This window comes from Microcebus murinus, chromosome 6 (assembly GCF_040939455.1).
Source record: "Microcebus murinus isolate Inina chromosome 6, M.murinus_Inina_mat1.0, whole genome shotgun sequence".
NCBI lineage: Eukaryota > Metazoa > Chordata > Mammalia > Primates > Cheirogaleidae > Microcebus > Microcebus murinus.
The window spans coordinates 25609336-26757750 of record NC_134109.1 but is presented as its reverse complement, the minus strand read 5'-3'; the positions used below and the strand labels follow the sequence as shown (position 1 = coordinate 26757750).

Below are 1148415 nucleotides of genomic sequence, written 5' to 3'. Positions count from 1 at the left end.
CCCCTTTTTAGGGACATCCAGATACCCCAAGAGTTCTGACTCTCACTCACCCCAAAGAATCTTAGCCTTGGGGCAACAATTTCCCTGTTGTCCCAGCCCTTCCTAATGGAAGTGCCAAAGCACATGGATTACTCAAGTGGGTGGGTGAATCAGATTCTCCCTGGGGACTGTGACACTCCCAGAGGAGTGAGGGGAGTACACCCACTCCCCAGGATGGCTCCTTGGAGAGATTGGCTGGCAATAGAGGGAGGGTGTCCTTGGGTGGGGGAGTGGGTAAGGACTCACATTCACTGTGCATTGGCTCATTGCTGGCCCTTTATTTAACCTTCAAAATAAATACTCAAAATGGTATTAACATGCCCATTTTACAGATGAGGAACCTGAGACTGGTGCTGAGGCTGATGCCTCTGAAATAAAACTGTGAGCTTGGCTGACTCCGCCTGGGGTCCCTAGCTGGTATTCCTGATTGCTTCCTCCCCAACCGTTGGTGCCTCCCTCATTCTGGAAGAGTGACCTTCCTCCTCTCGGGAATCATCCTGGCTCTTTGCCTCACCTCCACGTCTAATCCTCTAGCAAGACCTGTCCACGCTGCCCCCAACACATCTCCTGAGTCTTCCACTTCTCTCCATCTTCACTGCTCCCACCCATGCCTGAAACACCATCATTCTCTCCTAAACTATTGCAATTGCCTCTTAATTGGTCTTCCTGCAGCCTTATGGCTTATTTTCCACACCACAGCCAAAATGATCTTGTAAATAGATTATATCGCTTCTCTGCTTGAAAGCCTCCAGTAGATTCCCAACAAGCCTTCAACAAAACCCCAAGTCCTGGCCTGCGCTTGTAAAGCCCTACAGGATGTGGCCTCTGCCGGCTTCTCAGACCTCATCCTCAGACCTCATCCCTGCCACAGCCCCTGCTTCCCCCCTCTGGCCACACTGCCCTTCTCTCTGTTCCTCAAACCGCCAGGCGGGCTCTGCCTCCAGGACACTGCAGTTGCTGTTCTTTCCGTCTGGACTGCTTTTCTCACTCGGCTTCCCACAGCCGATTCCCTCTTGCCATTCAGGACTCGGCGTAAAGGTCACCCTCTTCAGAGAGACGCTCCCTGACTGCCTGTTCCAAGTAGCCACTTAATCACTTGCTGTCACATCCTCCTAGTTTTAGTGATTGGGGAGCCTTTAAACATTTTGTCATTAATTCATTCATTTCCAGTGTCCTCCCCCTAGAATCTATCGCCAGTGCCTAGAACAGTGTCTGGCATTTAGTGGCTGCTCAATACGTTTTTGTTGAATGAATTTTTGAATGATGGAATGAAAATTTTCTCTAATTAATTCAATTAAGATTTATCTTCTGTTTGGGGCCAGATGCTAAGCTAAGGTAATGAGAAACATAGAGATACACAGGATACATCAACTCTCAGAAGTGTTTGATTTCTGATGTCTACGATGTGTTTTAAAATAACTAAGAAAAAAAAAAAGCAAGGAACAGATGAAATAAAACTGGCCAAAGGCTGATGACTATTGAGGCAGCATGTTGGAAAAAGGGGTTTATCATATTATTTTCTTGACGTTTGTATATATTTGAAATGTCCCTAATAAAAAGTTTTGTATTAAATTAGAAAAGCAGCTTAAGATCAAGATGGGGAGAAGTGTATATATGCAAATGACCGTCTCGTTTGCAGATTGCTGAGTCTGCTATAAATGGGGAAACTTGTTAGAGCATGCACACTCACTGAGCCTCTAGTGTGCTCCTAGGCACTGCGCTAAGCACCAGAGATATAGTGATACCAAGACACACACAGGCGCTGCTCCCATGCAGCTCACAGCCCAGCACAGCCCACAGATATAGGGGCAATGGCTGAATAAAAGGGCAACACAGGGTACCAGGAGAGTGTGTAACAGAGGGCTCTCACATGGTCTGGGGGGCGGGAAAGTGACGGGATGAAGGATGGGCAGGGACAGCCTTCCAGGCAGAAGGAACAGCATGCACAATAGCCCATTGGCATGAAAACACATGGCACATCCCAGGAATCCAGAGAAGCTCAGTGCTCTAGGGCAGACGGGCAAGGAGGGAAGTAGGAAGAGAGAAGACGAGACCAGTGAGCAGGCGCCAGACCTACCGCAAGGGAGAGGAAGGTTCTGAAAACACTGGACACTTTATCCGCCACCACCGACGGAGGATGCAGGGAGGTTTCTTGAGGTTGATGGCCTATGACCCAGGCCTTGAATGTCGGGGAGAACTGCAATAGGCAAAGGTGGCCCCCAAAGGCATTCCTGGTGAAGGTAACAGTATGAACTCTGATCCAGAGGGAGAGTCCAAGGTGTTGAGGAAATAAATAGCGAGTGGCCCTGCACGGGAGGAGCCCGTGGTGTGTGCAGAGGAGTAGAGGGCAATAAGTCCAGATAGGAATGTCAGAAATGAGCGCCAGACACGGTAGGCTAAGGAGTTTGGACTTTGTTCCACAGACAATGGGGAGCCACTGAAGACTTTTTTATCATTGGAGAGATATGATCAGAGCTGGCCCTTCAGAAGGTTGGACTTGATGGGGAAACCAGACAGGAGAATATTATTTATGTGAAAGGCAACATGGGTCTGATTTTTAATACTCAACAATTTATTGAGCACATACTATGTGCCAGCCCTGAAAACTGAAGGTGCAAAGAATAAAAAGAGACTGCCCCTATCCTACCCTCTAGAGCTCACAGATGACTAAAATGACAATGATAATATAGTGTGATGTGGTAGTGATGTGACCATGACGTTATGGGAGCCCTTGAGGAAGGCGAGGAGTAGTGTTTCTGGCAGCTGCAGCAGGTATCAGTAAGCAAGGAGCTGGGACAGCAGAGGGCTCCATTTGGGCTGAGGACGGAGAAGATGGTGCCATGGCTAGAGGGAAGGCCAGAGGGAGGGCAGAGGACAGACCATGAGGACTTAGCATATCAAACTAGTTGTTTCTTATCGTTAAGGCAATGGACCCCTCCTCCATGCTGCTAAATTTATAATCCCAACATCTTCCCTTTGTTCCCATTGCGCTGGGGGGTAGGGTGTAGCTCCTTCCTGTAGTTGCTACCTGGGTGATACCTTAGTGTCCTCTTTGACTTTTCACTTTCCTAGTTGGCAACTTCAGAGCTGGCCAATAATTCTTTACCTTAATTTGTCTCTGTTAAAATAGGTGGCATAATTTCAGGTCCCTGTCTGGACCCTGACTAATAGAGATTTCTAGGTAAGAGGAGGAGCACGGTCAGATTTACCTGTTAGAAAGTTCTCTCTGGGGACAGTCATGGAAAGTGATGAGGAGAAGCAGAGAACCCATGGAGGCAGGATTGCAGGATTCCCAGGAAGACACAATGACGCCAGAATGTAGGTGGGGGAGTGCAGATGGCAAGGGGGGGGTTGAGTCTAGAGACACTAAGGAGATGGAATTAACAGAAGAGGGACACCAATTAAGGAGGTTTGCTTGGGTTTACGGGTTGTGCCATTTGCTGGGGCAAAAAGACAAAAGAGTTAGGTGAGTGTTGAGGAGATCGGCTCCGTTTTGGACACATTGAGTCTGAGGGGCTGTAGAACCGCCATGTAGAATGTTCTGGGCACACCTGTGTGTACAGGTCTGTTGCAGAAGAGGGGTCTGAGCCAGATGCATGGATTCGGGACTCAACAGGGTATGGGTGTGGTTGAGGTCACCCAGAGACATGGGGAGGGCTGAGGGAGGAACCCCCTGGAACCCCAATGTTTAGGAGATGGGCTGAGGAAGAGGAGACCATAGATAATCTTATTTTTTTTTTTTTTTTAAAAGCCAGTCAAATTTAGCAGTGGGGGGTTGAATACCAACTTTAGTGACACTAATGTGAATAAGTTCTGATAACCCACTACCATCGGACCAGCCCATAGATAATCTTAAAGAGAAGCCAGGGAACTACAAAAGTGGTCAGAGGGAGGGCCAGGCAGGACATTCGTGGGGGCACTAGAGCCTGGGCACCCCAACTTGTCAGGGATGTGTGTTACAAGCATATAGATCCATACACATTTTTAAAGTAATTTCTTCCCATTAGTTTGGAATATGAAGTAAAATCTCTTTCCCATCAGCCCTGGTGCCACCGGCTGGCCTGGCCCAACCCTTCACCGCTGTCCAAGTGCGTCAGGAGAGCCACCTGACAGGAAGCAGCCAGGTGGAGCAGAGGGCAGCCAGTCTTACAGTCAATAATCAGTGATAAGGCCAGATGTGTGGCAATATCAAATAACCAAGAAGAATCAGCGTCACCCCCAACTGTCTTCCTCCAGCAACAAGGAAGTCGTGGGAGGGTAGCCCAGACACCTGGGAGGGAGCTCGCATTTATGGAGGGGCCAGGCCCCGTGCTAGCCTCCTTGCATGTTATCTCAGTTAACCCTCCCAAAGATAAGCAGCTGAGGCAGCAAAGAGGCTGCATAATGTGCCCAAGGCAGTAACTGCATGACCTAGGATTGGAACCCAGAAGGCCAATGCCTGTGCTGTCCCAAGTGTGCCCTTGGTCACTGGTTAAATCTATTTCCCTGGTGACCTGAAGGTCCACATTCTCTGATTTTGGGGCACTGATACCAATCTTCCTGTCAAAGCTTGATCTGAGTGATGGCTCAGCGCCCAAGTAGCCACCAGATTAGGTATTCTCCATGAGTGGTTTATTGCTGGCACTTGCTTCCAAACCAGACTTCCTGTTCGTCTTCCACACCTCACACCCACGTCTCACTCCTGGGTTTCTTGCCAAATGCCTTCCTTGCCACGCCTGGTGTAGGGGTGAGGTCACTGGGGCACAGCCTATAATGTAACAGACCTACTCACCCTGCAGAGACCCTAGGACCTGCCGAGCAGCCAGCAAGTGTGGGGGTGGACCAATTTCCGCCCAATTTCTCAGACCCTAAAAGACTTCCTTGGAAAATGATTACAGGTCAAATAATGGAAATAGCTGAAGGTTACGGGGTGACTATCTGTGTGCCAAGCCTAGAACTGTGTGTCTTAGGTGCATTGTTCCATATAATCCATAAAACAACCCCATGAAGCAGGTATGATTCTTACACCCATTTTGCACACAAGGAAACAGGCTCAGAGAAGAGAAAGCTGTCTACACCCAGGAAGCACCAGGAATGCCTGCCATCCCCGTCACTTCCTCTTCTGTCCCTTCCCTCAAGGCCCTTGGCCTGGATTCCCTGATCAGTGAGAAATTCCTCCTCCTCTTTTGTAAAGCCAAGGGGCGGTCTGGCCAGGGCTGCAAAACGGTGGCAAAGGAAATGTGTGCCTTGGATGTACCCAGAGTCCCAGTCAGGAGCTTTGGCTCCATAAATCTTTTTACACAGAGAGAAATAAAAAGCTCTGTACCCTGTTACAGGCATTTTATGTTATCAGTGGAGCCAGTAAAGACAGGGCGTGGGTGTGTGGGCACTTGCACTATCTGTGTGCACACGCAAGTACGCAGGGGTGGCAGAGGAATTAAGCAAATCAACTTCATGACCTGCTCCCTATTTCTGGGTTCATATGTGGCTACAGGGACTGCCTTTGTTTTCTTTTTTTAAAAAAATTTAGTACATTTCGGGGTAACAAGTTGAATTCCATTGCATGTATATATTGATACAGTGGTAAAGTCTGGCTTTTAGTGTACCCATCACTCAAATAGTGTACATTGAACCCCATAGGCAATTTTTTCCCCTTACCCCTTCCTACGCCCCCGTGACTGCATTTCTGAACCCCAAGTCAGGACACGTGTACAGGCCAGTGCAATGGTCTTTGAGGGGACAGCATTACCAGGACCAAACTGATACCATTCACATGAGATATATGGGCTGTTGGTGGACAGATCAGCAGATATGCTCTGGTGTGCTTTGGGGGACATTCTAGAGGCTTGAAAGAGAGAGAGAGAGAAAGACAAAATCTTGCCACCAAGAAGTGAGGCTTGGATATCTAAGCATATACTTGACAGCTGCCCACAGCCCGTTTAGGATTAGCATGAGATGCAATTTTAAAGGTATTGTCATGGAGGATCTGATATTCCCAGAACATTCAAGAGAAATGTTGTAGCCTAAAGCCAGAGGGGAAATCCAAAACATTATCTTCTTTTAGGGGCGATCATGGAATGTATTACATTAATAATGGACTCTGCTCATGTACATATAAAGTGTCATGGAGAATTGAGCCAGCCCTGCACGCACAAGGCGTCAAAAAGATTACCTCTGTTTAAAATATCCGGCAAGTGAAGATAGAAGCAAATTTTAGGTTGGTACAACATTAATTCAACAAACATGTTTAATTAGCTTCCTATCTATTAGATTCCAGATACCCAGTGCTGGGCCCAAAGAAGACTGAGACAGGAAATGCAGTGACAGTGGCGTGGCAGATGTGTGTGGGACAAATATGATATGATGTGAGGAGGGTTATAGTACTGGGAAGTGTAATATACTGTGGAGTCCAGAGGATGAACGATTCTTGGAAGGGGCAGTGGTGGTATTCATTTTCTATTGCTATGTAACAATTACCACAAATTTAGCAGCTTCAAATAACAATTGTTTATTATCTAATAGCTTCCATGTGTTGGGGGTCCAGGCACAGCTTAACTGGGTCCTCTGCTCAAGGTCTCCTAAGGTGGCATTCAAGGTTTTTGCTGGGCTGCATTCCTTTCTGGAGCTGGGAGTCCTTTTGCAGGCTCACATGGTTGTCGGCAGAGTTTAGTTCCTTGCACCTGTATGATGGAGGGCCTTGTTGGCTTGCTAGCTGTCGACAGGGACCTCTCTCATCAATAGAGGCTGCCCTCGAGTCCTTATGATATGGACGTGGCCCCTGTCACAGACCCTCTCATAAGGTGGCAGCTTACTTCTTCAAGCCCAGCAGGAGATTCTCTTTGACTTCAAGGAGAGTCCCAGTCCCTTTTTGAAGGGATCCCTGGCTAGATGAGACCTACCCAGGATAATCTCCCTTTTGATTGACTCAAAATCTACTGATTAGGGACCTTAATTACATCCAAAAAATTCCTTTTGCCAAAATCAAAGGAATGATATGCTGTCATATTCACAAGTCCTACTCACACTAAAGGAAAGGGGATTATATCAAATGTGAACACCAGAAGATGGGACTCTCAGAGGCCTTCTTAGAATTCTGCATACAAGGGTGGGAGAGGGAGCAGGATGGGGAAAGCGCCAGGGCAGGTAACCTTTGAGCTGAGTATGGATGAGTGAACTTAAGTTCTCTAGGTTGCCAAGGAAGGGAGGCAGGTGGGCAAGAGAAAGGGAGGAGTAGAAAGGACATTATGGAGAGAAGACCCTGCAGGAGGGTTGTTTATGAACAAAGGCTTGAATAAACCTGTCCGGTGGCAACAGAGCTGGCCAGTGTTCACTGGGGCTCTGGAGCCCGAGGTTGAAGTGGTGAGTATAGAAAAGGTAGACAGAATACTAAGTCTTGAACACCATGTTCTTTCTATAAGCTCTGGGCTTCAGCTCTTGGTGACTTTCCAGGGTAGGCTAGAGACAAAAACTATCAAACATGAAAGATTTCACTCTGAGGCTCCCTGTACTCCATTTCTCCAGCCCCATCTCATCTCCTTTAGAAAAGTCTTTTCTTCAGAGGTTTCTCTCTCCTTTCCTAGAAGTCTTCCCACCTCACCCATCACGGCATCACTCTGTGGGTCTAGCAAGATGAGCGTTCATACAGTCTCTGAACCATTGTGCCTGGACTTCGAAGGGGAGACAGACTTTTGCTTACTGAGTCAGTGTCTTTTTTTTTTTTTTTTTTGAGACAGGGTCTCATTCTGTTGCCTTGGGTAGAGTACAGTGGCAACATCATAGCTCACAGCAACTTCACACTCCTGGGCTCAAGTGATCCTCCTGCCTTAGCCTCCGGAGTAGTTGGGACTACAGGTATGTGCCACTATATCCAGCTAATTTGTTTCTATTTTTAGTAGAGATGGGGATCTCACTCTTGCTCAAGCTGGTCTTGAACTCCTGACCTCAAGCAATCCTCCCACCTCACCCTCCCAGAGTGCGTGCTAGGATTACAGGCATAAGCCACTGTGCCTGGCCCTGAGTCAGCTTCCAGATGCTGCTTTTTTGTGTGTGAAGAAGCCAAACAGTGGGCAGTTTGGAGAGGACTAGAAGTAGCCAGAGATGCTGGTCAATCTACACAAAATTAAAGAACTAAGAGTGAAGTTGGGAGAGGGAGAAAAATATCCATGAATATCTGGCAGTTTTAGGGGCCACAGAGCAGCTTATAATGTTTGAAGAAGGGAAAGGGGCAGTTCACAAGTGTGGCTCTGCTTACTGACCAGACCCTTTTTGTTGTTCTTCTCAATATTTAAATAAAAATGGGAATTAAAAATATTTAGTTATTTCACGTGTGTGTATATTATGGTTTGTTTTTGGTGGATGACACTGTGCAGATCCTGGGCTACATGGGAACACCAGGATTTACTTGGGTTACCTTAAAAGGAAAAGGATCTAATAAATCGCTGATACCTCCATGTGAAATACTTAAAAGAGAACTCCAAGGACATAAACTCCCCAAGATGAACGAGTAATAGTAGAATTTCAGATGTCATAGTATGGGATGATGGCTTTTTCCTCCAAAAAAGAAAAACAGAACCACGATGCTGTCTCATTTTGTCTAGTCCATACCATTTATCTGGTCTCTGGTTCCCGGGCTTAGCCATACTTCCTCTCTTGGAATTTATATCTGGCACCCAGTGATCAAAATGACAAACCTTTAACTGCATTTTTTTTTTTTTTTGAGATAGATTCTCACTCTGTTGCCCTGGGTAGAGTGCAGTGGTGTCATCCTAGCTCACAGCAACCTCGAACTTCTGGGCTCAAACAATCCTCCTGTCTCAGCCTCCCGAGTAGCTGGGACTATAGGCACATGCCATGATGCCCAGCTAAATTTTGTATTTTTAGTAGAGACAGGGTCTCGCTCTTGCTCAGGCTGGTCTCGAACTCCTGACCTCAAGTGACCCTTCCGCCTGGGCCTGGCAGAGCACTAGGATTACAGGTGTGAGATACTGCGCCTGACCTTAACTGCATATTTTTTAGGAAAAACATCTTCTGCCCTGCTTTCCCTCAAGCAGAAAAAGAACAAACCACCCGGCTGCCTCAGCTGGACAGTATTTCTGTGCATCACACCTGTGAGACAAGGTCAGGGCCCAGGGCCTGCAGAACAGTCAGCCAAACTCACCCAGCCCTGTCTCTCGTCTTGACTTCTTGGCACAGCCCTTTTATCAGCAGATTGTGTGCATTTGGTTGGATTGAAATAAACACAGTAGGGTTTGATTTTGTTTGTAGTCTATTTTGCAGAATGAGGTTTTAAAGGGGGAACACCCCAGCCAACCTTGACCCCACATAGACCAGAGAGAAGTGGCAGTGGAAAGGAACTAAAAAGTAAAATGGGGACAGGGGTGGGAACTGACTTCTTCCCCAAAAGCCTGGCACATTCTTCTCAAAGCCCCATGCAGCCAAGCTCCTTGTCCCCAGCTCCCCAGCTATTCCCTTGATGTGTTCCCTTCAGAGCAGGGCTCCACATGGCACTCACGCACACCTGTGTACACACATACGCACGCACACACAGATACACACACAGCCCTGTCTGGTGACAGATTGGGTCTGAAAAATCTGGCAGTCTGCGTGGCCGATGGCAGTGTGTCGAGTCTGTTCTCACTGTCTCCCTGGAGTCCCTCTGCAGACGCAGGCGCACGTCAGCGCCTGCTCTAATTTTATCCCCGCTTGATGGAGGAGACTAACAGAGCAGCAGGGAGGCTGCTATTTTGGGTCTCTCCGTGGCTCTGGGTTATATAAAGCCTATCGCCGTGACCTGCATTGCTTTGAGGCTGGGCCTCACTCTCTTGCGCGCTCTGTCACAATATGTCATCAGTTCAGACGTTCACACACACCCCCGGGTCTCTGGGGAATGAGAAGGGAGGTGTGTGCTGGAGGAGCGTGTGTGTGTGTGTGTGTGTGTGTGTGTGTCCCTGCCAGTTCCCAGAGGAATGAGACCCGCATATGCTACTGGGAGGGGGCATCGTATTAATATGTGAAGGAGGTTTGTTCCTGAAGGAAATGGAAAAATCTTTTTGATGGAGGGATGTGAGGTATGAGCTTTAGGCTTTAGGGCAGACTGTGTTTGTGAGCTGGTGTTGTGGCTCTGCTGTTGGCATGGCAATAAAAATAACTTCTATTTCAGTAACTCTTTTCGTTTTGAAGGAACCCAAGGGCTTCATAAATTACACACAAATGGCTCTGCCTTTGAATGGCAGGAATGTTTCACCTGGAATGAGCAGCAGCAGCTACACGAACAAACGTGGTCGTCAGAATTTAGAGACGGTTTGACGGCAGAAGATGGCATTTCCTACATCAGTGGGGACAAATCTCACCTGGAAATTTTGACTTACAGATCAAAAAACCCTTATGCTGTTGGTATTGTGACTGTTGCGCGAAGGTATGTGTTTTGCTTGAGTTAATCATACACGATATCTAAATTATCTTTGTCTCTCCCAGTATCGAATCTTAATATTTTTTAGATATAAATTTTGATAGATGAACATACAACAGAATCCTGATATAACACCACTTATTATTCTATGAATTTGAAAGTACTAGGCTTCTCAAAATATAAATTATTCACACGGAACAAGCCTAACGGAGCTCAATGAGCTTATGGCACAGGTATTTGCTCTGTCCCCCCAGTACCATCAGGGGAAAGATGTCCCATACTTGGTGAGCGACGTGTTTCCCATATATAATCTCCAGGGTATATTCTGGCTGACACGCTGGGGCCCATACGGCATCACCCAGGGGAGCGAGGACTTGGCACGGGCACCTCTCGGCTCTGCAGGCTGCCAGAAGGCGAGGCCTGCGGCTGGTGCTCATGCTGCTGATTTAGGTTTCCCGTCACCGGCAGCTTTCACAGCACGTGGGGTTCCCATAACTAGGAACTTCACTGGGGCACCGTTTCTTAGCTGCTCTTTGAAAGGCATGGAAGACCCTTCTCGTCCCCTGGACAAAGCACTTCTAAGAGATTTTAGAAAGGAAATCTCAGGAGTTTTCCATGAAGAAAACCAGAAGAATCTGGCAGCGAATTACATAGGGCTGAACTGGCATTTTAAAGAATTCCAGTGAAAGTTGCCGCTAAGGGAAGAAGGAAAGAGAAACGGACTAGAATCAGAGACAGGGCTTCTAGGGGCTGGATGGGGAAATGAAGCTGGGAATGGGGAAGGTATAGATGAATCACTGTTCGTAGCTTATTAATAATCAACTTCAGCAGAATCTTACTCTTCCGGAACCCGTGGCCAGGGGCAGGTGGTAAGCACTCTGTCTCCCATCCCTGCCCCACCCTGCTGTCAAGGTGAACGTTCGGAAACACAGATCTGGTCATCCCTCTGTGCGGCCCTTCATTTCTGTCTCTGGAGAAAACCCAAACGCTTTAGCAGGCAGACACGGCCCTCCGTGTCCCGGGGCCTGCTATCTCCCTGGCTCAGCCCATGCGGTAGCCCCTTCCCGCCCTCTCCCCATTCTACTCCTCGACACCTGAAAGCCCAATGTGCTGAACTCTCTCATCCTCTATGCGTTAGCATGGACTGTTCCATCTACCTGGAATGCCCTTCCTGTCTCTTTTTTTCCCCTAGAAAATTCCTAACATGCCTTCAGGCCTAATCTCAAGCAAGTTATGTGAACCCCTCCACACCTGGATCAGGTGCTTTTCCCCTGGCATCCCTGCTCACCTCTGCGAGGGGGCTCCAGGCAGTCTGTCCTGCCCAGACCATGGGGCTCTAGAGGACAAGACTGTGCAGTTGCTCCCTGGGCTCTCTGCTTAGGCTGCCCAATAAGCGTTTGTTGAATGAATGAATTGGAGCAGAAACCACATTTCAGAACTAAAGCTTCCTCAAACGTTTTGAGGGACAGGTTTGTGGGAAAATACAGTGAAGTGGAAGAGAAAGGGTCAGGTCCTGGGAAACCTGACCATGGATAAAACCAGTGAGCCTGCCATCGTCTGTCTCCAAAGCCTAAAACAGAGGGGCACAGAATAGAGCCAGCTGTCCTGCCCCACCACCATGTCAAGCAGGCAGGACAGTTGAGTGGTACAGAACAGTTACTGTGACCCCCGTGTCACCATGGTGATCAGCCATCATTGATCAGCATCTTTCCCACCATCTGTGGCAGGGGCTGCCACTCCACTCCATCATGCATCTATGGCGGTGGAAGAGATGACTTGCCTATGGACCTCAGGGTCCTTTCTAGAGGACCACAGGCTTCCATCCATGTCCTCCTCCTGGTCCCCCAAGAAACTACCAAGCTTCTACTATGACCATCAGAACTGCACAACCCCATCCCACTGGACTAGCTGCTGTCTCTGCCCAGGCCACAGCCTGGTGAGGCTGGCCTTAGGGACTTGGGCACAGGAGAGAATCCAGCATGCTAGGCACCTAACACTCGACTGTATGAAACTAGGCCATCTTGGGCCAGGGAATTCAGCTCAGTGATTCTGGAGGTAGCAGACAGTGGTATTTTTGAGGAAACAGAGACAGGATTAAAAGAGTCCTCATACTATAAATTAGATACAAATGCACTGAGACAAGCTATCTAATTAAACACTGATGTAGTCTTCATATAGGAAATAATCTTTTTAATCATTACTTAATTCATCTGTTTTAATACTTGCATTTTTATCCATTCGGCTTTATTAAAGTAAGGTCTACCTTTTTCATACACTGAAGGTATCACTGCCTAAAATATTTTCATTTAAAACTGTGCCAAAAGATGCCTACTTATCCAAAGACAAATCAGTGTGTGCGCACACACACACACACACACACACACACACACACGCATGAGTGTTGTCCTAAGTCTTTTGTCTCCTATTCTTAGAGTTGCCCCATGATAACAGAATCACAGTGATATTAATCCAGAAATAAACTGGGGGAGGTTGGAACATAACTGGCATTTTCTGGGAAATTTTCAGATTTTCAACCGTGCCTTTTTAGGCTCATGAATCCTGACAGACATGCAGCCCACTGTGACAGAGGGGGAACAGGACAGAGCCTGCGTGAATGGGAGCCTGGGGGAGTCGCCAGGAAAGGAAGATGGCTGTTGGCATGCTCACAATTTTAGAACAGCTGCAGCGGTTAGACTAGCTCCCCCCCCGAATGTGATGACGCTGGGCCACTTAGGGGAAAGGGAGAGAAGATTCCGCAGCCAATGACAAGGAGGAGGGAGGACTCAGTATACACAGTGGGTGAGTATTAAAGGGATTATGTGTATTAGGCAGTATTACCATTACCCAGAAAGGCATGTGCTTTAACTGCCAAGAAACTAATAATGAATTGGAACACCTTCCAGGGATGAGAACAAGTTAAAACAATAGATTCTGTGCTCAACATGTACCATGTTTCAAAATCAGTAGCACATTTGGCTTTATGGGGTATGAAGAGGGACTAATTATAGAGGATCTCATACTGTCATTTAATTTGGTCTCTTTTTAAAAATCACATAACAGGGCTCTTTACAGTATGGATACTGGCTAATATTTACTGAATGTAAACATATGCTTATTTGCTCTTCTAAATGTTCTACACCCATCAGCTCAGGGAATCCTCACAACTTGATGAGGTAGACATTCTCAGCATTCCCATTTCACAGGTGGTGAAATAAAGCCACAGAGAGACTAAGTAGCATGCCCAAGGCTACAATGGCTAGTTAAGGTCAGAGCTAGAATTTAAACCTAGACAGTCTGGCTCCAGATCCCAAACTTGTTACCACCATTCTCTACCACCTTGGTGGTAGCCCATATGCACTTTTTTTTTGAGACAGAGTCTCGCTTTGTTACCCAGGCTAGAGTGAGTGCCGTGGCGTCAGCCTAGCTCACAGCAACCTCAAACTCCTGGGTTCAAGCAATCCTCCTGCCTCAGCCTCCCGAGTAGCTGGGACTACAGGCATGCACCACCATTTTTTCTCTATATATATTAGTTGGCCAATTAATTTATTTGTATTTATAGTAGAGATGGGGTCTCACTTTGCTCAAGCTGGTTTCGAACTCCTGACCTCGAGCAATCCGCCCGCCTCGACCTCCCTGAGTGCTAGGATTACAGGCGGGAGCCACGGGGCCCGGCCCATATGCACTTTTGAAACTGTCTATTGATGGTATGCAAGGTGTGTGTTTCACCTCAATGCATAAGAATGAGAAACTATGTGGAAATCCTGTACAAACGTCAGCATGACATCATTAATAATAAATGCTTATGAATCCAGGTCAGTTGTGTCACCTTTAGGGCTTAGCAGCATCTCAACAGAGAACTCAGAGCGAGTCTCATTCCTAGATGATCTGCCCCAAAGTATTCAACAAGTGATCTTTGATCCATTCACTCAATAAATGTTCATTGAGCACTTGCTCTGTGCCAGGCATGCCAAGCACACAGTACTAGGCTCTGGAAATAAAACTACGTGTAAGGCACAGTCTCTGCCCTCAAGGAGCATGTAATACATGGACATCTCTCAGCCAATGATCAATAGGTTAAAGTTTCAATAATATCCCAAAGCTGATCCCCACCTTGTTTTTCATTTGTCACCTGCTTCACTTATGAGGTTTATTACCATTTGCTGAAGGCCTTAGAGGAAGCTCAACCACCAACTGAATGGGCTGCCATCCCTGAAAGTCACCTGTGTCCAGAAATGTTTTCCTAGCCAAGAACTTGACGTTCTTATCAGGAAAGTGACATGGAGTGATGTTAAAGATGGTCAGTTAAGGCAGACAGTTGTGAACAGAATGTGTAACATGAACCCATCCTGGTTTAAATATCTATATATGTATATTTATGGCTAAACATCTAACTATAGGCAGTGCAACCCGTGGCTAGGAATCTGGGCTCTGGAGTCAGATTATGTGGATTTTAATAGCTTTGCAACTTTAACCTTTCTTTGCCACATATTCAATGAGAAAATACGAAGCACTTACAATGGTGTCTGGAACACGGCAAGCCCTCTATAAACATTAGTGATTATTCTCATTGATATTATTACTAGCCACAGTTTCCTCTGGAGAGTGGCTCCAAGGGAGAAGGAGAATTATTTGTGTTACTTACTTCTTGATTATTAGAATTTAAAAAAACATGTATTACTTTTGTAATTAAAAAAAAAATAACACCAACAACCCAAACTAACCATTTCTTTTGGCTCTTAGGAGGCCCCTGTAGAAATGTAATGAATCACCTGGGTTGAAAGTGTACCCCTTCTACCCTCTCCCACCCTGTGCCTTTTTAGGGAAAAGTTGACATCAGGTAGGAGATCTAGAAATCTTCTGGGCTAGTTTCTCTAGGGAGCAGCTCATGGAACAGAAAAGTCCAGGGTAGTGTGCATTAGGCAAGGATCTACCTAAGGGCTCTAGGACCCATCTCTCTTCGTCTTTCAGCAGGGCTCTCCTCCACTGCTGGTGCTATTCTCAGGCACCTCATGTTAACAAAGTGGCTGTCAGCAGCTCCAGGGCCATATGTTCCCAAGTTCAAGTTTAGTGGAAAAACAGCTCATGCTCCTGTCTCAGCAATCCCTGCAAAGGTCTTGCTGGGTTTTACTTGGGTCATGTGCTCACCTCTGGACCAATCACTATAGTAGAAGACTTGAGCAGTGCTCTGATTGGCCAGGCCTTTGTTATACACCCACCTATGGAGTGAGAGGTAGAGTCAATGTGCTTATTAATGCACAGGGACTGAGAGTGGGAAGGATGATTCCCTGGAGGAAAATGGGAGTCCAGTTGCCAGAAGCAGCATGAATGATTCTGGGGCAGAAAAACAAGAGGTCCAACACATCAACTAAGGAAAATGTGCAGTTCAGGGGATAATCTGATGGTGCCATAACTCAATCAATTTGCTTGTCCAGAGCTTCCTTGCAGATACCCTCACAGGCAGACTTACCCTGGGGTGGAGCAAAGAAATGATAAACTTTCCTTATGCTCAGGACAGATTATGAACAACCATCTATATGTGGGGTAGCAAGGGCTAGGACTTGGAATCACGAAACTCACATAGGGAAGAATAGGACAAAGTGAAGGACTGAATATAGAGAAGGCCAGACTTGAGGAGTCAGGAGTCTCCTCCTCAGGGGTGGCAGCTTTGTGAGTGCCTTTCAGATACCCAGGACATAAGCCTGGAATCTCAAATGCCCCTGAAGGCAAATGAATGCAGTGGGCTGCTGCACCAAACCAAAGACACATGCTCACCTAAAGGAGGCAAGTGTGACCCACTATCACCATTTTTTCCCCAAGAGAGGCTGTGAATCCAGTATTGGATGTGTGTGCACACACATGTATTTTTAAATGCTGATAACTGAAGCAAGTTTTTTTTTTTTTTTTTTGAGACAGAGTCTCGCTTTGTTGCCTAGGCTAGAGTGAGTGCCGTGGCGTCAGCCTAGCTCACAGCAACCTCAAACTCCTGGGCTCAAGCAATCCTTCTGCCTCAGCCTCCCAAGTGGCTGGGACTACAGGCATGCGCCACCAGGCCCGGCTAATTTTTTCTATATATATTAGTTGGCCAATTAATTTCTTTCTATTTATAGTAGAGACGGGGTCTCGCTCTTGCTCAGGCTGGTTTCGAACTCCTGACCTCGAGCAATCCGCCCGCCTCGGCCTCCCAGAGAGCTAGGATTACAGGCGTGAGCCACCGCGCCCGGCCTGAAGCAAGTTTTAAAATGCTGAAATATACAAACATATTAATGGGTCCGAATCTGCCTACAGGCCCCCCACCCCCACCAAGTTTGTGACATTTGGTAGAACCATACTGTTGTAGAACAAATGAAAATCCCTTCTCCATTTGTGCAATATTAAGTCTATGTGCTAATCTATGCTCAAATCAGCAAGTGGCCAATGACAGCCCCTGCCCAAAGTTTAGCCCTTTTATCTATGCTATCTAACTAAAATCTGAAAAATACTGTGTGGGCCATGAAAGCTGAGGAAACATTACGGTGAGAACTGTACTTTCATTTCCTGGCGGGGGTGTGGTTACATTCACAACTTTGGTGTGATACTAACCGTCAGAGGGTTTTACATTGATTTCCTGTTTCCCTTTCTTAATAAAGAAAGGAAAAGTGGGCCCCCGCAGCAACAGCAACGGTATGCTGAGTTCCATAGGAAGACACCATGGGAGTTCCGACTTAGCCGCAAGCAAAAACAAAACGTAACCCCAGAACCTGGTAAATAGCAAGATACAGAAAACTGTGGGGCCATATTGTTGCTTAGGGTTGTTTTGATCAACTTCTGCAGCAATTTTCCACTTCAAACTCATTAGACGAGTGGCCATATCCTCTATTTTTGAGTTGCTGGAACCATTTCCTGCCAAAGATTTAGAATATAATAATGGTGACAATGGGCTGGGCATGTTGGCCTGTGCCTGTAATTATAGCACATTGGGAGGCCAAAGTGGGAGGATTGCTTGAGATCAGGAGTTCGAGACCAGCCTAAGCAAGAGAGAGAGCGAGACTCTTCTCTACTAAAAATAGAAAAAATTAGCCGGGTGTGGTGGCACACACCTGTAAGTCCCAGCTACTCAGGAGGCTGAGGCAAGAGGATTGCTAGACCCCAGGAGTTGCAGTGAGCTATTATGACACCACTGCACTCTGGCTGGGGCAACAGAGAGAGAACCTGTCTCAAAAAAACAAAAAAAAACAACAACACACACACAAAACAAACAATAATGTTGATAGTGATAATTATGGTAGCTGTCATGTGCCAAGGAGTGTGAGAGGTGCCTCACATGTCTCTAATTCTAGCATAAACTCTCTTGAGAATTATTCCCACTTTATAGATGAGGAAACTGAGGCTTATAGGAGTTAAGAGAATTTGCCCAAGTCACTCATAGGTGGTGGAGCTGGGGTTTCATTCCTCCTTTTTGTTCATTGAATATTTATCGGTCACCTATTTATTGGGCTAGGCACCACAAAAAGATTTATGGTTGAAGGCAGCTGAGCTCAAAATTAATCCCACTTGCTGAAAATGACCTCTGTGTAGAGGCCATATTTGGAATATTTATCTTAAGCTTTCTTTTATTTCTTCATATTCTTATTGAGCACAGTTTTAGGCTGAATGCTGGGGGGAATACCAAGAAGCATGAGAAGCCGATCCCGATTTCTCGGGGCTCATAATTTAGCTGGGGAGACAGAGCCTATGCAATAAAACATTTGCATAATAATACAAGATAACTTGAGTGCCAAAGTGAATGGTCAGATGGGAAGTTCAGAGGAATGAGAGACTGCTCTAGGCTGGACAGGCTGGGACGTAGAACAGAGGAGGAAGGTCTTCGAGGGATGCCGAGAGAGATGACTTCACAGTAGGTGTGCAGGAGGAGAGGGGGGAAGCACAGCATAAACAAAAGCGTAGAAAGGGGAAGACTATAGTGATGCGCATGGTTCGGTGCGTACACACTCTGTTTCGGCAGTCACACGGTGTGCGTTCGAATCCAAACTCAGCACCTTTTTACCCACATTGCCCTGGCTGAATTATTTTACTTGTGTGAAGCCTCAGTTTTCTAACCTGTAAAGTGGTGCAGACAAAGCAGGACCTGGCACGCTGCCAGCCCTCAGGGGCAGCTACTGTTTTTATTATGGAGTCTCCGTGGGGGTACCCTGGCAGCTGTTCCACCTGAATAGTGGAGAGAGATGTGTGGCCACGCTGAAACCATAACGTAAGAGCCCAGAGGAGGACTGGAAACTCTCTAGCCATGAACTAAAAGCAGCCCCAGAATCGGATAGCACAACCAAACCACAAATGTACCGCTCAGGTCTTTAAAGTTCTACGGCAGGGCAGGAGCCACTGTGACTGACTTTGTGTGATGGAGTCAAACCACAGGTTTTTTTTTTTTCTTCTTTTTCTCATCAGACTTCACAGGAAATAAACTCCTTTGTTCAGATTGGAGATAAGGTACCCCTTCACCTTGACTCTCCTTTGTGGCAAACTCACCCATTAAGTCGCTCACTTTCTATCCCAGGCCCCTATCATCATCAGCTTATATTTAGTAGGCATGTGGGTTTGTATTGCCCTCATGCTAGAAGTTGAATAGAAATTAAATCTATGAAGACATGGTTTGCAGTCAGACTGAGATGACAACCTAAGAAAAGGAGGTGAGAGTCTCCAGGAGGATTCAGCCAAGGGGGTGGATTTTGTTTTTAAGGTTGTTTACTTTGCCATCAGTAATCCCCTATAATGCTGTTACTCAATAATTATTTTAGGCTCCATGACTTTCAATCTAACCTCTGTGCCCAATAGAGAGGATCTATACTGAGGTGTTGACATGATTTCTCAGCAGCTGTTACAAATTAATAGCTTTGGCTGACTTCCCATGTTGATCCATTAAAATTCTTAAGAAAACTGGCTTCAAGGACTTTCCCAAAGATCCCTCTCCTAATCTAATGGGACCTCTGTCCCATTTTAAGAGTGTCTCTAGGCCGGGCGCGGTGGCTCACGCCTGTAATCCTAGCATTCTGGGAGGCCGAGGCGGGAGGATCGCTCAAAGTCAGGAGTTCGAAACCAGCCTGAGCAAGAGCCAGACCGCATCTCTACTAAAAATAGAAAGAAACTAAAAATATAGAAAAAATTAGCTGGGCATGGTGGTGCATGCCTGTAGTCCCAGCTACTCAGGAGGCTGAGGCAGAAGGATCACTTGAGCCCAGCAGTTTGAGGTTGCTGTGAGCTGCGCTGACGCCACGGCACTCTAGCCCGGGCAACAGAGTGAGACTCTGTCTCAAAAAAAAAAAAAAAAAAAGAATGTCTCTATTCCCAGATCTCTTTAGGAAGGATTAACATAAGGATTCACGGTAGGAGGGCATGGCAGGAAGAGCCATATCAAAACCCAGTAGGTTATAGTTTATAGCCAATGTTCAACAAACTTACCTCAGTATCCTGAGAAAGAGGCAAAGATTTAACAAACCACCACCATAGCACTAATGCCTACCATTTGTTGAGCATTTGCCAAATGTATACCTTATCTTATTGTCCTCCCAACAACAACATAAGGAAGGTACTATTGGTATTCCCATTTTACAGATAAGGAAACTGAGGCACAGAAAGACGAAGTAATTTGGAAGATAGTTTGCAAATGAGCAGCAGAGCTAGGATTTGAACCCAGGGAGTCTGGCTGCAGGGCTGGTGTTGCCAACTACCACCAAGGTATGTATATTTTATTGGGAAGAGGCACAGGGAGAAGAGGCACTATGCAGGGGCCAGAAATAGAAGGGTATCCTAGTAGGTTCAGCTTTGGCTTAGTGTGATGCCATCCCAGTCACACACCCGGAACCTAAGCCCAAATGGGCTTATCTAGACAAATACCCAGAGATAAGACAGTCACGGTTTTGTACCTACTCTGTGTCCCCATCATTTTCTGTTCTCTTGGGGCCATCCAGGTTCCAGCCTGGTTGTAGAAAGTGTGGATCTAAGGCAATACTGGAGCCATTTCTGGCCCATGGATCTCCAGAGTGGCTGGTGAGTGCCTGGGTGCTGAATGAGACAACACTTATGGGGGCCTGGCCTATGGTCCCAAGGATCCCCAGCAAACTGGACTTTGGGGCCTTGAACCCCCAGTCCAATATGGAAATGTCTCAAGACTCTTTACCTGGTCCTGTGCCTTCACTGACCCCGAGGGAAGAGACTTCATTCTGCTTTAGATAGTAGAGCACAGTCTGGGAGGTCAGCCATTGTTTCTGGGTTTGAACCTCGTGCACTGCCTGTGCTGAGTTGGGAAAGTTAACGTCTCTGTGTCTCTATTTCTCCATCTGCCAAAGGGAAAAATAACAGAATCGACCTCACGAGGTTGTTTTAAGGATTAAATTAATGAATCCACATCCGCCACATAAATCACACCAAGCTCTCAATAAATGTGGGTGACAGCAGTGATCTACATCTTGCCTCCATTTAAGAAGTAATTCTAACCGTGTCCAGACCCACAATGTGCATTATCGCATCCAAGTAGGGAGCGGCCTCAAGAACAAAGCCTGTGACCTTGCCAGGCCCTGCAGCCATGTGCTTAGGCCTCTCTCCGAGAGGAAATGGTTTCATCACCCAGCTGTCTAGGTCATGGCCACTTTCTTCTGGGAAGGGCTCTCTGTGGCCCTGCCTGCTCAACATGCTTGGTTACACCCAGCACCCAGCCTGGCTCTGCCAGCCCCCAGCGTGCGAAGGAGCACAGAAAGGCACGCACCCGCCTTGTGGGCAGAATGCTCATTCATGACAGGCTGTGGACGTCACTACACCAAGCCTTGCTCTTGCCCCGGAGCAGGTGAGGAGCCCATGGAAGCTAGTGCACTTCTGTTGACCTGGCTAGATGACCATGACTATCACCTTCAGCTAGGAAATCCCTGCATTCAAGGAAAGTGTACTCCGGGTCCAGGGCAAGGATGACTTTTAGGCTAGTAGAAAGACCCTTTTCAAAGTTGACTTGGGAATCTCAGAAGGGAAGGATGGAATGACAGGACGGGGACTAGGGGGCTGTGTCTGTGTCTGTTCTCTACTGCATCTAGCCCCTGGCACTGCACGTTCTCCAGGAATGGCACTACCACTCTGGTTAAGTGCGTGGGTTCTAGAGCCAGCACACCTTCTGCCACATCCTGGCACTATTGCTTCTGACCTGGGTGACCCCTTTTGTAATCTCCTTAACCTCTCTGCCTCCATTTCTCATCTGTAAGAGGGGATGACAATAACAATACATACCTGCTCACCTTTTTAGGTTGTCTTGAGGCTTCAGCGAATTTTTATAAAAATGCTTAGAACAGCATTTTTATAAAAATGCTTAGAAAAATGCCTGGTATGTAGTAGTGTAATTGTTAGCTATTATTTTCCATATGCTAGAGATTTTAGTTCTGGACAGAGGCTCATATAAATAAGGGGGCAAATCCAGAGTTCTGGACTAATTCTATTTGACATTAAAGTCTGTCCTCTTTGAATGCTACCACCTTGATGAAAAAGAATCCCTACTTTGTATACTTTAGGAAAGCTCAAATTTCAGATTTGAGGATACCAGACCCCCAAAGTAGAGCACAATTGTTGGATCTCAGATTTTTGTTTTAGAAGCAGGAATTACGGTGGCTATGGATAGCAAGAACTCAGGATAATCCAGCCCAAATGGACTAGACCAACCATCCCCTGATCCTGGATCTCAGGGGAGTAAGCCTGCCCTTTGACCTGAAATTGGGTGATGTTAGTTATACAGGAATAGGTGAAATGCCAGCCACACCTGGCTGGCCCATAAAAAGGAAATGCTTCCCACACCTTGCTTTTGCACACCAAGGGCCCCCAGGTAAAGGCATCTGGGCACAAGCTGCCTGCTTTAATGCCTGGGTGTGGCTGCAGGAACCACCCAGCACAAACCGGAGTGAACCTGCTGCCCTTTCCCTTCCTCACTGCCAAGTCAAACAGAACTCAGGGAACACAAATAGAATCATCACAATAAACCGGTTGTTGGAGCCAGACGCAGGCTAACCCACTCCCTGGCACTGCCACCCTGTTCGCAGGTCCAGACATGAGGAGGTGCTCTGAGGGCTGAGGAAGGTGTGGCCCGTGGGCATTCCTGCCCAGCAAGAAACCCTCCAGCTTGTCTGTACTCATTGCCACCCACGTGGACTTCTCTAGGAGCTGCTTGCCAAAGCAGAGAGGGAGGAGGGTCTTCCCTTCCTCCAAGCCCTGGATCACCGGGAAATGCCCTTCCCACCCACTCGACTTGACTAATGCTGCTGCTTGTCAAAGAGGGAACTCTTCAGACAGATACAAATCCTAAAGGCATCTGAGGTTTGAAGGAATTCGTGCTGGATGTGCTTCCCTGCAGGGTCAGGCATGGGGGGAGGAGGGAGGAGAAGGAGGAGGGGCTGGTCCTAAGGGACAGCTTTAGATAAACCTGGGCAGAGCTCTCCAGTAGCAAGTGAACTCAGGTAGTGCCCTCCCTAGCCCAGAGCACATCAGAGTCTCCCAGCACCCGCCCAGACCTTTCTGCTGCGTGTGCTCTGGGGCATGTCTCTCTTTGCCTCCTTGGATCTTGGGCCGATGAGGACGTTCTTACTTTGTGGTGTCAGCACCTTTTCATGAAGTTCTGGTAGATCTTACAAAAGATCTTCAATCTCCCCTCCATCTTTTCTTTTTAATAAGTTTGGAAAGGGGGGCTAGCGTCTCCCTGTGGAAAGGAAAGCTCCTGGAGCCATCCAGCTGGAGGTTTTCTGTGCATTCCACCATATTGTGGAGATGGAGGAAGAACAAAAGGTCTGAAAATGAACACTCGGGTTGGTTGGAAGCCTAGCTTCATATGACAATCTTGGGAAGTTATTTAATTACTTGAACCTCAATGTCTTCAGTAGTCCAATGGACACACAAAGACTTAGTTCTCATGGATGTCAAGAGGATAAAATGAGATAACGTGTACGAGTACACAGTCTTGGTACATCAAAAGTACTAGATAAATCTTGCCTTCATTTTTTCCTTCCCCCACACTCTCTGTCAGTGACTTGCTGAGTCCTTGATTGGCCTGAAGAATTAGAAGAGAGACCTCAAGAGAGATAGAATCATAGAGTAAACAAAACTGTCTTATTCTAACTTAACTCTGAGTTTAAAGCAAGGAAGATAAGAAGGGCTGCTATACCATTTCTTTTCCAAATGATAAATGGGTTATTTCTGTGCCTGAGGGTAAAGCACATCAATGCTTTCCCATCTGAAACAAAACATAAACCACTTCATTTCCATGCCCCAAACTGATTCAATCTAATCTACTCACAAGTCAGGCTTTCCCATTAACCTGAATTTGAAGTTTCTCTCTTCCCTCCGCCTTAGGCTTTAGGTGGAGTTTTGGAGAGGGAGGTAGCAACCGATACTCTCAAAGGGGTTTAGCTTAACCATTAGTTGACAGAAAAAAAAAGTAGAAATTATCATTGCTTCCTTGAAAATGTCAGAATTTGTAAATTGCTGCCTCACCCATAGTCCTATTTAATAGGCAGAATCTGCATTATGGTTGGATATGTGGCATGAATCTCAACTATTATCTGGGGCTTAAAAAACATATTTTTAAGAAACAAGGGGTCTTGCTATGTTGCCCAGCTATCTTCTAATTTCTGGGTTCAAGCAATCTTCCTGCCTCAGCCTCCCCAGTAGCTGGGACTATAGGTGCATACCACAATGCCCAGCTGGGGGATTTTTAAAAAAATGTTGATTATGGCTTTATTACATGCATTGTGCCCTTTCTCCTCTGTTTGGAACTGGATAGCAGTTCCAAAATCCTACTGTCTTCTACTAAGTAAGGAGCAGACATGAAAAACATGGTGGGGATGAGTAGATGGGGCCAGAGTTTGGGGAGTGAAGGTCAACTGGGTAGAAACCTGGGGAGTGACAACAGAGTGGGAAGGGAGGCAAGGGAGAAGGGTTTAGAGAAGGATGTCAGGGAAGTGAGTAATAGGTAGGTCAGAGGATGGAGCAAGGGAATGTTGAATAGACCAGATATGTTCTGTGGGCAGGTGGTAAAATATGTGAATGGGAGCTCAGGGAGGGCTCTTACGGAGTAACAGGGAAGGAACCCTGAGGTGCTGATTTATCAGAGATAGAAAATGGGACTGAATATATGTTGAAGGAGAAATGGAAGGATCCTAGACCAACCCCGAAATGCCATTCATTTTCACGAAATCCTTCTTTATGCTTCCACCATATAAGACAGACTCTAGGCTGGGCGTGGTGGCTCATGCCTGTAATACTAGCACTCTGGGAGACCAAGGCAGAATGATTGCTTGAGGTCAGGAGTTCGAGACCAACCTGAGCAAGAGCGAGATCCCCCCATCTCTACTAAAAAAAAAAAAATAGAAATTAGCTGGACAACTAAAAATCTGTATTTATATCTATACATATAAATTAGCCGGGCATGGTGGCACATGCCTGTAGTCGGAGCTACTCGGGAGGCTGAGGCAGGAGGATTGCTTGAGCCCAGGAGTTTGAGGTTGCTGTGAGTTAGGCTGACGCCACGGCACTCTAGCCCAGGCAACAAAGTGAGACTCTGTCTCAAAAAAAAAAAAAAAAAAACTCTACGTGCTCATCCTAACAGATTATTTTTGATTCTAGCAAATAAATACCTCCTCTGCTTTCCCCCTAAAACAAGTGACACGAATTTACATTCAGCCAGGCTGTGAGATATTTGGAGAAAATTCAAATTCTGGACCCCTCAGCTGTGCCTTAACATTCCTATGTTACACTCTGTTCAGGGTGGTTGCCTTCACTCGGTCATCTCAACTCTTCACTCTGAATCTTGATCTGGTTTTGTTTACAATTTGTTGCTGCAATCTTCCTGTAACTGTTTCCAGAGTCGTGTGACAAGGAGGCTGGCTGACTGTGAGATTTCTCTCACACTCCGCTGCTTGTGTAGCCAAGATGGAATTAAGCAATGTTGAAATCAAAGTTTCAGTTTTTATTGGCCTAGATTTCTCAGGCCTTCCCATTTTTTAGTATCACAGTCCTCAGGGATTTCTAAGTGCCTTTGAGAGGAACTGTTCTCGAATGGGATTATTGGGCACCCGCCCTCAATTCTTCAACAAAGCCCTAAAGAATGGATGTCTCAAGTTCTGCCACTTTTAAAGTACAAATCCAGACTTTTTTCTGATTCTCCTTGATTCTGGGTTTTACTCCAACAGTGGGAAAGTTTTCTAAGCTGAGTTTTCTTCCTGTCTCCTGGGCAAGGCAGTTTGGTCAGTGGTTGCTCTGTGGGCTACTGTCTGGAGCAGACGGCGGTTAGGGAGGTCACCCTGACACCTATGGCCAACGGAGGGTGGAGGGAGTGGTCTAGGTTTGGCCCGCAGTCTGGAGTCACAGGCAGCACAGAGAGATCTTGGCTCAGAACCTGAGGCTGAGGCGTGCTGGGACAGCCTAGGGGGTGTCCTGGCTTTCCAGGGGCTGGGGAACCCTCTCTGGCCCGGGGGCGGGAGACACTGTTCCAGAATCGGTTCTGGCTCCACTGCCGCCTCAGCACTTTCTAATTGCAGCTCCAAACAACAACAGCCACAGCTGCAGTCATAGCAACAGGCCCCGCCCACCGGGCTCCGCTCCCGGCATGCAGCACGTGACGGCGACGCCTGCGTCGCTCCCTCCACCCCTGGCGTTAAGGGAGGCGGGGTGTGGGGAGGGATGACGTTTACTCTGTCGTCTCCATGGATATAATGCATAGACGTCAACGTCGCCTGTGTTTAGTGTGTAACGTTCTTCCGTCTCCATGGGAACGTCAGGCGGCCAAACACAAGCCCCAGCAACAGGCTTCCGATTGGCCCGAGGCTCCTAAAGGCGGAGCCAGCCTGTGCTGGCTCTACTGTGTTGCTGTTTTGGTTGTTGTCTCCCACTTGTTTATTTCTCTAGCAGATCCTGGATGCTGAGGTCTAGATCGGTCGCCAAAGATAGGGTCCAGGAGAAAACGTGCCCGACAGGCTCTACGTACAGCTTGCTCCCACCCACTACAGCCCAACAGGTGACAATTCCACTGTGACCAAGGCCTTTGTGGGAGTAGTCCTCAAGCCCCGCGGCTGCCACAACCCAATATTTGTTGTTATAACCCCGCTCCCACACCGCATCACATCTCAGAAGTGCCATTACCCTCTCAGCCACATCCCAGAAACTGTCGCCTTCACGGTTACGCCTGTTTGTGCTCTCCGGAGCAGTCGGAGGCCTTTGATAGCTAATGCCAAGATTCAGTGCTACCCCCGCCCCTCGCAGGGTTTGGTTGCATTTTTCCGTCTGGTCCTCATTCTGATGAATGACATCGTTTACTGGTATTCCCACCCAGAGATGTCCAGATTTCTTGTAGCTTGAGTAGATATCAAAGACTCCCAAAGGACCTGAGTGGGTACTTCTGTTTATGGGCTCATTTAATCTTATTCTTTTCTTTCTGTCCATTGTAATTCAAATCATGGGGGCCATTTGATTTCTCCAAAAGTAATGGAAATAAATTTAGTACCGAGACAAATAGAGTATTATATATCCAGAGCTCAGATTTCTTGATATGTAATACTAATATATTGATGGAGTTAAACATTCCAAGGCACAAATAATGTCTCCAGAAACAGTTTTAACCTTACCCTGGGCTCCCATCAGTGAAACCAAGTTAACTGTCTGGCAAGAGATAGTGATCTAGCCTCAGGGGTTTCAGTGAAATTGTGATTAAAAGAATGCCTTAAAATCTGTAGTTATGGTGTCAAATATAATAAATCTTTACCAGCTCATGCACATACAAGTCTGAAATGTTTCATAAAAGGTTTAGATAACCTGATAACATGTTTTCAAAACTGAGAGAGAGTGAGAGAGGGAAAGAGAGAGAGAGAGAGAGAGAGAGAGAGAAAGAGATATTTTGACACTGATGCAAACCTCTAGTTAAAAACAAGAAAGTAAAATTACTTGCATAGATTGGGGTTGATAGGGAGGGTATCTGTTCTCTGCTCTAATCTTAGCCCACTACCTCCTTTCCTTTTCGTCTTCTCTGGTGAATATCCTTGCTAACTGTCCTCCCCCCCCCCCACCCCTTGGCCAGCCTCATAGCCTATAATTTCCTTTGGAGATGTGAGTGAAATTAAATGAAATTGGGAGCCTGCTTAATGCAGATAGGACCAAAGGGCACAGCTCTTTATCGTAATGAACTTCATTCTGATTAAGTCAGGGCCTGCAAGTGCTTACTATTTACCCAGTAAATATATTAAATTGCCAGGCAAGTCTCCCTCCTGTCCTGACACTGCCAGGGAACATTTGAAAGTCTGATATAAGATCATTTTTAGACTATCAAACATGCCTTTCTAATTCTATCATCTCTCTTTATGTTTCCAGGAATACAGCGTGTCTTGATCTCTGAGAGCCAATATATCTGGGTTACACCGAAAGAGGAATAATGAAACAATATTTACATTGTACATTGAAGATGACCTGAAAAGCTAGAAGAGGTGACTGGGGGCATTTTCTCAATGTGGATGAGGAAGAAGGAGGAAGGTGGAAGATGACAGAGTCTCTAAGTGCCTAGATTTGATTCCAGCACATGAACCAGATTTTATGTTCAAGGGCATCAAGTACAACCTCCAAGTTTCAGTCAGTGTTCTTCTCCATCTCTCAGTCTTAGTTCTTAGACCCAAACATGGTTGTGGACCATGGTCTTTGGCCCAAAGAGCAAAAAATACCAAACAGATTATGGTTTCAGTGGTACTATAAGAAGCAGTTTGTTTCATATGTGCTTGCATGCACTCATACATGTGCACATAAAATTCTGCCCTTTGTTTTGGCTGAGCTGCTCTGTTTAGCTCTCCAAATTCAATATAAGGGCCTTGATGTTCTTCTATGCTGCTGACATCCTTAAACCACAAGACAATTAATCTCTCTTACCTATTTCTTCATCTATAGAATGGGATCTGGAAAATTCACTGACTCCATATGTTTGCTTTGACCCAAGAGGATTATAATGATTCAGTGATTATTAGTTGGCACTATGGAAATATGGAAATATCAAATGCTGTAAAATGCTTGATTATTATTAATGGGTACAATTTTCCCCAATACCTCTCCATCTTAGTGCTGAGTGGAGCCTCTACTCACAAGGTTTCCATAGCAAAGAGGCCTTGGCCCAGGCCAAGATGTGTAGGAACAGTGACCTTCCTGGCTTTTCAAGGCCCAAGTGCACACTGTATCTCTCCCACATACCAGTCATGGTGGAATTCAGCTCTTCAACTCATGCTCTTCAAACCTGTTTTTCCTTAGCTATAAAAATGGAGACATTGCTACCTGTCTTACTTGTCTCCTAGGACTGTTATGCGGGTCACATTAGATAATGTTTGCAGAAGGGCTTTGAAAAGTATAAAGCAGAAGTCATTGTAAAGTTTAAAAATATTTTGCAAGATGAGATGACCTGTAAATGGAGCAGGGTCAAGTGGACTGAAAGGGTATCTTCATAGACAGACTGGACGAATGCCCTTCTGTGTGATTTGCTATGCCCTATGTCAAGGAGTATATCCTCATTGTCCCTAAAGTTCTATTATTAGTAATACATTCCTTTGGATTAAGCATTTCCCACTCTCTTCAAGTCTTAGTTTTAAAATACAAAATTTCTTGTGAGCACTAAGCTCCTGAAGTTTAATATAATTTAAATTATCAGACATATTCCTCCCTGACAGGTGAGATAGCACCATACAGGTGCACTGGGCTTTTAAATAGGTCTGAGAAACAGGATGCTGGAAGCTTGGAGAAAATTACACATTTTAATCAAAGTCAACTCTCACAGTTGTGCCAGTTGCTGACAGAGGATACTCAGAGCCCATCCAGCAGTAGTCCTATAGCTCTACTCACACATGAGAACGGGAGGCTCTTTTCTCCCTGTCCTCACCCAAAGCCTCTGAAGTTGCCACTGCACAGGAAGCCAGGGGTTCTCATACTGTTGGATTATAGGGGCAAGCAAAGTTTTTTAAAAAGCTGTAGAATTGATATAAGTTGCCAACTTTTAATTTTACCAAACAATTACCACTTATTATCACCATCATTTCATAAATGAGAGGATGTTTTAACCACTAAAAAGTCAAAAGGATGTTATCTAAGACCAAAGGACAGCCCTTTGAAATAAAACATATGTAGCTTTATGAAAACTCCCTGCTTTGTTTTTATTTTTCCTATCTTCCTTTGATCTATTTCTTCTTTGGTATCCATGGGGTGGTGTAGACAGTGACAAGGAGCAGACAGAGAAATCAACGAGAGGTAAAAATTTAACTCAAGAATTGTTTGATTTCCCTAATCAAACTGACCACTTCTCATGCTATGCATCTTTGGGTCACCAGTTTCTTTGGTAAAGAGAGTAACGATTTCACCAGAATGGTTCCTGGTACAGGGAATATAATACTTTGAGTAATTCTCTTGGAATTACTTCCAGTCTGGGCAGATCAGTTTGTTTTCAGTTTGTTCAATCCTTGCACCACCCACCTGAACACTTCTGGTTTTACCTGGGGAAGTGGGATTGCTGACTGCCCCATGCCTAGTTCAGCCAGCTCACATGGGGCTGAATGATAGAGCTTAGCGTAGTTCCCAGAGAAGGGAAGGAGCCTGCCCTCCAACTGGTGTCCCAGGCAGAGCCAGTTTAACCAGCATCTTGTGCAAGATTTGGCCCATACGTTTTTTCCTGCTTCCAGTTTCCTCTGGCAGAAGTGGAAGCATTCTCCATGTTCTATTGTTGCATGTGAACTTAATGCAACCAGCACAACATATATATGTATTTTTTCCCCTCCAAAGCCCAATGTATGTAGAAGATGAGGCTATAATTTAATTACAAGTAACATAAGTATAATTAAGGCCCATGAGACTGAGTTTCTCTCTTATCAGTCACTCTCTGGTAGGTGCCTAGGGAAATAAATCATTATTATTCACTTATGCAGGTCACCAGAGCACTATTTACTACACTAGGAAGAATATTTAGTTCAATTATCCACTATGGATTAAAAAATTACAAGGTCATTATTTTAAAAAAATTATTGGACCTATTCAACTAAAATGGCATAATAATATACCCACATCATTGAATTGTGGTGAATATTAAATAACATAACAATAGCAGTAAAGCACTTTCCATAATTCTTGGGCAAGCACTCAATAAATATTAGCTATTATTATTTCCATTTATTCAAGAAGTATTTTTTTTTTAGCAGCTCTTATGTGCCAGATACTGTGTTAGAGGCTAGAGAGCCAATGGCAAGTAAAACAGGCTGGTGTGTCTGCCTTCTTGGAGTGGGAAGACAGACACCAAACAAATTCATTCAACCATCAACAGTGACTAGTACCAGGCAGCTCTAGGTGCTTGGGGGTACACCAGTGGACAAAACAAAGATGCCTCCTATTATGGATCTTATCTTTAAATATTAGCCCAGTTGCTTTCTAAATATATATATATATATATATGATCACAAATGGTGTTAAGTGCTAATAATAATGAAAACCTAAGGTGGAATGAGGTCTTCTAAAAGGTTCCTAATTCAGCCTGGGTGCTCAGGGGAAGTACTTTATGAGGATGTGATCTTCTAAATTTGAGATATGGATAAAGAGTAGGCTGAATGGAGGAAAAGAGTGGGAGGTGGGGGAAGAGAACATGTGTATAATCCTAGCAGCTCATATTTAATTTCATGTTATGATGCCTTTTCACAAATGTTCTAGAGGCCAGATTGCCAAAGATAAGAGATGGTCAGTCCCTGCATCAGAAGTTTGCAATCAGATTGAATTTATCCCTCAGGTCCAGAATACATGGCAGCAGCTGCGTATAGTTTTCCACTTCTTAGGAATCAATGACAGTTGACAGTCACTGCCTCGGCTTCCCTTGGTTTCCATTGCCTGGAACAATCAGTACCAACTATGATCACAATGACCTCTCTGGGAACTGAGCTCGGCTTCTTTTACTTGCTGTAATGAAAATCACCCCAGTGCCCCCCAGGAATGTGTCAGCATACATTTAATGCTGGATTTAAATAATCAAGCGTGGGCTGAATAATCACTCTCTGAGAGTTGAGCCACCCCTCCTCCCCAACACACACATAATCCTTTAGCCCACTTTTCTTTTTGCTACTGAGTTTTCTCTCATTTAAGTTTTAATGCTCTTCTTATGCCATTTCCATTAGCAAGCTTTCACAGCCTGGTTCATATTCCAGCTATGACATAGTTCACATAGTTCTGTGTAGACATAATATTTACAGGAACTGAAGATGGGTGGATTCTGATAGTGGCTTGTGGAACAGTCTCCACTTCACTCAAAATAACAAAGAACTCAAGAAACACATGCCTTGGGAGTTTAGTCCCCCCTAAACTTCCCAAATGTACTTGTTTGAACCGTGTGTAAAGATCAGCAGATCAGGGGAGTGGTGCTTTGGGTGAGAACGCTTGGTTAGCCCAGTGTTCCGCTGTTTTACAGCACAAATTCTAAGCTGAACTCTGTTTATTGTCAATAGCTGTCTAACAAAGGACAAAATGGAATGTGCCTGTTTTCAAATTCCTGTAAAAGAACGGATCTGGAAGACCTCAGAGACCTAGGGTGATTTTCTTCACTATTTTTTAGTACTTGCATTTAAGACTCTAAGCTATTGAGAGAGGTCTTACCAACCATAAATATTAGTGTGGAGTGATCTATAAGAAGTATTGTGATTACCTGCGAATAAAATACAGTTGTCTATACCCTGTTTGAAGTATAGAGGGAGGAAACTGAGCTGGAGAAGCTGGGAAATTTCTAAATTTGGTAGCACTGATCCAGAAGTTGGTATTTAAGGCCTGAGGAGGAAGGAGATGGCTGTTGGTAAGTCTGACAGTAGGGTTTGAGGTGCACCTTGCAGGGACAGCTGGGTTCAGAGGTGTGGGAGGTCTGCATTTAGGTTCCTCAATACTGAACCTAACATGAGGAAACATTTCCTCTGCACAGAGTGCCCTGCTCCCTGTTCTTCCATGGGCTAGTTCCTTCTTGCCATTCACTGCTCATGGGAAATGTCACCTCCTCCCACCCAATCCAAGGTAGCAACACAATTGCTTGCAACGTATCTTTCCATTTTAATTACCTGCCATGCACTGACTTTTATATGACATTTTTGTTTGTTTTCTTGTTTTTTCATTACTAGACTATAAGCTTCATGGTGGGAGGAAGCTTATCTGCCTACTGCAGTGACTGGCACATGGTAGGTGCTTAACAAAAGTGATGAATGAAGAATAAAGAATAGGATAATAGACTCTCTACGATTTGAGTTAAGAAATGATTAACTTTGCAGAGGCCATACCCCAGTACTTGTAGGTAGTAGTTGTTTTCTGGCTCTTATACAAGGTAATAATATTTTGAGGTATGTGAAACCCATTTGTTCCCTGGAGGGAATTCTGAACCCAGTGGAAAAATAGAAAACAGGCTAGAGAAATCTGATAAGGATACAACTAAATTCATCTCAAACCAGATGTGTGATGGAAACACCTCAGGGCTGCTCCTATCTAAACATACAATCTAAAACCACTTAATTTGAAATCTTTCAGCTTTTTCTATTATTCTCTGGTCATTTTACCATATGGGGGAGAAATGTAAAAATTATTACTGTGGCTTGGAGCTGTCGTTCTGTGGGCCTGTTGATTTGGCAGGCCAAAGAGTAGAGTGCTCAACCAAAAATACTAGGTTTTTTTTCCATTTCCCCAACCTATTTCACAACCTCTTGCTTCCGTCTTTTCCAAGTTCTAAACTCAGACAGATATCAGCTGGAAGAAGCCCTGGGTTCAAATAAACTTGACTTGGATGTCAATGTACCATCAGCAAATGAACTCCCAAATCCCCACCTGCTGTGAAGTTTCCTATTCATGGCAAGCAGAGTCCAGGTGAAGGCAAAGATTCTTCTCCCACAGACACCCTCTGGGCAGGTAACTCATGATTTATTCTAAGCCACCTGATGAATCTGGAAAAAGGAATAGAATGATTCTGCCAAACAATTCAAATGAAGAATCCTGAGGCCTCATCTCATCCCTCCGTGCTAACAAATCTGAAACAGGCAGGAGCGTGTGTAGTGTTCTTGTTTATAGCTGCTGAGATCAGCTCCTGTCATAGGAGCTGCATCCAGGCCTCAGGTGAGCCTGTGGTGTTACTGAAAGTTTGGCACTTGTCCCTGACCAAGGACAAGTGGTTTGAGGAGTTGGAAAGAGGAGTTTATTAATTTGCCAGCAAACGAGAAGGTTGGCAGACTCCTGTCTCAAAGCATCAATGTCCTGCCTCTGAGCAGAAGTACAGAGTTTTTAAAGGTTCTGATTAATCCCATAATCCCATTTTTTGGCTAAGACAATCTCTTGACCTCTGCCCAGGCAATTCCCCTGAGACAGCTCCCATGGCACAAGGAACAAAGGACACTCTCCTGCCCTTTCTGACCACTGGCATGAGGTAGGGATGTAGGTTTTAGTTTTCAAAAATAGCAAGGGGGTTTTGAAGACTCAGAAAACATTTTTACTCTCTTTCAGGCTGTCTCCCCTGTTATAGTGGTATGTGATAATCCAGTCCTCTCTGGTCTGTGCAATTCAACTAATCAACAAATACACAGACCTGGCCCCAGCCGTGGGCCCAGTCAATGCTGAGTTGCTCAAGAAGCCAAGTATGTTCTGGAGCAAGAGAGGGGGGCATTCAAGAAATAAATAGGAAACCTATACTCATTATTATGTTTATTGAGTGCTTAATATTATGTCAGGCACTGGGGAAACAGTAATTTTTCCCTCCCTAATAGAACTTACATCCTGGCATTATTTCAGCATACTTGTGGCTTTACTTTTTTAAATAAAAATTTACTTTACAATTCAGTGTTGTTTTTGTTTTGAATTACTTGGAGGGATATCAAAAACATTTTGGTATTGGGCCCATAAATGTTTTATTATGGCCCCATGGCCAGCACTTTTAAACTAAAAAATTGGTTAGATTTTTGCCTTTATGCCCAAATATTTTCTAAACCATCACTTGTAGAAGTGGGCTGAATTTGTGGGAAAGAAAGGATCTGGAGTGTAACCAACCACAGGCAAAATTTCTCATTGTGCTCATCACTGTTTCTGGGTGGGGTGGTGGTGGCTTTAAAACTAAGGTACCCATACCCTCTGGTGTGGCAGGTGGTAGAAACATTTAGACAGCAAGTATGATGGATCTTTGCAGTTCTAGGATGGGTGTACCCCTTGGGTTTGTGAACATCTAAATTATTGTGCCTGGTAAGAAAAATGCTGACTAGGATTGTGGTCCCTCTCACTCCAAGGAGGGTACGTGTAATAAGTCACCCATCAAGGCCCTTTGTCCAGAAAGGGAATCCGTGCTGCCTTCTCAGCCACAAGGACAATGGCTGCTGAGCCTTCTGTTTGATGTTCATTCATTCTATAAACACTCACTGAGGGCCTAGTCCTGTCGGGAAGCGAGGCACTGAGGATGGATACCTCCCAGATAAGACAGATAAGGTCTCTGCTCCCCTGGAGCTTATGGCCTCACAGAGGCAGACAGACAATGAACACATACATAAATTAAACAGACAGGGTAACGTGGTGATATGTGCTAGATAGAAAAGAAAATCAGGTAATGTGACAGAAAGTGAAGTGCAAGGAGTGAGGGTGCGACATTGGACAGGGGGCAGGACAGGCTTCCTGGAGAAGGTGACATCTGAGCAGATTTTTTATTTATTTATTTATTTATTTATTTTGACACAGAGTCTCACCCTGTTGCCTGGGCTAGAGTGCTGTGGCATCAGCTTAACTCACAACAGCCTCACGCTCCTGGGCTCAAGTGATCCTCCTGCCTCAGCCTCCTTAGTAGATGGGACTACAGATGCGAACCACCACGCCCAACTAATTTTTATATTTTTAGTAGAGACGGGGTCTCATTCTCACTCAGGCTGGTCTTGAACTCCCGAGCTCAAGCAATCCTCCCGCCTCGGCACCCGAGAGTGCTAGGATTACAAGCGTGAGCCACCATGCCCGGCCCTAACCAGATGTTGACCATGAAGTAGCGTCAATGTGTCAAGATCTAGGGTGAAGAAGGAACAGTGGGTCCCAAGGCCCAGCAGCAGAACCAGCCTGACATATCTGAGCGAAGAAAGAGGGCCACCGTGGCCAGAGTAGGGTGAGGGAACATGGTTCAGGATAAGGTTGGAGGGCTAGGCAGGGGTGGAATCCCACAGACTGGGAAGACCCTGGCAAGGAATGTAGATTTTTTTCTAAATGTCATTCTGTAAATTGGTGTCTAAATAAGTTTGGGGGGATAACAGGCCTGTATAGTATTACAATTTAATTCAGAGTCCCCTTAAGGTGTTTTAAAAAAACAATTTTTAAATTTTTTCTTCATTCCCACAAACTTAAGTTTAGAGCCCCCAAGTTTTGAGAGTAGACTCTGCCAATGTATGATCTGTCCTTGTCCTAAATGATTACCTCCTAATCTTGGGTGGGCCAGAGTCTGAAAGGGGACTTCTTCAGAACAGTCATTTTGGCAATTTCCCCAGTGATCATTAATACTCCAGGTGAAACTTCAGTAGAGAAAATCGGACCTCAACTGGGAGTTGCAACTGGTAGTTTTCTTATAGGACACAATAAAGAACTAAACTAAGACAGAAAGTTGTCACATCTGAGGAGGGAGCTGTGATCCACAGATCAGAAGGCAGTATAACTCTGAATTTCTATATACTGGTCAGAATTTTCCTGGGTCAAGAAAGGGAATTCTTTTTTTTTGGCATTACAACAAGCAATGTCTCCTTTAAATATCTGTCACGTTGAGTAAGGTTGGGGATGAGATGGTGTAAACCCTGCTGAAGATGTCTTAACAACTTGAAGCACGTCATGTGCCAGGCCATTCCAGCCACCCCTGGCCCTGCCCATGCCGATTATGAGATTTTCTCATTGGATGGGAGCCCTGCAGGTGAGGTTCCTTAGTCAGGGTGTGTTGATATCAGGGCGTTCAGTGACGTAGATGGGGTTCCTTTGGAATTGCAGCAGCTAAGTCCACCAAAGCCACAGAAGGTCAGCTCAGGACATCTGAAGAGCTGACAGCCTGGAGAAGCCTTGCTCGTCTGCCGGTGGGGAGCTCTTGTTTCTGCAGCAAGGCTCGGCAGGGTTGACAGAACCAGCGTCCCATACTGCAGGTGGCCGTGAAAGATGCTGCGGGCTTGGGCTGAAGTGTGTCTGTCTTTGGCACCGTAGCTGTTCCCCAGTTTCCTCAGCTCCAGATGGAGTGCGTCCCAGGGACCACACAGAGCTTTGTTTAAATGCTCACATTAGCAGAAGGACGGGGATCCCATTGAATCATCATCTCCTGTCAAGAAGCCAAGAGTTGTTCAGAATGAAAACACAGTTTTTCCCAAAGAGGCTAAATCCCTAGTACTAATTAGTTGCACTGGTAGCGTGTGTAGGGGCCGGTGGTGGTAGCAATCCCGTGCCTCTACTGTTCTAAATAGCAGCAATCTTTTTGCTCACAGTCTGAGCCACAGGGTGAGCAAGCTTGACCCTTAAGACCCCTCATCAGACTCACGTGTGTGTGAGTCCTGCAGAAATTGTGGAATGTTTCTCCCCCTTGTTGGATCCAGACATTTAGAATGAATAAATTAAAGGGTGGTGGTAACATGGTCATTGTCATTGCAGACAATGTGGCATTTATGTATGGGCACTAGCTGTCTTTCTCATGGGATCAGTAACAAGGGTAAGTTTGATCTTTCATCATGAACCACTGGGGTGTTCTTTATACACAGAGGCTGCACCAGCTGAAAATAGCCCAAACATCTTGTTATTTTGTCTTTCCCAATTTTTGCCTATTCATACTCCAGAATAAAAGACTGCCTGTTCAGCCTTTCCAAAGATTTGAAGAACATTATCTATTTGCTTTCCAAGTACCCATAAAGGACAGCTATCTATGCTCATTTTAACCGGGTGAGGGCATTCATCTATTTATCTATTCAATAGATACTTATTAAATGCCTACTATGTGCCAGGCACTGTGCTAGCTGCTACGTGAATATTGCTACATGAAAAAGACAGAGGCCAAGAATTGCCAAACAAGTCTAAGTTGATTTTGGTATACACATCTTCCTGACTTCTGGTCCCGTGCTCTGACCACAACCCTTCACCACTAGACCACACTTCCCCAAATAAATAACTACTTCTGCATGCTGGGTATGGGCTGTGTGCGGCAGCATTTACGTAGGCGGCACAGGCAGCAGCCTTTCACTTAATGTTGCAATAACACCAGGCTAAACAATGTGCACTGACTTCAAAAGTTATCGAACAGCTTGATGTGGGTCAGGTCTCTTCATTCAAGTGCCATGGGGAAAGTGCGAAATAGGAAAAGTCTGCATCTGATAAGGGAACACTGCAGAAGATGGATGAATTTGTTTTCAATTTGGATTCAAATCAGATGTGGGATTTTACCCTCCTTTTCACTTTTGGATCCCCAGATAGGAGGAACTTAGCACATAGAGAATCATGAAGTACACAAGTTTTGGTTTTATATGCTCAGACTTGTCCAGAACACAGAATCCCTGCCCTGCTGGAAGGCAGCAGCACCATGCTCACAGACAGACACACACCCCTGTCTCAAAGTCACCCTGACCTTTGCAAGTGGCAAAGATAATTTCATAGGTTGGTTCTGATTTGGCTTTATTTTTAGGCTATCTTGGGTGAGCTCCACTTTTTAAAATGTGATTTTGCAGTCCCGAAATGGATACCCGGAGTAGATTGAGATGTGAGAATATGTTAGAATAATCCTGTGAGTATTTTGGGTGTTAGCGGGGCAGGAGAGGGAGTCTGAGACGCAATCATCCCATACTACCACTTTTGGTTGAGTGCCTGCTAGCCGACTTCTGACCCTTTTCAATCTCTGTCATTTCATTACCTGTGAGAACAGAGGATCCAGGCCCCACGTCTGTACTGCAGTCACTTACTCTGGGACCTGTCCCCAAACCCTCCTCTGCATTTTGTAGCACCTTGTTCTTACCTCTTCAAACCACTTACCGCTGCCCTGCAATCCTATATTGGCTTGTTGGTCTTTCCCTTGAGGCTGGAATCTCTCTGAGGGTGGGGACAGGTCCATCCTGTTTATTAGAGTAAGCACCAGTCCCCAGCCCAGTGCCAGGCCATATGTGTCTCTCAATGGTTGCTTACAACGAAAAGAATAAATGAATTCATGGTCCCTCCTTTTCAGGATGGATTTATCGTCTCCAACTCTCTGGTCATAAATGGTGCCAGGAAGGAAAGAGTTAAGTTATCTAGAGGAAACAGGCTCACTCAAAGACCCTTTTCCTTTTTTATGGGCAAAGACAGGATAAGTGATATATGAGATAAATCCCGGGTATAAAATCTTGACACATCTTTTAGTTATTGGCCTGAGCTGCTTCAGACCTGAAGGGGAAGTAAATCAAATCATTCTAGGTTTTCCCTTAAGTGGCCCAGCGATCCAGCTGTGAATGGAAGGCAAGTCTAGACCCAGGAATTCAAAGCTTGACCTACTTTGTCCAAAGCTAATAATAAGAGGAGAGATGCATTTGCCTTCATAACCTTTCTTCCCTCTCCCTCTCTCTTTCATCAAGGATAGTGAAGGGACAAATGACAGAATTAGGAGAACTGAAGGCCTCAGAATTGCTTTTAGGATTCAGAGCAGCTCCAAGAAGTCTGTGTTTATGTATTATGTGTGTTTTTCCTTTTCTCCCCCCCCACCCCGCTTTTTTTTTTTTTTTTTTTGAGTGAGAAAGAAAATGCGCCTAAATTCCCACCAACATAAACCAATGACATACAATGATGAAATTCTGTTTTCACCTCTGTCTGTGACAGGGAATGTAAAAATAGCAAATGCCCCAGTTCCACGATTCCCGGCCTCCCTGCCCTCCCTGCTCCCGCCGGGCTGGGATCTCTAAGAATGGAGGTTAGCTCACAGCCCCGCGCGCGCCGCGCTCGGCCCCCGACCGGCGGATGATGTCAGGCGACGGGAGCGGCCGCAGGCGGGCCGGGGAGGCCGCGGCCCCCGGGGAGCGGGGAGGGCGGCCCGGCCAGGCCGACGGCGCGCCCGGCCGTGCGGCGTCGCCTGACAACGGCCCTGGCGGCGCTGTGTTGCTGTAAACAGCCGCTTCCCTGTTACTATCTATAGCTGGATCGCCTGGCTCCCGGGTGCGGCGGCTGGAGGCAGGTCTGCGGTCCCGCTCCCCGCGTGCCCCGAACGATCCGCCCACTCCTCTGATCCCGCCTTGCCCCTCCCCAGGTGCCCACCGCGGGCCCAGACCCCCGGCCGAGGAGTGGGGGAGGGGATGCGGGGGCTCCGCGTGGACCTGCGGCTTCGCGCCCCAGAGGCGGCCCGCGCGCTGGGGCCGAGCCCGGGTACCTTGACCCCGGCTGTCCTTTGCAGCAGGGCAGGAGGCTGGGGGCGTCTGGGGGCGTGGCGCACTCACCTTGCCACCCCAAAGCCCGGTTTTCCAGGACGCGGAGCAGCGCCTGGGGTCCCAGCGGCCGAGGTAACCCGCCTGGGCGCTGCGGCACACTGTCCTTCCAGCACCCCCCCCCCTCCCGGTCCTCCCCGCTCCAAGTCCCCGCTGGAAAATCACCCGCAGCGGGCTCCCTGTAAGCCCAGCTTCCTGGCGGGACCAAACCAGCCCCCCAACACCGACTTGGGTTCCCCCAAGAAGCTCACCCCACCTTGTTATCCCGAACTGACCACCCTGCCCACATAACGCCCCCTCGCCCCCCACCCGTGCCCTAGCTCAGAACGAGGCAAACGACCCCTTCAGATATCCTTGCACTTAGGTTTTGCACAATGTTTATCGGCTAGTGTCTTGGGGATTTGACAGTAACATTAGTATTCCCACATATGGCCAAGAAAAAAAAATGTGCTGTCTTCCTTAAAAACAAAAAATAAAAATTCAAGTACCCTATATCGTAGATAAAGTAGGTTATCGTATTCTCCTGTTTTGGATCCTCCACTTTCTGCTTCCAAACGCAGTAACAGTCCTAGTAGTGCTCGAGCCCGGGGCTGAGGGTCGGGTTGGACATTTCGCACTGACTTAGGGCTGGGACTGGGAATGGGGTAGGGGAGCATTCCTTTGGGAGCCCAGGCTTAAGCCCTCGGGGCCGTGTACCTGAGGCCGTTCCTCCCATACCTGCGCCTCAGGACAGTCTCCAGTTTCTGTACAATGGTTTGGAGGAGCCCCTCGCCCCATCCCCCCGACCCCGGGAACAACGGTCCGCATTGAACCAGGTGCGAATGTTCGCTGGCCTTCTGCGCCTTTCCCGCCTCCCCTCCCCCGGCCGCGGCCCCCGGCTCCCCCCGCGCTGCACCCTCGGTGTTGGCTGCAGCCCGCGAGCAGTTCCCGTCAATCCCTCCCCCCTTTCACAGGATGTCCATATTAGGACATCTGCGTCAGCAGGTTTCCACGGCCGTTCCCTGTAGTCGTGGGGGGAGCCATCCCCGAAGTCCCTCACCTTGGGGGGTCTACGAGACCCCTAAACCCAGATTTTGAAATGCTTGCAGGGCAAGGACACACACCAAGACGGGGACAGGGAGCTGCGAGTGCGGCGGGGGTGTCTAGGTGGCGGTGGAGGCGGCCGGGTCCGCGCGCCACCCCTCTGGCGCCGCGATGGTTGCGCCCGGTGACGCGTGGTGCTCATTCATAAGGTTCATATAAAAGCGGTGGCTGCGGCGGCTCGTACTCCAACAGCATCCGCAGCGAGCAGCCGAGAAGCCGAGACAGAGCCGGCGGCGGCGGGCGGCGTAGCGAGTGAGCAGTGACCGCGCTCCTACCCAGCTCTGCTCCACAGCTCCCACCGTCTCCGCCCCTCGGCCCCTCGCCCGGCCTTCACTAACCGCGACCATGATGTTCTCGGGCTTCAACGCCGACTACGAGGCGTCTTCCTCCCGCTGCAGCAGCGCTTCCCCGGCCGGGGACAGTCTCTCCTACTACCACTCACCGGCCGACTCCTTCTCCAGCATGGGCTCTCCGGTCAATGCGCAGGTAAGGCTGGCTTCGCGCCGCCGCGGGGCTGGGGGCTGGGGTCGCCTAGGAGGAGACATTGGGGGGGGACGCTCGGGGAGACGAGTCGGGTGGCCCGGCTGGGGAGGGAGGCTGCCACGGCCAGCCGAGCTCTAGCCCGGGGCCCTGGGACTTGGTCTGAGCGCACGCACGCTTGCAGTAGTAAGAACTGGTGCTCCCCTCCGGCGGCAGGTTCATTCTGAGCAGCCCCTGGTCCGCACTCTATACCTGGTCTCTTACATTGGCTGGGACAAATGTGTCCCAAGCACAGACTCGCTAACTAGAGCCTGGCTCCTCGGGGGAGGCGGCAAAAAGCGGCAATCCCCCCTCCCTGGGCAGCCTGGAGCAAAGGGGAGGGGTGAGGGAGGAGGGTGCAGCAGGCGGGTGTGTAAGGCAGTTTCATTGATAAAAAGCGAGTTCATTCTGGAGACTCCGGAGCGGCGCCTGCGTCAGAGCAGACGTCAGGGATATTTATAACAAACCCCCTTTCAAGCGAGTGATGCTGGAGGGATAACGGGAGCGCAGCAGCAGGACGGAGGAGAAAGGCACCGCGCTGCGGAATTCTTGGGAGGAAACGGGGAGACCTTTTATCCAGGTTGAGGGACATATAAGAAGACCGGAGCCAGCCGTGGCAGGACCGTCTCTCTCCCTGCTGCATGCGGCACTGGGAACTGGCTCGCCCCACCTGTGTCCAGAACCTGTTCGCTCACGTCAGCTTTCTCCTTCTGTTTCGTTCTAGGACTTCTGCACGGACCTGGCCGTCTCTAGTGCCAACTTCATCCCCACGGTGACTGCCATCTCTACCAGTCCAGACCTGCAGTGGCTGGTGCAGCCCACTTTGGTCTCCTCCGTGGCCCCATCGCAGACCAGAGGCCCCCACCCCTACGGAGTCCCCACCCCCTCGGCGGGGGTTTACTCTAGGACTGGAGGAGTTGTGAAGAACATGACAGGAGGCAGAGCCCAGAGCATTGGCAGGAGGGGCAAGGTGGAACAGGTGAGGAGCTCTTCTGTACCTTCCCTGGAAAGGGGGGCAGGGGGAAGGGGGGATAGCCTTGGAGATGGAGGAACACAGAAGGGAGGGTGAAGCCACAGATGGAATTGACTGCACATCCTGCAACTGGGGACCCTGGCTCCAAGCCCTTCCCTTCCAAGTCAGACTCTGATAGTCTGATCCCAAGAAGTACCCTAATAGTTTCTTCCCTAAGTTTCCTATCTCATGCTTTTAGTCTGGGCTCTTCTTTGTTCTCTTGCTAGAGGATCTTATTTTAAATGCAAGTCACACCCAGCCTGCAACTGCAGGTTAGAAATGGCTTCACAAAAGATATGCCAGGAAGCTGGGAAGCTGCAGGAGCCAGTTTTACGGGAGTGGGTGAATGGAGGTGATGGCAGACACGGTTACTGAGTGTTGGTCTTTTTCATCCTTATTCTAGCTATCTCCAGAAGAAGAAGAGAAAAGGAGAATCCGAAGGGAAAGGAATAAGATGGCTGCAGCCAAATGCCGGAACCGGAGGAGGGAGCTGACCGATACACTCCAAGCGGTAGGTAGACCCTGTGGGTCTGTCCCTTTTGGAACTTAAGGGGAACACTGGAGTTTGGGCATAAGGGAGTGGGCCCTTGAGTGAGACTGTGTCTTATGTGTTCCTGGATGCCTCTGTGTACAGGAGACAGACCAACTGGAAGATGAGAAGTCTGCTCTGCAGACTGAGATTGCCAACCTGCTGAAGGAGAAGGAAAAGCTAGAGTTCATCCTGGCAGCTCACCGCCCTGCCTGCAAGATCCCTGATGACTTGGGCTTCCCAGAAGAGATGTCTGTGGCTTCCCTTGATCTGAGTGGGGGCCTGCCGGAGGCTGCCACCCCAGAGTCTGAGGAGGCCTTTACCCTGCCCCTCCTCAGTGACCCTGAGCCCAAGCCCTCGGTGGAGCCCGTCAAGAGCATCAGCAGCATGGAGCTGAAGGCCGAGCCCTTTGATGACTTCATGTTCCCAGCATCGTCCAGGCCCAGCGGCTCTGAGACAGCCCGCTCTGTGCCAGACATGGACTTGTCTGGTTCCTTCTATGCAGCAGACTGGGAGCCCCTGCACAGTGGCTCCCTGGGGATGGGGCCCATGGCCACAGAGCTGGAGCCCCTGTGCACCCCGGTGGTCACCTGCACTCCCAGCTGCACCACTTACACGTCTTCCTTTGTCTTCACCTACCCGGAGTCTGACTCCTTCCCCAGCTGCGCGGCTGCCCACCGCAAGGGCAGCAGCAGCAACGAGCCCTCCTCTGACTCGCTCAGCTCACCCACGCTGCTGGCCCTGTGAGCGGGCAGGGAAGGGCAGGCAGCGGGCACGCACTAGTGCCACTGCCCGAGCTGGTGCATTACAGAGAGGAGAAACACGTCTTCCCTAGAGGGTTCCTGTAGACCTAGGGAGGACCTTATCTGTGCGTGAAACACACCAGGCTGTGGGCCTCAAGGACTTGAAAGCATCCACGTGTGGACTCAAGTCCTTACCTCTTCCGGAGATGTAGCAAAACGCATGGAGTGTGTATTGTTCCCAGTGACACATCTGAGAGCTGGTAGTTAGTAGCATGTTGAGCCAGGCCTGGGTCTGTGTCTCTTTTCTCTTTCTCCTTAGTCTTCTCATAGCATTAACTAATCTATTGGGTTCATTATTGGAATTAACCTGGTGCTGGATATTTTCAAATTGTATCTAGTGCAGCTGATTTTAACAATAACTACTGTGTTCCTGGCAATAGTGTGTTCTGATTAGAAATGACCAATATTTAACTAAGAAATGATATGACTTTATTTTCTAGTAGATAGAAATAAATAGCTATATCCATGTACTGTAGTTTTTCTTCAACATCAATGTTCATTGTAATGTTACTGATCATGCATTGTTGAGGTGGTCTGAATGTTCTGACATTAACAGTTTTCCATGAAAACGTTTTATTGTGTTTTTAATTTATTTATTAAGATGGATTCTCAGATATTTATATTTTTATTTTATTTTTTTCTACCTTGAGGTCTTTTGACATGTGGAAAGTGAATTTGAATGAAAAATTTAAGCATTGTTTGCTTATTGTTCCAAAACATTGTCAATAAAAGCATTTAAGTTGAATGCGACCAACCTTTGTGCTCTTTCTGGAAGTTTTGTAAGTTTCTGAAAGGAGTTATTGGAGACCAGTTTGTCTAGAAAGGTCGCTCCTGGAGGGGGACACACCCTCTGTCTGATCCCTTATCAAGGAGGAGAAGGAAACCCTAGAGCTTATTTTGGAATATTTTACAATATTCCTATGGCAATGCTACTTACATTCTCTAATTACTGATTCTGGGGGCCAGAACCTGCTATGCAATAGCTTTTGTGGGAACATATCTCCCTGCTTTTAATTCTATTTTAGTAGTCAAAAGGGGTAATATTTAAATCTAGTTGTGCTAATGTTAAATTTCAATGTCTTACTCTTAAAGGAAGCCTCTTAGCAAACAGAACTAAGCTTTGCACAAACTATTTTAACTTTTTATTCCCATAACATCATGTGAAAGGTTACTGCTACCTTAAAGGTGAGCAAATTGAAGAGTGGTTGGAATCAATGACTTTCTTAATATTCCACTGTTAGGATTAGAATCTTAACTTCCCACTCTTTGTCCTATCCAGCAGGCTGATCTACCTCTTAATATTTGATTCAAAAAAAGTTTTCACTTGATTAAGAAAAGTCCACTTTTCAGTCCTTAATTCTAACATATGTACATTTAGTTAGACTGTTTATTCTCCAAAGGAAAAGAGGGATATTGTCCCATCCCTTAGTAATGAATCCATTGTAAAGCATTGAATTTCTTTAACACTAAATGTTCTTTATTCAGGTTACATGGGGCGAAAGGGTGGGGAAGAGAAAAATCTGATCTGATCATTCTGTAAACAAAGAGTTACATAATAGCTCAAGAAAGAGAAGTCAACATGACTCTGAATGAGCTTTAACTTAGAAACTTTATCTGTTTAAGGAAGAACGTGACCTTTGGGACGCCTCTGGTAATGGGGCATTTACACGTACAAGCACATGTACAATCCAGGAGGATTGGAGGAAAGGAGACTTTGCCCTTGTCCCCTACTCTCAGGTGTCACACAGGGACCAGGCTTGGATGCCAGAGACTATGTTTCCACACATGCTAAGTGGAAGAGGAGCTTCAGTGCCAGCCTACTAATGCTCTGGTGATAATGAAAAACGCTGGGTGTTTATGGGGTGTCACACTCAGTCCCGGTAAAAGTTTTACTTTAAAATGACAGTTCCATTGAGGTTGGTCTTGTCTATGATTTCCCTGCTCCTCCCATAACAATTGACATTTGAAACAGCTGACTTAGGGCTCTATAGATCACTCCTATAGCACATACCACTTGAGGATTGTTTCTGCCAGTCTTGCAATAACAAAAGTGGCCTTAGGCTTGCTGTTTGCCATTCAAAGGATAAATATTCTATAGCCTTTAAATATGACCTAAACTAAGTACAGAATGTAACTAACGCTCACATCTGGAATAACAAGGTGATATATCCCATAAGGAACCTTGCTGGCTTCCATAAGTGTGCAGTACTAACAACCTGAGCAAGAAGATTTACAACATAGAGGAAGAGCAGTTGGACCTGCTGCCCTGGCCATCGATCTGCTCCTGGGGACCTCACTAGTGATCCCCCTCAGCCCCCCATGCTGACCACAGAGAGAGAGAGCATTGGTTCCCTTTGACAGCCCTGGCTGACCCTCAGACATAGACCCCACAGCAGAGACCAGTCCGCTCCATCAGTACAACCGAGTTAAAGGTCCAGGGAGGGGGAATCTCTTTAACAGGCTTCTCGGAGGCCATAGGGTCCCCATAAGTTGACACCCTGCCAGGTTCCCTGCCGACCACTTTCATGGGATTGAGAGAAGAAAGAATTTCCTCTTTCCAGCTGAAGGGTTCCTTCCACACCCTCCTTTACTGACTCAGGATTCGATAACTCCTGTGGATGATTAACTCTGAGAATGTCAACTTTCTTTTGGAAAGACTTTCTTGGATCCCTGCCCACAAGATATGGCCTCACACGAGTCTCAGCGAAACAGTTATCTCAGGGCACCTCCATTCAACATCGACAGAGACATGTGCATTTAATAGAAGAGGGTGGAGGCAGGAGTCATTTCCTAATAGGGATCACGTCCAGTTTAACTCACCCGTGGATCCCCAGATCTAGTTCTGTGCCTGGGACATAGTACAGGGTTAATGAATATTTTGCTTGGTGAGTCAATGAATAAATTCTGCACTATTTCCACCAGTTGAAATATATTCCACACATTATCCCCCAACTTCTCCTATCCTGGGCCCTGTTAGTATATTAAGCAATGGGGATTGCACATCTTTTATGTCTGGTTGCAAACACACATCCCACTTCCATCCTTGGCTCTTGGAATTCCTTCACTGCCTCCCCTGGATTACCTGTGCCAATTCAACTTCAAAGAGAATGCATTGCCACTGGGCTTCTGGTTCTCAATTAATTTTAGATGGAAAAGGGTAGAAAAAATATTTATCTCTGTAGAATAGTGGATTGTGATTCTGCATCGTCTTTGCACATCACTGCATCTTGTGTAATTATCAAAATTAAAGGGTAGCATTTAACAATTTGTTCTAATAACAGTAATTTTGTATCAACAGCAATTCCCATGTGTAAATGAAAGGAAATCAGTTATGCTATCTTTAATTAATAGACAAAGAAGGGACTGAGGCACAGTAAAAGTTCTCAGATGACTATCCCAAGGAAATGATCTGCAGTTTCAATGTTTTTCAACTAAAAAAAAAAAATCAAAAACAAAATCTTTAAACTGTGTATAGGACTCCTTCCAAACATAGAATTAGCAAATTCCTGAAAAAATAAATGGGATACAAGCATCATTTGAATGCTGATTAGCACAGTGCTTTAAATAAATTCCTCTCCAACTCCATCTCATGTCCTCTCCCCTGCAGGCGCTCTGCTCCCAGGACTTCTTTCCATTCCTGACACATATAGAACACTTGTTCCTGCAGCAGGGTCTTTGCACTTGCTGTGTCTCTCTTGGGCCTCTTTCCATGGCTGTCTCCTTGCTGTTCTTCAAGACTCAATTCAAAGAACATCTACAAGGGGCTTGGTCACTCCATCTAGGGTAACTTCTGCACACACTCCCTCCTCAGACTCTATCTCATCATCCTGCTTTGTTTTTTCACCACATGTATCACTATCTCCAACATCTAATTTATATTTTCTTTTTCTTTTACAAATTTTTCTGCCCCTCACCACTGAACAGTAAGTTCTATTTGAGCAGGAACCCTTTCTGTCTTGATCATATCTGTATTTCCAGTGTCTATTAGGCACTGAAATGCTTGTTGGATGAATGGAGATGGATGAGTGAATGAATGCAGATGAAAATTACAAAAATATCTAAAGGGAGATAGGTAGAACTTAAAAGTGAAGATGAACTGTGCACTTCAAAGATTTCTTCCAAGATAGAAGAGTATGCTTATTTGTTCAAAGAATTATTGGCGGTCAGGCGTGGTGGCTCACGCCTGTAATCCTAGCACTCTGGGAGGCAGAGGCGGGTGGGCAGATGGTTGGAGCTCAGGAGTTGAAGACCAGTCTGACCAAGAGCGAGACCCTGTCTCTACTAAAAAATAGAAAGAAATTAGCTGGAAAACTAAAAGTATATATATAAAAAATTAGCCAGACATAGTGGCACATGCCTGTAGTCCCAGCAACTTGGGAAGATGAGGCAGGAGGATTGCTTGAGCCCAGGAGTTTGAGGTTGCTCTGAGCTAGGCTGATGCCACGACACTGTAGCCTGGGCAACAGAGTGAGACTCTGTCTCAAAAAAAAAAAAAAAAAATAGATTTATTGACAAGGGCTCTACAATATTAAAATGAGGAGCTAGCTACCTTGGGAAGGAATTTTAAGGGGTGCAAAAATACAAGTAAACTGCAGGTCAGTGACACTTCTAGACTAATTACAGATTTAGATATTATTTCACTATCAAACGCAGAGTGGATGCATATATAAATCTAGGTATAATTATCTGAAAGAAACAAACAAAATATGTTTTTCATTTTTTTTAAATTTTTTTTTTGTTTGTTTAGCAGAAAGTTGCTCATATTTTTTTAAAATTTTTTATGAACTGGCCTTTTCATTCTGTTTGATACAAACTTTTCAGACTATCACATAAATCCATTTGAGTCATTGGTTCCTAGCAATCAGTGTGCTAAATAGCCAAACCTATAATTTAGTCTGCAATAGAAGAATAGGAGTTGGCCAGTATCATTGTCATTATTAATATCAATGTCATTATCATAATCATTTGCCAATGATACGAAGGTGGGAATAAGGTTCATTGAATCCTGATGAATGAGTTCAAAGTCTCTGAAGGAGGCTACTTGTATAGATTTCCATTTTCTTTGTACACTTTGCTTTTCTTTGTACACGTTGCTTTTTGTTGGAAAAAGCAACAGAAACATAAACCAGTTTATGTTAAAAATTGGTTTATTATTGTTAAAATGATTTATTTTAATGGTTCCATACACCAATTGATGGACTAAACTAAGATGTCTTTCCTTTGCCCAAGAAACATTGTTCAGTTGTTTAATAGGATGCAGAGCAGAAAGGGTTCTGGCCATTGTCTCAAGGATGCTGCCTGGCCCGATGGCCATCATTACTTGATAAGCCCTTTTTACTTTTAGCTCATGGTGCTTGGGTTTGCTTCAACCAGGTGATTAGAAGGTCTGAGAACCCACAGGGATCTAATTGTCAGTTATGTTAGATGCAGGCCCATATGGAGGGGCCCCTGTTAAAGGATCTGGAGCAAAAGGCAACACCTTTATCCAAAGTGTAAATGACCCATGCTCCAGTTACTGCTATGCTTACTTTGGGGAACAATTTATGGTGAGATCTGTGGAGGCAATGATTCATTTTCAGGCTTTTTAGTCAATCATGTGACTATCATCACAGCTAAATTTATCAAAACAACATGATAAATTAATCTGGCTTTGAGAAAATAGATACAATTTAGCAGAGTGGTCCAGAGCATAGACTCAGGTTTGAATCCTGGCTCCTTGACTTTGGGCAAGTTATTTAACCTCTCTGCACCTTAGTTTCTCCACCTGTAAAATGGGGATAATAATTATACCCATTTCTTGGGATTGTTGTAAGCAATAAATAAGTTAGTATATATAGAGTGCATATTACAGTGCCTGGGCACACAGACATATGATAGCTGGTATTATCTCTATAATTTAGGGAGATGGGGGTCAGGGGAGCAAGCATGGGCTTTGTTTTCATTCAGTTTCTGGGTGTCTAGTATACATCAGGTGTTAAATTAAGTTTGAGAAAGACGCAATTCTGTCCTCAGGGAGTTAATGGTCTAGTAAGGGAGAAAGGCACGCACACACATATAATATACCGTAGCAATGGAAAGTCATGCCACTTACACAGCTGCATAGAAGAGAGAGTGAGGAACTCTGTCTGGGGGAGTCTCTGAGCAAGGTAACCTCTGTGATGGGCTTCAAAAGTGTATGGAGTTTGCTAGATGAGCAAGTGACAGGGTGGAGAGTGCAGGCAGAGGAGTAGCACTGCGAAGGCACAGACTTGTAAAAGAACAACTCTGGTTTTGCTGGACTATAAGTTGGGGGGTACAAGGGGGGAGATGAAGGGGTGGAGATGTAAATTACACACATCAAATAGTGCTTTTAATTTCATTTACATCAATATTGCAGCATCAAAGCAGAGGGGGATGGAGGTAGGTCAAGAAGAGGTAACTGTAGCCAGATGACAAAGAGCCTGGTATTTTCTTAGTTGTGTGTAGGCTGAACCAAGGCAGTGGTGGTGGGAATGGAGAGGGACCAAGAGGTAATTAGGGGGTAGGACTGTCAGGACTTGGTGATCGAGTGGATCTGGGAGGCCTGGGGAGGGAGGGATCTGAACTGACTCCCAGGTTCACCAGGCTCCACACACAAGGAGGCTTGAGGTTCCACCAATGACTTTGTCACTATAGGAAGAAGAGCAGGTTTGGAGGGTAAAAATGTAAGTGCCATGTTGAACACTCGAATTTGGGATGCCTGTGGAATATCCAGGGGGACATGCAGGCAGGAATGGCACAACAGAGGTTTTATGATATGGGTTTATAGAGTTTGTATGGAGGCAAAAGGTTGGGATAAAAACCTGGAGCTCCTAGGATAAAATATTGACAATGGCTAACATGTGCTTGCTCTGTGCCAGACACTGCCATGAACTTTAAATTCACAGGCAATGCCGAATCAAAGACCATATTTGCTTTGCTAATCATTGTACTTCTAGCAATTGGCACATAATGGGCATTTAATCATTATTTTGTCCACTGGATGCTCTCATTTAGTCTTTGCAGCAATCCTATGAGGCAGATATTAGTATCCTCATTTTACAAATGAGGAAAATGGTTAGGAAAGGTTAAGTAGGTTGACCAAGGTTACACAACTGGTAAGTAGCAGATCTGAGATTTGAACCCAGCCTTTTGTGACTCTAAAGCCCAAAGTGCTTAGCCACATGGCTAGAATGTTAATATCTGCCCCTAAATATGTACCTTTGTGACATAGGGCAAGATGCTAGCCACTCGGAGACTGTTTTCTATGCTATATCTGGGGGAGGGGGGTTCAAAGATCTCAAAGCTCCCTTTCCAGTTTCAAAATTTTGATGACATCAGATGACTGCTACAGAAATGCACTGGAGGGGCTCACACCACGTTATTCTTAGGTGCTCGATGTTTTGGGAGCAACACTGCAGCATGCTCTGCAGTTGACGTTCTCGTGTAGAGTGTAGAAGGCTTGAGAAGCATGTGCAGGGCTACTGAAGTGTACCAAGCACGGGGAGGTGGGAACTGTCTGTCCCAGGTGCCAGGAATGAGGGTGTATTTGTTTTATTTCTAACAAACTGAACAACTTAAAATGACACACATTACTTATCTCACAGTTTCTGCAGCTTAGGCATCCAGGCACGGCCATTTGCTCACCTAGAAAACTCCATCCATCTTCTGAACAGAACAGTGTTGTGTTCAAAGTCCCACAAGGCTGCAATCAAGGTGTCAGCTGAACTGTGTTCCCAGTCAGCTGCTTGAATGGGGAAGAGTCCACATCCAAGCTCAATCAGTTGTTGGCAGACTTTAGTTTCTTGTGGCTGTATAACTAAGGACCCAGTTACTTTGCTAGCTGTTGGCTGGAGACCACCCCCAGGGCCCAGAGGCTGCCGTGGGGGCTTCCTCAACATGGCTGCTCACTTCATCAAGCCAGCAAGGAGAACCTCTCCAGTGTGTGCTAGCAGGATGCAGCCATGTATATACACATACATATATATATATATATAAATATATATATGTATATACACATACATATATATAAATATATATATATATATATTTGGTGACATAGTTATGGGAGTGACATCCCATCACCTTTGCATTTTCTATTGCTTAGAGTCAAGTCTCAATGTCCTACCTGCACTCATGGGGAGAGAATTACACAAAGATATCAGGAAGTAGGAATTGTTGGGGACCGCTCTAGGGTCTGTCATCCATAAAGAGTCATATTACCTGCTTAGAATTTAAAAGTAATAATAAATCCAAAAAAGTTCTTTTTTTTTTTTAATGAACACCATGAGCTGGCAATTTTAGATGTTGTCAGTGACAAAATACTCTATCCTGATAAAATCTTTTATTAAGTTGTAAACAGTTGTTGGGATTACTTTTGAGTTTGAATAATGTATATGTAAGTTTGACTTTAAAAAATTACTTATTCAGAGGCCAGGTGAGGTGGCTCATACCTGTAATCCTAGCATTCTGGGAGGCTGAGGTGGGAGGATTGCTGAACGGACCAGCCTGAGCAAGAGTGAGCTTGTCTGTACCAAAAAAAAAAAAAAAAGAAAAGAAAATTTAGCCAGGTATGGTGGCACCAGCCTTTAGTTCCAGCTACTCAGGAGGCTGAGGCAGGAGGATCACTTGAGTCCAGGAGTTTGAGGTTGGGGTGAGTTGTGATGATGCCACTGCACTCTACTCAGGTCGACAGAGCAAGACTCTTGCCTCAAAAAAATAAAAAAATTAAAAAATGTTTCTTATTCATTAACAAGGATTGTATTCTACTTAGAAGTTATTCTGACAGCCCCCCAACATATGGACTCAACTATATGCCTTCATTTTAAGAGTAAGTTTGTAATGGTTCAGAATAGTCTGAGATCCTTTTGGGTGAAATGCCTGTCTTCAACTCCTATGGCAGTACCTAACAGTGGTTAAACAGTAGATCTGAAACAAACAGATAACACGGTGACTGTAAAGACATACAAACTGAACTTGAGTTACTTTTTTTATTGTATATAACCAGTTGGAATTTTTGTGTTTAAAATTTAAATCTGTGAAGTAGGGTAATACAATGTTTTGTCGTATTTTTATTTGGTAAATGCACATTTTAGTTAATATATGAAATAATTTTACTAGGTTTGAATGTTATCTTTAAAATAGAAATTTACTTTTACATTGTTTATTTTAGAATGAAGAAGGAATCGAGAAAACAAAACATTGTACCAGTAGTGGGATTCAGTAGTTGCACAACTAATACCAGGTAAGCTTCTGTTATACTGCCTACGAATAAAAATAAACAGCTAGGCCTAATTTGGGCTTGCAATGTGCTAGACAATGTTCCAAACACCATATATATACAAACATATTATGTATAAAATATATAGCCATTTAAAAAAATCCTCAAAACTATTCTTTAAGGTAACTCCTGCTATTTTCCTTATTTTTTATTAATTTATTTTTTTATACTAAGCAATTGTGACCATATATTTTCCTTATTTTATAGATGATAACATAATTGGGGCGTGAAAGACAGTGATCTGCTCAAGATCATCAGCTGGCGTGGCATAGCTGGAATTTGACCCAGGCAGTGTGGCGCCAATGCCTGAACTCTTAGCCATTAGTAAAGGGGGCAAAAAAAGCGACACCAGTAGTATCTCCAACAACCTTGCAGGGGACGGCAGCCTTCAGAAAGGACAGGAGGAGGGCTCTTTCCATTCCTGACCGGGCCCTGCAGCTCGCGGGCGGAGGGTGCGCTGGCTTCCCAGGGACCTCCCAGGGGGACGTCTGGGGACAGCTCTCAGTGTCCCCTCCTCCGCCCTCTCCGCACCCTCGCCGCGCCCCTGCCCTCGTCTGCCAGGACAAGGTTTCTCCTGGCCCTTCCCAGCTTCCGGCGCTTTGCTCCAGGCCAGGTCGCCGGGGCAGGCGGTGCCAGGAGCTCGCCAGACCTCTATTTACTGTTTGGTTTCCACGGTGACACGTCGGCGCCGTCAGCACCTCCCGTCACCGGCCCCGCAGCGCAGCCCCCACCCGGAGCTATGACGTCTGCCCGCCGCTTCCGCTCTGCCCATATTTGGCACGGCCACTGCGCCGCGGGCCGGGAGGAGGCGGGGGCGGGACCCCCGCCGCGCCCCGCCCCCGGCCCCCGGCCACGCCCCCGCGGAATGCTGGCGGAGGCTCCGTTCCACGCGCCCCCCGCCCCTTCCCGCGGACCCGAGCCGAGGCGGGGCAGGGGGCGCTGGGGACCCGGAGGGAGCGCGCGGTGACGGGTGCATGAGCTCAGGTTAACAAGCCGTGTCTCTGTGCGGCGAGGCTGCAGTCGAGACTTGGGGCTGTCTCGTCTGTTCTGGGTGGGTGATCTGGGATCACGACTTCCTCATTCTGTGCCCGGAAACCGTGCCATCCCTCGCCCAAGTCTATCTTATGTTTCATAGGCTTGATCTCAAAATGCTCGCCCGTGGCACAGCGGAAAGCTTTGAAGACCACAGGGGTCAGTGTTGCCCCCGGGGGATAAGTGACCTTGGGAAGGCCACTTCTCTTTCCCTGGCCTGTAACAGGAACTGTGGGGGTGGTCCTCACGGTTGCGGCGCTGTCGTCGGGCTTGTGAGGGGGGACCCACCTCGCCCAGGGACTGCCCCTCCCCACGACACCGCTGGAGTTCCGGGAGGGCCGACCCCCCGCTTCTGACCGCACAGTAATGGGGTTTCTGTCTCTTTGCATCTTGCTCACATTAGGCGCTTAATTAACTTTAGTTAACTGATCATTGTATGAATAGTAATTGTCCCAGGCAAGCTACCTTCAGATTTCACCTTCGTAAGTCCGGACCCCCGCAATTCCTCTTACGGGCGAGGGAATGGAGCGATGATTAATAATCGCGCGGCAGGGTTGCTCGTGTAAAGCGCTTTGCAGATCTAAAGGGCAATAAGCATTCCTGGAGGAATCCAGCCAGATTCCAGAAGTCTCTGAGGGAGCCGTGGGTGTGTCCCGCGGGCCACAAGGGCGGGGGGGGGAGGGGCGGGCAGTGCGGCAGTGGCCTCCGCAGGGGAGCCGACTGCAATTACAATTGCGAGGAGAGGCGTGGAGGTTAATCCTTCAAGATGCCTGTCACCACCCTCCCACCCCCACTCCCGCACCCCAGATTCCCCAATTCCTCTGGCTTTTTCATAATTCCAGAACTGGAAGGCACAGCAGAGTCTATCATCTGATTAACCTGTTTCACAAACGGGGAAACTAAGGCTCAGAGAAGTTGGTTCACCCATCCAGACGTGCACAGCTAGTCAGAAGCAGATACAAGACAGGATTCCTGGCCTCAAACAGTGTTCCACTTGGGCTCTTCTAGCCTCCTGCGCTCCCCTGGCTTCAGAACCCTGCTGCCTGGCTCAGCCGGTGGGGTGTACAGTTGGGCCTTTAGGGCTTTGACAGGATGCCGCCGACACATCTGCTGCTACACGCAGCCCACAGCAGGACACCAGGGCCTGGGGGGATGGCCAAGAGGTGTGTACCCACCCCCAAAGCCACTAGCATTCCTCCTCACCGGCTGGATGTCTACCCTTGTCGGGAGAACAGGAGCTGGCTGTCCTGAAACCAGTCTCGAACAAGCAGTTGGTCACTTTTTCAGGTTACCCAAGGCTTGCATTAAACTTTTCTCAGCCAGGACGACAGCAGAGCGCACGAGCAGCCTGCACCCGAAGACGCCGCTCTCCTGCGGTTGGGAAGGTCTTTCGTGGTGCCCTTGGGTTGGCTGCTGAGGGGCAGTGCCTCTTCCCTGCTCCTCTCTCTTTCCCCTTTCAGTCTCAGCCGCCTTCCTCCTACACTCTATTTCTTGCCTAACTTCTAGGCTGGATATGAAGGCAGCTCAGGCCGAGAGGACCGGCGCCCACCGGCTCCCTTCCCGCCGTGCCGCCGGGATGCTTGGAGGGAGGGTCTGGGCGCTCCTCTTTCTCCCTGTGCTTGGCGCTGTAGCAGCAGAGCAGCCGCTCTGCCACCTGCGGGACGCGGGAGGCCGCGCGCCCGGCTCCAGTTCCAGAAGCATCGTCTTGGTGGTGCTGGCTAGGGGAAGAGTTTTTCTTTGTTCGCCCTGATGGAAATAGCAAAACTTGGCAGGAAAAAAAAAAAACCCAAACCAAAACAAAACACACTAACCATTCCAGCTTTTTCTGTCTTTGGTTTATTTCTGAGGATCTGGTTGATTGGGATGCAGAAAACACATCTGTTGTTTCTCTTGCTAAGACTGCTCTTTTCCTTCCTGCTCTCCAAACCCTACCCCTTCTTTCAAAGCCTATTTGAAATTCCACCTCCTTCGTAACAACTTTCCTGACTCTCCTCTCCTGTACATCTTTTGAAATGTGGCTGTGCACAGACCCAGTGTACGCTGACATGGCGTCTTCTTTGCTGTTGTTTCCTTGAGGCTGGGGCTTTGTTTTCTGTGTCTTTTGTGTCCACAGCCCCCATAGTGCCCAGCACAGGGCTAGGGACAAAAGCCTGCTCTCAAAACGTCCTTGTTTATTAACAAATTGTAATTGATTGCTAATTTCTACAGAAACAACCCCAAACCTTTGCTTCAATAAACTTTCCAGAACTCTTAGTTCTTTGGGGGAATCTAGATGGTGATCTGATCGAACATGGCCTTGCACAATAAATAGTTTCACAAAGCAATTTCACAAGAGAACACCACCACCCCCCAGGGTGGGATGAGGAAGTCTGAAGTTTGAAGTGGACTCTCAGAATGATGAGGAGGGTGGTGTTGTCGTGGCGAGGTCAAAGGACAGCCAGTTAGGAGGGGAAGAGCCTCTGCTTCTGGGATGGGAGAGGCAGCACGGGCTCTAGAGTCAGCTTCATATCCAGAGTCCACCACTGGCTGTGTGGCCTGGGGCAAGTTCATTCTCCTTTCTGTGCCTCAGTTTCTCCACTGTTCAAATAAGTACCCATCTCATAGTGATACAATGAGGATGAACAGAGCTGGTATTTGTAGAGTGCTAGGACAGCGCCTGGCACACAGTAAGTGCTATATAACTGTTTATAAATGTTTTCCTAGCTTGGCTGTCTCATGAATGGCATGGTGAGATTATATGATCTCTTTTGGGGCAGTGCATAAGCTTTGGGGTCAAGCAGGTCTGGGTTGACTCCTGTCTCTGAGAGTAGTTGTGTGACCTTGCGTAGATTACTTGACTTCTTGGAGACTCAGTTTTCTTATCAGTGAAGTGGGGACAATTGTGCCTACCTCAAAGACTATCGAGATTGTTGCATGTTTGTAAAGTGCCTGGCACATCAGGAGCTTAATAAACGGAAGCTATGATTATTACTAGGCTGAGAGGAGCCACGTATAAAGGAGAATAGTTTCCAAAATCTTTGAAGTTTCAAGAAAGTTTGAACTATTGAGTAGCAATGAGCCCAGCTCAACTTCTGGAGCGTGGTGGGGAGGGGGACCCAGTTCTGGGTGGTGAGTAGATATCACAGCGTCTTTGAAGGAGCCAGGAATGGTCTGACTTGCACATTGGCTCTAGGAACGTGTTCTGCTTGAGGGCTATGCAGAGGGTGTGGACCCAGGGGGGCTGGATGCCAGGAGCTGAAGGCCCTCCTGTTCTCCTTCCCAGGAGGGGGGACTTTAGCGGGGAGGCTGTGGGGTGGGTGGGCCTTGGAAGCCTCTTATTGCTGAGTGTGGGGGGTGGGGGAGTGTGGGAATAGCCCAGAAATATCTGCCCCTGGAGGTGGACTCCCAGGCCTGGGGTGGCCTCCCTCGCGGCAGAACCTGCCCACACAGCTCCTCACAGCTGCCATCCCCGCCCTGACTGAGGACATCCCAGACTGATTGCCAACAATTATTTGAGGGGTGGGGGGGAGGAGGGGTATGATAGCCTTAAAGCAGAATTATTCTTAATTCCCTTCAACTACATGTGTGGAAAAGCACCAAACGGAATATGCAAATGATCTGCATATTCCTTCCAGTTCTTTTTGAAGTAGGAAGGAGGGTTGTAAAATCAAACAATGGTAGGGTGTTGCAATCCCAAACATGTTGGGAATCACTATTACAGTCCTCACACTTGACAGCTCCTTGTTCCCTATGACACAGGAGGAGTTCCCAAATGGGTCAGGGTTAGGGATCCACCACTATTACCGCTGGCTGTTACTTGGGGATTCCAAACGTGGTCTGTGGCTTCGACAAATCCACCTTAGGAATTGTTTGGGAATCACGAAGGTTCTGTAAACCTCCTTCCAAACTCCTGTTTCCAGTGATGGTGACAGGGTGGGCCCTAATGAATAGCCCCGGAGCAAAACTTGAAGGTAGAAATTATCTTGTAAAAAAACATAATGTATGAAGAAGAGTCACGAAGGTGCTAATAGGTTGTCCCTGGGGAGGAAGGAATGCGTGTTTATTTTTTTTATTTTTACCTGTCTGTACTTTCTGATTTTTTTTTTTGTAAGTACATACTGCTTTTGTCATAAGAAAAAATATTTTTAAAATGTTCTTAGCAGAGCAGTGTGTTTGTTTTTTAAATAGATAACATCATAAATGGGACGTTTCAAACACTTCCTTACAGTTGTTTTTTCCTCTGTCCCCTCTTCCCAAAAGAAATAGATGCTGTTGGTAGAAACCTTTGAAAATTTGGTTAAAAAAACAGAGAGAGAGAAAATAAAAATTCACTGTAGGGCCGGGCGCTGTGGCTCACGCCTGTAATCCTAGCTCTTGGGAGGCCGAGGCGGGCGGATTGCTCAAGGTCAGGAGTTCAAAACCAGCCTGAGCAAGAGCGAGACCCCGTCTCTACTATAAATAGAAAGAAATTAATTGGCCAACTGATATATATATAAAAAAATTAGCCGGGCATGGTGGCGCATGCCTGTAGTCCCAGCTACCCGGGAGGCTGAGGCAGAAGGATCACTGGAGCCCAGGAGTTTGAGGTTGCTGTGAGCTAGGCTGACGCCACGGCACTCACTCTAGCCTGGGCAACAAAGCAAGACTCTGTCTCAAAAAAAAAAAAAAATTCACTGTAGGCCGGGCGTGGAGGCTGAGGCGGGCGGATAGCTCGAGGTCAGGAGTTCGAAACCAGACTGAGCAAAATGAGACCCCGTCTCTACTATTAATAGAAAGAAATTAATGGGCCAACTAAAATATATATAGAAAAAATGAGCCGGGCATGGTGGCGCATGCCTGTAGTCCCAGCTACTCAGGAGGCTGAGGCAGGAGGATCGCTTGAGCCCAGGAGTTTGAGGTTGCTGTGAGCTAGGCTGATGCCACGGCACTCACTCTAGCCTGGGCAACAAAGTGAGACCCTGTCTCAAAAAAAAAAAAAAAAAATTCACTGTAATCCCATCACAGAGATAACCACTATCAACATTTTTTATTCTACCTTTGCAAAACACACTTTAGTTTTATACCTTAAAGTGTTTTTACAAAAGTAAGACCATGCCATAATATTATTTTTGACATGGCAGATCATGGACTTCAAATATTTTTCTACATGATTACTTTAATAGTTAGTCATTAGTTATAAACATATCACAATTTAATCAATCCTGTATTGTCATAGTAGAAAAATAGGAGAGCGGAAAAAAAGATTAAAAAAAAAAGAAAAAAATCCTGTATGGTTGGACCTTTGGGTTGTTTCTTAATTTTTTTTTTTTTTTTTTTGCTATTTATAGACATGCTGCAAATATCTTTGTGGGTAAATTTCTGTGCACATCTAAGATTACTTTTTTAGAAGTGGGCCAAAGGGAGGGTTCATTTTTAAGGTCTTTGAAATGTAGCGGTGTAGTGAGTACGCTGTCAAACAGTGCCGTGTGTGGACCCTGTTGTCAAATAGGAAGGAAGTATTGGCTCATCCAGTTTCTAGCTGCGTTAAGGAAATGACCCTCTTTACACTTCAATTTCCTCAACTGTAAAACTGGAATGATAGCTATCTAATAAGATTGTTGTGAGGATTGGCTGGAAAAAAAACAAACAAACTGTGTGAGGTCGTGCCTAGCCCAGCACATGGTGAGCGCTCAATAAATGGTGGTTGTTCTGATTTCTAGATTGTCTTGTTTTGGAGTGAAGAAGTTGGCTTGGAGATTGAGGTCCAGTTTCCCAGGAAGCTGGGAGCAGGTTGAAATGGCGAATGGGCAGATGCTGGAGAGGAGAAGGTGGAAGGGGATGAGCACTAGAGCACTGGAGAAGGGGCAGTGGTGACAGGGGTGGGGGTGGAGGAAGAGAGGTTTCATAGAGGGGACAGAGGGATGTGGGGAAGAATGGGAATGCCATGGACAGAGGTGAGACGTCCAGATGGGCTGTTTGGAGCGGGGACCCTGGGAAACAGAACCATACACCAGTCACTTTGGGGCCTGAGAGGTCACCTCCATGAGGTCCGAGGCCAGCCTGTGTCCTCTTGTTCCCGGCCTCCATGAGGCTGCCCCCTCCTGCCTTCCTCTCAGACACATCTTGCATCACTCCATAGTCTCTGAGTTCCTTGAGTGTGCCACGTCGTTCCTTCCTGTCGTGTGACCTTTGTGCATTCTGTTCCCGCCACTGGGAACTCTATTCCTGGCTAACTCCCACGCATCTTTCAGATCCCAAGCCTAAATCTCACTTCCTCTAAGAGGCCTTCCCTGACCATTCTATATAAACCCTGTCCTTGTCCCTCTTCCTTGACTCTCTCACGGTCCTCTCTCTGAACCTGCACAGTAAGGTCAAGGTTTATAGTTATGTGTTTTTGTGGGACTGTGCACCTGTGGTGTCCCCACTAGGCTAAACACTCCATGAGGGCAGGGACAGGGTCTGTATTTTTGCTCACTATTGTATATTATACGATGCACAGAACATAGTAGGTGCTCAGTAAACATTTATTGAAATGGAGGAAGAATATGCCAATTCATTTGTGACGTGCAAAATGCCTTTATACCCTCGTCTGTGGCTTTAATTCCATCTTGATCAATGCCGGCTGCTTGTTTTAAGGAACAGGACATTTGGGGGCTTTGAGGGATGCCTTGGCCAGCTCCTCTCCCATCCACTTTTCCCCTGGGGAACCAGCTGCCCTTTCTAAGTTGAAACAAGTTCAACTTGTGCTTCTCAAACTTTAATGTGTGAATAATTACGCAGGGGATCTTCTTAACATCCAAATTCTGACACAGGAGGTCTAGGATAGGGTTGGAGATCCTGCCTCTCTAACAAGCTCCTGGGTGATGCCTACGCTGTTGGTCCCAGGGCCATACTAGCTACAGCACCTGTGTTCTGCTCGCGCTGGGATTTCCACACTTAAGGTTGAGTCGCTGCGCCCCCTGTCGGCCCTTAAAGGCTATGACAGCCTTTGACCAAGGAGACGAAGACAGCTTGCATGAATTTTAAACACATACAATTCTTGAGGAACAAAATCTTCTGCTAAAAACAGACGGGCACATGGATTCTGATAGTGTTAGGAAATTTACTCTTAAGAATACACTCTGTAAAAGATCCCTGTCATCCTGAGGTGAAAGAAATTCCTGGAAGGGAGGGATGTGAGGATTGCTGGGAACCCTATACTCTCTGGTAAGCAGTTTGCTTTTTCTTTTGCCACTGACGTTGGATTTTCCCATTTGCTTTTTTTTTTTTAATGGCAGAAGCCTTTCTTCATCAGGGCACATTATGACTTTCGTGGGTCCAAGGCACTCTTGCCTTTGTGAGCCCCTTTCTCTATAAAAATTAATCTAAAATTATGTATACACTTAATTGGCATTAATTTATTCATGTTCCCACATATTCTTTTTTCCAATTTTTAAAAATTATGGTAAAATACACATAACATAAAGCTTACCATCTTAACTATCTTTAAGTGTTCAGCTCAGTGGTATTAAATACATTCACAATGTTGTGTGACTGTCACCACCATACCACCATCTGTTTCTAGAACTCTATCTTGTAAAACTGAAACTCTTTACCCATTAAATAATAACTTCCTATTCTCTCCTCTCCCCAGCCCCTGGCAACCACTATTCTACTTTCTGTCTCTATAATTCTGACTACTCTTGTGCCCAAGATTGTATTACAGTCTCCAAGGACTCTATTGCTTTTTAAGCAGGTGACCACATTGAACATGTTAAACAAGTTAGACACATAATGTGCTGAATGTTTACTATGTGCCAAGTGCTTCAAACATATCATTTAAGCTTCAGAACAGCCCAGTTGGGGAGGGACTATTACCCACATTGTACCGATAAAAAACGAGCTGAGAGGGTGACATCACTTTCCTCCCATCTCATGTCTAGTAGGTGGTAGAGCTGAAATTTGAACCCCCAGCCTGCCCGATCCCCTTCAAAGGCCATGCCCTGCATGAGACGGGATTTACAATGAGGTGCCTTCCAGGATATATGAATATCTCTCCAAATGTATGCTACAGTCCACAGTGCCAGGGCTACCTGGGAGCAAGATGTCAGGGAGGGCTTCCGGGTTTTAGGGAAGAGGGAAACTGGAGGCAGGGTTTGGAGAAAGAGTGACTACAGAGGGAAAGGGATTTGGGAAGTGCAGAGGTGGGAATAAGAATGGAATATTTAGGCTGGGTGCAGTGGCTCACGCCTGTAATCCTAGCACTCTGGGAGGCTGAGGCAGGAGGATTGTATGAGGTGAGGAGTTCAGTGCCAGCCTGAACAACATAGCGAGAAATCATCTCTACAAAAAATAGAAAAATTAGCCAGGCGTGGTGGTGCGTGCCTGTAGTCCCAAAGACTTGGGAGGCTGGGGCAGGAGGATTGCTTGAGCCCAGGAGTTTGAGGTTGCAGTGAGCTATGATCATGCCACTGCCCTCATGCCCAGGCAACATTGTGAGACTCGGTCTCCAAAAACAAAACAAAACAAAACAAAATAAAACATCACAAACAAATAACAACAACAAAAAACCCTCAAAAGAATGGCATATTTAGAGCATCACTGGGAGACTTCCCAAGCTGGAGGGGACCAGAGGGCCACAGGCTGGGTGTGGTTATGAAGAGTGAGGAACTGGATTGAACCCAATCCAGTGTTCAATGGAAGGTCATTGACTCCTTGAGCCCTAAAATCTATTTTTTTTTTTTTTTTGAGACAGAGTCTCGCTTGTTGCCCAGGCTAGAGTGAGTGCCGTGGCGTCAGCCTAGCTCACAGCAACCTCAAACTCCTGGGCTCAAGCAATCCTCCTGCCTCAGCCTCCTGAGTAGCTGGGACTACAGGCATGCACCACCATGCCCGGCTAATTTTTTGTATATATATATATTAGTTGGCCAATTAATTTCTTTCTATTTATGGTAGAGACGGGGGTCTCGCTCTTGCTCAGGCTGGTTTCGAACTCCTGACCTCGAGCAATCCGCCTGCCTCGGCCTCCCAGAGTGCTAGGATTATAGGTGTGAGCCACTGTGCCCGGCCGAGTCCTAAAAACTAGTCCTACGTCATCAATAACATAGTAAAGTTTCATCCATCTTCCTATCTCAGTTCTCTGCCTACCCGATGAGAGTTACCATGCTTACCCTACAATCTCAGGGATGTCAGGATGTTCAGCCCCATAGCATGAGGAGGCCGTGTCTGATTCAGCCTCAATCCCCAGGGCCTGAGGGCACAGTACAGGTTTGAGGAAGGAAAGGACACTGTCTCCTACAAATCCCTTTAAAACTGCAGCAGGAGGCAGGCTGGCTGGAGAAGGGGCCAGGAGCCAGAAGAGGGCGCTCTTTAGCAAAATGAGGTTTGATACAAGGAACCACAGGGAACTTTCTGCAGGATCATGCATTGAGAATGGGCATTCCTGGGCTTTGCTTTAGGCTTTAGGATTTAGGGGCCAAATCGTTCCATTCTTATATTTAAATCTTCCTTAACTATGGTTTCCTAACAAGGAAAAGGGACTAAAATGTAGTTTATTTCCTCAATCTTGTGGTCTTTTAATGCATCAGGCACTTAGTTTTAGATGTATTTATTTTTATTTTGGGGGGGCTTAAAGCAGCAACCAATTTCTTATATCTTATGATTTTTGTGGGTCAGTCAGGGACTTAGGCAGGACTTGGCTGGGAAATTCTTCGGCTCACTCGGCAATGACTGAGGTCCTCCGTGGTGTTCGGCTTGTCTGGAGGTTCTGAGAGGGCTTCACTCACGTGGCACAGATGTAATTTCACATTCTCTGTGGTTAGTTGACTAATGTCAGTCTCCCTCCCCAGTCCAGAAACTACCAAAGGACAGGGACTGGTTTATTTTTTAAATCATTTTATCTCTGGTGTCTGGCACAGTGCCTGGCACACTGAGGGGGCTTAGTAAATATGTGCTAAATGAGTCAATGATGTGATGCTTATAAAAAGCATCCGGATCCTCAGGAAAAAAGGCACAGGTGGGAGTTAATGATGATGGTAGTCACTCAGTAAGTGCCCAAACTGCGCTGAGTCCTTCCCAGTGCGGCTGGCTGACATTATTGTCCCCACTTTCCAGATGAGGAGCTGAGGCCACCTTCACCCAGCTTCAAAGGGCACTTCACAAGAAGCACCTTTTATATTTCAGAGCAAAGAATCTGGGGTAAACTCGGGAGCCCTGGGGACCAAACAAGTTACTAAAATGGATTAATAGGAGCTAAAAACCCGATAAAATAACAAAAGGCTGGAAGCCATGTTTTCAAATTAGTCACAAAAGACATTCCAGATTCTGGCTTCTGTGGTTATCCATGTAATCTAAGCAAAACCACCCTAAACGTTGAGGTGAAAATTCACTTGGATGTCTGTCACCACATTCACTATTCCTCAAAATCCACGTAACTGTTTCTTTTTCTTCCTAGCCCATGCTAGAGTGCAGGGGTGTTATCATAGCTTATTGTAGCGTTGAACTCCTGGGCTTGAGTGATCCTCCTGCCTCAATCTTCCCGAGTACCTGGGACTACAGGTGCGTGCCATGGCACCCAGCTAATTTTTCTATTTTTGTAGAGATGGGGTCTTGCTCTTGCTCAGGTTGGTCTCAAACTCCTGGCCTCAAACGACCCTCCCACCTCTGCCTCCTGGAGTTCTAGGATTATAGGCATGAGCCCCCAAGCCCGGCCCATTCATTTATTTTTGATGTTTCTACGCAGCTGCACTGTTCTGTTGACAGGTCGTATTGCTTCTTTAGTTTTACCAAATAACAGGCTGACTTTTAGTCATGAGCGTGGCATCCTCCAGGCCAACAAGACTTAGTTAATAACACGGCTCTTGATTGAAGTGGGGTGTGGGCACGAGAGCGTTGGCGGATTATCTGATGCCGGCCTCTCTGTGGGCTCTGCCTTGCCTGACGGGCAAGGATGTGTTCATCAAACTGGGCTCTCCTAGATCTTGTTACTGTGATGGGGAAATACCCTGAAGTGCCAGGAAATTCCTGCCCAGGCAGGGAGCTGACTTCCCGGTATCCCAGGGCTTCTGAGCTCAGCCCCCTGCAGCCAATCAGCAAAAGAGCTGCTTCAAACTGACAAGCAAAACAAAGCCCAACAAAAGCAGCTGGAACCCAAACAAACAGACTTGGGTGAGGCTGGGAGGGGAGTCAGGCCTGGCGTCATCCGGCAGCAGGCCAGGCTGTTGCCATGGTGACAGCTGTTTACCAGGCAGAAGAGCCAGTTTTCTGAGGGGGGAAGCCCAAGGCGGGAAGCCGGGGTTCCCTGGGGAGCCTGCACTTCTCCAAGTAGTAGAAAGGAGCAGAGAAGGCGCAGCCACTTCTAGAGAGTGGCGCCTCCTCTCAGGAGCTGGGCAGGCGGCCTGGGGGACACTGGGCTAGGAGAGGGCCTCCGCTTGAGAGGAAGGGAAGTGGCCACTGACCCTGCTAAGTGCTCCCTGGAAAGGCTGGAAGGCTTTCACGGCAGAAAGGATTTGCAGCTGTGTTGGTTTTCTGGGCAAAGATGAATTGAAGTGGATCACAGAATTCTTCAAAACAAAAAAAGCCAAGAAACTGCATGTGTGCGTGTGTACACACACACACACACACACACACACACACACACAAAGGCCAATGGAGGAGAGGGGCTCTGGGAATGTCAGAGGTGAGATGTAAAAATATATTCTTCTCCAGGGGCCTTTTCCCCCCCTGATGACCACAATTCGAGTCATTGCCTGGAAGACAAGAGGAATGAACAACATTCAGTGTCAAGCAAGATGTTAGAAAACACCTATTTTGCAGGGCTTGTCCTATCAAAGCCCAACTCTGTGCCTGAACGGTGTTCATGTCCACCATGGCGAGTTACTTTTGGATAAAGAATGGACACCCTTTCTGGCCAACGTGCAAGGTCAGCCAAAACAAATCCAGTGGAGGAAGGGATCAAGATACCTTCCGGAAATCTTGCTGCAAAAGTGTCTGTCACATAGAAGGACAAACATTGTAGGATTCCACTTGCATGAGGGTCCTAGAGTAGTCACATTCATAGGGACAGAAAGTAGAATGGTGGTTGCCGGGGCCTGGAGGGAGGGGAAAATGGTCAGTTATTGCTTAAGGAGTATGGAGTTTCAGTTTGGGAAGATGAAAAGTTCTGGAGATGGATAGTGGTGATGGTTGTATGATGTGAATGTACTTAATGCTACTGAACTATGCACTTAAAAAGGTTTGAACGGTAAACTTTGTGCTATGTGTATTTTACCACAATATGTAGAAAAGGGCCAGGTATGGTGGCTCAGGCCTGTAATCCTAGCAAGCTGGGAGGCTGAGGTGGGGGAGATCGCTCAAGGTCAGGAGTTCGAAACCAGCCTGAGCAAGAGCGAGACCCTATCTCTACTAAAAATAGAAAGGAATTTATTGGCCAACTAAAAATACATAGAAAAAATTAGCCGGGCATGGTGGTGCGTGCCCGTAGTTCCAGCTACTCAGGAGGCTGAGGCAGAAGGATTGCTTGGGCCTAGGAGTTTGAGGTTCCTGTGAGCTAGGCTGACACCATGGCACTCACTCTAGCCTGGGCAACAAAGTGAGACTCTGTCTCAAAAAAAAAAAAAAAAAAAAAAAAACAAAACATACAAAAGTGTCAATAGCGGTTGTCTTCCTGTTGTATTAGGAGACAGTGGCATTTGCTTGAAGGCTGACACCTGGGGCATGTGGGTTCACCTTTGAGCCTCAGCTGTGTCATCCTTTGAGAGGGACTTATGATACCTTCCTTACAGCCAGTTGTGCAGAACAGATATGAAAGCCCTTAGTGAACAGAAGTGCACCATAAGAATGTGAAATATGATTAAAATATCATTTCAAAATTCATTGTTAAGGTAACCCAATGCCAAGGCACAAATTGAAAGCAGAAAGGGAGAGTTTTGAAGGAAACTGAGGAAAGAGTTATCTCTGGCATTCAGAGGAATTGGAAAATGCTCATATATCATAGGACAGTAGGAGAGAATTTTGGGCTCACAGTCAGGGGCCAGAAGGTAAGACCAACTTGGGCTGTCATGGCAATTTAGAATACTTCTCCCTTTTGCTCTGCCGAAATTGAGAAACAGGGTAAGCCCACCCATCAGGAGGAAATGAAACAAAATGAAATAATGTCAAAACATCACCTCTCAAATTTCGTGAAGGGAAATGGTGCAGTTACAACACAGCGCTGGGTCGAGTTTATGGGATCTAGAACCCAAACGCATGAGTGGAGCCCAAGTTGCCATCAGAGAGTCCCACTAACCGTTAGCAATTTATTTAAGGCAACTTTTTTTTTCCATTTAAAGAAATAAGCCATTCATCACTACCACTACTTACCAAACATATATTTATTAGCATATGCCAAGCACTAATTTAAATGCAATATATACCTTATCTTTTCATTCCTTATAAGAACCATGCAAAGAGAATCTTTTTTATAGAGAACAATATGAAACTCATGTTTACTAATTTGATCTTTCTGGTTCCTTGTTTCCTGCCTATAAAATGAGAATAATTTTACAGCTAGAGAAGTTTAGCAGCTTACCCAAGTCACACAGCTGGTAAGTAACAACGTTAGGATCTGAACTCATGTCTATTTGACTCTAAAGTTCTGGCCTTGAATACTACGCTGTGTTGGAGAAGACACGATTGCTAAGAAGCTTATGAAGCAAAATTGGGAATGGGATATTAAGCTCTGAGGGCAATTGGAATGTGCAATTGGTAAATTGCTTTATCATGACATTGCATGACGTCACAATGACATACAGTGGGGAAGAGCAATGAGCATCAGAAGTGTGTGTTAGCAGGGGTTTGCCTTTAAAATGGAATGAAACCACAAAGAACACAACGTATGAGACAATGGTTGGCTGTGTTATGTGTATCTGTGTGTTGTGTATGTTTTGTTGTGTGTGTTATATGTTGCATGTGTTGTGGATGTTTGCTGTATGTACTGTGTGTGTCTAGCGTATGTGCGTTGCGTGTAGGCACGTGGGTTGTGTAAGTGAAGGAGACTTACAAGATGACTGATTTCTTCCACACCAAAGACCAAGCATTCCAAGAGATGACACTTACTTAGTGCTTACTATGAGCCAGACATTGCTTTCAGTGTTTTAGGTATAATCACTCATTCATCTTCGTAACAACTCTGTGCAGTAACTAGTACTAGTATCCTCACTTTATGGATGAAAAAATGGAGGTGTGGAAAGATCAAGCAACTAAGAGGTGGAGCTGGGATTCGAACCCAGGCAGATTGGCTTCAAATTTTTTTTTTTTTAGACAGAGTCTCACTTTGTCACCCTGAGAAGAGTGCAGTGGCATCATCATAGCTCACTGCAATCTCAAACTCCTGGCTCAAGCTATCTTCCCGCCTTAGCCTCCCAAAGTGCTAGGATTATAGGTGTGAGCCACTGGGCCCAGCACAAATTCTTTTATTTGTGCTCCCAGATCACTTTGTGAGAAATGATAGAATTATTCTCCTCATTCTGTGGTTGGAGAAGCTGTGAACAAAGGGAACTTGTGTTGGCTAAGGCAGCCTTAATTAAACATTAACCAAGGTGAGCCAGCCATTACAGGCCTTGTAATGCACATGCAATTTTTATAAACGTAATGATTATTAGGAACTGAAAAGGATTGTTGTCAACAGCTGACATTTCACACTTGTGTATAGACAAAATGGTTTCATTGATTTGTCTCCCCTAAAACTGGGGCCCACCCGGAGATGAGCAGTATCTGTGGCCCAGATGTTCTCCAGGGCATCAGGACAGTCTGTGCTTTCCTTGAAGTTTCCCCTCTTATCTTTCTCTAGCTGCCTTCTTGGGGCCTGTCACATTAAAACAGAGGATGATAGAAGGAGGTCTTGGTAATGCCACTCAAGGTGGGGGAGGAGACCGAGCCTGTTCCTACAGCAACACAGCGGAGATGGTCGTCTGTCTGTCCATCCATCCATCCATCCATCCATCCATCCATCCATCCATCCATCCATCCAACGAATGGAATAGGGAGTTTTTAACTGTCCTAAGGCAGTATCATCAGGATCAGTATTGTCAGATGTCCTAAGGACCTAAGCCATCATAGTATCAGTCCTTTTGCCTCCGTGATGGGTTCAGGGTGTGAAGTGTGAAGCTTGAGTCTTCCGAATGGATCCAGAAGTGAATTTTTCTCCCTTCCTGGTGTGGATACAGATGCGCATGGCCCCAGGTCCATCTTGTGACCTTGATGGAAGCCATCCTGAGGACAAAGCCAACACCTGGACGAGGGCAGAGAGAAGAAAGCACAGTGCCCAAGGTTATGGCCTCTTTCCAGGAGGAGTCTGTGTGCAGTGACCAATCTATGAGGAACTAAACAGCCTGGACTTCTTGCCTCAGTTCAGTTCTAGAGCTCTCCATAGGGTGGATGGGCTTCCATCTTAGGCCAACTTCTCCCTCTGCCTAATCCTGCCTCTTTTCTTTCTCTTTCTGTAGGTGGTGATCCCAACGGTATAACCTACGTGCTGGCCTCAGGGCCCACTTCCCAGGCACCCAACCTGTGACTCAATACATGTTAGCTGCTGTCATCATCATCACCACCACCTCTGTCATCATCATCTAAAAGCATCTTAAGTGACAGAGAAAATAAGAGAAAGGGCGCAAAGGGGGGAGAGATCTCCCCGGTAACTGGGAGGGGGTGACTATGTGGAATAGTGCAGAAAGTCCACAACAAAGACCTCGTGCCTTTTGAGAGTGGGAGGAGCTGAGTCGAGCAGGGGAGTCCTTCTCAAACCCCGTCCCCTGCCACAGCACTCACTCTAGCCTGGGCAACAAAGTGAGACTCTGTCTCAAAAAAAAAAAAAAAAAAAAAAAAGCCTGTCCAGAGCTGATGGCAGGTGACATAGGATTGCACACTGAGTCGAGCTAGCCTGGTCAAGATGCGAGGTCTGGGTAGCTGGGACTACAGCTGGGACTAGTAGCTGGGACTACAGTGGCTTCTGTGTGGGTTGGGACTGATGACTGTTCCAACCCCTTCCACAATTAAGGGTGTAGTACAGGGTTACACTTTTATCTTGCTTTTCAATTTCCTGCTGCAGCTATTCTGGGAATCTGGCAAGCATGTTTCACTTATAAAAGCTCAGCTTTAGTGCTGTGATGGGTGGACCGGGTGGAAAGGGACAGAGGCTCATGGTTTCATAGTCACTTGGGGGCAGGATTTAGCTTTCTCAAATCTGGAGAGAGATCAGAACCCTGGTGTTCACACTCTGAACCCGGCCCCTGGCAGATGCACACCAGGATTTAGCAGAGGCCTCGTTCAGAGCTTTGCTGAAGGAGGAAGCCTGTTTCTGTTCGCTGCCTTTTTAAGTGATCGTGAAGCAGGGGCTGGCTCTTGACTCGGTTCAACCCCACAGGCGTTATTAGAGGGCCCACCGTGGACAAGCACTGTGCGTCGAGAGAGAGAAGTGGCATGAAATACAGAGAAAAAAGATAGGGCTGCTACCCCTACCATCTGCCGGGGAGACGAGCTGTGTTCCCGGAAAGCACCTTGCATGGCACAGCGGAGCATGCATCAGAGTCGGAGCCAGACAGACCAGCGCTCAGATCCTGGCTGATTATCCGTTGTGCTACTAACTAATGTGGCTTTATATTAAGGGTGACACAGAGAGCTCCGGGGACCTCTGGGTAGGAGATGGTAATTCTGGAAAAGGGAAGTGCCTTGTGTTTGCTATATTATTTAAGACTATTCGATTCTACTATAGAAAATGAGAGAAATTAAGTATAAAAGCAGCTTATGAGATAGACACACAATAAACGGCATTTATGTATAGACGAAATGATGAAAGAAATGAGAATGTTACTTATAGACAGAGGGATAAAAAGACTGAATGAACCTTAACTATTTATAAGGCATAGATCATATCTTCTCCAGGTTGAAGCAATGCCATTCCTAAATTGGCCACCCAGCGGTGACACTCATTATGTCCAAGAAACATAGAGAAAACTCACAGCTGCTCACCAGATTAACCCAGTGCCGTAGTGTGACCAGGTGTACCTGCCCCAATATAGCCAGTTTGGGTGTCGATTCCAGGAACCCTGGTCCAACTGTCCCTCTGGCTCACCCCCAACTCTGACCTTTGTAAACACACCATCAGGAGGGAAGGCTGGTGCGGCAGAGGGGGAACAGCTATCTGAATGTTATGTAACCAAGGCTCCAGGCAGGTGGTCCTTCCACCTGCTTGCACCTGTCCCATCCCTTTGCCCTTGCTTCTCACTGTGTGTTTTAAATTGATTAAACAAGCTGTGCAATTCGAGCACCTAAGTTTTGTCTGTGACCTCTCGGGCAGGCTGCCTGGATGCGTAGGGGAGGCTACCACTGCCTCAAGCTAATTTCCCGAGTGACAGGGGCATCTTAGATCAGGCTTCCTGGGAGCAAAGCCAGAGACAGGGATTCGTGAGCAAGTGATTTATGAGGGCGTTCTCTCTGGAGACAAAGGTCTATGAGGACGCAACTCAAACAGCACAGGACAAGGGAAGAAGCCAAGCGAGGCTGGGGTTCAGCTGCAGGATGACCTCAGCCGGATCCCACAGGGCAGCTCTGGGGTACAGGTGGCACCATGGATTTGGACTCTCTTAAGGCAAGAGGGCCGGCCTTTTGGACCTTGTTTCAGGGGATGGTAAAGGAGGCCTAGGTAGGACACCAGCAGCATCTGTTCCAGCGGATTGGCCTGAACTCCACTCCCAGGTAAGGTACAAGGGCAAGGAAGAGAAGTGAGAACCTGGTAGTTTGGGAGAGGAGTGACACAAAGGACTGGAAGGGCAAGGTGCCACATAGCTTGGCGTGTCTGAAAGCCAGAGCAAGAATGAGAGACCTGACTCCGTGGGTGGGAAGCCATAGGGAGCCACTGTGTGTTCTTGAGCACGTGTAGGGTTTGGAGCAGTGCTTAGGAAGAGTCACATGGCAGTGGCATGAGTTGGGAGGAAGCTTCAGGCAAGGAGAACAGCAGGGACTGGTCTATGCAGTAGTACAAGCTTTAATAGCTTAAAGCATCTTTCTCCTCTGAGGTCTTTGGGCAGCTCTGTATGCTCAGCGGGCTATTTACTGGGGTTAGTTTTGCAGCCATCTCCCAGGCATGAATCTTCTAGAGTCTATGTTCTTGTAAGAATCAGCCTTGTCCTGAAGAAAGAGGGACAGGTTTCATGTCCTCAGGATTAGCTTGATCAAGCCAGGACTGGGGTGGGCAAGGGTGGGAATGGAGCCATTGCCAAGGGCTCTCCCTCAGAGAACACCTCATAAAACGCTCAGCAGCTGACCTAGGCTGGCCGCGGAGGGCTGATGAATGCCAGAGTTTTACAAACTGCGCTGGCTCCACACATGGTTGTCTGATCTCTACGTAACACCGGCTTTGGGGCCTTGGGCTTTTACCTGAGAGGCTACTTCCACCTGGCCTGCCTTAGACAAAGCCAGCCTTCATGTGATGCTCCAGCCTCCCTGTGCATGTTTGACTGTCAGTCAAAGCCTAGGGCAGTGATTCTTTCACTTCAGCATGCAAGGGACCACAGGAGTGCTCTCTGTAAGCGCAGATTTCTGGGCCCATGTGCAGAGGTTCTGGTTCGGTAGGCCTGGCATCAGAGTGGGGGAATTTGCCTTTTTTTTTTTTTTTTTGAGATGGAGTCTCACTCTGTTGCCCGGGCTAGAGTGCCATGGCGTCAGCCTAGCTCACAGCAACCTCAAACTCCTGGGCTCAGGTGATCCTCCTGCCTCAGCCTCCTGAGTAGCTGGGACTACAGGCATGCGCCACCATGCCCTGCTAATTTTTTCTATATATTTTTAGTTGGCAAATTAATTTCTTTCTATTTTTAGTAGAGACAGGGGTCTCGCTCTTGGTCAGGCTGGTTTCGAACTCCTGACCATGAGTGATCCTCTCGCCTCAGCCTCCCAGAGTGCTAGGATTACAGGCATGAGCCACCACGCCCAGCTAGAATTTGCCTTTTAAATAAGCACTCAAGTAAACTGGGAACAGATGGCCCAAGTGTTACAATTGGGGGTAGGAGAGTTTCAGCATTTGTTCATTCCGGAAACATAACAGCCCTGTGAAGTAGGTAATATTACTTTTATTATTGTCACTTTATAGATAGATAAAATTAGGCTCAAAGGGATTAACCAAACTGCTGAAGGTCACAGATAGGATCCCATTGCAGAGCTGGGATTTCAACCCACTTAGCTATGGCCTGTGCTGCTATCTCCCACCCAAGTACTAACTAGGCCCAACCCTGCTTAGCTTCTGAGATCAGACGAGAACAGGTGTGTTCTAGGAAGTATGAAAGTAGAGCTAAGGCATCTGGAGAAAGGACAATAGGGGAACTGGCTGACTGCACACATGTGCTGCTTACCTCCTACCATTCTGCAGTACAAGCCTCTGTTGTAGGCACACCAGTGGTGTCAGCTAAGAACAGGTTGGGTTATGCTGCAGTAACAAATGAGCCACCACGTTCGTTTCTTGCTCACACTGTATGCCCACTGTGGACCAGCAGGGGCCTTTGTTCAGTATGGCCAGTCAGGGATCCAGGCCGAAGGGAGCTCTGTCTCACCAAGTGCTGCCACTATTGCAGGGGAAGGGAAAAGGAGACTCTGGCTCTTGAACCATGCATTTCTGTCTGGAAATGACATGGGTGCCACTGCTGCTCAAATGTCATTGGCCAAGTAAGCCCCATGGCCATGGCTGAGTTAATCAGGGTGTAGAAATGCAAATGATAACCTAGTTCACCGCACCAGCCCACTCACAAGACCCCAAATGGGGCTTCTTCTCTCATGTCTTTGCACATGCTGCTCCGTCTGCCTGAAATGTCCTGACCTCGCATCTCAACCAGGCTAGCTCGACTCAGTGTGCCATCCTATGTCACCTGCCATCAGCTCTGGGCAGGCTTTTTTTTTTTTTTTTTTTTTTTTGAGACAGAGTCTCACTCTGTTGCCCAGGCTAGAGTGAGTGCCATGGCGTCAGCCTAGCTTACAGCAACCTCAAACTCCTGGGCTCAAGCAATCCTCCTGCCTCAGCCTCCTGAGTAGCTGGGACTACAGGCATGTGCCACCATGCCCAGCTAATTTTTTCTATATATATATTAGTTGGCCAATTAACTTCTTTGTATTTATAGTAGAGACGGGGGTCTTGCTCTTGCTCAGGCTGGTTTTGAACTCCTGACCTCGAGCGATCCGCCCGCCTCGGCCTCCCAGAGTGCTAGGATTACAGGCGTGAGCCACTGCCCGGCCTGGGCAGCTTTTTCCAACCTGCCCAGGCTGGATTAGATGCCCAAGTCTTCTAGGCCCCAGAGGATCCTGGGCTTATTTCTGTGACAGTGCATGTCATGTTGCATGGCAACAGTCGGTTTCAGTTCCTTGTCTTACCCCCAGCCCACTGGACTGCGAGCTCCCGGGGACTGGAGCGCGTGGTGACCGGCCTCGCATCTCTAGCCCCTGGAAGCAGGAGCTGTGCAGGAGCCCAGAACAGTAGTGTTTTATAAAGAGCTGGATTCTGGGCCTGGCCGGAGCTATCCTCCTTTCCCCACAGGGACGGGGTGTCTAGGAGCTTTAGAAAATGGGGAAGAGGAAGGTGAGAATTCTGTGACTGCAGGATGAGCCAACTGCAGATGGGGGAAGGAAACCCCCCAGCAGAAGGAGTGGAATTTTTCCAAGCCCCCATTGCCCCATCATGGAAAGACTCGCCTCAAACTGGGGTTAGTCACTGCCCGGAGCCAGCTGTGTCACCATGGGGTGAACTTCAAGGGTCCGAGGAGAGGACATTCTGCAGCTGGGGGAAAATCCTTGCTGTGCTCACTCTGGGGCCCCAGATGCCCAGTAAAGGACATTGCTGGCTAGGGGGCCAGTGTTCATGGCCTCCTCCGAAGCAGCTTTGTCTGAGTCCTGTCATGCCACAGCCTCTGGGGCCTTGGGAAGACCATTTGGGGAAAAGAACAGGGGATCAAGACCTGTCCAGTGGGGGCATTAATCTGACTCTCATGTGGGGGTCACCTGTTGGGTGCCCATGCCTGGGGTAACTGCAGAGATGAGGCAGAGAGGCCCAGACTGTGCACTGGACTGAAGTACATGGGGCCTTGGTCCGCACAAGGCAGCACCCCCCACTGTCCACCGGGCCTCGGGGCTCAGTCTTCCCCCACTGCACACCTAGGGTTTGGGGGATGGACCATTCTTAGTTCTTAGGATGCCCCATGCCCTCTTGCTTCTGGGCATATGTGAGCATTAGTCTCCAAACAACCCTTGGCCACTTTACTGCATTTTTTTTTTTTTTGCAATAAATTAAACTCTTCAACTGATTTACCTCTTTGTGGTATAGTTTTACTGAAGTTTGAGGCTATTCTGGGGTGGGGTTCCATTGTGCAGTGCCAGCACTCAACTCTCCCCTTCCTCTCCCTCCTCCTTCCTCCTCATCCCCTCCCTCCAGTAGTGGAAGTTTTTGTACTATGCACAGTACGTTTTCCCTTCCTATAAAGCCTCAAGGCCACCAGACACCCTGGACTTACAGGGTTAGCTTTTGACCAAATCCAAGGCCTTTTCTTGAAAAAGAACCTACTCTCTCTGAGTATCTCAGCTGCTGAGATAACATGTGCTGTTTCCTTTGCCTGGACATCTGGTCCCACCTGGCCTGGCTGAGTCCTGCCCCTTTGGTCTCAGCTCATCTGACCCCAAAAATCTATTAGGTTAGTGCCTCACCACTGTGCCCCAGAGCCCTCACCAATGTGTGCCTCTCAAAAGCCGATCATCAAATTTTCAAGAATTTTTCGAGTTGGTTGTTAAAATCAGCCATTATTAAAAATTCAGCTATGGTAATAAACGCTCAAAACTCACCCCCTCTCGATTACTACATTTTGCTATTAGCTGTGCTCTTGAGGTTATTTATGTCTCTTGTACCCATATGGTGGCAACATTATATAATTTGTAGGCCACTGGGTATACCCATTTTGCAGGCAAATGGGTATATACAGTGCGGGTCTCTTCCCAGACCTGCACTCAGCGGTATTACGTCGGCAGCTTGCGGGAGCATTTATGTGGTCATGACTGGCAAATGCTCTAAACCAGGGATCGACTTATTGTTGTGTTGGTTAGCTAATAATCTATTATTCAAATCACTAAAGAAGTTCCTGTCATTGGAAAATAATTGATACTCCTACACACAATTCTGTTATTTCACTTTTTTATTAATACTTTAGTAACATAAATAACAACCAATATTTCATTAGAACTACAGGTGTTCATCAGTTGTAACAATAGGTCGGCTACAGACCAAGTGTTCAGCAAAAATCAATAAAAGCATTCTGTGAAAATCAATTGATTATACAATCAACAGTATTTTGTGTTGTTATTATTAATAAATTGCACGCTGTATGTCCTTTAGATTAGTAATATCCATAAGCACACAGGCATATACACATGTCTCTGGAGAGCGGGTTGTCAGACATTGACTAGCACACTAGTGCCCAGGGTCTCCTGTTCTGCCTCCGTCACGGAACTTACCTGCTGCGCTCTAATGGCCTGTTTGTGTGTCTGTATCCGGTTTGGGGCTGTGGCTCTCCATGAGGAGGGGCATCTACATCTCGTCTGTTCACTTACGCATCCCCCAAGCAGTAGGAGACCTAGTGCTCAGCAGTTGTTCAGTAAATACCTGTAGCATGAATATGCTAATGCACAACTCCTCCGGGTCTATTGGGGCCTATTGGTAAGGCCCTGATTCCTGCCTTCTGTCAACCCATGAAGCAGAGCTGGCTACTGGACCGCAGTGTCCTGCTTGACGGGTCCTGGGGTGGGCAGCTGGTCCTGGCTTTCCCTTCTCTCTGCTCCCCTGTGCAGACCCAGGGAGTGGCCCGGTGCTGAGTGGGCTCCCTGGCTACACTGTCCCACCTGCAGCCAGGGGGCTTGAACTCAGGCCGCGGAGCACACACGGGCAGGTGGGGCTGGCATACAGCCTGGTATGGTGTCAGGCTGCAAGCCCTTTGAGGGCGGGGGTGGGGGCAGGTCTCATTACTGTCTCATCCTCAGAACCTGTCTGGACCAGCTCCCCTCCCCAAGCTGCTCGTCTCCTCTGACCTCATCGCCTCCTGCCCTCCCCTGCCTGCTCCAGCCATCCCTGCTCAGGGCTGCTCCTGCAGCGTGTCACGCGTCCACCCGCTCGGGGCTTCTGCACCTACTGCTCTCTGTGCCTAGGTCGCTCTTCCCCAGAAATCTCCATGGCCTGCCGCTGAAGTCAGGTTCCTGTCCCCATCCCACTTGTCAGGGAAGACCTCCATACCCAGCGTGCCTCGTCTCCCTTATCCTGCTTAACTTTTCTTCATAGCACTTTTCACCCTCTGAGGGATCATGCACTTGTTCATTTTCTGCTTCCTCCCACTAACCTGTAAACTCCATGAGAGCCGAGACCGTTTCTGTTCTGTTCCCTCCGCTATGCCCAGGAGCTAGAACAATATAAGTGGTTATATAGTCGTCACTTAAGGAATGACTGCCGACTGACTGACAGCCTAAAAGAATTAACTACCTGTTGTCAGAGAGAACTAGGTATCAAATGCAGCTGTCTAGTCTCCGAAATCTAACAGAACTAGGTATCAAATGCAGCTCTCTAGTCTCTGAAATCTAACAGAACTAGGTATCAAATGCAGCTCTCTAGTCTCCGAAATCTAATTTAGTCCATGTTCTTCTTTGGCTGGTAATCTGAAATCCTGTGTATCTTTTCTTATTTCTCTGAAGTTAGCTCCCCAGCCCAAGGGGAAACGAAGCCCCGTAACCACTGCCAGGCAGCTGGGCTGCTCAAAGCCCGGCCAGCCCCGAGGCCGAGGTAGGTCGGCCACCCACACTCAGCCTACACAGGTGCTCCATCTGACCTGCAGATGGCTTGATTTTATTTAAAAAAATAAGTCAACATTCAGAAATCGAGACATTTCACAGAAAAGTTCAGATGATCCAGAAACCATGGGCCTGCATCCTAGCATGGCACAGTCCCCGAGCTGCAAACTGGCTTCGTTGTAGCTCTGCCCTTTGGCTCCTCACCGTTCTCGAAACATCTGCTTTGGTGGGGCTTTAAGTAAAGCACACGTATAGTAGCTTTTCTTTTCACACCAGCTTTGGGGCTTAATTCCTCTGTATCTCTTCCTATGCAAAATGGAGTTGCCTATTCCCCCAGGCGGTGGTAGAGAATTGGAGGAGAAAGGCCTTGGGAAGCAGCAGGTGCTCTGCTCCCTTCCCCATGTGCTGCCGTCCCACTTCCTTCCTCTTCCTCCCCTTCCAAGACCAGACTGCCTCTATCTGTGGAAGCTGCTTTTTAAACATCAATCTTCTGCTCACAGCCCAGGTGGGTCCTTGCTTAGCAGCTGGCTCTGCCTTCCCAGGTGGCGAGAGCCGTGGGCAGCCACTTGCTGCTGCTGCACCTGCTCAGTGTGAGGTCTCCATCGGGGAGGATGCATATGTCCCGGTGAAGGGGTGGCTGGGATGCAGGAGGGCTCTGAGTCCTAGCTGGGCATGGCCGCTGGACAACTACCAACCACCTCCCTCAGGTGACTACCAGGCAGATGACTGCCACCAAAAATCCTTTGCTTTTCAACTCTAAGGTCCTTGTTCTAGAGCCAGGTGTCACGGCAACTGCTGGTGAAGTCAGCTGGGTTTGCTCAGCTTTGCTAGTAAATAGCTACTTTTTCCCTATTGGGGCGATTAAGCTAGTGCACCTTCTAAAAGGTTTCAGACTTTTATTGCTTCCTTAAAATAAAGCATTCTTCCCATTCCAAATGAATTGCATTGCCAATGGATTTTCTGAGATTTTCTTTGTTTTGATTATAAAAGTAATTTATCCATGTTTATTATAGAAAAATTTGGGAAATGTATAAAGATACAGAAGGAAATAAAACCTCCCATAATCACTGTTAATATTTGGTTTTTCTCATTCCAGGCTTTTTTTTTTTCTCTGTATAGCCCCAAATCATTTTAAACCATGTATTCATCCATCCATTTCTATATCCATATATATTTTTTTCCACACACATATTAGGCTCTTATTATACATACTATTTTATAATATATAGCATAAGACCTAGAAAATGGTAACCAATGAATAAATCTTACCACTGCTAATAAGTATCATTTATTGAGGCTTATGATATGCCAGGCTTGATATTTAATCCTAATAACACTCCTGTGATACAGGAACTGTCTTATTACTCATATTTTACAGATGAGAAATTTGAGGCTCAGAGAGGTTATGGTACTTGTCAAAAGTTACAAAGGTAGTCAATGAGATGAATAAATACCTATTCTTATATTTTTGTATGAATAAAATCCTGATTTAAAACTTTTCAACCATTGCTTTAAGGAGTGGCCTCCTGCCCACTCCATGTGAAAATTTTCACTGAGAAAGATGTCAAAATATGTTCTGGTCTTGGAGGCTGGAAATCTGGTTCTACAACTGACTACTTGTATGATCTCAAGCACGTAGCATAACCTCCTTGGCCCTCGGTTTCCTCCTCTATAAAATGGGATTTGTGTGAAGAGGAGAAGGGTTAGCCCTGTCCCTGGAGTATAGAGGTGTTTGACCTGCATGGACAAATGTTGACACCAGTTGGAAACACCAAGAAGCAGCAAAAGCACATGATACAAAGGCTCATCGATTTCATGGGACTGACGGGATTATGATCTTGGTCCATAGAAACGCAACAAGATTGCACATTAATTTGTCTTTGAGAAGTAGGTGAGCTTTAGATGTGCCCAACTCCTAAAATGTCACATTTGTACCTCCAAAACCTTTTTGGTTGAAATAAAAATTAGTGACAGGGGAAAGTGAAAATGCACAGGATGCTTGAATTTGAATTAATTTGACTCGTATTGCAATTAGGGGTCTCTCAATTTCCCACCTTCCCTGTTGGCATGTTAACTTCTCTCAGTGATCATTTTCCCAAGTGCCAAATAGGGGTAGTAAAACCTCCCTCTTAGGGATAGTGTGGGGGCTAAAAACAATATATGTGAAGGTTTTAGCTCGGGGTCTCAGTGACAATAAATAATACCCATTATGGGATGGTATATATGAGGGGGTCTACAGCACAGGCCTTGAGATTAGATCTGGGTTAAAATTCTGGCCCTGCCAATCACCAAATCTCTCACCTTGGTACATTATCTAGCCTTTCTGAGCCTATGTCATGGGGTTTGTAAAGATCAAGCAGTAATCCATACAGGACCTGGCACGGAGCAGGCATCTGACATCCCATATCATAATGAGGTCCTCTTGGCCTTCTGATCGCATCACTCTTCTGCCTTTGTGATCTCTCTCTTTTTTTTTTCTTGAGACAGAGTCTCACTCTGTTGCCCGGGCTAGAGTGTGGTGGCGTCAGCCTAGCTCATAGCAACCTCAAACTTCTGGGCTCAGGCGATCCTCCTGCTCCAGCCTCCTGAGTAGCTGGGATTACAGGCGTGCACCACCATGCCCGGCTAATTTTTTCTATATATTTTTAGTTGGCCAATTAATTTCTCTCCATTTTTAGTAGAGACGGGGTCTCGCTCTTAGCTCAGGCTGGTCTTGAACTCCTGAGCTCAAACAATCCACCCGCCTGGGCCTTCCAGAGGGCTAGGATTATAGGTGTGGGCCACCACGCCCAGCTGCCTTTGTGATCTCTTTCTTTTAAAGCCTGAATTGCAAAATGTAGCACTTGATCATATACTGCCTTGTGTCATCATCTTGTTTTTTCTCATTTGTTTAACTCTGGCTTTTTTCACAAGGCTGGGACCCTTGAAGGCACCATCTGGGACATATGCTTTTTCAGTGTCCCTTCCAGGGACTTATGTATGTGCATGCTCAGTAAATCTTTGCTGCTTTGAATTGCATCTGATTGATGGCTCCTTCCTCTCTGATTTCTCAAGGTTTCACTCAGATTGGGGAAAGACCTTGGGGAAAATTGCAGCAGCCTGCCCAGGTCCCCAGAGACCCGAGCTCTTGGCTCTGCTGAAAATGACAAATGGAGAAGCTGAGGGTCTGAGTACTGCCACAGGCAGCTGACAGCTAAGGAGAGGGGCCATGCAGCACCCCCATGGCCCTTCCAACCACCTGACTTGACAGCAGCGTCTGTGGCTTTGCAGGACAGCTGTGGCCTTAAATGGCACCGGAGCTCAAGAGGCTTGCCTTATTTACTTAGCTGCTGCTTTTGTGCTTAGTGCAGGGCCTACTGAGTCCCAACAGGTAACGGGGAGAAAAGTTAAACAAACATGACAAAAGTGAGGGAGGTATAGAGTAAGGACTCTGCTGTAGATTTTCAACTTTTGTACGGTATTTAGTTTCCCCAGCTGAGTATAAGTCATCGAAAAGGGGAACTTTCCACCATCCCAATTCCTCAATTCTTTCTACTGGTTTATGAGTAAAGGAAGGGCTAACAACTCAGTAAAATAAAATAGTTTACCTTTGCTGTAGGGCAGAGTTGAGGGGTGGGCATGCTAATTTATATATCTAAAATTGCCTGTGTGCATAGTTTCATAATTCAAGGCTGTTTATGAGTATTGGGCTACTTTTTAGAACCCAGATCTTTTTGTTTGCTTGTTTGTATGATTTTAGGGGCCGAGAAGGCATTCATTCATTCAACAAATATTTATTGAGCTAGGGGCTAGGTCCTGGAATACAAAGTTTATCCATTAATTGGGCAAATATTTGTTGGATACCCTCCATCCAGACCCTGTGTCAGGGTTTGGGGGTACAGCTGTGCCTGAGAAAGGCATGGACCCTGCCTTCTCAGCCCCAGTGGGGAATAAGACGCAAGTGAATATCGAGTTATAATTTGGGTGCATAGTGCTAAGAGGAATTTCACAGGGTGCTAATGAAGTTCTAAGTAAGAACCCCAGACCTAGACTTTGGGGTTCAGGAGGAAGCACAACTGGGTTATCTAGGTGAGGAGGAGGGAAAATTGTTCCAGGCAGAGGAGAAAGCATGTGCTGGGGGAGATGGGCCAGGGTGTGCTGCAGTAAAAGAAAAGCCCAGGTGTGGGCATGGTGGCACACACCTGTAGTGCCAGCTACTTGGGAGGCTGAGGCAGGAGGATTGCTTGAGCCCAGGAGTTTGAGTCCAGCCTGGGCAACATGGTGAGATCCTGTCTCTATTTTTAAAAATTAAATTAAAAAATTAAAAAAAAGAGAAAAACCCACAAACTCTCAGTGGCTTAACACGAGGAAAGTTTATGTCTTACTCACATGAAGTCTGATGCGAGTTCAGAGCTACCGTTCTCCATGGGGTGACTCACGGGGTGACTCATGAGGTGATCCAGGGTGCTTTCATCTCAAGACACCATCATCTCAACATGTGGCTGGGGAAGAAGAGGAGGAGAGAGATGAAATGATTTAGCCTTGATGCGATCACCCAACTCTTCTGCTCATGACCCCTTGTCCAGATCCAGTCACCTGGCTCCATCTAATTGCTACAGGACTGGGAATGTGTTGAGCCCGTGGGATATTTGGCGAGCGATGCTGTCTGCGCCACACAGCAAGGCATGCAGGGAAACTGCAAGTAGTTCCAAATGGCTGGAGCTTGTTGTGTGGGTACTGGGGCTTGGTGGGCAGGGTTTGGGGGAAATCATAGGGAACGAGATAAGCTGAGGTCAGTCACAAAGGACTTTCTTTGTAAACCATGTTCAGTGTTGAGGAATTTAGACTTTCGGGAGACATGGATGAATTTTCTTAGTGCCATTTTGGATCATACTGACATTTCAGAAGGATAATCCTAGAAGATTAGGCTTTCACGTGGCCACTGAGATGGAGGGAGTGAGACTGGAGAACAGTGAAGAAGCTTTTGTGTCTATTAGGTGAGAGACGATGGGGAAGGGGCTGTGAGGATGAGAGAGGAAGGTGCATTTGGGAACTATGTAGGAGGTCAAATCGATAGGTGGAATGTAGGAGAGGAGGGGGTGAGGGGTGCAGATTTGTGGGTTGAGCAACTGGGTGGAGGGTTCTGTTCACCTGCTCAGGCATGGCAGGAGGAGGAAGTTCAGGGAATAGACAAAAAAAAATTCAGTTGTGGACACACAGAATTTTAGGGGTCTGTAGACCATCCAAAGGGAGAAGTTCAGTGGGCATGGGAGAGTTAGGCTGGTGATATTCATCTGGGAGTCATGAGCATACAGGTGGCATTTGAAGTCATGATGGTGGAAAGTTGAATGAAAAATGATCCCTGCTCTTGAGTAGCTAAAGGTCTAGTGTAGACGGGGGTCAGGCATGTAGAAAACAATTGGAATTCAAGGTGGATGGTATAACACAGAGGTATGTACGGGGTTCAACGGTGGCACCAAGCCTGGTGGGTCAGAGAAAGCTTTGCACAAGAGGGGCCAAAGGTGAGTAAGTGCTTGGCAGGTGGTTGGCAGGGAAGGGCAGTCCATGTGGAGAGACAACACATGCAAAAGCACAGAGATGGAAAAGCAGGATTGTCGTCCAAAGAAGTCTTGTTTTCTGGAGCATTTCATGTGTTCATCTGAGGGCAGAGGCAGCTGCACTTGAGGCCTTTGAGGAAACACTTGTCCACTAACATCTCGGTGGTGCAGGCTGAATACCCACCGCCCGGCTCTACACAGCTGAAGGGTTCATGGTAAGGTGGCATCTTTAAAAAATGTTGAACATTTTTTATCATGGTTTTCAAACATAAAAACATAGAGAAAATAACACAATGAACCCACATATATTTATCAGCCAGGTTCAATAATGATTAACATTCTACCAATCTTTTTCATTAATTCATTTCTCTCTCTTTTGATGGCTGCAGTATTATTTTAACTTCATATCATGGAGAAAATGGAAAAGTATAATAAATTCTCTGTACTCATTACCTTGTCCCAAGAAGCATTGACCCAAGGCCATTCCTTCCCCATCTCTTCCCTCCCTGCTTTCTCTCCTCCCATTTTACTTTGAAGCAAATTCAGGACATCATATCATTTCATCTGTAAATATGTCAAAGAATATATCTCTAATAGATAAAGACTTAAAAATATAACTGTAATTGTCACACCCAACACGACGAACACTAATTTATAAGGTGGCACTTTGAAAACTGTGGGGAGGTGTTTGGTAAAACCAGAAAATCCTAAGACCTTGCATAAATGTACTTCTTGTACATTATGAATGTACAGGTTGGTGTAGATCCTTCAACCAGACCACACTGCAGAAGCCAGGGTGACCAGGGGTGTAGAAGGATTAGGGACATGCAGGGTTGTGGCATAGGATCCTGGTTCAGGGTTTAGCAGCCTGTGGGGCCAAGAGAAGGAGTGGGGGTCTCCTCGGCCCTCCTGGGTGCCCCTGCAGGCAGGAGACATTTTTCCCAAGGAGGGAAAATGGGAGAAGAAGAGATGGCACAGGAAACACAGTGAGAAGGAGGTGGGAGGAGACAGAGGGGCTGATATTAAGGAAAAAAAAGAGGAAGAGGAGAGCACAAACAATAGCAGAGCACCCACACATGCCAGATGTCAGGGGCACTGCCTCTGTCCCCCTTCAGGTGTCCAGGAGAGGAGCTCCCCCAGACAAACCTGGTCTCTTGCTCACCCCTGCAGTGAGCCGCTCTACTGGTGGCACGAGGTTGGGACAGGTATGAACATATGACAGTATTTATGAGGACAGAGGGCTGTGTGTCTTTAGCAGAACAGGGGCAGGACGCACCCATGTGGGCGAGAGCAACCTCCAGGATGACATCCACCACAGCGAGGGAGAAGGAAGGCGGCAGAAACCAAGGGGGCTACGAGGCAGCGTCTCCCCAGTCTGGGGACTGACCAAAGGATCTGGTAGAATGTGCGCCCCCAGCGCCCTCCAACAGGTAAAAGCCGCCTTCCTATTTCTGGCAGCACAGGATGTAGGGAGGGTGCCCTGGGGAGGAGGGGGGGTGGGGTTAGGGCGTCCCCAGGTTTTGATAAATCCTTGGGGAGAGTTTCCAGATCCCTGGGAGGAGGGCAGGGCTGGGGTGTGGCTGGGGCTGTGGTCCTGTCTGACTCCCTCCGGGCTGGAAGCGCTGCGGGCGATATCACCCGTGGAAAGGCCAACTGGGAGCCAGAGAGTGCCTTCCTCGAGGGCTTTAGGGGAATAGGACAAATGGGTCAGGGCAGGGAGCACCCTGGCTGCCCCCAGGGGCCACAAACCCCTAATTCCTGATGAAGACCAGGGGCCTGCACCCTCCGGGGCCTCCCAGTTCCATCTCAGCCCAGTGTTTGCTCATCTTCCCACCCAGTGGAGGCACCAGGAGGAGAACAGGGTTGTGGGGAGCAGAGACAACGCTGTTCCCCTCTGTGACTCTGCAGTTACTTACTCACCAGTCCCTCATCTGAAAAAGCCCTGAGCACATGTTTGCAGCACGCTTCCTTCCTGGACATCAAGTCATGAATTGCAACAAGTCCCCAGTCCGGTCAGGACCTGACCTGGGGAAATTCTTTCTGCCCTTTCTTGCTAGAGAAGGCATAGGTTGGAGATGAGCCACATTGATTAGAATAGGCACAATGGCTGGTGGCCACATGAGACCCAGATGAGGTCACCGGCTTCCCAGACAGTGAGCTGGTGTTGGTGTGGCCTGCAGCAAAAGGAGGTAGGTCAAACTAACCAGATCTGGGGACTCCTCTTCATCTGCAAATAATAATAACAACAGTTAACACAGTGAGCATTTCTTATATGCTGAACATTGTTGCATTATTTCAGTGCACCTAATGCACGTTCTAAACATAAATTGCCTAATTTAATAATATTATTCCTGATTTTACTGATGAAGAATCAGAGTCACTAAGAGGTGATATCACTTAGCCAAGGTCACAGAGTTTCTGGGGCCATGGTTCTGTTTTGCCTTTGTGAAGAAGAGGGAACATGCACTGCATTTTTCTGAAGGAAAAACAAGCTGATGTCAGGGCTTCTTTCAAGAAAGCAAATTTCAGGGCCGTTGCTGAGATCACCACCCATTCAGCAAAATGTCCCAAACGCTGAATGCACTTCTGTGTCTCTGGTTTCACTTTTCAGCACTCGGCATAACTGGCGCTCATGATAATGACCTTCAACTACCAAGCAAAGGTTAATTTATATTTTGCAAGCTCTGTTTAATAGGTAGGGGAGTAAGTAACAAGTTTTATAAAGATCTTGATCAAAACCAAATTACTAAAGTTAAACAGTTAAAAGAATTAACCCTCTCTTTGAAAAGCCTGTCTACCTTGGTAACTTGTGCCAGGGGACACTTAGCTTTAAAAGTTGTCCCTTTGGAGGGGCTTTGGTCTTATGCCACAAATGTTGCTGTCACATCTGCAAAACAGGAAGGAGCAATGTCTCTCCATTATTTCCCTGACAAGTACCCCTAGAAGATGTGCAGGATCACGTGGTGAAGTTCTCTTTCTTCTACTGGGCCAAGTCTGAAATTCCCTAAACGCTTGCAATGCTGGGCAGCCGGCAGTTCCCCAGCAGTTGCCCTGGCATCTTGCCCCTTTACACAAAGCAATCACTGTTGCAGAAAATGAGGGTCCTGGGATCATTTGGCACCACCCTCTGCCTGGCATGTGCGTGGGAGAAGAGACTTTCTCCCTAACGATAGATGCTGATCACAAACCAGGCCCCTTTCAGAGAAACAGCTTCCCATAGAATGACTCTGCCCAGAGGTAAGAACTGAGTGTGCAACAGAAGGATTTCCTGGGAGGGCCTGTTAGGATTCCTGAGAACTCGTGAGAAGGCCTAGGGAAGCTCCCACAGCTTCCCAGCCCCTACCCTCATTGCCACCAACTCTCACTCGGGCCGCTTTGGCTTTACTGGGGCCCTGTCATTGAATTTGTTTCAAACAGTGGCCTATCTGGTCCCTGGCCACTGGGACAGGCACCTTGTAGTTGTGGCCTAGAATTGCAGCCTTAGCCCTAAATGCAGGTGTAGCGATACTTTCTGACAGATAACATTTCCCTGGGTTATGTTGCTAAGAAATTGACATTGATACAATACAATAACTAAACTATAAACTATATTCGGATTTCTCCAGTCTCTCTACTCTCATCGTTTTGCTGTTCCAAGATCCGATCCAGGATACCATATTGCATTTAGTTGTCACATCTCTTCTGATCTGTGAAAACTTTATTAGTCCTTTCTTATTTTTCATGACCTTGACACTGTTAGGTATTTCATTGAATGCCCCTCAATTTGTGTCTGTCTGTTGTTTTCCCACGATTAAATTAGGGTTATGGATTTTTGGGGAGAATACCACAGAGGTAAAATGCCTTTTTTTCTTTGCACCATATCAGGAGGTACATGTTGTCAACATGACTTATCTATGGTGAGGTTAACTTTGATCATATGGTTAAGGCGGATCTGCCAAGTTCCTCCACCATGAAGTTACTGTTTTTCCCTTTTTATACTCTGCTGATTGGAAGTGAGTCACTAAGTCCAGCCCATAATCAAAGGAGGGAAATGAAGCTCTATTCCTTGGAGGAGTGAGAATCTATCTATCTATCTAAAATTTGGAATTTATCGATAAAGAAATTTGTCTCTTCTCTGTAATTTATTTATTTATTTCTTCATTTATTTATATCTGTGTGTACTTATGAATATTCACTTTAATCTTTGGGTTATAATCCAATACTTTCATTATTTTGTTGCTCAGATTTTCCAACCTTGGTCATTGGGAAATCTTTCAGGCTCATTCCTGTGTCCTTTTGACATGGTTCTATGTATTTTATTTTTAAGTTTTACAAAGGTTTTTAAAAACAACAATAGCACATCAAGGCATTTGGTTTGAAAGTAGCATTTGTTTTACATTTCAGGCCATGAAGATGCTCCGGATGACTTTGGAATATATGAATTTGTTGCTTTTCCAGATGCTTCTGGTGTTCCCAGGGCTGGTTTTCCTAGTGGCTGATTAACCAAGAGGTAGTATTCTGCTTCATCAGAGGTGTAAGCAGCATTCATTTAAATACCTGGGAAGTGTGGTCAAGGACTGCATTGCCCATGACTGCATTAAGCAGTGCTGACTTACTCCATAGGGAATGACATTGCCGGATCTGGGGAGAAGTCATCTTTCTCGGCCTTTATGAGTAAAGCTAACACAAATAAGAAGGTTGTGCCAGTTCATAAACATTCTCTATCTGGTTGTCTCAGTGAAGGGAGAACTAGCTAGGTTGAAGGTCAAGATAACTGAATAAATAGAGGATCAGGAACCCCTGGTTTAAATCATCCTGCATCACTTGGGAACTGCAGCCCATCACTTTACCGAACTCTCTCTGTTCCTCAGTTTCCCCTTCATATCTCTTGATGACATTGCAAAGGCATTTGATCATTCCTTTGAAGGTACCTCATGCTCTGCAGAAGGAAGTTACCATATAGACCCAAAGTAAGCAGGTATACACCTTTATTATTACCCGAAAGGTCCGTGAGATGGAGCAGGGGTGAGGGGGAAGCTTTTATGCAGTTGAAGTCAGTTTTTCAGTCTGGGGGAAAAACACTTTCAAAGCAATCAGTTTTTAACAGACATGCAGAATGTTTCTTTGGGCTAATCAGCTCATTAACACTTTTGTAGATTTTTTTTCTATTATAGCCCAAATTATATTATAAGGTATTCATTTTCATACCTCCTCCTTGTATTAAATTCAGAACTCCTCAAGGGCAAAGGACTATGTCTAATTATTCCTTGTGGTTCCAGTGCCTAGCTTAGCTCATTGTAGGTGCTCAAGGAAAGTGAGATTGAATGAATCAATGATCACACCTCAAGGACCCTCTGTCTTACCAGGTACCATGCTAAGAAATGTAAAGATGAAAAAGATCAGACCTTTGGCCCTTTAAAATTCATAAACAAATTGAGGATGTGTTCCTGTCTTTCAATTCTACATTATAGAAAGCCAATGCAAACTAGCTTAAAAGGAAACAAAGAATGTGGGCCGGGGACAGAATTTATTTGTCCTAGGTAGGGTACTTCTATTAATAGTTTCAGGAATAGCTGAATCTAAGATCCAAGGGTTTCCAAAAATGTTATCCTCTTGATTAGGTCTCTTTCTATAACCTGTTCTTGGGTGGCTTCATCCTCAGGAATTTTTTTTTCCATGTGAAAGGCCTTTACAGCTCCATGTTTACATCCAATTGTAGCAAAAAATAGAGGTTTTTTTAAATGTGAATGGTCCTACCAAAAGTCCTAGGAGTAATTCTCAATGCTTTTAATTGAGTCACTTGCCCTTCACTGAACCCATTATAGTATATCTGAATAAGCCTATGTCACATGCCTACCTCTGGATTTGGAAGTGGGGTTACTCCATTCAAATCATATGGATTAAAAGTGAGGGAAGGTTGTTCATCAGAAGAAAATCAAATTGCTGTTACTAAAAGGGGGAGAAGATATTAGGCAAGCAAAAACCAACACATGTCCTCTATAGAGGAGATGTCCTATACATCAGTAATTATATGGTAAGGTTAGGAGTGATGCCTGTCTTAAGTGCTTACAGCCAAAGATTAGGTAGGAGAAATGGATCACTTCAAGGACAGCTGTCCACAAACACCTTCTAGGAGAAAGCCTTTGAACTAGGCCTTTTGGATAGGTAGGATTATGGTAGAAGAAGATGAGGAGGCCTTTTGGATAGGTGGAAAGACACGATACAAACAAAGGCAGGGAGGTGAGGATCCTTTGGAGGTTTTCCAAGTTTGCTGGGAACTTTTGAGAATTAGGTCTGGATATTTGGTTGGGGGCTAGATCTATACATAGTCTAAGTGCTAATCCTTTATGCAGATTTCTTCCATATATGATCTCAGAAAAAGAGCAATTTTGGCAGGCACCAGGAGTAGGATTACTGTTCCCATGTTACCAATGGGGCAAGTGAGGCCTAGTGCAAGAAATGCCCGCTGAGAGTTCATCCTCTTGTGTCCTGTGAGGGAACAGCACAAGAAGCCCAATTGCTGCCCTCCAGCCCAGGACTGTCCCCCTCCCCCATACACAGTAAAAATAGAATCTGGGGTTGGAAATCACCAGGACAGCAGCTGTGGCTCAGCCCCTGGGCTGGCCTGAGGACACCTTTGGAGGAAGCTGTGGGAACAACCATATAGGCAGAAAGAAAGTATCTGACTTGCATAATGGCTAAGAGCAGAGATTCTGCAGTCAGGCCTGGTTTTGAGTCTCAGTTTCATGAGTTAAGGGGTTACCTTGGGTACATTATGTAACTTCTCTAAGCCTAATTTCCTTATGTGCAAACAAGGTAAAGAACAATGCCTATCTTATAGGATGGTTCATGAGGTCTGAATGAGGTATTGCATATTAAGAACTTAACACTCTCTTCCTCATCCAGTCTCATCTCCTTTTCCAGTCTGATCTCCTCTTCCTTGTCCGGTCTGGTCTCCTCTTCCTCATCTTGTCTGGTCTGGTCTCCTCTTCCTTATTGGTTTTGTCTTTTCTTCCTCTCTTCCTCATCCGGCCTCGTCTCCTCTTCCTGTCTGGTCTTCTCTTCCTATCTAGTCTGGTCTCCTCTTCCTCATCTGCCTTCATCTCCTCTTCTGGTCTGGTCTTCTCTTCCTCTCTGGTCTACCTTGTCTTGTCCGGTCTTGTCTCCTCTTCCAGCCCTATGTATTTTTTCCATTTCCTTACTTTCTATCATTGCAAGATGCTGCTACAATCTCACCTTGTATTTCACTGCTTCAGCTCTCAAATCAGTTCTTTCTCCAGGGAACCCTGGTTCATTTTATTAGCGAATGGTATTTAGAAACTAAGTTTCTGAGTGTTGGGTGTGCTTGTTGCTGCTGAGGCGTCGCTGCTTCTAGGTCTTCTTAGTGGGCAGAGGAAATGTGTGTACATATTTTAACCCATGTGTATGTACATATTATATTTATTTCTGTATCTATCTGCATGTGCAGTTAAATAAACATAAGTTCATACTGATATCTCTGACTCTAATCCATCCCCACAGGATTCATTAAAGCCTTCCCCCTTTCTTTTTTTTTTTTTTTGAGACAGAGTCTCGCTTTGTTGCCCAGGCTAGAGTGAGTGCCGTGGCGTCAGCATAGCTCACAGCAACCTCAAACTCCTGGGCTCGAGTGATCCTTCTGCCTCAGCCTCCCGGGTAGCTGGGACTACAGGCATGTGCCACCATGCCCGGCTAATTTTTTTATATATATATCAGTTGGCCAATTAATTTGTTTCTATTTATAGTAGAGACGGGGTCTCGCTCTTGCGAAGGCTGGTTTTGAACTCCTGACCTTGAGCAATCCGCCCGCCTCGGCCTCCCAAGAGCTAGGATTACAGGCGCCTTTCTTTATTTTCACTTCTTTCTCTGCCAGTGAGAAACCTGGCTCCCATTATCTATAATTTATTTACATATTTGTTCAACCCTGGTATACAGGCAGTTTCAGAATTGCTAATCCATACCCTGTGAGAAACAAACTTATCAACTATAGCATAGTATTTTTGCACAGTTCTTTTTGGCTTTAGCCTTATAAATACTAGTCAAAATATAATTTTCCAGGGTTACTTAGGTCAACTCCTTTTTTTCTCTTCTTGATGGGCACATCTTAGTATTTTCAAAACATTTCTACATCTGGCTTCTCCTTTGATGATATCATTGTTGTGTGAGGGAAGAAGAAACCATGACATATGAAGTTTGAACTGGTTGCCTCAGGCCAGCTGAATTTATGATTAGAATTGGGACTTTGGGCTTTGCTAGATCACATCGCCTTTCCTGGAGTTGCTGTTTTCTTGGTGGGTCTAGGCTGCAGAGCCAGCTGTTACACAGAATGCTTGGTCAAAGGACAGAGTGAAGTGTGGCTGAACATCTCTTTCTTGGTCAGGTGGAATCGTCAGTGGGAAGGAAGTTTAGAGATTTTCACGGCTCAACCCACTTCCCTTATAGATGAGGAAACTGAGGCCTAGAGAGGCAATGTAACTTGTCCAAGATGAAGCAGCTGGTTGGAGCCATAACTCCAGGACTCAGGACTCCATACTCCCATATCTGTGTTCTTCCCACCACACTGTGTTGACTAAAGGGTCAAGGGGCACAGGTCTGCAGAAAAAAGACTTTTGAAATTCTTTCAACAGAGTTAAGAGAATTTACCACTGTTCGCTAAATAGAAAGGTTCCTTCATACCTTGAGCATCCTGAAATGAGCAGAGAGCAGATTAAAAAATGCCTGATGGGTCTGGAAATCACGTTCCCATATGCTGCAGCAGTAATGACCTCATCCAAAAGTGGCGACTTGAGGGATGTTTTGAATTTCAGAGCTATCATTGCTTAGCATTGTCATATTGTTTCTTTCTTAAAAAGCTAAGGATTGTAATGTCTCCCCTGTTCAGGTCATGGAGCTCCCTACTTGATTGCAAGGAAGGAATCAAACATTTTCTCTTTCTCTCTCTCTCTCTTTTTTTTTCCCTTTCTAACTTCTAGTTTCCTAATCTCTAGCATAGTACATGGAACACAGTACTATGTGGACTGTGTAGGAATACAGTGAGAACACAGTAGGAATTCAGTAAGTATTTATTGAATGAATGAATGAATGAAGGATCATATGAAATGCTTCAGGTAACAGTGCTTTGTCATCTCTAAATGACAAATGTATAAGTTCCTTACACACATGTAAGGAACTGCTATTGGCGTTAACTAACACCCTGACCTTGGCCAAGTTACTTAACCTCTCTGGACTTCAGTGTCCTCTTTTGTGCTTCGGGTTCATCTTGTATTTTATATTAAATTGGACGATTTCTAAGGTCTCTTTCAGATCTGTAATTCTACAATTGCGGTATGCACTGGTTATGGTAAAGAATACTGTGAGGATTTCCAGATTGATTTGGGATATAAAAGTATCACATGCCATCATAGACTACAGCAGAGATGACAAGCTAATTTCTTTGTGTGTGTGAATTCTAGTCTGTTGGTAGTGGCTGCGTGAAATGCAATGTTGAGAGGGACTTTGAGAGTCAGTTGTAAAGAGTTATAATGATTGATTAGTGATGTCTGCCATGGACACAGAATGCAAGGTACTTGCAAGCATGCCAAATGTCTACCATCTCCACCTGGATATTTAAAACAGTGTTGCCCTGGAATTTCTGAGAGCAACGTTATTTTTCTTTGATTTTGCATGATAATGGAGAGACCTCTTGGATGAGGCCAGGGTTTCCTAGAGGTAAATATAGAACTCTATAGACTTGTAGTAAGATTTGTTACCCTTTGTCTTTGACTCTTTTTTCTTAATCAGGCAAATACAGAAGATTACCATGATTGATTGATGAGAAGAGAATCCAGGCTCCAGATCCTTTCTACTACCAAGACTCAAATGGATCCACAGCTTCTGTTCTTTAGGAAAATGAGAATGTAGAAGGATATAAAAATTCTACACATAAGCATGAACCCATTTACTCAATAAGTATTTGTTGAACACCTATAATGTGCTGGACAGGCCCAGGTAGATGACATTGCCCTGAAAACACAGGTGATATTTTCAGGATAAAGGCCTTCTTCCTTTCTCTTGTTTCTTTAATAGTAGTGGCCAAACCATTGACTGGTTAGTATGTGTGGGTTCAAGAACTTTCTGATACAATTCTGATTTCCCCCCGTCTGCCCTAGTGATGAGGAAATGATAAGTTTTGGGTCTGACTCCCAGAATTCTTGACAGAAATATACAAATGAGGCTCCTTAAATCTCTTGTTGTATACAGGGTAAGCTAGTTAGCCAGGAGAGAACTTCATAGCCATCAGGTACACTCCTGTTGCTCAATGTACTTTTTTTTATTTTTCAGAGACAGGGTCTCACTCCATTGTCACCCAGGCTAAGTTTCAGTGGCGTGCTTATAGCTCACTATAACCTCGAACTGCTGGGCTCAAGGGGTCCTCCTACCTCAGCCTCCTGAGTGGCTGGGATTACAGGCATATACTACCATGCCTGGATAATTTTTAAATTTTTTGTAGAAATGGGGTCCTGCCATGTTGCCCAGGCTGGCCTTGAACTCCTGGCCTAAAGTGATCCTCTCACCTTGGCCTCCCAAAGTGCTAGGATTACAGACGTGAGCCACAACACCCAACCTTAACGTACTTTTGAAATCCAAGGATGCTGTGAGAGTGAGGATGCTGCCATTCTTCCCTGTCAACCTGGAAGTGTGGAGACTGCAGCTGCAGCTTGGTTTGGGGGTCACGTGTATTGTTTCCCACCTGCCATCACTTCATGGCTGGCCAGAAATGTGACACAGTGGAGGACCTACCTGGCAACCCCAGCCTCTCTCCTCCCTCCAATTGGCCCTCCTTTGTGTTAGTGACACAGGCTTCCAGTTACCCTGCCTCATGTTGGGTCTTTCTCCACTGCCCAGGCAGTTTCTGAAAAGGCTGCGCTAACTCTTTGGCTATTACTTCAGGACTTGAAATAGCTTTTTTCCTGTCCCAGATATGACACAGTCACTTCCTCAATAGAGCCATCACTCCAAGAGGAACAGGACGTCCTTGTAATGAAGCCAAGAAGGTCACAGGATCAGACAGCCGGGGGCCTCCCGGGACCTTGTTCCCCCTCGAGCTGTTGGCAAGGACTTGTCTGTGAGAGCCCATCTATAAGAGGCCCTGGCAAGCCTGCACCTACCATCTTACAGAGTTTCAGTCTAGTGCAATTTCTGCGAGGAACAAACATTTGATGAATGAGTGACAAGAAGGAGGATTGGGGAGAATTTCTGTGGAGCGTCTATGGTGACCGCGTGGAAACAAGCCCGGCATGCAGTGCTCCCACATTAGAAGGTCAGGGAATCCCCATGACTCCGTTAGTTCTGTCCCCAGTGGCACCCTTGCAGGAGGCCGTGAAGTTTGGACAGGCAGCCCAATCGGCTGATTAGGGAATTCCTTGGCGTAGTCTGGAGCCAGCTGGAGTAAAGCGTGGGAAATAGAGGGAGGAACGGTTTTTCCTTAGAATTCAGGGACAGAAGAGAAAAAGGCATTTGTGAAGGTTGAACCTCAGCCCTAAAGCCAGCCCTGGGTGCCCCGACCTCACAGACACATGGCCAGGTTGTACTGGGAAATAACCAGCACTACAGGGAAAATATGATTTGGGCATCTATGCAGGAGCAGGGGAAGGGGAGCTGAGAAAAGTCTTCAAGAGGCCCAAAGAAGGGGAAAATTAGCTGAGTCAGAAGCCAACAAGAGGAACCTGAAGGAGAGGAACTTGGTCTGTAGGGTCGGAGGCAGAGAGTTGGGAAATTTTTTTTTTAATCTTGAATTTTTAGTGCCATGAAAATCTTTAGAGATACAAAATTATTTTACATTTATTTAGTGAAACCTTCCGGTCAACTAAAAGTCACCTTTGGGGTGAAATGGAGGATCCCCAGTCAGACTAAGAAAACCTTCCTGAACACTAGAAACCCAGGAGGGTCTCCCAGGGCCATCTGGTTTTGCTGCTTAGTCCTTTCTCTTCTTTCCAAGAGTGCAAGAGGAGATACACTCAGATAGGACGTGGAAGGACGGAAGCTGGCCATCTGCCAGGTGAGGTCATGTAACTTTGATTCATGTCTGGGACATGGAGAAAGCCGCTCGGCTGAGTGGTGGACATCAGGGTTGCGTCGGTTAGCATGCACAGTTGCAGACAACAGAGTTCACTCTAGCAAGTTTAAGCAGGAAGGAGTTTATTTGGGGGATATTGGGAAGATCACAGAATTGTCAGAAGAGAAACAGGCACTAGGTTGACCTGTGAATGGTAGCTGGAGAGCCACACTGCCGGATTGGGTTGGTAGGGACCTGCTGCCACTGTCAACCGTCAACCCTGTCTGCCTCTGTAGCAGGCAGAGAGCTGCCACTGCCACCTCCAACCCAAATGCTGCTGCATCCGCCACCACCTGGACCCACAAAATGTGTGCCTGCACCCCTCTTTTTCCTCAGGTAGCTCACCTCCAAATCAAAGCCCCAGGTGGGTACATCTAAGTGGCAAAACCTAAGCCACATGTCTGTACTCAGCAGCATGGGGAGCTGAGAAATGTCTACACACACACACACACACACACACACACACACACTCACACATTCAATGTGAACATCCTTAAATATGGAGAGATTATAAAAGGCGTTTGGAAGTCAGGAATGGCAGATGTCCACTACCAGGGGTCTGTGAGCTGTGGCCTGCAGGGCCCAGGAAAAGGCAGTCTGCAGAAAGTGCCCCACTGTGTGTGGGAAGTGATGGATTCCCTGCTGGGCCTCCTGTAAGCTTGGTTTGTCGTAGGCAAAATGGAGAAGTAAGAAACACTTGTGTTCTAGGTTCTTCACTCAACCAAGCAAAACTGCCATCGCCATTTATTTATTTTTAAGATTCTTTCAAAAAGAGATTTGAGTCACCCGGGGTATTGTTTTGCATACTACAGTACTAGTTCATTCTGAGCACTGTGGGAGACACAAGCAGTTACACCTGTAGCTTTGAGTCTTTCTTTTCTTTTGTGCCTCTCCTCCCCACTGGCTTCTAGTTTTGACCGAAGTGAGGAAAACATACTCACACTGGTGTTATAAACACACCAAGCCCTGCGTGATAAGCATCGAACAAATGGTGTAGACAAGTGATCAAGTTGCTCAGAGGAGAGCTGTGGTTTGGGGTAGTCAGGATGGCTTTTTGGAAGAGGCAGCACCAGAGTTGGCCTTTGAACAACAGGTAGGATTTAGACAGGCAGCAAAGAGGAAGAAGCAGTCCTGAGGGGTAGGAATGAGGTGGTGGTGCTTGGAGTGGATGAAGGGTGTGTATATAAATCCACTGGGAGGACAGTCAGACAGTTATTTTTTTTTTTTTTTTTTTTTTTTGAGACAGAGTCTCGCTTTCTTGCCTAGGCTAGAGTGAGTGCCGTGGCGTCAGCCTAGCTCACAGCAACCTCAAACTCCTGGGCTCAAGCGATCCTCCTGCCTCAGCCTCCCGAGTAGCTGGGACTACAGGCACAAGCCACCATGCCCGGCTGATTTATATATATATATATATATATATATTAGTTGGCCAATTAATTTCTTTCTATTTTTATGGTAGAGACGGGGTCTCGCTCAGGCTGGTTTTGAACTCCTGACCTTGAGCAATCCTCCCGCCTCGGCCTCCCAGAGTGCTAGGATTACAGGCGTGAGCCACCGCGCCCGGCCCAGTCAGACAGTTATAAGCCTGGAAGCAGTACAGCATTTGAGTAGAAGAATTGTAGGTGATAATGATAAAAATTGAATCGGGGCTTTATTTTGGAGAATCTTTTTTTTTTTTTTTTGAGACAGAGTCTCACTCTGTTGCCTGGGCTAGAGTGCCGTGGCATCAGCCTAGCTCACAGCAACCTGAAACTCCTGGGCTCAAGAGATCCTCTTGCCTCAGCCTCCGAGTAGCTGGGACTGCAGGCATGTGCCACCATGCCTGGCTAATTTTTTCTATATATTTTTAGTTGGCCAATTAATTTCTTTCTATTTATATTTAGAGACAGGGTCTCGTTCTTGCTCAGGCTGGTTTCAAATTCCTGACCTTGAGCAATCCGCCTGCCTTGGCCTCCTAGAGTGCTAGGATTACAGGCATGAACCACTGCGCCCGGCCTGGAGAATCTTGATTACCCCATGAATTAGAACTATTTTAGTTTCAAGTAATAGAAATCCAATTCAAATTAACTTAAGATAAAAGGGACTTTATCATTTCATCTAATTCAAAAAGCCAAAGGCATGAGTTTGACACGTAGGTAGATCCAGGTGTTCAAAAGGTATCATCGGGACTCAGTCTCTTTATATTTCTCGGCTCCGGTTCATCTGTGCTGGATTCATTTTCCAGCGGGCTTTCTCCGTGTGGTGTCCCAGGTAATTCTAGAAAACTTCTTCTCAGTTCAGCAATCCCTTGCCAAATAGTTCCAGAAGAATTCTCAGAATTCTTAGGGCAGAGGCTTGTTGATTGGCTCAGCCTGGGTCATAAGCAACCACCCCCAGGGAGCTATACCCATGGCCAGGGCAGTGTGGGGTTTCTCACTGACCAGGTTGGGGCGTGGCCCAGGAGGGCAAGTTCAGCTTCACCCCCACCACACGGAGAGATGGTCACTGTAGCAGGTGCCATCAGGGCCCCATTCGTATCCCCTTGGCCCTTCCCATTTCCGTGCATGCTGCTCAATTTCCAACTGTTAATAACTGTATCTTTTGCCAGAGAACGTGGACTTTCTCTGACCACCAGAGCTCACTTAGAACACATTCAAGAAAGGCCACAAGTGCCAGGGAGTTAACAGCTCCTGGGAGCAGTCCTCAACCAATGGCTGGCACAGCTGGTGTATGAACATCCCAGCGCTCTTGTCTCTTGCGTGGGATGACTCTGAGGCTCGTGTCTTACAGCGTTTCTCAGAGTTCCCCAGTGGAATTAAGTTCCAGTTGCTCAGAGTGGTCACCTGAATGATGATATATATACACTCTTTTTTTAAAATTTATTATTTTATTTTTAAATTTTATTTTTATTTCTTCTTTTTCTTTCTCCTTGTTTAAAGTTTGATATATACACTCTTTATTGACTTCCTGCCTTCCCCATCTCACTTTTCTACTTCCCTACTGATGTTTTCTGGAATTACCTCCCAAATAAACTACTCACACTTGAAACTGGGTCTTGGGGTCTGCTTTTGGAGAACCCTGATTAAGTTATTCCCCAATGGAAGACCAGGTGCAGTTGCCAGGAGAAGGGAAAATGGTGACTGGGTAGCCAGAAACAATGGATGTCAACTTCTTTTGTCAAAAGATTTGGGCTTTTTAGTTTTCTTTCCTGCACTGGACTTGTCTGCCTCCTCCTAGAGACGGGCAGTGAGTCCCTTGAGGGCAAGAGCACCGCTTGCTCACTCTGGTGGTCCCAGAACCCAGTGTGCAGCAGATGCTAAAGCAATATTTGTAGAACTGCATTGAATTTTATAGGCAATGAAGAACCATTTAAAGAATTTCATAAAGCCAGAACTGGAAGAATATTAAGGTTTTTTTCCCCACTAAGATAAATAGCCTGGTGGTGGTTTGGAGAATACACTGGGGGAAGGGAATCTGGACAGATTAATTCACAGGTGATCGTAGTACTCTGGGCTTGAGGTGGTGATGGTCGGGACCAGGTAGTGGACATGGGAGTGTAAAGGAAAGGTCAGAGGGGCGAGACTGGGTGTCAGTGGAGTGTGGATAGGAGAGGGGACATGCTGTAGATGGCTTCCTAGTCTTCATCCTTGACAAGGAGAACGATAATTTCCGTAGGAGTTGTTCATTCCAGCTCATCTGGCTGGGGCATAGCAGAGTTGCCCAGTTTCCTACTATCAGGGGATTTATACGATTTCTACTATAGTTTTTCTGGGGAGGAAGAGAAATGGGGTAGGGGTGCCTGGAAAAAGAGTTATCCAAAGGCAAAAATGTATTAGGGTCTATGGTGGTTAGTTTTATGTGTCAACTTCACTAAGCCATGGGGGTACCCAGATATTTGGTCAAATGTTATTCTAGGTGTTTTTGTGAGAGTGTTTTTGGATGAGTCTATCATTTAAATCAATATACTGAGTAAAGCAGATTGCCCTCCCTATTGTGGGTGGGCTTCATCCACTCAGTAGAAGGCGTACATAGAGCAAAAGGCTGATCCTTCTCTGAATAAGAGGAAATTCCTCCTGCTTGACAGCCTTCAAGCTGCGACATTGGTTTTTAGGGGTTTTTTTCCCCCTTGCCTTTGGATTCAAACTGAAACATCAACTCTTCCTGAGTCTTGAGCCTGCTGGCCCTCAGGCTGGATCCATGCCATTAGTTCCTTGCCTCTTCAGCTTTCTGACTGCTGGACTTGTCCATCACCATAATTGTATGAGCCAATTTCTTATAATAAATCTCTTTCTCTCTATATGTACATCCTATTGGGTCTGTTTCTCTGGAAAACCCTGAGTAATACAGGGTCCATACCTTAGAGAGTGGGATTAGATGGTGGTTGATCTCAGTCACTAACTGGGAAGGCCCTTGGGGGATAGGCCACCAGAAGGATGGGATAATTGGTGTTGGGAGAGAACGCCCAGGTGAGACAAGATTCCAAGCCAGGTACATGCTGAGAGGTGAATGAGAGCGAAGAACAGATTGATTTAGAACTTTGGAGATGTTCATACCATTGCCAGGTGAGGTTCTGTGTATTTTAAAGCCTGGACTCCATCACTATATGATATGGTTTGAATGTGCCCCTCCAAAGTTCATGTGTTGGAAACTTAATCCCCAATTTAAGTGTTGGGAGGTGAGGCCTTATAAGAGGTGATTAGGTCATGAAGGCTCTGCCCTCATTAATGGACTAATGCTCTTATCATGGGTGTGGGGTAGTTATCGATGGAGTGGGCTCCTGGATAAGGATAACTTAGCCCTCTCCCTCTCTCTATCTCACTTGTTCACTTGCCCTTCTGTCATGGGATGACACAGGACAAAAGCCCTTGCCAGATACTGGTGTCATGCTCTTGGACTTCCCAGCTTCTAGAACCATGAACCAAATCAAATATTTATAAATTACCCAGTCTATGGTATTGTGTTATAACAGCAGAAAATGGACAAAGATACTTTATCAGTCAGGTTGCATTGAAGGATCCAAGATGGGTTTTGGAACATTGTTTGGGAGATATAAAAAGGAGTTCTGAAATGTCCCTAAACTAGCCCTCAGCACTCAAAGTCCCTGGTAGGAAGGTCTGATTTGCTGAGCCCAGGGCATGTGCCCAGCCTGGCCAGCATGGAGGGGTCACAAAGAGCATCTCCTCACTCCTGTCCTGATGGTGGGCAGAGGTGGGGGACTGCATCCCTGTCACACTGCATGACGGGGAATTGCCCCCACATGACAAGGGGAGTTAAATGCTGGACAATCAAGACCTCCTGATGAGTGTCCACTCTGAAGAGCACCTGAGGCACATCTGATGCTGCGTAAAACAGACGCCTCTTCACTCATGGCACTCGGGTGGATATTGAGGAAGCCAAGTGCCACCATTACAGGTTCCCAGACCTCATCACTGGATGGCTCTGGAGACTGCTCTTAAAAGCTGTCCCCGGGGCTGGTGTGGGGCTGAGCAGATGCGCAGGCAGATACTCTGCCAGGCAACTGGGGCAGAGGTTAAAAACACGGAGATGCCAGCCCTCCCCCACTGTTAGCCTGGGAGGAGGGTGGCAAGAGGATGATCCTAGGAGCTCACTGGTAAAGGAAGATGCGTGATCACCCATATTGGGCAGCAAATAGCATGCCCTGGGGTGACACTCCCTGTTCGCCAATTACAAGTCATTGACGTTGTGTTAGGTTCTTAGGGTTTTTTTTATAGCCACCTTCCTGTATATTTGACAAAGAAAAGTGTTTTTAAAAGATACAACCATAATATAGTAAATGTTTTCTTTAGGTTCGAATGAAGCCATGCAAGATGGAATCTTCTTAAGGGCAGGGACCATTTTTCAATTGCTGTTATATCTCTGGTGTGTATAGCACAGTAACTGGCACCTGATAAGTGCTCAAGAAAGGATTTTTGGGTGAAGGCTAGCAATTGTGTGGGAGTTGTATCATTGAGCTAATATTTAGGGGCAAGTTGAGCAGCTGCGGTCGGGCTGCTTGGTAGAGAGAAGGCTGAAATTCTTCAGGGTGTGGGACTCGATGAGGGGGATTAGGGTGAGGCTGAGCACCCCAGGCTGAGAGGTGAGTCTAGTCTCAGGGGATTGCTATGAGTTCACCAACCCTCTCGGGCATAAAGCTAGGTTTCATTTCCCAGCCTCTCTTGCAGTTCAGTGGGGGCATGTGACTAAGTTCTGATCAGTAGAATGGGGGCGAAAGTGCCACACATCACCTCTAGATCTGGTCCCTAATACATCTCCTGTGATCCATCGATCAATGATCTTTCATATGCTGGCTGGACACTGAGGATGCAGTGGGGGACCCCAGGCTGTAGGACATGGCAGAGCTCCTAGGGTGAAGGGACTTGGGTCCCTGAATGACTGTGTGGAGCAGAGTTCTTCACCCTTAGTTTCTCACTGGTCTGTGACAGGAACAAGAAATAAACCTGTGCTGTGTTAAGCCCCTGAGATTCTGGGTTGCCATGAAGTGGTCATTAGCTGTCCTATTACACGGCGACTCATTTCAACCTGGGGAGAGGGAGAGGGGAGCTCGGCATCGCCAGTGAGGGCAGAGGCCTGGCTGCAGTTTTCCTCCCATGATGTAGAACAAACAGATGTGCTCACAGACTTGGGGGATTTAGGAGAGAGAGCTGATTGTTGGTGAGGATTTGGGCTTCTTTTAAGCTTGAAGGTTTTGAGGTGACAGGGAAATCCAAGTGGAAGTTCAATGGGCAGTTGGAAAAAGGCCAGGCCTGAGGGTTGGTCAGAATCTGTCCTCACAGAAGCGGTCACTGAAGCCATGAGAGGAATGGGCTACTTGAGGCAGAGCCTGTGGAGGGAGAATGACGTGGGGCCCCGCACTGACTCTCGGCAGCTTCCCAGAGTTAGGAGCCGGCGAAGGTGCAGTCCGGGTGGTAGGAGGAGACGCCTACAGAGACACAGCCGCAGTGGAGGAAGATTTCTGCAGGGGGTAGGGTCGCATACTGAAGAGATTACACCTCACGTATTGAAGAGAGTCAGAAAGGCCGTTTCTTCTCCAAGGAGCAAGATGAATTGAGAGGAAGGGTCACGCCTGGTGTGAGAGCGGAGTAGGGAGGAGCTGAGAGGAGAAACCAACCACCTCTACGATGTGGTAAAGATGGCGAGCGCAGAGTTGCAGCTGGGCGATGGCGCTGCAGGCTGGCAGCTGAGCTTCCTCCCCTCCCAGCCCCGGCATCCCTTTGAGTGATTTGTACCAGGGGGTGAGGCATGGTGGAGTTGCGTTTGTATATAAGTGTCTGGGGCCTGAAGTAGGGAGAGAGAAGAATAAAGGAGGGCAGTGTGAGGTTCTTGTGAGCAGAACGGGGCCAGGACTCAGCTACATTTGGATATAACGGATAATGCAGCCTCATCTTGTGCACAGAATTTGGTGAGGTCCAGATTACACGAGTTATACTCTGCAGTTCCTCTGGCCAAGTGAGTGTACCACACAGGCAAGCTGTTTCCCCATATGCCAGGCATGCACGTTTGGGCATATTTACTTTTACTATGCCTCAGTTTCTTCATCTGTAAAATGGGGCTTAAATAATCCCCACTTCAGAGGACCATTGGTAGTATTAAATTCGGTAACATTCAATAATGCATATAAAACACATGATGCAGAGTAAAAGACTCAGCAAATGATAGCTTAGCTTTGTTTTTTTTTATTTTTTGTTTTTTTTTCTTGAGACAGAGTCTCACTTTGTTGCCAAGGCTAGAGTGAGTGCTGTGGCATCAGCCTAGCTCACAGCAACCTCAAACTCCTGGGCTCAAGCAATCCTGCTGCCTCAGCCTCCTGAGTAGCTGGGACTACAGGCATGCGCCACCATGCCCGGCTAATATTTTCTATATATATTAATCAGCCAATTAATTTGTTTCTATTTATAGTAGAGACAGGGTCTTGCTCTTGCTCAGGCTGGTTTCGAACTCCTGACCTTGAGCAATCTACCCGCCTTGGCCTTCCAGAGTGCTAGGATTATATCGTGAGTGTAATCGCGGTGTAATCACGCTTACACTGTGAGCCACCGTGCCCAGCCTTAGTTTTGTTTTATAGCTTGACTTTAGGAGCTCTGGAAATAATAGATATTATTAACTGACATTTTACATAGAACTTTGCCTTGTACAAAAGCTTTCACACATATTAAATAATCCGTTGGCAATAAGCTTTTATTTCTTATCTAAAATTCACACATGGGTAGAGGTATGCTGATTTTACAGAGAAAGAAACCTGTAATGGCTCTAAGTCACATCTTCTGAGATCCAATTTGGCAGGAAAGAGCATCTCTTCCCCTGGAATCCAAAATCCAAGCCTGACTCTCATTGGTTCATATGGAACCATGATCCCATGCTTGGACCAGTCACTGTGGTGATAAGAATGGAACATGTTGATTGGTTGAGATGCAGGTCATGTGCTCCTCATCTGAAGCTCTTTGGATTTGGGAGTGGGGTAGCATGTTCTCCAGGGGAAATCAGGGAACTATTCCTGAAAATGGCATGAATGGGAGCTAGGTAGCACCAAAAGCAGATACTCCTGAGAGTCAATGTTTTTCCAGAAGAATGGGGGTCTCCATCAGGTTCCCCAATAATATGTTTTCCTATTTCTCTAGTATAGAAATGTACTATTAACAGTCTTTGGATCTCAGCGCCTTGGGTAGGGGCTGGAAAATCTCACAGCTACCACTGCCTTGGCACCAGAAAGGTTCAAAGGTCAAGGGTCTAGTATACAGAGAGATAAAGGATGTGGCCTGGGGTCTGCCACAAACATTTTCAAGGCAATTATGCATGCCAGGCTCTGTGTTAAGCACTTTCTGGGATGATCCTCTCTAATTGTCCTCACAGCCACCACCAAGGCAGATGCCATTGCTAATTTCCACATTGTAGAGGAGAAAACTGAGACTCACACAGGCTAAGAAACTTTCCCACTCAAGCACACATGCCAGTAAGTGCCAGATCAAGAATTTGATCTGAACATTTTGGTTTTTTAACTTCCAAAGACTGGCCACCCTGGGGAAACTGAGGCAGCACCTGAGAGACACTGGCTGCTGGGAGAGGAGCCCCTCAAATGCATACCACGCAGGGGGCTGCCATGTTGGTTTGAGGCAGCTGGAAACCATCTTTCATAGGCAGCCCTCAGGACCACCAGTGGCTCCTCTGCAGCAGCCAAGAGAAGAGTTTCTGGAAAATTCATTCAGACCATACCCAACTCTCTTTAAGGTAGAGGTGGATTACAGCAGCCCACCCCCTCATCCCTTCCCCATTGCTCCGTGCTCTGTGTAAGGCACAGACAAGCCTCCTGGTGAAACTCCCACTCTGGAGTGAGCCCTCTCACCTCTGTGCTGGTGGCCATCGCTCTGCAGACTCCTTCAGGGAGGCCTTACCTGGCGCTCCAGCCTAGATGGTGGCCTCTCATCCTCTCGTCCGCCTTTATTATTTTTTTCCCTAGCACCTGATCCACATTGTTTATGTGTCACCTGCCTCCCTTAGTGCAATGGAAGCTCTGGGAGAACAGGATTTCATTGTGTTTGGAGTTGGAGCCCTAGTGCCTAGGACAGTGCTTGGCACATAGTAAATACTGGTAAATATTTTTGGATGTGGCCGTTTGCCAGGCACTGTGCAAGCTCTGCCCATGCATTAGCTCGTTGAACCCTCAAAAGACTATGGTTTGCCCACTCCGGACCCTAGAACCAGTTGCAGTAGGTAGAGCAGAGGCCTGAACTCCCTGCCACCCCCATTCTCCCTGCCACCCCCATTCTCCCTGCCACCCCCATTCTCCCGGCAGGCTCTGGTATAGAAGCCCTAAGGGAAGACCCACTGGAGTAAACAGGCTGTGAAATTCACAAGGTGTGGTGCTCAGGTGGTTTCACCCTGGCTGCTGTTAATGCACCATCTGATCCCAGTGGCTTCACACCTCCCTTGGTGTGAAAGTCCTTGTGGGTACAGGACAATCACAGCTCCCAGAACCTTCTTTTCAGAAATTAGCAGCAAGCCAAAGGGAGAAGCTGGAGGGGGACTGAGGACAGTGGGGACGGGGAGAGGGCTGCTCTAGCGGCTATCCTCTGCTGCCTTGGGTTCCGAGGGAGTGAGGGCTGTGGCCTGGCCAGAGCTGCCCCAAGGAGAACTGGGGTGCAATGCCCAGCTCTCAGCCAAGGAGGGGCTCCTTTCCTTGGCCAGGCCTTTTTAGATGGACAGAGGAAATTTCGCCATGTCCCACCTCAGAGCTAATAGTGTGTCCCCGTGTATAATATATTTGAAACTTTGGGGCGAACAGTCGCCTGGAGTGGCCAGTACAATTCCTGGGTGAGTGTTTATGGTTCTGGAAAGGCAGCAGCACTGCTCCGCTGTGCAGTGCAGCCCTGCTTCCCACCTCCTTCCCCATTTTAACTGTGGTTTCCTTTTTGCTGGCCTGATCCTCCATGCATTACTCATTTAAAACAAACTTCCTCTCACTCAAAGTCTACCTGCTTTTTGGTTAACAAGCCTGCAGCAAATATGCATTGAAGACCTCCCGGATACAAAGCCATGACCCCCAGCAGTGTGCGAGGCAAAGGCCCCACCTTCTTGGGTTTATAATCCAGCAGCAGAATAACGTATTCAGCCCACAGCGCAGACTCATTAACACACTACCTGCCATGTGAGTTGTATTTAACTCACGCTAGTTTTGAGCCTGGGGCCTCGTGAAGCACATGAAACTCACACGTCTCTTCACCTTGGGAGCCGTGAGAACTGTTTTTCAAATTGCACACAACTCACACACAGAAAACAATACGACGTAACAAATTTTTCATTAAATTAGAAAGGATCGTTTTGTTTTTGAAGTTTTTATTCTATTTTTGTAATAAAAACTCTTTGGCCCCAAGGGGGAAAAAAATTTTTTTTTCTAGTGTGGTAGTCAATGTGTTAATAGTTCTGTGTTCTTAGTGTGTCCTGGTTTAGCCTCTAGATGTATGAAACACACTCACAGCCTGTTAGGATTATAAAAATGTAGCACAACCATCCAGAGGCCCTCCGGCCCGTACACAGCACCCACACGACTCTCGCCCTTCCTATTCTCTCCTGGGGGCTGCATTTCTGTGCTGTGAGCACCAGTACCTAGGAGGGGCTTTTGCTGACTGTTGTGTGGCCAAGACCGCCACTGGCAAACACTCTCAGGGGCCGCCCAGTGCTATCTGCTCCAAGAGGGGGACACTGGAGGAGAAATCCATCCTCACTCTTGCTCCAGGCTTGCTGTCCAGGCCTCTGGGGACACAGGGTTGGCAGGCGGGAACAGAGGGAATGATCAGCCTCTGCAAACACCCCCAACCCCTCCTGCAGGGGTGAGCGTTACTCCATGAATTCGCTGTGTGGTTTGGACAAGCTTCCCAAACTTTCTGCCTTTTGTTATGATACCATCAGCTGTTTCCTCATAGTTTCAGGATCTGAACATCACGCTGTTTATACTCAGCAGCACGAAGCTCAGTGAGCTTGTGTATACAGGAGGCCACCAAATGTTTGGAGAAAGAGGTGGGAGGTGAGAGTGTGCAGACCTTTGCCTTCATGCGGACTGGATTCACTTCTTACCTAGGAAACAGGTCAGGGGGTCCCAGCCGTGGGACTGGTGCTCCAGGGTCTGCATGGACACGATGACAGTGTAGAGTGACTCAGGGCTGGTCAAGAGGCAAAATCCTGGACATTCAGCCTGGAAGGGCTCTCTGGGGGAAATCTAGCCTGACCCTTCCCTTTCACAAAGGAGCATTCTGAGCTTCAGGAAGATGAGTAGAAGAGCCAGTAGTCAGTAGAAGAGCCAGTTTGGAATTGAGGGTGCGTGTCCCTTAATTCTGTGTTTCCATCCTCTTTTCCTATTTAACCCATCAGTAGTCATTTTTAATTTTATATAGATATGTGCCTATGTTTTCATGATCAAAAGTACAAGCAATATTGTTGGATAAAAAGTTTAAATATTTTCAGTAGCCTAAAAAGAAAAGAATACAGCTTTTCCCAATGCCTCTATCACTTCCCCAGAGGGACCTTAAGCCCCATGCTCCTAAGTACAAATCCCAATACAACAAGCCCTAAGACTGTTATACCAAACAGCGCTTTAATACCTGATCTCTCACATCTCAGGATTCCTTGTGGGTCTGCGTGTATATCTTTGGGGGTGTGCATGTGTGCACATAAAGACATTTTTTGTTGTAATAGTATTTGTTGCACCAGTATTTCAAATGAATACAGGAGTGACCATTTCTGGAAGGATCTTTCCTTCTTTAGATGCTCAGGCATTACTTGCTACTGGTGGTGAACAGTGTTCCCAATCTTGCTTTTCATACGTGTAGGTGATACTGGGTAGGAAGATCCTAACTTTCTATACCAGAAGTTCATCTATAAAGTTGTTATTGGAACTGGGAGTACATTTTTCTCATAAAATAATGTTATATATGGTGGTTATGTGGTTTAGCTAATCCTTGAACCTTAACTCCATGTATAGTTGGAAAACCACCCATTTGGAATTAATGTAAGCATGAAATACTGTTGTTGTTTTTTTAAACCAGCAGTGCTTAAATAGACTGTTAGACTAAACACAAAATTGTTTTGAATTATCATGAATGTGGGTGGTATGGGTGAGCAGCTTTTATAGAAGTGGAGATAGGTGCAGACTTTGTGAGGATGAGACTTTTAGATCAGTTGGCCCCAATCTTTTTGGCACCCGGGACCAGTTTCATGGAAGACAATTTTTCTACTGACCAGGGGGTGGGAGGCATGGTTTTGGGATGATTCAAGCACATTACATTTATCGTGCAGTCAAACCTCTCTGCTAATGATAATCTGTATTTGCAGCTGCTCCCCAGCACTAGCATCACTGCCTCAGCTCCCCCTCAGACCATCAGGCATTGGATTCTCATAAGGAGTGAGTGAGCAATCTAAATCCTCGCATGCGCAGTGTACAGTGGGGTTTGCTCCTGTGAGAATCTAATGCCACCACTGATCTGTCAGGAGGCGGAGCTTATTTGGCTGTGCAAGTGATGGGGAGCCGCTGCAAAGACAAATAAAGCTTCCCTCGCTTGCCTCCTGCTATGGGGCTCAGTTCCTAACAGGGCTCGGTCTGTGGCCTGGGGCTGGGACAGCAGCTTTAGATTGTTTACAGGCATTGGGTGTTGATAGTCTTGGCTCTGGAGCATGGTTAATTCTCTTCCCATTATTTGCCTCAGTGTTTAAGTTGATTGCATATGATTAGGGCTTGGGGTTTTGCTCATAAATGGAAGAGAGCAAAGGAAGAAAGAGGGAACTGGTTTTCCTCCTGAGATCAGTAGGTATGAGTTGGGATAGAGTGGACAAAGAAACTACCTGTGTAGGTGAGCAGGGATGCCCTGAAGCAGGGGTGGAGAACCTGTGGCACTAAGGCCACATGTGGCCTTCTAGGTCCTTAAGTGCAGCCTTTTGACTGAGTCGAAAGTTTACAGAGCACATCCTTTTATTTTTATTAATATATTTTTGTTCATATTTTATATTAAAAATGAATGTATTTAAAAGACCAAAGAATGAAATAAGTTCAGATGAAATAATCCTCCTAGATTGACTTGCACAATTAGAACATTAGTCAGCCATAGGGCTAAACTGACGGCTGCTCTGCTCATCATTCAGTTCTAACATCCCCTGCCTGACGGGCACCACTACCGCAGGAGGCTGGTTGGCGAGAGTTTATGGGGGTCAAGTAGCCAGTCTGTCATCAGCTTTTGACAATGGTGCATTGTGTTTCTGTTTGAAGTGGAATTTGTGAATAGTTGCACAGCTTGGCAGTATTTTTTAATTCTGTCTGCTTAGCAGCCCATGATGTTAAAGAAGACCAAGAGAATGCTAAAGGAAGAAAACAGATTTTTTAAATGAGGATTGGGAATTGCAATGTTATCTTGTTTCTGCTAAAGATAAGATGATTTGTTTGCTTTGTGATACTGCAATATCAACCTTAAAAAAAATTCAATGCTCATCAGCATTATAACACTCATAAGGACCACAAATATTTTAAATTAGAGGGAGAGGCGTGAAAGATTGTATTGTAGAAATTAAAAGATGAAAAGCAAAAGCAAAGACAATGCTTTCAAGCAGCTATAAGACCTGGAAATAATACCACTGAAGCAACTTATAAAGTAGCTTATATAATTGGGAAAAGGGAAGCTGCAATCAGTGATGTAGAAATTGTGAAGGAATGCATTGTCAAAGTTGTAGGATGCTTAGACCCCAATAACATTTCAAAGTACAAATGACTGCCTCTTTCAAGGAGAACCATAACTGATTGGCAGCATGAATTAGCCTTCAACTTAACAGAACAACTTCATGCAATACTTCAAAAGGAAAATATATATTATTCAATTGCTTTGGATATATGAACTGATACTACTGACTTGGCACAGGTTTTTTATTTCATTTGGGTCATAACAGAAATTTTTCTTTGCTACAAAGAGTTTCTGTCTTTGGGTTCTTTTGTGAACAGAACATGGGGAGTAGATATCTTCAACAACTTTCAAGATAAATGTGAAGTTGGACTGAATTTGATAAATTTAGTGGGTGTATGTACAGATGTGTACCTTCCACGACAGGAAAACATGAAGGGTTTTTGCACAGACCAAAAAAAGTATTAGCAGATCCAGATGTTCTCATTGCTTCTCATATATCTTGCATCAGCAAAATCTCTGTGCTAAAGTTACTATTTTAAGTGACACTTTGCAACAAGTTACAAGCATTGTAAAAGATATTTGTGCAAATGCAACATGTCATCATCAGTTTGGTAACATGCTAAAGTTGAACAATTAGGTATTCAGTACGGACTGGCCTTATCAATTTAAAGTGCATTGGCTATAGCAGGGACAGGTGTTAGTCAAAATTTTATCTCTGCGAGAACAGATAGTTAAATTTTATGAAGAACAGAATCAGCAATGTGAATTATTTATTGAAAGAAGATTTCTATAGGAATGCAGCATTTCTATATGATATCATGTCAAATCAAAACAACCTGAATATTTCTTTGCACAGTAAAACTAAGTCTATATATGATATGTGGCAAAAAAAAAAAAAAAATCCAAGCATTTCAAAAAAAAGCTATCTTTTCTCAAAACACTTCTTTTTCAAAAGGAAATTTTGGATGAACATGTTCCCCAGTTAGCAAACGTCATAGATGAGCAGGATGACATATGGAAATCATCTGAAGAATACACAGCTCTTATAGACCTATTAATTGGAAAATATAATGAAAGGTTCACTGACTTTGAGAATCATGACATCACACTCAAATTAGCATTTCAGCCTCACCTAGTTGATATCACCAAGGCACCTAAAGAACTTCAGATGGAATTGATTGATTTCTCAGTAGATGACATTTTAAAGTCATTGTTTGACGCTAAGAAAAGTCCAACTGAAATATGGAAAAATCCAGTAGAATATCCATACCTTTGGCAACATGCCCAAAAAATGCTTTCTTGCTTTTCAACCACATATTGCTGCGAATCTACATTCTCCTACCTGACCCAAATCAAGATGCCCTTACGGTCACAAATGACTGACACCCACCTAGAGGATCAACTGACACTGCAGATCTCCATGCTGCAACCAAATATTCAAATGCTTTCCAACAAAAAGCAGACACAACAAAGTCACTAAAAGGTTAGTTAACTTTAAAATTAACAAATAGTTTTAATTGTTGGAAATTATTAAGTATATACCAGTAGTAGTTAGATTTTTACAAAATAATGTACATTTTTAAGTGTATCTAATTGCAGTTTCTTGAATGCGGCCTTATTTGATTACAGCTAAATTAATGTGGGCTTCCAACATGAAAAGGTTCCCCACCCCTGCCCTAGGGTATGTAGGTCCTCTGGCAATTATTTTTTGGGGGCAGAAGGGAAGCAAGAGAGAGCTGATGCATAGGCCCACCTATGCGGCTCAAGCACAGTGGTCCGAGGTGGATCACTGGTCCAACACATGGTGATCGCATAGAGGCTTGAACTCTCCCTGAGTCTGATGTGAGAGTCACCCAGGATCAGTACATCAAAATCATTCCTCAGCCCCTTCCCATGCAGTCTCATGAAAGAAATAACCTGCTAGCCAGAGAGAGTGATCCAGTTGCCTTATGCTCTTAGAAGCTGGACCCAGCCAGGACCCCAGGAGAGCTCCATAGATATGAGTCCTGGAACACTTCATGGCATCTGGTCAACCCCATACAATTAGGGAGTGGGGAAAGGATGGGGGAATGGGTGGATAGAGGGATTAGAGATCACCCCAAAGGGGAAAGATGGGGTCTAGGGTGAGAGAGAGGGGGACTTAGACATTTATTTATTTATTTATTTATTGAGACACAGTCTGTTGCCTGGGCTGGAGTGCAGTGGCGTCAGCCTAGCTCACAGCAACCTCAAACCTCCTGGGCTCAAGTAATCCTGCCTCAGCCTCCCAAGTAGCTGGGACTACAGGCCTGCACCACCATGCCCGGCTAATTTTTTCTATATATTTTTAGTTGGCCAATTAATTTCTTTCTATTTTTAGTAGAGATGGGTCTTGCTCCTGCTCAGGCTGGTTTTGAACTCCTGACCTTGAGTGATCCTCCCGCCTCCGCCTCCCAGAGTGCTAGAATTACAGGCGTGAGCCACCACCCCTGGCTAGACTTAGAAATTTAAATGAGGCATGAGGTCCACTTGTTCAAAGGCAGTACTGCATGTGAGAAAGAGCTATCCTGAGATGGGCCCAAGTAGGCCCCAAATGGTAAAGTGGGAATAGGAGAGAGCTGGATAAATCTTCCCTGTAAGAGAAGAAAGAGAACAGAGGGAATGAGGTGTGGCCACTTCCCTCTACTACCCACCAAGGACTTTGGCTCTCTCTTCCCCTGGCTTAGCCAAAGTTAAAGCAAATGGAATGCTGTTTAACTGGCATCACAAACACATGTTAGGAAGACAGCAAACACACACTCAATTGTGCTCACGATGCTTACAAACACTTGGCTTAGAGAACTAAAAGCTAACAAGGACTGTCTGAAGTTAAACAGTCCATCCAGTCCTGTGGTTCTTAAGATTTATCCTTGAATCACATCAGCTATGGGTCAGAACCATGTGATTTTGGTGTCCCGTGGAAATGGCTTTTAACAAACTCTACTTTGTTAAGGAATCATCAGTCTACATTGAGGAATGTTTTGAGAGACAGAGAATCATGGTACTCCTGGTCATATTTATGGTAAGAGTGTTATTTTCTTTATGAAGATCAATGGAAGAAACTTCTCTTAGGTCTTCATTCCAGGAATAGTTTTGCTTCTCCTAAACACCTGGCTTTTGTTTTATGAACACTATAAACCCTATAACTAATCATGCCTCCCCTGCCCCGTCTTTTTTGCTTTATCCACTAGGAAGCTCATATTTAAATTTGCAGCTACATCTTGGGCAAGTGCGCAGACCCTGACAACCTGCAGAACTGCAATTTCACCCTTAGCACCTTCATCTTATTTTTTTTCTTTCTTGTTTCCCCCTTTTATTTCCTCACTTATCTATTGTTTTGCTTTCATTAGGTTCCGTGTATTTTTTTTAAAGCCATCTTGATATTTTGGGAACAAGGTGGTTAAATAAATAAATACAAAGGTGGCAATGGGGTATTGGCTCATGCAAGTCCAGTTGCGGAGTGTGGTTGGGTGGCTTTGAACAACAGGCTATTCATGAGTACAGGAAATTTGCAAGACTGATGTTAGAAACTCTGGAAGTACCTGCACTATTTATAGTTGCATTTTTAAACAAATTCTTGAATCTGTGCAGTGAATATGTGCCATTCTAACTGGAAAGGTAATTATCAAATTCCTTAGTAGTCCATTTGGCCAAAGGTATAGAATGAACCTCCACGCTCAGGGGGAGAAGCTGCTGGTAATTTCTTTCATCTAAGCAGAGCTGTTTTCTTTTTAAGGTTAATTCCATGTATGTACCCATTCAAAGATCAAAGTCCAAATACTTAATCAAAACCACTGATTTTGCAAATCCTCAGCCAATCTTGGACTAGACTCACAACCACCAAGTGCTGAAGAAAGCAAAGAGAAATGGAACCAGACCCTTACCAAATACATGGTGTAGCAAATATATTTTTTTTTCCTAGTTAGCACTCAATACTGAACCCTGTTGCTCTTCAAATTATCCCTTTCACCTCAACTGGGAAAAGAAACAATCTAAGGCTAGAAATGGCTTGAATGGGGCAAAGAAGGGTGTTTATTTTCTAAATATCTCTCAGTCTAAGCATTCTTTGCATTTCTCCCTCTGTCATCTGGCCTCAAGAGGGAACAGATGCACAATGATGAGCCTACCTTTTTGCAGATGGTTCAAGTGTCGGGTACAGCTCAGCTCCCCGGGGTGGGCAGAGCATAGGTGTGATTTATGGAAGTGATTAGGAGTCTTCCTGGGCCTGCTTCCCTGCAGGACTAACTGGAGGCCAAATTGTCAAGGGGGAAAAGACTGGTCCCGGTTCCTTTGACCATCTTTTCCAATGCACCCTGACTCTCACCTGCTCAGAATCAAGGATGTCAAGTAGATTTTCTGGAACAAGTATGAACAGTGCAGAAAATCATCCCAGAATATGGAGAAGAGTTTGAAAGCCCATTGTATTTGCAAAGAAAAGACTTTGAAAAAAACTAAACTTGTAAACTTCAAAAGAACATCTTTCCGGTTTTCCCCTTATGAGATATTTATATAATAAATACACTTTGTACACACTTGCCTTAAAAAGCAGCCCCTCTGAAATGCATAGTGATTATCTCCGAGTGGTGGAATTCCAGGAGATTTTTCTTTTGCTTGACTCTACGGTCTGATTTTCCCACAATCAATGCAAATAACAATCTGGTTGGATGCTAAGTGGGCGTCAGGTTCTAAAGTCAGCATGTAACAAACAAAATCACGTCCAATAAAGTTGCTCTTGAAGAAAATTTCTCTATTAAGATATACATGTCTTTTTGTGTATCACAAAGTAGATACATTGCCTTGCATGTAGAGGTCAGGATATATATATATATATTTATATATTTATATATAATACACATCGTATACAGCACAATCCACTTAATGGCGCCATAAGTTGCCAAGCTTTATGGGAAGTAAGACCAACTGTGGGGACATTTGCCGTCTATTTTCCTCATTCTTACTGTGGAGCCTATATTCGCTGAGTGGAATGGCCCAAGCAAACACCTCCACTCTTCAAATTATTTTCTTTCTCCCTTTCTCCTGGACGTGGTGTGGGGGCTTGGCTTCAAGCTGGGTTGCAAGGCAAAGCATTTTGTTTTAACTTAGATCGCGTGCTACAGAGCAGTAAAATTGGCAATGTTTTCTAAGGATGAATTTATTCCCACTTTATGTAAAATTAGGAAAGCCTTAAAGTGTGGGGTGATAGGGATGGGGTGGATCTGGCATAAGGCCACGAGAGCGGCTGCCACGTTTGCTTGGCAGGGAGCCTGGAAGCTCTGGGCTTCTGCGGCAAAGGTCTTCCGTGAGTGTGAACCTGTTGCTTAGCTATGGGTCATTTTCCTATTTGGGGTCCTGCTCTGGTTATGTTGGGGTCTGGGGCAGGGGGAGAGATTAGTTGGAGGGATGGAATGGAAGCATTTTTATTCATCCCTCTCCCTCACTCTCTCATCCCCAAATAGGCACAAGTCCCCATAGACTGGCATGTCACGGGAGATGTCTGGGTTCCAGAAAGGGGGAGCATTCATCCACCACCCAACTTCTTGAGAACCTGTTTATATGCGAGGCCCTGGTGAGCGGTACTGGGTCACGTTCTATGCCCAAGGACCTTACAGACTACGGGAAAGGCCGACGTCGGCATTTATAAGTACAAACAGTAGCAAGTTCTCCAAAAGGAAAAGGCAGAATTCTATGAAACTCTATAACCAAGGCCCTAATTGGGGCCATTTTGGGGGGAGGGCTTTAAGAGAAGGGCTCTCCGTTCTGTTTAAGAGCTGTGGGAGGAGAAGGCGTTATGCAGAACAAATGTGGGAGAGTGCATTCCAGAGGGGAAGTAAAGCGTTTGTCTCACCTCCAGCCCGTGAGGCGCGCCCCCTCCCCAAGAGCAGAGGAAGCCCTTCTTAGCTAAAAATAAACTTGCTGAGCCTCTGGGGGAAATCCCACCACTGCCCAGAGAGAGGCCCCCCAGAGAGACAACTCTGTGGCTCTAACCCTCCGCCCCCACCCACAGGATGTGTGGGGCTGGTGGTCCTCAGACCGAGGCTCCGGCTCCGACCTTCCCAGCTAATTTTGCCTCCCCGGGAGCGTGTCTCCAGCACGGCCGGCTCCCAAGCTGGGCGCCCGCCAGTCAGTCTGGCCGGGGAGGGAACTATTTTGGGAATTTTTATGATGAAATAATATTTTTTTGGTAAACAAATGGAAAGCTGTTAAACAGGGACGCTCACCCCTAGCTCCCGGGTCACCCTTCTCTATGAGGAGGTGTCACAGAGGTAGCACTGTCCAGTGGGGACAGCGTCCCCCGGGCTACCCACCTCTGTACCACACCGCATCGTTCTTCCCGGGACAAGTGTCTACAGAGGTTGGAGTGGCTGCCCCTGCCCAAGCCCACTTTGGATTCCCTGCAAACAAACCCCTTGGGGAGTCTGGGGTAGTAGGGGCTGGGCCCAGCCTGGGTAACCCCTTAGGGCCTGAGGATGGACTGGGCCCAAAATGTTAGCATGGGAAGGGCCCTTCTACCCTCTTCCTGTCCCCCTTCACAGGTGAGGGACCACGGCCTAGAGGGGAGACTTCTTTCCCAGGGTCACATAGCTCATCAATTGCAAGCGAGGTTGGGACCTCAGATGCCAGACTTCTGACCCTGTTCTCTTTCTTCAGGAATAGTAAGCCAGGCCAGGGGGCAAGAACAGGAAAGAATAGATTCTAAGTTCAGTACTTTGTAGAGAGCCCACTAACTATACGCTCATAGTAAATCGTAAGTGGGCCAAGTCCCTAAGCACTGACCCCACTCTCAACTTCCCCTGGGAGAGGGTTCTTCTGAGGATGAGTCCTTTATCCTGGCCCTGGCCTGACCCAGTGGCCTGGCCGCTGCAGGGATGGAAGCTCTGGCCCACCAGTGGCACCTGCCTCTGACTGGCTGCTGTGGAGGCTGGAGCTTCGTTACTGAGGACACCTCCCCTTGGTGCTCGTAGACCACACTTGCCCAAACCTCGTTCCTCCAGTGGTTCCATCACCTCTTGTCCAATGCAGTGGCCCCCAAGCATGCACAACTGCCTCGGTCTGGTTTTCTCAGACTGGATCATGCTCATGTTTTTATGTGTGAGCTCAGAGAAAGATAATTGAGGCCCTCAACTGAAAACAGGATTGATACATTGCCTTCTCCTTATACATGGAGCAAGAAGGCCACTGTAAAAATAGTAATAACAGCTACCTCTCATGGAGCCCCCACTGGACCTTTTTAACATCTAATTTAGTATTCATAATAGTCCTGAGTGGTAGGGATTATTTGCCTACCAGATGAAGATACTAGGGCCAGAGAAGTCCAAGGTCATACAACCAATGAGTAAGTAGTAGTGTTGGGATTCACCCCACCTCTGTCTGGCTTGAATCCTACAGCTCTTCCCACCAGGCCACCTCCAGGTGCAAGACAAAGAGAGTCTGGCCAGGAAGGTGGCAGGAACATGTAGCAGAAGAGACAAATAGGGCTCCAACAGATTAAACATCAGGGTTAAAGGAAAGGGACAAATAGAACATATCACTAAACTTTTGAGTCTTTTATTAATCAGGAATATTTTATTTTTGAATCCAGAAGCCCAATTCAACATAGCTTAAGTAGAAGAGAGGTTGTCTTCCGCTATGTACTTGGGAAGTTTGGAGATGCTGCCAGCTTAAGGAACAGCTGGGTCGGGGGCTCCGTCTTTCTCTTTCTCCACCTCTTGACTCTGCTTGACTTCATTCTTCAGACAGGATTTCTCCACTTGATGGGATCAGTGGTTGCCGACAGCCCCAGACTCACACCCTCTTAGCAGAAACGAGCCATTTTCTTTAATAACTTTGGTAAGAAAATTCCAGGAAGAACTCCAATTGGCTGGCTTAGGTCATGTGCTCATCTCCGAACCAATCACTGTGGCCAGGGGGATGGAGGGCTCTGGGCCCTGGGACGTGTGCCACATGGAACGTGCTCGCTAGAAGGAAAAGGAGCTTTGGTATCTGATGAAGGGGAGAAGGTTCTGGAAAGACAGAAACAACAGATATTCTCTAGGCGTGGGGACTGGGAGAATATTGGCACCATTGCGGATCAGAGGGAAAAATTAGGAGGAACAGTTACTTAGGAATAATAATGCTAATATAACAACAGCGATAAGCAAATCTATTACTTTACAGCTTACAAAGCCCTTTCGCATGCCTTATTTAATCCTCATCTAATCCTGGAGGTGGGCAGAAGAGGTGTTGTTACTGATCTCATTTTATGGACGAGGAGACAGATTTGGGGAGGATAAAAGATGTGCTCACGGCTGGCAGGTAGCAGGTCTGGGACTTAGATGCTGGACTCAGGCTCGTGTTCTCTGAGTCCGGGGACAGGAGAGAAGACTAGCTGAGCGTGAAGTGCCTGGTGTCCTGAAGCAGATGCTACTCTCAAGGCGACAGGCACAGCTGAGCATGTCACTTTGGGGGCATTTAGCTTAATGGGGAACCCTGGTAGGCTTTCAGTGCCACGCGGACAGGCACCTTATCTGTCTAGTTCACTGCTCTATCTCAGTGCCAAGCAAGGGTGGGCAGTGGGGACCAGAGCAGGAGGCCAAGGACTGAGACTTGGGGGGTGAGTGTGGAGAGAGAAAAGGGGGAGGGGCCCAGAATGCAGCATGGTTGGCCCAAGCTCCCGAGAACCTCCGCCAACTGCACAGCAAGCCTTGGCATCTGCTGGGCAGACCAAGCTGGCCGGATATTAATAGAATCCGTAGACTGAAAACCTCTAGTCACTGCAGCTGGACTGGGTTGGTGCTTTGTGGATCCTGTCTTTGCTGTACCTGATTCTGCTTCTCTGGGGTAGATGCACTATTTGCATTTTAACTAAATTCAAGTCAGTCAAACTCCATTTATGAAATGCCAACTATATGGCAGGCATTGTCCTCTGCACCAGGGATACGGAGGTAACTGCGACACAATTTCTGGCATTTTAAGAGCAACTCCTTCACTAAGTCCCCATTATTTCCCAGGTACGTGCCATGTTATGCACTGGGTGTATGAGATTGGGTGAAATTCTTATTCTAGATTGTGTGGGGTGACCCAGATGTATGCCCAATGGATCATAATACAATGTCATAGTGATTTGATCTGCATATAAAAAGTGCTTTGGGATTATAGAGATGGATGTGACTACTTTTTGTTGGGAGATGCAGGGCGTTCTTGACAAGGAGATGTTATCTGAGCTAGTCCAGCAGAGCAAAGGAAAAAGGTAAGTGTGTGCACAACATGCTTAGAGGGTGAACGGGAAGCTATCTGGGGAGACCTGCACACAGGAGGAGGTAGTGGGAAATGGAGGCTGGGAAGGACAAGAAACTTGGAGACCAGTCAGGAAGTTTTCACTTAATCATTCGATGCCCTGGTCTCTGGGCAGGGAAAGCCTTGTCTGGTGTAGGTGTCTGTGTATTGCCGTCCAATCCTCTATTGACTTCATGCTTTGCTCTCTGGTCAGCTTGTTCCATTCATGTTTGGCCTTGTTGCCTTTTAAATTGTAAGTGCACCTAGTGGGCGAGGCTAGTTTCCATGCATGTTTTTTTATCCTGAGCCCAGTGCAGTGTGGATCATAACCAGGTCCCCTGGCTCTGCTGAGGTCTGGGTGTGTCAAAGGGAGAACCTGGCCGTGAGCACTACCAAGGGACTAGGGAGCAAATGCTGGGACAACCAGAGGCTGCTGAACCCGAGCCTCCTTGGGCTTCCCAATTCTGCCACCTGTGGGGCTGCCGTGACTATGTGCTGGGGTGTGCCGGTTGTCCACCGATAGCCATCCCCCATCACGTGATAATAGAACTGCTCAGCTTGAGCTAGGCACAAGGCCACCCAGCCTTCCTTGCTGCTGGGTCTGTCCATATGACTGTGTTCCAGCCACTGGGTGATTAGAAGTAACACACATTTGAGTGTGGTCCCATAAAAGGAACATATGGCTTCTCCCCACCTATTCCCCTTCTCACAGCAGCAGATGAGGACCGCTGGAGAAGCCACCTTGGACCCAGCAATGGAAGCCCTGCATTGAGGATGACACAGTCACGCTCATGGCCTGGACCATGTACCTGTGGGCTGGTGTATTTTAAGCCTCTTTATTATGGCAGCTTAGTCTGTCCTGAAATCTGGTTAGTAGAATGAACCTTGGACGACCAGTTCTTGTCCTGCAATCTCACACAAGTCAGATCTTTCCAGGCCTCAGTTTCCACATCTGTCAGATGGGAATACTGACAACTCTTTTCCTAGCTCCCCGGGAAGCATGTAAGAGCTGCAGATGTGACTCGGACTTGCAAAGCGGAGAGAGCAGGCAAAGGTGTGTGGGGAGCACTTTCAGGGGAGTGAGTGATAATCTCCCATCACGATTCATCACTCAGCCGTCTCCTCTGCAGGAGGTTTTGAGGGGTGCAGTTGAACTGCAGGTCCAGCTAACCAGAGCCAAGGTGCCCCCGCTGTCATTCTCCGTCTGCGCAGACACAATTCTCCCTGGCCCTTCAAGTGCTCAGAAAACACAAAGTTTGTCTTGGCTGTAAAGGGCCAGGCCTCAGGAAGTGATCCGGGTTGAAAAGCTTTTACTCCATTGTAAGTAATGGAACGTGCTGAACCCCGTTGAACCTCATTAAAATGCCATGGTGGGTTGAGTGTTTATGTTTCATGTTCATAATGTTTGAATGTTTAAATTCATATGAAAAACATAAGCTCTGAGACGCGTAACTGGCAGGGTCTGGGCCACTATTTTAGGACGAAGGGCACTCAATGGTGACAGTGGTGTTGACAGACCACATTGGCTCTGAAGTACCTGGGGGGCCCCATCTCAGGTGGGACCCTCAGTGGCCTGGGGACGCTTCCCGCTCAGCTAAGGCATGGTTGACATGATTCAGCCTTTCTCATGTAGCCTAGGGCCGTGCCCAACGCACACCTGGTTGGTTTGTGACACAGGAAGGACAGAGCCAGTGTGATTTGGGAGAGGCGGGTGAAAAGCAGAGTTTTGTGGTGTCTTGGGGAAATTGAATGAAGAAGGAAAAGAAGGAAGTATGTACAGGGAAGAAATAAGACAATGTATGTGAAGAATTAGAAACAAATTCCTTAAATATCTGGTCTTGAACTAGAGATTTTTTTTTTTTTCTGAGACAGGTTCTTGCTCTGTCGCCCAGGTTGAAGTGCTGTGGTGTCATCAGAGCTCACTGCAGCCTCAAACCCCTGGGCTCAAGTGATCCTCCTGCCTCAGCCTCCCAAGTAGCTGGACCACAGGTATGTGACACCATGCCTAGCTAATTTTTAAAATTTTTTATAGAGATGGGGCTTGCTGTCATCCAGGATGGTCTCAAACTCCTGGCCTCAAGCAATCCTCCCATCTAGGCCTTCCAAAGTGCTAGAATTAAATATGTGAGCCACCACAGTGCAGCCCAGCTTAAATGTCTCACAATAGGTGAATAGTAAAACAGATTATGACCCAATTACTCATTCCATTCATTAAAACAAATGCATTGTCCACTGCACACCAAGCTTCTGTGTTTCTAGCTTCTGGACAAAATCCTGGACCTCAGATTATGTAGCTCTTTAAAGTGATGGTCACAAAACCTACATGACAACATGGAAAATGCTTGTGATATAAATTTAGCAAAAGATGCAAGGGGCAAAATTTGTGTGCAATGTGAGACTAGATTAAAAAAATAGATGCAGAAGAGAATGAAGTGAGAAAATATAGCAAGGAAATAGTGATTGCGTTAGGGGAATGGGGTTATGGGAAGCTTTTCTTTATCTTCCAAACTTTCAGTACTGTGGTTATATTCCATTTGTAAATAAAAACCAAAGTTTTTTGTTTTTTTTTAAATGTCTGACCAACTGACCCTACCACATTAACCACCCCGTCCGGTGGTCTTTGGTGAGAACTTTACAGTGGAGAAGCCCTGACCTCCTGTGCCACCCTGACTGAGGGCATTCTTCAGGTGGCAGGATGGCAGGGCCCTGCTGCTGAGTCTTGATCACAGATATGAGAGTTTGGGACTAGCCTGAGTATTCAAAAGGGCACCCCTATTCTTGACGATGGCAAATTCGGCAGCTCTCCCGAGAGAGGCCCCCAATGCAACCCTGTGCGGGGGCTGGTATTTCCCTTGACTCTCAGAGCCTGGGTGCCCATATCCGTCTGGGGCATGAGATGGAGGACTTGGCCAGCTTCCCACCTTGGGAATGGAAGGGCCAGGTGCCACTGCGAAGCCAAAGCTAGGGCACTCACAGCTGTGCCTGCCTGTGTGGAGTAAGCCACAGTCCGTCTGCCCACTCCAATTAGGCCTGTCCGTGAGTGTCTGATTAGCCTGCCTGGGGTGTGACTCATGGCTTTGGAATGAGACATCTCTGAATTTTTAAAAACTTTACAAATACTTCATCAAAGAACTACATGCCCATGGTTAGAAAAATAAATGGCACAGAAGGACTTGGACTCACAGTTAAAAATAGATCTCCATTCCCCCTCCTTCCTTGGATTCAGTCTTGCCTCCTGGAGGCAGTAGCTTTTAACTGTCTCGGTGTCCACTTCTGCCAGTTTGCCTTCTTATCTCTAAGCAACATGCTAATGCTGCTGTGTTCTGCTGAACCAGCTGGGGATGTTATCTATTGTCTCCCTGCTCCGATAAAGCAGTGTCTTAGTCTGTTTTCTGCTGCTATAACAGAATACCATAGACTGGGTAATTTATATAGAAGAAGTTTATTTGGCTCTTGGTTTTAGAGGCTGGGAAGTCCAAGACTTAGCGGCTGCACCTGGTGAGGGCTTTGTGCTGCATCACCACATGGTGAAAGGCATCGCATGGCAATAGAGGGAGAGACAGAGAGAGAAGAAATCAGGCTGAACCCATTCTTTTTATTAAGAACCCACTCCCACACAATGGCATTAATCCATTCATGAGAGCAGAGCCCTCATGACCTAATCACCTCTTAAAGGTCCTGCCTCTCAACACTGTTACATGACAATTAAATTTCAACATGAGTTTTGGAGGGGACATTCAAACCATAGCAAGCAGGATTTAGCTCTTCTGTATACTTTGGTAGACAGAGATGTGCTACCCAGACCCCCATTCAAAAACAGACTTGCTGCCCAGCTGCAGGGAGTGTGGTCAGCAGATGGCCACCAGCTGCCAGCTCCTTCAGACACTGCCTCAGCTGCACAGAGCCACCTTTGCTCAAGGTCATGCCCTTCCTGGGGCAGCCTGCATCCAGTGACTGAACAAGGTGAGGGTATAAAGGCTGGAGTATTTTGGTCCACCCTGGGACACTTTAGGGATCAACAGTCACGCCAGTGCTCTGGGCTGGGTTGGTGGAGGCTTTGTTGGGTCTGCATCACAGCTTGACTTCTCTCTCCACGCAATCTGCTTCCTTCCCCTTCTCTTCACAGGCACCGAGCCTAACAAACATCAGGTGCCCTAAACTGTCTCAGTATCTGCTTCTAGGGAATGACCTGCAACAATCGCCTTTGTCCCTCTCCTTATTTTTCAGAGTTTATTAATTTGTGTTGTGTCAAATTCTTAATAACTAAACAGGGGACTATATTTCCCCCAATTCCCTCCTCCTTCTGGTTCCAAGTTAGGGTTAGCTATGAGGGAAGTTTGTACAAATTTGAAAGGTGCAAGTGAAGCAACAGCCATTGCTACGGTCTGAGGTCAGTGCAGCGCCAGGAGCTGCTGCAGCAGGCATGAGTGTCACTGCAGCTCACCTTGCTGGCAGGCCACCCATGGCTGCAGCAGCTCTTCTAAGTCCTGGGCCAGATGCCTGTGCAGCTCCATCATGAGGGTACCTAGTTATCTAGAAAGCACCCACATCCTGGAGCCTGGAGAAAGAGAAGACAGGTGCAGATTGCAGTTTGTCTTTGTGAGTTCCAGGTTGTCCTTTCTCTTCCCTACTCCTAACTTCTCAACTGCCAGTTCTGCTGACCTCAGCCCCAACCCCAGGCTCAGAGGCAATAGCCTTACATAGACTGTTGACCCAGGTCCTACAACTGTGTAAAGTCTAATCCCTGTAATAGTTCCCTTTCTCCTGAATCCTAATATGCAGTCATTGTTTCAAGTTCCTCCATCAGTGACTTTCTTTCATCAGCTCTCAACAGTACTTGGCCCCTTGCTCTGTACAGCAGGATATTAACATCACCACCTCTCTTCCTTTCCTCTCTTCCTGCTTCTTCTATCAGCTATTTATTTTTACATTGTCAAGGTAATGTAATGTTACATGGTAACATTATGCCCTGTTCTAAAACCATGGTGAACTGTTCCCTTCATTGTCTATGGTCCATTCTAAAAGTCAAACACCATCAAACAGTATTTAGAGCAGTGTATTATGAGTGGGTAGATGGGCTCAAGGTCCAGTGATGGGCTATGATTTCTTTCCCTGCATGTCAAAGGCAGTCACCTGTGTCACTCAGAGGATACTATTCTTAGCCCCAGGATCAAATAGACTTTCCTGTCTTATGTGCCACCATTTGCTCAAATGCATCTTACTTCTTACGTTGCTTCATTTTTGGGCCATGACCTTCTTGTTTAATGGTTTGTTGTTTTTCCAGAGTTTTAATTGCTTTCTTTTTTCTACCTGGGTAAAAAAAAAACTAGGTCTTTGCCCTCATGACTCAACTCTCATTTAGCTTCTTACTCATTTCATGCGTGGTATGGAATCCATTGTTTTCCTCTATCAGTAGAAGACATTCTCCGTGGGACCCACTGATGTTTTACTGGACACCAATTTATTTTGAGGATCACTAAACAGCTGTCATCCTGGGATTTCTTTCCACTGGACTCTGGGGTTGATGTCACCATTTCTCGTGTTTTCACATCACCCCTTTGTTCCCTTGATGTTCACTCCAGTTTTGCTGGAGCACATTTTTACGTAGCTTGTCCACGAGGCATGCACAAGGGGAAATAGCCAGTACTGACAGGAGGACTTACCAGCTGTGTGACTTGGGCAAGTTTCTAAGCTCTTTACACTTCGATTTCTTCAACTGAAAGATGGAGATTGTGTCTTTCGTCTCGCAGAGTCTCCACGCAGACTATATTTGATAACATTTGTAGCGTGCCTGGTCCTTGGTGCTGAGCCAATTTTGACTTATTTCCCCAATTAAGTCACTTTTTTGCTAAGAGATCTTAAGATGCTCCTGTTGCCTATGGAATAAAGTTCAAATTCTTTAGCATGGCCCAAGGACCGCATATTGGATTACAATTGATCTTTTCAGATTTATTTCCTATTACTCTCTTCACGTACTTGTGTCCTGCCAAACCCAGCACATCCCGGTCCTCGGGTCATCAGCCCTCGTCGCTCTCTGTTCCTCCTGCCTGCAAAGCCTGTCCCATAATGTCTGTGCGTCCAAACTCTATTTCCCTTCTCAAGTACTCCCTCCACCGTACATCCTCCCAGCTATAAGCAATCCCGCTCCTCTGGCTTTTATCCTCTCTACTGAGTAGTACAGTTGTGGCCACATACTTGGCTGGCTGCCTGTGGATGGACCGAACTCTTTCAATGCTTCTCTGCAGCTGGGGCAGCCGCAGTGTTGAATGATTCTCTTTTTGCAGGCTGGGCAGAATCCAAGATGCCTCCGGGCAACATTTTCAGAGGGCCAAAAACTACTGCTTCCTTCCTCTCTCTTGCCTGTGCAGCTTTCTTCTTCCATCAAGTGCCCCGCCCCCACCCCAGGTAGGGCCAGTTTTACTTTTAGGAAAATTACCTATTGGGTGAGAGCTTATGGCCACTGGGAAGATGCTCTGCCATCAGATCTCTGTCCCGTTGGGATTTAGTTAAAGGAACAAATTGCACAGACCCGTGGGAGGGGTCTCGCATTAAGTATAAGTTATTTTTAACACGAGCATTCATTCACTCACCCCCTCTTGTGTCTATTCATGCATTCAGTCAGTGGTTCTACAGACATGTTAGATGACTCTGGTGTGCCAGGCACTGTGGAGGGCTTGGGGACACAGGGAGGAGAGACATAATCTGTCCCCACGAGGAAATCACAACTAGCTTAGATTGGCTTACAGAGCTCTCCAACCCTGGGGCCAGCTGAGGGCAGAGGGAGGGAGCAGTGTGGTGTGGGGGTTGAGCTGCTGTAGGGGGAACTAGGAGCCTGGGTGGAAGAGGATCCAGGTAGCAGTGAGGCGCCCGAGACAGAATTTTCTCTGCCTCACACACAGTCTAGCCTTCAGGTGTCATGGAGCCCGGTCGGCTACCAGGCTAGGCAAGAAGTTGGGAACAAGGGGAGATAACGCAGGCTCTGAATACAGGGTTCTGCCTCATCACTCAAAGAACAATATTCTTGGCCATACTCTCTCCTAACCCAGGTAAGAACCTAGACAGTTCCTTAAACGTTACCTGAGAAGGAACCACAGAAAAAGGAAAGCCCCTTAGCTGGCTCAGTCGCATTTCAGCGATTTCTGTTGATTTTCAGGATGAGTGCGGGGGGTCACGGGAGAAGCATGGCCCAGGCCGGTGCTCGCACCCCAAGCTGCACTCCTCAGTGCCGGCCCAGCCCAGCCCAGCCACCCCGACCTGGGCTCATGCAGAGGGCATCCAGCACCGGGGGGCAGTGCTTGGAGTCGCGTGTTTCTGAGCAGACATTGCAGCCTATTAAAGGCTGAATTCCGTCTGGTGGTCACATCCTGGACTGGCTGCCCCACAGCAGACAAAGCTCCTTTTGTAGCCAGTTGGACCAAGGGAAGGGGAAGCTGTGTTCTTAATGTGGCCAACCAACTTCCAGCTTGTATCAATAAATTTCTGCCTGGATCTTTTCAAAATCAAGTATCGCTAATGTGGAGCTGTGGGGCCTTGGGGCTGCGGTTGCCGGCTGAGGCCTGGCATTGCCCATGGGCCCGGGTTCTCTTTGCCCTTGGCCAGAGTCTGCTCCGGGGTAAACCAGGGCTCAGGCTATGGGGTCCTGGGACCTTTCTAATTGGGCTTTTGTGTTATCTGAGAAAGGCTGTTCAGGGAGCCCACTTATACCCAAATCAAAGACCACAGGTTCTTGCAGCTAGAGACAGCCAGTGCAACTGTTTTATTTCACTGTGAGAGGGAGGAAAGGAGAGGGAGACATTTGGCCTCTGTTATCTGCAGAGATAGTGACTGGGCTGGGGCAAGACTCCAGATCTCCCCATTCCACACCCAGAGATCCTTTTGCTTACACCAAGAATGACTTTTCTTCTGGAAATGTGTATGCTTCAACAAAAAAACAAAAGGAAGAAGGCAATTTGCCCCACAGAGCCAACTGATAGTGGTGGAACTTAAAACAAAGTGATCAGACTACACATGGAGGGCCACCCTGGTTCTGCCTGCGTCACACCACGCCACAGGCTTTCTTGCATGTCAGGCTGTCTTGCCCCTGGAGAGCCCCTTTCTCCTTAGCCAGGCACTTGATCGAGAGGATCAGAATCTAGAAGCCCTGCATATTGGTAGTACATAGGCCCTTTCTAAGAGCGAGCTTGTGTGAGCCTCAGAACAACCCTGGGAGGTATTATTATTCCACTTTATAGGTGAGCGAAGTGCAGACAGATAATGAGATTTGCCTAAGATCACACAACCAGTAGATGGTGGAGTTGCATCTCAAACTCATGTCTTCTGGCTCTGAATCCCCTTCTTTTTCTTTTGTACCATGAGCAAATGTGAAAAAAATGCTGTGAAGACTGCTATAAAGCTGTACATAGTATAAGGTACTAATTACTGCCAACACGGCTGTCAACCTCCATCACCACCATTGCCGCAAATGCCATCACCATCACCATAGCAACCACTGTTACCACCACCACCGTTGCCGCCTATACCATAACCACCAGCCCCACTGTCATCATCACCACACCACCACCAGCACTGCCACTGCCACTGCCATCCCCCCATCACCATCTTTGCTACGGATACCTTCGAAGCTAAAACTTGAGGCTGTTTCTGTACCTGAAGCCTCAGTACTCTTAAAGAGCTAAGTGGCTGGAATAGATGCAGCTAATCTGGGGTCTTGATGTTCAAAGTTTGGTTCATGGACCAGCAACATTAGCATCCCCTGGGAGCTTGTTAGAGAGGCAGAATCATAGTCTTCACCCCTGAATTACCAAGCCATAATTTCCATTTTAACAACATTTCCAAGTAGTTCACATGCATATATATACATATATATGTATGTGTGTGTGTATATATATATATATATATATTTGTTTTTTGAGAGAGAGATGGGGTCTCACTTTGTTACCCAGGCTCAAAGGCAGTGGTGTGATCGCAGCTTACTATAACCTTGAACCACTGGGATCCAGTGATTCTCCCACGTCAGCCTCTGAAGTAGCTGAGACTACAGGTGCTCACAGCTATACATACATATTAAAGTGTAAGAAGCACTGCTATAGAGCAGGCTCTGAGGACCTACAGAACCCCAGAAGAGATGGTTTCAAGCTAGGGGCTCCTCTAGTGTAGCTTCTTGACCCTGGTTGGCAATCCCCCCCCCCCAGCCCTCTGGTGGAAGACAAACAGCAGCCCCTAGGAATCGTGCATCGTGAGCCATCTCTTGACAGCTGGAAAGTGAGGCCAGGAGAGGTCTGAGTCAGAGGTTGGGATGATGTTCTTGCTTCCCACCAGTGTCATAAGCCTGCATTTTTTCTCCTGGACCTCAAATCTGAAAAGGAAGCAACTGAAGCTTGTCATCTCCCTTATATCTTCCACATGTGCCTGAGTGCAAGTGCAAGGACTGCTCGGGGAGAACAAAAACCACAGAACTCATTTGTGATGCAGCTGTAGTTATAGACAAGAACCTGCTGGAAAGTGAAAACTGTCTTATGCCCCAGCCAAATGCTCTGTCGCTAAGACAGCAAAGGGCAGCTTTGGGTGGTTTAAATTGATAAAGCATTTCTAGGTCTTATGTGCATTGAGTGAGGCAATATAGCCAAGTGGTTTAGAAGATAGTTGATGGAGCCAGATATAGACCTGGGTTCGAATGTCAGCTCTGCTGTGATTTATTGGCTCTGTGACCTGGGGTAAGTTACTTAACCAACTTGTGCACCAGTTTTCCCATCTGTAAAATGGGGACAATATTAGGATTAAATGAATTTATACATGTGAAGTATGCAGTGTCTGGAATAAGTGCCATATATGTTATCTACTATTATTAGAGCAATAAATGGAAACAATAAGCATTTGTTAACTGTGTTTGGGGGAAGCATTGTGGATGCCAGGAGCTTGGGAGATACAAGAATTAAGAAGAGTAAGTCACGAGCCCTGCTCTTAAGGTGCTTTCAGTTTAGAAGAAGAGAGAAGATATTGTTATGGTTTGAATGTGTCCCTCAAAGTCCATGTGTTGGAAACCTAAATCCCCAATGCAACATTGTTGAAAGGTGGGACCTTTAAGAGGTGATTAAGTCATGGGGACTCTGTCCTCATGAATGGATTAATGATGATTATAAAAGAGCTTGAGACTGTGAGTTCCCAATGTCTTGCTCTCTCTCATCCTCTCTATGCCCTTTTGTCCTGGGATGATGCAGCAAGAAGGCCCTCACCAGATGCCAGCCCCTTGATCTTGGACTTTCCAGCCTCCAGCACTGTAAGAAATAAATCTCTGTCCTTTATAAATTACCTAGTCTGTAGTATTCTGTTACAGCAGCACACAACAGACTAAGACAGGTTCTCACATATCAAAAGTAAGAAATGCCATGCAATTGAGACCCATAAAAAACTGAGTTTTGAGAAAAGGGATTGTGTCGCAGAAGGGGAAGAGCAGAAATCAGGACAGAACCTGAGCATTCCGAGATCTCAGAGATGGGAAAATTATCTTGAGTAATTTGGGGCAGTTGGAAAGTAAGTTTTTCAGGTTAGAGGGCTGGTGTCTATGTGTGTGTGTGTGTGTGTGTGTGTGTGTGTGTACCCACTTGCAAAAAGAAAGGTGAACTTTCTTAAGAAAATAGAGAAAGGAACTTTTCAACACCTCCCTATAAACTCACTCCACTAGGCAGCTCCGTGAATTCATTAGCACATCAGGTATGGCACCTCTGTTTCAGCAACTCCAGCTCTTAGGATAACTTGGGGAATTCTGAGGGGAGAGAAGGAGGCAAGTGGAGATTTCCAGGTCAGAGCAGAGCTGGGCCCCTCTTCCTTTGAGAGTGAACTGGGGACCCAGATCCCTGACAACCAGGAGGCATCTGGCCCAGGGGCTCTTTATATGAAGGCTTATTTATCTATATAAGTTTCTAAAGTGAGGTTGTTTTCTTAAATAATAACTAAGAAAAAGAAAGGAAGATTTCAGCCTGATTTAGAATCATTTCACTCAGCTATTTTGAGCCTCTGTGATAAAACTTCAGCTCTTTGGAACCCCAGAGAGATGAGTTGCTTCAAGGCGTTAAAAGATTTAATCTTTGGGTGCCTAAACTTAAAGTTAAGTTTAAGTTTTTGATGGGTTTTAAAAAATGATACACACTTCTTTGCTTTGTTAGTAGAGTATTTGGGACGTGATTTAGCCTTTGCTTGATGACTTAGGGTGGCTGCAATAGTACTCTGTTGCCCTTTTGATCTTATGTATAGAATACCTTGACCCTACATTAAGTGGGCCCAGACTGCTATGGATTTGCATTTTGTATAATTTTATTGAAATATAAAACAAAACAATAGAAGTCTAGATTCAGCTCTAGCATATAAAGAGCTTGGAAGGTGTTACTTCTGCCCTTGCAACAAGAAAAAGCCAGACAAACTGAAAATCAATGACTTTTTCTTGGGCCCATCAGACAGTTGAGGTTGCAGGGCAAGTCACAATCCTGAAATATGGAGAAACAAGCAAATACGGAGAAATAGCCTCATTGAGCTGACCTAGAGCAGAAGCTGCTGGAGCTGTAAACTGGTAGGCACACTTAAAGGGCGATTTGACAGATTTCTGGAGGATAAGTGTGGACTCTCATGGGAGTGGGAAATTCCTGGGGGGAGGGGCACAACCTTAGGGACCCCCTGCTGTTCCTCTGGGAACTCCTTCAGATTCTCACAAGGAAGAGCCAAGAATGAGCCCCTTGTGGGTCTGTCAGGTGGAGAGGAAAAGCAACTATTTCTAAATACAGCCAGAGTGTTCTCCATAACAAAGGCCTCCTCTTCAGGGAAGAAACCTTTACTGGAGCCTTACCCCACCTGGGGGGAGGGTATTTACCCAGATCTAGATCCCTTAGTTTTTCTGTCTCAGCTAAAGGGAGGGGAAGCTAAGAAATAGTTGTGAAGGTCACAGCTCAGGACATAGGCCCACTACAAGACTGAGACAAGCTTATGTAACTCTTCCTCTCCTCATATCTTACCACCACATCAACAGGGCCTCAGTATCATCATAGTGGATTATAGCCAAAGAGCTACAAAGTACAGTCTTCATTTAAGGAGGAATTCTTAGGGAAGCTCAAAGACAGCGGAGGAGACAAAAACAAGGACACCAGAGAAATTTGAAGCCTCTAGTACTAACAGTTACAGCAAAACATTAAACTCAGCCTGAATTGTAGCCAGATTAATAAAACCTCACTTTTTATCTCACTTCCTTTACCCTATACACCATGGCTGGCTTCCAACAAAAAATTACAGGGCATGCTAAAAGGCAATTAAAAACAGTCTGAAAAGACCAAAGTAAGTATCAGAACCAAACTCAGATATGGCACAGACTTTGGATTTATCAGACAGGGAATTTAAAGTAATATGTTAAGGGCTCTAATGGAAAAAGTATTCAACATAGAAGGACAGGTGGATAATGTAAGCATAGAGTTGAAAACTCTAAGAAAGAACCAAAAGGAAATGCTAGAAGTCAAAACATTGTAACAGAAATGAAAAATGCCTTTGACAGCCTCATTAGTAGATTGGATTGGCTGAAGAAAGAATCAGTGAGCTTGAAGGTATGCCAATAGGAATTCCCCAAACTGAAATGCAAAGAAAAAAAAATAAAACAAAACAGAAATCCAAGAATTGTGGAATAATTACAACCGGTATAACACACACATAATTAGAATACCAGAAGTTAAACAAATAACAGAGCAGAAGAAATATTTGATGTAACAATGGCCAAGAATTATCCAAATTAATGATACCAAATCCCAGATCCAGAGAGCTCAGAGAACACCAAGCAGAATAAACAACAACATCTACACCTAGGCAAATCATATACAACTGGCAGAAAACCAAAGACAAAGAGAAAATCCTAAAAGAAGCTGGAAGGTGAAATTCTCTGTCATTATCCTTTCTTGTCAGAAACCATGTAAGCCAGAAAAGAGTGTAGTAAAATACTTAAAGTGTTAAAAGTAAATAACCCACCAATTTAGGATTCTATATCCAGTGAAATTATCCTTCAAAAGTGAAGAAAAAATAAAGATTTGTTCAGACAACCAAAAATTGAGGAAATTCACTGCCAGCAGATCAGCCCTGCATGAAATGTTAAAAGAAGTTCTTCAGGGAGCAGGAAAATGCTACGGTATCAGATCTACATAAAAAAAGGAAGAACACCAGAGAAGGAATTAATATAGGCAAAATAAAAGTTCATTTTCTTTTTTTCAGAAATGAGATCTCGCTCTGTCGCCCAGGCTGGAGTACAGTGGCATGATCATAACTCACTGGAGCCTCCAACTCCTGAGCTCAAGCAAACCTCCCAAGTAGCTGGGACATAGTGGCATAGTGCATCCCACTATGCTGGGCTAATTTTTTAAGTTTATTTTTTGTAGAAACAGGGTCTTGCAATGTTGCCCAGGCTGGTCTCAAGCTTCTGGCCTCAAGTGATCCTCACACCTTAGCTTACCAAAAAGCTGGGATTATGGGTATAAACTGCTGTGCCCAGCAAAAATTTCATTTTTCTTATTCTTAATTGATCTAAAAGATCATTGTTTAAAGTAATACTAGTAACAATGTATTGGGTGATTATATAATAGCATATGGGTAAAGGAAATGAATGACAGCAATGTCATAGGGACAGGAGGAGTTGGAAATTCTCTGTTATAAGGAAACTACACTACATGTGAAGTAGTGCAGGGTTATTTTAAGGTGGATTTTAATTGATTATAATTGTATATTGTAAACTCTAGGGAAATTATTAAAAAAATTTATAAAAGAAGTATAACTGATATATTAACAGAAGAAATAAAATGGAATTATATAAAATGTTTAACTATATAATGCTCAGAGAAGACAGGAAAAAGGGGGAAGAATGAAAAAGAAACAAAAAACATGCCATGACAGGGATTTTAAAAAAAGAACAAGTGTGCAACAAATATAAAACAGTAACAAATGTGGTAGATTTAATCCAGTTTATCAATAATCACTTTAAATGTGAATGGTCTAAAATACAGATTAAAAGACAGAGATTGTCAGAGTGGATAAAGAAGAAAATAAGACCCAACTATATATTGTTTACAAGAAACCCATTTTTTAAAATTTTAAAATATTATTTTTTGCTAATCTTCTCTGTATCATTCCGATTTTAGTATATGTGCTGCTGAAACAAGCACAAGAAACCCATCTTAAATATCAAGACTCAGAGAAGTTAAAAGTAAAGGAATAGAGAATTAGTGCTAACACTAATTTAAAAAAAACTGTAGTACCTGCATTAATTTCAGTCAAATCTGACTTCAGAACAATGAAATTATCAGGACTAAAAGAGGAATTACACACTGATAAAGGGGTCAATTGTTCAATAGGAGACAACAATCCTTAATGTATATGCACCTAACAATAGAGCATCAAAATATGTTATGCAAAAACTGACAGAATGGGGAAGAAAATTACACAAATGCACTATTATAGTTGGAGACTTCAATATCCCTCTTTCAGTAATGGATAGAACAAGCAGGGAGAAAATTGGTAAGGATATAGTTGACCTGAACAGCATCACCAATCAACTTGATTTAGTTGGCATTTGTAGAAAACTCAATCTAGCAACAGCAGAGTACATGTTCTTTTCAAGTTCACATGGAACATTAATCAAGACAAACCACATTCTAAGCCATAAAACACATTGTAACATATTTAACAGAGTAGAAATCATACAACATATTTTCAGACTGCAATGGAATTAAGCCAAAAATCAGTAACAGAAAGGTACCTGGTAAATATACAGACATTTGAAGATTTAACAACAGAGCTTTAAATAACACATGGCCAAAGAAGTCTCAAGAGAAATTTAAAAATATTTGAATTAAATGAAAATGAATATACAACTTGTCAAAATATATGAGATGCAGTAAAAATAGAACTTAGAGGGCAATCTATAGCATAAAAATGCATATGTTAGAAAAGAAGAAATATCTAAAATCAATAATCTAAGCTTTTGTCTTAGGAAACTACAGTAAGAAGAGTAATTTAAGGCTAAAGTAAGCAGCACAAAATAATAAAAATTATAGAAGAAACCAATGAATTGGAAAATAGGAGAACAATACAGAAAATCAGTAAAACAAAAAAATTAGTTCCTTGAAAAGATCAGTGAAGTTGATAAACTTCTATCCAGGTTAATCAAGAAAAAAAGAGAAGACACAATGCCAATTTGGTATTGATATCAACTTATCAAAGTCAGAAATGAAAGTGGGGTCATCACTACTGATCACATGGACACTAAAATGATAACAGAGGAATACTATGAACAGCTCTGTGTCCACAAATTTGATAACTTTGATGAAATGGACCAATTCCTGGAAAGACACAAGCTACTAAACTCACACAAGATACTAAAACTCACACAAGGAGAAATAGAGAGTCTGAATAGTCTAATATCTATCAAAGAAATTGAATCAATAATTGGTAATCTTATAAGAAAGAAAGCACCAGACCTAGAATATTTCACTGGTGAGTTCTGCCAAACATTTAAGGAAAGAATGATTCCACTTCTCTACGACCTCTTTCAGGAAATAGAAGCAGAAGGAACACTTCCTAACTCATTCTATGAAGCCAAAACCAAAACCAAAACCACAAAAGACATTATAAGAAAGTAAAACTAAAGACTATTTTTTAAAGAACATAAATTCAAAAACCCTTCACAAAATATTAGCAAATCAAACCCAATGATGATGTATAAAAAGAATTATATAGCATGATCAAGTGGGATTTATTTCAGATTTGCAAGGCTGGTTCAACATTCAAAAATTTGACCAATGCAATTCACCACATCAAAAGGATGAAGAAGAAAAATTATATGATTATATCAGTTGATTTTAAAAAAAGCATTTAACAAAACCTAGTATCCATTTCATGTTAAAAAAAAAAAAAAACAAAACTCCCAGTAAACTAGGAGTAGAGAGGACTTCCTCAACTTAATAAAGAACATCTACCAGGTGTGAGCCACTGCGCCCAGCCAATAAGTGGGCTAAAGATCTAAACAGACATTTCATCAAAGAAGATATTACAGGTGGCAAATAAGCATATGAAAAGATATGCATGGCCAGGCACAGTAGTTTATGACTGCAATCCCAGCATTTTGGGAGGCCAGAGGTGGGAGGATCACTTGAGGCCAAGAGTTTGAGACCAGCCTGGGCAACAAGATCCTGTCTCTGCAAAAAAAATTTAAAAGGTGCACAAAATTTTTCTTTAGAGAATTGAGAATTAAAATAACAATGAGATACCACTAGTACTTATTAGAATGGCAGAAAAACCCAAAAACCAAAAAACCAGAAAACCATAAAAAAATGACAATACCAAATGCTGGTGAAGATGTGGAGCAACAGGAACTCTCATTAATTGCTGGTGGAAATGAAAAGTGGTACAGCCACTTTGGGAGACAGTTTAGCAGTGTCTCATAATGCTAAACATAGTCTTACTATATGACCCAGCAATTTACCTGAATGAATTGAAAACTTATGTCCACGGAAAAGCCTGCATGCAAATGTTTATAGCAGCTTTATTCATAACTATCAAGCAACAGAGATGTCCTTTAATAGGACACATATAACTATATGCATATATAGTTACGTACATAGTTATATCAGTTAATAGTTATTAGTTATTAGTAATAATTAACATATGTAGATAGCAGGCAACTTTTATTCCAGACTGCTATCTGGGTACCTCAGAAGCCTCTCTCCCCTTTGTAACTGATCTGCCTACTTAGAAATCAAGTTTGTTCAAATGGTGCATAAAGCAAGAATAAATAGGCCCAACGTTAGGGCCTGAAGTGCTCTCCTATAAATGATAGACATTAACACATGGCATTTATGACAACATTTGGCTTTCATAGGACTTTGAGGGATTTAAGTCTTTATTCTTAGCTATGTAAAAGTTTAAAATAATCGCAATTTACATTTATGAAGCACTTCTTGGTTTGGAAAGTACTTCTCGTACATTTTTTTTTTTTTGAGACAGAGTCTCACTCTGTTGCCCAGGCTAAAGTGAGTGCCGTGGCGTCAGCCTAGCTCACAGCAACCTCAAACTCCTGGGCTCAAGTGATCCTTCTGCCTCAGCCTCCTGAGTAGCTGGGACTACAGGCATGCACCACCATGCCCGGCTAATTTTTTCTATGCATGCTTAGTTGGCCAATTAATTTCTTTCTATTTTTTAGTAGAGACGGGGTCTCGCTCTTGCTCAGGCTGGTTTCAAACTCCTGCCTCGGCCTCCCAGTGTGCTAGGATTACAGGCGTGAGCCACTGCGCCCGGCCCTCATACTTTATTTCATTTGAACTACTAGACAATTGTGTCTAGTAGGCAGGGCAGGAATTTTCATCTTCATTTGATAGATGAACGAAGTAACACTGAGGGAGGACAACTGACCCGCTCAGGTCCTGGAGATGTGTAAAACTGAGGATTGGCTGAGTTCACATAGGTGAGCTACGGTCATTTGCTTTTAAAAGAAGTAAAGAGCTTGGAATAAAGTCAGATTCTTTTGAATATCCACCTGCACTTGTTTGGGTTTGGGGTTTGTTTTGTTTTGGTTTTGGCCTTTGGAGATTGGAGTGCTACTCAGGACAGTGAGGAAGGGGTGTGACTCCCCTTCACCCCGTGGGGGACTGGGGCCTCCAGGGCTCTCCCTGAGACAGGGAGAAGGCAGGGCCTTGCTCAGCCCTGTCTTAGGCCTAGAGAGAGCCGCTTCCTCCTGACACGTGGCCTGCCGTGGCCATGGCCGTTTGCTCTTCCCTGGAGGCCTTAAGCTCCAATAGGGTGAGGGTAGGGGGACCAAGCCGGTCAGTTGACCTTGAAGCTTCTGGTACGGAGGGTGTGGGGAAGGGGGAACATCCCTCCCTTCTCCTGGGCTCACTCCACTGGAATCTGATGCTCTGATCAGGGTCCCCATAGGAGTGGATAGGACTAGACCCCCTCACACGTCCAGGGGGTCCAGGATCCTCAAAATCCCTGGCGGACCCCCTTCCCAGAGCTCACCTCCAGGGGCCCCCGCTCTGTCCCTGTGCGGCAGGCCGTAAGGGCCCAGCCGCTGTCTCACAGAGGAGACCAAACGGGTCCTGAAACGGCCTGGGCACAGCAAACGGATGAAGAACTATTTGGAATAGCCACTATTCGGCATCCTTCGCAGGCGCAGTGGCTGCAGAGGTAGAGGAGACAGCTACTGTGGCTTTCTGATCTCTAGTCCACTAAGGAAAAGCCTCCCTTCCGCGACATGGAAAAGAGGACGGCAACGGCGTCCCCGGCTGTATCCGGCACACTCGTGCATCTTGCTCGCCTGGCCGCGGTCTTCAGAATTGCTTAAAAATTAGTTTCCGATATTTAAAAATCAACACATTGCACATCAAAGTTGGGATGAAGTCTGAGTTATCTGAATGTCTCATGTAGGGCGCGGCAATAGTCGTCGCGGTGGCGGGCCCCACCCTCCCGGTCCGTGGGGGTCTGTTACCTGCCTGTCTCTCGGGGCACCTGAGTTCGGGGTCCCTGCACTGAAGGGCGTGCAGCCCAGCAGGTGCTGCAGACGGGAGGCTGAGGGAGTGGACGGTCTCCCTGGAGGCCCTGACAGTGTGGCCTGACCTCTGGGTCCGCTCACTCTGGCCTCGCTGCCCCAGGAGAGTGTTAGACAGAGGGCAGGAGAACATCAGATTCCGACGTTCCACGGTTGAGTGCTAAGCACGACTGTCCCTCCCTGTCCTTTCCCCGCACCGTGCTGTGACAACTAGATGCTGTTGGGAGAATCAAAATCTCTATGGAGCACTGAAGCTTTATGTACCTGGGACACCCTGTTGTTGCTTATTTGACTCTCTGACACCTCTTGCCTGTTTCACTAAATTCTACTGTGGGAAGACTGAGTTCACCATCAGTTCACCATCCCTCAGCAAGGCAGGTCAGTTTTTTTTGTTTGTTTGTTTGTTTTTTGTTTTTTTTTTTGAGACAGAGTCTCGCTTTCTTGCCTAGGCTAGAGTGAGTGCCGTGGCGTCAGCCTAGCTCACAGCAACCTCAAACTCCTGGGCTCAAGCGATCCTCCTGCCTCAGCCTCCCGAGTAGCTGGGACTACAGGCACAAGCCACCATGCCCAGCTGATTTATATATATATATATATTAGTTGGCCAATTAATTTCTTTCTATTTTTATGGTAGAGACGGGGTCTCGCTCAGGCTGGTTTTGAACTCCTGACCTTGAGCAATCCGCCCGCCTTGGCCTCCCAGAGTGCTAGGATTACAGGCGTGAGCCACCGCGCCCGGCCGGCAGGTCAGTTTTGACTCAGATACCTGAGTGTCTAAACCAGTTCCCAGCTGTTCGGGCTACTGGGTTAGGCAGAAGAGGATACTCCTTAGAAGTGTATGTTCTGCTTGGCCTCAAATTCCAACACCACTATCTACCAGCTGTGTGACGCTGGGTAAATTACTTACCATCTCTGGGTTTTTGTTCCACCTATGTAAATGGGGTGATGTGGGGAAAAAGCTTGTCACAGGGCTTGGGACATAAGAATCACTTTATAAGAGTTAGTTACCGTGGTTTGCTATTATCGTTGACCATTGAGAAAATGACTTCAGGGCCCTAAAATGCAACTTCCATTTCTAATTATAGACTTTAGGCAGTGGAAGGGATTTCAGTGTCATGAGGCTCTGATTTCTACAGCAGAGAACGGGAGGCCCAGTGAGGTGGTGAAGTCAGGCCTTCTGTCTTCTTGCTCAGTGCTCTTTCCACCACACTGTGCTGGACTCTTACAACTTCTTAAATGGAGAGCCTGCACCTGGGGGATTAGAATGTTAATTTTCAGCAAGAATCTGATCTGCTCAGATATAATTTTGCAGACAGAGAAGCTGAGACCCAGCAACGAAGGCCAAATTTTCCTGGGACTAGAACTATACCAGACAGGAGTCTCTGCGAAACCAACAGAATGGCTCTTTGTGTAGCATCTGCTTTCTAAGCAAGACTGGGAACAAGGCTCCTGCCTGGGAATGTGAAGTTGGTCCCGCTGAGCGCTAAAATCTACCTCAGGTCAGCACCTTCTCCAAGGAGATCAATGGTGCTGCCAACATTCTACAGTAGAAAGGCCAGGAAGACTTCTGGTCCCAGGGTCCTCTTCCCATGTTCCTGAGCATCCCTAGTTCTGTCTGTCATTGGTTGTCATTGCGCATTTATGTCTCCTCCCTCTGCTTCTGGGTTGTTCTGTTCCATTTCATATTGGTGGTTTCCCAGTCATTTTCTATTGCATTAATTCATTCAACACATATTTTATCAGTTCTCCTCGCTCAGTCGCTGGGATAAGGCAGGAGCCCAGCCCGACCCAGGCTTCACTCCTCTGGGGCTTACAGTCTGGGCGGGAGACAGACATGAAACAGCACACAACATGTGCTCGATCACAGATGGTGACAAGTGGCCCAGAGGAGTGGTGAGATCACAAAGTGGAGGCCTGGCCGGTGCTTGGGTGTCACCAAGGCCTCCCTGAGGCTGTGACATTTTAGCTGATCCCTGAAGGAGCCAATCAGATGGAAGGGAGCAGGAGGAAGAAGGTTCTGGGCAGAAGGAATAGCATAAGGGAAGGTGGAAGGAACATCAGAGAGCAGACGTCACGTATGCGTGGCTGAGGGCTGCGAGTGAGGCTGAGGGGCGGGCGTGGAGGGCAGGGAGAGGTCGGGGGCCTGCAGGACCTTGTGGGCTGCGCAAAGGCATCTGGACTTGGCCTTAAGGTAATGAGAGGTTAAAAGGACTTATCAATGGGCAAGAGGTGTGATCAGGTTCGTCTTCTGGAGATATCCAGTCTGGTTGCTGGGCGCGGAAGAGCCTGGAAAGGAACAAGTATGGCCGACCTGGCTGGGGCCCTGCCAGCAACTGCCTATAGCTGGAGTGTCCCCCCATTCCCGAGGGCCCAGGAAACCCACTGGCACAGGGAAGTGGAGCAGGTCGGTTTGAAGAGAGGAGAATGACACAGAGGTGCGGACTGAAGATGCGGGGAGACGTACTGTATTTCCCCGAAAATAAGACAGCGTCTTATATTTATTTTTCCTCAAGAAGACACCCTAGGGCTTATTTTCAGGGGATGTGTTATTTTTTTTAAATATGACAATCTATTTATTCAAATATAGTTAAGTCATCTTCTGGAACATCATCATAACTCTCCAAACCCCGAATTCCATCCTGAATTTCTTGCGACTCTATTTCCTTTAGAACCATTGGCCCCAATCTCTCATGTCGAGCAATAGAGCTCTCCTGGGGCAGATGAGAAGGGCTGCTCGTCTTGTTTACTGCTCTGCGATGAAATGCATGGGCTGTGCAGATACGCTGCGTAGCCACGCCCATCAGTAGGTCTTATTTTCGGGGTAGGGCTTATATTGCACAAATGCTTAGAAATCCTGCTAGGGCTTATGTTATGGGTAGATCTTATTTTGGGGGAAACACGGTACTGCCTGTGTTCCCAGGGCTTTCAGTTCTTGAGCGTCTGTTCCTTGAGAAACCCCGATGCTCCATGTCCTGATTTCCATGGACACCCCAAGAATCTTCCAGGAACTTGCCTAAGCAAGTTCAAGGTGGCTTACTTTAACAAAGACATGGGTTACTATGGTTCTGCCTGAAATCTTCACTTAGACCTGTGCCCCACCCTCGTGGACACACTCCTTTTCCTCCATCAAATCAACAGATTAAAAATGAAGATGTGTATTGTTGTATTTATCCTAATACAAAACCCCTCTCTGAGGCCTTCCAAGAAGGCTTGGCATGGCTAAAATTTGGTTCTCTGCCACTGATGAAAGTGATTCATATATGCGCAGATAGATGGTCTGGTGCCTTAGCTGGGTACTGCAGCATGGATTTCCTCCTGTTTTCTCACTCCTTCTGGGCTCAGCCATGCTCTGTGCTAAGCTTTACACCTATTCTGGCTGCAGATAAGATAATGTAGCAAATGGGTCCAGGGATTCCAGTGAGCAGAAGACAGACAGAGGCAGAGTCTGGACTGTGGTGAGTGAATATGGGCTCAGTTTCTGATCATTCCCAGCTTTTCATGGTGCAATGATCTGATATTATCAATTCAGACAGAGCTGACAAAGCCCAGGGAAGCACTGGCCAATGAAAATACAATGTGAGTCATAAATGTGACTTAAAATTTGCCAGTAGTAACATTTAAAAAGGTACAAAGAACAGGTTAATCCAGTATATCTAAACTGTTATAATTTCAACATGTAATCAATATAAAATTATTAATGAAATACTTTGTTCTTTTTTTCATACTGAGTCAAAATTAGGTATGGATTTTACGCTTACAGCCAATCTCAATTTGTATTAGCCACGTTTCAAGTTCTCCATAGCCACATGCACAGGATGGCACAGGGGATTACACTGGGCCAGAATTAGGTGTGGCTGCTAGTGTTGGAAGTGGCTATAAGATAGAAATGTATTTCTCTCATGTAAATATTTAGGTAGACCTTAAGGACTACTGATATGGCATTTTGTGACAATATTTAACCTAGACTCCTTCTCTTTTATTGTTTCACCATGCATGGGCTTCATTTCCAAATTCCTCTACAGTCCAAGATGATTGCTCCAGCTCCAGCTGCATCTACATTGTGCATCTACATTCCAGCCAGCAGGAAAGGAAAAGGGAAGGAGAAGGACACACTACCTACTTTTAATGGCATTTCCTAGACGTTACACACATATTACTTTTATTGGCATCTCATTGGCCAGGATATAATCACATGGCCCCATCTAGCTGCAAGAGAGGCTGAGAAATATAGTCTGTATTCTAGGTGACCATGTAACCAGGTAAAATTCAGGGGTTCAGTGACTAAGGAAGAGGAAGAGAACAGATATGAGGAATCAACTGATACCCTTGGTCTCAAAGATGAAGCCATGCTAACAAAGTGTAGATTTTCTGGTAACCCAGAAAGCCAATTTATTCAGGAATAATGGGACTATAATTGCCAGCCAGGTGGGAGTGCCTGGGTCGGCTGACTGCTTAATCTCTTCCCAGTGGGATAATCTAAATGGTTAGAAGGTTAATAGATCAAGCTATGATGGCCCCATAGATCCCTTTCCATTTCAAGGTATGTGTATCTGCCAAGGGAACTAGAACATTCCTGCCAGCCTGTGAGCGAGCTCTCTTTCTGGGACGACACTGGACACCCTTGGACAAAGTCCTGCCCTTCCACATGCCTGAACTCATCGTTGTGGCTTCGCACATTAAAACTCTGCTCAAATTTGTTCCATTTTAGTCTTTGGAAAGAGATTTTGAAGACACACTGGTTCTTTTTTTGTAGACTTTGGAAACTCTGTTGTCTCATCAGTAGCATTAATTCCCTTGGGAAGCATCTATTGAGCAGCTACTGAGCCAGGTACTAGTGAATAGGCACCTGGTTTTCTGTCCTTAAGGTGACTGCACTATCTAAATAATAGAGAAGGTGACGGTGGGCGAGGGCTTGAAAAATGAGTAGGCATTCGCTGAGCACGAGGAATGAAAAGCCATCCCAGGCGAAGGGGAAGCATGTGCTAAGGTTTAGGAGACATCCAAGAACACAGCACATTTGGGAATGGGAAGTAGCTGGGAGGGGCTTGCGGGGAGGAGACGCAGGAAGAGGGGCCTTCTCAATTACCATTATCTCTTGTCAACTACCCCATTTTCCTTTGGGTATCCACCCTCCCCACACTTCCCATATACTCTGGAGGAAGTTGACTCCACCCAGCCCCTAGGGGTGGGGCCAGTAGCCCCACTCTAGACTAATCAGCACAATCCCTTCTGACCTGAAGATGGGCAAAGTGACCTAATTCTGACCCGAGAGACTGGAAAAGATTTACTGGCAGCGCTAGAGAAAGAAGCTAGTACTGTTTTGATATTCGTCTCTTCCAAATCTCACATTCAAGCCAGGTGCGGTGGCTCACGCCTGTATTCCTAGCACTCTGGGAGGCCGAGGCAGGAGGATCGCTTGAGCTCAGGAGTTTGAGATCAGCCTGAGTGAGAGTGAGACCCCCGTCTCTACTAAAAATAATAAAAATTAGCCAGGCGTGGTGGTGCATGCCAAGGAGGATCACTTGAACTCTGGAGTTTGAGGTTGCAGTGAGCTAGGCTAATGCCATAGCACTCTAGCCTGGGTGACAGAGCAACAAAGTAAAACAAAACAAAACAAAAAAACCCCCAACTCTCATGTTCAAATTGATCCCCAATGTTGGAGGTGGGGCCTAGTGGGAGGTGTTTGGGTATTGAGATCGGATCCCTTATGAATGGCTTGGTGCCCTCCCCGAGGTAATGAGTGAGTTATCCCTCTATTAGTTCACGGGAGAGCTGGTGGTTTAAAAGAGCCTGGCATCTCTCCCCTCTCTCTTGCTCCTTCTCTCATCATGTGACACGCCTGTTGCTCCTTAGCTTTCCACCAGGAGTAAAAGCTTCATGAGGCCCTCAGCAGACACAGGTGCTGGCACCAGGCTTCCTGTACAGCCTGCAGAACCATGAGCCAAATAAACCTCTTTTCTTTAAAAATTGCCCAGCCTTGGTTAATTCCTTTAGAGCAATGCAAAATGGACTAACTCAGATTCTCTCTTTCTTTCTTCTTCTATGTGGCAAGGAGTATGGGTGTGAGGCCAGGAATTGCTGCAGCCATTTCATCACCTTGAGGAAAAACCTGCCTTACCATGAAGACAACATCAAGGAGGGCAGAAAGGACAACAGCCAGAAAGAAGCAGGGGCTTTGATGACATGGTTGAGCCATTGAGTTAAGCCTACACTGAAGCCTGTTCTACCCCTAGGCCTTAGGCAGCTTTGGGCCACAGCGTGAGGGACCTTGGGGCTCAGGCTTTATTCTGGGGCAGAAGGAAACCACAGAAGGTTTTCAAGGAGGGGAGTGTGCTGGCGACCTGAGTGGTGGAAGTTGCCTATGTTGGACCAAGACCAGAACTGGGGGCCTGAGCCGAGACAGAAGAAGGGGACAAATTTGAGGGTCACTTAGGTGACAGAAGCCAGCCTAACTGGATAAGAGGGCATGAGGAAGAGGACGTGCTTTGGGAAGAGTCTGAAACTCTCAGCCCGACTGCACAAATGGAGAAGCGCTCCTTCCTCCTTCTGCCCCTGTCGCCGTCCCCGGTGAAGTCATCTCCACTGCCAACCCCTTCACGCTCCTCTTTTGTGGATTCATGCCTCTGATCACGGTTCTTCGTGAGCATGCCTGGTCCTCCGGCGCGGGGACCACGCCCCGTCGTCTTCACGTCCCCGGGGACTAGCCTGGCGCACGGTTGGCGCGGGCTCAAGGCTGACTTGGATTGAGTTCTTGCTGAGCTAGGCATTAGCTGCACCCTCCTCCTGCCCCCAGGGCTTAGTCATCTGTTTCATAAGCAGCTTCCAAAAGCTGCAGCCCCAGTACCCGGCTTCCTTGCTGTTGGCAGGTGTCGGCCGCCCCGAGTGCCAGAAGGCCAGGGAGCCAGCCACCGGGAGCACGCTAGGGTGGGGCGGGAGCGGAGAGCAGGGCTCGCGTACATTTACGGGGGGCGTCCCTCTCCAGGAAACACAAACCAGATCCCCGTCCTTTCTTTCTTCTCACCTGTCCTGTCTTGTGGCCAGAAGCGCATTCATCAGCTTTCTAAAGTCTATCGGTTTGGGGGCCACACCCTTCTAACTACCTCAGGTTTGCTCCCTGGGATTTTTAACCCCTTCCCAGCCCACCAGGTCTGAAATGCTTGGATTAATAATTTCACAAAATTATTAACCTTTTATGTCCCTTCAGAAGAGGCGTCTCAGTTTTCCTGATGTCCGCTCCCCCACCCTGGAACTTCTCCCTCTGCTAATTCATCCCATAGGATGGTGACGGTTTGGGGGTGGTCAAGAGCCATGTGGCACTAGGGGCAACTAGATGCACCTTTTAGCACCTTTCCAGAGCACCCCCTCCTTATTTATTTATTTATTTTTGTATCAGCCTCCTCTGGGCTTTACAATGCCCCTTCCTCCTCCAACCCCAGGGTTTTCCTCATCACCACGCCAAGATTTCAAGGTTTTCCTCTGGTCTGTTTCGTTATGGAAATTTCTGGTCCCCTGCTAGCCTGTGCTTCTCGGATGGGCTCTGAAACTCAGCTCTCATCTGCCCCAATGTTATGTTGTTTTTTTCCCTGTCGCTATGGCAGGGATTAAGACGGGAGCCAGGGGAGGAGGGCGGAGGGAAGAGAGAGAGCAGAGAAATGCAGAATGACACGACGGGAGACAGCCGGATTGGAGGGCACCGGAGCAGGAGGAAACCAGGAGAGAAATGGGCTGACTGTGTCAAGGAAAGGAAGAGGCATTTCTGTTTGCTTTGTTCTATTTTGGTTTTGGTTTTTTAGTTCGAGTTTGTTTCCAGAGGGGAAGACAGAAGCAGTTAGTGCTGAATCCTCCCCCAGTGCAGTCATGGCTACAGCAATTCCCCTCCCATCCTCAGGAACCCAGAGGCAAGCTGCAGATTCCGGATCTAATAAGGAAAACTCTCAAAATAGCTTCCAGCTAATTCACTCAATGAACAAGCCTTTCAGCCTTGGTCCCTGGAGTGAGAGGTCCTCAGGACCAAGGGAGATGCCCGAGCAGGGGCCATGCCCACACCTCCCCGTCCAGCCCATGTCCTTATACTCGGGACCCCAGAATCTCTGCCTGGATGGCCCAAGCCCACTCCCAGGGCCCGTTCCCGCGGTCCACCCTCTCAAGGTGGCCTGTTCCACCAGTGGCGGAGGAATGGTTGCTTGGGGCTGGGCAGGAAGGACAGCACATGGAGGTGTAGGCTGGTGTCAGGCACGTGCATGTGGGCAAGGCCCCTGGTTGGTGGCAGGAACTCAAGGGGACAGGCCCTGAATGGGGACTGCTTCTCCCTGGCTTGCTACATCCTGGTCTAAAGAGTCTGAGAATTCTAAAGTCATGCTTGGCCTTCCAGAATGTTACAAAGGTACATTTGTGAAGGTAGGAGGAGGATACATATTTTATTTAACAGTTTGTTAGCTTGACTTATAGCTTTTAAATATTTAGAACCATGGCATGTGAATTTTCATTTGAATTCTTGCCCTGTTCCCACAAACCTGTGACAGAATGCAGACTGCATGGCGTGGATGCCTTTCTGTCTGACTGTGCCTCCAAGTTTCTTTTTGCTCCATATCCCAGTCCTCTCTGCCAAACGCCTTCATTCAAATTTTCTAATACTACGTGTCAGTTAATAAGCCTACCATAGTTACAGCAAGGGAGGAAAAAATGATGCAATGGCCATTTTGTGTTCACTCTATTCTTTTCGGTTGTCTAGTTTCCAACCCCCTTTCTGTGTTTGGGGAGCGTCCCAGCCCCACCCCACACACTTGTCTGAACCATGGTAAGGAACAGGGCTCATAGCTCATTTCCAAAGATAGAAATATTAAGAACTTGCTGTGGCAGACACCACCTGTAGCCTCCCTTGATGTCCATTCTCCCTTTCTTCTTTAGTAAGAAAACTCCCAAACTTTGTCTGGGCATGTGTCTACCTGAGTCAAAGATTACACTTTCCGGACTCTTGTTTGTTAGAAGTGGCCAATTGACCAAGTTGCAACCACTGAGATGTAAATAATGTGTGCAATTCCAGGAATTGGTTCTAAAAAGAGGAGTCATCCTGCTTACCCCTTTCTCTTTCCTGATGGTTGGAATGTGGACTTGATGGCAAGCTCTCAAGCAGCCCCACTGGTCCCTAAGGCAGCATGCAAAGGCAGAATTGAAGGAGCTTCAGCGCAGCCTAGCACTGTTTGCCTTCAACATTTTTACATAGGGAAAAATACATGTCTATTTTGTTTAAGCCCAAACTATTTTGCTTTCTATCACATAGAGCAGAACTCAAGCTTTAATAACACATTTGTCTTCCCAGCCTCTCTTGCAGCCAGACCACAGCCACTTGCTACAAAAGGCAGGCTCTCTGGTCAAGGCAGCCTCGGCAGGAAGCTCGAGTTCCTGGGGCAGCAGTGGTTGCATCCAGTGTCTAGAGCTAGGAGAGTGGGGGAGGCAAGGTGAAATGCCCAGCACTTGGTGTCAGCTGCGGGTCCTCACTGAGTCACCTCTGCCACATGATTTTGAGTACTATTTTTGGCTGCATGGCCTCAACCCTGGGCCTCCAATTCACCTGATGATTCTGTGAATGATCCTATATCCTGTTAATAAATTCCTTCTGTTTACACCTGGCAGAGTTGGTCAGTAACCTAGCCTTAGCCCCTGTCAAAATACTTTTTTAAGAATAAGATTTCACCAAGATGGTTGGCTTAGCCATCCAATTAGTCCTCTGAATAATCTGTTAACTCAGTGTGACACATGAATTCCATTTAAAACTCAGACTATTCTAACGCTTTTGTCTCTGCAGATGCTTCTAGTGGGGGCAGAATTGAGTTCTTTGGATTATTTGGTGTCTCTCATGATGGGGATCTGCACCATCTGCTAGTTGAAGACATGATATTTTTTGGTGAGGGGGGAGGAAACAGGATCCAAAATTAAATACAATTTTAATTAAATTAATTCAAAATTAAAATAGAAATCTATTCAAAGGGTAGCAGCCCTTCACTTGTTCAGAGATGATTTATACAGCAAGCTCAGCCATTGGAACACTGCAAGCAACAAGAAAAGGAGCAAAACCCAGCAAAACCCCCCAAAACAAGTGAATGGACAAACAACAACCCTCAAAGCAAACAAAGCAAAAAACACTGTTCACAGCCGAAATGAATATCACAGAATTCAGCCCCTGGAGTTTATGTATTTACTCACGGGCAAGCCATTCTGACCCTCCTTCAGAGCCCATTTGTTCTTCCTATAGGCAGACACAATACAGGGAACAATCTGGGTGAGGAACGTCCCATTCCGCAGCAGATAAGAAAGAGCACCCCAGGAGAGGAGACACTGACACTCTGCCAGGAACGAGAAGACAAGTTGCGTTTGTGTTAAGGGCAGAGACAAAACCAGAATAACAAGCAGATGGAGAAGCCCAGCATGGGAGCCCTTTTAATATGACAGTAACCACTCCGTGTTACAGCCCAGTACAAGAAAGGAGGAGGGTGTCCTGAAAACCCTAGGCCTCATGAAAAGTTAGGAAAAATCAAACAGTGGGACAGTATCTGGTGTTGGTGAACACAGTGGGGAGCCCCTCCATCGCTGGTGGGAGACTAATCACTTGGAAACTAGTTTGGCAGCCCCTTGGAGTGCTAAGCCTGTGCAGTCCTGGATCCAGGAGTTCCATAACTAAGCATGTGCAGAGAGAAATTCTTGCACTGGTTACAGCAGACGTGTACCAGAAAATTCATGGCAGTGTGGTTTGTAGCAGTACTCAAAATTCCTCAAATATCCATCAAGTGAATGAATGCATTGTGGTATCATCTGTGATGGAATATTATACAGCAGAGAAAAAGAACATATGAAATCCACATGTGGTAACACAGATGAATCTAAAAATACAATGTTCAGCAAAAGGAACTATTCTCAAAAAATATATACGTAGGATTTAGTTTACATAAAATTCAAGGACAGGCAAAATTGATTATTAATATATTGTTTACAGCAGGGATGGGGAAACTTTTCATGATGGAAGGCCACATTAATTTAGCTATAATCAAATAAGGCTGCATTCTAGAAGCTTCATTGTTTCTGGAAAAGATACATTGCTTTGTAAAAATCTAACTACTGTGTACTTAATAATTTCAAAAAATTAAAACTATTTGTTAATTTTAAAGTTAACCTTTTAAGACTTTGCTGTGTCTTCTTTTTGTTGGAAAGCATTTGAGTCTTTGGTTGCAGCATGGAGGTCCGCAGTTGCAGTTGATTCTCTAGATGGGCGTCAGTCATTTGTGAACTTAAGGGTGTCTTGGTTTGAATTAGGTAGGAGAATGTAGATCCACAGAAATAAATGGTTGAAAAGCAAGAAAGCCTTTTTCAGGCATGTTGCCAAAGGCACGGACGTTCTACTGCATTCTTCCATATTTCAATTGGATCTTTCTTAGCATCAAACAATGACTTTAAAATGTCATCTACTGAGAACTCCATCAATTCCATCTGTGGTTCTTTAGGTGCCTTGGTGATATCAACTAGGCGAGGCTGAAATGCTATTTTGAGTGTGACGTCATGATTCTCAGAGTCAGTGAACCTTTCATTGTATTCTCCAATTAATTGGTCTATAACAGCTGCGTATTCTTCATATGATTTGCATATATCATCCTGCTCATGAGTGACTTTTGCTAACTGAGGAAAGCGTTCATCCAAAATTTCCTTTTGAAGAGAAGTGTTTTGAGAAAAGATAGCTTCATGTACAGATTTAGTTTTACCTTGCAAAGAAATGTTCAAGTCATTTTGATTTGACATGATATCACATAGAAATGCTGCATTCCTATAGAAATCATCTTTCAATAATTCACATCACTGATTGTGTTCTTCAAAACAATTTAACTCTCTGTTCCCACAGAAATAAAATCTTGGCTAACACCTGTTCCTGCAATAGCCCATACACTTTAGAATGATACAGCAAATCCACACTGAATATGTCATCGTTCAACTTAAGCATATTACAAAACTGATGATGCCATGTTGCATTTGCAGGAATATGGTTAACAATGCTTATGACTTGTTGCAAAGTGTCACTTAAAATAGTAGCTTTCGCAGGAAGATTTTGCTGATGCAAGATATAATGAAATGAAATGAGAACATCTGGACCTGTTAATACTTTTTTATCTGTGCAATAAACCTGTCATGTTTTCCTGTCATGGAAGGTGCAGCCTCTGTACAAGCACTCACTAAATTTGGCTTCCCTCCCTTTGGCCACTGCCCCATCCGCACCATCGGGAGCTTATTAGAAATGCAGAATCTCAGGCCACACCCTGGACCTGCTGGGTCAGAATCTGCACTTTAATAAGATCCCAAGGGGCTCTGTCCTAGTCCATTTTCTGTTGCTTATAACACCTGAAACTGGACAATTTATAAAGAAGGAAAATTCATTTCTTATAGTCGCAGAGGCTGAGAAGTCAAGGTTGAGGGGCTGCATCTAGTGAGGATCTTCTTGCTGGTGCAGAGCCCCGAGGTGGCTGAGGGCATCACATAGCAAGGAGCCTGAGCGTGCTAGCTCAGGTCCCTCTTCCTCTTCTTATAAAGCCACCATTCCCACTCCCATGATAACCCATTAATCCACTAACCCATTAATCCTTGAATGGATTGACCCATTCATCAGGGCCAAGGCCTCATGACCCAATCATGTCTTTTTTGCTTATTTTTTTTTTTTTTTTTTTTTTTTTTTTTTTTTTTTTGAGACAGAGTCTCACTTTGTTGCCCAGGCTAGAGTGAGTGCCGTGGCGTCAGCCTAGCTCACAGCAACCTCAATCTCCTAGGCTCAGCGATCCTCCTGCCTCAGCCTCCCGAGTAGCTGGGACTACAGGCATGCGCCACCATGCCCGGCTAATTTTTTGTATATATATTTTTAGTTGGTCAATTAATTTCTTTCTATTTTTGGTAGAGACGGGGTCTCGCTCAGGCTGGTTTCGAACTCCTGACCTTGAGCGATCCGCCCGCCTCGGCCTCCCAAAGTGCTAGGATTACAGGCGTGAGCCACCGCGCCCGGCCTTTTTTTGCTTATTTTTTGAGACAGAGTCTCACTTTGTCGCCCAGGCTAGAGTGAGTGCCGTGGCGTCAGCCTAGCTCACAGCAACCTCAAACTCCTGGGCTCAAGCGATCCTCCTGCCTCAGCCTCCTGAGTAGCTGGAACTACAGGCATGCGCCACCATGCCCGGCTAATTTTTTCTATATATATTAGTTGGCCAATTAATTTCTTTCGATTTATAGTAGAGATGGGGTCTTGCTCTAGCTCAGGCTGGTTTCAAACTTCTGACCTCAAGCAATCCGCCCGCCTCGGCCTCCCAGAGTGCTAGGATTACAGGTGTGAGCCACCGCGCCCGGCCCCAATCACTTCTTAAAGGCCCCAACTCTCAGTACTGCCACCTGAGCTTTAGAGAGGACAAACATTCGAACCGTAGCAGGCTTTGAATGCACATTGAAGTGCAAAGAGCGCTGCTTAAATCTAGGCCATGACCAGGGACCAGATAGTCAGTTCTTTACAATTTCAGTAAAACTGCCCTTTTGAAGTGTCCCAAGGTGGAACCTCCTTGTACTGAACTCCATGCTGCAGTGGACAGTGTTTAGGAAAAATCTCATTAATTTAACTCATTCAACTAATGTTAGGATGAATCATATGAAATGGCCATTTTATAGGTCAAAAATGGTTGAATACTGTCGGTTTGACATGGTCTAGCTATTAATATATAGAGAGCTCCTATCATGTGCTAGGCACACAGCTAGGTGTTGGGGACATGGCAGTGGGCAAAGCCAGTGTAGGTTCCTGCTTCATAGAGCTCACAGTTTACCAGGAGAGACAGTCATTGATTTTTTTTTTAAATCTACACAAATGCATGTAAAATTACAACTGTAATCTTAACAGCTGCAAAGTGAAGATCCCTGGTGCATAGAGCGGCCATGAGCTGGAAAATGTCAGGGTCAGGACTGGTCAGAAAAGGTCTCCCTGAGGAAGTGTCGCCAGAACTGAAATCTGAAGGGTGAGGACTCAGGGGAAGAGAATTCTAGGCAGAGGGTGTGAAGAGACCCCACCTGGCTGGGGGTTCTGGCCTGCCCAGTCTGGGGTCTCATCTCTCCCTAAAGTCCCTGCTGGGAGGCAGCTGACTTTGCCCACAGCAGCCACCCCTGCCCCCCAGGCTCTCTGCTTCTCCTGGAGCCTTTGTTTGAAGAGCTGCTGGGGCTCTGTCTGTCCTGTGGGAGGGGCTGGCTGGATGTTGTGGAGGGGTGGCAGCTCTAGAAGGCTGGCCCCAGAGCTAGATCGCCCCCAAATTGACTGGGATCCATCTCGTCGCTCAACATCCTCTGTGACTAGCAGCGACACCAGCTTTATAAAAGCCAACCCATTTTAGTGAGAGCTGCAGTCAACAGCTTTGTGTTACACGTGGCCATTCATCATTCATATTAAAACTGGCCACTGCCACATTTGGAGACTTCCTGCTGAGAAGGCACGTCCTCTGTCTGCTGCCTTCCCTTCCCTTGATCCATTTCACTCAGTACTGCGTGTGTCTTGGGAGTCCTGGCCCAGGCCGTGAGGACTGGACAGGTGGTCCGTCCTCCTCCCTGTCCCTGTCCCATGTTGTGCCTTCTCTCTGCCTCAGCCTCCTGAGTAGCTGGGATTACAGGCACTAGCTACTACGTCCAGCTAACTTTTCTATTTTAGTAGTAATGGGGTCTCATTCTTGCTCAGGTTGGTCTTGAACTCCTGACCTCAGGTGATCCTCCTACTTGGCCTCCCAGAGTGCTAGGATTACAGGTGTGAGCCACCACGCCCAGCACCCCCCCCCCTTTCTTTCTACTCTAAGTTCTCAATGCTGTCACATTTTCTCAGTCTTCCTTATTGGGAGGAAAAAACAAAATAAAACAAAACACCAACTTATAAACATAATTGCATCAAAGCCTTGGTTGTTTCATTTGTTCCTTCTTTCTGGCCTATCCCTCCACTATTGTCTGCCCCTGGTTGCTGGTCGTGGTTCTACAGATAAACACTCCAACCTAGGCTCAGACCATCAGAACCAACCCTGGTCCTTGGCTAAAGGGTCCGCAGAAGTCTTTTCAGCTAGTCCTACTTGGAGGCCTTGAGACACTGTGCCAGACTTTGAGCTAACAGCCATATGGGTTAAGCATCATGTCCCCATTTTACAGACAGGGGCATTGAGGCTCCTAGTTAAGATCACACAGGAAGCACTCAAACCCAGACTTGTTGGACTTTAAAACTAAACAACAGTCACTTAGTAAAGGTGTTTTTCATTGTGTCCCTGAATCATCTCCCTCCTTCACCACTCCCTATTCAGAGATTTATTCCTCCAGGCTGAAAGAATTTCAAATTTCAAGAGTCTGCATTAGAATGCAAAAGCCCCTGGGAAATATAATACCCTAAACCTTTATTTTATAACCCTGGGTGAGGAGGGTTTAGCAGACCAGCTCTATGGGAGGACACCCTTGGGGAGGACCTGGGGGTAGGAGAGAGAGGGACAGAATGAACATGTCTAATTCTCTGAGGACCCCCTTTCCCTGCTGCTTTGATGAGCCCACTATTAGCTTCTCACCTGATTCCCCAGGGCCTTAAGGCTGACAATTTCCAGCGAGCTATTTTGGGAGCACAATTATCCTGACGGTGCCTTCCTCTGCCTGGAGTAGGGAGCCAGCAGCGGCATGTGCTGCCTGCAGAGGCCGATCGGGCAGGGCCACATGCTCTCTGCTCCCCACAGGACCCCGACTTCTGCAGCTCAGAGGGCTGGGCTCCTTGCAAGATGGGTCTGAGTGGGCTGTGTGTGGGTGTGTGGTCAGGGGAGGGGTTCGAATTCTACCAGCTGAACTGGCCCCTGGTTGTCATGGCAACCTCTCCTTGAGCCAATCTCATGTTGATCTGGGTGTTTCTGAGGAGGAGCTGTAACTTCCTGGCTGACATTGTTGATTTAGACTGGATTGAGAGACCCTCTAGATTACAGGCGTCCTCAAACTATGGCCCTCGGGCTGCATGCGGCCCGCCGAGGACATTTATCCAGCCTGCCGGGTGTTTTTGCTGCTGCTGCCTGTCCTGCTTAGCAGCCTGTCCTGGGCCCACAGTGCGCATGTGTGGGATGTGCGCCGCACTCTCCAACGGCCCTCCAACGGTCTGAGGGACAGTGAACTGGCCCCCTGTTTAAAAAGTTTGAGGACCCCTGCTCTAGAATATCCGTGGTCCCCCACCCATGCGCCGCAGCCCAGTACCAGTCCGTGGCCTGTTAGGAAACTGGATGCGCATCTCTGCCCGAGCTCTGCACCCACCTCCCTCAACGCCCCGCCCCCCAGCCCTCGTCTGTGGAAAAATCATCTGCCATGAAACCGGTCCCTGGTGCTAAAAAAGTTGGGGACTGCTGTGAAGGGGCCACCACATTTCTGGCTTTGACACCTTAGCTTTCCAGGATTCGACTTAAAGAATTGATATTTTTCTTTCTGACTTAGCACAGAAGTCTCTTTGGTGACCTGCAAGGGTAAATTTGTCCCTCAATATTCTCCGGGCATCGGTGATGCCTGAGTCAGGGCCTGAAGGCAGGTGACAAGCATCCCCTGAATATGCCATGGAGTCCCCTCCGCCGTCTCTCTCCCACCCTGCATTGGTGCTGGATCCACGTCGACTGCTCCCCTTTCCTGTGTGTTTTCTAGGACACAGGATGCAGGAATGATAATAGCATCTACGGAGTGGTCCATCCCCCTGCCAGGCATTGTGATAAACACGTTCCCCGTTTGCCAGCACCACAGTCACGCGAGGACTTACTGCACAGTGAGGGCACTGACGCTCACGGAAGTCAGTGGCTTGCCCAGGGTCACCGAGCTGGGCTGTGTGGTGGAGCCTGGACCTTAGCCCAGGTTGCCTGACCATCGAGCCATTAGCACACTGCCTTTCAGTCTGGCCTCCAGTAGAGCCACCATATATGGCGACATGTGTAAACTTAGCCAGAGGGAACACAAGCATGGCCCGATTTAGGGCCCTCCCCTTCACTGCCACTTCTGCACTGATATGTCTACATGTGAAGAAGAACTCCTTCCACAATTTAATTATCTGGAATAGCAACCTGCCTTCCGGTACATTTTATTTAAAACAGCAATGCAGTGATATGCAGTCTTTTTAGACTTGTAATGCTCTATTGCCTTTTGTTGTTATTGCTGTTTGTTTGTTCTTTCTTTTGGCTTTGCGTGATCCCTTTTGTAAAAGAACATTTATCTGTGATATTGCATTTAGTTTAAAAAATGTTGAAAGTCTTCAACGGAACCTCTTAAGATAAGTGGAGATGCTTCAAGATGTCTCATAGTCACAGTGATGACATCAGTACCAAAAGTCAGTGGAGCAGGTTCCCTGGTGCTATCAACTAAATGTTTGTGTTCCTGCACTTCCCCCACCCCCCAAATTCCCAGGTTGAAATCCTAACCCTTAGCGTGAAAATATTAGGAGGTGGGGCCTTTGGTAGGTGATTGGTTCATGAGGGCTCTACCAACGGTATTCTGTCCTTGCAGCCTGAACGGACTAAGACACCAGCTGTGTTCACTTTGTGAAAATTCATTGAGCTGTACATTTAAGATTTGTGTGCTTTTTTTGTTTGTATGTTATACTTCAATAAAAATTCACTTAAATATATTTTAAAAAATGGAAGAATGAGCGCTCGCTCTCTCTGAATGGTGTGCAAATTAGGGTGCTGGGGTTCCCGATCACTGTTTTTCAGTGGAGCCAATGGTCTCTGCTCCTGGCCCTCAGTCAGAGCTCTCAGGGCCCCTGCAGGGGCTGCCCCTGCAGCCACACCCTGTGAAGAGCTTTCCCACAGGGTCTGGTGCTCCCTGCCATTTAGCTTCCAGGGGCTTGCAACGTAGGGTTTGCACAGGGTTGAATGTAAAGACTTCAGAGTGAGTGTGTGTGTGTGTGTGTGTGTGTGTGCGCGTGCGCACATGCACGTGTGCAGGACAGAGGCCAGCCAGCGAGTCTGACAGCAGTTAGGTTGTTTTTATTTGTATCTTGGCTCCAGCACATACTAGCTGCGTGACCCTGGGAGAGTTCCTTGATCTTTCTGAATCTGTTTCCTCATTTGCAGAGTGAAGATGATAACAAGGCCTACATCATCGAATTTCATGAGGAGTGACTAAATAGGAGGACATATGTAAAGGGCTTAGCCCAGAACCTGGTACACAACAAAACATGAAAATAATGTATGAAATCAGAATGTCTGGGCATGAGGCATGCAGTTCTCAACATGGTCCGGAGGTGATGCTGATGCATAGCCAAAGTCAAGAATTACACTCTGGCCTGGCCTCCGCTCCCACTATTGCACCATGGATGATCTAGAACGTTAATTCTCTTCTCTCCCTCTCTCACAGATTACAGCAGAGGTCCGAGTGTGACTCCTGTCCTCAGGAGCTAACTGCTCACAAAGGAAATGGCCCGATGACATGCACAGTTGTGAAGGGGCACGGAACTCCTGGGCTTCGGTTTCTGCCTTGCCCATGTAAGTGTCTCTGGGGTTTATGTTTCACATATGTAAAGTGAGAGGGGGGAACTGGATGATTTCTGAAGTCCTCCCATCCCTGACATGCTATGAATCCATAAGTGTGCCCCTAAAACACTGTCCTGTAAAACTCAACAATTAGAAAATAAACCACCCAATTTAAAAATAGGCAAAAGACCTGAATAGACATCTCACCAAAGAAGATATACAAATGGCAAATAAACATATGAAAAGATGCTCGGCATTATATGGCATCGGGAAAATGAGAATCAAAACGATAAGGTACCAATATACCCCTATTAGAATGAACAAAATACAGAACACTAACAACACCAAATGCTGTCCAGGATGTGGAGCAACAGGAACTCTCATTCATTGCTGGTGGGAATCCAAAATGGTACAGACACTTTGGAAGATAGTTTGGTAGTTTTTTGCAAAACTAAACATTTGATCTGGCAATCGTGCTCCTTGGTATTTTCCCAAAGGAGCTGAAAATGTATATCCACACAAAAAGCTGCACTTGATATTTATAGCAGTTTTGTTTATAATTGCCAAAACTCGCAAGCGACTAGGATGCCCTTCAGCAAATGAGGAAATAAATAGACTGTGGTACATCGAGACAATGGACTATTATTCAGCACTAAAAAAAAAAAGGAGCTATCAAGCCATGAAAAGACATCCAGGAACCATATATTCATACTAATAAGTGACAGAAGCCAATCTGAAATGGCTGAATACCACATGATTCCAACTGTATGACATTTTAGAAGAGGCAAAACTATGGAGACAGTAAAAGGATCAACATTTGCCACAGTTTGGAGGGAGGACAGGATGAATGAGCAGAGGACAGAGGATTTTTAGGGCAGTGAAACTATTCTGTGTGATGCTACAATGATGGAACATGTCATAATACATTTGTTCAAATCCACAGAAAGTAACACCAAGAATGAACCTTAACGGAAATTACAGACTTTGAGCAATAATGAGGCATCTATGTAGGATCATCCATTGTAACAAATGTGCCACTGTGGTGGGGGATGTTGACAGGTGGGAACGCCGGTGAGTATGTGAGAAATCTCTGTACCTTCCACTCAATTTTGATGTGAACCTAAAATTGCTCTAAAAAACAAAGTCTACTTAAAACAAAAACAAACAATAAAAATGCTGTATTGTGTGTGGTTAAGTGCACAGGCTTTGGAGCTAGGCTCTGTCTTTGAGTCCTGGCTCTGACTCCTAACTAGCTGTGACGGTCAACAAGTGAGCTAAACACTCTGTGCCTCAGTTTCCTCATTTGTAAAATGGGGGTAATAATAGTGCCTACTTCATGACTTTCTGTGAAGATTATGTAAATTAATAAATCTTTAAAGCATTAAACTCAGTGCTTAGCATATAGTAAGGGATCAATCAGTATTAGCTACTATTTAAAATGTGAGCCTTTTTCAGAGCTGACTCCAATCTTACTCCCTTTTGCCTGGAGCAATCCCATGTACTCAGGACAGACAGACGGATGCCTGACAGAATAGCTTCCCTCCACTATGTGTCAGGGTGGAAGATCTCTCTCACAGCCAGAGCTCTCAAGTCCACGCATGCTCTGAGGCCCAGAGAAAAATGCCTCTTGTTGGCGCCATGCCAATGGACCACGCAGGAAAAACAACGGTATATTCATGTCTCATTTGCCTGAGGGCTTCGGCAAGTCCCCCAGTCCCCATACTTTCCTTAACCAATCAAGCATTGTTCTGCTTCTGATGTCACCCTGGAGAAGAAAGCTCAGTGGCAGGTTAGGCCAAAATCAGTGCTTAGTGTTAAGGCGATCCTATCACTGTGCAGTCACCCTGCCATGAGCACCATGGCCTTGGAGAGGTTGGTTGAGAACTACTGATGAACTCTGAAGTTTTTTTGCTTACTTTAAATGCATTCAATATTTATGGGACACTTCCCCCAGAAAACTCTAATGTCATAATCGTGTTTAGAATATATACATACACATATCAATACAAGTAGTTTGCATTGTGATTTAGGATTATTTTTTTAAAGGATGCATACTTTATAGGCCCTAAGAACCTAAACTGAAATACATAGCTTTCAGATAAAGAATGAGCCAGGTATTAGTATAATTAAGAACAGGTATTACGGTCCACCTTGACCCAAAAAGACCAAGAAATTTTCCTTGAACTAAGGGTCACTTGGCCTCAGCTTGTAAAGACCAAGGAGTGGATGCCCCCAGTAGGCAACTGCAAACACTTTCTCTGCAATGGAAGATCTACTGGTGTCATCCCACTTTCTAGTGATAATGATAACTATAACAGAGGATGTCCTATAGTGTGAGATGTTAAAATCTGCAAAGGTTTTGCATGAACATTAATTACCACATTTGAACCTCACAGTAGTCCTATTACATGAGTCCGAGGGTCTCAGAGTCCCTATCTTATTCTGTTTTGTGCTACACTAACTGAATACCACAAACTGGGTACAGAAATTTATTCGCTGGGAAGGCTGGGAAGTCCAAGATCAAAGGTACTGGCATCTGGTGAGGGCTTTCTTGCTGTGTCCTCACATGACAGAAGAGCAGAAGAGAGAGACCCCACTCCCATAAGTCCTTTTTATAGCGGCATTAATCCATTTATGAGGGCAGAGTCCTCATAACCTAAATACCCCCCAAAAGGCCCCACCTCCAAACACTGCTGCATTGGGGGTTAAATTTCCAACACATGAATTAGGGAGGGCTCACATTCAAGCCATGGCAGTCCCACACAAGGTTTTTCAGTTGGTAAGAGGCACAATTTGGACCCAGCTCTTTGGCCTCAAAGCCATGTTTGCTCCATTGAGTCTTAATGCTTTCTCCCTTTGCTGGATGTGAACGGGTTGCTGGAGTAGGTATCACTGGTTACCTCTCCCTCCCAGCAGCCCCCTCCCCCTCCCTCCTGGCAGAGCCTCGATTTATTTAGTTCAAGTCCCCATGCCTTCTCCAAGTGACTCAAGTCTAAACCAGTCATGATCATCCCAGCCCTCTGGCCAAAGACTGGTCTAGAGGTGGGCATGGGATATAAAGGGAGGTCTAAGGAAGGGATTCTACTGATCTTAACAACTGAGTAAAGAAGACACTCTTATTCCATGGACAGTTAGGGTTTTGATTTTCCACTGGACTCGTGTTGTTTTGATGCCTATACTACTGCTCACGGTAGTCTTTGGAAGAGCACCCTGGCCAACTTCCTTGACTCTGGGCCTGTGGGCCTTGGCTCATCTCTGGATGGCACGGAGGCTGGATCTGTGGTTTGATGGCACTTCCCTGCAGGTCCACACTGGCCTGAGGCAGGGAGCCTCCACCCGGGGTGAGGGTGCAGCTGCCCCGGCTGGATGTCCCTGAGCGGCTGGCCCAGCCGCGGCCCAGTATGTGGATTCAGACCCCCAGTTGCTCTCAGAGAAGGCTGACAGCCAAGCCCTGGGCCACGCCTGTGCTTTCCTTGATGCTTCAGTAACAGTGGAGGGAGAGTGGGAGGGAGGGAGAGTGAGCGGCAGATGAAACCTCCATAAGGAAGCTTTCTCCCTGAGACCCTGCTTACCAGGCACTTGGGCTTGGAAAAACCCTTTATTCACTGAGAGGCCCAGTCCCAAGCAGAAACTTCCAGTGACCAGAAGCTAAGTTCTTACACCTGGACATTAACCCCTTAGCTCCTGGTACTGTGGCCGGCTTCTCAAATGGGTTGAGTAAGTCTCAATCGAATGGTTAACATTAGCAGTGCTAGATGATTACATGATATTTCTATTTTCTGAGCCCTACTTCTTCATTTCACTTTATTCTTTTGGCAACCCAGCGAGGAAGGTAAGGGAAGGATTACCAAGCAGCCAAGTGACACTGGGAAATGCCTTGATTCTGCACCTACCCAATCACACGCAGGCCTGGGATTAGGTGCATCCATTTGTGGTCCCATTTAGTCCTCACGGTGACCCCGGCAGTAGGAATTACTACCTTTACTTGAGCAAAAAGGATAGTGGGTCTCAGGGAAGAGAAGAGGTTATGACCCTGGGATTTGAATCCCGCACTCTTTCTACCACTCCGGGCTGCCTGTGTCGCATGACTCTTCTGGGTCTCAGTTTCCTAGATGGAAAATTAAAGAGTTGCAATATGGAATCTCTAAGGTCAATTTTGGGTCAAACGTCATGGTTCTATGAATATTATCTTTTACCATTAAAAAATGGAATTGAAGTCAGAGGTAGGTGAGCCCTGCTTAAAATCAGATCGCTGGGCCCCCTTCTCATTGTTTGAGCAAGGGACAATTGGAGTGGCTTCTGGTATTAGAGGACCATGGATGAACACAGCACATCCAGTTGGTTTTGGCAGCTTTATCTATTTAGCATCCAGGCAGCCAGCAGCTTGTCCCTTTCAAAAGTTCCAGCCTCTCCTCCCAGGCAAGCAGCAGCCTGAGACTCTGACCCAGGCTGAACACCTTGCGGGGTGAGATCCAAACCATAGCGTCTAACTAAGAGCTACCTCCCTGAGCCCTTACTCTGCGGTAAGCACTGTTCCAGGTGGGCAGTAACTCATTCAATCTTGATAACACTCTATGGGGTGGATATGATCACACATACCCCATTTTAATGATGATGAAATTGAGCACGGAGAGGTTAAGTAACTTGCCCAAGGCCACACAGCTAGTGTGCATCAGAGACAGGATGCAAACAGAGGCAGTCTGGGTGCAGAGACCACACTCTTTACCTCTGTGCTCTACTGCCTTGTATGATGCATTAAGCTTAAAAGACCAGGTGACTTGGTGAAAACTGCGTATATGGCCATGGATGACAACCTGAGACATCACGAGGGTCTGGAAGAATTCTGGCTGGGCGGTGGAGTCTGAAGAGATGCCCTGTAGCCCTGAAACTTTGACCTGTGGGAAGAAGGAAATGTGGGAGGAGTTTCTCAGCCCCAAAACAAGTCCTGAGGAAGGTTCTTTAAAGGCTACCTGCCCCTGTACCTCCGGAATGGATAGCCTCGGGCCACCAAGCTGATTTGGAGTTTCTGACAAATAGAAGAAGGTTGGTTCCAATGGTTTTTCTACATGTCTCTGAATACTCCTTTGCACACTTGTAATTATTTAGTTAATTAGCTAATTATTCATTCACCTAACGACTAGGCCAGCATTGTTCATCATTTTGTGATATGAGCCCTGCACTTAGGGGTAATCAAATATTTGTCGAACCAATCAATGACTGAATGAAGGGATGAATAAAAATCCAGCCCTGTGGTCTGAAGTATACTCAGAGCTCTTGGGGAAAGACCTCAAAGGGGAGAGCACAAACATAACAAGTTGGCATTTGAGGAAGTATTTGAAAGGAAAGGCAGGCTTTAAAAAGGAGGAAGGAGAGGATTAGGGAGGTGTATTTAAGAGAGAAAGAAACACTGGCAGGAGGCGGAGGGTGGGGGAATTGTGGGCACAGAACCTGAAAGGGAGCCTGTGAACAGGGCCAGGGCTACCAAAGAGCCCTTGTCCCCAGGCCTCCCTCTGGAGGGCCTGTGGCCTCCCTCAGCGTCCCCTCCCAGCCCCCATCCCATCCCTGGGGCCAGCCCCCCCATGTCCCCTCTTACAGGAGTGTGTTCTAATGGTAAACATTCTATCCTTGCTTTTTGAGGACAGCAGATTCTTCCAGTTCTGAGTGTGGGGACCTAGTCTCTGGGGGTATCTGTGGGTGAGTTTGCATGAGCCCAAGTCCCAGGCTGGCAGAGGTGATCTCAGGAAGGCACACTTTGGCGGACTTAGGGCAGTGTGCTCAGAAACGCAGGCGTCAAACCCTGGCCTGGATCGCCTGGAGCTGGAGGAGCCTTCCTGGAGGTGACAGCCCCGCCCCTTCCTCCTCTGGCCCCCAAACCCCCACCCCCACCCCCACCCACACAAATGTCCAGTCACATCGGCCCCCTTGGCTCCTTTCCACACCTCTCTCTGCCACGCCACCAAGATTGTTGAGTGCAAGAGGAAACGCCACCTCCCACAGAAAACCTAGGGGACTTTTTTTTTCCCGTTCAATAAACATTTGCTGAAATAACTTTTTATTGGTGGTTGTTTTAAAACACATAGCAGAAAAAGAGCCCTGAGAATTATTCCCACCATAACTTTTGTTCAGCTAGATCTGTGTCATCAATGTGGGCCTCAATTTCCTCCTCTATAAAACATGGCCCCTTGCTCACTTTCATCTTCTGCAAGTTCCTGCTGCACAAGATGTGACCGATAATTACATCTCTACTCAGCATCTGTTCGACATATATTCTTTAAGTGCCAACAGCACTTACAGAAAATTATCGGGGATACAAAAGGAATTATTTCTGGCCCCTGCCCATGATTTATATATTAGTGTCCACTGAGTGCCAAGCACATGGTAGGTGCTATAGGAGTTTTAAAAATTTAAGATATCATCCCCACTTCTAAGGTAACTTCAAGTATACTGGAATGACAATACACATGTGAAATAAGGAAAACAATTTTAAAAAATGGCATATAATTAAATGTCAGAAGAGAAGGTCAAAAGAGGAAGAAATCACTGTGGGTTTGACAGATCTAATTAGGTGACACAGCAGTGGGGCTTGGGTTGGCTGAAATGTAATGTTGATGGTGATGATGATGATGATGATGATGATGATATTCATAGGCAAATTTACTGGGCTTTTTAGCACATGCCAGGTTGATATGGTGCTTCATAAGTATCATGTTTAATCCTCACATCGACCCCTTAGGGTAGGCACCATTATTGTCCCCATTCAACTAGTGGAAAACTGAGGTACAAGTGTTTTATGGAGGAATCTTACCAATCTATGATCCCACGTTCTGGGAGTGGAGGAACAGGAATTAAGAAGAAAGGAAAAATTGGAAAAGGGTCTTCAATCCTTCTAGAACCAGCATTGTGTGAGTGCTAGGTGGAAACATCTTTGTAGTATTCATAGAATGTTTAATGTCTACATTTGCAGATTTAACTCCCTCTTTTAAAAATAACTTGAGGCCCCTGGACTATACATCTCTAAAATTATAATGTACCTTCAAGAACTAAGCCAATACAACACACTCATCTCAGATCATATTTCTGTGTTATACTTGACTGTACTGACAACCCAGTTTGACTTCCATGACAATGGGGGAGCCTGTGTTAAGGGGGAGAGGATTTGGGGAGCCTTGAGATTTTGTGACTGTGCCTTTCTTTCTTCCATCTTCTGGGGTACCCTTTGTCTCCTAACTTCTTTGCCTCCTTTTATGTCCCTAGTTCATTCGTTATCAGCATCTCCTAAGACTGACTCCTAGACCAGCTTCTGTTCACTCATTCATTAATTAATTCAATACTCATGTGCTAATCACCTACGATTTGAAATTTAATGTGACTAAAACATCATCTTTGATCTAAAGGAGTTTGATGAGGATTTATAGTCCTGACGTCAACTTCAGGAACCACCTATACATGGATGACTTGTACAGTGACATCCCCAACATGGGTCTTTTATCCACTCGCCATGTTTTTTCAGGACATATTTTGAAATATAATATTCTAGGAGAAGAATGCATCAGGTTTTCCCTAAATCACTCATGTCCTCATTTCCCCATTTTTATGAATATCATTCATTTTCCTGGGCCTCTAGTCTATCATTCTTTTTTTTTTTTTGAAAGCAGTTACTGTTTATTAACTGACCAGATTACAAAAATAATCATGGTAGACACCTTAGTTCATTCTTCTGATAAGCCTATTGATCTGGTCCTCCCTGTTGCCAGCATCTCCACCTTCTACAAAATGGGTTGTCTTTTTCTTCATTCCACCCCGTGGAGATGATAACTTGAAGGGCCACAGGAAATTATTTGCTTCTTTGAAGCGTTTCCCAACAGTATAGATCTCATGAATCAGATCCTCCATGCAGATGATGCCATATTTACCAAGAGATCGAGCAATCAAATCGTTATCTGTCAACGCAATTCGTTTCTTATTGATTTTGCCATAACCACGCTTGTAGATTAGTTCATTTACTGACTTTAGGTTTGGGTACCCCCATGCAATATATGGTTCTACAATCCTCAGCATGTTAATTGAAGCCTTGTTGAGCTTAACAAAGGTTCCATTGAAGATCTGCCGAAGGCGAAGAAGCTGCAACACCTTTCGGACCTTTGGGCTCACACCATTGATACCATGGATCCTGATGACAAATCTTTATGGGAAGGGATCATATCTTCTCTTTGCCTTGCCTCCTCAAATAGGGTGGTACCAGGTGCATGACTCATAGCAAACTTCAAACAAAGCTGTCTGACAAAATAATTCAAACGCCTAACTGAACCCTGAGCAGTGAGATGGCAGCTCAGTGCAGTTCTGTATTTAGTCTCTCAGAGATTGAGTGGCATTCGATGGATGAAGCAAGAATAGCAAACAGGTAAGATTCCATGGTGGCAGTTCAGCAATCTTTTATAAGCTTGACTTTGGGTCATTTTTTTCACATATGTGTCAGCATTCTTTTGGTGGGAAGTGTCAGAAAACCTGACTGAAACTATTTAAGCAAGAAAAAGAAAGGGGATGTATTGACTCAAACACTGTGATGTCCAAAGACCAATTCAGCATGTTCTCATGGCATGTTAGATTCAGGGACTCAAATGATGATCTCATGGCTATTACTCTTTTATGTGTCTTGGCTTTCTTTTTCTCTGTGCTGGTTTCTTTCTCAGCTAGGCTCTTGTCACATGACAGGAAAAATGGCCATCGACAGCCCAAACTATATCCTTGCACTGATGTTTTAAAGAAAAGGAACTCTCCTCTTCCTTGGCATTCACATATTAAATCTCAGAGAAGACTCTGATTGGCCCTGTTTGGATCATGTGCTCATCCCTGAACCAATCGCTGTGGCTTTGGACATGGACTACTCTAATTGGCCAACTCAGGTCTCAAACCCACACCTATGTGGGGATGATAAGGCACTGGGACTGACACCCCTCCAGGGCTACAGGAAGGAGGGAGAGGAGTGGTTCTCCAAAGAAAAGAGTGCTGAGGAGAACAACATACATCCACCACACTCCTCCTCTCCCTAACGACACCTGCCTCAGCATTTTAACCAGAGAAGTTACCATTTGTTCTCCCTCCAAGCCTTATTGTGTTGGGAAATTAAAAGAGAAGATGCTGGGCTTTCCCGGAGATGGCTGCATTTCTAGGGGTGCTGATTTATTCTTAAACCTTTAGACATGTTTTATAAAATTCTCATTGGTGGTTATTGGAAGATAAGCTGCCCGTTCCTAGCTCACAGATTTTCTTCTCAGATATTTCAGCCTTGAATTTATGTATATACACATCTATATGTATATATATTCACATATATATGAATTTTTAAAAACTTTAAACCAGTCACCTACCTCCTTCACTCCCCCCTCCCCAAATCACTACCATGTAACTTCCCCTTCTACCCTAGGGAAGAGCGTGGGAGGCTGGTTTCTGCTGGTCTCTCCTGGTGGGTGTTTGATTGATCAAAGGAAGAGCAGCAGGAAGAAATCACCATAAACAGGTCTCTGTAATTTCCAGACTATACAATAGCTAGTCTCAATTTCTTGTTTGATTTCACAATACCATCCTGCCCTTCATCCTAAGAATTCTGCATGGCATATGTTTTTGTTAACAGATATTTAAAGGCAAGGACTTCCAAAATCAAATGCCCCCAGGAGCCATGTAGGCTGGGTGGAGACTGTACCAAACTGGGGTGTTTAAGTCACCTCTCAAGAGGCACCTTATAGAAAGCTCCAGCCACTGTTGCCATAGGGAGTACATGCTCTGGTAGATATTAATTGTTCACTAATTTCTAGCTCCCTTCTTCTCCATGATGCATGGGAGGACTGAGCTTCCCTGACTTTTGAAATTAAGAATGGCCATGGGACTTGCCTTGGACAATGAAATGTAACCTAAAGTGATGTGTGTCACTCCAGGAGGAAAGATTTAACTTCTAGCGCTTGGCTACTTTTCTCTACTTTTCTCTCTTTCTCTGCCATGGTGACCATGAATACACTTGTCAATATGGAGATGCAATACTGAGCCACTACCTTTAGGACAGTTGCCCTGGGAATCACCTATATCCACAGTTGTCTTGTGTGGGTGAAGAGTAAGACTTTCTTGTGTCAAGCCACTGAGTTTTGAGGGATGCTTACTACTGCTGCAAAACCTAGCCAATCTTGGCTACCACGTATGCCCAATGCTGCCTGACTTTGGTTTTTTTTAAGAGAAGTTATAAATCTAGATTATTATGTAAAACCTTTGATATCTTTTAAAAAATGTAATATTGAGCCAGAAAATCCTAATTCAGCCTGCCAGCTACTAGTTTGCAATTTTGGTCTACACAGTTGGAGTAGAGAATGGAGCAGTAATCCTATCTGAACCCCTACAGTCGGTATAGTCTAGATCACGTAATTAGCTCTTAGCTGCTCTTAGTCTTGCTGTTCATTAGTTTGTAAGTCATTCTTTCTAACTAGATGGGAGGTGGGGACAGGTAAAGAATCATGTCTTAAACTTTGTGTACCTCATAGGCACATAATAGACTGTCAGTAAATACTAGTATGAAGACTAGTTAGTTGATTGATGGATTACTCAGAACTATCACTTTCTCCTTTGTTATTGGAGGAACAGGTCTGGGAAACAAATTATTTTACCTCACCATTTCCCTTTTTCCTCTTTGCAAAGCTCTTGGAATTCACTGATGTCCATTGAGCTTTAAAACAAAATAGTCCAAATAAATTACAGGTGTAAAACCAAATGTATTAATCAGAAATTTTCTAGTTGCAAGTAATAGGAAACCTACATTTAAACTGCCTTAGACCGATCACTTGTCTGTCCCAAAGAGCCACTGGTAGATCAGCTCCACCTAGCAACTGCGGGGAGAAGCAGGCCCCTGTCGGCATAATTGAGCCAGTTTATGGCCTCTCCTTCCAGCCACTTCCAGAGGCAGTGACTATGTAAAGGGGCCTGGTAGGGGGTGATGTGGCAGGAAGGGAGGTCTTAAAGCCATGTTCCCATAGAATCCTACATAAAATTGAAAAAAATTCATTTCAAATAACAGAGAAGGCTAATGAATATTACAGAGAGGTGAAGGGAGCTAAAGACCCCCCAAGTCACCTCTTGGTGCCACCCCTGTAGCACGTTAATTTATGGGGGAAGCAAAGGCCCAGTAGGACGCTGGTGGCCCAGCCACAGTCCATAGTAGGCCCTGGAGAGGACTCACTCTAACCACACACGCTAATAATTAGTCCCTGCACAAAGATCAGTTTAGTTTATTCAAAGTCTCAGCCGAAGACACGTAAAGGAACATTGCCCCTGTTCAGTGTTTTGTTCCATATAAACATCCAGACCCTAGTCTCGTGGGAGAAACGTCATCAGGCAGTTTCATGGTGCCCAACTTTGATCTTTATGCTGCGGTGGAGGTGTAGTTGGCCTTTCTGGGGCTGAGAATCATGTTCTTCCACAAGACTATCAAATTACTACTCGTTTTTTGAATGTTAAGTCTTTCGTGGTCTTCCTTACCTCTTACAACACCCATGTTGAGAGGGAGACTGCTGATGGTGAAGGTGAAAATGGTCTGGCAATGTCATGGGACTTGGTCTGTCTCTCCTTTCACGTGGGAAGATTTCCAGGGACTGGGGAAACGCAGACAAAGCCTCTGCACTCACAAAGTGCAGGGGGAGACATGCAAGTTGGGGTTTGCTCATTTGCTCCCCTCTGTCTCCAGTCTTGTCGTTTCTTTCACTCTGAGCATCTGCACTCCAAGAAGGCATGAACTTTTTCTTTCACTTCCTTTCTGCTATGGGTGATGACCTGACATCACTCTAAGAAGGAGGCCAAAGCTCACAGAGTATAAACATCCTCACGGCTATCTGGCTTAGGAAAAGGTAGGGGTTGGCTGGGCACCCAAGGGCTGGGAATGTAGGAGGTGCCAACCCTGGAGCCACATTGCTGCCTGAGGGCTCAGTCCCGCTGTGCCTTTACATACTGGAGGGCACCGTGGATGTCACATTTCCTCTGGAGTCCCCTTCACCATCGCCTCTCTAGGAGGATGGAAGTTGCAATGGGGAAGAAGGTCATTTGGGGTCTGCTGAGGACTTGGTCTGCTCACGGGTGTATCCTGAGCGGAAGGGAGAAGCCCCCTGGGGCAGGGCACAAGCCCAGGGGTCAAGCTTTCTCTTTCTCGGGCTGCAGCCCTAGAAGACTCAGCCCTAGAAGACTCGAGGCTGGTGCAGCTGTGCCGCCTCAGGGCTAGGGGCGCTTGCGGAGGCCGATGTATATAGGTCGGGGCAGCGGTCCCCAGATGCCTTAATCCTCTGCCCATCCTTCTCCACGGAAAAATCACACAAGCTGGCGAGGTTGCCCCTTCACCCACTCGGTCCTGGAGAGTCCAAGGATGAAATCGCGCTGAAATTCTCTCAGTTTAGGGAAAAGCGCCCGGACTGAGGAAGATGGTCACCACAGGCCATGCGCTAGGGGGCTTTGGGCTGTCCCGCAGCCGCCCCCTCGCATCTCCCGCGGGGCTGCGGCCGTGCCTGGCGGGTGCGAGCCGGGCGGCCGTGCGCGGGGGTGCTCTTACATAACCGCTCGCCGCGTCCTGCTTTCTCGCGCGCTCCTGAGCCGCGGGGTGGCAGAGCCGGGGACTGGATGGAGCCCGCGCGGGCGCTGCGGGGCCGGGGCCGCCCCTGCGGGGAGAGGAGCGCGCGCGGCGGCGGGAGGAGGGCGCCAAAGGCGGCGGGGGAGGTGAAGGTCAGTGGGTGTGAAGCGCCGGATCCACACCCCTCCTCCCTGTCCCCTCCTTCCCTTCCTCTCCGTCCCCCTCTGACGTCTGGAGCTGGCAGCTCGGCCGGTTCCGCATTCCCGACCCCTCCCCGCCGCCCAGGGGCCGCTATATAGCCGGGGCTGATGCAACCGGTCCCGCCGCCCGCCACAGCCTGCGGGAGGGACGCTCGGCGGCCGCGACGGGGGGCGCTGGCGGCGGCGGACGCTGCAGCGGCGGCGGGGCTGGCGCCGCGGCGGCTCCCAGGCCGGGACGGGCCTGGGCACCGGGCGGAGCTCCGCGGCCGGGTGGCAGCGGCGCGGAGTGGGCACGGCGCCTGCAGCCGGGCCCCGGCCCCGGGGGCGCCGCCTCCGCCCGCGGCTTCTGCACGGTGGGTGCCAGGGCGCGCGGGGGGCGCCGGGCGGGGCGGGGCGGGGCGCGCAGGTCGCGGGCACCTGGGACAGCCGCCCCGCGGAGCCCCGGAGCCCGGCCCCGCGGGGACCTCCCGCAGCCTCGGGACCCCGAGCTTTCTCCGCCCGGGGCGCCGCAGCCTGGGCCCCTCCTGCGAGGCGGCTGGTGGCTTCCCTGTGGTTCCTGCCGGGGGACGGGAGGCTCAGTCCGCTGCTCGGGCAGCCCGGCGCTCCCTTCTTCTCCCTCCCGCGCTCTCCTCCCCCGTCCGTTTGCAGGGAGGTGCTCTCCTCGGGCAGCGGGGAAGGCGGGGTGAGTGGGGAGAAAACTGCCCGGGGAGAGGGGCGGGGGGGGGTGGAGATGGAGGGTGAAAGGCCAGGGAGATGGGGAGGCGGAGGTGGAGGGATGACAAGGACCTGCTGGCAACTCGTGCCCCCTGTGCCTTCCTCGCAGGGAGAGAGCCCGGCTCCTGGAGGACCCGGACCGGGAGGAGGGTACTGAGAAGGGCTCAGGGTTTTGATCCAATGAAAGGAGCTTCTCTCAGGGCCATTGCTTTGGGATTCTGGGCTGGGAGGGGGCCTTGGGGTGTCCAGGGTCCCCTCTGCTCTTCCCTGTCTCCCATACCAGGTTACATAAGGAGGCACTCCGGCTCCTCTAGGTAACCAGCCTCTCCCCTGCCCATCCCAGTTTAGAAGGCTGTCTTCTGCGTTCCCCTTAAAGGAGGCTGGGGGGATTGGCCCTTCCCCCGGGACCCCTGGACCCTCGGGTGGCAGAGCCAGGCTTTGCCTGAGTCAGTGGGAGGAGCGGGGGAAAATGGGGAGGCTTTGGCTGTTTTGCAGGGATAGATGGGCCATCGATGAGGCTAGAGAAGGAAAGGCGAGTGGAAGGGGAAATCAACTGGGCCTTTGGGGCATCTCCAGTTGCAAGACTGCCTGACCCTTGCCCATGTGCCACCCTCCCTCATGGCACCCAGAGCATGGGGCTATGGCCCCAGCACATGTGCTTAGGGCAGATGTGCTCAGGTCTATGCCTCAGAAAGGGCTTGCAGACTGTGTGGGTTTGTATACCCAGGTTCGAATCTTGGTGGACTCTCCCCAGGGTCTTAGTTTGAGGAGCATCAGGAACTGTGCAGCTTTGAACCATGTTTGGGTACCTTTGTACTCAAATGTCCTTTAAGTCCTTGCTAGGGACTGTGTTCACATATCATTTCCCTTCACCCTAATCTCCCTTCCCTGAGGGTTTTAAAAAACACCTCCCATTGCTTTTACCTTTCCAGCAAATCTGGTTGCAGCTTGGATGGATGTCTTATCTTCCTTTGCAGGTTTCTAGGGGAGAGTTGAACCAGGTATCAGGTGTGCAGCATGGCTCTGATTTTATATAAATCTGAGGACCAGGGAAGAGAAGCAAGATCTATTCTCACGCCTCTGGGTGGTTAAGGTTTTGCCTTGTTTAAAACAGGGAGGATGGATTTCTCAAAGACTCTTCTGTTCCCCTTCTACTTTGGCTTTGGTTCAGAGCTGCAGGCAACTCCAGAATCTTCCTGAAGAGCTGGGTGCTATATGATTTGAAGGGCTGCAGGAAAGAATGGGTGTGTAGGCCTCTGACTTTTCTCCTAGATTGCTTGCAGCCACCTCCAAGGAGATGTGTCGCTAAGTGCTAACGGTGTCCCCTAGGAAGGGTTTGGATAAGGGTCTCCCCATGCATCTACTGCTTAGCTTTTGTAGCCATCAGGAAAAACCCGTCTTGTCTCCCTGGGTCTGCTGTTGTCTTCCCACCTGTTTGCAGGATGTGTGGGCATCTTTTCCAACCTACAGGGTCCTTGGCAGGGCTGTGCTCTCTGGGCCCTGTTTGTCTGAGGGCTACTGGTGTTGCAATGGGCTGTCTCTCTCTTGAGTGTCTGTTTCTAGCTTCACTCTGGAAGGGAAGGGTCCAACTGCAGACTCCAGGCTGGCCTGCTCTGTATTCATTCAGCCCCAGCAAAACTTGAGCAATCAGAGCCAGGGTTGAGGGCAAGCTACATTCTTTTCTGCTTTTCTGCTGCAGGATGCAGTTTGCTTTTTTTCCATGTGAATGAATTATGTTTGAAACCGAAATGGGAGGAAGGGAAAAATGGAGTGAGTTTGTATGGGTATGTGTGCGTGCATACCTCCATAGGCAGGGGGAGAGCAGCAGGCACATTATTTTTCCATTTTCCTTTAATTAAGGCTCTGTGGAGGTGTGTTTGAAAACAGAGGGTCTCCTATGCCTTTGAGGAGGGTGAGAACACTGTTTTGGCTGCGTCCCGGGCCATATGCAGCGTATGGTGGCCAATGAAACCGGGCCTGGCTCGTTCTGTTGCTTGTCTTGGCAGTCGGTTCCGTGGCTTGTGTTACCAGCTCTGGAACTTAGGGGCTGCCAAGCTCTGTGTGCCTGTGTGTATGTGTGTGTGTGCATGTGTGTGCACGCACTTGTGTGTGTGTGTGTGTGTGTGTATGTATGTGGTTTGGCCTTTCAAAATTCAGCAGAGACAAATGCCTTAGTGACCCAGACTCGGAATTTTCAGCCTGTGTTTCTTCACACTTACTGCTGACTGTGGGAGGCCCAGCCAGAGCCCACCATACTTAGTTGTTGTTGTTGTTTTAGTCTCTTTTCTTGCTGCAGCCCATGGGATTCAGTTGTGGAACTCCATTCCCAAAGCTTTAGCTTGCCAGTGGCATTTTTACAAAGGACCAAAGCAGTTTCCACTCTCTGTTTGGATGTCTGTGCTATGTGTCTGCCACCAAGGACCAGAGCTGGGCTGAGGCAGGAAGAAAGGATAGAAAGCTTGTCCAGTGGCAGTACTTTCCTGGCAGAAATGACTTCATGCGTATTTATTGAGCACCTACATTAGGCAGAAGACAAAGCTGTGTCTATAGGCAGGGTATTATTGGAAGCATTTCTCTGGTCTCCAGGGAAGAGCAGGAGTCCCCTAGGGGGAGGTTGCAGGTTCTTCTTTGGCTGGGATGGCTATGCAGGGGTCATGCCTGCTGTGTGCAGTGGCTTCTCCTGAGCCCAGCGATCTCTCATGGAGCTTCTTATGAGGACCCGAAGAGTGACCCCTCCCAAGCAGCACAGGGATGGAGTAGATTGAAGGACACAGAATATACTGGTCCTCTGCTTCTGGGGCCAGAATGGAAACCCAGCCTGTTGGTGGTGCCTTGTTGCCAGTGGTCTATGCAGCTGTGTTCTGGCCTGCAGGGTAGAGGAGACCTTAGAATAAACTGAGACAAAGGGCAGGTGCTGGGCCCCATTTCTGTACTTTTGTGAGCCCTGACCTGGAACCCTTTGTTTCTATTCTGCAGTTAACTGTCAGGATGCAAGATGGCCCTACTCCCTTGGGATTCAGAGCTGGAAAGTGAGAGAGCAGAGAATCCTTTGAGGAGAATCCTCCTAGTGGAGGTAGGAAAGGGAGACCACTGTTAGCGGGAACACTCCAGAAGGGACCTTGAGGGGTCATGCAGCACCTGAGCCTCTCCAGGAAGGAAGGCCCCTGTGGCTACGCTGACTTCACGCTCACTGTGTGCAGGCGCTGTTCCAGGTACTTTCCAGGCATTAACTCATTCAATCTTCTCAGCAGCCATCCAGGGCAAATAACTCGGCTATTCCCACTTTACAGCTGAGGAGAGTGAGGCGCAGAGAGATTAGGGAACTGGCTTAGGCTCACACAGCTAGTAAGGGGCAGAGCTCGGACTCACACCCAGGCGACTGGACTCCAAAGCTCCCTCTCTTACCCCACCTCCCGGCCCTGCCTGCAGAGCTGGGGATAGCCAACATCCTCAGTCTCTGGGCTTTCTCCATCCTCTTGCTCCTCGCCTCCTGGATCTCCTTGTCTTTTGGAAGCTGGTTGACCTACATCGTTCAGTTTCCAAGAGAGAGGTCATCCTGGATGACTCTGTAGCTCCAGGAGGAAGCTTGGTATTTAATTCTCCAAGATTTGTGATAGTGGGTACTACGCTCCGTGATCACTCGCCCGGCACCATCCTCCTCCTCTCCTGCCTTCTGCATCCTCTTGTCTCCTGGGAATCTTCCTGGGTGCCAACTCCCAAAACCTCCCACTCTTCTTGTCATTGCCACACCCTGCCCTTGTCTTCCAGCCCCACCATTGCTCTTGGGGCTTGCTCCTGTAACCCTCCCCACTCCTTGACTTGACACTTTTTCTTAGCTCCAGGCCTTGAGCCTCAGGCCATCTGCACCCACGTGCACACCCATTCCTGGTTCCTGATGCCAGCCCAAGCCAGCTGCTTGCCTGGAGGGGACCTAACCTTCTCAAAGAGGCCCAGGGATTGTATAGCCTCCCTTAAACCATTGTTTCTATGGACATGAAGTCCATGATATGCCTACCCTAAGTTTCTCTTAACCTGCCTTTTTATTTTTATTTTTTTCCTTCATCTGTCTTTGCCATCCTGGATGAAGATGCTGACTACTGGCCACTTTCTAATAAGACTGTCCCTTTATAAGTTTGACCCATCAAAGCAAGACCGTTATTTATTTATAGATACTCCCATGAAAAAAAGATTTAAGGTATCCTACAGATTTATGCACAGCAAAGAAGAGAAGAAACTAAGAGGGAAGTTACCGCTACCTTTTTTCTTTTGGCTGAAATGACTCTTCATGTTAATATCTCCCAGGAGGGCCCATTTTTATGGACTTGAGATCTTTTGTGGCTTTTCTTTCGCTTTGCCGTGCCCAAACTGTGTGCCTACAAATCCCCGAGGAAGTCAGAGCAGAGAGATACAGATATCAGATCCTTTCTTCAACTTCTTTCCCTGTGGATCCATCTGGTCCCTGTTTTTCTCAGGCTGGCTTTTAGTGAGCTGCATCAAATCGCCCATAATCTCGGGCTCAGCAACAGCTTAGGGTGGACTGTGACCTTCTGAACCCTTTCTGTCTTATTCATGCCTTGCTAGCCAGTCCCCATCTCGGATTTGTACACGACCCAGCTTCTCTTTGTTGGTTGGCTTCCAGCTGATTCCTAGTCAGTGTCCCAAATTGCCAAAGTCTTTTTGGACTCCAGGCCTGTGTTTTGAGGCACAAGCCCCATTTCCCAATTTGGATGTTCTTCCAACATATGGCGCTAGCTGGCTATTTCTGCACCCCACTTACTAATGGACACACGGAGGGTGTTTATCTGCCTTTCAGACCTCCTGGGCTTTGAAGGGAAAAAACTCCAGGTTCTTCTCCTAAAGCTTTTAGTGAGTACTTCTCCTTTTCCTACTAAATTGTTTCCGTATGGAACAGCCAGTCTGGGAGATGATTTCACCTCTTGTCATCCCTCCTAAGTCTCTCTTGAAGTGGGTAAATTCCTCCTGGCTCTTAAGTGCTCCTTGCCACCACTGTCACCACCACCACCCCCATTTTTAATGGATCCCTAAATCACATCAAATTGTTTTATTTTTCAAATATCTAAAGTTGCCTTTCAGCCTTAGCTAGTCAGCCAGCTCTTTGCTGTTAATGAGGATCCAATTATGAAAGGCAGCCGCCCTGCGCCTCTGTCTCCTGCCCCCCACCTCAGAGATGTTTAGGATGGCTTCCCGCTGCCGAGTGTCAGCTGTTGTGGTTGCCGAGTTGTCTCCTAGGGAAGGCAGGGTTAAGGGCTTTGTGGTTTGTATCTGAGCACTGAGGGGCTCCCTTGCAGGGGAAGGAACGAAAGAAGATTTCTGCTTCTCCAAACGAAAGCCTTGGAGCCTGGTCCCCTGGGTGAGGCTTGTTACTCGGATGGAGTCACAGGGGAGCAGAAATGGCAAGAATTTGTGGGGCCACTGCTCCGGGGAGGGCACCCCTCCAGGGGGTTCCACAGTAGCAGATAATTCATTGTATTTGGGGATCATTTGTTAGTGTCTCATTTATACCATCTGTATGAAGATAAACAGAAGCTGCAAGCAGACACTGTCATTCCTAGAACAGAGTGGGGTCTGGCTTCCGTCTCCTGGAGATGGCTTAGGCAGGGAAACACGCCGAAGCCTCTGGGGGATTTTTCTTGGGGTCTACTGTGGGAACAAATACCCTGGAGATGGAATGATAGCCTGGCAACGAGCATCTAAGCGTCCAGAGACAGATTTTTATGCCACTTGCAGAATTTTGCTCTGCCGTGAATTTGTAATTTGTCCATTCATTCATTCATTCACTTATTTATTTGGCAAGTATTTATTGATTACCCTTTCTGCGCCAGAAATGGTACTAAGCACTGGGGGCACCTAAGCAACACCCAGCCATGACTGCTGCTGGCCTCTGGAAGTCACCCCTTCACTTTCCAAGCGGCCGCACAGTTAGTTAGGCCCAGGCACAGTTTTTTTCTTGTAATTTAATTAATTAATTATATTTCAGCTTATTATGGGGGTACAAATGTTAAGGTTATATATATTGCCCTTGCCCTCCTCCCCCGTCGAGTCAGAGCTTTAAGCATGACCATCCCCCAGATGGTGTGCATCACACTCATTATGTATGTATATACCCAGCCCCCCTTCCCCCCTCCCACCTGCCCGACACCTGATAAATGTTATTCCTATATGTCCACTTAGGTGTTGATCAGTGAAACTAATTTAGACACCTGCACCCAAATGTTTATAGCAGCACAATCCACCATTGCAAAGTTGTGGAAACAACCCAAGTGCCCATCAATATAAGAGTGGAGTAATAAAATGTGGCATATGCATCCCATGGAGTACTATTCAGCTATAAGAAACAACAGTGATCTAGCACCTCTTGTATTGTCCTGGATAGAGCTGGAACCCATTCTACTAAGTGAAGTATCCCAAGAATGGAAAAATAAGCGCCACATGTACTCACTAGCAAATTGATTTCACTGACCAAGCACAGTTTTGCCCCATAGGAATGGGTTCTTGCACTGGCCCTTTCCTGTTCTCCCTAGAGGAGGGCGGGGGGGACGTGCAGCTCCTTCATGGTGCCCTGGAGCAGCCTCCTGGCCTGGCAGCCTGCGGCCCTCTTTGCATTACAGTCTCGGTTCCAGGACATGGAGAGGGGCTCTCTTGCTGCCCCTGGACTCCAGTCCAGCTCAGGGCCTGGGAGGATCACAGCACATAGAGCACCCCCCATGTGAGAGGTCTCAGGGGCCCTTTCTATGTCTGGGCTCCCACTCAGGCTGCCATGTGTTATTCAGGAAACTTCTTAAACCTGGATCTCTGGTTTAGCCGGGCATGGTGGTATACGCCTGTAGTTCTAGCTCCTCGGGAGGCTGAGGCAAGAGGATTGCCTGAGCCCAGGGGTTTGAGGTTGCAGTGAGCTATGATGATGCCACAGCACTCTAGCTGGGATGACAGAGCAAGACCCCTGGAGGTAGAGGGTCCTCTGTGCAGGAGAATGACCCTCTGCTATGGACTGGTGTCTGAAAGCCCACCATAGAAGCTCATTCCTTCTGCCAAAGACATCAACACCTCTTCCACCCCAGGTGGGGAAACAAAAAGGGCAGAGTGAGAAAGCTTTGGTCCTAACATCCAGGGACCAGGAGTCACCCTGGCTCTGTCCCTCTTTATCTGTGTGATTTTTTTTTTTTTTGAGACAGAGTCTCACTTTGTTGCCTGGGCTAGAGTGCCGAGGCATCAGCCTAGCTCACAGCAACCTCAAACTCCTGGGCTCAAGCAGTCCTGCCTCAGCCTCTCAAGTAGCTGGGACTACAGGTATGCACCACCATGCCCGGCTAATTTTTTCTATATATTTTTAGTTGGCCAATTAATTTCTATTTATAGTAAAGACAGGGTGTCACTCTTGCTAAGGCTGGTTTCGAACTCCTGACCTTGAATAATCCTCCCGGCTCGGCCTCCCAGAGTGCTAGGATTACAGGTGTGAGCCACTTTGCCCAGCCTTTATCTGTGTGATGTTGAGTGGGTCATTTGACCTCTCTGAGCTTCAGTTTTCTCATGTCAAAATGAGGATGTGGTTTGGGTGAGCACAGGGTCTCCCTTAGCTCTAAGACTATAATTCAGTGCGACTGAGTCTCAGATCCTTTTCTGAGAGGGCCCAGGGGACACTGGGTGCTAAGGAGGGGAAGAAGGGATGTGGGGTGGGAAGGAGCAGCTGCGGGGACCAGGTGTGGGAGATGTAGTAGGTGGAACACACGTGAAAGAGCGGGGGGGGGGGGCATGCTGTGCGCGGTGGCTCACGCCTGTAATCCTAGCATTCTAGGAGGGCAAGGTGGGAGGATCGCTTGAGGCCATGAGTTCAGGACCAGCCTGAGCAAGAGTAAGACCCAGTCTCTACATAAAATACAAAAATTAGCCGGACATGGTGGCATGTGCCTGTAGTCCCAGCTACTAGGGAGGCTGAGGCAGGAGGATGGCTTGAGCCCAGGAGTTTGAGGTTGCAGTGAGCTATGATGATGCCACTGCACTCTAGCTGGGGTGACAGAGCAAGACTTGTCTCAAAAAAAAAAAAAAAAAAAAAGAGCCTGGGAACACCACCAAATATAAACTTTGGAGCAAGGCCAGGAGCTATGGGCAGGTGGCTTCCTGGGCACATGCAGCAGGTGTTTTGAGGATGGTAGGTCTGCTGTCCATTACCGTGTACCTTTCTTTAAACAAGTGATGTCCAATGGAACATTTGTGGTTTGCAGGTGCAAATTACTTGCATGCTTCCCCCCTGGGGAGTGCAGAACCTATTGAGAAGTAAACACGGGACTTAGAGAACTGAATTTCACTGTCAAAAGTGAATGGAGATGGAGAAGGTGGTTTGCACTTGTGGCTAAAATAGGCTCACAAATGCCCTTCTCTTGAATGATCTAGACCTGAGAATCTGAATGGAGGCAGGTGGTTGTGAGTCACCCTACAGGGCCACTTCTGCAGGAGGCAGATAGCCCAACAAGAGACACGGGGTCTGACGGACAGCAGATCAATCTCCCGTCTTGCCAAATGCATCTCTCTCTGTGGGGAGAGACAGGTGGAGGTGGAAGGGTAGGCTGAAGATTTTCCATCAGGATTTCCTGGGGCTTTTGAATTTATGATCCTGGGTAGAAAGGTGAGAAGAGGGAGAAATAATTTTCTTTACAGGACTCGAATCCAGGAGCAGTTTTGTACCAAAATGCTACTGAAACGCTGCTTAGAAGCTAAGACTGTGCACATCTGACTTCCGTATTCCTAGGGCCTGCTGGCTCATAGGAAGTGGTCAGTGACCAGGTGGATGGATAGGTAGGAGCCCTTTAGGGGACTAGATGGCTTTATTGGCAGCCCCGCTCTCTTCACTGCCATCTGAGCCTTGAAGTGACCATTTCTTCACTCATGAGCTTCCCCCAGTAAAGGGAAGGAAGAAATAAGGACTCCCTTCGTGTTGACCTAATTGATGGCCTTTTGTGGCCGACTCTGTCTCCCCTTGCAGACCTTTTGGGTCTGGCAGAGCTAGAGTATGTGTTTGCTCTGAGAATGAAGAGATCATGCAGCCGGGCGCGGTGGCTCACGCCTGTAATCCTAGCACTCTAGGAGGCCGAGGCGGGCGGATTGCTCAACGTCAGGAGTTCGAAACCAGCTCTGATCAAGAGCGAGACCCTGTCTCTACTATAAATAGAAAGAAATTAATTGATCAACTAAAAATATATATACAAAAAATTACTCGGGCATGGTGGTGCATGCCTGTAGTCCCAGCTGCTCGGGAGGCTGAGGCAGGAGGATCACTTGAGCCCAGGAGTTTGAGGTTGCTGTGAGCTAGGCTGATGCCACGGCACTCACTCTAGCCTGGGCAACAAAGTGAGACTCTGTCTCAAAAAAAAGACCATGGAGAAATTTTCTGGTACTGGGTTCTACTGGGAAAGCACATGCTAATTAATTCCACCTCCTTTGCCTCAGCCTTTTCCTCATAGATATCAGACACACACACACACACACACACACACACACACTCTCTCTCTCTCTCTCTCTCTCTCTCTCTCTCTCTCTCTCTCTCTCTCATTTTAACTTGGATTTGCTTCATCTCCTATTCAGGTGTCTTAACAAGTATGCAGAATAGGATGTCTGATTTGAGGGGAGGCACCATGCCAGACCAAAAATAGCTCCTTCTCAAACAGGTGCAAAGGTGCTTGAGATTCCGCCATTGTCATTCACTCTCTTTAGGGGCTGTCTGTTGCCAGTTAAGTCCCAGCTCCCCCAGTTTAACCTTGAGGGAGTTATCTTTCTAAGCTGTGGCTTCCACCTCTGTGTAATGGTCTCTGGTCTGGTCTAATGGGGCTGGTGGAAGGATGGCCTGGGTGCCCAGCACTAGCAAATGCTGAGTCAATGCTGCCTATGATTGCGAAGTATGGTCTTTAAAAAAAAAAAATGGAAAACGCTTCTGGCAGTGGCAAAGGACGACCTTGGTGTGGATGAATCGATGAAGTTTTCCTGTGTAACAGGAAGGACTTAAGGGCAGGAAAAGCAACTGTGTGGGGAGGGGATTCGGAGGAACATTAGTGAAGGAAGCAGCAGGTCCTGGCAACGGTGGGGGGGAGGGGCTAAGCCCTCCTGGAGCCTCTACCTGGCTGACTGTGCCTGTCCTACTCTTCTCTCGCCCACTCCAGGCTGGCCTACCTCTCCTCCTGCTATGATGCCTGGGCAGATCCCAGACCCTTCTGTGACAGCGGGCTCTCTGCCAGGGCTCGGCCCCCTGACCGGACTGCCCAGCTCTGCCCTGACCGCAGAGGAGCTGAAATACGCCGATATCCGCAACCTCGGGGCCATGATCGCACCCTTGCACTTCCTGGAGGTGAAACTGGGCAAGAGGCCCCAGCCCGTGAAAAGTGAGGTGAGCAGAGCATCTTACCCCAGGCAGACTCCTGGGGTAGGAGACCTGGGTTAGAGTCCCAGGTCTGGCCCTAAACCCGCCGTGGTACCTTGGCCTTGCTGTTCAAAGCGTGGTCTGAGGACTGGTAGCATCCGTGCCATCCCAAGGCTTGTTAGAAATGGGAAATCTCGGCCCCACCCTAGATCTTCTGGATAAGAATCTGCATTTTAAAAGATCCAGAGGCAATGAAGTTTGAGAAGCACCGGGCTAGGGCAGGATGCTTAACCTGTGTCTGGTTCTTCCAGGGGCAGGGAAGAGTGATATGATAACAGTAATGAATGCTAATGTGTTGGCAGTCTCTCTGGGATGGTGAAAGATCAGGCCAGATAATGGAAATGCACACATGTTTTGAAAAGTATGCAAGGGAATGCCAATATTGGGTTATCTTTAAAAATTGTCATCATTAGTCACATCATGGCCTCCACCCCTCTTGGCCCCTGTCTGCAGCTGAATGAGAGAGCTTGGGAAAAGAGTGGCGTGGACTCCCTTCCTAAGCAGCTGCTGGCATTGTCTGCCTTAGATGGTGGCTTGCAAAGGACCCCCATGTGGAGCAGCCCCTGCTCAGGTCCCCTGCACCTGAAGCTGTCACCAGCCCTTTTCTTGGGGCACTGCTGAGCAACAGAAGTCCCCAGTATGGCAGAGGATGAGTGCAGGGTATGTCCCCAGTCACTTGCCCAGGGCTGGCCATTTGTCCAAAGGCTTCCCCCAGGGAGGCCTGCCAGGCCTGCCGGAGTAGCTGCCACCTGGAAAGGAGAAGGGTCCCACGTCGGGAGGTGAAGAAGGGGCTGATGGGCGGGCAGGGCATGGGAAGCAGCTGAGCACCAGGTGCTTGGTGGCTCTGCCTGGGGGGATCATTCACAGAAGTGTGCCTCAGTGGAGCTCAGAGGGCTGGAGAGAGGGATTCTTGAATGGAGAAGGGAGTCTGGGTACCGACAGGGGAGAGGGGAGAGTTGGGGATATTATGCAACTGGGTCTCAGCTTCCCTTCTCCCCACGAGCACCATAAAAGCTGCAGAGAAGGACTGCTGGGCGCTTGGCTGGGGTGGCATACTGGCCGTTTGCAGGCTGGATCTGGCTCTAACATGTGTTTTGTTTGGCCAGCACAGTGTTTTAAAAGAAACTCAAACCCACATTTCACTCGAAAATGTTGATTAAAAAATTGGAAGATCTGGTCCCACACTGCCCTGTTCCGGCATGGCAATGGCTAAATGGAAAGACAGAGCCACTTCACTTTTTCTTGTCTCCAGTCTGCCACAGGCGCCTATACCTCCCTGTCATTCTTGATCCTGCTCACACTGTTGGCTTTGCTTTTGTTACCATCAGCTGCCTTCCTTTACCTCCACTGCCTGGTCCCTGCTGTGGCCCCCTCTACTCAAGACACCTGCGTTAGGTACATTGTAGGTGCCCACTAAGGACTGTTGATTACGAGATGAGAGTTGACTGTGATTATCTTCTTCTGAATTGATCTTGTAAATCAGCGTGCTGTGGATAGCACTTCCTGGCTTATTTAGCGTCATGGTTTCTTTGTGGAGGACCCTGGTCTTTTGACCCTCTGCGAGTCACCGTCCTAGGCCCATGACTTGAAAGCATCTGTTTCTGGACCGTGCCGCAGGTGTCATTGCCAGTGAGAGCCAGCAGCTAAGCACTTTCACTGCGTGTAAACAGCCAGGTGCCTTGGGTGGGGGTTTGCCCAGCTGGGGTTTGCCTGGGACGCTGAGTTACCACCTCTCTCTGCAAAAGACACCGAAGGAACTTTCCTTTTCTTTGGAAAAGGCCTTTATTTGGGTTGGGTATTTTTACATTTTACAGCCACCCCCAAATTGGTGGCATCTGCCCTGTACCTGCCAGTGACGTGCTGTCCTCACAGGCACCCACAGACGTGCACCATCCAGGCCGTGAAAATAACAAGCCGTTTTTAGGGCATATTTGCATGTCCTCTCCCTCGCTGTCAGACTGCAGTTGTCACGGGGGTGGAGAGGCAGATGGAGAGGCGAGGAAGGAGGATCGTGCTGGCCCGCTCTGCTCTGGGAACCGACCTCCAAATGCTTCCTAAGTCAGACCCGGGATGGGGGGTAGGATCTGATTCTTGGAGCATCTAAAGCCCCAAGGGATGGGGAGAGAAACTTGCAGCTGAAGAACCTGTGTCGCAAAGATGTATTTGCATAGGGCAAACTGCCTTTAGTGGATTTTCATGTCAGCATTTCAGACTGGTGAAAGTTTCTTAAATAATAAGCTACTAGCTCACATTTATTCAACATTTAATAGGTACCAGGCCATGCGCTGAATGCTTAATATGCATGGTCTTGTTTATTCCTTACCCAGTCCTGGTGACCAGCTCACCCCCATATTAAAGAAGAGGCATTCAAGGTCTAGGGAGGAGGTTCAGCCACTCAGGGTTACGCTGCTGGAAAGTGGCAGCACTGGGGCCTGGGTGACAATGACAGTGCCGCTGCTCTAACAGCCGTTTCTCTCTTGTGCTGAGCTAAGCACCAGGCACGGTACTAGGCACGCTTTGTGAAGTACCTCACTTGAACCCTATGAAGTAATTGTTGTTGTCATCGTTATACCCACGTTACAGATGAGGTCTGCAAGGCTTAGAGAGGTCCAAGGTCACTAGCTGGGAAATGAGCCCAGGCAGTCTGACTTCAGAGCCAAAGCTTTAACCATGTGCTGTGCTGCCTCCTTCCCCCACTAGACCCCTTCCAGGCATCTAACCAGAGTTCTGTTAGGCCAAGGAGGCCAGACGAACCTGAACCTGGCCCCAGGCGCTTGATCACTGTGATGGCATGGCCCAGTCAGTGCTGAGGCCTGCAGTTCTACAGCCTCATCGTCTCCCATGCCCCAGAGAGTGCACGGGCCAAGCCACTGTGCAGGCAGCTGTGTCAGGGCTGGCTCAGGGCTGTCCGCCTTGCAGAGGCCAGCAGTCTCCTGGGCCGGGTCCAAATGCACAAAGCAGTTCAGTAAAAGAAAACTGGAGGAATTAAGTTAAACAACAAGTTTTGTGAACTACAAAGTGCTTTGTGTTGCTGTTGTTGTTATTATATAGCTGACTCATAGTGTTAAACTGTTTTGGTGCCGACTGCTTGCCTGCAGTCCATTTGTTCACCTGCTATTTGTTAAGCACCTACTATGTGCTGAGCACTGTGCCAGGCACTGGGAACTGAACTACGGAAAAGTGGACGAAGCCCCACATCTCTTGGAGCCATATACTGTAGTGAGGGCGTCTGGAGGTAAGCAAGTTAATATGTGAAATAAAAGGGCAGGTAGTGTCAGTAATATGAAGAAAAATTAAGTGGAGCAAGGGGTGGACAGTGGCAGGACTGCTCAATTTGATGGTCAGCCAGGGGCTCTGGGGACATCATTTCCTGGTCACGTTAGAGCTGTTGCTTCTTTCTTGCCTGTTCTTTCCTTTCCGTATTCCTTTTCAAGACAGCTTTGCCCTCCGGCTTTCTCGAGAGCTTTCCTTCCTCCCGTTTTCATCCTGCTGTCCCTGTTGGCCTGGAGATCTTGGCCCTTCCTGGCTGCTAGCAGGCTGCTGTGGCTATGGTGGCCACACCCTGCCTGTGGGCCTGGAATGCATTTTCAGCTGGGAGGGGAGGGAGGCCAGAGGCCCCACCCTTGCGCACACACATACACCCACCCAACCCTCACTTAACAAACAACCTGCCAGACGGGACCCCTCACCCTCTGGGCCCTAGAGGGGACTCAAGAATTCAAGGGAGGCTGGACTGGATGACCTCTTAAGAAAGGAGTCAGCCTACAGATGAGTCTTGTTTGGCCCTCGCACTGTGGTTTTCTTTTTCTTTCTTTCTTGTTTTTGTTAAATTGAATAAATCGCTATATTTAAAAGCCGGGAAATATAGACTTTTCTTTTCTTTTCTTTTTTCTTTTCTTTTCTTTTCTTTTCTTTCGTTCTTTTCGTTCTTTCTTGAGACAAGGTCTCTCTCTGTTGCCCCGGCTAGAGTGCAGTGTCATCATCATAGCTGTCATAGCTCACGACAACCTCAAACTCCTGGGCTCAAGCGATCCTCCTGCCTCAGCCTCCCAAGTAGCTGGACGGACTACACGTGCACACGACCACACCTGGCTAATTTTCCTATTTTTTGTAGAGATGGGGTGTCACTCTTGCTCAAGCTGTAGACTTTCTTATTTCTTTTAAAAAACCAGAATATCTAGTCACTCTAGGCCACACCCTCATACGCAGTAAGAGGCTGGGGCTGAGGAGCAGATGCCGTCTGTACTAGCATGCTGTCTTTAGTTCTCCAAAGTCTCCACTGCTCCCTGTTGCCTTACCCCCAGCCCACTTCACAGCGTCTGTGTCACCAGCCTGTGTGTGAGTCTGTGTTCCATATTTAGGTCCCATGGGCATGGACTACATTTCTTTTTACTTCTGCCAAACTCTGTTCAGTGCCTCGCGTGGATCGTACATGTCTAATACTTGCTAGTTGGTTTGAACATTATCAATGGTGTCAACTTGGCAAGTCGCGTAAACCTTCTGTCTCTTGATTGCTGTATCTCTCAATTCCTACCTGCAAGCATTTTTAGTTAGTATTCTATTCCTGAATTTAAATGGCTTCAGGCAGAAAAAAAAAGAACACAATGAAAATCACACCAATCATTCTCAGGCTTGGCTGATCATCAAAACAGCTTGGGAAACTTCTTGAAAACGTAGATTTTCCGACCCTACCCCAGGCTCACGGAATTGGAATCTCCGAGGGTAGAGCCCGGAGAGTCTGTGTAGTTAGTAGGCTCAGAGATTCCCCAGCTGCATTTGGGAACGTAACTCTAAACTGTTTATACCGCTCCTCAGGCTCTTCTGATCCTTGTCAGGGAGCATTCCAAGGCTTCCACCTTGGGGTCAGTGAATACTGCATGCCACCATGGACTGTCCTTTCCAAGGCGGTGCAGTTTCCTGCACATATTCCACCTGGTCACCGGATCCGTGCGCTTGTTATTTTCATCATCCGTGCGCTTAACTGTGGATTTCACACTGGTAATGTTCCGCCTTCTCCAGGACACTCGGAGGACTTTAGAGGGTTTTCACCTTTGGGTGAAGTGTGTATTGGAATCTGTAGACCACAGGGTGGCCTTGGGAGGCATATTTCCTCTCAGCCACAGGTGGTCTTCCCAGAGTTTGTTCGTAACAGACCACGACGTTCATCCATGTTTAGCCTGAGCATGGAGAGTTGCCCCAGAGCAGCTGGTGTGCTGGGTAAATGTTGGCCTAAGCATGCTTGTGTTTTTAGTGATTTGAAACACAAAGGCAGCCCACTGACATTTTTTAGCAAGCCTTGCATAATTGGTTTTTAATTTGTGGCTCTTTGGAATAGCATTGGCCTTCTTCCCCCTGACTCAGATGCTTTTTTGGTCTCATACTTGTTTGGCAGAGAGATCCAATCTGTCCTTTCTTGGAACAGAATCTCCTAACTCATCTTCGAAATCCTTAATTTCCATTTTAGTTCCGTTACTTTGTTAGCACATTTTAAAAAGCTGTTAGGTTTTTCCTTTTTCTTTTTTTTTTTTTAAATGATTAAATTTGAGGGATGATGAGTGATAGTTAAAGGCAGCTATGAGTGTGTTTAACATTGGCCCCTGTGGCATTGAGCCTTAATGGATGCCATAGCCTGAGCATTCACGAGGGTTTCGAAGCTTTTGTTTAAAATCAGAGGTTGGTCACACCCACTGTGGTCCCAGCAGAGGCCCTTGGAGAGGTGGTGGTAAGGATGTGGCTGGATCTGTATGTTCTTAGCAGGAACCAGACACCTCTGAAAAGTTCAGGAAGTCCCAGGGCTGCTTCTTCTATTTTCTGTCTTAGGATGGATGGGGATAATAATAGTGCAGTGTTGCTATGATAATGAAATGAACTAATGCAGGTGAAGGTTTTACATGATGCCTGGCAACTTAATAAGACACACATATGTAACGGTGGGTTGTGGTTCACTTTTCAGATATGTCAGTCATGCAAGTTAGTTTTTATAATTGAATCAGAAACTTGCTTCTTGGGCTTTCATTTCCTTGAGGGTACTTTGTCCTTGGAAATGGTGGTTGGCCTGAGGGTTTGGAGGTGTGTAGGTGTCGTGGGGACAGGGCACCATCCTGGCTTCCTAACCAGAGTGGCTGCTTCCTGGGAAGAGCTCTGTGCTTGGGTTCAAGTTTCTGGGTTCAAAGTCTTGCTGTCCTGCTCATTCCCAATTGACTTTGGGTAAGTCAGCTGAGTTTCCTCATCTGCAAAACGAGGAAACCCAAAGAGTTTCATCGTGAAGAGTAAGTGAGGCACTGGGTGAGAAATGACCTTGACTGCAGGGCAGCATGTGTGTAAATTGCCTTTATGAGGGCCTGAGTGCATTTGTAGCACATCATCTTTCTCACAGCGCTGGCCTTTCCAATGTGTTGAAACTTTGCCCTGGGTTTCAGGGAAGCAAGCAGACCTTCCTGTTTCTGGTTGTTTGTGCAGTTTAGATGCAGCTGGAGTTTCAGTTATCATCAAAAATTATAAATGAGAAGGCTCTTTAACCCTCTGTTTTCCCCTGAGCTGCCTTGTGGACCCCCCCCTCCAATCTTGCTTCCTGTGGTGTTAAGGTCATTGCTGCATTCCCATCAGCCATCAGGTATTTTTTGCAGCACCGTAAAGTAGCCTCTTCAGTCAATGCTGGGCTTCTTACTTTGGTGTCCATAGATCCACTGGCAATATAGACTCAGAGTTGGGAAACTAAGTCCTCTCATGGGTGAGACTCATCTGGCTGAACAACTGTGGAGCCATTGAAGTCTCTCTTTCCTCTACTGTGCCCAAAGGCACAAGGTAACTTGGTCTGAGGTTGGAGCATGGAGATCCAGAAGGACATATGGACGATTCAGGCATGCTACGAAGGTGCTGGGAGTGATGTCCTGGGCCTGCTTTGGGTTTAGCCACCCCTTGAGGTTGTGCACAACCTGCCATGTGCTGGGGCTTATTGTGCTCTGCTCCATGGCTACACGGTCCCTTGTTACTGAGCATAGTAGTGCAAGTGTATGCTCTGGATGACAAACACTTCCACGGTTTGCCTCTATAGTCCTTCTCCCTATCCCCTGTCAAAACCTAAACTTCCACCAATAAAAACCCTTGGCTTTTTGGAAGCTATGTAGCAAAGCAAAATTGCTGCATGAGAATAGTTTGTCTCTGGAGAGGTCACTAGATGTTTGAGCTTTAGCTTCCTCCCTTGTAAGAGTTGGGGAAATAGACCCCTACCTCACACCATATACAAAAATTAACTCAAATGGATCAAAGACCTAAATTTCAGAACTGAAACTATAAGATACTCAGAAGAAAACAGTGATAAATCTTTGTGACTTTGGATAGGCAGTTGTTTCTTAGATATGATACAAAAAACAAGCAACAAAATAAAAAACAGATAAATTAAACATCATCAAAATTAAAAACTTTTGTGCTTCCAAGGACACAAAGTAAAAAGACAACTCACAGAATGAGAACATTTTTACAAGTCATAGATTGGGTAAGGGACTTGTAGCTAGACTACATAAAGAACTATTACAACCATTAATAATAATAAGACAAATAACCCAGTTGAAAAGTGGACAAAGGATCTCAATGCACATTTCTCCAAAGTAAATACATAAATGGCTAAAAAGTGCATGAAAAAATGCTCAACATCATTAGCCATTGAGGAAATGCAAATGGAAACCACAATGAGACACCACTTCACACCCTACTAGGATGACTATAATTTAAAAAGAGAGCTAGGTCAGGTGAGGTGGCTCACACCTGTAATCCTTGCACTCTGGGAGGCCAAGATAGGAGGATTGTTTGAGCCCCAGGGTGACTGAGCAGGACTCTGTCTCAAAAAACAAAACAAAACAAAAAAACAAAGATAATAACAAGTATTGGTGGGGAGGAGGAGAAGTGGTCATTATAAATTGCCTGTAGGAAAGTAAAATGGTGCAGGTACTTTGGAAGACAGTCTGGTAGTTCCTCAAAGGCTAAACATAGATTTACCGTATGACCCAGCAATTCCACTCCTACATATACACCCAACAGAAAGGAAAACACATCCCCACAAAAACTTGTACATGGATGTTTATAGCAGCGTCACTCATGGTGGCCTTGAAGTGAAACAATCCCAATGTCCATCAATTGGTGAATGGATAAATAAAATGTGTTACATCCATACAATGGAGTATGATTTAGCCACAAAATGGAATGAAGCAGTGATATTATACATACATATATATGTAATATGGACAAACCTTGAAAACATTATGCTGAATGAAAGAAGCCAGTCATGAAGGAACACATGTTGTGTGATTCCATTTATATGAAATATCCAGAATAGGCAGATATACAGAGGCAGGAGGTAGAACTAGTACCCTGATTGCCTAGGGGTGGGGAGATGGGAGAAGTAGGGAATGATATCGAAAGGGTACAGGCTTTCTTTTGGGGGTGATGAAAATGTTCCAAAATTGTGATGATAGTTGCACAGCTCTGTGAATATACTAAAAGCTGGTGAATTGTATACTTTATTGGGCAAATTATATGTGTGAATTATATCTCGATGAGCTATTTTAGAAACGGGGAAGAATAGTATATGCCTCGCAGAGGTATGGGGAGGACGCCAAGGGATCCTGTATGCAGATTGCTCGGCGTGTAGCAGCGCTCCAGAATTAGGAGCATGGTTATTAAAACCCCATTTCAGGGCAGCAGCAGTGAAGAAGCCAGCGTCTGGTTAGGGACACTTTTCCTCTTCCCTTGTTATTGCTAGTTGCCATCCAGAAGCAGAGAGAGCCTTCTGACAGGACTTCATACAGAACTCGAAAGGAGTTCTGTATGAACATGTTATAGCACAGTGATTTCTGACTCTGGCTACTGATTAGCATTCCCTGGAAAGCTTTTCAGAAAACACCGATTCTCAGTGTGGGCAATAGCGAGACTCTGTCCTTACAAAAAATAAGGAAAATTAGCTGGGCGTGGTGGCTTGCTCCTGCAGTCCCAGCTACTCGGGAGGCTGAGGCAGGAGGATCATTTGAGCTCAGGAGTTTGAGGCCATGGAGCAATGAGCTATGATGACACACTGCACTCTAGCCCGGGCAAAAGAGTGAGACTTTGTCTCAAAGAAAAAATAAAGATACCAATTCTGATTTAATTGGTCTGGGTGCTGGTGCTTGCAGGTCGCTCTAACCCTCAGCCATTGGCTAAAACTCTTGGTACAGTAGACACCAGCCCAGGTCTTTGAAGGAATGAGGACATCTGAGTTCAGGACAGAATGCTTATATGAGCAATGTACTTTATGGTTTGCAAATGTCTTTTGTAGACATCACCTCCCCTGATTTGTTCCAACAACCCCTATGAGGTAGGTGTTATTAGTACCATTAGTTGTTAGGAAACTGACACTGAGTCACTTGCCAAGGTCTCATTTTTAAAGCATACTTAGATTTATTCTATTACAAAAGGCAAGATCTACACACATGTTCATACCTTTACTTATCAAATCTAACACCTCCGAGAGCACTGCCAAGGTGACATCTGGTGCCAGGTTATTCTATTTTGCATGAACTTCAGAACAAAGCTCTTTCTGCTACTTCTCCTTAACTGCTGAATGTCCTGAGAGTGCAAGGCAAGCATTATCTATCTACCTATCTATCTATCACCTACCTATCTAGCGTTTGTAACTAACGACTGATCTGCACATGCAAGGAAAACAAAGGACAGGAATAATTTGGATGCTGAGGCTATCAGAAACCTTCAACTGTCCCACAAAAGCTCGGAGTAAAGGTTTTGCATCCGCTAACACACATCTTACTGTTCTCCTTGCATGACTATAATAAGTATGTGATGCAAATTGTAAATCCTTGGATAAAATGCATAACGCCTTTATCTATTTAGTATTTCGCGGTATCATTTGAACAAGAAGCCTCTGCTGCTGAAACCAGCCTGAAACCCACTGGTTTATGTCAGCTCTACACAAAGTGGGGTCTGCAGACCAGCACACCAGCATCTGGGAGCTTGTTAGAAGTGCGGATTCTTGGGTTTTACCCTAAACATACTGAACCACACGCTCCAGAGGGTGGAGTCCAGAAATCCATGATGCAATAAGCCTTCTAAGGGACTCTGATGCTCCACGCATGTTTAGATAACCCCAATGCTCCTTCCAGCCCTGACTGGCAATGATTCTATCTTGAGGATCTAACGGATCTAAAACCACATTTTTCCTGGATAGATCCACCTGCCTTGGGTGTTCATTAGTGCCTGTGGTCCCTGAATCTGTGTAAGGCAGGTGTTGTTCTTTGAGCCAGCAAACACCTTAGCATTTCCAAACCGGTTATTTCCATGTCTTAATATACTCAGCGTTGCTAGTGTTCGCGCCCTAAGGGACTCCTCAATGAATTAAGCTGGGGAGCTTGTCAGTCCACTGGCCCCTTTATTGTTGTAGAAGACAGAATCAGAGAAGCTGCTCTGATGCCCAAGGAACCCTCGCTTGCTGTTGCAGACCTGGAGTTCTCTGCAATTCCGGTCTGAGATAAGGGCGGCCCCTCCGCAGCCCTGGCCAGGGGAACTCTCTGCCCACCTCACCTGCCACGGTGTGGCGCAGCCTCCTTACCTGCTCTCTGGACTGTAATTACATCTCTTTCCTTACATCCATCACTCACAGTAGAATCACCCCTCCATCTTCCAGGCCAGGTACTCCTGGCTGTGAACTGGTCTGGCCCTGTCACCTCGGTGGGATTGACATTAGCTGGCGTTCAGTACCCTCTGTAGAGAGTCGCTGTTCTGCGGGGTGATTTGCCTGTTATCTGTGCTTTCTGCCTGAAAGAAATTGGCTAAAATCCGTGTTCTAGCCACACACCCTGCATACAGATTAAACGGAACTGCCTTGGTGGAGAATAATTAAACCAAGGACCTTGTTTTTCACCTTCATGATGAAAGACAAATGACTTCCAAAGGCTTTAATCAGATGGCTCTTGAAATGTTCTTCGACTTTGGCCAACTCGGGACTTTCAGAACAGCCTTGTTCATAAATATTCTGTGCCACTACCGCATTTTCATTTAATTGTAGATAGAGTCATTTCGCAGGAGTTCTTGTCTCCATTTTTGATCCAGTGTAATCAAGGCATATTACGCCATTTGTTGTCGTTAAAGAATCAGTTTCAGCTGTATTATTAACTCTTTAAGAAGAAGATGGATTTTTCCCTGCCAGATGCATTCTGCCTCTTACCAGTCTTTTGGGGGTGGTAGGAGTCTTATGGGGGCCACTATTTCTCCCCTTTTATCATCTTTTGAAGTGACTGTCAATTGGACAAGAAAACAGATTGATTGCCTAGTGAGAAACCAAATCCCACTAAACCATAAATATGAAACGGTCCTGAAATAGACATATTTCAGCAAAAGCCATCATTCCCCAAATAGCTCTTCTCCAGCGAAAGGGTTTCCCAGCAATCATCGTGTCGTTTTTTTCTTCCATGTTAGGTTTTCTGCCTGAGCCAAGGTGATTTTTCCCGTGTCTCCTGGGCTCTTTCTCAATGTTTGCTCTTTCCTTCACAGGACTGTCCCCAAATGGGTGTCGCCCTGTCTAGCCGGATTTTTTAGGCTTTGTTCCGAACACAATGCTGTCTTTTCTCAGCAGTGGAATGGGCCACTGCTTTTGTAGAGAAGGGCCCTTCCCTATTCTGGTCGTATAAACCAGCCCCACGCCCCAGCAGCCTGTTGCTTTGTGGGTTCTTTTAACATAGAAGGTTTTTACTATGAGCAAGGGGAGCAGGGAGGGCCATGGTCAGAGATACGCTCCATCTCACCAAGATACGAGGAGACAGACGTCAGTTTGGATGGGTCCACCTGTGGACTCTGATGCCCGACAAAGACCACAGGTTGCCGGGCTTCCGGTTCATAAAGAAGTCGTCCCTGCCTCTCTTCCCAGAAAGCAGGGGCATTCTGGCAGACTTAATCCCTCTCTCTGACCTTGAGTTCCTGGGCTGAGGGTGCAGCGGGGATCAAGGCTCTCTGGGGGTCTTCTGGGGTGCAGAACCTCAGGTTGTCAGTTAACAGCCCTGCTCCCTGCGCAGTTTCCTGCAGATGCTCAGCGCGCTGAGCAATCGCTCATCCACCCACGCCCCCAGCCGTGAGCGCCGAGTGACTCATCTTGGCAGGTGGAGCCCTTGCCTCTGCCAGCTCTTGCTCCGAGCCTTCACCTGGTGGTTGGCAGAGCTGCCTCGAGGGAGCATGGCGTCCAGTGTGTGGGTTTGTCCATAGGTGCACTTGTTTAATCACTTCCTGGCATTGGGGGCAGCTGGAGTAGAATGGAAAGAGCACTGGACAGGGACTCGGGAGTCCTGGGTTCTCGTCCAGGTCACCAGCTCTGTGCATCAGACCTCCCTTCCTCCCTTTAGCAAACATTTCTTGAACGCTCCTGATTGCCACAAACCCTGCAAAGTGCTGAGCACACAAAAGCCAACAGGACACGGGCTGTGCCCTCATGGAACTCACAGCTGAGTGGAGGAGTCGGAAACTGAGGATAGAATACAACACAGTGGGGGCAAGGGAAAGCTCAGAGTTCCATGGGAGCACAGAGCAGGGGGACACCTCCTCAGCCTAGAGGGCATGAGAATCAGGGAGGGCTTCCTGTGGGAGGTGACGCTCAGCTGAGTGTACAGGACACATGAGAAGTGAGCCGAGGGCACGGCAGGGCGAGGGCGTGCAGGCCAGGGAAGTGTTTGTACAGGAGCTCAGTGTTTCAGGAGCACAGTGTGAAGGAATGGAAGGGGAATGGGATGGAAGGAGGTAGGACCGCTGCGAGCAGGGTCGAGTCACAGCAACCTTGTTTGACATAAGGAGCTCGGGCTTCATCCTGACGGGGAGGAGGCCAGTAACCGGATCAGATCTGTGTTTTAGGAAGAGTCCGTTCAGTGGCTGGGATGGGGGATGACGGTGCAGGATCGGGGGCCTCCTGGGAGGCTAGGGCGGTGATCCAGGAGAAAGAAGGCCCTGAGGAGTGGTTGTGGCATGGACAGCGGGGAGACTTGGGATGTAGAATTGGGTGGCCCATGTGATGACACTGGGAGATAGTGAGGGGGACGGGGAGGGGCGTCCTGAGTCTCCAGCTCCAGGGAAGAAGTGGAGAATAGAGATGAAGTAACCAATGGAGGGTAAAGACTTTGAGGTGCTGAGGAACATCCACATTGAGCGTCCAGCTGGTGGTTGGGTGCTTGGGCCTGAAAATCAAGATTTGGTAGGCACCCAGTGTATAGACGGTGGCTGAACGACATGAAAGATATAACAATGAAGATCTGTAGGGAGTGCATGCAGAGTGAGAAGAGTAGCAGGCCAAGGGTAGGGCCTGGAAGACATCAACCTAGAAGGGATGGGAAGAGGATCAGAGGCAAGAGACTGCAAAGGCGAGGTCAGAGGACAGACAGGTGTGGCACAGTGGGCCCAAGGTGCAGAGAATTGAGGAAAGAGAGGTGATGCACAAGCAGGCAGAGCCAGGAGGCCCAGGAGCATGAACTGAGCAGCGTCCTTCAGACTTGTCTGTGAGGACCCAGTCCCTGCCCTCACTTGTGAGCCTTGGATCAGGCCATTTCCTTCCCTGGGCCTCAGTTTCCTCGCCTGTAAAATCTAGGCATTGGCTTGGGTGCTTCCCAAAAGCCCCTTTCTAGCACTAAGAGCCGTGAAAGCAAATACTTCTTTTTCTTTTTGAGACAGAGTCTCACTCTCTTGCCTAGGCTAGAGTGTTGTGGCGTCAGCCTAGCAACCTCAGACTCCTGGGCTCAAGCAATCCTCCTGCCTCAGCCTCCTGGGTAGCTGGGACTACAGGCATGCGCTGCCATCCCCGGCTACTTTTTCTATTTTTTAGTTGTTTGGCTAATTTCTTTCTATTTTTAGTAGAGACGGGGTCTCACTCTTGCTCAGGCTGGTCTCGAACTCCTGAGCTCAAGCGATCCTCCCGCCTCGGCCTCCCAGAGTGTTAGGATTACAGGCGTGAGCCACCGCGCCAGGCCAAGCAGAGACTTCTTAAAAGGATGTGGGATTCGTCCTTCCTACATCTCGCTCCATGTCCCCTTGGTCAAGCCAACACTGCCCTTGAAGGCTGGATGAAGGAAAACCAGGGAAGTCAGAGCCTGCAGGGACTTTGGAGAGGCAGCCTGGTGTCAGGAGTCAAACCTCTGCCTTTTGGCAGCTCGGCAGCCTGGGGCAGGCACTTCACCTCGCAGAGCCTCAGTTTTCTCACCTGTAAAATGAGCCACCTGGCAGATATGTTAGTGAGGTGGAAGCTGTTACGTTGATTAAAGATGAGCCACAGGGGCCAAGGGGTGAACCAATCTGCCGAAGGTCATCAAGGTCACAGACTGGAACTCAGACCTCTGAGGACAAACCCTGCTGGGGTCTGTCACCAGAGGTCATAAATCAGCAGCCCGTGGGCTGCGCAGATGTGTTTTGTTTGGCTCCCGCGGTGTTCCTTTCAAAATGGAATTAGTTGCCAATGTTAAAATTTGGGAGATTTTACTTTAAAATTTCGTATTTTCAATTCGTCTTGAAAACTTGGAAGATTCGGCAAGGCAAGCGGAGGCCGCATCACACTGGGGGTGGCTGGGGTGCCCCTCCTGTGCGGGGAGGGGCGGCACAGCCCGGTCCAGCCCTCTTCCTTTTCTACTGGCTAGTTACCTGCTGGGGCCCCTAGAGGTGACTTGAGTTTGCAAGCCCAGCCTTAGACTGACCATTTGTCCCTGCCCACGGTTCACGGAAGCAGCCCGTACTTCACTGCGGCCCAGCTGAGGTCCAGTCCTGGGCCATTGAGTGGGAAGGTGGGAGAGTCAGGAGGGCAGAGTTTCCACCAGCGCAGCCCCAGGGGAGAGGCTGGCCGGGAGGCCTGGCCCCTGCAGACTGCCAGGTCAGCTGGGGTGTTGGCTGAGGGCCCCTGGGGTTTCCTCCTTCCTCCCCAGTGGAGCAGGAGGCGGCAGGGGCTGAGGTCTTGCCCCTGGGCTGCCCTGCTTCGAAGATGGGGGTGGGGGGACAGGGAGGGGCCACAGCCCCTGGCTCAGTGCAGCCCTGTTTGGGAGGGGGAATGTCTGGTATGTTTGGTATTTGGGTGTTTACTTCCCAGGGTGCTCCGGGCCCCTGGTGTTGAAATGTGGCTCCTCCACCCAGGGGGGCCCTGGTGGGCCTGGCCGGGCTGTTACTCCAGGCCTGCTCCCCGACAACTCAGCGTGGCCTGAGGCACCCTCACCCTGTTGCTGCCTCTCCCAGGTCTCCTTCCCGTGCCACATTCTGCCCGGGAGGAGGCTAGTGTGCTGCTGCCATCCACAGCGCCACCTCCGCCTCCCCCGGGCAGGCAGCCGGGAGGCTGGTGGTTACAGAACCTTCCTGTGTTCTGTACCCGAACAGTGCTCCTTACAGCCCTGTGCTCTGGACCCGAACTCAGTGCTCCTTACAGCCCTGTGCGGCAGGGCTCCACGCCTTCCTCGTACAGGTAAGCACTGGAGGCTCGGAGAGGCCAAGTGACTTGCCCAGGAGCACACAGCCGGCCTGTAGCAGAGCTTCGGGAGAACTCGGGCCCTGCTGACCCTGATGCGTGCGTCTCGGATTAGCCTGCTTCCCTCTGCCCATGTGACGACTCCCAGAGTGAGATGAAGCCCTTCATACTTTGCTACTCCGATGAGTGCCGGGAGTTTGAGTTTTTCCTCTGTTTCTGCTTGCCGCCTGCTTTATCGCCCTTTTCCCTCACCGCTTCGTCCCCGTGAGAGTTTCTGCATTTTCAGTGCCTTGGGTTCAAAGTGTCATTTCTCTTTCTCATTCTTTATCTTCCTGAGTCCCGTAAGATATATTTTTGAAAATGCTTATGAACAGTTAGAATTCAACATCACATCTGGGCTGCTAGTGCCACTGTGAGAAAGCTGTGTGGCCGCAGACGGGACCTGTCCTTTAAACCTGTTCATGCTCATCGTGCAAAGACAAGCAAAATGGCCGTTGCCCTGAGAGTTGGAAGCTTCTGCCGCTGCTTTGTGTTCCCATCACCAGGATGTAGCTGAAAAGACTGGGGGCCTTGGTCCCACATGTGGGGGACACCTGCAAACCACTCGGCCCTTGAAGAGCAGGAGGCCTTCAGGCCCTGGGGCCAATACACCTGGGTTCCATTTCAGAGCTGCCACTGAGCATCCTAGCGGCCTTGGTAGCCTTAGTTCTTCATCTGCAGAAGTTGGGGGCCAATGGAGCTGTCCCAGGTGGCCACTGAGACGGCGAATAACTATGGTTGATTTAATTAATCCACACGTTCTGTGCTGTGCCCAGCTCCGGTGGCTGGGTGATAGCAGTGAAGGAGACACTGACATAAATAGGTTAAGTATGGGTGGATCAACTGACATTCTCAGGGGAGACTGACAACAGTCAGACACACACATGGAAAAGGCAAATGAAAGGACCTTGAAGGAAATAAACAGAAATGATGTGGGGGGCTTTCTTTTCGTTTGGGGTTGCCAGCGAAGGTGTCCACGAGAAGTCCCAGCAGAGGGAACAGGGAAGAATGTGGCATTTTGGGGAAGAGGAAGGAGGGCCTATTGTTGGAGTTGGGGGTAGAGGAGAGCAGTGCGGTCAAGGTCAGAGAGGCAGGTGGGGCCAGGCTGCTTGGCCCTGCAGGCCACGTGGAGGAACCCGGAGTTTGTTCCATAAGTGATGGAAGTCGTTGGAAGGATTTAAGCAGAGGAGCTGACTTGCATTTTAGCGAGGGAGAGTCGTCCAGTGCGGAGGCGGCGAGGGCCTGGGCCAGGGTGGAGGCGGCCGAGATGGAGAAGTGCGAGTGGATCATCACGGCCCGCTGCTAAAGGGACTGTGTGAGCCTGCACAGCCTCCAGTGCAGACTCACTGTGCACACGACCAATCCCTCTGGACTCCTATAACATGCAGATTCTGACGCGGTGGGTCTGGGGCGGGGTTCAAGATCCTGCATTTCTAACAAGTGCTCAGGGCAGGCTGATACCGCGGCCCGCAGACCACACGTTGTGTTCCGCTGCCAAAGACCACAGCTCCTGTCTGGTGACCCTCTCCCATGGCAAACGACAGCTGTCCCCAAGTTCTAATAATCACTCCTGCCCCCAGCCCCTTTAGGCCTGGGGTGCTAGTGACCCCTCACTGCTGCCGGTCTGGGGCTGCCTAAACTCTGTCCACCCCTCTAAATAGTTCCGTCATTAAAATCTCTTTAGGGACCCCTTTGAGTGAGCCATCTGTTTCCTGCCAGGCCTCCCGAGCCAGGGGATCCGACAACCACACAGAGGCGGCTCACCTCTGTTTGGTTTCTTTGGCTGCCACATAAGGACCCTTCTGCATCCAGGCTTTGCACTCCCCCCGTGGTTCTAGAAGCATCGCTCTGGGTAGGGTTTCTCCCCTGCGTCACTGGGGGCCATCTTCGACTCCTTGTTATCCCCCGACACCACCAGGCTTTACAAGGGTGGGACCTTGGTGTCCTGGGCGCTTCAGTGTCAAGTGGCCGGAAGCTTCTCAAACTCCCTCCAGGCCAATGCAGGAATTTTCAGGGCAGATTCGGGGGTGTCCATCGTGCACCCTAAGGACAGGGAGCATAGGCAGGTCTCACGGGATGGATTCAAGAGGACCAAGACAGTTTCTTTCTGTGTGTACCTTCTGTTTGTCCACTGTGTGCCCCTCTGTCTAGGCCGCCAGCCTCTGTCCCTGTCTGTGTGTTTATCTCTGTGTCTCGCCCTCTTTCTGTCTCTCTCCACCCGTCTTTGTCTCTCTATGGTCTGTTTCTCTGTCTCTATCTCTGTCTGGAGCTCTCTTTCTCAGGACCTGGGTGAGGTGCCCAGTGCATGCCATTGAAGGAGACACTCCCCCTTGGGTACCCTGGGGACCTCGCCTGCATTAGCCTGGTCCAGGCCCGTCTTTTCTCTCTGTCACCCCTTCCCTCTTTGTCTCCCTGTTTCTTTGTCTCTTCGACGCCCTCATAGAGCAGAGTGGTTGTTTCTCTCTTGCCACAGGTCTCGGTCCCTGCTTATTTCTGTACTTCAGGGGCCTGACCTTTCGCCTTCCGGGCACACGGCTGAAGTCAGTTGCCACCCTGCATGTTCCCCAGCCCGGCACGTGGCATCTCTGAGTCCACTTTTAAGTCCCAGGAGTGGGAATATCGCCCAGCTTTGGCTCAGCCAACCATACTGGCGCAGTCGGCTGTGGCCGGGGGCTCGGCTCCCCCAGTGGGGCTGGGCCACACAGGCCCGCTTGCTCCCTCCACCCAGGCTGCAGTGTGGCACACGGGCACCCTCAGCCTTGCCCTGGGGCTGCCTGGGCATTGGGGGAAACTGAGTTCCAGAACACGGAGGGATACGTTCCCCTCCCACCCCCTCGTCCCGTCTCCTCGTTCTTTAAATGCGCCGAGCGTCTCGCTGCTCCTCCCCAAACGTCCTGGTTCCTCCAGCTGTATCTGCAGAAAAGGAGTCAGCTCCCATTTTGGGGTTCCGGTTTCAGAAGTTGGAGTCGCATGTGGTGATAACACTCCGCTGTCTTTCACCCGGCCGTGGCCAAATGCTCTAGAGAATTCAAGAGGCGTCAGGAAGGAGGAGGCAGCAGCCTTGACTCTGGGGACGAAAGAAGAGCCTGGAAGAGGGCAGGGAGTCTCCACATGGCCCCAGTTGAGGGGTGCGGATCTCAGCGCGGCCCCAGTTAGCCGGGGAGATGGAGAAGGCGGAGAGGCCTGCCGCACTCCAGGCTTGTTTCTGGCTGGGCCTCAGCAACTGTTTTCTTCATCTCTGGGCAGCTCTTAAATTAGCGGCAAGACGATTTAGGGAGGACAGGGCAGTGTCAGCAGGGAAGGTGTGGGGATGGGGCTCTGGGCCACGCCTTGCCTGACTGGGAGACATCGCAAAGGTGGGGCCTGGGCGCAGGAGAGGCCTGGGGACAGGCTTGGAAGCTGGTGGTGGCCGTGGAACTGGGGGCTTTAGGCCTAAGCACACACCCTGGGTTCTTTGCAGGCCTGCTTAGGATTCGTGCAGATTGCCACAGCCATTGGGGCCTGCACTCCCGAATCTAGACTCTGCCTTTGGCCAGCGTGCTTCTGGGGAAGGCAAGGCCCAATCCCAAGCTTCGCTGGTACAGACAGAGAGCAGAGACCACGGCCGCAGAGAAGGCTCTGTGAGCGTTGGGGAAAAGCTATGCAGATGCAAACATGAGCAAGTCACTCTGTGACTAAAGAATCCAGGCCTGTGGCATCTTTCTCTGGAATCCTTTATTACTTTCATGCATCTGAGCCCCTGCTGAGTGCCAGCACTGGGCCGGGTGCTGGGCATGCGCAGGCCCCCGTCCTCCAGACCTTGGGGGAAACAGGGACCTCCACAAACCAGGGTTTATGTTGGGATGTGATAGACGGAGACTCTTACAGTGCTGTGGTGGCACAGAAAGAGCAGTCAATGCTATCTGGGCAGTCACAGAGCCTTCCTGGAGGAGGTGACGTTTACTCCTGCAGGCTGAGTAAGGCTTTACCTAGTGGGACAGGAAGGATATCTCAGGCAGGGCTGAGGGGGCCAGCCTGGCTTGGAGGAGTGTGAGACATTTGCAGGAGAGGGTGACCGCAGGAGAGGGCTAATGTGCCTGGACAGGGGAGGTGGAAGGGCCCCCAATCTGGGCGTCAGCCTGGCCCAGTCCATCTCTTAAACTTCCCTCCAGCTGCCGCTGCTCCAGGAGGCCCTGTGCGACATGGGGGAGGGAGCCGGGGCTCGGAGGCCAGAGGTGGGGAGGGCCGGAGGCCCCCGTGCCCGGGCTGCACACATCACCTTGGCAGTTTGTGGGCAAACCCTCTTGGCCGAGGGGAGATTGCACTGCCTGCTACTTCCTCCAGTTCCTTCCCCTGCCTGTCGTCACGGTTACCTCGGCCTCCTGGGGGTGAGGTTGAGGTTGGGCGGAATCAGTTTGGGCCAGGTTTCTCTTTTCCCAGACGTGGGTCAGCCAGAGGAGCTGTCACTTCTGGTTGGGTTTCAAAGGAGGCCGTGGGCTGGGAGGTGCTGGGTGTGGCGCTGTTGACAGGGTGCCTCTGCAGCAGCCTCCCAGGTGGGGTGGGCGTGGGGCAGGGGAAGCTCGGGGTGGCGGGGCAGGGGAAGAGGCTGCCCTGCCAGGGCCTGTGCCGATGGCCGTGGGGCTGATCTCAGGCCCAGGCCCTCTGTCCTGGGCTCCTAGGGCATGCCGGGAATGTGCAGAGAGAGGCTGTTTATTTTCCTGGCCTGTGGCCCTTTGGGCTGAGACCTTGTTCCAGGCCTTGGGCTGCCAGAATCACCACCCCTTGCTCCCCCCGCAGCTGGAGAAGTGAGAGAATTGGCAAGCCTGGGGCAATCCAACGACTCCTTTAGTAGTCCCTGACTCTGGGCTGTCCCCAGCCCAGCGAGTCCCGTGTGTTCTTCAGATTTTCCTGGTAGGTTATGGACAGCGAGAGGTGCCATGTCAAAGTGTTTCTGATGGACTGGGGCTGCCAGGGCCAGTGGTCAAGCAGGAAGGTTGAAGCCAGAGACTCAAATCCTGGCTCTGCCCCTTCCTGGTCAAATGGCTAGTTGTATGGCCTTGGGCAAATTGAACTGTTGAGCCTCAGTCTCACTGTCTGTGTAAAATGGTACAGTAATAGCACCTTCCTCCCAGGACTTGGATTATGAAGATTAAATAACATATGTTTAAGGCACTTAGCAAAGTAGGGAACAAATGCTGCCTCTTATTATAACTAATGAACAATAACAGCAACTTTGATTCAAAGTCCGTGCTGGGGGTCAGCGAGTTTCCTCCTTCCCATTTCATGGGCCCTGCCCTGTTTCATGCATGGTGAACTTCCTAACGTGTCCTGGGTGGGGAAGCCAGCCTGGAGACTCAGGAGGCCCATCGTTTGTGCCCCTGGGGCCCCCAGCTCTGTCACAGGTGAGCATCCTTGGGGAGGAAACTGCAAGGGCAGGGAAAAGGGTTAAAGCCAGGTGAAGAGACTGTTAGCAGCAGAAAGAAATAGATCTGAGCATTTGGGCGGATCAGGAGAGAGGAATATTGGGTATGGACGAGCAACGAAGGTTGAAAATCCCAACAGAGGGTGAGGGGGTGGGAGACGAAGGCAGCCACGGAGGGGAGACAGGGGTGGGAGTGGAATGTGGGACCTGTGTCTGTGCCCAAGGCATTGTGAAGGGAGTGCCTGGGAACCGCTGGCCTGGAAAATCGTGCCCAGAGGCTTGGGCTGGGCAGGGGAGCAGGCTGTCCCCGCCCGTGGGGTGCCACCTCTGTGAGTAGACTCGCCAGGCTCCTGGCCTCCTGAACTCTGGCAAAACCCAGGTATCTGTCTTGGTCCGTTTTGTGTTTTATTCTCTAACAGAACACCCCAGACTGAGTAATTTATAAGGAGCAGAAATTTTTTGGCTCACAGTTCTGGAGGCTGGGAAGTCCGACATCAAGGTGCTGACATGTGGCGAGGGCCTTCTTGCTGCGTCATCCCAGGGCAGAAGGCGGAAGGCAAGAGAGGGCAAGAGAAGGCCGCACTTGCTCTTATGACAAGCTCACTGTCTCCATGTCAGCATGAATCCAGTCGTGGGGACAGAGCGCTCGTGACCTCATCACCTCTCGAAGGTCCTACCGCTCAACACAGTTGGCCTGGGGATTAAGTTTCCAACACAGGAACCTGGGGACACACTGAACCTACAGCAGCGTCCTGCCCTTCTGGGGCTCTGCCTCCTTCCCTTCCCAGGATGCCCACACGCTCTGACAGGACCCTTGGACTGGCTGGGAGATGTCACCATCTCTTCCGCCGGTGGGCTGGCAGACAAGAAGGGGGCTAGGAAGGGGGAATTGTGTGTCGGGAGGGAAGCCGCACTCCAGGCCTGGCTCGCGTCTAATCGGTGGCTCTGTGCCCTCACAGCTAGACGAGGAAGAGGAGCGAAGGAAAAGGCGCCGGGAGAAGAACAAAGTGGCAGCAGCCCGATGCCGGAACAAGAAGAAGGAGCGCACGGAGTTTCTGCAGCGGGTGAGCAGGCAGCTGGCCGGGCGGGGGCCTGCCCGTTCCTCAGAGGGGGCTCCTGCACTCTGGGCCAGGAGAGGCCGGCAAATGCCATGCAGTCGACGTGCACCTGCTGGCAGCTGCCCAGGCAACCTCGGCCCCTCTGGTCCTCCCTGCCTCTCATCTAGTACCAGCCCCAACCGAGAGAGGGCAGCCTGCAGCGGTTCCTGCCCACGTTCACCCCCTGGAAGCCCAGGGAAGAAAGGAGGGGTCAAGTCCCCCTCCATGAAGTTAGACCCTTTGTGCTAACTGACCAGGATGACCCAGGGCTGCTACTACCCATTTTGGTCCCCTGTTAGCTACCAAAGGTGTCCAGGGTGCGTGTTCATGGAGCTAGGAGGAAACATCCTGCATGTGGTAGAGAACACAGCACCTGGGCCAGCTGCTTTTGTGTGGAGAAAAGCTCCTTCCCTTAGCTGCAGGTGGCTCAGCCAGCCCTGGATCCCACCTGGCCAGCCCCTCAGCCTCACTGGAGATGACCCCTGAGCTCTTTGCTGCTGTCCCCAGGGGTCAGAGGTCAGCTCTGCCTGCAGAAGTCAGAGGGGGTTGAGGGGGGCGGTGTTTTTTTCCTTCTGCCCCCCCCCCCCGCCCTCTCATCTAGAATGTGCCAAGCGGGGTGTTTGTTCTTTTTCTCCCCTGTGTCCTGTCTCTCAAACCCTCCCTGCATCTCGGGACGGCAGTGGCAGTGAGGGAGCATGGCCAGAAAGCTCATCAGTCCAGACCAGTAGTCTCAGCCTCCCCACCCCTGATCACTGGTTCCTCACTGAACAATGATAACAATCGTGTATAATAATAATGTAACAGGTCAGGTGCCATTCCACAAGTGTGCGATAATTAACAATAGTTGCCAGTATTTGTGAAGTTGGGCACTGTGCTAAGTGCTGTGTGTGCCTTATCTCACTTCATTGGCATAAGAACCACATGAGGTGGGTAACTTCACTATTCCCTTTCTACAGGTGAGGAAACTGAGGCACAGTGAGGTTAAGTAACTTGCCCCTTGGTTGCCTCTCACCAACAGAGTGGTAGCACTGAGGGTCAAGCCTGAGGCCAACCTCAAAGTGCCTATCCTTTGCTCTACTGGCTCTGATTCATTCATTCATTCTTTTGTTTTGATCCAGCAAGTATTGTGAGCATGTACCAAGTGCCCTGCACTGGGAGCTGGGGAGACCAGGCAGGGTTGGCCTCGTGTTTTTGGACACTGGGGGTCTATGGATCTCTTCTCATGCTTGCAACAAGCAGAGAGCTGTTCTGGGGCCATGGTGGGGACAGTGTCGGGCCATGTGTTTATCTCCAGGCTGAAAGTCTCTAGGGCAGGGGAGTGGTTAGTATAGGCAGGAGATAGACACTCAGAGCCCCCTTGGAAGAGGTGGTGGCTCAGCATTGTGCTGGAAGTCTTTAAGGAGTTTCTAAGACGCTTTGAGACAGATGGAGTGTTCCCTACCTCATTTCCAGCGCCAGGTGCCTGCCATGGCAGCGCTGGCTGGGCAAGGCACCACAGGGAGTGGAGAAGCTTCACATGACGTCCCTGCCTTCAAGGCTGGCCAGCCAGCTAGCAGCAAGACAGGCTGAGTGCACAGCACACCAGTAACACGCCGGCACAATAAACGTCAACTAAACAACGCTCGCTGCTTCTCACATTCTGGTAGCATTTATTGAGCACCTACTGTGTGCCAGGCATTTCATGTGTCTCATTTAATCCTTATAACATTCCAGTGAGGTGAATGTTAATTCATTATCCCCATTTTAGGGACCGACCTGTAGTTCAGAGAGGTCAAGTTGCTCGCCCAAGGTCACAGTGCTAGCAAGCGGTGGGCTTGGATTCTTCCACCCATTTGCTGATCCATCCAGCAAGTGTCTAGCAAGTGCCCGCTGCGCGGCGGACAGGCAGGCAAGGTCTGCGCAGGGACGGCAGACGGGAAACGAGGAACGGGGACGTGTGCTGGGCGTCACGCTGGGCAGGCCCGGCGGGCTGGGAGATCACGCAGCAGGGGCCCCGTCCCAGCCTGGGCGGAGGAAAGACTGCTTCAACTCAGGCCTGAAAGAGAGCAGGAGCTAAGGAGACGGGGCCGTGGCGTGTCAGGGGTTACCAGGAGCGGCGCAAGCGCAGGCGCAGGTATTGTGTAGGGGTGTGTTTAGGGCCTGAGAGAATGCCGGCTGGCTGGTGGTCAGAGTACTAAGTCAGGGAGTGGAGAGGCAGGCAGGGCCCAGATCCTTCCGGCCTGTGTGCTGGCTTCCCCGGGACACCCCAGTTTGTGCCTGTTGTCCTGGCCCAATGATTAGCAGCCCCTCTTTCACTCTTACATGTGTCCCCATCGGGATGATGAATTCTATATCATGGAGAGCCAGCAAAGGGTTTCCAGAGGGGAGAGGCACGCCTTCAAAAGGGCACAGATTTGGACAGGGAGATCAGTTTCATGGGTGCTATGTTGTCCCAGTGAGAGAGAAGCGTGCAGCGTCGGGGCCTGGGAGGGAGATGTGGGCAGCATCGTCTGGGCCCAGGCCCAGTCCTCCCCTTCCCCCCTGCTCCCCTGCTGGTTTTGGAAGCGAGGTTGGGTGTGAGGTTTAGGCACAAATGCAGATGGCCATGTTGATGATCTGTGACTGCAGACCTCTGGGAAGCTTTTGTAATTTATTTTTAATAGTAAAATGTTTACAAGGCTCCAAGGTACCTATATTACTAATAAATATTAATTGTTAAATAAAGGAATACATATACAATTGGGATATATATAAGTAAAATATATCCATACAGACATACAGTCAGCCTTCCATATCCATGATTCAACCAACTGAGCATCAAAACTATTTGGGGGAAAAAGAAACATCTGTATGAACATGTACCGACTTTGTTTTCTTGTCAATATTCCCTAAACAACACAGCATAGCAGCTATTTGTATAGCATTTACATTATATTGGGTATTAGAAGTAATCTACGAGTGATTTAATGTATAATGGAGGATGTGCATAGGCTATATACAAATACTATGCCATTTTATATAAGGAACTTGAGCATCCTTGGATTTGGGTATACTCGGGGAGTCCTGGACCCAATCCCCCATGGATACTGAGGGAGGACTGTATATATCGATATATTATAAAAGTCACTCCACCACCACCCTTGACCCCTGGACACCCAGATCCACCCCTGGGAGATTCTTACTACATCTCAGAGTTCACCTGCCTAGACCAGCCACAGCCCTGAACCCCAGGCAGAGGGCAGGCTTTGGGAAGGGCCAGGCCCACACCCTGCAGGACCCGGGGCTTCCTCAATACCTCCTCTGCCTGCAGTCAGGAGCAGTGGCGTGAGCCTTCTCCCTTCTCTCACACTGGCCTCTGTCGCGCTGCTGTGCCTAACACAGGTTTCTTGGGTACTGGTAGCAATGATGCCGTCTCACGCTCTTCGTCACCACCCTCGCCTGGACAGTCACAGCGGCTCTGGGGGGAGGCGAGGCAGCCCCATTCCAATGACAAGGATTGTAAGGGATTAAAGGTTTGCTCAAGACAACACAGCAGCCGAGTCAGGCGACAGCCCTAGACTTTCTCTACTGCTCAGCACGTTATCCGGGTGGCCTGGCCCAGACTCAGAGAAATCAGGAAACTTGTCTGTGGAGGCACAGCTAGTGAGTAGCAGAGTCAGGACTTTAATCCAGACAGGGTTTTGGGGCTCAGAAGGCCACATCGGGCTGCTTCTTAACTCTTACAGAAAGTAAGTGGAATTCAATTTTATGTGCTATAGAGTAACTTTTTTTTTTCTTTTTATACATCCAGACAGTCTTAATGCTCAAGTCCCGTGGGCAAATCATCATATTTTCTGGGAGGAAATTGAGCCTCAGAGAGGCAAAGTCACTTTGCCAAGGTCACAGCTGGGATGAAAAGCCGGGACCCCCGGCCCCGCACTGGTGTTTTCCTGCCGCCTTTGCCGACTGCAGTGTAGGAGGCAGAAACTTAACTTGCACTAATTCTATTCTAAAACAGCAAATGGTTTCATTTTGTCTAGGGCAATAAATGTCTACCAGAAGGCAAAACAATAAGCAAAAACGCAGACAGAGTTATTCACTGCATAATTAACATGTGGAAGATCCCAGCCCAGTTTCTTCATTAATTAGGAAAACAAATCAGGTAATTGCTGTTATAAAGCCACAAACCACATCTACAACCATGGTTAAAAAAGATTCTTCTGAACTTCAACTTATACAATAAATAAAAATGTAGCACCAACCGAAAGCTCTTTGAATACAGAAGGGAATAAAGCTAAAAAGCAGTTATTTACATTCTGACAGCCAAACAGTCAGAACTCAGGGTATCCCATGATACGCTCTAACATTTTCCAGCCAACAGAATGTGATGCCATTCCTGTGATGACTGCACGTGTGTGGCAGTCTGCCCCACGCCTCGTTGGTCTTTTTGTGTGACACACATAGGGTTGGTTTGACACGCGGCAGTTCCCTGTGGGTGGCTCTATTGAATTCTGCCTGTCCGATGCTTCCTCTTGCATGTCCTGTTTTAACTTCAAACTCACTGTACCCCACACCGAACTGCTTCCTCGTCCTTTCCACTGCTATCCAGAACAGCTGCGTCCCAGGCTCCGTCCCTCTGACCCTTCCTGGGGTTCACAGTCAGCTCTCTGCCCCGTCTCCTTCCTTCTCCGAATCCAGGCAGTCACCAAGACCTGCCGATGTTACTTTGAAACATCCTCCTCTTCTTCTCTTTCTTCTTCCTGCTGTTCTCTTGCTCCTACGTTAAAGTAAAAATTCCTTAAGCCTCTCTAACCCTTTGGCTTACAAAGTGCTTTTTCCCGTGGGCTCATTTAATCCCCACAATCCTCGCCTTTTTACAGACAAGATAACTGAGCCATTAAGGAGCCGGGTCTAGACTCTGATGCTAAACCCACAAGCGTTCCGGAGCTACAGGCTGGCTCTAAACTCCCCATTGTGGCTTTATACCCTGCTATGTCCTAAAGTGAGCTAGGGTCACACTGGAATATTTTTATCCTCTAAGCACGTCCTGAGCCTTCCTATGTCAGCACCCTTGTTCATGCATCTGTAAGTCCCTCCGTATCCTTCTCTACCCAACCAGAGCCAACCCATCTTTCAAGCCCAAGGTCAAATGTTGCTATTTAGCCCTCCCCGACAGTCCTCTGAACCCTGGGTTGCTGTCACCCAGTAAGCTCTGCCTGGCCGAATGAATTTCCTCTTCCCCTTATGGTGGAAGGTCCACGAGGGCCATGTTGGGGGCTCATGGCGTTTGGATTGCCAGAGCATTCACTGTATACAGCAGGTCCTCGGCAAATACTCACGGGCGGGTGTGTGGCTCTGAGAGTCATAGAGGCAGAGGCAGAGGAGAATTTGAAGATGGAGCTTCAGTTTGGGCTGGAGGGACCTGGATAGTCAGAAGGTTTGTGAGAGGTTCTCAAGGTCCCCAGTGAGTCAGGCCCAGAGAGCAGGTGGCTAAAACTGGTACCTCAGTGCCCCAGACTGAGGGGCCCCATGCTTCCACGGTTTCACGGGCAGTCTATCCTTGCCCTCTGAGATGGACTTCTTTCAGAATCCTGAGAACAGAGGACCAGGCCATCTTCCCAGTCGTGTCTCAGCCTGTTGAACTAAAAACCGCCATAGCTGGTGTTTAATATTTTCCCCCTGAGCATTTTTTTCCTTTTGTGAGGCTGTTTTCTCTCCACGTCTGGTCACGAGGCCCGCAGATCTCAGCAGTTCTGAGTTCCCTGGGCGCACATGCCACCACCTCGGGAGTGAGCACACGGAATGATCTGGTCAGACCGGCTGGTGTGAGGAAGATGGCAAAGGGGGGGGCACCAAGGGCCCCAGAGACCCCAGGAGGAGGCGGCTCCCCCTGCGCCCTGCCGGAGGGTGGGCTCGCAGGCTGCCCAGGCATCGCACACGCAGCCGCAGCCACGGCTTGCTCTTTGAGACAGGTTTCATAATCTCTGCACTATCAGCATTTTGCACCAGATAGCTCTTGTTGTAAGGGCCATCCTGTGCCTCGTAGGATGTTTAGCATACCCCAGGCCTCTACCCGCTAAATGCCAGTAGCACCCTCCCCTGAGTTGTGACAACCAAACCAGAAATGTCTCTAGACACTGTCAAATGTCTCCTGGGGGGCAAAATCCCTCCTAGTTGAGAACAACTGACCTAACACTTTGCTGGCCCCTGAATACATTTCGCCTCTCAAACTGGTTATACGTTTTTAGACACAGTCCAATAAAAACCATCCTAATACTTGTCTGTTTTACTGCTTCACCCCCAGGCCTTGAATTGATATGCCCATGCCCTATCCACGCCATGAACATGTGACACCCCCCACCCCCACCACATTATCAACATTCCTTCCTTTCCCGGGAGCATCTCCCGCTGAGCTGGACATTCACTGGGAATCTCACATGAGGTCTTTTTGAAAGCTCATTTTGGATCCAGCAGGGTGGCTGTTGATTGCCTCTCCGAGGGCAAAGTGTCTGGATTATGGGGATAAGGAAAAGAGTGTTTAAATAATGATAGACTAATAGCCCAAAAACACATGTTTTAGGAGGAATGATATGATCACACTGGGCTCATTGATCTCACAGGCCAGAATATCCCCAACATGCATTTGTCACCCATCAAAGCCTTCTGCCATTGCACTGCCATCTGTGGACCTCCTTGGACCCTCATGGACCCTCCGTGGGCCTGCTCGAGAGCCACTTGGCCTCCATTCTTTTCCCACCCTTCATTTCTTGTGCAAAGGCCCTGAGGCAGGAGAGTATTTGGCATATTCGAGTGACAATGAAGGGGACACTGAGGCTGGAAGGGGTTGGGGGAGGGGAGGGAGGTAGGACTTGAGGCTGCCTGGCCCCAGAGTATAGCCTGGACTCACCCCACTGTGACACAGGCCAGTGTCACAGGTGTGGTGGGCGCTGCCTGCAGAAAGTCAGTTAACCCAGGGGCTCAGTAGCAGGCTCTGTGCTTCCTTCAGTGGGAACCCGGCAGGCCGAAACCCCGCAAGTGCCAGCCAGCACGCCCTGCGCCCACCCGCAGGCAGAGCCTCTCCCCACAGCGGTCTGTGCTGGAAGCTTACGGCGTGTTTCTGTCCTTGTGCACAGGAATCCGAGCGGCTGGAGCTCATGAACGCCGAGCTCAAGACCCAGATCGAGGAGCTGAAGCAGGAGCGGCAGCAGCTCATCCTGATGCTGAACCGGCACCGCCCCACCTGCATCGTCCGGACCGACAGCGTCAAGACCCCCGAGTCAGAAGGCAACCCGCTGCTGGAGCAGCTCGAGAAGAAGTGACCATGGGCTGGGAGGAGGAAGAGGACGAGGAGGAGGAGGAAGAAAAGAGACGAAGAGGGGGGAGGAGGGGGGTCCCAGGGGGCCCTTCCTTGGTGCATAACAAACTATGCGATGAGGTTCGGCTCTGCCAGCGTCAGCCGGGCTTTTTTGTGAAACTCGCGTGGGCCACACAAGGGGAAGAGCAGGCTGAAGCATCCCAGAGGGACCAAGCGCTGAGACCAAAGTCGACCCGCGGGTAGGGCCGTCCTGCCTGGGGCCCAGCCGGAAGGGAGCAGGACAGAGGCGCCTGGGCCAGAGAGATGCCCAACCTCGGGCCCATCTCCAGCCTCCCTGCCAGGACACCCACCCGAGGGACCTCCGAGCAGCCAGGGAAAGCCATGAGTTGCAACCAAAATGCGGCTGAGGATGGAACTCAGAAGGAAACTGCCACCCGCCTGCCCCACCCCTGATGGCACGCTGGAGAGGGGCGTGCTGGGGCCCTGACACCTGCCTGCCTGGGCCCAGCCAGGCCCTGCCGGGGACGCGGCAGCTGGGCGCACCCTCGCCGGCCCTGCTGGAGTTTGCTGTGGGCACTGAGGCGCGGGCGCCCTTCCAAAGCACATACTCACTGAATGTTTACAGACTGGCTGTCCTAGCAGGGCTTTCAACTGCACATGTTTTTTATACTTTTTTTTTTAAATATTTTTTACAAAAAAAAAAAAAGATTTTATACAAGCAATATATATATGGATTTCTATAATCACTCGATGTGATACAGTATAAATATGCTATGGTTTGTTTGTTAAGAACAGATACCCACCAGTTATGGCCGTTGTGTGTAACTCCTAAGTACTGTAGTCTCTGGGTGTCGGGGTGGCCGGGGCGGGGGTGGGGCGTTTCCATCCTTGTAAACCCTTTATAGTACTCAGTCCTGTATCGCTCAGTAAACATTGCTCTTACTTACGCAGCTGCCTCGCGTGGTGTGTGCCCAGGGAGTGGGGTGCCAGGGCTGCCCAGGGTCAGGGAGTGTTTGCAGCGCGGGCTGTAAGCCCTTAGTCTTCACGACAGCCCTCCCATCTTACAGGTGAGGAAGCTGAGACTCGGAGGAGTTAAAGCAACCGGCAGTTACCATTTTGGGAGCACTTAGTTTATTCACTCACTCCACAAATGTTTGCTGAGAGCCTCAGGCGTGTGCCAGGCATTCTACAGGGCACTGTAGCAAACCCAGGTCTCTCGCCCACGGAGCCCACAGCAATGAGGTCTTCTTGTGCTTGCCTCATGCGCTGTCTCGTCTCATCTCTACCACAGCCTGACCAGGGAGCAGCCCTTGTCCCCATTTCACAGATGGGGAAGTAGAGGCCCAGGAAGATTAAACTTGCAGCCACCATTTGTAGAAGATTTATCGGGCGACAAGCACATGTATAGTCTCACGTCTCACAACGGCACAAAATAGATACTATTCCTCCCATTTGACAAATGACTTAACTGGGGCTCAGAGACGGTAAGTGACGTCTCCAAGCTCACCCCGCTAGCAAGGGACAGAGCTGGTGTTTGAACTTTGCCTCTAAAGGCCCATGACTTTCCTCCTGTCACCAGCTGACCGTGTGACTGTCCCTGTGGTTGACTGTCTCACCTGAATAGAATAGGAAGCTTGTGACACCACGGTCATGGATCTTGTTTCTGGGAAGGCTGGGGGTGCAGTTCCCGGCTGTCCCATGATCACAGAGGGAAACGGCTACCCTGGAAAATGTGTGCCTGACCCAGGGGAGGGTACAATGGCTCCCCCCACCCAGGTGAATGCCTGCTGCCTAGAGCAGGACAGCTCAGTGCCAGTCACAGTAGCCGCGTTTACCTTGCACTTGCAGTTCACAGGGCATTCTCGTGCATGTTTCCTGTGATACTACAGTGCTCTTGGGCGGGTGGGATGGGAGTCTTAGCTCCCTTGTATACTAAGGCTTGCAAAGGTTAAAGTTTACCCGTCTAAACACATGCAGAACTGGGAGCTGACCCCCACTCTCCTACCTTCTAATCATATGTCCTCTCCTCTGCCATGGTGCTGATGAGCTTCGTGTCAAGAACAACAATGACCTTGGGTCGCTTCCCAAATCATGAACGATGCCTTCTGAGATGGCCTGAAATCGAGAATAGGTCATTAACACATTTTTGGTCACTCACGCATCTCAGGTTCCCTCCACCCAGTATGCGTGGCCTGGCCTCCCCGAGCTCCCGGTCAGCCGCGGCAGCCCACAGGGAGCCCTCGGGCTGTGATCCTTTGACATTTTTCAAGCCATGAGAAAAGCGAAGATGTTGGACTTACACCGCCCCTTCCAGTGACCTGATAGATGTTCCTGGAGGACGGCTGCCTGACACTGGCCGTGGCTCCGCCGGTCCCACGCTCGGGTGCCAGGAGCCAGCATCTCCAGGGGAGAGCCCTCCTTACCCTGCGCGGGTGGGCTGTCTTCTGAAGTCACCAAATCAGTGACTTGTGTTGTGCTGAGCCTGCCTGCGGTGTTTCCTTCCTCACCAGGACCACGGCCCCGTCCTGCGGGCAGTCAGAAGTCACGATGACAGTCTTCTTCGTAAGAGCTAGTGTTCGCGTGTTCTCTGTGTGCCTGCCACGGACATGTGTTACCTCCGCTGCTTCGTACGACCTTGCTGGGAGGGAGGTACTACCGCCCCGTGTTTCAGATGAGAAAACTGAGGCACAGAGAGGAAGTGACTTGCCCAAGGTCACAGACCTGCCTGGTGGCAGAGCCGGGAGGCTATTGCAGTCTGACTCCAGCTGTATAGAACCCGGGCCTTACCCTGAGCCTTACCCTAGAGGAGGTGTTTGTGCTGTGACCTCAGTTGCCAGGGGGACTTGTGCAGGAGGCCGGGAGAGATGGCACAGACCCACCTGTGCCCACAGGACATATTAAGAATTCCCAGCTCCCAGACACGCCATCTCCAAGTGTGTACCAAAGACATACTTTAAAGGCAAACAGGTTCAAGATTGAATGTTCTATTGACTGTTAGCCCCATTGTTCTTATCTGTGAAGTGGGAACAGCCATAATCCAAGTCTTTTATTATGGAGTTGTTGTCACGATCAAAAAAGGAATGGCTATTAAAGTGTTTTGTGAAATATAAAGCTCCGTAAAAATGGTGATTATTGTGCCCTCTGTTAGCGTGGATAGCTGTTGACATTTACCACTTAGTACGAATTGTTTAAATATCTTTTTTTCTCTAACGGCGGGTTGCAGAGCTTGTGTTCTGACCCTGCCCTGGTCCCCATGGTGTGATGAGTGTCTGGAACCCAAGGGTTCATTCGGCTTTTGAGGGGTCAGTTGTGCTGGGCTCTCCACCCCTCCCTGGGTGTCAGTGCGCCCTTCTGCCAGGTGGTCATAAGTAAGGCCTGTGTCACCTCTGCCCACGGTTCCTGTGAAAATCAGCGGAGTTGTTGTATGCAACCACGGTCTGCGAGGGACAAGACCCTTCGTCAATCCAATGGGCAGAAGCTAACCTGTGTTGGTCAGAAAAGGGATTAAAATAAGCTTACATATGCTGCCAGCAGGAAATTGGTGGGACTACTGTGTGTAAAGCAATTTGGAAATAACCAGTAATGCTGAAGCTAAACACATCCTTTGACCTAGCAATTCCCTCCTAAGTATATACTTGGGAGGAACTCTGGCATAGAGCATGAGGAAATGTTCGAGAATGTTCCCTGATGCTTTGTTTGTATCAAAGAAAAATTAGAAACAAACTAAATACCTACAAACATGAGAACAGATAACCAAATCTTGGTGTTTGCATGACACGAAATGTTATTCAGCATGTTAAAAAGAATGAACCGGAGCTACATGTATGGATGTGAATAGATCTCAAACACACAGGGTTGAGCTAGAGGGTAGGGGAGCAAATTGCAGAAAGATACCATTTATGCGGTGTTTCTAAACATGTAAATTGATACTTTGCTGTTTGTGGGTACACTCGGATCTAGGTAACAGAGGTATAAAAGCATACACTGGAATGCTAGAAATATCAAAATCAGTAACAGGGAGTGCTCCTGGCAGAGGAGGGGGCAGGGACAGCCCCCAAGAGGGTAAGTAGGACACTGGACTTCAACTATGTGTAACATTTCATTTACTTTTTAAAACCCCCATCAAACGTAGAATGATGCTAGCATTCATCACAGGTAGGTGACACGCACACAGATGTGGGTTATGTTCTCCGCACGCCTCTGTATGCTGAATATATTTCGTAATAAAAGAGAACAAGCCGCAATACAAATAGAAGGCTTTGGTTTTTTCCATTTTCTCCTTTGCAAACTCAGGAAATAAGAACAAATCTGAAATTACAGTGGAGCTGCAGCATATGCTCTTTGAATTTATGAAAATTTAATACGCCCCGAGGGAGAGAGAAACAATTCAAAGGGCGTGTGAGGAGTTTAGCTGGCCCCGCCCCTGGGGGAGGGTGCCCTGGGGTGAGGGCACCTTGGGGAGTGTCGGTCTGCTCCACAGCAGCAGGTCCTGGCCCCTGCGGTCTGCAGTATGGGCAACTGGGGCACGCTCAAGGTTCATTTGGACTGTCTAGACTTTTCAACCCAACCCCCCTGTGAAAAGCAGCTCGACCGCACCTGTAAGCGGAGCCGTGGGCTAGAAGCAGAGCAAAGGGAGAGCCTGTTAAGGACATGAGCCCAGTTTTTTCAGGTCTGTTCGTTTTCTGTTGCAGCTGTAACAGATTACCACAGATTTTATTATCTTACAGTTCTGGACGTCAGAGCTCAAAATGGTTCTCACCGGGCTAAAATCAAGGTGTCGGCAGGGCTGTCTTCCTTTTGGAGGGTGTAGGGGAGAGTCCACCTTCTTGCCTTTTCCAACTTCTAGAGGCTGCCTGCATTCCTTGGCTCACAGCCCCTTCCACCTTCAAAGCCAGAGACAGCCGGTCACGCCTTCCTCACACCCCATTACTCTGCCACTGACTCTCTCTCTCCCTCTTCCATCTTTTAAGGACCCTTGTGATGCCGCTGGGCCCACCCAGATAATCCAGGACAATCTCTTTATCTTAAGGGCGGCTGATTAATCCCATCTGCAACCTTAATTCCCTCTTGCCATGTGACATAACATACTCACAGGTTCCAGGGATTAGAATGTGGACATCTTTGGGGAGGGGGGTGTATTATTCTGCCTATCACGACAAGAAATTAAGAATTGCATGTTTTTAACTATGACCTTTCTCACTACTAGGCAAGATAGACTGTTTCCCGTGTAAGCGCCATGAGGATGGAGTCCCTACACGGTGCACCCCCACCCCCAACCCCATGCCTGGCTCAGTGCTTGGCACATTGCAGTGGTCAATACACACAATATACACAGACACACACACCAACCAACTCACAGATGGATAATACAGTGTAGCCAGACAAAAACAATTACATGTGCAACATGGATACATACGTGAATACACAGATACATTTATTCGAAGATATATTAAAGTAATGAAACTGATGCTTGTCTTACTCCTTTATATTATAGTTGAAATTTTGAAATGCACTTGTTCTTCACACTGGGATATCTTTGTTCTTTGGGAATAGCTAACTTCGGATTAATAAGGAGGTTAATTAAGCTAGGCATGCCGTTTTGGCTTAAAAATTAAATATTGTGAGAGATTGATTTTCTTGTTTGGCTCCTAAGTGTCTCTGTGGGCAATTTCTAAAGAAGCGACTCCCAATGCTTTGGGCTATTTGCAGCTAATCACATTTTGGCATCAGCCTCGACCTCTCTAAAGGACAGGACTCGTCTGGGTGGTCTGTATTAGACACCTGTTGCACTCCAATTAAAATACTCTGACTCCAGCTCTATCACAGGACCAGTTCTGACCAGGTGAGCAACTTTACACAGGTGCAACCTGACAAAGCCCCCACAGGTGCATGGGGCTAGTAGGAGGAGTAGTACACCTCCTACTTTTTGTCCTTTGGGACATCCATGGCCACCTCCTTGGCATTTACCTATGCAACCTGGAGAGTGGGGGGGCTGTTAATGCCTGTGGGATCTCCCTTGATGCATTGAGAGGGGGAGGCGGAGACAGTAAGTAAATGCTTTTCCCTTTTATCCTCCAGGTGGGCAGCTCAGAGATTTGTTCCCCAGGGTCCCTCAGATTGTCTTGCAGGATTAGACAAGACCTGCAGAGGTGATCTGTAGAGATGGCCCAACTAAGTAATGCATCTTATACTGGTTTTCTCTCCTTAGCTGTTCCACTCCTCCTGTCCCTCCTGCTCTGCGATGACCGCCCAGATGAACCAGTTGAGCCCAGGCATTCGTCTGAGGCTCTGCTTATGGGGGAACAAAGGCTAAAACAGCTGGCACGGGTGTAGCCCCAGAAGGCGCATCCTCAGAATGGGATATTTGCAGTGTCACAGATCCTCGGAATGTCCCCTGTGTGGATCACGATGTGGCACAGGCGGAAAGTGAAGTGATAGCGTCTGAGGTTTCTGTCTCCAGAGACGTCTCTCCTTCATGTCCTCTGTCAGGGTGGAGAGTGCTTTCCCCAGCCCTGGGAGACTGACCCCAGCTTCCAGCTGCATCCCAGCATCCTCTGGATGGCCCTAAGGGACAGAACCCAGGACAGCCCAAACCCGGCTTTCGGAGGCATTTGGCCTGGAGACACTCGGGGTACACACACTCAGCCCAGCACAACCACGGGAGCCCCTCCTCTCGTGGCTTGAGGGGAGGAGGCAGCAGCCCCCTCTCCTGCCTGCGGGAGGGTGAGGACTCGGCACAGGGGCTCTCTGCAAAGAAATTGCTCCACAAATGCTCCCAGGACCCCACTACGCATTGCACTGGTGGGGACTCTCTGCAGCGGCCCCACCCCTGTGACATTTCTCTGGGTGGTCCCCAAGGCTCCTTGAGGCATCCACTGAAATCTAGGTGGAGGTAGCTTGTACACTTTACCTGCCGGCAGAGTTAGCCTCATGTGGACACGGCCAAGCATCACCACTTGTGCCCTCTGGAGTGGTGGCCCAAACTGCACGTGGGCCCACCTGAACCAGAATTGGGGTTCCCAAGGAGTGCTGTGCCAGAATCCAGGGAGCAGAGACTTGACGTGGCCCTAGACAGTGATCTTGAGGTCCCAGTGGTGCCCTGGGCCCCTCCCTTGAAATCATTCTGCCCTCAAGGCCTTGGCACTCAGGGCCTGTGATGGGTGGGAGAGTCTCCAAGATCTCCAAAGTGTCTGCAGGGTCAGTTGCCCATGTCTTGGCAAATAGCATCTGGCTTCCTTCTATTCCTACTAATCTGCTTATCAGACTGGTCACTTGGCCACACCCTTGGTTTTCTCCACTAAACACACTTTTTTATTCTTTACATAGCCAGGCTGAGAATTTTCCAAATTGTTACATTCTGCTTCCCTTTTGATTATAAATTCAGTCTTAAAATCATTTGTCTCTTCTCAAGTTTTACTTTAAGCAGTCAAGAGAAGCCATGCAGCACCCTGAACACTTGACTGAGAGGCTTCTTCCACCAAATGTCCCGGTTCATCACTCTTAAATGCTGCTTTCCACAAAGCACCAGGACACAGGCACAACTCAGCCAAATTTTTGTCACTTTATAACAATGGCCTTTTCTTCAACTTCCAATAAGATATTCCTCATTTCCCTCTAAGACCTCATCAGAGCGGCCTTTTCTGTACAGATTTCTACCAGCATGCTGTTCACTGACATTTAGCCAGTCCCTAAGATTGAGGCTCGGTACAGCTTTCCTCTTCCTCTGAGCCCTCTGCAGACTGACCTGGACTGCTCCGCGCATGGCAATACAGGCCTTTCCAGCCTGTGCCTCAAAGCTATCCAGCCTCCACCCGCCACCCAGTCCCAAAGCTGTTCCCACATGTCCAGGTATTGCTTATGGCAACAGGCCCACTTCTCTGGTACCAATTTCTATCTTAGTCTGTTTATGCTGCTGTAACAAAATGCTACAGACTGGGTAATTTATAAAGAATACAAATTTATTTCTCATAGTTCTGGAAGCTGGGAGATCCAAGGTCAAGGCACCAGCAGGTTTGGGGGCCGGTGAGGGCTGTTCTCCACTTCCAGGACAGTGCCTTGTTGCTACATCCTCCAGAGGAGAGGAACACTGTGTCACTCCCCCCCTCCCATGGCAGCAGGGACAGAGGGGCGAGAAGGGGGCAAGCTCTCTCCTTTTATAAGGGCATTTAACCCCACTGGTGAGGGCAGAGCCCTCATGACTCAATCACCTCCTAAAGGCCACACCCCTGAATACTGTTGCATTGGGGATTAAGTTTCAACATGAATTTTGTAGGAGCATAAACATTCAAACCATAACAGTAGACATTCTAGCCCATTCCATTCCCTCACTCCATAGCCCCCCCAATAAGGTAACTGTCGTTTATAATTTGCTGTGCACACTTCCTTACTTTTTCCTCTAATTATGTAGAAAATTCGAGGAAAAATCAAGAAAGCATATATGTATTTCTAGATATATTTGTAGAATCTATAGCATCACACACTTAAAGGAAATAAGGATGGAATCATGTTTTACGTATGAGTCTGCAACTTGCCTGTTCACTTACATTATGAACCTCCTTCCAGGCTGTACATGTCAATCTAAGGCTTTCTTGGAAACCAGGGCTGCTTACCATCCCATGTGCACAAACAGTGGCCATTAGGTAGGATTTGATTGCAAAAGAAGAGCCACAGAATTGAAATTGACAATTCATACAAAGCTACTGTTTATTGCTGCAAGAGCATTTATTTAACACGGCAACAGCGTTAAAACAAGACATCAAGGGGTCCAGGTGCAGGCTCCAATTGTTCCCTCTCTGGGAAGGCCGTACAGGGCACACTTTCTCTCTGGGATCGTACACATGTCACAGGATACCTTGGAACTAGGAAGCTCAGAATGGAGTTTCCACCAGGGCATCTTTTTTTATCTAGAATATTATGGGGCTACACAAGTTTAGGTTACATAATTTGCTTTTGTACAGCTTGAATCAGAGTTATAGATGTGCCCTTAACCCAGATAGTGTGCATTGTACCCATTACATGAGAATTTACCCATCCCCTCCTCCCCCTCCCAGCTGCTTGATTTCCATTGAGTTTGACTTCCATACATGCACATAAGTGTTAATCGATTAGTTCCAATGTAGTACACATGGTGTTTGTTTTTCCATTCTTGTGATACTTCTCTTAGAAGAATGGTCTCCTGTTCCATCCACCAGGGCATCTGATACCCTGCTGTTCACGTAGGCACATTTCTTCTGTGTCACCAGCTCCAACAGGGGAGTCCTCCACGGGTCTCCCCAAAACCAAGTACAAATCATTCATCTCATTGCTATCAATAAACAATGCTGAACAAAGTGAAAATAAAGACAAACACTGCTGACAAGCTAGTACAAACCACCTTGGAACCCCTCAGGCCCACGGTGACAAAACACTATTAATCAGTACTTTCAATGTCTTGACCAGCGGCCAGTGCTGTGTAGGAACAGGTCTTATTTCAGAAAATCAGCTCGTGATTTGCAGGCCTGCTGGAATTCACCCTCACGACACCCCGTAGTATGTATGGCCCATCCTTTATTCAGCCATTCTCATATCATTGGGTGCTAGTCAGGGTTCTCCAGAGAATCAGAACCAGTAAGAAATGTATATATGTATACATAGTTTTTGTGTATGTGTGTACAAGTGCTCCATCGCTTATAATGGGGTTATGTCCTGATAAATCAATCCCAAAGTTGAAAATATCATAAGTCAAAAGTGTGTTTTCAGCTTATGACATTTTAAATTTTTGATGGGTTTATCTAGACATAACCCCACTGTAAGTTGAGGAGCATAATGAATGCATATCACTTTTGCACCATCATAAAGTTGAAAATCATAAGTTGAAACATCATAAGTCAGAGACTGTCTGTGTATATATACATAGATAATGCATGCAAATATATATATATATTTATAAATGTACACACATATACACACATATGTGTAAAAGTGTGTGTATATATAAGAAGAGTTTATTTCTCCTCTCATGAAGTCCACATGGTGGCAGCACAGGGAGCTCTCCTCCATGTCAACACTCAGGGATCCAATTTTCTTCCATTTTGTGTCTCTCTCCTCCTCTAGGACCTTGGAGTCCTCTTCATTCAGCAAGCAGAAGAGGAAAGAGAGGGAGTGGAGGAGTGCACAGGGGGGTTTTATGGCCATGCCTGCATGTGGCATATAGCGTATTGTGGTGGCTTTAAAATATACCCATACATTTTTTTGACATACCTTCCTTAAAAAGGTGGAGCTTAATTCTCTTGTCTTGAGTGGAGGCTGAACAGCCCTGGAGCTCTGGGGAGCCCGGTTTGGGCTTGTTGGTTCCCCTGCCTCAGGGAGAACCAAGCTGGTTGGCTTCCCAGGGTGACCAGCGAGGAGAGAATCCCTGTGGTGCTTGATGTGGTCAGATTATTCTCTCTGCCAGAACGTTTCCTCCTTCATCATGGAAAACACTTGCCTACCAGGAAGACTCTTCCTCATGACTCGCTGCCTCCCCCACCCCACAGCCACCCACCCAGGAACAAACCTTCATTTCTGGTTCTCGGAAGCAGCATCCTCTGGGCCACATCCATCTCCCCGGCACCTGCTCCTTTTCCCCTTGTGTCTGCCAGGCTGCGGGCTCAGGGTCACAGGTAGAGGCCGTGGTTAACAGTGCAGGTCCTGGGATCAAACCCTCGCCCTCCTGCTAACTTCCTGCTGTGTGATTTGGGGCAGGTCCCTTGACCCCTTTGCCTTAGTTTCTTCATCTGTGAAATGGGGCTAACACACTTCATAGCTGATGTCATGCATTCGAAGTGTTTAGAGCAATGCATGGCACATAGCAAGAGAGGTGAAAAATTTACAGGTAGGAGTCAAAAATAGACAGGATCTCTGCCTTCATGGAGCATACAGCTTAGCGGAGAAAGACGTTGCATACATAATTACAGATGTAACGAGAGAGAAAAGGGGGTGGAATTCAATGACCTGGGGGGTAGGATTCATCAATGACCCTGTCTTCAGATGAAGACCCTGGAGCACAGGATAAATAAGTGCTTTTCTCCAGGTTACACCCTTACCTCAGTGTGGACCTGGGATTCCAGCCTAACCTGTCTCACTCAAGCCCTTGGACTTGGACCTCCGTGTGACTTTCATGAGCCCAAGGCATTTTGCCTTCATGGGCCTCTTCCTCCATGAACAATAATTTATTTAAGTGACATTTTTACAACTGCATTGATATAAAGACAAATATAATCAGGCTGGTTTATATTCATTTTTTCTGATTTTAAAAGAAATTAAAACATTTTCACGAGCTCCTAAAAGTATCGTGGGCCCTGGCACTGGCCTACTAGGCCTGAGGGACATATCCACTGTTTGTGGCAGGAAGATGAATGTGAAACCACTCTGGCCCTCCTAGGGGCTTTTGGACCAGCAGGGGAAATATGTGAACAAAACAATTCATTTTAGTAACAATAATTCTACTTCAGATGTATTGAGTGCTCGCTTATCTCATTTCATTCTCTCAATAACCCAAGAATTAGTAAAATATATTATTTTCACTTGTCAGGAAAACTGAGGCCTAGAGGGTTTACAGCACTTGCCCACAGTGCTGAGTCTGTCAGGGACAGGGGCAAGATTCAGATGCAGGTCTATGTGACCCACATGCCTGGATTCTTCCCTCTGCATTGCACAGCCTCCCAATTGTAGCATGGGAGGCAGAACAAAGTAACAGAAGGCATGAGAAAGATGCTCCAACGTTTTTGGTTCTTTTGAGACAGAGCGGTCTCAGTCTCTGTTCCCCAGGCTGGAGTGCATAGCTCATTGCAAACCTCGAACTTCTTGGCTCAAGTGACCCTCCTGGCTCAGCCTCCCAAGTAGCTGGGACTACAGGCACATGCCACCATGTCCGGCTAATTTTTCTTATTTTTTGTAGAGACAGGGGTCTCACTATGTTTCCTGGGCTGGTCTCAAACTCCTGGGTTCATGCGATCCCCCTGCCTCAGCCTCCCAAAGTGCTGTGATTACAGGCGTGAGCCACTGCACCTGGCCTCCAACTAAATGATGGATTCTGACAGATCAGCGTGAGAGCCTGGCAACACTGAGTCCTGGGGAGACCTCACCTCTGAATATCATCCCACTGCCCAGCTCCCAGATGCTCCCAACTGCTGGGAAGGCCTCTTTCTTTTCCTCCCCTCCACGCCTCCCTCACCCCAGTTTGCCTTAAGCATGACCAACAGAGGTTAAGAAACACCATCTGAGCTGTGGATGTAACCACTACACATCTAAGAGAGTGGGGACAAACCACACTGAAATTATCTCATGGGCGTGCTTAGGATGGAGGGTAGGGGGGTGGGAAGCCCACCAAGCTGCCTATGGAGCCAATAATGGTCTCCCAAGTAGAAGAGAATAATGCTGCCAATAATGTAAACATCTAGTTCACAAATCACTTCCTCAAATGCATGCTGTTGGTTTTTACCATAACCCTTGCGATATTGGTAAAACAGCTAATATTATCGATCATTGTACCATTTAGCCCTTACTTAAGACCCTGGTGGTCTGCCCTGGTGTGGCATTCAAAGCCATCCTCCCAGCCCCCTCTTGCCTGTCTCCTCTCACGCTCCGCTCCAGCCAGATGAAACCTCCTCTAAAACTGTGCCAGCATTTCTACCTTGGCTATACTCTAGAATGCCGAGGCTTATGTCGCTTGCCTGAGAACATACAATTAGGATGTGATGGAGTCGAGATCCAAAACCAGATTTGTCTCTCCAAAGCACAGGACAAAGAGAAGTCCCTTAGGGAACCAGCAGTATCTATTTACGTGAATAAACAAGTGTCGCTTATAAATCCAGGTGGTATTATAGAATTGTCCCGCCTCACCTAGTGAACACCTGTGTCTCGTTTAAGACTCAATTCAGGCATCACTGTACTTTCAGTGGGTTTTCTTTAGGTTCGAAGCTCATTGAACAATAAGCAGGGAGTTGCGGAGTGAGGATGCTGATGTTTTTCTTTGGGAATAGGTGGTCACACCCGAAGACAAAGAAATGCCTTGGAAGCTTTGTGTTTGGATAGAAAAATGGCATCCCCAGTGCTGCCGCCCGAATCCCCACCAATAGTGGTGCCTCTGTCTGGGGTTGGAGGACGATGTACCAGTGCGGAACCAGGAAGTGGTGTCTCCTTAGATGCTGCCACACATTCACACCTTTGGTGTGACTCATTTTGATGAAATTCAACGAACTCTGAGCACCTGCTCACAGAGTGGAGTATTTTTGAGTGAGAAAGCTCCACGACTCCCCTCCCCCAAGATTGCAGGAAGCTGAAGCCCAGACCCTGAAGAGACCCAGCAGAGTGACCAATGGCCCTAGAGGACACTGCTCCTGCCCCGGTGCCCTCCAGAGACTCACAGGTAAGCAAGTGAGAGACACTTAGGCAAAAGAAAGTTGTGTGTGTATATATGGCTACACATATTTTAGTTGCCAGATTTTTAAAGATTGACCACCAGTTTGTATATACTTACTGGTATCGGTTTCATGAAGCCAAAAAATACGTATATATGCATCTATATCTACATCTACATCTATTTCTACATATATCCAGAGGGATATTCATTAAAATATTAACTAACAGGAGTTCTCCCTGGGTGGTAGGATTACAATGATTTGATTCACATATTTCTGCACTTTTCAAATTTTCTACAGTCACCATGTCTTATTTACATGATCTGAAGGTCAAGTCCAAAGCCCATTCTTTTTTTTTTTTTTTTGAGTTAACAATATTTATATTTTTTCCAATTCTTTACACTTTTATTGACACTCTCACAAAAAATAACATTCAAACACTGAGAAAATTAAATAACTTTGGAAGCAGAGTTCATAGTTTTCTGCTTACATAGAAGTGACAATTCTGGTGGTGGGGGGATGTGAGCTACACCCCAAATTTAAGATTAAATAAAATGAAACTTTTTCTAATGAATCTGCAAAAATAATTTATGGAATTCTCCTAAATGTAGGGATCATGTTTTAAATCTCTAGTCCAGGTTTCTTCCTTCCTCTTTCCCCACCCTATTCTTTTTTTAAATGGCTGGGATTCCAAGTCCAGAGGGTGCTCCCTGAGTGACCGAGAAGGTCCTTTCTGCGTTTCCTCCCCACCTCCCATCCTTTCCCGATGATCCCAGGAAGTGCCGTTCTGTTTTCTCTGACAAGTGTCTTTGCTGCCCTCTGCTGGTCATTTGGAAGCCCAGCATGTTCAAGTCCAACCCCCTTTCTTGCTGGGCCGTTTCTCCTTTAGGGTTGGCCTCTGAAGCCTCATTTCTTAGAGCTGTTTTTGTTTTGTTTCTTCTGAGACTGAGAATCCTTTTAAAATGAGGTTGCTCCAGGGTAAGCTTCTTTAATGCTCTTATGGAAATGTTATTCTTGTAAAAACCAAAACCCCTCAGCCCCCACTTCACACCCGGAGAGGGCTTAAGTTTCGGCACCGGAGGGGGCGTGGGGGTTCTCACCTGCTGATTTCTCACAGTTGGTCCAGGAGTGGTATTTGGTTTTGTGCAGCATCATCACTGCCAAAGCCACCAGCACACCTGCCAGAATGCAAAAGGGCGGCGTTTCTCACGGAGCCAGGGGAGGCTGCTGCTCTGGACTCCCACAGAAATGCAGCAAGTCATGGCCAGACCAGGGCCCCCAGCCTAGAACACTTTGAGACTGTGTGGCTTTCTTAAATTATGCCACCTTTCTGTTCCTCCATCTGCAACATGGAAATTGGAACCATGCCTGCCTGGACTTAAACCCCAGCTCTACCACTTACAAGCTGTTAACTTTGGACACTTTACTTAACATCTCTGTGCCTCAGTTTCTTCACCTGTAAAATGGCAGTGGTGGGGAATAATGCCTAATTCACAGGGCCATGAGGATAGAATTAATTAATATATGTGAATGGTTGTAACAGTGAGAACACAATTAGTTCTCAATAAGTGCTTATTATTATTGTTACTATTACCGGTTACCAAAGCATATTGTTAGTTAAATGTCATTCTAAGAATGCATATAGTTAGAAGTAAGGGATTTATTATTTGATAAGCCTTTTATGTCCTAGAAACCATCCCAGATACTATTTATTGAATAATCATTCCAACCTTACCAGGAAGGTATTAATATCTTCATTTTTGCAAGGAGGAAAATAAGATTCAGAGCAGATAAGCAACTTACCCGAGATCACACAGCTAGGAAACACAGAGCCCAGAGTTGGATCTCATTATTCGGCTTGGGAGCCATCATTCGTTGCTCTCCATTTGTTTCATGGCTACCTCCAAAAATTAGTTGTTTTTTTACTAATTTTTTCTGGAATACTTTATCTCCCACTCCTATTGGTTATAAGTGAGGGTTGTGCCAGTTGCTATAACAGATAGACCCCAGATCTCCATGGCTTTTACACAATAGAAGTTAACTTCTCTTGCATGCGATAACTCCTGAAGACATTCCCCTCTGGCCCGTGGGCCTTCCAGGTGGGGATGCAGGGGCCCAGGCATCCTTCGTCTTGTGGTTCTGCTTTCCTCTGGGGCTTTGGAGTCTTCTGCATTTGGCTGGTGAGTGAGCAGAGAACACGGGCCCGCCCTGGAAGCGTGCTTCTCAACTGCCCACATTCCATTAACTTAAAACTCACTGGCATGCTCACACCTAACTGCGAGGGAGGCTGGGAATTGCAGTCTTGCTCTGTGTCCAGGAGGTAGAGGCCACATGACCTGAGAGCCAGTCTCTGCCATGCCCAGCTTATGTCCCGTACAACCTCTATGTCTTGGTTTAAGTTCTAGTTCCTCCAGGAAGAGATCCTGACTCCTCCGGTCTGGATTGGGCGCCCCTCCTCTGTACTTCCTTTCTCGTGGCATTTATTACGGAATTATAATCGTTTGCTCATCTGTCTCCCCGCTACACCGTGGGCTCTAGGGCCAGAGGCTATGCCAATCTTGGTCACTGCTGAATCCCCAGCTCTTACACCGATCCTGGCACAAGTAGGTGCTCAATAATTGTTGAAAGGATGATGTCTGCGGTGAATGGCTCAGGGCAGAGGAAGTGGTTGAGAGTGGTCTCTTGGGCTCCCTCAGGGTGGGGTGCTCCCCTCCCCCGTTGTCAACAAGTTTCAGAACCATCGGACAGCTCGTCTGGGAACAGGGCTGGAAAGCCCTCTGAGGTTGAGGTTGGGGCCTCTGTTCTTTAAGAGTGGAACTGAGACACTGCGTGTGGTCACAGGTTGTCTGTGGCTCCGCACCTGCCCACCATGGAGGACCCCACACAGACGCCTCCGCCTTCAATCTGTTCTGGGGCATGTTCTGCTCCGGGGCAATCAACAGAGCCTGGCTTTGAACTTAGGAAACAAACCACCACCACAGTGATAAAGCAATAGATTGCACTTATTTATTTACCATTCACACAGTGTGCACTTCCCAAAATTTTTTGCAATAGCTTACAAAGTGAACACAATAAGAGAAAGAAACTTGAATAAAAGAGAAAAACTAGTCAAAGTGATATTAGATCACTGAAACTCTGATGGCTCCAGGAATTTTTTTAAAAAGTATTTTTTGTTTCGTTTCATTGTGTTTTTGCTTACTAAGCCAAGTCTTTATTTGGGGACAATTGTTAGTGTTTTTTAAATCTTTTTTTGTCCTTTTTTTCCCCCTCACTGTGCCTGGGCAGCTGGTAGTCATGAGTCCTGGCCTGGAGCTGAGATTAGGATTGGAGGGGGGCTGCGGTCAGCTCCTGGTCTCTCTTTTTGGGGTTCCAAGCAGCTCTTCAAACCTAACCCCTCAAGGTCACCCATTGCTCCTTTTCCCTGGCTACAAATCTCCTTCCGCAGCCTGACCTTAAGATGAAGGTGAATAAAACCACAGTCCTTATGTACTGTGTATGAGAAGCCCAACTTAGCAAGACCAGGGGATGGTCCAACAGAGTAATGGGGCAATAAATCCCAGCCTGACGCCAACTGGCAGGCGACCTTGGCAAGTCACTTCATGGTTCCAACCTGCTATTGTCTCGTCTATGAAATGGGATCATCTAACCCAGGTGCCCTGGCTGGACGTGAGAGTCTGATGACACATGATGCCCACAGAGAGGCAGCATATTACGTGGTGACACTTTAATGAGGGGAAGTATATCAGGGTTAGCTGGGGTGGGGGGACTGAGCCTGGCGGAGGGTGGGGAAAGAGGGATGGCACCTGTGGGGTCACTCGGCTTGGGGCTCTTTGTGGAGAGGAGGCCAGGGCATGTTTCATGATGTGCTGGGAGGAGCTGAGTTTGCCCGGTGACTGCTCCCTTCATTGCAGCAGGAGGGTTACAGGGACCCTGTAGGTCGCCTTTGGAATGGGGCACTAAAGTCTCGTCTCTGGGCCCGGGCTCCTGGAGCCACAGAGGGCAGGAGGCAAGCTGCCCAGCCGGTACCCCCTGATGGGGCATGGAATGTGAGAGAGGGAGGAGGAGTCTATAGGCCAAGGAATACCAGACCTCAGAGACATTTGTCTTCCAGAAGCTTCTCTGGCTCACACACCCCACTTCTATGTGGATTCATAAGAGGGAAGAAGGTTCCAAAGGAGCAAATTTGCAGTGAGTTTTAAAAAGAACTAAACCCAATCTGAGCAGGAGAAGGGGTTTCCCCCAAACTCTCCCTGCACACGCTCAGCAGTTGACAAAGGGGCTGGGAACGGGCTGGGAGGGGCGCTGGGAGGAGGGGTGGTGCGGTGGGGGAGGGGTGCTGGGGAGGGTGCTGTGACCCCTCTTCCCACAGGTTTCCCGCTTTGTCACCCTTGAGGCTGCAGGGACCTGTTTGCAAGCAACTTCTGTAGCCTGCAGCATAGTGCATCGCCACCCAAAAACAACAGAGATATTTACCAAGGGGAAAAAAATCCCCAGTAATCTTATCACCCCATCAAATCAACTGTTTTCATTTTTCTGGGCTTCCTTCCATCCCAGTCTTCATAGTTTAATCATAGATCAACCACGCTTATGGTATTAACTTGTTCTTTCTTCTTTAGCATGATGAGATGTTGGGTGAGTTTCAGTTTCCTCATCTGTAAAAACGGGATCCTCGCAGCGCCCACCTTGAGGAGTGGTGTGAGCCTCCAATGACATTCTGACTGTGAAGCACTCGGCCCGGGGCCTGGCACACACGAAGTGCTCAAGTCGTGGTAGCTGCAATTACTTCTGGAAGCATCTCTCTGGTTTTCATGATAAGTTCTGCACTATTAGAATTTTTCGACTCTTTATATATGTACATATAAAAGATTTGCATTAGCAGGTGTGCACGTGCCTGTTCTTCCACAACGAGGGGGCCGGCCCCGGTTCACATGCTCTTTGACCTGAGCCGGCTTTACTGATGTGGGGGCAGGGCATGGTGGTCTCCTCACAGCTGAGGCCTTTTCTGGCCCGAGGGGAATTTAGCAGGCCGTGACGACGTCACCTTTCTCCAGAGATGCGCAGACCCCACCACCCCGTCTCCCTGTGGGCTCCTGTGATGCCCAAACGCACCCTGGGCATCTCAGCTCAGCTGTCCACTCACTGTGTGTCATGTCTCGGGAGAAGCGGCCATTAGACGTCGGCCCAGGTAAATCAAAGTGCCAGGCCCTTGCCCTCTCCCACCTAACAGGAGGGGCAGGGTGGGGAATTCTCTGTATAGCTGAAAGGCTGAGCTGGGACATGGGCTGGGGGAGCTTTCTGTTTCCGAGTGTGGCATGGTGAGCCTAACCTCTCTGGCCAGTGAAGCAAAATCTGCAAATATGGCCAGTCACGGAGATAAGTTATTCTTGGTGATGGAGAGGGAACTGGCGAGGTTATTGGACATTTGCCCCCAAGGCTTTTCACAGGTTGGGAGATCTGTTTGCCTCGCAGTTTGCTCCAGGGCTTCCCCAATCCAATGCAGCAAAGGAAGCCTGTGTGCCCAGCACTTCCCCGGACGCAGCCCATAGGGCGCCATAGGGCGCGCGTGCACGGCAGACGCACAGGGTGTCCCCTACGGCCATACTGACAATTGCAGGGCTGCCATTCTCCAAGTGCACCCAAGCCATAACCCCGTGGGATCCTCCAAACAGCTCCATGATGTATATACTGGTAATATCTTCATTTTTCAGGTGAGAAAATGAAGGAGCTAAAAGAGTGAATAATTTGCCCAAAGTCACAAAACTGGCAAGTGGTGGAGCCGTGATTCAATTCAGCCTATCTGGCTCTAGATCCCACGCCCTCTGGGGGAGGGGGAGGTATGGTGAAACTCTCCTGATTTCATTTAACACAATTTCAAATGAAGTCTGTGTGCAGATGGACATGAGAGATAATTCAAATCTCAGGCTAAAAGTGTGTCCTTTCACACAGTTTCTCTGAGCGGAGTTTCAAGGCCCCTTCAATTGCTGACATTTTACATCGACACCTTCAGATTTTTGTCTACAGGCACAGAAAGTAGCAACATCATCGGTGTACCAAGACCCGGCTGCACGAGGTGTGCAGTGTCGCATCTGTCACCGCTGGGTCCTGAGAGTGTAATGACTGGTTTGTTATCTTTGTGTCAGATTCCAGCGCCATTTTCTTCTCCATTGCCTCCTTCCCTCACCTCTTCCTCCTCCTTGTCTTTCTTCTTCTCTTCCCCTTCCTCCTCCTCCTCTACCTCTTCTTCTTCCTCTTTTTCTTCTCTTTCTATAAAGCATCAAGATATTTGAAAATACTTAGGATCTCTGCTCATTTCTCTTCATACGGTAAGGTAATGGAAGTGGGTGGATTTCCAGTCTCATAACAGTCCAAGGGGTCACATGGTATTGATAGGATTCATGTAACACTATCATTCCAAGTTTGGCAATCATACTGGTACCAGCAATAGACATTTTCCACAGTTGTAGAACCTTGTACCCAAAAGCCAGTCAAGATCCCATATGTAGCTAGGAAGTCACAGATGTTACTGGGAGCTAATAAGCTCTCAGGTGTGCAAAACCGCTGGAGGTGGGAGGCCATCTGCTTTTGCAAAGCTCATCAGACCATGGGAAGCAGCCAGGCAATCCTCTCTAGAACATTCTGCCAATGAGAAAGCACTGCAGAGCATAGACAAGTCACATCCTCAGAGCCCAAGTTCCCAACCCATCCACCCTGTTGCATTTTCACCTGGAACCATGACAAGACAATTAGAAACTAGAAAAGGAATCATGTTGCAAGGACTTTACTTTTTTTTGAGACAGAGTCTCGCTTTGTTGCCCAGGCTAGAGTGAGTGCCATGGCGTCAGCCTAGCTCACAGCAACCTCAAACTCCTGGGCTCAAGCAATCCTGCTGCCTCAGCCTCCTGGGTAGCTGGGACTACATGCATGCACCAACATGCCTGGCTAATTTTTTCTGTTTTAGTTGTTTGGCTAATTTCTTTCTATTTTTAGTAGAGACGGGGTCTCACTCTTGCTCAGGCTGGTCTCAAATTCCTGAGCTCAAGCGATCCTCCCGCCTCGGCCTCCCAGACTGCTAGGATTACAGGCATGAGCCACCGCGCCCGGCCTGGGACTTTCCAATTCTAAAGAAGTTCCAAGGAGTCAGAAATAAAATTCTTCATAGACTCAACGTTTTGAGGCTCTGCAAAGGCTTCCCTGCAGTAAATAACAACCTCAGCCTGTAGATGAGGCAATGAAGGCTGGACAAATGGCATCCTCAGGGTCGCACAGCTAGTTAGTGGCAGAGCCAAGACCAGGTCCCTGGCGACCGAGTCTCAGTTTCTGGCTCTTTGTACCACATCACAGTGTGCCCCTCTGTACACCTAAGCTGGCATGCGGGGAAAGGCTTCACCGAGGAGGGAGGGATGGGGTGTGAGTGGCTGAGGGGACCGGCTTTCTAATGCCACTATGGGCCACTTTGTGACTTTCCCAACTGAACTGTTAGCTCCTTGAAGGCGAGCATGTATCTCCTCCACCCTCTGCCCCGTTGCAGAGTTCCCGGAGTGGCACCAGGGGGCTGTGGCTGTCAGGGCGCTGTCGGAGTTCCCGGAGTGGCACCAGGGAGCTGTCAGGGCGCTGTGGGAGGGCGGCTCCTCAGGCCCTCTCCAGCCAGCCGACTCCTGGTTTGTAAGACATTTGTGAAAGATCTGGTCCTGAATAGAAACTCAGCTTCTATTTCTTTTCTGCCTCCTTCTTTACTTCCTAAAGATGACACTTCTGAGAGCATGTGCTCAGCCACCATCTTATCCAGCCTGCCCCATAGGAAGGGGCCCTGGCCGCCATGACCGGAAGACCAGCCCCGACTCCTGTGAGTGACTGAGGGGCACAGTGGCAGACTCTGGACGCCAACGGCACCCATTGGTGTCTCTCTCCCCACTTGGAATTTCAACTTTGAGGGGCTCCCCAGACTCCTCTGATGGTGTGAACTGAGGCAGTGCTAGCTTAAGGAGCTGGGGCGAGGGGGCCCATCCTCAGCAGTGTGGAGAAGGCCCGTGTGCAGAGACAGGGAGACAGAGCAGATGCAGAGGAGCTGCAGGGAGGAGGACCCTGGGAAGCCAGTGCCCCTGGCCCATGCAGGCCCCTGCCCAGGGGAGGCCTTCACCTCCTCTGAAGGCCTCTCCTCCCGTCACAGGAGAAGGACTGTCTGCTGCCTGGAACCCTCCCCGTACTCTGATGTTATCGAGTTTCTGCAGAAGGAGCTCGCTCAGCCTGGTCTCTGACAGAGCCACCAGGGGAAGTCCTTGGTTGTGCTTCGTGCTAGAGGAACCACAGTCCGGAAGGGGGGCTGTTGTTGAAGGGGAACTTTCTTCTCTTTCTTGAAGGGGGACTCTTGGCCTAGGGGGCCACGATTTGACCCAAGCCCCAGAAGGAAAAGGACTCTAGAGAAGACGTGAATTCTTTTCTGCAAAGGTGTTTAGTCAGTGGTACTGTGAGTGGGAGAGACCTCGGTGGCCACTTCAGCCCCGGCATTGTACTCGGTACCGAGGAGCAGAGAAGAATAAGGCTCCCCTGCTCACTGTTAGTGAGAGAGACACATGGACAGGACTTCACGTCAAGGAGACGCAAACACTATGATAAAGGAATGCACAGGCAGTGACAGACCCCCACGAATAGCCCACCTGGGGTGTCAGAGACTGTTCCCCCAGGGATGGCAACTGAACTTAGCCAACCCCTGAGGATGCCTAGGAGTTGGCTCAGCCAGAGTGGGTTGGGGAACAATCTAGAGGAAACAGCAAGACTAGGACAACAGAGTTGAGGAAAAGAATGGTGGGTGTCAAGTGCAAGTGGCCGGAGCAGCTGGAGTGTGCAGCCTCTGGCTCCTGGCTAGAAAGTTTGCCAGAAAGACAAGCGACCACACTAGGGAGCAGGGGCTTTGTCCTGCAGAGCTGCCATCTCCAATCCTCTTTGATTATGCACTCCATCTGTTATATTTTTTTTGAGCATGCAAAAGTTTTTGTGTATATATACATTTATAATATAAATATCAAGCCTATGCATACTTATTTACAAGGCAGTATATATTTATTTACAAAACAGATATTTGCTTTTATGCTAATATGTTAAATATGATTATAACTTAATTTCATTCTTACCTTTTTGTATAAAAATAAGTGCACATAGAAATTCTAAAATATTCCCCATGCCCCATGGTGTATAATAGAGAACTGCTCTATAGACGAGACTGAGAGCCCTGGGGAGCTTGGGGCACTGCCTCCCTCCTCAGAGTCAGCAAGATGTGTAACCTCGGCTTGAGTTGTCACAGCCACTGCCGCAGCCTCTGTGCTGGGTGATTCAGACCAAGAAACCTCAGTAGCAGGCTCAGGCTCTGTGTTGCCTAGACTTCTAGAAGCCTCTGTCCCTGGTGATTCCCAGTCTGAATTTCTGGATGTGCATACCACCATGACAGCATGCTTTTTTTAACAGTAATCTGGGACCTAGACCTTATGGTTTGGGGGCTGTCAGCAGTAAACGTAGAATTCACCTCGGCTGGAGTCCTACTCTGAACCTCTTTGGGTGGAGTGAGCTGAACTCTCTGTCTGGATAATCTGTCCTGAACACTGAACACAGCAGGAAATGCTCAAGCTTTGTTTGGGACCAGGACATTCAGGCCAGCAAATGGCTGAGACATCACGCTGACCACGGGGTGCTGGGCTCTCTGCCATATCAGGGGAGATTCCTGGGGCTTGGGCTCTCACTGTCATTAAGGTAGTTAGAGACTTGGGTCTGATGTCATTTTCTTTGCCTCTGGCCTCAAAGTAGGGACTGTCTGAGGCACTGGCACTTGACCTTGTCTTGGGGCCAAGCTCCACACAGAGGTAATGCCTAATGAGGCCTGCAGATGGCATCTCCTGGGCCTTTTTCAGAGGAATCCAAGAACAGCTGTGACAATAAGACAACAGCACCAACACAACTGGCATTTGTGGAGCGGTGACCACGTGCACAGTGCTAAGCTCTTACAGTCATCATCTTGGTTAACTCTCCCAACAAACCCAGGGGGCTGCTCTTATTCCCACTCTGCAGATGAGGACAGGAGCTTGGAGAGGTTTAATCAGAGTCACGCGGTCTGTGCAGAGCTGGGATGGTCAGGGTCCCACCTCCCAGGCCCCAGAAGCTCTTCCCCACTGGAAGCTGGAGAGACTGGGCTTTGGGACGGCATCTCCTCCCTCTGTGCCTGTGAAAGTTGCCTTTTTTTTTTTTACGCAAGGTATTATTCTGTCACCCTGAGCTAGAGTGCAGTGGTGTCATCATAGCTCACTGCAACCTCAAACTCCTGGGCTCAAGTGAACCTCCTGCCTCAGCCTCCTGAGTAGCTGGGACTACAGGTGTGCACCATCATGCCTGGATAATTTTGTAATTTTTTTTGTAGAGAGGAGGTCTCCCTACATTTCTCAGGCTGGTCTTGAACTCCTTCCCTCAAGCAATCCTCCTGCCTCAGCCTCCCAAAGTGCTAGGATTACAGGCATGAGCCACCATGCCCAGCAAAGTTGCCATTCTTTTAGGTTCTGCTAACCAACCAGGACTAGACAAAGACGAGAACTTGCGAAAGGGTAACCTTATGAAACTCACTCAAAATTGTAGTGTATACAATAGTAAATAAATAGGTTAATTTTTTTATAATTTTGATTTAAAAAAATAAAAGTTAAAAATTAGACAAAAGTTTTTTAAAAGCTATAGGGTACCTTCTAAGCTTCTAAGCTATAGGGTACCTTTTAAGCTTGGTCATTTTATCCTTTCTTGGCAGCACTTTCTGATTAGGTAGGAGATGGGAGAGGCCAGATAGAACTAGTTTGTTTTAGGAGATAAAAGGAGAATTTTGTCCATGCAGTTCCTAAGGTGGAGACTTTTGTTGTTGTTGCTATTGTTCTTAACTACTATAAAATTGGTTAATATGTGTGGTAATAAAATTTCAAACAGTTACAAACAGGATAAAAGAAAAAGCTTTCTGCATCTCCAGGGCTCCCCCTAGACCCACTCACTAGAGGTAAAAGTGTTTAATTGGATCTAGGTTTTGCTCTTCTCATGGTTAGAGCCAGAATTCTAAAATATGTTTATACTTCTCTCAGTTTACCTACTTTCAGCATTATTTAAAGACTCTCCCATACTTTGAATATTAAGAATTTAACTCAATTCACCTAATTTTTCTCCCTCCCAACTTTTATATACATTTTTCTTTTAATCTATTGGAATCTTACAACTTTAAACAATGCACTTAAATAATATCTATTTCTTGGTCTGTCACCTTTTTTTTTTTTTTTTTATATATTAACCCTTTTTTTTATTATTTCGGCATGTCACCTTTTACAGTATGTCTTGCTCACACAGTGTAAGTTGAGGAAAATGCCTCCAGGCAGACTTCCTCCCACCTTGCAGAGGATACTGTGGTGTACTGTCCAAATCCCTTTTGGGGCCACGACACTGATTTCCCCAACTTCTGGGAGTGCCAGCGGCCGAAGGTCTCAGCTGAGACCCTGTCCAGGAATTGCTGTTGGCTGGAGGGAGACACTTCACCCAAGATCATGCCACCTGCCAGAAGGGGGCCCCCATCCAAGGACAGGTGGACATGGGTTGTGGGTTTGAAGGGCCATCCGGTTCCTCCCAAGCTCCCTGCTGTGTTGGCTGGGTCTGTAGCACAGTCTGCTCACTCCTCCGCTGCCTGGCCTGCCTCCTTCAGTGGACACACACACACACACACACACACACGCGCACGCACACACACACACACACACACACACACTCTCATGGCCACACATGCATATGTGTACACACTGGTAGCATGCATAATAGGAAGTCTAGTCATTTCCAGGAAAATTGTCAAATATTTTTTGTCTGAATTGTCCACTTTTACTCAGAAGGTAAACTCCAGTGCTGTGTTGGAGGTGGGTTATGTATGAAGAACTTGCTCAAGCATTCCTTTAGACCAGTGCGGTCCAACAGAAATGTAATGTAAGCCACACATGCGATTTTCAGTTTTCTAGTAGCCACATTTAGAAAAGCAAAAAAAAAAAAAAAAAAAAAAGGCAGAATTCATGTTAATAATGATTTATGTAACCCAATATATCCAAAATATTAGCATTTCAACAAAAATTGTTAACATGATATTTTATGTTCTTTTTTCATACTAAGTCTTCAAAATCTGGTGGGTGTTTCACATTTCACATTCATGCCACACCTTCATTCAGACTAGCCACATTTTAAGTGCTCAATACCCCATGTGGCTAGTGGCTATCACATTGGATGGTGCAGCTTTAGGCAGTACTCTGACACCTGCCTTCATTTCTGCCCCGTTTCCTACTCTAATCTTGGCACATGCACGCTATTTTTAGCCAAGCCTCTTTCCACCATGGTTTCTCTCTCACTGTGGACCTGTCCATTTTCCACTAACCAGAAACTGTTCAGACTTGTGTCCCGGCCTGCTGTAGTTCCTCCCTCCCATTCTTAAGCATTGCTATGAATTTGTTCATAGCAACGTCTTCCTTGTCTGCATGTCTTCCTTGTCATTTCAGGGGGATTTTCATGCCAACCACATGGGCTTAGTCTTTCTTGGATCAGAAACATGAGGTGGTTTTAAAAGAAATCTTTAGATAATAATAGAATTGAAAAGCCCACTGGTGCATGCATCTATTTTCTCAGCTCGTAACTCCTTAATCCTACCATGTATCTACATGGATCTAAGGAAGCTACACCAACTGGTAGAATGAGAAAGGAATCATAATTTTGTATCCTTCAGAATGATAACGAACACTATCAGAGAACAGAGAGGCTGTTACATAGCCTATCCTGCCTTCTTCCAGGGTGGTAACACAAACAAAATATCCCTTAAATAAATCCATAGCTAATTCGGTATCATCAGATTCTGTTTATAAATACATTTATGAGAAATTTTGCATTTACATGAATTCCTCTGTGTTTAAAAGAATGGTTCACAGGGAAAAAAGATGCCTTCTATTCCTGAGTGGCACTTAGTGAGGCTCCATGGAACTGGCCACTAATCTTGTCACTAAGATTCCCAAGGATGTTTACCTCCACTATGGGGGAGACTAGATTAAAGGAAAATTGGAAGGTCACAAAAGTGAACACTGTGGAAACATGTGTGTCCAAACGTGAAGACCATATGAGTTAAGACAAAGCACATGCTATGTGCCAAGGAACCAGATTGATGGAAGACTTTCTTGTGACATGAATTGGGAAACTTGCCAGATGTTCCCCTGAGGCTGAGGACAGAAGGGTGGCTAATCTTGTACAAGTTCATCAGTTTTATGAGCTATGGAAATCCCGGTTCATTCATCCTACTGCCATTCCCCGCTAACAGTCAGTCTTAGAATAGTATAGAGATACTCTAAAGTTCCACTCTCTTATAGGTGTATAATTTAAAGTCATTTTATTATTATTATATTATACATATGTCTTAGTCTATTTTGTGCTGCTATAACAGAATACTTGAGAGTAGGTAATTTATAATGAACAGAAATTTATTGGCTCCCAGTTCTGGAGGCTGGGAAGTCCAAGGTCAAGTTGCTGGCATCTTGTGATGGCCTTTTTGCTGCATCATTGCATGCAGAAGGTGAAAGGGCAAGAGTGCAAGAGAGCAAACTTCCACAAGTCCTTTTAATAATGACATTAATCTATTCGTGAGGGCAGAATCTAAACACCTCACCTCCCATTAGGCCCTACCTCCCAATATTATTGCATTGGGGATTAAGTTTGCAACACATGAATTCAAACCATAGCAACTTGTTTACTAGAGAAAACATGTATACTGTTTGTATCATTGTTACCATTTTGGTGTATAGTCTCCCAATTAAATACATATGTGTTTTCTTTTTTTAAAAGTTATCTCTGAATTGTATTTTTTTAAAAGCTGTTCAAATGAAGCAGCGAATTATATTTTTTGATTTGTAACAATTTACAGGGTACATGTGCAATTTTTTACATGCATAGATTGTATAGTGGCCAAGTCAGGGCTTTTCTTAAATATGTATTTAAATACATATGTATTTTCTTAAGAAAAATATAAATATGCTGAATATATTGTTGGTAAATCTGCTTTTTAATTTATATATTTTATAATATATTATATGATTCAATTAATTTATCATGAGCATCTTTGTGCATATTAAATTTTTAAATCTTTTTTGTGCAATATCATTTTTAATGGCTGCATAGTTTTCTATTGCACCATTGGGTGTGTCTCTTTCTCATTAGTCTTCTCTAATGTGCTAAATTGAATTTTCACTCATCAGATAAGAATGTACATTTCCAAAAATTTTTAGTCTTCTAGAAATACATCAGAATCTCTAGTCTGCTGATGTCCTTTCCTTCTGTTATCAGTTTTGTTCTGAGTCAATTCCTTACTGCACTTTTTTGCTATCATATCATTTTAATGGGAATTGGAGGAGAGTGGGATATTCTGTGGTTTTGTTGGACAGCCAACAGTTCAGTTTCAGGGACCTTGTGTCTTTATGTAGTCGTCTTCTTGTGTAATTATTTAATATTTTGTTGCATGTTGCCTTTTTCCTTAAAGAGTAAAAATTAGAAAAATGTAAGTGCTAATATTAATACAATAAAAGTAGATATTTTAACTCCATAGCAACTAAGACCAAAAGAAATGGAAATTATTGCATACTCTGAGAGCAGTAAGTCTTTGTTCATTGGATATAAGTCAGTTTTCTGAGTATTCAATTATGAAGGGGAAAAAACAAAAATAATTACATAATAAGATTCAAATGCTAGTCAAAGATGTGACTAACAACCCAAAATTCTATTAATAATTGAATGGAAAAATAAATTACAGTATATTCATTCACTGGAATATCAACAGCAATCAGAAGTAATAAACTACAACTACACTCAATAGACAAATAGAGAAAAACAACAGAGCAAAGAAAATCAATAAAATCACAAGATAGTTCCTTTTAAAAATTGATTAAATCATTAAATAGACAAATCTATAGAGAAAGAAAGTATGTTAGTCATTGCTTAGGGCTTTAGAGGTTGGATAGATGGGAGATTTAAGGAGTGATGGCTAAGGAATGCAGGGTTTCCTTTGGAGTAATGAAAATGTTCTAAAGTTGATTGTGGTGATGGATGTACAACTCTATAAATATGCTCAAAGACATCATACTGTACACTTTAAACAAGTGAATCATATGCTATATGAATTATATCTCAATAAAGCTGTTAAAAAAATTAAAGAGAAATTAAGATATTCCCAGATAAACAAAAGCTGAGAGAATTTATTACTAGCAGGCCTGCCCTACAAGAAAGACTAGGGAGAGTCCTTTAGGCTGAAATGAAAGGACATTAGACAGTAACTTGCATTCACAATAAAAAATAAAGAACATCAGTAAAGGTAAAACTATATGGGTAAATGTAAAAGACAATATAAATGTATATTTTGTTTATAACACTTTTTCTCTCCAGTCTGATTTAAGAGATAACTAAATAAGGCAATAACTATAAATATGTATTGATGAGCATATAATAAATAAAGTAGTAATTAGCACCAAGGAGGATGAAAGAAATAGAGCTATATAGGAAAAGGTTTTCCTGTCATTAAAATTAATAAGCTACAAACTGAAAGTTTGCATTAACTTGAATTACATTGTTATAAGATGTTAATTGTAATCTCCAAGGCAATCGGTAAGAAAATAATTTTTAAACTATAGTAAAAGAAATGATCAAGTAATTAAAATTATGCATTAGGAAATATCTATTTAACATAAAAGTAGGCAGCAATGGAAGAATAGAGGCAAAAAAAAGACATATGGCATGTAGAAAACTACTAGCAAAATGGCAGATATAAATCCTACTTTATTAGTAATTACATTAAATATAAGTGGATTAAAGACTCCAATCAAAAGGCACAGACTTAAAGAATGGATAAAAAAATATAACCCAACCACACGCTGTCTATCAGAGACACACTTTAGATTCAAAGACATAAATAGGTTGAATTAAGAGGATAGAAAAACATATTTCATGCAAACATAGTCAAAAGAAATCTGGAGTAGGTTTGTTAATATCAGAAAAAATAGGCAAATATTGTCACTGTGCAAAGAAGTACATTTCACAATAATGAAAAGGTCAATCCATCAAAAAGGTATAACAATTATAAATGTACCTAATGATAGACTCCTAAAATACATGAAGCAAGAATTGACAGAATTGAAGAGAGAAATAGATAATACAATACAAGAATAATAATTGAAGACTCCAATACTATACTTTTATTAATAGAGAGAATTAGACAGAATATCAACACGGAAGTAGAAAACTTGACCAATACTCAAATAGCCTAAACAGACATCAGTAGAATATTCCACCCAAGAAGAGCAGAACACACATTCTTCTCAAGTGTATCATGGAAGATTCCCCAGAACAGATCATATTATAGGCCATAAAACAAGTCTCAGTAAAGTTATAATGGTTGAAATCATGCAAAATATGTTCTCCAACCACAATGGAATGAAATTAGAAATCAACAACAGAAAAAATGTGGAGAACTCACAAAACTATATATATTTCAAAAAACACATTCCCAAATAACCAATAGGTCAAAGAAGAAATCACAATGAAAATTAGAATATACTTTGAGATAAATGAAAACAAAAGCACAACATACTAACATTTATGGGATGAAGCTAAAGCAGGGCTTAGAGGGAAATTTATAGGTATACATAACTATATTAGAGAAGAAGAAAGATCTCAAATCAATAATCTAAACATTCATCTTAAGAAACTAGAAAAAGGCCAAACTAACCACAAGGAAGCAAAAGGAAGGGAATAATAAATAATAGAGCAGAAGTAAATGAAATAGAGAATAGAAAAGCTATGGGAAAAAAATCAGTGAAACCAAAAACTAGCTCCTTGAAAAGATCAACATAGTTGAAAAACCTTTAGCTGGTCAGAGAGAGAGAGAGAGAAGGGAAGGATTCAAATTACTAAAATCAGAAATGAAAGAGGGGAAATTACTACTGATTTTACATAAATAAAAAGAATTATAAGTGAATATTATGAATGGTTGTATGCAAATAAATTGGATAACTTAGATGAGATGGACACATTCCTAGACAGACACAAACTACCAAAGCATAATCAAGAAGAAATAGAAAATCTGAATAGACTGAAAACAAAGAGACTGAATTAGTAATCAAAACAATTGTCACTAGGAGAAGCCTAGAACTAAATGGCTTCATTTGTGAATTCTATGAAATGTTTAAAGGAGAATTAACAGCAATTCCTCTCAAAGTCTTCCAAAAATCAGAAGCGGGAACACTTCCCAACTTATTCTATGAGGTCAGTATTACTCTAATACCAAAGCTAGATAATGACACAAGAAAAACTATAGACCAATATCCCTTATGAATATAGATGCAAAAATTCTCTACAAAGTACTGGTAAATTGAATCCAACAACATGTAAAAAGGAATATACATCATGACCAAGTGAGACTTATTCCAGGAAACAAGATTGGTTCAAGACATAAAAAAATCAATGTAGTAATATTAATAGAATAAGGGTAAAAAATCACATGGTTATTTCAATTTACACAAGAAAGGCATTTACAAAATCCAACAGCTTTTCATGATGAAACATTCAATGAACTACGAGTAGAAGGAAACTTCCCAAACATAATAAACAGCATCTATCAAAAACCCACAGTTAGTGCCATACTTAGTAGTGAAGACTGAGTGAAAGCTTTCCTGCTAAGATCAGGAACACAAGAAAGATATCCATCCACACTACTTCTGTTCAACATTGTACTATTAATGGAAGTTCTAGCCATGAAAATCAGACAAGAACAGAAATAAAAGGCATCCACATTGGAAAGAAAAAAGTAAAACTATCTCTATTTACAGATGAGATCATTTTATATATAGAAATTGCCAAGGAACACACACACACCTCTACATGTTTTTATATGTTGTTAGATTTGATAGCTATATATTACTGCTCATAAACAATTTCAACAGGGTCACAGGATTCAAGAGCAATATACAAAAGTCAATTATATTGCTAAACACTGGCAATGAACAATCCAAAAAGGAAATTGAGAAAACAATTCTATTTATAATTAAATTTTTTACATCAAAAAGAATAAGATACATAGGACTAAATTTAACCAAAAGAGTGTAAGCCTCATACATCAAAACTACGAAACATCATCAAAATAAATTAAAGAAGACTCAAAGAAGTGGGAAGATAACCCATGTTCATAGATTGGAAGACTTAATATTGTTAAAAAGGCAATGCTTCTCAGATTGATCTACAGATTTGATGCAATCTATATCATTTTCCAGCTTCCTTTGTTGCAGAAATTGCAAGCTGATCCTATAATTCATGTGGTAATGCAAGAATAGCCTAAGCCTAAGGATTCCAGAGTAGCCTAAGCAATCTTGAAAAAGAATAAAGTTGGAGGACTCACACTTTTCAATTTCAAAACTTACTACAAGACAACATGGAACTGTCATAAGGAGAGTCATATATATCAATGGAAGAGATTTTAGAGCCCAGAAATAAACTCTTGCTTATGGTCAATTGTTTTTTGACAAAGGTGCTAAGACCATTAATGGGGAAATAATAGTCTTTTCCACAAAGGGTGCTGGGACAACTGGATATCTACATGCAAAAGAAAAAATTAACTCAAAATATATCAAAGATTTAAACGTAAGGCCTAAAACCATAAAACTCTTAGAAGAAAATGTAGATATAAATCTTTGTGACCTTGGGTTAGGCAATGGTTCCTTGGATATAACACCAAAAACACAAGCAACTAAAGATAACTTGGACTTCATCAAAATTAAAACTTTTTGTGTTTCAAAACACACTATCAGGAAAATGAAAGATAACCACAGAAAAAATTTGCAAATCATATATTTAATAAAGATATAGTATCCAGAATACATAGAGAACTCTCACAACTCAATAATAAAAATATTCATTTTTAAAATGGCAAAGGATTTGAACAGACATTTCTCCAAAGAAGATATGTTATGGACAATAAGGATATGAAAAGATGCTCAGCATCATTAGTCAGTAGGCAAATGCAAATAAAACCACAATGAGATACCACTTCACACCCACTAGATGACTGTAATCAAGAAGACAAATAACAAGTGTTGGTGAGAATGTGGAGAAATTGAAACCCTCATGCCATGCTGGTGGAAATGTAAAATGGGGCAGCTACTGTGAAAAATAGTCTGGCAGTTCCTCAAAAGTTAAACATAGAGTGACATATGACCCAGCAATCCCATGCCTAGATATATGCCCAACAGAATTAAAAACATATAACCACACAAAAACTTGTATACAAATGTTTGTAGTAGCTTTATATATAAGAGCCAAAATATGGAAACAACCCAAATTTCCATCAACTAGTGTCAACTGGTGAATGAACAAAATACTTCATTATATTATTGTACCTTAGAAAGGAATGAAGTACTGATACATGCTACAACAGGGATGAGCCTTAAAAACATTATGTGAAGTGAAAGAAGCCAGTTACAAAAGACCACAGATTGTATGATTCCTTTATATTAAACAACCAGAATAGGAAAATTCACAGAAATAGAAAGTATATTAGTGCTTACCAGAGGCTGGTGATGGGGTGAGATGGGTAGTCAATGCTAACAGGAACACAGTTTCCTTTTAGGGTGATAAAAATATTCTAAAATTAGATAATGGTAATGGCTGCACAACTCTGTGAATATAAAAGAACAAAAACTCCACTGAATTGTGTACTTTAAAGGGATTTCATAGTTTGTGAATTATATCTCAATTTTAAAATATACTAAGAAATGTGAGCGAGTAGAGTATATACCAAGAATGCAAGGTTGGTTCAATATTCAAAAAGCAACCACTGTAATTCATCCTAATAATGGAATAAAGAAGAAAAGCCATAGAATTATATTAATCGATTCAGAAAAGGCCTTTGTCATTTTGTCAAATGACAAAATTCAGCACACATTCAAAATGAAGCCTCTCGCGGATGTGAGGGTGATCTGGCTGCGACATCTGTCACCCCGTTGATTGCCAGAGTTGATCTGGCTGATCTGGCTGGCTAGGCGGGTGTCCTTCCCGAAGCTGCACACTCAGTCAAAGAGGATGCCCTTCCCTGATGGAGGAGGACCATTCTTCAGTCAAGGGCGTGCCAGTAGCTGCGCTCCCCTGCTAGAACCTCCAAATAAGCTCTCAAGATGAAGGCTCTCAACAAACAAGAAACAGAAGGGAATTTCCTCAACCTGATAAAAGGGCGTCTACACACGCGCACACACACATACACACAAAAACACCTATAGCTTACATTATATTTAATGATAAAAGACTGAATGCTTATCTCCTAAGATCAGGCACAAGGCAAGTATGTCTATTTTCAACACCTTTATTAAATATTGAACTGTACAAAAAGGCAAATGGAGTAAAGAAAAAAAAGAAGGCAAATCGGTTGGACAGGAAAACATAAAATTGTCTTTATTCATGGACAACATCATCATCCAAGAAAATCCTAAGGACTCTACATAAAATCTACTAGAACTGACAAATGAATATAGCAAGATTGCAGGCATTCCCTCCTAGATAGGTATTCACCCAAGGGAATTGAAAGCCTGTGTCCCCCATGAGGCTTGACACAAATATTTAGTCGCTTTATTCAAAATAGTCAAAACCTGGAAACAACTGAGCTGTCCAACCACAGGTAGATAGATAACAAATTGCCTTGGAGTAGGCATCTTTGCCCTGCGGAGCCAAGAGAGGGCGGAGATGCAGGCGAGGGAAAGGTGAGAGGCACTAACCCTGGCCTGGGATGCCCAGGAACAGAGAACACTTGGTTGGGAGGTAGAGACTCGAGCTCCTCAGCGAGAGAGGCAGGTATCAGACCGGGCTGTAAGGTTTGGGGAGTAGTCACAGAGAATGACCTCAGAAGAGAAAGAGTGAACAGGCACAGAAGTCATGAGAAGGGTGACTTCGGGGAGAAATTGTGTGAAGAGGATGTTTAGAAAGCTGGTGTGCAATGTTATTCCCCCTTTCCAACATTTCTCATGGATGAGACGCTGTACCGGGATAGCCCGATTTTGTTTGGGTCACATGTAGTAAATACAGCAGCGGTAATAGCTGACTGCACTCAGCAATTTAAATACATTCCATTCTGTGAAGTGGCACATCCTATAGATGAGCAAACTGAAACCCGAGAGCACATGGTTATGAAGTGACAGACCCAGAACATTCCACTCCATATCCAAACCCCAAAGCTAAGAGGCTGTGTTCCTGTTCTGCCTTCCTGGACCACGTGTCTCTCCACAGCGTCAGGGCTGAGTGGGCAAGGGGGTGGGGTTGGTGCTGCGAAGTCATTCGGTTCAGGCCCCACACTCGCAAGGCACGTACTCCAGCGAGGCCCTGTATCCCCCCAAAGATACTCAGCCGAGCCTGAGACAAAAGGAGATTCACTCAGCTTTAAAGTTACTTCCCACACCTGCTGCCGCCACCTCCAGAGAGCCATGAATTAGTAATTGTATAAATTGCATAATTACCTGGTTCCAGCACAAGTACACTGCTTTTAAAACATACCCTATTTCTTTGTTACCTCATTTTAATCTGATGGGAAACTAAAAAGTGGAGTGGCCTCTCTCTCTCAACCTTCGAGAGGCCTGGCTCCCTTCCTTCCTGTCTGAAAGGGGCAGGTGAGGGGGCACCTGCTGGGAGCAGCTCTGAGGCCCATCCTGGGAGCTGCCAGTGGCTGTGCTGTCAGCATGGCCACACCCCCAGGTCGAAGTAAGCCCCAAACCTGGGGACCCAGAAGCTGCACGGAGCAAAGCACATCTGTCCAGAAATGTCCTCAGCCTCGAGGGGGTTTATGAGGAAGCCAGAAGGTCCAGACTGGCGGAGGGAACAGGAGGATGTTCCCTTGGGAACACGAATTTGGATACTTGTTCTTTAAGCCAGTGGTTCTCACCTGGGGTGACTTAGCCTCCCCACCCCATAGGACACGTGGCAATGTCTAGAGACATTTTGGATTTTCACAACTGTGGCTGTTACTGGCATCTAGTGAGTACAGATCAGAGATACCGCTAAACATCCTACAATGCACAGGACAGTCCCCCCCTCCAACACACACACACACACCAATGATCGTGCAAAATGTCAAGAGTGCCGTGCAGTTGAGGAAATGTGCTCTAACCCTTTGGGGCTGGCCTCAGGACAGGCAGCCACGCCCTCCTAAGAAGCTTCCTACAAGTCCTTATCTGGGCATAAATCGGGGACAGGGCTGGACTATAGACCACTCCGCAGGGGGGATTTCCCTGTCATCACCTGGCCACCCCCTCTGACTCCCTTGCTGGAGAACTCTGCCCTCAGGTAAATGTTTTCCCTACTTATTTAGGAAACTTTGAGAAAAATCCCCTTTAGCCATCTTGTAAGCAGTGAAGATATACCGTAATATGATTTTTCCACCAAAAAAACATTAAAGCGGCTAGGGGATTTTTATTATTTGAGCTCGAATAACTAAATAGTGGCAGCCAACTCTCAAGACTTCAAAGGTGGCACATCCCACAGCTGGCTCTCAAAGGGGTACGCACGTGGAGCTCACACACACACACAAACAGTGGGTTTAGAATCCAACAAACCAATGGCCCAGACGGAGGAGGGGGTTAACCTAGGAATTCTGGCCTGGCCTGGGGGGCTGCCTGGAGGGTGTGGGCAGCAACAGACCAAGTTGGTCAGACCAAGCCTCTTCCTCCCCCAGCCCTAAGCCACCTCAGTGTGGGGCCCCTGGGGACATTTGCATATACTGTCGGGAGATTCTTCTTTCTGCTCCCTGGGTTTCATCTTTAATAACTAGAGAATGGGCTATTAGGGAATGTAAGGCAAGTGCTAGGAAAGTGAAACTGCCTCCACCCCAGGCAGCGGCTGGCACCAGGGAGGGTTCTCACACTTCCTGCCCCTCCCTGGGCTCTTGCTTGGCATGCTTTGCTGAATTGTATTGGGGGTTAACTCAAAGAGATGAAGTACTGGCTCAAATCGGAGGATGAGAATAGATTTGGGACTGGTTCACCTCAAAGTTAGCGTCTGTTGGTGCTAATGAGGCCAACACAACCTGACTCCTTCATGCCCCCAGGCAGGTGGGAAAGATGAAAGAGCCAGGTGCTGTCTCTTCCCCGTGAAGCTTAACTGGACCCTGAGGCTACAAAGTGCCCCCTACTGGAGAGACACACTGGTGACTCCCCCCACATCAGGTGGACCGCTGTGTGTTAGAGCCACCTGCGAGCTTTTAGAAAACACCATGCTCAGGTCCACACTGGACCAATTACATCGAATATCTGAAGGGGGGGTCCCAAGCTAGTATTTCCTTCCTTCTTTCTGGCCTTGGGAGATTCTGTAGCTTCTTCCAGGGAAAGAAACCTGACTTCTGAAATGATTCTCATGGAGGAAAAGTACCCAGTTCTGTGGTCAGCTTGACTGGGGGGGACACACCACAGATTCCTAGGAAGTTTCTGCTCTGCTTGGTTCCTCTGTCCTCAACTCATTTCCTTAATGATTTGGCCAGAGCGTCCTGCTCTTATAAAACATCAATTAGATCTCAAAGTCTTGGAAATGGGCTGATTCACCAGGCATTGGACTGAAGTTTCTATTTGTCCTGGTACTGGGAACAGCAAAGGAATAGGAGAATTGATCTGGTAAGAATAGAGCACGTTTATTGCACTTAAATAAAACAAAACAAACCATCTGTTTTCAATTACCTTAAGAAGGTCATTTACATACAACATATCCTGCTGATTTCGAACAAGTTTGATCCAATAGGCACTGGCTTAATTACAGCAGCTATTAAAACATTGAAATACAGGTTGACACACAGCTGCTTCCCTAAATCCTTAGAGTGTCTTCCCCTTTTTCCTGCCCGCCTTTGGCACCACCTTCTCTCCTACCCCTCTACCCCCCATGACCCAGCAACTGAGAGGTTATTGCTTGGCACAGCAGGGCCAGGGGCTGTTCTGGCTGGTGGGAGCCCATGCTACACAGGTTATCATGTCACCCTGATCATCAATCCTTTCAATCTACTCATGAAAGCAGCTTGCTCCAAGGCTCACTGCTTGTCATATTTAGTTAGAGCAGTACAAGCATTTTTTTAAGTTAAAAATTTTTGTTTTCCATGTACCAGACACTGTTCTAAGAACTTTACAAACATTACCTCATTTGACCCTTATAACAACCTTATGGGCCTGGTGGTATGATATTCTCCCACTTTATGGATGTAGAAACTGAGGCATTAAGGTCATCTTGATAGTAAGCAGACAGCTGGGCTTCTAGACCAGTCTGACTACAGGGTCTGTTGCTCTCAACTGTAGGAAATAGAACCATGAAATAATGGGGGAGGGTTTTTTGTTCTTTTCTGCTGCTAAACTGAGATTCACAAAGTGGACTCCAGCTTTCTTCTTCTCTGCCATTTCCCCCCACCACCACCACATTTACACCTGGGGACACGGAGACCCAGAGAGGGAAAGAGAACTTCCTAAAATCACAAAGTCAGTCGAGGGCAAAGCCAGGACCAGAATGCTGCCTCTTAACCACCCCTGCCCCCACCCCATGTCATATTAGATTGCTTGCATCTAGCTAAATGTCCCCTCAGAAATCAGCTGGGAAATGTGGAGGTTTTAGGAAAAGCCTGTACGTTCTTGAGTACTCCTCCCTTTAAGAGGTGGAGGCTCATTCCCCTTTCCTCAAGTGTGGGCTGGACTTAGTGCCTCTCTTCTAATGAATAGAACAAAGATGGCCACTAAGTCATAAAAAGCACTCTGACTACATCCCCCCGCCCCCTCTCTCGTCGCTTATTCTGGGAAAGCAGCTTCCATGACACGGGGACACTGGGGCAGGCCTGGGGAGGAACTGTGGCCTCTGGCCAGCAGCCCCATGAGGGCGCCATCTTGGATGTGGATCTTCCAGCCCCAGTCAAATCTTCAGGTGACGAGAGCCCCGGCTAATAGCTTGACTGCAACCTCATGAGAGACCCTGAGCCAGAGCCACCCAGCCAAGGAGTTCCCAGATTCCTGCCCCTCAAAAACTGTTGGAGATAATAGGTGCTTATTGTTCAAAGTCGTTAAGTTTTAGGGTAATTTGTTGTGCCGCAACAGGTAACTCATACAGGAGGCTCTGTGTTCCTCTTACAATGTTATAACTTCATAGAGCCTTTTGAGGAGTCTTTTTATCCCAAAGGAATACAACTATATTTCTTTTAAAAAAAAACTTTAGGCATTTTAATCCATATGCTCCTCCCCATCCTAGACTCCCCTGCCCTTCATTAGTCAAAATTGGAGAGGTCTTTTGAACTTTTTTTTCCTGCATGTGTTTCTATAAAGTTTATACCAAGTAAAACAGCTATATTTAAGTCCCACCAAAGTTATTACTGCAATGACAAGGGTGCCAAGCCTAATAAAATAATCTAGTGGCAGGAGGTTTGGAGGTATGGTGCTTTCTTGGCATTCTTCTAACCACAGCGTGGATCTGGGTAGCACCTTGGCAGCTGAGTACTGCCAGAGTACATCAGACTGCTTGCGTGCAGATCCTAGCTCTGCCACCTGCCAGCTGTGTGACCTTGGGCAAATTATCAAACTCTCTGAGCCTTACTTGTCTTATCTATAAATTTGGGAATCCGATTATAATGCCTGTTCTGTAGAGGCCTTGCAAAGATTCAAAGGAGAAGTAGTAAAGCGTGCTGCTTAAGAGCATAGACTCCAAAGCCAAACTTCCTGAGTTTGAGTCCTAGCTCCACCCACTTTACAAGCCGTACGGCCTTGGGAAAGTCACCAAGCTCCATGTGCGTCAGTACCCCACATACATAAAATGAGGGAAGGGATGGTACTTACCTCCTATGACTGTCGTGAGAATTAAACGAGTCAATGCGTGTACTATTCCTGGTACATAGTAAGTAATATATGGCAGGGATGCTGGGCTTAGTTGCAGGTTGTTCACTCTTCAAGGGCTCCCACCTGAGAGATCTAGTGGGACTTTCCAGGCCATGTACTTTAATATGGGGTCGCCTACCTAGAGGTGGCACTGTTTTCTAATTTGTACCAGGGCCGGGGATGAGCCAGCTGTCAGCATAAGGGTAGTAGCATCCAGCAAATGCTGCCTTAGCATTATCCTTAGGCTTTGGGCTGAAGCCAACGGAGCGTTTGCTGGTTTTATTGTAAGTGTTGCTTGGTAGCTTTATGGAGTTCTCCAGAATAACCTCAGTGGGATGCCTCTACCCCACAAACCCTGCCAGTACCATTCAGATACTGTGTTAGAAACCAAATAGATAAAAGTTTGAAATTATGCAGGACAACACTATGTACTGTTTAGGTACAGAGACAAATGTGGTTCAAGTATAGAAAAATGTGCAGGAATGATAAATACTGCATTCTGGATAATCGGTTGCCTGGCATGAGGAGGGAATAGAATTAGGAAGAGGGACCTTCAGCTCTATTCATAATTTACTTATTAAGCTTAATGGCTTTTTAATCTTAAATATTTAAAAATAATTTATAAAAGAAAAAAAATTTAAGTAAAGCAGAAATGGTCCCCTGGGGGAGGGGGGAAAGGCATGGAGATTAAAAAAAAGGAAGAAATAAAACTATCACCATTTGCAAATGAAAAAAATAAAAAAATAAAAATAATTTATAATTAATACTATTAAATGTGGCCCATCTTTCTATGTAAGAATTTTGCATTTCTCTCCCTATTAGTCTCTGTTAAATATGAAATTAGTATATTGATTAGGGACCACAGAATCAACCAATCATCCATTCAACAAGTGTTTACTATTGAATGATAGAATGTTTGAAGAGCTAAGAGCTTTATCTATATAGTACAACACTGAAATAACCTGTTTGCTTATTTATTTGACTGTGTTCCCTTCTTTTATAAGGGCAGGGTCTCTGTCTTATTCATATTTATGATTTCTGATATATAATAAGTGGCAAAGAAATGTCAATTTAAACTGAATAAAACATAAATATAATTATTATTTTCCTTAAAGAACATGAGCCTCAACATACTAAGGGTGAGAGAAGATAAAAGACAATGCAGGTCAAAAGTGCTCTAAATTATGAATAAAGCTGTATGGAAATTCGTTCATACCTTTAATTTATTTGGCAACTATTTACCAGGCATCTTCTAGGCACTGGGCATCTGATTTTAAAGAGAGACACTGTCTTTGGCTTTTATGTGGCCCACTTGTCAACACTTTCATCATTACCTAACCGGTGGTCTATGCCACCAACATCTTTTGCTCGGATTGTTGCAATAATCCCCTGCTGTAATCCTAACCCGTCTCCCTACTTCCACTCTGCTCCCCTACTGTAAAGTCTCAACTGTGTCCAGAGAGATCCCTCGAAAACCCAAGTGAGAGCATGTCACTCCCCTGCTATGAAACTTCCAAGGGCTTCTCGTCTGTAGGAGACTGCAGAAATGGCCACAATTCTTTAAATTTCTCCTATCAAGAGGGGAAGTCTATTTCTCAACCTATCGAGTCTGGGCTGGCTTTGATCTTCGGCCAACAGAATGTGGCAGTGGAACCTTGTGCTATTTCTGAGCCTGGCTTGCTCTTACTCTTGGAATCCTGCCACTGCCACAGAGACAAGCTCAGACAAGCCTGTTGTGGGGTGAGAGACCACGGGGAGGAAACTGCCCCAGGCAAGGCCATCCCAGACCAGTCCATTATCTGAGGACACACGGCTGAGCCTGTCTGGAATAGCCTAGCCCAGCCTCTACCAGAAGAACCTTCCAGTTGACCTACAGACTCATGACCTAAATAAGTAGTTTAAGCTGTTGAATTTCTGGTGGTTTATTAGGCAGCAGAAGCTAACTGGTAACACCATCTCATTCAGGGAGAAAGTCAAACTTTTTTGTTTTACTGACTGTATCCCCTATCAATTAGAGAATTGCCTGGCACATGGTAGATGCTTAATGAACATTTGTTGAATAAATTAATAAATTCATAAATGGTGTTGTTAGTGTTCTAATGAGAGAAACAAGAAAAAAAGTCAGTAAACTAATGAAATAATTACAAAATTTGATGAGTGTTATGTAGGAAACGAACAGTAGCTGAGGTTGAGAATTCAAGTGGAGGTGGGAGGGTAGGTCCTACACAGGCTGCCTGTTTCTTTCAGAATAAAAGTTAAAATCCTTGCAGTGGCCTCCAAGGCCCTGTTACCTTGCTGACCTCATCTCCTGCCATTCTCCTGCCTCCCTGGTTCAGCTTGCCTGGCCTCCCTGCTGTTGCTCAAACGCTCCAAGCACACGCCAGCCTCAGGTCCTGGCTGATCCCCTTGCCTAGAATGTTCTTCACTGAGACACCCATGTCGTTCCCTCCCTCCCTTCCTCCAGGTCTCTGCCCAGATGTCACCCTTTCATCAAGGCCTTCCTGACCAACATACTGGCCCTGCAGCAACCCTTAACCCACAGCCCTGCCTTATTTTTCCCCCTAGGAAAGGAATGTTGTTTTGTTCAATTTACCTGTAGGACAATACTGTCTTAGGGTAGAAATTCAGCCAGTGGATATAAACATCCTTTAGGGTCCATAACGTCCTGTCAATCCTAAAATTAATCGAGGCAAGCATTTGGCTTTGAGGCATACTGGGAAAAAGGCAAAATACCTTTTGTAAAAGCCAAAGTGCCCAGGTGAGAGTTGAATTGCTCACAGAACTACCAATAGGCAAGGCTAGGAGTCCCTGCAAGTCACAGCCATGGCAGGTAGCATGCTTACCCTTTGCTCAGGGCATTCTAATCCATGGGCTTATTTATTCCTTGCAACAGCTCTAAGAGGTAGGCAGGGCAGCTTTTATCATCCTCCATTTACAGATAAAGATAATGAGGGTCCCAGAGCTTGAGTGATGTGCCCCAGGCCACAAAGTGGTAGAGCCAGAATTCTAGTCGTGGTTGGGCTGACTCTAAGCGCAGTGCTTGTTTTACTGTTTTTTACTGTTCCTCCATTCTGGTCTGTGACCTGGTGACCTTGAATCAGAAAGATCCGGGGCCCACCTTGAGCTCCCGAAAGACCCTGCACATAGAGGGCCTCTTTTCTCTGCAGAGAGTGAAACACTCTGCCAAGAGGCACAGGTGATGGATGAGCCTTTGCAGCAGCGATTCCAGGGCCTCCCTGTGGCTGCCAGCAAGACCAGGGCCTCTCGCCTCTCCTGCCCACGGTGAGGGAGGGACGTGTCCCGGGGTCACTGTATTCCCAGGGCTCCCCGAGGCTGGCTGGACTGTGCCCCAGCGTGAGGAAAGCCCAGCACCAGCAAAAAGGACGGGCAGCTGCTTTCAGTTGAAAACCAGAAAGAAATCCCAGTCTCACTGCTTTATTTTGGTTTAAAAATCAAGTCTTGTGACAATGGAAACTTCTTCCCAGTTGTCCTCTCCTCTCGGCCCCTGTCGACAGGGGACGGACTTGCTAATTCTAGCTGGGGATTTTCCCTGCCTGAGCTGTTTTTCTCTTTTATCTTCATCAATTGAAGAGAGCTGTGCTGCCTTTCAAACTGTCGGAAGCTATCTGGGGTTTTGTGTATTTTTTTTTTCTTTCACATAATTCTGTAGGTCTTTTCCCAGATATGTATTTTCTCTCAAAGTAACTTCTAACTCGTTGAAGTTTCCGCCCATGTGACTTCCAGCGTGAGTTACCAGAAACCACAAGAGAGAGAGTGCGCGCAAGCCCGAAGACAGCGACATGTCCCTGTGGGGAGCAGTCCCCCTGCACCCCAGAGCCAGGAGGACGCAGGGGTCGGAGGCGGCTGCAGGGCGGGCAGAGGAGCCAGCTGTGGAGAGCGGTGGGCTGGGGGCCCAGACACAGTCAGGAAGGAAGGCCAGCTGGTGACAAGAGAGCCCAGAGGTGCCTGGGGCCGTGTGAGAGAGCCCGGAAGATTTCAGCCATGCCTCACAGCTCCGACAGCAGTGACTCCAGCTTCAGCCGCTCTCCCCCTCCTGGCAAGCAGGTAGAGTGAGTCCTCCTTTCTCTCTCTCATACCTTCTGATTCTTCTGGGGGGCAGGAAGAGTGGCAGGCTTCCTAGTCCTGCCCAGAGAGCCGAGGAGCGAGGAAGTGGCTTGTGGCATGAGCGCGCTATTAGACTTAAGACAGGGCATTTGCAGTGAAGCTGCGCATATTGGCAGAGACCCTCATCCTTCCACCCATTCTGCAAAAGCCCTTTTCCTGTCCATGCACGATGGTGCCCATCGCCTCTGCCTCACCAGTGTTCCCAGCCCATGAAGCCTTCTAGGAAGCAAAGAGGAGGATGAACATCAAAGAACCCAGAGGAAAGGGTCTCCTGTTCTCCAAGGCAATACAAACGTGAGAGGAGGAGTTTTCAAGTGGGCTGCCGGCACACACAATCCAAATCCTAGATATGTAGTTTCCCAGGAGAGAGCCAGCAGGGCAGGAGAGAAAAGGGGTCAGGGAAAAGTTAAAAAAAAAAAAAAAAAAGGGTAAGTGAGCAAGTGCAAGTTAGAAGGAGGAAGGGCAGAGGAACACCCCAGCTAGCACAGAAGGATCTGTCTGCTGCCTCTGTTGCTAGCACAGCCAGTGAGGAAGGATGCTAGAGCCATGGCCAGTACCTCTTCCCTCTGTGGCGTCTGGACAGGAGGAAGGAAATAAATGCGCAGGTGGCCATGGAAACATGTTAGAGGCATTTGCTAGCAGTTTATCTCAGCTCTGGGGAAACCAGGGAGATTGAGGTGGGACTTCTGGAGGAATTAGGAATCTAGATTTTGATTTCCAAGTCAAAAGTTTTTAGCTTCAGGGTTGTCAGAAATTGGAGCACCTGACCATCTCCTCTTCTGGGCCTTTCTCTTCACCACACTCTTTTTTTTTTTTTTTTTTTGCACTTATTTATTTATTTATTTTAGCATATTATGGGGGTACAAGTGTTAAGGTTACTTATATTGCCCATGCCCCCTCCCCCTCAAGTAAGAGTTTCAAGCATGTCCATCCCCCAAACATTGCACATCTTACTCGTTGTGTTCACCACACTCTTGATATTCCTTGCTGTAGGGCAGGCGTCTTCAAACTACGGCCTGCAGGCCACATGCGGGTGTTTTTGCCCATTTGTTTTTTTACTTCAAAATAAGATATGTAAGCCGGGTGCGGTGGCTCACGCCTGTAATCCTAGCACTCTGGGAGGCTGAGGCGGGCGGATTGCTCGAGGTCAGGAGTTCGAAACCAGCCTGAGCAAGAGCGAGACCCCGTCTCTACTATAAATAGAAAGAAATTAATTGGCCAACTAATATATATAGAAAATTAGCCGGGCATGGTGGCACATGCCTGTAGTCCCAGCTACTCGGGAGGCTGAGGCAGCAGGATTGCTTGAGCCCAGGAGTTTGAGGTTGCTGTGAGCTAGGCTGATGCCACGGCACTCACTCTAGTCTGTGCAACAAGTGAGACTCTGTCTCCAAAAAAAAAAATAAATAAATAAGATATGTGCAGTGTGCATAGGAATTTGTTCATAGTTTTTTTTAAAACTATAGTCCGGCCCTCCAACGGTCTGAGGGACAGTGAACTGGCCCCCTGTTTAAAAAGTTTGAGGACCCCTGCTGTAGGGAGTCCCATTCTTTCTCAGCCAACGTAATTAGTGGGCTAAAATCTTCTCCACTTTTGTGGCTTAAAATCTGTATTCTTTCCTGAGCACAGATATCCAGGAGGATATGCTTTCAAAATGCTGCAGCCACAATAAAAGTATATAAGCATGTGATGTAGCATCTACCATAAGCAGCTAACGACAGAGCAGCAGGTTGGACGAGCCCAAGTGGAGACCTCTAGAAGGCAAACAATCTAGTCCTCTGCCCAAGATGGTATCAGAGTGGCTCTGACTGCCTGGAAGTTTGTGCTCTTCTTAGGAAGGAAATTACTCATGGCTTCCATGGTAACCTGGTGCCCCATCCCCCTTAGAGGAAGAGCACTTCCTCCCTATCTAACCCAATGCCTTCCTTCTGCAGTGTCCTGGAAGTATGGGACACGTTGGTGAGCCATGCTTGATGAGCCCGGAGCCTTGCCCTACGATCTGTCCCCTTTAGCCTGTGGGGGACATGAGAGGGGACAGGACAGGAGTTGCAGAAGTGTTTCACGCAAATACCCACACTTACCTGGCAGCCTCTGGGGGAGAGCTGGAGCTCCTCTGCCCAAGCAGAGGACATGCCCATCCATGGGGTGCAATTACAGAACACCCAATGGGACCCCATCCTCCCAAGCACCCATCCACTGCCCACCACATCCAGGCCACCTCCGCCATTAACATTGTTCTTCTCGGAGTCTGGATTTTATTAGGTAGTATGCTCGTCGGGGCCATCGAAGGTGGCTGAGCACGGGGAAGTGAGCGAAGGGGAAGGGGAGGCAGGTCTGGGAAGGGCCCGAGCTCAGGATGCAGCCGCAGACCACATGGGGTACAGTGAAGCAATACGGCTAGTGGGGGTGGCAGGGGGATCTTGGAAAGGCATCAGACTCGGCACAGGTGATGTAACCCTCCCCGGTGATGGTGAGCCTCTGGGCAAGCTCTTAGGGCCTCAGTTTCCTCACATATAAAATGGAAATAATGATGCCAACATCACAGCTTAGGGAATTCAACAAGAGCGCCTCTGAAAGAGCAGTTGCAGGGAGCTTGGCACATAGCAGGTGCTCAACAATGTTTTGAGAAAAAGAAAGCGGGTAAAAGAACAGCAAGAAGATTCTAGGCCAAAAAGTGACAGGGTAAGGGTGGAGCAGCCCTGAGGAAGAGAGGTGATAAAACACACTTCGCCGCCTTAACCATTTTTGCCAAACGCGGCCGTATTGAGGCTTCAAGATAGCTTGTCTTTTTCCTGTAGCTTTTGGCCAAAAAAAGTCCTAGAGACCTGAGATTGTATAACAGGGCACAGGGGACAGCTCCCCTTTGGGTGCAGGCTTTTGGCAAATAGGGATGAAGCCAGGGAAGGAGGGGTAGACGGTACCGCACACCGCTAGAGCCTGCTGCGGCTCGGAAGGGACGAGCAGACTCGCCTAACTCTCATCGTCTCTGCTTCCCAGGACGCATCCGATGATGTGAGAAAGGTTCAGAGGAGAGAGAAAAATCGCATTGCCGCCCAGAAGAGCCGACAGAGGCAGACACAGAAAGCTGACACCCTGCACTTGGTGAGTGTTCAGATCTTTCTTCATCCTCTCGAGCCTCGGGCTTTGTTCCCCACCATCTGGGGACCCTTGGACCATAGCTTTGATTCTGGCTGCGTGGGGATGTGGTGGGTGGGGAGCGGAGGGTGAGGGCTGTGGGGCGAGGAGGGGTGAAGAGGCTCTCCTCAGAGTGCATTAAGAAGGTTCTGCAGCAGGGAACGGGCCAGAAGGCTGAACAGAGAAATAAGCCTTTCTACCCCAGCAAGACTCAAGGGTTGGATGGGTTGAGTGTGGGAAGCCCAGAGGCTGAGCAGAAGCAGAGCCACCTGCTCAGGGATCCAGCAGCTGGAGAGAGCTCCATTCTTTAGGAGCCACCGAGAGCAGAAGGCAGGACTGTCTTTGGAGGACTTTAGAAGGCCTTAAGTGCTTTAGGGAGCCCATTATCTTGCAGTGCTAGGATCACACATAGTCCCATCCCTCGGGCAGGCAGCTGGGCAGCCATCCAACTCTCCCTGCACTGGGGACAAGGAGGTCCTCAGGGTGCTACATCTTACTCCTCTCTTCTGAGCATCATTAAAGATTTTTTTTTTTTTTGAGACAAGGTCTCCCTCTGTCACCCAGGCTAGAGTGCAGTGGAGTCATCATACCTCATTGCAACCTCAAACTTGTAGGCTCAAGTGATTCTTCTGCCTCAGTCTCCCGAGTAGCTAGGACTATAGGTGCACGTCACCACACCTGGCTAATTTTTCTATTTTTAGTAGAGACAGGGTCTCGCTCTTGCTCAGGCTGGTCTCAAACTCCTGACCTCAAGCTTTCCTCCCCCCTTGGCCTCCCAGAGTGCTAGGATTACAGGTGTGAGCCACTGTGCCTGGCCTCATTAAAGTTTTGTTTTGAAATTTTTGTCTCTAATGATATCCCCCAAGAGGTCTGTGAAAGATGCAATTTCAAGTGTACTCATGTGGGATGGTTGTCATCATGGTTGAGTTGCCTCTAGTCCTAAATTTTTGTAGAGAAAGCCTTGACCCCTGGCTTGAGCAGGCCAGGGCCTTGGGCAGTGCTGAATTGCAGTTCTGCTGGTGGCCCAGGGCACTAGGCAGTGTTTCTGGGTTCTGGCTGTGAGCTTCATAAAGCAATGCTTCCTCCTCGTGTCTTACCTTACCATCACACGTCTCCTCCCTCTGCCCCTAATTTGCTTCTTGTTCAACGAACTCTTACTTCACTGGTTCCTTCCTCTTCCATCCCCTCATCCCTCCTTCTAGCAACCAAAGGAGGGGAACCTGCAGCCTTAGGGCCACATGTGGCCTTCTGGATCCTTAAGCGTGGCCTTTTGACTGGATCCAAATTTTAAAGAACAAATCCTTTTAATAGAGGGATTGTTCTGTGAAGTTTGGATTCGGTTGAGGGACTGCACTTGGGGATCTGGAGGGCCACATTTGGCCTTGAGGTAATCCTGTCCTTCCTCCTGAAGCCACCTGACAGCAAATACTTCCTAGAGACAGTGTGTGTAAAGAGCTCAACCACAGTGCCTACCATACAATAAATGTTTGGATTTATTGTACACTAAAAAAATTTAAGTATTCCCAAACCTCTAATATCCTAGTAATTCCTTTCAGTGGAAAAAGTACAATTGGCACCCAAAATGAATAAGCTTGGACTGATTTGGGCAATTAGCATGGCAACCACCCAGTTAGTATAGCTGTTTTAACCTTATCAAGAATAAGCAAGATGTAGTTTTAGAGGGGGAAATGGTGCTTATTTTAGCTTTGTGAGAAAACAGAGCAGGCTGTACCATCTCTGATTGGATGCTTGTGTTTTATTTGAAATGTACGCAGTATATCCTCCACTTCACAGTACTATGGTTTTAAATCCATAAACATCTGTTCAATTGTACAAAAGAATGAATGAGCAGCAAGTCTCTACCAACTGTGATAGACAGACTAATGTCAAGTTGGGGGTGGCCAGGCTGCTGGCGTGTTTGTGATTTCATTGCTTATGGTCTCACAACACTCTGGTTTACTGTTTTACACTTGAACATCTATGATTCCTTGTTTTGTCTCTATCAAAGTCTGATTCTGATTCAATATTGTTTAGAGCAAGAAAACAAATAAATGAATAAAAATTAAAAAGAAAAAAAAATCTTCCTTTCATACAAGTAGATATGTCCTGAGACTGGCAAACTGCTATAAGCCTTATTATAAGTTTGTAATATTGTTGTTTTTTTTTTAAGCAGAAAGTTTACGTAAGCTCGATAGCTCAGCAGTCAAGGCAGGATTTGATTTCCAACTCTGCCACTTACTATCGATGCGACTGACCTCAGAAATGTTCTTCGCCTCCCTTAGGCCTTACCTAGAAAATGGAAATTGACAGTAAATACCTCTGGAGACAGTGCATGTAAAGAGCTCAACATAGTGCCTGGCATACAATACAAGGATTTATTGCATACTCAAAAAAAATTAAGTATAATAAGAGTAATAATTATTATAAGCAAGATTAATAACCACAGAGATCGTACACATGGTACGATCGTGTGTACACATGTGTACGATCGTACACATGGTACACATGCACACATACACACACATATATTTAATCACAGAATCTTGAAGTTGAAAGATTTCAGGCCGGGTGCGGTGGCTCACGCCTGTAATCCTAGCTCTTGGGAGGCCGAGGCGGGTGGATTGCTCAAGGTCAGGAGTTCAAAACCAGCCTGAGCAAGAGCGAGACCCCGTCTCTACTATAAATAGAAAGAAATTAATTGGCCAACTGATATATATATAAAAAATTAGCCGGGCATGGTGGCGCATGCCTGTAGTCCCAGCTACTCGGGAGGCTGAGGCAGAAGGATCACTCGAGCCCAGGAGTTTGAGGTTGCTGTGAGCTAGGCTGACGCCACGGCACTCACTCTAGCCTGGACAACAAAGCGAGACTCTGTCTCAAAAAATAAATAAATAAATAAATAAATAAATAAATAAAATAAAATAAAATAAAGATTTCATAAAGTCTATAAGGTTCAGACACACATTTGATGCCCAGGACTCTTCTACGGCACCCCCAGCAAATGACCCCCAATGCACGCCTAGTCACTCTAGTGACAGGGAGCTGCCTCCCTCAGAGCATACAAATGGAAGACTCCTCCCCATCTTGAGCTGCACCCCTGTCTCCCTGTAAATTCAACCCACTGGTCTTTGTCCAACCCCTTGGGGACGTATCAATGAGGGTGACATACATGTCCCTTTGCTGCAGCAAGGTTTTCAGCTCTGACTCGATGGTCTCTCTCTGTAAGATGAAAGTCAGAACAAAAAGATCTAGCCCATCTATTGACACTAGTCATGACTACATCGGAATCATCTCTGGAGCTTGGGGGTCCATGGAGCCCCCAGTTCTGTAGTCAACATGTCCACACCCACACCCCAGCCTCAACTTCTAGAACATTCCTATCTTTCCCAGCTGAATTATGTCTGTGCTTCAGGTACAAACTCAGCTGGTTTACCCCCGGTGTCTTTCGGCTCAGTGCTTGGCTTGCCCTGGCCTCGTTCTGTGCTTGGCTCCAGATGCAGAGGTTCTGGAACCATTCTCTGGCCCCCAGACATTGTCACAGGGCTCGTCTACCAATACCTTACAGATCACGGTATATAGGAGCCAGATACTGAAAGTACAGTATCAAATTAGGACCACAGTCAGGTTAGGGTTCCAGCCTCACACACACTGGGGTAATATTTTAACCATTTCTTGGTTTCAACTTTTGTCAGTATTATCTACCTTAAAATACCAAAACAATTATCTTGGTTCTCCAGCGAGAGTGTGAGATGCTCACTATTTAACATTGTCAGTATCTGTCCTACAAATGGCTCATATCAAGACACTATGCGTTGATTGCTTTTAAAATAACAAAGTAAGGAAAGAGCCTCTTTTCATGAGTGTGCTCTCACACCCCCCAGCATTGACTACACCTGACATAAAATGGATCCGATGATTCTTTTCATAGTTGTGACATCAACAAACAGAATCCACATTTTGTTTTCATTCTCCCTTTGGTTGAACATCTCACACAGCACCTATTGCACTTAGTTCCTTTTCTACTGTAGACAGCTATAGGGTCCATTAGGTACAGCAAAGGCACTGATTAAAAATGAGAAAGGCAGCCGGACACAGTGGCTCATGCCTGTAATCCTACCACTCTGGGAGGCCAAGGTGGGAGGATCGCCTAAGGTCAAGAGTTCAAGACCAGTCTGAGCAAGAACGAGACACCATCGCTACTAGAAATAGAAAAATTAGCCAGGTGTGGTGCACATGCCTGTAGTCCCAGCTACTTGGGAGGCTGAGACAGGAGGATCGCTTGAGCCCAGGAATTTGAGGTTGCTGTGAGCTAGGCTGATGCCACAGTACTCTTCCCAGGGCAACAGAGCAAGACTCTGTCTCAAAAAAAAAAAAAAAACAAAGAGAGAGAGAAAGGCAGAACTTGACCAGTTAGTACCTAAAAGATATCAATAGCTAATAAGCAGGTCTAAGATAATCAGTTGAAAAATAATTAGAAATAATGAGAGAGAGAATGCAGCTTCCAAAAGTAATACAAAAAGTAACAACTTACCCATATGTAAACTATAACCAACTTGAAAATTTAATGGAAAGAGAGATTTCACTTATAATAACAACAAATGGAAGGAAGGAATAAATTTAACAAAAAGTATGAAGTCTGAAAGTTTTTTCTTTAGAAAAAAAACTTTAAAATTTTTCTAAATGTCATTTAAAAAGATTCAAATAATTAGAAAGGTATACCTTATGTAAAGATAGCAATTTTCCTTAAATTAATCTATAAATGTAATGTGATCCCAATAAAAACCCAAATAGAGTTTTCTGGGATTTGGGAGTGAACTAGATTATTTACTCTAAGTTTCCAGTGGAAAAGAACCATGTGCAAATTGCCAGGAAAATTCTAAAGAAGAAAGGTAATGAAACAAGATTAGCTGACCAAGATATTAAAGTAAACTACAAACATAGAAATCAAAACAACATTGAAAAGACAGAACATTGAGCAGGGCAGAATATAGAAAAAGACTCAAGAACAAACACAAATTTTAAGACCTAGTCTGTCAATTCCTAAGACATAAGATATCATACAATTTGTATCATCAAATACAAAAGGACCAGGATGATATTTCAAACCAGTGAGAAAAAGCTGAATTATTCAATAAATGGAGTTGAGACAATGTGCTAGTCACTTGAGGGGGAAAAAAAGCTGGTTCCTTCATTTGTTATATAACACACATACACAGAATAAATGTAACATTTTTTAAAAAAGGAAACTAAAGAAATTTGAAAAAACACATGAGCATTCAAAAATTTACCTTGGAATGAAGAATTATTTTCTAAATAAATATGAAACCCTGAAACCATAAAGGAAAAAGATTGATATATATTACTTTTATACATAAAAAGTGAAAATTCCTATATAGATCAAAACACTATTTGCACAATCAAAGGCAAATAACCAACTAGGGGAAAATGTCTGTAACACATATGTACAAAAAGGGCATGTTTACTTAATATATGAGAGCTCTTATGAATAGGAAATGATTAACAACCTGAAAGAACAATTAACAATAATTATGAATAGGCAATTTGCAGAAATAGATAAGTAAATGGCAAATAAATATGTGAAAAGATGTGAGATCTCACTTAGTTAGGAAAATGCCAACTAATGTAACCATGAGATTGACAAAGATGAGAAATGTTGCTGACACACAATGTTGCCAAGGCGATGGAGAGGCAGGCACCGTCATATGTGGCTGGTAGGAGTATAGTCAATACAACCCCAGTAGAGGGCAATTTGATCATGTCCATACAAATTATAGGTGTACATACCCTGTGATTCAGCAATTTGACATCTAGGAGTCTATTCACAAATATGTCCACAGATTATACAATTCTGTACATGTAAAGATAATCATTACTGCATGGTTTCTTATAGGAAAGACTGAAAACAAGCTAAATATCCACCAGTAAGGAAGTGATCAAATAAATTATAGTTCATTCAATGGAATACTATGGATCTGTTAAAATAATGAGCTTTGTCTGAATGTGCTAGTCTGGAAAGATTATCACATTTCTGTACTCTCAAGTGAAAAAGGTATGAATACGGTACATAGTTTGCCCCCATCTGTGCTTTTAATAAAAAGAAAGAGATACATATGTATATAGATCTAAATGTAAAAATTTTCAAATATATATTACCAAAAAATTCTTAGTGATATTTGTTTCTGCAAAGTGGGACTAAAGATCTAAAGCAGGAGAGAGATGCTTTGCATTTTTTACCTTTTCTATATAGTTTTGTGTTTTTTTAATCACCTGCTTTAATTTCTATGTTATAGATATCAAAATTTCAACATTGATCATTACTACATGTGCATTAGGATGATTTTTTTTCTAATTTTGATATCAAATATTGAATTGTTTTCCATTGTGATATTTTATCCCTTGAACAACCTGAGTAAATATCTCAGTCCTTTAGGAGAGCCAACTCTCTGTTGGGATTTGGGTGGGTCAGTTTCCTTTGTGTAGCCACCCTGGTTGACTGTAGTGGCTCTCTGGTGCCCTACAGCAGGGAGGACTCTGAGTCAATGTCCAGCGTCAGTGGAAAAGAGGATTGAGACCAATGAAGAAGTTTCGTTCCTGGAAAGGCTAAAAGCAGAGGACATACGGGAGCAGACGGCAATGTTAGCTCAGAGCTGTGCTGTTGTTGACAAGGCAGATCTGGCCTCCAGGATGGAACTGGCCGCAGGTTAGGGTCACAGGGCCAAACCTGGAAGCTGGAGATTTAAGTACTCCCTCAGACGGGAGTGCACCAGGTGCTTGCCTGGGGCTGGCTCCTGAAGGAGTCTTGCACCAGTTTAAGAAAAGAGAGAGGTTTACAGCTTCCAGGGTATGTGTTTAATGTCATATATGACAGAAAAATCATGAGTTTAAGTTATGCGTTAAATGAAGCTTTGAGCTATTGCTGTGAGAAATAAGGTATTTATAATTGAAGGAAAATTGAGTACGAGAGGACAAGAGCCTTGTCAAAGGTGTGAGCCTCCCAGGCCTCCTTAGAATAGCACTGTTGTTCTTGGCCTTCTGGGGAGGCCTGGGAGAGAGGGCTGCTTGTGATCCTATTTCACTCTGGAGTTCTTTTGCTCTCTCTGGCATAGAGAAGTCGTAGATCAATAAAACACACAAAAAATGTTGTGGCTATATACACCCTTAAAAAGTTCAATGTAAAAATCAGTGAAACATCTGTAGAAAAGAGACACATTTCTTGTGCCTCTCTTGCTATGAACTTCTTTTTAAAAACATGAACACATGACTATGTATTAGCCATTTTGTGTCAAGTGCTCTATCCTCGGTATCCCATTTAATCTGCATAAAAACCTTACTACATAGGTTGAGTACACTGTCCAAGATTATATAGCTTGTAACTAGGCCTGACTTCAGATCTTGCTTCAAACTCTCATGAAGATGTATTCATCTTCCCTAACCTATGTCTTTCTTGAATCTCCTTTTGAATTTATTTTTTCTGTTTCTTAAGCAACATTCCCCCAAAATTCACCTTTTCCCAATCCATTATTAGGCTTGGTCAAGAAAGTAAAGACATCTTTATACAATATATCAATTGAAACTTTTTTTGAGATGACTATGTAGCAATAAATACTAACCTCCTACATGGGAATAACCTTTGATAAAACAATTACACTTACAAGAGTTTGATGAAATAATAATTTACAATTCATCGTTATTCGTGAACAGTAAACACCTTGTCAATGCTATAAAATTGGACAAGTGGCTAACGACAGGGGATTAAGCATATTATGATACACTCATATAATAAAACTTTATGCTGGCATTTAAAACGACTATGCAGATCTGTTTTATTGACATAGAAAGATGTCAATGATAGAGCATTGAATGAAAAAGGCAAATTACAAAGAGTATGCAGAGTGTAATTCCGTTAATGTAAAGTGTGTGGGTTTTGAGCATGGTTGCATGCATAAAAAGATGTCTGGAAGGATATTCTCCAAAATACTAACGGTGGTTATTTCTGAGTGATTGAGTTTGGGTAGTTTACCTTGCTCCTAGTACTTTTCTGTATTTTTGTATTGTGATGCATGTGTGCCTTTCAAAAAATCAGAACACAAAATTAGGCTATTTTCATTTGGGGAGGAAAAATATGTCCAAGCAATCTACCACCCCTAACTGCTTGTCTTACTGATGAGGATTGGTCAATGTGATTATGTTTAGGAGGCTTATTGGAAAGGAGGCCAACACCATACTGGTCTCGATGCTGTAAGTAATGCCTGTCTAAATAGGATTATAGGTCCCAGGTCACAAATTGACAGCTACCCGGTCATCAGACATCTTTACGGAGCCAGGCTTGGCAGCACCCAAACTTCCTTCTTTTGAGAAGAATGGGAGAGTCTTGCCAAGGACCCCTGTCCAAGCTGCTCAGAGGTTTTCTTAGTCTCCTCTGTCGAGCTCAGTCTGGTCCCCTGCTTCCTGGGAGGGTGAGATGGGTGCACAAGACAAAATTGTGGGATATCTGTAGAAGGTTCCACCGTGCGTCCACGTGGTGGCTTTTGGAGGGAATAGCAATAATTATGGTCATACCACCTTGTTTATAGAATCACAAAATTGAAAGGGAACTCAGAGATCTTCTAGGCCAACCTGCTGTGTTACCAATGAAGACACGTGTCTCTCTCAAAGACACCCAAGAACACAAACCTCTTGCATGCCCACCAGTCTGCTTTTGTTGTGTGCCACTTTGCTGAACAGAGCTTTGCTACATAGTTGGTGGTGTTCAATATGGCCCTTTGCAAAGGATAAGCCAAGCCACTAACCAGAACCCTTGACTGACACAAGCCTATAGCAAAAGACCATAAAGAGTGAGTCCAAGGTTGACAGGAACCCAAGTTTAAATGTTCCTTTATTTAAAAGAGAATTTAAAGTTGTAATCCAAAATTAAAAGGGACAATGACATATTGAGGAAAATATTTGAATCAAATGAAATAAAGGAAGGTTTAATATTGATCCCATAGAAAATATATCTTGTTAAAGAAAAACATCAAGATCCAATAGATAAGTGGGCAGAGACTATGAACAGAAAGCTTACATAATATTTTTCCTACCAAAATGAAAATACCCTAATTTCCTATTCTGATTATGAAAACGATACACACTCAGGCAGGGTTTCTCAGCCTCAGCGCTATTGACATTTTGAGTCCGATAATTCTTTGTTGTGGGGCGTTGGCCTGTGCATTGTAAAACGTAAAATCTACCCACTAGTTGCCAGTTGCCAGTAGAACACCCTCCCCCCGCCATGTTGTGACAACCAAAAATATTTCCAGAACTTGCCAAACATCCCCTGAAGGATGAAATCACTCCTGGCTGAGAATGTTACACTAAGGAGACAGACACACAGAAAGTTTTCTTCCTCCTTAATAATTAACAACTTATAACATTAAAATGAAATTAAGAAACCTTCATAAATCTAGTTGGCAAAAAAAGAAATGATTTAAAATTATGATACCTAAATGCCAGTGAGGTTGTAGTAAAATTGATAGGTACATTCACTACTGGTGACATTATATACTTTATACAACCCTTTTACAGCAATGCTTACCAGAAACTGGAAGGTTGATTGTGCCCTTTGCCCCATTAATCTTTCTCCTAGGAATTTATCCTAGGAAACCATTGAACAAGTTGTTAATTCTTGCTTTTATTTATAATAGCAACATTTTGATAGCTGCCAAAGTGTCTAACATTAGAACACCATTTTAAATAAACAGTGGATCATCAATTTGATGATGTAACTATTAAAAATAATAATTATGGTGACTGTGTAGATAGGACAAAGTTATAACAGAAAGCAAAATACAAATTGTATATGTACTGTGGCTGAGATTTTGCATGTTTGTTTAAAAGGGTGAGACGGCAATATGTGCAAATGAAAACTGTTGTGTTAGGGGACTAGGATCATGGGTGTTCTTCATTGATTTTGAATATTTTTAATGTCATTATAATGAATGTTTATAAAAAAAGAAGAAAATTGACAAATAGAGAGCTGAGGAAACTCCAGAGGAAATCGTGTACAAATATACAGAGGATATCAATGAGCTAGAATTTGGGGGTCAGGATTTGGTAGGAGACTTTGTAATTTATACTCCAAATGGGAACATTTTCCAGAGTGAAAGATGGCACCAATAAATATATTACACCAAGACAACAAGTGTGAACCAGGATAGTCCCAGTAAATATCTGGTTACCCTAGACTTAAGGGAATCAAGGAAAGTGACCTTGAGCACTTATAAAAACTCAAGAGAAGTGATAAAGTTCAGAGCCAAGCAGAGGGGACTGGATTCCTAGGGCCAAAATGCAATTTCCTGCAACTGAGGACCCTATAACTAAAATATTTTCTGGGTACTCAGCTGGCACAAGAATATGCCTTATTGTTAAGAGAATGGGGTGACAGAAAATTATAAAAGCAAAGGCAATATTCCCAGCACTAGGGGTAATATCAGAAAAAATGATTCACCCACTCAACAAGTATTTGTTAGCCAAGTACAATTTGTTCTAGACACTGAGAATATAGCAGTGGCAAGACAGACCATGTTCCTGATTTCTTGGACCTTATATTCAGTTGGAAGTCAGATTTGAAAAACCACAAATAAACATGCTAATCACATGACATCTACTTAGTAGACTCTCTCTTCATGAGCACATCCCAGATTTTGTTAAATTATTACAGATTCCTAGTTGGCAATCAAGCATCACGATTTGATTGAACATTTACTATGTGCCAGGCACTGTCTTTGTCTGAGGACAAAATAATGAAGACAATAATGGCCCCTGCCTTCACCGAGCTCCCAACAACCCAAAGCTAGTTTGATAAAATTATAATTAATGAGATTTTAATAGATCCCCATACTTCTTGCCTTTCCATCTCAGCTGGGGTTGAGAATGAGGAGCCATGACGTTTGAAGCCTGGCAGGTGCACACAGTAGAATGGGTGGAGTGAGTTTGGGGCAATCATGTGGGCATATACCCAGACACTCTGTCCCAGATACAGCGGCCCCACGGCTTACGACAAAACAAAGCAAACAATTCAAACCTTTGCTTTGATGGCAATTATGAGTTGTTTTGTTGTTTGTTTTTCAAAATTGGGCTTGCCGGTGATAACCTTTCTAACTGGAAGTATCAGTCAAGACTGCAATCGGCTACAAGTAATAGACAAGCCATCACACAGAGGCGTGAACGAGTCACGGTTTATTTTTCTCAAATAACAAGACGATCGGAAGTGGGGAGATCGGGCTAGAGCACGGAAGAACCAAGCTCCTCCACTCTGCGTGGCATCCTCAGTACTGGGTTGTCATCTCAGGGCTGCAAGATGGCTGGGACCCTCTGGGCATCAATCGCGTGGAGGGAGGGTGACATTTAAGCTCCGCCTTCCCCTCTCCCTGCAACCTCACCCCCCATGTACTTCTGCTCACATCTCATTGGTCAGAATTCTGTCACACAGCTACCTTCAGTTGCGGGATAAGCTGGGGTTTTGAGCAATTCTGTCCTTGTCTCTCTAGAGGAAGGCAGGGAGGCGCAGTTTGGGATGGATGCTGAGTGAAGCTACCTACAGTGTTTCTCACGTTTGAGGTCAACGAAATCGTAGTCTTGAAAGCCAGGTAACAGGCGACAGGACTTGAGGGCATGGCTGATGTGGCCAAACATCTGTTGATGCCAAAGGTGCGTAGGGCTCTAGAGCTACACGAAAGTGAAGATTTCTCCAGAATCAGATGCTTACATTATTCTGTGCAATGACCTGTGGTTTGGTAATTCCTCCTCTTGCTCATAGGGTGAGGGGCGGGAGCTGTCGGTCGGTTTCCCCAGGAATGGTGGGAGATGTGGGCATAGATCCTCCCACTGCTTGGGAAGAGTCCTGCCTTTCGGCTGGAACCGTATCCTCGAGGGGCGGCCCCACCCTCTGTCTGCAGGTCCTGTGCAAGGGCTGGGAGCTGCTAGAGACTGAACGTGTAGCTGGGTCTGAGGGATAAGCTTTGAACATCGCTCTCTTATTTAAGTGTGGGTGGGAACCAAAAGGTCACCCCACCAATAAACGACTGCATGTTCTGCTGAGGAGGAAACACACGGGGACTCTTTTCACCCTTCTAGAAATTGTGATTAGAAAATGTGAGGAGAAGGTCAAGACACTAAACTAGAGCTCACAGGGAGGACCGAGCCCTGCTCAGAATGCCTGGAGAGTCCCTGGCAGAGCCTCGGGCCAGAGCCTAGCTACAAAACACCAGCTTGTCCTTGGTCCTCGTCCCAACTGGCTCCCTGAGGGTGAGGGGACTGCCTGGGGATTCCCCATCCTTCCAGAGCTGTTTACGCGACCCCTCCTCAGCCCCTCCAGGAGGGGCTTTCCCAGAATGTTCCCACACCCCCAGGAAGCCTTTTCCTCAGCCACCCCCAGGCTGCTTGTGGTTCATGACAGAGGCAGCAGCAGGTGACTCCACAGGTGAGGGTGAATTGTGAACGTGAGCATTTGCATTTGCAGGAGGTGGGAAAAGAGGGAAGATGAAATTGGAAAGCCAACCGAGCTGAGCTCTCACAGGAGATAATTATCAAATATCAGAAAGTTTAAACCAACCTCAAAGGCAAGAGAGGATAGAGGGCACAGACTCTGAAGCCAGGCTGCCTCAATTCAAGTACTGGTGCTGCGACTTACAAGCTGTGTGACCTTGAACAAGTTACTTAACTTCTCTGTGCCTCAGTTTTTCTTCTTCTGTAAAATGGGGCTGATAATATTACCTGCCACACAAGGTTGTTGCAAAGATTAAAATAGAATGAAACCATAAAATACTTAATAGAGTGACTGGCACATGGTAGCATTCAATAAATGTTAGTTATTAAGTCAAGCTAGGCTATTCTTTTAAAAATTTGGTTTTCCCTAATCTTTCTCATATGAATTGAGTGCTACACCCCTGTGTTCCTCCCCCCGCACACAAACACACACACACACACATCCCTTCCCAACAGGAGGGGGTTAGAGGCTTTAGTTTGCTAATATACTCAGGTAGTCAATATGGAATTCGAAATATTTGGGAGTTAGAGGGGGCTTGGAGATCTTCTAATCCTGTGGTTTCCAACATTAGCTGGTTAGACACCTCCCCCCGGGAGAGCCTATAACAACCCAATGCCCAGGCTGTACCCCAGACCTACAAACTCAAAATCGGACAGCAGCGCTGTTAAACTTGCCGGATCCCAATGTTCGGCTAGGGTTTTGAATCATCATTTCGGTCCAGTCTTCCTGTTTGAAAGTGAGGCAACTGGGGCTGGAAAAGTGAGTCACCAAGGGTCACCCAGCTAGGACCAGGACCCAAGTCGCCTGTCCCCGTGGACCACTGTGGAGCCCACCACTGTCACGTGCTCAGGACCGGGCTCCGCGTCTGGAGGACGGTCCGGCCTCCCGTCAGCCCACAGGTGACCAGCCAGGTGACTCCCTCTCAACTCAGCGCAGGAGGCAGACGGTCAGCCCTGTGCTTGGAAGGGTGTGACCGACTCACGGTTCTTATGTTGTGTTGTGTGTCAAGGTCACCAAAACCAAGACCCAGCTTTCTCTCGGGAGACCTCCGGGCAGCCGAGGACTTCTTAGCGCCATCTGGAGACCTTTGCCCGCTCTGGTCTCCAGGCTCTCAGGGGAAGCGGTCGGGTGTGACAGAAAGAGCACAGGGCCCCGAGTCAAGCCCTGCTCTGCCCCTACCTGGCCATGTGTCTTTGGACCGACCCCTCCAGGTTTCCGAGCTTCTGAGAACACAGCATCTTGAGGCAGATCCAATAACACAGCTGCCCACAGCCGGTGGTCACTTTGTGTGTGTATGCGGAGTAGGTGTGTCCCAGGGCCTCGGTGGTCCCCATCTGTGGAGTGGGGTAATAATAACGGCTGGCCTTCTGTATCCCTCTCAGAGGGTGACCGTGAGGAGCACGATGCACCTACGTGAACTCTGAGAGGTAGAAAGCAGGTTATGTGATGCCAAACGCAGGCTCAGCCCCCACCACGGCAGAAGATGTGCATGGTAGAAGCAGAAATTGCCTTCCCCCTCACTGAGTTCTAGGTTTCCATCCCCCACGGGGAAGTTAGGGGATGTGGCTCTTGTACCTCGGGATAAATAGCTGTTCCCATGGCCACCTTCACCAGTGGTCCCTTCAGCCATGTGAGCTGGCATGGCTGCCCCAGGAGAACCAGTGGACCCTGCAACGGCAGGTGGGGTGTGGAGGGCCGGGGCCCTGATCAGCCACTTCCTCCTGCAGGGGAAGGCAAACCCTTTCTCTGGTAAGCGCCAGGCTGGCTGCAGGGCCCCTGGGCTGGCAGGGCACGTTTCTAGGGGGCCCTAGCCGGAAGCCCTCTTGCTTCCCAAGGTAAAGACGAGGAGTTTCTTGTCACGGTGGTTGTTTTCTGGTTAGAGGCGACAAGTAGCAGTTATAAACTCGGAGAGCACCGGGATTTGCAAGCAGGGAGGGGGAGGCAGCTAAGAGAGCTAGAGAGAGCTCAGCAGAGCTGGCGTTCAGGAGGAAGGAGCTGCTGTGACTTCCCGAAAGCTGGGCCCGCCTCTAGGCGGGGAGAAGGTCAGAGGGTCCGGCCCCTCCCTTCTACCTCGGGGTTTGCCCAGGCACTTCGGAGCGCAGGATTTACGGTAAATGTTGTCACCAGTGGAAACTCTCAGAGGGGGCGAGGAAAAGGGCCAGAGGATGGGGCCAGGACTCCCGGCCCCCAGTTCCCGTCTTACCAACACCCCCCAGTCTCATGGTGTTGCTTTATCTTACCTTTCGGTAAAGGGGGGATGCCCTCCTTCTGGGATGTACCAGGAAATAACCACATGGTAAAATTAATGAGCCGGCCACATCTTGCAGAAGTCAGGGCTCTGACTCCACCACCTGATTTTAGATGTGGGGGTTCCCTCTGTCTTGACCTAGGCACATTTTCTAGTTCGGAGCCATACAGGAAATGCCAGCCCGAGGCTGAGCATGCTGTATCTGTCCTTCCCAAGCAGATGGAAGCTGGCTTGATGGGCTAGGCCACAGTCCCCCGGGCTTCTCTGCTACTTACAAAAGAAGCCCCAGAGTGAGAGTTTAGGATGATTGGCAGTGCATCTCACAAATTCCATCTGGCTCCCTCATTAACCTGCAGCTGATGCTCCTGAGGGATTATTTAGGGCAGATTTCAAATGTCAAGTTAACTTCCATCTACTCACCTCCCACCATATTTTTGAGTCATCTTCTTCTTGCCAGCAATTGATGTCATCAGTCAGTCAGTCAACAAACATTTGAATTCATGCAATAAGTCAGGCACTTAACAAACAGACACTTAATAAGTGCTTGAATAATTAAAACAAATTTAATATCATACTTAACTGGTGTTTTCAAACTTGCCTGATTATTATAATGACTTGGGACACTGATTAAAAATTCCCACAGACTTCGTGACTTTACCCCCCCCCCAAATCCTAAACCCACTGAGTTCAAATCTGTAAATTTTAGGAGGGGCCTGAAATTATATTTCTAACAAGCCTTAAAATTAATTATAATGATATGGCAAGTTTGGGAAACGTTGACCCAAACCAAACAGAACTAGAAATGTAAGATCTGGCTTCCAAATATTAGGTTGCTTTTGGGACTGAAATGTAAATTATTTGCATCTGCAATGCCATCTGCCTTTCCTCTGTGAGTACCAATGCTTATCTGAGAAGGTCTGTCTCATTGAGTCAAGGAATGTGAACCTAAAAAGTCACATCAGAATTGCAATTCTCCTGGGCTTCCTGAAGATGGGATTGTTTTTCAGTAAATGCATTAGCCCAGAGCGTACTTGTTGATTAATTAATAATGTGAACAGGAATCAGCACTCCTCAGCCTGGGCTTTCCTGATTAGCATGTTTTTGATGGTTCCCATAAGCAACAGGGAAAAGGTGTTCCTGGGCTTGGGACATACCCAGAGTGTGAGTAAAGCCCTCCTCTGGGTGGGCAGAATGGGGTGCAATTCTACCCACCCGAGATCACTGTAGCAGACTTTGATCATTTAATATTTGTAAAGACCCTGAGTGTCCTAGAATCTGAGGGGACTCTAGTTGTAAGACCAAACACAAACGCGAGGTGTATTTGGAGAACACCTGCATAACAGAGTGGGAAACAGTGAGATTGGTGTAAGATCGTCTCACAATCCATGCCCTCAGGCTCTGGCCTGCCAGCTGCTTTCCCTTGGCATACACTGGCCACCCCCCACCTGCAGACACACTCACAGAGACCCTTGTACACATGCACACAAGTACAAAGGAGCACACTCACACATACACCTCTAATGGGTTGAACCATATGAAATTGCAATTTGTATAGGTCAAAACAGACACATACCAGCGGTTTCATGAGGTTCAACTTAATGCCAGGGCACACGTGCACACATATGCATGTGCTCACACAGATGCCCATACACACCTACAAACACACGTACACATGTGCACACATTCACACATGCAGAAAACTCTCTGATGCCCTTCTCCATGGCCGTGCTAGGGAAAATCTGATCTGGCCTCCTCCTGCGCCCCTCCCGGCCCCACCCACCGTGCCACCTTCCCTGACATTAACCTCCCGTGCCGATCCCTCCCTCTCACAGGAGAGCGAAGACCTGGAGAAGCAGAACGCGGCTCTGCGCAAGGAGATCAAGCAGCTCACAGAGGAGATGAAGTACTTCACGTCGGTGCTGAGCAGCCACGAGCCCCTGTGCTCGGTGCTGGCCGCCAGCACGCAGTCGCCCCCCGAGGTGGTGTACAGCACGCACGCCTTCCACCAGCCTCACGTCAGCTCCCCGCGCTTCCAGCCCTGAGCTTCCGACGAGGGGAGAGCACAGCCCCCCACCCCGGGGCCCCACAGGCCTCAGGCGGGGCACACGGACTGTGGCCAGGTGGCCCCCATCCTTCAGAGCCCTCTGTCCGTGCGGAGACCGGAGCCAGAGGCCTGGACAAGGAATGGACCCGAGGACTGTCGCGGCTGGGGGACGCGGGGCCTCCCAGCAGAGTGGCCGCCAGCGCGTGTGCCGGACCCCGTGTGGGCGGGGGCGACCCAGAGGAGCAGCCAGCGGAGCTGCCCACGCCCGACACAGAGAGAGGAGGGAAGAGAAGGGTTATTTTTCTAAATAAATGTTTTAACAGAAACCAGTCTGGCAAGGCAGTTTCCCTCTTTCACACTGTCCCTTGAAACTCCAAATTCTGTGAGGTTGGGACCTTCTTTTGTCCTGGGCCTCAAGTACCCTCAAAGAGCGCTGGAGACCCTGGCGATCACTCCTCCTGTCCGCGGTGTGTTACTCTGCCTGCCATGCTGTCTCCAAAGCGGCTTCAGTCCTCCCCCCAGGCATCCTCACAGCTGTCCCCCCCAGATCCCCGCACCATGACGGCCACCTTCCGTTCCCCATGCCCCACGCTGCCCAGCTGGCGAGCAGGTGGGCCTCCTGTCGGGGAGAAGGGCAGGGCAAGATGGCCTTGGTGGGGGTAAGCTGGGTTGGCCCTGTCGTCTCCCACTCACTCGGCTACCGTCATCCGGCCAGCTGGCTCGGTCCTCACAGCCAGGTCTCCGGGACGCTGTGCACCAGGCCGGTGCCAGGCGTTTGAGTAGCATGAAGAGGGCACCTCACGTGCAAGGCGGTGCTCTCCTAATGCTCGAGGGGTACAAACAACATGCAGCTCGGGTCCACAGGTCCTGCTGAGGCCTCCACCTCCCTTAAAAGGAGTGATAAAGAGTAAGTGGCCTGGCCTGTGTCCAGGAGGCTCCACGAGCTGCCATTTGAGCCCTCCGAGGGTGACACATGGCTCGGGTAACACGCGGGCGTCTTCAGTTCGGCAGAGCCTGAAAGCAGCCTGCTGCAGCTCCCCCTGCTCCCATGTCGCCTGCTCCTCTGAGATCCCAGGCCGAGTGCCTCCTGGCCTGCTGGCCACAGCCTTGCCCCTCCACTGCCCAAGTGCCAAGGCACAGCGTCCCCAGACGCTGCAGCAGGGCCTGGCCCCACACAGCCCCTGCTGAGCCAGCTGGGCACAAAAGTAAGAGGGGACACTGTGCCAGGCGTCTGATTCAGCCCCTGCAACAGCCACCCTCGGTGTCGTCCCTCGGTCCTTCAGCGGGACAGCCACTGCCCGCTGCCTCCCTGGTGGCAGCTCTCTTGGGGTGACAGGGAAGAGAGGAGCAGGCCGGTGTTTGTGTCAGCTCCAGCTGGACTGAGGCCAGGTTCCAACTCTGGGCCTCCCCGTACACGTGTCTCCTACCCCCCTGGGATGATGCCAGTTGGGCTACCGTGATTATTAAACTCCACAGAGGCCTGGAAGAGCTCCATCCCGGCACATGTCACCTGACCTCCTATCAGAGTCCAGCCCAAAGACCCCCCGGGGGACACATTGTAGTCACCGGGGCTCCCACTGGCAAAGCTGTTGCCATGGATGCCCAAGGTGTGGGTGCTGGGCTGCGCCCCACAATTCAGAGCCCGCGGAGACAGCCCAGAGTGCTGGCATTTCTCCCAGTGCAGAATCTGGCATTTTAACCTTTGGTTCCCAGCACAACATGGCAAGTGCGGCCCCTCTCCCAGAGAACTGGGCAGGTGTGTAGTGAGGAGGACCTCTCTCATCCACTTCTCTCAGGACCGGTTTCTGGTAGCTCGTGTTCTGTTTAGCTCTTTCCCACCCCTCTGTTAACAGGCAGGGCAAAGGAAGTCACTTTAGGCGTTGCATGTGTTGAATAGAATAATTATTCTCAAGATGCAGCACTTTGGCTGGGCATGGTGCCACATTGCAAAACCCCGTCTCTACAGAAAAAAATCTTTTTTGTGAGACAGTCTCACTCTGTCATCCCAGGTAGTGTGTTGTGATGTCATCCTAGCTCACAGCAACCTCAAACTCCTGGGCTCAAGTGGTTCTCCTGCCTCGCCTCCTGAGTAGCTGGGACTAAAGGTGTACTCCACCTCACCTGGCTAATTTTTTCTATTTTTGGTAGAGATGGGGTCGTACTCAGGCTGGTCTTGAATGCCTGGCCTCAAGCATTTCTCCTGCCTTGGCTTCCCAGAGTGCTAGGAGTACAGGCATGAACCACTGGACCTGGCCTAAAAAAAATTTTTTTTTAATTTGCCAGGTGAGGCAGTGTGCCTGTAGTCCCATCTACTTGGAAGGCTGAGGCAGGAGGATCACTCAAACCCAGGAGTTGGAGGCTGCAGTGAGCTATGATCGCACCACTGCACTCCAGCCTGGGTGACAGAGAAAGACCCTGTCTCTTTAAAAAAAAATGATGCAGACCTTTTGGGTCCAGCTTTCTTTGCAGCTAGCTCTGCCAGGGCCTAGCCTCTCATGGGCAGGCTTCCTTCCCATCAGAGCTTTTCCTCCCCACCTCTGCTCTAGCACTGTGATTTTCCCCAGAAAGCCCCACAGCAGGCACGTGACCTGTGCCGAGCATCTTCTAGACGACGCTCAGGGTGAGAACTAGAAATGCAGAGCTCACGTGAGCTGTTCCCATCTCTCTCGGCAAGGACTTCTCTTCCCCTTTCATTCCACTTTCTACTGACCCCAGGCAGTTCCACTTCTCCTTTCTGATCAGCCCAGCAGAGGCAGCAGACGGCTCGGCCTCGGGCCAGTGCCAACGCTGACTTCATCTTCACATAGGGAAATCGGAGAGGCAGCGTGAATAGCGATGTGGCCTTAGACGTTTCACCAACCAGGCTCCGTCCCAGCCTCCTACCCATGACAGCGGTGGCTCCCCCAGGCTGGTGGGCCAGCTGACCCACACTCAAATGCCTCCAGCCCCAGGCAGGCACTGTAAATGCATGAAACTCACGGGATGTGAGGCAATTGGGAATGGTGGAGAGTGCGGCAAACTGAGTGAGTGTGTAGCTGTCCTTCAGTCCTCTCCCACACTGCCATGTGGGAATTCAGACCCAGTGCGGCCATAGCTTCCAATTTGTCAAGAAAAGCCAAAATCAGTATTGTTACATGAAATCTCCCCATTTTTTAAACACTCCACAGACCAAACAAAATGTTTTGTGGGCCAACTCCACCCTTAACATTTGCAGGGCCTGGAGCAAGAGAACAAACAGAGGCCACGTACCGAATGTCTAAACATTTCAGCGTTACAAAACAAACTTACACGTTGTTAACAAATACATTCTCATCTCCTGCCTGGACAAAGAGATCTTCACCACAACGTGAAAGGCCAAATTCGAACTTAGAATACTTAGACACTTCAGAATTTCGCATTAGCACAAGGCAGTGAGGGGAGAAACTACACTTGGACTGCAGCCTGCCCGTTCCTTGTCCCTCCCTTCGTCCTTCTGTACCACAGCAGCCTCAAGGTCACGGTGGTGGACACACCAGCCTTGAAGACCAGGCTCCACCAACACCCCCCCACACACACACACAGCATCTCTTGATCACTTTGAGTCGAGAGGTACACATGCCCGTGGTCTATCCGCCCTTAGGAAAAAGTATCCTGAGCCTTCAGCTCCTGGGAGCAAGCTCAGGCCCTTTAGTTAGGGGATTCTGCAGAGATCTGCCAGTTTGCTACCCTGATCTAGGTCAATAATGTCTCAATAAAGGCTACGGGAAGCCCCCTTGTCTCAGAAAATGGGCACTAGACAATGTTGTCATCCTCTGTCGCTTCGTTCCTGGGGAATGTTTGTTTCCCCACCTGCCGTCTTCAGTGTTCACCGCTTACTAGCAGTGTGAATCCCTGAGTGAGTGTCAAAGCAAATTACGAGAAAGCCAGATTTTCGGTCCTCAGGTTGAGAAGCGTGGGTGGGGAGAGAAAGGGAGGCAAAGTCAGCTCGAAGGTCACGGGCTGCCGTCTGCTGGACCAAAACTTACCAGCAGAGTTTATTAATACCTCCAGCACGCGTTGCAGTTATGGCTGTGGCTTTTCAGTGACGGGGCTGAGACAGCCGGGTGTCCCACTGCTTTGGGGGACAGATGGGCTATCTCTATCCATTTGCCTCTGTCCCCTTCTCCCCCACCAGTTTCAGTGCCGCCAAGCTGCTGGGAATTCCAAGAGGGAAAAAGAGCTGGTGGACTAAGACCAGCACCGAGGTAGTAAAGATTTAATACTCTTTTATCTCTGTTGGAAGGGGTTGGCATTTTGACAGACACTTAGGGAGAGTAATGTTTGACCCAAAGGAATGAGTTCCTAATAGTGGCATTTTAGGCTTCGTAGCAAGTGTGTAGAGGAGATATTTAATGGAATTCTTGCCATGGGAATGACCAGCTACTACGCTGGCCCCATGTGGGTGCCAGGGGCGTGGGAGATGGGAGTGGGAGGGGAAGAAAGATGTGACCCTCCTAAAAATCTTGTTTTTAAACCACTTCATATGTGATTTGAGTTTATCCACTTCCAAGAAGATAAAATAAAAATTTGATCCTGGTTTGAACAATCCTCTGTTAGGCAGGATAAGGAGCCCCCCACCCCCCCCACCCCCGCCCCATGCCTTAGAAAATTTGCAGACAAATGCCATTGCCACGCAGAAGGTTTGACTGGCTTCCTCTGGAAGATTCCTGTAGAGAGCGATCACTGAACTTGTCACTATACCTAGACGGTGAGGTTAGGAGGGTCAGCAGAGACTGATATTTGCCCTCCCAAAGCCATTCTTCCCTTTTTCTTTTCTACAGAACTCTCATTTTGTCTTGGACGGCAACGTGCCCAGATAAAAAGATTACATCTCTCAGACTCTCTTGTAGCTAGAGATGGCCATGTAACAGTTCTGGCCGAAGAGATATAAGCAGAATTTACTAGGTAGGGCTTGTGGGTAAGCTCTTTAAAAGGTGGGGCTGTCATGCCTTTCTCCTTCTTGTTGCCTAGAAGACAGATGTGATGGTGGAGGTGGGGCAACCATCTTAGCACCACGCGACAACCATGTATCCAAAGGAGGAAAAGAGATTCTGGGTCCCTGGTAATACTGCAGAAATGTGACGATGGTGCAAGCTCTGGAAGGCCCACCTCTAGACTTCTCTTCAGTGAACATGGAAAAGAGTTTATTTGGTTATGCCTCTATGAGTTGGATTTTCTATTAAGTGCAGCTTAACTCAATTCTATTTAAGGTAGGAACTGAGGGGACAAACAACCGAATAAGGAATTTAAACCATTCTCCTAGCTCAGTAGTTCTTAACTAGGAGTGATCCTCCTCCCCCACCCCACCCCCACCCCAAGATGTTTGGCAATGTCTGGAGACATTTTCAGTTGTTACAACTTGGGAGAGAGCTACTGGTAGCATCTAGAGGGTAGAGGCCAGGGATGCTGCTGCTAAACACTCTACAATGCACAGGGCAGGCCCCCCCACCCACCCCCAGCAAAGAGTTATCCAGCCCCAGCAGCACAGAGGTTGAGAGCCCTTGCAGCTGGCCCTGATGCTTCTGGAGCAGTAGACCATCAACCTGCCCCGACACCCTTGTCTCTCTCTCCTCTCTTGGAAACAAACCCTGTGTACTGGCCAGGCTGAAAAGTCACGTCCTTGACCACATCTTACACTTTCCTTTCTCTAAGCCTTTGCTTACGTGTTGTTTCCTCTGCTTAGAATCCCTCTCTTATCTTTTCAGTAGTTCTCCAGGTGGGGCTCAGGAATCTTCATTTTTAATAACCTTCCCTGGTGATCCTAACATAAATAGCACGACATGATTCTGATCTAAGTGGCATGAGAAGCATGACTTTATTATGCCACATTTGTTTTTTGAAACCCTATCCATTTTTCAAAATCCAATTGGAATGTAGGATGAGTTTAGGTGATACTTGGATAAAACTTATTTTACTTTAGTTGGTTTATATTTATTTTAATACATTTAATGGTTTTCTATGTATTATATGATGTATATATTCCTTTATAAATAAATTTAGTTTCATAAAAACGTGAATTGATTTGAAGAAAAATATGCTAAAACTTGTAGTTTAAGAAATACCATTCTAGTTGATGTACACAGTATGTAAATATTTGCTTACTTTTTACATTGTTGCTTTTAAAATTAACACATACTAATTATACATATTTATAGGGTGCAGAGTGATATTTACATGCAATGTGTAATGATCAAATCAGGGTAATTAGCATATTCATCACTTCAAACATTTATCATTTCTTTGTATTGGGAACATTCAAAATTCACTCTTCTTGCTATTTGAAAATATACAGTAAGCTATTATTAACTATAATCACCCTATAGTGCTATAGAACACTAAGACTTATTCCTCCTGTCTAGCTATAATTCTGTATCTCTTAGCTAGCCTCTCCCTAACCCTCCCTCCTTCTCCCCTTCCCAGTCTCTAGTAACCACTATTTGACTCTCTACTTCTATGAGACCAACCATTTTTAGCTTCTGCATGTGAATAAGAATGTTCAGTATTTATCTTTCTGCATCTGGCTTATCTCATTTAACATAATGACTTCCAAATTCATTCATGTTGCCACAAATGGCAGGTTTTCCTTCTTTTTCATGACTGACTAGTATTCCATTGTGTATATATACATGTTTTCTTTATCCATTCATAAATCGATGCTGTTGACATGCCCTCAAGTTGATTCTATATCTGGACAATTATGAATAGTGCTCTACATTGTTGCTTGTAAGTGTGCACAGAAGAAAGGAGTAAAAGAGATTTGGAGATGGGAGAGTCAAACTACATTTTTTCTCTGCTCTCACACCACCCTACAAACAGCACAAAAGAATTCTGTGACCGAATGTGGGTTTTTTTCCCCCACACACCAAACAAGCAGTCAGATCTGCAGCAGACACCACCTGGGTGTCCTCTAATTCCATGCTGACACTACCTACCTAGAGATAGTGTCAGATCCCACAGGGTGAGGGCTCAGTGCCATAAGATTCCCCCTGTCATGTCAGTCACAAGTCTGGGCCTCCAGAACTTCTGACCAACTGGCTTCAAGTTGGGGTTCCTATGACCCCCTCTTTAGGTTTGATTAATTTGCTAGAGTAGCTAGGAGAACTCAGGGAAATGCTTATGTTTACCAGTTTATTATAAAGGATATTACAAAACATACAGATGAAGAAATGCACAAGGCAAGGTTTGGGGTTAGGGCATGGAGCTTCCATGCCCTCCCTGGGCATACTGCCCTCCAGGAACCTCCACGTGTTCCGCTGTCCAGAAACTCCCCAAATACCATCCTCTGGGGCCTTTTATGGAGACTTCGTTGGATAGGCATGATTGACAACCATGTAGAAATGTGATTGGACTAAAAGGGTGTGACCCAATACCATTAGGCTTTGTGAGGAAACCCAGCAAGGCCTGTCTGTTCGGATTCTTCTTGGCCTCTCTGTGCAGCATTCCTTCCTCCAGGATATGGGGCAGGACCCCTGCTGGAATGCGGGTCATATGATCCACAATCAGAAAGGTGGGGGAAGATTACAGTCCTGCCATGGACTGGTGAAAGGAAGGCAGGGGAGTTCAGAGAGAGAAATTCTATTTTCTGAGGACCAAGTCACTCCAACATTATAACAAAAGACTATAACAAGGGCTATGGGAATTATAAGCCAGGAACCATGGATAAAACACACACATATATATACATACACACACATACACATAAATATATATCATAATATCACAGAGATGAATAAGACCTCTGTGTTGTCCAAAATCAAGATCAGTTATATTCTTCTTTTATTTAAAAATATGTATATTTAAATCTACAAAGCTCGGCAAATATAGAGTACAAATAGTAAAACTTGGAGGCCTAGGAGCACTCATGAAATTTCACTTTTTTGTTTTCCCTAAAGAGCATCTGTCTTAGTCCATTTGTGTTACCATAAAAGAATACCTGAGACTGGGTAATCTGTAAAGAAAAAGGTTTAGTTGGCTCATGATTCTGCTGGCTGGAAGATTGGGCATCTGGTAAAAACCTCGTGGCGGAAGGCGAAGAGGAGATCACATGATGGGAGATGAAGACAGAAAGACAGAGAGAGAGAGGGAGAGAGGCAGTGTCAGGCTGTTTTTAACAAGCAGCTCTTGTGAGAACTAACACAGCCAGAACTCACTCAGCCTCTCCCAGGGAGGCCATTAATCTATTCATGAGGGACCCACGACCCATGAACCAAACACTTCCCCTTAGGCTCCTACCTCCAACATTGGGACCAAATTTCAATATGAGGTTCGGGAGGACAAACATCCCAGGGAGAGCAGCATCCATGTCTGAAAAGTTAAAAGCATCCTATCTCCTTTCTCTATCTTGTGGCTGAAGATACTGACACTAAACTTTCCAAAGCATCTTGCAACCTGCAGCCACAGACACAGTGGTCCCCATTCTGAGAGATCAGCTCTTCACATTGGAGCCATGGGAGCAATGAAATTGGGTCAGGAGCCAGATCAGCACCTGGTCACTGCCATTCACCATCACCTCCATTAGCACGTATTCTTTAAGTAAAGCCTGCACTATCCACGTAAAATGTCACCAAGTGAATACTGATTCGCAGCATGACTGGTGGAGTTACTCAAGGAGACTCAGCTCCTTGATGGGCCCCTGGAGACTTGCACCCTCTGCCCCCAGCTCACCACACACCACCTTTTTCCTCTGCACAGGCTTCTGTTCCTTCCCCAATTCTCCAATTCTCCCTCCAGCCCCACAGCCTTGCTCACGCTGTTCGGTCCTAACTGAAATGCTCTCTACCCCTTCCTCCCCCTTCCATCCCAATTCATTCCTACCTTTTCTTCGAAGATCAGCTTTGGAAAGTTCTGCCTGATTCCCAGACTAGGTCAGAATCCCACTGTCTCACAGTTTCACAACACCACATACTCTTCCTTCATGGCCGTGAACACAAACTGAAATTTAACATTTATCTGGGGGGTTATTTGATTAACATCTGTCTTCATGGCTGGCCCAGAAATTTCATAAGAGCAGGACTGTATCTGTTCTGCTCACCATTGTATTCTTAGCCCATAGCACAGCACGGCACCATAGCATAGAGCCTGCCACCTGGTGGGAATTCAATAAACCCACTTCTGTGATAATGACATTCATCTGTGGATCCATTAATCCACGAGGGCTCTGATCTCATGACCTAATCACCTCTTAAAGGTCCTGCCTCTCAACGTTGTTACAATGGCAATTAAATTTCAACCTGAGCTTTGGAAGGGACACGTAAACCGTACCCAGCATTGAGAGATGATGATAAAAATGAGATGTTGTCCACCCACATCATGGCCAGATCACCCAAGGTCACTCATGGTGGGCAGTCGAAGGCTGTCTAAAAAGGCCATTCCCTGACCATGAGCAAGGGCAGAGACTGTCTTTGTCTTGTTTACTGCTCTAACCCTAGTGCCCACCAGAGCAGGCACTTAACACTTACAGGTTTGATAAATGAATTAATGAATCATAATCCCCCTGCCTTCTTACTCCTCCACCCCAAAGTGTTTATCTACATGCTCATTTCAAATAAGCATTAGGCACATTCTTGACAGGAAAAAAGGTACAAAATAGCGTTGTTGTATGGAAGGGTAAAGGGTAAGCTTCTTGCTGGGGGTGGCCATGACAGTGGCTGCTATTTATTAGTTATCTCATTTTCTGTTCACTCTGTTATTTTAGGAATTATTGTTATCCCCATTTTACAGATAAAGAAACAGACTCAAAAGACTTTAAATAGACCAGGCGTGGTGGCACATGCCTGGAGTCCCAGGTACTCAGGAGGTTGAGGCAGGAGGATCGCTTGAGCCCAGGAATAAATACAAAGGACAGATTCATTCATTCATTCATCCATATATTCTCGAAGCTTGTCCACTTCAGGTTGACACTTTGAATTTGTACTGTGACTAGAGTTACCTGTGGCTCCCTCAGAGGTTTGTGTCTCATTGTTCACCCCCTGCTGATGGAGGGAACAAGGCCCTAAGAGCCCCAAATCCCCAAGGAAGCAGGGCAGAGTGGGCTGATCTGGTGACTTCAGGAAGGTTATCGCACTACAAGGATGGGGAGCTAGTTCTGTCTCGGTCTAACACCTGGGGGCTGAAGACAGGGTGTCACTGATAGACCTGGGATAGGGGTGATTAGAGTGACCATTTTTTTTTTTTTTTTTTTTGTCATGCAGAATCCATGACTCCTTCTTCTGGTAAAGTACCCAAATTTCCTTTGTCATGTGTACAGCTGTCAATCAAGTGACCTTGCCTGCCACCATGTGACCAAGTCTGGGCCAATCGGACTCTTGGGAATCTGACTTCGGAGCAGAGAAGAGGAAGACACAGAAGATAATGAGTTCTTTTACTGCAACTGTGAAGCCATGACAAGAGAATTCCTGTGGTGGAGAAACATCCTGGCTCCTCCTTTATTCTGAGCCTTGTTCTCCAGCCTTCCTTTGAATTCTATGGGTTGCATACTATCCTTTCAACAAATTCATTCTCCGCTTAAATCAGCCAGAGCAAGCTGCCATTATGAAACCCCCAAAATGGTGATTCATAGTACCCGGGTTTCCCAGGGAGGGGGCAGGGGGTGGGGCACTGAATCCTAATTCTCAGGGGCTAACAGGAGCAGACTGCTTTCTGAGGGGGTTCTGGGGTGCCTCGCCTCTATGAGAAACTGGGCGTTCAGCCAGAACCACACCAGCCTCTGGAGTGCCCCCACCTGGATACAATGTATCATTGCTCCTGGCAGGAACCCCGGGCTCTAATTTGAAAGCCACCATTGGGAGTTGCAACTCAGTCCCCAGGCTTCACTCCCTGTCCCCTTTGGTCCCTTCTGTGTGGGGCTCAGCCCAGCAGCCAATGGGCAATATTCAAAATTCAGGCTGGTCACTGGTGATCAGAATGGGGTTAGAGCAGGGTCAGGGCGTGCCTCTGCTGTGCTGCATGGAGGGGCACTGGGGCAGTGGCTTTAGAGCGGCCAGAAACTAAGACTCTTAATATTGTAACAACCAATTCACCTGCACTGGGCGCACGCCACCTGGGTGCAGCTTGGCTCCTGTGGGACTGTGAGCACCTTGGAAGTGGGGACTTGCTCCAGTGTGCCTTTGTGACTCTGTCCCCTCTCCCTTGCTCCCCCACCTGTCCCTGCCAAGGGTGCCACCACAGAGCAGGTGGTTAACATAGATTTGTAAATATAAACCCCGGGGTAGAAGAAAGAAAATAAAGAGGAAGAAAAGGGGTGGATGGAGGGAAGGAATGGGTCTGTTCTAGAAAAGTCACACCAGGAACCTTCCCCCTGCCTTCTTACTCCTCCACCCCAAAGTGTTTATCTACATGCTCATTTCAAATAAGCATTAGGCACACTCTTGACAAAAAGTGTTGCAAAATAAGGTTGATATATGCAAGAGTAAAGGGTAATCTTCTTGCTGGGGGTGGCCATGACAGTGGCTGCCATTTATCAGTTATCTTGCTTTCTGTTCACTCTATTATTTTAGGAATTATTGTTATCCCTATTTTACAGATAAAGAAACAGACTCAAAAGAGATTAAATAGACCAGGCGTGGTGGCACGCGCCTGGAGTCCCAGCTACTCAGGAGGCTGAGGCAGGAGGATGGCTTGAGCCCAGAAATCTGAGGTCGCAGTGAGCTATGAGGATGCCACTGCACTCTAGCCTGGGCGTCAGGGTGAGATTCTGCCTCAAAAGCACCAGCAAAGAGGTTCGCTTACCGTCGCTGTCTCCAGAGCTGGAGCTGTATAGTGACCTTGAGTGCACTTAGGGGAATTTCAGAAGTCCCAGGATGACAGCCAGGTGTTTGGACTGCAGTCCTGGGGTGGTGCTGCCACCTAGTGACGAGATAGAGAGCCACGGGGCTCCAACCTTCCCCGCCCCCTCCTTTCCTGGCCCTGCACCCCCATTTCCCAGCTTGAGAGAGACCTGGACCGCTGGAGATCTGCCTCTGGCAGCTGACCACAACTTGTCTGGCCAGGAGCCTGGATGCAGAGAACTGACCTCTAGATGTAAGGTGACACCTCTCTGGATGGCTCTGAAGAGATACTTCAGTGAGTGACCAGGGGTGCAACTCTCCACAGGTTTGGGGCTCAACCTGGCCTCCAAACACAGCCTCTGAGGACATTTTACTGTGAAGGTCAGGCTTGATTACAGCCTGTCCTCGGGCCACGACTTCTGCCTTCAGCGTGGGAAGTGTTTCCATTTTGGAGCTTGTTGCCTGATGTCACCTCAGGATGTCACCAGGTTAGGCGTTGAGCTGGCTGCGTTGACCGCACAGACCCATTCACTGAGCACCCTTGAGCTCCACGTTAAGCAGCAGCCTCTAATTCCATCGAAGCCCCAAGAGATCAGCACGCCTTGCCCGAGCTCACAGAGCTGAGACCCGACCCCCGTCCCCAGACTCCAGGTGCCTTGCGCTTCCTGCGCCCCGCTTCCCCCCAGTTCTGCAAACCCACGAAACCTTGTTTTCGTTCGCCTAGTCATCCGGACGCGATGACTCAAGGGTCGATGTGGGACAGGCTGTCAGGGAAGAAGGACCTGTGTCAGCACAGTGGCTTTCCTGACCTTTAAGGCAGCGAGGGGTTACCTCAACCTGAAACGTGTGGCTGCCGAGTGATTTCAGTCTCAACCCAACCACGGCGCGATGGCCGGGCAGATAAGCAGGAGCAATTCCCACTGCCTGCGCGTCCCACGCACGGCTCTTCCCTGACCTCTGTCTTTTCCCAAGCCCAACGTGGAAGCCAGAGGCCTTTTCCTTTCAGATCTGGCTCTTGGAGTCTTGTGGCAAATGGAGGGGGAATAAAGTGTCACCTCTAGAGGGCAGGACAGGCTCGCCAACATGTGTCTCACTGTGACCAAAATCAATCTAGTACCTCCTCTGATTAGTTCTCAAAGGTTGCCTCCAACGTGCATAATTTGTGCTGGGAAATCCATTGTGTGCTACAAAAACCGGTTGCCCACAGTGACAAAGTAAACAGAATAGAACAGTCAGCTCTGCACCTAATGAGACGTATCCAGTGAGGACAGACACCAAGTGGCATGCTCCAAAGTAGATCTTCTGACCTGAAATGTGCAGATTATCCATCTAGACCAGTGATTTCTTACCCGTGCTTTGAAGATCTGATGAAAACTGTCCACCCCGCCCTTCCCCTTTCCACAATACACATACACGCCTCCATGTGGATTGTATGACTTCAGGGGTTCACAGACTCCTGGACCCCATTTGTAGAACTGTAGGTGGAACCAGTCACCGGGGCGACCACCCAAGACTCACGGACACAGCTGCTGGCAGAACGTGTGGCCAGGACCCGGGGCACTGCGTTGGCTTTCAGACACCCTACGCGGTCGTCACAGTTTGGTGAGCCAGGGGGTCCTCACGCTTGTCGGGAGTAGGCCTGCTTGGTGCAAAGCAGAATCTTTGACTCAGGGGCCACTTTGATGTGTCACCTCTGCACAGCGTGTCCTCCATGGTGAGCAGGAAGGAGTGGGGACGAAGGACGCGTGAGGTTCGGGAACTCGGGGAAGGTTCACGGTAAGTACGTTACTCGGTAATTTTTAAAAGATTGGAAGCCACATCGATTTTCAAAATGATATTCCATAAAAGCGTCCCTTTGACAAAAGCTCTGGCGCTGAAGTAGCCCTGCCCGGCGGCCTCTGAGGGCAGTGCGTGGAGGATTAGGCCAGGCCTTGCCAGATGGCCGGCAGCCCTCGGAATACGATCCCCCTGCCTTCCAAAAACAAGTCTCCTCTTTCATGCCATGATGATGCCTGGAGCCCTTTCCTTGGAACTTTGTCCCTGTGATGTAAGGTATTCGTTACCCATGACGTGCTTGTGAGTGCCTTGATTTGGTTTCCAAGTTGGCTCGGGCCCGTTCCGTTCCCATCTCCTCTTTCAGAATCAGCTAGCCTGCCCGGCCACTCCGCTCCTACCTGCCGCGTCCCGACTGCTCATTGGTTCATTCATCCAACAAAATGTCCTGCGCACCCACCCACCCCCGGGTCAGACACCCTGGGGGGGAGTGACGATGGAGGGATAGCAAAGCAGAGCCGGTCCCTGCCCTCACGGAGCCTGTGATCTGGTGGGGGAAACAACCACCAGAGAGCTAGTTGTTCTAATTAAGCGCTGGCAACTGTGGCGTGTGCCATCAGGGAGAAGCACAGAGAGCAGGACAGCACACACCCAGAGCACCTGACCCATTTCGGGGAGCAGGGGTGGTCTGGGAGCGTTTCCCTGCAGAAGTGACATTCAAGCGCCTCGAAGGATGAGTAGAGCAGGGCAGACGAGGAAGGCGAGGAAGAGCATTGCAGGCAGAGGGAACAGCATATGTTCAGTGTGGCCTGCGTGAGGTGCGGAAATCCTACGTCGTGGCCTGAGGAGCCTAGTGAGGTGCCCAAATAACTGGGGAGCTGGTCCTACCTCTTCCTAACTTTACTGCCTCCCAAAGTACTGGCGCTGAGCTTCAGTTCCACAGAGGGAGCCCCCAGGAGTCACAGCTGGTGACTGAGCTGGGACACACCACAGTCAGCTGACAAGGCCGGACCGGCCACCTGTCAGCACCCCCACACCTCTCCTCCAGCCGCTTAACTGTCCCCTCTAGACTTCCGGGGCAGCAGGGCGATCCTTCACAAGGCAAGCCCACCACAGTGCTCCTCTGCTTAAAACCCCCTCGGGGCACCGGCTCACCCAGTGCCACGTCCTCACCAGAGCCCACGAGACCCACAGGACCTGGCCCCTGCCGGCCTGTCTGAACCCTCCTCCCACCCACCTCCCTCTCAGTCTCTCCATTCCAGCTACACCAGCCTCCCTACTGGGCCTCAGCCACACCAAGCACATTCCCACCTCAGGGCCTTTGCACATGCTGTTCCCTGTGCCCAGGACACGCTTGCCCCAGATATCACGTGGCTAGTTTCCTCAATTATGCTCAAATGCCCCTTCCTTAGAGAGGTCTTCCCTAACCACCGTCTCACTCTCTAGCTTGCTACCTTACATGGTATTATATAGCGACTGTCTTCTCCGTGGGATCATAAACTTCAAGAGGTTCAGGACCTTGTCACTGTTATGTCCCTTGCGCTTAGAACAGTGCTCGCTGCGTAGGGCTCCACAGTGTGTTGAATGAATCAATTAGTGAATGGGTGTCACCACTCCACCCCCGCCTTCTCCCCACTCTCACGAACTTCAGCGAAGGGCAGGAAGGGAATGCTTGCTGTCAAGACCCCGCAGATCCTTCCCGATGCCCCAGACTTTCCCAGCACACTGGCCAGGAGCAGCTCTTAACAGCGGTGTCGACGGTGGGGCTGCGTCAGCTCCCAGAGGGCGTGAGTGTCTGGCATACAGAGGGACACAAGCCCCCTGGGTCCAGGTCCAGAGGGGAGACCGAGTCCCGGCTTGTGTGCCACCGAGGCTGTGAGGAGGGGAAACGGGTTATGTCGGTAGCGTTGTGTTGTGGTGAGCCAGTTCACAGGCAGAGCTGGGCCTTACCAGCTGATGAAACTCCGTGACAGGGCCGTTGCCATCGCGTGCTCCCAGCAGCTGTTTTCTGTCTGAGGTTATACCCACTCCTCCAGCCCGTCTCCAGCTGCGTGCCACCGCCACAACTGCTGCTGCACCTGAGGACCAGCCACCAGCCATGCTGGTGTTTACTTAATTTTCAAAGTCAGCTCGCTTTTATTACTTGAACACACGTGAAAAGCACGACAGCCCTGGCCCTAGAGGAAGGGCTGCATGCAGAGGCCTGGGGAGGGGGGAGGCAGCAGCAGCCCTGGGAGGGGAGTCCAGGTCCCAGGCGCTGGGCAGGGAAGGAGGGAGGAGGAGGAGGGGAGGCCCCAGGCCCCCAGATCACCGGGGCAGGAGGGGAGAAGGGCCCTGCAGCCTGGGAAGGGTGGCATGACTTAGGGAGACTGAGTGGAGCGTGAGGAGGGGAGCTGATTACGTGGGGTTCAGGCTGTGATGGAGACAGAGGGTGGAGGCTCAGGGCAGGGCCCGCAGGGCTAAGTTGGAGAGGACACCAGGGAAGGGTGCCTGCAGGAGGCCCAGGTGGAAACAAAAGTGGGTGTGGTTTAGGGGAGGGGTGCTGAGGAGTTGGGTGCAATGAGGGCCCTGGCTCAGGAGAGGGCCCCAAAGAGTCCGGGGGAGGATGGCTGGGCTTGCAGGTGGGAAAGCGGGGCTCTGGTCTGTGTATGGATGGGCGTGGGGGAAGAGGGGGTGTGCAGAGCAGGAAATGGGCCTGGAGGGAAAGGTAGCGGGGGTGTCCCACACCCCAGATGGGGCAGGAGGACTGGGCAGGGGGTGTGTCGGTCTCAGCTGGGCAGCATCCCTCTGTCATCCCTGCACCACCTGGCATGGTCTATGCTCCCCTGCTCTATGCACCCCTACTCTAAAGGAAAGGGCACCAGTCAGCCCTGGACTCTAGGGGTCAGAGGCCTGACACATGCCATCCTGTTGTGCAGAGGATAGAGTTTCTGGGAGCAGTGGTGATAAACAGGCATGCTAAGGAATGAAAAATAACTGAGGGAAGACCAGAAGGTACATTGTCCTACAGAGATCTGCCAAAGCAAGACATAACTGCAAAGATCCAAAGCTGCGTTTAGAGTCTACAGTCATCTGCAGAATCACACAGATCATTGCCCCCAAGAAAATGAATGGGCACAGGCAACCCTTGAGTGTGGTGTTGCTCCCGGGTCATTGCTCTGGCAGATGGGACGGTCCTTACCAAGGTGGGTGATGCTTTCAAGCACTGGGTGGGTAGGGAACGAGGTCCTCTGTTTCTAAAGGCACGTGAATGCCAACATATAGGAGGCAGTGGAAGGCACAGATGGTTTTCTGCCTGGTTAATTGCCTCTCCCTTTCCAGAACTGCCCTCCTCTGCTCCAATACAGCCCCGCTAGGAGCTGCCGTGTTCTTATATAGCCCTTGCCCTCAAGGTCATGGGTGATGAGGCTGGGAATGGGGACCAGTGAGTTTGTATTTAGGACAAAAAGTCAGGGCAGCCTCTCCCTGGCAGTGGAAGCGACTATGATGTGAAACTCCAGTGCTGTTGGCTGCCACGTTTCCATGCAGAGAAAGTCAGAAAGCGATTCGAAGAAGCAAGCTGATGCGCAGGAACATCAGAGGAGGCGAGAATCCCAAATGTGTCCCAGTCCTCGGTTCTGGTCGTTCCTGGGGCTTTGGCCACTCTCTGCCCTTCCTGCTGCTCCACCCATGGTCAACTCCTCCTTGAGGTCTCAGCATCCCCAAACTCCAGGGGTTCCCCAAACACACTATCTCTGAGCTGAAGCTCGCTCACACTGGGTGTCTGTCGTTTGCAATCAACTCTATAGTGAAAAGAAAAGGCTATTGAGAAAAGCTGCGGGTACAATCAGCACTCTTGGTTTCCCCATTTGAGACACAGAAAGCACTTTCAGGGACTACTCAGAGTTCAGGGCAGCCGACGGCATCCACAGCAGGGTCTTCACACAACTGCTGAGTCAGGAGAGCTTAAAGGGAATCCACAGCTACTTGGGTTTTAATTGGGAATTCTTTCTTTCTTTTTTCTTTTTTTTCTTTTTCTGAGACAGGATCTCACTCTGTCACCCGGGCTAGACTGCAGTGGCATCACCATAGCTCACTGCAGCCTCAGACTCCTGGGCTCAAGCCATCCTCCCTCCTGCAGCTGGGACTACAGGTATGAGCCACCGTGGCTGGCCGGGAATTGTTTATTTCTAATGTTTCTACATATTCACAGTTCAGGTGAGCCCAAGCTGAGTGTCCTGCCCCGTAGCGTCAAGGAGGCATGATGCCAAGGAGTGAAAGATGAGAAGATGAATTCAGGACTTGTAACTTTCCATAAAATTTGATTATTGGGTTTTCATGGGAATTCACACTCTGAATTTAGGCTCTCTCGACTCTTGATCTCACTCACAGTGGCTGAGGTCACTGTAGGGAAAGGGTGGCGGGCAGAATAAAGGGATGAGGGGAGGAGAGAAAGAGAGACAAAGGAGGCGGGGCAATAGCACATGCGCAGTTGTCTTTTACAGCTTCGATAGCCTCTGTGTAACCTGTCAAGGTTGAAGCCGAGATCCTCCCTTAAGGTGGCAGCTCCACCTACCCAGTTGGTCACATCAGAAACCCAGGCAGAGCATTCTCCTGACTCCTCCCTTCTGGCCCCACCCACCCTCCACCTCCCCTGCCCTTCCACTGCCTTCTACCCTCCTGCCACTGCCCAAATTCCACTCTCACCTGGGTGACCACGGCGGCCTCCTAAGAGGTCTCTCTGTCCCCACCCCAACTGGGTTCTCCACAAACCAGCCAAAGCCTTCTCTCCAAATGACAAATCTAATGATGTCCCTCATCTGCTTAAAACCTCCCAGTGGCTCCTTTGATCTCAGGATAAAGTAAAAAAAAAAAAAAAGCTTTAATAATTAGGCCTGCCCGACCTGGCTGCCACCTCCCTCTGGCTTCGACTCTCACCCTCACTCTGCTCCAGCCACACTGGCTTTGTCCAACTCCTTGAAAAGAAGGCTTCCTCCTGGCTCGGGGTCTTTGCACATTCTGTTCCCTCTGCTGAGATACCCTTCCCCTCTCTTTTGTCGAGTCAGGTCCCACTCTTTCTTGAGACCTTGCTTAAGGTCATCTGTCCCTCTTTACAAATTCTTACAGATACCCCTTGTATCTCTTATCATTTTACTTATGTGTGTATGTGAGTGTCTGCTGTTTGTGCTCTCAACTAGACCGTAAGCCCATGAGGTCAGGGAGGGACTCTGTCTGTTTTGCTCACCACTGGGTCCTCAACACCTGCCGCAGGGCCTCGCTAAGTCTTATCTGTCCCTCCAGACCCTGTTGAAACACCCCTCTGAGAAGCCCCCTTGGACCCCTGCTTTGTCAGTCCATGAGCCAGCACTGACTCGGCCTCACATGTATCAGACCATCCTGCAATGACCTACTCACATGTCTGTCTCTCCTCTAGTTTGCAGATTCCTTTCCCCCCATACCTAACACAGGGCCTAGTCTGCAGGAGACCAGTGGTGAATAAATGAATGACTCTGTCAGGACAGCTCCCTGGGCCTGGGTTTTTCCCCCGTGAACCAAGGGGCAGAACTAGATGATTTTGCCTGTCTTTTCCCTAACGCTATAGTTCCAGCATCACCTCGCCCTGCCCAGCCAGCGCCCAGTGCTTTGCCATCCCGTGCCTTTCACTGTTGCCCTGGCAATCAATGAATCTAGCTGCTCCCACCGTTTCTCTCTTCCACTATGCAAACACAGCCTCACACCTCTGGGCTTTCTATAGATTATGCAAAAAAGCAAAAAACATTTGACTATCTCCTTCCTCTTTGGCTCATGTTTTTTATTTCGCTCTTTCTCATATTTATGGAACAACTTTTTTTGGTTTTCGAATTATTAAGAAGTATTTAAAATATATAAAAGGTATGAAGAATAACATGGTGTGGCCGGGCGCTGTGGCTCACGCCTGTAATCCTAGCTCTTGGGAGGCCGAGGCGGGCGGATTGCTCAAGGTCAGGAGTTCGAAACCAGCCTGAGCAAGAGCGAGACCCCGTCTCTACTATAAAATAGAAAGAAATTAATTGGCCAACTGATATATATATAAAAAATTAGCCGGGCATGGTGGCGCATGCCTGTAGTCCCAGCTACCCGGGAGGCTGAGGCAGAAGGATCACTCGAGCCCAGGAGTTTGAGGTTGCTGTGAGCTAGGCTGACGCCACGGCACTCACTCTAGCCTGGGCAACAAAGCGAGACTCTGTCTCAAAAAAAAAAAAAAAAAAAAAAAAAAAAAAAAAGAATAACATGGTGGACGCCCATGAACACACCCAGGGACATACAGCTGAGGACATAAAATGTGACCCGCAGACATGGGCCTTTCCTTAGAGGAGGACTAATGCCATCTGCGGCCTTCCAGAAATACTCATGTATTTCTAGGGAACTGAAAATCTATTTCAAACCATGTGTCTAGCACAGAGCCTGACGTCCACACGTCCAGGTAGGAGGTCTTTATTCTGTTCTCTCTTCTAAGGAGAATGAGTCTTCCTCTGCCCCCAAGCTTCTGCAGGCCCTGCAGATTCTGCACATTCCCTTCAAGGACAGACTTGGAGAATCTCTGCACAGAGAGGACCCTGGAGGGAAGGAATCTGGACTGGCACTTGGCAGGGGACAGGGGCTTCGTGAGGTGTGCCAGTACAGCCCAAACACCGTGGGCAGGCACCCCAGAAAAGAAAAAGGAAAGCAAAATAAACAAAATAGACATGAGCATCCCATACAAGCTGGACATGTCATTTATTCTGAGGCCATCTGGAGGTTGGGACTCATCTAGGAAATGCATCCAAGAAGTCAGTTCCATCAGTCTTCTATTTCCCTTCTGGGGGCCAGACACAGAGCTAGAGGTTGGGGTTTGAGTATGAATAAGCCATGACTCATACACTGGAGGTGCTCACAGCAAGTAGATAACTTAAAAGAAGTACATAAACCTTTATGATACAGTGGGACTAGAGCTTCCACCAACGTGCACATGCAGGGAGGGGAAGAAGACTCTGAAACACGCCCAGGGCATGGAGGAGGGCGTCCTGCAGGAGGGACGCTTGCCCTGCATTGGGAAGCATGCTTGTGGGCAGCTGCAGGCGGTTCTGCCCGGCTGGGGCAAAACGTAGGAGTGGTTGGTGGTGGCAGATGTGGCCAGAGTGACATCACAAAGGCCCTGTGCGCAGAGTGGACGAGTGTGGGCCTTCTGAGAGCTAGGGACGGCCACTGGAGACGTCAAGGCAGGGCCTGAAGAGAACCGGAAGGCCCACGCAGAGGGGCGTGGTGCTGAGCTGGAAGAGCAGGAACATTGAGGAGGTGGTGGCGGGATGGAGGTGAGAGTCTGAACTACGGTGGAAGATGGGACAGAAGGTGAGTTGTAAATTGAAGGGATAAGACCCTACAGCGTGAAAGACAGAAGGAAAAAGAAGGTCAGAGAAGGGTCAAACTCGACTAGGGGGTGAGGAATAGGGTCTCCGACATCACCTCTGGGCTCCAGCGAAGCAGCTGGATCTCCATTAAATTTGATTCCATTTTAAATTTTAGGGTTTTTTGTTTAAGAAAATTAAAGCTATACATAGTTTAAAGAATCAAATAATCATATATTAAAAATATCAGTTGCCTATCCTCCCCCCCTTTCCTGCTCTCCTGAGGCAACTACTTTCAATTCTTCTTAGATGATTTTTTTGGTGTTACCACCATGGCTGCAAATGACATGGACATATTGATACCTCCTGAATTTTTCCATGATAGGCATTTACATGCTATGTCCTTTCCAATATTGCAGATAAGGGTTTCACTATGTACCCCACCCTCATCTCAACTACACACACATACCCAATTACTATTCCTCCCTCCTCCCAGTAGAGGCATATCATAGTTTTGGGTAAGTCAACTTCCAGTATTCACATTCTTATGATTGTTATGATTGCATTCATGCTATGCAAACTGAGTCACAAAATAATCACCATAATTATTTTTTTCCCCTTTCTTCCATAGCTTTTTTTTTTTTTTTTTTTTTTGAGACAGAGTCTCGCTTTCTTGCCTAGGCTAGAGTGAGTGCTGTGGCGTCAGCCTAGCTCACAGCAACCTCAAACTCCTGGGCTCAAGCGATCCTCCTGCCTCAGCCTCCCGAGTAGCTGGGACTACAGGCACGAGCCACCATGCCCGGCTGATTTTTATATTATATATATTAGTTGGCCAATTAATTTCTTTCTATTTTTATGGTAGAGATGGGGTCTCGCTCAGGCTGGTTTTGAACTCCTGACCTCGAGCAATCCGCCCGCCTTGGCCTCCCAGAGTGCTAGGATTACAGGCGTGAGCCACTGCGCCCGGCTCTTCCATAGCTTTTTAAAAATTCTACTGGAGTTAATAATGCCTCCCCTCCCCCATTTATTTAGTTATATTTGTGGTACTTATCATTAGTTTAACCCCTGATTCTCCCCCATCTGTGTAAACCTCCTCTCAGTAGTTTCAAACACATTCCTATCAGTGTCACTTCCTTGAATAAATCTTTCCTGTAGTCTTCTGATCAACTTTCATCTGAACAGACTGCTTTCCATGCCTGGCAAACAGCTGTCCCTCTGGGCTTTTCCTTTAGCTAGCGATTCCCATTGCCTGCCTCTTGTGCAGGATTCCTTGCTTCCACAATCCTACATCATATTTTCTTTAGGGTTCCTCTCTTGTTTTGGTGGAGCACATCCTTTAGCAGCTTCCTAAGAGAGAGGATAAGGCAGTACTTTTTTTTTTGAAACTCTGCATATCTGAAAACATTTGATTCTCTTCTTCGACTTATTTAGTTTGGTAGTTTGGGCATAGAATTCTAGGCAGGAAATGTTTTTCCTTCAGAAGGCATTGTTTCACTGACTTTCAGTTTCCAGGCTTGATGACAACTGTGATGATATTTTGTACTTTTTTTTTTTTTAAAAAAAACAACTCTTTATGTAACCTGTTTTTTATCTCTCTGAAAGTCTGTTGGATCTCCTCTTTGTCCCCAGTTTTCTGAAATTCTGCGGTGATGTATAATGCAGCTCAGTTCTACAGACGTATATGGGAAGCATGTGCTATATAGCTTATGACACTAAACATTCCAGGCTATGCAAAGATATGCATAAGTCCTTAGAGAGCTAGAAATCTGAGAAAAATGTAGGAGATAAACAGAAAATTGATGATCATGTAGTATTACACATATAAATTATACATATAAGACTTATAAGGGCAACATTTTTAGAAATTCCAAATGCTAGTATTTTAAGGAGGAATAATCCAGGGTCTCCACCTCATTCACTTCATTGGAACTTCCCATGCACTCACCAAACCCCATGCTTCTTACATCTACAGCCCTGTTTAGCTGGTAGTAAGCTATCAATAAGGGCAAGACATTCTGACTTCCAAGTCCTGTTCTTACTGCCAGCAGTTGCTGTTAGCCCCGAGGGGGCAGATTTTGCTACCAGTCTGCAGAAGGCCAGGAAAGGTTGAATTTAATGCCAGAGATTCCTGCAAGCTTCCTCTTGAGTCAGTTGGGGACAGAACTGACTGGAAGGAACCAGAGCCCCCTTTTAGGAAGCAATCTCTAAAATGTATTTCTCCTTCTCCATCCAGGTGTACCTCTAGACACCTATAGACAGAAAATACAGATAAATATAATACATAGTCAGCTGCTTAATGTTTTTTCAACATGATGAAAAATGAATACAGATTATTTTTATGTAATATCTACCCAATGAAGATAAGCTATTGGGCAGATATGGAGCAGTCCGCCCCCTGGTGGGAATCTGCCAAGAGTCAGCACTACCCTGGTTGGCTGCCAGAATATCATTATTATTATCGAAAACAAATACACACATTATCTTGTTTAATTCTCACAATAATCCTGTGAGGCAGGTATTTTTAATCCTCATTTGATAGATTCAGAAACTGAAGGATACAGAGGTTAAGTGACTTCCCCATGATCCTGAAGCTAATAATAGCACAACAGAGCTTCAAGTCCAAGCAGAGCCAATTCAGGGCTCACAGCAAATCCCGACTCACTTCTCCACAAAAGCAACTCCAGATATTCCAGCTTAGATCTCTTGGAATTTGTCATTAGACTGAAGTGCTGCCACCCAAAAGCTTATGGGAGATACCACATGGAAGGGAAATCTTACCGTTGCTCGTTTTGATGCTAATTCACTGTGAGAATCCAAATAACACACCTGACTCTCTGGGCTCCAGCTTCCTCCTCTATAAGGTGAAGTTAAGAATAGATTCTGGGCCGGGCGCTGTGGCTCACGCCTGTAATCCTAGCTCTTGGGAGGCCGAGGCGGGTGGATTGCTCAAGGTCAGGAGTTCAAAACCAGCCTGAGCAAGAGCGAGACGCCGTCTCTACTATAAAAACAGAAAGAAATTAATTGGGCAACTGATATATATATAAAAAATTAGCCGGGCATGGTGGCGCATGCCTGTAGTCCCAGCTACTCGGGAGGCTGAGGCAGAAGGATCACTCGAGCCCAGGAGTTTGAGGTTGCTGTGAGCTCGGCTGACGCCACGGCACTCACTCTAGCCTGGACAACAAAGTGAGACTCTGTCTCAAAAAAAAAAAAAAAAGAATAGATTCTGAAGAGTTTGGGGACTGGTCCATGATGACCTAGGGAAAAGAAACAGTGAGAGTTAGAAGGTCTTCCAAAAGATTCTCTGCTCCCTAGAGAATGATGGGAAACACTGGAGGAATTTTGAGAATTCAAGGACATTAAATTAATGTAGAAATTTTAAGATGGGTATGAATTTCTTCTTCAGATATATCATTATAATCCAACACCCTGCAGTTTCTACCAAAAAGTAGGTGCCTCCAAGCAGGGAATGATGTGAATCTAGTTTTCTCTCCTGGAAGTCAGTGGTTCTAACCCCACCAGGGGTGCTCCAACTTGCATGACCTGGGGAGCTAGAAACATGCAGATGTCCCTGTCCTTCCTCAGAGATTCCGATGTGGGTCTGGCCCAGGCATCTGGAATGCTGAGTCCCCAGCATGAGATTCTAATGTGCAACCTGGAGAACCACCGCTCCAGAGCTTTAATCATTTTTGGTCTGAAGTTTAAAAAAAGAAAGAAAAGGAAGCAGAGGCACCCAGTAGCTCTCAAACTTTAATGTGCAAATAAACAAATCTCCTGGATATCTCATTAATATGCAGCTTATAATTCAGTAGGTCTGGGGTAGGCCTGGCATCTTGCCCTTCTTGCCTTTTTTTATTTTTTTATTTAAAGACCCTGACACTGGAGAGGATTCTGCCCTTCTAACAAGTTCCCAGGGCAGCTGCCTATAGTTCGCATGATTACAGACTTGAAGGAGAATTATGGCTCTCCATGCCAGCTGGGCCCTTAAGAAGTCACTTCACTTCTGTAAGCCTCATGTCCTATAAAATGCAGTCCAGCAATACTAATTATATCACAGAATTCTTGTGATGCTTAATTGAGATAATACATTAAACGTGTTTAGCACAGTACACCCAAGGTTAGCTTTTTGCTAGGACAGATAGCTAGCATTCATGGAAAGCTTACTATGTGCAAGGAATTTTCTGAGCGCTTTCACGAATTAACTCTTTCAAGCCTCAAAACAACACCGTAAGGCAGGCACTATTATTTAATCAGCCCCATCTTACAGATGAAGAAACTGGGGCACAGAGAGGTGGAGAACCTTGATCTACAGTGACACACCTCGGAGCAGCTAAGCTGGGGCTTGAACCCAAGGAGAATCCGGGGGCTCTTTTACCACTGTCCCTCGCCGGGGCTAAAACGGCTTATTGCAGCGAGTTAATAAGGGTTTTCGCCTCTGAAACGGGCTGGCACCGGCAGGTGGCAACCTAGGGCCACGCGGGCGCAGAGATCACTTACCGGACCGCGCTCGGAGCCAGCGCTGCGCTAAACATTTGGCAACACAACCGCAGACCGCGTCTGACGCTTCTCCGAACTCCCCGGTCCCCTCCACCCTAGGGTCCTCACTGTGGAGGCTGCTCAGAATCCATCGGGAAATAATAGCCCTGCCTAACAGGTTCAAATCTAACTTCCCCAGGACAAATCACGTCCGCAGGGACAGTCGCGAGCTAAGCGAGTTTGCCGCAGCTCTCCTTTAACCCGGGAGCGCACAGACCAGGAAATCTACTAGTCTTTTTTTATACCGAAAGGTCAGCAAGGAGTGGGGAGCCCAGCCCAGAGGGAGGAGGCCGGGGAACCCCTCTCGGGTGTCCGGGAACACCTTGGCAGCGCGGGGAAGCAGTGCGCGCGCGCAGGACATGCGGACGGGCGCGGAGGGAACTCTATGTGCGAATTACCTTGTAAGAGTGGGGGGATCTTCTCCCCCGGGCCGCTGGGAGCGGGACAAATGAGTTGAGGGGCAGTGCAAGGCGTGGGGGTGCGCGGGCGGTTTCCATGGCGCCCGGGGCGTAGGGGAGGAATGCATCCCGCAAGCGGTGGCGAAACAACTGCGCGGCCGGCCAGGCCGGGCTCAAGAAGGGAAGGGAGCCGGGGTGGGGGCGGAGTAGGGGGATGGGAAGCCGGCCAGGACGGGGGCGGGGCGGTCACGTGCGCCCGAGGGGGCGAGGCCCCGAGCCGACCCGGAGAGAACTGAGCAAGCGAAGTAGCTGAGCCTGGAGTGAATTTTCTCCAGTACCAAAAACGCTGTAGGGGGAAGCCAAGGCAGGAGCGGGCTGAGGCGTCTACAGCCGGCCTGGGGACAGCGATCGCTACGGGTGGGGACAAAGAACTCCAAGGAAAAGTGGGAGCAGGAGCTTGGAGGTGAGCGCAGGGAGCCGCACTCGCAGCTTTTGACGCTGCCTCGGATCTCCGTTTCTTCTGGGGCAGGCGGAGGCAAGTGTCCCGTCAGCTCTAGGGGACAGCCACCGTCCCTTAAGACTGCTGGAGTCCTCAGCACCTCTCCAGGATTCCAGGGGAGGCTGTGGTCATGGTGAATGAAGATCCTAACCAGCAGGAGCGCGATGACACCCCTGCGCCGGAGTCCTCACTCCGAGAGGACCCCAGCGTCTCAGCCCACCCCAGCGTCTCCATCCACCCCAGCGTCTCCGTGCAGCCCAGCAGCTCGGCCCACCCCAGTGCCTTGGCCCAACCCAGCGGCTTGACCCAACCCTGTGGTTCCAGCCCCGAAGACCTCAGCGTGATCAAGGTGAGCAAGCGCCGCTGGGCTGTGGTCCTGGTGTTCAGCTGCTACTCCATGTGCAACGCCTTTCAGTGGATCCAGTACGGCGCCATCAATAACATCTTCATGCACTTCTACGGGGTCAGCGCCTTTGCCATCGACTGGCTGTCCATGTGCTACATGCTGACCTACATCCCTCTGCTCCTGCCCGTGGCCTGGCTGCTGGAGAAATTCGGCCTGCGCACCATCGCCCTCACCGGCTCAGCTCTCAACTGCCTGGGGGCCTGGGTGAAGTTGGGCAGCCTGCGGCCACACCTCTTCCCGGTCACGGTGTTGGGCCAGGTCATCTGCTCCGTGGCCCAAGTCTTCATCCTGGGCATGCCCTCCCGCCTGGCTTCTGTCTGGTTCGGGGCTAATGAGGTTTCAACAGCTTGCTCCGTGGCTGTTTTTGGCAATCAGGTGGGTAGAGGAGTTTGTGGACGTTCAGAGGAGTGGGCATCTTATCATCGCTGGACCGAGTGTGTTAGATTGCACCTAACTACTGAGCGTGGGAGGCTGTGATTTTCTGACTGTTCAAGAGTGTTTGTGACTCAGGGTCACTGTGTGACTGGGTGTGACCCACAGTGTGATGACTGGGTGATTGTGACTAGGAGACACTGTAAGAGAAGTGGGAAACAAAAGCAGGGGACCTGCTCTTTCATCCACAATTTCTCCTCCCCCAGCAGGAAGCACGCTTCTTGAAAATATTCTACTTTGTGTCATTCCTGAAACCGGTGTTAGTCCACCAACTTACACCTGTGACTTCAGGAATGTTACTCTTTCTCTGGCAAAAGCCCCTGAACCTCAGACTGTTTTGATAACATCAGAATTTGGCGGGTGTTGTTGGCTAGACCAAGGAGCTTTCCTAGAGTGCTGTATCTCCTTTACAGCATGAAATTTCAGAGCTCTGCCTGCTGGTGTGTGGCACTGTTCTTATCTTCTTTTATACACAGCTGAAGCCAGGACAGTGGGAACAATGCTCCTTCCCTGGGATTTAGAGCCAGTTCCAGCAGGATGGAGTAGAAATCTCTCTCTGAATTTCCAAGTCCTAGAAGGGCCAGATTATGTCTTAATACTCTCTCCTTTCTTCTTTTTGCAAGGAGAATCCCAAACTATTTGCATCTCAATGTGGTTATGATCCAGAAAGTTGGGCACGTTATGAATCTGATTGCCTTCTCCAAATATTTGAAGCAAATATTAAAGGAAATATTTGAGACAAACCTTAAGCTGGACCACTGCCTCTGGGTCTCACTTCTTCCCAAGCACATGCAGTCTTGGTTGCGTGTTTAACAAATGATCAATAATCTTTAGTTCTCATAGGTCTATTTTCTCAGATCTGTCCATTTCATTTAGAGAATTTAACCTTGCATTTAGAAATTTTGCATTTGGAACAGAAACTTCCCAAAACTTCTCTAATGGCAAATTACATTTCTGTTCATCTGTACCACCAAGAAGGTGGTGGGAGCTACATTTCCCTTTGTCAGTGAGTTCTGCCCCTTGGGGAACTGCCTAAGCAATCGATGAAAGCAAACAAGAGAAGCCACCTTTAGCCCACAAACAACCAACATAGAATCCCTTACTCAGTTTTCACCTATGGCTTTAAATATTTTGAAGATTGAATTGATTTGAGACCTGAAGTTGAAACTGGATGGATCTTTTGTTCAGGACAATTTTAAAATAGGCGGTGATGATATTTATCAACTCTCTATCTTCTAAACTAATGTGACTGTGGATTTTAACACCCTCATTGCAGCCCTGCTATTGGATTTGGCACTATTGGGTTATTGCTTTATAGGAGTGTAAAGCTAGGGAGGAAGGGCAGGAGTTTGCCACCTTCCAGAGGGTTAAATCTCCCTAGATGCAGCAGAATAGGATTCAGACAAGGTCACTGCAACTGCAGGCCCACTGTTTGCTTGAGGGCAGGATTGCTAAATGGGAGAAGCCCTCTTTGTTGGCTGGGTGTTATGAGATGCTTTGTGTGTGTGTGTGTGTGTGTGTGTGTGTGTGTGTGTGTGTGTGAATTTGTTTGTATTCAGGTATGAGACATGGGGTGGGAAATGTCACTGTGGGGTATAGTATACCCCTCCTTGCAGGAAATGTCCCTTCTAATCTTCCTGGGGTGCTTTGTGGAACTTTTTCTCCAAGATTCTAATGCCTTTTTTCGTTAATCATAAAGCACAAGCTAATAGATTTTCACACTCCTTCTCACACACCTGTGAAGGAACTTAATATTAGGTATATCTTTAAAATTTAATAGGATCCTATTGCTGCTACGACCAGTGAGGGAGAACTTTATTTAATAGGAGTAACCGTTTCTTCCGCACTACCACATCCACCCATCACCAAGGTCAGAAAATCCTAAGAACTTTATGTTTAAAAACACTTTGACATGGTATATTTGTGTAATGGAGCCATCTATATTAGTTTGATCTTTTTAGTTTGATCTATTTAGGCCTGACCCTCGGTGCTAAGTTATACATTATGGAAAACTACTATAACTATTGAGTATATACTGAGTAGTCCTGTAACTACTGAGTGATGGTAGAAGGGAGATTTGAACCCAGTTCTACCTCCAAAGCCACCGTCAGTAGGCCCAGATAGATAGATAGATAGATAGATAGATAGATAGATAGATAGATGGTGGATTCTAAGGATCTAATTTTTCTTTTTGTGTCTTTTTTTGTTTGTTTGTTTTTGTTTTTGTTTTGTGAGACAGAGTCTCGCTTTGTTGCCCAGGCTAGAGTGAGTGCCATGGCGTCTGCGTAGCTCACAGCAACCTCAAACTCCTGGGCTCAAGCGATCCTCCTGCCTCAGCCTCCCGAATAGCTGGGACTACAGGCATGCGCCACCATGCCCGGCTAATTTTTTCTATATATATTAGTTGGCCAATTAATTTCTTTTTATTTATAATAGAGACAGGGGTCTCGTTCTTGTTCAGGCTGGTTTCGAACTCCTGACCTCGAGCAATTCGCCTGCCTCGGCCTCCCAGAGTGCTAGGATTACAGGCGTGAGCCACCGCGCCCCGCCTCTTTTTGTGTCTTGAGGGTTGTTGTTAGTGGTAAAGTTTCCAGTTATTTTGTCCAGAGTTTGAGGGCCTGGGACTTACCTTTGGTTTTAAAGTTCCTCTTAGAGGGCTGATTCTTCCTCTTTTAACCTGGCACAGTGACTGTTATTATCGAGAAGGTGGGGGTGGGAGTGGAGTCTCTGGCAAGAAGAAACCAGTGAGTCCTGAAGCGAGGAGAGCGAAGGCAAACCTCAAGGCTACAACTGAGGCCCTTCCCTTTTGTCGGTACACGCTGACCACTGGCTCCAGGTGGTTCCAAACTGGCATTTTTGAAGCAGCACCAGCAGCATTGTTTCAAGGGAAAATCTGTGTGGGGTTTTAAGTGACATGTACACATTGTTATTACGCAAGGGTCGGAAGAAAGCCTAGCGTTACAGTCTGATAGTTGGACGGTACGGGATAAGGCAGATGTAGGAGCTAAATGAGATCTTTAAGGTCAGCCCTAGCCCAGGTGAAGGGCAGAAAGAGGGGAAGGGACTTCCCCAAGTACTCTTGGACAGCTCATAGCACAGTGCAACCCAGAAACAGAGTGAGAGAGAATCAGTTTGCTTCTAGAAGTAAAGAAAATTCAGTAACCTTACACAACCAGTTCTATAGAAGGCACAGCTAGCTGTCTAAAATAGCACTGTCCAATAGGAATAAAACGCAAGCCTCAAATGCAAGGCACATGTGTAACTAAACTTTCTAGTACCCACATTAAAAATGGAAATATAGGCCAGGCGCAGTGGCTAAAGCCTGTAATACTAGCACTCTGGGAGGTTAAGGCGGGCGGATTGTTCGAGGTCAGGAGTTCGAAACCAGCCTGAACAAGAGTGAGACCCCATCTCTACTATAAATAGAAATTAATTGGCCAGATAATATATATAGGAAAAATTAGCTGGGTATAGTGGCGCATGCCTGTAGTCCCAGCTACTTGGGAGGCTGAGGCAGCAGGATTGCTTGAGCCCAGGAGTTTGAGGTTGCTGTGAGCTAGGCTGATGCCACAGCACTCACTCTAGCCTGGGTGACAAAGTGAGACTCTGTCTCAAAAAAAAATAAAAAAAAATGGAAATATCAAAAAAGTAAAAAGAACAGGTGAAATTAGTTTTAGTAATTGCCTTAGCATTTTTTATGCTGCTACCACATAATATCACAGACTGGGTAATTTATAATGAACAGAAATTTATTTGGCTTCTGGTTCTAGAGGCTGGGAAGTCCAAGATCAAAGGATCTGGTGAGGGCTTCTACCTGCATCATAACATGGCAGAAGGCTTCTTTCTTATGGGCAAGAGAGAGAGCGAGAAAGGGCTGAGCTAGCTTTTATAACAAATCTCTTGTGATAACAACATGAAGCCATTAATGAGGGCAGAGCCCTCATGACCTAATCACCTCTTAAAGGTCCCACCTCTCAGGGCCAGGTGCGCTGGCTTACGCCTGTAATCCTAGCACTCTGGGAGACCAAGGTGGAGGAATGATTACTTGAGACCAGGAGTTCAAAACCATCCTGAGCAAGAGTGAGATCTTGTCTCTACAAATTTGAAAAATAAGACAGGTGTGGTGGCGCATGCCTGTAGTCCCAGTTACTCAGGAGGCTGAGGCAGGAAAATTGCTTGAGCCCAGGAGTTTGAGGCTGCAATGAACTATGATGATACCATTGCACCCTAGCCTGGGTAACAGAGTGAGACCTTCTCTCAAAAAAAAAAAAGTCCCACCTCTCAACACTTGCATTGGTGATTAAGTTTCTAATACATGAATTTTGGGGGAACATATTCAAACCGTAGCATTCCCACCCCTCAAAAGCCATATCCTTGTCACATACAAAATACAATCCTTCCATCCCAGTAATTCCAAAAGTCTTGTTTTGGTGCCAACTCCAAAGTCCAGAGTCTCATCTGAAACTCAAGTTCCTGCCAGCTACGAGATTGTAAATTTTAACACAAGTTATTTATCTCTAAGATACAATGATTAAACATTGCATAAACATTCCAAAAAGTAGAAACCTAGCAAAAGTAAGGGGTAACACTTGTAATCCCAGCTACTCAGGAAGCTAAGGTGGGAAGATCACTTAAGGCCAGTAGTTTAAGACCAGCTGGATAACATAGCAAGACCTCCCACCCCTTAAAAAAAAATTAGCCAGGCATGGTGCACACCTGTAGTCCCAGCTACTTGGGAGGCTGAACTAGGAGGTTCACTTGAGCCCAGAAAATCAAGGCTGCAATGAACTATGATTGTACCACTGTACTACAGCCTGAGTGACCAAACACGACTCCAGCTCTTTAAAAAAAGTAAATAAATAAAAGCAAAGCCAGGCACGGTGGCCCACACCTGTAATCCCAGCATTTTGGGAGGCTGAGGCAGGAGGATTGCTTGAGCTCAGGAGTTCAAGACCACCCTGAGCAACATCTCTACAAAAACTAAAGAAAAATTAGCTGGGTGTGGTGGTACGTACCTGTAGCTACTCAGGAGGCTGAAGCAGGAGGGTCCCTTGAGCCCATCAGTTTAAGGCTGCAGTGAGCTATGATGATGCCATTGTATCCCAGCCCAGGCAACAGAACAAGACCTTGTCAAAAAAAAAAAAAAAAAAGGTAAGGACTAACAGGTCCCAAGTGAGTTCAAAACCCAGCAGGGAAGACATTGAATGAAAAAAATCAAAAAGCTCCTGAATATACTCCTTAGACTCCATGTCACACATCCTGGGCACACTGGTGCTGTGGTGGACTCCCAAGGCCTTGGGCAGCCCAGCCCCCATGGCTTTGCTGGGTGCAGCTCTCATGGCTGCTGTCACTGGTTAGAGTCAAATGGCCAGCTTTTTCAGGTTGAGGCCACATGCTACCAATGGCTCTACCATTCTGGGGTCCTGGCAGTGGCCCTGTCCCTTCAGCTCCACTAGGCATTGCCCTGGTGGGGACTTTCTGCAGAAGCCCTGACCCCACATTTCTGCTTGGTATTACCTTAGTAGAGGATGTCTGTGCTGCCTCCAGCCCTGTGGCAGGTTTCTGCCTGGGCTCCCAGGCTTTCCAATACATCCCCCGAAATCTAGGTGGCAGCTGCCACACCTCCACTGCTCTTGAATTCTGCATGCCTGCAAAACAGTAGCAGGTGGATGTGGATGCTGCCAAGGCTTCCAAGCTCTCCAGAGCAGCAGTCCAAGCCACAGCTGCTCCAGCGGGAGTAGCTGGGAGCAGCAGCCCCAGCCCTGTTGCCCAGCACCCCTCTGTCCTCCTACGCCTCTGGGTCTGTGATGAGAGGGGCAGCCTTGAAGATTTTTGAAATGCCTTTGGGACGTTTTCCCCATTATTCTGGGACCTTTCCCCCATTATTCTGACTATTAATACCTGGCTCCCTAATATCAGTGCCAATCCCTTTAACAAAGAGTCTCTCAGCTACACCTGTGGATTTCTCTCCTGAAAAAAATGCACTTTCATTCTCTACCACATGGCCAAGATGCAAATTTTCTAAATTTTTATGCTCTGCTTCCCTTTTAATTATAAATTTCACCTTTGGATCATTCCTTTGCTGCCCTAATTGAGCATAAGCCATTAAAGTAACCATGCAACTTCTTGAGCACTTTGTTGCTTAGAAATTTCTTCTGCCAGATACCCTAGGTCATCACTCTTCAGTTTGGCCTTCCCTAAAGCCCTAAGGCATGCACACAATGAGACCAAGTTCTGTGCTGTGGTGTAAGGTGGGTGACTTTGTTCTAGTTCCCAAATAAATACTCCTCATTTCCATCTGAGACCTCATCTGAATGGCCTTTACTGTCCATATTTCTGTTTCTATCAGCATTTTGGTTACAACCACTTAACCAATCTGTAAAAAACTTCAAACTTTCCCTTTTAATCTTCTCCTGAGCCCTCACCAGAATCACTTGTGTGTGTGTGTGTGTGTACAACATTGTGACAGAGTCACTCTTAATGCTCTGTTCGTGGCAATTTTTTCTAGCCTGGTCCTCCAGACTCTTCCAGCCTTTGCCCATTGGCCAGTTTCAAAGCTACCTCTGCATTTTCAGATATCTTTACAGCAAGACTCCACTTCTTGGTACCAATTTTCCCTCTTAGTTCACTGTGTGTTGCTCTAACAGAATACCTGAGCCTGAGCGATGTATAAAGAAAAGAGTTTTATTTAGCTCGTGGTTCTGCTGGCTGGGATGTTCAAGGGCGTGGCCCTGGCTTCCCCACTGGGGCTTCTGCACTGCATCATAACATGGCAGATACAGTCAAAGGGAAGTGGACACATGTGAAGAGGCAAAAACCCAAGGAGCCTCCTGGCTGTGTAACAACCCACCATGCTGGGAACTAATCCAGTCCTGTGGGAACTAATCCAGCCTCGTTGTAACTGGCCACAGGCTCAGCCACTCGTCACTTGCAAAAGCCAGTAACAAGGACAAGGTATGGTGAAAAGAAAGCGAATTCATTCTAGAGCTAGCAGTGGGAAAGTGGCCAAAGGCTCTTGCCTGAAAGGGACCATTTCAAAGTTCGGGCATTGAGGATAGGAGTTTAAAAAGGGGCCTCGGTGTGAGGGGTATGTAGGAGCAGCAAGGAGGTGCTGGTCAGTGTGACTCATTCTGATGATTATTGCTCCACCTGGTGAATGGTGCCAGCTCAGTGACTGTCCTGAGATTACATGTGGCCTTGAGGTAATCTGGTGGGGTCTGGATGGTTTCAGGACTCAGTCTCTGGAACGTCTAAGTTGACACATAGATAGGGGGAACTTGTGCAAGAGAGTGCCTGGTGGAAAGAAAGAGAGCAAAGGTCAGTGTGTTCTCAGTTAACAGCATACCAAGAAATGGGTAGGAGAATTTCAAAATAGGGTCCTGAAAAACAGAGCACTGGTGTCATCAGGAGAGCAAGAACTCGTTCAACACCAGGGGATCCGCCAAGCCATTCATGAGGGATCTGCCTACGTGACTGAAACACCTCACCAACACCTCACCGGCCCCATCTCCCAACACCAGCCTCATTAAGGATCAGATTTCAACATGCATTTTGATAGGGACAAATTCAAATCATATGCAAACCAAAGCACTCAAGGTCCTGGCTTACCTACAAGGTCTCTAAAATGTTTCTGGGCTCCTGCTCCCATTGTCTTGATGATCCTAAAGACACCTTTCCATTCTTTACAATTTGCTAGGCTTTGAATTTTCCAAATCTTTCTGCTCTGCTTCCTTTGTAATTATAAATCCTGTCTTCAAATAATTTCTCTCCTCTCACATCTTACTATATGCACTTAAAAGTAGCAAGAGAGCTCCTTCAGTATTTTGCTGAGAAATTTCTTCCAGCAGATATGCTAGTTCATTTCTCTTAAGCCAAGGTTGGGGAATCTCTTCATGTTGAAAGCCCGCATTAATTTAGTTGTAATAAGGCCACATTCAAGAAACTTTCAATTAGACGTACTTAAAAATGTACATTATTTTGTAAAAATCTAACTACTATGTTATTAATAATTTCAAAAACATGAAAACTGTTAATTTTAAAGTTAACAAACCTTTTAATGACTTCGTTGTGTCTGCTTTTTGTTGGAAAGCATTTGAATATTTGGTTGTAGCATGGAGGTCCACAGTTTCAGTTGATCCTCTAGATGGGCATCAGTCATTTGTGATCTTAAGGGTGTCTTGATTTGGGCCAGATAGGAGAATGTAGATTCACAGCAATAAGGGGCTGAAAAATAAGAAAGTATTTTTTGGGCATGTTGCCAAAGGCATGGGTATTCTACTACATTTTTCCATATTTCAATTGGATCTTTCTTAGCATGAAACAATGACTCTAAAATGTCATCTCCTGAAAGCTCAATCAATTCCATCTGTAGTTCCCTAGGTGCCTTGGTGATATCAACTAGGTGAGGTGATATCAACTAGGTGATATCAACTAGGTGAAATGCTAATTTGAGTGTGATGTCATGATTCTCAAAGTTAGTGGAGCTTTCATTGTATTTGCCAATTAATGGGTCTATAATAGCTGTGAATTCTTAAAGTGATTCACAGATAGCATCCTGCTCACGAATGTCCTTTGCTAACTGGGGAAAATGTTCATCCAAAATTTCCTTTTGAAGAAGTATTTTGAGAAAAGATAGCTTTTTTTTTTTTTTTTGGAAATGCTTAGATTTTTTGCCACATATCACATATAGACTTGGTTTTACCTTGCAAAGAAATATTCAGGTCATTTTGATTTGACATGATAGCACACAAAAATGCTACATTCCTATAGAAATCTTCTTTCCATAATTCACATTGCTGATTCTGTTCTTCATAAAATTTAACTCTCTGTTCTTGCAGAGATAAAGTTTTGGCTAACACTTGTCCCTGTGATAGCCAATGCACTTTATAATGATACAACTAACCCGCACTGAATATGTCATTATTCAACTTTAGCATGTTACAAAACTGTCGATGCCATGTTGCATTTGCATGAATATAGTTAATCATACTTATAACTTGTTGCAAAGTGACACTTAAAATAAGTAGCTTTAGCACAGAGATTTTGCTGATGCAAGATACAATGCAAAGAAATGAGAGCATCTGGAAACGTAATACTTTTTTTAAATCTGTGCAATAAACCCTTCATGTTTTCCTGTAATGGAAGGTGTACCATCTGTGCTTACACTCACTACATTTACCAAATTCAGTCCAACTTCACGACATTTATCTTGAAAGTTGTTGAAGATAACTATTCCCCATGTTCTGTTCACAAGAGTGCCCAAAGCAAGTAACTCTTCATAGCAAAGAAAATCTTCTGTTATGACCTGAGTGAAGTATAAAACCTGTGCCAAGTCAGTAATATCAGTTGATTCATCCAAAGTGGTTGAATAATATATATTTTTCCTTTTGAAGTATTGCATGAAGTTGTTCTCTTAAGTTGAAGGCTAATTCATGCTCCCAATCAGTTATGGTTCTCCTTGAAAGAGGCAGTTGTTTGTACTTTGAAACATTGTTGGGGTCTAAGCATACTACAACTTTGTCAATGCATTCTTTCACAATTTCTACATCATTGAATGGCTTCCCTTTTTTCTCGAGTGTTTAAGCTGTTTTATAAGTTGCTTCAGTGGCATTATTTCTGAGTCTTATTGTTGCTTGAAAGAATTGCCTTTGCTTTTCATCTTTTATTAATAATTTCTACAATGCAACCTTTTATGCCTCTCTTATGTAATTTAAAATATTTTTGGTCCTTATGTGTGGTATAATGCTGGTGAACATTGAATTTCTTTAATGTTGATATTGCAGTATCACAAAGCAAGTAAATCATCTTATCTTCAGCAGACACAAGATAATATTACAATTCCCAATCCTCGTTTAAAAAATCTGTTTTCTTCCTTCAGCATTTTCTTAGTCTTCTTTGACATGATGGGCTGTTAAGCAGACAGAATCTGAAAAATAATGTGAAGCTGTGCAACTATTCGCAAATTCCACTTCAAACAGAAACCTAGTGCACCATTGTCAAAAGCTGACAATAGACTGGCATACTCAACTCTCATAAACTCTTGCCAACCAGCCTCATGCAATAGTGGCACCAGTCGGGTGGGGGAAGTTAGAAATAAATCATGAGTGTAGCAGCTGTCAATTTAAACCTTATGGCTGACTAATGTTCTAATTGTGCTGGTCAATCTGGGCAGATTATTTCATTGGCACTTATTTTATTCTTTGCTATTTTAAATGTTCATTTAAAAAATAAAAATATAAAAGATGAACAAATATGTATTAATAAAAGGATCTGTTCTGTAAAATTTGGATTCAGTCAGAAGGCTGCACTTAAGGACCTAGAAGGCCACATGTGGCCTTAAGGCTGCAGGTTCCCCACCCCTGCCTTATGTCCCGCCTTCCATAAAGTCTAAGGACGCTGATACAATTCTGCCAAATTCTTTGCCATTTTATAACAAGGATGGCCTTTACTCCAGTTTCTAATACCTTGTTCCTCATTTCCATCTGAGACGTCATCAGAGTGACCTTTGCTGTCCATATTTCTACCAATATTCTGATTATAAGCACGTAAGTAATCCCTAAGAAGATTTAGGCTCTCCCTACAGCTCTTGTCTTCTTCTGAGCCCTCGCTGGGATTACCCTTAACACTTCATTCATGGCAATCCAGGCCTTTTCTCCTCTTCTCCTCCAAATTCTTCCAGCCTCTACCCATTACCCAGTTCTAAAGCCACTTCCAAATTTTCAGGTGTTATGGCAACAAACCCACTTCTCATTACCAATTTTCTGACTTAGTCTGTTTTATGCTGCTATAACAGAATACCAGAGATGGGGCAACTTACAATGAGCAGAAATTTATTTGGCTTATGGTCCTAGAGGCTGTGAAGCCCAAGGTTGAGGGGCAACATCTGGTAAAGGCCTTCTAGCTGCATCATAATATGGTGGAAGGCATTATGTGGGTGAGAGAGAGAGAGAGAGAGAGCGCAAGAGTGGGCCGAACTTATTTTTATACCAGACCCACTCGTACGATAAGGAACCTACTCCCATGCAAATGAATTTATTCCCACAGTAACATTAATCCATCCATGAAGGCTCACGCCAGGTGTCCTCAAACTATGGCCTGTGGGCCACATGCGGGTGTTTTTGCCCGATTGTTTTTTTACTTCAAAATAAGATATGTGCAGTGTGCATAGGAATTTGTTCATAGTTTTTTCAAACTATAGTCCGGCCCTCCAACGGTCTGAGGGACAGTGAACTGGCCCCCTGTTTAAAAAGTTTGAGGACCCCTGGCTTACACTTTCAACACATGAACTTTGAGGGACATATTCAAACCTTAGTTATATATGGCATTATATTTTATTTAACTCAATATATCCAAAATATTATTTCAACATGTTATTGGTATAATAAAGTTAGTAATGTGCTATTTTACATTTTTTTTTTATTACTAAGTCTTCGGAAATTGGCATAAATTTTACACTTACAGACTGGCCACCTTTCACAGTAAGCGATTGTCCATGTTCCATAATCAGTTGGATAGTGCAGATCTAGAACAATGATGGTGTTTCAGCGCAGAAGTCAGACTGTAGCAGATAAAGATAGGCTCTAGAAAGTGACTCCAGCCTTAAGGAGGTGGTGTTTGCTGGACTAGCTGATCATATGGTATCACCCAGAGAGGCCGAGAGTTTCTGAGGTTGACTTGGGAGCCAGCTTCATAAGGTATGTGGCCTGCCTAGTCTTGTTCCAAAGTTATGGCCACTTGGTGTGTTATAGTCCAGGCTTGTCATTCTGGGTCTCCTAACGTCAGAGGCCTTCAATGTCTAAGTGAAGTTTGGGGAGGTGAAGGCAAACTCTTTGGTTCACTGCCATTGGCTGTTATTGTTGCTTAGGCACACACAGTCCTTTTCCATGTGACTGACCACTTTCTGGCCTCCCATTGTGCTCTAGAAGAAAGGAGTAGGCAGGGGCTGGCAAGGAGAACAAGGCTAGTAGTAACTGAAATGAGATGGGGTCGGTGTGGGACCATCCTCGGCAATGCTCATGGGGGTCCACCGGGTCATATCAATGAGTGAGGCAGGCCTCGTAAAAGTGACATCGGTGTGTGTGGTGGGGTCCCAGTGACCATGAGAGCACATGTCCCATCTAAAGGCAGCAGCTGCTCAGCTCCCACCAGTTATTGATATACAAAGCATGACCCAGTGTCGTCAGATCTTCATTTATTTCTTTAAATAGAAACTAGAAATACAGACTTTTACGTGAAATCTGGGGGGTTTTTTTGTAATCATGATAAAATATACATAATATTTACCATTTTAACCATTTATAAGCATACAATTCAATGGCATCATATGTATTTACAATGCTGTGTAACCATCACTACTATCTATACCCCAAATTTTTTCATCATCCCCAACAAAAACTCTGTATTCATTACCCAATAACTTCTCCCCTCCCCCTCCCTCCAGCCCCTGGTAGCCTTCATTCTACTTTCTGTCCCTGTGAATTTGCCTATTCTAGGTACCACATATAAGTGGAATCACACAATACTTGTCCTTCTGTATCTGGCTTATGAAATCTGTATTTTAATTGCTGGTAACTAATTTGGAAGTTACTGTTTTTTTTAAAAAAATTATATTCTATGTCTTAAAACTGTGAGATAAAATTGTCAGTTTGAGACTTCTGAGGAGGATAACAGGGAACTGAATTCAGTTCTGCTCTCTCCTTCCTTGGAAAGCCCTCACCACAGATGTGGGCAGGTGGAAATAAACTCAGAGGGTAGCAAGTCTGGGGAGGAAACTAGGCCAGTACTTCCCTAAGTGGCTGATGATCTGCCATGCCCATGGGGCCAGGTGAAAACACAGGTCCCTGGGTCCCCATGTGGACTTCTTTAATCAAACCCTCTAGAGGAGGGGCCCAGGATTCCGTATTTTCAACTGGCCTCCCTGGTTAAGCTAGTGATCGGGAACTCTTTGAAACCACCAGGAGAAAGGACCACCATGCATGGGAAGGGAATGTCCTGCTTGAAGCCACGTTCTTGTCAGGTCTGTTTTATTATGTATTTGCTGTATATTGAGTCCAGTATTCAGGTGGAAGTGGTGGGAGCTTGGGCTGCTCATCCTTCAGGTTTAGGCCAGAGGTTGGGCTGTGGGGTGGAGCTCATAATTCTGGTTCACTTAAGGTGAGGAGGTTGGGCGAGCCCTGATGGCATGTGATGGAAAACCATTGCAGATGCTCCAAATCCTTTAGTTTGTTTGACATTCAAGCCAGTGCGTTGGAGGAAGCTTAGGTTGGCCTGGCTTGGCTTCTCTCTTCGTTTTGTTGCCTTGCCAGGTATTGTTGCAGATGCCTGTTGGTTTCATGGAATCAAGTCTAAGTCTTCAGTTTCAGATTTCCAGAACCCTGCTTCCTTTTTCTTCCTCTTCAGCCTGTGTCTTGTTACCTCCCAGCCTTGTCTCTCTGCTCTGACCTGTTTGGCTCCATAACTGTCTCCTTGGGATATACTGTTTGGGGAATAAGATTTAGCCAGTAGAGTGGGATGTGAGCAAAATGGTGAACTAGAAAGCTCCAGGCCCAGCCTCTCCCCATGGAAACATTAAATAAACAACCAGGAAATAGCTAAAATAACTTCTGTATAGGAGCCCTGGAAATCAAGCAACCAGGTATGTCCAGCCAAGGAAGAGACACACATTCAAAGTGGTAAAAAATGTCATGGCCTTTTTATTCAGCCCTGCTCCACCTCCTCCCAGTCCCCAATTCCCTTCTGCAAACTTGGCAGACTGAATTTGCAATATTTGGTTTTAACCCCATTGTGTTTCTATATGCTAACAATGAATAACTCAAAAGGAAACTAAGAAAACAATTCCACTTACAATGGACTCAAAAAAATAAATAAATGAAATACTTAGGAGGAGCCAAACAGGGATGTGAAACACTTGCATATTGAAAACTATAAACATTGCTGGAAGAAATTAAAGAAGACATAAATAAATGGAAAGACATCCTATGTTTATGGATTGGAAGACTTAATGTTAAGATGTCAATACTACCCAAAATACTACCCAAAGTGATCTACAGATTTGATGCCATCCCTGTCAAAATCCCAATGATGTTTTTTGCAGAAATAGAAGAATCCACCCTAAAATTCATATGGAATGTCAAGAGACCCTGAATAGCCACAACTATCTTGAAAAAGGAGAACAAAGTTGGAGATCTTACACTTGCTGGTTTCAAAATTTGCTACAAAGCCACAACAATGAAGACAATGTGATAGTGGCATAAAGACAGATATATATATATATATATATATATATATATATATATATATATATATATATATTTAAATAATTGTCAACAAGGGTGTTAAGACCATTCAAGGGGGAAAAGATAGTCTTTTCAACAAATGGTGCCAGGAAAACTGGATATCCATATGAAATTGGACCCTTACCTTATACCATAGGTAAAAATTAACTCAAAATGGATCAAAGACTTAAATATAAAAGCTAAAACCATACAACTCTTAGAAGAAAACGTAGAGCAAAAACTTTATGACATTTGGTTGGCAAAGATTTCTTGACTATGATACTAAAAGCAGAGGTATCAAAAGAAAAAAATAGATAAATTGGACTTCAGCAAAATTAAAACCTTCTGTGCATCCAAGGACACTGTTAACAGTGAAAAGGCAACCCACATTATGGGAGAAAATATTTGCAAATAATGTATCTGATAAGAGGTTAATATCCTGAATATGTAAAGAACTCCTACAACTCAATAACTAAAAAACCCAAACAACTCAATTTACAAATGGGTTAAAGAATTTGAATATAATAGATACTTCTCCAAAGAAGATATACAAATGGTCAATAAGCACATGAAAAGATACTCACCATTAGGGAAATACAAATCAAAATCACAATCAGATACTACTTTATACTCATTAGGGTGGCTGTTATTAAAAGATAATAATAATAAATGTTGGCAAGGATGTGAAGAAATTGGAACTCGTGTGCATTGCTGGTGGGGATGTAAAATGGTACAGCTGTCATGGAAAACAACATGCAATTCCTCAAAAAAAATTAAAAGTAAAATTACCATATGATCCAGCAAGTCCACTTCTGTGTGTATATATATATACACTCAAAAGAATTAAAAGCAGGAATTTGAACAGATATTTGTATACCTGTGTTTACAGCAGCACTATTCACAATAGCTAAAAGGCAGAAGCCACCCAAGTGTCTACCTACAGAAGAATAAATAAGATGTGGTATATGCATACAACAGAATATTATTCAGCCTTAAAAAGAAGGTAATTCTGATACCTGCTACAACATGGGTGAACCTTGATGACACTATGCTAAGTGAAATAAGCCAGTCACAAAAGGAAAAATACTGTATCATTCTACTTACATGAGATATTACAGTGTCAATTTTTTTTTGACCTACCAATTCTCCAACTCTCCGGACACCAGCTGCGTGTCCTACAATTCAATTCAATTCTGACACTAACTCCCTGGAGTTAGCAGACTCCACAAGTCAAGGGCTCAGTCCCACAAAACTGCCCGGAATTCAGACTCTGCACGACCTGGGGCCCACTCATGCTTTTGCCCAAACAGCTATAAATTGGGGGTTCCTGTGATCCCTCATCAGGCTCGACGATTTGCTGTAACAGCTCACAGAACTCAGGAAAACACTTTACTTAGATGTACCAGTTTATTATTAACGCTACAACTCAGGAACAGCCAAATGGAAAAGACGCACAGGGCACTGCCTGTGGAGGAAGGTCGTGGAGCTTCCCTGCCCTCTGGGCAACCCGCCCTCCCAGCACCTGATGAAGCCTCTGAAACTCATTGTTCAAGAGTTTTTATCCAGCTCAATCTCCAGCCCCCCACTTTCCCCTCCCTGGAGGGGGCTTGGTCGGGCTGAAAGCTTCTGCATTCTAATCACTTGGTCTTTCTGGTGACCAGCCCCACCCTGAAGCTATCTGGGGGCCCTACCTAAGTCTCCACAGTAGCATAAACTCGGTTGTCTTGGGAAGGGGCACCTTATGAGTAACAAAAGTCACACCTATCACTCAGGAAATTCCAAGGATTTTTGGAGCTCTGTGCCAGGAACATGGAACAAAGAGCAAATAATATTCTTATTATACTGCAGGTACCCAGAGTAGTCAAATTATTATAGAGGCGGAAAGTAGAATGGCGGTTGCTAAGAGGGGCGGAGGGGAAGAGAATGGAAGTTATTATTTAATAAGTCTGGAGTTTCAGTTTGGGAAGATGAATGAGGTTCTGGGGACTGATGCAGTTGGTGGTTACACACTAACATAAATGCTGCTGAACTGTAACAGTCAGAAATGGTTAAAAATTTTTAAAAATTTGTTTTTTTCTCGAGACAAGAGTCTCACTCTGTTGCCCGGGCTAGAATGCTGTGGCATTAGCCTAGCTCACAGCAACCATAAACGCCTGGGCTAAAGCGATCCTCCTGCCTCAGCCTCCCGAGTAGCTGGGACTACAGGCATGCGCCACCATGCCCAGCTAATTTTTTCTATATATGTTTAGTTGGCCAATTAATTTCTTTCTATTTTTAGTAGAGATGGGGTCTCACTCTTGCTCAGGCTGGTTTCGAACTCCTGATCTTGAGCGATCCTCCCGCCTCGGTCTCCCAGAGTGCTAGGATTACAGGCGTGAGCCAACGCGCCCGGCCTAAAAATTAAAAATTTTATACTGTTTATATTTAACCACCACTACCAAAAAAAGAAAACAGACACACCACTTGTGAGGTGTTCCCTTCGGGCTGGAATATCCGCTGTCACCTCCTGCCATCGTCCTCCTTTATGCTCTGAGGAATGCAGTCCCTGGCCTGGGTACTTGCTGAGTTCTTCTAACACTGGTGTTTGTTTTCTGACGGTTTGTGTATTTCTCACACTTCTGTATCCTTTTTCCTGTCTTCCGGCCCTCCACTTCTGCCTCCTCCTCCGACTAAATGGGAAACTTTCCAAAGGGGTTGGGAACTTGCGGCCTTAGGGCGACGCGTGGCCTTCTGGATCCTTAAGAGTGGCCTTTTGACCAAATCTAAACTTTCCTTTATTAGAGGGATTTGTTCTATAAAATTTGGATTCAGTCGAGGGCCACGCTTGGGGATCTGGAGGGCCATATGTGGCCTTGAGGCCATAACACCCCCCCCCCCCCAAGTTTTCACTTCCTAAAAAATTTAAGGTGACCAATCAGTTAACTGGGAGGATTATCATATCAGGGTTGTCTTCTTGACACGACTCAATCTTACTCCTTCTTTTTTTTTTTTTGAGACAGAGTCTCACTGTGTTGCCCAGGCTAGAGTGAGTGCCGTGGCGTCAGCCTAGCTCACAGCAACCTCAAACTCCTGGGCTCAAGCAATCCTGCCTCAGCCTCCCGAGTAGCTGGGACTACAGGCATGCGCCACCATGCCCAGCTAATTTTTTCTATATATTTTTAGTTGGCCAATTAATTTGTTTCTATTTTTAGTAGAGACGGGGACTCGCTCTTGCTCAGGCTAGTCTCGAACTCTTGACCTTGAGCGATCCTCCCGCCGCGGCCTCCCAGAGTGCTAGGATTACAGGCGTGGGCCACTGGGCCCGGCCTAATCTTACTCCTTCTGTGCAAATCACTATTACATCCTCACTCGTGCCAGACCCAAGGTGATTGAGAGCACTGTGTCCAGTTCCGCTGTGTGCTCTTTGACAAGTCGTAGGACTTCCGTAAGTTTTGGCTTCTTTGGTAAAATGGAGATAATACTGGCTGCTGTGAAAGGTGTAGGAGAGGATCGAGCAAGACAGTATGTGGAGGGCATGTGGCCAGCAGAGTTGCTCGGATGAGAAGTGCTACATGAAGAGCTGAGGTCCTCAGTGCCATCATCAGTAAAGGCAATTGCCTCTGTCTTCCGTTGGCTCTTTGTCTAGGAGAGGCCAACACTTGAACTTCTCCCACCACGTGGCAGGCTTAAGGCCGTAGATGCACAGGGGGTCAGGGGTCACAGGATGCAGGAGGACATTGCCCAGGGTGAGTGCAGGAGACAGCAAGCAGGGCAGCTTCCTCGAGCAGGTTAAGGGTGAGTTGGGCTGATTCTTAATGAGCGAAGTGACCAGGAGTCATGTACAGAGCGGAGGGTGGGCCGTTCCAGGGAGTTTCCCAGCAGTGTCCTCATGGGGTCTTGTCCCTCTTCAGAGCTGCTCAAACTAAAAGCAATGCAGGTGCTGGGAGGTGCTGTTGTTTTCCCAGAGTGTGGTGATGAGAGCTGTTGGTGATGAAGACTCTGAAGTCTCTGGGTGACAGAGACACTGGGTCCATGCCATGCCTGCATATCAGACTTTGGTCTATCAAACCTAAGACTCCACTGAAGGAAGGGGGCGCCCAGGCTTATGGGGTGTACACAGCTGCTTTCCACTGCCAGGTTCTTGATCTTTTTCTAGCTGTGCTGTTAACAGGAAGTCGTTCCCTTGACTTCAGTTACCCCCAACCCCCAACATCAAACAGCCCTGTGTGAATTGCAGGATGAAGGTTGGAACCCCTTCAGGGATGATCAAAGAACCACAGGGTTAAGGTGAAAGCAGGTGTTTCCTCTTCTCTCTTTATTCTCTGTCTCCTGACTCCTGTCTCCTGCCATTCTCAAACTTAACCTGATGGAGTATCTCCCTTCCCTGGATTCTGCAGAACCCAGGGACTTTATCTTTGGCAAGTCATTCACAGGGAGGAGGGCACCCTGCAGGCTCCGGGGGCCCAGGCAGCCTCTCCTGCTTTCTGACCTGATTACAGGCGTCTTTCCTTATTTCATGCTATGCAAAAAACGTGAGCCTCTCACCCTCACCCCATTCAAGATGAGGCCTTGTCCCAGCATGAGGGCAGATAGCAGCACCATCTGTGTTTGCAGAAGGGGGAGATGGGAGGTGAAGATGGATTTTACTTCCTTTCCAACCTCTTTGGATTAGACAGTGTGTCCGGAGCCTCCCGGTGGAGCCGTGTTTGCTTTGGCTTCCATCCGACTCCTTCCCTAGAGAGGAGTTGAACACAAGTCCCTTTCAGTTCCGGGAGACGGTTGTGACCTGGCAGCCCTGCCGGCTCCAGAAGGGAGGGGCTCAGAGGCTGGGACAAGGTTGGGTGCTGGCTTTTCTCCTTTTATCTTCCTTCTTCTCTCCCCTGAAATTCCTGATTTTTGCCTAAAATGACTGAGTTGGCATAGCTGGGTCTACTTTGGTGGCCCCAGGGGCAGCTATGTATGCACAAGGCTATTTCCTGTGTCTGTCTACTCTGAAAAATCTAGGACAAGGGGAAGCCATGAGTCACCCATGTTAAAGCAATGTTGACCTTTCCTTCTAGATCATTCTCATGAGCTGTTTGTTTGGGGTGTAGCTTCCCCTTGAGCAATCCAGACCTCCTCAGACCTCTGTCCTGGGCTCCCTGTTTGGTGCTGGACATGGACTCAGAGGGACCCATTGGGGCGCACCGAGGAATTGTTCCTTCTCTGCTGAGGAGCTCAGCAGGAACATACTCTCTCATACCGTCCCTGCCTAGAACACGTGGGGGAAGCCAGCAGCTGAGAATCCTCTAGATTTCCTTCCTTAGGGTGGTGGAGAACAACGGTTTCTAAAGTGTGGCCCATGAACCTTCGGCACAAGAACCACCTGAGTGCTCATTAAAAATGTAAATTCTTGGGCACCAGAGCAGACCCAAGGCTCTGGGTGGGACCCAGGTATTCCTGTATTTTTGATTCTCCTCCAGGGATTCTGATGCCCAGTGAAGTCTGAAAACTCCTGGTGTGAAGCCATGGGAGCTGGACCCAGCAGCCGTGGCTGGGCCTCCAGCAGGACACTGGTCCTCTTTGGGCATCACCTTTGTTTTCCATAACAAGAATGGCTGCCTCACAGGGTTGCTAAAAGTGAAATGAAGTGAAAGTTCTTAGAATCAAAGAAGCCCTCTATAAACATCTACTGAATCCACATCTGTCTCCCTCTCTCTGCCAAACTCACGTTCTACAACATGAAATTCAGAGAATATGCTAGATGTGCAGGGGCATTGAAATGGTGAAATATTGTGCCAGTACTGACTTATAGTACCTTTTATTTCTCTTTTTTTGAGACAGGATCTTGCTCTGTTGCCTGGGCTAGAGTGCAAGTTGCATCATCATAGCTCACTGCAGCCTCCAACTCCTGGGCCCATGCAATCCTCCTGCCTCAGCCTCCCAGTAGTTGGGACTATAAGTGTGCACCCCCACACCCAGCTAATGCTTTTGTTTTTTGTAGAGACAGGGTCTCACTATTGCTCAGGCTGGTCTCAAACTCCTGACCTCAAGATATCTACCTGCCTTATCCTTCCAAAGTGCTGGCATTATAGGCATGAGCTACCACGCCTGGCCTTTAGTGTACTTTCTTGAACTTAGAAAAAAGAAAAGACAAGAAAAAAAGGACTCTGGACTTGCCCTTTGAGAGGAGAATAAAAAGGGCTTTCCTGTACACGCGTCACATCCTATCTCTGTGTGACATGCAGCCTGGGTTTAGGGCCACGCCTTCCAGGTAGAGGGCTCAGCACTCTTGCCTTCGTAGTCAGCTTGTTGTTCAGGATAAGCTCTGTCATTCCGGGAGTGTGAGCTTCTCCCAGAGCTCTGGGTTCCAGTAAAGAGGGGAGGCAGCCACCTGCGGGTTGGGTCCCTTTTGAGCTGGGCCCTGCTGCAGCTCTGGGACTCCTATGGAGCATCCTTGTTCCCTTTGCTTTCAAGAGGCTCACAGCTTGCTGCAGAAGGGCCTTTTGCCAAGGAGTGGCAAGAGGCAGCTTTTAAGTCTACATGTGCCTGGGAGGAACCATCCTCCTTTCAGTGTAGGAAAGTGGTGGTGGCACAACACAGAACTGATTTATCCCCCACTCTCAGGAGAAATAGGGCCTCTGAGTGACAGATTCTCTCCTAAGGGCCTGGGGGTCCTGGGCTTACCAGGTTCTCGCCCAGCCCCTCACAGTTAGCAAGTGGCAGTGATCAACAGTAACGGGTGGGGATTGGTGGGGCTTAGACAGCCCTTGTGAAGATGTTAGAGCCCTTAGGAAGATGCTGCAGTTCCTCTTTCTCTCTCCGGGAGGAGGGAACCTCATTATCTGTCCTAGGTATGACTTGCTCTGTATTCTCATGCTACCTTAGAAAAATCCATGGCCTTTATCAGGGAGCCCCATCTTGGGCCAGATCTCTGTCCCTTGCAAATAACCCACACAGGCCCCTCGCGATCCAGCCTATGCCTCTGCTGTATTCTTTCCATGAATTCTTCTTGTCCTGGATTGCACCCCTCCAGCCAACCTCCCTGAGTCTCCCTAATTGACAGCAGGCAGCGTGACCAGTGAGAGCCAGTGCATGAAGGCTCTCATCCCCCTGGCCTGTCAGTTGGTTTTTTTTTTTTTGTTTTTTTTTTGAGACAACACACCACAGCTTTTATTTTATTTATTGAACAAATATTTATTAAGCATCTACTCTGTGCCAAGCAACATTCTGAGCACTGGAGAGGTAGCAGTGAATGGGAAAGAAAAGGTCCCTGTTCTGGTAGAGTTCACATTGGAGGGAAGAGAGGTTAAACTGTAAGCCAGTCATTCCAGGAGTGATTAATAGTGGAAATTTCAGGCCAAGGAGGAGTGGAGGTGACTTCAGAGCAGGATTGGGAGCTATAAGCAGGAGCTATAAGCTACACACAGTCTGTGTGTAACTCCCTAAACAAGTCTAGAGCTAATGAGTTGTTCATTTTCAGTGGTGTTAGATAGGGGTGACTAATAGCTTTCTGAGTATAATAGTTTTCTGTTTCTTTCCAGACTTCTCTCTGGGATCATGAGACACAGTTACTTAACTTATGAACTTGGCTTCTTCAGAAAAAGCTACATGGGGCCTGAGCCCTATCTCTTTCTGGAAGTGCACACTTAAGAGAGGAACTGGGTCTTGCCCATGGCAGTCCTTGAAGCAACAACTCTTCCAACCACTAAGTAATTGGCCAGGTCTGAGTTTCACCTCTGAAAATTGGACTGGGAGAGCTGTAAACCAAGAAAGTCCATTTAGGCTTAAAAGAAAGCGTGGGAGGCTTAGAAACATTGGTTGTCACATGAACATCCCTTTTAGGAATGGCATCATGTCGCCTTGCAGACAAAGGAGATAGTTCTTCTCCTTTGGGCTGTTTTATCTGTCAAAGGGCAGGAAGTGGTAAATTCAAGCCAGAGGAATAACACACAGGACCACAGAATCCATCTGTCAGCTGTTGAGTGGGCCAGAGTTGGTGGGACATGCCGAAGCATTTGTTGTTGTTGCTGTTTTTTATTTTATTTTTATTTTTTTTATTTCGGCATATTATGGGGGTACAAATTTTAAGGTTTCAATAAATGCCCTTTCCCCCCCTCCCACCACAAGTCTGAGTTTCCAGCATGACCATCCCCCAGATGGTGCACATCTCACTCATTATGTATGTATATACCCACCCCCCTCCCCCCTCCCCCCTGCCCAATACCCTATTACTGTAGTTCCTATGTGTCCACTTAGGTGCTGCTCAGTTAATACCAGTTTGCTGGTGAGTATATGTGGTGCTTGTTTTTCCATTCTTGGGATACTTCACTTAATAGTATGGGTTCCAGCTCTAACCAGGAAAATATAAGATGTGTTATATCATCGTTGTTTCTTAGAGCTGAATAGTACTCCATGGTTTACATATACCACATTGTATTAATCCATTCTTGGATTGATGGGCACTTGGGCTATTTCCACAGCCTTGCAATTATGAATTGTGCTGCTATAAACATTCGAGTGCAGGTGTCTTTTTTGTAGAGTGTCATTGGATCTTTTGGGTAGATGCCCAGCAATGGGATTGCTGGATCAAATGGTAGATCCACTTTAAGGTGCTTTAAGGTATCTCCATATTGCTTTCCACAGAGGTTGAACTAGTTTACAGTCCCACCAGCAGTGTAGGAGTGTTCCTCTCTCTCTGCATCCATACCAGCATTTATTGTTTGGAGACTTTTTGATAAAGGCCATTCTCACTGGAGTTAAGTGATATCTCATTGTGGTTTTGATTTGCATTTCCCTGATGATTAGAGATGTTGAGCATTTTTCATATGTTTGTTGGCCATTCTTCTGTCTTCTTTAGAAAAGTTTCTGTTCAAGTCCTTTGCCCACTTTTTAATAGGGTTATTTGATTTTTTTCTTGCTGATTTTTGTGAGTTCTAAGTATATTCTAGTTATCAGCCCCTTATCGGATGCATAGGATGCAAAAATTTTCTCCCATTCTGTAGGTTGTCTGTTTACTTTCATGACTATTTCTTTGGCTGTGCAGAAGCTTTGTAGTTTGATCATGTCCCATTTATTTATTTTTGTTGCTGCTGTGATTGCCTTTGGGGACTTCTTCATAAACTCTTTGCCTAGGCCGATGTCTAGGAGAGTGTTTCCAACTTTTTCCTCTAGAATTCTAATAGTTTCATACCTTAGGTTTAAGTCTGTTATCCAGCATGAGTTGATTTTTGTGAGAGGTGAAAGGTGTGGGTCCTGCTTTAGCCTTCTACAAGTGCATGCTGAAGCATTTGAATGGAGCTTTGCACGTTGCCTACTTCAAATGGGAAAACTGGAGTAAGTGAGGTTTGCATCATGTGCCCTTGGCTGGCCGCATGGTTCAAAAGATACCCACTCCTTTTCCATCCTTCCTAGCTGAGTCATGGGGGAATTCTGGGAGCTCGTGGCCAAGGGCTGTCAGCACAGTCAGCCAGAGGGACATTTGGATGTTGAAGCCAGCAGTGAATTGTGCTCTCCCTGAAAGGGGAGGCAAAAGAAGCTTCATTGCTGCTCTCAGAGTAGACCTAGACTGACCCTTCATGGAGTTCACCATGAGGACAATGTCAAGGGAAACGCACAACCCTTAAAAGGAGGAGTGCGTGCAGCACAGGGGCTCCTGGGTTGACAATGACTGAAAGCAAGCATAAATGCTAGGCTGGGCTGAAAAATAAAATAAAACTCTTTGTCAGCATTCTTTTTTTTTTAATCAGAAAAGTTTCCCTGTAGAACTCATTCCCCTCCCCTAAACTTAGCATCTTGTCTGTTTACAGCCTAGGGCAGGGGTCCTTTTTAAACAGGGGGCCAGGTCACTGTCCCTCAGACCATTGGAGGGCCATTGGAGAGTGCGGTGCACATTCCACACATGCGCATTGTGGGCCCGGGACAGGTTGGCTGCTAAGCAGGACGGGCAGCTGGGGCAAAAACACCCGTCGGGCAAGATAAATGTCCCCAGCAGGCCATAGTTTGAGGACCTCTGGTCTAGGGTATCTCTGCTCTTCAGCTACCTAGAACCCTCCCCAAAGATGAGGGGGAAACCCAACTCCAAGGCTGTAGGTCAAGATCCAAAGGTCTACCAGATAGATTATAAGCTGGGTGAGAGTGCGCCCCTTGCCTTGCATCTGTCTCCTCCCTTACTTTTTAGCAGAGCACTTAGTATGCAGGGATGTTCAATAGTGAGTGTAGGCTCTGGGGTGGGAAGTTCCGATGACCTCCATGCCTGATCTTGGGGAGCCTCAATGGGAGGCCTTCCCAATATTGGGGCTTCCCTGTGTCATTCCACCTTACACCTGCTTTCTTTAGGCGGTAAACTCTTGCAGTACAGCAAACTGCTGCCGTGCCCAACATGTGTACTGTGTACTAGAGGAGACTGGAACTGCTCGAGTTAGGTTTGAGCTGCACGGTTCTAAGTGTCATTTCTTTATTCAGAAAATATTTCCTGCATGTCATCTCTGTTCTTGGCATTGTGCCGGATGCAGTATGGGGAAGGGTCACACAAGGAAATGTTAGTCAAGGTCCCTGTCCTCAAGGTGCTAACAGTCTGATTGTGGAGACAACACACTAAATGTAAAGAAATAAAGCAAAGTGTTACATGAGAACAAGAAACTCATAGAGTGTAGCGATGTGGTAAACAAACCAGGTGATAGCTGGAGACACCTCTCCCCATTTGCTTCCTCTAACAGCTAGATGTTAGGGGGCATTTGAACGGCACTGAGCATATAAGACTGGTGGAATTGTCAGGTCTTTGAGGGCAGGTGCTCTTCTGTGACATTCACATTATCCATCGAGGGCTTTGGAGTCAGGTAGCCATGGGTTCAAATCTCCTTTCTGTCATTAGAAGCTGGGTGACTTTGGGCAAATTACAGTGGTTTTCTCATCTGTAAAAACCAAACCAGCCGCAGGGGGCGCGGTGGCTCACGCCTGTAATCCTAGCACTCTGGGAGGCCGAGGTGGGAGGATTGCTCAAGGTCAGGAGTTCGAACCAGCCTGAGCAAGAGCGAGACCCCGTCTCTATTAAAATAGAAAGAAATTAATTGGCCAACTAAAAATATATAGAAAAAAATTAGCCAGGCATGATGGCGCATGCCTGTAGTCCCAGCTACTCTGGGAGGCTGAGGCAGGAGGATAGCTTAAACCCAGGAGTTTGAGGTTGCTGTGAGCTAGGCTGACGCCATGGCACTCACTCTATCCTGGGCAACAAAGTGAGACTCTGTCTGAAAAAAAAAAAGCCAAACCAGAGATGATAGTACCAACTTCAAGGGGTTGCTGTGAGGGCTTAAATGAAATACTGTGTGAAAAATCCTTTAGCATACTGCTTAGCACATAGTAGATACTTAGTATATGTTAGTTTCCTTCCTTCTAATTTGAATAGCACTTAAGACCAGAGCCCTTGGTCTAATGGATAAGAGCACAGACTCTACTATGGATAGCCTGGGCTTGAAGTCCAGCCTCCTCACTTACTATTAGGTGACCTTGAGCAAGCTACTTAAATTCCAGTTTCCTCAACTTTAAGATGAGGATTGAAAGAGTATATATATATTTCTACAGTGCTTAGGACAAGAACTGTTGCATGGTGTGCACAATGTATTGGCTATCATTACCGTTCTTTTAAATTTCAAAATATTAAGGGGGTACAAATGTTTTAGTTACATGGATAGATTTTATAATGCTTTAGTCAGGGCAATTAGTGTGCCCATCACCCAAATAAGGTTCATCGTACTCAATAGGTAGGTTGTTACCCCTCCCCCCCTCCTCCTCCCCCCTTCTTGATTTCCAGTGACTTTTACTTCCCTCTGTGCCCATGTGTGCCTATCAGTTAGTGCCAACTTATTAGAGAGTACATCTGGTGTTTGTTTTCCCATTCCTGAATACTTCACTTAGGATAATGGTCTTCAGTTCCATCCATATAGCTGCAAAAGACATTAATTCATTTCTTTTTATGGCTGAGCAGTACACCATGGTGTATATATATCACATTTTGTTAATCCACTCTTGAATTGATGGGCACTTAGCTTGATTCCATATCTTTGCGTCTGTGAATTGTGTTGCAAGAAACATTTGCGTGCAGGTATTTTTTTGATAAAATGACTTTTTGTCATTACCATTAATATCTTCTCTAGGAATCAATGATTGTAGGCTGTCCTCATTTCAGTAGTGTGGCTTCCTGCACTTTCCTAACCTCTTTTCCCCCAAGGGACAGAGGAAACCAAAGAGTGGAGGTCTGGTACACCACCAGCATAATCACAGCTTTGAGGACAAACCGTGTGACTGGGGAGGGAGCTCTAAGGAAGTCTGGAGTTGACCAGCTGTGACCTGCTTCCTAAGTTCTTAGAGACATAAGCTTAGGCTCTAAATCCATAAACCCCTTTCAGGAGTGATTTTCCCCCAAATCAATGGATTGTTCTTGTCCTTGAAGGCCTGCCACCTCCTTAATCCTTACTTTGCCTTTTCAAAAGAAGCCAAGGGCTTGGATTTGGTGATTTCAGATATACAGTCATACGAGCAGTCTTTGCAGGCATGTTATTGCTCACCATGCCTTTTCCTGGGTGGCTGGGGGCTTGTTCTCATGATTAAACCCAAGCCCTGGGTTCTCAGCTCTTCAGTGTTTCAGGGACCCAGGAGCCACATTGGTCTCTCCTTGCTTCTTTCTAGGACATCCACAGACTCAGTTCCAGGATCACCCCCACAACCCAGTTGAGCCTCATCCACAGGCCCAAAGGCAGCTTGTCTTGTAGTGTCTTTACTCTAACGTGTCCTTTATGTTCAGGACCCTGGAGCCCTTGTTTGTGCTCTATTTTGCCCAGATCAGTTATTCATTAGCAGTTGCAAACAAACATCTAAGTGACACTGGCCAAAGTGTAGAGTGAGGTATTTACAGCACTAGAAGTATGCATTGCAATGTGCAGGCTTGCCTCAGTAGCACCATCTTTGTGATGTTTCCACACACACCAGTGTGTAGGGATGGGCAATGAGTGTGGGAGTCGCTTCGTGGAATTCCCAATGTGGATGTGGACCTGGGAAACGGAGCTTTCATGGTGGCCTTCCCGCTGGTGGCAGTGCCCTCCAAGCATGAGACACTAGCGCCAAGCTCGCAGCCCCGGGAGTGTGTGGGCATGTTTTTGTGCAGAATACAAACTGGGCATACTGTATTTTAGTACGTGTTAGTGCCCGTAAATTCTGTATGCACTTAAATGATGCTTTACATAGCATTTCCTTACATTTGTCTATGCAGCTGAAGTTTAACCCAACTGTCCCACTCTGTGAGTTTAGCTTCAGATCAATCAATAGGTCCCAAGGTCATTGTTAGTGTGCATGAGATATGTACATATGCACATTTACCTAGTCATGGCATCATGTCAAGTGTCCTTTGGGGAGGATGGCACCTCAACAAACAGGTTCTCGCCTACAGTACTCACTCCTCTCCCAGGCATGCTGTGCTGCTAATGAGAGGAAGGTAAGCCCACCCTCAGCCCCAGGGCTGGGCCCTGATTGGCCAAGTCAATCAGCTCATCCCTCTCCCTAGAACACAGACACTGGGTGGGGCTGGCCATATTCCCTTGGACTCAGGGCTCCCAGGAGCTAGTGCCCCAGTGCCGAGTCAGAAATGTCCCATGCTCCATAAATTTGTAAAATATTATGTATCAATTTTTTTTAAAGTCCCTTAATTGGGTCAGCAGCTTTCCCTACTACAGGGCCCTGGGGTTGAAGGTTACCATCAAATTTGGTCTCCTGATGACCTAACCTGGGGCTCGCCTCGCACCCATCCTATGCTATTTTTAAATAAAACCCTCACCTTTCCTCCTTTCCACCTAAGCATTCCTCAGAGATATCATACTAGTACAAGTGGTTAAGGGCTTAGGCTCAGGGGTCACAACGATCTGAGTTCAAATCCCAGCCCTACCAGTTACTAGATTAACTGCTTTGACAAGTTAATTCACCTCTTCGTGCCTGTTTCCTAATCCACAAGAGAAAGACAGTATCATCTGGCTCATCTGGTTGGTTTTCACTTCCTCCCTGCACACTCTTACACAGCAACAGTGACAGGCAACAGAGGCTACTGGGACCCGCAAGATGCACTTGGTTTATTTAGGGCAGTGGTGCAACCGCCCTGCCCTCGTTCTGCTCTCTTCCTTCCCTGGCCCCTTCTGCATGCACTTTCTCAATTCTCTTAGTCATCTTTGCCCCCGCCCTGTCACACCCACTCCATCCCAGATCCTCTGGTTTAGGGTCCTTGTAAAATCGGAGTCACATAAAAGATAAATTAGGGTTCCGTCTCATTGAACTGCTGCTTTAATTCAATCTAGCTGAATTGACTGCTGGCTGGAGTGCTGGCCTGATCATAGCTCACTCACTGCAGCACTGAACTCCTGGGCTCAGGTGATCCTCCTGCCTCAACCTCCTGAGTAGCTGGGACTACAGGCGCACACTCCCGCACTCAGCTAATTTTTCTTTTCTTTTCTTTTTTTTTAATAGAGATGGGCTCCCGCAATAGCCCAGACTAGTCTCAAACTCCTGGCCTCAAGCAACCCTCCCACTGCAGCCTCCCCAAGTGCTGGGATAACAGGCGTGAACCACTGCAGCCTCAAATGGTGGATCCTAAAGCGCAAAGCTTTCGTGGAAGCCCTGGGGTCCTCCCTTGATGGCCTGGCCATATTCTGACCCCATGGCCAGCCAGGATTTAGGAGGGCAGCTTTGTGCAAGGGTTCTGAATCAGTTTTGACTTAGGGCTTTGCCGATGGTGGATGGGGACGGGGATTCCGTGGACCGCAGAGCCAGCATAACAGGCGTGTTGTGTCTCGTAACGTGTTGGGTGCGGGAATCTTAGCCCAGATGTAACCTGATGGTGTCTGTTTTTATTCTTGCTCTGCCAAATGCATGAGCCAGAGTGATAGGTGACACGTCACACAAAGTATGGCTTCTTCTTGTCCCCCTCAGCCCCTCAAAGCCCTCAGGCAGCACAGACATGTTTTGAACTGTAACATCATTTAGAGATCACACTTGAGTTTGCAGAAAGGACAAAAATAAAATAGAAAGTGTAAGTTGAGTATCTCAGGGTACCTCTATCCCTTTATTCATGACATTTTTGCCAAACACCTTTTTTGGGAGGTGTAGTAAACTATAGTTAGTAAGCTTATGTAACTTCAGAACTGCTGTGTGTTGAAACTCCAGCTCTGATACCTATAGCTGCATGACCGTGGGCAAGTTCTCAACTTTCCCACACCTCAGTTTCATCATCTGTAAAATGGGCACAGTGTTAGAACCGTCTTTCAGGGGTTGTTGTGGGAATCAAAATATTCCATGGAAAGCTCCATCCATTTTGCTATGATTAGTAGTATTATGTGCCAGGCTCCAGAGATAAATGTGAGCCCTGCCCTCGTGGAGCTTATAGTCTGGTGGGGGAGACATATAAATTAAATAATCATACAAATATAAAATTACTTACACAGGGGCCTAACCTCATGTGAGGGATCGGAGACATCTTTCCTGAGGAAGTACGACTTGAACTCTGACCTGAAGGATGGTGGGAAGGGCATTTGAGTTTGGGTAGAGGAGTGGGTGCAAAGTCCCTGTGGTCCTCAGCTATGAGGGGGCTTTGAAAGACAGAAAGGAGGCCAGTGTGGCTGGCAGCATCCCAAGGAGCAAGTAGATGACCAGGGGCAGACCCGTAGGCAGAGCCCATGTGCAGAGCTTTGTGGGCTGTGCTTGGGATTTTTACGCCTAATTTAAAAGCAAGAGGAAATCACTGCAGGGTTTTAAGCACAGGAGGTACGTGGTCTGATCACAGTTCCCAAAGATTGCTGGCTACAGGGGAGAATGGTGAGGAGCAGAGCCACATGGAAGCCATTCAGAGGCCTGGACCAGAGGCCGGTGTCTCCCCCAGTCCCTTCCTGGCGATAAGGGTTGCCTACCTGTGAAAATCCTGGTACTCAGGACCCACCCAGACCTGCAGAGTGACAGTAGGATTGGGGCTGGTGACCTTTGTCATCAGGCAAGGTTGGGAAATACTCTGTGGGATAGGTAAAAATGAAAAGAGCCTAACTCCACTTTAAAAGCAATTTTTAAAAAGTAATTTCCAAAGAGCTAAGACTGTGACTTTGCCCATGACTTTATGTGTCATTGATAATGACACAACTAGAATAAGTGCAGGGAGCTAAGCCAACTCAAAACCAGCTAGCGGTGATTTTCAGTCATTTACGTTCCCAACCTGGGTCTCTGGGTCTCCTGTGAACACAGGAAAGCACCACCCTCCAGGAACAGTGTCCCGCCACCTCTTCGAATTAATGTTGCACTGACTTGGGCTCCAGGTCTCTGATTTTTAACATAGAGGTATCGTATCAAATGGTGACAGGACTCCAATGGGTGAAAATATAGACTTCTGTGTTGACTAGCATCACGCAGACATTTCGTGGAAGGCAGCGAGGTGGGCCTGGGTTCTGGGGTCAGACAGAACTGGCTTAGGGTCCTGGCTTTTCGGCCAGCTGCCTGTATGACCTTGGGCAGGGTGCTGAGCATCAGTTTTCCTCTCTTTTTTTGTTGTTGTAAAGTTATTGGGATTACATTAAAAGAGAAAGTATATTACATATCCAATGCATAGTAGATGCTCGAGAGAATGGTAGGCTATACTACCTGCTCCCTACTTTCACATACACACATTTTTTTTCCTTACCACTGTGGATACAAGGTAGAAAGAAACTGGACCCTAAAAGGCAGACTTGTGTGATATGCCCAGCTTTGTATAGACAAGATATTCCACCAATGTCTGTCTGTCTATCCATCTATCCATTCCATATGACTGAGTACCTTCTACAGGACAGATATAGGAACTAGGAACTAGAAATAGACTAGTTGACTATTCTATTTCTAGAGTACTGCTGTCAAAAAGCAGGAAAAAAAAGCATGTCTTAAAGAAACAACAGAGACAGAAGCTTACAGTCCAATTCCTATGTTTTGGTTTTCCACATGGTTTTCCACTTCCCAAGCCAGTTTCCTCCTTGAGAAAGGTTACTGTGACACAGCGTTGCCATCTGGCCAGGGGTTACTGTGGGCCACTAAGCCCTGCTGCCTCATCCTGCCAGGCGCAGAAGGCTTTGAAGCTGGAGCCGGGGTGGAACAGCACTCACTCAGGCTCAGCATGCCGATGGGGTGACAAGTCCAGCCCCTGAGGCTAAGGCGCGCAGTGTAGCCCAAGCTGGGAGGATTTACTGATCAAGGCAGAAGATTACTGGGGATTAGCTCATCCTCTATCAGGGTCTCAGGGTTTTTATTTTACAAAAGGAAATAAAAGTCACAGAGCCTTGGATGATGTTGGTATCATCCCTCACTCTTGCAAACGGGACCCTCCGAGACTCTACTTACCTTCTAGGCCTCCAACTCCAGAGCAGTTGGGAGGCCAGGTAGACCTGGAATGGGCCCACATTCCCAGCTATGAAGGTCATATTTGCCCCTCTATCTATGGCTGGTTTTTTAGCCTGAATCAAAGTCTTGGAGAACAGCAGTTAAGAAGCCTGACTCTGACAAACCAGTGTGGCCAAGGATCAGGTAAAGCTCCAAGAACATGACATAAGTTTCTCCTCCAGGGAAACCTGCTTTCCTGGTCTTTCTTATAGCTGTTACCCCTGGAGGCCCTTCCTGCCAGGCAGATGGAAGAGGCACTGGCCTGAGAGGCCAGGAGATCTGTTTTCTCACCCCAAGTCTTCTAGAACTCTGGGCGACCCTGGACCAGTCTCTTATAGAACTTCATTAACCTCACTCAGCCTCCGTTTGGTCCTATAATTATTGAGTTGTAATAGAGGCTTATAAAAGACCTTTCAAACTGTTACATGTGTCATTTCAACATACAAATATGGTCTTTTGTGTTTTTGTTTTACAATTTTTCCTGCTGATAGATTATAAAGCTCCTCGAAGGCTGGAACCCTCTCATATACATCTTGGTGCCTCCTAAAATGTCTGGCAGAGTCCTTTGCACACAGTAGATGCTTTAAAGATGTGTTTGGTTTATTGATTAGGTATTGGCATAAAGAGCCTACATGGGGCCTATTGATGATGGCTTTTGTGAATATTTCAGAACTGAGAACCACCAGTAACCAACTGAGGGTAATTGACCAGTCAAGGAAGTTGCAAATTGGCAGCTGATGAGCAGCGTGATGGCGCGGAGGGAAAGCACCCTGCTCTTCTGCCCCCAGTTCCTCTCAAGGACAATAAAGGAAAAATGGGACCACAAGACAAAGGATTTACTCATCATCCTTCACTCTTGGAATTCGGCATTTGTCTGAGTTCACAAGCTATCTTCCCAATTTCTGCCTTGTTTTTTTATGGCAGAAGGGCGTTTTGGAAGCATTTCTGACCTCAGAACACCCAAGTCACATTATTTGTCAGGTCACTGGAGTCTGGACTCCAGCCCAGATATGAGATGTTTTCCTTTATGTGGGTTGTGTGAGTTTGCAGGTGAACATGTCTCGTGTGTATAAATTGATGCATTTATGCATGACCTCTCACTGCACATGCTTTGGAAGTTGCTAAGTTATTCACACAATTAACTGAAACTTTCATGTTTGTAAATGCTAACAACTTTAGGCTTCCTACTCTTACTGAATGCAAGTTCTTGGGGTTGTAGGGTGTAGAACTTTTCTCCAGCTGGTCTCTCAGCTCCGGGCTTAACAGATTCAATGAAACTAAAACTTTAAGTATTACTAGCACAAGAAAAACATCAACATTGTTTACCCCAGAGACAGGCATATAGTTCATTCATTAGTTTGCAACTAGAGAAGAGCCAGCCTGCATTGAGACCATCAGCTATAATATTTTCCAGTAGGCATTGATGGTAAGAGTGCTCAGAGGTATGTATAAGTCCAGTAGTCAATCAAAAGAAAGATTTCTCTGGTATCTTGAAGTAGGGAAATAATCCCTGTTTTGGCTTAAGGAAGGAATGGAAGTTGGGAATTATGTTTCTCATGAGGAGTCTCTCTTTTTTTTTTTTTTTTTTTTTTTTTTGAGACAGAGTTTCACTTTGTTGCTCAGGCTAGAGTGAATGCCATGGCATCAGTCTAGCTCACAGCAACCTCAATCTTCTGGGCTCAAGCAATCCTACTGCCTCAGCCTCCCGAGTAGCAGGGACTACAGGCATGAGCCACCATGCCCGGCTAATTTTTTTGTATATATATTTTTAGTTGGTTAATTAATTTCTTTCTATTTTTAGTAGAGACAGGGTCTCGCTCAGGCTGGTTTCGAACTCCTAACCTTGAGCAATCCGCCCGCCTCGGCCTCCTAGAGTGCTAGGATTACAGGCGTGAGCCACCACGCCCGGCCGAGGAGTCTCTTTAGGTATGTGCTGTCACCTCCTGGCCATTGGTAACTGTCACTGAGCATCTCTGTCCTATCTTCTACAGCTGGGAATTGCGATTGGGTTCTTGGTCCCTCCTGTTTTGGTACCAAACATCAAAGACCGGGACAAGCTTGCCTACCACATCAGCATCATGTTCTACATAATAGGCGGTGTGGCCACTCTCCTCTTCATCCTCGTCATCATCGGTAAGGTCATTAGTAGACTGATGGGTAGGGGCAGAGAACATGCTCCAAAATACCATGGACATTCACAGAAACTGGAGGCTGGTTTTTCTTATGGCCTTCAAATATCACAGCCTGAGCAATTGCCCCTTGTACGGTGTTGGCTGGTCTTGTGCACTTTGCTAGAGGCTCAGGAAAGCTTTAATTGTAATTAACAGTTCCTCAATCCTACATTACCAGAAGTAAGGAGTAGACTGCTGGTCCTCTGGATGAAAGCCCAGTGAGCACCTCTGATATCACAGGCATTTTGCTAAGCATGCCTCATTTCATTTAGTCCTCAACAACCCTGTGAGTGGAATACCATTATCAGTCTTGTTTAACAAAGAGAAAAAAATGAGACTTAAGGGAGGTTGACTAAGCTACCCAAGATTAGATAGCTAGTAAGTGGCAGAGACTAGATTCAAGTCTAATCTTGTCTAACTTCCTTCTCTGACTTTCTGAAAAACAAAACAAATTGACCCACAAACACTAATAATCTCATAAATTAACCTGACAATACTTGGGGGCCATATTTCTTTAATGATTTTTAAAATAATTATAAGAATAATATATGCTCATTATGGAAAAAGCTCTACAAAAAAGCATAAAGAAAAGAATGACCTAATTATCTTTATGCGAGTTAATCCCAACCACCAACCTCAGATAACTACTATCAATATTTTATTTTATTTATTTATTTTTTTTGAGACAGAGTCTTGCTCTGTTGCCTGGGCTAGAGTGCCGTGGTGTCAGCCTAGCTCACAGCAACCTCAAACTCCTCGGCTCAAGTGATCCTCCTGCCTCAGCCTCCCAAGTAGCTGTCATCATGCCCGGCTAATTTTTTCTATTTTTGGTAGAGACTGGGTCTCACTCTTTCTCAGGCTAGTCTAGAACTCCTGACCTCAAGGGAATCCTTGCGCCTCAGCCTCCCAGAGTGCCAGTATTACAGGCATGAGCCACCCTGCCTGGCCTTACTATCAATATTTTATATGCATGTACATTTACTTATAAGGTATTTGGTAATAGAACTCTATATCCTCTTTTTTCAGCTGAATGATGTTATAAGGGCTGTGATAAATTCAGAAGCAGCATGGTAGAGGTTTATGTTTTCAGTTAGTCACCTGTCTAAAGGTGAACCAGATTTCTTTCTAATACCTGAAAGTTCCACTCCAAGTGTTAAAAGGTTGCATTCCTATCTGCTGGCCCCGCCTCCGGAGTCTAACAGTTCTGTCATTGTGCTCCTCATTCAGCCATTCTCACTGTGTCATTTCTTCCCTGGAGTCCAGGATGAGGAGAGGCTGCCTGATAGCTTTTAAAAGCTGGCAGAACATCTTAGACAGAGGCCTTGGTGCTCCTGGGAAGGTAGGAAGCCAGGGAGGTGAGGAAGGCAGCAAGGAAGAACCACACGGCCAGGGCCTGGCAGCCAGACTTTGACCTGACCGTCCAGCTCCAAATTCTTGTGTTCATAGCAAATGAGGGCCAGGTCCTTTGCAGTTGAAAACCTGGAGGTGCACGTTTTGGCATTTGATTTTCAAGCACAGATAATAGCTAACTGAGTAAAGAACTGAAAAATCTTATCTGAATTCTGCTTGTGGCTACCAAATCCTTAAGCCAACAGCTGCGATGCAGAGATAAGTAAACTTCCTTGCATTCTTTGCACTGATGGAAGGGGAGTGACCAGGCTGGACAATGGATGAGAGGCCCCTGTGGGTGGAAAATATCCAGGACTATTTCCGGAGAAGGAGGAAGCGGGGAGCTCTGAAGTCTGGGCTGGGGTGTTTTCTGGGTGGGGGCCCTTTGATCTGCGAGAGAGTAAAGCTCATTTCCGGAGCTCCCTCTAACTGGAGACAGTCTTCTGACCTTTCAGGAGCTTCTCCAGGGCGCGTGGGGAGGCCACACAGTGCTTGCTTGGACTGGATAGGGAGGTCAATTTAGCGAAACAACCTGTTAAACTGATCTGCCCCTAGAGAACGGGACGGCAGTGAGTGCAGTCAATGGGGCACAACAGTGGCACTGAAAACAGAATATAAACGGAGTGGTTTTCCACAGTCCCTCTCCAGCCTTCCAATCAGAGTGTCCCCTTCAGGAGGGGCGTACGTTAATCTTCTTGTCTCCTTCATGAGGCAGAGGGCTGATTCTGGCTTTGAGAAACTCAAAGTAGCATGCAGGATTTTCCTACAGAAGCCAATAGCCCCCACTCGGGGGGTATTTACTGGCCACTGTGTGCCAGGCTCTGTGCTGAGTGTGGGCAGCACAGTCCCTGTGCCCTCGGGAGGAGCTCTGGTGCTGAGCTCGAAACAGGGCTTCAAATCTCAGAGCTTCAGCGTTTCTGCTTTTCCATCCGGGTGTTGCTAGTGTGTGTTTTCATTGCTCTGTGGTTGTTACAGAACTCCTTGGTCTTTGAACATTGCCTGGGAGGCCCAGTGATTTCAGCCTTCCAGAGGCTGTTAAGAGTAATCAAAGGACCATTTGCCACTCTGGGAAGCCGAAGCGGGAGGATCTCTTGCACTCAGGTGTTCGAGACCAGCCTGAGAAAGAGTGAGACCCTGTGTCTACTAAAAATAGAAATATTAGTCTCTACTAAAAATAGAAAAATTAGCTGGTTGTGGTGATGCATGCCAAGTCCCAGCTACTTGGGAGGCTGAGGCAAGAGGATCACTTGAGCCCAGGAGTTTGAGCTACGATGACACTGCTGTACTCTACCCAGGGCAACAGAGCAAGACTGTATCTCAAAAAAAAAAAAAAAAAAAAGACCATCTGCTCATTTCAGATAATGAGAAGCAGTTCAAAAGGGGAGGCTGTAAAGGATATAATTGAAGAATGAATATTTCCTTTGGCACTCTTAACTCCCAGTCAGATGATGCAGCCAGCTCTTGTCCCTGTGGAGCAAGCTCTGCTGGGGTAGGACCATGGGAATTTTTAGTCATCTCTGTTTCTTTCCTTTCAGTCTTCAAGGAGAAGCCTAAACATCCCCCCAGCAGAGCCCAGTCCCTGAGCTATGCCTTGGCGTCCACTGATGCTTCGTACTTAAGTTCCATCGTCCGGCTCTTCAAAAACCTCAACTTTGTGCTGCTTGTCATCACCTATGGTAAGGTACAGGTGTGTCCAGGAGTGCACTCAGGCTGGAACGTGAGATGACAGGCCTGATGTGTCTCTGTGTCTTACTCTTAACAAATCCCAAAAGTGCACGTAACATTGTTGTTTAGGGTCAGAAAGGGCGGTTGCATATGCTATATAGCCCAGCTAGAAAGTAATTCCTTCCCACGTCAGGTTATCTGACAAAGGTTGGCTGGTCCTTCAGTTCTCATCTCAGTATCACCTCTGTAGAGCAGTATTAGGGGACTTTCTCTTTCTTATCATGCTGTGCCTTACATATCTTAACAGTAATCATTTTTTACAAAACCATTTCCGGGTTTACCTCCCCACTAGACTGAGCTCTATGAGAGTGGGGATTTAGTTTTCCATCTTTATAGTTCCTCAGCGTGGCCAGCTTGGAGTGGTTACTCCAGCAGTTATGGAATGAATGAATGAATGAATGAATGCATAGATGAGTCTTGCCACGTGAACCACTTCACAACCAATCCTCTCTCATTTGGTAACATTGACTTCTTTTTTTACCTGAATGCACAACATCCCTCTTTCATTTCATTTTCTTGGCTTTTGGCAAGATCAATTTGAATCTTTACGCTAGTGTATTGGCTAGCCTTTCCAGCATGGTGTTTTTTATATCTTGTTTCTAACCTTTAATAAAATTGTTCGATCAGACAAGGGAAGGACAGAGCCTGATGGCATTCCATTAAAGAGTGTCCTGCAGACGAACACCAGTCTGTTAATTCAGTGGTCTTCACCTTTTTGGCACCAGGGACTGATTTCATAGAAGACAATTTTCCATGGATGGGGGTGAAGAGGGGGGTGTTGCAGTACAGAGCTCAGGTGGTGATGCACAGCCCGGTTCCTAACAGGCCACGGGCCGGTACCAGGCCACTTTGGTACTCCTTAGTTCAAGCTGCTACAGATCCACTCAACTGTACTGCTATTCAGCCTACATGTGACTATTTAATCCACCAGTTAAAGTTTGATTAAAATCAAGAGTTAACAAGAATATAACATACTCAGTAGCTGCACAAAACAAACAAACAAAAAAATGAGATTGGTTTGACATAACTTATTCTTAGCGAAACCACAGTTGGTTTTGTCTTTTCTATAGGCTCAAAAACCATTGTTTTGGGAAAAAACAAACAACAACCAAAAACCCATTGTTTTCTAACAATAACATTTACTATGTGCCATGTGCTTTTCATATATGACTTTTTTTAATTCCCACTACACCCATGTGACACAGGTACTGTAATTATCCCATTTAACAGAGAGGAAGCTAAACTCAAGAGAGACTAGATAATTAGCCCAAGGTCAACTTTTAAGTGGCAGAGCCAGAATTTAAATAGAGATTTGTCTAAGTCCAAAGCCTGTATTCTTAATGCCTATTCTGTAATTGCCTATATGTCGTCTTAGAATTGTGCCAGGGTTTCATTTTAGGCTTATCAATGTGTTTATCTGCTGACACCCTAGATAGGAGGTGGTATCATCCTCATAGAAAGGCAATCCTGTTTTTCAGGCATACATGAGAGTTAGGTGACCTCTCAGCTGCAATAGCTCTTGATGACCAGATTAGTCTTCAAGGTCCCAATTCTTCATTCCTCATTCCCTCCAGTTTTTCAGTTCTCTGTTAAGTCTGTGCATTCATCCATAATATAAAGACAAAGTTTCCAATACTTAGAGATATCCAACTAAGGAAGTTATGAGTTGCCCATCACTGGGAGGTATTCAAGCCTGGATGGGACCAGCCACTTGGTGGGAATGTTGTAGGGTATATCAGGCTATAGATGGATAATGAAACAGTTGATCTCTGGGGTCCCTTCCAGACTCAGGATTCCATAACTCCAAGAACTTTCTCCTTTCCCTAGAGTTAAATATCTTGCGTACATCGACCTTTGACCACCATAAACCTTATTGCCTCTGACAACAGGGTATTCCAGGCCTACCTTGTGATTCTAGAATAGATAAGTAGCTGATAAATGTTTTCTATGGCTAAAGATGGTGATACTGGTGATAATTGGGCAATGGTTCAATTCTAGAGGCTGTGGTCTTCAGTGCTGGGAGCTGATGATGGCAGGGACAGGCCACTGACCCATGAAAGCCAGAGACAAAAACCAAAATGTACCAGGACATTTTTGCTCTGGTCATTGAGGAGCTCCAATCTGCACCATGCTGTAAGGAAAAAAGCAACTCCTTCTCTCTTGCATGCCTGGCTGCTTATACAGCCTTTAATTTGGCAGAGTGGTTTTCATCCTGTACTTCTAGACACTCTTCCTTATCTATTTGGTTAAACGATAATTCAGGAAATAAATAGGAAAGCACTTCTTGAATTGTGGAGTAAGGATCTTAGAAAATCTGATCCTCCATAAAAGCAACAAGAACACTGGTAAACAGTATCAAAATCAGTTTTTTTTTCAGAACTCTTAACCAAAGGCTTGCAACAATGCAAGTGACTTTTATTCAAGAAAAATTGCTGAATGTCAGTAAAGGTAGTGGCATCTTTTTGCTTCGGTGCTCAGTAGTAAAGGAATAATTATTTGAAACACATAGTGTTTAGAGAGAAGGGGAGAGACCAAAGTCTGAATGAGAAAATGGCTTCCTCTGCTAAGTTTCTTCCTGTATTTATTTCCAAGGACACGTGCAAAAGGTCAGGGCCATTTGCTAATTTAACAACATCCATACAGGTCAGCTGTTTTCAGCTGACCTTTGCACATAGCAAACAAGCAGCTTCATGCAGGCATTTTCGTCTGTCCCTTCATTCTCCCTGCTCACAGTCTTTCCATCCATCCATCCTTTCTTCTAGGTCCAGACCCCACAAGTAAGTACAGTGGGCTTTGTGTTTTAACTTGCCCTGTTCCAATCCCCTTCTCCCAGGCTCTGCAGTAAACTTAGCCAGCTGCCTTGCAGCCATGGTAGCTGTGACAACCATGTAACCTCACAGCTATGGTAGCTGTGACAACCAGCTACCTCATATCCATGATAGCTGTGTCAACCAACTAACTGCCTCATAGCCACTGGAGGGAGCAAAACAGGTTTGGTTCTCCATCCCTGAGAATTACCACTATTCGACCTATCTGGCAGGTTCCTGGCAAAGCCCCATTCACAGGACTTGTCTTTATTTGACCTGACTCGAAGTTTGCTCAGTGGAAAAAGCCCTATTTCCAGGACATTTGTTGAAAACAATCAGCAGCACCATTTAACATTGCAGTTGCCTGAGGTAGCAATACCAGTTGGGGCAAATAAGAGGCTGGCCAAAAATCTTGAAAGGAAAATCTGGAGAATATGATGTCTGTAGGGGGCTTTGAAAAATTCTGAGATATTCTTAGGGATTTGGAAGTTCATATGCATGTGCAGAGCTGTGGAAATGCTCAGGAAAGACCTGAAAAAGCCTTAAACTCTCACCTCTGGCTGAGCTTGAGCTCTGCACAAACAGGAAGTAAAGGCTAAGGCAGAGTTGTCAACTGCCTGCTAGAGCTTTGAAGGTGAGCCCAATACACACACACTCAGAGCTCCTTGGTAAAGGTGGCAGACATATTGGTTGAAGGCATTAAAGGAAATTTCTGTCCAATCATTAGCTTACCATTAAGCTAATGGGGCAGAAACTATAGTGAGTGTACATGGCAAAGAATATAGACTTTACACAATTGGTCTAGGAAAGTCACTACCTAACAGCAGCAAGAACAACAAATCCTTGGGAGGGAGGAGAATCTCGTGTCTGGAATTGACATATTATTTATAATGTCCATTTTTCAACAAAAAATTATGAGACATGCAAAGAAACAGAAAAGTATATACATAGGGAACAAAAGCAGTTAATAGAAAATGCTCCTGAGGAAGCTGAAACATTGGGCATAATAGAAAAAGATTGTAAATCAATTATTATACATATGGTCCAAGAAAGGAAACCGTGTCTAAAGGATTAAAGAAAAGTTTGAGAATGATGTCTCATCAAACAGAGAATATCAAAAAAAGAGACAAAAATAAAAAAGAACCAAATAGGACTTCTGGAGTTGAAAATTACAATAACTGAAATGAAAATTTCACTAAAGGGCCCAAAGTAGATGTGAGAAAACAGAAGAAAGAGTCAGCAAACTTGCAGATACGTCAAATGAGACTTTCCATTCTTAGAAACAGAAAGAAAAAAGCATGAAGAAAAATAAACAGAGCCTCAGAGACCTGTGGGACACTATCAGGCATACCAAATATGAAAAATTGGAGTTCCAGAAGGAGAAGAAGGAGAGAAAGGGGTTAAAGTCAATTTTCATCTAATTTGAGATAGCATCAAGCTAAAAAAACATTTCACTTCTGAGCCTCCGGAAGCATCTGGACTTCATTATGCATAGATAAAATTTATTAACATTTATCTCAAAGGCCTGGGCTTATCACAATGAGAGTGAGTTAAACTAATATGGGTGTTTGTAAACCTTTCATTATAGTCAGAGAACCACAAGCCTTGTTTCCATTGCAGAGAATTGGACTTGGTGACAGGGCTCTTTGACAAGGAAATGATTCTTAGGCTTAATCACAAATTCAAAAAACTATTTATTGAGTCATTATTTTGTGTCAGCCATCATATTAATTGCTTTATATGCATTAGCTCATTTAATCTTCAGACAAACCCATGACAGGTCCTTTATTCCATTTTACACTGAGGCTCTGAGATATTTGATTTCTTTCCCATAATAGGACAGCTAGCAAGCAACAGAGCTTAGATTTAAACTTCTCCTCTGCCTGATGTAAAGCCCATCTTCCTAACCACTGCACCGTTTTGCCTCCCCATACAGAAAGGAGCCTCTCGGAGACAGAGTCAGGGCTCTTTTCTTAGCCCTACTTGCCTTTTCCTTTTGGTCTACCTAGGGGGTATGTCCTTCCTCATATTCAGTCCTCCAGACCAGTTGCCTGGGGGTTGATTACTTCTAAAGTTAGGGTCTATAGTTCTAGGGTCTTAGAGCTGGATCAATCATACATTTTTGGGATTTGGGGATGATGGAGTCTCAGCCTAAGTGTGTCTAAGGCTTATAGGTCATATAAAGGCAGCGTTTGGCACTTACTCCACCTGAGAATCTTTGCTTTCTTCTTCCTTTTTGTCCAAAATGAAAACAAACAAACAAACAAACAACCAAAAAACCCCAAAAGCCCTCTATAAATTCAACTAGATGCTTTGAAATCCCCCAGAATTTATCTAAGCCTCCCAATCCCTTTGCAGTTTCAGGTTGGGCTTTAAAGAATGAAATGGTTCATACTTTTTGCTTTGTACATATGGTGTTCATATTTTGCTCTGAATTATATGCACTTAAGAGCAGGTAGCTGGGAATCAAGCAGATGACAGCATTTCATGGGCACATGTGCTGGATGTGGGTAGACCCACCTGGGGGTAAGAGTCTTGGGTGCTGGTCCCGTGAGTCCAGAGTTGGCTCATAAGAATGGGAGGTCTGGGGTTTTGGTGTTATCTCTGCCAACTACTGAGTGTACTACCTTCACCCATTCTGTGCCCATCCCACATCTCTCTACTCCCCACGAGTGCTCTGAATGGAAGTGAAAGCTTTTAATGCAATACAGAGTAAAGTCACGGCATGCCTCTGAATTGCTGTTGTGTTGGAAAACTTGCTGATTTCCAGCATTCTTTCTTTGGTCTGAAGTAGATTTCACCAAGTAGGGGGTAGCTCTCCTGCAGCGGGTGGTATTGTATTTGTAGCACTTTCCAAGTGGGTCTTCATGCTACTGAGTCGGCTGCACAGAGCGGAGGTGTAGTGATAATTGAAGGCCTTGGAGGAAATCCAGGGTCCAAGTGTTGCTGGCCTTTCCCTAGGCTTTTGGCCACACTCTTAGGGGTAGGGTTGAGAGATAAGATTATCCAGTTAAATTGGAATTTCAGATAAACAACAAATACTTTTTAGTATAAACATATCTCATACAATATTTGGGGTACATTCATACTAAAAATTTATTGACTTATTTGAAATTCAAATTTAATTGAGTGTGTTGTTTTGTTTTGTTTCCCATAAATCTGGCAATCCAATTTACAGGAGAGGCAGGGGTTGGGTTTGTGCTTAATGTTGCTGAAATATCAGCAATAAGAAACTTCCACCTCCTTAGTAAAATTCCCTCCCTCCTCTAAGTTTGGCAATGCAGGAAAACTCAGGACTGGAATTCCATCAGACTCAAACCAGAAATTCCATCACTCTGTCAACATCTGGGACAGGGTGGGGCTTGTGATGTGTGCAGTGGGGTGAGGTGAAGAAAGGAAACTTCCTTTGGCTGTCTTCTCTTTGTGTCTCTGGGTCCTGCATCACATGCCCCCCTCTAATGTCCTTTCAGCAGTGTGCATAACAACTACCATGTTAAAAAGAATATTGAAAAGGCTCCTGTTGTAGGGAATGTCCTCAAAGGGGATACCTTTCCCATGTCATCCCCCAGCCTCGGCTCCAGCTGTGAATAATCTTCCCGTGTGTCTGTCTGGCTTTTGAACTCAGAGCCTCAGCTTGTGTATCCACAGGTTCCCTTGGGGCTCCCAAGTGCTTTCCCATTGTCCCACCTACATAGGCCTAGGGAGGGGCTCTGTGCCCCGTCCAAGACCCTGGCTTCAGAGTGGGTATAAAATCCTTCCCCTGATTCCCGGGAGCTTTGCTGAGGCCTGCAAAACAAGGCTGGCCCTGCAAAACAAGGCTTTGCTACAAACTCAGAAAGGATAAAAGGGAATCGCAGAGAAACCAGAACCCAGAGATAGGATCTGAGGTCAGTGTTTCCCAAGCTTCCCTGAGATGCTTGATTGAATGTGTGCATAGATTTCTTTATCTCTCTTCTAAAAATTTGAAATCAGAAAACCTGGGTTGGGGCCTGGGAACCTGCTTTTTATCAACATTCTAGCTGAGTCTGATTTGCAGCACAGTTGAGAACCTCAGAAGCAGCTGTGTGATGGGTCATTCTCGTGGCCTCTTCCCATCCCAGCTGCCTCCACGTGAGACCCAGCACCTGGGAGCCTGGTCTGGCCTCTGATCTTCTGCATTCCCTAGGCCATTTATTCCCAAACTCCAGAGATTTTAAGAAATGCCTGTTTTTTGTTGTTGTTGTTGCTAAAAATGCAGATTCCTGAGCCCCGTTCCAGGAGATTCTGATTCAGTAGATCTAGGGTAGGGCCCTGAAATCTGCATTTTTAAACTTTAAGGAATTCTAATGTCAGTAATCTCCAGACCATAGTTTTAAAAAAAATTGTTCTTGACAAAGGAGAGAAAGATACTCAGGGTGATGTCAGGGCCTTTTCCGCCTTCCTAAAGCCTGACTCTTAAGTAACTGGGACTTCCCCCAGGGGACTGATACCAGAAATGACCAGGTCCTTCAGGGGAGGTCAGTTTCTCTGACCCAGCAGGTTCACCTTGCCAAAGACAATGAGACCTGAATATGACTCAGTTACTTGTATTCCTGTAAAAGGTGCTCATACAGGGCAGAGCATGCATTCCATTCCTGCCCTTCCATGTAGGATGCCCTTGGTTTGGGCAGTGGAGTGGACTTACACTGGTTGACCCTGTCTGGCAGCCTTTGACAATATGGGGAGGGACATCTAGACTGAAGATTGAGTCAGAAAAGATGCATAAGTTCCTAATTCCCCTAGGGTGGGACTACAGAAACGGTGGAAAGGGTTGGCTGCCTTCTAGGGGGAACTCCTCCTCCTCCTCCCTCTCCCCTCCAGCCCCCATTCAGTCTCCTGTCCTGCGGGCAGCAGGGAATGGCTGTTGGGGTACCACACTGGCGTAGCCGAGCCAGCACTTCCAACCTGAGCACTGTCAGAAAACCACCTGGGGGGCTTGTCCAAACATAGATTGCCAAAGGGCTCTGCTGCAGTAGGTCTGGGGTGAGACAGACTACATTTGGAAACGATTTCACTAAACCACTGAGTCCTAGAAAAACCACTCAGCCTTAGCAGTGTGGGTCAGCCCTCTGGGGACTCCATTCCCTAGGCCATCTTCAGGGTCATGAAAGTGCTGGTGTATGTTTTCCTCGCAGTCCTTCTGGATAATTTGTCTTTGTTTCCTGTGGATTCTCCCCTCCTTGTTCATCCCAGGTGGGGCCTGAAGCTAAGCCTGACCTGGAACATTCCTTGCCTGTTGCAATGCCAGGCGAGGACAAGAGGCCTAGAGAGGGGAGGAGGTTGTTTTCTTCATTCTTCCCTATTCCCCGCTCCACCTCACCCTCCCTTTTCAGGAATGTGTCTCCTTATGGGGCCTCTTGACTCAGGAATGGAGTTTGTTGGGGCTGAGTGCGTGGTAGGGGAGTTGGACGGCTGTGCTTGCTGAGCACAGCCTTGCTGAGATCCCACAGTCATCATGACCATCAGCCTGGCAGCCATGCTCACATTCGGTGACATGCCTGGGTTTGCTGGTCCCCTGTGGCCCTGTGGGCTACTTGGGGGCTGCACTGAGCCCAGCTTTGTTGCTTCCCTGGGGTGACCTGCTGGGAGAGGCTGGCACCTGAGGAAATTGTTGAGTGATCTGAGCTGGAGAAATCCTTGTTTTGAGAATCAGCTTTGTGAGGTTATAAAGTAGAGAGATTATGATCAGGGACTCTAGAGCCACAGGGCCTGGGTTCAAATCCAGTTCTACCACTTCATACCTGTGTGCTCATATAACACATTCTTTCCCATTTTGCATGAGAATTTGACCTTCGCTTCACTTTGTATCTAGTACCCTTGGGAACCAGATAAAGGGAGTACATCAACTGCATTTATGCAACATTGCTTATGATAAAAATGACCTCTTGTGATAAAAGTGGACAGAGACCTATTCATTAACTGGTAGGAAGCCATTCTTTGTGCTTCCCCGAGTACAGTGACTCTTTCACTGGCCTGTCCCTTATGGAGACGCTGGAACCTATGCCTGTGGAATTGTTGTAAGCAGTAGTGATGCCTGTGAGGTGTCAAACCAGGGTGGTTGCCATACCTACTTTTCCTTGTGCCGTAGCTATCATCTGGGGGCCAAATAGAATAGCCTCTGGGGGACTCGATGGACTGGTTCTGTGGCTGCCCTGCCCACAAGCTGTGTGTCCTGTCTTATACCCTTCCGAGTGAATCCAATGTCAAGTGTGCTGATGGTGGTCTTGTGAGCCTCAATGTTCAGTTAAAAAGACCCCGGTAGGCATTATGGAATGACTGTATTTGATTTTTTGGTTTATTTTTTTAGCTCTGTTTGTATTTTTCTTATCTATAAAATGCAGATAATACTAATTACCTTCTAGGGTTGTTAAAAAGATTATAAGGTGCATAGAACAGTGTCTGGTACATAAATATGTGCTGCTACCATCATCCCCACCACCACCATCATGGGTTAGTGAAGGTAGGCCAGGAGGCCTTTTCTCTTTTGAGTCATTTCCAGTGTCATTTCAGCTGCTAACTCACTATATAGCTTTGGACAAATGGCCTCATTCTGTAAGGACACAGGCTCTTACAGTATATTCTAGGTGCTCCATTTATTTGATGAATGAATCGGTAAAGTAGGAGAGTCAACTAAATGCTCTTTAGGGTCTTTTCTAGTTTCACATAATAGATTTTGTGTGGAAAGAAACGTTGGAGGAATGGAGAGAAAGAACCTGCAAGGGACGGGTTAGGTGTCAGAGTCTGGAGCAGAATAAAAGAGGATGGGGTGCTGAGGGAGGGTGTCCAGTAGTCTACTGACCACCCCATAGATCCAGCCAAATCTTAAGAGAAGAACGTAGCTGATTCAGACCTTGGAATAATACTTGCAGAGCCTATTTTCCAGGGCAGGTTAAAGAGAATCAAAGGGCAATGGTATGTGGCTAAGAAAAGGTTAAAATGGTTACCTTTGGTTGTTTTGAAGTATTTGAGAAGAACTGCAGAGTAGCTTCATGCATCCCTGTATTTTTTCCTCTGGGACACCACGCTGAGTGGCAGTGGGGAGGAGGACTCCTGACCTCCCTAACCCCTGGTGCGGGGAGAAGTCAGCGATGGCCCCAGGAGAAGGCTCACCCTAATGTTGTATTTCTCCCTCCCTCCTTCAGGTCTGAATGCTGGTGCTTTTTATGCCTTGTCCACTCTGCTGAATCGTATGGTGATCTTGCACTACCCGGTAAGGGAGCTCCCTGAGCAGGCTGGGCCTAGAGATAATGTGGTTTCTAAGTCTGTCTCGGCAGGAGCTGGGGTGATGGTTAACTCTTGGCTCCCTCTACCCCCCAAGTTCTAGGCAGCATGGTTTGGTGGTGAGCTTATGGAAGTTGGAGGCAGATGGCCTTGGGTTTCAACCCTAGCTTCGGGGGCCCTAAACTGTGTGATGATTTGACTGTGTGATAAGCTAGTTAGCATCTCTGAGTTCTCATTCTCTTTTCTGCAAAAGAAGCATAATTACTTCTTGCAAAATTATTTTTGGGACTAGAGAGTAAATAATATGTGCACATGTATATATATTCATATTATATTTATTATATATGATATATGTAAAGCATGGTTCCTAGTAACACAGTTGGTACATATATCTATATAATCGTGTGTGTGTGTGTATGTATATATCTCATATTTTTGGATTTAAATGTTTCCAAAACCAGTGAGGGCTAGATACTAGGAATGGGATACTGAGTGTCCCAGAGTCAGGAACACCTAGGTCTACCCCTCTTTAGAAAGGCTAGGATCTCACACATGCAAAGGAAGTAGGCCATTGTGGCTAAGTGTTCCAGTTTTGGACTTTGACAGGTCTGAGTTCAAATCCTACCTTTCAATTTAATATATGCCTTGTGACCTTGGGCTAGAAAGTTTATCTCATTGTGCCTTAGTTTCTTCACATGTAAAATGGGAAGGAGGACTGATTCCTAACCTTATGATGGGGAACTGTGAGGATTAAATGAGATCATGATGTAAAATCTTAGGCATGGTGCCTGGCTCATAGTAAGCACTCAAAAATATGTAAATATTGTTTTCCTATTCCTTTTGGCACTGATAGCCAAAACCCTAAGACTGGAATATTTGGACATATATATTTTAATTTCCCCATCTGTGAGAAAAATGGGAATAATGGAATAATAAATGGGAATAATGATAAATAAGACAGAAGAGTTACTGTAAGGGTAAATTTTTCTAAAAAATCTGCCCCAAAGTGGTTTTAAGGACAGAATTTGGTTCATCCCTGTCACTCCACCATCTAGTATGACATCATGCACATACATCCAGGGTTACATTGTTGGGAAGAACAACTATTCTAGGATTTTTCTCCCAGGCCATCTTCTTACAGGCCGTCTTGTCCTGATACTTTTTAAATATTGGCTGTAATGGAGCCCAGGTTACTTGCCTTTGCACCTTTGCCCCACGGTGACTGCACTCTGCCCACGTTTTCTCCCATCGCTGGGTCATCTCTGAGGCTGTGGCTTCCTTTCCCAGGGTGAGGAGGTGAATGCTGGAAGAATTGGCCTGACCATCGTCATTGCAGGAATGCTCGGGGCTGTGATCTCAGGCATCTGGCTCGATAGGTCCAAAACCTACAAGTAAGTGACTCTTCCTGTTGGACTGAGAACTAGGACCCATTTTTTGAAATGACATATTTATTAGCAATATGGCTCCAAAGCTTTGCATGCAGCAGCTGGGGATCTGAGTGGTCAAGCAGGCAGTTCACGTTTATCTACCCTGAGCCTCAGTGTTACCATTTATAAAACCAGGGAAACTCTACCCTTCCTGAGATCCTGTGGGATCCTGTGGGGATCTTAGGGAGATGAGAGTTAGTGGACATGCAGGTCTAGAACAGTTCTCTTCTTTATTCTTGTTCTCCAAGTAGCTTTGTGAAAGGGACAGATGAGGGAGAAATAAAAATGAATGTGAAAAATTCTCAGCAGTTGGAAAGTTTGTGGAAACCCAAAAGAGTGGAGAGGAGAAGAAGGTGATTTTGCTGCCCTATTCTTGTGGATTCTTGTGAACGCCATGGAGTTAACCAAGATGCTCTGGGCTTACTCCAGTTTGCAATGTATATTATCTTGCAAGTATTTATACCATGTTGGTAAATATCATGATGTACCTCAGACCCGAATGGCCAGTGCATTTCTAAGAGTCCAGAGCTGTATTAGAAGGTTTTAGTGTTTGCCTGGCTAATCCAGGATGCTTATTAAAAATATGGATTCCTGGAAGGGGGCGGAGCAAGATGGCCAAATAGAAACCTGCAGCTATCATTCCTCCCCAGGAACACCAAATTCAACAACTATCCACGTAAGCAAGCACCTTCAGAAGAACCAAAACACAGCGATCATACTACCTGGTTTTAACATTATGTCAAGGAAAGACACTAAAGAAGGGCAGAAAAGACAGACTTGCATTGTCCGTGCCGCCCCTCCCCCATCCCTCAGCAGTGGAGAGAGAATCTGTGTGTCCGAGGGAGGAAGAGTAAAGTGATCATGGGGTTTTGAATTCGAACTCAGGGCCGCCCTGCACAGGGGAACACAGCACAGGGCACAATTCTGCTGGTGCCCACAGAGGAGCACTTTCACCAGCCCTGAAGCCCAGAGTTCCTGCTAGCCCCACCACCAGCAGACAAAGAATAGCCTGGAGCCTAGACTGAATTCACAAGGCAGTCAGGCCACAAGGGCTGCAGTCCTTTGGCAATTTCTGTGGCTGTGTTGGCTCAGAGCCAGTGGACTTGGGGTGCACATGACCCAGTGAGACTCCAGCAACTGCAACAGTGGCCAAACCACTTCCTGTGTCCCTGTGTCACCCGTCCCCCAACTACAAGCAGCATGGCTCAGGGAGAGTCATCTTCCACTTGAGGAAAGGAAGGGGAAGAGCTTAGAGGATTTTGCTTTGCAACTTGAGTACCAGCTCAGCCACAGTAAAATAAGGTATCAAACAGACTCCTCAGGTCCCTGAGTCCAGGCCTTACTTCTTGGATGGCATTTCTAGACCTACCTGGGCCAGAAGGAAACATGCTGGCCTAAAGGGAAGGACCCAGTCCTGGCAGGATACATCGCCTGCTGACTAAAGAGCCCTTGGTCTTTGAATACACCTCAGAGGTAGCCAGGCAACAGTCATCACTGGTTTTGGGTGACAGTGGGCAGGTTTTAGGTGTGACCTGGTACTGGTGGCCACAAGTAGTTGCCCACGTTGCTCCTCTCCCAACTCTGGCAGCAGCACAGAGAGTGAGAGACTTTGCCTGGTAATCCAGGGAATTCTCTTGTATCTTACTCAAGCTCACCAAAGTAGAACCGCCAGGTGTCTGTCTGCAAGAGTCACAGCATTACCGGGCTTGGAGCAATTCTAGTGCTGATATGTGCAGTGACTAAAGACTCAGACCACAACATTCAATTCCCTTTGACTATCTAGAAAGCATTCTCAGGAAGGATGGGTTAAAACAAGCCCTGACTTTGAAGATTAAAATAAAGACCTAACTCTTTAGTGCCCAGACATCAGTGAATATACTCAAGCATCAAGAATATCCAGGAAGACATGACTTTACCCACACGAACTAAATAAGATACCAGTGATCAATCCTGGAGTGATGGAGGGAGGTGACTTTTCAGACAAAGAATTCAAAATAGTTGTCCTGAAGAAGCTCAGTGAACTTTAAGACAACACAGAGAAGAAATTCAGAAGCCTATCAGAGAAATTTACAAGGAGTTTGAAATAATAATAAAAAATCAAGCAGAAATTCTAGAACTTAAGAATTCATTTGGCAAACTGAGAAATATATCAGAGTCTCTCAACAGCAGAATTGACCAAGGAGAAGAAAGAATTAATGAGCTTGAATACAGGCTATTTGAATATACAAAGAAGAGAAAAAATAAAAATAAATAAGAATGAAGCATGCCTACAAGATCTACAAATAGCATCAAAAGAGCAAATCTAAGAGTTATTGGCTTTAAAGAGGAGATAGAGAGAGAGATTGGGGTAGAAAATCTATTCAAGGAAATATAGGCCGGGCGTGGTGGCTCACGCTTGTAATCCTAGTACTCTGGGAGGCCGAGGCAGGCGGATTGCTCAAGGTCAGGAGTTCAAAACCAGCCTGAGCGAGACCCTGTCTCTACTATAAAAATAGAAAGAAAGTAATTGGCCAACAAATATATATATATAAAATTAGCCGGGCATGGTGGCGCGTGCCTGTAGTCCCAGCTACTCGGGAGGCTGAGGCAGGAGGATTGCTTGAGCCCAGGAGTTTGAGGTTGCTGTGAGCTAGGCTGACGCCACGGCACTCACTCTAGCCTGGGCAACAAAGCGAGACTCTGTCTCAAAAAAAAAAAAAAAAAAAAAAGGAAATATAGAACTTTTCAAACCCAGAGAAAGATATCCACTTTGGGGCACAAGACAGTCATAGAACAACACCAAGAAGACTTAACACAAACAAGGTTACCTTAAGGCATTTAATAATGAAGCTCCCAAAGGTTGTGGATAAAGAAAGGGTTCGAAGGAAAGAGAGAGAAAAGAAAAAAAATAACATATAAAGAAGCTCTAATATGTCTGGCAGCAGACTTCTCAGTGGAACCCTCACAGGCCGAGAGAGTGTTGTGACATATTCAAAGTGCTGAAGGAAAAAAAAATCGTTAACCCTAGAATATTATATTATGCACATATAGCCTTTAAACATGAAGGAGAAATAAAGGCTTTCCCAGACATATGAAAAGCTGAGGGATTTCATCAAATACCAGACCTGCACTATAAGAAATGCTAAAAGGAGGCCGGGCGCTGTGGCTCACGCCTGTAATCCTAGCTCTTGGGAGGCCGAGGCGGGCGGATTGCTCAAGGTCAGGAGTTCAAAACCAGCCTGAGCAAGAGCGAGACCCCGTCTCTACTATAAATAGAAAAGAAATTAATTGGCCAACTGATATATATATAAAAAAAAATTAGCCGGGCATGGTGGCGCATGCCTGTAGTCCCAGCTACTCAGGAGGCTGAGGCAGAAGGATCACTCAAGCCCAGGAGTTTGAGGTTGCTGTGAGCTAGGCTGACGCCACGGCACTCACTCGAGCCTGGACAACAAAGTGAGACTCTGTCTCAAAAAAAAAAAAAAAAAAAAAAAAAAGAAATGCTAAAAGGAGTTCATCAATCTGAAAGAAAAGGATGTTAATGAATGATAAGAAATCATCTGAAGGTACACAACTCACTGGTGACAGTAAGAACACAAATACAGAATGCTCTATTGCTGTAATTGCAGTGTATAAACCACTTATATCTTGAGTAGGAAGACTAAAAGACAAACCTGTCAAAATAATAACAACACCTTTTTGAACGATAGATAGTTTAAAAAGATATGGATGAAAAAAACACAAAGTTAAATAGTGGTGAGGGGTGGATGGAGTTAAAGGGTAGAGTTTCTATTAGATTTCTTGTTGCTTGTTTGTAAGCAGAGTTCTCATATGTTTAAAATAATTGGTTATAAAATGTTTTTTTGCAAGCCTCTTGGTAACCTCAAATAAAAAAAAAAAACCCTACAATGGCTATACAAAAAATAAAAAGAAATTAAAACACACCACAGAGAAAATCACTTTTAACAAAGGAAAAAAGGGAGGAAGTAAGAAAGAAAGAGAGGCCCACAAAACAACCAGAAATCAAATAACAACATGGGAGTCATAAGTCCTTACCTATCAATAGTAACATTGAATGGACTAAACTTTCTATATCAACAGATATAGAGTAGCTGAATGGATTAAAAAAAAAACAAGCACCAACTATATGGTCTGCAGGAGACACACTTCACCTATAAGGACACACATAGACTGAAAATAAAGGGATGGAAAAGGATATTCCATGCAAATGGAAACTAAGAAAGAGCAGAAATAGCCATTCTTCTATAAAATGGATTTCAAGATAAAAACTGTAAAAAGAGACAAAGGTCATTATATAATGATAAAGGGGTCAATTCAGCAAGAAGATGCAATAATTCTAAATATATACGCACCCAACACTGGAGCACCCAGATACATAAAGCAAATATTATCAGAGCTAAAGAGAGAGGTAGACCCCAATACAATAATTGTCAGAGACCTCAACACTCCATTTTCAGCATTGGACAGATTGTCCAGACAGGAAATCAACAATGAAACATTGAACTTAATCTGCACTGTAGACCACATGGACCTAATAGATATTTACAAAATGTTTCATCCAACAGCTGCAGAATTCAAATTCTTCTCCCTAGCTCATAGATCATTCTTAAGGATAGACCATGTGTTAGGCCACAAAATAAGTCTCAAATTCAAACAAATTGAAATCATACCAAGTATTTAATATTTTCTCTGACTACAGTGTAACATAACTAGAAATCAATAGCAAGAAGAACACTGGAAAATGTATAAACACATGAAAATTAAACAATATGCTCCTGAATGACCAGTGGATTAATGAAGAGATTAAGAAGGAAATTAAAAACATTTCTCAAAAAAAATGAAAATGAAAACACAATATATCAAAACATATGAGATGCAGTAAAAGCAGTAATAAGATGAAAGTTTATACCAAATAAATGCCTACATCAAAAAAGTAGAAAAGCTTCAAATAAACAACTTAATGATGCATTTCAAAGAACTAGAAAAACAAGAGCAAACCAAACCCAAAATTAGAAGAAGAAATAATAAGGATCAGAGCAAAAATAAATGAAATTGATACCCCCCAAAAGATACAATACAAAAGATCATTGAAACAAAAAGTTGTTTTTTTGAAAAAATAAACAAAATACACACACCTTTCACAAGACTAAAAAAAAAAGGGAGAAGACACAAATAAAAAAAATCAGAGATGAAAAAGGAGATATTATAACTGATACTGCAGAAATCCACAGGATAGTTAGAGACTGCTATGAGCAACTATATGCCAATAAATTGGAAAACCTAGAAGAAATGAATAAATTCCTAGACACACGCAACCTACCAAGATTGAACCAGGGAGAAATCTAAAACCTGAATAAGGGGGGTAGGGGGAGGAATGGCAGGGGCAATATATGTAACCCTAACAATATTTGTACCCCCATAATATGATAAAATAAAAAAAAAGAAATTAATAAAAAAAAGAAGAAATTAATCGGCCAACTGAAAATATATAGAAAAAATTAGCCGGGCATGGTGGCACATGCCTGTAGTCCCAACTACTCAGGAGGCTAAGGCAGGAGGATTGTTTGAGCCCAGGCCTTTGAGGTTGCTGTGAGCTAGACGCCATGGCACTCTAGGCATGGCACTCAGGGCAACAGAGTAAGACTCTTATCTCAAAAAAAACCAAAAACAGTTCAAGATATATTAAGTTTAAAAAGAAAAAACTTGTTATGCCGTGCAAAAATACATTAAAAAATAAAGAATATGCATATAAGCAAAGTATAAAAGAGAACATTAAAATAACTATTGACTTATAAGGGTGACAGGATCATAGACAAGTTTTTTCTTTACTTTTTAATTTCTAGTATATTTATTATAATGTAACTTATTAGTAGAGTTTAGCATTACTCCAAACTGACTTTCTTTTATCCAGATAAAGAAAAAGACAGGACATTTAAGAAATAAATAAATAAAACCTGAATAAGCCAGTAACAAATAATGAGATAGTAGCAGTAATAAAAAGTCTCCCATGAAAGAAAAGCCCAGGACCCAGTGGTTTCACTGCTACATTTTTAGCAAACAATCAAAGAAGAGCTAACATCAATTCTTACTTAAACTATTCCAAAAAATGGAGGGGGAGGTTATACTCCCAAATTCATTCTAGGAGGCCTGTATCACTCTGATACCAAAACTAGACAAAGACACAACAAAAAAAGAAAACTATAGACCAGTATTTCTGATGAACATAGATGCAAAAATCCTCAACAAAATACTAGCAAATCAAATTCAACAACACATTAAAAAGATTATTCATCATGATCAAGTGGGGTTCATCCTAGGGATGCAAGGATGGTTCAGCATACGCAAATCAATGTGATATACTGTATCAATAAAACAAAGGACAGGCTGAGTGTGGTGGCTCACGCCTGTAATCCTAGCACTTTGGGAGGCTGAGGCAGGAGGATTGCTTGGGGTCAGGTGTTTGAGACCAGCCTGAAAAAACCAAGCCCTGTCTCTACAAAAAAAATAGAAAATTTAGCCAGGTCTGGTGGCATACGCCTATAGTCCCAGCTACTTGGGAGGCTGAGGCAGGAGGAATGCTGAGCCCAGGAGTTTGAGGTTACAGTGAGCTATGATGATGCCATGGCACTCTAGCCCAGGTGACAGAGCAAGACCCTGACTCTAAATAAATAAATAAATAAATAAAATACATATATGACAGACCCACAGCTAGTGTCATACTGAATGGGGAAAAATTGAAAGCTTTTCCTCTAAGATCAGGAACAAGATGAGGATGTTCACTTTTACCACTGCTATTCAACATAGTACTGGAAGTTCTAGCTAGAGCAATCAGCCAAGAGAAAGAAATTGCAAAGGAAGAAGTCAAATTATCCTTGTTTGCAGCTGATATGATCTTATATCTAGAGAAGCCTGAAGATTCCACAAAAACACTATTAGAACTGATAAACAAAATCAATAAAGTTGCAGGATACAAAATCAACATACGAAAATCAGTAGCATTTCTATATGCCAACAGTGAACAATCTGAAAAAGAAACCAAGAAAGTAATCCCATTTACAATATCTTCAAATAAAATAAAATACCTAGGAATAAACTTAATTAAAGAAGTGAAAGATATCTATAATGAAAACTCTAAAACATTGATGAAAGAGTTGAAGAGGACACAAAAAAGGGGAAAGATATTTCATGCTCATGGATTAGAAGAATGAATATTATTAAAATGACCATATGACCCAAAGCAATCTATAGAGTCAATGCAATCCCTATCAAAATACGAATGACATTTTTCACAGAAATAGAAATAATCCTAAAATTTATATAGAACCACAAAAGACTCAGAATAGCTAGCTAAAGCCATCCTGAGCAAACAGAACAAAACTGGAGGAATCACATTATCTGACTTCAAATTATACTACAGAGCTATAGTTATCAAAACAGCATGGTACTGCTATAAAAACAGACACACAGACCAATGGAACAGAATAGAGAACCCAGAAATAAATACACTTGTCTACAGGGAACTTATATTCCACAAAGGTGCAAGAATATACAGTGGGGAAAGGACAGTCTCTTCAATAAATTATGCTGGGAAAACTGGATATCCATATGCAGAAGAATGAAACCTTTATCTCTTGCCATATAATAAAATCAAATCAAAATGGCTTAAAGATTTAAATATAAGACCTGAAACTATGAAACTACTAAAAGAAAACACTGGGGGAATGGTGTAGGACATTGGTCTGGGCAGGGAATTCTTGAGTCATTCTCCCAAAGCACAGGCAACCAAAGCAAAATTGGACAAATGGGAGCACATCAAGCTAAAAAACGTCTGCACAGCAAAGGACACAATAAGCAAAATGAAAAGACAACCCACAGAATGGGAGAAAATATTTGCAAACTACCTGTTTGACAAGGGATTAATAACTAGAATATTTAAGGAGCTCTAACAATTCCATAGGAAAAAAATCAAATAATTCAATTAAAAAATGCTGAAAAGACATTTCTCAAAAGAAGACATACAAATGGCCAAGAGGTATGTGAAAATGTGCTCAACATCATAAGTCATCAGAGAAATGCAAATCAAAACTACAGTGAGGTATCATCTTACCCCAGTTAAAATAGCTTTTTATTAAAAGGACAGGCAATTTGTGTTCCTAAGAGCTTGAAACGACAAGAAAAAAAACAACCAAAAAACCAAAAAGACAGGCAATAAAGAATGCTGGTGAGGATGTGTAGAAAGGGGACCCTCGTATGCTGTTGGTGGGAAGGGACATTAGTGAACCACTATGCAGAACAGTATGCAGGTTCCTCAAAAAACTAAAAATAGAACTACCATCTGATCCAGCAACCCCACTGCTAGGTATATATTCACAGGAGGAGGGGAAGTCAGTATATTAAGAAGAGATCTGCACTCCTATGTTTATTGCAGCACTATTCACAATAGCCAGGATATGGAATCAACCTAATTGTCCATCAGTGGATGAATGGATAAAGAAATTGTGGTACGTAGGATACAATGGAATATTATATAGCCACAAAAGGAATTAAATCTTGCCATTTGCAACAAAATAGATGGAACTGGAGAACATTATGTTAAGTGAAGCAAGCCAAGCACAGAAAGACAAATCTCACATGTTCTCACTCATATGTGGGAGCTAAATATTAAAAACAATTGATCTCATGGAGATAGAGAGTAGAATGATGGTTCTACTCTCCCCCAGAGGCAGGGAAGGGTAGCAGGGAGGAAGGATAAAGTGAGGATGGTTAATGGGTGCAAAAGTATGGTTAGATAGTTAGTTGGATAGGATGAATAATACTTGATAGCACAACAAAGTGACTGTGATCAATAATAAGTTAGGGGGTACTTGAAACTAACTAAAAGAATGGAATTGCAATGTTCCTAACACAAAGAAATGATAAATGCTTGAGGTGATGGATACCCCAATTACCCTCATTTGATTAATATACATTGTATGCCTGTATCAGAACATACATAACTATTGTGTACCCATAACAATTTTTTAAAAAAGGGATTCCTGGGCCCTATAGCCACGGATGCCGATTCAGTAGAGGAATCTGCACTTGTAAAAAGAAATCTGGGCGCCTCAATTCAGCAGCTGGCTTTGGAGAAAATGTTCTGGAAAACAGCAGCCCAACATCCTTCCCTTCTTGTGAATTCCCAGTGCCCCCCCTGCACTGGGAGCTCGATTAGCACCGGCTGGTGGGGCAGCTGCCAGGCCGTCCTGCCCTGTGGCAGGGTGGTGTTCTGGGCTGCTTTGTCAAGGCCTCCAAAGTTCCCCAAGTCTGGAGGCGACAGACAGTGGCAGACCTGTTCTCTGCCACACAGACCCGCTTCTGTGAGGCTCTGGTCAGACCAGGTCTCACTCTCGCTGCCCTAGTCAAAGGCCAATTGAGACTGTCCCTAGGGATGTGGCCGCCTGGTGTAACGTGGCGAGGAGCCTGGCTCCGCTTAATTACTGCTGGCGGAGCTTGGCCGCCATCTCGTCTCTGCCATCTGTTAGTCGCTTCAACCAGACACAAGAGTAGTGAGGACTGGCCACCCCCAAATCAGTGAACAGCAGTGTCCCTTCTTGCAGGGCGTGCTCTGTGGCAGAAGGGAGGGATTGGAATGTTGGCTGGGCCAGGACGTGGGCAGCTGAATGATTCAGATGAATTAGAAAATAGAATGAAAGGCCTGGGGAGGACCCTTGCTCAGCCCTTCTCAGAACCTAGACGTCATCAGTTCCTAGTGTCACTGACTGATGTCTAAATTCAGTGGTCAGCATGAGGCACTCTCTTCCCTGTGCCACTGCCCAGGCAGAGTAAGGACAACTCTCAGTGGGAGGACAGAGCTCTGTGATCCCACCATTTTGGTGCCAGTTCTCCTCTCTTGAAGGCTCCCAGATTTGTCTAGTTTGGTTTGGACTCTGGAAATTGAGAGGTGAGGTCTGTTTATCTCAGGCTGGGACTAGAAATAGTTTTTCTAAACTGGTCAGTGGTTTATGATGAAGCTATGGTTGGTTAAACTAACATGGCCAAAAGAGTTCAGTATCCAGTGAGTTTGTGAGATCACTGAGAAAGACTGGTTTCCAAAAACAAACAAACAAACAAACAAACAAAACAGTGGCTCTCTGCAGGGTGGGTGAAATAGAATGTGGGGTACAGGGTGAAAGAATGAAGGAAGGAGGAAGCTGCTCTACCTTCAGCAGCTCCTTTGAAGCACCAGGTGGGCATGGCATCCTTTGGAGGCTCTGACCTGGAGCTTTTCCAAAGATGCAACCACATGGTATATTGTTATTCCTGTATGCAGTGGTAGAAGAGCACAGGTTTCAAATCCAGCTCTGAGTTCCCATCCCAGCTCTGCATTTACTCACCTGGTGGCTTTGGACAAGTAACTTCACTGGCCTGAGCCTCAGTCTCCTCACTGGTAAAATTATCCCTAGGTCACACCCCCAGGGTTTTTGTAAGAGTTGAATTGAAATCATAAATGCATGTAAAGTGCTTAACAGAATGTGACATCCAATACTTGTAGGTATTAGTTTGACATAACCATAGTGTGCCCCTGTTGCACTTACCATGTTTGTGGCTTTAGGGGAGATGTGTGAAGGCTTTAAGCTTTCATCACCTGAGTCCTGATGTTCATGGTAGGAGGGCAGAGGAATGTGCAGAGCCTGTGCCCTGCCATAGACAGTTCAGGGAGAAGAATGCAGGTCTAATTGCAGAAGTCAGGGCTGCAGCAGAGTCCTTAGTCGGCGATATGGTAAGAGAAGTATGTGGAGGGACGAAAGCAGGGACGAGCCTGAAATGGAAACCAAGACTTACTGACGGTACTTCTGAGGGGACAGACAATGGGAAATGTAACAGGGAGTGGATGAAGCTTTCTCATTTTGGCTTTGGAAATCAAGCACTTGTTCAGGGTGAGAAAATGTTCTCTGTTAGCTCCCACCATATGGGATGGAGTAGTTGAGATTCAACAGGAAAAGCTATGTTGGGCCTGTGCAGGTAGGGACAGGAAGAACTTGCAGGTGACAGAGAACATCTAAAAATTAGATCATTGTTCAACATTGTCATGGGGTCTTGGGACAAAGCAGACAAGTGGAATCAGATGGCTTCTGGAGTGGTCCTGACCATCACTGCCACCTCACCATGGCTGGTGTTTGTCCTGTTTTTTTTTTTTGTTTTTTTTTTCTGGTGGGAGAAAGGGGAAGGAAAGGCTGTGCCCTTCTTGTCTGTGGGTAGGACATGGCGAGTCAGGGAGAAGCTTGATATTGTTGAGGGAGTTCTGCAGGAAGAGAACAGACGTATAACAAGATGGCTTCATACTATCCCTAGTTTTATCCTTTGTAGCATTGTTCATGATGTAATTATATTTTTTGTGTAATCATTGGCTCAGTGTCTATCACCCTTATGGAAAGTTCTATGAGAGATGTCTGAGCACATAGCAGAGGACTTAACACACAGCAGGTGCCTAATAGGTACTTGTGGAATGAATGAATGATTGATCCTGTTAAGGTCAGAAGTGTATGACTCAACTTCTTTGTCTCTACTTGTAGGGAGACAACCCTGGTGGTCTACATCATGACTCTGGTGGGCATGGTGGTCTACACGTTGACCTTGAACCTGGGACACCTGTGGGTAGTGTTCATCACTGCTGGCACAATGGGGTAAGCTTCTCCTCTGACCTGTTTCATTAGAAACACCATTCCATAGCTCCTAGAGCCAATATTCATCCAGTACATCCTAGGATGCAATATCAGTCCCTTTGCTGCCTTCTTACTGACCTCACGAGATGTGGAAATGGTGTCCAGGAGTCCTGGTAAAATTTGCAGCACTTCAAAAGGCAGCCTGGGTTGGTCATGCTGTTAGGATAAAATGAAGCATGGAGTATATTCTTCAAGACCTCTGGGAGACTAGGAAATGTTTAGAGTCATTTTTAGCTTTGCCTGAGACAACATGGGGTCATAGAAAATACACAGGGATTGGATCAGAAACTCTGGGTCCTGGTCTCAGTTCTGCTGCTGACTGTCTGTTGGACCGCAAACACATCACTTAACCATTCTGAAGGCCAGGCACGGTGGCTCATGCCTGTAATCTCAGAGCTTTGGCAGGCCAAGGTGGGAGGATCATGTGAGGCCAGGAGTTTGAGACCAGCCTGGGAAATATAGTGAGATCCTGTGTCTACAAAAAAAATAAAACAATTAAATTTTCTAGACCTGTTGTATAAGAAAACATAGGAAACAATACCCCTTTCACAGGCGTCTCTGCTCAGCTCCACCTCCCACAGGATCCCGGAGGCCTGCCCAACACAGGCCGACACATGAACCTCCTGACCTGTAGGGCTCCCCTTTCCTTGGTACAGCCATGTAGGGGATGCCCAGGTTGTTCAAGAGCCTGGCATGTCTTGGTGGGAAGAAACTAAAAAGGAGGAGTTCTAAGAGAGGAGGGAGGCTGTCCATGCTTCTTGTTCTGGAAGTTCTTCATCACCTTGTTTCTCTGTTCTGGACTTCAGCTTCTTTATGACTGGCTATCTCCCCCTGGGATTCGAGTTTGCCGTAGAGCTCACATATCCGGAATCAGAAGGCATGTCATCTGGACTCCTCAATGTGTCTGCACAGGTAGAGCTCTTATTTACTTTGTTTAAATCAGAGAATATTGCCTGGCTGGACTGGCATTGTGTTATATGACAGCTCAATTCTCCCATGGCTTAGGTGATTGGGCCCTTGTTTCCTGTCTTCTTTATGCCTTTCCAGGTATTTGGGATCATCTTCACCATCTCCCAGGGCCAGATTATCGACAATTATGGAACCATGCCTGGGAATATCTTCCTGTGCGTGTTCCTCACCCTTGGAGCGGCCCTCACTGGTGAGTTGGGGCATGAGGGCAAGACGAGTCCCAGGCTGCCCATGGGCAAGGCTGTTGGTAATTTGGGACCACAGTGGAATGAGCATGGGCTTTGGAGCCAGGAGGTCCATATTTGAATCTCAGGTTGTGACACTGACTCCCACAGCTATTGACCTTGGTCACGTAGACCAACCTCTAGGAGTCTCTGTTTCCTTAATCTGTAAAATGAGGATTGTTGTGATAATTTAAAAAATGTGTGCAAAGTCCCCAGCAAATATAAGTGACGAATAAGTGAAGCATAGTAACATCATTGGCTTCCACCCATCAGGGACAGCAGCATCCTTGGGCTTTATCAAGTTGGCTGAGAGTGCCCCCAGCTCCCTTGAAATCTGAAGTAGGCTTGGTAAACCTGTGACCCTCAGGAAAATGAGGGTCCCTGTCTTGGATGAACTTGATGACTCTGTGTTTTTGTCACTCTTCCTTCTCTGTCTCTCAACCTCAGCATTCATTAGGGCAGATCTTCGGAGACAGAAAGCAAACAAAGAAACTCCTGAGAATGTGAGTATGTGGGAACTTGGGGAGCCAAGGTCTGGGGCCGAGGATTTTGATGAGGATGTGGCAACGTAGGTGGGGCAGGGAGAACCCCCAAAGGGACTGGTTTTGTGGTGGCTGGGAGACCAGATCACCACTCACAAACATGGCATCCCAAGGGTTTCCTGGGTGGGCATTTTTGGCCTTTCTTTTCTGCTGCTCTTTCTTGGGTGCTTCTGCTTCCTACCTCCTCATGGTGCTCCTGCTCTGGTTGCTGTTGTCATATCTGCTGAGCAGCACCCACCCCTCGGATCCTGGGCCAAGTCCTCAGGCTCGGGCTCCACTGCTTCAGCCTAGTGTAGGTGGCTGGAGAGTAGAGGTGGAAGCCTGCCTCAGCCATGCTGGCATGGCGGTGGCTCTCGTGGCACATGACAGCCCCTTAGGCAGGGTTGTTGGATGGAGCCAGTCGGTTTGCCGTAGGCTCTGAAAGGCCAAGTCAGGAAGCAGGAGCTGACAGTGGTAGAAGAGCAGAGGACCAGGAGTATGATCTAGGACCACAAAGTGTTTCCCATCTGCTCTAGTCAACTGGGGACCACTTTCACCAAGATGTTAGGGATCAAATCTGAGCGAGGATGGAAGGCATTTCAAATCCGAGGAAGAATAAAAAAGTAGGATATTTCTAAAAAAAAGAAACAAATAAAACTTATTACAGAAGTAATACATGTTCTTTGTAGAAAAAGTAAAAAATACAGAAGTGTACAAAATTTTAAAAATCACCCTGTATTTCCATCTAGAGATGAGATGTTATGCTATTTTTGCATTTATTTATGCATGTCTCTATCCACATATAACATATATGTGGGCATGTGTGTATATATGTATGTATATATATATCTTTTTCAAAACAAAAATGGAATCCTATTTTACTTTTTTAATTATTGAAAACACTTTACCAGGCCACTAGTCTTTTATAACATACTTTAAAGATTGGATAGTGTTCCATTCTGTGGATAAGCCATGATTTGTTTAACAATTTTCCTGTCTGTGGGTATTAAGTTGTTTTGAATTGTTATAAATAATCTTGTGATTAATATGTTGGAAGAAGAATCTTTGTGCATGTTCTTAAGTATAGTACCTACTTGAGAAATGGATCAGTGGTCGTGCCCATTTTAAGATTTTGATATGTGTTGCTAAACTGTCCTATAGAAAAGTACTGTCAATACTACCAATTGATATTGCTTTAGCAGTATATATGAATGTCAACACTGAGTATTTATCATTTTGAAAAATCTTTGCCACTTTTCTAAGGCAGAAATGGTTATCTGCAAGAGATATTTTTAGTGTTTTAAGGATACGTTTTGGCAGATAGATGATAATCTTCAGTTCTTTACTATTTGTCTTCTGCTAGAAAAGACATGTTCTAGAGTTGGCAGGCAGCAGCAAGTAGCATGTGGAAGGAGGAGCCTAGAACAGGTCCACTGGGGAGACGGAAGGCCTTAATGCAGGAATGGTGTTCTCTAGTCCTGCATGAGGACCATGGATTGGCCACCATGGAAATGGGCTTTCACCCATGCTGTGTATGAGGAGCTGAAATGACTTGGTAGACTTTGGTAAATAGGCATACAGTGAGCCTGGGAAAATGTGCCTGTACTAAAGTAGATTTCTGCTGAAAAGGTTTCCATTTGGAATGTGACATACTGTGTCAGGTGACATGAGATTTTTCTGCATTTGCTTTATAACCTGTGTTTATGTTGGTAGATATAGACAAATGATGAAAATAAGAATAACCTGTAATCCTACTTCGCAAAGATTAGCTAGTAGCATTTCCAGTATTGTAATCTGTAGGTATGCTTGTGTACATTTCATTTTCTACCCTGCTTGTTTACTTAATATGTTAATAGCTTGACACTTTTTCCACAATGTTACATTCTACCACAATCTCATGGAAATATATATATATATTACATATATATTAATGGAAATATATACTACATATATATTTTTATGGAAATATATACTACATATATATTTATGGAAATATATTACATATATTTATGGAAATATATATTTTATGGAAATATACATTTATAGAAATATATATAATATATATATTTATGGAAATATGTATTTTTCCATCTTGTTTAATATTTCCGTTGTTCCAATATTTCACTACTCTTGCGGCCAGATCTTTGTGCACATGGACCAGGTTGGCTAACCAAGGAGTTGCTGGCTTGGTCTCCTTGAGTATGGGGTATTGGAAATAGCGCTGACTAGGACTAGGTGCCTAAGTTCCGGTAATGGTGCTCAACTGACTTGTGTCCCTGGATAACTCACTATGCATCTCTAGAGCTCCCTGGCATCTGTGGCAGCTTGGTATTATGGGGAGGCCAGAGTCATGCTGGGACTGACGCCAGCAAGAAGCTCTCCTCTGGAGCCCTGTCATTACATACCCCATGGCAGTCAGTATAACTCAGAGACCTGCAGACAAATTCACTGTCAGAGCCAGATGAAGACAGAGCATGCAGCAGGTCTGCTCTTTCTAATCAGTGAGATGCATAGTTAGGTAAAAAGAGAGAAAGATTTTTGGGACAAGGGTGATGATTGACCTTGACTATGCAAATCTTCTGGGTTTGGGTTTCCTATTTTCTTCCAGCACATAGACAGTAATAGCTTCCGTCCCTACTAACCTCTGTTTCTGTGACTTCAAGGTGATGGTTTTGGAGGAGGCAGGTGTGTGAGAGAGAGAGCGAGAGGATAGAGAGACTAAGTAGGCTATAGTTGCCTGAATGAAGGCTCCTCATGGCTGAGACTAATTGGTGCCAAAAGGTTAGCAAGATTGAGAATGGAAAGGTTGGATTTCTACAGCTCCATAGGGAAGACAGTACCATTTGTCCACTTGACACTGGGCTCCAGCTTGGTCCTGCGCATGTCCCCTAGGCCTTGAGTGGCCTTGGCTATGTGGTACTGTGCCTGAGCCGCCCAAGGCCTTCTTGCGAATTAGTACCCTTGAGGTAACTGGTAAAAATAGCAAACGCCCAAGTTGGCAGTATGTACCAAGGGTCCCACAGGATGATTTCCAGGCCATACTTAATTCCAAACCCACCTAACAAGTGTGACCCAGAAGACTTTCCTATAAACGAATACTGTACCATCTTTCCCCAAGAAAGCCAAAGCCATCCTGCCCCAAAGTCTTTTTTCTATGGAGAAAGAATAGGTACACATTTTCAGACATTGAGTTTACATATGCAATTATGTATGCTGCCTTTAAAATTTTCTCTTTGTGGCATCCATTCCATGTATATAATAGTATCCTTCCTCCTGGGGTCTGCCCCCAAACGGGGGTAGCTGGAAATTCTGAGTCACAGACCTGGCACTGTTTACAGCTATTTGATGGGTAGTTGAGGTGAGGTTTCAGCTGTCAGGATGGGGAGGGAAAGTGGGTTTTGCTTCCATTTCAATCCCAAGAGTGAGCCTGGAATAGTGGCATTCAGAGTGGGATGGTTTGTGGTAGCCGTGTCAATATAGAAAGCTAGGCTTTTTCTCTTTGATGAGGACTTTGTGACATTGTGGGGGTGTGTGTTTGGGGAGTGTATTTGCGGCAGGCGCTGGTAGCTTCTTGTTCCCTTTCTTGGCTCTTGGGGGTGCTGAGTGGCCTCTGTCCCTTGTATTCACCACTGATTAGAGCCATAGACAGGAAGTTGCTCCAGCCAGGGTGGAGTCCTGTGCCTTTTACCCACAGGGCTGCCTGCTTGTTTTGCCTTGTAGAAACTCCAGGAGGAGGAAGAGGAAGGGAGCAATATCAGCAAGGTGCCCACTGCCATATCGGAGAATCACGTCTGACAGGGAAAGGTCACGGCGATCCAGGGAACGTGAACACCCCACCTCTTCCTCCAGCACGGCTCTCACTGCCAGCACAAAGACCTTCACTGGAGAAGCTTTTGGAGGGAACCAGCTGGAATATCTGTGGCTTGGACAATGGTGCCTATGCCTCCTGGAACCTATTCAAGAGCTTGGATGATTTAGTTGGGGAAAATTGCACCTTTCACCAAATGCAGCTTCGATTCCTGCCTCTACCCAATTTTAGGTTACGGGAGCCAGTGTTGGGAGAGGCTGGTAGAGAAATTGGAGTCAATCCTAGCTTGGTCCCTTGCCTTCCCTTTCACCTCCATCCCTCATGGAGAATGATTGCAAAATTTTCACAGGAAGAAAGCTTATTCAGGATATTAACTTTTTCTAGTGCCTTCAGACCCTCCCATGAAGCCCAGCTGTAAGAAGTGCAAGCTGCCCTGCCTGGGGGTCATTCCTCGGCCATCAGTCTGACCACGTTCTGTGGGAGAGGAAGCTCCATAAGAACACCAGGACTCTTGGGCCTAAATTCTTCTGGCCTAATATTGGGGTCTCTCTCCAACCCCTCTCTCCTAAGAGCTGATCAAACCAAACATCAATAAACTTGCCGAAAACTTCACCGTAGCCGCAAAGGAGAAACTGATTTGGGAGGGCTAGCTACCTAGGTGTGATAGTGCTGGGGCCCCCCTTCCCAGCATGGTTGTGGAGGCCCATATTTGGACATGCTGGTAGCTTGATTGGGAATGGGAAGGTTCTTCTTTACAAAGAAGTACCTGCCAGGAACTTCTGTGTATTATAGTCACCTCGGATGCCTTTATTGGGATGCTGCATTGGGAAACCCAGCCATCAGCCCAAGTGCTTGTTTTATCAGGAGGGGGGCAATCCCAGCCAACTCACCCTAACATTTACTGAAAACTAATCTTGATTCATTCCACTCTGACAATTCCAAAGGTGCTTCTGAGAGGTAAAAGGAAAGGTATAGAAGGAAAGATGCCCTTTGAAATGGAAACTGAGTCTGCTTGAATCAAGCTTATCCTACCTCTGGTGGGGGCAGTATTTGCACGTGCAATCCCTCTTCTTATCCCCTTCTAGCAATAACCTTTATCAGACATTCTAAATTTAAAGGAATTCCCTTTAAACTGACTCAAGCTGACTTCCTTTCCTGCTGTCTCACTCTATTAACGGGCTTTGATAGTATCTCTTGAAAATAAGAGAATTTTTGGTAATTTCTCCTGTGCATTGAGCAGCTGTGATCATGACCACTGTGCTATCTTGCTTTGGCCACTGCCCTGACCTCAGCACATCAGAGCAGCCTGTGCAGGCTGCAGTACTGCAGTGCTTGCCACTGCCCCTGAGGGTAGCCAGGTGTGTGTGTGTGTGTGTGCATACAGATTCGAGCAATGGATGGAAGGAACATACTGCGTGTAATAGAGTAAGTTCACACTACTTTTGGTGGAAGGAGTGAGGGCTGGAAGAGAGATGAAAATAGGGTGTGTCTGACTTTTTGATAAGGAGACAGATGTTTACTCTTCCACCCCTCAAAATGTATTAATGTTTACTGAACCCATTGCTTTATTTTAAAAACAATTTATATTTTCTATTTGTCATATCAGATGCTTTAAGGCAATAAAAGATTCTCAAAGTGGTCTGCCTTATCATTTGGTGGGACAGGGATGGCTTTTGGTAGTCCCCATAAGACAATCAGACATTCCTGAGGACTGCGTCTAAGGTACGGCCAAGGGCTGGAGGGTTAGGGGTTGAGGCTAGAGGAGCAACTGGGGCAGGAGCACCTACATCCTCCACTGCCATGGATGTTACCATCCTGGTGGGATATTTTTTAAAGACGAGGATGTAAAGGTTACTGTCTGCCTACAAGGAGGGCTGCTACTCAGCGACCAACATGTGACCCTGACCTCTTTCCGTGCTGTGCTGGAATGTAACTGCTGATGGGCGTCCACTGTCGTTTCTGGCTCTAACTCAAAGGGGGGCTGAAGTGTTTGTTCTGTGACCACCCTGGCCACGTACCAGCTTGCTGTGGCCAGAGCCCACAGCTCAGTCCCAACATCTGCAGTCCTGCATTATCATTTTTCTTTTGATCTTACTGCCAGTCCTTCCTCCCCAGTCATGCTGACCGTATGGTTATCACTTGGATATGCTGCTGCTACCAGTCTTCTGTACATTTCTTCCCTAGCCAGTTGTACCATGCCTGTGGCATTCAGGCATTATATTTATTAGCAATTCTTAGTTGATGAGAAAAAATATTACAATTCTATTTTACATCATTTGGGAAGGGACCCAAGCCTGGGCTGTTAAGAAACCTAATATTGATCGTGTCTGCAAAATATACTATGTATCTTTTTAGATCCTTTGGAATCTTGGTTTTACTTGTCTGGGATCACATTTCTAACACATGCCACATGGTTAGAGGATACAAATCATCTTGTTTTCATTTACTCCTTTTATTAAGAGGTCTCCATGTGGATCTACACTCAAACATTAACTCTCTGTAAGATGATTTTCTTCTTTTTCTTTCTTTTAACGGACAAAGGGTCTTGCTCTGTCACTCGAGAGTACAGTGGTGTCATCATGGCTCATAGCGACCTCACACTCCTGGGCTCAAGTGATCCTCTAGTCTCAGCCTCCCAAGTAGCTGAGACTACAGGTACACACCACCAAGCCTGGCTAATTTTTCTATTTTTGGTAGAGTCAGGGTCTCACTCTTGCTCAGGCTGGCCTCCAACTCCTGACTTCAAGAGATCCTCCAGCCTCAGCCTCCCAGGGTACTAGGATTACAAGACCATTGCTTTTCTTACTATCTCCTTACAACAGTTGGTGAGTGAGGAAAAGATACGTCTTACCACTGAACTGTTTTTCTAGATGTAGTGTTCTGCGGATGTAAGGCTTGGAACTGCTGCAAGCACATTTGGCACCATAAGGGAAGCCGACCTGAGGATGAAGCCAACATTGGCATAGCTGAATGAGTCACAGAGAAAGGGAGCTGGAGTCTCCCCCCCCCCCCGAAAGCATCTTGCTCTGTCACCCAGCTGGAATGCAGTGGTGTTAACCTAGCTTACTGTAACCTTGACCTCCTGGGCTTGAGTAATCCTCTCGCCTCAGCCTCCCAAATTGCTGGGATTATAAGTATGTGCCACCACACCCTGCTAATTTTTAAATTATTTCTTTGTAGAGACGGGATCTCGCTATGTTGCCCAGGCTAGTTGGAACTGGAGTCTAGATCCAACCATTCCTGAAGCCTATAATCTTATAACTTTTCAGTTATGTGATCCAATGTAGTTATCTTTATTGTTTAAGCTAGATTTTGTTACTTTCACCTAAAGAGCCTTAACTGTGTGGCTGGGCATGGTGGCTTATGCCTGTAATCCTAGTACTTTGGGGGGCTGAGGCAAGAGGATGGCTTGAGGTCAGGAGTTTAAGACCAGCCTGAGCAAGAGCAAGACACCATCTCTACAAAAACAGAAAAATTAGCCAGACATGGTGGCGTGTACCTGTAGTCCCAGTTACGCATGAGGCTAAGGCAGAAGGATTGTTTGAGCCCAGGAGTCTGAGGTTGCAGTGAGCTACGATCACACCACTGTACTGAGCCAGGGTGACAGAGCTGGAACTTGTCTCAAAAAATCCACAAAAACCAAAAACCCTTAACTGCTAGAGAATTTCCGGTGTATTTAAGTACAAATGTCAAGCTTCCTATCACATCTCTGTAAGGCCTGTTTCCCTTTCTGACCTTATCATCTACCTTTCACTTCTTAACTCTTCACCATACTATAGTTACACTGATCTTACTACTTGGACTAGACTGTTCCTACCTTCCAGCTGCTGCTCCTTCTGCCTTAAAAGCCTCCTTCTTAAGATACTCGACCCCTGGGGATTCAGGTCTCTCAGTTCAAATCCCACCTTCTCAGGGAGGACTTTCTGATGATCTAGTCTTAGTTATGTCCCCCCCCTTCTCAATCAAAATAACTTGTTTTCTGTAGAATTCTTATCACTATCTGAAGTTCTTTCATGTGTTGGTTTGTTGATTGTTATCTTTAGGACAATGTCAGGCCCAGAGGAGCAGAGGCATTGCCTACATTGTTCATTTCTCTTTCCCAAGTGTCTGGCATGGAGAAGTGGCCAATAAATACTTGTTGAAATAACAAATAGCCTTTTGGGTACACATGCTATGAGGGCCCAGCCAGTGGGAGGCGTGCTCAGTGGTGTTCAGAGGGCAACTGTCTATTCCAGTGCATTATCCTCAGGGTTTAGCTGCCTTCTTTTCATGGCCATGCAGCTGTGTTTCTTCTATTTTCTATCTCTGCTTTCTCAAGAATCTGTTGCTTCTTTAGGAAGAAAACAAGACAGGGTACTGCCTGTTCAGTTGTGAACACAGAATCTTGAAGGCAGTGAAAAAGAGAAAGATTTGACTTCTAGAATACAACAGTAATGAGCAAGTGACAATAAGGAGGTGGAGGGATCCAGGGCTACCTGTGTCTTGAGCTGTCCTATTCACTGTGGTGTATTTGATCAGGTAGAAAGTATGATTCTCCTGTTCTAGAAGTCAGAGGGCAGGAGTGAGTGTTCTTGTCTTAGGGGAGGTCAAAGTACAAGGACTGATCACAGCAGAAGGTTTTTCTGTTTATTACAAAACTCCTTACACAAATACAACCTAGCACAGGGTCTAAAAACATCCCAGACTCTTCCAACGCTCATCCTTCTGTAGACAGAAGGAGAGGCATGGTCCTGCTCGTGCACAGGAGAGCCCTTCTTAGAAGAACTGCCTGTCCCTTGGATGGTTCAGAGTCTTGGGTCCAGCAGAGAGGAGCCCAACCTGTGTGGACAACCTCTTGAAGCAGCCCTTGGTCACAGCTGCTCTGGGTGGGCAGCAGCTTTAAGTTTCACAGTTCGCATGTTCCCACCACGCAAGTCAAATCAAGGAATGAAAATAAAAGGGAAAACGAGAAGGTGGCTGGAAAAGGAAGCCCAGAAGAGGTTGCAGGAAGGGGTGAGCTTCTTAGGTGATGGCAAATTCTTGACTTGGATGGAGTTATAGAGTGTTCACTTTAAAATTATTCTTTAAATTGTACATTCATGTTATATACTTTTCTGTATGCATGTTATATCTTAAAATTTTAAAAATATAAAAAAAAACTTAAGAGGCTAAAAGTGAATAAAGGGGCTGATGATGAAACAGAAAACAAGAAATCAGAGCAGAAAGACATGGGAACTGAAGTTACTGTTTGTTCAGTACAGAACAGAGGAAAAGTATCGGTCAGACTTGATAAACACAAAAACCCAATATGTGACTATGGCTCAAGAAAAAGGACACTTTCTGATTATATCAGTTACTTATCAATTATGACGAAGGAAAAAGACAGCAAAGGTGGAAGACGATGAAGTTAGAAGTGGTAATGTTGGCCTCAGTTTCTCTTCTTCTGTCTGGATACTGGTTCTGCTTCTAGGTACCGGAGCCCAACTAACATACCCAGGATGGAGAAACCTTAAATACAGAGAAAAAAGATTAATGACTGACAGAAACATAGCACCTTCTTCCATCTCCCTGTGTCCACTCTTTGTACTAGCCCTAGTGCTTAAACAGTCCCTGCAGGAAGGTCGAGGGTGGTTGGATGCTTACTTGCCACCATCAGGGGTGCCAGGACTCCAATTGTGGGAGCTGCAGTTCCATATACAAACAATTCTGAGAGGAAGTGCCCCAGGGCGAGGAGGAAGGTCCACAGTGTGATGTGATAGAGCCTGTAAGGGAGCAGACAGGAATGGGAACTGAGGTTACTGTTTGTGCAGTACAGAGCAGAGAAAAAAATCAGTCAGACTTGACAAACACAAATAAAAACCCAGGTGTGACTATGGCTCAAGACAAAGGGCACTTTTTGATTATATCAATTTATTCTCATTTAGGGCAAGACTGAAGGTTTCAAACAATTGCTAAACTGAGAGGAGAATGGTCCAGGCATCCAGAGTGGATCTCTAAGTCATAGATAACAAGGTGGTGAACCTAGCCATAGCAAAGCAGAGTCTGGATTATGGCAATCCTAGGCAGTGTAGACAATTCTGGGTCAATCATGCTTATATATCTTATATATCCCAATTGGCTGACTCTGTAGTCTAACCCTACCTGGCAGGTGTCTGGCCATGTGCTAGTCAGTGTTTACATGATGGATGCCACAGAATGAGTAGCCTGAATGGGGAAGAGAAGCAAGGACATCTCTGGAGCCTTTAGATGCTCTTGCAATATGGGCTGGTTACCTTGTGTCTTAGCCTAGAAAGACACAATGACAACCTCATGGGAAGAGAGGCTGTTGCTCAGCTTTAACTATGAGGTTGAGAAGAGATAAGCTATTAGATGACTGATCATTTGGTTTGCTGATATCTTTATTTTTTATTTATTTTTTTTGAGACAGAGTCTCACTCTGTTGGCAGGGCTAGAGTGCCGTGGCATCAACCTAGCTCACAGCAACCTCAAACTCCTGGGCTCAAGCAATCCTACTGCCTTAGCTTCCCGAGTAGCTAGGAATATAGGCATGCACCACTATGCCTGGCTAATTTTCTCTATATTAGTTGTCCAGCTAATTTCTATTTTTTTTTTTAGTGGAGATGGGGTCTTGTTCTTGCTCAGGCTGGTCTCGAACTCCTGAACTCAAACGATCTCCTCACCTTAGCCTCCCCAGAGTGCTAGGATTACAGGTGTAAGCTACCATGCCTGGCTGGTTTCCTGATATCTTTAAATATAAAATTAAAAAAAAAAAAGAAATACTTCCAACGTTCAAAAATAGAATACTATTATGAACCCTAACGCAACCAATACCCAGCTCCATTAAATCTCAGCATTTTGACATTTTTGTTTCAGTTTTTACTAAGAAATAAAACATTACAGATAACAGTTAAAACATCATGTCTATCCTTATCCCAGCCTGATCCTGTTCTCCTCCCTTCCCCAAAGCAATCAGTATCTTAAATTTGATTTTTATCGCTCCTGTGCATGTTTTTATACATTTTGTAAACATGTATGTAGGTATGTTCATTTTCAGTTTCCAGTTATCGAAGGAATAGGATCAGAGTGCACATCAGAAGTGCATGGGTCAAAGTCCTAGGCTAGAGAGGTTTGGAAACAGGAAGTGAGTATTTGCAGCCATCCGGTGTTGGGAGAGGGGAAAATGATGGGTAACAAAGGTAAAGATAAGTCTGAGTTGTCTCTGCTCACTCCAAAAGCACAACAAATAAAAGATATATCCCTTGTACCTATCAGCAATTCTTCATCATGGTAAAGGTCTTTAAAATGATTGTTCAATCCTCCCACCCTCTCAGTCGCCCTGAGAGGTAGAACAGAATCTATTCTCATTTTATAGATGAAGTGACTGAGGTGCAGAGAGGGTAAATAATGAACTTGCTGCTGTGAAGCCAGTTACCAACAGAACTGGGACCAGAACCCATTTTCTTGTTTTCATTGTTGGCCCAAGGCTATTTCCACTAAACCACACTGCTTCCAAAAATACATGTCAATCTAGGACAAGTAAAGCACAGTTTCAAGCTTGGAAAAAAAATTTTAAAATAAGTTAGAGAGATCAAAGGGCTAATAGCTCTACCTCAAATCCCACTTGAGTCAGTCTTCCTCAGTTTAAATTAATTAGATCTCTAATATTTAAATCTGCAAAATCAGGAATGAAAATCATTACCTACCAGGGCTGCTAGGAAGAGATTCAATCAAGATCATGTAAGTAAAAGCTCCTGGTATGATAAAAGTTCAGCTGGGTACAGTGGCATATGCCTGTAGTCCCAGCTACTCAGGAGGCTAAGGCAGGAGGATTGTTTGAGCCCAGGAGTTTAAGATAAGCCTGAGCAATATAATGAGACCCTCATCTCTAAGAAATAAAATAAATTAAAAAAGAGAGGGGCTTAATAAATTTTTATTATCTCCTTTCTTTCCTACATGCTGAGAGCTTGGATAAGACAGAAAATATTTTAATGTGAAGTTGGCATTTTGATAGCCTCCCCTAGTGACCTGAACAAACTGTTGTCACCTAGTGATGATGGTCTGTCTGTTGCAGGGATGAAAGCTTGAGCCCCCTCCAGTGGCCAGAACCAGTTACGGCTTCTGATTGCATGCAATTTGTTCCACACTGGTCTGTATAGGTACCCTGGGACTAAAAGAGGTAGAATACAGGAAGTCTCTTTCACCCTTAGCTACTGACTGCATAAGTATACAACAGGTTACTTTTGAGTTCCACTTTTGTCATGGATTGTGATTTCTGTTCATTCCTGCTTCTTAGGAGGAATGTGAGAAAGGTATGTGTGGGTGGCTACTCTAAAAAGAGCATACCACTCTACTTCTTTAGTAGAAGAGAGGCTGATTTTTTTTTCTTTTTTGAGACAGGGTCTTGGCTCAGGTATGATGCAGGCCACTGGATAATGACATTGCCAGTTTGCTATGTCAGTTCCAAAGAATTTTCAGACTCTAAAGAAGACCTGTTAAGCCTTTTATGTTTTTTAGGCCTGGAAGGAATGGAGCCTATTAGTCTTTTATTATCCACATTCTAGGCAAATGTATTAAAATGATTAACAGGTCCCAATGGTGTTGCGGCTTGGCCGGGGTGGCCAATGGGTATGCCTTGTATCTGATTTCCAACAAAAAGATGCTAGAGCTCTTCCTTCCCTTACATACGTCTTGTTGTGAATGTCAATGGCACAGAGGCAGCGAATCACTGATGAGAGCAGTGTCCAGATCCCAAAGGTCCGAGCTTGGAGGCCATTCACTGTGTAGCAGAAAAAAGCAAGACTGTTGAGAAGGGGTTCCTACCAAACTCTTCCTACTTCACTAGTGGTTCATGGCAGGTAGGGAGCTGAACCTGACCTCCCTGTGGCCGGCAGAGCAGAGGCTCTGGTACTGCACATGGGAACTAGAAGGAATTCCAGAAGAATGACTACTAGATTCTCTTCAAATGTCTACAGTTGGAAGGAGATTCCCAAGAGTGGAAATCCAATAAAGTTATTTGGCCCACTTAGCCAAATAACTCCTGGATGTAGTAGTTTATACCCTCTGCCCCTGACAGCTCGTTGGGTCTAGATCAGACAGGTTTGGGAAAATGTTGCAGAGAATGGTCTATCAATACAAGAGGCCTAGGAAGCCTGCAGACTTTCAAGGTTGATCCAAGAGAGAACTCAGAGATACTGGGGACCAATCTAAATGCCCACATACGGTCTTCAAGAGATTTAAGTCACTGCATCTCTTCTTGAATCTAGATTTACATTGTTGAATGAAGCCAACACCAGGCTGGTTTCCTGTGCATATAGTAGTAGAACAACACACTGTTTCTTTGGTGTTTGCTGGGGGCACCCTGCTCTTGGTGGCTTCATTCAGACACTGGTGTATTAAATATTTTGTCCAGAAAGTATGGGTCATATTCCACCATAACAGTGGTTCTTGACCTTGGGCTTTTATTACAATCAACTGAGGGAGTTTTATAAAATTTCAAGGCCTGGTTGCCAGACCAATTATATGATATTCTATGGTGGTAGATTGTTGGCATAAGTATTTTCTAGAAACTCCCTGCTTGGGTGATTTAAATGCACAGCAATTGGCATTCCCAAGGCATCCAGTGGCTTGGGAATGCCAGAAGAGTGAAAGCAAAGATACTTCCTTTGCTGGTGTATTGCTTGCTGAGTAAGAGAAACTTTAAAGGACAAAACTAACAACTAAAAGGTCTATTAATGTTTACTTGGGCCTTAAGGATTTTTCCAGCCGTTGGAAAGCCTGACAGTTCCATCAAATTTACAACACTACAGATCTTTAGATGGTAGTGAGAAAAAAATTCTATATGCCAACCCAATATCTAGCATTAGCCCGGGAGGGCTACATTCTTTATTAACTAGTAGTCGTTGAAATTACTAAAATGGAGTACTTCACCAGACCTAACCAAATGAGACCGCAGGTGAAATTCAATGGGTCACTCTAGAGCACTGCAACAATCAGAAGAGTATCATGACAGCCCCCAGAGCACAAGAGGAGGCAGCCCCCACTTCTGGGCTGGCAAAATATACACATAGAGTTCTGCTCACCTAGATGCCCTTCTGCAAGTCACATGACCTCGGGGCTTCTCTGTCTCAACTTTAAATTCAAAGGTTAGACCAGATAACCTCTAAAAACCTGTTAATCTATACAGGGTTCCACAATCACCTGAGGGTGAAAATATGGAATTGTCCTACTCACTTTTCCAGGTTCTTTAATCCAAATATATTTGAGCTTTGCTCAAAATGAGACTTAGCCTATTTAATTTCATTTTATGCCCAGACATTGCATAAAAATGAGCTAGGTCAGAGCCTGAATCTGGGTTAGCTATAAATGTGACAAAGAATCATCAGCTGCTGTGAAATGATGCTGCAGCTCTAACTACCCCGCACATCAGTATGATGAAGTGCAAGCTGAAATGTACAAACACTCTGAGCAGAGAGGCTCAGGAAGCTAGGAAAGGCCAGTATGGGCCTTGTGAAGTTTCATTTTGGGAGACCCACTGGGAGGGACTATGTCACAGGAAGACCTTGGATTCGTAACTCTCCATCTGTAACACAGAATATAAACCATGTGTGCCTCCACATGATTTCTGAAAAGGGCTTTGAGATAATATGAAAAACTTCTTTATGAGTTTCTAGTGGGGCATCACAGAGCCACCAGGAAACTCTATTATTTCCTCTCTTGCCCTTATCATGCTTTTTGTACACACTAATTGCCCGGGGAAGTGTAAAATGAATGAAAAAGTATTCAGAGAAGCTTGGCAGGAAAAAGGGTCAAGTGCCCACCACAAAGTATGACTCTAGTGGTTGCCAAAGGCCAGATAAGGCAGCACCAGAATCTACCTGGGAAGTATTTAGAAACTGGAGTCCTGGGCCCCACCTGGGTTCGATAAATAGGTTTAGTGAAGGAAATGGGTACCTGTGCTTTGTTTTTAACATTATTCTGATGGACAGCCTGGTTTGGGAATCACAATGTAGGCTAGTCCTACAAAGGATGTAGAAATTCTTTGATTTCTTACCAAGGTTTGGCTTGCCAGTGTAGAGCTTCTCATAGAGAAAGGTGTGGTCTCGGAAGCTCTGCAGTGTGTTCCCCATGGCTATGATGGATACCATAACCAGCCAGCTTCTTAACACATTCAGGAAACGGCTCATGACGCCCCTTAAACCTGAGAGGGCTTTTTGCCTTGGAAACAAAGGCAGAGGACATAAGACACTGAAGGTCAGCCTGCTTCAACCATAAGCTCTCTCACCTTTGTGGTTAACCTGTATGCCACTCATGAGCGCTTAGCTGGCCAATCACTTCATAAATTCCTGCCCAAGTTCTCTAGGCTCCTTCACCCCCAGTTTCTTAACACAGTACTCTTACTTCACAGGGTTAGCATGCTACCTTTGAATATGTACCCTATGTCACGTGTGCGCTGATCTTTACCCAGAGTGACAACAGCTAGATAACATAGTGGGTGAAAATAACAAATCTAGCCAGAGAAAATGGTGAGAAAAAAGGGAGAACAAAAGGAGGTGTACAAATATTACTATAAACTAATCAAATGGATTCTGTGTAAAGTTTATGGAAATTGGTTTCAGTATTTAGTCACACAAATATTAGTGAATAAACAGTATACTTTGCAATAAGTGGCACAGTACTTATCTTTGTCTAAGCAATTTCTTCAAAATATTACCCTAAATCTCTTGTTAGTTGGAATCAGTTCTCTTATATCTTTACTTTTTCATGCCATTGCTTTGTAATTCAGGTGGCTCAAAGGTGATTATAAATCTACTCACAGATACCTGCCTGGCTATTGATGACAGATTCTTCTGAGCCTATAGAAGCCTTATACATTTGAGTGGAACTTATGGTGTGAGGGCTCTATTTACATCCTTAGGTTTTCTGTACTCTGGGTTCTCAGGTACACCATGCTCCATAAACTAGAAGAACAATCTAAAAGTTAAAAATAAACTACTGTGACTTTACAATAGTACAAAATTATATGGAGATAGAAACAGTAATCTTACTGTTGGGTTGCAAAAGAAATTATAATAGCTATCAGTTATTGGCCACTTGTGCTGAGCACTGTCGCAAGAAGCCAACATACATTACCTATTTAATCCTTATAATAAGGTAGTTAGACACTATTAATATTTGCATTTTATAGATGAAGGTTGGAACAGAGAGGTTAAATGAGTTTCTTGAGATCACACAGCTAATACATGGCAGAACTGCAATTCCACCTCACTGAGAAGATTTTGATGAAGTTCCCATTTTGGAGAAAGAAAAGTGTACCATATCCACTTTTGTCTTCAAGTTGTATAGAAAATACAATTAGATTACATACTTTGTGTTTTTTTGTTAAAAGGGTTAGATCAACCCTTCTTGAGTAGTGATTTCAATGAGCTTGAATTAAGTATATAAATATAAAGAATCAAATAATGGAAGAACTTCTTCCCATCTTTATTATTATTAGCCCATGTTTTATCTGTTGTCAGGTTAACTTCTTGGCTATAAAGTGGTAATAAACGATCAGGCTTCCTTTGCCACTTTGGCATAGAAGTTTTAGTATTGTCCTACACTACCCAGTTGAGATATATATTAAAGTCAGCAATGGCTCAAGACAGTATGAAGCACCCAAAAAATGAACATAAAAGAGTTCTAGAGGAGGAAGGGTGAATTGATGAGTCTCTCAAGGAAAGGTGTATCAAAAGGTTGACTCTGTCCAAGTCCAGAGAGAGTAGGGGCCTACTGGACATCACAGCAGGTATAGCCTGCGCCAAGACCCTCCTATCCTCTTTATTTTCTCACCCTCTCTAATAGGACACTCAGTCTCTTTTCATGGTTAGAAAAGCTACATGCATACCCCCCACCCTTTTCAGCAGAACTTATGCCTTCCATTTCACAGAAGCTCTTAGAAATCCCAACAGGTAGCTCATGACAGAGCCTGAGCACTTCCAAATTGCTATGGTAATTCCTGTTTCCCTAAAGCTTTAGGGCCTCCTAGAGTGTATATAATATCTATTTCAAATTTTGCCCTGGCCAAGCCCAGCATAGGTGTGGTGTTAAAACTTAAGAGTCACTGAGAGAGGGATTCCTATCCTGGCCTTATCATTTAGTAGCTGTGTGACCCTGGGCAAGTCATTTACACTTTTCAGCCTCGTTTCCTCTGCAAAATGGAGATAATAGATATCTACTTCAAGGGTTCTTACAAGAATTATACGAGAAAAAGTGAAGGTTCCTTGCATAGTGATGGGCTCACAGTGGCTGCTCATTCGTTCATCCATTCCTTCGCTGAATTTACCAAGCCTTCTCCATCTTCCTAGCGCCCCCTTGTCCTCATCTCTCAAGCCCTTTCTCCCCCAAAAGGTTGCCTCCCAGGTATCTTCCTCCCATCCCACCCCCATTTTCCCAGACTCTTCGTATTCTGTCAACCAGATTCCACACAGACACCTACCTTCCTCTTCTCTCCCATATTCTCCTTACCTGACGACCGGACTCCTAGCACCGCAGGAGCAGAGGCAGCAAACAAGCTCCCCCAGGACTGCTCCAGCCGGGAGTCCACGCGAGCCATTTGTTCCCGCCCTCGTCCTCAGCCCGGCTCCAGGATTGGGTCGTCTCCGTCAATTTTCGCTCTGATTGGCTGTGTCGATTTTGCTCGAGCAGGAGATGGGGAGTGAACCCCTTTACTGCCAATCAGCGGTTGCCGCTACCTAAGCCTTTCCCGGAGTACGCCGCTCACGCAGTAAACCCTCCTGTTGAGCGTGGCGGAACTCTGGGTGTGAGTCAACCTTTTAGGGGCGGAGGAAAAAAAGTGGAAAAAAGAAGACTCCCTTCTGCCAAGAGCAGGGCTTCGCTCCCGCGCTGCGCTACGGTGACGACATTCTTCCGCGCCCGCAGCCGAGTGTTGTCAGCGCCGGGTGGCGGGCGCCTGCGCACTGGCTCTGAGCGGGCGGTTGCTTGTTGGTTGTTGTAGTAACGGGGGAAGCAGCCGTCGGCGGCCGCCGTGAGCCGGGCTGGGGAAGGAGGAAGTAGGTAGGCGCAGAGCGCGGTCCCCGCCTGCCCGCCCCGAGCCATGTGAAGATGAGACAGGTAAAGGTCTGCGCCGGCGCACTTCCCTACCCGAGGGAGGTGCGTTCCCGGTTCCGGGCCGGCGCGGTCTGCTGCGTTTCCCTCTCAGAGCCCGGGAGCAGCTGTTAGCTTCCGGGCGCGCCAGGTTGAATCACTGCAGCGGAGTCGCCTTGTCCTTCCTGGGGGAAACACCTGCGGACCTACCTGGGATTGGGGTGAGCTGGGGGAGGGGGGCTGAGGGGCAGATCCCTTTAGGGCCAGGACTGTCATTACGCGAGTGTCCTTAATCTTCTTCGACCGTCCTGTTTCTCGCTGCTCTGCAGGCAGTGCAGGAAAGGTTGGCGTCCTTTCCTGGCCTGGAGGTTTTGTTTGTTTTAACTTAAAGGACTTGCCAGCGTTTTGGGAAAGGTCGAGAAATCCCGTTGGGAATCCCTGGAATAACGTCATTGAGGTGGTTGGATATTGCCCGTTCCGCTCAAGATCTGTAGGGATCATTATCGGTGTCGGTGTTTTGTTTTGTTTTTTGTCTTATTTATAATCTTATCGTATCTGTGAATGCATAGAAAAGTAGAGTTTGGAAAGATTGGCACCAAGTGGTTATCTCTGAGTAATGGGATTATGGTCACGGGAAAATGAACGTGTTCATTTTCTTTATCTGCAGTTTCTGTTTCTTTAACACGCTCAACAAACACGTATTCTTTTCCTATGGAAAAAATATTTGAAGTTAGAAATGGAGTGTTGGAAATATCCCAATTTTAATGCCTATTTGAGATTAAGATCCAAGTTTTTAGTAAGGGAGAAAAATTTTTAAGAGTGTTTGGAAGAGCAGTGGTATTCCCCCCCCACCCCCCCAGCTATTTATATGACCTTTTTATTCAGGAGAATATGTTACTCTTTTGGTTCATTGTTGAATTTCTTTTACTGGAAACATGATGGTATCTTTCCTGTGTGCTTGTCATAGTGTGGAATAAATATTTGCAAGGGTCTTAAAAAACCTTGAGCTTTTATTTATTTTTAACCCAGGTCAGGTTTGTCTAGCAAGGAATCTGTGTTTTATGAATCAGTCACCTACCTCAGACTGCCCTAAAAGTGAAGTGAGTCTGTCCTTTTGGTGCATGTTACATTTAGTATATAAAAGACAACTGAGCAACTAACTCAGACTTAATAACAGCTCTTCAAATAAATAAAGCACAGACAGTGTGCTTGAAAAAAATCTTGATTTTTGTGGCATATTTGAGGCACTGTGATAGAAGGTAAGCTTCTAGAGGTTGGGCACTGTTTAGGAATATTTTCATTTTTATGATTTGGAAGATCATCAGCAATAATCAATAGACAACTGCATTATGTTTCAGATTAGTTGACTTTCTTGCAGGAATCTGTGCCATCCAAATTGTTTGATCCAGTGAATCTGCAAGAAAAGGTCTCTGAGGCCCCTGTGTGCTGACTGCATGAGAAACCCTAAAGGAAATGCCAGTCGTCATGGCCCGGGACCTGGAAGAAACAGCATCATCCTCAGAGGATGAGGAGGTGGTAAGCCAAGAGTAAGTAATAGCAAGCTTGCTTTTGACCTTTTGCTTTTAGGATGAAAAATAGTTCTCTTTTACTCATATACTTTTTTATCCAATGTCCTTCCTTTGGTATTGTCTGACCCTGGTTTTAGCTTCTATCTATAATCTAACTTAAGATTTTATTATGCAGTCCCCTTCAACTATCAGAAATGAGATAAGGCTCTGTTTCTGGGCTCATGCATGAACATGAGCTCTAGATGTTGTAAGATGCAGGTAGTAGTTCTTGGTGAACCCTTGCTCAGAGCTGCCAACATAGGAGATTTTGAAATTTTTCAAGATTGAGGAAAAGTGGGTCTCCAATCTCTTTGACTGATGTTGGTTATGTTTTGCTAATTTTCTCAAAAGCCTTTACAATGATAGAATGGTAGTAATGTAGAGGGGTCAGGTAACTTATGATAGTAATTCTGGGCCAGGATATTAGAATTCTATAGCATATGCTATGTCCACTGAACCACATTACTTTCCTGAGTTCTTTTAGGTGAGAGTCAAGTTTTGTGATTACAGCTGCTATAGATGATGATAAAGGCTTTATCTTACCTGTATCTTATTTAATATGAAGATTAAACTACTCTATCTTATTTAATCTGAAAATGTTATTATTTTCACTTTATTAAACTCAGTCTTATAAATACCAAGACACTTCCTCAGGGACCCATAGAGAGTAAGTGATGGATTGAGATTCAGACTTAACTTTCCTGGATTTTGAAGCACCTTGCCCTTTTATTTCCTCTACTTATTATTTGACACAGTAAAAAGGGAGTCTGGCTTAAGGTTAAAATTTGTTTTAAGATTCTTTGTGAGTCCTTTTGGATATGTGTATGTGCTCTGTAATCTAAAAAACAGAGGTAATATATATATCCCTGGCTATTTTGTAGGGATGTGGTTAGGATCAAATAGAATAATGTATGTGAAGTTACTTTGTAAGTTATAAAGTGCTATACAAATAGAAAGCATTATTCTTACTGGTTTTAATATTGAATTTATGGAGGACTTGTTATAAGGTAAAAGATTATATTAATGTAATTTGAAAAAAAATTATTTAAGCATTAATAAAGCTCTGAGGAAAGGCTTCTCATCATTGTTAGGTCATGGAAAATAATAGAGATTTGATGATATATTTGGGTCATTCTCATTCAGGATAATTAAATGGATAATTCCCTTTGGTTACTTTGCCTTCTTGTGACTTTTTGCTTTCAGTGTGCTGCGTCTTACCCATTTCACACAATTTTTAACTTCTGCTGTAAATATCAGTATTTCTATTTTCAAGATTGTTTTTTTACTCCATTACTATCTCTCTTATTAGTGGGCTTAGAAGTTGGGCCTGACAAGTATTAGATTGCACTATATCAAATTGCCATCTTGGTTGGTCAGAAACAGTCAAATATTGACAATTGTAGTTGGTGTGTTCTAATGTTGTAGTAGGTTTTCAATAAGTACTTGCTGACTGAATTACTAACTGAATGAATAAATGAAGGCTTTATATTTTACATCACCTTAGATCAGAATTCTTAAAAGTTTTTTATGCCATGAATCCCCTATCAGAATAATATTTTTAAGTGTTTAAAATAAAATACATATTATTACAAAGAGTTCCAATTACATTGAAATGCAGTATCAAAATATTAAAAAATTGTAATATAGTAATATGTACTTTTAAATTAATACATTACATAATGAGATCATTTAAAATCCAGGGAAGTTAAATTTTATTTTCTAAAGAACAGCATGAAGATTTTTTGTTTAGTTTCTATATGATCTTTATGCTGTGGGGCGCTCTTTGATTAACAATTATAGATGCGGAATACTGAGAAGCAGCGTAGACATCTGGACCACCAACATGAGATGTCCCTATTTTGTGACTGAATGATTACTAGGGCGGGAGTTACCCAATTTTTATCCAGTCTCATTACACTAGCATCTAGATAGACTGCGATCACGTGATACAGTGAGTAGTCTAATAACTACCTTAACTTAGAAATAGTGATAAATATAAATGATATTTTGAGATATCTACAACTGTAATGGGGTATAAAAGTACCTGTAATTTCAGATAGAGTCAAAGGCATAGATAATGCTAATGCTGTTAATACTATATTGGTTGCCTATATTCATAATTGAGAAATAGTAAATTTCTAGTAGAAGTTAGTGAAAATAAAGGTGTAATTCCCCGCCTCTCATCCAAATTTGTGGACCTTTTGATCTTCTTCCTTTGAAACTCCTACTGTTGATTTTTAACTGCTAGTCTTATTTCATCAGCTTATGTTTTGCCTATCAAGTAGTTGTTTCATACATTAGGAAGCTTAAATCAATCTTGTTCATACCTGGAGCAGAAGGTTTACATTTTAAAAGTTGATTAGGAAGTTCAAAGGCCTTTAATCACGATTGTTAATTGATGTTGATTTGATCCAAAGATACATATCCATGGATATGTGTTTGATCTGCTCAGATCCCCAGGCTGTATTAAGATATTAATGCCTTGCAATCCTGGCCTGTCCAGGCAGTTCTTATTTTGCATGGCATTATTTCAAGCAGTAAATGTAAAGAAGCTATTTTTCTATATTTTACTCAGGGATCCCAAATAAAATTTATATGTAGATATAGAAACTTTCATATAAGAACTTGATTTAAAGTTTCTTTACTCACTGAAAAAATAGTAACGTTAATTTCTATCGTAAAAGCTGGCTTTCTATCAGTTAAAATGATCATCAACATTCAATTATAAAGTGAATGCTTCAGGAGTTCAGAAAAGCTGGGGAAGGCTCCATGGAGGTGGGAGACTTGAGGTGGGCCTTGGGGAGTGGGCTTCAACAGAGAAGTGGGGAAGGCATTTCTAGCAGGGGCAGTGGTATGAAGAAGGCTTAGCAGCAGGAATAAAAAAGCTGCTTTACATATCTGTCTTTGAATTATATAGGCTGGGTCCCAGAAGTGAACATTCTTCATGAAATTACTCCTGAAAAACTAAAATGTTCTTAGGCTTTCAATAAAGTGAACCATGAAACCAGGCTACTTGAATAACTGATCATTCAAATGCTTTGTTCTTTCATGCCTATAAAAGTAGATTTTCTTAATATATACCTGTTTCTGATATGAATAAAAATTTAAAGTCCCAATTTTCAGTTTTCCAATCATTTTGAATTTTTCCTTTTAGCACCAACTGGTGGGAGCATGTTTTCTGACAGTTTTGCCTCTGCCTTAAGTGGGTTTTAGTTGATCTTACTGAATTAATCATTTGCCTTTCCTTCTTTTATTTTTCCTTAGGTTGTAAGTAAAAAGATTTCTCTGTCAGAGGGTTGGCTTTCCATAGATAGTATAGTTAGGGCCTGGGCTCTTCTCAGCTGTCTGTTTATTGTCTTCCTGACTCTTGTGGGGCATTGTAGCAGCAACCCATTGTTTGTAAATGCTAAGGCATAGTGGTGCCAGTTGGTAGCTAGTGCTAGATTGACAGAGAAATTTGGATAGTTTCCAAAGTTTCTGTCTAAGACTTTGTAGTTTAGGCTGCCTGTTTTTTATTTGTTGACTTAGAGTGGAAAAATGAAGGTTGGAAGAGATCATAGGAATCATCTGGCCTCATGCCCACATTTTACAGTTGTTTAAGATTAAAAAGCAAGCCACAAAGAAATCCTTGCTAAAAAAAGGCACCCTATAGATATCATTTCTCATAAATGGGCATTATTACCCAGGTCAAAGAACAAGAACCATAATCACCCACATTCCATATCTGGAAAGCAGGGAATGAACTAGGTGTGATCTTCTTTACTAAAAAGCTGTTGGCAGCTCATCCCAAATCTAAAGGCTGCCTCACTTCTAAGATTGGTACCTGGCAGCCTGTGCACTCAAAGTGTGGATCTTTTAAAATTTGGATTGGAAGGGTCTGATTTTGCCCTGAAGTTTGTGGTGTGGCCTTTGTTAAGGGGTACAGTTATGTGAGTTTTAAAGAACAGAGTGAATCTTAGCTAAATAGATCTTATTCCATTTAAGGAATTAATCAGTTTAAATTCCCTATGAGTTGAGTTCAAGGTGTTCAATATATAGGACTTCATTGAAATTCAGTTAGGGAGGCAAAGGGTGGAAAGAAAATACACACTGGGTTCGAATACCTACCTGTTCTCTTATCCTGCATGACCTTGGGCGAATTACTTAACCTCTCTGAGATACTTTTTCTTCAGTTCATCGTGTGGGCACAGGGATTAAATGAGATAACGTGAAAGTGTCAGGGGTTTTAGTCTCAAATGTTGGTTCTTAATGTACTCATGGCCAAAGAATGACCAGACACACCAAAGTAAGGCAAGCACGAAAATGAGGTTTATTGAGGAGAGAAAGACAGGATTATAAGCCAAGATCAAGATATAGGTTTATAGAGCATGATACATATGCCACAGATGACGACCAGACCCATTGTTGCAGCAAAGGGAGAGCAAAGGGAAGGGCGCAGAAAAGGGACTTAGTTATGGCCTGCGTCTTGTTTTATAGTGCCTGGATTGGGACCTCCCTTAGTGGCTTACATGTGGAATCACTTTGATTGGACAGTTGGGACTTGCATTACTATGCTTGCAAGTTGTTCTAGTTCAATTTCCAGACTCTATGGTACCTGTGCTGCTTGACCTGTGGGCCAGAGAGTCCTCTGCATTCTTTTGCAAGTGGTACACTAAGTTGATTGGCAGATTCGTGAGTATTCCCTCCTTGCCCAGGTATGGTAGTAGCTTAGGGCAGGATCAAAGTGGGGCAGGACCAAGGGGGCCTGGGGCCCACCCTTGCCCCTCTTCCCAGGTGGGGCAGTTTCAGCAAGGCAAGGTGCCCACTTTTTGTCCTTAGGAGACCTGGAATCCCTTGCTAACTACCTAACAAAAGCTCTTAGTTTAAATCCTGGCACATGGTAGTGACTCAGTTCATTTAATTTTCTTTCCCTTCCTACATCCCTGCCCTAAGGATGAAGATTTTCCTAATCTGTGAGTAAATATCCCTCTAACCAAGATTAATTAAACTGAGCTTTCCTAAGGCTAGGGATAGAGAATAAAGTCAGAGGTCCCTCTCTGTACTGTGGTTTTATGCTGGAGGAAAATATATGTTGTTCCATTTAGCGTAGGTTTTCTTTAAAATGTGTGATTTTAATTGGGATACTTGTATCAATTTAGGGTTCCTAGGTGAGAATCTTGGGATGGGTCACAGATTGGCTTGAAAAGGTACTATAAGGTACAAAAGGGGCATAGAAATTATTGGGAACATATCAGGATTCTTTATGTGTATAAGGGATTAAAACATAACTCAAATTGTCCTAAATAATAAAGGGAATTTATTAATTCATATTTAGGTAAGTCTTGATTCTACAACTCCAACTTTAGAACCCAGGATCTCATTTCTCTCCTTTCAGTCAGGCTTCCACTGACTTCCTCCTTTACCAGCAGCTCCAGGCTCTCCCCTCAAGGTCACAAAATGGCTATGGCAGTTCCAGATTTCTCATTCCCATCCTATACCATCAAGAGGAAGAGAGGCCATCATGTTTAGCTGCTACAGAAGAGAATGAAAGCATTGCTTTCTCACAGGGTCTCAGAACATGTCTCATTACACTCAAGGGCTCCAGTTGGTTTATGTGCCCATCTCTGAACCAGTCACTATAACCAAATGATAAAATACCCTGATTGGATGAAACCAATCCCTGGAGCAGAGATAGAGTTAATCCTAAATAAGCATATGGCTAAGAATGGGAGATGAGGCTGGAGCGGTGGCTCATGCCTGCAATCTTAGCTATCTAAGGAGGCCGAGGCGAGCAGATTGCTTGAGGTCAGGAATTTGAGATGAGCCTGAGCAAGAGTGAGACCCTGTCTCTATAAAAAATAGAAAAAAATTAGCTGGGCAGGTATGGTAGCACATATACCTATAGTCCCAGCTACTCAGGAGGCTGAGGCAGGAGGATTGCTTGAGCCCAGGAGTTTGAGGTTCAATGAACTATGATGACGCTGCTGCACTCTAGTGAAACTCTGTCTCAAAAAAAGGGGGGAGGGTGCAAATGAGTGATTTTTCACAGGATATTTGGGATTCTCATTCTAGAAGGAAGGGGAAAATTGCTAAATAACAAACCACGGTCATCTGCTTGAGCAGTTAATTCAGATTTTGAGCTATAAATTAATGAAGCCTTTGTTACGGTTTTAGGGATCATCCATGTATCATGTGGACTGGAGGCTGCAGGAGAATTCCAGTTTTGGTATTCCATGCTGAGGCTATTCTGACAAAGGACAACAATATTCGAGTAATTGGAGGTGGGTGTAACCTCTCCCACAGAGGGCAGAGCTGGGCATGACCTTGACAACATTATCTTGAAGACATTGATATGGCATATATTAATAGATAGGGAAAGGGCTTGGCCATGAGAAAAATTTATTGAGTTGTTATACTTCAAAGATTCTAATTTCTTAATTTGTTTTCTACTCATGTTATTCCTCTGAACTTTTTTTTCAGAATTATGTGTGCATGTGTTTATTTTTTTTAAATCATGGTAAAATGCATATAACAAAATTTACAAATTTAACAATTGTAGAGTATACAATTTGTTGTTATTTAGTACGTTCACAATGTCGTGCAACCATACCACTATCTAGTTGCAGAACACTTCCATCATCCCAAAAGTAAAACCTGTACCCATCGTGCAGTCACCCCCCACTATACTGCCAGTTCCTGGCAACCACTAATCTACTTTCTGTCCCTGTGGATTTACCTACTCTGGGTATTTCATATAAAAGAATCATACAATGTTTGGCCTTTTGTGTCTGGCTTCTTTCACTTAGCATAATGTTTTCAAGGTTCATCCATGTTGGAGCATGTATCAATCCTTCATTCCTTTCTATGACCGAATAATCCTTATTCTATTGTATGGATATATCACATTTTGTTTATTTATTCATCAGTTGGTGGCCATTTGTGGTGTTTCCACCTTTTGTCTATTGTGAATCGTGCGGATATGAATGTGGACAGATTGTTGTTTGAACATCTATTTTCAGTTCTTTTGGGTATTAACCAGGAATGGAATTGCTAGGTCATATAGTAATTCTGTTTAACTCATTAAGGACCTGTCAAACTGTTTTCCACAGTGGCTGTGCCATTTTTATTCCCACCAACAGTGTATGTGGGTTCCAGTTTCTCCTCATCCTCAGAAACTTTTGCTATTTTATGGTTTTTAGATTATAGCCATATTAGTGAATGTAAAGTGGTGTTTCATGTGTTTTTGTTTTTTGTTTCTTTCATTTTTTTTGAGACAGAGTCTCAGTCTGTCGCCCAGGGTAGAGTGCCATGGCATCAGCCTAGCTCACAGCTATCTCAAACTCTTGGGCTCAAACGATCCTCCTGCCTCAGCCTCCTGAGTGGCTGGGACTACAGGCATGTGCCACCATGCCTGGCTAATTTTTCTATATATTTTTAGTTGGCCAATTAATTTCTTTCTATTTTTAGTAGAGACAGGGTTTTGCTCTTGCTCAGTGACCTTGAACAATCCTCCCAAGAGAGGCTCTCCCAGAGAGCTAGGATTACAGGCATGAGCCACTGCGCCCGGCTTTTGATGTGGTTTTGTAATGACTAATGACATTGAGGTGCTTGTTCATCACCTGTTTATCCTCTTTGGAGAAATGTCTATTCAGGGCCTTTCCTCATTTTTAAAATTGGCTTTTTTGTCCTTTTTGTTGTTGAGCTTTAGGAGTTCTTTATACATTCTGGATATGGGACCCTTATCAGATATACAAGGGCTGTCCAGAAAGTATCCAGCCATTGTTAATATAAAGAGAACGGTTTGCACAACATCTGTGTAACCTAGCAGCCAAGGAGAGTGGCATGGAATGTGCATGTGTGAACAATGATGCCTTCATTGTATTAGTCAGTGGTGCACTAGACGCTGTTGAATGAGCACGCGTGCTGTGTGGCCATCATATTCAAAATGACTGAGTGAGTAGAACAACAAATCTGCATCAAATTTTGTGTTAATCTTGAACATTCCTCCATGGAAATATTCGGATGATTCAGAAGGCTTTTGGGGATGATGTAATGAGTATAGCGCAAATAAAAGTGTGGCACAAACACTTCAAAGATGGTTGAGAATCTGTTGAAAGTGATCCATGTTCTGGAAGGCCTGCAATAAGCAGGACACCTGAGAATGTTGAATGTGTACGGGTTAGGTTAAGAGATGCTAGGAGAACTATGTGAGGTCACAAGGTGATTACTTTGAAGGGGAATGAGGTGTTATTGTCCTATGTACAATGTTTCTTGTATCTTGTATCTTCTTCAATAAATGTGTCTATTTTTCATATTACATAGCTGGTTACTTTCCTGACAGACCTGTTATGATTTGCAAGTATTTTTTCCTATTCTGTGGATTGTGTTTTCACTCTCTTGATAGTTAGTGTTCTTTCATGAGCAAAAGTTTTTAGTTTTGATGATGTTCAATTTATCTAATTATTCTTTTATTGCTTATACTCTTGGTGTCATATCTAAGAAACTATTGCCTAGCCCAAGGTCATGACCGCTATGTTTTTTCCTAACAGTTTTATAGCTTAACCTCTTATGTTTAGAGCAATATAGTCTTTCACTCATTTTAAGTTAATTTTTTAATATGGTATTAGGTAAGGTCCACCTTCATTCTTTTGCATTTGGATATTCAGTTGTCCCAGCACAATTAGCTGAAGAGATTATTCTTTCTCCATTTAATGGTCTTGGTCCTATAGTCAAAAATCAGTTGACCATTGATGTATGGGTTTATTTATGGATTCTTAATATTCCATTGATTTGTATATTTATTCTTTTGTTAGTACTACAATGTTTTGATTACTGTATATTAAGTTTCGAAATTGGGAAGTGTGAGTCCTGTAATGTTTTTCTTCTTCAAGATTGTTTTTGCTATTCAGGGTCTCCTTGCTGTTCCATAAGAATTTTAGGATTAGCTTTTCCACTTGCGTAAAATGACTGTTGGAATGTTGATAGGGAGTGCATTGTATCTGTAAATTGCTTTTGAGAGTTGCCATTTTAACATGCCATTTTAACATGTTTACTCTTCCAATCCATGCACATGGATGTCTTTACAATTATTTAGGACTTCTTTAATTTCTTTCAGCAATATTTTGTAGTTTTCAGTGTATAAGTAAATCTTATACCTCCTTGGTTAAATTTATTCCTAAATATTTTATTCTTTTTGATGTTACTATAAATAGAATTGTTTTCTGAATTTCATTTTGGGGTTGTTCATTGCTAGTATATAGAAATAACAGTTAAGTGTTGTATATTGATTTTGTATACTGAAACCTTACTGAACTTATTCATTGCTCTAATTGATTTTGTGTGTGCATATATTCCTTAGGGTTGTCTGCATATGATATCATCTCATCTGCAGATAGAGATAATTTTCTTTCTTTCTTTTCAACCTGGATGACTTTTATTTCTTTTTCTTGCCTAATTGCTCTGGCTAGAATTTCTAGTACAGTATTGACTAGAAAGAGGGCATCTTTGTTTATTCCTGAGTGTAGAGGGAAAACTTTCTGTCCTTCATTGTTCAGCATGATTTTAGCTGTGGGTTTTTTATAAATGTTCTTATCATGTTGAGGAAGTTCCCTTCCATTTCTAGTTTTTGTGTGTTTTTATCATGAAAAGATGTTGGATTTTGTCATAGGCTTTTTCTGTATCTATTGAGAAACCTTTTTTTCCTTCATTATATTAATGTGGTTGGTATCTTATTACATTGACTGACTTTTTGTACATTGAACCACCCTTATATTCCTGAGATAAATCCCACTTGGTCAAGGTGTATAATCCTTTTAATATGCTGCTGGTTTTGGTTTGCTATTATTTTTTTTTCCAGCATATTATGGGGGTACAGATTTTAAGGTTTCAATAAATGCCCATTCCCCCCCCCACCACTAGTCTGACTCTCCAGCATGACCATCCCCCAGATGGTGCACATCTCACTCATTATATATGTATATACCCACCCCCCTCTCCCTCCCACCTGCCCTATTACTGTAGTACCTATGTGTCCACTTAGGTGCTGCTCGGTTAATGCCAATTTGCTGGTGAGTATATGTGGTGCTTGTTTTTCCATTCTTGGGAAACTTCACTTAATAGTATGGGTTCCAGCTCTAACCAGGAAAATATAAGATGTGCTATATCACCGTTGTTTCTTAGAGCTGAATAGTACTCCATGGTATACATATACCACATTGTATTAATCCATTCTTGGATTGATGGGCACTTGGGCTGTTTCCACAGCCTTGCAATTATGAATTGTGCTGCTATAAACATTCGAGTGCAGGTGTCTTTTTTGTAGAGTGTCATTGGATCTTTTGGGTAGATGCCCAGCAATGGGATTGCTGGATCAAATGGTAGATTCACTTGTATCGCTTTAGGGTATCTCCATATTGCTTTCCACAGAGGTTGAACTAGTTTACAGTCCCACCAGCAGTGTAGGAGTGTTCCTCTCTCTCCGCATCCACGCCAGCATTTATTGTTTGGAGACTTTTTGATAAAGGCCATTCTCACTGGAGTTAAGTGATATCTCATTGTGGTTTTGATTTGCATTTCCCTGATGATTAGAGATGTTGAGCATTTTTTCATATGTTTGTTGGCCATTCTTCTGTCTTCTTTAGAAAAGTTTCTGTTCAAGTCCTTTGCCCACTTTTTAATAGGGTTATTTGATTTCTTCTTGCTGATTTTCGTGAGTTCTAAGTATATTCTAGTTATCAGCCCCTTATCGGATGCATAGGATGCAAAAATTTTCTCCCATTCTGTAGATTCTCTGTTTACTTTCATGACTATTTCTTTGGCTGTGCAGAAGCTTTGTAGTTTGATCATGTCCCATTTATTTATTTTTGTTGCTGCTGTGATTGCCTTTGGGGACTTCTTCATAAACTCTTTGCCTAGGCCGATGTCTAGAAGAGTATTTCCAACTTTTTCCTCTAGAATTCTAATAGTTTCATACATTAGGTTTAAGTCTGTTATCCAGCGTGAGTTGATTTTTGTGAGAGGTGAAAGGTGTGGGTCCTGTTTTAGCCTTCTACAGGTGGCCATCCAATTTTCCCAGCACCACTTATTGAAAAGGGATTCTTTTCCCCAGCGTATGTTTTTGTCTGCTTTGTCAAAGATTAGATGGCTATATGAGGATGGTTTTATATCAGGATTCTCACATCTGTTCCACTGGTCAATATTCCTATTTTTGTGCCAATACCATATTAATTTAATTACTACAGCTTTGTAGTATAGTTTGCTATCTGGCATGTTAATGCCTCCCATTTTGTTTTTGTTGCCTAGAATTGCTTTTGATATTTGGGGTCTTCTTTGGTTCCATATGAAGCATAAAATTATTTTTTCTATATCTGTGAAGAATGCTGATGGGATTTTAATAGGTATTGCATTGAATCTGTAGATCAGTTTGGGTAGTATAGACATTTTAATGATGTTGAGTCTGCCGATCCACGAGCATGGTATGGATTTCCATCTGTTTACATCCTCTGCTGTTTCCTTCCTTAGTGTTTCATAGTTCTCCCTGTAGAGGTCTTTTACCTCTTGGTTAAGTATATTCCTAGGTACTTTAATTTCTTTGTTGCTATTGTGAAGGGAATTGAGTCTTTGATTTGGTTCTCAGTTAGATTGTTGTTGGCGTATATGAATGCCTCTGATTTCTGTGTATTGATTTTGTATCCTGAGACTTTACTAAATTCATTGATCAGTTCCAGGAGTTTCTTGGTTGAATCTTTGGGGTTTTCTAGATATAATATCATATCATCAGCAAACAGTGAAAGTTTGATCTCTTCTGCCCCTATTTGGATACCTTTAATTCCATTTTCCTGTCTGATTGCTGTAGCCAGGACTTCCAGCACTATGTTGAACAGAAGCGGAGATAGTGGGCAGCTCTGTCTGGTTCCAGTTCTAAGTGGGAATGATTTCAATTTTTCCCCATTCAGTATGATGTTGGCTATGGGTCTGTCATATATGGCTTGTATCATTTTTAGGTATGTCCCTTCTATGCCTATTTTCTTAAGTGTTCGTATCATGAAAGAGTGTTGAATTTTGTCAAAATCTTTTTCTGCATCTATTAAAAGAATCATGTGGTCTTTGTTTTTGCTTCTGTTTATGTGGTGAATTGCATTTATAGATTTACGTATGTTGAACCATCCCTGCATCCTTGGGATGAAGCCCACTTGGTTGTGATGGATTATTTTTTTGATAAGCGTCTGGATTCGGTTAGCTAAGATTTTGTTGAAAATTTTTGCATCTATATTCATTAGGGATATTGGTCTGTAGTTTTCTTTTTTTGTTGCATCCTTTCCTGGTTTTGGTATCAGAGTAATATTCGCTTCATTAAAGGTGTTGGGGAGGTTTCCGTTCTTCTCGATGTTGTGGAATAGTTTCTGCAAGATAGGTACTAGTTCTTCTTTGTAAGTGTGGTAAAATTCGGGTGTGAAACCATCTGGACCGGGACTTTTCTTTTTAGGGAGATTTTTAATTGCTGTTTCTATTTCAGCTGTTGAGATTGGTCTGTTCAGGGAATCTATTTCTTCCTGGTTGAGCCTAGGGAGGCTGTGTGTTTCTAGAAATTTGTCCATTTCCTCCACATTTTCCAGTTTGTGTGCATAAAGATTTTTGTAGTATTCATAAATTATATCTTGTATCTCTTTGGGATCAGTTGTGATATCTCCTTTTTTGTTCCTGATGGAGCTTATTAGAGATTTCTCTTTTCTGCTTTTCGTTAGCTTAGCCAATTTTGTTTATTTTTTCAAAGAACCAACTTTTTGTTTTATTAATCTCCTGAATAGCTTCCTGTTTTCAATTTCGTTTAGTTCTGATTTGATCTTGTTGATTTCACTTCTTCTACTGGGCTTGGGGTTGGTCTGTTCTTTTTCTAGCTCTTTGAGTCGTTTCATTAGATTGTCTATTTGTGATCTTTTTATCTTTTGGTTATAGGCGTTTATGGAGATAAACTTTCCTCTCAGAATTGCTTTAGCTGTGTCCCAGAGGATTTGATAACTTGTCTGTCCATTGTCATTTTCTTCATAGAATTTTTTTATTTCCATCTTGATTTCTTCATTTATGAAGTAATCATTTAGTAGGAGGTTGTTTAATTTCCACATTTTTGTGTAGAAATGTGAGTTTCTGTTAGGGTTTATTTCTACTTTTATTCCACTGTGATCCGAGACGGTACATGGTATGATTTCTATTTTTTTAAATTTCTTGAGATTTACTTTGTGTCCTAGGATATGGTCAATCTTAGAGAATGTCCTGTGAGCTGATGAGAAGAACGTATATTCAGTGGATTTTGGGTAGAATGTCCTGTAAATGTCAGTCAGACCCAATTGTTCCAGGGTTTTGTTTAAGTCTTTTATTTCTTTATTAATTTTCTGTTTGGAGGATCTGTCTCGTGTCGTCAGTGGGGTGTTGAAATCTCCGGTGATTATGGAGTTGCTATTAATCCATTTGCTTAGATCCAGTAAGGTTTGCTTTATGAAACTGGGTGCACCTAAGTTGGGTGCATATATATTTAAAATTGTTATCTCTTCTTGTTGAAGTGTGCCCTTCACCATTATATAATGACCCTCTTTGTCTTTCACTACTTTTGTCGGTTTAAAAACTAAATCGTCTGAAATTAGAACTGCCATGCCAGCCTTCTTTTGGCTTCCACTTGTCTGGAATACTGATCTCCACCCTTTTACTTTTAGTCTATATGCATCCTTGCAGGTTAGATGTGTTTCCTGAAGACAGCGTATACTTGGCCTGTATTTTCTTATCCATTCAGCCAGCCTATGTCTCTTGAGTGGAGAGTTTAAGCCATTCACATTTATTGAGAGAACTGATAGGTAGATTATTGTTCATTCTGTTGGGTTGGATGTTGTTGCTTTGATTTCTCTCTTGAGCCATTGTATTATCTGGCCTTTAATCTTTGGGTTTTGGTTGTTTTTATGTTCGTGAGTTTTTATTATGGTGTTCCGTGCGTAACACTGTTTTGAGTACTTCTTGTACGGCTGGTCTTGTCTTGGTGAATTCTCTGAGACTTTGCTTGTCTGAGAATGTCTTTATTTCTCCTTCATATATGAAGCTTAGTTTTGCAGGGAATAAGATTCTAGGCTGGGCATTGTTTTGTTTCAAAAGAGTGAGAACGGGGCCCCAGTGTCTCCTTGCTTGTAAAGTCTCATTAGAGAAGTCTGGTATTATTCAAATTGGCTTTCCCTTGTATGTTACTTGCTTCTTTCGTCTTACAGCTCTTAGAAGGGCCTCTTTAGTTGATATTTTGGTCAGTCTGATGACCGCATGTCGTGACGTCTTCCTGTTTGCATTGAATCTCCCAGGGGTCCTCTGAGCTTCTTGAACTTGTATATTGAGATTTTGAGCAAGGTCTGGGAAATTTTGCTTTGTTATATCTTCAAATAGCTTATCCAACCCTTGAGTGTTGTCTTCTTCCCCTCTGGTAACCCTATGACCATCACATTAGGTTTCTTCACATAATCCCACATCTCTTGTAGGCTTTGCTCTTTTCTCTTGTTTTTCTGCTCTATCTCTGTGACGGTTTTATTTAGTTGGAGAGTGTTATCTTCAATCGCTGAGATTCTTTCTTCTGTTTCATCTACCCTGTTCTTGAGACTTCCCACTGTATTTTGTAGTTCCCTGAATTGATTCTTCATTTCCAGGAGTTCAGTTAAACTTTTCTTCATTGTGTCTATTTCTTTAGTGAACTTTTGTTCTAGGTCCTGGAGGCTTTTTTGTGGTTTCTTTGTGTCGGTTATTGAGTTGTTCTTGCAGGTCGGTAAGTGTTCTTATGATCCACATATGAAATTCTTCTTCTGTCATTTTGGTTGCCTGATTTTGGTTGGTGTCCGTTTCTAGGGGGCTGGTGCTCCTCTTTGGGGGTGTGTTTTCCATTTGGTTCTTCATATTTCCTAAGTTCCTTCGCTGATTTCTTCCCATGTCAATCAGTTGTTGTTTCTTTCCTTTAGGTTTTTGTTTGGGTATTCACACGCCTTGTTTAGTTTCTGAGCCCGGTAGGTGGTGTCTGTGGGTGAGATTCACAACTCCCTGTATAATGAGTTAGTAGGTGCCGTGAAAAGGCTGTGCAGGATGCCGTCCCTGTCAGTAGGTGGCGCTTGCTTGGAGGAACAGGCTACACTGTTGTTTTTGTGTCCGGTTATCAGCTCTTGTTCCTGTAGGGAGGCACTCTAGTGCCTCAGGTGGTCTGTGGGGCCCTGGGACTTCCAGGTGTGTCTTTTTCTCCCCCTCAGTGAGGACTGGTCTAGGAGGGAGTCTGGGCGGAGCTGCTTTGGGTAAGCTTGCCCTCAGGCACCACCAATGCTGTTAGCAGGGGTCAAAGTTCTGTTCTCTGCTTCCAGGAAAAGCTGTCAGGGAGGGGCTGGAACGGCCCCACTCAGTCAGAAAGTCTGCATGTTGGGGTGGGGCTGTCTGAGACCCGCAGTCTGGAGCGGGCCTCGCTTCTTTCCACCCTCCGCAACTCCATAGCTACTCCTGGGCCTCTGCCAGCAGGCCAGACCACACGCCACCAGGCTCCCCGAACTGTGATGCCGGGGGGGGGGGGGGGGGGGGGAGGTTCCCTGCGCAGGAATGCCACCTGGGTTGGGCCCATGGCCTCCTTGTGGGAGGAGGGTTGCCCTCTAGGACACTGGTCTGCCCCGAAGGCACACACAGCTCAGTAGGCTGTTCACATATATCCCTTCTGTGTCCCGGGCAATGCGAGACCTTGGTGCACGGGATGTGGTCTGCATGTCTGACCTCTGGGTCCCAGAGTTCAAACTGTATCCCCACCAGGGAGAGGAGTTCCGGTCCCAATTCACCCACAGGGAGCCCAAGCTGTGTCTGTGTCTCTCAGCCTCAGGGTCTGCACCATTCTCCTGGGATCACCATGCCAGCAGCACCTGGGAGGGCTGGCGGGTAGGGAGCTCACAGTCTGAGTTCCCCTTAGTCAGCTGTAGGGTCCCAAAAGGGAAGGTCCCGTTCCCTGGAGGTGCCTCCGGCTGGTGGCTGTATTGTCTTTTTGGGCAGCTGTGGGTAGGGTCGGCGGAGGGGAGAAGGAGGCAATATGGGGCCTGCCGCGCGGCCCGGGTCTGTGCACATGGAGGTGCCCGGAGGGAGTTGGGAGCCTGGTGCCATGTCCACTATAGGCTCACTGCTAGCTAGCTGGCGGCGGCCATCTCTGGGCTGGTGTCCGCAGGTCTCTCCACCCGCTGGGGAGCCCACTAGCAGTCCCAGATGCAGGGGAGGGGAAAGGTGACTGATCCACCTACCCTTCCTGCTGGTCTCTGGGCTGCTCTGGTGGTCACAGCTTCCAATTCTCTTCTGTAACCTCCTTCCATGGAGTCTCCTTCCGGCCCTCGTCCACTGTATGCTTATCTTCTTGCTTCTTTTTTCTAATTTGTGCTAGAATCTGTCTTTTCTGCAGAGACACTTTGTCTGGCGGTGTTTCTTGATCGCCAAAGTTTCTTGGCGCCATGTTGATCCTCCCCGGTTTGCTATTATTTTCTTGAAGATTTCTGTGTCTGTATTTATATGGGGTATTGGTCTATAGTTTTGTTTTCTTCTGATGCCTTTTTCTGGCTTTTGCATCAGGGTAATGTGGTAGAGTAAGTTGCCTCCTCTTGGAAGAGTTTGAGAAGAATTGGCATCAATTCTTTAAATGTTTGGTGGAATTCACCAGTGAAGCCATCTGGTCTTGGACTTTTCTTGAGTGGTTTTTGATTACAGATTCAACATCTACTTGCTATAGTGTCTATTCATATTTTGTGTTTTCTTTTTGGATCAGTTTTGGTAGTGTGTGTGTTTCTGGGTATTTGTCCATTTTATTTGTTGGCATACAGTTCATAGGATTCTTTTATGATCTTTTTTATTTCTATAAGGTCCATAGAAATATCCTTACTTTCATTTCTGATTTTAATAATTTGAGTCTTTTTTTCTTAGTCTAGCTAAAGATTTGTCAATTTTGTTTATCATTTTAAAGACCCAACTCTTAGTTTTGCTTATTTTCTCTATTCATATTGGGTTTTAAGCAATGCTCTGAGTCTTGGGGTTAGCCTGTAGCTATTTCAAAGCTCAGCACTGTCATGTGGTATAGTGGAAAGGGTCTATACTTGGGTACTCAGTCATTTGTTCAGATCCTAGCTTTGGCATTACTAGTGGTGAGTTTTGGGCAAGTCACTTAAACTCTCATAACCAATTTCATTGTTAGTAAAGTGGAGATAATATCTACCTTTAAGTCATTGTAAGGATTAAATGAGATTATTTAATGTCTGGCACACTTGAAACTTATGCTGCTTATTCTACTTGTTGAATAGGATCTGCTCTACTTTTAAACGACTTTAAGGTCTGTCATTGCCCTATAACTTATTATTCAGAGGACTTTGAACACCTGCTTCTGGGATTGAATCCTCCTCACTCCCAAAGGGTCCCTGTGTTCTAATCCCCTCAGCAGGTTGCTAGGTTACCACTTAAAGGAAGCGGTTCATTTGTGTTCTCTGAAGCTTGAGTAACTGAAGACCCTTTCCTGAGAAACTTCCCCTAAATATGAGTCGAGCCAAAATGGATAAAAAAAAGAGAAGTAAGTAATCCTCTCAAAACATGCTTCCTTTGGTCTGCTGATCACTTAAAATAATCTATGTATTTATTCTATGACAATAGATAGACCCTTCTTTTTTAGAATACCTAACATTTGTTGGAAAATAATATCCATCAATGTAATCATTCCAATATTCAGGCAATTACTGTTTTCTAGAACCCTCCATAGTCTTTGGTCTTTTTTCTTTACACATTCCAGTGATTAAAGAAAAAGCCAGAAAACTTTTCAAATTCTGTGTTTTTGAATTTTCTCCAGTTCCTTGAGATTTAATAATTTTCTTCACCTTCCTTTATGAAAAGGACAATTTGAATGACTTTTGCTAGCTACTGCCTTAGTTTTCTGAATTTTTAAACACCCTTCGTCTGTACCAATTTTTTTTTTTTTTTGTCTGTCTTAAATAGCTGACATAGATCTGTTCAGATCATAAGCCTGTGGTTAAATCCCCTTGAGAAGTATATCTGGGGCATTAGTTATCTTCTGTTGCTCTCATAGTGTTATTAGAGATGCCAACTTTGTTTTTTCTGTTTATCAAATGTGTCATTGAATTTATTGTTAATATTTTTGGTACAGTGTGATTTCTCATGCTTTATTTGTGAAATAGTCTAGGAATATGGCTTTTTCCTCATTATAATCTTGTTTTTTTCTAAATTATATGTACTTTAAATAGGCAACAGTGATATTTTCAGCTTAAAATTTTCCAACGTGAAACATATTTTTAAAACTTTGCCTTGAATGTATCTATGTAATAAGTTTGTATTTATTAAATATTATATAGACTAGCAGTAGAAGTATGATGCAAGCCATATATGTAATTTGAAATTTTCTAATAGTATTATTATAATACTATTATATAATAATACTATAATAATACTATTCTTTTACTTATTATAATAAGTAAAAGAAAAGGTGAAATTAATTTAACTGAGTATATCTAAAATATCATTATTTCCACATTTATCAATGTAACAAAACGATTAACAAGATATTTTACATCTAGTGTATATTTTACATTTATAGTGCATCTCAATTTACTACAAAATTTTCATTGGAAATACTTGATCTGTATTTAGGTTTTATAAACATTATAATTGGAAAAGTAAATTGATATACTCAAGTTGTTTCAAGCAAGTTTTCCAGTAACTGATCTAAGTATCAGGTCTTAAATTTAATTTTTTTTTTTTTTTTTTTTTTTTTTTTTTTTTTTTAGACAGGGTTTCATGCTTGCCTGGGCCTGGAGTGTAGTGGCATGATCATAATTCACTGCAACCTCAAACGCCTGGGCTGGAGTGATCCTCCTGCCTCAGCCTCCCCAGTAGCTGGGACTACAGGCATGCACCACCATGCCTAATTTTTCTATTTTTTGGTGGAGATGGACTTTTTTTGCTCTTGTTCAAGCTGGTCTTGAACTCTTGAGCTCAAGCAATCTTCCCACCTCAGTCTCCCAGAGTGCTAGGCATGAGTCACTGTGACTGACCTTAAATTTAAATTCATCAAAGTTAAATAAAATTAAAAATTCAGTTCCTTTGTCACACTAGTCACATTTTAAGTGCTGATTAGTCACATGTACCTAGTACTACAATATTAGACAGTGCATGTATTCTAATCCTAATCCTAGGTAACCTAATTTTCTGATACTAGGGCATGGCTACACTATGTTGCTATTAAGGGGTTTTTTTGGTTCTAAAAGTAAAAATGTCAGCTTTATCTTTATTCTGGTTTTCCCTGCTATTTTTGTCCAAACCTGTTAGGGTACTTTACTGTTCCCTAGGAACTTCTGTGCTGACAGACGGTTGGTTTCTTATTTTCATTTGCTCTGCTGTAGTCATTCCTGGAACTTGCCAGGGGTTCTAGAACTTGAGTTGCCTCAGAGAGTACATGTGAGTGTTTGGAGAAGAGGAAATTCTACGGTCTTGTCATGGAATTGATGCAGTGCTTTTTCAAAGGCTCAGAAAGAGAATATTTGGCAGTTTGCCAAAATCCTTAGTAGTCAAGGACCATGCCCTGCCACTTGTTTTAATATGGAAGAGACCATGGGGTAAGGTGGGTCTTTTTTGGGCAGTTGGACAGGTTCAGTTTGCAGTTGCAATTTTCCATTGACTCTTGTCATGGGACAGAAAGCTCAGGTGTCTTAGTCAGGGTTTTTCAGAGAAATAGAACCAATAAGATAGAGAACTTTTGAGAGAGATTTATTATAAAGTATTGGCTCATGTAATTATAGAAGCTGGAAATTCCCATTATCTGCCATCTGCAAGCTAGAGACCCAGGAAAGCTGGTGGTATAGTTTTGTAGGCCTGAGAGCCAGAGAGCCATTGTGTAGATTCCAGCCTGAGTCTGAATCCTTGAGAACCAGGAGTGCTAAGGACAGAGAAGATCTATGTCCCAGCTAACCAGGTGGGCAGAGAGCGAATTCAATCACCTTTTTTTTTTTTTTGGAACAGGATCTTGCTCTGTTGCCCTGGATAGAGTGCGGTAGCATCATTACAGCTCACTGCAACCTCAAACTTCTGGGCTTGGCTCAAGTGATCCTCTTGCCTCATCCTCCTGAGTAGCTGGGACTATAGGCACATGCCACTGGTCCTGGTTAATTTTTCTAATTTTAGTAGAGACAGGGTCTTGCTCTTGCTCAGGCTGTCTCTAACTCTTGACCTCAAGTGATCCTCCCGCCTCAGCTTCCCAGAGTGCTAGGGTTACAGGCGTGGGCCTCTGTACCCAGCCTCAACCACCTTTTTGTTCTTTTCTGGCCCTTAATGGACTGGATGTCTACCTACATTGGGGAGAGAAGTCTGCTTTACTCAGTCTACAAATTTAAATGCTAGTTTCTTCTGGAGACACTCTCACAGACATACCCAGAAATAACGGTTTTGTTTTTTTTTTTTTTTTGAGACAGAGTCTCACTTTGTTGCCCAGGCTAGAGTGAGTGCCGTGGCGTCAGCCTGGCTCACAGCAACCTCAGTCTCCGGGGCTCAGTGATCCTACTGCCTCAGCTTCCCGAGTAGCTGGGACTACAGGCATGCACCACCATGCCCGGCTAATTTTTTGTATATATATTTTTAGTTGGTCAATTATTTTATTTCTATTTTTGGTAGAGACAGGGTCTCGCTCAGGCTGGTTTTGAACTCCTGACCTTGAGCAATCCGCCCGCCTCGGCCTCCCAAAGTGCTAGGATTACAGGTGTGAGCCACCACGCCCGGTCCAGAAATAACGTTTGACCAGGTATCTGGGCATCCTATGGCCTAGTCAGGTTGACACATAAAATTAACCATCATACCAAGATTGTCATATTTTTCAAGAGAAGCCCAGAAATCCAGATTTTTATATTAATTCTTCCAATTTTCAAATGTTAGCACCTAATTCAATTTTATTTTAAAATACTGTGAGTGACAAACAGACCGTGTCTACAGGGTGGGTCTGGTCCATGGGTCACCAATTTATAATCTCTGGTCTAAGATATACTGCTAACTGGCATTATTGGACATACAGGGCTACTGGGCAAAGAACATAAATGAATGAAAAATTCCCAGCAGTGATGATTGCTTTATATCATTCCACCTTTCCTCTCTTACACTCCCCTTTTGGAGCAAGGTCAATGTGTCTGAGTTGGTAAAGATAGATGGTAGAAGAGGATGGTCACTGCTTCCAATTTATATACTGTAAGAATCAGGTCTGCCACTGAGTGAAGTGGCGATTGTACGTTTCTTCTATATTAGGGCAGGTAGGAGAAAGAATATTAGTAGCATTTTAATTTTTTTACTTGGTATATAAAATATACAATTTATTATGTATGGTACTGTGTGCTAATGGATATTTTACCACATATTGTTAAATTTTTACTATGTAGCAACAACTGTTATAAAGCTTTGTGTGTATTAACTGATTTAGTGCTTACAACTACTCTATGAGGTAAGTACTCTCATTATCAACTCCATTTTATAGGTGAGGAAGTTGAACGTAGAGAAATTAAATAACTTACTGAAGATTACAAGCAGGAAGTGGTAGAACCAGAATTTGAACCCTAGCAGTTTGGCTCTAGAGACGTACTCTTTCTCTTATTAGTCTCCCTTCTCTCCCATTTTCCGTGTTGCTATTCTCTGTTTTCCTACATACCTTAACTGACCACCTTCCCTGTGGCCTGGCACTGAGAGGCAAGCACTGCAGAACATGCACAGACTTGGGTACAGTCCTTGTCTCCAGTAGTAACTTTATAGTTGACGATGCTTTGGCTTTTCCTATATAGAAATAAAAGTGTTAGTGATCACAGTTATCATAATGAAAGGACCTGATTTTCTTTCACTTTTCTAAATAAAATATTTAGAAATATTTCTAATATTTAGAAATGTTTCTAATAACATTTTATTTAGAAAATAACATTTTATTTAGAAAAATTAACCTTCAGACAAGTTGTAAGAATAGTACAATGAACACACGTATACTATCCCTAGAATTACCAATTACATTTTGCCATATTTGCTTCTTCTCTATAAACACAGCAATCTGTCACTGATAAAATATTATTATTTTATTTTTGAGGCAAGGTCTCACTCTGTCACCCAGGCAGTGGCATGGTTATAGCTCACTGTAGCCTTAGACTCCTGGGCTCAAGTGATCCTCCTGTCTCAGCCTCCCAAGTAGCTAGGACTATAGGCATTTTTTTTAAACCCTTTGCACTCACTTGTTTTTTTCTTAATTCTACTTGGGATTTAATTTTTTAAATACCCCAGATTTTACAAAGCCTGGCAATAGAATAAAAACTGGAGTTGCTTTTCATACAAACTTATTTACTTGGATTTTTTTATATTTCAAATTATTGATACATTCAAAGAGTAATTTTAATTTCTATACTTTTTGCTAACCGTGTCGAGTCACACTCGACATTCGAGTACAAAGGGTTAAGGGATGGGATCTCACTGTGTTTCCCAGGGTTGTCTTGAACTCCTGGCCTCAAGTGATCCTCCTACCTTAGCCTCCAATGTGCTAGGATTATAAGTGTGTGCCACCATGCCCAGCTTAAAATGTTATCTAATTTACAGTCTCTATGCAGATTTTCCCATTGTTCCAATTTTGTCCTTTATAGGGGCTTTTTGCTTTTGTATCCAGGATCCAATCAAAGATTACATTTAGTTGTCATATTTCTTTAGTCTACTTTAATCTGCAGGCATTTCTCAGACTTTGTTTTCTTTCATGACATTGACATTTTCAAATATTCCAGACTAGTTATTTTGCAGTTATCCATTGTGCCAGCCCTATCCCGTTTTGCAGCTATCCTTAAGCTTGATTGTTATCCTTATCTGATTTTTTTCAAATTTAGATTGACATTTAAAAAAATTTCTAGGAATATTGCTTAGTGAAGTTGTGTCCTTCTCAGTGTATCACATGTAGAAGTACATGATGTCATTATTTTGCATTGTTGGTGATGGCAAGTTTGATCATATGGTTAAGATAGTGTTCACCAGGTTGCTTCATTGCACAGGTACCTTTTCCATTGATTCTTTTCTGAATCACTTCACTCTTTCATGGTTTTTATAAAGTGGTGATTTTCTAATTCTATTTTTCCTTCTACATTTATTAGCTGGACTTTATACATTCTTACCTCATAATCAGTGTGGATTCATGGATTCTTTTATGAATGCATTATAATCTATCTCTGTATCTCTGTCATTATTCTTTTTTTTTTTTTTTTTGAGACAGGGTCTTACTCAGTTCCCAGGCTAGATAGAGTGCAGTGGCATCATTGTAGCTCACTGCAACTTCAAACTCCTGGGCTTGCTTCAAGCAATCTTCCTGTCTCAGTCTCCCAAGTGGCAGGCACGTGTCACCAAGTCCAGCTAATTTTTTTCTATTTTTCGTGGAGATGGGGTCTTGCTCTTGCTCAGGCTGGTCTCAAACTCCTGATCTCAAGCAATACTTCTGCCTCGGCTTCCCAAAGTGCTAGGATTACAGGTGTGAGTCACTGTGCTCAGCCTCACTATTGATTTTTATGTTTAGATTGTCTCAGATTTGGTCATTGGGAGTCCCTTCATAGATTGTGACAGGTCCCTAATCAGTTTTTGAGCATTTTTCTCTCTTTTTTTTTGGCATATAAGATATTCCGGGCCTATCTTGTGTTGCAGTGAGCTATGATCATGCCACTGAACTCTAGCCCAGGTGACAGAGCAAGACCCTGTTCCAAAAAAAAAAAAAAAGTAGCAAAAGCAAAGATGTAATTTTTCTCCCTGTCCACGTTTAGTGAACCCCAACAAGTTTCAGGTTAAGAACCCTTGGTCCAAAATAATCCTTAACTTATTTATATTAGTTTTAAGAGTAGTGGTATAGTATTATTGAGTATAATTAAACAAGCCACCATCTTACAGTTTATTTTTGTTTTTATGTAACTTTCTAGTTACTGAATTTGATTCTGTGTTTTTCTTTAGAACGTTATCATTTGTCTTACAAGATTGTGCGAACGGACAGTCGCCTGGTACGCAGCATTCTGACAGCCCATGGATTTCATGAAGTAAGCTTACTTTTACTACCTCATCTGATCTGTTCAAAAGCTGAAAATCCTAGCCACCTAACTGACTTCACCAATTAACAGGGCCAGCTCTAGAAAGTACATGAAACCAATCCTTAGTGATGATGCAGAACCTAGATTGAATAACTGAGTGGCTTTACCAGTTTCTCCTTGCAATACATGGAAAACATTTCCACAGATTTTAAAAAAAGTTTTTTTTTCTTGCTATATTTTTGGGCTTGGGCTAGAGGCAGAGTTTCCCATAAGGAATTGTCTGATACCAATTAAGTTTATTTGATTGCAAGCAACAGAAACAGACTCTACCTAACTTAAACCAAAAGGAATGTGTAGGAAAGGTGTGCAGAGGGAGCTAGGAGAATCAGAGAAAAAGCTGAAAAGTCAGGCCTTTGGAAGGAGAGAGACCAGGACAGTCCCATGGATCTAGGAACAGGAATCTTCAGGATCATCTCCTCAGGGACTGCATTCATTGTCCTTGTGCCTTTCTTCACTCAAGAATCACATTGTGGAGAACAAATGATTGGCCTGGCTTGGGTCAGGATGTATTCCTTTAAAACCAAGGAATACATCATTCCCCAAAGAAAATCAGAAAATTGGGATGTTGTCATCAAAAAGGATAGGCAAACATGTTGGACAGACTTCCACTATAGATGTTTTGAGAGAGTTGATGAAAGTCTGGTTGCTAGTTCCTTATCCTCCGTTGAGATCTATAGGAGACATTTTGGGGAAGTTCTGATACCAGTTTGTATTGTCTTGTTGCTGTTTTATCTCTAGCACTTAATATCATACCTATCATGTTAAAGGCACAGAGTACATAATTGTTGAATGAATGGGCGAATGAATTCTAATGAATGAAGTAATGAATTCTAAGTTGTGTGTTACTGTAAGTTTTTATTATAGTTCTGATCAACACTTTATACCCAGTATCTACAAGGACATAAGGACAGTCTGAAAGAGGGGTTTTGGGGTTGGGTCCTCATCTCATACCTTGATATTGCAAAAATATTATGAGACATCATATATTTCTATAGAAGGGTCAATTTATTTACTTTCTGCATCTAGGATTTGCCTGACTCTCCCATTCCTTAAACTTGATTGTCCCTGGGTTCTGTGATACTCTGCTTTTGTCTCACTAGGCTCACATACTAACTGGGCCACCCCTGTGAGTACTCCGGATGAAAAATCACCATAGACTTGTGTGCCATTGCTCTTCCTGGAAAGGGGCTAGCTCTCATATGTTTTGCTTTCTTTTCTATCTGCCCTTAGGTTCATCCAAGTAGCACTGACTATAATCTGATGTGGACAGGATCCCACCTGAAGCCCTTCTTACTTCGCACCCTCTCTGAAGCGCAAAAGGTTAATCACTTTCCCAGGTAATGCTCTTGTAGGCTGCTTTGTTCCATTTAAAGGTTCCTAACATTGGGGCATGTAGCCAGCAAAGATAATTAATATTCCTAAAAGAAAAAGAAGAAGTAGTTTGTCATATAGGGCAGCAGTCTGAAATCAAACTGATGCATTCATATCCCTGAGCATGTATTAATACTTTGCAAGGGCTATGTAGACATGGATGGTTTTAAAGGAGACAGTTTGTGGTTCTCTTTTGTAAAATTGAGCTTTATGAGATTACCTCATAAGAATGGGTTCTCCTTTGTCACCTCCCTTTCATAGTTACTGTTTTTCACCTTTATAAAAGAATGGCCCACCTAGAATTTTTTATTTTTTCTTTTTTCTTTTCCCTTTTGGCCACTTAGGAAAAACCACCTAGCCTCTTAATCTGGTGTGTTATCCTATCCTGGTATGGAAATTTTCAGGGTTCCAAAGAAGGGTACAAAAAAATTGGTGTCAAATTGAATTCAAATTGAATTGAATTCAGAATAATTCCTATTCTGAATTAGGAACAGAATAACAAATCCTTTTTGCATGATGGTGGTTTCCATTTCTTTGTTTTTAAAGATTCGAAGGATAACATCCAGTTATCAGCTGATAGACCATTAAACGTATTTTTTGGTTTTTTAAGTATAATTTGCATTTTATGTTTTTCCAACAGATAGTTTTTCTTTAGTCCTCAAGGACTCAACTCCTTACATAGGCTTTGGTGGAGGTCTTGGGGCAGCACCCGCAGGTCTAAATCGTGGTAGGAGTGTTTGGTCCTTGTGGGTTTCCTGAGAACGATTCCTGACTACCTTTCTGTGAATGGCACAACTCATGCAGTAATGTAGCTTCACGTATAGCTTGGGAAGCACATAGGTATTGAAGACACTCGCTTCAGAAATGTCCCTGACAACCGCGGCCTCCATTATGTTCCAAATGACGAACTTCTTTATGGCCTTGTCTTTAGGCACGCATCAGGTGCATTTGGTGCAGCGAATAGGCAGCACGTGGCCACTACTCTTTTTGGCATGACCGTTGTTCGTTCTTTTCTTTGTCATCTCAGAAGCAAGGGTGTGAAAGAGGCCATTAAACATAATTTTTAAAGTTTTAGAGACTTTTTATTTTTTGTAGGAACAGGGTCCTGCTATGTTGCTCGATCTTGTCTTGAACTCCTGGGCTCAAGTGATCCTCTTGCCTAGGTCTCCAAAAATGCCGGGATTACAGGCATGAGCCACTGCTCCTGGCCTAAACATAATTTTTAATGACACATCATTTTGTGATTTTTTTGACATGTAATTAGGAAGGAGTTCAAAGAATTGAATGTTGTTGCTATAGAAAACTCCTTCTAGTTGCATTTATTGACTGCAGCCTAGAGAGGCAGTATTATTACCTAGTAGCTAGAAGCCAACTACCTGGGCCCAGGGTCCAGCTCTGCTGAGTGACCTTGAGCCAAGTGACCTTTCTGGATGTCAGTTTCCTCATTGGTAAAAAGAAGATATTAATGGCACATACATCGTAGGGCTGTTGTAATATATCAAGATGTAAAGTGCTTAGAACAATGCCTGCCACACAGTACACACTGTATGTATATATTAGGTACTATTTATGTGAACAAGATTTCTTAGGGTATACAACTATGAAAAAGAAAATGGGAAAAATGTTAATGCTGGAACCCCACTTTATTCTAGCAGCATTCAACCATGGAGAAATACATGACCTAACGGAGAGAAAGGGAAGCTAGTCTCACCTATGTAATGAAGAGATACAAATCCAATAAAATAATTTTTTTTTGGTCAGTGATTACATTTTATTTCTAGGACTTAAACCCAAGTTACTCTCTCATGCTAACTAGCTTTATTTTCAGTTACCTCATATGCTTTTCGGCTTATTTTCATGAAATAATGGCTGTTTCTTAATTTTTTTAATTCTGTGGTCTTACACCCACTCACTGTGTATAAAAACTGACCTGTGCTGTCTCTGTTACTGTGTATTTTGAGTCTTCATAGCAAATCCTGGTTTTATTTTATGCCTGAACTCCATTGACAGAAAATAATTTAAAACCTTATGTTTTTCCTTAATGCCGAGAAGATACGGATTTGGTATTCTAAATGTATTACTGGCTGCTGGAGGTAAATCAGATGCCTCTGTTTTAAATAGATATTGAAGCAGTATTTGAAATGGCCCATACTCTAGTCTGCATTCTTAATTCATGTTCATAGTATATTATTTATTTCCATAGTTTTTGAAGTATTTGTGTAGGTGTATAGAAATTCCATCTCAATTTGGAGTCAGTAATAACAAATTCCAACCTATATTTTCCTTGAGTAATCTTTGAATGTGTTATACTTGTAAGTTTGAGAACGTTAGTGATCCATTTTCTAATTACACTATACTTTGTGGCTTCTTCTGCTATCTTTTTCCTGTTTCAATCCAAAGACTTCTAACTCACATGCACAAGAAATTCAAGCACTTTAATATTTTCAATAATACTGTGAACTCTTTTTTTTTTTTATTTCGGCATATTATGGGGGTACAAATTTTAAGGTTTCAATAAATGCCCATTTCCCCCGCTCCCCCCACAAGTCTGAGTCTCCAGCATGACCATCCCCCAGATGGTGCACATCTCACTCATTATATATGTATATACCCGTCCCCCACCTCCCTCCCCCCTGCCCAATACCCTATTACTGTAGTACCTATGTGACCACTTAGGTGCTGCTCGGTTAATGCCAATTTGCTGGTGAGTATATGTGGTGCTTGTTTTTCCATTCTTGGGAAACTTCACTTAATAGTATGGGTTCCAGCTCTAACCAGGAAAATATAAGATGTGCTATATCACCATTGTTTCTTAGAGCTGAATAGTACTCCATGGTATACATATACCACATTGTATTAATCCATTCTTGGATTGATGGGCACTTGGGCTGTTTCCACAGCCTTGCAATTATGAATTGTGCTGCTATAAACATTCGAGTGCAGGTGTCTTTTTTGTAGAGTGTCATTGGATCTTTTGGGTAGATGCCCAGCAATGGGATTGCTGGATCAAATGGTAGATTCACTTGTATCGCTTTAGGGTATCTCCATATTGCTTTCCACAGAGGTTGAACTAGTTTACAGTCCCACCAGCAGTGTAGGAGTGTTCCTCTCTCTCCGCATCCACGCCAGCATTTATTGTTTGGAGACTTTTTGATAAAGGCCATTCTCACTGGAGTTAAGTGATATCTCATTGTGGTTTTGATTTGCATTTCCCTGATGATTAGAGATGTTGAGCATTTTTTCATATGTTTGTTGGCCATTCTTCTGTCTTCTTTAGAAAAGTTTCTGTTCAAGTCCTTTGCCCACTTTTTAATAGGGTTATTTGATTTTTTCTTGCTGATTTTCATGAGTTCTAAGTATATTCTAGTTATCAGTCCCTTATCAGATGCATAGGATGCAAATATTTTCTCCTGTGAACTCTTTCTTAACATAACTTTTCAACTTTTAATTTTAAATAATTTTAGACTTTATAGAAAAGTTGCAAAAATAATATAGAGAGTTCCTGCGTATCCTTTACTCAGTTCTCCTAATGTTAATATCTGATATAACTAGTATAATTATGAAAACTAAGAAATTAACATTGGTATACTATCAACTAACCTACAGACTTTATTCTTATTTTGCCAGTTTTTCTACTAATGTCCTCTTCTGTTGCAGGATCCCACATTGCATTTAGTTGTCATGTCTCCTCTGAAATGTGACAATCCTTTAATTTTTTTTGTCTTCCAGTAGAATTTTTATTTTTGCATGTAATACATTTTAATCAAAATTTAGAATATTTATGGTGTTTTTATGAATTGTATACTACAATACTTACGGTGATAGGAGAAAGAGAGCGGGAACCTTTTTTTTTTTTTTAACAGTTACAGCCTTCTGCTCACAGGAAATTAAAAAATATTACATATCAATTCCTATGTATATTTTTGCTGTAGAGAAGGTATGATATATAAAAGGTAAGCACTGAATATGTTCTGTTAGGCTAAATACATTTTTTGGAGAAAATGGAATGGAAGAATTAAAACAAGGGTGATTAGGGGATAGTGTCTAGGTGAGCATCTGATGGAAGTTTCTGGGAATCTTCTTTACTTAACCTGCGTGGTGGTTACACAGGTATGTTCACTTTGTAAAAGTTCATTATGCTCTGCACATGTAATGTGTGTACTTTTCTGTATATATGTTAACTTCAGTAAAAAACATTTAAAAAAGTGAAAATTTTGCTGAACAAAATGAACTTTTTCTCTATTTTTAAAATGCTATGGGAGGTATTGAATTCTGATGTTATTTAAGTTCTATCAAATATACTTAAGTGTGGTGTTATAGTTTTATTTTAAAATAGTATTTGCCATTCTTCAGATTCTTTAGAACAATTTAAAATTTATGATGAAAAATCTTAGATGTCAACTTAAACATGCAAGAGGATATATAGTTTCCTAAAATTTGTATACCAAGCAAAAAAGTTTGAGGACCGCTGATACTGGGCATCTGTAGGAGAGTAAGTGAGTAAGTTTATTTTTGTACCCTCTGGTTCAGTGTTTCTAATTCCCTAATAATAAGAATTACCTGGGGTACTTTAAAATACACGTTCTTAGGTCCCATTGCAGATCCATGGAAATCGCTATCTTCAGAGAAGGTGTATATTTAAGAAGCACCTTTTAGGTACTTTACTTTTTTAGGTAAATGTATACCTAGAAAGTTATATATTTAAAAAGCAATAGTGATTTGTAACAGGGAAGTTTGGAAATTACTGTTGTAGATTAAATCAGTGGTGTAGTGTGGGCCCTGGACCATTGATACCAGAATCACCTGGGGTACTTATTTCAAATGCAGAATCCTGGGCTTCATCCCAGTGTTTTGAAAGGTGGAGCCCAGGAAAATGCATTGTTAAGAAGCTCTCTAGGTGATTCTTATGTACACTAAAATTTGAGTGCCTCTGCTCTAGATTTCTGAAGAGGGCAGTGGGTAAGAGAGAAGTGTTTGATACCTAGATTTGACAAAGCAGTCTTTGAAATCACAGTAGAACATTTGAACTGAGGAACAGGTGGAGTAAATTTTTAATGGTTACAACAAAGATTTTTAGATGACTTTTAAGCAGTGGAACAAATCATAGATTTATGAGTCCAGTTGAAGCTAACTAAGTGTATTTTTTCAGTACTGTACATAAGAATATACCCACTAATATAGGTAGCAACTATTACTTTGATTTTATGGTGATCATTTCCTTGCCTTCCTTTATAATTTTACCTCTTCTGTATCCTTCTCTTGATGATGATGTTAAGTTCCCAGTGGGGTTTCTAAGTTGGGACTTTAATAGGATCATTACAGTCTAAAATTAAGGTCTGTCTTGGGCCTTGTGTAAGAGGGACATACCAGACCCATGGTATTAGGTCATTAAATATGAAATGTCTGATTTCAAATGAGAAGTTTAGTTGTTATATCTCATACAGAAAGCAGTACAATTAATCAAAGTATGAGCCTAAGCTATCTATGCAGTTTTGTCATCTTAACTGTAGCTTGTTTATGCCAGGGAGTGAGTGGTGATGAAATGTGAAAGGCATTTTCCACAGTTTGTTGAGAATTGAATATTTTTCTTTGCAAGAAGTTCTCCAAAACCTGGAAGAAGTGGTAGTCAGTTGGTGCAAGGTCTGATGAATATGGTGGATGACAGAGTTTCCAAGTCCAGCCTCTGTAGTTTCAGCAGCGTTGTTTGTGCGACATGTGGTCTTGCATGAGGATTGGCCTGTCTCTATTGACCAATTTTGCCTGTTTGATCACAAGTATCCTCACTGTTTTGTCCAACTGGTCACAGTAAACATCTGCTGTAATTAATTGACCAGGTTTCATGAAGCTGTAGTGGATAATACCAGCGCTGGACCACTAAACAGACACCGCTAGCTTTTTTGATGAATATTCGGTTTTGGACTGTGTTTTGGCATTTCATTGTTATCCGACCATTGTGCTGAATGCTTGCGATTGTCAAAAAGAATCTGTTTTTATCGCACATAGCAATACAGTGTAAAAATGGCTTGCCTTTATGTTGTGACAGCAAAGAAAGGCAAGCTGCAAGATGATTTCTCTTCTGACGCTTGTTTAATTCACACGGTACCCATCTATCCAGCTTCTTTACCTTGCTGATTTGTTTAAAACGGTCCAGTATTGTTGGAATAGTAATGTCGAACTTTGCTGCTAATTCACGTGTAGGCTGAGATAGATTCACTTCCACTACAGCTTTCAGCTCATCATTATCTACCTTGGTGTCAGGTTGCCCACGTGGCTCATTTTCAAGATTAAAATCACCAGGATAGAACTTCTCAAACCATTGACATACTGTGTCCTCATTAGCCACATCCTTCCCAAACACTTCGTTGATATTTTGAGCTGCCTGTGCAGCATTGGTTCCACGACGGAGCTCATACTAGAAAATAACACAAATTTTTTACTTATCCATGGTTGCACAAAAATTGCTCTAAGAAAAAATAATTTGACAGATAATTATAAGCCAAACTGTGCATTTGAAAGAATGAGGATGTACCTTCACAATAAAAATAAAATTGTATCTGATTTCCTTAAGTACTAAGCTCGAAAATCAATATCTCTGATATTTCACCTCGACTCTTCCTGTTTTATTTTTTTTATTGCTCTAGTACTGTGAACTATGACCTCTTTAGAATGTGATAACATAGGAAAACTTCTGAGTCATGATTTACTGAAATGGAAATACTTTTTTGATTTTTAGGTCTTATGAGCTAACCCGGAAGGACCGACTGTACAAAAACATCATTCGAATGCAGCATACGCATGGATTCAAGGCTTTTCACATCCTCCCTCAGACCTTTCTCCTGCCAGCCGAGTACGCGGAATTCTGTAGTAAGTGCTTGCCTGAGAATGCCCCAATCCCCAGTAACTGAACTTAAGTTAAAATTTATGCCAGAGACTGCCTCAAGTTGTCAACCAATTGAGGCTTTTCAAATCCCTAAAAAATTCTGCTTCTTTGGTAAAAGTTGCAGAGCTAACTTTAAAACTATTTTTATTCTGATTGTGTACTCCTATGTTTATTCTTAGTAAACTTGTCAGTATCATTTATGTAAGCCCTCATTGGGGTCATTTAAGCATGCCCTATCTTGCGTATTTTTGCTTTAATGTCTTTTCTCTCCACTAACGGAGTTAGTGCCTATGTAAGAACACTTTGTATTTCTGCATATTAATTGTTAATACATATGCTTCCTTTTTGGTGTCCCTTTTCCCCTTGCCATTTAAGACACATTCTTGCCAACTTGGTTTTGGGACTTTTGTGGTTTATTTTCTTTGGGGTACAAGTATCAGGTATCTTTTGATGTTAGAGTTTGGAAGTTAGTCACGTCCTCTCCTCTTGAGTCCAGACTAATCACAAAACACATGTAAGTACCAATTAGACAGACACCTAAATGTCAGCTGTATTCCTGGTAAAGTGACATAGGATCATGTGGCCTGGATCCAGGTCTAATATGGGCTTCTTATTTCTTTTGCCTTATTGTGAACTTACCTACCCTGGCCCAGGGAGAGGCGCTGGCTATTTTAGGCTTTCCTCCGCAGGGCAGAGCCTGGCTCAGTAGGCTTAGAACACAGAAGAGGCACAAGTACAGAGAAGGTGTGAGGCAGGTCTTTTGTGCGAGTTTAAATAGTAACTATAAATAGTATAGTAGCTATAGCTAACCCTTAATGAACATTTACTTTCTATAAGGCACTCTCTTAAGTGGCACCTCTACCCTGTGGTAGTTTTACAGATGAGGAGACTAAGGTACAGATTGGTTAAGAAATTTCCCATAAATTATGCAGCTTGCAAATAGTGGAATTGGGGTTCAAACTGGCAGTTTGGCTTTAAAGGCTGTGCTCTTTACCTCTCTGCTTTATGGCTAAAAGACACTGGCAGCATGTTTGCAATGACCATGTCCCATTAGTGGTACCAAGAGAAGTCACTTCTCCTATAAAGAGCATCAGATGAGACACACAGAGAAAACAGACAGGCAGTGTTTCTCTCAAGAAATCCAAGAGACTGTTACTGTTTTATGGATAGAGGAAGTACCATGGAGAGAAAAGAGTTCTCCCTAGACCTCCTAACTTTTGATTGTTCTTTTTATTTTTCTTTAAGAGACAGGGTCTTGCTTTGTCACCCAGCCTGGAGTACTTTCATGGCACTCCATGATCATAGCTCACTGTAGCCTTGGACTCGTGGGCTCAAGTGATCCCCCAACCTCAGCTTTATGAGTAGCTGAGATTACAGGTGTTAACACACCATGCTTGGCACTTTTTGTTCTTTTAACCTGTTGGACTTGCCAATCTGACTCGGTCACCCAGTGAGGTGTTCATCTTTTGGGAGAAGAGACCAACACTTCATCAGAAACTGCTTCCCATTTCTCTGATAGCACTACTTGCTCCAGCTGGGACCATTGGTTGGCATTTCATTGTTTGTCCACAGAAAGCTCTGAAATGGGCCATGTAGGCAACTAATTAAGTGAATCAACTTCAAAGCTACAGTGCACTCAAAGCTGAAAATTTGTAGTTAAGAATTATGTTATGTGACTTTAGTCAAGTTACTCAAACTTCTGTGCTTTAGCTTCCTCATTTGTAAAATGGGACTATTACTATTGCTGACCTGGTATTGTCAGGATGTTTAAGTAGGTTAATATGTGGAAAGCACTTGGAATGGGGCTTGATAGGCCCCTATAGTGCCCTTTAAATGTTTAATACTATTTCTTATTTCAAGTTATGTATAACTATATTGTTATATAATAAAAGTAAAAAATTACATAATAAGCCAAACATGATGGGAGAAAAACACTTCAAGTAACATGTCAGCAACATAAAAGAGTCTCAGATATGAACCTCTCCTGTTGAATTTCTAAAGAGAAATTAAGGTCCAGAATAATTCCCTATGAAAGTCTAAAGAATCTAACTTGAAAGTCCTCTTTTCCTTCCCCCTACTATTTCTTCTTCAGCTGTACTCTTCCTGCCCTCTGGAGGTAGGGAAGGGGAGTGGTGGTGTTCATTCAGATGATGGGGTAGAGTTAGAGTTTCTCCATCAGCTCAAGCCAGACCTGTGTTTCAATTGAATTGCCTCTTCAACATTTTATTCAAACTCTTATGTGTTTTGTTTTTTAACAAAAATGACTTTGAAAGGTGAAAAGAACACACAGCATTGTTACAGCTGTAACCTAAAGCTACCACATTTAGCCCCAGGGAAATTATTGCAGACTAGGATGTTCCTTGTTCCCCAGTACAAATCAATCACTGCTGTTGCCATGCAAAGACCACAGCAGGGACTTACTGTGTCTGTGGAAGAGAGGGGACAGGGAAGATGGGATAGTAAAGAAGAATCTTGATTTCAGTCCTGCCAGGATGCCAGTCATCCTGGGCCAGCCAGTTGTCACAGGGTCTGTGACCTCTGTGCTTAAATTCAGTTGGCAGAAATCCAACATCATCAGGTAAATTGTGTTAAGTTGACATATTAGGGAAGAAATCCATATATTCTTACCACCTCCTCTTTCAAAGAGATATTCCTCCTCTTTGTGAAGTCTGTTTAAAGTTCCCCTCTTTTCCTTTGATATCCCTCTAGCATATAAAACTTGGAAATTCTGTTTTCTTCATGACTCTTGTGTTCCGGGCCCTGTAGTGCTTAATAGAATATGGACAATAGGAAATTTTTGAGCAGGAAAGAGGTATAAACAGATTGGCCTTTAGAAAAATAATTGTGTGAAATGAATCAGAAGAAGCAGAAAGAAGGAAAAGGTGGTCACTTTGAAAGTTATTGCAGTGATGTAGATAAGAAGTATTGATGGACTGAATTAGGAAGTGGAAATGGATAGGCATGAGTAGAAAGAGTAGGAGAATGAACAAGATTCACTGACTAAAATGTGGGGAGTAAGGCGGAGCAAACGAGGCTTCCAGAGCTTTGAGAGAAGCTAGGCGAATCATTCCTTTAACCAAGGAATGTAACCAGGAACGTAAAGGAGGAGCTATTAAAGAGGAAGAGACATGTTAAATTTTGGACAAGGTATGGATTTGGGTGTCTACAGGGCACCCATGCAGTATGTTTTATAGGCAGTTGTAAAAGCAGCTTTGAGTGCTGGCCAGAGACGTAGATTCTAGAAGTTGCAGGTATGGAGATGGATGTGATTACTAAGGGAGAGAAAAAGAAAGAGAGGAAGAGGGATATTGATCACACATGATTAGAGAGGAGAGGAATTTTGAAGAGGAATGAGGGTCTCAGGGGAGGCAGGAGGAGGGTTACACCAAGAGCCCAAACAGAAGGATGCATGTTGGAAAGAGAGATGGGCACATCTCCCCTAAAAGGAGGAAAGGGAGAAGGCTAAGTGATGATCCAGATAACATTTTAGATGAAGATGAAAGCAGGTAAGTAGGTTTATGTTACAATTCCCAGCCTTCTTGGTGAAGGGGCTGATGAGATCTTGTGCCAGGAGTGAGGGGCCTAGGGATGGGTTTGGGTGTCTGAAAGGGGTAGGAAGGGATTAGAATAGCTTCTGAAGGGCCTTTGAAAGAGAACTGATAAGGATTGGACATGAGGATTGCTTAAAGACACTAGAGATACCAGCCGAGGTAATTTTATGAATTTATAGCTTTTTGTTCTAATAAGAGAAAACCTTAAATCTGTCTCTGTGGAGATGTAGCCCAGAGAGACTAATGACTATCTCCAGAGATGTTAAAGCTTGGATACTCCCCAGACTGTTCCCAGTTATTAGAGTATAAGGGTTGGCATTACATGGCACAGACCTCTCTAGGTTCCTGGGGTCACCATTGCCAGTTACAGTTTTTAGTAGAATTGGAGGTCTGTGGCCCTGAAGAACCCAAGGATTTGTTGCCAGCTCCAGCCATGTTCCCCAAGGACAGCTTTCTAAGCAGAAAGATGAAAGCAACAAAGAAGATGCGGTGGTGCCAGTATCAGAAAAGCAACATTTTCCCCAGCATTGTGTTCTGTGGCCCTCTCTAGTTGTAAGAAAGACTGAGAAATTATTCTAAGATACGAATTTTCATTTCAGGCAATTAGTTACAGTGGAGTAGGTTTCAAAGCAATCAGTAAATTTATAGAATCATAATTTTAGAGTTGTAAGAGATCATATAGCAATTCAGGATAAATACTATCCTCATTTTAAAGATGAGAATAGATGGAGAAGTAAATTACCCATGGAGTCACATAGATGAAAAGGCAGAATTAGAACTCAGGTCTTTCTACTCCAGATTCAATGCTCTTTCCATTGGACCAGGCATGCTGTCACTCTAGGAATGGAAGGCACTGGAAAGAATTGTGGAACCCGTTTGGTACATCTTCATCCTAAAGCAGAGCTTCCTGAGCTCTCTGCCCTGCCTCTTCCTCTGATTTTTCTTCTTTCCTACCCATATTTTTAGAACCTATAAAAGAAATCAATACTTGTTCTGAAATACTACAAATCAAAGACAGAAGCTTCTCATGAAAGATAAGTCTTGGATATTTATAATTTCAAGAATGTGATAATAGTGAAACACTAGAAATGCTAACTTCTGATAAGTCTAATTCACAGTGTAGGATTGATTAAGCAATGTTTTAGGTGGCAAAAATTACATTTAGTTCGATTTACCCTTTTCTGGAAATGAGTTTTCTTTTTTTTTTTTTTTTGAGACAGAGCTGAGGCTAGAGTGAGTGCCGTGGCGTCAGCCTAGCTCATAGCAACTTCAATCTCCTGGGCTTAAGTGATCCTCTTGCCTCAGCCTCCCGAGTAGCTGGGACTACAGGCATGCACCACCATGCCCGGCTAATTTTTTGTATATATATTTTTAGTTGGTCAATTAATTTCTTTCTATTTTTAGTAGAGACGTGGTCTTGCTCTTGCTCAGGCTGGTTTCGAACTCCTGCCCTCAAGCGATCCTCCCGCCTTTCAGAGTGCTAGGATTACAAGTGTGAGCCACTGCGCCCAGCCTGGAAATTGAGTTTTCTATATGTGCTTATCACTGCAGAGGGTACTGTTTCCAGACAGTTTTGGTCATTTTCTTAGATATTCCTATAGCACCCTGTACTTCCTCTTTATAACTCCAGTGTTTATAATAACTTGTTCAATGTCTATCTTTTATGCTGCTCTAATCTTTGTATGAGTAAAGACTATTCTTTTCACTACTGTATGCTCTTACCCAGCAAACTTATTAACACAGATTAGATACTTAGAGGTATTGAAAGAATGAAGTCTAGAACATTTTGTAATTCTTGTTTTAATATTAATAGCGTCTGTGCTTAGGTAATCCGTTGTCTCCTTGGTATTTGGGGGAAATGGCAAAATGAAAAAAATATGTAAACTATACATATACGCACTCAGTGACCTCACTTTATGGAGATTTATTTGTCATATATAACTATAAATATGTTTTCCATAGCAGGACTTAAAAATTATATAAATTTTATTTTTGAAAGATAATATATTCCCATGGTAGAAAAGAAATTACAAAAGTATAGTCAATGAAAAGCCTCCTTTCTCTTCTTTTCCTTAGTCATGCAGTTCTCCTCTCTAGAGGTGATCTGTTACTAGCTTTTTTACATATCCTTCTAGAGATATTCTTTGCATTTACTAGCAAATAATGTGTGTGTGTAAATGAACAGATGGGAGTACACAATATGCATTTCCCTGCATTGTCCATTTTTTCACTTAACAAGCTGTCCTTGAGATCATTCCATATCAGTTCTCATCTTGTGTGTGTGCTCAATATTCTATTTTGTAGATTAGATGTCTGCAAACTATAGACCTTGAGTCAAGTCAGTCCTCTGCCTGTTTTTGTATGTCCCATGAGCTAAGAACCATTTTTAAATGGTTGGGAAAAGAATAAGATTTTGTGGCATGTGGAAATCATATGAAATTCAGTGCCCATGCATAAAGTTTAATGGAAACACAGCCACGCCCCTTTGTTTACATTTTGTTTATGGCTCTTTTCAAGCTACCATGGCAGAGTTGGTTAGTTGCAACAGGGGTTGCACAGCCCATAAAACCTAAAATATTTATTATTTGGCTTTTTGCAAAAAAAGAAAGTTTGCTGACCCCTCATATAGATGCAATACAATGTATTTAATGAATCTTTTGCTATTATAATGCAGCATTGAATAATCCTGTATGTAAAACATTTCACACATGTGTGAGTAGAACTAGAGGATACAGTTCTGGAAGTAGAATTGTTCATAGAGTTTTAAATTCTGTGTGGCACGTTGAATTTTTCTAATTCTGTTAATTCTGCATCAAGGGAAAAGGCAGGGGAAGAAGGGGGAGAGTGAACAAAGAGATCTTTTTTTCCTCCTGGTGAAATGGTTTGTGGCACTGACAAAGTCAAGTTCCTGTTGGGAGGCCTTGAAGAGACTATTTGGCTCATATCAGAGGGAGAGGAAAGAAAAAGAGGCAGTAGTTGCTGGCAAGTCTTGGGGGAGAGGGGCTGAGCCAAGCTTGTTCCTCCTGAAGGCAGCCTCGTGTAGGCCCAGATGCAGGGTGGAGGGAAGTTTGTGTACTTATCTAGGGGAAGAGGGTAGGTGGATTAGCACACAGGTGGAAGTACTTGCCTCTTAATAACTCAAACCAGAGAAACAAGAACTATAGGGAATTTTATTAGGTTTATGTTGCTTATTCTAGATGAAACGGTGCTAATATCCTGGTGAACAGCAACCTAGGCAATTCTGAGACCTGTTCAGAAAGGTTGTACATACTTATTTCCCCACACTTACCTATTCCTTCCCTGTTTCTCTTCTTTCAGAGAAGAAAAATATCAAGAAAAAGTAAATCTCTTTTCATCTTCCATTTTTTTCCCTCCTACTTTGAAGCAGTAACCACTGTTGCTACCTAAGGTATTTCATCAAAAGTGAAAGGGGCAGAGTTGAGAGTAAGGACTAGGTAACCTCTCTCCTGTCAGGGATGTGAGAATCAGCAGCACTGAGTCCCCTGTCCCTGCTTCTCCCCCAATTTCTGACATTCCCTAAGTGGAAGACAGAGCTATCCACTTCTCCCCAGACCACTTACAAGCCTTTGGGAGTCTTAAGTATCAGTTGTCTGCTTTCTCTCCTCACAATCCAAAGGTATTGAACTTGGGAAAGGAACAGAAGCAAATGATACCTTTTAATCACTTGTAAATTATTGTCCTTCCTCTCCACTTGCACATTGCTTGATTTAAGGTGATTTTTTCCTTAAAAGCTCTAAGGAATTATTTAAGGAAAGTAACGATATTGGGAGATCTAGCTTTTGACTTAACATTGTCATTGTTTGCTGGAGGTCCTTTAGTTAACAGAGATAAGAATTTCAAAGATTCATGAAGGTTGTTTGTGACAGTAATAGACTCACATCCAGATATTTGCCTTATTTTGTTTTTGTCCTCTCATTCAAGAAAGAAGGGAAATGGTGGGAGAAATAATTATGTAAGGAATTTTGCTGTCCTCTTCTCCTCCTCTTTCTCTTCCTCCTTATTCCCGTCTCCCTCCCTATTCTCCTGCCCCCTCATTCTCTACCTCCTTTTTTTCTTTTTTTGAGATAGAGTCTCACTCTGTCACCCTGGGTAGAGTGCAGTGAGGTCTTCGTAGCACACTGCAACCTCAAACTCCTTGGCTTAAGCAATCCTCCTGCCGTAGCCTCCCAAGTAGCTGGGACGATAGGCATGCCACCTTGCCTGGCTAATTTTTTCTGTTTTTAGTAGAGACGGGATCTCACTTTTTGCTCAGGCTGGTCTTGAACTCCTGACCTCAAGTGATCCTCCTGCCTGGGCTTCCAAGAGTGCTAGGATTGCAGGCATGAGCTACTGTGTCCAGCCCATTTTCATTTATTTATTTATTTATTTTTTATTTCAGCATATTATGGTAGTACAAATGTTAAGGTTATGTATATTGCCCATGCCCCCCTCCTCATTTTCATTTTTTAAGGCTAGTCCAAAATGCTAATTTTAGCTGCTGTCCTACACTTAGAAATTTGGAAGATTTTTGGGGTCCCTGATTAGATAACCATCATTGAAAGTTAAGACAATAAACATGTTTATTCTATCTCTCTGTTTCTCCCCTTTTTTATCTCCCAATATTTTGAGCAGATTCATATTCAAAGGACCGGGGACCTTGGATAGTAAAACCAGTGGCTTCTTCTAGGGGGCGGGGCGTCTACCTGATCAACAACGTAAGTACCCAGCAGATGGCAAATCTCTTTCCTTAGCTTGTTTTTTTCTCCCTTACCCTTTGTCCGGGATACTAACTAATATCATTTCATTAAGAGCATTCACTAGTATCCATTTCATTAAGAGCAGATGTGCCCTTCTGAAATCTGCATTCAGTAGTAAGTTGAGGGTAGATATGAGTTGGCTACTTTTCACCTTATTGGCAGGAACTTCCTCCTGCTCCAATAGTTAGTCCATAGCTTAATAAGTAACTCCGTGAAAATTTGGGGGAGGGCAGCCTTTTGTGTCAGCAGAAAAAGAGGTACCTTTTCTGCTTTCAGCATATTGCCTTGCTAATTCCTCAGCACTAAGCATTAATTAGTAGCATATATGTTTAGCTTCTACTGTGAGCAGAACTTTGGGTTCCCGCTCTCAAGGTTATAAAGCAGATTAATGTTAATTTGGCATCCTCGCTGCTGCTGCCTTCCCCTTCCCTTCTTCCCTCTGTCTACTCTTCTTCTTTTTCTTGTTTTCAAAAGCCATCAGTATCTTGATTCTTTGCAAAACTCTCATTAAAAGTTGTTTAAATTGAATACATATATAGAGTAAATAAAATTCCAACTTGTTTCATTCCTTAGACTTTTAACAGTAACTTAATGCAGTTGATTTATTTTTTTCTTCTTGACTTTACATTTTTAATTCTGAGTTTGATATTTGTTGAGCTCACATCACATCCTACCCTCCCTCCCACATTCCATCTCTAAGTTTGATTAGTTTTTATTTTTTATATTTTAAATATTTATATTTCTCTTCAATAATTATGATTTGGTTTCACTGCTTTATCTATAAATTGAGTAGAAAATTTCAAGTCAATAGAAACAGACTTTATCGCATTGGGATGGTGAAATTTAACCAGTGTTTAAGTTCAGCCTTTTTTTCATTCTTTGTCTTGAACATTCGGTGGACTCTTTCAGTCTGGAAACTAGAGTTTTTCTTTAGTTCAGGGAAAATTACCCTCTTACTATCTTGTCTCTGCCTCCTTTTTGAGGAATTCTTGGTCTTTCCCTTCATCTTAACTTTTGTCTCATTTTTAAATTCTTTGTCTTTTCATCGTCTGTATCTTCTGGAGCACTAGTTTGAGCTCTACCCATTTTGTTATTCATTCATCTACTGTATTTTTGTATTGGATATCATATTTTGGTTTCTAGAAACTCTTATTTTCTGATTTGCTTTATTTTTATTTATAAATAGCACCCTGTTGTTGCTTAGTGGATTCAGTTTGCCTGCCTGTCTTTCTGAAGATACTAGTTGAAATTTTTATAAAGTTTTCTTCTGTACTTGAATTTCATTGGGATTGTCTTTTTTCCTGCTATTGGATTTTCTCAGTTTTGATGATCCTTAGGTGTTGGGGCCATATTTGTGAACAAAAGACTGGGCTGATTGAAATTGGCAGCTGGCATGGGCTTCTCCTATAGTTGTGTAGGACTCCTTCCCTTGTAGCCTTTCTCTGGAGGAGGATGACTGTGAGTTTTATGTAAGGGCAAAGCACATTGACTGTCAGGCTTTGCTTTAGATGGATGTGGGTCAGGACATGTGTGAGGAGTATGCCCCTTCCACCTTGCCAAAATAGAATGGGCCTTATTGTGAATGTAGAGAAAGATTTTGGGGATTTTCCTCTTCGGCAGAACTACCTTTCCTTTTTGTGTCTGTTGGGGATAGAGTGGGCTCAACTTCTACTCTTCTCTGTCAGATCTGTGTACTCACATTGCTGCTGAATGATGGCAAAATGCTGTTTGTTAATTAATTATCTGATTCTTGTTCCTTGGCCCACCCTGGTCTTCATGTTTGTTGCCTACCAGCTTGGAACTTTGCAGGGGCCTCCTTGGGAAGATCACTCTCACCTCTCATATTTTGGCCTGGGGTTTCCTCTGCTCTGTTTTCTCAACATGAGCCCATCTGCTTTCTATCTTTTAGGATTTCCTTAAACGTTTGGTCTGTTCTGGATCCTTTTACTTTTTTCTAGCCTTGTTTTCATTTCATTCTTTTGAAAATATCCTTTTCTATCTCTTTCCAGTGGAATTCTGGAAGGAAAGGGTGTGTATGGCCAATACCCCATCTTAAATTCCCCATTTATCTTTTCACATTGAGCTATTTTCTGTATGTGCAGAAACTAACTTTCTGAGGAGTCTTTCACATTGAAAAATCCTTAAATTCAGTCTGTACTGAAACTGTACAATGATGGCTAGATCTTTCATGCTGAATTAATGTAGGATCTGATTTTGATAGAGCAACTACTACAGCCCCATATCCAGGCTACAAGTTCTGTTACCTGGCCCGGGTCACTCTGGAGTCCTTTAACCCTGAGTCTCATGTGACATAAGGCCCTGGTCATATGCCTTGGCTCTCTCTTTTCTTGTCTCTGCTGTGACCTTGGCGTGAAAGCTCCTTTCCAATAGCTTTTCCTTCAGTTCTGTGCCAGGAGCTCCAGTGTTGTTTGAATCTCATAGACGGCACTAGTTTGGGTTTGGGTTTTAGCTGCCAAATGGAATTGCTATTGAGAGTCAGCTATGGTACAAATTTGCTTTTTATTTTCTTAGACATGAGTCAAAAAGAACAGGATCTATTCCCAGCTCATCTGGGACTTTTTTTCTTTTGGAACGCTCTTTTGCCCTAGTGATTTGTTATTTTAAAGCTAGCATCATAAAGAATACAAAAGTTAAACTTTCCCTGGTGGGGCTGAGAACCCTGTGCCCTAAGTCTTCACTGGATATTGAGTCTCAAAGGGGTGACATGTCTTCAGAGAATGTGTTTGGCAGAGTATGTAAGCATCTTTTCCTTCCTCCCACCTCTCCCTGGGCTGAATCCCTTGAGACCCCCTGCATAGATCAAAGCACTTGGCAGAACCCTTCGCCTTCACCTTCCCCCTCCCCCTTTGTGGAGCTTTGGAATGAGTCTGATTCTTGTAGGTATTTAGTGGAGGTGCCAGACAGAAGCCTGGGAAGATGCCAGCAGGCATGAGGGGAGCTGGCAGCATGTGGACATAATTGGAAAATATTCCCATTTCACCCCCAAAGCTGGAATTTTATCACCTTTTACCCAGACCTACAAACCATGTCGTTAATACTCCTCTTTCTCCTTACACAGAAGGCCTAACCGTCCCTTCTTTTCCATACCTGGATCCTTTCCCATGGAATATGTGACCCATTAGCCAACTGGATGAAGTAACTCTTTCCAAGGCTGCTGCCTGCTTTTCTTTTAGATTCGAGGAGGAGAGGGGGAGTGCTAAGGGGGGCAGGGTCTGTGAGCAGAACTAATGTGAGCGGGTGAGGGATTTGGCAGGGGGTTTGGAGTTAGTTGTAAGGGCCAAATGAAAACATCTCTCCCTGTCTTCCCACTGGAGTGAGAAGGCCTCTTATTAAAACTTCCTTAGAATAGTCATAACCTTTTGGAAAATGTCTGCAAATAGCAACTTTTACCATTCCGAGAACAGGATAAAGGATAGAAAAAGCATTGCTTTTATGTAATGCTGAACAGAGAATTGTGGCCTCCTGCAGATGGAAGCATCTTGGTTGGTTGGCTGACATGGTGTTTTAAAGATGTGCTCTTTAACTCTAGAGGTATAGCGTAAAGGAACAAAGTGGTGTTTGCTCTAGTTCCTTCAGTAACCATGACGAAATGCCATATTTTCCCAATTTGGTACATTCAAATCAAGGAGGGCAAAGACCTGGTGTTTCCTTATTAAGGTGTGAATTTGATTATGGAAATCAGATTTTTGTCATCTTAGTCTCACACATTATCCATGGTAGAAATAGTATTAATATATTCCCTGAGATTTTGACATATCAGGAGAGTGTTAGGTTGTCACTCTGTTCACTCCTAGACTTGTGAATATAGTTCTATTCTCTCTTCTGTTTGTTTAGGTATTTTTATCTTAGGTCCTCTCTATGTTTCCCATTACTTAACAAATATTTAGGGAGTGCCTACTGTATACCAGGTGCTGTCACTCCTTAAAATCTTTTGAGAAATTCTTCTAATTCTTATGTATCTCCTAATTCTTACCTATCTCCATTATAACTCAGTGCCCTGCTCTTGAGTAGGATGGCATGTGGCATGCAGTAATGAATGATGTCAAGTTGTGGAACTTAGTAATTAGAACCACGTAGATACTATTAAGTTTGCAGCAATATTGATAAGTGATATTTACTGAGCATTTAACATGTGTCTGCCACTGTGCCTTCCAAATATAATCTCATTTGGTCTTTATACAAACCCTATGAAATAGTTATTATTAAATATTCCCTTAGTAAGTGGTAGAGTCAAGGTTGTGACTCAAGTCTAGCTTCTTCCAGAGTACATATTCTTAACCTCTATATCATTCTTCTTTACAATGACTTAACAGATACCATGAGCTTTAATCTTAAGGTCCAGTAGGAAAAATGGATGTGTTTCCAATTTTCTCAACAGTTCAGATTCCTGCTTTAGCAAACTTTGGGAGGCAATTTGAACTTGGAATTGAAATAATTTAAAATGAGTTAATTGGGGATTGATGAAACAGGCTTGAAGATATAAAAATGCTTTCATTAGTTGCTGTTCATTGTATAGCACTATGCAAAGAAACTGTTTACTAGAACCATTTTTTTCTTCCATAAGCTTATAATTTCCAATGCAGATAGAAAGGAGAGGTAAAGACAGTAGAACAAATATTAAAGTTACCTAAATAATGTAAGGGTTTATGTTAAGTTTAGTAACTCAAAAGATAAATGTGTATAGTGAGGAAGGGAAGAGAGGATATGGGCATGGGCAGCAGGTGTGTCATGGAGTGAAGACCACTACCAGTTTATTTTCTGGTTTGGAGGAAAGTTGAGTGGATTTGTATCTCTTGTAGCCTATAGGTGTTACTCAGTAGGGAGAGAGCTGTAATTGTTTAATTTTAGGTTTAGAACACAGCTAGGTGTAGCTGTATAATGATTGCATCAGTTCTTACTAAGCTGGTTCAAAATGGAGATAGTGCTTGTGAGAAACTGATCAAGAAATGTAAAGGAGTCAGGAAGTAGTATGAGTGATTAAGTTTGTTAGGGATGAATCAGTACTGATGTCGTTGTGTCCATATGATGCATAGAGATGGGCTGTGAGAGCTATGTTCTGACTTGGAGATAGCAAGAGTGGGAAACGAGAGGGGAATCTTATTATTCTGACTCTGGAGTTGCTCATTGTGGTTGTGTATAATGTTATGGGTCACAAAATTATTTTTACTTTATGAACAATTGTATGTGGGGTAGGAAATGCATTATTACAAAGACAAACTTTTGAATATGGGGGATAGTTATTTGGGGGCAGAGTATTGGGGAGAGGTATGAATAGTGCTTAAAAGTTAAATCTCTGAGGCAGGACTGCCTGGGTTCCATTGCTGCTCTGTTGCTTATTAGCTGTGTGACTTTGAGCAGGTCCCTGATGCTCTCTGATTCTCTTTTCGTCTGTAAAATGTGGATAGTCATATACCTGCCTCACATGGTTGGGTAAAGATTAAGTGAAATAATACTGTGATACACTAGAACAGTGCTTTGCACATAGAAATGTTGTGTATATTTATTAAATTTTAATTTTTTCTGCAAATGTTCATAATTATTTCTGTTGCTGCTTCTGTGGCTATCATCATCATAATTATTATCATTACCACTGACCTTTAGGAATCCTTTTGTCCTACATAGATTGTGCTGACTTCCAGCTGATTTCTCTGTCTTAATCTAATCAAACATGGTGGTGTTCTGTTTCATATACTTTAATCTTACTGTTTCCTTAAACTAGAGCCCATAATAACTTCCTGCTGCCTACCATGTTAAATCTAAACACCCCTTGCTAGGGTGCAGATCTCTTTGCCAGTGGGGTCACTCCCTCCTTGCCATGCCTTTGTTATGTCTCAGTAGTCTGTTAGCCTTAGGTCTGTGAATCTGTCTGCCCTCCTTTTGACTGGACTTTGCGCCTGCCACCTTCCCATAATGGCCTCCTTTCCTCTCCACATGTGCTTGATAGCTTTTAACACTCACTTCTGCACCTGCTCTTCCAGAACAAGCTTTCCCCAACTGGCCCACCTGACTGGTTTGCATTTGACTTTGCAACCTGACATCTTGTATTTGTGGATATGTTGTTTTGTGTTCATGTAAATTATGTATATTTTGCTGTTCCTCTACCTAAATATTAAACTCTTTTGGGATAGGGTATACTAAATCTTAAGTTCTATGAGGGCAGGGATTGTGTCTATTTTCTTTATTACTTTATCCCCAGTGCCTTGTATAGTGTCCAACGTACTCACTATTTATTGTATAAATAACTTTTTTTATTGAAGAAATCTTTTTTTAAATTTCAGAATATTCTAGGGATACAAATGTTTTGGTTACATGAATTGCTTTTGTACAGTTGAGTCAAAGTTATAAGTGTGTCTATCACCCATATAGCGTGCATTATACCTATTAGGTGTGAATTTACCCACCCCTTCCTCCCCTTTTAAAGATTGAACTAATCTTTAAAAGATCTAATTCAGTCTTTGCAGTTACTTAGGAAGTACCCTTGAGAGAATCAATCAAATATCCATTTTATTTCACAGAGGAAATGTTAGGATCCATTGTGGATCTGTAAGTTCACTAAACAACTTAATGAAAGCCTTCATTTAAGAATAGTAGTAGTATTTTTAAATTTCCATCATAGTTTACATTTGGGAGAAAGTAAGTTTTTATTTATTTTTTTATGTTGCTCATATTTTCTTGGCATATAACTATCATATAAATATCATATATATAAATCTTTAAAGCTGTTTAGGCTGTATTTATTATGTGAGAGGTGCTGTGTAAACTTATTTTTCCTCCACTGTAATTAGATACCCACAGAATTTATGGAAGTGATATGTTATGTAGCCTGTTGAATATATGGGTACCTTGGAGGGAAATTTGTCCTAGAGTTTTAGTTTTCTATATTATCATTCCTTTAAAGGTTAAGAACTTTCCTCCCTTATTGTAAATTAGGATTCCTTTGCATTTCTACTTTTTCATTCTTTCTCTTTACTCAATAGCCAAACCAGATTTCCCTCGAAGAGAACATCCTGGTCTCCCGTTACATTAGCAACCCCCTGCTCATAGATGGTGAGTTGTGTTAGGCCCTTGATGAAATTGGGCTACATCTTGCTATACTTTTTAACCTTTTCATAGTCTTCTTTAGTAAGTCTTTATTAAGCTAGTGTGAAATTCTTAGCACCTGTGGCTCCAGAGATGACGCTTGTTCCATACCTACCTCATGGGATTATTTTGAAGGTGAAATGAGATAATATAAGATAAAATGCTTTATAGATCATATAATTCATACATATGTATGCAAACTATGCAGTATATATAATTGAACTATATATATGCATTAAACACATTATATATAATAACAATGTACTATATATACATAATACAATTATGTAATTATTAGTTATGTTCAAAAGGCAAGGTATATGGGCAGTATGTGTTTCATATGGATAGGAGGAATGTTCTTTCTTTCATATTTCTTGGTTACATTGTCCTGTTGATTCTATATCAGAAAACAAATAAACTTTGTTTTCTTATAAATCCAAACTTTTTTTCTAGATTTCAAGTTTGACTTGCGCCTCTATGTGCTTGTGACTTCCTATGATCCTCTTGTCATCTATCTCTATGAAGAAGGATTGGCTAGGTAAGAGACTTTGTTTTGGGATAGAGGGGTGGAGTGGGTATATTAGACTGGATCCATTAAACTATCTTAATAGTTTATTAAGATCAGACTATTTCTTTCTGTTATATTCATCTTAGGAAAATAGAATATATACCCAGATGGACTTTGGATTACTGAAATCAGTCTTACTAGTCTACATTCTCACTCACATGTCCACACATATAAGTGTAGATAAACACATACCTTTCTCAGTGGGGTCCAGGATCACATGGTGTTTTCATGCAATGACAATTGTTATGACAATCCTAGGGTATTAAGATAATTTGCCATTTTTCTTCAGAATAGACCTAGAAAGAAAAACAAAATCCCACAATTATTTACCTGTTACATACTAGGCATTTTTTTAATCCTCACAACAACCTTACAGTTGATGCATTTTTGCAGTTGAGCAAATTGAGACTTAAAGAGGTGAGGGAACTTTAAGTCACTTTTCTGAGCTCTTTCAGCTGCTTGGTGGTAAACTGGGGATTTGAACTCAGATCTGACTCTAGAGCTCAAGACCAAAACTGTTTTATTCCCTCTCATATTTAGGGGGTATTAGATGCTTTTTTTTTTTTTTTTTTTTAAACATTCTAGTTGTATATACATTGTTTGTTCTCTTTTTCTTGAGGTGCTCTTTAAGTTTTAAGGTAATGTGACTTACAAGATTCACATTGTTCACATTGTAATAATTTGAAGTTTTGTTTCCCATATCTACAGGTGACAGTGGTTTTTGTATACTCTTGAATTGTTTAAAATAAGCATGTCACTGTGCTATGCTTGTGTTCTTTCCCCCACAAAACCAATTTTATTTTAATCAAATCTTTGTCCCCAAAGTGTTTTTTATGCATAATGGGTTTGTTATTATAGCAACTTTGGAGGCGGTTTGCATCTATGAGCAGTCATGGCAAGCTAAAAAATATGGTCTGTATATTTCTGTATATTAGAAAATGTAGTTTGAAGATGGGAAATACCATGGGTAAAAGAAGGCTACCTATTTAGGTGTAGATGATTTGGAAAATATTATTTTACTCCAACAACTATTATTTTAGAATGATATTTTAATTATTGTGTATACTTTTTTTGATATATCCTTTGACTAGAATTGAGTGAGAACAGACTAAAGCTTCTAGCTGGTTGAGCCCTGTCTTGACTTCACCTCTAGGTGGCAGTGACAGCATTTATAAGTTCTGTGGTGTTCTTAACTAAGATTTATGAATTTGAGCCTGGGAACATTGAGTGCTACCTAAACTCCGTAGTTCTGGCCTCTTGTTCCTTGAAAATTGAGATCAGGGAGAACTAAAACATGTCTCAGTTATTGAATAAAGGGCTGGACCAGGCATCTGAACAGGAACTGACTACTAGGTCTAATCAGGTTTTTATAGGAAATAAATTTTCTATGGTGTTTGTAGATGCATGTGCACTTATACTTTCAAGTATAGATATACAAGACGAGGTATAAAAGCCTAGTTCCTATACTATCCAGAACAAAATGAAGATGAAATATACCACTGACTTCTGCTTAGGCATACAAGGTGCTGAAGATTTTCAATTTTGTAATTTGAGACTTCTGAGCTTTCCCTCTTCTATATTATAAGCCTTTTCATTCTCCTTTCTCCACTTATCCTCACCTCAGCTCATCTACTGTGTCCTGGTAGGGAACTAATTTTGTCCTGCCACAAATTGGACTTTGGGAATAGAGAAAGGATATCAAGGTTATGCTTCATTTTTTCTCAAGGATACCATACCAGTATGTTTTGCTTCATATTTCAAAGATATTTCACCCACAATGTTAATAGCTCACCCTGTGGGTAAAATTTGGCATAGTTTTAAGACCTTCATGGTTCAGAACACAAAATGAGAGCAGTACCAATGTTTATTTTAGAATTTACTACAGATACACAAGTGCTTTAGCTATTGGTTTTGTGTTGGGAGTCAGAATCCACTGAATTGAGTAGCCTTCCTCTTTTGTTTCCAGCAGAAAGTGAAAATAAATAAATAAGAAGTATATATAAATCAGTGGATGCTCTTTCTCAAAATAATTAGGAAAACAGGTTTTTAAAATGTCAGACCAAATTGAACCAAAAAACAAAATAAATTTTCAGGGCTTTGGTTAGGTTCTTCTGAAAATATAGGCGAATATAAAAGCTTTATCAAAGCTTTACAAAAAGATGATACATAGCAATATGGTGGATTATTTGCTGTAGTCCTGTGAAGTTACATTGTTCTGTGCAGTAATTTCAGTGCCTGAGTTCTTATGTCTTCACTCACTATGTGTCTTGGCATTCATCTGCTTCTTTTTAATCCTCACAGTCCGCTTAACTGTGTCATTACATTCAGCAATAGCCTGTAGCATCTCCACATCTGCACCTTGCAGTAATCTTGAGTCTCGTGTTATGTGGACATAACTGAAGATACTCAGTCTGGGATGAGATCCCTAGGTCATTGTACTTTGAGGCTGAACAAGGAAAACCATCTTTCCTAAAGAGATGGAAATGTAGGCAAATGTAATTAGTTTTCTTCTTCAGAAAGGAAGGCTCTTATACCATCTCACTTCTGTTTTGGATCTCAGATTAATGTAAGGTGACAGAAAGATTAAGTTCATTTCATGAGGTATTTTGTGAAATAAATTATTTTGTGTGATAAGTTATTTTGTTTAAATTTTTTATCTTCTTAAACTTACTAAAAAAAAAGATCCTAGTTTCTTTATAGATTGATGTTTTCAGTTGTCCTTATTTTATTATAACATAGGAAGTAGGAGAATTCTCAACTGTTTTCTTGTATGTGGGTAAAATATTGAAGAGGTATTAAAATGAAATTCTCTTTCTGGTATTTGGGTCCATTGTTTTGTGATTATCTTGTAGTAGCACTTCAGAGGATCCATCCTGCTTTTGAATTTCACACGCATGTTGCTATTTTATACCAGCAGGGGACACTCAGCTTCCAGAGAAGGGTGCTATTCTCTACCAAAATGGTGTAGATTCTTTTTCCTGTCAGAGGCAGAATCCAAAAAGATTTTGTCCTGGATTTTATAGCTGTAGGTAGATCCAATATTTGGTTTAAATGATTTGACAAAGCCCTTTTTGAGACGAAGCTAATAGCCAAATTTTCACTCAAACATGAAAAATAAAAAGTTCAAAATAATTAAAACAAAATTGAGTTGAAAACTAAATAGAGACCCAAAGAGAGATGGCACTAGCAACCTGGGGGATATGAGAGTGCCTACCCAGGGAACTGAGAGATTTGTCCACCATGCTGTGGAGGTAGGAAGGGAGGACACCAAGAAGGTCTAGTCGGAACTGCCTTTTTTCCTGCCCAGCCATATTATTCAGTGGAAATTCAGAAAAGACCCCAAAGCATTTCTAATGCCTTTCCCTTTCTCCCCACCCCCAGTTCCTCTTCAGTAGCCTTCCTTGCTAATTAACACTGGCTCCGCAGGGATATTTACCTTTTCTCTGCTGGATTCCTGTGGTTTTGAAAGAATTCAGGTACTTGCTGGTTGCCAAGGAATTCAGATTACCTCACAGGCTGCACACTGTCCAGAATCTGCCACAGCAGCAAGTGGGGAGAAGAGACACCAACAAGGGGGAGAAAACCCTTTCCAGTGCTCATTGTCACACTTCCTGGCAGGCCTTTGCTGTTTGTGAAGTTTGAGTCATTTCTGGCTCTAAAGACAGGGGATCAGGCTGGTAATCCCCTCCCAGACGGCTCTGTAGGGCGCTGCCTAGTCACTGCAGCACTTTGGCAGTCTCCCGGCTGCAGCTGGTTGACAGCAGATCAGAGAGCTCTTGGGCCTCTTGTTCTCTTCCATAAGATTTTTCTGGGTCAGGCCAGGATGAAACCCAGTGGCTCCTGGCAAGGCTGCCTGAGGCGCTCTCTTCCTTGTCCAGGTCTCTGTGGCTCAAAATGGCTACACCTGCTGAAAGATAACTCATTTGCCACAGCTAGGGTCTCCTCAGGGCTGGCCTTCTCTTTTCTTTGTACATTTGTAGTGAATGTTTGTTAGAAAATACAACTACCAAAAGAGAGGGTTTAAGTACTTACATCTAGACGATGTATGACCTTGACCATAAGAATATATGATGTCATATTCTTAGAAGAACAAAGTAGTTTTTGAATAGGGGAAGATAGTTTAAAAGATCCCACTAACTCTCTGTGCTTTTCTTCTCTTTTTTCTTCTTAACTTCTCTGTGCTTGCTCTCCTTCTCTGTGCTATTAGAAAAGATCTTGGCACAAGCAGCTTCAGCGCAGTTTCACTTAATGCTTATCAAGTACCTAGTATATGCCTAACAATGAAATCCTTTCTTCACACAGACACTCAAGACTTTTAGACAAATTATTACCGTTGTCTTGATTCTTAGAAACATTAGAAAACAAAAAGGAGGCATGTCTTTTGATAACAAGAATTTGTCAGAATGAAAATATTGCTAGAATAAAGACAATCCATATTTGTTTCCACTGTGGGAAAAAAGAAAGGGCCTGTGGTTCTATATTCATCAGTAGGCTGTGAAACAGTACCCAGGGTTTCAAATTTAGCAAAGAAAGTAAAGTTCCCCTCCTTTTCTCTTGGATTAAAGATCTGTCCATGACAGCTTTCCTAAATCTTGATCTCATTAAGAAGGAGGATCAAGACTCAATTCATCATGTAAGTTTCAGCATAAGGATAAGTACAGTCATGCACTCCTAACAATGTGATGGACCACATATATGATGGTGGTCCCATAAAATTATAATGGAGCTGAAAAATTCCTATTGCTTAGTGATTCTGTAACCTTCATAATATCATAACATAGATATGTTTAGATACACAAATGCTTACAAGTATGTTCCAGTTGCCTACAGTATTCAGTGCTGTAACATGCTATACAGGTTTGCAGCCTAGGAGCGATAGGCTGTACCGTATAACCTAGTTCTGCAGTAGGCTATACCATCTAGATTTGTATAAGTACACTCTGTGATGGTAACACAACAATGAAATCTGCTAAAAACATATTTTTTAGAACATAGTGCTGCTGTTAAGTAACATGACTGTATTGTAAACTTAGTCCTGAGATACCTAGCAAAGAGTTATTTCTTTTAGGTTGTTATACAGAAATTGTGTTGAAGCTTTCAGACCCAAATAGGATGAAATTTGATGATGTGTAAGGTCTAAATTAAAGGTCACTAACCTAAATGCTCACAAGTGCATTCACTAAAGGAAGTTGGCCAGGTGGAGAATGGAAAAGCATATGTCTCACCTAAAGGCATTTACTATTCAGTGCCAGCAAGTCATTGATATTGTTATCGCCAGATCTGGTTTGTTAAAGATCTTTGAACATCTAGATTTTTATTATGAAATTTACCAATTTTTTTAGACTTTTAATTTTGAAACATTTTTGAACTTATAGAAAAGCTGTAAAAGTTAGTATAAAGAACTGCCTTTTAACCTACATCTAGATAGCCCCTTCAAATTGTGCCAATTATCCTAATAATGTTCTTTATAACAAAAGGATCTAATAAAGGATCACGTTATGTTTAGCTGTCTTGTCTTTTAAGTCTCCTCTGTTGGAACAGTTCCTTGACTTTCATTTTTGAAGATTACAGGCCATTTTAGATTTTCTCTCTATTTGGGTTTGTCTTATATTTTCTCATGATCAGACCCAGGCTATACATTTTGGGCTAGAATACCACAGAGGTGATGCTCATTCTTCTCATTGCATTACATCTGATGGTATACATAACTATTAAGTAGTATTTGACCATTTGATTAAGGTTGGTATCTACCAGATTCCTTCATTGTAAAGTTACTTTTTCTTTTCCTTTGTAATTAATGAGTGTTTTATGAAGAGATACTTTGAAATCATGTAAAATTTCATTCTTCCTCCCATTTCATCCAATAATTTTAATACCTATTGATGTTCTTGCCTGAATGAATTATTGCTATAATGGTTGCCAAATGATGATTTTTCTACAGGGATCCTTATTTTATGGAATGGGTTATAATCCTATCACTATCATGATTTACTTTGATGCTTAAATTGTCCCAGATTTGACCAGTGGGAGCCCCTTTAATCTGGCTTTTGTCTTCTTTTGACATGTCCCCATCATTCTTTGAACACAAAATGTTTCAGGTTCATCTTGTTCTTTCTTTGACCTATCCCTATCAAACCTATCAAACATTTCTCCAAGGAGCACTGGTTGCTTTTTAACAGAGAGTAGTATTTAGAAATCAGTATCTGGGTGCTAGATATTCCCATTGCTCTGGGGCATCTCTATTCTCAGGTCCACCCACTGGACAGACTTAGGAAATATATATATGTATACATATGTACACATTTACATCTATATTTCTGTATCTCTAGATATTGAAAAGCAGGAGTTCGTACTAGTACCTCTAATTCTAGTTCAAAACTGCAGAATTCATTCTAGCTTTTCCCTTTCCATGTTTTTCTCTCTTTTCCCCAATAGTGAGAAATCTGGCTACCAATGTCTTTAACACATTTATTAATTTACTCAGTTCCCTTGTATGTAGCCAATGGAACTGAGTAAATTAAATCTCCTGACCCTGCTGGGACACCGTTCTACTCAGATGCCCTTACTGTGTGTATTTAGACCCCTATGGGGCAACCACCCTGCTTGGATAACTTCCTTGCACTGCCTCTGGGCTGTCTTCTCACCCCATTCACCATCTTCCACACATGGGCCCTCAATGCAAGAAGGAAGGACTGCTAGAAGGAAAGTCTGATTTTTAAATGTTGGTCAAGTAATTCAAGTTTAAAAGAAAAACAAAACAAAATAAAAAACTTTTGTAGGTTAATCAGAATTTGACTAGTAGGCCAAATCCAAGATTAGTGTGACCTTGATCTAGACAATTAAGAAAATGGTGATCAGAAATGATTATGGCTTATTTAATATGGGTTTTAGTGAGCACCATAGGATCTTACTGATTTAGGAGGAAATAGGAACACACATGCCTGCCATTCCTCTACATGGTTTTCTGTCTTCCCCATTGAGCTAAGTGAAATACAAAGTGTAGCACTTTTACTCTGCGGGGGGACTTTTCCTTTTAAGATTAAGTTACTTTTTTTTTTTCCCTTTTCATTCTTACTTCCTACTGCTCCTTATACTCTGTAGAAGTCCAATCTGTAACTTTAGTAATCTTGTCCTTGCTGAAGTTCAGAATAAAATGCTCCAGTAAAAAGGAAGATTAGGAAGAAAAAAAGTGAATTTTTTAGAGGTACAGCCATCTTTAAAAAAGGAGTATAGGAATGACATATGTGCTCGGTACCAGACTCCAGATCACCACAGATTTTGTTAGGCTTTTCATGTTGACCAAGTTAGATCAGGTACTCATAGTTAGGCACAATGAAAGCTGCTTTCTCTGAAACAGAACCTTCCCTCTGCCTCTAATTCATTATTCTTTTGGGGGAGAGGATGGCAGGAGGTATGTCACTGTGAGGTAATGTCTGGTTGAGCCAGGCAGCCTCTGTAGGGCCAACAAGGGCCCCCTTTGCGTTTTACAAGAATTCAGAAAATGACTGACTTCCTTCCACTTGTTTGTAGAATCTCCATAAGAGGGAGATTGGGATGTATAGGCCAGGTTTACTCACCAGGGATTGACATAGCTAGAAGTTAAGTGATAACTGCTGGAAGTTTCTAGAAAATCTGAGATCCTTCTTTAGCATAGACATAGTGCTCATCAAATGCTTATCCTTTAGCCTGGTCAACATTTTCTCTTTGTCCACATCCTTTTCCTGGCTTAATGTTTGTTTATCTGGGGGTTTTTGTTTTATGTTTTTTTGTTTTTTAACTTTTCTTTCTTTGGCTCTTGTGTATTTCTGGTACAGGGAATTAGTGAACAGAGATAGTGGATGGGTGAGAAGAAATAGAGAAGAGGAAAAATTTTAAGTACTGACCTTTAATGTGGTAAAAATTCATGTTGACTTCATAGTCTGGGTAAGCATATGTAAATAATTTGTAAATCATATAAAAATAAACTTGTGGCCTTCCGTTTTTTTTTTCACACACTTGGATGTGCCTCTTGGGAAAACCACTATAGTGAAGGGTGATATGGTTATAGTGGTATGTAAACAGGGATTCATATTTACCATAACCATTCGCCTTGAGTGTCCTTTTGTTGATATTGAACACTGCCGGAAAGTTTTCTCTTTTCCTTCAGAGGTACATACATTTTATACTTTGGTCTTCTTCTGACAGTAGTCCAAGATATCAAATTGCTACCCTGTTTTCAGTGGGCTCCATGTTTAATCCTCCTGTCTTTTGCCTTCCTCCTTCCAAATTCAAGAATTAGTCTCTTGCACTATGTTGTTCTGCTTCATCTGCTGTAAATGCTGCCATTATTGTTCTTTTAAAATGGGTATTATAGATTTGTTCTATTCTTTCTATGAGTACGAGCTTTAAGTCTTTCTATTGCTATGCTCTGTATATTTTTTTCTTTTTGCTTAATTTTTTTTTCATTGAATGCTATGGTATTAGGCACTGTGTGGGTACTCAGTGGGTATTTCTCAGCTAAAGTCCCATCATTCACAGCATTCTGTATACAATTTCAAGGTTGTGAATAGCTGTATTTTCCATTTTCATTCTTCCTATTGGTATAACATTCTATATAAGAGAAGCAGCATCTTGTGGTTAAGTGCATGGGTTTTGGAGTCAGTATGATCTTGGGCACGTTACTTAATCTTTCTAGGTCACATTTAGTTTTCACATTTATTTTAAAAATTAGATATAGTATCACCTACTTCATAGGATTGCTTTAAGGATTGAATTAAATGTGATATTATATATAAAACACTTAGCATGGGAGTTGGCACCTAGTAGGCACTCAGTATTTGTTAGATAATGATGTCATCCTCTTTTATTATCGTTACCTCATTGATCCTCTGTTCTAGCCTCTATTGCCTTAAAAATCTGTTCCTGGCATTTAACCTGTGTTGTTTCTATCAGGTTTGCAACCGTGCGATATGATCAAGGAGCCAAGAACATTCGGAACCAGTTCATGCATCTGACAAACTACAGTGTGAATAAGAAGAGTGGAGACTATGTCAGGTACAGGCTGTGTCTGAGCCAGAAGTCAGAGAAGTCATTCTCAGGTGGGGGTGTTGTAGAGGTGGAAAGTTATCATGTTGCACCAAAGGTTAGCTTTACTTTTATGTCCATGTAACATACACGGCAAGCTGTCAGAGTCATGTAATAGTTTTGAGACGTATCTGCTGCTGCCTCCCCATTGCTCTTCTTGGTATAGTGTCACCTTTCTCTACCAAAATATGCCTTCACAAGCTTTGTCTTCCTTATTGTCTTCCCTCACTTGACTTAGGGGTGGAAATTTAATAGGCATATGGAACTTTTTAGAAGTCAAGAATGAGGTCCTTTCAGCATTTGGCAAAACATATCAAAAGCTTTAAAAATATTTATTCCCTTTGACCCAGCAGTTCCATTTCTAAGAACTTAACCTTAGGAAATAAAGGATGGGCCACGCACAGTGGCTCATGCCTATAATCCCAGCACTTTGGGAGGCCAAGGTGGTAGGATTGCTTGTGGCCAGGAGTTTGAGACCAGCCTAGACAACATAGTGAGACCCCATATCAATAAAAAATAAAAACAAATTAGCTGGCATGGTGGTATGCGCCTGTAGTCCTAGCTACTTGGAAGGCTGAGACCAGAGAATCACTTGAGCCCAGGAGTTCAAGGCTAGGGTTAGCTATGCTCATGCCACTGCACTCTGGCCTGAGTGACAGAGCAAGACCCTGTCTCTTAAAAAAAAAAAAAAGATAAAAAGGATATTGTTAGGGGGAGAAAGCAGGTTATTAGACTGTACACATGACTTAATTTCTCACTTGAATATATCAGATATCTATTAACAAAGTTGTTTATTTTTGCTGAGGCGAGAGAATAAAAAGATTAGAAGTAATACTAAAATGTTAACTGTGCTTACCTATAGTGGGTGGGATTATGGGTGTGTGATTTTTATTTTCTTCTCTGTGCTGTTATATATTTTCTAAATGTTTCTAAAATAAATACTTGTATGATCAGGGGGGAAAAAGTAAGGAAAAAAATTAGAGAAAGAAAGAAATGAGGCCATCTCAGAAAAGGATTCAGTGGAAGGGAGTACCAGCCCAGCTGTGTGGAAATATTCTTCTTGCTCTGTTTTCTTTCATGCCAATAATTTTGCCAGAAAATGGAAAAGTAAAAAAGAGTCCCAAATAGCTACTTTCTACTTAGACTAAAAATAGGTGCCTAGCAGGTCCAAGGAAAGAAAGAAAGGAAGGAATCTGGAAGTGATGGAATAGTTGCTGAAGTTATATAGGTTTCACTGTGTTGTATGCTGTGACCAGTGTTTGAATTGATTGAGGATATCATGCCTTCACTTTGGAAGATGAGCAAAGATGCAATTGGTGGACAGTGGAATAATGGGAGTGAATATGAGGGCAGCATCTGTAAAACACAAGTTCCAGTTTGCAGGACTCTTCCAGCTTTTGTGGAGGCTGCACCATTTGCCATTCTGCCTCCTTACTCTTCTTGTCACTCCACTGTGTTTTCCCTTCAGCAATACCTCAAAAGGTATCAGAGAGGCGAGAACTTGCTTCAGCTGCCAAAGCAATTCTGTGTTGGGTTAGCTTATTACAGTGCTACACTAGATTAGCTCACTAGCCCTTCCCAACTCTGTTCTAGTAAAAAAATGGCAACAGAAGTGGTTTTGTGGACTCATGTGACATTCACCTCCCAAAGGCTAGGTCTGTATCCTCAAACTTTTCTCTCTGTTAATTATTGTAACCATTCTTAAATTTTTTTACATTCTTCCACACATTTCCACTCTTTCATGATTGATACATCATTGTTTGGTTAAGGAATAATTTGCCTTCTTCTTCCCTATCTCTTCAATAAGGCAAACTATATGTATTTTCATTTCTATTGAAGAAATTGGTACAAAGGGATACATGACAAAAAGGATCAAAAAAAGTGAGTGAGTGGCATCAGCAAAGTGAATGCTTTTCTAAAGACTTAAAAGAACAAGAAGGCTGTTTATAAAGAATCTTGTTTCTACAGTCAGGCCTAGTTGTGTATGTGATCCTGATTCATGAATTTGTTTTAGTTGTGATGATCCAGAAGTGGAAGATTATGGGAATAAATGGAGCATGAGTGCTATGCTTAGGTACCTGAAACAAGAAGGCAGAGACACAACTGGTGAGTACCAAGCTTTTTTTTGTCTTAACTATTTTTCTTTAACTTTATCATTGTCTCTTGCCAGGATCATTCTAACTCTGATAGTGTTGCTGAGACATCCAATCAGATGATTGTTCTTGGTGTTACTTTTTCCTGTAGTTTACCAACTGGGAAACAGGCTCTCCATGACTCCCCAAATCCCTTTTCTTATTTCTAGTTTGGAAGGTATAAGTTTTTCCTTTAATCCTTGGAGAATTTATCCTTCTTGAATGTTTAACTGCTAAGATACTGTCAGCTTTTTATATAATAAATTGCCTGGCTCTGTATTGGCCCTAAGTTCAGATTTTTCTGAGTTAATCACTCTCATTCATGTGGCTGAGTTGGAGAGTGAGCAGAGTTTGAGCACAGGGCTTAGAATCAAAGTGGACACTATTGCTGAGCCTTGAGCAGAAAGGAAAACTGTGTCCCAGAAGAGACTCTCGAAGTTCACAAGGGAAAGGGTAATAGGGGAAGCATGAAGAGGGAAGTAAGACTCCTATTCCATTCTCTGCTTTTCTCTTGTCATAGGAGGCTACCTGGGTGTATCCCCTGGCACCTGTGTCCTTGCCTGTGTTGGCCTGTCCACAGATATGCCTGCCCCAGTAGCATACATTCAGGAGACTGCCACATAGAGGCTTTTTTGAATGAGCACACCTGCTTTTATTGTGACCTAGAATCCAGTCCTATTAATCCATGCATTTTAGTATTTATTTCCTCATTTTTAATTTTTTTTTGCAGCATTGATGGCCCATGTAGAAGACCTGATCATTAAGACTATAATCTCTGCTGAACTAGCTATTGCTACAGCCTGCAAAACTTTTGTTCCTCATCGCAGCAGTTGTTTTGGTAAGGAGACTCAAGAAGTTTTAACGTGTTTTGTGAAGAGGGTCCTGGGAAGTTGCGGTGAGATTCAGGGGTAGAGAGACTTAGTGATTCTATAGGAGTAAGAAAGAGCTTATGTGATACATTTTTATTTCTTTCTAAGAAATAAAAGCTATGAAGCTACGATTCTAAGCTCGTATAGCATATGAAGATCCTACTAAGAGACCAGTATTGAGCTTAGTTGGAAATTACCCCTGAGGAGTAGCTAGCTTTCTGTATTGGAAGCAGGGATTGGAACTAAAGTGTGGCTCTTTCTGTCAGAGTGCAGTTAGAAAAAGTCTGCAAACGGACTGTACAGGAATCCAGCTCTAACAAATATATTCCAGAGCTCTTTGGCAGCCAGACTTGGAACTCTTCCAAGAAGCTCTGGCTGGTACCAGTATGTGCTTTCTCCCATTTTCCGATGACTCCTCCTTTTTGTTTTAGTCTCCTTTCTAGTGGGTTTCTCCCCCTCCTCCTCCTCTTCTCCCCTTCCTTCTTTGCTTTCTCCTTTTTCTCTTCCTTTTCCCTTCCCTTTCTGGTCCACCCCAGCTCCCTGATTGCACAGAGAAGGAATAATGAGCAGTTCACAACCACTGGGTCAGGAAACCTGTCACCTACTGACCCACTAGCTGTGACTATGGCACTGAGGGTGGCTGTGTACATTTGCTTTCCACGTGGATGTGAGCTGGGTAGTGATTGCCTATGTGAATGTCGGTGAAGTAACACAGGCTTTCAGCAAGTGTTAGGCTTTTTAGTAAAACACACTAGGGTCATTGATGGGGAGGATGATTAAAGCGTGGCATGGGGTAATACAAATAGCAAGGATGTAAGAGCCATGGCCTACTTAGAAGGCAGTATAACAGGAAAATAAAGAATAGGGGCTTTAGAGCCTGACAGATTTGATTTGAAACTCATTTGCACCCCTACCTAGTTTTGTGATTTTCAGCAGTTTACTTGAATCCCATTTCCTCAACTATAAAACAGCAGTAATGATGATATGTACCTCCTAAGAGTACCATGAAGATCAAATGAGATGCTGCCTGCAAAGAAAGCATTTGGCACAGTATCTGGCCCCTAAGTTTATACTCAATAAAAATCATTTTTTATTGTTTTTATAATTAGACATTATAATTCTTGATCTCTTTAATGATTAATCATAACGAATCTGTACTTAAGGTACAGTAAACAAAGGGAATTGTTGAATCTGTAAATAGAATATGGTACATAAATCAGTACCTAAAATTATATAGGAAGAGATTGTAATATCTTTCTAAATGTGTATCTGTTCATGACTTCTAAAATTCTTAAATGGCTCCTTAGGCTTGGATAGTATAATGGAAACTCGATATGACTTTCAAGGCTTCTAAGGATTTAATCCCAATTGACTTTCCTAGAATTCTATTTTCCCTCTCATACGTTATAATCTATATGATATTCTACATCTGAGCCCTCTGCTTTTGTGTCCTTATATAAGTTCTGCTGTTTGGGTAGAAAACTCTCCTTCTGTCTTCCTTGCATGCTCCTGTTTCTTTTCTAAGACTCAGCTCCACATTGCCTCTTCTGGGAAGTCTTGCCTAACAAAGTACCCTGTTGTGTCTGCTTTCTCTTGCTGTTCTGTACTTGTTTCATTATATTCTTTTCCTATTACATTGTTATGTTTTGTGTATACACATACTTCCCCAGTAGTCTCTGAGCTTATTTTCTTGAATTCTTAATGGTCACTGTGTTCCCCTTTCCCATCTCACCCCATTTTGCCAAACTATACCTTTCACCATATCCCTGGGCCTCCCAGGTCCTTTTCTCACCCATTGCATTTGCACCTGTTTTATACTGCATTTGAAATGTTTTTCTCATGTTACTTGACCTACTAGATTACTGACATCTTTAAAGTTAAAATCAAGTGTCACTTCTTTGATGATGATTTTCCTAACTCTCCCTGTCAGAGTTAGCCTCCCTCACCCTCTATCTACCCTCAGCACTCTGTTCATAACTCTGCAATAGTAACTGCATGTCATCTGGAATCCATTTATGTTTCTGTCTCCTCTACTGAACTAGAAGCTCCTGGAGGACAGTATTTCACCATTCCCATGCATGGCAGCATCTTTTGCTCTTAGAACATGTTCAAGAAATGTTTGTTGAATGAATGATTGGTACTTGGTTTAGTTGCCTTTTGGTGGCCTGACAGAAGGTTTCCCAGTGGATCTGGGTAAGGACTGAGAGCTCTTAGATTACTGCAAATTGTTTGAAGACGGGGATGAGGGGACTAGGAACATAACTCCAACTTCTAAAACCTTATTCGATTAAAACAATAATTAAAAGTTTCTTTTCTGCATCTACTTGGCTCTTATATGAGGGTAATTTCTGGTAGCCCTTGGTGTAAAAATCTTTGTTCTAAATAGTTAATTATAAAAGCTTTTCTGAATGTTTCCTTTTCTATTTTGTTTTATAACTTGATTGCCTTTTGGAAGCTTAGGAATTTATTGAACTTAATGACAATAGAATGTTCTGATGTGAAAGAAAGCAGTGAATTTCTCTGATTCAGTGAAATACCCCCTAAGTCCATTTTATCAGCCATGGGTCTCCTTTCTCCCTCCCTACTTGTGTTCAATTTTAATAAACTGAGTGCATCTGGAGTTTTTTAAGTTGTTGACTGTCTTCTTGGCTTTTGTGGTTCTAATTCCACTTCCTGTGAGCCCTGGGATTTTGTTTGCTTCATTAACCTCCTCTCATCAGATATGATTTTGTATATGCGTGTATATTTGTGTGAGTCTCTTTGCCTCCCACTGACTCCTAACCTCCCCAAGGATTTAAGTTACAAGGAATAAGCTTTTTTTTTTTTTTCTTTTATTTTAGAGTAAACAGGAATCTAGAGCTTCCCAGAAGATTTTGCCTTAAACAGAGCATTGGTGCCTTTAGGGCTTTAGGGGAAGTTTGTAGTCCAAAAATGGGGTTCACTATATTATTTTGGTTATTGTTTCTGCCCTTCTATCTTATGGATTTGTGCCTGGGGCATTCCATTATTATCTAAGTATTTCTGTCCTGTGATTTCTTTCCTATCGTACTACCTATAATATCCAGCTGTATTTCTAGATATTTTCAATATTCCTATTCATTTGTTTGTTTATACATTTAATATTTTTTCTAGTTCCTGCTGTGTGCAAGTCATAGGTTAGTGTTTCAGCAGTGCATTACCATCAACAGTTCTTCTCAAAGCAGATTTTACATGAAATGATATATACATATACCTGCATTGTATTATTAGTGTTTAAGTGTAGACTTGGGGACCTTTACAAACTACCTGAAACTTAGCCATTTAATGCTTTTTCATAGGTTTGTACATCTAGAAAGGATCTTAGAGAATAACTAGTCCAGATATGGAAATTGAGACCCTGAGAAATTAACCCTTGCCCCAGGTTCTAGAGCTAGTGAGTGAAAGAACTTAAAGGGAAGTGAATCAACTTGAAGAAATGGGCCTTCAGAAGATGGGTTTTGGCAAGCAAAACATTTGATCATAGAACTCTTGATTTATAAAATTTGTGATGCCTCCCCCCAGAAAACAGATTTTGACAATCTAATTTTTACTGTCTTCCAAGATGTGAAGATATAGTAGCATGTGAAATAATATGCTTAAACAGCAGCCCTTTAAATGTACTTAGGAAATTGGCACTGTGAGATAACTGGCAATGAGAACAGCTTTTTTGACCAGTTGAAGAAAAACAGCCAAAAACAACAGGATGTTAGCTGTCCCTTAAAGATGCTGACAGTGGTTTTATCTATGTTTATGAGGATGGCCGAAGTGATGGGCTATGACTCTGGTCCTCTCCTGCCTGGGATCCTGTGGATAAGCTGTGGGCCACTTGTAGAACTGGTCAGCCTGGCCTTGTTCTGATCAGAAACCAGTGATATCTTTGCTCAGGTCCAACCATGCCCAGTATGTCTCTGTGTTTGAATGAAATCTGGTTTGGCCTTCAATTGCTACCATTCTTGACCATTTCACAGGGTAAGCTGAGGTTCTTATAGGTAGGGTGTCCATAAATAATTGTCGAAGGACTAAAAGTGGGCAGCATATATTCTCCAACACTATAAACTACTAGACCAACAACAGAAAAATAACAAAAGTCAACAAACTTTTCACTTTTTGAGATAATTTCCTTTTCTGATTTATTCCATGCTCCTGTTTAAATGCAAAAAGAAGTTTACTATAGAAGGAACATATGTAGGAAGTACCTACTGTATACCAAGCAAACATTGGTTATTTTTTAGTTAGTTTAGTTACATTGGTTATTCCCGTTAGTCCTCAACAAATTTTGTTGATACTATCCATGTTTTATAGAGAAGGAAAAAAGTTTCAGAAAGGTTAAATAAGTTGTCCTAGGTCATGCAGCTAATAAATGGCAAAGCCAAGTTTGGGAGCCACGTCTCTCTGGCTTTTTCTCCACCCACATAAAGGCAAGTCCTGATGAGTCTGGCCATTTTTGGCATGTCCCATATCCTGGATTCTCCCTCTGTTCTCCTGTAACTAGATCTCAGGAAAAATGGTATCACCCTTCTAGCAGATCAGGCCTGAAAAAGACAAACTTTTTGCTCTAGTTAACAGTACCTAGGCCTAGATACTCTTTCCAAATCTACCTTTACATCTGGTAGCCAGATACCATATTGATTTATTGGACTAGTTAACAAATTGGCTCTGGGTTGTTTTTTTTTTAGTTTATTTTCCTGTGGGAACTTGGTTTGCTTTTTTCCAGAATTCTTCTTCTGGACCCCATATAAAGACTGCCCTCTTAGCTTTTCTCAAATCCAAAGCCAAGGTGAAAAGAATTTCCTTTATACAATATCATTTCAATGACAGTGAGTTCTGGCTAGTGTCAGTACTTTCCATTGCCTCAGGGACTACAGCTTCAGCTGGGACTTTATTTCTGTGGAGGGTTTGTGGATCAATCCAAAATTAGTGGTGTGACATGTTTAGTAATCTCTTAGGCCTTGAATGGATTATTATTTTATTCAACAAATCTTCCCCCCCCATCCCTTCCTAAGCTATCTATTAGGGTTTTCATTAATATGTCTTTACTATGTAAAATTATTAATAAGAATTTATCTTATTTTATTTGTGATTGGTGTCTTTGTTTTAAATATTAAAAATATTTAAAGTCTTGTGGTCAGGGTTATTTTGGAGGAAGTAACTGCACATTATTTTGTTTTTCTCAAAAACTGTGCAGTGTTTTTCACTTAAAATTTTTTTTCTCCCCCCCCCTTTTTAATATTTCTTGATTGTTTTCTATGTGATAGTTATGGTTCAGGCTAGTTGGTATATAACAATGAATGAGACAGGGCCCCTGCCCTCAAATGATGGATGGAGAGGAGCAGACATGAAATGATAAAATGACAGTACAAGTAGTAGAGTGACTCAGGTGCTCTTGGAATACACAAGAGTTGCCAGCTATGCCCAGGGAGCCATGGAAAGCCATTCCTAATAGAGGGAATAGGATATGTAAAATGCAGTATCATGACAGGATGTAGCATTTTTTTAAATTGTAAGAAGTGTGACTAGATATTGCCAGCATAGAATGGGGGGATAGGAGATAAGGTTATGGAGGTAGATTAGGGCCAGAGAATAAAGAACTAATAAGTTTAAATTAATCCTGTAGCCAACAGCCAGCCACTGGAGGTTTTTGAGCAGGGGAGCATAGGATTATATTTTTTTCTTTAACTTCACGATTTGACTCAATGTTTGAGATGACAGAATTACAACAAAGGGAATACTGTACAACATTACAGGCAGTGACTAATTTAAAATCTTCCAGGAACCAAGCTGACATCAGTGTCTATTGCTGGGCCAATTGACTGCCTGTCTCTGTGACTATTAGATTTGTTTTTGTAGGAGAAGTAATCCTGATGGCTTTGGAGAATGGACTACAGTGGGGAAAGGATAGTGCTAGGGAAATGACCAAGGAGGTAAGAGGTATGCAGTAATAATATACGGTTAACATGTGACCCAGCAATTCCACTCACAGGTATTTACTCAGAAGAAAGGAAACCATATGGTCACACAAATACTTGTACACAAATGTTTATAGCAGCTTTATTTATAATTACCAAAAATTGGAGACAACCCAAATGTCCATCAGCCATTGAATGGATGACTGTCCATATAATAGAATACTACTCATCAATAAAAGGAATGAACTATATTCTTGATACCTGTAACAACATAGATAAATCTCAACAGCTCAATGCTAAGTGAAAGAAGCCAGTCTCAAAAGGCTACATTGTGTATTTATTCCATTTATTTGATTTTTCTGGAAAAGGCAGAAAACAGGCAAAAACCAGATCAGTGGTTGCTGGGGTGTGGGGATGGGGATAGATTGCAGAGGGGCACAAAGGAATGTTTGTGATAAAATTGTTTTATTTCTTGATTGTGGTGTTTAAACAACTGTATATGTTTGTCAAAACTCATCAAAATGCACATTTTAAAAGGGGGAATTTTATTATATATAAACTGTACCTTAATAAATCTGTCTTAAAACAAAGAAGTGATAAATGAGTGAACCTCAAAAACATGCTAAATGAAAGCAGCCACACTTGAAAGAGTATATACTATATGATTCCATTTAAATGAAGTGCCAGAATAGGCGCAACTAGTCTCTTAGTTTTGAATGAAATAAGACGAGTGGTTGTCAGGGATTGGAGTGGGTGTATTTACGAGAAAGGGGCATGAGAGATCTCTTTGGGGTGATGGAAATGTACTGTGTGGGTTGAGAGGAGTGTGGGTTACATGGGGATATCCAGTTAACAAGGCTCATCAAATTGTACACTTAAGAAATTATACATCAAACTAGAATAGAGGGCAGGACACAGTGGCTCATGCCTGTAATCCTAGCATTTTGTGGGGCTGAGGTAGGAAGATTACTTAAGGCCAGGAGTTTGAGACCAGCCTGAGCAACATAGCAAGACCCCATCTCTATAAAACATAGAAACATTTGCCTGGTGTGGTATACTGTGCCTATAGTCCTAGCTACTTGGGAGGCTGAGGCAGAAGGATTGCTTGAGTCATGCTCTTTTCTCATGATGAAGACAACACAGACGAGCAAAGAAAGAGGAGCTGTGAGAACCAGAAAAGCCTAGCTTGCCTGTACCCATTAATGACAGGAACACTGGTATATCTCTTTTGGGATACTGAAGATTTGAAATTCTAGACACTGCTGCTAAAACACACAACATTAAAGGGTGAGGAAGTTTAATATTCTTGCTACAATCTACACCTTACCTTTTAAAATCTTTAATGTCCATAGAAAATACCAATCATAAGTTAAAAGTGTTATAAGGACTCTAGCAGCCTTCCAAAGACCCAAATTATCTTTCTTAAGCTGAGTTGATTCTTCTAAGAGGGAAACCTGATACAAAAACTATCTTTTCAGCCCATTTTTGCTCCCCTAATTCCAGCCTTTTAGATGAGCTGGGCTTTGCACCATGTTAACAATGCTGTCACATACCAATATGTGTTTCTTCCTCAACTCTTCGATGGTAGTAGGTCTCAGCCTGGTACATGTACAGATAAAGTTAGATTTGAGGTTTGTTTGTTTAGTTTGGCCATACTCTCCATGGAGATTATTAAGCACTAACAGGTTTTATTCTTTTGAGTGAAAATTAATTTAACACTGTGAAGGCTGTTTTTTCTCTAGGTCATTTTTTTTTTTTTTTTTTACTTCCCAGAACATTGGTTCTCAGCTTGTCAACTGAGATTCTTGGGATTTGCCTCTGATTTGGGAAAATGGTTAAGTAAACGTGGTAGCTGCTTAATGCAAGGTGTTTAAATAGTGGGTCTTACTTATTTTGTTTTTTGTTTTCTTAGATAGGATCTTACTCTGTTGCCCAGGCTGGAGTGCAGTGGCCTCATCACAATTCACTATAGCCTTGAACTCCTGGCTCAAGGGATTCTCCTGCCTCAGCCTCTCGAATAGCTAGGACTACAGGCGTGTTTCACCACACCTGGCTAATTTTTCTGTTTTTTGTAGGGATAGAGTGTCTTTCTCTTTCAGGCTGGTCTTGAACTCCTGGCCACAAGTGATCCTCCCTTCTTGTCCTCCAAGAGTGCTAGGATTATAGGCAGAAGCTACCACTCCCAGCCTTATTGATTCTTAAGTTGATTTGACTTTGTTTTCATTTGTGGCTGATTCTGCAAATCTAATCACTATGTATATCATTATTTTTACCATTGTTCCTCTTATTATTATTAATAATTATAATATTAATAACTTATAATTATTAATAACTATATAAAATAGTTGAATCCTGTGCTTGTAACATATTATTTTTCTTGAGTCAGATATTGTATTCCCTCTTGTGTAATGATAACATGGACTTGTAGACTTTGCAATTATATTTTTTCCTTTTAAATACCCTTATTTAGTGCTATATTGCAAAAGATTTTTCTCAGGTTAAAGGGGGAATATTCTGTGGGATTACTGAAGATTATGTCAGATATTCAGAAGAATGTACTAGCCTTAAAAGCTATGAATTCATTACCGAAAGAAGGTAGGTGAAAGAGCTTCCTTTTCTTTACATTTTATAGTATAGATAACATGGAAATTTTATATAGTTACATGAAGGTGAATCCATCACAAATTCTTGTATTGTTTGTGATTATTTTTGCAAAGTAAATAGAATCCCAGATAATTGCTATGAAAGTTAGCTCATTCATGGAAACTTCCCTAGAGGGTTTAGAATATGCATGTCTGCCTGAATCCATACTGCATAAATAGTATATAGGTTTACTGAGCATCCACATACAACAAACAGTGATTAATAAAGAGGCTAAAGGAAATCAAAGGATGCTAAAGAAATCTGAGAGAGAGAAATGATTTCCCCAAGTGCCATAGTGTAGAGTCATGAGGACAACTAGGTCTTCAGATTCCCATTCTAAGATTCTTGGTACTGCATCATATAAAGTCAGACTTCCTGTGTTCTGGAGAAGAGTCTTTGGAAGCTATCTTTTTAGAATTATTTTCTGCTTTTTAAGAGGATGGAGAAATAAAATCTTTATTTTTTGAGACAGGGTCTTACTCTGTTTCCTGGGCTAGAGTGCCATGGCGTTAGCCTTGCTCACAGCAACCTCAAACCCCTGGGCTCAAGCGAGCCTTCTGCCTCAGCCTCCTGAGTAGCTGGGACTACAGGCATGCACCACCATGCCCGGATAATTTTTTCTATATATTTTTAGTAGAGACGGGATCTCACTCTTGCTCAGGCTGGTTTCAAACTTCTGACTTTGAGCGATCCTCCCGCCTCGGCCTCCCAGAGTGCTAGGATTACAGGTGTGAGCCATTGTGCCCAACCTAAAATCTTTCTTAAAGCAAGGAAATTTGTATAAAAATTAATTTCTGGAAAATACCTAGTTGTGTTCTATGGGTATGAGCTCTGGCCTGTGAACTCTAGTCAAATAGTAAGGAAGGTAGTCTTTTTCTCTTAGAGTTAAAGGTATAAGCCGTTTTTATTTTAGGGACATGGGATAAGATGTTTGGGAGTGAGTGGGACTTCTGAAAGTCTGATATATTTGACATATATGTACACCAAGGACTGCACTATTGTGATTTCTGTAGAGTGGGGCTCAATAATAATATGAAGGGTCCCAAAATTACCCTCCCATCCCTGAATTTGTTAAATGAAACCAGGCATCCTGGGAGGAAATCCTGCTCATGGGTCTGTCTTTGCTCCTTACAATAGTTGGGGAGGTAAAGGAAGAGAATCAGTCAAGAATCCAGAAGCCATGGCAATTTGATATTTAAGAAGACTCCTTGCCTTTTTAAATATTAGTGGTGCAGTAATGTGTGTGGTCACACTTCTGCTCTGCTACCACTGGCTTTCTCTTTTCTTTTTCTGTCTGTGTTCAGCTATTGTGTTTCATTTTCTGTCTTTAAAGGGAAATTGAAACTGTAATAGAGAGAAAACAGTAAATACATTTTACATTTAGATGTCTTCTTGACCTAGGTTGCAAGAGCAAGATCCTGGTCTAAGAAAATCTGATGGCAGGATCCTAGAGAGATGCCTTCAGTAGATTTTTCTGTGTTCAGGGTATGGCAGGAAGGTGGCGAGGGAGGACAATCCTGAGCAGGCCCAAAGCAGCATTGATATTAGATGCACTTGTTTCATTCCTTTTCCCAACATTTTTTTTTTTTTTTTTTGCCCATAAGCACAGCAGAATCATGCTTGTTAACTCTTCTAGAGTCAAGTTCCTCTGCTTCTTAGGAACATCAATAGAGTGGATGATAAAAACAGTAGAATTTCATATAGCATTTCAAATAGCATTGTTTTCTTATTATCCCTAGAACTTGATTCATTTCTCTTGAGCTTGAAAGATTCTCTGCTTCTACTTCCACTTCACTACTTATGCTCAGTTTCTAGCTTCTGTTTGTTTGGGTTTTTTTGTTGTTTTTTTTTTTGAGACAGAGTCTCACTCTGTTGCCCAGGCTAGAATGCAGTGGCATCAGCCTAGCTCACAGCAACCTCAAACTCTTGGGCTCAAGTAATCCTCCTGCCTCAGCCTCCCAAGTAGCTAGGACTACAGGCATGTGCCACAATGCCTGGCTAATTTTTTGTTTCATTTTTAGTTGACTGGCTAATTTTTTTCTATTTTTAATAGAGACGGGGGTCTCATTCTTGCTCAGGCTGGTCTCAAACTCCTGAGCTCAAGTAATCCTCCCGCCTTGGCCTCCCCTAGTTTCTAGCTTCTGATGGGAGTTCATTGGATTGAATCTTCTAGATCTTTGTGTGGTGTAACATGGAAAATGATCTTGTGTATTATGTTATGTTGTATTTCTAGAACTGTATGGCTTTGACGTGCTCATAGATTCTACTCTGAAGCCATGGTTATTGGAAGTGAATCTCTCTCCTTCTTTGGCTTGGTAAGTCAGTTCCATCAGCTAGAAAAGCCTTAAAGTAGTGAAAACACTTTTTCTTTTTCTTTTTTTTTTTTCATTTCTCTTGGCACTAGAAGATTTTTTTCCTAGTTATTAAAAATGACTAGAATTTCTTAATTTAGATGGTTTATGATTTGTTGTCAGAGTCTGCGTGACAACCATGAATCTCTGTCTTCCCAGTCAATTTGTAATATATGTTTACTCTTTATTGGGCTTCTAAAGGGTGATTCCTCCATCCTCCATTCTTCTCCTTCTTTTTTTTTTTTTTTTTTTTTTTTTTGGAGACAGGGTCTTACTCTGTTGCCCAGACTGGAGTGAATAGTGCAGTGGCATCATCGTAGCTCACAGCAACCTCAAACTCCAGGGCTCCAGTGATCCTCTGGCCTCAGCCTCTCAAGTAGCTGGGACTACAGGCATGTACCAGCATACCTAGCTAATTCTTTCTTTTTTTTTTTTTTGTTAAAGACAAGGTCTCTCTATTGCCCAGGAGTCTCAAACTCCTGGCCTCGAGTAGTCTTCCCACCTTGGCCTCCCAAAGTGCTAAGATTACAGGTGTGAACCACCACACCCAGCCCCTCCATTCATTTTCATCCCCATTTTTTTAAAAAAAAATTTTGTAGATCTTCTCAAGGCTAAATAAATACATAGTGTGTTATATTTCTTTTGTTACCAAAAGTTTATATAGACTCAAATCCACATATACTATAAAGATATAAAGCTGAACTCAGGGCAGTGTAGATAATATCTGGTCCTCTTACCCTGTCCCATGTTCTGATATTTATCCAAGATTAAAGTCTAAAAAACTTCAAACAATCTTAAAAGAATTTTTTTTAACCAAGCTATTGTTTAAAGGAAGGAAAGAAACTCATGTGGGTGCGGCGGCTCATGCCTGTAATCCTCGCACTCTGGGAGGCCAAGGTGGGAGGATCACTTGAGGTCAGGAGTTCGAGACCAGCCTGTGCAAGAGTGAGACCCCTTCTCTACTAAAAATAGAAAAAATTAGCCAGGTGTGGTGGTGCATGCTTGTAGTCTCAGCTACTCGGGGCTGCGGCAGGAGGATCACTTGAGCCCAGGAGTTTGAGGTTGCTGTGAGCTAGGCTGACACTACAGCACTCTAGCCCAGGTGACAGGGTGAGACTCTATCTCAAAAAAAGAAAAAGAAATCAAGAAACATATTTTTCAATATCAGAGAAGATTATTCTTATATTTGGATCTACAGCCAGAATTTCTATTAGCTATATACTTCTGTAAACAGAGAGCCCTAGAGATTTATGCCAAAGACCACCCAGCTGCTGAGTTTTTAAGGATGAGAGATATTGGCAAAATGCCAAGTAATCAAATAAAGACAGATTGACTACTTTGTGGAGTGGGAGTTTGGCTTAACCTCAACAGTAAGGTGTAGAGCTAGATATTAACGTGTTTCAGATGTTATGTTAAACTTTTGTCAAGTCAGCCTTTCACAGATTATCCACTAAAGTACATTATACCATGTTAGAGGTCCCCAGAGTGACACATTGAGTATGGCAGCGAGAGTAGTATGGTTTCTGGAGGAACACCTCAATGCCAAAGCTAGCGTGGCAGTCACTGCCACAAGGAGACCTCTTGCTTTTGGTCCATGTTACCTTTGTTTCCATGTGGGTTCCTGCTGTATCATCTGGTAAGATTTTGGTATGACTTGTATTTTTTTGCCCTGTTTGCAAGCCTGTAAGCCTAAAATGATTGATTTAGAACAGAAAATGAAAACTTAAAAAAAAGTACAAAGGTTGCCAAACTTTCTTCTCTTGCATATGAATGTGATTTGACTATCGCAGAAATAAAATATAATTTGCATGACAGCACACTCATAAAAGAGCATACTAAGAAAACCTATAAAACCTACAGTGATAATGAAGCAGTATTCTTAATTTGTGCAAAATAAGACCTTCTGAAATAAAAAAATTGCATGTTAAGGAACCATGCTTTGGTGCTGGGCCTGCCTTCCTGAGGATAAGTTTAACACCAGGCTTTTATTTCTACTATTTTGGCCCAGATTTCTTTTTCTTTTTCCATGGATTTGATGTACTTTATGTGTTGCTCCTCATTGACATTTGGAAACTTTACTATATTGGGGCCCATTGGAGGGCAGCTATTCCATTAACCTACAAAATTATCAATTACTCTTTTCTTTCTCTGTTCTGTTAGTGATGCACCTCTGGACCTAAAGATTAAAGCCAGTATGATTTCAGATATGTTCACGGTTGTAGGTGAGTAGTATTGTTTTCTGAACTGGACTCACACAAATTAACCAGAGCATCCATTTTGTCAGACTCCATATGTATTGCCAACTGGCAGTTCCTAAGCCACGCTGAATGTTTTGTACTAAAAAATTATATTTTCAGGGAAATGTTTATATGTTTCTACTCCCCCTGGCTCCATCCTGTCCTGAGGCTGAACCACAACTAAGGCTGAGACCTGGGACACAGGAATTATGAGCTGAGGAAGAGAATTAAGCAAGGATCTGCAGAAAGTATATTTTACTCTGAGCTGGGAAAGTGAAACCCACTGAAGAAGCCTTGTTACAAAGGAGACTGGTTATATTTCTGCTAGACAGTCTCTACTGGTCTCAATGTGATCCATTCTGTAGTAGTTGTAACCAAAGCAGCCCAAGGAAGAAATCCCATTTTAAATAGATAAGCAAAAACTTTGAAATGGAGATGTGCAGTCAGGTGGGTATGTTGTACATTTGTTGTTGCTGTTGTTTTTGAGTACTATAAAAAGATATAATAAAATTTATTTGAGATGAACTAGGACCTGATGTACCAGCAAATGCTGTAAAACTTGGCTACTTTATTCTCCTTGGATGAGAATCTGCTTCTTTTTAGGAAGTAAGTAAAATTAGCCGAAGTCCAATTTCTAAAGCCATAGATAATCTACAAAGCTTATTTTAAAAATTTCCAATAGATCACCTTCTGCAGTTTCAGAAGTAGATCGTATAACAGGACAAGACTGTGCACTTGCTTTTGGATTCTCCCTATAAAAAAAACATTATTTTTCAGTCATTATCCAGGAAGTCACTTTAAAATAACTTGTTTTTATTAATAACAACTGTGTTTTAAAATAGTGATTTGCAATTTATTCAGAGGTTCATCAAAAATCTACTTCTCTTTCCAAATCAGAATCACATTTCAGCTATGCAACCAGCAAGGTGGATTTATCTGCATATTTCTTTTTTCTTGTTCTCTCCAGTTATGGTGGTTCAAAGTTCAAGCAGAATGTGTGTGTGTGAGACTTGTGCATAGTCCTTTTGGGTATGGATCTCTGTAGTATTTATGACAGTGAAACCGAGTTTGTAAATCTAAAGAAAAGGCACAGACAAACCTGCTAATTTCTTAGAAAATGGTAGGTTTTAATGTTGCCCATTCCCCATTCAGGATTTGTGTGCCAAGATCCTGCCCAGCGGGCATCAACCCGGCCAATTTATCCCACCTTTGAGTCTTCCAGGCGAAATCCTTTCCAGAAACCTCAGGTAAGCAAATTCAGCAGCAGGGAGCCCAAAAAGAGGCATTCTCAGAAGTGGTATCTGAAGCACTGTGGATATGAGGTCACTTAGAGCAGGAGAATTTGGGGATCAAGCTAGACAGCAGGCTAATAGCAGTGCTTTCAGTGCTTTCCAATGAACTTACTTCCTTTTTTTTGTTTTGTATTTTCTCTTAGCTGCTTTTTCTCATTGTTTCCTTTTTCCATTCTCTCTCCTTTTATGAAGCACCTTTTTCTCCCTCAGATTGATATGCTCATAAACAAAGCACAGAGAATGAGCCTACTAATTCTTAATCATTACTGAATTCTTTTTGATCTTCAGACTAGCTTCATAAAGATGATGCTTCATTGAAACAGTGTCTTCTCTATAAGTAATTCTCTTCAAAAGGACCCTCCATGATCATGAATTGACTGAGGCTAAATGAGATGAATGCCTAAAGAAAGTTGTGTATCTCTGAAACATCATTTGATTAAGCAATGCTCCTGTCTTTGTGTACTCTGCATTTTTGGTCCAGTTAAACCAATCAGCTAATCCTTCTGTTTACTCAATTTTACCATGTTGTCAGTCCCTGCCTGTTTTGACCCTGGTAGTTTTCGCTTCTGTATCTTTGGCTTTAACATTTCTTCTTATTTGAAAGATCCACCTCCCTCCTGTCTTCCTATCTGGTTTAATTACCTTGCCTGCTCCGAAATTTTGGAGATCTTTCTTACTAAATTCATCCTACTCTTTCATAACCTTTACTTTTCATTTCAACATTATTTACTTTTCTATATTACATTGTTTACATTCATTGATTTTTAAATTGTTCAGTACTCCTCTGCTAGATTGTAAGCTCTTTGAAGGCGTAAGTAGCTGCTGCTTCGCCTCTCCTTTTATCCCTCTCCTACCTCCACTTAAGCTCTTTATTCCTCCCTTTTTTCCTCCAATCTTCCACTCCTCTTCCTCTTCTTATTCCTTTTGCTTGCTGGCCTCATTTAGAGTAGTGTTATTTTCTGTTTGTCAAGCTCATGTACTATTATTAATTCAGGTAATTTGTCATTAGAACAGGATTTTCAAAGGCAACACCTATGGGGCCTGCAGGCAGGTGATGTAAATGAATAAACAGGGGCAGGTGTAATAATGCTAGGAATGATGTGACTGAGGTAAACTGGAGTGTGTATGCCTCATCTAAAGGGGCAGCTGTTTTACTGATGTGCTCTAGCTGATCACTTCATGCATAAGTGTGGGCCAAGTGTTGTGAGATCTTCCTATTGTCAAGAGAAATCAGAAATCATACTTTTAAATATTGGCCAATAGTTCCTTTAAAAAAAGAAGTATTTTTTTTTACTTAGACCAAATGTAATGTATCTTTGAGCTAGATTCAATCTGTGGGCTGCCTGTCTGTGACCCCTGCTCTAGGGTGATTCTCTAATTAGTGTTGGGATGTGGAACAGGGTGTTCTATATTTTAAGGGGTCTTATCTTGATTAGAAATGAAACTAGGCAACAGTGTTGTACTTGATCAGTGCATCAACACAGATCAAAGAGTTTCCTTTAATTTTTAATAAGAAAAAGTAGAGGATTAACCTAGGTATACTAGGAGGAAAACTTAATTTAGGTAAACTGTTTGCAAATTTCTTTGCAAATTGTTTCCTGCAGTATCTGTGGCAAAAGCTACAGGATTGCATATATAGGATCGCCACTGTTTCTGTGTAGCTTTGACACAGTTTCTGCCAAGTGTCACTTCTAGAGGTAGCTGTATGCCAACTTAGATGAACTGATCCCTTTTCTTAGCTTGCCTGTCAGCTCTTATTGGCAAATTTTGGCAGATTGTAGAGAATCTATTGAACACTTGTTTTGCTAACTGGTAGGTAATCACATGATTTCATATTTAAGTAGCCCACATGACACTTACATGCAGGCTAAAGGAAATGTAGATCATTTGTGTGGACTGTGTGAAACAGATTTGTCAGGTGGACTAGTTAACTTCAGGATCTTCAGTATCTGGTAGTAGGATTGTTTCCTCAGTGGTGAGATGTTAAAGCTGGAATATATATAGCATAGGAGAAAGCCGTGTGAAAGATGATAAATGCTCTAACTTTCCAACCACAAAGTGTAGGGCTCTTGCTTTTTGTCTCTGGTTGGACATTATTTTTTACTTTTCTATGTCTTAGATGCAGGAGATGGAAAATGTAGGCATGTTAGGAGAAGATAAGGCTTTATTCCATTTTTCTGTCTTTTATAGCGTCCAGTATCTGCACAGTTTCAGTCATCAAACACCAAGCAGGTAAGTTCTGGATCATTTGGAGATTTAATTCACCTTTTATTTCCATTCCCCAAATGGAAAGCCTTTAGCTTAGTTTTTCATGGTACATATTGTATTGTACCTGCTTTGCACAGTTTAATAACATAAAATAAAATAAATAAAAATAAATGCACAGATGTCTTCTTGGTTATAGAATGTAAGAGTAGAGGATGCAGGAATCTAGAAATCCTCTTTTCCCATCACAATTTGCTGTGATGGAGGCATCTGAATTTAAATGGTGAATACGGCTTAGAGGCAGGCATATCTATCACTTTGATCATAACATTCCAGAAAGGAAATATTACAGTTCACAAATGAACTCTGTTTCGTTCAGACATCTTATGAAACCAACTGTTACCAGTAGCATAACATTAGAAACATTTTCACATTGGGTGGTGGGCTGTATTTGAGTTTCTTAACAGATGACATTTCATATATTAATATATAGTGATTCGCAGTTTATGCATCTTGGAAACTCTGCCATAATTAGTGTCTCGGATGCTACCTTTAAAATAAAGACAAATCTTTCTTTCTGAATGATCACCATTTGTTCTCTTAGTGTTTGTGTTAACAGTATTTGAGGTTAACTGTCACTTCTTCTACACAGACTTTTAAAAATATCTTTTTGTAGTAATAGACTAGCAGTGGGGATCTTGCTCTTACTATTTGATATTTTAGTCTGAGGGATATAGATGTTCTCTTACATAAATGTGTCGCTGTGACTATTAGTTATTTAGCAAAAAGCTCTAGTATATTTATTTTGGCATTTGTACTCTGTGATGCAGTTTCTGGTAAGCTTGGAAGCTTGAATTGTAACTTTCTTAGCTACTGTTTCTGATAAAGTGATTTATGTGGTTTATATGAATCCAAGAAATGAAAAAAAAATCATTACTGGGTGCCTTGTCTAGTATTTGGTAGCTGGTTAATGTGGTTCTATAATATGAATTTTGGTATTTAGTTGGTAGAATTCAAAACTCTGTAATATGTAGTGCTTTATATTTAGTAAGTGCCTAAGTATGCTAGTTGCTATCCATGGCTAAATAAATATATAAATAAATAGAAACAAAACAAGGCTGTTGACTTCAAAGAGTTTACATTCTAAATTTTCCTTGAACTATTTACTTAAAGGAGAACATTAGGAAGGAGTACTCTTTCATAGACTTTTGAGTTTGACTCTAAAGAAGTGTCTTTCATATGCAATTCGAATCTTAATTTCTCTTTATACGTTTTAATTCCATTGCATCTAATTGCATTGGTTGAATTGCCATAGGTTGCAGTAGCCTTGTTGGAGAGCAAGGCCTCTCTTTAGAAGTTATATGTTTGAGCACTTGCTTGACACAAAACTTTTTCTGGTTTTATTCAGCCAGATTTATACATGTTGGATTCTTTGACTCTTATTCTTATTTGCAGTGTTCTACTTTGTCATTGTCTTTCTGTTAATGTAGTACTCCCAACTCTACAGTAGTTTCATCAGAGCTAAGTAAAGATAAGAAAAGATAAGAAAAGGAAAAGAAAAGAAAAGAAATTCCCTGTTCTGACTATTTAGACTATGTCATTTTCTTTTTCTGTTGCTGTAAAATTGTGAACTCTTTCTTCTTTGCCCTTTGTCTGCCTTTTCCTTTTTAATCTATTCTGTCTACATTTCTCCCTTCCCTTGAATGTGTGTGGTTCAAATTTGCCTCCCACCAGAAATTGTATCACATGGTGTTGTGGAAAACACATATACTTTAGAATCAGACAGACCTGGATTCATATTTGATTTCTGCCAATCACTAGCTATCAGACCTTGGGCAAGGTCCCTTACCTCTCTGAGGCTCAGTTCCCACAGCTGTCAAATAGGGATATATAATAATATATACATGGAGTTATGTTGAGAAGGAAGTGATAAAACATAGGAAAAATATTCAGGACAGCACTGGACATGTATAATAGTTTATACTCAGAAAATTTAGTCCCCTTTATACTTTTGAATCCTATTTTTATTTTCCTTTTCCCATTGTCACTATCGGTATTATTTTGATTTTCAGCTACTTATAGTCATGTTTTTCACATTTGCTGTCATCTACATTTACTGTTTTATTTATTTGTTTATTTCTCCTTCCAGATGTTAAAGAAGATTCTAAATAATGCTTAATTAATCCACATCCTGGAAATCACTTCCTAACTTGATTCACAGCTATTAATACTTACCTATTTTACAGTTATGGTTCTTAACTGTTTTTAGTTTTTGTCATTGTATTATAGTCATTATATTATGGCACTAACCTCTGATTAGAAATATAATTTAGAATAAAAATTTCATGACATTTTCTTAAATGCTTCTGTGAAGTCCAATGACATTAAAATATATTTGCTATTGTCCTCTTTTTTTAATTTTGTCCCCCAAATTCAACTTTTAAAGCATTTTTAAAATAAATAATGCAGCTTCCATACTATTCATCCTGAGCCCATTAAATGTTTATGGATTTTTTTCTTTTAATATATGTTCCATTATTTTACTAGGGATTTGAGTTAGACTTACCAGGCGGTAATCACATCTTACATTTTTGAGGATTGGTACCTCATTTTTTTTTTTTAATCCTCTGGTACCTCCTTAGTTCTTCATGATTTTTCAAACATAATTATAAGTGGTTTTGGTAAGTTTTTTTCTTTTTAAAGTCAATTCCGTTAATAACAGGATGCATGTCTCTCAGACCTGCTGACTTACATTTATTCCAAATTTCTACACAAGCCTACTTACTTACTTTCCTTTTCCCCCCAAATTTCAAAGTATACTTCTTATTATCATTATGTTTAAACCTTCTCTTAGAAACCATTTTTGTCAACTTCCGGTCAGATTTCTTGATATGTTATTCTTTTTACTTTTTTTCTTTCAGTTGATAGCATTAATTCATTTTGCTTCTTAAACTTAATTTTACCTTTTATTTTCTAGATGGCAAATACATCACATGTAAATTGAGCTATTTCTAGTTTCTTTACTCCAAAGTTTATAAAACTGCATTGGGAGATTTTTATTCTTTGCATGTGTTCCCTGTCAAACAGATTTTATTTTTTCCCCTCAATTTTGATATCTTTTAGGATATCTCACCTTTTTTCCTGTTCTAGTTTTTGTTAGATTCTTCTCATCATTGTTAACTTGCCAGTTTTCTTTAGGCTGAAAATCATTTTTCTGATTCAACATCTGTTTCTTGCTGCTTTGAGTAGAGACATGAGATTACTTGTCTCAATAATTTTATATTCTCAGTCAGTTCTTCCTTAGCAATAGTGATGAGATAGGCAAAAGTTTCTTCTCTGGGTAGATTTCTGAATCATAAATTGTACTAATGACAATTTAATATCTTTGCTGCATGTTTCATGGTGGAATTCTTAACTTTGACAGTAATTCGACAGTTTAAAATTTATCTGAACACCTGATAGTTTAATTCATATGTTATCTAGCCAGAGGCAGTTGTTCTCTTTAAGTTCAGAAGAGCCTTATTTCCTTAGTGCATTCAGTCAACCCATGGGAATATATGGATTTATTATTATATCTACCACCCAGAGTATGTAGCTGATATGCCCAAAGTCAAAAGCACAGACTGACTTGCATTTGGACTCTTTTGCGCTTGTTTTTGATAGTCCTGATGGCCTTTCAAATCAGTCTGATTCTTTTTTTTTTTACCTTCGCCTTGCTTTTTAATCTCCAAGTGTGTCTTCTTGATGCTCATAAGCATTTCTTTTTCCCTCCCTTCCTTACCCTTCCTTATCCTTTCTTCTTCCCTTCTGTCTTTCCCTGCCTTTTCTTTCACCTATGTCTATAATTCAGGTCACTTTCTTTCCTTTCTCAAACCTCCTTGATACCCTAACCAGAAGCACAGGCCTGAATTCCTACATGACTTCTTCCCTACCCCAAACAGTCCACATATGTGTGTGTACACAGTAGCTAGAGCTAGAATTGTGGGCTATGAGTAAATAAGGAGTAGTTGTATATGGGAGATAACTCATTGAAAGTGATTGACAGAGAAGTTTAAGAGTTTTGGGGTTCTAATTCATTGTTTACAGGGACCGGATAGTAAAAGAAGGTCACAAAATCATTATCTCAATTTCTAGAAGCCAAGAATATTAAAATCCATTTTTAAAAACCCACAAAAATTGGAGGTTCACCTTAGATGTCATTCAATAGTGATTTGACCCATGTTCTTATAAATACAGCAGTGTATTAAAACTATTCTAATAGATCATAACTATTTCTTAAAATATTTTTCATTAACCTTTTAATACAGATTGTTTGTCAGCACTATTAGATAACATTCTTTCTGTTCTAAATGCTTTATAAAAAATCTTTATCTTTATTATATTATTAAAATGAATGCTTATTTCTTACTCTCCTTATATAATTTAAGACAACTTTAAAAGCCATTAGGTAAGAAGGCTATTTGACTTGGGAGGATATGGGAGGATCCCAAAGCTTATGGCTCCATGATCAGGGACATACTGTAATGTGTGAACTAGATAAGTATTTTTTGGTAAATAATAAGTAGTGTATGATCATGAGAAAAGTCCTCAAACCATTCACTTAATATTTTGGTTTTTCCAAATTATACATTAAATAAATATTCACACTTTTTAATGATTTTTAAAAAATTATTATTATATTGGTTTCCTTTCTAAATCTTTGTACTTTCCCCTATAAACCCTCTCATTTCAATACATATTGTTTAATATATTTCCAGAGATTGAAAGGAGTTAAGATATTTCCTAAAATTGTTCTGCAAAATTCAGTTCTGACCCTGATTGATCTGTATGTTAGCACTTTCATTCATTTATTTGTTTAACAAATATTTATTGATCTACTCTTTGCCAAGTACCGTGTACTATTCTAGATGTTGAAGACACTACAGTAGAAGCTACGTTGATAAAAGTCCCTGTACTTGATGTGTTGCTTACATCTATCTGTTGATTTCTTGGCTTTTCTTTATATAGGTATCTCATCTTGGAGTCACCTATCAGAAAATTTAGTTTTTATAACTCCCATGCTAGCTTTGAAGATGAGTATATATTGGCATCTCTTGTGTTCAAAGGTAGAACTGTTTTTGGTTATTTGTGTACATGGGTATATTCATTTGTTTGGGCTGCTGTGACAGTATGCCACAGACTAGTTGGCTTAAACAATAGAAATTTCTTTTTCATGGTTCTGAATGCTGGGAAGTCCAAGATCAAAGTGCTGGCAAGGTAGATGTCATTCTGAGGTTTCTTTTATTGGTTTGTAGGTGGCCGCCATTTTGTTGTATGCTCACATGGCCTCTTTTTGGTGCACATACTGGAGTCAGATGGGGGGCAGACAGACAGAGAGAGAGAAAGAGGGAGAGATTAAGCTCTCTAGTATCTTTTACAAGGGCACAGCATTTCCATTGGACTAGGGCTCCACCCTCATGACCTCATGTAACCCAAATTACCTTCCAAAAGCTCTATCTCCGAATGCCATCACATTGGAGGTTAGGTCTTCAACCTAAGAGTTTTAGAGAGACATAAGCATTCAGTCCATAACAATGGATATTGCTGAAGAGGCCAAAAGTTAATTACCAAAATGCCTTTCTATAGATAGTCCGTACATAGAGAAAGACAAACAATAGCTCCTGACAACAGGGCTGCTTCTCTTTGGTTGAGTTATCTCTAGGAATCTAGAAGATGATTTGCACCCATAGTTGGTGAATTATTTCTGTTCTTTCTACTTGGTAGATTTGTCTTATTTTATCTGTCACTTCATCTATTTCAATAATAGTATATTATCATGTTTCATACCATCTGGCTTCCTTTGTTACTTTTTTATTTTTCTGTTCATATAAAATTAAAATCACTTAAAACCTTTGTACTCAGATGAGGTCCCTCATCATCATTCAGAAGCTGAGATAGCCCAGATCGTCTTTTGGAACAAATGATGTACGTGGTACATTTGGCTACCGCCTTGGAGCACTCCTCAGGGTAGTCATCCTTGTTCCAGGTCTCTTGAAGTCCAGCAACCACAGTATTTCCTAAGTTGTAGCCTTTTGGTTACAGCCACATCTCAATATTTCCCTCCTCAAGTTTTAAAACATCTCACAGCCCAACTTTTTTATTTATGGTATAATAGGTTATTCCTTGGTTTTGTGTCGTATGTCTCACTTCTCTTAACTCTCCTTCCCTAGTGCTAAAAAGAATATATTTACTTAAATAAATACACACTTTTCTATTGAGACTCTTTCAGATGTTTTCCATATCCTTGAAATATTGGATTTACTCTAAAACCAAGGTTAGGGTTAAGTACTAGCTTAGAAAGTCACATGAACCTTATTCTTTTTTTTCTGTGTGTTTCTGTCTCAACTGACAGTGTTTTTTCTGCTATTCTGTTTTCTCTTCTTACCTTTGAGCTTTCTAGCTTTCATCTGTTTCTCAGGGTTTCAGGCTAAGAGATTACAGAAAATGGGCTATGGATTTGAGCTTATATGTACTAGGAAAGATAATGACGTAAGGGAATGAACAGAGGGAAATGAGGAATGATGAAAACTGTATTTTAAAAAACTTTATTATTTTTATTTTCTTCTCCTTAGCGTTCCCGTCCACTCTCTGCCAGTGATGCGGAAATGAAAAACCTTGTGGGCTCAACCCGGGAGAAAGTGCCGGGGAAGTTAGGTGGTTCTGTGCTTGGTCTGTCAATGGAGGAGGTAAAGATAACTCCTTTTCAGGCCTTTGTGGGTCAACACAGGATTCAGTGAAAATTAGTGAGTGAGTTATAATATTTATGGCAAACTCACATCTAAAATTGAACAGGAAAGATACAAGGTGGGGGAAATTTTTTCTCAGGAAACAATGTTTTAAATGGAGTTAAATTCTCCATGTTTCTTTCATATTCTTGGATTATAACTCGCTTCCTTTGTCCTACAGCCACATGGATTCCAGTTTTCAAAATATGTACTCATTCATTTTCTTTTCTTCCATCTAGATCAAAGTTTTACGGAGGGTGAAGGAAGAGAATGATCGGAGAGGTGGATTTATTCGCATATTTCCTACATCTGAGACATGGGAAATATATGGGTGAGGTGACTACCTTTTTTTTTTTTTTTAATCTGTACCTCAAGTCCAGAGAATGAGATTAACTGTGACACACTGTCATATTGCTCCCCACATGATACCTTTCTTATTTTGTGTATTTATTTATAATATGATGAATATTATCCAACCCAAGAACTAGATCATTAATAGTACTTTAATCTACCTGTATATTATTCCTCTCTTTTTTTAAATCCCCTAGCTAGCTACTTTAATCCTAACTAGCTCCCCAACCAGGGTCAAACATAGTCATAAGCTTAGTATTTGTCATAACCTTGATTTGAAAAATAAAATTGTTCTGTCATCTATATGTGTGCTTAAGCAATATATTGTTTAATTTTTTTTTTTTTTTTTTTTTTTTTTGAGACAGAGTCTCACTTTGTTGTCCAGGCTAGAGTGAGTGCCGTGGCGTCAGCCTAGCTCACAGCAACCTCAAACTCCTGGGCTTGAGTGATCCTTCTGCCTCAGCCTCCCGAGTAGCTGGGACTACAGGCATGCGCCACCATGCCCGGCTAATTTTTTTTTAAATATATATCAGTTGGCCAATTAATTTCTTTCTATTTATAGTAGAGACGGGGTCTCGCTCTTGCTCAGGCTGGTTTTGAACTCCTGACCTTGAGCAATCCGCCCGCCTCGGCCTCCCAAGAGCTAGGATTACAGGCGTGAGCCACAGCGCCCGGCCTTATTGTTTAATTTTAATCATTCCTGAGATCTAGTTTTCATGTGGTAAGATGTATCTATTTTAAGTGTACAGTTTGATGATTTTTGACTACTGTAAATACCAGTTTAACCACTGCCACCAGTAGAATCTGTGTCATCACCTACATAAGCCCTTCTTAGCCTTCCCAGTCAATCCTCCCATCACCTCAAGCCTCAGCTATTGACATATCTGCTGTCTGTCACTATAGTTTTTTTAGAACGCCACATAAATGGAATCATATAGTATGTACACTTTCATGTCTAAACTCTTATTTGGCATAGTGTTTTTAATATTTACCTGTGTTGTTTTATGAAGCAGTAGTTCATTCCTTATTATGTACTGTTTCATTGTGTGACTCGGCCACAATTTGTTTATCCATTCATCTGTTGTGGAACATTTGGATGTGTCCAGTTTGGGGCTATTACAAAGAAAACTGCTATGAACATTCATGTGTGGACTTATAATTTCATTTCTTTTGGGTAAATAGAGTCATCCTTTAGTAATCTCAGGGAATTAGCTTTAGGACCTCTGTGTATAACAAAATCTGTACATACTCAAGTCCCACAGTCGGCCCTGTGGAACCTGTGTGTATGAAAAGCTAGCCCTCTGTGTACACAAGTTTTACATCATATGAATACAGTGTTTTTGATCCATTTTTGGTTGAAAAAAAACGATATATAAGTAGACTTGTGCAGTTCAAACCCATGTTTTGTGTGTGCTTTAAAGGATCAAGTGTACCTAGGAGTGGAATAAATGGGTCATCTGGTAAGTGGTGGTGCCATTTTATATTTTTCTAATGATGTATGAAGGTTTAATTGCTCCCCATCTTTGGCAATACTTGATGTTGCCAGGCCTTTTCAGGCAGTCTAGTGGCTGGGTAGTATATCTCTTTGTAGTTTTAATTTGATTTTCTCTGATGAATAATGATATTGAACATCTTTTCATTTGCTGTTAGCCATTTGTATATATTCTTTTTCTCCATTTTAAATTTAGGGTTTGTAATCTTTTTTTTTTTTGGTAATCTTTTTATTACTGTATTGTAAAGGACTCTTTTTTGAGACAGAGTCTTGGTTTGTTGCCCAGGCTAGAGGGCAGTGGCATCTTCGTAGCTCACTGCAACCTCAAACTCCTGGGCTCAGGTGATCCAGCTAATTTTTGTATTTTTAGTAGAGACAGTATCTCACTGTTGTTCAGGCTGGTCTCAAACTCATGGGCTCAAGGGATCCTCTTGCCTTGTCTCCCAGAGTGCTAGGATTATAGGTGCGAGCCACCACGCCTGCCATAAAGGACTCTTGATACAAGTCCTTTCTCAGATACATATTGTAATATTTTCTGTAAGTCTGTGGTTAGCTCTTTTATTTTTGTAACAGTGGCTTTTGAAGAACAGGAGTTTTAAATGTCAGTGAAGGCCAGTGTACCAAATTTTTTAAAAGCTTATGCATTTATGCATTTTGTGCTTCTTGTCTAAGAAATCTTTACCATCACCAACTTCACAAAACTTTTTCTCTCATATTTTCTTCTGGAAGTTTTATCATTTTAGCTGTTATATTTTGGCTTATGATATGTATTGAATTAATTTTTGTGTATGGTATGAGGTAAAGTTGAAGTTCAGTTTTTTCCAGATTGATGTCTGTTTGATCCAACACCATTTATTGAAATTATCCAGCTATGTTGGCATCTTTATTGAAAATCAGTTGGAATATATTACTGAACTCTTTTCATAGTTTCATTGATTTATATGTCTGTCTTGATTACTGTAGTGTTGTACTAAGTCTTGAAATTAGGTAGTGTGAGTCTTCCAACTTTATTCGTTTTCAAAATTATTTTGACTGTTGTGTCCTTTGTGTTTCCAAAGGAATTTTAGAATTCCTTTGTCAGTTTCTATACAAAAGCTACAAAACACCTACACAGTAGGCTTTTGGTTCGATTGCATTGAGTGTATACATTAATTTTGGGAGAGCGAACATCTTAACAATATTGAGTTGCATTTTCCAATCCATATGAACATGATGTGTCCCTCCATTTATTTAGGTCTTGTTTGATTTCGTCTAACAATGTTTTTTATTTTTTAAATTTTTTGCTGCAACTCTCAGTGTCTCGGTGTCTAACAATGTTTTATAGTTATAAAAGTCTTGAACATGTTTTACTAAATTTATTACTTAGTATATCATGCTTTTGGCTGATAATAGTATTTTTAATAGCTTTATTGAGGTATAATTGACATACAATAAGCTGCACATATTTAAAGTGTACAGTTTGATAAGTTTTCACATATGCATATATCAGTGAAACTACCACCACTGTCAAGGTAGTGAACATCACCTTCAAAAATTTCCTTGTACCACTTTGTAATTCCTCTCCTGCTCTTTCTTGCCCCACCCTGTCCCCAGGTAGCTACTGATCTGCTTTTTGTCACTGAAGATTAATTTGTATTAATTAATTTGATTAATTTTATATAACTAAAATTCTACAGCATGTTTTTTTGTCTGGCCTTTTTCATTCAACATAATTATTTTTAGGCCGGGCTTGGTGGCTCACAACCTGTAATCCTAGCACTTTGGGAGGCTGAGATGGGAGGATTGCTTAAGCTTAGGAGTTCGAGATCAGCCTGAGCAAGAGCGAGACCCCATCTCTACTAAAAATAGAAAGAAATTAGCCAAACAACTAAAAATAGAAAATATTAGCCCAGCATGGTGGTGCATGCCTGTAGTCCCAGCTACCCAGGAGGCTGAGGCTGGAGGATTGCTTGAGCCCAGGAGTTTGAGGTTGTTGTGAGCTAGGCTGATGCCACAGCACTCAAGCCCGGGCAAGAGAGTGAGACTCTGTCTCAAAAACAAACAAACAAACAAAAAATAATAATAATTTTTAGATTCACACATATTAGAGCATATATCAATGCTTTAATTCCTTTTTATTGCTGAATAATATTCTATTTTAGGCACATGCCATAATTTGTTTATCCTTTCATCTATTGATGGACATTTGGATTGTTTGCATTTTTTGTTTATTATAAACAAAGCTTCTATGAACATTTATGTACAAATTGTTGTGTGAATGTGTACTTTCATTTCTCTTGGGTCTACTTGTGGGGCCAGGTGCAGTGGTGGATGCCTGTAGTCTCAGTTACTCAGGAGGTTGAGGTAGAAGGATCCCTCGAGCCCAGGAGTTCAAGTCTGGCTCGGGCAGCATAGTGAGACACCCCATCTTAAAAATAAAAAATCTCCTTGTGACTGGATCATATTTTTGTGTATGTTGAACTTTTTTAGAAATAGCTGTACAGTTTTCTAAAGTGGTTGTATCCTTTTACATTCACATCATAAGTGTATGAGAGTTCCAATTCCTCCACATCCTCACCAACAGTTGGTGTCATCAGTCTTTTTAGTTTTAGTCCCTTGGGGGTGTATAGTGATACCTTATTACGGTTTAATTATCTTTTCAATTTTCTAGAAGAGTTTATGTAAAATTGTTATTATTTATTTCTTGTATATTTGGTAGAATTCACTATTGAAGCCATCTGGACCAGGAGTTCAATTTCAGTTTCTTTAAAAGATATCAGTTCTTCATGTTATCTATTTCTACTTGAATGAGTTTTGCTTATTGGTGTCTTTTAAGGAATTTTTTCATTTCATCTATATTGTTATATTTATAAGCTTAAAATTATTTATAATCCCTTATCCTTTTACTATCTGTAGAATCTATACTGATGTCACTGCTCTCATTTCTGATATTGGTAATTTGTTTCTTCTCTCTTTTTATCCTGGTCAGTCTGGCTGGAGCTTTATCAATTTCTTTGATCTTCTCAGAGAACCAGCTTTTGGTTTTATTTTTTTTCTTTTCTTTCCTCTAGTTATAGTGCATTGATTTCTACTGTAATCTTTGTAATTTTTTTCTTTTGCTTAACTTTGGTCTTCATTTGCTTTTCTAGTTTTTTTAGGTAGAAGCTGAGGTCATTGATTTGAGACTTTCCTTTTTTTCTCATATAAGTGTTTAATGCTGTAAATTTTACTAAGTACTGATTTAGTGGCATCCCACATATTTTGATTGTTGAATTTTTGTTTTTATTCTATTTAAAATACTTCTTAATTTCTCTGTGATTTTCTTTTTGCCCATGGATTATTTAGAAGTATGTTACTTAGTTTTCATGTATTTGGCATCTTCCCAGAGATATTTTTGTTATTGATTTCGGTTTATTTCTGGTGAGGTCAGAGAACATAATTCAGTCTTTTTAAATTTACTGAGATTTGCTGTATTGCCCAGAATGTGGTTTATCTTGGTAAATGTAACATGTACATTGAAAAGAATGTATATTCTGCTCTTGTTGGATCTGTAACTGTTTATTAGGTCATGGAGATTGATAGTGTTATTCAGATCTTCTTTATCTTTACTGATCTTGTCAATTATTGAGAGACTGGTATTGAAAACTTCAATTATAATTGTGAACTTTTAAATTTCTCCTTTTGTATCTGTCAGTTTTGCTTCTCATATATTTTGGAACTCTTTTATTAGGTATGTATGCATTAGGTTCATTATGTCTTCTTGATAAATTGACTTCTTTATTGTTATGAAATATCTCTCTATCTTGATAATGTTCTTTGTTCTGAAGTCTACTTATCTGTTATATATAATTATGTATATATAATATACGTATTAATATAATATGTATAGTAATATACTCCACTCTAGCTTTCTGATGACTGGTATTTGCATGGTATATCTTTTTCCATTGTTTTACTTTTACTCTCTCTGTGTCTTTATAGTTAAAGTGGGTTTCTTATAGACAGTGTGTAATTAGTGTTGATTTTTACATTTTAATTTGACGGTGGTGAATTCTCTCAACTTATGTTTGTCGGAAAAAGTCTTTTGCTTTTATGTTTGGGAGATTATTTTCACTAGTTATAGAATTCTAGATTGATACTTTTTCCCAACACCTTAAAAATATTTTTTCATCATCTTCAGGCTTGCATTTTTCTGATGAGAAGTATGCAGTAATTCTTATATTTGTTCATGTGTGCCCAATATCTTTTTTTCTCAGCTTGCGTTTAAGGTGATCTTTTTACGTGTGGAATGATAGACAATGGAGACTCAGAAGACTGAGAGGGTGAGAGGGGGTTACATGGTGAGAAATCACTTAGTGGGTATAATGTATATTATTTGGGTGATGGATACCCTAAAAGCCCTGACTTGACCATTACATATGTAACAAAATTTTACTTATATGCCATAAATTTATATAAAATTTTTTTAAAAGATATCTCTTTATGATTGAATTTCAACAGTTTGATTATGATGTACCTTGGTGTCACTTTTATGTTTCTTCTACTTGGGTTTCATTGGACTTCTTGGTTTGTGGGTTTTTAGTTTTCATCAAATTCAGAAAACTTTTGGCCTTTATTTCTTCAATTTTTTTTTTCTATTTCCCTCTTTTCTTCTTTTGGGACTCTGGTTACATGTTACATTGGTTCATATTTTACCACACGTTTGGCTGCCTTCATATTTTTTTACTTTCTTTTCTTAATTTTGGATGGTTTTCTATTTCTGTGTGTGTCTCTAAGGTCGTCCATCATTCTGTCTGTAGTGCCTAATGCTCTATTAATTCTATCCAGTGAAATATCATTTCAGGTATTTGATTTTTTATCCATAGATTTCCCATATGTTTCTTTTTATGTCTTTTTCTTTTTTTCATTATTTTCATGGTTTCCTTTAGATCCTTACATATATATTATAGCATTTATAATAACTATTTTAAAATCTTTTTCTCATTCTGTTATCTCTCATTTCTGGGTCTGTTTCTATTGACTGGTTTTCCTTCTGTTTATGGGTCACATTTTTATTGTTTCTTCACTTTTTAAAAATTGGATATTATAAATGGACATTATAAATGTTACATTTTTGACAGTTTGGATTTTATTGCCTTCTTTAAGCCCTGCTGAAATTTTTTTGGGGATCAAGCACTTAAGTTAATTATAGATAGCTTAATGTTTTTCAGGCTTATTTTTAAACATTGCTATAGTTCATTTAGAATAGTTTTTTGTCTAGGTCTAGGATAGTTCTACCACTAAAGACTACTCTTTTGAGTTATCTGTTAAATGATCCCCATCTTCAATGAGATTGCTCCATTCTGGCTGGTGGGAATTCAACTTGAAGTCCCTGTGAACTCTGGGATTTATTTGGCTTACAATTTCTCCTTAATTGTTCTTTATCCTATCTTGTAGGCTTTCACCCTATACCTGAGCAGATTTATGTTCACCCAAAGACTCAAGGGGGCCCTCATGAATTTTGGATACGTTATGCACAGCTTCTTCCTTTCCAGTATATTGCTCTGAAAATTCTAGCTACTTCTAGAACTCTGATCTCTGTCATCTTTTCTCAGAGACTACTGGCCTCTACTTGAACTTCCCGTCTTTTTGCATACTTTGGAAATTGCAGAAAGGTAGAGCAATTGTAGGGATTACTTCAACTATTTTCCTCTGTCAGGAATTACAGTACTGTGTTGCCAGTTGTTTAATGTCTAAAAACACTTGTTTTAAATATTTGTATACTTTTCTAGCTCTTCACGGTAGGAGAGCAGGTCTTTTAGCAGTTATCTCTCGTGTAGAAGCTGAATTCTCTTACTTAGTTTTAATTGCTTTTGAACTTTTTCTTTCAAAAACATGTTCTGGCTGGGCGCAGTAGCTCACGCCTGTAATCCTAGCTCTCTGGGAGGCTGAGGCGGGCGGATTGCTTGAGGTCAGGAGTTCAAAACCAGCCTGAGCAACCTTTCTACTATAAATAGAAAGAAATTAATTGGCCAACTAATATATATAGAAAAAATTAGCTGGGCATGGTGGCGCATGCCTGTAGTCCCAGCTACTCAGGAGGCTGAGGAAGCAGGATTGCTTGAGCCCAGGAGTTTGAGGTGCTGTGAGCTAGGCTGACGCCATGACATTCACTCTAGCATGGGCAAAAAAGCGAGACTCTGTCTTAAAATAAATAAATAAATAAAATTAAAAAATAAAAATACAAAAGACAAGTTCTATATACTCTTGCATTTTTCATTCAGCATTATTTTACTATTAGTAAGTTTCATGTTGTTCCATATAGCTACAATTCATTCTTTTTCAATGCTTTGTTATATTTTACTGTGTGTTTATACTGCTATTAATTTTTCCATTCTCCTGTTAATGGGCATTTGACTTCTTTATGGTCTTTTGTCTTAAGGACATCTGTGCTATAAATATTTTTGTATGTGTCTCTTGACATATATCTAGGAGTGGAATTACTGTGTCATAAAATGTGAATGTTCAACTTTTTTAAAAGATAATCTTAAAAAAATGTAATGCTAAATTGTTTTCCAAAGTGACTATGTAAATTTACACTCCTGTCAGCAGTGCATAAGAGATCCTGTTGATCTGTATCTTCTCCAGTTCATGATACTGTCAGATTTAATTTTTGTCAATCTAGTGGGTATGTATAAAATATCTTATTTTGGTCTTGATTTGCATTTCTCTGAGTGCTAGTAAAGTTGAAAATCTGTGTACTTGTTTATGGGCAACACACTTTTTTTCCTCTGGCTTTTGACCTAGTCAGGATATTAGTGGTTCTAAGTACAGAGCTAGAACTTAGAGGAATAAAAGGAAAAGCCAGTTTTTGTTTGTTGTTTGTTTTGTTTTGTTTGGAATACCTAGATGTTCATAGATAAATCTTCCTTTTATCTTTCAAAGTATAGTATCCATGTAGTTATACCTTATAAATACTTAGGCATTCAACAGAAAAAATACTACATGTGTTTCTCTCAAAATTAGAAGTGTATGTTTTGGTATGTTTTTGAAGAATTTGACTTTTTGTACTTTGTAGAAAATATTTTAATAATTAAAAATGGAACCCTCTGCTTTTGAGTATTTTAGGAGATAGGACCTTAATTTGAGTACCTTGTTCTAAGGAATCAAGTACAAATGATGTTGGAGTTTCTTAGGGAACTCCAATAATGGCACCTTTCTTTACTAGTTTGGTTTTGAACCAGTAGAGAAATAAAACAAGGACTAAGATAGGTGGAGACCAAGGTATCATCTTTCTTACCAATAAAGTCTAGGTTAGGAGACTTGATTATATCTGTCTGCAAGCAAATACATTTCCTGTTGAACTTCAGAATTAGACAGATTTACATGCCTATTGTAGCCAAGGTTGGACTGAGGAGGTACATAGGAGTGTATGGGGAGCACTTGACCCTATTGAGCAGTAGTGGATTCCCAGGAAGAGATTATCTCCCAAGAGAAAGAAGGGAAATGCTCAATGGAGTCTGTTTTGTTTGTTCTTCCTAAATTATCAGTCAGATTGGTAAATCAGTCGACCTCTCTTGGTATATATGTTCTGAGAAAAGAGGCAGCAGGAGGCCAAGCACATTAAATTAATTGAGCTGCCTTCACATAGAATAGGGGAGATGTGTTCATCTACTAACAAATAAATATGCCATTTTATTAGTACATATTTATTATCATCCAAATATCTAGCACTGTGCTTGGTTTTTTGTAGTAAAACATAAATATTAGATGGGATCCCTGCCTGTTGAGAGTTAACAGTATGTTTATAGAGAAATTATTTATACATATAATAAAAATAGCTCATTTATATAGCTCTTTGTAATTATTAATATAATTTACTTTGTACAAATCATTGTTATTCTCATTTTAATGACAAGGAAACTAAGGCTCAATAAAATGATGCAGCTTGTCCATGACCACACAATGGGACTTGAGTCAGGTATTCTGACTCCAGATCCTTCTTTTTTCCTGCTCCATCATTCAGCTTTCCTAGAAGAAAGTGCTTACTGTGTGAGACAGTATGAGGTAGATTCCTCAGACATGCAGTAAAGACCAGAGTAGTTGAGACAAGGAAATCTCAACAAATTTGGAAGGGCATATCAGGAAGGCTTCATGTAGCAGAGTGGACTTGACTTCCTTTTTTTCTTTCTTTTTTTCTTTTTTTTTTGTCACCTAGGCTGGAGTGCAGTGGCCTCATTATAGCTCACTGCAACCTCGAATTCCTGGGCTCAGGTGATCCTCCTGCCTCAGCCTTCCGAGTAGCTGGGAATACAGGCATGTTCCACCACACCTAGCTCATTCTATTTTTTGTAGAGATGGGTCTTGCTCTAGCTCAGGCTGGTCTCAAACTCCTGGCTTCATGTGATCTTCTCGCCTCAGCCTCCCAAAGTGCTAGGAATACAGATATGAGCCATCATGCCTGGCCTCAAACTACTTCTTGAAGGGTAGATTACAATAGATCCCCCTTAGTTTCAAGGTGTACATTCCAAGACTCCACGTGGATGCCTGAAACTGTGGCTAGTACTAAGCCCCGCATAACCGACCTTTGAATAACACTGGTCTGAACTGTGTGGGTACACCTATATGTGGATTTTCTTCCATGTATAACATGCCTGTGACAGCAAGACCAACTCCTCCTCATGATTTTCTTAATAGCACTTTCTTTTTTCCAGCTTATTTTATTGTAAGAATACAGTATATATTACATATAACGTACAAAATGAGTGTTAATTGATTTGTTTATGTTATCAGTAAGGCTTCTGGTCAACAGTCGGCTATTAGTAGGTAAGTTTTTGGGGAGTCAGAAGTTGTACTCAGATTTTCAACTGCCCAGAGGTCAACTGTATATATTGTTATTTCTTTTTTTTTTTAATATATTTTAAATATATTTAAATTACTTTAAACTTTTTTCTTTTCTCTTTTTTAGACCCTTATGACATAACCCAATATATTGTTATTTCTAAAAATACATTTCTATACATACATACCTATGATAAAGTTTAACTTATAGGCATAATAGGCATAGTAAAAGATGAATAATAATAACTGATAATTAAAATAGAGTAGTTGTAACAATATACTGTAATAAAAATTATGTGAATGCGGTTTCTTGGGATTGTTCTGTACTCGCCGTTATTATTCTTGTGATAATGTGAGATGATTCAATGCCTACATGGTGAGATGAAGTAAGCTGATTATTGCCGAAGGCATTGTGATGTAGTGTTAGGCTACTGTTTACCTTCTGTATTCCTGAATTTGTGTAACCATCCCCTACTTGCAGTAAATGGCTTGGTGTCACTTATTTCAGGGCATCCCTTGCTCAATGCTTTCTGGTGCAACATGCTGCTGTCAGTTGTTCATGTCTTCCACCCACAAATTTAATGCCTTTTCCATCTTAACTAACCAGTTACTGTGCACTGTGGCCATCACTTGTGCAGTATGAGGCACAACAGCAAAACTAGCACAAATTTCCTTTTCCTTCTTCACAATTTCACAGATGGAAGATTTGTTCTTTTTTTTTTTTTTTTTTCCGGCATATTATGGGGGTACAGATTTTAAGGTTTCAATAAATGCCCATTTCCCCCCACAAGTCTGAGTCTCCAGCATGACCATCCCCCAGATGGTGCACGTGGAAGATTTGTTCTTATCTTAGCAACCTCAGCATATGATTTATTCCCCTGATGTCAAGAACTTTCACTTTTTCACTTACATTATGGTTCCTCTTTGGCCTGTCCAAATTCCCAGCATCATTACTCTTGTTCTTTGGGGCCATTAAGTAAAGTAAAAGTTCCTTGAACACAGGCACTGAAACACATCGACATTGGTCTGATAACTCAGACAGCTGATAAGTGACTAACGTGCAAGGAGCATCTACAGTGTGGAGACACTAGAAAAAGGGATGATCCATGTCCCAGGTGCAAGGGAGCAGGATGGCTCGAGATTTCATGACACTACTTAGGATAGTGTGTAATTTAAGATGTTTGAGTTTTTTATTTCTGGAATTTTCCATTTAATATTTTTGGACTGCAGTTGACTGTGGGTAACTGAAACTTCAAATAATGGGTAGACTACTGTATAGATAAGTCAAGAACATGTGAGAATATGTCCAGTCAGAGGCAAAGGATCAGTGGGAGGTGGGGTATGAGAGGATTCTAAGGTGACTTGCCTGGCTGTACCACATGGTCAATGTTGGGCAACTGTGTGGAGAAAGCATGAATGAATTGGTGGTATAGATTTTTAAAATTTGGGAGGTTTGGAAGAGAAAGTGTATGTCTCCTATGGCAGACATTGGGGAGCCATTGAAAGCTCTTAAGTTGAGGAATAACATGATTAAAACAGTGTTTTATCTACATTTTCATGTCCTTTATGTAGTTCCTATTCATTTGGCCTATTTATAAACTTTTTGGTAAAAAATCTTTCAATCTTATTTTCTGAATTTAGTATATCATCTATTATTAATCCAAGAAATGCTGCCTTTTCTTTTTCTATTCTCTAAATTAAGTCCTCTTTTTCTTTGCTGTATTCTATTTGCTGCTACTCTAGTATTTTATAATTTTAATTTGAGCAACTGTCTCTTTGCCACTTTAGAAACAGTATATAAGTAATCTGTCACTTCTATGTTTCATTCATGGTTTTATTTCTTTCTATTTTCCTCTTGAACAAAGCTTAAGAAATAACCAGTTTCCGTCTTTATTTTTCAGGTCCTTTCTCGAGCACAAAACCTCTATGAACTATATGCTGGCAACGCGCCTCTTCCAGGACAGGTGAGGATTTGGTAAACTTAGAAATTTAGGACTAGATCATAAGATTAGGAGAAAGTACCTGCAGAAGAAGGGAAGAGGCTTCATAAAAATATTCATGTAAAATCTCTGATGGAAAAGTCCTCCAGAAAATATGAAATAATGCCTAATTTTTCCAGAATTTATCATTAACTCTCAGCACTTTGTAACATTTCCAAAAACTAAAAATTAAACCCTAAAGATCTGTGAGCAATCTTCAGAGATGCCTTAAATGTTATTCTTCAAGGAAGGCTCTTAGTGCCTTTATACTTTAGATGCAATTTTAACAGACATAATTATCTGTTTTTCTAGACCAGAAGAGATTAGAACTATCAGATTAGAAAAAGTGGAGGGGAGGTAATTCACAAAATACACTGAGACTTGTAAGAAATAACAACTGATAATCTCAATAAATGATGGAAAACAGACATTGGCATTTAAATAGCACAGCAGTCACAGACTACTTAGTCTTGCATACTTTTGTAGCCCCTGTGACCTAACCACGTTGCAGTACAGTTGCAGTACAGTTCCTTAATTGATTGTTAAAATAAGACACCCTAGTTATTTAGAGGAACTTAGTATTATTTTGAGAATATATAAGCTTTTTTCAAGGATTCTTAAAATAGATACCCAGATTTCAACCATTTCTTGCAATTTCATGATCTATTATCGTAAATAATGGGATTTACAGTTTCTCTTTGTAAATGTGTAGTAATTACCATTGATTAAGTAATCATATTGTGTAGCTTCTAATCCCCCTATCTGAAAACTTTGGCAAGGTTTCTTTATCTTTAGAGTTGAGCTACTTTGCCAGAATGTGTCTGCTATGTCATTTTTCATTATTTTAGTTTTGCAGTGGGTGAGTCCTTTCAGTCTAAACATGTAAGTCTTTAACTGTGGGAAATGTTCCCTTTATTCTTTCTTTTCTCTCCTTGTGGAACTCCTATTAGATAAATTTTGGCTATATCCTCCATATTTCTTTACTGTTTTGACACTTTTGATCTCATGTCTTTAAATTCTTAGAGATTTCTTGAATTTTGTCTTCTAAAACTCTAAATCAGTCTTCAGCCTTGTCTATTTTGTTATTTATTACCAGTGCAGGAGAGGGTTGTTTGATTTATGTTTTTTATGTTTGTTTTGTTTTGTTTTTCAAGACAGAATCTTACTCTGTCACCCAGGCTAGAGTGTCATAGTGTCAGCCTAGCTTGCAGCAACCTCAAACTCCTGGGCTCAAGTGATCTTCCTGCCTCAGCCTCCTGTGTAGCTGGGACTACAGGCACGTGCCACTACGCCTAGCTAATTTTTTCTATTTTTAATAGGGTCAGGGTCTTGTTCTTGCTTAGGCTAGTCTCAAACTCCTGATCTCCTGTGATCTTCCCGCCTTAGCCTCTCAGAGTGCTAGGATCACAGGCGTGAGCCACCACGCCCGGCCTGATTTGCTTTTTTATTTTGGCAAGCGTGATTTTAATATCCAAGAACTATTTTTGCTTTTTGTCTTCTTTTTTTTTTTTTTTCTAATTTTTTTTTTTTTATATATATATATCAGTTGGCCAATTAATTTCTTTCTATTTATAGTAGAGACGGGGTCTCGCTCTTGCTCAGGCTGGTTTTGAACTCCTGACCTCGAGCAATCCGCCCGCCTCGGCCTCCCAAGAGCTAGGATTACAGGCGTGAGCCACAGCGCCCGGCCTTGTCTTCTTTTTTTTAAGACAGAGTCTCACTTTGTTGCCCAGGCTAGAGTGAGTGCCATGGCATTAGCCTAGCTCACAGCAACCTCAAACTCCTGGACTCAAACAATTCTCCTGCTTCAGCCTCCCGAGTAGCTGGGACTACAGGCATGCACCACCATGCCCGGCTAATTTTTTCTATATATATTTTTAGTTGGTCAATTAATTTCTTTCTATTTTTAGTAGAGATGGGGTCTAGCTCTTGCTCAGGCTGGTTTCGAACTCCTGACCTCGAGCAATCCACCTGCCTCGGCCTCCCAGAGTGCTAGAATTACAGGCATGAGTCACCGCACCCAGCCTATTTTTGCTTTTTGATTAGTTTTCATATTTTATGGATGTGATGTCTTTTCAAATCTCTTTATGTTGATTAGTTTGTTTAAAGTTCCTTTATGTTTTTTGCATTATTTTAATTCTTCTGTATTAGTTCTGTTTGTTCATCTTATTCTTTCTTGTTTTTATTATAACATATCTGCATTGGTGATCTTGGATTATCCAGTCATATTTAGTAGTAATGGACCATTTGCTTAAAATAGGTAGTTTGCATGGGTTTTTTAACATCTCGTATAGGTCTGTTTCTGAACTGACATGGATTCTGTGCTCAAGGCTGGATCTTTCCATACTTGTATTTTCTGTGAGGGGGAAGGAGAGCAGAGCAGGCAATTTGGAGACTACCATATTGGCCAAAATTATGAAGTATTCACATAGGAGTAGCATAACAATAAAAAATTTGAGATATAATAATATATGTGCTTCTTTATTAGTACATTAAATAATAAGACCCAGCAGTAGGTCTAATAACTACCATGATTTTCAAAGAATGATAACTATTGACAGCATTTTGAGATACTTGTAACAGTTCTAAAGTAATATGAAAAAATATGTTATTTCTTTTGGTAATGAAGTCATGCTAAACTGTTTTGTGGATGGTTTCCTATATTTATGTGGAGGAAATGCTAAATTTCAATTAGGGAATGTAATTTTTTTCCCATCCAAGTTAGTGTACTCCCTACATACTTTCTTTAGGCCCAGTTAACAACCCTTGTTTTTAGAGCATTCTAAAATCTTTGATTAAAAAAAAAACCCATAAATTTCCCTGTTTAGCATGAAAGGCCCTCATGATCTATTCTTACCTACCTTTTTAGCCTAATCTCCACTTTTCCACTCCAGCCCATGGCCAATCAGACCATATCTACTTGTTCTTTTATACCTCCTTATCCTTACAAACTCCCCTTTCTTTGGAATGGATTTCAGTTCATCCCTAAATTCTTATAACTATGTCATTTCTCCTCTGACCTAGACTAGGAGGTACTCCCAGCCCTTCTTTTATCCCTCAGTCTGATTGAGACTCCTAGGTTATATTATAATTGCCTGTTTACTAACTTGTACTTTACAAGTTGGCTCTTAAGAGCAGGTATTTTGTTTTGCTTATCTTTGTCAGTATTAAGAACCTACCACATGGCAGACACACACAAACACATGCATTGAAAAAATAAAATTGTGTTTGTTGCAAGCCTTAATAGTTTCTAGTAAATTAATTCTCTTCAATCGGAATTGATGTTTTCCCCTTGCAAATCTAATTGTGTTATTGTCAGAACCACTGTCAAACTAATTCTATACTCATTTCATTTGTTTCAGGTTAATTTTTTCTACCTTCCTTACCCTCTCAATTCCTCCCCTGTACCCATCCTGCCCTGGCAAACAGTATCTTACACTGTGGCAGTAGTTTTAATGCTGCCTGTATATTAGTAACACCTGGGGATCTAGCAAATCATATTTATGCCCTGGTCACCTTTCTTCCCCAGAGTGAAGTATTGGTACTTATTAAAAGCTGCCCAGGTGATTGTAATGTGAAGCCATGATTGCAGATTGCTGGAGAAAACTATTATCTGGGTGAAAAAGTTAAAATCATCTTGAAACTTTCTGATGATAATGTGACAATATCAGGACATTAGATTGGTAGAAGACATGGGAAAGGAAAGACAAGACATCTTGATGAAGACTTAACCTTTTCACTCAATTTGTTTATAGTTACAATCTAAATTGCACTTGTCTCTTTATAAAAAAACAATGCCAACGGTTACATGTCATGTAATTCTATTTACATAACATTGTTGAAATGACAAAATTTTAGACTGGAAAACAGATTAATGGGGCAGAGGATAGGTAGGAGGTGTGTATGGTTATGAAATGGCAGCATGGAGGATACTTGGGGAGTGACATAATTACTTAGTATCTTATCTGTGGTAGTGGATACATGAACCTACACAGGTGATAAAATTGTACTGATCCAAATAAACACATACACAAATGAGTACAAGTAGAACTGGGGAAATAAAAAAAAGGTGTTAAGTGAAAGGAAATTGAATGAGGAGAGAATGTTTTAAAAGGAAAACAAAAGCCTATTTAAACATAAATAACACTTGATTCGTGTGGTTAGAGCCCAACCCTAGGTTAGAGGCAATGGGAAATATCTTTTTTTATAGAGATTTTCTTTTTTAATTGTGGAAAATCCATTTCTGATGAGCATAGTTTTTTCTTTAAATTTTATTTTATTTCAGAGTATTATGAGAGTACAAACATTTTGGTTGCATAAATTGCTTTTGTGCAGTTTGAGTCAAAGTTGTAAGTATGCCTATTACCCAAATGGTGTACATTGTACCCATTAGGTGTGAATTTACTCATCCTCTCCTCCAGCCTCCCACCTGCTTGATTTCTGATCAGTTTTATTTCCATATATGCATCCTTTTTGAACTCCGTAAGACTTGAGCTTGGTTTTCTTTCCCAAAACAGTTCAGTGAAAGTAGAAAGAACAATGCAGTCTGAGACCTAAGCCCTAGGTTTAAATGTAAACCTGTTAAGTTCTGATATTGGCAGGTTCCAAAATTATCTTATCACACTCCTTTATATAAATGGAGCTAATAACAACTTTCTTTAAATAGTGGTTGTGAGGAGTAAGTGTATCTACTTTGTAAATAGATAGACAAATGCAAGTAATTATTATTATTTTTCTCCAAAATTTATTTGTCCTTTCCCTTTTGTTTTTTATTGATCCTCCCTCCAACTCACAGCACTCTACTTTTCTCTGAGGATATTCTCAATTTATCTGCTTTTCCGCAAAGATGCCCTCCTTGGCCAAGTTCCATGTTGAATCTCTGTAATAAAAATTTCAGGAGTGCATGTGTGTGTGAACTCAAGAGATACTATTTGAATAGCATTCTCTAACCCAGTTGTCCTTTCTATTCCTGTAGGGGAAACCCAAGAAGAAGCTTATTGACAGGAAGAACACGGTAACTGAATTTTAAAAGTTGAGAAATTCTTTCCATGTGCATAATATGTGACCGTGTACAGACTAAGCATAATACTTCATATAACCATTTTCAGTTTGGCTCAGCTTGAATAGTAACATAAAAAATGTTTCCTATTGAAAAAGTATTCTGTGGCCACTTTTTATAAACTAAGCTTGGGTTTTACTTTATTATAACTATAGGTGTATTATTTCAACTAATAATAATAGTATTCTTACTTGACTGTGTGAGAGAGACCAGAGTATTAATGAGATTTCAAGACTGTTGTCATGTTAGATTCAAATAAGAGTTTGTGTTTTGGCCTTGGTGTATCTGAGGCATATAACTCTGTGCCTTATGGGACTGAGCAGAACCTGCCTCCAGTTTGCCACAGAACTGGAAGTATGCAAAATACCCATGGCTTTTTATCTAGGCAGAGAAGAGAAAGGTCTTAGAGGAACAGCTAGGATGGCTTTGCTTCACTGAAGGCTGCAATCACAACAAATATGCTTGAACCTAAACATATACCTTTTGGTTATAGGAAGTTTAAATATTACATATATCTACTTTGTGCTGTACCTGTTTAATAAGCAATATGATAACGATAGGAAAGAACCCTCCTATATCTAGGTTTGTGTGTTGCATTTAAGATTTTAAGATAGGCTAGGCATGGTGGCTTTATGCCGGTAATCCTAGCACTTTCGGAGGTTGAGGAGGGAACATTGCCTGGGCTCAGGAATTTGAGACCAGCTTGAGCAAGAGACCCCATCTCTACTAAAAATAGAAAAATTAGCTGGGCGTTGTGGCATGGACCTGTATTCCCAGCTACTCAGGAGGCAGAGGCAGGAGGATCACTTGAGCCTACGTGTTGGAGGTCGAAGTGAGCTATGATGATGCCATTGCACTCTACCCAGGATGACAAAGAGAGACTCTGTCTCAAAAAAAAAAAAAAGGAAAAGAAGAGTTAAGATAAACTTGGTTTTTCATCCTTCCTAGAGTATCCTGCTTCCTATAGTATACAATTTGGAAATTGGAAAAAAAAGAAAAGAAAAATATCTTAAACAATAAGAATATGTAAAGACCAGTGGGTTCTGTCCTTTATTTTTTGGTACTCATTTTATATGGCCATCAATAGGGGTCTTTTGGTGTTGTGGAGGTTTAAGCAAATGAAAGTTGACATATGATGGACCATATGCTGGAGGATGAAATACATCTTAATATATTTAAAAGGACCAAAATGATATAAAATATATTCTTTGACCACAATGGAATTGGTTATAAATGACAATAGGAAACCCTCAAGTATTAGGGAATTAAACAGTATATTTCTAAATAATACATGGGTCAAGGAAATTACAAGGGAAATTAGAAACTAAATAAAAATATAACATGGAAGTATATAGCATCAAATGCTGCTGAAGTAGTGCTTTATGTGAAATTTATAGCTTTAAATGCTTATATTAGAAACTGAGGACTAAAATTACTGATCTTTTGTCCATTTTAAGAAACTAGAAAAAGCAAAATAACCCAAAGTAAGTAGAAGAGAGGAAATGATGAATGACAGAAAATAAATAAAGACAAACAATAAAATTAACAAAATCCAAAATTTATTTATTGGTAAGCTAGCAAAATTCATAAGCCCTTAGGTAGATAGAAAAGAAAGGATATCACTATAGATCCTACAGACATAAAACGGATACTAAGGAGGGGGAAGGATTTTAAGGGAATATTATTAACAACTTAATTCCGTTACTTTGACAACTTAGATGAAATGACCAAATTCCTTGAGGGGAATGATATTTACCAAACTGATACCAGTTGAAAGAAAACTTTTGAAGAGCCCCATGTCTATTAAGAAAATTTAATTTGTAATCAAAAACCTCCTACAAAGAAATTTTAGGCTCACTGGTTTCACTGGTGAATTCTATCAAGCATTTGAGGAAGAATAACACCAATGTTGCGTAAAATCTTTCAAAAATATAGGAAGGGACACTTCCCAATTCATCTTATGATGCCAGCATGACTATGATACCAAAACCTGATAAAGACATTAAAAAAGAAGGAAATTATAGACTAATATGATTCATGAACATAGACACAAAAATTTTTTAAAGAATATTAGCAAATCTAATCAATCCACCAGTATATAAAAAGGATAATACATATGACTGAGCTTTTCTCCAATAATACATGTTTGGCTTAACATTTCAAAATTAGTCAATATGATTCACCATGTTAAATTAAAGGAGAAAACCTAGATGATCATTTCATTAGATACCAAAAAAAAAGAGAAAAAGCATCTGATGAAATTCCACACATATTTTTGAGAAAAACTCTTAGCAAATCAGGAATAGAAGGGACCTTCTTCAATCCGATAATGGCCTTATATGAAAAATCTATTGCTTTCATCATATTTGTTAAAATAGTGAAGGCTTTTCCTCTATGATTAGTAATAAGGCAAAATGTCTACCCATGCTACTTTTATTCACACTGTACTTTAATTCCTAGGCAGTGTAATAAAGCAAGAGGGGGAGGGAAGAAATACATATAGATTGGGAAGGCTTGTAAAGTGTCTTTGTTTTGGGATGACATGATCAGGTTAGTAGAAAATCGTAAGGTGTCTTCAGAATAACTGCAAGAACATAAAAGTGCATTTAGCAATGTCTTAGGATACAAGATCAATATACAAGAATCTATTGCATTTTAATATATGATCAATACATAATTGGAAAATGAAATTTAAAATTCCATTTACAAGAGCATTTGAAAATAATGAAATACTTAGGCGTAAATTTAACAAAGCATGTTCAATACCTATACACTAAAAAGCTATTAAATACTACTTAAAGAGATTAAAGAAGAACTAAATAAATGGAGAGACATACTATGCTCATGGATTGGTAGAATTAATATTTTTAAAATATCCATTCTGCTCAAATTGATCTAAAGATCTAGTACTTTGGACTTGGATAAAAGTGACAAAAAATAAAAGTAAAAAATAAAATAATAAAAATAAAGATCCAGTGCAATCTAAATCATTATCTAGTAGATTTCTTTGTAGAAACTGACCAACTTAAAAAAAACTTTATATGGAAATGCAAAGGATTTAGAATATCCAAAGTCATCTTGAAAACGACTTAGTGTACCTGACTTAATACTATAATTCTGCAGTAATCAAGACTTTGGCAAATTGATCAATGAAACAGAATAGTGAGCCCAGAAATAGAACCACATTGATATGTCCATTTGATTTTCAACAAAAGGTCCTATGTAATCCAATGGAGAAAGGAAACTCTTTTTAACAAACAGGGCTAATACAACTGTGTATCATATTTAAAAACAAAGAATCCCCCAACCCCTGTCTCCCGAAGAAATTAGAGATGATTCATAAGCACAAAAGCTATTACTATAAAACTTCTTGAGGAAAACACAGAATATCTGTGTGACTTTGGGCTTGGCACAGGTTTTTAGGCATGACACAGAAAGTAGGAAACAAAAATGATAGATTTCTTTAAGATTAAAAATGTTATATCATAAGATATAATTAGGAAAATGATTTGGCAAGCTGTAGACTGAAGTTATTTCATCAAACGTATCTGAAAGAATTTGAATCTAGAAAATATACAACTCAATAATAAAAAGAAAACCCAGTTACAAAAGGATAAAATATTTGAACAGACTCTTCAAAAGGAATATATATGAATAGCTGATACGCTCATGGAAAATGTGCTTAACAACATTAGTTATCAAGAAATTACAAATTAAAGCCGTGTTATAGCACTGAACATCTAGCAGAATGGTTAATATGAGACTGCAACACCAGATGTTGGTGACAATGTGGAGCTCACAGAATTCTGATAAATTGTCATTGGCAGCATAAACTGGTACAAGCACATTAGAAAAAACAGTCTGGCAGTTTGTTAGAAAGCTTAGCAACTTCCACTCTGAGATCTTTACCCAGAAGAAATGAAAAACATCATCACAAAATGACTTGTACAAAAAGTTCATAGTACTTTTATTCATAATAACTCCAAAGCAGGAAATAATCTAGGTGTCCAGCAACAAGGGGACAGATAAACAGGATTATTCAGACAATGGCCTACTACTCAGCAATAAAAATAGATAAATACTGATGCACACACATGAATGAATCTCAAAAACGTGCTGAATGAAAGAAGCCTTACACAAAGCGCTCATAGTGTATGGTTTCATTTTTATGAAGTTCTAGAATAGGCAAAACTATTACATGATGAAAATTCAGAACAGTGATTGCCTTTAGGATACATAGAGGGATTGACTGGGAAGGGGCATGAGAACTTTCTGAGGTAACAATAATGTTAGAGTTTGAGTATATAGCTCTAAGTGTTTGTCAAAACTTATTAAATGGACATTTGATATTTGGGTATTTCACTGTGTGTGATCTTTATCACACCAAAAAAATCTATAAAACAAATACTGAACTCTAGATAGTAATGATATAAATGTTTAGGAGCAGACTGCACTGATATCTGTCTGTAACTTTGAAATGCTTTAAAAATTAGATGCATTGATGGATGGATAGAGGAATATATGATTGGATATGTAGGTGATGAAGCAAATACAGTAAAGTGTTATTTATAGAAACTAGGTGGTGGGTAAGTATATGGATGTTCACTGTACAATTCTTTAAACTTTTTTGTTTTAGATATTAATATTTTCATAGTAAAATGTTGAAAATAGAATGAAATACATGTAGTTAAAAGGTATTACAACTCGGCCGGGCGCGGTGGCTCACGCCTGTAATCCTAGCACTCTGGGAGGCCGAGGCGGGCGGATTGCTTGAGGTTGGGAGTTCGAAACCATCCTGAGCGAGACCCCGTCTCTACTAAAAATAGAAAGAAATTAATTGACCAACTAAAAATATATATACAAAAAATTAGCCGGGCATGGTGGCACATGCCTGTAGTCCCAGCTACTTGGGAGGCTGAGGCAGGAGGATCGCTTGAGCCCAGGAGTTTGAGGTTGCTGTGAGCTAGGCTGACGCCACGGCACTCACTCTAGCCTGGGCAACAAAAGTGAGACTCTGTCTCAAAAAAAAAAAAAAAAAAAAAAAAGGTATTACAACTCGTTTATAGGAAATTCAGTTGCTTATTAATTAACCTATATTTACAAGTCAGCTATATGCTGGGAAGTCTCAGAAGCATCACAGATACAGAAGTCAACAAGGCATGCATGGTCCTTGCTTTTATAGAACTTGTAATTCTTATTTATCAGATTCACACTTTACCCAGAATTCCCTATCCTTCATCTCTTACACTATTTAGGATTTATCTGTTTATCCAGAAGAAAAAAAACTATGAAGCATTTTAGTTCACAGTTATTTAAAAAAGTATCCAGAGAAGTAGTTTCTCCATATCTCTGAGCTTTTAGGTTTCATGCTTTCAGAAGCTTTTTATTGAGTTTTTATTGATAATTTTCTCAAAATAAACTTTTTTCCCTAATGAATAGAGTTCTTGGCAATGTAGACAGAAACACTCTTGTTTATATAATGAACATGAGCATAAACACTTGGCTTTAATTTATTAGGGTGTCCAGTTAACTTCCACTCAATGACCAAAAACATTAAGCTGTCTGAAATCACATTAAGTTTTTAAAAGACATGTCCTTAGAGGAAAATTTGTGTGTTTATAGCATAGAGATGTCAATGTTAAGCTATGCCCATGTTTGCCTATACAATTATCAAATTTGACCAAGTTGGCCATATATTATTAAATATAAATGGTTTAAATGATTATATTTTTCTATCAGATTTGTTATATTTTCTTTATTATTTAATTGGTTAAATATTTTCATAGATGTGAGCGGGGGTTAGTCTCTGGGATTATGATACGATAGGTTTGAACTATTTTTGAAAGTTCATTAATTAGCTTCCCATTTCTGCTCCCAGTTTCAAGACCTTCCTGTTCTTGGCTCAGTGCCCTGCACTGGAGAGAAGACCTCCAAAAGATTTACTATCCATTCCATCCACCCAGAAATCCCTGTCCGAAAGTCCTAAATAGACCAAATGACACAACCTTTCTATCATACTCAGAGACTGAAAACTCCCAGAGGAGTCAGGATGATTCCTTGACCTCAGAGGGAACACACTTTTGAATTCTAGAGAGAGTTCAGAGCCAGCCAGTTAGAGTTTGAGTTCTGAGTATACAGAGTTGGCTGCATGCTTTCAGACACTGATGGGATATATCTTTTCTGACCTCATGACTCAGAGCCCTTTCTCTTTTTGGTGATTTGGTTATGTCTGCCTGTCCTGTACTGCCTAGTCCTTTTTTGGACTGGGCTTGATATCTGTCACATCCCTAATTCAGGATTTGTTTTACTTTAATGCCTAATGTAGCTGCTGCCAATCCCTTTTCCTCATCTTATTTCTCACTCATGGCCTGATTAAATTTGGCTTTGTCCTATATCTGCTGTCTTCCCTTGTCTGTGCCTCTGACTCTAACTCCTGACCTGTACTCACCAACTGGGGAGTCCCTGCCACCTCTCCCCATCTCCTCCTTTAGCCAGTAGAGTGGAAGCCTTGGCAGTTCTTCATGTGAGGATGTTTGAGATGTATTGGGTCTCTGGGTCTTCGTACTTTTTCACTAAGACACTTTCCCTATGAGTCTCAGCTGGGTGCTACCTGCCATAATCACAGGTTATCAGCCATTTTCCCCTCTCATCTCAACCTCTGTTAAATCTATATCTATTAAATTTTGTATACATTCAAAAGAATGATTCATGTAATGCTGAGTAAGTCATAATGAATAGCAATAAAACAAACACTTTTTGCCACCACTCAGCTTGAGAATTAAAATGTCCTTTTTAACATATAAGGTATTGTGTGACACTTTATAATTCCTGTAGTAAAGTAATAATATCACTGAGTACTTAAAGGTACTTAAATATTGTCTTCAGATACATACTTTTTTCAGAATATTTAACAAATTCAGATAGGCCATTAGTGAGGTTTTACTGTAGATTCCAGTATTCCCTTTTATCTGTCATGCCATTTAGAATTCACTAGAGTTACCAGGCCCAGTCCGTCATAAATACAGAATTCTGTCAAGCTGACCCTTGGAATAAAGGAGAGAACTTTCCAAAGGCTGTAGCTACCATATTGTTTTTCCCCTAGAATGACCGCTGATGGAGCACCAGAATTGAAGGTAGAGAGTATGAATTCCAAGGCCAAGCTGCATGCTGCTCTTTACGAAAGGAAGCTCCTGTCTCTGGAGGTGCGAAAACGTAGACGACGGAATGGCAGATTGAGGGCAATGAGGCCAAAATACCCAGGTACCTGTTTGTGAGCTTTCACCAAACTCCGTTATCTGGGTTTTGCCAGACTGAGTTAACCAGCTGCTTACTCAATATTTAATGAGTCAGAACCTTCCTAAGGTTCACATACATTTTTTTTGTATAATCCTTTTTTCTGAAACTTAATTTCAAAAGGATAAGTTTTTAAGCCTTCCATTCTATAATATTTGTATTGAAGAATATCTGAAACACACACATTTTTCATATTCCAGCATCATACAAATACCTGATATTTTGGAAATATTAGCCTGAGTTTAATGGAACCCTGAGCATTACTATTCAGGTTTTATATAATTAGGTAAGTCCAGTTCATTCTTTGCCATTCCCAAATGTCATATATATTTTTGACAAAGTAGAATTTCTTTCTCTGCAGCTTCTCCCATGTTGCAGGTATATTTGTAATAGATAGACTGACTTCCTTTTTTCCTTTTTCTCCCTTTTTTGTGGAGCACCTATATCAGGCAACATGTTAGTCACTGGCATTTCATTGGTGAATAAAAAATATATGGTCTATGTCCTCATAGAACTTATAAGGCAGTAAAGAAGGAATAATATAGGACAGGAAGATATCCCCCTGCTCTCTGTACCTCCACGAAGTGTGCTTTTCTAAAATCCTCCAACACATTGTAGAAATAACTCATCCAAGGGTTTTTTGGTGTTTTTTTTTTGTCTGAAGTTGTGAGCGAGCCATTGGTATGATAGAAATAACAAATTTAATGAAGATCCTTAATAGGTTCTTAGAATATATGATTAGAGAGTAATATGTGGTTGCTGTTTACTTTTTGTCTTGTTTGTTTGATTTAGAAATGGGTTTTTACTAAAAAGATAAAAGGAAGGTTTTGGGAGAGAGGAAAATTTAATCCTTTTTTCAGCAACATTAGTGATTCTTCGCATTTAGTGATTACTCAACCAGCTGAAATGAATGTTAAAACTGAGACAGAGAGTGAAGAAGAGGAAGAAGTTGCATTAGACGATGAAGAACAGGAAGCTTCCCAGGAGGAGTCTGCAGGGTCTCTTGGAGAAAATCAAGCCAAATATACATCCTCATTGACTGTTACGGTAGAAAATTCACCCAAAGAAAATTCCTTGAAAATTTCTGAATGGAATAATAAAGGTGAACAATGCTGCAAAATTGAGACTCAGGAGCCAGAGCCTAAATTTAATCTGATGCAGATTCTGCAAGATAATGGAAATCTTAGGTATGTACCTTTTGTAATTATAGTAGTAAAACTAATAGCTAACTTGTACTGTGTACCAAGTACTGTGTTAAGGGCTTTATAGTCATTTTTCATTTAATATTTACAGAAGTCTTATAAAATAATGACTGTGATTACACATTGCTATTATTACAGAAACCGAGCCTTAGAGAAATTAAGTAACTTGTTCAAGATAGACCCTATAGTACAAACCCAGGTCTCATTGTCTCAACAAATATTTGTTTGTTGGGTATTTGTATGAGTCACTAATAGTACAAGATGTCTGGGACAAGGAGCTCAACTAGCTTATGATTTAGTGTGGGAGACACTTAAAAAGCTGGGGCTATGACCCAGTATGAACAAAGTGATTGGTCTGGCTTGGGAAGGCTAGAAAGGCACTATAGAGGAGGCAAAATTTGAATCAGGCCTTGTGACTGATGAGTAGGATTTCAGGAGATTTAGGAGGTGACAGGTAAGCGTGGGAGTGCTAGATAGAGGAAATAAAGGCCCAGAAGTGTGACAATACAGTCATTAATTCAATCCCTCAGCAGGTTTTTATTGAGCACTTGTACTCTGCCAGGAATTGTGCTAGGCCATGTTGTGTTACTATGGGGACCAGGACAGAATCCTGGAGCTTACAGTCTGGTAGAGAAGACTGACAATAAACAAATAAGGTCATTTAAGGCAGTGAGAGATGCTATGGGGACAATAGGACAGTGTAATATTAGAATGTAATAGAGCAGAGGGTTACTTAGTATGCGGTGATCAGGCATGAAAGCCTTTGAGGTGAGTCCTGAATGATGAGGAGTCAGTCATATGAATATTTAGGTTGTAGAATACTCCCAGAAGAGCAGCAAGTACAAAGGCCCTGAAATTGTAGTCACTTTGTTGTATTTATGAAATACAGACTACAGTAGTAGAATTACATGGAGAGAAGAGCATGGTAAGAAATGAGACTAAAAATTTTTAGATGTTGTTAGATTGTGAAGGGCCTTAAGAGGAGCCTGGGCTTTATTTTCTAGGGTTTTTTTTTAAGAGATAGGGTCTTGCTCTGTTGCCTGGGCTAGTGTGCACTGGCATCATCACAGCTCACTGCAGCCTCTAACACCTGGACTCAAGTGATCCTCCTGCCTCAGCCTCTCAAGTAGCACACCCAGCTAATTCTTTAAAAAAATTTTTTATAGAGGCAAGTTCTCCCTATGTTGCTCAGGCTGTTCTCAAACTTCTGACCTCAGCAATCCTCCTGCCTTGCCCTCCCAAAGTGCTAGGATTATAGGTATGAACCCCCATGCCTGTCCTCTAGTTGATTTTTAAGCAAATGAGTGATATAGTGACATCTTGTTCTAGAAAGTAAATTCTGGTTGCATTGTGGGCTAGTGATGGATGAGTGTAGAAACTACAGGCAGGGAGGTGAGTTAGGGAATGTTAGACTTGTCCAGAGCCAGGAAGATGGAGGCCTTGATCAGAACAGCGGCTATAGGAATGGAGAGAATTGTATGGATTTAGTGAAATTTATAAGGTAAAATTGATAAGACTAAATTTTCCACATTTGGCAACTTGGTGATGCCATCAGTCAATGCAAGAAGCATATGATTTGTTTTTGTAATAGAAATAATGTGTTTCATTTGAGACTCAGTGAAGAGGAAATGGTCTGAGCTGAAGTCCACTAGACAGGTGAAAATACAGCCTTGTAGGTCAAGGTGGAACAGGATTATACAGTTAATAGTTAGGGCCTTCAGAGTAAATGAGATTATTCAGTTCCATTTAGTTCAGCAAAGAGAAGAGGAAGGGAATTGAACTGTGGGAGTATCACTGTTCAAGAAGTAGCAGTTAGAGGTAGGCATTAAAACTGGGAGGAGCAGTGTGGCAAAAGCTATAAGATGAAAGTTTGAAGTCTGTAGTGCCTCAGACAGCCGAAGTTAAGACAAGCAGTGAAAAAAGACTCCTGAGTTTGTGACCTAGAACCAACTTTGTAGATGGAAGAGCAGTTATGAACTGAGAAAATAAGAAACCAAGTGTGTGCTGATTGTCAAAGGGTTGGCAATGAAAGGAAGATGGGAATGCAACAGGGAGAGAGCCCGCTAAAGATAAGGATTCTGGAGCTTATTTATAGACCAAGGAGAAGGATTTGATGAGAAGAGGGTTAGAGATACAGATATGGATATATTGGTGGAGAAGAGTCCTAAAGGAAGGTGGAAAGCGGTTAGTGGAGGGGTATCACTTACTGTAAGTCAGAAAGAAAGGACTGTGAGATGAATGCAGTAGGCAGAAGTTGAAGAGCAAGCAAGTTTAGGTATTTATGCGTGGTGGCCTTTATTTTCTAACTTAGAGGCCACTTCTTATTACTGAAAGGCTGGAGAGTGACATTAGGGTCTGGAGGGACAGAGTTAAGGTTTGGAACAGTGTCATGGAGAATGAGAATAGTTCCATTAATGGAGAACACACAAAACTCATTCAGAAGATCTGGGCTTTGACTTTTTTGGTGCTACCAACTGGCTGTATGGCTATAGGCAAGTTAAAGAGCCTCTCTAGGCCTCAGTTTCCTTTTCTGTCAAGCCAAGATGTGGAGTTAGACAGTGTTTTTCAGAGTACTTTCTGGAGGGAGAAAAGATTCCACTGAATTGAAAACAGAGCATTTGAAAACCACTGGACTGTATTCTGAGATCCTTTCCAGCAATAACATTCTCCTTAGTTGTTGTAGAAATAAATTATTTCTTCATAAATCTTATGGATCTCACTTTCAATGAGTAAACTGTTATTAACTGCAGGATGTGTTAGTATAAATCAGTGGTTTTTAGATTGTGTTCCTTGAAGCTGCCCTTTGTCCTGTGGAGTGTCTCCGAGGTGACTGAGAGGCTTAGTAAAGGTACATGACAAGGGTTCAAGACTCTAGTCACAGATTCCTTGTTGTATATTTTATATACTAAAGATCTATATAACCTTCTGTTTTTAAAAAAATAGGTTTCTTTGGTAGAAATTATTCTGGTCGTCATTCTTTCATCTTTTTTTTTTGTTGTTTGTTGCAAATGACTAATTGAGCAATGTGTCTTGGACCTTGAAGACAATCTCAGAATTAACATCCCAGGGATCTCCTTAATAAGGTTTATAGAAACAAAAACCTCTACTTATTCATTTGATCTGCAACAAAACAATGGTTAAAGTCTCAATTTATGAGCAATAATTCCCTTATCCAAAAGACCTTCATGTTTTATAATAGTATAAGGGTTTCAATCAGTGAAATTGGATATTCTGCTACATTTGGAGATATCTGAAACATGCTATTTCTTGCTCGTTATATTGCTAGTGAATTCATTGAACAAAGTTGAGAACCTTTTAAATTTATTTTGCCTTGAAAATAAGTTTTTGAGGAGGTGAAGCTTATGGGAATGGTTGATAGAAAAGTGGCATATGCTCTATGGGTGAACAAGAATATAATTATTGTCTTTGTTGAGAAGTATTTGAAAATGCATATTTATTATTTCAAAGTCATATTGTGCTCCTATAAATGATCCCTGTTAGTAGAAAGATCTAGCCTTATTTATAGTTCATGTTCCAAAGCTCTTATGTATTAAGCTATCAAAAGCACTACTCCCCAACCTGACTCCCCTGCCCTCCAGTTCTCCAACACACACATGGAAGCTAGACTGAGCCCTCTTAGGATTTCCAGTTTCCTCTGGACAAATTCTTCATCCTAACCTTGGGGGAACAGTGAGTAGAAAGCATTCAGTGATTGCATGTGTGAGGATTGTAAACAAAGTTTGTGTTGGGCCCTAATCTTCACTGATGTAATTTTGGCTACAGTGTCAGAAGGCCGATCAGCTGAAGTAACCAAAAGCTCGCCTAAAAGAAAACAGATCTGCCACAATTGGCAGCTAAAGTGAATATCATCAGTGTCTCTCTGGTACTTCTGTCTTTCTAACTATAGCTTGATCGGTTTCCTTGTTTCCAGCCTAGACCACCAGGCAGAAAATAGATGGGTTCTTCAGTGATGTTGCTGAGGGTGCCTTTCACTATATTTAAGGATTTCTTTTTCCCACTGAACATCTGGGCTTGCCCTGGCCTATTAGTTCATCTATGCCAAACTCTGTTGGACCTCACTCATTTGTTCTGGGCTCCAGCCATTGCTGTCTTGTAGTTGAGAAAAGCATGACCTTAAAATTTAGTCTTAAAAGGTCCTTTGTAGGATTTATCTGTTTCCTGCTTTGGATGTTTTTACACACTAGAAATATTAGTTACCATAGCAAAATCCATACTTTTTCACTAACTGATAAGTATATTCTTGAGGACCTCCGGTGGAAAAAAAAACCTTTTTTTCCTTAATACAGTGGTTCTTGTGAAGATTCAATATTTCTCCTGTTTCTTCCCCCAAGAAAGTTGTTTAAAAGTTCAAAAAGATAAGATGGTGAATAGGAAACCTAAGTTTCTATTCTTGGTTTTTTTTCTCCCATGCTAATAATAGAAAATAAATAGGATTCTTTATCTTTGATTCTTTTAATAGGAAAAAAAAATTTTAAACCTCATGTATTGTTTAGAAGGAATCTTATTCAGTGGCTATAAGATGGGCTTCATATTTCTTAGCCATCCTAATAAAAGTATCCTCAAAGGCCACTTTGAGAGAGGCAAATACACATTTGATAGGCTTACAATTCTGTCTCTTAACGGTATGTTGTTTTGGATTTCTATAGCAAAGTGCAGGCCCGAATAGCATTCTCTGCCTATCTCCAACATGTTCAAATTCGCCTGATGAAAGACAGTGGAGGTCAGACGTTCAGTGCCAGTTGGGCTGCCAAAGAGGATGAACAGATGGTGAGGCTCTTCTTATTGGAACCTTTGTACTTTCCTTTTTTCTTTCTTTCTTTCTTTTTTTTTTTCTATTAGGATAAAGAGCAATATATTCTTCCGGTGAAAGGATTACTACATAATAAAGTTTCTAGATGTCTTATATTCTAATGTGAAGCAAATCTTTCATCTTGAAGCTATGTTCGTTGCACCATGTAGTGAGGACATCCGTTTATTTCATTTTGAAATGGAAATTGATTTCTAATTGATGTTAAGCCCTGTACAAAGACCTCAGAATGAATAACAATTTACAGTTCTTTCTCAAGCCAACTCACATTTTATTAACTTTTGGGTAGGCATTATCTATTTTAGAGATGTGGAAACAAAGACCTAGAGAAGCCAAGTCTGTTGTTCCCATAGCTTGTATGTGGTGAAACTGGAACTTGAACCTAGATGTTATAATTGTACATTACTTGTTCTTCTATTTCTTTCATGTATCATAAGGCATTTATTTTCTGTCCTGAGGAGTCAAGTTAGTTCTTTGAAAGTCAACACCTTGTTGTGGGCCCTCTCAGAATGCACTATTCCGTATCTTCATATTTTTTCTTTACTAATTATAACTTTATAGGATTCTTAGATTACTGGAATCAAACTTGTGTGATAATTTTTGCTGTATATCAGTCATTTGAACATGCCTGGGATTTAATCTTCCAGGAAAGTTTTTGGGTTTTTTTTTGGATCAGAATGTTAGGGAGCTTCAAGCTTCAAGTAAAGTCAGAGCTTACAGAAGAAGCTACAGTCCTTCTATAACCTTTTTAACAATAGGGATTTGTCACCAGAAAAGTCTGAGAAAGCTGCATCCTTTATTCCACTCAGTGGTAACCCTATTATAATTTCTAGTCCTCCACATACAAAAGACAGGTCTTTGTGCCAGGCTTATTATAAAAACATGTTGGTTATCCCAGAAAACAACTTGTGAATTTATAGTAGCCAATATAACTCAGAGATAAAACCTTGTGTGTTGTGAATAATCCTTCAACCATCAGTGGAAAATGTTAGCTCTGCTCTTTCCAAGTGGAAAATTGAGACTGCCTTTTGAGAGTCAGTTTGTCTGCTCCACTGTGAAAAAATAGTGTTTTAATATTTCAGCTTAAACCACCCTATAGTAAAGACAGCTGAGTAGAACTATGAAATTCAACCCTCTGGTTATGAGGCTGTTCCATTTATGCTGGAGTAAATTGGCACAAAGGACAATGAGCCAAAATCAAATTCAAGAAGAAAAAAAATAATTCAGAAGAGAATAACCACTGCAAATGCTGGCTTGGAATTTACATGGGGTTTCTATGGGGGTTTATACAAGAATATTTGGAATCATTGCTGCAAAACTTAATACTGGTTCTCTGAATTCCTTCTTGAAAATGTATTTAGCAAGCAAACCCTAACTCATTCTTTGATGATTGTGGCAGTGGTCTTGCTTATGAAGAAGGTAGATGTAGAGTTACCCTCTATGATCTGAGTTGCGTTAGAAATTTTTTATCTCACAAATCACAGAAGACATATCAACAGAAGTTCTCAACATCTATTGTCAATTTTATTGTGTTTATGGGGCAAAATATCTTTAAGGTCCTTGGCCTTACAAAATGTCTCTTTGAAGCATTTATGATGTTTTAAGTCACCCGATTGGTATCTGTTCAGATGTCAAAATCCTTTGTCCCCATCTTAAGTGAAATGTATTCTTTCTTTCCCTTAATGATTTTACACTGTGCCCTCCTTGCCAACCCTAAACTCTGAAAGCTCTCTGATCCTTGGGGAAGTAAAAAAAAAAGGCATCACCTTTCAAGCTGCTATGACAGTTCTTTCTTTTACTTTATCACTAAACTTTTTAAATGAGTAGTTTCTACTCTTTACCTATATTTTTCATTAACTATGCATTTTCTTACTATCTTTCTTTTACTCTCTTTATAATAAAAATGTTTCTTGAAATTATCCCTCAATGGCCAGATCCAGAGCCTTGTCTGGGTAGTGGTCCTTTTTAGGCACATTTGATTTGGAACACCTTCCTCCGTTGTCCTCCAGGACACGATTTTCTACTAGATTTCTTCCAATATTTTTGATGTTTCTACCCTGTTATTTTTTCTGAATCTTCCTCCTCTTTCCTAAGTGTGAATATGAAAAAGTATGTATCTTTTTCAACCTTCTCACCTTTGATGATTTCTTCTGTTCCCACAATTTTAGTTTCCACTGTCTTTAGCTATTCTCTAAATAGCTATCTTTGATCATGCTATTAGAAATGATATCTGCTCTTTGAATTATTATAATACTATTTATATATGTATTATGGTACTTTTATAACTATTATTACATAGTAATTTGCATACATATTTGATTTTTATTTTCTAATTGTCAGCTTACTTAGGGGAAAAGAATAAGTTTCTTTTGTTTCACCTTTGTGTAATTTCTTATACCTATCATGTTTGCTTTGGGTCTTGTTTGTTGAAATGTATAATATGTCTCTTCTCATATCTCCGTTGTATAATCCCTTCATACCTTGTCTTCTGTTGCTTAGCATAATCCATGCTCTTTTTTCCCCCCATGATTCTTTAATTTACAGGAGCTGGTAGTTCGTTTCCTTAAGCGAGCATCAAGTAACCTCCAGCATTCACTGAGGATGGTATTACCCAGTCGACGATTGGCACTTCTAGAACGCAGAAGAATCCTGGCCCACCAACTGGGTGACTTTATTGTTGTATACAACAAGGTAATTGGTTTATCTGTTAGTCTTCTGCTTTGAATTGCTACACGCTGTCAGGAAAAGATTAGAAGCCTCTGTTCAACTGGGCGGAGAGGTTCTTTTTCTGTTCTCTAGCATCATCATCCTCTGTGCATTACTATTAGGGAGAGCAGGACCCCACACCTTAACCTAGTTGGGCTGAAGAACTATTACTTCTGAAGGCTAAGTGTCCATCATTAACTCTTATCAAAAGGTATATTCCTTTTGAGTTCTATTGCACCTGTGATGAATCCTGGGCTATGTGAGTCTGCATTGTTGTTATTGTGCCTGTGGACAATGGTGAGTTGACTGTTTGGGAGCAAATTTAAACTGAAGATTTGATATAATGATGTATTCTTCTTTCTTGAGAGAGTTACACTTTCTTCTCTGAAACATTTTATACAGTGACATCATTTTACAATCAAGCCCAGGAAATATATTATTTAGTTAGACTATTTTACAAAGCATTCTATAGCCAAAGGTCTCAGGATGCATTAAAAATATCATTTGGGGGGTGGGAGGAATATGGTCAGTTTGCAGATGGAAAAGCTGAGGCTTGGAAATTTAAATGGCTTTTCTGAAGTTGCATAGAATGGTTAGTAGAACATCAGTGCACCAACCCCATACCTATAATTTACTCCAGATCTGTTGAGAATTTTGTTATGTCTTATATAAGTGAAGAGTTTATTCAATTTGGAAGCTGATATAAGAGTATCTTCCAATACCTATCTTTCCTCTCCTAATTGCAACAAAAAACTGTGTCTGTGTTGTCATACTGTTAAAGCTACAAGTATGATCTTGGATATTACTAAATTACTATAAAAAGCTTTTTGATCAATAGCCTGTATAAGTAGAAAGTAAAACCATGATAAAAATTTATATTTGTTTTGCAACTTTTACTTCGGAATTTCAAAACGTTTCATGAAATAATAGCCAAAAGTAAGATATCAAATTTATAGGTGACAAAAGTACAAGGAAGAATTAAATGACTTTACTATAAGGACAAATTAACCTAAGGGTAATGAAATTAGATGATGAAGTACCATTTATCAGGAGTCAATTTTATCTTGTTTTTCTGTGGGGCTTGGGCACTGGGTAGGAAACGGAACAGATGGCTGAAAAGAAATTGAAGAAGAAACATGAGGAAGAAGAGGAAGATGGGGTGAATACGGAAAGCTTTCAAGAGTTTATCAGACAAGCAAGGTAGAAGATTTTCTTGATTTATCAAAACCATCTTATTCCATCTTCCATACTGCCCATTGAATACCCACCATTCCCCTGTTTCTGACACATGGATGTGAATAAAATTATTATCAATGTTGGGTGCAATGGTGTGTGCCTGTAGTCCCAGCTACTTGTGAGGCTGAGACAGAAGGATCACTTGCAGCCAGGAGTTTGAGGCCAACCTAGGCAACATAGTGAGACCCTGTCTCTAAAGAAAAAGAGAAAGGAAGAAAAGAAAGAACAAAAAAGAAAAAAATCATTCTCAGAAGGAGAAAAAGTTGCATAGGCTTGGCCTCTTCATATCTCAGCCAATTATGTTACTGTTGTCATGGCTTCAGTTGTCAAAACACTGCTGCTGAGTATCTGAGCTGTAGTACTAGACAGCCTTCAAAGTATACCCCACTCAAAGTGCTGAGAGAGCGCTTTGGAAATTTAGAGTTAGAGGCTTCTGGTGTTTACTGGGTCTGAATTTATCCCTGACCTACTGATGCAGTGGAGATGACCAAATTTTGCCTTCATTGAGTGGGTTGAGAAATTGGCAATTTCTCAACACTATGAGGGTTACGCCTAATTTATATAAAATAGAACAAGTCTTTCATGCTTAGGGTTAGCCTTTAGGGATTGAAAATCTCAGCATTCAGTTTTCTATCTTGATACAAGTCAGCCAGGCCATTTTGTCCATTTATACTGGGTTTCTAAAGGAGGAGATAACGAAGGCATTTAATTTTAAATCTTGTAAAACTCATACTGGAGGGACTTTTTCTAAGTAGAGAGTTGTGCAAAACTAGGAAAAAAAAGGGTAAAGTAACTATAAACCCCATTACTTAGGTTTCAGTCATGAAAGTCATAATAAGGAGAAAATCAATAGAAAATCAACACTGTTGATTTGTGAAGTTAAATCAGGTGGGGGTTTATCAATCATAAGCACAGTATAATCTTTATTTAGCACCTTGTACAGACCTCATTATAGCCTCAGTATCATGTGCTTAAACACATAACAAACAAACACATCATTTTGTAGGAGTCCATAATTGTATGATGTTATTTTTGTTGACATTCTTGGGTCTTGAGTAATGTGATTGATAAAGCAGGTATAGAAACAATGTAAGAAGCAGTTTTTCATACCAACATTATAAAAATAGAAAAGGAAAAAGAACTAGATTATATTCAGAAAAAGCTCTACTTTTAATGCTAAAAGATTAATTTCTGATTCCTCCTTTGGATCTTCTAAATCCCTAAAAATACATAAAAAAAAGAAAAAAGCCCATCCTTTTAAAAAGTGATGTGTATTTCCCTAGCAGGTCTAACTGGATGCTAAAAATGAATTACACATTCTATTAACTAATTATGTAGATTTGGAGATAAAATGTATTGGAACATAATTACTTCTGATTGCGGATTATGTGTTGATTGTTGGGAAGTATGTGGTAGTCTCAGTTCTTCTTTTATTAAGTTTGGGGTGAATACATGGATACTTTGTCAGGGCTGGTAAATTCAAATACCTACGGGAGTCAGGAAGGAAAACATAAATTTTAAAGTGGGCAGAGTATAAGACAGGTATAAAGCAGCTTGTATTTTGACCAACCATAACCTTTGCCTTTTAGTATTTTGTGAAGGGCTAAATAACACACAACAACAGGCAGAAGCAGCTGCCTGTTTGCAATGTCAGCTGTAGATCTTTGATAGTTACTTGTGTTACTTATCTTGGGGTATTCAGCTATTTTTAAAGACCTTGGGGCTTACACTGAAATTCATACAGGTGGTTTCTAGGTTCTCATTAGAGTGTGCTCTGAAGATGGGCTATGGGTTCTTGGTGATAATGCAGGCATGCTTCACTGATGGCTGCTTACCCTGGAACATAGCCCGGCTTCAGGAAAAAGAAAAGAAAAAGACCATTGAGAGGCCGCTACAGATGTTACAAAATCCATGTATGATATATTAACTGGAAGACTCCCTTAGGCCCTCTGTTTCCTTATACTTTGTATTGTGTGGATGGTCATAAAGAGAATATAATTTCAACAGTTTGAAGTGACCTTAGAGATCATCTAGTTCAGTCTCCTGCATTGTATAAATGGTGAGTGAACTCATCTGTGCTTACACTGGTAGGTTTCCTTATTTCTTAGGGAAGCAATTAAGATGATAAGTGGCTCCTTTAGTGAAGATACTTCTATTGTCTAAAAGTGGGGTGGACAAACTGTAAAGGGACAGAAATAAGTATTTCGGACTCTGTGGGCTACATATGGTCTTTTTGCATATTCTTCTTTAAAAGTATAAAAAAAGTTTTTAGCTGGGGCCATACAAAAACAGGTTGCCGGTCAGGTTTGTTCCAGTGTTTAGTTTGTTGACTCCGGATCTTGAATGTGGCTGTCCAATAGAATATTCTGTGAGTGACTATTGAGCACTTGAAATGTGACTAGTATAACTAAGGAAAAGAATCTCTAATTTTATTTAATTTTAATTTAAGTAGTCACATATAACTAGTAGATTCCATATTAGACAGTGTATATCTTTATTCATCACTGTGGGATGAATAAAGCTTTATCATACTTTACATTTTTCAGATTGTTTTCATTTATATTTCATTTTAACCATCTATTAATAGGGAATTTTCAGCTTGTGCTTTTCATTTTCCCCTTTTCCAGCTTATTCTGTTTCCGTAATAAAATCTGGTAGAAAGATTTTCCAGAATAGCTTCCTGTATGATCATACTTTTTCTCCTCATTTCAGTGAGGCTGAACTGGAGGAGGTTTTGACTTTTTACACCCAAAAAAACAAGTCTGCAAGCGTCTTCCTGGGGACTCACTCTAAAAGTTCTAAGAACAGCAACAGTTATTCTGATAGTGGGGCAAAAGGTGGTAAGTATGCTGGTTAATTAATAAAAAATAAGAAGAAGTGAAGAAATAAGAAATTCAGAGGAGAGTCAAGAATAATGTGTTGGCTAAGCACTGATAGTCTCCAACGTGATGAAACTTCACAGCGTAGGGTGGGGGTAGAAGATGGGGGACAGTGCTTTTTGTCCTAAAAGCAGAAGAGGGTTATGATCTAATTTTTCCCCCCATGGTAATTAATAACAACAAGCTTTTCAAGAAAAGCTGGTAATAGCTAACATTTAGTGAATACTTATCTTCCTATCTGCTGGACATGGTCTTATTTTTTACTTCCAAAAATCATGTGGATTAAGCACTATTATAAAACTTCTTTACAGATAAGAAAATGGCTAAAAGAGACTGAGTAATTTGCTCAAAATTACTCTGTACCATGCAGGGACAGGAATTTATTCCTAGTCTACCTGACTCAAAGCTTGTGCTCTTAATCTCCACTCTCCTGCCTCTCTAATGATTGTTTCTCCCTCTTGTCAAGTTTGTTGCTTTCTCTAGCTCAACAGAATTGGCATTATGGATAGAATTCTTTGTTGTGTGGGGCTGTTCCATACCTGGTGAGATGTTTCATATTCTTGGTTCTAAGGCCTGTATGCTATTGGCTTCCTTCAGGCATTATGATAATCCAAAATACTTCTACATGTTTCTAAAAGTTCTCACTGCTTTGACACTCCATGATCAGGAATTTTGTAATTGAATATATACTGGGCTTTCTAGCTCATGTTATCATGATAAAAAAAATAGCAGTGATATTATAAACAAAGCTCTGTGCTTTAACTATAGATGCATTTAAAGCCTAGACAGAAGTGTAAGCATAATCAACATACTAATTTTGTCAGTGAAAGACAAAAAGATTTTGTTTTCTGCCAAGTACTAGATTCAGAGGTGGAGATTTCTTCCCTGCTCTTAAGGCTACCATAATCTTTTGTGGAAATAGCCAGGGAAATTTCTTTTTTTTTTTCTTTTAGACAGGGTCTGGCTCTGTCACCCTGGGTAGAGTACCATGGAGTCATCATAGCTCACTGCAACCTCAAACTTCTAGATTCAAATGATCTTCCTGCCTCAGCCTCCCCAGTAGCTGGGACTATAGGTGCACACCACAATGTCTGGCTAATTTTTCTATTTTTAGTAGAAGCAGGGTCTCACTCTTGCTCAGATTGGTCTCTAACTCCTGAGCTCAAGCAGTCCTCCTGCTTCAGCCTCCCAGAGTGCTGGGATTACAGGCATGAGCCGCTGTGCCTGGCCAGAAATTGCTCACTTAAAATGTGAAATGAATTTTCCCAAAGAAACAGAGTTAATGTTTTAAAAACTGATTTGGTTCCTCGGCTACCCCAGAAAAGCCTATTTAACTCACTAATTAAAATATTGTTTTACTAAAAGTCCAGAATCCAGCCTTCTTCTTTGAGCTTGCTTAACTTCATTCATCTGTTCATTCATTCCTTCTATACATTTTTACTGAGTGCCTATTATGTGTTAGGCACTTTGATAACTACTAGGAATACAATGACCAGGACTGTCATAGTCTTTAGCATTATAAAATTTATCGTATAGTATATGAAGTTGGGTGAGTGAATCCAAGAAGGTTGGTGGAAGCTCTGAAAAGCTCCTGTAAGAGTTTTAGGCAAGGGAGGCTGAGGGATTCTTAGGGTAGAGAAGTGTGCTAACCTGGGTAGGTGGGCGCCTAGAAGGGTATTCATACAGTAACTTTGCCCCTACTAGTAATGAGGAAGCCCTAACAGCAGGTAGTGGCAGCACCTTTGTACAGATGGGTCATTTGAAATTGTAGGGGTCATATGTTAAGGACTACCTTGACGTAAGAATATCTGTACCTGTCTGTATCTATTATGAATAACTAGAGGGGTAGTAGGAAATCCTCAGTCAAGGAAACAACATTATGACATTTGACAGTATAGTATCTGGAGTCATTTCAAACATGAACAAACAAGTATGTAACAGTATTACCACTTATTTCAAGTAAAACTGGGTGTTTAAAATACAGAGCCATTATAGTATCCAGGTATTATACCAACAAATACTGGGGTTGCTCTTTTTATCTCATGATAGCTGCCCTGCTCCATACATATTATGACTTCTTGGCTCCAGTTGGTACTGCCAACCAACTTGCTCTCTTAGACCACACTCCCTCCCACTCTGAATTCCTGTATGAAGCATCTAACTACCCTTAATTTGTTCCCAGGCATATCTAGCTTGTTAGTAGTCCACGGATGGCTGTCCTGGGTTTAGGTAACTTTCCCTGATTCAATTAGCTGGAGCTGGGAATAGCTCCTGGGTTGGGAATAGCTGAGAATCATTTAGTTGGTTGCCCACCCAACAGGGCTGTGGGTGTGGTCATCCCTGGAAAACTGGTGAGACATGCAGTGTTCCCCAGCATTGACTAGTAGTTCTGTTATATTTTTGAAAACAGAATTATGTATAGAGCAATGGCTTTGTATTTTGTTAGTAAGAGAGCCTAAACTCAGTATTTCTTACTTTAGATCACCCTGAGACGATGGAAGAAGTGAAAATAAAGCCACCCAAACAGCAACAGGCAATAGAAATTCATTGTGATAAATTATCTCGTGAGTGATTTCAAACCTACATAGATTGCTTGCTCTCTGATAAATCCCTAAAAGAAAAAAATAGTCATCAGATATTAAATATTTCAAAAGCATGGAATATTAACCCTTTTCTTTTATTCTTCCTTTTCCTTTAGAATTTCCTCTTATCTATTGATAATCTATTTTCCTTCCAAAGAATTTTTCATTTTCTTAAGTTTAGAAATTCTGGGCATTTTCTTTTTTCCTAGAAGGTTGGAAAAAAAGGGGGAAAGGAATTAGCTGTTGCTAGCAGAAACTTTGTCCTGATGTCCTAACATGTGTAAAACATGCCCGCTCTGTTTTGTGGAGGTAGTACCAACTCTTGCTTGTAGAAAGGACTAAAAGTAAATTCCTATTTCTGTTGCCAGGTCATCTCTGGTAGGTAAAATTCATTAAGTTCATGATGAATACTCATTAAAGTCTGTATTTATCATGATTTCTGTTTCATGCTAAGATTATTTTGATGTTTTAAAAAATGTTTGTGTTTTATAGAGATTATATGTCCATTTTTCCTAAAATGATCTGTTTTTGTGTTTTGTTTTGTTTTTAATAGGATTTACCACTTCAGCTGAAAAAGAGGCTAAATTAGTCTATACCAATTCTTCCTCTACTTCTGTCTCTGGTCCTGCTGCTACTCTTCTGCAGAAAATTCCCAACACCCATTTGTCATCTATTATTTCAACCTCTGACCTCTCACCAGGGCCTGGCCACCATTCTTCTTTGTCTCAGATCCCTCCAGCTATCCCCAGCATGCCTCACCAGCCAGCAATCTTACTGAACACAGGCTCTGACAATGCTTCTCCCTCTATACATCCTGGAACACAGAACATACCAAGCCCCACTTGCCTGCCACGCTGTCGATCAGGCAGTTACACCATTGGCCCCTTTTCCTCTTTCCAAAGTGCTGCACAAATCTATAGCCAGAAATTGTCTCGTCCCTCTTCAGCAAAGGCAGGTGAGTGAGAAAACAAAAGGCAGCCCACAATGACAGCTCCTGCCCTGCCCCAATGAAAAAAGAATGTCATCTCTTCCCTTTGCCTTTTCTTTTGAAAAGTAAAGGGACACATACTGCACTGTTTTGATATGACTAAGAAAGACGCTTTCATTTTGTCCAGTAGCATTCATTCATTGATACAGAATGAAACAGGACTTCTTTTTAGGTACTGGAGATAAAGAGATGAATAAGACAAGGCTTCTGTTCACTAGGAGCCTACAGTCTTGTCAAGAGATTTCCCATCACAGATAACCATAGACCTATAAGTGTGTTATATGCATTCTTTCTGATTCAAATAGTTATTCCTGACATCAGACAAATCAGTATTTTTTATTTTTCAATGTATTTAAAGTCAAAAATGACATGGATAAAATAACCAAAGAATTCTTAAAATAGGGTATCTAATTTTAAATGAAGTGGACCCATATTATCAGTCATGTTTTTATGCCATTTTTTAATAACAGCTTTATTGAAACATAATTCACATTCCATAAAATTGACCCTTGTAAAGTGTACAATTCAGTGGTTTTTAGTATATTCACAGAGTTGTGCAATCAACACCACTAGCTATAATAATTTTAGAACATTTTCATCATCTCCAAAAGAAGCCCCATACCTATTAGTAGTCACTGTCTTATTTCTTCCTCCCCCAACCCTTGGCAGCCACTGATCTACTTTCTGTTTCTACAGATTGGTCTACTCTGGACATTTCATATAATTGGAATCGTACAATAGGTAGCCTTTTGTGAATGGCTTCTTTCATTTAGCATGATGTTTTCACAGTTCATCCATGTTGTAGCATGTACTTCATTTTTTATGGCTGAATAATATTTTGTTGTATGGATATATGGATTTTGTTTATCCATTTGTCAGTTGATGGGCATTTGGTTTGTTTCCACTTTTTGGTCATTATGAATAATGCTTTTATGAACATTTGTGTATAAGTTTTTGTGTGCACACGTTTTCATTTCTCTTGAGTGTATAGCTAGAGAAGAATTATTGGGTCATACGATAACTTTATGTTCCCTCTTTTTGAGGAACGTCCAAACTGTTTTCCAAAGTGGCTGTGCCATTTTACTACCAGCAATGTATGGATGTTTCAATTTCTCCACATCCTTGCCAACACTTATTGTCTGTCTTTTTGATTTTACCCATCCTGGTGGATGCGAAATCGAGTCTCTTTTTGTTGTTATGATTTATATTTCCCTAAAGGCTAATGATGATAAACATCTTTTCATATGCTTAATGGCTGTTTGTATATCTTCCTTGGAGGAATGTCTATTCAAATTCTTTACCCATTTTTAAATTGATATATTTCCCTTTTTAATTTGAATATAAATGTTCTTTATATACTCTAGGTACAATCCCCTTGTCAGATAAATGTTAAAAATATTTTCTGCCTGTTAGTTGTCCTTTTACTTTCTTAAAGCACAAATGTTTTAAATTGATAAAGTCCAATTTTTCTATTTTTTTTCCTATTCACCTGTGGTGTGGGCATCATATCTGAAAAACTATTGCCTAATCTAAGGTCACCAAAATTTCCTGCTATGTTTTTTCCAAGAATTTTATAGTTTAGTCTCTTATATTTAAGTCTTATACATTTAAGTCTTATACATTTTGAGTTAATTTTTGTGCATGGTATGACATGGGAGTCTGACTTCATTCTTTTGCATGTGAATAGTCAGCACCATTTATTGAAAAGAGTATTGTTTCCCCATTGCATTATCTTGGCACTCTGGTCAAAAATCAGTTCATTATCAATGTAAAGGTTTATTTCTGGGGTCTCAATTTTATTCCATTGATCTATATGTCTGTCCTTATGCCAGTATCACATTATCTTGATAACTGCAGCATCATAGTAAGTTTTGAAATCATCAAGGATGGTTCTTCAACTTCATTTTTCTTTCTCAAGATTGTTTAGCCCGTTCTGGATCCTTTGCATTTCCATATGAATTTTAGGATCAGCTTGTCAATTTCTGTAAAAAAAGGCAGATGGAATTTTGATAGGGATTATTATCTGTAGATTAATTTGAAGAGTATCTCTTTTAAACACTTTAGTAATAGTTGTGTTAAAATGAGTTACAGCTAGCCATGTTTTGTAAATATCCAATCTATATTTCTTAATACCTGGTTTCAATTGAAATGGATTTTGTAATATGCCACTTAAATCACTTAATTTTCCCCTTTAATAAGTCATAAACATGAGTATATGCATATATATGTGTCTGTGCTAATTCTGAGTGATCATTGTTCTTGTCAGTTAATTTTCTAAACTCAGTAATAATAATAATAATATTCTGGTTTGAAATTTTTTTCCCCCGGTGTGAGATATTCAGTAAGATCAATGTCTCCAGTCCCCTGTGTTATTGTTGAAACTTTTTAAAAAGCTTTCCCTTTTTACCTTTTCTAAGAGAGGGATAGGGAATTTAAGAAGCTGGTCGGTTAAAAAATATTTCCTGATGTCCATTATGCTTTCTTATTTGACATGTGGATTATTTATAAGTATTTTGTTTAATTTTCAGGTAGTTGAGATTCATTCTTCTTTATAATTGGCTTTTAGCTTTTTTCTACTGTGGTCAGAGAATATATTCTGAATGGTTTAAACAATAGTAGGCAATAATATGTGGACAAAAAGATTACTATATAGTAGGCAACAGTAGCATATAAATGATTAGAGTTAAACTTTTCTGTGGTGACTGTATAGTTTTGGGATGAGATTAAGATATTATTTAACTGTAGACTTTTAAAGTTAAATATACATTATCACATTTCAAACATCACCACTAAAGGAATAAAAGTATATAAATTCTAAACCCATGGGGAGAAGAAAAATGAATTGAGGAGAAAAAAATGTATAAATATAGGAGTATATAAGAAAAAAGCATAGAAAAAGCAAGAGAAATAGAAGTTTAAAACATGATAAATCACATCCACATATATGAAGAATCAAACACAAATGTATGGAACTTAACTTATTAGAAGATTGTCAGATTGAAGTTTTAAAAAAAAATCCAACTATATGCTGTTTACCAGAAGCACACCTAAGGATAAGGACACAGAATAGTTGAAAGTAAAAGAATGAGGAAATAGTTACCAGGTAAGTGCCAACCAGAAGAAAGATGGTACAGCTACATTAAAAATGCTAAAATAGACTTTAAGATATAAATCTTTCTTACAGATAAGGAATAACTGCATAACGAAATAAGGTTCAGTTCAATCAAACAATAGAACAGTTCTAAAAGTGTTTTATTTGGCACCTGGCAAAATAGCCTCCATAGATATAACATAAAAATTTAAACAACTACATGAAGAATCTACAAATCCACTGTCTTAGTGGGAGATTTCCACATGCTTCTATTAATTGTTAATACTCTAAACTGATTTTTTCGTTTCTTTTTTTCTTTTCTTTTCTTTTTTTTTTTTTTTTTTTTTTTTTTTTTTTTTTTTTGAGACATAGTCTTATTCTGTTACCCAGGCTAGAGTGCCGTGGTGATAATCTAAAGGCAAAAGGCCAGGAATAGTGAGAACCTACTGAAGTAGAAAAATAAGGTGAAGTACCTTATTAGACTTAATATAAAGGTATGATAATTAGGACAATGTGGTATTGGCAAAGGTACAGACAAGTTGACCAGTGGAACAGAATGGGAAGTTAGAAACAATCACACAGAGAGATGAAACTTAGATATATGACAAGTATGGCATTTTAGATCAATGGAAAAGGAGGGATTTCTCAATAAGTGGTTTGTGGGTAATTGGTTATCGATATAGGAAAAAAGTGAAATTAGATACCTGCCTCACACCATGTGTAAAATCAGTATCAGATGCAAAACTTAAAACTTCTAGAATAAAATAAAGGAGACCATCCTTAAGATCTTACAATGTGGAGCAAAAGTAAAAACAAAAGCACAAGTCTCGTAAGTCAATCAAAAAAAGACAATGCAATAGAAAATGATAAATGGTATCAGAAAAGAAGTAACATGCTCAATGTCATTAGTAATCAGGTAAATATAAATGAAGACTATAATGATATTTTACACCCCCTTAGGGAAGAATTAAGACACTTGACAATACTAAGTGTTAGAGAGGATATGAATCAACAGGAACTCTTTGTTTGTGGGAGTGTAAAAAATACCACTTTGGTGTTACTACATAAATCTGAAAATTCACATACCCTGTGACCTAGCAGTTCCACTCCTAGGCATATGTATAACAGGAGCCCTTCCATATGTGCACAAGCAGATGTATGCTAAAGTGTTTGTGGCTGCATTGCTTATAATAGTAATATGCTTGAAATAACCAAAATATCCACTGATGGAGGAATAGAAAAATAAGTTGTGGTATAATTACAAAATGGAGTACCATACAGCAAATAAAATGAATGAATTTCAGCTATACTTAGCAAGGATGAATCGTGGAAATGTGATATTGAATAACAAAAGTAAGTTCCAGGAAACTATTTCAGTAGGATACGATTTTTATAGAACTCAAAAAAAAAAGCAAAATTATCTATGCATATGCACTCAAACATACATATATATGATAAAACTATAAAAAAAAGGAATAGATGAATAATAAGGGAAGGAGCAAGTACATCATTAATGCACATTATTGATAATGTTCATGAATTGAGTAGTAAAGTCACAGGTATTCGTAACTATGTATACATCTATTACAAATATTTTGTGTGTACCAAATAATATAGTAAATGTGAAAAAGTACAGAATAATCATGGTTACAGTAGCATTGATAAAAGGATAGGAAGGAAATACATTATAGCGTTTCTACTTCTCTGGGTTTTAAAATTATTTTTTTGAGGCGAAGTCCACCAAATCACCCAGGCTATTCACAAACTCCTGTGTTCAAGTGATTCTTCCACCTCAGCCTCCCAAGTAGCTGGGACTACAGATGTGTGTCACCACTCCCAGATAATTTTATTTGTATTTTTTAGAGAAGGAGTCTCACTGTCTTTGACAGACTGGTCTTGAACATCTAGCCTTAATTGATCTTCCTGCCTTAGCCTGCTAAGTAGCTGGGGGTTATAGTCATGCGCCACAGTGCCTGGCAATTTAAAAAAAATTTTTTTTAATAAGATGTGTGACTTTTATAATCAGAAAAAATATTAACCTTGATTTTTATATTAAATAATTTCTTTTTGCTAGACTTTAAATGCTCAGAATAATAGAACTCTGATAATACAGTTGAAAGAAGAAAATTTAAATCTGAAAGGAAAATCAGTCATTTGAGAGTATTAAGATTATTGCTGTTTTTCTCAGCACACTCAATTTTGCTTTTATTCCTTTTTCTCTTTTAAGCTTTGTAAGTATTGTGGATGATTTGGCATTGGATGCCACAGACTATTGATAAGTACAATCACATAACAAGAAAGACAAATAAGAACTATAATGAGTTTCAAAGATATATATATATATATATTTTTTTTTTGCAATCACACAAGAGGAGGTTTATTTTCTGCCTAGCCAGGGTCCAAGCCCCAGAGCACCAACGCAGTGGCCACTCTCGCAGGCAAGGACCCCGACCGGAACAACGGCATGCCTTTTATCCCCATGGTGCACAAGCTGCGCACTCAAAGATATATTTTTAATTCATTAAGTTTAGTGAATTCTAAGATTGGTTATTCCCTGCTACATGTGATGAAAATTCTTGTTTGTGAAACTGTCATACTAAGGAAAGACACATTAATAAATCCATGTAACAATTTAGCAATAGGAAGTATTTGTAGAATCTAGTAGGCATTTATTTATTTTTTTATTTTTGTGACCATTTGAAGATGGTTTATTGTACCTTATGTTATTAAATATCCCTAGAATTCAGTAAAGTGTCCGTTGACTTGAGATTTCCTGTCATCAACTTAATTTTTTTCAGGGCTATTTTTTCCTAAGAGTGTGAAAACTTTTTTCCTTTTTAGCAGGTTCATGCCATCCAAACAAGCATCATTCAGGAATAGCCAAAACACAAAAGGAAGGAGAAGATGGTTCTTTGTACAGCAAACGGTACAACCAAAGTATGGTTACAGCTGAACTTCAGCGGCTAGCTGAGAAGCAGGCAGCAAGGCAATATTCTCCATCCAGCCACATCAATCTCCTCACTCAACAGGTATGGAATATCTAGGGTGCCAGTGAGCTCTTTAGACCTCACGGTAGGATTAATGACAGGGTACTCTGCCCCCCCCCATCTTTACTATTTGGTATACTGTTGCCTCTCGAATGAGTATTGGTTGGTTTCAAGCTAAGAACCCAGATGTTCCTCTTTAATTCTAAAGAAAATTACTTTCTGTTACAGGTATTGTGAAGTTAAGTCTGCTACTGGCTATGATGTACCTATTTTATGGATAAACAAACTTTAATATTCATCTGTAAATATAATTTTAAGGGATCTTTAAAAATAACTTCTTTCTTTGGTAATTTTCTAGTGAGTTCTAATCTTATAAATCTTTTTACCAGAATGTCAGAGTGTTATAACATTATCTTTACAGTTTTTTGGTGTTTTTTTTTTTTTTTTTACTGTATTTTATGATCTCAGGATATTTTATATAGGTAACTGATTAATGTAGGTATTTCATTATGCCCTTATCCAATACATATTATTCTCCCCATTTTACAGATGGAGGAAACTGAGGCTGAAATAAATGATGTGATCAAGGTCATTCAGCAAACTGGATGGATAGATATCAGAATATTGACTTTAAGTTATGTATAGATGAACAAGTGTACAACACAGTGAAGTTAGATGACACTTTCAAGAATTTTGTGGATTCTCCTTGTTTTTCTTGCTGATTATTCCCAATGGTGTTTAACTGAGGGAAAAGCCCTATTCTTCTCCTCTTCCTTAGTGCGAAATGGCTTCAAAGTGCTCCAAAGGAATTTTTGTAATTTAACTCCACAATTATATTTTACTGTATCTTTGTCATGTCAAATTCCTTAATTGTTGGTTAACTCTGTAATGATAAGTCTAGAAAAAAGTGAAGCTGAAAAATACTTTCAGTACGTGGTAAAAGTAGGCAACACACTGCTCCCTGGTGGTACCCTACTTTTCGGTGTAAAATTTAGGACCAAAACTAAAGGTAAGCCTCTCGTGGGCATAGCTTTACTTCAGCCTCATCCTAGTGTGTGAGGCAGTAATTATTTTCTTTTTCAAATCCCTAGTAGTTTGAAGGAAGTAGATGAGGAGTGCTAATGTGAAATAGGAAGCAAAGAATCTTACAAGGGCAGAGATGAGACTTGAAGGGAGTTTAGTTGAATTTTAGTGAAAAGATGATGGGAAGAGAAATAGGACATAATGATCATAGCAGGATGGGAAGGAATTTTGAAATCTGAAGTGGCTATGAGAAAGGGTAAAAGCCAGTGATTTGCCATGCTTTTATCATTGGGGGTCACTGACTAGAATATATGTTGCCAGTTTAAAAATAAACAACTGGAAGCACTAAGACATTAAGAGATTTTGTGATTGTAGTAAAAACATAGCCAATATTAGTGCTTGCATAGTTTCACCTCCTATCATTTGCTAGACCATTTACAGGACCACAAAGCCTGTAAAAGGTAAAGATCCTGATCCTATAGGAATCCAAGGTGAATGTGTCCTGACTAGGAAGTCGTCCCCCTTCAGTCCATCTTTCTCATCTATAAAGAACTTCAGTGCCAGTGAATTAAAAGTCCATCAGACTCCTATTCGTTGAGATCTGAACTTGCCATTAGATGTCAGTCTTGACTTTTAGAGTCTTGGTAATAAGGTGGTTAGTGCCTGGTAAAATACTGAGGGTGTATGTAATAAGCAGGGTGGAGGAGTGGAAAAGGTTGGATTAGCCATCCAGAGACTTTTGTTCTTCTGCCACTGACTAGCTGTGCGATCTTGGGCAAGTCACTCAACTTCTCTCAACCTCATGGTCTTCACTCATTAATAGGGTCATGAGGATAGTAGGCAGAACCTCTTTGTAAAGTTTAAATGCCATATATTTGGAAAATATTATTTCAGCCAGAAAAGTCTTACAATAGTAACTGGTTTCTAATTTGATTTGAAAAAAGTAAGATTTTAGATAAAATGTACTTTGTTATTGAAAAGCTCAATTATAGGCTATTCGGCCCCTTCCCTTCAGAGAAAGTAACTCCTTAATCTGGAATTTGGAAAATTCTGTCATTTATTGCTTTTTGGTAAATAACTAATAACATGTTATAATGGTTTGATATAGGCTCTGGTACATTTGTTTCCTAGCAGTTTCCTTTCTTCTCTAGCTATGTTTGAAAGAAAGATGTTGCAGTTTCTTTCTGAGGCAAGTGATACAGTATCTGTGGCTTTGTAGAGAGAAGTTGGACTGCAGACTGCAAGTTGTGGGAGCCCTGCTCTTTTGTCTAGACTTAGAGCACGAAAACTCAAACTTAGCTGTCATCAGAAACAGCTTTGTATCCAGTAATCATTTAAGATGCTTTTGAATTCCTCTTACCTATCATGATTTCCTTATTTTCAATTCCTATTTTGTATTTGTGCTTTCTTTTCTTTTCTTTTTTAATTTTTCAATAAGCTTATTGAATATTCCCACCCCATTTTTATAAGATTAACTCTGAATATGTTTATTCATTCTATTGTTTTATCGTTTTCTAATTTATTGTTTTTTTTCTTGTCTTATCTTTACTAATTCCTTCTTTCTTCTTTCCTTAGCTTTATTTTATTTCTCCCCAATTTCTTGTGTTAGGTGCTTAATTTATTTTCATTCATTCATATTTTTTACTATATTTAAATATGTGAGTTTTTCTCTGAGCATTACTTTAATTATATCCCATAAACTCTGATATATCTTTAATTACTTTTCTAGGCAAGGAGTTAAGAGACCTGCTAAATAAGGAAAGTTGATATTAAATTATTTGAGCTATTTTGAAAGATGAGTGTAGAAAATTGAAATCGTTGAGTATTTCTGAACAACCATTTTATTTTTCCTATAAATTCAACTGCACTACTTAGCCTGTTAAAGCCTTTAATGGCATCTTCTACAAAGCTTTTTATTCCATTATATTTATGTATTAAAAAACACTTTTCCTAAGCTCTTGAGAGTGTTCCAGGCTCTGATACTAAGACTTGGAGATGATATAAGACATAGTCTTTAGCATGCAATAACTATCTTGTAAGGGTGACAGCCACATAAACATATGATAATAACAGCATGGAGTATGCATGACAGATATTTCTAGGAAATAACAAAACCACTAAAAGGGGTCCCTAACCCAGCTTCTGGATAAGAGTGGTAAAAAGGCCAAAGCATCTTAGAAAAGATTATACCTAAATTGAATCTTAAAGATAGGCAAGTAGGTGGCAGAAGAAGGGTAGGAACACATTCTAGAATAAAAATTAGTATGTGTGTATATGGGGGAACAACAAGCTCTTTAGAGAAGTTGGAGAATCGGGAGTCAGCAGGACATAGCTACCATTAAAGCTGGAAAAGGCAAGGGCTGGTTGGGGAAAGCTTTGAATGCCCTGTGAAGGACATTCCTTTATTTCATAGATAATGGGGAACCCCTGAGACACAATCGTTTTGCCTTTTACCTGGATCCTTCAGGCAGCTGGAAGAAGGATGGATTTGGAGGATGAGGCAATGTCACTCCTTTTTCCTCCCTGCTCACTGGTGAACATACTAAGGAACAGTGAACTAGTCAAATGTAAAGAAGCAAAGTACCTGACAACCCAAAAATTTGTTAATAAAAGTCTGAAGGACCCAGAATTTACATTAGAGATTAGATTCTTAAGGAATTTGTATGGCTAAAAACAGAACCTCATTTACTTTGTAGTTACTGCTATTAATACTACTATATGATTTAACTTTGTTTATAGCCTAGAACACATAAGAATATCAAACTTTTCCTGCCATATGAGCAGTGGCCAGTTACAAAATGTTTGTGCAAGCATGTGTACAGTTGAAATACAAAGAGATATATGTTCTCAACATATGACTATTCAAAAAATACCTTACAAATCTGAGCAGAGTAGGTCAAGTTTAGTTCTTTCCATTGGCACATGAGAGGCTGGTTATCTTTTGGGGATAGGATCTTTTAGAAATTGATTTGTGCATCCCTAAAAGCAGGGTTTTCTAGAAACATTTTGTGCCTGGGATTGGGGTGGGGTTGCTGTGGTAGCCAGGAGGGTGTTGGAGTAGAGCTCCAGTGTGAGGTCTCACTATCTCTGCCTCACTCTGTGATGTGAGGGAGTGCAGTGTAGCCCTTTGTGGTCATTACCATTAATGAACAGAAGAATGTGGTGAATTAGCCCAGCTTTGTGGTGAGGAGTAGGAGGGCAGGAGTCAGAGGGAGCACCGGCTCTCTCCAGCAGGCGAGTGTGAGATTTCAGGACCCGGCTATCATCAGGAGCAGCTCCAGCTCTTCCAGGCTGGGAGTTTAATCAAAGGGATAACAGCAGACCACCCAGGCAGGGGCTCCAAGTGAGCGCATGTGCTGTGTCAGCCTCTGCTCCCCAGCCTGCCAGTGCCCAGGATGTGGCCAGCCCTCCTGGAAATGTGCTGACAGATATGGGGGGAGGAGACACTTTTTGCTCTTCACATTTTTCATTTAGATAGGGAGTAGAAAAGAAACCCATTTGATTTCTTTCTTTGTTGCTCCTTACCCTGAAATTTTTCCTGCCTAGTCCTAGAGGAGGATACATGCTGCTGTAGAGAACATTTGCTTCGCAGTACTCACTCATTTATACACAAAGGAGGTCTTTATCATACCATTGTAAAGGTGGACCTTGAGTGAATCTCAATTGCAAAAATTCCAATTTGAAGGTGAAATTTGGAGAGACTGAGCCAAATCTTTGAAATGATTATAAATGTTCTCTAGGGTTGAGGCAGATGGCACTCTGTTTATCACACACTTTGGTCTTTTGCACTGGGAACTTTCTCCCTGCCTCCTTAGCTTATCTGGATGCATTTGAACTACTTTACATTTGCAGATTCTGTGGTTGTTTGCTAACTCTAGTTCTTTTGGTTCTATATTCTTTCTTGGTAGAAAAAGCTATTCTTTGTACCATATACATTACTCTTTCCCATTTCTAGAACCAGAAAAGGGTAAGTAGAAAAAGCATAAGCTCTTGAGTCAGTGAGACCTTGGACAAATTGTTTAACCTTCCTGTGCTTGGATTTCCTATTTGTAAAATGGGGTAATTTCAATATCAAGACTCATTCTCCTCCTGGCTCCTTGTGCCTCTCTGCTCTGGGACCTACATCCAATTGATCCTGTCTAATTCCCTAGCTCTTCTATGTCTCTCAAGGCTTTCATTTCCCATTTTTTCTTAGTTGCTGGCCTATTACATGGTCTTTTGTTCTGAAATAACCTTTCTTTTATTCTGCTTCCGTTTCAAGCTCTTGTCTTCCTTGTACTGCCAGACTTCTTTTAGCGTAACATACTCTTACTGTCTCCCGTTCCTATCTCCCCATACTCACTTTTACAGTCTGATCTCTATATCTTGGCATTTGTCCATCTCTCTCTCTCAAAGGCCACTGATGACCTTGGAATTATCAACTTCAGTTACCTATTTTTGCTCTTCATCCTTCTTCAGCATGTGGTGCTATTGACCACTTCCTATCTGTAAATTTCCCTTACCTTCTCTGACCCTTCAATAAATAATTCCTCTGAGAGCTCATTCCTTCCTCCTAGATTCCACTTGCAACATTTTTAAAAAACCACCCGCATATAGACCCCAAATGTGTGAAACTGATCATGGCAGAGTCACTCTGATTGCAGAAGGTAGGATGACCCTGGGCATCTGCTCCCCTGCTCTTCATGGAAATCCTCCAATATACCTCTGAATCCAGGCCACAATCCTCGGAACTTTTTTTCTATCTATGGTTTCCCCTGGGGTAAATTTTCTTTTCCCATAGCTTCATCTGGCAGTTCTCTGTGGATTTCTCCCAAATATGTATCTTTAGTTTGGACCTCTTTGCTGAACGCCAGGTCCAAATTTCCAACTGCCTGCTAAACATTTCCACCTAACTATATTGCCTAGCTTCCAAAATATTTGACATATTTTGAAAATACTCAGAAGTTACTCAACATACCTAAAACGTATTTGTTCTCCTCCTTTATTTCATCTTGGTATTAGTGACATTGCAATTCTCGGGGATTTAGGAATGGAGCCTTTGATTTATCAGTGCCTCTCTTTGCTTCCTTAGTCTCTCTCTGCCCAGGCAGTTGCCAAGACTCTATGGTGTCTCTGATATGTATCTTCTCGGTTTGCTTTTCCATCTACTGTCCTGTTTAAGGCCTTGATTATCTCTCAAATGGACAGGTACAATTACCAATTCCCTCTTAACTGGTCTCCTGGCCAGTCTCTCTGTTCACCCTAGTCTTTGCTCCAAAGGACTCTTTCTAAAAATCACAAATCTAATCATGGAACTCCTCTGCCCAAGAATCTTGAGGTGCTTCCTGTTGTCTATAATCTGAAGCCCAAGCTGTAAAGTGTGATTCAAAGCCTTTATTCAGAATTGGCTCTGGGCTAGTTCTCCAGCCTGTCTCCCTCCCATCACACGTTTTTGTGCAACTCAACTAGAATTTCTGTTAGTCTCTGTGCCTTATGCTATCTTCTGCAGGCGCCATGTCTAATTTGTGCATCCGTCTAAGCTCAGCATAGATGCCACCTCTCTCACATGCGTGCCATTTTACACATCATACTGTATGTGTCAAGATAGCTGTCTCCTTTAATAGACAGGGAACTCCTTGAGGTCAGTGTCCTCTGCTACCTCAGAACCTGACTCATGGGTAATACTCAATAAATGTGCTGATTCTACTGGATTATAAGTAAGGTTCTTGATTGAGGATAGGATCATGTCCATTTTTTCACCAATTATTCCTAACCCTGGTATATAGTATGCACTCAATACATATTTTTTAAATAAATAGTAAATAAAGAACCCCTTGCAGCCCCAGGTAGAAAACATCTTTCTGTTCTCTGTGCTCTTTCAGCCCTTGATTAGTCACTTTTTATAACAGATCTATTATAACTATTTTGCATCTCTTCTTTCTTGTTTTGCTCTAAACCACACGATGACAGTTTTTTCTCTAACCCATCACCTAGCACAGGACCTTGTACTTGGTAGAAACTTATCACGTGTATGCTAAGTTGAAAAGAATTTCTCTTCTGCATGTTTTGGTTTTTATATTCTCTTTAAACACTATTGCTCTTTCATTTTTTTCATTGATAATGTCACATCTGCCCTTAATAATAAAGTGGTTGACATTAATCCGATGCTTACTTTGTGCTAGGCATTGTGCTAAGGACTTTATGTGGATTATCTCTTTAATCCTATGAGGTAGGTACTTAATTTTCACCTATGAAGATGAAGAAATGGAAGGTGGTAGGATAAGTGACTGTGCTAATAAGGTCACACAAATGGCAAGTAACTGTACCAGACCTCACACCCATAGGTCTATCTGACTCCCTACTCTTTACCTCCGTGTTTTTCTACCTCTTTCTCTTTGAATCAGGACTCAAACCTCTTATCAGACTAAAATGACTGAGTTGAACACTGTGAGCCTATTGTTCTGTGACATTTCTGCAGAGATGTGCAAGCCTGTGCTTGAGCTTGCACAGAGAAACAAGTTGAACTTCCTCTCTGTTTTCATGATTAAAAGTGCTTCTCCACTCCTCAAAGCAGCTTGAAAAACATGTGGTTCTGTCTCGATTATCAGTTATTTGTTAGGGGAACTCATCAGATATTTTATAATGTATTCAATTGATTCTTTAAGGAGGCACAATCCAATCTTGTTAATAATCACCAGAAATGCAGTAAGAGTGGATCTACTTATCATGGCTGCAGCAGCCATCATCAACACACAAAAGCAGTGTCTAAATTGGAAACACTACAAAGAGATTAGGCCATTTTGTCAGGTTTCCCAGGAATGTCTCTGGCAAATCTTGATCTGGAACTCTGTCTGGATTTTGGAACACTAAATGTCTGTATGTATATGTATATTATGTAAATGATGAAGTTCAACAGAGAGGGAAAATATGCCAAGAGAATTTAGTGCTAATGTATTGGGACTGCAGAGATTTCCTGCTTTTCCTGACCCCTTTAACAATATGATTAACATTGTAACCCTTATCTCCTGGTGAGTGGAGTGTAAATTTCTTGAAGTTCATTTGATTACCATCCAGGAATTGAAAAAAAATTGCAACTGCCTTAAAACATGTGTTTGTTGCTTGTTGTGGCTAATAATTTTGTAAAAACTCATGAAGTACTCTTGGAGGAGTAACTGTTTAAGGTATTTTCATGTTCTTGATTGAATATATTCTGTGATATTTCTCTAATGGTGCAAATCTTGTAGTCAGTACGGACCTGGCATTTTGGTTTTCCTTTTCCTTTATCTTGAGTGGAACAGATCTTGGTCCAATGGTGTTTCCTATTCAAAGATTACTTTTTTCTCTAGCAACATATACTAAAACAATGGACTAGCCATAGCATTTCCCTACTCCAGATCATTCAGAGCCCCATGGCTGGGGTAATTAAAGCATGTTCAATTAATCCAAGTCATATTATGAACATCACAGAGAACATTATTCTCAAATGATGTTGATGTAGTTTTGAGGACAATGTGAATGCAGATTTAGGCAAATTTATCTGCATGTTCTGAGTGATTCTTAACCTTTTTGGAGTCAGCGATCCCTTTTTAAAATCCAATGAAAGGGCTAAGTATGGTGGCTCACACCTGTAATCTGGGAGGCCAAGGGGGGATGATCTCTTGAGGTCAGGAGTTCAAGACCAACCTAAGCAAGAGCGAGAGCCCCGTCTCTACTAAAAAAGCAGAAAGAAATTAGCTGAGCAACTAAAAACAGGAAAAAAAAAATTTAGCCAGGCATGGTGGTGCATGCCTGTAGTCCCAGCTACTGAGCAAGCTGAGGCAGGAGGATTGCTTGAGCCCAAGTTTGAGGTTGCAGTGAGCTAAGCTGATGTCATGGCACTCTAGCCCAGGCAACAGAGTAAGACTGTCTCAAAAAAAAAGAAAAATCTTTTAGGTAGGATATGGCCATTAATACCAGTAATTTGGCCCCAACTCCAAATCTGTGATCATCTTTGTTTCATACATTTTTTAATTATTTCAATGATACCATGAGGGCAAGAATTTTTAGGGTTTTCTTATTAAACTGATATATCATAGTTGTATGTATTTTGGGGGTACATGTGATATTTTGATATAGGTATACAAAGTGTAGTGATCAAGTCAGGGATTTGGGATACCCATTACCTCGAACAATTATCTGTTCTTTGTGTTAAAAACATTACAATTCTTCTCTTCTAGCTATTTTGAAATATATAATAAATTACTGTTAACTATAATTTCCCTACTGTACTATCAAATGCTAGAAGTTACTCATTTTATCTATTTTTGTTCCCATTAACCAACTTCTCTTCATCCCTCTTCCCTTTCCTTCCTAGCCTCTGGTAGCCCCCATTCTACTCTCTACTTCCATGAGACCTATTTTAGCTCCCACATATGAGTGAGAACATGTGATATTTGTCTTCCTGTGCCTGGCTTATTTCACTTACCATATTGACCTCATTTTCTGAATCCATTCATCTGTTCATGGACACCTACGTTGATTCCATATCTTGGCTATTGTGAATAGTGCTTCAATAAACATGAAAGTGCAGAGATCTCTTCAGTAAACTGATTTCCTTTCTGTTGGATATATACCCAGCAGTGGATCATATGATCGTTCTATTTTTAGTTGTTTGAGGAATCTCCATACTGTTTTCTATAATGGCTGTACTACTTTTACTGTTATTTTTTTTTCATTGTGCTATCAATGCTCAAAAGAATGCTAAGCCCAGAGTAGGTACCTAATAAATATTTGTTTGAATTAATGAAATAATTTTGTGAAACACCACCCCTACATCTCCTCTGGCAAGAATTATCTAATATTTTATGGACCATGCTATAATGAGGAAATTGAACTATAACAAGACGATAAACTGCCTTGGGACTGCTATGCTACCAATTACTCACCTGATATGCTGTCGTTAACTAAATCTTTAATGTTTAATTTCCATCTCTATTTTGATAAGATGTATGAAATTTGCAAACATCCTTAGTAAATCTAGGATTAGTTTGAGTGAATTGCAAATGGCTCATTAGGCCTTTGTAGTTTCAGTACCATGAAGAAACAAATATAATATATGCATTGTGCAGACAAGGCACAAAATCTGTACGTCAAGACTATTATTTCACCAATTTGAGAATCTTGCATAAGGCTTAAAGATGAGGCAGAAATCATCTCTAAAATTATGCAGGGCACTAGAAAGACCAACACTTATCTCTCACTCTAGTCACTGATGTTTTATTCCCCCAAATTCCAAAGCAGTCCCTCCTTTGTGATCTATGCAAAAAGAGGTAATTTGGAACCTCTAATTTCCTTGCTAACCTTCCAGTGACATTAACCACTTTTCTACTCACTGGGGGAAACTAGCTGCCAACTGGAGGCAGGGGAGGTATGTATGTATGTTTGGGAGTAGAAGGGCCCTCACCAAAGTTGTTTACTGGGATCTCTTTGGATGAGGCCCACTTCATTTACTGTATAAATGCATTTGTGCCTTCTTGTCAAAGCTCTGAGGAGATAACAATAAGATATAGTCCCTGTCTTTACAGAGCTTATAAAAATTTGAGGAGTAGGATAGGCAAATGAGCTTACAATTATAATACAATACAAAACATGGCATAAAGTTTCTTCAACTCCACCACTATGCTCTTGAAGCCATTTAATGGCAAAGAACCTTTACAGGTGAGGAAGATCCTTTATGAGAAATAAACTGGATATTAGGATGATTAGGATATAAAGCACAGGTGGTCGTGATAAAACAGAGAAGAAGGCTGGGCATAGTGGCTCACATTTATAATCCTAGCACTCTGGGAGTCCAAGGCAGGAAGATTGCTTGAGGTCAGGAGTATGAGAGCAGCTTGAGCAAGAGCAAGACCCCATCTCTACAAATAGAAAACTAATCTGGGCATCGTGGCACATGCCTATAGTCCTAGCTACCCAGGAGGCTGAGGCAGGAGGATTGCTTGAGCCCCGGAGTTTGAGGTTGCAGTAAGCTATAATGATGACACTGCACTGTAGGCGCCCCCCCAAACCCCAAAACAACAAACAAACACAAAAACCACACAGAAGAAGCTTCTCATTTTTCTAATTTGAGGTTGGGGGTAATCTCTTCCTTCCCTGGCACAGCTGTGTATATTTGCTGGTTGTGTTTTTTCCTAAACAGCAATGATAAATCTTGGTACTGTGTTAAAAAAGGTCAAAGTTGTGTGAAAATCTACAAGCTGTAGAGGACGGTTTTTTCCACTACATTTGTAGACAAACCATGTCTATAGAAAAGTAGAATTCTGTCGTCTGCTATGAGTGGAGAGTGTCTTGTTCTGAAGGAATTGCCCGGCACATAAGCTAGAACGGCATATACAGTGTCCGATGCTGCTTAATGATCTATCTGGTGGAGAACTCAGGGCTCACATTGGATACGTTATCTTTTTAATTAACATGTGTTGTCTTTTCAAATATCTACTAAAACCTTACCATCTCTAAATGTCATTTTGTTTGGTTTTGTTGTTCCATGGTAGAGCTGGAAGTTACTCACACATTGGTTTTCAACATTGATCAGACAGAGCTGTGGCTAAAATCCAGGCTTTACTACCTTGAGGTTTAGGAGAAGATACCTAGAGAGATCTCTAGAGAAAAAAGCTTCCTATTGATTACTATAACATTTTTGGCTCCAATTCCTGAATATAATCCCTAGCTTTGGTGACTTGGGCTACACAATGTATGATCTAGGCCTAAGGCCTAGACTGAAGCCATCCAGTTGGCCTCTTGGGTACCTTCTCCAGACTCATCCTCTAATCTTGATCCTTAAACATTTTACTGTTAAAGAGAGACACAGAAGGATAAATTCAAGGAAAGGTATATTCTCCCATATGGCCCTAGAACAAAGTTGGCCTGAGATGCTCACTCTTTGACCTTCCCTTCTTAAATGACAGGCAGCTCCATCTTGCCTTACCAGCTGCATGGAGGGCAGATCAAAAAAGAAAACATGCATAATGAACATGAACTCGAGAGCTTTTATCTTTAGATTATAAACCTAGTTCTCCAGTTCCAAGGCCCAGCACTATTCCTTAGCTCAGGAGGGAAGCGAGAGGAGACCACCAATAGCCATCCTGCATCCCAGCCTTACCATGTCATGCCTGACTGTTAGGACTCTCAACTGAACATAGCCCCTTTCAGCCTATCCCAGAAGATAGCACTAAGTTTACCTACCTTAACTACAATTCTGATATAGCATTACTTTGTCAGAAGCCTTGAGCAAGCTTACTATTGTCTATTAGATCAAGGGCAGAATCATTAGTCTGGAATTCAAGGAGTTCCCAAATCTATTTGCCTCTTTGTCCCTATCTTCTATTGCTCTAAGCTTTTGCTAAATTAAACTATACTTTGTATTTCTCAGACATTCTTCCTGCTTGTCTGTTTCTGCATTTTTACTTATGCTTTTTCTTTCCTCCTATCTATCCTCTTAGGCTCAGCTCAGATGCCTTCTTTGAATTTCCTTAGCACTTTTATTATGACATTTACATTCTGGGGGTCTTAAATACTGCTTTTTGTCTAGGAGTCTTGTCTTACCTACTAGATTATAAATTTCTACATGGTTTGAGGGCAGGGACTACATTTTTATTTGTATATACCTTAGACTTTACCCAAGGCCTTGCCTATCATGGGCAATATTTTTGAATTATATTTGAGGTTTGAACTTCTTTTAAGCATTCAAGGCTATAGCATTTTGAGAACATGCAGTGGTAACAACAGAGTTCTAATTAGGCCTGTCTCCAGACCCTCTTTGAATAGCAAAAGGTTATGTGTCTGGGTGGATGGTGGGTATATTCTGGGAATCATCAGGGCAGTACCATCATATTTTAATTATAGCATTGACAGCAGCACCACTTTTAGCAAATAGCAGTAACAAGCTGTGGCCTCCTCCTCTATGTTTCTCCTACCTCCTTTCAATCCATCACCTGTATTTATTCCTGCTGTAATTTAAACACCTGTCTAGATGGAATGCATGCAATGTGTCCCTACCCCACACATTGAGGTATTTGCTCACCTGTCTTATTCGGAAGGCTGGCTCTAAAATAAACAGTATTTTGGTACTCAAAGAAAAAATGCACTGAGGTCACTGTGGCAATGGACATGAGGCAGGGAATGGAAGTGAAACATCTGGATAAGCCGCTCCAGGAGAGTAGGAGCAGAGGAAGAAGAGGATCAGGGGAGCAGGGGGTGAAACATCTGCCAAGCAGGCCCCAAGGCTTAAGTGGAGGTAGAGTCCTGTGACCAGATTTCCCACAGGCAATCATGTGCTTAGCTAACCACAACCAGCCAGAGGAAGGCAGGGTGGAGGCATATGCAACAAGCCAATGGTTTTTAGGCTTAAATGTCTTGCATGAGTTTGGGTTTTTTTTTAATGACTGTATATTTTCATTGCAACATAACAGGTGGTCTTAGAATTTTCTGAAGTTTATCCTGAATGGTTTTATCTACTTTTTTTTATCTTGGCGTGTTAAATGATTACTCATTTTAATTTATGAGCATGTGAACAACTTTGAGAAATAGTTACCTTAAAGTACCTGATGGAATTATTTTCCATTCCCATTCCCTTTTGCTGTTTTATATCTTGCTGTTTACCTCATCAAAGGCATTTCTGCTGTTTTTTGGAAGATCCCCTGAACTTTGTGGAAGGGAGGGAACATTGAATGGTCCCTCTTTCCTGTTCTGTTCTTTCCTTTTCTACCATTCCTTGTAGAAAAGTGCTTCTCAGACTTACAATGCAGGTGAGTTACCTGGGGATCTTGAAAATGCAGATTTAGATTCATTGGGGCTGGGGCTGTGCTGAGATTCAGCATTTTTAATAAGCTCCCAGTAATGCAGATGCTGCTGGTCCAAAGACCAAATTGTAAGTAGCAAGACTCAATGATACAAGGCTGGTACAAGGCAGTGGGAGTAACACAGTGCTTGAAACTGCAAAATTAGGAAATTTTGCATCAGATAGACCAAGAATTGCATCCAGGTGCTAGCATGTAACAATTATTTGATCTCGAACAGTTATTTTACCTACTCAACCTCATTTTTCCCATCTATCTGTCTTGAGGATTAAATAAGTTAAAATATATATAATGTACATAGAGCAATGCCTAGAACAAATGAAGTATTCATTAAATTTAGCCATCATTAGTGTTAATATGATTTTGTTGTTACTATTACTGTTATTGTAATGGAATCTGAAAAGTATCATATTTTCATGAAAATTGATCATAGTAGATAGTACATTTTAAAGGCCCCAAATGGATTTAACAGGTTCTTATATGTATATATTATTTTTTATACATAAAGATGTTATCCATTATCAATAGGACATATTCTTTGAGTCATAGTTCTGATAATTAAAATGGGTTTTAAACTATTCCCTACCTATTTTCAAGACCCCTTTGTGATCAATGACATGAATTTTTAAGTTGGCCAGCCTAGATTTAGTAGCATAGACTCTAGTTATTAGGCCAGAGAAGCCAACTGGTCCAATGGCTATGAGCTCCACTTTAATATCCTAATACAGGTTCAGTGTTCCTAATCCAAAAATCTGAAATCCAAAATCTAAAACTCTTTGAGTGCCTCCATGGTGTTTTGGGTTTTCAAACTAGGGATGCTCAACTGGTACGATGCAGATATTCTAAAATATGAAAAAATCCAAAATCGAAAACACTTCTGGTCCCAAGCATTTCTGATAAGGGATATACAGTCTGTACTACTAACAAAAATGATGAGCCACTGATTTTGTGAGTGGTGCTGTTTGTATACTCTAAGCCTATTTTTAAAAAATTCTTTAGCAGTGAAATATTCATCATTATTGCATATCAGGTACATATAAGTACTATTTATCACTTTCTGTTCATCTGATCAGAAAAGCTTGGTTTATTATGTTACCTGGAGAAATATAGATGGACAGAGAAACAGATGCAGCCTGGTGACAGCCATGTTCATCATCCCTCTGTCCTGTTAGGGAAGAAACCTGCAGGTATGAACTCTAATAGGCTTGTAGAGTTTATTACAATCTGATCCAAAGCTGGGAGATTTTTCTTTCCCTTCTGTCTTCCCTAGGGCCAAAATTGATGCTTGGATTCATTTTAATTCAGTGACTCCTTCTGCCCATTCTGGAAAATACTGAGAAGCTGACAGGAAGAACCAGATATCTAATCTAGATATAATTTGCTTGGAACAAACTTTAACCAGTTGTAAGTCTATACACATAAGACTTAGCCAAATCTGATTGAGGCTCTAGAGCCTGTATTAGCTACATCTAGCTTTTTAAAGTTAAGTTATGTAAAGATAGTCACCTTTGGCTAATGGCTACTGTTTTGGACAATGCAGATTCATTTCCATTATTACAGACCATTCTAGAACAGAATAGAAAATAGGTTTATTTCCCTTGTCCTTTCTGATCAGTAATGGCTCCTTGGAGAGCTATGTAAAGAAGATTCTGAGGCCATGTTCAAGTCATCCCCAAATTGTTTGATTATTGATTAGCAATGTGTGTCAGCTGGGGTGAGGGGTGGGAGTGGTATTTGTGACATATGTGCTGTGTGTCTTCTAGACAAACCCACAAGGTAAGAACAGAATATTTAAAATAGAGGGCAGGTGGCTATCACTTGGTAGAGACAGGGTTTTTGTTTTTGTTTTTTAAGCAGGAATCCTTTAAAGAGAAAGGTGAAAAGACTTTAAAGTTTTTTTGTTCCTTATATAGTCTGTCACTTAAGTAGTGGTCACTTTTGCTATTTCTCAAAATAAATTAACAGTTATGCTTTGCTTCTGTGTAGAAGGAAATCACAATGGCTGCCAATTCTTGGTTTATCCATGAAACAAGGAATGGGTGTTACATGAATAAACAATCTACCAATAGTCCATAATTTCATGTTCATGGCACTTTTTACTCTACCTGCTAAGTAACAAAACTGTTTGATTGAGGATGGTTATTCTTTTTTTTTTTTTTTTTTTTTTTTTTTTTTTTTTTTTTTTGAGACAGAGTCTCGCTTTGTTGCCTAGACTAGAGTGAGTGCCATGGCGTCAGCCTAGTTCACAGCAACCTCAGTCTCCTGGCTCAAGCAATCCTTCTGCCTCAGCCTCCCAAGTAGCTGGGACTACAGGCATGCGCCACCATGCCCGGCTAATTTTTTTTACATATATATATATTAGTTGGCCAATTAATTTCTTTCTATTTATAGTAGAGACGGGGGTCTTTCTCTTGCTCAGGCTGGTTTCGAACTCCTGACCTCGAGCAATCCATCCGCCTCGGCCTCCCAGAGAGCTAGAATTACAGGCATGAGCCACCACGCCCAGGCCAGGATGGTTATTCTTTATTTTACTTCTTCAATATCTTCTGATGAAGGGTAACAAGTGGGAAATAAAATTTAAAGGAAAGAAGGAAAAACTGATATAGTTTTATTGATCCCTATATAAATCACTGTATTCAGAATTTGAGGTCTGTATCTGGTGACATTTTAAAAAAATCTGTGACAAATAAAGTTAATTAGGATTATTTCTCTACTAGTTTCCAAACTAGAAAATGGATTTTAAAACAAGAGTACCAGTTCTACAACTTTTATGTGACCTTGAGCAAATTACTTACTGTAACCTCTCTGAGCCTTAGTTTCTCCACATGTGAAATGGGATATAACAGTATCTACTTCCACGAATAATGGGTAAGGAGTAATTGAAATATAAAACCCATAGTGCCTGGCACCACTATGAAAAAGTAAACCACATGCACCTAGAGTCTGACACTCTCTATTCTAATCTTGTACCTGCCACCTAGTAGGTATGTGATTTTTGTCTAATTTTTTACCCTCTTTAGACTATAGTTTCCTCTTTTGTAAAATGAGGGTAATAGTAGAACCCATTAAAAGGGATTGGTTAGGGTTAAATGAGATAATGCACATTGAGATAATGCAAGGGCATCTAGTGCATTGCACATAGTTGAGTGTTTGATAAATGTTAACTGTTATGATATGAATGATGATGTTTAAATTAGGAGCAGCCTTGCCAAAAGATAGAAAATTTACCATATCTATTATCTCCTCTCCTTTCCATTCACTCATCTCCAAACTATACCATTTATACGAAACTTAGTAAGGTATGCACATTTTGTTTATTTTATTGCTATTCCATTAAAAATTATTATTAAGCCAGCCTCCTTTATTAAGTTTTTGGCACAGCAGACTAAGGCAGTAATTGGAGAAGCTGTTAGTTGTCATACAGACTTTTCTCACTTTGTAGTTTTTCTGCAAGCTACAAGATCATGTCTAATTTAAAAGGCCTGATGTTTAAGGCCAGAGATCAGGGCAGGAAGGCAGAGGGATCATTGTTGGCCAGGAGGAGTGCCTTCAGTACTACAGGGAGCCTGTTCTATTGATAGGGAGAAAGACAAAGCTCTTCAAAGAAACTAGGGGCCAGAGGAGAGTTACTGTCATAATTTGCTACTATAGCTTCTCTGTCCTTCAGTCAATATATGCCTTTCTTCTCCCCCTGGTAGTAGCAGAAGAGGGGCAGAAGTAATAAGCCATGGTTGGCCCGTGAGACTTCTTCCAAAGACTGGTCCACATTGGAGAGTATAGCCTCCCCAGAAGCCAGAGATTGCTCCTGACCTATGGAAAATAGCTTACTTTCCAAGAAAAATATTTTGGGTCTATTGGTGTGAAGACATAGTCCTGAGCTGTTTTCACTTCTTGAATTCTATACTGTTGCTAAAAATGATGTTTTTTCTTTCAGAATTTTTATTTTTACTTATTTATTTCAGAATATTACGGGGGTATAAACATTTTGGTTATACAAATTGCTTTTGTGCCTTTCGAGGCAAAGTTATAAGTGTGCCCACCCCCCAGATAATTGTACCTGCTAAGTGTAAATTTACCCATCCCCTCATCCCCGTCCCTCCTGCTTGATTGCCAGTGAATGTTATTTATTTCCATGTGTGCACATAAGTGTTGATTGATTAGTTCCAATTTAATGATGAGTAAATGTGTTTGTTTTTCCATTGTTGTGATACTTTGCTTAGAAGAATGGTCTCCAGTTCCATCCAGGTTAATACAAGAAGTATTAGTTCACCATTATTTTTTATTGCTGAGCAGTACTCCATGGTATACATATACCTCATTTTATTAATCCATTATGTATTGATGGGCGCTTGGGTTGATTCTACATCTTTGCTATTGTGAATTGTGCTGCTATAAACATTTGAGTGTAGGTGTCTTTTTTATAGAATGTCTTTTTTTTTCCTTTGAGTAAATATACAGTAATGGGATTGCTGGATCAAATGGTAGTTCTACTTTTAGTTCTTTGAATTATATCCATACTTCTTTCCACAGAGGTTATACTAGTTTGCAGTCCCACCAACAGTGCATGAGTATTCTTATCTCTCTGCATCTACGCCAGCATTTGTTTTGGGATTTTTTGATAAAAGCCATTCTCACTGGAGTTAAGTGATATCTCATTGTGGTTGTTTTGGTTTTTTTTTTTTTTTTTTGAGACAGAGTCTCACTTTGTTGCCCAGGCTAGAGTGAGTGCCGTGGCATTAGTCTAGCTCACAGCAACCTCAAACTCCTGGGCTCAGGCAATCCTCCTGCCTCAGCCTCTTGAGTAGCTGGGACTACAGGCATGCGCCACCATGCCCGGCTAATTTTTTCTATATATATTAGTTGGCCAATTAATTTCTTTCTATTTATAGTAGAGACAGGTCTCGCTCTTGCTCAGGCTGGTTTCAAACTCCTGACCTCGAGCAATCCGCTGGCCTTGGCCTCCCAGAGTGCTAGGATTACAGGCATGGGCCACCAGCGGGCCCTCATTGTGGTTTTGATTTGCATTTCCTTAGTGATTAAAAATGTTGAGCATTTTTTCATACGTTTGTTGCCCATTAGTCTATCTTCTTTTGAAAGGTTTCTGTTCATGTCCTTTGCCCACTTTTTAATGGGGTTGTTTGATTTTTTTTTCTTGCTGATTTGCTCGAGTTCTTATAGATTCTAGTTATCAGCCCTTTATCGGTTGTATAGCATGCAAATATTTTCTCCATTCTGCAGGTTGTCTTTTCACTCTCATGTTTGTTTCCTTGGCTGTTCGGAAGCTTTTTAATTTGATCAGTTACCATTTGTTTATTTTTGCTGTTGCCGTGATTGCTTTTGGAGTCTTCTTCATAAATTCGTTGCATAGGCCAATGTCTATTAGAGTTTTTCCAACATTTTCTTCTAGAATTCTTATAGTTTTATGCCTTAGGTTTAAGACTGTTATCCATTTGTGAGTTCATTTTTGTAAATGATCAGAGGTGTGGATTGTGTTTCAGTCTTCTGCATGTGGCTATCCAGTTTTCTCAGCACCATTTATTGAATAAAGCTTCTTTTCCCTAGTGTATGTTTTGTCTGCTTTGTCAAAGATCAGATGGCAATGTGAGTATGGTTTTATATCTTGGTTTTCTGTTCTAATCCATTGGTCTGTGTCTCTGTTTTTGTGCCAGTACCCTGCTATTTTGGTTATATAGCCTTGTAGTATAGCTTGTAGTCTGGTAAGTTGATGCCTCCCAATTCATTCTTTTTGCTGCAGGTTGCTTTGGCTGTACAAGATCTTGTCTAGTTCCACAGGAAGCGTAGAATTATTTTTTCTAGATCTGAGAAAAATAATGTTGGTATTTTAATAGGGATTGCATTGAATCTGTAGATCATTTTTGGTAGTACAGACATTTTAACAATGTTGATTCTGCCAATCCATAAGTGTGGTATGTTTTCTCTCTGTTTACATACTCTGCTATTTCCTTCCTCAGTGTTTAGAAAACCCCAAAGATTCTACCAAGAGACTATTGGAATTGACAAATAAATTTAGCAAAGTCTCAGGTTACAAAATCAGCGTACACAAATCAGGAGTATTCATATACACCAACAACTGTCAAACTTAGGACCAAATCAAAGACTCAATACCTTTCACAATAGCAACAAAGAAAATAAAATACCTAGGAATATATTTAAGGAAGTGAAAGACCTCTACAGGGAGAACTGTGAAACACTGAGGAAGGAAATAGCAAAATTTTTAGATTTTTTTTTTAATTCATAATTCTTTCATTTGTATGTGTCAAAATTATTAGGTCCTTAGGACATTTTATAGGAGACCATTTTCCTTGGAGTTTACATCTCCTGTATGATGATTCACACCACTATTCTCTAGTGTCTTCATGCTTAAAATCCTGCATTCAGCTTTCTGTCTTCTCTCTCTTTTGCAGCCCTTGTGCCTCTTACTGTGAAATGCTTCTAAGAACTATATTTTCTTTTCTGATTCCAAGGCTTCCACCCCGGTTTTAAGTTTATCATTTCATATCTGTATTTGTCATAACAATGAAAAAAGTTTTTTTGGATTATGAAAGGTAATGTATACCCCAGTATAGAAAATTCAGAGAATGTGGATAAATATAAGGAAGAAAACGAGTTGTCATTTAGAAATAGATGCTACTTATAGTTTGGATTTTTATTTCCAATCTTTAAGGAATGACCTGTGTGCGTGTTTGTGTGTTTAAGGAAATGTGGATCTACTCTTCATATAGTATCTTATTATGACTTTTACTACTGTGATTTTTATTTTGTTTACTTGAATATCAGCATGTTCCTATATCATTATTTTTCAAAAAATGTTAATGAATACATAATATTCCCTTACATGGATAGAGCAAAATTTATTTAATAATATTGTTAGGCATTTATATCCTCTTCTTTTTCAATATTAAAAATAATGCTTGTTTTTCATGCTTGTTTTCTTACTCACCACAGTATAATGTGGTGAGTAAGAATGTGGGCTTTAATGCTTAAATGACTATGGTTCAAATCCTAGTTCTGCCATTTATTGCTAAGTCTCAGTGCAATCCTAGGCCTCAGTTTCCTTCCTTATAAAATGAGGATTATAATTAGTAATACTTACCAACAGATTTGTGACAGTTTAAATGAGATATATGTAAGTACTCATTTATACAGAGCATGGCACATAGTAAATTCTAACAAATATTAACTGTTGTTATGATATCATCATCATTAATCATCTGCAACTGTTTTTTCACATAATTCTGAGAAGCTGGTTTGTAGCATCAAAGTGTATGAATGTCGTAATATACTTTAATAATATATTGCCAAGTTGATTTCCAGAAAGATTCTACCAATTTATAGGTACACAAATAATTTAAGTACTTATCTAATATTACCCCTTGCCATTATTAGATACTTTTATATTGTTGTATACCAATGTGACACACAAAAGTGGTATCTTGTAACTTAGCATTTCTCTGTAATTTGCATTTTTCTTGTTATGTACATTTACCAGTGGAAATGATGACTAGTTTTAAATGTTTAATTGACTGATTGTATTCCTTCTTTATAAATTATTTATTGAAGCCAATGCCCATTCTTCTATTAATGGCCATCTTTTTTCTTTCTAAATCAATGAGTTTTTGTATATTATAATAATTATTATTTATAACTAAAATTTATTGAGCATGTAGAACTTTTAGATGAAGAAACAAGAACCAGAAAGGCTAAATAGCTGCCTAGTTTCTTTAAACATTTCCTGGCACAGAGTAAATAGTAAATTTTTGTTTTTGTTAACCATCTTTGTTTTTCACAGCATGTGGCATAATCCAGTGCCATGTACATAATAGAGGCAGCATAAATGCTTGTTAGCTTATGTTGACACTAACCCCCCTCACTTCTGCTCCTTGCACACAAAGCCAATCCTTCCTGGGTGCCTTTTTCACAGCCATGGCTTTAGCTTGGAAGGGTTACCATCTGTTGGACTTGACTTGATTTTTTCCATATGTTTTTAATGATACTTTCCTAAAATTCTCTAAATTCAGGTTATTTCCGTCACTTCATTTCTAGGTAACAAACCTGAATTTGGCAACTGGCATCATAAACAGAAGCAGTGCTTCAACTCCTCCCACTCTTCGCCCGGTCATCATTCCCAGTGGCCCGACATGGTCAATACAATCAGACCCCCAACCTCTCGAGAACCACTCCAGCCCTCCTGGAAGCAGGTATGTGAAGGGCCCTGGAGGGCATTTGAGTTGCACAAGGATGGCCCGCATCCCAGGGAAGCCATTCCCACCTTGAGTTCTATACAGGAAGGCAGATGCCCGTTCTTCACCTGTCCAGATCCTCTGATGCTTGAAAAGAGAGCCTCATTTTATTTGTAAGACAGTTTTCAGGAAAATCAAATGAAATGGAAATTTCGGAGACAGTTAAGAAAACTATGTTTGGGTGACAGCAAGAATTTATACTGTGTTTAATCCTTGCTTATAGTCAACATTTTTATTTACTAAGGTTTGACATTTTATCCTCTTAGTTCTTTTTTTATACCTTGTGCTACATTGTGTTTCGGTAACTTTTAGACTCTTTTCTTTTGAAGGACATATTTGTTTTTTGTTTTCATCAAGTTTCATGTAATTAAATAGCCTCTCTGCTTAATGTTCATTTGGGAAGTAGGAATGAAATTTCCTTTATGTAGTTTAAAGAAATGACTGAGTGAATAATCCATATAGATTCTGGCCATAAAGTGAGCAACTTGTGAATTAAAAAACAAACCACTGTATTGAATTCTGGTCTGACTCCCTATTTGAATTACCCCTATATAAAAAGTGTAAGAAATAGATTCCCAGTACATCTTGCTTTAGTGGCTATTCAATATGGATTAAATTACATCAGTACCTGAGTCATATGAGCTAGAGAGAAATATGACTATTACAATGAAGTATTCTGACCAGCTGAGATATTGTTCCCTCCAAATAAAGAAGCTCTCCCATACGTGCCAGTACTTCGAGCCTCTGCCTGTTAGTATGCTGCTTTGCCCTGAGGTTAGGAGAGGGAACCAAAGACTTGGGCAGGGAGAAAATACCTAATAGTTGGTAAATTATCTGTTGCTGTTTGAATTATTACTTAAGGAACTAATTTGGGAAGCAGAAACTCTGCCCAGGAAGCAACATAAACAAGCACATTACATCATCATGCTATGGTACAATGTCTTTCATACCCATGATCACTGTGGTCATGGTGAAAAGAATCATCTCAACTGAGAATTATAAAGAATTGAAGACTAAGAGGCTGAACTTTTTAAGGCAGGGTATCCACACAGCTCTCTTCATAGGAGACGTCTGCAGTTTGGTGATTTACAATCTACAGAGTAACCGCATTCCTAAAACATAAGTCGTAAAAAAGAAATTCTGTTTATACCATAGAGCTTTATTTTCCATATAAAATATTTCCAAATATTCCATTTTCATTTTAAAATCTGAGCCTTGTTTTTATGGAAAACATTTTCGCTGCAATTTTGGATATACTGTCTGTACAACCAGGCTACAGGCATTTTCCATACTGTAAACAAAGTGTCAAAACTACAGATTTTGGAGAAGTAGAGTTTTAGCACTTGTTATACTTGTAGATGGAATGAGGGAAAAAAATTTAATAAAAATTATGGTTTAGGGCTTTCTTTTGGTAGTACCTGTTAGTACTGAGATAAAAGGTGATGGGATTGGTCAAGGTTGAGCCAGAGCCTACAGTCAAGCACTGTGAGTGGCCTTTTCCTAGCCAGACCATGTTTATGAGGCTGCAGTAAAATGGCACATTACACGATTTACTTCAGAGCCCTTGCAGCTAAAAAGCAACTCCCATGAAGTCCCCTGGTCTTTTCCTCTTTGAGTTCATTGTATCCACAACAGCCCTCTCTTTACCTCTCTTGAAGCACAAGGGCCCGTTTTCAGGTCCCATTCCAGTCCAGGGTAGCCCTGGGAAATCTCTGCCCCCAGGTAACCTCTGGTTGCCAGCACAGCCTGGAGGTCCAGCTTGGGAGTCACATTCCTACATGGAATTCCCAGAGGTACCCACCCCAAAGCAGCCGTAAGTGAATTCTCACAGGTTCTTCCAGACCTGGCTATGATGTGGGCCCCAGCCACACCCGCAGCACACATTCTGCCCAGCATGACATCGTGATTTCCATTTTTACCTGGTAAGTCACTGCTTTGTGGATATTTATTTAGTCTCTTGTTGTTCCCCCTTTAGTAGTAAGGGTGACTAAGTTTAATGAATGTGAGATTTGTAGCTAAGAGATGTGAGTTTTATTACTGGTTTTGACACTAAGTGACCCTAAGCTATTCATTTAATCTTTTTATTGGGTAAGAATACTTACATATAAACTGGCCTGTTTTGAGAGCTTTTAGATTGCCTTTAAAGTACTTTGATCTCCCTGGAAGTGGGTGCTAAATAAATAAAAGGCACTCTTAATAGTTTTTCTACAATAGCAACAGTGGATTCCAGTGCCGATAAACTCTAAACTCTGAGAATTCACTAAACTAGGGACTGCCCTGTAAACTGTACTAAGATGTAAAGAGAATCCCATTGCTAGCTGTACTTTTCATCTCTGCATGTCGGAGAATTCAATGACTTGGTAGCCACAGGAATGTCCCTGTGGTGTTGCTATTGTTCTCAATTTTATGGATCACACAAATTTTCACCAAACAACCTTGTTCTTTCCCCTCCCCCCCTGTTTTGAAACCACCCCAAATGTAGCCTCAGGATTGTCATCTCCCATTGGGTCAGTGTAAGCTCAACCCAGCTCCTCAAATCCCCTGGTTCCTTTGGTCTGTCTGGCGTCCCTGTTCAGGCTTTGTTGTGGGAGAGGAAGGCAAAGAGCCCATGACTTACCCAGACAGTCTGAGGCCTGGCTGTGTAGCTTGCAGTTCCCTAGACACTCTGGAGTTAGACTTGGCCAGCCATTCCTCTGTTGTTACTTTGCAGAGGTAATAAGTGAGATTAATTACAGGCCATTCTCCAGAAGAGAAAGTAGTTAGAGCCAAATGCAGTCACATGTTTAGAAGCCTGAGGTGTGCCTCCAGGCAAGGCCGACTTTAAATTATACAATAGGGACTCCAGGATGCAGGTACAAAGTGGTCATGGCCTCTTTTTTCATAAAGTGATATTTTCAGTTTCTAGATGCTGATACCTGGGTATTTCAGCTTTCTTTAGCCATTGAGAAAGATGAGATTTTTTAAAGCTGTCTTTTAATTATCTGTTTTCTGGGCACATAGAGAGTCATTCGGAGCTGACAGTTGATGTACAGAGGCATCTCCTCATTACTGCCAGCTTTCTGTGGAATTGGACCACGTCAGGGAGAATTTTCTAGGTGAGGAGCACTCAGTGAATTCATAGTGCATTTTTCTCTGTGAGACCTGGAAGGGTTACTATAAAGTCTTGGCTGCTACTTGGAATGATTTGGGAAGGACAGGGCCTCAGACAGCTTGGCAGGAACCTGAGGCCCTGTTTTTTTCCAGTCCAGCCCTTCCTTGCAGATCAGGCTGTCAGGGAATCCCACGAATGTCTGGCTTCTGCCCCTTTGTATGTTTTTCCAGCATTTGTCATTGAATTATTTTTATCCATCTCTGGCTTTTTTACACACGCATCCTGGGGATTTGTCTGTTCCTCGATATTAAAGGTGGAGGAAGTTGAAAAAAGAGCACAGCTCTGAGTTCGTTCCTACTTTTTGTCATAGGACGAGACATCGTGGGTATGGGCTGCTCGACCTGTTCTCTCTAGAGAACATTCTACCAAGGAATGGAGAAACTTGGAAATTTGGGCCATTTTTGATGTTACTCTGTCCCTCTGTCCTCTTACTTTTCAGTAGTATGAAGAGTCTGGTATTCTGCTTTACATAATTTTTAGGAACACATTTTTCAGAGATTCTGATTGTAGTTTAGCTAATACTTTCCTCTTTTCCTTTGGATTATTTCTTACAAAAGTTTCTGGAGAGTCAAGTTTCTCACTTCTCATCATTTCAATCACAATCAGTCCTCAGAAATAGTTTGTTACTTGGTCCTAAAAATATATCCTATGCATTTTATTGATGTTAGCATTATGTTATCTGGTAGGGACCAGCACAAAATAAAACAGAATAGTCCCTGATATCACAGAGTTTACGCCCTCTAGGGTATATTTTCTGTGTTCTTAGCATAGTGTTGGGTGCTGGGTAGTATCTAAAAGACTTTTTAAACATGTATTTCAAAAGTGACCATGTGTTTGGTCACTAGGATGTTACTATCTAGCAGGGAGAAAGAGCCATATACGCATGAAACAACTGGAGAGCAGTGTCGGATGGAATATAACAAAGATCTGAATTTTATGACATAGGCAATTGGAAGAAAGAGTATCAAGAAGAGCATGTAGGATTCAGTCCTGTCACATGCTGTGCTACAACACAGATGAACCTTGAGAATAGTGTGCTAAGTGAAATGAGCCAGTCACAAAAGGACAAATACTATATGAGTCTACTCATGAAATATCTAAAGTAGTCAAAATCATAGAAACAAAAAGTAGAAAGGTGGTTGCCAAGGGCTGGGAGAACAGGGGAGGGGCAGTTAGTTTTTAATAGGTGTAGAGTTTCAGTTTTGCTAGATGAAAATGTTCTAAAGAGATCTGTTGCAGAACAATGCGAATGCATTTAACACTCCTGGACTGTTACACATAAAAAATGGTAAAATGGTAAATTTAAAATTATGTGTTTTTTTACTACCATAAAAAAATAGAAGAATATTAAAGGATTTAAAAGAAAGCTCTGTAGTTCCACAAAAATAGTTCAGTAGCCAAAATGGCAAGCTTTTACTTCTATCCTCTGCCTCTGTGTAAAGGAATTATTCTGAACCTAGTCCTTTAAATGCTTCTCTTTCTTTAAAAGCATACTAACTTTACCAGAAATGGGGCCAGAACCCCTTGGTAAGAAGATGGCATGGTGTAGTGGAAAGAGAAGAGACTTCAGGGGCAGAGAGCCCTGGGTTTGCCCTACTAATTATGTGACCTTGGACACGTTACTTAGCCTCTCTGAGCCACAATTTCCACATCTTTTAAAATATATATAATAATACTTACCTCATTAAGTTATAAGATTAATTTGAGTTGTGTATGTGAAAGTAGCCATCATAGTGCCTACTTTTTACTTTTGGGGTATAGGTTCTTCTTTGGGTATAACTCTCAGTTTCCTGAGAGAAAAAAAAAAAAGAAACTGAAAATTAGTCTTGTTTGGGATATGGTATTGTTACCCCACTTGGTTTAGTACCTAGTTTAGATGAAACCAGCCATCACCCCCGTGCAGCGTGCTCCTGGTGCTGGATGACAGAGATGGGAAGGACTCAGAGTATGACCAACAAGAGACTCTTCTTTTCCTTTGACCCTTTTGTTGAAGGGCAGCTTCTTTCTACTCAGCAGGCCCTTCCTCTCTGCTATCTTCTGAATGTTGAAATTTCCATTACAGCTCGATGTTCCAGCCAGTAAACACTCATATTTTCCATCCATCCTGGGGGTCGAGCTTTGGGAGAGCTTTTCTCTAGAGGAGTTTGGAGCTTATAATTTTGTACTTTATCCTGTTATATAAACAGTGCTCTCCAGCCAAAGAGTACAATCACAAAAAGAAACCACTTTTGGGGGTGGGGGCTAAAAAAACCCAGCTTTTGTGTTCAGAGTTCTGTAGAAGTGATATTTCATTCCTATTCTTCTTCCTTCTTTCTTGTAAAATAAAGTTCACCTGCCCTCTTTCCTCCTGAGTCTTAACTCTCACTCTTCCTTCCCCTTGAGTGCATGTTTTCTCTATCACGTGACTGTTAAAGGCCTGTACTTCTGTCTGAAATTCCTCTACTTTTCCTCTCACTCAGCCAGCCACATATAACCTCTCAAGGGTTATCCCCTGTGTCTGTGTCGTTCAAGCTCTTAGACAGGTTCTACTGTTGCTCACTCACGAAGAGAGCTGAATACCCATGGGTGTTTTTGTATAAGGGCAGAATGATCGCCTTCTGCCTATTGAAGGAACATTGGTAAGCTGAGGAAATGTGTCAAAGATGGCTGGATGGACATCGTGCCAGGGCCTAGGCAAAGTAGGTTCAGGAACTTGGGGCCTAGTATCAGGGATGAAAGAAGTGGATCTTTCTTATACACAAGTCAGAATAAAATGCAGATTGCTTCATTGTTTGCCAGTGTCAATTTTTCCGGTTTAGTTTTCCTCTCTTATCCTACCCCACTGCCCAAAAGTATTAAAGATAAACCACCCTACATTTCCCTAGGATTAACACACACACACACACACACATACACACACACACACACACACTCACACACTCACACACACACACACACTCACACACACACACACAGTCATTGTTAGAGAGTGTCCTATTTGTAACTATTCACTTTGTAATTTTATGTCTATTCAAAATTGATGACTAGTTTGGTTTTAAGAGGCCTGAATTATAAAACTCCATGTACTAAGCTGAATGCAATTCCTTTTCTAGAATCAGGAAATTATATGAGTTGCTTCATTTAATTTTCCTCATGTGGTTTTTCTATCAGCTTCTGTCCTTTCAAGTAAACTGTGTTTTACCAGCTTTGAAAGAGCTTGGAAAGAATCACAGTGGTGAAAAAACACTATATCTTTCTTTCTGACTCTTGTAGAGAAGCATTGATGATCCATTTTTAAAGCTTACCTAGTGTTGACTCAACAAATTTAGAAGGAAGACCCAGCCAGCTTCCTTGAACTTCTAACTAAAGATCTCATCCCTACCCTCCTGTCCTTCTTTCTTTTTTTTTTTTTTTTTTTGAGACAGAGTCTCGCTTTGTTGCCCAGGCTAGAGTGAGTGCCATGGCGTCAGCCTAGCTCACAGCAACCTCAAACTCCTGGGCTCGAGTGATCCTTCTGCCTCAGCCTCCCGGGTAGCTGGGACTACAGGCATGCGCCACCATGCCCGGCTAATTTTTTTTTTTTTTTTATATATATCAGTTGGCCAATTAATTTCTTTCTATTTATAGTAGAGACGGGGTCTCGCTCTTGCTCAGGCTGGTTTCGAACTCCTGACCTTGAGCAATCCGCCCGCCTCGGCCTCCCAAGAGCTAGGATTACAGGCGTGAGCCACAGCGCCCGGCCCTGTCCTTCTTTCTATTAGAAGAGTCAGCGTATTACCTAACAAGTACAGCTAAGAAATCAATGCTCTTTTTTAAAAGGTCCCAGGATTTAAGAGGCTAAAAGAAAAAAATTCTCTGTATCAAGATTTTTTTTTTTTTTTTTTGAGACAGAGTCTCGCTTTGTTGCCCAGGCTAGAGTGAGTGCCGTGGCGTCAGCCTAGCTCACAGCAACCTCAAACTCCTGGGCTCCAGTGATCCTTCTGCCTCAGCCTCCCGGGTAGCTGGGACTACAGGCATGCGCCACCATGCCCGGCTAATTTTTTATATATATATCAGTTGGCCAATTAATTTCTTTCTATTTATAGTAGAGACGGGGTCTCGCTCTTGCTCAGGCTGGTTTTGAACTCCTGACCTTGAGCAATCCGCCCGCCTCGGCCTCCCAAGAGCTAGGATTACAGGCGTGAGCCACAGCGCCCGGCCTGTATCAAGATTTTAATAAAAGAAAAAATACAGAACTGTAGTATCTGAAAATGAGTAAAAGTCCTCTCTTCTCTGCAGCCACTTGAGGAGCAAAGTTTTGGTGTAGCTTCTTGGTAACTCTTACTTCCCTCTCCTTAAAAGAGAAAAACATAAAATTGGACTTGCTTGAAATGTGATATTTGCTACACCACTTAGTTTGCTATCTGGTTTAGATTCAACTGGCCATTACTCGTGCAATACCATATAGTATTACAGCAGGGAAAGCAGTAATACCTAATCACAATACTAATATTTACATCATTTATTTTTATTGTGAAGAAAGTATCCATATATTAAAATTTGATTACATATCATTAAAATGCTCCTAAAGAAAGATAACTAAGAAAAGTTAAACTTAAAAACGTATTTAAACATGAAGCTAACTGTTCTTTGGGAGATGTGAACAAGACTAGTAATGGGAGAAAGACAGTATATCAGAGCTCAGGGATTCAAAATGTCACAACATTTGGCAGGGTGAGGTGTTTGCTATAAGTAACAGTGGAACTCTTGCCTTACATGAACTATTCTTATACTTCAGAGGCAGTAAAGGGACAATTCATGGTTTTCATGAATTACCAGGCTAAGACTTTTATTAATTTTGCTTCAAAGCCAATAATCAATACCACACTTCGCTTGGCTCTTAAAAATAAGTTTTACTATCTTTTGTAATGAACATGAAATATGGGTGCATGTCAATGATGTGACTGCAATTTAGACGGATTTAGAAAGAAAAGCAGGCTTTCTGGTACAGCAGATAAGGAAACCATAAAGGGGATGTACTTTAAGGCTAGAGGAAATCTTTCTATTGCCTGATTGCTCTTGCTAGGAATTCCAATACTATGTTGAATAGAAGTGGTGACAGGGGCACCCTTGTCTTATTCCAGTTCTTAGAGGCAATGCTTTCAACTTTTCCCAATTCAATATGATGTTGGCTGTGGGCTTGTCGTATATAGCTTTTATTATTTTTGAGGTATGTTCCTCCTGTGCCTAGTTCATTATGGGTTTTTGTCATGAAAGGGTGCTGGATTTTATCAAATGCTTTTCTGCATCTATTGAGATGATCATATGGTCTTTGTTTTTGCTTTTGTGTATGTGGTGAATCACATTTATTTATTTGCATATGTTAAACCATCCTTGCGTCCCTGGAATGAAACCCACTTGATCTTTTTGGTGTGCTGTTGAATTAGTTTGCTAGTATTTTTTTGAGGATTTTTACATCTGTGTTCATAAGGGATATTTGTCTATAGTTTTCTTTCTTAGTTGTGTCCTTTCCTGGTTTTGGTTTTGGTATCAAGGTGATACTGGCCTCATAGAATGAGTTAGGGAGTATTCCTTCCTTCTCAATGTTATGAAATAATTTCTGTAGAATAGGTACCAGTTCTTTGTAGATCTAGTAGAATTTGTGAATCCATCTGGTCCAGGGCTTTTTGTTGTTGTTGTTGTGAGATTTTTTATTACTGCTTTAATCTCACTGCTCATTATTTGTCTATTCAGGATTTCTGTTTCTTCCTGATTCAGACTTGGGAGGTTGTGTGTTTCCAGGAATTCTATCCATTTCTTCTACATCTTCTAATTTGTGTGTGTAGAGATTTTCATAGTATTCACAGATATTTTGTATATCTGTGGTATCAGTTGTAATGTCTCCTTTTTCATTTCTGATTGAGCTTATTTGAGTCCTTTCTCTGCTGTTTCTGGTTATTCTGACTAGTGGTCTGTAAATTCTGTTTATCTTTTCAGAGAACCAACATTTTGTTTCATTGATCCCCTTTTTTTCTTTTTTTGGTTTGCATTTCATTTAGCTCTGCTCTGACTGCTTTGAGATTTGTTGCTTCTTTTCTTCTGCTGGCTTTGGGTTTGGTTTACTCTAATTTCTTGAGTTGTGACATTAGGTTGTTAATTTGTGATCTTTCTGTCTTTTTCATGTAGGCACTTTAAGGCTATAAATTTTCCCCTTAGGACTGCTTTTGCTGTATCCCATAGATTTTTTTAATAGCTTGTGTCCCTTTTGACATTCAATTCAAGGAATCTTCTGATTTCTGTCTCAATTTCATCATTGACCCAAGAATCGTTCAGTAGCAGGTTGTTTAATTTCCATTATTTTGTGTAGATTTGAGTGTTTCTCTTGGAATTGATTTCTAGTTTTATTCCACTATGTTCCGAGAGGATACATGCTATGATTTTGATTTTTTTTAATTTGCTGGACTTATCTTGCGGCCCCAAATATGATCAATCTTGGAGAATGCCCCTTGTACTGATGAGAAGAATGTATATGCAGTAGTTTTTGGTTACAATGTACTGTAAATATCTGTTATGGCCATTTAATCTTGAGTCCCATTTAAGTCCAGTGTTTCTTTATTGATTCTCTGCTTCAGTGATCTGTCCAGTTTTGTCAGTGGTATGTTTAAGTCCCTGCAATTACAATGCTACCATTTATTTTTTTAGTTAGATCTAGTAGAATTTGCTTTATGAATCTGGTAGCCTCTGTGCTAGGTTCATATATGTTTAGGATTATTATGTCTTTTTGTTGAATTGCCCCTTTACCATTATATAATGACCATCTTTATCCTTTTTTTTTTTTTTTTTTTACTATTGTTGATTTAAAGTCTATTATATCTAATATGAGAATGGATACACCTGCTCGGTTTTGGTTTCCATTTGCGTGGAATATTTTTTCCATCCCTTTATCTTGAGTCTGTATGAGCCCTTGCAAGTTATGTGTGTTTCCTGGAGACAGCATATACTTGGGGTGTGTTTTTTTGATCTCTTCAGCCAGTCTGTATCTTTTAGGTGGAACATTATGACCGTTCATATTCAGTGTTGGTTTTGATATGTGGGATATTGTTCTGTTCATCATGATGGAAAATACCTTGTTTTGTTTTCCTTCTTGTGCTATTGTTTTATAATAGCTGTGAGCTTTAACTTTCAGCTGTTTTTATAATACACTGGTGGGTATCTATTAGGCTCTTTTATGTATAATGCAGTTCTGAGTATTTCCTGTAGGACAGGTCTAGTAATGACAAACTCAGTGTTTGCTTGTCTGGAAAAGTATTTATCCGCCATTTATTTTTCACCTTACAAAAACTAATTCAAGATGGATGAAAGACTTAAATGTAAGGCATAAAACCATAACAATTCTAGAAGAAAAGTAGGAAAAACTCTTACAGACATTGGCCTAGGCAAAGAATTTATGACTAAGGTCACAAAGGCCAATACAGTAACAACAAAAATAAATAAATGGGACTTAATCAAAAATCTTCTGCGCAGCAAAAGAAATAATCAACAGAGTAAATAGACAAACTACAGAATGGGAGAACATATTCACAAACTATACATCTGACAAAGGGCTAATATCCAGAATCTACAAAGAACTCAAACAAATCAAAGGATAAAAATGAACATCCCCACCAAAAAAGGGCAAAATACATGAATAGAAGTTTTGCAAAAGAAGGTAGACAGATGTCCAAGAAATAATGGAAAAATGCTCAACATCACTATTTATCAGGGAAATACAAAACCACAATGAAACACCACCTTACCCCTGTCAGAATGGCGATTATTTAAAAAGTCAAAAAACAATAAATGCTAGTGTGGTTGCAGAGAGAAAGGAATACTTATACACTGTTGGTGGAACTGCAAATTAGTACAGCCTCTGTGGAAAACAGTATGGAGATTCCTCAAAGAAATGAATGTAGACCTACCATTTGATCCAGCAGTCCCACTACTGGGTATCTATTGCAGCACAATTCACAGTTGCAAGATGTGGAATCAATGTAAGTGCCTGTCAATTCACAAGTGTATTGAGAAAACAAGGCACATATACACACACTCACTCACACTGTGGAGTACTACTCAGCCATGAAAAGGAATGAAATAATGTCTTTTGCAGCAAAATGGATGGACCTGGACACCATTATCCTAAGCAAAAAGTATCTCAGGAATGGAAAAACAAACACTGCATGTACATTCTAATGGAAGCTAAACAATGGACACACATGGGCACAGATTGATTTAAAGGTCATTGGAATGTAAGAAAGGGGGAGGGTAGAAGGAGAGGAGGATAAATACTTGGTTATTCGGTATAATGAACACTATTCTGGTGGTGGGCACACTAAAAGCCCCGACTTAAACATTATATAAGGTATCCGTGTAGCAAAAACATCTGTAGCCCCTTAATATTTTGAAATTTAAAAAAAAAAGGCTAGAGGAAATCAAATTACAGTTGACCCTTGAACAATGTGGGCTTGGCTTGAACTCTGTAAGTCGACTTGATGTGTGGATTTTCTTTTGCCTCTGCTATCCCTGAGACAGCAAGACCAACACCTTCCATTTATCCTTCTCCTCAGCTTACCCAACATGAAGATGATGAGAATGAAGACCTTTAGGGTGAATCCACTTCCACTTAATAAATAATAAATTTATTTTTTCTTCATTATGATTTTCTTAATAACACTTTCTTTTCTCTAGCTTACTTTATTGTAAAAATACAGTATATAATACATATATCATACAAAATATGTGTTAGGGGACCGTTTATGTTATCGGTAAGGCTTCTTCTGATCAACAGTAGGTTATTAGTAGTTAAGTTTGGGGGGAATCAAAAGTTATGCATGGATTTTCCACTGCACAGGGGTCAGGGTCCCAAATCCCCACATTGTTCAAGGGTCAGCTGTATGTTCTTTTGAAACTGGGTTGCACCAAGGGAACTGAGTAGATGAAAGACTGCCTATATTGTTTAGTGCTCTCGAATATTTTGCTAGTTGCTTAAATTCAACACTGACACTTGAATTATAAATTCCAAAAAGAGTTTTGTTACCTTCTTCAACCAATGTTTAGTAGATTGAAGTACTGAAAAAGGAAAGGTGAAACTGTTAATATGTTATTTCTACCTGAGTAATTGTCTTATCTGGTGGTAGTTAAAATAATCTTATCCTCATAAAGTTAGCATGCAGTTACTACATATGTCCTAAATGCAAGGTGCTGGGCTAGGCTCTGAAGGAGATTTAGACATAGTCCCTGTCCTCCAGAAGGAAAATTAATAATCATGTAAGTTATTAATGCAAGTACTATGAAGCAGTATGTGCCTAATTGTTGAATAGGATGATTATACTCTACATGGTGTGAATCCAGAGGAGAAATTGATCACCCTGGCTGGAGAAGCTGGCAAAGACTTCATGAAAAGAAAAGGTGTGAGCTGAATCTGGAAGGGTAAATGGGGCTTGGATAGGCCAAGAGGCTGATAGTCATCAGTTAAAAGATAATTTCACATTTACTTGTTGCCTGACACTGTATGAGGATCTATGAGAAGATCAAAGAGTATTGTGACCCATAATCCTACTCTAAGTTAGAATCGACAGGTCAGCAGGGTAGTCTAGAGCAGCAGTCCCCAACCTTTTTGGCACCAGAGACCAGTTTCATGGAAGACAATTTTTCCACAGAAGTAGGGGCGGAGCTCAGGCAGTGATGCAAGCGATGGGGAAGAAGGCAAGTGGAGGGGCTATAAATACAGATGAAGCTTCCCATGCTCCCCCACTGCTGACCTCCTATGGTACCTCCCCTGACACTGCCTAAGTTTTATGGAAGACAATTTTCCATGGACGGACGGGGCAAGTGGGGGGTTGGCAGAGCTCTGCGGCCCAGTCCCTAACAGGCCACAGACTGGTACTGGGGGTTGGCAACTGCAGGTCTACAGGATACTGTCTTATACATTCATTTATTTTTTGTGTGTAAAATGCAAAGTCAATGATTTTAAAGGGCATACAGGTTCAGAGGAGTTCACAATTCACAAAAGCTACTAACAATTTGGGTAGCAAGATAAGGTTTTGTTTTCTTTATTCTAAATATTTTCTGTATTTATATTATGCTAACTGGGGTAATTAAAATTTTTCAGAAAGAAAGAAAAATGCCTTCTAATGTGCCACAGTCTGAAAAACAAAAAGAAAAACAAAACAAAACAAATTTGGCCTTGTTTCCAAGGTGAACACCTGCATCTGGGCCCAGTCTACCTCTCCAGTTGTATTCTTTTTCACTTTCACATGTTCAGTTCCAGCCAGCTCAATGGATAAAAAATAAACCTACTATTTTTGTACAACATGGTGACTGTAGTTAATAACAATGTACTGTATACTTGAAAATCTCATTCAGAAAGTAGATTTTTAACTGTTCTCCCCACAAAAAGAAAGTATGTATGATAAATTGTATGTTACCTACTCAGTTTTGCCATCCTACAATGCATACATATTCCAAAAAACATCATGTTATATACCACAAATATTTATAATTTTTGTTTGTCAGTTAAAAACAAAATAATTACTGAAGAAAATAATAAAAGTCATGATTATGGAACAAAAAAATAAATTAAACCTAATATATTTTCCCATCAGCACATCCTCACATATACCATTCTATAGCACTTATCCTGTTAGTTTACTGTTTACTTTCTGTCACCCTTTCACTACAATGTAACTTTTCTTACTCATTATTATATTCCAATGATGTGGTAAACTGTAGGAGCTTAATAAAGAACAAATATTAAATAAGCATGAATGAGCAGATATCCTATTCTATAGAGCTCAAGTCAACCCAGCCTTCCTGTAACCTTTCCTGATCTCCCAAGCAGATCTTACTAGGATTTATCATCCTTTTGCTCTTCACCTGCTGTACTCATGCTCTTAAGAGATGTAATTCAAAGAAAGGTCTGGCTAAATGTGCAATTTTAATTTCTAGAGAATGGATCTCTATAGCCCTTTCTATCACAGTGGACTCACACTAGGGGAAAAAAAGCCCTGGCTCCTCTCCAACAAGCTTACAGTGTACATGCTTACACTTGTTCACGCCCTCTCTTTTTCTCTCTTCTCTCTCTCTCTCTCTCTCTCTCTCTTTCTCTCTTCTCTCTCTCTCTCTCTCTCTCTCTCTCTCTCTCTCTCTCTCTCTCTCACACACACACACACACACACAGACACAGACACACTCTTCCCAAGTCACTAAGTCCTGTTGCTGCTTCTATGGATCTTACTCAGTTCTTTCTAGTTTTCCAAAGTTAAAAGTGCCCTACTAGCAGGAGGCCCTTCCCAATCTGCTGGGCAGAGGCAAGGTGTGGAAGGAGAGGAAAAGGCAGAGAACCTTTCTTTTCCCATCCTTCTCCCCACCCTGCCCAACCCATAGGAGTCTTATGAGCCACTTCTAGAAGATACTTGAGAGTGGTAAGACATCTGCCATCTTTGACAGCCCAGTATAGGATCATGCCCTCTTTGCTTCCAGCCTTTTCATATTGCTTTGCTAATAAATTGTAGTATTTGCTGAATATGTGTTTCTGTGAAGTTCAGTTTCTTAATGTTTTTTATCGTAGTTCCTCTGTTCTCACTGTCCTTGGATAGTGGATAGATAGACTTTCTGGCATCCCTTTCCTGAATGGTTAGTCTGGGCGGGTTACATAAAGACATGCCACCATCTCCCTACTCCAAGTTCTGATACCTTTTATTTATCTCTGCTGTGACACTTAGCACTCCTGCTTATATTATGATGGTTTGTATACTTGTCTTACTCCCCATATTAGATAATAAGCTTTTTGAAGGCAGGGATCAAGTCTTATACATCTTTTGTATTCAAAAAGTGTTTGGTGAATGAGTGTCTAGACCACCTGCCTGGCTGGCTGTCCAATATGGTAGCCATGAGCCACATGTGGATATTTCAGTTTAAATTGATTAAAATGAAAAAATTAGTTTTTCAGTCATATTAACCATAAGTCAAATGTTCAAAAATCACATGTGGTTCCTAGATGCCCTGTTGGGCAGCACAGGACCAGATAGTTGATCTAGAAGATATAATAAAGACCCAAACTTTTGGTCAGTGGATTAAAAAATAAAAACAAATTAGTTTCTAAGAAAGGCACATTCTTGATTGTCCTTTTAGGATCTTCTGTTGTTTAGATCTAGAGATTTACTACAGATGCTGTTCTTGAACTAATTTGTAATACTGGGAAGGGCATATTCTAATGTCTTGGGAATCTCAAAAGCCAAAGCTTCTGTATTACTAGTGTCTAACCAATCAGAGTTGGGCCAAGTGAGAGGAAGGGTTTTTTAAAGCAGATCCCAGCATTATCTTCTTATTTTCTGAGAAATGTCCATGGCTAAGATGTTGGGGGAGGTCTTGCTTCCCTACCCACTCCCTCTCCCCCACCTGTTTGGCTGGCAGTTCTGACATGGCTTCTAGAGCTGCTTTAACCCTGGGGAACAGAGCCAAACATGCGGAAGTGGTTACGTGTACTAGCTCCCAGGGAAGCTGTGGCTAGCAGGGGGAGTGGGTGGGGTCCTGCCTGATGGCTTTTCAAAGAAGCCAAATCTTTGAAGTTTTGTTTTAGCAGCTGCCAGGTATGCTGTTTCAGCACTTTGCAGACTCTCCCCTGTGTTCTCATATCACATTTTTTTCTTTCCTATATGTGCATAGTATACATAATGGAGCTTGATGGTTGGGAGGGCAAATATAAAATTGTGGAGTAAGGAGCTAAACACAACTCTTGGCTTTTTCTTTATTATGACTCTGCTGTGAAGTAGCCACTTTAATGTTCCCTTTTCAGCTCTGTCCATTTCTGATCACCTGCCAAAGGAGAGGCAGAGTCCTCTTCTATTTAGTAGGGTTTGAAAAACTGGAGGTCCCACATTTGTGTGATAAATTGGGTATCATTCTTGAGAATAGAACTTCTTTTTCCCCAAAAAAACCCTGATAATGCTGGTCTTGGAGCAACTTTCTTGTTCACCATTGGCTCCTTGGCATTTAGCACAATGTCAGTGTTAAATATCTATTAAATGACTGCACTCGCAGATGCTGTGCTGGAGGGAGTGGGCTAGGAATACTCTTTAAAGCCCACCCTCTTGCTTTCCCTGTGCCTTGCCTTCCTGCTTAGTAATCCCTCCCTCTCATCCAGTCTTCAGTCACCTCAAGCCTTTTCCAGTTGCCTCCAGATTGCTCCATCCTCTGAACTCCATTCTTTTGGAGTTTAGTGTATGTTCCCTGTGTAGTTAACTATCTTTCTACGCCTTTGTTTTTTCTCTCCTAAGATATAAGTCTTTTAAAGACAAAGGCTGTATTTTATTTCTACACAAAGAACTCTGGACCAGGAATGGGAAGACCTAGGTGCCAGCCCCAGGTCCACCTGGGACTTCCTGGGGAAAAATCATTTGACAAAACCGAAGCCTGATTTTGCCATGTGGAAAGTGATGATGCCTGATAGTCATGGGAGTTAGATGAGATCATATACATGAACGTGCTTTGTAAACTATAAAGTACTATATGCAATTAGGTATTTTCAGTATTAATAGTACTTACCACTGAGAAATAGTAATGTTTGTTTCTGCCGCTGATGTACACAGACTAATCTCTCCCAGAGTTGAGGTAAATCACCAGTCTCACATTACTCAGTTGGCTTGGCACAGGTTTAAAGCATTAAATGGTCCATTCCAGGCACTCTCTGTCATCGCTTCTCTTTCAGTCTGCAAGTTCCTCCTTTCAGACTTGTGGGGTCGTTGTTTTCTTAAGTCTCCCCCTTCTTCTCTTGTCAGGCCAAGGTCTCTTCGTTTAACCCCCTCTGTTCTTAGAGCAGCAAGACGGTCCATCCATTCCCCAGTTTCAGTTGGAATTATTAATACTATCTTGGTGGTAAACCCGTCTCTCAGCGTGGCCACCTGCATCCCACAGCCCTGCCCATTGGAGCATTGGGTCCCTTCATCGTTCTACCTCAGCCACTCCCCACACCTTTGTCAGCATGTCTCAGCTTCCCTTCCTGTTTTCCCTCTCTGTCTTTGATTTTCTGCCCCACTGTCTCCCCAGCCTCCCACCTCCCTCTTCCATGTCATCTCACCTGCATTTTCTTTCTTTCTCTGAGTTTTGACCTTTCATCCAGAAACGCTGTTCACCATTTCAAGACTCTGCTGTTTGGTGCATGTTCACACTCCTGTCACACCGTCCCCATCCCCTAGGGCATCTCCCTCTCAGAGAGGAGTAGGATAAATAAGCACTGACCAATCACCAATTCAGTCTCACTCAGTTGGCTTCAGAAGCTCTAGATTCTTTTATTTTAAAATCTCAAAGATTTCACATTTAAATGCTATAACTCAGTGTTTGAGAACATGTATTTTAGAGGTGGGCCAATTGGATTCCTCATTTTTTAGCCACTTACTACCTATTTCATCTAGGGCAAGTTATTTGAACCTAATAATCTTATCTCTAAAATGGGGGTTAAATGGCTACTTCCTACTTAGAATGGGGTATTCTAAGGAGCAAATGAAATTAAATGGCATAAGAAAAGCACTTGTACTGTATATAATGCCTGCTGTAGAGTAAGTGCTCAGTAAATAGGAATTGTTGTAAACTTTTCGATGTCATCCATCCGTACCCTGTTTTAGAGATGTTAAAAACTGAGACCCGGAGAAGTTAAGTAGATTATGCAAATTCTCATGCCTACTTAGTGATAAAGTAAGGGCAGCAACTCTGGGCTTCTAGTTCTCTGCCTGATGAATTTTCCATTTGACATCTCTAACTCCTCATGGGATTATTTGTCCTAGTTTCCTTTCTTCACGTGGATCATAGGACTATCCCAGAAAGAGGAATGTTCATTTGTTCATTTAACAAACATTGCATGACCATGATTTGCCAGGCTCTGGGTGTACAAAGACCAGGATGACTAACTCACTGCCTTAATGGTTAGTCCAATGGGTAAGAAATAGTCACTGTGAAGAACAGTCACATTACCATAAAGGCATTTGGAGGCCTAGAGGAATAAGCTGAATCAGAGGAAGACCAGGGAAGCTTCTGTACAAGGTAAATTATTATTTTTTTACTAGATGAAAATGGCAGAGAATTGTGAGAGGGCAGGGAGGCATGGCAGAGCACACCGGAAGTGCAGTGTCGTAGGAGCACCGCGTGCAAGGAGTGGAGTAGTTGGGGATGAGGTGGGAAAGTTGAAAAGTTAAAGTTCCTAGTGTACCATGCTAAGGGCTTTTTTTTTTCCATTATGTGCCCTTTTAATTAATGTCAATTGAAGTCAGTTTTTTAAAACACATTGGTGTCTTTTTGTTTCCACTGTCTTTCTCCTCCCCATTCATATTTGGCAAACTCTTTTTGCCATTCTGGATCAAGCGCAGTTCTGCACCTTACTCTGTGCACCTTCTACTACCATCTACTTTCCTGTAGCTATAGCATTTAGGATACATTGTGTTATAATGAGATTTTCATGTCTTTCCTTTGGGGTCATGACCTACATCTTTATACCTCTGTCCCTTAATACAGTGGCTGACACATAGTATCTACTAATTTAATGTATACCAAATGAATTTAAATATGTACCTAAGTCTAAAATCAAAGACCGGACTTCTACCTGGGAAGCTCTTTAGGTAATGCCTGTCTTTGACACTACAAGAAAGAAGTCACACACCATCATTTTTTTAAAAAATTACTTTTTCTATAGATAGATCAGATCAGGATTTTCTCCTTTAACCAGAACCACAACTCAGCATGCTTACCATCATTAGAATTCAGGTTTTGGCTTCCTCTAGCAAGGTACCCTAACACTTATCTGGTCTAAAACCTGCTGTGGAAGTTGTCACCCTTTTTGCATTTGCAATGCACTAGAACTTTTGAGCAACCCAGTTGAAAGAATTAAAAGGCTCAACAATACTCAGTCCAGTGAATTACAGCTGGTGGAATCAGTATTAAAGTAGAGCATTGTTTCCCAGTGTCCGTTAAGGTATTTACAGTTATACTCCTCACTTGCTCATCCTTTAGGATCATGTGGCTGTTTGAGTAGTACTATTTATAGTCCTGCCCTGACTAGAGTCTAATATACTTACAAGGCAAAGTTTCTTCATATTGTAATAAATACTTAATCTGTATTTGGCACCAGCTTTGTGTTACTCTTCCTTTCTTACATATTGCAAACATACTGTGCTCTACACCATGCCACAGGAGCCAGCCAGCTCAGCATTTCATCTGACAAACAGAGCTGTAACACTGTATTAAAATAAGTAAATATATTTTACATACTGATCAGACTTTACACACTTGTGAAGTTTTCTGTGTACAAAATAGTTGAGAGAGCCTCTTTCCTAAGGATTTAGTGAGGAGACGCATTGTAATCCAGCAACAGACCATGATAATTTGCCCTAAGTTGTGCAAATTTAGGATAGCAGGCCACCATGATATTATAATACTTTAAAGCTGATTTTTTCCCCTTTTAAGATTTATCAAGGTAATTACATTAGTCATCTATTGCTATAAAACAAATTTTCCCAACATTTAGCAGCTTGAAACAATAAACGTTTATTGCCCTGGTTTCTGTGGTTCAGGAGGAGCAGCTTAGCTCAGGTGGTTCTGGCTCAGGTTCTCTGTGACATTGTAGTTAAGATGTCAGCCAAGAAGCCAAGGTAGGAGTATTGCTTGAGCTCAGGAGTTCAAGACCAATGTGGGCAACATACTGAAACTCTGTCTGTAAAAAAAAAAAAAAAGATGTCAGCCAAGAGGGCTGCAGTTAGTGAAGGCTTACCTGAGATTGGAGGGTCCACTTCCATGATGGCTCTCTCTCACGGAGATGATGAGTTCATACTGGCTGTCGCAGGACACCTCAGTTCCTCACTACATGGACTTCTCTGCCAGGCTGCCTTCCTGACCTCATGACATGGCAGCAGGGTTCTCTCAGAATGAGTGATTCAACAGAGAGTAGGACAGAAGTCACACTGTCTTTTATGATCTAGCCTCGGAAGTCACATACTGTCATGTTTTTAAATTGTGGTAAAATACAACATAAAATTTATCATCTTAACCATTTTTAAGTGCACAGGTCAGTAGTATTATGTATATTCACATTGTTGTGAAGCTGATATCATCATCCACTGCCACAATTCTTTTCATCTTGTTAAACCAAAACTCTTTACCCCTTAAAGAATAACTCCACATTCTTCCCTACTCCCAGTCCCTGGCAGCTACCATTCTATGATGTCTGTCTATAATTTTGACTACTCCAGGTACCTTGTATTAGTGGAATCATACAGTATTTGTCTTTTTTTGTGATAGGCTTATTTCACATAGCATGTCTGCTCATAATAAGCCCTGAAGCATCATGCCTTTAGGGTTCATCCATGTGTTCAGAACTTCCTTCCTTTTTAAGGCTGAATAATATTCCATCATGTATAAATACACCACATTTTGTTTACTCATCCATGGACGGATACTTGGATTACTTCTTCCTTGTGGTTATTGTGATAATGCTGCTATGAACATGGGTATGCTGATAGATGTTCATGTACCTGCTTTCAGTTCTTTTGGGTATATTCCCAGAAATGGAATTCCTGGATTATATGGGAATTCTGTCTTTTTCAGGCTTAATTAAGCCACTTTATTTTTCTTGTATAAAAACACTACATGATAACCACCTGGGTCTTTGCATGGAGGCTCTGGTGTGGGTCTTCACTGGATGGTCAGTGAATTCCTGGTAGGGGACTTGGTGAACAATTTCTATTTCCAGAGGTCAGAGATTAGACAGCAAAAGATCTTAGAGATGGCAGCAAAAGTGACCTTGCCAAAGTTTCCCAGGGGGGCAGTGCAGCCCCTGGCTGAAGTATTAGTAGTCATCAATACTGGCCATTGGTAGCTGCTGTGGCACTCTCTGCCACACCAGCCACACATCATCTGCTCCAACATCACAAGACGATGCCTCTGTGAGCTTCACAGCCTAGGCCCAGAGCACCACTACAACCCTGGCCCCAGATAGCACTGCCAAGCTTCTGTGGAAGCTGCCTCAGTCTCCTCCTGGGCCTTCAGGCCCTCCCACAGCACTGGCATCATCTGCCATTTGGGTTTGTCTTGGTGAAGAAGGGTAATTACATTTTAAAATTTTTCAGGAACTACCATACTGTTTTCCATAGCTGCTGCACCATTTTACATTCCCATCGGCAGTTCACAAGGCTTTCAGTTTTGCCACATCCTCAACATTTATTTTTTTTTCTTTTTTTTTTTTTTTTTTTGAGACGTAGTCTTATTCTGTTGCCTGGGCTAGAGTGCCATGGCATCAGCCTAGCTCACAACAACCTCAAACTCCTGGGCTCAAGTGATCCTCCTGCCTCAGCCTCCCCAGTAGCTGGGACTACAGGCGCTCGCCACCAAGCCAGCTAATTTTTTCTATTTTTAGTAGAGACTCACTCTTGCTGAGGCTGGTCTGGAACTCCTGACTTCAAACGATCTTCCTGCCTTGGCCTCCCAGGGTACTAGGATTACAGGTGTGAGCCACCATCCTATTTTGTATCTTTTTGATAGTAGTCAGCCTAATGGGTATGAGTGAAATTTCATTGTAGTTTTGGTTTGCATTTCCCTAATAATTAGGGATTGATTTGCATTTCCCTAATGATGTTGAGCATTATTTCATGTGTGTTTGTTGACTGTATATCTTCTTTGGAGAAATGTCTATTCAACTTTCTTGCCCATTTATTAATCGGGTTGTTTGTTTTTTGTTGTTGAGTTTTAAGAGTTCTCTATATATTCTGGCTGCTAATCCCTTACCAGATGTGTGATTTGCAAATATTTTTCCCCATTCCATCAGTTACTTTTTTACTCTGTTGACAGAGTAAACCTTTGATACACAAAAGTTTTAATTTTGATGAAGTCCAATTTGTTTTTTCTTTTGTTGCCTGTGCCTTTGGTGTCATGTCCAAGAAATCATTGCCAAATCCAGTGTCATGAAGCTTTTGCCCTGTGTGTTCTTCGAATAAGACTCTTAATAGTTTTAGCTCTTATGTTTGGGTCATTGGGGGCCATCTTGGAGGCTGGCTCCCACAATAATCCAGGTACAAAGTTTTAAACACTTAGTAATTCTAAAAGGTTTATAATAAAAATGGGAATCCCTTGCCCCTTCTCTTTTCGGTTACCTAACCTTATTTCCATGCCCTAGAGATGACTGCTTTTAAATTTTCTTTTAGCTTTTTCTTCTGTTATTTACCTTCATATTTGTAAATCATATGTTTATTCTCCCATTTTTGGATTTTTGATTTTAGATATTATGTCTTCTTATCTGAAGATGGAGATTAAGTGGTCTTGTACTGCACTTCCTCCCCCTACCCCACTGCTGTGCCCACGTACAGTAGACTTAGAGTACAGTTTTTGGTTAGATCAGTGTTCACTGTTTTCACTACCTTGACTGTGACCTTGGGAACTTTTGGACCTCTTAGAGTCATTATTTCTTCTCTCCTGTTTATTTCTGCCATCTGATCTGACTTTCTGGGGGATTCCCTGAATAATTTTCCATACTCTCTGCTTCCCTAAGTCTGCTTGGTTCATGTTGTGAAGTTAAGAAATGTTCTAAGTTTCAAATTTCTTCCATTTCAGGACAATTTCCACAGGGTTCCACACTGGGGGATGGGAAGGGGGGATATTTATTTTTTTCTTATTTTCTATAGACTGTAATATTTGTCAATACTTATAAAAAATTAGTTGCATAAGTAATACACATATTACTTATATGTGTATTATATAGCCACATCATATAATAATCTAACATATATATGAAGTACAAGGAGGTAAAGTCTTCTCAGTGATAGCTACAGTTAAAAGGTTGATTTGTATATTTTTTCATGTATTTTTTCATCCTAATATGTCTCCATATGTTTTCAGTCTGCTCATATAAACTTACTTAAATATTTTTAACCACTATGTAGTTTTCCAAAATATGAATTACCATAATTTATTTTGCCATTCTCCCATTAAGGGGCACTAAGTTGTGTCCAGCTGAGGCATCAGCAATGAACAGCTTGTACATATCTTTGTGCACATACGCAAGTATTTCTAAAGGGCAACTCCTATAAGTAGAATTTGTTGGATCAAATGATATGTTCACTTTGGATTTGTATAGATACTGTCAAATTGGCATCCAAAAAGCCTATCCCAAAATACCCTCCAATCTGGAGTACAGAAGCATGCCGTTTTCCCCACACCTTTGCCAGCATTGCATAACCCCCTGATCTTTCTGTCTGTTCCTCTGCACTATCACTTATCCTTTTCATACAGATACTCCTCCGTTTTTACTGATGATGAAATGAGGAATAGACTCTGTCTTCAGATGTATGACTTCAGGGGTGCTTTGTTTATGGCAGGAGTACAACTGAGAATGGCCCAAGAAGCAAGAGGGTAAAGGGTCTCAGTGGGCTCTTTCTTTTCTTAATGGCACTTAAGACTAGAAAGAATCCCTATGAGTCAAGTTCATCTTTTCCAACACTACTCAGGTCTTTCTTTCCTGGTTTTTTCTTTTTTGATTGATTTCACCCAAGGAGCCTGATCTTCCCCCCTCCCCAAGTAATGAATAACCAGAAAAAGTCATAGAACACAGCAAACTGAGTGAAGGAAGCTTAAGGAAAATATTAAAAAGGAAGAAGTGTTTGATGTACTTTTAATATAAAATGTGGAAAAAGTAGAAAAAGGGTGGGGGTTGGGGAAAGGAGGGAGGAAAGAGATTATTCACGGTAATGGGAACCAAATGTTGGCTGGGAAAGCTGCAGCATTCTCACACTCTTCCTGTAAACCCTGCGGCTTTTCCAAGTGATAATAATTGAGAGCTGACGGTACAGGACACGCCTTAACCCTTCCCTACCTGGACAGTTCCTCTGAGTCAGCATTGGAGGTGGCATCTACCACTTTTGAAGAAGTCCTGGTGCATGGAGAATTTGTGTCCCTCTTACCACCATGGCAAAAAGAAGGAAGGTGGAGGCAAGTATTAAAACAGAAAACACCTGCTTGCTGAAACACCCTGTTGCAGTATGACTAAATTTCTCTTCTGGGGACCGTAAACGGCCTACTTGACCCATAGCTTACGAGGTTTGCATGACTGTATCTTCTCCCCTTGCTGTCTTGAGGGGAACTTAAAAGGAGTTGAGAACCTTCTATGACAGGCAGTCTTTCTCCATCAGTAATAATCCCATCAATTGAAAACCTTCTAGTCTGAAGATGACCTAGATGCCAGCGTGGAAATGTGTGCATTTATGTGGAGACTTGCCCCTTTGTTTCTCCTGGAAGTCTGCTCTTGCCACTGTGGCATTGAGATGTAAATACTATTGTGAGCTGAGGGGCTTTTCCTGGCCTTATGACTTCCAGCTGGTCAAGGACTGGCACTGCCTCTTGGCCTAACACCATTCATCCAAGGAGGGAGAACAAAGGGAGCTACTAAGTGCAATTCTTTTTCAGCTGGATCTTCACATCCATCTAGATTTAAACTTTGTTCAGACGCCTTTAAAAGTCCATCTTGTAAAAGAAAGAAAAGAAATCTTATTTTTTGTGTCAACAATTTCCCTTTTCAGAAGGGCTGCCACCAAGTATAAGGCAGTGGTAGCCAAAGGGCAGGCAGTTAGTTGAGCAGGCTACTTAACTTCTATGTGCCTCAGTTTCCTCTTCCGTAACATGAGGCAAAGGTTAAGTGAGCTAAATCCTGCGATTTAGCTAGTGTCTGGCTCTTTTTCTCTTCATCCCAGTCCTCATATTGTATAGAGCTAACATTAAAACTGAAACATCTCTTTTGTTTGAAGTGAGATCTTTGGGATTATTATATAGCTTTTCATTTTACATTTAAGTCTATGATCCATTCTAAGTTAATTTCTGTGTGAGGTCTGAGGTTTAGGTTGAGGTTCATTTTTTTGCCTATGTATGTAAAATTGCTCCAACACCATTTGTCAACAAACAAATGGCTTTAAAATGTTATTGTTCCTCTATTGTATTGGTTTTGCAACTTTGTCAACAATCAGTTCAGCATATTTGTGTGAATCTTTGGATGAGTTTAGTATTTCTAAAACAAAAGCCTATATCAATAATAGTTGGTTAGAAAATCTTTAGTATGGCTATTTTAGGTTCTATTAATAATTTTCTATTTCTTGTTGTAATATGGAGGCGTACAGACTTATGTTCAAAAGCAGCTCTTTCACTTACTCTGTGTGTGCACTTGCAGAAGTTATTTAACCTAAACTTCAGTTTCCTCATCTGTGAAATGGAATAACACCTGTCTCAAGGAGTGACTAGGAAGGCCAACAAGGTAAGGCATTTAAAGAGCTCATCTTGGCCGGGCGCGGTGGCTCACGCCTGTAATCCTAGCTCTCTGGGAGGCCGAGGCGGGCGGATTGCTCGAGGTCAGGAGTTCGAAACCAGCCTGAGCAAGAGCGAGACCCCGTCTCTACTATAAATAGAAAGAAACTAATTGGCCAACTAATATATATAGAAAAAATTAGCCGGGCATGGTGGCGCATGCCTGTAGTCCCAGCTACTTGGGAGGCTGAGACAGAAGGATTGCTTGAGCCCAGGAGTTTGAGGTTGCTGTGAGCTAGGCTGACGCCACGGCACTCACTCTAGCCTGGGCAACAAAGCGAGACTCTGTCTCAAAATTAAATTAAAAAAAAAATAAAAAAAAAAAATAAAGAGCTCATCTTGAAGTCAGGCATTTAGAAAGCCCTCATACTAACGGTGGTGGTGAGATCTGGCTGTCTCCATTCTTGGGCACTATAAGTTACACTCACTCATGCCTTTTGCACTCCCCAAACCTTAACTTTTTTTTAGCATTTTCATTGCAGCTTCATCAAAAGCACACGAGTAATTCCAATTAAAACTGTTGGGCTGTGCTTTGCTTAAATGGAAGTTTTGACCAGTCAAAACTTCTATTTCTGAGCATGTGAGAGATCTGTGTCTTACCAACTTTATTACAACATCTCTCTACCTTCTTCAGCTGCCTCTTGTATATACTGTTCTTCTGCCTGGAATTTCCTTTCCAGTTGGCAAATTGCTGTTTATCTTTCAAGACCCAGGGAAAATATCTTTTCTATTTTGAAGCCTTCCTTGATTTTCCTTCATAGCAAGTTATTTTCTAAAGCTAGTGTCTTATTCCCAACATGGTGATGTACAGAGTTTAGGGAATAGCAGGAGTTTTTTCTTAATTTAAAAAAGTATACACATATTTTTAAAATACATAAATATATCCACTATATGTTGACATTAATATTAAATGATAAAAGCAGAATAGCATAATCACAATGTGTACTGAGACAAGATTAGAATGAAACATGCCAAAGTACTCACTCACTGTGGTTGCAGAATGGCACTGTGAAGGAATTTTTTGTCCTTTATACTTTTTAGTACTTAGATATTTTTATAGTCAGCATGTTTTTAATCTTTAAATTAGTTTTATATCATTTGAAGTATCCTACACTTCATATTAATTGATGTTAATTCATATGTATTTCTCCCTAATTTTGAAATTGTAAGATTCTGTTCCATCATTTGTTAAAGAGAGGAACAAAAGAAACAAAACTAACATTTATTGAGAACCCAGTTTATGCTGGATTGTGTGCTTTATATGATTTATCCTATTTATTTCTGAAAACATGACTATAACATGGGCATTCTTTTCCTCATGCATAAATGACAAAGTAGTCTTAGCGATGTTACCATTTCTCCATGGTCATATATCACATAACTGATGGCATAGGAATTTGAGTCCAGCTCTTTCTGATGTAAAGCTCACGCTTTTTTCATTACTTTAATATCCCTACTTTTAGAGAGAGGAAAATCAGTATCAGTCTCTCCACAATGGCACCCTAGACCGGTCTAGACCTATTTATTGATGATGGTGTTCAAAGGAGAGATGGAAATATTTCTGAAAATAAGCCATCACTGGTGGAATAGACAAAACAATCTTCCTACGAACAAAAATGAAGAAAAATTAAGTAGCTAGAACAATATACCTCAACATTACAAATATATTTATTGTAGTCTATGTATTTGCACTGTTTTTCACTTTTGCCAGACACCAATGTCATAGAGAGACTTTATATGTGGGCAGAAAACATCAGGAGCCTAAAGAAGCTAACTATAAATATATGGCTTGTATTTACAATTTAGATTAAATGTCTACTTGCTCTGTATGCTAACTCTATTGGATATATTAATTTTTTTCACAGATTTGAACCAGCAGGTCAGGCAAATTAGGTGGCTGTTATAGACGGTGGGGAATTATATAAGGGAAATCTCATGACTCTAGAGCAAGGGTCCTCAAACTACAGCCCGGGGGCCACATGCAGCCCACCGAGGACAGTTATCTAGCCCACTGGGTGTTTTTGCCGCAGCTGCCTGTCCTGCTTAGCAGCCGACTCGTCCCGGGCCCACAGTGTACATGTGTGGAATGTGCGCCCCACTCTCCAATGGGCCGAGGGACAGTGAACTGGCCCCCTGTTTAAAAAGTTTGAGGACCCCTGCTCTAAAGGATGGAAATTGTGGATTTTTTTGATCCTCTTGGTTTTTTACAATGGCCTGATCATACAGGTGTTGGTAAACATGTTTTGTAGCTGTGATCTGTTATTTTAGCTATGGTTTAGCAAGCATATATAGTTTATAGCTATGGTATTTTAGAAGGGAACTATGATATGAAAAGGATATAAAGAAGAAGAGGTAATAAGAGATGTCCCTGTTAGTCTCCATGTCACTTATGGACTCAGTATGTGGGGAATTAGGCCATAAGACAGACAATAGAGATGAATCACGCATTTCATCATTGACGAATGTGATGTCTGAACTTTGAGCTCTAGAGGCAAAGAATTATGTTGGATTCAGTCCCTAAGATACAAATTCTATATTCCTATTTTTATCACATTCATACCAAATCTAATTAGCTTCTCTATACCAAGAGGGCACAGATTAACCATACAGGAATATTGGTTTGTGATTATGTCCCATTGAACCTCAAAAATAAAAATAATAGTAGCTAATAGTAACCAAAATGCTTAAATATACCTTAACTCATTTAATAGCCAACTTTTTCTGTGTATCAGCAGTTATTCTGAAAATTTTACATGTATTAACTGATTTAGTGCTTACAAGCTACTCTATGAGGTAAATACTATTATCATCCCCATTTTACAGATGAAGAAACTAAGCACCAAGGAATGAAATGAGGGCTGGTTGTGGTGGCTCACACCTGTAATCCTAGCACTTTGGGAGGCCGAGGCAGGAGGATTGCTTGAGGCCAGGGGTTCAAGCAGAATCCGTGCTCTTGACTACTCTGCCAGCGATTCTCCTTATGTGTCAGAATCACCTGATGGGCTGCTTAACACACACATTGCTATTGGGCCCTAACCAGAGTTTCTGATTTCAGGATGCCTGGAATGAGGCTCAGTTATTGTCATTTTTAGCAAGTTTCCAAGGTGAAGCTGATGCTGATGCTGCTGTTCCTGGGACCACGCTTTGAGAGCTATGGTTGGGGCACAGCATAGAACAATGAGCTGGCAATGAAGTGGCATTCCGTACAAGCAGCTGAGGACTAGAGTGATGCATTTTCAATGGTCTGATCCTATCAGACCTACATTTCATGCCAGCTGTGACTTTGGACTAGCTCCTCTAACCAATCTTGAAGAAATTTCAGTAGTCTTGTCTTGGCATAACAAAGGCAAGTACTACTATAGCTGTGCCATTGACTTGATTAATAAGAGGCCAATTCCTAGTATGATGACAAGTTGTTCTCATAGATTGTATATTGAAGGTAGTTTGGGAATGGATTCCTAAGAAGCGGTTCATGTATGTACTGTAGTCAGAAAAGGGCTTGACCATAAGTAAACATTTTATCTTCCTCCCTTTGGCCTTATTATGGAAAAAAAAATCTCCTTATGATTTCCACAATTTTATAAAAACATCTTTATTTATAAAGAAAGAAAAAGGACAGGTGGAGAAGAATTTTTTTAAAAAAGGTTGAGATTTGGAATTGTCTCCTATTTCCTTTGGCCAATTGAAGAAACGGGGCAGGGGCAGGTTACTAGAGCCAGAAAAGCTGTAGATTTGACTGTTCCAAGTTGCCTGATGTTTTGCTTCCTGGGGAAAAGAGGAGAAATGAAAGGAGCCTAACTGATGTGATGGAGCAGGAATTCTAAATTTGTGATACTTTGCAAGCTGTTTATGTGCACTAAGTTTGAACCCAGCTACAATTCAATGTAGAAGTTCTTGGAAACTGGCATGACAGCTGCCCTAGACAATCCGCACATTGACTTTCACTCTAAAAACTTTTCCTGGCTTGCCTTTGCAGGTTGTGAAAGCTAGGTGATGGTGGTCCAGTTTTACAAGGGCCAGCTGTGCTTGTGTGTACCTATGTTACTGTCACAAAGGCCTCAGACTTTTCCCTTGATTTGATAAAAATCCTGCTAAGCCGGACTCAGTCTCCGTTGTTGAATGAACTCGTGTCAGGGAGTTCTCCTCTGGCTTTCTTAAAGGTCATTCTTTGCTCACTTTTTTTTAGTTCACAGCTACATTTTTCAGGCTTCATGTGGTATGTTGGTTATGCCAAAATAAAGAGCTGGATCAAAGACATTTCTTGTTCATAAGGCTAAGGATCAATCTGTCTTTTCAGATCCAGACTGCTAATAGATAAAAGAGCAAGGAGTCTCTATCTACATAACTGGCTGATTCCCAGAATCCTAAGTTGCCTTCTAGAACAGTGCTGTGAACTTAACCTTTTGAAAGATTTGGTTTTATTTCCAACTTTGTGTTCTGTAAAGCTTACTCCCAGAGTCTCTGCCAGATGTACTAAGAAATCCAACTTTGTCCTTATTTCCTCCTCCTGGGGACCATTCCATCGATCATGGAGTGGTAGGGGTGTGGAGACAGCAGAAGTCTGGTTCACATTCTGTATCCATCGTCAAGTCCAGCTGGCTGGGATCTCACTGTACTTTTAAAGGACAGGCGTATCAGCTGCTAGCTTTTGACATGATACCTCAGTATGTTCTCCCCATTATGTCATTGTCACCCAGTTATTCAATAAAATCAAAGTAAAGTTAGCCAAAATATCCTACTCAGACATCTTCCCATCATCACTACTGCTACTTTCTCCTTTTCTATATCTCTGCTTATTGAATGAATAATCAGAAGCCTCTCCTCTCAATTGCTTATAATTCTGTATTAAAAATTAGCTATCTTATTTGGATCCTGCTCATGTTCTTAAACTACTTTGATATTTGCATCTTTTTTTCAACCTTTTTTGACTTTGAGCCACCTTATTCTAATTTGTTGTCCCACCTTCCCTCTCAGCTTCTCTTTTAAGATATGTAGTAAACAGTAAAAGGTAAAAGGTGGCAGATGTATCTTGTAAGAGCTAATTATTGTAATATACAGTCTCCTTCTTATTTAGGTTGTTAGTTTTCAGGGCCCATCTTTGTCCTATCCAAACCCTTAATTCATCCAGGAAAATGAACCTCACACGAGTCAAACTATTGAATCAATCTTATTTTCTCTGTTAAATTACTATGTCCAAAGAAGAGCAGTTCATATGATTACTGATTTCTGATTTATGTTTCTAGTGATTATTAGTGATTCAGTCTATGATTTAATACACAACAAAGGAACTCATACACTGGGAAAGGCAGGGAAGAGATAAAATAAGTTAGACGCTGAAGATATAAACTGGTAATTGAGATGTCAATTTCAGGCCAAAATCTAACAGATTAGCAAACTAATGAGTTGGCAGCCCTTAGAGAAGGAAAAGGGAATAACTTAAGCCCCAGCATTGATTCATGAAAAAAATAAGTCATGCTAGACTAACTTCATTTCCCTTCACGGTAGAATTACTTTAGTAAGAGAAGAGCAGGGGACTACAAAAGAATTACTGTAACTAGGTTTCAGCAAGGCATAATGAAATCTGGTGAGCACAAAAGAGACATGTGAATGCGATAATACTGTCATTAAGAATATTTGGTAACTAAATGGGCAACTGTACCCAAACAATGAATCAGTGTAAGTTTGAGAATTAAGTCTCTGGGACTGTCCTTGGCTCACTAGTTTACCATTTTTATCCATGATTTCATTCATCCATTCATATTTATTTAGGTGCCTATTATATGCTAGGCATATATGTAGATATACCTATATATATATAGAAGACATATGAATCCTGTTTTCAGATGACATGAAGTAGAAATTCCATGGCATAGTGAATACTTTGGATGACAATCAGAATTCAGAATGATTTAAACAGCCTAGAATGATGAATCTAATTTCATGGAATTTAATAGAGAAAAACATACAGCCCTTCACATGAGTTCAAAAATTCAAGTGTGAAGAAGGCTTAAGGGTTTATGTTGACTTTAAGTGTAATAGAAGTTAACAATGGAATAAGAGCTGCCAAAAACCAATATTATCATGGGAGAAAATGTTCATAACTTATTGCCAGATGAAAAACACAGGGTATAATGCAGATAATACATAATCACTCTGTGCAAGGGAAATATACACAGAGAAAAAGTATACATCAAAATGTTGACGAAATATTTATAGTAGACAACTTTGGTTGTTGGAGAATGGATGAATTTTGTTTTAGGCCTTTCTTTTTGTGTTTCTTAGGTTTAAGGCATTGAGAATATGCGTTTGCTCCTTAAAAAATTTCATTTGTTTCATTTCATTTTGAAAAAGTGAAAGGGAGTGTAGTCACTGCTGGTAACTTAGGCTTGGAAGTCGGGAGGAGGATTGCGATAATCTTCCTCATTCATCAGTGCTCACATCCAGGGCCTGAACAGTTGCCACTCCCTGGTAATCCGCATTATTAGAAACCCACCACTGCCCCACAGGAGCCAATAGCATGCCCAAAATTAGCTGGCTTGGCTTGGAGCAGCAGGCTTCCTTCATGAGAAAGTCCTCTCAGCAAGGGCCACCACGCAGCCGCTGTCTCTGGTGGGTAAGATGGACCTTGCTTTCCTGCTCACACATCTGAGTGACTCTGAAGTCCTTTTGTGGATCCGCTAGTTTGGCTCCCCTCATTTATCACCCAGGTTTTCCCACAGGGACACAAGATTTGGTAAGGGGATTACAAACACTGCCTCTCTTCTTTCTCAGAAGTAATACCTGTTCCTTCATACCCGTATTAGCTTTTTCTCCCCAGAAATTTGGGTTCACTTTCCACAGGAAGAATGTTAATGATATCAGCTATCAATAACATTTATTGAACATTTATTATGTATTCCAGACATTGTGCTAAATGCTTTATATGGATTATTGTATTTAATTCTTGGACCAACACTGTGAAGGATGGGATTGATTTTTACTCTCAATTCACAGCAGAGGAAACCAAGGCACAGAGAGGTTAAATATGTTGCTTTTAGCAATGGAGCAACAATTTAAACCTAGCAATCTTGTCCTCAATCCCAGCTCTTGGTCACTAAGCTGCTGCCTCCTATTCTGAGAGTGGTCTAGTTCAGAACCTGTGGTGTGGATCCAGGGCTATGGGGCCTCCATTACTCCAGAATTCTCTCACTAACTCAACCCTTGCATTGGTTTTGATTCCTTTCCAGCACCCAAAACCTTTTATTTCTTTTTGCCTTCTTTTTGGGATTATTTCTTTAATCCTTTCCCAGGAGCCTTTCATCCTCTCAAATAAACAAAATATTTAAAGGTTTTTAAGCCCTTTCACCCTGTTCCCAAGCAGGAAGATCAGCTTGCACTTATAATTTCATATAGTTCTGTGCTTTTGACCTAGCATATAGGTCATCAAAAGTTCACATAGTTTTTCCAGATTATTTCTGAGCTTTTCAGTATCTCTAATACTATCCCTACTGTACTTTAACTCTTCCTGCAGAAGAACCATTTCAGTCTGACTCCGTAGGTTTAAAATAGGGAGGTAGAGGAGAGTATATTCTTATCTGAAGGTACAAATTATAAGGTAAACAAAATTTAGTTTCTTATCAGAATTTTTAGAGATAATTTAAAAATCATATTATAACACATAAATATGAATCAAAGCACCTGTCACCATGAGCATGAACTCATGGCAGGTCCATCTAACTCATTCTACTTAAATAATGTTAGGTACAAATTTCATTTGGCTAGCTATCAGTGTTCCTAGTCAACAGTTACCAGCAGTTATTAGCAGTTACAGTTAATTTATAATTTACCTTTTAGATTAATTTATTAGTAGACTCTTTCAGTATTTATTTTTATATCTAAATGCAATTTGACTTCTGTTTTTTCACTGTTGGAAGTAGTTCTCAATCATTTATTAAATGCGTTTTCTAAAGCAGATTTTTTTTTACAGTGCTTATACTGTACACTTTTAATGCAAAACTTAACTGTCATGATCTCTTGACTCTCTTCTGACTGCATATGACTTTTAATGGCACAGTGTATCCTCAGGCTCAGTTTTTCAGAGCCAGCCTTTCTGCCTTTCATCCATAGTGCTGATTTATATCATCATTGTCACTCTGTTTGCATTTCTTTCATTTCTTCAGACCTTCATGCCAGATTATTTGTTCCTTCAGACTAATATGATTTTCATCACCATGATTGTCATATAAGCTAGTTCCTCTTGATTCTCTGCCTAACACTGGTCATCCTAGGCTTTAAACGCTCATGTTAATACCATCTATGCCAAAGTCCTGCCATTCCTGACTTTTTTCCACCACCTCCTTTTCCCTATCGACTCACCAAACAAGTCAGTTCTCTAGGTCATGAGCTTTTTGAGAGCAGGAACTATGTGTTTTTCTTCTTGGTAGTCCCTGAGTACCTAGGAACAGTGTCTAATAAAATAAATGTGGATTGAATTGCACTGAAATTTATCTGTGGGATAAAATATAAAATACAACTGCCTAAAGGCACTCAAAGGTGAACAAAACCTGATTGATACTGGAGAGGAATCAATATTCAGAGGAAGGAAATTGCCAGAGGTGAGTTTTCTGTTTTTCTTTGTTGCCTTTTAATCTGAGTCACAGTTTGTACCAAATGGAGCAGATAGAACTTGCACAAAAATCTGCAGTCTAACTGGCTTGATGAACTGGAAGATGAGTTCAGGACAACCATATCTGTTGGAAAGTAAGAGAGGAACCCTAAAAAAGAGACATCCAGAAAAGGGGAGCCTAAATTCTCTGCATATAATCTGCTCTAATCTCTGACTGACCTCAAGTAATACATTAACAGGGCATACTCCAAACCACACAGCTAAAGCAAAAAGAACAAGACAGAGATCTGATCTGCAGCCCCTTGAGGGGAAGAAAGAATTGTAATTTGAGTTAAGCCAAATTAACCACTTGCTTAAAACACATACACACATATTCTTTGGAGTAACATAATACAATCCAGTCTGTACAGCTATACCATTCACAGTATCCAGGGTATATACAAAATTGTTCAATGTATGAAGAAATAGGAAAATATGACCTATCCTCAGAATAAAGAATAATCAAGGGAGACCAAGCCTTAGAAGGCCCAGATGATGGAATGGAATTAATAGACAAGGATTTTAAAGTGACTATTATAACTATGCACAAAGACAAAAAGGAAGATATGCTTTAATGAATGAAAGATACAAAATCTCAAGACAGATTTCCAGATGGAAATTGTAAAACTGAGAAAATGATGTTTGAAATACAGAATAGATTATCTTCAAAATATTGAGTCTTCCAGTCAGTCAACATGGTACATCTCTGATATTTATTTTGGTTTTGTTTAATATTTTTCAGTAATGTTTTATAAGTTCAGAGTAGTGATCTTACACATTTCCCATTAGATTTATTCCTCAGTATTTGGTATATTTTTATGGTATTATAAGTGGTATTGCTTTTTAAATTTTATTTTCCAATTGCATATGACTAGTATATAAACTATGATTGCATTTTGTTTATGGACCATGATTCCTACAACCTTGCTACATTTATTAGTTCTGGCAGTGGTTTTATAAAGTTTATAGAGTTTTCTATGTAAATAATCATTTGTCAGTGAATAATGTCATTTTTTCTTGCATTATGACATTGGCTAGGTTTTCCATTACTAGTGTTGAATAGAAATATTCCTAGTAACCAAAAGTTTCTGTTATGAATGGGTATTAAATTTTGTCAAATGTGTTTTCACATCTAACAATATTATCATATGATTTTTCTTCATTCTCTTAATGTGGTGAATTACATGATTGATTTTTTTAAAATGTTAAACCAGCCTTGCATTCCTGTGGTAAATGCCACTTGGTCATGATATCCTATTTATGTTTAGTAGATAGATCGATTAATTGATAAATTTTATTCGCTAATATTTTGTTAAAGCTTTGTTTGTGCGCATTCACCAGGCATATTGGTCTGAAAAGACCAAAAGAAAGCAATTTTCTTTCCTTGTAAATATCTTTGCCAGATTGGAGATATACTAACCTCATAAAATAAGTTGGGACATTTTCCCTTCTGTTTCTTTTGTGAAAAAGTTTGTGGAAGGAAGACTGGAGTCATTTCTTCCTTAAATGCTTGATAGAATTTATTTTGAAACCATCTGGGCTTAGAGTTTTCTTTCTTTGTAAGAAAATGTTAAGGCTTTTTTAAAGGCTTGATTAATTTCTTTAGTATATATTGCAGTAGGTCTGTAGTTCTCAGAGTGTTGTTAATGGACCCAGGGGCAGGGGAGGTTAGGATAACAGGGATCCTTACAACTTTTTGAAGAAGCCAATAGAGTCAAAACCATTTTTATGGTAATATTAAGATGGTTTTTGCTTTTTTCACTGTGTTAATATTTGCACTGATGGTACAAAAACAACAGTGGGTTTGTACAACTGTTTATGCCTTAGTACAAATCACAGCAGTAGCACCAAATTATAGTAGTAATCATTGTATTCTTTACCACCATAGCATTTGCACTTAAAAGAAATGCCAGTGTTACTCGAGTATCCTTAATAAGCAGTAATTATTTTATTAAATCTCAACCCTATAGTATATATTTCTTTAATATTCTGTCTGACAAAATGAAATGTACACATAAAGAACTTCTGCATACTATATGGTAGTTGTCTCAAGGAAGTGTCCTTGTGTCTGAGCAGCAATTTGAACTAGCTACTTTTTTCATGAAACAACATTTTTACTTGAAAGAACATCTGATAGACAAACTATGGTTATTCAGATTTGGCTACTAGGCAAACATTTTCTCAAAAATAAACAGTGAAAAAACTGATCACATTAAGGAATACAATTGACAGTATTTGTTGTCCATGATAAAAGTGTAGCTTTCAAGGAAAAATTAGACTTTTGAAAAACTTGTATTTACCACTATGACAGCTTCCTAACACTTAAAAGACTTTTCTGATAAGATTGGTGGTAATATTAATGAATGTGACTTTTTTATATTGTATAATGAAATGTGTGAACATTTGGAAGGTCTGTATAACTCTGTGGACTGATATTCCTTAAGATTAGTGCTTGATGTTACAAAATCTTGCGTGGATAAAAGATCCATTCAAAGTACAAGATAGATCAATGGAGTATAAAAAGTTCCTTTATTTGGTTTCTACATTGCAACTAACCTTTAGACTACTACTTATTGGGTTTTGATGAAGAACAAAGAAGAATATTCACAATTTCTATGAAAAGGACTTTTCTTTTTTTTTTGACACATAGTGTCGCTGTTGTCACCCCAGCTGAAGTGCAGTGGCATCATCATAGCTCACTGCAACCTCAAACTCCTGGGCTCAAGTGACCCCCCTACCTGAGCCTCCTGAATAGCTGGGACTACAGGCACACACCACCACGCCCAGCTAATTTTTTTCTATTTTTAGTAGAGATGTCTCACTCTTGCTCATATTAGTCTCAAAGGCCTGACCTCAAGTGATCCTCCTGCCTAAGTCTCCCAGAGCAGTAGGATTACAGGTGTGCACCTAACCTCATTGTCACCATGTACTTCGTGAAAGAGTTGGTAAATGGGCGCACTGAGTCTCTGTGGCTGGGGAGTCAGTGATTCTATACAGTACATCACACCAGCCTACACATGGGTGTTAAAAGTGTGTCAGAAGTTTAGCCGGTTGTGCCTTACCCCCATCTATGGCAGATTCTTCCTCCTCCCAGGGATCTATCCTTAATGAAAGTAGCCATAAGTTTCTCCTTTCCTAGGAAGAACTTGTCACCTGTATGTCTTCAGGATTTTGTTGGATTTTAAATAAATATGATTTAGCAGCTTATTCAGCTATTTTTTGTTATTTTTTTTTTGTTAAGGTATCAGTGACAGTCTCTTGAAACAATCTATAATATGTCTTTCTCAGAAGCAGGGATCCCACAGATACTTTTAGATGTTTGTGCATATGTGTGTTGTCTTTGATTTAAGTACAAGAGAAGTAATATCCATGATGGAGAATCAGGGGGCTATATTAAAATAGAAATGATTCTATTTTATTGCTTCTAGAAATAGCAATTAATAGTCTTCTTTGTGGCCGGACACAGTGACTCACGCCTGTAATTCTAGCACTCTGGGAGGCCCAGGCGGGCAGATCGCTCGAGGTCAGGAGTTTGAAACCAGCCTGACCAAGAGGGAGACCCCATCTCTACTATAAATAGAAAGAAATTAATTGGCCAACTAAGATATATATAGAAAAAATTAGCCGGGCATAGTGGCACATGCCTGTAGTCCCAGCTACTCGGGAGGCCGAGGCAGGAGGATCGCTTGAGCCCAGGAGTTTGAGGTTGCTGTGAGCTAGGCTGATGCCATGGCACTCACTGTAGCCTGGGCAACAAAGTGAGACTCTGACTCAATAATAATAAAAAAAAAAAAAATAGTCTCCTTTGGGATCACCTGAGTTTTAATGGAGTCCCAGAAGCCTGTCCAACTCACTCACACTCGCCCTTGAACACCCTCTCAAGCATTAGGTTCTGAGGGGACAGCAGCGGTGCCGGGATGAGGGGTGGCAGGGGGAAGGAGGCCACTACATTTATATGGAGGGAAGCCTGATTGAAAGACCTCGGGAAAACATCAAGACAGGAAACCATTAGCATAAACATACAGTCCTTTCTCTGAGACCACCAATGAAGGGAAGAAGGTAGGATGATAGCTACCAAAGGATCACACTTCCAATCTCTGCCATGATCACCTCTAATGGAGGATTTAGAAGTAGGTTTGAGCAGCAAACTGAATGATTAAAAAGGTGAATATAGATTCCTCCTCCCCACCTCCACTATTTAGTAGATTGAAGAGGAGGCAGTTTCATCCCTCCCAGATAAACTGTCACAGTGCTCATTATAGAACAGTTGCAGTACAATTATAATAACTGTGGATGATGTTATACAGTAGGACTTTTCTTTTTGGTACTTGGAGCCCTTTTTATTTCACAACTAATACTATACTCATGGCTATAATATTGCTAACTTTGCAACACAGAATCCTCTGCTGATAAACTGATAAGTTAATGTTTTCTGTATACTATCTAAAAGAACTGTAGAGCTCTGGCAGCATTGAAATGAAATCATTGGGTAGGGGAAAGAATAGTAATAATAGTAGTAGCAGTGCTGGTAATACATTTTTAGAGCCCTTCCTATGTGTGTGTACTTTCACTGGTGTTAACTCTTTAATTCCCACAACAACCTTATGAGATACAGGTACTATTATCATATCCCCATTTTATAGGTGAGAAAAGTTTAAGAAAAATAAAATCACAGAAAAGATGTAATGAAGGCTACAGTGGAGAGGATTCTTCCCTGCTTACTCTCTCTTCATCCATTTGGTCTTTGTACATATGACCCAATTCCAGCTGTCCTGAGAAGCATTCGTATTGGGACACACAATATTCATTCCATGCAGACCCACTCTAATTGTGTCCTTGGAAATACTCCCCAAAGCCAAGGGAGAACCCTACCACATTGTCATGCCTCTCTGATCACACAGCTTCCTTATTCTGGCCAGCACTGCTTTGTACAGCTCATGGGAGTCCTGCTATCATCTGGAGGATTTGTAGCACTTACTATAGGACTACTGTCTGGGATTGAGAATTTATAGATAAAGCAAATATAGCTTCTGCCATCCTTAAATATCCATACATTCCATGAGGTGCCATTGATGTGGATGGATATTCTTTCTTGTAAATAGTAAGGTTCTCCCCAGAAAGCACTTCCTTCATGACCTCAAAGTGTTTCTTTCAAAAGCAGCATTGGCATTTTGAGCAGCACACATTTTGCTGGCACAAGACTATTCCTTGCATTTCTTTTTTTTTTTTTTGAGACAGAGTCTCACTTTGTTGCCCAGGCTAGAGTGAGTGCCGTGGCGTCAGCCTGGCTCACAGCAACCTCAATCTCCTGGGCTCAAGCGATCCTCCTGCCTCAGCCTCCCGAGTAGCTGGGACTACAGGCATGCGCCACCATACCCGGCTAATTTTTTTGTATATATATTTTCAGTTGGTCAATTAATTTCTTTCTATTTTTGGTAGAGACGGGGTCTCACTCAGGCTGGTTTTGAACTCCTGACCTTGAGCAATCCGCCCTCCTCGGCCTCCCAAAGTGCTAGGATTACAGGTGTGAGCCACCACGCCCAGCCCATATTCCTTGCATTTCTGTATATTTAACACCCTTGACCTCCACTATTTAACATCAGTAATCCCCCCCAGCCCCCATGATTGAAAGCACACCCACATAGTTCTATCTACTGTCTAGAGGGGTGGGGCATCCCTGTACATGGTAGCTCCTGTTTGGCTGAGATTGGGTGAAGGAAGCTGAGATTGGGTCAGTGGAAGCACACTCTGTGTACAAGTGTCCCAGTCCTCTGCCTCTACCCCTACCTTACACTCCTGTGGCATCATTCTCAGGAAATCTCAAAGCTGAAAGCATATCTTTATGGAGAGTGCAGTTTCCTGTTGAGGAGATTTTGCTTTACATTTTGTAGATTCCCTCCAAGTTCCCTAAAACCAATATCCGTTAGAGGGGACAGATATTAAAGCAAAGGGAAAAGTATCCTCTTCAATGTATATTGACTGGAGGTTGCAGGTGTACTGCAGGAAGGGAAGATATAGAGAAAAATATTTTGTCCTGCAGTGCCACCATGTAATATAGAAAGTAAGATGAGGTTATAAATGCATAGGCTAAGAAGAGAATATAGTATTTAGAAAGACTTACATTGTTGCCTGTTAGCTACAAACGTTGTAAAGGCAAAATACAGCATAGTTCACTTTGAATCAAATGATTATTCCCATAGCTAACTCTCTTTGCTCTATATACCCTATTCTAGAAATAATGTAAAACTATTAGATGATATTTACAGGGCATATGTACAATGTTTTAGTATTGAGCAAAGACTAATATAAAAACACTAAATTTTAGAATGAATCTCAAAATTTTGGTGGGATAAGAAAATGTATTACTAGGAAGTCCGGATGGCCGAGCGGTCTAAGGCGCTGCGTTCAGAAAATGTATTACTAATAAAATAGAATTAATTGAGGTTCAAGAATGGGAAGGAATTTTGGATGGACATGGAAACTATTAGATGCCTTAGAAAGGAATATTTAGATATATAAACTTAGGCACCAGAAATCAGGGAAAGCCCAAGTTATGGTACACCTGGCCTCCTCCTTGTCAGTTATGATATCACTTGTATACTGCAGACCCCAAAGGCTTCTGCTTTAAGTGTGAGATACCGTGGCCTGAATAACACCCACTGTAATTCAAAGCAAGCAAGTTTCTTGTGGCACTTATTACATTACACAGCTGAGCATTCCTGCCCCCACCCAGTGTTGCACTATAAAAATTCCTGCCTCTTTACTAAAAGCCTCTACTTGCTTGAGAAACTTCCTTTTGTGATTTGGAGACTGGGCTTATGTTACTGATGAGATTAAAAACAGATTTCATTATAAAAATTTATGATGTTCCAGTCTGTTCAATATGTGTGCAGTTGGAAGAACATATCTCTTCTTATGTGAAGTCCCTTATTTGATCTTCTCTTGCCCACTGTCTTAACTCTTACACATCCATAGAGCCCCGTCTCATGTTCACACAGCTGAGAACCTGTCCATGATCATCCCCACAAAAGGAGGCCTGGCTACAGACTTGGGTTTCTGATATACAGCACGAAGGCATTAAAGTGAATGCCTCCTGGGGATATTTGTTATTAAAACAGCTTTTAGCAAATAAAACTAATCTACCTAGCCAGTGAAATCAATTCCAATACAAGCCTTATCATTATATAAATACTCTAATGTCTGATCTCTGAGTCTAGATTTCTACCTATGGCCAGAAGCTTCTATAACCAGAAAACCAGGAATGGAAGCAGAGTCACTGTCAATGAATTTCCTGACCTTTGGTCCAGTTATCATAAATAATAGCTTTATTCAAAGCAGTACCCACCCTAATTGGTGTGGAATTCTCAAGGTTACTTAGCCAAGGCAGTTCCTGCGTTGTGTCCCTTCCTGTCCCTTCCTTTTGTGTTCATCTGTTCACTGGATCAGCCTACTCCTGCCTTAACCCTGGTTACCTTTCTCCATGCCCCACTTTCCGCTCACAGCTCACTCAGTTCCTTTAGCTATTTGTTCCATTTGGGGTGTGTTATCTTCAATAAGCTTTTCTCTTCCCTTACTAATGAGAAGAGATAATAGGTTCCTCTGGCTTTCCCTTTCCTAACTATGTAATCCTGTTTTACTCCCACTCAACACTGTACTTTATGAATAATGTTAACAGTTATTAATGTATTAAGGCACTTATTTATATTTAATCAGTGCTCAGCCACATTTCTCTATACCTCTGGGAGCCCCTTGAGAAAGAATGTATTTTCAACTTTCTAATAGCATGTACATTGAAGCATTTCAAGAGGGATCACTGAAGATCAAATGTCGTTCTCAAAAAAAATTAGCAAATAAGCTCTGAGCTTTTGGGTACTGTTCTCCAAGAAGATTAGCTGATGGTGTGTAATTGAGCAAGTGAACTGTGGGAGCCAAACTATGGGAGAAGATGAGCAAGGGATATGACATGTCAGAGGTAAGATTATGTGGTAGAAAACCTTTCATCCATGGACTTCAGAATACATTGCACAGACTTATCATTAACTAGGGATATGGAAATCTCTTTATTTGAGAGAGAATGGGAAACCAAAGCAGAGGCCTGAAATGACCAGGTTATAAAGAAGGTCACATGCAAGAGAGGAGCATGGATTTCTGAGCTCAGCAAACATTTCACTTTGCTCCCTCCCACAGTGCTCTGTTGGGTCACTGGGACCCAGGCTATAAATAACCAGGTGGCCTTTAGGTCACCACTTAGGAAGGTCTGTATAACCTCACCCAGTGTTGCTGCACCTCTCTCATTGAAATGACCATTAATGCCAAAGGAAAGAATAACACGACGATTTAAATCCATGTGAATGCTCTCAAATTATTAATAGGTTTGTTTCATTTTTCTAAGCCCATTTTGGGGTAAGATGGTTCACTATGAGAGTCTTTTTTTTTTTTTTTTTTTTTTTGAGACAGAGTCTCGCTTTGTTGCCCAGGCTAGAGTGAGTGCCGTGGCGTCAGCCTAGCTCACAGCAACCTCAGACTCCTGGGCTCAAGCGATCCTTCTGTCTCAGCCTCCCAAGTAGCTGGGACTACAGGCATGCGCCACCATGCCCGGCTAATTTTTTCTATATATATTAGTTGGCCAATTAGTTTCTTTCTATTTATAGTAGAGACGGGGTCTCGCTCTTGCTCAGGCTGGTTTTGAACTCCCGACCTCGAGCAATCCGCCCGCCTCGGCCTCCCAGAGAGCTAGGATTACAGGCGTGAGCCACCGCGCCCGGCCAAGAGTCTTTATAATGTTTCTTCTATGTATAATTTTCTTGCTGCTGTACTTCAAAAAGAAAAAAAAAAATACAGAATAGTTAAAGAAGGTCCAGAGAAGAATAACCAAAAATGTTGAGAAGGACTACTAAATAAGGCTGTTCTCAAAATAAATGGGGACTTTAAAAAAACTATATTAAAATATATGTAACATAAAATTTACCATTTTAACCATTTTAAGTGTACAATTCAGTGGCATCTAGTACATTTACACTGTTGTATAACTATCACCACCATCTATCTCCAGAACTTTGTCATCATCCAAAATGGACACTCTATATTTATTAAACAACGGCTCCCTATTTCCTAGCTGTTGGCAGCCACCATTCTACTTTCTTTCTCTAAAATTTGCCTATTCTAGGTACCACACATAAGTAGAATCATATAATATTTGTACTTTTGTGACTCACTTATTTCATTTAGCATAATGTCTTCAAGGTTCTATGCACATGCTGAGGAATATGTCAGAATTTCCTTTCTTTTTAAAGCTGATTAATATTTCATTGCATGTAGACGGTACACTTTGTTCATTCATTTAATGATGGACATTTGGACTATTGTGAATAACGGCTACTATGAACATTAGTGTGCAGTTATCTGTTTTAATTTCAATTTTGATATATATCTACAAGTGGAATTACTAGGTCATTTGGTAATTCTGTGTTTAACTTTTTTTGAGGAACCACCAAAGTGTTTTCCACAGCAACTGCACCACTTTACATTCCCACCAGTAGTGCACGAGGGTTCCAGTTTTTCCACATCCTTGCCAACACTTGTTATTTTCCAGTTTTTTGTTTTGCTTTAATAATAGCCATCCTAATGGGTGTGAATTGGTATAAATGGTGACTTTTCTACCTGATCTGCAAGGGGAAATGTAGAAGCTTGTAGTTACGAAGATTTCTATTACTATGTATACAGACATGGTCACCAAAATCTAGAATTTAAGAATTTAGGTAAGGAAGATAAAGTATTTAACAGACAGCATAGCATAGGTCAAAAAGGCCCTTTACCAGGATGATTGTCAGCCTGGATAGGTACCATATTGAGGTAAATTTGTAATAATTAAAATTGTCTTCTCATACCAATTATGTTACCCAGTGATGAGGACATAAGCTTAAATATAAATAGCTTCTAAAAAAGATTTAGATACTTCACTAATGTGTGGTTTAAAAAAAAATCAAGAATTCTGTGTAATTCACCCCTTTGGTTGTTTTGTTTTTTTTTTTTTTTTTTTTTTTTTTTTTTTTTTTTTTTGAGACAAAGTCTCACTTTGTTGCCCAGGCTAGAGTGAGTGCCATGGCGTCAGCCTAGCTCACAGCAACCTCAAACTCCTGGGCTCAAACGATCCTCCTGCCTCAGCCTCCCAAGTAGCTGGGATTACAGGCATGTGCCACCATGCCCGGCTAATTTTTTCTATATATATTAGTTGGCCAATTAATTTCCTTCTATTTATAGTAAAGACGGGGGTCTCGCTCTTGCTCAGGCTGGTTTCGAACACCTAACCTTGAGCAATCCTCCCGCCTCGGCCTCCCAGAGTGCTAGGATTACAGACGTGAGCCACCTCGCCCGGCCTACCCCTTTGGTTTTGAAGTTGATGTTAGAAAAGATGATCGCGCCTCTCTTCTTACCTTAAATTAGCCTATCAGCCTGCATTTGAAGTTCTCTAGAGACTCTTCTTGGAGGTCCTAGTGGCAATCACAGGGGATTGAAATAGCTATTTCAATTATTTAACATCAGCATATATTTCTTGTAAATTGACCATGTGCCAGGTCTTATGAGAAGCACTAGGAATAGAGTGCAAAGCACTGTCCTTGTCCTCATGGAGTGCAAAGCACTGTCCTTGTCCTCATGGAGCTACAGTTTAGTGGGGAAGTGAGCTAATTTATCACACAAAGAGATTTGTAATTCCATACTGTGTTTGGTTCTATAAAGGAAAAATACTCAAAACATTTCTCTCCTTTCCTTTAAATTGTTCCTATAACCACTCAAAGAAACACTACTTTCTTTTCTCTTCAGGAACCTCCAAACAGATGGCTTTGCCTGGGAGGGAGAGGTAGAGAACAACGCATATAGCAAGGCTACAGGGGTGGTCCCCCAGCACAAGTATCACCCCACAGCGGGCAGTTACCAACTCCACTTTGCCCTGCAGCAACTTGAACAGCAAAAACTTCAGTCCCGCCAGCTTCTGGATCAGAGTCGAGCCCGGCACCAGGTAAATCAAGATAAAGCTTTTCCATGTGCTATTATCTTCCGGCTGTTGGTGATTGATTGATTGATTGATTGGTAGATAGATAGATAGATAGATAGATAAGATGAATGAATGAGACAAGTAGGATTCATTTTCCAAAAGGTTACCAGTGCCACCATGGCTTGAATGGTTCAACCAGTGCCTACTCTGTCAGTACCCTCAGGGAAGAATTGTCCTGGAACCATAACATTGGTTTTGCTGAAAAGTGGTACTGAACCAGTGTTTTGATATGCATGGTCTTTCATTTGAATGTTTCTCTACAAAATCTCGGTTGTGGTATTTACCCTTCCTGATGTGTGATCTTAGTGCAGAAACTTCCCATAGGGTCTTATCCCAGATAACTAAAAGCTAGCATTTTAAGCATCTTTATTTCTAAATGTTCCACTTTCTTACTTTGATAGGCTTGGGATATGTAAGTAAATATTAATTCTTCATGATCTATCAGGGTTTTCAAGGAAAAAATAACTTGGAAGTTCTTCTTATAGGAACTGGTCATAAGTTAGGTTGCTGGTCTTCAGCTGTTTATTCAATAAATGTTTATTGCCTGTCTGTTGTGTGCTAGGCACTGTTTTAAACAATGGAGCTGTAAGAGTGACCATACCTACAAAAATCCTTGCTGTTCTGGAACTTACATGTAGGGAAATGTTGATTCTCTACTCTCAGTCTATAAAAAGCCAGAAACTCCTGAGTATATGTGTGAGGGAGCTATGGAAGTATATTGCACTAGTATATCAGTATGGCCCCAATTACAGAGAAAGGATAACCTCACAAAATTCACATCACAGAGAGTTAAATTTTTTTTGATGAGTCAGGATTGTCATTAGAATCAGTTACCATGTTCTATATTAGGGTTATTGGGCTGAATTATGCTGATTCTATGAGCTTCCCTGATATTTGGCTATATGAAGAAATGCTTTACATCAGTTTGATCTCCTGTCACTTCTTTCTTGTAGAAATGTAGTACACAGTGTGCATCAGTTGGTGCAAAATTAATATTCACTCAATGATTAAGGCAGCATTTCCCAAAGTTTTTTTTCCCCCTCTAAATAAAATGATTGTTATTATGTTCTATATCTTTTCTTTTCTTTCTTTTTTTTTTTTTTTTTTTGAGACAGAGTCTCGCTTTGGCTAGAGCCAGGCTAGTCTCGCCCAGGCTAGAGTAAGTGCCATGGCGTCAGCCTAGCTCACAGCAACCTCAAACTCCTGGGCTCAAGCGATCCTCCTGCCTCAGCCTCCCGAGTAGCGGGGACTACAGGCATGCGCCACCATGCCCAGCTAATTTTTTCTATATCTATTAGTTGGCCAATTAATTTCTTTCTATTTATAGTAGAGATGGGGTCTCGCTCTTGCTCAAGCCGGTTTCAAACTCCTGGCCTTGAGCAATCCGCCCGCCATGGCCTCCCAGAGTGCTAGGATTACAGGCGTGAGCCACCACACTGGGCCATGTTCTATATCTTTTCAACTACCATCCATAATAAAATATGACCTTTTTTTAAATTTCAGCATAGTTTGTCACTTGATCATCTTATCTGTGGTTGTGTATTCTGTACATTATATTAATTTATCATAATTGAGAAATTTTAAGTGTAGGCATTTGTGAAATAGTTCTTTAGCCCATTTTATGCTGGAAAAAAAATCGAGACTTCTTAATCTGGAAAGCATAGAATATAGCATCTCATTTTGATCACCACACTGCCCTCTGTCATGTAGAAATTTCTTCATTTAGAAAATGTTGGAGGCCGGGCGCGGTGGCTCACGCCTGTAATCCTAGCACTCTGGGAGGCCGAGGCGGGCGGATTGCTCAAGGTCAGGAGTTCAAAACCAGCCTGAGCGAGACCCCGTCTCTACCATAAAAATAGAAAGAAATTAATTGGCCAACTAATATATATAATATAAAAATCAGCCGGGCATGGTGGCTCGTGCCTGTAGTCCCAGCTACTCGGGAGGCTGAGGCAGGAGGATTGCTTGAGCCCAGGAGTTTGAGGTTGCTGTGAGCTAGGCTGATGCCATGGCACTCACTCTAGCCTAGGCAAGAAAGCGAGACTCTGTCTCAAAAAAAAAAAGAAAATGTTGGAGCAGTAGAAGCATTTAAGCCAGTTTGCATTTCCCAATTGCAGATACAAATACGTATCTTGGATTTTTTAAATCTGTGTAAATTTCTTAAAGCTTTTTAAACTTCTGAACTCCCTGTCATTCAGAGTACTTGAGAGTGCCACCTTATCAGATGCTGGATGGTGGAGGCATCACTATATAGCCTTATTTCCCTTATGTTAGTTTAATCTGTGACTTTAATCTAGACAGTACCTTTTAAAACATGCTTTAATATTTTTAAATGGTGGATGATTTTTAAAAATGGAGATTTTTGAAGGGCATTAAAGTTTGAGGGAAGGAGGGGCAGTTTTGCTGATTTTTACTTTTAGAAACTGCTTCATTTTTAAGTCCTTCTCATACTTTTGATTATCTTCCAACAGCTAACATTCCTTTGAAAATTCAGAGTACTGTACTGCTATTCTTGTGTGGATCTTTTTTTCACTGAGGATTATACTGGTTTAGTTTCACTGAATTATGAAGTATATGGAAAATATGTTTTTTAGAATCTGTCAGAATATCTGTCGTAGGGAGGAGGCAGAACTCCCAAGAAGGGAGTTATCTCATGTCTCCTGGAGAGGGAACAGAAAATCATTCATCATAATTTTATGTATGTATATAACATCATTTTATGTCTTCCCCTAGTTCTTCTAAGCCACAGCTGATTTGGGTAAAAATAAAAAAGGGTTAAGTTAAAGGACTGTTGGGGAGAGCTAAAGAAACTATTAATAAATTCTGTTAGCTTGAAGAGTTTATTACTAACAAAATAGCAAATAAGATATTAAATATTCTAACATGCAGAATACTTAAGTACTTAGAGCACTTTATTTCAGAGGGAATTTAGAATCAGTCCACAATAAAAGTAAAGCCCTGCTAGACTTTAAGCCAGGCGTCCTCAAACTACGACCCACGGGCCACATGAGGGTGTTTTTGCCTGTTTGTTTTTTTACTTCAAAATAAGATATGTGCAGTGTGCATAGGAATTTGTTCGTAGTTTTTTTTTAAAGTATAGTCCGGCCCTCCAATGGTCTGAGGGACAGTGAACTGGCCCCCCTGTTTAAAAAGTTTGAAGACCCCTGCTTTAAGCCTTTGTTTTTAACTTAGTTGTGCTAGATCTGACCATTAAAATTATCACCAAATTGTTTATTAAAACATGGTTTGCATTCTCAGTATGTCCTGTATTTCTGTCCTTGGGTTAATCCTTTAGATAAAGATGATAGTTCTCTAATGAACTCCTTGCATTCTGGATTCATTTTTCTAAAGTGTGGGTAGCCATTGGTGTAACAATTTGGTTAACCACCTGTTTGAGAGCAGTGGGTAAAACTGAAATCTAATTTACCTAGCATTCTTCCATAAGAGAGACCTGTTTATGCAATATGATGTTAAAGGAGGCCTTATATTTGTATTACATTGGATTATACTAATTATGTTCATGAATAGCACCTTTCATATGGTGACCTAATAAATGTTGGGAGAAAGATCATGCAGCCTTTCTCCCAACACATGCAGAGGAAGTTCTCCATCCTTTTGTGTCTTCAATCAGAGCACTTAGATATCCAGCTTATTGAAGGTGTTAATTTCTGATTAAATTCTGATTCAGGATGTGAATTTGGAAGTAAGCATCTCTCACCATTCATGCATGAGCTTTTATCTTTATCTCTGTCTAGAACTGCACTCATGAATCAAGAAATTGTCTTGCACTGAATTCACCCCTGGAAAAGACTGATCCTGTAACATGAGAGTGAGAGAGGAAAGTCACCCAGAACCATTGGCAGAGGTTTCCAGGGACAGAAATACAAGAAAATTGCTGTGATCTAATACATTTGAGAGCACAATATACAAAATAAGACAAAATTGAAACTATGAGCTTTTGGGTAAAACCAGCAGTTTGAAAAACATCTTAAGTCAGACCAGAGGTTGACAAACTTTCTGTAAATAGCCAAACAGTAAATATTTTAGGCTTTGCAGGCTATAGGGTGTCTCGTGAAACTATTTAACTTTGCCATGGTAGAGTTAAAACAGCCATAGACAATATGTAAATGAATGAGTGTGGCTGTCTTCCAATAAAACTTTATGTAACAGGTGGCAGGCTGGATTTGGCCTGCAGGTCCTAGTTTGCAGACCCCTAGTCTAGAGCAACAGAACCATTTGAAAGTTTCCTCTCTTCTGATTCATTAGGTTTGGAGTAGGGGCTCAATTATTTCCACTTCTAGAAGTTCCCAAGTGATGTTAATGATATTTTTCTGGTGACCATACTTTGAGAACCATTGATCTAGAGGGAAAGATTAAAAATTTGTCTTCTTATTTGTTTTCTGTCCTTTAGAAGGGAGACAGGATGTGTTAAAACTTAGTGTTGCCCTTATAAAATTTCAGGCAATAATTTTTATAGGAACTTTGTTGCCATCTTTTTCACCCCATCCACCACAGTCTCCTCATGAATAAGTAACCAAAATACCTCCTTGCTCATTCTTCTTATCAGGGTACATTCTGCTCAGCAGTCACTGTTCCCAGGATTCAAGTGTTTTGGAGGGCAAGAGATAAATAATGGGACAGATTCTTCCCTTTTTTTTTTTAATAATAATGACCATCACTTACTAAGCATTTACTGTGTTCCAGCACTATTCCAGGTAGTTTATATACATTAAGTCATTTTAAAGGAATTTCAGGATGGTTGGGATAATTACAGAATCTTGATAGTTAGGGATAGCAAAGTGAATCTGTTATAGATTGGTATATCCAGATGTGTGTCTTCTCCCTAGTTTCCCTCCTTCTCATGCTGGCTTGTTTTGCCCCTGAAGGAAAGGCAAAAAAAAACTTTTCTTTCAGCTGAGTTGGGGGACTTTCTCAGCCAACAGTGACTACTGGTGACATCAGCATGAGTAGCTCTCCACGCTGGGGTCTGTGAGGAGGGCTACACCGGCAGTGAGGCCTGACTGACCTGATTGTAATTGCCGACATTGAGCTGATGTTATTCTTGGCGCAGGACAGAGTGATTACTCAGTAGTTTCTGTTAAAGTGATCCTTTGTTAAACTTCTGCTCCCACCCCACTCCCCCGTTCCTTCCCTCCCACTCTCTACTCTGCCTCATCCAGAGTGAAAAAGAGCCCAGAAAGCAGAAAAATTAAGGACATTTGATGGCCAAGGCAGAACTGCTGACGTTTCTTTGAAGAATAATGGAGGAGAGGAGCGATTTTAAATTCATCTTAATTCTTCACTGGTTTTGTTCTCTTTCTAAAGCCCTTCAATTTTTAGTAGACTTAATTTTCAACATTAGTAAGGTAACTCAAGGTAGGAGAAAACTGAGTGAAATTCCTATCATCCTTCCACCTCATGTTTTTACTCTTCCATTCCCACCATGCCCAACTTTACCCGGCTAATTTAGACTCAGTAAGGCCAGCAGAGTCTAATGTTTCCATAAACGCAGGGCTGGCGGCAGCTCAGTGTTCACATCAAGGGGCCTTAAGTATGCTAGTAACATCTCCCGTGCCATGTGTAAGGAGCTTTTTGCTAATGGTATGTGTGTAAACGCACAACCCCACAGGTGTGGAAAGGATGCCCATCATATAAACCCAACCACATCTTGTTATTTTGCTCCTAAAAGTTCATTGCATATGTCTAGAAACATTTCGCCCCCCTGCAGGAATGAATACTGTTTCTCCAAGCCTTCAGCTGCTGTGAGTTTGTGTTGTGGGGGAGGGGAAAGAAAGAGAAATTCAGCAGGCACTCAGTCTTTTTTCAAACAGCCAGCAATAATGTATTAGCTCCTCAGCATGGCACAAAGAGCAGCAAACAGTCTAGCTGCTTAGAAGGTGTCTTTATGTGTCTTTATATTGGTATGTTAGAGAGGAAGTTTGAACTGGGAGCATGAGAGGGGAGGAATTTGTGTGTGTGTGTGTGTGTGTGTGCTTAAGTTCTGGAGCATATTGACTTGAATGTCATAACCTATTGCTTCTTTGGTTTTTTGTTTGGTTGGTTGATTGGTTGGTTGATTGGTTGGTTGGTTCTTTTGTTCTATTTTATTTCTCCTCTTGACCTTATCAGGAGCTTATATAATACTTAGCTTTTAGTTGTTACTGATTTTCCTAGGACCATTTGATTTAGATTTTGCCAAACCAAACTTGTTTCTTCTTACCTAATAAAAATACATTGAAAATACATGAAATAATACATGTGAAACTGCATTCAGTTGTTTTGGAAATAGCCACTCTGTTAGACAGGCTTTAGAAGCAGGTACTCCTCAGTTTAAGTCTTGCCTCTGTCTAGTCTATGAACTGGGACAGGTTATTCAAACTTCTTTGACCCTGGTTTTTCTTTATCTCTAATATGGAGATGATACTATACACCTGTGGGTTATCATAAGGCTCATAGTCCTTGGGATGTTATGTTACCACATGTCAAGTACCGAAACAGGCATTTTGTTTGTATTATCTCATTGAGTCCATACAACCGCCCTCTTATTAGCCCCATTTTACAGACGAAAAAAACAGAACATCATTTATGTAATTATCTCAGGGTCACACAAATAATAAATGAACTAAATGATCGTGCCACTCTACTTCAGCCTGGGCAACATAGCAAGACCCTCGGCAACTACTAACAAATAAAAGAGAAAAAAGTAATCATTCTTACAGCACACGTATATACCAAAAAATAATAATAATATTATAGATCCTATCTCTCCAATCATTACTTTGTCCTTTCAACCCTGTTATTACTGACAATACTATTTTAATTTTATATCTATGACAGGTGTTTTTTAGAAGACTACCAGGACACATGACAGGTGTCTACAAATGTGACTACCACGGATGACACTTTTGCTTATTAATTCATGTTATGCTTACCTTTTCAATACCATATAAATCTGATTCTTACAGAATTCCTACAGTATAGATATTAGTTCATTATGTTAATTCATTACTGATAGTAACATAAGTCCCCTGGTTATCATCAGGTTGTTTTCTAAGGTGCTGCTAGAGGAATGTCCTTCTGGAATCTTAGAGGAAAATGGATGTATAGTGAGTGCTTCCTGTGTGCCAGGTGTAATATTATATCCATTTCACCGATGAGGAAAACTCATGTTCATGGAGTTTAAGTAACTTACCCAAGGTCATGCAGCTGCCTAATTGCAGAGATAATATTCAAAACAGGTCGGAGGGCTTCCAAAGCCTTTTCCCACTCTACCAACCTCCTCTATGATAGAAGTGACTCTTCATTGTCTTTTTATTTTACACGTTTACTATCAGTCAGATAAGGCATTCTAGCTTTATTGCTGCTACATACTCTTATATATGTAAATAGAAAGGGTCAGTGTAATCAGAACTCAGCTAGGTTATGGGTATTAAGAAGCAACTGTTAATGTACCAGCTGCTTAGGATTAATCTTGTTTGTTGTATATCATTAAAATGTGATTTTGCTATAGCTACCCTGGTGACCAGTTTCATTCTCTTCCCTCACTCTGTGACCTATAGTTTGTTTCTGTTTGTAGGCATATAAGAGACTCACAGCAGTAACTGTGTGAGCTGATGAAAGACCTCATCTTTACACATGAAGAACCCATCCATCTGAGATGGGTGCAGCCCCAGGAAAAATGCTTAATGAATATGACAGGTCTGTGCAACATATGCCCAGTAGGCCAACCATGTTGCAATTCTAGGCCAAGTAAAACAAATTATACATTTGAAAACAGAGACAAGTTACATGTTTATAAACTCAGAATTTAATTTTGTAAGGGAAACTTAGAGATTGCCTTTTACTAATTATTTCAAGATACAGACACATTATTAGGAAAATAAGGGCTCTGACATATGAATAATTCCCTGCAACTACTAGCAAATAAAAGATAAAAGAGACGATTTAAAATGAGACTATGAATTCTCTTTTTTTAACCAGTTGAGCTCTCAGTCTGGGATCATTACTGATCTTTTGAGGTTATCTTTGTATACACGTGCACACACACATTCTTTAACTTTTAAGATAAGTACCAAAGATTTGCTTACAGACATTTTTTCAACCTTTCCTTCTTTAGAAAGAGAATGATCTTGGAGCAAAGGAAATGAAATCTGTCTTTTATATGAATCTGATGAAAATTGTATGTATTACTAGGTTTGCTTTAGATTTGCTTTGGAAAGGAGATTTGATTTAAATGGATTTGTTTTAGGTATGTTTGCTTAAAAGGGTGTCTGCATAACACAAATAAGTCAGCATAGTATAGTGGGGTTCTTAAATCAGACTCCATGTGTACAAATCCCTTCTTACTACTCAATAGCTGTGCAATCATGGACAAATTGCTGAACATTTTCCATGCCTTAGTTTCTTCTTCTGTAAATGGAAGTGATGAGACATGCCCCAAGAGAGTGGAGGGTCAGATGGGATAATAACAGAGAGTGCACTTAGAGCAGTGCTCATCTGTGGTAAAAGCTCAATAAAAGTTAGGTGCTCTCATTATTATATATTGCCCTTTTTTCCATTGTGGTAAAAAACATATGACATAAATTTACCCTCAACAATTTTTATATATACAATACAGTATTGTTAACTACATGTACATTGTTGTGCAGCAGATTTCTAGAACTTTTGATATTGCATGACTGAAACTCTATACTTGTTGAAAAACTCCCTGTTTTTCTCTCTCCCCCAGCCTTTGACAACTGCGATTATATTTTTTGTTTCCTTGAGTTTCATTACTTTACATACCTTATATTAAGTGGAACAATACAGGATTTGTCCTTCTGTGATTAGATTATTTTACTTAGCATAATGTCCTCAAGATTCCTCCATGTTATAGTATATCACAGAATTTCCTTCTTTTGTTTTTTCATAGTACTGTGTTTTAAAAGATTTTCTTCTTTTTTAAGGCTGAATAATATTCTTGTGTGTGTGCATGTGTGTATGTGTGTGTATATGTACACATATACATCACATTTTCTTTATCCATTCGTTCATCACTGGGCAATTAGGTTACTTCTACATCTTGGCTATTATGGATAATGCATCAGTGAACATGGCTGTGCAAATATCTCTTCTATTATGTATTTCTTTTAATTTTAAATATACATAGCATTTTAGTTAAACCCCTATGCCGGAAGCAGAAATTGGTGAAAATGATATTTAAAAAGGTGTCTTAGGAGAAGCTCAAGGTTCATAAAGTATTGATTAGCTACATTTTAATAAAAACTAATATTTACTTATTTGAACAATTAAAAATGGTATACAAATTAATTTGTTAAGAGTTGCTAAAGAGAGATATGAGAAGAAAGACTAAAGAGAGTGATTTATTCTTTAAAATATTATCTGTGTAGATTGTTAGCATGTTTTTCCAAAGGTGTTGATGTCTTATGAAAAAGAAAAGAAACAACATTAGCATCAAATTATGAGATAGCATTTCATGGCATACAAGCTGTTTCCTCATAATAATCAAAGGAAAGATAAGGAAATTAATCTTATCAAACATACTTACTGATGGGAATGTAAATTGCTACAGCCTATAGTGAGAGCAATTTGGGAATATATTAATATATGAAAGAGTTTTGAAGCAGATGAATAAGAAGACTTCTGATCTAGCTATTCTACTTCTAGGAAATTATTTTAAGGAAATGATCCAGCATATGTGAAAATATATAGATAACATGATGTTTATCACAGCACTGTTCTTAAAGAACAAAATAAATTAGTGACAGCCTGAATATGTGTGTGTGTGTGTGTGTGTGTGTGTGTGTGTGTGTGTGTGTATGTGTGTGTATGGTGTTTCAAAATGGAAGCATAAGATTTTGAGGGCCTGCTTTTTTTCCACTCAGAAATTTATTATGAACATACATATTTCCATAACTACAAATATAGTTGTAGTCATCGTGTCAATTTATAGCATTCTCCTATTGGTGATTGGTTAAGTAAATTATGATAAACGATAATAGAAAATACACAGCCATTAAAAACAGTGATCTAGATCTACCTAATAGGAAAAAATACTCAAGATAGATATTTGAAAGAAAAAAAAAAAACAGTTTCTAATACATTGGGTATCATATGATCCCATTTTTGTAAACACACAGAAGTACAAATATATACATTATTTATGCATAGAAAAATGTCTAGGTGTTAACAGGTTATCTCTGAGAGTAGAATTAGAAATGACTTTTAGCACTGTTTTCCTTTTTCTAATGAACATGTATTAAAGAAATTAAGGTGTTTCCAAAAAAGGAAAAAAAACCTTTCAGTCTGCCAATTGTGTGTGTGTGTATATGTTTGTGAGTTTGTGAGAGATCAATGTTCAGACATTGCTGGGCACTGAGGGAGATGTGAAAGAAATGGAAAGCAAAGCAGTCTATGATCAAATGAATCTAAACTTGCCATAAGAATATCAGCCTCTATCAATGTATGACAGATTGGTTCATACATTGGTTAGACGGAGGGGCAGGGCTGCTAATGAAGAAGGTCATCTGGGCGATGTCTTAGGGCAAGTGAGTTTCACTGGGTTTTATGGTCATGGGCTATAGCCCTGGCCCTTATCCAGCTATCTCATAATTAGGCTTTGTTTGTCATGTCACACACCCCGCCCAAGATAGTTCAAGTGTCTCAACACTATTGAAAAACCAACTCAGAGATTACTGATGTTATCTTCAGTTTGATTAGATGAAGGAATCTGAGGTTCATGAATATATTTGAGTATCTGGTTATAATTACCTACCTTCGGTGTTTCTCAAATGTTAGCAAGTACTTAGGGACTGTCTGAAGCACACTGATTTCAATTGGCTGGTGAATAATAGTTTCAAAATTGTTCTGCCCAGGTAAGTACCTGTATTTACATCCTTTAGACTAGGTCATCTGAAGTAGTAAGAACCTCGTTTCCTACTAGCTAAAGGAAAAGGAGCTTATTAATTGATTTTAGAAATAGAAGGGTATACCAGAGGATTTCTAGTATCTTTGGCAACTCCATGTCCTGTCTCAGGTATTTGTGTGGTTGGTCTCTCTGTAAGAACAGTAGCAACTTCTGGGTTTCTGCCCCAACCCTGTTGGAGTCATAATATAGCTCTGTGCTTTGTAGCAATATCAGAAGTTGTACTCTGTTGCTCTTGCTCAGCCTCCAGTCTTGTCCCAGCTGACAAACATTGTGAATGGAAGACAGCCAAGAACTCCACACAGTATGAAACAAAGGCCTTTTGGAAGCTTACTTTTGCCAAAATAGAAACAGCTACCCTCGTCCTCATCTTGGCCCTGAGGTATTTACAGCATCCTAGGGTTGTACAAAACTTGCAATGTGATTTTTGCATTGAACAGTTCTCAGCCTGGTTGTAGGAAAGTGAGAGATTAGTGGCTTACATGCTCAAGAAAATGCACCATCTCAGTACTTTAGCTGCCAGAGAGAAACATACTAGAAGTGGCTTTGTATACTATATAATGGGAACTTTATCGAAGTTAGGACAAAATCTAATGTGGGGAGAATGATACATAGAAATGTTTGCTCTTCAGAAATCAGAGTAAGGGGGGCATGAATCTCCTCAAATAGAGATTATCATTTCCTACTTCATCTCCCTGAATTCTCAAAAAATGAATTTACAGAGTTATTTCACTATGAAGAGACATCCAGCTCCAAGAAGTCTGAGTGAAGCCTAAAAGGAGTGTTTTTCTGGAAGGAATTTTAAAAAATCCTCCCAGAATGTAATCTCTGAACAGTATTATCTTTCTAGTAAGAGAGCCCAGATCTTGCTTCCTCAGAACCTTCCAAGTTGCAGTCTGTGTTCTGTCTATCAGAAATTCCTCCTTCCCACCCACGTGTACCCTTCTGTTGTGGGGGAAGGAGGGCCTTTCCAGTCTGTTGCCTGGGGCCAAGCCAACCCTCAAACTGTGGTTTTCTGAGTCTCTTTGCTGTAATATGGCTGTTTCCCACACCCAACAAAGAAGCAAGAGTCATGTCCATGGTGACCAGGTCTTGAGTAGAGACCAGTGCTGACACAGCTCTCTCCTTCCTAGGACATTGACAGTGGTGCAGCCCCCATCCCTGTGTTGTTAATATTGTAAATCCAAACCTCACATTTCTTAGAAATATAGAGAAAGAACTTCATATCATTCTTCTGTCCTTTTATGAATGAATATCAGGACAAAATAGTTCCTGTGATCTGTAGTGGGTGGAGTTGTAGGATTAGGGCCAGTACAGGCTATGGGGGGCTGGAAGAGGCTGATTTCTGCCACTGGTTTAAACACATTCATTTATGTCTGCTTTTAACATTGCCTGAGTGTTTGCCTGGTGTTCTTAACAGATTTAATTGCTTTAATCCTATCCCACTTAGCCTTGGCTTTCATTAAACACCTGGGGACCTGTCTACATTACTGACTCTTTGGAGTTCCAAATGGTGTACAATTGTAATCATTTCATTATCTATTCAGTATATTAGAGTATCATCATCCAACCACAAGTCACAACCTAGAATGTTTTTGCTATATTTGGAAAGAGTATCTGCTTTCTGAGATGCAGTACATTTCTGTTGTATTGAGGCTTAAGCAAACTTGAATCTGTGGTAGATTGGGAATTCTTTCTTTTACCAGTTAAGATTCCATTTGGCTGCATGTAACAGAACTCCCTCTCCCTGTTCACAGCTTAAACAAGTTAGAGGCTGCTTTTCCCCCATATGGTTAAAAATCTAGAATAGACTCTCCCAGACTCTGTGATGCCATCAGAAACCCATACTTATTCAGTCTTTATCCTCTTCAATTCTTAGCTTACCTTAATAATCCTATGCCTGTCTATCTCTAGCTAGAGATCCATGTTCTTAGAGGAAAGAACAGTAAGTAAACAGCAAAAGGTATGTACCAACCAAGTCTGCCCCCTTTAAAGAATTTCCCCAAAACTACACCCAGAAACTTCTATTTATATCTCATTGGCCAGAATATATGTCACGTGGTTATCCTTGGGTACAAGAGAAATTTGGAAATGTAATTTTTCAGCTGGGCATATATTTTTACCCAAACAAAATCAGGGTAATATTATTAGGAAGAAAGGGAGAAGTGATAGTATCCAGCCAGTAAGTTCTAACTTATTTTATTTTGCTGTTTGAAGTAAACAATAATCTTATATAGAGTATCAATGTCTAAGGTCCTACCACAAAATTTGCATCTAGGAAGGTGAATTTCTTTTTGTTTGGGATCTGCAGAAAGGCTAACATATTTTGTGGCTGAATGTGAATTAGTAACAAACAACATACTAGGCACTGTTCAAAGTCCAGAGAATGGTCCTTTTACAAGATTACATCTGTATGTAAATATATATTTGGCTATTTCCTTGTATGGGAATTTAGTTGATGAATACTTGGTGTTTTTTCCCATTATTTTCATTTATTAAACACCTGGGCTTTCTACGAGGCACTGTTGGTGAAACAAAAATTAATCACATACATAATCCAGCCATTTCCTATGTGTATTGTCTTGAAGGGAGAAAAAGTACATACGTAAATGGCTATAATGCAAAGTAGAACATACTAACTGTGATAAGACACATAAAAATAAATTTAAATTTTTCTAAGTGTTTAGAAGAGTAAAAGATTATTTCTGTCAGAAAGAATTGAATAAATATGATCTGGGGAACCTAAACATATGTTTTCATTTTAAGAGTTTGCTTTCACAGCTAGTGAGCATCATCATAAGACTAGAAAAATATGTTGGAAAAAAATGTGTAACCAACTACCATTCACAAATGATTACTGATAGGTAGGCTTGCATGTCATGCCATCCTTTGGTTCCTTAATAGACTGAGGTAGTGATTTGTGAAGGAATGGAGCATTTGTTGAGCGTCTACTGTGTACTTGTCTCTTAATTTATTTCAGGAAACTCTTATTGAATGTCTGGGCTAGGGGTACTTGCAGGATCTTCATTTACTCTCCAACAATCCAGCAAAGTGATTTTAATTGCTTATGAGAAAGCTGAAGCTCAGAGAAGTTAAAGCAACTTGAAAGGATCACCCACTTTGTGACAGGGCAGCATTTGAGCCCAGGCACATTTGACTGCAAGCCATGTTCTTTTCCATTTACTCTGGATCTCTCTGCCTTTCACTGATGACCTAATCTGCTTTTGTAGCCTGTGTTGAACAGTTAATTCCTTCTTTAACCCAATCTAATAGGGAGTCTTATACCCAGCTTGTTGAAATTTAGGCTTCATTTGGATACTTTTGACTTGTACTGAGTTAATTTGTTACTGGCTTAAATGTCATTAGAACTCGACTTCCTTTTGTCTTTTTAATGATTTATTTATTTTTGTACTGTGTATTGTTATATACACAGTACAAAATTCAAAAGATACAAATGATATGTAGTAAAAAGTTAGTTTCCCTCCTACCTTGACCCCTGGCTAGCCAGTTCTTCTCCATGAAGTCTACCAGTTTTTTGTGTATCTTTCCAGAATTGTCCTGTGCAGATACTAATGTGTGTGTGTGTGTGTGTGTGTGTTGGTGTATACATATATGTTTGTATGTATTCTTTTTTCTTTCTTACAGAAATGAGAGCTCACTATGCTCACTGTTCTCAACTTGCCCTTTTCATTCATGTTTTTGTTTGTATTTAGATGTCCCAGAAAAAATTTGGAAAAAAAAAAGAAAAACTTGATGGATTAGGAAACATAGTTTTCACCATGGCAACATTTGTTGAATAGATGTTCTTACTGATGGCAGTTCACTCACAATATTAAAAATATAATTCATGCTGGGCGCAGTGGCTCACACCTATAATCCTAGCACTTTGGGTGGCCAAGGTGGGAGAATCACTTGAGGCCAGGAGTTTGAGACCAGCTGGGCAACATAGCAAGACCCTGTGTCTACAAAAAGAAAATTTAAAAAGTAGCATTGTGTGGTGGCTCTAAGTCAATAAGGTATTACTACATCAGAATTCTAAATTAGTTCTGGGCATGATGGCTCACGCCTGTAATCCTAGCAGTCTGGGAGGCCAAGGCGGGAGGATCACTTGAGGTCAGGAATTCGAGACCAGCCTGAGCAAGAGCAAGACACTGTCTCTTATAAAAACAGAAAAAATTAGCTGGGCGTGGTGGCACATACCTATAGTCTCATCCACTCAGGCTGCTGAGGCAGGAGGACTGCTTGAACACAGAAGTTGGCGGTTGCTGTGAGCTAGGCTGATGCCACAGCACTCTAGCCTGGGTGACAGATTGAGACTCTGTCTCAAAAAACAAAAAACAAAAGAATTCTAAACTAGCCCTCAAGCCCATAATAACCAGGTTTGGTTCCTTGTTCCTGTTCCAGCCTCATTTCTCCACTCTATTTGCTCACAGTGCCCTGGCCACACTGACTTCTTCCCTATCCTCCTACATGCAAACCTTTTAAAGTTCACAGTTTTAGAGTGGGCTGGAATGGAGTCAAGCTTCCAGTTAGTTTTAGTCTGTACTCTATTTCTAGTGCTTGATACCCGGTAAGAGACATTCATTAAAAATTCGTTGACTTTAACAATGAAGGAAACTAAGACTGAGAGAGACCAAATGCTTTCCTGATTCATTCACAAGCACCAACACATATTACCTAGATGCTCTGATTCCTAGCCCAGTGTACTTTGAGCAAGACCATCCCAACTCTCTGCTTTAAGGGATTCCTCTTCTCTGAATCTAGACCTGCACTAGCGACACTAGAGAAGTTTTTCCTTTAAAAAAAATGACTTTATTTAACGGTTCCCCTTTTCTTTTTGCCCCCCTTCAGGATTACAAACCAGTTACATGTAACGAATGGGTTGTAAAGAGGATCTCCATCAATCTTTTTTTTTTTCTTTTTCTTATAGGCAATCTTTGGTAGCCAGACACTGCCTAACTCCAACTTATGGACAGTTAATGGTGCAGGCTGCAGAATTTCAAGTGCCACAGTTAGTGGCCAGAAGCCAACCACTCTGCAACAAAAAGTGGTGCCACCTCCAAGTTCTTCCTCCTCCCTGGTCCCCAAGCCCCCAACCAATCACAAACAAATGCTCAAAAAGGCAACATCCCAGAAGGCTTCCAAGTAAGTTTTCTATAATCTTCTATTCATTTTCTTTGAGTTATATCAATTTTAAGCTAATAGTACTCTATATATGGAGCCTTGAAGATAGTTATTGAGGTATGAAAACAAGAACACCTGATGGGGAATACAGGCTCAGCTCTGGCTACAGTTGAAATCACCTGTGGAGCTATTGCAACATGTGGATGGCTGGGCTCTCCCCTGTGGGAGGGGCAAGCACTGCTCTTTTAGGTTCCACAGGTGATTGTGGTGAGAGCTGTTTGCAGGGTTCACGGTCATTGCTAACCAACTCTACTGACCTCTGACAAGAACTATAATTGGACAGTGTACCAGGTAACAGTCCTGAACTGTGGGCTTGGAGAAAGGAAATGAAAACTTCCTTGATGGCCAGGTGTGGTGGCTCACGCCTGTAATCCTAGCACCCTGGGAGGCTGAGGCAGGAGGATCGCTCAAAGTCAGGAGTTCGAGACCAGCCTGAGCAAGAGCAAGACCCCATCTCTACTAAAAATAGAAAGAAATGAATTGGCCAACTGAAAATATATAGAGATAAAAAATTAGCTAGGCATGGTGGCGCATGCCTGTAGTCCCAGCTACTCGGGAGGCTGAGGCAGTAGGATTGCTTGAGCCCAGGAGATTGAGGTTGCTGTGAGCTAGGCTGATGCCACGGCTCTCTAGCCTGAGCAGCATGGTGAGACTCTGTCTCTAAATAAATAAATAAAAATTAAAACAAAAAAGAAAGAAAGAAAACTTCCTCTATCTTTTCTTGGTCATTCTATAAAATCAGATCAGCACCCTTCTCCTCTCCCCTTGTTTGTTCACTTTTAGGCAGATGAATGAGAAGATACAGGATCAAGATTTCATTTGGGGAAATAAACTTTATTCACATTAGTCAACAAGCTATGTGTAGCAACAGTGTTTTTATAATAATACCTTTTGTACCTTTTGTAATCCACCTATTTTATACCAAAAAAAAAAAGAAATTTCCATGCCTGCATCAAATTTTTGTAGATCACAATCCTTCACTCTACCTCCAACCATTTTTTGGTTAATTAACTAGAAATAGACTGGTAAAAGATGTTGGTTCAAGCAGTCCTTTTTTAGTTTAAAATTGGGGAGCTTTACAGAGGTACCTGGAAAAGGCAGGCCTTTCCTGCTGTGTATATACATAGAGGAGATTTGTATTATGTATTTCTCTTGCCCTTGTTAAGGCTTCTCATTCATTTGTCCTTCACGAGATCAGTATTAATTGTAAGAAAGAATCCTAGGACAGAAAAAGTAGTTAGTTTTTTCCTCCTTGGATGGTGAATCAAATTCTGGATTTGGGTTGAAAACAATCCTTTGTCACTGTTTTAATTATATTGTTGCCATTATTCCTTTATCCAACAAATATTTATTCAGTGCCTACTAAAGTACCAAACACTGTTCTAGGGATAGTTGGCATTATAATGACTGCAGAACCCTCTGGAGTAGTAAGGAAAGGCAGTAAGAAGGCTGTAGTTTGTGGTTGAATTCCAGTAGCAAAATAGAAAGGAAACTGTGTATCTTCTCACCCTGGAAAGAGTCACATCCTGAAGGGTGCAGCCTTTGTAGCCAGACTGCCTAGATTCTCATTCCATGCCACTCTTCATTAATTTGATACCTTCAGCAAGTTACAAGTTATTTGATTAAGAGTATCTACTTCCTAGGTCAGTTGATAAATATTAGCAAAGTTAATACAGTACATAGAGCAAAGCCTGGTACACATAAAAACTCTGTAAGCCTTAGTCACCCTCATGCATTCTAAAACCACACTGTCCTTCACAGGTTTGAAAAGCCCACAGTTAACTAGGAAAATTAGTGAGTCGGATGTGAGTGCTGAATTTGCCAGTGTGCTCCTCATTTGTGGATTCTCTGGTAATTGCCAATACCCTGAGATGGCCCAGGGTGGCCTGTATGGTGGCTGGTCAGCTGGTGGAGAGATGGGCTTAGGCAGCAGGGCTGGATGATTGAAGATGCTGCCTGCTGCCCTGAACTCAACAGCTGGCAGGAGAACTCAGCCTCCTGAGATGGAATTGCAGCTCTTTGGACAGCCTTTGCTTTACTGCATTTTTGTGGTTTCTTCTCTGTGACAGGCAGGAGTGTGGGAAAACCGGAAACAGCTCAGCATCAAAAATGCACAGAAGGGGGAAAAAGCAAAGATTTCTTCAGAATTTAAGTAATATAATCCAAATATCAAAAGGCATGCTGTGAGGCGTTGTTCCAGGAAATAGTTTCCAATTTGCCTTTAAAACTCTAGCACAAGTCTCTGAAGCTAAGTTAGTACTAATGAAGACCTTAGCATTCTCTCACTTACATGTAAAATGTATAGTGTTGTGAAGGCCCCACTGTTTTCAAATATTTTTTATGACTTTTAGGAAAAATAACAGCATGGCTTTTCATCTGAATGGACTCAATGGAAAGCTCCCTCTATGAAGTATCCAGTATCCATTTTTTCTTAAAAGTAAACCAGATTTTATATTAATTTTAGATTTATAGAAAAATTATAAGGATAGTACAGGGAGTTCCCAAGTACCACTCACCCAGTTTTTTACATTGTTAACATCTTATATTGCCATGATAAATTTACAGAATGTATCATACCAAGAAACTGTCCTTGGTACATTACTGTGAACTAAACCCCATACTTTATTTGGATTGACAAGGTTATTTTTAATCTAGAGAAACTTCTCATGACTCTTGAAATTGGGATCCTGAGTATCAGTTGATATATTCTAATTATTCTAAAGTAATTCTTGTTCCTAGGTGGCACTGCAAGTTATTCAACATCTCTGTGACTCAGTTTCCTATTTTTAAAAAGGAATAATAATAAAATAGTACCTATCTCATAAGATTCTTAAGAGAAATAAATGAATTAATGAATGTCAAGCACAAATCCAGTGCCTGATACATAATACATGCTGAATATGTGTTAGGTATTATTATGGTATAATATGGTATAAGATGACATTTCCAGAAATTTTCATGTAATTTTTTACATCCTCCTTACAAGATGTGTTGCTTCATTTGCTTGGATCTTATCGTGGCCTTACTGTGGACTCTGGCTCAGTTCATATTAATCAGGAACCCTCAGTTATGACTGGTGATACTGAGTCACACTCAGGAATGCCATAGTTGCCCCAAGAGACACAACTAATGAGAAGTTGTAATGAGATTTTGACCATGCCAGGCCCTGTGTTTTTGGGTTGAACTTCAAACTTCTCCTAACACAGAAGTTGGCATTAGACAAATATAGAAGCAATTTCCAAAAGCATCAAAGTTTCCACATCCTAGAGGGTTGAGTTTAGAGAACAATAGAACATTAAAGATGGAATGTCATTTGGATTTTGGTGCAAAGGGAGTTGAGAATGAGAACAGTGGGGTCCTGTTTCTTTATGATAATACTCAAGTCACTTTTCCTCTAAAGGTTTCATTTTCCCATCTGTAAAACAAAAACCACTGTCCCTACTGAATAATTAGCCAAAATAACTTGTTTTCTGTCTATTCCATTGAAAGCTTTTTTATGAGCACATTTGTTTTTTAGTGCTGATGCTTTATAGCCATTTTCCTCACCCCCTCTTGGCCCAGCAGTTCTGTGTTATTGTTCTAAAATTCATATATTTATATTTCCTATAGCTAAATCTCATTTTTCAATTCTGTGAAGAAAATGATTTAGAATTTTTTCTATTTTCTTTTTTCCCCCGCTATTTCCATAGTACCAGTAGCCTTTCCTGCTTTCCCTCTGTAATGTTTGCAACACTTCATAATTTAGTACCCTCTTCAGATCCTCCTTTCAAAACTATTTGTGGTATTTCTTCCAAGCGGTCAGCTGGGCTAAGGAAGGATGACAGCCTATGAGCAACTACATGCATCTGAACTATCTTTTCCTTGTCAGTGATCTTTTCTTCAGAGCCAGAATCATACTCTCCAGGAAATATGGAGAAATAAACCTGAGGAGATTGAAGTTTGCCAGGCACAGGGCAAAACACATAGACTAGAGATGAATTTGAAAGGCAGGGTCAAAAGCTGTTGTAACTTGGGAGTCTTCTCTGCAGAAAGAAAACTGTTTGAGAAACACAGACTGAATGCCAATGCTTAGGTCTTAGGATACTCTGCATCAGTGACCTTTGTGGAAGCTGAAGGTAACTACTGTTCTGTGTCAGCACCCAGGACAGTGGTGTTTGTTATGGGCTGTTAGGGATTCAGAGCCAGGAAAGCAGTCAGGAGCTTTCCTGGGAAAGCCAAATGCCAGTCAGTGTGGCAAGGTCGGCAGTGTCACGGAAGATGTTTAGAGGTTCATGTCAGAAAAATATAAAAAATAAGCATCAAGTTAAAAAAATATATGTTATATATTTTTAATATGTGAGTCATTAAAGTGAGAAGATTCTAGGGCAAAGTAATCTGGAGTTACAAGTGCTCCAAAAGTTCTTGAGATGAGCGTAGATGTCATATTGTAGGTTAAACATCTTCTGTCAGCCTTTTAGCCTTTTATTATGTGTAGTTTCAAGAAACATAATTGAATCTGTGGTATTTCCATCCTTAAATATAGGATTCTTTAAATTACGCATTTCCAAAATATGTCATTATAAAATTTTTGTTCTAGAAGATAAAGGAATGGAAGAGTAAGGTGCTATGAGTGTGTAACAAAGTGCACAGGCGGTCAGTGGTCAAGCCACAACTGTCATGCATATTACCTACTGTGCTAATCTTAAACTCTTCCCAATAGACCACTGATTTCCAAGGTCCCCACTGATTGATACAAATACATATATGCCACAAATGGCAGATTAAATTATTTTTAAATATTGCTTTTTGAAAAATGTAATGTGCACCCTTAGGAACTCACTTCCCTCCCTTTCTGCACCAGTTTTACCACTCAAATGACCAATGAAGTAATGCTATTGTCATGTTAAAAGTGTTGGGGGAAATTGTGTTAGATGTAGCACAGAAAGGATTGGATTGAAAACAACATTAAGGGCTTTTGTATATGTCCTCCTGCGAGAGAGCAGTCTAGGAAATGAGAGGGAGACCTGGAATATCCCAGATGATCCCCTCTCATCAGTTTCAGGGCCTGAAGGTAGGAAGGAGGTAAGCATCAGCCAGGAGGTCTGCCTCTAAGACTCTCTTTCTTCTACTGACTGTCATGATTTGGATCTTAGTGATGGCATTAGGAGGTCTTAGGGTTTGGTTTTGGCATGGACAATGACATCAATCAGAGGAGGGTCCTAGTAACCACACCTAACCAAGAGTGGATGGTTGTGTGTGGTTCACTGGGGAGGAGATTGAAGTTTGAGAGTCACAGAATGACAGATCTTCCTTTGGTGATTCATATTTGTGTAATTTAAATTAAAACCTTCTCATCCCTGCCTTCTGGGGTGTTAAAATAGTTACTGAAATACTAGTATCACTGCTGAATATTTCCCATCCCTCACTTCCCTTCTTTCTTATCTGAGTATGAAAATTCCTTTTTAAAAGATTTGGGCAGGGATTTACACCAGCCTCTGATAGAATCCATATCATTTCCTCCATGAACATTAGCCCTTAATGGCAAACTTAGACTTTCTTCTCTAAGGATGAGCAAATACTGAAAAATCTTGGGGATTGGGAATTGATGGTATAGCTTAAAGAAAGCTTCATAGAAAAGATCCAGAGGTACTGCCAAACTCTGAAATAAGTTTAAGCAAGAAAGAAACATTTTAGAAAATATATATTCTTAACAAAATTTAGGGTAGAGTGCATCTGTGTGAAGAGCTAGAAAAAGCTATCAGATAGAAAGAGCAAGTGGTCTGAAGTCAGGGAGGATTGCATAGAGATGAGAACTACGTAAGTGAAAAACTGAGATAAACACAGAGTGAATAGAGATTGGGCACTGCAGAAAATTGAATTCATGAACTAAAAGACAAATGTCCAAAATTCTGAGGAAAAAGTATACAAAGATAAAAATGATGAGAGAAAATATAGATTCAACCTAAAATAATTCCAGAAAGAGAATAGAAGTAATAGTCACTGCTATAGGCAGATAAAACCTAAGCACATAAAGGGTTTTGAACAAGAGCTCCCCTGGAATAGTTTTTAAAACTAGAACATTTCAATTAAGTCCTCAAAAAGTAAAAAGTATACAGGACTCATTCTCTGACCACTTTATAATAAAATGAAATATTAAAATAAAACTCTTGACAAAATGCCCAAATAATTGGGAAATTTTAAAACATTCTTTTTAAGTACTTGATCAAAATTATATTGTAGACTATATTGAAAATAAGAATTGTATATATCAAAACTTACATTTGAAATGTACTCAAAGATGTACTCAAAGGTAAATTCATAATCTTAGTCATCACCAAAATATGGAGAGATTGAAAAGAAATTAACCAAGATACAAATGGCAAATTGGCTTCATCTGATAAAGTGGCTTCAGCTGAGTGCCCACAGCATTGTGTGCAAAAGAATTGTGAAGACTTCTCTTGACTCAGCAAGGAAGAGAGCTTTCATAGGTTAGTAGTGTCCACCACACATGGGAGATGATGGGAGCAATGAATATGCAGCACATTTGTGTTGTACCTGAAGTAAGCTTTTATCACATGAAATTAGAAGAGGGACAATAAAATAAAGCTAAGAAAAACAGATAAAAGGAAATCAAGAAGAAAAGCAATATATAGTGAAAAGCGAGCCATAAAATTAGTTAAGGTCAAAACCTTATTTAGTTTGGGGTGGGGACACTGGGAAGGAGAAAATAAACATACCCCTGCCAGAAAATAAGGGAATTAAAAATAGGAAAAAGACTTTAAAAGTAGATATAGAGGAGATTGAAAAATTATAAGAACACTGTGCACAGTTGTGTACACTGAATTTTAAAAACTGGATGAAAGATAATATTTTGAAAAATATAAAGTTTCAAAATTGTTTCTTCTTGAAGAAAAAGAAAACTTAAGTAGAATAAGATAGAAGTTTATAAACTATCCAAATTGGTTCTTCTTAAAGAAATAGGGTACATGAATAGGCTTGGTAAACAATTTTTAAATATCATCCCTAACATAGTTCTTCAAGCCTTTGTTCTGATGTCTTTGGAGACTTCCAAGTGCCTGCAAGATAAACCTGGGAGTCTTTACTCTGATGCTCAAGCCTTCTGCAATATGTCTTCTGCCCTCTCTCCCACCTTCTGTGTGCTATACCACCCCTTTGCACACAGACTGCTCTGCACCCCTGCTTCCCATTCTTTGTTCTACATGCTTGTATCATCTCTGCACAGAGGGCCCTTAGCCCTCTTGAACCTAGGTCCTGTCTTTTAAGATTGGGTTTTAGTTTATCACTTTGATGTATCTTTCCCAGGTGCCCCATCCTCAACTCCTTTGCTGACTCTACCAACTTGCTTGTTTTATTTCTCTTTTTTCATGTGTTCTGCTTCCTGTAAGTCTCTTAAAGACAGACAACCTGTCTTTACCCTTTCATTACATATATATTGATTGTCCATTGTGCTCTACATTGCTCTAGACACTGGTGATAACCCCAGTGGACAAGATAGATAAGATCCCTGCTGTCATGAAGCTTATTTTTGAGAGGAGACAAGTTCAGTCCCCAGCCCCTGATATAATTTATATTCATAATAAGTTCTTAGCAAATGGTAGTGGTGGGAGTGGTGATGGAAATGGTGGTGGGAGAGGAGATCGTGAAAGAAGTGGTGGTTGAGATGATAGTGGTGGCGGTAGGGACATAGTATTTTTTTTTTTTTTTTTGAGACAGTGTCTCACTTTGTTGCCCAGGCTAGAGTGAGTGCTGTGGCGTCAGCCTAGCTCACAGCAACCTCAAACTCCTGGGCTCAAGTGATCCTCCTGCCTCAGCCTCCCGAGTAGCTGGGACTACAGGCATGTGCCACCATGCCCGGCTAATTTTTTCTATATATATATATTAGTTGGCCAATTAATTTCTTTCTATTTATAGTAGAGACGGGGTCTCGCTCTTGCTCAGGCTGGTTTTGAACTCCTGACCTCGAGCAATCTGCCCGCCTCGGCCTCCCAGAATGCTAGGATTACAGGCGTGAGCTACCAAGCCCACCCGGGACATAGTATTTTGTGTCGAGGTGGATTACTAAATAACAATTATCTCATCAGTAATTATTTGTATTATGTAGAGTAGTAGATGGGAGGCAGGAGAGCACAATTGTTAACAGCAGGATTTCAATCCAGTAAGATTTTAATCCTGGCTCCTTCACTTAATTGACTGTTATCTAGAGCTATATCTAAGCTTCTGTTTCATTATCTGTTAAAATATTACCTGCACCTTGGGGATTTTCTTAGGATTAAATGAGATAATGTATTTCCCTGACTTATATTGTCTCCAATGCATGCTGGTTGGTATAGTTGTAATTTCTGCTGCTGCAGTTGTTCCCTGTTAAAAGAAATCACATTTTTGTTGTTAGTAAATTGATATTCATAAGTGTGATTTGGTTCTAGCTGACAAGTCTATGGCTATTCAAACACATTCTGATTTCTTGAACAGCAATAACTCTAAAGACCATTGAAGGAAAGGCTTAGTTTCAAACAAAAGGAAAGATTAGATTTAGACTTACTGACTTCTAGTCAAGTTGGCTCCTAAAGTTCACACTTTAACAACTCCTCTCTGCTTCAGACACATAGCAATGGTAGATAAAAAGTTTAAAGAAGACAATCTACAGGATATAGCTGTGCTTCCAAACAACAGAAATATCTTCTTGGCCTCAAAATTAAATGAGATTCAGTGAATGAGGTAGAAGCTACAGGCTTTCTGAACTCAGCTTTGGAAGCAGGCAGTGGCCAGCTGGAGTTCAGCTCCTGTGGCGTACTGGGGGCTGCAAGTGATCTACTAAGAGGAGAGACTAAAGCCAGGCTCACTATTTGAACATTAAACTGATTTTCAACTGAGGACAATCTGGCTCCCCAGGGAGCATTTTGCAATATCTGGAGACATTGTTGTCATAACTGAGGGAATGCTGATGGCATCTAGTGGGTAGAGTCTAGGGATGCTGCTGAGCACAGGCTAGCCCCCCACTACAAAGAATTATCCAGTACAAAATGTCAATTATACCAAGGTTGAAAAACCCTAAACTAAAGGTTGCAGTGGGCTTTTCTATTGGGAGACTGATAAAACTAGCATGGACCCACCGACTGAGGCTACATCTTTATATGAGACTGTGCGCCCACAGAGTCAGCAAGACAGCAAGACAACCCTTGCCTGATTATGTCTCAGAACTGACCTGGATTTCTAAATGTCACTGAGGCAAGGCCCCAAAATGCCACTATAAAGCCTGGTTATGGACTGGTGTCAGAGCACCTAGGTGAAGGCAGCTGTATAATCTTCAGACAGGGAGGAATGAGCAAGAGGAGAGACAAGAGGGGAAATGACTCCCATTCAAAATAAGCCTGCAAACCAAAATTCCAAAACACATGAATAAATCTAATACTAAGACTGCCAACAAAATCAACAACTGGAACATGAATTCTTTACAGATAAATTAAGAATTTTAAATAGTCAGATATGTTAGATCATGTGTCTAATAGCATGTGTCTAATCTGTGGAGCATGCCATGTGACTCTAATCGGAGTATCAGAAGAAAGACCTAAGGGATAGTTGTACAAGCAACACTTTAAAAAATAACAACTGAGAAGTTTCCAGAATGGAAGAAGACATGAGTCCTCAGCTAAAAAAAAATCATTCTGTGTACCAAAATAAATGTATTTCTCGACACATCATAGTGAAACTGTAGAACATTAAGCAGAAAGAGAAGTCTGAATACTACCTGAGAGAAAATTTCCTTTAACTACAAAGGAACCCAGAGTACCAGCATTCTTCTCCTCAGCAACAATGGATGCTAGAAGACAATTGCTAATAGCTTCAAAGTGTTGAGGCATAAATTACTTTTAGTGTAGAATTTTATACATAGGTAGCCTGTCATTTGAGTGAAGGTAAAATAAAAATAATTTGAAACATTCAAAGTCTGAGAATATACCACATGTGAACTGTCACTAAAAGAACTATTAATAATAAATAGTAAAGATAGGATAAAAGTGAACCCGAAGTGTTGGATAACATGAAACAATGAAGTGCAACAAATTTATAAAATGTCAATAAATGTTCGTGACTATAAAAATAATTATTGGTTTTTTAAAAAATAAAACACATTTAAGATAAGAAAAAAAGATACAGGGACCAAGAGTATTCAATGGATAGAGTCTGTATCAAGCTTAAGGGTGGGATAGAAATATGACTTTATACTTAGGAAAAAAATAGCTAAATAATTGATATATAGTCTATAGCTTTCAAACAAATAGAGGAGGGAAAGGTAAATGTAGCAACTTTATGAATCCAGTGGAAGACAGGAAAAGAAAAAAGAAGCAAAGGAAAAGGATAGTAAATAGATAACAAAAACTAAGATAGAAATAAGGCCAAATCTACAAGTAGTCACAATAAGTGTTAACATTATATTCTTTTATTAAAAAGGAGATAATCAAATCACATCTTTTTAAAAGTTTAGTTATAGGCTGCTTAAAAGAAACATACCTAAAGTAAAATCTCACAGAAAGGTAGAAAATAAAGGGTTGCAAAAAGATAAACCATGAAAAATTAATCAGATGGAAAACTGGTATAGCAATATTAGTATCAGATAAAATAGAATAAAGCAAAAAATATTAATAGGGATAAAGAATTTGTATGTACTTCACATCACAAATTCAAAATATATAAATGCAAAGCTAACAAAATTATAAGGAGAAACTGGCAAATCATCAATCACAGTGGATAATTTATTTAAAATGTACTTCTATCAGTAACTGATAGGTAACTCAAATAGAAACTACTGAGGATTTAAATATTTGCAATGTGGAATTAATAGTTTCTTTAATAAGTTGCTTTTAATCTTTTAGACCATCACTCCTAACAAAAAATATATTTTATATGCAATCCAGTAAAAATATCTATCTGTATGTATGTGTATATATGAAATTTAAGTTTCACAAAATACTATTTTCTATTCTTTTTTTAATGCTGATTTTGAGCCCCTAAATTGATTTTACAACCCACGTATGAGCCACAACTCATAGTCTGAAAAGCACTATGTGCTGAAAAAGCACATAGACTCCTGTACCCAACAGGGAGACTGTACATTCTTTTCATGTTTATGTGCAAAAGTTCAGCACATACTATGTCACAAATGAAGGCTCCATACATTTCCAAATATTAAACAATTCATGCTCTTTATCCACAAGCCACTTAAATTAGAAATAATAAAAAGAGGATTTTTTTAAAAAAAATTTGTGTTGAGAAATTTTAAAAAATAGTGTACCTATTACTCATACACTTAAGAGATTATCATAATGTAAATTATAAAATACTTAGAACTGTGAAAGCTATAAAAATACTATAATATCAAATTTGTGGGATAGCTAAGACTATACTCAAAAATAAACTTTATCTTAAATATGTTTACTGAAAAGACAAGAGGGATTAAAAATAAGTGAATTATTATTTAATTTGAAAAGCTATAAAAAGGACAACAGAGTAAACTAATGAAAATAAGGGGAGAAAAATACAGAAATGACCTAGAACAGCCAGGTACATGGCAGAACAGTGCCTCAAATTCTGTCTGGCACATGATAGGAATTCATTAAATAATTATTGAAGGAATGAATGAAATTGACAAAAGCAATAGAGAAGATCAGCTCTGGAAAAACTAATGAATAAAAAGAAAGGGCCCACATACATAATATCATGAACAAAAAGGACTGTAACCACAAATACAGTGGAATAATTGTAGTATATATATAAAATGGAGGCCTATGCAGCACTACTGCACAGAAGTTTACTTCCCTAAATGTTTCTTTTTTTTTTTTGAGACAGAGTCTCACTCACTTTTTGTTGCCCTGGCTAGGGTGAGTGCCGTGGCATCAGCCTAGCTCACAGCAACCTCGAACTCCTGGGCTCAAGCGATCCTCCTGCCTCAGCCTCCCAAGTAGCTGGGACTACAGGCATGCACCACCATGCCCGGCTAATTTTTTGTATATATTTTTTTAGTTGGTCAATTAATTTCTTTCTATTTTTAGTAGAGACAGGGTCTCGCTCAGGATGGTTTCGAACTCCCAACCTCGAGCAATCCGCCCGCCTCGGCCTCCCAGAGTGCTAGGATTACAGGCGTGAGCCACCGCGCCCGGCCCCTAAATGTTTCTTGAATTGGTTTTGGAACCAGAATATTCTAATTGTTATTTTCTAAGGATTAGCATATTAGCTTCTATTTATAAAATGCATGCATAATCCCTGACTGATAGATAAAAGGAAGAGGCATGCATGTATCTATGTGCTTGTAGGTATGTTGTAAGGAAAATGTAAGATATTTAATTTGTGAGTATTTGCTAAGAAAAGTTAGAGTATATATTCCTTTCTTGGGGAATTCATTTTTTTTAACTTGCCCTTGGAATTTCTTCTCTCCTTTGGGAATTGAAAGAGGCTGGTTATCACCTGTATTTTATAAAAGTGATCAAGTTTGAGGGTGTTTATTTTCAGGACTTTCACAAATGCAACCATGTCTGTTTTGTCACAGTCCTGGTAATAGGTAGTCAGCATTTCTAGCTCTTCCTGTAAAATCTTGAGCATTTTCCTTTTGTGGGTCCTTCCCTCTACAGAAAGGTCATCTCTGATGTGGTGGCATGAATCCAAGATAAACTTTTACTAAACCATTGAAATAGAAAACTAGCACCCCTGTGTTAGGGATGTGGAAAGCCTTGAAAAGAACCCAAAAAGAAACAATATAGCACTAAACCACAGTCAACCTTGTGAAGTAATGAACAAAACAGACCTTAAAGAAAGCATATCACTTTCAGAAAAGTTTCCACCGATCAAAATAATAGGCAAAAATGAACAGACGAAACCACAAATAAAGGAAATGAAGATCCATGAAAAAGTACATCAGAAGCCTGACTAGCAAAATAGATAATGGAGATACTGCTCATTATAACCCTCCTTGGACTGGCGATGATTTGTTATATGGGCTGGCTATATGGTGTGGTCCTGATGCCATAGGAATTCCTAGCCAGCCATTTGATTGGCTTATATTCCCTAAATAAACAGAGACTTGCAGTAGAGGAAATTTTTCAAAATGATAAATACAGGCAATATTCATCTTATGAGAATATTATTTGTTTGTAATGCATCACTGAACGACTTCTTTAAAAGGCCCAGAAGAGCTGTCCTCTCAGAGTAGGAATAATGCTGATGTCAGGTTCTTTCTCAGACCTCATAAAAATGGAAGAGGCAAGAGAAGTAGATAGGTGTGAAGCAAGTGAATCTAATTCAGGGTTAGGAAGTATACATTTAATATTTTTTTTTATTTTTTTATTTTTTTTTTTTTTTGAGACAGAGTCTCACTTTGTTGCCCAGGCTAGAGTGAGTGCCGTGGCGTCAGCCTAGCTCACAGCAACCTCAAACTCCTGGGCTCAAGCGATCCTTCTGTCTCAGCCTCCCAAGTAGCTGGGACTACAGGCATGCGCCACCATGCTCGGCTAATTTTTTCTATATATATTAGTTGGCCAATTAGTTTCTTTCTATTTATAGTAGAGACGGGGTCTCGCTCTTGCTCAGGCTGGTTTCGAACTCCTGACCTCGAGCAATCCGCCCGCCTCGGCCTCCCAGAGAGCTAGGATTACAGGCGTGAGCCACCGCGCCCGGCCTATACATTTAATATTTAAGGAAACTCTTTAGGTGCTAGCCATGAACATGTTCCAAGGGAAGAGATTGCCTTAGTTGAAAGGAGCATGTCACTATTCATGGAGTTCTAATTCTTTGTTGCTACTATATACAACCACATTTCTTACTACGGTTTTTAAGTGGCTAAGCTAATCAGGCAGCCTGCCTTGAAGCAATTTTTAATAATCATTGACAGTCATCCTCAGAGAAGAGTCTGAATTGGGTCCATTACCACAGCTGAGATTATAGTAAGCCTCTAACTCTCAATCTTTGAGTCACTTTTCCCTCTCCCAGGCACTTGCACCATTTCCAAGAAGAGTAGTTAAGGACTAGATATTCACATCTGTCACTCTTCTTGGGTTTGAACTCTAACTTTTATCTAACATAAAGTTAATGGCTTCTTTCTGGTCACATCATTTCAGTATATCTCACTGTAAAACTCTTGTATAAGTCATTTTATAACTCCAGTTTTTCTAAATTCATCTTCAGCCATTTTCTTATATTCTATGTGGACTATGATCAGAAAACAACAGGTAATAGAGCCGTGTCAAACACATATTTAACTTTGCACATTCAACAATTTAGAGAGAAAGGGAATTATAATTTCAGTAAAGTGGCTGATTCTATTAATATTTGATGTTCCACTGAGGATAAGATGGGAGATGTGTTATTCCAATCAGTCTCAGTTCCCTTGGGCCTTTCTTATAGGAAGAACATCCCACTGCATTGTTATTTTCATGCTTAAAGATACATATTTTATACAACACAGCCCTGTCATACGAGCTCCCTACTTGGTTTGGTACACAATTGAACAAGTTATTCTGACACTGGCAGAAAAGATATTTCTCTATGTAAATAGGCTTATCGTAAATGCAGAGAGTGTCGATCAATATTCCTAAGTAAAAATGACAATACTTATGATAGTTAATGTTTTTTTAGTCCTTAGTATAACACACTGTACTAGGATGTGCTTCACATTTGCCTTCTTATTTTAATCCTCAACAACCCTGTTAGGTATGTCCTGTTATCCTGTTGTTAAACTACAGTAACTGACTTAAAGACAACCAAGGGAATACATACATACCTCTCTGCATAAATATTTCCTAAAACACAGGTATTCCCAGGAAAGCAGCAAAGAATCATTGCAGGGGCAAGTGCAGTTAATATACAGGCTCTCAAGCTGTGTTTCAAAAGTTCTCATTTAGGAGTGGGTCATCCAGAAGTTGAAATGTATTTTCCCAAGGAAATGATGTTATCACAACAAAAGCATATTTACCCTGAGTGTGCCTGAAGTAATAATAACAGACCTAACCATTTTGTGCACCAATATTTCCATGGAAAAATTCACTCAAGAGTTTCCCCTTGGGTTGCTTTGGACACATTTCTCCATCACAGAGGGAATGGGGACCCTGTGGTAAAAACAGTAGAATCATTAGAAATGTTCAAATTCTGAATTAGTGGTGGCTCCCAAGGCCTTTAATGGGAGGAAGGAGGATGAAAGAGTGAGGAGAACTGGGCACAGGGAGACACAGGGTCAGATGATCTTGGGTGGGGAACAGGATGAAGCCTCTGAAGGTGAAGGGTGGGTTGAGGGTTTCAGAGAGGAGAGGGAGAAGGCTAAAGACTGTTAGGGACCCAGAACTCATTGGGTCTAACCTCCCAGGGACTCTTCTCACTCCGAGGCAGCTAGCTCCCTGTGCACTACCTCTGTTTCTTCTACTGAGCAAAGATTTTGCCTGCCTGCTTCCCTTTTTGACCTATCTGTGAAACTAAGAGCAAGCACAGTGGCCCTAAGGCCTTTTTAACTTATATAAAGGAAAGAGCCCATCCTAAGCCATTTGGAAGTTTTCCTTTTTCACTTGCTCACACAAGAGTAAATATCAGTCTACTGGCCGGGCGCGGTGGCTCACGCCTGTAATCCTAGCACTTTGGGAGGCCGAGGCGGGCGGATCGCTCAAGGTCAGGAGTTCGAAACCAGCCTGAGCGAGACCCCGTCTCTACCAAAAACAGAAAGAAATTAATTGACCAACTAAAAATATATATATACAAAAAATTAGCCGGGCATGGTGGCGCATGCCTGTAGTCCCAGCTACTCGGGAGGCTGAGGCAGTAGGATCGCTGAGCCCAGGAGATTGAGGTTGCTGTGAGCCAGGCTGAGGCCACGGCACTCACTCTAGCCTGGGCAACAAAGTGAGACTCTGTCTCAAAAAAAAAAAAAAAAAAAAAAAATCAGTCTACAGATGCTTTGGGTGGGCTTTGGGGTCCCCAAAGGGGCTGAAATAAAATGCATAATTATTTCAAATGTAGCTCTCCAAGGCTGAGGCTTATGGGAAAAGGGAGATGCCAAGCCCCGTGTTACTTTCTCTCCTGCCTCTCTCCTTTCCCCCTTGTCCTCAAAATGAAAATGGAAAGGAAAGAGTAGGGCCCAGATCATAGCTTGCCAGAAAGGAAAGGTTGTAGACAGTGTGATCCATGCACAGGTGCTGGGCTGTATGTTTTTCAGGGGACATGTCTCTTTCAGGGGTGGGATTATGTGAGCACTCAAACCTCAGACCACCTTCCTGTTTACCTACTAGCCAATGTTTCCCTCCCTCCTCTGGGATATGAATCACCTGGACACCTGGGGCACTACCCCAGGCCCACTGAGTCAGTATCTCCAAAGGAAGGGCCTGCAAAGCCCTATGATTAACAAGGCCCCAGGTGATTCCTGTCAAGGAGGTTTGGCAAACACTGCTGACTAGCCCCACCCCAGCCCACCCCCTTTGCTGATCTTTAAAGATTCCTAGGACATTCCAAGCCCACTTCTGCCTCAGAGTCATTATATATGCTATTTCTTTGTGAAAAACTCTTTCCTGCTCCCTACTCTCAGCTAATACCTGCTTCTTTTTTTTTTTTTTTTTTTTTTGAGACAGAGTCTCGCTTGTTGACCAGGCTAGAGTGAGTGCCATGGCGTCAGCCTAGATCACAGCAACCTCAAACTCCTGGGCTCAAGCGATCCTCCTGCCTCAGCCTCCCGAGTAGCTGGGACTACAGGCATGTGCCACCATGCCCGGCTAATTTTCTATATATATTAGTTGGCCAATTAATTTCTTTCTATTTATAGTAGAGACGGGGTTTTGCTCTTGCTCAGGCTGGTTTCGAACTCCTGACCTCGAGCAATCCACCCGCCTCAGCCTCCCAGAGTGCTAGGATTACAGGCGTGAGCCACCGCGCCCGGCTAATACCTGCTTCTTGTAACTTTAGGATTCAACTGAATGATCACTTCCCCAGAAAGACCATCCTATACCACTCTCTTCACCATCTAAGTCAGGTTTCCCTGCTTCATTCTCTCGTAACACCTGGTGCTTTTTCTCCTTAGCATTGATCACACAGTTTGTATCTTATATATTTGCTGTAATGTTGGATTCCCCACTAGTACTGAACACAAGAAATGCCTAGTAAATATTTTTTGTGGGAATGAATGAATCAATGGAAAAGTAGTGTTGGGAGGGGGTTACTAAAGGTTGTGTTGGATGTTGCTCAACAACAACAAAGAACTGAGCAATATGCAAGCTTTACTCTCCCAGGTAAAATTTTTACTTGTGAACTAAGATCAAGGCAGATGGGCCCAACAGGTAAGTGTTTCTATGGGCATGATGGGTCAGATTCTTTCAAAAAATATTTATTAAATATTTGATGTGTGCAAAATGCAATATTAGGAGCTATGGATACAACAGTGGATAAAACTGATACAAACTGTCTTTATGGAGCTTACATTCTGGCAAGGATGACAGATATTAAGCAACCGTTATATAATTTTATAATTATGATAATTTTAATGAAAGAGTTACAGAGAGCTATATGAGGCTATAAAAGGAAGACTTGACATGGTCTGTAGGATATCAAACTAATCCTAGAATTTCTGAGATATGTGACTGGGGAAGCTCTGCTTAGGGAATCATATGTATTCTGTCCTGTCTCTTGTCAAAGTTGGCATGAGGGGAAGTGCTGTATAACAGTTTCTCAACTTCGGCATTACTGACATCTCGGACAAGGTAATTCTTTGTTAAGAATTCTCCTGTCTATGCACAGGAGCATTTTCCTGTGCACTGTAGGATGTTTAGTGCATCGCTGGCCTCTATCCACTAACTGCCAGTAGCACCCCATAGTTGTAATAACCATAAATGTCTTGACATTGCCACATGTCCTAGGGGTGGGGGTGGGGGACAGAAAACTCTGTCCCTCCTACCTTCCCCAGTTGAGAACCATTGCTCTACATGAAATTTTTTTTTTTTTTTTTGAGACAGAGTCTCACTTTGTTGCCCAGGCTAGAGTGAGTGCCGTGGCGTCAGCCTAGCTCACAGCAACCTCAAACTCCTAGGCTCAAGCAATCCTGCTGCCTCGGCCTCCCAAGTAGCTGGGACTACAGGCATGCGCCACCATGCCTGGCTAATTTTTTCTATATGTATTAGTTGTCCAATTAATTTCTTTCTATTTTTAGTAGAGACAGGGGTCTCACTCTTCCTCAGGCTGGTTTTGAACTCCTGACCTCGAGCAATCCTCCCGCCTGGGCCTCCCAGAGTGCTAGGATTACAGGCGTGAGCTACCACGCCTGGCCGAAATTTGGTTTTTTTTTTAAATATGTTTTCTATAATTTGTCTAAGTCAATACCAGGAATTTAATTTATTCAATAAATAAGTATTTATTGAGTACTTATTATCTGCCAGGCACTGTTCTAGGCACTGGAGACACAGCAGTGATCAAAGCCTGTACTTTCTTTCTTGAGACAGGGTCTCATTCTGTTGAGCAGGCTGGAGTGCAGTGGCACTATCATATTTCACTGCAGCCTCCAACTCCTGGGCTCAAGTGATCCTTCCACCTCAGACTCCTGAGTAGCTGGAACTACAGGTGCCCACCACCACAGCTGAATAATTGTTTTACATCTTGTAGGAATGGGTCTTGCTCTTCCTCAGGCTGGTCGAACTACTGGGCTCAAGTGATCCTCCTGCCTTGGTGTCCCAAAATGCTGGGATTGTAGGCATGGGCCACCGCGCCGAGCCAAAGCCTGTGCTTTCTTGGTGCTACATTCCAGTGGGGAGAAATGGACAGTAAATTTTTAAATAAGTAATATTTCAGAAGAAGGGTATAGGTTGGTCATAAAGCTCCTCTCTGAGAAGATGACATTTAAACAAAGTCTTGGAAGAAGCAAGGGAATGAGCCACATGAGAGGAGATGCTGGGAGCAGTAGGTGAAGCCATTGGAGGGCCTGTGTTCACATCGCCTTTCTGTCTGCAGGTCTGACCAAGCTCTTTTGTGTTTCAGAGGGTCCTCCGTAGAAGGGCAGCTGAATGGACTCCAGAGCAGCCTTAACCCTGCAGCCTTTGTGCCCATCACCAGCTCCACAGGTTAGTGGGCAGCAGCTCTTCCGCAGGTGGGACAGCAGGGAGGGTGCTGGGCTTAGCACTTCCTCTCTTCTGTCTCCAAAGAGAGTGCCAGTTCAAAGGACAAAGTATCCAGGCTCTTAAAGCATTGACAAATGGGCGTTTTTATTATATTCTTCTTTAAAATAATTTTTTTAAAGCCTAGGATAGGCATTTCCTGGAACTAGTTTAGGGTAATTGAAACTCCCCAATCTGATAGAATGGTGTCAGATTTGCAACATTTAGTAAAAATGCCGTGTATTTTTATTAAAATTGACTAGTATTTCACTCTTTATATTGTATTTCCACGTGTTGTATCTGTCACTTAATCCTCACAACAGCCCTGTGAGGTTGATCTTCTTCTCTTCCCTCCCTCCCAAAAGGAAACTGTGGCTCAGAAAGTTGAAGGGCTTGTACCAGGTTATACATGGACGCAGAGCTGAGGCTCTGGTTGACACAGGTCTTTTCGTGCTAATGCCACGCAGTCTATTGACAGGTTGTTATTGAGAGCCTGAAGCCTCTCAGCATAGGTGCATACATATAAGTTAGGCAATGTTGGCCCAGAGACAGTCTTCTGTGAATAATGATAATAAAAATGCACTACTAAGTAATCAGAAAATTGAAAGAAAATCACTTTGATTCAATTCAATAAGTACCATTAAGCAGCTGGAGGAAGGAGCACGCTGGGCCCTGAGATACATATAGGGTAAACGAGTCAGACTCCACTCTCAGGGAACTTACAGACTCATGGAGATAGAAACACTGATAAATTTCCTCAGCAGGGAATGTGCCACAAGGTGGGGCAGTATCCGGTAGCTGGGGCACACAGAATAACAATAGACAACACTGACTGAGCATTTGCTAAGTGTCAGACACAGTTCTGAGTATTGTACATGTAATATAACTCATTCACTATACAGGCATATAATGTAGGAACTGTAGTCCCCATTTCACAGGTGAAGAAATAAAGGCTTAGACAGATTGTGAAGCTTATATAAAGTCTCACAGCTAGTAAATGCTGTGACAGTATTTGAACCCAAGCATTTGAGCCCAGATCTTTAGGGACTGAGGAGGCATTCCTAGAGGAAGAAACACTGAAGGTGGATCAGTAAGCCAGGATAGGGAAGGCTTCCAGGAAGATGGAACGGTATGTGCAAAGGCTGGAGGCAATAAAAACGCGCTGTGTTTTGCAAGCCCCCGCGGGTCAGTGTGGCTGGGGACTGGGGTGTGAGCGAAGAGTGGCAAGAGGAAAGGTGGTGAGGCAACAGCAATGGTTTATGAGCCACGCAGGGAACTTGGTCCTTGTCCTGACAACAGAAAGGAGCCAGGGAAGAGTTTCAAGCAGGGATGTGAGGGGTGGGGATGTGGTTTGACATAATACACCTTAAAATGATTACAAGATCTCTGAGAAGCCCAGATACTTGGCTGCAGTTGGGGATAACTACATATCACTCATTGGCTTATTGTGAGGAATAAACGAAGCAATATGTATGGAAGGGCTTTAACTACACCCAGGTCAGGTAATATTATGATAGGAGTATAAAAATTTTTCTCCCTTGAAAACCTGAATTCAAGAAATATTTGATGGGGCCGCCTCTGGGAGGCCAAGGCGGGCGGATCGCTTGAGCCCAGGAGATTGAGGTTGCTGTGAGCTAGGCTGACGCCAGGGCACTCACTCTAGCCTGGGCAACAAAATGAGACTCTGTCTCAAAAAAAACAAAAAAAAACAAAAAAATATTTGATGGGTATCTACTCACTCCCTCCTACTTCCACCCCAAAAAAGAATTACTAGAACATGGCTGTTGTTTTTAAGGAAGTAAAATGTCCACCTAGAATTGTTATGGACTGTGAAGTGAGTTCTCAGAGAATCATGGCCAAGTTTAAAGGATTTTTATCTTTAGAAGTCTGCAAAGCCTAGGAGATTAGGAAACCCAGACTCCTTGATTTGCATGTCTAATTGATAAATTAAGTATTAACTTGAAATATATGTGCTCTCTAGCAAGTTGGAAATTTGAGGGGTCAGGTGGGACATACTTGCAGCATCTTAACCATGAATTAATGTTTACTGACTCTTGGTGAAGATATTTAGAAAATTTTGCAACACTCATACTGAATTTGATATCAGCTTGAAACCACAGAGCAAGGAGAAGTTGTGCTTCCTCCTGACTTCTAATATTGACATTTCCCCTACTTCTGCCTTAAGGTAACAAGCAGATTATTCTTCTTGACTTATTTAGATAGCCTATTATTTACTGCTTTTGTCATCAAATGACCCTGGGCCTCTAAATTCCCTTGAATTTGTTTCTATTATGTGATTTTCCTGATGTTCCCAATCTTTAGTTAAAGAAACACTTAGAAACATGATATAGTAAGGTTCAGGCATTTTCCATACTTCCCAATAAACATTTTTACCTTCACAGTCTTAGTGACTAATTCTGTTCCGGTTATTTATACAGCTAGTTTCATAACTGCCTGGAAATCTGTGTTTCAACTACAAAGCGTGTGTTTTCTATATTGCAAGAAGATTTAAAGCAGTTATTTTAGGGGTTCAGAAGGGTGTCCTAAGAAAAGGAAGTTAGGTTGCTAGTGGTAGCATTTTTCTTTAAACTCACAAGAAAGGATAACAATCACCATAATGAGTCAAAAAATTTACACTCCTATACTGGTTGAGAAGTTTGTGCCTATACTGGAATCCCTGAACTTTCTATGAAAGGTGTTTGGTGCCTGTCTGGTCCCCGTTAACTCAGATGGTTAAATTTTGTATTAATGAGTTCATGAATATAGCAAGTATCTGTTTCTGGCCCCTTAACCCATTCCCTAAGTCTGGACTCTCAGGCTTTGAGCTGTGTGACTTTGTTTCTCAGGCAATCTGGATAAGATAGTGATTTGTCCTAGGGCACTGTTTGAAAGCTCCTAGCAGAGTGCCTGGAATGCTCCAAGAATGTTACTTTTCTTTGACTTTCCTAACCTCAGGCTATGTATTCAAAGTTTGCTATGGAAAGGAAGGTGTAGAGTCAGCAAATTGGGAAATTTGAGAAGGAAGCTCCAGTGAGGGCCATTGGCCCAAAGCCAACATCTTGGCCTTCCTTCTTTATAACCACGACGTTCTTCTTGAGTTCTGAAGTGGTGATGGTGAACTAAAATAGCAGAGAGCAACAGATTAGATAACTGACATTACTCTCGTGCTGATTTGATAATGTAAACTACCATTATTATAGGAGTCTGAAGCCACACCAGCTGCCCTCGTCCCTGGCCCTTGGCTTCTGCCTAAGCCTTTCCTATCCTGGAGTCCAACTTTTCCCCACCCTCTTCTATTTTTAAGCTCTTATTGGTCTGTAGTTGGTGGAAGAGACCTTACCACCTTTTGAAAATCAGTGATGGATTTCATTTACAAGAAGTAAGAAGTGATGTCCTTGTTAAATGTTTATTGTTTGGGCCCTTGTTAAAATTTGCTATAGCTTTGTGCTCTTTGCGTGGGGATGGGTCAACAACATGTCAGTGTGACTCTGCCTGCCCACTTCATTGTGTCCCTGAGACAACAGGAGAAAGGAACTTATTTTAATATATATATATATAAAGTAAACCCAGTGGAGCTTAAACACTAAGGATTTGGAAGTCACTTTAACTTTCAAGTGAAATTATTTGCCTGGAAGCTCTCCATGGAATGACCTATTTTCATTATCAAATTCTTATTCTCTTCACCACACATTATATAGTTGTTGGAGCTCCTGGGTGGATCAGGAGTATTTTATAAAAATAAAAATAAATAAAGCTTTTGAGATGTTTGCCCTGTGTTCAATACCCTTTATTGCTCCCAAAACATTCTTCTCTCTCCAGGAACAGAGGGGTCAGAATTTGGGTTGATTACCCACTTTTATTCTGTTCAAAAGCAAAAGAGAGACTATGGATTTGGTGTTTGGCAGGAAGTGGGGTGGCAGCATCTGGGAGGACAATGATCCCCTTACCTAGATTTAGATTTGACCTCTTGTCCTTTGGGCCAAGATCAAATATAGTGTTAAGTAGGGATTTTTTTTCCATTTTTCAGGATCTTTGGAAGCTCCCCAAGTTATTTTCGCCAGATCCAAACCCTTGCCCACACAGTCTGGAGCCCTTGCTACAGTTATAGGACAGAGAAAATCAAAGTCGGTGAAGTCAGGGCCAATTTAAGGTAACAGTAAGAATAAAAGCATATTTTTATCATTTTTCACTTGCTGACTTTATGCCAGAGCAAGAGACTTGGTAACTATCAAGAGAAGTGATAGCTTTTCAAAATAACAGTGAAGCTGGGCTTTATAAAACTAAAGCTCAGAAGGAATCTCCAAAACTGTGGGTCAAAGTTGAGCTACAAATAGCTTGTGTCTATAATGGTCTACCAGTAGGTGGTGCTGTGGCAGTAAGAAATTTCTCCACTGTTCCTAGAGCCATTTATTTAAAAATATGGGGACTTTGAGACAATACAAAGAAAGAAACTAAAGCCATAATTGAATTATCACAGGTAAAGTGTAACAGAATACATGGGAAAACATATTTGAAGGTCAGGTTGAATAATCTCAAGAAGGAATGGATATTATCAAAGAAGGCTTTTAGACTAGAATTAGGTAGTTTGTGAAACTGGACTTTCAGATAATGGGAGGCAAGGAGGAAATAAATTTTTGTCTTAAATTTTAGTGAGGTTGATGAATTAATTATGATTTTTACTGAGTTATTTAAAATAAGCATATGCTATAATTGGCAGCAAAACAAACTATATACCCCAGCCTACACCTATCCAAAAAAAGCTCATACATTGAGGAATGATCTAGCTTGATCTTATGAAGCTGTATCTACACTTCCCCAGTGCTGCCCTCAGTGTTTTGTTCCCAGCTATGGCCTTCAAAACTTTCCAGAAAATTCTATGAAACTTCAAGGCTTTGATGATTCTTTTCCTCGTTGCTCTGCCCTATACTCTAAAGCAGTAATGGCACACCTGCTATAAGTTTAATACTCTTTTTACCTCTAGGGGAATATTTAAAAACTTGTTTGAAAAGCATTATTCATCAGAATACCCCAGGAGAGCAAAGGAGAGAGGGAAATTATTTACCCACCACAGGATTCATTTACATTGGATCAGCAAGCTTCAAATATCTTTCCCCAGCCCATATAAACTCTTTCCAGAAAGGAATGAGGAAAGAGAAGGGAACACCAAATCCATGGCTTGGTCATCTACCAAAATGTACCAGAGAAAGTGAAAACAACCAGAGTTCTGTTGGTGATACTTAGCCAATGGGCCTTTAATTCTGATGCTAAGCAGCCTGTACAATGATGAACAACTACTAAAATATAGAAAACTAAAGTGAGAAGGTCAATATTTCCTTCAGGAGACTGTCAGCCAGAAGAATGAATGTGACATCAGGCTCCAAACCAAACTGATGGTCTGCCAAGAAGTAATCACGTCCATCCATTTCCAGTATTGTGAGCCTTGGACCTGCCACAGTTGTTATATCTCTTTCCTTGAACCTCTTTCATCAATATCCCTTATAGTCTACCCTGAACATTACATGGCAAAATAGGATCATCAGCAAAGAAGCCTTGGGAAAGAGCCCATCTCTCAACATTTAGATCTTTGTTGCAAACACAGCCCTGCTGAGCCCAAGCCATACATAAGCTAGGGATGGCTGATGCTATGCTGTGTAGTAAGGTGCTCAAGTGAGATAAGGTGCTTTGTGATGCTGTGCTCAGGTGGTAAGACAACATGCCAGGTGTGTGTGTATGGATGAATAAGACAGAACAGCTCAGAAGGTCTCAGAAGTCCAGCCTCCCATGATGCAGTGTAATTGCTAGGAAGCTGCAGAAGCAGGCCTGTCAGCCTGGCATGTGGCAGAGGGCAGTGAGTTGCCTCTCCTTGAGCAGGGAATTAGGTAGTTTGCAGAATGAGAAGGCAGAACCCCAGAAGCTGCAGCTCATCACCCAAAGCCTGCTTTCTTTTTGTTGTGAATGCACTGTAGACGGCAGAGCTCCTTCAGGCACAATCACACACACAAATGTCATGACCAGCTGTGACGGTCCTAGAACTTCTTTACATCTGTGTTTAGAGAGGCAATCAGGTTAGATTAGAGAATTTGAGTTGTGTTTGTATAACATGTTTTATAATACTGAGAAAATATCAATTGTCCTTATCAAAGGGTGGAGGGAGCTACGCTAGCTATGCTAGTAGAAGAGTATTAAGAACCAAAGCCTATCTAAGACCCCTATATGCCACCCTCAGCAAGTGTTGTATTTAAATACAGATATTGTTCTTTGTTTTCTTAGATTCTGTATTGTCTATTTGGCATCTGGACGTCACAATACCAATTATATTAACTACATTTTCTGTATTCTTGATGCTCTGGCATTTTGGGGGCCTTACAGACCCAGGGAAAGATTGCTTCTTCCATGACTAGCTAATTCTTAAAGATAATAACAACTTGTCCATGAGTACACCTTTTATATGCAAACCAACCAATCCCAAATTTCTGCCCCTAACTACTTCCTTATCTACTTTCCTATACCAAGCCAAAATTTCCCTGCCCTAAATCATCTCAGGGCCAGGTACCAGGTAACTAGATACCATCCCTATATCTCAGAGTCTGCCAGAATTATTCAGACTAACTAATCCAAAGCTGCTTACTTGCCCTGCCTTGCCTTTCCCACATAAACCCCAATAAGGGCTCTGGCCTAGACTTTCCTACACACACACTCCTCTCTTCTGCCTCCTGACCAACACTGGTCCTTTCCTGTGACCCTGTGTGGTATGCAGTGACCCCCTTTTCTGGAACCCATGAGAATAATCAACATCTTCCAAACCTTGTTTTCATTTCCTCCAGTGGCCACATCAACTTTACCATACCATATTCAACATGTACATTCTTAAAACAGACATCAAGAAGAAAAATATCTTTAATTTGTGGTACAAGGAACCGGGGAAAATATGAATTAGATTTATATCACCCAGTTCTAAGGAATTGGTCGTAGCACTTCATTATAGGCTGGTATTACACAGTGATATTTTAACAGTATGTGTTTTGCTAGTGTAGATCAGGCTGCAGTCACACAAAGATGCGGATCGCTCTACGAAACAAAATCACTTGGCTGTCAGCCATTGAAATTTCGTGCTTTCCTGTCCTGAAGCCTCTTTCATTTCATTTTTTTATTTTTTTTTTTTTTGAGACAGAGTCTCGCTTTGTTGCCCAAGCTAGAGTGAGTGCCGTGGCATCAGCCTAGCTCATAGCAACCTCAAACTCCTGGGCTCAAGCAATCCTCCTGCCTCAGCCTCCCAAGTAGCTGGGACTACAGGCATGTGCCACCATGCCCGGCTAAGTTTCTCTATATATATTAGTTGGCCAATTAATTTCTTTCTATTTATAGTAGAGACGGGGTTTCACTCTTGCTCAGAGCTGGTTTTGAACTCCTGACCTCAAGCAATCCACCCGTCTCAGCCTCCCAGAGTGCTAGGATTACAGGCGTGAGCCACAGCACCCGGCCTCATTTCATTTAGTAACTGTTTCTATTAATACCTTCAGAAACAAAACTCAAATATAACTCAACAACCTGGTTAGAAGTTGGGAGAAGATAACCTGGCTTTTGGTTTGGGGGAAAAAGTGGGGGTAGTTCTAAGAACCTACCCAAAGGGAATTCATTTGCCTCAAAGAAAACCAGAGAACTGTATTTCTGACACAGATGAAGAAATAGGCTACTGAGAAAGATAACATCTGCAAATTGATATTTTCTCTTGCTAAACTGGCAAAATCCCAAGAGAAGAGTGATGATTCTTCAATTGCTAACAATTACTACTTTGTTATAAAGAGACAAGGGAAGTGCAGTGGCCCCTTTCTCAAATTACACTTATATTATAGAAGCATACCCACCTCCTGGAAAAAATGCCTGGCACCTTGGATTGTTAGAGTTGCACCTACCACTGCATCTTGTAGCAAAACTGTGTGGTCTATGTAATAATACCCATTCACTTTGGGTGGAAGAAGATCCAGTCTTTTCTTGTAGCCCTGAACTGGGCAAGTAACCACGTAAGGTTGCCTCACTCTGTGAGTCTTTATACATATCACTCCAGGTTATCAATCTATTCTCTGTGGTTATCCAGCCTGTGAACCCACACACCTTGCTACTAGCGTCAATGGGATGCTTGTTGTAGCCACATACCTTTGCTTTACTATCCTTATATCCTCAGGACATAATTGCTCCTGAAAGTTCTAAAGAAAGAAAATGGCATGCTAAGCCATGCCTGTCTTTGGAAAAGAGCAAGCTTTCCACATGGAAATATTTACAACTTTGCTTACCTGATCTACAGAGTTTGAACTAGGCCCCAAAGAGTGTAGGTGTATAACTGCAGGGTTTGGAGAATGATGACTTGACTTGAAGTATATTATCCTGTTGGCATGATTGGCACTGATATTTATCCTTTATTCTTTCAAATTATGATTATAAAGAAAAAGACTCAAATTCTCTTAAGTCCTCAAAATGAAGACCATCACTAGTAAAACTAAAACAATAGTCTCTTACACTTCTTAGTTCTCATCTTTCAAACATGCAGGTTTCAGTTAGCACCATAGGTGTCAAGGCGCTCTCTTCTCTTGAAACCTAAAATCCTGGCTATCCAGTTATCTGATGCCAGAGAAGGAAGGGCTTGGATGTGTGGACTATCCCTGTAACTACAATAAACATAGCACCCCCAGTATAAAATGGGGATAGAAGTTGAAAAACAAGCCTGGTTTTAGGATGATGGAGTGAAGAAAAGTCAGCTAGTTAGAAGTTGCTACAGTAGCAGTATTTGTTTGTTTGTTATTAGCTAGAAGAACCATTCTTTTATATATATATTTAACTGAAAAGTGACTTTGAGGGTTTTCCACCTCTTCTCTTCTTTTGTAATTTGTCACAGGAAATTAAGGCCTCTGCCAAGCCCAAATGAAGATATTTTGGAATTTGACAGAGTTTTTTAACTTACTATGACTGAGCTTCAAATTTTATTAAGTAATGGATTGTTCATAGTTTTTAATCAGATATTGGATTATGGAATTTTCAAAACCATGACTTTTTCTTAGAAATATGACTTTTTTCAGGCCTTTGTCTTATATTTATTCATCCTTTTTACTATTCTCCAAAATAAATCACCACTGTGCATGTGTATATATACTTACTCTCCTCTTTATGCAGAGGATTTGAGTTATCCACAACAGCCTTTTGATTATCAAGAAGAGAGATAACCTCGATTTACCTTTGTTAAGGGAAGTTATTGCATATAAACACAAGGAAGAAACAGTCTCAAGAGCGAGACCTCATGAAAACCTGCAGCCTGATTTGGGGTAATTAGCAGCTCTACTGGCTAAGCAGTAATTCTGTTAGTCCATCCCTGTGACCAGGTTGTTTGTTGTCTCCTCAGCAGGTATCTTCTGCTGTTACCCAGGTTAAAAGCTGTGCTCTGCTAGTGACTCAACCTCTCTGTGGGATTCTTTTTCTTTTTCTTTCTTTTTTTTTTTTTTTTTTGCATGCAGTTTTCAGAAAACACAATCAGAATCCTTGCCATTCATTGATCCAACAAAGTGCCACTGGTGGGCAGAACTCCCTCTCCCAGGCCTGCATAGCTGGCCTAAAGTAGGCGGCAGATGCCTTCCAGACATATGCTGGCCTGGTACTAGGGTAGCATGATTATGTGATACAAAGCTGCCAATCTATGCATTTCTGGAAATTTTCTTCAGATAGGATTATAGCTAGACAGATACAACATAGACTTTTAACCTCTAGTATAAGGGTCTTAAAATATAAAACCGCATGCAGTAAAATAAAATAATAAAATATGAAGGGTAAATCAGGGCCAAAACCAAGATAATTCAAATTTTTTAACTATATGGTGAAATAAATTTACTATAATTGAGGTGAAATTTGGTTTTGAGTCTCCTGACATCCAGGACAAACAGGGAAACATGATAAATTAGAGTATGTAGTTCTTATTATTTAAAAAAAGAATACTCTGGGGGGAAATCAAGCTTTTTCCTAGTTTTCATTCTAAAGGAAGTGTTTTACATACTTTATAGAGAGGACACCAGATGAATTAGTAGTCAGCCAACAGCTAACCAACTATTAAAGTAGTCAGTAGTAGCTTGTTAGTCAACAAGCCAACGTAGTGATGTGTTTCATATGGCTACTTCTTGGCATGAACTACATACACAAAGGTAAAGCGTTATAGTACACATCAATGAAGACAGTTTTGTAAGGGGTCAAAACTAACATAATCTAGGTCTCTGTGTCCATATAATCGAAGGGCAATTTAATGGTTACTTATAGGACTGGATGAATTGCTGTGTCTTGAATAATCCTAAATATAACTTCTCTCAATCGACTGTTTGATAAGAATTAATTGTGCTCTTAGGCAAGGGCCCATATACCTGGTCTTTTATCTTGCCATTTGAAGATGAATCTATATGCTTTGGAAAGCAGGAGGCAGAGGCAATACCTCCTGAAAACTGTGGAAGCTAAGCTGTATTCTCACCTCTCATGGCATGTTTGTTCTCTGCTCCTTTATTTACATACACAGTTTCTTCTGCCTGGACACCATCCCCTCACTTTTGCCTCCTCCCTCACCAATATGCTTAATTCCTATTGGTCTTCAACTCCTTTCCTCCTGTCCAGCCCTACCCTATTTCCACCTCCAATCTGATTTACTTGCTTTTGACTCAGTGCCAACAGAACTCTGATTACCTCTGTCATGGCTTTTACAACATTCTGCTGTCTTTTTTTTTTTTTTTTTTTTTTTTTTTTTTGAGACAGAGTCTCGCTTTGTTGCCCAGGCTAGAGTGAGTGCCGTGGCGTCAGCCTAGCTCACAGCAACATTCTGCTGTCTTTATGGATTACTTGACTGTTCCCTCCACTAGGCTGTAATTTCCAAGAAGCCAAGGATCAGGTCCAATTTGACTCTGAAACCCCAGGCCCTAGCACAGTAGCTCATAGTAAAGGTTCAAGAAATTCTGGTTGATTAATAAAGGCAAAAAAATAAGTAAATAAAAAGAAAAAATAAAGTGACAAAAGAAATAACAACAACAAAAAAAAGAAATTCTGATTGAATAGTTGAATATGTAAATTTTCGTAATTTTGCCTTTGCTTATTCGTTTACTGACATTTAGAAATCTGTCTACATATACAAATTCTTCCTATCCCCTAAGGGTCCAGTTAAGTTTTATCTCGTTTTATAATCCTTGCTCATATACATAATTACATTTATCTTGCCATTTTTTTAGTTCTTAGACCCAGCCTGGGCAATATTACAAGAACCTGTCTCTACAAAAATTTTAAAATTTAGGACCTCTTGGCACAACGGTAGCGCGTCTGACCCTAAAAATTTTTAAATTTAATTAATTAATTAATTAATTTCTTAGAGACTTACAGTTTATATCACAAAGTTTAACACTTCATATATTTTGTCATCTTTTATCACTATTTACTTCTTGGATAAATTGTCTCTTCAATAAGACCATAAACCCCTCGAGGTCAGAATTGAATCCCTAACCACACCCATAGTGCTTCATTACCTTGTAATATAGACCTTAAAGAAAAGAACACATATATACATAAAATTTGTCAAAAAATAATCTATGCCCTCTATTTACCTGGCTTCAAGTAAAATGCCTAACCTCAAAAGATAAAATCTTCTAATGAAGATTTCACAAATAATATATTTTATTATTAAACAATCTTCAAAATCAGAATAACCTTCCTTATAAATTGCCTAGTGTTTCTATCCTATTTCTTGCAATATTATAAAACTACTTCCTATAAAATAGTGAACGACTGATCACTACTCTTCAGAAAACCTATGATATACATTCATAGTCTTACTATAAACATGTTTGTTACAGTGCAGATTTAAGTATGAATATGTTCCACTTTAGACCATATTCAAGGATCTCATTAGAAGGGAACAAAGGTAAATGAGGCTTATTTGGAAAATATTATCCTTCAGCCTTTACACCCCCTAATTAATTAGAGTTCTTCCACTTTATCACACAGATCAGATTTTGCTTTTGAACACTGAATTGTCTTTTGTATTCTCTTCTGAACTCCCCATGCATTCTTTAGACTCCTCTTAAAGTATACAATACCTGAAACTAGACACCACCCTCTCATACTAGAGTTATGACTAGTGTTGAGTATTGTGTAAAAATCTATCATCATGGTTCTGGAGTCATATGTTCTACTTTATATGTATACAGTATTCTCAGAAACATCATGACTATTGTCGTCAGTAGCAATACCTAAATTTTGTAAGAATTCCAGAATGCAGGAAGGAAAGTGCATAACTCCGAAGTTAGACTGAGTTGTGTGGGCTCTGTCATTTCCCATTTGGCAACTTTGAGCTAATCAGTTAGCCTCTTTGAGCATCAGTTTCCTCATATATACAGTTAGCATAAAAATATCAATCTTGCAGGACTGGGATGTAAAGATTATAGATTACCTCAACAGTAACCAAAAATCCCTATGTAAAAATGTTCTTGAACAGACATTTCTTAAAAGAAGATATACACATGGCTAATAAGCCCATGAAAAGATGCTCAATATCACTCATCATAAGGGGAATGCAAATCAAAATCCACAGTGAGATACCACTTCATACCCATTAGGATAGCTACTATTCAAAAAGAAAAAAAATAAATGTTAGGGAGGATGTGGAGGTATTAGAACCCTTGTGCACTGTTGGTGGGAATTTAAAATGGTGCGACCTCTATGGAAAAGAATATGGTGGTTCCTCAAAAAATTAAAAATAATTGAATTGCCATTATGATCCAGCAATTTTGCTTCTATGTATATATCCAAAGGAGTTTAAAGCAGGGATTTGAACAGATATTTATACACCCATGGACACAGCAGCATTATTCGTAATAGCCAAAGAGTGGAAGCATCCCAAGTGTCCACCAGCTGATAAATGAATAAACAAAATGTGATATATACATCCAATAGAATGTTATTCAGCTTTAACAAGGAAGAAAATTCTGCAGTAGGGTACAGTGTGAATGAACCTTCAGGGCATTATTCTAAGTGAAATAAGCCAATCACAAAAAGACAAATACTGAATGATTCTACTAATAGAAGATATCTAGAATAGTTAAAATCATAGAGATAGAAAATAGGATGGTTATTACCAGGGGCAGGGTTACAGGGGAATGGCGAGTTATTGCTTAACAAATAAAACGTTACAATTTTGTGAGATGAAGAATTCTGGAGATGGATGGTGGGATGGTTGCACAATACTGTGAATGTACTTAATGCCACTGAACTGTTTACTTAAAAATGGGTAAGCCAGGCACCCTGGCACATGCCTAGAGTCTTGGCTGCTTGGGAGATTAAGGCAGGAGGATTGCTTGAGCCTAAGAGTTTGAATACAGCGTGGGCAACATAGTGAGTCCCTGTCTCTTTTAAAAAAAATGGTCAAGATGGTAAATTTTATGTTATGTTAAATTTTATGTGTATTTTGTCACAATTAAAAAAATTATAGATTGTGTATGTAATGCACCCAACCCTACAAAAGAAGGTGTTTTTGTTATCTTGATTTTGCAAAACAGGCTGAAAGAAGCTGAGTAGCTTGTCCAAGCCACACAGTCAATGGTGGAGCTGAAATTCAAACCTAGGCAGCTTTATTCCAGACCCTGCTTAACTGCCTCCTCATCTCAAAACTCTAGGCCCCTCAAGGTGATTTAATCTTATCAGTGCCCTTTCCTGTTACAGCCTCAGCCTCCTGCAGTGTCTGTCTGGTTGTTATCTCAAATTGCTCCTGGGGATTCCTGGCAGAGTAGGGTTGTGTGTAGTCTAGTCTGGCTTTCTTTTTTAATCCAGCCATTTAACTTTCCCTCATTTGGATGGAGCCAGACCTAGGTGGGCCTTCTGCCTCCACTCCCCCGCATGGAGGAGATGCTAGTGGTAATCTTTCTCACACGCCACCTTGGAAGGGGCAGCAGTTCTGATTGACAGAGGGAACTTGGATGCAGATGAGGCCCTGCAGCAGATGGTGGAGCTGAAGGTGGGAGGGGAGGGGACAAAAAGGAGGGTCTGGGAATCACCCTTGGATTAGTTAAGAGAGCATTCCCTGAAAGTAACAGAAACTTAGAGAATCAGTGGCAGCAAAAGTAAGGAATTTATTCTTCTCACATGTCAAGAAGTCTGGAGACAGGAAGTCCAGTCCAGTGCTGCTCCTCAGAGACATAACTGAGGAAACCAGGCTTCTTTCTTTCTGCTGTACTAACTGTAAAGCACTGGCTTTCATTTTTTTGGTCGTAAGATGGTTCCTGTTCCTACTGGCATTGTGTCTATGTTCCAAGCAAGAAGAGGGGGAAGGGCAGAAGACAGATGCCAGCTCAATCTGTCCCCCTTCCAAAAAACCTTTCTTGGAACCCTAGCAGTTCTAACTAATATATCATTGGCCAGCACTGGCTGCCTTGGCTGCCTCTCCCTAGCAACAGAGGAGTCTGGAGAGGTGGTCTTTCCGCCGGCACATTGCCTCCCAGGGCAGATCCAGCCTCTCCTATTGAGGGAGAAAGGGGAATGGCTGTTCATAAACATCTACCAGTTTTTGTCACAGCATGGTTTCTCTCTGGATGCTCAGTGCCTATTGCAGGGAGTTCATTACCTTTCTGCAGCCCCTCTGCCACCAGCTTCTTGGCTGCCACAAATTAAAAAGCTGTTCCCTGACCTCAGTTTGCCACAGTCCTGGTTCCTGCTACATGGAGTTGAGGGTCCCTATTACCTGGAGGTTGTAGGAACACATGAGAGCCCCCATCTTCCTGGAAGAGTTCAAAAGGTCCATTTAAGTGAGGAATGGAAAAAAAGCTGTTTAAAAAAAAAAGCCTATAGAGAAAAAAGAACCCTATAAATGTGTTTATTAATTAAAATGATATACTTATTCTAATTACAATTCAAAATTATGATATGCCACATCCATTCACATAAATTATTCACTACTTGATATACTTTAGTAGAGTAATGATTATGTATACTCTTAAGTTATGCCAATTAACATTGTTTTTTACACCTTTTTTTTTTTTTTTTTTGAGACAGAGTCTCGCTTTGTTGTCCAGGCTAGAGTGAGTGCCGTGGCGTCAGGCTAGCTCACAGCAACCTCAAACTCCTGGGCTTGAGTGATCCTTCTGCCTCAGCCTCCCGAGTAGCTGGGACTACAGGCATGCGCCACCATGCCTGGCTAATTTTTTATATACATATCAGTTGGCCAATTAATTTCTTTCTATTTATAGTAGAGACGGGGTCTCGCTCTTGCTCAGGCTGGTTTTGAACTCCTGACCTCGAGCAATCCGCCCGCCTCGGCCTCCCAGAGAGCTAGGATTACAGGCGTGAGCCACCACGCCCGGCCTCCAATTAACATTGTTATAAGTTTAATTTTACTATAATATTAAATTCTGTTCACGAATGATGTCTTCTTCAGATTTTGTTCACAGTACAGCTACTTTAAAAACTGAGAGAGAGCCTGGGCATGGTGGCTCATGACTGTAATCTAAGTACTTTGGAAGGCCATGGTGAGAGGATCTCTTGAGGCCAGGAGTTAGAGACCAGCCTAGGCAACATAAAGAGAACCACCCCCCCATCTCTACAAAAAATATTAAAAAATTAATAAGGAGTGGTGGTGCATACCTGTAATCCCAGCTACATAGGATGCTGAGCCCAGGAGTTTGAGGCTACAGTGAGCCATGATGATGCCACTGCATCTAGCCAGGGTGACAGAGCAAGACACTGTCTCTAAAACAAAACAGAATTTAAAAAAAAGCAAAACACTGAGAGAAGTTATTAACGATCCCTGTTTCATTTAGAGAAAAAATTCCTTGTGCTCAGGTCTTTGCTGAGATTCTCTGTTCTCTGAAAAGAACGGGACTGGGGCCTGGTAGCATGGAAAATCCAAAACAGAAGTTCACACAGCAATATTGAGTCAGAGAGTTTTAAAAAGGATTTAAAGCTAATAGTGAATAACAAGTTACAGTAGTCAAGACATTGTGGCATGGAATAGATCGTGGAATAGAATTAAGCATCCAGAAATAAATCCATACATCTATGGCCAATTGATTTTCAACAAGGGTACCAAGACTATTCAGTAGAGAACAGTCTCTTGGAAAGTTGGTTATCCACATGTGAAAGAATGAAATTGGCTCATGCCTGTAATCCTAGCACTCTGGGAGGCCAAGGTGTTTGAGACCAGCCTGAACAAGAGCAAGACCCTGTCTCTAATAAAAATTAAAAAGTTAGCCAGGCGTTGTGATGTGTGCCTGTAGTCCCAGCTACTCAGGAGGCTGGAGCAGGAGGATCACTTGAGCCCAGGAGTTTGAGGTTGCTGTGAGCTATAATTATGCCACTGCACACTACCTGGGGCAACAGACCGAGACCCTGTCTCAAATAGAAAAAGGCATGAAACTGGACCCCTATTTCATGCTCTACACAACCCAAAATTGATAAAAGATAAATGGAAGGGCATAAACTATAAAATTCCTAAAAGAAAGCATAAGAGTAAATCTTCATATACTCAAATTAGGCCACAGTTTCTTAGATATGACACCAAAAAACACAAGCAACCAAAAAATTAGACAGGTTAGACTTCATCAAAATTACAAAATTGTGTGCTTTAAAGCAGCAGTCCCTGACCTTTTTGGCACCAGGGACCAGTTTCATGGAAGACAGTTTTTCCACAGACCAGGTGTGGGGATGGTTTTCAGGATGATTCAAGCACATTGCATTTATTGTACAGTCTAGCCTCTCTACTAATGATAATCCGTATTTGCAGCCGCTCCCCAGCACTAGCATCACCGCCTCAGCTCCACCTCAGATCATCAGGCATTAGATTCTCATGAGGAGTGCGCAACCTAGATCCCTCACATGCGCAATTCACAGTAGGGTTCATGCTCCTATGAGAATCCAGTGCTGCTGCTGATCTGCCAGGAGGCAGAGCTTAGGCGGTGATGCCAGTGATAGGGAACAGCTGTAAACATTGATGAAGCTTCGCTTGCTGGCCAACCACTCACTCCCTGTTGTGTGGCCTGGTTCCCAACAGGCCATGGACTGGTACTGGTCACAGCCTGAGGTTTGGGGACCACGGTTTAAAGAATACTGCCAAGAAAGGTAAGAACCCATAGAATGGGAAAAAATATTTGCAAGTCATATGTATGAGAAAGGATTTGTATCCAGAATATATCAATATGCAGAATTCTTACAGCATAACAAAAAAAAGACAGAAAACTCTATTTTTAAAAATGGGCAAAGGATTTTAACAGATATTTCTTCAAAGAAGATACACAGATGCCCAATAAACACATGAAAAGATGCATCATCAGTCACTAAGGAAATGCAAATCAAAACCACAGTGAGGTGCCACCTCACACCCACTAGGATGGCTATAATTAAAAGACAGGAGCCGGGCGTGGTGGCTCACGCCTGTAATCCTAGCACTCTGGGAGGCTGAGGCGGGCGCATTGCTCGAGGTCAGGAGTTCGAAACCATCCTGAGCGAGACCCCGTCTCTACTAAAAAATAGAAATTAATTGACCAACTAAAAATATATATACAAAAAAAAAATTAGCCGGGCGTGGTGGCGCATGGCTGTAGTCCCAGCTACTCGGGAGGCAGAGGCAGGAGGATCACTTGAGCCCAGGAGTTTGAGGTTGCTGTGAGCTAGGCTGACGCCATGGCACTCACTCTAGCCTGGGCAACAAAGTGAGACTCTGTCTCAAAAAAAAAAAAAAAAAAGACAGGTAATAATAAGTGTTGGCAAAGATATGGAGAAATTGAAATCCTCCTACACTGCCAGTGGAAATGTGAAGTGCAGCTTCTTTGGAAACAGTTTGGAAGATCTTCAAACAGTTACATATATCACACAGAGTTACCATATGACCCAGCAATTCTACTCCTAAGTATGTATTCAGGAGAAATGAAAACATGTCCACATAAATGTTTGTGTATGAGTGTTCACAGCAGTATTCCTCATAATAGCCAAAATGTGACAACCACCTCAGTGTCTATCGGATGATGAAGTGATAAACTAAATGCAGTGTACCTATACAATGGAAAATTAATAAGCCACAGAAAAGAATGAAGTACTGATACATGCTACAGCATGGATGAACCCGGAAAACAGTATGCTGAGTAAAGCCAGTCACAAGGGGCCACATACTCTATGATTCTATTTATGTGAGGTATCTAGGATAGGTAAATATAATGGGCATGGGGTTTCTTTTGGAGTAATGAAATGTTCTATAGTTAGATTATGGTAATGGTTACACAACTCTGTGAATACAATAAAAACCACTAAACTATAGATTTTAAGTGTGTGAATTTTATTTGTATATGAAATATATCTCAAAAAACCTTAGAGAGTGAATAGTTAATATTTTAAAAGCAAAAATAAAAAACAAACAAAAAAAAGCCTTCAATGTAAGCAGTCAAATTATATTTACATCTTAGCCAAATTCCTTAAGAAATACTTATTTAATGTGTCCTGTTCATTAATCCAATATTTGGCTGCTTTCTTTGTATGAGGTATGCTGTAGGGTCTTAGACAAAAAGATGCATAAACCATTGGCAAAGGGGGGCCCAGCTTTGCCCCTAGGGTTTTACCCTCCCAAGGAAGGTGGTGCGCCTGGGAGACAGCAGCTGTCCCTGGGCTGGCCTCACTTGCTTTTTCCGTGTTTGGAAAGGTGTCAGGCTCCTGGGTATTTCTGTTGCTTTAGTCAGCACAGAGCTAGGAGGATCTTGACTATAGTTTCAGAGCCTTAAGCTTCACTTCGTGCTCCAAATCCATGAAAGAGCAGCTGAGAATGGGGCTAACTGTGCCACCAATTGCTTCTCTCCCATTGTTAATCCCTTTAATTCTGCCATTCCTAGGCACCCCTCTCTTGACACCATCCTGTTGCCCACTTGTGATGTGATTGAACAAGTGGCTTGGACTTTGAAAGGTGATTCTTGGAGATACCTCAAGTGACCCAGCCCCTGGCTCTCTGGGATGCTTTTGGTGTTCATTTCCTTGGAACACCAGAGATCTTCTATGGGCTACCCCTTCCCAACCAAGCCTGGTCTACAAAGAAAATATTAATAACTGCTATGGACTCCCTCTGAGATCCTGGCATAGCCATCAGGGTAATTAGGAAGGGCAACATTTCATTGCTAAGCAAAGATTAAGAAGCTTCCAGTCTCAGAGTTTATGCTCTGATACCTCAGTTATTAAATCATGACACAGCTAGCTTTGTGATGAATGAAAAAAAACATACACACACACACACACATACATACATAGACACACAGACTATATTTCTGCTTTGCCATGTCATTGCCTGGTCAAAATGTTACAGTTTAATTTAAAAATTGATCTCTTTCACAAACCCTGGGTTTTATGGCAGAACAAAACAAGAACACATACACACATGACGAATCACTTTTTAGTCTGTACATACTGTTTATAGAGAGCACTAGAATTAAACTAATTCTAATTTTTCCCTCTCCCCAAATTGATGTATTTATCAGTGTTCGAAGATGCTCATTACATTTACAAATGAATACTTCCTAATGGCATGTGGACAGGGACAGCCAGCTGTGTGTTGAGAGTAAAAGGAGTGATAGAGCATTAACCTGCCAGCATTGTCCTGTCGCCTGGGGATTGCAGGGCATATGGAAACCTCTTCTTCTGTCCTGGGCTCTCCCTTAGTTGCTGTAGGAAGGGGAGTAGCAGGAAATGGAATCTGCCCTGGTCACAGGATTTTTTTTAAAGAAACAAAGCATGATCTGATGAAGAGCAGGTTAATCCTGCTATTTCATTTCCCTTTGAGAAAGGGTGGGGCTAGGATTATGATATGAAGTATTTGGTTTCACATCTGTTCTAGGAATTATCCTCGGCATAAATCCATTTTTCTTTTAAGCATCCTAAAGCATCCCAGGGAACTCCTCCTACCCACCCTCCTGGCCCCCACAATTTATTTCATGGTCACAGAGCAGCTGACAGACTCCCAGAAAGATCATCTTGTCATTGCTACAGGAGGGAATCTCTGAGTCTTGGAAGTCAGAATTTCTGTGGATCAGTGGTATCAATTTTGTGTGGTACTCTCCATGAACTATTTAGAATAGAGTAATAGCATACCAGCAGTGTTGTATGGTAAAAAAAAGAACCCAATTTAAAATCAGAAAAACTGGTTCTCATCTCAGCCTTGCTACTAATTGTGTGAACTTGGGCAAGTTATCAAACGTCTTTGTGCTTTAGGGTCTTCATCTGTGAAATTAGGGCCATGTTTTTCCAAAATGTGTTCACAAAATACAAGTCATACAGTCAATGAGAAATGCTCTTTACCCTATGCCACTTATTAAAGAGTCATGATATGCTAACATATTAAAGTCTCTAAAGGGCCTTTCAATAAAGAAACTTGTTTTTAATCCAGCATTTCCCAAATGTATCTGACCTGGAACCATTTTTCCTATAACACTTACACTAATATCTGGGATACTTTGAGAAAGGAGGTTCGTGTCCAAAATGCTAAAAATGTATATAATCTGTTCACATGCTATGGTTACCAAACTCAGTGTAAAGTAACTTTTCAACTTTGAAATCTCATTCTTGGGAAAAAAATAATTTCATATATGGCAAGATGACTCTGGTTATAAAAATTGAACTTGGCCGGGCGAGGTGGCTCACGCCTGTAGTCCTAGCTCTCTGGGAGGCCGAGGCGGGCGGATTGCTCGAGTTCAGGAGTTCGAAACCAGCCTGAGCAAGAGTGAGACCCCGTCTCTACTACAAATGGAAAGAAATTAATTGGCCAACTAAAAATATATACAAAAAATTAGCCGGGCATGGTGGCACATGCCTGTAGTCCCAGCTACTTGGGAGGCTGAGGCAGGAGGATCGCTTGAGCCCAGGAGTTTGAGGTTGCTGTGAGCTAGGCTGACGCCACAGCACTCACTGTAGCCTGGGCAACAGAGTGAGACTCTGTCTCAAAAAAAAAAAAAATTGAACTTAAGTGCCAAAGCAATTATGCAGGCCAACGCAGATTTGTAACTAGAATTCTGAAGAAGTTTTCTGAGACTTCTGTTTTCTACCCCCACCTTTCAGATGTTTAGTGTTCTCGTGTGGCCTTTCAGTGTGTTGGTCTATTAATTATTCTATGAAGAATTATGCTGAGCACAATATTAGGTGCATGTGAGGAATAACAAAATAAATAAATCCAAAGATCCCTAATCTATAATTCAGAGAATAAATATATATAAAGAAAAGTAGAATTTCAAATTTTAAAGCAAGGCAAAAGAATGATTATAAATTCTTATGTTGACTAATGTTGAGTATCCCTAATCTGAAATCTGAAATGGTCCAAAGGCCAGAACTTTTTGAGTGCCAACATGATGCTCAAAGGAAATGCTCATTGGAGCATTTGGATTTTCAGGTTAGGGATATTTAAGTATAATAGAAATATTTCAAAATCCAAAAAACCCTCAAAATCTGTAATACTTCTGGTCCAAAGCATTTCCAATAATGGATACTCTCTCTATAATAATAATAAAATATTTACTGAGAAGATGCAGAGAATAAGGAATTCAAGGAACAATTGGATCAGAGATCAAATGGGAGATACATGAGGGGGAGGAAAATACAAAAATATAATGAGGCAAATAAAGTACTTTTATAGTACTGTGAGAAAGAAGCATTTTCACCTGGCATAAATATTGAAGCTAAATTAACTTTTCAGATCAACCCTAGCCAGATAATTATAAAGTATGGCTATTGATAAATCTTTTGAGACAGCAATAAGGGCAGTTTATTTAATCGCTCAGTTTAGAGAAATACATCCATATATGTAAAGTGTTGGTTTTTAACAGCATTGAGTTTTTGGTGATGTTGGCTTTCCCCTTCCCACCTCTTACCACCAACTCCTACAGCGCCCTTGACCTTCCACTGTAATAGAATTTGCTAAAATATTTTATTTGTTGGCCTCTACCACTAGAATGTAAACTCCCAAAAGGATTGGGAATTAGGAATTCACCACTGTATCACCAGTGCTTTTCAGAGTGCCAGGTAATAAGTGCCAGGTAAGAAGTGCTCCTTCTTAGTCTTTCTTATAAAGCTCTTCACCCTTTGCTTACTTGTTAATTTTCATATTATTCCCTAGAACCCTGTCCTTGGTCTGCTCCCATAGTTTCAGCTGACCTTCATATAGGACAATTCTAAACCTGTACCTCTAGCCAGGGCTGTTACATGTGGTTTCACAGGTTGGTTGTGCCCTGAACAATTCTGGGGACACCATACATATAAAAAATAGGCACATCTGCACTTGCCCAGCCCACACTTCTCTCTGGATCCATGTACCCCAGCCACCTCTGGACATCTCTCCTGAGCATCTCACAGGCCTCTTAAGCATAATATATCTAGAACTGACCTCCTTATCCTCTCAGACACACTCCTCCTGTGGTCCCTTCCTATTCATCTTCATCAGATCTTAACACTGTCCGGAGACATTTGGCTACCATTAACAATAATATCAATAGAAATTTATATTTTATCCCACATTCACTTACTGCCTGGCACTCTGAAAAGCACTGGTGATAACAGTGGTGAATACCTAATTCCCAATCCTTTTGGGAGTTTACATTCTAGTGGTAGAGGCCAACAAATAGAATATTTTAACAAATTCTATTATAATGGAAGGTAAAGGGCGCTGTAGGAGTTGATGGTAAGAGGCGGGATTTCTAGGAAGAGGAAACATCTTATGCAATGGCATGGAAGTTTGAGATAGCATGGCAAGTAGTTTAGAATGACTGGAATTTAAAGCTATGTGTTGAGGGAGTGGTAGAAAAGATAGCTAGGGAAGAAAGCAGACCATGAAGAGCTTTGGCAACCCAGTTAAGGAGTTTTCACTTTAAAGGGAGCTTTTGAAGACTTTTTAGTGGGGAAGTATCATAATCATAGTAGTTTTTAAAAGATCCCTTTAAGAGCAATGTGAAGGATAAAGGATGGGATACAACTGAAGAGATCAGTATAGAAAACACGGTGGAAATTCAAACAAAAAGTGAATTGCATCTGAATTAAGGCAGTGGACATGAATGAGACTGGACTTAACATCTGAGAGGTATTTAAAGGGAAAAGTGTAATAATTGATAAACAATTGGATATGTGGGGTGAGAGGAGGAGCTGGTTTGCTTTCTTCCCTACCTATATTTTCTACCACTCCCCTACACGTACCCTTAAATTCCAGTCATTCTAAACTACTTGCCATGCTATCTCAAACTTCTGTGCCATTGCACAAGATGTTTCCTCTTCCTAGAAATCCAGCCTCTTACCACCAACTCCTACAGCGCCCTTTACCTTCCACTGTAATAGAATTTGCTAAAATATTTTATTTGTTGGCCTCGACCACTAGAATGTAAACTCCTACTGTATCACCAGTGCTTTTCATAGTACCAGGCAACAAGTGAATGTGGAATAAAATATTAATTTCTATTGATATGATTACCAGTCACCAAATATCTCTGGACAGTGTTAAGATCAACTATACAATATTCCTATCCTGTAAACTGTGGGTATTTTCATAACTATTTCTATGCTGCTTTCTATCCCTTCTAAGGGGAAGCAGAAACTCCAAGCATTTTTATAATCAACTTTTTCCCTGATGTTCAGAGGCTATGCTGCTTCATCCATCCAGAACTTTATGGAAATAATAGATATATAGTAGAGTTACCTGTCTTTAATAAGCTAAAGATATTAACTCCACTACTCATTGATGTTGGAAAGAGAAGGAGATTTAAATACAAATCTAGAATTGGCTCAGTGGCAAACTGTGTGTGCCACTGCCCATACTGTGTGTCTGTGCCCATAGTTACTTATAAATTGACCATTTTCAGAATGTAGTTGTTTGCTTATATCTACTTCTTATTCATCCCAACACAGCTCCCAAAGGAAAAAATGTAAAATAAAATGTTAACGGAACATTTTATTATTGTTTTTAAATGTTTTTACCCATAACTTCAGGGAAGAAAGGTGCAAACAGCAAATATGTGTGATGAAATAGTACAGTAGAAAAAATCCTCGACTTGGATTCCATCTCATACCTATCACTTAGTAGTTGTACAGTCCTAAACAATTTAGTTAACCTCTCTAGATTCAACTTTGTCATCATAAATGGAAATATGTTCATTTAGAAATATTTTTGTAGGCCAGGCGCAGTGGCTCACGCCTGTAATCCTAGCACTCTGGGAGGCCGAGGCGGGTGGATCGCTCAAGGTCAGGAGTTCGAAACCAGCCTGAGCAAGAGTGAGACCCCATCTCTACTAAAACAGAAAGAAATTAATTGGCCAACTAAAAATATATAGAAAGGCCGGGCGCGGTGGCTCACGCCTGTAATCCTAGCTCTCTGGGAGGCCGAGCCGGGCGGATCGTTTGAGTTCAGGAGTTCGAAACCAACCTGAGCAAGAGCGAGACCCCGTCTCTACTATAAATAGAAAAATTAATTGGCCAACTAATATATATAGAAAAAATTAGCCAGGCATGGTGGCGCATGCCTGTAGTCCCAGCTACTCGGGAGGCTGAGGCAGGAGGATTGCTTGAGCCCAGGAGTTTGAGGTTGCTGTGAGCTAGGCTGATGCCATGGCACTCACTCTAGCCTGGGCAACAAAGCGAGACTCTGTCTCAAAAAAAAAAAAAAAAAAATATATATATATATATATGTATATATATATATATATATATATATAGAAAAAATTAACAGGGCATGGTGGTTCATGCCTGTAGTACCAGCTACTAAAGAGGCTGAGGCAGAAGGATTACTTGAGCCCAGGAGTTAAAGGTTGCTGTGAGCTAGGCTGACACCACGGCACTCTAGCCCAGGCAACAGAGTGAGACTATGTCTCAAAAAAAAAAAAAAAAAAATAGAAATATTTTATTATGCCTGTTATGTGTCAGATGCTTTGCTATGCATGTGAATTAAAATATTTTCATAGTTGCTATGTCTTCATGTGGTTGCTGTGAAAACTAGATGAGATATTATGTGTGAAAGTGTTATTATTTATTTATTTATTTTACTATTAAGTGACACCTAAAACAATCTCAATCTTCAGTCATCAAAGACTCAGTTACTGTTGGCAGAAAAGTACACTGATTCATCTGTAGCAAGGTTTGAAGCAAAGAAATATTTGGCCTTAACCTCAATTAACAGAAAAGTTCAAGTAGCCCCAATATTCTGTGCTTAAGCTTTCCAGTTAATACTGGTTTTTCTTTGTTGATTGGTGACGTTATTGGTTGTATTAGTTATCTACTACTGAATATTAGTTATCTACATAATGAATCGTACCACAAAACATACAGCTTAAAACAATAAACATTTATTATCTCACGGTTCCTATGGGTCAGGCTTCCTACATCAGCACGGTACCTCTGGCTCAGTCTCTCATGAGGTTGCAGTCAAGCTATCGGCTGGGAGCTGTGATCTCATCTGAAGGATGAACTGGCGGGATCTGCTTCCAAGCTCACTCGCGTGCTCATTGGCAAGCCTCTTCCACTTGGGCCTCTTTCCACTTGGGTTTCTCCAAAGGCTGCTATTACAGACTGAATTGTGTCCCCCGAAAATTCATACATTGAAGCCTAACTCCCAGTACCTCAGAACATGACTATATTTGTAGTTATAGCACCATTAAAGGAATGATTTGGTTAAAATGAAACCAATAGGCTGGGCCCTAATCCATTCTGACTTCTCATAAGAAGAGGAAATTTGGACACAAAAGATACCAGATATGTACACACACAGAGAAAAGTCCAGGTGAGGACAGCAAGAAGGTAGCCATCTGCAAGCCAAGGAGAGAGGCCTAAGAAGAAACCAAACCTGTCAACACCCTGATCTTACATTGCTAGGCTCCAGAACTGTGAGAAAACAAATTTATGTTATTTAATTCACTTAGTATATGGCATTTTGTTGTGGCAGCCCTAGCAAACTACAGTTGCCTCATGACATGGCAGCTGGCCTCCCCTGAGCAAACAATCCATGAGAGACTAAGAAAGCACCCAAGGCAGAATCTTTTTATAGCCTCATCTTGGAAGTAACATTCCATAACTTTTGCCATATTCTCTTTGTTAGAAGTGAGTCATTAAGTTCAGTCCACACTCGAGGGAAGGAGATTACATAAGGGCAAGGATACCAGGAGGCAAGAATCACCGGAGACCATCTTAAAGGCTGCCTACCACACTAGTTTTGGGTGGTTTTTAAACAAATTAGAAATACAGGTATAAAGGGATGGACACATTGGCAATTTTTACATGACACAGTAGATTCAACCTCACCACATACGCAAGCACCCTGACTGACTTAATCTATAGGCCATACTATCATTCTGTGAAAGTAAGATTGTTATGATCTGTAAGATAAAAAGTTTTTACATTTAGGACGAGGTTTTCTGGGGGTAAAGAAGAGCATTTTATGGACTAGATTGAAGAGAAGTGGTACAATGAATCCTTAAGTCCAAGTCTAATAGAGTGTTTCTCAGCCAGGGTTGCATACGAGGAGGGGGGGTGGTGAGGGGAGGAAAGGAGGAGATACATCATAAGTTTAAAAAGCACAAACTACAATATAATTTTATGTATAGAAAGTGAAAAGAAATTTATGGCTTTCATAAAATAAACTGCAGAAAGTAAAACTGAGCAAAATCTTGGCTGATGGAGCATAGGCCATAAAAGGTTGAGAAACTGCTTTAATCATTCTCTCATTATTAATGGACAAAAAGGGGAGCGAAGGGGAGAGTAGGTTGAAAATGGGCTTGCAACACACCATAATACCCAGAGAGATGATATGGCCTAGAAAATCCAGTGAAGAGTAATGAAAATGTACAAAGCACAATCAGCAAAGAAAGAAACAAAAATAATTTTTTTTTAATTTTTAAAAAAAGTAATAAAAATGATCATGGGCTGTATGGATTAGTTTGGAAGATAATTATAAAATAGCAGACATATTCAGGAGCCTTTAAGAACTAATAGGAAGAATTTTACAAGAGAAGGATTGGTGATTGTTGAACCCAAGCTTTAGTTGAAAGGATCCCGAGGACAACTGCTTTGTGGTGGTAGAGACCTGACATCTGATTCCTCAGTAAGTACACTGAGTTCCCAATAGCTTTAGCCTCTAAAATTAGCATTGTCAGCTTGATTGTCTCATGTTTGTCTAACCATCAGAGTCTGTGTGGCAAAGCTGTCATTATTCTCAAGCAAGGTCAAACTACTTTTTACCAACGGCTCTCTTTTTGGTTTCTTAAATGGTGCTAACATGAGGGGAAATTCTCCCTTTGCCTCTCAGAGAACTCTCAGGAGCTGTCACTTGTAATAACATCTCCAAATATTAAGTTCTAATAATTCAGCTCCTGCTTCATTGGAACTCTCTCTTGGGTGGGCCTTTGTTTTAAGAGAGGAAGAAGCTGTTTCCTGTTATCTCCAGGTTGCACGATAACAAGATGACAGACTGATGCTAGGGTCCGTTTCAGTTTTCCCTGTAAAAAGCTGTGAAGCCAGAGAGCGAGACACTGGGAGGATCTCACAAGATCCACAATAAAAAGATGTATTGGGGTTGGAATATATCTATGGATTACTTAAAGAGTTCTCTTGAAAGTAGGTGTTTATGGTGATATGGAACAATTTCTGAGTTATATTGTTAAGTAAACTATGCAAAAAAAATAAATAATCCGCTCACAAACACACGCACGCACACCAGTTACAGGCAGCTGCCTTCCTCTGAGATGGAGACCCAAACATCTAGGGTAAAAGAGACACTTTATACTCTTTGTATTGTTTATTTAAAGAAAAATTCATGCATGGATTACTTTTAAACAACACAAATAGAAACAGTTTTTTAAAGAGAAAACCCTTGAAGAAATGAAATTTGTCACTATTAATATATCTAGCCTTTAAACTCATGCTCTGTTCTCTTAAATGATAATTTGGGTGTTCTAGTTCTCTTTCCCTTTTGTCACTGTAGTTTGAAAAATCATGATAGAAATCACAGCTATTTATTGAACACCTGCTATATCCCAGGTACTGTAGTTTTTACATAGATTTTTTTTTTCTCTTGATCATCACAACAATCAAATGAGAAAGGCTTTTTTCATCTGAGACTTAATATATTCCTTTCTAGGGTTTTCTTTAGAAAATAGAGAGTTCCAAGATTAATTTTCTACCAAATGCCTTACTGTTAACTTTCCTCCAGCAAAGCTTAGAATGGCCTTTTTCCTGAGGGGTGCTTTGGATCATTCTGCCTTTGGGCTTTTTTTTTTTTTCTTTGTCTCTGGGCTTATTTGACCATTTTCTTCATTTTTCAGAACTTCAACTTTCATCTTCATTCTAATGATTCTGATATCTGGGTCCCCATTGGTGGTATCCAGAATACATTTGGTTCCAAGTAACTGAACCCAACTCCAATGCCTAAGAAAAGGGCAGATTTATTGACTCCCAGTACTAGAGAGGATAAGATGGACCTGAGAACCAAGTGTGGTCAGCTCTTTCTAGCTCTCCATCCCTCTCTGCTTTATGCTCTTCTTCTCCATCTTTCCTCCTCTCTTTTTATTTCTTATCAACAGCTCCATTGACCTCCCTATTTCTTGCTTTACATAGCTGTTTTCATGTAGCCAGATCAGATGGAGGCCATGTGATTTGAGTAACTCCGTCTTATTCTTTCCAGCTTAGTGACCACACAGTGAAGAGAGCTTCTCTTTTTCTACTTCAGTGTATATATAAATCCCAGGGAAGGACTGGAATTGGCTTGGCTTGGAAGACAAGACCACCTCTTGAAGCAATTGCTGTGACTAAGGGGATTCAGACTTTGGCCAGGTCTGGGTCACTGGCCAACTTTTGTGAGCAAGGGGGTATGGAATCAACATTTGTAGTCTGACTGTAATAACTTAATTGGAATAGTGGAAGTGGGGAGCAATTTCCCAAGGAACTGAAAGGGGCTAAAACCATAAGCAGATGTGAAGGGTCACAAGGCAGACAAAAACAACAAATTTCCCCTACTTTCCACCCTTAGCTTCTTAGCATCTATGCAAATATGGGGTTAAATAAGACAATGCATGCAATAAGCACTTCATATACTACCTAGAGCAGAATAATTATTCTTATAATTACTATAATTATTGAATAATAATACCTATAATTATTGAATATATTTTTTAATTGTAAAATATACATAATACAGAATGTGCTGTTTTAACCATTTTTACATGCACAGTTGACTGGCATTAAGTATGTTCACATTATTGTGTAACCATCGCCACAGTCCATCTCCAACTCCCCATTCCCCTTTTCCTCCAGGCCCTGGCAACCACCATTCTACTTTCTGTCTCTATGAATTTGACTACTCTAGGTATCTCATATAAGTGGAACTCTATAGTATTTTTCCTTTTGTGACTGGCTTATTTCACTTAGCATAATGTTCTCAAGGTTCCTCTGTGTTGTAACATGCATCGGAATTTGCTTTTTTTTAAGATTGAATCATGTGCCAACATATGCACATTCTATTTATTCATCCATCAATGGACACTTGAGTTGCTTTCACCTTTTGGCTATTGGGAATAATGCTGCTGTGAATGAACATGGGTGTACAAATAGCTGTTCAAGACCCTGCTTTCATTTCTTTGGGGTATATACACAGAAATGGAATTTCTGGATCATGTAGTAATTTTCTTTTTTAATTTTGGGGGGAACTGTCATACTGTTTCCCATAGTGGCTGTACCATATTACACTCCCACTACTAGTCCACAGGGGCTTCTGTTTCTCCACATCCTCACCAACACTTGTTATTTTGTATTTTTTGATAGTGGCCATCCTAATGCATATGAGGTGGTTTTAAGTGCTTTTAAGTTAAACCTTGGTAACAGCAATGATACTAGTGCCATTTACAGAATTGGCATGCGGACGAATGGGACAGACAATACTGTTAGTATTTTCAAAGTCAGGTTTGGATGATGGCTGAACGTTAAACTTAGAATGGTCTTCTCAAAAGCCAGGGAGAAGCCAGCAGATGTAGAATTTAACGATCATCCCTGTTAAAACTGTGAGTCGATAAATTCTCCAAGGGGAAAAAAGAATATCAGACCAAGAGCAAAGTTCAAGGGATTGAGGAAAATGAGCCAGTGGAGGAGACCAAGGAGACGGCCATGAGAGATAACTGGATATTTTGGAATCTCAGAGACCCAGAGTGGTGGGGATGATTGATGAGCTCAGATGCTAAGACAGATGATTTTTTGATTGTGAATAAAACTTTGTTAAATTGAATCATTTTCATATGAATAATACTCTATAGAGCCCTTTATAATTTTCAGAATGCTTTCATATGGATTATTTTATTTGGCCCTTACACCAATCCAGTGAAGTACATAGGTGTTTTTCCCATATTACAGAGGAAAAAACTGAAGCATGGGAGATTGCAGTTTTCCTAAGGTTACTGCTGCTATGTGTTGATTTCCCAAGATCATCAGTTTTGGGGAGGCTGAAGGCAGAGTAGCTCAGAGGTGCCCACGACAGAGTAGGTATGAGTTGTTCCCCTCTGATGCCCCAGAAGCTTGTCATCCCTAGCAGATGCGATCTCATTCAATACCTCTTGGAAACTATATAGTGGCCCCTGTCAGCTTCCTGTGAACTAGTAAGGACTTTGACTGTCTACACTTTAGGGCAGTGATTGTTAAACTATAGGTCATGACCTCATAAGGAGTCATCTGATCAATTTAGTGGGTCACAGCCAGGCTCTTGGGAGCTGGTGGTATGTGTCCCTTCCCACTTTTGCCTTCAGTAACTTCACGTTGGTTATTTGAACTCGACTGTGGTTGAAATCAGCCAACAACACAAAGTTGTTTTACCACGAGAGCCAGTTAAACATTTAGTAGCATACCACTGGTCACAGTCACTATCTGCCCCTCACCCCAGTGGTGCAGAATGGAATAGAAAGAAAATTACCAGGGTCCATTTCTAACAAAAGTAAGTATTGTTAGACTTTTAAAGTCATAAAGATATTAATATATGCGTGTTCAGTGACGATATAAGATGTATTTTTTGCTATGTGTTGCAGTCAAAAAAAGGTTTGAAAGTCTGCTGTTCTTGAGATCTTCAGGCAAAGATCTGGTATCCAGCACTCTCCTTGACATATTAATTCTGTATCTACTGTAGGAGGAATGAGACTGAATTTTTATCAGACTAAAAATTATTATTCTAGAACAGACAAAATCCCTCCCCACGTCAGACTTTTGTTTTGAACTCAAAGCTATATAAAAACCCATTCTTAAGCCCCACCAATGATTTTCTGCAGTGAGCAGAAAACAATACTCATTAAATCCCAGGGTTAGAAAGCTCACAAATAGCAGAAATGAGAATAAAGGTCATAGAATTATTTTATTCCACCACTCTTCATTACCAGGGCTCTCTTATAAAGAAATTAAATCTTTCTAAAAAAGTAAAGAAATTTTTAATAAAACAAGTCACTTTCCTTTTAACGATATAGTCATTTCTTTTATAAATTTAGATTTTATATATCTATATCTATATAAAAATATATCAGATATACTTAAGTAGATTATGCTTCAAAACTAGCATGCTTGGTAGATCATAGACTTAGATCCCAAGAACTTTGATTTGTCAGGCTTGCAAGTTTTAAATTTTCTTAAAAGGGTAGTTATTAAGTATCCTTGTGCCAAAAAATGTTCTATCAAAAAGATATGTTAATTGGTCTTCCCATAGGATACTCACAATCTAAATGTAGTTACAAAAGAAACACTTTTTACTGTATGACATATAAAAGTCAATTAGAGATATATCTCTCCAGCAGTCCCTAATATTTTTGACACCAGTGACTGGTTTCATGGAAGACAATTTCTCCACGGACGGGTGGGAGGGGCACCATACTGGAGCTATGCCCTGGAAGGTTTTGGGATGACTCAAGAGCATTACATTTATTGTGTAGTCATACCTCTCTGCTAATGATAATCTGTACTTGCAGCCACTCTCCTGTGCTAGTACTACCACCTCAGCTCCACCTCAGATCATCAGGCATTAGATTCTCATAAGGAACGCACAACCTAGATCCGTCGCATGCGCAGTTTGCAGTAGGGTTCACGCTCCTATGAGAATCTAATGCTGCTGCTTATCTGACAGGAGGCCGAGCTCAGGCGTGGGGAGTGGGGAGTGGCTGTAAACACAGATGAAGCTTCGTTTGCTCACCTGCCACTCACCTCCTGTTTTGTGGCCTAGTTCCTAACAGGCCATGTACCAATACAGGTCCGCAGCTAGGGGTTGGGGACCGCAGATCTACCATGATGTAATTTTATCATATCTGACTGGTTTGTTGTAATATGAAAATGAATGAAAATAAGAGGAACATGATTTTTTACAGGTTTATAATTGTTAAATGTATTTTAAGAAATGAGTTACGTGTATTTTTCTCAGAAGAAGCCTTAGTCTTATGTATATTACTTTAGTTCTTTATAGTAGAATTCCTTAAAATAGCATTTTATTAAAATTATTCACTCATTTGTAAGTAGAAAGTAAATCTTCCCCCATAGGTGGACACTTGAGCTCCTGTTGGTCTTAGCATCTGAACTGAACCAGGTGCCTGCATTGTTCTTTAGAAATTAAAAAGGATTTCTGGGAGGGCACGAGGACCTGGTGGTGCTGCTGTGGTCACAGCTCCCTGGTCTCTTGTGGCTGTATTACAGTTACTCGGGACCTGCCTGTGCTCTGCACAATCCCCTTGCAGCTGTGCCCGGCGCCTTTGTGTCACCCAGGCAGGGTTTCATGAAATAGATCTAATGCTCTTTTGCCTGTGTTGTTCATTCCTACATACTGGAGCTATGCCCTGGAAGGTGAGGGGGCAGCAGGTTGGCCCACACTCCCCAGCTGTCCCTTTCTACTACTGTCACTCAGGATATAAATAAATTGATTCATTCACTTCCTTATCAAACCAGAATGTTGCCAGAAGAAACTACCAGGGCCACATTGATCAGTTTTAAAGGCCTTGGGGACAAATCTAAAAGGCAGAAGTATTTGCATTTAGGTAATTTTTTAAAAATTAAATTTTTTATTTTCCCTCCCCTATTCACTTTAGACTTTTGGGAGAGAAAAATAACTTTGGTTATATGTATATATCATTTGTGGTCTGGGCCTTCTTTACTGGCAGGGAAGTCATGATGAATTCTCTTTTCTGAACTAGAAAAGCCTTGAGTGAGATGATCTCATTGAAAATTCGCATCCCTTACCTTCAGACAGCTGGTGGGTGGTAGGAGCACTGGCCTATCAGTGTGGCCTGCCACTTATCATAGCAGGCCTTTTGTTTGCAGAAGCATAGTTGGTATTGTTAGTTGGAAGTCTTTTGCTCCCCATAGGGTAACACTGATCATTTCCCATGTCAGTCAGTCAACTATTTACCAGGCAGCTCCCATGTAAATGTTTACGTGGCAAAATGCTCAGTGCTCTGGGTCATGTGAACAATTGTAAGATGTGGTCTCTGCACTTAAAAGAGTATAGAAGGGGAAATAAGCAATATATACAAGACAGAGTCCCCCACAGGTCCCCCTAAACAGCAAAGGAAATAATGATTTAGATAGTTTAGGAAGTCTATCCACCATTCCTCTCAGGGAACTTAGTCTTCCAAGTGAGCATGAAAGGTAAAGCTGCTCTTGCTCCAGTAGTTCTCCATTCCTGGGTGGTTCTCATAGTGTAGTTCACATGGGCAAATGTTGATCACAATGCCTAAAAATATTTTCATTCTCTGTGGCCCTAAACACGAGCCAGTCACTTTAGTCAGGTGCTAATGGAAGAACAGCAGGCTGAAAGGGAAACTGGGTTTGTTGGACTCCCTGGCGGTTGCCAAACTAGCATAATGTGTTTTATAGGCATGTTAAGATCCTTAAGGGCAATTTTGAATGTGTTTTATGTTTGTGTTGTTTGTCGACTTTAGAACTAATTACAAGGTATACTTCATCTATTTGATAAATGCCAAGTGAGTGCATAAACAGTATTATCAATAGACATTTGACCAAAAAAAAAATAGTAATAATTTCTAGGCCAGGACATTAAAGCAAAAATGCAGAGAAATTAACTTCAATGGCTCATATTTTACAGTCCTTCTAAAAGGAGCCAGGCTATGACCATGGCCACAGAGGCAGGCAGGGGGAAATGCAGTAACATTGTTCTATATGTTTCCTGCTCTTACGACATCATCACGGGGTCACCAAGCAGGGTGTAGATTGAAGTGGCTCAGCACCAGAATTATGGCAGGGTGTAAGCGATAACAGGCAAATCCCAAGGTGAGGAGTCCATTTGGAAACCCTTCACATAAAGAAGGGACCCCAAAAAGTTGGCAGTATGCTCCATGTAAAGTCAACCAAAGATAAGCCCTCCCTCTCACCCTTCCTTCACCCACTCAGGCAGGCACTGAAAGAAAATTGCCTGTCTTGAACATTGATGCTGAGTGGAGCAGGGACTCTCCCCTGATGATTTATAACCACAAGCTGGCCCTCCTGTAAGTGTGGGCCTGAACTCACATTCCCTAGGTGGCCTGAAAAACTTAAGATTGAGAATTTAGTTTAAGGTGGTCCTAAACTGGTAGTGGCCCCAGGCAGCGAATGTAATCAAATGCATATTTAATCTGGAAGAATTATCCCTTAACCCAAAGCTCAAATAATTCTCACAGGTAAAGTTTTAAGAAATGTGAGATCACAGTTTAAAATCACAAAATAAATGAGGAAATGAGGCATCATGAACAAAAGCCAGCAAAAACAACATATAACAGTATGCAAAGACTATGATACTGAAATTATCAAATAATGTAAAATAAATTTTCTCATGTTTAGAGAAATTAAAGAAGGGAGTAAAATCAAGACATTAAAATTATGACCAAGCAGATTTGAAAAAAGAACTAAGTAGTTCTTTTATAATTAAAAAAAAAAAACTAATTAAAGTTTAAAAATCAGTGAATGGGCCTAACTGCAGACTAGACCTAGCTGAAGAGAGATTTAATGATCTGAAAAATGTATTTAAAGAAATTATCTGGAATGCAACACAGAAAGAAAATGTAGAAAAACAATGAGAAGACCTAATTATCTAACTGGAGTACTGGAAATAAAAAACAGGAAAGGGACAATGTTTACAGAGATAATGGCTTTAAAAAATCTTTCAAGAGTAAGGATGAAATACATTTTCCAACACATAAAACCCAAAAGAATTTGTCACTAGTAGACCTTCCCCAAAAGAGTCTAAATAATGTATTTCAGACAGAGAGGAAGGTCTGTCTGAAATATCAGAAATATCAGAAAAAAAGGTCTTAAGTGCAGGAGAAATTTCTGAGCAAAGAATGTGTAAAAATATGGGTAAATATAAAGCATAGTGCCCAATAAAGTGATAAAAATGTTCTTGTAAAGTCAAAAAAGTGGAAGAATGAAAATATCTAAACATATCTCATGTAAATCAAGGGGCGGTGATGATCAGGGTTAAAGTAGTCTAACTCGATATTGGGCAGTGAAAAGATAAAGTTATAGATTAATTTCAATTGTACATAGTTAATATATACAAATGCTAAAATTAATGAAATAACTATTAAAAGAACAGAAATGTAAAAACTTTCCAAGTAACAAGGAAAAAATGGAATGAGGAAAAGAATGAATCCACAAAGAGAAAAACACAGAAAAGATAGAACAAATAGAAAGCACAACTTAAGACGGTAGAAATAAATAAAAGCATTAGTCATTTCAAAATGTGAGTGGCTTTAAATGTTCCAGTTAAAGTCAAAGTTTGATTCATGCATGCAACAAATATGTACCAGGCATCTTCTCTGTGCTCAGCACTATGCTAGGCACAAGGCACAGAGCAGTAAACAAAACAGCCAAAAGCCAAACAGCCTAATAGGAAAGATGGACAACAAACCAAATAAGTAACACAATGGTATATTAGATAGTGGTATGTGTTCCAGAGAAAAAATAAAGCAGTGAAAGAAGGTATAGAATGGGGAGGTTCACTATTCTAAATAGAGTAGTCAGGGCAGGTGGCATTTAAGGTAAGACCTGAAGAGAGGATGAAGTAGTGAGCTGATGGATGTGTAGGGAAGGGAATTCCAGGTGGAGGGAACAGCACATGCACATGATTTTAGGAGGGATGTGGCTGCCGTGTTCTGGAAATTCAAGTGGGGCTGCAGTGTTGCAAGTGGAGAGTGAAGATAGATGAGGCTGACAGAAGACAAGAGGCCAGATCAGACAGGACTTGGGGCCATGGAGGGGCCTTGCGCTTTTCTTCTCAGTGTAGTGGGTGTCATCAAGGGGTTCTGAGCAGAGGACTGAATGGGTGGCTGCTACATCAGGCAAGGACAAGGGGGAAGCATGGAGGTAAGGGAAAGGCCACCAGGAATATATATTCTGTGGTCAGCCTGGATTTTTAAAAATCCACTTTTAGTCTATTAAACAAGACAATCTTAAACATAAACATATAAAAAGAATGAAAGAAAAAGGTTAGAAAAAGATATACAGGGGAAATATCAACTAGAAGAAAGCTGATGTAGCTATATTTATCAGACAAAATAGCTTTTTCAAGCAAGCAGCATATCAAGAAATAGAGTCCTTACATTATGGCTGAAGGTTCACCAGGAAAGTATTCACCCTTTTCTTGTTGATTTATTTTAACTAATATATTTAATCTTTTTCAATTTAATAAATAAGATGCATATTTCTGAAAAGTATATTGGACAGAAAATTAACAGAACCACAGAGAGAAATAGATAAATCCACCTTTATTTTATTTTTTTTTTTTTTTGAGACAGAGTCTCACTTTTTTGTCCAGGCTAGAGTGAGTGCCGTGGCGTCAGCCTAGCTCACAGCAACCTCAAACTCCTGGGCTTGAGTGATCCTTCTGCCTCAGCCTCCCGAGTAGCTGGGACTACAGGCATGCGCCACCATGCCCGGCTAATTTTTTATATATATATCAGTTGGCCAATTAATTTCTTTCTATTTATAGTAGAGACGGGGTCTCACTCTTGCTCAGGCTGGTTTTGAACTCCTGACCTTGAGCAATCCGCCCGCCTCGGCCTCCCAAGAGCTAGGATTACAGGCGTGAGCCACAGCGCCCGGCCAATCCACCTTTATAGTACAGTGTTTTAATGTACCTCAGTAATTGATAGATCAGTCTGGAAATTAGTAATGTTTTAGAAAATTTGAACCACTCAGTTAACAGGCGTGATCTAATAGACATGTATAGAACATCACATTAAATAACTGCAGAATGCATGTTCTTTGCAAGCATCCACAGGGCAGTTGCAGAAACTATGTGCTAGGCCTTAAATCACATTTCAAACACGGTGTTCCCTGACCACAATGCAGTAGCAAAAAATACCTGGGAAATCCTCATATATTCTGAAATTAAGAAAGAGTTAACTCATCAAAAAAATCATAATATAATTAGAAAATGTTATCTAGTATCAAAAACCTGAGGTAATACCTAAAGGAAAATTTATGCTTATAGTGAGGGAAGGGGAAAGGCTAAAAGTTAATGTGCTAAGTATCTGGCTTAAGAAGTTAAAAAAAGAACAACAAAATAAATCCAAAGAAAATAACAAGTAAAGGAAAATAAATAATAAAGATAAGAGAGGAAATTAATAAAGTAGAAAATAAACACAGAGTTGAGAGGAATGAATAGAGACATTATTATATATGCCTCGGAGATTAAACAGATTGTAGGAAGATATTATGAATAACTATACTGATACATTTTTAAAACTTTTGTGAGATGGATACAGTTTCCTATTATAAAAATTTACTCAAGAAATATAAACTCCAAATATCCCTTTAATTATTAAGGAAACTGAATCAAGAACAAAAATCTTCCCACAAACACACCAGACTTTTATGGTTTATTGGTGAGTCCGACCAAACATTCCGGGAACAAATATTCCAATCTACAAACTACCCCAGAATATAGAAAAAGAGGGAACACTTTGCAATCCCTTATCTTAATATCAAAACCTGACAAGGACAGTCCAAAAAAGTTCTAAATTTACAAGACATTCTTAATCGTGGATGAAAATGCAAAAATTCCAAGTAAAACACAAAACATTAGCAAATTGAATCCAGTAATGTTTAAAAAAAGACAATACATCATGACCAAGTTAGGTTTATCCCAGAGTTTCAACAATTGTTTAATATTTAAAAATTGGCTAATGTAATTTACTGCAGTAACAGATTAAAGGGGGAAAATCATATGCGTCTCTCAATGGATACAGAATGAGCATTTGATAAAATTCAGTATCCTCATGACTTAAAAAAATGCCTAGCATAGAAGGAAACTTTCATTACCTAGTAATAAAGTATCTCTACAAAATCCAATAGTAAACATCATACTTTTAATTGGGAAACTTTGAAAGCATTCAGTGCCTTTAAAATGGGGAGCAAGACAAGCGCCCACCATCACTTCTACTCCATGCTGTAGTGGGAAGTCCTAGCCAGTAAAGTAAAATAAGAAAGGGAAATGACTTATGGAGCAGAAAGAAAGAAGCAAATCTATCATTATTCTCTGATAACATATAAGGTATTTGATGAGAAACCCAAAAAGAATGTTGAAATAAATTAACTTTTAAAGAGAGTTTTCTAAAATCAATTACATTTCTATTGAATATAACTCAAAAAACAGGTAAAGCATGTGATTACAGAAAAGTTACCTTTCACAGAGCATCAAAATATACACCTAAGGACAAATGTAATAAAAGATATTTAAGATCTATTACTAAAATATATGTGTAAGACCTATTGAGAGACACTTTAAAAAATTAATGGAGAGACCTACATGTTCATGGATTAAAAGTCACAGTTTGGTAAAGATCTCCCTAAAATTGATTTATAGATTTGAAAGGGGTATTAATTGTTTATTTTTTTTTGAAATTTGATAAACTGATTATGAAATTTATATGGAAGAGAAAAGAATAACCCTTGTAGTCCTAAAGAATGGGGATGAGGATAGGGAGCTGTGTATGTCCTGTCTTAACCAGATAACATGAATTATTATCAAGCTAAAGTACTTAAGAGAGTGTGGTGTTGGCACAAAATAGAGAAAGCTAAAACTGGTCTCCTATATGTAGGAAACAGTTCTGACCAAGAGGCATTGCAGTTAAAGTTGGAAAGGATAAATTTCCAATAAATAATGTTAGGACAATTATTATATTGGAAAAAAATCAAATTAGATATGTGCTTCACACTGTACACAATTTTAGGTTGGATTAAAGACTTAAATGTGAAAGACAAAAGTGTAAATCTTTCAGAAGACATTACAGCATCATTATGACCACAGAGTAGGGAAAGGGTTTTTTAAATTAGGCCAAAAAAGTGCAGACTATAAGCCGGGCGCGGTGGCTCACGCCTGTAATCCTAGCACTCTGGGAGGCTGAGGCGGGTGGATTGCTGGAGGTCAGGAGTTCGAAACCAGCCTGAGCAAGAGCGAGACCCCGTCTCTACTATAAATAGAAAGAAATTAATTGGCCAACTAATATATATAGAAAATTAGCCGGGCATGGTGGCTCATGCCTGTAGTCCCAGCTACTCGGGAGGCTGAGGCAGAAGGATTGCTTGAGCCCAGGAGTTTGAGGTTGCTGTGAGCTAGGCTGACGCCATAGCACTCACTCTAGCCAGGTCAACAAGCGAGACTCTGTCTCAAAAAAAAAAAAAAAGTGCAGACTATAAAGGTAAAAATTGACAAGTTTGACTTTGTTAAAATTAAGAATTAAGATACCATAAAGATATTGTGGGGTTTTTTTTTCCTTTAGTCCTTATCCATTAGAGATATACTGTGAAATATTTATGAGTGAAATGATATATTATCTTGGGTTTGCTTTGAAAGTACTCCAGGAAAAAAACATGAAGAGAGAGATGAAACAAATGGTAGAATGTTGATAATTATCGAAGCTAGATGATGGGAACATGGAAGTGTATTATACTATTTTTGTGTTTGTATATATATTTGAAATTTTTTATTTTGAAAAAGTGTTTTCTTTTTTAAGAAACCATCCTTTTTTATGGTGACTTTCCTGGCTTTTGTGGAAGTCTTAACATTTCTTAAAAATTGTTTTCTGAAAAGGTCACTTGTTAAGTGCATAGCTAAATATAATCTAATTTTTATCCTGGATAGGACTTTTCTTACAAATTAATAAATCATAAAACAATCTCCTAAAAAAGTACCTAAAGAGAGTAAAGAGACATGTCACAAACTAGGTGAAGATCTTTGTAATACATAAAGGCAAAAAATTAGTACCCAGGTACTAAGCAAAGAACTTCCAAAATTCAGTAAGCAGTTTCTTAGATGTGACATCAAAAGCATAAATAGCAAAAGAAAAAATAGACAAACTAGACATCAAAATTTTTAAATTTTGTGTTTCAAAGAACACTATGAAGGAAGCGAAACAACCACCCACAGAATGGGAAAAAATATTTACAAATCATGTATGTGACAAGGGACTTACATCTAGAATATAAAAAGAACTCTTACAATTCAATAATAAAAAAGACAACTCAATTTTGAAGATGGGCAAAGGATCTGAACAGACATTTTGCCAAAGAAAATATGCAATGCCAGTAAGCATATGAAAAGATTCTCAATATCATTAGCCACTGGGGCAAATGAAAACCACACACAGCGGGATAACACTTCACACCCAAGTGGAGAAATTGGAACCTTCAACAGTGCTGGCAGGGATGTAAAATGGTGCAACTGTTTTTGAAAACAGTTTGACAGTTCCTCAAATGTTTAAACATATCACCCAGCAATTAATTCTACTTCTAGATCTATACCCAAGATAAATGAAAACATATATTCAAACAAAAATTTGTACATGAATTATTATAGCATAATAATGCTATAATTATAATATTATATTATATATTATAATAACTGCCCCACCCCAGTATGCACATGGTGGGCTGGGGCCACAGGTGCCTTTTGGGGTACCCCCAACCCATGCACTCTCCCACTCTCTGCTGTCACTGAGACCTTGGGGGCTACAGAGCTACACAGCAGTGACCCTGGACAAGTGCCCTGTCCTCCACACATAACTCTGGAGGGTCCCAGACTGCAGGGCTCAGGGACACAGAGCAGGCAGAGAAAGGCCTGCCCAGCAGGACAGACCCAGCCCTGGAGCCTGGCCCTGGGATCCGGGGCAGCCTGGTCAACAGGTAGAAACAGTTGAGATGTCCACAACTGTTAAATAAAATGTGATATATATATAATGGAATATTATTCAGCCATAAAAAGGAGTAGATTGTGGTGGTGTGGTGGCAGGGAGCAGTGGTTCATGCCTGTAATCCTAGCACTCTGGGAGGCCGAGGTTGGAGGATAGCTTAAGGTCAGGAGTTCAAGACCAGCCTGAGTAAGAGTGAGACACTGTCTCAAAAAAAAAAAAAAAATTTAAAATTGATTGTGGTGGTGATGGATACACACCTCTGAATATACTAAAAGCCATTGAATTGTACACATTAAAGGAGTGAATTGTATGATGTGTGAATTATATCTCAAAGCTGTTTTTAAAAAATCAGTAAACAACTCAGTAGGAAAATAAGCAAAAGGCATCCCATGCATTTCATAAAAGAAACATGTATGCACAGTAGTTACTAGAAAAGATGCCCAACCTCATTCCTAATCAGAAAAATGCTGATTAAAACCACAGTGGGATACCATTGTATGCCCACTTGATGTGCAAAAAAATGTTAAACTGAGGCAATACCACTTCTCCACATGTAGAAGGTGTGGAGAAACAGGGGCAATTCCTCCACTGCCAGAAGAGTGTGAATTGTACAGCCACTCTGGAAGATAAGATGGCACTGGAGAGTTGAAGATGCAAGCGCTTACCACCCAGCAATTATCCTGAGTGCATTCCCAAAGAAACTCACGAGAGCACTATAAAATTCCAAACCACATATAACTAAACAATGTATTATTTAGGGGTATAAATATATGTAATACACCTATTTTTAAACAACAGAAGGATAAACGCAAAATTCAGGATAATGAGAATGGGAAAGAATTGGGAGGGTCTAACAAGCATTCAGGGTAATGATCCTTTTCTTAACTTGGGTGGTGGGTATGTAGGTATAATGTGGGGATCCAAGGGCTGACTAGAAGGCAAAGGATTACCTGACAACCTGACATTGAGGGAAGATTCAGGAAAACTTAGAAGCGCACAATGAACGGTTTTTCCGTGCAGTTTAAAAATGCTGACCCTGAGTTTCTAGAAAAGATGAACATATTTAGCATCTTCTATTTGAGAAGCAAAAGAGAAAATGATTTCATCCAAGAAAAAGAAAAAAGGAAACTAAGAGAACTACACCAAAAAAGCAGCAGCAGAACAGGAGTGTTTTAGAAAGGTTTCTAACAAAAGTGGGTAACATCAAGAGCTTTGTACTTGGAGGTGAACCTCATTTATTTGGGCCAGCAGTTCTTTATTCTTTAGTGATGTTTAATACACCAGACATTGCTGTAAGTAAAACCACACACTCTCAATTTAGTCACTTAGTGGTTGACTTTCTCTTTTTCAGATCCTGCTCACACTAAAAGATGAACCACAAAGACATGGAGGAAGAACCTATTCACCACTCCTGGGTGCGTGACTGAGGGTGAAGCATCCACCAGCACTGCAAGGGGGTCCATAGTATTTTTTTGCTGCCTCAGAGTCCCCAGAGCCTTCAAGCAGAAGTGGCAGTAGATCAGCCAATCCAGACTTTTACTGGGACAACAGGAAAACAGATCCTCTGGGTTTTGATGGAACTCAGAAGTGGGGATGTTCAGCTGCTGCATTATTAACCCATCAGAGCACACATGTATCTTTTACCTTCCCTTTACCCCCACCCCCAACCTGCTTAGGTCTTCTCCTGTCCCTTTCCTGCTACTGCACAGAGATGATATAAAAGAGGCTCTTTGGCTATTTGCATTTTGCTTCCTCTTCTTTTCCAGATTGCAGTACTCAGCAATATTTTCCTTGTACAAGCTTAAAATCCCAACATCATTATCTACCAAAGTTGCTCTTCCCTTTCAAGAGGGTCTGGGGTGAGGGAAGAACATACATCACAAGTCTCCCAGAGAGAGGAGACCAGTCAGTGTGCTGCTGATAACATGAGCCAGGGTAAAGGTACCCTTTCAAATTACTGATTTCTAAGATTAATAAAGTAATTCTATTTCTATTTTCTTTTTTTCCATTTACTAATTTCCCAACAATCAGTATTCACAAACAAGACTGAAATGGAACCAACTTTTCATTTTACTTTATTGCTGGGCAATTTTTTAACTTCATTTTAGAAATATGAGCTATAAAGACATGTTTTTACATTTTGTTTCAGCAGATGGTGGGGCCAAGGGCAGCACCCGCACCTGGGAAGCTGGTGTGTGTTCCATCCCATCTCCATTCCAGCCCACGGCAGGCAGGCTCACCCACAGTGCGGTCCCAGTGGCATGCGACTCTGTACCCACGTGCACACTGCTCCCCTGACAGCCTGTCTGAGTGCCGAAGCACGGCCCCTCGTGCGCTCCTTGGACCCTCAGCTCTCCTGCATGCTCACCTTTCCTAGGTCCTGTCTCTGGCTGCTGCGGGAGAAAAGATTGAAAGTTGGGCCGCAGAGCCCACTGAAGGAGTCACTTAGCTGCCCTATTGGGGGAGAATCCAGAGTCTGAGGCTTCTGCAACAAGGTCCTGTAAATTCAGCATTGAAATCCCAAGAGAAAAATGACTCCCAAAAAGGCAGAAAAGGGACCGTGTTGCCTTCTCAGTGAATGAAAGCAAAGGTTTGGGCACATTGAGGAATTTTATTTGCTTGTGAAGGATGAGGTCTGTTGGTTGCAGGGGAGAAGCGAGAATGTATTCCAGTTGTTCCTAAGACTTTTCTAGATAGTAGTTGGAGGACCATCTTAACTGTTTACTTACTTGGTTCTGAGTTGATTAGGAGACACATTAGAATTCCTTATTCCACATGAATCTTATGAAAAAGCGTAAGGTTATGAGCCCAGAGAAAGAACTTTTAGACCAAGAATAGTGCTTAGAATTGTCCTAGGTAACCAACCAAAATGAAATCCTCAAGCTAATCTCTTACTCCATTCACCATGTGCTGATCAGGTGCTCAGACTCCATATCTCTTCCTTCATGTATCCATGAACTCTCAAGTCATTTTTACTTGTACTGGACTTTTCTTGGTGATAAACCAGACAGATCATGTGAGCTCTCCTCCAAGAGAGGTGACATTTCCATTGTCACTCTTTCCCCCAAAACAAGTGTGTATTTTTGAAGAAGGACAATGGTTCAAGCTTCTGTGGTGCCTATCATGGGTGTGGAATGGGGAGGCTGGACTCCAGACTCCTGTCCATATTTATATCTGCTGCTTAACCTAAGAGTAGAGCTCTGACATAAAAAGAACATTTGGAATCACAGTGTGTTCTGTTTTCTTTGGGATGCTTCAGGAAACACATCTAGTTGCCTTGGTTCATTAGGATGAACGGCAGGTCAACGTTTTAGTGAAGTTGGATAAAAGGGAGGTTTAGTCTAGGGCCAGAAAAATTATTTCCCTCTTCCTTATCTAAGCCTCAAGTAAGAACTAGTGATGTCAGATATAATACAGTGCTTCTCAAAATGTACTGAGTTATTAGGCAACCTGGACTGCACCTCAATCCTGAAGTTATCTCTAGAGCTGCAGCCTAAAATTGTACATTTTAAAGGGTGATTGTCATGCCCCGTGAAATTTGAGAATGGCTGCCACAAGCGATCGACTCTGACCCAGGGAGAGAAACAGCCCAGGCTGTCATGCCAAGTGTGCTGTATCCCTCTCTGTGCCCAGTGGCTTCCGGGGCAAGATGGAGCACAATCCCACCAGCCAGGATTTCAGAACAAGGACGTAGCTGCTGAAGGACAGTAGAAGTAAATGGGTGCCACATGGATGAACACTGAGCAAGAAGCCCTTAGTGTGGGCTGGGCACGATAAAGCAGGAAAAATGTCTTGCCGACCAAACTCAGGAGAGTCTTGGAGACTTGGAGAACACCAGAAGAATAAAGTACACACATACCTATACACGTGCTCGCGTGCACACACACAGGCACACGTGCAGGCATGAACATACCATACACATCCTTCAGCCTGTAAATTTTAGCTTCAGATAGACTTTTTTTAACCAATGGTAAAGTGGCCTCACTTGCAGGGCATGTCTCTCAGGAGCTGCTAAGCAGCCCCTTTCTCTGTGCTCGCTCATTGCAGATGGCCCTGGGTGGACTTCATACCCCAGTGGAATTCTGTATTGCTCTGGGATCATGGGCTCACAAGAGAACTATGGGACTGTGCTTGTCCTCTCCCACTCCCAAATCCCTGATAAGAGACACACAGTCTGGAAAGGGGTTCCTGGTTAGCTCTGTTAGGCTTAAGCTGATAACAGAATTAGCCTCATATTCTTAGGCCGTTTGCCACAGTTTCTCTAATTCTCCATTGATAGAGTTGGAATGAGATTTTCAAAAATGGTTGGAATGAGATTTTCAAAAATGGTATGCTGTTGCTAATTTATAGTTAATATACAAACCACATTTCCAATGCAAGAGTTCACACCAAGGGATTATGGCCACAGTAATCCGGAGGTTAAATGCATGTGCTCCTGCAAATCTGAGCTGCTGCTTCTGTGTGTCTGAGAATAGTGTGCTCTGCGAGAAGGGAGGGGCACGAGCACAGCCTTCTCAGACAGCAGAAGTCAGCAGTGTGCCCACTGGGGAAGGCATTCACTCCAAGCAACGTATTTGATGACTGAGAGAGTCTCTGCCCCAGCTCCCAGGTGCCTCTGATGAGTACATGTGGACATGGAATTAAGAAAAGGGTAATTAAGGACATTTATCCAGTCAGACGTACACCTTAGAATAAGGCTTTTACTGTTCTAGAAACAATCTTCCAGAAGATGAAATCATCCAAGATTCCCCAAAAATATTTATTTATACAAAGATTTTGAGAGTAATATTTGTATTTGTCTTCATCCCTCCGTCTGTGCATCTGGGCCAAGTCTTGCGCGGCACACGTGCAGCTTCCCCGGACGCCTCGCGTATTGTAGCACCTGCTTCCAGGAACACCAAACGAACACAGGGTCTTGGGGGGAGGGGGCCCCATAATGCCCCGAGGCTGCGTGGACCCACAATGCAGACGTGTGCACCCTGACCCGGAAGGCATCTAGCCAGATGTCCAGGGGAAATAAGATCGAGGAAGAAGGTGAGAGGAGGGACCCAGAGGGCAGACAGGAGGGGGTTACTTCTCACCCTTTGCTTCTGAGTTCAGCGTATCCATAAGGCCTAGTATAGTTGATGGCCCGGGAACCACATTACCTAGATTTTCTCCCTGCAGTGACCCACACTGCTAATTGATACAGAGAGGACAATTTGCAAAACTAACAAGATTTGCCGGTAATCACAGGTAGCACGAAATACAATTCTGGGACTTTATCTTGGTAACCTTTCTGGAAAAAAATGCTTGCCTTGTATAACATAATCCAGATTCCCTAGAGCATACATGGTACAGCGATGTGCAAATCTGACCTCAGATCCATAGTGTCTTCCATTCTGGCCCTGACCCGGCCATTCTCTGCCCTTCCTCCTCCCTAGGGTAGCCCAAATCCCATCACCACACGACATGTCGACTGGCCATCCCCCTCTCCCCCCACCACCTCTGTCTGCATCACAGAAAATCTGTGTGTTCTGAAGAGTTCGGCCTTCCCCTAACCCAACACACACTTTCTTTACCACAGTGATTCTCAGAGCCAGCAAGAAAGAGAAATGTTCCAGAAGGAAACCTCCATCTCAGCCATTTGCCTAGAGCCGCAGGTCGTGGGCTCCGGGCCTCTAGGTGAGGTGTGTTGCTTTTGTTTCCCGAGGAGCGGGCAGTCAGCATGGCAGTTCTCTCCTCTCTCTCTCTGTCGCAGGCGGGGTCTCAGCTACACTTACAAGACTTCACCACCATGTTGGAGAGCTGTTCCACCTTAGGGGTCCTCCCGACATAGTACAGGATGGTCAGGGGCTCCAAGTCCTGGGGCACGCAGCAAGGCGACGCAGATGCTTCCGGGTTCAGGGTGTTGTACAGTCCCAGCACCTGGGCAGGGACAGATCATTTATTTAGAGGTTGGAAAGCCAAGCCTCAGGCCTGGAGCCCAGGAATACTACAAGTTCTGGGGGCTGCCCTAGAGACTTAGCAAGCGGTGGAATGGCCGCTGATGCTACTTAAGAGGAACTGCTGGAACGCAGTTTGGGTGAGCGAGGACTTGCTGTTCATCCACAATGACAGATTGCAGGACATCCGCACTTGTTTGAGGGTTATCAGTTGAAACATGTAACAGTTATTGGGGAACTTTAAATTGATAATGAAATTCTCCTGGCTGTTAAGAAAACAACTCCTATATTGGTCCTCCTAGCTGTAACTGATCACTTTGGTGAGAAATGTTCTCAACATGGCCTTGGGCCATTTAGTGAGTGCCAGAGTGCAGGGCCCCAGACAGGATGCAGTAATAATGAGCTACAAGGAAACATGCTTCACAAATTACTGCCCTATTTTTTATTCCCCTTGAGGGAAAGACAAGCTACTTTCAGAGATTGTGGACTCTCTTCTCTCTCACTTTCATGAAAGTGTTTCATGAAACACTTTTCCAGGGTTTCATATTAGCTTCTTCTACAAGCTTTTCATTGTCTTTCAGAATAAGTTTTCTACACTCAAGAGGCTGGAATGATCAGAGTTCTTCATCTAATGGTAGACACCTTTCTACCCCAACATTCCTTGCCAACCCATGTGCACACAGCTCTGACAAACAGGGTGGCATATGATAATTCATTTCAATGGCACAAAAATCTTTAGACAAAGCAAATTAAAAGTCTGGTTGAAACCATGGTAGGAATGTAAAGGTGTAGAATTGCATCAGGGTGCCAAGATCAGAACCTTTATGAGAGGGATTTTACCCACCCCAGACCATCATTCACTCATTCAACATTCAGTCCTTTGTGGCATTCTTTTTAACAAGTGGCCTGGTCGGCTCTGCCCATTGCCCCAGATGGCGTAACCTCTGCTGCCTACCGTGCTGTGGGTCGTGTCTGCGCTGCGGAGGTATGGGCAAGGGCCTGAGCAGAAGTTGGCGTAGTAGCCCTTAGGTTCGTGGACCCATTTCCAGCCCAGATCCTGCCGGAAGTCAATGTAGAGGGGGCGCACACAGCAGTTCTCCTCCAAGTTGCTATGATGAAAACATTTATAGAAAATCAACTTAAAAAGGATACCACCAGTAAAAGAAACTTGACAAATGCCCACTTATTTCCCCTTGGAGTCCTTCTATGCCATCACAGGAGGTGGCTCTAATTAATGGAATCCCAGGTTCAAGGGCAGAGGGCTGAAGAAAATAGGCATTCTCCTATAGTGAATACCAGGACCCCAGGGATGTAGGAAGTGGATATAGATGCTGCAAGGGAACAGTAAAGGGTGGAAGGTGGCCCTGCCCACTTTCACATCACAAATCAAAACAGAGACATAAAGTGCCATACAAAGCACTCTGTTATTAGCCAGCTCAGCTCTCTTGAGGTTGGTTCCTAATGTGCACCCAACCAGAAATAAACTCTAAGCTGTGTAGCTTGTAAACCATAGTAGATGACTGCTCAGACTAAATCTAGAGGCCATTTATCCAAACAAGGCATATCCTCTTAATAGAACCCTGATCCCAGATCACCTAAATGGGATTATCAGGCCCCTTCACTCTGTTGCCTGAAGAAATCCATTTGCCAAGTGGGCATCTAGCTTGTGTTTCAAGATCTGCTGATCTTGCAACCTGCTACTTACATAGGCAGCTACTGGCTAAAATCTGGCTGCTTATGAGTGAACCACAGCAGACACTATTGGTTATCTATTCAATAACCATTCCAATGGTTATTGAATGGTTATTGAATAGCCATGGTTACTGAATAACCCCCTTCTCCCTTGCCACTTCCCATGACAGTGTCTGGAACACCAGATATTCATGTCCCTGGCTTCTCTCGCAGGTAGGGGTGGTCTTGTGACCCAATAATGAATGACTAATGAGATAAGAAGTATGCAGGGGGTGCAGGCAAGTTCTGGCAAAGATATTTTGATCACTTATATAAGTAACAGATGGAAGAAGCAAGCTGCTGGCTCTTCCCCTCACCCCTTCTTCTTGTTTTAAACATGGACAAGACACCTGGAGCTCTAGCCTTCACTTGTGACCAAAAGCCAACATAATAAGCATGTCAGGCTGGAAAGCGAGAAAGCCTGTGTCCTCAGTGGTAAAATTACACAGCCAACCAACCCTGAGCATGCTGCTACAGGCCTCCTGCGAACAAGAAACCCCACACGGTTTAAGTCACTGTCACATGCAGCCAAGAACATTCATTCCTAACTGACAGACACACAGAACAAATCGCCCTGCCGGCCTTCAGACAGCTGGAAGCAACAACACTGCCTGTCCTGCACCTTCCACCCCATAAGCTCAACATCCCTAGTTTAGTCCTCATAGGACACGGTTTCTAGGTTTAAGACTTCCCAATTCATTCTCCCCGGCGCCATTCAGGCGTCCTCCCAGCCACAGTGACCCTCATGATCCCTCCTTTACCCAAAGTGCTTCTCCTCCTGGATCCTCACATCCCAAACCTCACTGGTCCTTGGAGCCTCCGCTCAAATCCCACACCCTTCTGAAGCCTGTGCGCACAGATGAACTCCTTGCTCCCGATGCTTAAGGCACTTACTCCTTCAAACCCTCTCAGGGATGTGCTCGTCTCTACCTTTTGGTAACTGGTACAAAGGCTTTATCATCGCCTCCCTTATACGTGAGCAGTGAAATTGCTCCCAAATAAGGGAGGAGGGTGTGTTTTTTCTATCTCTGTATCATGCCTACTCTATTATTTCTGAATTAGTTAAGTTCTCTGGCTCAGATTTCCCCTGCAAATGAAAACTGCACCATTTCCCCCGTCTGGTAGCATCCCTGGATGCTTCATAGTGAACTGAGCACTTCTTTAATGGAAAGTCCTACATTAATCTCTTTCCTTCTCTCACTCTTTCTCTCTCTCTCTCTTTTTCTCACACACACACACACCCCCTACAAGTCCATAAAACATGAAAACCATGGAAAGATTCAGCCAAGCATCTCCAATCCAAAGTATTTGAGCAACACTCTCCTGCTCATAGTTTTCCTCACTCATTTCATCCAAGCCCGTCCAGAGCTGGGCTGCAGAAACACAGTGGGACTCCCAGGGAAACAGAAAGAGAGCTGTAAGGTTTTCAGTCTTCCTTCCTGGAGATGTTTGTCAATAGCATCAGGGACCTTCTGTTGAGTGTGGCTCAGGTCTGGGGCCTGACCCGCAGCAGCACAGGTAGCTATGGGTTCCCAGGGGCCCAGGCTCACCGGAAGCAGTAATTGGTGTCCAGGGCCCGCTTCTTCCTCTGACCCCCCTGGCCTGGGCCGTCGAGCCGGTGCGGGGGGATCATCATGAGGATGAGATGAGGGCTGTGGTGGTCCTTCTGCTTCTTGAGGCGCCCCAGGTCTCCACGGCCATGATCGTCCTCATTGTCCACACCTACAGGAGGGAAGGAAGGTGACACCCTCCTAAGGGAAGCAGAGCCCTCGGAGGCTCCTCGTCCCCTCCTATCACTGCCCAGAAGCGGGGCGGCGCAGTCCATGAGGAAGGCGTGCGGGGCAAGTGCGGCTTCTTTCCAACGTCCAGCTGCAGGAAGGGGAAGGCTGGGGGCCAGGCGGGGACCCAGCATGGAAAGAACTTATCATCATTGTAAGGACGCCCCTGAATGAGGCCCACATTCCGATCCCTCAGGACTCTTGCGGGGAAATCTTGCAAGGGGCAGAAAGCCCTTCCTGAGATGCTCCCTGGGAATCTGCAGAGGTCCACGAAGCATCCCCATCGCCAGGGGGGTACCTAACACATACCTCTGGGTTGTCAGTTTACATTCTAGACTTAGGATCTCGGGGTGTGAGTTTCCTCTTATAACGTGAATTGTTCAAGACACTGCAGAAGTCCTACCGATAATGTAAGGTATCATGATTTAAGACAGCCTGAACGGGAGCCAAAGAAACAAACTGTGTTGTGAGCCCGAGGCCGGAGCATCGCGTGAGCCCAGGAGGCTGCGGTGAGCTATGACACCCCTGCACTCCAGCCTGGGCGACAGAGCAAGACTCTGTCTTTAAAAAAATAAAAATAAAAGACTCTGAATAATTGTAACATTCACATTGTGCTTACAGTTTTTGAAGCGTTTTCACTATGATTTCAGATGAATAATGAGGCATATGGCAAATAGCTTAGTAAATGAGCTCTGGAAAGGAAACCTGAATTCATCTGAACTATTTCATCTGAGAGGGAAGGGACTGAGGACTGAATGAGAGAGAGTGTCAACTAAACAGAGCTGGATTTCACCAGAGACAGCTGCCAGCTGCCATCCACCTCCACCGAGGACAGGAATGTGAGGAGTTAATGTACATAGCTACAGGGGACTTGCATCTCAAGAAGGGGGCACTAGGTCTGTAAGATAAACAGGAGACCTGGATCTCAAATTCCCTTTTCTGAAAATTTTTATGAATGAGATTAAGTATTAACTGAAGTGGGAAGGTTTTATCCTAACCTAGCCTATAGCTAAGGACTCTCAAGGTCTCCTGGGCTCTAAGGTTCTGTGATTAGGATGTCAAATCCTTGGCTTTTTTTTTTTTTTTTAAAAAAAAGGTCTGAGCCAGTCAGTGGCTCATGCCTATAATCTTAGCACTCTGGGAGGCTGAGGTGGGAAGATCGCTTGAGCTTGAGCTTGGGAGTTTGAGACCAGCCTGAGCAAGAGCAAGACCCTATCTCTACTAAAAATAGAAAGGAAAAAAAAAATTAGCTGTGTGTGGTGGTGCGTGCCTGTAGTCCCAGCTACTTAGGAGGCTGAGGCAGGAGGATCGCTTGAGCCCAGGAGTTTGAGGTTGCTGTGAGCTAGGCTGATGCCATGGCACTCTAACATGGGCAACAGAGCGAGACTCTGTCTCAAAAAATTTAAAAAAAAATTTAATTTATAAAATAAAAAAGGGTCTGAAATAGGGTCCATGCAGGGTAAGAGGACTACCTAAGGCAGGGAGCCAAGAACCTGTACCTTTGCCCAGACAAGCCTCTGACCTCAGGCATCCCTTAGTTACCCAAAATGGGAATATGAAAGGACAAGAGAACTTTCCTGAACTCCAGATCATCAAGGCTGAGTTCCTTGGAAATATACTGGAAAACCAGGAATGACTCCCAATTACTTCGCCATCTCCATGCAAACACCCGTGGACACACACCCTGGGCCTCAAACCAATCATCCAAACCCAGGTGACTCCTGGGCAAGGATCAGGCAGCCCCTGCAACATCTGGAAAGTACAGTAGTCAGGGCACTCATGTTCAGGGCCTCCTAAGTTAATTTCTTTTAGGGAAGGGGAAGACAACTCTTATCTGTTGGGCATTTCTGACACTGTGTTTTACATTTGTTATTTAATTGTACCCTCATTCCCATTTCACAGGGCTCAGAGAGGATGACCAGCTTGCCTATATAACCTCACCGCTCTGACCAGCATCATGCTGCCTTCCAGATGCTAATGCATCCTCTATAGTTATGAGCTGAAAGTCAAGTTCATTGCTTTTGGGGCAAAGCAGAATTTCTCAAGTGCAAAATAGTTGGCCTTTTCCATGGAAAAGCATGGCTCCTTTTCTTGGGGTCTGGCAGGGGTCTCGTCGCCTGTCCTGTCCCATTAACTACCACATAATGTCCCATTATCCTACCACACACATTCATTTTGTTACCTTTGAATTTGATTTCCATCACCTCGTGAATGTTTTCCAGGATATCTCCATTGGGCTGAAAGGTGTGACATGGACAATGAATGCTGATTTCCAAACCTAAGTTGGACTCTGCAAAATAAGACACAGAGGCGGTGAGAAGCGCACGTCCGTGTGCTGGGGGGCTGCCCATCACCCGCGCAAGGTGGGCCAGGGCCTCCGCTCCCACAGGCACTCGCGGGAACTGAGTTACACTGAGGTTCACGGGAGACAGAAAGTGCCCCCAAAGCTCAGAATGGACCTTCATGCACGTGGTGCCATATCCCATGTCCTTCTGTTACATTACGAACAACCAGATCCCCATGAACTAGCGACATCACGAAGGAGAACTGGAATAGCCATCCGTTTACAAAGGATGGTGTTAAGAGAAAACTGTCACCTACCTACTTGGGGGCGAAAGGACAAGGATATAGGAGGGAAAGAAAAAACTCACACCACCTGTTTGTTGGGAGGGGAGATATTTGAGCCTCCCTCCTAAGGAAGGATGAAGGGAAGAGGCAGAGGCACTGGAAGAGACTAAGGAGAGGGAGTAACTTAGGAGGCCAGGCACAGTGGCTCGTTCCTGTAATTCCAGCACTTTAAGAGGCCAAGGCAGGAGGAATACTTGAGGCCAGGAGTTTCAGACCTGCCTGGGCAACATAGCAAGACCCCATCTCCACACAAAAAAATTGTTTTTTAAAGTTAGCCAGGCGTGGTGGCACATGCCTGTAGTCCCAGCTACTTGGGAGACTGAAGCAGGAGGATCACTTGAGCCTAGTAGTAAAAAAATAAAATAAAATAAAAAAAAAAGCAAACATTAGAGCAGTGAGACAGTGATTCAAAAAGCCACAAATTCAAAGGGCCACAGGATGAAAGGCCGGGCAATAAGATTAAAAATCTTAGAAATCACTGCTAGAGGCAAGGTCACCTGCAAGTAAGAGGTAGAATCAGTGGACTGTGTGAGCATTTCCACCCGGCTATGATGGTGGATATGGAGAAAGTGGTAGATTCCAGGAGATAAGGTGAACATCATGGTTATACTTGGCAGTGTTTCTCCTAAGGAACCAGGATGAGGTGAAAATTACTCAGATGTTTCTCCTTTGGAACCCTTACTCACCATGATGGGAAGCTGGAATGTGGATCGCTCGCTAAGATGAACAGCTCAAGAAGGCAGCTGTGAACTTAGAGAACGGACCAGAGATGACAGAGGGCATGGCCAAGGGTCCAGATGACATGAGCTGGGAGAGAATGAGCGTGAGGAAGACTGGAGGTGCCAGGGTTTGGTGACGGACATTCTGGTGCATGAAGGCCAGCTTTGGCCCCTGCTCCTGGTACTTGTGGTATTGTGTATTTTCGCAACCAAAATCAAGGAAGCAAGGAAATCGGTAAATGGGGCCGAATGAAGGGGAAGAAAAAAGGAAAAAGTATATGAAAAGTTTATACTGAATGAAGTAGTTTTACACAGGGAAACCAGGCAGGATCCAGTATCACGTCAATTCTGGTATCATGCCTAGAAGGTTCTGTTGATCCTGGCGTAGCAGTCAGCTGTGGCCAGGTGTAGAAGAGGTCATGGGGGAGGGGCCCCTCTAGGTTCAAGGTCGGCTTCTCAGTGAACTGATTGATTTACTGCCCCCTGAGGCCACACGCAATATATTTGAATATCTGGCCTCGGGGCCAACCGGGGCTCTTCCTGAAATCTGATGTCATTAGGGAAAACCCCCAAGAGTCTAGCCTGGCTGAACATCCTTCTCACAGGCAGGACGGTACAAGCCTGGCGACGATAGTCACTGTTAGGTGGGTGGCCATCCTAGTCCTACTGGCTAAACACTAGCTCCCTGAGATCAGCCTGAGCAACACAGTGAGACCCCATCTCCACAAAAAATAAAAAAATTAGCCGGGTATGGTGGCACATACCTGTAGTCCCAGCTGCTCGGGAGGCTGAGGCAAGAGGATCTCTTGAACCCAGCAGTTTGAGGTTGCAGTGAGCTATGATGATGCCATTGCACTCTAGTCTGGGCAACAGAGTGAGACCCTGTCTCAAACAAAAACAAAAAACCCAGCTGCTCCCTTCTTCCATAAACTCCAGAGCCCAAAAAGATCTGTTCTGCTCCAAGAAGTGAGGGCAACCCCTGGGACATGCCAACACCTGCTGGGCATGAAACTCTGTTCCAGAGAGTCAGCTCAGGGGGAAAGGCAGACCAGCAACAAGGCAGCTGAGCCCCAGCGAGAGAAGTGAACAGAGAGGGAGGCATGAGGAGTGTCCTCGCCCTCGTCTAAGGCAGCTGGGAGAAGGAGCTGGAATATCGGAAATGGGCCACCTAACAACACAGTGTACTTCCCATTCAGACTGGTTCAAGGTGGACTGAAGAGACCTGGAGTGGGCAAGTTCTATGATTCTGTGCGTTAGAAAGTCGAGGTGCAGACAGCTGTGTTGGGGAGAGTGAGTGTTAGGGTACAGGTGGTAAGCAGGAGGTCCAGCATGACCCGGATTGGCCAACAGGCTCTATCTAGGTAGAGATGATGACAGCAATCACCAACATCAAACACTGCTCTGAGATTTTATCAGCATTAACTCATTTAATCTCTAGAATAATCCTACACAGGAAGAACTATTCTTATCCCCCCATTGTGCAGATGAGGCTGCTGAGGCTTAGGGAAATTAAGTGGCTTGCCCAAGGTGTCCAACCAGTAGGTGGCAATGCCAGGATTCCAACACAGATGGACGGCCAGGAGCCGGCTGGCTGCAGTCAGAGCTGGCTGGGGCCCTATCCAGGGTCACTGGGCACCAGGTCCTCATACCCTTGTGAATCTGAGACCACATGTGTGACTCAGTTCCCTCATCAAACCACACTATCAACTGCTCCAATTTGGAGTCCATTTGCTGCCTGGTTTGGGGCTGAGAGACTCGTGAGCTCTGTGTAAGTAAAGGCCTGTGTTACGATTCCCCTGTGGGAGGGGTGGGCAGTATTTGCCTAAATGGGAACTGAAGGTTCCAATGAAGAACCAACCTCAGAATTGGCAGGCGTGGGGATGGTGGGTGGGGGACCCATAGGTTTTATTACGAAATTATCTTTTTGATGTCTCAGGAGGATGGAAATCATTCTCAATGCAAACTTCTCATTGAGTTCTGCAGCTGTGAAAATAAGAACTCCTTCAAGTGCCCAGGGCTTCAAAGAAATCCAGGTGGACCTGATCAAAATCAGACAGGGAAGCTAAGAGATTAATTTCCCCAGCCCCTCCTTTCGGCAGCGGTGTCGGGCTCCAGGCAGAGTGCCGTCTGAGTCAGAATTCCCAACAGTGCTGCTGTCGGCAGACCCACGTGGGTGAGCCTCGGCTTTTGCCTTCATGCTCGGCAGAAGGGACAGGATGGAATTCCTGGGTACCCTTGGGACAGGGGCAGGACCTCCAGCCCACCAGCTCCCAACTCAGCCACTCAATAATGTCCCTTAGATGGGGACTTGCAAATCCGGATGCCTACAGAGCCCAGGCAGGTCACATAAGTGAGCAAATCGAACCATCATGTGATGCTAAATAGGAACTGCCAACCTCGCTCTTGGAGAACAGTGAGGACGGTGGGGGCCATGGGGACTGAAGATGCACACCCCCCCTCCCCCGAAGAGGTGGCCAGGACCACTTTCCTGGTGGGTGGTTACCAGGAAATCTTCCAATTTTTTAAGAAAAGCCAGAAGTCCAGGTTTTATGTGAAATCTCCTGACTTTATAAAAAAAAAAAATTGTTGACCACTAGCTAAATTTTAAAACAATATGCAGGCCAAGCAGTTTGTGATGCTGCCTTCCAGCCTTAACCCCTCGTTTTCTAAAACACCGGGGACATGGGAAGATCCCCCTGCGTCAGGGACTCTGGGCGTCAATGTGTGGATGGCCTCTGGCTTTAAAGCAGCTGCTGATGGCAGAAAACCCTTCCTAAGAGGGAGGGGAGGGACAGCTGGGACTGCCACGTGTCACCCACCCCACTGAGCAGCCAGACCAGGCAGTGCCAGCCAAGGAGAGGGAGGGAAACACAGGGCATAGTGTCAGCAGACGCCAAATCTCTGCTCCAGACTAGATGGCCTTGGACAAGTCACTTCCCTTCTCTGAGCCTCAGTTTCCTTATCTGACATCATAAAAGCTCACTCTTGCAAAATGTTGAAAGCTATGAGGTTCTCTCAAATACATTTGAAACAGCTCTGTGAGGCACGCAGGGGAGTGACCATTACCGTGTTTTCCAGGGGAGGGGTCAAGGTGAGTGGGTAAGGCATCTGGGACATGTGACGCTTGCCATGCCTAGTGGGTAGCTCGACTTGGAAGACTACCGGGCCCTTCAAACGGAATTGGCCAAGCCCGTTCTTCTCCCAGTCTTCCCTGTTTCAGTAAGTGATACCATCTGGATGCTCAGTCCAACAGTTTGGAAGTCATCTGGGACTCGTCTTGTGTCCTCACACCCATACCTAGTCAGCCAGTGCTCTTGGCTCTACCTCCAAACACGGAGCAGATCCATGTGATCTCCACACCCACTGCCGCCACCCTCGTCTGAGCCCCTATGCCCTGGTCCGGGCGGCTGCAGTGGCCTAACCGGACATCCTGCCTCCTCTCTTGACCTCATGGCAACCAGAGGGATCTGTTAAAGATTTAACCAAATCACCTCACCCACACCCCCAGCCCTGCTGAGAGCACTCCCACGGCTTCTCATCACACCTGGAATAAGTCCTGAGACCTTCCCATGGCCTGACAGGTCTTAAATTAAATTACACGGCCCAGCAACCTCTCCGATCCCCGCCCCCAAGCCCCGGCTCACCTCGCTCCCACCACACCAGTCTGCTTGCTGCTGCTAGAAGAGATCAAGCAGTTTCCACCTGACAGCCCAGGCCTCCCTGTCTCCTCTGCTGGGGACGTACTTCACCTTGACCTTCACGGGCTGACCTCTGCTTATCACTCGACCCCAGCACAGGAATGCCTTGTCTTAGAGCCTTCCCTGGGCAGCAGATGCTGGGCCCCATTACCACATTGCCCTCCTTCTATTTTCACTTTCCACTGTTTCAAACTCTTACTCCTCCAATGTTTACTTGTTTATTCTGTGTCTTTCTTTTTTTTTTTGAGACAGAGTCTCACTTTGTTGCCCAGGCTAGAGTGAGTGCCATGGCATCAGCCTAGCTCACAGCAACCTCAAACTCCTGGGTTCAAGTGATCCTGCTGCCTCAGCCTCCCGAGTAGCTGGGACTACAGGCATGTGCCACCATGCCCGGCTAATTTTTTCTATATATATTAGTTGGCCAATTAATTTCTTTCTATTTATAGTAGAGACGGGGTCTCACTCTTGCTCAGGCTGGTTTCGAACTCCTGAGCTCAAACGATCCGCCCGCCTCAGCCTCCCAGAGAGCTAGGATTACAGGCGTGAGCCACCGCACCTGGCCTATTCTGTGTCTTTCTTACCAGAACAAAAGCCCCATGAGATCTGGGACATCACCTGTCTGTGCACAGCTACCTCCCAAGGCCTGGGTTAGAGTGAGCACTGAATAAAGATGATTGTAGTTGAGGGAATGGATGGGGGACACACAGAGGCTCAGTGGCAAAGCTGGGCTCTGCACCCAGGTGTGTGACGCCCCCCACTCTGCCTTGTTCCCTCCACTGCACAAAGGAGCAAGGACCCTGAGGTTCCTTCTGAGATGCTCATCCTTAGGGTCGACCCACCTCTTCTCAGCAGCCACTCACGCACAGTGTCAGTGACATCAAAAGACAGCCACTCAGCAGTGCCCCGCGTGGGCAGATTCTTGCCACCAATATAGCGCTGTTTGGCGATGTGCTCATCCGGCCGAAGTATCTATGGGTAGAGAAAGGATTTAGTACCCAAGGCCAGGACAGAGTACCTGAGGATGTGGCACAACGCAGGAGGACAGGTGAGGGCAGCCACAGGAAGCTAAAGGTTTCTGCACCGTCATTCTTACTCCTCTTAATGACAGATACAGATACAGAAACTGAGGCTCAGAGAAGCCAGGACTCAAGCTCGGGTGTGTGGGACTCTGTGCCCAGCACGGGCCTGACACAGCAAAGGAACTGGCTTCTCACCTGGAAGAGCTCGATCCTCTGCTCGTTGCGCTTGGAGCTGGGGTTTGGCACCCGCAAGACCCGGAATTCTGCTCGGAACAGGTTGGTTCCATTTTTCTCCACTGAGGACACGTTGAAGCGGAAAACCTTGGAGGTAATTCCTTTGGGGCAGACGGCCAGCTCATCTAGGAGAGAAAGCCACGGGAAGAGGCACAGCTGAGTGAGGGCCACAGGAATGGTGTGCCGCCGCCAACACCAAGTCGCCTCCCTGGAGGCTTGAGCCCTCAGACTTAAAGGTGGAGATAGGGGGAAGCTTCTTGGTGACCCTAGAACCATACAGGGTCCTGAGCAAGGAGCAGTGGGAGTCAGAGCCCCAGGACGTGGCCCTAGAGACTGGCCGGCAAAATGCAACTGCCCTCTGCTCCCACTGCCTTGCCAGCCTGTTTACTCTTAGAAAACACGGATTCTCAGAAGATGTCGGCAATCCCCCTAGTAGTTCACAGATCGTATAGCTAGTTAATGCATTCATGTGTTTGTTCATTCCGACACTCATTCCCCTGCCAAGCAGGTACTGAGCAAACGCTATGTGCCAAGCACAGTGGTGACACTGGGAGGCAGAAAGCGAGCAGATGCAGCCTCTGCGTCGATGGGATTAATATCCAGGGAAGTTGTCGATACTGGGACCCGACTGACAGGGCCAGAGACAGGGTCTCTGCAGAAGGCCAGGAGTGCTATAGGAAATCAAAGGAGGGAGAGAGCAAGGAGCACTCCACAGAAGAGGTGATAGTCGATCTGGGCCCTGCAGGAGGAAGGTTTGAGGGTGACAAGGAAAGAACTTGTACACGGCAGGGCTGCCGGAAGCAGAGGCAGGGAGGGGGAGATGCTGCTCTGAGGCAGCAAGGCTGGGGTCCTCTGTAGGGAGGCCATACGTCAGATGGAAAGGTTGGATTTTACCCTGTTGCTGGGCATGGTGGCTGAATGCCTGTAGTCCCAGCTACTTGGGAGGCTTAGGCAGGATGATGGCTTGAGGCTAGGAGTTCAAGACCAGCCTAACATAGTGAGATCTCCCTCTCCAAATATAATTTTTTTTTTTTTTGAGACAGAGTCTTACTCTGTTGCCCAGGCTAGAGTGAGTGCCATGGCATCAGCCTAGCTCACAGCAACCTCAAACTCCTGGGCTCAAGCAATCCTCCTGCCTCAGCCTCCCGAATAGCTGGGACTACAGGCATGCGCCACCATGCCCCGCTAATTTTTTCTATATATATTAGTTGGCCAATTAATTTCTTTGTATTTATAGCAGAGACGGGGTCTCGATCTTGCTCAGGCTGGTTTCGAACTCCTGACCTCAAGCAATCCACTTGCCTCGGCCTCCCAGAGTGCTAGGATTACAGGCTTTAGCCACCACGCCTGGCCTCCAAATATAATTTAAAAATTGTATTCTCTTAACCATAGGGAGCACAGAAAGTGTCCGAGCAGCACAGTGACATATCAGCCCCGTGTTTCAGACCTAATAAAGGAGGGTTTATGTGGCAAACAGCCCACATTTTGAGCCTGGCGGAAACACAGGTGTTTCTTCAGACTGAGCTGCTTGGTCACCATTGGTTCCTTCCTCTTTGAGGATCTTTTTCCTTGACAGCATGTGCTACGCCCGCCTCTGTCACCCAGTGGCCTCTTCATCCCTGTCCACAAGACAGAGGCAACCAATGCTCTCTCTCACCCCTCAGAGCCAAAGAAAGGAAAGATCCTGTTTTTTTCCTGCTCCTGTGTACTTCATAACCTCAAGGTCTGCGCAGCATTAACACCCAGAGAAAGACTTTCTACACAAACGGTCACGATAGCCAGAACGTGAAATTCAGGCTCACAGACCCAGATTCCACATGTAATGGACAGGGCTGGAATGAGCTCACGATCACCCTGAGGGGTGACTCAGGAAGTCACGGACAAGGCAGGAAGGATCAGAGGCCTGGAAACAAGCACATGCGCTACTGATCTTTAGGAAAGGATGAATGAGTGTTTCTGGAAATTGCCATCTGGTCAGCCTGACATCGGTTCTTAGAAAATTAATGGAACAGCTGTTAGAAAAACAAATGTGTGAATGCAGGCTAATGAAGCCTTGATTAATAATTGGCTTTGAGAGAACACATACTGCCCGCCATTCCCCAAACCATTTTGGATAGAACTGGAGAGGGATCAGTGACAGCAATCCAGTGTGTAAGCCTGCAAGCTTGAAATGCTATAAGCTAGTTGAACTGGCCACCTTCTCAAGGACGGAGCTGTCATCAGTATGGCTTCAGTTGTAACAGCACCTCCAGCAGGAGGAATAGAGGGTCAATGCCAAGTGCACCTTGCTGTAAAAAGCAAAAGGGGAGCGGAGAGAGCACCTGCTGGTGCGGAGACTCAGTGGCGTCAGGGCAGTGGGGAGCCAGAGATGGGAAGCAATGAGCTCAGGGAGTCCTCGGGAAGCAATGAGCTCAGGGAGTCCTCGGGACACCTAGTGACCGTCCTCTTTGGTTTCTCCCTGCCTGACAATCCTACATCTGCTCCCTCCAATTCTCCTGGTGAGAACTGTAAGGAGATTTCAAGAAGGAGGCGGGCAGGCTCATTTTCTGTCACTGGGAGCTACAGATTGCCAACTGCTGCGTTAGAAGGTCCATCAGGAGTCATCGAGCGCAGTCCTCTTCAGAGGAAGAACCCGAAGTCCAGAAGGGTCTTGGCCAAGGTCATATGTGAGTTAACTGACACGAGCCGCTTGACACTAGCAAGCAAAGCTGAGACACAGTTACTAGTGATTTAAAGAGAATTGCCTGGGGGAGAAAAGAAAATGTAAATAGAATCTTCTTGACAATTAAATCCAGTGAATAATAATGATGTTTTAAATAATTTGTGCAATGAATTAGAGTGTAAATAAACAAAATGTAATAGCACCACCTTATATTGCAGAGAGCTTTTAGTAACTCATCTCACCCTCTAAGAACCCTTGAGGAGAATAAGAATACATACGATTTATCATTCTACAAATGAGGAAACTGAGCACCAGTCACTTTAGCTAGGTCACTCAGCTAGCAGGTCACTCAGCTAGCAGGTAGCATAGGTGGGATTTGAAGCCAGGTCTTCTGACTACCCCTTATTTACTGAAGCAAACTCTAGAAACTAGAGGAGACATGGGAGATCATCTAGTGGAGATGGTTTCAGGAACAAAATGTGGCAGGATTCCATGAAATGGGGCTAGAGTACCAACCTGCGACAAGGGCCAGCTGCCAATCAGTTTCGTGTTTCCTAAGCCATGCCTCTGCAGAACACTAGTATTACTGAGAGCCGGATTAGGGGTCCCACCTTTACAAATTAAATTATGAGCAATTTTTTCCATTGCACAGAAAAATATATATTGATGAATGCCATTTTTCTCTGTTTTAGGGAGCAAAAAAACAAGCAAAAGATATTCATGTCGAGGATTCATGGAAAAACCAGGAAATAGCTGACCATGTTTAGTTAACTGCCTTTTAAAGTGTTTTCAGACACCTGGGCTAGAAGGTGTGCCTTTGCTTGCATACATCATCTCTGCTGGTTCCAACGAAGGGACTGTATATATGAGTGTGGCTGTACTTCTTTATCCTGGCTGTACATTAGAATCACCTGGAGAACTTTAAAAACAGATGTTGCCTGGACCCACTCCCCAGCAATTCTGACTACATTGGAGTGAGTGGGTACAAACACAACATTTTTTTAAAAAAGATCTCCAGATGATTCTAATGTGCAGCCAAAGTTGAGAACCACAGTTTATAATGTTCTGCAACGGGTACCATGGCTCCCAGGTGTTCTTGAACTTTCAGAAACCACTGCCATTTAAACTTTAATGGTTTAAAGGGATTCACTTTTAAATGAATTAGACATGTTGTTTAGCCAATGCATCATCTTGAAAAATTTTGAATTAGAAGCCCATAAACATTCTAAGCCCATGTTAAAAATTGGACGATTTTACAGAAAGAGCCAGGTTTTCTGTTCTTTTGGGAAAAAGTAAAAGCTAGTCGAGCTGGACCCACACTCCTGACTACAAAACCCAGCAAGGACTGAGTAGTGGCTGCCTCTGTTAACAGGGCACGTGGGCTCCAGGTTCACTCCCTGCCCCTGCCACACACACCCTATTTTCTTCATGACCCCAAGGCCACGTGTCCTGGGCAGTTCATCCTGGGCTTGTGCCATGGCTTTTCTTCTAGATTACCTGCATTTCCCTCCTGGTCTCTGTGGGCACCTGTGTTTACAATCCTTCTAAGGAAAGGTTTTGCCCTAGCTCACTTACAGAGTTGTTGGAAATACAGATTCCCCAGAGCCCCACGCCCCTGAGAGTCTGATTCTGTAAGGGTGGGGTGGGGCCTGGGAGACCTCATGTACCTCACCTCTGGACCACACCTGGAGAAGCGCTGACCTACCATGTTCACATGCCATTCGGGCCAGCGAGCTTGCAATATGAAATGTCTTTTAATTTTCAGAATGAACAAAATCTACCTTTAGCAGTCAGAAAAGAAAGTCTAAAATACTAAGTTTTTTCTTTGCTAGTTGCCTTTGGCCAAAAACAAGAAGAGCCTCCCAGCAGACACAGATAATTACAAGCCAGAAGATAAAACAACACCTACACTGGCAATGTCTTGGTAAGAAGGATGACAGAAGAACTGAAAAGGCCATGTCCCTACCACGTGGGTCAGAGAAAGTCTCGACTGACTTCCCATAGCAAAATCCTGGAGAGTTATAAAAGGGGTGACAAAGTCTTGTCTGTACTCCCCAGCAGAGACTGACTGTTGAATCATCCCAGATGTAATTATAAAATCCTTTCAGCTGAAAGGGAGTTTGGAGACCATCTCTGACTTTCCAGATGAGGAAACTGGAGCTCAGAGAGGTGATTTTAGCATGGCTATGGTTGCTTAACCTGAGGCTCATTAAAGAAAGAAAGCCCTTTCATTAAAATTGGGAGAACATTTGTGGCAGTATGAATTTCCTGAGAAAAAATAGGCATCGCTAAGAAAGAACAAATCCAGTTATCCCTATGCACTCTGCCACCTGGGCCACTAAGATAATAAGTCCTGTCCCCTCCTGCTTGGTCGAACATATGAATATGATTCATTTATGTTGTAAATCAAATTTCTATTGAACCCTAAAGGTTAAAGGTAGGACTTAAAATGTGTACTTTGTGCTTAACAGCATATGTTCTGTATGCAGCATGTCTAGGCTTTTGGACAAATTACTTAACTGATCCACATCTCAGTCTCCCCATCTGTAAAACAGGGAGGTGAGAGTGTCCAGCCTTCCTTTCTGCTCTCACCTCCCTGCCCCTTCTCCGGCACCGCTGATGAGCATTCCTTCTTCCCCTTTCCTCCCTGGCCCCTTGCCCCAGCTCCTAATGTCACTGCCCTTCAGTGCCTTTCCTCTGGGTAATGGAGGTGACCCAGTGGTGAAATTCGGAAGACAGCGTGATCTCCTTAGTTCCCCAGCAGAAGCTCTGGCATAGAGCCCCTGCTGGTGCCTCACACAGACCTGGTCCCACCCCACCTGCCCCCACGAGGTAAGGACAGGCTTCCCTCACCCCGTGCCTCTGAGGATGGCTGTCAGCTCCTGCTCAGTGTCTGCCCAACTGTCTTCTTTATAATTATCGTGCCTCGTGCGTCTGCCTCTGGAGGCTGACCAGCTGCAGGGCGGGCCCAGGTCTGTGTCTGTTCAGCCTCCGTGTCACCTCCAACAGCTGCAGAGTCTGGGCCTGCTTCCTGTTTGCACCTGGGAGCCTCCATAGCATCGCCCTGTCCCTCTGGGTGCTCCTCCGTATCCCAAACAGTATCTTGCTGCCTGTGCCGGGTGGCCTGGGCCAGACCACTGCTCCGTGGCCCCACGGCCCCCCATCTGCTGCAGCTGTAAGGTCTTGGTGCTGCAGCCCAGGAGCTGCCCAGATCTGTGGGCCCTGCCCTGGCTTTTCCCAAGGCTGTCCATTCTGTGTGCCCCGAGTCTCTGCACAAAATCAATGTCCGCTTGTACCTGCGTGGCCCCGAATCCCTCTGGCTCATTCATTCTCAGCTCAGGATTCCAGGCGGGGTGGGCCCTCGTGACTCAGACTCCCTCCTCCCTCTGACTCCTCCTCCTGACCCAGACCATTAAGGTCCCAGTCCTGCCCTCTTGCCCTGGACTCCCCTCAGACCTCTCCTGCTGACCTCAGATTTTGACCCTCCTCTGACAGTTTGTGGCCACCATCTCCTGCTTGGTGGGTGCCCAGGGAGTCGGGGGCTCAGTCCTCCAGCTGCTGAGTGCCTCTGGGAGCTAGGGGACCCCGGCAGACTCTGAGCCAGCCCCACCCAGAGGACCCAGGGCAGGGAGCACGAGCTCAGCCTCAGCCTCCGCCCCACACGGCAGCCACATCCTAAGGAAGGGCGCCCCAGGCAGCCACAGGAAACTGGAGTGGGAGCCCCTCGCCAGTAACCACAGCCTCCGCTGCCCGGCGGCGTGGGCCAGCCCCAAACAAGGCCTTCTGCACCTTCAGCCAGAGCTGGTCCGCCCATCAGCACCCTCTCCTGCTCCTCCCCAGCCAGGCTCCTTTCAACCCCTGCTGTGCACCCCCTGCCCACCCCCTGCCGGCTCCCTCCCACGCCCCCTGCGCCACCTCCCAGGTGGGCCTGGGCTGAGGTAGTCAGGGCGGCGAGGACACCTGCTGGTAGGAAAAGCAAACAGAGCTGCTCCCAGAGTCTCTGGCCCACAAGTGGCTCACATTCCTCTTTCCTGGGCTGTCAGTTTCTCAACATCTGCCAAATTTCTCTCTCTTGTATTGAGGTTTTTAAAATCCCCGTTCAGTAAACACACATGACTTCCACACGTGTACAAACACACACAGACGTCTCACCAAGAAGCTGCCCAGCTCCCAGGCACGGAGGGGAGCCCCCAGGGAAGGCCGGCTCCCAGACACATCCCGCCACCCACCGCCCCCCACCCACTCTCCCTGACACGCAGACACAAAGGGCGCCAGCCCTCTGCTGCGCATCCACAGCCGAAACCCTGCTCCCCCGGCCGCCGGCCTGGAGGGCGCCCATTTTGAGCACATGAATCTGTCTATTGTACCACACAAGACTATATGTCGCCCTAAAGTACCGGGACATGTGAACATACGTGTGTACCCTCTCCCCATTACACATGCTCATATGGGTCACGTGGGTGGGGTAGACCAAAGGACCCAGGCAGCAAGAAGCTGTCTCTTGCCTAGGCTTCAAAAAGCTTGACAGACATTAATTTAGGGCAGGTACCCTTCTTCCCAAGAACTGGAAAAACTGACCCGGAGACGTGTCACAGAGAGCTGTAAAAAGCAGGGAGAAGACCAAGGTCTTCAGACTCGGAGAACTGGAGGGCTCTCTCGCTATGGCACACAGATGCTCGCAGTCACCCACACGATCGCATGTGCAAGAACACATATGTTTCCCTGGACAACACAACGTAATTCCAAATTAAAATCAGTCAAGGATGTGATGGGAGTTCGGCAAGCCACTGGCTCCAGGCTCCTGGCCTCCCAGAAGTGTCCAGCTCTTCCCAGAACGGCTCTGTCTCCTTCCCCACCCACCTCCCCAGCCCCGACCGCGCATCGCACCTCCTGAGCCTCCTGCACGGCCAGCACCAGGCCCCTCCACGGGGCTCCCTACTCCAGTTCAGACCCTCCAGAGCAGAAGCCCCAGCGAGAATTTGGACTTACTGTGCTCCGCCAGCCCCTGGATCATGTCGAATTTATGGATTTCTTTGGCATAGTATTCCGACTCGGTGTTTTCCTGAGTGCAGCCTTCTTCCTTCTCCCCCTGCATCTCCTCCAGCAGCTCCCGGGTGCTGTTGTAAAGGGCCAGGACCTGATAGGGGACGTGGGTCATCACTGATGGCTCAGGGGGGCTGGTGAGCCTGAGCTTGCTCAAGATCTGTCCCCTAATGGCTTCCACCCTCTTCTTCTTGATGTGGCCAAAGTCCAAGGTGGTGCAAGTGGACAGAGCGAGGCTGACTGTGGCAAAGTTCAGCAGGGCCAGGACCACCAGAGCCCTTTGCAAGTGCATCTTCATGTGTGAGCCGGGGAGAGAGGCCGGGGGGACGGCGAGGCCTGGCGAGGAGGAGACCCCAGCAGACGTGCAGAAGGAGGGAGGAAAACCAGGCGGCCTCCCCAGATCCCAAAGACTGAGGCTTGGCAAGAAGGTGCATGAACTCACTGCACTGCGAGAGCTTCAGGACTTCCAGGAAGCGCTGGCAACCCTGAGGACGAAGAAGCGGACTGTGTGCCTTGTAGCGCTGGGATTCTTGTCCATGTGTCTAAACAGGTTTTGCTGGGCTCTGACTCCCAGCAGGCCAGGTGGAGGGCAAGCGCAGGGCTGGGAGGGGTGGCAAGGCAGCTGGGAGTGGGAAGGGAGCTGGAGTTTTTCCTTAGGTAAAAATAAATAGAGCGGATATCTGATATTGCCAAACGCTGCTTGGCGATGGGGAGAAAGTGGGTATTTTAAAGAAGGAGCAGAAGGACCATGGCTGGGTCCCAAAATCAAAATCCTTGTCTTGCCCTGAAGGAGAATACGAAAAGAGAATGGAGAAGAAAGGGGGAAAAAATGTTAAAAGAAAAAAAATCAGATCACCAGTGAGTAGGTGGGGAGAGGCAGGGCTGGGCAGTTGCTGGCCCAGCTAAAGGTGGGGGCAGTACAGGACACACTTGTCTCTCAGGCACTCCATTCATGCTTTCTCTTTTGTTTACACTTCCTCGGGGGCTTTCTAAATGACTCTGTTCACGCTGCCTCTCGTCTTCATTGGCTGGGGTTGGGGGTATGTGCAATTGGAAGGCAGGGAGGACAGGCCTCTGGAGAGCAGCCCCAATAATCCACTTGGACGCCCTGGGTCACCAGCACCTCGGCTTGTCTTCTCCCTCGGCCATGGCTGCTGCCCCCTGCTTCTCTTTAAAGAAAATAAAAATAAAAAGGAAAAGAAAAAGAAAATAGAAGCCAGTTCGCTGCACGCCTGCTCCGGAAAGCTGTTATTCCTTCTTTCGCACGCTGCTTCCCCTATCTCTCGCCTCTCTATTCCCTGGGACTTGGCCCCTGCTTCCCTCCCTTTCTCACTCTCCCTCTCTTTCTCCCCCTCTCTCCCTCTCGCTCCTCTCCCTCTCACACACACACATGCACACACACTGCTTTCTCTATTTCTCTCCGCTGAAATTTTATACCTCCCTCCCATGACGTCTCCGGCCGGGGTGGGGGAGGGAGGGACCAGCGCACGCAGCCTCTTTTGCTGCACGACTTTAATGTTTTAAACAGGCACAGGAAAAGCCGAGCCCATTTGAAAAATACTTTGCGAGTCCCCTCGTTCGACGTGGTAACTGAACTTTTTTTCCCCTCTTGGAGTCACTCCTGCTACACGCTGGCTGTTTTTCTGGAAAGTTACTCCGGCGGCCCCCCTCCCGCCCGCCGCCCGACCCGCTCGCCCTCGCGCCAGCTGTCAGTCGGCGCTCGCCGCCGCGGCCGGTGCCCGCTCCCTCCCGCCCCGGCCGCGCCGCCCGCGCCGGGCCGCACTCCGCTCCGCGCGGGGTGCGCGGGGCCGGGGCGGGCGCGACACGGGCGGCCGTGCCCCCGCGGTCGGGGCGACGCCCGGGCTGCGAGCGGGCTGCAGGGTCGGGGCCAGCTCCGCGGCGATCCTGGCCGCGGTTCCTCATTGACAGGGCTGGAGTCGGGCGGCCGGCGGAAGCCTGGAGACGCTCCAGGGCCAGTGGAAAATGGAGGCGCTTTCCGGAAGGCCGAGGGCGCCCCCTGGCGAGGCGAGGCCGCCAGTGCGGGCGGCGCGCGGGGCCGGGGCGCCGCGGAGGGGGCTGCGCGGGAGCGAGAGGGCGAGAGCGGCAGGACCCGGGGCCTCGGGGAGTCGCCTCCCCGCCGCCCCACGAGCGCACCTCCGCCCGCCCGGCCGCCGCGCGCCAGCCGCTCCCCGCAGAAACGGCGTCCGGACGCTCGCGGCCGCCCTCCCCGCCGCGGGCTCGCGGGGAGCTGCGCCAGCGAGCGCTAAGTCAGCAGTTGGCCCGAGCCCATTTCCCAGATGGGTGAGGGGAAGCTTGCTCTCCGCTCTCGTTCGCCTCAGCCTGACCTCCTGGGTCTTTTCCCACGAGCCGCAGAGGGAAGGCAAGGCACATTGCTGCCCCCCCCTTCAACACAGCACTGTGTCCGAACTGAGCGCCGGCCTGAGAATTAGTGCTGCTCCCATCCCACCGCACTCCTGGACCCTTCCTAGCAGGTCTGGCTCCTGGCGGCTGACCGGAGGGATGTCCACTGCCTCCCAGGAGAGTGGTGGATCGTTTTGCAGTTGAGGGAACCGAGGCACAGAGATATTTTCAAAAGGCCACACTGCTTGTGAGTGGTGGAGGGGATATTTAACACGGGCTGCCTAGTTTGGGTAGGCATTATTTTCATTTGCATAACCAATGAGGAAACCTAGGTGCAACAACTTTAAAAGTAGGCTAGGCCCGGTGGCTCACATCTTTAATCCCAGCCCTTTGGGAGGCCAAAGAGGCAGGAGGATCTCTTGAGGCCAGGAGTTTGAGGCCAGGAGTTTGAGACCTGCCTGAGCAACATAGGAGACCCCAGTCTCCATTAAAAAAATAAGAATAATTACCTGGGCCTGGCGGCACATTCCTGTAGTCCCAGCTACTCTAGAGGCTGAGGCAGGAGGATTGCTCAAGCCCAGGAATTCGAGCTATGATTGTGCCACTGGGATATACTGCCTCTGAAAATTGAGGAATAGTTTGATGTTTACTATATGCCAGACACTGTTCTAGGCTCTGTGGATATATCGGTGAACAAAACAAACAAAACACTTGCCCGCATGGAGCTTATATTTTAGGAGCAGGGATGGGACAGTGGGAGAAGCAATCAACCAAATAAATATGTAAATTATGTAAAAGATGTAAATTATGATAAAAGATAAGTGCCATGGCAGAAAATCAAGCAGAGAAGGAGGATGGGGAGTGCCTAGGTTGGTCGATGTTGCAGTTTAAAATAGGGCGACCAGGGAAGGCCTTGTTGAGCCCTTGGAGCAAACACTTGCAAGATGGAGGGGAAATTATTAAAGTTCTACCCTTCTGGATCCCACTTTTACCAAATCAGAGTCTCCAAAGAGGGGGCTCTGCCACCCATATTTTTTTTTTAACAAACCTCACACATGATTCAGATGCTCAGCAAGTTTTGGAAGCCACTATTCCAGGGGTTCTCTGTGCCCAAGATGAGGGCCATTCACGTTTTGTTTTCAGGAAGTTGGGGAAGAAGTGGGGTGGTGGTCTAGAAACTGACTATAAGGTGGTGGTGGCATGGTGTCAGCTTACGAGAAATGGAGAAATCCAAAATCCATCTAGTACCAAGGAAGAAGGGAACAAGGGATTCATTGGAGCCTATATTTCATCTGTCTTGGATTTTTGGCAATGAATGTCTCTTCAGATTAAAATCTGACAGAATATTCTCACTGAGAAGCAGAGTTGGTGAGTAGAGGATTTTAGAGGTAATCTCTAAGGGTAGTTCCAAGGGAGGAAACTGATATCCAGAGGGCTCACCCTGGCTACACAGGTGGTTATCCACAGAGCTAGGATGAGAACTCAATTCTTCTGACATCTTGGCCTGTACTCTTGCTATCACAAGGCATGCTAGTGCACAGTCCTACCCAGTAAATGTGTAGAATAAATGCTTGAACTGAGTAATTTACTGGAATTTACTGGATATCTTACAAATGCTTGCAATCTGGTTTTAGGGGTGCTACTCCCACTTCCAAGTCCTTGATTTTGACCCATGGCCATCCAGGCCTTATCCCAAGCATAATATGGAGGGGGGTATTGTTCACTCTTAGGGCTATGAGCCTATCTCCTGTGGGTCTCAGCCAACCAGTGCCAGGGACCGGGCCAGTTGTGTTGACTTGGGGATCTTACATGGGAAGTCGATGAAGATTCAACTCAACTGCCCCATTAGGCTGGGGATTTGTGAGACAGTTTTCTCTGCCACCCTTGGAGAATGGCTGACTCCCCTAATACCTGGTGTCACAAGGGCACCGGGCTCTGCTGCTTGGTCTTCAGGTGATTTTCCTCAGGCCACTCCTTTGCACCTCAATGTCCTCTATTGTTGTATAGAGATATTACTGCTACTCACTTTGTGGGGATGTAGGGATTTAATGAGATATCAGATATTTGTACTTTTGAAAGTTATTACTACTCAAGTATTTGATGGGTTGGTTCAACTTCTCTGTAAACTTCTTGAAGGCAAAGATTATGTATATTACATTTTCCATAATTCATCTACACTATTTGTTACACCTGACTCCCTGTGAACCTGTTTTCTCATCTGTCAAATATGAGGTATACCCCCCATATGTGCTAATAACTGTGATGGCCCCCTGTACATTGCAAAGAGCTGTACATTCATCTGCAAAATGGAAAGTAAATAAAAAAAAGAAAAAAAAAGAGCTGTACAAAAGGCAGGCACCAATATTATAATTACGATTGTTAGCGGTAGTGCTTTAAACTTCATTATTGATGTATTTTAAAAGAGCTCCAAAGCAGACAGTTCCTAAAAACGTCACTGTCCCACAGGAGCAGCCTTAGCAGGTTTTAATATCTAGAGGCTTCTTCAGGAAGTCAAGCAAGGGAGGTTTGGGAAAGATTTGGTTTAAGTTGGACGGTGGCACGCAGAATCCAGGAACTGTGCGGCGGACCCTTTAAATATTGGGGTGGAAGGGCGGAGCCGTCGTTAGGGACGCAGCTGGGCCGCTTGGTTCCCAGGAAGTGACGTTAGCAGGCAGCGGGATGGAGGATCTGCTGGAACTGGGCGAGGAGTGGCGCCGCGGCTCGGCTGCCTCCGTGAGGACCCACGCGGGGGGTTGGGGGCCAGGACTTGGCGGGTGGGGAGGAGCGACCTCTCCGGCTCCGACTTCCTGAGGCGCCTCAGGGCTGCGGGCCCCGAGCCGCGCCCGGTGAGGCCCGGGGGAGGCGGCTTCATCCGCCCCGCCTCTCGGCCGCAGTGGGCCCCGCCGCTGCTGGCGTGGGGTTTGCTTTCTTTAAAATCTTCAAAAAGTGGAAAACAGACCCGGTTCCCGCCGGCCTCTGGCACTGTTGGGAAAATTCCGAGCCTCTCTCGGCTTTCTGAAGCCCCAAGTGCGAACTCCCCCATAACAGACTGGTCTGAGGGTTACTGAAGGGGCCCTAGCCAGAGTGGCACTTGTACACGTCCTAGCAGTTTTTCCCTTGGAAACAATTCCAGAAGTTCATGTAAAAGCCGCACTGTTGTATATCTGGAAGGGACGTAGGCAGGGACGCTCTTTCTTCTCCGTAATCCCCACGGGAAGGTGGGTGGTTAAGTTTCATAGTTAAGGAAATCAAGACTCTGATTTAGAACGTGAGGAAGTGATTAGGTGCTCAGGCCTTGAGGTCAGATGGAGAATAAAGCTGTTGCGTGGGTTAAAAAACAAAGCAAAAAACCTTTCCCTCTGTTTCCTTATGCCTAGAATGGAGATGTAATTGATAATGAAATGAGATAATGCTTGGAAAGCATTTAACACAGTGCTTGGCATATGCTAAGTTACCAGAAGAGGTTAGGTACTGTTGCCTCTGAGGCTGTAGTTTAACTAAGGTTATAGTCAGTAAATAACAGCTTGATTCAAGACCCAAGTTCAATGTTTATCTTACTCATCACAACCCCATCAGGCTTTTTATCTTTAAAATTAATCAAGATCCCCAGTCACTAAAAGACTGGGCTGCAGGGCAAGTCTTTAGATTCTGCTGTTGAAATCGCTTAAGTGTTTTGAAGTGCCCTGGTAGCATTGGATGTCCTCCAGGTACTAGAGAGGAGTACCTCTCTGAAGGAGATATGAGAGCCAGTCGCAAATTATTCTGGAATGAAGCAGACTGCCTGATTGGCCGGGGAGAATATTAGGTCACCAGGCCTTTCCGATAGGTGAACTTTTTTAGTACCTGGGGGTATGAATGTAGTTGTTTATTCATTCATTCTTACAACAAATATTTATTGAGCCCCTACTGTGTATCGCGAATTGTCCTAGGTGCTGGAGATACAGCAGTGAACAAAACAAAGTTCCTGCCCTCAGGGGGTTATATTCTAGTGGAGGAATATAAACAATAAACAGACTACATTTAACAGACACAAAATCAAGTTATAAAGTAGTTTTTCTACCCTGTAGATTTATACAGGGTCTTTAAGAAATTTTAAACTTTAAAATTCTTAGCAACCATTAGAGAAATCATTTGTAAATAGCATTTAAAGACAAGATCATTTAACTTTTGTTTCAGCACAACCACTGTGTGCCACATTCAGATACACGACAATATAACAAATGGAAAAGGGCACCCACAGTGAAGGGATGGAATTGCCTGCCTTGGGAAGAAATTGAGCTGCTTATTATCAGAAAGATTGTTTCCATCATCCCTGAAACCTAAATGATTGGCATGACAATTTGAAGTTTAAACACTGCATGAGAGTTTTTATGAGCTCTGTAACCATTGGTGCAATCAGTCCTTAGAATATCTTAAGACAAATTTCAGCGTAGTGTGGTGGAAAGAACCCAGGATTTACTCTTAGATTTATGTCTGCCACTTAATCACCTTTCTGGGCCTTAGTTGTAAAATGGCATCAGTCCCTGTCCCCGTTATGAGAATCAAATGAAACCACATTAAGTGAGATCTAAAAAGTGCTCATATTAATGCTGGTTTTGAAACAAAGTAAAGCAAAACTATAAATATTTCAACACCCACTGGTCTGCCTAAATAAGTTTTGTTTATGTGCCGGAAAGCGTTTGAGATACAGAGCCTCCACCCTAGGAGGGCCTTGGGAAACACCTGCATATGGTTCATTTGATGACTAAGAATTTTGAAGTGCTCTGATTTCCGAAGATAACATCTCAAAATTCTTGTCATAGATTTCCCTAATGTCTGTAAAGGCAAATCTGATTAGTGTATATATCAAAGCAAATGCTATCTGTTTTTCTCTGGTGTCAGTTGTTATGGAATTTAGGAATTCTTTCCAAAAGCCTGTTTAATAACTATTTTCATGCTAAGCTACAGACTTCAAATTAGGCCTTCCTAAAATCCCATATAGGAACATGGGGGCCTTTACCCTTTTCTCTGATCCGTGGCATGAGGTCTCTGCCCATTCTAGAGGAATTTCCTTTCTTTTCTTTTCTTTTCTTTTCCTTTTTTTTTTTTTTTTTTTTAATACAGAGTCTCACTAAAGTGCCGTGGCATTAGCCTAGCTCACAGCAACCTCAAATTCTTGGGCTCAAGCAATCCTTCTGCTTCAGCCTCCCAAGTAGCTGGGACTACAGGCATGCACCACCATGCCTGGCTAATTTTTTCTATATATTTTTAGTTGTCCAGCTAGTTTCTTTATATTTTTAGTAGAGACGGGGCCTCACACTTGCTCAGGCTGGTCTTGAACTCCTGACCTCGAGTGATCTTCCCCCCTAAGCCTCCCAGAGTGGTTGGATCACAGGCATGAGCCACCACACCTGGCCTAGAGGAATTTCTAATCACATTTCTTTGGGTAGAAAAGTGATTTTGCTTTTGCAGTCTCTATGGCTGTTAAAAGAAAACCTTGTGATAATTAATCCATGCATTTACTCTTCTCCCATCAAATAGAAAAGGATTTTTTGAGTTTGGAGAGTTTTCTAAGAACATATCCAAGTTACTCAAATCCTTTTCTCCACCATATCATCATAAATCCAGTCTTTACTTACCTTCCCAGAATTGTCATCCTTATAGTGGCTTAAAGGATGGGTCAGCAGTGCCCTCTCTGTCTCCTTACAGGGGCCCAAGATGGGTCGCCGAGCTCAACAGGAGCCAGCTCAGGCCGAGAATCAGCTCAGTGGCAAGAATTCCTCTTTGACTCTGGCTGGAGAGGTGGGTGCTAAAAAAATAAATCTGAAGACATGCTTTTTAAAAGTGATTCCAAAGAGAGCAAGGATTAGGTATTCTATATTTCTTCTCTTGAATGCCAGCCCTTTCTTCTGTCTTGACATGGGAATTCCCTTCCTTGGCATTTGTCCTAGTAGCAGCAAATGAAGGAGGAAGTTTTTTCTTTGATGCTAGACTAGTTTCTTTGCATTTCTTTATATCTTAGTATAGAACTTTTTATGTTAGCTGAAGCCAGGGACTGGGAAGTGTCAAAACCCAGTAGAAATACAGGTTTTTATTTCTGCCGAATAAATGCCAGTGAGGCATGCTGGTGATATAAGGCTGGATGGATTATACAACTGGACATTTGCTCTTAGTGGCGACCTGCACTTTCTACAGTTTTCAGGCAGGAAGAGGACCATTTATTGGCCTTACTTTACTGGAAACTTTTCCGGGTGGCCTGGAGTTATGGGAAATTATCCATCTTCTTTGTAGAGGGTGGGTAATTTTGATGAGCAATGCTTTTCAATGCCAGGGAACTACTTTTGGCAGTTTACTCCGAGCACCTTTTTACCTTCCTCTGTCCATTTGAAAAAACTTTTCAAGAGTCAATTTCAGGGTCATCCCTCTGTTAGCTCTTTTCTAACTTTTCCAGGCTGACTTAGTACCTATCCCATAATATCTACTTCCGGTAATGCCTACTATAGAACATATCACATTATATGCTTATTGTCTTTTTACACGTCCCTCTGCCCCCCATACAGTGAGCTCCCAGACAGTAGGAAAACTGGCTTCTAGCTTGCTGGCCCGTAGTCATTTTACAGCAGATGAGGTGACCTACGCTGAGAAGCCTAATGGGCCAGGCAGGTGCATGAGCAAAATGTGCCGGGTACATGACACAGACACACTTCACTTACATATCAAATAGGTAGGAATATTCTCCATTTTCATAGAGAAAAAAAAAAGTCTACTTAATTGTGAAGGAGGTTATAGCCACCTATATTGATTAGATGAGTGATGACTTGATCAGGATTTGAAACCTTATGTGACCCCCATACTAAATCAGCTTCTAGGCTGGGGTCAGTGGGCATTGTTCACCTACCATCCCCTTCCCCTTGGCTCCCAGGTGAGAATCATTGCTGTGAGTACATAACTCCATAGTCACTCAGTGTGATGAACTTTTAGGGTTTCAGCTTTTCAAGAATACCTACTTACTTCAAGGCATTTGCATTTTTTTATTTTTTTTACTCTGGGCCTTACCATTTTTCTAGGAGAACGTGATGAAAAGTCATTCTGCTTCTCACCCAACTGGTGGTGCCTCTGAAAGCAAGACGCCGGTTAGGATACCAGAATTCTTTTTCTTTCTGGGCTAATTGAGGTTTGACGCAGTGTGGGCAGCCTCCCACGGGGCCAGATGCTCACTGTGCTGTGTGGGACTTTTTGGATGTTTCTTTCTAAAATTAGATACCAAGACTTGTGTGTGTGCCCATTTGCATTCCAATTCTGAGTGTATTACTTGATACATTTATTTTTGTCCTCTTGCTGACTACATTCTAGGATGAAGATATCCATGCTAACGTAAATACAGTACCTGGGAGCTGTCAGACATACTGGAGTTACTTTAGAGTTAAGTAGGAATTAGTTCAAGCAGATGGTTATTTTAAAGTGAGGTGGTGGAGTTGGAACTCTGGTGAAGGAAGCAGAAAGAACACAGGGCTTGGTGTCAGACGACCAGGGCCTGAGTCTGGGCTCTGCTAATTGCTTGGATCTTGAGCAAGTTCACTAATCTCTCTAATCCTCCATTTCATTATCTGTCAAATGGTGAGGATAATACCACCAGAATGATATGGGGGTTAACTGAGATATGCATTTAAAAGCATTTTAATGAACTGAAAAGCACTGTACAAGTGTTCATTCAGTAAATGAGTAAATGAATGTTTGGACAGTGCCTTGCTGCTTTTATTAAAGGGCAGCAAAGAAAGAGGATGTCAGCCAAGGACTTTCTTAGAACTGATTTGGAAGTCTCTTCAAGGGCTGCTATTCATTTATAGTAGGTTAGCTGGTAGTTTTCTGGAGCAGAGTTTTTGTGCTTTCCAGTTGCAGTGGACATTTCTTATGAAAGGTGTATAAGAGTGAAGACTTTAAGGCCGGGCGGGGTGGCTCACGCCTGTAATCCTAGCTCTCTGGGAGGCCGAGGCGGGCGGATTGCTCGAGGTCAGGAGTTTGAAACCAGCCTGAGCAAGAGTGAGACCCCGTCTCTACTATAAATAGAAAGAAATTAATTGGCCAATTAATATATATATACAAAAAATTAGCTGGGCATGGTGGCGAATGCCTGTAGTCCCAGCTACTTGGGAGGCTGAGGCAGGAGGATTGCTTGAGCCAGGAGTTTGAGGTTGCTGTGAGCTCGACTGACGCCACGGCACTCACTCTAGCCTGGGCAATAAAGTGAGACTCTGTCTCAAAAAAAAAAAAAAAAGAGTGAAGACTTTGGGGCATACAGGCCTGGGCTGAAATCCTGGCTATGTCACATATAAGCTCTTTGAATCTGAGCAAGTTACTTAATCTCTCTAAGCCTCATTTTCCTCATTGATGAAACAAGGATAATAATCCATCCATAATGGGGGTAGCTAGAAAGAAAAAATGATACCATAGGGGTAAAGTCCTTAACACCATCTGACACATAAGTGCTCAGTATGTTGCTAACCATTATTATTTCTCTAGGACTTGGGTGTCCTTTTTATTCTGCCTTAACCTTCTCTACTAAGGTTGGAAGCTGGTAATCTTTAGCTAAATTTAACCTACAGTCATGTTTTATTTGATCTGTAAAGAGTTAAATATTTTTAATTTGGTTAACATTTATAAATTGGGAAGCTTCACATGAAAATCCAGATTTGGAGTTTCTCTTTAAAATCAGAAGTCCAGACAGAAATGACTCCAGCACTTGAATCAAACAGCAGTGATTTTTTTTCTCACATAGCCAGGGATCCAATGGAAAGCAGAGCAGAGTGGGTACAGTCACTGGAGGATGTCCTGCATTGCTCTAGCCCCTCTGGCTTCCTGTTCTGCCATCTGGAGCTTGTGACTTTTGTTTTCATGGTTGCAAGATGGCTGGTCATTCCCTCCAGGGATAACATCTGCATTTTAGGCAGGAGGAGAGGGAATAGTTGAAGAGTTCAAGGTGCATGCCAATTAAGTGTGCCCCTTCTTATCAAGAAAACAGTAGCCAGAGACCTCAAAGTAATATTCTAGCTGCATTTCATTGGTCAGAACTAGGCCTTACAACTACTCTATGTTTCAAGGGAGTTTTTGACCGGGCACATTGCCACACCATAACATCTGGGTTTCTTGGTAAGGCAGGGGAGCAGAATGGCCACTGAGAAGGCAGTTCAAAACTGACAGGTCAATTTTAAAAAATAGAATTTACACAAAGGTTTTTTTTTTTCCTTCATAGCCCTGGATATGAAAGGAAAGAATTATTTTTAGAAACTTAAAAAAAAAAATCTACATTCCTCTCCAGTTTTTTAATTTGGAGTTCAGTGGAAACATCGTAGGCCCTGAGTTCAAGGATACCTGATTGAGTTGCTTGTGTGAACTGTCTTATAAATCTCTTCCTTCTTACAATGATCTCCACTTAGGACTTTCTGCCTGTAGGATACCTGTGGCTCACTCCAGGTAATTAAACTCTTTCTCTTGCTCTGAGAGAAAAAGAAGGGTCTCTTTATTTGCTTGGCCATTCTGTAGATTTCAAGTAAGAAATTTCAGAGACCTTACCTGTCTAATTTTAATGATTTACCAGAAAGGTGAACTCTGTGTCATTTTACTAGCTCAGAATTGACTCAAGTTGTGCCTACTTTTTTAGGGTTGTCTTAAATCAAATTAGGCAATGCATGTAAAGTACCTAGCACAGTGTCTGGCACACAGAAACCCCTCAAGAAATGGTAAGTACTAAGAAAGCTTATGACTGTACTTTTGTGGGGAGGGGAGTGCATGTACCTGTCGCAAATCAGGCTTGGATCACAGAAGCATAGTTCATTAGCAATTCAGGTTGGCATTACAGGTGTTGAGGATTTTGCTGGAAGATAGTTCTATTATGAGTATCTACATGTCTGCAATGTATAACTTTCTCCAAAGAGAGCAGATCTAAGAGTTAAACCAGATCTCTCTGCCTGAACCTTTACCTTCGCTTGATTCAAATGGTTGTTGTTCTTCAAGAGCAACCCGGACACTTTCTACTGTAAAGCTATTTAATACATTACACTGAGTATGGGCAAAAGTAATCTTTGGCATAGCCTCTCCAGGGCTAGCTTAATTTTGGATAAGCAATGCTCACTTGGGTCTAGACCCCTTTTTGGCTTAGCTTTTATTGTGTAGATTATCTTTTTAGTGATAATCGTCATCACTTACATTGGAACAGTTGCTAGCTATCTGTTAATTCATGCAGTATCCTAGTTGAGCCTCATGGTAGCTCTTGAAGTAGATACTCTTATTTTCTCATTGTGTCGGTGAGGACTTCAAGACTTTGAGAGATTGGGTAACTTATTCAGAGGCATTCAGCTAATTTCTGACTCTAGTCAAGTCTTTCTGACTGTAGCCAGGTGTTTAACCACTACCTAATCTCTCCTGCCTGCTAGACAGGTAAATGCATAGACCTCCCAGTAGAGAAGAGTGTGTTGAGGAGAGTGCAGAAATGTTTGGGATCCTTTTGGAGCAGGAGTAACTTCTCATTTGATCACCCTTATTCGTCCAGTTGTCTGGAGAAGTGTTGGAGTCACAGCTGTTCCCTTTCTCTCCCTTCATCCCCTCAGTGTTCCTCTGAGGACACAGAACTGAAAGTTAGCCAGATTCTCTTGCAGGAATCTGAGAAATGCTGCTGGGCTCATGTTCCCAAATTAGGCCAATTTCCTCATCCCCCAGCAGCCTCACTCAGCCGGAGCTCCCTTGGCACTTTGCATTACGTCTCTCGCCCTCCGCCTGTCCCCTGACTGGTCTGCCAGCCAGGCAGTTATTTTCAGCCCAATAGGGTTATCTGCTGACCCTTTTTGGTGACATTTTTCTTCTTTCTCACAAAAATAACTCTCCTGATTGGTCACATTTTCCAGGCTTTTTCATAGCCACTCTCCAATCGGCTGGATTGAATGATGCTTCTGATAACGTTGCCAAAGAGAGATGCGGAGAATTTGATATGGAGCTGTTCATAAGGAATGCGTTTTCCACACTTCATATTTATGTCATGCTTTGCATGCTTTGGTTTTGAACTCTCCCTTGGGGTGTGCAGATGTGCATCGCTGACCCATCCCTGGGGCCGGCTGCTGTGTGGGAGGGAAAGTTGTCCCAGGGTAGAGCCTGCACTTTGAAATCAGCAACTCAAGATTCTCCTCCAGCTCTGGCTCTGGCTTGGCGCATGAGCTTGGTGCCCCAGTACAATGTATCTTCTTGCTAGCTTCCTGGATTCCCAGTGTGAAAGCTGGTGCTTAAAGAACACTTTAAGATTCTCTTCCTCTCCTATGGGAAGGGTTAAATGAGAAGAGCTTAGCCCAGTGCACCATTAAGTCAGCTATTGTTGTCATTATCTATGTAATTTGGGAAGCAGAAAAGATTATCATTCTGTCTTTAATCCCAGCTCTGCAGATTATAAGGTGTCTATCCTTGGCAAGTTACTTAACTATTTCCAGCCTGTTTGCTCATCTGTTGGAGATAACAGTAGTATCTATCTCATGGAATTGTTGGAGGGTTAAATAAGAGAATGTATAAAGCTCTTATAGCAGTGCCCAACACATGCTATTAACTCTCATTATTTGTGTCACACGAGAATTGGGACATATTATCAGTTATCCTAAATTGCAGTTCTGTTCAAGATACAGGGATTTCATATTTCATAGAACTAGCCGACCCTTAGGGCAAAGAAACAGTTGGATGAGGAATCTTCTTGATAAGAATTCTTTGTGCCACTTGAGACCCATTTTATTTATCTCTTCCAGTAGCATTTCTGCCTATGCCACTGGCCTATTATTTGGCAACACCTTTCCATCTTCAAAACCCAGCCCTCAGCCTGGCAAGTTGGTGCACACCTGTAGTCCCAGCTACTTGGAAGGCCAAGGTAGGGAGATTTCTTGAGCCCCAGAGTTCAAGTCCAGCCTGGGCAATTTTTTTAGAGACTCTATTTATAGAAAATTGTAAAAACTAAAGTAAACAATCAGAAAACCCAACCCTCTTCCTAGAGGTTGGCAACATTTCCAGAGAATAATCTTTAATTAGTGACCTGAATCATTTTTTTGTTCTGGGGGCATGTGAGTAGAGAATGAGGAGGCAGGAATGACATTGGTGACCTCAGTTACCTTAGATAAAAGGTAACATTTACTCATTCATTCACTTATGAAACTTGATTGAGAACTTTATGTGTTCCAGGTATTGTGCTTGGAACTGAGAATACAGTGATAAACTAGACATGCTCTCCTGCCCTCTAGTATCTTGACCTAGGGTCCTGCAGAGAAGCAAATGTCAGGTGGAAGCAGACACAGAAAGATATGGGAGTCCCCACCTTGAGACTCTTTGTCCTTTTTAGGGACATCTGGAAAGGTTGTCCAGGAAGAAATTATGTTTGAGATAAGTAGAAGTTAACCAACAGAAGAGTGGAAAGAATATTCTAAGTAGAAGGATGAGCAGAAGTCACAGTCTAGAGGCAAGGGAGAGAACATGGCATGTTGGATTTGTTAGTGGATCAATTGACCACACAGTTGTTGAAATGGTGTTCATTGGTGACTTTGTGTTCCAAACCAGCCCCTTTGCCTTTTTTGACAAATGAACCATATGAGGCCAACAATTTTATATGACACTGAAATAAGCGGTAACATTAGGGGAGCTTGACAGTGAATTTTCAGTATTTTCTAGCCTTGTTTTTTATTGCTATATCTTCAATACAGCCACTACACTTTTCTGTCTGCATTTGTGTTTGCTGGTTAGGAAAATCTCTGAGGTTTGCAGGTTCTATTGTGATATTGGGATTTGGTTTGACTCCTTTTTAAAGTAAATAGACTTGGCTGTGTTCAGAAGTCTTTGTTTCATATGTGAAAATTTTCATAGTAATGATGCCTTTCCTTTAATAGGAATTGACTTCTATTTCAAGGTTCTCAGAACAAAAGACTCCTCAGAATCTATGGCTGTGAATAGCATTTTCTGATAGAAAAAAAAAAGAGAGAATTAGAGAAATGGTTTGAGCCACTGCCATCTCACCTGAATTTTGACAGTTGCCTCATAACTGGTCTCTCCTCTTAGATTTCCATCTTCCTGCCATTTAGGTAGAGTGGTCTGGTAAAAATGTGCATCAATCATTTCACATCCAAAACCTTTTAATAGACACCCATTGCACTTAAGGTAAAAAATATTCTAAGTCCTTACCTTGATCTTGTGTGATTTGGGCCTTCTCTTTGTCTTCAGCCTCATTTCATACCTGTGACCTTGTTGTTGTCATGCTGAGCCCTTTGCTTATGTATGTCCCTACTTATTCTGGTTCCCTAGAAGAGTTCCCTTGGATACTGTAGTTCCATAGAATAGAATGGAATCGAATAGAAGAGAATAGTTCCCTAGTGTAGAATATCCACCCCTACTCTTTGCTGGGTTAACTCCTACTTATCCTTTGGGTTCAGCTTGAATATCACTTCCTCAAAAAATACTACCCTCTCATTTAAATTAGGAACCATTATTATATTCTTTTGCAGTGGTGGTTTTTTTCCTTTTTCCTATCACTGCAACCACTGCTTGTAACCCTGTATTTGTGTAATTATTCAGTCCCGTCTCCCTCATTAATTGCAAGCTCCAGAAGTGCCTGTTCTGCTCCAAGCACTTTGTAGGTCCTTAGTACTGGCTAAATGACTGAGGAACAGATATAGGGATGATGCATCCAACCAGCAGAAGATGCCCAGGAGGCTTTGATGTGTGGGACTTGTGTGTGCCAGGCTCTGGGATGGAGCTAGAGATTTGGAAGTCCTTAGCTCTCTAAGAGTTTTAGAGTAAGAGAAGAAGGCTTCTGATGGAAGCTGAGAAACAGACAGAAGCTGAGGAACACTCATGTGTAGAAAACACACAGCCCAAGAATAGCTCACAAAAGGAAAATTAAAAAGAGTGTCCAGAGAAATGAGGAGAAAACCAGGCACCTGTGGTGTCCACAATGCAAGATAAGCAAGCATTAAAAAGTGAGGGGTCAGCAGTGTTTGCTGCTAAGAGGGTCCAGAAGGTGAGGCCCCAGCAGAGTCTAGTGGATTTAGCAAGGAGGGCCCCTGAAATTTCAGGGGAGCAGTCAGAGTGGGCTACATGCACCTGATACAGTACCACACACCGTGTGGGTTCTCAGTAAATATGTCTTGAAAGAATCCAGTGACTAGGTTATGGCATGTGTGCACTCTCTACCAAATGTGGAAGTCTTCCCTGTCTCCCTCCTGACATCTTGTTCTCTTTGGTACTCTCTTACTGAGCCTTCCTCTGTTTTTCCTCTGCTATTTCTCCTTTTCTTTCATCTTTTTCTGTTTTTTTCTCTTAACTAGTACTAACAAAGAACTCAATCCTCCATATTCCATTTTGCCCATCCATTCATATATATTTTTATTGACATATTTATAAGTAGAATTTTGTTCATTCATTCACTTCTGTGTCATACTTTTTAAATTTTTGTTTATTTTTATTTACTTGTTTATATTTGAGGCAGAGTTTTGCTCTGTCACCCAGGTTGGAATGCAGTGGCATGATCATAGCTCACTGTGACCTCGAATTCCTGAGCTGAAACAATCCTTCTGCTTCAGCGTCCTGAGTAGCTGGTGTGTGCCACTATACCTAGCTAATTTTTAAATTTTTTTTGTAGAGTCAGGGTCTCGAACTCCTGGCTTCAAGCAGTCTTTCTGCCTTGGCCTTCCAAACCTCTGGGATTTCAGGCATGATCCATTATGTCTGGCCTATCCTATACTTAATATGCACTTTCCAATACAAAAATGAAGAAGATAACTTCATATTCTACTTGGGGAGCCACACACTTAGACAAAAAATTATAATACTGAAGTAGTATCAGAAAATGGGGATGCAGAGGGAGCACCTCCCCCTGCCCGGGAGTTAAGGAAGGCTTCCTAAAAGAGGTGACTCTTGAGTTGGGTTGACATTAATAAGTAAGAATTTGCTAATGAGCAGGAGAGCAAAAGGCCATTTCTGGCAGTGGGCAAAGCTTATTCTCAGGCACACCATTGTACCATGACCTGGTGTTTTTAGGTCATGGTGAAACAATGTAATATTTGGGAACAATGGCCTGGCATTCTTCCACTGGCATTCCAAGTGGAGAAATCTGAGTTTATTTTGTATGTTGTAAGGAGCCCACAAAAATTTCAAAGCAGAAAATGACATTATTGACTTTGTTTTCTAGGAAGATAAATCTGGCAGTTACCTTGGGGGATAGGCTAGAGCAGGAGAGCTTGTTGGCAGGAAGAGCAGTAGGAGGCCGTTGGAGTGGTCCTTCTGAGAGATGACGAAGGCATGAAGCAAGGCAGTGTTCCCAGACTTCTGGCATTCCCCGTTTGTTTGTACAGTTTTTCATATCCACATACCACTCACATTGTTAACTTTGTTCTTTAAATCAACTCTGCTTTTATACTTAAATACATTTATTTTTAAAAAGAAACTCCATCTGTGAAATTATAGTTAGTGATAGTTATATTTTTGTAAGTACACATTAAAATACATGCATGACTATTTTTGAAAAGGTGCATTTCTGTACTACTTCCAGTCATCTTGCTTGTACCAGTGTTCTATGTACCTTACTTTGGGAGGCAATAAACTAAAGCCTGGCAGAGGGATGCAAAGAGGAGAGGGTGATGCCAAGAGACCTTTTTGAGGGCAGACAGATAGGATGTGATAACATATTGGCTGTTGAAAGTGGGAGAAGAGAGTCTGGAACTGACCCCACATGTAGCTGAAAAGCCCGACTAGGTAATGACATTTTTGAGACTGAGAATTTAAGGATCTTAGCTGTTGAGGAGCAAGAAGAGATAATTATTTCAATTTGGGGCATATTGAATTTCAATTGCCTTCAGGATTTTCAAAGAGATGATCTATCTTGTTGAAAATTTGGTCTGGAGCTTAAGAGAGAAAGTTGAAAACTAGTGATAACAGATGTGGGAGTCATTAGTTCTGGGGTTTCTAAGAAGAACCTGTAGGATGAACTTCTGATTCCTTTGTGTGATGCACAGACCCTTCATGATCTCCGGGCACAAACATATTTTAAGTAGAGAAGCAATATGATCAGGTTTGCATTTTAGAACACTTTGGCAACAATCATATTGGGGTAGATCCAGGTTTTGTAGGGCCTGAAGCTTACATAATTTGTAAACCTTCTCTAAAAAAAAAAAAAAAAATTCAAAATTATGAATTCAAGATCAAGTATGAAAGTAAATACTTATTTATAGTGGAAAGGAAGTCATATCTAAGTTACTGGAGCCTGGGTATTCAGATGCCTTTCTTTGGAGATCTTGTTAGGCAGTTTACCAGTAATGCTTACACAGAAATGTCTCCTGATTGAAACCTGGCTTCTCCTTGCTATCTAGAACTCTCTGTAAAACCAGGAGCATATGCAGGTATAGTGTATAGATGAAAGTAGGAAGACTAGGTAGGAACTAGCTGAGAGAAGGCAGACCATGAGTTTATTGAGCCTTAATTTGCATGGTTGTGCAGTTTTCTCCAGTATCCCTCAGCAAGTTGGGTCTTGACACAGCAGAGGCACATGGTTGGCTTGATCTATATTTTAGGGGTGTCTTAGTCAGTTTTGTGCTGCTGTAACAGAATACCACAGACTGTGTGATTTTAAGAACAGAAATTTATGTTCTCACAGTTATGAAGCCCAGAAAGTCCAAGATCAAGGTGCTGGCATGTGGTGAGGGCCTTCTTACTGAGTCATACCATGGCAGAAGGTGGAAAGGCAAGAGAGTGCATGAGAGAGAGAAGCAAAAGGTCCCACATCTTATTACTGTTAAAATGGCAATTAAAGTTGAACATGAGTTTTGGAGAGGACATTCACACCATAGTAAGGGGTTCAAGGGGAAAATGTGGTAAAAAGACAAGGGATGAGGCATGATGTGGGGGACCTTAGTAATGAGCTCAATGGATAGGGAAAGAAGTGACACCAAGTAGGAAGTTGTCAGACACGGAGGGAAAGAGAGGACTAGATATTTCAGAGATGGAGCAGTTTCCAGTTATAACTGGGGTTTGAAAAAGTGGCAACGTCAGACATTTAGAGGGTCTGGGAACTATGAGGCTAAACATTAGAAGAATTGTTGATGTGAACATTAGCATTACTTAGAATGATGAAACTAGTTATGGAGAGAGAGCCAAATGCCCAAATTTTTTATCAGTGCTCAGGCCTTTGTTAGTGACAGGGATGAAGAAAGAGAGAGGTGATGTAGCTTCATGGTATGAGTTTCCAAAAAAAGTGTTGCATAATAATTTGGAAGAGTAATGATCTAGAGGAAGTCTAGGGAGTGAAGCAGGAGCATTATCTTAGAACCTTGGTTTGTGGGGTTAAAAGAATGAGCATGCTGTACTTGAAAGAGCTGCAGGAAAAGTGAAGTCCATGGAGGAAAGCCAGGATTTAGGGGAGGCAAGGAGATGGAGAGAGTATGATATGAGTAGAGAAGATGTAATCTGCTTAAGAACCATAAGATTGTGGTCAGAAAGCCTCATTGAAATCATTATCTAGGCTAGATTTCTTCTCATTATGTGGCATGTCAGTAATTACTAAGAAGGAGCAGAATGATAGTAAAATATTCTTTAAATAATGACACTTTACAAGAAAAGGGTACTGAATATCATTGGCGATACACTGAAACATTTCTGGTCAGATGCCTTTACCCAGTATAATACAGAATTATGTCACTGTGTTTAGCAGATTGCTTTTATGTTCCATGTTAATTCTTCCATTCGCTTTTTAGGTATAGATTTTTATTTTATTTTATTTTATTTTATTTTATTTTATTTTATTTTATTTTATTTTATTTTATTTTGACAAGAGTCTTGTTCTGTTGCTTGGGCTAGAGTACTATGGCGTCAGCCTAGCTCACAGCAACCTCAAACTCATGGGCTGAAGCAATCCTCCTGCTTCAGCCTCCTGAGTAGCTGGGACTACAGGCATGTGCCACCATGTCCGGCTAATTTTTTCTATTATTAGTAGACATGGGGTCTTGCTCAGCCTGGTTTCAAACTCTTGACCTCAAGCAATCTTCCCACCTCAGCCTCCCAGAGTGCTAGGATTATAGATATGGGTCACCGCACCTGGCCAGCTATAGATTTTTATACACATTTTTTAGCAGTTGCTCCAGGGATTATAATATACATCCATAACTTATCACTGGGTACACACAGTTAATATTATGCTACTTCACATACAGTGTGAGAACCTTGTGGCAGTGTAAGTCCATTTGTTCCCTCCTATCCTTTGTGTTATTGATAACATATATTTTAAAACTACATGTTATAAGCTCTACAGTACAGTTTATCATTTCACTTTAAACAGTTGTCATTTTACCATTTCCAGAAATGTTACCATTTCTGTTCTTTATTTCTTCTTATAGATCCGAGTTACCATCTGGTGTCATTTCCCTTTAGCATGAAGAACTTCCCTTAGCGTTTCTGGTAGTACAGGTTTGCTAAGAACAACTTCTCCATTTGGTTTATCTGAAAATGTTCTCATTTCACCCTCATTTTGAAGGATATTTTCTACTGATATAGGATTCTGGATTGAATTTTTTTCTTTTAGCACTTTAAAAATTGTCATTCCTTTGTCTTTGTTCTTCACTTTTTTCTGATGACTGCTTTTCTCTATATAGGTCTTTTCTCCTCCCTCTAGCTGCTTTAACGATTTTCTCTTTATCTTTGATTTTCCACAGTTTGATTATAATGAGATTAGGTGTAATTTTCTTTGTATTTACTCACTTGGGATTTGCTGAGGTTCTTAGATCTGTAAGTTGATATTTTTCAACAAATTTGGACAATTTAGGCCATTATTTCTTCAAATATCTTTTCTGCCCCAATTTCTCTGTCTGTGTTCCTGGGACTCCAATTTCATAAATGTTAGACTACTTGATATTATCCCATGGGTTTGTCCTGTGTTTTTTGTCCCTGAAGTACTGTAAATTTTTTCTCATCTTTTATCTTTTTGTTCTTCGGATTGGATATTTCTTCTTGAACTGTATTCTAGTTCACTGATTATTTTTACTATTATCTTCAAACTGCTGTTAAGCCCATCAGCTGATTTTTTTTTTTACTTTAGATATTGTACCTTTAAATTATAAATTTCCATTTATTTTTCACCTATATGTTTTTTTCTTATATAGCTTCTATTTCTCCCCTATATTCCCCATATGTTCATTCATTATGACCATCTTTTCCTGTAAGTCCTTGAACATATTTATATAGCTACTTTAAAGTCCTAGTCTGTTAATTCCAACATCTGTGTCATCTTGGGGCCAGTTTTTATTGTCTGCTCTTTTATTTCACTATAGGTCACATTTTCCTGTTTATTTATATGTCCAGTAGTTTTTGTTTGTTTATAGGACATTATGGATGATACATTATAGAAACTCTGGATTATGTTGCCTTCCTCTGAAAAATGTTGATTTTTGTTTTAGCATACAGATTATTTGCAGATCACCTTGAACTTGTGGAAACTTGGCTTTGGGCTTTGTTAGGTCAGATCTATTTTAGTTTTACCCTTTGTCCTAGAGAAAATCCCATGGTCCTGGGACATGGTCTTTACTCCTAAGGCATGGCCCTTTGGGATTTCAGTGGAAAACCCAAGGTTTGTACCAAGTACCTCTAACTTAGTGGAACTCAAATCCAAACTCTTGTCTTCCCTACAATGAACAGCAGCTGAAATCTCTTCTCCACTCAGCTTTTTTTTTTTTTCTTGGAGTCCCCTCCATGCATGTGCAGTTCAGGTATTGACCAAGAATTTTAGGGGACTTCGTGTATGTATATTTGAGGACTCCTTCCTTCCCAGGATTTCTCTGTTTTTAGCCACTCTGGCAGTCCCAAACTTTGTTCTTGAGCCAATAAAACTGCAGCTTTCTACTTGAGTTCTAGTTGCCCAGTTGCTGCCCAGACTGGAGAATGCACCCAGGGGCAAATCTATTTAAAAACATGGATTTTTACCAGTACAGTTCTTTTCTTTCAAGGATCAAATCCCCTCCAGTTTCTGCCTGCTTTTGTTTGCTCTCTAATGCCTTCAAATAGTTGTTTTATATGTTTTGTCCAGAGTTTATAATTGTCATCTTTGTGAAGGTTAGCTGAATACAAACTGCTCTCCCATTACATGCCAATTTCTTTTGGATTGTTTTGACATTCCCTGTAGTTTTTTTCAGTTGGTATTATTGGTGAAAAAAGAACGAGAGGCATTATTGCAGAGACAGATTGTGTCGATTTTCTCTTGGGATTAATGACAGGGACATTCAAGTACATTGGCTATGGAGATACAAAGTGTTCTGATATCATTGGTGCACTTGGAAATAATGATCAGAAATATGGGCTTGAAAGAGACCCAAAGACAAGTCACCAGAGTACAAGTGTTCGCATGCAGATGCTGTGCTGAACGCTCTGAAAAATTAATCTAAAAAGGCCTGTAGAGTTGCCGAGGTTGGCAGTGTGCTATTTCAAGGGTAGGAGTTCTCCTGTATGGTCTCAAGCTGAGTAGCAAAATTTATGGGTTAACTGACTGTTCCTAAGTCCTGCCTTTCATGTTAGGCCATCATCACCTGGGGTAGTAGAAGAGCTGGCCTTCAGCATTTTTTGTTTGAGAAAGGGTGGGAAGAGAGCCTGAGAAAGTAACCAGGCCTTGGCCTGAGAAGCTGAAAAAGAGGCATGTTTTAACACTGGTGTTCAAGGAAGTTTTTACTAAACTGAGAAAACCAAGAGCAATGCAGTACATTTTTCATAAAATTACATTTATTCAATTTAAAGGACCATTCCTTATTCTGGTTTGTGTCCTTCCTAATTTGAGGAGATTAGAAAGGTCTTTTCTTTAATGACATGATGGTGGGAGGAAATGGTGGTTTTTAAAAAAGCGTTCTTATCAAAATTAAAAGCTGTTAATCCTGTACTGCCAAACACATCGCAACCCCCACAAACAGAAATTTGGTTTTTGAAATATTGACAGCCCATGAAATCCAGAGTTTGGGAAACAGTTCTAGAAGTTTAAAAGCCTTTTTGAGGTTTACTGGGGCCACTTTTGAAATGGTGTGGAATGTGTGCTAATTTGCTAGCTGTGACCTTGCTCTGTGCTTCTAGTGTCTTCTCCTTGGCTCCCATAACTGAAGCAAGATAAAGAGCTGCAGTGTGAGACCTGCAATGTCCCTAGTCTCACCCCAGCGTGACACAGGGTGGACAATGGAGCTGACACAGAGTGGAGAATGGAGCTGGGCTCCATTCTCTCTAGGTCTTACATGATGGGGGCCTCTATCCCATGGACTAATACTTCTTTTGAGCTACCCTCACTTCTTTTCCATCATCACCCTTGAGAAGTCTTGTGAGAGATCAGGTTTCTGAAAGTGTCAAGGCTACAGCATGCTTCTGCTGTTCTCAACTTGCTCCAAGTTGTTCCACTCTGGATTTGGTTGAGGTAGTAAGTCTAGACTGAGATTATACAAAGTCACTAACTCACTGATCCCAGAGGGCGTTGCTCCTTAGAGTGTTGGGAATTTACACCTTCAACATTGTGCACATTTCTGGCTACACATGTGCTGGATTGATTTTAACAAATGGAAAGGAGTTAAGAGAAAGACAGAAATGTATAGGTTTTGATTTATGATGAATGTTGAAAAGAATGTTTATGTTGGCTAAACTGAAAGATGTATAGGGGAATAGGGCATGTCTTTATACATGTCTGGAAGGTGTATAGACCCAAGAAGAGGAAGAGGGGAGAGCTGATTTAGGGTGACCCAAAGGGATGTAATTAAGATTAAGAGGATCCCATCCAAGATGGGAAAATCTAGGAAGAATTTTAAGAATGATTTTCAGAACTATAATCTGTTCTCTTTAGATCAGCTTCTTTGACAAAATTGCTGGCAGTTCTATCCCATGAATCACTTAAAGTGGGCAGTTTGATGACTCTGTATTGAGCTATGGGATATGGGTGTTTTTATTACAGGGTATGTGTGAATATTTGGAGAAGTGTGACACCACCAGAGCATTTGCCAGACATTGTGGCTGTTCTGAGCACCACATTTATGTCTCAGTGAGTGGTGGAGCTATGGTTTTTTTCTTCTTAATTCAGGCAACTTTAAAGGATTTCTTACTCTTCAGGGAAGCTGGAATAGAAAAGAATTGGATCCTTGGAATGAAAATTTGCAAGGCAGTCCCAAATAAAAGACTTTACAATGTTTGACTACCAAAAACTTCCCATTGTCTCAACCTTAAGTATTTAGGATTTGTCCTTCAAAGTCTGCATTTTATTACTTATTATTTCTCATAAATAATGTAATTGCCACTATTGGCACTGTGTCAAGGATCGTCCCTAGTGTTTACAGTAGACCCATGAGGAACTTGTGATCATTCTCATATTACACATGAGGAAAGGAGGCTTAGTGAAGATATGACCAGCCCAGCTAGAAAGTGACAATTCTAGAATTCAAACCCAGCACTGTCCCTCCATCCCCTCTCCCTCTCCCTCTCTTTCTTTCCTCTCCTTCCCTCCTCCTTCTACCTTTAAAGTGATAGCTTTTCCCCTTTACTTCCTTCTGGCAAACTCGTTTTTTCCCTTAGATTTAGTTCCTCCTTCAAAGCTACTCCACTGTTGGTATGAGGAAATATCTTGCGGCATGCAGTAAAACACAACTACTTTCCAAGTGTGAAGATTTATGTTGAATTCAGCCTAACCCAGCTTGGCACTGTGCTCAAGCTATTATGATTTCAGCATCACTTCTTAATCCTCACTCTGCCCTTAACCCTTCCCTCAGACTAAGCCTCAACTTGCCTCACTAAAGGGGTAAGGGTTGGACCAGGCTGCTTTCTGGTCCTCCTATCTTACTGAACATATTTATATCATTGACAGATACACCTTACTTTGTGTCCAGAAAAATAGATCAAGGAGACAGCCCTTTCAGTTTCGTCTTCCCTGGTCCTATCTGGAATATCAGGCTAAATGGCATTGATCCAGTCTCTCTAATTCTCGGAGACTTTGTTTCATCCCAGATTGATTCTTTTCTGTAGCTGCTCTGTCCTTTCAAGTTAACATGCACCTAGCTGCTAGGAAATCATAGATCGTATTGGTTCAGCATAATGCCCTGGTGTCAGACAGACCTGGATTTGAATCCTTTACTTACAAATAGGGTGATTTTTAATTTAGCTAATCTCTAAGCCTCAGTTTCCTCATCTGTAAACTTGCTATGTGGTAGTGCCCACTTCATCATGTAATGAGATTCCTGAAAGTAATCCTCCTAAACCTTTAGTGTACGGTAAACCCTCAATAAGTGTTGGCTATTGTGATTATTATTATTGTTAGCTATGAATTAGTTAATATTTTCTTTTTCATTGCCTAGATTGGCTCATTCACCATTGATCAACTCCTATGCCTATGTATTCTCATTTCTCTCTGTGGCCTTGTATTCTGTCTTTGTCCCTGTCCCCTTCATGCCAGCTCTAATGGGTGATAAACGCTTCATGTCATCATTTACATCTGTTTTGCTTAGATACTCTCCCCCCGAATTCAGGTTACTATAATTCATACACCCATAGAATCACATAATTATAGAACTGTGAGGAATCACTTCTATCATAAAGAAAAACCCAGGATCATGGAGCTAGTCAGTTTAGAGCCAGGACTAGAAGCCAGATCACTTATTGTCCAGTTTAGTGTTCTTTCTACTACATTTTTTTCTTGCCCAAATTTCATATATAAACACAATTTAAAATAAAATCCACAGCAAGTGCTGGAAGGGTAGGGAGGCACTTTTATCTAAAAGCATATTCTCCCATCACATCTAGTCGTGACTAGGATCTGAAGACCCAACATACTGGGTGTAGAGTTGTTTTCTGGTCCTCAAGGTGTTAGGAATTCCCAGCCATTAGGTGGAGAGTGGCCCATTGTTCTTCATTGAGCAGATGCATCCATGAACAACCTCCATAGTGGTGCCTTCCTCTACACCAACCCTGCCTTTTTTCTCTTTTGTTAACCGTCATCCATCTAGTTTATTTCTTATTTTGTTTTAATTTTTCACTAAAATTAGAAACATCCAGGAAAGTAGAAAAAATAGTACAACGAACAACATACACCCATCACCTATATTCAACTAACATTTTGCTGTATTTGCTTAAATTAGATATATTTTATAAGTATAAAATATTTTAAAATATAATATTTATGTTTTATATATTTTTGCTGAATTATTTCAAAGTAAATGTTAGACATCATAACATGTTACTTAAATACTTCAACATATATCTCAAAGAAAGGACATTTTCCTAGAAAACCACATTGCACACCACAATTCCCTAACACCATCTATTATACAGTCCATATTTATTTTCCCCAGTTGTCTCCAAATTGTATTTTATAGCTATTTTTTTCAAGCCAGTATTCACTCAAGAATCACACCATTATGTTTATTTATCTTAAGTCTCTTAATTCAGAATAGTCTTCCACCTGTCCCCATACCCACCTTCTTAACAGCATTGATTTTTTTTTTTTAAAGAGTGGGCTGGTTCTCTGGTTTCCCACATTCTAAATTTGTCTGATTCTTTTCTTCCTAGTGTCATTTTACTTATTCCTTTCACCTGGTTTCCAGTAAGTTGGAAATCAGATTGAAATCCAATAAGCTAGAAATCAAATTTGAAGGCTTGATTAGCTTCCAGTTGAATGTTTTTGGCAGGGATTTTTCCTAGGTGGCACTGTGTGCTTCAAGTAGCAGCACATTATGTCCCACACTGTTAAAGCTGCTAAGTTTGATCACTGAGTTAGGGTAGTGACATATCTCCATTGTAAAGCAATATTTTCTTCCTTGCAACTAGTGTGTAATATATGGGTCAGTTCTTTGGCACCATGAGAATGCCCAGTTCCCTGCCAATCAGTCTTTCACCTAATGGCTTTAGCATCCATTGATAATCAGGTTTCTTTCTTATACCTAAAATAGAGTTTGCATTTTGATCTGTCCATTTCAGCCTGAGAGAACTATGTTTACTCACAGGAGTTCATATATAAGCTTGAGTGATCCATTATCTTCTATGACCTTAAATCCACTATGTGGAAACTCAAGTCTATATGGAATTGGTTGTCAGACCCAGGGTTGAGGCAGGAGGAAGATACCGGGATAGATGGAATTGTGCGTGGAGGACAGATTGGAGGGGTAGATGCCAGCCCTGCAGTGCGCCCACATACTGTATCACTAAGTGTCAGTCTTTTCTCTCACTAGGCAAATAAAGAGCAACTTTCTCGGATCTTCTTTCAGATTGCTGGAGAAAGGAAGGGAAATTTGTTTTCAGTCAGCAATCTAAGTCTGAATGTGGGAGCTGCATTGCCTCTAGAAGCTGGAAGATAGATAAGTGTGAAGTTTGCAATGGATCTTCCTTAACTGAATGTGTTTCTGTTGGAATTTAGGCGTGTGTTTAGACTGGCTTTTTGAAACAGGTTGCAGTTTGGTTTCAAAACTCTTGGCCCGATTCGTATTTGGAGGGTGGGGGAGTGTTTCTCAAGCACTTCTGAGAGTGTGTGAGAAGTTTCTAAACTCAGAAGGCTCCTTTTTTGGCACTGCAGCATCTTTTCTATTTCGGCATCTTAAGAATCTGGGGGAACCATATAAAGATCAGAAACAAGTCTAGCCCTGAAGGCTCCCTCTGACATGGTAATTCCAGCTAGTTGAATCCTGGCCCATTCAGATGAGACCATATAAAGAGGCCATTTCCTGAAATTGCCTCTCTCTGCCTCTCACAGACTCCTTTTTGTAGAAAGCTGGTATTTCAGGACTGCAACTGCCAGTCACGTGCTTCCAACCCTTTACTCGCAGTCGTTCCTGCCCCCTGTTTATTTTTGGAGAGAACACATTTTTGCTTCTCTTCAGGAGCTATGCAGGGTCCTGCCCCCTCTGTCCATCAGGCGGCAGACCCGGCAGGCCATACTCATTTCCCACACTCAGAGACGTGACTCCAGCTTGCAAGAGAACACAAGGGATGCACTGCCTAAGGGCTACTGTCACCCCTTCCTATTTCTGTCCCTCTTGGTGTTGCATATTTTAAGACTCTTTCCTTTTTTTAAACAAATTTGGGGAATGTTACCTGGCAGTAAGTCAGCCAAAATTGGAAATCGTTTTTCTAGCTGATGTCTTGGGCCTGTGCCTCTGGATTTCAGAAGCAGAGTAATTTAAAGAATAAACAAGGACTTTTGAATTCTAGAGTCAGGCCTTCTCTTCCTTCTAGCTTTTAAGGTCGTTTGAGCTCTTATCTTTTTCTCTCCCATCCAATTTTTTTCCCCCTCCTACCTAACACAGGGCTAGCAAATAGAGTTCCCCCAAACTGCTAATGCAAACAGACTGGTGATATCTTCCCTTGTTGCTTGGTCAAAGAGGATTCTGGAGTTGGTGAGCTCCAGGAAAAAATGCCATAATTGTCTTAGCCTGCCTAAAGATTAAGTTTCTAGTTTCAAAGATGGAGTAAGAGTAAATTTTTTTCCTTTAAATGAGTGGGCCATTATATAGAGAACTTGGACACATAAGATTTGAGAAAAAAAAAATCATGCATTTGTGTCTCCTCTGGCTGTACCCACACCCAAGGCGTAGGAAAGGGAAGGAAGGACACTTGGCCCAGATGGAAAGATCTGTGACTAAAGGGTTTTAACTTCTCATCAGTCCAGACAGGGACTGGAACTCTGACAGGCTGGCAAGGGGCATTCAGGCCGATGCAGGTTCCCCCGCATTTGACCTGTCACTGCTGGGGAGGGAAAGCAGTGATTGCCCTGGGAAGAGAGCCCTGGGGCCTTCTTTGAAATGGAGCTAATGAAGTGTAGTCATAGCTCTTAGGGAGAGCAGCCAGGAATTGAGGTGCTGGATTGTCCATGCAAAAGGAACCCACTAGACCTTTCAAATTGTATTGCTAAAAGCCAGTCACCTGCTTACATTTCAGATGGATCATTTGTACTTAATTTAAAACTACTGCATTATACTACTGCAAGTCTCATCCCCTTCCACTTAAGGCCTGCACTGTACAGTAATCAATGCTGAAGGGCTCAAACCCCCAAAGATTTTCCCAGGGATCCTGACCAATATGATGATCAAGTAACAACATTTGCTACAGGAGTTTTAGGTGCTATCCCTGGTGTCACTACACCCTTGGATCTGGTTGCTTCTGGAATGCTTTTTCCTTTACATTTCCAATCCAGGCCAAGCCCCACTTTTCCCCATGCTTACCTGACTTCTATTTCTCCTCAACACTTCCCAAGCTGGTAAAATTTATTAGCTTGCAGTCATGTATTGCAGCCTTTATGCCGTCTTTATCTGAGCAGTCTTAATGATGCTCCAGGAGAAAGTGGCCTAATAAAAACCACCAAGATGACAAGAAAACTGCAAAATTTGGTGTAACTTCCTCATAGCTGAGGAATTCCCCTTCAGCTTCCCCTTTGGACCATGGAAACAGACTATCCCTGGAGTGACTCTCTGTAGCTCCATCACTGATGCCTATCCTCTTCCTCCACTGTGGCCTCCTAGGTTTCAGATTAAGCCTGATGTCCAATCACATGGATCTTATACAGACTTCATATACCCTGACTTCTTTCTTGCCTCTTCTTGGCCTCATTGAAGTGGGTAACATTTGGAGACAGAGGTGACATCTACTTTTTCTATCTCAGCCAAGACAAATAGGACAGTGCCCACCTCCTCACATAGAACAAAGTTGAGTTCTGGGGAAGAGCCTTTGTAACTTGAGAATGGTGATTAATGAAATCTGTCTTCTCCAGACAGGGTACCTGTGTGTGACCATAACAAGACTCATAGTAGGGAGTATTTACAAAAACATTTTTAATCCTTGGACTCAGAGAACTAAATCATGAAGGTAAGGATTCCCCATCAGGAGACAGATGTCTTCCTCTAAATATCCAAGCCCTACTTGGCAGAGAGCTCAGTCTGCCTGTCCCTCCTCGTCTCCCGTTTGCCTAAGTGCTCTCTCCTGGGGTTTGCCAGGATGTCTAGTGGGAGGCAGGGAGGACTACTATAGCTATGGCCTCATTTTTCTCATAGGACTTCTTTGCAACTCTTCCCCCCCCCCCCCCAGGTGAGCTCACTGTTTGGGGGAAGTGAAAAGTAGCTTATACCATTTTTATGATACTCTGTCAACTCTTGAAGGCTTCAGTCATCAATGAAAAAGATCTTTGATTTTAGAACTAGATGTTCAACTGTAGTGGATATGGAGGACTGACTCTTCTGTGGTGATCTTTTTGCTTTAAAGCTGCTGGTATCATTTTGTAATAGGAAGAAAATGAGAGGAAATGTGGCTTTGTGTTACCTGTGGGCAGGAAGGATTTTCACCCTGTGGCCACAGCCTCCTGGGGTTAGTGGTTAAAGAAGGTAAAGCAGATCTTTTTGGTTTTGGGAGTCTTAGGGAACTCTATTAACCATATAATGTCCATTAGTAGTCAAAGTGATAACTGAGGCCAGGCTCAAAGAAGTCATTTCTTTTTCAAATGGTTGTACATTTTATCATACATAGTCTAACCTTCCATATACTAACATTAGTAATAATGATGATGATGATAACAGTAAAAGTATAGTGCTTATTATTTGCCGGAGTAATATAATCCCTCAATAGTTTCAGGAATTACTCAAAGGATGGCATTTTGAAAAAGTTTATGTCGCTTATGCTCCTTTTTCATGTTGCCTCATCTTTCACAATCCCTTCCCAGTTCAGTCTCTGTTCCTCCTGTCCCATCGTAACCCACACCCCATAGTAGAAAACAGAGGTGGTATCAGGAGATACAGGTTCCTTCCCGTCTTGTGTGGACTCTTGGCATCTTATAGCATTAGAAAAGCTCTCAACTTGGGCACTCCTGGAATTGTGGCACCGTGGTTTTTACTTGGGTTCCTTCCCAACATCTGGAGCAAAGAAGAAAGCAGGAGATCCCAGCTCTGAGAGTCTAGTTCAGGGGCCACACACCCAGATGCCAACAGGGCCAGTCAGGCAGCCCCAGTGAATGAAGTGGGACTGAGAGAGACACAAGTATGAAAAGATCACACTTCTGCCAAGAAATATGCTCTCCCATTTTCCTCAACACACCTGACATAGCTTTCATTTTCCTACTTCAAGTAGACATAGGAACAGGGAGAGAATTCTGTGTCAAAAGAGAAACTGCAGCACACGTGCAGTAATAACAAATGACAGCTGACACTTCATTTTAGCCAGAAGGCCACAAAAAGGGAGGGTGGGGACTGTGGCTACCTGCATGCATGTGTCCTGTCTGTAGGGGGCGCCACTCCTACTCATTCCCAGCATGCCCAGATCTTCCAGTTTTTCAAGAGAAGCTGAAAACTAACTTTTTGTATGGAATCTTAGGGACAATTTTTCTTTTTTGAGACAGGATTATGTGTTGTTGCCTGGGCTAGAGTGCAGTGGCGTCATCATAGCTCATTGCAACCTCTAACTCCTGTGCTCAAGTGATCCTCCTGCTTTAGCTTCCCGGAGTAGCTGGGACTACAAGCACATGCCACCATGCCTGGCTAATTTTTCAGTTTTTTTGTGTGTGGAGACCAGGTCTTGGCTTTTGCTCAGGCTGGTCTCAAACTTTTTTTTTTTTTTTGAGACAGAGTCTTGCTTTGTTGCCCAGGCTAGAGTGAGTGCCGTGGCATCAGCCTAGCTCACAGCAACCTCAAACTCCTGGGCTCATTCAACCCTGCTGCCTCAGCCTCTGGAGTAGCTGGGACTACAGGCATGCGCCACCATGCCCGGCTAATTTTTTCTATATACATTAGTTTGCCAATTAATTTCTTTCTATTTATAGTAGAGACGGGCCTCGCTCTTGCTCAGGCTGGTTTCGAACTCCTGACCTCAAGCAATCTGCCCGCCTTGGCCTCCCAGAGTGCTAGGATTATAGGCGTGAGTTGCCGTGCCTGGCCAGGTCTTGAACTCTTGAGCTTAAGTGATCCTCTTGCCTTGGCCTCCCAGAGTGCTAGGATTATAGGTGTGACCCACGCTGTGCCTGGCCTGTTTAAGTTTCTTTTATATTCTGGATATTAGTCCTTGTTGAATTTGTTTGCAAATATTTTCTCTCATTCTACAAGTTGTATTGTTACTCTGTTGAGTGTTTCTTTTGCTGTGCAGAAGGTTTCTTCTAGTAGTTTTTTAGTTTTTAGGTCTATATTTAAGTCTTTAATCCATTTTGATTTGATTATTACATATGGTGAGAGATGGGGTCTAGTTTCATTCTTCTGCATATAGATACACAGTTTTCCCAACATCATTTATTGAAGAGACTATTCTTTCCCCAGTATATGTTCTTGGCACCTTGGCACCTCTGTGCCAAAATCAGTTGGCAGTAAATATATGGATTTATTTCTGGATCTTCTATTCTGTTCCATTGGTCTATGTGCCTGTTTTTATATCAGTACCATGCTGTTTGGTAACTATAGCTTTGTAATATATTTTGAAGTCAGGTAGTGTGATACCTTCAACTTTGTTCTTTTTGCTCAGTGTTGCTTTGGCTATTTGGCATCTTTTGTGGTTTCATAAAAATATTAGGATTGCTTTTTCTACTTCAGGAATGTCATTGGTATTTTGATAGGGATTCCATTGAATCTGTATATTGCTTTGGTAGGATAGTTAATTTTTACAATATTAGTTCATCTGCTTCCATGAACATGAGATGTCTTTCCTTTTATTTGTGTCCTCCTCGGTTTCTTTCATTAGAATTTTGTAGTTTTTGTTGTAAGTTCTTTCATCTCTTTGGTTAAATTTATTTCTAGGTATTTTAATTTTTGGTAGCTGTTGTAAATGGCATTGCTTCCTGATTTTGTTTTCAGCTAGTTCGTTATTGGTGTATAAAATGCTACTAATTTTTATATGTTGATTTTGTGTCCTGCAACTTTATTGAATTTGTTTATTCTAAGAGTTTTTTGCTGGACTCTTTAGGTTTATATATATATATAAGATCATGTCATCTGCAAAGAGACAATTTGACTTCCTCTTTTCCAATTGGATACCTTTTATTTCTTTCTCTTATCTGATTGCTCTGGCTAGGACTTCCTGTACTATGGTGAATAAAAGTGGTGAAAGTGGGCATCCTTGTCTTATTCCAGTTCTTAGAGGAAAGACTTTAAGCTTTTCCACATTACATATGATGTTAGCTGTGGATTTGTCATATATGGCCTTTATTATGTTCCTTCTGTGGTTAGTTTGTTGAGAGTTTTAATGATGAAGGGATGTTGAATTTTATCAAATGCTTTTTCTACATCTGTTGAGATGATCATACGATTTTTGTCCTTTATTCTGTTGATGTGGTGTATTACATTTATTGATTTGCTTATGTTGAATCATCCTTGCATTCCTGGGATAAATTTCACATGATCATGGTGTATTATCTTTTTGATGTATTGTTTGATTCAGTTTGCTAGGGAAATTGAATCAAACAATACATCAAACAATACATCCCAAACAATTTTGTTGGGGATTTTTGTGTCTGTGTGCATCAGGGATATTGGTCTGTAATTTTATTTTTTATTTTTGTGTTCTTCTCTGGTTTTGATGTCAGGGTAATGCTGGCCATATAGAATGGTTAGGAAGAATTCCCTCCCATTCAGTTTTTTGGAATAATTTGAGAGGAATTGGTGTTCTCCTAAGATTGGTAGAATTCAGCAGTAGGGCCATGCAGTCCTGAGCTTATTACTTGTTATTGGTCTTTTTAGCTTTTCTATTTCTTCCTACTTCAATCTAGGTAAGGTTGTATGTGTCCAGGAATTTATGCATGTCCTCTAGGTTTTCCAATTTATTAGTGTATAGTTGTTCATAATGGTCTCTAATGATCCTTTATATTTCTGTAGTATCAGTTATGATGTTTCCTTTTTTGGTTCTGATTTTATTTATTAGAGTGTTCTTTTTTCTTGGTTAGTCTAGCTAGCAGTTTACTGATTTTATCTTTTCAAAAAACCCCTTTGTTTTGTTGCATTAATCCTTTGTATTATTTTTTTGGTCTCTATTTCATTTAGTTCTGCTCTGATCTTTATTATTATTTCTTTCCTTCTAGTAATTTTGGGTTTGGTTTTTTTTTTTTTTTTCCCCTAGTTTATTGAGGTGTATGTTAGGTTGTTTATTTAAAATCTTTCCATACTTTTGATATAGGGAGTTTATTGCTATGCTCTTAGCTTTTACTCATTATGCTCTAATGTGCTCACCAACTCTCCCCTTTGCCAGACCCAAGCTCCAGGAGGAAGGGTCCTTCTCATCCTGCTCACATTGTGTCCCCAGAACCCAGGGGGCAGAAGCAGCTTAACATTTGTTAAGTGAATAAATGGCAACAGTTAAGGGATCTACCCAAGGCCAAATACTTGGTCACTAGGAGTGTCAAGGGGGATTGTCACTGAAAGTGAGTGCTTTCCCCCCCTTTCTTGAAAGAAAAAAGAGAAAAACTATACTCTTCTTAGACTTTCTCTACACCACCAATCCAGTGACAAAGAAAATTGAAAGCCCAGAGTGCAGCAAAACCGCGCCTGGGCTCACAGCTTCGTCCAGCTGTGGCTTGTAGGCCATGGGCTCACTATGGGCATCGTCAGGGTCACCAGGCCCCACCACCCAAGGCCACGTGGGCTGCATGAGGATGTGCATCCCCAGTGCCCCCTGAGGACTCTGGGCAGCTGGGAGCAGGGCCTCCTAGAAGCAGAAGCACTGTTTTCCTTCTTGAACTCCCAAAATTTGAATATTTGTTTGCTTTATGGTGTCTCATATGTCAGTAGGCTTTCTTTTTTTTTTGAAACAGAGTCTCACTTTGTTGCCCAGGCTAGAATGAGTGCTGTGGCGTCAGCCTAGCCCACAGCAACCTCAAACTCCTGGGCTCAAGCAATCCTCCTGCCTCAGCCTCCCAAGTAGCTGGGACTACAGGCATGAGCCACCATGCCCAGCTAATTTTTTGTGTGTATATATATTATATATATATATAATATATATATTAATTGGCCAATTAATTTCTTTCTATTTATAGTAGAGACAGGGTCTCGCTCTTGCTCAGGCTGGTTTCGAACTTCTGACCTCGAGCAATCTGCCTGCCTCAGCCTCCCAGAGTGCTAGGATTACAGGTGTGAGGTAGTGCACCCGGCCGGTAGGCTTTCTTAATTTTTTTTTTTTTTTTTTGACTGGGTTATTTCAAAAGACCTGTCCTCAAGTTCAGAAATTCTTTCTTCTGCTTGATCTAGTCTATTGTTGAAGCTCTCTATTGTATTTTTTGTTTCATTCATTGAATTCTTCAATTCCAGGGTTTCCATTTAATTCTTTTTTATGCTATTTGTCTCTCTGTTGAATTTCTCATTTAGGTTATAAATTGTTTTCCTTATTGTTTTTGGTATTTTTCTTGTGTTCTCTTGTATCTCACTAAGTTTCTTTAATATAGTTGTTTTGAATTCTTTTTCAGGCACTTATTAATTTCATTTTTGTTGGGATCTACTACCAGAGAATTACTGTGTTCCTGTAAAGGTGTCGTGTTTCCTTACTTTTTCGTGTTTCTTGTGTCCTTATGTTGCTCTCTGTGCATCTGGTAAAACAGTTGCTTCTTTCAATTTTATGGATTGGTTTTCATGGGGAAAGCCTTTTTCCTATAGCTATATTTATAGTATTGGTTGGGTAGGGTGCTTTGGCCCAATCGTGAGTGGGTGCAGGAATATATTCTTTACATGATTTCTTTGGCTATAATTAGCATCATTGATATCTGTGAGTTCCTTAATGGCTTAGGCTTTGATTATTAGTGGAGGCTGTAGCAAAGCTTTTATGCAGATGGGGACACTATGTGGGCTGGTCCTTGGGCGCAAATGGTGGTGGCGTTAGTCTGGGTATGCTGGTCCTTGGGCTCCCCACGTGCCATATATGGGTGCTGGTGGTGGCAAATGTGGGTGGGCCAGACCTTGGGCCTCCAGGTGGCTTGCTTAGGTGTTGGTGGTGGCATTGGTGGGCTGGATGGACCAGTCCCCAGACTTCTAGGTGGCACACATGAGTAAGTGCCAGCAGTGGTAGTGGCTGCTGGCTGGGAAGGCCAGTCTTTAGACCCCTGGGAGGTCATCAGCCACAAGCAGAATGGGCCAATCCCTAGGCCTCTGGACAGGGTGCATGAGAAGCAGGCAGGTAAGACCTGTCCTCAGGCTCCAAAAAATGTGTGCTGGTAGTGGCAGGTAGGGTAGATCAATCCTAGGCCCTAGGACGATGCACATGGGTGCCAGCAGTGGTGGTAGTGGTTGGGGTAGGTCTGTCTTCAGGCCTCTGGATGTTGCGCATGGGAGTTGGCAGTGCCGGGCAAGTCAGGTCAATCCCCAGGCCCCCGATAGTGCACTGGAGCACAGTGGTGTTAGCAGTCAGTGGAATGGCCCTTGGATGGTGTTCATGGGCACAGTGGTGGTAGATGGGGTGGGTAAAACCCCAAGACCCTCAGACAGCTCACTTGGGCAATGGTGACAGTGGTGGTGGGTAGGGCAGGCCTCTTGAGTATATTCTTAATTCATCCAACAATTTAGTTTATGTCTTCTAAGCAAGCCTCAGTGTTATATCTTTATTACTTTTCTATTTATAAAAGTAATATTAGTTGACTGTTAAAAAATTGGAAAATGTACAACAGCAGAATGTAGGAAAATCAAAATTGCCCATAACTGGAGTCCCCTGCTATTCATGTACATATAGTTAATTAACACTAGATATTATGTATTAATAATCATTTCAAAAAATCAGAAGCATGTCTCTACTGTTGTACAATAATTTTTAAAAATTAACATATATTGAACTTTCATTAAGTATTTTTGGTAATATAGTTTTTCATTTTTGCATAGTATTTTAATTTTTGTTCCACCATTTACTTAATTCTTTTTTGCTGGCCATTCTGATTTGTTTTCAACTATTCACTATTCAAAAATAACGTTCTATTCCTCTCTGATTATTTCTTTGGGATAAATTCCTGGGATTAGAATTTCTGGGTCAAAAAGTATGATCGTTCTTAAGGCTTTCAATAGACAGCAGCAAATTGCCCTCCAGAAACATTGTGCCAATTTATACACCTACCAGAAGAGTATGAAATAACCCAGATTTTCACGATAAATTAGGTTACTGTATTTTTATTCAAAGATAGGCTGAATATTGCTATAAGTGGCCTTAACCTCAGCCACTATGTTGTTAAAATGCAAATGTTGACTGACTATGTTCTTTTGGCTTCTCTTTCCTTGTAGGCTCCTCCTAAACCACCTCGTAGAAGACAGGGAGGTTGGGCAGATGAGTCCATGAAGACTTCAAAGTGAGTAGCAGCAGCTCACAGTGGTGGGGGTGGGCAGGGTACAATAGGGACTTTGCTCCTGTGTTGTTTTATTTTTTATAATAGCTTTATTGAGATATAATTTCATGGAGGTGGAAGATATATCTTTAGATTCATTGTTTTACATGTGGAAGTCCAGTTGTTCCAAAACCATTTGTTCAAAAGATTAACTTTGCTTCATTATATTATCTTTGCTACTTTGTCAAAAATTAGTTGACTATATTTACCTGGGGTAATTTCATTGCCATTGTTCTTTGTTCCTATTTTTTGTCTTTCACTCTTTTTCTGTCTTTCATGATTTTGATTGAGTGTTTTATACAATTCCATTTTTCTTTTTACTTAGCATATCAATTATACATTTTTTAAAAAACAAAAAATAGTGATTGTCCTAGAGTTTGCACTGTATATTCACAATTAACTCGAGTCTACTTTCAAATAACAGTATTCCACTTCACAGGCTGTGTAAACACCTCAAAGTAGTAAAACAGTCCTAATACCCTCCTCCTGTCTGTGTATCACATACCATACAATTCACCCATTTATCACATACCATACAATTCACCCATTTAAAGTGTACAATTTAGTCTTTTTTTTTTTTTTTGACATTCATAGAGTTGTGAAACCATTACCACAGTCAATTTTGGGACATTTTTATCACACTTCCTTCCAAAGAAACCCTGTACCTGTTAGCATTCATTTCCCATGTCCTCACAACCTCCCCATGCCTAGGCCACAACCTCCCCATGCCTAGGCCACAACCTCCCTATGCCTAGGCCACAACCAGTCAACTTTCTGTCTCTATGATTTGCCTATTCTGGACATTTCACATAAATGGAATCATACATTATTGTCACAGTTCATTCCATGGCTGGACTTTGAAGTGTTTCCCTAATTATTGGGCTCCTGGTTTGAAGGAATCACAAGCCTTGACCCACACAATGGAGAGATGACAGACACTGAGCAAGTATGTGTGAAGAATTTATTGCAAGTAAAGTTTAAGGGTGCAAAGCAAAAAGTACATTTCCTAAGGGGTAATGGGTCTATCTTTGCAATTGGAGAAGACACTGTCTACTTCTTTGTTTTTCCTTTTATATGTTTTATGTTTAGGTAAAGATTAGTTATAACTATTCATAACTATACATCACTACTTGGGGGACTGAATTCTTTCCAGGTAGGGACATGACCAAAAGGTTATGTTTCAGTCATTCTTTCTAGTATACGTATGGTGGGGAAAGTGCCATAACCTGTTAATGGTGTTTTTTCCATTCTCCGACTGGTGGTCAGTGTTCCATGGCCTAATTACCCCATTCTTTAAGACTAAAATGACCATTCTCTTTTTTAGTTTTCTGCAACCATTTCCTCCTTATTGTTTTTCTGTAACTGCTTTCTCCTTTCTGTTTTCCTGATGTCCATTACCTCTCACTTGTTTTTTTTGTCTCTAACATTATATGCCTTTATGGGTGGCTTCTCACACTGGGCATAATGTTTTCAAAGTTTGCTTATATTGTAGCATTCTGTGTTCTTCTTAAAGTAATTTTCTAAACATAATAGAATTGCTTGTTGGTAACAGCTGATGTAAGTCCCCACCAAATATAGATTATTTATGCATGAAGAGGAATACTACAGATGTACCATCACCCTGCCTAGTAGGTATCTTGTGTTTACAGTAAGAGGATATGAATATCAGCACTATGACCATCCAGTATTATCAGCCTACCTAGTTCTTGGGAAGAATAATCTAATGTCACAGTGCATGTGATGGTACTTTATAAACAGCCTAGGGCATGCAATGTAGGGCTGCAGATAGAGATTGAATTCTCATCCAGCTGGGTGATGCTGGGCAAAGTGTTTACCATGGCTAAGCCCCAAGCTGGACACATTGATGCTCTCTACATGGTGGTGCAGGGATTGAAGGAAAGTATGTGTATAACAAGAATGTTGCTGTTGTTTTTAGACTCCCCAGCCTTTCCACAACTTAGACCAGAGGCCATTCCCTTGTGGTTTCATACTGAGAGGTGGCAGAGTGGAGGCTGGAAGTCAGAGATCAGGGTGCCATCGTGTTTGGGTTCTTGGTGACGGCCATTTTCGTTGTTATGTTCTTACATGGTCTTTCCTTGGCACATGCATGCAGGGAGCGAAATCACGTTTCTCTTTGTCTCCACCATCATGGGGGAAACCTCATCTCATGGCCTTATCTAAACCTAATCAGCTCTCAAAGGTCCCACCTCTAAACATTATCACATGGGGGATTAGGGTTTCAGCATAAGAATTTTAGGGAGATACAAACAGTCCATGGCAGCCCCATATATGTATATTACACCAACTCCATTGGGTAGATTCTATTCAATAAGGTAGGTATCCCTGTACAGAGAAGGTAGGAGGAAAATAAGGCTTCCACAGGTCTACAGCTATGCTGTCACCAGTGGGAATTAGAAGGGCTGTTTATGGATCTATTTGAGGAGCTCATCACTAAAGAATATGAGTTTCTGGGATACCTTGGCTTTATTTGTGCAGTGCTGCCCAAGATAGAGAGCAGAGTATGTGTCAGCCACCTCACTGGCTAGAGATATTGGGGGTCAGAGCTCAAATGCTCATCCCTGAGCCACAGAAAGGGTTGAATTGAAGAATTGCCCGAGACTTGGATCGCTACCTGTCCCTTCCCTTGGCATCAATGTCATGGCTATGCCAAAGATTCCATCTTGGAGCCAGGTTGTCCTTGGCTCTAAAGTTGCCCGAGGTAGCACACCTATGATGGGTCATTGCCTTGACCATGGGATTAGAGCTGAAGAGAGGGAGCCAGCTTGGGAAGGAGAGGAAGGAAAGATAGTCTGATTAAGTTTTGTCTCAAAGTGTCTGTTTTTGGGTTTGTCCCTGCATTGATCTGCAAGGGAATGAGGCAAGTAATGGCCCCTCAGGGACTTTCAGGACTTTGCTCTCAATGTCAGCCGTCATTTTCAATCACCCTCTCCCTCCCAGCCATTAATTTTGGCCCAGGATCATGGGGACTTGTCCATCTATCACTCCTAATTGACACTAAATGATCTGTCAGTTTATTGATGAACGGCAGGAGTGGAATTGTCACAATATATTTTACTTTCTAACAACTCCTCCTGACAATTTTACCTTGTCCATCTCACTCTCCTCACATAAATCTCCATTGGCCGCTCATTCCTTCTCATGGGCTGTTCTGGTGCCAGCCACTTCCACACCATCTGCACGCATCAAGGACATCAAGATGGCGGTAGAACTGCTGTGTGCCGGGCCTGAGGTTGCCCCCCTTCCCTCCTCCTCCTTTCTTCCTCTCTCTCCCTCTCTCTTTTTTTAAATGGCATAGATGTTCCAGGAATACTAAAGGGCTCTGCCCTCTCCCTCTGTGTCATTGCCATACCAGGGTCTTTTTACCTTCTTGTTAGCAGCGAGTAGTTAATTCTTATTAGGCTACAAAAGTGTGAAAGGCAAAAACTCTCAGAGCCGGAGGGCTCCTAGATCTGTGAGCACAGTTGCAAACACATGTTTTGTCCTCTTAACCCAGCTCTGTTACAGACCGCCCATCTCTGCAGAAGTCAGTTTCTCAGAAAGGTGTCACAGAGGGTAGGCTAGCTGCAGCTTCCCTGCTGTCGTGCCATGTGCTGCACTGAGTGCAGCAGTTGTGGCCAAGATGCAAGCACTCCCTGTCCTTGGGCCCGCTGGGCTGTGCCTAGTGCTGCCAAGGCCCCTAGGCTGGTCACCTATGGCCACTCGAAGTCTCGTCCAGCCACCCCAGTTCTCACCATTCAAACGTTATTTTTAATTGCTCTATGTCTTGGAAAAGATGGGGAAGTACTAGGTTAGACATATTTAAGGGTACATAGTTATTTAGTCTCAAGACTAATAGTGTACAGATGGATGTGAAAAATGCTTTATCCTGTGTGAGGCCAAGGATGAATAGAGGAGCTTGGTGATATATAAAGAATGTCATTGATTCCCACTCTCCCTCCTTTCTTGCTGGAGATAATTTTTGTTAACTGATAAGGACTGTTTTTGTTTATTAATCATCACACCATTATCAGGCCTATCAAAATTAATAATAATTCCTTAATGTCATCTGATATCCAGGTCATATTGAGTTACTTCCATTGTCTCAAAGATGTCTTTTTACAGTTGGGTTGTACAAAGGACAAATCAAGGTCCACACGCTGTATTTAGTAGTTATAGGTCTACAGTCTCTCTTTTATTCTGCAACAACTCTCGCCCCTCTTTCCCCATGCCACTGACTTTTTTTGGTAAGAAACTTGTCCTGTAGAGCGTCCCACATTCTTAATTTGGCCCATTGCTTCCTAATCATGGTGTTTAACTTGTTTCTCTGTCCCTCAAGTTCCCTGTTAAACTGATAGATCTAGCTCTAACTGGTAGTTCAGTTTAGGCTCACTGTTTTGGCAAGAATACTTTGTAGATGGTGCTGTATACGTACTGCCATATCACATTTGAAGGCACAGGTGTGTGGTTATTCTGCTTGAAGTGAGTCTGTGATTGATCAGTGGGGTCGAGGGTCAGCTTCCATTTTACAGTCCACATTGAACTCCCTCCTCCATTGATGTTAGTTACCAGGAGCCATGATTTCATTGAAGGTTGTCAAATGGTGATTTTCCAGTTTTCACTTATTAAGAGAAATTCTTCTATAAAGAACTTTCATCAGCTATTTGGTTGCCTGAAATACATTTTATACTTGTTTGCTATCTTTCCCCACATCTCTTTGTTTTGAAAAATTTCAAACATATAGAAAAGTTGCAGTAGTACAAGAAACATCCATATACCATCCATTTACCTTACATGACCAATTGTTAATGTTTGCCTAAATATGGCTCTTGCTTTATTCTCTATTCTCTCTTTTTGTTTTTTTTAGTTTTTACTAAACTGTTTGAGAATGGGAGCTGCCTTTGTGTTACTAATAATAGTAACTAGTAAATAGTTACTATGCAAGAGATTTTTGTCTATATTTGTTTGCATTGTTTGTATGCTGGGTACATATTTATTTGATCAGTGAGTAAATTTTGGGCATTTCTTACAGAGCTCCAATAATTAAGAAGTTATCTCCAAGTTCCAGTGAATTAAAAGAACTTAGTTCTTGACCTTCAGATTTTCATCAATAAGCACAATTTTGTTTATTTGGTTTTTAAGAAAAATAAAACAAAATTAGAAGCATTGAGAATTGGTTTTCCCCTTGCTACCCTCAGTCACAAAGAACCCAGAATTGGTGTGGCATGGCCAGGGGTCCTGGGCCCCTTGGGTAAACAGTTTGGTTCTCAATGAGGTAAGTCATATATCAGACTTGAGTGTCCAGGATTGGGTGAAATCAGGGGGGGCAGTCACATGTGAGAGGGTTGAGAAGGGAAGGTCATAGGTGGCTAATCATGCACTCACTTCCAAAGGCTGTGTCCGGGGCTTGGGGCCATGTCCCTATTTCTATGGCTTTTCGAGATGCTCATGTGAACTCTCTGCTTGGACCTGTGTCCCCACTTCATTATCACACATTTTGGCCTGCATATATGCTCTTCCTCCAGGTGGTGTCCAAGATGTGGTAAGTTCAGAAAAGATGGTTTAAGACCAAGCAATATATCTTTTTAATGTATACCGTAGATTTGTTTGTTATGTGTAGACTCTCCAAAGAGTAATTTTTTGCTTTGATCTCAACTTGTGTTCTGAGCCTGGACAGAAAGATGATAGAAGGGTGTTAAATAAGTTTTTATTTTAATGAACTAGAGAAACCACAGTTATTTTTTAAAAATCAGAATTTAATTGCATTGTTTATTGTTGGAAATCGTGTGTTCAGTAGGATCTAAAGATCAAATAAATAATGCTCAGATGGCATACATTGAAAAATAAGTATCATGATTGCAGTAGGGAAAAGTGTGAGATGTGTCAAACTCATTCTATCCTTAGGCCTTTCTAATCTTCAAACATTTATATTATTTTGGTAGATTTCATTTGTTTTGGTAGCTGGTAGGTGGGGAGGAATGGGAATAATGGATAGATAATGGCAGAACTGTGTGTCTGTGAAGCACTTAGCTGAGCTGTCCTTTCCTGCTCAGTCCCTGAAGTATGCACAGCCATGTGAGGGACTCACTGAAAGTCACTCTTCATGGGCATAGGTAATTTGTTCATTCTGTGGCTATGTCAACAGAGCACCGTTCCTTGTCCAGCACAGGCACCCAGGTCTAGCTTTGTTAGAACCCCTTTTTGTAAAGGCATACCGCCTTTTTGTGGAGTAAAGTCTGTTTGACCTTAAAACTTAAAGGTAACTAAGTTGAGAATCATTTCAAGAGGACTGTGAGAGAAGGAAAGAGAGCAGTACACTTTTTTATATTTTAGTCATTGTTGACTTTTTGTCACCTTTTAAGACATTAGAGCTATTGGTGAATTTTAGTTTTATTTATTTTTGTAAATAAATAAGAAGTATATATATATTTTACAGAATTCAAAATACACAAAAGAGTAGGGTATGAAATGTAAGTCTCTTCCCTGCTTCCTCAGGCACCCAGTTCCCCTCCTAGAGGCAGTCACTGTTAACTAGTTTTTAACTGTTTCTTTCCAAAGCTTCTCTATGCATTTACAAAAAAATATAGGTTAATATATTCTCCCACCACCACACACAAATGGTAACATATCTGTTTTTATCTTACAGCAATGTTTCTGGTTGATCTTTATGAAATCTCAGTCCAGACTAGAACTGGCTCATTTTTAAGGGCTGCATATTACTCCAAAGTAATCATGAGCAAACAACAGGTGTGATCTTTTCCCAGGCCAAAAAAGCAGACTTCCATTGTTTATTCATGTAATGGCCGTAACATGACCCTTCAAAAGTATTGTGAAGGCTTTAGGTATGGTGCACACATATCCCACAGGCTAGGGAAGACGTAAAATGCGTGCATCGTTTTCTCATTGAGGATTTGAGTGAACAATTTCATGCACTTCTAGGGTTGATACAGTGATGTTCAGTGCAGAGCAAACAGAGATGTTCTAGGTTATATTTATTGCAGTTTAGGGCCCTGGAAGGCTTGTCTAGTGCCATAAAACCAATTTATAAGGCAAATGACTAAGTGTGAAATTGGCATCTTGCATTTCTGTCCAGTTTTTCCCATTCAAAGGTGATAATTATAAGCCCCATGTGTAGCATCATTTGGCTGCTTCACTTCCCACTCTGAGAAGTGGAGCAGTCTTACTGACATGCAGCCCTAGTTAGTTCTCTCCCTGGAGCAGCAGTGAGCACCTGATGCCCTCCGGAGGCAGCAGAACAGGCAGTGACTTGGGATGAACTTGTGGCCTGTGTAGGTGCACCAGGGAAAGGACAGCTGGGGCTCCAGGTCCACACAGTGTACAAGGGATGTGATTCTTGGGGCCTCAGTTGGCAGAATTGTTTCCCAACTGCCTGTGGGCTGGGCTGTGGGGAGGTGACCCAAAGACTGCCCAGAGCAATTGCAGAGCCTCCTTGTAGTCTTCAGCTTTTCTTAAGTGAAGCTACGCTTGACTTTTATTGTAATTAAAACCAGGCTTTGACTTCTGGCCCTTTATACTTCCTAGTTCTGCAGAAGTGACATGCTTTGGGGGTTAGAGCTGGCCATTTCTTGGAGCCAGGGGTAGGAATAAAGTTGGAGGGTCTCTAAGAGTTAGGAAAGAAATTAGCAGCCCACAAAAGTATCTCTTAAATGACAACAGCTAGAAGCATAGCCACCCATGGATATTCCTTTGTTTCTCTGGACTGTCACAAAGTGCAGGGGTCTCAATGCTAGAAAGTTAGAGCCAATCTTGTCCAATCTCCTGTCAAATTGTAGTGTTTCAGTAAGTGCTGGTTGAGATCTGCTTGAACAGTGGATATTCTACGTTTTATTCATTGATTCAGTGGAATCAGCCCCACTGATTCTATTTTTCAGTATAGCCCTTTTTATTTGTGCAAGCAAACTGAGAACACTTTGACGATGTAAAAATTCCAGTAAGACAGATGCAGCTAAATTTGTCTGAAACTATCATCTCTAATCTTAGCCATCTCTTTAAGAAGTAATTACTGGATCAGTTTGTTGGTATCTGTTACACATTTCAATAGATATTAAAAATCTTTTTTTGTATAAACAGGATTATACACCTTACACCTCTGCACCTTTTTTTTTTCCTTTTTCACTTAACAGTAAGTACATATTGGAGATCTTTTAGTATACATAGACTTATCTCATGTTTCTAACTGCTCCATAATAATCCTGTGGTATGTATGGATGCACCATTCCCCTGTTGGTGGACATTCCACTGTTGATAATGGGGTTGCCATTATCAACCCCCTGAGTTTTTTTTAAAACAGCTCTATTCTTTAGGAAATCTATAGCTTCATCCTTAGAAACAGATTCTGCCTTCTGGGGGAAAACTGCAGAACCCATTGTGGACAGCCCACATGTCTTGCCCGGCCCTCTTATATAGATGAGAACATATACACACGCGCGCGCGCGCACACACACACACACGCAACACAAGTACACACACACACACACACACACACAGAAACACATCATTTATTGTGACGTTTTTGGCGGGCACTGTGTTAAACACAGTTGTCTTATTTTATTTATCCTCAAAACAACACCATGAAGTAGTTGTTGTTATTCCTACTTGCAGATGAGGAAACTGACTTTTAGAAAAGTTAAGTATTCACTTGCTCAAGTCACACAGCTTAGCAAGTAGCCAGCCAATTTGAACCCAGGTTAGTCTGACGTAGGGGTCATGGTCTTATTCTCAGTGCTTTGCTGCTGCCCACTTTCATGCCCCTTGGCACCTGGTATAGCGTCTTTGCCTGTGGTAGAGCCTCAGCAGATATTACCTGAGGGTTATTTTTACATGGATCCACTATGTCCAGCCTGTGAGAATAAAAGCAAGGAGTGAATGAGTGACCTAAGCCCTTCCTAACCTCCTGCGGCATACCTGTCTACAGAGCTGTGTTCAGCCAGCTGCCTGACCCGCCAGAAGAAAGTGAGTGCAAAGGATGCAGCCTGCACTTAGGGGCACCAGGCAAGGCTATCCCAGCCCTGCCATTAAAAGGCTTAATTAGGCTAGTCATTAAGTTCAATTAGGCAATGGCAGTTATTGTCCCTTCTAACCCTGCAGTGCCCTCTAAGAACTGGATCCATTCCCAGGCAGCTAGCTCAGGAGCCAGGTACTAGTTACGGGTGCACCAGCAGTCCTCACCTCTGGTTTTGGGGCATGTGACTCCATGGCTAGGCTGAGGGCAGAGCAAGGTGTTCCATGTGCACATTAAATATGGTCAGGTTTCTGCCCTTGAGGCCATTTCCTGAGCTCATTTCTGAGCCACCCTCTTTTCCCATGTGCATATTGGGAGTCAGGACGTCTGCCTGTGCAGTGGGCACAGTGCAGAGCCCTAGGCTGGGAGAGGGAGAGGTGCTGTTTAGCCTTGTGCAACTAGCTCCGCACCCCTGAGCTCTGTCTCTTCACTGCTAAAACTGAGTGGTCTCAAAGGCCTTCCCCAACTCAAGAAATACAGGTGAACATCAAGAAATACACTTTCTAGATGACTGCTCAGTACAAGTCATTTTAGCCTCCAAATTATTACCTTGGAATGAAACAGTTGACAAACATTAAGGCAGGGACAGGCCTTCCAGGCACAGGGGCCAGGTGTGTGTAGGCACGCCTGAACCACACAGTGTGTTTAGTTGTGAGCACAGCACGATGACTGAAGCCCAGGATTTGCGTAGGGGAGTAGAATGAGATAGGTGGGCAGGGCCTTGAACCCGAGGCACGATTTCAGTTTTTAGGGAGTAGGAGCCACTGAAATGTTGACAGCTGTGTGACCAGTGATGCAATGGACACGCTATCAATCTTCTTTGGAATGCCTTTTTGGCCTGGCATGATGATCTTGGGGTATTTGCAGATGTAAAAAGAAATCTGTTTCTCCCAAAGTAGAATCTTCTTTGTATAATGTGAAATTGTTTTCTTACTGTGCTCTACAATTTTACTCAATTCTGATGTTTTCTATGTAGACTTAGCATCAGATCCCACAGGTTAAGAGCCGAGTCCCATAAGAATGCCCCTCTCTTCCAGTGCCAGTCGAAAGTTCTAGGTTGTTCTACCTGTGCTTCTGAACCACTGGCTATAAATCGAGGGTTCCCACAACCCCCTTTCTAGGTTTGATTAATTTGCTAGAGCAGCTCACAGAACTCAGGGAAACCCTTTACTTACTATTACTAATTTATTACAAAGTATATTTTAAAAGGTGCAAATGAATGGCCAGATGAAGAGATATTTAGGATGAGATTCAGAAGGGACCCGATTACAGGAGCTTCTCTTCCCATGGAGCTGGGGTGTACCATGCTCCCGTCACGTAGATAGGTTCTCATTTACCAACCTGGACGCTCTCAGAACCTACTTTTTTGGGGTGTTTATGGAAACTTGATTACAAAGCGCAATTGATCAAATCATTGGTCATTGGTGATCAATTCAACCTTCAATCCTTCTCCTTTCCCCAGAGGTCAGGGAGCAGGACTGAAGTTTCCAACCCACTGTCATTTGGTTGGTTCCCCTGGTAACCAGCCCCCCATCTGGAAACTACACAGGAGCCCTCAGCCATCAGTCATTTCATTAGCATACAAAAAAAAAATGCTTGTCCAAGGGTTTTAGGAGGTGTGTGCCAGGAAACCAAATACAGACTGTCCCCAGGTCACACACAGAAATGTTTCTGAGAATGTCTTTAGGTTGGATTTGTATGTAACTTGGATCTCTGATTAACAGCATATGTGGTAATAATAATAATAACAGCAGTACTTCCAATGGCTCGTGGTAAAAATAATACAATGTAATATTGTAAAAATTATAATAATACCTCTGTACTATAATAATAAGTCACAGAAACTTTTGTACTCTTTTATTTAATTCAAACAAACAGAACATAAAAACAGACTCACACAAAAAGTTTAGGTAGGAGATAGGAGAGATTTCAAAAAAGAATATTAAAGATGTTGTGTCAGTGTCCTGCTTACTGGAAGGGGCATTTTTGAGGCAAGGAGGTAGCCAACGTTAATCAGAAGGCCACGATGGAGATAGTGCTGGAGAGGACGGAGCGGGTGCTGGAGAATCAGGATTTGATTCTGTCGCTGGAGGAAAGGATCTTACCACTGAACTCGGTTTCTTGAAAAAGGTATCTAGGGTTATGTGCACAGCCTTTGTCTTTTTTTTTATCATAAATGGCCTTGTAGCAGCTGATGTTCTCACTAACTGCATGGTTAAACCTTTGTAAACTGCTCAGTGTTAGGATCTTGCTCCTTACGCTTAGCAAATCCCCCTTCAGTGAGATGAAAGGCTTCAGCTCATTCTTTTGTCATAAACTTTCTTGCCTCTAGATCTTCTGATTCTCTATGTTCTTATGTTTCTATCAGCTTCTTCTCTATCTACGAGACTAGCTGCTAGTGTAAAGATGCTGTGTCCACGAACCACTTATGCCATGAGGGATTGTTTACGTGTGTGGAAGAAATTAGTTCCCAAATTATTGATTTAATTGTTTAATTATAAATTATCCTTATGAGGAGCCTCGGGAGACTGTAAGTAGGATTGTCGGTTAATTAGGGACTGCCTGTATTTATAGTTGACCACTGAACAGCACAAGTTTGAACTACCAGGATCCACTTTATGAGGCCTTTCTTCTGCTTCTGCCACCCCGAGACAGCAAGACCAACCCCTCCACTCCCTCCTCTTCCTAATCTGCTTCTACTTAATGAATAGGAAATATATTTTCTCTTCTTTATGATTTTTAATAACATTTTCTTTTCTCTAGCTTAGTTTAGTATAACAATACAAATACATATAACATACAAAATGTGTGTTAATAACTGTTTATGTTATTGGTAGGGCTTCCAGTCAACAGTAGGCTATTAGTAGTTAAGTTTTTGTGCAGTCAGAAGTTATTATACTTGGATCTTGGACTCCATGGTATGTGGGTGTGTATGGGGGGGTCAGTACCCCTAAGCCCCATGTTGTTTAAAGATCAACTGTATTTGAATGAAGGCTAAATGTATATTTCTCATTAAAAATCACAATAATAAACTCTTCTTAAGGGCTCTTTCATCTTCTTTTTTTTTTTTTTTGAGACAAAGTCTCGCTTTGTTGCCCAAGCTAGAGTGAGTGCCCTGGCATCAGCCTAGCTCACAGCAACCTCAAACTCCTGGGCTCAAGCAATCCTACTGCCTCAGCCTCCCGAGTAGCTGGGACTACTGGCATGTGCCACCATGCCTGGCTAATTTTTTCTATATATATTAGTTGGCCAACTAATTTCTTTTTATTTATAGTAGAGATGGGGTCTCGCTCTTGCTCAGGCTGGTTTCAAACTCCTGACCTTGAGCGATCCTCCCGCCTTGGCCTCCCAGAGTGCTAGGATTACAGGCGTGAGCCACCTCGCCCGGCCTCATCTTCATTCTTTATGATGGGCGTTCTCTTTTTAGGCTTGGCAAGGTTGTGAAGAGGGTCTGCTCATCTTTTCATGCCTGAGTTTGACACCTATTTGTCTAGTAGTTATTGACAATATCTCTCATTCATATCCTGAGAAGTATACTCCTTTTGTATCTATTTCAAATTGTTGCTTTCTCTCCTGAGACCATATAATAAGGTTAACTAATTATGATTACGTGCCATTGGTTTTTCCATAGGATATGTTCCTTCTTGACTAGAATAAGTTCTCATTTCCCACTAGATGTGCAATTTAGTTGGAGTTGCATCCATCTGCAAGCAACAGAAAACTCTATTAATGGAGGCTTAGACAGAAAGGAGTTTATCTTAGAAAATGAGAGGTTCAGGGTTCCGCAGCCTACGGCTGTCATGGCAGCCCCACAGAGCCAGGAAGATGGACCTCTGTCTGTCTTCCTGTTCCACCATCCTTAGCATGTGGGCCCTTGTCATCATGCTCATGCCTCATGGTTGTGTGATGGCTGCTATATCTCCAGGGCTCACCCCTGTTTTCCAGACAAGAAAAAGGGAGAATGACGTGAAGGTGAAGGGCTCTTTGTTAGCAAGAATTTGTTTTTTGTTGGTGAGGAAAAGAAATTTGCTTTTCAGAGGGTGCTGCATCTTTCTCTTTGGTCAGAAATGTGGCATATGTCTACCCATCAGTGTGAGAGAGGCTGGGGAATAGATTATTTTTAGGTGGGCTCATTGTCACCCAAACAAAATTGGCATTTGAATTAAGAGGAAGGGGATGTAGGAGGGTGAAGAAAGATTGAAAAACAAACAAAAAAAAAGAGGAAGGGGAGATGACTTAGGGTAGGTGCCAATCTGTTCTCTGTAGTCTGACCCCATCAAGCTAAGATTCAGAAGCCACTCAGTGGACAAGACTGTCCTGCTCTAAAGCTTATGCCATGTGATGTGGAGGGTTAGGTGTGCTAAGTAGCACAGGAACAATTTTGCCTAATTCTAGAAGCTTACCAGAAGTGGAGAACCCTTCAGAAAGCATTTGAAAGTCAGAAAAAGTTGCTTTTTAGAGAGTGATGAACAGAAGTGGCTGAAATGAAGGAAGGGAAGCAAGAGGCAGAATAAATAAAGCAGGAGATGGAAAAAACAAGAGGGGTACATGCCGAGAAACCTGGAGGTAAGTTAACTCCTTTGTGAAAAGTAGCAGCCAGCTGGTGTTGAGGCCTTGTGAACTGGTCACAGTGTTTCTCCTGTGTGGGTAGGGGTGTGTACATGGGGTCAACACGGCACGTGGGGAGGCAGGCTGCTGGGCTTGCCACCAAGGGTGGTCCAGGCAAGTGCAGCAGGGGGTGGCAGGCATGTGTGGAAGCTGAGGGATGATGGGACCCTAGAAGCAAAAAGTATGAAGCAACTCAGCTGGGCACACCTACCAACACCCATCTCAGGGCTGGGTTCATTTGCAGGATCAAGAAGGACAAAGATAGCATCTCAAGCAAGAATAAAGCAGCATAGGGATAGAGACTGGGGTGAAAATAATAATAATAATAATAATAGTGGCAGCAAGTGACTATTCACTGAGCACTTCCTCTGTGCCAAGTACTATGCTACATGCTTTGCCCAAATTAACTTATTTTATTCTTAGAACAACCTTGTGAAGTAAAATGTATTATCACCAGTTTTGCCGAGTTTAAAGTGAGTTACCCAAGAGCAACAGCTAGTGAATGGGCAAACTCCAACTTGAACCCAGGCCCTCTTAGTCTGTTCTTGCTGTCGTAGTAAAATATCCCAGACTGGGTAATTTATACATAATAGAAGTTTATTTCTCAGAGTTCTGGAGGCTATGAAGTCCAAGATCGAGGTGTCAGCAGGTTGTGTGTCTGGTGAGGGCTGTTCTCTGCTTCCAAGATGTCACCTTGTTGCTGTGTTCTCATGTGGCCGAAGGCAGAAGGGCCAAAGGGTTTGGGTGAGTCCCCCCAGCCCCTTGATAAGGCACTAATCCCATCCATGAGGGCAGAGCCCTCACGGCCCAATCGCCTCCTGCAGGCCCCACCTCTGAATACTGTTGCATTGGGGATTAAGTTTCAACATGAATTTTGGAGGGGACACAAACATTCAAACCATAGCACCCCTGATTCCAAAGCCCATGCTCAGAACTCCTGGTTTCAAGTAAGTTGTTTAAATTAGGGCTCAAGACCAGAGCTCAGCACACACACCGTGGCTGGCCTGAATCCCGAGTGATGGAGCCTATGGTTCTTTGAGTCCTCTCGAACCTGGAGAACAGGAGAGTTGGTTTCTGAGTTGCCTCTGTTTGCAAGTTTGGAGGGATCAGCAGGTCTCGGCATATACCCTCTTTCCAACTGCTTGCACGGAAAGGAAAGAAAGGACTCATATTAAGCAGCAAGAAAACAATTAGGAATGTCAGGAGCAGGTTAACTATTGAAGAGAGGGGTATAAAGGGAAGGTAGCATTTCTCCATGCAATTGGAAAAATTATAGCAGATTTTAACAATGGCTAATAAAGGAGAGGGAAGGACCAAGGAGGAAACCGCCTTAAATTCTTAAGTTGGTAGAGAGTTTGGGTTAACTTTATTGTCCCTAAAAATGATTGAAAAAGGGAAGAGGCAAGCAGACCACCCTCTCTCCCTCCCTTTCTCTTTGTTTTCCTCTTCCCATGTTGATTTTGTGAGCTCCAAACCAGCACACCACACTGTCCTGATTGAAATTTTAGGGCTGGATAAACCAGTTGCAGGGAAGGGGCTGCTTGGAGATTGTCAGAATAGAGAAAGGTATTCATGGGAAACAGACGGGGATGGGAACCTGGATTAGGGGAGGAAGGATAGGTCCCCATTCTCAGAGCTGAGGAGAGACCTGAAAAGTCATGGAGTCTGGCCCCTTTGGTTTGGAGCTTAAGTGACTCTGAGTTACAGAATCATAGAGTTAGAAAGGCCCTTAAATGTCACCTTGCCCCACTGCCCAAGGTCGTACAGCTAATTAGTATAATAGAATGTGCCTCTCTCATTCTACAGCCATGCCCATTCTCAAACCTTGAGAGCTGCAAGCATTTATCTCAAGTTCATGAAAAGGCCATGCACTATAGTGTTTGTGCAAGAGCGAGTCTGTTAGAATAAAATTGTCTTTACTGCCATCCTCCGGGACCGTCACAGAAATGAGATGTTGATCATATGAAGCAATCTTATTGAACAAAAAAAAACTTTCAAGGAAAAAAGTTGTGTCCCCTGAGCCAGCCAGTCTCTGCTAAGGGGGACTTGCTGCTTTGCAGTGTGAGCAGCTGAAAGCCAGGAGGGAATGATTAGAGATGCCAGCCATTGGTTAAAATTCTTTCAACATAAATGATCTCCTTGTTCTCTCTTTGATGGATTCAGTCTCTTAAAAATAAAATGCATCTGTGAACATCACACCTACTTCTTTCCTTTTCTTTTTAGTTCTTTATTGAGAAGTTACCGAAAGCAATTTTAATGTAGATAAAGCAGGTTGGCCAAATGTAGGTATAAATATGTGCACAAAATGGAGGCCTCTCACATAATCTGAGTTTGTTCTAGCTTATTTGGTTGGTCAGTGATTTTACTTTTTTTTTTTTTTTTTTTGAGACAGAGTCTCACTTTTGTTGCCCTGGCTAGAGCGAGTGCCGTGGCGTCAGCCTAGCTCACAGCAACCTCAAACTCCTGGGCTCAAGCAATCCTCCTGCCTCAGCCTCCCAAGTAGCTGGGACTACAGGCATGCACCACCATGCCCGGCTAATTTTTTGTATATATATTTTTAGTCGGTCAATTAATTTCTTTCTATTTTTAGTAGAGACGGGGTCTCGCTCAGGATGGTTTCGAACTCCCAACCTTGAGCAATCCGCCCGCCTCAGCCTCCCAGAGTGCTAGTATTAGAGGCGTGAGCCACCGCGCCCGGCCTGGTTTTACTTTTTGACCCATGCTACCCCCACGAGAGCGGGTTACTGGTGGCCACACCAGTTAGTTCTAGCTTCACAGTGGTCATTGTACAAGAGGCCATGTTTGGAAGTGCCAGGGTATCCTTAGTTCATATTTACCAGGGAATCACTGGAGTGAGCACTGAGCCTTCCGGGAGGCTGCCACCCGTGCCCTGCACTCCCTCATGGCCGTGCATGCTGGCAGCTGGAAGTGAGGTGCCTTCTCTTTGCATACCTCATCACTCAGGCGAGTCTCAGTATATTTATGGGCTACTGGGGGGACTACAGGATGTAAATGAAGAGCAGAGAAAACAGTGAGTCAGTAACTAGAAGGAAATCTTCACCGGTCTCCACATTACAGAGCAGAAATTTCTCTCCAAGAGAAGTAAAAGATCCAATCCATTCAGTGATTAAAAGTGAATTGGTTCCACTCCAAATGACTTCAAAAAGAAAAATAAAAATAAAAGTGAATTGAAATAAAGTTTCCAGAAGTACAGAGAAGTTTGCCTTGTAATTCGTGGACACTGGATTTCTGCTTGTCCCAGTCACCACATCTTAGCTCATTTTGCTCTCCATCCCCATAGCTGCATTTGCCCAGGACTGGCCTTGAGTCCAACATTACTCTCTTTTCCATTAGCATTCAGTTCCTCAGATCACACCAGTGGAAAAGTCTCAGTTTGCAGCAAGTATTTCCTTAGCACTTCTCTAACCCCACTAATCTCCCTTTCTAATGAAGAGTAAGCTGTAGGCTCTCATACTTTTGGCAAACAGCAATACCTAGCTATAATAAAATAAAATTTGTAGTTTAAAAAATGCTATATTTTTTACGGTCACCTTTCGTATGGCTGGTGATGCTAGCTTTCTATTGAGAATATAGTTTTCTTTTACATGAATTTATTGAAGTAAAAAGCAAGGAATTAATTTAAAGAAAATATTAAGTAGGTGCAGAAAGTAGACAGCTGTAGCAAAATTTGTGAAGGTGGCATTTGAAAATGGCACACACTGGAAAACACTGTTATATAGCGGTTTTTCTCCTCATTCTTTCTCTCAGCCTGAGGAATAGCAACTTCTTCTACTTAACTACTTTGTGTTGCTTTTATTCTGCAGAATACAAGGTGAGATGCTTAATACTCATTGAGATCTCTTGTTATTTGTGGGCTTAAGTTATTTGAAAGGGGAGGGGAAAAAAAGAACCCAATAAAAATTAATTTCTAGCCCCAAGTTCCCTCCTGATTCCTGATCAATGTCAGTGTCTGTATTTATAGAATTGATACCCACAGGTAATACCATCTAATTCAAGTCTGCTTGCTTCCACACCAGCCCTGATGCCATTCTCATTTCCAGCCACCACCTTGTCTGCATTGAGCCACACCAGGTTTAATGAACCTGCTGTTTAATGAACACCCATGACCCCTTCATGCCTCTGACCTTTGTTCAGGTTATTTCCCTCCTGGGGCTTTCCTGCCTGTGGCAAGCCTCCCCTTTGCCCCCAACCCCCGACCCCCTTTCTAGTGCTCCCGTGACAGTTTGCTTACATCTCCCTCACTTGACCTGTCAAGTCTGGTGCTTAGTAGAACCAGCAGCACAAACAAGGGACTGTGAACCTTGGTTTTGAGTTCCAGCTGTGCATCCAGCTGACTTTGGGGCTTTCCTCAGATCCCTTTGAGGACTCCCAGTCTCCAATTCTTTATCTAGCAGCTGCGCAGTTGGATGGTGATAGTCTTAAGCCCTGCAGTATGTGAGTTTATGGATGTGTTAGTGTTGTTTCTGTAATGTTCTTTTCTCCCACCAGATTGTAAAATCCTGAGCAAAAGATCCACAATTCCCAGCACCTCCCATTTGTGCCTAGTAGATAATTAGTGATAAAGTTTTCCTGAATAAAATGCTGTTCACTTGAGATACCTAAGATCTAGAATTCTAAACCCTCTATAATTTCTTCTTGATATCAGGAATATACACACATTTTATATGTTCCCATAACTATTTTTAGCTACTAATGCTTTATGTATATTTCAACCTTTTTTTCATATATTAAATAAATGCTCTTTTAGTTTGAATTAGAACAAAGATGTTATTTTTAGTCTGACCAGCAGGGGGCAATCTTCACCCAGCAATTGCCCATTCACTCTGCCTTCAAGTGGGTAGGGCTTGGCTGTCTACAGACAGGACAGGATGTGGGTTTTCTTTTTTCTTTTCTTTTCTTTCTTTTTTTTTTTTTTTTTAGACAGTCTCGGTTTGTTGTCCAGGCTAGAGTGAGTGCTGTGGTGTCAGCCTAGGCCACAGCAACCTCAAACTCCTGGGCTCAAGCAATCCTTCTGCCTCAGCCTCCCGAGTAGCTGGGACTACAGGCATGCACCACCATGCCCGGCTAATTTTTTCTATATATTAGTTCGCCAATTAATTTATTTCTATTTATAGTAGAGATGGGGTCTCGCTCTTGCTCAGGCTGGTTTTGAACTCCTGACCTTGAGCAATCCGCCTGCCTCGGCCTCCCAGAGTGCTAGGATTACAGGTGTGAGCCACTGCACCCGGCCACAGGATGTGGGTTTTCAACTTTCTGCCAGATGTCTTATTTTTTTTTTGTTTTTTTTTTTTGTTTTTTTTTTTTTGTTTTTTTTTGAGACAGAGTCTCACTTTGTTGTCCAGGCTAGAGTGAGTGCCGTGGCGTCAGCCTAGCTCACAGCAACCTCAAACTCCTGGGCTCAAGCGATCCTCCTGCCTCAGCCTCCCGAGTAGCTGGGACTACAGGCATGCGCCACCATGCCCGGCTAATTTTTTATATATATATCAGTTGGCCAATTAATTTCTTTCTATTTATAGTAGAGACGGGGTCTCGCTCTTGCTCAGGCTGGTTTTGAACTCCTGACCTTGAGCAATCCGCCCGCCTCGGCCTCCCAAGAGCTAGGATTACAGGCGTGAGCCACAGCGCCCTTCCCAGATGTCTTATTGATGAACTATGCTGGCAGGAGTTAAATATGATCTAGTATGATCTAAAAATCCCAAGGTATCAAAATTTAGGTGCTTGGGAATTCCTTCTTGTCTTTAAAAGAAGGGAGAGGATACAGTATCTACTGATTCATACTGGATGCCAGACACAAATGGTAAGAACGAGGAACAGAGGGGGAAGAGGGTGGGAACTCCAGCTTTTAGGGGAAATATAATGAGGAGAAATCTGTTGGACAAAGAAAACTTCAGTTCTTGAGAAATAACTGGCATTTAATCGATACTGTAGGTGTGGGGACATCTCAGAGCAGAGGGACCCCAGCTATCCAGTAAACTGCCTGGCACTGAGTGGGCAGTGTAGCTGCCATGACCGTGGCAGATTTCTCCTTTCCTCAGATTTGGGTTTTCAGTGTGAAGGCTCATTTGGTGAGTCACACATTTATAAAGCAGAGCGTTGGTTTTGGCTTTGCCAGTGACATGTTAGATGATCTGGGACGTACTGCCTCCTCTCTCGCATGCCTGGTAAAATTTATCTCAATGAGATTTGGAGGCAATTGTGAGATTTTTATTGGACATTTAAAAATTATGAAGGTAGAAAACCTGGCATTTTGATTTCTTTTCCTCCAGAGGAGTGATACAATTTTTTAATGTAAGGTAGGTTTGGTACCAGTTTAGTTGGTATCTCATTCCTGCTCTTCCCTTTGCCAATTTTCTTTATGCATTTCGCCCCTGGCTGCAGAGTGTCTTCTCTTTTGTAATGGGAGCCATGTGAGCACCTTACTATGGCTTTATGTTCCTCCTACCTGCAACAAGTTGTAGTCGTAACCATTTGCCCAAACCCTTCACATTCTTCCCCAAGTCAGAGGCTGTGATCTATGAGGGATGGGCTAGCAAAGGGCCTTCCCCTGGGACAGCCCGGCTCCAGTTGCCTGGCACTTTGGTCTATTTTAAGCCTGTTCTGCCTTGCAGCAGGGAGGTGAGTCTAGGGTCCAGTGTGTGCTGTGGATGTTAAGAGACTTCAAGGACACTTCCCCCCATTTATCCCAGTTATGTCCCCTGCTAAAATAGGTTAACGGTGTCTAATTAACCACTGAACATTGTCATGCTGCATAAAGATAGCATCCTGGCTGTTCTCTGAGCCGTGGTACTTTATCTCCATTTAGATCTCTGCAGTATTCCATTAAACTCGAGAGAAACATTTTAACTGAGATGATGTCTACATTAGGGCTGCCTTTTACCCTTCAGCACGTAACCCGTGTAGCAGCACTTGAGGCCTCATATCTGGTGATGGGGAATTCAAGTTGCTTTGGGGTCTCTTCCCTGCAGGCTGGCAAGGTCCCTGCATTTGGGGTCATGACCCCTTGTTAGTCCCACAGACATGATAATGTTTGTGTGGATTCTTGGTCACGATGGCCAGACCAGGCTCGCTGATGCAGCAGGGAGGACAGAGAAGACAGACCCTGCAGGCAGAGAAAGTTTTTTTTTACATCATAGCACTTCTTGACCATCAAGCCCCCCAATGACACCATGAGGACCCAAGGTTCTACCATGGTCCTGTGCGGCTGCAGTCATGGGATGCAGCAGTGGGACAAGCTTATCCTCAGCTGACCAAATTATGACACTGCATATCATAATAATGTGGGCTCTACATGCCAAAAAAAGGGATTGCATTTGAGCAAGAGAAATTCAAAAAGGACAGAAAGGTGACTTAGCTAGACAGAATCTCTTTTTTGCCACAACATAAGCTGTCATGTTATAAGTAAAACATACGTAATAAATCACAGAACAATTAAACCAGTGTTAACTACCATATCCTCAAACCTGACAAAGCTGTAGCTTACTCTGAGTTGAATCCATGTCCCTGTTCTGGAAAATAATTGGATTTGAAGCGGCACCTCTACAAGGAACATTTCCATGGTGTAGAACTGCCCATATCTCTCTGTCCTGCAGAGGTTAGGAACCGAGCTTTGGAATCAGACAGCCTGGGCTTGCATTTTGGTCCTACTGCCTTCTAGGTGGGTGACATTAGGCAAGGTACTTTACCTCTCCGAGACCCGTCTCTTCTCCTGTAAAACAGAGCAAATTAAGTAAGATAATATGATAATTAAGATAACATGTAATACTATGTAGAAGATATTCTGTTGTATGATAGTAATATATAAATATTGTAATGACAGTGCCTGCCACCCAGGAAGCTCAGTAAACGTTGACTGTTGGTTATCATCAGGCTTGTGGGGTGGGGGCAGCACAGAGGAAGGGCAGACTAGGGCTGGGATTGGGCTTTGCCCTGAGAGTGGAGAGAGGATGCACCAAGCAGAGGAGGAGAGACCAGGCACAGGTCAGAGAGAAGCTGAGATGAAGACTGGAGGTGACAGGTTGAGTGTAGAGCTGAAGGACCAGGCTTTATTTTTTATTTTTATTTATTTATTTATTTTTATTTTAGCGTATTATGGGGGTACAAGTGTTAAGGTTACATATATTGCCCATGTGCCCCTCCCCCCTTGAGTAACAGCTTCAAGCGTGTCCATCCCCCAAATGTTGCACATCTTACTCATTGTGGTTGTATATACCCATCCCCTCTTCCCCCCTCCCACCCTCCCGACACCTGATAAATGTTACTCCTATATGTCCACTTAGGTGTTGATCCATTAATACCAATTTGCTGGTGAGTACATGTGGTGCTGGTTTTTCCATTCTTGAGATACTTCACTTAGTAGAATGGGTTCCAGCTGTATCCAGGAAGATACAAGAGGTGCTATATCACCATTGTTTCTTAAAGCTGAGCAGTACTCCATGGTGTACATATACCACATTTTATTAATCCACTCATGAATTGATGGGCACTTGGGTTGTTTCCACAGCTTTGCAATTGTGAATTGTGCTGCTATAAACATCTGAGTGCAGGTAAGGACCGGGCTTTAAATGAAGGTTGTGACCTCACCTGCATGACCTCTACCTGAGAGGCCAAGAACGTGGTAGCTTCATGGCTGAGCATTCGTGGCAATTTGGAAAGGACCACACTGATCTGTCTGTGATTTCCCGTTTGCCAAGTCTGTGATTTTCCCAGGCCAGGCGCAGTGTGCACAGAAAGGGCGAAGCCAGTGTGTCCTTACTCCATCACCCATCTCCACAAGGCAGAGGTGAGGGCGAATGTTTATTCTCATTGTTCAGAGTTCAAGCTTCATTCTGCAAAATGGCCAAAGCAATCAGTGAGTGATGGAGTAGCTCTTAAAAAGAAAGCTGGCATTTAATTAACTTTTCAAAGTGCTGGTTCAGCAACTTCTATGCTTTACTTTCTGAATATTGAACAAGCATCTCTAATCAGATCTGGATTGCTCTGGGCCTGGCTTGGAGGAGAGCACCGGTTTAGTCTTTATGAACAGCATGGACTCAGGTGTGAATTCAGGATCTCTCACGAGCTGAGGTTCACCTTGTGGACCATTCAGGCCCCTTGCTGTTTCTTCCTCCCCGCAGCCTTTGGGTCAAGTCCATGTTCATTAACACTTCTGTTAAAAAGAAGTAGGCAACTCAGAAGGAGAAGGCAAATAGGTTTCGGTTTTGCTGCTTAGCAACTGGAATGTTCAGTCTAATATTGCAGTCCCCAACCCCGAGGCTGTGAACCAGTACCAGTCTGTGACCTGTTAGGGACCAAGCCTCAGGGCCACAGAGCTTGGCTGCCCTGCCCCCATCCTCCACCCCACCCCATCCCCATTTGTGGAAAAATTGTCTTCCATGAAACTTAGGAAGCAGAGGGGCCTGGGGGGCGGGGCACACAGCAGGCAAGCCAGCAATGCTCCATCTGTATTCTGTATTTGCAGCTGTTCCTCATTGCTCATATCACTGCCTCAGTGCCACCCCCCACCCCCACCCCCAATCCCCGGCCGTAGAAAAATTATCTAATATGATACTGGTCTCTGGTGCCAAAAAGATTAGGGACCACTGGTCTATATCTGAAATAAGATTTGGGGCAGTAATTCACATCTCTGTCACTAGGTTCCATTTCTAGAAATTACTACCTCAGGGAGCTTGGGGATAACCCCAGCCCATGTACATTGAAAAAGCTTCCCGGGTGTGATTCTCTTGTGTACCACTGGTGAAGAACTGCAAGTTTAAAGGATTCTCTCCAGCTTTCAATTCTCTGTCCGGACCAAGGGTGGGGAACCTGCAGCCTTAAGGCCACATGTGCCCATCTAAGGGTCTTTAAATGTGGCCTTTTGACAAAATCCAAATTTTACAGAACAAATCCTTTTATTTTTATTAATACATTTTATTTGTCTTCTATATTTTTATCTTATTTTTTAAAGCGAACATATTTAAAATACGAAAGAATAAAATAAGTTTCAACAAAATAATCTTCCCAGATTGACTGGCACAATTAGAGCATTGGTCAGCCATAGGGGCTAAATTGACAGCTGCTACACTCATGATTTAGTTCTAACTTCCCTGGCCTGGCTGGTGTCACTACTGCTGGTTGGTGAAAGTTTATGGGGGTCAAGTAGCCAGTCTGTTATCAGCTTTTGACAATGATGCACTGTGTTTCTGTTTGAAGTAGAATTTGTGAACAGTTGCACAGCTCGACAGTATTTTTTAATTCTGTCTGCTTAACAGCCCATCACATCGAAGAAGACCAAGAGAACGCTGAAGGAAGAAAACAGATTTTTAAATGAGGATTGGGAATTGCAATATTATCTTGTTTCTGCTAAAGATAAGATGATTTGCTTGTTTTGTGATACTGCACTATCAATATTAAAGAAATTCTGTGTTCATCAGCATGATAACACTCATAAGGACCACAGATATTTTAAATTAGAGGGAGAGGCGTGAAAGGTTGTATTGCAGTAATTAAAAGATAAAAACAAAAGCAAAGACAACTCTTTCAAACAGCAATAAGACCTGGAAATAATGCCACTGAAGCAATTTATAAAGTAGATTATATACTCGAAAAAAATGGAAGCCATTCAGTGATGTAGAAATTGTGAAAGAATGCATTGATTGTCAAAGTTGTAGGATGCTTAGACCCCAATAACATTTAAAAGTACAAACAACTACCTCTTTCAAGGAGAATCAGTTCATAACTGATTGGCAGCATGAATTAGCCTTCAACTTAACAGAATAGCTTCATCCAATACTTCAAAAGGAAAATATATATTATTCAATTGCTTTGGATGAATCAACTGATACTGCAGAGTGGGTGCAGATTTTCTACTTCATTAGTAGATTTTCTTTGCTACAAAGAGTTACTCACTTTGGGCACTCTTGTGAACAGAACACGGGGAATAGATATCTTCAACAATTTTCAAGATAAATATCATGAGGTTGGACTGAATTTGGTAAATTTAGTGAGTGTGTGTACAGATGGTGCACCTTCCATGACAGGAAAACATGAAGGGTTTATTGCACAGATTTAAAAAAGTATTAACAGATCCAGACGCTCTTATTTCTTCTCATTTTATCTTGCATCAGCAAAATCTCTGTGCTAAAGGTATTATTTTAAGTAACATTATACACAAGTTATAAGTATTATTAGCTATATTCATGCAAAAGCAACAGGGCATCTTCAGTGTTCTTAACATGTTAAAGTTGAAAGATGAAGTATTCAGTGTGGATTTGCCATATTATTCTAAAGTGTGTTGTGTATCTCAGGGACAGCTGTTAGCCAAAACTTTATCTCTGCAAGAACAGATAGTTAAATTTTATGAAGAACAGAATCAGCAATGTGAATTATTGAAAGAAGATTTCTATAGGAATGCAGCATTTCTGTGTAATACGTCAAATCAAAACAACTTGAATATTTCTTTGCAAGGTAAAACTAAGTCTATATATGATATCTGGCAAAAAATCCAAACATTTTGAAAAAAGCTTTTTTTCCTCAAAATACTTCTTCAAAAAGAAATTTCAGATGAACATTTTCCCCAGTTAGCAAAAGTCATTGATGAGCAGGATGATATGTGCAAATCATTTAAAGAGTACACAGCTATTATAGACCTATTAATTGGACAACACAATGAAAGGTTCACTGACTTTGAGAATCACGACATCACACTCAAATGAGCATTTCAGCCTACCTAGTTGATATCACCAAAGCACCTAAAGAAATACAGATGGAATTGATTGAACTCTCAGTAGATGACATTTTTTTTTTTTTTTTTTTTTTTTTTTTTGAGACAGAGTCTCGCTTTGTTGCCCAGGCTAGAGTGAGTGCCGTGGCGTCAGCCTAGCTCACAGCAACCTCAAACTCCTGGGCTCAAGCGATCCTCCTGCCTCAGCCTCCCGAGTAGCTGGGACTACAGGCACGAGCCACCATGCCTGGCTGATTTTTATATTATATATATTAGTTGGCCAATTAATTTCTTTCTATTTTTATGGTAGAGACGGGGTCTCGCTCAGGCTGGTTTTGAACTCCTGACCTTGAGCAATCCGCCCGCCTCGGCCTCCCAGAGTGCTAGGATTACAGGCGTGAGCCACCGCGCCCGGCCTAGTAGATGACATTTTAAAGTCATTGTTTGATGCTAAGAAAGATCCAACTGAAGTATGGAAAAATGCAGTAGAATACCCATGCCTTCAGCAAGATACCCGAAAAATGCTTTCTTGCTTTTCAACCATGTATTGCTGTGAATTTACGTTCTCCTACCTAACCGAAATCAGACACCATTAAGGCCACAAATGACTGATGCTCATGTAGAGGATCAACTGAAACTGCAGACCTCCATGCTGCAATGAACTATTCAAATGCTTTCCAACAAAAAACAGATACAACAAGGTCATTAAAAGGTTAGTTAACTTTAAATTTAACAAATAGTTTTCATTTTTGAAATTATTAAGTATATAATAGTTAGATTTTTACAAAATAATCTACATTTTTAAGTATGTGTAATTAAAGTTTCTTGAATGCATCCTTATTTGATTACAGCTAAATTAATGTGGCCTTCAAACATGAAAAGTTTCCCCACTCCTGGTCTGTACTATCTGTTGTCTTCCATAATTAAGGAAAGTCAAGAAGGGACTGTCTGCCTAGTAAATCCAAACAATACCTGGGTGCCCTGGGGACATCAGAAAATTAGTGAGTATCTGCTTTTGAAGAAGATTGGGACAAAGTGTTTGGAATCTAGGGTAAAAGTCAGGAGATACAGATTTTATTTTCAGGCTCATCACTGCCTAGCTCTGTGATCTGGGCAGAGCACACCACTGCAGTGTTCAGTGTCTGTCTCTGTGTATAAAATGGTGCTACTAAATCCAGCTTTCCCTCTTTTTCAAAGCTCAACTGATACAGTGTTAGTAGATATGAGTCTTTGAAGAATGTTGAAAAGTGCTCTGTGTCAGACGGTCTAACTAACATCATTATGGTCATTGTCAGGTTCCCAGACCCTCTCATGGCCACTTCTGGGGAAGGAGGCTCATGGGCCGTGAGTGCCATAATAGACAGGCAGCCCAGGGCTGTGCCACCCTCAGCTCTGCAGGCAGCCTGCCCGGGGCTGGGGCCAAGTCACACAGGTCATATCAATGACCTCAGTTTCCTCCGAAGTTGGGAAAGAAATGTGTCTATGAGGAAGAGATGACCCAGAGCCCACAATTCTTTACCCCAGCCTCCGTCTCCCCACAGTCTGTGGCAGGCAGGACTTCAGCCCCAGACCCTCCTCTGGTTGCCTACCCTGGTGGATGTGATGGACCACTGTGTTTGAGGGTTTTGTTTGTTTGCTTGTTTGTTCGTTTTTAACCTGTCACCAATAATTTAAAAATATACTGTACATCATGACTGGGTATGTGTATATATATAAAACTGGAGACAGAAAGGTTATATAATATTTACCCTTACTATTTGAAGTATACTCTTTTCTGTTCTATGCTATTTAAAAAGAAGAAGAAGAAAGAGAGAAAGAAAAAGAAAATCTGGTGATGATCTGCTAAATTGACTTCATGACTCACTAGTGGGCCAGACCTGTAGTTTGAAAAGCATTATGGTAGATTCTGAGTCCTTAAGCTGGGCCTTGTGGCACTGTACTAGCCCGAGGTGAAGTGGATCTGTGAAGTGGGTTTTTATTTCAGAATGACACCTTAAATTATATTCCTGCTATATGTAGATGAATTGTTTGTATATTCACATGTCTATAAAGAAATATTAGTGCATATTCATGTGTGTATAAAGAAATATTAGCATATTATATAATATTATATAATATTATCATATTAGTCTGTTCTCCTAAACCACACCTACCACCTGGTTTTCCTTTTGCTTTCTCATGTTTGGTAGCTACATATTACTAGCATAGGAAATAATTCACTTGCCTCCAACTCCTGTAAGAAACCCAGCAGTACAGATTCAGTGATTAAGAACCAGTTCTGCCCACCCGGTGTTAGGGAGCTGTGGGGGGCCAGAGCTCAGGTTCGTCCAGTCCAGGGCTAGTGTTGCCAAGTTTTTTATGAAAGAACCCAGAAATCTGGATTTTTGTACAAAATCTCTCAATTTTGGCAACGAATTCACATTAAAACGGACCAAAACAAAAAATAAATAAACAGCAGCATGGTCCAGACCAAGTACATCTGCAGGCTGGATAAGGCCCAGTAATGGGCAGTGTTATATCAGCGACCCAGGTCAGAGGCAGGGCGCTCCCTCCTACCAGGCTTTCTGTTTCCAGGAGAGAGAGAGAACATGCCACCTGAAGGCCTCTCTGCTGCCTGTCCTTGAGGACTCCATTCTTATCTTTCTGCTTCCTCGGTGGAGAGAAATGAGCATGGGGAGAGTCCTTGGGCTCCCTCTAGAGTGAGAGAGAACAGGATGTGGGCTCAGCCCCAATGATGCTGAATATTAAACTCACTCTCCTTTTGCATGTTGAGTGGGTAAGTGGCAATTAATCAGCCTCCCCTTGAAGAGATCATTATTGTTTCCTTCAGACAAAATTGCTGCTGCTTTTGCCATGGCACGTTGCATAGGAAAGGAACAATTTGGTCATAGCTCCTGAGGGTAACCAGAGATGAATATGTCTCTGACGTACACAAGGAAGGTGCTTGCCTGGTTTGCCCAGCCTCTTCAATCTCGTTATTCTTCATCCAAGCACTTCTACCACTGGTGACGTATTAGCTGCGTCACTTGGACAGTGGGGGTATAGAGACAGTTAGGGGCAGTGGTCCTGGGGAATGGTGTCCTCCCACAGAAGGAAGGTGGCTTTGGTGGCTGCTGGGTGCTCTTCCTTTAGGATTCCTTTGCCTGAGACAGGTATTGGAACCCACAGCATCTGGCAGCACCACAGTGGGGATGCCCTGGGCACCCTGCTGCAGTTTCCTTTGGTACCTCTCACTGCCCTTCTGTCCCCCGCCATCCTCCCTCCAGTTGCTCAGTCTCCTTACTCTGTCCTTTAAGGGTCAAAAACTGTAGCCTGGGAGATTCCCTCAAAGATGTTATATCCTATCCATCCAGCTGGACCTACCCATCCTCTTCTCCCTTCTCACTTCAGCTATCTTTTTTTTTTTTTTTTTAAAGAGAGATGGGGTCTTGCTACATTGCCCAGGCTGGACTCAAACTCCTGGGCTCAAGGGATCCTCCTGCCTTAGCTTCCCAGGTAGCTGGGATTATAGATGTATGCCACATGCCTGGCTTGCTTTCTCTTTTAAAATAGTACAGTTGATAGAGTAAATTTTGTGGAAAACAGTCTATTTAAATGGGCTTAATTTTTAAAATTATTTTTTAATTGATATTTTTAATTGACAAAAAATATGTGATTATACTCTTGAGGGGAGTTATCTGCATTTTGCAGGAATTGCTTGTTGGCTCCAATGCAGCTCTTACTGGGAGGTTGGTGGGCCCACACCCTCAAGGGTCTTATGCATCCTGCCTCCAGGCCATCGTGACGTTGCCACCATGCTTTGCCACCATGCTTTGCCCCCACTCATCATGTGCTAGATTTCTGACTTAAAACAATTCATTTAAAGTAAACAGCAACTGTGTTATTGTGGAAATTTTCAGACATACAGAAATGTAATCACCATATACCCAACTTTACTAATCATCGTCTTGCCAATGTCAGTAGTGACCTGCTTAGATTAGTGTTTTAAAATGTACATTCCTGGCGTCCTCCTCCCCCAGACCAGCTGATTCAGAAATCTCCAACTGCCAGGCCCGCCAGTCTATAGGTCTAACAGGCTGCCCGGATGGTTCTTCTGCACACTAACGTGCGAGAACCTCTGCCTTAGATAAATGTGTGTGACAGCCACGCTTTGTGTTCTCATGGAATGTCTTAAGGGGTGCCACTTGCTCCACGTCACTCATAAGGGCTTCTGGTCCTTCATGTGGAGGACACAGCAAAACAGTTCCTGAGCCTGCAGGGTGAACTGTGTGCCCAGGGCATCCCCTTGGCTCCTGGGAAGCTACGCATGCTGACAACTCACAGCACCAAATAAGACCCAGGGCCTCAGTCATAAGAAAGTGCTCTGTAAATGGGTCAGTTAATGGTTGAAGGAAAGAAGGGCACCATATCATCTGCATCCACTTGAATTTTAACCTTCCCACTCAACCTGCACTTACACTCAACCGTTTAATTTGGAGTTATGCTGAAATAAGACTATAAGAAGGCAGTATAGTGTCTGTCATTCTCTCTTGCTGGTTGTATTCCTCTGAATTCCATAAAGAGGAATTCAGAGTAATAAAGCACTTGAGATGTACTAATTTGTCCCACTTTTGAAACCCTTCCCCAAGATACTTCCCCAGAGCATGAGACTAGTAGGCTGTCATAAACCTTGTCTTTTCTTTTTTTCAGGTTAGGAAGGAAGGTTTCTGAAGAAATAGAAGAGTATGTTTCCAGTATTCTTATGGTATCCTATGGTGACCTTTGTCAACAGTGCAATCTTGCCTATTTTGAACACAGCATTAAAAAATAAGGCAGTATTTTGGCTGTGGTCTGGGGCTGGAATTATGTTGGCTGAATCAAGAGTTTGGTTAATGCTGCTTCCTCAGCTGAAGGTCTGGACTCTGGCATTAATGGCCATATCATCCCTCCCACCTTGTGGTTCATAGAATCGTATGTCCAGGTATCAGGGTACTGACCCATGCCTTCTGCTCTGTTGGTGAAGATACAACACTAGCTTCCTAAGCCTAGCCTTCTCCTAAGACTTATCCAAAAAAGGGAAAGGCGGTTTCTAGGTAAAGGTGGCTGCACAGGCAGAGCCAGCGGCAGAGGGAGCATTTATATCATACTCTGTGTGATGGTACAACCACACATGACAGACCCAGTTGCCCAGTTAGGTTTGATCAAGTTGATGGAGGTCCAGGGACATTTTCATCTTGGAGAAAGAATGGACACAATGTAAATTTGAGTTGTTCCTTTCTGTGATTGAAACTCATTTTCTACTCTCTTCTTCTTTTTTGGGGGGCAGTTATCGCCTCAGACAGCAGACCCTGGATGGATCAGATGATGGAGGAGGTAAGAGTCCCTTGGAGGAAGTCAAAGGGGCTTCTCATGGAGTCCCCAGAGCACCCACAGTGTTTCTTGGGCTACAGCGAAGGCACTGTGTACTGTAGCCTCGCTGTAAACATTTGCGGTGGTCTCATCACACGTGCTGATTCACATATCCATGCCTTGCTAACTGCTGCTGCCTCTGCCTGGAGCATCTCTCCCACTTCCTTATCCACTAACCCTGCTTGTCCCTCAAAACTCAGCTGGAGTACCACCTCCTCTGAAGTGCCCTCCCTTTCCATCCTACTCCCTCTCTGACTCAGGTTATTTCTCTGTGCTCTTTACGCACTCCTCAGCAAACCTCCATTGTAATAACAGCAGCATAGCTAATGCTTATCAGGTGTTTCTATACCAGGAACTGTTTTACCAGTTTATGTAAGTTAAAGCATTTACTCTCACCACAGTCCCCATTTTATAGTTGTGGAAACTAAGACACAGAGAGGTTAAGTCGGTTCCCAAGGTCGCAGATCTACTGAGTGACCAGAGCCAGGATTTGGGTACAAGTAGCACATATCACACCTTAACTCTTTGTGGGCTTGACTGTTTTTCCCACCAGGCTCTAAGCTCCTATGGGCAGACACCTTGTCTTATTTATCTCTAGTGCACTTCGCAGAGTAGTCAGTTCCCGGTTGACTGTACAACTGAAGGGGAAACAGGACTAACGAGGCAGGCAGCCGTGGCCTAGTGGAGGCCTGTGTTAAAAACTCAAGAACAAAAGATGAGGTTTATATGTATCTCTAAAATGAAACCCACTAGGGAGAGATTATGCTTGGCACCTAAATTACTAAAGCCTTTTTTAACCCACATATTCATCATTTCCACACTCCTGATTTCTTTGTGTAGATTCTAGTTACTGTCTGGTATTAGTTTCCTTCAGCCTGAAGAACTTTATCCTTTTTTGTAGAGCAGGTCCTCTGGCAACAAATTCTGTCTGCCATATTTGTCTGAAGATGTCCTCATTTTTCACAAGATGTACAATTTTAGGTTGACAATATTTTTTTCTTTTAGCACTTAAAACAGTTTCATTATCTTCTGGCCTACATTATTTCTGATGAGAAGTCAGTAGTTATTCTTACCTTTGTTCCCGTATGTTCCCTGTATGTAATATGTCTTTTCCCCTCCAGCTGCTTTTCAGATTTCTTTTCCTTTATCAGATCTCTCCACTCTGGCTGGGTAGAGCTGAGCTGCCTCTAGTTCTGTATAAGCTCTGGGGATCATTCAGCTCATACCTTCTTGATGGTCATTCTTTGCCCAGCCTTGTGGAGTTTCACCCTGCTGAGACACAATTTAGTATTCCGGCAGTCTAGACTTTTGAAGCTGTTCCTCTGCGTAGCTTCCCAGTCTTTCAGTCTCTGTTCCTCAAATTCCAGCGACCTAAGCCATCCTAAACTTCAGTCTGTCTCTCCTCAACTCAGTGAGACCTCCATGCTCCATTTTGGGGTTTCCCATTGCTGTGCCAGAGTCCAGGAAGTACCTCTAGGCAGAAAACTAGGGTGACCTGGGGCTCACTTCATCTGTTTCCCTTCTCTCAGGAATCACAGTCTTGCGCTCCCTATTGTCCAACATCTGAAAACAGTGATATTAAAAATCCCCCCTCCCCCCCCCCCATTTTCTAGTTGTTTAATGTGGGAGGGCAAGTCTAGTACCAGTTCTGTGCTCATGGCTTGACGTGGAGTCCCACAGCCTTCTTTCAACCCCTTCGTATGTTACTACATACAGAGAGAAGATTCAGTCTATGAAACTTAGATAATTACCTGGTAATCACAGAATTGGGGAGAGGGTCAAAAAGGACATTTATGAAATATTCCGGGGTGGTGGTTAAAATACAGATTCCCAGGACATTCACAAATCAGAAGGTGGAACTGGGGCCTAGAGGTCTGCAATAATTTAAGTAAGCTCACTAGGCGACTATTTGACAACACTGCCATCATGCCTCTAAAGCCAAGACTGAGGACCAGCTAGAGAGAGTGAGAGTTATGTGAAAAAAATTCTTCTGCCTCATCTCATTCTGGAAGATTTCTAAGGTGGAAGAGCAGTCATAGAGATCAGAAAACCTGTCCACACTCTAAGGTTTTGGTAATAGCCTATGAGCACACTCATCATTTTCCAGTATTTTTCCTTGCTTTTCAGTATCTCTTCTTGCCAAATACTCCTCCTTAGCTCAACCCAGTAAACTCCTTTTAGCTGCCAGACTTCTCCACCCACTAATGGTTCCAATGACTGTATTAAATATGGCATCTTATATTTCTATTCCCAAAGTCTATTTTCCCAGACATGTACCTAGAATGTTTTCTGCCAGTGCCAAACTGGCAGCTCAGAGGTTCGTGGCTTCTAGCCACACTTTTGATCTGCCTGTCCTCACAGACTGTTGCTTCAGCCATTGGTTGCACAGTACAGCAAGGTGACCAGCCAGGAGTATGTGCCTAAGAACTCAGGGTCAGGGTCTCTGCTGGACATTAACAGAGCTGGTAGATGGTTAAGGAGCAGTGTACATGGAAATTGTGATGCTAGAGCAACGATTCTGGAGCCTCTGATTTGAATCAGGATGAGGGAGACTGGGGATGAAGGCAGGTAGTTTGTAGCGTGAGGATCTGGCCAGTCTAAAGGTGCGTAGGAGTGAGTGTAGGGCAAGTTGTTTCCTGCAGTGAGTCTTTTTTGACAGCTTTGGCCCCCCACTTGTTTATGTATTGTATTTATTCAAAGCACCAGGAGACTTGTATTTTAAGTAAGAAAAAAATTAAATTCAGGAAAAAAGACTTTGAGTTCTTTGGCAGAAACTTCCAAATGGAAACATAAGAAAACAATTAAATTCATGATCTGTAGAGGTTCACTCAACTTGTATTCTTCTCCAGGCTTTTCCCCACCCTCCCTTGAACCTCTTGCCAGCTCCCTTCAAAGGACTTCTGAAATGCTACTTTCTCTACTTTTTTCCATGTAGAAATGCTACATTTCACAGAGTAACTGGTTTTGCAGGCATTATAAATGCCTATAATTAGAAGCTTGTAGTGGCTGCCTTCGTGATCATCACTTTAACATTGGATTGTTGCAACTTTAAGGAGCTCTGTGGGCCATCTTGTCCAAACCTGTTATTCGACACATTAAGAAATTGAGCCTTGGAGATTATTATTCAGAGTAGCAGGGCTCTGAGAGAAACTCTGGTCTTTCGACTCCCAGGAGGACATTCTGCTCTCATGCTCCAGTGTCTACCAGCATCACTGTCATCATCATTTATTACCAAACACTTACCACGTGCCAGATACATTTTTTCTCATTTAATTCTCAGATCAATGGGAAAGTTTCTTAAAATCAAATTTATTGAGGTCTGGTTTATATGCAATAAACTGTATCCAATTTAAAGTGCACAATTTGAGTTTTGACAGATGTATACACCCCACAAAACCACCGCCACGAGCATATACAGAACATTTCCATCACCCCCAAAAGTCCCTTCTTGCTTCTTCCAGAGCATCCCTCCTCTGTCCCAGCCTCAGGCAACTACTGATGTGGTGTTTGTACTCTAGAGTAGTTGGCATTTTCTAGAATTTTATGTAAATAGAAGCATAAGTATGTACTCTTTTGTGGATGTGTATCATTAGCCTGCTCATTTTTATTGCCAAATAGTATTCCATTGTATGGACATACCATAGTGCATTCACCTGTTGATAGATGTTTAGATTGTTCATTATCTTCATTTTTAAATTAATGAGTTAATTTGTTATTTACTTATTTACTTGAAAAAATTTTTTAGAGACAGGGTCTTGCTATGTTTGCCCAGGCTGGCCTTGAACTCCTGGGCTCAAATGATTCTCCCACCTTAGCCTCATGAGTAGCTGGGACAACAGGCACACACCACCATACCTGGCTTATTATTCCCATTTTAAAGGTGAACAGACTAAGGCAAAGAAAGGTAGACTTAACCACAGTTACACAAGTAGTAAATGGCAGCACCAGGACTTGAATATAGATCTTGACCCCAGGGCCTTCTTTCCTAGCCTCTGGGCTATAACGAGTGGTATGACCCTCAGATATGCTGGCATCTCCTTCCATGGGTAGGCTGTATTGATGTCAGCTTCTAGATTTGTAGTATCGAGGGCCCAGAATGATTGATGGGATGCTTAGTAAAATTTCATTAGGGAAGGAAAGAAGAAAAGATGCCTATTTTTAGAGAATACCTCTAGTATTTTTTTCTCCTTCATAAACTTGAAATGTGAAATTTGAGATTTGGCCTTTATTTTAGCCCTGGAGATTTGAAGCATAAAACCTTTTTTTTTTTTTTTTTTTTTTTTGTCAGAGAGTGCACTTGCTTTTTACCTTCTAGGAGGGATGCTGCTTCCCCAGCATAAATCTGTTTTCCTTGCAGTTCTGCCTGAGTCCTTTAATGGAAAATCAGTTCATATGTTACACTTCACACTTGACTTAGTCCATTTCACTGTATATGAATGTTTAGAATCCATTATGCAGTAGGAATCATATGTTACATATAACTAGTTTCTAGAATTATCTTTGCTCAGAGAATTACTTGGTTGGCTAGTGAAGTCTGCTCCTTTGAACTTAGAATATCCAGTGGGTGGGGAGACTCCATGAATGATTGTCCTGAGTTATCCATGGATGCCCATTCAGCAGTGGCATGAAATAGACCCTGGGCACCTGAAAGAAAACCTACTGGTTCCCTTAACAAAACCATATTCAGGTTGCTTGAGGTCATCAGCTAAGGGGTGTTATCACTTGGGAAGCGGCTGATCATCTTCGTACGCTTGGTGGGGATGGGTGACTGGTGAGCAAACCCAGACGGGGAAATGAATCTCAGTGAGTAGAAATGAGGGCCTAAGGTCAGGGGCCTCCCCAGGTAGACCATCTCCTTCCAGCACCAGCCTTAGAGGTCAGGTGTAACTAAAGAAAGCCAGCAGGTTTTTGTCCAGTGCCTCCTGAGGCCTGTGTTGCTACAGATGCTGGGGATAGTGATGAATGAGACAACCCTGCCCTCCAGGAGCTTCTGGTCTAGTGAGAAAATGCCTTCCCATCTTTTCCTCCCTGTCTTTCATAGAAAACTTTCAGGATCCATGTCTCTCCAAATACATTTCTCAGCATTTAGCCTCCCTTGCTTCATCCTTGGTATGTGTTGCTCATTCTTTCTTGAGCAAAATGTATTCTCTGCCTAGGGAGAGAAGAGAAGCACTTCTTCCCTTCATTCATGCCTCAGGCTTCCTAAGGAAGAAAGAAGAAAGGGGCTTTGAAGATTAGGTGTATCTTCAGAATGAGAAACAGAGAGTGAGTGACAATTAGGGGTGGATTTGGGATCTGTTTATTAACCAAAAAGTATGACATAGGGACTTTTTGCAGGACACTGGCCAAGCTCTTGGCTCAGATGTGTCTGGGGCCAGGCAGATACTATAAACATGGGAAACAGCAGAAATATAAGACAATAAGGACAATAAGGAATGATGAGGTCCATGGTGAAATCATAGAGGAAATGGCACAGCCTAAAAGTTTTTAATTCATTTTTTTAAGACGACAGAATTTTTAAAAAACACTTCATAAACAGAACAAAAAAACACTTTATAAACAGAACAAAATGCAAGTTGGATTAGGCCTTTGGTAACTGATTTGCAAATCCTTCACAAGACCTTGCCTGGCGGTGCTCTAAAGCAGCACAGAACTTTGTTGGAGAGACAGAACATAAAAGATAAAAAGCACTATAAGAGTTAAATAGCTAAGGCAGCAGTTTAATGGATGGCAAAAGTGGCAAATGGTCATTATTAATGGTCATGAGTTCAGAAGAGGAAGCAATCCCTGTGGGCGGAGAGCACTTCAGTATAAAGGGAGAATTTGTGCTGGGTTCTGAAGGATGGGTAGGATTTGGTTAGCAAGAGAAGAATGTGAAAGGCCTTCCAAGGTAAGATGCCTGGCATGAGAAGAGACTCTACATGAAGGACAAATAAGTAATTCACAGTAACCAGAAGAGAATCTGGTTCTGCAGAGATGGGTCCTGATTCTGGCCCATTTTCAATTACAAATATTCAACCTCCCCACTTATACTGCCTTTAACGAAGTTATGAAGATTGCCAGTCACCTAATTTGCTAATTCTAGGCAGAACCAGTCACAGCTATAGCTGACGCAATGTGTCAGGGAAGTTAGGATTCTTGACAATGGAGAATAGCTGGAGAATGAGGGACAGCCAAAGGTCACACATGACCTCAGGCTCCCAAAATTGTAGGATGGCAAAACTGATCTGTCCTATTTAGATGACCATCCTTCAGTAGCATAATCATCCATTCTTATTCTTGGAATCAAATTTCTGCTTGCCTGGAGGCTTTTGACTTCTGTCAAGGAAGGTTGTGGGTGTTAGAGAAAGAACATCAGATCTGGAATAAGATTGAACTCAGTCTCTACAGGTGACTGTTGCAGGTCACTCATTCATTCATTCAGCAACCATTTGTTGAATACTACTGTGTGTGATATGATGCTCAGGGCTACGCACTGGGGATACGATGATGAGCAAAGCATTTATTGACCTTGCCCTCCTCCAGTTCACAGCCTAGTTGGGGAAACAGGACTTAAACAGTCACACAATTAAAGTAAGGACACATTGTGTCTAGTCCCCTGAAAAAGGGGGACACTGGGTACTGTGAGAGTCATGTGGAGACCTGATTTGGACCAAGGGGTGAGGAAAGGCCATTCTGAAGAAATTAGTTTTAAATTTCAATTTGAAGGAAGAGTAGAAGTTGCCAGGAAATGGGGTTGGGGGTGAGGGGTGTGTGGAGGGGACTCCTGATAGAGGAGAGTAGACTGCAAGTGCAAAGCTGTGTTCCCGCTCTAATCTCGTCCAGGCCTGCTGAGACTCCTCTAGATCTAGAATCCAGCTCCCAGGAAGTGAACTCTAGACAGAATGTGAGTCTGTAAAGATGAACGTTGAGAGGAACACAAAGGGGAGAAAAGACATTCTTTAAAAAAGATGAAGAAGGTTCATGTTGAAATACTCTCTGAATACGCAATTAGATATGGAGTCAACTTGCAGGTTTTGTCTCATAGCTAAATTCAAGTTAGAAAAGAATTTATGAACTCCAAAATATGTCTTTAAAAAGTAGAAAGTCCCTAAAAACAGGAACTAAAAACAAGGCTTTGGTCTTTCCTGTGTTTAACAGTTGCCTTTTAGTGAAGCCCAGAACTGTGAGTGGAATTGGAACTCCCTCTTCCTGGCAGCTCCCATCTTCTAGGCCTGCCTCATCTTTGCTGGAGAGGGCTGTGTTCCTTTGCATCTGGAGGTCTAGTTTTGACAGAATTGAATACCTCAAAACCTTAGGAATAATACATCCTTCTGGCCAACCAAAAAGTGTTTAATTCCTAAAGGACAAGCTGAGTTGAGCCACTTCTAGCCAGGGGCAATTGAGGACTTAATTCTGCAAGTGTAGCAATCTGGATGATCTGAGAGCACTGAGTTTAGGGATAATTGCTCAATTTTCTATCCATGTCAACAGGGAAAATAGGTAAAAGTGGCTGAACACAGCCAAGCAGTGAGGCTGGAAGAGATGTGAGAAGCTAGGCTGTCAGTAGAATTAGAAAAATGCTGTCTGTAGAGGTCTATCACTTCGTCACTTCTCTGTCTCTCCCTCTCCCTGTTCATCTCTGTCTCCAGGCTTTCTGACTCTCTTCTGGGCTCTTATTCATTGCTTAAGCCTTCTACCATATCCATCATCCCTTCTCCTGCAAACAGCAGAGTCACTCTGAGCCTAAATAGCTTTGTCGTGGAGAGAAAGTGGAAAGAATTCTTTAAAAACATAAATTGGAAGACTGATGTCTCAACTCTGTTCTTGCTTAGTAACAATGTTCCATTATGTTGGCTTTTCTTCCTTAAGCTTAATCCAGCATATTGGACTTCCTAGGTGGTTCCTAAACCTAATTCCTTTGCCTCCCTAATTTTGTAAAAATAATTGTAACTACCACTGATGTTTTATTAAATACTGTTCTTTAAAATCAGTTTGTGTTTCTCAGTTCGAAGTTACTAGGACTAGATACTGTCTTTCTCAGCTGCCCTATCCTTCCCTAACACATACACGCAAGGGAACTCCATATCCTTAGCAGGAATTGGGGTGGAGGCAGGTGGATTGGTACTCATTGGTCCAACAATTAAGCTACCCTCACTTCTGTCTCTGTGCTTTGTTAAGCTTTGTTCTGTTTACAGGATACTGGATAAGAAATTTTTTTTTTTTTTTTTTTTTGAGACAGAGTCTCACCCTGTTGCCCAGGCTAGAGTGCCGTGGCGTCAGCCTAGCTCACAGCAACCTCAAACTCCTGGGCTCAAGCAATCCTCCTGCCTCAGCCTCCCAAGTAGCTGGGACTACAGACATGCGCCACCATGCCCAGCCAATTTTTTTTACATATATTAGTTGGCCATTAATTGCTTTCTATTTTTAGTAGAGACAGGGTCTCGCTCTTGCTCAGGCTGGTTTCGAACTCCTGACCTCAAGCAATTCGCCCGCCTCAGCCTCCCAGAGAGCAGGGATTACAGGCATGAGCCACCGCGCCTGGCCTGGATAAGAAATTTGAAAAAGAAGTCATTCTTGTAGGAAATAGTATTGATTACCAATGTTCATGTTTACCATGAGCCAGGCGTCATGCTAACTGTCATCTTACAGAGGAGGAAATGAAAGCTTGGTGAAGCTAAATAACTCCCCAAGATCATGTGGCTAATAAGCAGTGATGTGCTGGTAAATATTTAACATCCAGCTCTCCAGGGGGGAAAAGTCCTGATTGGTAATGTTTGCCAGTGTCTACAGCATAGATACTCCTACCATGGCTGGTTTCAAGCTACCAGCGTGGCATCACTGACCACAGAGTTGGGAGGAGATAAGCAATAGTGCACTGGTGTTTGTATTCCCTACATATAGGTATATTAGATGTAAATAATTTAGAGAGCATAGGTAAGTACAATTTAGGAAGTAGTGAGTTTTGAGTATTTATTACCTTTATTTTTAATATAATTTATTTAATTATGAAGGTATATAATTTTGTCTTTAATGATGTTTATTTTTGACAACCTGCACATAAAATTACTACAAATTTGGCAAGTGGCTTAGCTAGTGTGAGCTGCTCCAGCACACCACTACCTGTAAGTGGTGGTGCCGGATCCAGACATGGTCTTTGTAACTCCTAATCCCTCTGCTCTCTCGGCCCTGCTTGTGGAAGAGGCCTGTCTCCCTCATTTGCCCAGCAGCCTGTTGCACATCTATGCTGGTGCTCAGATTTAGTTGTTGGCCATGTCCTCAGCTCTGCTGATCCTCTCGCTGCCAAGTCTCGTCTGCAGCAGTGCCTGGACTGCATAGAAGCAAGCCAGAGAGACCAGGTCTTTAAAGCTCTTGTGACATGAAGCAGAATCCCCTCTCTCATTATGTTTTCTTTTCCATCAAATCCATCAAGATTGCTTTTACATAATGACTTCAAGAGTGCCTGTGTTGAATCCTCCAGAGGGGAGAGCCTACTTTAGGGTGAGAAGGAATTTCACTGGGCTTTTATAGGTTGCAGTGTCAGTATTGGGAAATTTGGGAGGTTTGGTAAAACCCAAGACCCCACAGGACACTGCTTAGGCCAGGAAGTGCTGCATTTGTAGCTATTATGCCAACCTGCCTCTTTGAGACACAGCAGAGAAAACAAATTGACACCTCAGAGACGGACTCTCGGAAGACCACCTAAAATGTTAAATGGCCCCGCTGGTGGTGCCAGGTTATGTTGTGAATACTGAGCTGAGGTTATAATGGGACCAGAGGTGGAATCTGTGTAGGTTAATTGCATTATCAAAGATGAATTTTTATTATAGTGATTCTAAGCAAAAGAGATGGTATGCTTTATTGACAAGCCGTGACTGTGACTGTGCATCTGGAAAGACTTCCATAGGCAAATCTGACAGACAGGGCTTTCTTTTTTTTTTTTTTTCGGCATATTATGGGGGTACAGATATTAAGGTTTCAATAAATGCCCATTTCCCCCCTCCCCCCCACAAGTCTGAGTCTCCAGCATGACCATCCCCCAGATAGTGCACATCTCACTCATTATATATGTATATACCCACCCCCCTCCCCCCTCCCACCTGCCCAATACCCTATTACTGTAGTACCTATGTGACCACTTAGGTGCTGTTCAGTTAATACCAATTTGCTGGTGAGTATATGTGGTGCTTGTTTTTCCATTCTTGGGATACTTCACTTAATAGTATGGGTTCCAGCTCTAACCAGGAAAATATAAGATGTGCTATATCACCATTGTTTCTTAGAGCTGAATAGTACTCCATGGTATACATATACCACATTGTATTAATCCATTCTTGGATTGATGGGCACTTGGGCTGTTTCCACAGCCTTGCAATTATGAATTGTGCTGCTATAAACATTCGAGTGCAGGTGTCTTTTTTGTAGAGTGTCATTGGATCTTTTGGGTAGATGCCCAGCAATGGGATTGCTGGATCAAATGGTAGATTCACTTGTATCGCTTTAAGGAATCTCCATATTGCTTTCCACAGAGGTTGAACTAGTTTGCAGTCCCACCAGCAGTGTAGGAGTGTTCCTCTCTCTCCGCATCCACGCCAGCATTTATTGTTTGGAGACTTTTTGATAAAGGCCATTCTCACTGGAGTTAAGTGAGTTAATTGCATTATGAATTTTGAATTAAGAATTGCAAGATGAATTTTTATTATAGTGATTCTAAGTAAAAGAGATGGTATGCTTTATTGACAAGCCATGACTGTGACTGTGCATCTGGAAAGACTTCCATAGGCAAATCTGACAGACAGGGCTTTCTTAAAAAAAAAATCTCATCAGGTGTATTCCAATGGACACACCAGAATAAGGATGTCTTAGAGACCTCATTTTGGTGATATGGAAATTTAGAACCAGAGTTGACAGGTAATTGAATAAGGTCAGCAAATTAGGGGCAGATCCTGGACCCAGGTTTCCTGATTCCTAATCAGCTACACCCTCTACTACAACTCTGTGGTCCAGGAATCTAAATTTAGTTCTTCTTTGATAGGCAGTTAAAGCCACATTCCTGGCAGCTAAAGAAAAATTAACTCTAGTATATGTACACCCTTGAGGCCACAGGGGCCAACTTCTCTACTCCCCAGTGTAGGTTTGGCCAGAGCTGTTTCTCTGAGTAAGACACCAGAAAAGTTACATGGAACTTCCCAAAGGTGTCTTTAACTTAGCAAGAGAAGTTGTTTTAGGTTTTTGTAGGAGGTGACACAAGGTCCCATGACCCTGCCCTAGGAAAAGCATACACCATCATACAGTAGGTTTCTAGGAGTTGATGGGATAAAGAGATGTTTGGAGTTACCTGACTCAGCAAACGTAGTAGACTGGTTTGGCTATATTCTTTTGGTCCCCCCAAAAGGCAGAATGTCAGGGGAGGTTTTGAGAACTGAGTTAAGCTTGGAGCAAATTTTAGTGGTCATTCTTTGTCAACTCAGTTTATAGTCTACCTTTCCCCAGTCCAGCTGCAAGGCACAGCCCAGAGTCTCAAGCAGACCTCCTGCTGCATTCATTGGCAGGGCTAGGACAGAGGCCCTAATGATGCCCTGAAACCTCCAGGTCACCTCAGACTTCCCAAATGAAACATTTCTGCCCGAAACACAGTTGACAATAACCTCTCTGGTGGTCCATTTTCTTTGTTCATGTGAGCAGCTGCTTGCACGTCCCCATCTAAAGAAGCAAAATGGGAAGCATGAAACAAAAGTCTTGTGCCATGCATGTATGCATGTTCTAAATGAAGCGGTTGTATTAACCTTCCTCCAGGAACACAGAGAGAACGCCCCGTCAGCAGTCTGTCATGGTATAGTCTGTTTAGAGGATTGTGATTAATAGCAAATTATCCAACATTAAGCACTGACAAAAGTAAAAGAGAGTTAAATCTCCCTGAAACCATTATAGAGATCAGGGTATTTATTCTGTAGCTCCTTAGATTCTGTCCCAGTTGAATACAGAAGATAGGATCAGGATAGGACAAAGCTAATCCCGTTTAGTTTTGTGAGACTGTCCCATATGTGACTATAAGCAGTGTTGCAGCTTTCGGGGCAGGCACGGGCACTTCTCCACCTGCACATAACTGTGAAGGGAGCAAGTGGATGAGGGATGAGAGCAGGGGAGAGGCCTTTAATGTAGACAGGCCCACGCTGATGAGGACCCCTGCCCAGGGACATCTTAGACTGCTTAGATTTTTATTTGACCAGAAAGGAAGAGAGGCTTAGTGTTCTAGGAGGTATATTTCAAATGATGGGGACTATATAAAGAAATGCACAGTATTCTCTGCAATGAAAAAAGACAGATGGAGTTGCAGAGTTGCTCCAAATACTCTTTGTAACCAAAAACACAGCAAGCTGTGGCCTGAGATGACTAGTGACTATTGGTGTTCTCTTAAATAGACAGCTGCGGTTCATTTCTCAGTTTGAAGGCTGACAGACAGATATCACCCAGGTGAGATGGGAAGAGACAGCTGTGTTTATATACCTGAGGTTGGACTGAAGATATCACTTAGCCCTGTGTCGGAGAAGTCTTTTCCTTCTGACACATCACACATGGAGATTAGTTTCTAAAGAAGGACTTGAAGAGCAACACCTAGGTATGGGTAAGAGGTAATAGGGGACCCCTTTACCCTAGCAAGAGGCAAACTTAGTGGCCAAATGGTGGATCTCCCTTTCTTGCTTTAGGTTCTACCAGCTTTCAAAAAATCCACAGATGCTGAGTGTGTGTGCACATGCATGCCTCTTTGTGTGTGTACTTGTCTGTATGTGCACACGCAGGAGGACACAAATGTGATTCCTGAGTCCATAAGTGTGGTTGACGGACTAGGTTTACCTAAAAGACCCTTTAAGAGAAAGCTCTTGAAAGATGATTACAGAATTGAGACACCATCATTTAAAAGTGCCCGAGGCAAACTCCTTTGAAAATTGCAGCAGCGAGGGACAGAGAAAGAGCCACGCAGCCCTTGATTGTTGCGCTGGTCCCTCAGGACCCGTTCTCCCCCTCCCCCTCTGTTTCTCATCTGATAAGAGAGAGAGCAGCAGTAAGACTCCTCATCTATCTTATGAAAATCCGATTCGGAATGGCTGTGATCAAAACCAGCTGGCTGTCACCAGCAGTGGCCTTGTGCGGAGGGAACCGCTCAGAAGCATTCCGTTTGTGGGGTGTCACGGGTGGCACCGATCAAAGGAGCATTTTTTTAATAAATATATATAAGGAAAAATACAAAACCTAAAGATTTAGAATAAAAGCAGTGTAGTTTGTCTTGTTTTTTTCAGTGTAACACGAAGAGATGAAATAGAATCAGATATGCCTGTTTTCTAACACACTTCTGCTGGCAGCTGGGAAGGCGCTCTCTGTCACATTAATGCCGTCTCCCTCATCTTGGGGCTTACTGAAGAGAGAGAGTGCCTCCACTTCCGTTCCTTCCAGCCACTTCATTCCTTCATCACGTTTAAAGTCCTTTACGCCTCCTTGTCCTTAACACAGCCCACAGATAAAAGCTGTGGAACTGTCAGGAAGCTCTGAGAGAGCTATTGGAGGAACATTGTTCTTCATCTCCTTCAACTGACAGTCACCAGTGGTATGATGTTCCCTAGAGGTCACCCCGGTAGGTGACTCTGGGGTCTTCTTAGAATTGAGTGGCTTAAGGCTCCTGTGCTGAACCCTGTAGGGAACCCTTGCTGGGCCCTGCTTGTCCCTCCTGGGTGGCGAGCCTTCACATTGCCAGTTCTGCTTCTTGTGTATCCCTCAATGGACTGGGGCGGGGGATGATGGGGCAGGTTTCTGTCTGAGGTGTTGCACACGTTGCTCCTTGAGAACGTGGTGACATCCCTCCGTGGGTGACATGAGGAGGGCAGACATTCACACACTGCAGTGGAGCAGGCGCCGAGTCGACGCTCTTAGCAAACCCCCTTCTCTGCTGACGGTCCAGCCAGAAGCCGACTGTGCTGCGGCCTGGCTTAGCTCGGAAACCGAAGTCAGGCCAGACCTCCCTCTCCAACCCGCTGACAGCCAAGAGAGCTGTCACAGCTTGAGGGGCTGTGAGGAACAATCAACCATTTTGATCTTCCTCCTCTTAAGGTCTGTGATCTCTTTCCCCAGCAGCATTGGGAGAGATTCAGTTTGGCAGGAGCATGGAGGCATTTCAACATATGGGACACAGATGGAAAAAAACACCCAGAACTGGCACCACAGAACAGGGCATCTTTTCCTTGTGTCCCCATTGCACACCCCCTTGGGGACCTGCTCGTGCCCAGCTCCTGACAAGATGCCCCACTCTGTCTCGGGGCCACGCGTTTCTCGAGGTCAGTCCTGTTTTGCAGCTTTCACAGCATGGCTCTGTAGCCTCCGCCGCCGTTTGCAGACTCTTTTCTCTTCACCTGCCAGTAACGAGTACAGCCTGGACCCAGCTCTAATCAGGTGAAATCACAAGGGACAAGTCTTCATAAAGCAGACCTGCCAGGGACCTGAGACGTGTTTGTGCCCCATGTCTCCTGATTTGGGGAGTGCAGGAGACCGCTCGGAAGCTCCTCTGAGACACCTCTTTCCCTTGTTCCTTCGGGTGTTTGAAGCCTGTTGCCTACTGCTTTCCCCTTTTCTTTTCCCTTTTAAAAAATTCTCCATTTTTCCACTTAGAAAAAAAAATTATTTATACGATTGAGATCCACTAATTAAAGCCATTTTCTGGTATTTGGTTACTGGAGCGTTTGATGTCTCTCTGACAAGACCATGAAATGCACGAAGTGTCCACAGGGACAGAATTTGCTGAACACGGCTCTTTGTAAATGAGGGGACATAGTGTCGCAGCAGCTCATGAATATGAAACGCCCATGATGCCACCTCAGTGGACTTGGGAACACAGATGAATCCTGTCATGTGCTAAATGAGACCAATTTCTTTCACTTAACTTCATCTTCAATCAGACCTTCTTCCATTTGCCTGTTTAAAATTCTCCATACGTGATGCAGAAGGTAACAGCATTCAGTAAAACAAAGTTTTGCAGCTGCAGAGAAAAATTATAATGATCTCTGTCTTAAGTGGCCATCTCCTAAAAACAGGGACATTGTTTTCTTTCACTTGCCAGGTCTGCTGATGCCTGTTGGCTTTGGGCACAGAATTGTGGGTTTTTCTGGACTGCTCTTATTCGGGTGTCCTTAAGCAGCGTGTCCAGATCCTTTTCATGGTGATTGGTTGTTGAACTTGGTTATACATTGTGGATGTGAGTCCTTAACTAGCTGAGAATGCTCTGCAGTGGCCAGGGCACTATGTGTTCAGGAAGTTTGAGGAGAGATTGTGTGTAACCAAGCAGGGTTTGCCGTTGGGAGCTCAGCAGATAAAGTGAGGGAGCGAATGTTGTCTGTGAGCACCCTGAATAACCTGGTAAGGTGAGCCAACCACTTGTATCATTTACTGAGGTGTCAAGGTGAGAAAGTACTAGGGAACAGAAGAGACTTTATGTAGCTCTACAGAAGCCCTTCTGGACACAACCAGGGAATTCCATTCAGAAATCCCAGTGAAAAATTAGCAAAGAGTGGAACCTAAAAGGTCACAGAGAGAAAGGGGCTCCCTTCCTAAAACATCTTTGCTTGAGTGGGACCCAGGGCCCAGGTTGGGGTGCCTCCTTTGTTCTCTCCTTCCTGCCGGACTTAAATTTATGCTCCAGGTAGAGAACTGGGGTAGTGCTTGGGGTATACTCATTGCAAGCTTAGTCCAATCTAAGAAATCACTTTTGTTCTAGTGTTACCCAAACAAGCAAACAACAGCTGGATCTGGATGCAGACTGTCACAAAATGCATCACAGAGATTTGGGGCTGGCTTCATTGGAAGAGGCAGGTAGGCTTTTTACTGTCAGGCCACGGGAGCTGAAAAGGATCCTTCTGGGACTTTGCTAGGTAATTAGCATTTTAGTGTGCGTGTGTGATGATATTATCCATAATGAATGTATTTCAGGGGAAATGGCAGCTTCTCACATCTTTGAAAACAGTTGTAATTGATCTACTATGTTCTTGTAAGTTTCTATTATTTATTTATATTATTTATTTAGGCACCACTTAGTCGTTTCTGTGGTCTCATCTGGTAATTGATTTGTTGAGTAGCTGTGTTGGGCGGTAGCAGACTGGTGTTCTATTATCAAAACGAGTTTCCCATTTGGCGATCTCTCTATTTGAGGTAGATTTGTGCTGCTGTTGCTGTGCATGAACGAACCTCCATTGGTGCATCCGGAATGTGGAGACTGATGAAGAGCAGTGTGACCCAGCCTTGGGGTGGAAGCTAGGTGGCCCATACTGGGCCAAATTGGAATGGCTTTCCCCCGAAACTTTGTCCCCACTTATCCATTGATTCTTGTGTATACACAGGCCTTTCCCAGTGGAACTTGCAGCTCTCAAGTGAGGCAAATCCTTTGCTGTGATGTTATCAAACCCAGGAAGCGTCCAAGGATTACTATTGGTTGTTCTTGTGAAATGAATCCTACTTAGGCAATTCAGTAGCACTTATAATTGGAACAATGTAGAGAAGATTGACATGGAGCTTCCATTGGTGTGACTTTCAGATCAAAGAGGCATCTATTGATTCAGTTCTGTTCAGTTGTCCTTTATTTTGCCAGTTGTAATATAGAAGTGCCTGTGATGTGGTCTTTGCTGTCAGCTAGTTCACCATCGAAGGGGCAGATTTGGGGCAAATTTCATTTACTCTCCCCTCCTAGAAGGTAGTGAGGTGTCTACCCTGTGGTCATGAATAAATATTATGGAAGAACAAAGTAGGAAGCTCTTATTCCTGCCTATTGGATTCAGAGATGATTCGCCAAGGAAGGGACATGCATTTTTCTTATCCTTCTGATTTATTATTATTTTTAATGTATACTGGCTCCCTTCGCAACTTTGCCATGCTTAGTCCATCTTGGTTTTCCCCTAACGTGCCTCCAGAGGGGTCCCACATAGAGTGGGGACCCAGTACATGTTTCTTGGTTGGTTGATGCAAGTCCTTCCTCGCCGGGCACCAGACACCCTCTTCTGCCTCACCCCATGCCATTTTCTCCTGGGCCTCATGCTGATTATAGCATCCTGCCTTCGCTTTTTCCAGTGTTGCAAGTTACCTCTCATCTCCTTGTGTCTTTGCACACACTGTCTCCTGCCTGGCCAAGTCCTGTTTATTCAGCTTCAGCCGCGCTATCCCTAATTCAGAAAGACCTTCCCTAACTACTCACCCCACCTCTCAAAATTAAATCCCCTCTGGACTGGATTAAATGCATCACAGAGCATCTGTTCAATAGAATATTAGAAGGTCATTTAAAAGAATAAGATATATCCATATATTGATAAGGACAAATAAAAGCAAGTTGTAGAACAACATATATGTAGCGCAATCCCATTTGCAAACATTTTGTAAAAGGACATGTGCACTCTGGTATGCATATATTCTTTTCAGTAAATATATACAAGAAATTGTCAACAGTGATTACCTCTAGGGCAATGACAAGGTCGCGTGGAAGGAAAATTTTTCATTTTAAACTTTTCTATAGCATTTGAATTTGTTACCACCTATAATGTTACTTTTATTTTAGAAAAATAAACCAGTTAGATCTCCCAGTTATTATGTGTCATAGAATCCAATTAGTTTCCTTCCTAGTGCATATTTTAATTTATGAGCAGTGCATTTATTTGTGTTTATTATCCTCTACCAGACTGGTGCTCCATGAGACGAGGGCTGTGTCTGTTCGGTTAGCTGTTATTGACATCACCTAGCACAGTACCTTTCACATGGTGTGTGCTCAGTCAGTATTCCATGAATGAATGAATGAATGAATGAATGAATGAATGAATGAATGAACGAATGAATGAACGAACGAACGAACGAACGAACAAGTAGACAAATGGAGTTTCCCTACAGCGTGGCTAACTGGGCACCATAGTGGGGGAGACAGGCACTTGAACAGCTCATGAGATAGCTAGCATAGAGGCAGGGAGCGAGCACACAACACAAGGGAGGGCCCTTTAGTTAGGTGGTCAGATCTGGGACAGTGAGCCCTGGGTGCTGTGGGCGAGAATGGCCCTGCCTGCCAGGGAACGGAGACGAAGGATGAGGTTACCAGCTCCCATGGCATTGGGGATGTCACAGCTCTCTTGCCTCACATTCCCCTTTTCTGGGGCTATTCAAGGTGCTCAGCCACCTCTTTCTCCTTGGAGCTGGTTTGATAAGACATGGGGGGTGGGGAGTAGAGTCTCTGGGCTCTCTGGTGGGGGTGCACCTCTTTCACTCCGCTCCGTTTGGCCTTGTCGGGGTATATGGCGAGGACTTAGCTTATTTATAGTTATTGGAATCCAGAGAAATGCCCCAGAACAGAGGACATTAAGTCTCAGGCAAAGTAAAAGATGTCGGTACTGCAGGCAGTTGTCTCACCCTCCACTAGAAGAGGAGGCATCTTGGAAGGCATTTCACATACGAAAAGAAAGCCCTGGGGTGGGGGATATGGCAGAGTCCGGACATTGCAGCCACATTGGAGGGGGAAGCTAGGCTTGGTTATTCCAGTTTCCCTCATGCAAGCGGCTTAATCTCGCCTAGCCTCAGCATTCTCTTCCAGAAAATGGTTGTCACCAGTGGGAGTCAACGAGAAGACGAAGGTGGAGCTATACAGTTTCTCTACATGCACAGTATTATAATATCTGTTACATCTATAAGAACAGTTGAATATTCATTATGTACTGAGCACACTGTGCTTAGTGTTTTATAAAGATTATTGCATTTCATACTTAAAACAACCATATGATGTGAGTGTAATTATGACCTTCATTTTATGGGTGAGAAACCAAGGAGGCACTGGGGGATAAAGTCACACAGCTAGGACATGGTGGGGCCAGGATTTGGAACTGACCATCCTGCCTCCAGAGCTATTTTGGAGGAATCCTATACACCAGACTTTCCTTACCTCATGGCCATTGCTAATGTTCCTAATATTAGCAGCAGAGGAGAAAAGAAGAATAAAGTAAACATAATAGTTGGATTTTTAAAAATAGCTCTTCACCAGTACCAGAGTGACTCCTGTCGTCCCCTCACTGTCTCTGTCAAAGTCGTGTGCAAAGTCGTGTGTCACAGAGAATCAAGCCGGCCAGCAGTTCCCATTCACAGGTTAGGTCACTGTCGCTGACTAGAGGCAGGGCAGGATCATTCCTTGTAGGTAGTTTAGTGAGGAAGCAGATTTCTCAGGTTCATTTTCTTTTTTCCATGTTTGCTCATGGTGTGTGTGAGAAAGACAGGACAGGGAGGAAGGCAGGAGAGAAAGAGAAAAAAGAATTCCCCAGAACATATTATGTACACATAAGTACTTGTCTGTGATTCTAAATCAGAAACTGTAAAATCAGTAAAATTGTGAAGTTCTTTGAAGTTTGCCCAAAACCTGCTCCACGGCCACCTGTTCCACTGGGGGCCGGGAGTTGGATGGCCTGCCTCTGCTGCGATGGCTCAAGCTGTCACTGCACCGGAATGTTCCAGCTTGCCTTGGCCTGGCTGTCATCGCTGGCTCTGTCCCACTCAGGCAGTTCACCGGGTTCTGCTGGGCACCAGGCTTCCAATTAGAGAGAAATCCCACTGTGTGGCCAGCCCCACCAGCGCCACTCTGAGCGGCCCCTTTGCCAAGGCCCGAGCTGACCTCTGATCTGTCACAGATGGGCCAGCCCCACACTCTCTGTGCACATTTGGAGGAGGGGGGTAGAGACGAAGAAGGAAGCCCGTGGGGAGGGAGAGTGGACAGCGGGCAGAAGTGTAATTCCTCAGAGCTCCGAGAAGCTGGGCAGAGTTGACAGGACCCAACTGCTAAAGTTGTGGAGGGAAAGGGGAATTTGGGAAGACTCTGTCCTGAGCCCCAAACTCAGCATGGGGCGTTTACTTACCAACTTCTGAATATTCATCTCAGGCTGGACTCCACACTCTAGGAGAGCCAGGAGCAGCTAACTGGCTCACTCCAGAACTGTCACACTGCCGATGGCGCATGGCATAGCCAGCTTCCTCCCTGTCCCTCTGCAGGGCCTGTGCGGGCTCACCAGCCTGGGGAACGGCACTGCCGGCAGCCGCACAGTGAGCTGTATTAATCACTCAGAGCGACAGGGAAAAAGAAGCTAAATTTCTATTAGCATAAGAAATAGAATCTTAGAGAATTCCATCTCTTAATTCTCTAACAGGATAGAGAGATACAATCTAAGCTTTGAACAGCTCTTTCTAGATATAGGACTTGGTGAATGTGGTTCATTATTTTGGGAGTGGTATATGTGTCTCTTCTTTATTTTCCCTATTGGCGATTTCTTTTTATTTTTATTCATTTTCACTCTTTTTATCACTTTCTTTCACTGGCTGTCTGTTTAATTTTCCGTGTCTCTGTCTCTCCCTTGCACACTCGCTTTTTCCAGGTACAACATCTGTTCCTGCACAGTCAGAAGTAATAATAAAGACACCAGGCTTGGGACTGACGTTTATGTTCTCTGGCTTAGCTTGACTGGAAAGCAAATTCGCACAGTCTAAACAACGCATAGCCTGAGAATGGCAAGGGTCTTCTCAGGTGTTCTTGGAATGATTTTGTGCCTCTTTTAAAAAATAAAATTCAATTCAATCCATGGCAGCAGAAAGGAAAGGTTTCTTCGCTAATCTATCCTCTCTGGGAGTTTTCCTTCTTCAGAGAAGGAAAATCTCCACAAAATAGTTAGGAAAGTATGTTAGGATCCGCATCATTTATTACATTAGACCCGGCAAACGGAGACCCTGATCCCTGACACAATGTCGGGGGCCAGGTTGTATCATCAGTGGGAAACACCCTTCAGAAGCAGGTTAAGGGCTGTGACAATTCCACCCTGGAGTTAACGCACACAGAAGATCTAGGTCGTGAGGAGGTGGCACCACAGTCACATCCACTTTGTGACACTACATCTCTGTTCCTTGCAGGACCACTCGTCAGTTCCCTTCTTTCCCCTCCTCTCATGTAAGCCCTTCCTCAAGTGCTGTCTGCGACTCTCTCATTTCTTTACACTTCCCCTTGAAGATCCATTCCAATGACTCCTAGCCTAGCACATGCATCAGAATCACCAAAGAAATCTTGGGGAAAAATACAGATGCCTGAACCCCACCCAGAAGATTCTACTTCAGCAGGTTCTGGGGTGAGGCCTGGGATTCAGAAATTGTTGAAACTACACCTCTGATTCTAATGTGCACCCTCATTTGCCACCGTGGCCCTAGCCTGGGAGCCCCTGGAGGCCAGGCACTGTGTCTGAGTGTGCATTCTGCCCGGCCACAGCCCCCTGGCTGGCGTGTTGAAGGTGAATAAGAAAGAAAGGGAGAAGCAGTGAGACTCCTATGTGCTGCGGACAGTTTTGCCTCCACCTCTCATTGCAGATATTCCTGTTATTCCGGATCTGGAAGAAGTACAAGAAGAAGACTTTGTTTTGCAAGTGGCAGCCCCTCCCAGGTAGGTTAAAGTAGGTATGAAGTTGGCAGGGAGGCAGAAAACATGAATTGATAGATTCCAAATATCATCTACAGTGGACCTTTGCTGCCCAGTGTATATTGAGAACTTTCTGGTGATGAGCTCCATCCCAGGGATCCCATTTTGTTAGGATGTTTTGTCCCCATTCTGGTCATCCCCAGCTGCACGTGAGCCTCTGGGGATGGTAGCCCAGCAGGCACTCCTGGCACTGGGCCTGCCTGTGGGTCCCACTCACAGTCTCCCTTCCTGCAGTGTCCAGGTGAACCGGGTGATGACCTACCGTGACCTGGACAACGACCTCATGAAGTACTCGGCCTTCCAGACCCTGGTGAGTGGAGCAGCTTCTGCACAGAGGGGCAGGCTCCAGGCAGCATCCGTAGAGAGGTTTCTCAGCTCCTTGAGAGCTGTACAGCACCTCCTCCTTGGGTCCCCGGGGCTGCCTGGCAGCACACTTTGCTGGAGGGATTATCCTCAGGCATCTCACCTCTACACCCGGCATATTGCAGCGTCTCCCATTGCAGGCCTCCGCGGCTGCCCTTGGTCCCTGTGGATATGCTGCTGGAAGGGGTGGCCCTTTCCCCGAAGCACGCCCAGCATGGAGGGAGCTGTTGCTTTCCCTTGTCGCTCAGTGGCTGTGTGGTCCACTCATGTTTTTACTCTCTTAGTAAGGCGTTTCTATGGATCTCATTTTGGGAAATTCTAACACACACAAACTGATCCTCCATACTTTAGTTGCAAGAGATAGGTAGCTGCTGCGAGGTACCCAGCCTGGCTTTTTTTGCATTCACAGGATGGCGAGATCGACCTGAAGCTCCTCACTAAAGTCCTTGCACCAGAGCATGAAGTTCGAGAGGTACAGTAGCAGCTTGTCATTCTCATAACTGGCCGGCTCCTCAGGCTGACCTGTGCCCCTGAGGCCCAGATAGAAGTTAGCCACCGTTGAGGGGAAAGGCTTTTTTTTCTTGTCTTAACCAGCGATGCCCCTCTTGGCAGGATGACACCAGCTGGGACTGGGACCATCTGTACACTGAGGTGTCCTCGGAGCTCCTTGCCGAGTGGGACCTGCTACAGACAGAGAAGGAGGATGCTGCAGGGCAGCCCAGGCACTCCTGAACCTATAACCTCTACTCTGCAACAAGCCTCAAACTACAGCAAGCAGCTTAGGATTTTTACATGGAATATTTTGTAATAAAAATATTTATTTTCAGTAAACCACATTGGATCATTTGGTGGAAATAAATTGCTTTATTCTGTGGCCATCTCTTCCATTTCTTTCCAGCCCCCTCGTGGAAAGATTCAGCACAAGGGAAGGAGGGCAGCCGTTAAACAATCTGATGAGAACTCTGACTGTTCCACGTTGTTGCAGAGCACGAGGGAAAGTTAGATTCAGGAGGAGAAGGAATGGGTGCTCCTGCGGGAAGTCGTTCCTTCTCAGGAGGTGGCAAGCAGCTGCCCGCTGGGGTTCTGGGGCAGGGCGTGGCGTGACACTTTCTTACTGTGGCATTCGGTGCCCGTCAGTTACGGCAGGGAAGCTGCACTGCCACCTTCATCGCCTGCTTGCAGGCAGCTGTAGCCGAGGGAGCAAGATGGGACTGAGGGGATCCGTTCTTCATTCACGTCAGGCTTCAGTGGCTGTTGGGACAGCACTCTCCTTTCTCCCCTCTCCCTGCAGCCCATGCCTGGCCTCCAAAAGCTGCCACCAAAAAGGTTCCCAGAGCCTTGTTTCTGGTTCTCATGGAACAGGGCCAGCCTAGCAGCCTTGAGAATTCCACAGAGACACTCTTGGGGAGCCTGGGCCTTCCCCTCCTCATCCGTTCAGATACTGCCCCTGTATCACAAGCGCCTCTTTCCAAGATGCACTGAGTTCAGGAGCAGAGCCCAAACCGTTTCGTAAGCAGAGACATCTTTTGTTTTTGTTTTTCTCTCTTTCTCCCCAAGACGTCTCATCTGAGGCCGAGACCTTTCCCTGCTTGCCTCTCCTTGCCGCTGCTTTGCTTTGCGTCAGGCCGGTGCAGGCTGGCAGCAGCCAGGGCCACCCTCGGCCACAGGGAGCATCCAGTGCTTCTCTTATCCTGCCTGGAAAGCCCTTCATTAAAATTCAGAAAAACAAAGAGGCTCAACACATCAAAAACCCACTGGGGGGTTATTTTTGTGTGACTACCATGCCCTTCCCTGGTGAGCCGCATGGCTCCAGAACAGGCAGCGCAAATGCTTGTCTCTTAATTATAAACTCAGGGATTTAGTGGCTTTAGGGTCCCGTTTCCTCCTTTTCCAGAGTCATACTTTTAGCCCAGACAGCCCCTCTTTGGAATAATTCCCATGGCCACTGAAACGTTTCCATGTAGGCTGGTTTTGCTTGAGTCTACATCATCCCGAAACCCAAAGGAAAAGGGCTGTATTTCTAGTCCCTTAATTACTGGCAAATTCAGCTGCCTTAGGACTCTGATAACCTTGGAGGTCTTTAGCCAGCCTGAGCAAGTGGCTGACTTCTTTCCTCTCTTTATTTTATAACAGCAGCAGCAGTAAGATCTATTTGCTGAGCACTCACTACATGCCAGGTACGGGGCTCAGCACATAGGAATCAGCGAGCTTAATCCTCATAGCCTCCCAGGGAAGCAGATGCTGCGGTTAACCCATTTTACAGATAAGGAAACTGAGGCTCAGGTTAAGAGATTGCCCAAGATCATCCAGCCTCTGCGTGGCAGAGCTGAAATTCCAAACTAAGTTGTCTTACTCCACGGTGCTTTAACACCTGTGTTTTTGTCCCCCCTCTGCTGCCTTCAGCTGGGGAAAGCAATCTCATGTACAGCAGGCAGAATTAGAAGTTCGCTGGGAGAAAGAAGTTCTCTGCCACCATCGCTAAAGCTCCATTTTTGTCTTCAGGGTGACCACAGAACAGAGGGCTTCTGTCAGGCCGGCACTGTGAAGCCTGTTAGCATGGCTAAGCACAAGAGTCCTGGCCCCAGGGAGGTGGGGACGAAGCCAGTGACCTGGGTAAGCAACAGCTTTAAGTCGAGCGAGCTGAGCTCAAACAACTCAGGTTCAGGCTGCATGTGACCAAGTCCCCTTTCATCTGTCCTGTCCCCTGGCCCTGCCGTCTCTGGGATGCTTCCTTTAGCATTTAAATGTCACTTCTTCAGAGTGCCTGGGGAATGAGATGTCATTCCAGTATCTACACCCTCCCAGTTTTTATCTGACTTCTAATACGTCTTCCTTATGTTATAACCAGTGGTGTCTTACACACGAGGCTTCAGAGAGCCTCCCAGGAAGAAGGCCCAAGAGGGCCTGGCAGAATCAACAAGCATCCCTGGGTACCAGCAAGATGGTTTTCTGCAGAGGCGTGGGGGGGTGGGGCATGAAGTGAGTCTTGGTGCTGCCACCTGCACGTGGCTTGTTGACTGGTTCTTTGTCAGTTTCTCCTAGATTGGCTCGTGTCACCTGTGAGCAGACTTGGGTAGTCAGTCCCAACTGGTCTCCTGGTGTCTTTGGCATTGCGTGGTAGCTGCAGAGATGCTGTCCATAGGCCGGGCTGTGATGAGGAAGTTCATTCCCTCATGAAGTAATTGATTGCCACATGCCACATGCAGCTAGGCAAAACTCCCTTGCCTTATAGAGCTTACATCCTGGAGGTGGAGGGGAGATGGACAAATAAAGTGAAGTGGTAGTTCATATGGTAATAAATGCTATGGAAAAAAATAAGGCAGGCACAGGGAAGCAAGTGCTGGGCTGGGGGATTGCAATTTTAAATAGGGTGGTTAGGGGAGGCCTCCCTGAGAGGATGACATTTGAACAAAGACCTGAAGAAGGCGAAGGAAGGAGCAGACTGGTGTCCAGGGAACAGTTCCCAGCAGCTAGAATAGTACTTGCAAAAGCCAAGAGGCAGTTGTGTGCCTGGCCCATTAGAGGAGTAGCAGGAGGTCAGGGTGCCTGGGGTGGGCGGCACGGGAGAGGACATGCTCTGCCTCGCTGTGCCCAAGGCCCGGGCTTATCACAGAAAGGCCTCTGGGCATGTGGGGTCCCTCCCTCCTTTGCTGAGGGCATTCTCAGGCCTCCTGGGGCTTGCCAGGCAGCCTTTGGAAAACTTCTCTCAAACTCCTGCATAGCTTCTTCATGCCTCGACCTGGAAGAAGCAGAGATATTAATGCTACATTGAGGGAGAGGGGAACAATGAGCTCTGTCTGCCACGGGCCAAAGGTCAGGTGGCTGCTGCCAGCTCCCTGCCAGGCAGGGGTGTGCCCAGTACACTGGGCAGGCAGAGTGGCATCACAAGGCCCCTGCGTGGAACGCTCCCTGGAAACCTGCAGCTCCTGATGAAATACTCCAGCAAGAAGTTCATCCGGGCAGGTGCGTAGCCTGCAGAAGGCATCTCTGTCCCTGACTGTTGGCTCATCTTTGCTAAAACCCCAGGACCCACCAGCCGGAAACTGATGCTACTGCCTGGTCAGTGCTGCCTGACCAAAATGTGCTACTTATATAAATCAGGGCCTTTCTATTTAGTGGTTATGGGGGCTTCTGGGCACATTGGTGCTGGTGACCTAACACAAGGTCGTGTTTGTTGCAGCAAGATATGGAAGCTTGGCACCTCTCCCTGCTTGCCCAGGCATAACCGTGCTTTCCTCCTGGAGGCCAAAGAGCCAGTGGGGCAGCGGACAGGTGGGAGAAAATAATAGTTGTGAGGACCACAGTTTCTAGAATCAGGCAGGATTGGGTTCCGGTCCCAGCTCTGCCACTAAGCAGCTGTGGACCCTCGAGTGAGCTACTTTCCCTTTCTGATCCTGTTTTCTCATCTGGGAAAATGGGATAATATTAGTTCTATCCTCTTAGGATTGTAGTGCCCCGTAAAAGCTAGCTGCTGTTATGAGATTTTAGAACTGGGTGAGATGGAAAAGTGAATGCAGGAAATGTCACATGAGATGCTTTATAACAACAGCACCTGTTTTGCTAGGGGATACGACCCTCGTCTCCCCTCAGACATCACTTCTCAGGGTAGAAGGATGGTTTGGCACCAGGTTTTTGTTTTGTTTTGTTGTTTGTAACAACTTTATTGAGATATAATTTGTGCACCATAAAGTTGAAAGTGTACAATCGAAAGTGTACAACTCAGTGATCTTAGTAAATTTACGGGGTTGTGCAACCATCACCATAATCCTGTTATAGAACATTTTTCTCATTCTACAAAGTTCCCTGTGTCCATTTGCAGTTAATCCCTGTTCCCATCTGCAGCCATAGGCAAGCATGGATCTGCTTTCTGTCTCCATAAATTTGCCGTTTCTGGACATTTCCTATAAACGGGCTCGCATAACGTGTAGTCTTTCGAGTCTGGCTGCTCTCGCTCGCGCGGGCTTGGCTCATCCGCGCTGCGACAGTCATAGGCAGCGCTTGCTGCTGCTGAACGCGAGTCCACTGTGTGGAGCACACCGCGTTTGCTGAACCATTTGCCAGTTGATTGACATTTGGGTTGTTTCCAGTTTGGGGCTATTATGAATAATGCTGCTGTGGACATCCGTGTACTTGTCTTTGTGTGGACAGATGTTTTCATTTCTCCGAGGTAGATTCCTAGGAGTGAAATTGCGGGGTCTTATGTTTATGTTTAACTTTTAAGAAACTGCCAGGCTGTTTTCCAAGACACGGGTCTTATTTATGTGTGTGTTTGTTTTCGGAGCTTTGGAGGATCAGGATTAATTACGTGCTTCATTTTTTCTTCTTTCCTTAATTTTTTTTCAAAGGTCGATACTGAGTTTGGAGGAGGCACGTTCTCCTGATTCCTCCTTCCCTTCCTTCTTCCTGTCATTCAGTTATTCTCGGTTTTGAGAACATAGAGCTCATCTGTCTGTTTTCCTCTAGCCCGTAAGGTCTTCCCGTATAAATCTGGGTATAGTTTGCATTTCTGTCAAGCTCCACGCATAGTCCAGGAGTTCAGAGTCAAATAAGGGATGGTCCTGACCTCAGGACGCTCACAAGCTCATAGAGAAACAGACAGGACCTTTCTGCGTGAGTGGAGGAGCCCATATGACCTGCCGCAAAGCGCAATGAGAGGAGAGAGAGGGGCAGTTTCCCTCCACCAAGAAATAACAGAAGTGGGGTTGATTTGCTTAGAGCAGAGGCCGGTAAACTACCTCCCATCTTCCAAATCCAGCCTGCTGCTCGTTTTTGTAAGTTTTACTGGAACGTAGCCATGCTTATTTGTTTACTTGCTTATTTGCAAAAGCTCATTTATCTATGGCTGTTCTTGTGCCACAAAGGGCAGAGCTTAATTGCAACACAGACTGGCCTACAAAACCTAAAATATTTGCTATTAGCCTATTTATAGAAAAAGTTTGCCAACCCCTCCTCAGAGGAAAGAAGGAAGACAAGAAATAACAATACTTGTGCACTGCCAAAGTTCAGCTGCTATTTCTATCCAGAAAATTCATCGCAGCAGGAGTGATTTGAGTTAGATGTAAGGAAAGACTGGAAGAGTGGGAAGATTCTGGCCCCTAAAAGAGAGACAAACTCCCCTTAAGGAAATGAGCACTCACCAGTTCCAGGAAAACTGGGACATAATCTAGCTGGAGATGAAAGCTGGAGAGGGGGACATCCGGGCTCCTTCTCAGCCCTTTGATCCTACTTGGAATTGTGGGGGGGGGGGCGACTCGGGAGCCAAGTGCCTTTGGCAGTGGGCTCAGGATAATAAAGACAAAGCCCAATGGAGGGGGTGTTAGGAGCAAGGCATGGGGGGAAATCTGATTTTTCTTTGGCAAGGTAGAAATCAGAAAGCAAGGGTGGCAGGAGCAGGGAGAAGAAGAGGCTGTTCCTCTGTGGCTGTGCCGGAGTGAATTAATTCACGGCATATGTTCCCAGCATCTGTCGTGGTGACCTGGACTGGAGGGGTCAGCGAGAGAGGGGACCATGCCAGGGCTGAGCATTAGCCCAGAATTCCCGGGCCGCAGGGCTCTTGGCTCCCACAGAACGCTGGCTGGCCAGCCTGCCCGGGAACATCTGCTGCAGCTGCAGCGAACAGGGCTGCCTTGGGGAGGAGGGAGAGCGGCCCCTCCAAGTGCTCCCCGCAAAAAAACACCTGGCTGTGAAGGGGCTGGGAGAAGAACAGAAAGAGTCCTGCAAAACTCCATCTTTTCCAGATCTCAAGCAGCAGTCCATTCAACCCAGCAGCCACACGTCCTGCCAGCAGATTGGGGCTGTGACACAAGGGACAGCTCAGGGAGGAGGTAGGAGAGCCACAGCCCTGGATGGAAAATGCACAAGAGTCTTGGGACTTCCTCTTAAGAGCTAGTCCCAGAATCCCCCTGGATGGTATCTGGGCCACTCGGTGCTGAGAGTGTCGCGCGAGTTGGCATTTGGCCTGGAGGAAGCAAAGCAGAGGGCACGCGGCTGAGAACATGGACGATGCCAGCCCACATCTCTGCTCTCCCTCGTCACAGCTGTACGAGCTTGGGCAAGTTCCCCTACCTCCTAGAGCCTCAGTCTTCTCATCTGTAGAGTGAGACTGAAAATAATTCCTGTCCCACAGGGCTATTGTGATGATTCAGTGAGCTCATGCCTGTCAAGTGTCTCCTACAAAGGGAGCACTCAGTGAAGACTACTTCCGGTCTCACTGACTGGGCAGGCAGTGGCCACTTATTGCGCCCGATCATAGGTCATGGGGCATTAGGCCTGGACAGGACCTGAGTGGGCATCTACCCCAAGGTCACAAATTGGAGGCCCACAGGCTGACATGAGCCACAGGACATGCTAGATTTGGCTCACATGCTACTTTTTAATTGTTAGTTAATTAGCATTTAAAACTGAAAGGTTTCATAATAAAATTTAGATTTCCAGCTTCTCTTAGAAAATTGGGAGATCTGTCCACTCTGGGACTGCCATCCTATGGCAGCAATCAACATAAGCTGAGAAACAACAGCCCCTCTAAGTAGTGGCAATTCTTCAGCCCCCACCCGTCCCTCGTACATTCCTGCCTGGCCATGGAAGGCATTTACGTTGAGACCCCTGCCCACCATCCTCCTTTCGCCAGTGAGCATTCTGTTCCCCGAGGACACTCACCCAAGGTCATGTTCCTGAGCCTGGATCTCGAGTCCTGATTTGCAGGCCAAGTGTCCTTTGTCAGCAGCTGGGACCCTTGCCTGATACCTAACCTAAAATCACGCGCGCTCTGGAGAAGGTCGGGTTATCCCCCTCTGATCAGGAAGCCCAGCCCTGTGTCCAGCATGATTCTGACAAGAGTCTAAGCAGAGTCCTGGGATATTTTCAAGGCCAGTTACTGGACGGCTGTTTGCCGTCTGCTGAACTGTTCCAATAAACCCTGACCTGGAGCCGATGGTATCTGCTCAGGAAGAGTCTCCAGCTTGGCAGTCTTAGGAAAAGTAGGTTTGCCTTCTCCCTTCTGTAGCAGCCGCCGGTGCCTCAGTCAGGCAACCCACGAGTAAAAAGAGGCCACCCATCGTCCACCAGCGTCTCCAGACTGGGCTCAGGAGGAGGGCAGCCCTGGGGTGCACCTCTCAGACCACCCTTCAAGAGAGGACTTGTACAAGGAGTGTGGTTAGCACACAGCCTCCAGCCGTGGTGCCTTCAGCTTCTGCCACGGCCATGTGCTTCCGGTCAGACAAGTCTCCACTGTTCCCAAGGCGCAGGGCCCTCCAAGGTACTCTTGCAATTTTAAGGACAAGGGCCATGAAACAAAGTTTGAACAGAAAGCTGCCTCCCTGGGTGTAGATAGAAGCTATGTAGGTGGAGGAGACAGTACTTAGTAGGAGAAGCTAAGCAAAGAGGAAGAAAATAGTTTAGCTCTTTAGAGAACAACTAGACGGGGAGGGGAGGGCAGGGATTGACCTAAAGGAACAGTAAGGAACTTGTGGGGTGGTGGAAATGTTCCACATCTTGATTGTGGTGGTGGTTACATGTCTGTTTGTTGTCTGTTTGATAAAACTCATCAAACTTTACACTTCAGAAAGTGTAAATACCCCTTTAGAAAGGGGGTGTACTGTAAATTATACCCCGGTGAACCAGACTTTGGAAAGATTTCTCCCCACCAGCCCTCACCATCTCAGGAGGTGAGCGGGCGCTTCCTGTTTGTCCCCCACGTCTTTTGTGTTTTGTGGATGTCCCCCCCCCCCTGTCCCTGAGAACTAGGTCAGGAGGCAGAGGGGCGCAGTGCCCCCAGCCCCAACCCTGAGTCCTGGGCTGCGCAGACTCAGGACTAGCTTTTCCACTTTGTCTTCAGTTTAACTTTCCACAGTTACATTTGGAAAGGAAAATTTAGCAGATTTGACTATTGGGGAGAGCAGATGGTCCAATTTGGAGTAAAATAGAGGCATTTGGGAGTCGTTTTTGACATTCTTACGGAAGCGCAGGTTTGTTGAGCCCAGAGCAAGCAAGGACGCAGGGAACCTGGAGGACCCAGGGCTGTTTAGAAAGCAGGTCCCTGGGAGAGAGCAGGCGGGACGTGCCATCTTTTGCATTGCAATAGTGTTTTTGACCTGGGGGATGAGCAGGGATCTGAGAACTTTTGATGCCAGATTTTTAAAAGAAGTTTACTGCTTTAAAAGGTCACACAATCCTATTTTTAAAATATTATCTTTACTTATACAAGTAATACATATTGCCTACATTAGAAACTATATATTTAAAGGTAGTGAAAATCCCTTTTCACTCTGCCCTGCCCCCACCCATTCCACAGCCCTCCCCAGAGGTGACCAGGGTGACCTTCCAGCCAGATCAGTGCATTGACATGCACATGGGTAGACAAAGAGAGACCCAGAGCTTGGCTTTATGTACGGAATTGGGACCGTTCTGTACGTATGGCTCCCCACTTGCCTTTTCCTGTAACAGCACGTCTTGCAGAACCTTCCCCATCAGTACCTGTCTCCCTCAGTCTTTTCAAAGGTGCCCTTGTGAGCTGTGTGTCTTGTTCATGTTACTCCCCTCCGATAATAATAACTAATGTTTATGAAGCTCTTACCAGGTATCAGGCAACATATAAAATGCTGTCTGTATGTCACCTCACTCCATGTTCTCAGTTGTGAAGTGGTACTGCAATCATGCCCATTTTAGAGATAAGAGAAACTGAGGCCCAGGCCTTTCTCATTCCATCTTCATGAAGCACCAGATGAGGTGCGTGGTGTGCATCTCTGGTTTGTGCATCCGTCAGTGTTCTGCTGGCTCCTTCTCCTGACGGGGGCTGCAGCAAGGTTCTTTCCCTCCACTGGGTGCTCCTTCAGAAAGGTAGTGGATGTCCATGGCCAGTGCCAGTGACTCTGGCCCTTGGGAGCTCTGCCCATTGACTCAGCATAATGGGAACACTGGGTATGGGAGCCCTGCCTGGAACCACGGACACCAGGATTTCCTTCTGACCTCCTTTAAGTGGCTGTTTAAGGTGTTTTCCTAGAGTCTAAAACCAAAATGTCAGCCGGGCATGGTGGCTCACGCCTGTAGTCCCAGCTACTCGGGAGGCTGAGGCACTAGGATCGCTTGAGCCCAGGAGTTTGAGGTTGCTGTGAGCTAGGCTAATGCCATGGCACTCACTCTAGCCTGGGCAACAAAGTGAGACTCTGTCTCAAAAAAATAAAAATAAAAAAAATAAAAAATAAAAGCAAAATGTCAATCCCTGCAAGATAGGGTTTCTCAGAGGTGGCCACCTGGCCATGGACCGCTTGCATCAGAAGCACCTGCAAAGCTTATTAAACATAAAGGTTCCCCCTGACCTACTGGATTAGAGTCTGGGGGGCAGGCAAGACCTGAGAATATGCATTTTCAACAAGCACTTTCCCAAACTCTCTACCCCATTCGAGAATCTTTGTGTAAGGCAGAGGTTGCAAACTGTGGACTCACGCTAAAAACAGACAGACCTCTGCTTCTTTGGAGGATCCGGCTGTGCTGAGCCTCCCTCCCCTCGAGGCACTGCCTGGGGAGCTGGGACAGGGCTTGGGCTCTCCCGTTCCCCCCGTCCCTGCCTGGCCTCTTCCCTCTGGCTTCTGTGGACATTTTGAGTTTGTGACCACTGGTCAAGGGAGATGGCAACGTTAATGTCTCTCAGTGCCAATGCCAGCTGACCGGGGCTTGACAAGCAAGGCCACTTCCGGTGCACACTTCCTCCCTGTGTGCAGGCGGCGTCTTTGCCCCGCTTTGTAGAGCGTGTGTGCGAGGCACAGGCTCACCTCTCCCCACCTCCCTACCCTCTGTCCTTAGGCAGCTGCTGCCACATACACTTTTTGAATGATCCAGACATTAAGTATGCCCCTGCTCCAGGTTGAATACCCTCCCTGGCGTAAGATCAGTGTTTCTCAAAGCATAGCTCACAGACCACCTGCCCCAGGCCCAGTAGGGGAAGCTAACACAATGCAGATGCCTGTCCTCTATCTTAAATCTAGGGAGTCAGAATCTCTGGGGTGGGGCCTGGGAATCTGCACTGTAAACGCAGGTGATTTTGATGCACATGAGGGCTCTGAGGCCCGTGGTCTTCTGAAGAAAAGAGGGTGAATGTAGGTTGATTGAGCGCCTGGTCAGATAGGCCTGCTGGGTCTGTGGCCTCTCTGAAGGAAGACGGCCCTTTCCCCTACCCGGCCAGCGCCTCCAACGCAAGCCAAGCCTGCTCCCTGGCCTCTCCCACACCATCCCCTCCCCCCAGAGGCACCCCGGGCTCACCTTCTATCAGATTCCATCTCCTGTCACTTTCAGAACCAGTTCATTATTCCTTTATTATTCCCATTCTCCTGCTTATCATTATTAATAATCACTCTAGACAGGCCAGGGTGCTGACAGCTCCCCCTTGTCCATTCTTTCTGTCCGTTTTAATCCTGCCTGCTTATCTGGCAGTGACCTGATCTTTTCCCCGTTTAATTAAGCAGTGCTGGTCAGTCCCCTGCTGCCCACGTGGAGATGGGAACGATCAGCCTCCTGATAGGCAGAGGAGTGATGGCTCCGTGCCCGGCCGCGCACCTTCCCAGACGGGCACGTGCGCGGGGTTCGGGGGAGTCCCGGGAGGGCCCCATTGAGTCTGGTGGTCGGGGGAGCCAGGGGCGGCTGACAAGCAGGACCCATTGAAAAGCAATGCTTCTCAGACCTCAGTAAGCTCTGGGAGGGCCCTTTAAAGCCCAGATTACTGGGCCTCGCCCTCAGCGATTCTGCTTGTGAGGTCTGCCTGGGGAGAGCCCACGAATCTACACTCCTGTAAGCTCCCAGGGCGCCGCACTGCTGCTGGTGTGAGGACCACACGTTAGTGGCCCTGCGTCACTGGGCCGGCCTCAGCCTAGTGATGGACACTGGCTAGGCCCAAGGGTGCCTTCCCCAGGGTTGGACTGACGAGGAAGAGACTTGGGCAGCGGGAGATGATTGCAGCCTTCAGGGACTGCGCCAGGGACGCTCAGGGCTGGAAAGGGAAGAGACGGCTATGGAGGTGACATCTAGTCTAGAAATGGCAGATCTTAGATCCCCTTGCTAGGAGCAATGAAAGAAAGAAAGTAAAAATGCCTCTGTGGTTTTGAGCAATGGAGAACACGGTGGTGCTTGACAGAAGTTAAGTATCAAGGGAACACAGGGGCAGGGCGGGGGCCAGGGGTACACCCAGGTCGACACAAGCTACGTAATTTGCCGAGCCCAGGGGGAAGTGAAAATGCAAGTCCTCTCGTTCAAAAATGGTTAAGAATTTCAAGTCAAGGTCAGCAGAGCATTAACCAAGCACGGGGCCCTCCTAAGAGCCGGGCTCTGTGCACCTGCACGGGCCGCGTGCCCTGGCTGGGGTCCAGGCAGTAGCAACAGAGCAAGCAGAAGGGCCACCTTGGCGGCCTGTCCATCACTCCGCACGGTCCCTTAGTGATTGGCATGTCCATTTCTAATGCCATAAGAGACAAAATGGGAAGTCATGGGGCCAAGAGCCGTAATTCAGAGTCCTGTGGGTGAAGTGCCACAAATAGGAAAACATGACGGGTAAAATCCTCAAGGGGAGGGGTACCACGGCCAGCATTTACGTGGAGTCACCTCCTTCAGTAAAAGGGAATCAGACCTTGTCTGCGGGCGGACATGTAGTTCTTTAGGCTACCGTTCACTTCACATTTTTCTCTGCCCCTGGTGTCACACAAAGTCTTTTAATAAACGGCTTCGTTGTTGCAACAGCCCTATGAAGTGTGTATCATTGTCCCCCTTTCGCGGATGAGGAAGCTGAGGCAGAGAGCGGCACAGTAACTTGCCTAGTGGGTGAGGAAACCAGCCACCAGGCCCGAGCTGTGTCTGCAGCCCGGAGATGCTCCGCAGAGCTGGGGGCTGCGGGTGGAGGGCGGGGGCTCCGTGGGGCGCGAGCCGCGTGTGCGCGCCCAGGCGCTGCAGGAAAATGCGCGGACACACAAGTGCCAACAAAGATGGAAGGATTTATAGCAATTAAAATGTTTTGCCTGGGAGCTGTTTAGAGCCTTTTTTTTTTTTTTTTTTTTTTTTTTGAAGCAAGAGTTTTCTGACTTCAAGGTGTTAACAGGCCCTCTAAATGGTTTTGTTTTTTAATTGCAGCAAATGACTACGGAGCCATTAGATTTTGCCTCTGTGCAGTTGTTTCTGAGCCCTTTCAGGCCTCCTCCTCCTATTTATTCTGTTTAATTCAGTCAGGTAGCTCCGGGGCAATGGAGATCAATACTTCTCTTTGATAGAAAGGAGTCAGGTTTGAAACCTAGAGATAAAACTGACACATTTTGTATAAATTTAATTAAAAATGCACCTTTAGTGGCTTGTTGCAGGCACAAAGCCGAGTGTCTATCTCTCTATCTGCCTCCCTCTCTCCCCCTTTCTCTCTCTCTTCCTCGGCTTCTCCCCCTCGCTCTTTCTTTTCTTGTTCCTAACAGGGAGATCTCTAAATCTGCCGACCGCAGAGTCTCGTTTTATGAGTTTGGACGTGAAACTTCTGTGCTGAGGGACTCGAAGGGAAGGGTGTCAAGTCCTAAGCAGGTCACCGGGCTCCCTGTCCCGGAGTAGGCTGGGGAGAGAGCTGAGGGGAGACGCCGCCGAGTGGAAGGCCCAGCGCGGGTTTGCTTTGCTTTCTAAAACCATTTCTGTCTTTCCCTGGGCACCTGCAGGGACCGGGTTCCTCCGGTCTGGACCGCAGCTCGGTGGCCTCCCCGTGTGCGCCTGGCCCTGCCCGCCTCTGCAGGTGCGCGCCCCTGCGCGGCCCCTCTCTGGGTGCAGGCGCTGCTAACCCCAGGGCCGCTGCACACATTCGTCTTGTGTTTTACAATCCACCCCTTCACCTCCTTCCCGGCCGTCTCTCCCCCTTTCACTCTTCTCAATCCCATTTGGCTTTCCTCATTTTTCACTTGAGTGGGTTTCCCATCCCCGACTCCGCTCCGGCCTCACTCTGCTCAACACCAATAAAACACACTCAACACAGGTAGAACAAGGTGCCCGGGCTCGGCGTGACAAATGACTCGCCCAGCCCTTACTAAGCGCGGCTGTAAATCGCCCCTCCCGGTGGCCGGGCCGGGGCCTGGGCGCAGTGGGCCCCTGGGTGGGGGTGAGGTGGCCAGCAGCGGGTCCAGGTCTCAGGTCTCGCATGTGGCCAGCCCCAAAGCCTTTCCCAGGATCTTGGGTGTCCAGGAGGCAGCGGGGTGGCAGGGCAGGGGGAGGGTGGGCGACTGAAACGTTCACACCTGTGGCTTTGGCTAGAGCAGCTGGGACATCTTCATTTATTGGGCCGTAACTCCAGCGGCTGGCATTTATGGCACACTTGTCGTGTGCCAGGCACTGTGCTACGGCCTTACATTAAATTTTATTCAATCCTCACAACAATCCTATGCGGTGTAGGCGCCATGACTGTTCCTGCTCACAGACGACGACCCTGACGAAGGCTTAACAAGGTCACATAACTTGCCCAAGGTCACCTGTCTAGTAAGTGGCGTGCCGAGACTAGGGCAGATCTGCCAGACTCTAGCATCTGGGCTGTCTGTCCTGTGCCCTGTGTGGGTGGCACCAGGCTGGGCACAGTGGGAAGGAAGATGCCATCTCCATTCTGCAGATGTTTAAGATTCTGGGCTGGGAGGACCAGGGGGCCGCTGGAGAAAGATCACACACAGGTTAACGACAGGGTTCCTTCCCTCCTTCCTGAGGCTCCTCCTGCCAGGCACCCACAGCCATGGACGGGGGGAGCACATCCGTGGCTCCTTCTCCCCAGAGCAGGTGCTCAGAAGTGGGGAAGCGCACGCTCCTGCTCCTGACTCCTGGGACAGCCAGGGCGCCACCCCCCTGGAGAAGCAGAGTGGCGGGGTGGGGAGAGTGCTGGGGGCAAGGGGCTTCTCAGGCCATTCTATTGCAGGGGGAGCCTCAGGGATTCCTGTTTCAGGGAACATAGAGCCCAGGCCTTGTGCATCTGTAGCCTCATCCCTGGAGGCATCTGGTAATGTGATGTGGCATGTTCCAGTGGCCTTGCCTTACACTTGGAGTGCCTTTAATCACTGCCAGGGAAAGTTCAGACTGGAGAGGCGGACATCCCGAGCTGGAAGCTGGACTCCTCTCTCTGCCTGCTTCCTCTCTGGTAATTACAAACACCAGCCGCTTTGTGTCTAAAATGGCTGAGATAATTGAAACGGAATTTGGAATCAGGGCCCTGCAGGCAACACTTGTTGAAAGAAGAAATAAAGATCGCTTAGGTCACATCTTTTGTAATTTGCGTTTAATAATCATACCAGGAGGTACGCACAAAGGAAGAGGCGGCCTGTGAGCCAGCTCCCAGCCGGCTGCCACCCTCCCTGGGTCAGCTAGGGAGGGAGGAAGGCGCATCAAGGGATGGGGGAGAGAGGGAGTAGCTTGAGGCGGGCCTGAGTGCAGAGCTGAGATGAAGGCAGTGCAGAAAGCCTTCATGCTGGGTGCCCTCACCTCCCGCACCCTGCGCGCCCTGCACTCACCCCCACGCACATGCCCCGGTGAGCAGGAGCCCGGAGATGGTGCAGTGATCTCCAGCAGGCCACAGGACTCTCCTTGGATCACCAGCTTAGGACACTGACTGCCACCACTCAGTACTGCCAGCCGCAGAGCTGGGGCAGAGTGCTGCCCATCAGGGTGTAGCTGCAACTCCCAGGCTGTGGGCCTGTGGGCTTTCAGGGGAGTCCTGACTCACTGATACTCATGTTTGGGTGCTCGAGGAATGTGCCACTTTTACACGGATACAGACCCCCTCCCACCACACCCCAACACTAGGCTTTCCTGGAGCCACATTCTCTCAACCACCAAAAACATTTCCGCCTTCCTTACCATGCACCCCTTTCTGCCTACAAGACCCCATGGAACTGGGGTCTCAGGGGCTCCCCAATGCTGGCACATCTTCATGGGGGGGGGAAGGCTGGGAGGAGCTTGGGCTTAGAGGTGGAGGGATAGTGTTAGGGGCTAAATTGTGCCCCCCATAATTCATACATTGAAAGTCTAACCCCCTGTCCCCTAGAATGTGACTATATTTGGAGATGCGGTCTTTAAAGGGGTGATTAAGTTAAAATAAGGTCGAAGGTGGGCCCTGATCCAATATGACTGATTTTCTTATAAGAAGAGGAAATTTGGAGACACAGAGTTACCAGGGCACGTGTGCACACAGGAGAAAAGGCCATGTGGGGACACAGTGACAGGGTGGCTATCTGCAGGCCAAGAGAGAAACCAAATCTATCAACACCTTGACCTTGGACTTCTAACCTACAGACATGTGAGAAAATAAATTTCTGTTGTTTAAGGCACCGCATCTGTGGTGCGTTGTGCTGTCAGCCCTGGCACACCAACACGGATGATGAATTGCAGGGGACATTTGCCTGGGTGCCCCTTACCCTGCCGGTCCCTTCCCTTTCCCGGTGGGGCCAGAACCTAGTAACGTCGTGGCTCGAGGCAGGGAGCTCACACCCCTGTCTTTGCCTGTGGGTCTTTCTCCAAGGCCAGAGCCGCCCTCCACCAGGCCCTGGGCATGGGATGCTCACAGCTCTGTGGTGTCCAACTTCTGTGTCTTCCTTGCACTCTTAAGCCTCTTCCTCTTTTGCCATAGAGCAGAAAAAGTATCCTGTGTTGGCGACACAAGGGGGCTCTCAGTCCTTGCGGAACCCAGAGTCCTGGCACAAACTAGCGATCTGGGAAACAGACGGTGAGCAGTATTCCTGAACAAAGAGCTATGGAAAAGGGGCAACGGGCGAAGAGCTTTTCGAGGTCTCGATGTCTGGTGTGAGCAGCGTGACACAGGACACACACCCCTCTCTCAGGGCAAGGCCTGTGAGCGCGGGATCCCAGGGCGGCTGCAGAGCGCACGGCTCCTGGGCTGTGCACAGTGGACAGCTGGGGCCATCAGAGAAGCAGGCTCCAGGGAGCAGAGGTGTGCCGGGGCTGGGCACAGAGGCGAAGGATGGAGAGGGGACAGACAGTGTCAGGGATTTTCAGCTTGGAAGAGCTTTGCAGGAGGGAAGTCACGGACGTGCTACTATCCCTGAGAACTGAGGAGATGGTGGTATCTCCAGTATACAGAGGAGGAAACGGGGTTCGGAGAGGTTAAGTACTTGCCCAAGACTGCACAGCTAAAAGAATGGCAGAGCTGTAATTCAAATCCAGGAGACTTCTAGACTCCCGATCCAGGCATTTCCTTCTAGAGCAGGGGTTGGCAAACTGCAGACCAGGGGCCAAATCTGGCTTGCGGCCCATTTTCATGTGGCCTGTGAGCTAGGAAAGGCTCACAGGCTTAAATGGTTGGGGGGAAAAATCAAAAGAAAAATAATATTTCATGACAAGTGAAAATTATATGAAATTCACATTTTGGAGTCCATAATAGAGTTTACTGGCACACAGCCTCACCCATTCATTTACCTGTTGCCTATGGATGCTTTCTTGCTCCAAAGGCAGAGTTAAGTAGTCGTGACAGAGACTGGATGGTCCTCAATGCCTAAGATATGCATTTTTCTGGGCTTTTACAGAGAACATTTGCCAACCTCTGTTTTAGAGTCATATAACTTGGGAGATGGAAGAGAACTCAGAAACGATTTAGTCCCCAAATCTCGATTCCTTCCCACTTTTTCACCCATTTTCCAAAACCCGTTATGTCTAACTAGCCCCATTCCAAGGCTGCCCTGGGATCCTGGCCCCCTGCCTAGCGCCCTCCCTGCCGGGCACTGCTCTGGGGAGGCCGGGCTAGGGGCAGCCTGCAGGGGGGCTGGGAAGGAGGGCTTTGCACCCCTACGTCTTTGCTCTGTTGTCATCTGTGCCTGAGGCTCTCGTGGGGCCTTTGGCACCCAGCTAGCTGTGTCCTCAGGCGTGGGAGCTTGCAGCCTGCGGGAGGCACCAAACACCAGGGCCCAGAGGTGACCACCACCAGGCCAATGGGAGGGGGACACATGATGAAACTTGGGGGTGCATCTTGGCGGTTAAAGCAGGTTCCAGTCCGGGCTCTGTGTAATTGGTGACTTCAACATTCTGTGCCTGGATTTCTTAGTTGGATAACAGGGAAAATAGCAACACCTACCCCACGGGACTGTGTGAGGATTAAATGAGTTACTGCATATATAATACTTTGAGTGGCACCTGGCACATCGTGTGTGCTGTGTGAGTGATGATGATGATGATGGTGACTATTATGAAAAGCCCTATTCTAGCCAGCTCATTGTTCCACGGCTGCTGGGCCTCCCCCTACAGAGATGGCTTCCTCAGGACCTTCATAGGACAATCAGCTGCCCATCCCCCCAAAAAAACCCCACAAAACAAACAAAAAAACAGGCCGAAAGTCTTAGCCTGAGATTTTGTGCCAAATTGCCCCTGCAGCGTATGTCTGGGCTGTGGGGGTGGGGAGGACCAGAGGGTCGAGGCCGCAGGCTCGGAGTGGCTCAGGGCTCCTGGGGTGGGGATGGGGTGCTGTGACAAACAGGTGCAAGATGGCAGTGAAAACATATGGGCCGTTGACATGCTTGAATTCCACAGAGACCAGTAGAACCAAGAAGGTAAGTTGCAAGAGAAGACCAACTAGGTGGTGGCCATTTACATAGAATTTTAATGCTTTAGGGACACATACCTATATGGCAAAAGTCTGAAGAAATGTACAGGAGTGAGAAACACTGAGCTCGGGTTATCGGTTCCCCTGCGGGGTGGGGGGTGGGGGCTGGCCTGCAAAGGACCTTCTCTTGAGTTTGGGGGGAAAATGTGTGATTTCTTCAGCTGGAGAGTGGGTGTGTGAGTTCTTCCTGTTATTCTAGAAACCTTTTTGTAGGTCTCAAGTATTTTCTAATATAAATATCTTTTACATAGGCAAGGCTAATTTTGCAAACTCAATAGAATTTTGGGATGCAGCCTCAAAATTTTACCAAGAAGGCCCAAAGGTGGGTCATGGAGATGGCTACAACCCAGTGGACAGTGTGTCCTTGTGGGGCACGGGCACGTGCCTGACACTCGGGTCCCTTCGTCCACGCCCAGCCCGTCCCCTCACCCGCACACGTCACCTGCTCCTCTCCTGCCCTCCTCTCCCGTGTCTAGCAGTCCTTCCCATCTGCTTGCTGTGTTGTTCCTTGCTTGGTCATATGTCCTCTCTGGGCTGCGGAGCAGGCAGGGCCTCTGGTCTCCCCCTCCCCGCTGGGGCAGAGGGCTTTGGAACATGTGTTTCTGGGAGGCAGACACCAGCTGGTTGGGGAGACATTTGCATATTCCACTGAGCCCCCCAGAGCCGCGCCAGGGCTGTGAGGGAGAGGGGAGGCTCTGGTCAGCTAGGGGTCAGGCGGAACAGCTTTCAGATTGGAGAGACAGATGGTTAAGGCAGAGAAGAGGGAGGGGAGCAAATCCCGACTCCTACATGAAGAAAGTCATTTGAGATCCCTAAAATACCTTGCTGTCTTCCAGAGCTTTGTGGCTTTCAAAGAATTTTTATATCTGTCATTTGATCCCTCCTTGTATTAATAGTTCTGTGAGGTAGGTGCTAGCGTATCCCCATTTGACAGATGAGGAAACTGAGGCTCGGAAAAGTTAGACTTCATGTTCAAGATAACAGAGCTAGTGCATGGGGGAGTCTTTGGACTCCTAGTCCAGTGCTCCCAAATTTTCTCTGCATATCAGAGCCAACCAAACTCGCCGTCTCCAGTTGTTTATCCCACAGTCTTCTCTCAGCCAGCCAGTGGGGTTTCTGCCATTCTCTCCTAGTGACCCCTTGATGCCAACTCCAGTGGCCACTTCTCTGTTCTCACCTGACTTGGCCTCCCCCGCAGCCTCTAACACAGGTGACTGCTGACCTCCTCCCTCTTCGGGAGAAAGCCGCTCCTTGGTTTCCGTGACGAGCCCTGCGGTTCCCTCCCACTCCCTGCGTCTGTTTTCCTGCGGGGTCTGCTCCCCCTCCGAGTGCTGGAGTGCCAGGCCTGCGACCTCACCCTCTGCTCTCTCCCTTCTCTCTGTGTTCACCTCAACAACCTCATCCAGTCCTGGCACTTCAAGTCCCATCTACACTGAAGGCTCCCAAATCCACTTCTGCCCTGCTGTCCTGGCCTCTGCTGCCTCACCCAGCAGTCAAGAGCACACTGCCTGGAGTTGAACCCCAACTTTGCCATTTATTAGTTATGACCTTGGACACCCTTTCCGTGTCTCATTCTTACCATCTGTGAAACGGGGATGCCAAAGCCCCTACTCCATAGGGCTGTCGTGAGAAGTGAACCAGATGGAAAGGGCCTAGAAGATTGTCTGGCACATAATAAGCACTCAGTAAATGCAAGACATTGTTGCTTGACATCTGTTCCTCCAACATGCCAAGCGTCTTCCCACCCCAGGGTCTTCGCACTAGCCCATCCCTACATCTGGAATGTTCTTCCCTTGATTTTCCTAAGGCTTACTCTTTTTCATTCAGACTCCCTGACCACGCAGGCTAACACAGTCCCCTAGTCAGTCACTGTCACCTAACCCCATTAACATCTTCTGTATAACACCCATGTTATTGGATATTCTCTTGTTACTTTTTATTTATTGCTTACTCCCCCTACTAGAGTATAATCCTCATAAGGACAAGGATTTTTGCCAGTTTTGTTCGCTCCACCTCCCTAATCCTTGGAAGGTTGTGTGTAGCAGGTGCTAGATACAAATTTGTTGCATGAATGAAGTGAGCAGTAGCTCAAACGTCCAGCCTGGGAATGTCCTGACATGTGCTTCACTCCCTGACGTTCTGGTCATTGGCAGCTGGGGAGAAAGGTGTTTCCAGCTGCAAAATCTCTAAGAAAAACATTCCTTTGTGTCTTCAAGTCCCAGAAGTGTTGGAGATCTCATAAATTGTCCCTATCCCTTCCCTGAACGCAATTTCTGAAGCTCCTAATTCTCCATAAATATTTGTTGAATTGAATGTATTCCCTACTGTCTACTTTGCTGGTGGCTGGGGAGGACAGGGAAGCAATATTCTCCCTCTTGCTCTCCCTACTATCTCTGCATTAAGCAACCATATACTGACCAGATAAAACCACAGGCTTTGTGGGTGTGTAGAAAGCTTGGGGTAGCTGAATCAACAGAAATAAGAAACTATGCTGATCGCGGTGGCTCACACCTGTAATCCTAGTACTCTAGGAGACTGACTAGGGAGGATCACTTGAGCTCAGGAGTTCAAAACCAGCCTGAGCAAGAGTAAGACCCTGTCTCTACCAAAAAGAAAGAAAGAAAGAAGAAGAAGAAGAAAAAAAAAAAACACTTGGTGGTGGTGTGAGCTTGTTGTTCCAGCTACTCCGGAGGCTGAGGCAGAGGGATTGCTTAGAGCTCAGGAGTTGGAGGTTGGAATGAGCTGTGATGATGCCACTGCACTCTATTCAGGTGACTCTGTCTCAACAACATAAAAAGCAAGGCAACTGAACACCTTTAAAATAAAAAAATAAAGGGGAAAAAAAAGAAATAAGAAGTCATACTATTCAGCTCTTCCTAAAGTGAAATCAATTTCAGACTTTTTTCCTTAATTTTGTAGCATATATAGTATAATTGTGTGATGTTTGCGTTAATATTTTCCAAGTGTCTTTTTCATGAGTCCATTTCACATACAGTTTTCCCATGTTTAAATGGGTGACTTGGATCAGAGAGACAACCTGACCAGAGTATGTTCACAAGAGGAGGGATCAGAACTGGGGAGGATCTGAACTCCCCCAAGCCCCACCCCCAACCAGGCTCTTTTTCACAACCAGCTCTCCTGGAGCTAATGGAGAACACACTTGGTGCCTGGTGGGATCCGCCCCCTGACTCAATCGCCTCCCGTTAAGCCCCGCCCCCAACACTGGGGATCAGTTTGAACAGGAGGCTCAGGAGGACAGAGACACCCCCCCCAGCACACACCCTGTCCAGTCTTCCCGTGCAGTTTCACAGCCTGACACCAGACCCCTGTGAGTACTGGGTGTGGGGTCAGCAGACCCAACCCACCCCTCCCCACACCCCATTCTGCTCCGTGGGCGGGCATGGGGGTGCACAGTAAAGGCAGAAAGAGAGAAATTATGTTTGGGGTTGAAGGGCACGAATGGCTGGGGACAGCCCAGGCCTCTCTGTAGATTTGGAGCCCCCAGATCCCCTACATTGCATTTTTTCCAGGAGATAATAAAAAGCATGTATAGAAAGGTGCAAAACCTCTTTTAAGATGAAAAGTACAGAAGTTACCACATTTCTGTGTGTGTATTCATAACAGACACCTCCCCGCGCAGGCGGAGTAGTGAGGGCCCCGTTCATGCCCATGGCACCCCCACTCCAGAGCTGGGGCCACCAGCCCGGCTCAGCCGTGCCCGAGGAAGGGCCTGTGCACTTTCCTGGAGCCCTGGGAACATTCGAGAACGTGGGCTGTGTACCCAGACTGTCCTGTTTCACCAGCCCCTTCTAGCCTGGGTTATACAACTATAAGGTAAAAGCAAGAGTCAAACTTAGACTAATGTTTCATCTTCTTCATTTCCCAAAGGTTAGACAAGCACCACCTGCTCCCAGCCCCAGCCTCCACCCAGTTCCCTTCCCTAATAGCCCACAGCAACCCTGCTCAAGCCGAGATGCACCACTCATTTGTTCATCTGTGCTCCCCACTGCTCTTGAAGGGGAATCCTGGCACATGCTCCGAGCCTTGGGGAGTTGGAGCCTTGGGGAGGTGGGCTGAGTGCTGATGGAGAGACCACCATGGTAGTGGCTGGGGGCTAATAGAGTCTCCCTTTTCCTGGTAGATGGAAGAGAAAGAAAGGTGGTTACTCTTGGGCTGCCTGCAGCTTCGTAGGGTTTGGAGCACAGGGTTGGACCTGTGCAGACAAAATGTGAGAATTCCAAGGGACACAGAGACCCTCCCTGGGGGAGGTCCAGCCCAAGCTGACAAGCACAAAGTTCAAGGAGACAACCTGTCCTGGCCCTGCCTTGGCCTGAATCTAACAGGAAAAGCCTCAGACTGAGAGCCCGAACTCCTGGGTACTAAACTCAGTCCTTTCCTGCAACTGTGTGGCCTTGGGCTATTATTCACTTAGCTGCTATAGAAGTGAATAAATAAAAGGGAATGTAATCTAAATAATATACATTTATGAATAATTCTGCTGCAGTGAGAGTCGATAATGAGCTCATACAGGTGAATAAACTTAGAAGACCATAAGGTGCTGGGCAGTGGAAGGGGCTCTGCGTGTTTTCTGGCTTCTGCCATGTCTGCCTGCTGCAGCCAGGGACAGGTCTCAGCAGGCAGAGGGTGGCCTTGGGCCTTAGTGTGTGCGGCAGGTATTCCAGCTGTTCACCCACATCTCACCCACCTTTCTTTCCTGGCATGTGGGAGGAAGTTCTTTCTTCCACCCTCAGGAAGTTAGGCAGGGTCCTGTGATGAGTTCCAGCCTGTGGGTTGCAGGCAGAAGTGCCAGGTATTACTCCAGGCTGGAGTCTTTATCTGCTGCCGTGAGACCCTCCAGCTCTGCTTCTGGCAGGCATGGCGGTCATGGAATATGGTTGAGAGAGAGTTCTGCCAGCCGGGGCCTCTGAGTAACCTCCTTGGACTGAGCCTGCCTACCAACTTGCACTGGGCACAGAGCTTGGGCAAGAAATGAATCATTACTGTTTTATGTCACTGAGATTTGGGGGCTGTTTGTTATGACAGTGCAACCTCACCTAACCTAACTGATACAGCGCTCCATTGGCAAAGTTTCTCAACTTTGGGGTTCAGGGACCAGCTGCCTCAGAATCCCCTGGAGGAGCCTTGTTAAAAATGCAGATTCCCAGGCCCCACGCCCAGCTGCACTGAATGAGAATGCCCAGGGCTGGATCCCTGGGATCTGCAATTGTAACAACAGTAACAGCACATTCAGAGGCAGCAAGCACAGACCCCAGGCGTTGCGGGTGGGGACCCTCTGCACCCTCCTCTTCCTCAACTGCCTCCTCTGGAATACTGGCACAGGCCTGCTCTGTGGTCTCGCCTGGGCAGGTGCTGCTGGTCTGAGCTCCTGAGAGGTCCCTGCTCCAGTTTAGGGTCACAGCACTCCGCCCTTCTCTCCTGCCTTCTCTTCCCCCACCTCCCGATGCAGCAAGTGGGGGCGGGGGCAGGCTATGGGGAGGCCCCCAGAGTGGTCTTGGAGCAAGAGTGATGGAAACCCTGCATGATGGATTGAAGGAGACGAGACCATTCCTGGCTGATGGCTGACGTGCGGCAGAAGTGACAGGCGGCGATGTTTGTGCTCTGAACCTGCAATCTCAGCTAATAGGGAAGATTGAGGGGCTCAGAATGAGAGGCGTCCCGTGCCACAGCCCCACGGAGAGATGCTGCAGGCAGAGAATAGCGTAGCTCCAGCTCCGCGGCTTCCGGAGGGAGGGGCTGCGGGATGCATCCCCGCCCAGTCCCTGGGCAGGTGGAAGGATGCCTCTGGCTTGTGGGCGCTGGGCCTCCCCAGCAGGCTCTCAGTTGCCCCTTGGCTGCCTGGGCCTGTGTCAGAGGGCCAGGCTGGTGGGCTCAGGAGTGGGCAACACGAGGGTCTCGTGGGGGGTGCCCTGAGTGGCTGCCCTCCCAGCACCTCCCGCAAGGGGCTGCGGTCCCTAAATGAGCAGGCGTCAAGGGGGGGGGGGTGTCCTCCCATCGTCATTCTTGTTTTAGCCCCACGGGAGTTTCAGATGTCTTCCAGAGGAGCAGCCTAAGGGAGGAGACAGAGAAAACAGAATCAGAAGCTTAGCATCCAAAAATCAGCTCATCCACCGCCCGTGGCTTCTTTTCATTTTGAAGCCACACTGCCCTGGCTTTGAATGCAATGCTTCCAGTGCTACCACTTCCTGCCCGTGTGACCCGGCACCACCTCTCTGGGTCTCCATTTCCTCCTCTGTAAAATTGGAAGGAAAAAAAAAACACTCCCTAGGAATGTTGTACTAAGGACAGACAGAAACAAGCTGTGAAGCTGTGCTTCTCACGTGTGTGTGGGGTGGGGGGAGAAAAAAAGAAAGAGGGAATATCCCCTGGGGATCTTGTCAAAACGCAGATTCTGACTCAGCGGGGCTTGAGGGTTGGGGGGGTGAGATCCTGCATTTCCAATACGCTCCCAGGTGACGCCAGTGCTACTAGACTATGGATCTCAGTTTTAGTAGGAAAGACGCAGAAGATCATCGCAGGTTTCCAGTTCATGGTGACACTCAAAGGATTGCCATTGCCATCATCATCATTGCTGTCAACGCAAAGTAGGTGAGACTGTTTCTTTCTTGACCACAGCCTACACCCTTCTTCAAAACAGTTCCATTCGAGGTTTCCCTTGAAGCCCTGAACATAAACACTAGAGGGGCTCCAAGTGGGGCCCATCGTGAGTGGCCTACTGGCCAACCCGTCCAGTACGCATCTCTAGGGCAGATGACCCAGGGTCGGATGGGCCCAGTCATTTGTGCCTTCCAGGGAAGCTGGGATGGCAGTGGGTGTTGCCCAGTGACTTCCCCACTCCAGCCATTGCTGCTGCCCTAAGGCCTGACAGAGGTCACTACAGTCCCCCATCGGCATCCCAAAGGAAGACACCTGCTCTTCTCTTTCCTCACCGGAGGGCACCCTAGGGGATCTGGAGCAAGGACTCAGTGGTTGACATCTGGAGACCTTGGGCAACTTGTGCAATCTTTCAGACCTTTTTGCTCCTGCCTGTGCCTCAGCAAACGCCCTTCAGGGTAGAGCAGCCCCAGCGTCCGCTCCCTCCCCTAGACCTTGGCTCTTCAAGTCCTTGCTGCTGCTGTAGCTCTCTGCTGCCTTCAAATGGGTGTTGCCTTTTCTTTTCTGTTTTATTTTTTTTTCAATTGTGGTAAAATACACATAACATAAAATTTACCATCTTAACCCTTTCAAGTGTACAATACAGTTAGGCTAAGTACATTCACATTATTGTGCAACCAATCTGCAGAACTTTTTCATCTTGCAAAACAGGCGTTCTAGAAATTTGACTACTTTATTTTTTTTTTCTTTTTTGAACAAAGGTTTTTCAGAAGAAATTTGACTACTTTAGATAGCTCATATAACTAGAATCGTACAGTACTCTATTTGTCTTTTTGTGACTGGTTTATTTCACTTAGCATAATGTCCTCAAGGTTCATCCATGGTGCATATTTTCTGTTTTTAAATCCAGCTCTACTAGTTGTTCTCGGAGTCTTGGTTAGTCAGATGCAAGCCAGTCGTCTGTAGCTGGAAGCAGAAGTCCAGCCCGGGTGGCCATGTGATGCATGGGGCCAGCTCCCCTGCCACTGCACCCTTCCCCTGGTAGGAGGCTGGTGTGAGGACTTCCCTCCCACTCAGCAGCCTCATTTTTAAGGAGTAGTTTCCAAGAATCCTAGGGAACCTGGCTAGTGAACTCAGCAGGTTGCAGGTAGGGCTCATGAGGTCAAGGTCATGGGTTTGCTACCTCCAAGGACAAGTGTGTGCTGATGGGGAACTTGGACTCTGGGGTCATGTGGCCTGGGTGTGAATCCTGGTGCTATTAATTACTATCTATGTGGCTTTGGGCAAAGCACTTAACTTGCCTCATTTCCTTTATAAAGTGGAAGTTACAATAGAGTGGATGTGGGAATTAGATAACATGACCTCTCTAAAGTACATAGTCTGGGCCTTGGCACAGAGGAAGTGCTTAGTGAGAGCTTGGAATTACTGACTTTTATTAGTATTTCATGGGTCAGTAACCTCCTCTCTCTGGCTTCTGATGTTGCCCAGCTTGCACTGAGATGAGCAAGATGTGCCTTGGGGTTGTTTTCAGGTTAGTCCAGTATTTTCCAATTTTTATATATTTTTAAGCAGTAGAACCCTTTTGTCAAATATCTTTCGTGGAGCCCCAGTATGGAGATGGAAAAAAGAGAGTTGCTCCAGCCGGGGAGCAAGGAGCCCAGGCTTCCCTGAACTGCATGCACATGGACACACATACACACACACCTGCATGCATTGCATGCATGTACACATGTGTGTGCACATGCAAACACACACACACACACACACTGCCTCCTTAGATGGGACTTCCATATAGCCCTGGGCTGCATGGGTGGAGTTGGAAACCACGGCCTTTGGGAGGCCCCTCCTCTCGGAGAGGAGTGCTGGTGGGCTCTCTGACTCTCTGCGAACAAGGAAACTCCATGTGTGGAAACTGCTGGGCTCCATGGAAGGCGGGCAGGGCCTCCACCTGAGAAGCCCCAAGGTCCTCACAGGCAGGCTGGGCTGCCAGAGGCCCGCGTCAAGGCCAAAAGAAAGGAATGCCATGGGCCCCCCACATCCCTTTGTCTTGTCTTCTCTGGGGTCCTCACAAGACACCTTTCACTGGCTTCTGAAGAGGAAACGTAACTTAAAAATTAAGGTCTCGGCCAGGTGCGGTGGCTCACACCTGTAATCCTAGCACTCTGGGAGGCCAAGGTGGGAGGATCGCTCAAGGTCAGGAGTTCGAAACCAGCCTGAGCAAGAGCGAGACCCTGTCTCTACTATAAATAGAAATAAATTAATTGGCCAACTAATATATATAGAAAAAATTAGCCGGGCATGGTGGTGCATGCCTGTAGTCCCAGCTACTTGGGGGGCTGAGGCAGCAGGATTGCTTGAGCCCAGGAGTTTGAGGTTGCTGTGAGCTAGGCTGACGCCATGGCACTCTAGCCCAGGCAACAAAGTGAGACTCTGTCTCAAAAAAAAAAAAAAAAATTAAGGTCTCTTATAGTGGGTGTCAGGTCACCTGCATGAGGACAGTATGTTTGTTTCTAGCACTGTGATTGAGCCAGCCAGAAAAAGGGGTTTGTCAAATGTGAGTGAATTAATGTGCCCGTACATGTATCTGTGTGCATGTGTACATTGTCTGTCTGTGCATGTGTTGTATGCATGTTCATGTCTGTGCCTGTGTGTTTGTGCATGTGTGTGTGCACTTGTGCATGTAAGTCTGTACACAAGTCAGTTTTGTGTGCGCCTGTGCAGGTGTGTGTCAGTATATGTGTGCATGTCTACAGGTATATGTGTTTATATGTGTGTGCATACACGTATCTGTGCATGAGTATGTGTGGTGTGTGTATCCATGCATATGTGTGTGACTTCTCAGAAAGGCCCTCCCACTTCATCACGTTCCCCTGCAAGACTTTTCGTTAGTTCACTAATTCATTCATCCATTCACATCTTCCTTCAACAGACTAAATAACTAATCATAAAATGATGACTTGTAATTTTGTTAAATGCCATGGTGCCATGAGAGCCTATAATGGGGGCACCTAATTGCCCATCATTTTATGATGTCACAAGCCCATGCAGTCTCTAGGGACTTGTGTCCCCCAGATCTAAAACACTGTCAAGTGCACTGTCACTGAGTTCCTGGCACTTCCCCATGCACCTCTGTGTGTGAGCTCTGAGCTTGGGGTACTTGTCCTCCACACACACCTGCCTTGTTTACGTGTATAACCCATTTCTTTTGTACCTGTGGCATTAGGTCACCCCAAGGGCATGGCAGCGTGAGGGGCCTTGTTCCTCTTGCTGCTTTTTTTTTTTTGCCACATCAGGCACTTGTGAGTCCCAGCAGAGTGTTCCTGTGTCAACTCCAGGTGTGTGTGTCCCTGGATAGATGTGCTAACACCCCCTTGGATACGGAAAGGTGTATTCTTGGGTCTGAGGTGTGGGGGGGACGCGGGGGGGATACCGAGGTCCTTCTGGGGAGAGGTGAGAGCATCTCTAGGTGTGTGGGTATGTCTCTGAGCTTGCCCTGGGCCTGGACCCCCTTCTCAGTCCGCCCCCAGAAGCCCCCACTGCGTTGTCCTGCCAGTAATTACAGCAGATAAACTGCTCCGGTTGAGGGCTGCTGTCCCCGGCTGGCTGCCAGCCGTGCGGCCCCAGGCTGCGCCGTGGGAGTCCATTCATTTTAATAAGAGGTACACCCTGTGTTATTAAGAAGAGTGTTTATTACTGTCGCCACGCACTGACAGCAACTTCCATCATCGTTAACCGGCAGATGGGGGGAGTGCAGGGAGGCCTCACACTGCGGCTTCTCAGAGGCGCAGGCCCAGCTGGCGAGGCTGGGGAGGGAGGGCCCGTCTCTCTCCCTCTCTTTCCCCAGGAGCACGGCGGCGGGGACTCCTTTCTGAGCAAGAACGCAGCTCCGGCTCAGCCTGACCCTGCTTGGGATTGGGGTCGGAGCTGGCGAAGGGGTGCTGGAGGGGGCTCTGCTCGGTGGCATCCACATGCTGCCCAAGAGAGGGAAAGGGACCCCTGGCTTGGAGCTTGCTCTCCTGGGATTAGGCAGGGGCGACCGTAGGCTCACCTGCCTGACTCCTCCTGGTTTCACCAAGAGCCCGCCCGACTTGATTCTGCCTGGAACGCTGTGTCCTGGGGCTTGCTTGAGTGCTCCTTGGAATCCTGCACTTTCAGCTCAATCCAAAGTAGCCCTACACTGGCCCCAGCCTGCCTCAGGTCACCCTCACCCGTAACCTGTTAAAGGTCCCACACCCTCTTCTCTCTGTCCACACATGGAGGGACGCTCCAGGAAGAAGGTGGCCGCCTCAGTCGCATGTCAGGGCTGTGTCCCAGCGCAGAGAACAGGCCTGCTGCACAAAAGCATTCCGTAGAGCTGTATCCAGGCACTGAGTGAATCAGCCCCTGGGCACGCCTTACCCTTCCTGTTGCCTCTCAGAACGTGCGGGTGTGGACAAGGGTGAGGGCAGTAAAAAGAAGTGAAGTGGAATAGAAGGAAGAACAGAACGTTTCAAGCTTTCTCAGTTCTTAGCATCTCGGTCATTTTTTTCATGGTGCCCTGAATCTAAGGAAACACCTCAAAGTGTTTGTGTTTGTAGCTAAATCTTCACAACTTAAGTATTCATGTCTTAACAACTAATTGGCCATTTGAAAAAATGATACACATAGATTTTTAAAAATCTATTTTAACTTTATCCCTTATGCAACTGCATCCCGACGGGACGTGGGAGTCTGCTGGCGAACGGCCTCTCAAACGAAGGCAGGAGGACTGGACGGTGCCACACCCATTTCCAGTTCCGCATTGATTTTTGTCACAGCAACCACCGAAAACCCAGTTTCCCAAAGACACAGGGATATCACTGAAAAGAATGTAGCAAGAGCTACTATTAAAGCTGTGAACTACCCTGAGCTAGCAGTTCCTGTGGTGCCCAGTGGATGTCGAGTATTGCTGTGTTTGCCTGAAAATGTTAAAACATCCTGCGTTACGCCTGTGTGCTCTGGTGCCCGGGGGTGCCTTGGTGCACGGTTTGGAAACCATGGTGGTAGAAGACCTGGGTTCAAGTCCCAGTTTATTTGTTTGCTTGTTCACACATTTATTTATTTAACAAACACGTTCACAGTACTGACTCTGTGCCAAGCTCTGTTCTGAGAGCTTTACAAGTCTTAACTCATTTGATCATCAGAACAATCTCATGAGACAGGCACTGGTCTGTGATGGCTCGTTTTATGTGTCAACTTATCAAGGCTGTGGTGCCTACGTGTTTGGTCTAGCACCAGTCTAGATGTTGCTGCGAAGATATTTTTCTAGATGTGATTAACATTTAAATCAGTAGACTCTGAATACGGCAGGTTACCGCCCATCGTGTGGGTGGGCCTCACCTCATCAGGTGAAGTCCTTAAGAATAAGGTTTCCCGAAGCAGAAGGAACTCTCAAGACTGCAACCTAGATATCCTGCCCAAGTTTCCAGCCTGCTGCCCTGCAGAATTTGGACTCAAGACTGAAACATCAACTCTTACCTGAATTTCCAATCTGTTGGCAGATTTCAGGCTTGCTAGCCCTCACAATTGCATGAGTCAATTCCTTAAAACCAATTGAAATCTCTCTCTCTTATCCATATATATATATGGATGAAGACAATGTTCAACTATTAACTAGCCGTGTGGCCTTGGGCAAGTCTTTTTTTTTCTTTGGGCCTCTGTTTTATCATGGTCAAATGAGGGAATTGGACAAGAAGAATTCAAAGTTACTTCCAGGGCTAACATCTGGGCTGTGAAGGGGCAGACAGATAGGACAACAATCTTGCCAAGGACGCTGTGGTGGGCCCAGCGTGTTGGCCACCCAGCAGCCATTCCCAGCACACTTGTCCCTCACCAGCACCTACTGTACAGAACAGACTCTTGTTCCCATCCTCCCTTATAGGTGGGGGAAGCCATGTGAAATTCTTCTTCTGGCTAAAGCTGTGTTAGCTAATGATGTAAGTCTCCTGGGGCCTTCTAGGAAATATATTTTGTTTCCCAATAGGAAAAGGCTAGAGAAAAGAATGCTGGGAGCTGCAGCAGTCATCTTGTGACAACGAGGCACAAACCAATAGCTTAGGATGGCAGAACAGAAACAGAAAGAGGTCCTTGATATGTGCTTGAACTGCCAACCCAAGCCTAAGACCTGCTGCCTCTGGACTTCTTAGTATGCAGGCTACATAAATCCTTACAGTTGAGTCACTGTGGTTGCGTGTTATGTAGCATGCTGGCTGCGGGTTATGTTACTTGTAAGTCACAGCATTCTTAACTGACACCAGTGCCTTCATCTACTGCTAGGGGCCAAGGCTTCCCTTGCTAAGTGATCCAGGAAGGGTCCTGACTTGAGGGATTGTTGCTTTAGGCTTCAAGAAAACTGAATTTGCTCCTCTTGATTGAGTCACAACTTTGACCCCAAGGAGAGAGACACCAATACCATGTTTCTCCAAATTCCCAATAGGTTGTGCCACATTCTCAATCAGTAAGATTGATGCTCCCAGACAGTTTTAGAACAGTGTGCTTATCAAACAGATGGCTTTGGAGCCCATAGAAAGGCATGTGGGCCCCAAGGAGCCAGCATTGCTCATCCCAGCCAAACCTCACTTTCCTGTTTTGTGAGATAGATGAGGGGAAAACCAGAGATTTCACATTCTCGTATCTTAGAATGTTTGATAAAACCTATCAAAATGGACCTGGGGCCTGATGCAGAAATGTGGGTTGAATAATAACACAGTTTTAGCTCACATCTCTTGATCTATCAAGTCCCAGTTTGTTTAGCAAACACTTTATATCACCTACTGTGTGACATAAAGGCCCTGTTCTGAGATCTTTACAAATCATCACTTCAGTCTTATGAGATGGGTGCTATTATTTTATAAAGGGGATGATCATTGGGTCGATGTGAGCCTAGATGGGGTGTCTAGTGTCAAGCCACAAGGCTCTGCTCTTAACACTGTCATTTTATAAATCAAGGACTTTTTAAAAATCAGCCATTTTTAAAATCAAGGATTTGGATAGGAGGCACATGGCATTTTGAACATAGTTCAGGATTGCCGAAGCTATCATATGTTAAATGATTCCAGTGGGCTGGAATGAGGTGGCTGAAACTATCAAGCTGAAATTGAATAGGGTTGTATATAAAGTCATGCACCTTTGGTTAAAGAAACCCTATACCATGCAAACACAAAAGGGGAGAAGGGTGGCTAACTGCAGAAGATGTGAAGGAAGATGTGGTGTGTCAGTGGCCTGCAGCTTCAGCAAGTCAGATCTATAGTGTGGGTGCATAATATCAGTGGGACCCTTGTTTCTGTGATGAAACTCGGTGTCTGGGGGAGGGAAGGGGGGGTAGACCTAGGACTCAGTCTTCATGCATGAGATATTGAGTTCTGTTTTCTGAACTACACCCACAGAGAAATAGCAACACACCAGAGACTGGTCAGAAAGAGTGAGCAGGTGCCCATCAATTCATGAGCAGATTAACAGAATGTGGTTATATACACATCACGCAGTACTACTCAGCCACAAAAAGGAATGAATTAATGTCTTTTGCAGCAATTTGGATGGAACTGGAGACCATTATCCTGAGTGAAGTATCTCAAGAATGGAAAAATAAATACCACATGTACTCTCTAATAATTTGGAACTAATTGATGGCACACAGGGGCACAGAAAGAAGTAAAAATCCTTGGAAATCAAGAAGTGGGGTAGAGGAAGGAAACGGGGGAGGTCAAAGTTATGACTCAATCAAGAAGGTACAATAAGCATCATTCAGGTGATGGGCATACTTATGGCCCCTACTAAAGCATTACAAAAGCTATCCATGTAACAGAAACATTTGCATCCCCTTAATATTTTGAAATAAATAATTAAAAAAAAAAAGGATGATCATAATGGGTTGGGCCTCAAACCATGGCAACTACAGTGGGCAGTGGTTGTTTTGGTCTAACCCCTATTCTCCTTTGTTCTGGAAATAGCCCCATGATTTTCCTTATGGGATCCACCCCACCCCTCTTTACATGTCATAGAGGTGTGGTCAACCCCCAGGGGGTGGGCACATGACCCAGACCTGGCCATTCAGAGACTTGTGTCTTCCTGGCCACAGGGAATGGTTCAGGAATGGACTCATGACCCAAGCCCTAAGAGAGCCTTACCCATGGCTTTTGCTGGAATTCCTGGGAAATAGGAGCTCTCTTTCTGCAGCGTTTGCCAAGCTGGTGGGAGGTAGGCTGAGCCTGCCAAGGCCTACCACCTTGGGAGTGGCTGCCTGAGACACAGGCTCTTTCTGTTGTGCCATCCTAAGCTGTTGGTTTGTGCCTCGTTGTCACAAGATGACTGCTGCAGCTCCCAGCATCATGGCCTTCACTGAGGCACGAAGAAAGGCACCAGGCAGTAGGAATTGTTGTAGAGGAAGGCAGGGCCAAGAAATGGGGACAGGTTCCTGAAAAAAGTGTTCGAATCCTTAGATGCCACAGCCCCTGACTTTGGATTCTTCCATTTCATGAGCCAGTACATTCCCTTTTGAGTGGGCTTTTTGTCCCTTGTGATTCTGACTGGCACAGCAACTGAGCCTGTCTGGCCTGACAAAAGGGCTTCAAATTCTTAAGCACGAAGTGACTTGCACAAGGATGGGACTTTTCCATGTGGACCCCACCAGTGCTGGTGGGGAGGGGAGCTCGCAGACTGGGCTCCAGGGACATGGAAACATTTTCTAAGGGCTGTGGGACCTCATTGAGGTTGAGGTCATCGTGAAGGTCGTTTGTGCATCAGGTAATGAATTGGAGCATATGGTCCTTGAACTCTGAGATTCAAATATAAATTTATAATTGGGTGTGGTGGGGGCCATGATTCAGTCGAATGTTCTAGTGGAAAGATACAGATCTGGAATCAGAATCTCTGGGTCCTTGTCCCTCTCTTTCACTAGCCAGCTGGGTGGGGCAAAACCAGCTAGTTAACTGCTCAGACTCCCATTCTCCATCTGCCCGAGTTAGGGTAGTGCTGTCTGCTGGGGAGTATTGTGAGACTTAAATGCAGTAAAAGCTGGAAAGGGTTTGAGGAAATTAATGCACCGTCCAGACAGATGTAAGAGGCTGGCAGCAGGAAGTGAGGTGGAGAAGGATGGAGGGTCTGAGTGGACCACTCAGAAGCCAGGCCTGGGCTGCAGGGCCTCCTTGGGGTCACACTCCCTCTGGAGAAGGGGTGGGCGATGTCGATGACTGGAGCTGGGAGGGGCTGAGGTGGCAGGTGTCTGTGGAGCATGGACTGTCAAAAGCCTGCCCTGCATTCGGTAAAACCAGTGCAGACCAAGTAAAAGACACCTGTAGGGCTACATTTGGCTAACGGACCCCAGTCTGCAGCCCCTAGGATAGACTCAGGGAGTAGATAAAGGACTTGGAAGCCAGCTGGTGTCATATGAATGAGTGTGTTTTGGAATTATCAACTCATCCTGACTCGCAGGTCCACCCATGGAAGGAGGACATGCCTGCCCAGGCCGGGGTTTCAGATCATCATATTTTCCCTCCTCCTCAGATGCCTGAGTGGGAAAAGGTCCCTTCGCACTAATCAGCAAAGCTTGGAAAGGCCCTGATGAGTCCTGCACACAACCTGTGACGTCGTCTTCATCAGTGCCCTCTGTCCAGCTGGCCTCTTGCCAGGTAGGAGGCACCGCACCAGGCTGTCTCTAGAAATCCCAGAGTGCTCCCGCCTGGAAGAAGCGCCTGACCCAGCTCTTCCGGGAGCCCCGTTCAAGGAGGGGCTAGGTTAGCCGCTGCTTTGCATGAGGCTGGTCCTCCTTCCTCCCCTCCCCTCAGTGACACAATAAGCCGGCTTAGGAGCCAGCAGCCAGCATCTGTGGTCCTGCTGCTCTCCCCCGTGTGCCCTCCCCAGGGACATGGAGGTGGACCTGACATTGGGACTCGTGCGGAGGCTGCCGGCTTTGGCAAGGTTGATTGGGACCCGCGTGTCAGCCCAGGCCACTTCCTCATCACCGTAACTCTGCGCCGAATAACAAGACCACGGGAATCTGCTAGCGCAGGCCCAGGGAACGCACTCCATTACTCTCTTTTATTCTCCCGGGAGATTTATGTGGCCTATCTCCCTTCCCTTTGTCCACCTGCGAGGCCCTATAAGTCATGTACCGGGGCTGACAGGTCACAGGGCCTGTGCTGCTGCTCTGTCAGAGTGAGTGATGCTGGGGGGTGATTAAGAGAGAGGAAGGGTGAGAGGTCAGCAGCAGACGGCATGATGGGAGTTCGGGATGTAATTATCACTCCTGTGACATACTGCTGGGCTGCTCTCCCCCTTCTGATAATAGATATACACACTTGGGTGCAGCTCAGAGAGAGCAGAGGGCAGTGATGCTGAGAGGTGCTGGGGACCTGCTGGGACAGGCTTTGTACCATGGGTCACAGGGGAGCTCAGGGCACCAAGGGACCCAGCAGCATCTTGGCCCCTCCACACAGGGAGATGTTTCCCAAAGCCTTCGGCACAAAGCCTGGGGCAGAGCAAGCACTAGTTACTGGCATTCCTGTTCATCAGATCTGAAGGAAACTATTGGGGAAGGTGCAGACGGAACAAGCTCAGGAGGTAGGGCTGGGGCACACTGGTTATGCGGCAGCCCGGCAAATCCCACCTCTCTGGATTCACATGTGTGTGTGGTTCCCTCCCCTTCCCTGCATTAAATCTGGACTGACCTATGACTTGCAGCCAAAGTGAGGTTGTGTGATCCTAGGCCTAGGTCTGAAGAGGCCTTACAGCTTCTGCTTTGTGTCTTGGAGTTCTGAGCTACCACGTAAAGAAGTCTCGGCCATCCTGCTAGAGAACTCACATGGGGAAAGAGGCCCTAGAGGATGAAGGATGAAAGAGCATGGGGAGAGAGAAGTTTCAGTTTTCCAGCCATCCCAGTGGAGTGGCCAGGCAGGACAGGGAGGCCATTTCAGCTCTTCCAGCCCAAATTGTAGCCACAGACTAAGCTTAGTCAAACCACATGGAACAGAGATGAGCCATCCCAGCTGAGCCCTGCCTCACCACCCCGCAGAATCATAAGCAATGAAATGATGGCTCTTGTAAACCATGTTGTTTTGGGATGGTTTGTCATGTAGTAATAGACAACTCTCTTGTCCGTGGTCCCCAGAGCCAGCCTCCCTCTGCTCTTTGCCTTCTGCTAAGGTCCAGGCCCAAGCAAGGACCTCTTATTGGAGTGGACACAGGTGTACCAAATGGAATTCCTACCCAGCAGTATATCAGGGATGCAATGGGGCAGTGGTCCACAATGAATGCAGGCATTTAAAACTTAGACCAACAAAAGATTTTTTCAGGAAGGAGGATTTTATCACCAGCATGATTTAGAATTGCTAGCTAGCATGTAGTAATAATAACAAGCAGACTGATTTTTCATCAGTATCATTATGGTTTAAAATTCTTTAATACAATGGACCCCTTTATTGCCTGCATCTGGGATAGACTGTGCTCCCCATCCCCCACCCCCACTTTTGGAATACCACTGTTCCTAATTTTTCCTCACAAAGATATAAGCTTTGAGAAGAGAGAATTGGGAAGAGGTTGAGCCTGAAAACAGCCCAACGGCCCAAGGAAGGAAGGACAATAAGGATTTGGGGGGCTCTGTTATAAGCAGGGCTTTTGCAAGCATTGTTGCTTTAATCCTAAGGCAACTCAGCCTGCATTTTGACAAAGGAAGACAGGGAGGCTTTCCTGGGTAGGAGATTTGCCTGAGTTCTCAGGGCAAGCAAGTGGGGAAAGCTGGGGTGCAGACACAAAGCTTTTGAATTCTGGACTCCAGGACTAGTGAGGATGGAGGGAAGAATATCCCCAAAGCTGGGACACCCTGGACAAGGCTTAGGGTAGTTTCTGACAGAGGCTATGGTGGATTCTTCCTAATGCCTTTTGGAGGCAGCTGAGAGGTTTATCCCACTTTTCACAGCCACTTCTAGAAGTGAAATCTGGCTCCTCCTCTCCCTTTTGCAACACCAATGCATAGTGCAGCCGTCAGGTGGTGCTGGGTGACCTGGGTGCAGTCCTGTGTCTGCCCCTTCGCCTATGTGACCTTGGCGCCTATGTGACCTTGGACAAGCTTCTCAACCTCTCCTTGCTCCAGTTTCTCTTTCCATAAAATGACATTAATTACTGCATTAAAACTGATGTGAGACTCAAAAGAATCCATATATATAAAGAACATAGACTCTGACATTTGATATTTGTAATTATCTAACAAATATTGATATAGTGCCATGGGTGGGCACTTTAAGAACTTTACAAATACCTACTCATTTAATTCTTTCAACAACCCTGTAAGATGGGTACTATTATTATTTCCATTTATTAGATAGGAGACCCAAGACTCAGAAAGGTTAATGACTTACTCAGGGTCACACAGCTAGAAAATGGCAGGACCAGGATTCAAATTCACATATGCCTGTCTCTCAGACATGTGCTCACGTATGCCTGTCTCCCAGACATGTGCTCACGTATGCCTGTCTCCCAGACGAGGCCGTGCTCAGTAAATGCCAGCTGTTATCACTTTCCCCAGTTTTTTTGAATTAACTCCAGCAGTTGCTCTAGCTCACCCTTTTCTTCCACAGGAATTATACTAGGGACCCTTTTGTATAAGTGATCACAGGAAAAGAAAAAGCAGAAAAGTTAAAGCAGGTACATTTCCCACTCATCGAATAAGTAAAAATTAAAAAGTGTGGTTGCATCAAGTCTTGTCAAGAGTTTTGGGGCATGGGCACTTTCACTTGCTGCTGGTGTGAGTGTAAAGCACAAATCCCCTTTGAAGAGATTATTCAGGACAATTAGGATTACAACCATGAATTCCTATGATTCAACAATGCTGCTTCTTGGTGTCTATCCTAGAGAGCCATATGTACATATGGACAAGGCAACGCAGACACAACTATCTGCTACTGCACTGTGATGGTGATAAACTGGGAATAGCCTAAGTGTCCATCTATAGGGGATGGCCACACAAAGCACAGAGCCACATCCTGCCCCACCCACGGTGGAGCGAGCACCATGCAGTGGTGAAAAGAATGTGGTAGCTCTATAGGTACTCATGAGACAGGCTCTCTAAGATTCAGTGTTCTTGTTTGTTCACTCTTCCAACCAACAAACATTTATTGAGCACCAACTATGGGCCAAGCACTGTTCCTGGGTCCTGGGGACACAGCCGTGAAAAGACAGACAAAGAGGTTTCCAATCAGTGCTAAGTAAAAAAAAAGATGCAGAACACCACTTAAAAAGCCATTAATATAAAAATAAAATGACACCACGGCAAATAATAATATCTTTTCTTAAAGGGTGCACACATGAATGTAAGTACATAGAAAAAGAACTGGAAGGTTACACATCAAATTGCTAACCCTGATAACCTCTGGGAGAACAGGTGGATAAAAAGACTTAAGTCTGGTCAAACATTATTGATAATGTTTTATTTATTTATTTATTTATTTATTTATTTATTTATTTATTTATTTATTGAGACAGAGTCTCGCTTTGTTGCCTAGGCTAGAATGAGTGCCGTGGCATCAGCCTAGCTCACAGCAACCTCAAACTCCTGGGCTCAAGCAATCCTTCTGCCTCAGCCTCCCAAGTGGCTGGGACTACAGGCATGCACCACCATGCCTGGCTAATTTTTTCTATATATATTATTTGGCCAATTAATTTCTTTCTATTTATAGTAGAGACGGGGTCTCGCTCTTGCTCAGGCTGGTTTCGAACTCCTGACCTCGAGCAATCCCCCGCCTCGGCCTCCCAGAGAGCTAGGATTACAGGCGTGAGCCACCACGCCTGGGCTCATGCTGCTGAGGGCTGGGGGTGCCCGTGGGCGTGCCCACCATCTGCACTTCCACAGCCTAGAACTGTAAAGTTGGCATAGCTTCTCATCCCAGCTACCCTGCCATATTTGGAAAACACTAGTTCCTTTTTCAGTCCTTCTCCACCCCCACAGATAGAATTAACTACTATTTGCTCTCTGACTCTTTGCCTGCTCCTCTACAAAGCACTTACTTAGCCCTGTTGAATAGAGACGGGTGGGAGGGGGAGTCATGTCTGTTTCCTCTGCAAGACTACAGGTTGTTTAAGAAGCACCATGTTTTATTTATATCTGCATAGATGAGACTGCGGTGCTTATATCCACCAGACCCTGAACAGAGATCTGTTGAATGAATGAAATTGACTTGAAGAGTAGCAAGAGAGATCAGGTTTGGAGCAAGAATATACTGTCCCACTGTAAGGTCACACATTGATGAAATAAGGGTGACTCTTCAGAAACAGGAAAGGCCATTGTGCTTTGGGACATGGACTTCTTGGTGGTGGGGGTTGACCAAGTGGTCTTTGGGGCTCTTCTCCACTTCTGGGGCCCCACTGTTCTAAAGAGAGGAGATAGTTGGGAAGGTCAGAAGGCCACTCTGCCATGTGGGGTGCCCTTTGCCTGAGATGTGTGCCCCTGGGGGCCTGCACAGAGACACCCCCTTTCCCGTATGCATCCTCTAGATTTCTTGGTCCTCCATGCCCAAGGGATTTCACTCACCTTTAATCCACATCTTCTTTCAAGAAGGATTTTTATTCTCAAATGTCTCCTTGACTGGGAGGGGCATGAGGAGGCTGTTGGAGTGCTAGAAATGTTCCCTATCTTGATCTGGGTGCTGGCCTTGGGTGTGGTTATATATGGAAAATGTCGTTGAGCTGCACACATAAGAATTATGCATTTTGTGAGAGTTATACCTCAATGAAAAAGTAAAAGAAACAAACAAAAACAAAAACCCTCCCCGTTGAGGAAGGCACTAGCCCAGTGACTAGTCCTCTGGCCCCTGCAGGGGATCCTGAGCCAGGGGCCGGCAGGGAATCAGGGACTCAGGACTCAGAGGCTGGGCTAACCAGGAGGGAGGGACGATGGGGAGATGGAGAAAGGAAAACCCTGCAAGCCTTCGGGGGAAGATCAGGATGCTTGGACTTTTGGGGGAGAGGGAGGGTCAGGGCCTAGGAAGGCCTTGGGAATGTGGGGGGTGGAAAGGAGTGGGGCAGGAGCATGTGGGACCGGCCGTCTGGCTGTCCCAGTGGCGGGTGGGCATGGCGAGAGGGCTGACTGTGGCGTCTGGGAGGAGGGAGGGGCGGGCTGGGGAGGGTGGGAGAGAGAAGACAGCGTGACTGCGTCTGATCTACAGTGACGAGTACCAATGTTAACTGTCACCTCTCATCTCCAAACTAAATCACACCTGGAATTGGAGGCGCCTAGGAGCTGATAGAGTCAGCCTCGCAGAGGCGACAAGTCAATCAGCGCGGAGATGCGCGCAGAGACACCGGCTCCAAAGGCCGGGCGCCTTCATTCATTCTGGGATTTACACTTGTCAGGCTGCCGCCTGGGGGTGGGCAGGAGGAGGAGTGGGCAGAAAGCTGGTCTCACTTCAGTTCCACTTAAAATGGGATGACTGGCGGCTTCTCCCCAGGGGCACCGCAGGCTGGGCCCACTTGCCAGAGCTGTCCCTCCAGGTATCTACACTGTGGGTCATTCCCCCAGCCCATGGACTTCAGGCTGAGGGAGTGAGAAGAAGCCCAGAGAGGGGCAGACAGGGACAGATTGGTGGTCTGGGTTTGCAAGGGATATTGGTGGCCCAAGCAAACTTTGTCATGCTGGGAGCATGTGACAGCAACAAGAATTCTGTCCTGGGTCATGTGTTTGGGAGGGAACAGTGGGACCTTGTGCAAAAGGAAGGGGGGATTTAAAATGACTACTTTGGAGCAATTCTATCTGTGGTCACATGAAATGGAAAAGATCTTTGTTGTTCTTTTCATGCATTTCTTTGCTCATTCAACAAATGGCATTCAGTCAGGCTCCACGCAAAGTGCTGAGGGTTTAGCAGCACAGAGCCCTTATATCCTGAGGAAAGGGGAGACTTAAAGTATGGAGAACTTCTCAGGTTGCCATCTGCTACTGTCTTAGAAATGGTGAATGAATCCATAGCTCCCTCCATCATGCTCCATCACTGACCACACATCATAACACTCGGCAGAGTCATTTATAAAGTGCTTTTTCACCTATAAACATAACTGTGCTAAGTGCTGTGCCAAGGAAAATACCTAGAGATATAAATTCCAGAGGGAGGAAAAAACATTGAGTTCCCCTTGCTGTTTGAACATCTATTTTGTTTTTGTCACTGTGGAAGTAATAAAACTTCATTACAGAAAATTTAGAGAAAGGGGGGGAAATGACCTAAATACAAAGTTAGTATTTTGATATGCTTCCTTCTAGTCTTTTTTCCTATATCTCTTTAGCTTTTTCTCTTGAAAGCCCTTAACCTAGGGCATATCCTGTGTCAATGAATGTGGGGTTAGGGTGGAAGCCTCATTTTTTACTCTGACCCCCATTTAGAGTGGCCCCTGAGGATAATGCTTCATTCTGCCTGGTGCCTGGGCACAGAAATGGTGAGACAGGCATTCGGTAGGCTGATCTCTTAATCCAGATTGGTGTAGTCATTTGAAACTGAAAGCAGCTCCTTTTTATGTCGCCTGCTTCTCGGCATTAACTTCTCTTTGATGTAATTTTTGCTTCCGATGCTCTCTCCCTTCATGGGTTAGATTAGTGTGAAATTGGCCTGGCTTCTCTAGAGACTGCAGTGTTAAGCTTCAAATACTTGGTCCTTATTGGAAATCCTTAACCCACATCAGGGGAGAAAAGTGGCAGTGTTACTTGGGAATGAGAGAGAGAGAGAGAGAGAGAGAGAGAGAGAGAGAGAGAGAGAGAGAGAGAGAGAGAGAGAGAGAGAGAGAGAGAGAGAGAGAGAGAGAAAATGAATGTGTGCAGGATTGGGTGTGGGGTAAGAGGGAGAGAAATGCATATTGGCAAGGGAAGGTGGGGAAGTTGAGATTCTTCTCCATTTATTGACCATTGAAGATCTGCTCGTCTTAATCTTAGGGGGAAGGAGGAGTAGGAGTGGGTCTTAGGGAACTTGAAAATGTGATAAGAAAGGAAGGAATCCTGTTTAGTTTGCTGGACCTCTGGCTGGAGCTGTCCAAAAGGTCTTGGTGCTGAAGGGAAGAAAGAGGTGACGGTGTTCAGCAAAGTAACAAGACAGTTACATAACCCAGACTAGATCCCTGGGGTTATGCCTGCTCCTATGTGCAGGTCACCTGGTTCAAATGTGACCTTGAAATGCACGTAAGGCATGGTCCAACATTCTGAGAGGACTGGCAGGAGTGGGTCCCTTCACCAGTCCTGCCCTTCTTTCTTGTTGCCTCCCACATGACAAAGAAGAATGGCAACTTGTGATTGGGCCAGGCTGCGGGAGGGAGGTACTCAGCTGCAAGGGAGACCCACCTGGGCAGCTGACCCAGGACAGCGAGGGTCCCCTCCACTTTAAGGCAGAATTGGGAGGCCTCCTGGTGCAGGTGATTTGGATCAGTCCAGAGGGAAGAGATGCTCCTGGTTTTGGATTGCACCTCCAACTCATTCCCCCAGTAACACCACTCAGACCCTCTGCCCCCACATTCATGTTGCTGCCTGAGGACATCACTGGAAGACAGAAACTGCGGAAAGCAGTTCTGATGGCCAACTGGCTGGAGCTGTCCATAGAGGAAGTAACAACCAAACTGTAACCAGGGGAACTTCAGACTCTCCGTTCAAAAACAGTGTAGCTCCAAGTATTCCAAGCTTATTATCAGCCAACACATAATCTCTCCCTGCAATCCCTATCCAACTTTCTCTGCCCGACTAGCCTTGTAACCCCATCTTCTGCCTCAGTTTCTTTTCTTTCCCACGATGCCCCTTTTCCTGGCCTCCGCCCTCTGTTACTCACAGCCATATCTGTCTGTGACCTTTCTTTCTTTTGCCGTGCCCTCCGTTTCTCCCCCTCCCTCCTAGTCCACCCTTCCACTCACCTTCCCACTCGCCTGGGTCTCCTGCTTCACCCCCTTCCTCCCTTGACTTGGGTCGGCTGGCCCCACGCCGTGCCCCCGAGGGTCCCTGCCTCTCGGAAGGCCGTGGCCCCCTTTGGGCTCGCCTTGTGCCTCCTTGTGCTTGGGTCCTCCTCTCCCCTTCTTGAGTCCGCAAATCACTCCTTCCAGTGTCAGCCGGCAAATTGGTTTATCCTCCCCCCAACCCGGCTTTCATTACCTTGCCGAAATGAAGCGATATCTCCTCGGCGGAGGCTCCCCGTCCGCGCCGCCGCTGGCATAATAAATGAAGACAAAGTGCCGGCGGCAGAGACCATCTCTCCCACCGCACCACCAGCCGCTGCCAGCTTCATTATTCGCTTAAGTTGCCGGAGAGAATTACTTAACCCTGACCCGTGTATTAGGGGCCTGTATTAATGCTGCGACAGGCGCCTCTTACGGCAGAGAACAATTTATTAGTGCCGAAACAGGCTGCTTTTCTCTGTCATTTTTCCAATCTGAGCTTTGAACACACATCATTAAACTTGTCTGACTCTCTCCCCTTCTCCATCATTCCTTTTTCATTTTTTTTTAAACAGAAAGCACCATAGAGAATGGAGATTGTTCTGAAAATCTCCAAGTGCTTCTCCCTCTCTTTTCTCTCTCTCCTTTTTTCCTTCTTTCTTTCTTTTCCTCTTTCCTATTCTTTCCTTGGATGCTTTTTGGTCTCAGTCTCTTTGCCCATCACTCTCCTATTTTTGAGTCAGCATATGTTGGGGTGAATATTTAGTTCTTGGAAGAGAATCGAGTTGTCCTTTGGGTGTGAGGTCTGGGGGACGGAATAACCGCAGCCCCCTGTCCCCTGAGCCCTGCCTGGGCTGTCTCTCCCTCAGACTCCTCTACCTCTGCCTCGTTTGTGCCCCCAGCTGGGAGCATCTTGCTTTGAAAGCAGGTATTGGGATGGATGCTGGGAGCTAGAGGTGCTGGGTATGAGGGAGAACTGGCCATTCAGTGTCCGAAGTACCCTGAGCCCAGGTGCAGCCTCTGGCCACAGCCTGGGAAGTTGGCCACCTGGCTGTGCCACCACAGGGCCACATACACAGCCTCCCTGACAGTGTCGGTTTCTAGGTGTTCTCATCTCTAGCTCCCTGTGTGGCTTCGTCTCCCACCTGAGCTCAATCTGTAGCCTCCATATCCTGCGTGGCTCCGGGTCCTGCCTCTCCTGCCCTCGCACATGCCCTTGTGTCTCGCACCCACTGCCACCCGGAGCCACATGTAGCCATTCTCTGATGTAGGGCTTGCCACTCTCCCTCGTGACCATCTCCTCCTCTTTGTCCTGGGGACACACGTGACCACTGTCTTAGTTTGTGTTCCCCTGAAAGCAGAGCTGAGCAAACTTGGGTACAGATGGTTTGAGCGGAGATACCAGGAAGCAGGAGTGATGGATCGGAAGTGAGGCTGATAAGGAAGAAACGCCAGGAAAGGAGTGTGTTCTCAAGAAGCTGTGTGGTGGGGCTCCACGCCACTAGGCCCTCTGAGCTGGGTGCACCATCCTTCTGGGGAGCCGGGGCTATTTATCCACAGACTCCTGTCCTCCGTTGGCTAAGGGGGCATGCATTCTTCCAGACTTCTCCACTGGGCTTGGTATATGGTGTGGGGGTGGGGGTGTTAAGGGTGTGTGAGCTGCTGAGAACCTTCTCCTTGGAGAAATCCTAGGGCAGAAAACTTGAGAGAAATGTGAGGCTCCTGCTTGAGGCAGATCAGGCTAGGATGGGTTCACAGGGCGCTGACCAGCACCGCTATGGGTGACATCCGAAGTAGTCTGGGAATATATGAGGTGGGCACTCCCTGCCACCATCCCTCATGCCCCCTGCCACCTTTGCTTGTGCCCACCGTCCCTCGTGCCCGCCTCCTCTCACTGTTCCCTCCCTTTCAACCCCAACACCCACAGCCTCCAGCAGTTCTGAGCTCTGCAGCCCCAGCCTGACCAGGGGCTGCACACACAAAGGATGTCACAGACCAGACAGGGGCAAAAACAAGTAAGGCAGGATGGGGGCAATACACAGGAACTGGTGGAGACTGGTGAATCAGAGAGTACAATCACATAATTAAAACACACACACTGAGCTGTGGCTCACACCTATAGTCCCAGCTTCTTGGGAGGCTGAGGTGAGAGGATCGCTTAGCCCAGGAGTTCAGGCCAGCCTGGGCAACATATGAGATCCTGTCTCTAAAATAAGAATAATAATAATCACATACACTGTTAGACAAACATATTGGGGGCTAGAAAATTCAATCTGCAGATTACCAGTTTAGCATGGGGGGGGTCTTTGGAGGAGACACAACTTTTGCGAAGTTTTCTCTCACTTGTTTTGCATTCTTCCCAACTCTAGCTGCTGGCCTTGGGGACCATTTGGAAGTGAGTCCTGGGGAGAGGGGCTGAGGAGGGGCAGGAAAGCCCATCTCTAAGGCCAGTGCTCTCCCCTAGCCCAGTCCTTCCCAAATTCCCTGGCCTCCAGATGCCTGCAACCCTCCCTCCCGCTTAGCTCAATAGCTCTTGAAAGTTCTCTAATCACCTCTCTGCTTCCTGCATTAATGAGCCTCTCATCTCACTGATGGCAATCAGAATATTTGCTTATGAAAGGGACACGGTTAATAACACGATTGCTCCCCTCCGCCTCCTTCCTTCCTTTCCTCCCCCCTCCCCTTCCCTCGCCCTCCATACAATTCTCTCAATTAACGATAGGCAGAAATTAATTTTTCCCCTCGATCGAAACAATTGCAGGGAAGCGGATTGCCAGCGTGGCTGCAGATAGGGACGGCTCCCAGCAGAGCAGAGAGAAAGGAGCGAGATGGAGGAGATAGGCAGGCTCTATCTGCAGGCACAGGACAGAGTAATACAAATGTTATCCTTAGAAATGTACTTAAAGAGGATATGTTTATAATTTGGAGGGGATTTTCGGGGGCTCTCCTTCCCTCCCTCCCTCTCCAGGGCACTCCACTCCACTCACTGCTGTATAGCAGAACCCAGAGTTTGTCGGGAAATTTGCTCCTGCTGCCTCAAAATGAGTAGAGCAAGGCCTGCAGTGGGAGGGGAGATCAGGTTGGGGGGGGGGCAGTCACGGCCATGGCCCAGGGGCCCAGGGCTTAGGCCCTGTTAACAGGGCTCACTCTGTGGTTAAATGCCAAACACCAGCTGTCAGGTCTGACTGTTGAGTGAGCTTTCCAGGTGAGGCCCTGGCTCATCTGCCACCTTTCCCAGCCCTCTGCACCTGCCTGTACCCTCGGCCTTCCTCCCGCCCCACTCTTCCATCCAGGTAGAGAGACAGGCTGCGTGGAAGCCAAGATCACATCCTACTAGCAAAGTGGGTTTGAGAACACAGACTCTGAAGCCTGGCAGACTGGGTTTGAATCCCAGCTCTGCTGTTTAACAGCTCTGTGATCATAGGGACATTAATTACCCTCTCTGTGTCTTGGTTTCCTCATCTATAAAACAGGCTAGGCTTTTACAGAGATAGGGTCTGTAAAACCCCACCTAGGGTTGTTAGGATGATTAAAGGAGTAAATATTAATTAGTAAGTGTGTAGAATACTACTGGCAAGTGCGAGTGCTATTTAAATAATTGGTAAAGCAGTTTTTGTTTTTGTTTTTTCTAAAAAGCTTGTACTCATGTGGTTCTGCAGCAGTCAGGAATTTGTTGATTCATTCATTCAACAAACATTCACTGTGCACCAGTCCTACGGAGGATATAGACATTTTAAAGATTTGGTGGTCTCCACTTTTGCGTAATAAACGGCCCTAATGTAGGCAGAATTCACTGCAGTCGCGGTGTGTGAAATGTGCAGTGGGATTTCAGAGGGAGGAAGAGGACAAATTCAGCCAAGACAATCAGGGTTGGCTTCACAGACGAGGTGGCATCTGAGCTGAACGCGCGGAAGACTATGTTGAATTTGTATGGGTGGGCAAACGTGGCTCCTGGGTAGCGGGGCAGGAAGAATGAGTGTGTCTAGCGGTGATGCCAACACGTCAGGGGGAAAGCGGGAGAACTGGGTGGGGGAGGGAGGATTAGAACAGGCCCTGCTGTCATCTCCACCCTTCTGTGTTCACCCCGCCCCCACTCGGTCCCCACGCTCCCCTTTCTCTCCATATCCAAGAAAGATTAACTTCTCTCAGTGCGCGAGAGAAAGTTATCATTAGCCGAGAATTAAAAGAGTGATTAATGATGCACCCTCCTCCTCTTCTCCTCCCCGCACCCCAGGCCTTATCTGGTGGCGGGGAGCTGGACAATGGGCGGGTTGGGAGGGGGAAGAGAAGAGGAGAGGGAGAAAATGCAAAACAATAAATATTAAGTGCAAGAAAAAAGGGAGCGCAGCGCTGTTCCCACTTGTTAGATTGAAGGCGCCTCTCCAGAGGGGGGAAGGCTCCAAATTGCTAATTAGCGCCTCTGAAAAGGCCGGGCTCTGATACGCGCGCCGCTGAAAGGCCGCCGTTAATGAAGCCGCGGCGCGCCGCTTCCCTGTGACTGGCCCTCATCCCTCCTCGGGCGGCCGCGAACAATGCGGCGGGAGCGCCGGCTCCCCCAGGCCTCGCCGGGACGGCCGGGCAGCGCCGCGCAATGTGGAGGGGGAGATAAGGCCGAGCGCGGGGAAGAGGCTCACTCCCAGGGGCCCAGGGAAAATTTGCAGTTATTATGAAGGAGATGAGACAGATTAAAAGCCCTTGTGTTCGCCGCTTTGCCCCTTTATTTAGTGGCTTCATCTACGAGATGAAAGAAGTTGGAAATGACTTTCTCTGCTTTGCTGCTGCAAGAAGCTTCATGGCACATTTCTTGACTTTATTCCTTCTTTTGTTTCTCTCTTGCTTGCCTTTAACCCCTGAAAGGCTTCGCTGTGCGGCCGCAGGCACTTGAGGCTGGGAAACAGGGCCTAGTGGGGGCCTCCCATGACTCCCATGGCAGCAGACCTTGGAGGTCTTTGGGGGTCAACTCTTAGGGCAGTGGCTGAGCTAGGGAGGTGCTGAGCTTGTCCTCCCTGGAGGGCTCCGGAAGAAGGCAGATGACTGACCCCTTTTCTGGATAGGGTGGAGAGTCCCAGAAAGCCCTGGGCCTTTCCCCAGAGGGCAGTAGTTGCTGAGCTTGAGCACAGGGTCTCCACAGCCAAAGCACCTGGGTTCAAAGCCAAACTACCACACCTTAGCTAGGACCTTAGGCAAGACACGTACATAACTTCTCTGTGCCTCAGTTTTCTATCTGTAAATGGGGATGATGATAAGACCAACACCTACATCATATTACATTACTGTCCCTTTTTTGTCCATGCCTCCCTGCATCTACAACCTTTGTTAGTGCCTTTCCAGATTGACTCTGGGCTTGGCCACATGACTCGCTTTAGCCAATGTGTCAGTTACAAGATTGATTCAAGCAGAGGCTTTAAAGTGCTGTGTGTTTCTGCCTCCTTTCAACCTACAATGGCTATGAGAACATGCTAGAGCCGGCCTCTGGTCATGAGAACATGACTATGCCAGCCTGCTGGAGGCATGTGGGAGAATATGGGTGAGAGTTGTCCTACACAAGGACATTCTAGAGCATCCCTCCCGTCAGCTGGCACCTCCACACTATCTGCGCCTGCCGCCATGCCCGGATACTTGTTCTATTTTTTGTAGAGATGGGTCTTGTGCTTGATTAAGCTGATTTCGAACTTCTGGCCTAAAGCAATCCTCCTGCCACGGGAGTGCTAGGATTATAGGCATGAACCACCATGCCCAGCCCAATGTTGCTATTTTGACCCCCTTTCCCATGAATTACAAATGTTCTTACTGGCATGTAGAATGGTGAATCCTTTCCACAAGATCTTCAATTTACTTTGCCCAGATTCATCAGAGAAATCACTATCTATGGCAACCATAGACTTATGAAATGTATTTCATAAATAATAAGACTTGAAAGTTGAAAATTACTCCTTGATCATGGGCTACAGAATGGATATTGTTATCAAGCATGTAAACAGCATTATTCTCCTTGTACATTGCCATCAAAGCTCCTGGGTGACCAGGTGCATCATCAATGAGCATTAATATTTTTAAAGGAATCTATTTTTCATAGCAGTAGGTCTCAACAATGGGCTTAAAATATTCAGTACATCATGCTGTAAACAGATGCTATGTCATCCAGGCTTTGTTGTTCCATTTATAGAACATAGAGTTGATTTAGTCACAATTAAGAACCCTTCATTAAGAACCTAAGAACCCTTTTTAAGGTTGTGTTAGGGACCGGCCTTACTCAACCCCACCGAACAGAAGGAAAGAGACACTGAGGATGTAAAATCACAAGAGGAGTTTTATTGTCTGGCTAGCCAGGGTCCGAGCCCTCGAGCTCCAACGCAGTGGTCACTCTCTTTAGGCAAGGACCCCCACCTGAATTGCGGCGCACCTTTTATCCCCAAAGGGCCCTAGCAAAGCACAAACTGATCACGCGCTGGTCATGAGCTGGCCTTTGAAGTGATTAATTTCCTTAGTATCCTGTACGACCCCTGCGCATCCCACCTCCCTTCCGTCATTCTTTACAACCCAAGAGATAACCGAAGGTAGAAGTGCAAACAGATGTGTGCTGCTAATTGCCTCACCCTACTTCACACAAAGGGGAGGAGAAATTCCTTTCTTGTTGCGCCACTGAGATGCCGCTGAGGCGCCATCTAGGCACCCCCACAGTTGTAGGATTTGGGGGATTGTAAATGAGCATTGGCTTCAACTTAAAGTCACTAGCTGCATTAGACCGTAACGAGTCTGCTTGTCTTTTAAAGCTCTGAAGTCAGGTATTGACTTATCTTCTCAAGCTATGAAAGCCCTCAACAGCATCTTCTTCCAAAATAAGGCTGTCTTGTCCACACTGAAAATTTGTTGTTTAGTATAGCCACCTTCATAATTACCCTAGCTAGATCTTCTGGATAACTTGCTGCAGCTTCTACATCAGCACTTGCTTCTTCACCTTGCACTTTCATGTTCTGGAGATGGCTTCTTTCCCTAAATCTCATAAACAAATCTTTGCTAGCTTCCAACTTTTCTTCTGCAGCTTTCTCACCTCTCTCAGATTTCATAGAATTGAAGAGAGTTAGAGACTTGCTCAGGATTAGGCTTTGGCTTAAGGGAATGTTGGGACTGGTTTAATCTTCTCTTCTCCATATCAACAATAAGGCTGTTTTGCTATCTTAGCATTTGTTAATACATGTTCATTGGAGTAGAACTTTTAATTTCCTTCAAAAACTTTTCCTTTTCATTCATAAGTTGGCTAACTGTTTGATGCAAGAGGCCTAGCTTTTAGCCTATCTAGGCTTTTGACATGTGTTTCTCACCAAGGTTAAATCATTTCTAGGTTTTTGATTTAAATGAGAAGCATGTGACTCTTCCTTTCACTTGAATACTTACAAGCCATTATAGGGTTATTAACTGGCCTAATTTCAATATTGTTTTGTCTCTTGGAATAGGGAGGCCTGAGGGGAGGGAAAGAGACAGGGGAAAGGCCAATTGGTGGAGCAGTCAGAACACACACAACATTTATAGATTAAGCTCACTATCTTATATGGGCACAGTTCACAGTGCCATTGTTCACAGTTCATAGTGAACTATGAACAGTTCATAGTTCATAGTGCCATAGTTCACAGTTTATAGTGCTCCAAAACAATTACAATAGTAACATAAAAAATCAGCGATCACACATTACCCTGACAGATATAATAATAATGAAAAATTTGCAAAATTGTGAGAACTACCAAAATGTGACACACAGACACAATGTGAGCACACGCTGTTGGAAAATGGTGCCAATAGACTTGCTCCATGCAGGGTTGCCACAAACCTTCAATTTATAAAAAACACAATATCTATAAAGCACAGTCAATGAAGTGCAATAAAACAAGGTATGCCTGTAGATGGGAAGTGAGAAGAGAAAAATATTTTAAGAGATAATAGCCAAAAGTTTTTCCAAATTCAATGAAAACTATAAACCCACAGATTCAAAAAGCTCAATGATTCCCAAGGACAAGAAACATGATGAAAATGACAGGAAGACATCATAATCAAATTGCTTAAAGCTAATGATAAAGAGGAAATCTTAACAGGAGCAAGAGCAAAAGACACATTATAGAGAGGGAAAAAGTTAATACTTAGTCTTTGTAATAATGGGAGCCAGAAGTCGGTGGAGTGACATCTTAAAAGTACAATCATGAGTCACTTAACAATCAGGATACATTCTGAACAATCTGTCATTAGGTGATTTTGTTATTGTGTGAACATGACAGTGTGTACTTATACAAAACTATTGTGGTATAGTCTACTACATATCTAGGCTATATGGGACAGCATCTTGCTCCTAGGCTACACACGTGTATGGTATTTTACCATACTGAATGTTGCAGGCAATTGTAACACAACAATATTTGTATATCTAACTGTGTCTAAATGATAAATAGAAAAGGTACAATAAAAATATGGTATTATAATCTTATGGGACCACTATTGTATATGTAGTCCATTATTGACTGAAACATCATTATGTGGTGGACATATGATTATACTGAAAAAATAACATTGTCAACCTAGAATTCTATACCCAGCAAAGACATCCTTCAAAAATGAAGACAGGTCAGGTGTGGTGGCTCATGCCTATAATCCTAGAACTCTGGGAAGCTGAGGAGGGAGGATCATTTGAGGTCAGGGGTTTGAAACCAGCCAGAGCAACAATGAGACCCTATCTCTACAAAAAATAGAAAAATTAGCGAGACATGATGGCACATGCCTGTAGTCCCATGTACTCAGGAGACTGAGGCAGGAGAATCACTTGAACCCAGGAATTTGAAGTTGCAGTGAGCTATAATGATGCCACTGCACTCTAGCCAGGGTGACAGATGAGACTCTGTCTCAAAAAAAAAAAAAAAAAAAGTGAAGACAATATAAAGACTTTTTCAGGGAAACCAAAGCTGAAAGAATCATCACAAACACACAAGAACTACAAGAAATGTTAAAGAAAATATTTCAGATAGGGGGAAAATTATACCACATGGAGATCTGGAGCTACAGAACAGAATGGAAAATACCAAAAATGGATTTGTGAAAGTATACAAAATCTTTTTCTTTTTTTAAAAAAAATCTCTTTAAATAATAATAAACTGTTTAAAAACAATAAAAATGTATTATAGGAGTTCTGTCATATATAAAAGTAAAGTATATGATAACTGATGGGACTTAGGACATGCTACCCCAAAATATAGCACCTTTGTCATAGAGGAAAGAGCCAGAAGCAGGCTGTAGAAACTAGAAATTATTCCTCTCACCTTTTCTCCTCTGATGTGGATCATAAAACCCAGCTGATCATTCCTTGAAAATAGGTCATAAGGCTAGGCATTCTGGCTCACACCTGTAGTCCCAGCACTTTGGGATGTTGAGGCAGGAGAATTGCTTGAGGCCAGGAGTTTGAGACCACCCTGGGCAACATAGCAAGACTCCATCTCTAATAAAGAAAAAAAAAAAAAATTAGTTGGGTGTGTTGTGACAAGTGCCTGTAGTCCCAGCTACTTGGGAGGCTGAGATGGGAGAATCTTTTGAGCCCAGTTTGAGGCTGCAGTGAGCTATGATCATACCACTACACTCCAGCTTGGACAACAGAGCAAGTCCCTGTCTCAAAAAAAAAAAAAAAAAAGAATGAAAATAGGGGATAAGATCCTCCACAAAAAAATCCTTGCTAACTTCCCCCAGTTTATTAGCATTAGGTCATACACTTTGCCCTCCAATCACGCTTCTGCATGACTGTCCATAAAAATACAGATATCTCTGTGTTCTGGGATCTTTATTTATGAATGTTCCTGTGTTATGTAAAAATTATTTTAAATAAATGTGTATGCTTTTCTCTAGCTAATCTGTCTTTTATTATAGGTTCCTTAACCATGAACTTTGCAATGCATGAGAAATCTTTTCTCCCCTATACAGCAATAGTACAAAGGTTGGGAGAGAGGAAATGGTAGTATACTATAGCAAGCTTTTATACTAGGCATGAAGAGGTATGTTATTACTCAAAGGCAGACTAAGTTAAGTTAAAAATGCATATTATAAACCCTAAAGCAACCACCAAAAATATAAAATAGAAGTATACCTAGTAAGCTAATAAAGGATATAAATAAAATCATAAAAATGATTAATCTGTAAGAGGGAAAAAGAGAGATGAAAAGGAACAAAGAACACATGGGACAAATAGAAAATAAATGGCATGATGTAGATTTAAACTGAACTATTATGGACTGAGTTCTATCCCCTTAAAATGAATATTTAGAGTTCTACTATCCAGTATCCGAGAATGTGACTGTATTTGGAGACAGAATCTTTGAAGAGGTCATTAAGTTAAAATGAAATCCTTAGAACGGGTCCTAATTCAACATGACTGGTCACAGGAAATTTAGACATAGATACACACAGAATAAAGACCATGTAAAGACACAAGCCAAAGAGAGAGGCCTCAGAAGAAACTAAACTTGCTAACACCTTGATCTCAGACTTCTAGCCTCCAGAATGATGGGAAAATAAATTTTTGTTGTTTAAACCACCCAGTCTGTGGTACATTGTATGGTAATCTGAGCAAACTAATAAATTCACCATATTAATATTGAATGTAAATATTTTAAACAACCCTGGTCCCCCACCACCACTACACCACTGCTACCAGCCCAGCCAGACCACAGGTGACTTGTCCCTTTTTTTTTTTTTTTTTTTTTTTTGAGACAGAGTCTTGCTCTGTCACTGGGGCTAGAATGCTGTGGTGTCAGCCTAGCTCACAGCAACCTCAAACTCCGGGGCTCAAGCAAGCCTTCTGCCTCAGCCTCCCAAGTGGCTGGGACTATAGGGGAGTGCCACCACGCCTAGCTAATTTTTTTCTATTTTTAATAGAGATGGGGTCTTGCTCTTGCTCAGGCTGGTCTTGAACTCCTAAGCTCAAGTGATCCTCCCACCTCCACCTCCCAGAGTGCTAGGATTACAGGCGTGAACCACCACGCCCCGACCAAAACAAGCACTTCTAGTTTCCTGATCCAGCTTTTAGTAAACAAGTATTTATTTAATTTTTAATCAATAATAGCTATTGAGCACCTACCATGTGCAAAGTACTGTGCTAGTCACTGATGAAGATACAATGACTACGACAAGGTCTTTAGGGCAAGGGAGCAGGCTTCGGTTTTTTTTTTTTTTTTTTTTTTTGAGACAGAGTCTCACTTTGTTGTCCAGGCTAGAGTGAGTGCCGTGGCGTCAGCCTAGCTCACAGCAACCTCAAACTCCTGGGCTCGAGTGATCCTTCTGCCTCAGCCTCCCGAGTAGCTGGGACTACAGGCATGTGCCACTATGCCCGGCTAATTTTTTATATATATATATCAGTTGGCCAATTAATTTCTTTCTGTTTATAGTAGAGACGGGGTCTCGCTCTTGCTCAGGCTGGTTTTGAACTCCTGACCTTGAGCAATCCGCCCGCCTCGGCCTCCCAAGAGCTAGGATTACAGGCGTGAGCCACAGCGCCCGGCCCAGGCTTCGGTTTTGTTCACACAGTTATATGTAGTGTGTGTGTTTGTGTGTGTATATATATATAAAATATATACAAGTATACACACACATAAAAGCAGTATTATATATGTATAACTATATTATATATATATGTGTGTACGTGTGTGAGTGTGTGTGTATACTTGTAGGTGCTTGGTAAATGTTTTATTGAATGAGTGATTTAGTTGGGGAGACAAACTCTCCCAGAATTGGCTCTAACTCAGGCTGAATGAAGAAAGAGCTGCAATAAAGATACTGGAAAGTGTGGAGACAGCGCCAAAGGAGTGGGCAAGCAAGGGGAAGTCTTTTCTGAATCCTTACTATGGTCACATTGGCATTAAGCCTTTAACTCACTCCGAATCCCAGGGGTTTGCAAGAACCAGCAAGTGGCATGGTGTGCTCAAGCATGATGCAGGAGGTAGTGGAAGATGGATCAAGTGACAGGATCCAAATAGTGTTTAGAAACCTCACTCTGGTGCCCATGTAGAGAGTGACTTTTTTGGTTGGAGAGACTGCAAGTGAAAAGACCAGTAAGGCAGCTGCTACCTCATCAGAGAAGTGGTTGCCTGTGCAGATGAGGCCAATGGCAGAGTGAAAACAGAAAAGAGAAGATGGATGCAAGACTACTTCAGGAGTGCAATCCATGAGACTTAGTATTTAACTAGATAAAGGGGTATAAGGAAGAAGCAGGAGCTAAAAATGATTTTGAAGTTTCTTATCTGGGTGACTGCATGGTGGTGGTGACATTTCCCAATCAGGGAACAGTGAAGGGGCAGATTTGATAGAACGATGGGAGAAATTAAGCTTTATTTTGACATCTTGAGTTGGAGATGCTGGTGGAGTAAACAAGTGGAATATCTAGCACAAAGCTGAAAATCTAAGCTGGATTTCAAGAAATTTGGGAGCATTTAGTGCTGATGCAGGCAACTCACACCATGGGAACAGATATGATTTGTGGGAGAGAATTTTCACTTAAGTAGAAAAGAGGGATGATGGCTGTGGACAACAGTTAGATGCTTCCATATTTCTGTCCTGTGGGAATCACAATTCAGCATGCCCAAAATGGAATTAATCATCTTCCCACCAAACCTGTTTCTCTTCTTAACTTCTCTAGCTGTGAGGATGGCACTGACCATTCTCTTAGTCACCCTGGCTCAAAACCTCAGCCATCTTTGTCTCCTTTCTTGACTCTTTACACAACAAGTTTCACCTATAGAAAATTCTGAAACTCCACAAAAACAACAGGTAGGAGATACAGTCATTTATATTGAAACTATTTTTGATGTCATGTAGCCTATCATTATAGTCACATTCCTATGCAAGTATTGATTTAATTTCCTTTATACATGAATCATACTCTACATTTTTAGAGTAACCTTTTTATTGATGTATAGCAGTCATGCAGAAATATATACACAATCATAAATCGATGACTGTTCATGTCATTAAATATTCTTTCACAACATCAGTTTTAAAAGATTGCAAGGTATTGCATCCATAGATGTACCATAATTTAGTTAATTAACCCTTATAGGATTGCTGGCTTTTTTCCAAGTCTCATCTCTCTCCCACAAATGCTGCAGAGATGAACTTGTTTGTATTTAACATTTTTGTGCCCATTTCCAATTTTTCCTTAGAATAAAATTCTTAGAGGCAGAATTTCTGAATCAAAGGGCACATGCATTTTAAATAAACTTTTAATTTTAGAATAGTTTTAGGTTTAGAAAAAAATTATGAACATACTACAGTTTCTGTGTAGTCCACACCCAGTGTCTTCTATTGTTCACATCTTATGCTAGGATAGCACACTTGTCACAATTAATCAACCAATATTGGTACATCATTAACTAAAGTTCATACTTTATCCAGATTTCTTTAGTTTTTCTCTAATGTTCTTTTTCTCTTCCAGTGTCCCACCACATTACATTTAGTTGTCATGTCTCCTTACGCTCCTGTTGGCTGTGATAGTTTCTTAGACTTTCCTAATCTTTGACCTTAATTTTGAGGAATATTGGCACATATTCTGTAGAATGTCCCTCAATTTGGGTTTGTTTGATTTTTTCCTTACGTTTAGACTGGGGTTACATATTTCGTATTTCGAAGGAAAGTACCATCAAATGTCATTCGCATCACATATGACAGCCACATACCACAGACACAATTTATCACTGTTAATGTTAACCTTGATCACCTGGCGGAAGTAGTGTTTGCCACGTTTCTCCACTATAAAGTTACTCATTTTTCTCCCCTTTTCATACTGTAATCTTTGGAAGGAAGTCATTGTGCACAGCCTATACTTGGGAGTTATGCTCCAGGGTAGAGATTTTATGTGAATTATTTGGGATTCTTCTGTGGGAGATTTACGTCTTCTCCATTTATTAATTTATTCAATCACTTATTTCTATTAGTATGGGCTCAAGAATATTTCTTTTAAATTCTGAGTTATATTCCAATACTACTTCACTTGTTTTATTGCTCAAGACGTGTATTTTTAATGTTCTGAGTAACTCAATGTAAAACTGCCCCTCCCAAAGGCTGTACCAACTCCCATGGTTAGGAGATGTCATTACGAGATCCACTTCCCCTCAACTTCACACACCCTTTATAAAAGTAGGTCAGAGAGCAAGGGTGAAGCTGACGCCCTTCGCCAGGGTCCAATTTCTTGATGCCCACAAGAAAGATGAGGCCGGCAAGCGTGGTCTTTTTCCCCCAGGGTCACCTCAGCCTCAGAGGGACTCCTCACCACGCCCGCCCCTATTGGCCGAGCGTCTTAGCCTCTTGCCCCAATGCCAGGCTTCTCCGTGGCCCCGCCCACAGCGGGCGGAAGTGGGAGCGATCGCGGGGCGGAAGCCCTGGGGCGGGGCGGGCTCTCTTGAGCAGTCAGCCCCTCCTACTCCATCGCCCCACCCCTCCGGCCCAGACCGGAAATGAGGTCAGAGAGGGAAACCCTGGCGGGGAGCCTCGGCCCAAAAAGCGGCGGCCGTCGGAGGTGGCTGCGGCAGCTGGTGAGGGGGAGGAGTGGGTTGAGAGGGTTGGGATCCAGGGGGCCAGTGCCAGAAGAGACTGGGGCTCCGGGGCGCGGATGAGCCGCTAAGGGTGTCTTGGGACCGCGGCAGCCTACGCGAGCAGCGAGGGTGGTCGGGCCTTGTTTTTCAGGGCCCGTGCCCCCATCCCGGGGGATGAGGGCTGGGCAGTCTCTGGGGTAATAGCCCCCTCCTGTCTCTTCTTTCTGCCCCTCTTTGGCTGGGGACAGCGTGAGGGCTTGGTGTCCTGAGCCATGATCACTTTAGCCCTGGGGGACGGGCTGGGGAGTGGTGGAGAGTCCTTTGAAACACGGTTTTTCTCACGTATGTGGCCATGTTGTGACTGCTTATCACCGAGGGAGCTCAGTTGCCAGGACTTGCTTTTTGGCAGTTTCTGCCCTAGAAAGGCTGACCCCCTGCCCCTGGTGAGCCCAGATGAGAAGTTGCCTCATGCCCACCACCTCCTACTCCGTCTCTTCCTCAACCCTGAGCTTGCCTCTCGCTGCCCACCAGCTATCTGTCTGTTCCTTCCTGTGCTTGACTCAGACAGCCTTACCCCTATTCGGGTGCATGCCAGGACCCGGAGTCCTTTAGGAGTGTGCACCCAAAACTGGGGTTCTTCTGTCACCTACTGTTTGAGTTGCAGCCTTTGAGGCAGGAAAGGATTCTGCATAGGCGTTCGATTACAAGTTGTTTGGTAACTTCATTCCACTTTAAAGTTTGTGCTGTTCTGCCTGAGTTTTTAAAGCAGTAGTTCTTTATTAAGGAAGTAGATTTAGACGTGCTCTTCCCACTTCTTTATCTATTTTGGTCTTAGGGACAGTTGTTTTCTAGACCTCAGTCATGGTGTTTTAAATCACTTCTTATTGCTTAAAGGGAGCTTATATGCCTTTTGACACTTTGAGAAGTTTTGTTTAGGTGTCAGTTTTGGAAATAGGCGTCACCATTGCTTCCACAGATATGGCGGAGAAGCCAGAAGAATTTTCCTGCCTTTGAGTTCATTGGCATAGGCACAGCATGAAAACAGGTTTTAGAAAGCCCTCTGCAAAATGAAAACTGCTTGAACGGAAATGTGGTCTGAGAGTGGCGCCACATAGAGTTTTAAACTCCAATTATGGTCTTGAAATACTTAGGGTTTAACAAGGGCGAGGGAAAAAGTGCTAATTTAATTAGGTGTTGTACAAATTATATTAGACATTTCCCTTTAAAAGAGAATTTTGAAAATTACTCCTACTACTGTCAGTAGTAGGTTGGCCTCTGAAGTGACCCCTGAAGTGTGATGGTTTGATGAACGTGAGTAGAAAAATAGGAAATTTTGGTAAGCAATTTTGGCTGGCAATCATAGAGACTACCCCATCTCTGTCATTTCTGTTGATGTTATATCCTGTTTTTCTGTGATTTGTGGCACTAAAGCACATAATTAGGATGGTCACTTTATTTACTGAAGGATGGGAGAGGAGCTTAAAGGTTGTTAATTGTTCAAAAATATATGATACACTCTATAAGGTTCTATACCTGATAACTTCCAGTTGGTAGTTGGTACCAGAATGGGTGCAAACTTAGTATCTTATTTTTATTCTGAGTACAAACCTGGGTCACTATACATTCCTCAATGGCTAAGCTTGTAAGCTGTCTTCCTTAAAGTGTGTCACTAAGTTGTTCTGTTTTCTGCTACAGGCATTGTCAGCAGTGTCCCCAGACCAAAGAACAGTTTTTCATCCATTCTCAATACCTTGGTGAGACTGGGTCCTACCCTGTGTTTCTCCAACTCTGCTGTGATTTGGAAGTTGTATGTTTTTTTGTTCCTGTCTAATGAGACATTCTCTAATCTTTTGAATCTCATCATTAGGGTAATTTAGTGACAAGGCTAACTGGGGAAAAGAGAGAAGGATCTAGTCCCCTGAGTTTGCTTGTTTTTGCTAATATCCCAGTTGTCATCTGCTGAGTGTTTGAGTTTTTGTGCTTAAGAACATGTTGACTCTAGGCATTTAACAAGGGCCAAACACCTATTTTTAGTGGCTTAAGGGAGCATAGATGGTAGGAACAGAGTCTAAGTGTAGTCAGATGAAAGGTGACTTTATTTTCTATAGATAGGCAAGACTAAGGAGTACCATGATCTATTTGATAAAATTATTCTAAAACCACAGATCCTATTCAGGCTTTCTTTTTCTTTTCTTTTTTATTTTTTCAAACTTCCTTTTGACAGATGTGGCCTCATGGATGAGCTGGCACATGACTTAGCTTCAGCCTTGGAGCAGACATCTGAGCAGAATAAGCTTGGTGAGCTGTGGGAGGAGATGGCCCTGAGCCCTCGGCAACAGAGGCGGCAGCTTCGGAAACGCCGAGGCCGGAAACGTCGTTCTGACTTCACTCACCTGGCAGAGCATACCTGCTGCTACAGTGAGGCCTCTGAATCAAGTCTGGATGAGGCCACTAAGGACTGTCGAGAAGTGGCTCTGGTCACCAATTTTAGTGACTCAGATGACACAATGGTAGCCAAACGGCACCCAGCTCTCAATGCTATTGTTAAGAGTAAGCAACATTCTTGGCATGAATCTGACTCCTTTACTGAAAATGCACCTTGTCGGCCACTTAGGCGCCGGAGGAAGGTGAAGCGAGTGACATCAGAGGTTGCTGCCAGCCTTCAGCAGAAGCTGAAGGTATCAGATTGGAGCTATGAGAGAGGCTGCAGGTTCAAGTCTGCTAAGAAGCAGCGTCTATCCCGCTGGAAGGAGAATACTCCCTGGACCTCATCAGGCCATGGGTTGTGTGAATCAGCAGAAAATAGGACTTTCCTAAGCAAAACGGGAAGGAAAGAAAGGATGGAGTGTGAAGCAGATGAACAAAAACAGGGCTCTGATGAGAACATGTCAGAATGGTGAGATCTCCCTTACTAAGTCAAAGATTTTCCTGGTTATTTTACCCAAAGTGCAAATCTAGTCTTCTACTTTCTTTCATCAGCCACTCTAGTATTGACTGTGTAACTTTCTTTAATCAATCATTAGTTTATCACTAGTTTTTTAAAATACTGTCATGAATCTATTCCCTCTGTCAAGAAGGCTAGATGTAATAGAAACACATTTGTTTCTAAAAGCAAGAGTCTGATTTTCAAAACCGTTTGCTGCTGTTTATGTAGTTCATGCATAGATATTGCTCTTTAGAACGAAGGTTTTAGCAGAGGCTGGTGTATGTATATGTGGAGTTTGTAAATGTTACTGGTAAGCTGTCTGTCTCCATTGGGAATCATGGCTTTAGATATTTTTTGGTTGTAATTCTGTTCTCTGCTACTTGCAATTTAACTATACTTTATTTTTTATGGCTGACATTCAAGTTGTCCAACATATGTTGGGCTTTGAAACTAACATACTTAGTCCCATTAGTCTTATACCAAATGTGATTGACCAAGAAAATTTATCTCTAATGAGTGCATGTTTAAAGTGTCAGTGTAGTTTTGGTAACTTTTTATTTTTTACTTCTTAGATAATCCTAGGAACATTGATACCCCCCAGTTTGATATTTTAATGTTATTAATATTAATCTATGATATATGTTTCTTCATGAGGATGCTGTTGGTGTTTTGGATGGGATAATTCTTTGTGGTGCATTGCAGGATATTTAACATCTCTTCACTGTTCCCACCCCCTTTTTCATTGTAGCAACCCAAATGCCTCTAGGGGTGCTTTCCAGGTGGGTTGAATACTCCCTGTTGAGAATCATTGTATTATTCTATTATTGCTAATATTAGTTAGCATTTATTAAGTAAGCACTGTGTGCCAAGCCAAGCACTGTACTGCAAAGACTTAACACATATTTATATTTAATGTTCACAGTTCTACTGCAGGTACCACTGTTTATATTTTATAGAAGAGGAAACTGAGCTTATGGGAGTTTAGATAATTTGCCTAAGGTAACCCAGTGCCAACATTGGGAATCAAAGCTGATCCCAAAGCTCATTCTTAACCAACATGTTTTGCTGCCCTTTGAGTTTGCCTTTTTCATGACCCTTTTGTGTCTCGACTTTCACAACTGAAGAACATGTGACCTTTTTGAAGTTCGTCTTAAAAACAAAGACATAAATCTTAGGAACTCTGAAATGGGGCTGTGTCAGTAACAGGAAAAGCTGTTTAGGTCTGTATGCCTGTACTTTTCATGGACGGTTTCTAATCCACTTCCAAGCTTTTTCTTATTAACTGTATTGGCCAGTGTGCTCAACAAGGTAGGTTCCTAATTTGGCTTTCCTGATTTTCCTTTAATGCTTAATTCCTTTTAAGGCCTATTTACCAATTTATGTGTTTATTTTTGGACTATAAAAGTATTTTTTCCTCATCATTCTATTTTTAATCAAACAAGGAATGTTTAGTGAACTTGTAGTCTTTCACACTATTAAAACCCTCTATGGAGGCATTCAAGTTTGTTTTAATATTGAGCATAAATACCAAATAGAAATCTTCTCACTGTTGAGAAGGGTGATTTTAAAAATAGCTTTTTGGGATAATAGCTTGTGTATGTTTCTTCCCCAGAATTTCTTGTTAAACTGTGACATAATTGTGTGTGTGGGATTGTTAACTCGGCTCTAAGATAACAGCATGAGTATGGCACCAGATGCAGAGCCTGTCAACTAGTAGTGAGGTGCTTCAGGCTTTCCTGGTCCTTACCCCAAACACATCTATCGCATGTATGGTCAGGTTGTGATAATGTAAATTCTAGTTATCTGAGAGTCTGGATAAATTGAAGTAGACAGGAATTCTTATGAGATTCTTACTTTTTTCAAATTGAGGAGACCTCATTCCCTCATTTGGGCTATTGCCCTGGCACATCCTTTCACAGTTCTTTCAGTAATGTGGATCCCCAAAGGCCCTGCAGTTTAAAGGAATAATGGGTGGAGTAGTAGCGCACATGGAATGAGAAAAATTCTTCTAATTATTTAGGAGTCCAAAATTCTTCTTGACTTGTCTCAATATCTCTGTAGTTATAAACAGAAGTGCTTCGTACTTTTCCCCCCTAAATCCATTTTATGTGGAAAGAGAGTGATTCTTTCTTATTCTTTGATTGCATGTTGTGTTCAGCCTTTCCTCAATAAAGTGGAACAAAAATCCTTTACTTTTCAAGCTGCCCTCCATTATTAAGCACATCTTATAAACAGGGTTAGCATTAGAGTATAAGTATATAGTAGTTTATGATTTGGATATTATGCTGTCTTGGTGAGTTGATTCTGTCAATATTTTCCTACTTTTTTTCTGCATTAAAACAAATACTTTCAAGAGTCCTCTGGGTTATTCTTTCATAAAGCTGCTTGGATATGCCACTGTTTATTCATATACAGATCAAAGTGTAGAACTTTACTTTTTATCAGTGGTGTTGAGGGTTAGCAGAGTAATGATCCACCTTGCACAATTTTTAAGATGAAGTCGATCATTAAGCTTAGCTTAGCCTAGTCAATGGATAGAGTTTTTTAAAAAGCATGTATTAGATGCTTAAGATTTGAAAATGTATGTCTTAATCAGCGGTATTTCTAGTTTTCTTAAGTTCACTTTTGCTAACTAAATGTGGAGTAGTTTAAGGTTCACTGGTATTTGTTTGCTTTTCTCGTTCTGATCTTTCTTCAATGCTATTCCAACCAATCCCTTATGAGTTCCGAGGAACTAAAGGTAGTTATGATATAATAGTTTTTTTTATTACTGCATAAAGATCAAACTATTATTCTAATATTTTTCTGTGTGTGTTTGTGAATATTCTAATATAGAACAACTCTTATAAAATTGCTTTCTACTGATCTTTATTCAAATTGTCTATATCATTGGCATGGTCGTAGCTCATTGTAGCCTTAAACTCCTGGGCACAGGTGATCCTCCTACCTCACTCTCCCAAGTGGCTGGGACTGCAGGCATACGCCACCATATCCAACTAATTTATAGAAGCTCTTAATAGCTATTAGCTCTTATATGATCATAGCTTAATTTTGCTCTGTCTTCACTAACATACCATTTGTTTGTTCCCCTTGAATATCGTTTAGCTTTTTTTTTTTCTTTTGTAAGTGAATTGGTTGATGATGGCCTGAAGTCACATTCAGGAGCCTTCCTAAGGTGATGTATTAGAGGCTGATCTCACAGGAAAGAAAATATTCCCTTCTCTTGGAAGGCAAGTGACAGAGATAGAGTGCTAAACCTCCCCCCTCCTCCTCTAGCCCAAGCTGACCTTCTGCGGCCCCTTGGTACCTCTTGTTTTCTTATTTTTATAGAAAATCAATATCCCTTCTGACACAAACAATAGCTCAGAAACAAGAATAAATGGGAGAAAGCTGAGATCTCTGTCCATCACCTCTCACTTTAACTCCCCCAAACTCTTTAATTATGAGCATGCTTTGCTCCAGGTGTGTGTGACAGTGAAATTGCTAAATGAGGACCATTTTAACCAAAGATTGGGTGATCAATAACACTCTATAGCAGTAGCTTGTTGGATCAATAGCATTCATTATTTCATAGTTAAGGTAAGTAGCCTCCTTTGCAAGTGGAGGTCATTAATCAGGGGTTACTGAAGCTGTGGAAAGGAATATATTTGGTAGAGTGAGAATGTTCTGTTTTCTATTTTGTAAATAAGAATGCTGACCAAGAGTATACTTACTATTGTTGCAGTTGGTGGTATTGCATTTGAGAGTATTGAATAGCTAGCATAGTATGCTTATACAGATTTATTTAAAGTTCTACTAGTATATCCTTCAGAACAACTAAAAAGAACAGCTTGGAAGTAGATATGATATTGTTGTATTTGAAGTTCTATCTCTTGAAAGAAATATCTGTCTCTTAAAAGAGTCTACTTCTTGAAAGAAATCTTAGGATTATTCTGTGTAGCTCCAAAGAAGGAACTAGGACTCAGGGATAGAAAGTACAGAGCATTAAATGTTGCCTCTGTATAAAGCACAATATTTTAAAAGTTAGAACTCTGTGAAAATGAAGTGAATTGTTTCACCAGGTAATGAGTTCTAGATCACTGGAGGGATTCAAGCTTAGGCTTCATGAGCACTTACTGAGTTACTGTGCAGTTGAGAAGGTTGGGCTGCAAGACTTCCAAGGTCCCTTGCAACACTGAGATTCTCTGATTCTTTTCAGTCACAACCTGCCTCCCACCACTGTAACTTATGACATCTGACAAGTAGTCTCCACTGTCCACTGGAATAGTTATGCAAACATAAAACATTGCAGACTCACAGCACTAGAAACTTACGTTTGGCCTATTGCCAAGATTTTTTGACAGTATAAAGCTGATGGAATTGCATTGAAAAATGCAATTGCAGGCCTGTACTAACAGTGCTGAGCCTACCTGGAAGGTAGATGGCAAGACCCTGTATCCTTTCTCTGTAGTCAGTTCTTGGTTCAGAAGTGCATGATCTGTTTCAGTCAGAAAATTGAACAGCTGCAGATTGAGGCAGAGTGTTTCTTCCTTTGCTTCCCAATCAGTATCTTTCAGTTTCTATTTGGAGGCTGTAACTCCCAGAATATACTTGGATAGGGCAGCTTAGTATTTTCTCTATGTGTATTTGTGTTTGGGGTAGGAGGCAGTCACAGGGTATTGAATCCTGGAAAGTATAAGTATAAAGATTTCTGTTGACCTGGGCAGTAAAGAAAAAAACCCTCTTTGTAGTATTTTATCCACCTCCATTTACTGCAGACTCCCGGAATGGGGCCAGAATCAGGCAGCGAGGGTTAGGAGAAGATTCTGTCTTAGTTTAGCATAACTGTGTGAGTTAAAAGTCTACCAGTTATACTGGGAATTAGGCTAGTGGCTCTGCATAGTCTCTTGGCCAGTTATAGATCTGGGAAGAGCATGTTACCTAGGTCCATGGGAATAGAGAATGGGACCAGGGTAATCTATATACCCTTTCTGTTGGCAAATGCCAAAAAGAGGCCTTTGAACAAATTCTGCAGAATAAGGAAAAGGGAACATCATTCTGAAAGTTCAGAGGAAGAACAAATCTTTGAAGATGATTGCCACTGGGAACCAGAACATTTTAGAAAATCTTCATCAGGATACAAGAAGATATAATACTTTTGAAATAGGAGCAATGTAAGTCAACAGAGAGAAAGATAGCTATTTGAAAACCCAATAGTTTGGGAGGAAGAATTGTAGGGAAATTTAAAATGTATTTGGAATATTCAAATGAAGGACCATTCACTGCAGAAAACTGAGTTGATGATATGGAAAACTTTGGAAGTCCTCCTAAAATGCAGAGGGAGGAGAGAAAATCAGGTCTGGAGGACAGAGGATAGAGGCCCAGTCTGTATGTAAATATTTTCAAGGAAGAAACCAAAGCATTGGAGAAGAATAAAAGATACAGCTGAAGAGACAAAAATGTTCCTGAGTTGAAAAAATTAAAGATTAAAGGGAGAAACTTATGAAAAGAGTCCTACCTAGACATACCCTGGTGATGTTTTTGCATTCTTCATTGATGATGGAGCAGGTATAAAGAAAAATCTTAAAAGGAATGAAAATAAGACTGACTTTCATCCCTACAGTACTAAAGGTGAGGGACTACATTCTCCTATGGAGTTTTGAGGGGAAAAAAGTTGCTGTCCCAACCCACCCTGAATTTTATATGTAGTAAAGATGTATTTCATATGGAAAGGCAGCAGAAAGACATTCTCAGATATACAAGTCTTAGAATATACACTGTTTAAAAATTTACTTTGTAAAGACATTTTATCTACCTGAAGATGAATCACTATTAACGCTAAGAACATACAAGTCTTAAAAGAATGGGTGGACTTCTCTAAGACACAGCCCTCAGCTCAGTGGCAAAGTCCTGAGGAAAGTCATCCCTTTGCAAAGTATACCTAATTGTATTAGTCACGTTAATGAACCCGTCAAACTGGAGAGATTGCCTTCTTTCATGGCACCATCTGAATGAAACTGGAAAATAAACTCTTTCATTATATATTCTCATTACTTATAGGAATAATTTCAGAATTGATATGAGATATTTCTCTGAATAACCTCTCTTAGTCATGTTTACTACTAGATTCAGAAGTCTGATTACATATGGTTATAAATGTACCACCTCTACCCAGGAAAACGATGGGAAAAAAATAGTAAGAGCTAAGATATCTTTGGGCAATGGATCTAGGAGTGACTTTTTCCCTGTTTTTCTGAATTCTAAAACAATTTTTAATTTTTGTTATAAATAAATGCATTATTATTTAATGAAAAAACTAAAATAAAAAACACTTAGTTTTTAGAATGATGATATAAGCTGTAAACTTTATCCTATTTGTTTATTTGAAATATATATTAATTAGATGCAAAAGATTCCTCTTACTAAGTTACCTGGTTAATAAGATCTTAAATGGGGGAGAAATAAACCCAGCTGGTAACTTATTAATACCAACTTTTGATTATAGGTGATAAACTAATTCTGTACCTCCTTATTGTAATTGAGACAGTTATAAACTACTCTTTCAATTCTAAATTCACAGTCTTCTGTGGTTAGGAATATGAAAGAATTAGCAAACTCTCAGGTCAGAAGGCAAGCTGTGCTTTTTCCTCCCAATTGTGGGAGTTTAGAGATATTTGTTAAAACTGGAAGCTGCCATTTAGAACTAGGAAGAAGGCAATTATTTTCACAGAAGTGTTATTAAAGATTCTGTATTATCTATTGCTGAAGAAAAAAATTACCCTAAAACTTAGTAGCTGTGAACAACAAACATTTATTGTCTTACAGTTCCCTGAGATCAGGAATCTGAGAGTGACTTAGTTGGGAGGTTCTGAGTCACTTCTTCCCATGAGGTTAGAGTCAAACTGTTGGCAGGAGCTGCAGTTCTCTCAAGGCTCACTGGGGCTGAAGGATGTGATTCCAAGCTCACTCATCTGGCCTTGGGCAGATCTCATTTCTTCGTAAAGCTGTTGAACTGAGTTGCAGTTCCTTTTCTTGTGGGCCCCTCCACAGGGCTGTCAGCATCCTCAAGACGTGGTAGTTGGCTTCCCCTTGAGTGAGCAATCTGGGAAAGGTTGAGGAAGAGACAAAGAGAGCCCAAGATGGAAGCTACAGTCTTTTATAACCTAATCTCAGAAGTGACATCCCATTACTTACGCGGTATGCAGTTGGTTACACAGACCCTGGTATAGCGTGAGAAGGGCTATGCCTGGGGTGAAATAAAAGGAGGCTGGGTCACTGGGGGTCATCTTGGGGTCTGGTTACCACAGATGGCTACTGACCTAAGAGTTTTTCCTAACTTAGTGTATTGCTAAAGTTAGGAATAATATTCTCAGACTATGGCATTTCCCAGAACTTACTAGGAGAATGTCTTTAATTTGATTTCAAAGGAAGGGCATTCAGAAACTATAAGGGCAAGTGAGGTGTGAGTTCCTAATAATAAGTTTTTTTTTTTTTTTTTTAAAGACAGAGTCTTTTTCTGTTGCTCTGGCTAGAGTGTGGTGGTGTCATCATAGTTCACTGCAACCCCAAACTTCTGGGCTTGAGTGAACCCTCCTGCCTCAGCCTCTCAAGTAGCTGGGACTACATGCACACACCACGATGCCCAGCTTATTTTTCTAGTTTTTGTACACGTGGGGTCTCGCTCTTGCTCAGGCTGGTCTTGAACTCTTGGCTACAAACGATCCTCCTGCCTCGGCCTCCCAAAGTGCTAGGATTACAAGGCTTGAGCCACCACCCTTGGCCAAATTTTGGTGTATCTTATGTAAGTATGCTGAAAATGGATTTTTTAAAAAATTTAAGATACATCATTAAGGGGGAAAGCTTCTTTCAAAATTGAGTTTATGAACACTTAGGGTTTAGGATATTTGATGTATTATTAGCTGATAAGGGGTAGTAGTCAAAGCACTGCTAGAGTTTCAACTGTATCTGAAAGTTTTAGGTAGCAAAAAGCAAAGGTAACTCCTTCCCTAGTTCAATTAATTTGTTTACATTTTCAGGAGAATGAAAATGAGAAGTCCTGAAATTCAAAGGTGTCTTATGAATGGAGAGACATGGGATTGACTTGTAGTAAATGAGATGAATTTGTCTTGCACTATCCATGTTTTAGTGGCCATTCAGTGAGTGCATGGGCTTCAGACATAACACAGCACTGGGTCTGATGCTTCCTTGCTGTGTGATGTTGCCCAAGTTGCTTAACCTTTTTAAGCCGCATTCTGTCATCTATAACATGAGGTTGATGTATTTACCTTGTAGAGTTTGGGGGTAGAAGAACTGTAATAATGAATATATAAAGTGCTTAGTATATTACTTGGCCTGTAGTAGAACTCAATAAATGACATTATTGGTATAATTAATAGTAGTCTTCTATATTAATTTTCCTAATAAATTCCGTAAAGTACCAAACCTCTTCCTGAGACACTTGTAGATCTTGGTTAAGAACAGTATCTCCCTCTCTTTTTTGGATGAAACCTAGCACAAGAAAAATGCTAGATTTCATAGGCCACATTTTGTTTTTCCATTTAAAGTGAAAATAGGTTTGCATCCCATAAAATTTAGATTGCTGTTTTAATGAGAAGAAGGATGTCAGTGAAGAAATTACTCCTGTTAGTTAACCTCTAAAATAACATTTAGATATGAACGAGAATTGGCACTCTAGAAGTAGCTTTCTGATCTTTCATCCTTTGCATTTGTATGTTGCTTTAGAGTTCACAAAATAGGTTCATGTGCCACATACTATCAAAACCTCAGAGCAATCCATCCACATTTTATGTGTAAAGAAATAGGACTGGAGGGGGGTGGGTAAAATGACGCTCCACAAAGCCATATATGGGCAAGCAACAGAGGTGAGTCTAGAACAAGTTCATTCTATATATGTAACATTTACTGAATGTCTGTTATGTACCAGGTGCTATGCTAGGCATTGTGGGCATTGAGATGAACAAGAGATTTCCTTTGCCTGCCTGGATCACTCTCCCCCATGGTTGTAGGATTTTCTTTCTCCCTGAGTTAGGCAGGGAAGGGTGAACTGTACAACTCTTGAGTAGTGTCAGTTCTGCTGGTTTGCTGAAGATGCCACTGCCTTCTGATGGTTCCTAGATCTGGAGGCTTCAGACTATTTGAGGCCCTGGTCCAGCCCTAGCAAGGAAGTGGTATTATTCTGGGGTATGCTTCTTTGGCATGTTAACCTCTGCTCTCAAAGGTTGGCTCCCCTCTTCCTCTGTAGTGGTTTCCCTAAACAGGATACCCTGCCTCTTCCAGGCCTCCACTTTATTCATCACTTTAGATCAGGGTTCCCAACTTAGGCACAACTGGCATTTTGGGCCATAAGATTCTCTGTTCTGGAGCTGTCCTGTGCATTGTAGGATGTTTAGCAACATTGCTGGCCTCTACTCACTAAATGTCAGTAGTTTACCAACTCCTTCTCCCACCCTTCAAGTCATGACTACCAAAAATGTTTCTAGATGTTGCCAAAGGACCCCAGGGGGAGAGTGGTACAAAACTGCCTCCAGTTGAGAACCACAGTTCTGGATGTTTCTGGTACTAAGATTGGATTTTTACTTCATTGACTTTGCTTTTACCACTAAGTATGAGTTTCAGATTTAGAGAATTTAATGAAAACAAAGCGTTGATCTCTTCTATTGAATAAAAATACTATAGTTTTAAAACAAAGTTTTTGCTAATTTAGAAATGATACCCTTTAATTGCTCAACAAAAGGGCAGACAGTGCAATTTTAGAACTTAGAAAAAAAGAGCAGTTGAGATGAAAACATTTTCAAGTCAGTACCAAAGTGTACAATGTTCAGCCAATGGTGCTTGTCCTGGAATTGTTTCAGTGGACAGGTTATCAATAATGTTTTATTAGGCTTGATTCCTAGGATAATATACTTATCTGAAAGTGGATGCCATTTCCAATCATCTGGTCTACTGAGAGTGCCTCTGATTACATAGACACCCTGGTGGGAAGGTTAGATGGATAGATGTGTGATAAAACAAAGAAAGCAAAATGTTACTTGCAAAATCTAAGTGATGGGTGTGGGTGCTAACTATAACTTCTTTCAGCTTTTTTGTATGTTTGAGTATATAATAAATATTAGGAAAAGTATTTGAAGCTGCTGATTAAGTTGACTTTACACTTCTGTTGTTTCAGTTGAATGTGGCTCAATTGCTTTTCTAATGATATTATAATAATTAGGTAATACAATTAGTGGTCCAAAATCCAGCCTTTAATTTTGTTTATGTCTTATTTAAAATGGTAGTTTTGCTGCTACATAAAGTGTGGGACCTTTTTTTAGCAAAAGGCAATGTACAGAAGTGGGATGTATTGTTACTATTTTTATTCTCCTGTGAATATTTTTGAGATGTTTTCTGGCTTCTAAAATGGGTTGATATCCTCAGTGTCATAAGGTTAGATTCTAGGCTTGTACCACCCCTTATTAACTGCAGAAAGTTTTTCATTGAAAAATGTACTTCTCCCTACCTCTTCACACCCTTCTTCCACAGTCTGGACTAATAGTTGCTTATAAAATGCTTGCATTTAAGTTGTGATTGACATGTTTGTTAGTGTTAGTGCTAGTTATAGTGCTATGTGTCTAGTATATGATTAATACTTAATAAATGTTTACTGAATGAATGAATGAAGGTTTAGGAGAAATAGAGGGAAGAAACACTTCTGCTTCCTTTTTCTGTTAAGAGACTTTTTAATCTCCTAATTTGGGATTGGATTTTTTTCAATGAAAGTTATTTGTAAGGTTAATATATTTCTACTCTTCCAAAATATTTTAGAAAAATCCTGGTAATATTTTTATATGTAAACTATTTATAGATTAGAATCTCATAAATCATATGAGAACAGGGAGTATAGAGCAATTCCTGAGGCAAAGACAAGAGGCATTGATGTTTCTAGGAGTTGCTGCCATTTTAGAAGAAGACAAGATTTCATTACCTGCTGTCTTTCTGGGCTTTGTCTTGTTACTTTTGTCTGAAGATTGATAAAGGCTAGGTTTCTGTCTTCCTGACTAAGCTTCAGAGGACCACAGTGGAATGGAAACCATAGAAATAGGATCACAATTTTTTCTTATAAAAATGAGGAGCAGAGCTTTTTCTGCTATTGCCCAGTTAAAAGACTGATAAGCCAAAAAGTTATAAACAAATCTGGAGGTTTTGGAATAGAAAAAAAATATGTAGGAGCCTTGATATCTTTTAACTTTCAGACTCGTTTGGCTCTACAAAGATGCTAAATGAAAATTGTCTTTATTGAAAGAAATTTATTTTTAACAGAACATTAAATTGAATTAGTTAAATTAACATTTTATAGTTGATTAAGTCATTATTAAAATCCTACTGGTCTGTTTTTTAATTTTACATAATCTCTGAGCCAGAAGTGAATGAGGGCTGTGAGATTAGAAGTTTGGCCTGTAATTTGGAAGGGAAGTACTTGCTTCTACTTTATAGCTAGCACTGCATTTTTGCAAGCTGTATTATAGTGTTTATGTGCAAGCATGCCATGATGCTCCCATTCTTTCAGCCTCAGAAAACATTGCTAACAATTTTTTACATATGATTACATTTTCACAATGCAAGTTATTCTGAGAGCATGGATAGAATTAGCTAATGCTATCAGATGATATATTCCTTTCCAGGTATGGGTGGAATGATGACACATTTATGTAATAAGTATTCTCTAGACATAATTTTTTTTTTTTTATGAAGAAAACACATATCTCCCTTTATCATAGTCTTAAAATCCTGGTGATATTTCTGTTACATCATTATCATTACTCCAATTAACTATATATAGGAAACTCTTTTAGACAAGTTTCATCTAAGCTTTTTTAAGAACATTGATTCTCCTGAAATGCTGGTAACAGTATTTACTGTTGGTAACAGTAGAAAATGTATAGTGCCAGGATGCCAACATGTTTCTTGATCCAGTGGGTATTTTTTGAGCTTGCCCCTTTTATTTAGGTACAGGGGTCCTCAAACTTTTTAAACAGGGGGGCCAGTTCACTGTCCCTCAGACCATTGGAGGGCTGCTGGAAAGTGCGGCGCACATTCCACACATGTGCACTGTGGGCCCGGGATGAGTTGGCTGCTAAGCAGGACAGGCAGTGGTGGCAAAAACACCTGGCGGGCCAGATAAATGTCCTCGGCAGGCCACATGTGGCCCGCAGGCCGTAGTTTGAGGACCCCTGATAGAATATGAGGAGAGAATGATACAACAGAGGATCAAGGAAGCACTGTATCTCATAGCGCTTACAGGTGGCTGGAAAAGAATTGATAGCCTTTGTGATAAAGCAAATGTTTTAAATTTTAATTGGAAATAATCAAAGAGAGGGAATCATAGACATTGCAGAATAGACTTTGTAATACCTGTAGAGTAGGAAATCAACAAGCTTTCTCCATAAAGAGCTAAGTAGTAGATAGTTAGGGCTTTGTATGCTATACATTCTCTATTGGAACTGTTCAGCTTTGCAGTCATAGTGCAGATGGAGCCATAGAAGATAGGTAAATGAATTATTGTCGCTTTGTTCCAATGAAATGTTACTGAAATTTAAATGTCATATTTCCATGTGTCACAAAATACTTGTCTTTTTATCTTTCCCCCCAATGTTTTAAAACTATAAAAACTATTCCTAGTTCCTGGGTCTTACAAAAATAGGTGATGGGGCATTGCTTGCTGACCCCTAAATTTCAGTAGTGATTCTACTAATCAATAAAGTATGTAACATGATGGTGGAATAGAATCTGTCCCATGCCCTACCATGCTTTGTAGCTCTCCCTCATATGAAGAAAAGTTTAAAAATATAAAATTTGCTTTATCCTTGGGGCTAGGTGAGGAGAATAAAGTAGTAATATGAGAGACTGTGTAGTAGGTCTCAATGGAGTCAGACCACTAATGTTCTTCAGAAATTGCTAAAAACAGAAAAATAACACTGTTAAGTTTAGCAGGCACACTTCCTTAAACTCAGGAAGAATGAAGTACTCAGGATATTTTCTGGATTTAACTGCAGAGGTCTTCAAAGATTCTAAATCTATCAGAATCCAGTAGTATAGTTTTGTGAGACATTTCTTACAATGACCCCTGAGAAAGTTTTCACTTACAAGTACATAAAAAATAAAATGAAAGAACCTATAAAGAAATAGGTTATATTTTATTGACTCTTTCTGAAACAGATCTCATGCATTTATTATTCAGAGACAAGCTTAAGTGAGGAAGACATTGCTACTTAATTTAACCAACATTTTGAGGATTTAGTGTTGGCAAGATATTTGGAAATGTTGCAAAATACAAAATATTTTCAGGTTTTTTGATCCAGGAATGTAGATTGGGATATTGCCAAGCCTATTTCTTCTGTGGCATGGTGAAAATGCTTCTTTCTTGCTTTAGTTTGTTTCATCTTCTAGAGCAGGTGAAAAAAGAAATTGACTATCTTGAAAGGAAACACTCCCAATCAAGGAAATAGCTAATATTATAAAGGATCAAGAAGTTTTTCTTAAGCCAGGTAAATCAAATTTGGAAGAAAAGCAGCATCAGAAGAAGCAGAATCAATTGCGAACAATAGCTCAGAAAATGAATCTGGAAAGAATTCCATGGGACAAAATTTTATTTCAATGAGGTCAAATGGAGTTTGTTTTTTATATTTTTAACATTAGTTCCTTTTTCAAATGAATTTGGTGTATTTGCTTGATAGAAAGGAAGACAAATTTTGAATATATAAATTTGCCATATTGGTTATTTTTTTTTCTATTCATGGATTTTTGTTTGCTGCTTTGTGAATGGGGGGAAAACTTGAGAGATGCTACATGTCTTAAAGTTGGATAGCTTCATTTGAAACTGATAGTTAGAAATATTTAAAAATAAAATTAGCACTGTTTGAGGAAAGCAACCTTGATGTTGATGTTGGCAATTTCAAGAATATATTATAAATCATCAAACTTGCATGATATTAGTAAAATTGTTGGCTATTTATTTAAGGTTGTTTCTGTTGCCCATCTGAACTTGCTCTGAAACTGATCAGAGTATGCCCCCCCCCCCCAATTATGCTACATTGGCATTAGGATTATTCTGAGCTAAAGGCAATTTTGAGACTCAACAGATACAAGAAGAGTTCTACCTTTTAGGCTTTATCTGCCTAAAGTAAGGCATGGGTTGAACTTTGAGGAAGGTTGCCCCCGTAAACCAGGGAGAGAAGAACTACTGTTCTTAATGAAGACAGCTACCACTAAGATGAGTATGTCTAAGTAGACTCATATAATTAACAAAAATTAGTATAACCATTTAATTAGTCTTTTTCTAGAATTAAAGTTAATTTCCTTATAGTGATAACACAGAGAGGACTTACGGTAGTGCAGGTATCCCTTCTGATTGATTGCAGTGAATCTCCTGTTTCTTAGAAAGTGACCCATTTTAAAGATAGATTATATGAGGTGCAGAGGTGCACTTGTAGTCTCGGCTACTCAGGAGGCTGAGGTGGGAGGATCCCTTGAGTTCAGGCTGCAGTGAGCTATGAATATCAATTGGATTCCAGCCTGGGCAACATGGAGACCCCATCTCTAAAAGATTACATGGCACCTAGCTCCAGAAAGTGTATTCTGGTTTATTTCAAACAATGGCCTCCCATAAACATTGTTTAACATTAAAACTATTTTTTTCCTGTATTCAGAGGATAAGTAAGCCCTGAGGCTAACTTTAATTGTAACCAAACTGTTTCTTGTGAACCCCAACGTATGTGAATAATAAAAATTATGTACTTTCCCCCTCCAAAATTTGTTGGTAAATTTGTGTTGCTTAATATTCCAAACCAGGTAGAAATTACTTTGATGAGCCTTAATAAATACCTTTTTAATTCTAAACAAAGTGACTGTAGATGTTTTAAAAGTACTTTGAAATATAAGTAAAAATTTTAGAATTCTCCTCTTATATTTCTGTTATTTTGGGGGAAAATAAATATCATAGCTTCCCTATGAAATTTACATATCTGAAATTTACATATCTCTAATACCTGGAGTAAAATTAGGGAAGCTTGGGATCTTTCCATTTGAAAACCAAAATAAGAATGTATAGTTCTTTGTTTTTGACTGGAACTGATGAGTTCTCTCATGTTTTCCTCCTTTTTCAGTGAAACCAGCAGTGTGTGTAGCAGCAGTGACACTGGGCTCTTTACCAATGATGAAGGACGACAAGGTAATCTTGATCCCAGCTTTAGGATATTGGTTCAGTGTTTATGGGAAGATGCTAATGATTATAGGCATGGCTCATTGAGAATATGATGGTTGTCTGTGGCAGTCGTTCTTAAACTTTAGGGCATATAAGAGCCACCAGGGGAACTGTTAAAACTGCAAATCCCTGAGCTCCTAGAAATCAAATAGGTCTGGAGTTGGCCCCTGGAATCTGCATTTTTCACAAGCACCTGAAATAGTTCTTATGCAGATATTTCAGACATTGAAAATCACTGGTCCAGGGGGTTGGAGTGTTGAGCCTGGGACTTAGGGAAGTTCCTTTCTATTAGAACCAAGAAATATCCTCATGTATTACTCTCTTTTTTTGGATGTTAAGGCATTCTTGTTTTCCCACTTAAAATCTAGTTATTTTTCTAACCTTATTTATAAGTGATTATAGTGTTCTAGGTGAATATATTATGTAAAACATCTTCTTTCTCAAGTTAAAACTCCTGAAGTTTAATATAGAACTCTGTGAATAAAGCTCATGCATGTAAATTACCAGTTCTTTATTTTTACTACCTAAGCACTAATTTAAAACTTTGCCTTGGTATAAGTGCATTTTACAAAATTCTTATCCTCTAGACTTGTGTAGGACCACACTACTTGTACACCAATAAGAAATTACATGTAGCCCTTTTGGACTGTAGATTTCTTAATTTAAAATAAGACATTCGTAGATCTCTAAAATCCAATAACTTTTCTAGATCTAATCCAGCAGTTTTTCTCCATGGTTAAGTGACTAAAGGACAGAGGCACAGTGGCTACCTGTCTGATCCAGGTATGTTCCCTAGTAACTGAAGGGATCCTGAGACTGAGACTCAGCATCCAAGTCCTGATTTTGGAGAGGGACTGTGGGGAGGGTATCTTGTCCATGCCTCAGAGTTGTAGGCATGGAGGCAGTTTTATCCCCATAGAGTTGTTGAGCTTCCTATTATAATGGAGGTTGTTGTGAGTTCATTTCTATCTTTAAGACTCTGAGGGACATAGGTGTCATTAGAGACTGTGTGTGTATACAGGTAGGTTCTAGTTAGGGTCTTGATTTTATTATCTCATACCAGGAAAGTCTGGTTGTCTTTCCATGAATGAGTTGGTATATACTATTCAGAGTTAATAATATTTGCTCTTTTTCTTTGTTTTTACTACAGTGCTAGGAAGTATCAGAATGTACCTCTTAAATTTAGGTTATAATGCATAATCATATAGAGGTGTCAAGAAGTGTGGACCTATTACAGCAGATGAAGTTTTTGGGTCTTTGGAAAGCTTTTTCACTAATAAGGATTCCTTGGTTTATCACGAAAAAGCTTATAGAATATTCTGTAGCCCCAGGTCTCCTTTCTTTTCTGTCTCAACTTCACACATTCTGGTGACATTTAGAGGCATAGAGTTCTCAACACAAAGCTGTGTTATTTCCTGCTTCATTCCTTTGTTCATGCTGGTCTCTCTGCTTGGAGTCTCCTCCTCTCTTTTCCTTGAATGGCTGGTCATCCACCAAGACCCAGTTCTCCTTTTGCCCTTCCAGGGCATATTTATGGACTGTATCAGTGGGTTTTCTTGCCCTCAATTTCTTATTGGTGTTGACTAATAGGAATCATCAGTAGATGATTAGAGAGAGAGAGAGGTGAGTGAGATTGGATATATTAGTCAAGATTTTATTGTGATAATGCTGTTTAACATCCCCTAAATTGCAGTGGTTTACCACATTTATTTCTTGCCATGGGCCTGTGGGTTGCCTGTGGTTCATCTGATCTTGCCTGGACTCAGCTGGTCTCCAGGCTTCAAGTTAGGTTTACATCTACTCAGTGTACCTTATTTTGGGACTAGGCTAAGGGAACAGTGGCTATATGCAGCATAGACTTCTTTTGGCAAAGGACATAAATTCCAAGTGACCATGCCAGATCATGTGTGCATACTTAAAGCCTTTGTTTGAATTATATTGGCTAGTGGTCTGCTACCTAAAGCAAGACATATAACCAACCCCAATGTCAATAGGATGGGTTAAGTGTGCTCCGCCTAAAGGGGAAGGCACTGTGGAATCCAATGGCACAGGGCAAAGGGTGTGGATGAATCATTTTATTATAGAGTGGTAGTGAGGACTTGGAAACCATTATAGCTTTCCCTAGCTCTCTTTCTGTTGGATTGCTGGTTGGCAGTGGTTGTATTTCTCTGCAGAAGGCCACTACTCTTGTTTGGCAGCCTTCTCCTATAAGTACAATTCTTTCTCTGGGCTCCAAAAACATTCTTTCCCTTGTCAGTCTTTTACCAACCCTGGACCGATCTAGGTCTAGTGTTGGTAAAGACCTCCTGCTGTGCTGACTCCCAGTTGCTTCACCACTCCTTATTGATTTCCGTGTTAGTACTTTCTACACCTTTGTAAATAGTCACTTCATCAGGTCTCCTTAATGAGCCCCTTTAAATGTGCAGTGTCTTTCCCAAACATATTCTGACTGGCAGGCCTTCCTCTTTGTGCTTTAGGGCTCCTTGTACTTATTGCTTTTTACCACTTACCCTGTTATGTTATTGTTTGTAGGTGTGTGTCTTTTTCATTGAAGCTTTTCAAAGGCAGGAATTTTATTATTTGCAACCATAGTACCTAACACATTGTTGGCATATAGTGAACTCCCAATAAATAGTTATTGAGAAAACCAGTTAAGGTAAAAAACTTTTTCTCTCTCAAACAAAATCGTACATAGAATCTCAAATTATAAAACAACTAAGCCTATTTTGGTTAAAGCAAGATTCTAGAGGAGCTGTAGGTCAGGAGCCTGGTGCATTCAGCCTCTTCCTTATTCTCTGGCAGCACTCTTTTAAGGAGCTCCTGCATCAGGTATCCTAGTGAACCCAGGTGGAAGACTACTGGTCTAGATGATCTCACAAGGTTCCTTCCAGTTCAGTGAGTCCCTTTTTGTATTATTAAAAATCTTGAGTGAATGCTTGAGAACCAAAAGATTTCCATTATATTCTGTCATTTGTCATCAGAAAACATGATCCAACTTAATATACTATTTTATAATTGGCCCAAAGAATGCTTATGGATAAGAAAATAATTAACATATTGAAAATGCAGAGAAAGTAATTATTGTACATTGATGCCTGTCTTTAATTCATCTGTGTACCTGGTTTGGTGAGATGCTTTTAGAGTAGTGGTTCTTAAAATGTCCCCAGACCAGCTTAACATCGCTAGGGAACTTGTTAGAAATACAAATTTTTGTTCCTATCTGGACCAGAATCAGAAACTTTGGTTGTAGGGCTCAGCAGTCTGTGTTTTATCAAGCCCTCCTGGTGCTTCTGATGTATGCTAAAGGTTGAGAACCACTGTTTTAGAAAAACATCTGTTTGTGATGTGTTTTTATAAAGGAACACTTGGAATAATTTCTTTAATGGTAATACCTGCTACCATTCACCAGAATGCAGGTTTCATTGCCCATCTTGGAGATTTCCACAGAGATTTAAGAGTTATAATTTTGGGTTTCAGTAGTCCATGAATCTGATACTTCATATGTGATAGGCATGTTCTGAGCAGCTTTGCTGGGATCCAGTGTACATTAAGAATGTATGGCTTATGAACTCTTTAGATGTTCTTGTAATAATTTCCTTTATCTTTGCTACTTTGAAAGGATGATGGGATGGCAGACATGAATTTATCTATCTTATTCTTTGTTGGCAGGGTAAAACTCTAGGGGAAACTGAGATGCTATCATTGTAGCCAATAGAAGTTTGAACTAAGAGTCTGAATATGTGGGTCTAGTTGCCATTAATGAGCAATATGGCCTTCTTGAAAGGCCTTAGAGAATGAAATTATTTATTTCTGTGGTTAGTTTTTTCCTGGAAACTTGGATTGCTAGTATCAAGATGATTTTCTGTCCCATTAATGAGATACCAAGGAAAAAACAAAGTATGAGCATACATTGTTTATTCACCTATTATGAGAAGCAGATATATTAATAGCAAAAAATCACTCAGGACAGCTAGTTTTGATTTGAAAAACATTTATGGGCTTTGAACCCCCAGGTTTATTTGTACCACTGAGGATGATGTAGGAGAGAAAGTTTATTTTTGTAGTAAAGATCTCAGGCTCGGAGTTAGTCAGGCTTTGGGTTCAAATCCTGGCTTCATCATTTACTAAATTGAATTTGACTTTTCTGGGCTTTAGGTGCCTCATTTGTAAGTTGGAGTTAGTATAGGGATTAGAAAAGATAACATTTACAGATTTTTAGCATGGATCCTGGTAGGTTATAAGGGTTTAGTAAGTGGTATCTTTATTAGTTTTTACTAGTAAAGCAATTAAGTCTAACACAATATGACATATATGTAAAACTAGGTTGCTATCCCAGTTTTCATCATAATATGGATTAAGAAGAAGGACCAGAACAATTTTTTGTACTTTGATTTATTTAAAGGTATAATGGAAACCATAGCACTAGGAGTCATCCTCCCATTTAACTTTTCTTAGGCTTGTTAAAATTCCAGCTTATGATATGATCTCCTTACTTTAGGAGATGATGAGCAGAGTGACTGGTTCTATGAAGGAGAATGTGTCCCAGGATTCACTGTCCCTAATCTTCTGCCCAAGTGGGCTCCTGATCATTGCTCTGATGTAGAAAGAATGGATTCTGGACTGGATAAACTCTCAGATTCCACATTCCTTTTACCGTCTCGGCCAGCTCAAAGAGGTGAGTACTGAGAAGACCAAGAACTTCATGCTTTTATGGTTCTCTTAGGGCAGAAGAATCATCCCATAGCAAACATATTTGTGCCTCTAAGCATGTATTAATTATCTGAATTTTGGAGCTAGTCCAGGGATTTTCTAGAAGATTAAAGGATGAGTCTTAAGGCTTGAGATTCTCTCCATTTCTACCTAAATCAGTCCATGGAGACTCTGGGGACATATATTTGCAGGGCATTCCTTCAGCTTGCCATTGCCATTTGTGCCAGACTTAGGAAGCCTAGCATCATGCCACAGCTGTTTATCCTGATGTGAGACTCATAGATTATTGAATGCTCAATGGAACGCTGAAGTATTGGATCTTGGAAAATAATAGATTTCAGTAAGAGCATTCACATACAAGGTATAATGGCATTTTAAAAATGGATGATTTAAAAATAATTTCTTTTAATAATTTCTGCTTATTTATTTATTTGAGAGAGAAAGAGTCTTACTCTGTTGACCCAGGTAGAGTGCAGTGGTGTCATCATAGCTCACTGCAATCTCAAACTCCTGGGTTTAAGTGATCCTTCTGCCTCAGCCTCCCGAGTAGCTGGGATGATAGATAGGTGCACACCACCATGCCTGGCTAATTTTTTCTATTTTTGGTAGAGATGGGATCTCACTCTTGCTCAGGCTGGTCTTAAACTCCTGACCTCAGGCAACCCTTATACCTCTGCCTCCCAGAGTGCTAGGATTACAGGCATGAGCCACCATGCTGGCATAAATGATTTTATTTTAATGACCCTATTATTGCAGACAAATATTTGTCTTTTCCCTTTGCTTTTCCTTCAATTATGATATACCAAAGTAGGTAAAAAGAGCCTCAGACAGGGAGAAAAAAATAGGGTGCTAATACTTTCTGGTACTGACTACCTACCTCTGTAGCTGTGATGAAGTCGCTTCATTTCCTTGGGATGTCTGGGTTATCATTTAAGATATAAGACATTGAACAAAATTGCTCCAGAGGTTTCTTTTAGCTCTATAAATTTATGATTCTAGGATTCACAGTAACTGATAATCAACCAATTAATCAGTTATTTGTTGAGCATCTCTTGGTGATCAAAATTACACTAAGAGATGAAACTCTTATGTAGGATTTTGTTATGATGAATTTGAGTGGTTGAAAGGCCTTCTCAAAGCATTTGGTTCTCAGTAAAGACTATTGCCTGGCTGAGTCACATTGTTTCATCAACCATTTCAGTGAATGTTTCTAGAAGTTCTTTATAGACTCCTTAAAATATACACAAATTAGCAAGAATAGCAAGGAGAAACTTAAAATGACCTATAGTCCCACATCCAGAGATGATATCATTAATAATATTTTGGTGTGAATTCTTACATTTGTTCTTTCTATGTGTAGAACATACACAGCAGTTAGATAAATGGGGGTATATTAATATTATGCATGCTATTTTTCCCATTTTATGGATTAGAATGTTTGTGAGATAAACTAGCATTTAATTTAAAATTAGAAATTGTTAATACTACCTTACATTTATGTGGTGTTTTCGGTGTATAAAGTTCCTTCCACATGTATTTCATTGTGTCTTCAAAACAGCTCTGTAAGGTAGGACTGAGTGAGTGATTATTCCTCATTTGCAGATGAGAATGCCTAGGTCAAAGGTAAATGGCATGCCTAAGATCATGTTGTTAGTGACAAAGATGTGAGAATAATAAATTTTTGGCAAATACCCTTGTGATACTAGTTTAAAGGTAGTAAGATCCTCGGAGTAAGGCCTTCATTGTACTAGAAACATAGGGTTGCTTATGGATTTTCTGCGTTCAGTAACTGAGGCTTTTATTTTTTTTAGGGTACCATGCTCGCTTGAATCGTCTGCCTGGAGCGGCAGCTCGATGCCTCAGAAAGGGGCGAAGAAGGCTGGTTGGGAAGGTGATAGCTTTCGTGGTTTACTAGGCTCAGCAGGAAGATAATATCCCTGTGGAATTTGTGTATGCTATTAATAATCAAAGGTGCTATAGAACTCCCTGGAGTTAATGAAGCCAACTGGGATGTTTTGGGAGTTTACAAGAGTGAACATTATGTAGGATATGAGTGGATGCACACATAAAAAATGAAACCTAATTCATTCAGAAGTCTGACAAAACAAACACTGTCATAACAGTGTCTGTAAACCTACAGGCCTGATCTCTGCCTCTTCTGTAACTTTTGATTAATTCAGTATTATTATTGTATAAGTTAAAATATTCTTGGCTTCTTTATGACTCCTCCTGAATTCATGAATGCACCTTTGTTGTATCCTAACTTTGGTCTTTCATCCTAGAATTTATTAAAAAAACAAACCCAAAACTGGAAAAAAAAAATCTGTTATCGAATTTCAGCAGCCCCTCTTTGACCATGAGGGAGGACTGTCCACCGCTTACTGTTTATTCAGTTCTGCCTTTGCCAGGGACTGTGCTAGGCACTCAGCTCATTTAATCCTTCCAACAACCTTTGAAAAAAGTTACATTCCCCTTCAGCAGATGAGGAAAACTTAGGCTCAAAGAAGTTAAGTAATGTCTGATGTTACCCAGATAGGAGTGGCAGAATAGAGATTTGAACCCAGGTCTACTTTTATCTTTTTAAATTTGTATTTATTTTATTATTTTGTTTTATTTTTTACTGTAGCTTTGAGATTGAGAAATAGGGTAATATAGGGGCTCATACCCAATCAGAGAAGATGGTGGTGGGCAAAGAGTAAGGAAGGGAGAGGCATTGAGAGCATTAACTCAATAAGCATTTAGAATGCCCACTATGTGACAGGCCTATGCCAAGCCAGGTATATCATGGTCACAGCCATGGTCTGGCTACCCTTAAGGAGCTGCTCTTTTTTTTTTTTTTTGAGACAAGAGTCTTACTCTGTTGCCCGGGCTAGAGTGCCGTGGTGTAAGTCTAGCTCACAGCAACCTCAAACTCTTGGGCTCAAACAATCCTCTGCCTCAGCCTCCCGAGTAGCTGGGACTACAGGCATGCGCCACCATGCCCAGGTAATTTTTTCTATATATTTTTAGTTGGCCAATTAATTTCTTTCTATTTTTAGTAGAGACAGAGTCTCACTCTTGCTCAGGCTGGTTTTGAACTCCTGACCTTGAGCGATCCACCCTCGGCATCCCAGAGTGCTAAGATTACAGGCGTGAGCCACCACGCCCCGCCTTGGAGCTGCTGTTTTATAGTCTAATCAGGGAACTGTTTTCTGAATTTTTAGGCTTGAAAAAGAAAAGAGGCTGTTTATTTCCAGATGAACTCAGGTTCTTAGTTCTTTTTAAATTCAAATTCAGATCTCTAATTAGAAAAACATCTGATCATTGGAAGACTAGTACCTTATTCCTTTTAAATCACTCATTTTACAGACAATAGAATGCTTGCTTTTGCTGTTCTTGGAGCCTGTTCTTAACAGAACAATTGCCAGAATAGGTGTACATGGATAGAGGGAGGCAGGGGGTTGGGAGTGGGGAACAGAGAGATGGTTTTATTTTTTTCTCTTTATTGGTTAGGCTTGACAGATAATGTTCTCCCTGCCACCTACCTTACATTCTTTTTCAGTTCTTATAAAATAAGAAGTACTGCTTGTAAGTCAGTTCATCAGTTCATCTCGAAGTCTCCCTTTAGCTTGCCTGGAAGGGAACTAGGGCCTATTGGATGTGCAGCTAATGATTTCAAATGAATAGGATAATATTTACTTGTTTAATTCATCTTCATCACCTTAAAGGGATATTTATCATTTCTAGCAGAGGTCACTGCTCTGCCCCCCAGCTTCCCCTTCCCCCATCTCTCTTTTCTTTTTCTAAATTGTAATCATAAATAATGAGTTTCATTCACAGCTCCCTGCCAGCGAACTGCTAATTACGCAAAGTACTGCTTGTAATTTACACAGTAATAAACTGTAAATTTAAACATTACGGCACTTTAAGTTAATAATTTTTCTGCTGTAACAAATAGCTCATTTTTCACCCATCTTTTCTCTTGGCCCCCCTACCATGTCTGTGTCTGTGACCAGGAGCCATAGCTGTAAGGGAGGCAGAATATGAAGAATGCAGTATGTGAAACCTTTTCATTTAGCTCCACTCCTGCCCAGAATCTGACCTCAAATTAGTTTTCCTATAGCCAGTTGTTCTTCTAAAACATGTAGCCTAATGTTTAGGCTAATCCATACACATGGGCAAATACAGGTAACACCATTTGTCTAGACACAAATGTGTTTGAGGAACAGCCTTAATGTTCTTGATGTTCATGCCCATGACTTGTGTTCTCTCATTTTAACACTGTGTAGCTCTTAGCCATATACATGTTGGTGTGCCTTCCCAGGTCTGTGATAGATATACATTGTAAATATACTTGAGCTAAGTAAAGGCTGAGTGCCTTCTGCTGTTGTCCAATTTTTTGGAAGTGGTTAGTTTCTGAATTGCTTGGGGTGTTATGGGTAAGCTTTTACATTACAATCTCAAGAACCCTAACTTTAATAATCAGTGTATACAAACTTCTGTTTTTTACTTTAGTAGATGATATTTAAGGGACAAAATACAGAGTGATAATTTTTGAAGTCACAGAAGTCCTTTGACTTGTATATATTTAGTCAGCAGATACTTAGATTTTACCAGAGAGTACTTGAGAAATGTCCCAGGATGAAGATTGTTGGGGCTATAATCACATAACTGTAGGGAGCCGGGTGTGCTGGCTTATTAAAAATTGGCCACTGTTGGGTTTTTTTAAAACTATTTTTACTCCTGTATACTTCAATAACTCCATGAGGTATCACTCATGTTAAAATACCATACAGAGCAAACAACGTTTATAATTTTTTAGATCACTAGAGAAAAATAAGTGTAGGATAACATGAAATACTTTTAACATAGATTGGTGTAAAAAGAAATACAGTTGCTATTGGATTTTAAGATTCACATTTGACATGTGTCTTTGAGGTTGCCTTAGCTGGCACAGCTATGGGGAATTGTGAGCTTGACAACAGCATGTACTTTATATACTTATTTCTGTGGTTGGCTGACACTCTTGTCTTCCTTGTATTTTTAGGAGACCAGCATAAGTACTTTAGGTACTGAGAGGATAAGCCATATCATTAGCGACCCACGACAGAAAGAGTAAGTGCTCATATATTTCCTGGCTGTCCTAGCTTGTTCCTTTGGAGAAGGAGGCAGAGGGGAGTTTTATGAAGCAACCTAGAAATCAGGCTTCAGAGCTGAAAAAGGAGATCTTAAAAGATTTATACTTTGTAACAATTAACATGACTAACATCCTAAGGCCATGACAGTTATTTTTTTTCTTTCTAGACTTGTTTTATTTTTTTTGCTTTTTGTATCTATAGGTGCTGTATTAGAAGCCTCCAATAATGATGTTATATTTTAAATTCATTTTTTCTGTCTCCTGTTTTTGTTCAAAATGGGTGACTGCCTCTATTCTCCTATATTCTTTTGTAATTTTTAGACCTCTTTATAGAGAAGTATCTTTTTGTCCTAATTACCATGGTTATAACTGTATATAACTACAGAAGAATCATTGTGCCCTTTGTTGTGGCAGCCTCATCCCCTAATATGGTTGGTCTTTAATGTATCCTATACACGTCATGGTCAGTACCCACTTGCCATCCTATACGCATTCAGCCTGTTCTAATTTCTAATTTACAAAATAGGCAAGATGTGCATGTGGTTTATTGAGTTGGGGGTCCTGTTTTGTCACTGCACAGCTGAAAGTGCATCAATGCCACACTGGTTTATTTGGGTTTTTAAGCCTGTCCAGTCTTGGACATTCTATTATAAGGCTTTTCCCTTTGAAGAGTTATTTTTCAGCAAAATAGTTCACATTTAGTATCTTTCTCCTTTTCTTTTCCAATTGCATCTTTTTCCCATTTCCTTCTTTGTCTTCACTTCATTATTCCAACATCTTTTTATCTTCTCCTTCCATCTGTAATTTTCCTACCACTTCTTTTATTGTTTTCTTTCCTGTTCTCTCCCTCTCTTTAGTTTCTGGTTACCATCAGCTGGGAAAAGAGAACGGAATCAGGTAAGATCCCTTTTCTTTGTCATCTTTATTTTATCATTTGATTTTCTTTTCTTTAGAAAGAATAAAGCGTTGGCTTCTGATTTTCCTCACATTTCTGCTTGTGCACATGAGGTAAGGTTCCCTCTTCCCTGTGCTACTCCGATTTCCTTGAAGAACTGTTTTCCAAGAATATTCGATACTCATTCTTTCTTTAGTTCTGTGATCATCAGTTTCTTATAACACACATTTATAGGAATTATGTTTCTATTTTAGTTTTGAACTCTGCTGTAAGAAAGCAGAATGAATCTTATCTGCTTATGGTTTAGTTCACCATCAGAATTCTGTGCTGAGAAGTACTACGTTGAAGCCTAAGCGTATGAAGCAGAGGAAGATAGAGCTGCTTTCAGTGATGTCGGGTCAAGGCTTCTGAGCCTTGCCCTCTTTTCTCGGCTACCCCCTGAGGGGGCCCTTGGCATATTTAGGCCTTTGTGTAGAGGTCACGATTTAAAAATACTCACAGTGGCTATTGATATTTTCCTTTTATGTTTGAAGCTTTTTTATTTTATTTTATTTTATTTTATTTTATTTTATTTTTTTTGAGAATTGCTTTATTTTGGTGATTAGTTGTAAAGTAGATGAAGATGATAGGTAAAAATTCTCAGGCTTCCTGTTGCTCAGTGTTTTGTTTTGCTTTTTGACTACTTTTTAGCTTATAGAATTGATACACATTTTAGACTTGAAAGCTTCATTGTAAATTTGTCATTTCAAAATGAACTACAGCAGTGGAAGACATAACTCATATATATGTATAAGATGATTTTAGGTGGCATGTAGACACACAGTCTTTAAGTTGTACATTATTATGTGTGTTAGAAAAAACATAATCATTATATAAAACATGCTATTTTGTGGAAACATAGTAAGGACAAGGCTGAGTAAAATTAATTGATATAAAGAAAAATCCTAAGTAAACAGTACAGATGATAAGGAAAGATAAGGAAAGGAAAGGAAGATAAAGAAAAAGTAATGCAGATGATATGTGAGAGACTCAGTTTGGGAAATTCTAAGCTAGGATACTAACCATGTTTGCATCACAGGGTGTAAAGGCAGAAGGGGACCTGTGGTGATCACCTGGTCCAGATCTGTTATTTACAGATGACAAACTAGAAGTCCATAAGATTCAAACTGTTTACCCAAAATCCTGCAGCTGGTAGGTAGAACTGAGACTGGAACTTCTATAGATAGTTGCTTAATTTATGTTCTTTTTAAGTACTTTTGAAGTTACCATTCAAAGTTCTTCCAGTCTTTGTATATCAGAATGTATTATATTCTAAATTTTTGGGAGAGGACTATTTATTGTGGAAAAAGTCGGAACAAAGCTAGCAAACATGAAGTGAAGTGTTTTTATATATAATATTTCATTTGATCTTCATAAACCACCCTTTGAAGTTCATAGATGTTTTATAGATGAGAAACTGAACTTAATTTATAACCTGAAAGCAATATTTCATTTAACCCTCACAATAACCCTGTAAAATAGGTAAGACACAGTGATATATCCATTTTACAGATGAGGATAGTAAAGCTCAGAGATTATGAAATTTTTAACACACAGCAACTTAGTGGTAGATTGGGACTAAAAGTTAAGCTATTCTAATTCTTAGTCTAGTTCTCTTTCCACTATACTGTGCTGCTGGTATGTGCTTAACCCATTGTTCTTGGAAACATTTGCCAGGATAAGGAAAGGAGAAGGTAATTTCATGCTAATCTTGGGAACAAGGACTGATCCACAGTTGATAATCAGTGGGTGTAAGTTCCTGTTGTGTCACTTGGAAAGTACTGTCTTTTGCCCTTTAAGCAATTATTACGTATCTGAGGTTTTTGAAAAATTGTTTAATAAGGAACTGTCTTTTTGAGGTGTGCTAGGTCAGGTGTGGCACATTCATGGGCACACTATTAAATATGTGCAACTTTATTGAATGGTGTCTGTTTGGTATGGCAAAAGAAGATTACCTTTTAGGATTAAGTCCATTTCATAGAAGCCTTACTGAAATAATCTTATTTATTCCTGCAGTTTAATCCCCTCTCTCCCCTTTACTCCCTGGATGTTCTTGCCGATGCGTCTCACCGAAGATGCTCACCAGCACACTGCTCTGCCAGGTAATTATCTTCTGTGGCTGTGATGGACAGTGCCATATTCCTTTTTATAACACTTCAAATTATAAACTATGTTTGTGTGTAGTGTCCAATTTTATCCTTATAACAATCTTTTGAGGTAAATAGATGTTTTACAGATGGCAGAAACTGAGGCAGAGTGGTGACATATCTTTGCTGTGATCATATGGCTTTATGTGATTAAATCTCAACTTTGACCTAATTCTTTTGGCTCATATTTCATATTATTTCTGCTGGTAAAAGCCCCATCTTCAAAGAACATTATTAATGTTCCTTGCCATGACCTGTAAAAAACCCTGCACAATCTCACCTATTCCTACATGTCCAGCTTCTTTTTGTATCATTTTCCCCTTCTCTGAGGGAGAGATCCAGCTGTACCAGGGAGCTCCCTTTTGTTCTTCAAAAATAGCAATCCTTTCCTGCCTTGGAAGCTGTGCACTTGTTCCTTTTGCCTGGAAAACCGTTGTTGAGCTGCTGTTTGTCTCAAGTCAGGTGCCACCTCCTTGGAGAGGAACACTCAGACCATCCTATCTAAGAGGGCCACCTCCAGCACTTTCTGCTCATTATCCGTGTCCTCTATGACTCTTGTCACAGTCACATTAGCTTATTTTGGGTAGGTTGTAGGGTTTTTTTTCCACTTTTTTCATAGTCTCTCTCACTAGAATATAAGCATCAAACTGCAAGGACCTTGTCTTGTTGCCTGATAAATCCCCATCACCTAACACAGTGTTTGGCACTTGCTAGGCATTCAGTATATATTTGTCAAATGAGTGACTCCTATGCCTCTCAGCATAAATTCTCTTAAGTTAGGTGATATGGGAAATAAATATAGTTTTAATCCTTTAGCAGGGATGTTATCACAAAAGAGCAGCTAATAAGCTGGACCAAAAAACTTTTATTTCTGGTGACACGAAGAATTTCTCTCCAAGGTTCTAAGGATTTTTTTGTTCCTCATAGTTCTAAAGTGCATATGTTTCTAGATTATGAGGCATAGGCTGCAGAAAGAAGTTACTCCTTCATGGATATAGTTAGAACTTCTACTATGGACTATGATATTAATAATAAACTGAGTACCATAACCTACTGCCAGATATTTCTACTGGAAAAGAAGTATTTCTGTGGGGAAAGTCTTTTGAAAAGAAAGACCGTCACAGATGGTGTTCTTAAGAATGTGGAAAATTGTGGAATGATGCAAACTACTGCTGTAAAGCCTTTTCTTCAGTAGCATGCTGTTTATTCATCATTCATTCATTCATTCATTCAATATTTGCTGACTTCCTACTGTGTGCCAGGCTCTTTGTTTAGGTACTGCCCTCAAAGAGCTTACATTCTCATGAGTATGGAATTTGACTTGACAATTACAAGTTTGCATGTGAATGATAAGAAGCACAGACGAGTGGCTCCTAATTTAGGGGCTCAGGGAGCTTTTCTTAGAGGTGGTGGTGCTCAAGCCATCTGGGAAGTCGCAAGATTTTAATCCATAGGAAAGCAGTCTTCTAGCTTTCTGTCTTAATACCAAATAGAGTAATGGCTGTGTATACCTTTGGAAAGACTACATGAGTATCACCATACCATGCCAGATACTGAAAGTGGATTACTTTGCCCTCTTCCCTTTACCTCTGCTACCTAGAACTGTGCTATGCTGAGATCAGTATCTGTGCTTTTGTCAGGTTTTCTGTTTCCTTTAAAAGCTTCATCCTGTGGCTGGACTGGGTATCAGCTTCTTGTTTCTTTGTGTATCTCATTATCCATATCATCATCTTCACTGTCTTGCCTGACAGTGTTTGTGGCTGTACTTGGAAACATAAGGAAGTCTCAGCTGTGCTTCTGGTGCACTCAGCTCTAGGGAAATACTGCTCGTTGCTTGAGATCATTGCTAAAAGCAAAGGAGAGAGAGCGTGGACAACTGTACGTCATCTTTGTCCTTACGTTTAGACAACCTTCCCAGGGCAGTAGATACTAAGTGGGTTGCACGCATGAAGGTTCTTTGGGGTCAGTAGGGGAAGAAAAATTTTAAAACTTACATTTATTTATTATCTTATGCTTGAAATTTTCTTTTGGTTTTAAATTGTACATATATTATTAGTCTAGTAGCACATATTTCTATTTTATGTGTATATATTATTATGTACATATATAGTGTTTCCTCGAGTTTTTTTACTCACAAGGGTGCACAGTCAATAGAGTTTGGCAACCACTGCTCTGTGGGAAATGATCAGTGCAAGTGACATCTCTGCAGTGTTTGAAAATGGGAAGGATGAAACACTGAGCTCTCAGGGCTACCTCTCCCTCCTTTGACATAGTGGAGGCCCCTGTCCAGCAAGGGGTCCATGGAGAAGGAGTCGTCTAGCTTCAGTGTGGTGCACTGATGAGACTGGATTCTTTTTGCAGCAGGCTTTGCCAAGAGTGGACTGTTTAGCAAAAGCCTGGCACCAAGGAGGGAACGTCAAGGAGTAGTGGAAGTAGGGAAGAGGCAGGTGAATGACTGAACTAAAAATTGTTTCGAATGGAAATTTTATCTCTTTCTTGTCCCATTTTATTTGTAGTAGGCAAAGATTTCTTTCAAAGCATCTGGGCAGCATTGGGAATTTCACACCCATCATTAGAACGATTTGTGTGTGTGTGTGGTGACTATGTTATCATTAGTGGTATAATTTTATTTTGCAAAGAGAGAAGTGTTTCCTGTTTTATCACAGCTTTCCCTGAGGAGGGCTGGTGTATTAATTTGCTGTATTGCCTCCTGGCTGTTCCCAGGCTGTTTTTCCTCTTCATCATGGAATTTTTAATGGCCCTGCTGCCTCTTGGGAAGCATGTGAGGAAGAGTTCCTCAGGGAGCGCTTCCCTTTTTTCACATGCCTATAATTACTCTCCTTTAAGAGCACAAAGAGTTTGATAATCATGCCTGAACTATGAAGGCTCCCTCCCGTCATGTTACTGAGCTGAGGCTGCTGCCTGCCTGGACATTGCCGATTCTGCTCTCCCAAGCACTCAACTGCTGCACGAGAGCCAGGGCTTTTCAGCCACTTCCTCACCGCTACAGCCATATACAGCTCTGGTTCTCAGAATAGCCCTGGGGGTCCCAGGGGGTGACGAATGACCTCCAGGAACTCTCTTGTTTAGTTCTTCATTGCTATAAACAAATAAATAATGGGACCATAATTTTAAAATAACACTTTATTGATGTATCATTTTAAGACAGCCCAGATGGCAGGTGCAATGGATGAGAGGGAGTGTTTTGTGATCTTCGCACTATCTAATAGACTTGCAGATTTCAGAAATACCACTCTAGAAATACTCAACTTTGCTGGTTTTCAGTCCTGGCTGCACTTTGGAATCACCTGAGAACCTTTAAAAAATAGATCCATGCTGGGCCTCACTTCCAGAGATTCTGTTTTAATTGGTCTGGGATGAGGCCCAGGCATTGGCATTATTTTAAAGCTCCCCAGGTGATCAATAGGCAACCAGGGTTAGGAACTGTTGCCCTGAATGCGTATGGTTTTATGACTGGTGCTTTGTAATTTGCTTAATAGGGACTTGATTTCGTAATTGCATGAACTCTGTGCTTTGGTGTTGTGTGCACCCTTCCTCACAGACTTCTGTACTTTGGAGAGCCTGCTACAGGTGAAGAAAAGCGTCAGTATCTAGCACAGTGCCCATCATATGGTTATTAATAAATGGGGCGAGCAGAATTTTGTTGGGTGGATATATGGGTAGTTAGCTGTGCGTGTGGATGAAATCATAAACCAACTGTTTTGGTTTTGTTGTTTTGGTTGCTAGTATTGGGACTTGCTATTAAAATAGCAATACTTGGTGTTAAGAATTGCTGCTGCTCAAATAGCAGATGGTGTGAGTGGTCTCGTAGATGCAGAGATACTGTTGTCAAGGGCACAGTCACAAATTTGTAATAAGGAGACTAGTGCTGCAGGCAGCTTTCCCCAAAATGAGAGATTTATTGCTTGTGAAGGATAGTGTTTCTTACCATCATTTCCTGTAGGAAGTGGTAACTAGAACTTATCAACTGCTACGTACAGGTCAATTGCATCTGTATGATGTGAGTCACCAGTTGTAGTTTTTCAATGTTTCGTGGCAGTTTTGGGTTTTCTCCAACTCAAAGGAAAGGTCATCTTTTAGTGACTTCTCTTCTATTTTGGGTAATAATTTGGTAATGCATTACCATTTCCATTTATTGCTTATCTTTAATTTTGAAATAGCAAAGCACTGTTTGATATCTACTTTTCATAGAGGTCAGCTTCCTTGGTCAATAAATTGTTTTTCCTTTGAGAAATCTTATTTTCAGTTCTAGTAAGGACAGCAGATACAGCCTGGTATGTTAATATTATACAGGTTCCTTAATGAGTGAAAGAAAGGTCTTACAGCTTCTACCATTTTCTTCATAGTCCATTGGTATAGGCAGTATAAGATAGATCTGGTCAAATGACTTAACCTTCTCATACTTCAATTTCCTCATCTTTAAAATGAAAATATCAATACTTTTTTATTGAATGGGTGGGGATCAAAATGAAATAATATATGTAATATTTAATTCTTGGTAGCTAATATTATTTTTGTTGTATAGTTACTACCCTACCCTGTCCTTAGGATAATTATAATTTTAAAAACTTCGAGTTGGCTTCCGGAATCCTTTGCTAATAAGATGTAATACGGATTCTTGAGGTGCTTAAAAGGACTCAGATGGACTATAAGATATAAGAGGAGGCATTTGGACAGTGTTTGGGTATAAAAGAGAGAGACCTTCCTGCCCATTAGAGAGTTGAAATGTGATATACTGAGCTCATTTGTAATTCATTTTATCTGTTCACAAACGTTATGATCTGCATATCAGAGTTGTGTGCCCAGCTGGCTGTGCCACTTGACAAGGAGTTTCAAAGAGCAAGAAGACGACTCAATTCATACTATTAATTTTGACCTTTGGAGCCATAATAAACAGCCTCAGGTTTTACCCCAGGGCTTGGGGGAAAAAACCTTTTATTAGTCCTATGCTGTTGAGAATGCTGTGATGTACAGCAGCTCTTGCTCACCTCTTTAGTGCCTTAGTTTCAGCCTGTGTGAGGCTATGTTTCTGCTATACTATTGCCTATAAAGCTGCCCAAGCCTATTGGAACTGCCCTGTATATAGTACACAATTATTGAATCTTTTGTCCTCTGTTGGAGAGTCTTGTTTACAGCAGTTCTCAGCTGGCTGGTATCTTACTGCCTAAGTGAAGTGATGAAAGCATTTTCTCTGTGTTTTTCATTTGTAATACACCCATCTTTCCAACCGATACGAAACAATTCTGCTCCTGTGGTTGGCATGAAACAGCTTCATGACATGCCTACCTTACCCTAGCTGAGGGAAGTAGATTAGACAGAAGGATTTTCAGGTGCTAGTTTGTCACAGATTGCTCTGGGTCAGATTTGAGTGAAAACCATTAGTGGGATTGCCAGGCTCTCTTCCTATTAGAAAAGCCTCCTCTGTTTCCTATGATAATTGTGAAGTGTTTTTCTCTCCTTAGCTGCCCCTAGTGTCAGATGCCTAGATCTTTTTCCACGTGCAAGTCTGTGAAAATATTCCCTTTCCTGGGTGTTTAATAAATGTCAGTTAATCCTAAAGGTAAAATCACATGTGAGGAAGGGGTCTTTCTGCTTCCCCAGATTTAATCCTTTCCCTCATTTTATGCTGGCACCTTACTTGTTCCCTGATTACAGCTCATTTTCTTGGATTATTAATTCTTGATTTGTGAGTTGTTCTTCCTACTATGTTATGAGCTCCTGGGATGGGATGTCAGCTCAGTCCTCCTATATCTAACCTCTCCACATCTAGCATGGTATTTTACACAGGGTAGGCTTCCATCAATAGTTGAATAGATTAGTAATTAAGGCAAATAAATGGAATATATGGTATATGTGACCATTGGTCCCTAGATACATCATATTTTTTTCCTGATGTTACTTATTTGTGTGAAAGTATAGAAAAATTTTACACTAGATTTTTTATTTTTTATTTCATACATTTTTATTTCATACAAAAATGCACTTTTCAGCGGCTTTTAAAAATGAGTGATTTTTGAAGGTGAACTGTTCCTTAAATTAGCTTGCCACTGGCGGATAAAGACAGTTTTCTCTCCTTAGGAGTGACTCTAAACACCTTTGTTCCAAATCTAAAGCAGTCACTTCAGTAATTTTTTTGCCAACATTGGTTCTATTAAACATGCATGTATTTCTCAAAGTAATATATATTTTTTTTCCCTTAAAGTACATTCCTGCCCCAAGGACATAGTGATCTGCCCAGTTTCCTAAGTAACACTGCAGTTTTAACAACTCACCTGATCTTTCAGTTACCTGCAGTAAAAAATAAAATAGAAATGTCGTGTTTATGCGTGGATATAAAGAATACTCTTTCAATTAATTGTTAATCTTCAGCATTCACCTTCACACTTACGATAAGAATTTAGTGACTTTTTCTGAAGAATTTTTTTAAAAGAGTGTATTTATTACTTTTACTGCTCCTCCTCCCCTCTACCCCCCACCATCTTTCTCCCCTCCCTTAAATTCTTTTTGGCAAATGCCACTACAGTGGTTGAATGTGACACTCTTAGGGGAAGTACTGATACCAGCACATGTGCGGCAAAAGAACATGCCCCCGGTATTCGCTGGCCTGAGTGAAGATTGTCCCCGAGGTCCTGATCAGATGAAACAGAACAAGCATAGCCTATCTTTTCTCTAAGTTAATTGCTTGTATACTGGGGAACAGTATTTTTATCTAAATTTATATTCATTTAATCATTTTATTGTTCTTTACATTAAATATTTATATCTCTATTATTGACTAGGTGGGCTTTGGGAGTTTGGTAGATTTTTTTAACGCAGCAATTTTTGCAGTAGGTAGGTGCTTATCAGAATTACCTGGGGAAAAACTTCAAAATAAACAGAGTGATTATGTTTCTACTCCAGTCCAACCTACTCCAGTCCAAATGTTTCTACTCCAGTCCAAATTAGGATATTGGTGGGGACATGTGTATTTTGTAAAAGCTCCTTATGTAATTCTGATAACTGTTTGCTACTCCAGTTGAGAGTAAAGTTTTAATTTGATAAAGACTGGCTTAACTTATACTTAGCTTTTTTTGCACTCCGAGTTATTGAAAGATCTCTTTCCCAGACATATACTACGTGGTTTGCAACCCAAGAATAACCATATACTACTCTTGAAAAAGAGTTTTAAAATTCTGGTTAAATCTTCCACCCTTTCTACCTACAGCAAGGGGCTGTGTGTGTTGGTGAGCAAGGGAAGCCCATATTCTTTTTCTTTGCTCCTTCTGTTATCACATTTGTGCATTGTCCCTTTTCAGTTTCTTTTTGTATAAGTAAATAGCAATACTGTCAAAATTAAATAGTATGTGTTAAATAAATAACACATTTGAAAAAAATACCCCTAAGTGAAAACTGGGGTGGGAAGGAGGTCAACCTTTTTATTTTTCCTTCCCTTCCTTAATTTTTTATGTCTGTAGTTGATGATATGGAATTACTTTGGGATAAACAAAAGACTAGAACTACCTCTTCAATAGGAAGCACAGGCTGCAGCAGTTGCCTACCCACATGCTAAGGTCCCCAGAATAATACAAGAGGCCTTTCCAGCCCACACATATTATTCTTTACTCTTCAGCAGGGCTATCCTAATGTTCTGACTGTGCTATACAACATGGCAGGTTCCATTTCCTGTCTCCTTTAAATCCTCTTTCTTTAAGCACCCAGCTTCCTTATTACTAGCCCAGGCTTATTTGGGTCCTTTTCCTTCTTTGTCCTCTAAGGTTCTTTCTAAGCAGATGGAAAAATAGATATTCCTAAACCGTAAACTCTACCAGTACTAGTGTTCACTTAAAACCAAAAAGGAAAATGTCTTACTGTCTTTTTATAACAGTTTGGCTATTTCTCTTCTTCCCTCCCCAGATATTGACTAGGAAGAGATACATATAGAGAAAAATACCCCTTGTTTACATAGTCTTAAGATACGATGTTAGTCTTCCTTCTGCAAAATAGCTCTCCAACCTTGAAACAGGTCTTAAGAGAAATATTTTAAGAGAGAAGGAGCATTTAAACTGAGTTTTAAAAATGAGCATGCCTTCTCTTTATTACTGCCTTAGTTTCTCTGTTCATATTCTGTAGCCTAAATAGCTGTGCAGCTACAAATAAGGCTTAGTTATAAGATCTCCAGGTTGCAAGGCAGATGATGTCTATTTTGTTTATCACTACATCCCTAGTGTCTAGTACAATGCTTGGCACAGAGTAGGTGCTCAATAAAAACTTTGTGACCAGTGAAAGCAGCAAAAACACAGCTGAGTAGAAATGAAATAGTCCACACACACACACACTTTTACAACAAAATAACAAGCTTATTACTTGGTTAACAAGCTTTGTTACTTGGTTTCCTTAGAAAGCCTTTAGTTCTTTCCTAAGTTATAACCAGAAGAATTTACAAAAGGATTTAGAATGTTCAGGACAACAAGTAGAAGTGGGAATGGAGTGGTAGGAGTAGACCGTTTACTGCAGAGAGAAGAATCAGGCCGAGACTTAGCAGTTGGAGGTCTGTGCATAACATTACTGAGCAGAGAAGGGATGGGGATCCAAGGACCATTGCTTAGGGGGCCAGGGTGGTTTAAGGACCACTTGAGTCCTCAGTAGCCCCCTGAGGATGTTGCAGAATATAGTGCCATCTAATAACCTATGTGCATAGATAAGTATAGTTACTTTTATTTTACTAAAATAAGCATTTTAAAAACCACCATATTTCCATTAAAATAGTTAAAAATTTAAACATTTTGATGCATAAATGGTTTCATCTTTTTACTCCAAAATATGTCTATCATTCCTTAAAAGTGTGCAATAATAAGTGTTACTGACTAGATCCATAAAGGAGCTGACAATATGGGCCCTTAACCTTGTTGCTGACATATATCAAATGTGCAAAGCAGTGAAAATGATGGACGAGGTATAAATAAAAGGCAGTATTTATGTAGTTCAGCCCAAGTTGGTACTCTAAGAATTAATATCATAAAACTCAGCATATTGTAAACATTGATCTTTACAAAGGAAGATTGATGTTTACAAAGGAAGCAGTGTTTTTAAATTAAACTTTCTGTTGAATGATAATATACATACAGAGTAGTATACAAAGAAATATACATTTAATGAATTGTCACAAAGTCACAGCCAAGTACCCAGCATCCAGATCTAGAAAAAACATTACCAGAAAGAACCCTAGAAGCTCTCTGCACCTGTTCTAGTTTCTGTCTGTCCTCTACCACATCCCCACTGCTCGAGGATACCACTGCTCTGATGTCTAATAGCATAGTTTTAGTTTGAAACGGTGGTGTTAACATTTATTCTGAAACGTTTTAGCGATTCCTTTAATGAGCTTAAGGTAAAGAGGAAAGAAGCATGACTATAAACTGTTATCCTTTGAATTTGTTTCTCTTTCTGAATCATGCTTGAGGATAAGCATGATTGAATTAGATCAAAATGCTTGGGCGGTTTGAGTTTGGGTCTGTATGTACTTAGGTCCCATGTTTGTGGAAAAGATGGAAGCTCTGTTTTCTACATTTCTCTGTTTTGATGAGGAACAAATTTTGTAGTGTCACTTTCTTTTCTGCCTGTGTCTTGGCTTCAAAGGGAATTACTACCTGTCCATTCAGAGTGGAGTCCTGTCTACCTTTGATGTTGTCATCTATGTTAATGTATTATTAAATAAGCACACTACTATATTCACATAAGGTATGAAATATGAACTGTTCCCTATTTTACACATTTATTTTGAATTAACTATTTGGGTTTCCAGAATTAACTGTTCATGGGTATTGACTTAATTTTTCATACAGGAGAAAGTGGCCAATAAAAGGTGATTTGGATGGAATTTTCCAAACCAGTGGCTTTGTATCGTAAATCTTGGCTTATAGCACTCTTTGTACTCTAAAAAAATTTCTTAGGATTCCAGTCAAACTCTTATACTGTTTATAAATTGAGTTGAGTCTTAAGCTTTTGCTATTTAGAGAAATGAATGTGTGTGTTTTAAACTATGGAAGTTGCCAGATTGGGGGCAGCCCTCTGAATAGGAAAATTGTCAATTCAACAGTTTTCTTATTGCCTTGCTAACTAGATACTCTTAGATTTGTTAGAGGTTCCAGTTTTAAGACTATTAAGAGTCTTGATCCCTAGCTGGGACTACCAATTAGGAGTTTATCTGGTGTGATTTTACTAGATTCCTTTTTATATGTTATGTACATTGGCTATTTAAAAAAAATTTTTGATAAAATATACATAATATAAAATTTACCATTTTAAATCAGTACCATTTAACTTTTAAGTGTGCAGTTGGCCATTTGATTAGAACTTTTATTCATTTGTATCAGTTCTAATCAGCAGCTAATGAGGATCAGCTATGTATCTTGTGCTGCTGTTGGTAGATTAATGGAAATTTTGAAAGTGTAAATATGGTTCCTGTTCTCAGGATCCCTGTTCTTAGTCTCAAGGAGATTAAGCCTTTTTGTTTCATTAGGGAAACAAGATATATGTGCACCAGTTAAATATTGATGGTAGATAAGGCCTCAAATGTTTAAGGAAAGCTTTGTATAAAGGTGGAACTCAACTTGGCTCTTAATTGGGGCAGAATCTGTCTAGTTTGAGAGAAACAAGGAGTGGGGAGCAGTGTGAATTATTAATAAAATGGTATAACAGCCATTTCATTGTTAAGCCCATTGTTTTTTAGAGAATCTTTTGTTTTTCTAGTTTTGAAGCTCTCAGTGTTTTGTTTTTAAGATAAGCTGAATATTCAGATGAGGAAACATTATTGACATATAATTAATACTTTTAAAAGTCACAGAAACCAAACTTATTTAATTGTGAAATAGACAGTATTAAAAATTCAGATTTATAGTGGCAGAAGGGTTAAATTTCCTATTAAAATTCTATGCAAATATCTGTGTTCATGCAGCATTAAACTTTTCAATATATTACCACTTGGGAGTAGGTATTTCATTAGTGGGTTTAGAACAATTGCAGTTACAGTTTTTATGAAAAATAATTGTGCAAAAATATGCATGTAATGAAACGCATATTTATTGAAATTAATCTTGAATGTTTGCTACCCTGAAATCAGGTAAAATGGTTAGGAGGGGTGTGTATTGTGAGTAAAGAGTGAGTTATAATTAATTCTGAATAATCTTGTGCCAACACTTAATGGCAAAAGATTGTGCCTGTTTGGTTTTGTCTGTAATGGGTCAAGGATTTCATCTGGGCTGAACATAATGTCTTCTATACAATATGAATCACAAAGTTAAAACCATTTTTTGCTTCTCATATCTGCAGACAGGCAAATGTACACTGGGGACCACCATGTTCACGTGACATCAAGAGGAAACGGAAACCTGTGGCCACAGCATCTCTGTCTAGCCCCAGTGCAGGTGATTATATGCAGTTATCCTTTTTTTGAGCACCTACAGTGTGTTGGGCACTAAATTATATGTTTTGTATACCTTTTCATCTAATCTTCATGATAAGATATGTCATTTTATTCCCATTTTACATGGATAGACTGAGACTATGAGAAGTAATTGCCCAGTTCTCCCTGACCCTGAAGTCTATGTTTTTCACTATCGCATGACTTTTTAGCATGTGAAACTGTATATTCCACTGTGAGCAATCTCCAGTTATCTGAGCTCTTGTTCTAGCACAGACAGGAAATTGGGTCCATGTTAATGAAAATCCAGTTGAGGAGGCTGTTCAGTCAGTAGTCAGGGAGTCCCGTGGGTTAATTTGCTTCTTTAGTGTACAGTACAATACATTCTTAACTGCTTTTATGAATAATACAGGGTAGTATTTTACTAGTCAAGAAATTTTTAATTAAAAACAAATTTTCAGTTTAAAACTTCCAGTTTTCTTTGTAAAACTAATACTAATCGGAAGAAGCCAAAATAGTGGTTGTCTGTTGTGGGGGGTAGTGACTAAGAGAGCACAAAGAAACCTGGGGTGCTGGAAATGCTCCAGTTTTGAACTAGGTGGGGGCTATGTGGCTGTTGACAGATGTAAAGATTCTTGAGCTGTGCATTTAAGATTTATGTACTTTACTACATCTGTGTTATCCTTAAATGAAAGAAAAGGGATAATTATGTATTCCTATCAGTGAGAAAATTGGATATTTGAGTACAAATCATAGATTATTTTCCTCAGAAAATAGTGTATATTACATAGATCAGAGCAGCTGATAGCTGAGTAAAGGGCAAAACCTAGACAGGTACAGAACTCTATCCCCAAGTTTTAGCAAACTCTGAAATTGTCCTTTTTGAGCTTCTCTTTGGGATGTCTGCTTGAAGGTGGCTCATACTAGACAGTGTTAATCACAGGTCTGATGATCATAGTAAATTTTTTAGTGCTTTTCACATGGCCAAGCCCAGAGCCGAACACTTTGCAAGTGTTATTTCACTTCATGTTTGCAACAGTTTTATAAGGTAGATGCTGTTTTTATTTCCAGTTTACAAGTGAGAAAACTGAGGCTTAAATCACTTCCCCTGGGTTCATTTGCAGAGCCAAGATCAAACTAGTTTCCTTGTCACTCTAGAGCTGCCCTCTTAAACACTACAGGTGTTCTGTCTTTTTATATATGGTAGGATTGATTCCAAACTATCACCCACATCAAAACTCAGATCCTTATCCAGTCTGTGGTATTTGAACCATTAAAACAAAACCTTCCCACTTTTATCTCTTCTTTCTTTTTTTCCTCAATATCTAGTTTCTATTTTTAGTTTGTAATTTTTTATAGGAGAATATCCATTGAGAAGAGTTTTAAATCCTTATTCCATATTCAAATTGGGAAATGTATGGGATGTGGGGATAATTAAACAAGACTTGAGTGTTAAATGTTTCCTTACAGAGCCTAACTCATCTCCTCTCACTTGTTGCCTAAGCCCTGCTTCGCTGAGCATTTTCTTTTTTTTTTTCTACCCACAACCTGAGTGCCCCATGGAGGTGAAGGACATAGCCTGAGCCTGTGCCATCAGTCAGTAGAACAAATGGGCTTGCTCTGCCTAACATCGGGCCATCTCGGATTCCACCTCTTTTATAGGAATGAGTGATGAAGAGAGGTGCGTTCCGCTTTGCCGCTGTATTAATACACATCAGGGGCCAGCTCCTGGCACTAAATCACGCTACTGCATACATCTGTTATCGGATTCTTCACCAGTGTGATGAACAAGACTGCAGATAGAGGCTTCCTTGTGTCATTCTTTATAGGATTTTCCTAAAAGAATAAATAGCTCAGATCTCTGCCAACACTCTCCCCTGTCACTGTGATGAATTCAGCTTCTTTCTTAAACATGCAGCCACAAATCTTTTCCCTTTTTCCCCTCCCCCACTGGTAGAAAGTTTTGAGTTGAAATTGAGTGAATTTAAAAATATTAATAAGTCTAGAGGGGTGAAGAGCAGGAAGAAACAGCAGGTCTTCCTTGTCTTTTTGTACTAATAGTAACAAAAGGCCAGATAAAAGACCTGTAAATGAGCATAGGGTTGTTAAGTAGACATCTTGAAAGTATAGCACCTTTATTTTCTTCTTTTATCTTCGCTCCCCTCTCCTTTATGGCTTATGTAGCACGCAGGTGTCTGGTGCACAGAGCTATACCCGAGATCATAGTGAGTGAGCATGCAAACCTGCTTCCACGACTAATACACCAGAACAGGGATTCCCAGCAAATCTCGACCTCATGCTGAAGTGAACTATGTATATGCTCTTAAAGAATGTACTTGGACAAGAAAAAATGGACTATTTTCTCCAAAATGTGAGACCAAGTAATGTACTGTAAGGAACCCAGATGAAAACCAGACTTCATTGTCTTGAAATGATTTTCTTCATCAGAATGGTAGATCAGAGCTCTTAGCATGCAAATTCCAATCCTTCAATAAGTAAACATATGGCTTTTGGGAAAGGGAAATTGAAGTGATCAGAGATTCTATTCAGAGCCAGGACTATTTTGGCTATTCCTTTTTCTTCCATTTCTCTCCCTGGGATGGGATATACATCCTTAGAGCATCATTCAGAAAGAAGGGTACCTAATAGTTAATCCGTTAATTAGTTATATTAGGTTTCTAGTACCAGACCGTGATGCTAGAGATGCATTCACAAGGGCAGGAATTTTTAATCTGTTTGCTCATTCCTGTACCCCTAGCATCTCCATGGAACAAACTCACTAGATATTTGTTGTATGAATAAATTAATAGACTCTTAAGGTCACAAGAGTTATTTTCAATATTATTCTAACCCCACAGTTGGATTCATTAGGTCCATTTTAGAATGACCCTTGTTTCAGAAGTCAGAGGGCAAATTCTTATTGCCCACTATGTCTTTTTGAAGTTTAAATGTTTTTTTTTTTTATTTCGACATATTATGGGGGTACAGATTTTAAGGTTTCAATAAATGCCCATTTCCCCCCCCCCGCCCCCCAAAAGTCTGAGTCTCGATCATGACTATCCCCTAGATGGTGCACATCTCACTAATTATGTATGTATATACCCGCCCCCCTCCCCCCTCCCTCCTGCCCAATACCCTATTACTGTAGTACCTATGTGTCCAGTTAGGTGCTACTCAGTTAATACCAGTTTGCTGGAGAATATATCTGGTGCTTGTTTTTCCATTCTTGGGATACTTCACTTAGTAGTATGGGTTCCAGCTCTAACCAGGAAAATATAAGATGTGCTATATCACCATTGTTTCTTAGAGCTGAATAGTACTCCATGGTATACATATACAACATTTTATTAATCCATTCTTGGATTGATGGGCACTTGGGCTGTTTCCACAGCCTTGCAATTATGAATTGTGCAGCTATAAACATTCGAGTGCAGGTGTCTTTTTTGTAGAGTGTCACTGGATCATTTGGGTAGATGCCCAGCAATGGGATTGCTGGATCAAATGGTAGATTCACTTGTATCGCTTTAAGGAATCTCCATATTGCTTTCCACAGAGGTTGAACTAGTTTGCAGTCCCACCAGCAGTGTAGGAGTGTTCCTCTCTCTCCTCAACCACGCCAGCATTTATTGTTTGGAGATTTTTTGATAAAGGCCATTCTCACTGGGGTTAAGTGATATCTCATTGTGGTTTTGATTTGCATTTCCCTGATGATTAGGGATGTTGAGCATTTCTTCATATGTTTGTTGGCCATTCTTCTGTTGAAGTTTAAATGTTTTTTAAAGTTAAAACTGTGTTTTAGTATTTTTGAATGTAGTCATTATTGAATGACTACACGAGAACATTTATAGTAGATGCATAAAGAAAAACAATACAGTAAATATCAATGTACCTACCATCTACTTTAGGAAAAAGAACATTAACTTTAAAATCTTATGCCTACTTTCCACAGAGGTAAAAGTTATCCTGATAGTTTTTTGTTTATTATTTATCATTCTTTTTTTTCAAGTATTTTGACAGATATGTGTATCTTTAAGCAATATATTATCTAGTTTTGCAAGTTTTTGAACCTTGTATAAATGGAATCAAACTGTATGTCATGTTTTATAGGTTCCAATATTTACACAGTTCTGTTCTTGAGATTCATTCGTGTTTTGTCCTGCTAGAATCCGTTCATTTTTAATTGCCATACATATAATATTTCATTGTGTGAGTGTGATGAATGTACTGCAATTAAACATTTTTGATGGACATGTGGATTATATCCTGTTTTATGCTATTGTGAAAACTGCATTGTTCTCTGAGAGAACAAGTGCAGACATTCTTCAAGTGCACTTAACACCCATTAGGATGGTGTATCAAAAAACAGAGAACATTGCATGGTAGCAAGGATGTGGAGAAACTGGAACCCTGTGCATTGCTGGTAGGCATGCAAAATGATGCATCACTGTGGAAAATAGAATGGCAGTTCCTCAAAAAATTAAACATAAAACTACCATATGATCTCATAATTTCACTTCTGGATATATACATAAAAGAATTAAAAGCAGAGACTCAAATAGATTTTTATTCACCCATGTTCACAGCAACATTATTCACAATAGCCAGAAGGTAGAAACAATCCAGATGTTCATTGCCAGATGAATGGATAAACAAAATATGTCATATACCGGCAATGGATATTATTCAGCCTGAAAGTCTTTGTTATTCAGAATGAGATTCTGACACATACTACAACACGGATGAAGACATGCTAAGTGAAACAAGCCAGACACAAAAGGACAGACAAATATTGTATGATTCCACTATTTTGAGCTACCTAGAATATTCAAATTGATAGAAACAGAAAGTAGAATGGTAGTTGCCTGGGGCTGGGGGAAGAGGGGAATGGGGAGTTATCATTTAATGGGTATAGAGTTTCCATTTGACATGATGAAAGTTCTGGTGATAGATAGTAGTGATGGTTGTACAACAGTATGGATGAACTTAATGGTCCTGAATTGTACATTTAAAAATGGTTAAAATAGTAAATTTTATGTATATTTTACCATCATAAAAATAGCAAAAAAAGTTTTTCTAGGGTAGGGTTTTTTTTCCACTGGGATTTGGTGACCATGTAAGGATAAGGTATAGTTTTGGGAAATTTATTATCAGTTAAATATGAATAATTATGTGTGAATGAGTTTGTTGTGAGTGTGTGTACATGAGAGAAAGAGTGAAAAATTTGAGTTGTCAGATATATTTCTTGCTGCTGTGGTTGAAGTTCCAAAACCTTTCAAAGCCATTGCTCTCAAGAACTCTTGTATATGTGCTATAGAGTAAAAGCTTTCAAGATATTTTTATAGTAACCCACCGTAAGAAATTCATGTTTGGATATATGTGTGTATGTACATGTAAATCTGAAATTAATCATGGGTATACTCTGATATTTTCTGTTTTTTTCCATTGAGGAAAAAAGTGGTAATGATCATAACCCACTGAATTGATTTTGTAACCCACAATTTGAAAATTACTGTTCTAGGTTATATTCCTGGGAGTAGAATTATTGGATGATAGGGTAAAATCTGAATTTTGCTAGATTTTACCATATTTTAGTGTGTAATTGTGCTCAACAGAGTGGGTAGTGATGATGGGGGTTTGTACTGCTCTAGTCAGGGGCATTTGGAAATGTGAAGAAAATGTTTGGTTGTCACAGTGACTAGGGAATGTTAATGGCATTCAGTAGACAGGATCCAGAATCATAATTGTTCCAATATACAGAACAGCCCTGCACAAGCAATGATTATCCTCTCCAGAATGTCTTTAGTGACCTTATTGAAAAGTACTGGGCCTATGTTCTCTTTCTACCATTTTCTTTGCTGTATGGTATGTATTTATTGGTGGCACTGTCCTAGTGGACATAGAATATGACAGAAACAGTATAGGGCTTCAAGTTCAGTATCCGAGTTTGAATTTTGCTTCTTAACCAGCTTGTTGCATCACTGAACAATTTATCTGACCTCTCTATACCTCAGTTTCCTGATACGGGAAATGGAGGTGACAGAGTCTACTAATAAGAGTTTGCATTAGAAAATAAGATCATGATAATGCAGTGCTTATGCAGTGTAGTGCCTGTCACATAAGTGCTTATTAAAAAGTGGTTTTTATTACATTATGAATTTGTATTGCTGAATGTTTTCATTTGTTCACTTAAACCCATTTTCTCAGATAGTGAAATACTTATCTCACTTAAATCTTGCCTTTATTTTTTTGTAGGAAAAAAGAGAAACTTTATGTGGCCACTTGGGTTGATAAGATGTGAAATATAAGGATTTAGAAAATTTTGTTTCTAAGTGTCTCTCATTCTAATTTGTCTTATTCTAATGTATTTTCCCTTGATGCTTTTTCCTCCTTATTTTTGTAACAACCTTATTAGTTCACACGGATGCAATGGAGCCAACCACACCAGCATCACAGGCCCCGAAATCTCCAGACTCTGAGTGGCTGATCAGGACCTCGGCAGCAGAGAAAGCCACAGATTCAACGACAGCTACGTTTTTTAAAATGCCACAAGAAAAGAGCCCTGGATATAGCTAGAGAGCACTATTTCACCCTCCACGAGTTGACTGGGTGATGTTGAAACAAATGTTAGACTTGGTATTATATATTCTTACATATCTTAATGGACATTCCCAATCCTTTCTGCCAGAACCGACTCCACTCCAAACACAGCAGCGGACTTTCTCTTAGGAAATCATGTTGTGGGAATTTTTTTTTTTTTTAATTAGTAAACTATTGAGACAGCAATTTTTTTTTAACAAAAAGGTCATCCGCTCTGTTACATGATTATTGCTGTCCCAACATTTACCTACAGCTCCATTCACAGAGTTGTTGTTTTTTTGCAGTTATGTCTTTATTCTTGAAAAACTAGTTAACTGCTTTTGCATACCTTTTGTGTACAGCTTTTAATATCATTTGAGGAAGTCCCAAATTTGTAGCCAGTTCCACAATTTAAATACTGAATTAGGGCCTGTATGGAATCGTGTTTACAGGAGATAAGGCCTGCCTTTGAGCCTAGTCTTGGTTTACTCAGAGTGCCAATAAGATAAAACAACCAAGTTCTCTCAATGTGGGACCTCAAAAGAGAAACCAGCAACTTGGGCCTTGGGAACTTCTTCCATTTTTCTGCAGATGGTCTAATGGGATCAACAGCAGCTGCATTGTATTTTACCTCGTTTCCAAAGTTTGTGTTCTACCAAAAGAGGACACACAATACACACACACACACACACACACACAGATTGGTGTAGTGAAGAAAGTGGTTTAGGTATACAACAAACTTAAAATAGTCAGTGAATTGTGTTTTATTGCTTCATGTCCCAGTGTAAGCCTTTATGTCCTGAGTAGGACTTTATTAGTAGTATTATAGGTCAATAACATGTAGCAGAAATTCGTACTCTATTATAATAATGGCTTCTTGGGGTCATGCTCTGGGGAGGAAAAATGGCTCTGACATGCCTTTATACTTGGCGTGTTTATGATGGCTCAGCTGCATGTAGAGTTATATATACAGTCATGCCTGAAGTTGGATGCTACCTTGTCAAAATGAGGAATAAGTGACTGCCCGGAGCTGCTGGAGAAAAGCCACACTTTCTAAAAAGTATTATCAAGAGTGTCTGTCATTCAGGGGCCTGGTTGATAGAAGGGCTCTTTTGTACAAATTGAGTGCTTTTACTCTGAAATCCACAGAAGCTATTTGCTAAATGCTCACTGCTCTAGACTCATTGTAGAGGAACTCCCACTCCTGCACCTGGTTATTTTCTGTCTTAAATAGGTGCTGATTGGGGCAGTGCCTCCTTTCCCAAAAGTGCGATTGTCCCCTTTTCCCACATGGAATGTAATGGTGAGCTAAGTTATCGTGTTCCCTTTAAAAATTATAGTCCTTCTCAGTGGAGACTCTAGAATTTCTTTACAGATGAGGTGGGGAGGTGGGTGGATATGAATCTAGTTGGAAAGGGGAACTCGAAGCTAAGTTTACATAGCACTTTATGTAAGACTGAAAACATGTCAGTTCATAACAGGGAATGTGGTGGAGGGAGCGGGCAGATAGGGACCGTGGGGTGAGAGAGGGGTAGTATTGAAGCCATCCTAGCATCCCTCAGAATCACTCCTGGTTCTCATGTAGTAGTGAATGTACTTCCAGGGAGTTTCAAGGCTACACTTCCCTTCTGTATGGGCTGCACTCATAGAAGTATAGAAAATGTAATGTCTGTTGAATATGAAATGGCACCACTGAATGACTTCAGTGATTAAGGTATGTTTTATTGTCATGTGCATTCTTACCTAGTCCCCGTAGTGACCTGTGGCACATATTTCTAACATACTTGGTTGGGTTTAAGGGAGAAATCTATGGACATAATTTTTTTCTTTGTGCCAGGCTCTGTGGCTTATGCAGTGTTTGGTCCTATGATCATGGACTACTCATTACAACCTCTGCAGGTCAGGTGCCAAGGTGTTGCCTAATAGTCTTCCTTTCTACCTATGATTGAAAATAATTTATACATACAACTTAATTGACAGTTCAAACATCTCTACAAAGTCATGCCATTTTAGAGAAATGAAAACAGTCACAAAATTGAGTGATTTGCTCAAAATCACATAACTAAGCCAGGACTAAAATCCCAGACTTTCAGATTTTCTCTGGTCTGGGTTTTAATCTATTGTTTTTCAGTGATAGACCTGAGTCAGTCTGAGACCCATATTTGTGAAACAGTATGCCATGAATGTTTATCATCTATGTTGGGCATGCTTTTCTACACATTGTGAATACTTTCAACAAGGATCACCCAAGAATGCAACATCTACCTGTAATAAATGGGAAGAAAATTAGTTTCCTGAGAGAATAGAATATTAAGCACACAAATGCTTTCTAACATAGGGTTGTAAATTGTGCTCCTTATTTTAAGGTGCTGTGTATACATGCTTAAGGAATTATTAAACACTTACTTTGCTTGCTTTCTGTATTAACCAGTTCCACAGGATAATCTTAGGATTGAGGGTATTTTGAATCTTAAAATTTAAATTATCTTTTTATATGGCACAGTGTATATATTATGTATGCATTTAAAAAAATCTATTACCATTCAAGGAAAGATAAAGTTAAAAAAATCAGATTTTGTAATCAGTGTTGAAAAAAATCAGATAGCATGACTTACTTTGAGGATGATCCTGGATCTCATGTGTTTGATCTGCTCAAAAGTAATAACTAAAGCTGAGTTCCACAGTTTTTATTTATTTTGGGGTTCTGATTTATCCTAGCTGGCTATAGAAGTTGCCTGTCTGAATCCTAATCTTGTGTTTTCCATAGTGGTCAAAAGTCATTATCTACTTCGATGAGAATCTTTCATACAAAGTCAGTTTTACTTATGAGTTTAAGGGAATTTGAGATTATTTTTCAGATGTGGTATTTTAAAGGAACAACTTCATTTGTGTCAAAACTCTTGTGTTGCTTTTTGGTAAGAACTGATGAGAAGAGGAAAATATTAGCAACTTGGTACCAAATTTGGAAGGGGAGGGCAGAGTATAATTTCTACTAAGTGGTATGTAGTTGGAAAATAGGCCTCATTTTCTTCTTTGGATTCTTTAAAAGTCAAACACAATTAAAAATTTCAGAGGACATCGCTTTATTGGGCTATGAAATAGACTAAAAACAAGGCCATTTTTGCAGCAAAATGACCAAAAGCTAAAATAAATCATCTTAATCTGTGATGCTTATGGCATTCTTTGTTAAGTAAAGTGCAACACCTAGGATAAGTAATTAAAACAGTTATGAATCCCAAATAAGTTAATCTGATAGAGCTTTGCATTTTGGAATCTGGGACACTTATATCTGTATCTATACATCTGTCTCACAGAGTGGGAAGTTCTGATGGAGAGTAAAGGGGCAGAGTTACTACCTAAGTCACTGGAATTGAAAAAGTTAGTGTTGTGACAAAGGAGGTAGGCTGGCACAGTCATTGCTGATATGATGGATTCTCCACTTTGGCTCCAGATAAAAGGCTCCTGGTGATGCATGATTCATTTCAGGTCTTTGTTTTTATTTTGGCTTCATTACTATGGTTCTGAGGCACACGATTTTGTTTTCCTGGGGAGAAGGCTATGTAAAAATCTCAATGTTAGAGGCTGTATTCAGTGTTCTGTATGTCTTGTGAACTTTATCTGAGCTGGGATGAGAGCACAGTGGCTTACTCTAGCAGCTGTGATGCCGTCTAGTCGGATGCATAGCTTCAAGATGTGTCATGGTTCATAGGATGGTGGGAGGGATGGTAGAAGCAGTTTGTGTTATTGTCAGTTACTTCCTTTGCTAATGCTCGAGCTGCCAGTTTTACTTGTCAGTATTTCCTTATCACCCACACCTGTCACAACATTTAGCAGAGTTACCGTCACTGGCAACAATCAGGATGGGTTCCTACCTCATCAGAAAACTGGTTAAGAGGGAAAGGGTGAGGGAAACGATGGATTCCACCACCAAGCACTAAATGCAGGTGGCACAGAGATGCTTTCTCCTGTGTTAAGATCACAAAAAGATGAATGTCAAATGCCTGGAAATAGCAACATCAAAAAGAAATAAAGAAAATGAGTAGTATTGCTGAAAGCATGGATTACAAAGTTTTTAATAAGCCCAGCAAAACAAACTTATGGCCAAAAAGGAAATTTTCCTGCCACATAGACACCATCAACACTTGGTAAAACTGCCAGATTTGGGAAATAAAAAATTTTCAAGCACAACATTGAAAGATGGAACAGATCCTGAGGACTGTCAGTAAGGAAAGCCATCTTAGCAAGGCAGAGAAGTGGAAAGCAAGGGGAGGTCATGGGGAGGTGCTGAGAGCAGGGCTTCTCAAAGTATGGTCCCTGGGCCAGTAGCATCAGCAGCCAGACCTGCTGAATCAGAAACTCCAAGGATGAGGCCCAGCAAGCTTTTAACAAGCCCTCCAGGGGGCTCTGGTGCATGTTAAAAGTTGAGAACCATAGGCTTTTTTCATGTATTATATCCTTCTAAGCTCAGAGGGGCTCTTGTATTCCTTCCATAAGTAAAGAGAAGTTTTGTGTATGATTCTTTGCAGTAACTGTTAATGTCTTTATTTCCCATATTTCTTTTTACCCCAGAAGCTCCTGAAGTATCCCCTGGAAATATTGAGGAAGGATGATGTGGAGGAAAGTACCATCAAGGCTGTGTTTTGATGAATGGAAATAACCTTTTAAAAATGGATAAAACTATAACAGTGAATTTTTAGTCTATGAATGATAGTCATTTTTCACAATAGACAGTAAAGATATTATTTGTGCAAGGCATTGTCGCCTCTGAGTTTACTATGTTTGTTCATTAGATCTTAGTTTCAAGGGAAAGTATCATGTATTTTCCAGCATGATAATGATGAATCATTTAAAATACGGCTTATAAAATGAAAAAAATAATTGGAAGGAAAACCACTTTGAATACATAGGTGTGTCATAAAACTGTTGAGTTATTGGTCATCTTTTGCTAGGACTTAATTTCCCATGATTTTTCCATGATCCCGCATAGTCACCCCCTATTGTCTTTGTTTTAGATTTCGGTTAGTGATTCTTCAGGGGTTGGGGACCAATAGCAATACCATGCTATTTTTTGTTGTTGTCTGATGCATGGGTTCAGCGTTTCAGAAAATGATATCTAATCTTAAAGCTTTGAAAAGAAACCATGACCATTTTTTCTTTATATTTTATTTGTATTAGTATTAATTGTGCTGGGCCCTAACTTGTTCTTCAAGCATAGGCACCCAAGGTGTGACTTTCAGGATATGCATGACTTATAGAGTTCATTGGGTTTGCAGAGGTATGCTAGTTCTCTACTGTCATTCCCTTGCATGCTCATGTGTGTAGATTGTTTAGCTCTCATGTTATTTTTTACAGTCTTTTACTGTACAATTTTTCTTTTCCATCTTGAAGACCAGTTAAAACAACCTCTGGCCAAAATTGTTAGTGTCACTAGATTTTATCAAGTGTGGAATAGAGAAAGTTAGAAGCCTTTTAAGATGTAAATTATTTAAATTAATATTTTATTTCTCTAAATGTTAGTCTGACCCTTGCAGACCCCTCATTCAAATGTTTTTAACTAGAAAAGGAAAGAAAATATCAGAGAACTTAAAAACAGCTGTAAGTGGCTTTGACTTAAAAACCAGACCATGTCGTTTTATATATATTTTACGTCTTGCTCCTCCCAGTGGACCATGAAAAAAGTCTCATGACCATGCAAACTGATGGTACCCCTAAATCATGGCACCGATTTGAATTGCTGTCAATATTGATCTCAGTTAGCCCCTCCCCTGTTGTCAGCAGCTATTGCAAACTGGCCATTCTATTAGGTTATTAAGTATGAAACGTCCGATTTCTTTAAGCACTTGAGTTTGACAGTTGGTATCTCTGACATTTCACTTTGACACTTGTGTTATGTTTATTGTGAAGGAAAATCCTCAGTCTTTTAAATGCATGTTTTGGTTTGTGATTATCTTTCAAATTTTTTTAGAGCAATTTTTGTGAAATCATGGATAAGTCAAAAACTCGTGTTATTTTTGAATATGAATTCCATCATGGAACCAATGCAGCGCACACAGCTTGAAATATCAATGAAATTTGGTAAGGATGTGGCTAATGAGTGCAGAGTACATTGATGGTTCGAGAAGTTCCATTCTGGTTATTTTAACCTTGAAAATGAGCCACAGGAGCCACCTGAGACCAAAGTAGGATAATAATGAGCTGAAAGCTACAGTGGATGTGAATCTATCTCAACCTACACATGAATTAGCAGCAAGGTTTGACGTTACTATTCCAACAATATTTGACCATTTCAAGCAAATCGGCAAGGTAAAGAAGATGGATAGACGGGTTCCATGTGAATGAAAAGAACATCGGAAGTGAAATTGTCTGGAAGTTTGCCTTTCTCTGCTGTCATGACAAAAGCAAACCATTTTTATGCCGCATTGTTACATGTGATGAAATATGGATTCTTTTTGACAATTGCAAGTGTTTGGCACAATGGTTAGATAAAGATGAAGTGCCAAAACAAAGTCCAAAACCGAGTATTCATCAAAAAAAGCTAATGGTGTCTTTTTAGTTGTCCAGTGCTGGTATTATCCACTATAGCTTCATGAAACTTGGTCAACTCATTACAGCAGATGTCTGCTGCAACCAGTTGTATGAAATGATGAGGATTCTTGTGATTAAGCAGTGGAGATTGGTCAATAGAGACAGGCCAATCCTTTTGCAAGCTCGACCAAACAACGCTGCTCAAACTACAGTGGCTGGACTTGGAAACTCTCTGTCCTCCACCATATTCACCAGACCTTGTACCAACAGACTTCTCCCAGGCTTTGGACCACTTCTTGCAAGGAAAAATATTTAATTTTCAACAAGCTGTGCAAAATGCCTTTTGCAATTTCATCACCACTTGCTCTCTAGGCTTCTTTGCTGCTGGCATAAATAAGCTACCATTAATATGGCAAAACTGTGTCAATAGGTTAGGCGCATACTTTGATCAGTTGTACTGCTTCTTGTTTGAAATATAATAAACTACACTTTTGATTTGAAATCGGACATTTCATATTTAATGACCTAATAAACCCTTTCTATCCCCACCTTCTGTCAGCAGCTAATCTCAGCCCTCTCCTACCAGATAACAGCCTCAGGCAGAACTTCCCACTTACACACACCCTGGCACATACCTGTCTCCTCTTTTCCTTCTTGCTAGTGCCTGGCCTGCCCAGGATGAATCCCTTCTGTGCCCTAGGCCCCCTCCCTTGATCAGATGCCTTGCTCAATCTGGCTACAGCCTCTCACATAAAAGCACATACAGCTTTGCATTTAAACATGTTCAAAGGTTCCTCCTTCAAACAAAAATACTCTTCTTCAACCCTTCAAACTCCTGACTACTGCTAAAGTATACTATCCTCACCCTGCAACTCTTAATTCTACAGTCCACAGAAGCAGTGGTTTCTAACCATAGCTGCACATGAGATTCACTTGGGGAGCTTTTAAAAATCCTAATTCCCTGACTGGACTACAGACCAATTGTATCAGAATGGGCAGGTGGGGGACAGGCTTCAGTCTTTCAAAAAATGTGCAGCTGGGGCTGAGACCCCCTGTGCTAAAACCTGGCTGCTACATTTGTCACCATTAAAATTGTTCTTGCTGGGTTCACCAGTGACTTCTAGCTGCCAAAATTTAGTTAGGTTGATCTTATGATACTGATGCTATATAACCACTTCCTTTTTTGAAATTTTCGCTTTCCTGATTTTTCTTCTACTTTGCTCTTTCTCAGTTTCCACAAGCGGTCAGATTGGTTGGTAGGTCAGTCCAGCACAGACTGTGGGTGGCTGTCTCTGCCACCACCTCCATTACTTTAATGAACACCTATATGCTAATGAGTTTCTTTGCCATACCACCTTAATGCACTAAAAGTGCAGACTTAGAGTAAAGCATTTACATTAATTATCTTAAGCTTCTAGGAAAGGATACTGAAGGTCTCTGCTCCTTCTCTCACCTCCTTTGTTCCTCCTCCAAGTCCACTGAGGGAGGAGGAATTGCTAATTCGATTAGTTAGATGCTAAGATGGATCACCCCTGTTTACGACTACGTGGAGCTGCTGTTCATGAAAAGTAAGGCCGGGACTGTGTCCTTATTCTGCTTTCTCCTCTCCAGGGTCTTGGGCTGGTAAGGAGGCCTGTGCCCAAGAGAGCCTCTTCCATCTAAGGGTCTCTTCAGTCTTTGACTTTCTGCTGCTATTAAGATTTTACTTGGTTTAGGTGGTAAGACAGATCCCACTTCCTCACCCTCGTTTGCCCTTGGGCTCCATGTTGGATCTTTATCAGAGAACTTATTGTTGGGGTTTCAGGCACTAGCCCTACTACTAATAAAGTGGAACTTGATTTCCCACATCACTATCATCAGTGCATGCTGCCCCTGGAACTGGATTTAGGGGTTCTACTCTTATCAGAATGGCCCCGGTGTGTTGCTGGCTTCCTTGAATCACTAGTTTCTGATTCCATGTCTATGTAGGTGGAACTAATTAGTAGTTATATGCCTATGTCCTAACTGTAGGAAGTGAGCATGAGGTTATCTGGAATGTTTGGCTTCTATTGGGAATTGATGAATTCCTCAAACAGAGGAAGGAACTTCAGATGCTAGATAGCCAATAAGAATAGCAAAGGTCCACTAGGGCCATTGCCCTCGCCAGTGATTCAACACACGCTTACTGAACACTAAGCTAGTCCTCCTCAGGGGCCTCTTAGGGAAGAGAACAGCTGCCCTAAAGCAGGGTATTTCTGAGTCCCTTAGATACAATATTCTTGAAACCACTAGGACCCTATCCAGAGTCCCTGGTAATAATAATGGTGAATAGTGACCAAGTGACTATGTACCATTTGTAAACAGCATCTCGTTTATTCCTAAACTCATAGGCAGGTACTTTTATATCCATTTTTAAGCAATGAAATATGCTTACAGTTACAGATTAACTTGCTCAAGTCACATAGCTATTAAGTGTCAGCCAGGATTTAAACTCAAGTCTATTTGATGTTAGAGTGTCTATTCCCAGCCAATACATCTGCTGCCTCTTTTCACAATAGGAATGAACTGTATGCCACTGGACCAGGGCCCCATGTCTGATGAGACCCCTTTACTCCACTGGCCTGTTGCTCCTGGTGGGCTGTTTCTCTATCCAGACAACTGTGAATGGGCTCATCCATTCTCTGTGCCTATATCATTCAAAGGAAATAGACAATTTCTCTGACATCTTCATAGTACAACTTGTTTTTGTTTTTGAAAGTGATCAGAGCAAAAGAAAAGTCAATAAAACCTTCCAAGCCTATAGCAATAGAAAGGTATTGTCCTTTGTGTACCAGGGCACAACTTGTGCCTAAGCCAGGAGCTAGTTTCAAAACCTTGTTAAACATTAGATATAGAATAGATATCTTTGACTGCTAGCATTAAAGCTCTCTTAACACTTTTGGCTTTTAGAAACATCTGTTCATTCAGTAGATATGTATAGAACACATTTCATGCCAACTACTCTGCTAGGAGCTGCATATACAGAGAGGAAGGGCATTCCTGTTCTCATGAAGTTCATGGTCTTCTGAAGAAGAGGCAAGAAAAGCCAGTCTTGCAATTTAGAGCGATGAATTTTGAGATAAGAATATCAGGGTATGTTGGCAGCAAGGTGGATGACACTTAAACTGAGCAATGAAAGCAGTCAAAAAACAAAACACTAAGCTAAATCCTGCAAGATGAGCAGGAGTTAGTGAAGAAGAGAAGATGAACCCTCTAAGAGTAAAGGGCATGGTTTGTTCAGAGCACTAGAAGTATTTTGTTACTGCTGACATACAAAGCTTATAAAGGAGTAGGGAGAGGTCGGTAGGAGACAAGAGGTGAAGGTCCTGTGTACATTGGCTGGCTTGTTGATTGGAGAGCTGTGGTAGTATTTCTCTGCTGAGCTCAGGGTGCATTCATGGAACCCCTCCTACAAATGGCCCATGGTGCAAACAAGCTGGAACTGAGAAGAAAAGAGGTTTGCATTGCCTTGACCACCCTGAGAAATGTAACCAGATCCACCAATTTGTAGGAGCTACTGACATGCTTAAGAGTAGATTAAAGACTAAGGCGGGAGGATTGCTCAAGGTCAGGAGTTTGAAACCAGCCTGAGCAATAGTGACACCTTGTCTCTACTAAAAAAAAAAATAAAGAAATTAACTGGCCAACTAAAAATATATAGAAAAAAATTAGTCGGGCATGGTGGCACATGCCTGTAGTCCCAGCTACTCGGGAGGCTGAGGCAGAAGGATTGCTGGAGCCCAGGAGTTTGAGGTTGCTGTGAGCTAGGCTGACTCCACGGCACTCTAGCCTGGGCAACAGAGCAAGACTCTGTCTCAAAAAAATTAAAAATTAGATTTGAAAAAAGTAGATTAAACTGAATTGGAAATAACAGTTTTGATCGTGGTTATCGTGGCTGAATCCTTACATGTTCTAGCTTTATGCCAGGTTATTTCCTTGCAACCATCAACTTATGTTGGTAGAATTTAGTACACAATATGATGGTCCTAGTTCCTAGTATTGTTCTTCAGTAACAAAGTTATTATCAACTACTGATTAAGCATTTTGGGCTTTGTTTCTCTGTAGTGACAACAAATTTGTGTTGATCCATTCATACCTGTTAGAGCACCTTCGCAGTCTTTGATATCTTACACCTGTAAAAGGTCCCCATAGCAGAAAACCGATCCAGCTGGCTCGCACTAAGTCACCCGGATCCCATGATTTTGGTCTCATTAATACCGTGCTACAAATACAGTTAGCTAAACCTTGAAGCTGTGTGAAAGTGAACTAATTTTGTGCTTTTGGCCAGCATTTCTCCTCAACAGCTTCTGACTGACCAGCATTTTGAATTAGGGGATGTTGTCTAGCTTTTGTACATAGAGATAGGAAAGTGACTTTTATGTTCTATTAAAATATTAGGGAGGACAAGTAAATATACTAATATTATCATTGCTCATGGTAGGAAATTAAGATATACTGACTAAAGAAATAGAGGATTATAGGGATTATATGAAAATATAAAGAGATGATTACTAGAAGAAAAAGACTGCCAATTGTGAGACAAAACACATGTATACACAACCAAACCACTAAAGTGAAAGATTTCTAAAACCATAGAATATGACCAAACATACCTGTCAAGTAAGCTTACCTGTAAGTAAAAGACAAAAATATCAAGTAAATGTGAATTCCATGTTGTAAGATTCAGAAAGGTTGAACAAAGGTGAACTAGGCAAACACAAGCAAGAAAACAAGTTGTAGTCTTAATATCAGGCAAGGTTGCACATAAGGAAAAAGAATTGAAAAAAAAAAGAAAGAGCACTATATAGTGCTAAAGGTTGCAACTCACAGTGAAGACAGAACATACATGGATATCCCCAAATAATGGAATAAGCACTTATATACTGGAAACTGTAGTAGACACAAGAAGAAACAGAAATACAGTGTTTGTTGGAGATTTTAATTCAACTCTGTCAGTTTATGACAGATGAAGTAAATAAAAAACTAGAACATAGGAAGATTGAAATAAGATCTGGTTGATATGTATTAGACTTTGCCCTGAAAATGGTAACTACACTTTGTTTTCAAGTATCCGTGAAGTAGTCTCCCAATTGACTCTATATTAGTGCATACAGAAAACATTCATAAATTCCAGAATAGGGAAGTAGTACGGATGGCATTTGCTGATAAAAATGCAATGAAATAAAGCCACAAGACAGTGCCTATTGCAATCTCAAATGTTTTTAAGTAAGCTCTTCAACTATTCTTGGATTGAACAGGAAATGCAAAGCATATAAAAAGCATTATTTTTGAAAAAAAAAATGATGCCTGAAAAAAAAAAAAAAGCATTATTTTATACCTAAAAAATAAACTTGTCAAAATAAACTTGTTCCTACGAGATACAGATAAAGCCAGTGCTCAGAGGAAAATTTGTATACTGGAAAATAAGAAAAATGTTAAACATACAACTTAAGTCTGGGTGCGATGGCTCACGCCTGTAATCCTAGCACACTGGGAGGTCAAGGCAGGAGGATTACTTGAGGTCAGGAGTTTGAGGTTGCTGTGAGCTATGATGATACCACTGCACTCTAGCTAGGGTGACAGGGCAAGATGCTGTCACACACACACAAAAAGATATTAGGAAAAGGACAGCAAAATGAATCCTTAAAAAGCAGACTAGAAGAAATAGAAATTGATTAATTAGAAAAATGGGAAAACAGAATTAATAAAAGCTGATTTTAAATATATGTAGTAAAATATGTAACATTTTAGCTAATGTTTACTTAAACATTAGCTAACAAGAGAAGACAAACACAAAATAAGGCAGAATTACGAGATACTGTATAAGTTGAGTCATAAAATGTTTTGCTCAACTCTACGCAAATAATTTAAAAACTTGGCTAAATGGATAATTTTCTAGGAAAGCATAATTTGCCAAAAAATGACTTCAAAAGAGAAAAATCAATATACCAATTATATACAAATATACCAATTATCATAGAAGAAATGAAGAAAGTGTTATTTCAGTTAGCATTACAGACTAAATACCTCAAAAGATCTTACCAATGAAAACAACCAAATACATTTTGGAGATTAACAAAAAACTTTTTGTGGTATTAATTTTTTTCTATTTTAGCATGAAATGGAATTTATTGTAAAGATAGTATTTTATAGAATCCAAACAAAAGCTGACCAACCAGGAATAAAGTGAGGACAGCTCAGAGAACGTGAGCAATGGTGACTTATGGTCCCTTCCTTTTGGTGTTCCACTTTAGTGTGACACAGAGCCTCTTTGCCGAGACTTGCAGAAAAGCTGAAAAAAGTAGGTTTTCCACATGTTCTTCTCCCAGCTCCTAATGTTAACAACTTTCAGACCCATGGTACAATGATCAAAAACAGGTGATTAACATTGACACAATTCTATTAACTACAATCTGTACTTGAATTGCACCAGTTTTCTCAGTAATCTTTTTCTGGTTCAGTATTCCAGATCCATATGAATTTGGATCTTTCTGGGCTTTCTGTTCTGTTCTACTGGTCTATTTGTATACTTGTGCTCAGTATCACACTACACTGTTTTAGTTATAGAGACTTTAGAGTATGTTTTAATGACTGGTAGAGCCAATCCCTCTTGTAATTTTTCCTTTTCGATGTGTTCCTGGCTATTCTTACATATTTGTTTTTCTATATGAACTTTAGTATCAACTTGTCTAAATCCATTTTTTAAAAAGGCATGCTGGCATTTTATTGATATTTTATTATATTTATTAACTAATTTAGGGAGAACTGACATCTTTACAATGTGGAGCCATCCTATCCAAGAACAGGGGATATGTTTCCATTTGTTCAAGTCTATTTTTTATACCTTTTCAAGAGTGTTTTAAAATTTTCCCTTATATAGGTTTTGTGCATTTCTTGTTAACATTAATTATCCCTAAGTATTTAATCTCTTTATTGCTAGTAAATGAGGTTTTCTTTGCCATTATGTCTTCTAACTGGTTGTTACTCTATATATGATAGCTATTGACTTTTGTATGCTAATTTTGTATCCCGCCACCTTGCTGAATTCTTTTACTTTTGGAGTTAGTTTTATCATTGATCCTCTAGAGTAAAAAAAAATCTAGATGCATAGAGGAATGGTGAGAAATGAAAGAATCTATAGAGGTAAAAACATGGGAAAGCTTAAACCTTGGGAAGCAAGTGAGACCAAAGCCATCTTTACCCTTGAGCTTCTGAAGGTGCAGAAAATATTTGCTGAGCCCTGATTACCTTGAGCTTCTGCTGTGATGACTGGGGTGGGTGCAGGAGGGAAAGCAGGCCCACTCAAGTGGGGAGTTTCATCTGAGATCTCCCACAAAGGGGGACCCTCAGAGTGCTCCTTTCACAGTATAAGGGTGAACACTAAACAAACCACTAGGCAAATAACAAACAGTAAGGGAACTTGCCTTTCTTGACCTTGGCCCTGAGTGGAGGAAAAGTTGTTTAGGTTTTTTTCCATCGAAAAAACTTGTTTAATAAGTTGTCCCTTATAGAGAGTGATGGCCCAAATTTACAGTGGACCGAGGTCAGTAGTAACCCTAGAAAACTACCAGAAGCAACCACAAATTCTCTCTGGAGAAACAAAACTTCAATCCAGGTATCAAAGAACTCCCACAGATAAAGTTATAAATATGGGTAGTTCACAGTTAAAACCACAAACCAAAGAAGGTAATAATAACAGGTACAACAGAGATGAAAATGTTTATTAAAAATAATACTATGAAAAACTTTAGCCAATAAATTTGAAAGCTTAGACAAAAGGGGCAAATTCCTGGGGAAATACAATTTACCAAAACTCAATCAGGAGAAATAGAAAGCTTTTAGTCCTATAACATTAAATAAATCTAATAAGTAGCTTAAAATCTGGGAGTATGTATTCTTTGCAGAAAGATTTTATGTGATTCCCCCAAAATGCTATCAGTTTTTTTTTCTTGAGCTAAACACGCTGGTTATAAAGTTCATTTGGAAGAACAAATGAGCAAGACCATCCTAAGAAAACCTGAAAAAGAGCAGTTGGAAGGGGGAGGGATACTTCCATTATATATTGAAACATAAAGCCTCAACTCTGAAATGTGATGCAGGCACGTGACTAGACAGATCAATGGAACAAAATAGAAAGTTCAGACATAGGTCCAATTACATATGAAAATTCAGGATACAATAAAGATGGTGTCCTAAGTCAGTGGGGGGAAAGATGCATTATAAAAAGGAATGGTGTTGGGATAACTGGATATAGTCCTATATATGGATATATAGCCATATAGAAAAAGAAAATTAGATCTGTTTTTTGCACCACATGTCAGGATAATTTTCAGATTGATGAGAGATTTAATTGTTTAATATTAACAACACAATTACTAGAAAAGAAAAAAACATCAGGATGAATTCCTCTGTAACAAGGGTCAGTAAATGATGGTCCACAGGCCAAATCTGACCCAAAGCCTACTTTTGGGCTACTGCAAGCTAAGAATAATTTTTCTTCACTTTTATAGGGTTCAATAAAAAAGGAGAACATGAGACAGAGACTTTATGTAGTCGCAAACCCTAAAATATTTACTATCTGACCTTTTATTAAAAAAAAAAAAGATTTCTGAGCCCTACTTTGTAGCCTCGGAATGGGAAAGCTTTTCCAACTGTATTGGTTAGCTATGGCATAGTAATGCCACCAAGCTCAGCTGGGCAGCTCTGTTCCAGTGTCCCTCACCTCCTTGGACCAGTAAGAAAACACGCTCCACCCCTTCATAGGAAATAAGTGTAAATCCACATGGCAAAGGGTGGGGAAACAGGGAAAGATGAAGAATTTCGGCCAAAAATGTAATCTTCCACGTTAAATGCTACTTAAAATCTAGATACAATAAGAGATATATTTGACTGCATTTTAAAAAATCTTTTGCGACCAGGCGTGATGGCTCATGCCTGTAATCCTAGCACTCTGGGAGGCCGAGGTGGGAGGATTGCTTTAGGTCAGGAGTTCGAAACCAGCCTGAGCAAGAGCGAGACCCCATCTCTACTATAAGTAGAAAGAAATTAATTGGCCAACTAATATATATAGAAAAAATTAGCCGGGCATGGTGGCGCATGCCTGTAGTCCCAGCTACTTAGGAAACCAGCCTGAGCAAGAGTGAGACCCCATCTCTACTATAAGTAGAAAGAAATTAATTGGCCAACTAATATATATAGAAAAAATTAGTCGGGCATGGTGGCGCATGCCTGTAGTCCCAGCTACTCGGGAGGCTGAGACAGAAGGATTGCTTGAGCCCAGGAGTTTGAGGTTGCTGTGAGCTAGGCTGACACCATGGCACTCACTCTAGCCTGGACAACCATGCGAGACTCTGTCTCAAAAAAAAAAATCTTTTGCATGTGTTATACAGTAAGCAAACTAAAATACAAGTGATAACGCAGAAACCTTTGCAACTTACATCACAGATTAGGGCTACTATCCCTAATTTATAGAGAACATAAAATTAGAGAATATTCTATAGAAAAATGTGGAAGAGATATGAGCAGACAGTTCACTGGAAAAAATGCAAAATGTCTCTCAAACATAGGAAAAGATGTTGAACTTTCCATAGTCAGTTGATTTCCACAATAATGAGTAGATATTCTTATCATCCCACTTAAAAGACAAGGAAACTGAGTCATGAAGATGTAAAGTGTTATGCCTGTTATGCCTGAACACAAAAAACTAGTAAGTAATGCTGCTGGAATTTGAACCTAGTCAGGGTGGCTCCAGATAAAAGAGTAATTTACCATGACTAAATAAGGCTTATTTCAGGAATGCAAGGATCATTTAATATTAGGAATAGCTGGGTGTTTCCTTAATGTGAGAAAATATATTTATCTCAATTCAAAGCCTGTATTGTGCTTAATTGAGAATACCAGAAGCAATTTCATTAAAGTCAGGGACAAGACAAAGATGTCTACTAATCATCACTATTATTTAAAATTGTTCTACAGGACTTAGATGAAACAATTAGATAAGAGAAAGAAATTGAATGTATAGAAATTAGAAGGGAAGAGAGGAGAAAATTATAATTTACAGATGATATGATTGAATTGTTTCCCTAGAAACTAATGAAGACCAAAAATTCACCACAAAACAAGAATTTAATAAATTAATTTTCGGAAATCAGTAGCTTTTGTATACACAATGTCCAATTTCAAGCTGTAAGGGAAGAAAAGACCCATTTTACAATAGCAGTACAAAACACAAAAGATAAAATACCTGAGACCAAACTTAAGAAATAAAGTTTTTAGAAAACTTTAAAATTCTAATGAGAGGCACAAAATGAGACCTGAACAAATGGAAAGACTATGTTCTTGCATAGGAATAATCAGCATTATAAACATATCACTTCTTCTTAGTTAACCTATAAATTTAATGTGATCTCCAATAAAAATACCAATAGGATTTTCAGAAAAGATTTACATAAACTGATTCTGAAGTTCACATGGAAAAATAAATAAGCAAGAATAACCAGGAAAAAGAGGGTTAGTCATAGGAAGAGACTAATTCTATACATATTAAAATGTATACATTTTACACACAGCAGTTAAAACAGTATAACAGTTTGTGAGTAATCATGCAGATGAGTGAAACAGAACTGTTCAGAAATAGATCTAAATACATATGGGAATTGAGGCTATGATAACAGTGGCTTTTCAATCAGTGGGAAAAAGATGCTTCAGCAAATGGGGTGGGGACCATTGTGCTCTGGAAAAAAATCAAGTTGGATCCATACATTGCTGCTTCTACCAGGACAAATTGCAGACAGTGCAGAGATTTAAACAGTAAAAAAACAAAACTCTAAAAGTGCTAGAAAAAAAAGTTATCATATAACCTAAGAGTGGGGAAGGCCTTTCTAAATAAGACACAAAACCCAGAAGCCATAAAGGAAAAGATTGCTAGATGAGACTTCGTAGAGATTAAAAATTCCTTCATGACAATAGCACTATAAGCAAATGGAAATGAGAGCCTGGACAAGATATTTGTAATTCTACCAAGACGAGGGCTAATTTATCTAAAATAGAAAGAGCCCCTATAAATCAAAAAGAAATAAATCAGCAATGCAACATAAAAATGGGCAAAGGAAATTAACAGAAATTTCATAGAACAGAAAATACAAATGACTTTTAAACATGAAAATGTTTAATAAGGGAAAATTTTCATCTATCAAAAATAATAGAAGTTTGATAACACTATAATGGCAAGTGCGTAGTTAAGTAGGTACTCTCACACACTGTATAAATTAGTACAAACTATACAGGTTTGCAGTATCTATCAAAATTACAAAGGCACATTACATTTTTAAACCCAGAAATCCTAGGAATTTGTCCTACAGATAGATACATTTATATTTGTACATGTGAAATGACTATGAGTGTCAACATAAAAAATATATAGACAAATCTCCAAGTAATAAGATTTTTACATTATTATTATTTTAATTTTTTATTTTATTTTTTATTATTTCTTATTTTATTTATATTTATTTATTTATTTACAGAGTCTCACTTTGTTATCCTGGCTAGAGTATGGTGGCATCATCATAGCTCAGTGCAACCTCAAACTCCTGGGCTCAAGTGATCCTCCTGTCTCAGCGTCCTGAATAGCTGGGACTACAGGTATGTGTCACCATACCCAGCTAATTTTTCTATTTTTTCTTTTTTAGAGTTGAAGTCTCGCTATATTGCTCAGACTGGTCTTGAACTCCTGGTCTCAAGCAATCATTCCACCTCAGCCTCCCAAAGTGCTCGGATTACAGGCATGAGCCACCCACCATGCCCAGCCAGTGAAAAGATTTTATTTGGGAATAATATGGAAGAAGTGGGATGCAATCTGAGACATACAGACCAGAGAAGCCTCCAGTATGTTCAGAGAACAAATGAAAAGCTTAGGGCTTGGCCGGGCGCTGTGGCTCACGCCTGTAATCCTAGCTCTTGGGAGGCCGAGGCGGGTGGATTGCTCGAGGTCAGGAGTTCAAAACCAGCCTGAGCAAGAGCGAGACCCCGTCTCTACTATAAATAGAAAGAAATTAATTGGCCAACTGATATATATAGAAAAAATTAGCCGGGCATGGTGGCGCATGCCTGTAGTCCCAGCTACTCGGGGGGCTGAGGCAGAAGGATCACTCAAGCCCAGGAGTTTGAGGTTGCTGTGAGCTAGGCTGACGCCACGGCACTCACTCTAGCCTGGACAACAAAGTGAGACTCTGTCTCAAAAAAAAAAAAAAAAAAAAAAAAATGAAAAGCTTAGGGCTTTATTAGAGGAAGAGGAGGTTACACAAGTTGTTTTGAAAGGAAGTTGATTGGTGCTGGGGGTGTCTTTTGGGAGCCAGCAAGCTCTGATTGGTGAGTGGTGGCAGTTGCTAGGTAAAATTTATAATCTTAAAGTTATATTTCATCGAATTGGGCTTGCATGTGAGTCAGTGTGTCAGGCAAGTGTTCTTGTGTAAGTGGCTAGCTGTCCCTGTGCTGTTAGTTGTCCTTATGTGACTTGGGGTAAGCTTCCGTTTGGAAAAGTTTTTGTTAGTTCCTATTATCCAGCAAATCCTGCATGAAAGCCTTCCCTTCGTGGCCTTCCTCCACTCCATTTTGTCAGAGTTTGACACAAGTGACTTCATTCTGAATCTGACAACTTTCACATGAGCATGGCTGATCATTATAATTCACTAGAGGTTAGTCAGATTCAGTCCTCTTACCAGTCCTCTTACCAAAGCCTCTTACCAAGGCTTTAATACAAGACTGTGGGGATCATTTGGGCTCATCTTAAAGAGGCTGCCTACCACATGGATAAATATCTTAAAACCTAACTATATACTGCCATCAAGTTGAATACTTTAAGTGTAATGACAAAGAAAAAGTGGAAGTAAAAGGATAGAAAAAATACATGAAGCAAAGATTGTCCAAAAGAAGGCTGATAGAGGTACATGAATATTAGTTGAGGTAAATGTAAGTCAAGAAGCATTAATAGGGATACAGAGGAACATTTCATAAAAATAAAAGAATAAATCTGCCAGGAAAATATAGTTTGTATTTTGGTGCACCTAATAACACAGCTTCAAAACATAGAAAGCAAAAATACAGAACTATAAATATCTGCTAGTACAAGCAGTCAGGAAGAAGATTACAAACAAATGAATAATAACCTTAACTGAATTGATGTATATAGAACACTGCAACCAGCAATGTCAGAAGATGTATTCTTTCCAAGGGCACATGGAACATTTACCAAAATTCACCATATGCTGATCCTTAAAGGAAGTCTCAACAAATTCCAAAGGGTGAAATCATCTGAAATATGTTCTCCGACCAAAGTGAAATCACTCTAGAATCAATTTTAAAAAGTAACCAGAAAATTCTCAAATATTTAGAAATTAAGCATTTTAAACAACTGATAGTTCAGAAATAAATTACAATAGATATTATTAAAGAGAGCAGTCCCTAACTTTTTTGGTACCAGGGACTGGTTTCATGGAAGACAATTTTCCATGGACTGGGGAAGAGGATGGTTTTATGATAATTCAATTGCATTAGCAGCCAAACTTCTCTGCCAGTGGTGTGGTGGCTCACACCTGTAATCCTAGCACTCTGGGAGGCCGAGGAGGCGGGAGGATCACTTGAGCCCAGGAGTTTGAGACCAGTCTGAGCAAGAGCAACCATCTCTACTAAAAACAGAAAAATTAGCTGGGTGTGGTGGCACTCGCCTGTAGCCTCAGCTACTGGGGAGACTGAGGCAGGAGGATCGCTTGAGCTCAGGAGTTTGAGGCTGCTATGAGCTAGGCTGACGCCATGACACTCTACTCAGGGCAACAGAGTGAGACTCTGTCTAAATCAATCAATCAATAAATAAGTTTCAAAAATCAAAAAATCTTCTCTGCTAATGATAATCTGTATTTGCAGCCGCTCCCAAGCACTACAGCTGCATAATACCGCATAATTCCAACTATATGAAAAGGCAAGATTATGGAGACAGTAAAAGAATCAGTGATGGCCAAGGGTCAGTGGAGAGGGAGGGGTGCAGAGGCAGAGCACAGAGGATTTTTAGGACAGTGGAACTACTCTGTATTTGATACTATTAATACAATGATGGAGATATGTCATTATATATTTGTCAAAATCCATAGAATGAGCCGGGCGTGGTGGCTCACGCCTGTAATCCTAGCACTCTGGGAGACTGAGGCGGGAGGATTGCTCAAGGTCAGGAATTTGAAACCAGCCTGAGCAAGAGCGAGACCCTGTCTTTACTATAAATAGAAAGAAATTAATTGGCCAACTAATATATATAGAAAAAATTAGCCAGGCACGGTGGCGCATGCCTGTAGTCCCAGCTACTCGGGAGGCTGAGGCAGAAGGATCGGTTGAGCCCAGGAGTTTGAGGTTGCTGTGAGCTAGGCTGACACCACGGCACTCACTCTAGCCTAGGCAACAAAAGTGAGACTCTCTCTCAAAAAAAAAAAAAATCCATAGAATGTACAACACTAATAGTAAACTTCAATGTAAACTGCGGACTTTGGGTGAAGCTGTGTCATTATATTATAGCAATACCAACTGTAACAATCACACCTCTCTGATGGGGAGACTCCGTGTGTTGAGGGGGATATATGGGAATGCTGTACTTTTTGCTCAGTTTAGCTGTGAACCTAAAAACTACTCTAAAAAACAAAATTTTAGAAAGTAAGAAAAAGCACAAAGTACCAATATCATAAGAAGATAGCATGAAGAACTTTATTATTTTTTTCAGCATATTATGGGGGTACAAATGTTTATGTTACATGTGTTCCCTCCCCGCCCTTCCTCCCACCCAAGGCAGAGCTTCAAGCGTGTCCATCCCCCAGATGGTGCACATCACACTCATTATGTATGTAAAGAACTTTATGTCAATAAATTTAAAAATCCACGTGAAATGGAATTTCTAGGAAAACACAATTTACCAACTCAAGAGTAAGTAGAAAATTTGACTGGTTTATATCTGTTTAAGAAGTTGAATCTATAACTTTCCCACAAACGATTCTCCAGGTCCAGATTTCTTCACTAGCAAATTCTTTTAAACATTTAAAGAAATGACATTAGTCTTATACAAACCCTTCCAAATAATAGAAGAAGAAAAATAATTCCCACCTCATTTTGAGGCTACCATAATTTTAATACCAAAGGGTGACTAGTTCATTATTATCAGAAAGGAAAATTATAGGCCAGTATCTCTCATGAACATACTTATACATATGCTAAAGAAAATATTAGCAAGTAGAGTCCAATGATGTGATAGTACCACAGGAACCCGGGAGAGTCTGAGAGCTGGACAGCCCATCGGAGGTCACCTGGTCCAGCCTCTCTCCCAGACATAGAGCTTAGTCCAGGATTCCTGACCCCAGGGAGCAAGGACAGCGAGGAAAACCATCAACTCAATTCTTATAGAAAGGGGAAACAGCAGAAGACAATCGTGGAGCTTTCCAGAAGCAACACTGCTTTGTGGTCTGTGTGGCTGCTGCACTGATGAGGCTAAGCGCTAATACGAAGCCTTGTCTGGAACCAAAGTGTGAGTATGGCGCAGGGTGTCTGGATACTACTGTTTCGCATCCCCATTTAAAAGATGATAGTGTTGCTTCCTGATAACCCTGAAACCCCAGAAAGAGCAAAAATTTCCCTTTCTGTCACATCCAAGATTCACAAGAGTTTTATTTTGAAGGTTGGGTTCCTTTTCGGGAGAGAGGAACATAACACTTTTGGTGTTTGGGGGTTGTGTGTGTGTGTGTGTGTGTGTGTGTGTATGTACACAAAGAAAGAGGTTGCTTCTTCCCTCTCACCTCCCTGCATTACAAGTCTTTGCCTCTTGCTCTGAACTTGTAGCTTTCAGCATTGTGCCAGGAGGCATGCACTTTCTAGGCTGTCGGTTTTCCAAGGTCATCCTTTGAGAGTAGCTGACTGCTGGATGCATCTGGAATAAGTCAGACAAGGGTCTCTTCAGCTGACTTAGGAGGCTCTTGCCCTCTGATCTGAAACTGCTGAGGATGTCTCTGTGCGGCCTGTAGACTGCTAGTTGCTATAAATTCCTAAAAGAAAACAAGAGCAGGTACCCGTTCCTTCTCTCCTCTCTCCTCCCTCCCTCTCCTTTGGTGAGTGTGACGAAGAGCGTGTGACAATGTCTGGTGGAGTTGGGAGAGAGAGAAACAGTGGCCTGTGGGTTGGGGCTCAGAGAAAGAGGTTATCCTAGGATGAAATATCAAACCATATCACATTGATTTTCCCTTTGGGGGGCCCGGATATCACATCCTTCCATTTCCCTCTAGTCCCTGCCCACCATCGACAGGGAAGCATTAACAGGGAATAATCAATGATGCTCTGTCCTGAAAATAAAAGGCTTGTCATGTCTCTCCATTTGGTGGAATGGATGTGGGACCAGGGGTCATGTGGCCGCTGCCATCTGTCTCCTGACAGAGGCACTGACTCAGACAAGCTTTCCATCCAGAGCGCTGCAGCCTACAGCCAGGTGAGCGCAAACTCCCCACGGGCAGCAAGGAAAACAAGACTTCAATTTCTTTGAATGCTCGTGTTAGGAGCGTGGCTAACTATAAAATATGGCATCTTAGGAGCTACTTTCTGTGAACTTTAATTTCTGAATTGCATAAAGGATCAACATTCCCTAATATGCTGGATGCTGTGCTTGCATTCCAAACAAGTCCGTGCACTCACCATTTCGGGATGGAATCACAGAAATTCAGAATGGAGAGGGACTTAAATCTGTGGTCCAGCCCCATTCCCCATCTGATATATGAGTTCATTGAAGTTTTCTTGGTAACCCTAATGGTTGTCAGAACATGCCTACTGCTTCCTGTTATTGTTCTTCCATTGTCAAAAAGCTCAACTCTTAGAAAGTATTTTCTTATGCTTTACCAAAATCTCTTTGCCAGTGCTCATGGCTGTCATTTGTATTATAGTAACCTCTCCATATTCTCCCATCTCTTTCACTTAGATCCACTACTTGGGTCCCAACTCCTGACTCTCTCCCACTCACAATCCTGTTAAGTCTCTTGGATTTAGCCCTTATATCTGGTCATTCATCAAAACCTCTGGCTTAGAAACATGCCAGGGGCTCTTCCCCTTTCAGACTCCTTGGGTAGCCTTCCTGCTCCTGCCTCACCCCACACCTTTCAGCTCAAAGGTAAGTGGGAAGCATCCCCTTCCATTTTCCATGCTGTGTTCACTTGGCTGAAGACCCACCTAGCTGGCTTTAGAAGACATCCTTTGGACTTGCCTTAAGATAGCTCCAATCTAAACTCTCTTTGCATTTTTTTGTTTTTTATATTTAATTTTTTTCAGAGATGAGGTCTTGCTTTGTCACCCAGGTTGGAGTGTGGTGACATGATCTGTGATCATAGCTAACTGCAGTCTCGAACTCCTGTGCTCAAGCAACACTCCTGCCTCAGCCTCTAGAGTAGCTGGGACTACAAGCACGTACCACCACGCAAGGCTAACCTTTGTGTTTTTGATGCATGCTACAGCTGATACCTGTATGATTACATCCTATACCTGTATGATTTGATTTTATTGGGACCTACATGAAAAACTGTACAAGTATGGCAATTAGATTTTATCTTGTTAGGTTTGTTTTTTGCTCCAACTTGGGGAGTTCTTTTTAAATCAGATTCTGCCACTGAAAGCATTCCCTTTCATTGGCAGCGTTGGTGAATGTGCAAATTTGATAAGCATGCCTTTTCTATCTTGGCCTCAACCACTGGCAAAAATGGAAGGCTGAAGTCCAGGAGACCTGGGTGTCGGACTTTATAACTGAGTAGAGTACAAGCTTTGGACTCGTCATTCAGAAGCTGAATTGCATTCTCCTTGTTTTAGACCCAGATTCTCCACCCCCATGAAGCTTCTACATAGCAGAGAGCAGTGACTGCACATCACTGTGGGCAGGCAGGCTTCAAAAGAAAGCCAAGAAAGGGCTGGGCAGCGCACACTCTGTTCCTTCTTGAAATGTACCAATTGGAGAAGTTGTTCTTCCTCCCATCCTGTCAAGGATAATAGTAAGCATCTTACGGTTCCTTACCATTTATGAAGCACTCTCTCTTTCAATTCTACCTTAACTGTGTTGTGGGAGGAAGAGTGTTTTTATCACTGAAATCCCATGTTAACATGGGCCCTGGAAACAGAGGTTCTCCCCAGACTTGCCTTGGTTGGTCAATAAAGTAGTTCATTGCCCTTATTTCCAACAGCAATCCTGATTTTCTTTTGGGCATCTGCCCTCTTCCACTCTCTTGTCATGAGGTTTACATGAAATCTCTCCTTCCTTTCTCCAAGCTCAAGGGGTGGGCATAATTATTACACTAAAGCTAAGCATTGGGACTCACTGTCCCAAACTTTCAATTTTGACTGGGTGATAAGGACAGGCCCCTGCCCAGAGACAGCAATCTGAGGTGTGGTTTCCAGGGACTGCGCCCTGAGGGGTCAGTTCCCCTAGCATACATGACTTGTCTCTTAGAACCTTCTGTGAGTTCTCCGACATTTTCCCAGGATATCCCACTGTGTCCCTTAAATGTATGAAAGTTACAGTCTATTGCATAAAGCAGTACAACTCTAAGCAAGACGAAATGCAGGTTTCGATAGTAACCAGGCTCTAAGCCCAGCCTATACTGACTCAGCACTAGCCCCACTAACACAACTTTCCAAACTTCCTGGTTGGCACCTCATGCTTCTACCATCCACCAAGAGACAGCCCAGACTTGTCCTTAACAGGGAAGGGGAGTAGGGAATCCTTGGTTGAAATATAGATATACCATGTCCAAGAGTCTAATATGGCAAAAGTAGAAATGATGTCTATCTGATGTGGTGTGTGTGTGTGTTGTAAACGAACTTGTGCAGTGTCACAGTGGCTACCATTTTGTTTTCTATTAATAAGTGCTGAGACTCTTGCTTGGGGGTCATGAGTAGCTCCTGTATTTGCAGAATGAATCACCAATGGGTCCTTGGGTGAGTCTATTTGAGCTTCTGCTTCCTCAATGGTAGGATGGATGGAGTAATTATATCCATCCACTGATCATCCCTGCAAGCCTTCGTATGGGACCTTAACCCTTATAGTCGCGTTTATTGTCTCCTTTGGTCCGGCTAGCTGTACTTGTTTGTTGGGAATAACAGACAGGAATTTGTGTGAAAATACTTAGTGAAATGTAATGCATTATATACTTTGTTATAAAAGCACCGACCCTCATTTTCTAGAATATTCCATTCTCCTGGTTGCCTTCTGGATCCCTGACAACAATTCTGCAATTCATCCCATTTACAAGGGTTATCAGCATCCTGGAAAGCCCTTCATCGAGGTAAGTGGCTTCGATTCATTAGTGTGGCTAGAGAACAGGTGCACGTTTTATAATCACTTAGTGCTTTAATTCCTTCTTATCAACATGTGTGCTACCCATTTCATGGTAAAGATTTTATTGGACAGAAAAGATGGAAGCAAATTAGGGTTATAGAGGTTCTGCCTTTTTTTCTGATAAAAATCACTACCTCTCCTAAGCAGTGTCCTGTGTCATCTTTTTTTCCACTTGCCCCAAACTTAACTTTAAAAAAGCAGAAGCCATTTTTGATGCCCCGGGCTCTTTTTGCAAGTCTCAGCTCAGTACTGGCTTCAGCCTTCTGACACTCTCTAACCAAAAGTCAGCTTGCTTATTAAAATTTTTATTAACATTTCAGTCTGCCAAGATTCTAAATCACAGAAGCCCAGGAGAATTAGAGGCAATATTTAGGAAAGTGCTTTGAACACAGTATCAATCCAGGGCCCCTTTGCCTCTGTCCGGAAGGAAGCCCTTGCTGTTGGTACCCACCGGGAGGTGATTCGGAGGGTTTCCCAGGCCGGAGCTCATCGCAGACTCACATCACCCGTCAGCACCGACTACTCTGCAGCACCAGGCGCTGTTCTCAGGGCCTCACGCCGCCTTCTCTGCAGGTCCGTGCGTTTGCATTTCCTCTTTCCACCCTTGATATTTGTCCTTCCACCCTTGTTAGCTGTGCTCATCCGAGCTCTGTCTGCAGCTCCTCAGATTTCCTTACATCCCATCTCCCTTTCTTTCCTTTTGGTGGCATTTTTAGTGACAGAGTCATATTGGAGCTTTTGAGGGGTTCCTAGTCATGAACTGTCTTCCTTATGCTATGGAATCATCCCTAATATGGCTAGAATTAGAAACTACTAAAATGTTTGCGTAGTGGAAAATGCAAAAATAAAATCACATAATATTACTACCCCCAAACAGCCACTCATTAGCATTTTGGTATAGTTCATGTGAATGTTATTCTGTGTATCTTTTGAAATCTACATGTACATAGTAATCATACTATGCATTAAATATTTGGTGTTTTACATGTTATATAGCCTTCCTCCCATATTAATATACATTTTTTATAGGTGCCATACTTAATGGCTGCACAATACTGAGTACATGAAACACATAATGCTCCCATCATTGGACACTAAAATTGTTCCCAAACCTTTTTTTTTTCTCTTATAAATAACCCTGTGTGAGATGAGAGGGAACACAATGCACAAGACCACCCTCACTTGTCCAAGGAGCTTCCAAGAACTACCCCAAAGTTTGATAATTCATTAGAAGGACTCATAGAACTCACCGATAACTGTTATGCTGATGATTATGGTTTAGTGCAATTAAAGGATACAGATTAAAATCAGCCAAGGGAAAAGATGCATGGGGTAGAGTCCAATCAAGTTTTAGACATGGGCTTCCAGTTGTCCTTTACCCATGGAGTTGTGGGCAGCATTACTTCCCTGGCATTAACATGTGACAATACACAGAACGTTCCAACCAGGGAAGCTCACCCAGCCTTGGTGTCCAGAGTTATTATTGGGGCTCCATGGTTGACTGCCTGGGTGGCTGGTCTTTAGTCTCCAGCCCCTCCAGAGGTAGAGCGGATACTGCATGGCCCAAAGATCATAAATCACAGTGTTATACTGTCCCGTGGCCACGGCCCCTGGCAGGCAAAGACACTCTTATCAGGCAGGACATTCCAAAGTCCTAAAGATCACCTCCCTATATCCACAATGATAATCAGTATGAATCAAACAAAACAACAAAACAAAAAAGATCATCTCCCTATAGCTGAGGACAAAGGCCAGACTGCTCTTTGAGTAAGGTGAATTCTTTACTATACACCCTGTAACAAATATCCTTGTGTATAAGCATTGTTCATTTTGAGGGTTATTTTTGAAGACAAATTCCTGGAAGTGGAATTATTGAACTAAAGGATATGAACATTTTTAAGACTCTTGATACATATTACCAAAATGCTTTCCAAGGAGTTTACCAGTTTATTTTCCGTTCCTTGCCCTACCCACTCAGCAATGAACAGCACATCTGTTCCATCACACCCTCACGCAATGGGTATTTTCATCTTAGAAAACTTCTGACAATTTGGTAGACACAAAATGGTATCATTGGCTTCATTTGCATTTCTGATTACTAATGATGGCAAATCCTTGCCCATTTTTAAGGTTTTATTATGAAGAATTTTGAACACCCACAAAAGTTGATAGAATATCTTAATGAATTCCCACATGCCCATCACCCCAGCCCCACAACCATCAATCCCTGGGAATCCTAGCTTATCCATAGCTCCATCTTCTTCTCCTGTCCCCATAAGTTTTGAAGAAGATCTCCTGGACATGTAATTTTATCTATAATAATTCAATCTGAATGTCTAAAAGATAAGATCTCTTTATTAAAAGTCCACAAATACAATGATCATACTTTAAAAATTAACAATAATTCCTTAATGCCATCATATATTCAATTGGTATTCAAATTTCCAATTGTTTCATAAATGTCAGATTTTTTACATTTAAAAAATTAGGATCCAAATGAGGACCAGATATTATTGAGATTCATAGAGATCCATAGATTTGTCTTTTAATTTAACATATTTCCATTGATCCATGAATTCTCTCTCTCTCTCTCTCTTTCTCCCTCCAGCTGCCTCCCCTAAGATATGACTTAATGTTCACTACTGTACCCCTGGTGCCAAAAACAGTAGGTTTGGTGGACAGACTCTAAGATGTCCTCATGATCCCTTCCTCTTGGTGTTTACAGCTTTGTGTAATCCCTCCCTTTCCCTTGGCTGTAACTTGCTTCTAACCAATAGAAACAGCAAAGGTGATGGGAGGTCATGCCCATGATTACGTTATAGAAGACTCTGTTAGCAGTCTTGCTAGCAGTCTCTCTCTTTCTCTCTTCTTCTCTCTCTTTCTCTCCCCTCCTCTGTTGCTGGCTTTAAAGAAACAAGATGCCATGATGTAAATGGCCATGTTGGGGAAGCTCACATGGCAGGAAACTCTGAGGAGTCTCTAGGAGCTGAGAGTAGACCCCAACAAGAAACTGAAACCCTCTGTTTGGCAGCTGCAAGGAAATGAATTCTGCCAACAACCTCAGGGAGTTTGGGAGCAGATCTTTCCTCAGTCGAGCCTCTGATGAGATTACAGCCTTGTGGATACCTGGCTTGCAGCCTTGTGAGACCCTTAAGCAGAGAAACCAGCCAAGCTTTGTGTACACTTCTGACCTACAGAAACTATAGATAGTAAGTACATGTTTAAAACTGCTAAGTTTGTGATAGTTAAGGAGCATAGAAAATGAATATAGTAGATATTCACTAAGCCTATGTTGAGTTGGTTGAATGAATAAACAAGAAGGCTAGTTAGGAAGTGGTCAGACACTGTGCTTTTAGCTGAATGCATCTTCCAGTCACTGACCAAAGGGTAGAACTCTACTCCCCATTGCCTCTGGGGTAGTTTTGTGGCCATGTCAGCACTGACTGAGTCGGGCAGGCCCTCCTTCCAGCCAGGCTGACTGTGGTATCCTGCAACAATTGCTTTTCCCCTGCTCTTCTCCTGGGACCTCCTCTCTGCCTGCCCACAGTGACCTCAGGGTGAGTTTCTACAGGCCCTTCAGGAGAGCCCTGTGGACCTTCTCAATAGACCTGGCAGCTTCTTCATTAATGAGGACAACACTGAGCATGTGATCTTTGGGTGTCTATCTGCGCTTTCTTTACCCTGTGACTATACCTGCTTGTGGTGTACTGTACCTTCTCCTCTCTGCATAGCTTTCCCTGTCTGATTTCTGGATGGGTATAAATTGCTACCAACAAAAAGCTCATGAGCAAAACCATCCAGCCCTGAGCTGAGCCTGTGTGGTCGCTGTGCACACGAGCCTACCCTGGGAAGCTCCCTCGCCCCCTGCCCTGTGGGTCAGTCTTCTGTCCCCACGGCCCTGCGCTTCAGAGCCCTCTGCTATCCCGCTAGTGTTCTGTCTGCCACCTCCCGTATTCCAGCCTGGGTGTTTGAAAACAATCATTGTCAGAATATGCCATTTAACCTGTTTTCATTTTTTATTGTAAAAAGAGGAAGCGAGACCAGTGGCAAGCCTGCAGATGGATAATGGAAGCATTCCTCACAGCTGTTCAGGGATATATATATTTTCTGCAGTCGAGCGAGACGGATTCCCATCACAGCGCGGGGACTTGTTCCATGAAGCCCCTCATCCGTCATGCTTGGGGGAGATGGGGACAGTGGAGAAGTGTCATTATGGATGGAACTGGGCTCAGAAGTGACTGGTCAAGGTTGACACTGCAGTCCTGACGGAGCTGTTTATGGAAATTTTCCTGGGAGGCTGGTGGAGAGGGCAGCTCCAAACAGCCCCTTTCTGTGGCTGCTTCCTGAGTCCCAGTCTGACTGCCTCGGAGCTGAATAAGTCCCTCCAAGTTAGCTACCCAAGGAAAATACCCTTTTCCCTGTTCCAAACTAGAGAGAGAGGAGATCAAAACAAGTATTATCTCAGTGTTTGTGCTAAGCCTGAATGGGCGCTCTAATCATCTGTCCTGATGTCGCTGCCCCATCTCCCCCAGAACTCTGAGCAAAGTAGGATCACGGTGATCTGTGCCCAGCACATTACACCAAAGTGGGGAGCGCTTGGATCTGGGGTGCTGCCTCAGGTTTGCCAGTCCTGTGTGGACACTGATTTAGTCTCAGAGTGAACAGGCTAAGGAGGACAGAAATTGGTCCCACTCGAAAGACAGAAGCTAGAATGCAATGTCTCCTCCCTACTCCCTTTTCCTAACCTCAGGAAACAACATGTGCAAAGAGCTTTTCTGCCACTGATAGCTGTCCTTCCGCTCTCTACGCTCCTGCCTCCAGGCCGCCCCACCTGCCCCACATGTCCCATGGTGCCAGGGGAGGCCCCCTCCCCACCCTGCTGGAACAATGGCTGTCACTTCTTGACTGTCTCTCCAAGGTTTCCAGTTTGCTTGGGGAAAGAGCCTTTCTCTCCCCCACGCCCCCTTTTAAGTGTACGTATTGCCAGCCTCACACTGAAAGGAATTGTGATGTCTGACGGAAGTACAAACACTATAGCAAGGGAGGAAAACCAGGCAGGGGAAATAAAGGCAGGAGAAATGAGACAAGGCCACTCGAGGCTCTAATACCAAAGGCCGATTGATGTTCACTTGCTAATTTGGTTCTGAGTTTTCTGGAAGAAGGAAACATAATCGCCAATTCCCTTCACAGTGACCATGAGATAAAAGCAAACTAGTTGTTTGGGAGAAAGTTCTGAAGTACCAGATGCGTCTCTGGTGGGATGTTTGTTCTTTTCAAGATGTGAGCAATACCCTCAATAATGGTGAGTTTTATGGGGCGTAAAATTATTTAAAAATTTTAACTTTCTTATTAAGGCTGCTGTGAAGATCACTGGTGTTTGAATTCTGTGATTGTCTTTAGAATGTCTTATGAAATCACGTTTGAAAATGCACTATATTTTATCTTTTTTCCTCTGCCTCCTCCTGCTCCTTTTTCTCTACCCCTCTCCCCACCCTCACCTTCTCCTCCTCACCTTCTTCTTGAAAGGACTCTAGACATTTTCTGCTTTCTGGAATTGGGGCATCTGAGCTCTCGTGCTGACTCTATAAGCAGTTGTCGATGTTATTCATTGTGCTGTGTGTGTCCTATGTCCCGATCTCTCTGTGCAGTTTCTGCAACAGTGTGTTTGTGCATAAACAAGAATAAATCAAAGTATCCGGCCCCACCACTTTCCCCAGTTATTAAATTGCATGCAGTGAGTCACGGGTAGGCTTTTTCTAAAGCAGTGGTTCTCAAATTTGAGCATGTATCAGAATCTCCTTAATGCTTGTTAAAGCCGGGCCAGGGGCTCATGCCTGTAATCCTGGCACTTTGGGAGGCCAAGGCAGGAGGATCCATTGAGGCCAGAAGTTTGAGACCAGCCTGAGAAATGTAGTGAGATCTCATCTCTGCAAAAAAATAGAAAAACTAGCTGGGCATGGTGGCGCACACCTGTAGTCCCAGCTACTCGGAAGGCTGAGGCAGGAAGATCACTTGAGCCCAGGAGTCTGAGGTTGCTGTGAGCTATGATGACACCACTGAGCTCTAGCCCAGGCAGCAGAGTGAAACCCTGCCTCAAAACAAAAACAAAAACAAAGCTTATTAAAACATAGTTGCTGGGCCTCACCCCAGAGTTGCTGATTCTGTAGTTCTGATGCGGGCCTGATAACTTGTATTTCTAAAGATGAGGGCCTGAGAACTTGTATTTCTAACAAGTTTCTAGATGGTGCTTTGCTGTTGGTCTAGGGATCACCCTTTGAAACCACTGTTCTAAAGAAACTTCCTTTCCTTTCCCCTAAACCATGCTAGGTTGGACAACCAGTTGTGGTCCATTTGGAAGTTCCCATCTCATTTTTTCATCCTGAGCTAGACAAAAATGGCCTTTATTTTTTTTACTTTATTCTGAACCCAAACCAGAAATCTATCTGGGCAAAGTTTAGGGCAACTCGCATTGGAGTCACAAGGAGGCAAATATTTAGACGTTGTGAACATGCACATTGTATACTGACTAGTACTGTGCCAGCCTGTTCAGGAGTTGCTGTGCCGTGTGGCCAAGGACTGCGCAGATGCCGGATGGCTTCTCAGACCCTGGAGTAGAAGTCCCCAGGGAACTCTGGGAATGTGCGACTGTGAACTTATGAATGTGGAGCTTTAGTAATCCTTAACCTTCTGAGGAGGTTACTAGTAGGAACTCTTTAGTCAGATGGAAAAAATAAAGTCTTTGTTGTCTCTCTTCAATTGCCCTCAGGAACCAAGAAAGGACTCGTGCTAGTTCTTGGTGCAGCAGGAGCCTGGGCCACTCAGCAGTAGCAGGATACTGAGGATCAGAGTTCTACACTAACAGAACAAAATAGGAGCAGAAGTCCTCCTGCTCTTCATGCAGATGTTTAAATCTTCCTGCAGGACTTGGGTTATGTGGGATGAGTTTAAGGGCGTGCCCTGAAGAAGCAAACACAGAGTGCAGCACCGGCCATGGTGACACAGAGCCTGGAGTATTAGCAGCTGAGTGAGTTTGTTGAGACCAGGGTGCCAGGTGATCAATTGATACAGGAGATGTGATATATGTCATGGTGGCCCAGGTTAGGAGAGGACAGGCCAGCCCATTGTCTGATTATTTCTAATCTTTTCTTTTAATACAGAAAGATTTTCAATCATCTCTCGTGGCTTATTTTCACTTAATTTTCAGGCAATTTCCTTAAAAATGTAATCAGTAAGCCAGGAATTGATTTATAGCTGAAGTCAGTTTCTATGTATGTTGCTTGGTTCCAAATATATATTTCAAAGCTCTGTGTGATATATAGAACCGTGGAGAGATCAGAAAACATACAAAGAACAGATCTTGTCATTTGTGAATTTGGTGAATTATACCATTTGAATCACCACTTGAAAGTTTGTTGTCCTACAAGTCTTATGTCTTTCTCAAAATAAAAGAGGTCTTCAGACACCTGGGTGTCCAATTGCCTTTCATTGTCAGCTACCTAATATATTTTACATTAATCTCCACTTTGCCTTTCTCAGTCCTCAATAGCTAAGTGTTACTCTAACCAGATTCCCAGTTGATTATTTTTTAAACGAGTGTTTCTCTGCTTGTGAAGGTTGCTTATAAAGATAGTTGCTACATCCTGAGCTCCTGCAGGATATCAAAAGACAGAATTAGACATGAGCCTCCCCCTCTGTGCTCACCAGGAAAATATTAAATAGGATAGAGGCATGAGGAAGGCACAAGAACACACACCTTTGTAGTTGTGTTTTTCCGCCGGAACCTGCAGATCGGTCTTCGTTTTGTGGAATATTTTTACAAATGTGTTTATTGACTGAGTTTTAGAGAGGTGGGTGTACCTGTGGCTTGCTCTGTATTAGCTACCAGTAGGTTTAGGATTTCCTGCCTAATGTGTTAACTTGATGTCATGAACCTGTCACACCGAGTAAGCGATAGAAGGCCACCGAAACCTGAGGACATGCCTCGTGCATGGGCAGCTCTGCGATTGACTTGTTGACATATCTAGGTTGGTCTTGAAACAAAAATGGACAAATATAGAAATTCTGCTTTATTTCAGTGGTTGCTATGTCTTTATTCTTCACTCTAAACTGCTAAAGAATGTCCTACTAAACTCCAGTTTTTAGCATTCCAATTTGTTGTAATGGCATTGGAAGTTGCCAAATACCTCACAATTATTCTTTTTACCCCATATAAAGGGAACTTTTAAACAGGGCCACTTTTCAGGCTGGCAGGAGAAAATGTGAACTTTGCTATAATTATGACTCTAAGGTCATTTCTCCTTCCAAATGCCCAGGGGTCTCTCAAAGCTTGATTGAAAGATATACTTGGGGAGTGTGAGAGTCTATTGGGGAGCGTGGGTGGGAATAAGGATGTTCAGAGTTGGAGAAAGAAGGGGGAGAATTGAGTTGAGGATGCAACTGCTGTGATGACAGAGGCAAGTCCTTGGAAAACTGGAGAAGGATTCTTGCTCAGAGTCAGCAGCAACGTACCTGGAGGCAGAGAGGATTCTGGGACTAAGGGCCCTTAGTCAAAGCTTTCTCCTTACCCTCCATGTGCACATTGCACATGCCCAGTGGCAGGCAGGGTGACTTTGCAGTACGGGGAAAGGAGAGACCCACAACTAAGCACTCAGAGCCATTGTCTCCTCCAAAAGGCCTTTCCACCTGGAGGAAGGTAGTCCACTTGACTTGCTCTTGGAGCTGACTGTTCTAGAGTTGGTTACAGTTGGAAAAAAGGGAAAGAAGGGAGGAGGTGTCACTGTTTCCATGTGCTGTACCCCGAATGTCCTAATACCATCTCTCTTCCTGACCCCAGCGACTCGTCTGGCTTTTGTAAAGTATGTTCACCGAAGGTCTTTATCTTTGTGCTCCTTGCAGATGGCGCTTTCTACTTGTTCCTAATCGCACTGTAGTGGTAAAGAATCCAAGAAAGATGATGAATTAATTAGTGTTATCGACTTCCTAAGAGGGTGAGCAGTTCATCTCCCCGAGTCCAGTAATTTTCTAAAGTGAGAGGGAAGGGTTTGTGCACAGAGACATGTGCATAAATAATGAACTTTCAGATGTACAGAATGTAACACACACTGGAACCATTTAAAAAATATCAAACAGATTTTCATTTAGTTTTGTCACATATCCAGTGAAGCCTGGAAAATGGCTGATGAGACTGGACAGTTAGGCCAGCGAGTTCTGGTCCCAGTTCCAGAACCAAGGTGATGCTGAGCTTCTGATGGCTAGGAGATGATGAAATGCACAGATAACCCAACCACCCATCATTTTAGCTAACAGACTGTTTCTCTTCTTCTCCCTCCAGCTTCCCTACCCCATGCAACGACTCTCAATTCTTTAACCGAAGGCACTCACAGTAACGCTAGCACATTTTGGCTTCATTTTCTCTCCCTTCTTTGATCTATTTTTTAAATGGATATTCTGGGGAGTAAGGAAATAGTGAAAAGCAAAAATATCCTGGGTGATTTTCAGAGAGGAAGAGATCCTTGGAAACCTATAAACAGACGAAGGGTGCCTTCCCTATTTAGATTAGTTATATGTACTTAGGCAATGTGGGGCCAACCCCTTACCTCCCTACCTCTCCTTTCCCCCTAAACCCAGTTGCACGTCCCCAGCCCCAGACCTATTCCTGTTGGTCATCTTCAAGTGGAAATGCTGAGCTGGGAGGGGACAGCCCGGTAGCTAGTTTTGACCTTGTTTACTTATGGTGTATGTGTTTGTGCATGTGCATCTGCACGTGCTTATTTCTTTATTCTCTTTGCATGTACCTCTAATTGATCTTGAAAAGAAGGGACAGTTAAAGAAGACGTTAAGGTGAAATGAAGCCATAACTGCAGCTGGAGACTTTTATTAAGTGTGGCAAAGTTCCCTGGGCTGCGCTGAAATTGTTTATTGATTTTGGTATGGCTGGGTGCTCGGGAGTAATCGCCTAGAATGCCGCCGGAGAGAGCGTCTTGTTAGCTCCCGCTCGGCACTGCCTCAGTGCCGCGGTGCACTCTGGAGCTTGCCTCTTTAACCTGTAAATAAATACCCCTGGTTAACTCCTGAGGTGCCTCTGCCTGGGAGCAGAGTGGCTTCTGACCCGACTCTGCACACCCCCAGCTGCATGTGAGGCCTCACAGGGTTTAACGTCTTCCATTAGAAAGGGTTGTCTCAAGGGGGAGCAAAAATGGGGTTAGATTTGATATGAAAGGTACAGATCATTTTCTATCTTTAACGTGTATTTGGCTTTTTTTTTTATTTCCCTTTTAGTAGTAAGGTTGGAAGTTTGAAGAAACAAAGTAAATTGAAATATTTTTTCAGTGGTGGTTTCACTGTTCCATCTCCTTTATTTTTTTGGTAGAGACAGGGTCTCGCTATGTTGCCTATGCAGGTCTTGAACTCCTGGCCTCAAGTGATCCTCCCACCTCAGACTCCCAAAGTGCTAAGATTCCAGGCATGAGCCACCGCACCTAGCGGTGTGCCATCCCTTTGTCTTTCCTTGTGTGTTTTTATCAGTGTCATGAGGCTTGCCCATGCCCAGGTCTTCCTGGCTTTCCCATTCCTAAAACTAAACTCTCTCTGGGGTCAAGGCAGAGGTGGGGTGGGCCTGGGACTGGTCTGGATGGTCTGCAGCCAGGGCTGCTCTCCAGCAAGCGAGCCGGTGTGGGGCGGCCTATGGGAAGAGTGGGGTGTGCACACAGTCCCACGGCCTGTGCCCTCAAGCTCGACAGGAGGTGGGAAGAGAAGCCTTGTTCTAGGAGCATCCGAGGGAGGGCTCCGAGTGTGGAAAGAGATCCAGGAAGTCTGGGACAACTGAAAGAGAGTTACAGGTTCCACCTGGGGCATCCTACTCCAAAGATAGGTAAGACTGGAGTCTCTTGAGGTCCCTAGGTTGACTCTGAACAGAGTCGCATTCCTGAAGCTATTTTACTTCAGAATCAGGGTTGCCAGTGCAGGGGAGCCGGTGTCATTTGCTCAGGTGGATTTTAGGTGGAATGCCCCCATGGTTGTACTCTCTTTGCCTTTTAAGATCCTGTCACAATTCCCAGGTGCCATTTTTTTCATGACCACACGGCCGTCAGACTGCTCGCAACATGGTCCGACATAGCTCCAAAATGATAGAGCCACAAAGCGCCTGGGACCAGGGGCTTATTATGTTGGAGTCCTTTGGAACTAGTAGCTATTCAAAAGTCACATTGCTGTGAACTGTCCCTCTCATTGTCCTTACATAGCCTCTCTCGAGATGCTGACACAATGTTATGACCTGTGAGTGACCCCGTGTTTGCCTGCTCACCCTATCCCACGCAGTAACTATGTCCTCCTGAAATCAAGCAGTAGGGTGTTTCCTCTTTTCGTTCTGTCTACAGCAAGTGTTTCCCCTGAATTATATGGAAAATCAGAGATTCTTTGGAAGGTATTGCATTCTGAATATTTCTGCAACTTCCCACCTCCCTCACCCTGAATATCGTCTCAGTCTTGCCCAGTGTCTTAGGGAATGACTGTCTTGCCAGGGAAGGGAGCGAAGATGAAAGACAAAGACATGGAATACTTGGATTTTAAACAAAATCGCTATGGATGATGTCTTGACATTGCTTTCTTATTCCTCTACTTAGCCTCTTGGGTAAGAGAGTTTGTATTTGTCCCCCATCCAGCTGGTCATTGCTAGTCAAGGCTACAGAGGAGGCAGGAGCTACCAGGATGAAGTGGACCTTAAGTTAACTCTATGACAAATGTCATTCCCCTGAAACCTTAGAAGAACCAAAAGATTTCTAAATCTCAAATTTCTAACCTCAAAACCTACTCTGCTGAATGACATCTTAGCAAAACAGTGGGGTTTCAACAGGCCTTGGGACAAATTTGATCTGGATAGGTGTGATTTATGTAGATGTTTAACTTGTACAGATAATATTATTAAGAATAATCATAGCATCTTCTCCTGTGCAGGCACAGTAGCACACATCTCAGGTAAACTTTTTTTGTATCAAGGAGAACTGTATTCACATCCCAGCACTGTGCTTGAATACAATCCTGACCAAGTGGTTTAAACTTTATGAGTTAAACCTTCCTTATGTGTGTTGTAAAATTCCTTATATAAAACAGGGATGTGAGCCGGGCGCGGTGGCTCACGCCTGTAATCCTAGCACTCTGGGAGGCCGAGGCGGGCGGATTGCTCAAAGTTGGGAGTTCAAAACCAGCCTGAGCAAGACCCTGTTTCTACTAAAAATAGAAAGAAATTAATTGACCAACTAAAAGTATATATATAAAAAATTAGCCGGGCATGGTGGTGCATGCCTGTAGTCCCAGCTACTCGGGAGGCTGAGGCAGGAGGATCACTTGAGCCTAGGAGATTGAGGTTGCTGTGAGCGAGGCTGACGGCACGGCACTCACTCTAGCCTGGGCAACAAAAGTGAGACTCTGTCTCAAAAAAAAAAAAAAAAGGATGTGAGAATTAACTAAGATCCATTGACCATGGGTCAGCACACTTTTTCTGTAACAGCCAGATAGTAAATATTTAAGGCTTTGTAGGCCTCTGTCACCACAGTTCAACTCTGCCACTATAGCAAAACAGCAATAGAGAAATGCATAAGTGAATGGGCATGACACAACTATGTTCCAATAAAACTTTATTTACAAAACAGCTAGTGGTTGGATTTGGTCGCAGTTTGCTGACCCCTGCTTTAGATGAAGTCTCTGGCAAATGAGATGGCATTCTTAGCTCCAAACTAGAGTGCTACAGAGCTTCCATGGACTGAAGTTCTTAATCTTAATGAAGTGCCTGCTCTTTCACTGATCACAGAATAATAGTTGGGCTAACACTCAGACCATATTCAGCAAAATGGGTTGGCCAGTATGAAAAACTAATTTTTAAAAATCTTCTAAAAAGCTTGTGTGGGGTGTGGATCCTAAGTTGTAATCCATCCTATCTTCCCAGTTAATCTTCCTTTTCTCCCTAAGGTCCTTCAGCACCCTCCCGCTCCACAGTCTCCAAGCTGGGTTTAGGACGCCTCTGCCTTCCATTACTTCCCCGGCCCGCGCCTTTTAGAGAATTTAGAATTCCTGTTAGAATTTCTCAGTCTGTTGCCTCCGTTGGAAAGAGTTATTTTTGACCTACCCTGACCCCGTCTTGAACAACAATAAAATGGGGATTGGGTGAAACGTGACACAAATCAATAGGTTATCCCAACAGACGTGATCTTTGAAGCTGTTTTTTCTTGGACACTTGCAGCAGTAACAAAGATAAATAGCGACTCCCTCACACTGCCACCTGAGCAGTAGGTGGCTCAGCGGATCACGGCATGGCCTCTGGTTTGGGTGAGCAGCAGCTTTGAGCAGGAGGAGGAGCAGGGAGGATCCACGATTCTGGTCCCACAAGAGAAAAGGAGAAGGCTAAAGCCTGGCAGGTGTCTCAGTTTCTGCTGATGGTGGCTGGTAACACAGGGGTTTCCTTCCGGCTTTTCGGTTTGCTCTGCTTGCTCACTCACTTTCTCACTTACTCTCATCCCCTTAGTTTTCATTCATTCAATAAGCAGGTATTCAGCACCTACTGTGTACAGGGCACTGGCATGGTGAGATAACTTGGGTGTTAGTAGCGGCTCCTGTGTTTCCTTGGCCTGATTCTGAGGAAGGTGTGGTTGAGAATCGATTGCTGTGGCTGATTTGAACAGAGGGGACAGTAACTCAATGGCTTCCTTTTGGTCTTCCCAGGTGCACCAGTGGGCTGGACAGTGGAGGAGAGCAGATGGAATAGATGATGCTGGAAACTATACTGTCTCTTGTGAAGGTTTAGTGCCCCCTCCCCGGGAGCTCCTGTAGAAGTTGTGGTGGAGGTGGTACTAGTAGTGGTGGTACTAGTAGTAGTGGTACTAGTGGTGGCGGTACTAGTAGTGGTGATACTAGTAATGATGATAGTAATAGATAACAAAAATATTGATCAATTTCTATACACAAGGTATATTCTAACTGTATTACCTGTATTTGCTCATTAAACTCTCACAACCCTGCGAGGCAGGTATGTTTGTCCTTCCCATTTTACACAAGAGGAAAAGAAGGCCCAAAGCGTTGGAGTCACTTGCTACCCATGACTAGGTTGTGGCAGAGCTGTGATGGGAAGCCAGGCAGTCTGGCTCATCATAGCGTTGATTTCACTGTATCCTCAGCACCTGTTTACCTTTCTGTTTCCCCGACTTGACTGTGAGCTGGTTGGTGGCATGCACTGTAATTTATTTTTTAACATTTTAATATTGTAAAGTATAGCGCATATACAGAAAACTGCACAAAACATAAAGTGTAAAGTGCAATGAATTATTATACAACAAACACCTGTGTATTCACTGCCCAGACATTGCCAGCACCCTAGAAAATTCCACCAGGACCACTTTCAATCGTTACCCTTCTTCTTCCTCCAAATAACAACTCCCCTGACCTCCAGCATTACAGTTAGTTCTGTCTATTTCTGAGTTAGAACTACATGGGATCATAATGTAGATTCTTTTTTCCAGCTGGTCTCTTTCATTCAGCTTTATGTTTGGGAGATACATCCATGTTGTGACATGTAGTTGTAATTCATTTATTTTCATTTTGGCATAGTACTCCATGGTAGAGACATACCCAGTCTATTGATGTAGTCTGTTGTTAATAGGCATTTGAGTAGTTTCTAGCTTTGGGATATTTTGAAGAGTACTACTATGAACATCATGGGCCATGTCTCTTGGTGTTCCTGTACACTTAATTATCTTGAACTAGGAGTAGACTTTCTGGGTCAAAGTGCATTCGTATGTTCAATTTACGTTTTGCAAATTTACCTTCCCACCTCGCATGAGAGGTCCTGTTGTTTCACACCTCACGAACACTGGGAGGATCCCGTTTTTAAGGTAATTCATTCTAATTTGCAAGTCCCCAATTAGTAATGAGGTCAACATTTTCACCTGTCCATTGGCTGTTTGGAATTTTCTTTTTGAAGTGTCAGTTCAAGTCTCTTGCCTATTTTTGTGGTGTGTATATTTGATTTTTTTAAACTAATTTTTGAGAGTTATGTATTCTGAATCCAAATCTTATGCTGGTTACATATTTGGTAAACAATCTCCTCTTACTCTGTTGCTTGCTTTTCTCTTGCTGGTTTCTTTTGATGAACTTAAATTCTTACTTTTAATGAAGTTAAATTTACCGATTCCTTCCTTTATGGGAGTGTTTTCTGGCTTATTATCCTCTGGAAGCTTTGTTGTTTTGCTTTCCTTTATAGATCTATAGTCCACTTGGAATTGATTTTTGTGTATGGCATGAGGTAGGGGTCACCTTGCTTTCTTTTTATTTTTCCTGTTGGTATTGAATTGACCCAGCACCATTTATTTAGAAGACAATACTTTCCTCATTGCTGTGCAATGTCACTTTTGTTGTAAATCAAGTGATCTTATATGTGTGGGTGTGTTTCTAGACTCTGTTTTGTTTCATTGGTCCATTTGCCTATCCATGTGGCAATACCATTCTATATTAATTGCTATGGAACTCCACACCCAAGGGCCTGACCTTAATTCTATCTTCGTGTCCCCAGTGGCTATCATGGTGCTTGGTCATAATAGATGCTTAATAAATATTTGTTGGATGAAAGATCCTCTAGTACCGGTGGTCTGTGGATTTGTTTGCCATTGTGGAAGGCCGTGGGAGGGTAGGAGGGTGATGGAGGTTAGGCTTGGAGGGTGCTTTGGACCTGCCTATGTTTCACTGGGGTAGTTAAGACTTTGGTGTCTGCACTAGGCATATTAGAAGAGGTCATGGGGGTTAGTGGAGCTGGGAAGCTGTGACAGACGGGTGTCAGAAGTGGGACAGCAATGGTGAAGTGGGTTAGCTGGATGCCCTTGGCAATGACAGTGGCATCCAGCTGTGCCCCTGGGGGGAAGAGCAGAAGCTTATGTGGGAGGGACAGGGAACATGAGCAAACTAAAACTCTCGCCAAATCTAACCAAAAGCCTTCCATCACTCTCCCCACCACCCCTACTTTTCCTGGAAGTAGGACCTTGTCTCAAGCAGATTGGTGGGTCACCTCCTTCTCTCTCCATCTGCCAGTGGGGTTCTGGAAGGGATCCATGTTTCAAAGTTTCCCTGACTTTGGTCTCTCCCTGTCTCTGTGGGCAGCTAAGCTTCCTCAAATACCCTCTTTAAGCAGTCACTCCCCTAGCCTAAGATGTACAGTGGATTCTCATCCTTTACAACATACATTTCAAACTCCTCAGTTTGGACTTTAAGACCCTCCATGATTTAGCTCTTTGATATTTATCCAGTTTTCCTTTTCTCTCCGAACTACTCTGGTTAGGTCGGATAACTTAGTTACCTTATCTCCCGTGTGCGCCATGCTTATTCCCAGCTGAGTTGTCCCTTCTACTCAGATGCCTTCATCCTCTCCTCTGTTCCATTCTACGTTAAAGCCCAACCCGGGTTTGTCCCCTGCCAAGCCCCGTCTGACTGCTTCAGCACCCTGTTCTCTCCCACGTTGGAAACTCTCGATATATTCATATCCAGCATTGAAAAGTTGCCGTTTAGGGTTCTCCCACAGACTGCGAGAGAGGGAAGCTGTGTCAGTCAAGATTCGTTTGGTAGCCGTGTCAGTTCACTAGCTGCCTTAGTAAAATAGCAGGCTGGGTGGCTTAAGCCGTCTTCTCACTGTGCCACATGCTCTGTCCTCGGTGTGACTCCCATTGTCTCCGTGTATCTAATTTCCTCTGCTCATAAGGACACAGTCACACTGGATTGGGGCCCACCCTAAAGGCCTCATCCTCTCTTTAAAGGCCTTGTCTCCAAATACCGTCGCCTTCTGTGGTGCTGGAGGTTGGGGCTTCAACATGTGAAAGTGGGGGGCACGTTGCAGCCCATCACAGTAGCAACTCGCAGTGGAGAAAGCCAAAGAGAGAATTGATCACCTGCAGCACCTGAAAAGTGGGAGCTGATCAAACTGTTGCGGCTGGATCCAGGCGTCCCAAGTTGTCTAGGCCCTTGCCCTCGCCCGGCCTCAGCGGGCTTTCTTCTGTCTTGACATCATCCTAAGAAAGCTCCCCTTCCACTGTGGCAAGACGGCTGCCACAGATCCTGGCTTACTTTCCGACAACCCGGCTGCCCCAGGGAACAGAAATCTCCCGACCCAACGGTGCCCGGGAAAGTCCTAGGACCACTTCTCATTCACGTGGCATCCTGAGCCAGTCGCTGAGATATTAACGGGTGCAACTGGCTCACATCCTCAGGCCCCGGGGAGAAGGTAGAGGCAGTGTAATCAGACCGCATAGACCCAGAGCCGGGCAGTGGTTCCCGATGGAAAACCAAGGGACTGTCGTGGAGGGAGCGCAGAGTGGAGTAAGGAAGACAAGAAATGTCCCTTCCAGCTGCTTTCCCCTTCATCACATGTTGACCTGCGCATTAGCCCCAAGAGGTGGGTCTTATTATCCTCATTTTCACAATAAGGAAACGGACGCTCAGGGAGGGTAAATCAAGTCAAGTTGCTGATAAATTGAGATCTAGAATCAATTACTGATCTGACTCCAAAACCCATTCCTTTCCTCCTCTGAACTGGCTCTCTAAGCTTCTTCAGAGAAGGGATTTAGCTGCCAGCTTCCTCAACAACTGGCACGACTTTGAGAAATCATAGGCGCTCAACCAGTTAGAGAGGCTGGAGGCTGAGCGGAATTGGTCGCACTTTGGACGTGCTGCGTGAGGGTAGGGGGGTGGGTGGGTTATGCGGCCTCGGGCGCTTGGGGTGGCAGGTAAGGCTCAGGGCTGGGAACAGAGGACGTCAAGGATTCTGGGGATGGAGAGGAAGAAACCAGGATAGACATGCAGAGAGCAGCGTGGGAGACAGAGCAGATGCAGCTTACTTCCCACGGCTCTGCCTGGGGCACATGCGGCTCTCTAGGGGGACTGTCCTGCCGCCTCCCATTTCTCCCCTCCAAGACTTGAGTTTTACTGTATAAGTGAGGGCAGGTCTGCCTGGCTCCTTCAGATCCTTCTCTTTGTTCCTCTACTTTGCAGATTCATTTCCAGACTTCCAAACACCAGAACGTTAAATTCACAGATTGCTCAGTTCATTGTAGCAGAGTGGAGTAATTAAGAGAACAGCCTGGAGGTTCTTAGTTGCTGTGTGACCTCAGGCAAGTTATTTAACCTCTCTGGGCATCAGTTTCTTTACGTGCAAGATGGGACTAAAAAGCGATTGATCTCACAGAGGTCAATCCATCAGAAAATGGATTGAGAAAATCCATCAGAAGTTCTCAGGACAGTGCCCTACATACTATATATGCTCAAAAATAAAAATTGTTGGGCCTTAGTGACACAAGGCTGAGGAGCTTGGCTGGATGGGTGCTGTCCAGCCCGGAGCAAAGACTGTGGTGAGCAGAGGTGAACTCGCTCTTGGTTCAGGGACTTCATACATCCTCAGCTCAGAGCTACAGTGTCCCAGGGGTGAGGGTTCATGGGACCAGCAGGTCAAGGGTGACATCTGAGTTTGCTTTCCTTGAAGAGTGCTTAGAATGGGCTTCTCAGAAGAGGTGAGTCATACAGAATGATTTTAAGAAAGGGAAGTTGCTGATTAATAGGGTGGCATGGAACTTCAAAAGCTGACCTCCATAAAAATGTAACTAGTAAAAATGAAGTCATTTTACATCCCCTCATATTAATTGAGGGCTCCTTTGGCATAGAAATCTATATCCACTGATAATCCCAAATGCACCTTTGATTTCAGAATGCATTTATATATATATATATATATATATATATTTGGCAGTAGATTTACTTCCCAATCATGTTTATAGCTTAGATTAATATGGAAATTAACCCTGAAACCCTAGACCATTTCAAAGCACTGGATTTTACAGACCTTGAACTACTTTAAAATAAACATTGAAAATGTGAACTGCATAAAAAATAAAAGCTGATAGTATTAATTTAATTTAATCTCCATTAAAGATATCAGGAATGAGTTATTGAGTTTTTAAACAAAAAAAGGCATATTCTCTGTTATGGACATGTACCACTTATAGATATAGGTTATTTGAATGAAAAATAATGCTTTTTTCAGATGCTAGTTTATTGCTGGATCCCAACTGGGAATAAAGTTCCGTGGGTTTCACTTTAATGATAATCTCTGTGAACACATGCCTTTGTGCAGAGGCATTTCATATCTTTAGCAAGATAGAGCTACCTACCAGGCTTCATCACATCCCAGCCTCTGGGACTCTGGGAGGCCCTGTTACTGGGGAGAATAAGCTTCAAACAGTTTTCGCTATGGAGATGAATTTGTCCACTCACGAATATTCATTGAATAGTCACTACGCGCCACGTGCTGTGTTGCGTGTTTACTGAAAATAGTGGGTGTGGGGAGCAGACATTCTCTGCCTTCGTGGGATAGTGGTTTAGGGAGTGAGGGAGACACGAAATCCATGACCCTAAGGAAATATATAATAATCATTTGGGATAAGTGTGTTCGAGGGTGAATATGGGAAGGGCATTTAATTTGGTTTGCGGAGGTCTTGGGAAGGCCTCTCTGAGGACCTGACATTTAGCCTGAGATGCAAAGAAAGGGGCGAACTTTGCTCATCCTTTATGCAAAGGTAACGCACACGCATGCCCAAATCATTCCACATGTCTGTCACTATGTCTGTGCAAACAAAGCACAAAATTTGCAAGGATCCTTAGTACACCAGGTGGCTAGCTCAGGGTGGGGGTGTAGGGACTGTGGGCACTTACTTTGTGTACTCTGTCTCCAACATCCCTCTTCCCTCGCCCCTCCCCACCAGCTGGGAGATGAGGAAGGCTCAGAGAGACTGTCACCTGCTTCCAGTCACACCCCTGGTTAAGTGGCACAGCTGGGATTTGAACCCAAGGTTCTGCCTCAAAGCTTATGTTTTTTCTCCACAGTAGGAGGCCTCTTAAGGAAGATTTCCCCGGCTCTCCTGCTCCCCACCCACCCTACTTAAATTCCAAATGCTTCATCCTATGCAGGTAATTGGAATTTCAACTGCCTTCTTCAGTTTAGGCAAAACAAACGGGTCTTTCTCTTTCCTAGAGGGATGCGCTGGACCAGCTGGACCAGAAGAGGCGAGATGCCTTCTTCACCCTTGGGGCTCCTGACAGATGGGCAGCTTAAACTGAACAATTGTAACCAAAGCCCAGGAGTTCCTTTGGAGTGGATAGGTTTCTTTAGTTTCTTTCTACTGGGCTAGAAGCCTGCAGAGATAATTCTATCACCAGGCAGGGAGGGGTGATAAGGCTGGAGACAGAGGATAAATGTACTTGCCTGAGGGCTGGAAAGTAGGTCTGGGGTGTGCCAAGTGTCACCTGTGGGACTGCCACACCTGTGGGGGAGGGAGAGAAGTGTGACATACTAAGCCCCAGAGAAGAGCAGCTTCAGGCTTTTATTCTTTCCTTTTTAACTGACATTTAAAAAAAGAAAAAATCCAGGTAATTATATACAGTAAAATGTACAGATCTTAAGTTCAGTTCAATGGATTGTGGCAATGTATACACTCATGGAATTGCCATCCCGAACCAGACATAGGACATGTCCACAGCTGCAGAAAGGTTTTTCTTTTTTGTGTGTGAGACAGGGTCTCAGCTCTGTCACCCAGGCTAGAGTGCAGCGGTATCATCATAGCTCACTGCAACCTCCAACTCCTGGGCTCAAGCGATCCTCCCACCTCAGCCTTCCGAATAGCTAGGACTATTGGTGCACACCACCATGCCTGGCTAATTTTTCTATTTTTTGTAGAGATGGGTTCTCGCTCTTGTCCAGACTGAAGAAAGTTCTTTTGTTCCCCTTTCCAGTAACTCCCCCACCCCCACTGCGCTTAGATAACTGGTGCTTGACGTCTGCCACTACAGGTTGGCTTTGCCTGGTCTTGGATTTCATGTGAATGGGATATTACACTATTTATTTCAGTCTGGCTTCTGTCACTCACCTAATGATTATGAGATTCACCCAATTTGTTGCATGTATCAGTAGTACATTCCTTTTTATTGTTGAATAGAATTCCATTGTGCTATGGACATAGCACAGTTTGCTTATCCAGTTTCAGCTGGTGAACAATTGAGTAGTTTCTGGTTTGGAACTGCTATGAATATTTGTGTTGAGGTCTTTTTGTAGACATGTGTTTTCATTTCTTTTAGGTAAATATCTAGGACCTAGGAGTGGATTTGTTGGGTCATAGGGAAATTGTGTTTTACATACCTTTACTGTAGCTTATTTATATCTGAAAGAGAAGCTGCAGAGGCCTTGTCTGCACGTGGTTTTGCTCTCTTATAGGATAACCCTCGGTGGCATCCAGTGGTGTCTGATGGGCCCATTTGGAGTCATGTCCCTGCCCACTGTTAAAATATGCTGGACAAAATGCTCTAAAGAGTCAGAAATGGGCTCTGTAACTTCCTTAATGCTGAGCTGGTGCTCCCTTTCCCTAAGGTGTCACCCCACTGGGGAGTCCCCTGACAATGGGTAGACACCCTCTACCCCCAGGAAGGCACGCAGTGGGATTTCCTGTGTTGGGATGGGCACAGGAAAGGCACCACATGCTGGAGGGAGTGACAGATCCACTACTTGGGTCATTTCTGAGGAGTATAAGAGGTCTAACTTATTGCCAGGAGACCTCATCACTTTGTAAACTAAGCCCCAGAAATGCAGGAGCCTTGTAAGGCAACTCTTCTCTCAAGCTTAACGGGGGACAAAAGCTCTCAGACAGAGCAGGGCACAGCGCCTCAGCCTTTTCCACTTTGATATCTGGAAAAATATTCATTCATTGTTATTTTTGAAAAATGCAGGATCACCTGGAAAGATACCATTTGCATTCTGGGAGAGCTGCCTGCCGACTTCACAAAGATTTATTCCTCACGTCAGTGACTGTTAGCATAGCAGAGTGAAGTGTGCCTGAGAAGCTGTGGCAATAGCAGTGACCATGGTGGCGGTCAAGGCTGACAGGAGGATGCTCTGGGGCAGAGCAGAAGCACGGACTTACAGCTTCAGCCTCAAGGACTTGCAAGCTTCGGTGTTGCAAGGCTCCCGATTCTAGCCATGGGGAAGGGGTTCCAGGTTCCAGAGAGAAAACCGAAGCACCGTGCAATGGACACAAGATGACTAAGTTTGGGGAGGGAATAGATGCTGAGGTTGGAGGTTCTGCAGCAGAGTTAGGGTGTGGTGGGGTGGAAGGGTGAGGGTAGAGCGAGTGAACTTTATGGTCTCAGATCCTGGAGAGAGAAGGGCAGCCTTGTGGGGCAGGGGAGGGGCAGGTGCTCATAGACTGGCACGTCACCAGCAGCAACTCTCTTAACCTTCCCAGCAACTGGGCGTAGGAGGTATTATTATTCCCATTGCACACACGAAGAGACTGAGGCTCAGAGAGGCCATGTCAATTATATCATGATCTGATTCAGATGGAGGCTGTTTGGAAGGCATCCACAGTTTAGATCTGGACTCAGTGGAAGGAAAGGATATTCTAAAAAATGCAATGGCAGACAACAGATAAGAGACTCTCATCACCTCTGTATTTGGATGACTCTTCATCGTCATTAGTATGTTCTGGGGGCCCTCAGCAAGCAGGTTCTCAAGATAGGTCTCCCCTGATGGCAGGAGGGAGCATGGGGTCTCCTCCTCCGTGTGATGGCTGCTCCTGCATGGATGGTCCAGCTGCTGCAGGCCAAGAAGAAGCAGAGGAGGGAGGATGGAGGGCAGGTGACAGCTGGTGCATACTCAAGCCACCTTCACCCAGTCTCTCAGCAAAAAGAAGCAGCAACAGGAGCAGCAGAGAGGCCTGGATTTCAATGGCACCCCAGGCTGCACACCTGTTTTCACCTTAGGGGTGGGCAGAAGCAGCTGATCCTTTCACCCCACCCTTTCCATGTCTTGTGTGCTCTGAAGAAATACCCAACCCTGAGGCTGGGACACCCCCAGCTCTCTGGAAGATGGCCGTGATTATGTGGTTAATAACCACCTCCCTTGTTGGACTTTCTGGAACTTGCCTCTGCTGAAGCTATCCAAATAGTTGTTCATTTCCTCATTTGTTTGCCCACCAATATTTACTAAGTAGCTGCTATGCTCTGTGCTGGTCCCGTAGCTATGGTAAGCAGTCCCTGCCCTCCAGAAGCTTACAGTCTGGTGGGGAAGGCAGATAATTCTCTGTAGCCCCCTCTCTGACCTGCTCACACTGTTCTCTCCCAGGGCTTACACCCCCTGGGTCCTGCCTGCAGGCCAGACACCATGATGACAAACACTGGGCTGCTATCAAAAGCCCCATTGAGAGCTCGTCATCGTGCATATAAAGTAGCAGTGTTGGTCCTGAACCTGACCCGAGGAGGCACAGCTATTGTCAGTGCTGTTTTGACAGCTCTTGACAGCAGGTATCTATCAGCTCCCGCTCTTCTTTTTCCCACTCCCACTGTTTTTTTGCCAGTCTCAAAGTGTCACTTCCATTTGGAAGGCATGGAAGAAGTGAGGTGGTAAAAGGAACCAGTCATCACTCGTCCCATTGACCAGGGTGGAGGTCAGGCATGGCCAGAGGACAAGTGGCATCTGTGCTGGAACATCCCAGGATCATGGAGTTGCTGATAGAGGGTCATACCCCCCTTAGCTGGAGCCCTTCCTCCCTCTGCCTCTGAAAAGGATGGTTTTCTTCCATGGACCATCATTGAATGTGGCTTCTCAGTGTCTCAGCCACTGGAAACCAGGATATTTCCTTAGGTAGGGGTAGAGCAATGTGGTAGGGAATGTCCTGGCTAAGGGCTTGAGCTGTGGGAGACTGGTTTTAAGAGACAAAAAAGGGAGTGTACATAAGGTCATGAGTTAAGGCTTTGGAGTTGGACAGACTAAGACTCAAGTCCTAACTCTGATCTGGCATTTCCATTGCTAGGTATATACCCAATAGAAATGAAAACATTCATCCATACAAAGACATGTATACAAATGTTCACAACAGCATTATTTATAAAAGCCAAGAAGTAGAAACAATCCAACTGCCCATCAGCTGGTGAATGGATAGATCAAGTGTGGCATATCCATACAGGGGACAGCTAGTGTACCATGGTCAGAAGGAAGTACTAATACATGCTACAGTGTAGACGAGCCTTGAAACCGTCATGCTAAGTTAAGAGAAAGGCGCCCAATGGGAAAGAGCATAGGTTGTATGGTTCCATTTAGATGAGAGGTTCAGAAAAGGCAAATCTATAGATACAGAAAGCAGGTAAGTGGCTGCCTGGGGCTGGAGAAGGGAGGACAGGGAGTGATCACAAATGGTCAGAGAATGATCTTTGTGAGGGGATGGAAATGTATTGGAACTGGATGGTGGTGAGGGTTGTCCCACTTTGTAAACTTACTAAAAGTCATTAGATTATACACTCAAAATGGGTAACTTTTATGGCATGTAAATTATGTCTCAGTATAGCTGCTATAAAAATTCTAACTATACTACTTATTAGCTGACAGACCTTGGGAAAGGTAAAGTTACCTAACTGCTGAGTGTTCGTCTATAAAATAAGGATAATGATACCCACTTCATAGGCTCTTGTGAGAATTACGGGCCTGATTCATAGTGAGCACTCAGTAAATGTAAATGGCAGCAGTTGGCAGTTGTTACTACTATTACTATTTTTTTTAAAACAGAAGTTATTTGAGGCCACATGTGCAATCTTAGCACTTTGGGAGGCGAGGTGGGAGGATTGTTTGAACCCAGGAGTTCGAGACTAGCCTGGGCAACATAGCAAGACCCAGTTTCTACAAATAACAGAAAAATTAGCCAGGTGTGGGTGCACCTGTAGTCCCAGCTACTTGGGAGGCTGAGGCAGGAGGATCCCTTGAGCCCAGGAGTTCAAGGCTGCAGTGAACTATGATCATACCACCACACTCTACCCCAGGCAACAGAGCAAGACCCTGTTTCAGAAAAAGAAAAAAAAAATTTAAGTTACTTGATTTAGAAAAGAGAGAGAGAGAGACCAAGAATCTCTCTTGGTGTAGCAGTGAAATGATAGGATCCGAGGGCTTTTGAGACTTTACCTGCTCTCCCTATACTAGGTAAATGTCTTTAATGGTCTACCTCCATAATACATTCCTGAATATCCTCTCTGAATGCCAAGGTGTCTGGTTAAAACAAACAAACCAACCTCATACCAGCGAGAGGCATGGTGGAGACGCCAGTCTTCTGGTCTTCCGTAGATGCTCACATCCAAAAGACGTTGATGGTGCTGAAGAGAAGGTGAGGAAACTTTGGGGTCCCAGTGGTGTCTAGTGCTCCTAGTTTCTTTCTTCTCATTCCACCTGTTCACTTCTATTTACCAACCCAGAAATGTCTTTGGCATTTGCAGCGAGCCACAGCTGGGCTGAAAGGTCCTCCTCTGCCTCTGGGCCCTGCTCTCCTCTGGATCTCATTCCCAGGAAACTGCTCCCCTCGTGGTGACAACAGGGTTTTCAGCAGCCCAGGCTCCTGTTCATTCCCCAGGGAATGGGGCTTAACAACCCCAGGGAAACGCTGCTTTCCCAATAGTTTCAGCGAAATGGCCAGCGTTTATTTTCACATGGCCTGAACCACTGTGGCCTACAGAACACAGTGAGATGACTGGCCGGGCCTAGTCACGTGTCCTGGGGCAGGGAGGAAGTCAGCTCCGCTAAACCAACGTTTATGGAAAGAGGAGGGGAGGTCTCGCAAAGCAAAGTCGGGATTCTTACCAGAGGCAGAGGGAATAACTGCTGGGCAGAGAAACCACAGACGTCCGCTATGACTGTGCCCCCTGGCGCCTCCACCTTCCCGGGCGAGTCTTAGAGGAATTCCAGAACTGTCGTTTGAGGACCACCTTGGCCCTGCTCGATGGACTCCCTTGGTCTATGGTTTCCTAGAGGCCCCAGAGCTGTGCTTCTATTCCAGCAGAGTCGTGGTTAGCAACTTCATTTTAGTAAGAAAACTTTAATCACATGTCTCATTGGCTCATTTTCAAAGCATACATTTCAACACTTAATGAAAACACAACATCTGTATTATGAATTCTCAATAAGGAATCTGATGCCAAAGATGTAAGTGGCTAACTCATAAAAATTTTGATTTCAAAAAATAATTTCCACTCACTATTGTGTAGGGCATCAACAGTCTGATGGTTCCTAGATATTCCAACATGCACCCCTGGTCAGGCCGGGACCACTGAGTGCAGTGTGCTCCGACTGTATAGCTTTGGCCCTGCTGAGCAACTGGCTTGTGGGAATATGCCCTTGGCTTTTACTGCAGGGTGCTATACAAAGCAGTTGTGTCAGTCAGGGTATTCCAGGCTATGTTGTAACAACAAATAAGCCTTCTATTGATAGTGATTAAAAATTTTTTTCTTTTTGTTTTTCTTTTTTGTTTTAGACTAGACTAACACTGTAGGGATTAAATATTAATACAGTAAAGGCTGGCTTTCTGTTCACCCTATAGTCTAGTGTGGGTCAGGTGGTTCTCTTCCAAAGGAACTGGGGGACCAGGCTGCTTCCACCTGGCACCTCAGCTCTCTCCCAGTTTTCCCTTTCATTCTTGGGGATGAGAGGGGATTGGAGAGCAAGTGAGTAGAATTCACCGAGACTTACATCTTCATTCATGAGAAGTCAGCGACATGATCCCATCCTCACTGCAAGGGAGCCTGGGAAATGTAGTCTCCAAGGGCCTCAGAAGAGAAAAGACAGCAGCGAACACACAGCACTGTCTTCTCCACATTGGTTGTAGGGAATACACATGCATAGTCACTACACAAGGGCTGTGACATTAGAGCCATGTGTATAGTTGCTACACGAAGGCCGAGACATTAGTGGCGCCAGGTCTCTTGAAAATGAGAGGACAGATGAAACTAAAAACAGAACTGGTTTAAATTTGGAAAAGTAGCCATTAGACAACCTCATACCCTCTTCTCCACCCCCAGCCTCACATGGGGGACAACTGATTTCCTCTCCCTCTCCCAGCAAAGGGAGGGAGCTTTTTTTCCTAGAGAAACTGAGGCAGAAAGATTCTGAACTCACAGCTGAAGACATGGCTGAGTGAAGGGATGGTCTCATATTAAAACAGGAACATTAAGTGGAAGTTTCTACACTGCAAATCGGCACGCTTGGCTCCAGAGCTCTAGCAGTCAGAGTGGAGAGTAGAAGATTCTTCTCCAAGGAAACCAGTGAAACCAATAGAACCTGCAGGACTTGGCACTGGCTTCATCGCACGGCACCCTCTTGATGAGGCCTCCAAAGGAATTTCTCCCAGACCTTAGTTGGGCTTCTAAGAAAACAAAGCTGAGGAACAGGACGTTAGGATCATTGCGAGTCTTGTAAGGGAGGGAATTTCCTTCCTTGCTTTGCCTCTAGGACACAGAACTCCAATTTCCAGCCATCTCAAGCAGCTGTGTGGGAATTCTGTTATGCATTCTGGGCACTAAATTTATTCCTGACTTCACCGTGTCACCTCATTTTAGTTTCACCCTGATTTCCATTGGTCACTCACTCACTCATTCAACAAACATGAGTGGATTGAGTGTGTTCTCGGTGTTGGGGGCCAGGGACTATCTCTCACGGCCCTTGCACACTGGCGTTGGTGAGTGTCCTCAGTTCTGTGTTGGAACATGTGTGGGTGCACAGCAGTGTAGACAAATGCGTGCACAAAGAATAGCGCTGGTCACCCCTCTGTGATGCAGGGGGATGTGCCTGACACAGTCGCCGAATTCCCATGGTGTCTTATTGCCTCTGCCACAGTGGTGGGTGGGCCTGGAGGGGACGCTGTGGGGGTGGGGTTCTGGGAAATGTGTGCTTGCTCATGGAGGGCAGCAAGAGAGAGGAAGGGGTGAGCTCTAGTCTTACCACTCAGGTGTCTCTCTGAGGAGTCTCCACTCTGGATTTATGCCCCTCGGTTCCTGAGAAACCCCACAAGGCCATGATGTTGCAGCCCTCCCCCCCCCCCCCCCCCCGCATTGGCTGGGAGAGCCCGGGGTGTGCAGAACACAGGTGACCTGCCCTGGGAGGGACATCTCTGGTCCAGATGGGCTTGAGGATGTTTGCCATAGGCCACAGCCCGGCCTTTGACTCCGTCCTGTGTTCTGCATCACTACATGTGCACGCACATGCTCACACACATGCACACTCTTACAGGGAAGTTAATAGAGATCTACCGCCCTCGTTACCATTTGCTTTCATAAATAAATATATTAAATCGGCAAGCCAGATTTATTTCTGGCAACGGCTTGCAGGCGACACCTCCCCCTCCTATTCACAGTTCCCGAAGCAACCCCAGCCTCTCCCACCCCACCCCCAGGCGTGCCTTTCTCTCTTAAAATTTTATTTTTAATTTGTTGTGATGAATGAGTGACACCTCTGACAGCCGATTCGCGGAGATTAATAGAAACGACACAATATTTACGCCGGCGCTACGAACAATTATCCTGCCATCTATCTCTGAGATTATCTTCCTGATTGAAAACTACTCATCCGTGTAATCGGAATTATTTGGAATTAGAAGGGAATTTATAGCCCCCCTGGAGCACACGCTCTCCCCTTGCGTCTACACCTTGGTCTCCATCTTTCTCTTGTCCCTCCTCGGGGCCTCTGGCCTCCTCTTCTGTCCCGATGGTGGGGCAGAGAAAATGCTTCTCTTCTCGAGGGGGGCTGCCTGTCAGGGCCGTGGGCGTCCCTTCGGGGCGGCGCGGGAGTGCACGACGTGGATCTAGAAGTCATGGTTGGTGGCGGGGAGGCTCTTAGTGGTGTCGTAAGAATTAGGGGTCAGCGGGGCCAGCTCATGAGCTCAAGATAGATGAGTATGAAGAGAAGAAAGAGGTTTAATATGAAGGTGCAGAGGAAAGGTGACTTTGGGAAGCACGTGGTGTCAGACTGTGACAATGTAAGAAGTGTAGAGGAGCAGGATAGGATTCGAATGATGGTGTTGAGATTGCCATTGAGCCTCTGTCTTAGCCAGCGTGGGCTGCCATAGCCGACGCCACGGACTGGGAGCTCAGACACAGACATTTATTTCTCACAGTGCGGGAGGCTGGAAGGCAGAGACCAGGGCGCCAGTGTGGATGGGTTCTGGCGAGGGCCCTCTGGCTTGCAGACTGCCACTTCTTGTTGTATCCTCGCAGGGCAGAGAGAGAGAGAACGTGAGTTCTCTTGAGTCTCTTCCTTTAGGGGCACTAATCCCACCGTGAGGGCTCCACCCTCATGACTCCCCAAAGACACCATCTCCAAATACCATCGTACTGGGGTCCGGGTTTCAACGTGTGAGTTTTGGGGAGACACACACACTCAGTCCCTAGCAGGGAGAGTGGTGTGAGGAGTGGGGCGGGTGAGTCAGGGTGCAGAACTGGGCCACATCAAGGCCCACACGCGGGTTGTGGGTGCGGGGAAGGGGGAAGGGGAGGCTGGGCGCCAGCACGTGCAGATCAGCAGAGGCCGGAGAGCCTGCTTGCCGCAGGAGCAGGCTGGAGAGTGGGAGTCGAAGCAGGAAGGAATGGAGGTGCTGTGAGTGTGCTCTGGTCTCTGCCGCCTGCGGGGCTCTGCCTGTCAGCCCAGTGGATGCAAGGCGGGGCTCTGAGTCACGCAGACCCCGATTGGACTCCCCATTCTGCCACTTCAAAGCTGTGTGACCCCAGGCAAGTTTCTTAACCTCTCTGAGAGTCAATTTTCAACCAGTAAATTCCTGTTTACAGTCCTCTCTGTTGGAGGGTGCACAATCTGTAAATTGGGGGTAGCAATGGTACCTACTTCACTGGAATATTGTGTGGATAATGCATGTAGGATTTCTTATATAATTCCTAGTACATAGGGCAGGCTTAATCTATGTAGATGCTATAGATGAGATAAACCTGAACCCCGGACCTCTTTAGGAGAGAAAGACCTGGGCTCCTGGAGCAGCCAGATTCCTGTCCCCACCCTGGGCATCACGCTTCCTGATTACCAGTCGACATGCAGCTCCTCCCTTCCCCTCCTCTTCCCCTCATCATCCCCTCTTCCCCGCCCCCTCTGTTGTCCTGAAATGTCTTTGCAGCAGTAAAACAGGCAGGGGCCTGGTTTAATGGGTGCACGCTAGGATCTCAAAACCGTCTGTGTGACTTCTCCTGTCCTCGGATACTTCTAATTACTAACATGTATTAATCCTACACATACTCTTCCCAGGCATGTTCTATGTTCTTTGCATTCATGTATTTAATACACATGATATCCCAAGAGGTAAGCACTGTTAATTATTAACATCCCCATTTTACAGATGGGGAAACCGAGGCACTGGGAGGTTAGATAACTTGCCAGAGTCACAGGACTAGTGTGTAGGCAGCCTCTAGGATGCCCTCAAGATCTCTAGGCTCCCTGCCCCTGGTGTTCACACCCCGTGTAATTCCCTCCCTTGGATGTGGCCTGGGCCTACTGACTTGCTTCTAATGAACAGAATAGACCAAAGTGGAGGAATGTCACTTCAGAGCTTAGTTACAAAAGACAGCGACGTGTGTCTTGCTCATGCTCTCGCCCCTTCACTCTTCGTGGGCTGCTGGCTCTGGGGAGGGAAGCTGCCTTGTGCGCTGCGCTCTGGAGTGGTGCAAGGACCCGAGGGCAGCCTCTCCTCGGCAGCCTGTGAGGAACAGGCTGCATGCCAACAGCTGCATGAGCGAGTTTGGGAGTCCAGATGCCTGCAGCCCTGGCCCACACCTCGATTGTAGCCTTGGGAGAGGGGCTGAGCCAGGGCGCGCAGCTAAGCTCGTACCAGACTCCTGGACTCGTAGAAACTGAGAGAGAGGACGCATGCGCTGCTTTGAGCTGCTGAGTTTGGGTAATTTGCTGTGCAGCAATAGATGGCCGATATGACTAGTGATAGCCAGCCAGGACTTGGACCCAGACGCTCGGACTCCAGAGCTTGTGCTCTTGGCCACTTTGCTACGTGGCGGACGAGGAGCCCTTTGGGATTGAGCCACACAGTTCCTAAGTCATACTTGAGACAGGCAAGTGGGCTTGCGTGGCTTTCTGAGGCTGTCACATGACAGATTTGGGCTGAGATTAAAGAAAGTAACATTCTGGTGAAGAGAGATTGCAAATATCATCTGGAAAATGTCTCTTCCCCCTTGGGATTAATTTAGCTCTGTCCAAGAGAAATGTAAGAGATGTATACGTTCCTTAGGCCTGGCCGAGCTGCGCTCTGTAGGTAGCTGGTAGGTGGGGAGAGAGCTGTCCTTCTGTAAGAAAGGTGGAATTGGGGGATTCTTGGGCCCAGAACTGATGATAATAATCACCGATAGTGTCCTTAAGAAATACTCCCAAGGCAAGGACGCCTCACCTGGCGTGTAACGTGGCCCTACCCCAGGGGCTGGTAGGACTTTGTCTGCGACAGGGTCATAACCTGGGTGCTACCTCACTAGCATTGGAAACAAATTGAACCCCTCTGGATTCAGTAGTGTGCTCTTTAAATAGCGGGATTCTGCTCTTGCTGCCCAGGAAATAGGGACAAGGTAAATTTGTCATTAGGGTATTATTCCTCCTTTTTAATAAATGATTCCTTTAGCTTATGGAGAATTGGTCACTGCCTTTAGGCCAGTGTAGTGCCTTTATTGTACAGGTAGGGGCAGGAACGAAGACAAATGCTACATACAAACATGGAAAGCACCAGCTTGGCTGAAGGGTAAGATACCTTGATGCTGCTGAAAATAGTACCATTTTCAAACTGGGTTCAGACTGTGTTATCTTTCCCATGCATATCTTTCGGGGAGCGATGCGTGTGCCCACTTCAGTGGGCCAGTAAAGGAAGTAGCCAGTCTCCCTGCAGCCTCACGCTGATTAGCTACTAGAGAGCAGCTTCTTCCCGAAGGACCCACATCTACTGGGCCCATTCTCTCCCCCTGCCCCCAGCTGTCCTTTAAAACAGCATCACTGACCATCTAGTCAAGGCCTGGCCTACTACTCTAGAATGATTGGCTCAGACTGGGGGCATTGCATGGGGACAGGAGGGTGGAGCCAGAGAGAAAGAGCCCTAATGCTGTAGGGGTTCTCTACCACTCCCAAGAGTGGTAGAGAAAGTAGAGACTCAAGCACCTAAGAAGGAAAGAACATTAGCCTTCAGCCTCTAACATTGCAATCTCATTTAATAATTGCCCAAACCTTGAATCAAAAAAATCCCCGCAAACCTGGTCTTAGGAGGTATGAGGGAGGGGGGGTAAGGGAAGGGTCAGACCGCCAAGGGCATTGCATCACCTGCTCCTGGTTTCCTGTTGCAAGCAATGGAAACTGACTGAGCTAACTCAAGCAAAGCTGGGGAGTTCTGGAAGGATGGAGGCACTCATAGGAAGGGCCAAGCCTCGTGGAGGCCAGGAGCCAGGGCAGATGGAGATCTGGGTATGCTTGGCTGCTCTCAGCCTCGGGCCACCTGGATTGAGACTGGCCACCCAAGGGAGAGTATGTGATTGGCCTGGCAGAGTCCTGCGACTGGCAGTGCCACTGAGGCTGCAAGGAATGGGTGTGGGAGGGCACGCCAGAGCCAACAGAAACAATAGATCACCTGCTGCATCACAACTAATCTCTCTCCCCCCACCTTCTGTGAAATCTTCATAGGTTAATATCAGAAAAAGACAGCTTTCTTTCCATTGATCCCAAGCTCTTCCAACAGAAATGAGATCGTCGCTCCCTTACCTTATGGCGGATAACCGTCTTTACCTTCTGGGACTCCCACAGCACCCATGTCCCTGTTCCAGCTGCCTGTGTCCAGTGTGTGTCCTGGAGACATACACGGGCCCCAGGGAGAAGCTTCTAGGAAGGAAACGCCTGTGGAATCGCGTGTATGGTTGCCGCTTTCTTAGAAGCCTCTTTGGATGCAAATAGATGATTCTACAGAGGACCAGGGCAGGGCCCAGGGACGGAAGCTGAACCTTATTTAAAAACGACAGTGAGATGTCTGTATTTGTTTGGGAGCGTGGCGTGCGGGGGCAGGGGGCACCGCAGTGAGGTGTGTGCCATTGTGAGGGGGCCTGGGAGCGGAACAGACAAGGCCACTGGCGCGCCGAGCACAGCAAGCCGAGGAGCGCGAACTTGCCTATCCTCAGGCCGCACCTGGGCTGCTGGGTGGGCCACCCGCGGAGAGTCACCGGAGAGCATCCTCTTCCAAAGCAGGGCCGTGGGGGCGCGTGGAGGGCCATCAGGGTAAGCAGCCTTAATAAAGGTGGAAGATGAGCTCGGAGAGGGGTGGGTTGGAGCGGGGGAGTCTGAGGGGAGGAAATGATTGCGGGAGAAACAGATGCAATTGAGCAAGACTCCTGGAGATGGATTTCCCTGCCTTGGTCCAAACTCAAATCCCCGTGCTCAGATTAATTAGCAGGGAAATATTTTCCTGTCTGCAGAACAAGGCTGCTGGATTGCCAGTGGGACACGAGGGTGGGCAGTCTATCAAATAACTACTAATTAGGTTACTTCCCACTGCTGTTGACATGCTGGGGACAGGTTCCTGAGCCAAAATAAAAGGAGGAGGAGGGGAGAGGAACAGAGACACAGAGAGAGGAACAGACAGGATCCTCTCGGCTCCTTTTAGAAAATTGTTGGCCGGGATTGGAAAGGAGAACTGGATCCAAAGGGGGAGATAACAGAAGAGAAGCCACGTGCTGATTAGGGGACAGCCCGTGGCCAAGACCTGCATTTGTGCTTGTATTTCATTGTTTTCTACAGATGATCTGAAAACATGGCAGTGCAGGCAGTCTCTGGGGAGCCCTGGGTGGGACCAGTGCCGATGGGGGAGGAATTTGGATGGTGCTAGTGATGCTGGGTGGTGTCTGTTGAGTGCTTACCATCCACCAGGCTCTGTCTTTCTAGGCACTTCATTCATTCATCCATTCAATAAGTACAAGACAGGAGATTAGGAGGTTAACACACATTTGCCTCATTTATTCTAACAACTATGGAGAAGGCTGTTTAGCCCTTGAGATAAGGGAATTCAGGCTCAGAGAAGTTTAGTAACTTGCCCATGGTCACACAGCAAGTGAGAAGTGGTAACACTGAGCTTTGTACCCAGGTCTGCCTGACTCCAGCCCTGCTGCCCGTCACCACTACTCTGTGGATAACGCACATCTGATACATTCACTTCTTTCTCATTCCTTTGCCTGTTTCCTCATTCTTCCCTGAAGCCCTCAGGACAAATTCTTCAATATGTCATATGCAGGAGCCTTGGCTGTATCGCAAGAGGGTCACCACCATGTTCCCCAAGGTTGAAGCCTTTGGGTCTGGAAGTGACCCTGAGAGGCCATCATCTAGCTCCTCGTCTTTAGCCAGAACTGCATCTGAATCATGTTAAACTGATGAGCATCCTTCTTATTTATAGAGACCCCACAGACGAGAGTGGTCCAACCCATTCGGCTGACACCACCACCAAGCTGTCCACATCGTGCCCATGTGACATTTGCCTGTTCCTTTATGTTCTGTTTTCACTGGAGACCAGGCAGGTGGGTCAGCCAGTGTGCAAAGTGGCCCTTGGCCATCCCCTCTCCTGGCAGTCCATCCTCCTCACTCCACCCTTTCCTAGCACGCAGAATTGGGTCCCGTGGCTCTCCGGGGCGAGCCTCCCTCCTGGTGAGTTCTGTTCTTCCGTGGTGTTCATTTTTTAAGTTCTCTCTTGTAGTGCTCTTCCTGCTGTGAAAGTAGCTATTACAATGTAGCCTGTGCACCAGCCTGTGAGTTCTTCAGGCCAAAGACTATGTCTTGTGCACCTTTATGTCTCCTGCTCTTACGATTGTACCAGGAATCTAGTAATGAGTGTCCCGTGAATGTTTGCTGAACAGAGAAGTAAATGCCTGGAAGACTCTTGATGATTCCCATCCAGGCTGCCCCTAAATGTTTCCTTAATTTTTAGTGCTGACACTAGACACCCCACTGAAGGAGCCGGGTGTCTAAGTATTCCATGCTAAGTACAGTGGAAAGATGACAGTGCCCCCAAGATGCTATTTGCCCTGCGTGTAGCCAGGTTCCCCGTGAATATTAAATGAGCAGAGACTTCACACAGGTGTTACTACTATTGCTCCCCACGCGGATCAGAATTAAGCACTGCTGCTGTTGATCCCAGACCTTTGAAAGCCAGACCCAAGCTTGCGGTCTTGGGGTTGGGGATGCCAAGGGATGGGATGGGGAGATGCACCAGAGAGGCTGGGGATGAAAGAGTGTCCCGGAAAACCTGCTTCCTCGGAGCTAGTCCTGTGTGAGCAGAAGAATCTATCCACAGAGGGGTGAGATTGCAGAGCAAGTGGGTTACCTAAAAATAGCAGTGCTGGTTTCCCACGGTTAGCAATGGGTCCTCTGCCGTTCGTCTCAGTTGCTTTGTGCAAGTTGGCTTATTTATCGAGAGTCAAAGAAAAGGACCAAGTCATTCACCCAAAGATGGAAATCTGCAACCTCTTCTACAGTGAGCAACCAGCCAGGTGAGCTGAGAGGGAAGCCCCTGAAGGCTCGGAGGCCTGGGGCTGGGGGCGGGGCGGGCATGCCCAGGTACTTCCCCTGCACCTGCCGGGCTGCTGGGGGGAGGCGGGTATGTGTGTGTGAGTGCACGTGGATACGTGCGCGTGTCTGCCTCTCCAAGAGACTAGAACAGGTGCTGTGCTTCAGTCACCTAGCCAGGCACACACAGTAGGTGCACAATAAATACTAACTAGGGAGTCAAGTAGTGGGAAGTTGGGGTCAGGGCAGGAGGAGACAGGGAGAGGGGAACATAGTACAAAATAGCCATAGTGTTTTTAAAGAAAAGGGGTGGATTTGGGAACCAGGAAGCCCTCAGTTCAAATCCCAGCTTGACCACTTGCTAACACTGTAACCTCAGGCAAGTTACTTAACCTCTCAAAGTATCAGGCTCCTCATCTACAGATTTTAAGAATAGGCATAATAATACCTCTCTCATAGAGTTACTGGGATTATTAAGTAATATATGTAGAGTACCTGTACAAGGTGAGGTTCAATAAATTATGGCTGTTTTTCTTTTTATTATGATTTATTATGAATATTATAAATAATGAGGATCATCAGATTAATAATAGCTGGAATCTTTAGAAAAGAACCCAAATTGAAAATATTAGCCAATCATATATTTGATAAGGGATTAATATCCAGAATATATAGAGAAGAACTAAAACTCTAAACCAACAAAAAAACCTTCAATTAAAAAATGGGCAAAGGACTTGAATAGACATTTCTCCAAAGAAGATTTACAAATGGATACATGAAGGGATGTTCAACACCACTAATCATTAGGGAAATGCAAGTCAAAACTATGGTGGGTTACCACCTCACACCCAGTAGGATGGTTACTATTAAAAAAACAAACAGAAAATAACAGTTAGTGAGGATGTGGGGAAATTGGAACACTTGCCCACTGTCAGTGGGAATGTAACAGGGTACAGTCACTGTGGAAAACAGGATGGTGATTCCTCAAAAAATTTAAAATAGAATTACTATAATAGAATAGAAAACCATAAATTAAAATAGAATACCAGAAATTCCACTTCTTGGTATATACCCAAAGAATTGACAGTGGACTCTCAAAGAGATATTTGTACACCGTGTTCATAGCATCTTTCACAACAGCCAAAATGGGAAAGTAACTCAGGTGTGCATTGATGGATGAATGGATAAGCAAAATGTAGTATATATAGACAAGGGAATATTATTCAGCCTTAAAAAAGAAAGAAATTCTGACATATTTGACAGCATGGGCAAACCTCAAGGACATTATGTTAAGTGACATAAGAAAGTCACCAAAAGACCAATACTGTAGTCTTCAACTTATGTGAGGTACTTAGAATAGTCGGACTCATTGAGACAGAAAATAGCATGGTGGTTGCCAGGGCCTGGGGGAGAGGGAAATGAGGATTTATTGTTTAATGGGTATAGAGTTTTAGTTTTATGAGATGAAAAGAATTATGGAGATAGATGGTGGTAATGGTTGTACAATATCGTGAATGTATTTAACACCACTGAAGTGCACACTTAAAAATGGTTAACATGGTAAGCTTTGTTTGTATTTTATCACAGTAAAAAATTAGGAAAATGTTTTAATTAAAAAGAAAACAAATCAAAGGCACCAATTTTCCCCAAATTTATCTATGGATTTAATGCAATCCCAGTCAAAATACCAGTAGACACTTTAGAAATAGAAACTGGCAAACATATTCTGAAATTTATATGGAGATGCAAAGGCTTCGTAATAGACAAAACAATTTTGAAAAAGAACAAAGTTGGGGGATTTATACTACCAGATTTCTAATACTTCTTGTAAAGTTACAAGCAGTAAAATATTGGCATAAGAATAGACATATTGGTCAATGGCAAATTCAGATGTAGCCCCATAGACATGTATGGTCAAATGATTTTCTACAAAGATGCTCAGGATTTCAATGAGGAAAGGGTAGTATTGTCAACAAATGGTCCTGGAACCTCTGGTTATCCAACTGTTCCATTCTTTTTACCTCACACCGTACATAGAAATTAACTAAAAATCAATCATAGGCCTTGTGATGGTTAACATGTGTCACCTTGGTTAACATGTGTCACCTTAACTAGGTCACAGGTGCCCATATATTTGCGGAACATTATTCTGCGTGTTTCTGTGAGGGTATTTTGGGATGAAATTAACATTTTACTTGGTAAACTGAATAAAGCTGACTGTGCTCCTCAATCTGGGTGGACCTCAGCTAATCAGTTGAATGTCTGAATAAAACAAAAAGGCTGACACCTCTTGAGCAAGAGAGGATCCTTCCTGCCCAACAGCCTTTGGACTGGGACATCAGCTTTTTTCTGCCCTTTGAGTTTGAACTAAAACTGACTCTTCCAGGGTCTTGAGCCTGCCAGCTTTGGACTGGAACTCTACCGTTGGCTCTCGTTTTCAGTTCTTTACACTTGGCTAGAACTATGCTATCAGCTCTCCTGGGCCTCCAGCTTGTCAATTCACCCTGGAGATCTTGGGAATTGTCAGCTTCCATAATCTTGTGAGCCAATTCCTCATAACCTCTTTCCATTTATCTATGTCTATATCATCGTTTTGGTTCTGTTTCTCTGGAGAACACTCACTAATAAAGACCTAAACTTTTGTTCACTGAAAGACACTGTACCAGATTGGATAATGGCCTCCCCAATATGTCCACATCCTAATCCTGTGACTATATTACCTCACTTACATGCCAAGGGAGACTTTGCAGATATGGCTAAATTGAGGATCTTGGGATAGGAATATTATCTTGGGTTACCCAATGTAATTATAAGGGTCCTTTTAAGGGGCAGGCAGGAGGGTCACAGTCAGAGTAGATGTGAGGACAGATACAGAGGTTGGAGTGATGTGGGGCCACCAGCCAAGAAACCAGAGGCCTCTAGAAGCTAGAAAAGGCAAGAGAATACATTTTCCCCTAGAGCTTCCAGAAAGAAGACTGTCCTGCCAGCACCTTGATTTTTGCCCAGTGAAATTGACTTCTGACCTTCAAAACTACAAAATAGTAAAATTGTGTTGTTTTTAGTCCCTAAATTTGTGGTGATTTGTCACAGCATCAATAGGAAACAAATACAGATGCCATTAAGAAAATGAAAAGTCAAGCCAGAGACTGAAAGAAGATATTCTACCCCCCTGTCACTCCATATCCACACATGACTTATGCCAAGAACACATAAAGAAGTCTTATAGCTCAATAAAACAAACAACCCAATTTAAAAAAACGGGCAAAAGATTTGAACAAAGGAAAATACACAAATGGCTGATAAGCACACAAAAAGAAACATAATATCACTAATTATCAGGAAAATGCAAATTAAAACCACAACAGAATTCTACCACATGCCCATTAGAACAGCCCAAATTGAAAAGAGTGCTGATACCAAGTATCAATGAGGATGGAGACCGATTGAAACTTGCATACATTGCTGGTGGGAATGCAATGGTCAACCACTTTGGAAAATTGTTTGCTGGTTTGTTATAAAGTTAAATATATATTTAGCAATTCCACTTTTATTCACCCAAGATAAATGAAAACATATTAATATGTGCAAAAATTTGTATATAAATGTTTATAGAACTGTATTTGTGATAGCAAAAAACTAGAAACAACCCCAAATGTCTACCAACCAATTAATATATACATTATGGTATAACAATATACTAGAATACTACTTAGCAATAAAAAGGACTGAACTACAGACATACACAACAACATGAATGAATCTCAAAAACATGCTATGTAAATGTTCAGACACAGAAAAGTACATACTCTATGATTACATTTATATAAAATTCTAGGAAACGCAAAACTAATCTAGACTATCACAAAGTGGTTGTCTGGGGCCAGGAGTAGAGTGGGCAAAGGGGCAGGAAGGATCTTTTTGGAGATAATAAAAGCACTTAATACCTTTGTTGTTGTGGCAGTTAGGGTTCAGTTAGGCTCTTTTTTTTTCTATAAAGAGCCAGATAGTTAATATTTTCTCAACTTTGTCATTGTAGCATGAAAGCAGCCATAAATAATGTGTAAACAAATGGGCATGGCTGGATTTGGCTCAAGGCCATAGTTTGCTGATCCTTGGTCTAGACTCATCAGATTGTACTCTTAGAATGGGTGCATTTTATTAGATGTAAATTATACCTTAATAAAGTTGATAAAAATAACAAAAATCAAAAATAATATGTAGCTCTTTTTGAAGTTGACTTTTTGGAAATATGTTACAGAAAATGTACAAATCACATGTAGACAGCTTGAGAAGTTTTAATTTTAGCATTAATTTTAGGTGTAGAATTGTATCTCATTGTGATTATTTTGTATTTTCCTGATGACAACAGATATTGAGCATCTTTTTATATGCTTATTGAAATTTTGGATTTTTTTTTTTGTGTGTGAAATGCCTATTTAAGTCTTTTACCCATTTAAAAACTTGGTTGGTTTTATTTTTTTCTTACTGGCTTGTGTGAGTTCTTTATATATTCTGGATATAAGTTTTTTTGTCAGATATGAGTGTTGCATATATATTCTTTTAATCTATGGTTGCCTTTTTACTCCTATTGGTATCTTTTGATGAATTAGAAGCTCTTAATTTTAATGGCAACTTATTAGTTTTCTTTATGGTTAGTGCTTTCTATGATGCATTGAAGACATCTTTGCCTACCCAAAGATATTGAGATATTCCCCTGGATTTCCATGAAAGAGCTTTATTATTTTGCCTTTCACATTTAGTTATTCAACCTGGAAATGTCATCTGTGGATGGATATCCAGTTGACCCAGTTCCATGTATTGAAAAGGCAGCTGTTTTCCATTTCACTGCAGGGATGCCATTGTCATAAATCAAGTAATCATATGTGTGTGGGTCTATTTCCCTATTCTGTTCCATTGGCCTAATTTTCTATCTTCGTACCAATACTATAGTGTTTAAACTAGTAGAGCTTTATACCTTCTTAGCATCTGCTTATAAATCCTCAAGTTTTGTTTTTCTTCTTCAAGATTACTTGGCTTTTATTGAAACTTTGCATTTTCATATAAATTTTAGAATCAACTTATTAATTTCTTCAAAAAACTACTGCGGATCTGGGATTATGCTGAATATAAAGATCAATTTTGAATAATTGATCTCTTTATAATATTGAGTCTTACAATTCATGAACATTGTCTACTGCTCCATTTATTTGCATTTTATTTTCTCTCAATAACTTTTTATAATTTTCTATGTAAAGACTTTTGCACATATTTTTTTATATTTATTTTCAGGTATGTGATTTTTTAAAAATGCTATCGTAAATGATATTTTTTAAAGTACATTTTCTAATTGTTTGGTTCAGATATATAAAAGTATTTGTTTTGAACTTATATCCAGGGATCTTGCTAAGTTCACTTATTAATTCTAATCATTTATCTGTTTATTTTTATGTTGCCTGCTAATAATGACACTTTTATTTCCTCATTTCCAATGTTTACACCTTTTATTTCTGTTCTCTGCCTTACTGCTCTGACTAGTACCCCATTACGATGTTCAATAGAAGTTATTTTAGTGGACATTCTTGCCTCATTCCCAGTTTCATGGGGAAAGGAAGGCTTTCAATCATTTGCAGTTATTGTGAAGGTGAAGTTTATTGTAGGTTTTCCATAAATACCCATTTTTAAAATAAAAAAGTTCTCATTTATTCTTGGTTTGCTAAGAGTTTTTTTAAATCATAGGTGATGGATTTTATCAAAATATTTTCTGCATGTATTAAAATGGCCATGTGTTTTCTTTTATTTTGAAAACATAGTATATTGCATTGATTTTTGAATGTTAAAATAGCCTTGCTTTCCTGTAGTTGTGATATGTTTTCCCTTTTATATAACTCTGGTTTGATTGGCTAGTATTTCATTTATGATTTCTTGCATCTACACTTGTGAGGGATATAGGACTGTACTTTTCCTTTCTTGTGATTTCCTTATCATCTTTTGTATCTGATTAGGCTAGCCAGATTATGTTTTCTGCAAATAACAAGTTGGGCAGTATTTCCTCTTTCTCTATACTTTGGAAGTTTGGGTAAGATTGGTATTATTTTTTCCTTAAATATTTTGGAAGCATTCACCAATGAAGTCATCTGGGCTGCAAATTAACAGATTTAAATCCTTTAATATATAAAAAGAATTATTAATATTTTCTATTTTTATTATATCAGTTTTACATTTTATTTTAAAGGAATTTGTCCAGTTGATTTAAATTTTCAACTGTATCAGCATGAAGTTGTTCTAATCTTGTCTTTTTAAAGTCTGTAGGATCTGTAACCATGTTTTTCTTTTCATGCCTGATTTTATTTTCTTGTTTGTTTTGTTTGTTTGGGTTATGATGAATCTTGCTAAGGGTTTATCATCTTATTAGTCTTTTCTGAGAACCAATTTTTGCCATTGTCATTTTTCTCTTAAATATATTTATTTTTTATTTAAATAATTTCTACTGTAATAGCTATTATTTCCTTACTTTGTTCTACTTTTCTTTGGACTTAATTCACTGTTGATTTTTAAATTTTTGAGATTCGGTCTTAGTTCATTTGCTTTCAGCCTTTCTTATTAATTAGGGATATAAATTTCCCTCTAAAGACAGCTTTAAATTCACCTCATAATTTTTGATGTGTGTTATTTTTATTATCATTCAACTGGCATTATTTAATTATTCAATTGACTTCAATTGAATAGAATTATTCAATTTACTAATTGAATTCAATTTACTAATTGAATAATCACAATAATTATTGTTTGTGATTATTCAATTATTACCATTCAATTTCTATTAATTAATTTTTTTGCTTTTTGTTTTTGTTATTATTTTTTATCATTGAATGTACATTGAAATTTTTCTTTTACCTTTTGTTTGTTAGTAGTGTTATGGTTAATTTCTAAACTTGTGGGGATTGTCTAGTTGTCCTTGTGTTATTGATTTCTAGCTTTATTATACTATGATCAGAGAAAATATTCTGAATTTTCTTTTAAAATTTGTTGAGAGTTGCTTTTATAGTTTAGTATAAGATTGATTTTGGTAGACATTTTGTGTGTACTTTTTAAAAAATTTGTACTCTAAAGTTGTTGAATGAAGTGTTCAATATATGCCAATTAGTTCAAATTTGTTAATCATGTTGATAGAGCTTCTGTAGCCTTATTAGTCTTTTAGTCTGCTTGTTCTATCAGTTACTATTGTTTTTATGTTCTTTTAAAAATTTTTATGTTCTTTTAAAACATTTTTAAAAATGTTTTCATGTTCTTTTAAAAAATTTATTCATATATACGCTTTCTGTTTTTCATAATTCTCTCCTGTATTTCCATATTTACATGTGGGATCATTTTACTTATGCCTGAGAAGAGCTATCTTGAGTATTTCTTTTAATGGGTCCAATCACAATTAAATATTTATTTTTATTTTTCTGAAAACATCTTTATGTCACTTTCAGTTTTGAAGTATTTTTCCACTGAGTATTCTAAGGTGGCTTTATTTTCTTTAAGCACTTTAAAGATGCATTTCCTTGTCTTCTGGTTTCTATCATTTACATTCTGAAGTCAGCTGTCAGACTTATCGTTGTTCCTGTGAGGGTGATGTATCTTTTTAGCATAACTGCATTTATGATTCCTCTTTCTTTTTTTTCTTTTTTAGTAAATGAGAGCTTAGAATGATTTCTTTGTCTTTAATTTTCACAAGTTTTACTAGGATGTGTGTGGATGTGAATTCTTTTGTATTCATCTTGCTTGGGGTTTGTAGTGCTTCTTGAATATTTGGTTTGACATCATTCATCAGTTTTGAAAATTCTAGGCCTTTATTTTTTCAAATATTGCTGCCATTAATTATCTCTCTTCTCAACTTCTGGGACTACAAATACACATATAAGAGAACTTTTAAAATCATTTCTCATGCCTCTATGTTCTTTTTAAAAACATTTTGCATGTTTTCTTCTTCTCTTTGTGTTACAGTCCGATTTTTTTCTACTAACATATCTTCCAGTAAAATAAAACTCTCTTTATTTTTGTCTATTTATGCTGTTAAATCCATGTATCTAGTTCTTAATTTGTTATTGTATTTTTCAGTGGTAGAATAAATAAATCAATTCCAATTCTGAGGTGAAATTTTCCATCTTGTCTATTATTTTCTTGAGGATTTTCATCATATTTATTTTAAAGTCCATGTCTAATTATGCTAATATCTGTGTCACCAGCAGCTCTATTTCTATTGGCTTTGTCCTTTTTTGTGCCAGGAGATTTTACTGAATGCCAGATTTGCATAAAAACAGTCATACAGGCTTTAGACAATGTTATCTCCCTCCAGAGAGAGTTCATTCTATCTTCCAGAAGGCAGCCAGCTCAGGGCAGACCACCTTAGTTCAATCAGGGACTAAGATGATTCAAAGCTGGGTTTAGACTTTTTAAGGCTTGATCTACCACTGATGTCCCTTACTCTTGGGATGTAGCCTTCCAAAGGTTCTAACAGAGAACTTGAGATGTTTTTAAGTCGCTGTGCAGCTGTTTTGGAAGTTCTCCGATGGTCTCCAACAATTTTGTGTTCTATCCAGCTTTTCTGTTTATTCTTGGTGAGAACATTGATCTGATAAGAGCTACTCCATCATAGTGAGAAGCAGAATTTAGCCAATATTCTTTTTTATAATCTCTAGAACTATCATTTGGGCTCTGACCCAGGACTAGAGTTCATATGCTTTATGATTAATATTTATTGAATTTCTACTGTGTTTTAGGTACTATTTAGAGGCTGGGGATATAGTAATAAACAGAAAGCAAAAAATGCTATACATATGGTATTTAAATTTTAGTGGGAGAGATAGACAATTAGCAAAATAAGTAAGTTAAATATATGATGTGCTAATGAAAAGTGGTAGGGAAAATAAAACAAGAAAGGAGAATAGAAAAGGTTTAGGGAAGTGAGTTATAACTATACACAGAATAGCCAGGTAAAGTCTCATATACATAAAGACCTGAAGGAGGTGAGGGAGCAAGTACTGCAGATGTCTGGGGGAAGAGCATTCTGGGCAGATGGAACAGCACATGCAAAAGCCATGAGATAGGGGCAGCCAGTATGTTGAGGGTATAGCCAGGAGCCAGCATGGCTGAAGCAGAGGACTGATGAGACAGGGGTAGAAGGTGAGGTTAGAGAGGAAATGGGGGTGATCTACAGAGGACCTTGGAGCTCACCGCTAGGACTTCAGCTTTTACTGAGTGAGCTGGAGCCATTGGCAGGCTTGAAGCCTATCAGTGACATGGCTGTTTCTGATTAAGCAGGCTCACCCTGGGCACTATGTGGTGAACAGGTAGAGGGAGGGCAATGGCCGAAGCAAGGAGACGTGTTAGAAGCAGTAATCAAGGTAGGAAAAGTCTCGGACCAGGATGTAGAAGAGAAAGTGCCAAGACCAAGTCAGATATGGGTGAGAAAGAGGGGAGTCTCAAGCAGTTGGAAGAATGGAAAAACCACATACTAAGATGAGAAGAGCAGGTTTCAGGAGGCAGGAATGGGGATAGTAGAAGCTCAACTTGGGATATAATTTGAAATGCCTATCAGACATTCAAGTGGAATCAGATGATCAGATATAAAAATAGGAAATTCGAGGAAGAGAAGTGGGCTGGAAACAGAAATTGAGGAGCATCGGTGCACAGCCAGAATTGAAACTATGACACCTAAGGAGCTGTCCAAGAGAATGAACGTGGGTAGAGAAGAGGTAAGGACCAGAACCCATCCCCAGGCTTCTCCTACACTTGGACGCCCTGGAGGTCAAGAAAAACCAGCAAAGGAGACCAGGAAAGGACATCCAGAGAAGCGGCAGGAAAATGAGGGTGTGATGTCCAGGAGGCAGTGACCAACTGCATCAAGCATGTTGCAGAGAGGCCCAATTAGATAGGGATGGGCGACCGACCCCTGGGTTCAGTGACACGGAGGCCATGGTGAGTCTGATAGGAGCCCTTTGGTGTCGTGGTAGGAAGGAAAGCCTGTTGTGTGTGAGATCAAGAGAGGTTGGCAGAAGGGAAATTGGAGACAGGGAGTATGGGCAACTCGTCCAAGAAGCTGTGCAATAAAGTAGGCAAAGAAGAGGGGTGGAAGCTGCACTGGAAAGAGGTCAGAACTTTTTTTCACTTGGAGAAATAACAACATGTTTGTCATGGTGGGTGGGACGGCATGTGGCAGGACGGGGTGGGGGAATCAATGCAGGAGAGGGGAGAAGTAGGGGAGCGATGACCTTGGGTGGGTGAAGGGTCCTGGGATCCAGTGCACACACGGGGGTCGCCTCGGTGGGAGCACGAACAGTTCAACAATAGCTGCACAGTGTGAGCTGTGGAATGTCACAGCTAAGAAGTTGGAGGAGTTTGAAGAGAATGAGGGTTAGCTTCTTCCCCACAACCTCTTATAACCATGCAAAAAGAAGCAAGTCGCACACCAAATTATGTCCCCATAAAGACATTTATAAACTAACATTCCACTGGTAGGCACGCACAGAGACAGTCCATACAACCTGTTCTGTAGGCTCAAGGAAATCCCAGCTCTCTGTCCTTTTAGATGCTCCAAGTATGCCCTGCCTGGAGGGCCCATTCAGGCAAACACCAAGATTCCAGAGGCAGGGTTCTTGTTACCCTTCCAGCCCACCAGTACCCAGTGTTTTCTATAATTCATGTCTGGCTGGTTACCGAACCATTTAGGGATTTGTCTTAGAGCCTCAGTCCGATAGGAAAAGCCTACAGCCCCCATGGATTCTTGCTCTCTGTGCATACAAGGGAGAGAGAACATTTTCAAAACATTTTGGCTACCCAGATATTGTCTTAATTTAGATTCCCCCATAAGCAGACCCTGAGACGAGACCTGTGGTGCAGCTATTTTATTTGGGAGATGACTCCGGGAAGCACAGTGAGAGAATAGGGAAAGACACACAGGGAAGAGGGAAGACAGCAAGGGGTGTGCTCAGGAGAGGGTTCCTGCTGTGGGCGGTTGAGGCTTAAACCATCGGGGACTCTCTGAGACACCATGTAGAGCAAACCTCGGAATCTTTCCACCAAAGGACTGGAGACTGGGATGTTTATCTGGTGACTCACATCCCCACTGGTTGAGGATTGCCCCTGGGGACATTAACTCTCCTGGTGCCACCTGCTCTGGGCAGAGCAAGCTCCAGAGGTGGCAGAGAAAACGGGCAGAAAAGAGGTACTTGAGGGGGACAGGCTCAGGCTGTTGGACACTGTCCACCTCACGTGCAGGTAGCCCCGACACAGGTGCGGGGCTCTGGGCGGGGCATCCACACCATCCTCTGGCAAAGATCTTGAAAATTTCACATGCAAACTCATTCCTCACATCAGAGTTCACGGACCACTAGTTTACCAGTAAGAATCCGTTTCTGACATTCACCCTGCTCCTCGATCTAGACACAGATAGGAGGCGCTCTGACTATGGGCCTCCTGACTGGTCCCCAAGCCTGGCCCCCTGCCGTGCATCTTGATTGAAACACTAGCAGCAGCCCCTGGCTGATAGCCTAACCTGAGTGGCACACACAGAGTATGACCCTTCTGTGCTGAGGTAGTCTAAGGTAAATTACAGACACACTAACAGGTGGGCTGTCAGGTAAGGCTGCCCTGAGGAGGTGACCACGAGCTGATCTCTGAATGACAAGAAGGAACCTGCCGGGCAAGGTCCAGCCAAGGTTGAGGATTTAGGCACAGGGACCAACTCCTGCCACTTCCTCCACGTCCCTACTTCTTCTCTAGACATCCCAGGGCCTTTTATGCTTTTTGTTTATCTACCTGGAAAATCCTTATCTCTATGCCTGGCAGATCTCCTCTTCAGCTCTCAAAGCCCAGCTCAAATATCCCACCTTCTCATAAACCCTCTTTTAACAATTGCAGTTGGGTCCTTGGATCATCCAAGGCATTTGGTCCCACCTCTGCCTAGTGTTTATGATGCTATATTGTATTTTGTCTTTTTCTGTGTTTGCCTTCTCAAGAACAGTGGTGGTGGTTTGTTCATCTCTGTGTCCCTCCCTGGTCCTTAGCCCAGTGCCTGGCTTATAGTAGGTGCCAAAAAAACACTTGTTCAATGAACGCTATCAGCGGGCTGGTCATAGAAAGGCAGTCAGGACAATGGGCCATGGTTAATGTATCTTCTTGAATCACTTTCTACGGAGTCCTCACACCCGAGCCCGAAGCCTCCTCCCCGGCAAAGAAATGCTAATGTCTGAAAGGGAGAGACCTTAGGCTACCTGCTCAGCACAAAGGCGGGTCTGTGGGGGTATGCTCTGGGGGAGGTTCTGCCCTCTCCCATTCCATGGTTTAATGTGTAACTTGTCACCTTTCCGGAATGTCAATTTCTTTTATTTGCCTGTAACATTTTCACCTTACTTCGTCTCCTTGGATACGATGTGTGGTTCTAGGCCCAGGCCTAGGCCAGACCCACCGCAGGCCTACCCACCTCTGCCCCATGTTGCCCGACAAAGGCTTTGGCACCCTGGTGTCTGGCCCTTGATCAAGACTTCTCAAATCCACCAGACTCTCCCTGAATACCCCATCGCTGGGCCAGCTGGTAGGCCAAGCTCCTAGGAGCATCAGCTATTCTTCCAGGGTAAGATCCTAAAAGGCAGGGGCCTGCTCTGAGCCCTGCACAGAGCCTTGTACATTGTAGGTGCTCAGGAGGTGTTTGTGGCATTAAACCGAATGCTGTCCCTTGTTCTGCTAAGGTCTGTTCATTTGAAGATCCTGTCTCTGTCTCCTACAAGAGCTCACGCTAACCTATAAGCTCTCCCTTCTTCTCTCCCTCCTTTTCTTCCTTTCTTCTACAAGCATTTAATGAGCACCTAATATGCATCAAGCATGGAGGGGTCCGCAGCGAATAAGACGTTCCAGGTGTCTCTTTTATGAAGACGACAGTGGGGGACAAATCAGCAAATCAAGGTGACCTCACTTAGTGGGAGATGCTATTAAGGGGAAGAAGCAGAGGTCCCCAACAGAGGGGAGCAGTGGGCAGCCTGGTATGGAGAGGGCAGGCAGGGAAGGGTCTCCAAAGAAGGTGACAGAACATCACGTGAGCAGTGTCACTATCTTCATGATGCAAAGAATTATGTATTTTAAAAAATCTGTAGCTAATGACATAGGTTGATATTTATTCATTTTGATGGCAAGTACAAGAGGTATTTATTACCTGTATTAAAAGTGTTTCTGTACTTAAAATATTCTCTGCATCAAATCATCTAGTTGACAACTATCCAACAATTCACAGTTTGTGACACGTGAGCCATAGCTCATAGGAATGATGAGTAACTAGCTTGGGGCATCTTCGCTGGGCCCCTGAATGACTCTCTGGTCCTTGTCTTGTGGCCACCCTGAATTTTCTCCTTTTCCCTTCCTGACAGACTCTTATTCATCCTTCAAAACCTAGCTCAGGCTAGGTGCAGTGGCTCATGCCTGTAATCCCAGCACTTTGGGAGGCTGAGGTGGGAAGATTGCTTGAGGCCAGGAGTTTGAGACCAGCCTGGGCAACACAGTGAGACCCCATCTCTACAAAAAATTTAAAAATTAGCCAGGCATGATGGCATACTTCTGTTGTCCCAGCTACTCGAGAGGCTGATCGGGGAGAGGATCACTTGAGCCCAGGAGTTCGAGGTTACAGTGACCTATGTTCAGGCCACTGCACTCCAACCTGGGCAGCAAAATGAGACCCTGTCTAAAAAAAAAAAGAAAAAGAAAAAGAAAACAATGAAAACCAAAAACAACAAATAACCCAGCTCAAAAATCAGTGAAGCCTTTGCTTTACCTCTTCTTAGAGAGTCAGTTGTGCACAGTCCATGATTGTGACCACACAGTACGTTGTCTATATATTTCTAATACATTCTAGCATATTGTATCATAGTTTGTTTGTATATGTCTCTTCTCTCAGTTTGCAGATTTTTCCAGGGTGACATCTGAATCTTGTGCATCTCTACCCCCAGCTTCTAGCACCGAACACATACTAGATTCTCAGTGACGATCTTCCATGATGCCTGTTGGGTGCATGCACGGATGTTTAACCTTCAAACAACAAGCTTTCCAAAGAGTATTAACAGAGGATATTTGTATACAAGGAATATGCTAATTAAAATTAGTTTTATTTATTCATTCACACAAACTCAGCAAGAACTCCATTTGGCTGCTATTAATGTTTAGTGTGATTTACTGTAAGTACCAGAAATGTGAAAAATGTGTTTCTTTTAAAAGGAAAGACACAGTTCCTTCTGGTTTTCCCTCATCCCTCCCCCCATTTGTCTGAATTAGTAAGGCTTTACTTTAGTCCAGGTCTTTTCTTGCCACTTGCAAGCTGGTTGTGCAGTAATTTAATTACCTCTGAATCTACCGAAGGCAAATACCAAGCAATCTATGGGAAAAGGTTATGGAGTTCCAGGTTATTTATTAAGTGAGCCTGTGGAGTGCTCGAGGCAGTGACGGTGACCCCCCTGCCCCCACGTGTCAGTGCTGGGAGGGAAGCACAGTTAGAAAAGTTTGCATCTTCGAGCTGGCCACCAGAAGGACAGCGGAGTGCTTACATAAAACTTCTCCTTCAAGGAAAAGGTTGCCACCATCGTTGAGGAGGTTGTGGGGCAATTGATAGGTCTGGAGCTAGACTTACTTGGTTCGTCGTATCCCAGATTACCTCCTTCAAGGAGGGAATAGGATAGGACCTCCCAGTGCCTCAGTCTCCTCATCTGTAAAATGGGGGTGGTAATTGTATCTCCACATCACGGGGCTGCTGTGAGGATCGGATGAGTTAACACATGTAAAGTGCTTAGAACAGTGCCTGGAACGTAACACGTGCTCGGGTGCACAAGGAGGTCCCCAAGAAGCTCGCTCCTGCAGCCCAGCTGTTCAGAGAGAGAGGACGGTCTGCATTGCTGCCACTGTCCCTTGGCAGCTTCCTCACCCCTGTCTGACCTGCCTGGGCTACTGATGAGAAGTCTTTTTGTAGAGTGCTATGAAAATAGACAGGCTTTTTTTCAGTCCAAAGTCTAAAAATTTATTTTGGAGGAGGGGCTTGGGGCTAAGGGGAGATGGTGCCAACTTATTATAGAGGGAAGTGAAATAACCTAAAGTGTGAAATGGACATTATTCTACCGATGTTTGCATTTTTAGGGATTCTTAACCTGTCAGGTCTCAGGGCTTTTCTACTAATTTACATCCAGTTTACATTAATTGTAATTAACGGCTCCCAGCTTGCACTGCCATGTTTAGCACCCCGGCCAAAGCACATCAGTTAGAATGCTTTGGGGATGCAACTAACAGGAAGATAATAGGAAGGCAATAGTGAGTTAAGCAATAAGAACATCTCTCATTTCCTATAACAAGAAGCAGGTGGTTTCAGGGTTGGTTTCCTGGTTCAGTGGGTCACCGATGCGTCATGAACCCACACCTTTTTCATTCTTGTGCTCTGCCACCCTCTGCATATTGGCTTTTCCTCTCCAAGTTTCTTTTTCATGGTTGCAAAATGGCTTCCGTGGCTCTGTCCCTTTGCACCTCTGTCTTCTTATCATGGAGGAAAATATTGCCCAAATGCCTTTGCCTTCTCCCCCAGCAGACTCCCCGTCTACTCTCATTGTCTGGCTGGGATGTGTGGAAACCTCTAGCTGTAAGGGCAGCTGGGGAAACAACAGGCATTTTCAGCCTCTGCAGTGTGCAGTGGGCACAGCCAGCCAGAAACAACTGGGAGAAGACCGCAGGGCAGACGACCCCTGATGTCTGCCAAACTTGCTCACGCTTGTCTTCTACCATTTCCATTGATGCTCCCTTTTCCAAAAGTCTCTTCCAACTCAAATATTAATTAGCGCTGGTTTCTTTTTTCCTGGAAGAAGGTCTATACCTTCCTAAGTCAGTTCTTTTTATGGGGCTGCACCATACACCTGCCCAGGTTTTGATCCGCACAATTCTAGGAAGTTCATATGGACCATCCTATGCATGGCGCACAACCTTCCCATCCAGCACCCTGCAGACCATTTCTAACTCATCCTGTATTGATCGGTTACCTCACTCTTCACCCACTTACTCTGTATTTCCTAATTAGTTAGCTTTCATTCATTCATTCAACAAATCTTTATAGATCACCTAATGAATGCCAGGACCTGGGGTAGGTGCTAGTTGGTGGTGGGATGGAGGATGACATAAACAAGGAAAAAGCAAGTCTCATTCTCCAGGAGCTACATCCCAGCGGTGGAGACTGACATGTGAACACGTGTGATAAGTGTTCTAGTAGAGTGTGTCACACAATCCTTCAGGGGTTCAGAGGAGGGAGTGACTGGTATAGGGAAAGGCTCCCAAGGAGGTGACACTGAAGCTGGGTTATGAAGGACAATGGTGTGTTGCAGGCAGAGGGATGAAAGAGAATGTGATGATGTTGAGGAAAATACTCATGTGGCAGGGCATGGTGAGAGATGTGACCAAGAATATAGGTTAGAGCCAGGCAAAGGACTTGGCTTGTATCCCATAGAAAATGGAGAGCCATTGGAGATTTTAAACAAGAAAATGTGTCCAATGAGATCTGTGATTCAAAACAATGCCTTACTCACAGCTAACATCAAGTCAAAGGTGAAAACTGAAAGCTTTTCCTCTAAGATCAGAAACAAGGCAAGGATGCTCACTCTCGACACTTGTATTCGCCACAGTACTGGAAGTCTTAGCCAGAGCGATTAGCAAGTAAAAGAAATAAAGCTCATCAAAATCAGAAAGGAAGACGTAAAATTATCTCTGCTTGCAGATGACATGATCTTACATAGAAAATCCCCCCAAATCTGTTAGAACTAATGATGCAGTAAAGTTGCAGTATACAAAATCAACACACAAAAATCAGTTGTATTTCTATGCACTAGCAAAAGAAATCAATCCCGTTTATAATAGCTTCAAAAAGAATAAAATACTTAGCAGTAAACTTACCAAGGAGGTGAAAGACTTGTACACTGAACACTACAAATCATTGCTATAAGAAATTAAAGACACAAATGGAGGCTGGGTGTGGTGGCTCACGCCTGTAATCCTAGCACTCTGGGAGGCCGAGGTGGGCAGATAGCTCGAGGTCAGGAGTGCGAAACCAGCCTGAGCAAGAGTGAGACCCCATTTCTACTAAAAATAGAAATATAATCCTAGCTCTCTGGGAGGCCGAGGCGGGTGGATCGTTGGAGCTCAGAAGTTCAAGACCAGCCTGAGCAAGAGCCGAGACCCCGTCTCTACTAAAAAAAAAAAAAAAAAAGTTAATTGGCCAACTGAAAATGGAAAAAAAAAAAAAAGAAAGAAATTAATTGGCCAACTAATATATATAGAAAAAATTAGCTGGGCATGGTGGCGCATGCCTATAGTCCCAGCTATTTCGGAAGCTGAGGCAGGAAGATCACTTGAGCCCAGGAGTTTGAGGTTGCTGTGAGCTAGGCTGACACCATGGCACTCACTCTAGCCTGGGCAACAAAGCAAGACTCTGTCTCAAAAAAACAACAACAACAAAAAAAAACCAAACAAACAAACAAAAAAAGACACAAATGGAGAGCCATCCTGTAATCATGGATTGGAAAACTTAGTATTGCTAAAATGTCCATGTACCCAAAGCAAACTACAGACTCAATGCAATCCCTGTCAAAAATTTCAATAGCATTTTTTTTTTTACAGAAATAGAAAAAATAATCCTAACATGCATATGAAACCACAAAAGACACCAAATAGCCAAAGCAATCTTGAACAATAAGAACAAAGCTGGAGGCATCACATTTCTTGATTCAAAATATACTACAAATCTATAGTAATTAAAACAGTATTGCACTGGCATGAAAACAGACATATAGACCAATGGTATAGAATACATAGCCCAGAAATAAACCCATACATATGGTCAATTTATCTTTGACAAAAATGCCAAGAATATACAATGGGGAGATGGTGTTGGGAAAAGTGAATGTCCATATGCAAAAGAATTAGGTTGGACTCTTACACCACACACAAAAAGTCAACTGAAAATGGATTAAAGATTTAATATTAAGACCTGGAACTATAAAACTAGAAGAAGACATAAAAAAAAAAAGCTTGACAATGATTTCTCAGATATGATACCAAAAGCACAGGCAACAAAAGCACCATTAGATAAGTAGGACTATATCAGACTAAAAATATGCACAGCAAAGGAAACAATCAACAGGATGAAAGGCAATGTACAGAGTGGGAGGAAATATTTGCAAACCATATATCTCATAAGGGATTAATATCCAAAATATTCAAGGAACTCCTACAACTCAAAAATAAACAAACAAAAAAAACCCACCTGATTGAAAAATGGGCAAAGTATTTAAATAAATATTTCCCCAGAGAAGATACACAGAGAGCCAACAGGCATAGGAAAAGATGCTCAACATCACTAATCATCAAGGAAATGCAAATCAAAATCACAATGAAATATCACCTCACACGTTAGGATGGATGTTATTTTTTAAAAAAATGTTGGTGAGGATGTGGAGAAATGGGAACCTTTGTGCATTGTTGATAGGAATGTAAAATGGTATATAGCCACTGTGGAAAACAGTATGACTGTTCCTCAAAAATTAAAAATAGAATACAATTTAGCAATGTACTTTGGGGTATATATCCCCAAAATTGAAATCAGAATCTCAAAGAAGTATACACATTCCCATGTTTATTATAGCACTATTCACAATGGCAAAGCTATGAAAACAACCTAACAGAAGAATGGATAGAGAAAATGTGGTGTATATATAGTGAAATATTATTTAGCCTTAAAAAAGAAGGGAATCTTGCCATATGCAACAAAATGGATTGAACCTGGAGGACATTATGCTAAATGAAATAAGCCATTCACAGAGGGACAAATACTGTGTGACTCCACTTAGAAGATGTATCTAAGATAGTCAAACCCATGGAAACAGAAAGTAGAATGGTAGTTGCAAGGGGCTGGAGGGAGGGAGGAATGAGGAGTTGCTGTTTCTATAGGTATAAAGCCTCAGTGATACAAGATGAGTAAGTTCTAGAGATCTGCTGTGCTACACTGTCCCTATAGTTAAGGATACTCTATTGTGTACTTGGACATTTGTTAAGAGGGTAGATATCATGTTATGTGTCCTTATCACAATAAAACAGAAACAAGAATACAATGTCCTGGGTGGTTATGTGGAAGTGATTTGAGAGAGGAAGAAACTGGGGCCAGAGTAACCAATCAGGAGGCTCTTCCTATGGCCCGGGTAAGAGTTGGTGAGAGTCTAAGATAAAGCAAGGTCAAGGGGTAGGAAGGAGGGAATGAGTCAAGTTAGACCATATTCTGGTGACCAGATGTGGTGGTTAATTAGAGGTGGAGGTTTGAGAAAGAGGAGTCAAGGATGACTTGAAGGCTTCCAGTTTTGGGGTGGGCTGGATGATGGGGCTGTGAGTTAAGAGGGAGTACAGACAGAAGAGATCATGTCCAGGAGAGGATGATAAGCCTGGCTCTGGGCACACTGAGGGTAGTGCAATTACTTGGTTGTCAGTGTGGTCACATGCAGAAGGAAAACCTTAGCAAGAATCTAAAGGTAAGAGCCATGGTCCAGGGAGTGACATTTGACAGTGGAGGGAAATAGGTTGAGGGGAAGGCAGGGTCCAATAGGATGCAATTCTGTCTTGTTTTGATTTTAGAATGCAGGAGACTTTAAAGCATTTTGACAAGTTTCGTGGAAGGAGTCGTTGGAAAGGATCGATGATGGGAGAAAGGGAGGGGAGAGTTGATGGGACACAGTCCTGGCGAGGGACAAGCAGCCAGGTCCAGATGGAGCTCTTATCCTTGGGCAGGAGGAGGAACAGAAATTTAACTGAGCTAGGGGCGGGGGCTGCTGTTAATCTTTTATCCCCCAAATGGTTGCCAATCCCAGAGATTTTTTTTGATATGGGAAATCCATAGTCCTAAGAGTCCTGGACAATTTCTACTTTAAAATTTGACTACCAATATCCATTTCCTTTTGGGGAGGTAGCAGAATGCTAGTTTCCTTTCCTGGAATCACTTTTCTCCCACTGTGTATGATCCGGGTGGGCTGTCGACCCCTCCCACCTCCTCACCACCCAGGTCCAACCCCAGTGCCTGGAGAGTCACGTGACCCAGGCTGAGCCAATCAATGTCTTTCCTGGGGCCTTTGGCCTTGGAGCGGAGTGAAGCAGAGTTGGGTGCCTGGCACTCAATTCATCCTGGTGACTGTGTCCCAAAGAATCTACCCACTGAGTTCTGTTCTCAGAACCCCTGAGCCACCCTAGTTTCCTCAATCTTACCTTTGGTTTTTGTGAGTTACCTGAGCTCATTTCAGTAAATTCTATTTCTGCCTAAGTTGGCCATGGCCAGTTTCTGTTAATTTTGACCAAAGCATATGAATAATAACTCTGGAAAAAATGTGCAATAATAAACAGCATGTTCATTGCTGGCCAGGATTGTACAGGTGTCTTCAACTTTCCTATTTGACACAGCAGGTTTGGGATCAGGCATCTCTATGCCCAATTTATAAGATGCCAAGGTGCAAGGCCTGAGAAGAGATGCCAGAGTCCATGGCCAGCATGAGCTCTGGCCACACCCAACTCTGAGACTTTTCCTAAACTCATAGTCCTTCTCCATCTCCTCATCTCTCTTTGCCTGGTTTAACTCCACCCTAAAGGAAAGACTGGGAGATCTAACTATTCCTGATAGGTTCCATCCAGCGACTGGGGCATCTCTCAGAAGTCACTGGGTTCTCAGTTCCTTCCCTAACTCAGCCAGGGGAAGAGACACAGACCCACGGCAGAGATGCCCTGAGCTCTGGCAGCAGCCCACGGGGTGCACCCAGTCAGCACAAGCCCATGCCTCTGTGTCCCTCTCTCCCTTCCCGCTGTGTTCTTGCTGGAAATCCTATTCCTTTAGTTCAGTAACACCATAAGGAAGTGCCACTGTGTGGCCTGTGCTTGGCCGGGGGGGATAGCAGAAAGGCTAAGAAGACAGACTTTCAAGTCAGGCAGAGGTGGGTTCAAATCCTGGCTCTACCACACTTACCCACTGTGCCACCTTGGGCAGGTCACTTGACCACTCTGACTGCCAGTTCCCAAGAGGATGAACTGGGGAAAATAATCCCTGCCTATTAGCATAGTTTTAAGGGTTAATGGGGCAAAATAGATCAGGTGCTTTACACAGACCCTAGCACACCACAGATGTGTGCTCAATGAATGAGAGCAGTCATTCCCATCACCACTGCTTTTTTGTAGCATGAAGCAAATACACGTGAGAAGATGAGATGCATGTTGGCGGCGGGGGAGATTCACAGCCAGGACCCCTGTGGGCAGGATGTGGACAGGCGGATGTCTCGCTTGAGCTAGACCGTGAAGAATGAATAGAAACTAAGAAAGAGGGCTGCACCCAGTAAGGACGGCTTGTGCATGGGACACCACGCAGGCTAGCTGGGCGCAGGCAGGTCGCTTGGGGTAGGAAAATGGAGGAAATGGGCAGAGTCGCCTGGGCCTGGGGGCCTTTGATTTGTTGACTTGAGTCTCCTGTTATTCGGTGAGTCCCTGTTCTGGCACCTCCCCTTCCTTTAAGAAGAATGTAGCATCCCCCCTGGGGTGGCGGGGACTGTAGGCATGTGGCAAACTGCTGGGCGCGGCGAGACCCCTGACAAGTGGGACCCTAGGTGAGAGGCAGTCTGCCTCCACCAGGGAGTGGCCTTTGCTTCAGCGGGGTCATCTCCTTTCAGGAGCATCCTTGAAGGGGTTCAGACTGCCTTTCCTGCCCCCTCCTCTGTGCAAGGTGTCACCAGGGTTGAGCTGCGTCACCCGCACCTGCCATGCCTGCAGAGTGCCCTCGGGAACGGCTGGCCCAGCAGTGCCTCCTGCTCATCCTCGCCCTTGGGTTTAAAGCCAGCGCGCCCACGACAGCCGCTCCCCGGTCTCCTGTGTCCCAGCGGGAGATGATTAATGGCCTACCTGCTCCAATGTGTTGTATTTAGGTCTATCCCCAAGCAGATAGATTTTTCTTTCCAGATAAAGTGAATGCGGGCCTTTCCCGGGCTGCGGGTCCCTGGCGGCCCCTCCCGGTTGGCAGCCTGTGTTAGGGGGCTCTGAAAGGTAAATGAATTGATAAGGTGGTGGGGGAGGGGACAGCTGTGCCTTCAGTGGCTCTTGTAAACAGTGTAAAGTCACCTTGATGTGCTGGGACTAATGACACTGGAGCAAGCCAAATGGAGTCCGGCGGCGCTGAGCTAGTGGAGGAGCCCGTGTCCCTATGGCGCTGCCAAGGGCCACCTCCCTCTGCCTGTGTCTTTTCTGCATGGTGGCGCACACTCAGGTGACTGTCCCACACCAGGTGCAAGACCTCCTGAGCTTCCAGTTGCTTCCTCTGTAAAAGGGGACATTAGGGGTTGAAGTGTGTCTCCCAAGATGATGTTGAAGTCCTAACCCCGAGTACCTGTGCATGTCCCCTTATTTGGAAAGAGAGTCTGCAGATGATGAAGTCAAGATAAAGTTATTAGTGTGGGACATCATCCGATGGCTCGTGTCCTCATAAAAAGGGGAAACTTAGACACAGAGATGGCACACAGGGATAATGCCGTGGGAAGCTTAAGGCAGAGATAGGGGCCATGCAGCTACATGACAAGGAAAGCCAAAGGTCACCAGCAAACCCCGCAGGCCGGGAGAGGGGCTGGAGACAGGTTCTCCCTCACAGCCCCCAGAAGGAACCGACCCTGCTGATACCTTGGTTCGGGACTTCTAGCTTCTAGAACTGTGAGCCAATGCATTTCTGTCATTTCAAGCCACCCAGGATTTTGGTGTGTTATTACACAGCTCTTGCAAACTAACACGGGGACTGATACTCCTCCCTGTGGGTGCGTGGTGAGAACGTGACAAGGAAACCCACGAGTCCACGGCAGGTGTTCACAAGTAGTCACTGATTTCTAAGGCTGGGAGGCTCACCCCCAGACCCAGAGGTAACGGAGTGGGGTGGAGGTAGGCAGCGGGCCAGGCAGACCACACATAATAAAACGTGCTGCAAAGCAGTCGGCCTCCTTGTTTCCACCGAGTAGACACATCAGGTTAAAAGTTTAGGAGGGGCCGCTTGCTGTGTGACTCTGTTTATATGCAATATCCAGAGTAGGCAAATCCACAGAGACAGAAAGCAGAGGCTGGGGGTCCCCGAAATTCCTGTGTTAAAGTGATAATAAATTTCTTGTGTTTATGCCACCCTGTCTGCAGCGGTTTGTTGTGGCAGCCCCGGCAGACTTACACATGGGGCAATGGAAGGTGGCTGCTTGGTGTGTACGGGGTCTCTTTTGGGCGTGATGAAAATGTTCTGGAACTAGATAGCTGTGCAACCTCGTGAATGTACTGACCGCCACTCAATTGTGTACTTTAAAACGATGACTTCTCTCATGTGGGGAATTGAAAAAGGTTGATCTCACAGAGGAGGAGTAGAATAGTGGTCACCAGAGGCTGGGAAAGAGGGGGATGGGAGAGGTTTGTTATTGGGTCACAGACAGACAGGAGGAATGAGTTCTGGCGTGCTAACGCACAGAGGGGTGATTATGGCATGCATAACAGTGTGAATGGTATATTTCAAAATAGCCAGAGGAGAGGGTTTTAAATGGTCTCATCACAAAGAAATGATGAATGTCTGAGATGATAGAAATGCTAAATACTCTGATTTGATCATTACACAGTGTATATATATGTATAAAAATGAATATGTATCAAATGAATATGTACAATTATGAGTTAATTAAAATATCATATAAATGGTGAATTTTATAATGTTAAGAAAAAATACATGTTGGACACTAAAAAAAAAACGTTAGGAGGGAAAACTCAAGAAGTCCCAGAGGAGTTGGCATCACCTTTGAAGGAGGAGGTAGAGTGCATAATCTCACGGAGTGATAGATGAAGTAATCAGGGTTGCAGTGATATTAATATTTGGGTTGCCTTTTTGAAAAGCCATGTTCTGGTCAACTGCTGAGTGGTGGGTGCAAGGCAGAATGCTCAGCTGTCCTGGGACACCATGGTACTCAAGGTGGCAGAGCATCTCTGGGGAAAGCAGTCGGTGGTGGAGGAAGGGGTGAGAGTGTCATGAACCTGGCTCTTGGGTGGCAGGGAGAAAGATTTGGGACTCTCTGGACTTTCCTATTCTTCTCTGCACCTGCTTTTGGGCCCACACTCTGAAACTCCAACAGTCCCCACACAGTCTTTTCTTCCTGACCTCTGACCTCTGGCCAGGCTCTGCATGTCTCGCCAGTGGGTACTGCCTGTCGGTGCAACCTCTAGCGTCTAGGGAAGAAACAATGCAAGCTTGAGTGTCACGGCCTACGTGGGCAGGGCCATGTCCAGAGTGAACAAAGGGGTGCACATGGGTCTGGTAATGGCACCCAGAGCATTTTACAGAGGACCCTGGGTGTGCTAGGCACTGCTCTAAGCATCCCCTGTGTTGAGTCATTTTCTCCTCGTGGCAGTTTTAGGAGGTAGACACTTAGAATTCTACATTGCAGGTGAGAAAACTGAAGTGCACAAAAATTAAGGGATTTCCTCAGAGTTTCCCAATAAATAGAGTGTCCCGATCCAGAGTCTGTGCCTTAACCGCCAAGTCAGATGGGCTCAGGGTGTCTGTATGTGCATCTGCTCCGGGTGGTGCTGAGGGCCTGGCCCTTGAAGTGGGAGAGATTTTATGATGAGAAAGTGAAGCCACTAAGAGCCTCCTGAAAGCAAAGGCCTTTGGTCTCCTGTGACGACAGCCTGTCCTTCACCAGAGCCCTGTGTGAGCAGGGAGACGCCACTGCTCACCTGCCTGGGACAGCCTCGAGGGCGGGCACCAAGCCTTGGCTCAGTCGGGAGAGTTGAGCCTGAGACTGTGGGATGAGTCGGAAGTGGGCAAGAGATAAAGCCCAAACCAAGGGCTTCCCCTTGAGCAGAGTGGCTGGACCCAGGTGCGGAGCCCTTGCTCCAGACAGGCCGCGGTGCATGTGGCTCGAAGTCCTCCGAGAGGCTGTGTGGCTTCTGCCAGAGACAGGTGAGAGCTCAGTGAGGATCCAGATGGGCACAGCTGGGGAATTTGAGGAGAAAGCAAATCGTGAAGGGAAGTCCTTGGTCTGCATCAGAAGAGAAAGGCTCCCCGCGGGAAGGAGCCTGGTGGTGAATGTGTGTGCCTGCGTGGCTACAACCCGGTCATCGGCACGGAAATCTCTCTAGACCCTGTCTCTGCAGGGTTACCTGCCTTTTCAGCAACTGAGCTCGTGGAGAACCCCGTGGGTGGCCAGGCATGATGAGAGGGGTGTGGTGGGTGGCCAACCACTGACTACATGGACCGGGTGCCCAGAAGCACAATGGTTCTCAGACAAGACTACAGGTGAAGACATGGCTGGTCAGACTACACCTGCCTGAAGTTCCACTCCCAATTCTCGCCCTTCCTAGGGGCACTCTCACAATACAGACATTGCTAGAGAGAGTCTTGGTCCAAAGGAGTGACTCAAATGGTAGTATCTCAGGTATCACTCATTCATTGGCTCAGTCAATCCATACTCAGGAAGGTCTGTGAGTCAGGTATCATGGTGGCACCGGGGCTGCAGCGGTGAATAAGACAAACACATGGTCTTCACCCTCTAGGAGCTGATAGTCCAGTGACAGGTTACTGGTGGAAATATTTGAGGTTCTGCCTATTAGAAGGCTTTTGGCTTCAACAGCTCAGGTACCATTCCATCCCCATAGTGTCTGTTAACCTGGAGAGTAAGGGATTGGATCCAACATGAAGAGGAGGTTTATCTTCATTTTTATTTTTTTTTAAATTAGGGATCGGGAAGTCTTAAGGGTTATAAAGTGCCTGTCCCTTCCTGCACCAGCAAGAGGCTGGTCCCATGAGCCCTCTTGAAGGGGAACCTCGCCTGAAATTCTGCCAATATTAACATGCACGAGTAACCCAGGAAATCGAGGCTGATAACTCTGTGTGATCAAAGCAAGTGGGTTTCCAGATGGCAGACGGGAGTCCCCGGGGTAGTCTGTGCTCACCTGGTTAACTGGTGGACAACCCATATTTGTGTCACTTCTCTACGGTTCTTCCACCTTCTGGAAACTTTGCCCCTTGGCTTGGCTTTCAGAGCTGGGCTGGCCTGTCCCAGGGAAGCTGCCCCGACTTTGTAGAAACTGGGGCAGGCAGTGTTTCTTAGAGACCCTGCAGTATCCCAAAGATCCAGTATCCCAAAGAGTGGGGCTCATTTTGTGAAAAAGAAATCTTTTCAGATGACTTGATTGCCTAGGAAATCTTTCTGGGAAAAGCAGAGACACCAGCACCCCAAGGCCTTTCAACTTGGGGCAGTGCTGCTGGGAATGCCATCTCCTGGCCTTTGCAAAGGCGCTGCCCCACCAGCCACCTGCGCTTTCTCACCCTCCAGGAGCCTCTGCCCGGCCCCCAAGAAGCCGGCCGGGCCCTGAGCTAGGAAGGCTCTGCTCCCTCTCTGCCTCTGATTTGGCAGGAGGAATGGAAACTTTCGTGGAAAGCACTTGAGCTGACGAATGCTCCCAAGTCAGGACTTTGACTCCAGCCCTGACAGGGCCACGGGCTCAGGATCCAGGGGGGGCCTCTCCTTCTGGAGGTCAAGACCTCCCACCCCGGCTCCGCCCCTCGCTCTCCCCCGACCATCAATCACCAGCTCTCCCGTGACCCCGGTGACAGCCGCACCACTAGAGAAGTCATTGTCTTTTGCACACCCCCCTTTTTCCTTGCCCTCCCCCCAGTTCCTCCTCCCCTTCATTATATATTTTTCTTCCTCGCTTCCCTGTGCCCATCAGCGGCTGTGGAGTCTGCATGGGGCTCGGTGGGATTGAAAGTCTAGAGCTTTTTGCTGTTTTGTTTAAGACCTGGTTATGGTTGTGGGATTTTTTTTGTGTGTGTGTCAGCTGCCTGTTATATCAATCACGGAGTCCGGATCTATTTATAGGTTGGGAGTACTGTGTCCTTAGTCACAAAGAGACACAGACAGGGGACTGTCAGCTGGTGCCGCAGGAGCGGAGCAACGAGTCACCAGCAACTGGGAACACCTGAGGGGCAGACGGTCCACACCAGCCCCGTCCTCCTCGCAGCCAAGCATGTAAGTCACCGAACTTCTCCCTTCTCCTCCCCCAGACTCTGCCCTGCATCTTTCTGTCCTTTTCCCCACACACACCCCCTCTCTCTCCCTCTCTCTCTCAATGGATAAAAATACCTCCCCATGCGTGCTCTCTCATCCTGCTTTTCCACACTCCAAAGCATCCCCGTGTGGCCGAGAGGAAAATGTTGTCTTTCTCAGCCTGTCTCGGGAAGGTCAGAGGGTCTCGGGATGGCTGGGCGGGACGGGTGACACAAACTCCTTTGGAATCAGTAGCTCCCTTTTATTTTTATTTGTTTTCACTGAGCAAAAGTAAGCACGTCCAAAGGGCCAGGGAAAGTTTACGTGCGGCTCGGCGGGGTGCTTATGTCTCCCAGCGTGAAAAGTTTTATTTGCCGGCAGCTGGCAGCTCCCGTGTTTGGTGAGCTGGGGAAGGTTACAGTAGGGGAAGACCCAGTTCCCACGGGACAGGTGACAGAGGAGGGCCCCTGGCAGACCCGGGCTCACCCTGGGAGCTTCCAGGTTCAAGGAGAGTCACCAAGGGCCAATGACCAGTTTTGCCTGGTACCTCAGAGAAAATGACTTTTTCTCCCCCTCTGCAGCGTGGAGTTTGCTTACAGAAAAGTCGAGTTGGGAGCTGACAATTTGTCCTGCCTCACAGGCTGCCGTTGGCTCCCTCCTTTGGTGTGTTTTCTTGATCCTGAAAGGGGACTTGGGCGGGGGCTGGGGAGCAAGCGTCTCGGAGCGGACGAGGCCAGGTGTGGAGGGCTGTTGAGTGCAGGGCTCTGCATCCTTCACGAAGCAAGAAACTTAATATCACGGTGCTTGTCAAAGCCGTGCTTGTTTCAGACAATTCCAACAGTGTGTGGGCTCTGTGTGCCCATTGGTGGCCCCGGGGATGGCACTCCCCAGCCACTGTCCTGTGCCCAGGGGCTCACCTGCCACGAGCTTCCTGTGGAACATTTGGGACTTTAGTTTCTGGATAATGAATAGTGTTTACCCCAAATCCTGCACTTGGGGAGATTTGCTTTATGGTATTTACAAAAGAATACTGGCCCTAAATTTTGGGGGGAAAATTGCGATGATGACTAATGTATACTATGTACGACTTTTTACACTTACCCCGTCCTTTTTACGGTGGGTTTCTATTTATGTATGCAATGGTTACCATATGCTGTGGTAGGAGGACTACTTCTTGATTTGTTTGAGAAAACAATATCCTAACAGACAATCTTGTCGACAATTTAAAAGCACTAAACGAAGCAAAGAAGTCTGAATTGTTTTTTTTGTTACAAAGTAGTTTTATTAGCAAACCTAACTTGATGAAAGTTAAATAATGTGGATATGCACATCTAAGTTTAGAGAGGCTATTTGATCTCATTTTTATTCTAGCTTCTCTGAAACCTTGACTTTGCTTTGTTCCTCATTTTCACCTGCATTCTATTTAGGGTTATTAATGTCTTACATCAATTCATTCATTATTTTGGAAGGGGTCCCAGGGATCAGGAAGAAAGAAGAAATTAGAAGGTAAACTTCCACGTTCAGGTAGTAAGACCACATCCATCTGTGGAGAAATTCAGAATAAGGAATTTGGTGTAAACAGGGGTAAATGTCACTCTTTAAGACCTAGTATGGAAGGTAAAGTCTAAGGAATATAAGGGAAAAAAAAAACCAACAATAGGAGTTAAAGTATACTACACATGTAGCACGTGTAATATTTATTTTTCTTATTCCAAGGGACTCTTTTTCGATAAACACATCCTGCTAAGGTTTTCTCACAATAAGGCTGAAGTGGGATTTGGTGGGTTATTGTTAATTAAAGCTCAAGGGAATCAAGTGATTGAGACATTGCATTCAGAAATCAGAGCAGTCCACTGGTGGCAGAGCTGAACTTGTAGGACTTTCAGATCTCACTGGCTTTTAAGAAAAAGTGTGGCATTTTTTTAACCTTTTGGTATGAGAGCAAATCCTTCCCTGCCCTCACTAACAAGCACACTGGAGCCGGCCTGGCCCTCACTCATGGTTGAATGCAGTGGGAGAGAGTCCTGCATTCCTGAACAAATCCTGTGTTCTCATTAGCCTTAATGGCCGAGAGAGAAGAATATTTGTTGGAACATTTAAGTAAGAACTACCGTTTCCGTAGGCTACCTGTTAGATGCTTTTAGGTGGGGTGGGGGCTTGCTTAGCAGTGTGACAGAGGGGCCTGGCTTTCATTCTCTGGTTCAGGATGTGGTTTGTCCCCATTGGGCTTACTTCTAGAGATGCAGTTGGGGGAAACTTCAGTGCATTTGCATAAGGCAGCCTCTGATTACTTAGTTTCTGCTTCAATGACGATTAATTTTATGTGGTCCGAGCTTCCATCAAACTCATTTTTTCCCCAACTGATTTCTTAAATGCAATCGGTCACGGGGCTGTCTGTGACTTCATGTCTGCAAAATCTAACCCATTCCATCCTTGTCATTGTTTATTTCTCTGAATGTAAACAAAAGTCGTGCAGTTGCCTGTGTACCTGCACTGTGGTTTTATGTGCCCCCCACCCCACAAGCCACATAGGAATCCAGTCCTGACCTCCTCCCAAATTGGGGAAAGAGGGGGCCAATGAGCAGGTGCTTTGGAAGACAGCAGGCTCAGGTGCAGGACCATCAGTCTCCCAGAGGAAGGAGCTGTGCACGTACCTGGAAAGTGCTCCCCTAATTCAAACCATTTTACATAGTTGAGGTCTCTCCAAATACCCCATAAATAAAAAATGGCAGCTGGCAGGGTTTTTAAACCAAAGACCACGGGCAGCTCTCTCCCTATCTCTTCTCTCCTACAGTATATCTGTCCATCTTTCTCTTATCTCTATTTTTACATTTCATTATCCTCCCTCTCTCCCTCCTGCTTTCCCTCCCCCCTGCTCGCCTTTCTTGAAAACACATTTCTATCTGGCACAGAAAATAAACTCAGATTGTGGGTAGTTATGTTAATCTAATTCAATCCTCAGCGGGTTAAGAGTGAAATTCTAATAGTGGAGCTGTTGAGGGCTTTTTTGTTAATGGCTTGGGGATTACATTGAGTTAAAGGCTCATTTCCTAATCAAACAGAGAGGGAGAGAGTAACTCCGAATATTTATGAGTCTCCCAGTGAGAGTTTAAACATTCAACTCCAAAAGCAGGGTTTCTGCAAGAGGAAAGAGTTAAAACCCCTCAGGGCTGCTGGGGAAAAAAAAATTAAACCAGTTAAGCCATCAGCATTTCCAGGCTGCCATAGGACTCCTGTGCTAGGTAAAGTGGAAGGCAGAGCAGAGGCAGAGCCGGGAGAGAGGAGCATCTCACAAAGCAAAAATGCAAACTGATGGAAGCTCCGAAAAGCTGGAGTCAGCTGACGGGCTCAGAAATAAGTCTCCCGCAGCCCCGTGGCAGATGCGTCCCCGGTTCACTAAGGGCCTGGAGGGGCTGTGTGCCTTCAACTCCCCAAATCACTTGTGCTCCAGTCCGGAGGTGGGAGCGGGAGACAGGAGTACGGCTCAATTTGCCAGGCGCCACTGGAGACCTCCCCCAGCTGCCCGGTGGGGTTGGAGGAGCAGATCCTCCCCGACCCTGGCCCTGCCCCTGAAATGCTCCAGCTTCCCCTTTGCAAGTCAATTAACGTCTCCACAGGACCCTGCTCCCCCTTTGACCTGCATTTGGGTCCCTGTCCCTCCACCCCTCAGTCCTGCTGCTGGCTGTCTTCACATGAGGACCTCAAAGCCCACCTGGTTCACTGTGCCCAGGTGAACCAGCCAGAGAACTCGAGGGACATCTTGGCCAAGGTCAGGCACCATCAAAGCCAAGCTGAGGTCAGGAGTCTGAGTCCAGGCAAGTGTGTGGCCTCGCTCTCCCCTCATTCTCTGGAGTACAGCAGAGGAGAGGGGACCGTCAGAGCCATATGGCCAGGAGTGAGGGCTCCTTCTTCAGCTTGGAAAGGAAGGGCAGGAGTCCGTGACACAGGCGATTGAATGCTCTGTGAACATTTGTCTTTTTTCCTGCCACCGACCAAGTGAGCAGTTGCTATTTCTTTCACTTGGGCCTTTTCCCCAGCGTCACGAGGCCAGCAGAGGCACCAGGCAGCCGACTTTCTTGCTGTAGGATCTTTGGCTTATTGTTTCCCCTGTGCCTGGGCACTGTCCCTTCTCCTAGTGCTTCCTGCTCACCGGCCTGGGAGTCTTGCGAGTGCCCTTTTGTGTCAAGGTGGCATTTATGACACATGGACAGCAGCTTTTCTGTGAACCCTTCTACCTCTTCCTGGGGCTTTCACAGCCCCCAACTTGTCTCCCTCCTTTGCTGCCTCCGCCCCAGTGGTGGGCTCGTTTGTTTCCGTGGGTCCAGGAGTGCCACAAGAGCAGCCGCCGTGCCTCATTGCCCCTTGTCAGTCCTTCCCGCCCTCTTCCCTATCACGTGCCTCTGTGGACAGTACAGAGCTGTGGTCACCAGCACGCCTTCTGCGTCAGACAGCCAGGGTTCAAATCCCGGCACCGCCCTCTCTGAGCAATTAAATGCCTCGAGGTCTCACTTTTCCCATCTGCAAAATGGGGACAACAGTAGAACCAACCTCTCGGGCTCTTTGGGAAGATGAAATGCATGGGAAGTGCTGCGCCTGGCGTTGATGCTTCCGTGTGCTCAGCACGCACTCCCTTCTACGCGCCTCACGTCACGCCACTAACGACGGGCTCCGCACGCGCTGCCTCTCGGGGGCTATCTTCCCCGAACGTTGGCCGAGCGGAGTTCCGTGTCAGCAGGACTTCATGCTTCAGTCTCCAGCAGGCTGTTCTGTTAGGAAACCCTCTCACCTGAAAGGAAGTCAGGGCTGTGGAACCACCGCGGGAGAGCGGAGGATGCAGACGGGGCGGGGGCAGCATCCGTCCCTCAGTCAGCGGAAGGCCTGACTCTTTGCCCCCTCCGCCCTGGCTCGACTTCCAGGGAGCAGTTTTGCTCTTGGTCTCCCAGCCACTCCCGCGCCCCTCTCCTCCCGGCATCCTCGGAGCGCCGTGCGGGCTCTCCCGGCAGAGCCGTCCACGCCGGGCCTGGCTGCGAAGCCAACCGGCTGAGCGTGCAGGGCGGCGGGAGACTGCTCGGTCCTCTCCCTGTCGGCACGATCGCTCGACCAACGAATCCCAGAGCCAAGTGGGCGGCACTGGAGTTCCTGTAAGAGGTGTCCTCTCGTGGGATGCCCCAGGATCATCATCCTGACGTCCACAACACAGCTCGAGTGCCTCTGTGCAGAGAGTCACCACGCTGCAAGGCTGTCACCCCTCCTCCCTTTCTCTCCCCACGCCCGAGGCATTTACTTCCTGGTTGAAGCAGTGTATCCGGAACGAGTATCACAGTGCCACCCAAACTTACAGTGACCCATGTCCTCACTCCCCTCTGCTCCTACCAGTGGGCAGGTACCGCTGCTAATTGTAGCGGCCGCTGCCTCCCTGTCTGCCTCTTGCCATGCACCTTTGAATTCCGCAGTGCCTAGTGCAGTGCCTGGCACATAGCAGGTGTTCAACAAATGTGTGCAGAGTGGATAAGCTACTCTCTCGAGGGGACACTGCTAGTCCCTTAATCATGGGAGCAGCGATCTGAAGCTATGAATGTCCACCTGCCTTAACCACTGCGTCAGCTTGTGACCTGTGGATCATTGTGCTTACTCCAGTCCTTCTCCCTTCCTTGTCCCTCTCTCCTGCTTTCACGGTCTGCTGTCCAGGAAAAAAAAAAAAAAAGGAAAGTGTCTTTTATTCATATGTGCACAAATCTTCCCAGGAATTTTATTCTGTTCAGTAAAGAAGCTTTGTCTAAGTCGATGTCAAATTTAATTGCTAAACTGGTCTCTCTCCTGTGAATTGTTCCCTCATTTGTCATGCTCTCTCCTCTCCCCTCTCGGAGCCGTACCTGCCTGGTCGGGCTGTTCAAACTCTGCAGAGCTCCCGAGCTCCTCCTCCTGCTTTAACCGCTCTGGTCCCGGGGGGTGCACATGAGAGGGAGACCTTCCTTCTGAAGTTTTCCAAAGTGTCTGCTTCCATTAGCACAGACAAGGCTTTTGAAAGGTGTCAAGTTATGAACATCATTTAGGTGCCGGATTCTTCCCAGAATGGCATTCCTGCCCTCGTTTGGAAGACGGAGGATGAAAACTCAGGCTGCTGAGGGTTAAATGATAGCAGTGGAAAGTCTGGGCATCACTTGGGGACTAGTGGCTGGCTGAGACGATTGATTAGCTTGGCTTGGTCTTTCTAGCATTATTCAGGAGTGAAATTATTGCTGATTAGGCTGTGTGTGTGTGAGTGTTTTAGGGTTCATGGCAATGAGGGGGTCGGGTAAGAAATGTCAGGGGATGGTTTGCTCCTAAGTCAGTCTCAGAGAGGACCTATCGCCCCATGTATATCTGATTTTCCATATTGAAATTATGGACTTTGCACACAAATCAGCTGGGGGGCGACACAATGAGGGGTCCATAGGGCTTTCCTGAACATTTTCTTTGCTACTTCCTGTGAATCTATAATTTTTTTGAAATAAAAAGGTGAAGTCGCCTGGAAAGAGGCTCAGTGTTGAGGGCTGCTTCCACCTGGACTCTGACGGTCAGGGGGACAGTCTGATATGCTGGGGAAGGACTCGGGCACTGGGTTGTCCAGCCCGGTTCCAGCCCCAGGATCACTGGTCATTAAGGTGCTCACATTAAGGTGCTCACACTCTCCGGGCCCCAGTTCCCTCGACCACAAAATAAGACATTGCAGGAGATCTCCCTTCAGCTCTAAAAGTTTACATTTTTAGAACTATTGCTCATCGTGAACCCAGTAGGTTGTGCTCCTACTATAACCAGTAAGGTAGCCTGTGTGCCTTGCATTCAAGGCCTTGGGCCCAGACGTGGCTTTTCTTGGGCTTTGTGGCTTTATCATCATTTTCCTTGGTTTAGTCTCTTTCCTCACCATCGCTGTCTATAAGCACATCTAGGGGGTTAGTGGAAAATCACTCAGGACCACTTGCTCCAAAACAAGTATCTGAACTCTGTGTTTTGAATTTGGGTTTTAGTTTATGGAGACCCTAGTTTTGTGCCTCTGTGGTCATAATCCCCCTCCCTTTCCGATCTTCCGGCGGCAGTTTCATCTAGGCTTCTACGTGTCTGGAGAAGCCCAACTCCAGGGCGCCGGACCTCCAGGCTTGCTCAAAGTCCTTTGGCAGCATCAGAACAGAGGAGCACAGTTGGGGTTTGGAAGTGAGTTGCCAAATGGAACGACCTCCGCAAGTCCTTACCTCCCTGTAGCTTAATTTCTTCACCTGCTGAATGGGGCTGATGCCTGTACCTTACAGGAATGTCATGAAGCTAAAATAAAAATCAAAGGCTATACATTCTTTAAAACATGGAAATACTTACCAGTCTTAGATTAAATTATCCCCCTGCATGATGACCTCCGTGAAGCAGTTTGCATAAGAAACAGGCTTTGAAGCCAACCGATTGGACCCTTGCCCACCTCATACCAGCTGGGGCCCTGGGCAAATTTCCCAGCCCCCTGCCCCTTCAGACTGTGTCCTCGTCTGTAAAATGGGTGTGTTGAGAACACCTTCCTCATGAAGTTGTTGCGAGGATTGAAGGAGACCCTTGTAAAGTCCCTGGAACCATACCTGCTAGATGACAAACTCTCAAAGCCATTGTTGCAGATGATGACGATGACATTTTGGCTGCTGTCATCATTTTGCAGGGCCCCATGCCAAAGAGGCCAAGAAGGAGGAAGCTTTCAAAGTCCATACATCCCTCCCACAGCCAACCTGGGCAGCTCACAACTGTAGCAGAAAATGCCACTCTAGGCCGGGCGCTGTGGCTCACGCCTGTAATCCTAGCTCTTGGGAGGCCGAGGCGGGCGGATTGCTCAAGGTCAGGAGTTCAAAACCAGCCTGAGCAAGAGCGAGACCCCGTCTCTACTATAAATAGAAACAAATTAATTGGCCAACTGATATATATATAAAAAAAAATTAGCCGGGCATGGTGGCGCATGCCTGTAGTCCCAGCTACTCGGGAGGCTGAGGCAGGAGGATCGCTTGAGCCCAGGAGTTTGAGGTTGCTGTGAGCTAGGCTGACGCCACGGCACTCACTCTAGCCTGGACAACAAAGTGAGACTCTGTCTCAAAAAAAAAAAAAAAAAAGAAAATGCCACTCTAGAGGTGGCTTAACCACCTCAGTACTGGCACCCACTATAGTCAACAGCCATAGGTGAACGCACACAGCCGGCGTCGACTTTAGCCGACAGCGTGACACGACTTTTCTAATTTTTTCATGTATCAAAATAAAATTGTGAACATTTAAAAATAACGTAATGAAAACATATATGCATATGTTACCTATTCTGATTTACATTACAAGTAAAGCTGCCTGTAAAGTAAAACAAGCTTTCAGTGCTTTGAAGCTTTCCTCATCACACAAGAGCAAAATGGATTCGTCGTCAATGCACAGCACAAGCTATCGTGCGGGCTGTGAGTGCCGGCTGTGGGCAAGGCTTTGCGGCCCGTGAGCGCCGTACCGAAGTGGCTAAAATACACCCTCGTCCTCCACAGTGCCCTGCGGAGGGGCTCCACTTCCACATCCAGCCACCGAGTGAGCGTCCTCACGTGGCCCGGCTGGGGTTTGGGGTGATCTGGCAGAGCCGTATACCTGCCATGGAGACCTGCTCTCCTACCTAACACTGGCGGCTGCTGCAGTCGGATGTGAAGGCAGGAAACCGTGGACATGGGTGGTCTCGTGTCCATAGGCTTTCAGGGCCCCGGAGTGTAGCTTCTGCACAGCGCCACTCCCCGTCCTCGCAGAGTGTCACTAAGGGGGCAGTGCTTGTTCCTAAGGATGGTGCATCCTTAGGAAGTACTTAGCAAGGAGAGGAGACTGGGGGTAGGGCGAGGGCAACTTCTGGTGGCTCCGAGAAGGCCTGATTTGTATATATCAAGGGAGTCATGGAACCGACATCCTGCTCTCAGGGGATGATTCCAAATCCAGACTTGTGACCAGCCTGAGTGTTGTGTGCACGTGTGCGCATGAGGGGTATCGTGGTCAGCCATCCGTGACTGTCTTCTCTCCCCGTCTCATGCCGAGAGTAATCCTGAAGGCACGTGTAATCACTGTTCACTCCAGGGCACTCGGCTGACAACACACTCGTGTGACGACTCAAGTTAATTCCGCCTTCAGAAGCCCGTACGCTGTTGCTCCTTCGGAAACCAGTGCGGATCGAGCGCCAGTCTTGGCCCAGGGGAAGAGACCAGGGGAAGGATATCAGTCCCTGCAAGTTCTGGCTTCACTCATGGGTGACAGAACCGTGGTGGTGGCGTCTTTCTCACGTGGGATCTTCACACTCAGATCCCTGCCCTTGAGATAGAAGCTTCGAAACGGAGCCCACTGCCAGCCTAGCGAACGGTCTTGGTGGAGTTGGGCAGTCAGCAGCATGGCTTAAAAGAAGGGTGTTACGAGAATTTCTAGAGACAGGGTGGTATCATTTTTTATTTAAATTTTTAAAACAAGCCAAAGATGCCACGCGTTGCCTGGGGACTGGACGTAAGACGGGCATGGGGATGAGAAACACTGACGCCAGGAGAGAAGGGTGTGTGCTCACTAGAATGTTCTCTATGTCCAACCGCCACACACACGTTTGCCCTGGCGTCCTCAGGCTCCTCCTCGCTCTCTTTCCCCGCTTATTTTTGGGATGAATTTGCCTAATCATTTAAGGTGGGGGATGAGGGCAGAGAAAGGGCAAGTGGCTACATTATTATGAAACCTGTGGAATCTACTTGCTAAAAATATCGGAATTACTACCTTGCAATATGAAACCCTATGGATGTAGTTGGACACTGTTGTGGAGGCTGCCAAACTCTTTGTGGAGATAAAACTGATTTTGTATTAGCGTATTGAGCAAGCATGGAGATTAGCTTCCAGAAGCCACTGCCTGATGGCTTTGGACAAACCGCTTCACCTCTCTCTGCCTCTGTTTCTTTGGCTATACAAGGAATGGGCAGATCAGCTGGTCGCCAAGGATTCTTCTGGGTCCAGCCCTGCACCTCTCCTATGCCCCTCTTGGGCAGTGGTCACCCTGTGTCACAGCCATGTCTCTGTCCCCTCCAGAATTAAGTGCTCCGTGGGCAGGAGTGGTGGTGCCACCTCCCAGCACGGTGCCTGGACACGACAGGCTCCCAACACGCTCTCAGTGTACTGATGAAAGAAATGGCAGAAATAGATGCTGACCCCTTCAACCGGTATTGACTTGGCTGTTTCCAGAAATGCTGCAGGCCTGGCTGCCTGTGACCGATGGCTCTGGTTTCGCCCCTCCAAGTCCTCCTTCACTGGTTGGGGGTAGCAGTTCGTGCCTTCATGGTATGAACTGGAGAATCTCTTCGTAATCATATTTAAATTGAGCTGCCTAAAACAAACCCCTTGAAAACACCTTTTGGGAACGAGACTTCCTGACAGCCATGCTCACTTTTCTCCGTGGCCATTCTACCGTCTCTTTCTGGTTTTTTCCCCTCTCTCTGTCTTACTCTATTAATTTAAAATATTACATTTGGAGACTTGCTAAATAAAGAGACCTCAGAGCACAAAGTATCCCTTATCCATTTTTCTGGGTCCCTATGTGCTTCCTTGTAAAGATTTTTTTTCTTATTTTTTCACTAAATGGCCTTGATTTTATTATTAATCGCTGTGTGACAATTCTTTTTACTGTGTCTAACTTAGTTCTCAAATATTCTCCCTTAAGTCCTTAACTCTGTTGGTCTCTGTGCCCCTTTTCATTCCTGTCTTTGCTATTTTATAAAACTTATAAAGTGATTCCTTTGTATGTCGGACCCTTGATCTCAGATCTCCCCTCGTCTGCCACCCAAGCCCCCCAGAAGAAGGGCTCTTACAATTGCACTCTCCCAGTTCAGGGGGGCCAGGGTCCCTGCCATTGCCATATGGAGCCTGGGGACATGCTTTGTTCTCTCTCCCCTGAAACCTCATATTTTCTTTAACCAGCAGTTTTCACACTGGGGATGAACCACATTACAAATTTAAAGCTTTATAAATTCTTCAGTATCTCTTTTTTGCTCCATACTGTGAAAGCTTCTACATTTTTTTCCCCCTGACAAGAGTCTCTCCTCGTGATAACTGTACCATTACCTGATACCTCATCATGACATTTCCTCGAGACATTTCTCGACCGTTTCCTTACCTTGTTGTGCGGAGCTTGCCTGGTCTCTTGACTTTTTCCCGTGTCTCCCCTCTGTAATTGCTCTTCTGAGCACGAGAGAAGGAAAGAGGCATATTTTGAGGGCCTGCTCTATGCAGAAACTTTCTGTAGTTTATCACACTTGTCCGTGTATAACGACCGAAAGATGTAGATATTACGATTATGCCCATTTCATAGAAGAGGAAACTGAGGCATTGAGGTTAAGGATCTTGCTTAAGGTTACCCAGGTAGCAAGTCGCATCATCTAATGTCCCCTTTCATGATATACTACAGGGCTGAGTGCAAACAGGCAACCAACAAAAACCACGTGAGGACCCTTTTTGAACATTCACATACACATTGAACTTGGTCCACCATTTTCAAAGTTTTAGTCTTTTTATTTTCTTTGAAAAGCATTAGGCATCCCCCTCCACAGACCCTGAAAATCTAGCTTCGGTTCTCCAAGTCTCTGCATCCTTGTAAATATCACAACGGGCGCGTCCGTGAGGCAAGCCGTCTGTCCACCGTCCTAGCGCTCCTTTGGAATTGCTTTTCTATAAGTCACTTTTTAAAAATCTCCACAGAAGAGCTGCTAACCCATGTTGGTGGAGCGTAGACCCAACCTGCAGATTTAGACTGTAAAGTCGCCCGTGTCCGGGGAGCTCTTTCAGGAAGCATGTCCCCATTTCTCCTGCTCCATTCTGTCCACACCTTCCTGGCCTATCTCCTGTCCCACTTCCGACCTTCCATCCTCCCTTCCATCCCTTTACATTTCACGTTTTGTGTCCCCCCCCCCACACTCTTTCCATGTGGCATCTTTCTGGAGACTCAAAACTGGTGGCCCCTCACCTCTCCTGCCACCCATATCATCCTAGCTCCTTGGGGACATGCAGGTGTCCTTCCCTCTATGTGGCTGTCTCAACCTCAGTCCTCTCCCAGGTTTTCTCAGTGAAGGAGCAAGGTGAGGGAGGAGGGTCTCTCGCCAATGCCACGGCCTTGGGCGGCTGGACTCCTTGCCCACTCTCCTGCGACCTTTATCTCCTCTTAATCCGCCCACCTTGGCTCTTGGGATGCTGATCACATTCCGAGGAGAGTAATAATATCTCCCCACCTTGGACGGAGTCCAACATGCGCTCACTGCTTGGGACAAAGTGTTTATCCTCTCTCCGCCGGTGACCTTCCGTGGACACAGGGCCACCAGGTTTCTGTCTTGCCTCTGGCCTCGCTGTCTCTCAAAGGGCCCCCTCAGCCTGCAGCCTCCCTCCTAAACCCAGCGGGTGGGGGCAGCTGGATGCTGCTGGATGTTTAGCAGTCACCAACGTGATTTCCAGTGTTTAGCACTTCCTCCTTTCCCCTGAGCCACAGCGTCCCGTGGGAAACCCGAGATTGCTGGAGTTCCTGCGACAACCCAGTGGAGAGCTTTCTTGTCTCTGGAGTACTCTCGCTTTCCTCCGGGACTTTCTTCCTACCCTGTCTGGCATTCTTACAGTCCCTGATCTTTGGTCTCTCTTTTCATAGGGAGACTACTCACATTCTCCTGTCGGGGAGCGGAGGCCTGTTGGACGTGACTACAGTTGCTCTCGGTGGAGGCAACTGGGTCCCCAGCTGCAGGGTGAAGGGCTGCTAGGGTGAACTGCAGGATCTGTTGGCTCCCTGAGTGGCGGCCCTGGCCCAGGCTCTGGTTCTCCAGATTGGAGTGACCCACAGGAGCCAACAGTGTCCTCTCTGATTCCCGGGCCCATCGCAGGGTCAGAGGCTGGGATTTCCGCAGACGGGGCGAGTCCGCTGCTGACTGCTGCCTCTCCATCTGACAGGGGTGTGAGCATCCTCGGTACTTGGCACTCCCTTGTTTGTGAGTTCTGTTGTCACCCTGGCTGTCTGGGAAGACTCACGAGAGGCAGGGAAGGAGACTATCTTAGGTCGGTTTCTCCAGAAGCAGAGCCTGACATGGGTGTTCCGGGCAAGAGCTGCATGGAGGGAGAGCTCTCCGGGGAGCCCCGTGCGGGAGCGAGGGAAGAAAGGGAGGGCAGGAGGCAGCTCAGCAAAGATGTGGGTTCAGCCTGACGCACGGGGAGCTCAGGAGCAGAAATGGTGCCACCGAGTTGTCCTATCTTGAGGCAAGGAGATTGGCCATCTCTACCTCCAAATCGTTGGCTGAGAGTTGCTCAGAGGTGAGGGAGTTACCTCCCAGGCCCTTGTGGACCAGGGGTATTGGTCAAGGCAACCCGGCTCGGGTCAAGGGCAATTGTCAGGAGAAGGCTGCGGCTGTTAGCAGCTGGGGGTGGGGTGGGGGAGCATCACCGGGTGAAGGGATCCAAGCGGAGCGCCAACAGCATCTAATGCAGAGAGACCATCTTTGAAAGACGAGACGTGCCCCAGCATGGGCCGCGCTCCCTCCATGTCCATGTCGGTGCCACTAGAATTTGACGAGGAGCTTCCATCACTGTCCTGCTTGAGCCCAGGGTAGAGCCCACCATAGAGCGCCAGGTCCCTGCGTGTTGAGGATTCCAGGCCACAAAGACAGGGATTCCGAGGATGATCAATGCCTGGAGCTTGGGTTGCACGTCTCTCTGCCGGTGGAAGCTCGCCAAAGGCAGGGATGAGAGTCACTCACCACTGCACACTTTCACGCTGCGGGAGCTGGGAACGGAGTGAGAAAGAGTCTCCTCCTCTTCTACGAAGGGCGGCTTCCCTCCAGGTCCTTTTGATGGAATTAAGAGCTCACTACAATTGCCTTCCTGCAGGGGAGTCTTCGGCCTTTGATTTGCCTTCAGCAAAGGGCCAGGTTAGGGTGTGCAGCCATTGGCTGTTAGCAAACAGCTTTTACCATAAACGTTCCGTGCCTTGCTCTGCATGGAAAAAATGCAGGATGATAAGTTTTTATTCTTTTGGAGTTTAAAATATAAAATTAGCTGGGGTAGGGTGAAGGAAGAAAGGGAGGGGTCACCTGCTTGCTCTAACAGGTGTAGCCTGCCTGGCTGCCTCAGGGCGAGGACAGGGAGTGTGTAAGGAAGGTGAGGACATGGGGGGGGGGGGACTGCATTGCCACAGGACCACACCTACAACACTGGCAAAGCCCTTGTGTACCATCATACCTGATCTGCACAGCAAACCCTTAAAGTGGGTGGCATCTCCAGTTTACAGCTGAGGGAACTGCTCCCAGATCGGCCTACCTGAGGGCATTGCAGATGGAGGAAATGGAAATGGTAGAGACAGGTTTCAGACTCAAGACCAGTTGCCGCTATAGCTCGCGTTATCTCAGCAGTAAACTGCTAGGGCTTGAATACCTAACTCTGGGAATACCGGGGTAGGGTGGGCAGGGGTGGGTAGGTCCATGGGTGCGTGCTGGCCCATGACTCTAAGTTGACCAGCTTGTTCCCGTCCCAAGGGCTTGAAGCTTCTCCCTGCACAGGCTCCTCTATCCTGCTCAACCCCTGCTTCTCGCCATCCACGTGTGATGCACATCCTTATGGCATTTCCACAGGCTGGTGCCCCTGCCTCCAGCCCTATGCCAAGCCACGTTTTCTGTACGTTTATTTGAAGATATTCCCTCTCCGAAGCACCCCTACTGATATAAAGGCCAAGAGTAAAGCAGCCCCATCCCTCATGTCCAGCGTCCATCACTGTGTCCCACAAGGTATCCGTGCACCAAGAGCACACCGCGGTCCGCATCCGTGCTCATGTGCTCCTGCGCTCGCGGTGTGCCAGCCTGGAGGCCTGAGCCCGCTCGGCGGCCCCTTGTGCACCACCTGGATGCCATTCCCAAGTGTGGCTTCAACACCCACTCTGTGCTCTGCACTGCCAAAACTAGAAGGGAGATCCGAGATACACCGGTGTTCCCCCGCTGAAGGAACTGCCACCGAACACAGGAACCTGATGGCCTCATGCCAGCATAGGGGATGGTAAAATCCGGACTTTGGACTTGGGCAAACCCAGGTTCAAATTCAGGCTCTGCTGCTTGTTAGCTCTATGGTCGCCGATGAGTTAATCTGCCTCTTTGCGCTTCAGTTTTCTCTTCTGTGCAAAGAGGATGATAGAACCCGGTCTCACCGGGGTGTGAGGATCGAGTGAGACAAGGTGAGAGGAAGCGCCGGCCCCTCTGGTGGCTCTGTGGCTACAGTTCATGGACAGTGAGTGCCATAAGGTGTCTGTGGACGCTAAAGCGTCGGGGGGGGGGGTTCCCATGGTAACAATGTCAGTCTAATCTAAAACTTGGCGGACTCAAGAATGTGATCGTGGACGTGGGTGGAGGGTAGGAACGGGGTTTGCTTTAGAAGACGTTGTCGCGTGATTCCTTTTCTACTTTCAGGACCCAGTCACACTTTTGAAGGCCACACGGCTCTCTTCTCTGGCCGTGCCTTGCACAGAGCAGGGAAGAAAGCACCCTTCCTGCCAGCTGCTTTTTCCAGCCCTGGCATGTTTGCGTCCCCGGGCATAGGGAGGACTCCAGGGTACACAGGCCACCATCTGCTGGAGCCATCGTGCCTGCGCCCAGCGCCAGCCCAGCCTCCGGGACCCCATCCTTAGCATTTGGCAGCCGCCTGTGCTGGGGGAGCCCAGGCCTGGGCCCAGTGACCTCACAGCTGTGCCTTCCTCCCCCTGGGGCTTATGTTTCTGTCTCTTGCAGGGGCCTTCCTGGCTGCCAGGCAGAGGGCCACCGTCCCTCGCTCCCAGCAGCTCACGTTGCCGGCCTGCGCCGCGGGCTGGCAAAGGTTCTCCACCATAGGGCCGGCATCTCTTGCATCTGTAGCTGCCTGTGCTCGCCACCAGGGGCCTGGACCCCAAGTGGAGGTGGCTGAGCTGTTGGCCTCCACCCACCTCCTGGGGCTTTGCCAGCTTCTCCATTTCTCTCTGACAGGTCTGCAAACTCCTCAAAAAGTATCTGTGCTCACATGAGTCCAAGGGAAAATTGGACAAGTGTCTCAGAAAACAGACACTTGTCAGATTCTACTAAGCAAGGTAGTGGGTTTTCTGACTTGACTCCCCAGAAAAGTATACAGCTTGTGATGGTGATGATGATGATGATGATGATGAAGAAGAGGAGGGAGAAGGCGGTCCCGTTATTGAGCACATACTATGAATCAGCTGTGCTTGGTGCTCTACTCATGTCCCTTCTCACATTCAACAACTCGAGGAAGTTGGTGCTGTGACTTCTCCCCATTTTACGGATGAGAAGGATGAGGCCCAGGAGAGTTAAATGACCAGCCTAAGGCCTGCAGCTGTTGAGTGGCAGCACTGGGATTTGAACCAGGTCCTACTCTAACAGCTATGCTTCTGGCCACTTTCTTGTACACTGTGCCATGCTTTGTGGAATTATGGACGCAGAGCTACAGAGGAGACCCCCAACAAGCTAGGAGTACTTCCCCATTTTGTAGGTGGAAAAACTGAGGCCAGTGGTTAGAGCACGCTCAGTCCAGTGCTCATGCCAGTACAGGACCTCTGTGAGGGTCTCACCCCCAGAGGCGAGCGGCAGAATTGCTGGGACACTGTGTGCATTTTAGCAAATGCATCCAGCCTGGGGCGGGGAAATGCACTCGTGTGTTTCAGAAACCTCAAGTGTAGGGAGATAGAAGAGAGAGAGGAAGCGGCAAGAGCTGGCCCATAAGTGGGGTGTGCCACTTAAACCTCGAGTCCAGATCCAGGACCACATCTTTTGGGGCACTCCTACTGACACCCCCAATCCATGCAGAAGTGCCGTAGGCAGCCTTGCGAAGTGTGTGTGACCTTGTGCCCGTGTGTAAACGCAGCCATCCCCCCATGGCCAGGGCACCTCCCACAGCTCCACACCCCCCTCCACCTCCCTCCTGCCCTTCCACTGCCCTTGAGTCCCCTGTGCCAGCTACCCCGAAACACCCAGTTTTCCTGAACAAGGGCCAGGCGGGTTGCCTCCCTGCGTCCTGGCTCACTCAGACTCCTTTGCGACTCTGCTACATTCTCCCCGTCTCAGAGATGCCCGCCCTCGGGCCTTCCCGTGCAGAAGCCATCTCCCCTGCTCTGGTCCACGGTGTTCTCTGTGGCCCTTGTGCAGCCACGAGCTGCTGTGTCTGTCAACAGGAACCGTGTCGCAAATATTCAGAAGAATGCCCCAAAGAGCCCTGCATGCGTGCACGTGCGTTCGAGCCTCAGTGCGCAGGCTCGTTACTCAACACGTTTTTGTGAGGTCCCGTTCAGAGAGGAACCAGGACTGAAAAGTCAGGTTGCAAGGGGAGCTGAGCTCTCAGCACGGTTGTGGGGGTATGAGGGAGGGTTCATCGGCCAGTATTTTATGGTATTTAGGGAAAAGCTACTGGGTCCCTGTTTGGCCACCACACCCCACAATCTCCAGTGTCAAATTGGATCACATTCTGGGAAAGGGGCCACCAATGCTCTTCTTGTTCTCCCAGGGCCCAGGAAAGAGTGAGGAGAAGTGAGTGGTTCCCAGCCCAAGAATAAATAATCAAGTCAGTCTCGGGTTTAATTCCCCTTTGACCTCGTGTCCCTGTCACTGCTACCAGGTGATCCAGGTGCCCGCAGGTCACCTCTCTGCGCCGATTCCCCATCCCCGTCCCTCTGCAAGGAGCCGGGAGACTCCGCGTGTCCCAGCACCGGCTGGCACAGCCGGAAACAGCTGTGCACAGCACAAACATGCACAGCACACGCCAGGCACTGACCTATGCAAACACCAGCAGAATTATAGCCACCCATAAACAAATTAGCATCCTTTAAAAGGTGAAAAGCTCCATAAAATGTCTGGGTCTTGTTTACGGCTCCGAGGTGGGGTGGCAGGAGCTGGATTAAATCACCGAGGGGCCCATGTGGCGCTGGCTCGTCCCTCCTGTCCTCTCCTCCCACCCGCGGGCGCACTCAGACCGGGGCACACGCGTGCACACACGCCCCGCCTTCAATGGCCGCTCCGTCCGAGCCTCGTTCCTGCCAGCCCGGGTCCCAGCAGGTGTTCCCTAATTAGCAATCTCTTCATTTCCAATCAAAGCACAAAGCGGCCCCAAAAGCCTGTCTTTATGAGGGAGCGGAGCAGCGGCTAGGGATGTGCGGGGGGGATAATTGTCTTCGCCAGTGGCGGCAGCGAGCGGGCTGGCTAATTCATTATTGTAATAACTTTGCTTGTCCTTGGGGAGGTACGGGTGGGGGAGGGCGGGGGAAGGGGGAAGGGACTGAGTGTGGCTGAGGGTGCGGTGGGTGACAGTCTGGGGCAAAGGGGTGGGAGACAGAAGACGGAACCCAGGAACAGCGCACCTGCACCTGTTCGCTCCTCTTCTCGCCGCCTGGCAGGGGGCTCCCTCGGGCACCCACTCTCCACCGCCCTGCACAGCCGCCACTCGCTGGCTGCCGGGGGTCCAGACTTTCCGAGGTGCTGGCGAGGCCCCTGGCTCTGAAGGAGGCTCTGGGCTCTGGGAAGCACCCGCACAGTTACCCTCCGAGGCCACAGGGGCTGACACCCAAAGAAACCTTAGGGTCAGGGCTGTGGGGGGGGGGCCCAGGGAGCCAGGCCACTGTCTTCCCAGGGCTCAAATCCCCTGAGCACCTCACCCCCCTTGCACAGGTGGCAGAGGCGCTCCAGTTAGACTGTCCCCAAAGCCGCCTTACACTGTTGTTGGCAGAGCCACACGAGACCCCTCCAACGCAAAGCAGGAACTACAGAGGTGGCTATGAGTGTCCCTAAAAAGAGGCCTCGGTGGCCGCTGGCCCCAGGTGCCCCCTTGCTCTGTCCTGGTGTACGCACCCTGACTGTTTCTCCCACAGCGAGCAGGACCCCGGGAGCAAGGGGTTGGAAGATCCTTACCCCCCAAAACTGGCGTACAAGTAGACTAAGAACCAAGGAAGGAGTTGGGTCCGGGTGGCTCTGTGCAGGGTTTGGGGCTCCAGCTGAGCTTCCACTGGAGATGAAACACAGGCATAGAGGAAAGAGGGGCGCTACCCCTGTGAGGGAAACAGCATGTGCAAAGGCACGGGGTGAATCCTGAGACTGGGGACAAAAGGAGCCAGGTCCTGTGGGGTGGGGGACAGGGTGCTGAGGGCCCCTGCAGGATCCGGGAATGCAGGCGAGGCAGCCATGAAGGGCCCTACGGGCAGGCTGAGGGCTCAGTTCTTCGTCTCCAGTACCCCCAAATCAATAGCAGTAGCAGCCCCAGCTAGGGAGCCCGTGCCCTGCTATGGAGAGAGGGTGATAGTATAAGCCTTCAGCTCTGGTGTTGGCCAGTCCTTGCTCACGCTGGAACTGGAGAGAGATGGCCTGGACCAGAACAGGGGCATAGTAGATGGCCAGAGCAAAAGGGATGACCATCCCAGACTTCCCCGTCTCCCCCAGAGCTGCAATCCCAAATCCCCACCATGTGGCACTTGCTACGGGACGTTTGCAGTAGATGCTGATCAGCCCTTCCCTGCCACCTGCCACCCTTTCTCTGAGTTCTGAGCGTTTCCCCTGACATCAGTTCATGGTGGTGACCAGATGGTGGTTACGATTATGGGCTCGAGAATCCAAGGACCTGGGGTCAAATCCTGGCTCCATCTCTGAATTCAGCTTCCTTGGTTTCCTCATCTGTAAAATGGGATGATAAGAGTACCTGCCTCACACCAGCTAACACCTGAGATGTGCACAGCCCAGGGCTGGCTCGTGCAGGGAGGGCTCCTCTGTGTCAGTGCCTGCTCTGAAGATAGGAGAGTGGGGGGGGTGGATGTCAGAGCCCCACTCCTCCTCCTCCTCTTTCTACCCATTTTGTTTTCTTATTTGTGAACACGGACCCTCTAAGGGTCTCTAGTTGAAGAACGACAGTGGGAGCTGTCCTGTCCTCTTGCCCAGGGGACAGACTTGGAGATCCACATCACTCAGGCAGCAGCAAGCCCTGCTCCATCTCAGCCCTGCCTCTTTCTGCCTGGTCTGGGTGGGGAGGCCCTGTGGTCGGTCCCTGGTCCCTGCACCTGTGCAGGAGGGGTGGCTACATCCCTGGCTTTGCTGCCCGGGAGTACCCCAGCCCTGGACTTGGTTTGGACCACAGAACGGGTACCCAGACCCAGCCCTCTCAGTGGTCATTTTCTCAGGACATTGTGGCTTTGGTGTCTGGCTGTTGTCCTAGCTTAAGAGTCAAGAAACCCAAAAGGCCAGCTCTCTGCACCCCTGCCTTTACAGACTCTGCACTAGCTTGTCAACGAATACCTATGAGCATCCATTACTGCCCAGGGGGAGAATCCGATGCTACACAAAGAAAGGAGAGGCCTCTTTCTGGGATGGTGACGTGTAAGCTTCCACCTAAGGGACAAAGAAGAAGCAAGTTAGGATCTGTGTGACCTAGAGTGGTGCTGTCTAGTGGAAATATAATGCAAGCCACAGATGGAGCCGCGCGTGTAATTTTGTATTCCCTAGTAGACACATTATTAAAAAAAGTCAAAAGGAACAGGTGAAATTAATTTTAATAATATATGTATTTAACCCAATATATCAAAAGATGATCATTTCAACATACAATCAATATAGAAAAATTATGACTGAGATACTTTACATTCTTTTTCTTGGGTTAAGTCTTGGCAGTCTGGAGTTTCTTCACACTTACAGTACTCCTCAGTTCAGACTGGCCGCATTTCAAGTGCTCAGTAGCCACCTGTGGCCAGTGGCCACCGCATTTAACGTTGCAAGTCTAGAGGGCGAGAGTGCAAACCCTGGAGCCACTTGCTGGCTGTGTGACCTTGGCCAAGTTGCTGAACAGCTCTGTGCCTTGGTTTCTCTTTCTGTAAAATAGGCAAGGACTAGAAGCTGCCCTTGGAGTTGTTATGACAATGACATAAGCTCGTAAACATACAGGGCTCAAGTAGTGCCTGCAGGCAGAAGGGCTATCTAAATGTTAGCTCTTCTTAATACTAAGAAGAATCAGAAAGACGAGAATGATAAATCTCCGAAGGAAGAGCGGTCAAGGCAGAAAGCAGGGGAGAGGAGGGGCAGGAAGCCAGAGGGGCCAGATAGGGGAGGGGAGCAGAGGCCAGTGGCTGGGAGGTTGGGGTGATCACATCCAGCCTCCAAGAGGCTCCAAGAGCCTCCAAGAAAGGTTTCCTTTCTAGCTCTGTGAACAGAGCCGGGTATCATGCTCAAGAGAGAAAACCCTAAGGGACAAGACCTTGCCTGACACCTGTTCCGGGGTCAAGGGCTGGGGTGTGAGCCCTGGGCAAGGCCTGGTATCCCTCATTCTTCCCCGTCTTGCTCCAAACTCCAAAACTGTTGCATGCCTCCCGCTTGCCGCTGCCTGGGAAGCGTGGGGCATCAGCTGGAGGGGGAATATTAATGATTCAATTTTCAACTGGGTTCCACTCCAGGGCCTCGCCTGCGACATGCATTTTTAATCATAACAAAACAGAATGACAAAGGGAGTCATTTGCAGCAAGGCAGCCCCTGCTGGCTGGCCCCTGCTGAAGGGACTGCTTGGGGGGAGGGTGGCTGGCCCACAAGATATCCCCCTTTCTGGAGCCAAGAGGAGCCCCCAACTTCAGAGAGGGTGTAGCCGTGGGCCCAGCCTCTGGCCTTGCCATGCTGCCCAAGTCACTCTCTCTGGGCTGTGCCTCATTTGCAAAGCCAGGCTGCTGGGCAGGAGAACCGGAAGCACTAGAGTGCCCATCAGCTGGGGCTCATAGAGCTTGGGGGAGTGGAGATTTGACCATCTTCTTAGGGTTCCAGCTGGTCCGCAGCAGGGACAGGGAACCGTAGAGGGTGAGAGGGGCCATGTAGGAATGGTGATTGGCTGGCCCTTCTCTGCAGGGGGTGGCACCTTAGTTCCTTATTGGTTCACCTCCACCTGCCACTGGGTCCTGGGCCATCTAGTCTAGCAAGGAGCTTTGCACTGAGTCAATCTGGAATGTTCTCCTTCGCTCTTCCTGATATCCTTGAATCTCCCCGTGTCTCCTTTCCGCCTACATTCCCCACTGTCTGCGTCACTCCCTTGGCACCTCTGCTGCCCTCCCACCAGCCCTCTGTCCATCTGTCTCTCTCCGAGCACCCAGTATATATACCAGCACTGTGCCCGGCTGGCTCAGGCTAGTGGGCAAGGCAAACAGGAAGACCAGACACCATTTCGCTACATGGCAAGTGCTGTAGGAGTGGTTGCAAAAGAAGCTGTAGGGGCCAGTACACTTTAATGTGCACGTTATTTGTTTAACCAGCATTTATGAAGGACCCACTCTGTGCCAGGCACTGGGTGCTCTGACCGTAGTGGTAACAAAGGCGGACTTGGTGCCCACCTTCACAGTGTACAGTTGTACAGGTCGTACACTCTGCGATGAAGGGGTGAAGATCAAACAAACCAACAGGTACCCCATGCTTCTTTCTAGATCCTCCCTGGGGCCTTACACACAGTAGGTGCTCAGTAAATGCTTGCTGGGTGATGGGTGCCAAGTTGGCTGATTCCATGGCTGCACCACTCTCTTCCCCCTTGCCTTGTGTTTGCGAGGTTGGTCTCCACGTTGGACTTTTCTGGCTTCCTGCCAGGAAGTCCCCTGTCCTGATCCTGCTAGTTCTGACCTCAGGTATCATAAGTTAGTATCAACAACCACCAGCATGTATCAAATGCTCATTATGTGTCAGGTGCTAAGCACTTGGCTGTCACAGTTAGCATAATCTTCTCTAATCTTCACAACAACCCCATGGGATAGGGACTATATTTTTCAACCCATTTTGCCAAAGAGGCAAATGAGGTGCAGAGATGTCAAGTCACCTGCTCAAGATTGCACAGCAAACAATGGCGGAGCTGGGATATACATCTGGCAGTCTGGCCCCAGAGTCTGTCCTCTGAGCATATAGTTTCATGCTGTGGCTGCCTCTTCTCACGCAGAAAGCAATCCAGAAAGACCCTTTTTCGCTCCATTTGCAGAAACTTGCTGCTGTTTAGTTGACAAGTACGCCCAGGCTGTGCACCGAACCCTCCGGGAATCATGGAATGGCAGCTCTGGGGGGTACTTAGAGGTCCCTTGCTGCACCTCTCTCATGTGTCAGCTAGGGGAACTGAGGCTCAGGGAGGGAAAGCACTGGCCCAAGGGCTCAAGACCCAGCCTTGGCTGAGTGGCTGCCTGAGCGGCTTTCCTGGACCAGTGTGTCCGTGGCCCTGGGCTGACCTCCCAAGCGCTGTTTTATGAGGAGTAACGGAGGTCGGGCAGCAGATGGCTGGTCTTGGATAGAGGGGCAGAGAGGCCCACGACCTTGAGTCTGCACCTGCCCCTCCACAGTCCTTGAAACTCCCTGGACCGTTGTTCCTGGGCTCCCAGGCCCACTGCTCCCTGCCACCCTCCTTGCAGCTGGCACCTCCTCTCCCTTCCATTGTTTTTCCCCCTGGGGTGACAGACACCAGGGGCCTGAGCTTCTCCCCAGGTGCCCCGGGGCAGGAGCGGGAATGAGAGAAGACAGCCACTGCCGCTCCTGGCTCAGTGCATCTGCAGGGGGCGTCTACCCCTTCCCTGGTCTTGAACCCTTGGGCCAATTCTTTTCCATCCCTGAGCCTCAGTTTCCCTGGCTGTTCCTTTCTATGCCCCACCTCTGGACCCAGGAGTTCCTCACTCTTCGCTCACTCACGCATTCTAACACAGGCGCTAGTGTATGCTGGGTGCAGGGACATGGTAGTGAACAGAGATGAAACTCCTACCCGCATGTGTCCTACATTCATGGGGGAGGGGGATGGGGGAGGCAGACATAAAGGCCAAGATAGTAAGTACATTTACTATGTTAAACAGGTAAGTGCTAATTAAACAGTACTAAGTTAAACAGTTAAGAGAAAAGCAAGGGAGCCAGGACACCCTCCTACACTTCACTGCCCCCGAGGGAGATGAGGGAGAGAGCCCTGCAACATTCCAGAGGAGAGCATTTCAAGCAGAGGGCAAGAGCATGGCAAGTGCAAAGGCCCTGAGGTAGGAACCGGCCAGGCGTGTTCAAGGCAGAGCAAGGAGGCCAGTAGCTGGTATGGAGTGAATGAGAGAAGCGGAGAAGGAGATGCAGGGAGGGAGTGAATCTGAGGATGGATGCCCTGGGACGCCACTGAACGAAGGGGCCCGTGAGAGAGAGAAATCATGGCCCAGTCTCTGCTGGGGCTGAGGCGCCCCGTCCCAGTGAGAGGGGAAGGCAGAATTGGCATCTCAGCGGGTGGAGGCAGAGAAATTTCACCATGGAGTCGGCCTCCTTGGGCTGCCCTGGTTGGCTCAGGACACACTAGAGGTCTTGCGGAGGGTAGGAAGGGCCCACAGTTGTAGGTGCTCCTGCCCATCCCCTGCCTCCGGACCCATGGGGTTCCAGAAAAAGACGGGTCCCCTTGCACCCCCTGCCCTCTTCCCAGCTTGTATAGTGCTATGGGGAGAATCCATTGAACCTGCTAGAGGATGGGCAATGGGTGTGGGTGTGGGCGCCGCATAGGTGCTTGATTGTTCGTCTGGCTGAAGCTCCTTCGCCTGGAACGCTTTGCATTTGGACATGATCTTCCTCTCTGCCGCAGCAAAGCGCTTCTCAAAGCTCTAGCTCCCACGCACGTCCTGAGAAGGAGGCCTCAGCCAGTCCCTGACTTTTCTAGGAACTTCTGAGATCTTGGTCCTTGTTCTGAGGGGGACTGTGCCGAGAGGACACCTCCATGAGCACCACCTTCTTTGACCCCATCTCTTCCCTCCTGCCTGTGGCCCCGGGTGGGAGTCCCTGACGCAGGACAACAACTGGGATCTTCTGAGGACTCAAGCCACGAGGCTAAGGCCATCTTGCCCCATGGGGCCGAAGCTTCTGCATTGCATACAAGCTTATGTTGTCTCCTTCTTTCCTCAAGCCGCCTCTCTCTCTCCGATTTAAGGGCAGGTTTTATTCCCTAGCTGCCTCGGGGCTCCTCTTTCTGATTGCATTAAAGTCTCCGCAATTCTCCCCTCATTAATGATTGGCATATTTTTACCTCTCACTAAAGGAGCTTCAAGGCGACTCCCTGGGGGCCGTACTCTCCGAATGAAACAATTTCATCCTGCTCCAGAAACGCATTAAAAAGGGTTTGTCAGGATCTTATCACCAGTTAGAGAAAGCTAATCAAATTACTTCTATTTATTAGCTGGTACAGTAGTGTGTCATTCCATCAAGCCCTGGTGCTGGTTGCAGCCCGGTTGGGCATGAAGTGAACACCCTGGCGCCCTGGCACTCTGGCTGCCAGAGGAGGGAGTGCCAGACGGGCCCTCCACAGCCCAGCCTCTGCCCCCAGCTGGCACCTGTGTGCCAGCCCTGCCCCCCAGGCCAGCTCCTGGTACACCTAAGCCAGAGTTATCTGTTACTCACCAAAGATGGCTCCTCACAGGTGGCTAAGTGTTCTTCTCAGCCAGGGGGAATCTCAGCCCCAGGCTGCCTGTCTTGGCGGAGCTGGGTATGAAACTGCAGTGTATTTATGAGAAGACACATATGCTTCCCTCCTTTGGAAGAAAGGGTATAGCTTATTTTGTTTTCCTTTAGTGTTTTTTTTTTAAACAATTGCATGCATGCATCCAAAATTGATAATTGACAATATGTTGTTATATATGTTTCAAGTTTTAATAACAGAATTAACATTTGATTCCCTTGAGCTCTATCTTCCAGTTGCCTTATTTTTTCTACCTCCTCAGTGATGTGTATCATGAATTTATTATGTATCTTTCTATGACTTTAAAAAGATCTTTTAAATGTGTATTACAGAATGGTGCAGTCTATTGGGTACAGTGCTCGCCTCTGCCCTGTGACATCATGGGCGTCAGCGTGGACTCTGCGTGGCATCCCTGGGCCCTCCTCGCTTGTAGCTCTGTGACCTGCCTTCCCCGTGCTTCACTTTCCCATCTGTAAAATGGGGATAATAGTGGCGCTTACCTTGTATGATTTGTTGTGAGGATGAAATGGAATAACTAATGTGCTTAATGAAGGGCCTGGTATACAGTAAGTGCTCATGAATGCTAGCCATTGTCATTGGCATTGTCTCTATCCCCTTCCACCTGCACCTTGTGGGGCAAGTGTGTGGCTTCCTGGCTCTACCTTAGATGTGCATGTTCGTGCCCACCCAGCCTCAGGCCGTGTGAGTATATGTGATGTACACAGTGTCCAGACAGGCCCCCGCTGTGTGGACATGTGTGTGCTCTGCAAGGAGCCCCGGAACCCTACAGTTCACAGTACAGGGAAAGTGGGCCGGTCTCGCGCCTTGGCCAGGCCTCCCCCAGCAGACCCGGGCTGCGCAGAAGAGCAGCCCCCACCCCGCCAGCCCGGGGCAAGGGGCTCTCCCAGCTTCTCAGCTGCCTCCGCGGCCCCAGCAACGGTTCAAAAGGCTGTGCCGCGTGCCCCTGTCACATCGCACAAAAGGACATATTGATTGGTTTGTAGAGGCATTTCCCGGGGTCCTTTATATCTCTCTCCCTCGTCACCCGTAATGAAGAGGCTGAGCGCACAGAGGAGGGAGAGGCCGGGACACATCCATCCGGGTGGGATTTCTTCATCTTATCAATCAGGACTTTAATTAGACACGTCCGAGAGGGCAGTTCCATCTCGGGGCAGGCGGCAATCTTTATCAAGCATGCCACATCTCTAATTACTGTGTACTGACAGATAACAATTGGGGGGCAGGGTGGAGAGCCCAGGAGGCAGGGAAAGGACAGCAGGGCCCGGAGAGTGGCCATTCACCCAAGGAGAGTGTCCTTCTTAGACCACCTGGAAGGAATCGCCCGGACTCTGCACCCATGGGCTGGGGTGACACCCCTTGGAGAGATTGCTGGCATGAGGCATGGAGAATGGCCAGGCCCAGCAGGTGAACAGATATAAGGACCCCTGTGTGCCCACGCGCCTGACACGCCTTCTTTCTTTTCTTTACATCTGAATGCCATTGTTGCTTGGTGTTTTTAATGGCATGGTAGAAAGAGCCAGGGAAGACCTAGGTCGGAAGACCTAGGCTTGAGTCCTGTGATTTGGTTTCTCAGCTCTGTGTCAACCAGCTTATGTGACCTTAGACAAGTGGCTTGACCTCTCTGGGCTCAGTTGACTTCACCGCAAGTGAGGACAGTCCTACCTATAGGTAGAATTGCTGTGGCCTGAAATGAAACAAGGTATGTGCAAGAATGTATGCTTCTCCCTTTCTTGTCCAATCAGGCAAACAGCTTATTTAGGGAGTGGGGAGTGGTTCAGATCATCAAAGGCTAAAGACAAACCTCCCGACTTTCTGGGGTGAGTTTTCTGCTCAGTAGTATTGATGAACCATCGGGGGGAGGAATCCGAGAGTGGTAGATGAGGCTCAGAGCAGCAGGTTGGCAAACTCTGTCTTGGGTGAGGTCCCCTGGCTTGGGGGTGATGGAAATCGCATGTGCTTCTGCAACGGACCTGAGCTGGAATGCCTGTTCTATTACAAACTGAGTTCAATCGGTGATTCTCCCTGGCCCCGGGGTTCCTCATGAGCAGAAGTAGTGTAACCGCCCCTCCTCCTCCCAGGGTTGGAGAAGGGGTTTGTGCAGTTCCCAGGTGTGGCCCAGCCCTGCACCCGGGTCGCTGCCCAGCAGGTTGGCCAAGACAGGTTGCCCTGGCCCCCACTCTAATCTGCATGCTCCGCCTCCTGTAACTGGGACTTTCCTTTGCTCCTTCCTCTCTCTAGGGACTGGGTCTCCTGGCTCTGGGGTCCCCCTCCCCAGTCCTGAGACCTGGTGTTCCTCAGAAGAGAAGCCTGCATGGTCCTGGCTGGGTGCCTGGCCACCCCGTCTAGATACCCCCAGCTCTTCTTCAGCTGGTTCTCAGCCCGTGGAGCTTGTGTCCTGCAGTCCCCCTCCCTCTCCAGCTACCACATTGCCACCACTTTCAGAGATACTTCAAAATTCACATCTCTCTGTCCAGCCTTCCAACAAACAGTTCCCGTGATCCATTCTCTGTGGCCTCCTGCCCTGAAGCCTACCTGGTCCCACCTGGCTCTCCTGCCACCATCAGAGCCCTTGTCCCCAGGCCCTGGGGGCTGACATTTCTCTTGATACTTGGCATGAAAGCCTTAAATGCTCCCGGCCTCCAGGGCTTCAGGCCAGGTCCCAGGGAGGATGGACCCTGAGGTCCCCAGGGGGTGGAGTGGGGAAGCAAAGACTAAGCACTAGTTCTTTATGAATCGTTTCATTTATCAAGGCTGTCTTGCCAGATGGATCCTTAATCCCTGCTCAGACAGGTTAATAAATTAATAAACCCACCCACTGTCGCTCGCAGCCAGAATCGGAGCCGAGTTCTGGTGGTCCAGTTGGTATTCTTTAAACCCCCCAGACAGGGAAGTGAACACGACTGGGCCCCACCAGCTTAGGAGCATCTGAGGATGAGAACTGCTATGAGAAGCTTTGACAAGCTCAGACTCGTCTTCCTCCAAACTGGCGGCATAAAATCTGTGTTGGAGATTGGTGAGGGGCGGGAGGTGGTTCTCTGGGAGGCAGGAGTTCTCGCATCCCTGAGATTGCCCCATGAGTCCGTCAGCCTGCACTCGGGCTGATGGGGACCCCAGGGTGGCAGTTCAGAATGCCACGGTGGTTGGGACACAGGAGGGCAGGTGGCGGGGGTGGTGACGGGGCATACAGAGAAGGTTAAGGAGCAGCCACCTCAGAGACACCAGGGCAGAAGTGGGGAGATGGCGCTAACTCACGGACCCCACTAGAGAATTACGAAGGGCTCAGGTGGGTGGCAGAAAGCAAGTTCACAGGGAGGAGTGGGCACAACAGCCCCAGGGCCAGGAGACCCTCTTCCCTCCAGCTCTCTCAATCAGACATACCTTTCGGAAGAGGTAGCGTTCTGTCCGGGAAGAGAACAGCATGGGCAAAAGTGAGGGTCAGCAGGGAACTTGGTGAGGGCCCCAGGCAAGCCTGCAGGGAAGTCCCGCCGAGCCCCCAGGCACTCCGAGACCAGGGAAATACCCTGACCCCGATGAGGGCACTCCTTCCCCGCCTCTTATCTTGGTACACATACTTCCACTCGCAGGTGCCGTGGCCACCCCCGTCAACCCTGGTGAGGAAACGGAAGCTCAGACGGGGAAGCGGTGAGCAGGCGCAGCTGGCCAGTTAAGGTCACAGGCTATGGAGCCAAAGAGTTCTGGTTGGAATTTGGCCCACCTGAGCTTTGATGTCCCCATTTGCAAAATGGGAGTAATGACATTCATGCCTCAAGGTTGTTGGATATTGACCACTTAGCATAAATACCTGCCTTGTTTGTTTGTTTGTTTAGAAAATTCTTGTTGCGCTGGGTCCCGGGATCACAGTGGCAGACCCCAGAGCCATGTCCCTGCTCCCAAGGCACTTATGTCTTAGCAGGGAGACGCGCAGGGATGAGTGAGCAAAGATGAGATCATTCCAGAGTGGACTAGGCTGCTGTGAAGGGCATGAACAGGGTGATGGAGAGAGAGCGTGGGGAGATGAAGGGATCTTCTAGACAGGATGCTCGGGGAAGGCCTCCCTGGACTTCTGAGCTCAGGCCTGAGGGGTGAGGAAGACTCAGCCATGCCAAGAGCAGCACAGGCAGAAGGAGCAGCAAGTACAAAGGTCTGTTAGAGGAACAGAAATGAGTTGAGCCCAGTGAGGCGCAGGAGGGTCCAAGAGGAAGTTGGAGAGATGGATCAGGCAGGGCCTTATACGTCATGGTAAGGAGTGGGCAGTTTTGTCTAAGTGTGGTGTGAATGGTTTTACGTAGGGGAGTGATGACATCATGCAGTGGTTGAGCACATGGACTCTGGAGTCAGACTGTCTAGATTTGAACACAACAGATATAATCACCTCGCCCAAAACTTAGTGTCTAAAAACAACAACAATCGTTTGTCTTGCTCCCAAACCTGAAACATGGGCAGGGCTTGTTGAGGATGGGTTGTTTCCACACCTCGTGGTATGAAGCTGGAGTAGCTTGACTGGAGCTGGAGTTGATGCCCAGCCACATGTCTGGCAAGCGGTGCTGGCTGTTGACTGGAGCTCCATGGAGGGGACAGTTAGCCAGAGGCCTCAGTCCTTCTCCACATGGGCTTCTCCACAAGGCTGCTTGGGCTTCCTCACAGCATGGCGATTGGGTTCCAAGAGCAAATGTTCTGAGCTGCATGGCTTCTTCTGACCTAGCCTTGGAAATCGTGTGTCATCATTTCCACTTCATTCTGTTGATTAAACTAGTCACTAGGGCCAGCCCAGATTCGAGGGGACAGGGATTAGACTCTATTTCTTAATAGGAGGAGTGGTAAAGAATTTGTAGCCATGAACTACAGGTGCTTGGAGATTAGGTCAGAGGTCAGATTAGGCAAAGCCTTGCAGGTTATGGCAAGGAGTTTTTATTTTACTTTAAGTACAATGTGAAGTCACTGGATGATGTTAAGTACTGGGTAATGGGAAACATAGCAAGAGATTGCTTGGATTCTGGAATTAGACTGCCTGGATTTGAGTGGTGCTTGTTCTACTTACGAACTTACTTACTTCGGGTTTGTTTCCTGATTCTCTAGGCTCAGTTTCCTCATCTGTAAAATGAGATTAGTAACAGCATCTGCCTCAGAGGGTGGCTGTGAAAATGAAATTAATTTAATTTTTATAAAAGACTAAAAACAGTACCTGGCACATATTATGTGCTCAAAATGTTCACTATTGTTAGTAGTGTTGTGCTTTTAAATGCTCGCCCTGGCTGCAGTGTGCAGAAGGCATTGCAGAGTGGCTTGAATAAGATCAAGGAGGCCTGATTTGAATCCACACCTTCCCGGTACTCTGCTCACGTTTGTTTTATTAGGTTATTTACCGTGTGCCAGACTGTCTACATCGGTTTCCTACGGCTCTTGTAGCAAACACCACACACTGGGTGGCTTTGAATAACAGCAATTTATTCTCTCACAGTTATGCAGGCTAGAAATCCAAATTCAAGGTGTCTGGCAGGGCCATTTAAGGAAGTATTAATATCTCTACAGAAGAGTCTGTCCCATGCTTCTCTCCTAGCTTCTGGTGGTTGCGAGAAATCCTTGGTGTTGCTTAGACGCATCACTGGGGCCCACTCTGATCCAGCATGATGTCATCTTAACTTGATTACGTCTGCAAAGACCCTGTTTCTAAATCAGAACATATTCACAGGGTAGACATGAATTTTGGTGTATACTATTCAACCCAGTCAGAGCTGTTATCAGGGCTAAAAGAGGTAGAATAGTTGCAGATCCTGCCCTTAAGGTGAAAGAAAACTGCTCCACCGATTCCTGTAATACTTGGTAGGGAACCGCTGTGTGTCCCGAGCTGGGAGTGTTCCCACCGGCTGAGCTGCGGAGAACCCAGCCTTCTCTAAATACCTCAAGGCCAGACCTGAACGACCACCCGCCACCCCCACCAGGTACCTTTCCCTGATTCGCCCAGGGCAACCCCTAGGGTTTGAAAGCAGGAGGCAGAGAGGATGGGGTCTAAGAGTTGCTTTTGTCTGCAAGAGGGACTCCTCTGGAGACAGGGCTCCCAGGGCGCTTGTGCCAGGCGAGCTGACCTGAGCCTGGCAGAGCCGGCAGGGAGTGCCAGCTGCCGTGCCCCTCCTTCCCACCTCCCCGGCAGCTCAGCTCTGCCCCGGCACTCCTGCACTCCAGCCTGGCTGCTGCTTCTGGGGTCTGCTCTCCATGCGCCCAGGCCACAGGAGTGTCTGTCCCGGCTGCCCCCGACAGGCTGCCCCCGGCCAGGCTGAGCCACGGCCTGCAAGGTACAAGGAATACGCCGAAGATCAACCAGGATTCCGTAATTGGACTGTTGTTCTTTCATTTTGCCACGCCGTAGCGTGCGGATTATAGACACCACATGCTATAGATTTCCTGTCAGAGCTCATGAATCAAACCCCACTGTCTTATTTACCGTCGGCCAGCGGCTGTGAATAACATCGCCCAGCACACGCTCAGGGGCACGTGCTCCTGCGAACACTGCCCACAGAGCCTCGCCTGGGCTGCGTCCCAGACGCCACCCCCGGGGCTGTAGTGGGAGGGAAGGCTTCCCCTCCACCTTCATCCCCGGCCCTGGGCTCTTTGGAATAAGCGAGGCGACTGGTCGCCGGGGCAGCAGCCTTACCTTGCAGAGAGAATGCTCCATTCAGACTTCATCTTTCCTCATCCAACTTAGGGTCACTTAGGCTTACCTTCTGTGGGCTTAAGGAAGAGTCCAGACCCTAGACCAAGCTGCCATTAGTCCATACCCATGCATGGGTAGTGGGGAATTAATACTGTGCACAGGCTCTAGAGGCAGAGAGAGAGATGGGTTCAAGTCCCAGCTAGGCCTCTTACTACCTGTGCAACCCTGGACTGGTTAATATTCCCTGAGTCTCAGTTTTTACATCTGTAAAATGGGATAATCACAGTATTCATTCATGAAAGAGTATGTGTGTGTGTGTGTGTGTGTGTGAGTGTGTGTGTGTGTGTGAGAGAGAGAGAGAGAGAGAGATTGATTTAGAAGAGAATTCATGGGTAGCATGTAGCACAGTGTGTGGGGCCCAATGCTATTAGCTATTATTATGGATGCTAAAGCCACTGCCTGCACAGAGCATATGACAGACACTGAGATAGCTCACTTAATTTGCCCAACAGCTCTTCTAGATGGGTATCTCTCCATTTTGCATATAAAGGACTCAAAGCTCAGAGAGGTTAAGTAATTTGTGCAAAGTTGTACAGCTAATAAGTGATGGAGCCAGGCTGGAATGCAGCTCTGCCTGACCCTAAGGTCCAGGGCATATCCATTAAGCTCACCTTGAGGTCAAGGACATTGAGCAAACAGTTCCGAAGCCACCTCCTTGCCCCACTGAGCCACCACCCAGTCCCATCACCCAGGGGCAGCAGCCACTTCCTTTCTCTCTGTGAGAATGATGTTTATCTTCCTCCTGGAGCTTACACCCTGATTTTGTGGCTTATTAGACTTTTGCCTTTCTGTGTAGACATCTTCATCACTTATGGCATCTACATTAGACTGTGGGCTCCCAGGGGGTGTGGACCATGTGCGTCTAATGCACTGTTCTCCTTATATCTGATAACTGGCAGGAAATATTTGGACGGACAGATGGATGGATGGATAGATGGATGGATATGTCTCTACAAACCTTATAAGAATATTTCCTGAGTGTGTTTTAAACCAAATACCTATCACATTTCCCAATGAATTTCTCTTGTTCAGTATCCTTGAATAACAGCAACTTCAAAGTAGCACAAATCTGGAAAAATCATCACTAAATGCAAATTCCTCTGCTTCCATATAAAGAGAGATGCTGGAGCCCAGCACAGAAAACATTGATAACCTTTTCCCAGGCTCAGGACAAAACCCAGCCCCATGGCAGGTGTCTGGGACTTGCCACTGCTGGGCCCACAGGCCTGCAATAGGCTGCACTTGGAGGACAACAGGACTTTCTCCAACTTGAGGACTATTTCAATCATAGCCACACATAGCTGATTTTATACCTTTTTTTCTTTGTTTCTTTAAAATGTAAGTCAGGAAGGAGGACCAGACTTCACTTTTTCTGGGCTATTCTCCCAGTCACCTGTGCGAGACCTCAGTCATCCTTGGCCAATGCCATCCTTAACGCCAGCACAATTCCTAGGAAAGCAGGTCGCTTAGTCCCTCCCAGTCTCAATTTCCTGATCCATAAGATGAGACCGAGAATACCTGTCTCCTAGGGGTGCTATGGAGTTTAGAGTCTCCCCAAATCTAGGATGAAGGATCATTTTTTATTTCTTCTGTGTCTTGACCGACACATAGACTGTGTTAAATAAACATAGGTGCTAGATTGCAGAGTTTGGGAGTGCCGCCCCGGGCTTTGGGAATTCTGAGCACAGTATAGTTCCTGACCTAGTGTGGCTGTGTTGATGCATGTATGAGGCCCCTTTGACCTAGGAAGATGGACACCTTTTCTTTCTCCCCCCCACAAGAGAAGCTCCCGCAGAGTAATAATGCCTGTAGGGCACCTGCCCGTGGGACAGCACCAGCCCCGAGGCCTGTTCATGAGTCATCTCCACACAGGCCCCCTCCCACTCCCTCCCTCCCAGAAAAGCTTTCACTGGCTTGTTCTGTGCCCAGAGGAAATGCTTCATTCTCAAATGTAATTGTGTCTGAGGAGGTGTCCTCTGCGACCAGGCGGGTCACAGAGCCAATGAGTGAGTCAGCGCATCCCGGCAGAGTTAATTAAAGCAGCGGGGGCTGGTGGGGGCAGCTGGAGTCCCGGTGGCTGAGCTGCTACAGTGGGGGTGACTCCCATCTGGAACGGGACCTGGCGTGTGCTGGGGCTCCCTCTGTGGTCTGGGGGACTCCCAAGGGTGCAAAGGGGGCCCTGGGTCACAAAAAGGAGGAAACAAGAAGAAAAGTTAAGGCCTCAGTGGCTCTCCAAACCAACTCAATGCAATGGCTTAATGTTGCCTGTTTCTACTTTCTTTTGGATCCTGTATGCAATATTCACAAATAATCAAGAGATTCCTGTGACCTCTCCGTGCCCAGAGGGATGGACTGCTCTGTGAATGGAGGGATAATTCTCTTAGATTGCCATTAACCCAGAAAAGCGTGGCTTCATGAGACATGCCCAAGACCTCCAAGCCTAGAATGGTGCCCAGCACATCATAGGCACTTGACTGACAGCTCTAGAATGAATGAAAGAATGAATGAGATTTAGATTCTCCAATTGGGGTTTCTCTGAGCTACCAATAGCTTGACAGGTGGTAAGGGAAGGTGGAAAGACATGAGTTGTTGAAAGGAAAGGAAAGAGATGCATCTGCTAGAATGTAAGTTCTGCGAAGGCAAGTCATTTTCTCTTTTCTCACTGCTGGGTCGCTAGCACTGGGAGTAATACCTGGCTTAGAGCAGGTGCTCATTAAAGGTTTGTTTAATGATGAATGCATAGAGAAGGAAAACAGGAAGGAAGGAAGGAAGGAAGGAAGGAAGGAAGGAAGGAAGGAAGGAAGGAAGGAAGGAAGGAAGGAAGGAAGAAGGGAGGGAAGGAAGAAAGGAAGAAGAAAGGGGAAAGGGAAAGAAGGGAGGAAGGAAGGGAGGGAGGGAGGGAAGGAGACTCAGGAAAAGACAGGAATCTTTGCAGCAGGAAAAGCTGCTGCACAGCTGGGAAAGTAGTGTGCATACGACTGGGGTGGGTCTAATGAAAACCGGGTAAGTTTGATGAGAGCAATACTGTTTTCTGTACCTCTTCTCACCCCATTTCTCAGATACCTGTTCCTGGGGCAGACAAGTGTTCTCTCGATGAATGATGTTGGAGGTTTCTTTTCTTCCTCCACTCCCTTACTGCCACCTACCACCTTGCTCTGACATCTGAAATATCCACCCCAGGGGGAGTTCCAGCTAAGAGCTCTCGCCACTTTTAGATGGGGCATCTGCCCTGAATCTCTGCTCTTTCCCCGCCATGTAGACTGGACACTACGATCCAGAAGGAAACTCTACTTCTCCCTAAAGCATGTCCTCCCTCAAGCCAGCCAGCGCTGTGGGGAGGGCTGGCTACGTGCCCAGCCTCCTTTGACTGTGGAGGACACTGTGCTAGACACAGAACAACTCAAAACAGCCCCTGCCCCTTGCTGTCTTCCTAGAGAGATAGGGCTTATGCCTGTGAACGTCTGTACACCCAGAAAAATCTCAGCGAGCTGAATGGATTATGGAAACGCTTGCAGGGCTGCCCAGGAGACTCAAAGTGACTGTGGCGGAGGCCCCAACCTCCAAGGAGGGCAGAAGCCATGTATGTCCATATGTATCTGCAGCTTCACAATGAGGGACTGAGTCACTCCACAAGGTTCAGGCTTGGCACTTTGTTCATTTCCAAACCAGAATATCCTAAGCCAAGCAAATCAACATTCCATCTCCCATAACCTAGAGCCCTCTGGTGAGCCGGGAACAATGACAGCTGTATCAAGGCACTCTGGGGGGTGACTGTTAAGTGAGCGAGACCGGGCCATGCATGACTCCCCACGAGGCTGATGGCCTCTCCTGCCACTGTCAAGGACCACCTGGACACAGCTGGATGGACTAGCATGACACGGCCTCTCCCTCTGCCCTGTCCCTCTCCAGGAATCAACAGGCAGCACGTCCGTGACACGAGGCTTTGGCAGTGCTGAGTGGGGCTGGCAGAGCTGGGGCTGGCAGGTGAGATACGGGTGCCCTGGGCACACCTGCCTGCTGTCTGCCCTGCCTCTGACAGCTGAATACACCTTTGTCATTTTCGCTGGTAACCATGGGTTGGTTGAGTCAGGTAGAGGACAGCAATGCTGACACCACAGTCTTGGGACAGATGCCATCATGGCCGTTGAGCTTTGCCCCAGTGCACTGCCACGGCATTACCCTGACCCTGACCACTGTGGGGTGCCGTGAGATAAAGAACATGGGTGGGTGAGCTCATTCGTCCCCACAAAGTCGCTTCCTACCTCTGTTGTAACAAGGTTCCACACGCTGAGTAGCTTAAAAAACACAAACATGTATTGCTTCCAGTTTTGGAGGCCAGAAGTTCAAGATCAAGGGAGCATGTTGGCAGGACCATGCTCTCTATAAAACCTGTAGGGAGGATTCTTCCTTGCCTCTGCCTCACTCTGGTGGTTGCTGGCAATGGTTGTCGTTCCTTGGTTTTAGCTGTAGCAAGTCAATTTCTGCCTCCCTTGTCAAGTGTGTGTGTCTCTGTGTCTCCTCTTCTTATAAGGACACTAGCTGTATGGGGTTAGGGCTCTCCTTGCTCCCTATGACCTCATCATAGCTTTATTACATCTGCAACAGCTGTATTTCTAAATAAGGCTGCATTCTCAGGTACTGGGGTTTAGGACCCCAGCATATCTTTTTGGGGACACAAATCAACCACAGCATTCACCAACATCCTACCTTCTAGGCAGAGGCCAGGTACATTATTGGTAGCTCACATAGGTCACTATATGCAAAACGCTTGTTTTCCTTTCTGTTCAGTGCACATGGCCTCTTCTCATAAACCATCAAGGAACAAGGACTGGCTGAATGTCATCGGGGACACCCTATAGCTGATGAAGAATGTAAACTCCAAGAAAGCAAGGGTTTTTATCTGTCTTGTTCTCTGTTGAGTCCCCAGCACCTATATAGTGCCTGGCACAGAGTAGGTTTGTCAAATGCATGAATATAGTGGTTGGAGCTGCAGAGGCTGGGTCAGGTTTTAACTGTGTGACCCAAGGGAAACTGCTAACCCTCCTGACTTAGTTTCCTCATATGTAAAGTGGGAATAAGAATGAGCACACGTAATTTACACATCCTTGGGAGTATCCATGAGAACCAATGTAAATGCATACACTCACTTCCTAGCACATAGTAAGTGTTCAATAAATGTAAATGGAATCAGAATCTGTTGGAGGCCATTGAGCAGTCTGAGGTTTTGGGCAACTAGGGTGGCGATACCAGCCTAGCAATGGGAATGTAGCAACTCAACTTCTCTGCAGGGGAGGAGGAGGATTGAGCTGCGAAATTTAACCAGTGATCTGCTAGTGAGAAAGTGATCGATTCTCAGGGGGGGTGCAGAATAGATTACTAGGGAGCTATTATTCCAGGGCACCAGTTAAGGGCACAGGCCCTGGGCCCAGATTTTGAGGGTTCAAATTCCAGCTTTGGCCCTGGCCAGATGTGGGACCTCTCGGCACACAGAGGCTCAGTTTTTCCAAATGGAAAATGGAAATGATAATAACATCTGTCTTGTGGGGCCGTGGTAAGAATTGAATGACAGTGTCTGGCACATAGTGAGTGTTGTGTAAGTTTAGTATTATTAGTGTCACTGTTCTATGTCCTCTGCCCTACTGCGCCGAGCTCAATCATTAGAAAGCCCCAGCCCCCGAGCTCAGGGCTGACTTCTGGGAGCGCGGGCCCTCGCTCGTCTTTCCCTCCGCCTGGGCGCGCACACGGGCGGCCCGCGCTCTGCGAGACCCAGCGCGCCCTCTGGTGGCGCACGGCGCGGACTCGGCGCGCTCCCGCCGCCGCGCGGAGGGTCACCCAGGGGGCGCGTCCCGCCGCTGCAACGCATCGCGTTCCGAGACGCCCTTGGTTTCCGCTTTCCCGCCTCGGGCGTGTAGGTGGCAAAAGCTGTCTCGCTCTGCGGCCGCCCGCGCGCGCGCCACTGTCTCCAAGAGCCCCGAGTGGAGCCGGCCTGGGGAGAGCGGGGAGAGGGAGGGCAGGCGGCAGCACCCCCCATCCCGGCGGGCTTCCTGGCCTTTCCCCAGGTTCCCGCCTCAAAGGAGGGAGCACAGCTGGGGGCGTCTCTTTTACAGTCCCCAACCCCACCTCTTTTTTCTGCGGTGTGATGTTGAAACCCACTGGGCAGCTCAAAGGGTATTAGGATACTTGCAGGTAAATATGCAGGTATCAGGATATCTGCAAATTTGCCTGACTTAAGTTTTGCCCCATATACCTTGGGCTCACCACTCATTTCCATCCCCTGAGACTGCGGGGTTAGAGTTCCCGCCATCTGCCCGGCTGTGTGGATTTATTTAGGTCTTCCAGCCCATCATTTTGTCACCACCATCTCTAACACTTACTAAGCACAAAGCGCTTGCCAAGCGCTGTTCTAAGTGCCTTGTTGTCCCATTTTATCCTGACAGCAGGAGGACCTATAGGCACGGTAGGACCCACAAGGAAACTGAGGCACAGGAAGGTTAGTGACTGGCCCGAGACCACACACTGAGGGGATTCGAATCCCAGAAGTCTGGCTCCAAGCTGCTGTCTGTAGTTGGTCCTGCTCCCTTGCCCTTGCGTGTGTATGCCCTGGCCACTCCATCTAGAACGCCCTTCCTCACCCCCAGGGCATCTGCTTGGCGAACTCTTCTGTGAGCTTTTCCCTGGCCCCTGGGCCCCCAGAACCCCCCACCCCCACCCCCATCTCTCTGTGTGCCTGTCACCTGTGTTACCTGTTTTCCTCTGCTGCGAGGCAGTGGTGTTGGTGACGGCAGAGGCTGTCTGCTGTGCGTTCGCTCTGCCTAGTGCCGCACCAGGCACGTGGCAGGTGCTCTTGGGATGGAGCCGGGCTCAAACAGCAGCAGCCTTTTCCCAGGGCCGTATTTCACTCTGAAGGAGAAGGAAAAAGTACATTAGTCACACTTTAGAGATGGAAATGCTAAGGTCGTGGGGGTGAGGGAGTCATCCGACTCCACATGGTAACTCAAACAGGAGACATTCTTACTACAGTCAGTCCCTTGTTCTGAGCTCTGTGTTGCAGGCCACAGGTTTGCAAGAGACAAGGGTAAGGTGAGGGACGGACCCGCAAGGACCCGTGGGGTCTCGGGGTGGAAGGGTACCCCTTGTTCATACGGTGCTTCATCTGCACAGGCCCTGGGGGAGAGAATTTGAATCTACGTTTGTTTTATTCTCCAGGATCTTCCCTCGAAAGATCTCATCCTTTGGGCACCTCTTCCTCCCTGGCTGGGTCTCCTTTCCAGGAAGCCTTCTCTGCAGTCTGAATCGGGGGCCAGGTGGCCAAAGGCAGTGGAGACCCAATGAATGGCAGAGCTGGAGGAATTGAGGACAAAGATGGGATGAGACCCAGCCCGGCCTCGCCACTCCCGGTGCGGCCCAAGTCACTTGTTTCCTCTGCCCCACCCCCACTGCACTCCATCCAAGCCACGTCACTGAGCACTCAAGCCTGTGTCAGTGTAGATCATTGGCGGGCATTTTCCAGGCCAGTCTTGCTCCTCCTGCACTAGTGGACGCTGCTTAAAAAGAAGGATCAGGTCTTCTGTCCTGTGTCCCCTTCAGTGGGCAGCACAATGCTGGGCACTCATAAAAGCCTAAGGGTAGGCAAGTTGTTTCACTTCTGAGCCTCAGTTTCCTCATCTGTATAATGGGGATACTGTATCTATGTGTGAGACTGTGCACATCAGAGCACCCAGCACAGGGCCTGGCAATAGCAAGCAATCACTCAGTGCTGGTTCCCCGTTTTCCCTGTCAGCACATTCCTGCCCAGCCCCCCACTTCTTCGCTCCGATGGAAGAATGCCCCATGTGAACCGTGTTCTCTCTCCCTCCACTCTGGGCCTTGATGACCAGTATTCAGAGGCTCAAATGCCCCTCTCTCTGCAGTCTCTTGCTCCCCCAGCCCACTTTGGGGGGATTTGGAGGACAGGGGGCTCACTGGGCTCCAGCCAAGTGGAGTTCAGGTCTTCTTGTTCCCCACATGGCCTGGCTGGAGCCCCGAGGAGCTCGAGGTGAAGTTCAAGGAATGGCTGCACGGCCATGAGCTGCTCAGAGCCTGCCCCACCCTTCCTGTAAACGCATGGGGGGTGAACAGGCGGCAGAGGCCGGGAAGGGGCTAGGGTTCTCGCTGGGCTTTCGCTGGCTTCGCGGGTGACAGTGTGAGCTGACCCTCCTTACCCTTCTCTGCCGGGTGTGTCTTCAGCAAAGCACTGGCTCCTACAGTGTGCACAGGTGGGTTTACGGAATGCGCTTGTCTGAGTGTTTAACTCCTTTAATCCTCACGCTAGCCCAAGGAGACAGGTACTGTACTTCCCGCATCTTTACAGATAAGGAAACCGAGACACACAGACTTGCTCAGATTACACAACAACTGCCCCGCAGTGCTCACTACCAATGTGTTGCACTGTGCGCAGGACGACAGAATTTAAGTTTAATTTAAACCCGCAGCCTGGTTTCTTCCAGCCCCAGCCTGCCTTTCTGGCCTGCGCACGGGCCTGCTACCTCACGTGGCCCCATGTGGGCAATCTCTCCTCAGACCTCATTCCAGCCTCATCCTACCTTCTTGGCCTTGCCCACCCTTCAGGGGGAAGAGGCAAGTCCCTTGGGAAGAGGAGAACCAGCCGCAGGAAATCAATAATCCCTCCTGTCCAGCCCTGTCGGGGCATGGCCCTGCGGCCGCCCTGGGCAGCTGGGCTCTGTGGGTTTTAATCTTATTCTCTTGTCCAACCTTACCCTCCCTCACTGCCCTTCCCGGGATTTCCATCTCTCCTGAGGAGAGAAGGGGGCTTTGTTGGAACGTTGATGGCTGCTGAGAGCTCCCTGTGGGCATCTCAGGGAAGGTCTCCTGCCTCCTTGAACCACCCCTCCGCCTGTACCCCCAGGGGAGGGTTGTCTGGGCTCTGCCTGGGGTCCCTGCCAGGCCCACTGACAAGGGGTGGTCCCTCCGCGCCTACCCAATGCTACCAAAAGTATTTTTCTGAGTTCACAGGGCCTGGGAGGGAAGAGTCTATACATTTCCAGAATCTTAGGACACAGAGAGGAGCTCAGAAAGGCACAGAAGTATTCCCTAAAATGGGATTTACATTTTTAGAAAAGAGGGCAAATAATAAAGAGCCCTAATAAAATGTTCAGGACCTTTGATCCGGTAATTTCGCTTCTGAGAGCTGGTTCTCAGGAAATCACTCCAGAGAAGAAACAGGAAGTCTGGGGCACAAGGTTTGTTGCAGGACAGGAGCCGCTGAAATAATGGGGACTGGCGCAGTCAGTGGGCACTGATGTGATGGTGCGGTGTGGGGTCGTTTTAAGCGATGCTTAGGAAGGGTGCGTAACGACTTGGCGCGTGGGCATTGTCACAAGGTAAGATGCAAAGCTGCACAAGATACACGTGCAAAAGGGAATGAGCAACACCGAAGTAATTTCGGTGAAAGTGAGGTGATTATGGTGGTGACTTTCCTTCTTCAAAATAATTTTTTCTTCTTTTAAATATCCCTTCAATTTTAAGAAATGAAATGAACGGCACAGGCATAGTGATTAGAAGGGAATGCGAGGGGACAGCTGGTTTGAATTCTTGATCTGGGTGCTGGGTATGCAGATGCGTTCGTGTGACAAACATTGAGTTAACTGTACACTTAGGGTACATGGACACTTCTGTGAGTATGTTGTACTTCAACAAAAAGTTGAAAAGTAAAAGAAAAATGGAATTTAAAAAGAAATGGTGATCACCCGGCATTCAGTAAGACACACTGAAATGGTGGTGTGCACAGTCAGTGGCTAGTAGGTTTCCCAAAAAAAAATGTCCTATCATTAAAAATTAATAATTATAAATCCCTTTTCTCTGGGATCATTTGAAGGTGATGAGTTTTAAGACAATAAATGTAAGAGCTTAAAATATTTAGCATTTATAAAACCTCTAAATTAGTAGTTCCCAAACTTCAGAATCTTCCAGATGACTTGAGGGCTGGTTAAAACACAGATTGCTGGGCCCTGCCCTGCAGATCTGGGGTAGAACATGAAAATTTGCATTTCTAACAAGTTCCCAGGTGATGCTGATGCTGCTGGACTGTGGAACCCACTTTGAGAACCCACCTTGGGAACCTTCCAGAATCTCAGGCATGGTGGTAAGGGAAGACCATCGCTGATAAATGTCAAGGCATATTCTTACTTGAATGCAAAAGCAAAGCTGGAATTAAGTCCTGATTATGATAATTCTGTCATCCTGGAGGATGTCAGTGCCTGTGATCATCTGGTTCTAGGATCTGTGCAGAACAAGTTGATTTAAACTGACCCTGCTGATGCCTTCCCCAAACTCTAGCCTGGGCTGGTATTAGTGTTGCCAGACATGAAAGAGACATAGAGGCAAATTTACTTAAGGGTGAAAAAATGCACAGATTAAAACTTCTGGTACCTTTTGCAGGGATGGAGAAACAATAAGCAACATGTGAACAGGCGCTGTGCTGGGAGCCTTGTACACCCTGTCTCATTCCCTCCTTAGACGTGCCCTATGAGGTCAGCCCTGTCATTGTCCCCCTTCCCCAGAGGGTTGAGCAGCTGCCGCAGAGCCCATGGCCTGTGTGTGGAGGGGTCAGGATTGAAGCCTGGGCCCGGAGCCCACGCCCTTGCCCAGACAGAGCCCGATGAGCACACAGTCACCTCCTCTTGGAACCACCTGAAGAAGCGGCCGACAGGGAGGAGAGGGGGTCCAGGGCTGTCTGAGTGGGAGGGGCTGGTGTAAAAGGTAGGCTTCGGAGAGGAAGGAGGAGAAAAACAATGTGCAGGAACAGCCCCAGGAAGGAAGGTGACATGGCCTGTATTTGCAGGGACTCTTGGGAGTGAAAGAAATGCAACTCACGAGCAGAAGCCCGGAAGGCTCTCCTATGGGCGTGTGGGGGCAGCTCTGGTCTCCAGGTGTGGCAGGATCCATCAGGACTCCGCCTCTCCTTATCTTCTGACTTCTCTAAAGGAGCATAATAGCAAAAGAAGGGAAAATTTGGGAAATAATGCTAAATTCAGGTTGCCAGGGTCTAGTTTTCAATTGCCCAAGAGCACTCGAGTGGGATGCTCGTGCCTGGGGCTTCTCTTCCTCCCTTCCAGGTGAGCCTGGCAGGTGGCAGTGCCGTGCAGGCGGCCTGTGTCCCTGTTGCACTGCCGTGTTGCTGTGCTCTGGGTCCAGCCTGGTGGGAGGCTGTCCTGTCCCACGTAGCACACCCCACAGCCATATACCTTTCTAGGGTTCTTATTGGCACCACTGGGTTTCTTCCTGGAGACACTTGGTTTTTATTCCTGCTCCCTGCTCCCTCCCTATGGAGTCCTAGATACGTGGGTCTCTGGAGCAGACCGGTCTGCTTAGTTGCAGACAAAGGAACCAGAAGAGACAGGGCAAGAGAGGGCGATGGAGTTAATTCTGCTATAGGAGGCTAGAAACCCTGACGATCAAGTGGGCAAGACAGCACACTGGGCAGGTGTGCACACCTTCAACACACAGTGGCCCCACTACTAGTAGAAGGTGACCCTGAGAATATCCTGGGCACTGACCAAGCAGATTAATAATTCCTCCTTCCTGTCCTGTGGGCAGAGGTGGCCATGTGGAGAGGGGCTTTCTCTTTAGCACACACTATTGTGTTTGTTGGGACACATATAATCATAAGTCTGCTTCTCGCAGACTGCTTTATCCCGGGGCTCTATTGTATTAGCTAGCGTTGAATTTAACAAGACTTAACAGATGATAGAGAAAGAGGCCTATTGCTGTCCCACTGCTCTGAGTCTGTAAACACCTGTCTACCTTTCTGGGTTGTTCCATCCTGAGCTCCAAGGACATGCTACTAATCTTCAATATCTTTTCATTCTGCAAACCCTTCCACCAAGAAAGGACCGTGGAGTGTCACACAGAGGGTGGATTGATTTTATTCATTTCCCCCTTGCCAGACAGAGGAAAGGGACTATGAGCTAATGAGATCCGTGAGACAATATCTAGGAAGGGCTCTGAAATGGCAAGACATCTCACACATGTGCACCTTTACATGGCTTCCACCCTGCTGGGAGGAGCTTCCACCCGGCACCTCCTGCAGACGTTGAGCTGTCTCCCATTGCCGGTGGTAGAATCATGAAAGAACCCATTTGAGAAGCTGTCCCTGTGCTCATGGCATTGAGACCGTTTTACATTGGAGGTGGTCCCAACACATCCCAGATGACTTGGCTGCCCAGTGGCCTGGCGGGTGAGGTCAGCAACTCACGCTTCTCTGCCTGGGCTGTTGTTGGTACCATTCAAGGTGGCTGCCTTGAGAGGTCCCTTGAGATGGGAGGCTGGGACATGAGGGGGACGGTAGTGAGGTGAGGTGAGCTCAGCTGTGGGGGACTAAATAGCCTTTGTCTCCCCATGACCTCTGAAACGCCCTTTGCAGCAGAAATGGCTAGTGCTGGGATTGTTACATATCGATGACTCTTCCTCTAAGATTAAGAGATATAAATAATATTCACACTTCTGAAGGTTATCTGGATAATACCTGGTGTTATTAAGAGGTGTGTAGGGGAAAGGAGGATTTCCAAGGTTGCGGTAAGTCTCAGAGGCTGCAGAAATGGCTGTTCTTTTTACACCTGTTGAAGGACTCGGGTACCAATGGGGCGTTAGTTCGCCATGAAACTGCGTGTCTAAATCACAGTGAGGCTCATAGGAGACCCACGGATGTCTCTCATGGATGGTCCTGCCTATATGGCCTTAGCGCTGACATTGTATGGGACTCGGTGGCTCACCTCGATGGACCAAGCATTGGGCTACCAGGCTGGGGAGCTCTGGGGAAGGTGGGCAGAGTGTGGCTGGACTCTCACGAGCCCCATCACATCTGGGAAGATGCACTCGGTCCTCCAGGGTCTGCAGATGGGATAGGCAGAGAGGGCAGCGTGGGAACAGGACCCATATGAGCTGTCACAGTCATAAGGTCAGCTGCTGGCTAATGCCTCAGTTGTACCCTGCTCTGAGGGTCTGGGTCCCACTTTGAGAGCAACGTGGATGCGGAATATGTTATAGGGGGTGAGTCACTGTGAGAAGCAGGTTCCCGCTCCCCAGAGCTGAAGTCAGGGCCTCCTTTCAGGAAAGGAAGGGCTGGAACCAATGTCTGGTGACCTCCTACTGTGTCCCAGGCACTGTGCAAAGTGCATTTTACACACTACCCTGCAGTGAACAATTCATTTTAAAGATCGGGAAAACACGGGCAGAGAGGTTACAAATTGTCCCAGGGTCATATTGCAAGGACCGAGAGAGGATTTGAGCTCAGGTCTGCCAGACTCTGAAGCTAGTGACCTCTGCCAAGTTCAACTTCCTAGTAGCCGACTTCATGCCTGATTGGAAACCCCTGTGTACTTGGTGACGATGTTTGAGCACCACCAAGCCACACTGCCTATGAGTATGGTCCTGGCTCCCAGCTGTGTTACAAGGTCAGCCACCGAAATGGGGTGGCTTCATCCTGAATGGCAATGGACGGTGACGAGAGAAGCAGGCGTTGTGTGGAAGTTGCTAACTTTTAACTATGGGCTCCTCGAAACGGCTCCGGCACCTCCAGAGGGGATATTGTTCCAGGCACGGGTCTGATGTGTCGTAGCGAAGCTTCTATTATTTATGAAGTGGGATGGTCCTTTCTCCCCTCCTGCCTACACCAGAACAGCTACTTTGGCTGCTTTGTGTAGCAGGTTCCTATGTACAGTTCCATCTGAAGAGTGACCATTTGGGGATCTTTCTTGAAGTTTGGAAGCCGTTGCTTTAAAATGATGCTTTTGCAACCCCATAGGCAAAACATTCCGGCTTGTGTGTGAGTCTCCCTTCCTCCCTCGGGTCAGCCAAATGCTGGCCATTGCAGAGTCGTTAAGAAACTGAGTCTTGGTAAAGAGCCATCCTCTAACCCTGGCGTCCTCAAACTACGGCCCGCGGGCCACAGGTGGGTGTTTTTGCCTGTTTATTTATTTTTTCTTTTTACTTCAAAATAAGATATGTGCAGTGTGCATAGGAATTTGTTCATAGTTGTTTTTTTTTTAACTATAGTCTGGCCCTCCAACGGTCTGAGGGACAGTGAACTGGCCCTCTGTTTAAAAAGTTTGAGGACCCCTGCTCTAGCCCATCCTTTCATCCTGGGAGCAAGAAGCGTCTCCTTGGTTGAATGGCTAGGTTATCAGGGATCCAGCGAATAAAAGGAAATATGCATTGGTTGATATTGGAAGAAATAGGAAAATGAAACCACCTGTTTGGTCTCATTGTAGCCTTTCAAATGTGAAGGGGAAGGAATACGAGGTAATGAGCCCTCCTTATTTTATTAGGGAACTTATTCTACCTTCAGAGGGGGCCTCCTAATTTCTTGGGTGTGTTTGCAGAAACCCTTCAAGCAGATCCAGCTGGCTTCAGAATCGCTGCCCATTTGAACCTGCTCCAACCAAGCAAATTGGCCCTAATGGGGAAATTCTGCTTGGCATGGATGGTCTTCCTTTTCGTCACCTCCTCCTCCTTCTTCCGGCTGCCCTTCACCTTCCCCAAGTCACAGAAAGTTAAAATATACCATTTGGCATCATTCCATGAAATCAGTTGGTTTCTTCCCCCATGTTATATTCCTGCTCTCTTTTTCTCCATTCGGTGCTGAGAGCCCACCTCATTCTGTTGGAAAGAGCTTTCCCATCAGGAACGGACATGCCTTCATAACTACATGTTCAGCGGGCGAGGTCCGGCCCACCCTGGCCCCCCGAGAGCTTTCATTCCTGAAGTCCTCTTATAAATTGGTGGGCTGGACGTGAGCACATACTCCCCCAGTCGTCCATTGTGCTTAGGTCCCCAGGCCTGCCCACAGAAGCCTCTCGCTCTGTCCCAGGGCGCGGCACTGACGTGGACTGCGTCGAGGCCACATGGCAGGAGGGACACGGAGCAGCACAGTTCAGGGAGGGCTATACTCGGGTTCTACGCCCACATTGTCTTCTGGCCTTGAGCCACTTACCCTCAGAGCTTCATTTTTTCTCCCGGATAGGTCAAGTGGGAGCGATGACACCCAGCTCCAGTGTGAGGTGGGCTCGAGTCCCCTGTGGGGACGAGATGGCAGCACCCTGCCACGTGCCCGCACAGCGTGGGCGCTCAGCCACCCCAGTGTCCGCACCGGCCGCCGAGTCCGAGGACGCGCTACAGCTGCGTCCTCCGCGTGCACGACGAATAAAGGGCGGAAAATGAAAGTGCCGCAGTTTTGGTGATTGACCAAAACAGAGGAAACGAGCAAAAGATTGAATAAGAAACAGAGTTCTGTCTTTACTGCTGGAATCGGATAAAAGGCAGGAGTAGAGGGGCCGGTGATGAAGGTGCTGGAGGGGTTTCTGGATACTTTCGGGGGCTCAGTGATGTTTACTGTTGATCTGTTTGGGGGGGATTCTCCCGAAAATGTCCTAAAGAAATGCGGACACTTGCCTTTTTCTGAGGACCACCAACCCAGCTGGGCGGTGGGAAGAGACAGAGGAACTAGGCAAAAGGAAGGGTGGTGGGGTACGGCTGTGGTGGACCTGGAGTATTTGACACCAGGGTCTTATTTTTAGAGACAGGGTCTTGCTCTGTCACCCAGGCTGGAGTGCAGTGGCATGATCATAACTCACTGTAACCTCGAATTCCTGCTTGAATTCTTAGGCTCAAGTGATCTTCCCACCCCAGCCTCCCAAAGTGCTGGGATTGCAGGCATGAGCCCTTGCACCTAGCCCTGTTGGATTCTTTTTATTTATTTATCTAAAAAGTTTTACTTTTTTGAGAGAGATTTTCCTCCAGACTAAATTCAAATCCAAACAAACAAACAAATAAGCAAAAACAAACAAACAAAGAAACAAGACATTTCCCTTAACATAAACACACACATGCATTCACCCCTCCCTGGATTTGGCCGCAGCTGGGTGGGGACTATCTGTCAGCCGTGGGGGAACAAGCTGATACGTTAAGGATGGCAGGACAAAAAATGACCTGGCCCTTGAGTGTTTGCTTGATGAGATGATAGACTCTTACCCTTTAAGCCACCGTCTCGTAACTGTCCAGTTGCTTGAAGCCAAAAGAAACTTAGGGTTATTCTTGGACGTGTGTGCACCTGGGGAAAAGACAGTCACCCAGGGAAGTAGCTTACTCAGTCTGGAGAAAACCAGGGAAAAGGGAGAGCACGGTGTGTACTTGGCCTTCCAAATTCGGTGGGAGAAGAAGTAGAGACATTGGGCCAAATGGTTCCATGAGTTGGCTTAAGATGACACCATTGACCTGAACATCCTGGCAGCTGAGCCAGCACCAGAGTGTTGGAGTAGGTGAGTGGGTGGGTGGGTGGGGTGTACAGGGCAGGGACCACGTGGGCTTTTGTAAAACACGAATCTGCGACTGAGTAGTGGATCACTGTACACACGGTGTGCTCGCTCCTCCCCAGCCAAGGAGGAGGGTGGGAAATTGTAAAATAGTTTAAATTGAAAGAAAGCCAGTGGTCAAGCTGTTTGCTGGTTCAGTCTTTGTCTTAGCCCTAGTCCTCCAGAAAACAGAGCCTTGGGGCAAGCGTCAAGAGGCTGGCACTTCCTTTGGGAGGTGCAAGCCCAGGGCCTGGAGGGCAGTGACAGCAGGGAAGTGAGGCAAGGAGAGAGACTACCCGAGGGAGGTGCAGTGGTGCTGTGGGGGCCGCTACATCTTATCTAGCCTCAGAGAGATTTAGCAGCTTGCACATCTTTTCCAGGAGGTTTATTTTTTTAAAAACATAAACCTGGCCGGGCGCTGTGGCTCACGCCTGTAATCCTAGCTCTTGGGAGGCCGAGGCAGGCGGATTGCTCAAGGTCAGGAGTTCAAAACCAGCCTGAGCAAGAGCGAGACCCCGTCTCTACTATAAATAGAAAGAAATGAATTGGACAACTGATATATATATACAAAATTAGCCGGGCATGGTGGCGCATGCCTGTAGTCCCAGCTACCCGGGAGGCTGAGGCAGAAGGATCACTCGAGCCCAGGAGTTTGAGGTTGCTGTGAGCTAGGCTGACGCCACGGCACTCACTCTAGCCTGGGCAACAAAGCGAGACTCTGTCTCAAAAAAAAATAAAAATAAATAAAAATAAAAATAAAAACATAAACCTGTTGGTGGCTCACGCCTGTAATCCTAGCACTTTGGAAGGAGGAGGAAGGATTGCTTGAGAGGAGGAGTTCAAGACCAGCCTGGGGCCAGGTGCGGTGGCTCACGCCTGTGATCCGAGCACTCTGGGAGGCCGAGGCGGGTGGATCACTCAAGGTCAGGAGTTTGAAACCAGCCTGAGCAAGAACAAAACCCTGTCTCTACGAAAAAAATAGAAATAAATTAATTGGCCAACTAAAAATATATAGGAAAAAAAATTAGCCGGGCATGGTGGCACATGCCTGTAGTCCCAGCTATTCGGGAGGCTGAGGCAGGAGGATCTCTTGAGCCCAGGAGTTTGAGGTTGCTATGAGCTAGGCTGACACCACAGCACTGTAGCCCAGGCAACAGAGACTCTGTCTCAAAGAAAAAAAAAAATACTAGCCTGGACAATAGCGAGACCCCCATCTCTACAAAAAATAAAAGAATTAGCCAGGCGTGTTGGTGCACACCTTGTAGTCCCAGCTACTCGGGAGGCCGAGGCAGGAGGATCGCTTGAGCCCAGGAATTTGAGATTGCTGTGAGTTAGGCTGACGCCACTGCACTCCAGCCTGGGCGACAGAGTGAGACTCTGTTTAAAAAATAACTAACTAACTAAATAAATAAATATAAAAATCACACCACAAAGCAGTGCACAGCAGGGAGAAAAAAGGGGGAATTTGGGAGCTACCCTCATGTGCTTTTGGGTCTCGTCATCTGGCCCTTCAGTAAGCCAGGTCCCGCACGCAGGAGGTGGAGGTGACTCTGCCTGAGAGGGGAGCCCACCGAGGGAGAAAAAAGCAGAAACGCAGGGACCCAAGACAACGCGACACATGGCGCTCACTGTGTGACGCAGTGTCTACACCTGAATATTTGTTCTTCGGCGGGCAGGGACAGCCCATCCCTCCTGTTCCCGTGTTTGTCCCCCTCCCTGTGGGGCCCCAACGCCCCGCACAAGGCCTCTGACACTTTCTCCACATTTCTTCCAGTCATTTCCACATCACCTTCCAGGCCGCCTTCGCAGCAAGTGCCTTGGGGCTGAGTGTGAAACTCCGTGGGAGCCCTCAGTGAGGAGAGTAAGGAGGAAATATTGCTGCTCCCTGCTCTGCTGGGCTTGGGAGAATTACCCCACAGCAGTGTTTATCATGCCATTGAGCGGATGCCCGTGTTTAATGTGCTATCTGTCCTGACCCCAGGTGTCTCTCCGCATCACTGCCCTCCAACCGGCGATGCCACCGTCCGCGGCTCAGCCGAGGGTCATTGCTGACAAGTGTATTACCAGTGTTTATCCATATTAAATCTTGTATCGGTGACTGCCTTTTACCCATTTTTCTAAACTCTCTTTCGTTCTTCTGCAGTTTCCCTGCTTGCCTCGTCTTGCCCTTCTTGGAAAGGCAAACCCTCCTAAGTCAGGAATTCTAGAGCAGCTCCGTGTTCGTTCCTGGTTGTTTAGGAAGAATAAAGGTGCTATGGATGATGGCCCTGCCACGCAGCTCGAGCCTTCATCCGGAATTGGAACTGACCCATTCATAATTCAGAGCAGTGGGGAGTTCACCAGGGGGACTGGTTTAATTACAAAATACATCTGTGGAGGGAAAAGAAAAAGTGGCTGGCCAGCACTTTTCTCGTGTAAGAACACATTAAAAGCTATCATCTTAATTATGTTTTATTTAGCTATAGCCTTTACACTTTATAAAACAGTTACATTTGATTTTTCCTAAAACCTAGAAACATTTGCTGTCTTTTTTTTCTCTCCATAAAACATTTTATTAGAGCAAAAATAAAATGCACCTTATTCTGAAAAATATGTAAGTACAAAGTTCTACGTTAATCGAGCCATTAGGAAATATAAACACTTTTGAATGTCCCCAGCTTTGAATTTTATGTCATTCATGCTAGGGAGACAGCCTCGCTCAACATGTTTTCTTTGCTTCCATTTAATAACAACACTTTATGTGTGTGTAGTGCTTTAGAATTAATTTTCTAAAAGTGTCATGTATTTTACGATTTCTCTAAGATAGTTATCCTTGAGAATAGAAATGTAAATAGAGGTATCATCTGTGATTTTTGCAAAGAAAATTGTTCATTCTTCCTGTGGCCATGGTTGCCCATGAGATTTTTGCAGTTAAAACTATTAATATCATCGACCGAAGAGAAGTTTTTCTTTTACCAATGATGAAACCGTACAAAAAAATTGCTCGTACTACTATTTAAAATCAACTATATCTTATGCTTAAATTGATGCCCAAATCACAAGAAATGAGATTATAAAGTAATATGTGACACAGACAAGAATAAGGTCAAGTTTCTTTGTCATAAGAAAAAGGCCCACGGTCCAGTGTAATGGAAAATATTTAATTAGACAGATCGTTCATTCAGCCAATAGCTGGTTGTTCAATGTCTGTTAGCTACCAGGGTCTATCAAGACATAGTCCTCTCTTCCCCCTCCTCCTCCTCCTCCTCCTTTTTCTCTTTGTGCTCCTCTTACTCCTCTTGTTTTTCCCCCAGAAATTACGCAGGGGACAAAGCTATCGTAGCCATAATATGTGCCTATTCTCCTAGTAGCTAGGAGGAAAAAAGATCTTTGTTTGTACAGAGAGACACATCTCACTTTTGTGATCCTCCCACCTACCTGCTCACTGCAGTTGTCATCTTGCATAGGATGCACAGAAAGAAGGAATGTAGGGTGAAGAGAGAACTTAATAGGCTCTTCAGCTGTGTTGGTGAGAATGGGATCTTGAGGGTCAGAAAAAAATAATGGAGCTTTGAAATATCTGGAAGTTATTCCAAGACCCCTGGTGGGGATTTCAGATAATGAAACGGATTTGAGTGGTGGTAGGGGACATCCCAAGCATTTATCCACTCAAGACGTCCCCTTCATATTTTATCTTTGGTGTCATGGCAGCAGTGCTAATAGGACATGAGCCTTCTTGCCCCAATAATGGCCCATTACAGCTTCAGGAAAAGCCATCATGTTTCCGCAGCATTTATCTGTCAGCAGGAGACTATTATGGGAGCACAAACTCACATTGTATTAGCGTTATCAGTTAATTATGGCCCTTGGGCCAGTGCCAGCCAATAGGCTAGCAGTCTGCTGACCACCACTCGGGGATATAACTCCACACCCCAAATGCAAGCATGTGAGAAGACAGCAGGTCCACAGAGGTGTTGTGGTCAGGGACATTTCCCTTGGCCTGGAGCCCGAGGAGCACTGTCCCCGGAGATGTGCAGGTTAGGCTCTCTGCGTAGGCCAGGCCCACCTTAGCCATCGTGGACTGTCAATGGATGCCCTTCCTGGACTCGCCGGCCCCAGCCCTCTCCCTGGGGCGGAACGGCAGCAAGCCTGGCTTGTGATTCAGACAACCCCACGGAGTCATCGTCCCCATACGGGGCAGGTGGTAAGGAATGACAACACGCCTTGGGAGTTTCCCAAGGCCTCATTCTCGCCTGGAAACTTGACTTCAAGGAACACGGGCGTGGGTGAGGGACAGGGATGGCATAACCAAACAATTAGTGTTCCCACACTCCCTGGACTTAGAGAGCATGTGGCAGACTCTCCAGGGATGCCTGTTGGATCTTACCTTTTAGTGACGACACCGTTGAGTCCTCTGCTGTCCTGGGGACCCAGCTGGGTCCACCAGCTTCTGCTAAGTTGCTGGCTTGAAAGATGCTAAAAGCTCCCTCTTATCTTTGGTCCTAGAGCAGCACATGGCAGGGAAGGAATTCGAGAACCTGAGAGACACCGCTTGCTGGGCCTTGTTTGTGCAAAAACGACTGGTGTCCGGGGAGAGGGAAGGTACTGCAAAGACAAGGCTCTGCTAAGGGGAGAGGTTTCACCAGACCTCTGGGGCAAGGGGTGCCGTGCTGGGGTCAGCTGCATAGATCATGGCAGGACCACTCGAGTGACCCTTGAGATCAAGTCCTTGAATTGTACAGCCCGCTCTGAGGACTCAGGCTGGCTGGGATGGGAAATAGCAGGTGGTTAGCACGGACCAGTATTCAACTAGATCCCTGACATCCTCTGTAATTTTTGTACCTAGGGGAATACAGGCGTGGAACTGAGTGGGCTGGGCTGTGTGTGAATATGCTTCCTGATTATCTGCCACCTGGAGCATTGCTCTTGGCAGGACAGCAGGTCATAGAGTCGGCATCCACCAGCAAGTGCTTTCTTCCCTGCTGCCCGCAGGAAACCATGTGGGGAAGGGTGTGGACAGACACAGAAGCCCGTGTCCCCGCTAGCCACCAGCTGAAAGGTGTGTGGAGGGTGCCGTACTGGGACATGTCTTGTTTGTCTTCATATTCCTTTGGAAAGAGCTTGAACTTGGGAAAGGAGGGGTAGGGAAGACAAAGAGACTCGTCTACTAAGATGTAGGAGTTGAATACGTAGAATCCAGAGACCACACAAGGTATGCTTTGCCAGTGATTCGCTGTGTGGCCTTGGGTAGGTCACTTCACCATACAGGGAAATGTACAAATTTCCTTCTTTGTCAAACCTGATGATGGCTTTACATGATTCCCTGAGCCCCTCCTAGCTATACGGTTCTGTGAATGTGATAAATATCTGTTTAAAGGAATTTGTTGGCAAAACATAGTGAGCTGCTATCTCCTATGCCCTCCACCATTACCGTGTCTAATAGTCTTTGTCCCATTCCCTTTTCAGCTGACTTGCCCATCTGTGGGTACCAGTACTGGGGCATAGGGTAGTTAAGGGGTGGCTTAGAGCTTCTACTAGGGGTGGATTACAAATAGCACCTGCTCCAGGTGAGCAAGAAAGGTGTGAATCATGATTGGTTGACTGCATTTCAAGCTTGAAGGAAGCCAAGAACCCTGCCCACCCCACTCCACCCCCGAGTGGCCTTTCTTTTCTGGAGAAGAGATGACTTTGGCAAGGTCACACAGAGGAGGCAGGACCAGATCCCAGAGTCCTCTGCACTGCCCCACGCTGCTACCCCTCCAGCCAGATACACGGGCCCGCCCCTGGCTTTGGGAAGGAATCCGACCCTCTGGGAGCCAGCCGAGGGCAGAGCAGGAGAAAGGTTGGTCTCAGTTACCTTCATCCTGGGACCTTGGAAGTAGAGAATAATTGTGTGCAGACCTGAGCCTGGTTTTTAAACCAATGCAGACCTCTATTTTCCTTCATTTGCTCCCTGGGGCTTTGAGTCCATTGGTCTGGAGAGTAAAGGGGTCTTTCTTTTAATGTTATGAAGAGCCCTTTATCTCTACTGAACGTGCTTTGTCTCCAGTTAAAAATGAGGCACCCACACAAAGTAAGAAGCCAACCGACCCCACACAACCTGTCAGGGCCTACCCTCTTCCTGGACAGTGGCCTGTCCCCGGGCAGGCGGTGGCACCCGACTCCAAACTGCTGCAGTTTAACAGTTCATTCAACACAACCTTTAAGAAGCAACTGTTATGTAGCACGCCGTTAGGCGCTGGGGATTCTCTGGTGGACAGAAACAGATGGTGCTTTTATGGCGCTTACAGTCTAGTGACGTAAGGGGGGGAGAGTATTACTCATACCAATACACAGATAATTGCAAACTGTGATAAACTACCTAGAGCAAAGTGACTAGCAGAAGGTTCTGGCACAGTCTGCAAGGTGGGGCCTTCTAGGTTAAACGTGCAAAGACTGGGGCCCAAGGGGAGTGTGGCATGGGCTGTGGAGGGGTATAGAGGGGCCACAGGAGCCTGTCACGGGAGGTCTTAAGGGACCATAAACTTGGGTCCCTTTCCTGACCACAACAAGGGGACGCTGGATGTGCATTTTACAAAGCGCTCCCTGGCCACTGTCTTGGAGAATGGATTTCAGAGGGCCAAAAGGATGCAAAGAAACCAGCCACTGAGGTCTTGGCAAGAGATAATGGTTGTGCGGAAGCCAAGCTCAAGCAAAGCGTCTGTGCACCCCTCTTTCTGTCTCTAACCAAGTACCTATGTGATTAGAAAAAAATTCCGGGGCTGCCAGGGATTGCTGACAGAGGAGACATCTTCATCCATCTCTCTGTGAGATGCCTTCCTGAGCCTCGCGCCCGGAGAATCCCACGCGCTCCTCGACTTCAGCACATTTGAAAAATCTCAGCTCTGTTTCCCAGCCTGCTCGAGCATGCATTTATCCAAGTCAAGTATCTCTGCGATCCTGCTGCCACCTCCCCCCGGCCGCTCCCTGTGCGTCCCACCCCCAACCCCCACCTGGGTCTCTTGCAACCCTCTCTGCTTCATTCCTGAAGTGCACGAACACTGCCGGCAGTAACGCTCCATTTAGACATTATTTTGATGATGAAATTATGTCCTCCCCCTACTGCTCATTGTCTTCTGCAGAATATAGGAGAATATGGTGGTGGTCTCTCCTGAGGACTCCCCCCCCCCTTTTAAATAATTCCATACCTACCCCACTCCCCACACTTATTTGAATGATCAAATTGATTATTATCCCTGTGGCTGACGCATATCAAAAAATGAAAGGCCCCAGAAGAAGGCTTGGGGCATGACTTACAGCTCATTTTGGTCCAGCGGCAGCCCATAATATTTGGGTTCGTGGAGGGAGCAGAGGACGGGGATGCAGGTGTGTTCATAGCTGGGGATTCAGGTGTGTGTTTGAAAGCGTCTACTTGTGCCTCAGAGTGGATGTGGCAGGTAAGTTGGTTGTTTTAACTACAATGTATTTTCCTAAGCAGACAGGAATTTATTTGCTCATGTCTGTGTCTGGGGTACACTTCTGAGAGCTGCCAATGAATAGAGCATCACTTTATACATCCAGAGAGCATTTTATAGATGCACGCCCTGCATGGAGCCACATGAGAACCGTTTGGAATGGACTGGCCAGGTGGGAAGAGCTGGGGAGGGAATCTGTTTCTCTCCTGCTCTCTGGCAGGGTCTCACCTGCTGGCTTGACCCTTCACTCTTTTGCACACCAAACACAGGGTATGAGGCTGTGAATTTCTAAGGTGATGGCCTCTTCTCTTTGGTGCATGGGTGGAGAAATGTGACTCATTTTTAATTTGGAAAACAAACCCAGTCCAAAAGGCTTAGAGGTGAGTTTGCTGGGCCTGCCAATTAAAAGATGGTTTGTGGGTGGCAGTAGGGGTATATAAGCAGTAAATCTCCACCCCTCCCTCCAACACCAGACCCACCTGGCAGTTGGATTTTTTCCCCTCTTTAACTGTGAGAGGGTAGGCCTTCCAGCTCTAAAACCCAGTCCTCCCACTGCTCAGAGGGGACCTCGCAGGCGTGTGAGCGTCTTATTCCATTGAAGTCTCTCTGGCTCACCCCCCTCCTCCCACCCCAGCTTGATTCTGTCACTTTAAGTCCAGCCCCTGAGAGATAGCCAATGGGAGCCAAACCATACATCAGTCTCCCAGCCTTAAAGCTACAGTAGGGTTAGTGGGCTCCAAGTCTCGGGTGCCCCAGCCTCCTCCACCGCTCCGCGTCCCCTCTGCCCGCTGGCCCTGGAGTGCGCGGATGAGTGGGAGCGCGGGCTGTGCGCGCACGGCTCTCTGCCTCCCTCTGCCCGCCACGGCCGTGTCCTCCACTCTGCCTCGTCGCGCGCTCTGTGCCCCTGCCCGGACTCGCACCTCGCCTGTGCCCTTCACTCGCTCTTCCGCGTGATTTCCCCGCCGCCTTTCTCCGCCAACTGGGAATGCTAAAACGGGACTGATGGACGTGTCCGAACTCTGCATCCCGGACCCCCTCGGCTACCACAACCAGTAGGTGCCCTGCTTTTCGGTCTGTCCTTCTGCCCGTCCGGCCGTCTCTCTCCTGGGGATCACAGTTCCTCTTTTACACATTCTTGCATAAAAGTGGCAGGGAGCTCCGGGGGCACTCGGGGGACGCAGGAGGGGAAGAGCCGTGCACTCCCTGGGCTTCCTTCTCGGGCGTAAACCCGCCTCTAACTTTTCCTGCACCCCCTTTAAAACAAACCCTCACTTTTAGGCAAGAGGAGCGCTTTCTCATACTCTTTCTTCCTTTTGCTCTCCTCTCTGCTCTTGCTTCACGGTGAGAAAATATTTGAGTTTCTGTGGAATGGAGCAAGAGGGGAGGCAGAAGACACCCGAACAGGTGCAGGAATGTGGTTGCAAAGATGTCCTGTCCCGTCCGCTAAAGCCTCCCAGCGGGCACTTTGATATATTATTTCCATCCTAGGGACCAAAAATGATCCCAAGCAAGGGGGAGAAAATCCGGCGGTTTGGAAACTGCGGGCGGCCAGTGCCACGCTCGCCCCGGGGTAGCGGTGGGACACCCCGAAGGTGCGCACGTGGCTCGGCGGACCCAAAGCGCCCCAGGGGTGCCAGCGGCGTGGCTCCGGGTGCGCTGGGCTCCGCATCCCCTGCGAGGGGGGCGCGCATCCCGCCAGGAGCCCGGGTGGCCAGCCCGGCAGTGCGTCCTAGGCAAAGTTCGTTCGCAGCTCTAGGGTAGGCTGCGCCCATCGGAACGGACGGGGCAGCTTTGCGCTCACAGAGCCAGAACCCAGGGTTGTCCAAGGGACTTGGGGCGGCAGCTGGAGCTTTGTCACCGTACTCCCGGGAACCGCGGGTCCCCAACCCCAGGCAGGGGGCTGAGCGCAGAGTGGGAAAGTGGAGAACTAATGCCCGGAGCGGCGGGTGGCTGGCACACGCTTGCTGTCCGGGCTCCGGGGTCCCACTCTGGCCACCCATGGTTTCCCTCCCAGCGCCCTCCGCGGTCACCACGCCACCTGCGCGGGTACCTGCCTGGGTCTTCTCTTGGGCGCTCCGCGTCCCACCGCGCCCCTTGCGGGTGTCCTGGCGTTTGGGTGTGTGCTCCCGCAGAGTGGTCCCTTAGCAGGCTGAATAAATAATAATAATAAACCTATAGCTTTCCTGCTTAACTCTGTGCTCTTCTTCCTCTTTAATTTCTGGAGGAAACTAAACTGTCAAAGTCAGTGTTTCTCTCGGTCCACCATCCTTTCGTTTCTGTACCACTCGCTTCCCTCCCCACGCCAAGAACCACGGCGACATTTCTAAAATAAATACTCTGGATAATGTGGGGGTCCCAGGAAGTACCTCCCTCCCCCCTCCCCGCCAGACTACTTGCACCCACGGTGGGCCACACAGGAGGGACCAGGCAGCTCCACAGCAGGGGCTTGTGTCTCCGGCCAGACTGTCCCAGCCTCCACGGTTCTGGTTTTAGGATTCCCCCCAACCCAGTCCCGGGGCAGATGCGCTGTAATGCCAGGAGAAGGCGGAAGGCGTCGGACTGGGAGATGAGGGGAATCCTTAATTATAGTGGATTCCCATTTCCGTGCTCTTGAAAAGTGGCTTCATTCCCTTTAAAGGTTACACTGATCCCCGCTTCCGTGGCTGGGGGGCAGGGGGTGTTCGTGAGCTGTGGACAACGTTCCGTGCTTGTGGGCACTTCCTCACATAAAATGACCAAGTATGACAAATATTGGATATTTAAATTATTTAGGCTCCCTCTCTCCAGAGGTGACTTCTTTAGTCGAGCTTGAAATATCTATGTATTTGTCCCTGGCACAAGCCATAGTCAATAAATATGAAAATTCGTATGAAGGAAGTACATTCTTTGATTGTGTTGACCAGGAAAGCAAGGAGAGAGAGGGAGGCTTAACAGCTGGGCAATCCATCCAGTTGACGGCAACCCCGGCTTGAGTTTGAGGAGAAATATGGGCAGAGAGGCGATGTCAGGGAAGCAGCAAAGGGGAAGGAGGCGGCCCGGGTCCTGGAGGTCTGGCGTGGGTTGGAAGTGGAAATCACTTATACACTAAGCTTGACAGTGTTTGGGTTCCCAGCCCTTCTGGATTCTTTGCAGAGAATTAGCTTCTCACTCCATGGGGCACAGGAAAAGACAAAAATATACCTGCTGTCTATACCAAGAAACTAAGCACCCCTGGGAGATGTCATTTCTCAGAGCCCAGATCTGCTGGGCAGCAGCCTCGGGCATTGGTGAGCTGGCCCCGTGTACAGATGTGTGCCTCTTGGTGAGGGTTTGCATTTGCTATGGTGCAGGGGTGCGTCATTTCCAAGGACGAGCTTGCGTCTGGGGAGGCATCTTTCTGACCTTTACCCCAGGGCTTCGTGACATGGCTTTAGCGCCATGGGTAGCCAAGTAGCAAAATGGAGGCCTGCATTCCTTGGTTGGAGTGGAAGGACAGATGGCAGGATGAACCCATTCATTAAGGTGCCGGTGTTTCTCGAGGAACGTGCATGTGAGTGGGCTCGTGTTCTCTGTACACACAGTTTTCACCCGTGTGGATTAGTTGACATTCCTGGACTGGAGAAAACCCAAGGGCACAGCAACCGGAGTTCAGGGAGAAAGAACTCTCCAGCCCTCCCTCTTGCTTCTAACACACAGAGAGCATTTTTCAGTGCTTCAGTGTCATTCTCACTTTCCCAGGTGAGAAATGAGCACACACACACACACAGATACATACGCACCTTCGTACCTTTCTCTCCTTCATTTTCATTTTCCTGTCGCCAATCCTGTAGGTGACTCCATTACCCTTTCTAATCAATATTTTATGTACATATATAATCAGCTGGAGTGGGAGTCAGTGCGCTCTCCCGCGTGTGCCTGTGTACAAATGGGTCCATGACCGGACCAGCTGGAGACCCGCCACACACAACCCAGAGAGCACGTGGTGGGGGGTGCGGGGGTGGGTGTGGGGGGTGCCTGACCACCCTCCAATGAATACTTTGCTCTTGTTAAAGAAACAAAGAACAAACTGTCCTGAAGGTAAAATATGTGGGTTCACACGTAGGAAAAATGCCACATGGTAATTCAGAATCAGTGACCCAGAGAAAAACAAAAGGGGAAATTAATTTTTAATGGTACATTTAAGAATAAATCAGAATGAGGACATTAGTCTTGGTTTTCCAAGGGAGGGGCTCTAGGAAATAAACCTTTATGTGCCTGCCACCCTTTTGGAGATGTGGGCTGCCATGGAAGAGGATGGGTTGTCGCAGGAGTTGTCTGGGCCGGAGGTGATAAAGTGGGAGGACAGGTTAGGTCAACGTTGGAGGCCCCAGTGCCAGCTAAGGCCCTTTCCAGCTCAATGAGATCCTGACATCGCTGGAAATTTCCTCTTGGAGTTTACTATTTCCCTAACCCCGTTCATTTTAGAAACAATCCTCTATTTTACCAATAATTAGGACATAGGAAAAGGTCTATTCCTTAAAAAAAAAAAAAAAATGAAGCAAAAACCTGGCCCACCAAACAGGAACCTTTTCATTCTATTGATTTGGAGCAATCAATAAATATTCCATTTAGTCCGGGAGAGGAGGGGCAGAGGGGACTTTCGGGGAAAGCACTTGGAGGGAGGTGGCTGTGAGAGAGATTTCATGTCACACCCTGCCTTCTCAGATTACCCCAGCCCTCGGTGGGGTGGGGGGCCCTTATAACTTTGTCCTGCATGCGCCGTTCGTGTTCCTGATAATCAGATGTTTTGCCAGATGGTTTTAAAGATAATTTAAACTCATTGAAAAAGTTTGTCTCCTCCCTTGGTCCTCTGCAGAATGCTGTATTTCTTTTGAGCAAAGATCTGCATAACTCTAGAAGGCTGGTGGAAGGATGTGTGCGAGGGAGAGACACTGAGGGAGTGTGTCGGGGTGGGCTGTGACCCAGTGGGATTTGGAAGGAAAATTCTGAGACAGCAAACAGATAAGGGACAGGATGCTTTTGACCTGGTCCTGCAGGGCTCCTGCCTAGAACTCATCTTCCCAGGTACTTTAAGTGACTTCCTCCAAATGATTAAAATTCTTAGTGGTTCCAAATTTAAGGGAAGGAAGAGCAGCCATTTAGACCATAATTCGCTGCTTCAAAGTAAAGCCCAGCCCACACCCTGAACACCTCCGTCCTGTCAACCTCACCTACCTACCGGCCATCGTCGGGCTTCTGTCCCTCTGTCTCCAAAGTGAGACCCTTGAGTGCTCTTCCTGCTGGACCAGGAGCTCTGCCCAGAATTAGCCCTGGAGCTTCTGTCTTGGAGTCTGCTGGCTCTTGACTGAATGTTACTGTGGGGGACCCCCGCTCAGCTTGAATGCTCGCCTCTGGTGTCCTCCAGAGACACTGTGGTCCCCAGGGGCTGCGTGAGCCGAGGAGGGGGCCGCCAGTGCAGGGCCCAGGAAGCCGAGAGGGCACAAGTTAAAGATAGGCTGGCACCAGACAGATCTGAGCCCAGAAGCTTCCTGAACGCCCCTCCTGTTTGCCCTTGAAGCCATCCGCTGATTTCTAGAGATAAATCAAAGACCTTTGTAGCATGTGTGCACTGGTGACCCTTGATTGGGCTTGTCTCTGGCGAGTTTCACCTTTCTCAGTCCCAGCAGCCTCGGACGTCTGGGGAATGGTCACAGACGTGGTCATTCCTTGGAGGAGGGGCCCATAGGCTTTGGCGGCCCTGGTGTCCCCGGTGTGGCAGGGTGGCCTGGGGCAGGATTACATCCTGGTTGCCCCATGAGCTGGTGTGGCCTTGTCCCTGCGCAGGGAGGTTGTGGTGTTTATAATTGCAAATGTAATTAGCAGACCAGCTCTGGGGGACTGGGATGCTCAACTTCCCTGCACATCACAGTGACCCCTGTGATGGCTGGCCCGGCAGATTAACCCTCACCGGGCCAGTCTGCCTCCTGCCGCTGCTGGGGCCACTGACCTTCCACTGATAATGGCAGTGCTGTCCTGGGACCAGCCTCCTTCCTCGGGGTGGGGTTGTCAGGGCAGTGACTGGGAGAGTTCGGTAGCTGGGTTTTTTTTTCTTCCCTAGGGCACGGGGCTGGTGACCCTCACCTCTTGTGGCAGCGCGACCCTCCCTGTGTGGTGGCTGTGCTGGGGCATTCCTTCCCTTGCTTTCTCGGCCACACTGGAAAGACATGATGGGAAGATGCTGGCTGCAAGCTGGTCAGTTCTGAAGCTCTGGAGGGACTCATGGTGGCTTCCGTCTCTTGCTCCTGGGGCTTAGCGGGCAGTGGCTTGTATTTGCCCACGCATCAGGTTCTTCCCAGAGCCAGCTCGTGGGAAGTGACTGCTTGCTGGCTCCTGGGCTCTGAGCCGGGGTTCCACAGAGCCGGGCAGCTTCGGGCCGTCCCACTCAGAGGCGGATGGGGAGGCCGTCGTAGGAGAGAATGGGCTCAATTTGCTTCTGGGGACAGAGACCCCCAGACTAACCATCCGACAGAAAGACTCCGAAACACCAGACAAGTAGGGACACGTGGAGCTGCGTGGTCTTTCCCTCCACCCTAGAGTGTGCTTGTGTTAGCCTCTCTAGGGTGCCTTTCTGTGCTGATCAGGATAAAAATCAGAAAGCATCTTCACAGGACCTTTATCTGCAAGTCCCGGCTAAAGGCAGTGCCAAGCCCTTTCGCGATGCTGTTAAAGCCCCTGTCGTAGAGGCTGTTTCTGAACCCCAAAACATCAAAAGCCACGTCCATCCCTCAGGGAGTTTGCGCCATGGGAGGAGTGTGCGTGCAAATGTGTGAGTGTGTTTCCATAGGTGTGCCCTGGTAAGAGGGGCGGCAGTGGGCAGGGGGCTCTGCTTTGAACACAGCCCCTGCTGCCTGCCGCACCCCTGCCTGGGCTGCGGGCTGGCTGTGGCCACATTCCAGCAGGGGCTGCCGGGCCTTGGGGTGGGTTTGTCACGGTGTGAAGGGGAAGGGAGAGGGACTTGCACTGCTCGTGCCTGTAGCCCGGAGTATTTTGGTCCTTCTTAAGGGCCTGTCCTCAGTTTGCTGGCCCGGGTAGGGCTGGGCCAGACTCGGGAGAGGGAGAGAAGGGAGTCCTGCCCTTCTCTCGGATAACAGATGGCCACACTCAGAAGAGCATTTGGGCCATTCCGTTCCAGGTTCCCGACTTCCTCGTCTCTCCCTGGAAATAGCCATTGACAAGCTGCAATTTCAAGCATACACTTTTTTCTTAAATCAAGGAAAATCACACTAGTTAATCTGCCCATGGGGCTTTCAGTATGGAATTGGACAAGGTGGGAACAAAAATGATCGGCTAGGTGTCTTAAATTCAAAATTTTCTGAGCTTGGGTTAAAATGGTATGAACCTAAAACAAAAGTTTTCCTGGGGGTTAGAGAATTTTTTCATTTTCGTTTTGTGGTGCTTTTTAACCTTATACACATTTTGATCTTAGAGAAGTTTTTTTTTCTTTTTTTTCTTTTCTTTTCTTTTTTAAAATTTCTCTCCTTTGATCCTTAGGACTTTAAAATATTCTATTCAGTATTGTCATTCAGCGTCCCCAGATTGAGCCTTTTCTGGGCATGGTTTTCTGGAGAAGGCTATTTTATTTCTCAATGTCATTTCATTCAGAGGTCAAAAGGCAGTTTAAACAAACTCTAACGAGGTTTTGTTTTTATCTTCTGGTTTCCAATGTGATCAATTTTTATTTAAAACTATATCAGGGTCCTCTCCTGGCAATTATAGCTGCAGTCAGCCTCATGCCTGACCATCGGTGTTTACTCAAACCCTGCATTACAAATCAGAAAGGGTCTTAACGGGACCTTGTGCCAATGTGAAGTGTCCAATTAGAGTCAAGCCTTTCCATCAAGAAACTATGAGTTTCAAAATCCCCAAATACTGTTATTTTCACTTGGCTTTTTTATTTTCAATTGCTTGAATTAACTGGAGTTCATACATTAGTTTTTTGTTTGTTTGTTTTATTCTTTTTGTTAATTCATTTTTAAAATGTTACAGCATTTACTTACATTTATGTTTTTGATATTTTCCTCTGGCTTGTGTTTTTAAAAATGATACCTGCAAAAGGGTTTCGAGCATCGCTGTCCTGCTCTTGTTTTCTGAAGGGCAAAGAACAAGGAAATAAAGTCGTAAGAAAATCCAATAGAGGAGGCTGGAGTGGGTGAAGAAGGGTGATGTTTTAGATGAGATTTGCTCTCTCGTGTCTTACAATTTAGCATTTTCCTTTGTCTTCGCTTATTTTTTCCCTTTATTTTTGCTCCAACTTACTGTAGTTTGCCCTTGTTCTTTTATCTCTCTTCAATTTCATGTTTTGGAGGAAGGGGTGTAGGGGTGTGTGTGTGTATGTGTGTATGAGCGTGTGGGTGTGTTCTAGCTGTTCGGAGGTGCTGAGCACAATTACTTGTGTGAAGTCCCAAAGCAGAATGCCTGTTATTGTCCCCCCTGTTCTGATGCAGCCATCAATACCTTTATCTGCTGTCGCTGTCCTGCTCACGTGTTTTGGTAGAAAAAACAAGGATGGTAAAGACCTGCTGTTTCCAGGCAAATCCCGGCGTGGCTGTGTCTGTTACCTGGGCAGCAAAGTGATGGGGGCTGGAGGTATGAGCGGGGGATGCCCAGAAGCACTAAACTTTATTCAAAACCAATTTTTTAAATCTGTCCCCTGCCTCTGTTTGGAACCCGAGTTTGGGATCGTGGTGATGCACAGTAAATGAACTCTTACATGCTTTTGTTTTTTGCCTTTCTAATCCCTCAGCAGAAAACATTTCCCTTTGATGGGGAAACAGCCCTTCAGCATACAGAGTGCAGTATTTGTCCTTTTTCTTCTAGCCTTACTCTTTGTCATTTGTCTCTTGGGTGCGTTGACATCGTCTACCTAAGCAGTCAAGCTAACAAGCTTTGGCAGAAAGAACACTGCTTTTACAGAAATAATAGCAATAATGTGATGCTTATAATAATTATGATAAAAGTCATTGCAGCTTGTACCTTTTTCTTCCTCCAAATCATAAAGCCACTCTCATAACCATTTTTTCTCTGGATGAGGGTGGCCGTGTCTTGCCCCTCAACATAAATGTCTTTGTGCAGATGTAAACATGCAAAGGCTTCAGGTTTGCGTGTCTGAATTCATCCAGGAGCAAAAACTGCCTGGTCTCCGAACATGAACAGACGGGCAGAGGAGAACACGGTGCTTACCGCATGGCTCCCATGAGAAACGCTGGGTGTTTTGCCTTTGGATGAAGAAGAGAGAAGTGCTCCTTGCAAAGATTGCTGCATGAAGTTTGACCCCACCACCACCAGCTTCGGTGGCCCGCGCAGTCCCTGCCTCTCAGTGGCTCCTTGTTCCCTGGTTCCTCTGGCTGTGTTCTCAGGAGAGGTGAGCGGGCCAAAGGCACACGGAGGACAAGCAGGGTCATGGCTCAGTGCATGTGAGGATCTGGGAAAAGAACTGTGTGAAGAGAGAGGCAAAGTCACCTCTCCACCCTTGATCGCCTTCTTGGCCATTCAGCTTCTACGAGGCCGTGGTCCCTGCTCCTGGGTACCTCAGCGTGCGCTCTGGAGGCAGAGATTAGAGAGAAGCCATCAGGGGGCTGACCCTTCTGAATTCCTGTGACCGCTCTTGTGACTTTTCATGCCGGCTCCCAGCCCCGGAGCCTGCTCACCTGCAGGCTGTGCTCATCTGTGCGTCACTTTTGAAGCCAACAATGCCTTTGCTATTTCCTCTCTGGTTTCTTTTTTTTTTTTTTTTTTTGTATAGGTACCTGAGAGATAGGAGGCAGCACTGCTGTGCCTAATATACCAGGGTCCTATGGCTATCTGTATTTTTTTCCACCTTAATATTCTTACTCATGTTCTTACTCAATTTTTTTTTTCCTCAGGAAAAAAAAAAAAAACAAACCCAGAGCTTTGGATTATTAATTGATTATTAACTGATTTAACAAACAAAACATTCCACCCCCGAGGAATGCAAGCGAGACTTTGTGCTGCTCAGGTTGAGATCTGCTTTCTCCCTCCATCGGTGAGAAATTTTATAGCTTCAATTCCCTTGTTGGACCCTGAGTAAAAAATTAATTCATGAATAATAAAAACCAATCAGTCTTGTTGAGTTTAAGAAGGATTAGGAGAAAGGGTGTTTTTTCTTAGAGAGAACATTTGGAATCTGTGTCATTGTCACCGAGTGTTCGGGGATGGCTTGAGCGTGCCTTTATTCACGGCAAATGAGCTGTTTATTATCCCGAGGTGTGACGCATGTTCCTCTGCTGTGAGGCCAACTTACTGATGACTGTTATGGGGGTCCCACCCACTTCTCTCCCACAATCCCATACTCCAAGCCAGTGACAATTCGCTGAAATCAACACAGTTTCCTGTATGTGGCATATAACCAAGTAGCAGCAGCCTGGCATTGCATTATGAATAAACCCATTTGTTGATGGGCGGCAGTCCTTCTTGGTTTCCCTCCCCTTTCTTTCCCATGAAGTAACTGGCCAGAAATGTACATGCCTTTGTAAAAACTACAGAAATTAAATAAGTAGGTCCTCTTTTTAGTCCCCACTAATAGTATCTGCTTCCAGAGTTGTGAAGATTTAATGAGCACATTCACAAGTGCCAGGCGCATAGTAGGTGTTCACTAAATGTTCAGTGTTATTCATTTTTTTGGTGTTATCTTTTGGAAGTTACTTTTTTATTCCATTGATATAACCTGACAATGATGGGCTGCCCCAGCAGTGAGATTGAGGTGCTTGAACTGATTACTTTGTTTAATGCGATCAGTGTGGTTTGGGTTTCCATATGTACCACAAGGGGATTAGGGAAGGAATTACAATTTGGGGTGGGCATGATGAATAAGAAATTTCCCTGTGAATGAATCCCTATATTCTCAGACTCGTCGGTAGAGCTGCCCAATAAAATACAGGATACCCAATTAAATTTGAATTTTAGATAAACAATGAATAATTTTTTAGTATAAATAAATCTCATGCAATACTTGCTAAATTTGGCAACCCTTCCTACCTGTGACTGTTTTTCTTAAATTGGCCTGATTAAGAAACACATTTCCCTTATTTTTTCTGTGTTTGACAAAGCCCCAAAGAATGATTATGTGTTTACTTTTTTTCAAATTGTTTTTTTTTTTTTTTTTTTTTTTTTTTGAGACAGAGTCTCGCTTTGTTGTCCAGGCTAGAGTGAGTGCCGTGGCGTCAGCCTAGCTCACAGCAACCTCAAACTCCTGGGCTAGAGTGATCCTTCTGCCTCAGCCTCCCGAGTAGCTGGGACTACAGGCATGCGCCACTATGCCCGGCTAATTTTTTATATATATATATCAGTTGGCCAATTAATTTCTTTCTATTTATAGTAGAGACGGGGTCTCGCTCTTGCTCAGGCTGGTTTTGAACTCCTGACCTTGAGCAATCCGCCCGCCTCGGCCTCCCAAGAGCTAGGATTACAGGCGTGAGCCACAGCGCCCGGCCTCAAATTGTTTTTTAAATGACCATCTTTAACTTTTTGCCAATATGAACTTGTTAGGCTGGCCGAGTCCCATCATCCAGATATATTGATAGAGTGGCAATTAAGTAAATAATCTGCTGAATGACGTCTGAATGACACAGCGCCCAGAGCTAACGGATTTTGCCTTAGGGAGAAACAGGCTAAGCCATGTCTTTTTGGGGAACCTGTCTCTGCAAGACGTCTCCCTGACAAACAGGTTGGAGGGCTGCACTGCCGCAGAGCAGAGAGGACCAGGGACTCAAAGCTGAAACAGAGCCACCTGAGAGCGTGGCTGGACAGAGGCTCATCAACAGTGAATCCTAGCTTCTCCTCCCTCACCTCTTGGAGCAGTATCTCGCACAGCCCTGATAAACACAACCATTGTTTCAAGCGTGGTGCCCTCATAGCCCAGGGCATGGGGAATGGAAGAGCTCTAGAGCCCCCTACAGGTCCTCTCTGGCACTGCACCCCTGGGTGACTCCTGCAGCAGAGCCGTCCCGTGGTGGGAAGGAGTGCAGGGAATCCCAGGGGCTGAGCCTTCCAAAACGCAGGACCCTGGGAGGCGGGAGCTCAGGACTCTGCCTTCAGAAAGCGGCATTTCTGAGCCACGCTCCATACAATTTGGCACTGCAGCTGCCTTGCGTGGCATCCCTTCTCCCCAGTACACACGCACACACCTATGCACCTCACTGCCTCCGTGAGCATCTGACCTCCAGACGCCTGGAAAGTGCGCAGGCCTCATTCAGTCTGAGGAATTCCCCTCAGCTGCTGAGTGTGCAGACCAAGCAAGGCCTTGCACCTTTTCAGAGCCTGATGCTGGCGTTCAGATTCTCTTCTCCAAGCCACCTAACTCCCTGGGGATCATTTAAGGATTTTCTGTAAGAAAAGTTTCTGGTGGGGATAGGAGAGCTAAAAATAAACTGTATTTATCCTTTAAAACTCTGCTCAGGTCTCCCCCTCTGGGTGGAGCCATCCTGTAGCCCTCCCAGGGGAGATTAACCTCTCTCTCCTTGTTCTCTGTCTCCTGCCCCGACTGGATTGTAGTGTCTGTCTTCTCCCGCTAGATCATGAGTCCAAGCTCATCTCTGTATCTAGAACAGCACCTGGCACAGAGTAGGTGCCCAATACATATTGTTTGCACTAACCTGGGAGATTGGAAGGGGATAATGGGGACAGGAGAGGGAGGAAGAAGGAAAAATAGCTTGGAGAGTGCTGGTTCTGCAGCATCCATTGCCTTTGTTGGGGGGGGGGGGTTGGTGGCAGCTCTGGCTGGCTGGAGGTGCTTCGTGCCCTCTGGGAGGCAGGAGAGCATCGTGATTAGGAGCAAAACTCTGGCTCCCAGTTGACTGAGTCAGCATCGTGGCCCCAGTGGCATGCTGGAACCAGAACAGGCTCCTAAGAGCCCATTGTTAAATTTTCAGTAGTTTTGTGAGCTGATTATTAAATATAACCATTATTAAAAATTAAATTGTGTAAACTTATAATTAAATACCTTGTATTAAAAGCAAAGGTAATAAATACTCAAAACTCATCACTTCTTAATATTTAACTACATTTTACTTTATGTTCTTGCAGTCAGTTTACATCTTATTTCCATATGATGGTGTGCTGCTGTCTATTCCTTCCCAACTCTGCATTCATGGATGACATGCCGGTAGCTTAAAACTGGCCAGGATGGGAGTATTTACACCATAGAAATTGGCAAATGCTACAAATCCATCTGTCTCCCCCAGCTGGTTGTTAAACATTTATTATTGCATCACTGCCTGCTCCAGCACACACATCCTAGCTCTGTGATCCTGGATAAATGACTTAATCGCTCTGTGTTTCAGATTCCTCTGCTGCTATGCTCTTCCTCATTGGGTTGCTGTAAAGATTAAAGTTGAAGGCCGGGCGGGGTGGCTCACGCCTGTAATCCTAGCTCTCTGGGAGGCTGAGGTGGGCGGATTGCTCAAGGTCAGGAGTTCGAAACTAGCCTGAGCAAGAGCGAGACCCCGTCTCTACTATAAATAGAAAGAAATTAATTGGACAACTAATATATATAGGAAAAATGAGCCGAGCATGGTGGTGCATGCCTGTAGTCCCAGCTACTCAGGAGCCTGAGGCAGGAGGATCGCTTGAGCCCAGGAGTTTGAGGTTGCTGTGAGCTAGGCTGACGCCACGGCACTCACTCTAGCCTGGTAACAAAGCGAGACTCTGTCTCAAAAAAAAAATATTAAAGTTGATAAACACAAAGTACTTATAGCAGAGACTGGTATACAGTAAGGGCTCAATAAATATTAACTCATTTTAGTATTTCTTCTCACTACTTTGGGTATGTCCCTATCCAGATTCTTTCGGAACAGGCGACTTCTCCTATAGAGAAAGGCAAGTTTTATGTCTAGAGTGTGAGGTTAATTTCTTTTCCCTACCGGCCCCCTGCCCAAGAGGTTTAACTTGAGCACCTAAGAGCAGGAAGTAAAAAACACTAATTTTCCAAGGAGAAAGGCCCTAGTGGCGAGGTATGCTTAAGCCTCCAGGCCACGAGAGGATTGTGCCCCAGGCCCTATGGGGAAATGAGGCCACAGCAGCGCCAAATGGTCGAACAGGTGAAGCGGCCGCAGGTGAGGTCAGGAGAGGAAGGGCACAGATGCCAAGAACAGCCAAGCAGCAGTGTGCGGGGAAGATCTGTGCGTGGCTGCAGTGCGGCCCTCAGACCCCGTGGGGAGGCAGCTGCCCTCCCTGGAAAGGCTGGGCTGTGCGGCCATGTCCTCGACGGCCCCTCTGGCTATGGGAGTGGAAGGAATATTCCCGGCCCTTCCCAAGTTGGAGCACGTGCTGTAAACAGCTTGAGTTACGGTCGTGGTGGCTGATGTGGTTTCTGGGGATGCGACAGGACAGTGAGAGGAGCTGGTCTGCAGACACCAGGGCAGTAGAGGCTCAGGAGAGGGCCAGCATGGGCTAGGCCCTGCTAGATTCCTCCTTGGCGGGTTCCTTGGGTCCTAGCCAACACTAGCCCCTGGAGGGGCATTTGTATCTGCAGCTACCTGGAAATTGCTTCAGGCTCAGATCTTTGGCATCAGGGGACAGCTCAGTGACTCACATACACACAGTTCCCAGCCCAGCCCATTTCCAGTGGAAAGTGAACTGTAAGCCGGCAGGTGCCTGGTAATGGCTGCATCTGTACAACCTTGCAGGCTGAAGGTACATCTCATCGCCAGGGTCTCATTTTGTTCTTTGAACCCCTAGCCCGTAGACAAATGCACTTGAAAGTGGCCTCGCCAGGGAGAAGGCAGTCTTGAGAATTAAATCCTTTCTTCCCACCTCTCTTGGGAGTCTTCCTTTTATCCTGAGCTCCTCAAGGGCCTGCCTGGGTCTGATGCATCTGTGAGTCTGCAGCACAGGGTCAGTCCTGCAGGAGCCTGCAGTAAGTGTGAGATGAAAGCTTGGATACATTTTGAGAAAATTTGTGCATTGGGCTGAATTGCTGATGGGCCACCTGTTCAGTTGTACAAGTTGTTGACTGCCTAAGAGTGCCTGCTTGAGAGGATGGGTGAGGTTTGAACCTAGTTTTAAATTTTTTTTACTGTTGTTTTTTTTGAGACAGGGTCTTGCTCCATTACCAAGGCTGGAGTGCAGTGGCCCGATCATAGCTCACTATAACCTTGAATTCCTGGCTCAAGCAATCATCCCACCTCAGCCTCCTGTGTAGCTAAAACTATAGGCACCTGCCACCATACCTGTGTTTTTTACTTTTTATAGAGACAGGATCTTGCTACGTTGCCCAGGCTAATCTCAAATTCTTGGCCTCAAGTGATCCTCCTGCCTTAGCCTCCCAAAGTGCAGGGATTATAGGTGTAAGCCACCATGCCTGGCCTGAACCTAGTTTTTCTAATTTGCAATGAGGCACACATAGCCGGAGAGGAGCAGTGTGTATCCAAGGGGTTGAGGGCCCCCAGCCCCGACCCGTACATGAGAAGCAGCCCAGTGACTAATCTGGGCTCAGGTTCTCTGAAGCCCTCTGTGTTTGCTTCTGCCAGGCGCCATGCCTGCATCCTGAATGTAGAGCCTGGCATCTCTGTGGAAGGCTTCCTGCTCTGTGCAGCTGCAGCACTTAGCAGGTCCCCCACGGCTCTCGGTGGGTGCAGGGCGGGGAGGGGGTCAGTTGGGAGTCTGTTAAGCCCTCCATAGAGACAGGAACCCCTCAGTAGAAAGGCTCCCATGGCCTGGGGAAGTGCCCCCAGAGTGTCCCTAGCACATGGCCCCCATGCCATCATTTTGCTCACCACACTGCCCTCCAGGCCTTGCAGCCTCCTAGGTCTTTACTCTGTGCCAGCTGCTTTCTCACAGTAATAATAGTAATAAAGAGTTACATGTGGTCTGGCAATGGATCTCTTGTTTTGGTCTGTAAGTGTATTTATCTAAAAATGTTTATATTTTAAATAACAACAAGACATTGCATAAAGTACTTTTTTTTTGAGACAGAGTCTCACTCTGCTGCCTAGGCTAGAGTGCCATGGCATCAGCCTAGCTCACAGCAACCTTGAACTCCTGGGCTCAAGCAATCCTTCTGCCTCAGCCTCCTGAGTAGCTGGGACTATAGGCATGTACCACCATGCCCGGCTAATGTTTTCTATATATTTTTAGTTGTCCAATTAATTTCTTTCTATTTTTAGTAGAGATGGGGTCTCGCTCTTGCTCAGGCTGGTTTCGAACTCCTGAGCTCGAGCGTTCCTCCCGCCTTGGCCTCCCAGAGTGCTAGGATTACAGGCATGAGCCACCGTACCCAGCCTGTGTAAGGTACTTTTATTGCAAAGAAACATGGTACCAGGGATCAGATCAGCCCCTGAAAATAGGGGCTCCAGGCAGGCAAGAGAGAGGTCCCCTGGATGTGGCCAGGATGAGGGTGTGGCAGGTGTGGGCAGCTACAGGTGGGGGAATCTGCAGTGTTTCCATGCAGGGGGCTGGGCCAGCAGCCGATGCCCACATCCAACAGATGCCTGCAAGACTGGAATGAAGGACAGGAGGAATGGGGATCCCTGGGATGGCTCAGGCAAGGGACTCCAGGGCTGTGGTCTTCTCAGGGAGGACCCCCTGCGTTCTGGTTTGCTCAGTACTTCCAGCTCCTGGCCACACAGATGAGGCCAGAGATTGCGCCCGTGACAGGTAGACTCAGCCACTCCAGGCCAAACCAGTTCCTATCCGATGCTGGGCTCTCTTCTTGCTCCCTGTCCTGCTTTCTGTCTAGCCCTGTATCTCTACCTCTGTCACTCTAGGCCAGTTTCACTCTCTTTTTCTCCTTCCTGCTGCTCATGACAATAGTCATAGCTGCTCACGAGCCCGGCGCAGTGCAAAGTGGGTGTTTCCTGTGGCTACGCACACCTTCAGCCTCTGAAGATTCACCTGGTATCCCGTGCATGCCCCGTGGGACTTCCTGCTCCCAGAGCGAGAAGGCAGGATTTGGGGCCTGGGAAGGACCCGAGAGGCTCATTGGCTCCAGTGCCCTCATTTTACAGATGGGAAAGCTGAGGCCTTGAGCGGATGAGGGCCTTGGCCGCGGTGCCCCAGCTGTGGTGCAGGAATAAGCCCAGACCTCGGCCTCTTGACCAAAGATGTCTTGCATCGTTGGGATGTGAATTGCTTGCCTCGGCTTCACTAAGAAGCCTCTTTGACCTTGCGCTTCTGAGTGCTTGAGCAGCGAGCCTCGGGCCGGGCAGTGCAGATCGCTGACGCGATGTGCCAGCGAGCGTCACGCTGCATGCCCACCGCAGGCCAGCAGGGCAGGGACACTGCAAGAGCCAGACAGATAGCCAGAGGGGGCTGGACAGAGTGATGCAGGCAATTCAGATTTAGGAAAATTAAGAGATCGAAAGAGTTTTAACAAATGGAAACCGCTAAGAGGAAAGATGAGCCGGTCGTTCTGGGCAAAGCAGCTTCTCTGCCATCAGTCCCCGCTGGCAGGCCCCTGGTCCCCTCATACTTCTCTCCCTAGGCTGTCTGTTCAAGCCGTTCTCTGCTCTTGGTGACCTAAGTGAAGACACAGTAGGAATTCCCTCCTTGCCCACGCCCGTCCCGGGGGCATGTGTAGCAGGAAGTGGGGGTAAGAGCTGTGTGAGAATCAAGACCACGTGCTCTGTGCGCCTCCCCTTGGCCTTCCCACGGCCTCGCTCCGTGGCTGGCACAGACGCAGGAATGCATCACCTGCTGCCCGCCCTGTGGGTGCCTCCAGACAGCATCCCGGCTCCTCCAGCCCAGGCCACGGTCAGCAGCTAACTGGCCACCCCTGATCAGAGGTCAGCTCAGGGTCTGGCAATATTAGCATGTACATAAACACCTCTGGCTGAGCTGGGAAGACTGCAGAAGGCGCTATGGAGGAAGGAGCCCCTTCCCACGCTAGGAGAACATCGAGGAATAAACAGCCCCTGCACAGTGCTGTGGAGCGAGCGACACCTTTCATGCCACACAGGTGTGAATTCAGCCGGCCACTGTGACTCTCCTTGCTGTGCAGCCTTGGGTGAGCCACCGAATCCCTGTGCCATGCTGGCCTCATACGAAAGATGAAAGTTTGAATCCTTCCCTTACAAAGTTGCAGAACGATTTAATACAATAACACCTGTCGGCCAGGCGCCGTGGCTCATGCCTGTAATCCTAGCACTCAGGGAGGCCAAGGTGGGAGGACTGCTCAAGTCAGGAGTTCGAAACCAGCCTGAGCAAGAGCGAGACCCGTCTCTACTAAAAATAGAAAGAAATTAATATCAAAAAAATTATATATAAAAAAAAACACTTGTCAATTGCTCATGCAGGGGTACTGTCAGGCCTCAGTAGACCAGATGTGCCCCAAGCATTCTCTGTGAACATGACTGTGGACTTTAAAAAGAAAAATGCAAATTCATCCTAAAGTATTACTGAATTACTAGTTATTATACACAACTAGTAAGATGAAAGTTACCAAGATTATGATATAGGGGAGCTGAGAAATGTTGTGGCATTAAAAAGAGTTCCTCAGGATCCTTTCGCAGTTCATAAGTGTAGTGATTGGGCTCTCACACTCATGTGTCCGTGTGACTCCCTCAAACCTCCCTCCCTGGTTACAATATTGGTGCAGTATCCTTCTGATGTGAAAAAAAAAGGGAGAAAGAAAAAAGAGGTCCTCATAGCCTCAGAGGTCTGTATGGACCTAAGATGGAAATATAAGCAACATGGAGCTGAGTAAAAAAAAAAAAAAAAAAAAGCAAGAGGCTGAGCAGTATATATAGTCAAATTGCATTTATGTGCATTTAAGCTCCAAGTGCTGGGCATGTGCTTTAGAAACTTCTGGAAGGAGTCACAAAATAACTGTCATTCGAGTACCTGTGGGAAAGGGAATCCTAGCATCAGGGGAGATTTTTGCCTTTAACTTTAGTTTTTTGGTTGCATGAGAGTGTATATTCTCCAATGAAAAGAACTAATTTGTAAGTTAAGGAAACCAAGTTTAAGCAAACAAACTAATAAACCTTTTTAAGAAACGTTTCTTAAAACGTTGGAAATAGAAGGGATCCTTATGCAAACTTGGAAGCCAGTGCTCCGGACGGACGGACCTCCAGAAATCGGCCTCTGTCCTCCCTCCGGCTCCCTCCCGCCTGCTCCCCCAGTCCCCTGGGGTGCTCGTCTCACCCAGCCTGGCCTCTGCTCGCAGCAGGAGCAAACCCAGGCAGGGCTCAGCCCAAAGGCGGCCGACAGGACACGGCAGCCTGGGTTGGCAGGGGTGGACCTCGCCACCAGATTCTCTCTCCACTTCACGCCTCATGGAGCCAGGCTGCGGGAGTCGCTGGAGGATCGCGACTGGCCAAGTGGGCGGCTGCTCACCTGCCTGGGAAGCCATTAATCTTGTGTCTCTGCGGCCTCTCCTCCCACGCCAGCCGCCTGGGCACGGACTGACTCGGGGAAAGGACATGAAAGGGGCCCTGGGCTCCGCTCCATGGTGGACCATGACCCTGGAAAATACCATCTGGCTTTTCTGTGTGTCTTCTGACACCAATTCCCCAGGTCAGGACACATCCAAGAAAGTGCATCTGGTGACATTTCTCATTGTTATTCCTTTGGCAGGGCCTTCAGAGTCAAGGTCACGCATACACATGCACCTCCAAAAGCTGCCTGTGGGGCCTGGGGCCTCTCCGTCCTACAGATGCCTCAGGAGGGGGCTTACGGGGCCCCTAAGAGCCCAAGGCCTTACTCACTGCACCCAGTGGGCCAGGCAGCAGAGCTTCCTGGCATTACCAGCTCTGAATTTCCTTCTCTGCACGCTGATGCTTCCCACACAAAATAGCCAAAGTGCGGGGTACCCCATCCAGGGTGTTGGCCAATGCGTGAAGTGTGACCTTGGCGCTAGGAATCTCAGCTTGAGTCACAGATCCATATTTTCTTTAGGAAGCTGGGTTTGCTGGCTTTAGAGTAATTCCAAAATAGAATTATGAGGGCAAAAATTGGGACAAAACAATTTGGGGCAAAAGAGGGGGACTTTGATTAACCTGGATGTTTGGTGCTCAGAAGTGAACATCATGAGCAGGGAGTTGCTCGTTGCTGGAGGTGCGTGAATGCCAAGTGGACCCGTCTGGAATGTTGTGGAAGACACAGCATCGGGCAGGGGTTGCACTCTCACCTGCACACTTTGCCCCTTTTAAATAAACCCCTTCATTTCATATCGATGGGGAGCGGAGGGTGGGCGCGTGCAAAGCCTCATTGGACATGCTCTCACTTTTCCACTTCCGGTCTTTCAGACGTGGGGCAGTGCCTCCTAGGCCAGCTTGAGCGTGTTGGAAAATTGGCTCCATAACTTAATAGCTAGCATGTGTGTAAACATCTACCATGTGCCAGGCACAGGGCGGCTGCTTCTCCTACCTTATGTTATTGAATCTCACAACTGTACTGCAAAGTAGGCACATGCGTTTTCAGATGACATGAGAAGATGGGGTTCAGAGGGGTTGAGTAGCACCCCAAAAGTCATAGAGCTAATAAAAGGCAAAACCAGGATTTGAACCCAGATCTGCCTCCGGAGTCTACTCTGCTAGACACACTGTGGGTGACAAAGGGTCCCCTGTATTCTTCTCTCTCTCTATTGTAAACTACTTGTTCTCCTTTTCTGTCATTGTCAACCCCAGCAGAGTTCAAAAGCAGCCAGGAAGCGCTGGATGGTCTCTGCGTTGCTGCTTACTGCCTTGTCACCTTTTCACTTGTATCTCCCTAGAGTGGGGAGCAGTGCCCTTTCTTGTCAGGTCCCAGTGGGTGGGACGATGGGAGGGCTGCAGGCGAAGGGGTCAGAGGAGGGGGTTCAGGCACCACTGCAGGCAGGAAGGGGGCATGCATCTGGGGCAAGGGGGTGGTTGGCATTGAGCATCACAATCAGGGTCAGCCGTTCCTGCATATGCGTGCTCGTTGAAGTCCTGCAACGACCCTGCGAGGTAGAAGCTCTTCTCGTTATTTTACAGATGTTGACACTGAGGCCCAGAGAGGTTGCGTGACTTGCTCAAGGTTGTTCAGCTGGTACACAGTGGAGTCAGCCTCATAGCTGGGTCTGCCTGACTCCTAAGTTCCCAGTCACCTCCACTGTCTTGCATTTTATCCTGTTCAGCCCCTGCTGTCTTGTTGAGGGGAATGAAGGAGGAAACAGACAGGATGCTGTTGCATACGTGGGTCAGAAATTATTTTAAATCCTCATTTTCCAGATGGAGACCCTGAGACCCAGAGGGTCTTGTTGAAGTTGACAAGTCGGGACCACTGAAGTCACCACCAGGTCCCTCTAGGTGCTCTGGCTGCAACCTGACCTTTGTTTGCAGATGGGTCCGAATAGCAGATGCTGGTGACTGGAAGGGAGGGTGCCCTGTGGCTGGGTGAAGGGAGGAGACTGGAATGGTTTGCTGCCTGACTGGCTGTGTTTTTGAATCGGAGCACACATGCCTTTATCTAAACAGATGCCATGCTTTCGACAATCCAACAGGAAGCTCCCCGCGCTGGAGTCCACAGCCACTCTGGTAGCTCTGTGATCCTAGACAAGTCACTGAGCCTCTGAGCCTCCATGTTCTCATCTGCCTAATGGAGATAACAGCACCCCAGCTCCGTGGGTAGATGCCAGGCTAGCTAGCCAACAAAGGCTAGATTTGCATCCCTGGGAGGCATGTTCTAGAAGCATCTCTGTTGCTCACTTCCACTCGTTATGCCATCAGAGTCTGCATCATCTTCTTTGAATATGCTTGCCTATGGTGAATCCTCTTTCTCTGGGGGTGGATTTAATTTTTCATGCAGCCAAGGTCATTTGGAGGCAAGTCTCGGGAATTAGCTGGGTGACAAAGCTGAGCAAAGAGATTTTTGATTACAAAGAAAGTGAGGATGTGACTCTGTTTCTTAGATCATCTGGCCCTAAAGACAGTTCCCAAGAGGAGCTCCAAAAATGCTTTGGCCAGAGACAGCATCGCTGGAACTGGGAAGAGATGCCCAAGGTGACCATGAGGAAGGGGACAGCATTCACCAGGGTGTATAAATATCGGTTGGTCACAATCAGTCTCCTGACTTCACAGTCAGCCCGCTGCTCCTGGCCAGCTGCCGCTGCTTCGCAAGTAGCCGTGGTGGGAGCTCAGGTAGGGATCCAGGGGACCTTGGGTAATTGTGGCAGCCACAGGTGGGGCTCTGTCCCTGGTCCGTGCAGAATAAGTAATGGCCCAGCAAGATGCCCATACCTTTCTCGTCTTACCAGACGAATCTGCAAATTACCCAGCAGAGCCCACGCTGCTTCGACCAGGAGGCCCAGTGGGCCAGAGCTAGCAAGAGACTAGCTGGGGTTGTGGGGAGGGAGGACACGCACCGTCTCCTGCTCCGGGTCCTCATCTGCTCTCGAGAATTAGCCTGGCAGCAGGAGCCCCACAGCGGGCACTCCATCCCCTTTTCTGGTACCGCCATCCCCTGGCATTTTCCTTCTGGGAAACTTCTAGAGAAACCGTTCTGGGAAAAGGCAAGATTTAGAATTTTTGGATAAGAAAAGAGCAAGCCCAGAACATAATTTGGGGAGAAAGAGCATGGGGCAGAGAACTCCGAATAGTGGCAGGTGGACCTCACCTGCCGGTCTGCAGACTGCTGTGGATTAGAACAAAATGAGGACAGTGAGGACAGCCCCGTGTACCTCCCAAAAGAACCCACTGCAGGTGAAGACAGTCCTTTATTCTCAGATTATGGCGTTCCTCCCTTGGGATGTGAAAACGGCTTCTCTTTTATGAGACGCTGGCTGTACTAGGTGCCTTTTCCCCCGTTAAAGTTACTACTTGAAAAATAGCATCAACCCTGTACTGGTCCCCAGTGTTGGTGGCCATAGGGGAGCGAGGTTTATCCTGTGAGGTTAGGAGACAGGAACCGCTGGCCTAGAACGCAGAGACTGGAAACCAAGAGTCCTCAAGCTGGGCCCCGACTCTCTGCAGGGAAAGCAGAGGGGGGCGTTAGGGGGACAGAAAATGAAGACATGGGAACGACTGTTTGTTCGCATTTTCTCTCCTGCAGTGGGCGGGCTCCTGCTGATAGGGCTCCATCCAGCCCAGGAATTCTCCTCTTCCCCATGGTGTTCTGCCCCCTAGGGCTGTTCAGAGGGCAGCCGATTCCAAGTTCTAGAGAAGTAGTTTCCTGTCTGGCTTGGCTGAACACCGTCCTCACTCTCTCTGGCTTCTGCTCTGAGCTCTGGCTTCCCGCAGGGAGTTGCCAGACACATGTGTGAAAACAGCTCCTTTTACTGTCCTTGCAGCTCAGGTCACTGTTGGGCCCAGCACAGCCCGACATTCACGTGGGAGGACTGAGAGGAAGAAAAGCACTGAACTCTCCCGTCAAAGGAGGGGGAACAAAAAAGAAAGACCCAAAACAGAATGGGAACTGTCATTCATGAAAGAGCGTGCCTTCTTCATCCCCATTCTGGTCTTTATGGCCTAGAAGAAACCATGTTGAATGGGGACTTCAGGGGGCACCCTGGTGTTCTGGCTGGGGTAGCCCCATTTTCTGGGCAGTGGGTAGGAAACGGAGGCCTCCAGCCCTCTTAGGTTTTCTGTCCCTCAGCTGCAGTACTCCTTGAAGCATTCATGGAATTCTTTCTTTCTTTTTTATTTTGTTTTAATATCTTTAACAAAGTGAATACTAATAACATGAAACCTTTTTTTTTTCAAGAGATGGGGTCTCACTATGTTGCCCAGGCTGTACTTGAACTCCTGGCCTCAAGTGATCCTCCCACTTTAGCCTCCCAGGTAGCTGGGACTACAGGGCTATATCATTTCTGGCTCTGGGAATTCTTAATATGACTGCATTCAGTGGGTGCTTACTCAGTGCTGACTGAGTGCTAAGTGCTTTGTAGGCATGATCTCATTTAATATTTTCAACCACTCTTTACATTAGGAACTGGTGTCCCATTTTACAGATAAGGAAAGAGACACAGAGAGTTTGCATGACTTTTTAGCAAGTGGGAAGTCAAGATCTGAACCCAGGCCTATCTGACTCTAGAACACACCCGTAACCACTGCCCCACCCTAATTCCCACGGGGTGGCCAGGAAACATTCAGGAGCAAATGAGACAGAGGCCTCACTGGGCATGTGCTTTGAAATTGAACAGTTCATCTGAAAGCCCTTAACTGGCAGGATGCCAACTGATGGCAGAAGGGAAAATGGAGAGATTAGGGAATGGGAGGGGGCGTACAGTTAGGGAAGAGAGTGAGACTCTGTCTCAAAAAAAAAAAAATATTTTGTATGATGGTAAAATGTGGTCACATTTTAGAGGAAAAGGCAGAAGAACATCAGCTCAGAATGTCTCTGAGTCATCGCCTGCCTAACTGGTGACAGGCAGCCCCTGCTTAGCTCTGCACTGCTCTTGCTACATGGGGGTCTGCTGCCCTTGGAGGTGGTTCCTGAAAATGCCAGAGGTGGAGGTGGTGACAGACAGTAAGACTCTGCTAATGGGGAGCAGGACCTGCTGGTCCGATGAGTGCTGTGGTTTGGACAAGTCTGGGTGCTCTCGGACACCTGGCATGCTCTCTGCCTGTCTGCCATGGGAACTAGCTTGCCGCATCTTATTTTGCATAGGGCGTTCCATAAGGAGTTGTTGTGTGTGTGTGTGTGTGTGTATGTGTGTGTGCGTGCATGTGTACACATATACCACACATGAATATATCCCTGTATCGCATAGTACTTTTAAACTACTTATATAATATTATATATTATATTATATCTTTGTTAATTATCTGTCTCTCCCACTAGGATAAAAGCTCCCTGAGGTCAGGGACCTCATAGCCTCTACCAGAACAGTGTCCAGAACATTGAGGTATCTAATAAATACTGTGAAAGAATGAATTTAGTTAATATCCTAGAATTTATGCCTTCAAGCCAGGTACGGCAGCTCACACCTGTAATCCTAACCCTCTGGCAGGCCCAGGCTGGAGGATTGCTTGAGGTCAGGAGTTTGAGGCCAGCCTGAGCAAGAGCAAGACCCCTCTGTCTCTACTAAAGAAAAAAAAACTAGAAAGAAATTAGCCAGACAACTAAAAATAGAAAAAATTAGCCAGGCGTGGTGGCGCATGCCTGTAGTCCCAGCTACTCAGGAGGCTGAGGCAGGAGGATTGCTTGAGACCAGGAGTTTGAGGTTACTGTGAGCTAGGATGATGCCATAGCACTCTAGGCCAGGCAACAGAGTGAGACTCTGTCTAAAAAAAAAAAAGAATTTACGCCTTTAGTGGAGCCCCTTGGGAAACTGCAGTTAGCTGCAGCCTCCTCCACCTCTTCCTTCACCTGTCCCCTCCTTCCTTCCTTCTGCCTCCCGTCTCCCTCCCCATGCTTAGAATCATCTCTGGTGACAACTCCAGCCCAGCTTCTTGAAAACATACTTGATGGTTTTGGCTATGTTTCCTGGTAGTAACAAAAGTCATTTGCAACCAAGTGTATGAGTTGGTTTATTGGCCACGAGGCTCCCTAACCCAGGATGATAGATGAGGTGTAGTAATCAGACGAATATCTTTTGTGGCCAGTAAACTATCCCTCATGGCCATTTCCTTTGTAGAGGAGGGCCCGGTGTGAGGGGAGCAGGGGCAGGGAGACCCCAGGAAGCCCCTCAGAAGGGGACAGACACAGCTGAGTGTCAGCTGCGTTGTTTTCTAAAGCAATGCCCTGAGTTTTTGGTCCCACCTCCTGTGTGTCTTCACGTGGAAGGGAACCTGAATCTTGAGACCCCAGGAGCTGTTTGGCAGTAGGAGGGAAGGGATTTCCAGAATTGAAGAAGGCCCAGAATGCCACGTGCTTCCTTGTGAGGTCATTTGGGAACTATATCGTGGACATTTGAGTCCATGATCAGAAGAGGTAGATGCTTCCAGGGGTGTTTCTAGTGAGCCTGGGGTTGGGGGCGGGGAGGAGACATCATCAGAGAATGTCCGCAAACAGATCCAGGAGGGGAATGGACAAAGCTTGGCGTCTGCATGTGGCCTGTTCTAGCCAAACCAACCTTAGAATTTAGTCCTTCTAGGCCAAGTGCAGTGGCTCACGCCTGTAATCCTAGCACTCTGGGAGGCCAAGGCGGGCGGATTGCTCAAGGTCAGGAGTTCGAAACCAGCCTGAGCAAGAGCAAGACCCTGTCTCTACTATAAATAGAAAGATATTAATTGGCCAACTAATATGTATAGAAAAAAAAATTAGCCAGGCATGGTGGTGCATGCCTGTAGTCCCAGCTACTTGGGAGGCTGAGGCAGCAGGATTGCTTGAGCCCAGGAGTTTGAGGTTGCTGTGAGCTAGGCTGATGCCACAGCACTCTAGCCTGGGCAACAAAGTGAGACTCTGTCTCAAAAAAAAAAGAAAGAATTTATTCCTTCTCCCCTGCCAAGTCTCCTTTGCAGCTTTACCAAGTCACTATGGAAACCCCAGGACTTTGACAATGACCTCCACTCTGACTTCCCCTGTCCTGTGCTCAAGCCGAGCCCTGCCCTTTTGGGGACCCAGCTTCTTATTCCATCCTGTGCTGTTCCCTGCCTGGATGAGCAGCTATGCAGGGAGCAGATCTCTTCCCTGTGATGGATGGGGGGGCCTCTGCTGAGGCTGGCCGTGCTCCTCTCTGGGCATGCAGGTAGAGTGGGACCACCTCGAAGACCACCCTTGCTGGGCAGGTCTCTCAGTCTGTCCACAGCACTGGCCCTTACGCTGCATGGCCACCTCCTGCCCAAGCTCCAAGGAGCCTGGCTCCTGGGGTCCCTGGTTCCTGGGTTTTGAGCCTGATTTGGAGCCATTGCCTCTGTTGTACCCTCGCAGCTCAGCATGTAGCCACACAAGCTCACAGCCAGGGCTGTTATGGTCTTCACAAATCTGCAACACAGGCGGGGCACGGTGGCTCACGCCTATAATCCTAGCTCTCTGGGAGGCCGAGGAGGCGGGCGGATCGTTTGAGCTCAGGAGTTTGAAACCAGCCTGAGCAAGAACAAGACCCCGTCTCTACTATAAATAGAAAGAAATTAATTGGCAAACTAATATATATAGAAGAAATTTAGCCGGGCATGGTGGTGCATGCCTGTAGACCCAGCTACTTGGGAGGCTGAGGCAGTAGGATTGCTTGAGCCCAGGAGTTTGAGGTTGCTGTGAGCTAGGCTGACACCACAGCACTCACTTCTAGCCTGGGCAACAAAGTGAGACTCTGTCTCAGAAAAAAAAAAAAAAAAAAATCTGCATCACAAATTTATTTTAAATACCTCACTAATAGAATTTTTTCATAAAAGTTATCTGGAAAGATTTAAAATTATTTGGAATTATCTGGATGCTAATAACTCATTGACTTTAAAATACGCTCTGATTTCTTGGAAAACCTCAAGCCAACTCAGAAATTCTTACTAAGAAAATCTAACCTACAAATTATTTTCAGATGTGATGAAATGTTTATGAATATACCATTAATGAAGCAACTTGACATAATATGTTGTGCTTTGTAGACATGTAATGACACATTTAAAAAGTTTTGATTTTGCATTTTCCCTTTGCATATTGGAGGATTAAAATATTTTTGCATATTTTAAACATGTGAAGGTCTTTGGAAAAATACATGGGCCAGAGGCTCTGTGCCCATAGGGCTGGGTGGACAAACGCCCCTGCTCCAGCCCTGGGGAGTTGCAGAGTAGGGAAGGGGCAGGGTGAGGGGTGAGGGAAAAGGGGGCATTGGCTGGAGATGTCCAGGGATCTCTGAGGGTGGCGGGTGGGGCTGGGGCTAGGAGCCAGCCTGGGTTCTGGACCGCTCTGATACTTAGTTCATTTAACCTGTCAAAAGGCCTTTGAACCTTGATCCTGTTGCCTGGGGTGCTCTCCTCTAACTCCCCAGATACCCACTGGCTCCCTCCTCTGTCTTCATTTAAGATTCAGAATAAATGTCACCTTAGTCAAAATGGTGCTTCATCCTTCTCTAATCCAAGATGCAGTGTTAAGAAGCCATCAATGCCGTGTAGACAAGTACGCAGGCTGGAAGAGTAGGGGGTGTCCTGTCACTGTTCACTTGTGTGTGGTCTGCCCGGATCTGCTTCCTGAGGGCAGGAATTGTGTTTTGTTCACCAGTGCCTGGCCCCTAATAGCTGCACAATAAACATGTCGCTGTTGGCACAATGAGTGAGCAAATGGATGAACTTTTGCCCGGTCTGCCGCTCTTGGGTGTTGGAAGAATCACGTGAGATGCCATACACTCTTCAAATGATAAACTAATGTGCCAGTGGCCCCAGGAGTGAGAACCCACATTCTATGTGCAAAGGGCTTTCCAGGAGTTCCCTCTGTGGCTCACGTGACAGTGGTGCCCAAACTCCTGTGTGGGAGAACGTGTTAGAGTGCAGGTGTTCAAGCCTCACACTTGGAGGTTCTTTGTTGTTGTTGTTGTTTTGAGACAGAGTCTCACTCTGTTGCCTGGGCTAGAGTGCCATGGCATTAGCCTAACTCACAGCAACCTCAGACTCCTGGGCTCAAGTGATCCTCCTGCCTCAGCCTCCCAAGTAGCTGGAACTACAGGCATGTGTCACCATGCCTGGCTAATTTTTTCTATATATTTTTAGTTGCCCAGCTAATTTCTTTCTGTTTTTTTTTAGTATAGGTGGGGTCTCGCTCTTGCTCAGGCTAGTCTTGAACTCCTAAGCTCAAATGATCCACCTGCGTTAGCCTCCCAGAGTGCTAGGATTACAGGTGTGAGCCACCACACCCTGCCTCACTCTCGGAGATTCTGATTCCGTGGGCTGGGGCAGAGGCCTTTGGGTGATGCTGATGCTGTTGGTCTTCAGGCTTCGCCGGTGGGAGCCCTCACCGAGAACTAGTTGTAACTTTCCATTCATTTTGCAGAGCAAGACACTGAGCTGGAGCGCAGGGGACCCTGGAGCCTGTAGTTCCAGAGCTAGTGGTTGCCCCTTCACGTTTGAGGGCCTAAGAGCGAGCCCCCAGGCTAAACCCCCTGGCTGTACCTTTGGTTCTGGAACCCCTTAGCACTGGCATTCTCACTTTCCCATTCCTCCTTTTTAGGCCAGAGGTGATCCAGTGATCTGGGACTACAGGCCATGCAGGCTGCTCAGTGTGAAGGTTGGTCCAGTTGGGCCAGCAGGGCCGCAAGGCAGGTTCACACCCAGCCCCAGGCCCTTGTGGGCTGCGCATTGATGCGGACCGTGCTGTCTTGCAGGAGTGGGTCTGGGTCCCTCCAGGAGGACAGAATTACCACATGATGCCTGATGACCTGGGAAAGGCGCACAGAGGTGCTGGAGGAGCCCAAGCCAGGGAGGCTGGCGCAGACGGAGGCAGCAGCTTGCTCACTTCCCCAGAGCAGGACACACCTTCTCCGCCCAATGTGCTTGTGCCCAGCAGCCCGGGAATCCCTCTGCGCCAGCCACTGTTGACACTGGACTGCAGGGGCCCGGCAGCCCAGCCCTCGGACAGAAGCCAGGCAGCACGCAGAGCTTGGGTCCCTTGTGCACTGGCCAGGCTGCGAGGACAGGGTGTCAGGTTGCAGTTATTTATATCTGCGGTGTAGACTCCGGCTCCTGAGTCACCCGGCAGGCGTGAGGGGACTTCAGGCGTTGGCCCCCTGGAAGTGCACACAACCAGCTTCACAGTCACCCCAGGCCATCTGGCCCCCATCATTGATCCATGCTACAAAAATTCATGAAGCACCTTCTGTGAAGACGCGAAGGTGAAGAAGACAGTCCCTGTCTGTCCTTAAGGACCTCAGCAGGGAGCGGCCCCCGGATACCCAGAGCTGGCGCTCAGTCAGTCCTGGTTGAGTGAGCGAGTGCTGGAGAAGCGTGGGGAAAGGACATTCCAATGTGAGGTGTGAATGTCACAAAATATGTGGAGAGTGACAGGAAATTTGATGTGAATGGCAGTGTAGACAAGAGAAGTGAGAGCTGACTCCTACTGGGCACTGAGTTGCAACCAGGTATGGTTCTGCGTGTATTACACACACCATCGCTTTAATCCTTTGGGCTGGGGCCTGTAGTTATGCTCCCATTTTACAGTTGCATAGCCTGAGGCCCGGAGAGGTTAAGTTAATGCTCTAGGCCATCCAGGTATTGAGTGACAGTCAAGTGTTAAGCCACTCACCGACTGGCACTAAACCAACCCGAGCCTCCATTTCTCCATCTGTAAAATGGGGACACCCAGGCTTCCCCTCCAGGTTTCTTGGAGGCATCAGGAAAGCTACACATGAGCGCACATAGAAAATCTGTGAAAAGGAAACTGGATTCCCAGAGAACTTGGTAACAGTGATTACCTTTGGGGAGGCCATCAAGGGGAACAAGGATTAGGGGAGAAAGAACAAAGCAGTTACTGGACCACTTAATGGGCCTCCAGCGAGTAAAAGTCAAACGACCAGGAAGGAGTTGGGTGGGGGTTGAGTTTGAAAGAGAAGTTGGGGCTGGTGTTCCTGGAGTAGGGAGGGTATTTGTCTGTTCGATCACTCTGCCTGCACCCCCACCCCTCTCTCTTTGAGGGGAAGGACACCCTGGCGACAGGCTTCCTCCTTAATACGGTATGTACATTTTATCTCTGCAGACTTCGTGCAGACTTAGTTTAAAGATCCCAGCTCAATACCATTAGTGTCTATCTGCAGAGGGCCCTTTGTAAAATTGATTACAAAGTGGGCTTTTGCATGTGGGGTGGGGGTGGGGGTGGGACCTAATCGGATTTGAGCATGAGATGGTATCTAATTCCCCTGCATCTAGCAACTGGCTTGGGGACCTCCCTGGGAGCCAAGGCCCCCCTAATTTGGTTTGCGAATACATTAGCCAAACAAGCTGAGGGGGCTCCTTTGGGGAGAGGGTTTTTGGGGGATGGGGAAGGAAGATGGTGGGAAGGCTGAGGAAACGGGGAGGGGAAATACTTTCTGCACAGGTCCTGGGTGTTACTGTACGCGAGAGCACCGAAGATGTGCATTTCTGGTGGTTTCGTCCAGCCGGGAGAATGAAGCAGAGTTTTAAGAGGACTTGTTACTGGATTGCTTACCATTTATCTAGCCCATGTATGTACATTTTTTTTCAGTCTTTAAAAAAAAGTAATACATTCACACTTAACAATAAAGAAATCAAACACTACAAAAGTGCAGGCATGATTGGTATGGGATGTTCTTTCTCCCTTAATCCCTGGTTCCCCAGATGGCCCTCCCCAAAGGTAACCACTGTTACCAAGTTGTCTGTGAATCTGGTAACCTTTTCACAGATTTTTCCATGTGCACTCATGCACAGCTTTCTTAATCCCTCCAAGAAACCTGCAGAGGAAGCCTGGGTGTTCCCATTTTACAGATAGAGAAATGGAGGCTCAGACTGGTTAAGTGCTAATTGGTGAGTGGCAGGGCCAGGACCCAAATTGTGGGGGGCAATCTGGCTTTAAATCCTGGGCCCTTGGCCCTTGCATTGGTTCACGCTTGTAATCCTAGCACTCTGGGAGGCTGAGGAGGGAAGATTGCTTGAGGTCAGGAGTTCAAGACCAGCCTGAGCAAAAGCAAGACGCCATCTCTACTAAAAATAGAAAAATTAGCCAGGCGTGGTGGCACCTGCCTGTAGTCCCAGCTACTTGGGAGCCAAAGGCAAGAGAATCACTTGAGCACGGGGGTTTGAGAGGTTGCTGTGAGCTAGGCTGATGCACTCTAGCCCAGGTGACAGAGCAAGACTCTGTCTTAAACAAAACAAAACACCTAGGCTCTTTCTATGAAATCATGTGTCTTTCCTAAAAAGAGATGGGGCTGTTCAGAGCTAAACAGGAAACATTTGGGTTTTCACTTCTCCAACTCTTTTCTTCTTGGGCCTATCCATGTTATAATTATACTCATGCATCCTAAAAATAGGATGGAAACTTGCAAGGGCATCTTTGTTAGGGCCTCTTTCAGTTCAGCACTCCTTTATGAGGGTAAGAGCCAGAATGAGTTGAGTGCTCGCCTGCCCTGTTTAGATCTTGGGTTCTGCCTGCCTCCCCGCTAGGCACCGTCTGTGTTCTGGGGAGGGGGGAGCGTGTGGCAGTGTGTGCTACAAAATAAGTGGGCATCAGCGCCCAGCGTCACTACAGATAATAATAGTACCAACCTCATAAGGTTCTTGGGAGGTCTGAATGCTATCATAGCTTTGTACCTGGCACATGGTGCTACCTTAATAAATGTTAGCAATTATTAGTAATACTAGCTAGATAACCTTTACTATATTACTCATCCAGTCTGTGCAAGTTGCCTCAACCAGAATATAAGAATAGTATTGTTCTTACACTGTTATTTAATATCCAATATTCTAAAAACAGTCTATTTACATAATGAACTAGTATTGTTTTGAATAGAATTAGCATAGTGTCAGGTATACAAGAGACACTAAGTATGATTTCCCATTTTTCTTCCCTTCCCTTTACCAGCTTTAAATCAAGATCTTGGTTCTCCTTTATCCTCACATGAATCTAATTTCTGTAAAGTGAACCAATTTCAATTCCCACTCAATACATTTTTTGAGCGCCTGCTGTCTACCTGGCACTCTGCTATGTGCTGGGGGCACAAAGATGAACACGCCATGGACTCTGTCCTCGAGGGACTAATTAGTCGCATAGGGGAGGTGGACTGAGAACAGGGGAACCGATCGCAGCCCAAGTTTGCTGGGTTTCGGGCGGGCGTGCTCGTAGGTAAAGGAATAGGCCTGCTGGCTTCATCTTCTTCAGTTCCTCAGTTTCCCCTTCTGAGGGCTGGAGCTACCTCCTTTTCCTGTTTCTTGGCGTTTGGAAGATGTGGAGCAACCTGGCTGATGTGGTTTCGGTCCCTTAGTGGCCAGAGGGCCCTACGCACCTCTCCCCACCAGCAAGGCCCTGTACCCCCCCCCCCCCGCCTCTGCTGGAAGCGGTGGCTGCAGGAAAACAGGGCCACAGACGTGGGAGCCTCTATCTCCCTACCCCTAACTATTGTCATCCGACCTGCCCGGCCACTCTGGACCACCTGTCCCCCTCACTGGCCACACCTCCTCAGCAGGTCTTTATCCCAACCCCGCCCTCCCCCACAAAGAAGGTTATGTAGGGACCAGCAGACCTCGCCCGGATGCTGTACTGTGAAATCCGGAATTATGTAACAGCTGGATTAGGGGGCGATTATTAGCTTTGCTTAAAGATTTTCCGTTTACACAGGGATTAGCTGCGGGGGTTCCTTTAAATAGCTGGCTTTGCTAATGCATTTGTATTGCAGAAAAAAGCGGGGGAAAGGGCAGAACTGTGAAGCAGAAGGCCTGAGTCCCGAGCCAGCCGTGTTTCCGCGGTGGGAAAGTGAGCAGCGCTGGCTGAGCGTAGCTCGGGGAGGACCTCGGGCAGTTTGCAGCTGGCTGGGCGCAGACCTCAGCTGGGGCATTGGGAGGGCGGGGCACACCCGAACCGCGGTGGCCTGGGTGAGATGCAGCCTGCCCCACAGAGGTTCCGATGGCCAAGCCCCTAGCTGGGCGCGCCCATCAGTCCATCCTGGTCTCCTGCCGTCTTCCTGGCCCCGCCCCTGCCACACACCCTTGTCCCAGACTTCCCACCTGCCTTCGGTTCCCAGGTGTGTACTGCTGTCTCCTACCTCTGGTTTGCACGTGCGGGTCCCGCTGCCTACAGTGGCACTTCCCACCCTCTCCTCTCAGCCTGGCGAACACCGCCTTGGCCTTCAAGACACAGCCAGACTCCTCCTCCAGGCTGCCTGCCCTGACTACCTCCCCTAAGGAGGCTGGACACCCTGCCTCAATCACTGAGTGGAACGAGAGGGCCCGTGAATATGCGTGTGTGTGACCCTATCATGGTGCTTTAGGACCCTTTATTATTTTTTACTTTTATTTTTATTTTTTGAAACAGAGTCTCGCTTTCTTATCCAGGCTAGAGTGAGTGCCGTGGCATCAGCCTAGCTCACAGCAACCTCAAACTCTGGGGCTCAAGCGATCCTCCTGCCTCAGCCTCCCAAGTAGCTGGGACTACAGGCATGTGCCACCATGCCTGGCTAATTTTTTCTATATTAGTTGGCCAATTAATTTGTTTCTATTTATAGTAGAGACGGTGTCTCACTCTTGCTCAGGCTGGTTTCGAACTCCTGACCTCAAGCAATCCGCCCGCCTCGGGCTCCCAGAGTGCTAGGATTACAGGCGTGAGCCACCGCGCCCCGCCTAGGACCCTTTATTGTCCAGTGACTTCATGGTCATTGGTCACTTACTTGTATCTGCCATGAGCTACTGAGCTTAGGGGCAGGCTCCCTGTTGGGTCTGACTTAGTAGATGTGCGGTAAATGAAATTGAATAAATAAACGAACAGCTGATTTTTACATGCAATAAACATGTTTCTTCCCCAGCCGCCACACAGAGGACCCGCCCTCCCCTCCCCCCATGGCATGTCCTCAAGAGCAAAACTTGGTGTCAGACCACATGAGTGCAGACAGATCCTGCCCCCCCAGCTGTGTGACCTTAACCAAGCCCCCTCGCCCTGGGTTTCCCCGTCTGTGGAGCGGGATGGTGAGAGTCTCAGGGTTGCTGTGAAGAGGAAGCGAGTTAATGCGCGCACTGCACTCAGAACAGTGTCTGGCACAGCAAGTCCGCGTTTTCTGAATTCTGCCCCTGGGTCCCCCCCAGCGCCACCCTGGTGCTGAGCTTGCTGTCTCTCCCCCTCCACGTGCCCCTGTGAACTCTCCCCTTCCCACCCACCCCGCCCACCCAGTCAGCACGGACATAATCCAATTTTACTTGATTATGAGTCATTACTTTCTGCTGCTGTTTTTGTTTGTTCCCTTAAAAAAAAAAAAAACTATTCTAGATTTAATTGAGTTGATCGATTAGCGCAATTACTGATTGGAAGGAGGTGCTCCGTAACCCTCTCCTCCCCCCTGGCCGGCCGGAGCCCTCGCCCAGAGCCAGGCGGACTGTGGGGCCTGGGCTCCGGCCTGGCATGGTGACCTCAGGCTAGTCCCTTGCCCTCCTGGGGTCTCATCTGTACAAAGGGGGGGAACTAAATGAGCTTTTGATCCCCACAGATTCTGTGAAAACTGTACATCTAAGGCCCCCGCCCCCCCCCCACCTTGGTGGAAGTGTTTGCTCATGGTGACGGGAAGGCCTCACTGTGTCCCAAAGGCGCAGGGGCGGGGGAGAAGAGCAAGGCTGGCTGAGGCCCGGGGCCTTGTGCAGGGGGCCTCTGGCCGTAAGAGAGGGCCGGCATAGGAGCAGATGCCTCCTGGGGACAGGTCCACAGTCAGCGGGACAGCGCCTCACCTTCCCTCCAGGCGCCAGAGTGGGTGGAGGTGGGGCTTGCACATATTTTTTCCCAGTTTTTAAGAACTTTTTATTGGGATAATTTTTGCTTTACAGAAAAATTGCCAAGATGGTCCAGAGGGTTCCTGAATACCCCTTCCTCGTCCAGTGTTCCTTTTCATTAACTTCTTATGTTACCAACGTGGATCTGTCACCACCAAGAAACTGGCCTTGGGACATTACCATGGACTAAACTTCCTACTTTATCTGGATCCCTCATGTTTTCCCACTGATGTCCCTTTTTTCTTCTGGGCCTTCATGCAGAATCCCACACTGCCTTTTGTTGTCATGCGTCTTTAGTCTGTGACACTTTCTCAGGCTTTCTTTAGTTTTCTTGACCTTGACAGTTTTGAGAACTGCTGGGTATTTTGCTTTTGCATTTTTCACCTTTTTTTTTTTAGAGACAGGTTCTTACTCTGTTTCTAAAGTGTAAGAGGCTAGAGTAAAAGGCTAGAGTGCAGTGGCATGATAATAATTCACTGCAGCCTCCAACTCCTGGGCTCAAGTGATCCTCCTGCCTCAGCCTCCCTGGTAGCTGGGTCTACAGGTGGGTGCCTTTTCTTTTCTTTTCTTTTCTTTTCTTTTCTTTTCTTTTCTTTTCTTTTCTTTTCTTTTCTTTTCTTTTTTTTTGAGAAACAGAGTCTTGCTATTTTGCCCAAGCTGGTCTCGAACTCCTGGCCTCAAGCAATCCTCCTGACTCAGCCTCCCAAAGAGCTGAGATTACAGGCTTGAGCCACTGTACCAGCCACATTTTTCAACTTTTTATTTCCATTTTGGAATTGTGATGTTGAGAGGCTATGACATGTTGAGGTTGAGTTTAGAACTAAGGAACTGGGGATGGGGGCATGGTGCTGGGTTCAGTCCTGGCTTTGCCCCCTACCCACTAAGTGGCGTTGAGCAAGGAAATCTTGCATGCCGGGCAGGTGAGAATACTACCTCGGGGGCCTGGCGAGGGCTACTGGGATGAGACGTGATGTGCTCATCAACTTGGGTTTCCTTTCCGGCTTCGCTGGTGGTTGGGCACCTGGTGGGACCCAGAGGAGGAACGCAGGAGCCAGGGCTGTGAAAGGCCAGAGTGAGGAGGGCAGGGAGGCTGTGACAGCTTTGCACTAGGCAGATATTTTGCGATGCTTTTGAAGATAGCATCCTAATTTGATGCTCACCGTAACTGCATGAGGCAATGAAATGGGTTATCAGAGGCTCGGAGAAGGTCATGGAGAAGGAAGGGCAGAGCCAGGGCTTGAGCGTGGGCTGCGAGACCCGGTGCCTCTTCCCGGAGAGGCTGGGCTGAGCTGGCCGGCAGAGGGGCGGGCAGCTCTGGGGTGGATGCCGTCGGGGAAGCCCTGCTTCCTGGGTCCTGGGACGGAGGCTCTGCCTCGTGGGGCAGCAGGGCTGGGGTTTGGCCAGGCAGACACGTGGGGGCGGGAGGCTAGAGGGTTATGGATTGCCAGTCTTTACACGTCATATTGATCTCAGGCCGTTTATTACAGTGCGCATTTTAATTTGTAATGTGGGTTTTTTTCCTTTGGGTAATTTCATTTTTAACCCTTGAGTTACCCGTGAGACCAGCATGAGCACATGAGCAAAAGGCTCATTGGCATCAGCATCCCACGTAAATCTTAGGACCGTCCAGTGGCCCAGCCTCCTTCCAGAGGGCCCGCTGTCTTCTCTCCTGTTCTGTGCGTCTCAGGCCCCTCCGGCAGATGGCTGAGGCTGCCTCTCTATTCCAGAAAAGGTAGTAGAATGAGACCAGACAAGCCAAGTGACTGTCTCAGGGACACACAGCCTCGGAGCTGGAGCAGACGCAATATCCGCTAGTCTCTGGGCTCCTTCTACCGGGCATCATGAGTGCTCAGAAGACATTAGTGCCCTTTATTATATTTTATTTTCAAAAATTTCTTATTTTATTTGTTTATTTAGAGACAGGGTCTCACTCTGTTGCCTGGGTAGAGTGCAATGGCACCATCATTGCTCACTGCAACCTCACAATCCTGGGCTCAAGCTATCCTCCTGCCTCAGCCTCCCAAAGTGCTAGGATTACCGATGTGAGCCACTGTGCTGGCTATATTTTAAAATCTGAAATGTAAATTACAAAATTGTGATTCCACTCTAGATGGGGGACTTAGGGGGCCACAGTTCTAAGTGCATGAGCTAATAGGTCTTATCCTGGAGGGAGGGGGTGTGTGTCTGTGTGTGTGTGCGACAGAGAGAGAGAGAGAGACAGAGAGACAGAGAGAGAGAGAGACAGAGAGAGAGAGAGCCAGAGAGAGAGAGACAGAGAGAGAGAGAGAGAGAGACAGAGAGAGAGAGAGAGAGATGGGGGAGGGGAACATATTAGGTCTGTAGGATAGATGACAAAGCAATTTTGGCACTTAGGCCAAACAGCCAAAATTTACCCTTAATTCAACTGAGGCACACAGAAGTTGGAGGATGAGCAGCCCGTTGCAAAAAGGCCCCCTGGGGCCCGTGGCCACCATGCCCTTGCTATTGGGGGTTCCCATTTCATCCACCTTGAACTTTTTAAATTCAGGGCTTGAAGGCCATCCCCACCCCCTCCCAGCTGAGGACATCGGTGGCGGTGCCCTGGCAATTCCTCTGGCTCTAAGTGACATCTCTTCTGCCCGTTCCCCTGTCACTAAGACGTGCCCAGGTTTCCAGATCTCTGAAGAGCCAGTGTCTCCCTGAGCAGCCTGAGCACTTACCAGTCACTGCCAGTCTCTGGGGCTGGCTTTGGGACTCCCCACACCAGAACCAGTGCTCGGGCGGCCCTGAGAAGAGCCTGCCTGGGCCTGCCGTCCTCAGTTTCCAGCCTCACCTCGCCTCCCACCCTGGACCCACCGGGATGGGGACAGAGGCCGTTTCTCTTCTGCCCACCCTTAAAGGCCAGTGTGGCCAGGACAGGGAAGAAGGAACCCCGTTTGGAGTCACCACACTCCTCCAGAGGCAGTTCACCTCGACCGAGTTCCAGCCTCGGCCCTTGCAGGTACCACAGAAGCTGTGTGGCCAAGTGACTCAACATCTGTGTGCCTCGATTGATTTTCCCCTCTGTAAAATGGGCAGAAAACTCAGAGTTATTTGAGGAGTAAATGAACTTATACATGTAAAAGCATTTTGCACATATTAAGTGCTTAAAAAAGAAAGGAGATTTGGTATTATTATTCCATTAAATAATACTGCGTGTCTCTTTTTTTCTTCCGAAGAGCTTGCGTGTCTGTGTTCTCATTGTGTCCTTATGACAACCCCGTGAAGTAGGGTCGTTTTTCTTGGATCTTGTTTACCCATGCAGCAGCTAAGATGCAGTGAAGTGTGATGACATGCCCAAGGCCACTCAACAGAGCAGTAGGGGCACTGAGGCCTGACCCTTGGGTCCAAGGAGGGCCCTGGCTATGTTAGGTGTGTCCCAGTGTGGTTCACCTGGCAGGCATGACAGCAATTTGTCCCTCCGCCTCTGTCCCTCCGGTCCCCCTCTCCCGCTCCCTCTCCTTCCCCAGGTGCCCTGACTTCCCAGGGAGGGAGGGAGGGAGGGCCTCCTTGGGTGCGGGCAGGGGGTGACTCCACCTCTCCAGCCAGTGGGAGGGCTCCATGCCATTGCCAGCAGCATCTTGGCAGATGAAGGTTGCATCAGTGAGCAGTAATTGAAATGCAAAATAACATTTTGATCGAGCCAGCAGGCTGTTTATTTATCAGATCAATAGTCAAAATGCCCCATCTGGAGAAGCCAGTGTGATAAGTGACAGTATTGCCAAGGGCAACCCTGGTGACTCAGCCCCCTCCCCCAGTGGCCCAGATTGGGGCCGGAGAACATGGGACCTGGGAGTGCTCCCCACCTCTGCTTCTCCTTCCCATAGTGCAGACACACACCTCGCTTGCTTCATTTTCTTCTTCTACTCAGTTACAAGGAGACTGAGCTCTGTGTTGTCAGGGGCTGCCCGTGTTGTGGCTGACGGCTATGCCCGAGAGAGCTGAGATGATAATGGTTCATGTTTATTGAGCACTTACTATGTGCAGATGCTGCTGTTGATGTTTTACATCTCTTGTATCATTTAATTCTCAGAAAAATTCTACGAGAGAAGTGTTTTTATAGTACCCATTTTGCAGATGAGGAAACCGAGGCCTGGAGAGGTTCAGCAGCTGGTTGCACAGCGCACAGCCAGTCAGTGACAAAGCCGGCATTCAAATCCAGGTGATCTGGGCCCAGACCACCCCCGCCCACCGTGCACAGGTCCTATCAGTCCTCTCTCTCAAGGGCGGGGGGCGGTAGACTATCTTCACTTACACGGTGGGGATCTGGCTCTGATGTCTGCCTTTTCCCACCGCTGCTTCCCACAGGTTTTCACGAATTATATTGATTTTGTGCTAAAATACATTTTCTAACATTTTGAAACCAGATATCTCAATGAGCGGCTCTCAGCCTCTTGCCTCTCTAAGTTGCCTGCCCAACACATTACATGGTTCTGGGTGCTTTTAAAAACAAGTAAAACCAGGCCGGGCGCTGTGGCTCACGCCTGTAATCCTAGCTCTTGGGAGGCCGAGGCGGGCGGATTGCTCAAGGTCAGGAGTTCAAAACCAGCCTGAGCAAGAGCGAGACCCCGTCTCTACTATAAACAGAAAGAAATTAATTGGCCAACTGATATATATATAAAAAAATTAGCCGGGCATAGTGGCGCATGCCTGTAGTCCCAGCTACTCGGGAGGCTGAGGCAGAAGGATCACTCGAGCCCAGGAGTTTGAGGTTGCTGTGAGCTAGGCTGACGCCAGGGCACTCACTCTAGCCTGGACAACAAAGTGAGACTCTGTCTCAAAAAAAAAAAAAAAAAAAAAAACAAGTAAAACCAGAAAGTAAGAAAAATGCATACATCCTTTGTGAAGTCTTTAATCCAGGTTCATCAGAATGGGATTAGAACTGATTGCAAATTGGACCGTTTAGTTACTCTCACGGGGACCTTCGCTGGACCCTGGTCCCTGCGGGTCCTGGGGTGGCTGGCTCCCTTCTCAGATGCTGGTACTGTCCTGCGACTCAGCTGTGTGACTGTCACATCCCCAGGGGTGCAGGCCTCGGGGACTGTGTAATGTTGGTTTGACGGGGCTCCTCACATCCCACCCAACCCTCAGACCTTATTCATTTGTGCATTCCACAGATATTTATTGAGCACCTACTGTGTGCCTGCCAGGATTCTAGACATTAGAGCAGAGCAGAAAACAGACAAAGCCCCTGCCCTCATGTGTGGGGTGTGGGGAGGGCAAAGACTGGTGTGGGGACATGACCGGTATAGTCAAGAAACAGCCAGGGGCCAGTGTGGCTGGGGTGGAGTGACCACAGGTGAGTGGGCACCATGACACAGGTGATAGAGCCAGATCTCGGAGGCCGTCTGAGCTGCGGGAAGGACCCCTGCTTCACTGAGAGTGTGATGGGAATCCCCTGGCTGTTTGAACAAAGGAGTGTTGTGACTTATTCCTCTTCGTGTTGTAACTCACTATGGCACTTTCTGGTAGTGTAACCCCTGCCGAGACATTTAACCCCTCTGGGCCTCAGTTTCCTCATCTGCAAAATGGGGGAAATGATAGTACCTATCACAACAAGTTGTTGCAAGGAATCAATGACATATCATCCCTGCTTGGCACGGAGTAAGCCCTCTGGAAGTGGGCACTACCGGAGGGATGAGAACAGGGTTCCCAGCTGGCTGCAGTGGCGAGTCCCTGCCTGTCCACCTGAGTTAAGATGTCTCTTTGTCACCTGCTCAGGCTGCCTATTAGCACAAAGACTAAGAACTTGAGTCAGGATGAGAAGCAGATGCTGGGAGTCCTGAGCTTCCTATGCCATCCCTGCTGTGTACAGGGCCACATAGAAAAGGCCGCTGCCATGACCCAAGAGTGGATGGAAGTAATGTCCCCCTCCCTGGGTCTGCACACTGTGGGGCAGCAGTGAGGCCCAGCAACCGCACACACAAGTGGCTCAGATGTGTGATCGCACAGGAGCAGAGCGGAGGTCAGCAATGGGAGCCTATCTCCTTAAATGCGGATTCCACTCTAGGTTGTATAAACAGAAGTATAGTGTCTGGGATGAGGGAGGCGTCAGTACTGCTCTGCTCTACATGGGTAGAACTCACCTGGAGAGCTGTGTCAGCCCTGCCGCTCCTCTTTAAGAGGAGTAGACAGAGCAGATAGGGTTCAAGGTCTGTCCAGAAAGTATCTAGCCTCCAGCGGTTTGTGAGACATTGATGTAACCTGGCAGCCAAGGGGAGTGGACTGGAATGCGCATGCGTGGACAGTGACAACTCCATTGTCCTAGTCAGTGGGGCGCTAGACACTTTTGAGTGAGCACGCGTACCGTGTGGCCGTCGCATTCAAAATGACTGAGCAGAGCAACGCATGTTTCTGCATCCAGAAAATGTTTCTGTTTGCGTTAGGCTTGAACATTCCTTGGCGGAAACTATTAGAACGATTCAGGTTTTCAGGGTCAATGCGACGAGTGCATCGCAAATAAAAGTGTGGCGCGAACGCTTCAAAGATGGTCGAGAATCTGTTGGAAGTGATCCACGTTCTGGAAGGCCTGCAACAAGGAGGACACCTGAGAATGTTGAACGTGCACAGGTTAGGTTAAGAGATGCTGGGAGAACTGCGTGAGGTCCCAAGGTGCCTACTTCGAAGGGGACTGAGGCGTCATTGTCCTATGCACAGCGTCTCTTGTATCTTGTGTCTTTTCCAGTCAGTGTCTCTATTTTCCATATTACATGGCTGGATACTTTCCGGACAGACCTTTGTCCTCAGAAGTCCAGGGGACGCCGACCCTAGTGAGCAGGGCTCGCCAGGGGGCAGGCAGCGGCCTGCAGCACACGAGAGGGCTGTCAGACTTGCTCTGTAGGCCCTGAGAATTAGACTTGTGTAAACTATACCTGGAAGCTAGAGGGAAGAGATATTTTGACTCTTCACAAAGAATTTTTTTGTAAAAACAATCTGAGTGGTCTAAAGATGTAAACAGCGGCTTCCAGAACTAGTGCTCTCCCCGTCACTGGGGTCCTTACAAGGCGACACCACTTGGCTGGGATGCAGTGAAGGAGACTAACGCGGCGATGCACGTAGCTTAGGGCCCTTTGAAGTCCTGGCCTGCTCGGGTGCCTCCCTGCACAGCCCCCTCTGTCTCTTCTTCAGGCCTCTGCTTAAATGCCACCTCCTCTGAGAAGCCTTCTCTGACCACCTATCTGGATGCTTGCCCATCCCCCCATGCTGTCCCCCTGCTCCTTCTTCACAGCGCTCATCACTAACTGAATTTGTACCATTTGGTCACTTGTCTTATTACTTGGGATGGGCAGCACTAGCTGCGATTCCAGACAAGCCCAGGGATCCAGTGGCTCGGCACAGCAGAAACTGCCCTTGCCACAGAGCATTTTGGTGAGGGTGTTTGGCAGGCAGCCCTTTACAAGGTGATTCAGGGGCCTGGGCTCCCTTCAACTTGTGGCTCTGCCGTCCCCCAGGGCCTTGGGGTCTCCTGGGTCCTCTGCCTATAGCCTGCATGTGGGGCAAGAGCGGGAGAGTGGAAGAGGAAGGTGGAGGGGAGAGGAGGGGAAGGAGGAGAGAAGTCTGTGGGAGATTTTTAGGGGCCAGATAAGGGTGTGGTTTATATCACTTTGCCCACATTCCACTGGTGGAGACCCAGTCACATGGCCACAGCTAGCTGCAAGGGTGACTGGGAAATGTAGTCTTCCTGGTGTCTAGCAAGAAAATGAAATAGCTTTTGGTGAACTCGTAACAGTATCAGCTACATTTATTCATCATATTTCATCGAATCTATGGTAAGAGATGGCATTTTTAATTTTTTTTTTTTTTTTTTTTAGTTCTTAGAGGGACATGTAACATTTTTAAATTTTTGGAACTGCTAATTAAACTACAACATGCCATTGATTTCAGAGGCATTCTGATTGCCAGGATGGTAAAACGTGGAAAATGGTACAGGTTTGAGTCCATGAGATATGGTATGTCTCTTCTTGAGGGCAGGGACCTGTCCACCTTGTTCACCAACACACCCCCAGGGCTGGAATAGAGTCTAGCACACAGTAGATATGCAAAAGATAGTAGCTGAATGAGTGAAGGAATGAAAGAGAGAGTGTGAGAACTACTCTTGGGTTGAGTGTCAGAAACGCCCTTATGTGAGCTGCAGAGGGAGGCCAGCTCTCAAAACCACTATGCTGTTGGGTCATTCTCTGGCCCTGGATCCCAGAGGGCCCCCAAGGGGAAAAAGAGAAAGAATTAGGAAAATATTCCTGGCTGGGCGCAGTGGCGCATGCCTGTAATCCCAGAACTTTGGGAGACCGAGGCAGGAGGATCGCTTGAGCTCAGGAGTTCCAGGAAAATATTCCTATAAATTCGAGCCATCTCAAGAAAGGTGCCATGGTAGTAGTGTGGCCATGAAGGGTGTCAGGTGGGCTGCTTTCTACGTCAGCCCACCCCCCTGGGCAAATCACAAGCTCACTGTGTTTCTAACCCCCTGACCATCAGTGAGTCAGGCTACGCTTGGTCGCCTAAGCAGAGATGTCACAGGGCTTGGGAGCAACTGCCGACAGCAGCCAAGGCTCCCAGGACTCTGCCTCTGACCGCTGCTCCCCTTGGCTGCCAGCTTCGATATTCTTCTCTCACTGCACGTCGGGGGAAGGATGACCTCGCTCAGCTCCTGAGCTGTCCATCTTCCCGCTTCTGTCCCTGGAGACGCAACCCTGGCACCAGAAATCTCGTGGGAGAGACTTACTGGTCCAGCTTGGGTGAGGTGCCCACTCCTGGGTCTAGCAGTGGGGCAGGGACGTCTATAAAGCGGGTGTCTATAAGAGGTGGGTGGCGATGTCTGTAAGAATATGGCAATTCCTGCGGGAGCTCTGTGTGTACATGTGAGGGGCGGGGAGGAAGAGGTTAGTGCTGGGCAGTCAGTTCTAGTAGTGGCTGAAAAAGGGGGCCTGGAAAGGGACTTTCTCAGTGGAAGTAGCAGACATGCAAACGCATGATTAAATGGGTAGAACATGGATGGGTGGGAGGAAGACAGTCTTTCTTGCTGTAGGATTGAACTTTTTAGACAGTATAAATGCAAGCCGTCGACTCATTACCAAACAGGAATAGAAACAACAAGAATAAAAACAACAGGAATAGAAACAATAGAAACAACAGCTAGAACCAACTGCTAATATTTATTAAGTGCTTACTGTATGCCAGACACTGTTCGAACCTCTTTTCTATAGTAACTCACTAATTCTCAAGAACACCTTACCAGATGAGTTCTCATCCCCATTTTACAGCTGAAGAAACTGAGGCACCTAGAGCTTTCAAAACCCAGTTCCAAAGGGGCAGAACTGGGCTTCAAACCCAGGCAGTCCAGTTCTAGTGCTGAGCTGTACAGCCCAGCGCCACAGCCACTGTGAGGCTTGAGTGCCACACAGAACATGCTGAGTCTGCCCGGGGACCATAGGTGGGGTGTTATTGCCACATCACTGCTTAATATAGGGTGAAAAGAAGTGCAGAGTCAAGAAGAGTTAAGATAAATTTACAGATGTCAGAGCTCCAATCTCTAATGATTTAAGAGGTGTGTTTGGGGGCATATTCCAATTTTCCATGCTGTCCTTCCCCCAAACAGAGCACCAAAGCACCAGCTTTGCTGTCCGGGGGTCGGGGGCAGCCACTCTACACCCAGTTGTCTCTTCCTGCATCCGCAGAGCCTCTTTCTTCTCACTGTGATGGATGCAGCTTGGAAAGCCATGGCTTAAAAAGTCCTGATTGAAAGGCACTAATTACCCATCATTATTTTCCATGCCGTAATTTGTGCGGAACGAGATTTCAATCAGTTGTCCGGGATCATCCTGGTTTTGACTAATCTTTCTAACGACAAGATGCTTAATTACAGATTTTTTGCCTGCGCTCCAGCACAAGCAGAGGGAGGCCAGCTCTCAAAGCCACTGCGCTGCTGGGCCATTCTGCAGCCCTGGGTCCCAGAGGGCCCCAAGGGAGAAAGAGAAAGAAAGCATTAGGAAAATATTCCCGACAGGGTGTGGTGGCTCACTCCTGTAATCCCGGCACTTTGGGAGACCAAGGCAGGAAGATTGCTTGAGGCCAGCAGTTCCAGGAAAATATTCCTCAGAAGGCCAGATAAAATTGAGCCATCTCACAAAAGGTGCTGTGGTAGCAGCGTGGCTATGGAGGGTGTCAGGTGGGCGGCCTTGCACGCCAGCTCATCCCCCTGGGCAGGTCACCGGCTCACTGTGTCTCTAACCCCTGACCAGCCCCCCTGCCACCCCCAACCAGCCTGGTGCTCTCGTTAGTAACTTTGAGCAAGTCGTTCATTTCTCAGGGCTTCAGTCGCCTCATCTGAAAGTCACCAGGGCAGGCAGAAGAGTCTCTGAGCACTTCGATTCAGTGACTCCAGCGGTGCTAATGTATGCGTCCAGAAAAAATGTCATCTATTGTTGAAAGTGGAAAGACACACATATGCAAGATTTCAGTCACACAGGAGTGGTAAAAATACCATCTGTTAATAAAATAGGCGATTCGGACTACTCAAGGGGAAGGTCAACTTGAATTGATGAAATATCTGAGTTTAAGAAAAAACAAATGTATCAAAGTAACAGACCTCAGTGCACAGACTTGGATTCATCATTATCCTTGGTTTGTAAGGCTTACCACCGGCCTGCTCTTCCTCCCTCCCTCCCTCCCTGCTTTCTTCCTTTCTCTCTTCCTCCCTCCCTCCCTGCTTTCTTCCTTTCTCTCTTCCTCCCTCCCTCCCTGCTTTCTTCCTTTCTCTCTTCCTCCCTCCCTCCCACGTAATAAGCGCCGTGCATGCATACCCAACAGGAAAGCTGGCACCTTGACAATAGTTCACGTCTAGCCGCGTGGTCCTCCCTCTCCCTCTCCCCTGTTCAAGGCATTCTACATTCTTTAATACTATTTCTAAAGGAAGTTGAGCTGTGTTACTTCCAGGTGCCTGAGGGGCTGATTCGTGACTAATAAAGCTTTGCTGGAGGGTCTGAGGATCTGCTTTAATGAATAGCTCCAACGGCCCCTGGTTAGCAAATTAATTATTGAAATGTACATAAGAGTCTCTCAAGTGTTCAGAAACCATTTTTCTTCTGTAGAGTGGATTCCCATTTCAGGCTTGTTTATCCTATTAATTTGCCTAGCCAACCCCTTTTCCTCCCGGTACATGGCAAGTCTCTTGTAGAATTATCCTCAATTCTAAATCTGGGGAGTTTAGACGAGGGAGGAGGTTTGCTGGGTTTAACCACAGGCCTGCCAGCTGCTGAACTTTCTAGAAGGGGTTTCTTGGGAGAATCAAAGCATCAGGCAACATCCACAGAGTGCTTGCCGGGGACCAGCACTACCCTAAACATTTGCCTTCAGTACCCATGCTCATGCAGAACACCCCTGCAAAGGAGGTATTGCGGTTGAGCCCATTTTGCAGATGACAATCCTGAGGTCCAGAGACAGTGACCTGGTTACTCAAAGTCAGCAGTAAATTATGGCAGAACTTGTACATCTGACACTGGCGTGTGTGGGCTCTGAGCCTTTAAGTGAGGCAGTGGCTTGTTCTTGGTCTCAAGTGCAGGGCCCCAGCGGGCAGCCCCAGAGGGCTCTGGGACAGTCCTTCTGTGCCACCCTGACTCCCAGGCATGGTGGGTAAACTCTACCCCTCAGAGGAAAGCAAGCCAGGACCTGAACTAATCAGGCCAAGCCATTCCTCTGTCCTTCCAGAAGCTTCTCTCCTGCCACCTGACTGCCAACAGGCTACCTTGAGAGGGACAGATCCCTGGGCTATGGTTATCTCCTGCTGGTACCCCCAATTTCTCTTCCCCAGCTGGAGGTCTGAGGCAAAATAGTTCATCAATTTGGGTTTCATTCAGAACTTTTGAGATTCTACTGGTCCTGTGTTAGGAAAATCTTTAACCCACTTTGGTGTCCGGCAGAGCGATGACCAGCAAGGGAAGGGAGAGCCCCCGGTGAGCTCGGGCACCCTGGGGGTCAGATCTCACTGGGAACGGGGTCCCATACTGGCCGCTGAGCAGGCTGGAGGCAGAGCAGGGTGCGGCAGGGGTGAAACCGAGGCCAGGGCCACTCTGCTGAGCTCCAGTTCTGAGATGGATTAGAGGGAAATGATGCCTCGAGGGGCTTCGACCACTGACCGCTGCTTTTCCAAAGACTGCAGAAATGGGCATCTGTCCCCTCCCCATGATGAGTCAATAGTCATCGATCCAGCTGGGAACTGGGTCCCAGCCACCCACAGATGATGGGCTCCACATGACTCACTCCTCCCCAGAGCATGAGTGTCAGCTGCCTCCTGCCTCACCCTGAGGCCGTACAATGCCTGGACCCCAGCTCAGCCCCGCCCCCCACGGCCGCCTCTGAAATCGCACGTGCCAGATTCTCAGGTCTAGACCCAACCTGCCAGCCTCCCAGTGTTCTCACTCCTTCCTCCCGCTGGACCTCAGCCTCCACCTCCTGGCAACCTCCACTCTCGTGGCCACTCTGTTGTCTCCCAAGTCCGCCCTTTCTGACATCACTGCCCTCTCTCCAGGGCCAGCGAGTCCATTCTTCCCGGCCTACACCTCCACCCCTTGCCCACCCCTTCCACCGTACTTCTAAGTCAGAGGTTCTCCACTGGGGGGGGGGGGCGTTGGCCCCAGCAGGACATTTGCAATGTCTGGAGAAGGTTTGGGTTGACATATTGGGGGTGGAGGTTGCTACTGGCATTTAGCGGGTAGAGGCCAGAGACACTCCTGAGCATGCTACAGTGCACAGGACAGCTTCCACGACAGAGAATTACCCGGCCCCAAATGCCAGCAGTGCCGAGGCTACGAGACCCAGATCTAAGGTGCTGGGGGAGACTGGGCCTGCCTGGCACTGTTGACCCTGCAGGGTGAGCTATGAGTCCTGGAGAACTTTCGTGGCCCTGATTTCTGCTCTCTCCTCCTTGCACAGCTGCTTTTGCAAACTGTTTCCCTTTCCTCATCCTCCTGCCCCCGGCCCTCAGCCTTCACTCCTGCACCTCCCCCTACACAGGGTCACCTCAGGCTGAGTGGAGGTGGGGTGGGTGGGTTTGGAGGGTGAGGAAGGCCTCACGCAGTGCCCCCCTGTGCCACCTAAAACCTCCCATCTGCTCGGCCAACCCTGCTCTTAACTGCCAGCTAATTTCTCTACCTGCATTCCAGATTCCTTTCAAACTCCTACCAGGTCGTCACTGCTTCCTGTGAGAATCACAACTGGGGCACCCAAACCAAAAACAAACAAAACGCCTCCCGCAGGTTTCTGGGCCCCAGTCTGCAGAGGTGCGTGTTCGGGGAAGCCGCCTGTCCAGCGAGCACCTTGGCTGACTTTGCTGAAGGCTGAACGACAGTCGGAGAAAAGCCCACGCTGGTCTTTCCATCCTCATTTTGCTCTTCCGCCATCGTCAGCATTTAGCCCAGAGTAACTATGAGTCAGGATCTGCTTTGAGGAGAGAAGGGGCGTAATCGGTAATGATACCTCATGAGTAGGTAGGGCCGGGATTGCCCGCGGCCACCTGGGAAGTATGGAAACCTAATTTTTAATTACCTTAAATTCCTCCCATTCTCATCTCACGTGTTCCTCATCAAAGAAGCCAAAAGTTAGTACCGACAGTAACAAGAACACTCCCTCTCCCTGCCCACCCACAGCCCAAGTTCAGGAGGGCGTGCCGTGGCCGCTGGGCGAGATACCCGGAGCGCCTGCAGGTGGGCGCGAAGGCACCACACCCCCACCACACCCCCACCATGCCCCCGCCCCTCCTCTGCCCCCAAGGCCCAACTGCTTGAAAGAATTGCCCCGCATTCACCACCTCCTCCAGCCGTGGCAACGTGGCTTCCCCCCCCCACCGCACCATGGCCTTGCTCTGGCGAAGGGCGCCAGCCACCTCCGACTGCTGGGTGCAGGGCACTCGTCCCTCTCTCCCTCCCCCTGGCCCTGTGGCTAGGCCTGACCTGCTGCCCGCCCCTTCTAGATGGCTCTGCTTATGGCATTGCTGTGACATGCTGCTTTTTTATCCCCTTCCCGCTCCTCTGGGCATATCGTCTCTGTCCTCTGCTTGCACTTCCTTCACTCCACCTTTCTTTAAATTTTGCTTTTGAATGAATAAGCACGTGACGTCCTGCAGACCAGGGACAGATGGGGGAGTGGGCAGGCTTCCCGGAGGGTCTGGCCTCTTCCGCAACTTTCCCTTCGCTGCCTGGTGGGTGCGTCAGGAGCCAGGCAGCCCAGAAAGGCCTTGCGCCTCTCTCTCTCTGCTTCCAGTCTCTAGTCTTACCTTGTATGGGTCAAGAGATGACAGGAGGCCCTTTGGAGGCCCTCTTGGAGTCAGTCAGACATTGTTTGCATTTTGGGGGGTTGTAAAGATGAGGTCTATGCCTGGGACGGCTCTTCCCCAGGCCTGGGCTTGGGGAGGCAGAGAGCTGTGAGGCCCGGAGCTCAGACTCGCAGTCGGACGGTGCTACTTAGGCTCCAGCTTCCCCTGTGACTCGGGCATGGGGCGACCTCTGAGATCCACTTTCTCTTCCACACAGTGGGATGACAGTGGCTAGCACACAGGTTGTGAGGACAAGACAAGATGGTACAAAAGCAGATAGCCACATGCAGTTGGGGCTTGATGGATGGCTGCTAGTGTCTCCAGCCCGTGGGCAGAGGGGGTGCCAGGCAGCTCCTGAGAGTGAGAAATGCAAGCTGAGGCGCCTGGAAGGAGTGTTCAGCACAGAATGAAGCTGTGGCCTCCTGGGAGTCCGTATGGTCTGCAAATAGGAATGAATGAAGACCGGGTGGCAGGGGCGTCCCCGTCAGTGCAGTGCGTCTTCCTGGGCATGGCCCTTTCTGGCACCCTGTGCGCCTGTGTTTGTTAGGTGTCTCATTCCTATCAGAGTGTCAGTTTCTTGAGGTCGTGGGCTGTGCCTGTCACCTGTCACATTCCCATTACCTGGCCTGCACTTGGCACATGGTAAGTGGCCAAAGTACACGTTGATTGTCCCTGGAAAAGGCATTTAGGGGAGGAGAGCACAATAAGGGTCCTGGGAATGAGAAATCTGAAGGAATGAAATTGTTAGATGCCCCTCTCCCCTGGAACTCAGGCCCTAAAGCAGTAGCCAGCTTCCCATGCTTACCCCCACTGGGGCCAGGGCCGTGTTTGCTTCCTTTCTGGCCCCGAAGTCCCCAACCAGAGCCTGGAGGTGGGGCCGAGACACTGCAGGATGCTTTGTGCCCTTCTGAATCAAGAAGGAGAGGGGCAGGAGGGGAAACCAAGGCTTGGGGACAAAGCCGCTGCCCTCCCTGGTGTCCTTCAGGGCTGTCTGAGCCGGGAGGCTGGGGGAACAACGTGGTTGGGAAGGCTGAGGCCTGCTCTCTGCTGGGAGGGGCTGCGGGCTCTCCACCTGCTCCCCCGGGGCAGATGCCTCTTGTCCCTCTGGGGACAGATCTGAAGCAGGTGGCATAGAATACATGCCCACTAAATAGCAGCGGCTGTAATTACTGTTTATATCAAGTGTATCTCCCGAGATCTCTGGAGCCCTCAGGAGCCTGGGGAAAGGTTGGGGGTGCAGGGTCTGGAATCTGGGAGCTGTTTTGTCCAGCAGGTTTTCCACAGTGGGTCTGGGGTGTTCCTGTGGACAGAACCTAAAGCAGGAGGGATTGACTGGTTGGCTGTGGGCTGCTCTTCTGCCTGCCCCAGAAGAGCACCTGGGGAGGAACCCAAAGGCTCACCTATGTCTGCTCAGGTGACGTCCTGCCAGGCTGGTGGCACTTTCCAGGGACTCACCACTGATAGCTGGAGGGGAGCTGTGTGGCAGTGCCCAGGGAGATGACCAAGGGCCCCAAGGAGACCCTCAACTAGGGGACTTGGGGCCCATGGGAGAGGCGTCTCAGAGGACTCAGGGACATTCCATTTGGAGCAGAAGAGACCCAGGAGCCTCTGTCTTCACGCACTGCATTCCAGGAGATTGTAAACGTCTTGAGAGTAGAAGCCTTAGGTGGATCTTGTATCTTTGTGTCTGCAGCTCCTGGCTCCTGCTTAGACTGTCTGTGGGGCAGTGAGTTCCCCATCTCTGGCCATGTTCAAGTCCCCGTCTCTGGCTGGGAGGAGGGGCAGCCCCTCAGGAGGTGCGTCAGCTATGAAACCACATTTTGTGGTATCCATGTGTGGCCAAGAATTGCAGTGTGTGGGTGGGTTTGTGGGTGTGATAAGGGGGGAGTCATCTCTCCATTAATTGGGCTGTACTGCCGACCTCTCCACCTTCTGCTCCTCTCCAAGACCCTTCCCCTCTCCTTTCTCCTACTCTCAGGCGTCAGCCTCAGAGCCCCTCTACCCCTGCAGTGCAGGCTCAGGGAGTGGAACAACTGTCACAAGATGAATGGACCCAGGCCACTTGACTCAGATCCCAATCCTGGGTTTCCCTGAACACATGCTTTGATCTCCTAGGTGTGAGCTCAGCTGCCTTTCTTGTCCAGGCTGAGAGAGGGACAGGTCCCCTCCCTTTATCCTGGAAGCTGGAGTATGGAGGGTCACACCCTCCTGGGCTTCCTCCCCACCTGGGTGGAGGGGCTTTGGTTAGAGGAAACATTCTGTTATCCAGTACGGTGATCCTGCATGTGGGTGATACCCCTCGACTTTATGTGTGGGCAGGGAGGCGTAGAGGTTGAGAAACTTGAGGTCAGAAACAGCTGGAGAACATTCTAGATCAGGGTTGGAAGGCTCCCTGGAGCTTTCTGAGGGAGGAACAGTCTCTCGGGGGACGGGTGAGCTGGTGGAAGCTGGCCTGCTCAGGCACTAGGAAAAGAAAGGAGAAGGGGTTTGAAAGCTACTTCCTGGACGTGCATACTTTTTCTTTTTCTTTTTTTGAGACAAGAGTCTCACTTTGTTGCCCGGACTAGAGTGCCGTGGCGTTAGCCTCACTCACAGCAACCTCAAACTCCTGGGCTCAAGCAGTCCTGCTGCCTCAGCCTTCAAGTAGCTGGGACTATAGGCATGCGCCACCATGCCCGGCTAATTTTTTCTATATATTTTTAATTGGCCAGTTAATTTCTTTCTATTTATAGTAGAGACGGGGGTCTCGCTCTTGCTCAGGCTGGTTTCAAACTCCTGACCTCGAGCAATCCGCCCACCTCGGCCTCCCAGAGTGCTAGGATTACAGGCGTGAGCCACCCGCACCCGGCCAGCCAGGACTGTTAAATTGTAGCCACCAAGCATTATTGTTACCCACGCAGAAAGGTTGGCCAAATATTTTGGCTGAATAGTTCCCATCTTGTTTCTGAAGCCAGCAATCTGCGAAGCTTTGGGGTGCCTAATCTGAAGCTTATTGATAAAACACAGTTTCTTTGAGGACTCAGAAGGTACTAGGGGTAATGCCAGTAACTTGCTCCAGGCTGAGCGGAGACCACTTGATCTTCCGCGGCATCGTTTTATCTCTCCAAGGCTTTAGCATAGAGCCCTTCCCAGCGGCCCCACCGCCGGGCCACGCCCGCCGGCCACGCCTGCCACACCCCCGCACCTCGCCCCCGGGTGACTTCCCGCTCTGTGTCCACAGGCTGCTGAGCAGGATGTCCGCAGACGACCGGCACCTGGGCTCCAGCTGCGGCTCCTTCATCAAGACTGAGCCGTCCAGCCCGTCCTCGGGCATCGATGCCCTCAGCCACCACAGCCCCAGCGGCTCATCCGACGCCAGCGGTGGCTTTGGCCTGGCCCTGGGCACCCACGCCAACGGTCTGGACTCGCCGCCCATGTTCGCGGGCGCTGGGCTGGGAGGCACCCCGTGCCGCAAGAGCTACGAGGACTGTGCCGGCAGCATCATGGAGGACTCGGCCATCAAGTGCGAGTACATGATCAACGCCATCCCCAAGCGCCTGTGCCTCGTGTGCGGGGACATTGCCTCCGGCTACCACTACGGCGTTGCCTCCTGTGAGGCTTGCAAGGCCTTCTTCAAGAGGACCATCCAAGGTGCGTGCTGCGCAGCGGGGGCCTGGGCCCAAGGGGTAGAGGGCTGGCGCCCGACCTGAGGGTCCAGCAGGAGACCCAGGGATTCCCGGGGCTGCGGGGGCTGGGTGTCCCCGATCAGGGGGTGTGAAGGGCTCCTTCTCCATGGCTCAGGGTTTCTCGTGCTGGGATTCTGGGCAAGGACATGCACCCCACAATACAGCACCCCAGAATATACACACGAATGCCAAACCCTGGGTGCCTGTCACCTGTGTGGGGTACACTGTCAAATGTGTGCTCCTCAGAAAGTTTATTTTCTGGGGGAAAAAATAGCATCATTTGCCCCATGATTCCAGACTTATGAAATATAAAGGGTCCCTACGGTGTTTTTATCTTTTTGAATGGTGCCACTAAGATGTGAATGATTTTCTCATTGTAAAAGACTCAGGCCTGTCCAATTCAGGACAGGAACTCACCCTGTCTGAATCCCAGTTTGACCTGTTTTTTAAACCTTTTATCTTTCTCTCTTTGTCATTCGGGCTAGAGTATAGTGACATCATCATAGCTCCCTAAAGCCTCAAACTCCTGAGCTCAAGTGATCCTCTGGCCTTACCATGCCTGGCTAACTTTTTCTATGTTTAGCAGAGACAGGGTTTCACTCTTACTCAGGTTGGTCTCGAACTTCTGACCTCAAGTGATCCTCCTGCCTTGGGCTCCCGGAATGCTAGGATTACAGGCATGAACTACCATGCCTGGCCTTCTCTCTTTTTTAAAGACAGGATCTCACTCTGTTGTCGAGGCTGGAGTGCAGTGGCGTGATCGTAGCTCACTGCAGCCTCGAACTCCTGGGCTCTAGCGATCCTTCTGCCTCAGCCTCCTGTAGCTGAGACTACTGGCCTGTGCACTGCCGCACCCTTAAGCCTTTTTTCAAAGCATTTGCTTATCAGCTGAGTCACATTCCAATGGCTATGGGGGTAACAGCTTCTATCCGTGGGTACTGGAGTGACTCTCTGATAACTGAGTGCAAGACCCCTGGTGGGTCCCTCTGTAAAGTCACCAGGAAGTAAAATAGGGATCATGGGGCATCTGCCCTCACAGGGCTGCTGTCAAGTTCATGGCACAGAGAGACTGCTTGCACACAACGTCTGTGATTCTGACTGTGGCAGGCCCTGTGCAGGGCACTTGCTTTCATTTAGTCAGTCAAATATCTACTGAGCATCTACTACGCACCAGGCACAGCTCTAGGTGCTGGTGACAGGATAGACAAAATCTCTGCTTGTGCAGGTGACTGAGACAAACTGATGCCATCCCACTGGGACAGAAGCTGCAAACCAGCCTGGAGAAAGCCCAGGGGACACCCCATCCTGCTGCAGGATGAGATCCCTCCTCCAAGACCCTGCCTGGCTGTCCCTGGGGCGTTCTCTCCCCTCCTCCCAGGCTGAGCAGGCTGAGCTTCTCTGGGATGATTCTGTTTATTCATTCAACAAGTATTTATTTGTTTAAATTTCTTCAGATGACAATCTATTCATTAAGCCAACTGAGGGCATTAGGATTGGACATGTTCCCAATTCTACATATTAGTTGGGACGGTGTGGTGGGTTGGCTGACCAGTAGGGCTCCTGGGCAGACAGTTACCTTATATCTGAGCCTTGGGCATGCTGCCTCAGTTTCTCTCTGGGCTTCAGTTTCTTCACCTGTAAAATGAGATCTTGTTCCTACCTCACATAGAGCTGTTAAGAAGCTTAAGTGAGTGACTATGTATAAAGCACTTAGAATATTGCCTGGCACCAGCAAGTGCTAAATAAATGTTTGCAATTATTATTTTCATTTTAACAATACTAAAACAAGAGACATGCACTTTAACTTACAGAACAAGCTTTTGTAATCTACATATATTTAAATAAAACAGTATAATTCTTATTTTGATCTAACAGGATTTAGATTATTTGAGCTATTTTAGTTTTAAATAATATTTTTTTTTTTTGAGACAGAGTCTCGCTTGTTGACCAGGCTAAAGTGAGTGCCGTGGCGTTAGCCTAGCTCACAGCAACCTCAAACTCCTGGGCTCAAGCAATCCTTCTGCCTCAGCCTCCCGAGTAGCTGGGACTACAGGCATGCGCCACCATGCCCGGCTAATTTTATATATATATTAGTTGGCCAATTAATTTCTTTCTATTTATAGTAGAGATGGGGTCTTGCTCTTGCTCAGGCTGGTTTCGAACTCCTGACCTCGAGCAATCCACCCGCCTCAGCCTCCCAGAGTGCTAGGATTACAGGCGTGAGCCACCTCGCCCGGCTAGTTTTAAATAATATTTTTTAAATGAACTTTTAAAAAATAAACATGCTAAAAATTAAAAGAGTAGGACAAGTTTTCCTAAAACTCCACACTGTAATTCTCTTACCTATTCCAGATAGGTATCCCTTTACCAACTTTGTCCAGCGAATATTCCCTTCTGTATCAGGCACCGTGCTAGCCCCCAGGACATGCAAATGAATGCATCCTGGCCCCTGCCAGCTCTGTACTCCTGAGCCCGGGGAGGCTCTGGGATCGCTACATTTGAAGAGCGCTGCATGGTGATTGTTGTGTCTTGCCTCAGCCAGGCATGAGAACCTCCAGTCCGATGGTTTTCACACAAATCATTGGATATTTGACAAACATGAAATGTTTAAACCAATTTAAGCTACTGAGATAACATCTTTCTTTTTTTTTCTTGACAGAGTTTCGCTCTGTTGCCCTAGCTAGAGTACAGTGGCATTTTCATAGCTCACTGTAACCTCATACTTCTGGGTTCAAGCTGTATCCTCCTGTCTCAGCCTCCTGAGTAGCTGGGACTGTAGGTGCATACCACCATGCCAGGCTAATTTTTTCTAATTTTTGTAGAGATGTGGACTCCTCTTGCTCAGGCTGTCCTTGAAATCTTGGCCTCTGCCTCCCAGAGTGCAGATAGGTGGGAGCCACCACTCCTGGCTCATTTTTCTATTTAAATTGGAAAGTAGTCTTGGTGAAATTATGCTTATTTTAGACTCTTTGAGGTCAGTTTTGGAAAAATTGCTTTACTTTGTTTTTTTTTTTTTTTTTGAGACAGAATCTCACTCTGTTGCCTGGCTTAGAGTGCCGTGGCATCAGCCTAGCTCCCAGCAACCTCCAACTCCTGGGCTCAAGCGATCCTCCTGCCTCAGCCTCCTGAGTAGCTGGGACTACAGGCATGCACCACCATGCCCAGCTTAAAAAAAAAATATATATATATTTATACACACACACACACACACATATATATATATATATATATTTTCTTTTAGTTGCCCAGCTAATTTCTTTCTGTATTTTTAGTAGAGATGGGGTCTCACTCTTGCTCCGGCTGGTCTTGAATTCCTGAGCTCAAATGATCCACCCACCTCGGCCTCCCAGAGTGCTAGGATTATAGGCGTAAGCCACCACGCCTGGCCAAAAATTGCCTTCAGAAGACAATCCCATTTTCTCCTCTCCATATCCTTCCATGGGCTGGAGAGTTCCGAGTCAGTGGCAGCTGGTGTGCGTAAACTCAGAAACCCTACTCGATAGAGGCCCAGGTGGCTGAGAATGTCCTCAGCAAGGCAGAAGTCCACAGGAAAGACTTGTGCATAGTCTTAACTATTGGCTACCGTGAATAGGATAATGATCTCTTCGAAGAAGTCAAAAAACAAACAGCAGCATTTGTGCAGTCGGAACTGAACCGCTCCTAGAAAGAGGCTTATACCCAGAACAGGGAAAAGTAAACTCTGACAGATTACTCAGGTTATTTTATTAACTCTTTGGTTTATTTTATTTTATTTTATTTTATTTTATTTTATTTTATTTTATTTTTGTTTTTTTGAGACAGAGTCTCGCTTTGTTGCCCAGGCTAGAGTGAGTGCCGTAGCATCAGCCTAGCTCACAGCAACCTCAGTCTCCTGGGCTCAAGCAATCCTCCTGCCTCAGCCTCCCAAGTAGCTGGGACTACAGGCATGCGCCACCATGCCCGGCTAATTTTTTTTCTATATATATTAGTTGGCCAATTAATTTCTTTCTATATTTATAGTAGAGAGGGGGTCTCGCTCTTGCTCAGGCTGGCTTCGAACTCCTGACCTTGAGCAATCCGCCCGCCTCAGCCTCCCAGAGTGCTGGGATTACAGGCGTGAGCCACCGCGCCCGGCCTCTTTGGTTTATTTTAACAAAGATTTAGATTTTGTTTTTCCTAAACATAATAATGGTAGAAAACATGGGAAAAATAGGAAAAGTATAAAGAGGAGAAAAATAATCTATACTTGGACAACCACACGGACAAACTAAGAACCGAGTGAGCGTTTATTGAGTCTCTGCTCAGATAAGGTACAGAGAAGAAACAGGAGAGAAGGGGACACAGGTCCTGTCCCAGGAAGCTGGAATAGAACGCTTGGTGCCCATGAGTCTGTAGGCACAGCAGTGCGCTCTGAGCCAGGCCACCGTCTCCTCAGCACCTACCCGATTCTGGAGGTATTCAGGCCAGTTTTTCAAAGTCCAATAACTTGGGCAGAGGACTTTAGTCATGGAATGGTCCATTCACCAGTGTCCGTAATCGCTTGGGAAGCACTGAAAATCACGCCCGCTCACACCTTGCCTCCTCCTTAGATCACTTCTATCTGCTCAATCCTGTTGTTATCCAACATGGGAAGAAATTTTATAGAAACAAACATGTCATGATAGACTTAGGGAGAAAGCTCTTGGACAGGCATGTCCACAGATATTTATTGCATGCTCGCTGTACTATGGGGGTGGGAGGGGAGGGTGGGCAAACGGGAGCCTGCAGGCTGGCCACCTGCTTCTGTAAATCAAGTTTTGTTGTAACACAGACACACCTATTTGTTCACACACCATCTGCGGCTGCTGAATAGCTGCAGTAAAGACCTTTACCCAACAGGCTTGTGCCCCTCTGCATGCCAGCCAGCACTGGGCTTCTAATCAACCCCTAATAGTGCCTGTTAAGGGTTTATTCCAACTTTGCCCAATTGCATGCTATGAAAGGGAGTTTGTTGTCATGCTGGGGGCTGTGAGACACTGAGAGTAGATGAGCTTAGAGATTGAGAAAGGCACCTTCCTGAAGGGACAGAACGGCTCCGAGGCGAGATAGACCTCAACCTGATTAAATTTACTAGCACATCAAAAAGAGAGAAAAAAAAAAAAGTCCCCATCAACAAGGATTGGCCAGCCCTGGAGGCATAGAAAAAGCAGCCTTAGGCACTACTCCCAGGAAAAGGGAGTCTTAGCCTAGGGACAGCCTGATGTCCATTAAACGTTTGTTTACCTGATTAATATCTTTCTGATTGTGATCCAGCTCCCCCAGAGGTCTTCTGCCAGGAGTGAACTTGCTGGCTAGGCAGGCAGCTCAGTTTCTCTTCCTGTCCGAGCTCCCCTGCTGCTCCCCCGGCTCCCGAATCTGGCAGTCGGAGGCTGCCCCTGCGAGGGGCACGGTCAGGCTCTGGGGCTCAGGGCTGCGTGCCAGATTCTGGGCTGGGGCACTGACCTCACAGTAAAGGAAAGCTCTGTAATAGTACCGAAGTCATGAGGCGGCCTTTGGGGGAGCAATCTGGGGGCCTTGCCCAAGCCCCAGCACCTTGGCCTTGTTTCCCTGCCTGTCCTTCTCAGCAGCGACTCTGCCTCGTTTTATTGAGAAATTAGAAGCCCTGGCTTGGGAGCTCCCTCAGCTTGTTGCCACCAAACGTACCCACTGTCTCCTGTCCACAGTTGTACTCATCCTCGGAGTCCACAGCCGTTTCCTGCTGCCCGCTCACCGCTGGAAGCAACATCTCCTACCCCAGGCTCTGAGTCCTTGCTCCTCCCTTCATCCTATCATCTCTCACCTTTGGCTTCCCCTTCCGTTTTCCGCTTTCCACAATCTCCTTCCTTCCTTCCATCAGCATCCAAACACCTCTAGCATCCCCTCTCTTTTATTTTTTTTGAGACGGAGTCTCACTTTGTTGCCCAGGCTAGAGTGAGTGCCGTGGCGTCAGCCTAGCTCACAGCAACCTCAAACTCCTGGGCTCAAGCAATCCTCCTGCCTCAGCCTCCCAAGTAGCTGGGACTACAGACATGTGCCACCATGCTCGGCTAATTTTTGTATATATATTTTTAGTTGGTCAATTAATTTCTTTCTATATTTAGTAGAGACGGGGTCTTGCTCAGGCTGGTTTCGAACTTCTGATCTTGAGTGATCCGTCTGCCTCGGCCTCCCAGAGTGCTAGGATTACAGGCGTGAGCCACTGAGCCTGGCCTAGCATTCCCACTCTTAAAAAAAAATATCCCCTCAACTTTCAGCTTCCTGAGTGAGTCCCCTCCTCTTCCTCCTCCCGGTTCTTTTTTTTTTTTTTTTTTTGAGACAGAGTCTCGCTTTGTTGCCTAGGCTAGAGTGAGTGCCGTGGCGTCAGCCTAGCTCACAGCAACCTCAAACTCCTGGCTCAAGCAATCCTTCTGCCTCAGCCTCCCGAGTAGCTGGGACTACAGGCATGCGCCACCATGCCCAGCTAATTTTTTATATATATATATTAGTTGGCCAATTAATTTCTTTCTATTTTTATAGTAGAGACGGGGTCTCGCTCTTGTTCAGGCTGGTTTCGAACTCCTGACCTTGAGCAATCCACCCACCTCGGCCTCCCAGAGAGCTAGGATTACAGGCGTGAGCCACCACGCCCGGCCTCTCCTCCCGGTTCTTACCCAGCTTCTTCCTCTCCTGCCCACGGCTTCAGTTCGTCTGAAATCAGGATGAACCCTAACTCCATGGCTCCTGCCCTCGGCCTCCTCCCCCAGCTCCGTGGCTTTCCCACCTGGTGACCATTCCACGCGGATGTCGCAGAGGCACCTGACACACCGCGTCCTAATTGGAAGCTGTGTCTCTCCCATCGACATTTCTCCTTGTGCCCCAGTTCCGTGCCTGCCTCGCCCCTCCACTTTCAAGCCGACACCTGGCTCTCACCCTTAGCTCTGCTTCCTCCCCAGTGCCCACCTTGCACCCCAGACCCACATCCCAGCAGCCGGCCCTGTTCATTCTCCCTCCTCTGCGTCCCTTGAGCCACAGAGTCTCTTGTCCCTCTGCTGCAGCCCAGGCCACCACTGGCCCCGCCACCTGGTCTCCCGGCTGCCAGACTCACACCCCTTCCCAGTGTGTAGGAGACCAGTCTGAACACACAGCTGGCTGTGCCCCTTTTCCACCTGCACGTGGGTGGATGCGCCTGGGACGGCCACGTCTCGTGCCACTCTGACTGCTCTGTTTTCCAGTTCCCAGAATTTGTCACATGTATTCACTTTCTAGACTTTGTATGCTCTTCTCTCTGCTCCCGTTTCTCCCAGCCTCCAGCCCCTACTCGGGTCTGCTGGGTCTGCAGCTAGCTGGCGTTTCCCCCAGGAGGCCTCCTCTCACCGGATGTAGGTAGTGCCCCTCCCCTCACACCACCTGTCACACCATGCGGTTGTTGCGGTTACTTGTCTGATGCCCTAAGAAGACTAAACTCCTAAGGGTGCAGGGTTACATTCGCCCAGATTCTCACTTAGCCTCTCGTATAGTCCCTGACACATAGAAAGTTCTCAATGTGTCTGGATCCAGGGTGAACGCCCACAGAGACCCCACCCCCAAGTTCCTCAGTGAAGACAAACTAAACAGGTTTGGCCAGTTTGCAAATGTAAAGTTTAAGAGATCTAGATAAAATAGTCAAATGTCTGCTTGTAATAATGTATTATTTTACTTGCCTATTTTAAATCATATTATATAAAACTATATATTACTTTTTAAGAAATTGTTTTACTGCTCACATTTTGTGAAGCAAGGCTTATCAAATTTTTCATATGAATCTTTGACACAAATGTCTTTGCCTGCCTTCTCTCAGCCGATTTTGAGTCATTTTAACACAGTCTTTCAGCCAGGCATGGTGGCTCACGCCTGTAATCCCAGCACTTTGGGAGGCCTAGGTGGGTGGATCGTTCAAGGTCAGGAATTCGAAACCAGCCCCAGCAAGAGCAAGACCCCCCATCTCTACTAAAAATAGAAAGACATTAATTGGCCAACTAAAAATATAGAAAAAATTAGCCAGGCGTGGTGGTGCATGCCTCTAGTCCCAGCTACTTGGGAGGTTGAGGCAGGAGGATGGCTTGAGCCCAGGAGTTTGAGGTTGCTGTGAGCTAGGCTGACACCATGGCACTCTAGCCTGAGTGACAGAGTGAGACTGTGTCTCAGAAAAAAAAAAAAAACCCACAGTGTTTCAGAGTGTACTGTTTTCACTCTCATTTTCGTTACTTGAGATTTCATGAGCATGTATGTGCAGCTATTCCCCTCAAATTTTATTTTAAGCCATAAGTACACTTCCTAGACCGTTAGGAGAGTCCTTTTCTATTTGTGCGGATTTACAATCATGATTTCCACAATGCATCAGGTACTGTACTGCTTTTGACACTCAACATTTGTCATTGTGAGATTATATTCCTGGGAATAACTAAATTTGTGTTAAATTGCTTTAGTCCCTTTGTTATTGATTTACTCGGGTGGCTAGCAGTGATTATTGAGGTCTTCTTAGGGCAACCCGTCCTCCCAAATGGTAGTTTGTGGTTCATTGTAAAGTGATTGACTTAATAGCGCCTCTAATAGGAGACCTTACAAAGCCTCAAATCATAAGCAACTTCCTCTTTCCTAAAGAACCATATTGGGGAAAACTCCTACCCTACATCTGAGCTTATGAAGTAGCTGTTAGGTTGGTGCTCAATACATATTCACTAAAGAACCAGTGTGCTGGGAGCTGGGCATACAGCGATGGCCCCACCCTACTGGGCCTGCATTCTAGGGGAAAGCAGCCCATAAATATGATAAGGAAAGAAGCACAGGACTGAGACAGGTGCTATGAAGAAGAAGAACAGCGATGATTCCAGAGAGTGGTTGAGAGAGGGCGTCTAATTTAGACAGAGGATTAGGGAATGCTGTGCTAATAAGGCAACTTTCAAAGTAAGTTAAAGCCCATGAAAGAATCCTGGGACCAGCATTCCAGGCAGAGGACACAATGAATGTCTGCAGGTAGGAGGAGGGCCAAAGGGGGAGGGGCTGGGCTGGAGAGGGTGGGCAAAGTCCTGGGGCCATCGTGAGTGCCCCACTTGGGTTTTCTTCTAGCTAGAGTGGAAACCATTGACTGACACGTGGTACCTGGCTGTGCGGGGCTGTGTGGAGGGTAAAGCCAGTCTGCACCCCTCCCTGAGTTCCCAGGGCAGGTGGCCAACTTCACACAGGTCACTGGGAGACCCTTCCAGCAACTCCTGGATCTATGACTTAAGACAAGGAGGGGCAAGAGAGAAAGAGCCTGGCACAGTGCTTCCCCTGTTCACCTGGGGCACAGATGCAGGCTTGGAAGGGAACTCCCCCAGGAGAGGGACAGGGGGATGATTGATGGGTTATTCCACTTTGGACTGCCTCCAGGCCTTTTGTCCCGGAGAATGCAGCTGGCAGATCCCTGGAGATAGGAGACAGTGGTGCAGAGACAAAGCCCTGGAGTGGGTAGGACTCAAGAGCCGGGTGCTGGTCCCAGCCCAGTGACTTTCCAGCCCGCTGACCTTGGGCAGGGACTTAGGTCCTCTGGCCTCAGTTTCCTCGTTTATATAAAAAGAGCAAATGAACCCCACAGAACATTAGCTCTCTGCAGGGCACTGGGGAAATGACAGGAAGAGCAAATCACAGTTCCTCTTTTTGAAAACGTGGCCAGGATGCAAATCAGATTGTGGTCACAGTCCACAGGAGGTTCATGCTTTCTGGAGGGCAAGGAGGGCTTCCCAGAGGAAGGGACACATGCAGGAAGGTGACCTTGGCAGCAAGAACAAGCGCCCAGAGTATCCAAGTGTGCTCTGCTCAGGAGAGCAGGGGGGTCAGTGGCAGATGACAGGCAGGCTAAGGGACAGCAAGTAAGGAGTAATATTTAAGAACTGGTGGCTAGTCAACCTGGCTCAGAATCTCACCTTTCCAATTTCTTAGTTGTATCACCTTGGGCAAGGGACAGTTTTTCTGAGCCTTCATTTCCTAATCAGTAAAATGGGGCTAATAAATAGTTCCTGTTCCTAGAGTGTTACTAAAGAAATTAAATGAGACTTGCATGTGTGTAACTTAGTGCCTGGCATGTGCTAACCACGACATAAGTAGGAACTGTTTTGTTATTTATGCCTGGCAACTGGAAGCCATTGGAGGTTTTTGAGCCGGGAATTACTCAGATCTCCTTTTAGCAAGATAATCCTGGCAATGATAGGACTTGGGGAACTTTCAAAAGCGGATTCAGTATTAAAAAGTACAGCACCTATTGGGTACAATGGACACTATTACTTACGGTGATGAACACAGCAGGAGCCCTGATCTGAGCATTATACAAGATCTCCATGTAACAAAAACGCCCCCTTCATTAATGTTTTTTTTAAATTTCAGCATATTATGGGGGTCCAAATGTTAAGGTTACGTATATTGCCCATGCTTCATTAATGTTTTGAAATTTAAAACAATGTATATATAGTGGACACTGGAGGGAAGAGGACTTGTAGATTTCTAATTTAGGTTACTAGGGAGATGGCACAGCCTTCAGGGGGGAAAAAAATCTCAGAAGGAAGAATTTTGTTGGAGGGGGGAGGAGGAGCATGAGACAATGGATAAGGTTTTGGACATGTTGAGTGTGATCAGTTTACAGACACTCTGGAGGGCTGGAAATTGCAGCCCAGAACCCAGGAGTGGAATCTTGAGTGGGGTTTTGAGCCTAATGAGATCTTCTTCTAGGGCTATGGTTCTCAAAGTGTGGACCCTGGGCTGGCAGCAAAGGCGACACTTGGGAGTGTTAGAAATGCGCATGAGACTCTGGGGGGTGGGGCCCAGCAATCTGATTTAACTGGCTCTCCAGGTGAGCTTGATGCCAGCTCAGGGTGAGAACACGGTTCTAGAGAAAGCTCTTGAGAAGGAGAGGGAAGGGGGCAGGGGAGGAGGGGCCCTGGTGAACAGAAGGGTCCTGAAAGGAGACTGAGAAGTGTCATATTTCATCAGTTCTGACATGCACATTTTCCCCATGTATTAACATCTCTGAATTGGGCCGCATGTCAGTTACTGTCAGCCAGGTGATGGCCATGTGGTGGTTGTCACAGCGTGGTGGTTGTCACAGCCCTTACATACACATCACAATGTGCAAATAGGGGACAGTGGCCTGAGACAACAACGAGCACTTTCCTAAGAAACAACACTGTCGACTCCCTTGTTAGCAGAGAGGACGATTCGGTGTAAAAACATGAAAAAGACGACTTTGATCAAAAATGATTCGGAAGAGTTTGACTCTGAGAAGTTTTGGCACTATCTTAACCAATTCATTTTTCTCGAATTTTCTCTTTCATGTATGCATGAGAATGCTATGGGATCAAATCCATAAACAAATCTGAAAGAGCTTTTAATAAGAAAAAAATGAAAATGCTAGTGGCAAGGAAGCTCAGTTGTAGTTTAATTGGCATATTCTTTTTTTTTTCTTTCTTTCTTGACGGTACATAAAATAAAGGCGCATCTTAGAGCTGATGAAACACACGTGGAAATGGTCAAGGATGTTGCGAGAGGCCCTACAGAGAGAAGGGAGACGAAATCTAACAAATTAGCCCATTTGAAGAGGGTGGCAATGGGTGTCTGCTGCTTTAGGGAGGATCAGGAAGGGAAGGACCAAGAGGAGACAATTGCATTTGGCAACCTGGGAGGTCACTGTTGTGGAATTCTAGGATTATCTGGGTGGGGGTTCTTGTTGTCAATTCATTTGCATTCGTTATCCATTCAACAGATATTAATCAGATGCCAGGCTCCTACTTGAGACAAAAATGAAAGACCAGTGCAACCACCTCCATACCCAACAAGCACACAGTTCAGAAGAGAGAACAACACATAAAATCCTGGTTAGGAAACACTTAGCTGGTTGCTTCAAGTGTGGGGGATGGGTGTTGGGAAGGAGCATGTAGCCTACCTGGGACAGAAGGGAAGATGTCACTGAGAAGGCCACATGAGAGCTGAGGCTCCAGGGATGTGGAGGAGTTCCCAGGAGGAGGAATTGAGGAGCTTCAGATCGAGGGAGGTATGAGAGGCCGCAGGGCTCCCTGGGATCACAAACTCACCGGGAGTTCAGGCTTGCCAGAGCCTGCAAACTGGGGGCCGCAGCTGGGGGGAGGTTATGGTCAAATCATAAAGGGCCTGGTAGGCTTTGCCCTGGAGTATAGATTGCATTCTCTGCACGGTGGAGGGTGGAGAATTTCTTACATTTACATTTTAAATTAATTTCTAACTCTTATCAAAATAACTCGTGCATATAGCTTGAAGAGTATAATAGAAATGTACATTTTATAATGAGAGATAACAGTTGCTGGCCCTACCTAGTATCACTTCACTCCAATCCATAGTTAACCATTTAAAAAAATCTTTCTTCTAGGCTGGGCACAGTGGCTCACACCTGTAATACTAGCACTTTGGGAGGCCGAGGATAGCTTGAGGTCAGGAGTTTGAGACCAGCCTGAGCCCTGAGCAAGAGTGAGACCCCATCTCTACTAAAAAGAGAAAAATTTAGCCAGGTGTGGTGCCCACCTGTAGTCCCAGCTACTTGAGAGGCTGAGGCAGGAGGATAGCTTGAGCCCAGGAGTTTGAGTTGCTGGGGGCCAGGCTGATGCCATGGCACTCCAGCTCAGGGACAGAGTGACAATATTGACATTATTTCTTGACTTTCTGTTATGGAAGTTAGCTCCAATTACATAACTCATCCCAACACACACAATCTTTCAACTGCCTCAATATGGTTCTATCATAATTTTTGGTTAAATCTATTTGCCTGTTGCTGATTCCCTTTAACACTTTTCTCCTGGGTTAGATTCCCTGTTTTCTGGATCCTACCTCTTCCTATTTTTTGGTTCACTCCTTATTGGGGGAACACATACTCCATGGGCTTGCTTGAAAGGTGCAAGGGAGGTAAAATTGTTGATACCTTGTGTCTGTGGAAATGTCTTCATTCCCTCCTTCAGCCCTTGCCTTAGATTCGTATCTTGGCTTGGAACAGAATTCTAGTTGGAAATAATTCCCCCCAGAATTCAGACGCCATTGCTGTTCTGTCTTGTAGCTTCTGGTGCTGCTGTATCTTGAGTCTCCAGTGCCTGCTGCTTCCTGAGGTTCTACAGCACAAATTGCTTGTTTCTTATCTGGGACCCCCTGCTTTAGCTACCTAGGCTTCTATTTCCTCTGTTCTCAGAGTCCGTTCCCACACCTGTGCTGCCGGGCAGTGGGCCCTTGGGAAGACACGCAGACAGGTGTGCTCAATGTGCCATGATAAATTAGAGTCCCATAGAGGGGATTGACCTGGGGACGTTATCCATCTGCCTCCAGGGGGCAGTGTGGAGGACAGAGCGGAGAGGGAGGTGGAGACAGGAGGCTGCATGGGACAGGTGGGGCCAGGGGTGATGAGTGGGAGAACCAGGGCTGTGGCAGAAGGAAAAGAGGGCGGAGCTGTGGAGGAAGTAGGAAGAAAAGGATCTTAGGAGCAGAGAGGGCAGAACCCAGGAGGCCCCTTGCTTTCTGACTTGCTTGCAGGTGGCCAGTCACCCCCGTGATGAGACAGGAAATAGAGTCAGAGGAACAGGCTGGGGGAGGACAGGTTCAGTTTGAGAAAAAGTGAGGAGCCCAGAGGACCCCCCCAGACACATCCGGCTGGCGATGGATATAAGGGCGTGGAGCACGCACAGTGGGGCCGGCGGTGCGCCATTGCCAAGCGCATGATCGTGATCGTGGCAGCCACAGGCGTGAGTGAGGTCAGCCATCTAGCGGGTAAGGAGGAGGAACAGGTGGGGACAGAGGGCGCTGGGCAGCGCAGAGATGACAGGGAGGGCCTCTGTCCTCCAGGAGCAAACCAAGTGACTGCCAGCCCGGTCCTTTCACGCCAGCCATGTAGAAACGTGGCCACTCAGGCCCTGACGTTAGCCAGCGGCCTCTGAGCCCACACGTCCCCAAGAGCCGTTTATCTAAGCTTAGCCACCCCCATCCCTGAGCCCGGGGCAGGGCTGCCCACTCCCTGCAGCTGTTCGTGGACAGCTGATGGGGATGCCCCGGGATTTCCTACTCCTGGGGCAGCCCAGGATCAAAGAGAGTTGGTGGTGGCAATTACCCCTCCATCTTAGGGTCACGTAGAAATCCCGGTCAGGTTTTGGGTGCTCCTGCCTCCTTGTCACAGGTACAAGCAGCATCCGCTTTGAGGTCTGGCTATAGGAGGCAGATCCTAATGTTCTTAAATGTCAGAATGAGTGGCTAGCCTCAGGTCTGACACCTAGAAAAGACCTATCCTGCAGTCTTCTGGCTGTACCTACCCTGGCAAACCTGCCTGCATATAAACATAGGAATGGCAAGTGCGTGCGCTTCACTAAGTTCTTTACATGCATTCTGCCTCTGAATCTGTATAACTTCATGAGATGGGGACTGTACCCATTTTATAGATCAGGAAACTGAGGCTCAGAGAAGTTAGGTGACATATTCGAAGTGGAGTCTGTACAAGTCTAGACTGGACAGACTCCTGGGTTAGAATCCTGAATATATGCTAGCCACTGGCTATGTCCCTGTTCTGTGAGAACTCAAGCCCCAAACCTGCCACACCTCAGCTAGTGGTAGTGGGGGTGTGCACGCATGTTTGCCACCAATGTCCTCTCCCTTCCTCAAGAGACCACAGGAGGCCGGGCGCAGTGGCTCACGCCTGTAATCCTAGCACTCTGGGAGGCCAAGGAGGGAGGATCGCTCAAGGTCGGGAGTTCAAAACCAGCCTGAGCATGAGCGAGACCCCGTCTCTACTATAAATAGAAACAAATTAATTGGCCAACTAAAAATATGTATAGAAAAAAATCAGCCGGGCATGGTGGCGCATGCCTGTAGTCCCAGCTACTTGGGAGGCTGAGGCAGGAGGATTGCTTGAGCCCAGGAGTTTGAGGTTGTTGTGAGCTAGGCTGATGCCCATGGCACTCTAGCCTAGGCAGCAGAGTGAGACTCTGTTTCCAAAAAAAAAAAAAGAGAGAGAGACCCCAGGAATTCTGATGAATTAATCTCATCACTTTCTCCAGGAGGCACTTACAAAAATTACAGAGCAAGGCCAACGGGCCTGGCTTTCCTGGCAGCCGGCCGCTGGGGCCATAAAACAAATTGAAAGGAACAAAAATAAATAAATAAAAAATTAGAACTCTCTCTGTCTCTCTCTCTCTCATTCTCTCTAGCTCATTCTCTCATAGGCATACACACAGCCCTCCAAAGCGTCGAGAACTGTGCCAGGGACTCGCTGTCAGCACTCAACCCTCTCGTCCAGGGACAGCACGGGTACCAGGCCCACACGCCCTCCTTGACCTGCTGTGGGCGGTCAGGCAACGGCCGGTGGCCCGTCCTCTCTCAAAGGCTGGCAGGCCGGCCGCGCAGCTGAGAGCAGAGCGCGGGGACAGTGGACAGAGGGCAGGAGGCGTCCCCAGGCAGCACGAGCTCCCTGCGCGGCAGCTCAGGGCAGACCGGAGCTGGCCACCTGGGTTCCAGTCCTCGCTCAACCCCACCCTGGACTCTGCTCACCTTTCTCATCTGTAAAATAGAGAGAAATATATTTACCTCCAGGGTGGCTGGGAAAATTAAAGCATCAGCAGACGTAAAGCAGCACAGTAGCTGCTCCATAACAAGCCTTGCCGGTGTTCACTCGGCGTGGGGCCAGCACCTACGGGGTCCCAGGCACATGGGCAGCAGAGCGGAGCCCGTCTAGGTGGGGGAGGCAGACAGGTATGACACCGGCAGGGACGACAGTGGATTGTCAGCACAGAGAAGGAGTGTCTCCTGCAGGGGGACCTGGAGAGGTGGGCGGGCCAGGGGTGGAGGGAGCGTGGTGGGCTTGTCCACAGCTGCAGGAGCGAAGGGCTGGAGGTCTAGGAGAGGATGGAGTTCCAGGAACTGATAATTATGCAGAGTGACAAGGAGTGGAGGAAATCAGGACACTGAGGGTGGGAAGAGAGGGGGAGGGGTGGGGACCAAATTCTACCCAGCCCTTTAAGCCAAGATACAGACTTGGATGCATTAGTTTATAAATGTGTCTTCTTCTTTTCTGTTTATCTTCTTAATTTTATCATGCTTGTGAATATTGAATCTAGTTCTTGAGAAGCCACACAAGCTAAAGTGCTCTAAGAAATGGTTAGAGGGCTGGGCGCAGTGGCTCATGCCTGTAATCCTAGCACTCTGGAAGGCCGAGGCGGGCGGACTGCTCGAGGTCATGAGTTCGAAATCAGCCTGAGTGAGACCCCGTCTCTATTAAAAATAGAAAGACATTAATTGACCAACTAAAAATATATATAGAAAAAATTAGCCGGGCATGGTGGCGCATGACTGTAGTCCCAGCTACTCGGGGGGCTGAGGCAGGAGGATCGCTTGAGCCCAGGAGTTTGAGGTTGCTGTGAGCTAGGCTGACGCCACGGCACTCACTCTAGCCTGGGCAACAAAGCGAGACTCTGTCTCAAAAAAAAAAAAGAAATGGTTAGAGTTAGATACAAGAGGGGGAGGGCCCAGAATCTTCACCCCTTCCCCTTCTCATCACCTCCCATTCTCCACCCCCTCCCATCCCCAGCCCCTCGCTGTAGGAGGTGGGACAGAGGGAAGGTGGCACCATGGACTTGAGAGAGAGAATAGCCTTCCCTCCCTGCAGATCTCCAAGGTGCTCTGGGGAAATCCATTTCCTCGCCAGTAAAACTGGGGACAAGAACGCTCATGCGCTGTCGTGGGCGCTCGGGACAATGAAGCCTGTTGAGTGATCTCGCTACTGGGAAGCGCTCTGTTAGTGGTGGGGCATAGTTCATACCCGTCCCCAGAAAATCCCCATGGGCAGGCTGCAGCACAGGGAAGCCCAAGGACGCTGTCCTCCCCTGATGGCCACCAGACTCCCTCCACTGCTGGGTTAGCGGCAGGGGCCTTCCTTGGGGGGCGGCACTTCCAATCTCCCCAAGCTCCTTGTGAGATGCAAGCGTGGCTCTGTGTGGCATTGGGTAACTCGATTCTGCTCCCCAAGTCTCAGTTTCTTAGTCTGTGAAATGGGCCAGTGACGTGCCTACCTCCGAGGGTCGTTGTGAGGACCGAGGGAGCTGCTGCAGGTTGTGCATACAGGAGGTGCACAATACATCTCAGCTGTCATGGCTATAACGGGAATGGGGTGTCTTGTGCAGGATTCAGAGGACAGGTAGGCCTCATACTTCTCCCTGCACCCTCGGGAGGTCGATGTCTGGGGGCGGGGCAGGAACAAGAGATATGTTCTAGATCAGAGATCCTGTTCTCTGAAAACCACCAGCTCAGCAGACCTCCCTGACTTTGGGACAGGAGTGGAAGAGACACAATGACCAAAGAGCACTGTGGCATGCTGGCTTCCATGTGTAGCTTTCGATTGTCCTCTGCCCCTCCCCCCACCTTTCTTTCCACCACCAGGCAATTAGCCGGGCGTGGTGGTGCATGCCTGTAGTCCCAGCTACTCGGGAGGCTGAGGCAGGAGGATAGCTTGAGCCCAGGAGTTTGAGGTTGCTGTGAGCTAGGCTGACTCCATGGCACTCTAGCCCAGGCAACAAAGTGAGACTGTCTCAAAAAAAGAAAGAAAGAAAGAAGGAAGGAAGGAAGGGAGGGAGGGAGGGAGGGAAGGAGGGAGGGGAGGGGAGGTAGGGTAGAACTTGGCCCCCACCCCTCCCTCTCTTTCCAGGCTCAGTGTCCTGATTTCCTCTACTCCCAACCCCCAGCACTCTGCATAATGTTGACAGGTGATAGGTGTTCAGTGCATATTTGTTAAATCAGTGTGGACAGGACAGAGAACAGAGGGTAGAGAGGCAGCCATGGCCTCTCCCGACCAGACTGAAGCCTCCCAGGAAGAGACCCTGAAAAGAGACAGTGGCTTCCCCAGAGCACGGGAAGTTAGGCTCAGCCTAAAGAAGACCCTACATCCACACTGCACAGAAACACTTGGAAAGCTCAGGTTTCTCACCTGTAAAATGGGGGTAGCATTAGTACCTTCTTCCTGGATTGCCCCTGGGAAGGACTGAGTAGACGAGTCCCTGGCCGCGTTCCTCTCACCTCTGTGCTGCTAGAGTCCTGCCCTCGTGGGCTCCCCGACAGCTCCCAGGAGCGTGGGGTCAGGTTCACGGTAGCCATCATTATAACCCATTTAAGGAGTGACCTGGAAAATTAATCCCACATTCCCTCTGCCGTATGAACTGTGCTTATAAAATGACCACCTCGCGTCGAATAGAGCTTTACAGATGCTAAAGCCATGTTCCATAGGTGGCCTTGCTTAATCCTTCGCTGTGTAGATAGCACGCTGTTTTGCAGAGGAGGACATTTCAACGTGGTTGAGAGGAAAGTGATGTCCTCCAGGTCAGCAAAGCTGGGTGGCCTGCACCTCCCCGTGGATGCAGAACCGAGGCCTGATGCCTGTGGCTCGGAGTTCCAAGAGGCTCTTTCCGTGTGTCAGGGGCCCGGGCTGGAGGCCAGAGTGGTGGTGGTCTGTGCTGATGTCTGGTCCGTACAGGGGCGTTCTTCTCCTGGGCTAAAATGCTGGCTCATGAGTTTTGACATCCCATCTAAGCGGTGGCTTCAAAACGGTGGGGGGCCATTCTCTGGAGAGTGTTTCTCTGAGCGGCCGCCTGGCCCACCCTGACTTCCGCGTGGAAGAGAGTTTGACGCGAAGCATGCTGATAAGCGCCTCGGAGCACCTACTTTGAGAACCCTTCCCTGGGGGATCCTCAGGGTGGGGGAGCTGCGGGTCCGGCTTATTAATCCCCATCCAGCCTTTCACCGGGCCGTGAGTGGTGGCGCCTGGCAACGCTCTCTGTGTCTGGTTGCAGGGAACATCGAGTACAGCTGCCCAGCCACCAACGAGTGCGAGATCACCAAGCGGAGGCGCAAGTCCTGCCAGGCCTGTCGCTTCATGAAATGCCTCAAAGTGGGGATGCTGAAGGAAGGTAAGAGGCCCCTGTGAGATACTCCAAGCCATGGAGCCTCCCCAGAGCAACGCACATGCACTGTGTCCCTGGATAGGCCCAGCCAGGGGCCGTCTCCCCCACACCCTGCCGGCCGCCCGCCCGCCTTAGCGCTCCTTTAGGGAGGCGGGAGTTGGACGTTCTCCAGTGAGGGTCCTCTGGGACTGCTGGCCCCACCTGGGCCCTAGACTGCTGGGCACTGTGCGAAGGCCCTCCTTTGGGGGAAGGCCCTCCTTTGGGGGAAGGCCCTCCTTTGGGGGAAGGCCCTCCTTTGGGGGAAGCCCCCTCTCCACCCTGGGAGGGGCAGGCTTGAGAGGCCTCGAGGCTTTGAGGCCGAAAAGGGCAGAGACATTAAGGCCCAGAATGGTAAATCATGTTCCTCTCACCTGTGAAGATCGGCCTTTGTTGTCCAGCGGTGGACAGGGCACGGCTCTGGCCTTCCTTGCGCCCTCTGTCATCCTCTCTTCCCTCTCCTTTCTCCCCCGTGGCCTCTGCCCCCAGAGCCACACGGTCTGGCATGGCAGCCACAAGCAGCACGTGGCTCCTGAGTGCTGGTCCCGGCTGAGATGCGCTCTGAGTGGGACAGGCACGCCAGGTTTAGAGGACTGCAGGGACCATAAAAAACAGTATAAAATCTGGTAGTGATCATCTTTATAACTTGATTACATGCAGAAACGATACTATTCTGGATATGTCAGGTTCAAGAAAACATTGTGAAATTAACATCGCATGTTACCTTTTACCTTCTTTAATGTGGCTCCTAGAAAACTGAAAATGACACGTGGCGGCTGCTCCGGGTCTCCTCCTGCCTCATTTTCCCTACCAATCTGCTCAGTTTGAGGAACCCCGTTCAGTACCATTTGGGGGGTGGGTCGTGTGTATGTGTCCATGTGTGTGCATGTGTGTGTGTGTCCCTCCCTTCTCCAGCGTCCAGGGAAGCCAGTGGAAGTTCTTATAGATCAGCTTTTAAGTTTCTGATCCCAAGATCCTTCTAGAAGCAGGAGGAGGCAGGAAAAGGAGGGTGCAGGGTGATCAGGAGGGAGGCCAGGGAACAGGGAGGGGCAGGCCAAACAACAACTTGGACCTTGGTGTGGTGTGGAAATTGGAGCCCCCACTTCCATTTTCCAATCCAGGTATCCCCCACTCAGCTCAGCCCAGCGTCTGTCCCCATAAAACAGGAGCTCTCGGAGCCAGCCCTGAGGGCTGCTTGTGTCTCTGTAGCGCTTTGGCCTTTCTTATTTCTCATTTCTCATAATGCATTTCTCATTGATCACTTCATTTAACCCCTTTGTGATGGGGAGGACCCCTCAGCTGTTAGACATAGGTCAGCTGCTTCGTTGGGGTCTCAGCTGAAGAAGGAGCCCTCTTTCCAGACTAAGAATGGACTGTATTAGGCCGGGCGTGGTGGCTCACGCCTGTAATCCTAGCACTCTGGGAGGCCGAGGCAGGCGGATTGCTCGAGGTTAGGAGTTCGAGACCAGCCTGAGCAAGAGTGAGGCCCTGTCTCTACTTAAAAATAGAAAGAAATTAGCTGGGCAACTAAAAATATATAGAAAAAATTAGCCAGGCATGGGTGGTACATGCCTGTAGTCCCAGCTACTTGGGAGGCTGAGGCAGGAGGATCGCTTGAGCCCAGGAGTTGGAGGTTGCTGTGAGCGAGGCTGACGCCATGGCGCTCTAGCCCAGGCAACAGAGTGAGACTCTGTCTCAAAAAAAAAGAACGGGCTGTATTGGACCTGCCAAGAGACTGTCTATGGGCTTTGGTTTGTGTTCATTTTGACTGTACAGTTTGGTCTTGCCCCTGCCTCCACCAGCCTCTTCCTGCTGTTTCAGAGCCTCCTGGCATTCACAGAGGGGACTGAGGCACAGAGGCCCGTAGAAGCATGCCTTAGCACTGGACTCATGACTTCCCTCTCCATGTGGTTGTGGGAACCTTAGGGTTTCTAGCCTTGGAGAGACTCATTCCTCTTAAGTCCCAGAGATGGAGCTGCCACTTTCTTCTGGGTGTGAGGACACCAGGTCAGAGGGGGGCCAGCTGCCCAGCAACTCTCCCGGGTGGAGTGTGTAGCCTGTCTTTGCTTACCTTACGGCATCTGTGGAACTTAGAGCAACAGGAAGCTTCTTCTTGTTGTCAGTATACCCCAGAATCTTAGGGATGACAGAACTGAGCCCTGCAGGGGTTGCGGTGAGATGAGGCTCCCACCCTCAGGCACCTGCTCGTTTGAGAGGAGCTGGCCCAGGGCCTGCAGCCTCCCTGCTCAGTGCTGTGTTGCCCCAGGGCATAGGTCAAGGGTGGGGGTGTGGAGAGGGGACCACCATTCCATCCCTGGACCTTCTTGCAGTGCTGAGCAGAGCCTCGTAGGGCCACCCAGTGCTGGCAACAGACGGGGGTACTTTCTAGTGCCCCCCCTGGAAGGGGGAGGTGGTGAGGGGGACACACTGATGGCAGGGCGGGGGTGGCCAAGTGCCCAGTTGATGGGCTGCGGGGGCTCTCACATCCAGACTGGCACTTGTAAGATAAGCGAGATGGCACTGTCTGTCCCGGGATGACGGTGTGCGGGGTGCTGGGAGGACGTGGCCCAAGGCTGGTGCTGCCTCATGTGGGGAGGGCGTGCGGGGTGAGCCCCGTGCAGACATTCCCCCATGCTGTAAATAGCCCTGTGGCTGATGGCCGCTGGGGTGTCCCAGGCTGTTGGCGGGATCTGGGCAGACACCCTGAGCCCAAAAAGGCCCTTTAAGGAGCTCTGCCCGAAGGAGGAAGACACACTCACCAGAACACTCCCTCCTCGCGCCCCGCCGGTGCTGGCAGGTCTAAATCCAAAGGGGAAAGACGACACAAAGGCTCCCAAGTGTGGACAAAGCAGAGAGCCTCCTTCAGTTTCTGTCCCCGCAGAGCCCTGGTGAGATCCTGGGATCTGAAGCTCCGCGGGGACCGGCCCTCTTAGGAGGAGCGCGCCTCAGTCAGGAGCCTGGGTCCCTGCCAGGCGGGGGCTCTTGGCAGCGCCCGGCTCCCGCTTTTGTTCCCCTGTCCCTCCTGGCTCCACACGCAGGCCCCAGGCCCCCCTCTGTCTTCCTCAGACTCCAACTTGACTCTGAAAGGCAGACCTCACCCTTCCCAGAACTTCTCCCCTGCTTTCAATCCCACACCGGGCCCCTGGCATTGGGGTAGTGGGGGGCTGGGGCGTGGGCCCTGAGTCTGACAGCAGGGGCAAGGCTGGGGAAGGAGACGTGAATGCCTCTGCCCTGTGCCTGCCACCACCTACACAGCAGAACCGCTTCCCCTCCTCCACTCAGCAGCTCTCCTTTCTTAAGCGAAACAGTCATGGTTTGGGGGACCAGCAGCTGCCAGGGAAGAGGTCAGACCGGTGGCCTCCTCTGGCTCACCCCGGTCCAGGTGGGGACCAGAGGGGACGACTCCATGGCAAAATCCACCGTGGGATGACTTAGAGATATCAGCTCCCTGGGTGCGTTAAAATACTGTAGTGTTTGGTTGAAAATGGGTTTCATTTACACTCAGCTTTTCAGCAGTGTGCCCCTTGCGTTTGGTGAGGCAAGCTGGTGTCCAGCCGCCCTGATTTTCTTCCTGGATTCGCTGCTGGGAATCGTAGAGGGTGGCATTGTCTTGGGCTGGTCCCCACTCTGGGTTCTAGGATCAGGATGAGACAGGCTGGGCTGTGGACTAACTCGGCCCCTCATTGAGAAGAACCCTGGAAAGTCATTGGTTGCCTTTCTTAGGATGCTCCCCAAGTCTACGGTACCGCTCCGGGATTTCAATTCATCCCTGCAGACTTCACCTTCTCCTCACCTCACTTCACCTCCCTCAAGCCACCGGCCTCCCAGACCCACTCTGTTTCCTCCCCATCAGCCCCTGCCTGCCTTTCCCCAAGTGTTTTCTAAAAGATATTTGATTTCAGTGAAAGCTGGGCTGACATCCATGCAATATGCTCCCGCTCTCTCTTTGTGCTTGTTGGGAAGGCGGAGGGCTCCTCCGGGGATTCTGGGTAATTGGGTTAGTGGCCAGCTCATGTCAGGAAATTAAAAGGAGGCCCTGATCAGGTTCCCGCTGCATGGGATTTAATGGCTTTGTATTTATAGAGTATTCTGCCTCTAGCCCATGCCAGAAATACCACTTTTCTGGCCCTGTGAATGAAGAAAGGGAATGAGAGATGGCTTGCCTTTAAAAATTCTTTTTCTTTTCCAAAATATATTAGTGTTTTGGGGAGAAAAAAAAGCAGCTCTCAATTACTTCAGAGAATAGTATTGAACTACAACCTGAGCACTCCAGTGTATGTTCGTATCCCCCCCGAAACACTTTCCATTCTACACAGCCCCTCCCCACTCCACACATACCTGACAGCTCACAAGATCCTCTCGTGTGCCCTAAAGCTCTGGGCCACTCAGCCACAGTGACCGCTGGTGGGGAAGTGTTGATCAAATGAAGATGAGGACATGGTCTTGTCTGTGCTGAACGGTTATTACCACTTACTGGGAGCCCTTGGTGTTTCCACGCATTGGATAACAGGGTCAGTGGTCACGTAGAACCCATAAAACCTCGGACTCGCCACTTGTCAGTTCCTTGGGCAAGTTACGGAAGGCTCTGTAAGCCTCCCTTTCCTCCTCTGTAAAATGGGAGTGATAATCGTGCCATTGTCGTCTTGCTCCCAGTCTTCAGGGAAAGCCCGTAGAGTTTTACCATGAAGGCTGATGTTGATTGTGGGTTTGAGATAGATATTCCTCATCATGTTATAAAAATGAAGAGACTATAACAAAGAGACTCCCTTTCCTTTCTCAAAAAAAAAAAAAAGGCCGGGCGCGGTGGCTCACGCCTGTCGTCCTAGCTTTCTGGGAGGCCGAGACGGGCGGATAGCTGCTGCTTCAGGGGTTCGACACCAGCCTGAACACTGCCTGAGCACAGCCAGACCCTGTCTCAAAAAAAAAAAAAAAAAGAGTAACTTAGGAAAAACAAAGTAACCACAAAGTAACTTAGGAAAAAACAAAGAAACAAACAAACAAAACCAAAAACAACCCGGAAGCTTAAGCAGGATAGCAGTTTAGTTCCCTCTCATTTCTCATGTAACATGTAGCACTCTGAAGGTTACAGATGGTCAGTCCAGGGCTGGTTGGCAGCTCTGCCATCTCAGCATGTGGCTTTCATTGTGGACCCTCAATTCTTTCCATCTCATAGACATCCACTAGGAGGAACAGTCTATGCTAGATCATTTGAAGGTCAGGACCCGAAGTAGCATGCCTGTGTTCTTCCATTCACAGCCCATTGGCAGAACCCAGTCACATGGCCACACCTCTCTGCAAAGGAGTCTGGGAATTGTAGCCGTTTCCTGGGATACCATGTACCAAGCTAAAACTCTGTTGGTATGGAAGAAGGGAATAATATATTTTTGAGGACAGTCTTTGTTGTTTGTCAAAAACATGTCCAGCTTGAAGAATAATGACACCTTCCACCCAGGATGAGACAAAATTACCTTTACCTTGGAGGTTCCCCCTGCACATTTCCTTGTTTTCATTCCCTCTTCCCCACCTCAGAGGCAACCGCTATCCTGGATTTCGCTTTGTTTTTCCTTTGCCTTTTTTAATAGTTTTACCACTTATTTGTATCTCTGATGACTTCCTGTTTTTTAGTTTTAGAAGAAATTATATATTTTTCTGCCTCTTCATGTTTGTTTTCTAGTCAATACTTCTGAGATGGACGCTTCTTGTTGCACAGTGCTGGAATTAATTCCTTTTCATTTCTGTCTAGCAGAAGTCAGTAAATGACTTATGCTTTGTGGGCTTATAAGGTCCCTATCATAAGTACCCAACTCTGCTGTTGTAAGGACACACAATATGTCACAAACAAACAGGTTGTGTTCTGATACAACAGGCAGAGGGCTGGATTTGGCCCACAGACCGTAGTTGGGTAACTCCTGCTATACACTGTCAATGCGTGACTTTAAGAGAGCTTGTTCATCCTGTCCACCATGGATTGGCACTGGGGCTTCCAGGTTTGTTATTACACACGCTGTGTGTGTTTTCCTGGCTGCATAGGTGCAAGGCCTTAGGGGCCTGGGAGTGGAAGCACCAGGTCTATGGAATCTTTAGCCTTATGACATGGTTGCTCCATATTCTCACCAACGCTTCTAATTTTTGCTAGTTGTGTATAAACTGGTATCCTCTGATTGCTTTAGTATGTGTTTTCTAGACTATGATATAAGCATATTTCATGTGTTTAGCTATTTAGGATTCCTTTTCTAAGTTGAGGTGTTGTCCAAGCCTTTTCCCTATTATTTATTTATTTGTTTTTAGAGATGGGGCCTTGCTTTGTCACCTGGGCTCAAGTGATCCTCCTGCCTCAGCCTCCTGAATAGTTGGGACGTCAGGTGTCTACCACCATGCCTAGCTAATTTTTTTTTTTAATGTTTTTTTAGAGATGGGGTCTTGCTATGTTGCTCGGGCTGGTCTCAAACTCTTGGCCTCAAGTGATCCTTTGGCCTTAGCCTCCCAAATCACTGGGATCAGAGGCATGAGCCACCACACCTGGCTATTTTTTTTTTTTACCTTATTTTTTCTACTGGTTGTAGAAATTAATTGTTAGTATTATAAAAATCTTCCTATTTGTAGCCACTTTCTCTTTATGGAATCATTTATTTATTTATTTATTTATTTATTTATTTATTTATTTATTTATTTAGAGACAGAGTCTCGCTTTGTTGCCTAGGCTAGAGTGAGTGCCGTGGCATCAGCCTAGCTCACAGCAACCTCAAACTCCTGGGCTCAAGCAATCCTGCTGCCTGAGCCTCCCAAGTAGCTGGGACTACAGGCATGCACCACCATGCCCAGCTAGTTTTTTCTATATATATTAGTTGGCCAATTAATTTCTTTCTATTTATAGTAGAGACGGGGTCTCACTCTTGCTCAGGCTGGTTTCAAACTCCTGACCTCGAGCAATCCGCCCGCCTCGGCCTCCCAGAGTGCTAGGATTACAGGTGTGAGCCACCGCGCCCAGCCTTGGAATCTTTTTAATGAACAGAAGTCAGTGATTCTAATAAATTGAATTATTAATTTTTTCCTTTATGGTCGTGCTTTTATGTCATTTAAAAAATATTTTCCAAGCCTGCTGTTGTGAAGATGTTTTGCTAATCTGCCTCACATGTGTAGGTCCTTAATCCTCCTGAAGTTGAATTTGAGTTTGATGAGCTGGTCACCCCCAGCCTGCTCCAGTGGGGCTTCACTGCTGACCACACCCCTGCAACTGTGCCTCTGAGTCGCCAAACCTGATACTTCTCTGTCTCCTGCTCATGCTGCCTCTCAGCAATGCTCCAGACAGCTGACCAGTACCAGCTGACCTGGTACCTGAGGCCAAGAGTTTGAGACCTTTGGTCCTGGTTCCTCTGACGCTAGGCTTGCTTAGCTTTCTCCTTAACTCTCCACCATGCATTGTGGTTTTCTTTGTGAACTCTGCCTCTTCCTGATCTTTACATTTTGAAGTTATTCAGGTCTTGGGGCCAGGCCCTCTTTTCCACCTATACCCTACAAGTGATTTCTTCTACATCAAAGACTAGATGCAGATGATGCTCAGTCTTAGACCTCTGGCCCAATCCCTTCCCTAGATAGTTTAGACTTCAATACCTAACCACCCTACTGGCATCTCCACTTGGGCCACTTATGAGACATCATGGATTAAACATGTCTAGAGAGGAACTCTGGGCTTGGGCCACCACATGCAGTCTTCCCATCTCAGGAATGGTGCTTCTATTCACCTGTTGCTCAAGAGAAACCTGTTGTCAAAATTGCAAGGTTGGGCTTCAGCCTCAAGTTCAATGTCATCTTCTCAGAAAGGCTGCCTTCCCAGTCCGTTACTTGCTATCACATCCCCTGTTTACTTCATCCAGCTTCTTTCAGCCTGCAGTTTTCTTAATTGTTTGTTTGTTTGTTTGTTTGCATACTTGTTGACGGCCATCTCTAACACAGTTGATAATTCAGGCCCCAGGATGGCAGATTGCCTTTAGTTGGACTGTCAGCCCAGGGTGGGCAGTGGCTGCCTGGAGTGCATGACTGAAAGGCTTCTTAGGCAGTGCCTGGGATCAGTGGGCAGGCATGCCATGGTTGATTAGCAATGTCTGCCACAGACTAGGAAATGGAAGACAGTGGCGCAGGTGACAGGTATTTGCTATGCCTGATCTGGTCAATTGAGTTTAAGTGATTTGACCAAGGCCACACAGCTAGTAAATAGCAGAGCTGGGTGGAATCTAGTCTCCTTGGTTATGTGGAAATTCCACCTAAGAAGCCCATTCCAACCTCAATGTAGACTCCTTGGCCAGTAGCAAAGTCCATCGCCCTTCCTCAGAGAGGGAGAGAGAGAAAGGGAAAGGAAATGGAAACTTTTCTCTGTCGGGTGTACAGTTTTTGAGACTTCCTGGCAATCAGGAATGCAGGGATAGCACAGGCTTGTCAAGATGTTCTTGGGGCCGTGGTGAGAAGGGTGCAGACTAGAGCAGCGGGAGAGCGGACCCTTCTTTTTTTTTTGAGACAGAGTCTCACTTTGTTGCCCAGGCTAGAGTGAGTACCGTGGCGTCAGCCTAGCTCACAGCAACCTCAGTCTCCTGGGCTCAAGCGATCCTCCTGCCTCAGCCTCCTGAATAGCTGGGACTACAGGCACGCGCCACCATGCCTGGCTAATTTTTTGTATATATATTTTTAGTTGGCCAATTAATTTCTTTCTATTTATAGTAGAGATGGGTTCTCGCTCTTGCTCAGGCTGGTTTCGAACTCCTGACATAGAGCAATCCGCCCACCTCGGCCTCCCAGAGAGCTAGGATTACAGGCGTGAGCCACCGCGCCCAGCCCAGACCCTTCTTGAATAGGCAGAATGTTGGGGCTCATCTCTTGCTACCATTTACCTGCCACAGTACCCAGAACCCGCAGAGCAGCTGGCGGAAGCCCTGGAATATTAGGGGGCACGTGGGTTTGTTTGCCTACAAGGCTCTCTCTCCTTGAGAAGCACTCTTTGCCATTATGATATGTCCCCAGGGTAAGAGGCGCCCAAACTAGCCATTGTGTCTGAGGCAGTAAGGAAAGCACACCTGTCATCCAGAACCTTCTACAGGACAGATGGCTGAAGGAAGCCCAGTGTATGCAGGGGATATGGCTGAGAGTTTATGGCATCACACTGGGCTGGCACTCCCGTTGGCATGCCCCACGTGACTTCTGGGCTCTCAGGAGCTCATAGTACCCATGTCGCCTTTTGGGTGGTTTTCTTTTCCTTCTGGGCACAGGTCAGCTATAGTTTAGTGGAACTTACAGACAGAGGGTCAAACCCCAATTTCCCTGGGAAGAATGCTGGTCAGATGAAAGTACTGAATAAAGCAGGTTCGGCACAGTGCTCCTCAGCCATGGCATGTACTCAGAATTACTAGAGGAGCTTTGAAAACATATCAATTCCTGGATATCTCCCCAGACCTACTGACTCGGAACCTCAAAGTCAGTGCTTGTTCAAAGACTTTCCAGGGCATTCTGGTGATTATAAAGGACTGGTGGTGGCAAGTTCAGGGCAAAGGAGATAGGACTTGGCGATCTATAAATCAAGATTCAGATCCACCCTTTGACATTTCCTGGCTATGGGACCCTGAGCAAGTCACCTGACCTTTCTGAGCCTCAGATTTCACATGGGACCAATAATAATCGTGTGTTCTCCCTCCTCAACATTGTTATGCAGCTCCAGTGGGACATGGTGTGAAATGGCTTTGTAAACTGTGAAGCACTGCACACGTGGGAACCTGCTCATATCATGAACGAACCACGGATGTTGAATTTGGTGGTGGTGATGGGGCGGGGGTCTGGATAAGGGGAAGAGATAAGGGTCTTGGCCATGACAACCTTGCAGTGCCAGCAGCGATCCTGACCTCAGACCTGGACAGCAGCTTGCAGAAGGAGGACATTGGCTCAGAGGCCTTTCCCGCTCCTGCCCTGTCTGAACCTTCCTTGTGGGAAGAGAAATGTGCCAGGGGAAGTGCCCGGGACAGGCTCAGCGCCAGGTGCAGGGCCGCGCTTTGCAGACCTTTAGCTGGTTATTTTTAGTGTCTGGGTATAACAGAAAGGAGCTTAAGCTGGCCCCCGCTGCTGCTGGCCCTGCACGCTCGGCTATTTTTACTTCTGAAAGACTGGGATCTCGTCCAGCTTAGGGAGGGAAGACGAGAAGAAAGGAGGGAGGTGGAGGGAAGCAGGAATTATTTTACTTCCATTAAGAAAAAAGTCAGTAGCCTGATCTTATCAAGTCAGCAAATGGGCATCTGATCCCGGACGTGGCAGCTTCGGGCTCTGGACGCCCTGACGTGTCTGCAGTGGATGGCAGAGGCCAGCAGATGGGGCTTGGCCCGGAGGGGTTTGGGGAGCCCTTTGCTCCCGAGGGGTTTCTGTCCCAGAGTAGTCCTGAAGCTCCTTTGCCGTTCCCTGTGCCCTCAGCTGGGAAGTGGGATTGGCGCTGCAGGCACCAGGGCACCCGCCTAGTGATAAGGTCACGGGTGGGGTGGGAGCAGGTGCGACCTCAGCCAAGGGCAGGACCTCTGTCCTCAGGTTGGTTGGACAAAGGCAGCCATCAGCCCTGTTGACATTTTCCAGACAGCGCCAGTGTAGGGGCTGTGTGCCCCTGGGCACAGTATTTAACCTCTCTGAACCTTAGTTTCTTGAGGGGTTTTTGTTTAACACACCGAGCCATGGTAGTGACAACTGTGCGGATGTGTTTCTCTTTCTTCCCATGAGGAAATCCGTTCAGGCCAGACTCTATCCCCTTCAATAGGCAGATGAAAGGCAAGAAGCTATTGTTGAGTGCCTACTGTATACCCAGCACTCTGCTACATGTTTCAACATTTTAGGTTAATTCCACCAACCTGAAAAATGTTAAGAGTTTTAAAAAAATTTTTAGCGCCTTTATTGAGATACAGTTCCTCCATTTAAAGTATACAATTTTATGGTTTTTGATACATTACATTATTATTATTTTTTAATTGTGGCAAAATACATATCACATAAAATTTGCCATTTTAAAAGCCATTTTAAGTGTACAGTATTACATTAAGTATTAAGTACATTCACAATGTTATGCAACCATCATCACTATTTCCAAAACTTTTTCATCATCCCAAAGAGAAATTCTATGCCTGTTAAACAGTAACTCTCAATCCTCCTTCCCTCAGCCCCGGCAACCTCCAATCTACTTTCTGTCTCTACGAATTTGACTACTCTAGATAGCTCATAAAAGTGGAATCATGCGATATTTGTGTCTAGTTTATTTCACTTAACATACATAATGTTCTTTTTTTTTAAGGCAAGCATGGAAATGAGGTTTATGGAGGAGAGAAGGACAGGATTATAGGGCAAGAGCAAGATACAGGTTTACAGAGCATGATACATATGCCACAGATGATGGCCAGACCCATTGTCACAGCAAAGGGAGAGCAAAAGGAAGGGTAAAAAAAGTAGCATAGTGTTCTTAAGGTTCATCCATGTTGTTGCACATATCATAACTTTATTCCTTTTTTGACTGCATAATGTTCCATTGTTTGTATGTACACATATGTTTATCCTTTATCTATTGATGGACACTTGGGTTGCTTCCACCTTCTGGCTATTATGAATAATGCCGCAATGAATATTGGCAGGCAAGTGTCTGTTGAAATTCCTGTCTTCAGCTTTTTAGGGTATATACCTGGGAGTGGAATTGCTGGGTCAGATGGTAATTCTGTTTCACTTTTTGAGGAACTCTCAAACTGTGTTCCACAGCAGCTACACCATTTTACTTTTCCACCAGTGTTTTTAAAAAGTTATTAATTAAACTTTTTATTCTGAGATAACTGTAGATTCACATGCAGTTGTAAGAACCAATACAGAGAGATCCCATGTACCCTTTACCCAGTTTCCCACAATGATAACATCTTATAAAACTGTAGTACAATGACACAACCAGTTTATTGACATTGATATAGTCAAGAGACAGAAAATCTTCAAGGGTGAAGTATTTTTAACAACATTAATTGACATTTGTTGAGCACTCACTATGTATGTACCATGTACACTGTTGTAAGTGCTTACACGGAAAGCACTTCCATTATGAGGATTAAGTGGGTTAATATCATCTCTATGCAGTGGACACTGTTATTATCCCTGTTCTATAGGTGAAGAGGTCGAGGCACAGAGAGGTGAAGAAACTTGCTCTAGATCACTCAGGTAGCAAGAAGTAGACAGGGATTATATCCAGATCTGACCCTGAGGCTAGTGCTTCTCTTCCTTCCCCTTGTATTTGTGTCTATAAGATTTCGGGATTTCTCATATTGGTCAAGAAGAGGAGTAGCTCCTTATCTGATCCTGGGCTCAACTCAAGGACTTTGTCTGCACAGGGTCATGTATTCCAGTGATTACCAATTCTTTTTGTGCTCATGGAACACTTAGAAATATTAAGATTTTGACCTACACAAATTAGGGGATTAGACAGTGTTGAACAGTGGTTAAAACAAAGGATATGTATTTGTTGCAGTATTTGGAGATCTGCAACACTTTACATATGAGCATTATTAATGCCTTTTTACATTCAGAAAGTATCAATAAGATGATAAAATCTAATAATCCCAGACAGTAATTGTAAGTTAATTAGTATTTTAATGTTTTTCCTGAATCTGCTTTTTAGCCATTTTATTAATATAAGGACACAAACAATAAGGCAACTCTCATTTCAAGTTAAAGTCTCCTTTTTTTTTCCAGTTGGTATTTGTAAGGCTTAAGCATCCTAATTTAAAAAGTAATTATCCATTGTATCAGTTAGTGAAAATTGCTTTTTGCTGCAAGTTATAGAGAATCTGATAGCTAGTGGCTTAAGCATCGATAACGAGGTTGATTTCTCCACCTTACAAGGAGCCTGGAGACGAGCAACCGCTGGTGTTGCACAGGCTTCCAAGCCGTAGCAGGAAGGGCCCAGGCTCGTTCCGTCTTTCTTCTCTGGCGGTCTTTGGTGGCCTCAGATGGCTGCCTTATGATAGCAAGGTGGTTGCACCGCTGTGCTTCACCTTCCAAGTGAGGGCGGGAGAAAGGCAGAAAGAGCTGCACCAAACATGTCTGTCTCTTTTATCAGAAAAGCAAACCCATTCCCAGCAGCCTCCACCTCGGACTTGCCTTTCCATCCCACTGGCCTGACCCAGGTCACCTGCTCAGGCCTAGCTACTAAGGAAGCTGGGAGCGTGGGGAATAAGATTGTTGGGACTGGCTAGGGCACGTTGCCTCCACCAGCAAATCCAGGTTCTGCTGGCATGGAAGAGAGGGAAGGGACATTCGGTTGATAATCCATAATGTCTGTTGGGCCCACCTGCTAGCACTTGGTGATCCATTTGTGAAGGTTTCACGATACAATATCTTATAGCACTCAGCATGAGGACCGAGTCCATGCCATAACCTCTTGGGGAGGGCCTTCTCCTTGTTCATTAACCTTGTGAGCAGCTTACTCAAGACAATGTAAAAGACAGTGGCAGATAGTAAATATAAACATAGGTGACCAATGTCTGTTTAGGTAGAGTGTGGAGGAATTCAGATATCTGTCCACTGGCTCTGCCCTTGGGGAGCTGACAGTTCTCAGTTCAAAGCATACCACATCAATAAGGACAATTGCATAGAAGGCAGGGAGGTGACTGACTTGAAAACAGACAGATATAGAAAATAAAAGGTGCTTGGCCAGGGAAGGAAGGTGCTCAAGAATTTCAGATCCGTAAAAGATTGTCTTGTGGAAGGGGAGCTGCCTTGTTGAACGAGATGGAGGGTAGTAAGTGATCAGGGGACAGAATTTAGCTCAAGGGGAACCTTCCATGAGGAATGGGCTGCCTCAAGGGAGTACAGTTCTGGAGGCTGGTGAGACAAAGGGAAGCTGTGAAAGGAGAACCATGAGATTCTTTCGTTTTCTAAGTTGAAAGGCTTCATTTTATTTTTTATTTTTTTTTTTTTTTGAGACAGAGTCTCACTTTGTTGTCCAGGCTAGAGTGAGTGCCGTGGCGTCAGCCTAGCTCACAGCAACCTCAATCTCCTGGGCTTGAGTGACCCTTCTGCCTCAGCCTCCCGAGTAGCTGGGACTACAGGCATGCGCCACCATGCCCGGCTAATTTTTTTTATATATATATCAGTTGGCCAATTAATTTCTTTCTATTTATAGTAGAGACGGGGTCTCGCTCTTGCTCAGGCTGGTTTTGAACTCCTGACCTCGAGCAATCCGCCCGCCTCGGCCTCCCAAGAGCTAGGATTACAGGCGTGAGCCACAGCGCCCGGCCTGAAAGGCTTCATTTTAACTCATCATTTTACTCAGACATGCGATCGCCTCCCACGGGCTGGGTGCTGAGCTTGGACTGTGAAGATGAATGAAAGTCCTTGCCCAGGAGGTGCTCCAGTCCCCTAGGGAGATGGGCACATGGGGTCTTGTGACGTGCTGGTGGTCATGTCATTGCTGCAATAGAGAATGAGCAAAGGGAAGCCAGCAAAGGGTGCGGCCACTGTGCCAGGGGCTCCTGGAAAGACTTCTCAGAAGAGAATGCTTGAACTGGGTCTTTGAGGGTGAACGCACGATAGTAATTGCTTTTGGAAATAGTGTGGGCAAAGGGGATGAGGACACTTCATTTGTGGGGGGGGATCCATCTTGCCCACGCCCAGGCTGGGGTGCTGGGGTGCATGGGTTGGGAAGCACAGGTCTGTGCCCCAGGACCTCCCACCCTACATCACCATTGGCAAACCCTGACTGGGGGATGAGGGGGACAGAGGAATGTAGCAGGCCTGGGTCCTGTCCTCTAAGAGCCATGGAATAGAAGAGATGGTGGCTGTAGAGGGAAACGGGATGAGGTGGCACGTGCAGTACCAGGCGAATGCCAGGGTATCGTGGGCTGGTGGGAGGCTGGTGGGAGAGACAGCCTCCCCTGGCCTGCTGGAACCGCTTTCCAATTGACCACGCATTTCCCCATCATGAAGTCATTTTTTCAGTGGTCACAACAGCCATAAGTGGTGAGCAGAGTTGATATTACCCCTCCCTCCTCCCCTGTACCCGATGATGAAGCTGAGTTCGGGACCTGAGCAGGGGCAGGGATGGGCCTGGGACCTTGCTCATGGATCCCACGGGCTGCAGCGATCGTGGGCTCTTGCAAAGAGCAGGACTCGGGGAAGCAGGCAGGAGGCAGGGAGAACAAACACATTTCCCACCAGGCGTCAGTTTGTGCAGAGTTAAACCAACAGGCTACTTTCTCTTTTAAATAGAATAACCTGATAATTGATATGTTCATTGATCAGAGCCATTGACCACTATGCTGTAAAGATCTGGAGGAGAAAATCTAAGGAGAGTTTACACCTGCTGTGCCCTCACAGGTCACACCTTGGAATGGCAGAGACCTTGGGTTCTTTATTGGGTAAATCACCAAAGCTCTCTGAGCCTGATTTTCTTATTTGTACAATGGGGATAATAGTACCTACTTTATATTTCGTGGGTTCAATATGGCAATACTTTATAGAAAGTGCTCCATCATTTATACTGTTATCATTATCGTGATCAATGTGATTTGCCAGAAAGTTGTACACAATACTGGGGAAGAATAATTATAAGGATGATAATAATAAAAGTCATAGTTCCCATTTCCTAAGTACCCACTGTGTCTCGGGTACCATGGCAGACCCTGGAGTAGGACTGTGAACAGCCCTGGCTGTAAGGGGTGGCCAGTGAGCAGGGGAAGCCCAGGATGGCCTTGGAGCCCACGAGGAAGCACCTAGCCCGGCACAGGGTGGGGAGGAAGGGGGCACTTCCACTCCTGCATTCATCAAGTCTTTCCTGAATACCCACTAAGAGCTGGGCCCTGCCCGTATCAGGACAGAGAACATTCCAGATGGAGGATCTGCAGAGGTAGAGCTGCCCATGTCCTTGCCTAGCTGAGGGATGGACACCTTCTTGTTTTCTGTTGAGCATTCCTCGCTCTGGTGGACAGCTGCCTGGGGAGCCGTCACCAGACTGGCCTCCAGGAGAGAAGGTCAGGAAGGTGGGGAGGGCTTGTCCCGGGTGCGGGAGGGACAGGACGTGCAAGACCCTGGCGCACAGCAGGTCTCGGTGATGAATGAAGTCGTCAGGGCTCCACGGGGAAGCCGAGCGTGGTGGAGAGTGTGGCTCAGCCCAGGCAGAGTGGGCAGGGGAGGCTTCTCCTTAGATGTGTCACAGATGTGGTCAGAAAACTCTTCTAAACAGGGGACTCTTCCCCAAACTCCATCTTTCCTGCGTTTGTGTGTCTGTTCCTTCTGCCTCACTGAAGAGGCATTGAGGGGACAAATGTGAGCCAAGGTCCTGCCAGCACAGAGGTTTAAGTCTTGGGCTGGGCAGGACGCAGCTGCCCCGTAAGGTCTGGGGTGCGGGTGCGGGTTGACTTTACTCGTGCATTTGCCGGGACGCCACAGTGCAGCCCTCCTCAAGGCCTGCTGTGCTGCGAGTCACCTTGGTGACACGCTGGTTCTGATGCCTCGGGGACCAGGCTTGGGATTTTTGAATTCTGCCAAGCCCCAAAGATGGGGGTGCTGCTGGCCTGTGGGCCGCACTTTGAGGAGAAAGGCAGCAGAGCGTGTCCCTGCCCGTGTCCCTGCCCGTGTCCGCCCGGCACTCTCTCTTCATGACACCTTGTGATGGCAGCTCTGCCCCAGGGCTTTCCTCGGCCACCGGAGTCTGCTCAGACTGCGCCTGGGAGGCAGGAAGTGCCAGAGCAGCCGCTAGCCCCGGCAATGGACACTGAGGTGTGTCCACACTCACCCCCAGGGTCCTCAGTGAGCTGCGCCTCCGTGGCCCCCGGCAGCAGCCGCGTTGCCGGTTTGTTTCTGGCTTCCCTCCCTCCTCTGAAACTGCTTGCGGCTCATCCTTGTCTCGGAGCCTGCTCCCAGACAAGTCAGTGGCAGATGTTGTCAGCTGCAAAATGCTGACCCTCCGAGCAGAAGGGGAGCCTATAGGAGCTCGAAGTTCACACACAGAAACCAGAGAGAACCGGGAGAAGCCCCGGAGAGCCCAGGGGCAGGAATGTAGTCACCGTCAGTCCTCCCCTGCCCCTGGGATATCCAGGGGGCATGTGAGGGTGGGGTACAGGCCCCAACAAGATGACCCAGTAGGGGAATTACCTTTAAATAGGAAGCCAAAAAATGTTCGCTACAACCATGTTCAGCACCAAGTACAAAAGTACCAGGTTGTAGTTTTAAAAGGGCGTTGCTGATGAAAATGCCCAGTAGTCATGGGCCCAAAAGAGACAGTCCCGTCAGGTGGCTGGGCTGGGTGAGCACACAGCATCCTCGTGTCCTCTGGGAGGAGGATGTGGGCTGGAGACACTTGGGGGACTGTGTCCTCAGCTCGCCTAAGTCCCTTTAGGGCAATTTATATTTGAAGGAATTGTCCCCATTCAGTAAACAAAGTACTTTTACTTTCAGTTGCTCTAGGAAACTTCCTTCCTTCCCAGGGACTTAAATTTAGTAACTGTGCATCGTAACAAAGAAACAGCCAGAAAATTGCCCTGGCACGAATGGGCTCTAAGTCTTTGGTTCCAGTAAATTACAGTTATTCCTGCTTCCTCTTGCCTGCTCCAGACTGGTGGGACTGGCGGGACTGGCATGGCGGGGGGGGGGGGGGGGGTTGGGGGGGAGGTTGGGGGGGTTGGGGGGGGCCAGGACAGGGAGGACACTCGTTTCTTTTGCTACAGACCTTATCATCCTTCCCAGACCTAGGAAGTGCTGGAAAGTATTGGAAAAGAAAAGGATGGGGCCAGAAGATCAACTGACTGGGGCTCTGTGAGGGCAACATTCTACCTTTGGGGAAAAGAACAGATGTTGAACTTGGCTTGTCACCTCAGAGGCTCAGGCAGCAACTGAGATTTCTTTGAGGACTCTGGTCTCCGTGTGTAGGCCCATTTCACGGTCAGGAAGAGGGCTGTTCAAGTTAGCTCAAGTAAAGGAATCTGAGAGGGGACTCAGAAGGCCAGCCTTTAGGAGGTATAGCAAGAAGACAGAAGTGGCTTCCAGGCCATGCAGGGCCTCAGCACCATACTTTGGGCACTTGCGGTCGGGTACGTTCTGTGTTAGTTCACGCTTTGGAGCAAATTTGAAGGGGTCCGTTCATTGTTGCAGGTCAGGCCACCTCAGTAGGTACCCTTGGGTGAGGAGCCCGCCTGCGGGCCCTGTGCACTTGATCTACTGGTGGGGGGTGCCAAATGGTACCTATGTATCTGTCTAAATAGCAGGAGCTGTGGGTGGGGCAGGCTTCTGGAAGGCAGTGTGGACACATTGACAATAGCAGATCTTTCCAGGGTGGACTCTCACTCCTGGAAATGGATGTCAGGGTGGAGCAGCTGTCACTGCTTTTGCACCTGCTGTCAAGATATTTCCAGGCATTGACTGTCCAGGGGTGGCCGGGACCGCTGCATCCCCACCCATGGGGACTTGTGTACAAGACAAACTGTAGAGCTCCATCCTAGAACTTCAGAGGGTGGGATCCAGAAATTGACATTTGTAACAAGAGCCCACCCAGATGCTTCTTGTGTGAAAAGTTTGAAAATCCTTGTTCAGCTCTTTGGAAGTGCCTGCCGATGACAGGGTTTCCTGTCCTGTGTCGACAAGTTACCTCAACCCTCCCTGGGCTCAAAGCAGATCTAATGTGATATGACCTCTTCTTCAACACGTGGTAGAGTGCTTTTGTTGTGTTTTTCCTGTGGGAGGCATGAAGACTCAAGAGCTGACGGTTGCTTGAGATGGATTTCAGGAGGGTGCTGAATCCAGAGAGGCAGGACCAGGCCAGGGCAACTGGAATGGGCTAGACAATTGTTTTAGGATTGTCCAGCCACCTGGCCTGAGGCTGGCCATGGGGCATCTGGGCGTGGCCCCGAAGGACTTAGCCAGTGTAAAAATTCCAAAGTCAGTGTTGGCACCCCTGGTCAGCATCACCTATGTTGACAACTTCTGAGACAGTCTCCCCTTCCTCCCCAATAGGTGTGCGCCTCGACCGAGTGCGTGGAGGCCGCCAGAAATACAAGCGACGGCTGGACTCGGAGAGCAGCCCGTATCTGAGCTTGCAGATTTCTCCACCCGCTAAAAAGCCATGTGAGTGCCAGAGCAGCCCGTGCCCCTTTGCCAGTGTCTGTACCTGGATCGTCTGGCATCCCTTGGGGAAGTGCCACCTTCCCACTGTTGGGACGTGGGATATGTGAGTCTTCGGGGAGGGGACATCAGTGCCCGGCGTTGGTGGCAGATGCTTCAGGCTTCGTTCAGAAGGCCTTTCCATAGCGGATGGCATAGGATGTGGCTCCAAATGAAGCTTGGTCCTAAGAAGCTATGGGCCCCCATATCCAGAACTCGCCCCCTGGCCACCCACCCAAAGTTGCTGCGCAGAATCCTCTTGGGAGAATTCATCAGGCAGCTTCTCTTGGAGGGATATTTCTCAGCAATGCAAATAGCTCTGCCAGCAACATTGTGGAGTCAGAGCGGGAGGGGAGATTACAGCCTTTGGGAACCTGGCTTTTCTTCCTGACCCATCTGAGATTCCACCCTGGCCCTTTCCCTCTTTCCCAGGCCTTTACCTTTCCCTCTTTGGTTGTTGCAGTGACCAAGATTGTCTCCTATCTACTGGTGGCCGAGCCGGACAAGCTCTACGCCATGCCTCCCCCTGGCATGCCTGAGGGGGACATCAAGGCCCTGACCACTCTCTGTGACCTGGCCGACCGGGAGCTCGTGGTCATCATCGGCTGGGCCAAGCACATCCCAGGTGAGCATGTCGGGCTGGGGATATGTGGCCAGGGACTCTCGGCTAGTGTCCCCATGGCCTGCCCAATGGCTGTGACTCTGCCGCTCGGAGCCCCATGGAATCTGCCAAGCCCCTTTTTCTCTGGGCTCCTGTTCCATGTGGGATTAGGGGAAGCAGGTGTTTAGGAGGCTCAGGATGTTAATGCTCTGCCGGGGGCTCTTCAGGACCAGTTACCATCCTAGGTGGGGCTACGATTGTATCTACAATCAATGTACTATTCAAGGAACAAGTTCCTTAAACCCTTAACGAACAAAGAATAGGGTTTTCTTATAGGACTTACTGGGATGATACTGGAAAACAACACGGAAGAGGGATTGACTTTCTTCCTACTCGAGGCAGGAAGAGTGGAGCAGTTAAGAGCGTGGGCTTTGGGTATCAGATCAGGATTCCAATTCTGGGTGTGCAGTTATTAGCTGAGTGACCCTGGGTGGGCCGCCTGACCACTCTGTACAATGGGGACACAGCAGCACCCCCTCTGTGGGCTCTGACGTGTGAGGGAGGGCTGTGTCTTGATTTGGATTCTGTGATTTTGAGGGCATTTCTGGTGCAGAAAGTATGCACAATGTGTTTCCGGTCATATGGACATCTCTTCACTGCACGGGGACTCAAACCTCAGTTTCGCCTCTCTTGGTCTGGGTAAATGGTGGGAGCTGATACTGCATTTTTCATTTTTGTAAACACTGACACCCACATATTCCACATTACACATATTTTGGGGACCGTTCTCTGTGCAGTTTATGCCTCAACTCCTTTAAAGGCTCTGACAACTTGGCTCGTAGTAGAGACATCCTGTTATCCTCTGATAGTGACCTAGCATGGATGCTAATTCTAACTATGTGACATGGGACACTTTAGCTTCTGGTCTGTAGATCCTTTGTCTGTTTGCCATGGCTCTGAAAGGCAAGTACAGCATGCATGATGACATAGAGAAGGTGTCCTAGGCTTTAGACGCCAAGGCCCACTATTGATCAAGGCGAATCAGAAAGTCCCGTGTGAGACCATGCAGCACAGCGTACAGGAAGGAGCCTTCCTGTGGACAGGGGCGCACAGAGAGATCAGATGCCTCAGGGGGTGCAGCTGGCTGTCGCCCAGCTGGTAGGAAGCCTAGGATTCCCTTTGTCGGGACTCCCTGGTGGCCCCTGGGCATTCTGACTCTGGAGTGGGCTCTCCGAGGATCTGGGCTGGTGCGCCCTTACTAAGGAGCTCAGCCTTTTGGGGATTACACACTCAGTAGTTTCTGAATCTGCCCAGTGCTGGTTCAGCACAGATGTGGGGTCAGGCCACTGCTTAAGACACCTCAGCCTGGATTGCTCCACTAACCCAGGGCCAAATTGGGCACAGCTACCTCTGCCCCCACCCCCACACTCCTGCTCTAGGTTGAACAGATACTGCATCCCAGCAGTGGCTCAGGAGTGGCGCCTGGCGGTCCCCTGGGTCACTGCTTCCTCCTTCTACCACCTACCCCTGCGACACCTGGGAGGGAGTGGAGAGGACCAGAAGACCCTGTCTCCCCTGCACCTATTTTTCCTGTGCCTGTCTACCTCCCAGCTCCATCTTCCATCTGGGCCCAACTGAGAGGGCAGGAGCAGAGCAGGGTGGCTGCTGGGGACATAGACTTTGGAATCGGGCGGTCTGGCCTCCGATCCCAGCTCTGTCCTTACTGGGCTTATGCAAGACATTTCATTTTTCTGAGCTTCAATGTCCTTGTCTGTAAAATGGGAATCACAATAGCACGCCCTGATGGGATTGCCAGGAGGATGTAGCACTCTCAGTGGGCACTGGGTAAATGGCAGAGATGCTTATCCCAGTTGTCATAGCTAATAGTAATAAAAGCCTCTTTTCCCGTCTTCATTTCTCCTTGTCCAGAGATGAATTCTTTTTGGTTAAAAAATAAAATAAAAGTGGGGGCTCAGTTTTCCGTCTCAAATGCTAATTTGTCTAATTTGCATAAATCTGCATGCTGAATTATCTGGTGCTGACCTTCTAGTGTTTAAGGTAAAATTAATTAGTGGAGTCCCCTGCCACTTCATGTAAACCTCATATTAAGGGCAACGACACATCAAGTGCCTGGTATTTTTAAACTAATCAACTTAATCCACCTCAGATTAGATGGAAAACGCATCTGAAGACAGGCTGATTAGCCCTTAGAGAGAGAGAGAGAGACAGACGCAGGCCACTCACTGTCCTTAAACATAGGGGACTGCATCTCCCGCTTCTGTGTCTTCCAGCCTTGGTCCGTAGCCTGGCACGCAGAGGGCATTCCACACTTGCCTTTGCCCACACACATTGAGCAGTCACCTTATGTGAGGTCTCCTGCCAGGGCCTGTGGCTGACACAAAACATTAGAATAGTTTCTGCCCCAAGGACCCCATTTGGAACAAGGCTTGATTCCCTCAGAATCCCAGCTGGTGTTCCAGTCAGTCTGATGTTGTCCTATACCCCAGTGCAGGTTTTTACCATGCATTGAATTTTCCAGGTGTTGGGTTGCCCACACAAGCCCGGGGCCTTAGCTGGTCCTTAGGGTGTCCACCTCTTATTTCCTTGGAGCAGGAGACAAGAGGAAGAGCCAGCAGCTTTGAAAAGGCAGAGGGCATCACTTGAGGAATTGCAGCCTCCAAAGATTCTGAGCCCGGTATCCTCCTTCCTGGAGCAGCCTCGTGGGGAGCCAGTGTGGGGAGTCCCCGCGCCCCGCCCAGGCTGCCATGTTCAGGGCATCCCAGAGGCCTCGAGGAGGTCCCTCGGCAGCCCTGCTCCCAGGTAGCCACCGTCTGGCTTGATGAAATATGAGCTGCCGAGTGACAGCAGCTGTGTCTGAAGTGGCCCCAGATCCTATAATTACATCTCCCTTTATTACCTCTGCTAATGGCCCTCCAGGTCGACAGAAACGATCATAAATTAACAGATTATGAACTCCACTTGCCACAAATTATGTGCCCTTTTTTTTTTTTTAATTCTAAGAGCTCGTGGTGCCAAATCACTGGGGGGATGGGGGGCTTGGGAAGAGGCTGAATGTTATTAGATCGGTTGGTGCAGATAAAGCAATTTTCTTGGTGGAAGGCCCCGGAGCCAGGGCGCTGGGCAGCGCAGCGTGGGTGGGCAGGCCCGAGCCCCACGGGAGCAGTGCCGCCTGGGACAGCCCCACACCCCCAGGGGCACGGCCCCCCTTTTTGCCACCCCCCCAGCAGCCCTCCTGCAGGGGCCTCTCTGTCCCAGAACTGCTAATTATTAATACTTGGTGGAGAAGGAGACCCAGCCCAGCACAGAGACAAGGGAGTGGAGGCTGCTTTACCTACGGGCAGGGAGGAGTGCTTGGGCTCCTTTGTTTGGGTTTTAAAGAAAAAAAAGTTGTGCCTCTAGTAAAGATGTCAGATGTGACAGACGGGCAGAAAGTAGAGTTCCAAGTCCTCGATCCTAAGCTTCCTTCTGGGAATTTCCTGGGCACGAACAACCACTGGGGGGTGAACCCCACTCATGGGCTCACACCCTAACCCTGCTTTACACCTGCTCTTTCCATTTAAATATATAAAGTAGTAGCACTTGCTGTGGGCTAAGCAGTGTCCTAAGTGATCCACACGTCAGCGCATTTAATCCAAACTACCCACATGGTACCTGCTATTATTATTATTATTCCAGTTTTACAGATGAGGAAACTGAGGCACTGACAGGTGGACTTGCGCAGGATCACAGCTCCGGCAATACCTGGCTCTGGCATCTCCACTCTTAGGGTTAAGCTCTTCTTATGCCTTTGGGTTCCTTTCTACATCCAAACAAAGAGTTCTACCTTGTTGTTTCTAGAAGCTTCTAAAATGCCATTCATTTAACTAAAACTTACATTTATATAATAACTACATATATTACATTAGTTACATTTAGGTTGTTTTCTGCTTTGGGTCATTTCAAACGGTGATCTAACAATCACCCTTCTATAGTTACCTTTGTGTCTTATGTATCTTTTCTATCTAGAAGAAATTCCTAGCAGTGGAATTGCTAGGTCAAAGGGAATATGCCTTTTATTTTACCTTTGCTTTATTTATATTTATGATTTAATTTTATTTTTTTAACATCTTAAACACTGACAGTGTTCAAAAGCCAAAACTTGACAAAATCTCACCTCCCTCCTTGGCCCTTCCCCTTCCTTCCTCCCAGAGGAAACCAATTTTGTTGTTCATTTTTTTCTTCTGGTGTTTCTTTTTTCAAATATTAGAAAATATTTGAAATATTTCAAATATTAAAAGATACCAACACTTCCCTCCCTTGCACAAAATGAAGCAGCCTATATACATGGTTCAACCCCTTAAAGTATCCATTTGGAATTTCAAAGCTATTCCCAGGGCTTTTCCAGAAGGCTGCAGGGCCGGGCGAGCCACCAAGCTGAGTGCACCACGCAAACCAGCCTGGCAGAGGGGCTTGGGAGCCGGCCTCCCAGGTACATCCTCTGATGGTGGCACAGAACTTTCCAGGTGGCTGTCTCCCTCCCTCCCACTACCAAGGGGCAGGCCTTTCCCCGACTCCTGCACAATAGGCAAGGGCAGCTGAATCTGAGCCTGGGAGTCAAGGCTCGTGGCATTTTTCCGTTCTCTCCTCTGTGCTGCAAACGTTGCAGGGGCGGTAGGAAGAGGAACAACACAGCGTCTGTGCACCCTGGGAGCTCACGGCTACCGTGTGTGCCTTGTCAGAGGAGCCCTAGCCTCCCACCCGCTGCAGAGCTCAGCCCCCAACCCTCCCCCCCCTTGGGTCACACGGGGCCATCTCAGAGCCCTGCATTAGCTTTGTGCTGACTCATGACACTTGTGTGTGCTTCCCCCTTCACTGTAAGCTCTTGCAGTCAGGGAGCAGTTCTGGTTGGAGCAGTTCTGTCCCCAGGGCCTAGCACAGGCCTGGCACTTAGTAGGTGCTCTGTAAATCTTTGTTGGATGGCTCCAAGGGCAGAAGCCTGATAGTAACATCCTTCTAATGATCGTGCCTGCGTGGTTAGCCTCGCAGGGCCTTTGCTTCTGCATTTGCAGAAGCCTGGCTCTGCCCGCACCTCCCTCTCTGCCACCTTCCAATTCAGTTGTCTATTAATTTCGCCCCTGCCCCTCTCCTCCGTCTCCCCCACCCCCAGTCTGTCTGCCTTCAGATCCCCCCACCCCACACACACTCCCCTGTGCCGGCTGATTGGTATCTGTTAATTAATGTTGCCCAAGGCCTCTCTCCTACTCAGAGGCCTGATAAGGGAAATTGGATGTCCATTTCTATCTATCTTTTATTACCTCCTGGCTCCCTGGGCCACCACGGCAGCCACACACCCTCTCCCCCACTGGGGATCTGGACAACCGCACACACCTGACCCCTCTGTCACAGCCTCTCCCCCGAGGAGGTGCATCAATCACAGCTCACCCGTGTTGGTCGGTGTAATTGTTCCCGCTCTTTTGTTGATCACTCTGGGATCCCAGCAGCCGGGTGGGCATCCAAGGCCCAGGTTGTGCACATAAGGGCTGAGAACCATGGTGACTCGACCGAGAGTGCTCACGGGTAAGGGCAGCCTGCCAAGTGGGGGCCTGCAACCCCAGTGATGGCCCCCTGAGGTTGAATAGCCACGTACTGGGTGGAAGATGGGCAAGGACAGTGGCATTTGGAGACAGAGAACAGCAGATGACAGGTGGGACAGACCACACAAGCCCAAAGTGATAGGCCAGTCCAGAAGCTTAGGACCACCCTGCCATCCAGGCAACTTCAAAGCAAAGAAAAGAGTGATGCCAAGGGCTGGGCATCCTGTAATCCCAGCACTTTGGGAGGCCCATCATGCCTATAATCCCAGCACTTTGGGAGGCCGAGGCAGGAGGATTGCTTGAGCCCAAGAGTTTGAGGCTACTGTGAGCTATGACAACACCACTGCACTCCAGCCTGGGTAACACAGTGAGACGCTATCTTAAAAAAAAAAAGAGCGAAGCCAATAGTTATTTTTATAACAATAGTAACAACAACCACAATCACCACCAGCACCTTTTATTATTTATATATATTTTTTACCTTTTAAAAAAATTTAAAATTTTTCTTCTTTATGTTTTTTACCTTGGTATGAAATAGTTTGAATGCCACCAGCACCTTTGCTAAGGCACGTTGAGGGCTGATGGTCAGCTAACTTATTTACTTATGCACTTACTCTCTCTTTCTCACTTTCTTATAATTTACTTGGCTTATTTCAAGTGCATATATAATGCAATTCCAGTATATCATCCTCCTGTTGCAGATGGAGACTCTCACCTCATCATTAACAATAAGATCTCAGGAAATACTCTGTGTGTTCTATACTCATTGTCCCATTTAGATCTCCCAGTGGCTCTCTGAAGCAGGCACTGCTGTTATTATACCCATTTCACAGATGAGGAAGCAAAGGTTTCAAGGAGTTGCCAGGCTTTCACAAGGGCAGCCTATGGCTAGTAAATGGGGAGCCAGGATTCAACCCAGGCAACCTCCAGAGCACACTGGACAAGACAGTGTCACCATTCTGGAGCCTTCTCCAGGCCCAACATTCTTTCTCTGCAGAGTCAGCCTCTCACTAGCAGGGAGGGGGACTCCCATGATTCCAGGCTCCCAGAGCAGGACTGCTGGGTCATCCTTAAGTGGAGAGCGATGGCCCGGGCAGAGGGGCTCTGACCCCTGCGAGGCTCTTGATCTCTCGGCAGCCCCAGGCCGTGGCCACTGGGGCCTTCCCCCTGTGGCTTTGAACAGCTGCGTCCTCATTCCTGGTTGCTCCCGTGAGTCTCCGCACAGCTGAGACTGCGTGGAGGATCAGGTGTCATTTTAAAACACCAAAGCCTCCCTCGGCTTGCGCAGAGAGAGGGTCCTGGAAACCCCGGAGTGGAAGAGACCCTATACTGCCGCCTCCTGACTCTACTGTGCGTTCAGTAACTCTTAAACTACCCATGCATGTGATTAATCAAAAAGCCCCTGCAGACATTTGAAAAATACCATAGAGCTAATGATCATAACAACTGTCAACATTGACCGAGGTCTTATTATGTAAGTCTTTTCCGTGAATTCCAAGTCTGAGTCATTCACCGAGGGAAGGACAATGAGTCTAGCAGCCACCCAAGGAGCACCCCCCACACCCCCCCCCCACCCCAGGCAGGATCTGGGGATGCCAGGGACACAGCCACCACCAGCCATGAGCCTTCCAGCAAGCCCCAGGGAGGTCCCCATCCACCCTCCTGATGGTTGGTGCTCTCTGGGCCCCTCTCCCCACAGGCTTCTCGAACCTGTCCCTGGGGGACCAGATGAGCCTGCTGCAGAGCGCCTGGATGGAGATCCTCATCCTGGGCATCGTGTACCGCTCGCTGCCCTACGACGACAAGCTGGTGTACGCGGAGGACTACATCATGGACGAGGAGCACTCCCGCCTCGCGGGGCTGCTGGAGCTCTACCGGGCCATCCTGCAGCTGGTGCGCAGGTACAAGAAGCTCAAGGTGGAGAAGGAGGAGTTTGTGACGCTCAAGGCCCTGGCCCTCGCCAACTCCGGTAAGGGCGGCTCTGGGGCCTGGAGGGGGAGCGTCACGGGGTCTGTGCCAGCCTGGCGGGCAGAGCCGGCTAGGGTGGGTGGAGATGATGGGAAGACGATGAAGCTTTTTGTCACCAAAGATTGAGCAGGGGGTGGCCTGGAGTTAAACAGATGGTGATGGACCAGACGCAGTGGCTCACACCTGTAATCCCAGCACTTTGGGAGGCTGAGCGGGGAGGATCACTGAAGCCCAGGAGTTCGAAGTTGTAGTGAGCTGTGATCGTGTCATTGCACTTGAACCCAGGCAACAAAGCAAGACCCTGTCTCAACTAAAGAAAAAAAAAAGAAAAAAGGTGGTGATGAAGGCTAGCATTGGTTGTACATTCCCTAAGCCTTTGACGTCCAGACCAGCATGCTGGTTAAGGACACAGATTCTGTGTCCACAGTTTGCCAAGGGTCGAATTCTGCTTCTACCACTTGGGCAATTTGCTTCACTTGCAGCAGCAAACAGTCCCTACTGCGCAGACTGTTGGAAGGATTTATTTATGCGTGATTATATTGTGCTCACAACATGTCCAGCACGTAAGTGCTCAAATTGGCTCTGAACTAATTTACTTCTTACAAACAGTCCTATGGACAAAGTTCTTCTTGTTGTAACCACATTTTACAGATGTGGAAAGAGGTCTGGAAAGGTGGAGAAAATTGTGTAGGGTCACACAGTTAAAAATTATCAGAGTTAGGGTTCAAACCACAGTTGTTGCATTCCAAAATCAACCTAAGCTTACACTCACTCCTGGAGTCTTTCAATCAAATTGCCTGAGTACAAGGGAATAAAACCTTCCCAACTAAGTGGTTTAGTTTGGCGGTAAAAACTTTCTTCAGCATCCACCAACTTCTGGCCATGTTATCTGGGGAGAGGGGCTGGGCATCGGGTAATGCCGGTGAGTGAACTGAAAAGTAATGGATGCGTATTTCCGCACTGTGTAGGGTGCCGTGCCAGGTGCTGGGGGGAGGCAGGAGGAAGAGAAATATAGGGTCCCTGCCCTAAAGAGAGCATTAGCATTGGTCAGGAATTACACACAGAATTCTACTGTACAGCAAGGTGTGGCGCAGAGTTAATTGCTCAGGTCTAGGTCAGATGGACCCAAGTGCAAATTCTAGCTCTGACACTTAGTAGCAGTGTGACCTTGGGCAGCTCAGTGTCCTTGTGTGTTCAGTAGGGATATACCCAGTACCTCTTTTGTGAGTATGAAAGATCAACCAAAGATAAAATGCTTAGCCCGGTGCCTGGCCTAGAGACAATGCTCAATAAATATTAATTATTATCATTATTATTAATATTAGAGGAAACAATGTTATCAGCATACGGAAGAGGGAGAGCTGGCTCTCAGATGGCGACAGCACACACAGGAGAACCAGCTGGTTTGCTGGATACTGTCCTGCTTCTACTCAAAGTCCCACATCCCACAAAACCCCTCCGTCCCTGGCAAACTGGGACGGTTAGTCACCATAACACATGGCTTCATGGCGCGTGCAGGGGATGCCGTTGAGACCCCCACCTTTAGCAGGTCACTTTGCCCAGTCAGTGCACCCATCCCCCAGCCACTAACAGCTCACAGCTGCCCCCTTCCCCACACTCACGCCCTCCCTTGCCCGGAGGGTTATGTGCCCCCTCCCTTGGCAGCATCAGCCAACAGTGGACCCACACAGGGCGTCAGGCTGAGGGCAGGCCTTGTCGCTGCCCTGCCAGCTCCTTCCTGCCTCCCCACTTCCTTTCTCCTGAACCCACGCCTCCGTATACCCCTGCACCTAACCCCGTCTCAGGCTCTGCTCCTGCCCAACCTAACTTCATTTTTAATTCAAATCCTGTTTATTAATAATAAATGAATGCAAAATAACAATTAAAATTTCACATACTTCTTTAAAGATCATTTATACCTTAAATTCCAAAGTTGTAATGTAGTCTTCGTTGGAGAATGCTAATGCTGTTTTTTTTTTTTTTTTTTTTTTTGAGACAGAGTCTCACTTGTTGCCCAGGCTAGAGTGAGTGCCGTGGCGTCAGCCTAGCTCACAGCAACCTCAAACTCCTGGGCTCAAGCGATCCTCCTGCCTCAGCCTCCCGAGTAGCTGGGACTACAGGCATGCGCCACCATGCCCTGCTAATTTTTTCTATATATATTAGTTGGCCAATTAATTTCTTTCTATTTATAGTAGAGACAAGGTCTCGCTCTTGCTCAGGCTGGTTTCGAACTCCTGACCTTGAGTAATCCGCCTGTCTTGGCCTCCCAGAGAGCTAGCATTACAGGCGTGAGCCACCGCGCCCGGCCACTAATGCTGTTTTTTTAAACATAGTTTTAGATGCACAAGACAGCTGAGCAGATAATACATAGAATTCCATATTTTTGTTTTATTTGTGTCTCCTCATCCCCAGCACAGGTTCCCCCATTATTACCATCTTGCATTAGTGTAGTAATTTGTTATAATTAGTGAGCCAATATTGATACATTGTTATTAACTAAAGTCTATAGTTTCCATTAGCGTTCACTCACTGCTGTTGTACTGTTCTATGGGTTTTGAAAAATGCATGACATATCTCCATCAAGACATATACAGAATAGCTTCACCACCCTGAGCTTCACGTGTGCAGAGGACAGCATTTGAACCAGCCTCTGCAGAGGGCCTGGGGGTTCCGATGGGCTGAGGAAGCAGGGTGCGCAAAGCCAGGTGCAGGAAGGCTGGCTGGGCCTGGCAGGTCAAGTCCTCACTTCTGGGCTCTCCTATTTAATTCATAGCAGACACACAGCTCAAGCTTGCCTGTGTTGGGAGAAGTGAGTGAAGAGGTAGGAGGCCGCTCATTCCTCTGTCTACGCCACCCTTATCTCTCAACATAAGATTGCACCATCTGTCACCTGCCCTTCCCTGCCAAATTGCTATAAACGTTTGCTCTGAGCTTCCTATCACGGACCAGTAGCAACCCCAGGGCAGACAGGAACCGTCTGAGCAGCACACGTTTCAGGCATGTACTTCAGGGTCAGGCAGACTTGCGTTCAAATTCTGCCTCTGCAACTACTCGCTGGGTGTGAAGCACGCTAACCTTTCTGAGCCTCAGTTTCCCCATCTGTGAAATAGGGAGAATAATAGCTGATTGTGAAGAAAAGTCTGCAACCTTGCAGGCAGGGCACTGAGCGTGGAGCTTGGCGCACAGCCCTCCCAGCTCACTGTGTTCCTGTTCAGCTCTGCCAGGCACAGTGGGTGGCCCGGGGAAGAGGAGCTGGCGGGGTGTAGCCCCTGTCCCAGGAGAGATACAACATGAACTTGACTGGAAATCGAGCCAGTGATCCCTGGCATAAGGGGGCATTGTGTACAGGACTCCAGGAGGGAAAAGTCAGTTGTTATGAGCTGGGGAGGTGAAATCTGAGCCAGGTCTCAAAGGGAGGGTTGATTCAGTAGGACGGGAAGAGGGAGAGGAAGCTTTTGTAGTGGAGCAATCAGCTCAGAGCAGGAAACGGGGAAAGACTAGGCCACTGTGGGGCTAAGGCTAAAACAGCAGTCTGGGGTCAGACCAGCAGCTCAAGGGCTGCGAAGGGACTGGTTTGCAATGGGGTCAGTATGAACAGCCAGGAGGGGTGTGGGGGGTGACCCGCCCCGGACTCGAGGGAAGAAAATCACCCAGGCATGGCAGAGAGCGTGTTGGCTGAGGGAGAGACCGGAGCCACCACACCATCAAAGTGGTCCTAAGGGCAGCCCCAAGGGCACCGGGTGCCATTGCTGAGGCCGAGTGGACGGCAGGACTCAGGTGTGGGTCCAGTGGGGCTCGGGGCTGACACTAGGCAGAAGGGCAAAGCGCATCAGAGGCAGCATTTGGCCCCAAACCACAGCCCCTCGGGAGCCTGCTGGCCACTGTTCCCTTGCATCCCAGCCATCCCAGTGGCTCCGTGACAGGAGAAAAAATTCATAGCCATTGATTTTGTAATTAACAGTTTATCAATGCCATCGATACAGACCTGCTGATGGATTGCAAAGAAATTAATCTTGCAATGTTATTTTATTTCATTTTTGGTCGAAGGCAGCTGCCAATTTTGGCCTCCTTGGGGAGGGTGCGGGAGGGTGGGAGGGGTGGAGAGAGGGAGCTGGCAGCCGGGCCGGCCACATCTTGGGTGCACGCTCGCGTGGCTGAGAGTGCAGCAATGGGGCCATGCTTCATCGCCCAGCTGGCAGTGAAGGAACCCTCACCGCCTTGGTATCAGGGAGCAGAAAAATGTGGAGGAGACTTGGGTACGGGGCAGTAACGCTCCTGCCCTGCAAGGGCCCTGGCCGCCTGCCCGCCTGAGTCCTCACAATAATGCTAATAATAGCTGGCGTTTATGGGGTGCTTACTAAGTGCCCGGCAATGTGCTATTTCATTTGACCTCACCACTGCCCCGTGAGAATGCATTCCTGTTTTACGGTTTAATCGGACCCAGCTGTAACCCAGCTGTCAGCAGGTGCCTCCCTGCTGGGTGTAGGTAAATTTCATTCGCACTCCCAATTCATGGCCTAAATTCAAAGTCTTCCTCAAATTTTAGAGAACTCCCAACGGCCCCCTCCACCACCAAGCCCCATATCCCCATCTCAGGGCACCCTGACACGGAGCTCCGTCCCCGTATCTGCATCCGTATTCTGTGTTCTGTCCCAGAACTGTGTAAGGCTGGTGAGCGCCCTGAACACCTGAGGAGCTGGTGCCTGGCAGCGGTCACAGTATCAGCAGTGATGAGGGTGGCAGTGGGGGTGTGGGGGGTGACGCCGCTTCCCAGGCACTTAACTTGTGGCAAGCACTGCTCTAAACCTTTGACCTGTATTAGCTCCTTTAACCCCTTGAGGTAGGTGTGGCCACTTCCCCATGTCACAAATGAGGAACATGAGGCCCAGAGAGGTTCAATAACTCATCTAAAGTCACACAGCTAGCAAGTCAGGGACAAGCAGGATTCCAACTCCATCATTCCGGCTCCAGGGTCCACCTGGCACTTCCAGGGCACCCGACAGGGGTCTCTGCTGCCACCTCTTGGTGCCTCTGGAGAAATGTTCTGCACAGCTGCAGGCCTGAGCCTCTGTGACCTCAGCCTGGCAGCTTAACCTCTCTGAGCCTCGGTTCAAACTCTCTGCACACGGAGGGTTTAGGAGGCAGCCCCGCCTGTCTGCCCCCAGGACCCCGAGACGGCCCCCACCCCTGGCACCGCACTCCCTGGCCAGGCCCGCTAATGCTCGCCCTTGCGCCCGCAGATTCCATGTACATCGAGGACCTGGAGGCCGTGCAGAAGCTGCAGGACCTGCTGCACGAGGCGCTGCAGGACTACGAGCTGAGCCAGCGCCATGAGGAGCCGCGGAGGACGGGCAAGCTGCTGCTGACGCTGCCCCTGCTGCGACAGACAGCCGCCAAGGCTGTGCAGCATTTCTACAGCGTCAAACTGCAGGGCAAGGTGCCCATGCACAAACTCTTCCTGGAGATGCTGGAGGCCAAGGTCTGATGGCTCTGCACACGGACCGACGCCCGCCCACGGACAAACGGACAGACCGAGGCAGAGACCTCCACAGCCACCAGCCTCGACCTTCCACTCTGTCTCGTGGCTCTGAACTGTCCCAGAAGAAGGGGGTTCCAGCTCCCTGGCTGTGCGCAGGCTCCTGGGTGCAGCGGGGTGGGGGACGGGGATGGGAGGGCAGGGGCGTGGGGCTCATCTGTAACCAGCTTTTTCTTTGGTATGTTTTCCCCTCTCCATGGGCAGTGCTGAGGCCTGGGCCAGGGCTGACTCCCCTTGGGACTAGAGACCACCGGAACGAGCGCCCCTCTCCAGCCTAACCACTCAGAGGCAGCATGTACATTTCCTAACTCCCCTGCTCCTCCCCCATCCACACCCGGGTGGGCGTTCTCAGCACCCAGGACCCCGCAGACTCAGGCTGGGTGCCACCTGGACCTTTCCTTTCGGAGAGGGCAGGTACTCAGAGGACAACAGCATCTTTCTCCCAGAGGCCCTGCCTGCTCTGAGGTCCTCCCACCATCCAGATGGCTCCCTTCCTCCCTCCTTCCTCTTGGCTTTGCACACACTCAGCTCCCAGCCTGGCTGCACCCACGGGAGGGCAGAGGCTAGAGCTCACATTTCTGGGACACGCCCACCTGCCTGTGCTGCCAGGCCAGTGCCCGCCTGTCCTCCCCTCTCTCCTCCCTTGGAGCCCCCTGCTCCGTCCTGACCCTACCTCAGAGCTCACGCACTCAGTGGGTTCAGTCAGCCATGGCGACTCCAGGGCCTGCAGACAGGAACACTCAGTCCCAGAGAAGGGTGGGGCCCAGAGCATACTCCCTGGCACCCTCTCCTGCTTCCAGCCTTTCCCCTCCCCTGGAGGGCAGGTCCAGACCAGGTGGGCTGCAGGAAGCCCAGGAGCCTGGCCCCATGGAGGACACCTGGAGGGCTCTGATTCTGGGCTGGCCCTCATGGGAGGATCAAGGCAGAATGGGGAGAGGCCCAAACTCACCTTTGCCAAGCACAGAAAGGCCCCGCAGCTGGAGATAAATAGGCAGGGAGCTCCATGGGAGTCAGGTGTGTGGGGGCGTCAGCCTGCCTGATCCTTCCAGGCTCCGCTAGCCCCTGCATTCAGTATCATGCCAGGGAGCTGGTGCACCAGTGACACAGGAGGGGTTGCCTCCTGCCGCCCACCCTTGGGCCAGGAGGTTTGGCGTAGCTCTCCTGGCACACCGAGCAGGCCCAGCTCTCCAGCAGGACCCCTCAGTCTTCCCAGCTGCTGTATAGGGTGACCAGCCATCCAGTTTGCCCAGGACTTTCCTAGTTTTATTAGGTCACTAAATATGAAATGTCTGACTTCAGATCAAAAGTTTAGTTTATTATATCTCAAGCAAGAAACAGTACAATTAATCAAGTACAGGCCTATACTATCACCTTAACGGTAGCTTGTTTATGCCAGCAGCAAAGAAGCCTGGAGAGCGAGTGGCAATAAAGCCGCAAACAGCGTGTTCCACAGCTAGTTGAGAATTGAATATTTTTCCTTGCAAAAAGTGGTCCAAAGCCTGGAAGAAGTGGGACTCAGTTGGTGCAGGTTCTGGTGAACATGGTGGATGACAGAGAACTCCCAAGTCCAGATTCTGCAGTTTGAGCAGCGTTTGTGCGACCTGTGGTCGCGCACTGTCTTGTAAAAGGATCGGCCTGTTTCTGTTGGCCAATCTCAGCTGCTTAACCACTTCGGTACGAGCGTCAACTATCGTCGACAGCCACAGATGAACGCGCACAGCCGAGCGCCAACTTTAGCGTTAATAACAAAACTTGACTTTTCTAATTTTTCATTTATCAAGATAAAATTGTGAACATTTAAAAATAACATAATAAAAACATATATGTATATGTTACTTATTCTGATTTACATTACAAGTAAAGCTGCCTGTGAAGTAAAACAAGCTTTCAGTGCTTTGAAGCTTTCCTCATCACACGAGAGCAAAACGGACTCGTCGTCAATGCACAGCACAGGCTGTCGTGCGACTATGGGTGCCGGCTGTGGGCGAGGTTTCGTGGCTGCTGAGCGCCGTACCAAAGTGGTTAATCACAAGCATCCTCATCATGTTGTCCAATTGGTCGCAGTAGACATCTGCTGTAATCGACTGACCAGGTTTCATGAAGCTGTGGTGGATAATACCAGTGCTGGACCACCAAACAGACACGGTTAGCTTTTTTTGATGAATATTTGGTTTTGGGCTGTTTTGGCACTTCATCTTTAACCAACCATTGTGCCGAAGGCTTGTGATTGTCAAAAAGAATCCATTTTTCATCACACATAACGATATGGTGTAAAAATGTTTAGCCTTTATGTCATGACAGCAAAGGCAAGCGTCGAGATGACTTCTCTTCTGACTCTCATTTAGTTCATGTGGAGCCTCTGTGTCCAGCTTCTTTACCTTGCCCATTTGTTTCAAATGGTCAAATATTGTTGGAATAGTAATGTCAAACCTTGCTGCTAATTCACGTGTAGGTTGAGATGGATTCGCTTCCTCTATAGCTTTCAGCTCATCATTATCCACCTTGGTCTCAGGTCACCCACGTGGCTCATTTTCAATATTAAAAATCACCAAAATGGAACTTCTCAAACTATCGATGTACCGTTTGTTCATTAGCCACATCCTTCCCAAACACTTCGTTGATATTTCAGTGCTGTCTGCGCGGCATTGGTTCCACGATGGAACTCATGTTCGAAAACACAAACTCTTTACTTATCCATGGTTGCACAAAAATTGCTCTAAGAAAAAATTTGAAAGATTATCACAAGCCAAACTGTGCATTTAAAAGAATGAGGATGAGGCCGGGCGCGGTGGCTCACGCCTGTAATCCTAGCACTCTGGGAGGCCGAGGCGGGCAGATTGCTCGAGGTCAGGAGTTCGAAACCAGCCTGAGCAAGAGTGAGACCCCGTCTCTACTATAAATAGAAAGAAATTAATTGGCCAACTAATATATATAGAAAAAATTAGCCGGGCATGGTGGCGCATGCCTGTAGTCCCAGCTACTTGGGAGGCTGAGGCAGGAGGATTGCTTGAGCCCAGGAGTTTGAGGTTGCTGTGAGCTAGGCTGACTCCATGGCACTCACTCTAGCCTGGGCAACAAAACGAGACTCTGTCTCAAAAAAAAAAAAAAAAAAAAAAAGAATGAGGATGTACCTTCACAATAAAAATAAAACAAGAAGTGTCAAAGTGAAATGTTAGAGATAACAGCTGTCAAAATTAGTACTTAAGGAAATCGGACATTTTATCCTTAATAACCTAATACCACTGAAAGTTCTGTGTCCCGGGAAATGCCTCAGACCTGGGAAAATGGGGACAGTTAGTCGCCCTATTTCTGTGAATAGCCATGAAAATCAATTTTAACCCACTCAAGGGATAGCCCTGAATGTCCCATCTGTTCTCATGGCTTGGCTGAGGGCAGCTTAGAGAATCTCCACAGATGGGGGGATACCAGGATGTGATGGGAGATGCCCTTTCCAATGGGCTGCCTTCCCAAGCAGGGATCAGAGCGAGCCACCTAGGATATCCCTGTCCCGACCCTTCTAACCCAGCCTTCCCCACCAGGAGAGGCAGGAGATGTCACTAGGACACCAGGAGGGCAGGTGCCTCCTCTGCGGTTTTCTCATCAAAGCAGCTGCCCTGGTCCCTCCTCCCTGCTCTCCACCCCAGGAACTGCTGGGCCTGAGTGGCCATGCTGGGACGTGCTCAGGTCACCCCAGATAAGAGGGCTGGCTAAAACCCAGACACTACAGAACGGCTCTATGAGGGTGTCCCCACGTAAAAAATTTCAAGGGTTCCAAGAGACCTCACAGACCTATGACATATGCCCTCTCCCCTCCTAAGGTCTAAGTCACTTGGTGGGCCAGCGTTGGAGCTATGATCCAGGGTGCTTCACCCCCCACCCCGCCCTCTGTGCAGCACCCCTCGTCCCTGATCTGGGTGGCCGAACATACTCAAGGCAATGGGACCTCCTCAGCATCAAGGAATATGCCAGACCTTGTTAAAAGCCAAGGCTGGCATAGCCATGCCCTGAGGGTCTGAGCCCGGGAAAGCTCACAGTGAGAGGCCCTGGGACATGCTCTGCGGGGCTCCCCCAGCTGGGCAGCTATGGCAGATGGCAGCTTCTCCCCGCCAGGCACCCTGTTCTCTGCACTGTCCCTTCCTGCTCCAGCGTGTGGCCCCAGGCTGTCCACCATGCCTGCAGCGGCCTGTGCACAACTGGCATTTTCAGTCCCTCTTTCCTAGGGAAAGCACCTGTGGCTCACCAGGCATCACCTGGTTTGGAGGCAGTGGGCGTTCTGCGCATGGGGCGGCTTCCCATCACTGGATCCAGTGTTTCTCTGGCTCCCCCCACATTAGCAGAGAGATAGGGTGGCAGTCCTGAGGGCTGGGTGCCCATGAGGTGGAGGCTGCTTTTATTCAAACCCCTGGTCACAACAGGAAATGTATCCATAACAATGGAACTCCTCGTGGGAAGGCTCCTAGTGTGCGTTTGATGGATCCATTGGACATTTAGAAAAGGTCAGGGGCCAGCTCCTTAGTTGGAAGCCCAGACAGATGTGGGCCCTGTCTGGGGAGGGGAGGGGGCTGACAGCGGGAGAGTTTAGGAGACCTTCCCCCTCAATAGAACAGAACTCAAATTTACCCCCAAATCTGCCGTTTCTGGAAAAACTGTAAAGAGGAAACAGCCCTTCTTACTTGTGCTCATGCTACAGGTCATTTGAAATGAACCAAGAAATAAAACAAAAATCCAACCACGGAGAAGGTGGTTTGGCTGGATTTTGTTTGTTCCCCTTGTCCCCATCCTTTCTAAAGGTTCCCAACTGGCTTTCCCATGGGGGGACATGTCGTGTGGGACCCAGTTGTTGCACACAGGGAGATCCCCCAGGCCACCGCGTAAGAGCCACGCAAGAGGCTCTCGAGACCAGAGCGGGGTCAGGAGGCCACGGTAGGGCTGCAGAAGGGCCAGACCTCCACCCACCAGTGTTGGGGGCTCCCTTGGCCTAAAGACTCTCCCCTGCTCCTGTGCAGGTAGAAGTGGCAGGGGAGAGTGACAAGCTAGTGACAAGAAGACCAACAGGCCCAGAGTTCAAACCTACAGAACAGCACCAAAAAAAAAGCACTATGTGGAAAGATTGTTTTATTTTCTAATAATGACAGTATGGCTGGAATGGCTTCTTAAGACGTGTATATTTTTAAAAATGACAGTCCTTCATTGCAGCATCACCCACCTGTGCGTGTTTCTGCCTCTGGCTGTGTTCTCCCAAAGGCCCCATGTACATCAAATGCCCTGGGAGTCTTCCTTCCTAGCCCCGTGTATCTGGAATCTAATAAACAAGGAAAGGCCTATCGAGGAGCTTCTTTTTTTTTTTTTTTTGAGACAGAGTCTCGCTTTGTTGCCCAGGCTAGAGTGAGTGCCATGGCGTCAGCCTAGCTCACAGCAACCTCAAACTCCTGGGCTCAAGCGATCCTCCTGCCTCAGCCTCCCGAGTAGCTGGGACTACAGGCATGTACCACCATGCCCGGCTCATTTTTTCTATATATATTAGTTGCCCAATTAATTTCTTTCTATTTTATAGTAGAGACGGGGTCTCGCTCTTGCTCAGGCAGGTTTTGAACTCCTGACCTTGACCAATCCGCCCGCCTCGGCCTCCCAGAGAGCTAGGATTACAGGTGTGAGCCACCACACCCGGCCAAGGAGCTTCTTCCCGTGTCATCCCCTGGACAGCACCGGCCCCGGTCTCAGGCTGGTGCTAGGACAGGCCATTGGGAGAGCCTCCTCAGCCTCAGTGTTCTCCGGGGAGTCTCGTGGGCATTTTAAAAGCATGTTCAGCAGCAAAACTTAGGAATACAACCTGAGAAGTGTGATGAAGGTCTGTGAAGGCCCCTCCTGCTTTTTATGCTTTTAATATTAATGGTGAGGCAATCTGTTATTTTCATTAATGCCAGAGAAATGGTATGTCAGATACATGTGAATGAAAACAATTCACTGCCTTAGGATTTTGAAATCCATCCATGCATGCACACACCAAACACTGACAGCTCAGCCCACGTGTGGTTCCAGGACACAGTCAGGACCTGCAGGCAACAGAGGGGAGGGCCTGAAAGAGACCAAAGAGGACTATAGCTAGATGCCTTTTGTTGTAAGTAAAAGACACTGCAGCTTACACAGCTTACTAGATACTTGCTGTTTGGTTACGTGTGACATCCAGAAGAGGGGCAGGCATCAGGCAGGGTTTGATCTAGAGTTTCACAAAGTAAATAGGGTCATGGCTCAACTTTTCTGATCCTCTCAGTTCTGCCTTTCTGTCTGTTTGGTTCATCCTCAAGCTAAGCTACCCTCTTTCATGATAGCAAGAAGGCTTCTAGGTTTTTTATTTCACACCCTGGGGCGGGGAATAAGAAAATCTTTCTACAACCATGAAAAATGTCTGAGCTTCATTCTCAACTCCAGTGGTTTCTGTGCCTATCCCTTAATGAATCTCTGTAACTGGTACACAGTGGGAAAGGGGTGGGTTGGAAGTCTAGAAAGCAACCAGCAAACCATGACGCCCAAAGAACCCACATACATGGACAGCAAAGGCCCTGTGGTAGAAGCATGCTTGGTGTGTTCAGGACACATGAAGGAAATAAGTGTGGCTGGCATGGAATGGGTCAGGCAAGGCAGAGTGGGACCATGGGGCCCTGGAAGCGTGCCTTTCACTCTAAGAGACAAATGAGGAGCCAGTGGGAGCTTTTGAATACGGGGGTGGTCACACATTTCAAGATGAGCCCCTGGCTGCTGTGTTGATAGCAGGCTCCAGGAAGGCAGGGTGGTAGCAGGAAGACCAATTAGGAGACCAGTGGTAAGGTGACTGTGGCTTGGAGCAGGGTCATTTCAGAGCATGTGTTAGGTGCTTGGGTCCTAGATCTATCTGTGAAGCCACTAAGATTTGCTGATGGGTTGGATGTGGAATGCACGAGAGAGTGGTTCATAGTTTTCATCCCCAGCAACTGGAAGAGCAGGGTGGTTACCCACTGAGATGGGAAAGACTCAGGAGGGCAGGTTTGGGGGCCAGAGGGAGAATCAGCCATGCTAAGCTTGAGATGCTATCGCACATCCAAGAAGGCCTTAGGGTCAGCTCAGTAGGGAACAGGGAATGAGCTTCCCCCATAACACACGCAGCACTGGCATCGTTACCAGCTGGGAATCCTCCTCCTGCCCAGCCAGCCAGGGTGCCCTATCAGCCTCAAAGGTAATAAAGTTCAACCATCTGGTGAACACAGGTTTGTGGAGCAGAAGAGGCTCAGCAATCACCTTTGATGTCATTATTCAGCAGTTGAGAAAAATAAGCCAAGGTCTTTGGGGGGAAAAGACCCTTGAAGGAAGAACCAGAACTATAACCTCGCCTTCGATTCTGCAAAGCAGTGTGGGCGCTGGAAGCTCACTGGGCTGGGGAGCATACAACTGTGTGACTAGATTCAGACCACTAACTCACAAATGGGGCAGTTTTGCCCCCAGGGGATGTTTGGCAGTGTCTGGAGAAATCTTTTGTTGTCCGACTGAGGGATGCTACTGGCATCTAGTGGGTAGAGGCCAAGGATGCTGCCAACATCCTGAGTGCACAGCGCAGCCTTCGCTGAAAAGACGATCTGACCCCAAAGTCAATGGTGCCAGGCAGCACCGTGGCTTCAGGTTGGAAGGACCTTCTTGGGAGACCTACGTGGTCCCTGTCAAAGTGTGCTAAGCACAAAGGTGATTCTGCATCCTCCTCTTCCTCGCCCCAGTGGCCATAGTCTGTCCCTACATTTCTCCTCCATCTCCTCCTCCTCTCGCTACTTCTTCCCCCAGCCGGGGATGGGCAGGGAGCCTGGGGCTTGGCCATTCAAAGCCCAGTGTCTGAGAGGCAGAGCCAAGCCTCCTTCCTGCAGTATGGCTGGGGGAGTGAGGGGCCGGTAGGAGTCTTTTCAGACCGTTTTTCCTACTTACTTTTTCCAAGAAATTGGTCTCACTTAGACATCCCTCCCTCGTCATCCCAAATGCCCAGCTCATGTGTGCAAAGATCCCACTGGCAGCTGTCCCAAACCAAAGCCAAGCCACAAAGGCACTTGGGCTTTTACTCGGGGACTGAGGAGACTCTTCCACTTCCCCTGTGGAGCAGAGGGACAACCAGAGCCCCCTGCCCTCCTGTCCTCTCATAGGCAGATATGACAAGCTTGGAGCAAGACTAAGGCAGGGGTGGGCATGAGGGAGGGGACAGCCAGGTGCCTGGGCCGGCCCAGGAAGACTTGAGAAGTACAGTCCACATGTTGCATGGACTGTACTTCCCCCCAGGCCCCATTCTCAAGACCCTATTTAAAAACACATCCCAGATAAAGCTCCCACGCCAAGTTCAATGCCCAGCCAGTCTCTTTCAAAGAAACAACAGCCCAGCAAACCCCAGAACAACTGCAAGTGGCTCGAGGCTTTACTCCCCTCCTTGCCCCTCCCCTCCCCATCAAGATCTGCTTAGTTTCCCTGGCATCTTCCTATTTTCCTGCACAGGTTAATCAGGCAGAAGTAGAAGCTGATAAACTGAGCAAATCTCTTCTTTAGCAGAGGATGTGGGGCAGAGGCAATGGAAGAAGTTTGGAAACCTCACTACCTATGTATTTTATTTTGCCTCAGTTGCAAATTCACTTCATGCTCAAAGAACAGAAACTGCCCAAACCCAAGAGAGCGGCCCCTCACCAGCCCTGAGCATTGCTGTGCACATCGTCCTTCTACAGAACCAGAATGTGCCCCTCTGGGGGCTGCTCCAGGCTCAGGGGCTGCAGCAGACGTTTTAGGTCTTGTTTCAGCACCCAGGAGGGCAACTCCTCTCCCTCCCAGAGTGTGCTCTCTCCTCTCCAGGGCTCCTGATTGTTTTCTGATGGATTCTAGTCCCTTTGGCCCATTCTCTCTCTCTCTCTTTTTTTTTTTTTTTTTTGAGACAAAGTCTCACTCTGTTGCCCTGGCTAGAGTGCCGTGGCCTCAGCCTAGCTCACAGCAACCTCAAACTCCTGGGCTCAAGCAATCCTTCTGCCTCAGCCTCCCGAGTAGCTGGGACTACAGGCATACGCCACCATGCCCGGCTAGATATATTTTTAGTTGTCCAATTAATTTCTTTCTATTTATAGTAGAGACGGGGTCTCGCTCTTGCTCAGGCTGGTTTCAAACTCCTGACCTTGAGCAATCCACCCACCTCGGCCTCCCAGAGCGCTAGGATTACAGGTGTGAGCCACTGCACCTGGCCTTTCTTTTTCTCATTCATTCATCACTGGGCACAGGGCTAGATTTGGGGGGTACAGTGGGAGCTCAGAGTTTAGCAGAGAACATAGGCCCTGCACTAGTTAGTGGCTTACGAGTGTATCTTACAAGAGAGACTTTCAGCAATATAGGGTAGTTTTACAGGGAAACCGGCCTGGCCTTTAGTGGTGATGATGATGGAGAACCGTCTCCCAAGGGTATCATCTCTGGGGCACCAGTTTGAGGCCAATCCTGCAGGAGTGACGTAGCCAGGTGAGGCAGGAGAGAGTGTTTCAGGAAGAGAGAAGAGCTGTCAAGAAGGAGGGAGGGAGCAACAGAGACTGCATCAGGCTTGCTCAAGAAACCGGAAGAACACCGCCTGATTGGCCGCTTGTTGGCAGAGGGTGAAGAAGAAAAGAGGAGGCTGGAAATTGGGGAGGGGCAGATTGTGCATGGCTTCGTGGGTCTTGCTGAGGACGCTGCTCAACAATGGGAAGAACAATGGGAAGCCCTGCGGAGCTTTCAGCAGGGAAGTGACATGGTCAGATCTGTCTCTCCTACCTGGGGACAGTGGGCCAAGCTTTCTGCTGCCCAGGGACTGCCAACTGGGACATATCATGAACTTCAGGTTCAGACTAGCCTAGGCCCAGAAGTCTGCCCTGCCACTGACTGACAGTGGCGACAGGCCAGGCACCTCTACCCCCAACCTGCACGACAAAGTTGATCCTACTCAGCGAAGACACTAATGAGTAACATTTGTGGGATGCTGCCTGTATCCCAGCCACTGCACACATTGTTCCACGCATTCTGCACAGGGAGTGATGTAAATGCCACTGCCTTCGTTTTGTGGGAGACCAAAGCTCAGAAAGGGTAACTAACTTGTTTAAAGTTACAGGGGTCAGATTTGAATGCAGATCTGCGTGAATTCAATTAAAGTCTCTTCTCATAACCCCATGCTGTATTTCAGACTAGTCATCTAAATGTTAGGGGCATAGTATGTACTCAATAAGCATCCATTCCTTTCCTTCCCCCGCATCATAAGGTACCACTGGCTTCATGGGAGCCTCCTCCAGCCACGGATGTCTGCTCCCACCCCCGTCAGGGACAGCTTGTCACCTGCCCAGGTCAGCTCACTAACATTTCATCAGAGCAGGAAGGCAGAGAGGGGGCACACATGCATTGGTTGGAGGCTTCTTCTGTGCTGTGCAGCCCATGCTTTATCCAAAGCCATGCCCCATGTGACTGAGTTGACACTGCTGGCCTTCAGACCACATTACTGGGGACAAAAATTCAGGGACTTTTATGCCTTTTTATTTTTTATTTTTTGAAAAAAAATTTCAGTCTAACCTTATAGGTTAATATTGTGATGACACTTTTATCATCATCCTAAAGGCCCTTGGGGGGAAGGCTTAGACTCATTAAGAAAAGAAAGTCTCAACTGTATGGTATTAGAAGTCAGAGCTTAGACAGAAGGAATCCCATATTCCCAGACAAAACATGGAAGGATCTCAGGAGTCAATCCTTAGCATACACCATGGGACACAGAGGTGGGCACGGATGTTTGCAGCAGGTATTCTGTGTCCCTCAGGCCATGTCTCATAGGTGGCTGGTCCTGGCCGAGGTCACTCCCCTATCCCAGCCACAGGTGTCCTGCAGGATGAGGGATGGGGAGGGGCACCAGTGTCAGGTGCAGAGGAGGGCCTGGGTGATCCTTGCTTGGCCCTGCCAGTGACCTGTGTCCTTTTCCATCTTATGTCCCATGCAACCCCCTGCTCCATACTGAGATCACCGTGGGGAGGGGGGGCACAGGAGGCCAGTAGAGGAGAGGGACCCAGGACAGCTGTGGAAAGTGCTGGCCAAAAGGAAAGACACTTGGACTCAGAGGAACCATTCCTGGAAGGAGAGAAAGCTCCCACAGCTTCCTCTGGAAATTGCTTTGTTTAAAATGCAAAGTGCGGATGTGTTTAGATGACATCTCAGCATCCATCACCCTATGCAAATGCCGACCCTGGGGAAGAGGAGCCCCTGTAAGTCACTCGATCCCCTAATCAAGTGTGTGTGGGTGATGACAGGCCAAGGGAGCATGCAGGGGCAGGCAACAGCTCACCACCACCAGAGGCTTGATGAGGGGTTGGGGGGGAGCGAGCCGGCTCTGGGGCGGGCTGGCTTACTTGGGCTGCTTACTTGGGCTGCATCAAAATATACAGGGAGTAAAGAAGGGGGTTGCTTGTTAGTGTCCACTTGTGTTTCAGGTATAGGTGCCTTTCCAGGGACAATGGCCACAAAGTTCTCTGTATACTCAGCAGCTAGCTCAATACAAAGCAGGTTCCCAATTTCCCATAGACATGCAAAGATGAGATTTTGTTGACCAATTTCCTTCATTTTGATCCTTTAATCCCATCTTTCCAAGTTTTACAGTTCCAGTACATGTTTGTTGATGATGGTGATGGTGATGGCTCCCAATAAAATGTCCACTCCTTCCTGAAGTTCAAGGAGGGAAGGAGAAGATAGGGCCCTGTGGTTGGTAGTCATTGCTCCTTGAGACCTCCCAAGAAGAATGCAGGCCACCAGGCAAGTCCAGAGTGTCCCCTGGGGCCATCTGTGCTGGTGACCCACCTCAGCCCCTCCTCTGCCCCTCCAGCCCACTGCAGTTCACTGGAGCAGTCCCCGCACTCTCAGTGCCACCTTAGACCTTCCCACCAAGACTGCAACTCTAGAATCTTCCATAAGTAATAAATACAGGCTGAAACCTCCTGTCTTTTCATCCCTTGGCCATGCCTGCAGCAGTGAAACTTGCTCTTGTTCCTACGGTCCTCAGTCTGCCAGCAGGTCACTCCGGTTCTCTGGTAGGCAGAGGCTGACATGGAGTTAGGAAGCGAGAGGTGTTTTGGGGGTGTAGTGAGTTGAGTAGCATCCTTCAAAATTCATATCCATCCAGAATTTCTGAATGTGACCTTATTTGGAAATAGAGTCTTTGCAGATGTTTAATTAAGGACCTCAAGATGAAATCATCCTGGATGGAGGGTGGCCCTAAATCCAATGGCTGTTGTTCTCATAATAAAAGAAGACACAGAGACACGCACAGAGAAGAAGGTCATGTGAAGATGGAGGCAGGGATTGGAGTGGCGTGGCTACAAGCCAGGCAACCCCAGGAAGCCAGGAGAGAAGCATGGAATAGATCCTCCTTCAGAACCTTCAGGAAGAACCAGCCCTGCCAATACCTTGCTTTTGAACATAAGGCCTCGTGAACTGTGGGAGACCAGATTTCTGTCCTGTGGTTTGAAGCCACTCGGGTTGTGGTGATTTGTTACCCAGCCCTGGGAAACTGACATGGGGAGTAACTGACAAGACAGACAAAGGGGAAAAGTGGAACTGGACAGGGAGAGCGTCCGCTGTGGCCCAGTCTCTCCTGCCCGATTCTGCCTCCTCTCTTTATCTGTCACAGCCTTACCCCACCCCCACCCCTCACCCCAGTACATTTCTCACGCTCCCAACTCCTCTCAGCCTCTGATGGCTAGAAAACCCCAACTGACAAAGTCTTCGCCACCCCAGTAGGGACCTCTGAAGAAAGACTGTCCGTTAGGGAAGTCCCACATTGGAAAGAAATGGCCAGGCCAGTGCTCAGTCACTGGCTGGGGCTGCCCAGGAAAAGTGTGGCCTCAACTCAGACTATGTGGTGGGTCCCAAAGGTGCCGTAGCTGCAGGCTGTCACTGACCACCCCTTGCAGTGCTGCAGCAAATTCTCTCTTGCAGGGAGATGGGAGCAGTGTGGCTCCATGCCTGCCCCCAGCCTTAGCTTCCCCGCTGTCTAACATTTTAGTCACCCTGGGCTCCTGGTACAGCTGACCTGCTGGAGACCTGCAGTCCCCAACCCTGGGGAAAACTTCTCAGCCTGGCTGATGGGCTCCACTATAAACACACATTCTTCAATATTCATTCCTGCACTCCACGAGCATTCATTGAGTTCCTGCTGTGCATCTGGCTAGACACCAAGGATCCAGTAATAAACAAGACAGATGTGGTCCCCTGGGGCTTACATACCAGTTTGAAGTAAAAGAAGAAGAAGAGGAGGAGGAGGTGGAGAAGGAGGAGGAGAAGGAAGAGGAGAGATGAACAAACTGATAAAGTAATTGCAAATGTAAGTGCTAGAAAGGGATAAAGAAGGAGCCAAAACAGAGAATCATGGGAGGTGGGGGTAGACCTACTTTAGATGAAATTATTGGGAAAGGCCACTCTGAGGAAGTGCCATTTAAGCCAAGATCTGAAAGGTGAGAATATCCTAACCATGCAAAGAGTGGGTGGCAGTATCTTTCAAATAGAGGAAACAGCATATGCAAAGGCCCTGGGGTGAGACTGAATCTCAGCAGGGGCTCAATGGTAGACAGCTCTTTTATCCCATTAGTAGTTCCTCAGTGGATATCCCAACTCCCAGGAATCTTAAAGTCCCAAACCCACCCCATCCCCCAGCAGGTGACCTCACCTCCTGAGTCACAGAAGGTGGAGCCAGCACAGCTTCCTTTTATCACAAAATTTCCCCCATCGTCACACACCGACTTCTGCCTCACCCCTGTTCTTAAAAAAAGATGTCCTCTGATTTCCCTCCACAGCCAGCCCTCCCCCAACCTCGACCTGCCTCGCCAGTCCCTTTGGGGCTTTGTTTCCCAATCACCTCCTCTCTCATGTGCCACCAGAATTGCCACTCCACTGACTCTCCCTCGCCCACCTTCAAACCAGCTCAAACACAACAGCTCCTCCTCCAGATAAGCCTTCAGCTCTTCCTTTCTGCTCTCAGTCATTTCCCCAAAGATATTTCTTGTTTTCCTTGGCTGCCTCCCCACTCCCTCCTCCCCCACATCTGTGTCTTCTACCATCCTCTGCCCAACCGCCCTGCTTTTGCAAAGAACACCGAGCCGCCTTGCCCATCCTTTCCAGACGCGTGGTTCCTCCGCTAAGTCTCCGGGTTTTGTCCTTTACGCCCTCTGCCTAGGACACCACAGTTCGTCCCTTGTGGAATACGACTCCCTGAAGGCAGGGCCTTGTCTTACAGACGTTTTACCACCCAAAGCCTCAAGCCACCCAAAGCCTCAAGCACAGCACTTTACCCAAAAGATTTGTTCAGCTAAGGTCTATGAGTGGAAGTCCATTGGGGAGTCTCTTGGGCTTCTGGGAATCCGCGTGGGAGAGTTTCTTCTGGGGTAAATACAAGAGGGCTCCCCTCGGTGGCAGGGGGACAGGCAGAACAGGGAGGTGGGACTGAGGGTGGGGGTTGGGAGAGAGCGAGACGGAAGGGGGAACAGGCGGAGGGTGCCAGCTCGTACGAGAGGATGATAAATGATAACAGCGCTGGGAACAAAACCAAACATCCTTCATATTGTCAGAGCAATGAAGCCAGCACACTGCACGTCACAGGCCCCAGACGGCGCCTTGCTTTTGGAAGAGGCACAGGCTCTCAGTCCCCTTCTGCTCTGAGTCAACAGCACAATTCATCTTCCTTGGGGTGTCTTCCGAAACTGCAGGTAGCTGGGTACCCTGGGCTTGGTGAGAGGGAGGAGTCAACCTGAGCCAGATGTCCTTCTCAGTGTCCCCTGCCCAGGGCAATATGGGTCCTTTCCATGCCCAAGGTCAACCAGACAGAGCTGGCTTCCACTGGTGTCGAGGGGGTTTTGTTCCACCCTCTCTCACGGAGCACTGAACCATCAGAGCCAAGATGCCCTAAGAAGATGCAAACGGAAACGCACCTGCAGGGGTGAGGAGAAGATCCCAGAGACTTAGCTGCTGGATATTTTCTTGCTTTGAACACAGAGTGTGAAATAGAAGCAACCCTGCTCTGAGAGTCAGGGGATCTGCCTGAATGGGGGCTCAGCTTTGCCGCTGAAGAGCCCGCAAGCCAAGTGAGTGTCTGGGTCTCAATGTCCTAATCCTTAACTGGTCGGCTGAATGGACTCCAAGTTATCTTCCAGTTTTCTGTTATTCCTTACGCGACTCAGTAGTGGACATGGTGGTTTTCTCAAGCCCAGCATGCCTAGTCTCTCTTTGAGACAGCAGCACCCACTTCTCTATTCCCTTTCCACTTGGTGGCAGAGAGGCTGCCAACCTTGCTGCCCTCCCCCCAGAGGGGTGGGGCCAGGACCCGAGCTCTGCCACTCAGACTGTGCCACAGGGTCCCACGATGGCAGCCTCCTAAAGGACCTGCAGTGGTTCCAACTACCCAGCCACCCAGGTTCCTGCCCTGCTGGAGGTAAAATGGTCCATCTCCTCTTTAGTTCTGCGAACTATCCAGTGTTACTCTAATAAGATCCTCTTTTCCCCAATGTCAATGCCTGGTGCTTGTAATCAGTGACCTTCATGAGACTCTGTTAGAATACTGAATCTAGGAAGTGTCTGTAGACAACACAGCCTTGTCAATCAGTCTACGAACTGGCTGCGAGGCTTTTAATAGAAAAACAGGGAACAACGTTACAGAGCTTCACTGTCTGCTCCTGGGAGAAAGAGGCACATGCCCAGCAACTGGGATCCCTTGGCGAAATCCGAGAGAACTCTGAGGCCCCCTGAGAGCATGTCATGCACATCGACAATTCCTAGCATTTCACACCAAGCGAATTCCTCTGTGCACATGCCCAGACGAGGGTGGCGCCTATAACCCGAATGACGTTCCCCATCCCAGCGGGGGGCCAGGTAAGCCAGCAATTCCCATAACATCGCCAACTGCCCGTGATCCAACACTGTCCAACAGCGTTTGACAAGTCAGTAAGGATGTAGCTGTTGGGTGCCCCCCATGAGCTCATGGAGCAGGCCCTGCCCACAGGGCCCTTAGCAAGTGTATCATTGAATGTCTGAAGCCTCAGGTAGCTGGGGAAAAAAAGAACTTGAGCAAGGCAGGACATAGGGGCTTCATCTGTGTAAAAGGATTGGGTATAAAAATGGTGAAGGGAGGTCATCTAGCCCCCAGGAAGCAAACCTTATATAGGCCCTTCCTTAGGTGACAGCATTTCTCAAAGTGTGGTTGCAAAATGTTTTTCGGTGGCTTGGACATTTTAACATTTCATTTTGCTTTATTTTATTTTAATATGCATTAAAAATATCACTAACATATCCAAACATATGATCTCACAGCCAGATGCTAAAGTAGGCACATAAGGCTAAAAAGTAAGTTACTTTAAATACAGATATTAAGTAAATAATAATATAGTTAGGACATGGATTTGGTGGACTTTGGAGATGTGGGGCTGGAATAGATGAGGCTGGGTAGTATTTGTGTAAGAGAAGCCCGGAGGTCCCCTCTCCACCTCCTCAGCTGCCCTGCCCTTTCTCAGCCTGCCGGAGTCAGGAACCTGGCTTGAGACTATGAGCTCCTCCAGGCCTGGGCTGGGCTTTGTTCATGCTGAACCCTCTGTGCAGAGCCAGCAGACAGGAAGTATTGACATATTGAATGATAGCTTTATGCCCTGCCTTGTTCTAGAAAATAATTAAAGCAGTCAACATGTAGCTGACTTGCACAGAAACAAAGCATGACACAAGTTCAGGCCTGTCTTTCACAAATGCTCATCCTGTGCAACTGGTCAACGTGTCGTATTCCCATTGACAGGTGGCTTAATACCACCCCCTCTGTGTACTAGCATCCGTCCCCGTTGTCACTGCCTGGGTCAAGCCACCACTATCTCTCATCTGAATTACTGTCTGCCACCATCTCCTAACTGTTCTCCTTGTCTCCAGACTTGCCCCATCTAAGTGATTTATTTTTTTCACATGACAGCCAATGGGTGGCTCCTAAAATGTGTCTCAAGCCCTTGGTGGTTTCCTGCTGCTCACTGAATGAAGTCCACAGTCTTTAGAATGGCAGACAAGGCCTTTGTGACCTGGCCTCTGCCTACCCCTCCTGCAATCATCTCTTACCAATTGCATTCCACACCCTACATGCCGCCATATTTTATTCTTCTCTGAAAGCATCTTGCCTCTGTGCCGTTGCACACACCACTCTCTCCGCATGGCATGCCCTTCCCTTTCTTCTTCGCCTCACTCCTCCTCACTCCTCAGGATCCACTCAATATCACGTCCACCCAGAAGCTGGCCCAGACTTCTCAGTCTGGGTCTCATGTTCCCACGGCACCTGCTTTCGCTCAATCACAGCACCTACGGCGATGGGTCCCAATTGTTTGCTCATTTACGTGCCACGTGAATCCTGAAGTTCTTTACAGACACGGGCTATGGCTTATTCACTTTTGCATTCCCAGAACCCAATCTAGTGACAGACAGAATAAGCTGTTGGCAAATGTTTGGCTGTTGATGAGTCGATGGCCACAGGCTTGGGAAAGTCCCTGATGAATGGGCTTGGGGCCACAGAACCTCTAAACTTCATCAGTGTTGCTCACCAAATATTTCCAACTTCTCATCTTCTGGGCACGTGGTAGGACTGCATTCCCTGGGCCTCTTGTGGATGGGTGGGACCCTGTGATCATTCTGGTCAATGAGTTATGAGTGGACGTCCCTGCTAGGCTGAAGCTTTGAGTTACCAGAGCTCTCTTTCCCTGTGCTTTCACAAACGGCACTAATCCAGATGGCGGCTGCTCCATCAACTGGGCCCCTGGAGTGATGACACCAGGTGGAGCCTCCAGCTGACCTGTAAATAACATTCAGGATAAGTGAGAACTAAGCCTGTGTCATAGTAAGACACTGATTTTTTTAAACCAGTATAATCTTTCTAGGCTGTGCCAAATGACATGCCCACCCAGTCCATGGGGCTCCAAGGACTTAATGTAACTTTTATTCTATTTTTCTTCCCTCTTTTTGGTCCACTTCACTGCCCATGCTGACTCCAAACTGGCCAGTCCTCCTCTCGGAAGGAAGGAAGGAAGGAAGGAAGGAAGGAAGGAAGGAAGGAAGGAAGGAAGGAAGGAAGGAAGGAAGGAAGGAAGGAAGGAAGGAAATCACACCAGTAACCAGGAATCCAGTCAACAGCCACTGGGCAGATATGTCTCAAGAACTACGAAGTCCATAGCAAGTTCACCACCATGAAGGCAGACAGACCATCCTCCCTCCCTTAGACAGCAAAGGGTAGCAGGTGGGGAGGCTGAGTAGTTTTCCTCTCAGAGGAAAACTTCTATAGAGCCAATTATTTGGGACTCCTGAAATTCACAAGTCATTTACCCACTAACTCTGGCCCTTGTGCCCCTTGCTCTATTCCTAACTCAGGTGCCCTGAGATATCCCAGATAGATAGGTATATATACCCGACATGGGAAGGGGTTACGCCTCACACAAAATCACACCTGCGCCACCTACCAGCCTCTCTTCCACTGCAAGGGTCCGTACCACTCACAGTTCACAAAACACACCCTCTGCTAGTCCCGCCTCAACTTTGCCAAGGGTTGTGTGCATGGTTTCACGGGTCCCCAGTCCTATCAAACACACCTGTCTGGAGTTACAGGTGGATGCCGGTTGGCCCAGGTTGCATCTCGTTTCAGCCTCTGAGCCCTAGGGTCCTGATACAGGGTCCCTGTGCCTCCCTGCCAGGGGGATGTAAACCACGTAAAACTATATGTTCCAGGCCTCCTCTCACACCCATTACTCTTCATTAAGCCTAATTAGAATGCACTGAATAATCATATTATTCTAATGCGCCATGTAATGATTAAGAATAATGGTGATTTCCACTTCTCTTTCCCTCTCTCCTCCACCTCTTTTTTCTTTCCTCCTGCAGAAAAGCTACATATTTGCTTCCTTCCACTGGGGACTGGGAAGACCTTGGCTGGGCAAGGACCATGACAGTCATATCACTCTGGCATTCTTGTCACTGGATTCTCAGTGCCCATTCCAGAACAGGGCATCAAATGTTGCCAGTGGGGACAGGGACAGAACAGTAAGGAGAGTGACCTTTGTGTGGTATACACACAGAGGAGTACTCTGCTGGACCTTTGCTCATTTAATTTGCAGAGCAACCCGGCAGGTAGATGATCTTATAACTATTATTCCCATTTTACAGATGAGGAAATTAAGGCCTTGTTTCCTTGTTACATGAGATAATATGAAAAAAGCATTTTTATTAGAAAAGCATCATATACAGATAGAGAGACACACATGATTAGGGTATTGGGGAATAAGGACCCTCTCCTGCCCCAAGGACATGCTGGCAGCTTCCAGGCACCGAGCCCAATTGTCTCCACATCTCTCTGTGAGCTGAGTGTACCGTGATCGTGTTCCCTCTCCTTCTTCCACCTCACACTGCCTCTCCTCACCCCTTTCTTCTTTTCCTGCCTCCTCAGCTCAGATCTGGCCCAACATGGCACCAGGACTTCCCAACTCCAGCACCTGCCCCCAGTATGCTCAGTTCCAGAGCCTCAGCCCCATCCCAACATCCCCAGAGAGGAGTCCAACTGTCCCAGTCTGCCTTTATAATTTTTGGCCATTAAATTGTAGCTCACTAGCCCAGGCAACAGATTTGGATCAGGAGCCCATCCTGGGCTCACTTGGGGAACAGATAAGTCTGTCCCCCCAAGGGACAGTAGCCTTGGTAGGTACCGTAAACCAGGTATAGTATAAGGGGTAACCTGGAGCTGACTAATGCTCTGACGTTGCTGTCAAGACATTGAGGGGCTGGAGAAAGAAAGGATTAGAGAATGGGCAGAGGGATGCTAGGGTGGAGGAGACCCTAAAAGGTGAGGCCTAGGGAGGGCCACAAGGCAAAGGCTCCAAAGGCTGGTGGGCTCTGCGGCAGTTCTTGGGAACCCTGTCCTCTGGGCGGGCCATGGGCACTGACTTCCCCTGCCTGTTGTTGGCAGCTGAGCGGGCTGTGTGATTCTGGACATTCACGATCACAGGAGACATACACAAGAAGGAAGAAAGTTGGACCGACAGTCCAACCTAGAGAGCACTGAACCTGCAAGGTCAGTGTGAGTGGGCAAAACAGGAGAGAGAAGAGAGGAGGAGAAGGGAACTAGGCTGCTCTTCCCAGAACCCTCCTCCATGACATCACACAGGACACCACATGGGACAGTCTTCCTCCCCACACCCCGATGGCTTGTTTGCTCACACTTGCCCAGCTGTGCCGAATAGAAGTGGTAAGCTCTTGAGCTCTGGAGGTTTAAAGCTCCCTGTCTCCTCAAAGAGGTAGCTTCCTGTCTTCAAAACGTCCATCCTGAATCCAGCCCCGAAATGGAAGTATCCTGGAAAGTCCAAACATCTAATATGCATCTCCTTGGGGTGGGAGAAAGAGCATGGACTCTGGAATCAGAAGGATTCGGGCAAATCTCTTAGTCTCTTTGTGCCTCAGTTTTCCCATATGTAAAGTGGGAACTGTCATGCTTACCTCATAAGACTGTGACAGTTCATACAGCGGGCTTAGCACATGGTAGGCACTTAATAAAATATCATTTGGAAATAAACTCAGTTTTTATTCCTGTGAAAATGTATTACTTAACTTTAGATCTCAATAAATGGTTCTACTTG

The 1148415-nt window shown here is 44.5% G+C and overlaps 10 protein-coding genes, 2 long non-coding RNA genes and 2 pseudogenes across 37 annotated transcripts; 10 read left to right on the top strand and 4 right to left on the bottom strand.

Moving 5' to 3' along the window:
* Positions 1-41090: 41090 nt before the first annotated feature.
* On the top strand, positions 41091-44545 carry FOS (Fos proto-oncogene, AP-1 transcription factor subunit). The gene is made up of 4 exons (XM_012742250.2): positions 41091-41418; positions 42176-42430; positions 42867-42974; positions 43098-44545. Exons 1-4 carry the CDS (start codon positions 41278-41280, stop codon positions 43737-43739), a joined length of 1146 nt encoding a protein of 381 aa, XP_012597704.1. The 5' UTR covers positions 41091-41277; the 3' UTR covers positions 43740-44545.
* Positions 44546-168646: 124101 nt separating this feature from the next.
* JDP2 (Jun dimerization protein 2) lies at positions 168647-210129 on the top strand. Of its 4 annotated transcripts, XM_076003859.1 has the most exons (5): positions 169037-169125; positions 172463-172698; positions 179656-179879; positions 201769-201873; positions 208998-210129. In XM_076003859.1, the coding sequence occupies exons 3-5, from the start codon at positions 179679-179681 to the stop codon at positions 209181-209183; spliced, it is 492 nt and encodes a 163-aa protein (XP_075859974.1). In that variant the 5' UTR covers positions 169037-169125; positions 172463-172698; positions 179656-179678; the 3' UTR covers positions 209184-210129. The 4 variants fall into 4 exon arrangements, with proteins under 4 accessions (XP_012597758.1, XP_075859973.1, XP_075859974.1 ...); XM_012742304.2 differs by lacking the exons at positions 169037-169125; positions 172463-172698 and adding an exon at positions 168647-168724; XM_076003858.1 differs by lacking the exon at positions 172463-172698 and having other exon boundaries at positions 168849-169125.
* Positions 210130-252127: 41998 nt separating this feature from the next.
* BATF (basic leucine zipper ATF-like transcription factor) lies at positions 252128-272907 on the top strand. Its single transcript, XM_012742316.3, has 3 exons — positions 252128-252548; positions 255606-255710; positions 272368-272907. The coding sequence occupies exons 1-3, from the start codon at positions 252486-252488 to the stop codon at positions 272575-272577; spliced, it is 378 nt and encodes a 125-aa protein (XP_012597770.2). The 5' UTR covers positions 252128-252485; the 3' UTR covers positions 272578-272907.
* Positions 272908-293392: 20485 nt separating this feature from the next.
* Positions 293393-366004, top strand: FLVCR2 (FLVCR choline and putative heme transporter 2). Of its 2 annotated transcripts, none has more exons than XM_012742335.3 (10): positions 293393-293482; positions 333402-333543; positions 336506-336646; positions 346663-346730; positions 348029-348132; positions 359721-359831; positions 360677-360782; positions 360918-361029; positions 361511-361566; positions 365305-366004. In XM_012742335.3, the coding sequence occupies exons 1-10, from the start codon at positions 293471-293473 to the stop codon at positions 365377-365379; spliced, it is 927 nt and encodes a 308-aa protein (XP_012597789.1). In that variant the 5' UTR covers positions 293393-293470; the 3' UTR covers positions 365380-366004. The 2 variants fall into 2 exon arrangements, with proteins under 2 accessions (XP_012597789.1, XP_012597780.1); XM_012742326.3 differs by lacking the exon at positions 293393-293482 and adding an exon at positions 299042-299692.
* Positions 366005-369996: 3992 nt separating this feature from the next.
* ERG28 (ergosterol biosynthesis 28 homolog) lies at positions 369997-379096 on the bottom strand. Of its 4 annotated transcripts, none has more exons than XM_076003856.1 (6): positions 378875-378971; positions 377191-377341; positions 376422-376585; positions 374057-374147; positions 371015-371133; positions 369997-370879 (listed from the first exon to the last, which is right to left on the bottom strand). In XM_076003856.1, the coding sequence occupies exons 3-6, from the start codon at positions 376552-376554 to the stop codon at positions 370800-370802; spliced, it is 423 nt and encodes a 140-aa protein (XP_075859971.1). In that variant the 5' UTR covers positions 376555-376585; positions 377191-377341; positions 378875-378971; the 3' UTR covers positions 369997-370799. The 4 variants fall into 4 exon arrangements, with proteins under 4 accessions (XP_075859971.1, XP_075859970.1, XP_012597946.1 ...); XM_076003855.1 differs by having other exon boundaries at positions 377195-377341; XM_012742492.2 differs by lacking the exon at positions 377191-377341 and having other exon boundaries at positions 378875-379022.
* Positions 379097-379324: 228 nt separating this feature from the next.
* Positions 379325-657956, top strand: TTLL5 (tubulin tyrosine ligase like 5). 13 transcript variants are annotated; one of them, XM_076003841.1, is made up of 36 exons: positions 379325-379480; positions 380832-381000; positions 387175-387281; positions 405010-405092; positions 406374-406480; positions 413248-413378; positions 421578-421660; positions 428701-428770; positions 429257-429341; positions 438303-438404; positions 440449-440540; positions 441297-441404; positions 452236-452317; positions 454514-454575; positions 455743-455837; positions 458073-458114; positions 464699-464812; positions 465091-465182; positions 477395-477457; positions 482448-482486; positions 489634-489791; positions 490711-491011; positions 495694-495814; positions 498399-498545; positions 499657-499760; positions 502509-502636; positions 505156-505239; positions 505811-506212; positions 506942-506986; positions 512181-512365; positions 534223-534377; positions 579353-579548; positions 595439-595653; positions 614674-614756; positions 618817-618939; positions 657315-657956. In XM_076003841.1, the coding sequence occupies exons 2-35, from the start codon at positions 380927-380929 to the stop codon at positions 618936-618938; spliced, it is 4077 nt and encodes a 1358-aa protein (XP_075859956.1). In that variant the 5' UTR covers positions 379325-379480; positions 380832-380926; the 3' UTR covers position 618939; positions 657315-657956. The 13 variants fall into 13 exon arrangements, with proteins under 13 accessions (XP_075859956.1, XP_075859954.1, XP_075859957.1 ...); XM_076003839.1 differs by having other exon boundaries at positions 512178-512365; XM_076003840.1 differs by lacking the exon at positions 379325-379480 and adding an exon at positions 379498-379674 and having other exon boundaries at positions 512178-512365.
* On the bottom strand, positions 407189-407536 carry LOC142871445 (small ribosomal subunit protein eS26 pseudogene; annotated as a pseudogene).
* LOC142871446 (uncharacterized) lies at positions 411404-432952 on the bottom strand. The gene is made up of 3 exons (XR_012919698.1): positions 432808-432952; positions 429564-429667; positions 411404-412926 (listed from the first exon to the last, which is right to left on the bottom strand). It is a non-coding gene; the product is annotated as an uncharacterized LOC142871446 (long non-coding RNA).
* Positions 657957-660703: 2747 nt separating the features above from the next.
* TGFB3 (transforming growth factor beta 3) lies at positions 660704-683131 on the bottom strand. Its single transcript, XM_012742435.3, has 7 exons — positions 681346-683131; positions 673656-673819; positions 673281-673410; positions 667579-667686; positions 665169-665340; positions 662843-662996; positions 660704-661870 (listed from the first exon to the last, which is right to left on the bottom strand). Exons 1-7 carry the CDS (start codon positions 681695-681697, stop codon positions 661712-661714), a joined length of 1239 nt encoding a protein of 412 aa, XP_012597889.1. The 5' UTR covers positions 681698-683131; the 3' UTR covers positions 660704-661711.
* Positions 683132-683160: 29 nt separating this feature from the next.
* IFT43 (intraflagellar transport 43) lies at positions 683161-772490 on the top strand. Of its 5 annotated transcripts, none has more exons than XM_076003852.1 (9): positions 683628-683891; positions 689449-689541; positions 718935-718999; positions 749071-749103; positions 749687-749733; positions 771145-771217; positions 771488-771563; positions 772026-772088; positions 772229-772490. In XM_076003852.1, exons 2-9 carry the CDS (start codon positions 689458-689460, stop codon positions 772346-772348), a joined length of 561 nt encoding a protein of 186 aa, XP_075859967.1. In that variant the 5' UTR covers positions 683628-683891; positions 689449-689457; the 3' UTR covers positions 772349-772490. The 5 variants fall into 5 exon arrangements, with proteins under 5 accessions (XP_075859966.1, XP_075859967.1, XP_075859968.1 ...); XM_076003853.1 differs by lacking the exon at positions 683628-683891 and adding an exon at positions 683902-684007; XM_076003850.1 differs by lacking the exon at positions 683628-683891 and adding an exon at positions 686383-686493.
* Positions 772491-829177: 56687 nt separating this feature from the next.
* Positions 829178-894547, top strand: GPATCH2L (G-patch domain containing 2 like). 2 transcript variants are annotated; one of them, XM_012742549.3, is made up of 10 exons: positions 829178-829261; positions 831486-832157; positions 847325-847389; positions 851921-852097; positions 853944-854023; positions 857159-857226; positions 858202-858256; positions 860199-860284; positions 871655-871749; positions 878158-894547. In XM_012742549.3, the coding sequence occupies exons 2-10, from the start codon at positions 831496-831498 to the stop codon at positions 878316-878318; spliced, it is 1449 nt and encodes a 482-aa protein (XP_012598003.1). In that variant the 5' UTR covers positions 829178-829261; positions 831486-831495; the 3' UTR covers positions 878319-894547. The 2 variants fall into 2 exon arrangements, with proteins under 2 accessions (XP_012598003.1, XP_012598019.1); XM_012742565.2 differs by lacking the exon at positions 858202-858256 and adding an exon at positions 858106-858145.
* A 108078-nt stretch (positions 894548-1002625) lies between these two features.
* Positions 1002626-1006430, top strand: LOC142871370 (uncharacterized). The gene is made up of 2 exons (XR_012919618.1): positions 1002626-1003696; positions 1006178-1006430. It is a non-coding gene; the product is annotated as an uncharacterized LOC142871370 (long non-coding RNA).
* A 34790-nt stretch (positions 1006431-1041220) lies between these two features.
* Positions 1041221-1041331, top strand: LOC142871817 (uncharacterized; annotated as a pseudogene).
* Positions 1041332-1075512: 34181 nt separating this feature from the next.
* On the top strand, positions 1075513-1127857 carry ESRRB (estrogen related receptor beta). Of its 2 annotated transcripts, none has more exons than XM_076003838.1 (6): positions 1075513-1075916; positions 1094770-1094886; positions 1113907-1113976; positions 1114455-1114678; positions 1121948-1122217; positions 1127457-1127857. In XM_076003838.1, the coding sequence occupies exons 1-6, from the start codon at positions 1075520-1075522 to the stop codon at positions 1127699-1127701; spliced, it is 1323 nt and encodes a 440-aa protein (XP_075859953.1). In that variant the 5' UTR covers positions 1075513-1075519; the 3' UTR covers positions 1127702-1127857. The 2 variants fall into 2 exon arrangements, with proteins under 2 accessions (XP_075859953.1, XP_012598057.2); XM_012742603.2 differs by having other exon boundaries at positions 1113907-1114017; positions 1114517-1114678.
* The last annotated feature ends 20558 nt before the right edge of the window (positions 1127858-1148415 follow it).

What these genes read in the sequence shown, in the direction of transcription:
- IFT43 (XM_076003850.1), top strand. Translation starts at nt 686,440, where the DNA reads ATGGAGGATCTGCTGGAACTGGGCGAGGAGTGGCGCCGCGGCTCGGCT. An exon ending in GCCGCGGCTCGGCTGCCTCC is followed by an intron (nt 686,494 to 689,448) that starts GTGAGGACCCAC and finishes GTCTCCTTACAG; the next exon opens with GGGCCCAAGATGGGTCGCCG. An exon ending in GAGTCCATGAAGACTTCAAA is followed by an intron (nt 719,000 to 749,070) that starts GTGAGTAGCAGC and finishes TCTTTTTTTCAG; the next exon opens with GTTAGGAAGGAAGGTTTCTG.
- TTLL5 (XM_076003839.1), top strand. Translation starts at nt 380,927, where the DNA reads ATGCCAGTCGTCATGGCCCGGGACCTGGAAGAAACAGCATCATCCTCA. An exon ending in TCATCGCAGCAGTTGTTTTG is followed by an intron (nt 441,405 to 452,235) that starts GTAAGGAGACTC and finishes TTGTATTTCTAG; the next exon opens with AACTGTATGGCTTTGACGTG. An exon ending in TCATTGTGATAAATTATCTC is followed by an intron (nt 505,240 to 505,810) that starts GTGAGTGATTTC and finishes TGTTTTTAATAG; the next exon opens with GATTTACCACTTCAGCTGAA.
- TGFB3 (XM_012742435.3), bottom strand. Translation starts at nt 681,697, where the DNA reads ATGAAGATGCACTTGCAAAGGGCTCTGGTGGTCCTGGCCCTGCTGAAC. An exon ending in CCAGGGGCTGGCGGAGCACA is followed by an intron (nt 673,820 to 681,345) that starts GTAAGTCCAAAT and finishes TTTCTCTCCTAG; the next exon opens with ATGAGCTGGCCGTCTGCCCC. An exon ending in AGAGGATCGAGCTCTTCCAG is followed by an intron (nt 673,411 to 673,655) that starts GTGAGAAGCCAG and finishes CTCTACCCATAG; the next exon opens with ATACTTCGGCCGGATGAGCA.
- GPATCH2L (XM_012742549.3), top strand. Translation starts at nt 831,496, where the DNA reads ATGGATGAGCTGGCACATGACTTAGCTTCAGCCTTGGAGCAGACATCT. An exon ending in GTCTCGGCCAGCTCAAAGAG is followed by an intron (nt 852,098 to 853,943) that starts GTGAGTACTGAG and finishes TATTTTTTTTAG; the next exon opens with GGTACCATGCTCGCTTGAAT. An exon ending in AGCGACCCACGACAGAAAGA is followed by an intron (nt 857,227 to 858,201) that starts GTAAGTGCTCAT and finishes TCTTTTCTTTAG; the next exon opens with AAAGAATAAAGCGTTGGCTT.
- BATF (XM_012742316.3), top strand. Translation starts at nt 252,486, where the DNA reads ATGCCTCACAGCTCCGACAGCAGTGACTCCAGCTTCAGCCGCTCTCCC. An exon ending in CTCCCCCTCCTGGCAAGCAG is followed by an intron (nt 252,549 to 255,605) that starts GTAGAGTGAGTC and finishes TCTGCTTCCCAG; the next exon opens with GACGCATCCGATGATGTGAG. An exon ending in AAGCTGACACCCTGCACTTG is followed by an intron (nt 255,711 to 272,367) that starts GTGAGTGTTCAG and finishes TCCCTCTCACAG; the next exon opens with GAGAGCGAAGACCTGGAGAA.
- FLVCR2 (XM_012742326.3), top strand. Translation starts at nt 299,042, where the DNA reads ATGGTGAATGAAGATCCTAACCAGCAGGAGCGCGATGACACCCCTGCG. An exon ending in TGGCTGTTTTTGGCAATCAG is followed by an intron (nt 299,693 to 333,401) that starts GTGGGTAGAGGA and finishes TATCTTCTACAG; the next exon opens with CTGGGAATTGCGATTGGGTT. An exon ending in GATAGGTCCAAAACCTACAA is followed by an intron (nt 348,133 to 359,720) that starts GTAAGTGACTCT and finishes CTCTACTTGTAG; the next exon opens with GGAGACAACCCTGGTGGTCT.
- ERG28 (XM_012742492.2), bottom strand. Translation starts at nt 376,554, where the DNA reads ATGAGCCGTTTCCTGAATGTGTTAAGAAGCTGGCTGGTTATGGTATCC. An exon ending in CACTGGCAAGCCAAACCTTG is followed by an intron (nt 374,148 to 376,421) that starts GTAAGAAATCAA and finishes TCTGCTACACAG; the next exon opens with TGAATGGCCTCCAAGCTCGG. An exon ending in ATTGACATTCACAACAAGAC is followed by an intron (nt 371,134 to 374,056) that starts GTATGTAAGGGA and finishes GCTCCCTTACAG; the next exon opens with GCTCTATCACATCACACTGT.
- FOS (XM_012742250.2), top strand. Translation starts at nt 41,278, where the DNA reads ATGATGTTCTCGGGCTTCAACGCCGACTACGAGGCGTCTTCCTCCCGC. An exon ending in GCTCTCCGGTCAATGCGCAG is followed by an intron (nt 41,419 to 42,175) that starts GTAAGGCTGGCT and finishes GTTTCGTTCTAG; the next exon opens with GACTTCTGCACGGACCTGGC. An exon ending in GGAGGGGCAAGGTGGAACAG is followed by an intron (nt 42,431 to 42,866) that starts GTGAGGAGCTCT and finishes TCCTTATTCTAG; the next exon opens with CTATCTCCAGAAGAAGAAGA.
- JDP2 (XM_012742304.2), top strand. Translation starts at nt 179,679, where the DNA reads ATGATGCCTGGGCAGATCCCAGACCCTTCTGTGACAGCGGGCTCTCTG. An exon ending in CCCAGCCCGTGAAAAGTGAG is followed by an intron (nt 179,880 to 201,768) that starts GTGAGCAGAGCA and finishes GTGCCCTCACAG; the next exon opens with CTAGACGAGGAAGAGGAGCG. An exon ending in GCACGGAGTTTCTGCAGCGG is followed by an intron (nt 201,874 to 208,997) that starts GTGAGCAGGCAG and finishes CCTTGTGCACAG; the next exon opens with GAATCCGAGCGGCTGGAGCT.
- ESRRB (XM_076003838.1), top strand. Translation starts at nt 1,075,520, where the DNA reads ATGTCCGCAGACGACCGGCACCTGGGCTCCAGCTGCGGCTCCTTCATC. An exon ending in CTGGACTCGGAGAGCAGCCC is followed by an intron (nt 1,113,977 to 1,114,454) that starts GTATCTGAGCTT and finishes GACCCATCTGAG; the next exon opens with ATTCCACCCTGGCCCTTTCC. An exon ending in CCTGGCCCTCGCCAACTCCG is followed by an intron (nt 1,122,218 to 1,127,456) that starts GTAAGGGCGGCT and finishes TTGCGCCCGCAG; the next exon opens with ATTCCATGTACATCGAGGAC.